Genomic DNA, 1,061,257 nt, shown 5'->3' with positions numbered 1-1,061,257 from the left:
AAGGCATTGTCATGATCCATTGTAGAACACAATCTGTACATGCCTGTTTATTCTTTTAGCTAGTTCTTGTGATGTTTCATGTCTACATGCAATTATCATATCATATACTGGGTGAAGCTTTGCCGGCCCTTTAATCTTGAATGGCTCTAACACACCAGTCTCCTTATAATTCTGGAGAATTGTGTGCAACATTTCTTTTTGGGCTGACTGCTTCTTCTATTTAACAATTGTTGAATGATAATTTTTTGCATGGTATAAAAACATTCCACACTGAAGTCATTCCAACTTTTTTTTAAAACATTTGCAACTGTGTCGAAGGCCGCAATGCGACACCTTTTAGGAAGTAATTTGATACGATTTCAGTGTTGCATCACAAATGTCGCCATGTATCCCCTAGCCTGATTGTTACAGACACTAAACCAAGTGATCTTCAAAAAAAAGGGATCTTGGAGATTAGCTCTAAAGGGAATCTGTCAGCAGTTTTTTGCTGTATAATCTGAGAGCAGAATGATGTATTGGAAGTGATGTATCACTTACTAGGCTGTTTCAATATAAAAAGGGTTTTATCAGAAGGAGATTATCACTACAGGACAATCTGATTTGTAGTCCAATCCCAACCCCATTACTGATTGGCAGCTTTCTGTGTACGTTGTATACTGACAGAAAGCTGCCAATCAGTGGCGTGGGTGGAGTTATACAGAGCTCAGCAGCAGATAAAACTGCTATTTTATCACAACTGTTACGTAAACTACGCAACACACCACTGGATCAGGGTCTCTTTCCCTACATCATTCTGTTCTCATATTACATAGCAAAACCTGCTGATGGATTCCATTTTTAAAAGGAGTCTGACATCACAAAAAGTTCAAACCTAGCACAGGTGCTCTGTGCACCCTCGGGTTGCCTGACAGTTCAGTGCACCTTCCCACTTACTTATTTTTCATGTATCCATTCCCTTCTCTGCCTCCTTTTAAAGCCAGAGCTAACCAACCAGAGAGCAGAGATAGATGGAAACAAGTACGTGGGAAGGTACACCAAGCCCTTGTGCTTGGTTTGAACAGTCAGTTTCTGCTGACAGAATCTACCATTCCAAGTACTATGCAACTTGCTTTAAAAAAAATAAAAAAATTGGATAAATAAAATAAGGCAAGAAGTTGAATTTTGGTTGTGTGCATCATGACCTTTGAAACAGTATGATCGATTTCCAGAAGTAAGGACTCCTCTTATTCTACAGTTAGGGACAATTCACACAAATGTTATCGTTAGTGGTTGACGCCATCCACATGAACATGTTGCACCTGTCACTAAAATGAATTATTGCTGTAGATAGAGAGGGCCATCAATTAAAATAATCAATCTGCTCAATCAAATACAGGGCACAGCCGACTGTTCAAAAACAAGACGAGCGCCAGACAATCCGGTGAAATTCAAGTACTCTAATAACACAGAGAAGGAAACTGTTTTATTAAACATTATGCCTTTCTTTCAACCCAAGCATTCTTGATATTGCCAAGACAAAGTCTGCCATGCCCCTGCTAATATTTCATGGGCTCCGTTGACAGATGCCTACATTTTTCTCATTCTTTTACAATGTGAAGATGATGAAGTTTCCAATGGAACAAAAATTAAACAGTTTAGTGCTGAAAAACAATCAGTGGATTGTGGGGTCTGGAGGAGGACTATCAGCAACACCCGTCACCCTGAATGTGGATTTAGCAAGATGGATTAAAGGAATTTTCCATTTTAATATGAATATACATTAGAAACATTACATTATTGTCTGGTAGTTGGTGCCGAAACATGTATGACTAGTTACATACTAAAGCAGGACTTTTTTTTTCTTTTTCTATTTCCAATGGAACCTCATCAACCTGATTCACTAATAAGCGAGTAGTACCTTGCTGGTGTGGCCCACCTCACAGTTTGACAAGCTTCTTAGATCTTCAATCTTAACAGTGCGGAAAGCCTGGGTCACCTGGGACCCGCCTAGACCGTGTCTACCGGGTGCTCGGGTTTGCATATTGGGAATTAGATAGATGGAAAGAGTAAAGTCAGAGGGAAATGGAATGTCCTTAAAAACATTTGCAGGAAACTAGAAGAGAAGCTGAAGTGCAGGACCTCCAAGGTGGTTTCAAGAAAACTACCGATGCCACATGCGTCACTCAAAAGACCACCGGGAGATAAATAAGTGGATTAGAAGTTTGTGCAAGAAGGGTTTGGGTTCATGGAGAACTGGGCCGACTTCTCTGTCGGCTGCAGGCTCTATGGGAGGGATGGGCTGCACCTCAATGGGAAGGATGCAGCCGTGCTGGGGGAGAAAAACGGTCCGATGGATGGAGGTGCTTTTAAACTAATAACTGGGGTTTGGGAGGGTAGTTGTGCAAAAATGGGAACAGATACTGCAGACAAAGAGGGAGACAGTAGGGGTCAATGAGGATTTAGAGGGGGCTAGGATGGGCAAGGAAAGTTGGAAGGCGAGGAGGAGTAATACATGTGTTCATAGTATTAAATGTCTGCTGGCCAATGCAAGAAGTTTTGAAACAAACAAAATGAATGAATTGGAGACTTTTATGTCAGACACAGATGTGGTGGGTATTAAGGACACCTGGTTGGTTACACTACATTAAAAAAGGAGAGGAAAGACTAAAAAAAGGGGAGGGGTGTGTATTTTCGTTAAATCCAACTTAAGACCTGTGCTCAATGATGATATTGGGGGGGAGCTGTGACAATGTAGAGTTAGTGTGGGTAAATGTACATGGGGATGGCAATAATGTAAAGCTGCTAATTGGAGTTTGGTACAAGCCTCCTAATATAGCTGAACAGGTAGAGGATAAAATGCTGCAACAAATTGAAAAGGCAGCAAATAATAATAGGGTCCTTATTATGGGGGATTTTACTGTAACTATCCAGACATTCAATGGGACATAGAATCTGCTGGTTGTGCAAAAAGCCTTAAATTCTAATCCACAGTTCAGGACAATTACCTCTCTCAGCTGGTAGATGGATGAACCAATCAGGGGAGGTAATCTGCTGGATCTGGTTGTGTCAAATAGACCAGATACAATTTCAGATCTACAGGTCCAGGTGCATTTAGGCTGCAGTGACCATATTATGATCGGTTTCAATGTAATATTCAATAAAATATTTCATAGAGGAAATAGAAAACCTGGAACTTTAGGAAAGCTGATTTTAACAAATTAAGGGAAGAGCTTAATCGTGATGACTGGGATCATGTCATGATAACTGGGGATACCGAATGTAAATGGGGCATGTTTAAGGAAATAATACTAGAATCCTGTAGAAAATGTATACGCAGGTAATAAAATGCCCAGGAATAAAAAGAAACTATTTTTATGCAAACAAATTTATCTAATTTATACAATGTGATTTTCTTGATTTTTTGGGATATTCTATCTCTCAATGTTAAAATTAACCTACCCTTAAATTTATAGACTGTTCCTGTCTTTGTCAGTGGGCAAACTTACAAAAACAGCAAGGGATCAAATACTTATTTCCTTCACTGTACATTAAATGGGAGTATACTCAGGACTACAGAACAGGAGAAGGACTTGGGGATTCTGGTTACAAGTAGTGTTGAGCCACCCCCGTAGTGTTCGAGTTCGGTTCGTCGAACACCCGTGTGTTCGCCGAACTGTTCGTCGAACTGTTCGTCGAACACCTTCGAACACCGTTAAAACCAATTGCAGGCAAACAAAAACACATAGAAACACATAGAAAACACCTTCAAAGGTGTCCAAAAGCTGACAAACTACTCAGAAGACACAACTAACACATGGAAAAGTGACAAGTACATATAGTCATGAGAAAAGAAAAGAGGTGGAGGAGTAAAAGGAGGGGGAGACACAGATATAGGCATGTCATGCCCTTCTAAAAACCAAAAAGTGAGAAGCCGACACGTTCAGTCCGCTCCTGCCCGTGCCACCTCCGTGTCGCCGGGTTTGTGCCAGAGCCGCGGTGAACCCTGACGGCCAGCCCCCCTCTCCCAATACTGGTGCCTGTCCGCTGGTGGGTCGAGCGAGCCCCCCTGTGGTGGAGGCAGCTCTAAGCTTTTTAATTTAAATTGTCTCTCTAATTTGAATGAATACACTTTAAATCCATTTACAAGGATCTATTGGAGGGCAAGTCTCATGCCAGCAGCCGCGTAATTCCAGCTCCAGTAGCGTCCACTAAAGCTGCTGCAGTTAAAAAGCTTTTATAAGGATCGAGCTCGGCTGTCCACCGCAAGGCATCCTACTGCCAGTCCCAGCCCCTATGCCTTGGGGTGCCTCCTGATGCTCTTCACTGAGTATCCCGTGGTCCCGAAGCATTTCCTTTGAAAAAATTAAGTGTCCAAACTACAGGTGGTGTAGCTTGCTTAACAGCCGGGATAATCCGCTGACTAGCAGACACTGCTACTAGGCACAAAGTATTTCCTGGGCTAGATGCAGTTAAAAATTTGTAATTAGATACTCTCGTTGGATGCTGAGAAAGCATTCCATAGAGTCTCCTGGCACGCCATATATGATTCTCTTAAAAAGCTTGGGGTAGGGGTCTAGGGGACCCTTTTATAGCCAAAATCACGGCCCTGTATCGCAATACGTCACCTAGGCTGAAGATAAATGGAACTGTAGCACCCTGAGGGCTCGGTTGCTACAGAGGTATTGCACCTCACCCAGAGGTGTGATATCTCACTCTCAGGTAAGGATGTAGTGTGGATCAGGACCCGACACCTGCATGCATTACACCACATTGCCGTGGGGCAGGGCGACCAATATGCCCCTGAGATGGGCACGACAGTCCCTGTCCCTGGCTGGAGTGGGGGGAGGGAACACTGAGGAAGGGGAACCCTGTAGTGCAGGAGCAGGGAGGAAGCAGTTCCTGGGTGCATTGAGAAGGGAGTATAAAAGGTGGGCACCATCTTAGTTCAGTGCAGAGAAGTCTGAGCAGAAGTGGCAGGGAGCAGGGGCTCTGCATGAGCTCTGCTCCGGAGGCGGGCCTAGTAACAGAGGCCCAGGCCTGGAAGAGGGAGAAGGAAGGAAGAGGAGCGGAGAAGGCTCCAGGAACGAGGAACGAAGGGATCCCAGGGGTGCGGACGGGCGAGTCGCCACCGCACGCCCGAATCCACCTGCGTGGAGGGGTCAGGCCAAAGGGGGAGACCGGTCCCCGAAACTAGTGGAGGCAGGAAACGACCCTCAGCTAGAAACAGGAGGCTGTGACATGTTATGTGGCGCAGCCCCTCGCTACACCCGCTAGGAAGGCACCACATAGGGTCAAGGAAACTGGCGCCAAGTTTACCAAGAGGAGGCCCGAGGCAGCCGGACAGAAGGGTTGGTAAGAAAGGCCAGACAAAGGACACACAAAGGGGGTCCTGTGAAGCGCTCCAAAGTTATCTGGGAGTTGTCTGAGCCCCTCACCTGGTGAGCACAGTACGACGTGGGCAGCCGTTACCTGCAGACGTGGTCTGGATAATAAGAACTGTGAGTAAAGGCCCTGGACTGCATCACTGACTCCGTGTCGTTACTGCTGCTGCCCTGCACCATCACCCCCATCCTCCGCATACACTGCCCTGAGGCTATACTCCTCCCGTGGGGAGTTATGCTACGCTCTGCTGCACCCACAACACCAGCCTCAGCGGTCTGCCCTGGAGCGGCGGTTCACTCTGACCGCAATCCACGGGTGGCGTAGTCGGACATTTAAACATCAAAACCACATAAATAGTTCCGCCACTGGTTTGACCGCCCTGAGCCACGGAACCGGGTCGCCGCCACGGAGACTACAACCACCAGCATCCACCAAAAAGGGTCCGGCTCCGGGTGTCCCAAGGCCCAGGGGGCGCGTCAGAACATTTTCATCACCTTTCACAATCACCAATGGGACAAGGCAGGGATGTTCTCTGTCCCCTCTCTTATACATCCTAGTGATGGAGCACCTGCTCTCATCAATTCGCCATAACCCCAATATTAGGTGGATTGAGGTGGGAGGCACCGAGTACAAGTGCTCTCTATTTGCTGATGATGTCCTAGTATATATCACTCAATCACATATATCCATCCATGCTGTTATGGCTGAAATAGATCACTTTGTTACATGGTCAAATTTTAAAATCAATGCAGCGAAGTCTGAGGCCCTCGATGTCTCCCTCCCCAAATCCATATAGGATTCCATCCAGTCCAACTTTCCCTTTGCCTGGCCCTCACAGGGTATAAAATACTTAGGAATTCCTATTCATAGAGACCTCTCCCATCTATGTTATCTTAATTTTGGGCCCTTTATTGAACAACTCCATACAGACCACGGTTGGCAAGTTAGAACTGTAAGATTCACTACGTGAACCACTGGTGTTTGGTGGAAAAGCACATGTACACTGTGTTCCAAATTATTATGCAAAAAGTGTTTAGGAGTGATAAGGGAAGAATTTGTTTGTTTGTCAGTTAAACTCATTGATGGTGATGTGTGTCAGGGCTCTTTATATCACTGTAAGCAATTGCAGACACCTGTGCTAATTAGTTTGGCAGGTGTGTCCAATGAAAGGCAAGACTACTTAAGAAGGCTGTCTCACATTATTAAGCAGCCTACATTTTCTGCCAAAATGGGAAAGAAAAAGGATGTGTCGGCTGCTGAGAAGCAACAAATTGTGGAGTGTTTAGGTCAAGGCATGACTACAATCAACATTGTGCGATGATCAGGATGAAGTGTCTTGGCAATCAAGAAGTATGTAGCTGATTCACAGTACACACGTGTGCGTGCTGATAAGGGCAAATTGAGGACTCTTTCCTACAGGCAATTACGTCAGGTTGAAAGAGCAGCGGCAAAAAAGCCTTGTCATAGCAGCAGAGTTTTTGAAGCTGCTGGTGCCTCCAACGTCCCCCGAACAACAAGATGCAGGGTCCTTCAGAGGTTTGCAGCTGTGCATACGCCATCCTGTCGACCTCCTCTATCCACTTCACACAAGCAGAAACGGCTCCAGTGGGCCAAACATTACATGAAGACTGATTTCAAAACTGTTTTGTTCACGGATGAGTGCCGTGCAGCGCTCGATGGTCCAGATGGATGGAGTGGAGGATGGCTGGTTGATGGACACCCCACGCAAACACGGCTACAGCGCCAACAAGGAGGAGGTGGAGTAATGTTTTGGGCTGGAATCATGGGGAGAGAGATTGTCGGCCCCTTTAGGATCCCTGAAGGCGCTAAAGATGAACTCCATAATGTATGTGGATTTTCTCAAACAGCATTTCCTGACATGGTTCAAGAAGAAGAACCGTGTATTTCACAGCAAGATCATTTTTTTGCATGATAATGCACCATCTCATGCTGCACATAAAACATCTGCATCTCTGGCTGATATGGGCATAAAAGGGGACAAACTTATGGTGTGACCCCCATGCTCCCCTGACCTCTACCCCATTCAGAACCTTTGGAGCATCATTAAAAGGAGTGTCTATGATGGCGGGAGGCAGTTCACATCTAAGCAACAGCTCTGGGAGGGTATTCTGTCCTCATGCAAAACAATTGAAGCAGAAACCATCCAAAACCTGACAAATTCAATGGACGAGAGAGTTCAGAAGCTCCTTTCGAACAAGGGGTCCTATGTGAAAATGTAACATCACCTAGAATAAAGTTTTGAGTTGAAAACTGTTTGATTTCAGTTTCTAACAACCTGCTAATGCTTATAATTTCAAAAATGACCATTTTTTTGGTCTTTATTAAAATGAAAAGGTTGATCGAAAAGTTTGGGGGATCTAAGAGTGTGGCAACCCAGTAGTCATGATTACTTCGAATTCTGACAATATGAGGGTCATGCTGCAGTAGTGCAGCAAGAAGGCACTTATGTGTCTTGCGCATCTCGGAGCCCCAAAATTATTTTCCGGGCTAGATGCAGCTAAAAATTATTATTAATTTTAAATCTGGTGAAGCTTTAGTATAGATGGCCTAATAGGATCAGTGCTGCACACTGCTACAAAGCCCAAATTATTTTCCAGTCAAGATACAGATAAACATGATTAGTAATTTTAAATCTGGTGGAGCTTATTATAGATGGCCTAATAGAATCAGTGCTGCACACTGCTACAAAGCCCAAATTATTTTCCAGCCAAGATACAGATAAACATGATTAGTAATTTGAAAGCTTAAAACGGTTGGTAGGGTGATTTTAACCAATCATCAAGCTTTTACTCTCCCCAGGATGACACAGGGGTAGAAAAGTCGTTTCGGATCCATGATTTGTTCATCTTTATGAACGTGAGTCTGTCTACATTATCAGTGGAGAGCCGCGTGCGCTTATCTGTCAGCACACCACCAGCAGCGCTGAACACACGTTCAGACAGAACGCTGGCTGCGGGGCATGACAAGATCTCCAAGGCGTAAGTGGCTAGCTCCGGCCATTTATCCAGATTGGAAGCCCAAAAAGAGCAAGGGTCCAGTGACACAGTCATGGCTTCAATGTTTACTTGGAGATACTCCTGTACCATCGTCTCTAGGCGTTGACTATGTGTCAGACTTCTTGTCTCCTGTGGCCTTGCAAAGGATGGGCTAAAAAAGTGGTGAAATGATTCCGCAAAATTGATGTTTCCAGCAGATACTGTGGTTCTGTTACGGTTTGAGTGCTGAACACTTGACGGTCCCACGGTTGGCAAGTTGGAACTGTGAGATTCACCACGTGCACCACTGGTATTTTTGTGGAAAAGCACATGTAAGATTCTGCAACAGTCTCTGCTGATACTCCTGCATGCGTGCATCCCTTTCTATGGCAGGAATAATTTCTGCAAATTTACTTTTGTACCGGGGATCTAACAGTGTGGCAACCCAGTAGTCAGGATTATTTCTAATTCTCACAATTCGAGGGTCATGTTACAGGTAGTGCAGCAAGAAGGCACTCATGTGTGTTGCGCATCCAGGAGCACCAAGTCCCTGTTGTGTTGGTGACGAGGTAACAATCATGCTTCCTTCCTCTGTCCTCTCCCCCCAACCTCGCACAACAGAAATGTGATCAAGGTCTCCCTCATCTGATGAGTCTTCCATCAGTTCGTCCTCCACTTCTTCCTGGGCTCCTGCACCTTCCTCACTAGTTTGGCTGCTACCATGCGCCCTGGTAAAACCATCTCCCCCACCCTCACATGCCTGCCGCCTTGGTGCTGCCGACCGTCTGGACCTTGCAGATGTTAGCCCTTCCGCATACAACTCCTCCTCCTCTACTTCCTCCACCTCCTCTTGTGCCACCACGTGACTCCGAATTCTGTTTAACATGTGCTCCAGCATGTAAATCACCGGAATAGTCATGCTGATAATGGCATCGTCAGCACTAAACATCTTCGTCGCCATTTCAAAACTGTGCAGAAGGGTGCATAGGTCCCTGATCTGAGACCACTCCTCCAGCGTGATTTGCCCCACCTCTGGATCTCGTTGGCCCAGGCTATACGTCAGAACGTATTGCACCAGGGCTTGTCGGTGCTGCCACAGTCGCTGCAACATGTGCAGAGTTGAATTCCACCGGGTAGGCACATCGCATTTTAGCCGGTGAAGTGGCAGGCCCAACGACTTCTGTAGAGATGTAAGTCGCTGAGCTGCGGGATGCGAACGGCGGAAGTGAGCACACAGCGACCGTGCCCTCTGCAGAAGGCCATCTAGTCTGGGATAGTGGGCTAAAAATTGCTGGACAACCAGGTTCAACACGTGAGCCATACAAGGCACGTGTGTGACATTGCCCCGGCGAAGGGCCGCACCCAGGTTTGCAGCATTGTCGCACACGGCCTTCCCTGGTTTCAGGTCCAGTGGAGACAACCATTCATGAAATTGGTTCTCCAGAGCTGACCACAACTCCTCAGCTGTGTGACTCACATTTCCCAGACATTTCAAAGTAAAAACCGCCTGATGACGTTGAGCCCTACTGCCAGCATAGTAAGGAGGTGTGCAGGATCCCTTCTGCGCAGTTAGAAAGCTTGTGGCATGACCAGACAGGCTTTAGGTGCAGGTGGAAGACCGAGAGGAGGTTGAGGAGGCAGAAGCAGTGGAGGAACTTTGACATAAAGAGGATTGACGCACAACTCGTGGGGACGGCAAGACTTGGACAGCAGCCCCTTGTCCTGCTGTCACCATAGTTACCCAGTGCCCAGTCAGCGACATGTAACGCCCCTGTCCATGCCTACTCGTCCAAGTGTCTGTGGTGAAATGCACCCTGTCACACACAGAGTTTCTCAAAGAAGCGGTGATGTTGTGTGCGACATGCTGGTGGAGCGCAGGCACACCTTTCTTTGAGAAGTAGTGCCGACTGGGCATCTGGTACTGGGGCACTGCGACGGACATAAGGTCTCGAAAATCCTCTGTGTCCACCAGGCGGAAAGGCAGCATTTCTGTAGCCAAGAGCTTGCAGATGGTGAAATTCAACCTCTTAGCTTTCTCATGGCTAGGAGGAAATGGTCTTTTACTTGTCCACATCTGAGGGACCGAGGGCTGGCTATTGTGCTTAGACGGGGTTGATAAGGGTGTCACCGGCAAACTGCCGGTCTGTGAGGAAGATGCAGGCGGACATGTTAGGTTGCCTTGATCCAAAGGTGGTGCTATCGATGTCGGACAGCGCTCAACACCAGCTGGTGTTACCACCTCCAAAGAAAATGATGACCTGCCAATCACGCTGGCTGTTGCGGGTAAAGAGGTGGCAGGTCTGCGCCCCAAAACAGGTGTGACTGCTGTCCCCCCAGTCACAGAGGATGAAGAGGCCGCGGATGCACAAGATATGGCAGACGGTGGTTGGCCCGGCCGGCTAGGCCGCATTGTAGCACACTGAGCTTCCCACTGCAACTTATGCTTCATGTCCATGTGCCGGTTCATGCATGAAGTACTCAAACTATGTATTTTTTGGCCTCTACTTAGCTTTTGCTGACAAATGTTACAGATAACACGAGTTGGGTCATCTTTATCGATCTGAAAAAATGCCCAGGCTATGCAAGGCTTAGCACCCATGCGACCTGAAGAGCCACCACGACTTGTGGTGAGAGGCAGAGTTGTGTTTGAGGATGCAGTTGTTGACGTGCTTCCAGTACTACGTCTCTGTCCAGGAAGGCGCAACCTGACCTCGTCGTCACTAGCATCTTCCTCCACCTCCTCTGCTGACCTCATCTCTTGGCTGACTGTGGGTTGACAGTAAGTGGGATCTCCAACCTCATCATCATCACCCTGTGTGTTATCACACCCGTCGTCCTCAGAGCCAACCTGTTCCTGCCCTGACAAAAAACTAAAGTTGTCGCTCCAATCAGGTATTTGAGTCTTATCATCGTCTTCCTCATTGTCTCCACCAACAGGAGTTACAGTTTGGGAATGAGGGTCTACATTATGGTCAGAACCTTCTGCGTCTGGTCCTGGATCTGACTCATAAAGATTCTGGGCATCAGTGCAGATCATTTCCTCGTCTGGATTCACAGAAGCGCTGGAGTCGACCTCTGATTCCCAGGCTATAGTATGAGTAAACAGCTCTGCAGACTCAACCATCTGTTCTACCTCATACTCAGACGGGCAGCTGGAGGTTTGGGAGCTGTGAGGAAGCAAGTGCGATTGGGGTGACACCTTTGAGGACTGGAGTATTTGTGATGTTGAAGTTGATGTGGAGGAGAGCCCACTTAAAGGAGCACTTGATATCCGTTGAAGCACCTGCTGTTTTTGTGCCTCATCTGGAATTTGTAGCGATTGGCGTGGCCGTAAGAAAGGGATCTTATCACATTGTCCGCTAAAAGAAGTAGACATTTTAGTTTGGCTGGAAGATGGTCTTTCTTCTGCAGATGTTACTGTTGCTTTAACACCTACCCCACGGACACAACCTTTTTTCCCCTTCCCAACACGCCTATTCCCCTTTCCACCAGCAGCAGGCCTTTTTCCACTCATTTTGGTGGTTAACTAATTCACAACTCTGGAGTTGTTTGCACAAAAAAACAATGGATGGGAACCGAGCAGAGCTGAGTGGCCAAACTGTGGTATTAGGCCAAAACTATTGGCTGGGTTAGATGCAGAAAAAAGTTATATTCAATTTGCAACCTGATGGAGGTCAGTATAGATGGACTAATAGAACAAGTCCCACACACAGCTAGAAGCCCAAATATTTTTTCAGAGGTAGATGCAGAAAAATTTTTTATTCAGTTTGCAACCTGATGGAGGTCTGTATAGATGGATTAATAGAACAAGTCCCACACACAGCTACAAGCCCAATATTTTTTCAGAGGTAGATGCAGAAAAAAAATATATTCAGTTTGCAACCTGATGGAGGTCAGTATAGATGGACTAATAGAGAAAGTCCCACACACTGCTAGAAGGCCAAATATTTTTTCAGAGCTAGATGCAGACAAAAAATTATTTTGAATTTGCAACCTGATGGAGGTCAGTATAGATGGACTAATAGAACAAGTCCCACACACTGCTAGAAGGCCAAATATTTTTTCAGAGCTAGATGCAGAAAAAAATTATATTCAGTTTGCAACCTGATGGAGGTCTGTATAGATGGATTAATAGAACAAGTCCCACACACAGCTAGAAGCCCAAATATTTTTTCAGAGGTAGATGCAGATAAAAATTATTTTTAATTTGCAACCTGATGGAGGTCAGTATAGATGGACTAATAGAGAAAGTCCCACACACTGCTAGAAGGCCAAATATTTTTTCAGAGCTAGATGCAGATAAAAATTATATTCAATTTGCAACCTGATGGAGGTCAGTATAGATGGACTAATAGAACAAGTCCCACACACAGCTAGAAGCCCAAATATTTTTTCAGAGGTACTGTAGATGCAGATAAAAATTATTTTTAATTTGCAACCTGATGGAGGTCAGTATAGATGGACTAATACAACAAGTCCCACACACAGCTAGAAGCCCAATATTTTTTCAGAGGTAGATGCAGAAAAAAATATATTCAGTTTGCAACCTGATGGAGGTCAGTATAGATGGAGTAATAGAACAAGTCCCACACACAGCTAGAAGCCCAAATATTTTTTCAGAGGTAGATGCAGATAAAAATTATTTTTAATTTGCAACCTGATGGAGGTCAGTATAGATGGACTAATAGAGAAAGTCCCACACACTGCTAGAAGGCCAAATATTTTTTCAGAGCTAGATGCAGATAAAAATTATATTCAATTTGCAACCTGATGGAGGTCAGTATAGATGGACTAATAGAGAAAGTCCCACACACTGCTAGAAGGCCACATATTTTTTCAGAGGTAGATGCAGAAAAAAATATATTCAGTTTGCAACCTGATGGAGGTCTGTATAGATGGATTAATAGAACAAGTCCCACACACAGCTAGAAGCCCAATATTTTTTCAGAGGTAGATGCAGAAAAAAATATATTCAGTTTGCAACCTGATGGAGGTCAGTATAGATGGACTAATAGAACAAGTCCCACACACAGCTAGAAGCCCAAATATTTTTTCAGAGGTAGATGCAGAAAAATTTTTTATTCAGTTTGCAACCTGATGGAGGTCTGTATAGATGGATTAATAGAACAAGTCCCACACACAGCTACAAGCCCAATATTTTTTCAGAGGTAGATGCAGAAAAAAAATATATTCAGTTTGCAACCTGATGGAGGTCAGTATAGATGGACTAATAGAGAAAGTCCCACACACTGCTAGAAGGCCAAATATTTTTTCAGAGCTAGATGCAGACAAAAAATTATTTTGAATTTGCAACCTGATGGAGGTCAGTATAGATGGACTAATAGAACAAGTCCCACACACTGCTAGAAGGCCAAATATTTTTTCAGAGCTAGATGCAGAAAAAAATTATATTCAGTTTGCAACCTGATGGAGGTCTGTATAGATGGATTAATAGAACAAGTCCCACACACAGCTAGAAGCCCAAATATTTTTTCAGAGGTAGATGCAGATAAAAATTATTTTTAATTTGCAACCTGATGGAGGTCAGTATAGATGGACTAATAGAGAAAGTCCCACACACTGCTAGAAGGCCAAATATTTTTTCAGAGCTAGATGCAGATAAAAATTATATTCAATTTGCAACCTGATGGAGGTCAGTATAGATGGACTAATAGAACAAGTCCCACACACAGCTAGAAGCCCAAATATTTTTTCAGAGGTACTGTAGATGCAGATAAAAATTATTTTTAATTTGCAACCTGATGGAGGTCAGTATAGATGGACTAATACAACAAGTCCCACACACAGCTAGAAGCCCAATATTTTTTCAGAGGTAGATGCAGAAAAAAATATATTCAGTTTGCAACCTGATGGAGGTCAGTATAGATGGAGTAATAGAACAAGTCCCACACACAGCTAGAAGCCCAAATATTTTTTCAGAGGTAGATGCAGATAAAAATTATTTTTAATTTGCAACCTGATGGAGGTCAGTATAGATGGACTAATAGAGAAAGTCCCACACACTGCTAGAAGGCCAAATATTTTTTCAGAGCTAGATGCAGATAAAAATTATATTCAATTTGCAACCTGATGGAGGTCAGTATAGATGGACTAATAGAGAAAGTCCCACACACTGCTAGAAGGCCACATATTTTTTCAGAGGTAGATGCAGAAAAAAATATATTCAGTTTGCAACCTGATGGAGGTCTGTATAGATGGATTAATAGAACAAGTCCCACACACAGCTAGAAGCCCAATATTTTTTCAGAGGTAGATGCAGAAAAAAATATATTCAGTTTGCAACCTGATGGAGGTCAGTATAGATGGACTAATAGAACAAGTCCCACACACAGCTAGAAGCCCAATATTTTTTCAGAGGTAGATGCAGAAAAAAATATATTCAGTTTGCAACCTGATGGAGGTCTGTATAGATGGATTAATAGAACAAGTCCCACACACAGCTAGAAGCCCAATATTTTTTCAGAGGTAGATGCAGAAAAAAATATATTCAGTTTGCAACCTGATGGAGGTCAGTATAGATGGACTAATACAACAAGTCCCACACACAGCTAGAAGCCCAATATTTTTTCAGAGCTAGATGCAGAAAAAAATTATATTCAATTTGCAACCTGATGGAGGTCAGTATAGATGGACTAATAGAATGATGCTATGCCCAAAAGATTTTACTTCACTAGGTGCAGTAAAAAAATTGGTATTCTATACACAGGTGGTATATCTTGCAACACAGATAGGCTACTCCACTGACTAACACACTCTGCAATAGGCCAAAAAGGATTAGCTTTGCTAGATTCAGCCAAATGCTGTGAAAAAAACTTGCACAGCACTGGCACAGACCTGCCTGGCAAAAGCTGATAGGAACTGATGTAACTTAGTCCTGAAAAGGACTCCAATTACAATTAGTCTTTACTCCCACAATCTATCTATTTAAGAGCACAGACCTGCCTGATAAAAGTCGTAGGAAATGCTGTAACCTAGTCCTTAAAAGGACTGCAATCACAACTATTCCCTACTCCCAAGCTATCTGTAGATTTGTGCGAAAATTGGCTTGAAATTAACAAGGTATAGCGCACACAGCAACAGCGGTGCCGTCTAACACGCAGCTGCAGCAGTGAGAAAATGGTGGCGACGGGGAAAATGGCTTGGTCTTATAGGGCAAGGACATGTGACATACACTGCCAATGACACATGCCCTTGCTTGTGTGAAAAAAAAGCACTTCGCTCCGTGTGTGCGCTGCTGATAGGCTGACAGATTGCACCTCCCCACTGTAAATGCGGGAAAGAGAAAAAAAAAATGGAGATCTTCATTGTTCCTGCAGAGATCCATCCCCTGCCCCTCCCCCCGCCCCGCTGTACACTCAAACTGCGTATTAACATTAATTTTCATCATTACTGAGAAAAAATCCAGCTATGATTTTGGTGCACGAACAGTTATCGAACATAACCTCGAACAGCCGAATTTTTCTCAAATTGTTCGTGTTCGCCGAACGGCTCGAACACCGCCCAAAACAGCTCGAATTTGAGATTGGCGAACAGTTCGAGTAGAACAACGCTCATCTCTAGTTACAAGTAATATGAGCAGCAGTACTCAATGTCAGGCAGCAGCCGCAAAAGCAAACAAGATTTTAGGGTATAAAAAGATAAATAAAATCCCGCGATCCCAATGTACTGTTACCCCTTTATAAATCACTGGTGAGGCCACATCTGGAATATGGGAACCAGTTTTGGACTCCACATTTTAAAAAGGATATTCAGAAATTACTGTCAGTTCAAAGGTGGGCAACTAGATTATTACATGGGATGGAAGGCCTCTCATGAGAGTTTGGAAAAGTCGGGCTTGTTTAGCTTACAAAAACGACGCCTCATAGGGGATCTCATTTATATGTATAAATATATATGTGGTCAGTAGACAGGACTAGCACATGATTTATTCCTTCCAAAGACCATACTAAGGACCAGGGGGCACTCATTACGGGTGGAATAAAGGCGATTCCGGCACCTAAACAGGAAAGGGTTCTTTACTGGAATGCCGACCACGAGAGGTAGTGATGGCCGACACTATAACAGCTTATATAAGGGCTGGATGCTTTCCTCACAACAAATGGCATTGTGGGTTAGGCCATGTTCACACGTTCAGTATTTGGTCAGTATTTTACAGCAGTATTTGTAAGCCAAAACCAGGAGTGAGTGAAAAATATGGAAGTGGTGACGTGACATATTGTACTTCATGATAGTGGTAAAACAAATTTGATATGACTTGTGTTTATTTGTGAAAAAATCGGAAACTTGGCGAAAATTTAGAAAATTTTGCAATTTTCAAACTTTGAATTTTCATGCCCTTAAATGAGAGAGATATGTCACATAAAATAGTTAATAAATAACATTTCCCACATGTCTACTTTACATCAGCACAACTTTGTAACCCAAATTTTTTTTGGTTAGGAAGTTATAAGGGTTAAAAGTTGACCAGCGATTTCTCATTTTTCCAACAAAATTTACAAAAGCATTTTTTTTAGGGCCCACATCACATTTGAAGTGACTTTGAGGGGTCTTTATGACAGAAAATACCCAAAAGTGACACCATTCTAAAAACTGCACCCCTCAAGGTGCTCAAAACCACATTCAGGAAGTTTATTAACCCTTCAGGTGCTTCACAGGAATTTTTGGAATGTGGAAGAAAAAAATGAACATTTAACTTTTTTCACAGAAATGTTACTTTAGACCCCAATTTTCTTATTTTTGCAAGGGTATCAGGAAAAAAATGGACCCCTAAATTTGTTGTGCAATTCCTTCTAAGCATGGTGATGCCCCATATGTGGGGGAAAACCACTGTTTGGGCACACGGCAGGGTTCGGAAGGGAAGGAGTACCATTTGACTTTTTGAATGTAAAATTTGGTGGAATAGTTAGAGGACCCAATGTTGCGTTTGGAGAGCCCCTGATGTGCCTAAACAGTGGAAAACCCACCCCCAAGAGTGACACCATTTTGGAAACTAGACCCCTCAGGGAACTTATCTAGGTGTATGGTGAGCACCTTGAACCCCCAGGCTTCACAGAAGTTTATAACATTGAGCCATAAAAATAAAATTTTCACATTTTTCCCACAAAAATGTTTTTCAGCCTCCAATTTTGCATTTTCATAAGGGTAACAGGAGAAATTGCACCATGCAATTTGTTGTGCAATTTCTCCTGAGTAAGCCGATACCCCATATGTGGGGGAAAACCACTGATTGGGCGCATGGGAGGGTTCGGAAGAGAAGGAGCGCAATTTGACTTTTTGAATGTAAAATTTGCTTGAATAATTTGCAGACGCCGTGTTGCGTTTGGGGAGCTCCTGATGTGCCTAAACAATGGAAACCCCTCACAAGTGACCCCATTTTGGAAACTAGACCCCTAAAGGATTTTATCAAGGGATATAGTGAACATTTTGAACCCAGAGGTACAACATAGAATTTGATAACATTAAGTCATCATATTGAATAAGTTGTCATTAGACTTGAGCGCAAGTGCTCGCTACTTGAGTTTTCATCAGGTACTCAAGTATGCACCATGTATCGCGGGTGCTCGAGTGACATGCTCTAGTCCCCGCCCGCATGTTTCACAGTTGACACCCAAAAAAAACATGCGGGGATCGCTCGTGCATGGCAGGCAATCCCCACAAGTTTTTTTGGGCCGCGAAGCATATGGGGCAAAGCATATGTGGCGGAGACTCAAGCATGTCACTCGAGCACCCGTGATACTTGGTGCATACCTGAGCACTCAATGAAAACTCAAGTAGCGAGCACTTGCACTCAACATTAGTCGCCATTTTGTCATAATTTTATTTTTCTTTATGTTAAACGCACGCCGCTAGGTTCAGATAGGGGCGAGACGGGTTTCATGAATTCTTTGGAATCCTGGGGGAACCGTTACTCAGGTCGACCATAGGCTGCAGCTTCTCTCAGGCACACGATAGATTCAGTTGCTGACCAGACACATCTGACATGAGTATTTTTCAACAGTTTAACAGTGGAATTTAATCTGAAGCACGGCCAGTGCAATTCAGGGATATTACAGCAACAATCTTCATTACAGTACAGTCTGAGTTTATTGAGCAACTGGCTCCAGTAACAATACAGTAGTTTCTTCACAAGGCACAGTATTACAGTCTCTTCAGTAGCATAATTCAGCATAGATTAGATCTCTTAGCAGCACACTTCTATGCATACACAACCATAGGCTTTTCCTTCACAAGGACACAATAGTACACAGCATTCTTTATCTTGCATGGAGATGAAGGGGGGGAGGGTTTGATGAGGGATATGATCCCTCTGACACAATTCCTTCCAGTCCTTATCTTCCTGCCTGATAATACTCTGCACTGTTAGTTCAGGGAGTTTATCTGACCTGAGTTTAGTTTCTCTCCTGATCTGAATCCTGTAACAGTTGCTGGATGCTTTGGAAGCAACAGTACTACTTCTGCATGTCACATTTACTTTTGAAAAACTCCCAACCCCAACACAGCCCTAGCACAAGCGTAACCCTAGCACAACCCTAACCCTAAACCTAGCACAACCCTAACCCTAGCTCTAGCACAACCCTAACCCTAGAGTTATTTTTTACGCCGTTTCTCGTGAGGTATAAGTGATTAGACGACTTTATTCTTTGGGTCGGTGCGATTACAGCGATACCAGATTCATATCAGGTTTTTATGATAGACAGCAGTCACACACTAAAAGATGCTTTTTTTGGCAAAGACTAGTTTTTGCATCGCCATATTTTGAGAGCTATAATTTTTCCAGATTTCGGCCGACAGTCATGTGATGGCTTGTTTTTTTGCGGGACAAGTTGACGTTTTTATTGGTACCATTTTCAGGCACATGACATTTTTTTATCGCTTTCTATTCCGGTTTTTGGGAGGCAGAATAAACAAAAAACAACATTTCAGGAATTGCTTTTTTAAAAAATTTTTATGCCATTCCGCGTGTGGTAAAATTGATAAGGCAGCTTTATTCTTCGGGTCAGTACGTTTACAGCGGTACCACATTTATATAGTTTTTTTATTTTTTGGTGCTTTTACAAAATAAAAACTATTTTTATAGAAAAAGTATTTTTGTATCGCTTTATTCTGAGAGCTATAACTTTTTTATTTTTCGGCTGATGGAGCTGTATGGCGGCTTGTTTTTTGCGGGACAAGATTACGTTTTCAGCGGTACCATTTTTATTTACATTCGTCTTTTTGATCGCGTTTTATTCCATAATTTGTTTGGTGGTATGATAAAGCATCCGTTTTTGCTTCGTTTCTTTTTTTTTTTTTTTTTTTTTTTTTTACCGTATTCACAAAAGGGATTAACTAGTGGGACAGTTTTATAGGTCAGGTCATTCCGGACACGACAATACCAAATATGTGTAATTTTATTGTTTTTTTGTTTTTTTCATAATAGTATTTATTTTGGGGTACAATATATTTTTATTTTTTGGAGGATTATTTTTTTCATTTTTAAAAAATATTTTTACAATTTTTTTTTTTTCACTTTCTGATACTTTTTCTTACTTTTACACTTTGTCCCACTATGGGACTTTCACTTTTTTGCAGGCTGATCGCTTATATAGCATAGAGATGCAGAAGAATCTGGAAATCGGACTGCACTCAGATGCCATCCGAGTGCAGTCAGAGGTTTTCCACTGACTCATTGACTTGCATGGCCTAGTGCGATCCGAATATCAAATCAAACTCGTGCATGCTGCAACTTTTTCCTCGGACCGGCTCAGTTCGTAGAAAAAATCAAACATGTGCACGGCCCCATAGAATAACGTTGGTGCGATCGGATCACACTCAGACGAAAAATACGGTGGTGTGTGCTAGCCTTTATACTTGCCAATGGGGCGTGTCCCTATATGCTCTGGCAACGTCCAATCAGTGACGACTGTGTAGGCATGCACCCTATTGACAAGCAGAATAGTAATGTCTAGGAGTAAATATATTAAAAAATGTAAAAAAGGAATCGCAGTGGAATATCGCAATGCAGAGTATTCAGAATAGATGCCCCAGAATTGTCATTGCACTGACAATACAAGTCTTACAAAACATGCATATCAGGAGAGATTTTCCATACACCCAGAGGACCAGTCTGCCGAATTATACAGGGACGTATAACACCCACCCCACCCCAAATTTGCTATTCACTAGTCCATGGAAGCAGTAATGGCATTCATACCACCTGCCAAGCCAGCAAGCTTTACCAGGAATATAGATATACAGAAATAGCTAATAAAAGCCGTGTGATTTTAGTAGGAAAATATATGATCATTCAATGCTCAATTTCTTGCATATAATTTTGTAAATCTCCATAACAATTGTGTCAGTGGAACGTTTTATCTTTTTAATGGCATCGCACATAAAAGTCTCCGTAGATGGAGCCAGGAGTAAAAGGCTTTTGCATAATTTCTTTTACTTGGGTGACACTGATATATATTCCTGATCATGTGAATAGCAGCTTTCACATTCCTCACTGGAGTGTAGGTGATATGTACTGAGCAGAAGTTAAAGATATCATGCTCATGTTACAGGAAATATAGGCCAGACGTATTTATAGATATCAGGGAGGGTCTGTTAGGTAATTCTACAAAAACAAAGTAAGAAGACAAATGATCTTGTATAATTGTCAGTATAGTCAATGTAGACAGTATGGAGCAGGGATACAGTAAAACGGCTTCTGAAAAGCCTTACAAGACTAAGATCTACACATTTTCTTAGTCTTTCTGAACTATTAATGTGGTGTAGGGGCAGTGCAAATATGTAATTGACGCGCCCCTGGGCCTGTGTCGCGCTGCGTTGCGCATGCGGGAGCTTACCCGGAGCCGGATCAGATGGGGGTAGTAGTCTCGTGGCGGTGACCCGGTCCGTGCCCAGGGAGTCAAACTGGACGGCAGTGTTCTTAATAGTAGATGTTGGACGACTACGCCACCTGTTGAATGCAGCTATGGAGCTGCCGCTGCAGGGCAGACCGCTGAGGCCGGTGGAAGGATGGTGCAGCGGGGATGGTATAACCCCCAACGGGAGGGGTATGGCCTCAGGGCAGCCGACGTGGATGATGGGGGTAGCAGGAACCACTCGGAGACGGTACGGTGTAGTTCAGGGTCTTTACTGGTGACAAAGATAGACCCTCCCGGAGTACTGGCTAGCGATTGGGGCCTGGTCAGTCCTTGAGCAGATGGGATCTCCCCTGGCCAGGCGGAGTTGTAGGCCTCCCAAACTAACGATACTCTTCTGGCTACCTTGCTAGAAGCGAGTATAAGTAGCCCACGTCCCTGAGTGTACCGTGTGGTGCTCACCCGTATGGCCGGTGACTCGGGGCCTTCTAGTAGCTTCCGCTCCACGACGGCGGTGCTGGTCCCATGCGTGTGACCGTGCCTTCGGGTTTCTTGGCCAGAGGGCCTGAAATCCCCTGCCTGACGGATTCTGCTGCTGGGTAGGAGTTAGTCCCCACAGCCTCGGACTCCGGGTCCGGTAAGAAATCTTCTCAGTCAGGGCGAGCTCTGCAGCTGCCAGCCCCTGACTCCTTGTAACACTGCTCCCACAGAGCTCCTGTTGTTTCTTCCCATAGCTGCTTCTCTTTTCTGTCTCTACTTCTGGCATGGCCCAGGAGCTGGGCCCAGCCGGAGCCACAGCTCCCTGTCAGCCCTCCTGGCTGAACTCTCCCCCTGAACTCTCTAACCCTGTCTCAGCCCCAGGTTTATATAGGGGAAGTTCTTCCCCTCCCAGGACTGGGCAGGAGGTGTGGCATGCATAGGATTCCTGACCAAGAGACCTCCCACCTGCTCTCAGACATAACATTGCCGTTACTGTGGAAACCAGACCCCTGGGGTGCCACATAATCACCTCAATCATTGTACTGTCAGAGGGATAGATTTCCCATAGAAAAAGTTCTAACAACTTTAACTAAGATATCTTTAATTTAAAAAAAATATAGACATATATGTATATACTAGATGGTGGCCCGATTCTAACGCATCAGGTATTCTAGACCGGGCGCGAATAATCAGCGAAGCAGTGTTTAAATGGGTTGTGCACTACTTTAAATTAACCCCCCAATGTATCCCCCCGGGGCCCCTAATGAATTTTGTAATTACGTCATGTTGTCAATACTGCTTGTGACAACATCGCTGACCACGCGGCAAGTGTGAAGGGAGGACCGGGGAGCAAGGCCGCCGGTCGGGGTACTTCTGCTGCGAGCAGCTGGGAGATGACCGGCTAGCATCGGTCATCTCCTGGCTGCGTCATCGCTGATCTCCCGACGGTGGCCTGCGTGTTTCAAATCCGGCGCCAATTCACGGCCGGGCTGCGCCAGTTGCTGATAGGTCGCGGCCAGTTGGCCGCGACCAATCAGAGAAGTGGTGTTTTAAATTTCGCGCCAATATCGATGATTGGTCGCGGCCGGGAGGGTTCAACCAATCAGCGAAGCGTGTTTCAAATCCGGCGCCAATTGGCGGCCGGACTGCGCTCGTTGCTGATTGGTGGCGACCGCCGGCAGCGACCAATCAGGACAGCGGTGTTTTAAATTTCGCGCCAATATCGCCGGCAGCCGCAACCAATCAGCGAACCGTGTTAGTGAGGAACGGGGAGTGGCGCTGCCTGTGCGGGTATCCCGGCTGCATCGCCACTGACATCCATTTGGCTACCGTCCATTTGGCTACCATCGGGAGATCAGTGGCTAGGGCTGCTGATCTCCCGATGGCAAGTGTGAAGGGAGGACCGGGGAGCGGCGCCACCTATGCCCCGGTCGGGGTACTTCTGCTGCGAGCAGCCGGGAGATGACTGGCTAGCGCCGGTCATCTCCCGGCTGCATCGCCGCTGACCTCCATGCGGCAGATGAGCCGCTAACGGCCGCCATCTTGTTCTGAAATCCCGCGGCCGGACCAATCAGAGACGTGGGATTTCCTGGACGGACAGACAGACGGGATAAGCCGATTATATAGTAGATAAACATATACAGTCATGGCCAAAAGTGTTGTCACCCTTGAAATGATTTAAAAAAATGAAGTCTTTTTTCCCAGAAAATTATATACCACTGTTCTTTTGCAAACTGCTCAAGGTCTCTCATATTTGAAAGGTGCCTTCTCCCAGCAGCAATTTTAGGATCTCTTCACAGATGTTCAATGGGATTTAGATCCGGAGTCATTGCTGCCACTTCAGAACTCTCCAGCGCTTTGTTTCCATCCATTTCTGGGTGCTTCTTGTAGTATGTTTGGGGTCATTGTACTGTGGGAAAACCCATGACCTAGGACACAAACCCAGCTTTCTGACACTGGGCACTACATTGCGACCCAAAATCCTTTGGAAATCTTTAGATTTCATGATGTCTTGCACACAGTCAAGACATCTTGTGCCAAAGGCAGCAAAACAACCACAAAACATCTTTGAGCCTCCACCATATTTGACTATAGGTACTGTGTTCTTTTCTTGTAGGCCTCGTTCCGTTTTCGGTAAACAATAGAATGATCTGCTTAACCAAAAAGCTCTATCTTGGCTTACTCGTGTACATTTTGGAAAACTGCAGTCTAGCTGTTTTTATGTCTCTGTTTCAACAGTGGGATCCTCCTGGGTCTCCTGCCATAGCATTTCATTTCATTCAAATGTTGAAGGATAGTTCATACTGATACTGATGCACTCAGAGCCTGCAAGACAGGTTGAATTTTTTTTGGAACTTGATTGGAGCTGCTTATTCACCGCCTGGGCTATCCTGCATTGACATCCACATCCAGGGAGATTAGCTACAGTGCCATGGGTTGTAAACTTCTTGATTATGTTGCGCACCAAGGATAAAGGAACATCAAGATTTCTGGAGATGGACTTGTAACCTTGAGAGTGTTGATATTTTTTCAACACTTTTGGTTCCCAAGTCCTCAGACAGTTCTCGTCAGCTCTTTCTGTTCTCCATGCTTAGTGTGGCACTCCCAGACACATAATGCAAAGATTGAGTCAACTTCTCTTTGTATCTGGTTTCAAGTGTGATTTTCATATTGCCCACACCTGTTACATGTCACAGGTGAGTTTGAATGAGCATCACATGCTTGAAACAAAGTTGTTTACCCACAATTTTGGAAAGGTGCCAACAATTTTGTCCTGCCCACTTTTGGGGTTTAGTGTGAAATTATGTCCAATTTTCCTTTTATTCTCTGTTTTTTTGTCTTGTTCCAATACATACAAAGGAAATAAACATGTGTTTAACAAACAAGTAATTGCAATAGTTTTCTGGGAGAAAAACTTTATTTTCTGGAACAATTTCAAGGGTGCTAATACTTTCAGCCACGACTGTATATGAAATCCAGAGGATGCAAATGCATTCAAAAACTGGTAAATGAATAGGGAGTCCACAGTTGTTGTTTTTTGGCAAATTAGATGACTGCAATATGTAATTTAGGAGGTCTTGTGACTTTTTGTAATGGGGTCCACATAATACAAATATTTTACGTTTATTGAACCCCGCATAGAAGTCCTCTTGTAATCAACAATCTGCACTTCCGGGGATGTTGTTTCCTCCTTACTTCTCAAGTCCAACAAATTTGAAATGTCTTCCAATGTTATATCCCTATTTAACAGCCATCATCTGCCCAATGAGATTAGTCATTATTAGTGTTGAGCATTCCGATACTGAAATATCGGGTATCGGCCGATATTCGCGGTATCGGAATTGCGATACTTAGTTCCGATACTTTTAGAATATTGGATACTGGAATCGGAAGTTCCCATAATGCAATGAGCCAGTTTCATTTTGTTCAGCCAATGAGTAGCCTAAGAAGTGTGGGCACATCCTGTTAGGCATGTAGGCATGTTAACTAATGGCATGGCTGTGATTGGCTGCTGAAATGATGTCATGATGCACTATAAAAGCCGCCGCCATTTTGAGCTCACTCTGCTGTGAATTCAGTTAGGGATAGGACGCTGCTGTTCTGAGGGACAGTTTTAGCTACCTATTTGGTCTATTCTGCTTTACCCAAGCTACTTTATAAACCGCTGTGCCTTGCAGCGCTAGTGCACAGTTCTCTGTGCTGTTCACCGCTGTCTGCAAGGTCTCTGTGTGTGAGTGCAGCTCACGCTGTAGTGTGTGCTTCAGCCAGCGTGCATCACTGCCTCATACATTGTCCTTTTTTGCTAAGTGATCATTTTTCCTGATTTCTCCTATTAGTGTGGTGGGTCCATCCGTATCCAGCTAGATTGGTTCCAAACACACTATATAGGAGTAGATAGAGAAGTTTTATTTTGCCTTGCAGCGCTAGTGCACAGTTCTCTGAGCTGTTCACGCCTGTCTGCAAGGTCTCTGTGTGTGAGTGCAGCTCACGCTGTAATGTGTGCTTCAGCCACGTCTGGTTGTAGTCCGCTCAGCGTGCGTCACTGCCTCATACATTGTCCTTTTTTGCTAATTGATCATTTTTCCTGATTTCTCCTATTAGTGTGGTGGTTCCATCCGTATTCAGCTAAATTGGTTCCAAACACACTATATAGGAGTAGATAGAGGAGCCTTTCTGCAGCCTTGTGCCCTGCAGCCCCAGCCAGATTAGTATTAGCCTATTTTTTGTAGCCTCATCTATTGCATTGTAGGTTACCTTCCTACATTGTAATAGCTACAAAAAGTTTGTGATGCTATCGGTATACATCTTTGGGCACATCCAGTGTCTTTTTGTGACAAAAAAAAACTAAATAAAGTTCACCAAACACTCCACTTTACAGTTGTGTAGGCCACATTAGCTCATATTAAAGTCTAGTCCACACTTTATAAAATTAGTGTTTCTTATACCTGTTAGCAGCTGTTCAGGAATAAGCACACTAAGCCCTTAGTACTTTTCTGCCTATCTTTATCAGTCTACCAAGATGAAGAAGGCAGGGAGTAAGGCATGTGGTCATGGGCGTGGGCGTGGAGTTTCTGAAGGGAGAGGACGTGAGGATTCTGTGCCTGCTGCGGGCACCAGTGACTCAGCATCCCCCAGTTTTACCAGGGAACAGTCCTTTATGCGCAGCTTTGTAGGAGCTAGCCGTACCCCACTGCTGCGGGAGGACCAAATTGAAGCCGTTGTCGGATGGATGGCAGCTAACGCATCGACTTCAATTAGTTCCAGATCCTCTCAGGTCCTGAGCACTGAAGAGCACCCATCTGTCTCTTCACCACCTGCCAAATTGCCCAGGCAGTCAGAGAGCCCTGGACAGGAGCCATCTCTACTTCTGTTCTCTGAATCTCTTGGCTTGGAAAGAGGGGGCCAGCCAAGCAGAATTTGAGAATTTGAAGAAGAGGTAGTATGCAGTGATGCGCAACCGTTTTGTCTCTCTGAATCTGAAGAGGCGGGTGGGCCAGTGCCTATGGTCAGCAGCACTCCTCAGTACGCATCTGATGATGAGACTCAGGTGCCACTTTCTGGTGCGTACTGTGCTGTCGAGACTACCCAGGAGAAGCAGTTGTTTGAAGAGGGTGGTGTAGATGATGAGGTCCTTGACCCATCATGGCGTGAGGGACAGGAAGGTGGTGGGAGCAGCTCTGAGGAAGAGATTCCCCGAACGGACCAAAAAGGAGGGAGAGGGAGGGGGCAGACTTGGTTGCCTGTAGCCTCCACTTCGGCACCCATTAGGAGCATGGCTCTTCCAAAACCCAAAGTGGGCGCTCCCAAGACTTGCAGTGCCTGGTCCTTTTTTGACACAGTTGCAGATAACATTTGCTTTGTCAAATGCAAGCTGTGTAATCAGAAGGTGAAAAGAGGGAAAAGTGTCAGCAACCTCAATACCACAAATATGTGGAAACATGTGCGGACCAAGCACGTGGTGGAGTTACAAAGACACACTGAAAACCTAGGCCAACCTACAGCGCCACCTACCACCTCTTCAGCTCATGTTGTAGCCTCTTCCTCCAGCTCACACAGAGCTGGTTCAGATTCCTCACAGGATCGCCATGGAAGAACCTCTGGCACTGTTGTACAGAGACACAGTGTCATTCCACCAACAGCACCACGTTCCCTGTCATCCTCACACTCCCAGGCCAGTCTACAGCCATCGTTAGCACAGGCATGGGAGAAAAGGCGCCCATACTCGGCAAACCACCCCCGAGCACAGGCTCTGAATGCTGGCATTGCAAAACTACTGGCCCTTGAAATGCTATCATTCAGGCTGGTGGAGACTGACACCTTCCGTAACTTGATGGCATTGGCAGTCGCACAATACAACGTGCCCAGCCGCTTTTATTTCAGCAGGCAAGCCGTCCCTGCCCTGCAACAGCATGTGGAGGGAAAAATTAAACATGCGCTACAAAACGCCGTCAGTAGCAAGGTCCACCTGACCACCGATGCGTGGACCAGTAAGCATGGACAGGGACGATACCTTTCCCTCACTGCCCATTGGGTAAATGTTGTGGAGCCGGGTACAGATCTTGAGAGTGGCGCTGTACGTGTTCTGCCAACTCCAAGGATTGCAGGAATCCAGTCTGTACACATTGACTCCTCCTCATACTCCAGTTCCTCTGAATCAGCGCTGCAGGAGCCGTCACGGTCTACCTCCACATCGACCCGTGAACGGTTACCTGTTATGATGACCGATATGAGCACAGCCATGGCCAAACGTCAACAGGCCGTATTAAAATTAATTTCTTTGGGGAATCGAAGCTACACAGCGCAGGAGCTCTGGAATGCCATCAAGCAGCAGAGAGACGTGTGGTTTGTGCCAGCGAATCTCCAGCCAGGCATGGTAGTGTGTGACAATGGCCGAAATCTGGTGGCAGCTCTGGGCCTAGGCAACCTCACTCACATCCCATGTCTGGCACATGTGCTCAACTTGGTTGTGCAGAGTTTTTTGAGGGACTATCGGGATCTTGATGCACTGCTGCACAAGGTCCGCATAGAGTGCGCTCACTTGCGGCGTTCCAGCAACGCAAGATCGCGCATTGCAGCTCTGCTGCGCCGATTACGTCTTCCGGAACATCGCATTATATGTGACCTACCCACCAGGTGGAATTCAACGTTACATATGTTGGAGAGGTTGTGTGAGCAGCAAGCAGCAGTAATGGAGTACCAGCTGCAGCAGGCGCAAACAAGTCGCAGTGCGTGCCGTTCACACTTCACCACCACTGAGTGTTCCTCTATGAAGGACATTTGCCACGTTTTGCGTGCCTTCGATTATTCCACGCGGATGGCGAGTGCAGATGATGCACTAGTCAGCATGACTATCCCCCTTATCTGCCTGGTTGAAAAAACACTGCAAGCACTAAGGGAGGAGGTTTTGGAAGAGGTGGAGGATGAGGAGTCACAAATGCCATCTGCTCCTGTACAGTCTGCGCAACGTGGTTCCTCACAAAGGCCTAGGCAGGGGACAGTTTGTGAGGAGGATGAGGTGGAGTCAATGGAGGAGGAAGACATCTGTCCAGAGGAGAGGAGTCTGCAGCACATGGTTGATTTCATGCTGCAGTGCCAGAGAAACGACCGCCGCATCGCCCACATTCTCCACCCTCCTAGATCCTCGCTACCGGGACAACTTACAAAGCCTCATAACACCGTTGAACCGGGAGCGTAAAATGCGGGAGTACCAAGACGCACTGGTGCATTCCATCATGTTCTCCATTCCACACGAGAGCAGTGCTGCTAGTGCTTTACAAAGCATCTCAGTGCGTCGAGGCAGTGGAGGAAGCTCTGCACAAAGAGGGAGCAGAAGCATGGCCTCAGCACAAGGCAAGACCAGTATGGCCCAAATGTGGCAAAGTTTTGTGTCCCCGCCACAAATGTCTACACCATCACAGATGGCTCCAGTCAGCAGGAGGCAACATTTCCGTCAGATGGTGACAGACTACATGTCTTGCCCTCTCAGTGTACTCCCAGACGGCTCTTCCCCCTTCAAGTTTTGGGTCTCTAAGCTGGATACATGGCCAGAGCTTAGCCAGTATGCATTGGAGGCGCTGGCTTGCCCTGCTGCTAGTGTATTATCGGAACCCGTCTTTAGTGCCGCAGGTGGTGTACTAACAGACCGTCGCATCCGACTATCCTCCGATAACGTTGACCGGCTTACTTTTCTGAAAATGAACAAGGCCTGGCTCTCGCATGAATTTGCCAGTCCTCTTCCAGATTAAATAATTGGTTGGCAACATTATCCAGGTCTCCTGTTGTGTTCATGTTTCTACCACATGAACTGTAATCCCTGGGCTCCAACATCGCCAGTTGCTGGTCAGAAGTGCCATCTGCACAGTCAACACTTGCTCCAGTGTTATTGGGGTTCAGTAACGTCAGCTGATCCCCTGCTGTGTGCCCGGAAATTTCTCCTGCTCTGTCCACATTCACACTACTACTGATTTTAAACGTGCTCCAATTAGGCCTCTGGCTCCTCTCTGTTTTCACTATTTACCCTGGGCTCCAACACCGCCAGTTGCTGCTCAGAAGTGCCGTCTGCACAGTCAACACTTGCTCCAGTGTTATTGGGGTTCAGTAACGTCAGCTGTTCCCCTGCTGTGTGTCTGGCAATTTCTCCTGCTCTGTCCACATTCACACTATTACTGATTTTAAACTTGCTCCAATTATGCCTCTGGCTCTTCTCTGTTTTCACTATTTACCCTGGGCTCCAACACCGCTAGTTGCTGCTCAGAAGTGCCGTCTGTACAGTCAACACTTGTTCCAGTGTTATTGGGGTTCAGTAACGTCAGCTGATCCCCTGCTGTGTGTCCGGCAAATTCTCCTGCTCTGTCCACATCCACTCTACTAGAGATTTAAAACTTGCTCCAATTACACCTCTAGCTCCTCTCTGTTTTCAGTATTTACCCTGAGCGCCAACACCGCCAGTTGCTGCTCAGAAGTGCTGTCTGCACAGTCAACACTTGGTCCAGTGTTATTGGGGTTCAGTAACGTCAGCTGATCCCCAGCTGTGTGTCCGGCAAATTCTCCTGCTCTGTCCACATTCACACTACTACAGATTTTAAACTCGCTCCAATTACACCTCTGGCTCCACTCTTTTTTCAGTATTTACCCTGGGTTACAGCCCCGCCAGCTGTTTCCCGGCAGTGTCTTTGGCACGGGTACTCCCTCCTGCCCAGCCTGGTTCCAGCACACCAGCTGTTTCCGGGTAGTATTAACGTCACTTTGCCTCCAATACGTTGTCCTGTCATGTTGCGGTCAGGTTAGCCGACTCTATGGTGTCTGCAGTTTAGGTGACTCCTATGTGGGCTGCGGGATCTGACAATGAAGGCTGGTTCCATAGTGCTAATAGGACAAGCACCCCCTGTAGGACTGTGGGTTTCGGTAACTCAGGCCGGCTCGCGGCCTTGCAACTTTTTTTTTCATGTGTACCTTCTGCTACCCATCCGGGTTCCAGTACCATCAGCTGGATCTCGGCAGTGCCTTTGGCTTAGGTGCTTCCTTCTCAGTATCCAAGTTCCACCAACGTCTGCAGGTCCTTGGTAGTGCTTTCTGGCACAGGTACCTCCTGCTTAGTAACTGGGTTCCAGTACCGTCAGCTGGTCCTCGGTAGTTCCATTGGCTCTAGTGCCTTCTGCTACCCATCCGGGTTCCAGTACCGCCAGCTGGTCCTCGGTAGTTCCATTGGTTCTTCTGCCGTCTGCTACCCATCCGGGTTCCAGTACCGTCAGCTGTTTCCCGGCAGTGTCTTTGGCACGGGTACTCCCTCCTGCCCAGCCTGGTTCCAGCACGCCAGCTGTTTCCGGGTAGTGTCAACGTCACTTTGCCTCCAATACGTTGTCCTGTCGTGTTGCGGTCGGGTTAGCCGACTCTATGGTGCCTGCAGTTTAGGTGACTCCTATGTGGGCTGCGGGATCTGGCAATGAAGGCTGGTTCCATAGTGCCAATAGGACAAGCACCCCCTGTAGGACTGTGGGTTTTGGTAACTCAGGTCGGCTCGCGGCCTTGCAACTTTTTTTTTCATGTGTACCTTCTGCTACCCATCCGGGTTCCACTACCATCAGCTGGTTCTCGGCAGTGCCTTTGGCTTAGGTGCCTCCTTCTCAGTATCCAAGTTCCACCAATGTCTGCTGGTCCTTGGTAGTGCTTTCTGGCACAGGTACCTCCTGCTTAGTAACCGAGTTCCAGTACCGTCAGCTGGTCCTCGGTAGTTCCATTGGCTCTTGTACCTTCTGCTACCCATCCGGGTTCCAGTACCGTCAGCTGGTTCTCGGTAGTTCCATTTGCTCGTGTACCTTCTGCTACCCATCCGGGTTCCAGTACCGTCAGCTGGTTCTCGGCAGTGCCTTTGGCTTAGGTGCCTCCTTCTCGGCATCCAAGTTCCACCAGCGTCTGCTGGTCCTTGGTAGTGCTTTCTAGCACAGGTACCTCCTTCTTAGTAACCGGGTTTCAGTACCGTCAGCTGGTCCTCGGTAGTTCCATTGGCTCTTGTACCTTCTGCTACCCATCCGGGTTCCAGTACCGTCAGCTGGTTCTCGGCAGTGCCTTTGGCTTAGGTGCCTCCTTCTCAGTATCCAAGTTCCACCAACGTCTGCTGGTCCTTGGTAGTGCTTTCTGGCACAGGTACCTCCTGCTTAATAACCGGGTTCCAGTACCGTCAGCTGGTCCTCGGTTGTTCCATTGGCTCTAGTGCCTTCTGCTACTCATCCGGGTTCCAGTACCGTCAGCTGGTTCTTGGAAGTTCCTCAGCCTTCTTGTACCTTCTGCTACATTTCCAAGTTCAAGCTTTTTGAAATGGTTCTTGGTAATCACTCTGGATCTCCCTGACGATGACCCTGAAGACAAGGACCCTGAAGACCACCCCGAAGAAGACGAGGATCCCGAAAACGACGACCCTGAAGACGAGGACCCTGAAGACCACCCCGAAGAAGACGAGGACCCCGAAGATGACGACCCTGAAGACGAGGACCCTGAAGACCACCCCAAAGAAGACGAGGATCCCAAAGACAACGACCCTGAAGATGACGACCCTGAAGACCACCCCGAAGAAGACCAAGAAGATGACCCTGAAGAAGATGACCAAGAGGACAAAGAACAAGAAGACAACCACCAAGATACAGAAGAACAAGAGACAGAAAACCAAGAAGCAGAAGAACAAGAAGCTGCAGAACAAAAAGCAGAAGAACATTAAGCATAAGACTAAAAATCAGAGCAAAAAACATTATCTAAATTATAAGCAGAAGATTAAGCAGTGTATGGGGGTGTGTCCGTTCCTCCTCGTGGTGCCCCTGGAAAAGACCTGCGGCTGCAGGCCAAACTAAACGTGGACAAATCCTGTTGTAAATCTTTTGTGACAGGCAGAACGAAAGGTGTAATCTTCAAACTTTTATAGATAACAACTACAGGAATGCCTGTCACAAATAAGAATATGATGAAGAAGAAGAATATGAAGAAGATGAAGAAGTAGAATATGAAGAAGAATAATAGTTGAATAAGAAGAATATGAAGAATGTAAAAAAAAAGAATAATACGAAGAAGGTGAAGATGAAGAAGATGAAGAAGGAGTTGATGAAAAAGATGCTGATGCTGAGGATGATGAAGGAGAAAGTGTGGGAGAAGTAAAAAAGAAGGTGAAGAGCATGGAAGTAGTGAAACATAAATATCTGACAAAATATAACAAAACTTAACATAGTCAATATTTTTGTAAGTCAGAACGTCTTAAAAAAAAAATTAATTCCTGCTATTCCATTTGATTGGGCTAAACCTCTATGCCTTTATTGTCTCCCCCACCTCCCCCAATACATTCTACATTATTCTTAGTTGCTTTCCTTCATGTAGAATTAACCTACAAGGAAAGAAAGGGTTTATTTTCATTCCGATATTTGTGTCCCATTGACTTGCATTGGTTTCCGGTATCGGAATCGGCGATATCCGATATTTTTTGGGTATCGGTCCGATCCAATCCGATCCGATATTTCCCAATATCGGAAGGTATCGCTCAACACTAGTCATTATCTATAGACTATAACTTATAGGATGAGAGTATTATTTCTGTTAATATAGCTTTTTAAGTACTTGGGGTTTTTTTTGTTTGTTTTTTTACAATTATGGATTTTTTTTTTACAGCTACTTGATTTTTTTTCTCAAATAAAGATCTATCTTTTTTATTTTTATTTCTCCAGGACTTGCAGCATGAAATTTTCAAGGGATCTTAAATAATGTAGGCCATAAAATAACAATGTCCACCTCATGTCGGTCACAAAGCTGCTAGCCGACCCCTGTATAACGGAAAATTTGCATAATTGTTTGTTAACCTTCCTTAACAGATGCTTGTAATTCTTGTCACATCCAAGCGAGCTGAACATTCCCAGTTTGATTTAAGGAGCCAAAAAGTTTCCTTTTCTTCTTGTTATTCTTTTAGAGATCTGTAATTGTGCTACTATATACTCCAGTGAATGTGGGACAGTATTCAATTACAGGAAAAAAGAGCTGCGGATTCCAACAGAGATAGACGTTTCACCAAAAAAATGGAATAATATAAGAACTTCACAATTCCTGTTACATCCAATTACATGGGGCAGGTTGGCATAATAACGTCCTATGTGATAAACAACTTCAGCCAAAGAAAAATCACATGTAAAAAAGGTGTAATGAAAATTTTACGTGGAAAATAAGGCTTCAGACTAATGTGATATAATAAGGATGAGGCTACATGGCGACATTGGTTGAGCGGTCAAAGATTGCTAGTTTCTCTGCTACATCGCAGCACGATAAAAGTAAATGGAGTCGCGTTGCAACCCCAAAGTACAACGACAAGCAAGGAGCACAAAATTCAACCGGGTCCGATTTTTTGAGACTTGTGGTACCCGTGGGGTACCCGGAGCCGGGCCTTGTGGATGCTGGGGGTTGTAGTCACCGTGGCGGTGACCTGGTCCGTGACCCAGTGCGGTCAAACCAGGGTAGTCTATGTGTGCTAATATCAATGTCTGACGACGCCTCCTGTGGATTGCGGTTATTGGTAACCGTCGCTGCGGAGCAGTCCACTGAAGCTGGTGATATGTGCAGCAAGGTAGTATAACTTCCCACAGGAAGAGTGTAGCTTCAGGGCAGCTTGAGTGGATGATAGTGGTGATAGTGCAGGGTGTCGCGGTGCAAGAATAATCACAGAGTCCAGATGATGCAGTCCCAGATCTTTTACTGGTGGCAATTATATAGGCCTCAACGGGAGTACTTGCTAGGGATGAGGGCCTGGTCAGTCTGGGAGCAATCCTAGAATACTCCTGGTCAGGTGGAGTTGTAGGCCTGCCATTCTGACTGTTCTCTTTGGCTATCCCGCTTATAGTCGTGTTGTAGCCCACGTCCCTGAGTGTAACGTGCTGCTCACCTGTATGACTGGCGACTCGGATCCCGTGTATTCCTCGCTCCTCTGTGGCGGTACGGGTCCTTCGTGTGGCTGAGCCTCGGGGCTTCTGGGGCCAGGAGACCTGCAATCTCCTGCCTTGCGGTATCTGCTGCTGGGCTGGAAGGGGCCCACAGCCTCGGACTCCGGTGTCCGGTCCTCAGTATGCACACTGGCCAGGACGAGCTCTGTACAGCTCCAGTCCTCAGCTCCTTGCTCCTTAGTGTCCTCAACTCCTGACACTGAACTCAGACTAGACTTAGACTTAGACTGACTAACCCCGCCTCCAGATCCAGTTATATAGGGCAGGATCCTCCCCTTTTCTGGTCTGGAGCAGGAGGTGTTGCATGTAGTGTGTCCCCTGACTCCCGTTTTGCTCCCAGACATGGTATTACTACCACTGTGGCAACCAGACCCTCTGGGGTGCCACATTCCCCCCTAGTAAATTTCAGTACTCCGGGACTGAACATATTTTACAAAAATACAACAGGTAACAATACATTAACATATTTACAATCATTAGAGTCTCTATAGGTCACGGTATCATCTGCAACCAGGTGTCCATTTCACCGAAGATGTAGTTTGAGGGACCCGTCCCAAACCCTCCACGGAGGCCCTGGGGTGGATACAGGGCATTGATGATCCGGTGTTGGACCACGTCTTCAGCCACCTCCACAGGTTTTTGTTCTGTGGTCTGGCACAAAAGGGGCACTTTCCAGGTGCAACTATTTACAGGCAAAGTTTTTTTTTTGGTTATCCATTGTCCATAACCTAAAAGTCTCTGAAACCTGTCGGGTAACTGGAAAAACAGGTTAAATGCACACATAAAACATTTCAACATTACAGTTATACATTACACTTAAATTCTCCAAAGAGCAGGAATTTGACCTCAGGTGCTTCTGGTAGACCTGCGTAACACGCTGTCTGTCTGTGTTCCGCTCTGGTCCCCTTTCCCTACCCCTGGTGTAGTGGGCACTGTGTGACTTGCACTACTGGTATTTTGAGGTGTCACTGGTAGGTTGGGCAGCTTCCTACGGATCCTTTGGCTTACCGTGGGTATGACAGGCTCGCTACTAGCAGAGGGTAGATTCTCCTGGGCTGCTGATGAGGAATCTTCTGTCTCCGAGGCCAATGGTTCTTCCAGCTCTACTGGGACTTCTACAGCTTCCTGAGGGGCTGGTTGGAGAAAAGTAAGGACCGGCACAACTATTGCATTATTTACTTGTGTCCATGACCGGGGAAATTCTCCGAGTACTGTGCTGACCATTTCTTCCACTTCCTCTGCGGGTTGAGGGATATCTTGGCCTTCTTCGGCATGCTGTAGCTGCTCGGGACATTTCTTCAGGTGGTCTCTGGAAACTGTTGCTTTTGTCTCACCTCCGTCCTTACTTATGAGGCACACCTTGGTGTTATCATGGTTTGATGGTAAAATGGTGTACGGCTCTTTTTCCCACTGGTCATCCAACTTGTGGAGTCGCCTCTTCCTCTTTAGGACTTGCTCTCCAGGTGACAGGGGAACAGCAGGTGCATGTTGATTGTAAGTCCTCTCTTGCCTTTCTCTTGCTTGAGACAGACTTCTTTCAACACTCTCCTGTACCTTACGGAATTGCTGTTGCCGCTCAGTGTCTCAATCCGCATCTGGTGAGGCGTCCTCTGGCGTCAGAACTCCCATATCCAGGTCGATGGGCAGCTTACCAGGTCTCGCTCGCATCAGGTACGCTGGTGTGCAGTTGGTGGAATTCACTGGGATATGATTGTAGAGGTCCACCAGGTCTGGCAACTTTTCTGGCCACAGACTGCGTTCCTCCAGGGGCAATGTCTTCAGTAGGTCTATCACCACCTGGTTCATCTTTTCACAAATCCCGTTGGTCTGGGGGTGATAAAGCGTTGTCCAGATCTTCTTGCAGCCGTACAGGTTGCAGAACTCCTGGAATACCTCCGCTTCAAAGGCCGGACCATGGTCAGTTAGCACACGTTCTGGGTAACCATGCGGGCGGCAGAAGTGTTGCTGGAAAGCTCTGGCCGCTGTCTGAGCTGTTTGGTCCTTGACTGGCACTACTACCAAGAACCGGGTATAGTGGTCTACGATGGTGAGAGCGTAGACATAGCCTGACCTGCTTGGGGACAGCTTCACATGGTCCAGGGCTACCAGTTCGAGTGGCTGCTTGGTAATGATGGGCTGCAGGGGAGCCCTCTGGCTGGCACGGTCTTTCCTTCTCAGGTTGCACGGTCCGCAGTCTCGGCACCACCTCTCAATTGCTCCTCTCATGCCAACCCAATAGAACCGTTCCCGCAGCAGGACTTCCAGCTTTTTCCATCCGAAGTGTTCTGCTCCATCGTGGTACGCTTCCAAGACCATAGACATGTCCCGCCTCGGGACTACCACCTGCCAGACCAGCTCATGCGTCCGGGAGTTGACAGATCTTCGACACAGCTTCCCTTCATAGATGAACAGCTTACTCTTCTCTTTCCACAGCTGTTTGGTCTCCTCTGGAGCATCTGGGTCAGGGTATGAGTCGGCTCGTGTTAGCAACTCTTTTGACTAGGTGGACGGCCGGGTCACTGTCTTGTGTTTCTGTCCAGCCGTGGTGGGGCAAGGGATTGAACGTGGCCTCTTTGGTGGCAGAGTACCTGTCTTTCACACAGTGGGAGCACTGAGTTATCCCATGACCGTGGAAAGCGGGGATTTCTATCTCTTCCAGTTCTTCTGGGTCTTCTCCCCCATCTGGCAAGTTAGGCATCCTGGATAGTGCATCTGCGTTGGCATTCGTGCTCCCAGCCCGGTACTTGATGGTGAACTCATAATTGGAGAGTCGGGCCATCCATCTCTGCTCCAGGACACCAGTGTACAGGTGTGTCAGCGGGTTGTTGTCTGTGAATACGGTGAACTTGGAAGAGGCGAGGTAATGCTTAAAGCGCTCTGTCACTGCCCATACCACTGCGAGGAACTCTAGCTTGAAGGAGTTGTAATTTTCAGGGTTCTTTTCTGTGGGCCGGAGTTTCCTGCTGGCATAAGCGATTACCCGCTCTCTGCCCTGCTGAATCTGGGACAGCACCGCTCTCAGTCCCACGTTGCTCGCGTCTGTGTGGAGGATGAAGGGCTGGCCATAATCAGGGTAAGCCAGGATCTCGTCCCCCGTGAGGGCCATGTTCAGCTGGTGGAAGGACTCATCTTCCAGCTTGTCCCATTTGAACGGCGGCTTCTGGTTTTTGGCCTTCCTGGACTGGCCTATCAGGAGGTCCTGCATGGATGCCGCCATCTTGGTGAAGCCTGGAATAAATCTTTGATAGTAGCCTACCAACCCGAGGAACTGCCGCACTTCCTTTACGGTGGAGAGTCTCGGCCAGTCCTTGATTACTGTGATTTTATCGGGGTCTGGAGCTACACCATCAGCGCTCACCACGTGCCCCAGGTACTGTACCTTGGGCTTCAGCAGATGACATTTTGAGGGCTTCACCTTTAGACCAAAGCCAGCCAGGGAGTCAAACACTTCTGCCAGGTGCTTCAGATGGTCCTCATACGTCTGGGAGTATACAATGACGTCATCCAGGTACAGCAGGACCGTCTCGAAATTCTTATGTCCCAGACAGCACTCCATCAACCGCTAGAAGGTTCCTGGGGCGTTGCAGAGCCCGAATGGCATGCAGTTGAACTCGCTGAGGCCCATCGGCGGGGTGAATGCGGTCTTCTCCTTATCCGCCTCTGCTACAGGAACCTGCCAATACCCACAAGTAAGACCCAAAGTAGGGAAATAGTTAGCAGATTTTAACGCAGCTAATGACTCTTCTATCCTGGGTAGCGGGTATGCATCTTTATGTGTTATGCGATTGATTTTCCTGCAGTCTACACACATTCTCATAGTGCCATCCTTTTTCTTTACAAGAACTAATGGAGCTGCCCAGGGGCTACAACTGTCTCTTATTACCCCAGCCTCCTTCATTTCTCGCAACATCCCTTTGGCATTTTGGTAGTGTGCAGGGGGTACAGGCCGATACCTTTCTTTAATGGGTGGATGGTCTCCCATGGGGATATGGTGTTGAACACCTTTTACCTGCCCGAAGTCAAGTGGATGTTTACTGAAGACCCTTTCGTATTCCTGTACCACCCGGTACACTCCTTGTTTTTGGTGTGGAGGGGTGGAGTCAGTGCCCACATGCAGCTTCTGACACCAGTCCTCCATTTGTCCCTTGGAGCCGTTATCCTCCGCCTGTTGGGATGGAGGCAAGGGTTCCACTGTCTTTATAGAATTCTGGTTGACAGTGAACAGTTTGGCTAGGGTGGCATACCGGGGCAAATGGACTTCTCTCTCCCCAATGTTTAGGATGCGGACGGGTACCCTCCCATGGCGGACATCAACCACCCCCCGGGCTGTCAAAATGGTGGGCCTACTGTCAGAGTAGACGCACTCTACCAAGGCCTGATAATCTCTATCCCTTAGACCAATAGATGCCCGGCACCATATCATTTTACTTTTTGGGGGCATGGCGATTGGGAATGGGTCACTCATCCTAACACTACCAATTTCACCACCAGACAGTTCTACCTGCTGTCTTTTCATCAGGGCTCGGATCTCCCTCTGTAGAACCCGCTGCTGGCTGGAACTGGCGATTTCCGCAACCTGCTGCAATAAGACAATTATCTCTGCAAGACTACACTGTGTTCCAAATTATTATGCAAATAATATTTTCTCAGATTTTCCCAAATTACCTATATGAATTGCAGTCATTGTAATTTTCCAGTCAAATAACTATTAGAGTACAATTGAAAGGCTTTTGTACAAACTGCCTATGATAACAGTATATTTTTAAAAAAATAAAAAACTCAAACTGCACTCAAAATGCATGTTCCAAACTATTATGCACAGCAGAGTTTTCAAGCTTTTCATTTTAATAAAGAACAAAAACATGGTCATTTTTGAAATTATAAGCATTAGCAGGTTATTACAAACTGAAATCAAACAGTTTTCAACTCAAAACTTTATTCTAGGTGATGTTACATTTGCACATAGGACCGCTTGTTCGAAAGGAGCTTCTGAACTCTCTCGTCCATTGAATTTGTCAGGTTTTGGATGGTTTCTGCTTTAATTGTTTTGCATGAGGACAGAATACCCTCCCAGAGCTGTTGCTTAGATGTGAACTGCCTCCCGCCATCATAGACACTCCTTTTGATTATGCTCCAGAGGTTCTCAATGGGGTTGAGGTCAGGGGAGCATGGGTGCCACACCATAAGTTTGTCCCCTTTTATGCCCATAGCTGCCAGAGATGCAGATGTGTTATGTGCAGCATGAGACGGGGCATTATCATGCATGAAATTATCTCGATGGTCCAGATGGATGGAGTGGAGGATGGCTGGTTGATGGACACCACATGCAAACACGGCTACGGCGCTAACAAGGAGGAGGTGGAGTAATGTTTTGGGCTGGAATCATGGGGAGAGAGATTGTCGGCCCTTTTAGGATCCCTGAAGGGGTAAAGATGAACTCCATAATGTATGTTGAGTTTCTCCAACAGCACTTCCTTCCATGGTTCAAGAAGAAGAACCGTACATTCCGCAGCACGATCATTTTCATGCATGATAATGCCCCGTCTAATGCTGCACATAACACATCTGCATCTCTGGCTGCTATGGGCATAAAAGGGGACAAACTTATGGTGTGGCACCCATGCTCCCCTGACCTCAACCCCATTGAGAACCTCTGGAGCATCATCAAAAGGAGTGTCTATGATGGCGGGAGGCAGTTCACATCTAAGCAACAGCTTTGGGAGGGTATTCTGTCCTCATGCAAAACAATTGAAGCAGAAACCATCCAAAACCTGACAAATTCAATGGACGAGAGAGTTCAGAAGCTCCTTTCGAACAAGCGGTCCTATGTGCAAATGTAACATCATCTAGAATAAAGTTTTGAGTTGAAAACTGTTTGATTTCAGTTTGTAATAACCTGCTAATGCTTATAATTTCAAAAATGACCATTTTTTTGTTCTTTATTAAAATGAAAAGGTTGAAAACTCTGCTGTGCATAATAATTTTGAACATGCATTTTGAGTGCAGTTTGAGTTTTTTATTTTTTTAAAAAATATACTGTTATCATAGGCAGTTTGTACAAAAACCTTTCAATTGTACTCTAATAGTTATTTGACTGGAAAATTACAATGACTGCAATTCATATAGGTAATTTGGGAAAATCTGAGAAAATATTATTTGCATAATAATTTGGAACACAGTGTATTGTCAATGACATTAGTGCCTAAAGTTATCATAGGATGACTTTCTCGGCGATCAATGTCGACAATAATCAGTCCTTGTGCTGGCAGTTCGACTTTGCCAACCTTTATGGTCACTTCTTTGAACCCCACCTGAGGCACGGGTTGACCATTGCTGGCATAAATGCTCAAATGTTCGTGTGGACGGCGGGTGATCTCAGAGTCAGTCCAGTACCGTTTGAAAAGAATGTAGGGGATGGTGGTCACCTGGGATCCAGTGTCCAGCAACGCGCTCATTGGAAAGCCGTCCAACACGACAGGTAGGACCGGTCGTCCTCCCACATATTTGTTTCGCCAGCTTGATGGGCCTGGTGGTCTTATGCCTGGGGGTTGGCCCTCTGCCCCAGGTTTTGCTCGTTTAAATGACAGTACCTTGCATAATGTCCTGGCTGGTTGCAGCGGCGGCAGATGGGTTGTCCGTCCTGGTCGTAGCAGTCGCTGTTCCTCCCTCTGGATGGTGGAATCCTCTTCTGTCGGCACTACGGGACGTCCTCCGGACTGGAAGCCAGCTGGATCTTTCCTTTGGGAGACACCTGCAAGGACTGTACAGTTTTGGTTAGCGCAGCTACACTTTTGGTTAACTCTTGGACCTGATGGTGCAGGTCTGTAGACGGGGCATTGTCCAGAGTCTGCGCATCAGCTCCTACAGGCTCCGGGGAAAAGGGTGCCACCTCCTGGTGGTAGGTGATAGCTGGGCGCCGGTGAGCTGTAGCGCCACCTGGTGCTGGTTCCCGTAGCACCCGGATGGCCCTGTCCTTAAACTGAGCAAAGTCTAAATCAGGGTTTTGCAGGGCCATTATGCGCAGCTGGGTTCGGTGGGCGCTGGACAGTAAACCCTCAATAAAGTGTTCGGTTAACAGTCTGTTTTCATCTCGCACACTGTCAGGGTCTACCTGTTTGATAGCCCTCAGCGCCTCCTGCAGGTTTAAAGCATAGTCCCGTACACTGTCCTGTGCCCGTTGTTTGCACCCATAGAACTTCATTCTTATCTCTGCGGTGGTGTGGGTGTCAAAAGTGTCCTTTAGGCGAGCCAGTATCTCCTTTACAGTCCCTTTTTCTCTGGCTGACCAGGATTTTACCTCTCTCTGGGCTGCACCAATCAACTGGCCTATAAGGATGCTCACTTTCTGCTCCTTGGACAGGGGATATACCTTAAACAGGCTGTTTAGTCTCTCTTTGAAGTCACTCAGGGTGTGCGACTCTCCTGAGTACTGGGGTAGCCACGCCGCTCCCGGGATATAGGGCACTGTGAATGGCATCACTGCGGCAGCGGCCGCGCTGGCTGTGGAAGTTCCCTCCATATCCGGCGTCTTCCTCCCCCCTAGTGAACCGTGGCCTACCTTCCTTCTCTTTTCCTCCGTAGGCCGCAGTTCCGCAGGCGATGGTCTCCTTGTAGGACCTGGCGTTGCACGCATCTGACGTCAGCGCTCGCTGGGGCTCCTTCCAGGACCTGGCGTTGCGTCAGCGCGCGGGGCGGGGCTTTAGACTTAGCGCGTTTCCAGCGGTTCCGCCCCTCTTCTTCCCGCGCAGCGACCCAAAAATGGCGGACGATGGCGGGAAAACGGCAGCAGATGGCGGGAAAACTTCACCACGATATGCGACACAGTCTGTGAAGGCGCGCAGTACCCGGTGGTAGCGGGCACGTAATCCTGCCGACTACGCCAAAGTTGGCGCGCCCCCTGGGCCGTGGGGTACCTGGAGCCGGGACTTGTGGATGCTGGGGGTTGTAGTCACCGTGGCGGTAACCCGGTCCGTGACCCAGGGCGGTCAAACCAGGGTAGTCTATGTGTGCTAATATCAATGTCCGACTTCGCCACCTGTGGATTGCGGTTATTGGTAACCGTCGCTGCGGAGCAGTCCACTGAAGCTGGTGATATGCGCAGCAAGGTAGTATAACTCCCCACAGGAAGAGTGTAGCTTCAGGGCAGCTTGAGTGGATGATAGTGGTGATTGTGATTCTTCTTGCACCGCGACACCCTGCACTGAGTCCAGATGATGCAGTCCCAGATCTTTTACTGGTGGCAATTATATAGGCCTCAACGGGAGTACTTGCTAGGGATGAGGGCCTGGTCAGTCTGGGAGCAATCCTAGAATTCCCCTGGTCAGGTGGAGTTGTAGGCCTGCCGTTCTGACTGTTCTCTTTGGCTATCCCGCTTATAGTCATGTTGTAGCCCACGTCCCTGAGTGTAACGTGCTGCTCACCTGTATGACTGGCAACTCGGATCCCGTGTATTCCTCGCTCCTCTGTGGCGGTACGGGTCCTTCGTGTGGCTGAGCCTCCGGGCTTCTGGGGCCAGGAGACCTGCAATCTCCTGCCTTGCGGTATCTGCTGCTGGGCTTGAAGGGGCCCACAGCCTCGGACTCCGGTGTCCGGTCCTCAGTATGCACACTGGCCAGGACGAGCTCTGCACAGCTCCAGTCCTCAGCTCCTTACTCCTTAGTGTCCTCAACTCCTGACACTGAACTCAGACTAGACTTAGACTTAGACTGACTAACCCAGCCTCCAGATCCAGTTATATAGGGCAGGATCCTCCCCTTTTCCGGTCTGGAGCAGGAGGTGTTGCATGTAGTGTGTCCCCTGATCAGGAAACTCCCGTTTTGCTCCCAGACATGGTATTACTACTACTGTGGCAACCAGACCCTCTGGGGTGCCACAGTACCTTCAGGGTCGCAATGTGACCCCATTCACTTGTATTGCACTGCGATGTAGCAGCAACACTTTTTCTGTGCAACCGGATATCATCCATTTTTATGTCATATCAGTTAATTCTTACTGTTCTGTGATATCACTATGTGCGTTCTCTCTGTTCTGTGCTATCACTATGTGCGTTCTCTCTGTTCTGTGCTATCACTAGGTGCGTTCTCTCTGTTCTGTGATATCACCATGTGCGTTCTCTCTGTTCTGTGCTATCACTAGGTGCGTTCTCTCCATTCTGTGCTGTCACTATATGCGTTCTCTCCGTTCTGTGCTATCACTATGTGCATTTGTGACGCTCACAGCCCTACCCTTGGAAGATGGGGGTACTCGGAGCCGGGTCAGATGTTTGGTGGGTTGTAGCCGTGGCCTGGACCCGTTCCGTGCCCAGGGCCGTCACATTAAAAAAAGGGTGTAATGGGCTGACAGGGTTAGTGTTCATCGAGTGGTGGAATTGACTACGCCACCTGTGGTTTCTGGTGAAGGCCACCAGCGCTGCAACAGTCCTCTGAGGAGGGATGTAGTGGCAGCAGGAGATGGTGCTACTCCCAACAGGCGGAGCAGGGCCTCAGGGCAGAGAGGCGGATGGAGGGAGTTGTAGTGGAGGAGGCCTGGTGCTATGGGGTGCGGTGCAGAAATAAAGAGACCGGAGGCCATAGGGTTTGACTTCCAGGGTTTTTACTCATGATAGAGCATGCAGCTGCAAAGCTTCTCCCTGCTCCTCACGGGGCTCTATGGCCACCAGGACCGGGGATCTGACAACCTCCGAGTAATTCCAGTGCTTTAGTCGGGACCCCACACCAAAGTGTTCCTAGACTTCAAACTATGTCCTCTCCTATCCGTGTGTGTAGAAAGGCCGGGTCTCCCTCTGGACTATGCACAGAACAAGGGTACGGGTGGCGACTCCGCTCCGTAACCCGGTGGGATCCACTGAGCCTCCGGGCTTCTCCGACTGAGACATAGAGTAACAAAGTCAGATATCGGGGGCCGGTACCCCTCTTGCAGCAGGAATCCCTCTGACTAGGCCAGATAGCGAGGACAGGTGGCGTATACCGCTCCGTCTGCATCCCCCTGGGATCCTTTTGCGGTGGAGCTAGACTTCTCTGCTCCAGGCCTTCTTGGGTATGGACCTTGACCGGGTAGAGACAACCGTTAACTCTTGCCCGCTCCTGGACTCAAGGCCAGAGTACGAGGACCGTGTCCCCATCAACTGCAGGTTCACACAGAAAGCCACGTTCAGTGATGAAGATCACAATCAAAAGACCATGAGCCCAAGATGGCTGTTTATTAAATATGAATTATTAAGTGTAACCTACATGTGCGTCCTCCGCCCTCACCCACTACATGGTTCCCCCTATCTTTTGGTTCCCCCATCTCCACTTATCCCGGATGGGGAAGCAAACTGGTGCCTATTAGCCCCCTCTGCGGGTGGGAGAAGTGTAGTGTTGGGTGCGAAGGTGGGGTCCCGACAGTTGCACCATCTTTACCTCGAAGGAGAGATACCACACCCCATTAAAGAGGTGCAGTATCCCTGTGGCGACCGAACCCCCAGGGGTGCCACACATTCTCTCCGTTCTGTGCTATCACTATGTGCGTTCTCTCCGTTCTGAGCTATCACTATGTGCGTTCTCTGTGTTCTGTGCTATCACTATGTGCGTTCTCTCTGTTCTGTGCTATCACTATGTGCGTTCTCTCTGTTCTGTGCTATCACTATGTGCGTTCTGTCTGTTCTGTGCTATCACTATGTGCGTTCTGTCTGTTCTGTGCTGTCACTATGTGCATTCTCTCTGTTCTGTGCTATCACTATGTGCGTTCTGTCTGTTCTGTGCTATCACTATGTGCATTCTCTCTGTTCTGTTCCCTCACTATGTGCGTTCTCTCTGTTCTGTGCTATCACTATGTGCATTCTGTCTGTTCTGTGCTATCACTATGTGCGTTCTGTCTGTTCTGTACTATCACTATGTGCGTTCTGTCTGTTCTGTGCTATCACTATGTGCGTTCTGTCTGTTCTGTGCTATCACTATGTGCGTTCTGTCTGTTCTGTGCTATCACTATGTGCGTTCTCTCTGTTCTGTGCTATCACTATGTGCGTTCTCTCTGTTCTGTGCTATCACTATGTGCGTTCTCTCTGTTCTGTGCTATCACTATGTGCGTTCTGTCTGTTCTGTGATATCACTATGTGCGTTCTCTCTGTTCTGTGCTATCACTATGTGCGTTCTGTCTGTTCTGTGCTGTCACTATGTGCATTCTCTCTGTTCTGTTCCCTCACTATGTGCGTTCTCTCTGTTCTGTGCTATCACTATGTGCGTTCTGTCTGTTCTGTGATATCACTATGTGCGTTCTCTCTGCTCTGTGCTATCACTAGCTGTGTTCTCTCTGTTCTGTGCTATCACTATGTGCGTTCTCTCTGTTCTGTGCTATCACTATGTGCGTTCTCTCTGCTCTGTGCTATCACTATGTGCATTCTCTCTGTTCTGTGCTATCACTATGTACGTTCTCTCTGTTCTGTGCTATCACTATGTGCGTTCTCTCTGTTCTGTGCTATCACTATGTGCGTTCTCTGTGTTCTGTGCTATCACTATGTGCGTTCTCTCTGTTCTGTGCTATCACTATGTGCGTTCTCTCTGTTCTGTGCTATCACTATGTGCATTCTCTCTGTTCTGTGCTATCACTATGTGCGTTCTCTCTGCTCTGTGCTATCACTATGTGCATTCTCTCTGTTCTGTGCTATCACTATGTACGTTCTCTCTGTTCTGTGCTATCACTATGTGCGTTCTCTCTGTTCTGTGCTATCACTATGTGCGTTCTCTGTGTTCTGTGCTATCACTATGTACGTTCTCTCTGTTCTGTGCTATCACTATGTGCGTTCTCTCTGTTCTGTGCTATCACTATGTGCATTCTCTCTGTTCTGTGCTATCACTATGTGCGTTCTGTCTGTTCTGTGCTATCACTATGTGCGTTCTCTGTGTTCTTTGATATCACTATGTGCGTTCTCTCTGTTCTGTGCTATCACTATGTGCGTTCTCTCTGTTCTGTGCTATCACTATGTGCGTTCTCTCTGTTCTGTGATATCACTATGTGCGTTCTCTGTGTTCTGTGCTATCACTATGTGCATTCTGTCTGTTCTGTGCTATCACTATGTGCGTTCTCTCTGTTCTGTGCTATCACTAGCTGCGTTCTCTCTGTTCTGTGCTATCACTATGTGCGTTCTCTCTGTTCTGTGCTATCACTATGTGCGTTCTCTCTGTTCTGTGATATCACTATGTGCGTTCTCTCTGTTCTGTGCTATCACTATGTGCGTTCTGTCTGTTCTGTGCTATCACTAGGTGCGTTCTCTGTGTTCTGTGCTATCACTATGTGCATTCTCTCTGTTCTGTGCTATCACTATGTGCGTTCTGTCTGTTCTGTGCTATCACTATGTGCGTTCTCTCTGTTCTGTGCTATCACTATGTGCGTTCTCTCTGTTCTGTGATATCACTATGTGCGTTCTCTCTGTTCTGTGCTATCACTATGTGCGTTCTCTCTGTTCTGTGCTATCACTATGTGCGTTCTCTCTGTTCTGTGCTATCACTATGTGCGTTCTCTCTGTTCTGTGCTATCACTATGTGCGTTCTGTCTGTTCTGTGATATCACTATGTGCGTTCTCTCTGCTCTGTGCTATCACTAGCTGCGTTCTCTCTGTTTTGTGCTATCACTATGTGCGTTCTCTCTGTTCTGTGCTATCACTATGTGCGTTCTCTCTGCTCTGTGCTATCACTATGTGCATTCTCTCTGTTCTGTGCTATCACTATGTGCGTTCTCTCTGTTCTGTGCTATCACTATGTGCGTTCTCTGTGTTCTGTGCTATCACTATGTGCGTTCTCTGTGTTCTGTGCTATCACTATGTGCGTTCTCTGTGTTCTGTGCTATCACTATGTGCATTCTGTCTGTTCTGTGCTATCACTATGTGCGTTCTCTCTGTACTGTGCTATCACTAGCTGCGTTCTCTCTGTTCTGTGCTATCACTATGTGCGTTCTCTGTGTTCTGTGCTATCACTATGTGCATTCTCTCTGTTCTGTGCTATCACTATGTGCGTTCTGTCTGTTCTGTGCTATCACTAGCTGCATTCTCTCTGTTCTGTGCTATCACTATGCGCGTTCTCTGTGTTCTGTGCTATCACTATGTGCATTCTCTCTGTTCTGTGCTATCACTATGTGCGTTCTGTCTGTTCTGTGCTATCACTATGTGCGTTCTCTGTGTTCTTTGATATCACTATGTGCGTTCTCTCTGTTCTGTGCTATCACTATGTGCATTCTCTCTGTTCTGTGCTATCACTATGTGCGTTCTGTCTGTTCTGTGCTATCACTAGCTGCGTTCTCTCTGTTCTGTTCCCTCACTATGTGCGTTCTCTCTGTTCTGTGCTATCACTATGTGCATTCTGTCTGTTCTGTGCTATCACTATGTGCGTTCTGTCTGTTCTGTACTATCACTATGTGCGTTCTGTCTGTTCTGTGCTATCACTATGTGCGTTCTGTCTGTTCTGTGCTATCACTATGTGCGTTCTGTCTGTTCTGTGCTATCACTATGTGCGTTCTCTCTGTTCTGTGCTATCACTATGTGCGTTCTCTCTGTTCTGTGCTATCACTATGTGCGTTCTCTCTGTTCTGTGCTATCACTATGTGCGTTCTGTCTGTTCTGTGATATCACTATGTGCGTTCTCTCTGTTCTGTGCTATCACTATGTGCGTTCTGTCTGTTCTGTGCTGTCACTATGTGCATTCTCTCTGTTCTGTTCCCTCACTATGTGCGTTCTCTCTGTTCTGTGCTATCACTATGTGCGTTCTGTCTGTTCTGTGATATCACTATGTGCGTTCTCTCTGCTCTGTGCTATCACTAGCTGCGTTCTCTCTGTTCTGTGCTATCACTATGTGCGTTCTCTCTGTTCTGTGCTATCACTATGTGCGTTCTCTCTGCTCTGTGCTATCACTATGTGCATTCTCTCTGTTCTGTGCTATCACTATGTACGTTCTCTCTGTTCTGTGCTATCACTATGTGCGTTCTCTCTGTTCTGTGCTATCACTATGTGCGTTCTCTCTGTTCTGTGCTATCACTATGTGCGTTCTCTGTGTTCTGTGCTATCACTATGTGCATTCTCTCTGTTCTGTGCTATCACTATGTGCATTCTCTCTGCTCTGTGCTATCACTATGTGCATTCTCTCTGTTCTGTGCTATCACTATGTGCGTTCTCTCTGTTCTGTGCTATCACTATGTGCGTTCTCTGTGTTCTGTGCTATCACTATGTACGTTCTCTCTGTTCTGTGCTATCACTATGTGCGTTCTCTCTGTTCTGTGCTATCACTATGTGCATTCTCTCTGTTCTGTGCTATCACTATGTGCGTTCTGTCTGTTCTGTGCTATCACTATGTGCGTTCTCTGTGTTCTTTGATATCACTATGTGCGTTCTCTCTGTTCTGTGCTATCACTATGTGCGTTCTCTCTGTTCTGTGCTATCACTATGTGCGTTCTCTCTGTTCTGTGATATCACTATGTGCGTTCTCTGTGTTCTGTGCTATCACTATGTGCATTCTGTCTGTTCTGTGCTATCACTATGTGCGTTCTCTCTGTTCTGTGCTATCACTAGCTGCGTTCTCTCTGTTCTGTGTTATCACTATGTGCGTTCTCTCTGTTCTGTGCTATCACTATGTGCGTTCTCTCTGTTCTGTGATATCACTATGTGCGTTCTCTCTGTTCTGTGCTATCACTATGTGCGTTCTGTCTGTTCTGTGCTATCACTAGGTGCGTTCTCTGTGTTCTGTGCTATCACTATGTGCATTCTCTCTGTTCTGTGCTATCACTATGTGCGTTCTGTCTGTTCTGTGCTATCACTATGTGCGTTCTCTCTGTTCTGTGCTATCACTATGTGCGTTCTCTCTGTTCTGTGCTATCACTATGTGCGTTCTCTCTGTTCTGTGCTATCACTATGTGCGTTCTCTCTGTTCTGTGCTATCACTATGTGCGTTCTCTCTGTTCTGTGCTATCACTATGTGCGTTCTCTCTGTTCTGTGCTATCACTATGTGCGTTCTGTCTGTTCTGTGATATCACTATGTGCGTTCTCTCTGCTCTGTGCTATCACTAGCTGCGTTCTCTCTGTTTTGTGCTATCACTATGTGCGTTCTCTCTGTTCTGTGCTATCACTATGTGCGTTCTCTCTGCTCTGTGCTATCACTATGTGCATTCTCTCTGTTCTGTGCTATCACTATGTGCGTTCTCTCTGTTCTGTGCTATCACTATGTGCGTTCTCTGTGTTCTGTGCTATCACTATGTGCGTTCTCTGTGTTCTGTGCTATCACTATGTGCGTTCTCTGTGTTCTGTGCTATCACTATGTGCATTCTGTCTGTTCTGTGCTATCACTATGTGCGTTCTCTCTGTACTGTGCTATCACTAGCTGCGTTCTCTCTGTTCTGTGCTATCACTATGTGCGTTCTCTGTGTTCTGTGCTATCACTATGTGCATTCTCTCTGTTCTGTGCTATCACTATGTGCGTTCTGTCTGTTCTGTGCTATCACTAGCTGCATTCTCTCTGTTCTGTGCTATCACTATGCGCGTTCTCTGTGTTCTGTGCTATCACTATGTGCATTCTCTCTGTTCTGTGCTATCACTATGTGCGTTCTGTCTGTTCTGTGCTATCACTATGTGCGTTCTCTGTGTTCTTTGATATCACTATGTGCGTTCTCTCTGTTCTGTGCTATCACTATGTGCATTCTCTCTGTTCTGTGCTATCACTATGTGCGTTCTGTCTGTTCTGTGCTATCACTAGCTGCGTTCTCTCTGTTCTGTGCTATCACTATGCGCGTTCTCTGTGTTCTGTGCTATCACTATGTGCATTCTCTCTGTTCTGTGCTATCACTATGTGCGTTCTGTCTGTTCTGTGCTATCACTATGTGCGTTCTCTGTGTTCTTTGATATCACTATGTGCGTTCTCTCTGTTCTGTGCTATCACTATGTGCATTCTCTCTGTTCTGTGCTATCACTATGTGCGTTCTGTCTGTTCTGTGCTATCACTAGCTGCGTTCTCTCTGTTCTGTGCTATCACTATGTGCGTTCTCTGTGTTCTGTGCTATCACTATGTGCATTCTCTCTGTTCTGTGCTATCACTATGTGCGTTCTGTCTGTTCTGTGCTATCACTATGTGCGTTCTCTGTGTTCTTTGATATCACTATGTGCGTTCTCTCTGTTCTGTGCTATCACTATGTGCGTTCTCTCTGTTCTGTGCTATCACTATGTGCGTTCTCTCTGTTCTGTGCTATCACTATGTGCATTCTGTCTGTTCTGTGCTATCACTATGTGCGTTCTCTCTGTTCTGTGCTATCACTAGCTGCGTTCTCTGTGTTCTGTGCTATCACTATGTGCGTTCTCTGTGTTCTGTGCTATCACTATGTGCATTCTCTCTGTTCTGTGATATCACTATGTGCGTTCTCTCTGTTCTGTGCTATCACTATGTGCGTTCTCTCTGTTCTGTGCTATCACTATGTGCGTTCTCTCTGTTCTGTGATATCATTATGTGCGTTCTCTCTGTTCTGTGCTATCACTATGTGCGTTCTCTCTGTTCTGTGCTATCACTATGTGCGTTCTCTCTGTTCTGTGCTATCACTAGCTGCGTTCTCTCTGTTCTGTGATATCACTAGGTGCGTTATCTCCATTCTGTGATATCACTAGGTGCGTTACCTCTGCTCTGTGATATTACCATGCGCATTATCAGTGTTCACTGATCCGTGATATTACTATATGCATTATCCCTATTCTGTCATAAGACTATCTATGTTATCTCAGGGCCAGGATAAGGCATTTTGGTGCCCTAGCCCCCTGGCCAGATGAGGCCAATGGAGCCCCCTCCTGCATACTCAGTAAAGGAATGGATCAGAGAATAAGGTAATAGGACCCCTATAGCACTCACTTACTCCTTAAATCAGATAAAACAATTTGATGACCACTTCCACTAGGGTCGCCACATTTTTCAACAAAAAAATACCAGTAAAATTAAAAACGGGTGCAATTAGGAGATGTGACTTAACAGTTAGATATAGAAATTACTCATTGTTTGCAGACCATTCACAGTCACTTTACATGATACCAGTTGATAAAATATAGGATATTAGGAATGAATTTTAAGTGTCAAATTCACAGCTAGTCATGGAAACTAATATATATTTGCAGAGAACCTATCAGAACACTTTTGTAATGTAAAGTATCGACATGGCTGTAATGGCGCTGGAATACTGATTACATTGATACCTTTGGTGAAGAAATCCGCTTTGTGATTCTTCTGTAATCACCATTTGAAGTTTTTTGCTAATTAGATTTCGGTGCACAGGGGCGGGACTGTGCACTGGGGCTTCTCCTCCCTGTTTGTGATTTCCCGGCCCCTCTGCTGCCTCCGGTCTGTGAATGACCGGCCTCCTCTGAAATCTCAGCAGTGACCTTGTCATCCACAGACCAGAGGCAGCAGAGGGGTCGGAGAATCACAGACACTTACATATCTCTGCTACATAAAATTAAAGTCAAAGGTCATGTTAATGGTGGATTACCCTTTGATTGTAACCAGCATTTTAATTATGGGGCTAACTTTAAAGGGGTTGTCCAGTACTTTAACCCCTTTACCCCCGAGGGTGGTTTGCACGTTAATGACCGGGCCAATTTTTACAATTCTGACCACTGTCACTTTATGAGGTAATTACTCTGGAACACTTCAACGGATTCCCCTGATTCTGAGACTGTTTTTTCGTGACATATTGTACTTCATGATAGTGGTAAAATTTCTTCGATATCACTTGTGTTTATTTGTGAAAAAAATGGAAATTTGGCGAAAATGTTGAAAATTTTGCAATTTTCAAAATTTAAATTTTTATGCCCTTAAATCAGAGAGATATGTCACACAAAATAGTTAATAAATAACATTTCCCACATGTCTACTTTATATCAGCCCAATTTTGGAACCAACATTTTTTTTATTAGGGAGCTATAAGGGTTAAAAGGTGACCAGCGATTTCTCATTTTTCCAACAAAATTTACAAAACCTTTTTTTAGGGACCACATCACATTTGAAGTCACTTTGAGGGGTCTTTATGACAGAAAATACCCAAAAGTGACACCATTCTAAAAACTGCACTACTCAAGGTGCTCAAAACCACAGTCAATAACTTTATTAACCCTTCAGGTGCTTCACAGGAATTTTTGGAATGTGGAAGAAAAAAATTAACATTTAACTTTTTTCACAAAAATGTTACTTTAGACCCAATTTTTTTTATTTTCGCAGGGGTAACAGGAAAAAATGGACCCAAAATTTGTTGTGCAATTTCCCCTGAGCACGCAGATACCCCATATGTGGGGAAAAACCACTGTTAGGGCGCACAGAAGAGCTCGGAAGAGAAGGAGCGCCATTTGACTTTTTGAATGTAAAATTTGCTTGAATAATTAGCGGACGCCATGTTGCGTTTGGAGAGCCCCTGATGTGCCTAAACAGTGGAAACCCCCCACAAGTGACACCATTTTGGACACTAGACCCCTCAGGGAACTTATCTAGTTGTGTGGTGAGCACGTTGAACCCCCAGGTGCTTCACAGAAGTTTAGAACATTGAGCTGTAAAAATAAAATGTTCACATTTTTGCAACAAAAATGTTTTTCAGCCTCCAATTTTGCATTTTCATGAGGGTAATAGGAGAAATTGCACCATGCAGTTTGTTGTGCAATTTCTCCTGAGCAAGCAGATACCCCATATGTTGGGGAAAACCACTGTTTGGGTTCGGAAGGGAAGGAGCGCCATTTGACTTTTTGAATGTAAAATTTACTTGAATACTTAGCGGATTTGCCCCTGATGTGCCTAAACAGTGGAAAAACCCCACAAGTGACACTATTTTGGAAACTAGACCACTCATGGAACTTATCTAGATGTGTGGTGAGCACCTTGAACCCCCAGGTGCTTCACAGAAGTTTAGAACATTGAGCCGTAAAAATAATATTTTCACATTTTTCCCACAAAAATGTTTTTCAGCCCCCAATTTTGCATTTTAATAAGGGTAACAGGAGAAATTGCACCATGCAGTTTGTTGTGCAATTTTTCCTGAGTAAGCAGATACCCCATATGTGAGGGAAAACCACTGTTTGGGCACACGGCAGGGTTCGGATGAGACGGATCGCCATTTGACTTTTTGATTGTAAAATTTGCTTGAATAATTAGCGGACACCATGTTGCGTTTGGAGAGCCCCTGATGTGCCTAAACAGTGGAAACCCCCCACAAGTGACACCATTTTGGAAACTAGACCCCTCAGGGAACTTATCTAGATGTGTGGTGAGCACCTGAACCCCCAGGTGCTTCACAGAAGTTTAGAACATTGAGCTGTAAAAATAAAATGTTCACATTTTTGCAACAAAAATGTTTTTCAGCCCCCAATTTTGCATTTTCATGAGGGTAATAGGAGAAATTGCACCATGCAGTTTGTTGTGCAATTTCTCCTGAGCAAGCAGATACCCCATATGTTGGGGAAAACCACTGTTTGGGTTCGGAAGGGAAGGAGCGCCATTTGACTTTTTGAATGTAAAATTTACTTGAATACTTAGCGGATTTGCCCCTGATGTGCCTAAACAGTGGAAAAACCCCACAAGTGACACCGTTTTGGAAACTAGACCCCTCAGGGAACTTATCTAGATGTGTGGTGAGCACCGTGTACCCCCAAGAGCTTTGCAGAAGTTTATAACATGGAGCCGTGAAAATAAAAAAATCAAACTTTTTCCACAAAAATAATGTTTTAGCCCCAATTTTTTTACTTTCAGAAGGGTAGGAGGAGAAAATGGACCCCAAAAACAGTTGTGCAATTTCTCTTGAGTACGCCAATACCCCATATGTTGGGAAAATACAGTGTTTGAGCGCACGGCAGAGTTCAGAAGGGAAGGAGCATTGTGTGACTTTTTGAACGCAAAATTGGCTTGAATTGAGAGCAGAAGCCATGTCGCGTTTGGAGAGCCCCTGATGTGCCTAAATAGTGGAAACCCCCCACAAGTGACCACATTTTGGAAGCTACACCCCTCAAGGATTTTATCATTGGGTATAGTGAACATTTTGAATCCAGGAGGTACGACACAAAATTTGATAACATTAGGTCATCATATTGAATAAGTTGTCATTAGTCTTGAGCGCAAGTGCTCGCTACTTGAGTTTGCATCAGGTACACGGGTATGCACCATGTATCGCGCGTGCTTGAGTGACAGGCTCGAGTCCCGGCCCGCATGTTTCATGGTTATTAGACACCCCAAAAAAATATGCGGGGATCGCTCGTGCATGGCAGGCAATCCCCGCGAGTTTTTTTGGGCCACGAAGCATATGGGGCAGAGACTCAAGCATGTCACTCGAGCACCCACGATACTCAGTGCATTCCTGAGCACCCGATCCAAACTCCAGTAGCGAGCACTTGTGCGCAACACTAGTCGCCATATCGTCATCTTTTTTTTTTTTTTACTTTTGAAAAAAATCCCTAGACCAACCCTAACCCTTCCCTAACAATAACACAACCCTAACCCTAGCGCAACCCTAACCCTAGAGTTTATTTTTTACGCCGTTCCTCGTGCGGTATAAGCGATTAAACGACTTTATTCTTCGGGTCTGTGCGATTACAGCGATACCAGAATCATATGGGGTTTTTATGATTGACAGCTGTCACACACTAAAAGACGCATTTTTTTGCAAAATCTAGTTTTTGCATCGCCATATTTTGAGAGCTATAATTTTTCCATATTTTCGCCGGCAGAGTCATATGACGGCTTGTTTTTTGCGGGATGACTTGAAGTTTTTATTGGTGCCATTTTCAGGCACTTGACATTTTTTGATCGCTTTCTATTACGATTTTTGGGAGGCAGAATAAACAAAAACCAGCAATTCCAGAAATTTTTATGTTTTTTTTTATGCTGTTCCGCGTGTGGTAAAATTGATAAGGCAGCTTTATTCTTCGGGTCAGTACGTTTACAGCGGTACCACATTTATATAGTTTTTCTATGTTTTGGCGCTTTTACACAATAAAAGCTATTTTATAGAAAAAAATATTTTTTTGCATCGCTTTGCTCTGAGAGCTATATCTTTTTTATTTTTCAGCTGATGGAGCTGTGTGGTGGCTTGTTTTTTGCGGGACAAGATGTCGTTTTCAGCGGTACCATTTTTATTTATATTCGTCTTTTTGATCGCGTGTTATTCCATTTTTTGTTTGGCGGTATGATGATAAAGCATTGTTTTTTTGCTTCGTTTTTTATTTTTTTTTTTATCGTGTTCACTAAAGGGGTTAACTAGTGGGACAGTTTTATAGGTCAGGTCGTTCCGGACACGGCGATACCAAATATGTGTACTTATTGTTTTTTTTTCATAATAATATTTATTGATGGGTAACATTATATTTTTATTTTTGGTGGATTATTTTTAAAAAATATATTTTTACAATTTCATTGTTTAACACTTTTTGGACTTTTATTTTGCTGCACAATGAGAAGATAGTTTGGTCATGCACTGCGCATGACCAAAGAATCTTCCTGCTGTCTGGTTAACCAGATGTTGTCATGACGACATCGGGTCGTCATGGCAACATTCGGGAAGCCGCGGCAGACAGCGCTGGAGGCCGGAAGAGGAGGTGAGTATCCCGATCACCTCCTCTTGCCACCGCAATGCTGCGATCGACTTCAATCGCAGCATTGAGGGGGTTAATGTGCCGGGAGCGGTGCGGGACCGCTCCCTGCACATAGTACCGGGTGTCAGCTGTGACAATCAGCTGACACCCGGTGGTGATCGCCCCGCACCGCTTGTGTGCGGGCGCGATTGCCATATGACCTAATAGTACGTCATTGGTCCAATCGGCCCAGGTCACCAAGACGTACTATTAGGTCATACGTCAGAAAGTGGTTAATACTGATGGTATTCTTAGGACAGGTCATCAATACTAGATCGGCTGTTCCCCCATTGATTGGCTGATCCTGGTGCCAGCGGGGGCCGGAAGTGATCAGTTGAGGAGCTGCGTAGTACAGCTCCATCAACTGCATAGTGGCCATGGCCGGGTACTGCACATCCGCCCCTATTCGAATAGTAGTAGATCTGCAGTACCTCGCTACAGACACCATGCAGTTGGCGTACCTCCACCGCCACCGATCTGGTATTGGTGACCTATCTCAACGATAGGTCATCAATATAAAAGTACTGGACAATCCTTTTAAGCTCAATCCGCTCACCAAGTTCTCATGCCTTATGAGAGGTCTAAGATTATCAGTCTGCAGAGTGCCAGAATCTACATAAGTCTACAAGAAATGTGAAGCAGATATCCACAATTTCATTACTGTTTTTCCCTCTTACACTTTCCATATTTTTATGAGAACATTTATTATACAACCTTTTAAACAGAACCTCTTTGTGTGGTGTAAAGAGTACAAATAAGTGCATGCATGCTGTTTCCAAACTGTGTTAATTACTCACTTCCCCCATCGTTAAGTTAATGTAAATATCCCCATGCTTTCCATTAAGACAAAATCCATTACTGGAACCTTGAACTGTGAAAATATTGTCGTGAACATAATGTCCAGATTCTCCATCTTGGGTCTGTGGCGTTCTGCAGATGGATGACTTTATTTTAGGGGAATACAAGGTCACTAATCAGAATCAAACATTAGATGATTTGTTATTTTTTGAACTCATCTGTAAAGCCAGACGTTGTATAGATTACGTCATGTATCGGGGCCATCACTTTCGCTCTGTACATTATGACACTAGATTTATAAATTATGAAAGAAGATTGGAAATAGTAATTCTTTTTTCTTGGCCTTTTCTTGTTAAGAAAAATGCAGTTTTTACTACTTGATGCGCTGGTATTTTGGTTTAAAAAGACAGACAGGACCATGAAAATCCCCCTAGCTCTCTTACTATGCAACTAGTGTCCTCTGTGAACAAAATGCAGGGTAATGAAATAAGTTACAGGGTCCAAACTGTGACCAGTTTGTCAACAGCAATGAATTGAGAGCATTATATACCATAGATACACATCTGTGTCTTGGTATTAAGACTCTTAGTTTGCCGATGCACCATGATCTGTTTTTGGTCTTCCAGTACCTCTGCTACCTGTCTGCGGTCTCAAGTATGTCTCCTCTTAGCCTGTGGCTTGCAGTAACTCTGCTGTCTGCGGTCTCCAGGATGTCTCTTGTCTGCCTGAGGCTTGCAGTAACTCTACTGCCTGTCTGCAGTCTCCAGGATGTCTCCTGTCTGCCTGCAGCTTGCAGTAACTCTGTTACCTGTCTGCAGTCTCCAGGATGTCTCCTGTCTGCCTGCGGCTTGCAATAACTCTGCTATCTGTCTGCGGTTTCCTGAATGTCTCCGCTCTGCCTGCAGCTTCCAGTAGCTCTGCTACCTTTTCCTGGTCTTCCAGGAACTCTGCTACCTGTCTGTGGTCGCCTGGACATCTCAGGTCTGTCTGCAGCTTCCAGTACCTCTGCTACCTGTTGGTGGCTTCCAGTACCTCTGCTGCCTGTCTCCAGTCTCCAGGACGTGTCCTGTCTGCCTGTAGTATCTCTGCTACCTGTTTTCCATGTGTTTCATCTGCCTGCTTTACCAATGCCCATGGCCATGTGTCAACCGGACCTTGGGCTTATAGGATCCAGCTCACCTAGTGTGCAAAACAGCCATGTTCTTCACACCATTCTTGAACAATTTTTGCAACATGGCAGAAGCTTTATCCTGTTGACTGAGGGCCCTGCTCTAAGGGAATATACATTATGGGGAATTAATATAAATTAGGGAATACTATTGCCAATAAGGAGGTACTTAGTCTGCAACAGTTTTTAAAAGGAACCTGTGATCGGATTCATGCTGCCCAAACTGCAGACAGCATGGATCAGTTTCTGGCTGCGCAATTGCAGCCAGGTATATATTTTTCTCAAACACTGGAGAGTTTCAAAGAAAGTATACAGTAGCTGGAAGATCCAGCAGAGGACCATATCCAGAGATCAGACTAGTCCTGTGCCGCTCCCAGCCGGCTTCTCCCAGCGCTAATGCAGAGGATTTACAGGTCGGTCTCTATGTACACACGAGGAAAATACCTGTAAATCCCATGGAGTGGCGCTGGCAGAAGTCGCCCGGGGTCAGCACTACACTAGTCTTGTCTCTGTCGACTGTCCTCAGCTCGATTTTCTAACTATATTTTGTAATATTGTAGCAATTTCTCGGATGGTTTTTTTCTGTTTTTGCAGCTTAAGGATGGCTTGTTTCACCTGCATGGAGAGCTCCTTTGACCGCATGTTTACTTCACAGCGAAACCTTCCAAATGCAAGCACCACACCTCAAATCAACTCCAGGCCTTTTATCTGCTTAATTGAGAATGACATAACGAAGGGATTGCCCACACCTGTCCATGAAATAGCCTTGGAGTCAATTGTCCAATTACTTTTGGTCCCTTTAAAAACAGGGTGGCACATGTTAAGGAGCTGAAACTCCTAAACCCTTCATCCAATTTTAATGTGGATACCCTCAAATGAAAGCTGAAAGTCTGAACTTCAACTGCATCTGAATTGTTTTGTTTAAAATTCATTGTGGTAATGTCTAGAACCAAAATTAGAAAAATGTTGTCTCTGTCCAAATATATATGGACCTAACTGTACCCCCACAAGCCTATTTTACCCATGACCTTGCCATTGGATTAACACGTTACCCTTCCTTGGATCACTTTGGTAGATACTAACCCCCTCAAGCGCTGCTGATGCAATCATAACACCATCACAATTAGGCCCTTGACAAAGTAGCTTGCACATTCTTCAACTTCCAAACCTGATTGCCCCTTGCTAAATAATATCCATTGTCACAGGATACTCAGTTATTTGCTTCTCCTGGTTTTAATGCACCGCCGTGAGACTCTCACTCATAGCACTGCAAAAATGGTAAGCCAGGAGCTACGTCAAATGACATTTTAATGAAAATGAAATAAAAGTTGAAGTTTTAATTTGTGGTGTTGGAATTCCTTCTTCTCGTGAAAAAAAAAACACAAAGTATTTCCTGGTAATGGGAATTGGCATTGTTATGAGGTTTGAAAGGAATGTTGCCTTTAGTGGCAAGGCAAAAGAATTCATGTTCACACATACAGTATACTGTGGGAAAATGCATAGCAAACAATAACGACATTTTCTTCATTAAATTCTACAGTATATCCTCAAAGTCCTTCCACATTACTGACAAATTCTTCTGTGCTGTCATAGCGCTCGAAATATGTAAAGTCCTTGTACTGAAGCTATTCATGTGCATGGGGCGGAGGTAGAAATGAAAGTGGTCACCACTTGAAAGGAATGTGTTATCAGAAAATGAACTATTGTTTAACTCATGTTTTTATTTTTTTAAATGATCTGTATTACAAAAAAAATCTTGAAATCTTGCAATTTTCACACAGGCCACTAGGCCTTACACCAGACTCATATCTCCTGTTCTTTCATAAAAGCCACATGGACAGTGAAGTATATATTGGGCATACTGTAATTAGGGAGAGGGAGGAGGTGAGCTGTCACATTGCCTAGTATGAATGGTGGATCCTTATCTACTGTATATAGAGATGTTACCTTTCATTGTCATCCTGTCTATGATGATAACGAAACTGCTGAAATGTCAGGAAGTGTGAGTCTTGTGGCCAGATAGCTCATTGTTTTTTTAATATAGATATTGACATGAGAAAATAAAAAAAAAAATGTTTAAAAAAATACATTTTGCATAAAATTAAACAACAGGTCATTTTCGGATGATACATTCCCTTAAATTCCTTTCTCTAGCCTAATCTAATATACAGTGCCTACAAGTAGTATTCAACCCCCTGCAGATTTAGCTGGTTGACACATGCGGAATTAACTTGGCATTGTGACATTTGTACTGTAGATCAGCCTGGAAGTGGGAAATGCACTGCAGCAAATTTTTTATTTATTTATTTATTTTTTTAAAAAACTTTAAAAGTTAATTCAGAGTGTCATTTATTATTCAACCCCTCAAACCACAAGAATTCTGTTTGGTCCCCCTAAAGTATTAAGAAGTAGTTCAGGCACCAAGAATAATGAGCTTCACATGTGTGGATTAAAGATCTCTTTTGCCAGCCTTTTCTGACTATTTAAGACCCTCCCCAAACTTGTGAACAGCACTCAGACATGGTCAACATGGGAAAGACAAAGGAGCATTCCAAGGCCATCAGAGACAAGATCGTGGAGGGTCACAAGGCTGGCAAGGGGTACAAAACCCTTTCCAAGGAGTTGGGCCTACCTGTCTCCACTGTTGGGAGCATCATCCGTAAGTGGAAGGCCTATGGAACTACTGTTAGCCTTCCACGGCCTGGACAGCCTTTGAAAGTGTCCTCCCGTGCCAAGGCCAGGCTTGTCCGAAGAGTCAAGGCTAACCCAAGGACAACAAGGAAGGAGCTCCGGGAAGATCTCATGGCAGTGGGGACATTGGTTTCAGTCAATACCATAAGTAACGTACTCCACCGCAATGGTCTCCGTTCCAGACGAGCCTGTATGGTACCTTTACTTTCAAAGCGTCATGTCAAGGCTCGTCTACAGTTTGCTCATGATCACTTGGAGGACTCTGAGACAGACTGGTTCAAGGTTCTATGGTCTGATGAGACCAAGATCGAGATCTTTGGTGCCAACCACACACGTGACGTTTGGAGACTGGATGGCACTGCATACGACCCCAAGAATACCATCCCTACAGTCAAACATGGTGGTGGCAGCATCATGCTGTGGGGCTGTTTCTCAGCCAAGGGGCCTGGCCATCTGGTCCGCATCCATGGGAAGATGGATAGCATGGCCTACCTGGAGATTTTGGCCAAGAACCTCCGCTCCTCCATCAAGGATCTTAAGATGGGTCGTAATTTCATCTTCCAACAAGACAACGACCCAAAGCACACAGCCAAGAAAACCAAGGCCTGGTTCAAGAGGGAAAAAGTCAAGGTGTTGGAGTGGCCTAGTCAGTCTCCTGACCTTAACCCAATTGAAAACTTGTGGAAGGAGCTCAAGAATAAAGTCCACATGAGACACCCAAAGAACCTAGATAACTTGGAGAAGATCTGCATGGAGGAGTGGGCCAAGATAACTCCACAGACCTGTGCCGGCCTGATCAGGTCTTATAAAAGACGATTATTAGCTGTAATTGCAAACAAGGGTAATTCCACAAAATATTAAACATAGGGGTTGTATAATAATTGACCCACACTTTTATGTTTAAAATTTAATAAAATTCAACTGAGCAACATAACTTTTTGGTTTGTAAGATTTATGCTTCTGTTCATAAAACCTACTCTCGTTTGCAGTTTGAAGGCTCTAACTTACTTGCATCTTATCAAACCAGCTAAATCTGCAGGGGGTTGAATACTATTTGTAGGCACTGTATATAATCGTCTTATCCCGTCTGTCTGTCTGTCCTTCTGTCCAGGAAATCCCGCGTCGCTGATTGGTCCGGCCGCGGCCAATCAGCGACGCGGGATTTCAGAAAAAGATGGCGGCCGTTAGCGGCTCATCTGCCGCACGGAGGTCAGCGGCGATGCAGCCGGGAGATGACCGGCGCCAAATTTAAGCAGGCTCTCCAGTCCTCACTAACACGGTTCGCTGATTAGTCGCGGCTGCCGGCTGATCTCCCGAAGGCAAGTGTGAAGGGAGGACTGGGGAGCGGTGCCGCCGGTCGGGATACTTCTGCTGCGAGCAGCCTGTCATCTCCCGGCTGCTCGCAGCGGAAGTATCCGCACAGGCAGCGCCGCTCCCTGGTCCTCACTAATACTATTCGCCAATCAGCGATATTGGCGCCAAATTTAAACACCGCTCTGCTGATTGGTTGCAGTCGCCGGCCGCGACCAATCAGCGAATTGGGCGCCAAAAATTTAAACACCGCTCTGCTGATTGCGCCCGGTTGGCCGCATACATATTCTAGAATACCCGATGCGTTAGAATCGGGCCACCATCTAGTGAAATATAAGACTTATGTGGACCCTGCATACAGCAGCCAGTATCTCAGCTTCCTGGACTCCTGGTCATATAACTAAAAGGGAGAAGGGTTTAGTGATTAACATAAACTAAGATCTGAATTGAAAATGAACGCAGGAACAAATTAATAGGAATAAATGAAAATAATAAAGAATGTCCTGATGCAATGCAATCTATATTACAATCACATTTAGTCAACCATTACTCTCTCCCTGCAATTTTATGTAAAAATACTATAACAATATTTATCATACCTCCCAACTTTTGAAGAACAGAAAGAGGGATAAATTATGCGGCGTGCTTAGCGTGCCGTGGCAAATTTTGGCCACGCCCCTGGTCACACCCCAATCCACGTCCATTTACCATTATCTTTCTCCCCTTGCAGGAAGAGTTGTCAGAGGGGCGGAGGTAGTGAGGGAAATTCAGCAGACGGCTGAGACTGCAAGTTGTAGACCCAAATCCAGGACTGTCCACTGTATCCGGGACAGTTGGGACCAGAATTGAGTGGATGCAGTGGTGTACCGCCAATGGCGGCAGACCACACGACTGCTATGGGGCCCGTGAGCCGGGGGGGCCCCATAGCAGTCCAGGGGTGGACATACCGCCGCCGGTGCAGCTGCGCCGGGTCCCCACCATGCAGCTGCACCAAGGGGCCCGCAAGGTGCAGCTGCTCCCTGCACGCGGCGGTCAGGGAGCGATCCCTGCAGCTCCGCTGCTGTCAGGAGGAGAATAGCAGCGGAGCTGGAGGGTTCGTCCTCTGCTTCCTCCCTGACCCAGGCGCGCGCAGCTTGATGACGTCATCATGCAGCGCGTGCCTGGGTCAGGAAGAAAGCTGCCGGCAACCAGGAGGATGCTGCTGCAGGGGAGCGAGCTGAGGTAAGTTGTTGTTTTTTTGTTGTTTTTTTTACTGAAATGCTGGGGAGCGGAGTTGGGGGGAGAGCAATGGTGGGATGATGGGGCTGGGGAGAGGAATGATGGGGCTGGGAAGAGCAATAATGTGACTGATGGGACTGGGGAGAGAAATATTGGGGCTGGGGAGAAGGCTGATGGGGCTGGGGAGAGGAATAATGGGGTTGATGGGGCTGGGGAGAGCAATAATGGGGTTGAAGGGGCTGGGGAGAGGAATAATGGGGTTGAAGGGGCTGGGGAGAGCAATAATGGGGCTGGTGGGGCTGGGGAGAGGAGTGATTGGGCTTGGGATAGGAATAATGGAACTAATGGGGCTGGGAAGAGCAATAATGGGGCTGGGGAGAGGAATGATGGGGTTGATGGGGCTGGGGAGAGGAATAATGGGATGGTGGGGCTAGGGAGAGCAATGATGGGGCTGGGGAGAGGAATGATGGGGCTGGGGAGAGCAATGATGGGGATGGTGGGGCTGGGGAGAGCAATGATGGGATGATGGGGCTGGGGTGAGCAATAATGGGGCTGATGGGGCTGGGGAGAGGAATAATGGAGTTGATGGGGCTGGGGAGAGGAATGATGGGGCTGGGAAGAGCAATAATGGGGCTGATGGGGCTGGGAAGAGCAATAATGGGGCTGATGGGGCTGGGGAGAGGAATGATGGGGCTGGGAAGAGCAATAATGGGGCTGATAGGGCTGGGGAGAGCAATGATGGGGATGGTGGGGAAGGGGAGAGCAATGACGTGTTGCTGGGAGAGAGCAATGATGGGGGTGCTGGGACAAAGCAATGGTGGGGGGCTGGGAGAGAGCAATTATGTGGGGCTGGGAGAGAGCAATGATGGAGGTGCTGGGACAGAGTAATGATGAGGGTGCTGAGAGGAAATGATGGGGATGCTGGGAGAGCGCAATGATGGGAGTGCTGGGAGAGAGCAATGATGGGGGTGCTGGGACAGAGCAATGATGGGGGCTAGGAGAGAGCAATGATGGGGGTGGTGGGAGAGAGAAATGATGCGGGTGCTGAGAGAGAGCAATGATGCGGGTGCTGGGAGAGAGAAATGATGGGGGTGCTGGAAGATAGTAATGATGAGGGTGCTGGGACAGAGCAATGACGGGGGTGCTGGGACAGAGCAATGACGGGGGTGCTGGGAGAGAGTAATGACGGGGGTGCTTTGAGAGAGCAATGACGAGGGTGCTGGGAGAGAGCAATTATGGGGGTTTCACTTTGCTTGTACTGTGAAGCCTTGTATGTTTTCCGTGTGCACATAGCCTTACAGTTAATTGGGGAGAGTCACAGAGACTGAATAATTTATATTATTGGCCGGTGCAGATTACAGTTAATGGGGGGCACAGTGCTGCTTATCACTTTATATTTTGATTACTAAGTGGCTAATAGTATATTAATGGGGGGGTACATATCTGTATTCGAGGACGCAGAGCGGGGGAGACACATGTATGCATACAATATGTGACCTTGTTATTTTCTAGGCTGGAGATCATCGTGACAAGACGAGTCGTGGCTGGGAGATGTGGACATGAAGGTCTGACCAGATGGAGAAGAAGCAGCAGAAACCGACTCCGATCAGATGAGACGTCAGCGGTAAGTGCCTGGATGTAAATATTATTCTGTATCTGCACTGTGTGACTTGAAGTGATAATGTTATCTGTAAAATCCCTTAGGCTGCATTCTCACATTTGTGTGAAATGTCCGAGTGCTGCCAGATCTTTTTATCGGGTGGTCCACGGACTCGTACAGTTTTATAGATCCATTCACACATCCATGAAAATCACGTATCTGAGAATGAGATCTAAGAGGGTCAGAGAATGTCCTGTTCTGATCTGATTTTGAGGATTAGAATAGGACACGCTCAATGCGTCAGTAAAACAGGGCAGCACACTGACACTGCACACAGATGCAGGAATGTAGCCTTATTATGTATAGCACAGTCCCTTAGTATATAGTGTCCTCACTTATTATGTATAGTGTCATCCTTAGTTATATAGTTTCCTCTTTTATTATTTATAGCGCCGTCCCTTATTATGTACCATCCTCTCTAGCGGCTCACAGTTGGGGGATCATACTGTGTTGGGGTCACCATACTTTGCCCTGGGAGTTGAGGTGAGGTGGAGGAATTCACCATGGGGGTTTCATACTGTGTTTGGGGGGCCCTTTTATTGGCATCACACTTTATGGGGCAATGAAAGAGAGATCTAGGACGTCAGCAGGAGGAAAATTACTATGTAAAGGATGGAAAGTTGTGAGATCTGATCTTTGGTGACCCCGACTATTATTTAATTTTTTTTTGGGGGGGGGGGGGCCCAATTAGCGCTTCTGCTATGGGGCCCCATGATTCCTATGTACGCCCCTGAGCGGATGGATTCAAGGGTCTCCAGTCCAGCGTCCAGGTCAGTGCTAGCTGGCGGCCGAACAGGAGGCCATGAATCTCTCATCTTTCAGGGCAGCGCGACGTCATCTGTGCGTCCTGCTCATCTCTTGTTGGGACCTGTAGATTATTTTTTTGTTCCTTCATTCACAGTCGGGGCCGCCAGAACGTTCTCATCATTATGAAGCTTCACTATACGATATCAGGCTTTTTTGCGTCTGTAAGGCCGTGTTCACACATTGCAGAAATACTGTGTTCTTTGTTTTCTGCAGATGTCCTCACCAAACTACACAATAACAATCTCTTCCACCTTATTTGATGCGTTTCTGGCGCAGATGTGAAGCCGCGTTTTTAAGGTGCTTTTTATAGTACAGAAAAGCTTTGATTTTGCACTTAATAAAATATCTGGGTTTTTTTTAGGCTCCACATAGAAGCATCTGGAGACCCTGCTGAACTCTGCGGTAGTGATGAGCGAGCGTGTGTTGTTAACCTGTTCAGCAAACACGCTCGGCATCTATGTTTGAGCCGCCGCGGCAGAATGTGTCACGGCATCCTGCATGTGTCACAGCTGTCTAACAGCCGCGACATACGCAGCCGCGCCGGCTCAAACATAGATGCCGAGCATGCCGAAAATACTCTGCGAGCACCCGAGCGTGCGCACTGAAAGGGTTAACAATACACGCTCGCTCATCACTACTCTGCGGTTTTGGAGCATTTTCTCCTCGGCTTCTTCTGAAAAAAACGCATGGAGAGAAAAATCGCCGCTGCATTTTTAAGTGCACAATCAAAGCTTTTCTGTACTATTAAAAAGAGTTAAAAACTCTGCCTCATATCTGCCCCAAAATCGCATCAAATAAGCGGGAAAACGCATAAAAGAAACGCAGCAAACAAGCAATAATCAGAGAAGATTGTTACTGCATCGTGTGGTGCGAAGACCTGCAGAAAAAAAGCAGCAAAAAGAACGCAGCATTTACGCTACGTGTGAACATGGCATTACAGTTTCATTACATTTTTATGGGTTTAATAAAGAAAAAATATCAATCACACCGTTTTTTACAGCATTTACCGATCCCCGTAAATAATCTGATCGCTGTGTTGTGCGGGTCGTTCCGATTACAGGGACACCAAATATGTCCATGTTATTTGCTGATTTGTGATGTTCATTATTTTTTACAAAACGCAAATGACAATATTTTTTTAATAATGAAATGTTTTTCTTTATTATTTTTTAGCAATTTTATAGGATGAAAAAAATCTCTTTCTCTCCCTGTAAAATAAAATTACATATATAGTACCCAGCAGTGTATTTAGATCAGTACAATAAGCCTATAGTCAAAGCTGCAGTACAGGTCAAGTAGACAGAATTCTAGCAATGGTTTCACTAGAGCTGGTGGCTTAGCAGGATAAGAGTCTGCTGAGTTAGTAATGTTTCAAGGTTGTGGATTCAAGATTAGGGACTCACAAAAAAAAAAAAATTGTTCACAAATATACTACTTTTATTTATAGGATCAAAAAAATATAATTTTCTTCAGCTCAGTATACAGGCACCATAAAAATACATTGCTATACACAATGCATTTCTATGGAGATGTATGAGCTGCTTCTGTACTGTCTGTGCTTCTTGACTCTACTATGCATTGCCTGCATTATAGAGTCAAGTTAACTAAATCCTCCTATGTTCCCCATTGGGAGCTGTAGCTCAGTGGTTAGAGCTACAGCCTCTGGACACTGAGTTCCAGATTCGAGTCCCGGCTGATGCAATGACAGGAGAAAGAATGCAGCCACCGGGAAGGGGGTCCAGCACTTCCCAGGTAGATCAGGAGCACCTGTCGAGACCCCTCTGGTGTGTGTTCCTCTCCTTGGTAAGTTCTCCCACTAAGTCTCCTCCTGACTCTGTGTGGTACGAACGTGGTGTAAGGCCGGGTCCCACTGGATAAACGCAGTGTAAGAGATACAGGTGGAGTAGGCCGCTCCGTCCGTATCCCCTTGGGATCCACTAAGCCTCCAGGCTTTTCTGACTGAGACTTGAAGTGACAGAGTCAGATATCGGTGGCCGGTTACCCCTCTTGCAGCAGGACTCCCTCCGACTAGGCCAGAGTAAAGAATACAGGTGGCGACTCCGCTCCGTCCGTATCCCCCTGGGATTCGTTTGCCTGTGGAGCCTATCTCCTCCGCTCCCCTCCAAGGCCTTCTTAGGTCAGGACCTTGACCGGGTAGAGACAGTGGTTAACTCTGACCCGCTCCTCGTCTCAAGGCCAGAGTATGAGGACTGTGTATCCTGAGTCAGCTGCAGACCTTTGCTGGATACTGGCAGAAGACCACATTCCAGACGAAGACCACAATCAAAGATGAAGATCACAATCAAAGACCTTGAACTTAAGATGGCCGTAGATTAAATATGAAACAATAAGTGTTTCCTAAAAGTGTGTCCTCCACCCTCACCCACCACATGGTTCCCCCTATCTTTTGGTTCCCCCCATCTCCTCTATCCTGGGACGGGGCAGCACCCTGGTGCATTTAGGCCCCCTTCAGGACAGGAGCGGTGTAGTGTTGAATGGTGAAGTGGTGTCCTGAGAGATGCTCCATCCTTACCTGGAAGAGGAGATGCCACACCTCTATCTGAGATGCAGTGCCCCTGTGGCGACTGAACCCTCAGGGGCGCCACACCTAACACCTGACCTGCGTTACTAATCACTGGCTTGCTTGACTGCGCTCTAAATCATCTGTCTCTCTGTCCTATACTACCCTATGGGTTTCTAGAGACTTGTTCTGTTGTCATTGCCTATAGTAACCATTTTTTCAACTATTCTTCTTGCACTTATGTCTTGGAGTTGGTCAAGTACCTCATCTAGAATCAAAGTTGCAAGAAAGAGGGTGCTACAGGTGAATCGTGCCATCCGCTTTACCCGTTGTACACTGGGAACCATTTCAATACAGTATATATAATACAAGTGTTGGACTTGGGTGCGGCCCACTAGTAACCAACTCCAGACCCCACTTTTCAGCTACGTGCAAATGTGACATAATCCTCAATCACAGATTTATATAACAATGAACTGGGTAGATTGTTAAATGATTAAGATGCTGCCTTTGTCTGTACATAGAGATTCCAGTATATTGTGGAAGTACTGCTCATATGGTGGCCCACCGGAGGATTCTCCTGTTCTCGTATGGGCCAGTCCAAACCTGGATACTAGGAAGACTAGTGTAGTTTACCTTTGATCAGTTGGAAGTTGCTCTAGACCCCCAATAGCTTCTGGACTCCAGTGTTTTGCAGCATTTATGGTGGAATTATCCATTAAAAATAAACTACCTTGATTCTTCTAGAATTTATAATTTGCTTGTATATGTCTTATGGGAAAAGTATAGTTGAATGTTAAACAGTCAATTTATCCCACAATAAGATATGCGTCTGACGAGCCGGCATTACAGCAGATAAAGCAACCTATGTGACTGAACAGAATACGAAATTCACATTAATCTCTAACCTATAAATTAATGGCATTTTACTGAATGTAAGTTAAGCAACCTCTATCTCAGTCTAGAAAGCTGTCTATGTTTTTAGTCGAGACAGAGGTGAAATCTCAGTATGAAATTTGTTTGTATAAAGAAGCAAATAATGGCAATTTTTTACATCTCAGTTTTTATAATACAACTAAAAGATGCGCAAATGATCAAAACACATTTGGCAACAATAGGAAAATAATGATTAAGATATCTATGAAGAACACCACGGGTGACCCCCTTGTGTGGAAAACAAAATATTAAACTTTAAGATTAAACATATTTACAGAGGCCCCAGCTCTACAAAATCTGAGCTTTAAAGAGGATCTATCACCAGATCAAAAGTTTTTTCTTATCTTATTCCCACTTCGCCCCTGAGTATTCCATTTTTTGTTGTTTTTAAATCCTCCATACGGTTCCAGAGATGGGTGCACTTTTATTTAGTACTACTTTTTTGGTCCTTACAAGGAGTTGTGGCTCACAGGATCCTCTGGGTCATGTCTTTAGGCCGCGCTTCATTAATAACCTGTGAGCATGAAGATTGTAGCATGAAATTCCTGTGCCCAAATGCACAATTTCTACCTGCCCAATCCTTCCACATCAAACCAGTGGAAACATTTGTCTGAACCAAATTCTATCATGTCGTGTAGGATTCATATACACAATAAACATGAAGCCATCATTTATGTTCTAATGGACCAATATACCACTATAATATTATTGTAATATTATCACTTATTTTGCCTGTACATAATATGGGGATAGTATGGTTGCCACATGGTACTATTTTGGAATACTATTATATTACTAAGGTCCTGTCATCTCTCTGGGAGCAATAAAGGGAACTGACCCCACACCAGATTCCCAAATGTGAGCAAAGTGTGGACCTTTTAAAGAGAACCTGTTGGCACGATTTTGTAATGTAAAGTATCGACATGGCTGTAATGGGGCTGTAATATAGATTATATTGATACCTTTAGTGAATAAATCCACTTTTTGTAATCACCATTTTAAGTTTTCTGCTAATTAGATTTCGGTGCACAGGGGCCAGACGGTGCACTGGGTGTTCTCCTCCCTGTCTGTGATTCCCTGGCCCCTCCGGTCTCTGAATGACCTGCCTCCTCTGTTTGAAATCTCAGTAGTGACCTGTCATCCACAGACTGGAGGCAGCAGAGGGGCCGGAGAATCACAGACAGGGAGGAGAAGCCCCAGTGCACACTCCCGCCCCTGTGCACCGAAATCTGATTAGCAGAAAACATCAAATGGTGATTACAGAAGAACCACAAAGCAGATTTCTTCACCAAACATATCATTGTAATCAGTATTACAGCGCCAATACTTCCATGGCTTTACTGTACATTACACAATTGTGTTCACAGGTTCTCTTTAAAGTGTGGGCCCCAAGGGTGATTTTCTCTGGGGCATCCAATGTATTCCAGTCCAACAGTTTTTGGGAATTATATCTTCTGGTAAACCATTACAATGAAATGTGAACATTTTGGTTTAAATGAGTATTAATTGATTTTTTTTAAAAAAAAGACTAATTTTCTTTTCATATAATTGTTGAGCTTTTCATTTTTCAGTTTTCCCAATCTTTTCACAACATGTGTACTGCGGCTTAATCTGGGAATAAAAATACTGAGCCAACGAAACCATCTGCTGACACAAACATTGACCTTTGGGGCTCAACTCTGCAAATTAATTATATCTGCCTTATGCTGGCAGCCATGGATAAAGCGTTTAAAGAATAAAATAAATTTACCTTCATGTCAATAATGAGTAAAAATACAGCTGCTTGTTATCGGAGGAGGAAGGCAACGTAGGAAAAACACTGAGAATTCCAAGAGACAGGAAAAAAGCAAAATCCGGTAAAGTTAGAAGTTTTGGTTACATTACACATGATCAAGGGCATCTTTTCTGACCATGCGTGGGGGCACAGCTCGAAGCTCAATGCAAACTCTGTAACAGGTGCTAATTATAAAATTGGTGTTTTCCTATGTAGTCTTTGGTCCTCTCTCTATGTACCATGTCTTGTATTCAACTACAGTCCCTATAGATACGCTCCTGTCCAAAGGGCTGAAAATTCAAGAAATTACATGATACACATTTTATGGCCATTCTCCTTCAAAAGTAGTGTTGTCATGTAGCCCTAAACTTAAAGGGAATCCGTCTGCCGCTATAAAAACATATCTTTAGTATTCTAACTGCTGACTCCCAATACCATTGGCATGGTCAAGAGGCTCAGTGCATGACCCCTCCTTCTCGTAACTGAGCTTTATCTTCATTAAATGGAACGGCATTGCTCATGCTTTACTTCCGCACCATTTTCTATAGAAACTTCCGGGAAAAGTAATGTACAGAGCTCCAGTAGTCCCATAAAGAATGAATGGAGCACAAGTGTAGGATACGCACTGCCACCCCATTCTGTCAAATGGTGAAGGGTCAGAGCAGTCAGACACCACCAATTTAGAAATTATCTTTCTCCTAGGTGATGACTTCCTCCAAACAAAATACTCATTAAACAAACTAAATGCTCACAGTCATGTTATCACATTGGGCATCCACCTTTATACACAATGGAGTAATTAAAGGAATAAGGTGTCTCTGCCCAGTTCCATTTCGGAGGTCAGCAGGGCTGGTAATGTGACATCTACTGACATATGTTAGCTAATGTGAGTGAGTGGCAGGTAGCACGTACCAGTCCTATTCACTGCCGATAGAGCAGGCGAGTCAGAAGTTATCTGTGATGTCACTGGCCCCGATCATATCCTGATATTGAAGCGAGTTGAACCAAATGATCTCTTATACGATGGACAGGGTAAGTTGAACGATGCTTTTCTACCTAAAAAGAGCCCTCTGTAACATTGCAGTTTAATGATATCTCATGTTAAATACTTGATGATTTTGTTTTAAAAGTATTGTATACAGTAGACATTGGTAACTTGATGGAGATCCACTGAAACTTTCCTCATTACCTCTGTCCTGTTAATTTCTACATCATGCTAATAATTTCTACATTATTCCCTTCATATTTGAGTAATCAGTGTTAGGCCAGCGGACAGGAGCATACATAGAAATCATGGGACCCCATAGCAGAAGTTCTAATTGGGACTCCCTAAAAAAAAGACAAACCACAACTTAATATTTGGCGGGGTCACAGAAGAGCATATCTCACAACTTTGAAGCCCTTACAAAATAATTTTCCTCCTATTGAAGCCCCTGGATTGCCCTTTAATTGCCTCCATAAAGTATGAAGCCAACTATAGTGTCCCCCCTGAAACACAGAATGATATCACCAAAGTGAATTCCTCAACTGTACCCACCAGACACATGGTATGACGAACCTACTGTACCCCTCTCTCCCTCAACCCTCCCCTCGCAAAGTATGGTGACCCCTGCACAGTATGATACTCCAACTGTAATCACCACACAGCCCTCCATACAGTATAATGGCCCCACATAGTCCTCCATACAGTATAATGGCCCCACATAGTCCTCCATACAGAATAATGGGCCCCACATAGTCCTCCATACAGTATAATGGCCCCACATAGTCCTCCATACAGTATAATGGGCCCCACATAGTCCTCCGTACAGTATAATGACCCTAACACAACCATCCACAGTGTATAATAGCCCCCACTAGCCCTTCAAACAGTATAATGGCCCCACCCAGTCCACCAAACAGCATATTGGACCATAGACAGTATGATGGACTCCACAAAAACCTTCACACTGTATAATTGCTTGCCCTCCAAACAGTATGATCCCTGACATAGCCCTGCAAACAGTATAATGTCCCCCCACATATACCTACAAACAGTATACTGTTCCCCCAACATAGACCAGCAAACAGTTTAATGGCACCCCACATAGTCCTGCAAACAGTTCAACGGTCACCATATAGTCCTGCAAACAGTATAATGGCCCCCCACATAGACCTGCAAACAGTATAATGCACCTCTACATAAACCAGGGGAGGAGTCCCGAGGAGATAATTTGCATATTCCCACTGCATTTTGGGGTAAGTGAAGAGTCTCCGCGAGCTCAAAGAACACTGGATTTTGGCTGTTGGCGCTGAAAAGAGGACATCGGTAAACCAGGGGAGGAGTCCCGAGGAGATAATTTGCATATTCCCACTGCATTTTGGGGTAAGTGAAGAATCTCCGTGAGCTCAAAGAACACTGGATTTTGGCTGTTGTAGCTGAAAAGAGGACATCGGTAAACCAGGGGAGGAGTCCCGAGGAGATAATTTGCATATTCCCAATGCATTTTGGGGTAAGTGAAGAGTCTCCGCGAGCTCAAAGAACACTGGATTTTGGCTGTTGGAGCTGAAAAGAGGACATCGGTAAACCAGGGGAGGAGTCCCGAGGAGATAATTTGCATATTCCCACTGCATTTTGGGGTAAGTGAAGAGTCTCTGCGAGCTCAAAGAACACTGGATTTTGGCTGTTGGAGCTGAAAAGAGGACATAGGTAAACCAGGGGAGGAGTCCCGAGGAGATAATTTGCATATTCCCACTGCATTTTGGGGTAAGTGAAGAGTCTCCGCGAGCTCAAAGAACACTGGATTTTGGCTGTTGTAGCTGAAAAGAGGACATCGGTAAACCAGGGGAGGAGTTGCATTTTGAAGCATTTTTCACTGTTTTTAGAACATTAACAGTAAGAACATGGAAGAGTCCAGGAGCCATTTGGTGAGCTGCATATCCTGCTACATGTTCACAGACTTGCCAGTGGAAAAGCCAAACTTCACATGCCAGAAATGCAAGCTTGTGTCCCTGTTGGAGGAAAAGTTGCGAAATCTAGAAGAGAGGTTAACTACCTTGAAAATCATTAAGGAAGGTGAAGAGTTCTTAGACAGAGCAGAATTATCTCTTCATGATTCAGAAAGAGAAGAAATTCGAACTGCACCTGACGAAACAGAGGAATGGAAGCATGTGACCCACAGAAGCAGGAGGATCGAGAGGCAGTCAGCACCCATACTGCTCAGGAACCAGTACCAGGCTCTCACGCAGGAGAACCATGAAGAAATACAGCAAGATAAGACATTGCCCACTATGAATAACCTTGTAAGCCCTCAGAATCCTCCTGGATGGAGAAAGAAGAATGTTGTGAAGAAAAAACGAAGAGTAGTGGTCATGGGGGATTCCCTGTTAAGAGGCCGCTATCTGCAGACCAGACATAACCTCAAGAGAAATGTGCTGTCTTCCTGGAGCAAAAATTAAAGATGTGTCTGACAGGATATCAAGACTCTTCAGACCTACAGATCACTACCCATTCCTGCTAATACATGTGGGGACAAATGACACCGCAAGAAAGGACATGGAAACCATCTGCAGTGACTTTGAAGACTTAGGCAAGAAAGTGAAAGAATTGGGAGTGCAGGTGGTCTTCTCATCCATCCTCCCAGTGGATGACCATGGAACAATGAGGTGGAATAAGATTCTACAGGTGAACAACTGGCTACGTCGATGGTGCCGTCAACAAGGATTTGGATTTCTGGATCACGGAATGAATTACCTATACGATGGACTACTTGCTAGAGATGGGGTGCACCTTACGAAGACTGGAAAACATGTATTTGGAAGTCGCCTTGCTACACTCATCAGGAGAGCTTTAAACTAGAACAATGTGGGAAGGGAAGCAAAAGGCCAGAAAAAGCCATACAGCTGACAAATACTATTGAGATCTCTGCTACTGGAAGTGGAAAGAACAAAGACAAAAAAATCTAAATAAAAATATGGGAGGAAGAGAAACCAATCACAAACTAAAATGTTTTTATACAAATGCACAAAGCATGGGCAACAAACAAGGAGAATTGGAACTACTAATGCAGGAAAAGAAATATGATGTCATTGGAATCACTGAAACTTGGTGGGACGATACACATGATTGGAATAAAAGGCTAAAAGGATACAACTTATTTGCAAGAAACAGACTTGATAAACGAGGAGGAGGTGTCGCATTGTATGTTAGAAAAGCGTATATCTGCACAGAGATTGAAGCTTCAGAGACTGGGAGTTCTGTGGAAACTGTTTGGGTAAGAATACAAGGAGAGAACAACGGAAAGGACAGCATTGTAGGCATTTACTATAGGCCACCTGGGCAAGCTGAAGATATGGATGAACTCTTTATGTATCAAATGACCAAGTTCTCCAAAAAATATGACGTAGTGGTCATGGGAGATTTCAACTATCCAGACATTTGTTGGGAATCTCTCTCAAGTAAAACTAACAGGTCAAGCAAATTCTTATCCTCTCTTGCTGACTACTTTATCTTCCAAAAGGTAGGGGAGAAAACAAGGAGATCTGCTACTTTGGATCTAATCCTTATAAACAGGGAGGAAATGGTTGAGGAGGTAAAGGTGGCTGGGACCCTAGGAGGCAGCGATCATGCTATTATAGAATTTTGGATAACTAGAGGAGGAAGACATGTGAAGACTCAAACTTCAAGGTTAGATTTTAGAAAGGCAGATTTTAAGAGACTCAGAAAGAGAATAGGAGGGATCCAATGGCTGGATGTCCTTAAGGACAAAAATGTCCAGGAAGGATGGGAAATTTTTAAAAATGAGATTCTCAAAGCACAATCGTTAACAATCCCGAAAAGTAGGAAGAATGGGAAGCATTTAAGGAAACCAGGATGGATGAACACAGAACTTAAACACATGCTAAAAAGAAAGAAAGAAATGTTTATTAAATGGAAAGAGGGAGGCATATCTAAAGAAGATTATAATGCAGTCTGCAGATCCTGTAGGGCACGTATCAGGTTAGCTAAAGCTGACAATGAATTAAGGCTGGCAAGAGATGTCAAAAGCAATAAAAAAGGATTTTGGGGTTATGTCAAAAGTAAAAGAAAAGTCAAAGATGCTATAGGATTTTTACAGGATGAAAATGGAGAAATGGTAAGAGAGGATGTTGAGAAGGCCGAACTTTTTAATTCCTATTTTGCATCTGTTTTCTCTCAGAAAGAAAATGTAACATTAACTGATCTTTACTGTCCTTTTAAAGGAATAGAAGAATCCAAGTTATCTGTAAACAGAAAGATTGTGAGGGAATATTTAGCTAACATAAATGAGTTCAAGTCTCCAGGTCCAGATGAATTACACCCCAGAGTACTGAAGGAGATCGTAGAAGAAATTTTAGAACCACTCTCCATAATCTTTGAAAATTCTTGGAGAACAGGAGAAGTCCCAGAAGACTGGAGAAGAGCAAATGTTGTTCCTATCTTCAAAAAGGGGAAGAAGGTGGACCCAGGGAACTATAGGCCGGTGAGTCTGACTTCTATACCAGGAAAGATCTTTGAACAAATTATTAAACAACATGTATGTAAGTACATGGATAAGAATGAAGTGATTAACCAGAGTCAGCATGGGTTTGTAACTAACAAGTCATGTCAGACTAACTTAATTTCCTTCTATGACAGAATCACTGACTGGGTGGATCAGGGAAATGCTGTAGATATAGTATATCTTGACTTCAGCAAAGCATTTGACAAAGTATCTCACACCATCCTTATTGAAAAAATGACCAAGTATGCAATGGACCAGGCAACTGTTAGGTGGATTCATAACTGGCTTAGTGATCGGACTCAAAGGGTGGTTGTAAATGGCTTCACATCCAGCTGGATGAATGTCTCAAGTGGGGTACCACAGGGCTCTGTCCTGAGACCTGTATTGTTCAACATCTTCATCAATGATTTAGATGAAGGAATTGAGGGTAGACTGATTAAATTTGCTGATGACACAAAGCTAGGAGGGATAGCTAATACTAGAGAAGAGAGAGAGAGGATTCAAAAAGACCTAAATAAACTGGAGCAGTGGGCTGCAACCAACAGAATGTTTTTTAACAGGGAAAAATGCAAAGTACTACATCTGGGCAATAAAAATGAAAAAAAGCATATACAGAATGGGAGGAATAGAGCTAAGCAACAGTACATGTGAAAAAGACTTAGGTATACTAATAGATCATAGACTGAACATGAGTCAACAGTGTGATGCAGCAGCAAAAAAGGCAAATACAATTCTGGGATGTATTAACAGAAGCATACAGTCTAGATCACGTGAACTCATTATTGGTCTTTACTCCTCTTTGGTCAGACCTCATCTGGAATACTGTGTACAGTTTTGGGCACCACATTTTAAAAAAGACATAGACAAACTGGAACAAGTTCAGAGAAGAGCGACCAGGATGGTGACTGGTCTGCAAACCATGTCCTATGAGGAACGGTTGCAGGATTTGGGAATGTTTAGCTTGCAAAAAAGAAGACTGAGAGGAGACTTAATAGCTGTCTACAAATATGTCAAGGGCTGTCACATTGTAGAAGGATCATCTTTATTCTCATTTGCACAAGGAAAGACTAGAAGCAATGGGATGAAACTAAATGGGAGGAGACACAGATTAGATATTAGAAAAAACTTTTTGACAGTTAGGGTGATTAATGAGTGGAACAGGCTGCCACGAGAGGTGGTGAGTTCCCCTTCAATGGACGTCTTCAAACAGAGGCTGGACAGACATCTGTCTGAGATGATTTAGTGAATCCTGCTTTGAGCCGGGGGTTGGACCAGATGACCTGCAAACAGTATAATGCCCCTCCCCTACATAGACCTGAAAATAGTATACCGGCCACCATAAAGCCCTGCAAACAATATAATGAGCCCAACAAAGCCCTCCATATGGTATAATGATTCCCACATAGCCCTCCAAATAGTATAATGGCCCCCTATAGCCCTCCAAATAGTATAATGGCCCCCATATAGTCCTGCAAATAGTATAATGGCTGCCACATAGCCCTGCAAATAGTATAATTGCACCCCACATAGACCCGAAAATAGTATCACGGCCCACGCATAGCCCTCAAAATAGAATAATGACCCGCGCATAGCCCTCCAAATAGAATAATGGTCCCACTATAGTCCTCCAAATAGTATAATGGCCCCCACATATTCCTCCACACCGTATAATGGGCTCCACATAGTCCTCCATACAATATAATGGGCCCCACATATTCCTCCATGCAGTATAATGGGCCCCACATATTCCTCCATACAGTATAATGGGCCCCACATAGTCCTCCATAATACAGTATAATGGCCCTAACACAACCATCCACAGTGTATAATAGCCCCCACTAGCCCTTCAAACAGTATAATGGCCCCACCCAGTCCACCAAACAGCATATTGGACCATAGACAGTATGATGGACCCCACAAAAACCTTCACACTGTATAATTGCTTGCCCTCCAAACAGTATAATGATCCCTGACATAGCCCTGCAAACAGTATAATGTCCCCCCACATATACCTACAAACAGTATACTGTTCCCCCAACATAGACCAGCAAACAGTATAATGGCACCCCACATAGTCCTGCAAACAGTATAATGGCCCCCCACATATACCTGCAAACAGTATAATGCACCTCTACATAGACCTGCAAACAGTATAATGCACCTCTACATAGACCTGCAAACAGTATAATGCCCCTCCCCTACATAGACCTGAAAATAGTATACCGGCCACCATAAAGTCCTGCAAACAATATAATGCGCTCAACATAGCCCTCCATATATAACCTATAAAGACATGGAGTATAACCCCCAGAAAGAAGTATGGAGTAGTACTAGATGGTATTAAAATTGAAAGCTTTATTGAATACAAATATTAAAATCGAAAAAATATTGAAAGTTAACAGGTCACTAGGGGTGAAAAACACAAAGACAGGGCGGCAATTGTGTACAGAGATGCACAGGGGGTCATCTGGCAACACTTAGTCAGAGATTGTACTCTCATGCATATGTGACTAGCCCCATAAAGTAGGGGGCACACAGATAATAAATCCAAATGACAGTGTATACAGTCAACAGAATACAGGTGGCAAGGAATCCACAAATGTGTAAGTTCAATGACGATTCCAACCCTTCTTACATGCATACAAAGCAAATATGGATAATATCTACATCATAACAGATGGCTCACCCATGTGTCAAATAACCTTGTATGCCGCGCTGAGGCCCCGACGCGCGTTTCGCGTATAGCTTCCTCGGGGGGCTGTGGTTTTACACGTGGACCGCCATCATTATATGCCCCACTTCCCTACCCTACAGGTGTACACGCCGATAGTCACGTCGCATGCGCGATGACCTCCGCCCCCTCCGCCGCGTCATTTCCGGCTAATTCCCAGCGGAAGTGTGGGCGGGAACAATGCGTTCCACTGACGTCAATGGCCCACACTTCCGCCGTATGGAAGCCTTAGGGACGCGGTCGGACGGGGACAATCTCGCGCATGCGTCACACGGCGGCAGCCATATTGGGTAAGGGAGAAAGGATGGACAGCCATACATGGGACAGGCAACAACGCACCAGAAAGACAATCAACCATAAAACATTGCATAAATAAAGGTTTTCACAATTAATTGCAATATACACAAAATCTACCAAGAAAGTATCATTCCTTCAGCAAGCGTTATGATTAACAATATGCAAATATACTGTAGATGCCTGAGGAGTCCTCCAGTATGTGTTGTTCACAGATATATGCGAAGAAAGACTTGTCCATATACAATAACAAAGGGCTGATCCCAAATAGGTCCGAGAGGTATTCCAGAAATGAAATAAATGATGACGTAAGTGCTAAAAAAGAACAAAAGAATTAAAATCCACATAATAAAAACAGAAGGAGAAGGGCATATGGAACTAGAGGTAGGGAGCAAAACTGTTCTGTTCATTTAGACCCCTAGGGGTCATCGTGTCCAGTATAGCTATCCAGCGACACTCCAGCTGCGCCAAAATGCGTTTGTGATTACCACCCCTAATCCCGAGGTGTACTCGGTCAATGCCTCTAAATTGGAGGCATATGGGGTCGCAGTTATGGCACAGTCTGAAGTGTCGCGGGATCGTCTTAAGCAGTAATACATCGGGGGCCTCTCGAGCCGCCAAAACGTCTCTGATGTGTTCCCTGACTCGGATCCGAAACTCTCTCGATGTTCTATCGTTGGGCCTAACCTTTGTACCTACTAACAATTATAATTTGTTCCTAGCGTTGAAAGATCTACAATTATTCCTCAGGAAAGTGATTCTGCGGAAACTGCACACCAAACCTACCTGTCATGATTACTTGGACACAACTATGGAAAGGGAAGGCTAGTCTACTTTGGAGGAACTGGAGAGAGAGAGTGTTCCGGTTCCTACAGGTACTTTTCCCACCTCTGTTCTGGCCAGATGCACCACCTTCCCTCCCTTCTCCCTCTGCCCACAAGTTGAAATCTTTAACAAACTTGTCAGTGATGATCTTAGGAATCTATCTGGGAGGTTTAGGAATGATAATCTTACCCCGGGACAGTGAAAAGCACTTAGGGAACTACAATCTATTAAAGATGTGGTGTTTAAGCCTGCGGACAAGGGAGAGAACGTTGTGGTCTGGCCAGTCACAAAATATGAGAGAGAGGCCTTTAGGCAACTCCGGGACCGGACAACTTATATTCCTCTATCCAGTAATCCTCTGGCAGCCTTTTCGGCTGTACTTCTTGACATTTTGGAGCGGGCATATGAGCAGGGAATTATTCCTAAAAAAATCTTTGATGGTCTTCTTATTAAGTGCCCAATAGTTCCTACTCTTTACCTGCTACCCAAAATTCACAAGAATCCTCTAGAACCCCCGGGACGTCCCATTGTCTCTGGCATTGGAGGGCTGTGCGATCCTATTTGTAAATTCATTGAACATTATCTCCATCCGTTGGTTGAAACGCTGCCCTCCTATGTCAGAGACAAGGGGACGTCCTTAGGAAGATTGATGGCCTATATCTTGACACGGATATGATTTTGGTGGCGGTTGACGTGGAGTCACTGTATACGAGCATAGGACATGAGGATGGACTACGAGCCGTGGAGTTTTTCCTTGCAGCCAGTGATTTAGCTGCCTCACTTTGTGCCTTGATCTTGGAATTATTGAATTTCATACTTACCCACAATTTTTTCACATTCAAAGACAGATTCTTCCTTCAAAAACGCGGCACTGCGATGGGCGCGGCGTGTGCTCCGTCCTACGCTAATCTCTTTCTCGGTTTCTGGGAGAGGGAGATTTTCGGGGATGGAGCCGGCGCCGCCTCCCATGTGCAGTGCTGGTACAGATATATAGATGATGTCTTCATCATCTGGCAGGGTCCCGAGTCTGAGCTTCATGACTTCATTGCCTCTTTAAATCTTAAGGATAGGAACATTAGGCTTACCTATAAGTTTGATCACAATCAGATTGACTTTCTGGACATTAAGATCATTGTCCAACAGAATGGAATGGTAGAGACTGATGTTTATCGTAAGGAGACAGCGGTCAACTCATTGTTACATGCAACATCAGCCCATACACCTTCAACAATTCAGGCCATTCCTGTTGGACAATATTTGATGATAAAAAGCATTTGTTCCTCTGACGTAACATTTGAGGCTCAGGCTCGGGACCTTGATCAGAGATTCCGAGATCATGGGTACAGCACACGTAGTATTAAGAGAGGCTATGAAAGTGCTAGGTAAACTCCACGGGATCTTCTCCTAATTAATCCCATAAAACAACCTGAGAGGGATCCCCCCATTAGATTTATATCTACTTATAATAGTCGTTGGCGGGAAATACGAGAGATTCTGTCCAAACATTGGTCCATCCTCAAAACTGAACCTACACTGAACAAAATTTTACCTGATAAACCCTTGATGACGGCTAGGAGGGGCAAGAGTCTAAAGGACTCGCTAGTTAGAAGCCACTATGTCGCTCCCACCCCCACCTTATTTGGGGGTGGGAAACAAAGATGGGGTTGCTTTCCCTGCGGGTCCTATCTGGCTTGTAGAAACATAGTTCGCACAACATCATTTACTTCTGCAGATGGCCTAAAAAACTTTAAAATTACACAATATATTTCTTGTAGTACCACATATATTGTGTATATGGCCACATGTCCGTGCAATTTGAGCTATGTGGGACTCACATCGAGAGAGTTTCGGATCCGAGTCAGGGAACACATCAGAGACGTTTTGGCGGCTCGAGAGGCCCCCGATGTATCACTGCTTAAGACGATCCCGTGACACTTCAGACTGTGCCATAACTGCGACCCTGTATGCCTCCAATTTAGAGGCATTGACCGAGTACACCTCGGGATTAGGGGTGGTAATCACAAACGCATTTTGGCGCAGCTGGAGTGTCGCTGGATAGCTATACTGGACACGATGACCCCTAGGGGTCTAAATGAACAGAACAGCTTTGCTCCCTACCTCTAGTTCCATATGCCCTTCTCCTTCTGTTTTTATTATGTGGATTTTAATTCTTTTGTTCTTTTTTAGCACTTACGTCATCATTTATTTCATTTCTGGAATACCTCTCGGACCTATTTGGGATCAGCCCTTTGTTATTGTATATGGACAAGTCTTTCTTCGCATATATCTGTGAACAACACATACTGGAGGACTCCTCAGACATCTATATTTGCATATTGTTAATCATAACGCTTGCTGAAGGAATGATACTTTCTTGGTAGATTTTGTGTATATTGCAATTAATTGTGAAAACCTTTATTTATGCAATGTTTTATGGTTGATTGTCTTCCTGGTGCGTTGTTACCTGTCCCATGTATGGCTGCCCCTCCTTTCTCCCTTACCCAATATGGCTGCCGCATGCGCGAGATTGTCCCCGTCCGACCGCGTCCCTAAGGCTTCCGTACGGCGGAAGTGTGGGCCATTGACGTCAGTGGAACGCATTGTTCCCGCCCACACTTCCGCTGGGAATTAGCCGGAAATGACGCGGCGGAGGGGGCGGAGGTCATCGCGCATGCGACGTGACTATCGGCGTGTACACCTGTAGGGTAGGGAAGTGGGGTATATAATGATGGCGGTCCACGTGTAAAACCACAGCCCCCCGAGGAAGCTATACGCGAAACACGCGTCGGGGCCTCAGCGCGGCATACGAGGTTATTTGACACATGGGTGAGCCATCTGTTATGATGTAGATATTATCCATATTTGCTTTGTATGCATGTAAGAAGGGTTGGAATCGTCATTGAACTTACACATTTGTGGATTCCTTGCCACCTGTATTCTGTTGACTGTATACACTGTCATTTGGATTTATTATCTGTGTGCCCCCTACTTTATGGGGCTAGTCACATATGCATGAGAGTACAATCTCTGACTAAGTGTTGCCAGATGACCCCCTGTGCATCTCTGTACACAATTGCCGCCCTGTCTTTGTGTTTTTCACCCCTAGTGACCTGTTAACTTTCAATATTTTTTCGATTTTAATATTTGTATTCAATAAAGCTTTCAATTTTAATACCATCTAGTACTACTCCATACTTCTTTCTGGGGGTTATACTCCATGTCTTTATAGGTTATGTATTTAAGTAGGAGTACCCTGTATATACAGGACAATGTTTAAGATTTACCATAGAGTTCGGCTCAATTGTATTTATAGCCCTCCATATAGTATAATGATCCCCACATAGCCCTCCAAATAGTATAATGGCCCCCTATAGCCCTCCAAATAGTATAATGGCCCCCATATAGTCCTGCAAATAGTATAATGGCTGCCACATAGCCCTGCAAATAGTATAATTGCCCCCCATATAGTCCTGCAAACAGTATAATGTGCCTAACATAGCCTTCCATATAGTATAATGACCCCCACATAGCCCTCCAAATAGTATAATTGCCCCCATATAGTCCTACAAACAGTATAATTGCACCCCACATAGACCCGAAAATAGTATCACGGCCCACGCATAGCCCTCAAAATAGAATAATGACCCGCGCATAGCCCTCCAAATAGCATAATGGTCCCACTATAGTCCTCCAAATAGTATAATGGCCCCCACATATTCCTCCACACCGTATAATGGGCTCCACATAGTCCTCCATACAGTATAATGGGCCCCACATAGTCCTCCATACAGAATAATGGGACCTACATAGTCCTCCATACAGTATATTGGGCTCCACATAGTCCTCCATACAGTATAATGGGCCCCACATATTCCTCCATGCAGTATAATGGGCCCCACATATTCCTCCATACAGTATAATGGGCCTCACATAGTCCTCCATACAGTATAATGGGCCCCATATAGTCCTCCATACAGTATAATGGGCCCCATATAGTCCTCCATACAGTATAATGGGGCCCACATAGTCCTCCATACAGTATTATGGGCCCCATATAGTCCTCCATATGGTATTATGGGTCTCATGTAGTCCTCCATACAGTATTATGGGCCCCATATAGTCCTCCATACAGTATTATGGGTCTCATATAGTCCTCCATAAATTATGGGCCCCACATTGAAATAAACAAATACCTCTCCTTGTTCCCCGCTGCTCCTTTCTCTAGCGTGCGTCTTTTGACCCTCTGCACTGCTCAGCCCAGAGTGCGCACTGTAGTGATGTCATCGCGCTCTCTGCGCTGAGACGTCAAAGAGCTCAGACGCAGAAGGGGAATGATGAGAGAAGGAGCGTCAGCTTGCGGTCACATAATCATGCGCACCCGGCACCGGAGAATCCTCACAGCGCGCAGTGGCCCCAATGTCAGGATTCACAAATCTGCAGACACACAGTGAATGTAGACTTGTAGGTTAAGACGGAACAACCCCTTTAAAGGGGTTGTCCAGTCCAAATCAATAAGTCTGCAGTCACTCTGTGTGACGGCAGACTTATGAATCCCCCCAGCGCACGCACTATGAGCTGCAGGGATTCGCCGGTTTCTGACCCGGGACTGGAGTGTATGTATGGGTTATACATACTCCAGGCCAGAGCCTGTCTAGTGGGCATGGCCTTGCTCCATACATTTCTATTGAGCGAGGCCGCGCCCCGTCTCGCTTTGCGGCCGTTCAATGGGCATGGCCATCTAGGGGGCGTGGCCTCGTTCCATACACGTGTATGGAAGTGAAGCCACGCCCACTGACCGGGAGTATGTAAAACTAATACAGTACAGACCAAAAGTTTGGACACACCTTCTCATTTAAAGATTTTTCTGTATTTTCATGACTTTGAAAATTGTACATTCACACTGAAGGCATCAAAACTATGAATTAACACATGTGGAATGATATACTTAACAAAAAAGTGTGAAACAACTGAAAATATGTCTTATATTCTAGGTTCTTCAAAGTAGCCACCTTTTGCTTTGATGACTGCTTTGCACACTCTTGGCATTCTCTTGATGAGCTGCAAGTGGTAGTCACCGGAAATGGTTTTCACTTCACAGGTGTGCCCTGCCAAGTTTAATAAGTGGGATTTCTTGTCTTATAAATGGGGTTGGGACCATCAGTTGTGTTGTGCAGAAGTCAGGTGGATACACAGCTGATAGTCCTACTGAATAGACTGTCAGAATTTGTATTATGGCAAGAAAAAGCAGCTAAGTAAAGAAAAAAGAGTGGCCATCATTACTTTAAGAAATGAAGGTCAGTCAGTCTGAATAATTGGGAAAAGTTTGAAAGTGTCCCCAAGTGCAGTTGCAAAAACCATCAAGCGCTACAAAGAAACTGGCTCACATGAGGACTGCCCCAGAAAAGGAAGACCAAGAGTCACCTCTGCTTCTGAGGATAAGTTTATCCGAGTCACCAGCCTCAGAAATCGCAGGTTAACAGCAGTTCAGATTAGAGACCAGGTCAATGCCACACAGAGTTCTAGCAGCAGACACATCTCTGCAACAACTGTTAAGAGGAGACTTTGTGCAGCAGGCCTTCATGGTAAAATAGCTGCTAGGAAACCACTGCTAAGGATAGGCAACAATCAGAAGAGAATTGTTTGGGCTAAAGAACACAAAGAATGGACATTAGACCAGTGGAAATCTGTGCTTTGGTCTGATGAGTCCAAATTTGAGATCTTTGGTTCCAACCACCATGTCTTGGTGCGACGCAGAAAAGGTGAACGGATGGACTCAACATGCCTGGTTCCCACCGTGAAGCATGGAGGAGGAGGTGTGATGGTGTGGGGTGCTTTGCTGGTGACACTGTTGGGGATTTATTCAAAATTGAAGGCATACTGAACCAGCATGGCTACCACAGCATCTTGCAGCGGCATGCTATTCCATCCGGTTTGCGTTTAGTTGGACCATCATTTATTTTTCAACAGGACAATGACCCCAAACACACCTCCAGGCTGTGTAAGGACTAGCTGACCAAGAAGGACAGTGATGGGGTGCTATGCCAGATGAGCTGGTCTCCACAGTCATCAGACCTGAACCCAATCGAGATGGTTTGGGGTGAGCTGGATGTCAGAGTGAAGGCAAAAGGGCCAACAAGTGCTAAGCATCTCTGGGAACTCTTCAAGATTGTTGGAAGACCATTTCCGGTGACTACCTCTTGAAGCTCATCAAGAGAAAGCCAAGAGTGTGCAAAGCAGTCATCAAATCAAAAGGTGGCTACTTTGAAGAACCTAGAATATAAGACATATTTTCAGTTGTTTCACACTTTTTTGTTAAGTATATAATTCCACATGTGTTAATTCATAGTTTTGATGCCTTCAGTGTGAATGTACAATTTTCATAGTCATGAAAATACAGAAAAATCTTTAAATGAGAAGGTGTGTCCAAACTTTTGGTCTGTACTGTATATATATATTTTTTAATTTAGACATTTACCTTTGCATGTCTATTTTTGCACACCTGTTTTACTAGTAAAATTTGACAACAGTACATGCTATACTGTGGTCTATTGCCATATTTGCTTTTTGTACATGTACCTACCAATATATTATTTGTTATGTCCTTATTGGCAAGGATTAAATAATTGGGGTTGATAAAATATCAGAAGTTAATAAGAATATTGTACAAAATGTATAATAAAAGAGAAAGTAGCAATGGCAATGGGCGGGATATTGTAAAAGAAATAAAAAACATACCACAGCGAAAAATGTGGGAGCCGCTAGTAGAAGCAGCACCACTGGTACCTGCTGACCGGGCAGTAGTAATACTACACATAGGTCACATTTAGCCTCCTTTGAGTCGTGGAATACAGTGGTGTGAAACAGTATGTACCCCCTTCCTGATTTCTTATTCTTTTGCATATTTGTCACATTTAAATGTTTCAGATCACAAAACAAATTTAAATATTAGACAAAGATAACACAAGTAAACACAACATTCAGTTTTTAAATGAAGATCTTCATTATTAAGGGAAAAAGAAATCCAAACCTACAGGGCCCTGTATGAAAAAGTGATCGCCCCCCCCCCCTTAAAAATAAATTAACTGTTTATTTTATTAGCTGTTTATCACATCTTTGGGAAGCCGAGTTCAATTTCCCTAGCCACACACAGGCCTGATTATTGCCACTCCTATTCTCAATCAAGAAATCACTTAAATAGGACATGCCTGACAAAGTGAAGTAGACCAAAAGACCCTCAGAAGATAGTCATCATGCTGTGATCCAAAGAAATTCAGGAACAAATGAGAAACAAAGTAATTGAGATCTATCAGTCTGGAAAAGGATATAAAGCTATTTTGAAAGCTTTGGGACTCCAGCGAACCACAGTGAGAGCCATTATCCACAAATGGCGAAAATATGGAACAATGGTGAACCTTCCCAGGAGTGGCCGGCCATCATTATTACCCCAAGAGAACAGTGACGACTCATCCAAGAAGTCAAAAAAGACCCTACAAAAACATCCAAAGAACTGCAGGCCTTACTTGCCTCAGTTAAGGTCAGTGTTCATGACTCCATCATAAGAAAGAGACTGGGCAAAAATGGCATACATGGTAGAGTTCCAAGATGAAAACCACTGCTGAGCAAAAAGAATATAAAGGCTCATCTCAGTTTTGCCAGAAAACATTTTGATGATCGCCAAGACTTTTGGGAGAATACTCTGTGGACTGACGAGACAAAATTTGAACTTTTTGGAAGGTGTATGTCCCAATACATCTGGTGTAGAAGTAACACAGCATTTTAGGAAAGGAACATCATACCAATAATAATAATAATAATAATAATAATAATAATAATAATAATAATAATAAAATACTAATAATACCAACAGTAGAATATGGTGGTGGTAGTGTGATGGTCTGAGGCAGTTTTGCTGCTTCAGGTCCTGGAAGACTTGCTGTGATAAATGGAACCATGAATTCTGCTGTCTACCAAAAAATCCTTAAGGAGAATGTCTGGCCATCTGGTCGTGGCCTCAAGCTGAAGCGCACTTGGGTTATGCAGCAGGACAATGATCCAAAACACACCAGCAAGTCCACCTTTGAATGGCTTAAGAAAACCAAAATTGAGACTTTGGAGTGGCCTGGTCAAAGTCCTGACCTTAACCCGATTGAGATGCTGTGGCATATCCTTAAACAGGCGGTTCATACTTGGAAACCCTCCAATGTGGCTGAATTACAACAATTTTGCACAGATGAGTGGGCCAATATTCCTTCAGCGCATTCTAAATAAAAGACTCATTACCAGTTCTCGCAAATGCTTGATTGCAGTTGTTGCTGCTAAGGGTGGCCCAACCAGTTATTAGGTTTAGGGGGCAGTCACTTTTTCACACAGGGCCCTCTAGGTTTGGATTTCTTTCTCCCTTAATAATAAATACCTTAATTTAAAAACGGCATTTTGTGCTTACTTGTGTTATCTTTGTCAAATATTTAAATTTGTTTTGTGATCTGAAACACTTAAGTGTGACAAACATACAAAAGAATAAGAACTCAGGAAGGGGGCAAACAATTTTTCACACCACCGTATATGGCACATCACTCATCTCAGTCACAGCAGAATGTTACCTCTGACAACAACATCTTCAGTTTTGGTCAGTGTTCTGCAAAGAATGGTCTGTCTCATCATACACAACTAAAAAGGATCATTTTTGGACCATTTTTCAATTTAAAAAAACATAAAAGTCTGTCAATATTATTAAATGGGCTGTTGGCTACTACCGGGCTATTATTGGTTTCTATGATGAGGTCAATTTGAAATTATTAAGGCTTTTTTTGTGTTAAAGAGCTTAAAAATAGCTGGATACAATCCCAGGACAACTTCGAGCGCTGCACACAACTTTTCAGGGTAATTGGAGGCTTTGCATTATTGCGATTCATGTCAAATAAAAAATTTTTGAAAAATTTGTTGAGCCTGGAAACTTCAAATTTCAATAGATTCGATCATCTCTAGTTGCTATGTCATCTGGGGACCGAACAATGGCCACCATGGAAACCAGGTAATTATGCTAGAAGCATGGCCTAATAGACTGCCTGTGATTTTTACACTAAAGTACTGCAGTATATAATGCGAGTGATCAAGCTCATAAGTGTTCAAGCCCCAAAGTGGGGCTAAAAAAAAAAGATAAAAAGTTGAAAGATACGACAAAGAAAAAAACTAAATATTTTCCTGAAGTTAAAATTATTTTATTGCATAAAAAAATGTAAGAAAAGCAAAGACATACAGAATTTTTCGCACTATAGGACGAACTTTACTATAAGAAACAAGATAGCGAAAAAACAGGAAAAACATTTCCTTCTATTTAAAACTTTCCTATCGGTGTCAAGAAGTATATGGGTCAAAATCACTAATTTTCATGCTCTATCATAGAACAGGGAGGTATAGTTCTCCTGTTAAGTGTTTCTCTGCAGTGTGTATATTAGGCAAGGTTAACAAAAGAGTATTTCTCGGTCTATATACGACCGCAATGCTACGACTGACTGTGGGTCTCCAGACCCAAACTTACCACCTCATATGTATCTATGAGACTGTAAGTTCGGGAAGGGAAAGCCACGGTAAGTCGGGGCATTGCTATCAGTATACAGACCGTGAAATATTCTCATGTGAACCCAGCTCTACATCACTCTCTGCAGCGTGCACACATATACACTACACTGCTGCATACACAGTACATGCAAACTCACCTCTAATATATGCACACAAAGCTCTGCTACAAATACATACACAGTTCAGCTACATACACAGCTCTGCTACATACACACACAACTTCGCTACATGTGCACACACATACTCAGCTACATCAACACAGACAAATTCAACTTTAATGCGGTCATATATCAGATGAGAGGTCAGAAAACTAATAAAAGAGTTACAAAGTCTCTTCTTAAAATGAGCTTAATGACAGATTCTCGGTCAACTCGTTTTGTAGACATTAATACACAATGCAACATGGAGTCTATAGAAGTCAAATGAGGAAAAAAAAATATGAAATCCAACAGCAAAATTTTTCCTAGCCTCAAATACATGTGATGCGCCCCCTGGGCCAGTGTTGTTTGGGGGATACCCGGAGCCGGATCAGATGGGGGTTGTAGTCTCCGAGTGGCGGTGACCCGGTCCGTGCCCAGGGTGTCAAGCTCAGTGTGTGGCAGTCCTACAGATGTTGCTGGATGTTCTTTAGTGTCGACTACGCCACCCGTTGATTTGCGGTCAATACGGCCGCCGCTGCAGCAGGGTCCGCTGAGGCTGGTGGTGTGTGTGCAGCTTCTGGTAGTATAACCCCCAACGGGAGGGGTATTAGCCTCAGGGGATCAGGTGTAGAGGATGGTGGTTGTGAAGGTGCAGGATGAATCAGCAAGAAGACTCAGAGTCGGGCTGTGCAGTTCAGGGGTTTTTACTTACGGGTGTTCTTATGGTCACTCTGGCCTGAAGCGACCACCCGAGCCGTGCTGCGTCCACCAGGTCCTGGACTCGGCCAACCCCCAAGTAATTCTGGAGCGTGGTCCTGAGCTCCTGTCTGACTTTCCCTCTCTTCTGGCCGTTCTCACCAGGGATCCACCTATGTCCGGCTCCCTCGGGTCTCTTGGTGGGTACACCCCTTCTGGGTTCCCTGACCCTATACTTGGTCTGCCTTCCTGGTGGATTTAGTGAGGGTCGTGGCAGATCCTGCCCACGACCTCCGGTCTCTGGCTAAGGTGTGCTTTTCCCTCTGCCAGCTTGGGATCCGGTACCCTGGGTGCCAACCCTTCACCCTGTTGTTTGTATTCTGGGGTCTTGGGGTTCCTTCCTCTTCTCTCTGGGTCCTTCTGACTCCTCTCTCTCTCTCAGACTTGGCCTTGGAGCTGGGCCCAGCCGGAACCACAACTCCCTGTCAGCCCTTCTGGCTGAGCTTCTCTGCTCTGCTCCTCTGACTAAACTCTGACAGACTGACCCTGTCCTAAGATGGTGCCCACCTTATATACTCCCTCTATGTGTGAGCTCAGGTGACCAGCACCCAATGAGCTCCTAGCATTACCCAGACTGCTCCCCCTATCTGCCCCTACACTACTGGGATGTTCCAACCCCCTCCCACTCCAGCCAGGGACAGACACTATCGTACCTGCACATATATTGGTGGGAGTACCGTTGATCTGTCCCCCGGAAATGGGATGTATGTAGTGCATGCAGCCTACTGAGCTCAGTTCCACACTCCATCCTTACCCGGGAGTGGAATATCACACCTCTGGCTTGAGGTGCAATACCCCTGTAGCAGCCGAATCCTCAGGGTGCTACATTCCCCCCTGGTAAATCACAGCACGTCCTCGGGCTGTAAGAGAACAAAAACATCATAAACATACAATTTTTTTTTTTTTCATAAAACATAAACATATAAAACATCATATATTATCAGCATAAACTTTTCATATAATACTTTTCATAAATAACACTCTTGTTCCTCCGGCCACGGTGCAACTTGTGACCGGGTAAAGTGCGACAGTCTCTTGTAGTAAAAACAACAGTTTCCTATAAAACCGGTAGGGGGCGCCTTAGAAAGCGCAACTATATACAAGGGACGGTATGGCCGCTCTCAGTCCTCGGCCAGGTATCAGGAGAGGAATGACCGCTCTCAGCCTGTGGGGAGATGGGACACACTGGAACAGTTCAATTTGCTGGTCCCAACGGGGACATATTTAAAGCAGCAACAGTTCACTGTACCCCGACGGGTAACTATTTACAGTCTCTTTACGGTACTTTAACGACGGCGTCCTCCTGCTCCTTCTTTATCTTCAGACCCGTCCGGGTCCTCTTGCTCCTCCTCACACCGCAGCTCCTCCTCCGTCAGGCGATGCACATGGAGGGCGTAGGGTCCTTTGGCACACTTGTGCCGGGTGAACGTGACCTCGTCCCCTACATATAGGTCACGACCTCTGTGTCCCTCCGGCAGATGGCTTTCTACGTCTCTGCGGGTTACAAAGACGTCGCCGGGGGTATGATGGTCTCTTATGAAGCCCCACCCATGCTGCAGGTTGAATTTAATCACAGTCCCGGTGGTACGGGGACCATGAGCTGCACGGGGGTTCCTCCTGGTCCGGCTCTTCTGCCCTGCGCTCTGTTCCTGCAGCCGCTGCTCACGGATCCGCCTCTCTTTCCGCTCTTGCTCAAAGGCCGCCAACTGCTGGCGGCAGCACTCCACTCGCTCTGCTGCAGCTGCCCGCGTTTCTTGAGTGAACCCCATGAGGTCTCCTCCGGTGGGGTCCCACTCGAATTGTGCTTCTTCTAGCGGGAGCGGGGTTCTCCTGACGGGCTTCGGAGCCGGAATCAGGGGCTCGCACAGGGGCCTTGCTCTTTGGAGTTCCAGTTGGTAGTACTCCTGGGGCCATACAAAGGGCTGCCCATCCGGGCACGTGTGCTGGGCAAATAGATCTTCGCCCAGGTGCGGCACTCGAGATGTTGAGGGCGCGTTGATGGTAGCGGCGCCCGGGTCGACCAGGCCTTGCGACCAGGCTTGGGGCACCCTAAAGGTAAAGGGCACCGTAAGGACGGCGGCGCCCGGGGGTACTCGGCCCTGCGACCAGGCCGGTGGCTCCGCGGAGGTAGGGGGCGCTGTTGGAATTGCGGCGCCCGGAGGTACTAGACCTTGCGACCAGGCCGATGGTATTTCCTGCTTCGCCGCGCTCAGGGTCGAGGCGTATGACGTCACAGGGGTCGCGGCCGCGGCTTCTACTTGAGGCCTAGTCCGGCACGGTGACGATGCAGCGACGGGCACGGCAGGGGGAATTTCGGGCTCTGTGACGGGGAGCTGGGGCAGGCTCACGGTTTCTCGGCTCGGGGTAGTGACGTCCCCTTTACCTGCCTCCAGTTGTCCAGCTCCCTTCTCGGCGCCGTCTCCGGCCTTCACTCCTCCCGCACCATCCTCAGAGGCGGTCTGTCTCCTCGTCTCGGGTGGCGTGCTCCGCTGACGGGTTCCGGTCTGCTGGGCCATCTCACGGCTCCACTCCGTCAGCGTGTCTTGCTGCACCTGGGCCATCCTCCGTGCGAGGCCCTCCAGCGCGGTCTGTGCACACTCCCGGTCTCGGGGGAGCTGTGCTAGGATCTCCACTAAGCCTAGTGGGGTTGTTGCTTGCAGCAGGCTCCTGACCACTGGGTCGGTGCTGCCTGTCTCTCCCTCCATCTCCGGGTACGCTTTCTCTGGACTCCTCTCCAGACTTCTTGTCTCCGGGTGCACTCTCTCCAGACTCCTCCAGGCTGCACCCATCTTCGCTCTCTTGTCCTGTCTCCGCCCACATTGAAGGTGGTCCCGGGGCAACTTTGTGATTGTCAGTTCCAGGGGCAGTTCTCTCACGCTGATGGACATCTCCAGCATCACAGTCTCTGTTGGTGGGGGCGGTTTCCGCTTTTGGCGCCATTCCTTGACCTGGCCCACGATGGGAGGTGACCTCTTGCCACCCTCTGGCACGCCCATAATGGCGTCCGCTCTTCCAAGGCGGGAAATCTTCTGGAAATGGCGGGAAAAAGCTGCAGATGGCGGGCAACCGGCGGGAAACGATCCGTGATGGCGTCCCATGGCGGGGACCCTCTGGAACCGGCGGGAGACTTCTTTTTGAGCTAACGGTGAACTTTTCTTCAGGCACGCAGTACCCGGTTGTTGCGGGCACGTAATCCTGCCGACTACGCCAAAGTTGACGCGCCCCCTGGGCCAGTGTTGTTTGGGGGATACCCGGAGCCGGATCAGATGGGGGTTGTAGTCTCCGAGTGGCGGTGACCCGGTCCGTGCCCAGGGTGTCAAGCTCAGTGTGTGGCAGTCCTACAGATGTTGCTGGATGTTCTTTAGTGTCGACTACGCCACCCGTTGATTTGCGGTCAATACGGCCGCCGCTGCAGCAGGGTCCGCTGAGGCTGGTGGTGTGTGTGCAGCTTCTGGTAGTATAACCCCCAACGGGAGGGGTATTAGCCTCAGGGGATCAGGTGTAGAGGATGGTGGTTGTGAAGGTGCAGGATGAATCAGCAAGAAGACTCAGAGTCGGGCTGTGCAGTTCAGGGGTTTTTACTTACGGGTGTTCTTATGGTCACTCTGGCCTGAAGCGACCACCCGAGCCGTGCTGCGTCCACCAGGTCCTGGACTCGGCCAACCCCCAAGTAATTCTGGAGCGTGGTCCTGAGCTCCTGTCTGACTTTCCCTCTCTTCTGGCCGTTCTCACCAGGGATCCACCTATGTCCGGCTCCCTCGGGTCTCTTGGTGGGTACACCCCTTCTGGGTTCCCTGACCCTATACTTGGTCTGCCTTCCTGGTGGATTTAGTGAGGGTCGTGGCAGATCCTGCCCACGACCTCCGGTCTCTGGCTAAGGTGTGCTTTTCCCTCTGCCAGCTTGGGATCCGGTACCCTGGGTGCCAACCCTTCACCCTGTTGTTTGTATTCTGGGGTCTTGGGGTTCCTTCCTCTTCTCTCTGGGTCCTTCTGACTCCTCTCTCTCTCTCAGACTTGGCCTTGGAGCTGGGCCCAGCCGGAACCACAACTCCCTGTCAGCCCTTCTGGCTGAGCTTCTCTGCTCTGCTCCTCTGACTAAACTCTGACAGACTGACCCTGTCCTAAGATGGTGCCCACCTTATATACTCCCTCTATGTGTGAGCTCAGGTGACCAGCACCCAATGAGCTCCTAGCATTACCCAGACTGCTCCCCCTATCTGCCCCTACACTACTGGGATGTTCCAACCCCCTCCCACTCCAGCCAGGGACAGACACTATCGTACCTGCACATATATTGGTGGGAGTACCGTTGATCTGTCCCCCGGAAATGGGATGTATGTAGTGCATGCAGCCTACTGAGCTCAGTTCCACACTCCATCCTTACCCGGGAGTGGAATATCACACCTCTGGCTTGAGGTGCAATACCCCTGTAGCAGCCGAATCCTCAGGGTGCTACACATGCATTTAGGTAAAAAGGTGGACAACCCCTTTAAAGGTGCAAAACACGTAGGTTAAACCTAAATACGGTAACTTAAATGGTAACTACATCTGACTTATACGGTGTTTTTAGTAATTGATTTTTGAAAGTACACTTTGTACCTTGTGAGTCTTGTCACTTTGGTCTGTGCTTTTTCATTAATTTTAAAGACTAAATTTTATAACGATTGGTGAGGGAGAATATTTTTTTAATGTATTTATTCTTTTCTAGGGTCTTTTTTGTTCCATTTTTGCAGGTTACTTTTTTTAATCAGATGTAAGAGTACTACACCGCTGATAAATAAGTCGTTCCTTCCAACAGATGATAGAACTATCAGTTCCAAGTCAACGGACAAGAATCTGTCAAAGACAATCAATAAAGATTGGTCAGCATTTCGCAGGTGTACTTCACACTGATTCCTAAAGAAAGTAATGTGTCAGAAGCCCTGGACCGAAGGAAGATTATAGAAGAGCAATCAGTCACTTGTTACAGAAGCCCCCGTCCTTTTAAAGATGACTACAATGGAACATGTGGATGGATTTTCTAAAACCATGTATTTTACTGTAAATTGCAAGTCCTTTAGGGCTCGTGCACAAGGCAGTGTCTTTGAACACTTAAATACATACAGAGCCCGATGGAGGAAGCCATTTTTTCCTGTTTGGTTAATACAGAATCAAATAAAAAAATATCTGCATAAATCTATATGAAATCGCATGCAATTGGCGGTATAAGAGAGTACTTGCAAAATGGAGCTGTAATATCGCCATGTGCATGAGCCCTAAATGTTCACGTAGCTGAATATTTGCTCTCTGAATGTCTTTGAAGGGAAAACAGCTGCCTGGCAAAGAGAACAAGAGAAAAAGATCCAGCATGGTGTTGTAGAACACAATCTTTAATGGTGCAATTCAGAAAAATAATGTTTCGGTCTACTTTAGACCTGCATCAGACGGATTACCATGTAGAAAGTGAAGAGAACATAGATCAAGCGCTTGGTCTATATTCTCATCACTTTCTACATGGTAATCCGTGTGATAGAGGTCTAAAGTAGATCGGAACGTTATACAGTACAGACCAAAAGTTTGGACACATCTTCTCATTTAAAGATTTTTCTGTATTTTCTTGACTATGAAAATTGTACATTCACACTGAAGGCATCAAAACTATGAATTAACACATGTGGAATTATATACTTAACAAAAAAGTGTGAAACAGCTGAAAATATGTCTTATATTCTAGGTTCTTCAAAGTAGCCACCTTTTGCTTTGATGACTGCTTTGCACACTCTTGGCATTCTCTAGATGAGCTTCAAGAGGTAGTCACCGGAAATGGTTTTCACTTCACAGGTGTGCCCTGTCAGGTTTAATAAGTGGGATTTCTTGCCTTATAAATGGGGTTGGGACCATCAGTTGTGTTGTGCAGAAGTCTGGTGGATACACAGCTGATAGTCCTACTGAATAGACTGTTAGAATTTGTATTATGGCAAGAAAAAAGCAGCTAAGTAAAGAAAAACGAGTGACCATCATTACTTTAAGAAATGAAGGTCAGTCAGTGCGAAAAATTGGGAAAACTTTGAAAGTGTCCCCAAGTGCAGTTGCAAAAACCATCAAGCGCTACAAAGAAACTGGCTCACATGAGGACCGCCCCAGGAAAGGAAGCCCAAGAGTCACCTCTGCTTCTGAGGATAAGTTTATCCGAGTCACCAGCCTCAGAAATCGCAGGTTAACAGCAGCTCAGATTAGAGACCAGGTCAATGCCACACAGAGTTCTAGCAGCAGACACATCTCTTCAACAACTGTTAAGAGGAGACTTTGTGCAGCAGGCCTTCATGGTAAAATAGCTGCTAGGAAACCACTGCTAAGGACAGGCAACAAGCAGACGAGACTTGTTTGGGCTAAAGAACACAAGGAATGGACATTAGACCAGTGGAAATCTGTGCTTGGTCTGATGAGTCCAAATTTGAGATCTTTGGTTCCAACCACCGTGTCTTTGTGCTACGCAGAAAAGGTGAACGGATGGACTCTACATGCCTGGTTCCCACAGTGAAGCATGGAGGAGGAGGTGTGATGGTGTGGGGGTGCTTTGCTGGTGACACTGTTGGGGATTTATTCAAAATTGAAGGCATACTGAACCAGCATGGCTACCACAGCATCTTGCAGCGGCATGCTATTCCATCCGGTTTGCGTTTAGTTGGACCATCATTTATTTTTCAACAGGACAATGACCCCAAACACACCTCCAGGCTGTGTAAGGACTAGCTGACCAAGAAGGACAGTGATGGGGTGCTATGCCAGATGAGCTGGTCTCCACAGTCACCAGACCTGAACCCAATCGAGATGGTTTGGGGTGAGCTGGACCGCAGAGTGAAGGCAAAAGGGCCAACAAGTGCTAAGCATCTCTGGGAACTCCTTCAAGATTGTTGGAAGACCATTTCCGGTGACTACCTCTTGAAGCTCATCAAGAGAATGCCAAGAGTGTGCAAAGCAGTCATTAAAGCAAAAGGTGGCTACTTTGAAGAACCTAGAATATAAGACATATTTTCAGCTGTTTCACACTTTTTTGTTAAGTATATAATTCCACATGTGTTAATTCATAGTTTTGATGCCTTCAGTGTGAATGTACAATTTTCATAGTCATGAAAATACAGAAAAATCTTTAAATGAGAAGGTGTGTCCAAACTTTTGATCTGTACTGTATATAAATCTACATTGTTCAGTTCTGCTATTTTGTGATTTCAGTACTGCTACATCAGTCATCACTGCGCCAACTCTGCTACACCTCACCACCAAACTCAGCTCTGCTGAATTAGTTTCACATTGCTATCTCAACTCTGCTACACTGCAGTGCCAACTCTGCTACATTGTACTAGTATGGCAAACTCAGCTCTGCTACATCAGTTGCACATCACTTTGTCAATTCTGCTACATCATAGTGCTGTCACGCACAGTGTGGGAAAGACTAAGTGCAACACTAAGGGATGAGGGGAAGGAAGCCCAGAGGCTAGGGAAAGGGGGAGAGGAGACCCTAGGCAGATCTAATAACACCCTATCTCCCCTACCGTCCCTATATTGGTTCCACACTAATCACCAAGCAGGAAACCTAAGCCCTGTATATCCCTAGAGCTAGGCCCTGGATAGGGAGTGGGGGATGAGCACTGGTCAGTTCCCACTATAAACTAAAGACCACAAGGGAGCCAAACAAAGGACGAGAAACTTAGCCTGAGCAGACTCCAGAGAGATAACACCAAACATCCTCCAAGGGCACCAGAGAGGAAGCTAGCTAACTGCTAAAGCTCCAAGCCTTCACAAGGGAAAATGTGAATATCACCGGCGACTCCCTGAAGCAAACAGAGTTTATAAACACCCAGGCCAAGGTGTGTCAATCAGAGCAGGAAGGAGGTTGCCGCTGGGTCCAAAAGTCAGAAGGATTAAGAAGGCGTCTGCAATACCAAAAGCAGAGACCTTCTGAAGCCAGATGCAGAGCGACTGTCTGTTGCATCTGACACACCCGTGACAGGTGCCTACTCTGCATCATTATGGAGTCCAGCTCAGCTACTCTCTCGTTGCTGATATTCCAACTCTACCACTTCTGCCATGGTTGTTCAAACTTGAGCAAACTGCTGCACCAGCGCCACCTGTCCGTGCTACATTAGCGTTACACATACAAAGTAAGGGTTAGAAGATCCGTATCAGCAGGTGAGAAGTAACATTTTATCATGAGGGGATTGCTAATGGAGGAGAATACTCGTTGGACTTTGTGTTTTGTGCAGCACCAATGATTCCTTCGAGAGACTGTATAACGTACTTCAGTTCCATAATGATATAAAATGTATCATAAAGTAATAGGATCACCAAATAGAATGATACCACTTACAGAAAACCTGTATTATGTAACTTCGGAGATACAGAAAGATAACGCAGATTTCTATTCCTACATTTACTGTGTGGTATCAGCCAGGCTGTGCTATCACTGACATCAGAAGTTACAAATCGTCATTGCACAGAACCGTTTTTGATTTGCTCGGAACCTATTAAAAAACCGCAGGACAAAATCCCATATCCTCTCAATGGGCATATTACCATTTGACCTTCATTTTGTTGTTCATCTGATTGAAGTCCACTCTGCATGATATCAGCAATATAAAACGACTTACTTAAAGTGACTTTCAGATGATATGAATTGAAGTGTGCTGGAGATAAGAGATTTTCTCTTACCAATAGGCAGAGAAGTGCGCTGAACAAAATTCATCCTCTAATATTTCCAGACGCTGGAGCTGGCGAGCAGCTATTATAGACGCTTATCGCTGATTTTTCAGGAAATATCGTAAATGCAGCCAGCATGAAAAGGATTAGGCCATGAAAATCAAGCTGCTTGGACTTGAAAAGTGATTCAGTTTATTATTCAGGAGTTCCACGCTACATAACTTTTTCTATGCAACTGGTAACATATTGTAATATGGTGCCAGTAGCTCACAGGGTGTCTGTTTTTGCATCCATACAGCAAAAGCTAAAAAATCATATAATTAAAGGGACTCTGTCAGCCCAAAATGACTGTTAAAACCAAGCATAGGTACTTGGTGCACCCTTCGCCTTGCCGAACAATTCAGTGGACCTTCCCAACTACTCATTTTTCATCTATCTCCATCCCCTTCATCCTTGATGGACAGCTCTGGAGTCACAGAAGCCAGAGGAGTGCGGATATAGATGTAAAACAAGTAGCGTGCTTGGTTTGAACAGTCATTTTGTGCTGACAGACTCCCTTTAAAGGGAATCTGTCAACAGGTTTTTGCTATGCAATCTGAGAGCATCATAATGTAGGCGCAGCGGCCAAGATTCCAGCGACGTATTACTTACTGTGCAGTGTTTTGCTGTTTCAGCATAATCAGTTTTTTATCAGCAGGAGATTATCACTATAGGACTAGGTGTCTTGTGCCTCCTGGTGGTTCAATCCTGCCCTCACTACTGATTAGCAGTTTTCTATCAATATACAGTGTACACAGAAAGCAGCCAAACAGTGGTGTGAGTGGGGTTATATACAGCTCAGCATTCAGAGCTCTGCTAGATCTGTAGTAGAGAAAACTGTGATTGTATCACAACTTCAGCATTCAGTAAAATAAGTGATACAAAGCTGGAATCAGGTCTCTGTCCCTACATCATGTTGTTGTCAGATCACACAGCAAAAACCTGCAGACACATTCACTGAAAACTGATTTGCATCATGTTTCCTATCTGCACACACAATTCATTCATGTCACAATTCCAAATTTCAGTGTGTCTACACGCAGTGAATTACTGTCTGCTATCCAATATAGAGCAGGGGCGTGATGAGCTGTCAGTATTTGATGGCCAGACGGATGCTGGGGCATGCTGAGCAGTCAGTGTCTTGAATGACAGTTCAGCCGTCCAATCAGAGTTAGGATGTGCCTGAGCTTCATCCATGTGTCTCCTGTTCGGATAAGTACCTGACTATTTAGCCAGCTCTCTGCCTCAGACTAGTGCCAATTGTAGCTTCTTGCTCACTGATATATGTTTGCCTTGTTTCTCTGTGCTCTGATCTTCTGCTGCCTTGACCACGCTCTGACCATCTGTTTGCCTTGATCCATTATCTTACTGGTATTTTGACCCCTGGACCTGACTATTCTTTTGTCTTACCCCTCTGCCTATGACATACCCTCCTGGCTTTTGACCCCTGGACTGTGACCTGATTATTTTTTTGTCTCACCCCTCTGCTTATGACGTACGCTCCTGGTTTTTGACCCCTGGACCGTGACCTGACTATCCTTTTGTCTTACCCCTATGCCTGTGACGTACCTTTTGACCCCTGGACCGTGACCTGACTATCCTTTTGTCTCCCCCCTCTGCCTATGACGTACCCTCCTGGCTTCTGACCTCGGACCTTTTGATTACCCAGCCTCGCGGCTTTTCCATAAGTAGTGCCTAGCGTCACAATTCATTTGTTGTTTTCAAATTTCCAAACTAGGGAACTTACAAAGATCCTGAGAAAGATCTTTCAACGGTGTATGGTCAATTTTCATACCAAAGATCTGTGTAAAATATTTGCAGCATGCACTAGCCTAATCTGTTTTTTTTCTATAAGACTCACCTAATAAACTTGATGGTTCGGTTAAATGATGGATGTCATATTGACACCATCCGTTTGGCATCCATTTTTTACAGATGCCTGTCTGAACTCGACCTTAGTACTGAGCCAATTTTAAGACTTTTATATGCATTGTTTTCCCCTTTTGCATTGGGAAATGGAAAAAATATAGTAAATTGGTATTCTAATAAAGAGGAAAGTTTGTGAAGTTGAGGAGAACAAAGCAAATCTGCTCTATTTTTGTTACAGGGACAAATGGTAACACTACAACCAGGTATTCACACACAAAACCTACTTAGTCTAGCTAGCAGAACGGAGGATGTGATGAATCTGAACAAGGGTTTACTCCATTTGGACAACACCATTTAGTGAAAAGGTTTCCTTAACAATAAGGGCTTATTCACACGTCAGTATCTAGTCAGTATTTTTCATCAGTGTTTATATGCGTAAACCAGAAGTGGAACTTACAAAGAAAAACTTTAATTGAAAGATTGAAACTTGTTCTGCGTTTTAGAGACACTCCATACAAATACTGATGAAATAATGATCAAAAATACTGTCGTGTGAGTAAAGACCTAAAGTGACCACAATAAGTCCTTCTTCAGGGCCAAACACAGGAGAAATTAAATATTGCACAGTCACCAGTGATATCAAAGAGTTTCCAGGTCGTCCAGGTGGAGGAAGCTCTTTGAAGGTGCACTCTCCATTCTGGATATGTAGCCACCTCTTCTTGACACCCCTGTTCTGGAGATAGGTGCAGGTCCCAGAGGTGACATTTATGGCACATACAAAGCAAATGTCATAAATCGTCATGAGATAACTAGTGTTGAGCGAGCACTAAAATGCTCGGGTGCTCGAAGCTCGGGCCGAGCTCACCGTGATACTCGGGTGCTCGACCCGAGCAACGAGCCCAATGTTAGTCTATGGGAGACCCGAGCATTTTTGCGGCGGCACCCCCGGCAGTCTGTAGAAAGTCTGTAGAAAGCCTAAAAAGTGACCAAAACGATAGTGACAGTGCTCAAAAGACATGGGGGCAGCATGGGGATCGCCCCTGGAAGCATTTCTGACCCCCAGGTCACTGCTGTCAACAACATGGTCAGAGGTATTAAGCCACTTTTACGGGCTCACAATAAAACGTTCAAAAACGAAACTGAAAAGGTTTTCCTGTGAAATATGTTAAGGAATATCCTTTCCAGGGTAAAGACTTGTGTATAGGGTAAAATAAATAACCCAAAACAAAAATACTCCTCTACACCTTGGGCTATGTTCACAAGTAGCATTTTTCATGCGTTTTTGCACTTTTGTATTGCTTTCAACCGTGACAAATGCATTCACTGGGAAATGTCATTTTAACATTTTACAACCTTATCTGGCCATGTGCTGTGTGATACATGCATACAGTGCTGAAAAGACATGGGAACATCATGGGGAAGACCCCTGGAAGCATCTCTGACACCCAGGTCACTGCTTAAAAGTGTGCCCATCAGAAGTGATCCTTGCCGCATCAGAAAATGCAGACTTGCAACTATCCTGGTGCAAGTCCTTGTCCCAGGGCAGTGTTCAATTGAACCTCCCCCATTCCTTGCAATGCAAGTGCAAATATGCAGCCAACCACCCACCCACCCGCAGGCTGCAATACCATACTGCTAGCTTGCTTGCACTTGAAATTGGGCCTTTTAGGCATGTGGAGGCAGACGCCGGCCACCATGTCATGGCTGCGTCGGCGGCCCTTTTATCCATACTCAGTCCCCAGCTGCCCGGCGGCCAGGTGTCCACGCTTGGTCCCCAGCCGCCAGGGGGCGGCCGGGTGTCCACACTCGATCCCCAGTCGCCCCGCGGCCGGGTGTCCACACACGGTCCCCAGCCTCATGGGGGCAGCCGGGTGTCCATAAACGGTCCCCAGCCGCCCCTATTTCTCCTGTTACCGACCCACACACTTTTCTTAGACTGGCCTGCTTTAGGGCAGCATTGGACGAGCCCACCAGAGAACCAGACTCCTCTGGTGGGTCCTGGCTTCTCCATCAGTGGAGTTGAGAGTGCCAAGGTGAGGAGCATGATGATGATAGAAGTTAGCATCTGCTTTGTTTTCTTGGAATGCAAGCGTAAGTGTGCAACCTGCCACCCACCCACCCCCAGGCTGCAATACCATACTGCTAGCTTGCTTGTACTTGAAATTGGGCCTTTTAGGCATGTGGAGGCAGACGCCGGCCACCATGTCATGGCTGCGTCGGCGGCCCTTTTATCTATACTCAGTCCCCAGCCGCCCAGCGGCCGGGTGTCCACGCTCGGTCCCCAGCCGCCAGGGGGCGGCCGGGTGTCCACACTCGGTCCCCAGCCGCCCCGCGGCCGGGTGTCCACACACGGTCCCCAGCCGCATGGGGGCGGCCGGGTGTCCATAAACGGACCCCAGCCGCCCCTATTTCTCCTGTTACCGACCCACACACTTTTCTTAGACTGGCCTGATTTAGGGCAGCATTGCACAAGCCCACCAGAGAACCAGACTCCTCCGGTGGGCCCAGGCTTCTCCATCAGGGGAGTTGAGAGGGCCAAGGTGAGGAGCATGATGATGATAGAAGTTAGCATCTGCTTTGTTTTCTTGGAATGCAAGCGGAAGTGTGCAACCTGCCACCCACCCACCCCCAGGCTGCAATACCATACTGCTAGCTTGCTTGCACTTGAAATAGGGCCTTTTAGGCATGTGGAGGCAGACGCCGGCCACCATGTCATGGCTGCGTCGGCGGCCCTTTTATCCATACTCAGTCCCCAGCCGCCCGGCGGCTGGGTATCCACGCTCGGTCCCCAGCCGCCAGGGGGCGGCCGGGTGTCCACACTCGGTCCCCAGCCGCCCAGCGGCCGGGTGTCCACACACAGTCCCCAGCCGCATGGGGGCGGCCGGGAGTTCATAAACGAACCCCAGCCGCCCCTATTTCTCCTGTTACCTTCCCACACACTTTTCTTAGACTGGCCTGCTTTAGGGCAGCATTGGACGAGCCCACCAGAAAACAAGACTCCTCCGGTGGGCCCTGGCTTCTCCATCAGGGGAGTTGAGAGTGCCAAGGTGAGGAGCATGATGATGATAGAAGTTAGCATCTGCTTTGTTTTCTTGGAATGCAAGTGCATGTATGTAGTAGCGGCTAGGCCTTAGGTGGTCAGCGTTTTGGCGCATATCCTACCTCCTCCGAGGATTGCTGGATGTTTTCCTGCTACTATCCCAGTTCTATGACTCCCGTTAAAACAAAGCTTCAGGTGATAAATGATGGATGAGGTGGTGGCAAAGGAGAAAGAGCAGGAGGAACAGAGACCATTCACATCAATATCAGGCCAGTCAACCACACATGTCTTGTAGGATATGTTTCTGTAACAAAAGGAGCGGTTCTGCTACACAGTTATAGGGCATACAGTGAGTGCAATGCCTACCAAACATTTAGAGGCACTCCAATGCCCCTTGGAAGTGACATGGAGGTCAGAGGGCCTTAACTAAACCGCTTTTTCCATTTATAGCAACTGGGTCTCCTGTACACTGTTGGCCTAAGCAGTGAATGGAAGGTTTTCCAAAAATTATGAGGAACTGCAATGCCCCTTGAAACAGACGTGGATTACAGCGTACTAAAACCTTCTACCCATTATTGGGGAGTGGGTCTCCGTTAGTTTTCGCCATTGCATTGAAAAGCAAAAGCAGACTAAAATTAGGAGGAAATGCAATGCCTGTTGGAAGAGTCGTGGAGGTTAGAGGGAATTAAAAACAACATTTCAATGCCCCTCGGAAGAGACGTGGAGATCACAGTAGCTTAACAAGACGGTTTTAATGCCCCTTGGAAGAGACATGGAGGTCACAGTAGCTTTACAAGACGGTTTTAATGCCCCTTGAAAAAGTGGTGGAGGTCGCAGTAGCTTAACAAGACAGTGTTAATGCCCCTTGGAAAAGTGGTAGAGGTCGCAGTAGCTTAACAAGACGGTTTTAATGCCCCTCGGAAGAGAAGTGGAGGTCGCAGTAGCTTAACAAGACGGTTTTAATGCCCCTCGGAAGAGACGAGGAGGTCACAGTAGCTTAACAAGATGGTTTTAATGCCCATTGGAAGAGACGTGGAGGTCGCAGTAGCTTAACAAGACGGTTTTAATGCCCCTTGGAAAAGTGGTGGAGGTCGCAGTAGCTTAACAAGACGGTTTTAATGCCCATTGGAAGAGACGTGGAGGTCGCAGTAGCTTAACAAGACGGTTTTAATGCCCCTCGGAAGAGACGTGGAAGTCACAGTAGCTTAACAAGACGGTTTTAATGCCCCTCGGAAGAGACGTGGAGGTCACAGTAGCTTAGCAAGACGGTTTTAATGCCACTTGGAAAAGTGGTGGAGGTCGCAGTAGTTTAACAAGACGGTTTTAATGCCCCTCGGAAGAGACGTGGAGGTCACAGTAGCTAAACAAGACGGTTTTAATGCCCCTTACAAGAGCCATACAGTACAGCATGTTAAAAATATGATTCCCATTATTGGGGAGTGGGTCTCCCATAGTCTTTGCTTATGTCTTCCAAGCAAAAGCTGCCAAAAATTAGGACGGAGGAACTTGCAATACCCTTACAAGAGCCATGCAGAACAGCATATTGCAAACATTATTCCAATTATTGGGAAGTGGGTCTCCCATAGTCTTTGCTTATGCCTTCCAAGGAAAAGCTGCCAAAAATTAGGACGTAGGAACTTGCAATGCCCCTTACAAGAGCCATGCAGTACAGCATATTACAAACATTATTCCCATTATTGGGGAGTGGGTCTCCCATAGTCTTTGCTTATGCCTTCCAAGCAAAAGCTGCCAAAAATTAGGATGGAGGAACTTGCAATACCCTTACAAGAGCCATGCAGAACAGCATATTACAAACATTATTCCCATTATTGGGAAGTGGGTCTCCCATAGTCTTTGCTTATGCCTTCCAAGCAAAAGCTGCCAAAAATTAGGACATAGGTACTTGCAATGCCCCTTACAAGAGCCATGCAGTACAGCATATTACAAACATTATTCCCATTATTGGGGAGTGGGTCTGCCATAGTCTTTGCTTATGCCTTCCAAGCAAAAGCTGCCAAAAATTTGGACGGAGGAACTTGCAATACCCTTACAAGAGCCATGCAGTACAGCATATTAGAAACATTATTCCCATTATTGGGAAGTGGGTCTCCCATAGTCTTTGCTTATGCCTTCCAAGCAAAAGCTGCCAAAAATTAGGACGGAGGAACTTGCAATACCCTTACAAGAGCCATGCAGTACAGCATATTACAAACATTATTCCCATTATTGGGAAGTGGGTCTCCCTTAGTCTTTGCTTATGCCTTCCAAGCAAAAGCTGCCAAAAATTAGGAGGAAATGCAATGCCCGTTCGAAGAGTCGTGGAGGTTAGAGTTAATTAAAAACAACATTTCAATGCCCCTTGAAAGAGACGTGGAGGTCGCAGTAGCTTAACAAGACGGTTTTAATGCCCCTCGGAAGAGACGTGGAGGTCACAGTAGCTTAACAAGATGGTTTTAATGCCCATTGGAAGAGACGTGGAGGTCGCAGTAGCTTAACAAGACGGTTTTAATGCCCCTTGGAAAAGTGGTGGAGGTCGCAGTAGCTTAACAAGACGGTTTTAATGCCCATTGGAAGAGACGTGGAGGTCGCAGTAGCTTAACAAGATGGTTTTAATGTCCCTCGGTAGAGACGTGGAAGTCACAGTAGCTTAACAAGACTGATTTAATGCCCCTTGGAAAAGTGGTGGAGGTCGCAGTAGTTTAACAAGACGGTTTTAATGCCCCTCGGAAGAGACATGGAGGTTGCAGTAGCTTAACAAGACGGTTTTAATGCCCCTCGGAAGAGACGTGGAGGTCACAGTAGCTTAGCAAGATGGTTTTAATGCCACTTGGAAAAGTGGTGGAGGTCGCAGTAGTTTAACAAGACGGTTTTAATGCCCCTCAGAAGAGACGTGGAGGTCACAGTAGCTTAACAAGACGGTTTTAATGCCCCTTACAAGAGCCATACAGTACAGCATGTTAAAAATATTATTCCCGTTATTGGGGAGTGGGTCTCCCATAGTCTTTGCTTATGTCTTCCAAGCAAAAGCTGCCAAAAATAAGGACGGAGGAACTTTCAATAATGGCAACACGGACCACGGTCAACCTGGTGGTATAGTGGAGGTGGAGGCTGAGGATAAGGAGAAGAGCATAAAAGAGCCGAAATGAGGAAGTGTATACCCATGTGTGGGTGTGAAGCGGTGCATGTGAATACACCTCCCTAAATAACACAGTGGATTTGACTTTATGTTACTCTGCTGTCATTTGGTGGTGATGAGAAGTCTGGCCCAATCCAGCCCTTGTTCATTTTGATAAGGGTCAGCTTGTCAGCATTGTCAGTTGACAGGCGAGTGCGCTTATCAGTTATAATTCCCCCAGCGGCACTAAAAACACGCTCCGATAACACGCTAGCGGCAGGGCAGGCCAGGACCTCCAAGGCGTACAGAGCGAGTTCATTCCAAGTGTCCAGCTTGGATATCCAATAATTAAAAGGCACAGAGGAACCACGGAGGACGCTGGTACGGTCGGCAAGGTACTCCCTCACCATCCTTTGAAACTTTCCACTCCTTGCGAGAGTACCCCGCGCATCAGGGTCTGTCCGAAGGGAGGGTCTGAGAAAACTGTCCCAGAACGTTGACAGTGTTCCCCTGCCTCTGCTGGATTGGAGTTGCGTCTCTCTCGCATGTACGCCTTGGTTGGGCAACGAACTGTGACCTCTGCCGCTAGCGTGTTCAGATGGGAATTTTTTTAACAGTTCTGCAGCAAGGGCCTTCTGGTACTGCCCCATTTTTGTAGACCTCTCCACCTCATGAATAAGAGAGTGAAAGTTCTCCTTGTAGCGGGGGTCTAAAAGTGTCACCAACATGTAATGACTGTCACCCAACATTTTGACAATGCGAGGGTCACGGTTAAGGCAGCGTAACATAAAGTCAGCCATGCGTGCCAGACTGGTAACGGGCAAGACTTCCGTGTCCTCACCAAGATGACGACTCACCATGCTCTCCTCCTCCTCCTCCCCCCTGTCCTTAGGCCACCCATGCTGAACCGACGGTATGACAGTTGTACAGGTACTACCGTCTACAGCGCATGATACCAGCTCCTGTTCTTCCTCCTCCTCCTCTCCCTCATTGTCCCCCAATGCACGATGGGATGAGATGAGGCTGGGCTGTGTGTAATCGCCCGCTATGGGTTCTTGATCCATCTCATCATACTCTGGCTGCTATGCCTCCTCTTTAATTCTCTGCAAAGAGCGTTGCAAAAGACAGACAAGAGAAATGCTGACGCTAATGATGGCGTCATCGCCACTCACCATCTTGGTGGACTCCTCAAAGTTTGTCAAGATGGTACATATGTCAGACATCCAGATCCACTCCTGAGATCTTATGTGTGCAGTCTGACCTGAATAGCGACGGCCTTGTTGCAGCTGGTACTCCACAACTGCTCTCTTCTGCTCACAAATCCTTTGCAACATGTGGAGGGTAGAGTTCCAACGTGTGGGGACATCACACATGAGTCGGTGTGACGGAAGCTGCAAACACTGCTGCAACACAGCAAGGGCGGCGGAAGCTGTAGCCGACTTGCGAAAATGAGCTGATAGGCGGCGTACTTTCACGAGCAGATCTGGCAACTCGAGGTACGATTTAAGAAACCGCTGAACCACGAGGTTAAGCACATGAGCCAGGCATGGTACGTGTGTGATCTCGCCTCGCCTCAGAGCAGCCACCAGGTTACGGCCATTGTCACACACGACCATGCCTGGATGTAGGTTCAGCAGTCTCAGCCACAGATCGGCCTGCTCTTTCACAGCTGTCCGCAACTCATAAGCAGTGTGAGGTTTGTCACCTAAGCTTATGAATTTCAGCACAGCCTGTTGCCGCTAGGCTGAGGAAGTACTGCAGTGCTTCCAGCTTGTAACTGATGTGATATCTGAGATGGAGGCTGAACATGAGGAGGAGGAGGAGGATGATGCGCAGGAGCTGTACACTGTGGGGGCAACTCTGACTGACATAGGGCCCGCAATCCTCGGTGTGGGGAGGACGTGTTCCGTCCCAAGGTCCGACTGGGTCCCGGCTTCCACTATGTTTACCCAGTGTGCCGTCAGGGAATGTACCGTCTCTGGTTCTATTGCATGCACAACAGTGGAAGAAGCAGTGGTGACACCCGCTGACACTGGTCGTGGACCCTGGGTTTCGCCCCACAAAGTCGGGTGCTTTGCTGCCATGTGCCTGATCATGCTGGTGGTGGTCAGGCTGGTAGTTTTGTCACCCCTGCTGATGCTGGCATGGAAGGTGGTACAAATGGCCTTTTTGGGGTTATCAGCAGAGTCTTTAAAAAAATTCCAGACTCTGGAAGACCTACAGGTTGTACTGGCAACGTCCCTCGTGATGGTGTTATGGGGAACTGTTGCCTGCCTTCTGTGTGTCGCTACCACACTGCTTCTTCCTGCCTGTTGGGGTACTCTGCCTCCCTCACCCTGTGTGCTGCTGGCCTCGCTCTGCATGTCCTCCTGCCACGTTGGGTCAGTTACTAGATCATCCACCACCTCCTCCTCTTCCACTTGCGCACCACGATCCTCCTCCTCACTTCCTGGCAATTGTGTCTCGTCATCGTCCACCTCTTGTGACAAATTGCCAGCGTCGGCTTCCTGTGGCCGTGGCTCTTCAAATATTTTGGCATCGCTACATGGGATCTCCTCTTCCACCACTTCAAGCGGAGCAGGTGAGGGGCACAAATATGGAAATGGACCAGTGAACAGCTCTTCACAGTGTCCAACTGTGGGATCAGTTGCTGTCTGACGACACTCGGCATGGTGTGAGAAAGGAGCATTAGGGTGAGGAGGAGTATGCGGTCGAGACTCACGGCAACTAACATTTGACCGTGTGGAAGACAGACCGGAGCTGGTGTTGGCCAGGTAACTGGAAGTATTATCTGCTATCCTATTAATAACCTGTTCACACTGATCAGGTCGCAATACTGGTGTTGTTCTGTGCTACCCTAGTAATTCGGTCAAGAACTGGGAGTGAGAAGATGTGGCTGTTGGTTGTGGCACATTTTCACCTTGGCCACGGCCCCGTCCTCTGCATGCACCATCACCAGAACGTCCAGTTCCACGTCCCTTGCCACGCGCCTTGCCCATTGTAAATGAAGTAAAATAGCTTACACTCGCACTATCAATGGAAAAAGGGTAATAAAAAGTAGATTACAACCGTGGAAGAGGAAAACCACAGTTCTATTTCTCGGGCCTACACCAGACTATTTTCAACAGATATATTTGTGTCTGAACAATCAGGAGACACTATTACTGTTTTTCTTTATGGCAAAAAATGCCAAAAGCAGGATAATACAGAGATTTGACCCGTGGAACTGCAAAACCACAGTTCTATTTCTCGAGTCTACACCAGACTATTTTCAACAGATATATTTGTGTCTGAACAATCAGGAGACACTATTACTGTTTTTCTTTATGGCAAAAAATGCCAAGAGCAGGATAATACAGAGATTTGACCCGTGGAACTGCAAAACCACAGTTCTATTTCTCGGGCCTACACCAGACTATTTTCAACAGATATATTGGGGTCTGAACAATCAGGAGACACTATTACTGTTTTTCTTTACTGAAAAAATACGAAAAGCTGGATAATAGAGATTTTTTACAGTGGGACGGCAAAACCACTGTTAAAATTTACTGGTGTATACCAGAGTCTTTTAAACAGATACATTTGTGTCTGAACAATCAGGAGACACTAGTGCTGTTTTTCTTTACGGCAAAAAATGCCAAAAGCAGGATAATAGAGATTTTTCACCGTGGAACAGCTAAACCACAGTTATAATTTACTGGTGTATACTAGACTTTTTTAAATAGATAGATTTGCGGCTGAACAGTAAGCGACACACTCAAACTGCTTTTTTTTTGTAAAAATGGCCCAAAAGTGGATAATACAGAGGTTTGAACCGTGGAACTGCAAAACCACACTTCTATTTCTCTGGCCTTCACCAGACTATTTTCAACAGATCTATTTGTGTCTGAACAATCAGGAGACACTATTACTGTTTTTCTTTACAGCAAAAAATGCCAAAAGCAGGATAATAGAGATTTTTCACCGTGGAACGGCTAAACCACAGTTATAATTTACTGGTGTATACCAGACTTTTTTAAATAGATATATTTGTGGCTGAACAGTGAGCAAACTGTTTTTTTTTTTTTGGTAAAAATGGCCCAAAAGTGGATAATACAGAGGTTTGAACCGTGGAACTGCAAAACCACACTTCTATTTCTCTGGCCTATACCAGACTCTTTTAAACAGATATATTTGTGTCTGAACTGTCACAGACACACTTTTTTTTTCTTTTAGTGGGGGGGGGGGGACACCAAAAGGTTATTAAGACGGGTATTTGTACAGTGTGAAGGAGGAAAAAAAAAGAAGATTTAGATGAAAAAAAAAGGATTTTTCCTGGCCCCCGAGACCTGGAGCTAAGTCCAAAAATTTCAGCAACAGGAGCACACAGGACTGTAATGCAGCGTTTGCTGGTATAACCACTGCGTCTCCTATACAGCCTGCCTGCCTGATATCTGGGATGGATATTAGTCCTGAGAAGGACTGTTTGTTTGATCTGGCAGCCTTTAGAGACCCTACACTAACTATTTCACAGTATAAATCTCTCCCTAGCTCTGCAGCACTTTCCCTACACTAGCTAATCCCGGGCGTCTGGGTCCAAGATGGGGCACCCGGTTTTAAATACTCAAGGTGAAGCTGTGTGGCCAGCCAATCAATGTAATGCCCACAACCAACATGGCTGCGGCATTACAGTGACTGGCTGGCAATCCCTGCATGTTCATTGGCTCTGTAAAGAGCGCCAAACATGCAGGGCGGAGACCCGAGCTCCAGCCCGAGTAACCCGGAAATGCTCGGTGCTCGCCGAACATCCCGAGAAGCATGATGCTCGGGCGAGTACCGAGCAGTGTCGAGCATGTTCGCTCAACACTAGAGATAACCCCTTGAAGTTGCTTTTTTTTACCTGCACATTTTACAGGACTACATCAACCTCACACTCAGCATTCTGGCACATATGACCCAAGATACAAACGGCCATTGTGTTCTACAAACTTTTGCAATATGAGCTTGATGTCATCAGGCAGAATAATGTTATGGTGGTTTTCAGGTACTTGTTACAACACGTTAGATTGAACAATACACATACGGCGTCCACATTTTTCTTCTTTAAAGACACAATATAGCTACGTATTATGGCTTGACACATCACTTAGACTCCAGCTCCTTATTTCAGACAGGAAATTGTGCCGCATCCTACGACTTTGGAAATAACTTTGTCCAGCTGCTGTAGAAGAAGTTTTAGAAATAGAACCATCGGATCATGTCAAAAATAAGTGCTAATAATTATTAGGCAGAAGAGGCTGCCATGGGTGGGGGAGGGGTGGCTCACTTCTCTTGGCTCATTGTATGTTCATTGGGTTTGATTACTTGTCATTTTACATGTGTATTATCTCTCTAATTGAAAAGCTGCAGGATATGTGGTGAAACAGTTCGTCAACTTAAAGGGAACATGTCAAATTTGGTAATGCTATTACCCTGCAGATATACAGTGGGTACGGAAAGTATTCAGACCCCTTTAAATTTTTCACTCTTTGCTTCATTGTAGCCATTTGGTAAATTTTAAAAAGTTCATTTTTTTTTTCATTAATTACTCTCTGCACCCCATCTTGACTGTAAAAAAACAGAAATGTAGAAATTTTTGCAAATTTATTAAAAAAGAAAAACAAATATCACATGGTCATAAGTATTCAGACCCTTTGCTCAGACACTCATATTTAAGTCACATGCTGTCCATTTCCTTGTGATCCTCCTTGAGATGGTTCTACTCCTTCATTGGAGTCCAGCTGTGTTTAATTAAACTGATAGGACTTGATTTGGAAAGGCACATACCTGACAGACCTCACAGCTCACAGTGCATGTCAGACCTAATTATGAGCTCAAAGGAACTGCCCAAGGAGCTCAGAGACAGAATTGTGGCAAGGTACAGATCTGGCCAAGGCTACAAAAGAATTTCTGCATTACTCAAGGTTCCCAAGAGCACAGTGGCCTCTATAATCCTTAAACGGAAGAAGTTTGGGACCACCAGAAGTCTTCCTAGACCTGGCCGTCCAGCCAAACTGAGCAATCGTGGGAGAAGAGCCTTGGTGAGAGAGGTAAAGAAGAACCTCATGATCACTGTGGCTGAGCTCCAGAGATGCAGTAGGGAGATGGGAGAAAGTTCCACAAAGTCAACTATCACTGCAGCCCTACATCAGTCGGGCCTTTATGGCAGAGTGGCCCGACGGAAGGCTCTCCTCAGTGCAAGACATATGAAAGTCCGCATAGAGTTTGCTCAAAAACACATGAAGGACTCCCAGACTATGAGAAATAAGATTCTCTGGTCTGATGAGACGAAGATAGAACTTTTTGGTGATAATTCTAAGTGGTATGTGTGGAGAAAACCAGCCACTGCTCATCACCTGCCCAATACAATCCCAACAGTGAAACATGGTGGTGGCAGCATCATGCTATGGGGGTGTTTTGCAGCTGCAGGGACAGGACGACTGGTTGCAATTGAAAGAAACATGAATGCAGCCAAGTACAGAGATATCCTGGATGAAAACCTCTCCCAGAGTGCTCAGGACCTCAGACTTGGCCGAAGGTTCACCTTCCAACAAGACAATGACCCTAAGCACACAGCTAAACTAACAAAGGAGAGGCTTCAGAACAACTCTGTGACCATTCTTGACTGGCCCAGCCAGAGCCCTGACCGAAACCCAATTGAGCATCTCTGGAGAGACCTGAAAATGGCTGTCCACCAACGTTCATCATCCAACCTGACGGCACTGGAGAGGATCTGCAAGGAAGAATGGCAGAGGATCCCCAAATCCAGGTGTGAAAAACTTGTTGCATCATTCCCAAGAAGACTAATGGCTGTACTAGCTCAAAAGGGTGCTTCTACTCAATACTGAGCAAAGGGTCTGAATACTTAAGACCATGTGATATTTCAGTTTTTCTTTTTTAATAAATTTGTAAAAATTTCTACATTTCTGCTTTTTTTAGTCAAGGTGGGGCTCAGAGTGTACTTTAATGAAAATTTTTTTTTACTTTTTAGAATGTACCAAATGGCTGCAATGAAACAAAGAGTGAAAAATTTAAAAGGAGTCTGAATACTTTCCATACCCACTGTAGAGTTAAACTGCAGGTTAGTAGCGTTATGAAGGTTCCTGGCCGTTGTACTGAAAGTGCAGCACCCAAGAGAAAATTAATAGTGTTGAGCGAGCACTAAAATGCTCGGGTGCTCGAAGCTCGGGCCGAGCTCGCCGTGATACTCGGGTGCTCGACCCGAGCAACGAGCCCAATGTTAGTCTATGGGAGACTCAAGCATTTTTGCGGTGGCACCCCCAGCAGTCTTTTAAAAGCCTAACAAGTGCCCAAAACGATAGTGACAGTGCTCAAATGACATGGGGACAGCATGGGATCGCCCCTGGAAGCATTTCTGACCCCCAGGTCACTGCTGTCAACAACGTGGTCAGAGGTATTAAGCCACTTTTACGGGCTCACAATAAAACGTTTCAAAAACGAAAGTGAAATTTTTTTCCTGTGAAATATGTTAAGGAACATCCTTTCCAGGGAAAAGACTTGTGTATAAGTTAAAATAAATGACCAAAAATACTCCTCCACAACTTCGGCTATGTTCACAAGTAGCATTTTTTATGCGTTTTTGCACTTTTGTATTGCTTTCAACTATGACAAATGCATTCACCGGGAAATGTCATTTTAACATTTTACAACCTTATCTGGCGATGTGCTGTGTGACACATGCATAAAGTGCTGAAAAGACATGGGAACAGCATGGGGAAGACCCCTGGAAGCATCTCTGACACCCAGGTCACTGCCTAAAAGTGTGCCCATCAGAAGTGATCCTTGCCGCATCAGAAGATGCAGACTTGCAACTATCCCCATGCAAGTTCTAGTCCCAGGGCAGTGTTCAATTGTACCTCCCCCATTCCTTGCAATGCAAGCCAAAGTATGCAGCCTGCCACCCACCCACCCCCAGGCTGCAATAGCATACTGCTTGCTTGTTTGAACTTGAAATTGGGCCTTTTAGGCATGTGGAGGCGGAATCTGTCCACCACGTCATGGCTGTGTTGGCGGCCTGGAATCCATACTCAGTCCCCAGCTGCCCGGCGGCCGGGTGTCCATACTCGGTCCCCAGCCGCCCCTCGGCCGGGTGACCACACACAGTCCCCAGCCGCCTGGGGGCAGCCGGGTGTCCATAAACGGTCCCCAGCCGCCCCTATTTCTCCTTGGAACATCCCCCCACACACTTTTCTTAGCCCGGCCACCCACCCACCCCCAGACTGCAATTCCATACTGCTAGCTTGCACTTGAAATGGGGCCTTTTAGTTTGGAGGAGGCCGAAGCTGGCCACTACCTTATGGCTGCTTCGGCATAGAGGTATCCATACTCAGTCCCCAGCCGCCCCTATTTGTCCTGGTGTGCCTTATACATAAGATTAAGCGCGTATACCAAAACATTACCTGTGCCCTCCCCAGTGCATTTAGTGGGAAGGAGAGCCTATTCCGCTGTAGTGTGTGCATGCCAAACCCCTGTTCATGGTACATGTGAAGATGCCTCCCACCTTGCACCTGTCGTTGCAGACTTGCAACTATCCCCATTCAAGTCCTTGTCCCAGGGCAGTGTTCAATTGTACCTCTCCCATTCCTTGCAATGCAAGCACAAGTATGCAGCCTGCCACCCACCCACCCCCAGGCTGCAATACCATACTGCTTGCTTGCTTGCACTTTAAATTGGGCCTTTTAGGCATGTGGAGGCGGAATCTGGCCACCACGCCATGGCTGTGTCGGCGGCCTGGTATCCATACTCAGTCCCCAACCGCCTGGTGGCCGGGTGTCCCCGCTTGCTCCCCAGCCTCCAGGGGGTGGCCGGGTGTCCATACTCGGTCCCCAGCCACCCCTATTTGTCCCGGTAACCTTTCCCACACTTTTCTTAGCCTGGCCTGCTTTAGGGCAGCATTGGCCGAGCCCACCGGACTATCAGACTCCTCCGGTGGGCCCTGGCTTCTCCATCAGGGGAGTTGAGAGTGCCAAGGTGAGGAGCATGATGAGGATGATAGAAGTTAGCATCTGCTTTGTTTTGTTGTAATGCAAGCGCATGTATGTAGTAGCGGCTAGGCCTGAGGTGGTCAGCGTTTTGGCGCATATCCTACCTCCTCCGAGGATTGCTGGATGTTTTCCTGCTACTATCCAAGTTCTATGACTCCCGTTAAAACAAAGCTTCAGGTGATAAATGATGGATGAGGTAGTGGCAAAGGAGAAAGAGCAGGAGGAACAGGGACCATTCACATCAATATCAGGCCAGTCAACCAGATATGTCTTGTAGGATATGTTTCTGTAACAAAAGGAGCGGTTCGGCTACACAGTTATAGGGCATACAGTGAGTGCAATGCCTACCAAAAATTTCAAGGCACTCCAATGCCCCTTGGAAATGACATGGAGGTCAGAGGGCCTTAACTAAACCTTTTTTTCCATTTATAGCAACTGGGTCTCCTGTGCACTGTTGGCCTAAGCAGTGAATGGAAGGCTTTCCAAAAATTATGAGGAATTGCAATGCCCCTTACAAGAGCCATGTGTGGCACCCCAGGGGTCTGGTCACCACAGTAATAGAGATATTATGTCGGAGAGCAAGTGGGAGGTTTCCTGGTCAGGATCCCTTAAACATGCAACATCCTCCTGCCCCAGTCCTGGGAGGGGAGAATTCTGCCCTTATAAACTGGATCTGGGGCGGGGTTGAGTGAGTCAGAGAACAGAGAACAGTCAGAGTCAGAGTGAAAGCAAGGGAAAGTAACAGCAAGGAGCTCTGTAGGAGCTAAAGACCAGGGGCTGGAAGCTGAGCAGAGCTCGCCCTGGCAGAAGACAATAGGAACCGGACACAGGAGTCCGAGGCTGTGAGGACTTATATATCCAGCAGCACAAACCAGCCGGCAGGGGATTTCAGGTCCTCTGGCCATAGAAGCCCGGAGGCTCAGTCACAAGCAAGGGACCAGCACCGCCGTCGTGGAGCGGAGGCTAACAGAAGGCCCCAAGTCACCAGCCATACGGGTGAGCACTAAACGGTACACTCAGGGACGTGGGCTACTTCTACCCGCTTACAGCAAGGTAGCCAGGAGGAGTGCAGACAGACAGGGAGGCCTACAACTCCACCTGGCCAGGGGAAATCCTGCTTGCTCACAGACTGACCAGGCCTCTTATGCTAGCCAGTACTCCCGGGAGGGTCTACCTTATAATCATCAGTAAAGACCCTGAACTGCACTGCAAAGACTCTGAGTCGTTCCTGCTGTGCTCGTGCACCATCACCCCCATCATCCACACTCACTGCCCTGAGGCTATACTCCTCCCATGGGGAGTTATCCCATTCACTGCTGCGCACACAACACCAGCCTCAGCGGTCTGCCTCGCAGCGGTGGTACTCCCTGACCGCAATCCACGGGTGGCACAGTCGGACAATTAACCTCAAAACCTAAGAAAGACTGCCACTGGTTTGACCAGCCTGAGCCACGGGACCGGGTCACCGCCACGGAGACTACAGACCCCAGAGACCCGGCACCGGGTATCCCACACACGTGTATACATGGCCCAGGGGGCGCGTCACATGCAGTACAGCATATTACAAACATAAGTCCCATTATTGGGGAGTGGGTGTCCCATAGTATTTGCTTATGCCTTGCAAGCAAAAGCTGCCAAAAATTAGGACGGAGCAACTTGCAATGCCCCTTACAAGAGCCATGTAGTACAGCATATTACAAACATAAGTCCCATTATTGGGGAGTGGGTGTCCCATGGTATTTGCTTATGCTTTCCAAGCAAAAGCTGCCAAAAATTAGGACGGAGCAACTTGCAATGCCCCTTACAAGAGCCTTGCAGTACAGCATATTACAAACATAAGTCCCATTATTGGGGAGTGGGTGTCAAATAGTATTTGCTTATGCCTTGCAAGCAAAAGCTGCCAAAAATAAGGACGGAGGAACTTGCAATGCTGGCACCCTGGTGGTATAGTGGTGGTGAAGGCTGAGGATAAGGAGAAGAAGATAAAACAGCCGAAATGAGGAAGCGTATACCCATGTGTGGGTGTGAAGCAGTGCATGTGAATACACCTCCCTAAATAACACAGTGGATTTGACTTTATGTTACTCTGCTGTCATTTGGTGGTGATGAGAAGTCTGGCCCAATCCAGCCCTTGTTCATTTTGATAAGGGTCAGCTTGTCAGCATTGTCAGTTGACAGGCGAGTGCGCTTATCAGTTATAATTCCCCCAGCGGCACTAAAAACACGCTCCGATAACACGCTAGCGGCAGGACAGGCCAGGACCTCCAAGGAATACAGAGCGAGTTCATTCCAAGTGTCCAGCTTGGATACCCAATAATTAAAAGGCACAGAGGAATCACGGAGGACGCTGGTACGGTCGGCAAGGTACTCCCTCACCATCTTTTGAAACTCTCCACTCCTTGTGAGAGTACCCCGCGACTCAGGACCTGTAAGCTGGGCGGGTGTCAGAAAACTGTCCCAGAACGTTGACAGTGTTCCCCTGCCTCTGCTGGATTGGAGTTGCATCTCTCTCACCTGTACGCCTTGGTTGGGCAATGAACTGTGACCTCTGCCGCTAGCGTGTTCAGATGGGAATTTTTTTAAGAGTTCTGCAGCAAGGGCCTTCTGGTACTGTCCAATTTTTGTAGACCTCTCCACCTCAGGAATAAGAGAGTGAAAGTTCTCCTTGTAGCGGGGGTCTACAAGTGTCACCAACATGTAATGACTGTCACCCAACATTTTGACAACGCGAGGGTCACGGTTAAGGCAGTGTAACATAAAGTCAGCCATGCGTGCCAGACTGGTAATGGGCAAGATTTCCCTGTCCTCACCAAGATGACGACTGACCATGCTCTCCTCCTCCTCCTACTTCTCCCCCCTGTCCTCAGGCCACCCACACTGAACCGACGGTATGACAGTTGTACAGGTACTACCGTCTACAACGCATGATAGCAGCTCCTGTTCTTCCTCCTCCTCCTCCTCCTCTCCCTCATTGTCCCCCAATGCACGTTGGGATGAGATGAGGCAACGCTGTGTTTAATTGCCCGCTACGGCTTCTTGATCCATCTCATCATACTCTGGCTGCAATGCCTCCTCTTTAATTCTCTGCAGAAAGCGTTGCAAAAGACAGACAAGTGGGATGCAGACACTAATGATGGCGTCATCGCCACTCACCATCTTGGTGGCCTCCTCAAAGTTTGTCAGGATGGTACGTATGTCAGACATCCAGGTCCACTCCTGAGGTCTTATGTGTGGAGTCTGACCTGAATATCGACGGCCTTGTTGCAGCTGGTACTCCACAACTGCTCTCTTCTGCTCACAAATCCTTTGCAACATGTGGAGGGTAGAGTTCCAACGTGTGGGGACATCACACACCAGTCGGTGTGCCGGAAGCTGCAAACGCTGCTGCAACACGGCAAGGGCGGCGGAAGCTGTAGTCGACTTGCGAAAATGAGCTGACAGGCGGCGTACTTTCATGAGATCTGGCAACTCGGGGTACGATTTAAGAAACCGCTGAACCACGAGGTTAAGCACATGAGCCAGGCATGGTACGTGTGTGATCTCACCTCGCCTCAGAGCCGCCACCAGGTTACGGCCATTGTCACACACGACCATGCCGGGATGTAGGTTCAGCGGTCTCAGCCACAGATCTGCCTGCTCTTTCACAGCTGTCCACAACTCACAAGCAGTGTGAGGTTTATCACCTAAGCTTATGAGTTTCAGCACAGCCTGTTGCCGCTTGGCGGAGGCAGTACTGCAATGCTTCCAGCTTGTAAATGATGTGGTGATATCTGAGATGGAGGCTGAACATGAGGAGGAGGAGGAGGATGCGCAGGAGCTATACACTGTGGGGGCAACTCTGACTGACATAGGGCCCGCAATCCTCGGTGTGGGGAGGATGTGTTCCGTCCCAAGGTCCGACTGGGTCCCGGCTTCCTCTATGTTTACCCAGTGTGCCGTCAGAGAGATGTACTGTCCCTGGCCACAAGCACTTGTCCACGTGTCCGTTGTCAGGTGGACTCTCCCAGTAACAACGTTGTTGAGGGCACGGAAGATGCTTTGGGACACGTGCTTGTGTAGTGCGGGGATGGCACACCGGGCAAAATAGTGTCGGCTGGGGACCGAGTACCGAGGGACGGCCACCGCCATAAGATTGCGGAAGGATTCCGTCTCCACCAGCCTAAAAGGCAGCATTTCCAACGCAAGCAGTCGTGAAATGTGCGAATTTAGGACTGTGGCCTGTGGGGCGTTAGCTGCGAATTTCCGCTTTCGTTCAAAGGTCTGGGATATGGACAATTGAACGCTGTGGTGGGACGTGGACGTGGATGCTGTTTCTTGAGAAACTTCCATAACAAGCGAAGACTGAGAGGAGGGGACATCTTTACATGCAGTATGGACAGGGGATTGCCTTGCACACACAACAGGGGGTTCTATTGCATGCACAACAGTGGAAGAAGCAGTGGTGACACCCGCTGACACTGGTCGTGGACCCTGGGTTTCGCCCCACAAAGTCGGGTGCTTTGCTGCCATGTGCCTGATCATGCTGGTGGTGGTCAGGCTGGTAGTTTTGTCACCCCTGCTGATGCTGGCATGGGAGGTGGAACATATGACCTTTTTGGGGTTATCAGCAGAGTCTTTAAAAAAATTCCAGACTCTGGAAGACCTACCGCTTGTACTGGCAACGTCCCTCGTTTTGGTGTTACGGGGAACGGTTGCCTGCCTTCTGTCTGCGGCCACCACACTGCTTCTTCCTGCCTGTTGGGGTACTCTGCCTCCCTCACCCTGTGTGCTGCTGGCCTCATTCTGCATGTCCTCCTTCCACGTTGGGTCAGTTACTAGATCATCCACCACCTCCTCCTCTTCCACTTGCGCACCACGATCCTCCTCCTCACTTCCTGGCAATTGTGTCTCGTCATCGTCCACCTCTTGTGACAGATTGCCAACGTCGACTTCCTGTGGCCGTGGCTGTTCAAATATTTGGGCATCGCAACATGGGATCTCCTCTTCCACCACTTCAAGCGTATCAGGCGAGGGGCCCAAATATGGAAATGGACCAGTGAACAGCACTTCACAGTGTCCAACTGTGGGATCACTTGCTGTCTGACGACACTCGGCATGGTGGGAGGAAGGAGCATCAGTATGAGGAGGAGTATGCGGTCGAGACTCACGGCTACTAAGAGTTGACCGTGTGGAAGACAGACCGGAGGTGGTGGTGCCCAGGTAACTGGAAGTATTATCTGCTATCCAATTAATAACCTGTTCACACTGATCAGTTCTCAATACTGGTGTTGTTCTGTGCTTCCCTAGTAATTCGGTCAAGAAGTGGGAGCGAGAAGATGTGGCTGTTGGTTGTGGCACATTTTCACCTTGGCCACGGCCCCGTCCTCTGCACGAACCATCACCAGAACGTCCACTTCCACGTCCCTTGCCACGCGCCTTGCCCATTGTAAATGAAGTAAAATAGCTTACACTTGCACTATCAATGGAAAAAGGGTAACAAAGAGTAGATTAGAACCGTGGAAGAGGAAAACCACAGTTATTGTTTACTGGGGTATACCACACTTTTTTAAATAGAGATATTTGCGGCTGAACAGTGAGCGACACACTCAAACTGCTTTTTTTTTAGATACCAAAGGCCCAAAACTGGATAGTACAGCGATTTGACCCGTGGAACTGCAAAACCACACTGGGATGTCGGGCCTACACAAGACTATTTTCAACAGATATATTTTTGTGTCACAACAGTCAGGAGACACTACTGTTTTTCTTTGCGGAAAAAACTACCAAAAGCTGAATAATAGAGATTTTTTACCATGGGATGGCAAAACCACAGTTATTGTTTACTGGGGTATACCACACTTTTTTAAATAGAGATATTTGCGGCTGAACAGTGAGCGACACACTCAAACTGCTTTTTTTTTTAGATACCAAAGGCCCAAAACTGGATAGTACAGCGATTTGACCCGTGGAACTGCGAAACCACACTGGGATGTCGGGCCTACACAAGACTATTTTCAACAGATATATTTTTGTGTCACAACAGTCAGGAGACACTACTGTTTTTCTTTACGGAAAAAACTACCAAAAGCTGAATAATAGAGATTTTTTACCGTGGGATGGCAAAACCACAGCTATTGTTTACTGGGGTATACCACACTTTTTTAAATAGAGATATTTGCAGCTGAACAGTGAGCAACACACTCAAACTGCTTTTTTTTTTTAGATACAAATGGCCCAAAATGGAGAGGTTTAAACCGTGGAAGTGCAAAACATCACTTCTGTTTCTCTAGCCTACACCAGACTATTTTCAACAGTTATATTTGTGTCTGAAAAATCAGAGACACGCTTTTTTTTTTTGGGGGGGGGGTGGGACACACCAAAAGGTTAATAAGACGGGTATTTGTACAGTGTGAAGGAGGAAAAAAAAGGAGGATTTAGATGAAAAAAAAGGATTTTTCCTGGCCCCCGACACCTGGTGCTAAGTCCACCAATTTCAGCAACAGGAGCACACAGGACTGTAATGCAGCGTTTGCTGGTATAACCACTGTGTCTCCTATACAGCCTGCCTGCCTGGTATCTGGGATGGATATTAGTCCTGAAAAGGACTGTTTGTTCTGGCAGCCTTTACAGACCCTACATTAACTATTTTGCAGTTTATATCTCTCCCTAAATCAGCAGCGCTGTCCCTACACTGTCTAATCCGGAGCGACTGTGTCCAAGATGGCGGCGCCCGGTTTTAAATACTCGAGGTGACGCTGTGCGGCCAGCCAATCACTGTAATGCCCACAACCAACATGGCTGCAGCATTACAGTGACTGGCTGGCAATCCCTGCATGTTCATTGGCTCTGTAAAGAGCGCCAAAAATGCAGGGCGGAGACCCGAGCTCCCGCCCGAGTAACCTGGAAATGCTCGGTGCTCGCTGAACATCCCGAGTAGCGTGATGCTCGGGCGAGTACCGAGCAGTGTCGAGCATGTTCGCTCAACACTAAAAATTAACTTTGTTCCTCCCGGGAGCCGCTGGCTTTCAGTCATACAGGAGTGCCAGGGCGACCCGAGTCATCACTCACAGCAGAGTAACAGCTGTAAACATGTCCTGGCATATTGACTGACAGCCAGCTCAGCAGTGCATCGGTGCACTGCCTGCCAAGGTGATGTTTGTTGTATATAAAAATTTAAATCCATAAGACATCTCCATAGAGGGGAGATATCACGCTCATATTGAACATATGGGATTAATACAGCTGGGGAAGTGATAAAAGGACACTTCAACCTACATTGAAGTAGGACTCCACATTAAACATATGGGATTAATTATAGCTGGGGAAGAGAAAAGCTAATTATACCTGGTGAAGTGAGCTGATATTACAACCTCCATTGAAGTAGGTGCCTCCTGCAGTGAACATGTAATGATAACAGGAGATTTGCTTCTGGAAAAAGACACCAAGACTGATATTAGTTTACGCAGGAGCAGGAGAGTACATTTCACAGGCATAAGCTTCCTCTGATCAAAGCACAGCTCCGAGACCTTTTGGATCCAGTGGTCAGCGTTCAATATTATTATTATTTATTATTATAGCGCCATTTATTCCATGGCATTTTACATGTGAAAAAGGGGTATACATAGCAAAAAAAATTAAAATAATCTTGAACAAAACGTGATGGAAACTGGTACAGGAGGAGAGAGGACCCTGCCCGCGAGGGCTCACAGTCTACAAGGGATGGGTGAAGATACAGTAGAGCTGGTCGTGCAGCGGTATGGTGGAGCGGTGCTTACTGCAGGTTGTAGGCTTGTCGGAAGAGGTGGGTCTTCAGTTTCCTTTTAAAAGGTTTACACGGTAGGCGAGAGCCTGATATGTTGGGGTAGAGATTTCCAGAGTAGGGGGGGTGCACGGGAGAAATCTTGTATGCGATTGAGGGAAGAGGAGATAAAAGGGGAGTAGAGAAGGAGATCTGGCGAGGATCGGAGGTTGCATGCAGGTTAGTACCGGGAAACTAGGTCACAAATGTATGTAGGAGACAGGTTGTGGATGGCTTTGTATGCCAAGGTTAGGGTTTTGAACTGGAGTCTCTGGGCAAAGGGGAGCCAGTGAAGGGATTGACAGAGAGGAGAAGTCGGGGAATAGCGGGGGGACAGGTGGATTAGTCAGGCAGCAGAAAGATTGTAGGGGTGCGAGAGTGTTAGAAGGGAGGCCACAGAGCAGGAGGTTGCAGTAGTCGAGGCGGGAGATGATGAGGGCGTGCACTAGTGTTTTTGCAGATTTGTGGCTGAGGAATGTGCGAATTCGGGACATATTTTTGAGTTGGAATCGGCAGGAAGTGGAAAAGGCTTGGATATGTGTTTTGAAGGAGAGATTAGAGTCTAGGGTAACCCCAAGGCAGTGAGCTTGCAGGACTGAGGACAGTGGACAGCCATTGACGTTGATAGATAGGTCAGATGAGGGAGTTGAATGAGATGGTGGAAAGATGATGAATTCTGTTATATCCATATTAAGTTTTAAAAATCTAGCAGAGAAGGATGAAATAGCGGACAGACATTGTGGGATTCTGGTTAGTAGGGAGGAGATATCGGGTCCAGAGTGGTAGATCTGTGTGTCATCAGCATAAAGGTGATACTGAAAGCCGTGAGATTATGAGCTGTCCCAGGTCGAATGTGTAGATGGAGACAAGCAGGGGCCCTAGAACTGAACCTTGGGGGACACCGACAGATAGGGGGCGAGGTGAGGAGGTCGTTTGTGAGTGGGAGACACTGAAGGTCCTGTCTGTTATGTATGAGGCGATCCAAGATATGCCAAGTCTGTGATGCCGAGAGATGAGAGTGTTATGATCTGCTACAGAGACTAAGGAAAGAGAGGAGATCTGTCCCTACAATAGAACTAAACAATATCCCTACGATGTAACGGGGAACCTGATCCTGCGATCAGACCCGCTAAAGTCCTCGGCTAGTCTGAACGCAGACCTATAGATGTGAGGGAGGGATCCCTACAAGATCTAGGGACTGGGAAAAGTTGGACACCTCCTAGCAGAAATAGTAGCAGTCAAAGACAAACACACAACAAAAAGGAATAGGGGTCAGAAGACCTAGCAAAACTAACAGAGAACGGCAACAGAGCAACAAGCTAGCTCAACAGTAGTAAATACAAATGAAGTCCAGCAAAGCCAGGAGGGCGGAGCCGGATTAAATAGGCAAAATGGTCATGTGACCAGCAAACTAAAACAAACCTAACAGGAGAGTTGTAACAGAGAGAGTCTGTAGTAAGAGGGAATGGTCCACTGTGTCAAAGGCAGATGAGAGGTCCAGGAGGAGGAGGACAAGTCCAGGAGGAGGAGGACAGGTCCAGGAGGAGGAGGACAGGTCCAGGAGGAGGAGGACAGAGTAGTGCCGCTTTGATTTGGTGGTTAGTAGGTTTTTGGTGTTGTTGCATCGATCCAATATTTATGGGTGATATATTTTCGACATCATAGTGAAGGGACAAACATACTGCATTCACTCACATCACCGTAAGGCCGGCAGAACCCCTCCAACTTAATATTGGTCCGATGGATGGTGCTATCCATGCCAGGTTTCATCTCTACAGACAGGTAAAATAATGATAAGAAACATGACAACAATATTTCCCACCTGGGACCTCCAGGGGCGAAGGTATCCTGTAAGTTGGGGATCTCATACAATTCAAGGACTTAGCACATCCCACAACCAGCCCCCACATGATCTTGCCAAGGGGAGGTATGTGGGCATATCCTTGATCAAATAAAAAGCAGAATTTGGGTTTGGTCATTTGTCAGTCTTGGAAAGTACAGCTTTCTGTAGGGTTCTGTCTGTTTTCCTAAGGAGTACCTCTCTCTGGTAGGCTGAGATATTTCTGTGACACAGGTTTAGTAATTTTATTTTGTTATCCCTTTTACTCCATGTAATTGTATATACCGTATGGTTTTGTTCTCATTTTGTATCATCTTTTTATATTTTTTTTTTATAAAGAATGCCTATCTTTCCGGATTAAATATATATAATTTAATAGGTCTTTTCCTCGTTCTCTGTAAACCGCATCCATGAAGCTATACGCTACCTGTAACAGGCATCCAATCGACCTGTATAAATGATTGGTGGTGGCAGCTAGTAGTTCTTTTTGTTATTGTGGAGGTGGCAGTGACCGTACCATGGTATACATATTCCATACATTGGAATAGAATGTGTATATAACATACGCTCACTGTGAGTTGCCCAATAACCAGCCAAGTAGTGGAAGCAGCCGCGACCTCGTCCATCACTCATCAGTCAGTTGCGTAATTGTCCTGATGATTGGAGAAGCGGAGTTGCGTCACTTGACAACTGGTGATGGCGGTGGGATTTGTGCAACCTCCCAGGCTTCTATCCTTAAAAATCCTTGATTAAATCAAGACTATTATTATACAGGAAGCTCACACGGCAAGAATTGAGCCATCCTATTCCAGACTTATTATGACGATTCAGCTCATAGGAAAGTACTGCGATGTCTGAAACTGTTGAAGGGAAAGGAGTCAGCATCAAGATGAATGGACACAATCACATAAATCAGGAACATGGCACTGAGTAGTATGAAGACCCAAAGGGAACAAAAGGACATGCTGGAGGAACTCAATACATATGATCGTCTAGGGCAGGGGTCTCAAACTCAGCTAAGTATATGGGCCACACATAGAAAGAATGTGAATTTGAAGGGCCATTCTTTTAAATGGCATTTTATTGACATTTTATGGGCTATGGTTCAGTTTTATAGTTTTTACGAGTTTACAGTTTTTAAAATTTTTATTTCCTTTTTGTGTCTCCGAATTGGCCACAGAGTGATTTTTTTTTCTTACAATAAGCACCTTATAGTAATTCTGACCAACTTATAGTAATGTCCCCATCTTGTAGGTAGTAATGTCCCCATCTTGTAGTAATGTTCCCATCCCGGTCCCCATCTTGTAGTAATGTGCCCATCCCGGTCCCCATCTTGTAGTAATGTGCCCATCCCGGTCCCCATCTTGTAGTAATGTGCCCATCCCGGTCCCCATCTTGTAGTAATGTCCCATCCCGGTCCCCATCTTGTAGTAATGTGCCCATCCCGGTCCCCATCTTGTAGTAATGTGCCCATCCCGGTCCCCATCTTGTAGTAATGTGCCCATCCCAGTCCCCATCTTGTAGTAATGTGCCCATCCCAGTCCCCATCTTGTAGTAATGGGCCCATCCCGGTCCCCACCTTGCAGTAGCGGGCCCATCCTGGTCCCCACCTTGCAGTAGCGGGCCCATCCTGGTCCCCACCTTGCAGTAGCGGGTCCATCCTGGTCCCCACCTTGCAGAACATTCAACTAAAAAGAATCACTGACTTCGGCAGCCCTCAGGACAAGAAGAGCAATCATTACAGGGGCTCAGGTGTCTGCGGGCCGTATTAAGCAGCCTCAGGGGCCGCATGCAGCCCTTGGGCCGCGCGTTTGAGTCCCCTGGTCTAGGGTGTCATTTCTTAGCTGTATATGTTTTAGAAATTATTTCAGGGTACATATAAGTTAATGTTCAATTTACAGAGATTTTTTTCAGAATAGAGGAATACATGTAGTATGTAATTCCTCCATAATTAAAGGGCGATTCCCAAGACAGCAAGATAGCGGTTAACTTACTGATTCCTGAGGGTCTGACTGCTTGGACCACAAGTAATCTAGAGACCGGGGCTTTGGGAAACAGGAACCAGGCTTTTGCAGGACAATGTCTTGAATGTAGCCGAGATACACATTCTCATCCATTCTCTATAGGAGTGATGGAGAAAGTCGAGCACAGCGATCTTTTACTTCCAGCAGTCCCATAGACAACAAATAAAGCAGTGGTTGAGCATGCACTCCTATGCTTCATTCAAGATGGGTGGGGATAAAGCCGTGCTGTCAGTAGTACAGCATGTAGATGAGACCGAGGAGGTTTGAATGCAGTTTTTATTTATCAACCCATTTCGAAGTGTTTTTTATCACTGTGGTTTGTCCTGAGTAAAAAGCATGTGTGCTTCGAAACACGTTGATAAATAAAAACCGCATTCAAACCTCAGCTACATCCTGTACTACCGGCAGCGTGGATTTATCCCCACCTTTTTCTTATCTCCCATGTTACTTCGTTCTGTGGATCCGCTGCAGCCAACTTCTTCAGCTAACCAGGGGTTGTGACTTTCACAACCTCTCAAGGTGAGCATAATCTGCTTTTTACTTCTCGTTTTAACCCACCTATTGCGCTCATTATCTTTCCAGATTTTATTAGAATTGTCATTCAAGACGGGACTTGGTTCCCGGATTTCAGAGCCCCATCCAAGGGATCGTTGGGGAGGTTATCTGCTATCCTATATTCTGAATAAACCTTTAAAATTACAAAGGGTGAAATCTGTAATGAAATTAGAACAAAAGATTGACGTGCTGTGGATTTTAAAATCAGCATAGCACGATAACTTCCATGTGAAATCTTTCTGAATTTTTAGAGATTTAAAAAATCTTCTCCATGTTGCAGAAACTATTCCGCTGTGAGTTTATTGGAAAATATGCAGCAAATAAGCTTCATGTGCCTGCAGCTTAAACTCTTCAGTCCTGATGAACACAATGCTGAGGTGTGAAAAGGGAAGCCCCCTCTTTTTGCAAGTACCGCAACCTGAATTGTTAGATATATAGAAAACATAAAACAGCCATTATTGGCGTTTCTTCAATTGCAACCATTAACACTGGAGGGTGGCTGTCAGTTACAGTCGTCTTCCAGTGGGTGATCGCCAGGAGCACAAAAGCTGACATTTTCACCGTCATATACATGTATGCGGGAATTGGCTCCTTACTATACAGTTGTTATGCCCATGTCCTGGGCATACCTGGCTCTGCTTCCTTCACCATGGTCCGCTGCCCTCTGTTGTGGTCCACGTCGGGTTTTGCAGTTTGCCCTGCTTGGCTCAGTGACGTCATGTCCCTAATCCTATTTAAGACCCATTAGGACACACACCTGTGTTTTAGGATTAAGACTCTCTGTGTCTTAGGATTGAGACTCTAGATTTCTGTTTGGTGTGCTCCACCTTCTGTGTATACTGTGCTTTACTTGCTTCCATCCCTTCTGGGTTTTACTTCATCCTGAAATTTCTGAGTGTGCCAAGTCCTCGCTTCCCATGTGTCTTCCTGCACCAAAGTTCAGGGTCCGGTTTCCCACCTGAACCTGAGGCTTAGGGGATCCACCTCACCAGGTGAACCTAAACAACTGTACATGTATGTGATACTATGGAAAGGGGATAAGACACCTAAAAGACTAGATCCAAACAGATTACCTTATAGACTAGAAAAAGCTCCCCTGTGTGCTGGAGACTGTTCCTAAGGAAGACATTAGGTCCTCTCTATAACTTACTAAAGGTTCATAGAATGAAATAAAAATATATTGGGAAAAAAATGGACCCATAATATAGTTATAAAACCCCTGCCATTTACATTCATCTGTATCATCCTCATATTAGATTATCTGAAAGACTTGTGACATCGTAGAAATACCACATTGATGGACGATAATGTAATGCCCATTGTCCACGCTAAATCAAATCAGCGTTAGACGCAGGGTCAAATGAATTGGATTTATCCAATGAAACAAACCATGCTGCCGGCCTTGCCGGGAAAGTGGCGATTAGGTGAAAGCCTATGCTTCAAGCCATGAACAGGGGCTAATGTAATCAGCGAGAGTACAGCGAACAACATAAACAAAGCGGTCTGTGGCTGAGTGCGCGGGATCAGTGGGGGGCACGGGACATATCTACAATCACAGCCGGCATTTCTGTACACGGTAAAAGTCTTATCTCCAGCTGAGGCAATCAATAAAGAAATTCTCCGGTGATTTTCTTATGTTTATGTAGAGCTCAGTTTTCGGTGTCTGGAGCCACGTGATTTCTGTGCAGAATAACTCAATTTATTTTTGATTCAATTTTCTACTATTTATATTTTTTAGCATTTTATATATAATATTAAATATTAGAATAAGTATATATTGTATAGATTATCATCCTATATTTTTACATCTGATCATTATAAATTGCATGTATTATATACAACGTACATATGGTTAGAATAATATATTGTCTGCTTATAATATCTTATTTGAATAATGCTTGGGGGGGGACCTGTCACATTGAACGGTATGATACAGAGCAGGATGAGCTAAACAGATTAATATATAGTTTTCTAAAGAAAGATTCAGCATAATTTCATCATTGCTACTTCTGTGATTAGGAGTCCAGTGGGCGGTCCTACCCATTGACTGACTCTCATAAGTGTAGGCTGTAAACGCACAGTAAACTCGTAAGCCCAGTATTAGCAAGAAACACAATTCATACTGAATCTTTCTCCATAAAATCATCTGTCAAACTGCTCATCTCCTCCTGTTCTGTACCATTCTGCTGGCAGTTTGCACACCACGCTTAACATGACAGGTTCTCTTTAATTTGCTTAAGGGGTTGTCCGGTACTTTAATATCGATGGCCTATCCTTAGGATCGGAGGAGGGTAAGCAAAGATTGTTTGTTAGTTTTTTTAGAAAGAAATGAGCCTGCATGCAAAAGTTTTCTGAAAGTGGACAATTCCTTTAGGTCCAAAATCGCACAAACCAAAATATGTTACAATATAATAGAATTGTGATGTGATTGCATTTCATTTTACGGTGCTCTAACTCCGGTTCTGATAAACCTCAACCAGGATGGGACGTAGCTTTGGTAATATGGTTGCAAAAAGAGGCAAGTATTATGGTTGTCTAAAAGCAAACGTATAAATAAATCACTGAAAAAAGAGAATGGACCGCACCTCCAAAAACATACATTGATCTAATGCCTCTCGGCAAAAATATATAAAGCTGAATATGAGGTTCTTAGTTTAACATTCTGATCAGACTGTATAATGCCCACTACCACGTCAGTGGGCTTTATACAGTCTGATCAGAATGTTAAGAACCTCATGTTCAGTTATATATATTTTTGCCGAGATGCATTAGATCATTGTATGATTTTTTGGAGGTGCGGTCCATGCTCTCTTTTTTTGTATAAATAAATCATCCAACTTTCATCCAGTAAAAAAGGACAATTTTTCAACTCTATTTTCATCCGTATGGCATCCGTCTTTATACATCAGCAGTTATTAATATTTACAAGAGCAAATACCGTTTCTTATGTAAAAGAATTCCAGTGTCCTCATAAAAATATAGTTGATCCGAATAGATGAGTCTGATCCGAACTATGGGAGAGACTGGCGTATGCTGTGCACATTAGGTCCATGGGTAATTCATGTGCACATTAGGTCCACGGTAAAAAACAGCCCTACTGAATTATTATTTATTATTATAGTGCCATTTATTCCATGGCGCTTTATATGTGAAAAAGGGGTATACAGAGTAAAAACAATTACAATAATCTCGAACAAAAACGCGATGGCGACTGGTACAGAAGGAGAGAGGACCCTGCCCGCGACGGTTCAAAGTCTATAAGGGATACAGTAGGTGAGGGTAGAGCTGGTCATACAGTGGTATGGTGGAGCAATGGTTACTGCAGGTTGTAGGCTTGTCGGAAGAGATGGGTCTTCAGGTTCCTTTTGAAGGTTTCAACAGTAGGCGAGAGTCTGATATGTTGGGGTAGAGAGTTCCAGAGTAGGGGGGATGCACGGGAGAAATCTTGTATGCAATTGTGGGAAGAGGAGATAAGAGGGGAGTAGAGAAGGAGATCTTGTGAGGATCGGAATTTGCGTGCAGGTAAGTACCGGGAGACTAGGTCAGAGATATATGGAGGAGACAGGTTGTGGATGGCTTTGTATGCCATGGTTAGGGTTTTGAACTGGAGTCTCTGGGCAATGGGGAGCCAGTGAAGGGATTGACAGAGAGGAGAGGCCGGGGAATAGCAGGGGGATAAGTGGATTAGTCGAGCAGCAGAGTTTAGGATAGATTGGAGGGGCACGAGAGTGTTAGAAGGGAGGCCACAAAGCAGGAGGTTGCAGTAGTCGAGGCGGGAGATGTTCAGGGCGTGCACTAGTGTTTTTGGAGATTTGTGGTTGCGGAATGTGCAGATCCGGGAAATATTTTTGAGTTGCATTTGGTAGGAAGTGGAAAGCGCTTGGATATATGTTTTGAAGGAGAGATTGATGGTCCTAGTGCTGTCCATGTGAGGTCATTTTTTTCACAGACAGCACCCGGGCTGAAAATACAGTGTGAAAGTATCTTTAGGTTATAATAAAATATGCAGGTTGAGGTTTTGAATTATAATTCAACAGAAAATTAAAAAAAAAACAAAAACTAATGAAATTGGTGTGAACAAAAATAATGGTACGCCTAGAATTTTTTTAAAATAATTTGACCATAGGAACATGTTAAATTAAGGGGTGTCCTGTAATTAGCATCACATGTGTCTACAAATTTGTAATCAGTCAGTCTGCATATATAGAGGGTGAAAAGTAGTCACTGTGCTGTTTGGTATCATGGTGTGTACCACACTGAACATGGACCAAAGAAAGCTAACGAGAGAGTTGTCTAATGAGATTAGAAAGTAAATTATAGAGAAATATGTCAAAGGTAATGGCTATAATACCATCTCCAAACAGCTTGATGTTCCTGTTACTACAGTTGCACATATTATTCAGAATTTTAAGGTTTATGCGACTGTAGCCAACCTCCCTGAATGTGACTGTAAGGGCTCGCTCCCACTTGCGATGAAATCGGACGAATGCAATCTGATAAAAAAATCGGATTGCATTCGGACCAATGTTATTCTATGATTCTGTGTTCATCTGCGATTTTTTATCCAGCTCGGATCGGATCGCAATCGGACTGGAAAAAAAATCGCAGCATGCTGCAATTGTAATCACAAATTGGATTGCATTCAGCAGTAAAAATCAATGGATGCGATTTTAAATCGGACGGCACTCGAGTAATCTGAATGCCATGCGATTTTGTAGTAACATTCTCCACTGTCCCAGGAAATTGCATCAAAATCTCAAGAAAAACGAATGTACAGTGCTGGCCAAAAGTATTGGCAACCCTGCAATTCTGTCAGATAATACTCAGTTTCTTCCTGAAAATGATTGCAATCACAAATTCTTTGGTATTATTCTCTTCATTTAATTTGTCTTCAATGAAAAAAACACAAAAAGAATTGTCCTAAAGCCAAATTGGATATAATTCCACACCAAACCTAAAAAAGGGGGTGGACAAAAGTATTGGCACCCTTTGAAAAATCATGTGATGCTTCTCTAATTCATGTAATTAACAGCACCTGTAACTTACCTGTGGCACCTAACAGGTGTTGGCAATAACTAAATCACACTTGCAGCCAGTTAACATGGATTAAAGTTGATTCAACCTCTGTCCTGTGTCCTTGTGTGTACCACATTGAGCATGGAGAAAAGAACGAAGACCAAAGAACTGTCTGAGGACTTGAGAAACCAAATTGTGAGGAAGCATGAGCAATCTCAAGGCTACAAGTCCATCTCCAAAGACCTGAATGTTCCTGTGTCTTCCGTGCGCAGTGTCATCAAGAAGTGTAAAGCCCATGGCACTGTGGCTATCCTCCCTAGATGTGGACGGAAAAGAAAAATTGACGAGAGATTTCAACGCAAGATTGTGCGGATGGTGGATAAAGAACCTCGACTAACATCCAAACAAGTTCAAGCTGCCCTGCAGTCCGAGGGTACAACAGTGTCAGCCCGTACTATCCGTCAGCGTCTGAATGAAAAGGGACTGTGTGGTAGGATACCCAGGAAGACCCCACTTCTTACCCCGAGACATAAAAAAGCCAGGCTGGAGTTTGCCAAAACTTACCTGAGAAAGCCTAAAACGTTTTGGAAGAATGTTCTTTGGTCAGATGAGACAAAAGTAGAGCTTTTTGGCAAAAAGCATCAACATAGAGTGTACAGGAAAAAAAAAAGAGGCATTCAATGAAAAGAACACGGTCCCTACAGTCAAACATGGCGGAGGTTCCCTGATGTTTTGGGGTTGCTTTGCTGCCTCTGGCACTGGACTGCTTGACCGTGTGCATGGCATTATGAAGTCTGAAGACTACCAACAAATTTTGCAGCATAATGTAGGGCCCAGTGTGAGAAAGCTGAGTCTCCCTCAGAGGTCATGGGTCTTCCAGCAGGACAATGACCCAAAACACACTTCCAAAAGCACTATAAAATTGTTTGAGAGAAAGCACTGGAGACTTCTAAGGTGGCCAGCAATGAGTCCAGACCTGAATCCCATAGAACACCTGTGGAGAGATCTCAAAATGGCAGTTTGGAGAAGGCACCCTTCAAATATCAGGGACCTGGAGCAGTTTGCCAAAGAAGAATGGTCTACAATTCCAGCAGAGCATTGTAAGAAACTCATTGATCGTTACCGGAAGCGGTTGTTCGCAGTTATTTTGGATAAAGGTTGCGCAACCAAGTATTAGGCTGAGGGTGCCAATACTTTTGTCCGGCCCTTTTCTGGAGTTTTGTGTGAAATGATCAATGATTTGATTTTTGCTTCATTCTCTTTTGTGTTTTTTCCTTGCAAGCAAATTAAATGAAGATAATAAGACCAAAGAATTTGTGATTGCAATCATTTTCAGGAAAAAACTGAGTATTAGCTGACAGAATTGCAGGGGTGCCAATACTTTTGGCCAGCACTGTAGCTATTGAACCCGTTCTACACCCGGGGGCGAGCATTTTTATTGGTACATTTTTGTGCTATGTTAAAGGGAACCTGTCACCAGAAATAACACTGTTAATCTGCAGACATGAGGTTAATCTGCAGGTTAACAGCGTTATGCTGCCCGGCGCCTGCACGCAGCCAAATGCAGCAGGGAGAAAATGAACTTTATTCTTCCCGTCAGCGTTCGGTTTCAGTCATGGGGGCACCGCGGGTTCAGTCATCGCTCTGAGTATACAGAGCGGCCGCTGTAACCGCCTCCGATAGACAGCCAGTTGCAGTGCAGAGGGATTGTCAGTCAGGGTTGGGGGCGGTTACAGCTGCCACTCTTTATACTTAGAACGACAATTGAAACCGCGGCGCTCCCGACTGCATGACTGAAACCAAATGCTAGCAGGGAAAATAAAGTTAATTTTCTCCCCGCTGCATTTGGCTGCGTGCAGGCGCCGAGCGGCATAATAACGCTGTTAACCTGCAGATTAACCCCATATCTGCATATTATTAGCACTATTTCTGGAGACAGGTTCCCTTTACTTTTATATTACAATACCTCAATAAAATGGTGCCGGAGTCAGCGTGTGCGCATACCGCTCTATCCGGCGCCATTTTATTGAAGATACTATGTATGCGAATACAATATGATGCCATTTTTGAAGAAGATCAGAATAACACGATGCTGAATATTAATAGTGGGGGAGACAGAGGCCATGTTGTCACAGCACTGGTAACATGGCTCCTGGAGCTCATGTAGTGGTGCGATGTGATGTGAGGAGCTTCTCCAGGGCGCTGCTACTCCTTCCTTTCTTCCTCGCTTACTGACACCGGTCAGCAATGTGTATTTTGAACGGTGTCCCTCAGGACCGTACCACTTTATAATAGGGGTGTTTACAGAAAAGAGATTCAGGATGTAACAAGAAATCCGTTACCTTCTCTTACCCTCACAGTCAGAAACCTAACAGTCTCCTGTGTGTGACGTGTGAGCCGCTGTTACCACGCACGTCCTGCTGTCATTGGGGTAACACTGGCCTGGATAAAGCCTCCCCCCCGTCGGGCACTAAGGACTTCTGTTTCAGGAAGTAATCGAAACGTGTTGTGAAATGAAAGGGAAACAACCAGTAGAAAACTAGAGCAAGGAAATGTCCTCGGTTGTGTGACGTAAAGCTTGGCTGACGGCCATTATGATGGAGTCCAAAACGGATCCAATGACTGTGCACCAGCAGGGCTCGGTGCTGGAGACACGGAAGATACAGTCAGCGCGGCCTCTTGTGGCAAAGGGACACTTGCATGGTTCTTTGATAGTTGGTAAGTTTTTGGGATGGGCACGTACTGACTGTGGGTTACTAGGTATAAATATGTGTTGTGGAAGCTTAGGGCATTCTGGAACTTGTGGTTGTCTGTCAGTATCGTACAGTGTTGGCTTAAAGGCGTAGATTTGATTTACTTTCACTTATATTTGCAGAATCTGGCCTAAAAGGGGGTTTTCCTAATGGAATTTTCTAGTTTTTTTTTTAGTTTGACCAAGAGTAGGGAGAGCTAAAGAAATGAGCATTACTTATCATTTCAATCCCTGATGCTCTGGCACCGCCATTTCTACGGGAGTGATGACATCACGTTCATCAGTCACCTGACCGCTGCCAACAGTCACATGCCGTACATCAGTACCAGTGATTGGCTGCAGGGGTCAGGTGTCCGGCACATGATCATATCCAATATCAATGGGGATCTGGGGGGGGGGATTTCTAGATTTTAGGTCATTATTACCCTTTTCTGTAAATTAGAAGGATAATAACAAAATTATCATGGACTTCCGAAATGAACGGGCACCAACAACGACCGAGAGACCCCATTGACTACAATAATGGTCAATCAGGGTTGTAATCATTTTGTCTTTTGGGAGAAATCTGCAATGGATGCTGCAAGCAAGGACTCCAACATGGGCGTGAATAGAGCCTTATCTGCTGTGCAGTTCGGGGTGCTCTACTGTACTGTTTTCAGCCACAACATGTTCTCATTCTCACACAGGCATGTTTTTGGTCAGTATTTCACATCAGTACCTGTACACTTGTGTTTACATCAGTTTTGGAGCTGACATTGCAGACTCCGTCATATTTGTGGTGCTGTAAGATGACAGATCCCAATGGCACCCATACAGTCATCACGTTGGCGTCCGCCATTTTATGGATTCTACACTGCCGCTGTTTTTCTCTTTTTTTTAAGCCATAACTTAAAAGAGTTTTTTTTGCTACTACCTCTTCTCAATTCCTATGTTTCCCCCCAGTAAAATAATAACCGTTAGGCCACGGCCCCACTATCACTATTTGGTCCGTATTCGGTCAGTATTTTTTCTCAACAGTGGGAGCCAAAACCAGGAGTGGGTGATACAGTGGGTACGGAAAGTATTCAGACCCCTTTAAATTTTTCACTCTTTGTTTCATTGCAGCCATTTGGTAAATTCTAAAAAGTTCATTTTTTTTCTCATTAAACTACACTCTGCACCCCATCTTGACTGAAAAAAAACAGAAATTTAGAACTTTTTGCAAATGTATTAAAAAAGAAAAACTGAAATATCACATGGTCATAAGTATTCAGACCCTTTGCTCAGTATTGAGTAGAAGCCCCTTTTGAGCTAGTACAGCCATGAGTCTTCTTGGGAATGATGCAACAAGTTTTTCACACCTGGATTTGGGGATCCTCTGCCATTCTTCCATGCAGATCCTCTCCAGTTCTGTCAGGTTGGATGGTGAACCTTGGTAGACAGCCATTTTCAGGTCTCTCCAGAGATGCTCAACTGGGTTTAGGTCAGGGTTCTGGCTGGACCAGTCAAGATTGGTCACAGAGTTGTTCTAAAGCCACTCCTTTGTTATTTTAGCTGTGTGCTTAGGGTCATTGTCTTGTTGGAAGGTGAACCTTCGGCCAAGTCTGAGGTCCAGAGCACTCTGGAAGAGGTTTTCATCCAGGATATCTCTGTACTTGGCTGCATTCATGTTTCCTTCAATTGCAACCAGTCGTCCTGTCCCTGCAGCTGAAAAACTCCCCATAGCATGATGCTGCCACCACCATGTTTCACTGTTGGGATTGTATTGGGCAGGTGATGAGCAGTGCCTGGTTTTCTCCACACATACCGCTTAGAATTATCACCAAAAAGTTCTATCTTCGTCTCATCAGACCAGAAAATCTTATTTCTCATAGTCTGGGAGTCCTTCATGTGTTTTTGAGCAAACTCTATACGGGCTTTCATATGTCTTGCACTGAGGAGAGCCTTCCGTCAGGCCACTCTGACATAAAGGCCTGACTGATGGAGGGCTGCAGTGATAGTTGACTTTGTGGAACTTTCTCCCATCTCCCTATTGCATCTCTGGAGCTCAGCCACAATGATCTTGGGGTTCTTCTTTACCTCTCTCACCAAGGCTCTTCTCCCACGATTGCTCAGTTTGGCTGGACGGCCAGGTCTAGGAAGACTTCTGGTGGTCCCAAACCTCTTCCATTCCACTGTGCTCTTAGGAACCTTGAGTAATGCAAAAATTCTTTTGTAACCTTGGCCAGATCTGTGCCTTGCCACAATTCTGTCTCTGAGCTCCTTGGGCAGTTCCTTTGAGCTCATGATTCTCATTTGGTCTGACATGTACTCTGAGCTGTGAGGTCTTATATAGACAGGTGTGTGCCTTTCCAAATCAAGTCCTATCAGTTTAATTAAACACAGCTGGACTCCAATGAAGGAGTAGAACCATCTCAAGGAGGATCACAAGGAAATGGACAGCATGTGACTTAAATATGAGTGTCTGAGCAAAGGGTCTGAATACTTATGACTATGTGATATTTCAGTTTTTCTTTTTTAATAAATTTGCAAACATTTCTACATTTTGTTTTTTTCAGTCAAGATGGGGTGCAGAGTGTACTTTAATGAGAAAAAAAATGAACTTTTTAGAATTTACCAAATGGCTGCAATGAAACAAAGAGTGAAAAATGTAAAGGGGTCTGAATACTCTCCGCACCCACTGTAAATGCAGAATTGGTGACTTGTTTCTATTATACTTTTCCTCTGATTGTTCCTCATCTGGTTTTGGCTCCCACTCCTGAGAAAAAATACTGACCGGATACTGATACTGGGGCCGTGGCTGAAATGGAAAATACTGACTGAGCCCTAAGACATCAATATCATATGAGCGTACAAACCTTTAAGGCCTCATTCAAACTTCCATGAAACATAGTATGATAACAGATCCCGGTCGTACGATAACAGATCCCGGTCGTACGATAACAGATCCCGGTCGTACGATAGCAGATCCTGGTCGTACGATAACAGATTCCGGTCGCACGATAGCAGATCCCGGTCGTACAATAGAAGCCCCCGGTAGTATGATAGCAGACCCCTGTAGTACGATAGCAGATCCCGGTAGTATGATAGCAGATCCTGGTAGTACGATAGCAGACCCCGGTCGTACAGTAGCAGACCCCTGTAGTACGATAGCAGACCCCGGTAGTATGGTAGCTGACCCCGGTTGTACAGTAGCGGACCCCGGTCGTACGATAACAGATCCCGGTCGTACGATAACAGATCTCGTAGTACAATAACAGACTTGCCACAGGTCTCCTGACCCCTACCTGGCCGCCTCCTATGTGCCTATTGGAAGACCTGTGAGCAGTCGTAATATACAGATGAATACATGAGGCCTAGGGGACTGTGCATACAAGTTTTGTTTGTTTTGTTTTGATGTAGCTAATCAGAACAACTATATTACATTTCTAGTCCACTCACCCCGATGTGCGTTTCGCCGCCAGCTTCTTCCGGGGGCATGTAGAAGAAGAAGCTGGTGGCAAAACGCGCTTTGGGGTGACGGGACTCGGACCCTGGCATTGTCCCTTTTATCTTTTGGATTTCCCGGGTCTACAGGTATCTGATTCTCTGGCACATTTGATACATAATGATTTTGACAGACACAGGATAAGAGCCGTGGCTACGTATGATGTACTTTAGCATAGTTGGGTATCATATATAATGGTTAGTTATACTTTTCCTCTTAATATTTCACCTACTATTTGAGAGATTTATTTATATGGAATTCTTGTGATGTTCTTGGTGTATTATATTTATCTATATTAGGATTGCCATATACTTACCTTATACATAGTTAAGATTGCACCCTTTTGTGGGGAGTATAGAAATACAACAGCAATATTAATTTCTTGTTTATATTTGGTGCCAATAGGGGAGATACCTTAATATTCATTTGTGTAAGAAAAATTCATGTCTATATTTGCATGTAGGGTCAGGCGTCCCCTAGCACGGCATTCTGCTTTTTTATTTGTTGGTTTTTAATCTGTTTCAATAAAAATTAATTGTTTTTCTTTGATGGACCTCTTTGTGGCTCAGTTCTTAGCTGTATCTTAGCTGAGTTTTGTGTATATCAGTTGTGTCTGGTCGAGCATGTTAAGCTTAATATGTAGATTATTTTAATTAATTTATTAGGTTTGAAGGGGCTGGGCAGGAATTAGATATTGATGAGCTATGTTTAGGGTAGGTCATCAATGTCAGAACGGTGGTGGTCTGACACCCCTTGCAACTTATACAGCGGCCTGATGTATAAAGGTACTGCTGCTGAGCTCACATTGAAGTGAATGGGAACTGACCTGCATTACCATTAAATGGCCACTATAAAGTTAATGGAGCCTTGGTGCTTGCTCTATACACTATAAAAATCCAGCCGACCTGGGAGCTGAAAACAGCTGATCCGTGGAGGTGATACCTGCTGGACCCCCAGTGATCTGATGTAGACAGCATACACTAAGAGTAGGTTTACACGACAGATGTCTCCACATCCTAGAAAAATGATCCAATTATTCTTGTTCGGAGTTTGATCGGACTTTGAACAGACTTTGAGGCTGTGTGCCCACGATGCGTTTTTTAAGCGTTTCCGCAGCGGCAAAAACGCTGCAGAAACGCTTAAAAAATGCATGGTAGTAGGTCTGCCATGTTCCCCAATGATAATCTGCATGTTCTGTGCACATGCTGCGGAAATTTCCGCTGCGGATTATCATTGCGGAAAAAAACGCAGCACTACCAATTATTTTGCAGAAGTGCTGCGTTTTCGCCGCCATTGACTTGCATTAGATCGCATGGATTACGCATCATTGCATAAGTAGATGCTCATTCCATGCGTTCTAATGTGCGGATGGTACCCAGGTCTAGAGAAGAAGAGACTCTCCTCCGGACCTGGGTACCATAGAAAACTGTAAAAAAAAAGAATAAAATAAAAAATAAATATATACTTACCTTCTGGCGGCCCGCGGTGCGCTCTTCCTTGCTTGGCAGCAGTTCGCGATGGAATGAAGGATGTGCGCTGACGTCATAGTCATGTGACGGGTCGGCAGGTCCTTCACTCTACCGCTGCCGGCAGCCAGGACGGAGGAAATAAAGACTCCGGGGCCATCGGAAGGTAAGTATACATTTATTTTTTTACATTCTCTCGGGTCACAGTATATAAATCCATGCCAGTTGCATGGATTTATATAGTGTGACCAAGTTGTCAAGCACTTTCCAAGTGATGCTAAAATCGCTTGGGAAGCGCTTGTCAACCCGCATGCGGAAATGCATGTGAAGAACGTTCCACATCCGCATGTCCCTGGCAGGAAAACGCATGTACAATCCGCATGTACAATCTGCATGTACAATCCGCATGCGTTTTTTTCTTCCAGGGAGATGCAGAAACTCTCAGGAAAAAATCCTGAGCATTTCTGCATCGTGGGCACATAGCCTGAACGGACTTTGAACGGACTTTGATCAGTGTCATCAGTTTTTCTCGGACGTGGAGAGAAAAATAAAAAGTTTCTCCACCTTCTCAATTCAGTCAGTCCATGAAACTCGGGCCATACTCAGATCTCATCTGAGTGCGGTCTGATTTTTTTCACGGACCTATAGTCTTGCATTGCCAGTTTTGATCCAACACTCTCACTTGGTCCGAGGAAAAGGGTTGGATATGTGCACAGCTCCACAGGACATCATAGGTACGTGTGCTATCCTTGAAAACCACCGGATAGCACTTGTCCGAAAAAATTGGTTGTGTGCACGAACCCTAAGACTAGGTCATCAATGTCTAAGTATTGAACAACATTAATCTTGTATTTTTCAATTATCTTGTTACAAAAGTCCCGGCATCCAGTGACGGTTGCGGCTACATTGACGATGTGACGGGTTCTGTGACTGCATCTACACCAGACTGTAACATTAGGAGCTCATGACTGATGATCACAGGGTCTGTTATGTGCAAACATCACATTGCTCTCATTTCCCTGAGCCCCTTTTTCCAGGATTCTCTCTAATGAGAGTCTGAATGCTGCTATTTTCATGTGAGAGAAGTTGTGCTTTGCAGCTAATGAGGGCTTATTACAATCAGCTGGTGCAATAATCATAATCGTCTATTCATGAAAAAAATACATTCAGACAAAAATTTCAAGAACAATTTGGCAGATGAGATTCCGCGCCGTCCTCACAGCTCCTCTTAGTCTATTGTCAATTTAATCATTTGGTTTAAGATCCCATCTGCATTTTTACTGGAGCTTGAAAATCTACATAGAAAATATATTCAAACCCAAAATGGAATATAGGCTGACATTTTAGGAAACTGATATGTTGAAACAGCACAAAAGTACAAGGCTGGAAAGTTTCCCAAGTTTTTTGCTTAAAGGGGTATTCCTATCACCAAGATCCTATCCCACTATGTAGTAGGTGCAATAATAATATTAGCAAATACCTCCAATTAGAAATGTAGTGTAGTTCTTCTGATTCACTATGTCACTTACCCTATGTACAGGACATTGCAGTAGCTTAGGTATCCATAGTTACAACCACTAACAACTAACTAACTGTCACTATATAAGTGCTCGTAACCATAGATAGCTAAGCTACTGCAATGCCCTGCACATGGGGTAAGCAACATAGCGAATCAGAAGAACCATACTACATTTCTAATTGGAGGTATTTGCTTATATAATTATTAATATTACACCTACTACATATTGAGATGGGATTTTGGAGATAGGAACACCCCTTCAAGGCTTCATTGATACGTCCTTTTTCACATTCAGTACTTCTCTCCATGCATTTAATGAATAAATCATTCACACAGTGTAATCTATGGTCTTGCTCACATGTCCGAGTTTTTTTTTGGTGGACCGTGTGTCTGCAAGAAAATCACGGAGACGTCCGTTTTTAATCCAAGTTATGGTTTAAAAGCACCTATAGGCTAAGTTCACATGATCCATTAGATTTTCATCCAGAAAAAAAACGGATGATTTTTCACTTGTAATGTCATCTGTACGACGTCCGTTTTTAGCAGCTAATAAAATTTACAAGACCATATACCGTTTCCTATGCTAAGAGCTGCAATGTGTCTGTTAAAATCAGATGCTTTACAAATGATTCATATGAGATCTTTTTTTTTTTTTGCACCCATAGCCTTAAAAAGGCGAATTTCAGCCTAAATACAGAAGAGAATTGTGCATGCTGATATTTCTTTCACAGTTTGCAAGTTTGGAGAAGTTTGCAAAAGAAAAGTCATCCAAAATTTCAATTGAGAGGTGTAAGAAACTTGTTGCTGGTTATAGGAAGCGACTGATTGCAGCTGTTTATTCCAAAGAGTGTGCAACCAAATATTAAGTTGAGGGTGCCAACAATTTTGTCCGGCCCATTTTTGGGGTTGTGTGAAATTATGTCCAATTTGCCCTTTTTTTCTCTTTTTTTGTTGTTGTTCCAATACACACAAAGGAAATAAACATGTATATAACAAAACGTGTGTACTTGCAATAATTTTCTCAGAGAAATACTAAATTTTCTGGAACAATTTCAAGGGTGCCAACACTTTCAGCCATGACTGTATTCTTGTTAGGAATTGTGGTTTTGCTCCCACCTGGGAATGGATCAGGTTTGGTGCTCCGCTACTCTGGTCACAAGCACCGCCGTTGTCCTACTGGCCCTGAAAGGGTACACTGTCAGCCTTGCCCGGTTATCAGGAAGGGGTCTGTTCACCCTGGAGGCATAGCTACCACACGCGCAGGGAAACTGTCCCAATCTTATGGAGTGTGGCATTCAGGAGTAGTAGGATGTGTGGGGACGCGGGACGCCGTATCCCACAAATTTCACTGCCCAGGGAACATGGGACGCTGTGTTCACCGGTTGCCAGGCAACGCAGGACACTGCTGTGTCTGGTACTAGGCTGTTGTGGGATTGTGTCCATTCTGCTGTGCCGGTTAGCAGGGAGTGGTTGTCTGCATATATATGCCTGTGTATCTTTTTGTTATGCATTTTCACCATCTTACTTACCTTGTGGGTTATTACAACAGATACTCTCTTCATATGCGACTATGTGTCCAGTTACTATAACTATACAGTTGTCCCTTGTAGCTTGCCTTTGTTCATGTCTTCTTTATGTCTTAATTTGTTAGATATTTTTTATGTGTTTTGTGTGTGCGCCTGTCTCCTACATTACCACTGCACACCTACTTGTACTGATGAAAATATGTACATTTTTTCACATATGTGAAAGAAAACGGACATCTGATTGAGCCTTTAGGTTAAGTTTCCACAATAATTGTCATTTTTTTGTGTATTTTCGGTGCACAAAAGACAGTTCTAACAAAGAAGATGGGATTTACAGAAATCTCATGCCCACTGTGCTTTTTTCCTTATGCTGCGTAATCTGACCTGCAGTGTGTGTATGAAATCCGCAACATGTCAATTTCTGTTGCGGATTTTACCCATAGACTCGAATTAGATGCTTAAAATCCACAAGTAAAAAATGCTCATGCGTTATTAGTGCATTTCCTCGATGGTAACACAGCAAAAAAACCGCTTTATTTTAAACATCACATAGCAAAAAAGAAAAGACAAAGTGGAGCAGTAAAAATAAAATAAAAACACATGTAAAAATAAAAGCGCGCTCACAAATGCAAGAAAAAAAAACAAATAACCTAATTTACCTAATAGTTGCAGAAATGGGGCAGAAAATCTAAATAAAAAACTCGCCAAATACTCATCGTGGGAACATAGCGTTAAAGGATAATGCTTCTGCACTATTCTGGCTATAAAGGTTTTAGTAATAGAAACACTGACCCCAAGAATTTCATGCAGGTTTTCACATGAATGTTTCAGGGTTTTTTTTTTTCTTTATCCTTTAGAGAAGCTTATAGGAACATGGATGGACAAAATGCCGTACCTAATAAAACAAAAAAGTATAAATAGCCAGGAAAACATTTTCCCTAAATAAGTGTGAAATTACTTTTAAGGTCTTTTTCCCATCTTCTTCTGCAGGAGCATCGGCTACCTGCTTATTAGGGTCAGTGTGCTTCTGTTTGATAATTTCGACCAGTGGCATGTGTGACGAAACAGCTTCTAATCTTAATCAGCATGACGTTTAGATTTGTTAATCCAAGAGAAATACACTATTATCTTTGTGTTGACTTGAGAATGTATGTGTTTCTTTAGCTGGTCAAGAAGGACAGTGACTCAGTGTTTGAGAGCAATGTATATTACTATGTTAATTACTTATTGTACCAAAGCCAGCTAGTTGTTTATTTAAAGAGTCCCCCCTGCTATACCAACTAAGTAAATTGATTAAATGCACAAACAATGAGACCTGAGCCCTGTGGAAAAATATCATCCCTAATCCTTGACCTGTGGATGTGTGCTTGAAAGAAAATGTGAACTATTTAAGGAACAAGGCCTCTGTAGCAGGGAGACTTTAAAAAAAAAGGTTTTGTGGTTCAATAAAATATTGCCACACTGTTTTACCCTCACCCCTTGTTGTCTGAGTGATGTTCTCCCCACGGAAGACCCCGGGCCTTCACAGCATGTTTGCCATGCTGGTCCGAATCGTGCACTCTCTGATACTGGTATACAAAACAGTTATGCCTCTGCTGCATTGGAGGAGTTCAGCAGCAGTGCACTGCCCAGGATCAGGATAACACGCTGCACTCTAGCAATCCACTAAACTTCTTCAGAGTATTGAATACAAGCTCAATTAGAAAAAGTTTGTAAGCACTGCATGTGTTTGGCCACTTTTGCTATACCGTAGAGGCTGACGTTAATTTAGACAAAGAGCCATAAACAATAAGATTAAAAATCTTTAGAACGAAGAGTATTTTTAATAAAAAATAAAATATGCAGTTGCTTCCTTTTGAAACACTTTGCAATTTTTCCTAAAGCTAGACATGGGATTAAATCCTTAAAGATTATTTGTGGTTAGACTTTACAATACAAACTGCATATATAAATTGTTAGATCTCTTAGACCTTATGGGGCCGATGTGTTTACTTCTGAAATTGTTGTCAGAATGGCTGTATAACACTCATAAAATTTATCACTTTGTTATCAGGCAGGAGAACTTTCAAAAGGTATTATACAGCCATTTTGACATGGATTTTCAAAGTAAGTACACCACCTCATCAGGTCTAAGAGATCTATGTAATAATGCAGTTTTGGTTTGTGAATTTTGGTGAGAGATCCACTTTAAACCTTTAAACACCCCAGCCCCATTTAACATAAAACATAAAAATTAAAACTAAATATAAGGTCCACATTTCTAGAACTGCATGGGGGATTTGAGCCCCCCCCCCCTAAAAGCAGACTACTCGGGAGAAGGGGGGAATTAGATAAGAGCAAAAACTGTCCACTTTTGATATGACAGGTCCTCTTTAGGGGAAAATGTCACCAGAAAAAACGCTGTTAACCTGCAGATAAGTTAGGGGTTAATCTGTTGATTTATAGCATTACCAACCTGCCCGGCGCCTGCACTTAGCCAAACACAGCAGTAAGAAATTGAAATTTATTCCCCCCGGGTTTTAGTCATGGGGGCGGCGCTGGCGCTGGTTTAGTCACTGCTCTGAGTATACAGAGTATACATAGAGGCTGTAACTACACCCCTCCGCACTGACTGACACTGACTCTGTATTTGGGTCGGCTGTCAGTCAGTGCCGGCGGTGCAGTTACAGCCGCTGTTCTCTACACTCAGAGTGGTGACTGAACTCGCGCCGGCGCCGCCCCCTTGACTGAAACCTGAACGCTGCCGGGGAGAGGGGGAGAAGGGGGGTAAAGTTCAGCATTCGGCTAAGTGCAGGCGCCGGACAGGTTATTAACACTATTAACCTGCAGATTAACCCCATATCTACAGGTTAATAGCATTTTTTGGGGGTGACAGATTCCCTTTAAGCTTCCACACATCTATATTTACTTCCAAAGAGAGAGTTTATAAGAGGCTGTTAAGAGTATAAAGGATCAGTCATATTAAAATCCAGCATGCACTATCCTAGATTTCACCATACAGTAGATGTTGTGGACAGTTAGACTGCCCCCTTAAAGGAATTGTTCGGCTAAAATAAGCCTATCCACAGGATAAATTACTGATCGCTGGGTGTCCCACCGCTAGGACCCACACTAATCTGTAGAACAGGGAACTTTTATCTCTTTTACAAGATGTCTCGGCAGATCAGATGCCCGACCACCCCTCCATTCAATCTCTATGGTGCTGCTATAAAAAGTTGAGCGCAGCACAATAGGGAATGATTGGAGCGGCGGTTGAGCGTGCACACTGATGCTTCATTGTACCGCGGATGAAAATTACCTGTTCTGCCGATCGTGGGACCCCCACCAATCAACAAGTAAATTGTTTTATCAGGACAACCCTTTTGAATATTACTCAGATGAAAACTATTTGTGTGGCCACATTGAAATAAACAGACATTCAGATTGGAGGGAACAAAAAAGTTCAGTGTCTGGGTGCCCATAGGCTTCAAAATGTCCAGTGATGGTTGTAAGAGATCTGGGTGCTTCTTGCAATTTTTGCAAAATTGGCCTCTAGAATTGATGGCAATATTAAGACGTTCTGAACCTGATCGTGTCCCTTTAAACCTGCAGTGATCTGTCCATGTCAGACATGTGTGCTCCCGGAGCACTGACATAATGACAGGCAGTAGCTCGGAGCTTTGTGGTCACAGTGACCTTGAAAATGTTCTAATATGAAGCTTTAGATATCCGTGTGATATTGATCCTAAGTGAAGGGTTGATATTTTCTTTTACCACTGTCCTTATTTCAGAGATAAAGTGCAACCCTTATCCAAAGCTGGAAATTCAAAGTTGAAATTTTTCACTTCGTGGCTGAGAGTAATTGTGAATATTTTTCTGTTTGTTCGAGGCCATACAAATTAGATGGTTGTCAGCCGAATGATGCTTTGGCCGATAGCCATCTTGGCCAACTCTTCCATACACAGGAGCGTTCATTTGTCCGAGCTTCCTTGTACACTGTTTGAGAAGGCCATCCTCTTTGTCGGTGGTTTATCTCCGAGAGAACAATATGATCAGCAGTCTGAAATTGGATATGCCCTACTGAGATCTTCCCCTACAGTCGGCCGGTGCCCCATACACATTAGAGTGTCGGCTGAACTTGTTGATATCAGTGGTTATACCTGACATTAGTCTAATGCTTTATTCCCATAGATTGAAGGTGTCTCCGTAACTGGGCCATAAACCAAGGATATCATGAATAGGGGTCACTGTTTGAAAACAGGATCCAACATATTTAGTGGGGATTTCATCAATCAGTTTACACCATAAAAGTTAAATATGTTTGCATCTTTTCGTGCTTCTACTTTTTGTTACTGAGCAGGAGGGATTGAATTTAATTTACCCCAGAAAGTGTAATACATTTTGGGGTAAATATATTGGAGTAGATTTCAGATTCTGGTGCCCGGCAGCTCTGAAACATGCACAAAATTTATTAAGGGGTTCTACTTTTATTAAAGGGATTGTCCATGCTTGGGCTTCAATTTTGCAGTTATTCTATGTGTCTGCAGACTTGTGAATCCTCAGAGCGTGCACAGTGCACACTATCAGGATTCTCTGGTGCCGGTACCCCAAGAGCGGGCGGTCATGTGACCACAATTATGTGGTTTGCTACTTCCGACCTCATTCCGACTAGACGTGTTCGGCCTCTCTCAATACACTTGTAATGACTGACAGCCTGCTCTCCTGATCTACATGTCTCACTGGTAGCTCCCCCTTTCATTTATAATAAGCTCTGGAGGTAGATTCTCAGGGAGATCTATGTCCGGCCTATAGATCTTAACAACTCATTTACATATTAATAAAACAGATTTTTCTGGGATAAAATATCGGATCTCAGATATCAAGGTATCATTTTATTTAACTTTCTATCACCTACTTCCCCATACAGACAGCGAGGATCATTGATCTTACTGACAGATTCTATTTAATCTCATTCTGCAGCCGGCAATGATCAGTAAAACAAACAGCCTTAAAAATCAAATAATGCAAAATTTGTAATAAAACACAGTTGTAAAAATTATTTTGAACCCTAAAAAATGCCCTTGAAGTTGTGCACTTGCTTTAACCCCTTTACCCCCCAAGGTGGTTTGCACGTTAACGACCAGGCCAATTTGTACAATTCTGACCACTGTCACTTTATGAGGTAAGAACTCTGGAACGCTTCAACGGATTTCCCTGATTCTAAGATTGTTTTTTCGTGACATATTGTACTTCATGATTGTGGTAAAATTTCTTCGATATCACTTGTGTTTATTTGTGACAAAAATGGAAATTTGGCAAAAATTTTGAAAATTTTGCAATTTTCAAAATTTGAATTTTTATTCCCTTAAATCAGAGAGATATGGCACACAAAATAGTTAATAAATAACATTTCCCACATGTCTACTTTACATCAACACAATTTTGGAACCAATTTTTTTGGGGAGCTATAACGGTTAAAAGTTGACCAGCGATTTTTCATTTTTCCAACAAAATTTACAAAACCATTTTTTTAGGGACCACATCACATTTGAAGTCACTTTGAGAGGTCTTTATGACAGAAAATACCCAAAAGTAACACCTTTATAAAAACTGCACCCCCCTCAAGGTGCTCAAAACCACATTCAAGAAGTTTATTAACCCTTCAGGTGCTTCACAGGAATTTTTGGAATGTGGAATTGGGGGGGCACTAATTTACTACATATCTATTTCCAAGTGACTTTTTATTTGCATAATTTCTTAAAGGGGTCTAATGATGAAATGAATTTATTGTAAATTTTTATTTCCATCCACCCAAGTACTGGCTGCAAACTCCTAATTTACTTTGGCTATGTTATTTACCATGCAAATAGACAGCATGTCTGAAACTCTTAACACATCAGGATGACAATCAGAGTGTCAGATATTAAAAGTAAAACACCCCTGTAGTTTGTGTGCTAAATAGGCATAATTAAAAAAAAAAATTCTTATTCCTATCGGGACTTGAACTCTAACACTGTAGTTTCAGAGGCTGATGCCTTTCCATTGCGTTATTCAGTCAAGTGATAGTAGATAGCAGCTTTTCTTGTCTTATGACATCAACCATGAAAATACTCAGTGTGACTAAAAGTCATTGTGATTCTGATTCTGATGTTTGAAGAAGGTCACACATCAGACTCACACATCAAAATCAAACATCATTTGAGTTTGGCTTGCTTGCAGTCTGTGCATAAGTCCCAATGAGTTATAGACAAGTTTGCACTGAAAATCATATAAGCAAATAGAACTCCTAGGTTTTAGCAACTGAGTTTACAGCTTAGTGGTTAGTTCACTGGCTTTGAGACACAGAATTTGGGGTTTAAGTCCTATCAGCGAACAGTTATTATTATTTTTTTTATTATTATTATTATTATTATAGCTGTAAAAGTCACTTGTCGGAATCACTTGTGAAAATCACTCAAAATCATTTGTCAAAATCACTTGTCAGAATCGCTCATCAAAATCACTTGTCAGAATCACTCATCAAAATCACTTGTCAGAATCACTCGTCAAAATCACTTGTCAGAATCATTTGTCAAAATCACTTGTCAGAATCACTTGTCAGGGTATTTAGCCTCAAACTGACATCATCCTGATGTTTGATTTTGATATCTGATCATGTCCTAAAATGGACACTGTACAGTAGAAACCCCTCACATTTTCACATTTTTTCCCACAAAAATGTTTTTCAGCCCCAATTTTGCATTTTCATAAGGGTAACAGGAGAAATTGCACCTTGCAGTTTGTTGTGCAGTTTCTCCTGAGCACGCAGATACCCCATACCGTACAGACCAAAAGTTTGGACACACCTTCTCATTTAAAGATTTTTCTGTATTTTCATGACTATGAAAATTGTACATTCACACTGAAGGCATCAAAAATATGAATTATATACTTAACAAAAAGGTGTGAAACAACTGAAAATATGTCTTATATTCTAGGTTCTTCAAAGTAGCCACCTTTTGCTTTGATGACTACTTTGCACACTCTTGGCATTCTCTTGATGAGCTTCAAGAGGTAGTCACCGGAAATGGTCTTCCAACAATCTTGAAGGAGTTCCCAGAGATGCTTAGCACTTGTTGGCCCTTTTGCCTTCACTCTGTGGTCCAGCTCACCCCAAACCATCTCGATTGGGTTCAGGTCTGGTGACTGTGGAGGCCAGGTCATCTGGCGTAGCACCCCATCACTCTCCTTCTTGGTCAAATAGCCCTTACACAGCCTGGAGGTGTGTTTGGGGTCATTGTCCTGTTAAAAAATAAATGATTGTCCAACTAAACGCAAACCGGATGGAATAGCATGCCGCTGCAAGATGCTGTGGTACTAGGTAGACATGCTGGTTCAGTATGCCTTCAATTTTGAATAAATCCCCAACAGTGTCACCAGCAAAGCACCCCCACACCATCACACCTCCTCCTCCATGCTTCACGGTGGGAAGCAGGCATGTAGAGTCCAACCGTTCACCTTTTCTGCGTCGCACAAAGACACGGTGGTTGAAACCAAAGATCTCAAATTTGGACTCATCAGACCAAAGCACAGATTTCCAATGGTCTAATGTCCATTCCTTGTGTTCTTTAGCCCAAACAAGTCTCTTCTGCTTGTTGCCTGTCCTAAGCAGTGGTTTCCTAGGAGCTATTTTACCATGAAGGCCTGCTGCACAAAGTCTCCTCTTAACAGTTGTTGTAGAGATGTGTCTGCTGCTAGAACTCTGTGTGGCATTGACCTGGTCTCTAATCTGAGCTGCTGTTAACCTGCGATTTCTGAGGCTGGTGACTCGGATAAACTTATCCTCAGAAGCAGAGGTGACTCTTGGTCTTCCTTTCCTGGGGCGGTCCTCATGTGAGCCAGTTTCTTTGTAGCACTTGATGGTTTTTGCAACTGCACTTGGGGACACTTTCAAAGTTTTCCCAATTTTTCGCACTGACTGACCTTCATTTCTTAAAGTAATGATGGCCACTCGTTTTTCTTTACTTAGCTGCTTTTTTCTTGCCATAATACAAATTCTAACAGTCTATTCAGTAGGACTATCAGCTGTGTATCCACCTGACTTCTGCACAACACAACTGATGGTCCCAACCCCATTTATAAGGCAAGAAATCCCACTTATTAAACCTGACAGGGCACACCTGTGAAGTGAAAACCATTTCTGGTGACTACCTCTTGGAACTCATCAAGAGAATGCCAAGAGTGTGCAAAGCAGTGATCAAAGCTAAAGGTGGCTACTTTGAAGAACCTAGAATATAAGACATATTTTCAGTTGTTTCACACTTTTTTGTTAAGTATATAATTCCACATGTGTTAATTCATAGTTTTGATGCCTTCAGTGTGAATGTACAATTTTCATAGTCATGAAAATACAGAAATTTCTTTTAATGAGAAGGTGTGTCCAAACTTTTGGTCTGTACTGTATGTGGGGGAAAACCACTGTTTGGGCGCACGGCAGGGCTCGGAAGGGAAGGAGCGACATATGACTTTTTGATTGTAAAATTTGCTTGAATAATTAGCGGATGCCATGTTGCGTTTTGAGAGTCCATGATGTGCCTAAATAGTGGAAAACCCTCACAAGTGACACCATTTTGGAAACTAGACCCCTCAGGTAACTTATCTAGATGTGTGGTGAGCACCCTGAATTCCCAAGTGCTTTACAAAAGTTTATAGCATGGATCCGTGAAAATAAAAAAATCAAACTTTTTCCACAAAAATGATGACTTCGCCCCAATTTTTTTTATTTTCACAAGGGTAAGAGGAGAAAATGGACCCCAAAAACTGTTGTGCAATTTCTTCTGAGTACAGCAATACCCCATATGTGGGGAAAATACAGTGTTTAGGCGCATGGCAGAGTTCAGAAGGGAAGGAGAACTGTGTGACTTTTTGAACGCAAACTTGGCTGGAATTGAGAGCAGACGCCATGTCGCGTTTGGGGAGCCCCTGATGTGCCTAGATAGTGGAAACCCGCCACAAGTGACCCCATTTTGCAAACTACACCCCTCAAGGATTTTATCAAGGGGTAAAGTGAACATTTTGAACCCAGAGGTACGACACAGAATTTGATAACATTAGGGCATCATATTGAATAAGTTGTCATTAGTCTTGAGCGCAAGTGCTTTCTACTTGAGTTTGCATCGGGTACTCAGGTATGCACCATGTATCGTGCGTGCTCGAATGACATGCTCGAGTCCCCACTCACATGTTTCACGGTTATTAGACACCCCAAAAACAATGTGCGGGGATCGCTCGTGCATGGCATGTAATCCCCGCAAGTTTTTTTTGGCCGCGAAGCATTTGGGGCGGAGACTCGAGCATGTCACTTGAGCACCCGCGATACTCAGTGCATACCCAAGCACCCGATGCAAACTCAAGTAGCGAGCACTTGCGCTCAACACTAGTCGCCATATCGTCATCTTTTTTTTATTTTTTACTTTTGAAAAAAATTTCAACCCCAACCCTAACCCTAGCCCAACCCTAACTCCAACCCTAAACCTAGCCCAACCCTAAACCTAGCCCAACCCTAAACCTAGCCCAACCCTAACCCCAACCCCTAACCCTAGCCCAACCCTAACCCCAACCCCCAACCCTAGCCCAACGCTAACCCTAGCCCAACGCTAACCCTAGCCCAACCCTAGCCCAACCCTAGCCCAACCTTAGCCCAACCCTAACCCCAACCCTAACCCCATCCCCAACCCTAACCCCAACCCTAGCACAACCCTAACCCTAGAGTTTATTTTTTACACCTTTCCTTGTGCGATATAAGTGATTAAACGACTTTATTCTTCGGGTCGGTGCGATTACATCGATACACTAAAAGCCGCATTTTTTTGTAAAATCTAGTTTTTGTATCGCAATATTTTGAGAGGTATAATTTTTCCATATTTTGGCCGACAGAGTCATGTGATGGCTTGTTTTTTGCGGGATGAGTTGACGTTTTTATTGGTGTCATTTTTGGAAACGTTACATTTTTTGATCGCTTTCTATTCCGATTTTTGGGAGGCAGAATAAACAAAAACCAACAATTCAGGAATTTTTTTTTTTTTATTTTTTTTATGCCGTTCCGTGTGTGGTAAAATTGATAAGATAGCTTTATTCTTCAGGTCAGTACGTTTACAGCGGTACCACATTTATATCGTTTTTCTATGTTTTGGCGCTTTTACACAATAAAAATTATTTTATAGGAAAAAATATTTTTTTGCATCGCTTTATTCTGAGAGCTATGACTTTTTTATTTTTCGGCTGATGGACCTGTATGACGGCTTGTTTTTTGCGGGACGAGATGACGTTTTCAGCGGTACCATTTTTATTTATATTCGTCTTTTTGATCGCGTGTTATTCCATTTTTTGTTTGGCGGTATGATGATAAAGCATTGTTTTTTTTTGTGTTTTTTTTGCGGCGATACAAAATATGTGTACTTTTATTGTTGTTGTTTTTTATTTTTTCATAATAATATTGATGGGTACATTATATTTTTATTTTTGGTGGATTTTTTTTTATTTTTTTTTTATATTTTTAAAATTGTTTTTTATTTTTTTTTTCATTTTTTATTACTTTTTTAGGCTATGTGCCCACGATGCAGAAATGAAGCAGAAAATTTCTGCAGCATTTCTGCATCTCCCTGGCAGAAAGAAACGCATGCAGATTGTGCATGCGTTTTTCCTGCAGAATACATGCGGATCCACATGCGGGTTCACATGCGTTTCCGCATGCAGATTGACAAGCGCTTTCCAGGCGATAGCATCACTTGGAAAGTGCTTGACAACTAGGTCACACTGTATAAATCCATGCAAACGGCATGGATTTATACAGTGTGAACCGTAAAAATGAAAACAAATAAAGCTATACTCACCCCCGAGGCCCCGGTGTGTGCAGCAGCGCTCGTTCCTGTCTGGTTCCCGGCTGCCGGCATATCGCGAGACAGAGCGGTGAAGGGCCTGCGGTCACATGACTGTGACGTCACCGCAGGTCCTTCAGCGCTGCTGGCATTCAGAGAGAAGACGCCGGACAGGTGAGTATAAACTTTATTTGTTATTTTATTCTTTTTTTACAGGTACAATGGTACCCAGGTCTGGATGAGAGTCTCCTCTCCTCCAGAACTGGGTACCATCCGCACATAGAGACGCATAGAAGCCGCTTGTAAAAATGTACAGTCGCGGTTTCTATGCGTCTCAATGCAAGTCAATGGCGGGAGTTCCGCTGCGCTTCCGCAAAATTAAATGACATGCTGCGGATTTTTGTACGTAGCATAAACGCTGCGGAAAAATCCGCAGCATGTGCATAGAACATGCGGAATCCCCTTGGGGACCATGGGGTGCGGATTACCTAGCGTTTCACAATCGTTTATGCTGCGGAAATTCCGCAGCATAAACGCTTGAAAAACGCTACGTGGGCACACAGCCTTACTTTTATTCTTTGTCCCACTATGGGACTTTCACTGTTTTTATTCTGATCGCCTGTATAGCACAGGGATGGAGCACCATCCCTGTGCTATACAGGCTGTCAGCGCTGCAGAGACAGAAGATGCTTTGGTCATGCACTGCACATGACCAAAGTATTTTACTGCTGTCTGGTGACACGGATGTTGTCATGACGACATCGGGTCGTCATGGCAACATCCGGGAAGCCGCGGCAGACAGCGTTGGACGCCGGCAAGAGACATGAGTATCGCTATCAGCTCCCCTTGCCATCGCAGCATTGCGGGGGTTAATGTGCCGGGAGCGGTGCGGGACCGCTCCCTGCACATAGCACCGGGTGTCAGCTGTAACAATCAGCTGACACCCGGCGGCGATCTCGCCCACACAGCCTGTGTGCGGGCAAAATTGCAAAGGCGTACCAGGCTCTTAAGTCCCAGGGCGCAGATACGTATTAGTACGCCTTGGACTTTTAGGGGGTTAAAGGGAATTTGTGAGCAGGATTTTGCTATGTAATCTGAGAGCAGCATGATGTAGGGTCAGTTATCCTCATTCCTGGGACGTGTCACTTTCTAGGCTGCTTGGTGCAGTTTTGATAGAATCCCTGTTTTCTCTGCTGTAGATGTAGCAGTGCTCAGAATGCTGAGCTGTGTATAACTCTGCCCACAGCACTGATTGGCAGCTTCCTGCGTGAAATGTCAGCAAGCAGCCAATCAGTCATGGGGACGAGGTTACACAGATTAGCTGAACTGTTTACACATGACACCTAGTCCTGTCATAATAATCTCCTGCTGATAAAACACTGATTGTATTGAATCTACAGTGCACAGACTAATAAGTGATACATCCCTGGAATCAGGCTCTCTGCCCCTACATTATGCTTCTCTCAGCTTAAATAGCAAAAACCTGATGACAGATTCTCTTCAAGTTACTCCTCCATGTCACTAATTTTACCATTCTGCTTTTTCACCTAAGGAGCACTTGTATGAAGCCATGTTATTTTACAAGTGCACTGTAGAACGGGTTTTTCTTTTCTTCAAAGATTCTTTTTGTACTTTTGTGCTTACTCAAGTGGGTACATTAGCAGTCAAGTGTCCAAGAAGAAGTGACTCTTACCCACCTCACCCCCATCCACTCATATATATATATATATGTATATAGTCTGTCGCTGAATATTGAATGTTGAACCAGCAAGTTTAATACATGAAAGCAGAGCTTCTGTGATTTACCTCGTCGTTGGTAAGATTTTATAATCATTGTATACATCTTCATCTGAAATATGCAGAAAAAGCAAAGCTTAATGCTTGGATAGGTTGATTTTCACTTTTGTGATACATCAACACAGGACTGATACACAGGTTTTCCACAGCAAACAAAATCTGTACCAATTAACCCTGTATCTTGTTACAGATTTTGTTGCAGAAATGCTACTGATTTTCCGCAGATTTAACCCTTCTCATTGTAAAGTGATAAATAATCAGAGAAAATCTGCAGGGTAAATTGACATGCTGCAGATTTTAAGTTAAATATTGTGTGGATGAGATTTTGTTAAAGAGCCATGGATTTTTTTTGTTGTTGTTGTTGTTCTGATCAGTGTGGTTTTGGATGTTCTTGATGATTAGGATATCGTCGGGCAATCAGAGAAGATTTTACTAAATTGCATAGTAGAATGGTCAAAACTGTAAGTTCGATCCTTTATTACATATTGGTGTAGTAAAATGTGCTATATGAAATATTTGGTTCTGAGGTCAGGTTTGATAAAAATGTCAGATTTCTTGAATTGTGGGTTAAATATAAATGCCAGTCCTTGCCGATAGAGCCCATCGCTGACCGTCATCTTTAGACTTGAGGGAAACTGAAATGGTAGGAAGCTGAGGATGCACAGGCAGAATTATCATATGCATATTTATCATTAATGTAACAAGTAGCTGCTGATATTTTCTAACATTTAGGGTATGTGCCCCACGATACAGATTTGAAGCAGAAATTTCCTGAGCGTTTTTGTCTCTCCCTGGCAGAAAAAAACACATGCGGATTTACATGTTTCTTTACATGTGTTTTTTTAAGTGTTTTTGAACATCAATGCATGATTATTGGAGCTAAATAAAGTTGGTGGGACATTGCTTAAGCCCTTGGATTACCATAAGAGCTGGGGTGAGTATATTGGTTCATTTAAATGATTAAATAATGTGTCTGTTGTATTTCAAATAAAGTGTTTACACGCTGTCTGTCTGTTTCTTTACTTTGTTTGGTCATGAAAAGGTCTGATTGACACCTTGACATCACCAAACAAAAGAGCTGGGTGTCAGCTAGTCCCATTCACCCAATCTTCATTAGCATTTCTATTCACGTAATTTATGTGACTGCTGTGAGCTGTTTTTTCTTAGTCTAGAAAGTGCTATCAGGCAAACATTTCCCTGGCCATAATTATCATCTCACAGCTGGTTCGTTAGCTGCTACCCCCCCCCCCTGATCAGGAATCAGCAGGGCTTTGGACACAATGTATTTATGTTGCATCCAAAATGCGGTGTTTTAATGCCGCACTTTTGTTGTCGTTACATGTGAATCCACCGCATATAATGACACTTCAGTCTGTCAAAATCTGCAGCAAAGGCTGGTGTGTCCGCTACAGAAATTGACATGCTGCTGGTGAATTTGGGTATGTAGCCACGATCAGGAGCCACTGCAGGTTTGATGCTGCGTGTATATACAGCATCACACCTGCAGCGTCCAGATGTTACTTTATAGTGGATGGGATCTCTAGAAATCCCATGTCCACTATGCCTGCATTAGAGGCTGCGAATCACCCGTGGACACTGACATGCGACGCGTCTTTCAGGACCGCAGCATGTCAATTTCTCTTGTGGAGTCGCTAATCTCCGCAACAGAAATTTGACCACTAGAAAGTATTGAATGTGGTAAATACACATGGTTCAGTGAACACATGTGTATTTACCTGTGTTCAATAGAATACAACGTTTTGGACGCAGCAAAAATTTGCGTCCAAAGCGCTGCTACGTCTGAATTATGGGCACAAAGCCTAAAATTTTTTAAAAAATGGCGTGGGCTCCCGCGTCATTTTTATAACCAGCAGAGGGAAAGCCGACCACTGGGGGTTGATATTAGTAGCCGCGGAAGGGGCCATTAGCCAACAATGTTCCATGGCTATTAATATCAGCCCACAGCTGTTTAGCCTAGTATTCATGACCCCTTCCCTGGCTATTAACATCAGCCCGCAGCTGTCTAGTTTAGCCTTTGCTGGCTAGATTTTATAGGGGGACCCCACATTAATTTTTTTCTGGGATCCCCCTGTAATCTAGCCAGTAAAGGCTAAACAAACAGCTGTGGGCTAATATTAATAGCCATGGAACATTGTTGGCTAATGACCCCTTAGCAGCTCTAGTCCGGGCTGAGGTCGAGCAGCTCTAGAATGGGGGGAGGTCGAACAGCTCTAGTCCTGGCGAGGTCGAGCAGCTCTAGTCCTGGCCGATGTCGAGCAGCTCTAGTCGTGGCCGAGGTCGAGCAGCTCTAGTCGTGGCCGAGGTCGAGCAGCTCTAGTCGTGGCCGAGGTCGAGCAGCTCTAGTCGTGGCCGAGGTCGAGCAGCTCTAGTCCGGCCCGAGGTCGAGCAGCTGTAGTCCGGGCCGATGTCGAGCAGCTGTAGTCCGGGCCGATGTCGAGCAGCTGTAGTCCGGGCCGAGGTCGAGCAGCTGTAGTCCTGGCCGATGGCGAGCAGCTCTAGTCCGGGCCGAGGTCGAGCAGCTCTAGAATGGGGGGAGGTCGAGCAGCTCTAGTCCTGGCCGAGGTTGAGCAGCTCTAGTCCGGGCCAAGGTCGAGCAGCTGTAGTCCGGGCCGATGTTGAGCAGTTCTACAGGTCGAGCAACTCTAGTCTGGGTGGCGGTCAAGCAGCTCGTAGATAAAGTTGCAGTAGGTGTAATACATCAACGACAGAGAATGAATAGGCTATGGCTATGTGAGCCTGCTGTATCCTCCTATGGAATTACTGCTAAGTATACAGATACCTGCATCTAGACAACTCCTTGGGGAGGGTTGGGGTCAGGTAGCTTTTCATTAAATGGGTTTTATGTGTGTAAAATAAAAAACATTTATTTAGCTACATCAGAGTAAACAACATTAACACCATACATTCTTTTTTGGTTCCATTCGTTCAGGGATAATAACCAAATTGACATCATCGTGCAGAGAGAATGCACACAGTAATGTCACCAAGAACTGACAATTAACTCAACAAAGGTTTGGCTTAAAAGGTTTGTTCCCTTTCAGATAATGTTCAGTTCTTTTTTTATAAATAACAAACTGTGCACTACTCCCCGTCTCTGGGTCCACCGCCGCTTCTGGTGTCTGGCATTGACTGTCACCTGAGCCAAAGCAACTGAGCTAACTGATTTGCTGCTGCTCTATCAATGCCACAGCTAATGCCAGACACCAGGAGCAACGTTAGAGACTCTCCGGGGACCTGGGGAAGGTGAGTATAGCCCAGTTTATTTTTGAAAAAACTGCAGCTAGGGCAGAACATTATCTGAAAGGGAACAACCATTTTAAGCCAAACATTCATGGAGTTAATTATCATTTATAGGTGACATTACTGTGTGCATTCTCTCTGCAGAGAGACATTATCATCTGAAAGATAACAACCCCTTTAAGTATAATGCAAACAGTGATGTTACAGCACAGTGGCAATATGCACAGTAAGGCCACGTTCAGTATTGGGTCAGTATTTTACATCAGTATTTGTAAGCCAAAACCAGAAGTGGGTGATAAATACAGAAGTGGTGACATGTTTCTATTATACTTTTCCTCTGATTGTTCCAATCCTGGTTTGGCCTTCTAAATACTGGTGTGAAATGCTGACCAAATACTGAACGTGAAGTTAGAAGGATAAATAGCTAAAGCTTGCCATACACATTAGATATAAGAGCTATCTTTACTGACTCCGCCGAGAGTTCCTGTGCTCAACATGAGGGAGCCACTGATAGAATCATCTGTCAGAGGGTTTATCTCTCAGCCAAATAAAAGGATCGGGTGATTGAATTTCAACCGTCTGATCCTTATATCCTCCTTCTTAATCTGTCAAGGGACAATCTGGAAGCCCGTGTACACATTAGATGATTGGCGGATCACGCTGAATTTGGCGGGTTCGGACAACTTTAATCTGGCCTTAAGTCAAAATTTAGTTTAGGTGGTATACACACTGTGATGTCACAGCACAAAAATAATATACATGATAATGTGACAGGCTGGATCGGAATACCCAACCCAAACACCGGCTCTCCTCACCTGAACTAACTGCTTCATTGGCATTTATGTCAGGCTGGGTATTCCCGATCTGCGCACAGACTGTTTTTGATTGATGTGATATGTGAGATATCAGGTCCAGAGAGGTAGATCTGTGTGTTGTCAGCATAGAGGTGGTACTGAAAGCCATGAGACTATGAGCTGTCCCAGGCCAAAGGTGTAGATGGAGAAGAGCAGGGGTCCTAGAACTGAACCTTGGGGGACACCGACAGATAGGGGGGCTGGGTGAGGAGATGGTGTGTGAGTGGGAGACACTGAATGTCCGGTCTATTAAGTATGAGGAGATCCAAGAAGATTACTAAATGTTCTGGATTTAAAAGGATCCTGTCATGTAAAAAATGCTATTAACCGGCAAAATAACTCAATATCTGAACGTTAATAGCATTCTAAAGCTGTGCGAACACCGCACTTTAAGCCTGGCTACAAGAAAGAAATTAACTTTAGTCCTCGCTGCAACCTTGGGCTTTCAGTCACGGGGGCGGAGCTGGTGCTGCTTCAGTCACCGCTCGGTATACAGTCAGAGGCTGCTATAACTGCACCCCAGCACTAACTGACTGCCGGCTCTGTACTGATGCACTGCTGAGGGGTGCCTGTGTGCAGTTACAGCCGCCGCTCACTGTGTACGGAGTGGTAACTGAAGCCACATCTCTATGACTGAAAGCCATAGGCTGCCTGGGGGAATAAAGTTAATTTCCTCCAGGCAGCGGGGCTCTCAGTACGATGGCTGCACGGCTTTAAAACATTTTTAACCTGCAGATCATGTCGCAAAATACTATTTACCTGCAGATTATCCCCGTATCTCAAGGTTAATAGCATTTTGGGACATGACCGATTCCTGTTAACCTTGTAGGAAGAATTGAAGGTAAAGGTCTCTCTGTAGGGAGATTTTCTGAATCTCACAATTTCTGCTCTCTCTTTTGCCTCTGATCGATATCTCGCTATCTATCTATCTGTTCTTTTTCCTGCATGCTTTAGATAGACAGGAGCAGACCTATGACCGTTGTGGTCCCACAATGTCTGGAGTGCTTACGTTCCATATACTCTCCCCATATCTAGACATGGCTCTCTTCATTACTCATTTACTAGTAATTTCCTGCTGTATGATTACACAGTGCCAGTAATAACTAGAAGTCATTTTGCTCTACAGAAGCCAGTGAATCAGAGAAACAAGTGTGACTGTGACTCAAAGTTGAGCGCTGCTCCTTCAGCCAGAACAGCAGACGTCCTCTTGTAATGACTTTCATGCCAAGTGTGTTGTATTCCCAGAACCCCCCTCTCTGCTGTTCCAGAACCCCTTGTGCTTTTGGGGAATTCTGGGCATGCAGACTTTTATCTCCTTCTCTGCAGCAGCCGCTCACGTTGCCAGTAAAGTTTAGCGGCTTGTATCTGCATTTGTTTCATTGACATTACATTTTGGAATTTTAGTCTTCGCTTCAAGTTCATATCTTACCAGCACAGACTCAAAGGTTGACAGCTGCTGAATTCCCACGTAAGGACACTAACCCAGTTATGTTGGGAAACAATAAAACAAACAGCTCTTACGGAAGCGATGCTTAGTAATGGAGGGATTACACTAAGTGATGCCGGGTACATGCTGAGAATTACGACTAACACCAGTTTACTTCATCGGACATTTGTGCAATGCTTTGTGTCATTGTTTCTAGCTTTTAATATTTTTAAAAATCTTTATCCACTTTTGTGTGTTTTCTGCTGCCTCTCTTGACAATGCAGTGTGATTGCGAAAAGCACTGGCTAATGCTATCTAACAGAACATTAGTGGATACTGCTTCTCCTCCCTCCGTTTAACATGATCAAACATACTTATTAATGAAAAGTTTGGGTTTTATAGTTGTATAATACTGATTAAAAAGTGGTCTGCTCACATCTGTGCTGCCTCCATCACATACTTCATCAGTTATAGCTGAGAATATGCAACTCGCCTCTTCACAGAGGAAGAAAACAGGATCTACAGTGCTACCTAATGGAAGAAGCCAGCCTTTAAAAGGAATCTGTCAGCAGGTTGTTGCTATGTAATTTGACAGCAGCATGATGTAGGGACAGAGACCCTGATTTCAGCGATGTATCACTTAGTTTATTGGGTGCAGAAGTTATGATAGAATCAGTTTTCTCTGCTGCAGATCTAGCAGAGCTCAGAATGCTGAGCTCTGTATAACCCCGCCGTCACCACTAATTGGCTGCTTTCTGTATATAACTCCACTCTCACCACTGATTGGCTGCTTTCTTTATATAGACCAGCCCCCACCACTGATTGGCTGCTTTGTGTGTACATTGTATAGTGACAGAAAGCTGGTAATCAGTGGTGGTGGGGGGGGGGGCATGGCTGGACTAGGAGGAGTGAGACACCTAGTCCTGTAGTGATAATCTCCTGCTGATAAAACACTGATTGTATTGAAACAGCAAAACACAACCTAGTAAGTGACACATCGCTGGTATTAGGGTCTCTTCCTCTACATCATCCTGCTTTCAGATTACATGGCTATAACCTGCTGACAGATTCTCCATAAGGAGCCTTGCCACATGACTTAGGAAAGAGCCAAAGCAGAGTCTCAATTTGCATACAGCTGTTTCAGGGTTCTTGCCTCCTAACAGTGCAAAGTAGCAGATTTTAGCTTGGTAAGAAGCCATCTATGGGGGTCTAAGAAATAAAGGTTCTCCTTGAAGAGACTGCCAAACTGGAGTAGGGAGTCTTATAGGCCATGTAATGTATCCTGGGAAATAAAATATGGAAATAGCAACTTCATAGAGGAAGAGAACAGGGACTCCAGTTCCGCCTATTGGAAGTTGCAATCCGAAAAGTCAATATGAACAGTGGTATGAGCCTTGCCTCTAAGTCCTACTAGGTATTATTGACCCTTTGCGGAGCCTCATGACTTCGGATATAAAGCCCAACCAGAATCTCCATTTGCATACAGCTGTTTTGAGGTTCTCACATGCAACACTATTTTTCCTATTAAATTAAAGGGTTGCTCCACTATTTTCCTGATGGTAGGAAATCAATATCAGATCTGTGGCAGTCTGCCATCTGCTACCCCCACCGATCAGCTGTTGTCAGTGCCTGTGGTGGCTGTTGCGGAGTTGAACAGCACAGTTCTGTCAACTGTGTAGTGGCCACTGCTGGGTACTGCAGATCTGGCTCTATTTGGATGAATAAAAGTAGATCTGCAGTACTCGGCAGCGGCCACTATACAGTTGATGGCGCTATACAGTTCAGCTCAGCAACTGCTAGCATTCGGCCGCCGCGGGTAATTTTGAGATGCCATAGAGCATTTATTTGTAGCCACAGTATAAATCATCAGCATGGAGTCTGTCTGGCTCTTTTTCCATTTGTGATGCTATTCTTTTACTCAGTAATGACAAGTATATTTGGCTTTATTTTGTAATTATTGCTATTTTTCTGTTGGCTTTACCCATAGTGATAAGTATCAGGATGGCAGTGCGCATTATGCGTCTAGAGGAAGGAAGCAATTTGCCGTCCTGTAGCACGCTGCTTATTGTAAATGGAGGTCGTGTTTGCAATAACACAATTTCATAGCTTCAATGTCACATTTATTACATTATATGAGAAATAATGGAGAATAATAACATTCACTCTAAGACAAGCTTCAAGTGTGTGGACATAATACCGTGATCCCCTGATCCTCCAGAAATGCGAGCTTCTCCCTGCGGTGTCACAGCCCTAACTGTGCGCTGATGTCATTTTTCATATCCGGGGAAATCTAAGCGCTAAATGGAGCATTTTGGAGTCCAACATTATTAGTGATGTTCACCTTATTTAAATTAATAATCTGTCGGATGTCTGAGGTAATGTCCTTTCACTTATCAGAAAAGCTTCTAAATTTTCATATTAAAGATCATTAACTCTGATATCGAATTTAACAAAAAAAAAAATCACCATTAAATATAAGCCACTGCATAAAAATGTAGCTTAAAAGGGGTATTTACATTTTAGGCTTATATATTCACAATATATGCCTTACAAATATGTTATATACTGACTCCATTTAGGGTTATTTTCCTATTAGGTTAATGGGGTCTACAGTCCACTGGCAATTTCCAGCCTCTGCTTTTTTCATACACTTCACTACAGAAGTGTCCGTGTTGCTCTCTTGTTATGTCAGTCAAAGGCTGTTACATCAAAATACCTACCTCATTCAGACTTGGCACCAGCACCTCAGTGGCAGATCCCAGCCTTCAACCCTTATACTGGAATCTGGACTTACAAAGGGGTCCCCTGGGTTGCTTCCACAGAGTGGCTTCTGGCTCGAGGAGCAAGTCTGAGACAAGAGAAGTCTAGATAACAAGGTCAGTAACTAGAGTGAAAAGACAAGGACAAAAACAGAAATCGAAAGACAAATTCAGAGGAACACTTGGGGTTAGTTGCCAGCGAGTCAGTCAGAACAAAGTTAAACAGGCCTAGGTCAGGATAGGGGGATTAACAGAATCTGACTTAGGGCTTGTGCACATGACCTAATACTGTAAATCGGACGAGTGCTATCTATGGTTTTGACGGCTATGGGGCTGAGCAGATGTTTTTCTCTGACTGAGTAGTCCAAGTACAAAAATCGCAGCATGCACAATTTGCCTTTGAGAATCTGATGAAACTTGCCCAATGAAGTCTGAGTCCGATTTTCACTGACTGACATAACGGAGAAGGTGGAGGAACTTTTCTTTTTTCTCTTAATCTCCAAGAAAAACGGATCCCACTCTGATTAAACTCTGATCAGAGTCTGATCGGATGGAGAGAAAACGGTTGTGTGACCCTGGCCTAAGTCAGGGTGCAAGCCGAGTCTATAACAGGAATCACTGAAAAACAAAACACCAGCTTCCAGACACCAATGTCTGGCAACTTCAGCAGTAAGTTCAGAGTTTAAATAGGGTGTGGTACTTTCTCATTGGCCTCAGCAGGGAGGTGATTACACCTGCTGGACAGCACACACACGCATTTATCCTGGCAGACTGGAACCACAGGTCTCAACCAGACTTATCCCTGGCTGGACAGTGTCTGTTCTTTCCAGAGATACTGAATATGGCAGCGACTGAAGCAGACTTAGCTATAGCAGTTCCAGGTAGATATGTGACATCTCTCCATTGAAGTCTATAGGAGTTGTAGCCTATCACTGCTGCTGCGTTCTTTCTCAAATTTTCGTAAACTTCAATGGAGAGTACACATACATACAGGCCCCCATAATTCCTATACACAAGTGTCTCAAAATAAAAAATCAACAGAATACTTGGGAGCAGCGGGAATACAATTACAGCAAAAACTGGATACATTTAGCCTGGTGACAGGTCCCCTTTAAGCAGAAGACATCTTTGAGCTTGGTGACATCTTGGTTGTAGCATGTCCCTATTTTGTTTAACGTATCTGTTTGACATCAAGATCAGACCAGATAGAGGGCAGATCCATCATTATCATTTTCACTTTACTGACTATTTTTAAGACAAATTTTCAGTGTGGACTACCTACCTCCTAGGGTCATTGAACAAAAAAGATACCCAAACTATATTGTTTAAACAGTTCCTAAGTTCCCCCATGGTAACAGACGACAAACAAGCCTTGTGTAGTCTGATACTGCAGCCTGACTAATTCATCTATTCTCTACTTCTTACTAATCTACCAGTGATATGTTTAGTAAGGGACGTATAATGGAGTTTGTCTGCATAATCGGGCCTTGTTCACACTACTTTATTTTTTATCTATATTTCATCTGTTTTATACTGATTGAAGTGTGGTGCTGATGGGCAGCATGATGGCTCAGTGGTTAGCACTCTATCTCTGCAGTGCTGGGTCTGAATCCTACCAAGGAAAACATCTGCAAGGAGCTAATATGTTCTCCCCGTGTTTGTGTGGGTTTCCTACGGGTTCTCCGTTTCCTCCCACACGCCAAAGACTGATAGGGAATTTAGATTGTGAGCCCCAATGATGATATCTGTAAAGCTCTGCGGAATGTGATATAGTGATAGCATTATATAAGCAATGCACAATAAATAAATCATAATAAATCTGTTTGTTAGATAGACTATGTCCTGTAAAGTCTACTGGCAGTGCTTAAAGGGGTTGTCCAGTACTTTTAAAAATATGCCAATGTGTTTCAATGATAAATAGAAGCTTCTTTCTAATTACCTCCTGGTGCTGTTTCTGCCTGTGAGCGGCGCTATCACTGACCGCTCACAGGCATCACGTGACCCCCATCTGCAGCCGACTCTTACATCCGATGACGTCACGACAAGTCCAGGCTGCAGCCGAGGGTCCCTCCTTCTGCGTTCCACTGGTGGATGCTGGGTTGTGGGCGGGGTTACCCCACACGTCACGCCCAGCATCCACCGCGAACTCTCCCTGTCCCCATTCATTGGGAAAGCGCGCGGTGGATGCTGGGTGTGACACGCGGGGTAACCCTGCCCACAACCCAGCAGCCATCGCGGGGACCCCAGCGCTGAGTCACGCCTCACTTGACGTCAGCGGGGGGGGGTCACGTGCTGCCTGTGAGCAGCCACCGATAGTGCCGCTCAAGTACTGGACAGCCCTTTTAACGTCCTGGTGTGTAAAGCTGTTACAAGCGGTAGTAATGACCAAGCTGCTGTCTGGTTTTGCGCTGGCACCTTACAGGCAAACTGTGTCCCAGTCTCAATATGCTGTCAGGGGTGGGGTGCATCACACTCACTTTTAGGCCGCATGCCTCCACTGCCTCCAGGCTTCCATCCTCAGGGGCCGCTGTACACAATTCAGGGAACACAAAGTTATTTACAATAAGCAAACATTTACTGGTCAGTTCAAGTTCATCCAGTTATGACATGTGAGATAGGGCACAGCATTTCATGTTTCTTCCTTCATTCATACAACGCAGCTTCATCCCTACCGCTCGTCCGTCCTGGACTATCCCTAAGCTCACTGACTCTGTCAGCCTCAGGGATTTCCTGTCCACTTTAGAGGTGCACCTAGGATCGACCATCTGCCCTTAACTATGTTCCACATCCACCAACTTTTATCTGTCAGAAGGCCAGGCCCTTTCAGAACGTTGCAGGTATCTTCCGCAGAGATTTCAGTATGGCCTCCCACTGCCTTGAGCGATAGGCAATGCAGCCCCTAGCTTCCCACTACACTTGAGCTTGACCTTGTCACTGCACTTCTCTATCCCTCTATCAGGAAGTTCTCACCTTTTATTAACACTAGTCCCTTCCCACTGGGCTAGTTCTATCCATTAACTTTATACTATAGACTAAACCTATTGTTCTTATCCTATGTCCTATGCCTTTCCTAAACCACTTACTATATAAACAGTACTTTTCTTATCCCTAGTCTGATCCTGTGCTTACCCTGCTCTATGCACTACTCACTTTATACATTAAGGCTATGTGCACACGAAGCGATCTTAATGCGTTTTTGTGGCGTATTTTCATTGCGAAAACGCATTAAAATCGCTTGTAATAGGTCTGCCATTTACTGCAATGCAAATCCGCATGTGCTGTGCACATCATGCGGAAATTTCCACTGCAAATTCGCATTGCGGTAAATACTGCAGCAAGACCAATTCTAGTGCGATTTCGCTGCCATTGACTTGCATTGGATCGCATAAAATCCGCATGACTACACGTAGTCATGCGGATCTTATGCGATTAATGCGCGGATGGTACCCGGGTCTGGAGAAGAGGAGACTCTCCTCCAGACCCGGGTATCATAGTACCTGTAGTTAAAAAAGAATTAAAATAAAAAATAAACAAATACTTACCTTCTGATGGCCCCCTGTCTGTTTCCGATGGCGCTGCTAGCTCTTCGGCTGCTCGATTTGGTAAAAGGACCTTCCATGATGTCATTTAGTCATGTGACAGGTCACGCGACCGCTGATGTCGGCGGTCACGTGACCTGTCACATGACTAAATGACATCATGGAAGGTCCTTTTACACCGCCGCGAGCTGCCGAAGACACCGGACGCAACGGAGAAGGAGACCAGGGGCCATTGGAAGGTGAGTATAATGTTTTTTTTTATTTTTCAACATTTTTATTCTTTTTTTTACTATTGATGCTGCATTTGCAGCATCGTAACTTGGTCACACAACATAAATCCATGCAGATTGCATGGATTTATATAGTGTGACCAAGTTGTCAAGCACTTTCCAAGTGATGCTAAAATCGCTTTGGAAAGCGCTTGTCAACCCGCATGCGAAATTGCATGTAAAAACGCTTCACAAACGCTTCTACCTGGCAGAAAAAATGCATGTACAATCCGCATGTAAAATCCGCATGCGTTTTTTCTGCCAGGGAGATGTGGAAACGCTCCGCAGAATTTCTGCATCGTGAGCACTTAGCCTAACACTTTACATTGTAAGGGTGCTTTCACATTGCGTTCTGTGTTCCCGTCAAGGCATACATCCGAAGTCCCCCTCAAAACGGGGTCCAGATGTATGCGCTGTGGGGGCTATAGACTGTAGTGATGCAGACAGAGCTAACGTGCATCATTTTTGGGCGTGTCTGCCTAATGGTAGTAGACACTCCCGAAAATGATGTACGTCAGAGCCGACATTTTCTTTGTCTGCATCATTACAGTCTATAGCCCCGTCTGCGCATGCATCCAGACCCCGTTTTGTGGGGGATTTTGGACATATGCCCCAATGGGGACACAAAACACAATGTGAAAGCACCCTTACGTGATGTACATTACCATTACACAATATAGAAGACACACATCACTATTCACATTACATGTAAAACCGCATAATACTATACACATAGCGTGATTGTTGACTTCAGGGGTAGGAACGCTGCAGAACAGTCCATCATTATTACAGGTGCATCAGTATTTTATAATTTTTGCGTACATATTTGCATTTATTGCTATTTGTTTTTGGGAGCCAGTGGAACGGACTCCTTTATATCCAATAGAAAAAACAATTAGCAATGAATGAAAATGCAGGTCTGATCAAATACAGATGCACCCTGTTTCATTACACATTTTTATGATGGATCTGTATTCTGGACTTATCAATTAGTTTTGTGTGAAAGAAAGTTAAAGGGAATCTGTCAGTAGGATCGATCCTCCTAAGCCGTCTATATGGGCATTTAGGTCATAGGAAACTGAATAAAATGATACCTTGATATCTGTGATCTGATGTCTTTTTCCAGGGAAATCTACGTTTTTCTTCTATGTAAATGACCTCTTCCAGGCTCTGGGGAGGACACTGCCTGGAAGATAACTCTGCCTTCAGAGCTTACTTGAAAAACAAAAGGTGGAGTTACCAGTGTGAGACAAGTAACTAACACAGAATAGGAGAAATGAACTTTGTCTTCTTCCAAACAATTTTTTGCAGCCCGGAAGAGATCATTTACATAAAGTGATAATATTATTTATCAACAACGAGGCATCTGATACGAGGCATACAGGTAGGACTTTTGTCAGCATTCTATAACTTTTATGCCCATAGTTTTAGTTGAGAAGACTCAAATGTGGTGACCAATTCACTTTAAGCCTCATGCAGACGTTCATTTTCATGGACATGTTCTATATGTTTTTTTCACGACTCCGATTCATCAAGGCATTTTGCATTCCACGTCTTAAAGAGAACCAGTCACTACGTTAAAAGAGGCCAGGTTTTTGTCTCATTTTATTCTCACGTTTCACCTCCCTTTTTTTTTAAATCATCTATACGGTTCCAGAGATATAAGCCTTTGTATTTAGTGATAATTTTTCTGCTCTTTAGAAAGGGTACGTGGCTCACAGGATCCTCAAGGGCGTATCTTAAGTCTGCACTGCATGATTAACCTGTGAGCCATGCCCCCTTGTAAAGATCATAAAAATTAGCACTCAATAAAAGTTAGTGTCTGCAAAAAGTGAAAAAAGTAGACATGTCTGATTTGGATCCTAGTCACAAATCAGTTTTGCAGATTCAAGTTTATGGGTCCTTGAAAAACTCGAATACCACTCAGCTGCCATCCTAGTTGCATCCTAGTGCTGTCCATATTCACGGACTGTTTGATAACAGAAACTTGAGGAACATCCATCAGTTTTTGTTGTGCACTACAAAAACTGATGAAACTCTGATTGTAAGGAGACTATATCGGAATTCTGTGGAGACCCTTTTTTAAAAAAAAAACTATTTAATAGTTACATCTTTATATTAGACGCATCCAAAAAATAAAAATGATTGTGTTGATGGATTATCCTCTAAAATTTGTCTAAGCCCTTTAAGGTGGCTAATGGTCACATATTTGATGGGAGGTATGTGTCACAGAGATGGCTGTCCTCTGTGATGTAACCCAAAGTGTTTCTCTAGTGCACGTAAGCACTGAGAGGAAAGTTTGGTGCACCTGGTACCTGGTTATGGGTAGCTTGGAGAGTTTGGCGGGTCCAGCAACCCACATACCTCACCACTGGGTGTGGTTAACAGCCTTTAAAATGGATGCCGTTGTTTAGCACAGGGTCTGTGTGTTTGGAGGGAGAAGGCCTCCTGTGTGTTGTTCGCCGGTCTGAGCCAGTGAGCTGAACGCTATGCAGCCTGTGTGCTCACAGGACTGGCTTAAGCATAGACCTGCTTAATGGACATTTTACTTTGTTTTGCTTGAACTAAAGGCTGTTTGTATCACTTTACTTTTGCCGGGTTTATAAGATAATAAAGGAACATGCCTCCTGTTTGCCTCCCATCGCACCCAAGTGAGTAAAATCCCTACAGCCCTTATGGCCACTGAGTGTCTCTGGTTTTATATCACACAGCCATAGACCGTCCATGGGCCGCTATACAGTGCCTCCATATGGCACCAGGAGGTAGAGTTTTGGAACATTTCCTTATGAATCAGGAGGAATACAAAAGTATGGGCCCATAGATTTTGAAAGGTGCCATTTAGCTGGTGTGTATAACAAGTTCCCTATGCCTGAACCCAAAAGCAATATAGTAAGACTAGTACCCGCCCTCAGTAAGGCCAGGTCCAGACGGCAATATTGAAAGTCGGACCAGTTGCGATTGTAATTTGTTGACATGACTGGCTCCTGATGGACTGCTTTGGTTTGTTTTATGGACCCGAATAACGCATGCAATGAAAGTAGTGCATGCCGCAATGTTTTTCCATGTAAACCATCGATTCTCTTGTGAAATCGGCCATGTGCACTGGCACTCTGGCTACTATGGGATTGTGTGCTCTCTGTGTGTACCCTGTGGCTCTCACAGACCGGTTATATGAAAAAGTTTGGGCACCCCTATTAATCTTAAGCTTAATGTTTTATAAAAATTGGTGTTTTTGCAACAGCTATTTCAGTTTGATATATGTAATAACTGTTGGACACAGTAATGTTTCTGCCTTGAAATGAGGTTTATTGTACTAACACAAAATGTGCAATCTGCATTCAAACAAAATTTGACAGGTGCATAAGTATGGGCACCCTTATCATTTTCTTGTTTTAAATACTCCTACCTACTTTTTACTGACTTACTAAAGTACTTTTTTGGGTTTTGTAACCTCATTGAGCTTTGAACTTCATAGCCAGGTGTATGCAATCATGAGAAAAGCTACTTAAAGTGGCCACTTGCAAGTTGCTCTCCTGTTTGAATCTCCTCTAAAGAGTGGCATCATGGGCTCCTCAAAACAACTGTCAAATGATCTGAAAACAAAGATTATTCAACATAGTTGTTCAGGGGAAGGATACAAAAAGCTGTCTCAGAGATTTAACCTGTCAGTTTCCACTGTGAGGAACATAGTAAGGAAATGGAAGAACACAGGGACAGTTCTTGTTAAGGCCAGAAGTGGCAGGCCACGAAAAACATCAGAAAGGCAGAGAAGAAGAATGTTGAGATCAGTCAAGGACAATCCTCAGACCACCTCCAGAGAGCTGCAGCATCAACTTGCTGCAGATGGTGTCACTGTGCATCGGTCAACTATACAACGCACTTTGCACAAGGAGAAGCTGTATGATGCGAAAGAAGCCGTTTCTGCAAGCACGCCACAAACGGAGTCGGCTGAGGTATGCAAAAGCACATTTGGAGAAGCCAATTTATTTTTGGAAGAAGGTCCTGTGGACTGATGAGACCAAGATTGAGTTGTTTGGTCATACAAAAAGGCGTTATGCATGGCAGCAAAAAAATACAGCATTCCAAGAAAAACACTTGCTACCCACAGTAAAATTTGGTGGAGGTTCCATCATGCTTTGGGGCTGTGTGGCCAATACCGGCACCGGGAATCTTGTTAAAGTTGAGGGACGCATGGATTCCACTCAGTATCAGCAGATTCTTGACAATAATGTTCAAGAATCAGTGACAAAGTTGAAGTTACACAGGGGATGGATCTTTCAGCAAGACAATGATCCAAAACACCGCTCCAAATCTACTCAGGCATTCATGCAGAGGAACAATTACAATGTTCTGGAATGGCCATCCCAGTCCCCAGACCTGAATATCATTGAACATCTGTGGGATCATTTGAAGAGGGCTGTCCATGCTCGGCGACCATCAAACTTAACTGAACTGGAATTGTTTTGTAAAGAGGAATGGTCAAAAATACCTTCATCCAGGATCCAGGAACTCATTAAAAGCTACAGGAAGCGACTAGAGGCTGTTATATTTGGAAAAGGAGGATCTACTAAATATTAATGTCACTTTTCTTGGGAGGTGCCCATACTTATGCACCTGTCAAATTTTGTTTGAATGCAGATTGCACATTTTCTGTTAGTACAATAAACCTCATTTCAAGGCAGAAACATTACTGTGTCCAACAGTTATTACATATATCAAACTGAAATAGCTGTTGCAAAAACACCAATTTTTATAAAACATTAAGCTTAAGATTAATAGGGGTGCCCAAACTTTTTCATATAACTGTATGCTCCCATGAACAAGACCTAAAATTTCTATCTAGTGCAGTATTATTTTTGTATCTAATCCCAATAGGGATTTAAAGCAATGAATACTGCGCTGTCGGCCGTCGCCTGTGACATACATGTGTATTTATCTACATCTCTAAGCCCCTTAAACCTCCGTAGGATCAGATAGAAAATGTAATCACAACGACGACACTCTTGTTGAGGTAAAGTGATATTAACAGAATGTGCACCGTTAAATGGACAATATCCCATTATATAAGACCCTGGCTTGTAATCAGTTTCCAGTTTTATAAACTGTAATCCCGTGGCCTCATGGTTTAGGAATTCACATAACTGTGGTCCATGTATCTGCGCTCCAATTTCACGCTTTACGCGTCCATTTTTCTCATTCCTTCTTAGTGCAATCATGGAAATAAATATCTGACACTTTGTAATGCCTTGTTTCTGCTTACGAACACAACCGTAAGTGATCTGCAAAGGTTTACATGCTGTTCCAGCTGCTGCGCAATTCTTTTTTGAGAAAGCCAATTGACACAGTATGGCCACCACTACTTTTTCTAAGGGTCTGTGCATATGTTGTTTTTTAGAAACCGGCATCCCCGCTGACTGTTGCAAGAGGAGGACGCCTCAGAACACGATTGAAGTGTCTTTTTCTAGGGTATTTTAGATAGTGGGGTTTTTTTGTGCGGGGGGAGGGGTGAACATTTGATAAAAACTATTGAGAGGCTTTTAGGCCTGAAGAAGCACCTGAAGAATGGTATGGTTACTTCTTTTAGTCGCTTCAAGGTTTTTGAAGCCTGAAGCGGGTTTACATACAGTAGGCTCAAAAAGACTGAACGTGTGCACAGCAGGTCGTTTTGACATTGTCGAGCATATGTGCATTGCTTTTATAATTTTTTATGAGGGAGTTTAAGCGAGTAAAAAGGGCGGATACCATCAGGGCGCTGCAAGAGAGGAGACCAGTCAAACCGGATGAAGATAACCGAATGAAGATCAACAGTATGCATTTCAGGGATGGTCCATCCCCTTCATCAGGTGATAAGGGTCAGTGTTGTGCCTGATTTGCACAACTCTCGGAGGTGAGTGCGGTAAACCCTCTTCCCTACGATTTTCATCGCAGGCCTTCACATGGAGCGCTCTTTCTCTTATTTTCACTTTTATCATTTTTTTAAGCTCTTTTTCAGGCGGGTTGCTGTGCGGGAGAAGTCCATTAAAAGAAGTCGTGTCCCTAAGGGGTTTTCTAGGAATGGATCAGCCAGATTGGCCAAAATAGGTTGAAATAATAAAATGAGTTGTTCCCTGGTCCTGCGCTCCCTGTCTGCCGCTGTTCCTCCCCCATACATATACTTGCTTAGCTTGGCTGAACATTCATGTGTTTTCCAGAAAGCTGCTGGTATCGGGCAACAGCCTAACCTCATAGAGCGTTGTAGGATTGGGAATTTAAATTTGTCAAGCCAATCTTTCTTCCCAAAATCATGTGTCAGGGGTGAGTCAGGATGCACCTCGTACACATCGGATGGTTAGCCAATCCCGCCGAAAAAAATGGGTTTGTCTGACTTTTTCCTCTAATGTTTATGGGGCCCATAGGCATTAGGCACATTACTTAAAGATATTTTCCCAAAATCACAAATTATTCCATAAGATATTGAATAATTTACTAATTGCTGGGGGTCCGATTGCTGGGAACGCAGCTCTGGAAACCCCTTCAGCAGGGTTCTAGAATGGAGTAGAGCTGTGCATACTTGGCCTCTGCTCTGTTATCAATTGGACTGCTGGATATAACGGAGCATTGTACTTGGCTTTCTCTGGCAGTCCCATAGGCAACAAACGTATAATTCTCAACAAATTACACAATTGATATCAGCAAACATTTTTAACTTGAATCTTTAATTCATCAAGATCCAATTCAATCTCTCCCCAACATTGGAAATAGTGATACGTCCTATTTTGTAAAAGTGTTCCTGCAAATGGAAGTATCATTATGTCCTAGTGGTTGCGCGGGCTCAGGAACTGTGCCCGCAGTGATCACTAGGGACCACTTTGCATCTAGATGATTGTGAGGCCGCTCCCTCTTTAACCCCTTCACCCCTTCAGAGTTATACTGACAAGTCTTTTACACTGCATTACGTGACTAATCAGTTGAAGTCTGCTCAAAAAGTGGAATAAAACTTGATTAAAAAAGATATGTAAAGAAAGATGGTGTCACATAAAATATCAACTCATCCCACAAAAAAACAAGCCGCCGTTCAGATCTGTCATCTGTCAATGGAAAAATAGAGGGTTTCCATATTACTGGTTGCTCAAAGGCTCTGGAAAAGAGACATGGCTCCAAAAAATGCTTGCAAAGTAAAACTCTCTTCTGAGTTCCTGCACAAACTGCAGTTAGCATCCACATGTATGGCATTACCGTAACAGGGAGAACACATGTAACACTTTACAGCATGTGTCTCCAGGAGCACAAGCTGGACACAGTGTATTGGGCACTACAGTGTATTGGGCACTACAATGTCATATTTGCAATTTTACGTATTGCAATATTTCTTATAGCAATTTTACCACACACTTACTTTTAGAAAACATCTCTGCTACCAAAATAGTCACTACGCTTATAGATGAATTTCCACAGGGGTCTAATTACCAACATGAAGTCAATTTGAGGGTTCTATGTTTTGGTACCTTAAGGTCTGTGCACATGGCACCCACAAACTAATCTGGACTCCAAAAGTTAAATAACACCCCTTCCTTTCCTAATTCTACCGTGTACCCAAAAATTAGTTTTTGACCAGATAATGGGCTACTACTGAATTCAGGAGAAGTAACAAATTGTGAGGTCCATTTTCTCAAATTGCCCCTTAAAAAATGAAAAATCTAAGGCTAAGGCTGCGTGCCCACGTTGCGTATTACAAGCGTATATGCTGCGGAATTTAAAACGCATGTATATCCGCACCCCATGGTCCCCAATGGCATTCCGCAATGTCAATGCCCATGCTGCGGATTTTTCCCCAGCGTATATGCTGCGGTCAAAAATCCGCAGCATGTTCATTAATTTTGCGGAAGCGCAGCGGAATCAATGTGCGGATGGTACCCAAGTCTGGATGAGAGGAGACTCTCATCCAGACCTGGGTACCAAAGAACCTGTAAAAAAAAGAATAAAATAAAGTTTATACTTATCTTCTGATGTTTTCCCGCCGTCGTGCTGTTGTGTGAAGGACCTGCCACGTCATTGAGTCATGTGACCCATCACATGACTCAATGACTTCACCGCAGGTCCTGCACACAACAGCGTGAACCGCTCAAGACTCCGGACGGGGCAGAGAATGCATCTGAAGGTGAGTATAAACTTTATTTTTTTATTTTTTACCATTCTGATTCTTTTTTTTAACTATTACTTGGTCACACTGTATAAATCCATGCCGGTTGCATGGATTTCATGGATTTATATAGTGTGAACAAGTTGTCAAACACTTTTCCAAGTGATGCTTAAATCACTTGGAGAAGTGCTTGATAACCCGCATGCGGAAATGCATGCAATGACGCTGCAAAGACGCCTCCCAAACGCTTCTACCTGGCGGGAAAACCGCATGTAAAATCCTCTTGCGATTTTCCCGCCAGGGAGAAGCGTAAAAAATATGCTTCAGTTCCGCAACGTGGGCACTTAGCCTAAAACAACATTTTAGTGTATAATTTATTCTCAGAATAACTACAGCTGTTCTGTGAAGGCCTCAGAGGTTTGATGGAGAACATTAGAGATCATACAACATCATGAAAACCAAGGAACAAACCAGACAGGTCAGGGATAAAGTTGTAGAGAAGAGTAAAGCAGGGTTAGGTTATAAAAAAATAGCCCAAGCTCTGAACATCTCAAGGAGCCCAGTTCAGTTCAATACGTCATCCAAAAATGGAAGGAGTATGGCACAACTACAAACCTACGAAGATGTGACCGTCCAGCTAAACTGACATCCCATGCAAGAAATTTTCTGGTGACAAAAGCTTGCACATTTTGGCATGCTCCCATCTTGCCTTTTTTTAAAAAAAATCTTTTGCACTTTTGCTACTTTTCCCCAAACAATGTGCTGGGCGTAACAGAAGGCCCAACAAATTTACTATAATTTACACCAGAAAGTGCTGTAAACTATAGTGTAATTTTTTTACTTTTACTACATGGACAGTCAGAAGATGCAATAAACTTGAGCTGCCACATTTTACACTATAATGCTCTGTACTTAGACTGGCATATGGAATAACAGTCTCAATACATTTTCCCCTTTGTGTTATAAGTATAAAACTGTCTGTAGTGTTTGGCCCTCTGTTATGGCTAGCTCTATATTAGCAAAGTATGGCAGTCTCTTGCCACTGTTTGACACTATTTGGGCATGTTATATGTGACAATTGGGAATTAATCTATGGACTATAACACAGGCTAAAACTAGATAAGTAATAACATTTATGTAAGACTACAAACTTATTCTATTGAAAAGTACATTGCTTTAAACTATGCAGGATTTTGTAAGGGTTTTGAAGTGGTAACTTGAAGGACTTATGTACAATTTTTGGCTCCTGTGTATAAGAAGGACATACCTGTGTTCTCAAAAGTTTACATACCCCGACAGAATTTTTCCTTTCTTGGCCTTGTTTCAGAGAACATGAATGATAACAAAAAACTTTTTCTCCACTCATGGTTATTGGTTGGGTGAAGCCATTTATTGTCAAACTACTGTGTTTTCTCTTTTTAAATCTTAATGACAACCAAAAGCATCCAAATAACCCTGATCAAAAGTTCACATACCCTGGTGATTTTGGCCTGATAACATGCACAGAATTTGACACAAATGGGTTTGAATGGCTACTAAAGGTAACATCCTCACCTGTGGCCTGTTTGCTTGTAATCAGTGTGTGTGCATAAAAGCTGAGTGAGTTTCTGGTATCCAGACAGACTCTTGCATATTTCATACAGCCACTGACGTTTCTGGAAACACAGGAAAGGGATACAAAAAAATATCCAAGGAATTGATAATGCCAGTCAGCAGCGTTCAAACTGTGATTAACAACTGGATATTCAGGGGCTCTGTAAAAAGCAAACAACGGTCAGGTAGACCAACAGAAATTTCGGCCACAACTGCCAGGAAATTGTTTGGGATGCAAAGAAAAGCCCACAAATAACATCAGTTGAAATTCAGGACTCTCTAAAACTAGCGGTGTGGCTGTTTCAAGATGCACAATAAGGAGGCACTTGAAGAAAAATGGGCTGCATGGTCGAGTCGCCAGAAGAAAGCCATTACTGCGCAAATGCCACAAAGTATCTCGCCTACAATACGCCAAACAGCACAGAGACAAGCCTCAAAACTTCTGGAACAATGTAATTTGGAGTGATGACACCAAAATTTAACTTTTTGACCACAACCATAAACGTTACATTTGGAGAGAGATCAACAAGGTCTATGATGAAAGGAACACCATTCCTACAGTAAAGCACGTAGGTGGATTGCTGATGTTTTGGGGATGTGTGAGCTACAAAGGCACAGGAAACTTGGTAAAAGTTGAAGGAAAGATGAATGCAGCACGTTATCAGCAAATACTGGAGGCAAATTTGCACTCATCAGCCCGGAAGCTGCGCATGGGACATACTTGGACGTTCATACATGACAACGATCCAAAACACAAGGCCAAGTCGACCCGTCATTGGCTACAGCAGAACAAAATGAAGGTTCTGGAGTGGCCATCTCAGTTTCCTGACCTCAATATCTTTGAGCCACTCTGGGGAGATCTCAAGCGCGCAGTTCATGCTAGACAGCCCAGGAATTTACAGGAACTGGAGGCTTTTTGCCAAGAAGAATGGGCAGCTTTACTATCTGAGAAATTAAAGAACCTCATCCACAACTACCACAAAAGACTTGAAGCTGTCATTGATGTTAGAGGGGGAAATACATGGTATTTAGACCTGGGGTATATGAACTTTTGATCAGGGTCATTTGGATGTTTTTGGTTGTCATTAAGATTTAAAAAGAGAAAACACAGTACTTTGACAATAAACTGTTTCACCCAACCAATAACCATGAGTGGAGAAAAAGTTTTTTTGTTAACATTTATATTCTCTGAAACAAGGCCAAGAAAGAAAAAATTCTGCCGGGGTATCTTTTGAACACAACTGTAGCTGTAGTAAAGCGGGTGCAGAGAAGAGCGACCATGTTATTAAGAGAATATTACGAGAATACAGCAGAACCAAGACAGGTTATTAAACTTGGGTTATCCATTTTGGAAAAACAAAGACTTGGGGGCGATCTTATTACAACGTACAAATATATGAGGGGTGTTATGCGCTACGCAGAGAGACCCAGCAAGACTGGCACCAAACCAGCAAAGGCGCAGCTACAGACGCACTTGGCGCAAGCTGCCCAGCTAGGCGAGCCCTTGAAGGCCAGGAATACTCTTCATTCAGCTCCCAGTAAATGGAAGAGGGACTTTGGCAGAGCCCTTCCCAGGACCACTGGCATCGGACAGCTGGCATTTGATGACATGATCGGTGTCTAGTTAAGGACTAGGTGAGTACCTCTGCAAGAATCCCAGGAAGTGTGACCAGAAGGTAAAATGAGAAAACCCCTGAAAAGATAGCAACACTACTGCTAGCACCACTCGCCACCACAGCACATAGGAACTGTAATAAACATCAAAGGGCTGAACAGGATTAAATAGCCTGCCTAATGATCAGGTGTTGAATACCTTCCAATCATCCCCAGGCAACCACTCCCTGCTAACTTGCTCAGCAGAATGGACAACATCCCACCCCTGCCTAGTGCCAGACACCCCAGCGGCCCTGCGTTGCCTGGCAACCATGGAACACAGGGTCCCATGTTTGCCGGGCTGAGAAATCAATGAAAGACACGGTGTCCCACGTCCTCACACATCCTACAACACCAAAGCGCGATGCTCCATAAGATTGGGACAGTTTCCCTGCACGCCTAGTAGCGCCGCCTCCTGGGTCAGGACAATGGCAGCGCCTGCAACCAGAGTAGCGTAGTACCGGACCTGATCAATTCCCAGGTGGGAGCACAAAACCACAGTTCCTAACAAGGGGACAGTAGAGAGATCAGTATAATGATCTTTTTACACCTAGGTCTGCGATGGAGACAAGGTGGGCATCCTCTTCGTCTAGAAAAAAAAAGGTTTAATCATAATCACAGACATCGATTATTGTAAGAGCAGTGAAACTGTGGATTATTTTCTGTAAGTGCAGTGAGAATATGGAACTCTTTGCCATATGATGTTGTAATGGTTTATTCAGAAAACAAGTTAAAAAAGAAGCCTTATGGGTACTAGATTTCCTGGATTTAGGACATTGATCCAGGGATTTATTCTGATTTCATATTTAGAGTCGGGAAGTCTTTTTTCTCTTAACATGGGGCACTTTTCATCTACCTCGTTGGGTTTTTGGCTTCCTTTTGATCAGCGTAATAGGGCTATAGGTTGAGCTCGATGGACCTCTGTCTTGGGCTGTATTCATACAACCATGTAAAATGTCCGTGTGCTGTCATCGCACATCAGATGGACCAATAGAGTTGAATGATCTGAATGTAAGATCAGTGAAATTCAGAGCATATCCTTTTCTGATCCTTGTCTGCAGATCAGGCTCAGTCATACAAGGCAGAGGGGATCCATGAAACTCCAGACTGCTTCCGAATTCCTTCTATGATGAATTTGAAATAAAAGATATGACTTTCCAAGGAACTGTTTATTGGACTTGGAAAGAAGCATACCTCTTCAGTGTTAAGAAAAGCGAAAATAAGAAGAAAATAAAAACGGAAGTAACTAGGATGACACCTGGGCCGAAAATCAATATATTTCTCTTGGATGGTATCACTCACGCAGATGTGGGTATGCAACCAATTTCTTTGTTCTGTTTTAGGAACAGACAGATGGAATTCAATTTAAAACTGATCTGCTTCATAACTGATGCAAATGGACGCAAGAAGGGCCGTGTTGCTTATCAGGTCCGTCTGGGTTCATTTTTCATCTGTCGGAAAAAAAATCTGATCTGTTTTGGACTTGAATTCTGTTTGTTCCTAAAACGAAAAAAAGACAAATTGAATCCCTGAACGCAGATGTCAACCCGACCTTACAAAGTTTTGAGAATCTTCACAGTAGAACATCATATATACCGGAGTAATACAACCCTGACTATTTGCTATTTCAGTTTTCCAGTCTCTGCTGATGTAGCAGGCGTTTTGTATCCAACTGACTAATTAAATACTTCAGCCATTCGTTACCATCCTGCTACAGTTTGTCTATCTGGTTCAGTTGTTTTCGTTCACTAAGTCTGATTAATATCTAACGGGGAGAATATGTGCAGATCAGCAGATTATCTTTCCACTGAATTTATTTACAAAGAATCAGTTTCCTGGTTATAGATGTAGATGACAGATACTCGGCCGGTGATAGGGGCAGTGTGTGTGATCCCTCAATACTATAGCTAAACATTTTATGTTTCTAGTAATTGTGTACCAGAATGCTTTTATTGCAGGACTGTTGCTAAGTATTCAGATCCATGTCCGGCATCCACAGATAATTTTTTGACTTTTTATGAGCAGGTTCCGCTCTGTAAAACATCTGAAAAAGCGCTCAGAAAAAACTTGTTAAACAACTTGCTGTTCATATATTCAGTGTTTTGAGGTTTTTTTTTTGAGCACTTCAGGTTTCCAAGTGGTTAAAAAAGTGACCTGACCATTCTTCATTGATTTTTTGCTATGAATCCACCCCATAATTTACAAAAGAAGTTAATAAGGTGGCTAAAAAAACAAACACCTGAGGGTCATGTGAGCATTTTCCCTAAAGAGAACGCTAGCATTTTCATTACTTAATGGATTTCAAAAAAGGTTAACAGAAAACACCCCAAAAAAGGTTAACAAAACACTCCAAGACAAGACAGGAACATTTCTTAAAGCAATTTTCACTTGTAAAACTTATTGTTTTTGAGCTTTAAAAAAAAACGTAGTTTGAACATACCCTAAATTTGCAGTAAACTTTAGCTAAAACAGGATTTCAGAAAAGTCTTACAGATGTGGCCCAGGATAAAGAAAAAAGGAACGAATAGCACAAGTTGTAATAGAGTGAAAGAAAAAGCTACTGTACTAAACTGTTTTGCAGCATGACAAAGTCACTGGCAAAGAACTGGAGGGGAGATGTGTAGCTCCAGTAATATAGACATAGAAAAAATGTTCCAGCACACGAAGTGATGAGGGGTTAATCAACCATATTTAGTGCTAGGGTGATTAAACACGTGTAGAGTGAGGAGGTCAGAGGATAAATTCCCAGTCTTTTAAAACATTTGGTGTGGGGTTGGGTCTGAAGGCACAATCTTTGGAGCTGGTTTTGTCATGTGAAGGAAAGCTAAAACTTGGGTTGTTTGTTCCTGAAACGGGCGATAAGCCGTAACAACAAGGACTGTGCCATATGTTATGTTTTGTTTTTCTGTTAGGCCAGGAAGGCCGTGTTTGTTTTGCTAATGTTGCCATAGTTTATTCAGTTCCCTTAATAAACCACAATGGAAGATTTAAAGAGACAGTGTTCCTGTGTCTACCTCTATGTGCAACCAAGTGAGCCGATCTAACACAGTTGGTTTTAGAAGTGCAGGCAAGATCCCCAGGAAACAAGTGTGATGGCTAAGGGCAAACTGCATGCCCTTGGTGAAGGTAGCTGTGAGGATGTAACAGCGGTTAGACAAAATTGAGGAGTTGATCAAGCACCTGGTCCAAAGCCAGCACGTGCAACAGCTGCAGCAGCATCAGGAGCAGCTGCAGCAGCACCGTGAGCAGCAGCAGCAACAGCTGGTACAGCCGGAGACAAGTAGGCTGCTTATGCAACAGCTCCAACAGTACCAGCAACAGAGGCAACAACAGCAGCAGCAAATTAATTTACTCGCAGAGATGGTTCTTGGCACGGTAGCGGCTTTGACTCCAATGTCAGCTGATGATTTCTGTATCCGGAAGGTGGTGAGGAGAGCCTTGCAGTAAATGACATAGGGTGATGACATAGTGGCCTTTTTAACCGTTTTTGAAAGGATCGCCGATAAGGAGAAACTCCCGCCAGAGCAGTGGGCGGAAGTCCTGGCACCATATTTAACGGGGGAGCCACAAAATGCCTACTATGATTTGGCCTTACAAGACGCCAAAGAATATGAAAAATTGAAAACAGAAATTTTGGCACTCTTGGGGGTGATAATGTCTGACAGGGCAAAAGTCCAGAGTCCTCTACACCAGCACAGATGATCGAGCAAGTTGTAATGGACCGGTTTGTGCACTCCCTTCCAAGCCCAATGTAGACTTGGGTTGCCCAGGGAGATCGCCGGAATGCCGATGACTTGGTCAGACTGGTCGAAAGGTATAAGGGGGTTGACAGGATCTTGGGGAGGCAACCCATGCCATACTGAGGGGCGGAGATTAAAAAGGAGTGGGGCGTACAAAGTCCAAGGGGGCAGCAGAGGTCATGCCAAGGCCATCATCGGGGGATATAGTTTGCTAGAGATGTCACGCTGCAGGTCATATAGCAGCCTATTGTCCCCTGACCACTGAGCAAATGGACTGTAGCATGGGACGCCAGTGTTCCTTCTACGCACATCCAGCTTGCAGTGTGGACTGTCCACCCGGCAAGGGGCCCCAAGTTTGTCCTGTAAAGTGAATGGCCTGCAAATGACTGGACTACTAGACTCAAGGAGTTTGGTGACCCTCATGAGGGCCACACTCCTTCTCCAATTGATCCCTGGGAAGGAGGTTGGCGTCCGCTGTATTCATGGTGATGCTAAAGACTTTCCTGTGGCCAGAGTAATCTTTGAGATGGCCCGAGGTACTGAGTCCCATGAGGTCGGCGTGGTCCCGGATTTGTTGTACCCAATTATCATAGCCCGGGACTTTGTATTGTTTTGGGATTTGTGAGGGGAGGGGTGGAGACCTTGATTGCTCGGGTAAGAAGCGGTTGACCTTAAAAAAGTCTGACGAGTTTCCCTTCTGTGTAATGGGAGAAGAGGAGAAAGTAGTATCCCCTGCGGCAGACATTCCTGAGATAGGGGTGACCAAAGAAGAATTTGGGTTCACCCAACATAGGGACCTATCTCTAAAAGAAGTGTTCAATAAGGTAACAGTCATAAATGGCATAGCACAGGGGAGGGGGCTGACACCAGGTTTCTCTATTTCATGTTGAGTGGGAATTTATTGTACCGGGTTACTAAGGTGAGGGAGGAGATAGTGGAGCAATTGTTAGTACCAGGACCCTATAAACAAAGGGTGTTGGACAGGGCCCATTCGCATGTCTTGGGTGGCCATCTGGGGGTGGACAAAACTCAAGAACGGGTCATGCGGAGGTTCTATTGGCCCACATGTCACCATGAAATCCTAAACTATTACAAGTCCTGTCCCCCCTGCCAGTTAACCGCTATCACCTCTCCCTTCCAAAATCCTCTCGTGCCGCTATCCATCAAGGCAGGACCACAGACAAACCAATTTGAAACTCCATGTTGGCTGGACAGACCAGAAGAGGACACTAAGGGTGTCACCATGGCAGGGACAATGTAACCGGCCCAGAAACAACAGTGCCGAGAACTGCTTCTGGAGTTTCCAAGACAAATGCAGGTTGGTGAACATGGAATCCTGATGGATGTGCTGGTGAACCAAAAGCCATATAGAATCCTGGAAGCCCAGCACAAGTGGATTTCGAAGCTGGGGTCAGCCAGATACATCACCTCTCTGGACCTAACGAAAGGTTACTGGCAAATCCTCCTCTCTCAAGGTGCCAAGAAGAAGACGGCCTCTTTTACACCTGATGATTGCTTCCAGTATACCAGAAGCCCATTTGGGCTGCAAAGAGACCCAGCTACCTTCCGGAGGGCCATACAACGGATCTTAACCCCTCACAAAAAGTACGCCGCAGTTTACCTCGACGATATTGTGATATTCAGCCCATATTAGGGAAGTCATCTGCTGAAGGTCCTGGCCGTACTGGATACGCTGAGGAAAGGTGGATTTACCATAAACCCTAAGAAGTGTGCCACCGAGAAAAAGTAGGAAAAATACCTGGGCTACATTGTTGGAAGAATCAAATTAAAGCTGTAAGTGAATAAGGTGGAGGCTCCAAGGATCAGATTCGGGCATTTCTGAGAATGATGGGATGCTATCAGCGGTGTATCCCGAATTTCGCCATGATAGCCACACCCCTGACTGATCTTCTTAATGGCCTCTTGAAGCAGAGATGGTGTTTCAAGAGTTGAAACTCAGGGCTACAGGTCTTCATCTTTCATGTGGAACACAGGACGGGCAAGCTGCACGGTAACACAGATGCCCTGTTTAGACTGCCCTGTTTGGTGAATGAAGGTGCCAAAACCTACGGCTTTGGGCAGAGGGGGGATATGTGACAAAGTGACTGGCAAAGTACTGGAGGGGAGATGTATAGCACTGAGATTGTTAGCTCCAGTAATATAGACTTAGGAAAAATGTTCCAGCACACGAAGTGATGAGGGGTTAATCAGCCATATATTTTTTTTTTATCAAATAAATTTTTATTAAACATATTTTGATCATACAATATTACTCAGAGCATTAAATTGCATTGGAAAACATATCATAACCAAACATCCCTTCAATCCCCCCCCCCTTCCCACCCATTCCGACAGCATTCCCCTCCCCTCTATTATATCTTAAAAACAAAATATTCAAATTTACCCATTATGGTAGAAAACCAGAGGTATATTATGCAAGTATTAGTTTATACTGTGTGTTACAGGTTCAGAATCAATCTTCTCACATTCCCTTATATTGCATCCAAGGCGCCCATATTTTCTCAAATATATTCTGTTTCCCTCTTTTTTCATATATACCTCTTTCCAACTGTATAATGTACTGTACTTGTTTAGAATATTCTTCACCCGAGGGGGGGGGACAGCTCCAGTCCAATTTCTTGCAATTACTTTCCTGGCACAGTAAAGTAGCCTAGCAATTGCTATTTTAATATTTTTATCAGCTAAGATTTCTTCCACGTAGCCCAGCAAGCATGTAATAGGATCACCAGAGATACCGCATCTATACGCCCCTTCAATCATGTCAAGAACCCCAGACCAAAACATTAATAGCCTAGGGCACTCCCACATCATATGGAATATACCCGCTGTAGCGTCGGCGTCCCTGCCCTCTGCTAGGCAGGGACGCTGTTCCCCTCACCTCTCTGCTCCGAGCCCGGCGTCCTCCTCCCGCTCTGCTGGCAGCGCGCGCTCCTTCCCGGCCACTGTGCTTAGGGCGCGCGCGCGCTTCCTCCCTCTTAAAGGGGCCGCGCACGCCGTCCTAAGGAGTCCCCGGCCAATGGCCGGAGGACTTCACCATATATAAGGCACCTCCTCCAAAATGGAGGTGCCTGAGCAATGTTGTTGCACTGTTCACTACTCTGCTTCAGCCCTCAGGTCCCGTTGCCAGTTACCTGCCTGATTCCTGCCAGAGTCCTGCCAGTTTGCTGTCTGTTTCCTGCCCGATATTCCTGCTACCTGCCTGCTAGCCTGAGGTCCGACGGTCTGCCTTACTACTCCTGTCAGTCTGTCTAAGGACCAGCTTGCCCGCTCACCTGGGAGCGCACATCAACTACCTGCCTGCTAGCCTACCTGGAGGCTCTGCCGTCATGTGCTGTGACCACCTGCCTGTCCAGTGACTCCTGCCCGCTCACCTGGGAGCGCTCATCTGCTGCCTGTCTGCTAGCCTACCTGGAGGCTCTGCCGTCACGTGCTGTGACCACCCGCCTGTCCAGAGACTTCTGCCCGCTCACCTGGGAGCGCTCATCTGCTGCCTGTCTGTTGGTCTTCCTGGAGGCTCCGCCGTCACATGCTGTGACCACCCGTTTATCCAGAGACTCTCGCCTGCTCACCTGGGTGCTCACGTCTACCATCAGCCGCCACAGGTCGTACCAACCCTTTATCCAGAGACTGCCCCGGTCACTTGCCGTGACCTCCTGCCCGTTCATCCAGAGACTGCCCCGGTCACTTGCCGTGACCTCCTGCCCGTTCATCCAGAGACTGCCCCGGTCACTTGCCGTGACCTCCTGCCCGTTCATCCAGAGACTGCCCCGGTCACTTGCCGTGACCTCCTGTCCGTTCATTCAGAGACTGTCCCAGTCACCTGCTGTGACTGCCTGCCCGTCTACCCTGGTCGCCACCCGCTCCCTTACAAGGACCGCCCCCTTGTATAGTAGCTCAGAGGTTCCGCCTCCCAGACCCGTTACAGTTTGCTCGGGCCATGGAACCCGGTGGCACCCAAGCTCCCTCGCTCTCGGACCTCTGTCATGAACTGTCCCGTCAAAGGTCCCAACAGGAGTCCATCCTGGGTCACCTGCGGAATGTCAATTCTCGCCTGGACACTCTGACTGCTCCACCAGCAACCACCGCCAGTGCCATGACTCGCAACTCGGCAGCCCCGCTGCCCACCAATACCATGGTATCCTACCCCGGACCCCGGCTTTCTGCACCTCCTCGCTTCGGAGGCGACTCCGCCCAGGCTCGGGGCTTCATAAATCAGTGCACCCTGCACTTTGAACTCCTGTCCCACCAGTTTAACTCCGACCGGGCCAAAATTGCCTTCATCATGTCCCATCTCACCGGGGAGGCCCTGGCCTGGCTAAATCCTCTATGGGAGAGAGGAGACCCCCTGGTGTCCGACTTGCCTGCCTTTCTCACGGCTTTCCGGAAAATCTTCGACGAACCCCGACGGAAGACCTCATCCGCATCATCTCTGCTACGCCTCCGTCAGGGAAGTCTCACCGTGGGCCAATATGCCATACGGTTCCGTACCCTTGCCTCGGAGCTGGCCTGGGATAACGACGCTCTGGTATCCGTCTTCTGGGAGGGTCTGTCCGGCCGTATTAAAGATGAACTTGCCGGTCGGGACATTCCTACCACTCTCGATGACCTAATAACTCTTGCCACCCGGATTGATCTACGGTTCCAGGAGCGTGCCAAAGAGGTCACCCGTGAGAGGAGGTTTCCACGTCTAGCTCCTACTTTTCAGAAATCCGTCTCTCCCCAGGTACACTCTTCTGAGCCTATGCAGGTCGACCAGACCAAGATGGTCAAAACCCGTCAGGACTTACGCCGTGCCGAAGGGAGCTGCTTCTACTGTGGCAGTAAGGAGCACCGGATCCGTACCTGCCCGGAGAGGTCGGGAAACGCCTGTGTCTAGGTTCGCTCAGAGAGGTCAACCTAGACAAGAATAAATCCTCTCCATCTCTGCTACTGTCAGTCTCTATTATCTGCGGGGAGAATCGTTATTTCGAACTAGCCCAACTTGACTCTGGAGCGGCCGGGAATCTTATCTCACAGTCCCTGGTAGAAAAATACCGCATTCCCACCAAACCTCTGGCTGTACCATTATCTGTCGCTGCTGTGGATGGGGGCCTCTTACCACGTCCCATCCAACTCATCACCGAATCCGTAACTCTGCAGGTGGGAATGCTGCATTCTGAGAGCATCTCTTTTCATGTTCTGCCTGGACTCTCTCACGCCCTCTTACTAGGTCTACCTTGGCTCCAGAGACATGCACCCGTGCTTGACTGGCAGACCGGAGAAGTCCTTCGCTGGGGACAGGACTGTCATAAGACTTGTTTGGTTCCTGTTCATCCCGTCCGTTCTTCTCCTACCCCAACTAATCTACCTGGACTTCCGATTCCCTATTGGTCATTTGCTGATGTCTTTAATAAAAAAGAGGCAGAGATATTACCCCCTCATAGACCATACGACTGTCCTATCGACCTGTTACCCGGTACTACTCCTCCCCATGGGCGTATTTACCCATTGTCCGCTGCTGAGACCCGGTCGATGTCCGAATATATTGAGGAGAATTTGGCCAGGGGATTCATCCGGAAATCTACCTCCCCGGCGGGAGCAGGCTTCTTCTTCGTATAAAAGAAGGACGGCTCTCTCCGTCCTTGTATAGACTATAGAGGCCTTAACCAGATCACAGTGAAGAATAAGTACCCCCTTCCGCTCATTCCAGAATTATTTGATCGCCTGAGGGGGGCTAGAATCTTCACCAAACAGGACCTCCGTGGGGCGTACAACCTGGTCCGTATCCGTCAAGGGGATGAATGGAAGACTGCATTCAACACCCGGGACGGCCACTATGAATATCTGGTAATGCCCTTTGGTCTCTGTAACGCTCCTGCCGTCTTTCAAGAGTTGGTCAATGACATCTTCCGGGACCTTCTCTACTCCTGCGTTGTGGTGTACCTGGACGACATCTTGGTCTTCTCTCCGGATCTCCAGACTCACCGGAGGGACGTTCGTCAGGTCCTGCTCAGGCTCAGGCAGAACCACCTCTTCGCTAAATATGAGAAGTGCCTCTTTGAGCAGACCTCGCTTCCGTTTTTGGGCTACATTATTTCTCAGACCGGCCTACGAATGGATCCAGAGAAACTGTCTGCCATCGAGAAATGGCCCCGACCGGAGGGGTTGAAGGCCATTCAGCGGTTCCTGGGCTTCGCCAACTACTACCGCCTCTTCATACCGCACTTCTCTTCCCGGACTGCCCCAATTTCCGCGCTCACCCGTAAGGGTACTAATCCCAAAGAGTGGCCGCCCGAAGCAGAGGAGGCCTTTCTTTCCTTAAAACAGGCCTTCTCTTCCGCCCCGGTGCTGCATCGTCCGGACGGCAACAAGCAGTTCTTTCTGGAGGTTGATGCCTCCTCCTCTGGAGCCGGAGCTGTACTTACTCAAAAATCTTCTTCCGGGAAGATGGTAACTTGCGGCTTCTTCTCCAAACTCTTCTCCTCTTCTGAGCGCAATTATTCCATAGGAGACCGAGAGTTATTGGCCATCAAGCTGGCATTGGAGGAGTGGCGTTACCTACTCGAGGGGGCTCTTCATCCGGTAATAATTTACACTGACCACAAGAACTTGGCTTATCTCCAGCATGCCCAGAGACTTAATCCGCGCCAAGCCCAGTGGTCCTTGTTTTTTGCTCGCTTTGATTTTGTTCTACATTTTCGCCCGGCTGACAAGAACATCAAAGCAGACGCCTTGTCCCGATCCTTTCTGGTATCTGATCTCGAGGAAGAACCTAAACATATCATCGATCCCGCCAGAGTAATGCAGGTGGCTCCCGTGAGTCTAAATCGTCTCCCTCCCGGTAAGACGTTCGTATCGGTACCTGATCGGGAGAAGATCCTACACTGGGGTCATTCGTCTAAACTAGCTGGCCACGCCGGTCAGAAAAAGACCCTACAGCTTATTTCCCGGCACTACTGGTGGCCTATCCTGCGCAAGGATGTAATAGACTTTGTTTCTGCCTGTGTGTCCTGTGCCCGCAACAAAGTTCCGAGACACCTGCCAGCCGGTCGCCTTCTTCCTCTGCCAGTACCTGCTGCCCCCTGGCAGCATATAGCGATGGACTTCATAACTGATCTTCCCGTCTCTGCCGGTTGTACGGTCATTTGGGTGGTCGCTGACCGCTTTTCCAAGATGGCTCACTTCATTCCCCTGCCAGGCCTCCCGTCTGCACCCGAGCTGGCTAAAGACTTTATCCGCCACATCTTCCGTCTTCATGGCCTGCCCCGTCACATCGTGTCGGATCGTGGGGTACAGTTCACTTCTCGTTTCTGGAGAGCCACTTGTAAATTGCTAGACGTCACCCTGGACTTCTCCTCCGCTTACCATCCACAGTCTAATGGTCAAGTGGAGCGGATCAATCAGATCCTGACCTGTTACCTCCGGCACTTCGTTAATGCCCACCATTCTGACTGGGTGGATCTCCTGCCATGGGCCGAATTCTCGTACAACAATCACGAGAGCGAATCTTCCTCCAAATCCCCGTTTTTTGTAGTCTTCGGTCAGCATCCTCGGATCCCGTTTCCCGTCTCCACCTCGGTGGACAATCCGGCTGCGGAATCTCTTGTTAACAAATTTTCCTCCACATGGGAAAGTACCCGGTCCGCACTCCTTCTGTCATCCGAGCGTATGAAAAGACATGCCGACAAAAAACGTCTGGATCCTCCTCAATTCCGTCCAGGGGATAAGGTCTGGCTCTCGTCCAAGTATGTCCGGCTCAAGATTCCTTCCTATAAGTTAGGGCCTCGGTTCATCGGTCCTCTGGAGGTCATCAGTCAGATCAACCCGGTGGCCTATAAATTGAAACTCCTGGCCAACTTACGGATCCCTAACTCCTTCCATGTATCTCTCCTCAAACCTGTGGTACTTAACTCTTTTTCCAAGTCTACAGGTACGCCTCCTGCTCCGGTTTCTGCTGAGGACGAGTTTGAGGTAGAGAACATTCTTGCCACCAAAAGGGTAAGAGGAAAGACCTTTTTTCTAGTAGATTGGAAGGGGTTTGGTCCTGAGGAGAGAACGTGGGAGCCCCGGGAGAACATCCATGCCCCTCTCATTCTAGCTAAATTTCTGTCTGGCCTAAAAAAGGGGGGGCCTAAGGGGGGGGGTACTGTAGCGTCGGCGTCCCTGCCCTCTGCTAGGCAGGGACGCTGTTCCCCTCACCTCTCTGCTCCGAGCCCGGCGTCCTCCTCCCGCTCTGCTGGCAGCACGCGCTCCTTCCCGGCCACTGTGCTTAGGGCGCGCGCGCTTCCTCCCTCTTAAAGGGGCCGCGCGCGCCGTCCTAAGGAGTCCCCGGCCAATGGCCGGAGGACTTCACCATATATAAGGCACCTCCTCCAAAATGGAGGTGCCCGAGCAATGTTGTTGCACTGTTCACTACTCTGCTTCAGCCCTCAGGTCCCGTTGCCAGTTACCTGCCTGATTCCTGCCAGAGTCCTGCCAGTTTGCTGTCTGTTTCCTGCCCGATATTCCTGCTACCTGCCTGCTAGCCTGAGGTCCGACGGTCTGCCTTACTACTCCTGTCAGTCTGTCTAAGGACCAGCTTGCCCGCTCACCTGGGAGCGCACATCAACTACCTGCCTGCTAGCCTACCTGGAGGCTCTGCCGTCACGTGCTGTGACCACCTGCCTGTCCAGTGACTCCTTCCCGCTCACCTGGGAGCGCTCATCTGCTGCCTGTCTGCTAGCCTACCTGGAGGCTCTGCCGTCACGTGCTGTGACCACCCGCCTGTCCAGAGACTTCTGCCCGCTCACCTGGGAGCGCTCATCTGCTGCCTGTCTGTTGGTCTTCCTGGAGGCTCCGCCGTCACATGCTGTGACCACCCGTTTATCCAGAGACTCTCGCCTGCTCACCTGGGTGCTCACGTCTACCATCAGCCGCCACAGGTCGTACCAACCCTTTATCCAGAGACTGCCCCGGTCATTGCCGTGACCTCCTGCCCGTTCATCCAGAGACTGCCCCGGTCACTTGCCGTGACCTCCTGCCCGTTCATCCAGAGACTGCCCCGGTCACTTGCCGTGACCTCCTGCCCGTTCATCCAGAGACTGCCCCGGTCACTTGCCGTGACCTCCTGCCCGTTCATCCAGAGACTGCCCCGGTCACTTGCTGTGACCTCCTGTCCGTTCATTCAGAGACTGTCCCAGTCACCTGCTGTGACTGCCTGCCCGTCTACCCTGGTCGCCACCCGCTCCCTTACAAGGACCGCCCCCTTGTATAGTAGCTCAGAGGTTCCGCCTCCCAGACCCGTTACACCCGCCTCCCTTTTTCCACATCTCGGGCACTCTGAGTTCGCCCTCAGTTCCATTTTATGCATTATTACTGGTGACCTATAAACTCTATGAATTACATAAATGTGTGACAATCTTGCAGGTTCGCTCATGGAAAGCTTAGGTATATACTCCAGGATATTTTCCCAAATGTCATCTCTTATACATCCCACTTCCTATTCACATTTACTTTTAGCTCTCAATGGAAACTCCAGGAGAAATGTATGCAGCAAATCTCTATACATGCCTGAGATCACTCCCCTGGTACCCCCCTCCTGACAAATTTATTCCAATACTAGATCTGCTTCCACTACCAGTCGTTGTTTGGCTCTTTGGGATTTAATTGCATGTTTAACCTGCCCATAGTGATACCATTCTGTTTTTGGCAATAAGAATTCCTTCTGCAACTGCGAGAAAGGTTTAAGTTCTTCCCCCTCCATTATTTGATACATAAAATTAATTCCTCTCCCTATCCACTCTCTTATAGTACCAATTTTTTGTATCTCTGGGAGATTATTATTATTCCATATAGGTGTAAACTTGGTCAGACCCCTTACTCCCCTCACCTTTTTTAATGTATTCCAGGTTTTATGTATAAGATCTATTGTAGGCATTTTTTCTCCCAACCTTTTCATGTCTCCTCCCTCCAGGCCCTCAAGTATCTGTCTTTCCTCCATGGAGTGCTCCAATATTCTTTTAATTGATCCACCAAATCCAGAACATGACCACCCTCTAAAATGTTGACTCTGAGCCGCCAGGAAATATATTTCCGGATTTGGCAGCGCCAATCCGCCCTCATCTTTGGGTCTTTGAAGAATTTCTAATCTTATTCTTGCCTGCTTCTTCCCCCATACCAAAGCTCTGATCATCACATTTAAAGACTTAAATCTCTTTTTGGATATCCACATAGGAGCATTATGTAGGATATACAACAGCTTGGGCATCAAGATCATTTTAAAAAGGTTTATTCTCCCTATTACCATTATATGTAGCTTAGACCATATTTCTATTTTGGCTTTCAATTTTTGAAGTAATGGTGATAAATTGATATTGAGATAATCTGATACCGGTAAAGATACTTGTATTCCCAAATATTTAAATACTTTTTTACACTGCAAATTATTGACTTCCTTTTCACTATCTGTCAATTCCACTTCTCGATCCACCTTAAACAAAACTGATTTGGACCAGTTAATCTTCAGCCCCGATAACGCCCCAAATCTCTCAATTATCTGCATGACATAACCCAATGACTCAGATGGATCACCTAGAAACAATAAGAGATCATCCGCATACAGAGCAATTTTTTCCTCTAATATTCCATACTTGAACCCTTGAACCTCCTTCGTTTCCCTGATGGCTGCAGCCAGAGGCTCGATTGCCATGGCAAAGAGGAGTGGCGACAGTGGAAATCCCTGTCTGGTTCCCCTGCCCAAATGGAACAAGGGGGATATCGCTCCTTTAACTCTAATTTTAGTCGTAGGTTGTGAATACAACAATTGCACCCACTCGATAAACCTTGGTCCAAAACCGAATTTTTGCATGACTCTCCATAAATATTCCCATTGTACGCTATCAAACGCCTTTGGGCATCCAGTGAGGCAATTGCTCTTCGACCTGGGTTATCAGCCTGCAATTGGAGATTGAGATACAATCTTCTTATATTTACCGCAGTAGATCTGTTAGGCATGAATCCCGATTGATCAGGATGTATCAAGGAAGAAATGACCCCAGTCAACCTATTAGCCAAGACTTTGGCCAGGATTTTAACATCAGTTGTCAATAAAGAGATTGGTCTATATGAATCAGGTATTCTAGGGTCCTTCCCCTCCTTGGGAGTCACCACTATCACCGCCTCCCTCATAGAAGCCGGCAACAACCCTCTCTCATTGGCCTCTTCAAAAAGTTTTAATAATTTAGGCACCAAAAGTTCATCAAATTGCTTGTATACTTCTGACAGTAGACCATCCACACCCGGGGCCTTCTCATTAGTCATGCCATGCAGAGCAATCTCCATCTCCTCCACAGTAATGGGGGAGTCCAACTTCTCTCTGCTCTCATTATTGAGTTTAGGGAGCGATACAAAACCCACAAATTTATCAATTTCCTCAATTGCTACTATCCCTTCCGAGGAGTAAAGTTTTTTATAAAAGTCTCTAAAGATTTTCAATATTCCCTCCAGCTCTGTAACAGCCCTCCCCTTATCATTAACCATTTCATGGATAAACGAGTTACTCCTTAATCAGCCATATTTAGTGCTAGGCTGGTTAAACACCCGTAGAGAGGGAGGAGATCAGAGGATAAATTCCCAGCCTTTTAGAGGATTTGGTGTGGGTTGGGTCTGGAGGCACAAGCTCTGGAGCTGGTTTTGTCATGTGAAGGAAAGCTAAAACTTGGGTTGTTTGTTCCTGAAGCGGGCGGTTACCCGTAACAACAAGGGCTGTGCCATATGTTATGTTTTGTTTTCCTGTTAGGCCAGGAAGGCCGTGTTTGTTTTGCTAATGTTGCCATAGTTTATTCAGTTCCCTTAATAAACCACAATGGAAGATTTAAAGAGACAGTGTTCCTGTGTCTACCTCTATGTGCAACCAAGTGAGCCGATCTACCACAGCAATCATGGCCGAAAGTGTTGGCACCCTTGAATTTGTTCCAGAAAATGAAGCATTTCTCCCAGAAAATTATTTCAATTACACATGTTTATTATACACATGTTTATTTCTTTTGTGTATTGGAACAACACAAAAAAGCTGAGGAAAAAGGCAAAGTGGACATCATTTCGCACAATACCCCAAAAATGGGCCAGACAAAATTGTTTGGCATCTTTCCAAAAATGTGAGTAAACAACTTTGTTTCAAGCATGTGATGCTCATTCAAGCTCACCTTTGGCAAGTAACAGGTGTGGGCAATATGAAAATCTTACCTGAAAATATGAAAAGGGGAGAAGTTGACTCAGTCTTTGCATTGTGGATCTGTGTGTGCCACACTAAGCATGGAGAACAGAAAGAGGAGAAGAGAACTGTCTGAGGACTTGAGAACCAAAAATTGTTGAAAAGTATTAACAATCTCCAGGTTACAAGTCCATCTCCAGAGATCTTGATGTTTACAACCCATGGCACTGTAACTAATCGCCCTGGACATGGACAGCAGAGAAAAATTGATGGAAGTTTGCAACGCCGGATACTCTGATGGATATGAAGCCCCAATCAAGTTCCAAAGAAATTCAAGCTTCTGCAGGCTCAGGGTGCATCAGTGTCAGCGCAAACTATCCATCGACATTTGAATGAAATGAAACGCTTTGGCAGGAGACTCCTGTATATCACAGCCGGCACCCATCGCATTTGTTGGCTCAGCTCCCAAATAGGCTCCATACACCTTCATGCAACATGGGTCATACATGTATGGATGTCAGGAAGAAGTTAAAGTTTACTTAAAGTTAAGTAAAAGCAATAGTGCATATAAATAACATTGGGTACTTAGTAAACACCGTTTTTAATCAAAAAAAGCATAGAAGCCATCCCACCAACGTCAAGGTGTACCCAAGGTCATAGTGACGTCCTGGGTGAATAAGGACTGAGAAGGACCCGGTCCCAAACATGGACACACAACTAGTGAGAAGCTTTTTTAAATGTGATATCCAGCTCAAATGAAGGGTGGCCACCCAAACTTGGGTACATCTTGATGTTGGTGGGATGACTTCTATGCTTTTTTTGATCAAAAACAGTGTTTACTAAGTACCCAATGTTATTTATATGCACTATTGCTTTTACTTATTTATTTACAGCAGGGTATTTATTTATTTTGTTTCTGTTTTGGTTTCTGTGTTTTTTAGTCAGTCTGAACATGCTTCTATTTTGCATGCACACCAACTTGACCCCAGTTCATTTCTTTTGGTTTAAATATAAGGATTGCACGTAGATTTGGTGATGGCCTTGCCCCCATAGCTGCCATCTTTGTGCTCGATCTGGGTCTCTGCAATACTATAGTTTTCTAGCATAAAAAAAACTATTAATACGAGTAATTTAAAAAAAAAAATAAACATCTTCCCCCCCCCCCATTTAAATGTAAAGGAATATTAAAACTAAAATATTTGGTTTCACCACATTCACAAAAGTCCAATTTATTAAAAAAATATATATTTAACTTGTATGATAAATGCAATAAAGCAAAAAAAATCACAGTTTTTCTGTCACCGAACACTATCAAAAAATACAAAAAAAAAGGCTATCAAAATATTGTAAGTATCCGAAAAATGGAATCAATAAAAACACCAGCTCACCAGGCAAGAAACAAACTCCATGTTAGGAATCGTGGTTCTGTGCCCCCACCTGGCAATAGAGCAGGTCCCGTGCTGTGTTACTCCGGTCGCAGCGCCGCCATTGTGTGCATGGAGACTTTCCCAATGTTTTCGAGCATCAGGTTCTGGTGTTGTAGAATGTGTGAGGACGCGGGATACCGTGTCTGTCACCGATTTCCCAGTTGCCAGGCAATGCAGGACACTGCTTTTGTCTGGTACGTGCTAAGCAATGGTAGTGCTGTGCAAGCTAGCAGGGAGTGGCTGTCTGGGGATGATTGAGAGGTATTCAACACCTGATCATTAGGAAAGCTATATAATCCTGCTCAGTGCCTTGCTGTTTATTACAGTTCCATGTGCTGTAATAGAGAGTGGTGCTAGCATTAGGTTTGCTATCTTTTCAGTGGTTTTCTAATTTTTTCTTCTAGTTACACTTCCTGGGGTTCTTGCAGAGGTACTCATCTGGTTATTGACTAGGCACCAGCCACTTCACCAGATGCCAGCTGTCTGGCGACAGTGGTCCTGGGAAGGGCTCTGCCAAAGTCCCCCTTCTATTTACTGGGAGCTGGGTGAAGAGTATTCTCGGCCCTCAAGGGCTCCCCTAGCTTGGCTGCTTGTGCCAAGTGCGTCTGTGGCTGCACCTTTGCTGGTTTGGCGCCAGTCTTGCTGGGTCCCTCTGCAAAGCCCATAACACTCCACAACAGAAAAATAAAGTATTTCAGTCTCAAAAATGACAACAAAAAAACAAATATTTTATTTACTTATTTTCTTTTACAAATTTCTAAAAAAAATGTAACCACAAAATATATAAATTTGGTATCCCCATAATCATACTGACCTGAAGAATCAATGGCGGGTAATTTTTGCTGCACACTAAGCACTACAAAATACAAACCAAAAAAACAATAGCGGAACTGTATTTTTTTTTTCACAACTTCACCGCATTTGGAATTTTTTCATTTTTCAGTACATTATATGGTAAAATAAATAGTGTCATCCAAAATTACAACTCATCTTGCAAACAACAAGCCTTTACATGGGTATGTGGCACAAAAAAAGTTATGGCTCTTGGAAGAAGGGGATGAAAGAAAAAGCTAAAAAAAGGAAATTGGCCAAGGTTGGAGGGGGTTAAATGTTTGTATATGAACATGTGCTATTTTGTACTATAATCAGCTACCAGAATGTTTTCCTACAGCTGGAAACCCCCTATAATTCAGTGTAGTATTGTAATGACTTCTTAAACTAACATTATTTTTCCGGAGACTAATTTAGCAAATTCTGCTTTTCTTCTCTCATAGGGCTCCTTCATAGGAAGAAGTAGGATGACGCCTTCTGTATTGACTAGCGGGCTTATGCTTTCTATTCTGTCTATTTGTGTAGAGATCGGCAATCAACATAAGTTCAGTCCAAGAAAGTTAGAACAGATAAAAAAGGAGGTTGCCAACTATAAAGAAATCGCTAAATCCATTATTGACCTTGCCGTCTATGGCAACGCCCAGAACAGATCCTACGAGAGGTTGGCACTCTTTGTTGACACCATTGGGAACAGAGTCAGCGGCTCTGATAATCTCAAAAATGCAATTAAGTACATGTATAATGCCCTGCAAGAGGACAAGTTACAGAATGTGTCACTAGAACCTGTCAAAATCCCTCACTGGGAACGTGGAAAAGAGTTGGCCATGATGATCCAGCCACGGAAGAAAAATCTGGCTATACTTGGACTTGGAGGCAGTGTTGGGACTCCAGTGGAAGGTATGGCGCAAGTTTGAACAAGGAGATTACTTATTTCCTGTCAATTCCTGTTCCATCCCCTGACTCCACATCAAAACTACATCATATTTATTTATCTATATAACATATATCTTAAAGGGGACCTGGCATCATGTCAAAAGTGACCAATTTTTGTGTCCATTTTATTCCCGCTGCTCCCCTGGGTATTACGTTTTTTGTTTTTTCGAAATCCAACATACGGTTCCTGAGATGTGAGCCTTTTTATTTAGTGCTGATTTTTATGATGTGTATCAAGGGGCATAGCTCATAGGATAATAATGCAGAGCAGCCTAAAGACATGCCCCCACTGAATCCAGTGAGGACCGCCTTCTTAGTGAAGACCATATATAATGTCACTACACTTGCTAGCTTAATTGCCGCTGGAATCCTGACCTGTGTAACTGAACTATAAAACGGTAACCAGTTGCCGATCTTATTTTTAAGTTGCATCCCAAACATAAAGAGGACCCGTCACTTGCCATAAATATATCATTTTGTTACCTGGTGATAGATGCCACTGTTCTCCTGAATCTGGCGTAGTTTTTCTTTCAGTTCTGCTCCTCTCCATTCCCGAGATATGGCCTCCTCTTTTTTTATATGCAAATCTAGTCTTGTTAGGCAAGTGGGTGTGGTCCTTTACTCTTCTCTGTTTGAGTTTTCTTGAAGAACATGCCCAATTGACTAAAAGCCTTTTTATATACAAGAAATAGAGGGCCATATCTCAGGAACACAGAGGTGCACGAACAAAAAGAAAACCATACCAGATTCAGGAGAACAGCGGGATTTATACCAGGTAGAAAAATTACATAAGAAAAACAGTTCATCACCGGTGTAGAAGATATATGGAAGGAGGATGCGGTGCACATAAGGATCAGGCTGGCTCCTGAGCGGAAACCGTGGAAGAAATATTGAAAAAATCCAGGAACCGCAGAAAAATATTTCTTATATATAAAACATCACATTTATTTGGATATGGCTAAAACAAAGAAAAAATGAAGATAATATAATATAACATGGTAGACACTGGATCTACGCCTTTCGAACCTTACAGGCCCTTTCTCTTGACCAGGTCTGTAAAACTTGAAACATGTAGACCCGTTGTCCACCATGTTATTTTATATTATCTTCATTTTTTCTTTGTTTTTAGCCATATCCAAATAAATGTGATGTTTTATATATAAAAAATATTTTTTTTTGCAGTTGCTGGATTTTTCCAGAAAAATTACATGTTTTATGAAAAATGACAGGTCCTCTTTAAAGGCTTCATGCACAAGGCAGAGCTGTGATCAGTAAGAAAGAGCATGTTGTACAATGCAGTTACATGTTTTGTGTGTCGCCATATGGCTGTGTGAGATGCTTCTCGGGGATAATGGCTTTGTAATATGTCATGTAAGGGAATATATCATATTTTATTTTTGTTGGATTTCTTATAAATTTGATTATAAAATAAAAAAAAACTTTATATGCTTCGGTACAATGTTTGGGGAAATATGGATGTACAAAAGTATATGGGAGCCCCATTATGGCTCCATACAACTCTTAAGTTTGTACATAGCAGTAATACAACCATGCACATGAGGCTGAGTTATCTATTAATGTGTAATAATATTGGACTATATAATGAATAATTACTGGAAGTCATTGAAGCTAACTAGGTACAAGTATTCAATAACCAAGTTCATATTTGCATTATATGAAAGACTGCACCAAAATTCGTTCACAAACCTCAGATAAGCGGGAGTAGTAAGAACACATTAGCCCAATAGCAGCCGCTGACTGGCTGCAGGGCTCATGTGACATAACAGTGTTACGCAAGCCTCGGGAGCCAACATCTCTGGAGCATCGCCTGTGCAGCAGGGGGTTATACAGGTAGTGGACAACACCTTTAAATGCCCCTGTCATTGGTGGAGACCAAAAGGTCACTTTTGGCCCATATGAGAAGACCAATACTATTATAGACCCTTGATAGTTGAGGACCCTGTTGGAGATTTTGAACTGGGGTCCACAAATTTCAAGTTACACCACTGGCCACTTCAACATCCAAAACTCGGCATTTGGTACCTATGGGTGGATTGTAATGCTGAAAACATTGAACACAATTGGGTAAACGGATGAAATCCAGCAGTTCCGTGCACCGTTAATGGATCATGACTGCGAGTATTGTTTCTCTCAGCAAGAAACAGAGTTCCGTTTTTCTGTGGCCCACCGTGCGTTGGCCCTGTTAGGGGTGCAGCCCGAACCATAAACTGAGGTCTAGCATAGAAGCAAATGTTTGCCTAGTAAATATCTAGTAAAAAATGTAAAGTATAGTAACGAAATAGGGCAAATCAGGTAACAGGGCGGCCATTGTTCCAACTACAAAAGTGAGAAGTGCATTGTAGCGGCCCCAGGCAGGGAACACATGTAAAGAAAGCATATTAGTAATAAAAATAGAAAATAAAGGATGGATGACAATATGAACCCTTTGGGGGTGACGAATGTTTCTAAATCATCTGAGCGTTCACAGAAGACAGGCCGCGCTTACTCCCCTGACAGCTAATTTAGACAGAACTCAAGCTAAGGTGACAAAACCAAAACAAGCATTACCCAGTATTGTTCTCGGCGCACAATGCAGGAGTATACAAGGCGGCATATCGTGACTTATTGTGAAGTTCTATTGTTATATATGTTCATTTTTATTTTGCGTTTGACTTTCTCAAATATCCCGTGCGCCATCATTTTATATATTCTATGACTGTTAGTTGCTTAAAAGTATTTTAAATTAATGGTGAGCATGATGCATACATCTAGATCTATTTAAAGGGGTTCTCCAGGAAAAAAACACCATACATAACTAAAAGAAATGTTATAAATAAATTCCTAAATACACTGACAAGCAAAAGGTTAACTATGTTTGGAAGTTTTGACTTTCAGGCTCCATATCTCACCATCCACTACTGCTTCCAACTTGAGACTACCATCACTTTGTAGAAACTCATCTTGGCTATCTCATACATAAATTTGATTAGTTTTTAAGCATATGATTAGTTATCCAGATTCTTGTCTGGATAACTAATTGTTACTGTTTTGCTCCTGGTGCTGGAAAAATCTCTTTCTTCCTGTATACTACAAAATACAACCTGTTCTCACATTCCCTAACAGCTCAGTGTGTTACTAGGTTGATTCCCAAGCAAAAGGTCACTGGCCAGCCATGAAGAAGATTTCCCAAGAAAAGAGAAACAGCATCATCTAGCTCGTCGATAGCGGTCTCTCGGCCAAGAAAATTGCCAAACTGCATCATGTGAGTGCCATGACAGTTGGAAGAATACGAAATGAAGTCTGTCTATCCATTCAAAAGTCAAGAGGTGGACGTCCAGCCAAAATATCGAAATCAACAAGTCGGCTCATCACAAGGTCTATCCGTTCTGGCGCCACCAAGTAAGTCAACTTGCAGCCTATTAAAGGGAATCTGTTAGCAGCAGGTTTTTGCTATGTAATCCAAGGACAGCATGAAGTAGGGGTTGAAATTCAGATTTCAGGGATGTGTCACTTATTAAGCTGTGTGATGTTGTTTCCGTACAATTAGTGCTTTATCACCAGGAGATTATCACTGCCCAGACCAGCTGACTTGTGGCAAGCGGTCTGGCCACGCCCCCTCCTCTGATAAGCAGATCAGTGTCAATAGACAATGTACCCAGAAAGTTGTAGTGCGGATGGGGTTAGCTTTCTAAGCTCTGCTACATCTAAAAACTCTGTGTCACAACTGCAGCACCCAGTAAACTAAGTGATACATCGTTGGAATCAGAGTCTCTGTCTCTACATTTTACTGCTGTAATATGAGGTGGCAAACACCTGGTGATAGATTCCCTTTAACAAGCCTTGCATTATGACATTATGATATTATCCGTGCCAGACGCCCATTTGCAGATGGCTATTTTAGGGTACTTTCCTGAATTAAACAACCTTAATGCGGTGCTGGGGGGCAGCCTGGTTGTCTGGTTAAACCATTTTCATGACCTTTCCACAGGATAGGTCATCAATGTGATATCCGTGGGGGTGTCGGACCCCCACCGATTTTGTATGGATGACCTATCCCACAGATAGCTAATTAATATGGTGTGAATGGACATCCCCTTCAGAGAAAACATGAATGCTTCATGGGATATAATGATGCAAACTACTTGTTTCCCAGAAGGCAAGAATACTATTTAGCTTGTGACTTGTTTAGCTTATATAGGAAATCAATCTCAAATTGATCTTCTGACATGCCATAACTACAGGGGTTAGGAGCTAGAGGCAGATCTCCTTCCTCCCGTCTACATAGAATATCATCAGTAGCAGCTGTCATCTTCTATCTCAGTAATGGGAGAATCTGTCTTCACTGAATACAGATTTTACCCTTAAAATCAGAATTTTGAAAATGACTGATCAGTCCTGGTGAAGAAAAAAGCAGATTTCTCTGATAAGATACATTACAAAGTTTCTTCTTTTCACATATACTATTCATTCACTAGATTAAAAATTAAACGCCGGTTACTTTTTAAATCCTATTCAGATCACTTAGCAAAATGTTTCTCAGTGTTATTAAGCTCCATCTCATTTGATAGATAATTAGGCAAATTATTTAAAAATGATGTTATCTTACCCCTGGAAGACCACTCCACGTGACCGCGTGTATGATACCTGCATACTTGCAGTCACATCCCAGCTAGACTCCTCTGGTGTCTCTCAATTCACTCATTTTGAGCCATGTTACCGTCTGCTCACACTGGGAATCCCAGGTAACTGCAGATTCTTGTCCATAGCCCAGACAACCCCTTTAAGGCTAGAAATTGCTGCCTCTATGGGATACTGATTTCAATAAGGTGACTGCAGATGCAATCAGTTAATTGGGGTTTTATAGCTGTAATTAATGCAAATTAAATTGTAAATATTTGTTTTCGCTCTGACATTTAAGAGTCATTTTTTCACCGATGATCAATAGCAAAAAGTCTAATTAAAAGTAAACTTGGAGGAAAACACTTACAGAGAACACAGAGCAAAAATTACAACAAACTACGGACCCTTCTGATTCATAACAAGGAAAAGGAACTACATAGATTGTGCCTGAATTCAGGACTCTATACAAACAGTTACAGAACAAAGCCAAAACCTGACAATTTGGACAATTTATCCATTCCAGAAACAAAACTATCTAACTGTGTCATCAATCTCTCAGATTATAAACCCAATAAAGTGGAGCTGGTGGTGCTTTCTAGAGAACTGTCATTTTGTCCTACTAAGGCTCTAAAAAAGACTGAACTCTACAGTCATATGGAAAATTATTTCTGGAGACTGCGCCTGAGGGAATATTTTAATGATACAGAAGATTCAGAACCCACCCGAACAGAAGGAAGAGGGATTTTGACAGCCAAGAAGAGGTCAGACTGGACACCTCCACCTGGACGCAACCCTCATTTGGATAAATATATAGACTCCTTCAGACATTTGATAAAATCCACCATCATAGACACAAACAGGAGACAAGCATCCAACATCAGTGCCCAGGAGAGAAAAGCCATACAATCTTTGAAAGCCAACAAAGAAATCATCATTAAACCTGCTGACAATGGTGGTGCAATAATGAGAAGAATGTATCAGACCACATAATGGAAGCAAACAGACAACTGATGGACACACGCTACTACAAAAAATTAGAGTCTGACTCTACACAGGACTATTACAAGGAACTAAACAAGTTGGTATCTTGTCTGCCTGATGAATCCATAAGAGCCGATGACCTGATACCAGAGAGTCCAAGAATAGGGACATTCTATATGCTCCCCAAAATCCACAAATCTGGAAATCCAGGAAAACAAATTATTTCATATGTGGCCACCCTTACTGAGCAAGTTTCTGGATGAGTAGAAGGAGGTGTTAAACCCTTGGTAAAGAATACACCCAGCTACATTCAGGACACAACTGACCTACTGAATAAACTAGCAGCAATAGGTCCTCTACCAGAAGGAACCATCCTGGCCACCATAGATGTGGAATCTTTGTACTCTAATATCCCACACTAGGATGGATTAAATGCCTGCAAAGTCTTCATGGAAAATACAGGAATTGATGCTGATTCTGTTGTGAAACTTACAAAATTCATCCTCACCCACAATTACTTTGAATTTGATAACAACTTATATCTATAGGAGACTGGTGTAGCGATGGGAAGTAAAATGGCTCCACAGTACGCAAATCTTTTCATGGCCAAGCTTGAAAGTGACTTTTTGTCCTCATGCCCCATCAGGCCCCTGGCCTAATACTGTTACATTGACGATATTTTAATCATCTGGATGGAGTCTGAGCAACAGATTAATCAATTTCATCCCACCATCAACCTAACACTCAACTACTCCTATACTGAAATTAACTTTTTGGACACCATCATCAAGCTACAGAACAATGAAATAGACATCCCTGTACCAGAAGCCAATCGACCGTCCAGCATACCTTAAATGGGACAGTTTCCATCCAAAACATGTAAAAAACTCTATTGTCTACAGCCAAGCCATCAGATACAATCGGATATGTTCCAACCCTATGAATAGAGACAAACACCTTGGAGGCCTCTGAAAGACCTTTTTGAATCAGGGCCACCATCCAAGAACAATTGAGAATCAGATTACAAGAGCCACCAGAATATCATAAAATCATCTCCTACATTACAAAAGTAAACAAAAAAGCAACCGGGTGCCACTAGTAGTCACCTACAATCCAAACCTGGAGGTTCTAAGGGGAGCTGCACGGAAACTACAACCTTTACTACAAAAAGATGCCCTATTACAATCCATATTTCCAGACCCCCCACTTCTGTGTTTCAAGCAGCCCCCAAATCTAACAAGCATCATTGTCAGAAGCTCCCTGTCATCTCCACCAGCTACAGGAACCTTTCCCTGCAACCAGAAAAAGTGTAAAACCTGTCCATTGATAATAACCACAGGCAAGATGAAGATCCCCAGCTCACATAAGAACTACAAGATCCCAGGTACTTTCAGCTGCATCACATCTAATGTGGTGTACTTAATTATATGTACCAAATGTCCAGCTGGGGGTCTATATGTAGGGGAGACGGGGCATAAACTTAGAACAAGGATGAATTCTTATTGCCACACAATAAGAGAAAAAAAGAATAGTTCTACCCGTGGCAAAACATTTTTGTATCCCTGATCACAGCATCACGGACATGAAATTACTGGTATTAAAATTACTGAAGAGGCAATTTGCATATTAAATTTCCCAGAGGAGCATTGCACGGCGAATAAGCCTTCCTTCCTTGGCATGCCAGAGCCGGTGTGTCACTATCCTCAACGAGAAACATTATAATAATAATAATAATAATCATCTTTATTTTTATATAGCGCTAACATATTCTGCAGCGCTTTACATACATGATTATTGCTGTCCCCATCTGGGCTCACAATTTAAATTCCCTATCAGTATGTCTTTGGACTGTGAGAGGAAACCGGAGAACCCGGAGGAAACCCACGCAAACACGGGGAGAACATACAAACTCCTTGCAGATGTTTTCCTTGGTGGGATTTGAACCCAGGACCCCAGCGCTGCAAGGCTGCAGTGCTAACTACTGAGCCACCGTGCTGCCCTTAGACCTCAGTCCAGAGCCTTTCACCTAGCCAAATCAGTTCTCATACTTTGCACTGACGAGGGCCAACAGCCCAAAACACCGTGTCTGCAAATTGAGATTCTGATTTGGCTTGTATCCTAAGTCATATTGCATGAGTCGTTAAAGGGTTGATTGTGGATTGTAGGATTGCTGCTTCAAATAGGTGGCGCTATAGGGTTCAAGTCCTCTTTTTCTCTGAAGAGGCAGTTTGCATGGTATTAAATGGTAATTTCAAATCTCAGAGACAGAAAAGTTTTGGAATATAAACTCATGATGACCTTTGACACCTTCAGAGCAGGAATGAATGTGTCGCATGGATTTATGTCATTATATATCGACTAAGGAATGTGCTCCTTAGACCTATGGGGGCATCACAGCCATGGACCCGACTTTAATCACAGGATAATAAACTTTCACACTCCTTATTTATGAACTATTCCAATATTTACAGCCACAACTAATAGTTCTGCTTTGCGTCAATTGTCTAATCTCTTGCATTATTTCTGTGTCTTGCTGTGTATAAATATATCACTCTTCAGATTTTGTTATACTAGCCTGATGAAGAGACCTGAGTAGCTTGGAAAGCTTGCAATTTGTTACCATCTTTTCAGTTAGCCATTAAAAGATATCAACCACTGAGGACTCTCAAATCTAAATATAATTTAAAGTAATTCATTGTCCTTTTACAATAAAACTGGAAGAAAGGAAAGAAGGAGTCACTTTCCATATCACTTAAAAAAACTTGCCTGTAATATTTGATAGGTAGCTAGAACAGAAAGACTTCTTATCAGTTTTATTTGTCAAGAACCATGACCTGGGTCATGCTCTCCAGATCTTTGACATGACTTTGCCAAGAATTTCTATGTTGCAGCTTGATAAGGAATTTACAATGCTCCCTCAACTTACAATAAACTGTTTCTGGATGTCCATTGTAGCTTGAAATTTGTAACTCCCTTAGAAAACTAGAAATTAATGCGGAAGGCAATAAATATGCAATTAAAAGAGTAATTATAGCTATACCACATCTGTTTGCAAATGGATATGGAGAAATCCAAAATGATTCCATTGACTTGTAACAGAGTGTGGGTGCAAAGTGCACTGTCAAAAGTACCAATAATAATGATGGAAATTAAACTATTCACGAGTGAAAGACGTCTAAAGCAAGATTCTAACATAATAAGCAGAAAAGGATGCAGTAAGCCGTGAACCACCTTATATGTTGAGGACAGGTGCTACCATTTATTATAATTATATAATATACAATTACATTAAAAGTGTCCAGTTGAGCACCTACTTCTTATAAAAGTAAATTACAAAGATACTGCCCTCTCTTGGTTTTCCTCCGACCTCTCTGACCACTTCTTCACTGTTTCTGTTGTTGGCTCCTCTTCCTCTTATTGTCGGGGTTCCCCGGGTTCAGTCTTAAGTCTCCTATTGGACAAACCATCAGTAAATTCGGTTTTTAGTACAATCTCTATGCTGATGACACCCCATTATACACCGTCTCCTGGCATCACACCTGCATTACTACAAAATACCAGTGGTTGTCTTTCTGCTTTCTCTAACATCATGTCCTCCCTCTAAGGGCTCGTTCACACTTACGTATGTTCTCTCATACAAGTGAATTGGGCCGATTATGCTAATGACACTCTGCTCAATCTCTGTCAGAGTTTGACCCGAGTGTCATGTTAGTGTGATCCGATTCTCTCAGTGAAGTTTTCGTCAGAATCCTGTTCTTCATGTTCTGAATCTCCTGAATCAGGTGTATCCTCCTGTTTCTCCGGAGGTGAAGGGACAGGTATTCCTGGGCCGTGAGGAACAAGGCGAATCGCTGACGGGAGGTCTGAGTATATCATTTTCTTCTTATTTTTAAGGTTGAATCCCTCCACATTACACATACAAAAGTAGCAGTCATTATGATTTCGTGGTTCCCTCCAGATCATAGGCACGCCAAAACGAAAGCTCTCTTTCTTCCCTTTAGACCACTGTCGGAGTTCTTATACACAAACAGAAAACACTACATGTGGAGCCAATGACTTGTCCTCATCACTTAGTTTTACACCAAAGTACGCGTAATACACTTTTCTAACGTAATGTTCCTTTGTTGTTTCTTCACTACAAAACAACAGCAAATGTAGCAAAAGTTGTCGGGTGAATTACGACATCCCCTTGTAGCCATTTCGATCATGTTGTTAGAAACAGAAGCTTTAATCCACCATGACCACTAAATACTGAAAGGAATCGTGGTAAGCATACCACCACACTCTTAGGCTATGTGCCCACAATGCAGAAATGCTCAGGATTTTTTCCTGAGCGTTTCTGCATCTCCCTGGCAGAAAAAAACGCATGCGGATTGTACATGCAGATTGTACATGCGGATTGTACATGCGGATTGTACATACGTTTTCCTGCCAGGGACATGCGGAAATGGAGCGTTATTCACTGACATTTCCGCGTGCGGATTGACAAGCGCTTTCCAAGCGATTTTAGCATCACTTGGAAAATGCTTGTCAACTTGGTCACACTATATAAATCCATGCAAACGGCATGGATTTATATAGTGTGACCCGAGAGAGTGGTTAAAAATAAAAAAATAAATGTATACTTACCCTCCGATGGCTCCCCGTGTCCTGCGCACTCCGTTCTCCCTTGCCGGCAGCGTTGGATTGAAAGATCTGCCGACGTCAGCGTCACGTGACCCGTCAGCGCAGGTCCTTTAATCCACTGCGAAGTGCCGGGAAGCAAGGAGGACGAGCGCATCGCGGGCCGCCGGAAGGTAAATATACATTTATTTTTTATTCTTTTTTTTACAGCTTTTTTAATGGTACCTGGGTGTGGAGGAGAGTCTCCTGTCCTCTACACCCGGGTACCATCCGCACATTAGAACGCGCCAATTACACAAGTACAGATGCAGTCTTGCGGAATTGGCGCATTCTAATGCAAGTCAATGGCGGCGAAAACGCAGCGCTTCCGCAAAATAATTGGTAGTGCTGCGTTTTTTTCCACAATGATAATCCGCAGCGGAAATTTCCGCAGCATGTGCACAACACATGCGGATTATCATTGGGGGACATGGCAAACCTTCTACCAAGCGTTTTTAATGCATTTCTGCAGCTGCAAAAACGCTGCGGAAACACATTAAAAACGCATCGTGGGCACACAGCCTTAGGAGCTCTTAAGAGAAAATCTGCCTTTTGCTCCTCATAGCAACTAAACATAGTGCAGCTTTCAGTTCTTATACTGCTGAGGTAAAATGAAAGCTGTGCTCTGATTGGTCGCTATGGACACCACTACACTGTTATGAACTGTGACTAAAAAAAAATCTGTCTTTGCTCCTCTTGGCAACCAATCACAGTGCAGCTTTCATTTCTTATATTGCTGAGGTAAAATGAAAGATATGCTATGATTGGATGCTATGGACACTGAAAGGTGGCTGCCGGACAGGTTGTGGACGGGAGGTATGTGTCCCTGAAGTGCCAAGCTTCGGTGATGTAGGACCCGGAGAAGCAGACTCCAGCACACATAGTGCTGAGAGGAATTTAATGGGCCCGGATTACAGGGCCGGGTTTTACGAGCAGCTGAAAGAGCTGGGGGGGAACAGCTGCTCACTTACCTCCAGTCCAGGTCTTGGAAGGCTAATTTAAGACAGCTGCGCCTGTCTCTGTCTGTCTATGTTTGTTGGGCAAGGTGAGCAGACCTTGCAGGTGCTTCTTAGACTCTGCAGGAGGCAGAGAAAAGCACCTTGTTTAAACGGCTGAGGCCGTGCTGCATGGACTTGTTGTTTTGAGCTTTCTTCTGTTATTCCCTTTTGTGCCAGGAAAAGGCTGTTACTTTTGCTTCTTAACTGGTGTATGGACACAAAATAAACCACCAGTTTGTTTGAACCCGTAGACTGCATCACTGCATCCAACGCGGCTCAGTGAGTACTAATCCCTACAATTGGTGCTAGAAGCACGGGCTCAGATCCCAAGCGGCAGTGTGACTGCTACAAGAACACGTATATGTCCTGGGTGAAGTCGGCCATAAGCCAACAAGTGTAGCCGGAAAAAATGGAGGACCTGCTTAAACATCTGTTGCAGGCACAGCAGGCGCAACAAGCGCAGCACCAGCAACAGCAGGCTCAGCAGGCACAGTTCCAGCAGCAGTACCTGCAGAGCCAGCAGAACCAGCAGAACATACAGGAGCAGCAACGGGAGCAGAAGCAGGAAACAAATAAAGTTCTGATGCAGCAGATCCAACAGCAGCAAAGACAAATGGAGATCTTGGCAGAACAGATCCGTGGCAGGCCAACCACCACATCCTCAGATCCAGGTGATGACTCACACGTCAGGAACACAGTAAGAAGAGCATTACAAAAGATGACCCCGGGTGATGACGTTGAGGCGTTTCTGATGGTCTTTGAGAGGGTGGCAGAGTGGGAGAAATTGCCTCCAGAGCAGTGGGCGGAGGTACTCGCGCCATATTTGACAGGTGAGCCGCAGAAGGCCTTGCAGGACGCGAAAGAGTACGCTAAGTTGAAAACTGAGATTTTGGCGCACTTGGGAGTGACTCTGACTGTCAGGGCGCACACGGGTGCACCACTGGGCCTATTGCAGTGACAAACCTCCCCGATTCCAGATGTTCGACCTCCTACACATGGTCCAAAAGTGGTTACAACCTAAAGCTTCCTCCCCAGCACAGATGGTGGAGAAGGTCGTTATAGACAGGTTTATACACTCTCTCCCGAAGTCGGTGAAATCCTGGGTTGCCCAGGGAGATCCCCATAATGCCGATGACTTGGTGGGGTTGGTGGAAAGATACCAGGCGGTTGAGAGTCCGTTGGGAAAACAAGGGGTCGTAGCCTCTCAATACTGGGGTTCCCAAAAGGCGGCGGACACCCAAAAGAAGGGAGCTAGCGCCACACCTGGGGGGCGACCTAGAGTTCGGGAGGGGTCTGAGTTGCTGCCCAAGGTCCCACCCCATAATATAGTGTGTTGGAGATGTCATACCCCTGGCCATATTGCCGCGCGGTGTCCCATAAACTCTGAGCCAATGGACTGCAACATGGGCCGGCGTTGCTCTTATTTTGCCTTCCCCGCCTGCAGCGCGGTTCCTAAACATGACGAGGGCCCTCACGCATGCTCAGTGTCAGTAAACGGGGTACAAGTCTCTGGACTATTGGACTCAGGAAGTTTGTGGTGACCCTAATAATGACCACACTCCCTCATCGGCTGGTTCCTGGGAAGGTGGTAGGTGTCCGGTGTATCCATGGGGACGCTAAGAACTATCCTGTGGCCTAGGTGGATGTAAACACGGACTGTGGCACCACATCTCATGAAGTGGCGGTCATTAAGGACCTATTGCATCCCATAATAATCGGTCGTGACTTTGCTTTATTCTGGGAAATGTGGGGGAAAGCGGGGACACCTGGTTGCTCGGACGACAGCCAGATCGCCCCTAAGGAAACTTAGGGTCGATGAGTTTCCAATGTGTGTGTTTATGGGCGATGAGGATGAGGCAACATCCCCTGAGGCCAATATCCCTGAGCTGGAGGTGTCCGAGGGAAACTTTGGAACTGCCCAACTCAGGGATTTAACTCTGAAAGGGGCCTTTGAAAATGTTACTGTGTTAAATGGGGTGCCTCAGGAACCGGGGGCTGACACTCGGTTCCCTCATTTTGCTGTGAATGGGGATTTGCTGTACAGAGTAACCAAGCCAAGGGGTGAGGTAATAGAACAGTTGCTGGTGCCAGGGCCCTATAGACGCAGGGTGTTAGACATGGCTCATTCTCATGTACTGGGTGGTCACCTGGGTGCAGACAAGACTCAAGAACGGATCCTCCAGAGATTCTACTGGCCAGGTTGCAATAGAGAAATAAAGAGTTATTGTCCTTCCTGCCCCACATGCCAGATAACCTACCCAGTGGCCTACTTCCGCAGTCCCCTAGTGCCCCTACCAGTCATCGAGGTTCCATTCAAACGTATAGCAATGGATCTAGTGGGGCCTCTGGTCAAGTCCGCCCGAGGGCATCAGTATATCCTGGTGGTATTAGATTATGCTACATGGTATCCGGAGGCCGTACCACTATGAAACTCCTCCGCCAGGTGTATAGCCCAGGAGTTAGTCCACATGTTTTCAAGAACAGGGTTGCCTGGGCGCAGCTTAGTGAATGATTAACTGCTTCTTGATCTTTTGTCTATATCGTTCTTCCTTTCCCTTCCTTCTCTCTGTGTTGTCTTTATTTTTTTCTTTGTGTTTCATGGACTGTTATGTAAAATGTATGTCATATCAGATATTTGAATTTGAAAGCTTTAAAGTGATTTCTAATGGGCTGGCCTGTTGGAGGCCTAAGTGTTTTCTCTGATATGAAAATGTGAATGACTTTTCTGTGTTCTATGTTTGCTAAAATATGTGAAAAATGTTAATAAAAATTACAGTTATAAAAAAAAAGAACAGGGATGCCTAAGGAGATCCTAACAGACCAAGGAACTCCATTTATGTCGAAGGTCATGAGGGAATTGTGCAAGACATTGCAGATTGCACAACTGAGAACCTCCGTGTACCATCCCCAGACGGACGGACTGGTCGAGAGGTTTAACAAAACCTTGAAAGCAATGTTGAGGAAAGCAGTGGAAAAGGATGGCCGAGACTGGGACTGTCTGCTTCCCTATCTGTTGTTCGCCATCAGGGAAGTTCCCCAAGCTTCCACAGGTTTCTCCCCGTTTGAACTACTCTATGGACGACACCCTCGAGGACTCCTGGATGTGGCGAAAGAGTCCTGGGAAGCTGAGACCACTCCCTATAGGAGCGTGGTGGAGCATGTTGCCCAGATGCAAGAGAGGATTGCCCATGTGATGCCCATTGTGAGGGAGCACCTCCTCAAGGCACAAGAGGCACAGTCCAGGGTGTATAATAGGTCGACCAGGGTGAGATCGTTCAACACAGGAGATCGAGTGCTTGTTCTAGTGCCCACAGTGGAGAGCAAGTTCATGGCCAAGTGGCAGGGCCCCTATTAGGTGGTAGAGAAAGTGGGGGAAGTCAACTATAAAATCCACCAACCAGGGAAGAGGAAGCCCTACCAAATTTACCATGTTAACTTGATTAAGCCATGGCAAGATAGAGAGGCCGTGGAAGCTCCCTGTTTAGTGGCTGAGGCCGATGTGAAAGAGGGCAAGGTGGCCGAGTCACTGTCACGTGCCCAAAAGCAACAGTGCAAAGAGTTGCTACAGCGAAATAAAGACCTGTTTTCAGAGTTGCCAGGACTCACTCAGGTCATACAGCATGAGGTTCTCACAGAGCCTCATGTTCGCGTCAATCTAAAATCATACCGGATCCCCGAAGCCCGCAGAGAGGTGATCTCAAAAGAAGTGAGGCAGATGCTTAACCTGGAGTCATTGAAGAGTCCAAAAGTGGATGGTCCAGTCCTATAGTCTTAGTGCTGAAACCAGATGAGGAATGGGGGTTTTGCAACGACTATAGGAAGCTGAACGAGGTCTCGAAGTTCGACGCCTACCCAATGCCTAGGGTAGATGAGCTTATCAAAAGGCTAGGACCTGCTCGGTACATCACCACTCTGGACCTCACCAAAGGATACTGGCAAATTCCCCTGTCCAAAGAGGCCAAGGAGAAGACAGCCTTCTCAACGCCAGATGGATGTTATCAATACGTCAGGATGCCGTTTGGGTTGCAGGGAGCTCCGGCCACCTTCCAGAGAGCCATGGACCGGATCTTAGCACCCCACAAGAAGTATGCAGCGGCCTACGTAGATGACATCATCATATTTAGCTAGGACTGGGAAAGTCATCTGGCCAAAGTTCAAGCCATACTTGATGGATGCCCTAAGGAAGGCTTGCTTTACTATCAACCCAAAGAAATGTGCCATGGGGCTGGAGGAAGCCAAGTACCTAGGGTGCGTGGTTGGTAGAGGGGAAATAAAACCACAAATAAATAAGGTCGAGGCGATCTTGAACTGGCCACAGCCCCTCTCGAAGAAGCAGGTCAGGGCGTTTCTAGGCATTATGGGCTACTATCGAAGATTTGTCCCTAACTTTGCCCTGATAGCAGATGGATCTTCTGAAAGGGACGAAGTCAGCTATGGCAAACTGGTCCCCAGAAGCAGAAGCAGTCTTCCAGGAATTGAAACTGGTCCTCTGTAAACAACCAGTCTTGGTGGCGCCCAACTTCTCCAAGGAGTTTGTGGTCCAGACTGATGCATCAGATGTCGGGCTGGGAGCAGTCTTGTCCCAGGAGATTAACGGAGAAGAAAACCCTGTAATATACCTCAGTCGGAAGCTCTCTGCTTGTGAGAAGAACTACTCCATTGTAGAAAAAGAATGTTTGGCCATTAAGTGGGCGTTAGACACTCTGAGGTATTACCTATTAAGTAGAAGGTTCAGGTTAGTGTCAGACCATGCCCCACTGAGGTGGATGCGAGAAAAGAAGGGGAACAATGCCAGAGTGACTAGGTGGTTCCTGGCTCTACAAGATTTTAGTTTCCAGGTAGAGCATAGGCCTGGGAAACAACATGGGAATGCTGATGCCTTGTCAAGGGTTTATTGTATGGCTGAGGGGGGGGTATGTAAGGTGGCTGCCGGACAGGTCGTGGATGGGAGGTATGTGTCCTCGAAGTGCTAAGCTTCGGTGATGTAGGACCCGGAGAAGCAGGCTCCAGCACACATTGTGCTGAGAGGAATTTAATGGGCCCGGATTACAGGGTCGGGTTTTACGAGCAGCTGAAAGAGCTGGGTGGGGGGGGGACAGCTGCTCACTTACCTCCAGTCCAGGTCTTGGAAGGCTAATTTAAGACAGCTGCGCCTGTCTCTGTCTGTCTGTGTTTGTTGGGCAAGGTGAGCAGACCTTGCAGGTGCTTCTTAGACTCTGCAGGAGGCAGAGAAAAGCACCTTGTTTAAACGGCTGAAACCATGCTGCATGGACTTGTTATTTTGAGCTTTCTTCTGTTATTTCTTTTTGTGCCAGGAAAAGGCTGTTACTTTTTTTCTTAACTGGTGTATGGACACTAAATAAGCCACCAGTTTGTTTGAACCCGTGGACTGCATCACTGTGTGAACCCGTGCCTACCTCCAACACGGCTCAGTGAGTACAAATCCCTACAACACCTCCATAGTCTTTGGAAGCTGGGTTAAGAAAATCTTCTCTGCACACAGCAGCACAACATCCACAAACGCAGCACAGCATCCATTCATTTCTAACCAATGTAATGACACCAAAATCATCCACCAAAGGTCACGCAAAGGAGTCAAAGTATGGTTCAAGAAAAAGCCTATGGAGTCAGTGTTTGTGAAGAAACTATTCGTGATGGAATTTTTTCAATATTTTTACTGAGTTCAGCGATCGAAAGAATATAAAAATCATCTCTTTTTAAACAAGTTTACCCTTGCAGACCTGTGTTATTATTATTATTAGGACTATATATGTAGTATTGGTAGAGAGGAGTACTGTACATGCAACACAGGTAGGAAACAGTACAATACATATTGTACAGACAGGAAACAGTACAGCACTTGTAGTACTGTTAGATAGCAGTGCAGTATATGTAGGCCAGACAGAGCAATACTCTATATGTAGTAAAGATAGATAACAGTATAGTACATGTAGCAAAGATAAAGAGCAGTACAGTTCATGTAGTGCACGTATAGACCAACAGAGGACCAGTAGTGTGAATACAGGGTAGTTCTGTACATGAAGTACTGGAAGAAAGCAGTATTGTACATGTAAGTGCACATAGAAAGCAATATAGTGCATTCAGTACAGATTGAAAGCAGCACAGTGCATGTAGTTACAGATATAGAGCATTACAGTATGTGTAATGCAGGCAGAGTGCAGTAGAGTACATGTACTTCAGAGATATAACTGCACTGCATATGTAGTACAAGTATAGAGTAGTGCATGTAATACTGGTAAAGAGCAGCAGAATATATGTAGTACAAACTTAGGCTGCGTGCCCACGTTGCGTATTACAAGCGTAATTTCCGCAGCGTAAACGCTTGTAAAACGCATGTATATCCGCACCCCATTGTCCCCAATGGCATTCCGCAATGTCAATGCCCATGCTGCGGATTTTTCCGCAGCGTATATGCTGCGGTCAAAAATCCGCAGCATGTTCATTAATTTTGCGGAAGCGCTGCGGAATCAATGTGCGGATGGTACCCAAGTCTGGATGAGAGGAGACTCTCATCCAGACCTGGGTACCAAAGAACCTGTAAAAAAAAGAAAATACAAAGTTTATACTTATCTTCTGATGTCTTCCCGGTGTTTTCCCGCCGTCGCGCTGTTGTCTGAAGGACCTGCCACGTCATTGAGTCATGTGACCCATCACATGACTCAATGACGTCACCGCAGGTCCGGCACACAACAGCGTGAGCCGCTCAAGACTCCGGACAGGGCAGAGAATGCATCGGTAGGTGAGTATAAACTTTATTTTTTTATTTTTTACCATTCTGATTCTTTTTTTTTAACTATTACTTGGTCACACTATGTAAATCCATGCCGGTTGCATGGATTTATATAGTGTGAACAAGTTGTCAAGCACTTTTCCAAGTGATGCTTAAATCACTTGGAGAAGTGCTTGATAACCCGCATGCGGAAATGCATGCAAAGACGCCTCACAAACGCTTCTACCTGGCGGGAAAACTGCATGTAAAATCCGCATGCGATTTTCCCGCCAGGGAGAAGCGTAAAAAATATGCTTCAGTTCCGCAACGTGGGCCCTTAGCCTTAGAATCATAGAATGTTAGCGTTGGAAGGGACCTCCAGGGTCATTGTGTCCAACCCCCTGCTCAATGCAGGATTCACTAAACCATCTCAGACCATCTCTTGCCAGTGACATACACACTGTCACATTGTTGCCTGGAGCCATTGTAACTTGATGAACTTCTGCATCATGTATGACTGTTATAAAAAAAATATTGCTGATGTATATGATAAATGGGTATTAATTATGTAGAAATGAATGGCTTCTCTATATGGGAATCTTGGGTAGTTTTCTCTCTGATACAAGAGTCAGCGCATCCTCATTGTAGACAATGTAGGAACTTTCAGAGAGATACAATTACCGTAGATAGAAAGCACAGAGCACCCAGCCCAGATTGCCCAGCCCAGATCGCCCAGCCCAGATCACCCAGCTCAGAGCGCCCAGCACAGAGCACATAGCACAGAGCACCCAGCACAGAGCACCCAGCACAGAGCACCCAGGCCAGATAACCCAGCGCAGAGCGCCCAGCACAGATCACCCAGCCCAGATCACCCAGCGCAGAGTACACTGCCCAGATCACCCAGCCCAGATCGGCCAGCGCAGAGCACCCAGCACAGAGCTGACTCGTGCACTTTATAAAACTGCAAAATCAGTTTCAGCTCTAAAATGTGGTGGGTAGTTAAAATAATAATGGGATTTATGATCTACATGACATTGATCCTGTGTGGATTGTTGATTGTATTTTCTTAAAATTTTGAAGAATGTTGAAAAGAAAACGTTTTTTAATAGATATTTCAGAGAAAAATTATGGATTGTGATATTGTGAATTACACCAAAATGTACTTTAAATTACTTTAAATTAAAAGTCAGTACAAATGGTTTGAAATAAAAACGTGTTACTTTAAATTATATCTATTACAAACTCCCCTTGGACATTTGTCAAAGTTTATAACATGTGGTTCAACCGGAAATGTGTATCTTGCAGTTTTTGAGTACTGTACTTCTTTTCCTTCATTGGTTTCTTTAATATACACAGTCATTTTCTTTCTTTGAGAATCTGTCAGCAGGATTCTGATATGTAATCCAACAGCAGCATGAGGTAGGGACATCCTGATTCCAGCGATGTGTCACTTACTTTACTGGGTGCAGTAGTTGTGATGGAATCACAGTTTTCTCTGCTGCAGATCTAGCAGAGCTCAGAATGCTGAACCCTGTATAACCCGCCCACACCACTGATTGGGACGTGGTTGGACTAGGGTACATGAGATGCCTAGTCCTATAGTGATAATCTCCTGCTGATAAAACACTGGCTTCATTGAAACAGCAAAACACTGCACAGTAAATAACACATCACTGGAATCAGCATCTTTGACCTTACATCATGCTGCTCTCAGATTAAATAGCAGACACCTGCTGACAGATTATTTTTCACGATTGCAATGCAGGTATGTCCTTTTGATGTGATGTCAGACCTGTGCACTGAGATGTCCCCATACACACGGAATATCACTCAGTGACAAATGCGGTAGCTGCTTTACTCTTTTCCCAATTTTCCATTTTCTGTATTTCTTTTGAAAGAGTTTTTTTGAAGACCAGCAAGGTTTAAAAACATAAAAGGCTTATTCCCATCTCAGCATTAAATTCTTTATACATTTTTAGGAGTTACAGTAACAACGTAGCTCAGCGAGAAAACCCATAAATGGTTATTCTCATGCTCCCCAGCCTCCGGCGGGGCACTCCTGGTGATTGACAGTTTGGACCACGAGCATGGCTGTGCCACTGGCCCAAACTGTGCGCTCGTCAATGCTGCAAGCACAGGCAGCTTGACGTCTGCTACATCAGGGCAGCGCAGGTGCCTTAGAGCCAGCCTCAGAGCAGCACTTGCAAGTTCTATATCAATGAGCCTGGAGACCAGCCACTGCTAATAGCCTGCAGAGGTGGCCAGTGATCTAAGTAACAAGCTGTAAACTGTGGAATTAAAAATCCCTCGGCTCTTGAGATCAGAATAGATTTTATAAAAAAGGTAAATTGCAAAGTTACAAGCACTTGGCAATTTTACTCATGTAAAGAGGACCCATCATCATGTCATCAATGGTCAGTTTTTGCTCTTATTTTCTTCCAACTGTTCTCCTTTGTATTCCATTTTTTTACAAATCTGCCATATGGTTCCAAAGATATGGGCCTTTTTTTTAGTGCTATCTTTTTATGGTCTTTACTATGAGGGCCGTGCTCACAGGATCCTCAAGGGCTTGTCTTTAGGCTGCTCTGCATGATTAATTTGAGCCATATATAGAAACACAAATTGTACAGTCATGGCCAAAAGTGTTGACACCCTTGAAATTGTTCCATAAAATTAAGTATTTCTCCCAAAAAATTATTGCAATTACACGTTTTGTTATACACATGTTTATTTCCTTTGTGTGTATTGGAACAATCCAAAAAGAAACAAAGAAAAAAAGGCAGATTGGACATAATTTCACACAAAACCCCAAAAATGGGCAGGACAAAATTGTTGGGACTTTTCCAAAATTGTCGTTAGCAACTTTGTTTCAAGCATATAATGATCGTTCAAACTCATCTGTTGCAAGTAACAGGTGTGGGCAATATGAAAATCACACCTGAAATCAGAAAAAAAGGTGAGAAGTTTACTCAGTCTTGGCAATCTTGTGTGTCTGTGTGTGCCACCCTAACCATGGAGAACAGAAAGAGGAGAAGAGAACTGTCTGAGGACTTGACAACCAAAATTGTTGAACAGTATCAACAATCTCAAGGTTACTAGTCCATCTCCAGAAATCTAGATGTTCCTTTGTCCACGGTGTGCAACATAATCAAGAAGTTTACAACTGTAAGCAGCCCCAATCAAGTTCAAAAGAATTCAAGCTGTCCTGCAGGCTCAGAGTGCATCAGTGTCAGCACAAACTATCCATCGACATTTGAATGAAATAAAACGCTATGGCAGGAGGCCCAGGAAGACCCCACTGCTCTCACAGAGACATATAAAAGCTAGACTGCAGTTTGCCAAAATGTACGTGAGTAAGCCAAAATCCTTCCGGTAAAGCATCTTGTGAACAGAGACCAAGATAGAGCTTTTTGGTAAAGCACATCATTCTACTGTTTACTGAAAATGTGATGAGGCCTACAAAGAAAATTGCATATTACCTACAGTCAAACACTGTGGATGTTCAAAGATGTTTTGGGTTTGTTTTGCTGCCTCTGGCACTGGATGTCTTGACTGTGTGCAAAGCATCATGAAATCTGAAGATTACCAATGGATTTTGGGTCACAATGTAGTGATCAGTGTCAGAAAGCTTGGATCGTGTCCTGGGGTCATGGGTCTTCCAGCAGGACAATGACCCCAAACATACTTCAAGAAGCACCCAGAAACAATGGTGATGATGATGGAAACAAAGCTCTGGAGAGTTCTGAAGTGGCAGCAATGGGTCCGAATCTAAATCCCATTGAACACCTGTGTAGAGGTCTTAAAATTGCTGTTGGGAGAAGGCGCCTTGAAATATGAGAGACCTGGAGCAGTTTACAAAAGAAGAGTGGTCCAGAATTCCAGTTGAGAGGTGTAAGAAGCTTGTTGATGGTTATAGGAAGCGATTGATTGCAGTTATTTAGTCCAAAGAGTGTGCAACCAGATACTAAGTTGAATATATCTCCAATTTTGTCCCACCCATTTTTTTTTGGGTGAAATTATGTCCAATTTGCCTTTTTTTCTCTTGGTTTTATTTTGTGTTTTTCCAATACACACAAAGGAAATAAACATGTTTAATTGCAATAATTTTCGGGAACAATTTCAAGGGTGCCAACACTTTTAGCTATGACTGTATGTATATACAGTATATACAGTTGTGCTCAAAAGTTTACATACCCCGACAGAATTTTTCCTTTCTTGGCCTTGTTTCAGAGAATATGAATGATAACAAAAAACTTTTTCTCCACTCATGGTTATTGGTTGGGTGAAGCCATTTATTGTCAAACTACTGTGTTTTCTCTTTTTAAATCTTAATGACAACCAAAAACATCCAAATGACCCCGATCAAAAGTTCACACACCCCAGTTCTTAATACCGTGTATTGCCCCCTCTAATATCAATGACAGCTTGAAGTCTTTTGTGGTAGTTGTGGATGAGGTTCTTTAATTTCTCAGATGGTAAAGCTGCCCATTCTTCTTGGCAAAAAGCCTCCAGTTCCTGTAAATTCCTGAGCTGTCTAGCATGAACTGCGTGCTTGAGATCTCCCCAGAGTGGCTCAATGATATTGAGGTCAGGAGACTGAGATGGCCACTCCAGAACCTTCACTTTGTTCTGCTGTAGCCAATGACAGGTTGACTTGGCCTTGTGTTTTGGATCGTTGTCATGTTGGAACGTCCAAGTACATCCCTTGCGCAGCTTCCAGGCTGATGAGTGCAAATTTGCCTCCAGTATTTGCTGATAACGTGCTGCATTCATCTTTCCTTCAACTTTTACCAAGTTTCCTGTGCCTTTGTAGCTCACACATCCCCAAAACAACAGCGATCCACCTCCGTGCTTTACTGTAGGAATGGTGTTCCTTTCATCATAGGCCTTGTTGACCTCTCTCCAAATGTAATGTTTATGGTTGTGGCCAAAAAGTTCAATTTTGGTCTCATCACTCCAAATTACCATGTTCCAGAAGTTTTGAGGCTTGTCTCTGTGCTCTTTAGCGTATTGTAGGCGAGATACTTTGTGGTATTTGCGCAGTAATGGCTTTCTTCTGGCGAATCGACCATGCAGACCATTTTTCTTCAAGTGCCTCCTTATTGTGCATCTTGAAACAGCCACACCGCTAGTTTTCAGAGAGTCCTGAATTTCAGCTGATGTTATTTGCGGGTTTTTCTTTGCATCCCGAACAATTTTCCTGGCAGGTGTGTGGAGGTTTCACCAATTTCAGATACACTAGGTAACTGCTTTCCTCCAAATTAAAGATGTCCGAGTGCATGCAGAGAAGCTAATTAACCAAATCTGCTAATCTGGTTGAAAAACTTCACTCAGAGACTGAACCACGCAAAATGGCATACTTTATTATGTAGACATGGGGTTATATAGTATTCCACTCCTAGGTGGGATTAGTAAAATTTATTGCTCTTTTCTGATAACTTGGCATGCTGCAATTTGCTCATCCATGTATATTTTGGCCTCAGTAACGCCTTAGGAATTCTGATGGGTGGGGTGAGTTTGTTTCTCAGCGCCATCTTTGCCAACTCGACATGAATCTCTCTGTTATCAGCCATGCACATGCATACGTCATTCCCAGGAAATCATTTAGTTGTTTGTGTCTACAATAAGAATAGAAACTATTAGTTATATATTCATTAACTATTAACATAATCCATGTGCATATATACATTTACATACATACACATAGATTATTCCATCATCTCTATATTAATTCACACTGATTAGGTAATCTATTAAAATAAACTAATTGATTTTCTATAATACAGGGTGGGCCATTTATATGGATACACCTAAATTAAATGGAAATGGTTGGTGATATGAACTTCATGTTTGTGGCACATTAGTATATGGGAGGGGGAAAACTTTTTTTTTGGATCCAACTTTATTTTTTTCAATGGGAAGAGGGTCTTGTGACACATCAAACTTATTGAGAATTTCATAAGAAAAACAATGGTGTGCTTGCTTTTAACATAACTTTATTCTTTCATGAATTTTTTACAAGTTTATGACCACTTGTAAAAGGTGTTCAAAGTGCTGCCCATTGTGTTGGATTGTCAATGCAACCCTCTTCTCCCACTCTTGACACACTGATAGCAACAGCAACACCGCAGAAGAAATGCTAGCACAGGCTTCAGGTATCCGTTGTTTCAGATGCTGCACATCTCGTATCTTGATGGTATGGTGTGGTATATGGGGTACAAAGATAGTGGGGCCATTCTTCATCACTGGAAACCTCAATGTCACTGGATATCTGAAATTGCTACATGATGATGTGTTGCCCTCTTTATGCACTGAAGATGGCACGTTCCCTGAGTTTTTCCAACAAGATGGTGCACCACTACATTATGGGTGTCAGGTCCGAGCATTCCTACATGAACAGTTTCCTGGAAAGTGGATTGGTCGCCGTGGGCTAGTTGAATGGTCACCAAGGTCTCCCGATCTGACCCCCTTAGACATTTATCTTTGGGGTCATCTGAAGGCAATTGTCTCTGCTGTGAAGATACGAGATGTGCAGCATCTGAAACAACGGATACTGGAAGCCTGTGCTAGCATTTCTTCTGTGGTGTTGCTATCAGTGTGTCAAGAGTGGGAGAAGAGGGTTGCATTGACAATCCAACACAATGGGAAGCACTTTGAACACATTTTATAAGTGGTCATAAACTTGTAAAAACTCATGAAATAATAAAGCTACGTTAAAACCAAGCACACCATTGTTTTTCTTATGAAATTCTCAATAAGTTTGATGTGTCACATGACCCTCTTACCTTTGAAAAAAATAAAGTTGGATCCAAAATGGCCGACTTCAAAATGGCCGCCATGGTCACCACCTATCTGGAAAAGTTTCCCCCCTCCCATATACTAATGTGCCACAAACAGGAAGTTGATATCACCAACCATTCCCATTTAATTTAGGTGTATCCATATAAATGGCCCACTCTGTATATATACAGTATTTTACCTTGACAGGTGTGGCCGAAATTTTTGTTGGTCTACCTGACCGTGGTTTGGTTTTTACAGAGCCCTAATTTTCCATTTGTTAATCACAGTTTGAACGCTGTTGACTGGCATTATTAATTCCTTGGATATTTTTTTGTATCCCTTTCCTGTGTTATACAGTTCAACTACCTTTTCCCGTAGATCTGTTGACAATTCTTTTGCTTTCCCCATGATTCACAATTCAGGAACGTCAGTGGCTGGATGAAAGATGCAAGAGTCTGTCTGGATCCCAGAAACTCACTCAGCTTTTATGCACACACACTGATTACAATCAAACAGGTCACAGGTGAGGATGTTGCCTTTAGTAGCCATTCAAACCCATTTGTGTCAAATTCTGTGCATGTTATCAGGCCAAAATCACCAGGGTATGTGAACTTTTGATCAGGGTCATTTAGATATTTTTGGTTGTCATTAAAATTTAAAAAGAGAAAACTCAGTAGTTTGACAATAAATGGCTTCACCCAACTAATAACCATGAGTGGAGAAAAAGTTTTTTTTATTATCATTCATATTCTCTGAAACAAGGCCAAGAAATTTTCCCGGGGTGTGTAAATTTTTGAGCACAATTGTATACATAAATAAACATAAATAAACTGAACACAAATATAATTGAATTGTAAGAAGTAATTTTGGCCATAAGAATTTCTAGCAAAATAAAAGTTTTACTCTCATCTGAGGTGATTGTGGTGAAAAAAATGTTCAAAACGTCTTTTAATCCTGATCAGTTGTAGTCGTTTAATTACCATCAAAAAGATTGATGCTTTGATGCAGTTGAAATTCATGTTTCCCGTCAGTTCTGCTTATGAGCTCTTAGACAAAGTGACATCAGAGGAAACGTGCCTGAAATGTGACTGAAAGAAACAAAGGGAAGATAATGTAACTACCTGTAAACAATTAATATAAATGCTACAGCCAAGAAGCGTGCCAGAGATAGATAGGAATGAAAATGTATTGTTTGGTGGTTCAATTCTTATGATTCATTTCCATTATGGACTCAAAGAGAATCTGTCAGCACGTTTTTGGCTTCCTAATCTCAGAGCAACATGATAGAAACAGAGACCCTGATTCCAGGGATGTGTCACTTACTGGGCTGCTTGCTGGACTTTTGATAAAATCACTACTTTATCAACAGGAGATTATCACTCATAGACTAGTAAACCTTCTGCCATATAGTCCTTCACATTCATGAGCTCTGTATAACCACGCCCACACCACTGATTGGCAGATTTCTGCCTAGGCACAGTGTAAAGCTCCCAATCAGTGGTGTGGGTGGAGTTATACAGTGGTCATCATTTAGAGAACTGCTAGATCTGCAGCAGATAAAACAGTGATTTTCTCAAAACTGCAACAAGCAGCCCAGTAAGTGATACATCACTGGAATCAGGATCTCTATACTTACATCATGCTGCTCTCAGATGGAATAGCGAAAACCTGGTGACAGGTTCCCTTTAAGAGTCATAATCATCTGTGAAGCACTAAGTTCCCTCCGCTGTTTATGTATACAGTGGTGCCATACATCCTTGTACACGAGAAGGCCAGCCATAATTTCGGAACAACTTAGAGGTCCACTGCTCGGACAACCGTGTCTCAATAAAAACAGGCTATACGTGACTCCGGTTCCGTTGCCATTCCAGTGATGACGGCACTGGCTCTCATGAAGATGTAATGTCACGCAAGCCCTCCAACCAAACAGCGGCCACCTCACTTTAACTTCCTTTGGACAAAACTGACATCTAGAAGAAGTGAGAGCTGCTGCTGATCTTTGACTTTCTCCAAATGTCAGTTATGTAAAAAGGAAGTGAGAGGGAAGCCGCCGCTGATTGGCTGCAGGGCTTATGTAGCATAACAATGTCACGTGAGCCAGGAGAGCCACTGCTGTAATCACTGGATCGGCGCTGGCACCGGAGGGGAGTATAGGCTGATCATATTTTATAAGGGAGAATATAGCAATTTAGAAGGGGTTGTCTTACTAGTAGACAACCCCTTTAAAGAGAGTCTTTACACGTACTCTGCATTCTTGGCGTGGCCGAGGAGTTCAGTGCACCTTATACCTACTTTTGCATTTATCTTGACCCCCCTCTTCCATGATTGACAGTTCTGACTTTACTGGAACCAGAGAAGGGTGTAGATATATAGAAAACTAGTAGGTGGAAACATGCACTAAACTGCTTGGCTGTTCCAAGTCGGCACAAAGACATCTGTGCTTAGTTTGAACAGTCATTTTGTATTGACAGCCTCCTTTAAAATGTAGATGCAAATCTACACCAAGGTTGCATCCGCTTTATTGTCAGCATCATTGGGGGTCTCTGAGGTCAGACCACCATCGATCATAAAATGATAGCATAATTTACTAAAATACCCTCATGTTACAGGATTGGAATACCGCTTTAATATTCTTTTACAGCAAAAAACAGCACATCAGATTTATAGTTTAGTAACAATTAAAAAAGTTTCCAGTCGACAAATGTTTGTTGTCACAATGACCTGAGTTTTATTTGTTTTCCAGTTACAAACTTTCCTTTATCTGTGGCATTTTGTAACAGTGAAACGTGTCAGATCCGCTCTTATCATTTGCAGCGATTTCTAGGAAGTCTTCTGTCACAATGTTTAGATGTTTGCAGCAATTTTCTTTTTATGTGTTTTTCTAAATTTGCTGGATTTTAGCACCTCACGTTCACAAGAAAGCTAGGGAAGCCGAGTTATTGTTACAAGAAGAATTGATAAACCTTTAGTTTTCTGTAATGTTAAATATCTATATTTTTTTCTTAAAGGGGTTGTCTCATGTTCATAAATGGGAATTAGTAAAATTGTAAAAACACCTTTGCAATTTACATCTTATTAAAAATGCAACCAAATAGAGAATTTCTAATTTTATAGTTTCTGCAGTTGCCAGTTTCCTAGGTTAGGTGAGCACAATGGATCCGGCTTGCTCCAGAGCCCCTGTACTCCTCCGATGCTTCAGAGGTAACGCTGTCTCTGCTTTCAGCATTTAAGAATGTGCAGTTTGGGCCGGCAGCTCATCCTTGCCACTGACCCGAACTGTCAATCTACAGGAGCGTACTATGACAAACAGGAAGCTGGGTGTCATTGCCGTAACTCATGTGCCTCCTCAACGCCGCCCTACTCACCATTGTTACTGCGTAGCATCTCCTCGCTTCAGGTCGGCCAGCTGAGGTTTGCCTTTTGCAGCCCTCCTCTGCAGCTGCAACAGCTTGGTGTTTCCATTTGACCTTAGGAGGCGTGACCGGTCTCTGCAGGAATTTAACCCTTCTGTGTCCTGCAGAGATAAGGTTCTTCAGCCTATCTTGCGCGAGCGATTAGGAAACTCCTCCCATTACCCCTTGCTCGAACGTTTCGTTCCTACCCTGTAGTCCATGTTTATGCTTGCTTCTGTAATCCGCTTCTTGTTACCGACCCGGATAATTTCCCATCCTGCCTGATCTCTTTGTTCCTGACCTTGGCTATAACTTCTGATCCTGTGTCGCCTGCCTCGACCTCAGACCGTCTGACCATGTTTTTGTCTTTGCCCTGCTGCAAATGGAAGCACCAAGAATTTACCCTAAGCCAATCCTTATCCTAAGTCATGTGACAAGGCTCGTTAAAGGGTCAGTATTGACTTTTAGGATTGCTACTTTCAATAGGTGGCACTAGAGTTCCTGTCCTCTTCCTCTCTGAAGAGGGAATTTGCATATCAATCTGTTCGGGGATATACCCCCATCTGATGCTTGCAGAAATTTGTGTGCTTCCTGCCAAGACAACCTCATTCAGATGAATAGAACTAATTTTCAGTTGCAGAAATTTCTGAAACAGAATCTGCAGCATGCCAATCCATCCTTTAAAGAAGCACTCCTCCTCCCATCAAAGTTTTTATCCTAATATATTGCAGTCATCATATTATATAGCACTGGGTACTTACAATTGCTCATTTTGCCTTTCTACCCAATAAATTTTTTTTTTCTCTGCTCTATGTAAAAACAGGAAGTCTGTTGTCCCTGCAAATATCATTCCTCTCTTCAACTCCTTTCCCACCTGCTCCCTTCTCCACCCTGCCAGGGACTTTTGCAGTGACTTATAGCTCATACAGGGAAAATTGACCTCCTGTTTCTACATAGAGCTTATAAGCAGGGCTGTGGAGTCGTGTAGTCGGAGTCGGTGCCCATTTTGGTGGAGTCGGTATAAAATGGACCAACTCCCGACTCATAAAATATATAATAAATTGGGTACAGTACTTCAATGCAGTTTGTGGGGAATATTTTTTCATAAGAATTTGGGAAAGTTATGAAATGTCCTATAAATGTCTGTCCTATTCCTGATCTAAGGGTCTAGACTTTTAGCTGAGAGGAATCTGTGCTACAGTAAATTTATCACTTAAACATGAGCCATGTATGAGGGAATCAGAGATGGAGTTTGGCTTACCGACTCCACAGCCCTGCTTATAAGGAAGAATTAACTGGGTAGAAGGGCAAAATGAGCAATTGTAAGTACACAATGCTATATAATATGATGACTGCAATATATTTAGAGGATAAAAATGTTGATGGAAGTGCTTCTTCAACTGATTCTTCCTCATCATATCCAGCAGATGCCGGCTGTCATCGCTGTTATTTAACCATTTAAAAGCTGTTATTAATCTGTATTTAAATAGAGTGATCTCAGGTGCATCGGCTCCCATTAGCCAACCGGGTACGCTATATCAGGTGTCCCATTGGTTGTCACAGCAGCGTGGTCCTGCTGAAGACCTCCATGGCTGCCATCTTTGTCTTCCTATGAAGTTTCCTATGAAACATATGGGTGGTCTTCATATGATAATGACACGCCCCCTGGGCCGTGGAGCACTCGGTAGTCGGGCCGGTCGATGCTGGGGGATGTCACAGTGGCAGTGACCTGGTCCGTGACCCAGGGTGATCAATAAAAGGGGAAAAGTAAAAGGGGAATGAAGTTTTTATAGAGATAATGTTCGTGACGCCACCTGTGGTATGCGGCTATATGGGGCCGCTGCTGCGGTGCAGATCCTCTGGAGCTGGTGGTGACACAGCAGAGTTGGTTCAGCTCTCCACAGGCAGAGCTTAGCCCCAGGGCAGTGATGCTATGAGGTAGATGTTGCTGGTGCGGTGTAGTGCAGGTGATGGAGCAGATAATGACCAGTCCACAACTTAATGGCGGGTTCCTCTTATCTTTACTTGCGGTTTTTAGCAGACTGGGGCACGGGTACTAGCTGGTAGTAGAGGACTGGGCGGCCTGGGAGCAAGTTGGGGATCCACCTCGCCAGGTGAAGTTTTAGGCTTTCCCTCTGTGCTAATCTCTTTTGGCCCTGCTGCTTGTAGCTATGCTGCGGCCCTCGTCCCTGAGTAAAACGTCTGTTCCTCACACGTATGGCAGGCAGCTCGGGCCTTCTTTATGTGTCGCGCCCACGTGGCAGTGCTGGGCCTTATGGTGCTGCTGTGTCGCCGGGCGTCTGATGGGGCCAGGAGACCTGCAGTCTCCTGCCCTCCGGTTTCTGCTGCTGGGCCTTCAGTGCCCCACAACCTCGGACTCCGATGTCCGGTTCTTCTGAGCTTCTCTCCTCTGGGGCGAGCTTGTACACAGCTCCCTTCCCCAGGTCGTTCCTCGTCGCTGTCCTGTCTCTAACTCCTCTCTTCTCACTCTTACTAACCCCTCCTCCAGATTCCAGTTGCCAAGGGGAGGAGCTCCCCTTTCTGGTCTGGAGCCAGGAAAGTGTTGTATGCTGGTAAACCTGATTAGGGGACTCTTCCTTGCTTCCAGGCACGCCATCACCCCTTGTGAGGAAGGCAATGCCACTGTGGCAACTGGACCCCTGGGGTGCCACATTCCCCCCTAGTTAATTCAGATTGAGGACACCTTTAGAATTGAACAATTAATAACAATTCACATTACAAATAGTTTACAAAGTCTCAAAAAGGTAAAATCACAAAAACCCAACAAAAATTGAAAGCAGTCATTGCGGCGCTTAGTCTTTACACCGCTATCCGGGAATTGTCTTTTTCCCGATACCTGAAGGTTGGTTGCTGGGAACCGCCTCAACCCACTTCGTGTATCATCCCTGGGCGTGGCTTCAGGGCACACTGTTGGTGGGTCTGGTTTTCGGCCACGCCTGCGGTTTATTTTCAAGGCCAACAATTAACTTTATTCAACATTGTCCTGACCACACCTAGTCCTGTGGTCCATTTGTCCATAAATTTAATAACTATATATACTCAGGATTACTTAACGGTTACAACTATATAACTTATACTATTATATTATTTACACTTTATTTCCTATAACGGGCAGGGAGTTGACCTATGGTACTATGGGTTGATCTACGCAGTCTGAGGTAACACTGGTAGGCATGGTAGTCTTCTATGACTTCTTTGACTCACCATGGGTATGACAGATTCACCGCTAGCAGTGGGTAGATTCTCCTGATCCGCTGCTGATGAAGCATCTGTTTCTGGGGCCGACTGGTCTCTCTGCTGTTCTAGAGTCTCTGCGGCTTCCGGTGAGGCTACTTGGGGAAAGGTCAGGACAGGTACCACGATTGCTTGGTTCACCTGCGTCCAAGACCGGGGAAATTCTCCAAGGATGGTCTGAAATGTCTCTTCCACCTTTTCTGTGTGCTGGGGGCTGTTTTGGTCTTCTTCTTTGTGTCTCAACTGATCAGGGCATATCTTCAGGTGGTCTCTTGAGACTGCCGCTGAAGTCTCTCCTCCATCTTTACTGATGAGGCACACCTTGGTGTTGTCGAAATTTGAAGGTAAGACGGTGTATGGCTCAACCTCCCACTAATCATCTAATTTGTGAACTCGTCTTTTCCTTTTGATTACTTGTTCTCCAGGTAACAAGGGAACTGCAGGTGCATGCTGATTATAATCACAAGCAAGAATAGAAGGAAAGGCAGCACTCACCCAGTCTTCTTTAAAGCGTTCCTTTATTTTTGTGTGCGGAGCATTTCAGCGTGCAGCATTGGACTGAGACCCCGAAGGGTATGCGGGGGAGAGGAAAAAAGGGACAACGGCCGTTTCGCTGCCTTCCGGCGCTTCAACGGGTCCAAAGTAAGTGACACACCTGTTCGCTTCCTTTTAAACCAATACAAACACATGTGTGAATAAATTAAAACATAATGATATGCATAAAAACATTTTCCATCATTAAGCTGAAAAAACATTGTAAGATGAAGCAAACAAGTAAATAGCGGTATCATAAGAAAACTGACAGATCTACCTTCTCATTCAACCCTAATGGGCCCTGGGCTTCAGAATTTAATATCCATCTAGCCTCATGTTGCAATAGTATTTTTTTGCAATCTCCTCCTTCCCTTGGCAGTGTAACATGTTCTAACCCTGCAAAACGCACACAGTTTTCTTATGATACCGCTATTTACTTGTTTGCTTCATCTTGCAATGTTTTTTCAGCTTAATGATGGAAAATGTTTTTATGCATATCAGTTAGTGGAGTTTACCGGGATGTGGTTATATAGGTCCATCTATAACTGGTAACTTCTCTGGCCACAGGCTACGTTCTTCAAGGGGCAACGTCTTCAACAGGTCTATTACCACCTGGTTCATCTTCTTGCACAACCCGTTGGTCCGGGGATGATATGGCGTCGCCCTTATTTTCTTGCAGCCATACATGTTACAGAATTCTTGAAACACTTCTGCTTCAAAGGCTGGGCCTTGGTCAGTCAACACTCATTCAGGGTAACCTTGCGGGCGACAAAAGTGTTGTTGAAACGCTTTGGCTGCCGTCTGAGCCGTCTGATCTTTCACTGGCACTACTACCAGGAATCGAGAGTAGTGGTCTACTATGGTGAGAGTGTAGACACAGCCAGACTGGCTTGGGGCTAGGTTCACATGGTCCAAGGCTACCAGTTCAAGTGGTTGTTTGGTGATCATGGGCTGCAGGGGAGTCCTCTGGCTGTCACAGTCCTTCCGTCTCAAGTTGCATGGACCACATTCTCGACACCATCTCTCGATTGCTTTCCTCATGCCAGCCCAGCAGAATCGCTCACGTAGCATCGTACTCCATCGTGGTACGCTTCTAAGACCATTGGCGCATCCCGCCTCGGGACTACCACCTGCCAGACCAGTTCGTGTGTCCGGGAGTTGATGCTTCTTCGACACAGCTTTCCCTCGTAGATGAACAGCTTGCCCTTCTCCTTCCACAACTGTTGGGTCTCTGGTGGAGCATCTGGATCAGGGTGCGAGTCAGCTTGTGTCAGCAACTCCTTGACTAGGTGGACAGCCGGATTGCTATCCTGCGTTTCTGCCCATCCATGGTGGGGCAATGGGTTAAACGTGGCCTCTCTGTTGGCGGAGGGCTTGTTCCTCACACAGTGTGAGCACTGGGTCACCCCGTGACGATGGAAAGTGAGTATCTCTATCTCCTCCAGCTCTTCCGGGTCTTCTCCCCCATCTGGCAAGTTGGGCATCCTGGACAGCTCATCAGCATTAGTGTTTTTATGCCCTGCCCGATACTTGATGGTAAACTCGTAGTTGGACAGTCGAGCCATCCATCGTTGTTCTAGGGCACCAAGCTTCTCAGTCTCCAGGTGTGTCTGTGGGTTGTTATCCGTGAAGATTTTAAATCTGGAGGAGGCGAGGTAGTGTTTGAAGCGCTCTGTTACAGCCCAGACTATGGCTAAAAACTCCAACTTAAAGGAACTATAGTTGTCGGGGTTCCTTTCCATAGGACGGAGCTTCGTGCTGGCGTAGGCAATCACTCTCTCTCTGCCCTGCTGTACCTGGGACAGCACCGCTTCCAATCCCATGTTGCTGGTAACCCTATGGAGTATAAAGGGTTGGCCATAGTCGGAGTAGGCCAGGACTTTGTCTCCCGTAAGAGCCACTTTCAGTCGAGTGAAGGATTCTTCTTCTGTTTTACTCCACTTGAACGGAGGATTTGGGTTCTTGGCATTCTTGGACTGGCCTACTAAGAGGTCCTGCTTGGGTGCCGCTATCTTGGTGAAACCCTTGATGAATCTCCTGTAGTAGCCTGCCAGCCCAAGGAACTGCCGCACTTCCTTGATAGTGGAGGGTCTTGGCAAGTCCTTGATCACGGTGACTTTTTCAGGGTCTGGTGCTACACCTTCGGCGCTTACCACATGACCTAGGTACTGCATCTTGGGCTTCAACAGGTGGCACTTGGACGGCTTTACTTTCAGGCCATAGCCAGATAGGACTTCGAACACCTCGGCCAGGTGCTCCAGATGGTCTTCATATGTCTTTGAGTAGACAATTACATCATCTAGGTACAGCAGGACAGTTTCAAAGTTTTTGTGTCCTAGGCAACACTCCATTAACTGCTGGAAAGTTCCCGGGGCTTTGCAGAGCCCGAATGGCATTTAGTTGAACTCGCTGAGGCCGATTGGTGTCGTAAACGCGGTCTTCTCTCTGTCCGCCTCTGCCACAGGAACCTGCCAATACCCACTGTGGAGAAATAGTTAGCGGATCTCAGTGCTGCTAATGATACCTCAATTCTGGGTAATAGGTAGGTGTCTTTATGTGTAATGCGGTTCATCTGCCTGTAATCAACACACATCCTCATTGTACCATCTTTCTTTCTAACGAGAACTAATGGAGCTGCCCAGGGGCTACAACTATCTCTGATCACCCCAGCCTCCTTCATCTCCCGTAACATTCCTTTGGCACATTGATAGTGGGCTGGGGGTACAGGCCGGTACCTCTCTTTAATGGGCGGATGAACTCCTATTGGGATATGATGTTGGACCCCTTTTACCTGCCCAAAGTCTAGTGGGTGTTTGCTTAAGACTCGCTCATATTCTTGGACCACCAGCTACACCCCATGCTTTTGGTGCAAAGGGGTGGAGTCAGTGCCTACTTGTAGCTTCTGACACCAATCCTCCACCTGCTCCTTGGAGCCATTATCCTCCGCCTGTTTGGACGGAGGCAAGGGTTCCACTGTCTTTATTGCGTTGTTACTGACAGTGAACAGCTTAGCAAGGGAAGCATGCCGGGGTAAATGGACCTCTTTCTCCCTACAATTCAGGATGCGTATCGGTACTCTCCCCTTGCGGACATCGACCACCCCCCTGACCGTCAAGATGGTGTGCCTACTATCAGAGTACACGGGTTCTACCAGGGCCTGATAATCTTGACCCCTGAGACCTATTGCTGCCCGACACCATATTAACATTTCACTCCTAGGGGGCATTGCAATGGGAAATGGATCACTCATTCTGACACTGCCAACTTCTCCACCAGACAGCTCTACCTGTTGTCTTTGCATCAGGGCTCTGATCTCCTTCTGCAGAACTCGCTGTTGACTGGAACTGGCAGTCTCTGTGACCTGTTGCAACAAAACAATAATTTCCCCAATACAATTCTCTGTCACATTGGTGCCTATAGTTATCATAGGATGACTTTCTCGGCGATCAATATCAACAATAATCATTCCTTGTGATGGCAATTCTACTCGGCCAACTTTTATGGTCACCTCTTTATACCCCACCTGAGGCAAGGGCTGACCTGTGGTATGCGGCTATATGGGGCCGCCGCTGCGTTGCAGATCCTCTGGAGCTGGTGGTGACGCAGAAGAGTTGGTTCAGCTCTCCACAGGCAGAGCTTAGCCCCAGGGCAGTGATGCTATGAGGTAGATGTTGCTGGTGCGGTGTAGTGCATGTGGTGGCGCAGATAATGACCAGTCCACAACTTAATGGCGGTTTCCTCTTATCTTTACTTGCGGTGGTTAGGCAGACCGGGGCACGGGTACTTGCTGGTAGTAGAGGTCTGGGCGGCCTGGGAGCAAGTTGGGGATCCACCTCGCCAGGTGAAGTTTTAGGCCTTCCCTCTGTGCTAATCTCTTTTGGCCCTGCTGCTTGTAGCTATGCTGTGGCCCTCGTCTCTGAGTAAAACGTCTGTTCCTCACCCGTATTTCAGGCAGCTCGGGCCTTCTTTATGTGTCGGTGCAGGGCCCTATGGTGCTGCTGTGTCGCCGGGCGTCTGATGGGGCCAGGAGACCTGCAGTCTCCTGCCCTCCGGTTTCTGCTGCTGGGCCTTCAGTGCCCCACAACCTCGGACTCCGGTGTCAGGTTCTTCTGCGCTTCTCTCCTCTGGGGCGAGCTTGTACACAGCTCCCTTCCCCAGGTCCTTCCTCGGCGCTGTCCTGTCTCCAACTCCTCTCTTCTCACTCTTACTAACCCCTCCTCCAGATTCCAGTTGCTAAGGGGAGGATCTCCCCTTTCTGGTCTGGAGCCAGGAAAGTGTTGTATGCTGGTAAACCTGATTAGGGGACCCTTCCTTGCTTCCAGGCATGGCATCACCTCTTGAGAGGGAGGCAATGCCATTGTGGCAACCGGACCCCTGGGGTGCCACATTAACATTATAGTTTGTCTATATACTGCAATGCAATTGTATTGCAACATAAAGAACAAGCGATCAGATGATTACAGGTTCAAGTCTGTGAAGGGAACTAAAAAAAAATAATTAAAAAATGTTTTTAAAAGCATAAAAATTAGTATCACCCCTTTTTCCTCCTTTTAAAAATAATGAAATAAACTTGCTCTATTGTTCATAAAAATCCAATCCATCAAAATATTAAATAAATTAACCCTATTGGTAAGTGCCATAAAGTGAAAAAGAAAAAACAGAATTGCATTTTTTTTGGTTGCCGCATCTCTACCAAAAATGCAATAAAAAGCAATCAAAGCATCACATCTATTTCAAAATTATATCAATAAAAACGTCAACTCGCATCACAAAAAGCAAGCCCTCACATAAGTCCATTCATGAAAAAGTGATACCGTTACAGGTCTCGGAAAATAGGGACATAAGCAATTTTTTTAATACATACAGTACAGGCCAAAAGTTTAAAGATTTAAAGATTTTTCTGTATTTTCGTGACTTTGAAAATTGTACATTCACACTGAAGGCATCAAAACTATGAATTAACACATGTGGAATTATATACTTAACAAAAAAGTGTGAAACAACTGAAAATATGTCTTATATTCTAGGCTCTTCAAAGTAGCCACCTTTTGATTTGATGACTGCTTTGCACACTCTTGGCATTCTCTTGATGAGCTTCAAGAGGTAGTCACCGGAAATGGTCTTCCAACAATCTTGAAGGAGTTTCCAGAGATGCTTAGCACTTGTTGGCCCTTTTGCCTACACTCTGTGGTCCAGCTCACCCCAAACCATCTCGATTGGGTTCAGGTCTGGTGACTTTGGAGGCCAGGTCATCTGGCGTAGCACCCCATCACTCTCCTGCTTGGTCAAATAGCCCTTACACAGCCTGGAGGTGTGTTTGGGGTCATTGTCCTGTTGAAAAATAAATGATGGTCCAACTAAACGCAAACCGGATGGAATAGCATGCAGCTGCAAGATGCTGTGGTAGCCATGCTGGTTCAGTATGCCTTCAATTTTTAATAAATCCCCAACAGTGTCAACAGCAAAGCACCCCCACACCATCACACCTCCTCCTCCATGATTCACGGTGGGAACCAGGCATGTAGAGTCCATCCGTTCACCTTTCCTGCGTCACACAAAGACACGGTGGTTGGAACCAAAGATCTCAAATTTAGACTCATCAGACCAAAGCACAGATTTCCACTAGTCTAATGTCCATTCCTTGTGTTCTTTAGCCCAAACAAGTCTCTTCTGCTTGTTGCCTGTCCTTAGCAGTGGTTTCCTAGCAGCTATTTTACCATGAAGGCCTGCTGCACAAAGTCTCCTCTTAACAGTTGTTGAAGAGATGTGTCTGCTGCTAGAACTCTGTGTGGCATTGACCTGGTCTCTAATTTGAGCTGCTGTTAACCTGCGATTTCTGAGGCTGGTGACTTGGATAAACTTATCCTCAGAAGCAGAGGTGACTCTTGGTCTTCCTTTCCTGGGGCGGTCCTCATGTGAGCCAGTTTCTTTGTAGCGCTTGATGGTTTTTGCAACTGCACTTGTGGTCACTTTTAAAGTTTTCCCAATTTTTCGGACTGACTGACCTTCATTTCTTAAAGTAATGATGGCTACTCGTTTTTCTTTACTTTAGCTGCTTTTTTCTTGCCATAATACAAATTCTAACAGTCTATTCAGTAGGACTATTAGCTGTGTATCCATCTGACTTCTTCACAACACAACTGATGGTCCCAACCCCATTTATAAGGCAAGAAATCCCATTTATTAAACCTGACAGGGCACACCTGTGAAGTGAAAACCATTTCTGGTGACTACCTCTTGAAGCTCATCAAGAGAATGCCAAGAGTGTGCAAAGCAGTCATCAAAGCAAAAGGTGGCTACTTTGAAGAACCTAGAATATAAGACATATTTTCAGTTGTTTCACACTTTTTTGTTAAGTATATAATTCCACATGTGTTAATTCATAGTTTTGATGCCTTCAGTGTGAATGTACAATTTTCATAGTCATGAAAATACAGAAAAATCTTTAAATGAGAAGGTGTGTCCAAACTTTTGGTCTGTAGTGTATTTCTGAATTTTACTTCACCAGTAATATAATAAAAACAGAGGTCAAATTTGGTAACACCGTAATATTACTGCCCTGGAGAATCATACTATCAGATCTTTTTAATTCACAATGAATGCCATAAATGCAAAAGCCAAAAAGCAATTGCAGTATTGCTTTTTTTCACAATTTCGACCCACTAGAATTTTTTCCCCATTTTTCAGTATGTCAAATGGTAAAACGAACGGTGTCATTGAAAGCTGCAATTTATCCCGTTAAAAACAAGCCCTCATTTGGTTATAGCTCCTGAAAGAAGGGGAGGAAAAAACATAAGTACAAAAATTGAAAATTGCCTGGGGTTAAAGCACGGGTGTCCAATCTGCAGGTTACAGGTGGCCTAGGATAGCTGTTAATGCGGCCCAAAACAGATTTCCAGTGGGCCTTAGTGCTTAAATATGTTGGTGCGCTGTTGGCTCAGTTTTTCTGCTGCCGGCCCTTTTAATTTTTGTGGAGAGAACTGTGTGGGCTCATGCAAATTCTGTACTGAACACCGCTGCGCACAGGAGTCTGGCACTGGCCAGTTCCAGCTTCCGGACACTATTTGTGGTTGGCGTTAGCACGCGTTGCCATGCTGTCCTGCCCCCGCCATCACTGCTCTGTAGCTTCACAGCTTTGCATCTCCAAGGTCTGGATAAATACTGCAGTCTCTCTGTGTATGGTATGATCTTATGTAACCTACAGTGACTTGTGAAAGTATTCCCCCATTGGCTTTTTACCTATTTTGTTACATTACAACCTTTGTTCAAATATTTTATAATCTGATTTGTGTGTGATGCATCAGCACTAAATAGTCTAAGTCAGTGATTTTCAACCAGTGTTCCGCAGCACACTAGTGTGCCGCGACACATGGTCGGGTGTGCCGCGGGGAAAGTTCCCCAAACTATGGTGCCCCCTGTGTTTTGTTTCCCGGCAATGCGCTCGATGCGCAGTCACGCCTTCTTACAATGTAGGAGACGTGTACAATGACACATGCGCAAGCTTTGAACCTCGCGCGACTTAATGACGTCACCGAGGCCGGCGCGTCATCCTGAGAGCGGAGAGACTCTCGCATTTGCCCGCCGCCAAGGTAATGCCCGCCAATAATGCTGACTATATGAGCTTTTGCCTGAGTATATGAACTGTTGGCAGAATACTCAGCATATGAGCTGGTACTTTTAGTACTCCAGCAGTATACTGCATATAACAATGAGAAATGTAAAATGAGAAATACTATAGTCATGAGGCTGGAGTACTACAAGTACCAGCTCATATGCTGAGTATATGAGCTGGCACTTGTACTCTGGCCTCATGGCCATAGTACTTCTCATTGTACCCCTTTATATTGCAGTATATGAGCCACATAATAATCAGCACCATATACTGTGGCGCTGTACAGTGCACATCACCACAGTATATGATGCTGATAATCATGTGCTCATATACGTGGGACTGTATTTATGAGGTTACATGGGATTGAATATATGAGGGGGTTATCCTTTTTTATTTCACTTTTTTAAAATAAATAATTTATTGAAAGGACCTCTGCCAGGCATATTTCACTCTTGAGGGCTAAAAAAGTAGCTCTTGTGGTGGTAAGAAGCTGATTTAAAACCCCCAAGAGTGAACTCCGTGAGAGTTGTATGTATGGAATAATAAATGATATTAGTACCGTTCTTCAGCAGTCATGTCCTGCTTGAATTGACTCTAGTGGCGTAGCACTTGGCAGCCGGCTCTATTCTACTTATAGAGAAAGCTGAGTGCTACGTCACTAGTGTCAATTCAAGCAGGAAATGCAGACCGTAGTAATAGAAGTTATTATCACACACATACAGCTCTCGCGAAGTTCACTGTTGGGGGGTTTAAATCAGCTTCTTGTCACCACAAGAGCTGCTTTTTAAGCCCTCAGGAATGAAATATGCCTAGCAGAGGTCCTTTAAGTGTGGCAGATAATGTAATACTCTTCTATTTTAGTGTGTGGCTGCGCACACTATCTCAGCAGTGATGGAGAAGTATTTGAGAATGGAAAAGGCAAATGCCGAACAGGACCCTGGACACAATTCTAACCCAAATGAAGGCCCTAATATGAGAGTTCGACAAAAGAAAACAGACAAGACGGTGAGCTCAAGGCAATACAGTGAAAGCTATCTTTCATTTGGATTTACTTCCACTGGGGATGCGACAGCACCAACACCACTGTGCTTGGTGTGTGGTGAAAAGCTTTCCAATAGCGCTATGGTGCCAAGCAAACTTAAACGCCATCTCCAAACGAAACACCCTTCCGTTCAAAATAAACCGATGGAGTATTTTGTACGCTTACGTACAAACAATGAGAAAGGTGCAACTTTTTTGAGAAAAAGCACAAAGGTAAATGAGAGAGCCCTCAAAGCTAGCTACCTTGTTGCTGAACTCATAGCTAAATCAAAAAAGTCCCACACTGTGGCAGAAACATTAATACTACCAGCTTGTAAAGCTATTGTAAATGAGATGCTTGGCCCTGAAGCAGCTAAAGAGATAGCTAAAGTGCCTCTCTCTGATAACACAATTGCCAGACGGATTGATGACTTGTCTGCGGACATTGAAACAGTTGTTTTGGAAAAGGTGCGCATCAGTAAGAAATTTGCCTTGCAACTTGATGAGTCGACGGATATCAGTGGACATTGTCAGTTGTTGGCCAATGTGCCTTTTGTGGATGGTGAAGCCATTAGAGAAAACTTCCTATTTTGCAAGGCACTGACAGAAAAATTAACAGGAGAGGCAATATTCCAAGTCACATCGGAATATCTTGATAAAAGTGGACTTACATGGGAAAACTGCACAGGTGTCTGCACTGATGGAGCCGCAGCCATGGTCGGGCGCATCAAAGGCTTTGTAAGTAGGGTTAAAGAAAGAAGCCCAGATGTTCTTGCTACCCACTGTTTCTTGCACCATGAGGCCCTCGTTGCAAAGACCTTACCAGCAGATCTAGCTCCTGTGTTGGATGATGTTGTGCGCATAGTGAACTTTGTAAAGACGCGACCTTTGAGATGTCACTTATTTGCGTCTTTGTGTACAGAAATGGGAGCGGAACATAAAATCTTATTGCTCCACACGGAGGTCAGGTGGCTGTCACGCGGCAAAGTGCTGGCCCGTGTGTATGAGTTGCGAGAGGAACTTAAAATATTTCTTACAAACGAGAGGTCCGATTATTCAAAGCTGCTTGCAAGTGATGAGTGGTGTGCAAAGCTGGCATACCTGGCTGATATATTTCAATATCTGAATGAACTAAACACACGGATGCAAGGTCGAAATGAAAACCTGCTTACAAGCACTGATAAAATGAATGGATTCCGTTTAAAGGTGCAGCTCTGGCAACAACATGTGCAGGGTGGCAACCTTCAGATGTTCCCACTCACCGAGAAACTGCATGATGACAATACTGCTGCAATGTGCGAAGCGATTGGCAGACATTTGAAAACTCTTGAGGAGAAGTTATCGTTCTATTTCTCTTCAGCCTTCACAGAATGCCTTGACTGGGTTAGGGACCCATACAGCTCATTATCCGTTGCTGGAAAGGACATGACTTTAAAGGAGCAAGAGGAACTCGTTGAACTGAAGCAAGATCACGGTTTAAAGCTAAAGTTTGCTGATCTTCCTTTGGACAGTTTTTGGTTATCTGTTGCCAAGGAGTTCCCCATTCTGGCCAACAAAGCTATTTTGACATTGCTCCCATTTTCAACCACATATCTATGTGAGCTGGGCTTCTCAAACTTGACTGCGATAAAAACTAAAAACAGGGAGAAACTGAGAACTGTTGAGGAAGAGCTTCGTGTGTGTCTTTCCACCATTCCTGCCAGGATATCCCTTTTGTGTTTATCGAAACAGGCCCAGGTTTCACACTGAGTGAGTAAAATAAATTTAGAATCTATATTATTAACTATATGTATAATATGACTGTTTTAGTGTAATTTTGTGCTATTTTGGTTGGTGGTGTGCCCCAGGATTTTCTAAGTATAAAAAGTGTGCCGCGGCTCAAAAAAGGTTGAAAATCACTGGTCTAAGTTGATGAAGTGAGGTGAAAGTGAGAAAAATATAGACATAAATTAAATTTATGGGATCAAATAACTAATTGGCATGTGCATATGCATTCACCCCTTTTGCTATGAAGCCCCTAAACATTGCTGGTTAGAGTAATTACCTTCATAAATCACATGTTTAGTGAAGGAAGTCCACCTGTGTGCAATCCAAGTGTCATATGGACTGTCAGTGTATACACTTTACCTTTTCTGAAAGACCACAGAGGCTGACTGCTCTTTTTGCCATCTCACACCAGAACACCAGATACCACTGTGGCCCAAGCCTAGGAGTCCCTTTATAAGTCAATACCCATGTAGAGGGGTTAAAGTGTGATGAGGAAGACAATCCCTAGGATCTAATAATAATTGTAGGTTTCATTTCTATAGCACCAACATATTCCGCAGCACTTTACGATTTACCATTAAGCAAGAGTCACCACTAACCAAACAACAGCATGAAGACCTAGGAGATCTCCAAACAAGTCAGGGTCAGAGTTTTGAGAAGTACAAATCAGGGTTGGGTTCTAAAAAAATCCCAATTTCTGATGATCCCCTGGAGCACCATGAAATCTATTATCATCAAAGGAAAAGAACATGGTACCACAACAAACCTGTCTAGAGAAGGCCGCCCACCAAAACTCTCAGCCCAGGCAAGGAGGTCATTAATCAGAGAGGCAGCACAGAGACCAAAGGTAACCCTGAAAGAGCTGCTGAGTTCCCAAGCAGAGACTGGAGTATCTGTCCATACGGCCACTATAAGCCTTACAATCCATAAAGGTGGCCTTTATGAAAGAGTTAGCAGAAAAAAAACTTTACTTACACACACAAATTGTAAGGCTGATTTTGATTTTGCCAAAAGACATGTGGGAGATTCCCCAAATGTATGGAGGAAGGTGCTGTGGTCAGATGAGATCAAAATTGAACTTTTTGGCCACCAAAGTAAACGCTATGTCTGGCGCCAAACCAACAGCGCTCATCGCTCCAAGCACTCCACCCCCATGGTGAAACATGGTGGTGGCAGCATCATGCTGTGGGGATGGTTTTGCCAGTAGGGACAGGTAAAATGGTTCGAGTCGAGGGCAAGATGGATGGTGAAAAATACAGGGATATTCTTGAGCAAAACCTGTTTGTCTGTCAGTGATTTGAGACTGGGACAGAGGTTCACCAGCCAACAAGACAAATATCCAATGCACTTGAGTGATTTAAGGTGAAATGTGTACATGTTTTGGAGTTGCCTAGTCAAAGCTAAGACCTTAATCCAATTGAGAATCTGTGGTCAGACTTGAAGATTGCTGTTCACCAGAGGAAACCATCTAACATGAAGGAGCTGGAGCAATTTTGCCTTGAGGAATGGACAAAAGTCCCAGTGGAAAGATATGGAAAGCTCATATATCCAAAGCGATTTGCAGCTGTAATTGCGCAAAAGGAGGCTCTACAAAGGAGGGCTGTGGAGTTGGTAAGCCAAACCTTCGACTTCTCAATTTCCATGACACCGACTCTGACTCCACGACTCCGACTCTCTCATACATGGCTCATGTTTAAGTGATAAATTTACGGTAGGACACATTTTTCTCAGCTAAAAGTCTAGACCCTTAGATTAGGAACAGGACAGACATTTATAGGACATTTCATAACTTTCCGAAATTCTTATGAAAAAATATTCCCCTCAAACTGCATTGAACTACTGTACCCAATTTATTATATATTTTAGGAGTCGGAGTCGGTCCATTTTATACAGACTCCAACTCCGACTTCACAAAAATGGGCACCGACTCCGACTCCACGACTCCGACTCCACAGCCCTGCCACAAAGTACTGACTTTGTATGAATAGTTATGCACACTAAAGTTTTCAGTTAATTTGTTCTATTTGTTGTTTGCTTCACAATGAAAAGAAAACCGAATGTTCAGAGCTGTAGGCATGTTCTTTACATGAACTGATGCAAACCTTCAAAAAAACCCTGAAATTCCAGGTTGTGAGGTAGCAAAACATGAAAAATGCCAATGGGGCTATTTATATTTAATTTCAGTGTATCCTATTATGTATACAGCAATCTTATGTCTCCTATTTATTATATACAGCAGTCTCATGTCTCATGTGATGTATACATCAGTCTAGTCTTGATGTCTCCTATGTAATGTTTATAGCAGTCTCATGTTTCCTATTTAATGTATATACAGCAGTCTCATGTCCCCTATGTGATGTATACAGCAGTCTTATGTCTCTTATGTGATGTAAGTTAAGCAATTGGATAACTCCTATGTTTTTTATATATATATATATATATATTATTATTATTATTTATTATTATTATAGCGCCATTTATTCCATGGTGCTTTACATGTGAAAAAGGGGTATAATACAAGAACAATTACAATAACAATAATCTTGAACACAATGTGACAGCGACTGGTACAGGAGGAGCGAGGACCCTGCCCGCGAGGGCTCACAGTCTACAGGGGATGGGTGAGGATACAGTAGGTGAGGGTAGAGCTGGTCGTGCAGCGGTATGGTGGAGCGGTGGTTACTGCAGGTTGTAGGCTTGTCGGAACAGGTGGGTCTTCAGGTTCCTTTTGAAGGTTTCCACGGTAGGCGAGAGCCTGATACGTTGGGGTAGAGAGTTCCAGAGTACGGAGGAAGCACGGGAGAAATCTTGTATACGGTTGTGGGAAGAGGAGATAAGAGGGGAGTAGAGCAGGAGATCTTGTGAAGATCGGAGGTTGCGTGCAGGTATGTAACGGGAGACTAGGTCACAGATATATGGAGGAGACAGGTTGTGAATGGCTTTGTATGTCGTGGTTAGGGTTTTGAACTGGAGTCTCTGGGCAATAGGGAGCCAGTGAAGAGATTGACAGAGAGGAGAGGCCTGGGAATAGCGGGGGGATAGGTTGATTAGTCGAGCAGCAGAGTTTAGGATAGATTGGAGGGCTGCGAGAGTGTTAGAGGGGAGGCCACAGAGCAGGAGGTTGCAGTAGTCAAGGCGGGAGATGATGAGGGCGTGCACTAGTGTTTTTGCAGATTCATGGTTTAGGAATGTGCGGATCCGGGAGATATTTTTGAGTTGGAGTCGGCAGGAAGTGGAAAGGGCTTGGATATGTGGTTTGAAGGAGAGTTCCGAGTCCAGGGTTACCCCAAGGCAGCGAGCTTGAGGGACTGGGGAGAGTGGGCAGCCATTGACGTTGATAGATAGGTCAGTTGGGAGGGTTGAATGAGATGGCGGAAAGATGATGAATTCTGTTTTGTCCATGTTAAGTTTTAGCAATCTGGCAGAGAAGAAGGATGAAATAGCGGACAGACATTGTGGGATTTTGGTTAGTAAGGAGGTGATATCGGGTCCAGAGAGGTAGATCTGTGTGTCATCAGCATAGAGGTGATAATGAAAGCCATGAGACTCTATGAGCTGTCCCAGGCCTAAGGTGTAGATGGAGAAGAGCAGGGGTCCTAGAACTGGACCTTGGGGGACACCGACAGATAGGGGGCGAGATGAGGAGGTGGTCTGTGAGTGGGAGACACTGAATGTCCGGTCTGTTAGGTATGAGGAGATCCAGGATAGGGCCAAGTCTGTGATGCCGAGAGATGAGAGAGTCTGGAGTAAGAGGGAATGGTCCACTGTGTCAAAGGCAGATGACAGGTCTAGGAGGAGGAGGACAGAGTAGTGTCGCTTAGATTTGGTGGTTAGTAGGTCGTTGGTGACTTTAGTCAGTGCAGTTTCAGTAGAATGGTGCTGTCGGAAACCAGATTGTAGGCGGTCAAAGAGGGAGCAGAAGGAGAGGTGGGAGGACAGTTCAGAATGGACGTGTTGTTCCAGTAGTTTTGAGGCATAGGGGAGAAGTGATATGGGGCGATAGCTAGACACGGAGGATGGGTCAAGGGAGGGTTTTTTGAGGATGGGTGTGATTGAGGCATGTTTGAAGCATGAGGGGAAGACACCAGTTGTTAGTGACAGGTTGAAGAGGTGGGCTAGGGCTGGGTTGAAGATAGTGGTAAGGTTTGAGATGGGGTGGGACGGGATTGGGTCAAGTTTACAGGTGGTGAGGTGTGATTTGGAGAGTAAGGAGGAAAGTTGATCTTCAGAAATGGTGGAGAATGTGGTTTTGGAGGAGGAGGGTTGAGTAGGTGTGGGGGGGGCTGTGGGGGCTTTAGGCAAAAACTTTGTCTGATGGTGTCAATCTTCTGCTTGAAGAATGAGGCAAAGTCATCGGCTGAAATAAGAGGAGAGGGAGGAGGCACTGGGGGACGGAGGAGAGAATTGAAGGTGTTGAATAGTTGTTTAGGGTTGTGAGACAGGGAGGATATGAGAGATGCAAAGTATGTTTGTTTTGCTGCAGTGAGTGTGGACTTGAAGGTAGTGAGGGACTGTTTGAATGCGATGAAGTGGTCATGGGAGTGGGACCTTTTCCAACTACCTCTTGAAGCTCATCAGGAGAATGCCAAGAGTGTGCAAAGCAGTCATCAAAGCAAAAGGTGGCTACTTTGAAGAACCTAGAATATAAGACATATTTTCAGTTGTTTCACACTTTTTTGATAAGTATATAATTCCACATGTGTTAATTCATAGTTTTGATGCCTTCAGTGTCAATGTACAATTTTCATAGTCATGAAAATACTGAAAAATCTTTAAATGAGAAGGTGTGTCCAAACTTTTGGTCTGTACTGTATATATACAGCAGTCCCATGTCTCCTTTGTGATGTATGGACAGCAGTCTCCCATCTCTGTTGTGATGCAGAGAGCTTTCTCATATCTCTTATGTGATGTAAACAGCAGACTCAGTGTATCATTTGATGTATATTCAACAGTTTCGTGTCTCCTATGTGATGTAGACAGCGGTCTCATATCTCCTATGTGATGTATACAGCAGTCTCAGTATATTCTATGTGATGTGTATTCAGCAACTTCATGTCGCGTACGTGTTGTGTAAACAGCAGTCTCGTTGTATCCTATGCGATGTATACAGCATTCTCAGTATATTCTATGTGATGCATTATCAGCAAGGTCTCAGTGTCTCATATGTGATGTATACAGCAGCCTCAGTGTAACGTTTTAGTTCACATTTTCTATATTAGTGATTACAAGGTTGGGACTTGCTCGTTGATTTTGAAACTTTCTCTGAACGGGCTGCTGCATAATTATTATGTGATGACTTATTTGCTTATCTATGGTGTCAGAAATCACAAAAATTATGCATGGACCTTTTAGTTTGCTCACCGGTTTTCGTTTGTGTTTGTGTATTTAATGTGCTACCCAATACAACTCTTCTTCTTCCGATGTGGCATGTAAACTCCAAAAAGTTGGACACCCCTGGGTAAAGCATCTGTCATCTCTCCTAATTCTATTCCTTTCTCCACCCAACACTGTCTACAGTCAGCGTCTTCTCTCTGGAGGGAAGCATGGATTGGTTCCAGTGAGTGCCTGTAAAACATTCATGTGTGACAAATGCCATCCCCTGACCATTTCACTAAATGGAAGCACCCTTCCAACCCCATCACTGATCAGGAGCTGAAACACCGCACCCATTGTTTATAATCCATAAATTGTTATATTTTGCCTAGCCCCATCTCTTCTGGCTTTGTCTTAAATCAATAGCAGCATGAAGCTAGATGACAGAACTGTAGGATCTCCTGGGAGGATCCATAGGCATTAATTTGGAGTTGGTCGTTCCTCTGCGGTTATAATGGCTTCCACTCTGGGAACTCTTTTTACAAGATTTTGGAGTGTGTCCGTGTTACATTTTTGCCCATTTTATCCAGATGAACATTTTATGAGGTTAGACACTGATGTTGAGCTAAAGAGTCGATCTCATAATCTCAGGTTTAGTTTATCCCAAAGGTGTTGAATGGCGTTGAGGTCGGGGCTCTTTGCGGCCATTCATATTCTTCTTCACCAAATTCCCCACTCATGTGTTTAAGGACTTTGCTTTGTGCACAGGGGCACATTCATGGCGTGCAGAAAAGGGTTGGAAGCGACAATTGTCCAAAATGTTTTGAAAGCTTCTTTTTGAAAAGGGAAACTTTGAGAGACTTTAGCAAATCTTCCCTTTAGCCTTGCCTTCTCATTCTTTGTATCTAAAGCATGATCTCATCCAGTCAAATCACAAGCATTTTCTTTCCTTCTGTACATTAACCCTGTACTCCAGGGATGACACCAACACATATTTTCTGTGTAAGAGCAGCATTTCTCAAGTATACTCACTTATCCTCTTGGATACTTCAAGCATATAAAATGTTTAAGCCAGAAATTACAACGTTCCTGCGATCAATTTTTTTTTAGATGACTTGACATACATGTGGGCTATTTAACAATGACAACCTTGAAACAAGATCTAATAACATGTCTGTACTTAGCCATGAAGTCTACTACTAATGAGATCAATTTAAAGGAAGTCTACAGAGAGAACGAAATTATAAAATTCTGGACTGATTAAATCAATGCCGAATGTTAAATGGAACATTGGGCTCCGTTCCAGGTACAATGTCTTCCACACCCAAATAGTCAAAAGTTTGCCTGTGAAACTCGAGGTCTATTGTTCACATTCCTTGACCTAGGAGTGCATTTGTCAGGATTCCCAGATACTGAGAACTATCAGGATGAAAAGTATGAAATTCACATAAAAATATGAAACTCTAACCAGTGAGAACGAAATCTTAAAATACAAATGATAAATTACTAAAAAATTTGCTTTTCCGTAAATGTTGACTGCTTCAGGCAGAGATATGTTGTGTTTAAGACACCATATAGAAACTTAGAGACCAATTTATCACGACTGGAGTTTTGTACACCAACCTTGATTTAGGGTACGCTGGAATAAAAGAGACTAATGGCTTTCTGCTTCCTCTCCCCTTTTCTCAGTGTTAGAGATAGCAGTGGAGAGGGGGTTGTACACAGATCCGCAGTGGACAAAGATAAGGTGTCTAAAGGAGGGCAAATAAAAATAGAAAATAGAAAAGAAGGAAAGCATACGAAGAGGAAGTTGCAGGCTAATAGCTGTACGAACATATTAGCAAATGAAAACCTTAGCACCCTGGATACTCATAGACTGCACATCCAGCAGACATTACAGGGAGATGCACTTCCACAAGATAAAAATCTGAAACTTGGATCAGGCTTCAACAGTACAGACCAAAAGTTTGGACATACCTTCTCATTTAAAGATTTTTCTGTATTTTCATGACTATGAAAATTGTACATTCACACTGAAGGCATCAAAACTATGAATTAACACATGTGAAATTATATACTTAACAAAAAAGTGTGAAACAACTGAAAATATGTCTTATATTCTAGGTTCTTCAAAGTAGCCACCTTTTGCTTTGATGACTGCTTTGCACACTCTTGGCATTCTCTTGATGAGCTTCAAGAGGTACAGTAGTCACGGGAAATGGTCTTCTAACAATCTTGACGGAGTTCCCAGAGATGCTTAGCACTTGTTGGCCCTTTTGCCTTCACTCTGCGGTCCAGCTCACCCCAAACCATCTCGATTGGGTTCAGGTCTGGTGACTGTGGAGGCCAGGTCATCTGGTGTAGCACCCCATCGCTCTCCTTCTTGGTCAAATAGCCCTCACACAGCCTGGAGGTGTATTTGGGGTCATTGTCCTGTTGAAAAATAAATGATGGTCCAACTAAACGCAAACCGGATGGAATAGCATGCAGCTGCAAGATGCTGTGGTAGCCATGCTGGTTCAGTATGCCTTAAATTTTGAATAAATCCCCAATAGTGTCACCAGCAAAGCACCCCCACATCATCACACCTCCTCCTCCATGCTTCACGGTGGGAACCAGGCATGTAGAGTCCATCCGTTCATCTTTTCTGCGTCGCAGAGAGACACGGTGGTCGGAACCAAAGATCTCAAATTTGGACTCATCAGACCAAACACAGATTTCCACTAGTCTAATGTCCATTCCTTGTGTTCTTTAGCCCAAACAAGTCTCTTCTGCTTGTTGCCTGTCCTTAGCAGTGGTTTCCTAGCAGCTATTTTACCATGAAGGCCTGCTGCACAAAGTCTCCTCTTAACAGTTGTTGTAGAGATGTGTCTGCTGCTAGAACTCTGTGTGGCATTGACCTGGTCTCTAATCTGAGCTGCTGTTAACCTGCGATTTCTGAGGCTGGTGACTCGGATAAACTTATCTTCAGAAGCAGAGGTGACTCTTGGTCTTCCTTTCCTGGGGCGGTCCTCATGTGAGCCAGTTTCTTTGTAGCGCTTGATGGTTTTTGCAACTGCACTTGGGGACACTTTCAAAGTTTGCCCAATTTTTCGGACTGACTGACCTTCATTTCTTAAAGTAATGATGGCCACTCGTTTTTCTTTACTTAGCTGCTTTTTTCTTGCCATAATACAAATTCTAACAGTCTATTCAGTAGGACTATCAGCTGTGTATCCACCTGACTTCTGCACAACACAACTGATGGTTCCAACCCCATTTATAAGGCAAGAAATCCCACTTATTAAACCTGACAGGGCACACCTGTGAAGTAAAAACCATTTCCGGTGACTACCTCTTGAAGCTCATCAAGAGAATGCCAAGAGTGTGCAAAGCAGTCATCAAAGCAAAAGGTGGCTACTTTGAAGAACCTAGAATATAAGACATATTTTCAGTTGTTTCACACTTTTTTGTTAAGTATATAATTCCACATGTGTTAATTCATAGTTTTGATGCCTTCAGTGTGAATGTACAATTTTCAAAGTCATGAAAATACAGAAAAATCTTTAGATGAGAAGGTGTGTCCAAACTTTTGGTCTGTACTGTATGTAGCAATAATTATTTCCGTTTCCAAGATGTCAAGAGCCTTTAAAGCTTGATTTCCAAAAATGTTGCCTTTAACACTTCTGTAACATTTTATGGTCATACATTCAATCAGACATGTCTCTGAAGACAGCTACTTTCTGACTGAGAAACTGAAGGCAAGACTGTTCTGTAACTTTCATTACTGGGATTGACTATTAGCGAAACCAGAGAGAAGGAGATTTCTTGGATCTTTGGGAGACCATCTGACTGAGAAACAGCCCATAAGTGGTTTCATGGCTCATGGTAGATATCTATCAATTCAGTATTGGTGTGTACAGACGACTTTAGTCTAATTTGTAATGGGGACTTAAATTAAGTAATTCTATGGCATAAGATATCTTTACACACCATTAAATTTGTATAAGGGTGTCCCAACTTTCCCTCAGTAGAAATTGTTAAGGGAGAGAAGGATAGTGCTGTTGGATTTCAGCATGCCGAATCCTTTTGTTCTCAGGGCAGATAAGCCGCTCCCAGATCATCAAGCTGCAACTTTCTTCCCTCTCCTAATTGAGAATACATGTAATCTCGGCTAAACGTCCATGTGTATGGGGGTCTGGAGGAAAAACTGTTGGCCAATGAAGCAGCGATATCTATGTAAAGTGTATGATTAGCTTTAGAGACTCTTTCCAGATTGTGTTAGGTTGAAGGGTTATATACAGCTCCCCTTCATATGCTTTATTAGGGCCGACAGACGTCTTAGATATCATAGGAATGGCTGTAATACTACACGTATGTCCAGCCGTGGCTTCCCACAGCAATAACAGCTAATTGCTGAGGATTATAAATGCCAGGCCTGTGGCGATCAGTTGATTGACAGGCATTCGTCTTTCATGGACGGGTTATTTTTATAAGAAAGCTCCTGTAAGTTTAAATGATTTGTTTATTTGCTTTTTTTATATTACATTTTAGATTACTTATTGTAATGCCTTGTGATAATGTGCTGCGTAGATTGAATATTTCCTTAAAAGTTTGGAAAGTGTCAGCATCAAAAAAACATTTTGTGACTTAACCAGTGACTTAAAGGGACTGTGTCAGCTCCAAAACACAAATTGAACCATTTATACATTCATATAGTGTAGTGTAGATTTTACTTATTGCGTTTTATTTAAACAACATTTATTGGATATGTAAATGAGTGATCTCCAGTGCAACCTTGGCGTGGCCACGATCTCAGTTCATCATCCCGCCCCCCTCAATTACAATCCTCTAAAAATCTCCTTATGTTGACTGATAGCGCCCACTTTGGAGCACTGACTGAATTGAATCCTCAGTGTGTGCAGTTGTGTCCTCATGCCCTTGTACTGTCTGTGGCGGCTGTCATGAGGGAACATCACAATAGTCCTAGTACTGAGATTATGGTGTGGATTGGCATAATGTATGGTAGCCAGAACCGTCTAGTCTTCATTGCATAAACACTAACAGTACGGTACAGCCATTGATCCAAATCCATTCTCCAATACAACAATATGGCACGACTATTGTGAGTAGCCTGTATCGCCTAAACATGCTACCTTGGCCTACAGCATCTCCAGACTTGTCTCCCATTGAGCACATCTGGGACATCATTACGTCGGCAATTGTGAAGTCAGCTGCCAGCAGCGGATCTTGATGAATTGTGTGTGCAAGTGCATCAGTGTTGCTGAACATTCCTCAGACAACCATTAATAACCTCATTGATAGCATCGAAGGTGTGTAAGTGAGGATTTCTGCTCATACTCGAAACTGAAATAAATCAAGATATTTGGAAAATTTGGTTTCCATTTTTTTTTTATCATTAGCATGTCATTAACATATCTACCATCTTGCAATTTCCATAATCCCGCGACTTTTCCTTCTTGGTGTTGTAATTCCAATGTGGAGGAGTGTATACACTGTGTGAAAAATTATTAGGCAAGTGAGTAATTTAACCATATCATCATGTTTATGTAGAGTTTCCAACTCTGCGCTGTATAACGCGATTGCTCATTGGATGAAGCATATCAGGTGATGTGTGTTTGTGTAATGAGGGGGGTATGGCCTAAGGATACAACACAAGGTGAGCAGATTTATTAGGCAGCTTCTTTTCCTCAGGCAAAATGGGTCAAAAAAGAGATTTACCTGACTCTGAAAAGTCAAAAATTGTTACAAGTTTTACAGAGGGATCCAGCACTTTTGAAATATATTGAGGCGTGATCACAGAACCATCAAAAGTTTTGTTGTAAACAGTCAACAAAGTAGCAAAAACGGGTTGAGAAAAATAGCCGCACATTATCTACCAAAGATTTGAGAAGAATCAAATGTGAAGCAACCAGGAAGCCATTATCCTCCAGTGCTGTCATATTCCAGAACTGAAGGATCCCTGGAGCCTAAAAATACAAGGTGTATAGAGACACGGCTGAAGTAAGGAAGGCTGAGCCCGACCATCACTGAACAAGACAGAGAAGTAGAAATGTCAAGACTGGGCAAAGAAATGTCTGAAGACAGGTTGTTCAAAGGTTTTATGGACTGATGAGATGAGAGTGACACTTGACGGACAATATTAATGGGCCTGTGGCTGGATCAGTAACGGGCACAGACCTCCACTCCAACTCAGACGCCAGCAAGGTGGAGGTGGGGCACTGCTATGGGCCGATATTACTAAAGATGAGCTAGTTGGACTTTTTTTGGTTGAAGATAGACTCAAAACCAACTCCCAAACCTACTGAGAGTTTTTAGAAAACACTTCCTTCAACAGTTGTGCAGGAAAAAGTCTGCACCTTTCAAGAAAACCACAATTATTATGCAGAACAATGCTCCATCGCAGCATCAAAGTCTCCACTGCTTGGCTGCTAGTAAAGGCCTTAAAGATGAAAGAGTAAGACATGGCCCCTTCCTCACCAGATCTAAACTCTGAGAACTTGTGAGCCCTTCTTAAGCAGGAGATTTACGGTAAAGGAATACAGTCATCTCTTTTATCCCGATCAGATTCTCGGAGGCTGTGGTTGGTGCTGCCCAAAAACTTCCATGGATGGAGCTTATGAGGGTTATTGAAAAGAAGGTCGGCTATTTTGGCCACTGATATTTTTTATTGAAATGTCATAAATATATATTTGCACATTTTGAGTTGTTGGTTATTATTCTCACAGTAACAAATGAAAATAAATAATTGAGATGAGAAAATTTACATTTTTTCAGTTGCATAATAATTCTGCACAATAGTAGTTGCCTAATAATTCTGCACACATAGATATTCTCCTAAGGAAGATCAAGCATCACTTTTAAAAACGTAAATATTCAGGTTTATTAACCTTTTGGATTGACCGACAGCACTGAAGTTGTTCAACAATAAAATTAATCATTAAAAATACAAATTCCCTATTGATTGTACTCACAGTATATATACAGTGGTGCTTGAAAGTTTGTGAACCCAACAGAATATTTCTCCATAAAGTTAAAAGAAAACTACATCAGGTTTTCACACGAGTCCTAAATATAGATAAAAAGAATCAACTCAAACAAATGTGTAAAAAAAATATTAGATTTTTTGAGCACCAATGTGTTTATGCCACAAGTATATACTGTATACTGACATTCCTCTTGTTAGAACCCTCCTGTTTGTTTTTTTTTCCTTCTTGTGTTTTGCGGTCATGTGACCACCTGCCTTTATATTCCAGCTCCGCCCTTTTGGCTGTGCTGGACTTCAGTGTTTGACTGTTTCTCTAGCCAGGTGCTTTTGTGCCTTTCTCTGTCAGTTCGCTTGGTCCTTCTGGCACCTCTAGTACCTTTTTGTCTGTTTGTCTTTTTGTGTTCTGCAACAACTTCTCTGTTTAGGAGGTGTCCCATTTTTGTTCCAGTCCTTAGTTCTTTTAGGGACCCCTCCCATTATGCTATAGGTCTTCGTTCAGACTAGCCGCCGAGGACTAAGGCGGGTCTGTTCGCTAGGAACAGGCAGCCCGCTACATCGTAGGGATTCAGCTTAGTCTTACTGTAGGGACAGTTTTCCCTTATCTTTCCTTAGTACTTGTTGCAGATCATAACAGTAAGTCCAGCCTAAAAAAAAAAACTGAAAGGAAAGAAATTCAGAGATCACTATGGTTTCCGTCCAGGATTTGGCTCAACGCCTGCAGGGATTATCTCCGGAGGTAACCAAGTTCCAGCAACACGTGAGTAGCTGTTCTGAAGCACATTTTGTGGAACCCAAGGTAGGACTGCCTGATATTTTTTATGGTAAACAGCAAGATTTTTTTTCCATTAAAAATGCTTGTTTGTTATACTTTCATTTGAGTCCAAGGTCCTCTGGGAATGAATCACAGCGCATTGGTTTTATTATGTCACTTTTGCGCAAAGAACCACAGGGGTGGGCCTTTTCTCTCCAACCTAATGATCCATGTTTGAGGTCTGTAGATGAATTTTTTTCTGCTATGGGGCTATTATATGACGATCCTGATCGAATCTCATCTGCTGAGGCAGAACTCAGGCATTTGAATCAGGGGTCAGGTGATGTTGAAAATTATTGCACACACTTCAGAAGATGGGCCTCAGAAGTTTTATGGAATGATCCTGCTCTGAAATGTCTATTTCTTGCTGGTCTGAGTGAAAGGGTTAAGGATTTGCTAATTGCATTCCCCGCACCTGAGACTCTGCAGGATGCCATGCAATTAGCTTTCGTGTGGATAGGAGACTGAGATTTAGACAGAATGAGGTAAAGACTCCTGTAATGCCAGGTACTAGTCCCCAGAAAATCTGCTCTGACGGCGGAGAACCGATAGAGGATGGGGCGAAGTCGCTCCCCTCTCAGGAAAGAGACCGGAGGTTCGCCCAGGGATTGTGTCTTTATTGTGGTAAAGCTGACCATTTGATTAAGTATTGTGAGCTTCGTTTAAGTAAAGAAAAAAAAAAAGGTCAGTTACGCCCGTATAGCTTGTTTACGCTCTGCAAGAGTATTTCTTTCTGGGAGTACTACTTTGCTGGAAAATTTTATTGAATTTCTGGTATTTGTGGATTGTGGTTCAACACTTAATGTGATTGATAAAGGGTTTTGGAAAACCTTAAATTGAAATCCAAACCTTTGTCATCACCTATTTCTGTGATTGCAATTGATAACACTCCCTTGAAATGTATTACTCACAAGGTTGCTGCATTTCCCCTCACTATCAATGGAGTTCCCCAAGAAATTTTGGACTTGGTTGTGTTAGATAATTTACCCTCTCCGGTCGTTTTAGGTTTGCCTTGGTTAAAACTGCACAATCCTTTGCTGGACTGGTCTACTAATGTGATTAAGTCTTGGAGTCCGAAGTGCTATGATAAATGTTGTAATGGTTGCATTGCGGCTGTGAAAAAAGGGGAATTACCTGTACCTATTCAAGATTTTTGGAGGATTTTTTCAGAGGAGGAGTCGCAAGTTTTACCTCCTCATAGGGATTATGATTGAGTTTGTTCCTGGAGCTACTCTTCCCAAGAGTCGCTTGCTTAATCTGACTATCCCTGAAAAAAAGGCCTTGGAGGAGTACATACAGACTAGCCTGGCTGCTGGTCACATTAGACCTTCTAAGTCACCTGTGGCAGTTGGATTTTTCTTTGTTAAAAAAAAGGACGGGGGTTTACGTCCATGTCTGGATTTTCGTGAAATTAATAAGATTACTGTACGCAATTCCTACCCATTGCCTTTAATTCCTGACTTGTTTAACCAGTTGGTGGGGGCCAAGTGGTTCTCTAAAATTGATCTCCGGGGGGCATACAATTTGTTATGAGTGAAGGAGGGTGATGAATGGAAAACTGCTTTTAACACTCCGGTAGATCATTTTGAGAATCTGGTGATGCCTTTTGGTCTTACCAATGCACCTGCATTTTTTCAGAACCTTATTAATTACATCCTGAGACCTTTGATTGGTAAGAATGTGGTTGTGTATTTGGATGACATTTTGATTTATTCACCAGATGTAGAGTCCCATTGGCAGAGTGTACCTTAAGTTTTGCAGTTATTGAGTGATAATTCACTCTTTGCTAAGCTGGAGAAATGTGAGTTCGCTGTGCAGAAAATTAGTTTTTTGGGCTACATTGTCTCCAGCGAGGGCTTTGAGATGGACCCGGTGTAGGTTCAAGCTGTGCAGGAATGGGCTAGGCCTGTTGATTTGAAATCTATACAGAGATTTTTGGGTTTTGCGAATTATTACAGAAAATTCATTAAGAATTTTTCTGCAATTGTTAAGCCTCTGACCGATCTCAAAAGGAAAGGTGCTAATACGGTCCAGTGGACTACTGAGGCCATCGAAGCGTTTGAGTATCTCAAAGAGAGGTTCAGTTCTGCCCCTATCCTTATGCAGCCTGATGAGACCAAGCCTTTTTTGGTCGAGGTCGATGCATCATCAGTGGGGGTCGGAGCAGTTTTGTCTCAGGAGAACAAGGATGGAGTACATCCTTGTGCCTTCTTTTCGAAAAAAATTTCGGAAACCGAACTGAATTATGATGTTGGAAATCAGGAGTTGCTGGCTATTAAACTCGCGTTTGAACATTGGCGTTATTTTTTGGAAGGCGCTAGATTTCCTATTCAGGTGTTCACAGATCATAAGAATTTGATCTATCTGGATGCTGCCAAGCGCTTGAATGCCCGTCAAGCTAGGTGGGCACTTTTTTTTTCTCGGTTTCATTTTTCTGTTACCTATATCCCTGGTACTAAGTATGTTAAAGCTGATGCTTTATCTCGCAGCTTCTCTCCTACGGTCGGTGCCGAGGAGGAGGAGAGCATTTTACAGAAAGGAGTTGTGGTGGCGGCATTGCACTCCGTTTTGGAAAATAGGATTCTGAAAGCTCAAGATGATGCTCCATCTAACACTCCCCATGGGAGGTTGTTCGTGCCTAGACCCTTTAGGAGAGATTTGTTTGTGGAGTGTCATGAGTCTCGGTTGGCAGGTCATCCAGGAATTTCGAAGACTAAGAGACTTATCAGTTGCAGTTTTTGGGGGCCTGGATGGCAGAAGGAAGTCATGAAATGGGTGCGTCAATGTACTGTGTGTGCTAGGTCAAAGGCTTCACATACTCCTGCTGCGCGGTTGCTTTGCCCTCTGGAGGTTCCTAGTGCGCCTTGGACGCATCTCACAATGGATTTTATTACTGATCTTCCTGTGTCCGAGGGTTTTACTGTCATCTGGGTGGTCGTGGACCGTTTTAGTAAGATGTGTCATTTGGTTCCATTCATTAAGTTGCCCTGCACCAAGACACTCGCTAAGGTGTTTGTTAATAAGATTGTCAAGCTTCATGGCGTTCCCACGGATATTGTTTCTGATAGAGGAACTCAGTTTGTGGCTCGCTTTTGGCGTTCTTTTTGTGACAGGTTGGGAGTCCATTTGTCATTTTCGTCTGGGTATCATCCTGAGTCTAATGGACAGACTGAAAGAAAGAACCAGGATGTTGAACAGTTTTTGCGTTGTTTTGTGGCGGACAATCCAGAGGTGTGGTCTGAGTTTCTGCCTCTCACAGAATTTGCTCTTAACAATCATACATCCTCCTCTGCTGGGTGTTCTCCTTTTTTTTGTTGTACTGGGAGACATCCCTCTTTTGGTTCGTTCTCCAAATTGAGGAGGAGAATTTTTCCGGTGATTCCGGTGATTTGGAAAGAGTTTGGACTCATGTACGTTGCAACCTTCAAGAGGCTAACAAGAAGTCCAAGAAGTATTTTGACAGGAAACGTAAGGAGGTTTTGTTTACGGTGGGTGACATGGGTTGGTTGTCCTCAAAGAACCTGCGGTTGAGTATTCCCTCTAAAAAACTGGGTCCTAAGTTTGTGGGTCCATTTAAAGTGCTTCAGGTTGTTAACCCGTCTGCGGTTAGGTTGGATGTCCCTGCTTCATGGAAAATTAATCCTGTGTTTCATGTTTCCTTGTTGAAAAAGGCTGATGTATCAGATAGGGATTCCACTGTCACAGTTCCTCCTGTGGTGGAAGACGGCGAATATGAAATTTGTCGTATCTTGAATTCTAGATGGCATAGAGGGAGATTACAGTATCTTGTCTCCTGGAAGGGTTTCGGTGCCGAAGATAACTCCTGGGTAAGGGCGGATGATGTCTCTGCTCCTAGGTTTGTTAGAGCTTTCCATGGGAGGTTTCCGGATAGGCCCGGGCCTGGAGGATTCGGAGGGTCCTCATAAAAGAAGGGATACTGTTAAAACCCTCTTGTTTGTTTTTTTTTCCTTCTTGTGTTTTGCGGTCATGTGACCACCTACCTTTATATTCCATCTCCGCCCTTTTGGCTGTGCTGGACTTCAGTGTTTGACTGTTTCTCTAGCCAGGTGCTTCTGTGCCTTTCTCTGTCAGTTTGCTTGGTCCATCTGGGACCTCTAGTACCTTTTTGTCTGTTTTTCTTTTTGTGTTCTGCAACAACTTCTCTGTTTAGGAGGTGTCCCATTTTTGTTCCAGTCCTTAGTTCTTTTAGGGACCCCTCCCCTTATGCTATAGGGCTTCGTTCAGACTAGCCGAGGACTAAGGTGGGTCTGTTTGCTAGGAACAGGCAGCCCGCTACATCGTAGGGATTCAGCTTAGTCTTACTGTAGGGACAGTTTTCCTTTATCTTTCCTTAGTACTTGTTGCAGATCATAACACCTCTACTTTTACACTTTCATTACTTTTTGAGAAGCACAGTTTTTCTTGTACCTAATAGCACTGAAGTAACAGATTCTGAATCTCCCTTGCAATCTGCTCTGTTTTTGGAATGACCAAACCAGACTTTGGAGGTTACACCCACCATAATTTGGCTTTATATACTAAATATACATTATTGTAACTTGTAACTTATGCACTTTAAGAACATACATTGCCTTTAGTTACATGTGATCATTCCAAAAATAATTTTCTTTTTTATTTACAACAGTATTGAGTAACTTGGACTTTACTAATTATATACTTGTCTGTCCAATGGGTAATTGATATATATTAGTGAGTTCCCTTACCTACAATTACCTAATATACTCTCAATTGCTTTTATTTCTGCTGCACATGAATGATCCAAAGCTGCATGAGGAAAATGCCATAAAGCAAGCTATAGATGTATATATTGCATTTTGTTCCACTAAAGCAGCCATAATGGTTGTCTATGATTTGCTGACAGTCTATGGGAATTTTATTTTCTTATTGTAGATAATTTATTTTGATAATCAAGGGCTTATCGTACTTGTCATAGAGGCAGGTTATGGGACTGTTATAGGGGTGTAAGTTGCCCCAGCGAGGTAGTCGTGGGTGAGTTGTGGCCCCTGCTCGCTTTGGCACCTTACAGATAACTCATGTCCTCCCTCTGATGTGTGGCTGTGCATGTGACATTCTTCACTTACTTCACACCATCCGGTCGCGGCTGTCTCCAGACATTTCTCTTCTGGGACCAGTGCAGTAATAAATTCAGAGGACACAAAGTTATTAACCATGACTGGGGTTTTACTTGGGGGAAAGGAGTAATTACAATATTTACAGTATGGTAGATTGGATAAGGCCCAACAGGTTCTTGTCTCCTATACAGGTGCTAAAATCATCTTCAGCCCTGGTGTCCTCTTTAGGTGAAGCATCTCTCTGTTTCTATTCTTTAGCCTAAGAGACGGTTCCTCACCAGCGACAGTGTGCCCAGATCCTTTATCTCCCTCACGGCTTATCCTGGAGTTCTATTTTCTTCTGCTACCTGCAGACTAGAAGTGCCCCGGGTCCTCAATACCTCCATTGATTTTCTACATCCGGCTAATGGGACTCCTGCGTGAGGAGATATTCACACTACGGATTCACCGTCTGAGGGTAGAGAGCCCCCGTCCACCCTAGCAACCAATTTCTCTGGACATGCGCACGTAAGAGTTACTGTCACGTCCATGACATGGCTTTAACTGACTCAAAAATAACTTCTGCAGCTATTTTTAGCACACCCAGAGGCTCCACCCACTAAGCCATCTGCTTAGCAACTGCCTTGCCTCTCACTGACAACTGTGCCCAGCAGTGGCATCTTGTGGCTGATAAAAAGTACTGCAGCCCCTCAAGGAATTATATCTAACCTCTAGACATGCCCAATGTCTATCCCTGTCACTACATTTCCCCCCTTACTCCACTGACTGCGCCACTGAAATTAACCCCGTAACTTGACCTAATAGCAGTTCAGAGAGTACCTAACTATGGGGATATGTAATTCTAACTACTTCAGTCCCAGGGGAAGGTTACACCCTTCCTCACTATTACAGGGGCTTCAAGAAAGAAGACTCAGCCCCGTTTCGTCAAGTGCCATTTGCAACTCGATGATAATTACCTATGCAGGTCTAGTCAGAATGTGGGCGTAAGTATGTCAATCACATACTGGCCGTTACATGACCTGCCTTCATTGGAGAATCCTCACAGCTCACACGATGTGAGGATACGCAGGTCTGCAGTCACAAAGAGTGACCGCACACTTGAGCACCAAGCATGGACAACCCCTTTAAGACTAATTTCATACATCCACTTATCACAGTCCTAGTATGGATCGTAATGTATGGACTGGCCAGAGATCTCTAGACCTGAACTCAACAGCCACATAGGCATACAGTGGGGAAAATAAGTATTTGATACACTGCCGATTTTGCAAGTTTTCCCAGCTACAAAGAATGGAGAGGTCTGTAATTTTTATCGTAGGTACACTTCACCTTTGAGAGACAAAATCTAAAAAGAAAAACCAGAAAATCACATTGTATGATTTTTAAATAATTAAATTGCATTTTCAAGTATTTGATACAATAGAAAAACAGAATTTAATATTTGGTACAGAAACCTTTGTTTGCAATTACTGAGATCAGACGTTTCCTGTAGTTCTTGACCACGTTTGAACACACTGCAGCAGGGATTTTGGCCCACTCCTCCATACAGATCTTCTCCAGATCTTTCAGGTTTCGGGTCTGTTGCTGGGCAACACTGAGTTTCACCTTCCTCCAAAGATTTCCTATTGGGTTCAGGTCTGGATACTGGCTAGGCCACTCCAGGACCTTGAAATGCTTCTTACGGAGCCACTCCTTAGTTGCTCTGGCTGTTTGTTTTGGGTCATTGCCGTGCTGGAAGACCCAGTGTCACGGGTGTATCAAGTGTGACAGACAGTCGCTCTGGATCCAGCTGTAGAAGGTCACTGCGCTTGACATTTCAGACGCCTTCTTGATCCTCTCATCTCTGTAGTGTAGTGATATCCTTCTTCCTTTAGGACCCAGCAGTGACCTCCACCTTCTGCTGCTAATTGACACACCCTTGATTGGTAGTTAAAAACTCTGTGTCTCCAGAGTCGCCGGTGATAGTTCTATGTTCCTCTGTCCATGCCTGGAGTACTAGTAGTCGGCTAGTTTCTTCTTGGATTTCCTTTGGAGGACAGTTGGCGTGATATCTCTGGTGTCTTCTCAAGTTAAGTGCATCCCCTTTGTTTGTTTACCTTGTTGTCTTTAGTTACAGTGGGACCTGACTAGTGTTCACCCTATCCCCTCCCTACCTAGGGCCTAGCTCTAGGGACATTCAGGGATTAGGTTTCCTGCTTGGCGATAGGTGCGGAACCTATATAGGGATGATAGGGTAGTCAGGGTGATATTAGATCTGCCTAGGGGTCTTCACTCCCCCTTTCCCTAGTTGTTGGGCTCCCTTCCCCCCTCTTCTCGTCGTTGTACACTTATTCCTTCCCTCACCTTGCGTGAAACCCAGCTACAACCCATCTTCAATACTCTTACTGAGGGAAGGAGGTTTTTGGCAAAAATCTAGCAATACATGACCCCATCCATCCATCCTTCAATACGATGCAGTCATCCTGTCCCCTTTGCAGAAAAGCACCCCAAAGTATGTTGTTTCTTCCCCATGCTTCACAGTTGGGACGGTGCTCTTGGGGTTGTATTCATCCTTCTTCTTCCTCCAAACATGGCGAGTGGAGTTGATACCAAAAAGTTCTATTTTGGTCTCATCTGACCACATGACCTTCTCTCATGTCTCCTCCGGATAATCCAGATGGTCATTGGCAGACATCAAATGGGCCTGGACATGTGTTAGCGTGAGCAGGGGGACCTTGCTTGCCCTGCAGGATTTTAATCCATGATGGCGTAGTGTGTTACTAACAGTAATGTTTGAGACTGTCCCAGCTCTCTTCAGGTCATTGACAGGTCCTCTCGTGTAGTTCTGGGCTGATTCCTGACTTTTCTCAGAATCATCCTTAACCCTCGAGGTGAGATCTTGCATAGAGCCCTAGACCAAGGAAGATTGGCAGTCATCTTGTGTTTCTTCCATTTTCTAATAATTGTACCAACAGTTGTTGCCTTCTCACCAAGCTGCTTGCCTATTGTCCTGTAGCCCATCTCAGCCTCGTGCTGGTCTACAATTTTTTCTCTGGTGTCCTTACATAGCTCTTTGGTCTTGGCCATGGTGAAGAGGTTGGACTGTGATTGAGTGTGTGGACTGGTGTATTTTATACAGGTAACGAGTTCAAACAGGTGCAATCAATACAGGTAATGAGTGCAGAGTAGGAGGGCTTCTTAAAGAAAAACTAACAGGTCTGTGAGAACCAGAATTCTTGCTGGTTGATAGGTGACCAAATACTTATTTCATGCAATAAAATTAAATTTAATTATTTAAAAATCATACAATGTGACTTTCTGGATTTTTTTTTAGATTCTGTTTGTCACAGTTGAAGTGTACCTACAATAAAAATTACAGACCTCTCCATTCTTTGTTGGGAAAAAAATTGGAAAACTTGCAAAATCGTCAGTGTATCAAATACTTATTTTCCCCACTGTATATGTGACCGTTGAGTTTGGTCCAGGAGAATTGCGGCCAATCTGTACACTATTGGCTGTACTGGAACCATGATCCACTAATGCATGAAACTGGCTTAAAGACGGAGCCTATTTTGGCATGAAGGCTTGCATGAATTTTTTGCTAATGTGTTGCCATTATCAGGGGCCCAAAACTTTTTTTTGTCTGTTGCACTGATTAAGGGCTTGTTTTTCTTGCAAGATAAGTTGTATATTTCAGTATCGAAATTGTGGGGTAGATGAAACATATTGATGAACTTTGTGTTCCGTTTTATTTACTTTTCCATCTTTACTTTGAATGATCACAAGGGTGAAAAATTGGCCAAGTGGTCATGAAACTAGAGGGAAACCAACATCAGACGCTTCTGTCCTAGGTGAAAAATGTGATCGCCAAAATGAAGGGCCCAATTTAATCCCTTCCTACAATTTTCATTTTAGTACTTAGGTGAAAAAAATGCAATTCCGCCATTGTTTTTTTTCTTTTAGTTCTTTATTGTATTAATTGTGTGGTATAAATGACCTAACAACATGATTTGCAAACCAGTACAATCATAACAATACCAAACCTGTATTTTTTTTATTTGTTAAAAACAAATTTAAATTCAGAAGTTTTGAAAGAAAAAAAAAAGTGGCTTGCGTTGCCATTTTTCAAAACCCATACTTTTTTTATATTTCTGGCGACAGAGCTGTGTGAGATCTTGTTTTTTGCATGGTGAACTGAGAAATTTTTTTATTCCAATTTATATGATTTTAAAACGGAGTCAGGTCACTGAATAATCAGTGACCTGTACAAGAAGCAGAGTAGGCTGGTGGGGGACAGAGAAGGAGAAGAAGACTGTGCCCTCACCTCCTGCCCTGAAGCACACAAGACGTAATTTTATGAAAACTTCATAAGGTGAGTATCCAACAACCAATGAGAGGATCCCTTAACATCAGGTATCATATTAATCTGCATCACAGCGCCATTATAGCCATGCCTTTAGTTTATAGGGATAAATCCTGCTGACAAGGTTCTCTTTAATCTCACTCCATACATGGGGTTCAGAAGTAAGAAGTACTATTACGTCCTAAATCGGGAATGGGTTAGGCTTTGCCAATGGGTCCCTTTTTCCTTATTCTCCACTGATTCCAACAATTATTTAATGAATTGCTTATAGAGCTCCTCAAACTCCAAGATGCCAAAAAGTTTGAGTTGTTCTCCCATCCTTCCCTTTAACATGACATTTGGAATTCTATTGGAAGTGTTTTTCGTCATTTGATTGCCAACAATAAATTACTGAGAAAGACAAATTATTTAGGGACAACATTTTCTCATCATCCCATTGCCGACAATGAGAAAGACAAATTATTTAGGTACAATTTTATTTACCGGTACCTAAACTGATGTTGAATTGATCTCCTCCATACATAAGTCCTCTTAATGTATCTTCTTTTTCATTTTCTCGTAATTTTCTTGTTCACCAGAGCAAATAAAACAAATGTCCAATGTCATTTAGGTTTCTAAAGCACTTAGCAGATGTCTACCTTAATCCTCTGGGAAGAACACGTCTAGTTTTGTTCTCTTACATTATAATTTTGAGCAATTCTTCTAAATGTGCAATGTGTATATCACATCCTCGCAACGTCTCTGCATTCTCTTTCAGCAAGTACAATATATCATTTGAGCGGAATGTAAAAATATAATTTAATATAGGTTTTACATTTTTTTTATAGCTTTGCTGTAATTACACGTTTCTCTCCTGTGTAATTATTTTGCAGAGGCTCTGAAAGTGCTTTTAAAAAAAAAATGTAATGGATTACAAAAGTATTGGCATTCATAACATCATAATGGATAATACAGAAATGTAACAGTGTGAGCCAGGGTTACTGGATGGCAACGTGTCAGAGAACATTTGCAATTATGGCCCCTGTCTCTAGAGAAAATGATATAAATTGCAAAAAACACAATGATCAACTTTGTATATATATGATGCCGGGCAGACAGTCAAATGGTCCACTTTGTTATGTAACTTCAGAACTGTGTTTAAAGTCCTATTTTAGTCTATATGAATTTACAGCACTTCAGCGTTCTAAGAGAGGTCTGTAATCTTCTAGTATGGGCTTTCCATGCGTTAAATATACAGTCTCGTTCCCACAGCTATAAAATGACAAATGAATGCACAATGTAGACGCTAAAGACTCCGATTAGCCATGACATTTAGACCTCATCCAGATGTCCGATTTTCATTGATAAAACACGTACATTGTAATCCATGTGGCTGTTCACATGTCCATGTTTTTTATGAACTGAGTGTCCGCAAAAAAAAAAAAAAATACAAGTTATGGATCAAACTTGCTAATGCAAGCCAATGAGTCAGTGAAAAAAAAATAAAACGGATAGCACATGAATGACCTCTATGTTTCAATTGTGTGCCTCCCGATTTTTACTTTTTAATGGGTATGAGAAGCTTGAATTATTTTTTTTTTGCATATGAGAAAAATGAATGGATGAATAATTTGATCCAACATACTGATGAAAAACAGTCCATTTTTTCTCTTAAGCAAAAAATGCCTGGACATCTGAATGAGGCCTTAAGGTGATACCACATGCCTTGTCAGGCTACATGTCTCCAAAAAGACACCAATTGCTGTAATATTTTGACCCAAAATTATGGGGCCATTGGGCATCAAGGTGGGTGTTTCGGATGCATGCCGCCAGACTTGGCTCATAGTAGTGCTCTAAAACCACAGATTGGCACCATTGTAATGTTTGTAATGTGATAATCAACGTGACCTGGATGTGCTAAAAAATGTGCTAAAAATTGTTCATCTGAGTTTATAAAATATTTGAAAAGAGCCAAGCCAAGTCTCCTCCTACCTGACTCTGAGTTTTGCCTCTCAGGCTTCTTCTGGAACAGACTGGTGTTTTATACATTAAGGAGATAATTTTTTAGCATTAATCTTTGTGAGTATTGTACAGCACTCTGTTTGACAAAAGAAAACTATACAAGGAGTAGTGCTTTGAGACTTTTCTCCTGTTAAAATACAAGAACCAGGTGTGACGCTGAGTCACTTCTCACGGGCAAGCCGTGAGGCAGGGAAGTCAGGGAGTCCAAGGTCAAATTCGAGGAGAGTACATCAGAGACAAAGGGATAACACAAGCGAATAGTCAAAGGCAAAGTCCGTGGTCAGGCAACGAAGGTCAGAGTACTTCAAAGGCAAAATACTGACAGCCCGGCACGTCTCTGCTATCCATAGAGCTTTTGAGCTGTCACAATACTGACAGCCCGGCACGGCCCTGCTATACATAGAGAGGCTGAGCTGTCACTCAGAATACTGACAGCCCCGCACGGCCCCTGCTGTCCATAGAGCGGCTGAGCTGTCATAATACTTACAGCCCGGCACGGCCCCTGCTGTCCATAGAGCGGCTGAGCTGTCACTCACAATACTGACAGCCCGGCACACCCCTGCTATCCATAGAGCGGCTGAGCTGTCACTCACAATACTGACAGCCCCGCACAGCCCCTGCTGTCCATAGAGTGGCTGAGCTGTCACAATACTGACAGCCCGGCACGGCCCCTGCTGTCCATAGAGCGGCTGAGCTGTCACTCACAATACTGACAGCCCCGCACGGCCCCGCTATATACATAGAGAGGCTGAGCTGTCACTCACAATACTGACGGCCCAGCACGTCCCTGCTGTCCATAGAGCAGCTGAGCTGTCACTCACGATACTGACAGCCCGGCACGTTCCTGCTATCCATAGAGCGGCTGAGCTGTCACAATACTGACAGCCCTGCACGCGCCTGCTGTCCATAGAGTGGCTGAGCTGTCACGCACAATACTGACAGCCCCGCACGGCCCCGCTATACATAGAGAGGCTGAGCTGTCACTCACAATACTGACAGCCCCGCATGGCCCCTGCTGTCCATAGAGCGGCTGAGCTGTCACTCACAATAATGACAGCCCGGCACGCCCCTGCTGTCCATAGAGCGGCTGAGCTGTCACTCAAAATACTGACAGCCCCGCACGGCCCCGCTATACATAGAGAGGCTGAGCTGTCACTCACAATACTGACATCCCCGCACGGCCCCTGCTGTCCATAGAGCGGCTGAGCTGTCACTCACAATACTGACAGCCCGGCACGCCTCTGCTGTCCATAGAGCAGCTGAGCTGTCACTCACAATACTGACAGCCCCGCACGGCCCCTGCTGTCCATAGAGCGGCTGAGCTTTCACAATACTGACAGCCCGGCACGGCCCCTGCTGTCCATGGAGCGGCTGAGCTGTCACTCACAATACTGACAGCCCCGCACGGCCCCGCTATACATAGAGAGGCTGAGCTGTCACTCACAATACTGACAGCCCCGCACGGCCCCTGCTGTCCATAGAGCGGCTGAGCTGTCACTCACAATACTGACAACCCGGCACGCCCCTGCTGTCCATAGAGAGGCTGAGCTGTCACTCACAATACTGACAGCCCCGCACGGCCCCTGCTGTCCATAGAGCGGCTGAGCTGTCACAATACTGACAGCCCGGCACGCCCCTGCTGTCCATAGAGCGGCTGAGCTGTAGCTCACAATACTGACAGCCCCGCATGGCCCCGCTATACATAGAGAGGCTGAGCTGTCACTCACAATATTGACAGCCCCGCACGGCCCCTGCTGTCCATAGAGCGGCTGAGCTGTCACTCACAATACTGACAGCCCGGCACGCCCCTGCTGTCCATAGAGCGACTGAGCTGTCACTCACAATGCTGACAGCCCCGCACGGCCCCTGCTGTCCATAGAGCGGCTGAGCTGTCACAATACTGACAGCCCGGCACGGCCCCTGCTGTCCATAGAGAGGCTGAGCTGTCACTCACAATACTGACAGCCCCGCACGTCCCCGCTATACATAGAGAGGCTGAGCTGTCACTCACAATACTGACAGCCCCGCTCAGCCCCTGGTGTCCATAGAGCGGCTGAGCTGTCACTCACAATACTGACAACCCGGCACGCCCCTGCTGTCCATAGAGAGGCTGAGCTGTCACTCACAATACTGACAGCCCCGCACGGCCCCTGCTGTCCATAGAGCGGCTGAGCTGTCACAATACTGACAGCCCAGCACGCCTCTGCTGTCCATAGAGCGGCTGAGCTGTCACTCACAATACTGACAGCCCCGCACGGCCCCTGCTGTCCATAGAGTGGCTGAGCTGTCACAATACTGACAGCCCGGCACGACCCCTGCGCTCCATAGAGCGGCTGAGCTGTCACTTACAATACTGACAGCCCCGCACGGCCCCGCTATACATAGAGAGGCTGAGCTGTCACTCACAATACTGACAGCCCCGCACGGCCCCTGCTGTCCATAGAGCGGCTGAGCTGTCACAATACTGACAGCCCGGCACGGCCCCTGCTGTTCATAGAGCGGCTGATCTGTCACTCACAATACTGACAGCCCCGCACGGCCCCGCTATACATAGAGCGGCTGAGCTGACCCTCACAATACTGACAGCCCGGCACGCCCCTGCTGTCCATAGAGCGGCTGAGCTGTCACTCACAATACTGACAGCCCCGCACGGCCCCTGCTGTCCATAGAGCGGCTGATCTGTCACTCACAATACTGACAGCCCGGCACGCCCCTGCTGTCCATAGAGAGGCTGAGCTGTCACTCACAATACTGACAGCCCCGCACAGCCCCTGCTGTCCATAGAGCGGCTGAGCTGTCACTCACAATACTGACAGCCCCGCACGGCCCCTGCTGTCCATAGAGCGGCTGAGCTGTCACAATACTGACAGCCCGGCACGCCCCTGCTGTCCATAGAGCGGCTGAGCTGTCACTCACAATACTGACAGCCCGGCACGCCCCTGCTGTCCATAGAGCGGCTGAGCTGTCACTCACAATACTGACAGCCCCGCACGGCCCCTGCTGTCCATTGAGCGGCTGAGCTGTCACAATACTGACAGCCTGGCACAGCCCCTGCTGTCCATAGAGCGGCGGAGCTGTCACTCACAATACTGACAGCCCCTCACGGCCCCGCTATACATAGAGAGGCTGAGCTGTCACTCTCAATACTGACAGCCCCGCATGGCCCCTGCTGTCCATAGAGCGGCTGAGCTGTCACTCACAATACTGACAGCCCCGCACGGCCCCTGCTGTCCATAGAGCGGCTGAGCTGTCACTCACAATACTGACAGCCCCGCACGGCCCCGCTATACATAGAGAGGCTGAGCTGTCACTCACAATACTGACAACCCGGCACGCCCCTGATGTCCATAGAGCGGCTGAGCTGTCACTCACAATACTGACAGCCCAGCACGCCCCTGCTATCCATAGAGCGGCTGAGCTGTCACAATACTGACAGCTCGGCACGGCCCCTGCTGTCCATAGAGCGGCTGAGCTGTCACTCACAATACTGACAGCCCAGCACGCCCCTGCTATCCATAGAGCGGCTGAGCTGTCACAATACTGACAGCCCGGCACGGCCCCTGCTGTCCATAGAGCGGCTGAGCTGTCACTCACAATACTGACAGCCCGACACGTTCCTGCTATCCATAGAGCGGCTGAGCTGTCACTCACAATACTGACAGCCCCGCACGGTCCCGCTATACATAGAGAGGCTGAGCTGTCACTCACAATACTGACAGCCCAGCACGCCCCTGCTATCCATAGAGCGGCTGAGCTGTCACAATACTGACAGCCCGGCACGGCCCCTGCTGTCCATTGAGCAGCTGAGCTGTCACTCACAATACTGACAGCCCAGCACGCCCCTGCTATCCATAGAGCGGCTGAGCTGTCACAATACTGACAGCCCGGCACGGCCCCTGCTGTCCATAGAGCGGCTGAGCTGTCACTCACAATACTGACAGCCCGGCACGCCCCTGCTATCCATAGAGCGGCTGAGCTGTCACTCACAATACTGACAACCCCGCACGGCCCCGCTATACATAGAGAGGCTGAGCTGTCACTCACAATACTGACAGCCCCGCACGGCCCCTGCTGTCCATAGAGCAGCTGAGCTGTCACAATATTGACAACCCAGCACGCCCCTGCTGTCCATAGAGTGGCTGAGCTGTTACTCACAATACTGACAGCCCGGCACGGCCCCTGCTGTCCATAGAGCTGCTGAGCTGTCACTCACAATACTGAGAGCCCCGCACGGCCCCGCTATACATAGAGCGGCTGAGCTGTCACTCACAATACTGACAGCCCGGCACGCCCCTGCTGTCCATAGAGCGGCTGAGCTGTCACTCACAATACTGACAGCCCCGCACGGCCCCTGCTGTCCATAGAGCGGCTGATCTGTCACTCACAGTACTGACAGCCCGGCACGCCCCTGCTGTCCATAGAGCAGCTGAGCTGTCACTCACAATGCTGACAGCCCCGCACGGCCCCTGCTGTCCATAGAGCGGCTGAGCTGTCACTCACAATACTGACAGCCCTGCACGGCCCCTGCTGTCCATAGAGCGGCTGAGCTGTCACAATACTGACAGCCCGGCACGCCCCTGCCGTCCATAGAGCGGCTGAGCTGTCACTCACAATACTGACAGCCCAGCACGCCCCTGCTGTCCATAGAGCAGCTGAGCTGTCACTCACAATACTGACAGCCCCGCACGGCCCCTGCTGTCCATAGAGCGGCTGAGCTGTCACAATACTGACAGCCCAGCACGCCCCTACTGTCCATAGAGCGGCTGAGCTGTCACTCACAATACTGACAGCCCCGCACGGCCCCGCTATACATAGAGAGGCTGAGCTGTCACTCACAATACTGACCGCCCCGCACGGCCCCTGCTGTCCATAGAGCTGCTGAGCTGTCACTCACAATACTGACAGCCCCGCACGGCCCCTGCTGTCCATAGAGCGGCTGAGCTGTCACTCACAATACTGACAGCCCCGCACGGCCCCGCTATCCATAGAGAGGCTGAGCTGTCACTCACAATACTGACAACCCGGCACGCCCCTGCTGTCCATACAGCGGCTGAGCTGTCACTCACAATACTGACAACCCCGCACGGCCCCGCTATACATAGAGAGGCTGAGCGGTCACTCACAATACTGACAGCCCCGCACGGCCCCTGCTGTCCGTAGAGCGGCTGAGCTGTCACAATACTGACAGCCCAGCACGCCCCTGCTGTCCATAGAGCGGCTGAGCTGTCACTCACAATACTGACAGCCCCGCACGGCCCCTGCTGTCCATAGAGCGGCTGAGCTGTCACAATACTGACAGCCCGGCACGGCCCCTGCTGTCCATAGAGCGGCTGAGCTGTCACTCACAATACTGACAGCCCCGCACGACCCCGCTATAGATAGAGAGGCTGAGCTGTCACTCACAATACTGACAACCCGGCACGCCCCTGCTGTCCATACAGCGGCTGAGCTGTCACTCACAATACTGACAGCCCCGCACGGCCCCTGCTGTCCATAGAGCGGCTGAGCTGTCACTCACAATACTGACAGCCCCGCACGGCCCCGCTATACATAGAGAGGCTGAGCTGTCACTCACAATACTGACAACCCGGCACGCCCCTGCTATCCATAGAGCGGCTGAGCTGTCACAATACTGACAGCCCAGCACGGCCCCTGCTGTCCATAGAGCGGCTGAGCTGTCAGTCACAATACTGACAGCCCGGCACGCCCCTGCTATCCATAGAGCGGCTGAGCTGTCACAATACTGACAGCCTGGCACGGCCCCTGCTGTCCATAGAGCGGCTGAGCTGTCACTCACAATACTGACAGCCCGCCACGCCCCTGCTATCCATAGAGCGCCTGAGCTGTCACTGTGTCCCTAGGACACAGTGAGTGGCGGCATGATGACTAGCCTGCAGAAATTCCACATACGGATCACGTTCTTTTCTGTGAAGAGGTGGTTTGGATTAAGATCTGTGTATATTTAAGTGGCAAAACAGTTTTTTGTTTTTTAGGATAATGCCTGTTCTGCACTGCAAAAATAGTTCCGGAATGGTTTGGAGATTTCAGTTGTCATTTTTCTAAGGTCTGCTCTTGAAAGTATGTCTGGTTTTCAGTACTGACTAGCAGTAATATGTAACTTCTCATTTGTTATATGCCACATTCAGATTAGATGAGTAGGTCTGGTAAAATTTTGCTAAGTGGACTTTGCATTGGTCTTCACCTGAATGTGATAAACATCACTTTACATCATAGCAGCTGCTCACATTTCACTTTTTAGCAGTCTTGTTTTGTAAAATGAATGGAAGCATGCCGCTTACTTAACTTTACTGAAACTTCTCTAAAATATAGCTGCCAACTGAACCTTATTCCATTATGATCTCTCATGTTCCAGAGCCTGTCTATGGAAAGTTCCTACCTCTGAAAACACTAATTTTTTAGTAATGTGTCTTATTCAGGGAAGTCCAAATTCCCACCAACTTACGTTAAGCATTTAGGATGAATATATAACTTTTTCATTCAGAGATACTTGTGGCATTAAAGTATATATAGAATATATACAGTACAGACCAAAAGTTTGGACACACCTTCTCATTTAAAGATTTTTCTGTATTTTCATGACTATGAAAATTGTACATTCACACTGAAGGCATCAAAACTATGAATTAACACATATGGAATTATATACTTAACAAAAAAGTGTGAAACAACTGAAAATATGCCTTATATTCTAGGTTCTTCAAAGTAGCCACCTTTTGCTTTGATGACTGCTTTGCACACTCTTGGCATTCTCTTGATGAGCTTCAAGAGGTAGGCACCGGAAATGGTTTTCACTTCACAGGTGTGCCCTGTCAGGTTTAATAAGTGGGATTTCTTGCCTTATAAATTGGGTTGGGACCATCAGTTGTGTTGTGCAGAAGTCAGGTGGATACACAGCTGATAGTCCTACTGAATAGACTGTTAGAATTTGTATTATGGCAAGAAAAAAGCAGCTAAGTAAAGAAAAACGAGTGGCCATCATTACTTTAAGAAATGAAGGTCAGTCTGTCCGAAAAATTGGGCAAACTTTGAAAGTGTCCCCAAGTGCAGTTGGAAAAACCATCAAGGCTACAAAGAAACTGGCTCACATGAGGACCGTCCCAGGAAAGGAAGACCAAGAGTCACCTCTGCTTCTGAGGATAAGTTTATCCAAGTCACCAGTCTCAGAAATCGCAGGTTAACCGCAGCTCAGATTAGAGACCAGGTCAATGCCACACATAGTTCTAGCAGCAGACACATCTCTATAACAACTGTTAAGAGGAGAGTTTGTACAGCCGGCCTTCATGGTAAAATAGCTGCTAGGAAACCACTGCTAAGGACAGGCAACAAGCAGAAGAGACTTGTTTGGGCCAAAGAACACAAGTAATGGACATTAGACCAGTGGAAATCTGTGCTTTGGTCTGATGAGTCTAAATTTGAGATCTTTGGTTCCAACCACCGTGTCTTTGTGCGACGCAGGAAAGGTGAACGGATGGACTCTACATGCCTGGTTCCCACCGTGAAGCATAGAGGAGGAGGTTTGATGGTGTGGGGGTGCTTTGCTGGTGACACTGTTGGGGATTTATTCAAAATTGAAGGCATACTGAACCAGCGTGGCTACCACAGCATCTTGCAGCGGAATGCTATTCCATCCAGTTTGCGTTTAGTTGGACCATCATTTATTTTTCAACAGGACATTGACACCAAACACACCTCCAGGCTGTGTAAGGGCTATTTGACCAAGAAGGAGAGTGATGGGGTGCTACGCCAGATGACCTGGCCTCCACAGTCACCAGACCTGAACCCAATCGAGATGGTTTGGGGTGAGCTGGACCGCAGAGTGAAGGCAAAAGGGCTAACAAGTGCTAAGCATCTCTGGGAACTCCTTCAAGATTGTTGGAAGACCATTTCCGGTGACTACCTCTTGAAACTCATCAAGAGAATGCCAAGAGTGTGCAAAGCAGTCATCAAAGCAAAAGGTGGCTACTTTGAAGAACCTCGAATATAAGACATATTTTCAGTTGTTTCACACTTTTTTGTTAAGTATATAATTCCACATGTGTTAATTCATAGTTTTGATGCCTTCAGTGTGAATGTACAATTTTCATAGTCATGAAAATACAGAAAAATCTTTAAGTGAGAAGGTGTGTCCAAACTTTTGGTCTGTACTGTATACACTGCTCAAAAAAATAAAGTGAACACTTAAACAACAGAATATAACTCCAAGTGAATCAAACATCTGTGAAGTCAAACTGTCCACTTAGGAAGCAACACTGATTGACAATCAATTTCACATGCTGTTGTGCAAAAGGAATAGACAATAGATGGAAATTATTGGCAATTATCAAGACACCCTCAATAAAGGAGTGGTTCTGCAGGTGGGGACCACAGACCACATCTCAGTACCAATGCTTTCTGGCTGATGTTTTGGTCACTTTTGAATGTTGGTTGTGCTTTCACACTCGTGGTAGCATGAGACGGACTCTACAACCCACAGAAGTTGCTCAGATAGTGCAGCTCATTCAGGATGGCACATCAATGCCAGCTGTGGCAAGAAGGTTTGCTATGTCTGTCAGCGTAGTGTCCAGAGGCTGGAGGCGCTACCAGGAGACAGGCCAGTACACCAGGAGACGTGGAGGGAGCCATAGGAGGGCAACAACCCAGCAGCAGGACCGCTACCTCTGCCTTTGTGCAAGGAGGAACAGGAGGAGCACTGCCAGAGCCCTGAAAAATGACCTCCAGCAGGCCACAAATGTGTATGTGTCTGCACAAACGGTTAGAAACCAACTCCATGAGGGTGGTATGAGGGCCCAACGTCCACAGATGGGGGTTGTGCTCACAGCCCAACACCGTGCAGAACCCTTTGCATTTGCCACAGAACACCAGGATTGGCAAAGTCGCCACTGGCGCCCCGTGCTCTTCACAGATGAAAGCAGGTTCATACTGAGCACATGTGACAGACGTGACAGAGTCTGGAGATGCCGTGGAGAGCGATCTGCTGCCTGCAACATCCTTCAGCATGACTGGTTTGGCAGTGGGTCAGTAATGGTGTGGGGTGGCATTTCTTTGGAGGGCCGCACAGCCCTCCATGTGCTCGCCAGAGGTAACCTGACTGCCATTAGGTACCGAGATGAGATCCTCAGACGCCTTGTGAGACCATATGCTGGTGCGGTTGGCCCTGGGTTCCTCCTAATGCAGGACAATGCCAGACCTCATGTGGCTGGAGTGTGTCAGCAGTTCCTACAAGATGAAGGCATTGAAGCTATGGACTGGCCCGCCCGTTCCTCAGACCTGAATCTGATTGAGCACATCTGGGAGATCATGTCTAACTCCATCCACCAACATCACGTTGCACCACAGACTGTCCAGGAGTTGGCGGATGCTTTAGTCCAGGTCTGGGAGGAGATCCCACAGGAGACCATCCGCAACCTCATCAGGAGCATGCCCAGGCATTGTAGGGAGGTCATACAGGCATGTGGAGACCACACACAATACTGAGCCTCATTTTGACTTGTTTTAAGGACATTACATCAAAGTTGGATCAGCGTGTAGTGTGTTTTTCCCCTTTCATTTTGGGGGTGACTCCAAATCCAGGCCTCCATTGGTTAATAAATTTGATTTCCATTGATGATTTTTGTGTGATTTTGTTGTCAGCACATTCAACTTTGTACAGAACAACGTATTCAATGAGAATATTTCATTCATTCTGATCTAGGATGTGTTATTTGAGTGTTCCCTTTATTTTTTTGAGCAGTGTATATACACTCCCTGACTGAAGTTATGTCGGTTATCAATGTTATGTAAATAAAAGCTTATAACCTGACGTTAAATTCATCCATTGGTTTTATAAATTACTCTTTTGAAAGCTGAAACCCTACCAAATTTGGTTTAGGTTAAGAAAATAAATTGGCATCAGTGCTGAAATATTGTTCATTTAATGAACACAGAATGGTCAGATTTTGGCAAGACAAAAGTTTTGTCGCCTGGTCATGTAATGCACCCAATCCTAGTTTACATCCTTACAAGTGCTCAGTAAATGATCAGTTAATTAGTGGGTGTGTATAAAAAGAAACCCAGCACCCCAGACCTTCACTTGAACTGCAACTTGAGCTCTGACAACATGCCAAAAATCCACCCTGCGACCAAAGCCTTGATTATCAAGAGGCTGAAGACCAGATCCACTGCAGAGGTGGCTGGCACCTTTAATGTGTCTCAGCATCAAGTACAAAGAATTAAAAAAAGATTTGAAGAGACTGGAGATGTGTTTGACAAGCCCAGGTCCGGCAGACCCCACAAGACAACTGCTCAGGAGGAACGTTTGTTGGTTAGAAAATCCAAAGCAAGCCCCTCTTCCACTGCAGCAGAGCTCCAACAGGCCTGGTCACCTCAAGTCCCTGAGTCAACTAGCCGCTTCCCGACCGCCCACTGTAGATAAACGTCCGCGCTGCTTGGGCTCTGTGCAGCGCGGACGTTTAAAAACGGTGGGTGGTCTCGCCGTGCTCAGGACCCCCAGGGTCCTGCAAGCGCTGTGAGAGCGGTGCAGAGCGTTAGCTCTGACAGGGAACATCATCGGGACCTGATTAGATCAGGTCCCAGTGATGTTAACCCTTTGCTGTCTTGTATATGCCGCAATCTATAGTGATCGCGGCATATAGAAGACAGCAGGAGGAGAGGGGGTCGTCCACTTACCTCTCCGACGACCCCTTGATTGCAGGACCTGGCGTTGCAATGGCAGCTGGAGGTCACATGACCGCCTCCAGCTCTGCCATATATGGTGTCCTTCCTGTCTGGCTTCAGCCTGTAGCTGATGCCAGGCAGGAGACTGTGAAACAGTCAGTGAAGATCTCATATAATGTAATATATGTCTATTACATTACATGAGATCAGGGATCAGAAAAATAAAAATTAATGTCCCATACAGGGATTAAGTAAAAATGTAAAAAAAAAATGTTTTGAAACTATTAAAAAAAATACAAAATAAATAAATAAAATATTAAACCGATAAATCCATATATTTATGCAAAAATAAAAAAAGTACACATATTTGGTATTGCCGCGTCCGAAACAACCCGAGCTATAAAACTGTCACACTAATTAACTCCTTATGTGTACACCGTAATAAAAATAAATAAAAAACGGAGCAAAAAACTATGCTTTTTCCTCATATCGCCAAACAAAAAGTGGAAAAAAATGCGATCAAAAAGCAAAATGTAAATAGAAATGGTACCGCTGAAAACGTCATCTTGTTCCGCAAAAATCAAGCCGCTATACAGCTCCATCAGCCAAAAAATAAAAAAGTTATACCTCTCAGAATAAAGCAATGCAAAAAAAATATTTTTTCTATAAAATTGTTTTATTGTGTAAAAGCGCCAAAACATAAAAAAAAATACAGTAAGTGTAGTATCGCTGTAAACATACTGACCTGAAGAATAATGCTGCCTGATCACTTTTACCACACGCAGAACGGCATAAAAAAAAACCTCAAAAAACAATTCCTGAATTGTTGGTTTTTGTTAATTTTACCTCCCAAAAAACGGAATAGAAAGCGATCAAAAAATGTCACGTACCCACAAATGGTACCAATAAAAATGTCAACTCGTCCCGCAAAAAACAAGCCATCACATGACTCTGTCGGCCGAAATATGTAAAAATTATAGCTCTCAAAATATAGTGATGCAAAAACTAGATTTTGCAAAAAAAAAGCGTCTCTTAGTGTGTGACAGCTGTCAATCATAAAAACCCGATATAAATCTGGTATCTCTGTAATCGCACCGACCCGAAGAATAAAGTAATCTAATCAGTTATATCACACTAGGAACGGCGTAAAAAATAAATAAAACCAATTCTTCACCTGCTACTGATTTGTTTATTATGTCTCCCAAAGATCGCAGTATGGCTCGGCACACATTTATCCTGCGCTCTGCGCTGAGCACTTACGCCAGAGTTTCCATGTAAATCTCTGAAATATGTGATTCAGCCCGAACCCATGACGGAAGATTCCCTGTAATGAGGCAGATATAGGCCACTGTGGATGCCGTCTGGCCTGTGATCCCACGGTGTCATTTGTTTTAGGCGTGCATAAAAGTGCGGTTGGCCACAGTTTTGTGCACTTCTGAAAAAAAGGACACTGCTAAACAGAGGCCAGACGGAGTCCAGAGTAACTCTGCTGCCTCATTACAGTGAATGGATCCCGCAGGGGTTTCATCTGAATTACATCACTTGGAAATTTAGATGGAAACCCCGATGTAAGTGCTCAGCCTAGAGCGCCGGATAAATGTTACGTAAAATGTTCCCAATAAAAGCTTCAACTCAGTCCTCAAAAAAAGCTAGTCCCCACTCAGGTCCATCATCTGTTAAAAATATAAGGGACTTCCAAGTTACTGGTAGCAGAAAGGCTCTGGAAAAGCGAAATGGCCCTTGCCCCCCAAAAGAAATGCCTATTCTACAATAATTTGTTCTCCAATTGCCAAATAGCACTCCGTCCCCCCCAGATCTCGCCATATGGCTGAGCGGTACGATACAGCCACATATGGGGTATTGCCACTTTTAGAAGAAATTGTGTGACACATTTCGGCACCATTTTTACCCATTGCCCTGTGTGAAAATGTAAAATCTGAGGGTAAAACTTTTTTGTGGTAAAAATATAATTATGCTTTTTTCACTGCCCAATGGTATAAATTTAAAAATTAAAAAATACTCACTACTTCCCTAGATGAATTCCTTGAGAGGTGTAGTTTACAAAATGGGGTCACTTGTGGGGGTTTCTGCTGTTTCGGCATGTCAGCGACTCTTCAAATGTGACATGGTGTCTGCTGCCTATCCCAGCCAACATAGCGCTCCTTTCTCTTCCGAACCCTGCCGTACACCAAAGCAGTGGTTTTCCCCCACATATGGGGTATCGGCGTGTTCAGGAGAAATTGAGCAACAAATTTCATGGTGCAATTTATCCTGTTACCCTTATGATAGTACAAAATTAGGGAAAGGAAAACATTTTTTATGGGAAAAATGTGAAAATTTTATTTTTATGGCTCAATATTATAAACTTCTGTGAAGCAGATGGGGGTGCAAGGTGCTCACCACATATCTAGATAAGTTCCCTAAGGGGTCTAGTTTCCAAAATGGTGTCAGTTGTGGGGGGTTTCCACTGTTTAGGCACATCAGGGGCTCCCCAAATGCAACATGGCGTCCGCTAATTATTCAAACAAATTTTACATTCAAAAAGTCAAATGGCGCTCCTTTCTCTTCCGAACCCTGCCGTGCGCCCAAACAGTAATTTGCCTCCACATATGGGGTATCGGCGTGTTCAAGAGAAATTGCACAACAAATTTCATGGTGCAATTTATCCTATTACCCTTATGATAATGCAAAATTAAGGGATGAAAAACGTTTTTGCGGGAAAAATGTGAAAATTTTATTTTTACAGCTGATTATTATAAACTTCTGTGAAGCACGTTGGGGTTCAAGGTGCTCACCACACATCTAGATAGGTTCCCTAAGGGGTCTAGTTTCCAAAATGGTGTCACTTGTGGGGGGTTTCCACTGTTTAGGAACATCAGGGGCTCTCCAAACGCAACATGGCGTCTGCTAATTATTCAGACAAACTTTACATTCAAAAAGTCAAATGGCGCTCCTTCCCTTCCAAACCCTGCCGTGCGCCCAAACAGTGGTTTTCCCTCACATATGGGGTATCAGCACACTCAAGAGAAATTGCACAAAAAATTTTGGGGTCAATTTTTTCCTGTTACCCCTGTGAAAATAAAAAAAATTGGATCTAAAGTAACATTTTTGTGAAAAAAGTTAAATGTTTATTTTTTTCTTCCACATTCCAAAAATTCCTGTGAAGCACCTGAAGGGTTAATAAAGTTCTTCAATGTGGTTTTGAGCACCTTGAGGGGTGCAGTTTTTAGAACGGTATCACTTTTGGGTATTTTCTGTCATAAAGACCCCTCAAAGTGACTTCAAATATAATGTGGTCCCTAAAAAAATGTTTTTGTAAATTTTGTTGGAAAAATGAGAAATCGCTGGTCAATTTTTAACCCGTATAGCTCCCTAACAAAAAAAAATTTTGGTTCCAAAGTTGTGCTGATGTAAAGTAGACATGTGGGAAATGTTATTTATTAAGTATTTTGTGTGACATATCTCTCTGATTTAAGGGCATGAAAATTCAAAGTTTGAAAATTGCAAAATTTTCAAAATTTTTGCCAAATTTCTGATTTTTTCACAAATAAACGCATGTGATATCAAAGAAATTTTACCACAATCATGAAGTACAATATGTCACGAAAAAACAGTCTCAGAATCAGGGGGATCCGTTGAAGCGTTCCAGAGTAATTGCTTCATAAAGTGACAGTGGTCAGAATTGAAAAAATTGGCTCGGTCACGAAGGCAAAAACAGGCTCTGGTGCGAAGTGGCTAGAACAGTTTGTAGGATTCTGTCTCGAAATGGCCTCCATGGTCAAATCAGTGCCCAGAAGCCAGCACTAAACAAAAGGCAAATAAAAAACTGTGTGGCATTTGCAAAGTTCCACAGCCTGCTAAACAGATTTCTCTGATGAATCTTCAGTAGAATTACACCACAGCCGCCGCAAATACTGCAGGAGACCTACTGGAGCCCGTATGAATCCAAAATACACCCAGAAAACAGTTAAATGTGGTGGTAGAAAGATCATGGTCTGGGGTTACATTCAGTATGGGGGTGTGGGAAACATTTGCAAGGTGGAAGGCAATATCAATAGCCTAAAATATCAAGAAGTATTAGCTACCTCTTACATTCCAAATCATAAAAGGGGTCAAATTCTGCAGCAGGATGGTGCTCCATCTCATACATCGATCTCTACAACAAAGTTCCTCCAGGCAAAAAAGATCAAGGTGCTCAAGGACTGGCCAGCCCAGTCACCAGACATGAACATCATTGAACATGTTTGGGGTAGGATGAAAGAGGAAGCTTGGAAGATAAAACCAAAGAATCTAGATGACCTCTGGGAGGCATGTAAGACGGCATTCTCTGCTATTCCTGATGACTTCATTAATAAATTGTATGAATCATTGTTGAACCGCATGGATGCAGTTCTTCAAGTTCATGGAAGTCACACAAAATATTAAATATGACTCTAATAGCACCACAACTTCATTCACCAATGTTATGCAACATATATTTGTATTTTAAGATAATTATTTGTTTGAATATCACATTACTTTCTGTGGGCGACAAAACTTTTGTCTTGCCAATATCTGACCATTCTGTGTTCATTAACATGGATAAGCGACATAACTTCTGTCAGAGAGTGTGTGTATCAAGAGAATGCCAAGAGTGTGCAAAGCCATCATCAAAGCAAAAGGTGGCTACTTTGAAGAACCTAGAATATAAGACATATTTTCAGTTGTTTCACACTTTTTTGTTAAGTATATAATTCCACATGTGTTAATTCATAGTTTTGATGCCTTCAGTGTGAATGTACAATTTTCATAGTCATGAAAATACTGAAAAATCTTTACATGAGAAGGTGTGTCCAAACTTTTGGTCTGTACTATATATTTATATATATATATACAGTGCCTACAAGTAGTATTCAACCCCCTGCAGATTTAACTGGTTGACACATGCGGAATTAACTTGGCATTGTGACATTTGTACTGTAGATCAGCCTGGAAGTGGGAAATGCACTGCAGCAAATTTTGTTTTTGTTTTTTTTTTTTAAACGTAAAAAGTTAATTCAGAGTGTCATTTATTATTAAACCCCTCAAACCACAAGAATTCTGTTTGGTCCCCCTAAAGTATTAAGAAGTAGTTCAGGCACCAAGAATAATGAGCTTCACATGTGTGGATTAAAGATCTCTTTTGCCAGCCTTTTCTGACTATTTAAGACCCTCCCCAAACTTGTGAACAGCACTCAGACATGGTCAACATGGGAAAGACAAAGGAGCATTCCAAGACCATCAGAGACAAGATCGTGGAGGGTCACAAGGCTGGCAAGGGGTACAAAACTCTTTCCAAGGAGTTGGGCCTACCTGTCTCCACTGTTGGGAGCATCATCCGTAAGTGGAAGGCTTATGGAACTACTGTTAGCCTTCCACGGCCAGGACAGCCTTTGAAAGTGTCCTCCCGTGCCGAGGCCAGGCTTGTCCGAAGAGTCAAGCCTAACCCAAGGACAACAAGGAAGGAGCTCCGGGAAGATCTCATGGCAGTGGGGACATTGGTTTCAGTCAATACCATAAGTAACGTACTCCACCGCAATGGTCTCCGTTCCAGACGAGCCCGTAAGGTACCTTTACTTTCAAAGCGTCATGTCAAGGCTCGTCTACAGTTTGCTCATGATCACTTGGAGGACTCTGAGACAGACTGGTTCAAGGTTCTATGGTCTGATGAGACCAAGATCGAGATCTTTGGTGCCAACCACACACGTGACGTTTGGAGACTGGATGGCACTGCATACGACCCCAAGAATACCATCCCTACAGTCAAGCATGGTGGTGGCAGCATCATGCTGTGGGGCTGTTTCTCTGCCAAGGGGCCTGGCCATCTGGTCCGCATCCATGGGAAGATGGATAGCACGGTCTACCTGGAGATTTTGGCCAAGAACCTCCGCTCCTCCATCAAGGATCTTAAGATGGGTCGTAATTTCATCTTCCAACAAGACAATGACCCAAAGCACACAGCCAAGAAAACTAAGGCCTGGTTCAATAGGGAAAAAGTCAAGGTGTTGGAGTGGCCTAGTCAGTCTCCTGACCTTAACCAAATTGAAAACTTGTGGAAGGAGCTCAAGAATAAAGTCCACATGAGACACCCAAAGAACCTAGATAACTTGGAGAAGATCTGCATGGAGGAGTAGGCCAAGATAACTCCACAGATCTGTGCCGGCCTGATCAGGTCTTATAAAAGACGATTATTAGCTGTAATTGCAAACAAGGGTTATTCCACAAAATATTAAACATAGGGGTTGTATAATAATTGACCCACACTTTTATGTTTAAAATTTAATAAAATTCAACTGAGCAACATAACTTTTTGGTTTGTAAGATTTATGCTTCTGTTCATAAAACCTACTCTCATTTGCAGTTTGAAGGCTCTAACTTATTTGCATCTTATCAAACCAGCTAAATCTGCAGGGGGTTGAATACTACTTGTAGGCACTGTATATATAAAATAAATAAATATATATATATATATATATATATATATATATATATATATATATATATACTGTATATAATAAAAAATAAAGGGAACACTCAAATAACACATCCTAGATCTGAATAAATGAAATATTGTCATTGCATACTTTGTTCTGTACAAAGTTGAATGTGCTGACAACAAAATCACACAAAAATCATCAATAGAAATCAAATTTATTAACCAATGGAGGCCTGGATTTGGAGTCACACCCAAAATTAAAGTGGAAAAACACACTACAGGCTGATCCAACTTTGATGTAAGTCCTTAAAACTAGTCAAAATGAGGCTCAGTATTGTGTGTGGCCTCCACGTGCCTGTATGACCTCCCTACAACAACCGGGCATGCTTCTGATGAGGTTGCGGATGGTCTCCTGTGGGATCTCCTCCCAGACCTGGACTAAAGCATCCGCCATCTCCTGGACAGTCTGTGATGCAACGTGACGTTGGTGGATTGAGCCAGACATGATGTCCCAGATGTGCTCAATCGGATTCAGGTCTGGGGAATGGTCGGGCCAGTCCATAGCTTCAATGCCTTCATCTTGCAGGAACTGCTGACACACTCCAGCCACATGAGGTCTCGCACTGTCCCACATTAGGAGGAACCCAGGGCCAACCGCAGAAGCATATGGTCTCACAAGGGGTCTGAGGATCTCATCTCGGTACCTAATGGCAGTCAGGCTACCTCTGGCGAGCACATGGAGGGCTGTGCGGCTCTCCAAAGAAATGCCACCCCACACCATTACTGACCCACTGCCAAACCGGTCATGCTGAAGGATGTTGCAGGCAGCAGATCGCTCTCCACGGTGTCTTCAGACTCTGTCACGTCTGTCACATGTGCTTAGTGTGAACCTGCTTTCATCTGTGAAGAGCACAGGGCGCCAGTGGCGACTTTGCCAATCCTGGTGTTCTGTAGCAAATGCCAAGCGTCCTGCACGGTGTTGGGCTGTGAGCACAACCCCCATCTGTGGACGTCGGGCCCTCATACCACACTCATGGAGTCGGTTTCTAACCGTTTATGCAGACAAATGCACATTTGTGGCCTGCTGGAGGTCATTTTGCATGGCTCTGGCAGTGCTCCTCCTGTTCCTCCTTGCACAAAGGCGGAGATAGCGGTCCTGCTGCTGGGTTGTTGCCCTCCTGCGGCCCCATTCACGTCTCCTGGTGTACTGGCCGGTCTCCTGGTAGTGCCTCCAGCTTCGGACACTACGCTGACAAACACAGCAAACCTTTTTGCCACAGCTCACCTTGATGTGCCATCCTGGATGAGCTGCATTACCTGAGCAACTTCTGTGGGTTGTAGAGTCCGTCTCATGCTACCACAAGTGTGAAAGCACAACCAACATTCAAAAGTGACCAAAACATCAGCCAGAAAGCATTAGTACTGAGATGTGGTCTGTGGTCCCCACCTGCAGAACCACTCCTTTATTGAGGGAGTCTTGATAATTGCCAATAATTTCCATCTATTGTCTATTCCATATGCACAACAGCATGTGAAATTGATTGTCAATCAGTGTTGCTTCCTAAGTGGACAGTTTGATTTCACAGAAGTTTGATTTACTTGGAGTTATATTCTGTTGTTTAAGTGTTCACTTTATTTTTTTGAGCAGTGTATAATCAACCCAACGAGGACCTGACAATGGTCACTTGCCCAAACTGGCTCTGTGAGGTCCTGCAGAGTTTGTGATGCAATTTCATTTTTTATAGTTGGTTAGTGGACCCAAATTCTCATCTCATTATGATAATTTAGAATGAATTGTTATATAGGGTCAATTTATTTCTAAGGAAATGTTATCTTGGTTCATTTATATCTTCAGCAGATGTCTGAGTTAGCCCTGGGCATGGATGCTGGGCTATGTTCACACTTGTGTTGTAACTTTTGTTAGGAAGCTCTGGCTCAAGTTCTGTCAATTTTACCATAGTAAAAGCACAGCATGCTCCAAAGTAAAATGATTGGCAAATGGACACCATTACAGTTATGTGGGATCTGCCTGGCACCATTTAATTCTATTATAGTATGGAGCTATTTCTTGTTGTTTTTGTTTTCCTACAACACATTACTCCAAACAGAGAAGAACATTACTCCAAACGCAGAAGAACATTACTCCAAACACAGAAGAACATTACTCCAAACACAGAAGAACATTACTCCAAACGCAGAAGAACATTACTCCAAACAGAGAAGAACATTACTCCAAACACAGGAGAACATTACTCCAAACACAGAAGAGCATTACTCCAAACACAGAAGAGCATTACTCCAAACACAGAAGAACATTACTCCAAACACAGAAGAACATTACTCCAAACACAGGAGAGCATTACTCCAAACACAGAAGAACATTACTCCAAACACAGAAGAACATTACTCCAAACACAGGAGAACATTACTCCAAACACAGAAGAGCATTACTCCAAACACAGAAGAGCATTACTCCAAACACAGAAGAGCATTACTCCAAACACAGAAGAGCATTACTCCAAACACAGAAGAGCATTACTCCAAACAGAGAAGAACATTACTCCAAACACAGGAGAACATTACTCCAAACACAGAAGAGCATTACTCCAAACACAGAACATTACTTCAAACACAGGAGAACATTACTCCAAACAGAGAAGAACATTACTCCAAACACAGGAGAACATTACTCCAAACACAGAGGAACATTACTCCAAACACAGGAGAACATTACTCCAAACACAGAAGAACATTACTCCAAACACAGAAGAACATTACTCCAAACACAGGAGAACATTACTCCAAACACAGAGGAACATTACTCCAAACCAGAAGAACATTACTCCAAACACAGGATAACATTACTCCAAACACAGAAAAACATTACTCCAAACACAGAAGAACATTACTCCAAACACAGAAGAGCATTACTCCAAACACAGAAGAACATTACTCCAAACACAGAAGAGCATTACTCCAAACACAGAAGAGCATTACTCCAAACACAGAAGAACATTACTCCAAACACAGAAGAGCATTACTCCAAACAGAGAAGAACATTACTCCAAACACAGGAGAACATTACTCCAAACACAGGAGAACATTACTCCAAACACAGGAGAACATTACTCCAAACACAGGAGAGCATTACTCCAAACACAGAAGAGCATTACTCCAAACACAGAACATTACTTCAAACACAGGAGAACATTACTCCAAACAGAGAAGAACATTACTCCAAACACAGGAGAACATTACTCCAAACAGAGAAGAACATTACTCCAAACACAGGAGAACATTACTCCAAACACAGAGGAACATTACTCCAAACCAGAAGAACATTACTCCAAACACAGGATAACATTACTCCAAACACAGAAGAACATTACTCCAAACACAGAAGAACATTACTCCAAACACAGAAGAGCATTACTCCAAACACAGAAGAACATTACTCCAAACACAGAAGAGCATTACTCCAAACACAGAAGAGCATTACTCCAAACAGAGAAGAACATTACTCCAAACACAGGAGAACATTACTCCAAACACAGGAGAACATTACTCCAAACACAGGAGAGCATTACTCCAAACACAGAAGAGCATTACTCCAAACACAGAACATTACTTCAAACACAGGAGAACATTACTCCAAACAGAGAAGAACATTACTCCAAACACAGGAGAACATTACTCCAAACACAGAGGAACATTACTCCAAACACAGGAGAACATTACTCCAAACACAGGAGAACATTACTCCAAACAGAGAAGAACATTACTCCAAACACAGAGGAACATTACTCCAAACACAGAAGAACATTACTCCAAACACAGGAGAACATTACTCCAAACACAGAAGAATATTACTCCAAACACAGAAGAACATTACTCCAAACACAGGAGAACATTACTCCAAACACAGAAGAACATTACTCCTAACACAGGAGAACATTACTCCAAACACAGAAGAGCATTACTCCAAACACAGAAGAGCATTACTCCAAACACAGAAGAGCATTACTCCAAACACAGGAGAACATTACTCCAAACAGAGAAGAACATTACTCCAAACACAGGAGAACATTACTCCAAACAGAGAAGAACATTACTCCAAACACAGGAGAACATTACTCCAAACACAGAAGAACATTACTCCAAACACAGGAGAACATTACTCCAAACACAGGAGAACATTACTCCAAACACAGAAGAGCATTACTCCAAACACAGGAGAACATTACTCCAAACAGAGAAGAACATTACTCCAAACACAGGAGAACATTACTCCAAACAGAGAAGAACATTACTCCAAACACAGGAGAACATTACTCCAAACAGAGAAGAACATTACTCCAAACACAGAGGAACATTACTCCAAACACAGAAGAGCATTACTCCAAACACAGAGGAACATTACTCCAAACACAGGAGAACATTACTCCAAACACAGGAGAACATTACTCCAAACACAGGAGAACATTACTCCAAACACAGGAGAGCATTACTCCAAACACAGAAGAGCATTACTCCAAACACAGAACATTACTTCAAACACAGGAGAACATTACTCCAAACAGAGAAGAACATTACTCCAAACACAGGAGAACATTACTCCAAACAGAGAAGAACATTACTCCAAACACAGGAGAACATTACTCCAAACACAGAGGAACATTACTCCAAACCAGAAGAACATTACTCCAAACACAGGATAACATTACTCCAAACACAGAAGAACATTACTCCAAACACAGAAGAACATTACTCCAAACACAGAAGAGCATTACTCCAAACACAGAAGAACATTACTCCAAACACAGAAGAGCATTACTCCAAACACAGAAGAGCATTACTCCAAACAGAGAAGAACATTACTCCAAACACAGGAGAACATTACTCCAAACACAGGAGAACATTACTCCAAACACAGGAGAGCATTACTCCAAACACAGAAGAGCATTACTCCAAACACAGAACATTACTTCAAACACAGGAGAACATTACTCCAAACAGAGAAGAACATTACTCCAAACACAGGAGAACATTACTCCAAACACAGAGGAACATTACTCCAAACACAGGAGAACATTACTCCAAACACAGGAGAACATTACTCCAAACAGAGAAGAACATTACTCCAAACACAGAGGAACATTACTCCAAACACAGAAGAACATTACTCCAAACACAGGAGAACATTACTCCAAACACAGAAGAATATTACTCCAAACACAGAAGAACATTACTCCAAACACAGGAGAACATTACTCCAAACACAGAAGAACATTACTCCTAACACAGGAGAACATTACTCCAAACACAGAAGAGCATTACTCCAAACACAGAAGAGCATTACTCCAAACACAGAAGAGCATTACTCCAAACACAGGAGAACATTACTCCAAACAGAGAAGAACATTACTCCAAACACAGGAGAACATTACTCCAAACAGAGAAGAACATTACTCCAAACACAGGAGAACATTACTCCAAACACAGAAGAACATTACTCCAAACACAGGAGAACATTACTCCAAACACAGAAGAGCATTACTCCAAACACAGGAGAACATTACTCCAAACAGAGAAGAACATTACTCCAAACACAGGAGAACATTACTCCAAACAGAGAAGAACATTACTCCAAACACAGGAGAACATTACTCCAAACAGAGAAGAACATTACTCCAAACACAGAGGAACATTACTCCAAACACAGAAGAGCATTACTCCAAACACAGAGGAACATTACTCCAAACACAGGAGAACATTACTCCAAACACAAGATTCATCCCTACTTAGACAGTTCAAATATTTTTTGCAGTAACTGCAGCGAAAGATGCTCGTAGAAAGTATTGACTCAGGGGGGCCGAATACAAATGTTAGTCACAATTTTCAGATTTATATTTTCTTTTAAATAGTTAGAAAACCATGTACCATTTCCTTTACACTTCTCAAATTCTGCTTTGTGCTGGTATATCACATACAATCCAAATAAAATACATTTATGTTTGTGGGTGCAACATGAAAAAATATGGGAGTATGAATACTTTTTCAAGGAACTGTGTTACAAAGTTTCTTATTTTCCGGTGTACTATTGATTTAAGTTTTAGAAAGTAAAACGTTCACTCTTTAAAAAGCATCTTAGTCTGCGTTTCCACATACGATAACTTTTGTAAATAGGTTCCAGATGGAGCGAAGGCATAATACTACCAGATATTGCAGGCAAGGACAGAACAAAGGATACGCAGTGTAATTATACGCCGGCATTTCGAAAATGGAGTTTTGAAAGTTTGCCAGCGCATTCCACTATAAAAGTACCAGCATAATCCCGCACAAGTCATTCACTGCATTGTATCCGGACTCAGGTGAAAGTCTACCTTGTGCTCGTTGTGTATGTGACCAAGAGGCTTATCGCTCATTTCACAAATATCCCCTCGTGCTTTATCGAGAATCCATCTGTTTCTGGCAAGAATCTGATTTGGCAAACTTTGTTTACTGGCACTTCAGAGCAGCAGATCTTTTACAAGATGAACAAATGCTTCAATGACTTCAATATACGACTCAAATTATGTTGCTTTGCTAGATCATAGCAGTCTGTTGTGTTAGTGAACAATTCTAATACACAGGCAGCAGATAACCAGATGCTTTTCTCTTTACTCACACAAACACTCGCAATATGTTAACGCTCACAACCGTGCAGATTCAGAATAACATTTGCAGAGATTTTCACAGACCCATAGACTTGTATGGGTGACTTTCATCCGTGACTCGGATCAAAAACTGACGTGTAGCTGTGATTTTTGGTGGACAGATGGTATGCAAAAAACACAAACGTAAACGGCACCAAAGAATACAGTCATGGCCGAAAGTGTTGGCACCCTTGAAATTGTTACAGAAAATAAAGTATTTCTCCCAGAAAATTATTGCAATTGCTCATGTTTTGTTATACACTTGTTTATTTCCTTTGTGTGTATTGAAACAACACAAAAAAAAACAGAGAAAAAAATGAAAATTGGACATAATTTCACACAAAACCCCCAAAATGGGCCGGACAAAATTGTTGGCACCCTCAACTTAATATTACCCTTTGTAATAAACAGCTGCAATCAATTGCTTCCTATAACCATCAACAAGCTTCTTACACCTCTCAACTGGAATTTTGGACCGCTCTTTTTTTGCCATCTGCTCCAGGTCTCTCATATTTGAAGGCGTCTTCTCCCAACAGTAAATTTAAGATCTTTCCACAGGTGTTCAATGGAATTTAGATCTGCACTCATTGCTGACCTCTTCAGTACTCTCCAACACTTTGTTTCCATCAATTTCTGGGTGCTTCTTGAAGTTTCCTTGGGGTCGTTGTCCTGCTGTAAAACCCATGACTTTGGACGTAAACCCATCTTTCTGACACTGGGCACTACATTGCTACCCAAACACCTTTGGTAATCTTCAGATTTCATAATGCCTTGCACAAGAGTCAAAGCACTCAGTGCCAGCGGCAGAAAAACAACCCCAAAACATTTTTGAACCTCCACCATATTTGATTGTAGGTACTGTGTTCTTTTCTTTGTAGGCCTCATTCTGTTTTTGGTAAACAGTAGAATGATGTGCTTTACCAAAAAGTGTATACAAAATCCAGACTATCCTGCATTGCAACCTTTCATCAATTTTTTTTCTGCCATCCATGTCCAAAGAGATGACATACAGTGCCATGGGTTGTAAACTTCTTGATTATGTTGTGCACTGTTGAAAAAGGAACATCAAGATCTCTGCAGATGGACTTGTAACCTTGAGATTGTTGATATTTTTCAACAATTTTGGTTGTCAAGTCCTCAGACAGTTCTCTTTTCTTTCTGTTCTCCATGCTTAGTGTGGCACACACAGACACACAATGCAAAGATTGAGTCAAAGATTGAGTTAATACCTTTTTAATTGGTTTCAGGTATTATTTTCATATTGCCCACACCTGTGAACAAGAATCAAATGCTTGAAATAAAGTTGTTTATCTACAATTTTGGAAAGGTGCCAACAATTTTGACTGGCCCATTTTTGAGGTTTCGTGTGAAATTATGTCCAATTTGCGTTTTTGCTTTGTTTTTTTGTTGTTCCAGTACACACAAAGGAAATAAACATGTGTATAACAAAACATGTGTACTTGCAATAATTTTTTGGGAGAACAATTTCAAGGGTGCCAACACTTTTGACCATGACTGTATAATGGGCACATGATCTAGCTATGAAAAATACAGATAGGACACCCGAAGGGCTCATTCACATTTGCAATTTTTCCACCTATGAGAAATACTGACTGATTATTCTGATCAGAGTTTGATCTGAATGTGGTCCGAGTGTGATCCGTTTTTCTCATACTTGGAGAAATAAAATAAAATTTTTCCACCTTCTCCTTTCTGACAGTCCGTGAAAATCGGACTGTACTCACATGTCATCCAAGTCCGTTCCAACTTTTCGCGGACCCATTGACTTGCATTGACCCATGTCTCTGATATTTTCCATGGACCACTGGGTCTGTGGAAAAAATTGGACATGTACACAGCTTCATAAACTATCAGTGAAAACCATGGATTGCACTCGTACATGAAAATTGGATGTGTGACTAAGCCCTTAGGCTTCATTCAGACGTCCGTTTTTCACAAATAGAGCACATAATAGTTCATGGGACTGCCAACATGTCTGTTTTTTTTTTTTTTTGGACATGGAGACATGTCACAGATGAAAATTACCCATAAAAGTCTATGGGCCTGTGAAGATAACAGACTGCTCACGGGTGGCGTCAGTGTGCAGTCCGCGTCCAACCCGTGATTAGCATTGCAAAAGTTAGGAGAAGCTTTGTCATTTATTTTTGCATTTATGAAAATCACTGATGGTAAAAATTGGCACTAACCAAAGACACACGAAAATTGGATGAAAATCACTGAGTGATACTCGTACCATTTTTTTTCGAAAACTTGAAAAATCACATGTCTGAATGATGTCCAAATAGGACGATTGCAACCGTAGCTGAAAGTTTTGGGCTATGATCTTATGTGCCAGAATTGCTGTGGATTTTTCAGCAGTGGATCCAGAGCTTATCTGCAGTGAAATCTGCATGTCTTACAAGGGGATTTTGCTGTAGATTTGCTGCAGATTTCACCCTTTACTTTGCAAAGTATGAAATTTGCATTGAATTCTGGACAAAGACTTGATTTTCTTCTGTCTGTTCTACATGTTGATTTCCCTGCAAATATGTTCAGCAATGTGTATATGTGATCTGTTCAAATCTGCTGATTTTTCTGCTGTTGCTATATTTTTTTGCAGAAAATCAGCAGCAAGAACACAACATTTGAACATGCCTCTAAAGACTGTTCTTGGGCTAACAAAGATCCCGAGAGCTACCATGGGATAACCCCAATTATTGGTTTGATTTATGTTCTAACAAATAATTGCCTATTATATGGACAGACTGTAGTGCAGTGGAATATATAAGTACTCCATACAGTTTAATACCTTAAAAATAACTTAAAGAGGTTGTCCACTACTTTATCACAGATGACCTATCTTTAGGATAAGTCATCAATGCCTGATCGGTGAGGGTCCAACACCCAGAACCCCCACGATCAGCTAATATCGGTGTTGGCGTCGGTGGACTTTAGTACTCACTTGCTGAGCTGACCGTCTTCTGATAGTGGCCACAGCAGGGTACTACACATCAGCCTCCTTTTGATTTGAATAAGAGGCGGATGTGTAGTACCCTGCCATGGCAGCTATGAAAGGAACTACTTCCGGCCTCTGACACCGATAACAGCTGATCGGCGGGGGTGCCGGGTGTCGGAGCAATGCCCAAGTAGTGGACAACCTCTTTAATGTGACAGAAAGAATGATTGAAGAATAGCCAGATGGGAGGGGTCATTTTAAAAAAATGAAACCTCTCTGAACCCACACAGCTGTTTAGGTGGTTTCTGCCAGGACCAGATGTGATAATGATGTCACCAGACTGCTAAGGCCATTGACTGGCTTCAGGGACAGGTGCCTGGCAGGTGGGCCACCTTTCCAAAGGAAGTGCCATCACATTCATCAGTCACCTGACTGAGACCATCAGAGCAGTGGGGGTCCAGAGAGGTATCCATTACTCCTTTCTCTATTTTACAACAGTCTTTCCCTTCAAACTGTTTTTTGAAAAAGAGGTGGAAAAACCCCATTGTTAAAAATGTGTTAAAGGTTTTGAAAAATAAATAGAAAAATACATCACAATTAAAACATGTGGAAAAAGTTGTTGTTTTTTTTGTAAAAATAAAAAAAATCGGCATTTTAAGGCGAATTTCACATGTTAAATAATGCTATTTACGATATAGGGTTAATCTTCAGGTTAATTAGCAATTAGGGTTCTGACACTTTGCGGCGCCGGCACTGATAGCCCTGCTGCCGGAAGGAAATTAACTGTTTTCAGCTTCCAGTCACGGGCGGCGCCGACACGGTTTCACTTACTACTCTGTGTATAGAGAGTGGCAGTTGTAACCGCACCCCCGACAGTGACTGACAGCAGCTCAGCATTAGACCCGGCTGTCAGTCAGTGCCGGGGGCGCGATTACAACCGCTGATCCCTATACACAAACTGGTGAGTTAATTTCCTCCCAGCAGCGGCGGTCTAAGTGCCAGCGCCGCACGGTGTCAGAACTCTATTCACCTGCAGATTAACTCCTTATCTGCAGGTAAATAGTGTTATTTTACATGACAGATTCCCTTTGATTCTCTTTTGTTCTGTAGATTTAAACCATTCCTGTAAACTTTTTAGGAAACTTGAAAATATTACGAGGAGTTTAATACTAATGCCATGGCCCCACTATCAGTATTTGATCAGTATTTGGTCAGTATTTTTTCTCAGGAGTGGGAGTCAAAACCAGGTGAGGAACAATCAGAGAAAAGGTAGAATAGAAACAAGTCACCAATTCTGCATTTATCACCCACTCCTGGTTTTGGCTCCCACTCCTGAGACAAAATACTGACCAAATACTGATAGTGGGGCCGTGGCCTTAGAGAGATTTCCAGGAATGATATATTAATGACCTAACTGTAGATTTGGTCATCAATATGAGATCGGGGGGGGTCTGGCACCCGGGACCCCCACTGCTGATATCTGCCGGATGTAAGCAATGTATAGAGCGGACCCCCGCAGTTCTGTATGTTGCTTAGTGGTCGCACTGCTGTACTTGGCACCGGTCGCATATTGATGACCCACCCTGTGCACGACACCTTTAATAACATGTACTCGTAGGTGAGGTTTCATGACTTTACTAGCGCAGTGACAAATAATAATGGATTGTTCAGTAATAATGCATGTGAGTGATATTTGCTGCACAAGTTATAATGCCATATAAATATTTCCCTGCAATTTTGTGCAGTCTGCTGTATAACATTGCTGTGTATTATTATGGTAATACCGTGGAGGAAGCGGGTGCATGACACATTATGTGAGGCTCTAAGCCGCTTTCCATGCCTTTGGCAGATAATTCTAATATCGTACCTTTAAGGCACTCGCACATTACATTTGACATTGTAATGGGGGCTGAGCTGTAGTCAGATGAGCTGAACTCCATTCTTAATGTTCCATAATAATAATGATGTATTGGATGCATTATTTAAAACACCTCGAAACGCGGCATTAAATTCTTGACCGGCGCTGATTTGTGACTCCTTACATTATTATCAGTAGTCACAAGCTGCCCAGTATCTATTGGTGTGATGGCCATATGGATTCATGATCTCTTGCCATGGTCTGAGCCCTGTGTGCCTCTTGCCTGGTGAACGCTACATCCAGGGGGCTGTAGCATATCCTCATATTGATCCTAATGACACTTTTTAGGAATTTGCCCAAAGATTTTATCAAAGCTGGAGGACATAAGCCAACTGGAAATATCCCCAGTGAATCCACCATCTACGGTTCTCAACCAGTCTCCTCTCTTCTGTTATTAAGATCTTAATTAGCTTGGCACTAGAAAAGTTCCAATAAGGCTTATTTTTTCTTCACTTTTTTTTAAAGGGAATCTGTCAGTAAGATCAACCCCCTCCCAAATGGGCATGCAGGTGTTTGAAAAATCATTTGACACCTTTATATCTTCTTTCTGTTGCTGCATTCCCAAGAAGTTAGCATTTTAATTAATATGCAAATTAGGCTTTAAGTGCTCTAGGTGTGAAAAAGCACTTCCTGAGCCTCTGCCTCCTTAGTTTGTTTCCCTCTTTAGCTTGATTGATAGCTCACTATCTTATTATCTTGTCTGATATTACACAGATGGTGGGCTATCAATCAAGCTAACATGGCTGGTGCTAGGAAGGGAAACAACCTGGAAGTACTTTCTCATGCCCAGAGCACCTAATGTCTCATTTGAATGTGAATTAAAATGCTGATTTCTCGAGAATGCAGCAACAGATAGAAGATATACAGTGGCATGTTAAAGTCTGGGCACCCCTGGTCAAAATTACTGTTATTGTGAACAGTTAAGCAAGTTGAAGATGAAATGATCTCTAAAAGGCCTAAAGTTAAAGATGACACATTTCATTTGTATTTTAGGCAAAAAATATATATATTTTCATCTTTTATATTTTAAAAATTACAAAAAGGTAAATGAGCCGGTGCAAAAGTTTGGGCACCCTGCATGGTTAGTACCTAGTAGTATCTCTTTTGAAAGTATTACAGCTTGTAAACACTTTTTGTGGCCAGACAAGAGTCTTTCAGTTCTTGTTTGAAGGATTTTCATCCATTCTTCCTTGGAAAATTCTTCCAGTTCTGTGAGATTCCTGGGTCATCTTGCATGCACTGCTATTTTGACATCTAGCCACAGATTTTCAATGACGTTCAGATTAGGGGACTGTGAGGGCCATTGTAAAACCTTCAGCTTGCGACTTTTGAGGTCATTTATTGTGGATTTAGGATCATTATCCATTTGTAGAAGCCATGCACTTTTCAACTTCAGCTTTTTTACAGATGGTGTTATGTTTGCATCAATAATTTGTTGAAATTTCTTTGAATCCATTCTTCCTTGTACCTGCGAAATGTTCCCCTCGCCATTCGCTGCAACACAACCCCAAAGCATGATTGATCCACCCCAATGCTTAATGGTTGGCGAGATGTTCTTTTCATGAAATTCTGTGCCCTTTTTTCTCCACACATACCCTTGATCATTGTGTCCTAAGAGTTCTATTATAACCTCATCGGTCCACAGGACATGTTTCCAAAATGCATCAGACTTGTTTAGATGTTTTTTTGCATACTTCTAATGCTGAATTTTATGGTAAGGACACTTCGGAGGTTTTCTACTGATGAATCTTCCATGAAGGCCATATTTGAGCAGGTGTATCTGAACAGTAGAACAATGTACCACATTTCCAAAGTCTGCTAAATCTTTCTGAAGGTCTTTTGCAGTCAAGCAGGGGTTCTGAGTTGCCTCTCTAGCAATCCCATGAGCAGCTCTCACTGAAATTTTGCTTGGTCTTCCAGACGTTATCTGGACCTCCACTGTTCCTGTTAAATGCCATTTCTTAATTCCATATTGAACTGAGGAAAGGCAACTTGAAAACGTTTTGCTATCTCTTATAGCCTTCTCCTGCTTTGTAGGTCTCCACCATTTTCATTGTCATAGTGCTAGGCAGCTGCTTAGAAGAACCCATGGCTGCTGTTTTTTGACACAAGGTTAGTGGAGGCTGGGTTTTTATGAAGCTGGAAAATTTGCATCACCAGGCCTTTCCTAAATATGATAGTGAACAAGCCATAACCCTACCAGGCTAATTAAGGTCTGAAACCTTGGTCAGTTATCTGAGCACACAAATTTCCAAGGGTGCCTAAACTTTTGCAACACAAGGACCTGTTGAAGCACCAGTTAGTGAGACACAGCTGTCGTCCTGTAAGCATTCCTTTCACCCCTGCAAACCCTATGTTTTAATTTTCTAATAAAGAAGAAATGTTTTAAAGGACGGTGAGTGCGATTTTTCCTCTATTTTTTCATGCAATGCTGTTCATGCTATTTTACACGCACCCGTGTTCCTGCAAGGTCTGGTTCCCTGCTTATCCCCTGCATTAAAGGGAGTATCCGTGGATGGTGCCAGCACCGGCCTTTGCTGCCCAAACTTTTGCATCGGCCCATTTTTCTTTTTCAGAAATGGAGACCAGGATCAGCGCTGTCTTCTGTTGCCACGATTGAATCAAGGACGGTGTCTTTTTGATTGCTGTAATGAGCATTTATTTAAAAATAAAAGATTATTAAAACACTAGTTTACACAGCGCGTTTCGGTTGCTTACAGCCTTCATCAGGACACCTGATATATTTTTTTTGCCTACAATACAAAGGAAATGTGTCATCTTTAACTTTAGGCCTTTTAGAGATCATTTAATCTTCAGCTTGCTTAACTGTTCACAATAACTGTAATTTTGACCTAGGGTGCCCAAACTTTTACATGCCACAGTAAGGGTGTTTATGGATTTCTCTTTGAAAGACCTGCATGCGCTTGCATGTGGTTTGGGGGTAGGATTGATCTTACTGATAGATTCCCATTAAGTTACAAAATACCTTCTTTCTCAACTTTTTTTTTTGCATCAATACAAATCAAACGTGTTCTATACATGTTCTTTCTCAGGCTCCTTTTTAGATGAGGATTTGATTTTTTGGGGAATTGATCTTAAACATTTGCTTCCGCAGTAGAATGACTTACCGTAGTTCTTGCCATCAAGAAGGACAAGATGTGTGGAGTCATATAAACTGGAGCTCTAAAATTCCTTATTTATCTTTTTAAGATTTTTCTCTTGGATTCATTTGCATGACAAGCATATGCTAATCCCGTACAAATCCCCGTCGCTTTTCTGAGATCTCTGTACTCTTCTGCTATTATTTTTTTTTTTCTGCACTTATTGAAGGGTGATGATCAGTTATGCGAGGAAAAAAACTTATTTGCCTCCATTGATGAGCAATCAGTAACATATTGCATGTCATTACATTTCTTCGTATGGTGCCTGAGTTAAGGATTGGGCTAAATGAGACACCGCAGTAATCCCTCTTTCATCTGTTATGAGAAGTGATATGAAATGTAGATTGCAGTGCCAGCCTGCTGGGACATTGGGTTTCTAATGGAATATGAAATTTTTGAGCAATCTGGCTGTATTTCCAATGGCGTGGATCCAGGCTCCCGAATTATCTTGTCATTGGGAAATTCCTTAGGTAGAATATTGAACCTGGTGTTCATTTCAGGCAGCTGCAACCTATCAGCGCTATTTACCTGCATGCCAAGAATATCTACACTGCTCGCTGTTCCTTATTCCACTGACAGCAGGTAATTATGCACAGTAAACATAGGGGCCGATTCACCAAGACTGGCGTAGCGCACATTCACACTATGCCAGTCTTGCTGGAATAGAAGGCATTGAGTTCATTAGGAAGCGCATGCCACTTAATGAATTTGCTGCCTCTTCTGAGTGGTGTGTGCCGTGCCAGAAATGCTGCTCCTGTCGGGGACTGAAGCAAGCATTTCTGGAGTACAAAATGCCAGCCCCTTTGATGAATTTGACAGACAATTGTATACACAAGAGGAAACCTATGCAGATCGCAAGGTGCACTTCAAATGTTTGGCCACACCAAGGGTGCACCGAGAGCCTGTACTTGGTTTGAACAGTAATTCTATGCTGACAGAGTTCCTTTAGTACTGCAGCGCTGTATATAATAATGAAGCAGGACTAGTCCAATGGGCTTTCTCCTCTCCAGGCCAGTCCTGCCTCAGATTTTCTAATCCGCCTCCCTTATTATAACTGGGAATGTATACTGTCAATCAAGCCCAGGGAGGTGTGATTAGAAGAACCGAGACAGGTCCAGTCTAGTGAAGAGACAACCCCACCGGACTAGTCCTTCCTCATTAGCATACGCAATATGCAACGCTGCAGGATAAAAGTTAATTTATCAAACACTGCTGCATTAATATGCCTCATGAAACACCTTATCAGATTAAAGAAATCTGTGTGCACGCTGAGGGTCAGTGAGGGGACATCTCAGCTTTGCTTTAAAGAGTAACTGTTGTATTAATTTTTATTGCAGAAATAATTAGTAGACATGAAAATCAGCAACTCTGTAATATATCTTATCAAGAGATAAGAGAAATCTGCTTCTCTCTCCTCCTGGACTGAGCTTTCATTTTTAATTCAGGGATAAAATCTGTAAAATCTGTCTTCAGTGAAGACAGATTTTCCCATTACTGAGATAAGAGATGACAGTTGGTACTCTTAAAGGGTTTGTCCTCTAATGTGCAGCCTCTTCTCAATCCCCATGTTGACCCCCATTAAAATAATAACATTTATACTCACCTCCAGTGTTGGCGCCATTCCAGTGTTGGCACTGGCTCTCTCAGGGCTCCTGTGACATTTTCATGTCACGCAATCCCTGCAGCCAATCAGCACTGATTTCACTCTCCTTTCCTTTGGATGTAATTGACATCCGGAGGAAGTGAAAGGGTAGCCGCACTTTCAGTACAGCGCCTGAGCACCTTCACAACACTATTAGGCTATGTGCCCACAATGCAGAAATGCTCAGGATTTTTTCCTGAGCGTTTCTGCATCTCCCTGGAAGAAAAAATGCATGCGAATTGTACATGCGGATTGTACATGTGGATTGTACATGCGGATTGTACATGCGTTTTCCTGCCAGGGACAAGCGGATGTGAAGCATTCTTCACTTGCATTTCCGCATGCGGGTTGTCAAGCGCTTTGCAAGCGATTTTACCATCACTTGGAAAGTGCTTGACAACTGGGTCACACTATATAAATCCATGCAACCGGCATGGATTTATATAGTGTGACCCTGAAGAATGATAAAAAATAAATCTATACTTACCTTCCGATGGCCCCCGGAGTCTTGCTTCGCTCCGTCCTGGCTGCCGGCAGATCGCGGTACATTGAAGGACCTGCAGATGTCAGCATCGCGTGACCCGTCACATGACTATGAAGTCAGCGCAGGTCCTTCAGTCCATCGCGAGCTGCCGGCAAGGGAGGACAAGCGCACCGCCGGCCGCCAGAAGGGAAGTATCATATTTATTTTTTATTTTATTCTTTTTTTAACAGGTATTATGGTAACCGAGTCCGGAGGAGAGTCTCCTGTCCTCCATACCCGGGTACCATCCGCACATTGAAACGCTTAATATCCGCATGTACAGATCCAGTGATGCGGGTGACATGCGTTCCAGTGCAAGTCAATGGCGGCGAAAACGCGACGCTTCCGCAAAATAATTGGTAGTGCTGCTTTTTTTTCCGCAATGATAACCCGCAGCGGAAATTTCGGCAGCATGTGCAGAGCACATGCGGATTATCATTGGGGAACATTGCAGACCTTCTACCATGCGTTTTTTAAGCGGAATTGCCGCTGCGGAAACGCTTAAAAAACGCATCGTGGGCACACAGCCTTATCCTGCAGATTAACCCTATATCTTCAGCATTATCAGGTCTGATCGATTCCCTTTAAAAAGGTTGTCCCATAAACAACATTTATCACTTATTCCCAAAATGATTGCAGGGGGTTCAGTTGCTGACACCGCCAATGATTCTGAGCAAAGGGCACCCCAAGTCACCTGTGTGAATAAAACATTACTGAGCATGTGCAACCACTGTTCTACCAACTGTCTAGAGCTCCTACAGACAGTTAATGGACAGTAAGCCTGGAAGGTATTTCACCACCAGCGTTGTAATTAGCTTTGTGACCATGAAAATCCTGACAAGTTACCTTTAAAGGGAACATTTTATTTTTATATTTTTAATATAAAGGACAAACCATTTCCTCCTTTTATGTGTCAGGTTCATATTTTTACCGAAATTCACTTTTTCGAATGGATACATCTGCACTTTACAAACCCATAAATTTACTCCCCAAAGTTTAGGTAGAGCAAGTCAGAGCATATCTTCAGTTTTTCAGTTGTTTTAATTCTGTAATTACATGTAATTGTAGGAAGGTTGTTTACGTCTAACATGTTGGGAGTAGACTAGTGATTTTGCAGCTACAATTTTCCAATTTTCCTCAGTAGGAAATTGCTCATATATTTCATACAACAGCCATTCAATCCTAATTGAGCAGAGATTTTGCAGCTGCTTTAGAGAAATCAGTTAGAGGACGCTGCGAGTTATTCCAGAGCAATTCTAGCTCGAATTATTCAAAGTTCAGACTTTCATATTGTATCTTGAGGATTTAAAGGGCAAGTTTCTTCATTAATTGCAGAGTGAATTGTCCTAAGATTTACAGTAGGTACGGAAAGTATTCAGACCCCTTTAAATGTTTCACTGTTTGTTTCATTGCAGCCATTTTGTAAATTCTAAATAGTTCATTTTTTTCTCATTAAAGTACACTCTGCACCCCATCTTGACTGAAAAAAACAGAAATGTAGACATTTTTGCAAATTTATTAAAAAAGAAAAACTGAAATATCCCATGGTCATAAGTATTCAGACACTTTGCTCAGTATTGAGTAGCAGCACCTTTTGAGCTAGTACAGCCATGAGTCTTCTTGGGAAGGATGCAACAAGTTTTTCACACCTGGATTTGGGGGTCCTCTGCCATTCTTCCTTGCAGATCCTCTCCAGTTCCGTCAGGTTGGATGGTGAATGTTGGTGGACAGCCATTATCAGGTCTCTCCAGAGATGCTCAATTGGGTTTAGGTCAGGGCTCTGGCTGGGCCAGTCAAGAATGGTCACAGAGTTGTTCTGAAGCCACTCCTTTGTTATTTTAGCTGTGTGCTTTGTGCTTAGGGTCATTGTCTTGTTGGAAGGTGAAACTTTGGCCAAGTCTGAGGTCCAGAGCACTCTGGAAGAGGTTTTCATCCAGGATATCTCTGAACTTGGCTGCATTCATGTTTCCTTCAATTGCAAACAGTCGTCCTGTCCCTGCAGTCGAAAAACACCCCAATAGCATGATGCTTACACCACCGTGTTTCACTGTTGGGATTGTATTGGGCAGGTGATGAGCAGTGCCTGATTTACTCCACACATACTGCTTAGAATTATCACCAAAAAGTTCTATCTTCGTCTCATCAGACCAGAGAATCTTATTTCTCATAGCCTGGGAGTCCTTCATGTGTTTTTGAGCAAACTCTATGCAAGCTTTCATATGTCTTGCACTGAGGAGAGGCTTCCGTTTGGCCACTCTGCCATAAAGGCCTGACTGGTGGAGGGCTGCAGTGATAGTTGACTTTGTGGAACTTTCTCCCATCTCTCTACTGCATCTCTGGAGCTCAGCCACAGTGATCTTGGGGTTCTACTTTACCTCTCTCACCAATGCTCTTCTCCCACAATTGCTCAGTTTGGCTGGACGGCCAGGTCTAGGAAGACTTCTGGTGGTCCAAAACTTCTTCCATTTAAGGATTATGGAGGCCACTGTGCTCTTAGGAACCTTGAGTAATGCAGAAATTCTTTTATATCTTTGGCCAGATCTGTGCCTTGCAACAATTCTGTCTCTGAGCTCCTTGTGCAGTTCCTTTGAGCTCATGATTCTCATTTGGTCTGACATGCACTGTGAGCTGGGGGGTCTTATATAGACAGGTGTGTGCCTTTCCAAATCAAGTCCTATCAGTTTAATTAAACACAGCTGGACTCCAATGAAGGAGTAGAACCATCTCAAGGAGGATCACAAGGAAACGGACAGTATATGACTTGAATATGAGTGTCTGAGCAAACGGTCTGAATACTTATGACCATGTGATATATCAGTTTTTCTTTTTTAATAAATTTGTAAAACTTTCTACATTTTTTTTTTCAGTCAAGATGGGGTGCACAGTGTACTTTAATGAGAAAAAAATGAACTTTTTAGAATTTACCAAATGGCTGCAATGAAACAAAGAGTGAAAAATTTAAAGGGGTCTGAATACTTTCCATATCCACTGTATGTCTAAACTGCAGACAAACAATAAAGACTTTCAGAAAGAATTTAAAGAGGACGGAGAAAGAATTAAAGAGTGTGCGGTCATGTGACTGCATGTATGCCATTTGCTTATTTCCAGCCAAATTCCAACTAGACATGTCGTACTTTGGTCAGTTCACTTGCATTGTGTGAGGCCGCGCACGTCTAGTTGGCATGTGACCGCATGTATTCAAATCACATAAATGTGGACACGTGCCCGCTGCTCCTGGCTCCGGAACTGGAAAATCCTTACAGTGTGCGTGCTGTGAGGATTCACAAATCTGCAGTCACATAAAGTGACTGCAGACTTGTACCGTAAGTCCGGACAACCCCTTGAAGCTGCGGATTTTGGGGCACTGAGCACTGAGACTTAAAGGGAATCTGTCACCAGGTTTTTACTACCTCATCTGAGAGCAGCTTAATGTAGAGAAAGAGACCCTGATTCCAGCGATGTGTCACTTAGTTTACTCGGTTCAGCAGTTGTGATACAATCAGAGTTTTTAGATTTAGCATGAAGCAGAGCTGAGAAAGCTAACCCTGTCCACACCAGGCTCTGTATGTACAATGTATATTGACTGAAAACTGCTAATAAGTGGTGAGTTTGACCTTGATGCACTACGAGGTGTAGTGTGGGCAATGATAATCTCCTGTTGATAGAACACTCATTGTATTGAAATAACAGCACACAGCATAATAAGTGACACATCACTTCAATCAGTGCCTCAGCCCCTACCTTATACTGCCTTCAGATTAAATAGCAAAAACCTGCAGACAGATTCGTTCCTGATCATCAACCTGTGTAAATATGCCGCTTATCAGCCAATGAACTCACAAAACGCTGATTGGTTTGTTTATACTGGCATAAAAATCAATGTTGATGGCAGCATATTGCCCACGTAAACAGGGGATGTGCTGACTACACTGTGATATGAGATTTTAGCGTGTTTGTAATGATACAGTGGCTTGCGAAAGTGTTCACCCCTTTGACATTTTTTGTGCTTTGCTACCTCACAACCTGGAATTTCATTGTTTTTTTTGAGGGTTTGCATCAGTTCATGTAAAGAACATGCCTACGACTGTGAAAATTTGGTTTTCTTTTTATTGTGAAGCAAACAACAAATAGGAAAAAATAACTGAAAACTTCAGTGTGGATAACTATTCACCCCCCCTCTAAAGTCAGTACTTTGTATAGCCTCCTTTTGCGGCAATTACAGCTGCAAGTCGCTTTTGGATAAGTCTCTATGAGCTCTCTACATCTTGCCACTTGGATTTTTGCTCATTCCTCAAGGCAATAACTGCTCCAGCTCCTTCAAGTTAGATGGTTTCTTCTGGTGAAGAGCAATCTTCAAGTCTGACCACAGATTCTCAATTTGGATTAAGGTCTGGGCTTTGACTAGGCCACTACAAAACATTTAGGGTATGTGCACACGATGCAGAAATGAAGCAGAAAATTTCTGCATCATTTCTGCATCTCCCTGGCAGAAAAAACGCATGCAGATTGTGCATGCGTTTTTCCTACGGAATACATGCGGATTCACATGCGTTTCCACATGCGTTTCCACATGTGGATTGACAAGCGCTTTCCAGGCGATTTTAGCATCACCTTGAAAGTGCTTGTGACAACTAGGTCACACTATATAAATCCATGGAAACTGCATGGATTTATATAGTGTGACCCGAGAGAGTGGTAAAAATAAAAAATAAATGTATACTTTACCCTCCGATGGCCCGCGCTGTCCTGCTCAATCCGTTCTCCCTTGCCGGCAACTTTGAATTGAAAGACCTGCCGACGTCAGCGTCACGTGACCCGTCACATGACTCTGACGTCAGCGCAGGTCCTTCAACTCACTGCAAAGTGCCGGGAACCAAGCAGGAGCGCTGCGCGGGCCGACAGAAGGTAAGTATACATTTATTTTTTATTTTATTCTTGTTTTACAGCTTTTTTAATGGTACCTGGGTGTGGATGAGAGTCTCCTCTCCTCCACACCCGGGTACCATCCGCACATTAGAACGCGCCAATAGCGCAAGTACAAATGCAGTCTTGCGGAATTGGCGCGTACTAATGCAAGTCAATGGCGGCGAAAACGCCGTGTTTACGCAAAATTAATTGACATGCTGCGGATTTTTGAGCGCAGCGTTTACGCTGCGGAAAAATCCGCATCATGGGCACAGCACATGCGGATTATCATTGGGGAACATTGCTGCCCTTCTACCATGCATTTTTTATGCGTTTCCGCAACTACAAAAACGCCGCGGAAACGCATTAAAAGCGCATCGTGTGAACTCAGCCTTACACGCTTCCCATTAAACCACTGAAGTGTTGCTTCAGCAGTAGGCTTTGGGTCATTGTCTTTTTGAAAGGTGAACCTCCGTCCCAGTCTCAAATTACTGATAGACTGAAACAGGTTTTTCTCTAGAATATCCCTGTATGTCGCACCATCCATCTTCCCCTCGACTTGGGCTATTGTCCCTGCTGCGGAAAAACATCCCTACAGCATGATGCTACCCCCACCATGTTTCACTGTGAAGATGGTGTTCTTGGGGTGATGAGCTGTGTTGGTTTGGCCCCAGACATAGCGTTTACCTTGATGGCCAAAAAGTTCAATTTTGGTCTCATCTCATCTGACCACAGCACCTTCCTCCATACATTTGGGGAGTCTCCCACATGTCTTTTGGCAAACTCAAAATCAGCCTTACAATTTTTGCGCATAAGTAAAGGCTTTTTTCTGCCCTCTCTTCCATAAAAGCCACCTCTATGGAGTGCATGGCTTATTGTGCTCATATTGGGCAGATAATCCAGTCTCTGCTTGGGAACTCTGCAGCTCCTTCAGGGTTACCTTTGGTCTCTGTACTGCCTCTCTGATTAATACCCTTCTTGCCAGGGCTGAGAGTTTTTGTGGGCAGCCCTCTCTTGGCAGGTTTGTTGTGGTACCACGTTCTTTCCATTTAATGATAATGGATTTAATGGTGCTCCGAGGGATCATCAGAGATAGGGGTATTTTTTTTAAACCCAACCCTTACTTCTCAACAACTTTGTCCCTGACTTGTATGGAGATCTCCTTGGTTTTTTATGGTGTTGTTTGGTTAGTGGTGTCTGTTGCTTAATGATGTTGCAGCCTCTGTGACCTTTCAGAAAAGTTGTGCATTTACCGACAGACCATTTGACACTTAGATTGCACACAGGTAGACTTTCACTAAGCATTTGACTTATGAAGGTAATTGCTTGCACTAGAAATTTTTAGGGGCTTCATAGCAAAAGGGGTGAATGCATATTCACTGTTACGGATCCGGGTGGTGGAACCTCTGAGCTTCGGTGCAAGCAGGGACCAGAGGGGCGTGACTAAGTATCTACTCGGCCTGACCAGGGTCGCACGGCGGCTCAGTTTACTCCGTGAACCAGGGAGGGACCAGGTGCCACTCTGGGACCGACCTTGTATGAGAGCAATTCATCGCACACATAGAAGATATCGATGCAAAGTTCATTTATTACAGTCAAAGTGAACAGATTTTATTATACCCGTTTTTCAAGAGCGACAGTAGTAGACGTTTCGGCCAGTTTATTCGGCCTTATTCATTAAGTCACTATTGCTGTGTGGTTATAGTGAAGCCTGGACTGTAATATTTCAGGGTAGAGGGCTCAGTGAGCTTCCCAAGAGGGAAGGTGCCACAGAAGTCTTATATTTAGTGTCTGCGGTCCTGCAACATTTTTGGTGGCCTCCCTGGTAGTAGATGTCCAGACAGTGGTGGCGTGGGGGGTAATAGCGGCGCTCCCGCGCCTTGCTGAAGCTGTCAGACAGCTTATACAATGGTATTTTGAGCCGAACATGTTTGGAGGAGAGCCAGACCCTGTCTCCTGGATGGAATTGAGGCGGATCCAGACGTCTCTTATCGGCATGTTTCTTCATCCGCTCAGAGGAGAGAAGAAGTGTGGATCTAGTGTTTTCCCAAATGGTAGAAAATTCGCTGACCAGAGACTCCGCGGCAGGATTGTCCACAGAAGCGGAGATGGGAAATGGAATCTGGGGGTGTTGGCCGTAGACCACAAAGAACGGGGATTTGGAAGAAAACTCATTCTCATGGTTGTTATAGGAGAACTCAGCCCAGGGCAGGAGCTCATCCCAATCGTTATGGTGAGCATTGACAAAATGCCGGAGAAAGCTGGTGAGGACCTGGTTGATACGTTCCACTTGGACTGGGGATGATAAGCAGAGGAGAAGTCCAGGGTGACATCCAGCAGCTTACACGTAGCTCTCCAGAAGCGCGAAGTGAACTGAACCCCGCGATCAGACACAATGTGGAGGGGAAGGCCGTGGAGACGAAAGATGTGCTGGATGAAGTCCTTAGCCAGCTCAGATGCGGACGGGAGACCAGGCAGAGGGATGAAGTAAGCCATTCTAGAAAAGCGGTCAGCGACCACCCAAATGACAGTACGACCGGCAGAAACAGGGAGATCCATAATAAAGTCCATAGCTATGTGCTGCCACAGGGCGGAAGGTACAGGTAAGGGCAGGAGACAACCAGTGGGAAGATGCCTGGGAACTTTGTTACGGGCACAGGAGGAACAAGCCGTGACGAAATCCGCAACATCCTTGCGCAGAGAGGGCCACCAGTAATGCCGGGCGATGAGCAGGAAGGTCTTCCTCTGGCCAGCATGGCCGGCTAATTTGGACGAATGACCCCAGAGAAGAACCTTCTTACGATCTGGAACAGCTTCAAAAGTCTTACCGGGTGGAAGATGAGACAGGTCAAACAGGGCCACAGTCTTTATTCTGGAAGGGTCGATGATATGCAGAGGCTCCTCCTCTTGGTCGGAGGACAGGAATGAGCGGGACAGAGCGTCGGCTTTAACGTTCTTGTCCGCAGGGCGTAATGTAGAGTGAAGCAGAATTGGGTAAAGAACAGAGATCACCGGGCCTGACGTGGATTGAGTCTCTGGGCGTTTTGTAAATAGGCCAGGTTTTTGTGGTCTGTGTAGATGACTACTGAGTGCAGAGACCCTTCCAGCAGGTAGCGCCACTCCTCCAGCGCCAATTTGATGGCCAGCAACTCACGATCTTCTATGGAGTAGTTGCGCTCGGATGAGGAGAAGAGCTTGGAGAAGAAGCCGCAGGTTACCATTCTTCCGGACGGAGATTTCTGGGTGAGCACCGCTCCGGCTCCGGAGGAGGAAGCATCAACCTCCAGGAAGAACTGCTTGTTGCAATCCGGACTTATGGGTGAGCGTGGAGATGGGAGCGGTCCGGGAAGAGAAATGAGGGATGAAGAGGCGGTAATAATTTGCGAAGCCCAGGAATCGCTGAATTGCCTTCAACCCCTCTGGTCGGGGCCATTGTAAGATGGCAGAAACCTTCTCGGGATCCATCCGAAGACCAGTCTCGGAGATAATATTTCCCAGGAACGGAAGGGAAGTCTGTTCAAAGAGACATTTCTCAAATTTTGCGTAGAGACGATTCTGCCGGAGCCTAAGTAGAACCTGACAAACATTCCTCCAGTGTGTGGGCAGATCCGGAGAGAAGACCAGAATATCGTCCAGGTACACTACTACGCAAGAATACAAGAGATCTCAGAAGATGTCGTTAACCAGCTCCTGGAAGATGGCTGGAGCATTACAGAGACCAAAGGGCATCACGCGGTATTCATAGTGACCGTGTCGGGTGTTAAATGCCGTCTTCCATTCGTCTCCCTGGCGGATCCGGACCAAATTGTACGCCCCACGAAGATCGAGCTTGGGGAAGATCTTTGCGCCTTTAAGGCGGTCGAACAGCTCCGAGATTAGAGGCAGGGGGTACTTATTCTTTATGGTGATCTGGTTTAGTCCCCTGTAGCCAATACACAGCCGTAGTGAGCCGTCTTTCTTTTTAACGAAGAAGAATCCTGCTCCAGCCGGGGAAGTAGATTCCTGAATGAATCCCCTAGCAAGATTCTCCTCAATGTACTCAGACATGGCTCGAGTCTCAGCCAGCGACAAGGGGTAGATTCGCCCGCGGGGAGGAGAAGCACCGGGTACCAGGTCGATTGGGCAAACATACGGCCTATGAGGTGGAAGTGTCTCTGCCTCCTTCTTGTCAAAGACGTCCGCATAGGACCAGTAGGGTGCCGGCAGACCAGGTAGATTAGCCGGAGAAGACGGAGGTCGAGCCGGACGAACTGGAACCAGGCAGGTCTCATGTCAATCCTCCCCCCAACGGAACACCTCACCGGAACGCCAATTCAGGACGGGTTCATGACTCTGTAGCCAGGGTAGACCTAGCAATACTGAGTGAGAGAGTCCGGATAGCACATGAAAGGAGTTCCTCTCCGAGTCCAGCATTCCCACCTGCAGGGTCACTGGCTCTGTGACGAGCAAGATGGTCTCCGGAAGGAGTCTCCCATCCATGGAAGCAACTGCCAGGGGTTCGCCAAGGCGTTTGGTAGGAATCTGATACCGCTCCACAACGGCCTGAGAAATTAGATTCCCAGCGGCTCCAGAATCCAGATGGGCGGTCTCAAAGAAGCGGGTCTCTCCACTGGAAATAGAAACGGAAAGAGTCAAGGACGGAGAGGATTTACTCTTGCCTAGGACGACCTCTCTGAGCGGTCCTAGACACTGGAGTTTCCTGGCTTCACCGGACAGGAACGGATCAGATGCTCCTTACTGCCACAGTAGAAGCAGCTCCGGCTCGGCGAGTCTCTTGGCGAGACTTGACCATCTTGGTCTGGTCAACTTGCATGGGTTCAGGCGAGCGTGACCGGGGAATTGCTGGTTAGGAGGCAGGTTTCTGGAATACAGGAGCGAGACGAGGAAATCTTCTCTCCCGGGTAGTCTCCTTAACTCGTTCCAGGAAACGGATGTCAATCCGGGTAGCTAGTGACACCAGGTCGTCCAGGGTGGAAGGGATATCAAGACTGGCTAGCTCATCCTTGATCCGTCCGGAAAGACCCTCCCAGAAGGTGGACATCAGGGCCTCGTTGTTTCAGGCAAGCTCAGATGCGAGGGTACGGAACTGTATGGCATACTGGCCCACGGTGAGATTCCCTTGGTGGAGACGGAGAAGAGAGGAGGCAGTAGAAGTCTTCCGTCCGGGCTCATCGAAGACCTTCCGGAAAGCAGTGAGAAAAGCCGGAAGATCGGACACCAGGGGATCCCCTCTCTCCCATAGAGGGTTTAGCCATGCCAAGGCTTCCCCAGTGAGGTGAGACATGATGAACGCCACCTTGGCCCGGTTGGAGGGAAACTGATGTGCCAGGAGTTCAAAGTACAGTGTGCACTGGTTTAGAAATCCCAACATAAGACGGGGTCACCACCAAAACGTGGAGGCACAGAGAGCCGGGGTCCAGAGCTGGATGCCATGGCACTAGTAGACTGAGGCGCCGGAGCGTGTGCCTCTCGGCTCGAGACGGACACAGGTGGGATGGACAGCGTGTCCAGGAGGGAGTTGACAGACCGCAGGTAGGTCAGGATAGTTTCCTGTTGGGATCTCTGCCGAGAAACCTCCTGGTGCAGGTCAGAAAGCGAAGGAGCCTGGGAGGCACCGGGTTCCATGGCCCGTGCAAACTGTTATGGATCCGGTTGGTGGAACCTCTGTGTTTCGGTGCAAGGAGGGACCAGAGGGGCGTGACTAAGTATCTACTCGGCCTGACCAGGGTCGCACGGTGGCTCAGTTGACTCCGTGAACCATGGAGGGACCGAGCAGAGGGACCAGGTGCCACTCTGGGACCGACCTTGTATGAGAGCAGGTGACTCCCACGGGTCTGAAGGCAGGAACTGACCGGTACAGCGGAAAAGCACGGCAGGCAGGCTGACGGGTGGTCCAGGTAGTCAGGCAGGCTGATTCGGCTGATAGCCAGACAGGTGCTCCGGGTAGGCAAGCTGGCGGCCACAACAGATAACAGGCAGGTGCTTCCAGGTAAGCAGGCAGATGGGCACGGCAGGTAACAGGCAGGTGCTTCCAGGTAAGCAGGCTGGCAGGCGGGCAGAGCCCATAGACAGACTGGCGGTCTGGACTGAAGGCAGTCTGTCGGGCCCGGAAAGTAGTCAGACTAGCGGACTGGACTGAAGATCAGACTGGCGGACAAGACTGACTTGCAGAGGACCTGAGGGCTGAAGCAAAGTAAGTATCACAAAGCAACAACCTTGCACAGGCACCTCCACATTGGAGGAGGTGCTTTAAATAGGGAGAGTCCTCCGGCCATTGGCCGGGGACTTTTTAGGACGGCGCACGCGGCCCCTTTAAGAGGGAGGGAGCGCGCGCTCCCTAAGCACAGTGCCCGGGAAGCTGCATGCACCAGCAGCAGCAGCAGGGAGGCCGGAAGACGCCGGAGCAGGAGCGCTTCAGTAAGGGGGACGGTGTCTCTGCCTAGCAGAGTGCAGAGACACCGATGCTACATTCACATGCTAATTTTTAGTTATTTGGTCCCATAGATTGAATTTATGCCTAGATTTTTCTCACTTCACCAACTTAGACTATTTAGCCCTATGCATTACGCACAAATCGGATTATAAAACTATGTAAACACAGGTTGTAATGTGAAAAAATAGGTAAAAAGCCAAGGGAGTGAATACTTTTGCAAGCCACAGTAAGTAACTCAGCTTTGCTGTATCTCTACACAGTAGCTGCAGAGATCAGTGAGGAGAGGTGGGCGTGTTCTTTTCTCTCGCTTACATGACACCTCCTGCTTATGATTGGTCAACATCATACAGGGGAAGAAGTACATACCCCCAGAGACAAATCTCTGGTAACACCCAGTTGAACTTCCATGTTGTGGACAGTTTACCATGCTCAAACTGGTGAAAGTCCTCTTTAAAGTCCCTTAACTGAAGTTATCTCCTATCCTGGCTGTTGTATGTGAATCAACTGTAATAAAGAACTGAACTGACACATTCTCATGCCTAACGTGTTCTAACTACATGCTACATGTGATGTTAACGCCAAAGTGCCAACTCCGTAAATGTATCATGTATATTACCAAGAGTTTAGTCGTGTTATTAAATACCATGATTGACTAGAAAGCTTAGTTACACAGAGAAACGGGACATAGGGTTGCATCATTAAATCTGCCTTGGAAGACTGGATGACAAGTGTTTGTATTGGCGACACATGGATGTCACCTGTCTTCAGCAGAAACAGATATAAGACACCAAAAGGCCAAGCTAGTCATCACCTCCTAACAAAGTGAAATACATTAAATGGGCAGGTGCAAATTTGTTGTGACAACTGTGCAAAAGCAAACTAATTCACAAAGGTGCAGCAGCGCACTGGCTGTTAGATATTGACAAAGACGAGGGGGCACACTATGCGTCTGGAGGAAAGGAGGTTCCTGCACCAGCATAGAAGGGGATTCTTTACGGTCAGAGCCGTGAGACTCTGGAACTCTCTGGGAGAGGAAGTGGTGATGTCCAACTCACTTAATGAGTTCAAGAGAGGCCTGGACACCTTTCTTGAGAACAATAAAATTACATCTTATGCTTAGTGATAGTTAATTAATCCAGGGATTTAATCTGACTGCCAGATTAGTGTCGGGAAGTGACTTTTTCCTCAATGATGTAAATTGGCCTATACCGCATGGTTTTTTGTTGCCTTCCCCTGGATCAACGCTGCGGAATAGCTGCAGTGCACAAGAAATAGGCTGAACTGGATGGACGCTTGTCTTTTTTCGGCCTTATAAACTATGTAACTATGTAACTATATTTGCAAACAAATCCTATTTTTTATTGCATTATGGCTATATGTTCTTTACTTGCGTGAGCAACCCTGTCTATGCTAAGAAGAATTTTTAATAAGCTAAACAAGCTAAAAGAATAACTTCTGACATGAAGAAGTATATATTTGCAATTCTCATAACCGCAGGGCCTTATGTGCATTTTGTCATTGTAAGGCCTCTTTTAGACATCTGTTCTTCACATACGAATCCTAGCGGTGTTTTTCATGGAAAGAAAATATATGCAAAAAGAAAAAAAAAAGATACATATCTATTTTTGACTCTGGTCACTAATCAAGCTCACCTATTCAATTCTATGGGTCAATGTGATGCACTAACAGTGTGCTTGATAGAAGAAACTTGCAAAAATCTCCACCAGGTTTTTTTTTTTGTACACGAGAAAACCTGATGAAACACTGCTGGAAAAAACTGTCACACTGACCGGACAATGATGGAAATTGCTTGTTTTTTACATATGATGAAAATCACTGAAGTAGGAATCAGGGTTTAAAGTTTAAACTGACAGGTAGAGTGCAGTACAATACAGAAGTATTGCAGTGTATTATACCAGTAATCTGACCATTGCATGTTCAAGAACAATAGTGGGACTAAGTAAAAAAGTACACCTAGAAAAAATATAAAACATTTTTTTAAAAATTGGGTTTCCCCTTACTAAAGTAGTTTAAGGGTTGGGAAAAATAAAAAATATATACATAATTGTTATTGCCCAAACTATCGAACTATCTATATTTGTCAAGCTTGGTAAACTAATGTAAAAAAGAGAAAAAAAAACTATGCTTAAATAGATTTTTTTTCTTTGGTCACTTCCTCTAAAAAAGTAATAAAAATGATAAAAAAGCTGTACATACCCCAAAATGTTACCATTAGAAACCTCAGCTCAACCCATATAAAATGAGTGCTACTTCTGCACTTGCTGCAGCTACATCAGACCTGAACAGATCATCTGCCCCACCAGGTGACTTTCCAGTGGCCTACTCATGTTGGCCACAGAGTGGGCCATCTGGTAAGTCGGTCGGGTCCTATGATGTTAAAGTCTTTAATTATGTTTATCAGCTCTTGTGAAGAGGTCCCGAATGATACAGCATGTTTATTTCTCTTGCCTGCACTGCGTTTCAGTGTCCTCATCCGCCTACAGGTAGTATCTGGCTAACACTGGCCATTGTGATTGCTCATGAGTCTAGACTCCACTGTAGACAAACAGCCAGGATTTTGTGTTGAGTCCAGCGGTGTTGTGTTAGTCCTCTGTCATGGACACTGTTAGCTTTTTAGCAGTGTCTATAATAAAGCTCATGCCACGTAGTATTACCAAAGTCCATAGCAAAGTGTTCACATGATACAAAATCTCTGGAAAACTGCATTGTTTGCTGACATTTTCCTGAATTCGTGGTGAAATCACAGGAAAAAAACTATGTGGTTTTACCTTGATTTTGTTTAAAAGTAGCCTAAAACCCAGCTGTACAGCAATATCCAGTGCCAAGAGGTAGAAGCATTGGCTTTCAGTCTCCAGCACTAAGAGGCTGCTTAGGCCACAACTGATTGATAATAATTGGATGTAGATTTTCCTACAGCATTTGCTGTTTGGATGGTAATTATTATTATTGAATAGATATGTATGAGTGAGGTGTAGTTTATATTCCTCTATTTAACAAGGCTCTACATATACCGTACAGACCAAAAGTTTGGACACACCTTCTCATTTTAAGATTTTTCTGTATTTTCATGACTATGAAAATTGTACATTCACACTGAAGGCATCAAAACTATGAATTAACACATGTGGAATTATATACTTAACAAAAAAGTGTGAAACTGAAAATATGTCTTATATTTTAGGTTCTTCAAAGTAGCCACCTTTTGCTTTGATGACTGCTTTGCACACTCTTGGCATTCTCTTGATGAGCTTCAAGAGGTAGTCACCGGAAATGGTCTTCCAACAATCTTGAAGAGTTCCCAGAGATGCTTAGCACTTGTTGGCCCTTTTGCCTTCACTCTGCGGTCCAGTTCACCCCAAACCATCTCGATTGGGTTCAGGTCTGGTGACTGTGGAGGCCAGGTCATCTGGCGTAGCACCCCATCACTCTCGTTCTTGGTCAAATAGCCCTTACACAGCCTGGAGGTGTGTTTGGGGTCATTGTCCTGTTGAAAAATAAATGATGGTCCAACTAAACGCAAACCGGATGGAATAGCATGCCGCTGCAAGATGCTGTGGTAGCCATGCTGGTTCAGTATGCCTTCAATTCTGAATAAATCCCCAACAGTATCACCAGCAAAGCACCCCCACACCATCACACCTCCTCCTCCATGCTTCACGGTGGGAACCTGGCATGTAGAGTCCATCCGTTCACCTTTTCTGCGTCGCACAAAGACACGGTGGTTGGAACCAAAGATCTCAAATTTGGACTCATCAGACCAAAGCCCAGATTTCCACTGATCTAATGTCCATTCCTTGTGTTCTTTAGCCCAAACAAGTCTCTTATGCTTGTTGCCTGTCCTTAGCAGTGGTTCCCTAGCAGCTATTTTACCATGAAGGCCTGCTGCACAAAGTCTCCTCTTAACAGTTGTTGAAGAGATGTGTCTGCTGCTAGAACTCTGTGTGGCATTGACCTGGTCTCTAATCTGAGCTGCTGTTAACCTGCGATTTCTGAGGCTGGTGACTCGGATAAGCTTATTCTCAGAAGCAGAGGTGACTCTTGGTCTTCCTTTCCTGGGGCAGTCCTCATGTGAGCCAATTTCTTTGTAGCGCTTGATGGTTTTTGCAACTGCACTTGGGGACACTTTCAAAGTTTTCCCAATTTTTCGGACTGACTGACCTTCATTTCTTAAAGTAATGATGGCCACTCGTTTTTCTTTACTTAGCTGCTTTTTTCTTGCCATAATACAAATTCTAACAGTCTATTCAGTAGGACTATCAGCTGTGTATCCACCTGACTTCTGCACAACACAACTGATGATCCCAACACCATTTACAAGGCAAGAAATCCCCCTTATTAAACCTGATAGGGCACTCCTGTGAAGTGAAAACCATTTCCGGTGACTACCACTTGAAGCTTATCAAGAGAATGCAAAGAGTGTGCAAAGCAGTCATCAAAGCAAAAGGTGGCTACTTTGAAGAACCTAGAATATAAGACATATTTTCAGTTGTTTCACACTTTTTTGTTAAGTATATAATTCCACATGTGTTAATTCATAGTTTTGATGCCTTCAGTGTGAATGTACAATTTTCATAGTCATGAAAATACAGAAAAATCTTTAAATGAGAAGGTGTGTCCAAACTTTTGGTCTGTATTGTACATGCAGTATTTTAGGTGTATTTCAGGTGTGTGATAGGTGTGTTTTAATTGTATGTGGTTAGGTGTATGTAAGGTGTGCGTTAGGTATATGTTAGGTGTGTATTAAGAGTATGTAAGGTGTGTATGTAAGATGTGTGTTAAATATTAATTATGGTTATTCATTTTTTACTCTCAATTCTATACTGGATAGATTGCATTAGCCTCGTGATAGGGTTTAGCTTCATGACATGTTATTTCTGTACTTGGCTCAGGGTAAATGGTTAAGGCAATATATAGAAAACAGATGCTATGTGGGACATATATAACCCATGTGAGACAGCCACCTGTTCGCCTTGCCACTTCACATTGCATCAGGTGGAGGATCTACAGTGTGTGTTAGGTGTATGTTAAGAGTACGTAAGGCGTGTGCTAGGTGTGCGTCAGGTGTGTGTTAAGAGTATGTAAGGTGTGCGTTAGGTGTGTGTTAAGATTATATAAGGTGTGTGTTAGGTGTTTGTTAGTTGTTCTTAGGCACATTTTTATTTTTCCTTCTATCTTGGAGGCTGGAGATACATTCAAGTGTTCTTGCTTCATTAAAGGGGTATTTCCATCTCATACATTTATGGTGTTTTCATAGGATATGACATAATTATATAGTATGTGCTGGTCCCCAATGTTACCTTCTTCCATCTCTGGCCAGTGTGAAAAGTGCAAGATTTCCAATTGTGTATTTTGTAATATGTAAAAATATAAAGGCCAACAGAAAATAATTAAGCACAAAAACCTGATTTAATCAAAAGGTAGTTTTCAGATGTACCATGTAGGATGCAAAAGGTAACTACTACCCAGCACAATGATGATTTTTCCTTTATTATTGACGGACTTAACCAGTACCTACAATCAACGATAATAGCCAATCACTGTGGCGCATGGGCAGGCTTGGACTGGCCCACAGTAAAACAGTAGTATCCTCTGGTGGGCCCCTGTACAAGATTGGGCCACCAACCTCTTATATGAGCAGTACTTGGCCATTATATACTTGAATCACTATGTACAGACAAAGGCAACATCTTATTCATTGAACGATCTACCCAGATCATTGTTATAGAAATTTGTGATTGAGGATAATGTTTTTCTGTGTGAGAAAAACGAAAATTACATCTACAAAATGGGGGGAATAGAACTAAGCAACAGCATGTGTGAAAAAGACTTGGGTATACTAATAGATCACAGACTGCACATGAGTCAACAGTGTGATGCAGAGGCAAAAAAGGCAAACACAGTTCTGGGATGTATTAAGAGAAGCATAGAGTCTAGATCACGTGAAGTAATTATCTCCTTCTACTCCTCCTTGGTCAGACCTCGTTTGGAATAATGTGTCCAGTTCTGGGCACCACGTTTTAAAAAAGAAAAACTCAAGCAAGTTCTGAAAAGAGCGGTTAAAGGATCTGGGACTGTTTAGCTCACAAAAAAGAAGGCTAAGAGGAGACTTAATAGCTGTCTAAAAATACTTGAAGGGATATCACAGTGTAGAGGGATCATTCTTATTCTCATTTGCACATGGAACCACGAGAAGCAATTGAATAAAACTGAAAGGGAGAAGATACAGATTAGATATTAGAAAAAACTTTTTGACAGTGAAGGTGATCAATGAGTGGAACAGGCGGCCACGAGAAGTGTTGAGTTCTCCTTCAATGGAAGTCTTCAAACAGACGCTGGTTAGAAATCTGTTGGATATGGTTTAGTGAATCTTGCATTGAGCAGGAGGTTGGACGCGATGACCCTGGAGGTCCCCTCCAACTTTAACATTCTATGATTCTCTTATTCTAATGTTACCTTTGCATGTAGCTGAAAAGTTGGGCCCTTGCGTTGGTTACGAGACTCCCACACAACACAAAAGTAGAAATGTTTCCGCACTCTCAGGCATTACATTACCACAGTGGAGCCACAGTCCCTCCAGAAAGCATATTTCCATGTAACAAACCAGCCAAATCACGACAGCTCTGGCTGACAGATCTTATAACGTAAATCACTGCGAGCTGTAAATAGAAACTAGCAGGCGTAAATCTCACTGGAGACCCCGCTGCAGAACCAGGCGGCTTGTATAACAGGTGAGAAATTGAAACAGAGATGCATTTCCCAGTCTGCCTTGTGAATGTAATCGACGGAGAGGCTCTTGTGTTATCTCTCTAAGGGCGGCTGCCGCTTTACAGAACAAAAAAAACCCAAGGAAAGGCCGTGAATTATGTAAAAAGACACATGAGCGCGTAATCTAAGCCCATATTCCCTGTACGTCCTCTTGGCGGATGCTTGTGTCTTTATATGACAATTTTACTGGAAATCAAATGAATTCTTATTGTCTTTGAAGCTTATTGGATTACTCGCAATTTTCAGACTTTAACCCTTATTGACCAGAATAGGATTTTTTTTTCTTTTTTGCAGCCCATTAGAATAGTAGTTGCATAAATATCCCCCCTATAATTATGAGAAATCAATCATTAATTACAGAATATGGTGCACAATTACAATTGTCCACAAGTCACGCTAAAGGCATAATGCAAGTAATGATTTGCCAAGAATATGACCATCTTAGGTACCTCTTTACAACTGCTGCAGGACCCTTTGATAATAAGTTTTTGCCTTAATTTTTATTTTTTTAGGTGCAACTTAAAGGGGTTGTCCACAATTTTTTTTTTACTTAAATGCGTGTATTTTGGGCTATAAATCAATCAATCAATTGGGTTTAATTAAAAATTTTGCACAATTTTGTTCTTACAGGATCTTTATTTCCATGCACATTCAACTTTGATGTGGTCTTTGGTCATAAATCAGCTGAGAGGAGCTAAGAAAAAGAAACAGATAAAAGAGTTATAAGCTCCCCATCAGAAGGAGCTCACTGACGGATTTTCAATCAACTCATTCTATGGCCAGAAATAGGCACAGAGGCTTTAGAAGACAAACGGTGCAGGATTTGTAATGCAACCCAATAGCAAAAATGAATTTTAACCCCGAATACATGCATTTAAGTAAGAAGAAAAAATTGTCTCCAAAGGTGGACAGTCCATTTAAGTTTGGTCCAATCTATGCTATTGTGCTGGGCTAAAATTACTTACGCTTCCAGAAAGGAGGCCAAACGGAGTCCGAAGTTGCAGACTTCATTTGCCTCGTTATAGTCAGTGTCTCAGTTCGGATTTCTGTCTGAATATAGTTTTTGGGAGATGGGGTCATGGACGTAAAGCAGAAACCAGATGTGAACCCAGTGTAAGTAAGCACAGTAAGGCCTCATTCAGATGTCAGTATTTTTCATCTGATTGGGGCCTAAGAGTTGAGGCCACACGGTGTAGCTGGTTGAGCTGCAGGTACTCCACCCACCACGGTGAGACAATGGCCGCACAATTGGAAAACAAAATTATGCAGCCATTGGCCCATTGGGTGGGCGGCAGAGAGTCATCTCGCACCCTGTGGCCGCACACATTCAAAATTGGAGGAAGAGGCCACAATACAGTCAGATTGGCAAATAGGGTAACATAGTCTATTGTGGCAGATATTTCTACCTCATCGGCAGTCTTAGGCCAAGGCCCCACTATCAGTATTTGGCCAGTATTTTTTCTCAGGAGTGGGAGACAAAACCAGGAGTGGGTGATAAATGCAGAATTGGTGACTTATTTCTATTATACCTTTTCTCTAATTGTTCCTCACCTGGTTTTGGCTCCCGCTCCTGAGAAAAAATACTGACCGAATACTGACCAAATACTGATAGTGGGGCTGTGGCCTTAGGGAAATCCACAAGCCACTCTATAAAAGCCTAGTCACACATACCAGAAATGCTGCAGGTTTTCTGTTCAGATCTTCAGGAAAAAAATCTGCATCATTTTACAGTAGCAGCAGAGTGAATGAGACTTCAAACTGTCAATTTCTATTGAGGAAAAAAGGTGTTTTTAATGTGAATTAAATTGAGTTAAATAGAAAAGTCAAAATTTGCAAAAAAGCCTATGTTTGGTGGACGTTTCAGAGAAAATATACTTTAAAAGCTGCCAGGAACCAAGCCACACGGGAGGACTAGTCAGACAGGTGGGTCCTTGGCAGCTTCTCCCCACCTGCTGAGATGACTGACAGGTCGCTCCATATACACACAAGCACCTATCACTCCCCTGGAGCGAGTGTGAAGAAGCCGCTGTGGACCCGCCTGTTTGACTGCTCTCCCGTGCATCTCAATCCCCGGCAGATTTTAAAGTATGTTTTTCTCTGAAATGCCACAGTGCTACAGAGTCAGATATACCTGGCTGAGATTGTACAGTCAGGGTCTGATACATGTTGCCCGTTTAATCAGCAATTGTTATCTTGTTAAAAGCTATTCGGCCACATAAATGTTTTGAAGAGTTAGGCTATGTGCACACAATGTGATTTTAATGCGTTTCCATCGTGCGACCATCAGGTGATCGGTGCCAGCAGCAATCAGCTGATGGTCATTTGACCATCAGCTGATTACTGACGCCGGTAATCAGCTGATCGGTCTTGTGACCGATCAGCTGATGCTTACCGTGGGAACATTCATTCCCACGGTGTTTAGGTCACCGGGGCTCATCAGCTGATGAACCCCAGTGACCTCCTGCAGCCTGTATACTGACAGGGGGTGATTTTACACCTCTGTCAGTATACAGTGCTGTATTCTACAGCTGTGACATCAGTGATTTCTGATGTCACAGCTGTAGAATTGACCTGGATCGTCATGGGACACTTGGTGGTATGTGGACTGCGTTGTTGACGGCGGACAGGTGAGGGATGCGGTTGTTTGTTCTTTTATTTTTTTTTCAGGAGATCGAGGGCTTCGTGGAGGCGTGTAATAAAAAAATTGTAGAACCGTATGTTTTTTATTTCATTAAAATGCTTTATTCTTGCCGTGTCTTTATTGAAAAAGCGTCGACCATTTTACTGCGCGGTTAGTAATGGAGGGCCCTCCATTACTAACCTGGGTTTCACATCAGCCGCCAATGCAAGGCTGACGCAAACCCCAACCCTATTACCCCACTGCCACCGCTACAGGGCAGTGGGAAGAGCGAGGCTAAGCGCCAGATTTGGCGCATCTTATGGATGTGCCATTTTTGGGACTGCTGAGGAGGTGATATTAATAGCTGCGGAGGGAGCCAGGATACATGGTCCCTTCTATAGCTATTAATATCAGCTATTAATATCAGCCCGCAGCTGTCTAGTTTTAGCCTTTGCTGAATAGATTTTATAGGGGGACCCAACGTCAATTTTTTTCTGGGGTCTCCCTGTAATCTAGCCACTAAACGCAAAACAAACAGCTGTGGGCTGATATTAATAGCCATGGAACATTGTTGGCTAATGGACCCTTCCGCGGCTACTAATATCAGCCCCCAGCAGTCGGCTTTCCCTCTGCTGGTTATAAAAATGACACGGGAGCCCACACCATTTTTTTTTAAATTTAGGCTCTGTGCCCATAATTCCGATGTAGCAGCGCTTTGGACGCAAATTTTTGCTGCGTCCAAAACGTTGCATTCTATTGAACGCAGGTAAATCCACATGTGTTCACTGAACCATGCGGATTTACCGCATTCAATACTTTCTAGTGGCCAAATTTCTGTTGCGGAGACTAGCGACTCCACAAGAGAATTTGACATGCTGCGGTCCTGAAAGACGCACCGCATGTCCGTGTCCACGGGTGATTTTCAGCCTCTGATGCACGCATAGTGGATGTGGGATTTCTAGAGATCCCATCCACTATAACGTAACATCTGGACGCAGAGTCAAACCTGCAGCGGCTCCTGATCGTGGCCACGTACCCAAACTCACCCGCAGCGTATCCATTTCTGTAGCGGACACGCTAGTCTCCGCTGCAGATTTTGACCGATTGAAGTGTCATTATATGCGGTGGATTCACATGTTCCGACAACAAAACTGCGGCATTAGAACACCGCGTTTTGGATGCAACATAAATACGTTGTGTTCAAAGCACTGCTTGTTGCTGTTCGTGGGGACATAGCAGCTAACGAACCAGCTGTGAGATGTTATTTAATGGCCAGGGACCATGTTCACCTAATGACACCTTACCAGGCTAAAATTAACAGCTCACAGCTGTCGCATAAATTGCATGAATAGAAATGCTAATGAAGATTGGGTGAATGGGACTAGCTGACACCCAGCTCTTTTGTTTGGTGATCAAGGTGTCAATCAGACCTTTTCATGACCAAACTTTAATTAAAGAAACACACAGACACAGGGTAAACACTTTATTTGAAATACAACAGATCCATTCTTTAATCATTTAAATTAACCAATATACTCACCCCACTTCTTATGGTAATCCAAGGGCTTAAGGAAATAACCAAATAACTTTATTTAGCTCCAAAAAGCATTCATTGATGCTCAAAAACGCTTAAAAAAACGCATGTAAAAACGCATAAAAAACGCGTAAAAACACATGTAATTGTGAAGTGAGAGTGAAGCGTTTTTATCCTACGAGGGGGAATATTGTAATTGGGAAGGGTGTTATCTGAGCAGTGGACAAACCCTTTAAGACAATTACTTGGAAGTGCATTTGGGTGTAACAATGCACTTCCATGCCTCGGTTTCCTGGCTTTACTCCACCTAGTACCACCCTCTTCTACTTGGTTGACAGGTAACTTCCTTCACAGCCACATGAACACAATCACAGTGCCAAAGACCTGTCAGTCAAGTAGAGGGGATCCTTGCTAGGTGGGGAATAGGGCCAAAACCTCAAGGTGGAGGAAGAACTCTGCCCACTAGGCATGAAAGATGCTTGGAGTAGAAACAAAGTCCAGACCCCGATGTCCTTTGGTGTGACTCCTGAAGACTCATTTAGATCTTTACCAAAGGGCTCCTGTCTTCTTTATTTGCCACTGATAGTTTATAGTTGTTCAAAAGATCAACATGTAAAACTAAAAATGTAATAACAGTAAATAGTTCTAATTCAAGCATAGAGCGTCTTATAAAAGTAAGCAGATTCCGTCTAGAAGCATCTTTAATTTGAGGGTCCTTATTTATGTGCTTCAAAAGACACTTGTGTTGTGAAGACAATAATTTCCTATTAGAGCAGGAGATGATTAGAATAATTGGATTATTTATTTCTCTCTGTGATTTTTAGTAGTGACTGGTGGTGATGTATAACATCTCATCAAATGTATTATTCTAAACCATAGCAGCAATTATTGTAATCTAATGCATCTCTAATTTCTGGCCTCATAAAAAAAGAAATTGTTCCATTAGATTTAAAAGGGCTTCTCAGTTTAGAAAATCATTTTCTATGTCCCATTTCTAAATTCTTTGTTAGCAGAGGAAGGTCTTCCGTTCAAGATTCTCATCACTTGGTCAGAGAGGAGAGAAGTTCCACCTTGTGTTCCTCTCTGGAGGATCCGTCCTAGCCTGCCTTACATAGACAGCCTATTGATTTAAATGGGCACTAATATTTAAAGGGTTTGTCCACATTTTCCTTCTTCTACAACAGTGCCAAGCATGGTGTCTAAAAATGAAAAAAATATACTCACCTAGCGTTCCCCCGCCAGCCTGAACAGGCATGTGACCACTGCAACCAAGTAATGACCATTGCTGTATCTTCATATTTACCCATTCCATCTAAACGGATATTTTCAAGTTTAGAGTTTTCTCCTATCCATTGGATGGGGGATAACTTCCCGATCATTAGAGGTCCAATAACTGGGACCCCCACCGATCTCGAGAAACAGATCTCTGAAGAGCCCCATGTGAATGGAGTGGTGGTCGATCATGCGCACTACCATTCCATTCATTCTTATGGGAGTGCAGAACATAGCCGAGAGCTGCACTGAGGTATCTCCAGCTGTTCCATTAAAGTGGATATCCGGGACGTTAAAAAAAAAAAAGGCATGTAGTTATAACAGGGGCGACTACCTGCCTTTTGTACCCGGCACCGCTCCTGCCGGAGATTCAGCTGCTCCCTGTCAACAGAGCAGCAATTTCTCTTCCTGTTGACAGGGCGGGACTAATGGCGTCATGCTGATTGACAGCCGACTTCCTCTAATTAGGCAGCGGGTAGCCGGCTGTCGATCAGCATGACTCCAGTTGTCCCTCCCTGTGAAAAGGAAAAGAAACTACCTCTCTGTTGACGTGACGTCAGTGGAAGTCTGTGAGCGCTCTGTGCTGGTGGAGAACAGTACCGGGTTCAACAGGCATGTAGGTAGCAAATACCTGCCTGTTAGTGCATAGGCACATATTTTTTTTAAAGTTCCGGATATCCCCTTTAAGAATGGAGCTGCAATGCACATGACTGGCCACCAATCTGATGAACCCTGGTTCATAGCATCGGCGGGAATCCCAGCGATCAGACCCACATCGATCAAGATCAGATGGATAGGGGATAACGTTAATTAAAACTTGAGAATACCCATTTAAGTGCGATAATGCATATAACATCTATAGCAGTCTCTGCTCCCTGAGAGTATCAGGTGTGAACATTACTCTAGTGCAGGGATGTCAAACTGAAATACACAAAGGGCTAAAATTAACAACTTGGGCAAAGTCACTGGCCAACCTTGAAATTTGTTAAAAAAACAAAACCTTAATATTCCATGGGGACACAGAGGAGCATATCTCACAGCTTAGCAGCCCTTACAGATTAATTTTCCTCCTATTGAAACCCCTAGATTGCCCTTTCATTGTTCCCATAAAGTATGATGCCAAGAAAAGTGTCCTCCAAACACAGTATGATACCCCCACAGTGAATTCCTCCTCAGTACCCTCCACACATATGGTATGATGACCCTACAGTACGCCACCCTCAACTCCCCTAGAAAAGTATGGTGACCCCCAACACAGTATGACACTCCAACCGTGATTTCCATACAGCCCTCTACACAGTATAATGGCCCCACATAGTCCTCCATATAGAATAATGGCCCCAACTTGTCCTCCATATGGGGTCGAGGGCCAAATATAATCACTTTGAGGGCCAGATTTGGCCCACGGACAAGAGTTTGGCATGTGTGCTCTAGGGTAATGTCAGGCACATCGAATGAGTGTAATGATCTCTTGTTTATTTTGCAGGAATAACGGCAGAAGTTCTTGTGGTGTCTTCTTTTGACGAACTGCAAAGGAGATCAGTGGAGGCCAAAGGAAAGATTGTGGTTTACAACCAGCCATTCAATAGTTATGGGGAGACTGTGCAGTATAGGTCAAGGGGAGCCTCCGAAGCTGCTAAAGTCGGGGCCGTTGCCTCTTTGATCAGATCAATAACACCATTCTCCATTAACAGGTAATGTAACATCTGTAGCAACGTCTGAATCTGCGATGGTATCCAGAGCAATATGTAACTTTCAAGGTTTTTCTGGAAAAATTATAGGCATAAGTTAAAGTGGTATTTCTACCATACACATTTATCACATTGCCACAAAATATTTTACACTATATGATAGGTGCAAATCTTAAAGGAAAGCTGTTGGGTCCGGATTCCCTATGTAAGTAAAAGTAAAGCATGTTAGAAGTACTTCATAAGATCTCCTTCTTTCCTCCGCCCTTGTCTGTTCCTCACACAACTATTTTGAAGATTTCTCCCGATCCTCCATCATACTCCCCACCTTGATATATCAGATTGTTTTCAATGAATGACACCTTCAAGTGCAACCCAACCAATCTCTTCAGGAAAGCCTACAACTTGCAATAACCCCACTACCACTTCATTACCATTGGAGCTGTTCCTGCCTCCCGATTTACAGTCTCCTTCTCCAAGCTTTGTAGATTATAAGCCCCCCGAGGACAGGGTCTTCTCCCTCTTTATACCTGTCTGTCACGGTTATTTTATTGTACTTGTATTTTATATATGTATGGAAACCCTCTTCACATATGCAGCACCCTGAAATTTATGATGTTTTAATCTAATTAATAATTTGCATCCAGAGTATTTGTAGTAGCCAACGGTGAAAGGAGAAAATGTCATAATGGCTCTGGTCTCTGCTCCACTCCAGTCATCAAGGGAGGACAGTATGGACCAGTCACAGCTTTCATCAATCATACCCACTGTTGCTTGACGTTCTTCTTAGCTAATGATTGTGCTGTGTGGGGTGTCAATCAACTAAACAGTGGGCATGATCAGAAAATAGCCGTGACTCCTCTATGCTCTGCCATACCCCGATAACTGGAACAGAGCAGAGTACAGTGTGATTATAACTTTGTTTTCTGTTTTCACCTATGACTGTTACTTGGGAGAGACACATGCTCTTGCTTTGGATGCTAATTATCACCTCTAAAATGCTCTGCTTTTAATTACATAGGGAATCCAGACTTGAAAGAGGACCTTTTCACCATGTTGAGCATGTTAAACCGGCCACATCTTAGTATAGTGGCTCCAGAGCTGAGTAAAATGTTTTTCTTTTTTAATTTCTCCTCTGCATTGAGATATTAGCTTGTAAAGTTTAGGTTATCAGTTATATAATATTTCAACTGGGCATTACCAGAGATTTGTGGAATTCTTCCCCTGCATGAGGTTGACAAGTTATAAGTAGGCTGCAACATACAGCATAAAAAAGAAAACGCCCTCCTCTCCTCATGGATATCTTCAGCTGCTGTGTAGAGATACAGCAAAGCTGAGTTATGTATCATTACAAACACTTCCAGATGTCATCTCCCAGCAGTCAGTGTGGGGGAAGGGTGAGAGCTAACAGCACTGTGAGGTTAGATCTGTTTGTAATGATACACAACTCAGTTCTGCTGTATCTCTACACAGCTGCAGCGATCAGTGAGGAGAGGGGGATGTGTTCTTTTCTCCCCTGCATGACCCTATCTGCTTTTGATTGGTCAAACTCATGCAGGGGAAGTAATACACGCCCCGAGACAAATCTCTGGTAAAAAACAGTTAAACTATAACATAAATTATAACCTAAACTTTATAAGCTAATAAATCTGCAACAGAGAAGAGAAATTAAAAAATAAAAATTATGTTTTACTGAGCTCTTTTTCTCTACCACTGAAATGCAAACAATATTTCTATTCATTTATTATGCAGCCGGCAGATGGATGGCTATGGCCTATTCAAGTATATATGTGACCCCCTATAGTTTATACTACCTTTATATTGAAATGTCTCTAAAGTCATTTTCTGCGATAGGCAAATCCTTTACAAAAATACAATTCTCTTGTCGTATGGGAAATGGTAATTTCCTGTTTCTCTGATTATTTAGTCTTACGAAGTTCGTTTAGTTAAATCTAAATTAACCTCCAGAATAGATAAATATTTAATTTGGTTTGATTAGAAAATACCTCAGTGAGCAGATATTGATTCTGTATGTGTGCTCAAGAAATGGGAAGCATTTATATACAAATACCGGTTAACTAACCTTTTATGTGAAGTAATGTTCATAGTGATTATACAGCGCACAGAGGGGCAATGATACATCCATTATATAGCAAAATAGAAGTAAGAAATAATTAGAAAAGAAATTCTACAACTTTTCAGAAAAGCAATAATCAAAGACTTACCAGGATATTCAAGAGCTTTTTTGCCGTGTTTGTTTAATTGGATTTTTCTTTTCTGCACAAGAATCACAGTAAATGCAGCCTAACAAGCAGGGGTACAAATAAAGACAGTCACTTACAAACTGAAATCTGATTATCATATACAGTAAGAATGGTGGACTATGCTGTCTGACGCCTTCCTACCCCTGAAGACACCAGTCGCATTATGTGAATAATATCATGTCTTTTATATACATACTGTAGATATTGTCATGTGAAGTGTGAATTATGTCCTGCGGTTTTTAGTGTGTATTGTGATATTGACTGTGATATGGTAATGTATACAGTATAAAGTAAGACATAGGTTAGCTTTTAGGCTATAAGGTAGTGACTATAAGATACATTTTGCTAAGCATTATAAGTGTAATATGTTTATGTATGCAACTTAAATGCATAATGTTTGTAAAAGTATGAGGAAAAATTATTCAGCTTTGATAAAGAACGCCTGCGTGCATTCAAAACGCGTTGCTCAGCACCGTGGATTCCTGTTTTTAATACTTTGCAATAAATATTGGAATTTTAGGAGCTGGAATTTTTTCCTCACTTTTCTTGCTAACACATGTGCCCCTGCACGCCTAGGACCGAGGATGTGAGCTGGGCCCCCAAACTTTTTCTTTGTTAAAGTATATCTGTAAGTTACAGATGTATGGACATACATAGTTAAAGTTCGGGACTAGCCTATAGTGGGAGGGGAAAACCCCAGTAAAGAGGGAATCCTTCCTGATAGGAGGCAGATAGGGAAGTTTGTTAACCAAGCTCAAGTTGCAGTGGGCTGATAGTGGAAGTATGAATCTATCGTTCGGGACAGTGGGACGCCTTACTGGAATCCCTTGCGGACATTTCTGCAACGTCTAGAGCTTAAGGTTCAATACAGGTACTATGAAGAGTGCCTAATCCTCTGGCGTACAGAGGAAGATGGACGTGGAACCGCGAGAAGGGAAGGTAACGGATCCTGAGTGAACTGCGGAACTGGGCAGGAAATCCTTGGGGCTGACAGAGCCAGTAAACGTAGAGGTAGTCTAGGCGGAACAAATAGTAATGCTGAAAATGTGCTGTATTAAGGAAATAAGATATGGGAAGTGTTGTTCTCGATACTCTGTGTTACAATCTGATGTACTTGAACTGTTCAGTAAACGTCTGTGTGTTGAAACAAACTGGGTGTCTCCTAAGCTATGTGCGGCGGCTCCGTAAGATGGAGGCTTTGAAACAGCGGAGGTTTGCGGCCTACAAGGGAGTGTAATGCACCTCACACCTGACAGCACATTAGGATTGGGACACAATTTTTCTGTAAAGTGTAAGGGCGTTATGAAGCAGTAGCTCATCCACGGCTACCGCCCTCAGTCACCTTATAATCACACAGTATAAGGTGATACAGTCACCAATATAAGTTTACTTTAAAGTAAAATTGTCACGAACACTGCCCACTTGCTTCTCATGTGACTTCAATATGACTGTAAAGAGGGACTCTGCTTACCACACTCACTCGTCCACTCACCTACTTCAATTAGCTGACAATCAGCTAAGCTCAGCCCACAGCCAGTTCACATATCAACACCACGCCAGTGAGACATTTGCCCTGGGTAACACGCTAGTACATCCGCAAACCCAACTTTACCAAGCACCAGGCAGGTACACTTCTTGCACTCTGACACAGGGTAACACAACCAGGCTATACTTTCCCTCTTCAAGGTTGTGGGTACGTTTGGAGCAGCAAGGAACAAAATTTAATTTTTTAGATTTTATATATGAAAACAGTACAGTGCTTACAAAAATTCTGAAAAGATTTTAGAATAAAAAGACATATCCACAAGGCAAAAACCACACAAAAATAGCAAGGATAGCAAAAGGATACGTGTTACGAAGTGTGAGACATTCTGGAGGAGGAGTCACCACTGAAATTTGGACAGATCTACAATACTCGTCATTTCTCCTGCGTCTGACAATGTGTTTTTCTGGATGAGATATTATAATGGGTCTCAGCCACACCCCTCCTTCTGGTCAGGTGAGAGGAAGATGAATAATTGTACAGTCATGGCCAAAAGTATTGAGAATGAGACAAATAGTAATTTTTCCAAGGTTTACTGCTTCATTTTTTGTAATGGCAATTTGCATATACTCCTGAATGTCAAAGAGTGATCAGCTTAACAGCAATTACTGTACTTGCAAAGTCAATATTTGCCCAGAAAATGAACTTTAACCCCCAAGACACATTTCAACATCATTGCAGTCCTGCCTTAAAAGGAGCAGCTAACATCGTTTTAGTGATTGATCCATTAACACAGGTGTGGGTGTTGATGAGGACAGGGCTGGCGATCAATCAGTCATGATTAAGTAAGAATGACATCACTGGACACTTTAAAAGGAGGCTGGTTCTTGGTATCATTGTTTCTCTTCAGTTAACCATGGTTATCTCTAAAGAAACACGTGCAGCCATCATTGCACTGCACAAAAATGGCTAACAGGGAAGAGTATCGCAGCTACAAAGATTGCACCTCAGTCAACAATCTATCGCATCATCAAGAACTTCAAGGAGAGAGCTTCCATTGTTGTCTAAAAGGCTCCAGGGCGCCCAAGAAAGACCAGCAAGCGCCAGGACCGTATCTTAAAACTGTTTCAGCTGCGGGATCGGACTACCAGCAGTGCCGAGCTTGCTCAGGAATGGCAGCAGGCTGGTGTGAGTGCTTCTGCACGCACTGTGAGGCGGAGACTCTTTGAGCAAGGGCTGGTTTCAAGGAGGGCAGCAAAGAAGCCACTTCTCTCCAGAAAAAACATCAGGAACCGACTGATATTCTGCAAAAGGTACAGGGAGTGGACTGCAGAGGACTGGGGCAAAGTCATTTTCTCTGATGAATCCCCTTTTCGATTGTTTGGGACATCTGGAAAACAGCTTATTCGGAGAAGAAGAGGTGAGCGCTACCACCAGTCTTGTCTCATGCCAACTGTAAAGCATCCTGAAACCATTCATGTGTGGGGTTGCTTCTCAGCCAAGGGAATCGGCTCACTCACAGTCTTGCCTAAAAACACAGCCATGAATAAAGAATGGTACCAGAATGTCCTCCAAGAGCAACTTCTCCCAACCGTCCAAGAGCAGTTTGGCGCCCAACAATGCCTTTTCCAGCATGATGGAGCACCTTGCCATAAAGCAAAGGTGATAACTAAATGGCTCATGGAACAAAACATAGAGATTTTGGGTCCATGGCCTGGAAACTCCCCAGATCTTAATCCCATTGAGAACTTGTGGTCAATCATCAAGAGACGGGTGGACAAACAAAAACCAACAAATTCTGGCAAAATGCAAGCATTGATTATGCAAGAATGGACTGCTATCAGTCAGGATTTGGTCCAAAAGTTGATTGAGAGCATGCCAGGGAGAATTACAGAGGTCTTGAAGAAGAAGGGGCAACACTGCAAATATTGACTTGCTGCATTAACTCATTCTGTCAATATAACCTATTGGTACTCATAATATGATTGCAATTATATTTCTGTATGTGATATAAACATCAGACAAACACTAATAAAAACCAGAGGCCAGCAGATCATGTGAAAATATAATTTTGGTGTCATTCTCAAAACTTTTGGCCATGACTGTATACAAGATAACGTGGGTGCAGGACAAAATTCTAATTTATGTCATATTTTCCCATAGGAACATTCTAGTGGAATAATATGAGCGCAAATTTCTGAGCAAACCACCATCCTAGAGACACCAAACAGGACTATGATATATATATATATATATATATAATTTGGGTTGATATTACATTTATGGGGTTTAATTATCACAGAGGAGATGCTACCTGGTCTCCACTGACATCTAATTTTTATCTATCTAATCCATAACAAAAATCATTACTTTTTATTGTCATATTGTTATTTTAGGTCAAACATTCTGTGTTGGTTTCTTAATATATCATATAGAGGTCAGCACAACTTTTTTTCCTGGTACAGAGTTTGAAATCCCTTGCAAAGACATAAATTAGCCATCTAGCTATCACTAGGAGGAGTTAAGAAATTCAGTGCAAACAGTCTATTGATTGTATTGATTGATTACATTGTAAAACCTGTTTGCTCCCTCTAGTGGTGGACATTGGCAGGCAGTATTTTATTATTTAACTTTGTCAGATAAACTGCACTGATTGCTATAAAGCTATGTAAGGAAAGGAATGAGGACAGACCAATTTGCATTAAAAAAAATATTTTGAAATGCTATATCACACGCTTAAACCCCCCCCCCGTCAGCAATGACGGTGCCAGGTCTCCTACTGCTCACGTGACACTGTTATACCATATGAGCGCTGCAGCCTTTCTTTGGCCTCTAATGGCCTACAGCCCTCATACTTCCCTTAGATGAAACTTGGAGGTGTGAGCACTGCAGTCCATTAGCAGCCACTGATTGGCTGCAGCGCTCATCTGAATAACAATGTAATGCAAGATCTATGAGCCCTGGCGCCAACATCACTGGAACAGCACCGATGGGGAAATTGAATACCTGCTTTTTTATTGTAAAAGGGGGAATACAGCATTTAAGATGGAGTTGTCCAAATAGTAGACAACCCCTTTAATAGTATTAGAAACAAGTTAATACTGCAGGAATACTGCTTATATTTGGGGGTAATTTACTATAGCTTCAATATGAGGGTAAAATTATATTTGGCTTAATGCATCAAAACAGAGTGTATCATCTCTGTATACTCTCCCTTGTTGCGCTCTCCCTCTCCCCCTAGTTTTTCCCTCAAGGAGCCCCCTGAATGGCACATCACTAATAATCTTTATACTGGATGATTGGAATTTAGAAGCTGCGTAATTTACAGAACATCATCACTTCCTGAAAAATGACAGCAGCCCCTTCTCCATGTGTCCAATTTCCCCAAATCAATGAAAACGGCAGTATTTTAATATAGATATATTGCAAAATGTGTGCTGTGCATATGTGTAGGAGGGAGGACACTAGAAGAAATAAAGTGGACAACCTCTTTAAGGAGAGTTTTTGTAATTTATTAAATAATAGGGCACAAAGCATCAATCTAGTCAACTCATTGATTTTAAAGGGGATTTCCACTTAAAGAAGTTGTCCACTACTTTATCATTGATGCCCTATCCGTGAAATGCATAGGAGGCGGATGTGTAGTAGCCCGCGGCGGCCACTAGAGCTAGACGGCCAAGCACCGCAAGCAAGTACTTCTGGCCTGCGGCACCGGTAACAGCTGATTGGCGGGAGTGCCGGTGACGGCCCCCGGCCAGAAGTACTTACTTGTGGTGCTTGGCTGTCTAGCTCTAGTGACCGCCGCGGGGTACTACACATCCTCCTCCTATTCAATTCAATGGGAGGCGGATTTGTAGTAGCCCGCAGCGGCCACTACAGCTAGATGGCCAAGCACTGCAAGTAACTACTTCCGGCCGGCGGCCACTGCCGCCAGCACCGATAACAGCTGATCGGTGGGGGTGCTGGGTGCCGGACCCTGGCCTATCAAACATTGATGCCTTATCCTATGGATAGGGCATCAATGGAAAAGTAGTGGACAACGCTTAAATGCTTTTATACATGTAAAACAACAAACACAGATGGTGCTCACCCTCCCCAGCGCTGTCTCTCTACTGTCTATGGTTTCATAGAATCCTATAATGTTAGAGTTGGAGGGGACCTCCGGGGTCATCATGTCCAACCCCCTGCTCAATGTAGGATTCACTAAACCATCTCAGACAGGTGTCTGTCCAGCCTCTGAAGACTTCCATGAAGGAGAACTCCCCACCTCTCGTGGCCGCCTGTTCCACTCATTAATCATCTAGACTTGATGAACAATATACTGTAGATTGATTTAATGAGGGGATAGCTATCTCCAGGTAAGGGGTTATAAGGAAGGAAGTTGAATACCTGTTTTGAAGCACAAGACAAATTAGTCCAACATTGCCTGAGAGAAGATAATCCAATGGAAGTTCTAGGAGCTGATAAAATAATAATAATAATAATAATATTAATAATAATAATTTCCCCTATATTGTGTAAATTGTTATATACATTTAGAGTAAAAAATAATAGTAAACCATTAAAATAAATTAAATTAAATTAAAATAAACAGTATCAAAAAATACAGCATTGAGGAATTAGAAATGTTTTTTTCAAACACACATAAGGAGAGAGCTGTCAATAAAAGGGAGCTGGGCGGAAAGAACCCGGCAGGGACCTGCCTCTGCGACTAGTCATCCTAGTCAGCTTATTCCAGCCGCTGTCTTAAAGTATGGGTTTTTGTAATGGCACAGTTTTTCAAAATAAAACATGCAATAAATGTCTCTCATAATGGAATAAAACTCTGATTCATACTGCCCGTGGTTCTGACTACGTTAATCAGCTGACAGGTTCCCTTTAAAGGGAATCTGTCAGCAGGTTTTGGTATGTAATCTGATACCAGCAAGATGGAGGTACAGAGACCCTGATTCTAATGATGTATCACTTAGTTTACTGGATGCAGTCATTGTGATAGAATCACAGTTTTCTCTGCTGCAGATCTAGCAGAGCTCTGAATCCTGAGCCTTGTATAACCCCGCTCACTCCACTGATTGGCAGCTTTCTGTGTACACTGTATGTTGACAGAAAGCTGTTAATCAGTGGTGGGGGTGTGGTTGGACAAGGAGGCACAGGACACCTAGTCCTGTATTGATAATGCCCTGCTGATAAAACACTGATTTTATTAAAACAGCAAAACAGACCAGTAAGTGACACATCACTGGAATCAGGGTCTTCGGCCCCTACATCATGAAGCTCTCAGATTACTTTGCAAAAAACCTGCTGACAGATTCCCTTTAAAGCCATTTGATTTGTAAGGCCACGGCCCCACTATCAGTATTCGGTCAGTATTTTTTCTCAGGAGTGGGTGATAAATGCAGAATTGGTGTCTTGTTTCTACTATACCTTTTCTCTGATTGTTCCTCACCTGGTTTTGTCTCCCACTTCTGAGAAAAAATACTGACCGAATACTGACCAAATACTGATAGTGGGGCCGTGGCCTTATGCAAAGGAATAGGGAAAAACTGCTTTTTCGTGATTGTCAAAATAGATCTTGTTTACAAAATGATGGATTGGAGAATGACTGTGTTCACACTTTGTGGTCAAGTTGCGTGTTTTATTTTTTGCTGCAATCGCACCAAGATGCATTGTGTGAACACAACCTATGGGTCAAAACTTAAAGAATCCTATTCTCCATTGTATATTATTTATTTTAAAAATTAAAAAGTAATTATAGGAGGCTTTATATTATTCTGTCATTTCATGGGTTCTGCCGGTTTAAGTAGAAAAGAGAGAAAGGTCTTGGGAAACTTCCAAATAATACACACGGAAGATTTTATCCAAAATATCCAAAGCTCTAGTGTTCATCTCTTTGTGCAGCGTATACCTATAAAATGAAAAGAATTGGCTAGAAAAGATTGTGACAAGTGAATAAGGGACAAAATGGGATCGCATACATTTACTGCACAGATGCACAAAACTGTATTGGTTTTAGACAGACGTCTTTGAGAAAATTAGAAATATTTTTTGGTATAATGAATCCGAGCCTATTGTGTTTGCTGGGAGAGGACACTGTAAGATTTAGAGATAAAGAGTGTAAATGCTGGTGCTTTGTATATTGCTAGAAAAATACATTGTTGAAACTATTCATTACACAAAAGAACAGCTTCTATATATGGGGAATCCGCAGAGAAATGGAAAAATAAGTTGTAAAATGTTTTTTTAAGGTTTCTGAAAGTTCAAATACAAGTGAATACTTTGACTCCATCCTATATTAGAAGAATAATAGGTAAAATTCCATTTATTTCCAATGTGTGTGTATTCGTGAAGGGGCGGCGTTGCATTCTCACACAATGTTTCAGTTACTGGGAAAAAAAATGGTGCGGATAGTATTATAAATAATATTATTTTTTATTGTCCATTTGATTTCTTATTGCAAAAAAAAGCAACATTTATTTCCTATCATTTACTTCTGCAGAGTGTGTGGGCATTGCTCTTCTAGCTAGATGTTTTGCAAAATAGAGTTGTATCTGCTCCATCTCTTCCTTCTCTTTGTGTTAGAGATAACAGCAGGGAAAGGCAGGAGGTATGGAGTGTGGGGGGGGCTATATTTTCAGGGAGAGCAGAGAAAATAGGTATTAGATAGTAAGGAAAGGATGTGAGTTGAAAAATAGGGGAATGAAGCTGTTTTAGGGTATGTGCCCACGATGCAGATTTGAAGCAGAATTGTCCTGAGCATTTCTGCATCTCCTTGGCAGAAAAAACGCATGCGGATTGTACATGCGGATTGTACATGCATTTTTTCAGCGTTTTTACATGTGTTTATGCATGCATTTTTTTCAAGCGATTTTGAGCATCACTTGGAAAAGAGCTTGACAAGTTGGTCACACAATATAAATCCATGCAACTGGCATGGATTTATATTGTGTGACCAACTTAGAGGAAATTTCTACTTCAAATGCTGCATCTTAAGTAAAAAAAAAAGAATTAAAAAGTAAAAAGAAATAAAAAACCTTATACTCACCTCTCCGGTAGCCCCCGGTCTCCTCCCGGCAGCGTCCGCTCTCCTCGGCGTCCCCGCGGTGTAGTGGCAGGACCTGCTGTGACGTCATTTAGTCAGCTGATGGTCACGCGACCATCACCTGAGCGCTGACTTCAGCGGTCGCGTGACCATCAGCTGACTAAATGACGTCACCGCAGCTCCTGCCAGTACAGAGCGGGACGCCGAGGAGAGAGGACGCCGCCAGGAGGAGACCGGGGGCCGCCGGAGAGGTGACTATAAATTTTTTTTTAGTTTTTACTTTATAATTCTCTTTTTTAACTTGCAGGTACCATGGTACCCAGGTTGGGGGAGAGTCTCCTCTTCTCCAGACCCAGGTACCATCCGCGCATTGAGCCGCATAACATCCGCATGTATACACCTGAGAACGGAGGGGGGAGAGGTGAGCAGATAACTGCTGTATAGAAATCGATGAGCTGGAGAGATCTCACTTGGATGTTAGGAGTTAACTCCTCTCCTGGAATGTAGGAACTGCCCATACTTGGCAGGTACTAGCGACCAAACATCATGAAAACCAGCTGTGCACTTTGTAAGATAAAAGCTTTCATAGCAGGAGAATGACAGTCGATAGAAAAAGCAATACAATTGTAAACTTATTTTCATGTTGTCTATCTAACAAAGGCAATCTAGTAACAAAAGAATACCATTTTAATGTATGAGAGTCAGTGAAGTCAGAAACATCCTAGAAACAGACCTCACGTCCAGCCTGTATTACTAGGAGGGACAAGCCCACATGAAAAAATATCTAAAACTTGAAGCATGCTGCAAACTGCCTATCAAGGTGTACGACAATGAATAAGGGAATGGAAATCGCAGACTGAAATATAGATCAATATTATTCACATGCAGGTATCATTTTTGTTCCACTTCAAATGTCTTATACATTTTTTTACTTGGATGTAACATCAATTATGATGTCCCGTTTTTTCAAACATAAGGCATAATGGAAGTAAAGGATGGAACTAATCCAAACTTTCCGATCCCAATTCTACACTTCAAAATTTTTGAACTTTCCTAAATACCTATAAAAGTAAATATCCAAGAAATGTTGCATTTACTGTGTTAAATTTAATGAAACCATGTAGTTATAATAATATATAATACTTTTATTTTCCCCTCCCCCACGACAGCACACCTTGAGAGAGAGGATCCGCCCCACCAAGGACAGGAAACCGTCTGAAATAAAAGGGCGGCACCTCTCCCTCGCTTCAGTTGGTTTCCTGTCCTTGATGGGAACCTGTCTCAGGAAGAAAGAAGACTTACCTGGGGCTGTCCCGGTGTGGAAGAGCGGGCACTGGCCTGTGCACCGGGTTCAGTATCCCAGAAGCGCCGTCCGCAGCTTCCCCTTGGGTTTCTGCGCCGAGCGGGGCGCACGCGGTGAAGCAGGCTCTGTCCTCCTGGAGACCGCGGCGCCGTCCTCCCCCTGCCGTGCGGCAGCGCTTCCGGGTGTGACGCGCCTGACGTCACAGCGCAGGGCACGCTGGGAGCGGCGCGCTGAGTGACGTCAGGAGGTGGCGCCCGATCCAAGATGGCGGCGCCCATCGGAGCGTTCCAGGCTGGAGCTCCGGCCTGGGGAAGGGGGAGGGCCCACGAACCGGAGGAGGATGGATGGCCCTATTTTTAAGGGGTGGGGGCTATCCTGGAAGCGTGGTATGCTTCTGAAACATGGCTGACCAGGATATCCAGGAGCAGCAGCTTACCTCCCCCCCTCAGCAACGGAAAAACCTCCTGTGAAACGCTCTGATAAGTCTGGAAGCAGAAAGATCATCCGCCCTCACCCATGAGTTATCCTCGGGTCCGAAACCCTTCCAAGCGACGAGATACTGCAAACTCGCTCTATACCGTCTAGAATTTAGGATGTGGGAAATTTCGTATTCCCCATCCTCCACCACCGGAGGAACAGTGGCAGAGGCGTCTCCATCTGACACATAAGCTCTTTTCAACAGAGAAACATGAAACACCGGATTAATCTTCCAGGAGGTAGGAACCTCCAACCTAACAGCAGATTGGTTAACTACCTGAAGCACCTTAAAGGGCCCTACAAACTTGGGACCCAATTTTTTAGAAGGAATCCTCAACCGCAGATTCTTAGAGGACAACCAAACCATGTCACCAATAGCAAACAAAACCTCTTGCCATTTCCTATCAAAGTACCTCTTAGATTTTTTGTTAGCCTCCTGAAGATTACCACGCACATTCGTCCAAACTCTCTCCAAATCACCGGAAAAACTCTCCTCCTCAGGCACAGCCGATACCAATTTGGAGAATGACCCAAAAGACGGATGTCTCCCAGAACAACAAAAAAAAGGCGAACAACCAGCAGAAGAGGATGTATGGTTGTTAAGAGCAAACTCAGCAAGTGGCAGAAACTCAGACCACCCCTCCTGATTGTCTGCCACAAAACAACGCAAGAACTGCTCAACATCCTGGTTCTTCCTTTCTGTCTGGCCATTAGACTCAGGGTGATATCCGGATGAAAACGACAAATGAACTCCCAACCTGTCACAAAACGCACGCAAAAAACGAGCCACGAACTGAGGTCCCCTATCCGAAACAATGTCAGTAGGAAGACCATGGAGTCTGACAATCTCCTTGACAAAGGCCTTAGCGAGTGTCTTAGCGCAGGGCAGTTTGATGAAAGGAACCAAGTGACACATCTTGGTAAAACGGTCCACGACCACCCAGATGACCGTGAAGCCCTCAGAGGGGGGAAGGTCAGTAATAAAGTCCATAGCCAGATGTGTCCAAGGTGCACTAGGAACCTCCAGAGGGCAAAGCAACCCCGCTGCAGGAGTATGTGAAGACTTAGATCTAGCACACACTGTACATTGACGCACCCACTTAATGACTTCCTTCTGCCATCCAGGCCACCAAAAACTGCGACCCACAAGTCTCTTGGTCTCAGAAATTCCTGGATGACCTGCCAACCGAGACTCATGACACTCAACAAACAAATCTCTCCTAAAGGTCCTAGGCACAAAGAACCTCCCATGGGGAGTGTTAGATGGGGCATTGTCCTGTGCTTTAAGAATCTCATCTTCCAAAACGGAGTCCAAAGCAGCAATCACAACACCTTCTTGTAAAATGCTCTCCTCCTCCTCAGCACCGACCATGGGAGAAAAGCTGCGAGACAAAGCATCAGCTTTAACATTCTTGGTACCCGGGATGTAAGTAACGGAAAAATTGAACCGCGAGAAAACAAGTGCCCACCTAGCCTGACAGGCATTCAAGCGCTTGGCAGCATCAAGATAGATCAGATTTTTATGATCAGTGAAAACCTGAATGGGAAATTCAGCACCTTCCAAGAGATGACGCCAGTGTTCAAATGCGAGTTTAATAGCCAGCAATTCCCGATTACCAATATCGTAATTAAGTTCAGTCTCAGAAATTTTTTTTGAAAAAAAGCACAGGGATGTACTCCATCCTTGTTTTTCTGAGACAACAGCGCACCGACCCCCACCGAAGAAGCATCAACCTCAACCAAAAACGGCTTAGTCACATCAGGCTGCATAAGGATGGGAGCAGAGCTGAACCTCTCCTTTAGAAACACAAAAGCTTCAATGGCCTCAGTAGTCCACTGAACCACATTAGCACCTTTCCTGGTGAGATCGGTCAGTGGTTTGACAATAATAGAAAATTTTTTAGTGAATTTTCTGTAATAATTGGCGAAACCCAAAAACCTCTGTATCGATTTCAAACCAATAGGCGTAGGCCATTCCTGCACAGCTTGAACTTTCACCGGGTCCATCTCAAAGCCCTCGCTGGAGATAATGTAGCCCAAAAAACTAATTCTCTGTACAGCGAACTCACATTTCTGCAGCTTATCAAAAAGCGAATTGTCAATTAATAACTGCAATACCTCACGTACGCTCCGCCAATGAGACTCCAGATCCGGTGAATAAATCAAAATGTCATCCAAATACACAACCACATTTTTGCCGATCAAAGGTCTAAGGATGTCATTAATAAGATTCTGAAAAAATGCTGGAGCATTGGTAAGACCAAAAGGCATAACCAGATTCTCAAAATGACCCACAGGAGTGTTAAAAGCAGTCTTCCATTCATCACCCTCCTTCATGCGCAACAAATTGTATGCCCCCCGGAGATCAATTTTAGAGAACCACTTGGCCCCCACTAACTGGTTAAACAAGTCAGGAATCAATGGCAGTGGGTAAGGATTGCATACGGTAATTTTATTAATCTCACGAAAATCCAGACAAGGACGTAAACTGCCGTCCTTTTTTTTAACAAAAAAAAAATCCAACAGCCACAGGAGACTTGGAAGGCCTAATGTGACCGGTGGCCAAGCTTGTCTGTATGTATTCCTCCAAAGCCTTTCTCTCAGGAATAGTAAGATTAAATAAACGACTTTTAGGAAGAGTCGCTCCAGGGACAAATTCAATGGTACAATCATAGTCTCTATGGGGAGGCAAAATTTGTGACTCCTCCTCAGAAAAAACTCTCCAAAAATCCTGAATAGGTACAGGTAATTCCCCTTTTTCCACCGCAGCAATACGTCCGTTACAACACTTGTCATAACACTTAGGGCTTCAGGACTTAATTTCATTGGTAGACCAATCCAGTACAGGATTGTGCAATTTTAACCAGGGCAACCCCAAAACTACTGGAGAAGGCAAATTATTTAATACTACCAAATCGTAATTCTCTTGGTGAACACCATTAATAGTGAGGGGAAATTCACAGACCTTGTGAGTAACACTCTTCAAGGGAGAGCCATCGACAGAAACCGCAGCACTAGGGGATGACAAAGGTTTGGGTTTTAATTTACGTCTTTCCAAGAATCCCCCATCAATCACATTCAGAGTAGAACCACAATCCACAAATACCCAAAATTCAATTAATTCTTCCTGAGCAGCGGTAGTAGCAGATAGGAATACCCCCTTAGTATTTAAACAGGCTATACGGGCGTAACTGACCTTTTTTTTTTCTTTGTTCATACTAAGCACACAGTTCTTAATGAAATGATCAAATTTTCCGCAATAAAAGCACAAACCTTCATAAAATCTGCGGTCTTTTTCCTGAGAGCGGGGTGCCATCGCCCCAATCTCTATCGGCTCTCCAATGTCAGTACAGACCCTCTCAAGACTCGGAGCTGACATGGCAGAGGATTTACTCTCATTAACACTCGCACGCTGTCTCCTGTCCACCCGTATAGCTAATTGCATTGCCTCCTGCAAGTTTCCAGGTGTGGGATAAGCAATCAGCAAATCCTTAACCCTTTCCCCTAGCCCCGCAAGAAACAAACTTTTCAAAGCTGAATCGTTCCACCCCACCTGGGCAGACCACCGACGGAAGTGAGAACAATATTTTTTCACATTACCTGATCCCTGCCTCAAACGTCTCAATTCAGTCTCAGCTGATGAGACACGATCAGGATCATCATACAACAAACCCAAAGCAGAAAAAAAACTATCCACTGATCTAAAGCATGGATCACTAGGTTGGAGAGAAAAGGCCCATCCCTGAGGTTCTTTGCGCAAAAGTGACATTATGAACCCTATGCGCTGTGATTCATCACCAGAGGATCTGGGTCTCAAGCAAAAATACAACAAACAAGCATTTTTAAAGGAAAAAAATTCTTGTTGATCACCAAAAAATAAATCAGGCAAACGTACCTTTGGCTCCACAAAATGTGCTCCAGAACAGCTACTCACATGTTGTTGGAGCTCGGCCACCTCCAGAGAGAGTCCCTGCAGGCGTTGAGCCAAATCCTGGACCGACACCATGTTGGAAACGGGAAGTCTTTCCTTAGAGATATTTTTGGGCTGGACTTACTGTTATGATCTGCTACAAACACTAAGGAAAGAAAGGAGATCTGTCCCTACAATAGAACTAAGCTAGATCCCTACGGTGTAACGAGGAACCTGATTCTGCGATCAGACCCGCTAAAGTCCTCGGCTAGTCTGTACGAAGACCTATAGATGCAAGGGAGGGATCCCTACAAGAACTAGGGACTGGGATAAAGTTGGACACCTCCTAGCAGAAATTGTAGCAGTAAAAGACAAACACACAACATAGAACATAAAGGTCCGAAGACCTAGCTAAACTGACTGAGAAAGGTACTTGGCACCAAGCTAGCTTAAGAGTAGAAATTACAATGAAGTCCAGCAAGGCCAGGAGGGCGGAGCAGGACTAAATAGGCAAAAAAGGTCATGTGACCAGCAAGATAGGAAAAAGCTAATAGGAGAGTTCTAACACGGGGGGCGGTAGACCCTGCTTCCCCATTAAGAATACAGACAGGCTGGTTAGGGCAGTAAGATCAACCATGGGTCTGGAGGAAGAGAGAACATCTAAATCCCGGGAGGACATCATGTTTGCGGGCTTGGGAGAGAAAAAGAGACGCTCATTTCCGATTAACAGTAAGATTCAGAGCCTCATTGACCGGGAGTAGAGGAGACCAGAGAGATCAGGGGCTTTACCCTCCTTCTCTAAAAGAAGGTACCCCTTCGAAGAGAAGGACGCGGAACCTTGGGATAAGATCCCCAAGGTAGACGGGACTGTAGCAAGGTCATTGAAAAAATCTTACCTGCCTTTGGAGGACTCTGGCGTCCTAAAAGACGCCCTGGATAAAAGAGCCGACTCCTTCCTGCGCCACACGTGGGAGGCGGCGGCAGGAGGCCTAAAATCAGCGGTGGCTGGCACCTGTGTGGCGAGATCCCTGATGGTGTGGCTCCAACAGCTGGAAGACCAGCTTAAAGATAAAAAGGTTTCCAGAGAGGTAATTCTTGCGGATCTACCTCTAATGCAAGCAGCATCGGCCTTCCTGGCCGACTCTTCAGCAGACTCGGTCAGGCTTTCAGCTAGGGCATCGGGGCTATCTAACGCAGCCAGGCGGGCCTTGTGGCTCAAAGGTTGCCCAGGCGACCTACCTTCGAAACAGAAGTTGTGCTCCCTCCCGTGTGACGGTAGACTCCTGTTTGGCCAAGAATTAGAAGACCTGTTAGAGAAAGCAGGCGATAAAAGCAAAGGGTTCCCGGGATATTCGGGGGAATCAAGAAGATTTAGTTTTCGGAGGAGGAAATTTAATCGGGGTTGTCCTTCGGGAGACAAAAGGAGAATGGAAGCCAAGTCCTAAAAGGAGTCGGGCTACATGTTTGGGGGACCATCCTCAAGTTCAAAGAGATCCTCCCAATGACGCCAGGCTGGAATTGGGTGGAAGCTTTCCCACTTTTTTCCAGCTTGGGAGGCGGTTACAACAAACCCCTGGTTTCTGAAAATCATCAGTGGGGGCCTGAAGATCCGGTTCAGCCAGACCCCCTGTCGGACCTTTGTGGTTACCCCCCTACGGAAGATCCAGGAAGAACAGTTAGCCCTGGAAACAGAGGTATTAGAGTTAGTAGGGAAGCGGGTCCTTCTTGAAGTACCAACACCACAGAGAGGGAAAGGGTTCTATTCCCCACTATTCATGATAAAAAAAAAAAACGGGTCCTTAAGGACCATCATCAATCTCAGGAATCTGAACCAGGTAGTAGAAAACCAGACTTTCAAGATGGAGTCAGTAAGCTCGGCAGTGAAGCTCTTACATCACAACTGCTTTATGGGTGTAATAGACTTGAAGGACGCATATTATCACGTCCCAATCCATCCGGAGTATCAGAAATATCTGAGAGTAGCCCTGTCTATTCAGGGGGAGCTGAGGAATTTTCAGGTTACTGCCCTACCCTTTGGCCTCTCCATTGCCCCGAGAATATTTACGAAACTAATAGCAGAAGTGACAGCCTTTCTACAGATCAAGAACGTAGTGATCGTGCCATATTTAGACGACTTCTTGATAATAGTGAAATCAGAAGTCCACTGCTCCAGTCAGCTCCTAAAAGTCACGGAAGTGTTGCATCAGCTGGGGTGGTTAGTGAGTTTCCAAAAATCAAGACTAACCCCCTCCAGGACTCAGACCTTTCTGGGTCTAATCCTAGACTCTCATCGCCAAGCCTGCTTCCTCCCAGAGGACAAAATCTGCAGGTTGATTGCGTTAGTCTCGAAGGCCATTCAAGCTCCAGAGATGTCTCTGAGAGAGGCAATGTCCCTCCTGGGTTCTATGACGGCCTGTCTCCCAGCAGTAATGTGGGCTCAGGGGCATATGAGACGGCTTCAGTGGGAGGTCCTGTCAGCACAGAGGTCCTGCAACGGGCATTTAGAAGGCAGGCTCCCTCTCTCCCCAGAAGTAGTAGATTCCCTTTCGTGGTGGACAGTCAGGGGAAATCTGACCGCAGGCGTTCAGTGGTCCAGTAGATCGGATAATTACGACCGACGCAAGCAGTTCCGGCTGTGGGGGTCATCTGGCAGAACTCTCAATACAGGGTCACTGGGCTTACCACGAGAGGGGGGCATCCTCAAACATAAAGGAGCTTTGGGCAGTAGAAAGATCCCTCAGGGGCTTTCTCCCTCATATCCAAGGTCACCATGTCCAGGTCAGGTTCGACAGCCAGACAGCAGTAGCCTATGTAAATCACCAGGGGGGACAAGGTCACGCCCTCTGATGGTGGTGGCAGACAGGATCCTTCGTATAGCAGAGCGAAACCTCCCATCCCTCAGCGCCCTTCACATAAAGAGGGTAGAAAATGTGAAAGCAGATTTTCTAAGCCGCCATACCCTAAGACAGGGGGAGTGGGGTTAAACCCGGAGGTCTTCCATCAGATTGTCCAGTTATGGGGGCAGCCGGACATAGACCTGTTCGCCACAAGGGCAAACAGGAAGGTGCAGAGATTTTGCTCCCTAAATCCGGCAGAGAATCCCCATGCCGTAGATGCCCTCCAGATTCCTTGGGGGTTCAGGAAGGCCTATGCCTTTCCACCATTAGTGATGATTCCAGTAGTGGTGAGGAAGATCCGGGAGGAAGGCGCCAGGGTGATTCTGATAGCCCCTTTTTGGCCCAAGAGGCCTTGGTTCTCTCTGCTTCGGCTAATGTCGGTGTCAGATCCCTGGATTCTACCAGAAAGGCCGGACCTTCTCATGCAGGGACCAGTATTCCATGCCCAGGCCCAGGTTCCATCTTGCGGCATGGAATTTGAGAGGTCACTATTGAGTAGCAAGGGGTTTTCACCAGGCTAAGTTTCTACTTTATTGGGGAGCAGAAAACCAGTTACAACTAAGATTTATACCGTGTTTCCCCGAAAGTAAGGCCCTGTCTTACATTAATTTTACCCCCAAAAGTCCCACTCTGCCTTACTTTCGGGGGGTGCCCTACATTGGCGGACCCCCCCCCCCCGAAGCCCCCCACCCTGCCTTACTTTCAGGGGGGGTCTTACTTTCGAGGAAACACGGTATCGTACCGGTACCGTACACACACTGACACATACAGCCCCATTCGGCACCCATACACATACCGTACACACACACACACACAGAGAGAGTTTCGGAACTTACCGTTACTTTCCTTCTGTTTCGATCTCCTCTGCGGTGCCGGGCTGACGATTCGGATGCCGGGGAAGCTGGACCAATCGGAGCGAGCCTGTAGGCGGTGACGTCGCAGCTGATTCGGCCAATCAGCTGCGAGCCGGCTGACTGGCCAATCACAGCTCGAGCTGGTGGCCAGCAAGGACTAGGGAGCCTGTGACGAACAGGCTGATCGGCCAATCAGCCTTACATTCCCCGCCCCCCCCCCGCTACCCTGCCTTACAATCGGGGGGTGCCCTACATTGGCGGACCCCCCGAAACCCCCCACCCTGCCTTACTTTCGGGGGGGCCTTACTTTCGGGGAAACACGGTAGTAGGGTTTGGGGTAAATTCCTAGAGTTTATAGATGTCCCGTTATCGAGCAGACTTCCGATCAGAGGGATCCTGGAATTTCTACAAAAGGGGCGGGACCTGGGTCTAGCTACAGGGACTCTTAAGGTTCAGGTTTCAGCTTTGGGGGCACTCTATAATTGTAATCTGGCTGGGAATACGTGGATCTCTAGGTTTATCTAGTCCTGTGCCAGAGCAGGACCGGTTAGGTCCATGGGAGTTCCTCCTTGGGACCTGAATTTAGTCTTGAACGCTCTTACCAGCGAACCGTTCGAACCCCTACACAAGGTCTCTCCAAAGATTCTCACCCTCAAGACCATCCTCCTAGTGGCCTTAACGTCAGCCCGTAGGGTTCGTGATCTGCAGGCCCTCTCGGTTAATCGTCCTTACACACAAATCTTTGAGGATAGGGTCACCTTGCGACCAGATCCAGCATACCTTCCCAAGGTGGTATCTAGATTTCACCGTAGTCAGGAGATTGTGCTACCCTCGTTCTGCAGCAATCCCAAGAACCCAGGGGAAGTCAGGTTCCATAGCCTAGATGTTAGGAGGTTCCTGCTACAGTACATTCACATGACTAGTCTGTGGAGGAAGGACTATTCCTTGTTCCTGGCCTTTCAAGGGAGTAGGAAAGGTCACAGGGTGTCCAAGGGTACCATCTCTAGGTGGCTTAGGGAGGCCATTTGCTTAGCCTATACGTCCACAGGGGTTCCAGCCCCGGACAATGTGAGGGCTCATTCCACCAGAGCCATCGCAACCTCCTGGGCAGAGAGGGCAGACGTCTCGATCGAGTAGATATGTAGGGCTGCTACTTGGTCTACACCATCCACCTTCTTTAAGCACTATCGGTTGGATCTGTCCTCTTCTGATCTCACCTTTGGGAGAAGGGTACTTCAGGCGGTGGTCCCTCCCTAGGGTGCTCATAAATTCTCCAAAATTCTCTCAAGGTGTGCTGTCATGGGGGAGGGGAAAACACCAAGGTTACTTACCGGTAGCCGGTTTTTCCTGAGCCCATGACAGCACCCGTAGTTTCCCCCCCCCTATTTTTTCTATGTTTCTCACACCCTGGTGTGCACTGTTTTGGGTGGTGTGTATATGTATATTGTGGGTGTTGGTTATATGCCTAACCTGTTTAGGGAGGTCCTCTCAATGCTCTGTAAACAACTGAAGCGAGGGAGAGGTGCCGCCCTTTTATTTCAGACGGTTTCCTGTCCTTGGTGGGGCGGATCCTCTCTCTCAAGGTGTGCTGTCATGGGCTCAGGAAAAACCGGCTACCGGTAAGTAACCTTGGTGTTTTAAAACGAGAGTTTGTGTCGGAATATTTCTTCTGACTCCACAGCCCTTATTTAATAGGTGGACTCATGTGACCCGTGATCAGAAATAGAAAGCAGAGAAGTATATTGCAACCTTACATTTACTACATCGCTTAACGTTTATTTTTGAGCTTAGAAAACCCTTTTAAAGGGTTTCTCCAAGCAAATAATATTAAATTATAAAAAGCATGTATTGTCCATGGAAAATAAGTTTCCTCCTACTTCTTTTGAAGTATGCATTCCCAGGTGTTCGTATTAAATATCCCCCTTGTCTCAATAACTCTGCCTCAGTAATGGCAAAAACAGTACTGAAATGCAGCCAATAACGGCTTTTTGATATTTTCTAGGTGAAAACAGATTATTTCTACACTAGCATAGTAAAAAGAAATAGACCGAATAATATATAAATTTGGAACAATGTATCACAAATATGGTATATTTTGCATCACCGGAATTTTTTTAGCCAATGTTAATCAATGGGGAAATTTCATGTGATCTTTGATGGAGGATGGAAAAAGAAGCATACAATATCAGGAAGGGTTATTTATACACTGTACAGTAGAAAACAATTATATAATAACTAATGTAGATTTGCATAAATAGGACTGAGATCGAGAACCACTTTAAAGGAAAATTCCATTTGGAATAGAAAGAATTTAAGAGAAGAAAGAAGAGTTAAAAAGCTTGAAATGCTTTAAAACAATAAAATAAGCCATATTACCTGCTCTAACCCCCATAGATCCAATGGAGGCCACTCCGGAGGTCACGTCCAATGACATGCTGTTCCAAGTCACCTAAACGCTGCTGTCAATCACAATCCTTATTGGTCAGGTGACCAAAGAATGGGCTGTCATTGTTTCCTTTTTTCCGACGAAGACCAAAGGGATGGCCTGCCTTCGATCTAAGGAGGTTAGTATGGCTTGTTTTATTATTTTAAAACCTTGCCTACCACTTTTAAATTTTGTATAGAAGATGGACAAGCCCTTTAAGTGCTTGACACACTTGAGTCACCTCTGCCAATGACTTATCTCCTGCAGAATACCCATCTTTCTCCTAACATCTGAGGTCAGTGGCCTTCATATAATAGTAATTGGTGGGTTCGGATAACTGTGTCTCTTTACAAGGTCCTCAGTCTTTCTTATGTGCCCTGCAGCCCCTCTTACTGGCCCGAGCCCTGTAGGTGGGAATTAACTAGCTACGCTGTAGAAGTCTATTTTCATGGCTGACACTCAAACATGATGAGACTCTGAAAATGCTTTTTATGTTCATACTGTGCACCGTTCAAGTCATTAAAACGTGAGGATTTATTTTAGCCCATAGATGTGTTTGATGGAGCAGTTATTCATCCCCGGCTCGCAATTAGGATTTTATAATTGTGATTTAAGCCAACGTTCCACAGTTGACAGAAGATAAATCTTGTATCAATATTCGTGTAAAAAAATATCATGTCTCTTCATTGACTCCCAACTTTAACTGCCTTAGTGGGAAAATAACCAGTATTGTGTGTTTATTTTCACAATTCGAGTCAGTGAGATATTAGATGAGAGTTGAAATTAAAGGGGTTGTCCCTTTTCAATTAAAGGCAATCTATCGCCAGGTTTTTTGTTACCCCATCTGAGAGCAGCATGATGTAGGGGCAGAGACACTGGTTCCAGCAATGTTTCCCTTTTTTTTTCTCTCCTGCCGATCTAGCAGTGCTCTGAATGCTGAGCCCTGTATAACAGCTTTCTGTATACACTGGGCATAGACAGAAATTTGCCAAACAGTGGTAGGGGACGGGACTACCAAGTTGCAGGTTTACCAGTCCTTTAGTGATAATCTCCTGCTGATAAAACTGTGATTTTATAAAAGCTACAGCAAGCAGCCTAGTAAGTGAAAATCCCTAGAATCAGGGTTTCTTTCCCTACATTACGTTGCTTTCAGATTAGTTAGCAAGAATGTAGTCTCATATTTCTTTTAAGTTTCTACCCTGGATGCATTTTGTTGTAAAACAACAAACTGGGCTGTACTTCCCAGGGATCACCAATGAGTCTCTGCCGCTGCTCCCGATGTCTGGCATTGGCTGTCACCTTGCCAGCATGGCACCCATTGAGCTCAATGGGTCTGCCAGTGTAGACTGCTGAACTCACTGATTGTTTGCCATGCCTTCGATGCAATATCATATCGACAACGCTGCAGCCAATCACTGAGCTCAGCCGCTCCTACCTATTTTGCATAGATGGCTTTTCAGAAGTTTCATTATCATCACTGACAAAGTTACTATGACAGGTAACATCTATATACAGCAGATCACTCAGGATCCACCATTCACAACAGGTGATGGTCACAGCTCTCCTCCTCCCCTTCCCTGCACAATGACCCTTGTTCCTATAAGCTTTCTATACACTACATGCAAAGAAGTTTTGAGTCCGTCTATTGCTGCGACTGTCCATGTGCAGTACAAGAAGTAGGACTCTCACATTAAGCCTAGTGGTTTGTTTGAAAATTGCAAGATTTTTTGTTTTAAATATACGATAGTTAAGTAAAAATGATCAAAATGTGTAAATAATATCTTTAACGTAAGCCTAATGTATACTTTAGTTCACTTTCCGTTCACTTTAAGTCCCTAATGTTATTTATATCCTCTATCGCTTTTACTTACTTACAGCAGGGTATGTGTTCATTTTGTTTCTGTCTTACATTTTGTCTGTTTAATGGCCAATGTGAACATGCTCCTATTTTGCATGCATACCATCTTATACTCTAGTTCATTTTTTTCAGTTTTAGTTTCTAGTTAAAGAAATATACCCTACTTTTAAAGTTAAAGTTAATGAGACCATTATAGTGTAACAAATAATAAAAAAACTATATCTATCTCTTGCTCTGGTACCACTCTTCTCTAAGAGAGCTTTCACATTGCGTTGTGTCCCCGTCGAAGCTGAAGTCCGAAATCCCCCTCAAAACGGGGTGCGGACGCATGCGCCGACGGGGCCTAGACTGTAATGATGCAGACAGAGCGAACGTGTGTTCTGACGTGCATCATTTTCGGGAGCATCCTACTACGTCTGAGTGACCGCCTCCTGTAGGCGTACACTCCCGAAAAAAATACTTAAATTTGGAGATGAAAACATAGTCATTGATCAGAAATGAGCATGCAATTCATTTATTTAATTCGTTAACATGCTCTATGTGAAGCAAATAACAGTTTAAATAGGTCACAGCGAAGTATTCCATAGTTTTATTGAATGCATAAGAACCCTGTTTTCCTTAAAGTGAATCTGTGCCCAGGTTTTTTCTACTTCATCAGACAGCATCATAATGTAGGGAAAGAGACCCTGAATCCAGCGATGTATCACTTACTTTACTGGGTGCAGCAGTTCTGACACATTCAGAATTCTTAGATGTAGAATGAAGCAGAGCTGAGAAAGCTAACCCCGCCCTCACCAGGCTCTCTATGTACATTGTCTATTGACAGTGAGCTGTTTATTACAGGAGAGGGCGTGGTCGGACTAATAGTTGCCTGCACATCAGACCTGGCAATGATCATTTCCTAGTGATAAAGCCTTTAGTGTAAGTAAAAAACAGCACACAGCTTAATAAATGACACATCATTCAAATCAGTGTTTAACCCCTACCTCATGCTGTTCTCAGATTACATAGCAAAAACCTGTTGACAGATTCCCTTTAACAATAAAAATTGTCCTGTAGTGCCATATGTCAATGAAATTACAAAATCTTATTGTCATGATTCCTCCAGCTCAGGCGTCCAATCTGGAGCAGGGCATGCTGACATGTCAGTATTGTGATAGATAGCTCAGCCATCCAATCTGAGGCTGGGACATGGTAAGCTGCCAGTGTTGTGAGTGACAGTCCAGTTGCCCACTCAAGGCCGGGGCGTGCTGGGTTTCCTGCAGGTGTATCCTGTTCTCAGTGATTCCCTGGCTATTTAGCTGTCTGTCTGCCTCTGATTACTGCCAGTTGTAGCCTTAGCTCAGTGTTGTGTGTTTGCCTAGTTGTTCAGTGTTCTGTCTCTGATTTCTTGCTGTCTGACCTTGGACCTTACCTTTGACCATCCATTTGCCTAGCCCCTTTGTCTTGATACACTACTTTCCTGAAATTCTGACCTTGGACTGTGACCTGACTATGCCTTTGCATTACCCCTTTTGTTTATGATAAGCCCCCTTGGTATCTGACCCCAGACCTCTTGACTACCCAGCCTCACTGCTTGTCCGTCAGTAGTGACTAGCATCACACTTATTTATTTATTTTCAACTTGTGCCACTTCTTGCTTTCTGCCATGCAAAAATTAAACTAAAACTTATGGTGACAGCAGTGCTACTGAGCAACGCCACCGAGCAACGCCACCCTTTATAATGCTAATTTTTGCATAGAAGTGAACTCTTCAGTTAAAAAAAACATGCAAAAAATAGATGAATTTACATGCTGAACTTCCTGCTCTTTATGACACCTACAAATCTGGAAAACTGCTGGAAATATTTATGTTGAGACTGCTCAAAATCCCTTCTAAGCACCTTTTAATATAGAAATGGTGATTGCATATGTGCCGCCCCGGCCTGGCCGCTGCGGTCACGGTACTGGTGCACGGCGGTCCGAGTGCTGGTATGGTCCGACCGGGGGCGCGCTCCAGTCTTTATCAGTTGTGGGGGTTAATAATAAAAAGGTTTGTGACGCCAGTTAGGATGTTCGGCCTGGTATGGCTGGACACTGATGAAGGCCCCTGGGAGTTAGGTGGTGATGAGCAGGGCCAGACAATTAACCCTTCCCAACCAGGGCTGGCTCCCAGGGGAGTTGGTGCAGGAATGGCGCAGCGGGGAATAATCAGCTTGAGACAGGGTAATAACCATTTTGTACCTTTTAATGAAGTTCTGCAAACAGTTCCAGAAGCTTCCATATAATCCACATAGAGGGTTTTGGTCAGACCTGCACTGTGAGGGTTCAGATTCTCTGCTGTGAGGTTGTGTAGCCTTCCTGCTTCTAATTATACCTCTGGTAAACGATTCCTTGGATCCGCAGCGGTCCAAGGTGAACAGTTACTTGATCCGTGATCCCTTCTAGCGAGCAGGCAACATGAATCCTGTGTAAAACACCTACTTTCTCTTGCAGCAGATTTCCTGATTCTATGCACTGCTGAGCCCCTAGGAAAAAGCACTTTTCTGCCAGTCAGAAAAACTGAGCAGTCTTTCAGTTTACCACGGACCCTGGAAGTCTCTGTGCTCTCAGGACTGAGACTCGGCCTTGTGCAGCTTGTCCTTGCAGAGAGAGCACGCTTCTCTCCTCTGCCTCAGGACCTCCATGATTCTACCTTCTTCCTCACACTACATCTACAACTACTGAAGCCCCTCCTCCCCTCTCTGAGGGATAGTGCACAACTTCTTGGTTTGGACAAAAGTGCACAATCCTCCAGTAAGGGATCGGGAAACAATATGTGTATGTAATGAAAACAGCAGAGAACTTATCCCTCACCATAGCTTGCAATACATATGAACTATTACACATGCAGGCATTTTGTGGCGCTACTGACATGGGCACCACACATATTTCATAGTTATATGATGAACTGATAGTTGTCTCACTATTAAATACAAGTTTCATTTGTATTCCTAACTTAAAGGCTATGCACACCTTTGCACAATTTTTATTTAATTGTTTCTTAGTATCAAGTCGTCGGATTGTTGATTTTCCTTCTCCTTCTTGTTCATTCTTCTGACAATGGTGTCCTTCTCCAGTGATTGCTCTCTTTGTGTGATGTGTCCAAGGTAGGCAAGTTGTAGCACAACTATTTTAGCTGTCAAATTTAGCTTAAAAAATGCAAAATTTCAGACATGTCACAAGTGAGTTGCAGCTGCATACAACTTTGATGGAGGCCTTATTGGTGTTGCGTTGTGTTGCGGTCACATTATGTTCCATGTCACAGTGCGACTATATTGACATTCATTAGATTGTTAGCGGTCGACCATGCACATCTCTGATCCAATTTCTTATCCATGGGACTGCTGGAGAAAGCCGAGTACTGCACTCTGTTATTTCTGTAGATAGAGGATAACTTTCAATCTTGGAAAAACCCCTTTCAGCTGAAAAAAATAATAATACAAAAAGGCGAAAGCCATGCATGATTCATGCCATTCGTCTCATATAAAGCTCAGTATTTTAATAGTACTTTGAACTGCGTCTTCTATGGTTCACTGAGATTTCTATTTTTGTAGGTGGAATTTTAGAGCTTTGACCTAAATTTCATCTGGTTGTTTGAATCTTCTGATTACATATTTGGTTTTCTTGTTTATTTTGTGTGGTTTACTTTCTGGACATTTATTTTCTGTGCATTTTTTTGTGGAATACAAGCAGTTAAATGAAATCCTGCAGGCAACAGGCTGTTTACATGTTGTCTGCTGGTTGAATAATTTTTCATTATGTATAATATAGGGTCAAAAATGGACAATGGATGCAGAACTTTTACTTCTGTTCTATAAACTGACACAAAATCTGACGAATCCAGATAGAAACCAATAATCAATAGAATCTCTCTGCTTTGCTTCCGTTTGCGCTTGTAATGCAACGGATCCGTTTTGCACATTTATTCCTCTAGTTTAATACTATGAATGGGACACACAAATGGAATGTTCAAATGGAAATGTGAACGAAGCCTAAGACGGGGATTCAGAATTACAAATGAATGACAAGCTGATACAGTTCCAGGAGGAATGGCAAAATGCAGAGTTCTATGTAACGATGCTTCAGAATTGTCCCTTTGGTAATACAAATATTTGCTAAAACATGTCTGGAGATCTGTCATGTCTTCTTTATGGGAAAGATCACATGTAGAAGATGCAGATGGAAATTTCACTCTAGTACCAGCAGGGTTGGACTGGCCCACCAGATAACCGGAGAATCCTCCGGTGGGCCCTAGCTTCTCCTTCCGGAAAGTTCATAGTGCAAACCTTGTAGCTGCTATGGGGCTCTTGAGTGGGGGAGAAAGGTGGGCCCTCAAAATCAAATCCTCTGGTGGGCCCAATGTTCTTCAGTCTGACACTGAGTGCCAGCATTGTGCATGATGTTTTAAAAAATGCACACAGCGGTGCCAAGGGCATTAAGCCCTTGTGTTGGCACATAGGTTTTCTCTCCTAGGAAGCGTCATAGGCTTCCCATGGGTAGTGATCTGGTGCCTCCATACGTCTCGTATATTTGTTGCTTCCATACATATTTTGTTCTAATCTTTCCCTGAAAGAATACAGTCTCCGGTAAGGCATGTCAGCTGATGTATTCACCGGTCCAGTTTATCAGACAGATTTTCTCGATGGTCTTGATGAGGAGGCATGTTGGAGTCAGACTCTCCTTATTCATTATGTGGTGCACACGTCTTGATGAATCGGGAGTGTTTGATAAGTGGTGGGTAACTCCGTGAGCCTCACCAGAAATCTTACTCCAGTCCCAGAATAGACTAAAATTTCTGGCATAGGGAACACCGCAGCTCATCATGAATGAGACGAGCTATAGCATCTCACCCTAATCCTTGAGAAACTGCTGTGAAAACATTTTTGTGCAACTTCGAGTTGTACAAAATTTCTGCGCTTTTCAAAGCAGTTTTATGCCAGAATTCTGGCAAAATTGCTTTGATGAATCGGGGCCAATATAGATAACATATATGTGATTGCGTTACAGGTCTGTGCTCCGTGGCGCACAGAGATCCCGCCGTTCCATATTACAGAGTTGTAGGCCCTCAGGGGGTGATTCATCACAGCTTTTATGCCAGAAAAATGTTGTAAATTGCTTAGAAAAGTCACAAAATTTTTGCACAACATGGAGTTGCAGGACAATTTTGTGACTTTTGGCATGAAGCGGTTCCGCCAAAATGGGTGGAGCTTGGGAGGCGCTGAGGCAGGACTGGGTGTGGCTATGTCCGCCAATCAAATTCATTAAAGTGCTGACGTTTCTTACTCCCGAAATGCTACTCCAGTTTCTGACTCTTAATGAATTTGACGCATCGTTCTCCAGCATGTACAATACCATTTTTAATGAATCGGCTCTTCAGTGTGCAGCCATATGGTACATCTCTAATACAGCAATACTTTTTCTATTTGGTTCATATGGAAAAAGAACCCTCTAAGAAAAATCAGAGGCAATGGAGGTAGAGTATAGATTCATACTGGGTTGTAGACTCCGCATTGTGGATCCAAATGAATATCTGTAATATGACTCTATGCAGGAGCCCTAAAGCTTTAATCCTTTGTTCAATTTAGTAACTTTATTTTTAGAAACAGAGCCGTTTTCTTAGTATTTTACGTGTTTTGCTTTTGGAACCTCCAGGAAAGTTACTATATTTTCTTTGCTAATAAAACACGCCATGGACATTTTCTTCTAGGAATTAAAACATATTTAGAGGCTTGGCTCCTGAGTCCATTGCATCATAAAATGTGCTAACTGGTATCAAATGTGCATGTGAAGCTCATTATCTCTAATGCTGTGCCAGAAAAACACTTGAAGCCAATGAAAAGGCAGGAAACAGTTGTTAGAGACAGAATCTGTCTAACTTTAGGGGAGATTTTAAAGAGACAATAAAAAAAAATCACCATTAAATAGCGAATGGACTGTCCTGACTTTTTTTGGATGTGAAATGCATTCGATTAAAAATAATAAAAATACCATACTTAAAAAAATCTGCACTCGCATGGTAAAAGTGGGAATAGTAATAGGACCCAGTATTTCAACAGAATAAACCAACTAAATGATACATGTCAAACTCTGGCGCATGGGCCAAATCTGGCCCGTAGGGTGATTTATATTTGTCCCGCGACCAGAACCACCACCCCTATTTGGGGCCATTATTCTTTATGAAGGACTATGTGGGGCCCATAATACTGTATGGAGGACTATGTGGGGCCATTATTATGTATGGTGGACTATGTGGGGCCATTATTCTCTATGGAGGACTATGTGGGCCCATTATTCTGTATGGAGGACTATATGGAGCCATTATTATGTATGGAGAACTATGTGGTGCCCATAACAATGTATGGAGGACTGTGTGGGGCCCATTATTCTATATGGAGGACTGTGTAGGGCCCATTATTCTATATGGAGGACTTTGTGGGACCCATTATTCTGTATGGAGGACTACATAGGGCCCATTATTCTGTATGGATGACTATGTGAGGCCCATTATTTGGTATGGAGGACTATGTGAGGCCATTATACTATATGGAGGACTATGTGGGGCCCATTATTCTGTATGGAGGACTTTGTGGGGCCCATTATACTGTACACTGGTTGGCCCTCGACTTTGTCCAAGTTTTTAATTTTGTCCCTCTGTGTGTTTGAGTTTGACATCCCTGAACTAAATAGAACTAAACCAGCTGACTAATAAATCCGCCACAATGTTCATCCGCTTTAGTATTACCAAATGGGCCGCATAGTTAGTTGAATGCTCTCAATACCATAGACCTAGTAGAATTATGGTGAATTGAGCGCTAAATGCACTCATCTGTTGTCTCCATTGGGTTCAGTGTCCGAATGTAGAGAGGGATAATTTTACTCTTTATAATTCAGATAGGTCAGCTCAAAACGTGGCTACTCCTCGTAGTGTCTCTTCACCCTCTGAACGGAGGCGCTCCGGCTGATAAGGTTGCTCCAAAAGTGAAAGCACAGGGCTCACTGTTAGCTTTTGTGATATCATGCTACAGTCATATGAAAAAGTTTGGGCACCCCTATTAATCTTAAGCTTAATGTTCTATAAAAATTGGTGTTTTTGCAACAGCTATTTCAGTTTGATATATGTAATAACTGTTGGATACAGTAATGTTTCTGCCTTGAAATGAGGTTCATTGTACTAACAGAAAATGTGCAATCTGCATTCAAACAAAATTTGACAGGTGCATAAGTATGGGCACCTCACCAGAAAAGTGACATTAATAGTTAGTAGATCCTCCTTTTGCAAAAATAACAGCCTCTAGTCGCTTCCTGTAGCTTTTAATGAGTTCCTGGATCCTGGATGAAGGTATTTTTGACCATTCCTCTTTACAAAACAATTCCAGTTCAGTTAAGTTTGATGGTCGTCGAGCATGGACAGCCCTCTTCAAATGATCCCACAGATGTTCAATGATATTCAGGTCTGGGGACTGGGATGGCCATTCCAGAACATTGTAGTTGTTCCTCTGCATGAATGCCTGAGTAGATTTGGAGCGGTGTTTTGGATCATTGTCTTGCTGAAAGATCCATCCACTTTGTAACTTCATATTTATCACTGATTCTTGAACACTATTGTCAAGAATCTGCTGATACTGAGTGGAATCCATGCGTCCCTCAACTTTAACAAGATTCCCAGTGCCAGCATTGACCACACAGCCCCAAAGCATGATGGAACCTCCACCAAATTTTACTGTGGGTAGCAAGTGTTTTTCTTGGAATGCTGTGTTTTTTTGCCACCATGCATAACGCCTTTTTGTATGACCAAATAACTCAATCTTGATTTCATCAGTCCACAGGACCTTCTTCCAAAAAGAAATTGGCTTCTCCAAATGTGCTTTTGCATACCTCAGCCAACTCTGTTTGTGGCGTGCTTGCAGAAATGGCTTCTTTCGCATCACTCTCCCATACAGCTTCTCCTTGTGCAAAGTGCCTTGTATAGTTGACCGATGCACAGTGACACCATCTGCAGCAAGTTGATGCTGCAGCTCTCTGGAGGTGGTCTGAGGATTGTCCTTGACTGATCTCACCATTCTTCTTCTCTGCCTTTCTGATGTTTTTCTTGGCCTGCCACTTCTGGCCTTAACAAGAACTGTCCCTGTGTTCTTCCATTTCCTTACTATGTTCCTCACAGTGGAAACTGACAGGTTAAATCTCTGAGACAGCTTTTTGTATGCTTCCCCTGAACAACTATGTTGAATAATCTTTGTTTTCAGATCATTTGACAGTTGTTTTGAGGAGCCCATGATGCCGCTCTTCAGAGGAGATTCAAACAGGAGAACAACTTGCAAGTGGCCACTTTAAGTAGCTTTTCTCATGATTGCATACACCTGGCTATAAAGTTCAAAGCTCCATGAGGTTACAAAACCAAAAAAAGTGCTTTAGTAAGTCAGTAAAAAGTAGGTAGGAGTATTTAAAACAAGAAAATGATAAGGGTGCCCATACTTATGCACCTTTCAAATTTTGTTTGAATGCAGATTGCACATTTACTGTTAGTACAATAAACCTCATTTCAAGGCAGAAACATTACTGTGTCCAACAGTTATTACATATATCAAACTGAAATAGCTGTTGCAAAAACACCAATTTTTATAAAACATTAAGCTTAAGATTAATAGGGGTGCCCAAACTTTTTCATATGACTGTATGTACGGAGAGTACATACGGATACACTTTTTCCAACTCGTTTCAGAAGATTTGTCCTCCTTTGTCAGAGTTCAGGAGCGTGCAGACAATTGCTGTTTAAATGGAAGCCTTGTTTTCTTTTTAAACTCCAATTACACAGTTCTGCAAGAGTAAAATTGTTTGAAAAGAGGTGATTTTTATATACTTTAGATCGCTGAACTCAGTAAAAATACATATAGATTTTTAACAAACACTGACTCCATAGGCTTTTTCTTGAACCATACTTTGACCCCTTTGTGTGATCTTTGGTGGATGATTTTGGTGTCATTAGATTGGTTAGAAATTAATGGACGCTGTGCTCCGATTGGCTGCTGTGGGCACAGAAGATTTTCTTAACCCAGCTTCCAAACAGTGTGGTGGTGTCCATAATATCCAATCATAGCATATCTATCATTTTACCGCAGCAATATAAGATAAGAACTGAAAGCTGCACTGTGATTGGTTGTTATGGGCCATAAAAACAGATTTTCTTTTAGGCAGAGTTCATAAGACTGTGGTGGTGTGCTTACCACAATTCCTTTCACAGTTCATAACAGTGTGGTGGTGACCATATCAACCAATCAGGGCACAGCTTTCATTTAACCTCAGCAGTATAAGAACTGAAAGCTGCACTGTGATTGGTTGCTATGGGGAACAAAAGCAGATTTTCTTTGAGGCAGAGTTCCTAAGAGTGTGGTGGTATGCTTACCACAATTCCTTTCGGTATTTAGTGGTCATGGTGGATTAAAGCTTCTGTTTCTAACAGTGTGATCAAGATGGCTACAGGGGGGAGTCGTAATTCACTTTTGCTACATTTGCTGTTGTTTTGTAGTGAAAAAACAACAAAGGAACATTACAGACTTTGTTAGAAAAGTGTATTATGCGTTCTTTGGTGTAAATGTAGGTGACCAAGACAAGTCGTTTTGTGTAGAAGAACTACGACAGTCATTTAAAGGGAAGAAAGAGAACTTTCATTTTGGTGTCCTATGATCTGGAGTGAACCACAAAATTATAGTGATGACTGCTACTTTTGTACGTGCAACATGGAGGGATTCAACCTTAAAAATAAGCAGGAAATTATATACCCGGACCTCCCGTCAGCGATTCACCCTGTGCTTCACAGTCCAGGAATACCTGTCCCTTCATATCTGGAGAAACTTGAAGATACATCTGATTCAGAAGATTCAGAACATGAAGAGCAAGATTCTGATGAAGACTTTCACGCTAGACCCAACGAGTCACAGCTTTTTTCACAGCTCGAGTTAAATGATTTAGTCAGGGACTTAAACCTTCCTAAACATAACAGTCTGTTAGGCCCTAGACTAAAGGAAAATAACCTGCTAGCTCTTTATATCTGTTTTTCCAAGTACAGAATCAGAGAAAGGGAATTCCTTCCATACTTTTCTCAAGCCAGGGCTAGTGTATTGCAGTGATATCCCTGAGCTGATGGAAAAATGTAACATTAAGTACAAGGTGAGCAGGTGGAGACTCTTTATTGATTCATCAAAAAAAAGTCTGAAAGCTGTGCTACTGCACAATGGCAGCAAATATGCTTCAGAGCATGTAGGGCATTATGTGAACTTAGACTTTAATCTCAAAAAATGTAGGAGGAGGAGGAAGAGGATCAAAGATTGCCAATATGTGGTGATCTGAAAGTTCTCTCTTTGCTCCTTGGGTAGCAAGTAGGACACACAAAGTACCCATGCCTTTTGTGTGATTGGGATAGCCGGAATAGGACTCATCACTGGAGCCAAAAAAAGTTGGCCAACAAGAGCATCTTTACAACCTGAACTTAAAAACATAGTTGCGGAAAGTTTAGTTGATGCCACTAAAGTTCTCCTGCCAGTACTCCACATTAAGCTTTGACTCATGCAGCAGTTAGTGAAAACTCTACTGAATAAAGCAGAGACTTTTAAGTACCTGTGTACCTAGTTTTAGGGACTGTCCAAAGCAAAACTCAAGGAAGGCATTTTTGTGGTTCTGGATATTCAGAAATTCATGAAGGATGATGTGTTTGAAACACATATGAAAGCTGTTGAGAAAAGGACTTGGTATTCTATTAAAGTTGTTGTTATGATCTGCAACATGAACTAAGGAAAGATAGGGGAAAGCTGTCCCTACAGTAAGACTAACCTGAATCCCTACGGTGTAGCGGGCTGCCTGTTCCTAGCGAACAGACCCGCCTTAGTCCTCGGCTAGTCTGAACGGAGACCTATAGCATTAAGGGAGGGGTCCCTAAAAGAACTAAGGACTGGGACAAAAATGGGACACCTCCTAAACAGAGAAGTTGTTGCAGAACACAAAAAGACAAACTGACAAAAAGGTACTAGAGGTCCCAGAAGGACCAAGCGAACTGACAGAGAAAGCTACAGAAGCACCTGGCTAGAGAAACAGTCAAACACTGAAGTCCAGCACAGCCAAAAGGGTGGAGCTGGAATATAAAGGCAGATGGTCACGTGACCGCAAAACACAAGATGGAAAAAAAAACAAGAGGGTTCTAACAGTTGTGAAGAAATTTCTAGGTAACAACAAAGGTCAAAAATGTAAGTCCACCGTGTAGAACATGCCTTGGGTTGTTGTTTCAAAGCCTTGAACTGTCTGATGAATTTGAAGGTACATTTTTTACATTCCTATTTGGACTACTTTCCTGAAAACCTTGGTGCTTTGTCACGGGTGTGTCAGAAGTTACTGACAGACGCCTTGCAGTTGGTTGCAGGAGATACGTTTGGCATTACTGACATCTTCTTAGAGGCTGTCTCTAGGACCCAGCGGCTACCTCCCTCTGGCTAATTAACTCCCTGGCCTGGGTGTATACATACCTGGTGTGTTCTAGAGGGAGGTGCCAGTGATATTCATTACTACTTGTGAAGGCTTTAGCTAGAGCAGTACCCTGTCCTCTCTGGAGCTTGAGGACATCTGCACATTTACCTAGAGTCGTCTAAAGCTAAGCTATTTCCCCTGTTTGTCCTTCCTTGTTGTCTATAGTGTTTAGTGGAGATCGAATAATGCTCATCTCCTCACTTCCCTAGCCTGAGCCTAACACCAGGGAAAGACAGCGCGAGGTATGGGTGCGGTGATTAGTTAAGAGCCAATGCAGGGACGTTAGGGGAGACAGGGTGACGCTAGATCAACCTAGGAGGTCTCCACTTTCCCGTTTCCCTAGAGTCTGGGATCCCTTTCCCTCTTTCCTTGGTGTTGCAGTAAGTCTTTCCCACACCTTGCGTGACATGCTGTTAGCGAAGAGCATGAAGAAAAATGTCATCAGGATATCATGGAGATGGTGCCAACAATTTTGTCTGGTCCATTTTTGGCGTTTTGTGTGAATTTATGTTCAATTTTCCTTTTTTTCTCTGTTTTTTTTGTGTTGTTCGAATACACACAAAGGAAATAAACATGTGTATAACAAAACATGTGTAATTTCAATAATTTTCTGGGTGCATTGCTTAATTTTCTGGAAGAATTTCAAGGGTGCCAACATTTTCGTCCATGACTGTATATACAGTGTGTATGTATATCTATATACTGTATATATGTTTTTTTTTTATTCTTGAGTGATAAGTACCCTGTCTACATGATTTATTAGGATGTATGACCACATAGAAGAGGTTCCTCTACCAAGGTCTCACAAAAAAAAGTTTTGCTGTAAGAGAATTGGTACAAAGTATCGCCAGTCTGACAATGCATCAGTGTATCTTGAGGACCGCCATTCATATGAATAGCTTCCATCTGAAAGTCAGAAAAGTCTAGCCACAAAATAATAGGAGATGTGGGGTTAGACAAATGATTCTGTGCAGAGCCATTTATTTGTCAGGATGCCAGAAGCCAAATCAGTGGCCAAAACTATTTGTCTCTGAAAGGTAACGATCATCACCCACCAGGCTGTAGATAGAAAATGTGCATTCAGTTACAGCACAATTCTTTTTTTCTTACCCAGCCTAGATTGTTATGCATTACACATTATGCTTTTCATGTCATGACCACATATACCATATGATTCTCTTTGAAAAGCTCTATATGGTGCCATATGGACCTCTATCCCAGTCTAATCTTCCCTGTAATTATTTGGCAGTACAAATGAAATGTACAAATGGCAAGATTAAAATGGGTCCTCCCCTGTTGCAGGTTGATGGGGTCGCATATGTTTTTTTTTTGTTTTATTTCTGACTTTACTTTTTAGATTTTCCTTATTTCAGGTAGAACATTGAATGGGAATGGCACAACAGTTTTAATACCTTCCTTTAGTTTGCAGAAAATTGCCATTCTCTATGTGCCAGCCGTCTGTCATCGATATCATCTGTAGTATCTGTAGTCTCAACCTGGATGTATGACTCTTCCAGAATAATTTAATGAGCCATCTGGTACTATTTTTCAATCTTTTGTACAGAATCTCCAGAAAGAGGATAAAACCATCATGTTTTCTTTGCATCACAAGCCGAAATGTTTACTTCTGTGCCTCAAGACTGTGCCATTAACACTTCAGACATATTTTCTGCTGAGCGCAATCTTCACACACATTTTCTAAGGGAAGCGATGGCATGACATCAAAAATGACACAAAGTAGACTCTAGTGCTGTCAGATTGCATCATATGTTTTTTGTCTATGATGTCTAATGTTGGCAATACAAACCTGAAGAATTGAAGCAAAGCAGGAGAAAGTTGTTGCATCAGTGAAACTTTATTGTAACAAATCATTTGCAAGTTACAAAGGGTTGGGGGGAGAGTAGAAATAATTTTATATGATATCATATCACTAGTGTTGAGCGAGTATGTTCTATTAATCCTTTCGCCGAGTATGCTCGGGCCGAGCTCCGAGTATTTATAGCTGCTCGGTGATAAGGTTAAATCGCTCCCGTGTGCATGATTTGCAACTGTTTGACAGCTTTATTACATGTGAGGAATGTCTATTTCTTACACATTCCTCACATGTAATAAAACTGTCAAACAGTTGCAAATCATGCATACGGGAGCGATTCAACCATATCACCGAGCAGCTGTAAATACTCGGAGCTCGGCCCGAGCATACTCGGACCAGAACATACTCGCTCAACCCTACATATCACCCATTTGTAAAAAATTCAGAAATTTATGAATATGAACAGATTTGACATAGGATATTAAAGAAGCACTCCCCCTCCTCCCATCAAAGTTTTTATCCTCTTGATTTATTGCAGTCATCATATTACATAGTACTGTGTACTTACAATTGCTCATTTTGCCTTTCTACCCTGCTAATTCTTCTGTTTTCCATTAGTTCTATGATCACATGATTACAAACTGACTAGCTGAATCCCTCTAAGCTCTATGTAGTGTGGCAAGGCGACTCTCTTGGCTCTCCGGAGGCAGACACAGGCCACACGGTTTGGGTAAGCTTCCTGCCGGTTTATTGTGCAGCATAAACTCCAGCAGCGTCCCAATAAAATAAACAGTCCCTCTTGGGGTTAATGGGGAAACAAAAGATGAAAATCTAACAGAGTCCTCTTAGCCAGCAAGGCCTTTGCCGGCTGCAGATAGTCCTGTGAAGTGTCCGCAACACCAGTCCTCCAGTGTTGCTCTCTGGTGTCATCCACACACACAGCCTGGAGACCTCAATCTCCGGACGACACACACTACCCAGGAAACAAACTGACTGAACACTTATACCCTGTTCATCCACACCCTGAGGGGAGGTATGGGGAATGACTTCCCTCCCATCTCTACATCATTCCCATGAAACCACACCCTTTTAAAGAGGTAACCCTCCAGCATATAATATGCTGGCAGAAAATCTATTGGTTTCAATTCACACAGGCCAGCAACCTGCGTGACACATGCCTCCCCTCGCATATAATACCAGTGACTCCGTCACAGTAGAAACTAGAAGTCTTTTTTCCCTGCATGAGTCATCCCCCCTCTTCAACTCATCACCCAACTTCTCTGCTCCTCCTACCTGCCAGGTATTTTGCAGCGATGTAGAATTGTAGTTCTAAAGATGACTCATGCATCTTAGAAGGATTCAGCTAGTCAGTTTTTAATCATGTGATGTCAGACCTTAAAGAAAAAAGAAGAATTAACTGGGTAGAAGGGCAAAATCAATTGTAAGTACAGTGCCATATAATATGATGATTGCAATATTTTAAGAGGTGAAAAAAATTCATGGGAGGAGGAGTGCTTCTTTAAGGTCTTTGCCTAAATCGAACCAAATTTGGGTACACAGTTAGGATCCCAGTTCATTCCATGTCAGACAGCAGTGGCATCAGTGCCACCCATAACGTTGGACTGCAGACCTACTTATGCTGATTTCACAAGCATATCCGACAGTCATAGCCTTAGGTACAGACCATGATGTCCAGACCATCCGCAGATGTACTAACCCAATCTCAACAGCCTCATATATGCCTGCAGTAAGAGGCATTTGAGTTCACATCAAGAGACCCATGACCGGTTACAACATAACAATCCATACTCAGACTATCCATAAGTTTTGGTGCTAACTGTATTATTTTGTGAGGGTCTAACCATTTACATTCTAACCAATCTTTAGATCAGGGTTCCCTAAGTCTCCTGCGTGAATGGAGCAGTGGTGCGAATGCTTGACTTCTGCTGCGTTCACTACTGTGGGAGTGACAGAACAGTCTTATGGATTATTGGAGATTCCAACAGTTATACCCCTCAGTGACCATATATTTATCATTTATCCCATGGATAGGTGACAAATGTATAGAAACCCCTTAAATTGCACTATCCCCTGAGGCAAGATGTTACACTGGACCTATGACCTCCTGGAAAATTTCAAAAAGTGAAGAGACTAAAATATAAAATACTTCTCAAACCTATATCATTAGTAAAAGTAAACATAATCTGTTATTTGGTAATTAAAGCCTTGAGCCTTTACAAAAAGGAGTCTGGAATCAGCTGAAGTTGGGCTCCTTACTGTCACCAGAGTGACAGTTTTGTAAGTTGTCCTGCTTCTCAGCTAGGAGATATTATTATGTTGGTGAAGTCTGCAACATGTAAAAACAGGCAAGATCAATGCTGTTATTTGTTATCCTACATTACACTAAATGTAGTGTGGTAGATCGGCTCGCTTGGTTGCACATAGAGGTACACAGGAACACTGTCTCTTTAAATCTTGTGCTGAGTTTATTAAGTATTAAGAGCACTGCATAAACTACAGCAATGTTAGCAAAAACAAACAAGACCTTCCTGGCCTAACAGGAGAAACATAACAATAACGTATGGCACAGTCCTTGTTGCTATGGGTTCGCTTCAGGAACAAACAATCCCAGGCTTGTCTTTCGTTCATATGACAAAACAGCTTAGAGCTTTCACCTCCAGGCCCATCCCACACCAAATGCTCTGAAAGGCTGTGAATTTTATCCTCTGACCTCCTCCCTTTCTACAGGTTTTTCATCATCCTAGCACTAAAGATGGCTGATTAACCCACTCGTGTGCTGGAACCTTTTTCCTATGTATAATTACTATAGCTATTAATCTCAGTGCTACATATCTCCCTTCTAGTACTTTGTCAATGACTTTGTACAGTAGATATATAAGAAGCAATGTGAGATGGATTCATGTGTATTATGGAGTAGCAGGGGGAGTAGTAGGCTAAAATAAGTAGCCATAGAGATCAGTCATGCTCTTTATTGTGGCTAACTCCTACATAGAAAAAATGCATATATAGCCATAAAGAGAGGTAAAAACATCAGTCTTTATTACATGAAGCCATAATATAAAGTGAATGAAATAGTGAGTCACTCAAATGGAATGGTGACACACGACACAGGAGGTGGAATTGTTAATATTATAAAAGTACTAATATTCACATAATTATTATTTTCTGAATACACAGCCCAAAACGTGCTGTATAAGTGAAATGAAAAGTATATATAAAGAGAGAAGACCAGGTTGGGTTGTGTATATACAGTGAAGAACAAAAGGGTAACAATGTTTTGAACTTTTGACTTTCAGGCTCCATATCTCACCATCCACTACTTCTTCTAACCTGAGACTGCCATCATTTTATACACAATCATCTTGGCTATCTCATACATACATTTGACTTACAACTAGTGTTGAGCATTCCGATACTGAAATATCGGGTATCGACCGATATTCGCTGTATCGGAGTTCCGATACTGAGTTCCGATACTTTTACAATATCGAATACCGGAATCGGAAGTTCACATAATGCCTGCGCTCTGCAGTGTTTCTGAAGGATGACAAGCTGGATGGCAGCGCTCAGCTGCGATCCAGCCTGTCATCAGAATGCCATCCCAGCGTGAGAGAATTCTCCTGCTCAAGCGCTGACATTACATTATCTCCCTTACATTACAATTAAATGGAATAGCAGGAATTAATATTTTTTTAAGACGTTGATGCCACAGCCATGGTGGTTGTGGCATTACAGTGGTTGCCCAAATCGATGGGAACAGTGCTCACAGTGAAACATGAAAAGCCGGCAATTCATCAGCGGCATATACCGGTACCCGACAATTTAGAACAGAAAGAATAGAGCTTCACACATAGATTAGATAGATAGAAACATGTCAGTCACATATATGAAGTACAGTGACAGTGTTGCTTACTGTACTTGTCATTTAGTGTAAAGGATTTATTTAAAAAAATAATAGTGTTTTCATGCACCGTCTCTTTAAAAAAGCCGGCCGGCAATTCAGCAGCGGTACCTGACAATTTAGAACAGAAAGAATAGAGCATCACACATAGATTAGATAGATAGAAACATGTCAGTCACATATATAAGAAGTACGGTGATAGTGTTGGTTACTGTACTTGTCATTTAGTGTTAAAATAAAGGATTTATTAAAAAAAAAATTGGCGTGAGGTTCCCCGTAATTTTAGTCTCTAGCGGAGGTTAAGCAGACAGCTGGGGCAGATGTTTGAAGTCTGGGAAGGGGGTAATACCCACGGAGCTTCCCAGGCTACTAATATCAACCCCCAGCTGAATACCTAGCCTTTACTAGCTATTAAAATGGGGGACCCCCCAAAAAAATGACGCTCGGTCCCCCCTATTTTAATAGCTAGCAAAGGCTAGGCAGACAGCTGGGGGCTGATATTAATAGCCCAGGAAGGGTGCCATGAATATTGGCCCCCTCCCAGGCTAGAAACACTAGCCGTCAGCCGCCCCAGAAGTGGCGCATCCATAGGATGCGCCAATTCTGGCACTTAGCCTCGCTCTTCCCACTGCCCTGTAGCGGTGGCAGTGGGGTAATAGGGCTGGGGTTGATGTCAGCGTATAATGCCAGTTGACATCAAGCCCAGGTTAGTAATGGAGAGGCGTCTATAAGACACCCCCATTACTAACCCCATAGTCAAAGTTACAAAAAAACACAAACACCCAGAATGAAGTCATAGTAACATAGTTTGTAAAGCCGAATAAAGACTTGCGTCCATCAAGTTCGACCTGTTAGTTCTGTAATTGCTAAAGTTGATCCAGAGGAGGACAAAAACCCCAAATGATTTAGCCAATCTTCACCTGAGGAAAAATTCCCTCCCGACTCTGAAACCAGCAGTCAGAATAAATCCCTGTATCAACATACTATTTTATTTTATTTTTAGGTATACGCTGAAATCTGCCTGGTATCTAGAAATGCATCCAGTCCCCGCTTGAACTGGTGTAGTGAATCCGACATTACCGTCTGCTCACTCAGTGAATTCCATATTCTCACTGCTCTTACCGTAAAGAACCCCTTCCTATGCTGGTGCTGAAACCTTTTCTCTTCCAGTCTTAGTGAGTGCCCTCTTGTTACCGTAATATCCCTCCTTTTGAACAAATCCCGGGCAAGATCTCTATACTGTCCCCTAACACATTTGTACACATTTATTATGTCCCCCCTCAACCTTCTCTTTTCCAGGCTCAATAGTCCTAGTTTTGCCAACCTCTCTGGGTATTGCAGTCCCTCCATTCCCTTTATTAATTTTGTTGCCCTCCTTTGTACCTTTTCAAGCTCATTTATATCCTTTCTATATATTGGGGCCCATAACTGAGCACAGTATTCCAAGTGTGGTCTGACCAGTGCTTTGTACAGTGGAAGAACAATGTTCTCATCCTTTGCAGCTATACCTCTTCTGATACATCCCATTACCCTGTTTGCCCTTACAGCAGCGGCCTGACTTTGGGCACTCCAATTTAGTTTGCTATCAATCAAGATGCCCAAGTCCTTCTCCATCTCTGAATTCCCCAATGATTTCCCATTCAGTGAGTACTGGTGACTTCCATTTTTCCTTCCCATATGTATGACCTTACATTTCTCCTCGTTAAACCTCATTTGCCATTTAATGCTCCACCTACCCAGCTTATCCAAATCCCTCTGTAGGTCTGCACTGTCCTCTTTTGTATTAATTGTTTTACATAACTTTGTGTCATCTGCAAACATTGATATTTTACTATTTATCCCGTTGACTATGTCGTTAATAAAGATATTAAATAACATTGGGCCTAGTACAGACCCCTGTGGTACCCCACTAGTGACGCTTACCCAATCTGAGTATATTCCATTTATAACCACCCTCTGCCTTCTATCCTTTAGCCAGTTAGCTACCCACTTGCAGACATTTTCCCCCAGCCCCATCATTCTCATTTTGTATACCAACCTATTATGTGGCACGCTATCGAACGCTTTTGAGAAGTCGAGATACACGACATCCACTGGTTCCCCCTGATCTAATCGAGAGCTAACCTCCTCGTAGAAGTCAATCAGGTTTGTTTGGAAGGAGCGATTCCTCATGAATCCATGTTGGTTCGGGGTTAATAGATTATTAGCATCAAGATGCTCCATAATTGCCTCTTTAATGAAGCTTTCAAAAATTTTGCCCACAACGGACGTCAGACTCACCGGCCGATAGTTTCCGGTGTTACTTTTCGCTCCCTTTTTGAATATTGGCACTACATTCGCCTGTCGCCAATCAAGTGGTACAGACCCAGTCTCAACAGAGTCCTTAAATATAAGATATAACGGTCTGTCTATCACATTCCTTAGTTCCCTTAGTACCCGTGGGTGTATGCCATCAGGTCCTGGTGATTTGTTTATTTTAATGTTACTGAGGCGTTTCGGTGCCTCAACTTGGGTTAGATTAGTCATACTTCGTGGAGGATTAAGCTTGTCACTTCTCATTTCTCCTGTTAGTTCTATTTCCTTTGTGAAAGTTGTCGAAAAAAAATTATTTAATAGATTAGCTTTATCCTCATCTTTCTCTATGATTTTGCCTTCCTCACTTTTTATCGGTCCAATATTATCCGATTTAATCCTTTTACTATTTATATACGTAAAGAACAGTTTGGGATTTGATCTACTTTCCCTAGCAATACGTTTCTCTGTTTCCTCCTTCGCTATTTTTATTTGTTTTTTACAGGTTCTCGTTTTTTCCTTGTAACACATTAGTGCCTCCTTACTGTTTTCCTGTTTTATAGTCCTTTAATTGAAATAAAGACACAATTCTTTATTGTTCTAAATTAAACCATACTTACCATCACGCCCATTCCAGCTGAAGCCAACGATCTCCTGCAATAAAAGAAAAATAATAAAGCAACATCATCCTTACCTTTCCATGATTCCCAGGACAGCTTCAGCTCTGCTACATCGAGATGACAGGCTGGACCGCAGCAGAACGCTGCCATCCAGCCTGTCATCCCGCAGACACTGAGAAGCGCAGGCATGCTTGCGCTCCTCATTGTCTCTCTGTGACGTCATCCAGATGAGCCGAGATCATGTCCAATGAACTCAGCTCACCTCATGCACGTCACTGACAGCGTGGGAAAATTCTCCTGCTCATGCGGTGAGTGTGAGAGAATTCTCCTGCTGAAGCGCTGGCTGGACACAAATATAGTGCGAAGCCCCACGTCGATTTTTTTAAAATTATTTCAGGAAATTATATTTGTGTCCAGTCAGGTACAGCAGGCAGGAACGGGCTGCCCCCAACCACTAGCTGCCTATTTGTACCTGGCCGGACACAACAATATAGGGAAGCCCTTTTTTTCTTAATTATTTCATGAATTTCATGAAATAATTAAAAAAAAAAATATGTGGGACTTCGACCTATTTTTGTGTCCAGCCAGGTACAACTAGGCAGCTGGGGGCTGGAATCCGCAGCGCAGGGAGGCCCAAGCTTTCTGCCCCCCGCTGCAAATTGCAGTCCGCAGCTACCCCGGAAAATGGCGCGTTCATAGAAGCGCCATCTTCTGGCGCTGTACCCAACTCATCCAGGGCCCTGGTGCGGTGGCTCACTGGGTAATAAAGGGGTTAGGGCCAGCTTGGCATTATCAGCTGGCCCTAAGCCCGAAATTCATGAGGTCACGCCAATATTAGACATGACCGCCATGAATTTCTAGTAAAGTATTTTAAAAAAACACAACACCCAGAAAAAAGTCCTTTAATTGAAATAAACACACAATTCTTTATTGTTCTAAATTAAACCATACTTACCATCACACCCATTCCAGCTGAAACCAACGATCTCCTGCAATAAAAGAAAAATAATAAAGCAACATCATCCTTACCTTTTGATGGTTCCCAGGACAGCTCCAGCTCTGCTACATCGAGATGACAGGCTGGACCGCAACAGAACGCTGCCATCCAGCCTGTCATCCCGCAGACACTGAGAAGCGCAGGCTTGCTTGCGCTCTGCAGTGTCTGGCTGTGACGGCATCCAGATGAGCCGAGGTCATGTCCAATGAACTCAGCTCACCTCATGCACGTCACTGACAGCGTGGGAAAATTCTCCTGCGCTCAGCGCTTCAGCAGGAGAATTCTCTCACGCTCACCGCATGCGCAGGAGAATTCTCCCACGCTGTCAGTGACGTGCATGAGGTGAGCTGAGTTCATTGTCGGCTCATCTGGATGCCTTCACAGCCAGACACTGAGGAGCGCAAGCAAGCCTGCGCTTCTCAGTGTCTGCGGGATGACAGGCTGGATGGCAGCTTTCTGCTGCGGTCGAGCCTGTCATCTCGATGTAGCAGAGCTGAAGCTGTCGTGGGAACCATGGAAAGGTAAGGATGATGTTGCTTTATTATTTTTCTTTTATTGCAGGAGATCGTTGGCTTCAGCTGGAATGGGCGTGATGGTAAGTATGGTTTAATTTAGAACAATAAAGAATTGTGTCTTTATTTCAATTAAAGTAATTTATTCTGGATGTTTGTGTTTTTTTTGTAACTTTGACTATGGGGTTAGTAATGGGGGTGTCTTATAGACGCCTCTCCATTACTAACCTGGGCTTGATGTCAACTGGCATTATAAGCTGACATCAACCCCAACCCTATTACCCCAATGCCACCGCTACAGGGCAGTGGGAAGAGCGAGGCTAAGTGCCAGAATTGGCGCATCCTATGGATGCGCCATTTCTGGGACGGCTGAGGGCTGGTGTTTCTAGCCTGGGAGGGGGCCAATATTCATGGCACCCTTCCTGGGCTATTAATATCAGCCCCCAGCTGTCTGCCTAGCCTTTGCTAGCTATTAAAATAGGGGGGACCCCACGTCATTTTTTGGAGGGGTCCCCCATTTTAATAGCTAGTAAAGGCTAGGTATTCAGCTGGGGGCTGATATTAGTAGCCTGGGGAGCTCCGTGGGTATTACCCCCTTCCCAGACTTCAAACATCTGCCCCAGCCATCTGCTTAACCTCCGCTAGAGACTAAAATTACGGGGAACCCCACGCCAGTTTTTTTTTTAAGAAATCCTTTATTTTAAAACTAAATGACAAGTACAGTAACCAACACTGTCACTGTACTTCTTATATATGTGACTGACATGTTTCTATCTATCTAATGTATGTGTGATGCTCTATTCTTCCTGTTGTAAATTGTCGGGTACCGCTGCTGAATTGCCGGCCGGCTTTTTTAAAGAAACGGTGCATGAAAACACTAATATTTTTTTAAATAAATCCTTTACACTAAATGACAAGTACAGTTTCTGTTCTAAATTGTCGGGTACCGGTATATGCCGCTGATGAATTGCCGGCTTTTCATGTTTCACTGTGAGCACTGTTCCCATCGATTTGGGCAACCACCTCCCCCAATACATTCTACATTATTGTTAGTTGTTTTCCTTCATGTAGAATTAATCTACAAGGAAAGAAAGGGTTTATTTTCATTCCGATATTTGTGTCCCATTGACTTGCATTGGTTTCCGGTATCGGAATCGGCGATATCCGATACTTTTTGAGTATCGGCCCGATCCAATCCGATCCGATATTTCCTGATATCGGAAGGTATCGCTCAACACTACTTACAACTATGTAGAATATGATTAGTTATGCAGATTCTTGTCATCGCACTGCATTGTTACTGTTTTGCTCCTGGTGTTGGAAAAATCTTTTTCTTCTGTGTACTACTAAATACAACCTGTTCTCACATTCCCTAATAGCTCAGTGTGTTATTATGTTGACTCCCAAGGGAAAAGTCACTGGTTTGAATCAAGGAGCATCCATGAAAAAGATTTCCCAAGAAAAGAGAAGCATTATCATCCAGCTCATCAATAGCTGTCTCTCGGCCAAGAAAATTGCCAAACTGCATCATGGGAGTGACATGACAGTCAGAAGAATGCAAAATGAAGTCCGTCTATGCATTCAAAAGCCAAGAGGTGGACGTCCAGGCAAAATATTGGCTCATCACAAGGTCTATTAGTTCTGGTGCGACAAACACTGCAGTGGAGGTGACTCGTATGCTTCGTAATAGTGAGATCATAGACATCCTTGCAAGCACTGTTCAACGCATTTTACAGAAGTCTTGAATGGTGGCTCAAAGAAAGGTGAAGAAGCCTTTACTTTAATATCACTATCAATTCAATGAGAAGCGTTGGCTCGAGTTTGTAAAAAAGTACTTAGATTTGAGAGTCCTCAGTGGTTGATACCTTTTAATGGCTAACTGAAAAGATGGTAACAAATTGCAAGCTTTCGAGACTACGCAGGTCTCTTCATCAGGCTAGTATACCACAAAATCAGAAAAGTCACACAAAATCAGAAAAGTCACATATTTATACACAATAAGACACAGAATTAATGCAATATATAAGACAGGTGACGAAAAGCAGAGTTATTATGGGAGAGATAAACAGTTCAGGCTATAAATATTTTAGCAGTTAATAGATAAGGAGTGTGAAGGTTTTATTGTCCTGTGACTAGGTCCAGTGTTATGATGGCCTCACAAGTCTGAGGAACACATTCCTTAGTTGATGTAGAATGACATAAATCCATGCGACACATTCATTACTGCTCTGAAAGTGTCAAAGGTCATCATCAGTTTATATTCTGAGATTCTTCTTTCTCTTTGAGATTTGAAGTTACCTTTTAATATCAGTAATTTCATGTCTTTTATGCTGTGATTAGGGGAACAAAAATGCTTGGCTAGAGGTAGATCTATTCTTTTTTCTTTTATTGTGTGGCGATGATGATTCATGCTTGTCCTAAGTTTTTGCCCTGTCTCCCCTACATACAGACCCCCAGCTAGACATTTGGTACATATAATTAAGTACACTACATTAGATGTAATTCAGCTGAAAGTACCTAGACTGATGGGTGGAAAAGGGTCTGGAAGAAATATGGGGAAAAAGAGACTAACGGATGGAGAAATTGAAGGTACTGTCAAGTTTGGTGGAAGAAGCCTGATGATATGGGATTGTTTCACAGCCAAAGGATACTTGACCAGAATCAATGGTGGTCTTAATGCTGAACTATATGTGAGTATCCTACAAGACAAATTACTTCGTACACTCGAGTACTATCGGTATGAAAAGGACGACATAGTGTCCCAGCAGGACAATGACCCAAAGCATACTTCGAGATTGGCGAAGAAATGGTGCAATAACAATGAAGTAGAGGTGCTGTATTGGCCCCCACAGTTCCCAGACCTCAACTTAATTGAACACTTGCTGGTAGACTTGAAGAAAAAACTGTATACATACCCAAGTGTGTCGACCAGTATGTACCAACTTTGGGAATATGTAAAAGAGACCTGGGATCAGATGTCAGTCAATACATGTTTAAATCTGATTGAGAGCATGGCCAGAAGGGTTCAGGCAGTGATGAAAGCAAAAGGTGGTGTGAAGAATATTCAAGACAAGCCCATGTCAATCACTGTGACCTGTTTGGCAGGTTTTAGAGAGATCTCCATGCACAGTGTAATCCGACTCTTTTGAATACACTGCAGCTTGCAAAGGAGGAGGCCGACAGGCCGTGAGTGACAAAACCCCCACCAGCAGCTGGGAAGCTGCTACTGCCCAGCCATGCGGTCCTTTGTGTGAGAAACTATAATTTAACAGCGAGTTATGGGTAAACGATTCATCTCAGTGATACACAAAATAGATTGTTGGAAACCTGAGGGGATGGGGAATGTAACCCTAGTTTTAAACATAGTCCAGCGTATAAGGAAAAGGAGATACCCAGCACAGCCCTGCAGTGGCCCCTAGGACCTCGATGATTGGCATCCACGTGTAGCAGGAGCCCGGCTGGGTCCGATGACACCAGGACCAGCTTCCTAGGTTTATCCAGTAAGGACATATGGCCCATTTTCGTTTTGGGAGCTCTTAGCTGGGAAAGAACAGGGGTGGGGACTTGGGCTCGACCAGGGGGGCAGTAAGGAAAGTGACCCAGAGAGATTGAAGGTCTCTGTAGCTAGAGCCTATTGTCTTTTCCTATGGAGCTCATGACATCAGGACTTGTGGGAAAAGTCCACACCTTAATATTATTAAAAACCGTATTGGAATCCCAAGGCTCTTCATTCCTGCAGCTCAGCTCGTCTAAATGTGCCAGCTTCCATTTTTGCCATTATACCTCTGGAAGAACCTTTTTCTCCATCCACGGGGCAGCAGCAGCAGCTTTCCACGCTTTTATAGGTGTTGTGCCTGTACACAACACCTTTAGGTGAATGCTACCATTGATTAGACCTAGCCCTTACCAGACGGTATTGCCCTACTTTGTGTGCGCTTCTGTCCCTCTCCAGAGCTTCTGAATTAGTAGCTGGTGACTCACTAGCCATCTTACAGCACATGAAGTATTTGCTGCAAAGACGCCGGCGCATAGAAACAAGGCCTAAGGGGTGCGACCGGAGTCCCGATCATGTGGGAAAATACATATGTTGCATAAACAAAGGTAAAATAAAGATAAACATTGTAGGACAACAATTTTGACAAATCAGTCATCCTAAAGGTGCAGTGTAAAATGTTAAAAGAGCTCCCAGATCCATATGATATAAGAACAGCGTGGTATTCAATTTCCCATCTGCGATAAACCTATCAGTGAAACAAATATTCATCAAATAAGTATGGACATTCTGCCATCTAGCATGTCTGTGAATATAAACTGAAATAAAACAATGAATATAATACAAAAGGAATAAATCAAAAGGGAAAGAGGGATTCTAATCTTAAGATGTGACACCTTAGGGAAGAGATGATCAGAGTTATAGGCAAAACTAAGGGTTCACTGTGGCTGCTGGGGGCTATGAGTGTATCTAGTGGGAGACTCAGATTAACCATGTAGAAGCAGCAATGTCCTCTTCCTTTAGCTGGGTTGCATAATACACAAGGATATCTTATTACATGGCCAATAAATAATATTTTATATTTAGTTATCCTTTGGATAAGTCATCAGTAGCAGAACCAACACTCTACACCCCTACTAATTTCCTGCTATTGCCTCCACTGGCAGCCACAGCCGGGTACTGCGGATTAGCTCCTATTCTTTTGCAAGGTACTGTGGATTAGCTCCTATTCTTTTGCTAGGTACTGCGGATTAGCTACTATTCTTTAGAATAGGAGCTGATCTGCAACACTCAACAGCACAGTGCAGCTCTGTTCACTATTCGCATCCGACTGCTGCTGTAGCCAATAACAGCTGATGGGGTTAGGGTGCCAGGAGTCAGACCCACACCGATCTGATATGAATGACCTGTCTTCAGGATAAGTCATCAATATCATATGACCAGACAACCCCTTTAAGGAATGCTTTAGCTGCCCCTACTCCATTTATTTCAGTTATCATCCCCTTTCTGAGATTGCTGAGATTCACTGATGTTTATCATAAAAATACATATAAGAGAAATTATTTCTCCTTCCATTATTTGATCCGACATTGAACGTCTTGGAAAGGTGCCAGGTGTCTCTTTTCAGAAAATATATGGGCATGGCGGTGCAATATGATTTTTTTTTTAAATGATAGGTTATTTTTAGTTTGTCAAAAATGTGAAAACTGTCTTTCTCGTCAGGGTTATATCACATGCTCGAAGTATAAGTCATAAAGTTTCTGCACAGGAAAGGAGTTTGGCGATCTTCTGTAACTTGACAATTTTTCAATTAATTTTCTTTTAATGGGATATTATTTTGCAGGAACACATTGCCTCTATTAGCACAGTCAGGATTCTTCTACAGTAAACTGTTTTATAATAAAATTTTCCGAAAGTAATGCCTGCCTTCAATTAACTTACTAAATATCAAGTCACAAAGTGCCTGCTCTGTTTTTTTTTTTAATTCAGCTCATTTTGTGAGGATTCACGTCCTTATGGATGAACGCTTTTATGCTGATTTCTTTCTTGTCTGCTTAATAGATTCATTCTGCGGCAAAGCTGAATTGTAGATAGGACTAAAGATGTTTGTCCTGTTATGTTACATTATTTATATACAAATATATATATACAGTATATATATATATATATATATATATATATATATATATATATATATATATATATATACAGTGCCTACAAGTAGTATTCAACCCCCTGCAGATTTAGCTGGTTTGATAAGATGCAAATAAGTTAGAGCCTTCAAACTGCAAACGGGAGTAGGTTTTATGAACAGAAGCATAAATCTTACAAACCAAAAAGTTATGTTGCTCAGTTGAATTTTACTAAATTTTAAACATAAAAGTGTGGGTCAATTATTATACAACCCCTATGTTTAATATTTTGTGGAATAACCCTTGTTTGCAATTACAGCTAATAATCGTCTTTTATAAGACCTGATCAGGCCGGCACAGGTCTGTGGAGTTATCTTGGCCCACTCCTCCATGCAGATCTTCTCCAAGATATCTAGGTTCTTTGGGTGTCTCATGTGGACTTTATTCTTGAGCTCCTTCCACAAGTTTTCAATTGGGTTAAGGTCAGGAGACTGACTAGGCCACTCCAACACCTTGACTTTTTCCCTCTTGAACCAGGCCTTGGTTTTCTTGGCTGTGTGCTTTGGGTCGTTGTCTTGTTGGAAGATGAAATTACGACCCATCTTAAGATCCTTGATGGAGGAGCGGAGGTTCCTGGCCAAAATCTCCAGGTAGGCCGTGCTATCCATCTTCCCATGGATGCGGACCAGATGGCCAGGCCTCTTGGCTGAGAAACAGCCCCACAGCATGATGCTGCCACCACCATGCTTGACTGTAGGGATGGTATCCTTGGTCGTATGCAGTGCCATCCAGTCTCCAAACGTCACGTGTGTGGTTGGCACCAAAGATCTCGATCTTGGTCTCATCAGACCATAGAACCTTGAACCAGTCTGTCTCAGAGTCCTCCAAGTGATCATGAGCAAACTGTAGACGAGCCTTGACATGACTCTTTGAAAGTAAAGGTACCATACAGGCTCGTCTGGAACGGAGACCATTGCGGTGGAGTACGTTACTTATGGTATTGACTGAAACCAATGTCCCCACTGCCATGAGATCTTCCCGGAGCTCCTTCCTTGTTGTCCTTGGGTTAGCCTTGACTCTTCGGACAAGCCTGGCCTCGGCACGGGAGGACACTTTCAAAGGCTGTCCTGGCCGTGGAAGGCTAACAGTAGTTCCATAAGCCTTCCACTTACGGATGATGCTCCCAACAGTGGAGACAGGTAGGCCCAACTCCTTGGAAAGGGTTTTGTACCCCTTGCCAGCCTTGTGACCCTCCACGATCTTGTCTCTGATGGCCTTGGAATGCTCCTTTGTCTTTCCCATGTTGACCATGTCTGAGTGCTGTTCACAAGTTTGGGGAAGGTCTTAAATAGTCAGAAAAGGCTGGCAAAAGAGATCTTTAATCCACACATGTGAAGCTCATTATTCTTGGTGCCTGAACTACTTCTTAATACTTTAGGGGGACCAAACAGAATTCTTGTGGTTTGAGGGGTTGAATAATAAATGACACTCTGAATTAACTTTTAACGTTTTTAAAAAAAAAAAAAAAAAAAAAATTTGCTGCAGTGCATTTCCCACTTCCAGGCTGATCTACAGTACAAATGTCACAATGCCAAGTTAATTCCGCATGTGTCAACCAGCTAAATCTGCAGGGGGTTGAATACTACTTGTAGGCACTGTATATATATATATATATATATATACAGTATGTATATATATTCTTCCTATGTAGGATGATTTCCTACCTTTTTATTATGTGTGTAAGACGCATTATACACAAGTTGCTTTATGATAATTTGTCTTTTTATTACTTTTACTTTAAAAGTCCCTTGGACCAGTAGATCCTGGGAGATTATACAGCATTCTGAGAAGATGAACAATAGTAGAAAATGTATGGAAGAGATCTGTAAGGGGAGAGAACATCCACAATATCTACCTTGATTATTAAAAGGGGTGATAACATGAGGAAAAGTCCCTGTAACTACTCCTGGGGTCACTGTACAGCCTAATCTGTCTTTCTGTTTCCATTTACAGTTTTCCACCTATAATTTCTTAATTTCATATTTCCCAGATTGGTTATTCCCGCTTTATTTTCTTGTGGGGGTGTTTAAGATTCCAAATTATTTTGCCTTCTAGAATAGAAGCAATTGCCAGTCTGTTAACATTTTAGGAATGTTTGCTATCAGATTGTAGATGTTTTATTGTGTTTTGCTATTGTATTATTATTCATAGTTTGATAGTTTTAAGGTTGAAAAAAGACACAAGTCCTTTAATTTCAACCTATAGCCTAACATGTTGATCCAGAGGAAGGCAAAAAAAAACATTAGGCAGATGCTAATTACCCCATATTAAAGGGAATCTATCACTGGGTTTTTGCTACCCCATCTGAGAGCAGCATAATATAGGGGCAAAGGCCCTGATTCCAGTTATGTGTCACTTACTTGGCTACTTGATATCATTTTGATAAAATCAGTGTTTTATCTGCTATAGATCTCTGAATGCTGAGCTCTGTATAACCCCGCCCACACAATTGATTGGCAGCTTTCTGTGTACACTGTGTATAGGCAGAAAGCAGCCAATCAGTGGTGTGGACGAGGTTACAGAGCACATGAATATGGAGGACTACGTGGCAGCAGGTTTACTAGTCCTCTAGTGATAATATCCTGCAGATAAAACACTGATTTTATCAAAATTACACTAAGCAGCCCAGTTAGTGACGCATCGCTGGAATCAGGGTCTCTGTCTCTACATTATGATTAGCTCAGTAATTAGCTGTAATTAGCTGATATTAGCTGTAATATCATATATCACGTTGTTGTTACATTCATTTAGATGAACAGACAACTATTTCTCTTGCAGCCCGCACACAGGATGGCAGGATTATGAGAGCGGTGTTCAAAAGATCCCCACCGCCTGCATTACAATTGAAGATGCTGAACTCTTGGCTCGACTGGCAACCCGCAGTGTTAAAATTGTTGTCAATCTCAATATGGGAGCGATCCAGCATCCGGACGCCGATTCATTCAATACAGTGGCAGAAATTGTTGGGAGCAAATATCCGGAACAGGTATGTGAGTAGACGAGCGAATAATACAAAAGCTAGATCACACAGTCTGTGGTCTGATCTTTGCAGAAAAAGTTTGTTTTTTGTCTGATAACAAAATTTTGGGAAAACATTTAAATCCTCAGTTTGATATAATATCGGATACATATAATATCCGACAGTTATATTTACAGTTCTGTGCAATCCTGAGCTGAACATATTCATAGCGTTGTGTTTTTAGATGTTTGGGGTCTTACAACCTCAGACCTCAGATTCATACAGAATCATTGGGAAAGAATAAGAGCCATGTTTCAAAGCTAGTTCGGCACCTCACCGGCCCCATAAGAGCTGGGTGGTCTTCCTTCATTGTAGGTACACCGCTGATTTGTCTTTTAGATGCATTATTTTTATAGAAGAAAATCTCTCCAACACAAGACCATACACCAGCACCAACATAATATGGAGACATAGGGACTCAAAACAGGCAGTGTGCACACAGATCTATCATGTGTATGAATCATAGTATCATAAAATCCTAGAATGTTAGAGTTGGAGGGGACCTCCTGGGTCATCTGGTCCAACCCCCTGCTCAATGCAGGATTCACTAAACCATCTCAGACAGATGTCTGTCCAGCCTCTGAAGACTTCCATTGAAGGAGAACTCACCACCTCTCGTGGCCGCCTGTTCCACTCATTGATCACCCTCACTGTAGATTTTGTATCTTCTCCCTTTCAGTTTCATCCCATTTCTTCTCGTGTTACCATGTGCAAATGAGAATAAAGCTGATCCCTCTACACTGTGAGAGTCCTTGAGATATTTGTAGACAGCTATTAAGTCTCCTCTCAGTCTTTTTTTTGCAAGCTAAACATTCCCAAATCCTCTAACCGTTCCTCATAGGACATTGTCACCATCCTGATAGCTCTTCTCTGAACGTGCTCCAGTTTCTTCATGTCTTTTTTAAGATGTGGTGCCCAGAACTGGACACAGTATTCCAGATGAAGTCTGACCAAAGAGGAGTAGAGGGGGATAATTACTTCACATGATCTAGACTCTATGCTTCTGTTAATGCAATCCAGAATTGTTTGCCTTTTTTGCTGCTGCATCACACTGTTGACTCATGTTTAGTCTGTGATCTATTAGTATACCTAGGATTTTTCACACGTGCTGTTGCGTAATCCTATTCCTCCCATTCTGTATATGCTTTTTTCATTTTTCTTGTCCCGATGTAGGACTTTGCATTTCTCCCTATTAAAAACCATTCTGTTAGTTGCTGTCCATAGTTCCAGTTTGTTTAGATCTTTTTGAATCCTCTCTCTCTCTTCTCTAGTATTAGTTATCCCTCCTAACTTTGTGTCATCAGCACATTTAAGCAGTTTACCCTAAATTCCTTCATCTGAATCATTGATAAAGATGTTGAACAACACAGGGCCCAGGACAGAGCCTTGTGGTACTCTACTTGAGACATTCTTCCAACTGGATATGCAACCATTTATGACCATTCTTTGGGTCTGATCTCTAAACCAGTTATGAATCCACCTTAGGCTATGTGCCCACGATGCAGAAATGTTCCGGATTTTTCCTGAGCATTTCTGCATCTCCCCTGGCAGAAAAAGCGCATGCAGATTGTACATGCGGATTGTACATGTGGATTGTACATGCGGATTGTACATGCGTTTTTCCTGCCAGGGACATGCGGATGTGAAGCGTTCTTCACATGCATTTCCGCATGCGGGTTGACAAGCGCTTTCCAAGCGATTTTAGCATCACTTGGAAAGTGCTTGACAACTAGGTCACACTATATAAATCCATGCAAACGGCATGGATTTATATACTGTGACCCGAGAGAATGTCAAAAAATAAAAAATAAATCTATACTTACCTTCCGATGGCCCCCGCAGTCTTGCTTCACCGTCCTGGCTGCCGGCAGATCGCGGTACACTGAAGGACCTGCCGACGTCAGCATCGCGTGACCCCTCACATGACTATGACGTCAGCGCAGGTCCTTTAGTCCAACGCGATCTTCAGGCATGGGAGGACGAGCGCACCGGGGTCCATCAGAAGGTAAATATAACATATATTTTTTATTTTATTCTTTTTTTTACAAGTTCTATGGTACCCGGGTCTGGAGGAGAATCTCCTCTCCTCCACACCCGGGTACCAGCCGCACATTGGAACGCATGGAATGCGCATCTACATATGCAATGATGCGTAATCCATGCGTTCCAATGCATGTCAATGTCGGCGAAAACGCCGCACTTCCGCAAAATAATTGATAGTGTTGCTTTTTTTTCCGCAATGATAATCCGTGGCGGAAATTTCCGCAGCATGTGCACAGCACATGCGGATTATCATTGGGGAACATGGCAGGCCTTCTACCATGCATTTTTTAAGCGTTTCTGCAGCGTTTTTGCTGCTGCGGAAACGCTTAAAAAACGCATCGTGGGCACACAGCCTAACAGTTGCTTTGTTCATTCCATAGTTGGTCATTTTTTCAATAAGGATGTTATGAGATACTTTGTCAAATGCTTTGCTGAAGTCAAGATATACTATATCTACTGCATTGCCCTGATCCACCCAGTCAATGATTCTGTCATAGAAGGTAATTAAGTTAGTCTGATATGACTAGTTACAAACCCATGCTGGCTCTGGTTAATCACTTCATTCTCATAAAGGTACTTGTATACATGTTGTTTAATAATTTTTTTCAAATATCTTTCCTGGTATAAAAGTAAGGCTAACAGGCCTATAGTTCCTTGGGTCCACCTTCTTCCCCTTTATGAAGATAGGGACAACATTCGCTCTTTACCTGAAGTCTATGCGTATACTTATTCTTTTTATGCTATATATAAGAATAGATTCCATTAGTTAAATATTTATTTGGAACTTCAACTTGAGATAAGGCGAACATCATGTTTCCTTCTGAACTAGCATGTTGCCATGTTGGGGATTCTAACTCTGAGTGATAAGTAACCTTGCCTTTGTGTGACAATCCGAGCTGACACCATGTGGACATAGTGTTATGATCTGCTACAGGGACTAAGGAAAGACAGGAGATCTGTCCCTACAATAGAACTAAACTAGATCCCTACGATGTAATGGGGAACCTGATCCTGCGATCAGACCCGCTAAAGTCCTCGGCTAGTCTGTACGAAGACCTATAGATGTGAGGGAGGGATCCCTACAAGAACTAGGGACTGGGATAAGTTGGACACCTCCTAGCAGAAATAGTAGCAGTCAAAGACAAACACACGACAAAAAGCATAGAGGTCAGAAGACCTAGCAAAACTAACAGAGAATGGCAACAGAGCACCAAGCTAGCTCAAGAGTAGTAAATACAATGAAGTCCAGCAAGGCCAGGAGGGCGGAGCCGGATTAAATAGGCAAAAATGGTCATGTGACCAGCAAACTAAAAAAAACCTAACAGGAGAGTTCTAACAGTACCCCCTCTTCTAAGAGGATCCTCCGGATCCCCTAGGCCCAGGCTTACCAGGAAACCTCCTGTGAAAAGCTCTGACAAGTCTGGAAGCAGAAACATCATCCGCCCTCACCCATGAGTTATCCTCAGGTCCGAAACCCTTCCAAGCGACGAGATACTGCAAACTCCCTCTATATCGTCTAGAATTTAGGATGCGGGAAATTTCATATTCCCCGTCCTCCACCAACGGAGGAACAGTGGCAGAGGCGTCACCATCCGACACATCAGCTTTTTTCAACAGAGAAACATGAAACACCGGGTTAATCTTCCAGGACGTAGGAACCTCCAACCTAACAGCAGATTGGTTAACTATCTGAAGCACCTTAAAGGGCCCTACGAACTTGGGACCCAATTTTTTAGAAGGAATCCTCAATCGCAGATTCTTAGAGGACAACCAAACCAGGTCACCAACAGCAAACAAAACCTCTTGCCGTTTCCTATCAAAGTACCTCTTAGATTTTTTGTTAGCCTCCTGAAGATTACCACGCACATCCGTCCAAACTCTCTCCAAATCACCGGAAAAACTCTCCTCCTCAGGCACAGCCGAAACCAATTTGGAGAATGACCCAAAAGACGGATGTCTCCCAGAACAACAAAAAAAAGGCGAACACCCAGCAGAAGAGGATGTATGGTTGTTAAGAGCAAATTCAGCAAGTGGCAGAAACTCAGACCACCCCTCTTGATTGTCTGCCACAAAACAACGCAAGAACTGCTCAACATCCTGGTTCTTCCTTTCTGTCTGGCCATTAGACTCAGATGATATCCAGATGAAAACGACAAATGAACTCCCAACCTGTCACAAAAGGCACGCCAAAAACGAGCCACGAATTGAGGTCCCCTATCAGAAACAATGTCAGTAGGAACACCATGTAGTCTGACAATTTCCTTGACAAAGGCCTTAGCGAGTGTCTTAGCGCAAGGCAGTTTGATGAAGGGAACCAAGTGACACATCTTGCTAAAACGGTCCACGACCACCCAGATGACCGTGAAACCTTCAGAGGGGGGAAGGTCAGTAATAAAGTCCATAGCCAGATGTGTCCAAGGTGCACTAGGAACCTCCAGAGGGCAAAGCAACCCCGCAGCAGGAGCATGCGAAGACTTGGATCTAGCACACACAGTACATTGGCGCACCCACTTAATGACTTCCTTCTGCCATCCAGGCCACCAAAAACTGCGACCCACAAGTCTCTTGGTCTCAGAAATTCCTGGATGACCTGCCAACCGAGACTCATGACACTCAACAAACAGATCTCTCCTAAAGGTCCTAGGCACAAACAACCTCCCATGGGGAGTGTTAGATGGGGCATTCTCCTGAGCTTTAAGAATCTCATCCTCCAAAACGGAGTCCAAAGCAGCAATCACAACACCTTCTTGTAAAATGCTCTCCTCTTCCTCCTCAACACCGACCATGGGAGAAAAGCTGCGAGACAAAGCATCCGCTTTAACATTCTTGGTACCCGGGATGTAAGTAACGGAAAAATTAAACCGCGAGAAAAAAAGTGCCCACCTAGCCTGACGGGCATTCAAGCGCTTGGCAGCATCAAGATAGATCAGATTTTTATGATCAGTGAAAACCTGAATTGGAAATTCAGCACCTTCCAAGAGGTGACGCCAGTGTTCAAATGAGAGTTTAATAGCCAGCAATTCCCGATTACCAATATCGTAATTAAGTTCAGTCTCAGAAAATTTTTTTGAAAAAAAGGCACAGGGATGTACTCCATCCTTGTTTTCCTGAGACAACACCGCACCGACCCCCACCGAAGAAGCATCAACCTCAACCAAAAACAGCTTAGTCACATCAGGCTGCATAAGGATGGGAGCAGAGGTGAACCTCTCCTTTAGAAACACAAAAGCTTCAATGGCCTCAGAAGTCCACTGAACCGCATTAGCACCTTTCCTGGTGAGATCGGTCAGCGGTTTGACAATAATAGAAATTTTTTTTATGAATTTTCTGTAATAATTGGCGAAACCCAAAAACCTCTGTATCGATTTCAAACCAATAGGCCTAGGCCATTCCTGCACAGCTTGAACTTTAACAGGGTCCATCTCAAAACCTTCACTGGAGATAATGTAGCCCAAAAAACTAATTCTCTGTACAGCGAACTCACATTTGTCCAGCTTAGCAAAAAGCGAATTGTCCATTAATAACTGTAATACCTCACGTACGCTCCGCCAATGAGACTCCAGATCAGGCGAATAAATCAGAATGTCATCCAAATACACAACCACATTTTTGCCGATTAAAGGTCTAAGGATGTCATTAATAAGATTCTGAAAAAATGTTGGAGCATTGGTAAGACCAAAAGGCATAACCAGATTCTCAAAATGACCCACAGGAGTGTTAAAAGCAGTCTCCATTCATCACCCTCCTTCATGCGCAACAAATTGTATGCCCCCCGGAGATCAATTTTAGAGAACCACTTGGCCCCCACTAACTGGTTAAATAAATCAGGAATCAATGGCAGTGGGTAAGGATTGCGTACAGTAATTTTATTAATCTCACGAAAGTCCAGACAAGGACGTAAACCGCCATCTTTTTTTTTTACAAAAAAAAATCCAACAGCCACAGGAGACTTGGAAGGCCTAATGTGACCAGCGGCCAAGCTTGTCTGTATGTATTCCTCCAAAGCCTTTCTCTCAGGAATAGTAAGATTAAATAAACGACTTTTAGGAAGAGTCGCTCCAGGGACAAATTCAATGGTACAATCATAGTCTCTATGGGGAGGCAAAATTTGTGACTCCTCCTCAGAAAAAACTCTCCAAAAATCCTGAATAGGTACAGGTAATTCCCCTTTTTCCACCGCAGCAATACGTCCGTTACAACACTTGTCATAACACTTAGGGCTCCAGGACTTAATTTCATTGGTAGACCAATCCAGTACAGGATTGTGCAATTTTAACCAGGGTAAGCCCAATATTACTGGAGAAGGCAAATTATCCAATACCACCAAATCCAAATTCTCTTGATGAATACCATTAATAGTGAGGGGAAATTCACAGACCTTATGAGTAACACTCTTCAAGGGAGAGCCATCAACAGAAACCACAGCAATAGGGGATGACAAAGTTTTAGGTTCTAATCTAAGTTTTTCCAAGAATCCCCCATCAATCACATTCAGAGTAGAACCACAATCCACAAATACCCGAAATTCAATTAATTCATCCTGAGCAGCGGTAGTAGCAGATAGGAATACTCCCTTAGAATTTAAACAGGCAATACGTGCATGACTGACCATTTTTTTTTCTTTCTTCATACGAAGCACACAGTTCTTAATAAAATGACCAGAATTTCCGCAATAGAAGCACAAGCCTTCAGAAAGCCTGCGGTCTTTTTCCTGAGAGCGGGGTGCCATCGCCCCAATCTCCATCGGCTCTCCATTGTCAGCACAGACCCTCTCAGGACTCGGAGCTGACATAGCAGAGGATTTGCTCTCATTAACCCTTGCACGCAGTCTCCTGTCCACCCGTATAGCTAATTGCATTGCTTCCTGCAAGTTTCCAGGTGTGGGATAAGCAATCAGTAAATCCTTAACCCTTTCACCTAGCCCTGCAAGAAACAAGCTTTTCAAAGCTGAATCGTTCCACCCCACCTGGGCAGACCACCGACGGAAGTGAGAACAATATTTTTCCACATTACCTGATCCCTGCCCTAAACGTCTCAATTCAGACTCAGCAGATGAGACACGATCAGGATCATCGTACAACAAACCCAAAGCAGAAAAAAAACTATCCACTGATCTAAAGCACGGATCACTAGGTTGGAGAGAGAAGGCCCATCCCTGAGGATCTTTGCGCAAAAGTGACATTATGAACCCTATGCGCTGTGATTCATCACCAGAGGATCCGGGTCTCAAACGTAAATACAATAAACAAGCATTTTTAAAAGAAAAAAAATCTTGTTGTTCGCCAAAAAATAAATGAGGCAGACGTACCTTTGGTTCCACAAAATGTGCTCCAGAACAGCTACTCACGTGTTGTTGGAGCTTGGGCACCTCCAGAGAGAGTCCCTGCAAGCGTTGAGCCAAATCTTGAACCGAGACCATGATGGAAAACTGGAGGTCTTTCCTTAGAGAAATTTTTTTTTTTTTTTTTTTTCTTTTAGGGCTGGACTTACTGTTATGATCTGCTACAGGGACTAAGGAAAGACAGGAGATCTGTCCCTACAATAGAACTAAACTAGATCCCTACGATGTAACGGGGAACCTGATCCTGCGATCAGACCCGCTAAAGTCCTCGGCTAGTCTGTACGAAGACCTATAGATGTGAGGGAGGGATCCCTACAAGAACTAGGGACTGGGATAAGTTGGACACCTCCTAGCAGAAATAGTAGCAGTCAAAGACAAACACACAACAAAAAGCATAGAGGTCAGAAGACCTAGCAAAACTAACAGAGAACGGCAACAGAGCACCAAGCTAGCTCAAGAGTAGTAAATACAATGAAGTCCAACAAGGCCAGGAGGGCGGAGCCGGATTAAATAGGCAAAAATGGTCATGTGACCAGCAAACTAAAAAAAACCTAACAGGAGAGTTCTAACACATAGGGCCCAATGTTTCATAGATTTTAAGGGTGAAGGTAGACTTAAGTATATCGAGTGCAACCTATAGCCTAACATGTTGATCCAGAGGAAGGAAAAACCCCATGAGGCAGACACTAAAAGCTCCATATTAGGGGAAAAATTCCTTCACGACTCCACATACAATAAAAATTACAGATCTGAAAAGAAAAGAGGGAACATAAGGAAATATCTTTCTATGAATGTATGGAGGAGGTGGGTGATCAGAGGACCAAATCTATTTTTCCCTTTAAGGGATGGTCTGAAGGCAAAGCATTTTTCTTCTAAATCCCTATTTTTCCCTTTAAGGGATGGTCTGAAGGCAAAGCGTTTTTCTCCTAAATCCCTATCTATTTAGTCCCATAATTCTAAGCTATTTTCTAATATACCGTATTGTTCGGACTAAAAGACGCACTGGTCCATAAGACACTCCTAGGTTTTAGAGGAGAAAAATAGAAAAAAAAATGTAAGCAAAAAATGTGGTCATGATGCCCTGTTATGGGGGAGGGGGTCTGCTGTTGACACTGGTATTGGCGTGATGTCCCCCAATTCTGTTAATATCCTCCATCCTGGTATGTATGGCCCCTCCTTCCTGGTATACGTGGCCCTCATCCCCATCCTGGTATACGTGGCCCTCATTCCCATCCTGGTACATGTGGCCCTCACCCGCATCCTGGTATACATGGCCCTCATCCCCATCCTGGTATACGTGGCCCTCATTCCCATCCTGGTACATGTGGCCCTCATCCCCATCCTGGTATACATGGCCCTCATCCCCAATCCTGGTATGCCTGGCATCCCAATCCCCCATCCTGATATGCATGGCACCCCCTGAACCCCATCACGCTGCCCACAAAAAAAATTAACAATCATACTCACCTCCTCTCTCCTCCAGAGCTGCGTACCACTCTGCTGCCAACACTCTCACTGTGTGAGCCGCGTATGGCGTCCCTACCATGCGCCCTGACACAGTGAAGTGCTGTGCCAGAATAGTCACTGCTCCCCACGCTGTGACTGTGTGCATGAGGAGCAGTGACCATTCAGTCTTTTCAATAGCGCGCACACTGTAGCCGCACTTCGGCTCCTGCTGCCGCTTTGCGGTCTATGTGCCCGCTATTAAAGTCTATGAATTTTCACTACAACCCATGGGAGTGGATTTTAGTGAATATTCATGGTCTTTAATAGCGGGCACACAGATCGCCGGCCACAGCTGGAGCCGCTCTGCGGCTCCAGTGTGCGCGCTATTAAGGAAAATTAATATTCATTGCTCTCCATGCACATGGGCATGGGGAGCAGGAAATATTCATTTTCTTTAGCAGCGGGCACAGCGTAGGCTGCAGCAGGCAGCTGCTGCCTCCTGTGCCCCGCTCCTTCGCTGCTACCACTCACCCCCAGTCCCCCACCACCTACAGCCACAGAACATATGTTCGGATTATAAGACGCACCCCCAACTTTCCTCCAAAATTTTGGAGGAAAAAAGTGCGTCTTATAGTCCGAAAAATACGGTACTTGCTTTAAAAATTCCCTATCATTCCCTAATTACACTAATGGCTTTTGTGTTTCTTTCCTTATTTCCTGTCTGATGACAATTAGTTTGAGAATTCCAGTGCATGCTGGGATACTCAAACAAAGCATCATTAGGGGGGCGAAGTCTGTGGTCACTGTCACAGACTCTGCCCTTCCCTGAAACAAAGCAGTTAGGTTTCATTAAAAATTTTCCACCATTTGCCTCCTACAGCCGCTGTATTACACTGTCTGTTGCCGGCTGCTGAATGAGGTATCGGGGTCGGCCACATTATCTTTATTTTATCATTTTGTTGGGAAAATGATTTTGTAGCACTTACTATTACTCACAGACTGCGCAGCTCTCCGGTCCATAAAATGGCTGCTGGTGGAGGAGCAGTGACCAGACCTGTCCATCAGTGTTATCCAATAAAAAAGCAGTTTTCTAATGTGATGTTTTCCACTGGATGACACTGATGGACAGGTCTGGTCACTGCTCCTCCACCAGCAGCCATTGTATGGACCGGAGAGCTCTGCAGTCTGTGAGGAACAAGAGCAGGAGGAGAACCTGTCATACCTCCACAATAGCAAGTGCCACAAATTCTTGTCCTCAACACATCTGATAAAATAAAGATAATGTGTCCGACCCTGTTACCTCCTCCTGTAGCCAGCAATACACAGTGTAATACAGCGGCTATAAGAGGGAAACGGTGCAAAATTGTTAATGAAGCCCAATTGCAAAAATGCATCTAAGTAAGAAAAAAATGTCCACAAAGGTGGACAATCCCTTTGAGCACATGTACACTTTCATATTTAGGTGGAGTGAACAATTTTTGTTATGGTAATTAAAAGCACTAACACCCGGCATAATAAAACAAAGTATACTTCACTGATCCACCACTCCTTCTGTAAAGCTGCCCTGTTCCGGTCTCTGTATATCCTGTTCTGGCCAGATGGACCTGTGTTGCTGCAGTCAATCACTGCCCGCAGCGGCACATGTCTGGAAGTAGGAAGCATGTAGACTGGTGAGTGACCTGGGCAGCATTGGATGCGGAGCGGAGGTGGATGGGGCATGGTGAGTAAATATACTTTATGTTGTTGATGTTTTCTTTTAGGACAATATTGTAACTCTGATTCTAAATGATCGTTATACTGATGACATTACTGTGCGGAGTTGCTGTTGTATCAGTAGGAGCTGATTTTTGGTCGGCATGTGACCTGGGATTTGCTTCCAATCAAAATACAAATCTTTTCCTTATTTTTTTTTTCGGTACTTAACTGGTCTTTTACTTTTTGGATCAAGTCTCCCTTCATTCCTAGCACTTGATCTACCAAACCCATAATTATGTCACTCATTGAGTGGAGCAGAATACGCCAATTTCTATGTGGGTAATGCACTTCCAATAATTTGTCTTTGCACTCATTAAAGGCGTTCGCATGCTGCTCACTGTGTCTTGGATGCTGTGGGAGCCTCATGCTATTTTCTCAGATCAGAAGTCTCCTAGTTTGTGTCTCAGACCTGCTACTTTACATCCTCTTCCTGTGGCTACTGAGGTATCGTGCTGATCGCATGCGTCTACCCGAAAGATACCTATTTTGTATCTGTTCTTTCATTAGCACCGGTGCCTGTATCACACTGGGCTCTCCTGTGATGACCCGAGTGGATGGAGGAGTTTGAGGACAGTTGGGTCCCAGCATGATATAATGAGACACATTTATAATAAGCTGCACTGTCTCGCTTGCTTGTACACCATCTTAAACTTTACGGTGACAGAAGATCAATAAAACTTGCTTTAAAAAATGTTGCAGTTTCTTCTATTGGAGTCGGCGGCTAAATAAGACATTTTCTTGTAAAAAGTCGAAATACAATGAAATACAATGCAACAATTGTCAATAAAGGTTTGTCCTGGGAACAAGGTCACCCGATAATATCTGCTGCAGGAGCTCTGGCAAATCTATAGTTTATACAATTGTTACAAATAAATCAAGAAAGTTCTAACTAAAGAGTTCGACCCTGTATTTTCATATCAGTAAAGCTGTCACAGGTGTGTCAGATGTGACAGACAGTCTCCCTGCAGTTGGTTGCAGAAGATCTCTTTGTTTTGGCATTACAGACACCTTCTTGAATCTGTCTCACTCTAGGACCCAGTGACTACCTCTTTCCTGCTAATTGACACCCTGGCCTGGGTGTTTAAATACTTTCAGTTTGCTGCAGGGAGGGAACAGTGATATTCACATGTTCCCTTGTGTTTGGCTTGGAGCTGTTGGAGTCTGCTTACTTCCTCTCTGGTGCTAGGAGGACGTGTGGTGTATCTCTCTGAAGTTGGCTCAAGCTAAGTTACTTTTCCCCGTGTGTGTCTCCCTTGTTGTCTTTAATTGCTAGTGGGGACTGACTAGTGCTCATCCCCTCCCCTCCCTATCTATCCAGGGCCAAGCGCTAGGGATATACAGGGCTTAGGTTCCTGTGCAGCGATTGGTGAGAAACCAATATAAGGATGATAGGGGAGTCAGGGTGATATCAGATCAGCCTAGGAGGTCTCCACTCCCCCTTACCCTACTGTCTGGGCTCCCTTCCCCTCTTCTCTTCGTGTTGCACTTAGTCTTTCATACACCTAGCGTGACAAAAGCTTAGAGTAACTGTCATCTTAATTTTTTTTTTCATAAATCAACAGTACGCATGGAAATAAGCAACTATGTATTATATCTTATCAGAGCAATCTGCTTCTTTTCCTGGATTGATCTTTCACTATTAAAATTTTCAATACACGGGTACAATCTGTATGCCGTGAAGACAGAATGTTGCATTACTGAAGTAAGAGATGACAATTGGTACTCATAAGGTTCTATGTAGAAATAAATGGGTAGAAGGGAGGAGCTCTACCACTATCTCCTCCCGCTCCTCCCCACTCTCTTCTCCATAGGACTTTGTGAGGACCAACTGTCATCTCCTATCTCAGTAATAGAAAACGTAGTCACTGAAGACACATTTTAGCCATGAATTGAGAATTTTGAAAATGATCAATCAGTCCAGAAGAGAGAAGCAGATTTTCTCTGTTAAGATATATTACAAAGTTTCTTATTCTCATGTGTACTATTGATTTATGAAATAAAAATTAAAACGACGGTTACTCATTAAAAATTTACCCATTGTAGCAAAGCCGGGTAAGACTTGGTTAAATCCTAGCACTGCAGCTCTTGATTAGATGCACCTGACTTTCTTTGACTAAGAACCAGGGCCTGTGGTCACTAGGCGTGTCAGTCTGCTAGATGTCGAGCAGAGTCGAGTGTGCTGCTGGTAAGTGACCAGCCAAAATGTGAGCTATAGTTTAGAGAGAAACATGCCAGGGTCTCTCTCTGAATGGAGACTGTAGAGTTCAGCTAGGAAAGCTGAGCAATTTGTGTGTTGGAGCTGCAGAGAACCATGTGGAAGCCGCACCCGATTCAGTGTGAACTATGCCCGGAGTTGAGCACTTCTGTTAGGCGCTGAAAGCTGCTTGGGCTGAAGGGGATACCAAGAATAGTGGGATTGTTCCTTTTCTGTGTAAAAGGTTTACTTTGGGAGACAGGACTATAATCTTTTCTGGTGAGCCTGCACTGACTTACTGTAGGTGGCCTGCTAAATGAACTGTTTATTTGCTGTGATACCTTTGTGCCCAGAATAGGCTGTTTTAGATTTTGAATCCCTTGAAGTTTTATGAAAGCAACAGCACCTGTATGGACCTAACCGCATTGCCTGCGTGAATGCTACCTACTGCCTACCTTAGAGCGTGGTAGGTTTTGGTGCATATACTAGTCTAAGATGTCCTGGAACTGTCCCAATTCTCATGTTCTGTAACTTGCCGTCCACTCTTTTCAAGTCAGCAGGTTCCTGTGTCTCTGCTGATAGAGGTGGATTACACTTTGACAACAGGCAGTGGACAGCAAATTAAACAGAAGGGAGATACCTAGTGGACAGCAATTTGATTGTTTTTTTTTCCTTAAAATGTCATTTTAGGTAAATTATTTTTTTTTTTTGTAAATATTGCAAGAGAAGTAAACTAACACCACGCTGACTATAAGTGCCAAGATGGAGTGGTGGACAAAGTTAGATAAAGAAGATGTTGTTCACTTACAGTACAGACCAAAAGTTTGGACACACCTTCTCACTTAAAGATTTTTCTGTATTTTCATGACTATGAAAATTGTACATTCACACTGAAGGCATCAAAACTATGAATTAACACATGTGGAATTATATACTTAACAAAAAAGTGTGAAACAACTGAAAATATGTCTTATATTCGAGGTTCTTCAAAGTAGCCACCTTTTGCTTTGATGACTGCTTTGCACACTCTTGGCATTCTCTTGATGAGTTTCAAGAGGTAGTCACCGGAAATGGTCTTCCAACAATCTTGAAGGAGTTCCCAGAGATGCTTAGCACTTGTTGGCCCTTTTGCCTTCACTCTGCGGTCCAGCTCACCCCAAACCATCTCGATTGGGTTCAGGTCTGGTGACTGTGGAGGCCAGGTCATCTGGCGTAGCACCCCATCACTCTCCTTCTTGGTCAAATAGCCCTTACACAGCCTGGAGGTGTGTTTGGTGTCATTGTCCTGTTGAAAAATAAATGATGGTCCAACTAAACGCAAACTGGATGGAATAGCATTCCGCTGCAAGATGCTGTGGTAGCCACGCTGGTTCAGTATGCCATCAATTTTGAATAAATCCCCAACAGTGTCACCAGCAAAGCACCCCCACACCATCACACCTCCTCCTCTATGCTTCACGGTGGGAACCAGGCATGTAGAGTCCATCCGTTCACCTTTTCTGCGTCGCACAAAGACACGGTGGTTGGAACCAAAGATCTCAAATTTAGACTCATTAGACCAAAGCACAGATTTCCACTGGTCTAATGTCCATTACTTGTGTTCTTTGGCCCAAACAAGTCTCTTCTGCTTGTTGCCTGTCCTTAGCAGTGGTTTCCTAGCAGCTATTTTACCATGAAGGCCGGCTGCACAAACTCTCCTCTTAACAGTTGTTGTAGAGATGTGTCTGCTGCTAGAACTCTGTGTGGCATTGACCTGGTCTCTAATCTGAGCTGCGGTTAACCTGCGATTTCTGAGACTGGTGACTTGGATAAACTTATCCTCAGAAGCAGAGGTGACTCTTGGTCTTCCTTTCCTGGGACGGTCCTCATGTGAGCCAGTTTCTTTGTAGCCTTGATGGTTTTTCCAACTGCACTTGGGGACACTTTCAAAGTTTGCCCAATTTTTCGGACAGACTGACCTTCATTTCTTAAAGTAATGATGGTCACTCGTTTTTCTTTACTTAGCTGCTTTTTTCTTGCCATAATACAAATTCTAACAGTCTATTCAGTAGGACTATCAGCTGTGTATCCACCTGACTTCTGCACAACACAACTGATGGTCCCAACCCAATTTATAAGGCAAGAAATCCCACTTATTAAACCTGACAGGGCACACCTGTGAAGTGAAAACCATTTCCGGTGCCTACCTCTTGAAGCTCATCAAGAGAATGCCAAGAGTGTGCAAAGCAGTCATCAAAGCAAAAGGTGGCTACTTTGAAGAACCTAGAATATAAGACATATTTTCAGTTGTTTCACACTTTTTTGTTAAGTATATAATTCCATATGTGTTAATTCATAGTTTTGATGCCTTCAGTGTGAATGTACAATTTTCATAGTCATGAAAATACAGAAAAATCTTTAAATGAGAAGGTGTGTCCAAACTTTTGGTCTGTACTGTATATATAAAGGGATAACTGTACCTCCTAGTAATAGATAACTGAATCAATATGGATATATCTAGGAGTAGGTGATCTCACCGGTAGTGCCCATAGTTGGTCCTCCTATGAAGCCGACGGCAATGGACAAAGTCCAGCCTAGTGATTACGGTAGAGGAAAATTGAGAGTAAAAGTGTCCTCGGTCAAGATGCGAATGGGGCAAGCCAACGTCCCATAGGTGATCAGTATGAAGCTCTTATCAAAAGTCCAGTGTGCCGTGGTGGTGGTTAGTAAACAGGGCGCTCCAGCCGATAGTGTCCCAGGAAACCAAGTGCACGATCCTAGAGATGGCATGTGACATCACATTGTACCTTAACTAAGAGGAACAGCGTTCTTTCAATCGCATTGATAACTTTTAGGTTTCTCATGGCCCCCGTATCTTCAGCGAAGTTACACCATTTCTAGGATCTCGCTTCTGGTTTCCAGGGACGCTACCGGCCCATGCGCCCTATTAACTAACCAAAACTGTGGCACGGAGGCCTTTTGAGGAAATCTTCATACTGATCACCTATGAGACTTTGGCTTGTTATATCCACATCTTGAGCCTAGTCACTTCTATTCTCAATATTACCCTACCTCAATCACTAGGTTGGACTTTATCCATTTCCAGGGTTTGGAACTGTCGGCTTTATAGGAGGAGCAACTACAGGCACTACATCTGAGACCACCTAGATATATCTACAGTATATTGATCCATTTATCTATGCCTGGGGGTCCAATTATCACTTTATATACGTGAAGTGAATATCATCTTGTTTTCCTTATCTTTGACCACCCCTCCATCTTGGTACTTATAGTCAGCACAGTGTTACTCTAGTTCTTCAACATTATTTACGAATTATAGCGAGAATTCACATGACTCGTATAAGATCACCAGTACCTGCTAAAAAAGTATATATTTTGGCACTAGTGTATATGGTATAGTTTTTCAAAGTATTATTTTTTGCATTTTTTAGTTGTTGAATTAGCCATCACGTAGAATTGAAACAGTAGTGACCTTTTCTTATATAAGATTTGAAAATCCATTTTAATTGAAGACGAGTGACTACGGTGAAAGCCTGAAGTGGCCTTTTGATTATCTATCCCACACTCCAAAGACATACTGATAGGGAATTTAGATTGTGAGCCCCAATGGGGACAGTGCCCATAATGTCTGTAAAGCTCTGTGGAATTAATGGCGCTATATAAGTGAGTAAAATATCTATCTATCTATCTATCTATGTATCTATCTATCTATGTATCTATCTATCTATCTATCTATCTATCTATCTATCTATCTATCTATCTTTTAGAATTAGGTGAGATCCTGACTTCTACCATATCCATTTGTGGACCCTCTAGGAGGGTTTGTTCCATTTCGGTCTCACATGACTATTTTCTTTTCACCTCACCACAAACAGTCTTATTCCTAGCAAGGATACTGTGTATTACAAGGGCACCTGACATAAGAGATAACACTTTAGTATTACATTCAGTCCTAAGAACAATGATCTCTTCCCTAAAAGTTCTGTACATGGAAGCATGCAATGTTCCCTGTCATTATCTCTGTCGTTTACGGATTGAGCAGATTTAGTGAATTTGAGCTACTACGCTTAAGAGTTCATCTTGTACATCTTGAACAGCTCTGACAGAGGACAAGAAATTGACTTTGCTGAGGAGTCATCAACAGGCTGACATTGCCCGCATGTTCCAGTATGTCATTTATGAGAACTCTGCATGTTGAGATCTGTGTTTCTTTGGTACAATAGTACTGCCTACACCATTTTATTGTCTTATTGGGGCAAGAAATTCTTTTGAAGATTAAACTTAAAGGTGTTGTCCACTATTTTGATATTCTTGATTTATCCTACAGCAGCCAGATGTAAACAGTGTACGGAGCGGAACAGCACATCTTCGTACAGCCTCTTTTTTTTAACAGCCTTCGGCTCAATCTCGAGCCATGGTGACCTGGTGGATGAACGATCTGTATGAAGATCATCTTCTCTAAGACTAGGAAGGTAAGGTCCACCAGGGTCTTCTCCGCCATTATCTTGATTGTGTCAAGCCATCAGGTTGCTGGTCTTCCTCTTCGCCTTGATCCTTCTACTCTTCCGACCATGATGTCCTTCTCCAGTGATTGCTCTCTTCGTATCATGTGTCTAAAGTAGGCAAGTCATAGCTTGGTGATCCTTGCTTCGAGTGACATGTCTGGCTTGATTTGTAAACCCTTTAGTGACTAAAAAATGGTGCTCAGCTCAAGTTCATTTGAAGAGTGTACGAAGTTGTGGTGATGTGCTCCATGTACTGTTTACATCCATCAAGTGCTGATAACAGCAGATCGTGGGGTGACGGGCAATGGAACCTCACTGGTCTGTTATTAATGACCTGTTGAATTAGCCAGAGTGGAACATTTTCCTTTTCCTCTAAGACTTGACATATCTGTGAATAGTGAAAACAATCAAGCAGCTCCATGCTTACCTGCTCTTTTCTATTAAATTTGTTAGCGCTACTCTGAATCTGGCTGACTCTGTCCTTCTTCAGTACAGCTGGTTTTCCAGTGCTGCAAAGACAATGCTGCCTCTGCTAACAACTCAGAGAGTGCACAGTTTGGGCCAGTGGCGCGACACTAATTAAGGGCCAAACTGTCAATCACATTGAGCACACTTGTCCCCGGCAAGTAGAAAGCTGAGAGGCAGGGGAGAGGTGCACTCCTGAATAATGTACACTGTGTAAGGATTCATTTCCCCTACTTTGACGCTGCAGTAGATTTGAACATTTGCTGCCAAGTTATCCTGAAGCTGACAAGTGACTGCTAGGTCCTAAAAGCAGGAGGTATGAACAGCAAGGTTAATGTTACACCACGTACGCCGCTAGGTTCAGATAGGTTCATGAATTCTTTGGAATCCTGGAGGAACCGTTGCTCAGGGCGACCATAGACCATGTGCGGCAGCTTCTCTCAGGCACACAGTGGTATTGACCTTCAGGCACAGACACGTAGGTGGTTTCACTTGCTGACCAGACACACTTGACAAGAGTCCTAATCAACGGTAGAACAGTAGCATTTAATAAGAAGCCGCACAGCCAGTGCAAGTTAAGTCTTATGAGCAACAGGCTCCAGTGACAAACAGTACAGTTTCCTTAGCAGCACAGCAGTTCACAGTCTTCCCAGTAGTACAGGACAGCACAGTTCTAATGCAAAGGCACATTAATGAACACAGCATTCTTTACAGCACAGTGAGATGGAGGAGGGGGGGGGTTGCTGAGGGAGATGATCCCTGTGACACCATTTCTTCCGGTCCTTATCTTTCTGCCTGACAATACTCTGCACTGCTAGTTCAGGAACTCTACCTGACCTGTGCTTAGCTTCACTCCTGACTTGCAGGGAATCTTCTGTGAGATACAGAACACACACATCACCTTTCTTTTTGGCTCCAACCAGACATTAAACAACTTCCCCACAATCCCCCTGGGACTCTGCTAAAAGACTCCCCTTCTCCTGTGACTGTTAACCCCACTAGTTGCTGGATGCTTCTGGAACACTTCCTGTCTCATGTGCTTGTGTTACTTCTAATAGTTGCTGATTGCTGAACGCTTTTAAAGCACCACTTCTGCATGTCACACTCTGCAACAGCACTACTTCTGCATGTCACACTCTGCAACAGCACTACTTCTGCATGTCACACTCTGCAACAGCACTACTTCTGCATGTCACACTCTGCAACAGCACTACTTCTGCATGTCACACTAAGTTCACATATCGTGGATTTGCATTGTGGATTCCACATCACAAATCTGCTGTCAAAATTGGTCCAATACAAATGAATTTGCATTATCATAAAAACCGAACTTCTTGTGGTTATGCTATATTTGTGTACACTATTGGATATTGATGTTCTTCCACCATTTTTTCTTCTTTATTAGACCTTTATGTATACAGTGTTTTTTTATAGTTCTAAATAAATAATGATTTTATACCATTTGATTTGTGGTTTGTGATTCCTCCAACAGTGGTCTCTTTTTGTTTTCATTGAATATATGGGAGTACTCCACCGTATAGCTTTATCTCCTTTTTTTATATTCAGAGGGGTAACTTTTTACCCATGTTTCCATCCTGGATATGTAATATGTGCTATATGAATGTTCTTATAGTGGTTCTGTATATATGTGTATTTCTTCATGTAATAACGATTCCATAGCATCTTTCCTTAACTTGCTGCGTCCTGTTACTCCTCACTATTATCCTTGTCAAAGGGTTGTGTCCCTGGAACGTTTGGCACTGTTTGCACTGATTGGACGGTGTTAGAGTGTAGGGAAGGAGGAAATATAGTAAAAAGCTCACCTTCTAGGAAGGACGATTCCACTTGAATTCACATAGGAATCCTGGTAGACCTTGTTTGGTCAGGGTGTGGTGTAATCACACACCAGGATGATATCCAGGTCATAAATGGGAGAGAAGGACCATGAGGACTGGGCTCCAGCACCAATGAAAAAATGTTAAAACAGAGCGTTTACTGTGTGTAATTAAAAACATGGTGAGAAAAAACAAAAGATTAAGGATCAATAAGCTTACGCGTTTCAGGTTAGCAACCTTTATTCATAGCATATCTTTTTTATCTTTTTGTTTTTTTCTCATCATGTTTTTAATTGCACAGTAAAATTGCACATAATTGACAGTTATGTTTTAACATTTTTTATCATTACTGTTAGAATGTGTTTGAATACCCCCCCCCTCAAACTGGCAACACCCATTTGTCAATATATCCTTTATTTGCTATGACTTCTCGTTACATAATCATTTTCATGCCAATATCGCCTTCGAATCAGTTCTACGATCGCAGTGTAATTTACGATCACCTGAGTTTCAGTCTGTAATTTCCCTAAGGAAATTATTTACCCCTACCAGGAAATCACAGCCTTTAAAGGGAACCTGTTACATCTACAAATGCTATTTACCTGCAGATATAGGGTTTATCTGCTGGTATATAGTGTTGCCGGCTTACTGGAGCAGGAGCAGCAGCAGAGAGAAAATCGGGGCTTCAAGTCATCGAGGCGGAGCAGGGAGCAGCTCATTGTAAAGTGAGTGCTGTAATCACTCCTCGGCACATTGATCAACAGCCTGCTCTTCACACAAATTCTGCCCGCACACACTACAGAACTGGTTGTCAATCAAAGTGCTGGGGAGGTGATCAGACCATTGTGCAGTGAGTGGTGACTATAACCGCTCCCTGCAACGTCCCAATGACTGGAAGTGAGCGGCAACAGGGGACATAAAACTGTATTTTCTCCCTGCAGACACTGTTCCAGTAAGCCGAGTACAATGGTGTTGAAATGCTATTTACCTGCAGATTACCACTTGCAGGGTTTCCACTCTTTGGCAGTGGTTTCAGGTAGCCTCACGCACAAAGACTCTTTGCATAAACAAAATAGATTTACTTCACTCCATAAATCTCTCCAATATAAACAGAAAATAGCCTTGACTTGGCAAAATGTAACAAAATAAACAAAACAGTCCATATATGTGAACACAGGCTTTTCAAACCAAGTCTCTCGCAGAAATGACCAATACATCAGAGGTGTTTCCACCTCAACTCCCAGTACTAAATGAGCGAGGTGAACTGCCTTTTATAGCACGTTCCAAATCCTGGAACTGAAGGTAAGGGAACGGCCAGTCCCACCCAGCTTTCTGACCGTTCCAAAGACCCGGAACCAAAAATACTAGCCCATTAAAAAACACCTCTCAGCACTATACATGATGGGGCCTGCTTCTCCTGGTCCTACATCACCAGGGCTTGCCACCTTGGTGACACATACCTCCTGTCCAGGACCTGTCCAGCTGCCACCTTACACATTATACCTACAGGTATAAATAGCATTTCTGGACATGACAGGTTCCCTTTAAGCTGTGAACTCATTTTTCCCTTTTGTGAGGTACCTGATTTAAGTGAACAAGGTGGCCCCCACACACTTTTATCCTGCCTTGACTTCCCGGCTCAAAGCACTCCATTGCTCAACCTACATTTCAGAATATTTATTGAAGGTTCACATTTTAAAGCGGTTTTTAACAGAACAAAGAAGTCAAGCATCACAGATCATTTGAAAGGATTTCTGCTTCTTCTTTTTTTCCCGACTTCCTCTTTCTACATTTCTTTCTTGGGTTTGATACACAGCTCTGTCATGCATCCCTCTAGGATGTTTTTCATGGATTCTATTTTATAGCTTTTTTTTCTTCCATGTCTGAAGATGGCATTTACATCTTTCTGAAAAGAAAATGCACAGTTGGACTCAGGTCATTGAGGACGCTTCATTACATTGCAGAACTCTTTTATCATAAGTTACTGGAGCTCCGCGCGGTCTAAGCGGCTGACATTTCACTTGTTTTAACTATATAAAGATGTTGCAGAAATGTAGCCATAACTAATTATGCCATGATACTGTACAATGAGGTAGCAATACACAAGGTATGGTTTATATATTACTAAATTGCTTCAATTGATCCAAGCATTTTCTGCAAAATGTCTGTTCCAGTACTGAAATAACAATATTATTATTAGCCTAGCTATACATGTTAGATGTAAAGTTAGTCATACACATAAGACGACTGTCATTGCTTGGTTGGCTGTCTGCAATCTGAAAAAAATATATAAAATAGGGCCCGCACACCTTTAGTATTAGATTAATGTACAGGTACATGCTATGTGGCCAATATTCAAACGTATACATACATTATACGTCTGCACACTGTGATTAAAGGGAATCTGTCAGTAGTTTTTTTGCTATGTAATCTTAGGACATCATGAAGTAGCAGCTGAGACACAGATTTCAGAGATGTGTCACTTATTAGGGTGTGTGCTGTTGTTTCCATATAATGAAGGTTTTATCACGAGGAGATTATCACTGCCTAGACTACAGCTCACGTGAGCCCTGCTCTGACTTCGCCCCCTCCTCTGATAAATAGCTCACTGTCAATATACAATGTACATAGAAAGCTTTGGTGGAGGCAGCTTTCTGAGCTCTGCTGCATGTGTAGCACCCTGAGGATTCGGCTGCTACGGGGGTATTGCACCTCAACCCAGAGGTGTGATATTCCACTCCCGGGTAAGGATGGAGTGTGAAACTGAGCTAGTAGGCTGCATGCACTACACACATCCCATTTCCGGGGGACAGACCGACGGTACTCCCACTTAATAAATGTGCAGGTACGACCGAGTCTGTCCTTGGCTGGAGTGGGAGGGGGGGTGGAACATCCCAGTAGTGTAGGGGCAGATAGGGGGAGCAGCCTGGGTAAAGCTAGGAGCTCATTGGGTGCTGGTCACCTGAGCTCACACATAGAGGGAGTATATAAGGTGGGCACCATCTTAGATCAGGGTCAGTCAGTCAGTCAGTTGTCAGTCAGCCAGTCAGACAGTCTGTCTGAGAGCCTGAGAAGCAGAGCAGAGGAGAAGGAAGAGAGACCCAGAGGCGCAGAGGGGACCCCAAGATCCCAGAATAAGGACAAAAGGGTGAAGGGTCGGCAACAGGGTACCGGATCCCAAGCTGGTGGAGGCTACAGCACTAATCCTCAGCCAGAGACCGGAGGTCGTGGGCAGGATCTGCCACGACCACCCACTAAATCCACCCGGAAGGCAGACCAAGAATAGGGTCAGGGAACCCAGAGACAAGGGTTTACCAACAGGAGGCCCGAGGGAGCCGGACTTAGGTGGATCCCTGGTGGGAACGGCCAGAAGAAGGGAGAGTCAGAAAGGAGCTCAGGACCACACTCCGGAGTTGCCTGGGAGTTGACCGAGTCCAGGACCTGGTGGACGCAGCACGGCTCGGGTGGTCACTGCTGTACACAGTGACCCGAGCAACACCAGTAAGTAAAACCCTGGAACTGCATTTTATGCCTCTGAGTCTCTTTGCTGCACCTTCACAACCACCATCCTCCACGGCTGACCCCCTGAGGCTATACCCCTCCCGTTGGGGGTTATACTACCGCAGCTGCACACACACCACCAGCCTCAGCGGACCATCTTGCAGCGGCGGCCTTTTGACCGCAAATCAACGGGTGGCGTAGTCGACATAAAAGAACATCTAGTAACATCTATAAGGACTGCCACACACTGAGTTTGACACCCTGGGCACGGACCGGGTCACAGCCACTCGGAGACTACAACCCCCATCTGATCCGGCTCCGGGTATCCCTAACAACATGGCCCAGGGGGCGCGTCACATGCTATAAACTCTGATTGATTGAATCACAACTGCTGCACTCAGTAAACTAAGTGATACATCGTTGGAGTCAGGGTCTCTTGCACTCACCAGGATTATCTCCATCCAAAAGATCAATTTTTTTAAAATAAGATGCATACAGGATAAAGTGCAGGAGACAAACGGGCAACAGCAGCAGCCATCGTTTCACATGCTCGGATGCTTTCTTAAAGGGGATATCTGGGACTTTGTAAAAAAAAAAAAAGTACCTAAGCACTATCGGGCTGTAGTTGCTACCTGCCTGCCTGTTGTTTCCGGCGCCGTTCTTTGCTGGCACAGAACAGTAACAGACTGCTACTGCTGGCTATTCAACTGCTTCTGCTGACGTCACATTAACAGAGTGGAGGCTTCTTTTCCGCTCTGCTTTGTTGACACGGCGGGACTGCTGACGTCATTCTGATTGACAGCCGGCTCCCTGCTGCCTAACTGGGGGGAGCCGCCTGTCAGTCAGCATGACGTTGGCAGTCACACCCCATTGACAGAGCAGTCATGAAAAGAAGCTGCCACTCTGTTGAAAAAATTTAATCAGCAGCAATAGACTGACTTAAACCCTACTTAATTTTATTGAAGTATTTAAATTTGGGCAGCGATGATTGTGAAGGGAGATTGATGAGATGAGCTGAAGACATCACGTTTTGTATACTATGTTATCTACCGTGTGTTAAGGTGTTACTGGTAAAAGTAATCCTGTCTCTGATGATAATGAGACTGCTGAAAAGTCTTCTATATAGGTCATGAAGTGTTCTGTACATGCTAGGTGGTTATTGTATACTATACAGTATTTCCACTAGGATTTATACTTTGATGTTTTCGCGGCACTATTCCTATACAGTTTAGTCTTATTGTGTTACATGCTGCATTAATTTAAATGTTGTAGTATAATATTTTGTGCTTGCTTTGTTATTTGTATCTGTGTTTAGGTCAGGGGTATACCTTATTTGGGTGAACCCTTTAGATGTGTTTTGTTTTTTTTATACTCATATTTTTTTGACCTATTATCTTTTTCTTAAGAGATATACATATATAAGCAGAAAGAAGAAAAATCATTGAGAAATATAAACAGCAATCCATAGTGTAAGGCACAATAATAAATACTCCATGATACGGGTAGTTAAACACTTTAAAAATGACCTTTCAGAAAATTTTTCTTGTTGAACTAGACTCACAATGTAATAGTTGCTACAGAGCTGAATAAAACTTTTTTCTTCATTTCACCTCTCCGTTGCTGTTACTGAGATGTTAGCAATCCCAAGTATTTTGCACCTAGTAATTTCACTTTTTTAAAATCCAAATGGGTGTTATCAGACAGTTTGTACTTCTTCTCCATGTATGATGTTGACCAATCATAAGCAGGCAGCAACACTCAGAGGAAAGAAGAACACACCCCCACAATAACTTAGGTTTCTCAGTGTGTGAGATATAATGATACAGCTCTGATCTCCTGGTCTAACCTCCTGCTTGAGTCAGTGTGGGGGTTGAGCAGTGCAGCTGAGCATAGTGTTAGAACCATCCTGTTTGTTTTTTCCATCCTGTGTTTTGCGGTCACGTGAAATCTGCCTTTATATTCCAGCTCCGCCCTTCTGGCTGTGCTAGACTTCAGTGTTGTTTGACTGTTTTTCTAGCCAGTTGCTTATGTGCCTTTCTCTGTCAGTTTGCTTGGTCCTTCAGGAACCTCTAGTACCTTTTTGTCAGTTTGTATTTTTGTGTTCTGCTACAACTTTCTCTGTTCAGGAGGTGTCCCATTTTTATTCCAGTCCTTAGTTCTTTTAGGGATTCCTTCCTTTATTCTATAGGTCTTCGTTCAGACTAGCCGAGGACTAAGACGGGTCCGTTCGCTAGGAACAGGCAGCCCGCTACATCATAGGGATTCAGCTTAGTCTTACTGTAGGGTCAGCTTTCCCCTTTATTTTCTTAGTACATGTTGCAGATCATAACAGTAAGTCCAGCCCAAAAAAAACTAAAAGGAAAGAAATTCGGGGATCACTATGGTTTCCGTCCAGGATTTGGCTCAACGCTTGCAGGGATTGTCTCTGGAGGTGGCCCGAACTCCAGCAACACATGAGTAGCTGGGCTGGAGCGCATTTTGTGGAACCCAAGGTAGGACTGCCTGATTTTTTTTATGGTAAACAGCAAGATTTTTTTTCCTTTAAAAATGCTTGTTTGTTATATTTTCGTTTGAGACCAAGGTCCTCTGGGAATGAATCAGAGCGCATTGGTTTTATTATGTCACTGTTGCGCAATGAACCACAGGGGTGGGCCTTTTCTCTCCAACCTAATGATTCATGCTTAAGGTCGGTAGAAGAATTTTTTCCTGCTATGGGTCTATTATATGACGATCCCGATCAAATCTCATCTACTGAGGCAGAACTCAGGCGTTTGAATCAGGGGTCAGATGATGTTGAAAATTATTGCACACACTTTAGAAGATGGGCTTCTGAAGTTAAATGGAATGATCCTGCTGTGAAATGTCTATTTCTTGCTGGTCTGAGTGAAAGGGTTAAGGGTTTGCTAATTGCATTCCCCGCACCTGAGACTCTGCAGGATGCCATGCAATTAGCTGTTCGTGTGGATAGGAGGCTGAGGTCCAGGCTGAATGAGGTAAAGACTCCTGTAATGCCAGGTCCTAGTCCCCAGAAAATTTGCTCAGATGGCGGAGAACCGATGGAGGTTGGGGTGATGTCGCTCCACTCTCAGGAAAGAGACCGGAGGTTCGCCGAGGAATTGTGTCTTTATTGTGGTAAAGCTGACCATTTGATTAAGTATTGTGAGCTTCGTTTAAGTAAAGAAAAAAAAAGAGGTCATATTGCTTGTTTACGCTCTGCAGGAGTATTTCTTTCTGGGAGTACTACTTTGCAGGAAAATTTGATTGAATTTCAGGTATTTGTGGATTGTGGTTCAACACTTAATGTGATTGATAAAGGGTTTTTGGAAAAACTTAAATTGAAATCCAAACCTTTATCATCACCTATTTCTGTGATTGCAATTGATAACACTCCCTTGAAATGTATTACTCACAAGGTTGGTGCATTTCCCCTCACTATCAATGGACTTCACCAAGAAATTTTGGACTTGGTTGTATTAGATAATTTACCCTCTCCGGTCGTTCTAGGTTTGCCTTGGTTAAAACTGCGCAATCCTTTACTGGACTAGTCTACTAATGTGATTAAGTCTTGTAGTCCGAAGTGCTATGATAAATGTTGTAATGGTCGCATTGCGGCTGTGGAAAAAGAGGAATTACCGGTACCTATTCAAGATTTTTGGAGGTTTTTTTCGGAGGAGGAGTCGCCAGTTTTACCTCCTCATTGGGATTATGATTGCGCCATTGAGTTTGTTCCGGGAGCTACTCTTCCCAAGAGTCGCTTGTTTAATCTGACTATCCCTGAAAGAAAGGCCTTGAAGGAGTACATACAGACTAGCCTGGCTGCTGGTCACATTAGACCTTGTAAGTTGCCTGTGGCAGTTGGATTTTTCTTTGTTAAAAAATGGACTGGTGTTTACTTCCATGTCTGGATTTTCGTGAAATTAATAAGATTACCGTACGCAATTCCTACCCATTGCCGTTAATTTCTGACTTGTTTAACCAGTTAGAAAGGGCCAAGTGGTTCTCTAAAATTGATCTCCGGGGGGCATACAATTTGTTACGAGTGAAGGAGGGTGATGAATGGAAAACTGCTTTTAACACTCCGGTAGGTCATTTTGAGAATCTGGTGATGCCTTTTGGTCTTACCAATGCACCTGCATTTTTTCAGAGCCTTATTAATGACATCCTGAGACCTTTGACTAGTAAGAATGTGGTTGTGTATTTGGATGACATTTTGATTTATTCACCAGATGTAGAGTCCCATTGGCAGAGTGTACGTGAAGTGTTGCAGTTATTGAGTGATAATTCACTCTTTGCTAAGCTGGAGAAATGTGAGTTCGCTGTGCAGAAAATTAGTTTTTTGGGCTACATTGTCTCCAGCGAGGGCTTTGAGATGGACCCGGTGAAGGTTCAGGCTGTGCAGGAATGGCCTAGGCCTATTGGTTTGAAATCTATACAGAGATTTTTGTTGTTTTTGTTAATTATTACAGGAAATTCATTAAGAATTTTTCTGTAATTGTTAAGCCTCTGACCGATCTCACCAGGAAAGGTGCGAATACGGTCCAGTGGACTACTGAGGCCATTGAAGCTTTTGAGTATCTCAAAGAGAGGTTCAGTTCTGCCCCCATCCTTATGCAGCCTGATGAGACCAAGCCTTTTTTGGTCGAGGTCGATGCTTCATCGGTGGGGGTCGGAGCAGTTTTGTCTCAGGAGAACAGGGATGGAGTACATCCTTGTTCCTTCTTTTCGAAAAAAAATTCAGAAACCGAACTGAATTATGATGTTGGAAATCGGGAGTTGCTGGCTATTAATCTCGCGTTTGAACATTGGCGTCATTTTTTGGAAGGCGCTAGATTACCTATTCAGGTTTTCACAGATCATAAGAATTTGATCTATCTGCATGCTGCCAAGCGCTTGAATGCCCGTCAAGCTAGATGGGCACTTTTTTTTTCTCGGTTTCATTTTTCTGTTACCTGTATCCCTGGTACTAAGAATGTTAAAGCCAATGCTTTATCTCTCTGCTTCTCTCCTACGGTCGGTGCCGAGGAGGAGAAGAGCATTTTACAGAAAGGAGTTGTGGTGGCGGCATTCGACTCCGTTTTGGAGAATGGGATTCTGAAAGCTCAAGATGATGCTAACATCTATCACTCCCCATGGGAGGTTGTTCGTGCCTAGAACCTTTAGGAGAGATTTGTTTGTGGAGTGTCATGAGTCTCATTTGGCAGGAATTTCTGAGACTAAGAGACTTATCAGTCGCAGTTTTTGGTGGCCTGGATGGCAGAAAGAAGTCATCAAGTGGGTGCGTCAATTTACGGTGTGTACTAGGTCAAAGGCTTCACATACTACTGCTGCGGGGTTGCTTTGCCCTCTGCATGTTCCTAGTGCGCCTTGGACGCATCTCACAATGGATTTTATTACTGATCTGCTTGTGTCCGAGGGTTTTACTGTCATCTGGGTGGTCGTGGACCGTTTTAGTAAGATGTGTCATTTGGTTCCATTCATTAAGTTTCCCTGCGCCAAGACACTCGCTAAGGCGTTTGTTAAGGAGATTGTCAAGCTTCATGGCGTTCTCACGGATATTGTTTCTGATAGAGGACCTCAGTTTGTGGCTCGCTTTTGGCGTGCTTTTTGTGACAGCTTGGGAATCCATTTTTCATTTTCGTCTGCGTATCATCCTGAGTCTAATGGACAGACTGAAAGAAAGAACCAGGATGTTGAACAGTTTTTGCGTTGTTTTATGGCGGACAATCAAGAGGTGTGGTCTGAGTTTCTGCCTCTCGCAGAATTTGCTCTTAACAATCATACATCCTCCTCTGCTGGGTGTTCTCCTTTTTTTTGTTGTACAGGGAGACATCCGTCTTTTCGTTCGCTCTCCAAATTGGGGTCGACGGTGCCGGAGGAGGAGAATTTTTCCAGTGATTTGGAGAGAGTTTGGACTAAGGTACATTGCAACCTTCAAGAGGCTAACAAGAAGTCCAAGAAGTATTTTGACAGGAAACGAAGGAGGTTTTGTTTACTGTGGGTGACATGGTTTGGTTGTCCTCAAAGAACCTGCGGTTGAGGATTCCCTCTAAAAAACTGGGTCCTAAGTTTGTGGGTCCATTTAAAGTGCTTTAGGTTGTTAACCCGTCTGCGGTTAGGTTGGATGTCCCTACTTCCTGGAAGATTAATCCTGTGTTTCATGTTTCCTTGTTGAAAAAGGCTGATGTATCTGATAGGGATGCCACTGTCACAGTTCCTCCTGTCGTAGAAGACGGCGAATATGAAATTTCTCATATCTTAAATTCTAGTTGGCATAGAGGGAGACTACAGTATGTTGTTGTTATGATCTGCTACAGGGACTAAGGAAAGACAGGAGAACTGTCCCTACAATAGAACTAAACTAGATCCCTACGATGTAACGGGGAACCTGATCCTGCGATCAGACCCGCTAAAGTCCTCGGCTAGTCTGTACGAAGACCTATAGATGTGAGGGAGGGATCCCTACAAGAACTAGGGACTGGGATAAGTTGGACACCTCCTAGCAGAAATAGTAGCAGTCAAAGACAAACACACAACAAAAAGCATAGAGGTCAGAAGACCTAGCAAAACTAACAGAGAACGGCAACAGAGCACCAAGCTAGCTCAAGAGTAGTAAATACAATGAAGTCCAGCAAGACCAGGAGGGCGGAGCCAGATTAAATAGGCAAAAATGGTCATGTGACCAGCAAACTAAAAAAAACCTAACAGGAGAGTTCTAACAGTTGTCTCCTGGAAGGGTTTCGGTCCTGAAGACAACTCCTGGGTAAGGGCGGATGATGTCTCTGCTCCTAGGCTTGTTAGAGCTTTCCACAAGAGGTTTCCGGATAGGCCTGGATCTGGAGGATCCGGAGGATCCTCATAAAAGAGGGGGTACTGTTAGAACCCTCCTGTTTGTTTTTTCCATCTTGTGTTTTGTGACCATCTGCCTTTATATTCCAGCTCCGCCCTTCTGGTTGTGCTGGACTTCAGTGTTGTTTGACTGTTTTGCTAGCCAGGTGCTTATGTGCCTTTCTCTGTCAGTTTGCTTGGTCCTTCTGGGACCTCTAGTACCTTTTTGTCAGTTTGTCTTTTTGTGTTCTGCAACAACTTTCTCTGTTCAGGAGGTGTCCCATTTTTGTTCCAGTCCTTAGTTCTTTTAGGGACTCCTTCCTTTATTCTATAGGTCTTTGTTCAGACTAGCCAAGGACTAAGGCGGGTCCGTTCGCTAGGAACAGGCAGCCCGCTACATCGTAGGGATTCAGCTTAGTCTTACTGTAGGGTCAGCTTTCCCCTTTCTTTCCTTAGTACATGTTGCAGATCATAACACATAGCTGTGTCACATTACAAACCTTTCTATCAGCTCTCCTACTCTCTTGGCATGTTTACCTTTGCTGTGCTGCCTCTCACCCACACTGCCCAGAGATGAGTCAAATATGTCAGTAATCACACTAATGTTTCTTTGCTCAACTTGTGCTAATCTCACACAGGAGTAGCCAACCAAGAAAAGGCTGTTCCTGTGTGAGATGCAATGACAGCAGCTTTCACTGCAAAGTGATTCCAAGTTGTTTGAGCACAACAAACATAAGTGTGACACTCTGAGAAACATGCTGTAAGCTATTGTGCTTTGTGTTCTTTCTCCAGTATTGCTGCCTGCTTATGATTGGTCAGCATCATACAGGGAGAAGAAGTACATGCCCCCAGTGAAAACTGTCTGATACCCACTTGGACTTTAAAAAAAGTTAACTCATTAGGTGGCAAATACATTGGTTGCTAATATCTCCACAACGTAGAGATGAAATAAATAAAAAAAGTTGTATTCCACTCTGCAGCCACTATTACATCATGCATTCAGTTTAACATGAAAAATTTGATAAAGGTCCTCATTAATTGGACGATCTTACAGGTCTCGATTCATAATTTCCAATTTTTTTAAGTCACCTTTCTTTTTTTGTCCTGCATGCATTGCTGTTTTTTGCAACAAATTCTTCAAAATGTCGGTTCATATTTGCGACAGATTTTGCGACTTTTCAAAAAGTCTCAAATGATGAATTGTGCAAAAACATCTGAAAACACGCGCAAATGCAGATTTATTTATTATTTTTTTATTTATTTTACTTGCTTATATAGCGCTATTAATTCCACAGCACTTCACAGACAATATCGGCACTGTCCCCATTGGTGCTCACGATCTAAAGTCCCTATCAGTATGTCTTTGGAGAGTGGGAGGAAACCGGAGAATCTGGAGGAAACCCACACAAACACGGGGGGGACATACAAACTCCTTGCAGATGTTGTCCTTGGTGGGATTTGAACCCAGGAAATCAGCGCTGCAAGGCTGCAGTGCTAACCACTGAGCCACCGTGCTGCCCAAGATGAATAAATGAATATGGAGCAAACAAAAAAGGACACAAAATACTAAACACTTGACAAAACAGTCACAAATGTAATTATGTTTGCTTTTAAATTCTGAGGTTCCAGGGCGCTGCCAGAAATTAATTACAGACAGAACAGAAAAGAAAGATAGTTTGAGAGACGTATTAGGTAATGAAAGTGTCTCCACCCGGACTTTCTCCTTCAATATCTGCTACTGTCGCCAGGTGCTGAAGCATTCATTCTGCAGTGGCGCTGGTGATAGAAGAGACGTGGAGCCAGAAACTCTGGATGGAGCAGGCTCTATCCTGCCTCTAAGATTATGGTGACTGGGACCTGCAGTGCTCTCCAGTCTGGCAGTATGGGTGTGTTCTGTCTATCTGGAGTTATCAGCACCCTGCTGCAGCTAATTGGAGAGCACCACACCCTACTTAAACTTCCACCTGGAAGCTACCAGAAATATCCTTGTGCTCCTCTGGTTAAGGTCTTGGTCTCTGCTCCTGTCTAGTATATATGTTTCCTGTTTTTTGACTTTAGCTTGTTTGTTGACATATCTCCTGCCTTACAATTTTGTACCTTCTCTGCCCTTTTGGTTTTGACCCGGCAATCAGACCACTCTCTTTACCTGGTTTGCTCGTCTAATCATCAGCCCTCCCTTAGAGGCAATCCAGTGGACCCCGTTATAAGACTAGATCCCTGAACAAGGGGTTAAAGGGTGAAGGCCGGGGTTCCTCCGGTATCTGCCAGACGGAGTGGCTTGCACCAAGCCTGTCTGGGGTAGTCTTTTTGGGCCTATAGCCTCTGACAGACGGGAAAGAAAGTTAAAAGGAGGCACCAGAAAACCTAGTGCATTCCTTATCTTTTTTTTGTAGTATAATAATATTTTTTGCATTATAATAAAGATGTATTGCACCAGATAATTTATTTCTTTTCTATAGCCTTCTGAATAATAATTTTTGGGTTACAAGTTTTTGACCTCAAGAGAGACAACTTTTAGAATAAACAAGGTCTCCGTTATAGGACTGTGCTCTCAGTACGATGCCATCTGAGTTCTTTTACTCAGAAATCTATAGTTACATTGGTGTCATGTGAAGTATTCCTGTAATTTTTACTGCAGACTTATAAAACATGGGACAAAGTGCTTTTTAAGCCTGATTTGTTGCAGCTGTTAAGTTCCCAGCTCTTAAATACTAAATACCACACTTTTATGCTTTTGACCTTCCGTACACGGAGATGTTTTAAAATAATTTTCTCCTCTTTTATTGAAATAAAAAGTTCGGATAAACATCTCGTTTTTATTAAGAAATGAAACCTTCTCAATGCCACCATGAACGTTACTTCTAAGAACTTCTACATGATCTCAAATGTTTGACAACCAGGTTACTTACATTTTGCCCATTAGTGCTGCCGTTTAATTTCTGGCATGACGCTCGTTACAATTATTATCTGCAAAGATCTTTTTTTTTTTTTAGGTAACCTAAACATAATTTTTTTTTAGACGCTTTCTTTAAGAAAAAAAGGATGAAGTTCAAAAAGTTATTTCCTAGAAAACTCCTTTCTTCCACTGTCCTATCATTTTGTATCTACAGCTACTTTGCAGGCCTATGTTTCTCCTTGGTAACAGACTACAATCAAATTCTGTAGTCGTATCCTGCAGTCATGTTCCTTACATTCAGCAAGTTTGCATTGAATTAGGTAACAGATGAATACGATGCGACTACAGCAGTTGTTTGTACTGTTACTATGAACACACAGAGGTCTGTATAATGCTTGATTTACACATCTCTGTGACAAGTCTGTGTGTTGTACATTTTTTTCTCGGACAGGACCAGGACCCGTAGGGGCCGATTTATTAAGACTGGCGTAGTGCAAGATTGTGCTGCGTCAATGTTGCTGGAGTACAAGATACTGAATTCATTAAGCTGGGCTCGCCTCTTCTGTGTGGCTTGTACTGGACCGGTGAGTGTGGCCCGCCCCATCCTGCCCCAGGTCCACCTATTTCAGTGGCGCTGATTCAAACTGGTGTGAAACCATCAAAAGTCACAACATTTTTGTACAACTCCACATTGCACAAAAATGTTGTGAATTTTCAAAGCTTTTACACCAGTTTTCTGGCATAAAAGCAGTGGTGTAACTACTATAGGTGCAGAAGTTGCAATTTTTCATGGGCCCTGGAACATAAGGGCCCAAAATGTCCCTCTGGCCTATATGAAAAATACAATTCTATTGTAATAATTGTGGGCCCTATTGGAGCTTTTGCATTGGGGTCACTGCATAAAATCTTGAATGAAACAGCCTCATAGAGTTTCATTGAGACCGTATCTCCGGTCCAGGAGACTCAGAGCACGCCCTATTCTTATCCGTTTTGCTGATCAGACTCGGACATTAAAGTCTATGGGGAGCCATTAAAAATGACTGATACACGCAAGACAGAGTTTTTGAGGTAGGAACATCAGTACCACAAAAGAAAATGATACTGTAGGTTGCAGTGTAAATTTATTTTGATCCGTCAAAAAGTCAAAAACAGACATGGTCCAAGGTGTCGACCGGGAGCGGTTTTTGTCAAGGACATCTGTTGCTGGTACAGGTAGGCAGAAATCTAGCAGAGAAATAACTTAAATCGTAAGATCTCTTTCATGTCAAGAATGACCTGTGTGGAGAAGGAGCCGTGAATTAAGAAATACGGTAAGTGTTTTTCCATCCGTGCGTCATCTGTTTTTAACTGGTCGATTCCTGAGAGTCAATGGATAAGTAGAAGTTGAGACAGTCGACCTGTTTCAGTTTTTAAAAACGGATGAGAAAAAGAGGATGCAAAATGGAAGACACTTGGAAGAAGAACAGTCTGTTTTTCATATATGTAAAATGGAAATGGATGTGTGAATGTAGTCTTAGAGTTGTCTACACAAAATGGTAGGAGATTTGTAATGGATGATTAGCAAAGTTGCTTCATTTTTCATTACAGATGCAACAGAGCAATAAGAATAAAAAATGTTTGTGAAGATAGAACTTCCATGGAAAAGGCTCTTTTCTGTTTGTTTCAAGTTTGTATATTTCTATGTCTTATCTTGTGCTCTGGCATTTGTCTCCTGTTATGTCTTAGTGCCTGGTTTGGCTTCTGTTAGGGCTGTGGAGTCGGTAAGCCAAACCACCGACTCCGACTCCATAATTTCTCCGACTCCTCAGTCCTGCCTCAATACTGAGCATGGACATAAAGTGCAGCACAGATTCATCTCAACTAAAAGCCGAGATCCTAAGATCAGGAACAGAACAGACATTTATAGGACATTTCATATCTTTCCCAAATTCTTATGAAAACATTAACAGCACATCCTGCATTGTACCACTGTACCCAATTTATTATATATTTTAGGAGTTGGTCCATTTTATACCGACTCCACCAAAATGGACACCAACTCTGACTCCACAGTCCTGGTGGTATTTGTTTTTTTTTCACAGATAGAACACATATCCATTATAATCCTTGGTGCTATTCACATGTCTGTGTTTTTTCATGGACTTGCAAAACTCATGGAGACATGTCCATTTTTATCTGATATCACGGATGAAAAGTGCCAATATAAGTCTATAGGTTCATGAAAAACACATACAGCACGCATGTGGCATCAGTATACAGTCCGTATGCTCTCCATATTTAATATTGCAAAGTATAGGAGGAGCTTTGTTATTTACTTTTTTTATCCATCCGTGAAAAATACTGACGACACTGATCGTAAAAACAGACACACTAATGACACACTGATCCAAAACACTAATGATATTGGTACCATTTTTCACATACGTGTTTAAATGTGTGAACGATGCCTTATGTAGTTTTTGTTACCATCCTTCTCATTTTTAGTATCACTGGCCACATTGTGGATCTGTTCTTGGCTCACATGTTACAGATCCTATTATCCCAATCTTGTGAGGGGTAGAATACAGACTGTTCAAAAAAATAAAGGGAACACTTAAACAACATAATATAACTCCAATTAAATCAAACTTCTGTGAAATCAAACTGTCCACTTAGGAAGCAACACTGATTGACTATCAATTTCACATGCTGTTGTGCAAATGGAATAGACATAACATGGAAATTATTGCCAATTCTCAAGACACCCTCAATAAAGGAGTGGTTCTGCAGGAGGGGACCACAGACCACATGTCAGTACCAATGCTTTCTGGCTGATATTTTGGTCACTTTTGAATGTTGGTTGTGCTTTCACACTCATGGTAGCATGAGACGGACTCCACAACCCACAGAAGTTGCTCAGGTAGTGCAGCTCATCCAGGATGGCACATCAATGCGAGCTGTGGCAAGAAGGTTTACTGTGTCTGTCAGCGTAGTGTCCAGAGGCTGGAGGCGCTACCAGGAGACAGACAAGTACACCAGGAGACGTGGAGGGGGCCGTAGGAGGGCAACAACCCAGCAGCAGGACCGTTACCTCCGCCTTTGTGCAAGGAGGAGCACTGCCAGAGCCCTGCAAAATGACCTCCAGCAGGCCACAAATGTGCATGTGTTCGCATAAACGGTTAGAAACCGACTCCATGAGGGTGGTATGAGGGCCCAACGTCCACAGATGGGGGTTGTGCTCACAGCCCAACACCGTGCAGGACGCTTGGCATTTGCCACAGAACACCAGGATTGGCAAAGTCGCCACTGGCGCCCTGTGCTCTTCACAGATGAAAGCAGGTTCACACTGAGCACATGTGACAGACGTTACAGAGTCTGGAGACGCCATGGAGAGCGATCTGCTGCCTGCAACATCCTTCTACATGACTGGTATGGCAGTGGGTCAGTAATGGTGTGGGGTGGCATTTCTTTGGAGGGTTGCACAGCCCTCCATGTGCTCGCCAAAGGTAGCCTGACTGCCATTAGGTTCCGAGATGAGATCCTCAGACCCCTTGTGAGACCATATGCTGGTGCGGTTGGCTTTGAGTTCCTCCTAATGCAGGACAATGCCAGACCTCATGTGGCAGGAGTGTGTCAGCAGTTCCTGCAAGATGAAGGCATTGAAGCTATGGACTGGCCCGCTCGTTCCCCAGACCTGAATCCAATTGAGCACATCTGGGAAATCATGTCTCGCTCCATCCACCAATGTCACGTTGCACCACAGACTGTCCAGGAGTTGGGGATGCTTTAGTCCAGGTCTGGGAGGAGATCCCGCAGGAGACGATCCGCAACCTTATCAGGAGCATGCCCAGGCGTTGTAGGGAGGTCATACAGGGACATGGAGGCCACACACAATACTGAGCCTCATTTTGACTTGTTTTAAGGACATTTGATCAAAGTTGGATCAGCCTTTAGTGTGTTTTTTCACTTTTTAATTTTGGGGTGACTCCAAATATAGGCCTCCAATGGTTAATAGATTCGATTTCCATTGATGATTTTTGTGTGATTTTGTTGTCAGCACATTCAACTTTGTACAGAACAAAGTATTCAATGAGAATATTTCATTCATTCAGATCTAGGATGTGTTATTTGAGTGTTCCCTTTATTTTTTTGAGCAGTGTAGATTCCAAAATATCATGTACCCATCAGACTCAGAGTCTTTGCTTGTCCATCTATCTGTCTGTTCTTGACTTACAGACTCCCCTGAGAACTTTCTTGTCTGCTCCAGTTTTGTACTATACTCTATTTTATCTTTAGTCTGTATTTTATTGGCTTCTGGTTGTAGGAGACACTCTGACTTTAGATATATTTATTTGTGGAAAGTCCTGTGTTAAAAATGATGGGCTCTGCATTTTTTGGGAGCAAACCTTAACAACTAATACTAGAAAAAAACTACACAGTACACAACACGGTATGACTAAGTGCGCACAATTTTCACTCTTAGGCCACATTCACACGCTCAGCATTTGGTCAGTATTTTACCTCAGTATTTGTAAGCCAAAACCAAAAGTGGGTGATAAACGCAGAAGTGGTGACGTGTTTCTATGATACTTTTCCTCTGATTGTTTCACTCCTGATTTTGGGTTACAAATACAGAGGTAAAAAACTCACCAAATACTCAACTTGTGAAAGTGGCCTGAGGTGGGTAAAAAAGACAAGATGAACAAGTGGAAACTGTTTCGGGAAAAACCCCTTCTATGTAACATTTTCTGGACTTATTTGACGTAAAGCGTTTCTGATAGCATTTTGTCAACGTTTCCTGAGGATGGTGTTTTGTTAATGTTTTTCTCAGTTTTATGTAACCATTCTATCACTTGTTTTTTAATAAAACTTTTTTTTTCTGTTCAATTTTCTATCAATTTTTAATCTATTCAATATGCAAATTGTCTCTTCAGAGAAAAAGAGGACTTGTTCTCTATAGCGCCACCTATTGGAAGTAGCAATCCTACAAGTCACAATCAACCCTTTAACGAGTCGTGCAATATGACTTAGGATAAAAGGCAAATCAGAATCTCATTTGGCTTTTATCCTAAGTCATATTGCACAACTCGTTAAAGGGTTGATTGTGACTTGTAGGATTGCTGCTTCCAATAGGTGGCGCTATAGAATACAAGTCCTCTTTTTCTCTGAGGAGTTTATTTGCATATTAAATTTCGCAGATGAGCATTGCATGGCAAATAAGCCTCCTTACCTTGACGTGCCAGAGTTGGTGTGTCACTCTCTCCATAAGAAGAAACGCTACCCCTTAGACCTTAATCTATTCAGCGATGAATGAAATGCTAGCATTTTCTTTAGGTGAAAATGCCTTCAAAATTATTACAAAATGCTCAAAAACCGCCTAGGCTTCTTTGTGGCATTGGCTAATATTGTAGAGTACGCAGCAGCTTCATAATGGAAAACGCCTAAAAAATTGCGTCTTTTAGCCCTTGGCGTTTTTTGGAAACCTGAAACTAAAGAAAAATAATCAAAAGCCTGAACATATAAACAGGAAAGTAATTTAGAAATGAATAAGAAGACATGTTTCAAGGTTTTTTTAATATGCAAATTGTTTCCTCAGAGAGGAAAAGGACTAGAACTCTAGAGGACTAAAGCTAGAGGACTAGAAGTCTAGAGTTCAAGTCCTCTTCATCTCTGAAGAGACGATTTGCATATTTAATATCTCAGACATATTTAATATCTCACTCTGACATGCCAGGCTTGGCTTGTCACTCTCCTCAAGGAGAAACGTTACCCATTAGACCCCAAGTTTTTTTAAGCAATTTTTGGTGCAGATCCCTTCCAAATGTCTCCTGTAAAAAATGTCTTGTGCACCTACCCTATAAAGTAAATTTGTCCCTGTGACAGATTCTACTGTAACTCCAAGTTAAAATGTTTTCCACTTGGAAAAGACCACACTTTTTATATGGGCATAAAAAGTCCATATGGAATGTAAGACTGATGAGAAACGAAAATTCATTTTGTAGATGTGCAGAGAAGTTTATATACTTATAAGTCAATATATTATACTATTTTGTCATCTCTGCTGTCCCGGTAGAGCTTGCAATCTAATCCTGCAGTAAAGACACATGATAGCACCCCAGGGCCACTTTACGAGGAAGTCGGTTAACTTCACACAATGTTTCTGGATTCTGAGAAGAAAGTAAATTTGCTACAAGAATACCATATGAACACAAGGGAAAAACATATAAATCCCATGCAGATGGTTGAACGCGAGCCCATGCCCCAGTCTTACAGAGCGGCAGAGTTAATCATCATGCTACCCAAAGCACTTAGCTCTCTGGCAGGAGAAATCCCGAGCAGATCTATGCTCTCTTCTTTGGCTGATACATCTCTCGTTAGACTCATTTTAATTAGTCTTACAATGTCCTTTATTTTTTACAAGAACCAACAGATTCTCTGTAATTCTTGCAGCTAAGATATTGCCACTGCTGCATTGTAGGATGAGTGACATTTTCCATGCGGAGGATCTGTCGTAGTTACTGAGCCCTGTAAATACAAAACACACGTTTCCCCGAATCCCAGTGGTTGATTACCTCAGATTATACATTTATTCATTACTGCAAATTAGTCAAGAACACTGACACAAATGGGGCACACCCACTGAGTACGGGCGCCATGGGGAATCAAGGAAACATCGAGGAGTAATAAAAGGGTTTCCTAGGCTACGGCTTCCTCACAATATTATCAATTAAATCATAGGAAACACACATTCAATGAAAATGAATGTTCTCCCAATGTGCGACAGCACACATGACCATAGTCCTCACTACAAATAATTACTCTTTTAATTACATATGCAGTAATTATTCTGAAACGGAAGCCATCAATATCCAGACTTCTAACAAACCCTTAGTAAAAAATGGAGACATCACAGTGCTCCTATATAAGAAATACCCCTTTGAAAGTCTTTTTCTTCAAAGGTCTGCACCGAGGAATTCCAGGACAGTCTGTAAAAATACAACACTTTTTTGCACCATCCGTAAAAAAAATATTTAAGACGTTCTTGATTTTTAGTTTAAGAAACTACTACAGATTATTTTGACTGTAATTATCACCATTTTACAGTTTACAGTGCATGCAGCTGATCTGGTCATTTCATGACTTCATTGAAAATTATATACGGTATTAATGAATAACAGACATGACGCTGAGTGACGATGGAGAAAATTGGCCACAGCAGCCTTTTATTAACACAATATAAATATAACAATAACTTGAATCATCCTTTCTTCAGAGCAGATCCTGGATGGCCGACCATAACACCTTGGGCAGTACGAACTAAAACACTCCCCAGTCGCTCCACTACAACTCGAGGTTGACAAATTGTCATAGTACTGCCCACCCAAACGGGTCACTGTTACCCGGAAACCAATCCAGCGGGAACTACCAGACCAAATGATTAGGGGTCACCATCACTCTGATGTGCCCAAACCCCAATTAACCATGGCCATGCCTGACCTCCTCAACACAGGCTGCCATGACAAGGCTACATAAAAGGAGAATCCCACACCACCGTACCTGGTCACTGACAGACCCCAAGATAAAGGGCGGGTGGGAGGGATGTTCACTGGTCCAGAATCCTGTGAAGAAATAACCACTCTGGGAACCTCCTCTTCTAAATTAATGGAACTCTACATTACTCCTCCCTTTAAAATGTTCCCCCCAATGGAAAGCTATTGCCCTATAACCCACGCCCACACTTCCAACTTCTCCTGACCTACGTGCAAAATTCTAGTTAACTCTTTCCCTACCTCCTTATTGCAAATTCCTGTCATGTTCGGGCTTGCACTAGCTCTCCTTATTCCAACCCCATCTGAATTACGAGCTGTAGACATGGATCAGTTATAATTAGTGATGAGAGCAAGTGCTCGTTACTCGAGTTTGCCTTGGGTGCTTGGGTATGCACCGAATATCGTGGGTGCTCGAGTGACATGTTCGAGCCCCGCACCCGCATGTTTCGCAGCTGTTAGACAGCCACAAAACATGTGGGGATTGCCCATGTTTGTCAGGCAATTCTGTGAACCACACCCCCTTGGTTAATACCATACAATCTTGCACTAAATAAAAAAGCCCATATCTCAGGAACCATATGGCAGATTAAAAAAAGGAGCAGAGGGAGTTAAACATGAGTAAAATTGGCCACTTTTGACAGGTCCTCACTAAACACGTTTAGAGGCCCCGTTGGAGCATACGTGAGAACCCCCGCAAAACGGGATTGGGACATATGCGCCAACTGGGCCATAGACTATAACGGTGCCATAGACTATAATGGTGCCGAATGTGCTCTCTGCCGTGCATCATTTTCGGTGAACACCCAGACATACAGTAGTAGACTCCAGTAGACATACACGCCCTAAAATTATGTACGTCAAAGCGCAGGTTCGATCTGCCAGCACCATTATAGTCAATGGCCCCGTTGACGCATACATCCAAATCCTGTTTTGTGTGGGAGGTTCGGAAGTATGCCCCGCAGGGCCACTTAAAGAGTGCCAAAACGCAATGTGAAAGCACCCGTTAAGTAATAGCTGATAATAGCGCTGAAATGACTGGAGAATAGTGATATATGATATAGAGAATAGAATATTTATTTGATAATAGTGTTATCAAATAAATAATACCATCATACCATGACCAGTTATTTCCACATCATGAATAAATATCTCTATACTGGTACTGGTACTGAATAATACTAATTTATCAAGAATAAATAATACTGCTATAGCCTTGCCAATTTTCACCATCCCACGATTGAATAATATCGCCATACAGTAACCTTTAATGAATTTAAATAGATTTGACACCACCACTAATATTATCCATTAGGTCACCCAATCCAGCCCGTCAATCGCCCACCACAGTTTTTTGGGGAAACTAGATGTAATATAATCACTTTTAATATAATTTATTGTCCCTTTTGTGTTACTTTTTTCAGCAATGGCCTGACCGCTTTGTCTACGGTATCAGTGTCTTGTCAATATATGTAAGATATATTGCTGATTAATTATATTATGAATATAATATGAATACTATGTGGGTACAGTATTTCAATAAACATTTTATGGCAGAAACTTTTGGAGTTTTATGCCAGAAACTTTAGGTATTTTTATGGCAGCTCTGCCATTTTTGTTTTTTAAAATTGAGCCGAGCTTAGCAGGAAAGTTGTGGACCAGCACACCCCGACAGATTTACTATAATTTACACCCGACAATGGCATAAATATAGGAGAAATGTATTTCTGTCCATGACTGATGTACATTTTATGACATTGACAATTCTTTAAGAGGCCTTCCACTCTTAAAGCACCACTCCAGCATTTTTTTTATTTTACCCCTGGAGTGGTGTCACTAATTTAAGTTCCCTGCCCCTAGTATAATACTTACCAGTCGCCGTCTTCTTCTGCTATCGGTGCCGCTCTGGTCGGTCTCCAGCTGTTTATGACCTGCAGGATCGCTCCAGTGTTTGCTGGGCGAGCAGGAAGTCACAACTCAGGGTAAGTGTATGAGAGTCAGAACGAGGCCTCATAGACTTACACTAAGGGCTTGTGACCATTACCTTTCACTTCCGGTCAGTCAGAAGTGGCATCAGGAAGCACTGAAGACGACTGCTGGTAAATAGAAGACTAGGGGAAACGGACCTTATGTTAGAGGCTTCACGCCAATGCTGAAATTAAAAAAAAATTACTGGAGTGGTTCTTTAAAAGGAATTGTCATCAGAAAAATTACCTAATGTTTCAATCCAGTTTTAAATGTGGATTTTACATTTTTTGCCCATATTTTATTCCATATCACAATCTTTTATAAAATAAAAAAAAAAAGAAATCCCTTAATTTCAATACTTTTTTAGACTCTAACTTCCTATTGTTTAAGGAAACAATACATGCACATTAGACACAGTGGTCAGATCCCGACCCTACATTTGTATTGAAGCATCTAATGAGCATGTGCAGAGGTCATTGTGTAGGAGGGGGGGCAGGGTCAGCTGTGACATAACACAGGATCCTCCAATCACAATAGTTTGTCAGCTGTTATTCAAATTAATTCTAGCTCTGATGATAATGAGGCTGCTGAAAACTCTTTTTGAAAAGACAAGAATGAGTCAAAAATAATCTCAAGTGGCCAGTATGAACATTTCAAGATTACTATTTTTTTTTTAAATAAATATCATGATATGAAAAAAATATAACACAAAAACCTGATTTAAGCGAGAGGTCATTTTTCATTGACACATGCCCTTCAATGAATTTACGGTAGGTTACTCCAGCAGACTTCTAATGAGAATTGGCGCGTAAAGCCCCAGTTTTGCTGAATTTCCCCCTTTGTTTGTTCCACAATCTTCTAACTTGCCAAGTCGACTGTCTCCATTGAATGAGCCTTCACAGAACAGCAGTAAATGATTATTTACGATTACGTAATAATATCGTATTACAAATTGTCTCCATTTAGAAGAAGCTAATGAATTCCTATAAATTTTTCCGTAATTGCCCAAGATGGCATCGGAGCTGTAAGTCATGGCGCAGCCTTCTAGCTCTGCCACCTCTTCTTGATTGCTCTGCATTTTATTTTAATCCTGAGGTTTTGTTATTCAAATCACTTGTCAGCTGTATATTTTCTCGAATCCTGCCATGTGCAATAAATGTGGGTGGTCTACTTAGTCATGCCCCCATGGGACTTGTAATGATTGCAATCTTGATTCATAAATTGTAAGATCCATCTCCTTAATTGCACAAGAAACTATCTGCCATTAATCTCTACATAAAGACGTTGGAATTCCAGAAGTGCGGTAGAAATAGAAACGATTTCCTATTAATATTTCAGTATTGTACCCACACGGAGGTTTAGTTGTCTTGTTTATAAAGATTTCCACTTCGCCTTGAATATTAAAAATGATCGTTCTTTATAGGAGAAAGTCAACATGTGTTAATACAATGCCGCACGGCTTAAAAGCAAGATTGTCAATTTTCTCTGTGGTAGCGGACTATTTGCCTCTTTAGCAAGACTAAATTATACCGGCATTATATTATAATTTAAAGATTCGTTTTCTATAATTGTCTACAGTTCTGTTGACTTTATAAAGAGTCGTCAAGTCCTGATTATTTTGCCTTGTGAGGACAGAATGGAGATGAATTGTCAAATCAAGCACAAGCCATGGGCAAGGGACACCTTTCTGGAAGAGTCCTATTCTCCAATCACTTGCAACCCCTTTGATAACCGCTTATGGTTCTAACGATCTCTGCTTGGTGTTATTATTTACTTCCCGAGGATAAAAATATGTGTCCTTGTCTTATGATGGACACAAAAGGTGTAGGGGTTGTTACAGTGCAGAGTCCTATCATCACATGTCCGGGATGGCGATGACTTCAGTAAAATGACAGCAAACACTTTAGCCCCGATTCATCAAGTCCCATATTGTCAACACCAGTCTTGATGAGGGGGTGTGCAGGGGCCATAGGCGCCTGATTCATTCGGAGGCACATCTTAAAAGTGACGTGTGCCTCTGTGTTCCTTTCTACAATTCTTACTCCAATAACTGGAGTAAGTATTACAAACCTGTCCCCAGTATCCTGGGCTCTTCTTCCTTCACCTCGGTCTGCTGCCCTCTGTTGTGCTCCAAGTTGGGTTCTGCAGGTTGCCTGCCATGGCTCAGTGATGTCATCTTCCTAATCCTATTAAAGGCCCATTAGGACACACACCAATGTTTTAGGATTAAGATTCTAGTGTCGTGTTCGGTGTGATCCACCATTTGTGCTCAAACGCTATGATTCTGCAATAATCCTTGCTTTGTTCCACTGCCCCAGCACTACTGGTTCTAAGTTTTTTTGCATGTGCCAAGTCCTCGCTCCCCACGTGCCTTCCTGCCAGCTGCACCAACACCCGGGGTCCGTGTCCCATCCCGGACCAGAGGCACAGTGGATCGACCTCACAGTAAGATTTCTGGTGCAAGCCACAGCTTTTCATGAATTGGGCGCAAGCCACAGCTTATCATGACCCTGTTCCTCCCTTGTCCCACCCAGCTCTGCCCACGTTGTGCAAAAATATTGTGACTTTTCAAAGTGATTTACACTAGAATTCTGGTGTAATCGCTCTGATGAATCGGGGCCTTTGTATCAGTTTTTCCTACAGTCCTTTTAAAGGATGCTAACAGAAGTAGTATGTCTTTGCGTGGATTAAACTTACTATCCACGACAAAGACCACATTTTAGCTGGTACTTACAGTATGTTTGTCTTCGTGTGGGTATTGATTTGCATGGTCAGATGACCCACCAGAATGTCAGGGATCATCCAGTGGGTCCAGGTATAGCTTCAATAATAGGTCCTAAAGGTCCATCGTAAGATAACCACCTTAAAGGGGTTGTCCCTTCTCAGAGTAAAAGTCTGCAGTCTCTCTATGTGATCACCCACTGCTGACAGCGTGCAATGCGTCCCAGAACAGTAAACAATTGAGAAATGATATCATTGCGCCACCTGACACCCTCTGCGTAACCCCATCCTATGGTTGGTTGCGTGCCTGATACAGCCTGTGTCCTGCCATAAGGATTGGTGGAGCAGGATGCCGATGTCTCTCGTCATTTTTTTTCGCTGATCCAAGCGATTCCCTGTTGGACCAATCCATCTGGCATTTTCCGGAGCAGCTAGATAGACAGTCTGGTCTCAGCTCTTTGAGTAAAATTAATAAATGTCCGCAGCACACTCAATAGTAAGAGCGACAAAGTAAAGAAAAGTCATGAATCCACTTGTCTCAAGGAGTCAAATAGCAAATTCAGGAGTTTTACAAAAAGTAGAAAACGATTTGTTCCTCCATTAACGTATGATAAAAGAAGAAGCAACTTTTCCACCTTTATGGTCTGTAGCTAGCTTGATAAAGAAAACCTTTAGGGCCTGTGCACATGTTGCAGATTTGTCGCATTTTTGTCTCAAAGCCTGAAGGGTTTCCTGATGCCAGCAAAATGAATGAGAATATGTTTTTTTCTGCAAGATATGCAGAAATGGTGCCAAAATTTCTGCACCAAATGCTTAAACAAAACCTGTCACCAGAAAAAAATGCTATTAGCCTTCAGATATGGGGTTAATCTGCAGGTTAATAGCGTTATTGACCTGCCCGGCGCCTGCACTTAGGCAAACACAGCGTTCTGGTTTCAGTCACGGGGGCGATGCCAGCGCTGGTTCAGTCACTGCTATGTGTAAAGAGAACGGCGGCCATAACTGTGCCTCTAATCCTGACTCAGAGCAATGACTGAGCCAGCGCCGCCACCACCCCATGACTGAAACCGGAACGCTGTTGGGGGGAATAAAGTTAATTTTCTACCCGCAACGTTCGGCTACGTGCAGGCGTCGGGCAGGTTAATAACACTATTAACCTGCAGATTAATCCCGTATCTGCAAGTTAATAGCGTTTTTTTTTGGTGACAGGTTCACTTTAACGTGTGTGCATACTTTCAAGGTCAGAACGTTGCTTCTACTTTGTCACATGTGTTTGGAGGACTACATTGTTTCCTATTTTTTCTGTAACTCCTGATGAACACTGACATGATTTTTGCTATTCGTCAGCTCTGTGAATCAGAGGTGTATTTAGGTTTTCTGGCACCCGGGGCAAGAGTTCAGTTTGGCGCCCCCCTGCCCGGAACATATGAGATTTGCACACTTTGTCACGTGCCGATGAGTTGCTAACTAATTCTCTCAATGTTCAGTGAAAAACTGAGAGAAGCTGAAACAAAAGCTAATTGTCATGTGACTATAAGTATGAATGAAGTGGCCATGTGATGGCTGCTGGAACCAGCAAGCAGAGCTGAGTCCTGACAGTGAGGATATTACACGCTGTTAGGATTGGCTACAGGGCTTCATTTTGTAATTAAAGGGCTTGTCCAGGTTTGAGATGAAAGTCTGCAGTTATTCTATGTGACTGCAGGCTTCTGAATTCTCACAGCGCATGCACTGCACACTTTTAGGATTCTCCCTTGCACAAGTATGCGATTTGTATACTTCTGGCCACATTCCTGCTAAACATGTACGGCCTCATTCAATTCATTTTCATTGAGTGAGGCCATGCAGGTCTAGTCTGCATGTGACCGCATTATGCAAATCACCGGCATGAGAGTATCCTGACAGCGTGCAGTACGCAGACTCTTCACAAACTTGTACAACTCCTTTAATGTTCCTAACATAAATAAAAATATGAGCATATGTCAGTGTCACAAAAAACGTTTACATCCAGGTACCTTAGAGATGACAGTGTCTCTGGAGTCGTGCTCTTTCTTTTCTTCACTTTGTCCAGACTCCATGATGACTTTTCTCATCCACAGCTCGTCTCTGCAGACTTCAATCTTCTCCCTTTTTCTGCAGCAAATCCCCACATGATGCCCTTAAAGATAGCAGTGTCATTATAATGCTCCTGAATAAAAATATCTGCCCAACACTGAGCCCCTGAATAAATAATTGCCCTCCACTATATTCCCTGCACAAAACATGACCCCCACACTGTCCCTCTTATCGTACATGCCTTCAACACTGCCCTCTCCTTTCCATACTCGGCCCCCTCCTCACACTGCCCTCTCACACTACGTTTACCCTATAAGGCCCAGTCTCTATACTGTGCCCCCTCATTACAATCCCCCCTCCTTCGCTTACTATCCCTTCCTGGCTTTGCCCTTACACTCTCCCCCCATGCTACTCCCGCACACACACACTACTCAGTCTTTATTCTGTGCCCACTCACACTTTTCTCCCCCCATACTGTCTCTTCATACTATTCCCCTTAATAGTCTCCTCACACATTTCCCCGTCCCACTTTCCGTGCAGCTTCCTCACACATTCCCCCCGACTCCCCATACATGCCCCCATCTTACCCCTTGCTTCTCATATTGTGTCTTCAAATTTCTCCTACTCCCCATATTGTGTCTGCACCGATCCCTCCCTTGCTCCCTTGTGTCCTCAAATCATCCTCACCCTGTTACACTAAATCTCCCCCACACAGTAAATATCCCCCAGCCCTGTTACACTAAATCTCTGTCACACAGAGTAAATACCCCCCTCCCACACAATAAATAACCCCACACACAGTAAATACTTCCCCCACACACACAGTAAATACTTCCCCCACACACACAGTAAATATTCCCCCCCACACAGTGTATTTACCTCCACCCAGCAAAAATATCGTACACACACAGTAAACCCCCCCAACATTAAATATCCCCCGGCCTTCCGTTACATTTATTCTTCGGTGTCTTCAGCTCCAGTCTGGAGCACTTTCTACCTGTTCTTCATGCTAGGCTCCGGCGAGTGATGTCAGCAGCGTGATCACATGACCTATTCACGCTGCTGGCGTCGGTCTGACCCGGAGGTCAGAGCTTCAGTTGTACTCACTTCTGCGAGTATAATTGAACACTGGGAGCCGGCGTGCTGCAGCTTCTGTGAGCCGGCTGTCAACTTGACAGCCAGCTCATAGAGCTGCCAACTCTCAGTCTGGGGGGCAGCAGAATACAGCCGCCGGGGGAGACACATCAGACCGCGGCTCTAGGCGGCCCGACTGCGCCCCCCTGCCGGCTGCGCCCCAGGCACATGTCACGGCTGCCCCCCTCCTAGAAAATACAGCAGCTCTAGAAAACACAAATAAATGAGAAATCTTAGCGCATAAATGTTTCTGTTGTTATGAATAATCGACGTGGAGTATCTTTTGCTACAAATAATTTAAATCTTACCGCCGTAATTTACTGTTTCATATAAATATGTGTTTTTGAGTTCAAGAAATAATTTTACGTTCCAAACTAATAACGTTTCCCTATGGGGAGTTGCATAAATTGGCAATGCAGGTGCTGGTATACGGATCCTATTGACCACATGTGCTTTTATAAGGGAAGGGACCATAGCTGTGTCCAATTTATTTAGGCTAGTTTTTTACATCTGTTTACTGGCTCGGCCATTTGTCAGGTGCTGGAACGGTCACATTTTGTTTTTCTTTAGTTTAATGGGCTATTAAATTATATCAGGTGAAGCACATTGAATACTACAGGGAATTCAGTCATGTGCAATTCAGCTCCCACAGAAGTTACATTGGTTCTCGTTTAGGTTAGTCATGTCCGTGATTACATTTAACATGAATAGTCAAGGTGGATTTTTACAGTTTAATGTAACTTTTCTGGAAATGTAGGATGAATTAAAAAAAAAAAACATTTCATACTCTATTAACATGTAGCAGAGTCTGACATTTTCAGGCCAAATCGATAATTTCTATCAGTCGTATCCTCCTCCTTATCACACCTCCTAAAGCTAAATGTGGACAAAACTGAACCCATCATGTTTACCTCTTAACTCCCCTACCGGATATATCTATCTTAATAAATGTACCAGAAGTCCGCTGCCTCGGAGTAACCCTTGACTCTGCCCTGTCCTACAAATCACATCCAAGCTCTTACCACCTCCTTCCGCCTCCAATTCAAAAATATTTCCAGAATCCGTCCTTTGCTCAACCCTGATTCCACTAAAATGTTAGTGCATGCCCTCATCATCTCCCGCCTTGACTACTGCAACATCCTCCTTTGTGGCCTCTCTTTTAACCCTCTAGCACCTCTCCAGTCCATCCTTGAAGGGAACCTGTCAGGTCCCCCATGCCCTCCAACCCAGCAGCCTTCACCTATGTATGAGTAAATTCCCTGCCTAACCAGCCCTGTATAATGTTATTGAGTGAAAACAAGATATAAAAAAGCATTTATAATGTCCCCATTTGCTATGCTAATTAGGGCTTTGACTAGTCAATGGGGCTTTGGTTTCCCCAGACTAGTCAGCCCTCTTTCCATGTTATCACTCCCCTGTTGGTGTGATAATATAATTTGCATGAGCTGCGTCAACGCCACTTCATGCAAATCTTGCTCATGCGCAACGCTCATTGCAACAATGTCACTGCATCTCTGAAGTCAGGTGTATGCTTCCCAGCTTCAGAGGCACGCACTGCGCATGTCCAGAAGTTTAGAAGATGGCTTCCGTCCATGCACAGTACGCCTCTGAAACTGGGAAGTGTATATCGAGCTTCAGATATGCAGTAACGCTGTCGGAATGAGCGGTGCACATGCGCAAGATTTGCATGAGCGATGATGACAAATATAAAGATGCAGAATATTTTTTTAGGCCAATTTTCTGATAATATTTAGAGGAAACTTGGCAACTATTCAAATAACTAAAACATGTCTAACCACTATTGTGAATTATAAACAGTTACAGAAATTGCACTACAAAATGTGGTCCTCATTCAGTGACAACTCTTTTTTACTTGTCTCTTATACTCCTGCATCGCCTCATCTCTTACAATTGTCCAAAAGTAATCAGCAAGCATTGATGGATTCCATTTTCCTTGATACCTTTTCTCCACAGTGAGTCACAGTAGTGATGAGCGAGTATGTTCGGATAACCCTTTCGGTGAGTATGCTCGGGCGAGTACCGAGTATCTTCAGCGTACTCAGTGATATGTTTGAATCACTCCCGTGTGCATGATTTGCGACTGTTTGACAGCTTTAATATATGTGAGGAATGCTTGTTTCTTTCGCATTCCTCACATGTATTGAAGCTGTCAAACAGTCGCAAATCATGCACACGGGAGCGATTCAAACATATCACAGAGTACGCTGAAGATACTCGGTACTCGCCCGAGCATACTTGCCGAAAGGGTTATCCGAACATACTCGCTCATCAGTAAGTCACTGCTGTAACCACTCCCCACATAATGACTGACAACCGGCTCTACAGTGCATCAGTACAGAGCCGGCTGTCAGTCAGTGCCGGTATGCGGTTACAACCTCCACTCACTATGCACTGAGCAGTGACTGTAGCCATGCCAGCCGCGTCTCTATGACTAAAAGCCCGAGGCTGCCGGGAGGTTTAAAGTTTGTTTCCTCCTGGTAGCTGGGCTTTCAGTGCAGAGGACACGCAACTGCAAAACACTATTAACCTACAGATTAACCCTATATCTGCATTTTTTTTTTCACATGACAGGTTCCTTTTAAGCATTTTTCTGTGTGGTAAAAAAGTTTGAGAACTCCTGCTCAATAAAAAAGTCACGCACAAACTATAAAAAAGCTCCCAAGATCAAACTTCTGATATACACTGCCATAAAACCTTCGACTGCTGTCCTTAACATGACCACAAATGTGTAATTTTGCTTCCATTTTTACATAAATGTCATTGCTGTTTCGGCTTTGAGCAGTGGCCAGAGAACGTAATGTCTGCATTAATGTACATCAGAGGATAGTCTACTCTTTTGATTTCTTTTTCTCCACTAGCTTTCTGCACAATTGCCTGGGACATATGATATCAGCACATTATTCACTGCTTTCTCACGCGGCATAGCTGCCTATATTTATACATGACCTCTGGACAAGTTGGGATGCTCTCCGTACATACTGTCCAGGTGGCTTTCTGTTTGGTCCACATATGCAGTGAGGTCACCCTCTGAACGGCAGTGTCTAATAGTGGAGAAATTGTGATTTCCTCGTCTCCTCGGCAGCTTCCCCATGTGGATCTGATCAGAGGTGACCCAGCTGGTTTTGGGAGCGTCACTGTAACACATAATTTAGAACATGCACAGTGGAAAAATAAGGAAAGACTTCAGAGTCACAAAACAAAATGTTTATATTCTGCTATTTCTATATCTCCAAAAAGCTATCATATAACTTGTGATATCCGCTTCTCTCCAAGTTGGACATAGATGTAAAGAATCCCCCCTGTCTCATCAGTGTTCACCATTTTTTTTCTTCAATTAGGACAATTGTATCTACAATCGTGACCAAAAGTTTTGACACAGACTGAAACACAATTCTCAGCATTTCACAAGTTCAAAATTTTTATTGACAAATACATCAAGTTTATACAAAGACTCAATCTTTCCAGCATTGACCCTTAATTTTGAAGACTTCTGTCCTTTTTCCTGGCAGCTGGATATCAGCTTCTGGACCAAATCCTGACTGATGACCGCCAGTTCTTGTCTTGGATTTCTTCACATTTTCTGTAGTTTTTGTTTCTCCCTCCACTTTTTGAGGATTGACCACTGGTTCTCAATGGGATTGAGATCTGAAGGTGTTTCTGGTCGTGGACCCAAAATGTCAATGTTTTTTCTTCACTTCGTTATCACTTTTACCTTGTTACATGGTCTCCATCGTGCTGGAAAAAAACATTGTTAATCACCAAATCGCTCTTGGAGGAAGTTTAGATCCCATTCTTTATTCATGGCAGTGTTCTTAGGCAAAATGGTGATTTTCTCTAATGAAGTCCCCTTCAGACTGTTGGGATGTCTGAAAGAATCATTGTCCGGAGGAGAAAAGATGAGTCCCGTGTCATGCCAACAGTAAAGCATCCTGAGACCATTTATGTGTGGGGTTACATTTCATCCACGTGAATGGGCTCACTCAGAGTTTTTGTCAGGATTTGGGACAGAAGCTTATTTCTAGCAGTGCGAAGGGCAGAGGTCTTGAAAAATAATGGTCAACACTTTAAAGGGGTATTCCAATTTCCAATATCATATCCCAATATGTAGTATGTGTAATAATAATAATAATCTTGGCAAATACCTCCAATTAGAAATGTAGTATAGTTCTTATGATTAACTATGTTTCTTACCCCATGTGCAGGGCATTGCAGTAGCATAGATATCCATGGTTACGGCCATTCACATAGTGAGAGTTAGTTAGTTAGTGGTTGTAACTATGGTTAGCTAAGCTACAGCAATGTCCTGCACATGGGGTAAGCAGCATAGCTAATCAGAAGAACCATACTACATTTCTAATTGGAGGTATTTGCTAGTATTATGATTATTACACCTACTACATATCGGGATATTATCTTGGATATGGGAACACTCCTTCAAATATCTTTACATAAACTTAATGTGTTTTTCAATAAAAGTTTAAAAACTTATGCGCCTCCATACTGAGTGGATGTGCCTTAGGGCTAAGTTCCCAGGGGACGTTTCTGAATTTTCACTGCAAATCATGTTTAATGAACCCAGCAGCATTACTAAAGGCCCACAAACACTTTACACTAATGTCAGGTGAACTCACTAATATCCAACAGGCTTGGTCGACGGTCTAATGTGTATGGGGGAGCCATCTGACTGATGGTCAGGAGAGATGTTGATCAGGCATGTCTGATTTCAGATTGACAATTGCATCGTTCTCCCTGAGATAAGCTGCCAGCCGACGTGTCAGTCCGCGGCTTTCTCATAGAGATCACAGGAGCGCTTACCCGAGCGAGTGCTGCTGTGTAGGGGAGAGTCGGCTAGGGGAGAGTAGTTTGCGAGAGTCGTTTGGCCAACAGACATCTGATGTGTATGGTCAGCTTAGGGATATAAGCCAAATCAGAGTCTCCTCCAAAAAGAAAAAGACTCTTATCTGACTACTTATAGGCTTGTCAATTTTTCCTTGATTGACCTATGACCTTATTCATGTTGCAAATTTTTTAAACACACCCAGTTGTGGAAATTATTATTATTCCAAGATGTATTTATTCCAATTACCTTTGTTCTTGGGCTTAAATCCCACCAAGGGCAACATCTGCAAGGAGTTTGTATGTTCTCCCCGTGTTTGTGTGGGTTTCCTCCAGGTTCTCCGGTTTCCTCCCACACTCCAGAGACATACTGATAGGGAATGTAGATTGTGACCCCAATGAGGACAGTGCTGATAATGTACTATGGGAATAATAGTGGTAGGTAAGTAAAATAAGTAAAAAATAAATAAACCACTTCTCCACTGAAAATTAAAATTTTGCATTATGTCTTTTGTTCCAAGCAAGGCTATGTGCACATGGTGCTTTTTTGGTGCATTTTTTTTGGCGCAGAAATGAGCCAAAAACGCATTGCAAACCTTATCCCATGATTTCCTATGACATTTTGCAAGATCTGTGCACATGATCAGTATTTTTCCTGACTGAATTTCTGTACAGAAATACAATGCATTAGAAAAAACGCATGGCAAATCCGCAGGCAAAAACGCACAAAAAACGCATGAAAATGCATCAGAAATGCTGCTGATTTTCCGCAGCGTTTTCGCTGCCAAGAGGTGCAGAACCTTGCAGAAACGCTGCAGAAATTTCTGCAGGCAATTCATGATCGTGCACACATAGCCTAAAGGTATAATATTAACAAAATACTATATTAGGATGTACTATAGTTGGTAATATTGGTGCAAAACTAATAGAGATGTGTCGTTGTAGTCTACATTTTTTGCAGAAAGGTGTATTGGCAAGATCTGTTTAATTAAATGTTGTCGCAGCTGGAAACTTATAATGATTATCCTATGGGCATCAGTGCAGCGTTCTGGCAGTAAGAGCAATCATTATAGCAAAACACTTATCTGCTCTTTCAGACAAGAGTGATTTGCTAATAGGGATCAAGGGTGCAAAAAGTTTCCTTTTATATAATTACTGTACACTTGTTCGTGTCTTTTAATGAACCATTGTGGAACACTCCTTGTTAGATTTTGTAGAATTTTCAGCTTCCAAAATACCATATTCTAAATATATACAGTTGAAACCAGACATTTACATACACTATATAAAAAGGCACATATGCATGTTTTTCTCAATATCTGACATGAAATCAGAATAAACCTTTCCAGTTTTAGGATTACCATAATATTGAATATTTACCAAATGCCAGAATAATGAGAGAAAATGTTTTAAGGCATTTTTATTACTTACTGCAAAGTCAAAAGTTTACATACACTAAGATTACAATGCCTTTAAACTATTCTGGACTGCCCATATGATGATGTCATGTGTTTGGAAGCTTCTGTTTTTTTGGCAACATCTGAGTTAATTACAGACACACCTGTGGATGCATTTTAATGCACACCTGAAAAACACTGCTTCTTTGTGTAGCACCCTTGGAAAGTCTAAAGAAATCAGCCAAGATATCAGGAAGAGAATTGTGGACTTGCACAAGTCTGGCTCATCCTTGGGTACAATTTCAAGATACCTGAAGGTGCCTCGTTCATCTGTACAAAAAATTATACGCAAGTGCAAACAAGATGGGAATGTCCAGCCATCATACCGCTCAGGAAGGAGACGGGTTCTGTGTCCTAGAGGTGAACGTGCTTTGGTCCGACATGTGCATATCAACCCAAGGACTAAAGCAAAAGACCTTGTGAAGATGATGGCGGAAGCTGGTAAGATTGTGTCAATATCCACAGTGAAACGAGTACTGTATCATCATGGGCTGAAAGGCCACTCAGCCAGGAAGAAGCCATTACTCCAAAAGAAACATAAAAAAGCCAGATTAATGTTTACAAATGCACATAGTAACAAAGACCTTAATTTTTGGAGACATGTCCTGTGGTCTGATGAAACTAAAATTGAACTTTTTGGGCATAATGACCATCGTTCCGTTTGGAGGAAAAAGGCAGAAGCTTGGAAGCCTAAAAACACCATCCCAACTGTTAAACACGGGGGTGGCAGCATCATGTTGTGAGGTTGTTTTGCTGCAGGAGGGACTGGTACACTGCACAAAATAGATGGCATCATGAGAAAAGAAGATTATGTGGCAATACTGAAGCAACATCTCAGATCAACATCAGCCAGGTAGTTAAAGCTTGGGCGGAAATGGGTCTTCCAAATGGACAATGACCTGAAGCATACTGCCAAAATGGTAATAAAGTGGCTTAAGGATAACAAAGTCAATGTTTTTGGAGTGGCCATCACAAAGCACTGATCTCAAACATATTGAAAATTTATGGGCAAAGCTGAAAAGGCAGGTGCGAGAAAGGCGGCCTACAAACCTGGAACAGTTACACCAGTTTTGTCAGGAGGAATGGGCACAAATTCCGACCAACTATTGTGAGAAGCTTGTGGAAGGATATCCCAAACGTTTGACCCAAGTCTTTCAGTTTAAGGGCAATGGTACCAAATACTAATGAAATGTATGTAAACTTTTGACTTTGCAGTAAGTAATAAAAATGCCTTAAAGCATTTTCTCTCTCATTATTCTAGCATTTGGCCAGAAAGTTATGGTAATCCTAATTGACCTAAAACGGGAAAGGTTTATTCTGATTTAATGTGAGATATTAAGAAAAACATTTATATGTGTCTTTTTATATAGTGTATGTAAACTTCTGGATTCAACTGGATGTATGTAATACGGACAAAAGATCTCACAGGCGAGCCCACATCAAAGGAAGGGACATGATATATGATATCTATATGATATATATTAATAGGAATCTGTCAGTTTTTGGTATATTTTTCTATATAATCTGAGATCACCATGATGTAGGGGCTGAGACTCTGATTCCATTGATGTTTCACCTGCTAGGGTGTGTATTGCTGTTTTAGTAAAATTAGTGTTTTATCAACCGGAGATTGTCACTACAGGACTAGATGTATTGTGCCTCCTAGTCAACTGCTCTGTGTAACCACACCCCAACACTGATTGGCCTGATTGGCAGCTTTCTGTGTACATTGACAGAAAGGTGCTAATCAGTGGTGGGGGCGGGATTACTCAGAGCAGTTGACTAGGAGGCAGGAGAAACCTAGTCCTGTAGTGATAATCTGCTCTAATTTTATAAGTGACACGTCATTGCTCTCTGATTATATATCAATAACCTGCTGCTGACAGATTACCTCTATATTTTAGAGTTTCCGGTACTTGTCACAGCTCTCTCTTCCTCCATCGCAGTGGTAAGTCACAGCACAAACCTGTCTCTTTGAGGGTGAGGAAGCTCTGGCCAGTGATCACTTCCTACACCACAAAAGAAAGCAATGTTGTAGTAGTAAGCAATCTAAAAGTATATCTGTGAGTAGAAGGAATGTTTGGATTCTCAGACACGGCTTCCGATAATCTATCAAGAACTTATTTACTATCTTCCAAAGTAAATGTTTATATCCCGGTGGATTTCTGTATCCCTATATTAAAATGAAGGAATTTATAGTTTAAGGTTAGGCCATATTTCATAGCTTTAATTCGCAAGTTAATGCCAATGAATCATAAATTTTCATTACTTTCCTGCTATGGCAGCTTTCCCTAATACAAATATGTCTCGCCAAGCTGCATACTCTACAGTAACATAGCTGCCAGCCTTTAATATACTTTCATTGGACACCTCACTGCTAAAACAGTATTTCATGGGGAGCCAGCCACACAACACCACATTCCCCATTGTGATATTACTACAGAGTTTTATTACAGTGCATTCTTCGCATTCCTTTTATTCATGTGATACATTTTTTAATTTAAAACGTCAACAGAAAATGAACTGAGGGTAAGAATCTTACGTGAAGAAAAAGAGCTTTCTCTTTGCAAAGTTGAAACTGACTTGTCTTGTGCATATACTTTTGTCATATCTAACATTATTTACTTTAGCTGGACTTAACCCCTTAATGACCAGAGCATTTTCGTTTTTTGCTCCCCTTCTTTCCAGAGCCAGAACTTTTTTTAATTTTTTTTTTCAATATGGCCATGTGAGGGCTTATTTTTTGCGGGACGAGTTGTACTTTTAAAACGCCACCACTGGTTTTACCATATTGTGTACAGGAAAATGGGAAAAAAAATTCCAAGTGCGGTGAAATTGCAAAAAAAAAATGCTATTCCACAGTTTTGTTTTTTTTACCACGTTCACTGAATGCTAAAACTGATTTGCCATTCTTATTCTCCAGGTTATTACGAGTTTGTAGACACCAAACATGTATAGGTTCTTTTTTATTTAAGTGGTGAAAAAAAATTCAAAAGTTTGCTTAAAAAAATAAAAATAAATAAATGGCGCCATTTTCTGAGACCCGTAGCGTCTCCATTTTTCTGGATCTGGGGCCGGGTGCTTATTTTTTGTGCGCTGGGCTGATGTTTTTATTTATACCATTTTGGGGTAGATACGATGTTTTGATCGCCTGTTATTGCATTTTATTGCAATGTTGCGGTGAACAAAAAAATGTAATTCTGGCATTTGGAATTTTTTTCTCTTTACGCTGTTTACCAATTGGTTTAATTCTTTTTTTATATTGATCGATTGGGCGATTCGGAACGCGGTGATACCAAATATGTGTATGTGGGGTTTATTTTTTATTATTTTATTTTGAATGGGGCAAAAGGTGGGTGATTTAAACTTTTATATTTTTTAAAAACATTTTTTTTACACTTTCTGCATGCTTCTATAGTCTCCATAGGAGACTAGAAGCAGCAGCTGTCCGATCGCCTCTGCTACATAGAGGTGATGAGCAGATCGCCTCTATGTAGTAGAAATGTTCACTTGCTATGAGCGCCGACCACTAGGTGGCGCTCATAGCAAGCGAGACATGACAACCACAGGGGTCTGCTGCAGACCCTGGGTTGTCATTCCAACCCATCGGTGACCCGCGATCACGTGATCGGGTCACCGATGGGCGGGACTATGATGCGCTTCCCGGAAGCGCGAGTTAAATGCCGCTGTCAGAGATTGACAGTGGCATTTAACTGGTTAACAGCCGTGGGTGGATCACGATTCCACCCACAGCTGTTGCGGGCACATGTCAGCTGTATAAATCAGCTGTCAAGTGCCCAGTTCAGTGTAGGCTCAGCGCCGGAGCCCCCGCGGAACCGGCCTTTCCAACGTGGTGCATGCTATTCCTGACCACGTTGGAAAGGGGTTGGGGATGTGTCATCAGAAAATGACCTATTGTTTAAATCAGGTATTTCTTTAACATGTATATTTTAAAGAACTTTGGCACATTTTTTATTCTATCACAATCTGTATTATTAAAAAAATGGAATTAATAAATTTGCAATTTTCCCCATGGCCCCTAGGGCTCTTCCTTCAACAGGCTAATTATCATCAGAGGCAGGGTTGCAATGACAGGTACCACAGATAACACATGATCCATCAATCACAATAGGAAATGTCACAGCTCCCCTGCTCCTTCTCTCTTCACAATGACATTTGCACACGCTCATTAGATGCTTCAATATAAAAGAAGGGGCCGGAATTGTTCTATTGCTGCTAATGTTCATGTGGAATGAAATAACCCTGGTGATCAGTGTGAAAGTTGCAAGATTTCAAATATTTATTTTTAATATAGATTGTGATATGGTAAAAAAAAAAATTGTAAAAATTTTTAAAAAAATACATATAACACGAAAAAACCTGATTTAAACAATAGGATATTTTCTGATTACACATTTCCTTAAAGGGGTTTTCCTACAAACAACAGTTGATTTTAATTAATGGATCTTGGAATAATAATAACTTCCACAATTGGATGTGTTTAAATAAAATGTTCCTGTGCTGAGATAATCTTATAAATGTTCCCCTGCTGTGTACTGTGTAATGGCTGCGTCTGACCATACAGGAACAAAGTCTGATCATACATTTCCTGTACAAGGGAGGAAGCGAAAGAGTATACAGACATTACAGTATGGGATCACAGCGGATTCTTTCTGTGAGGTAAAACATTTCCCTGCCTGTTTTTATACAAAGTTTTACCTCAAAGAAAGAATCAGCTGCGATCCCCTGCTGTCCTGTCTGTATACTCTTTTGCTTCTTCCCCTGCTTATGAGCGTATTCTACAGAGTGGATTCAGTTTATTTAACTACTACTGTCTGCGTGATTACCAATAGCCAGACTGATTTAAGACAAAATGCATAATTATAAATGGAGCCTCAACACTAGGTGAGATAAAGGAATCAAGGAAAGGTGGGATTTTCAGCAAAGCTAGTTGGCTGAGTATTTTTGTGAACTGGTATTTCTAGGGCCTAAAGTTTTATGGAATACCAGCTTAAGTTGTCATTTAGGAAATAAAAAGGAAAAGACTGTCACTGCTACAATGCAAAATACAAAGAAGAAGAATGGGATTAAACAAGCAAAGGAACAAAAGGGCAGTGTACAAGGACTAGAAAGCCACCAAACATATCAGGATGGAGAGCAGTGAACAGATGCAACATAGATGGCCAGTGTGCAAAAGTATAAGGAGCTCAATAATGTTAAATAGATCAGGCAGACCCTATATAAAAAAACTAAAAATTTACTCTAACGTACATGAGATGAATGGATATAGTAAACTGAATCCCTGTGCTATATCAAGTCCCTCTCCCCCCCCAAAAAAAAACCCAAATCATGCACAAGGAGTGACAAAAACATAACATTTGAGCACCCTGCAAATACTCGGCGCACACCCGAGCATGCTCGCCGAAAGGGTTAACAGAACACGCTCGCTCATCACTAATGGTATGTTTTCTGCACTGGTGGGTGTGAGCATGTGTATGTGTGCAGTATAGAGTGAGTGTATGCGTGTAACACACAGTGTCTGTTTGTCTAGCATGGAGTGTGTTTTCTAATATACAGTGTATGTGTGTAACAAACAGTGTGTGGGCATGTGTGCAACATGTAGTGTGTGTGTGTAGCATGCAATGTGTGTAGCACAGTTTGTATGTGTAAAATACAATGTGTATATAACTTATGGTGTGTGCTTATAACATACCGTGTGTGTATGTATGGCATGGTGGGGTAGCATGCAATGTGTGTGTAGCATGGAGTGTAGGTAGCATGGAATGTGTGTTTGTAACATACAGTGTGTGTAGCATGGAAAGTGTGTGTAAGATAAAGTGTGTGTATGTAGCATTGGGTGTAGCATACATTGTATGTGTACACCATGGTGTGTATGTATGTAGCATTGGGTGCATAATACATTGTGTGTGTGTACCATGGTGTGTGTGTATGTTTGTAGCATTGGATGTATAATGCATTGTGTGTACCATGGTGTGTGTGTATGTGTGTAGCTTTGGGTGTATAATATATTGTGTGTACCATGGTGTGTGTGTGTGTATGTGTGTAGCATTGGGTGTATAATACATTGTGTGTACCATGTTGTGTGTGTATATGTGTAGCATTGGGTGTATAATACATTGTGTGTACCATGGTGTGTGTGTATGTGTGTAGCTTTGGGTGTATAATATATTGTGTGTACCATGGTGTGTGTGTATGTGTGTAGCATTGGGTGTATAATACATTGTGTGTACCATGGTGTGTGTGTATATGTGTAGCATTGGGTGTATAATACATTGTGTGTAGTTTTGGGTGTATAATACATTGTGTGTACCATGGTGTGTGTGTATGTGTGTAGCATTGGGTGTATAATACATTGTGTGTACCATGGTGTGTGTGTATTTGTGTAGCATTGGGTGTATAATACATTGTGTGTACCATGGTGTGTGTGTGTATGTGTGTAGCTTTGGGTGTATAATACATTGTGTGTATGTGTGTAGCTTTGGGTGTATAATACATTGTGTGTGTGTATGTGTGTAGCTTTGGGTGTATAATATATTGTGTGTACCATGGTGTGTGTGTATGTGTGTAGCTTTGGGTGTATAATACATTGTGTGTACCATGGTGTGTGTGTGTGTGTATGTGTGTAGCTTTGGGTGTATAATATATTGTGTGTACCATGGTGTTTGTGTATGTGTGTAGCATTGGGTGCATAATACATTGTGTGTGTATACCATGGTGTGTATGTGTGTATCATTGGGTGTATAATACATTGTGTGTGTGTACCATGGTGTGTGTGTGTATGTGTGTAGCTTTGGGTGTATAATACATTGTGTGTACCATGGTGTGTGTGTGTATGTGTGTAGCTTTGGGTGTATAATACATTGTGTGTACCATGGTGTGTGTGTGTATGTGTGTAGCATTGGGTGCATAATACATTGTGTGTGTGTACCATGGTGTGTATGTGTGTAGCATTGGGTGTATAATGCATTGTGTGTACCATGGAGTGTGTGTATGTGTGTAGCATTGGGTGTATAATATATTGTGTGTACCATGGTGTGTGTGTGTATGTGTGTAGCTTTGGGTGTATAATACATTGTGTGTACCATGGTGTGTGTGTATGTGTGTATCATTGGGTGTATAATACATTGTGTGTGTGTATGTGTGTAGCATTGGGTGTATAATACATTGTGTGTACCATGGTGTGTGTGTATGTGTGTATCATTGGGTGTATAATACATTGTGTGTGTGTACCATGGTGTGTGTGTATGTGTGTAGCATTGGGTGTATAATACATTGTGTGGGTGTACCATGGTGTGTATATGTACGTATGTAGCATTGGGTGTATCGCACATTTTGTGTGTGTACCATGCTGTGTGTGTATGTGTGTAGCATTGGGTGTATAATACATTGTGTGTGTGTGTACCATGCTGTGTGTATGTGTGTAGCATCCACATTTAAATATATTATCAGGGTATATGAATGTTCGTAGGTGTAAACATGTTGGCCGTCACCTATCGAATGAGCAAAATGCTAATTCATTGGCTGATTTAATAGTTTATGCCGGACCATGACCCATTGTAAACAGGAAATGTGCCGCTGACAAAATGATATTGTATGAAGTGAGAACAAATGTGTTAGCGATTATTCTGTCTCCACCGTTCTTTGTGAGCCCATGTAAAGAAGCGCACAAACAAGTGGTGAAGAGCTTGGATATAGTCAATCGGTACTGGTTTAGCGGTCTGTGGCCTCTTCCAGGTGTACAGAGCAGAGCTTCCTACCGGGCCGGCACATGCGCAGAAGAGTCATGAAGCCAGTGTCCACAAAAGATACGAGCAGGTGGGAGCTCAGCAGCAATCTAAGCATATGCTAGCTCTTGATGTCACACTGCCAGTGAGCTGTCAGTCAGGCAGCAGTGGGAGGGACTTGAGCTGGGGAGGAATTGGCTCAGGAAGTGCAGTGCCACGCCCAAAGCACTTACATGGCCCTATTTGCAAATTCATTAAAACATGAATGAGGTATAAAACAGAGGATTTTATAAAGAAAAATATAGAGTGACTTGTCTTTTCTAGAGCTACATGACCATATAAGCTCCTTAGGGGCGTACACCCTAATGACAGATTCCCTTTAACTGATCTTCACACAAATGTACCAAGATAACGCTGATTTGAGCATTTGTGTTAAATGTATCATAATTTGACACAACACAGATTGCATATTTATTTTTCTTTATTCACCATGGAAGACTCTTCTGCTATCATGGAACATTGCAAATAGTCCAATTTCTTCATCCTGGTAAATATGCAAATTGTCTCTTCAGAGAGGAAGAGGACTAGAACTCTAGTGCCACCTATAGGAAGTAGCAATCTGGAGTGTCAATATCGACTCTTAACGGGCCTTGTCACATGACTTAGGATAATAGCCAAAACAAAAATCTCAATTTGCAGACACTGTGTTTCGGGGTACTGCCCCTCATCAGTGCAAAGTGTGAGATCTGGTTTGGCTGGGTGAGAGGCGACTGACTGGGATCCAAGGGGTAACGTTTCTCCTTGCGGAGAGTGACATGTCAAGCCTGACATGCCAAGGTGATGTCACCGGTGTGTCAGGTGTAATAGACAGTCGCTCTGGATCTGGCTGTAGAAGGTCACTGCGCTTGGCATTACAGATGCCTTCTTAATCCTTCTTCCTTTTGAACCCAGTGGTGAACTCCCTCCTGCTGCTGATTGACACACCCTTGCCTGGGAGTTAAAAGCACTCCTTTTGCTCAAGGGAATCGCCAGTGATACTTCTTTCTGCCTTTGTGCAGGCTTGGAGCACGAGCAGTCGGCTAGCTTCTTCTCTGGTGCTCTTAGAGGACAGTTGGCGTTTCTCCTCTGGTGCCTGCTCAAGCTAAGTTTATCCCCTTTGTTTGTCTACCTTGTTGTCTTTAGTTTGTAGTGGGGCCTGACCAGTGCTCATCCCTCCCCATCTAGGGCCAAGCTCTAGGGACATACAGGGCTTAGGGTCCTGCTCGGCGATAGGTGTGGAACCTATATAGGGACAGTAGAGTAGGTAGGGTGATATTAGATCTGCCTAGGGGTCTCCACTCCCCCTTTCCCTAGTGTTTGGGCTTCCTCCCCCTCTTCCCTTCCTGTTGCACTTAGTCTTTCCCACACCTTGCATGAGAGCTGAGGAGACTTTTAAGCTGCATTGCTCCTTTGGGAAATATGCAAATTGTCTCTTCAGAGAGGAAGAGGACTAGGACTCTAGTGACACCTATAGGAAGTAGCAATCCTAAAAGTCAATATTGACTCTTTAATGAGCCTTGTCACAAGAACTTAGGATAATAGCCAAAATCTCATCCTGGTAGCAAATTGTCCTTATCTCTTATTAACAAGAGGTTCCTGGGACTTCAATCTTAATCACCTATACTTATCAGTTGGGGGCTGACTTTTGGCATCCTTCCCCAACAGCTGTCTTACTGAGATTACAGCAGGCGCTGCCACTACAATATGGTGCTGTACCTGCTAAACAATGAAGCGGCTACAGAGCTTGATGAAGTTCTCTGTATTTTTTTTTTTAAACAGTTAATCTACTGAATTTCCAGGAATTTGACCCCTCTGACCTCATTATAATTTCCTATTCATAAATATACAGTACAGACCAAAAGTTTGGACACACCTTCTCATTTAAAGATTTTTCTGTATTTTCATGACTATGAAAACTGTACATTCACACTGAAGGCATCAAAACTATGAATTAACACATGTGGAATTATATACTTAACAAAAAAGTGTGAAACAACTGAAAATATGTCTTATATTCTAGGTTCTTCAAAGTAGCCACCTTTTGCTTTGATGACTGCTTTGCACACTCTTGGCATTCTCTTGATGAGCTTCAAGAGGTAGCCACCGGAAATGGTCTTCCAACAATCTTGAAGGAGTTCCCAGAGATGCTTAGCACTTGTTGGCCCTTTTGCCTTCACTCTGCGGTCCAGCTCACCCCAAACCATCTCGATTGGGTTCAGGTCTGGTGACTGTGGAGGCCAGGTCATCTGGCGTAGCACCCCATCACTCTCCTTCTTGGTCAAATAGCCCTTACACAGCCTGGAGGTGTGTTTGGGGTCATTGTCCTATTGAAAAATAAATGATGGTCCAACTAAAATCAAACCGGATGGAATAGCATACAGCTGCAAGATGCTGTGGTAGCCATGCTGGTTCAGTATGCCTTCAATTTTGAATAAATCCCCAACAGTGTCACCAGCAAAGCACCCCCACACCATCACACCTCCTCCTCCATGCTTCACGGTGGGAAGCAGGCATGTAGAGGCCATCCGTTCACCTTTTCTGCGTCGCACAAAGACACGGTGGTTGGAACCAAAGATCTCAAATTTGGACTCCTCAGACCAAAGCACAGATTTCCACTGGTCTAATGTCTAATGTCCATTCCTTGTATTCTTTAACCCAAACAAGTCTCTTCTGCTTGTTGCCTGTCCTTAGCAGTGGTTTCCTAGCAGCTATTTTACCATGAAGGCCTGCTGCACAAAGTCTCCTATTAACTGTTGTTGTAGAGATGTGTCTGCTGCTAGAACTCTGTGTGGCATTGACCTGGTCTCTAATCTGAGCTGCTGTTAACCTGCGATTTCTGAGGCTGGTGACTCGGATAAACTTATCCTCAGAAGCAGAGGTGACTCTTGGTCTTCCTTTCCTGGGGCGGTCCTCATGTGAGCCAGTTTCTTTATAGCGATTGATGGTTTTTGCAACTGCACTTGGGGACACTTTCAAAGTTTGCCCAATTTTTCGGACTGACTGACCTTCATTTTGTAAAGTAATGATGGCCACTCGTTTTTCTTTACTTAGCTGCTATTTTCTTGCCATAATACAAACTCTAACAGTCTATTCAGTAGGACTATCAGCTGTGTATCCACCAGACTTCTGCACAACACAACTGATGGTCCCAACCCCATTTATAAGGCAAGAAATCCCACTTATTAAACCTGACAGGGCACACCTGTGAAGTGAAAACCATTTCCGGTGACTACCTCTTGAAGCTCCTCAAGAGAATGCCAAGAGTATGCAAAGCAGTCATCAAAGCAAAAGGTGGCTACTTTGAAGAACCTAGAATATAAGACATATTTTCAGTTGTTTCACACTTTTTTGTTAAGTATATAATTCCACATGTGTTAATTCATAGTTTTGATGCCTTCAGTGTGAATGTACAATTTTCAAAGTCATGAAAATACAGAAAAATCTTTAAATGAGGTGTGTCCAAACTTTTGGTCTGTACTGTTTGTCATCAATATAAAAGTCCTGGAAATCCCCTTTAAAGAGGCTGTAGAGAATTAGAAAAACATATTGTGGTAAATCGACTCACTTGGCTGCTTAAAGAGGTAGTCACAGGAACACTTTCCGTTTAAGTTTTGAACTGGTTTATTCAAACCGTACTGCATAAACTATTTCAAAATTAGGTAAACAATGAAGGCCCTTCTGGCATAACAGGAAAAACAAAATAGCATACAGCACATTCTGTGTGGGTGTGGGGATCCACCCTCTCAGGGGAACAAAAACAAAGTTCAGTTCTTTTTAACATGAGCACAGCTCTGGAGCTCTCATCTCCAGAGACACCGAACACTGAATGAGTCCAAAGGCTCCACATTTACCTTCTGGCCCACACCCTGGGGTGGGGATATGGTGAACAGCATCCCACCCACTCTTCAGCTGTTCACAAAAACTCAGCACTTAACATGGCCGATTAACCCCTCTCAGCACTTAGTATACTTGAGCATTTTTCCAGGTTCATATCACTGAGGCTAACATCCCGAGTGACACATTTCTCCCCTTCAGTATTTTATCAGTGACCTTCTCACAATTTATATATATATATATATATATATATATACAGTACAGACCAAAAGTTTGGACACACCTTCTCATTTAAAGATTTTTCTGTATTTTCAAGACTTTGAATATTGTACATTCACACTGAAGGCATCAAAACTATGAATTAACACATGTGGAATTATATACTTAACAAAAAAGTGTGAAACAACTGAAAATATGTCTTATATTCTAGGTTCTTCAAAGTAGCCACCTTTTGCTTTGATGACTGCTTTGCACACTCTTGGCATTCTCTTGATGAGCTTCAAGAGGTAGTCACCGGAAATGGTTTTCACTTCACAGGTGTGCCCTGTCAGGTTTAATAAGTGGCATTTCTTGCCTTATAAATGGGGTTGGGACCATCAGTTGTGTTGTTCAGAAGTCAGGTGGATACACAGCTGATAGCCCTACTGAATAGACTGTTAGAATTTGTATTATGGCAAGAAAAAAGCAGCTAAGTAAAGAAAAACGAGTGGCCATCATTACTTTAAGAAATGAAGGTCAGTCAGTCCAAAAAATTGGGCACACTTTGAAAGTGTCCCCAAGTGCAGTTGCAAAAACCATCAAGCGCTACAAAGAAACTGGCTCAGATGAGGACCGCCTCAGGAAAAGAAGACCAAGAGTCACCTCTGCTTCTGAGGATAAGTTTATCCGAGTCACCAGCCTCAGAAATCGCAGGTTAACAGCAGCTCAGATTAGAGACCAGGTCAATGCCACACAGAGTTCTAGCAGCAGACACATCTCTACAACAACTGTTAAGAGGAGACTTTGTGCAGCAGGCCTTCATGGTAAAATAGCTGCTAGGAAACCACTGCTAAGGACAGGCAACAAGCAGAAGAGACTTGTTTGGGCTAAAGAACACAAGGAATGGACACTAAACCAGTGGAAATCTGTGCTTTGGTCTGATGAGTCCAAATTTGAGATCTTTGGTTCCAACCACCGTGTCTTTGTGCGACTCAGAAAAGGTGAACAGATGGACTCTACATGTCTGTTTCCCACCGTGAAACATGGAGGAGGAGGTGTGATGGTGTGGGGGTGCTTTGTTGGTGACACTTTTGGGGATTTATTCAAAATTGAAGGCATACTGAACCAGCATGGCTACCACAGCATCTTGCAGCGGCATGCTATTCCATCCGGTTTGCGTTTAGTTGGACCATTATTTATTTTTCAACAGGACAATTACCCCAAACACACTTCCAGGCTGTGTAAGGGCTATTTGACCAAGAAGGAGATTGATGGGGTGCTACGCCAGATGACCTGGCCTCCACAGTCACCAGACCTGAATCCAATCGAGATGGTTTGGGGTGAGCTGGACTGCAGAGTGAAGGCAAAAGGGCCAACAAGTGCTAAGCATCTCTGGGAACTCCTTCAAGATTGTTGGAAGACCATTTCCGGTGACTACCTCTTGAAGCTCATCAAGAGAATGCCAAGAGTGTGCAAAGCAGTCATCAAAGCAAAAGGTGGCTACTTTGAAGAACCTAGAATATAAGACATATTTTCAGTTGTTTCACACTTTTTTGTTAAGTTTATAATTCCACATGTGTTAATTCATAGTTTTGATGCCTTCAGTGTGAATGTACAATTTTCAAAGTCATGAAAATACAGAAAAATCTTTAAATGAGAAGGTGTGTCCAAACTTTTGGTCTGTACTGTATATATATATATATATATATATATATACACCGCGTGCAGAATTATTAGGCAAATGAGTATTTTGATGACATGATACTTTTTATACATGTTGTCCTACTCCAAGCTGCATAGGCTTGAGAGCCAACTACCAATTAAGTAAATCTGGTGATGTGCATCTCTGTAATGAGGAGGGGTGTTGTCTAATGACTTCAAAACCCTTTATAAGGTGTGCTTAATTATTAGGCAACTTCCTTTCCTTTGGCAAAATGGGTCAGAAGAGAGATTTGACGGGCTCTGAAAAGTCCAAAATTGTGAGATGTCTTGCAGAGGGATGCACCAGTCTTGAAATTTCCAAACTTTTGAAGCCAGATCACCGAACAATCAAGCGTTTCATGGCAAATAGCCAACAGGGTCGCAAGAAGCGTTTTGGCCAAAAAAGGCGCAAAATAACTGCCCCTGAATTGAGGAAAATCAAGCGTGAAGCTGCCAAGATGCCATTCGCCACCAGTTTTGCCATATTTCAGAGCTGCAACGTTACTGGAGTATCAAAAAGCACAAGGTGTGCGATACTCAGGGACATGGCCAAGGTAAGGAAGGCTGAAAAACGACCACCTTTGAACAAGAAACATAAGATAAAACATCAAGAATGGGCCAAGAAATATCTTAATACTGATTTTTCAAAGGTTTTATGGACTGATAAAATGAGAGTGACTCTTGATGGGCCAGATGGATGGGCCAGAGGCTGGATCAGTAAAGGGCAGAGAGCTCTACTCCGACTCAGACGCCAGCAAGGTGGAGGTGGGGTACTGGTATGGGCTGGTATCATCAAAGATGAACTTATGGGACCTTTTCGGGTTGAGGATGGAGTGAAGCTCAACTCCCAGACCTACTGCCAGTTTCTGGAAGACAACTTCTTCAAGCAGTGGTACAGGAAGAAGTCGGCATCGTTCAAGAAAAACATGACTTTCATGCAGGACAGTGCTCCATCACATGCATCCAACTGCTCCACAGCATGGCTGGCCAGTAAAGGTCTAAAAGAAGAAAAAATAATGACATGGCCCCCTTGTTCACCTGATCTGAACCCCATAGAGAACCTATGGTCCATCATAAAATGTGAGATCTACAGGGAGGGAAAACAGTACACCTCTCGGAACAGTGTCTGGAAAGCTGTGGTGGCTGCTGCACGCAATGTTGATCGAAAACAGATCAAGCAACTGACAGAATCTATGGATGGAAGGCTGTTGAGTGTCATCATAAAGAAAGGTGGCTATATTCATAACTAATTGCTTTGTTTTTTGTTTTTGCATGTCAGAAATGTTTATTTCTAAATTTTGTGCACTGATATTGGTTTACCTGGTGAAAATAAACAAGTGAGATGGGATTATATTTGTTTTTTATTAAGTTGCCTAATAATTCTGCACAGTAATAGTTACCTGCACAAACAGATATCCTCCTAAGATAGTCAAATCTAAAAAAAACCCACTCCAACTTCCAAAAATATTATGCTTTGATATTTATGAGTCTTTTGGGTTGATTGAGAACATAGTTGTTGATCAATAATAAAAATAATCCTCTAAAATACAACTTGCCTAATAATTCTGCACACAGTGTATATACAGGTGCATCTAACTAAATTAGAATATCATCAAAAAGTTTATTTATTTCAGTTCTTCAATACAAAAAGTGAAACTCATATATTATATAGAGTCAGTACAATCAGAGTGATCTATTTCAAGTGTTTATTTCTGTTAATGTTGGTGATTATGTCTTACAGCCAATGAAAACACAAAAGTCATTATCTCAGAAAATTAGAATACTTTATAACAGCTTGAAAAATGTTTTAAAATCCAAAATGTTGGCCTACTGAAATGTATGTTCAGTAAATGCACTCAATACTTGGTCAGAGCTCCTTTTGCATCAATTACTGCATCAATGCGGCGTGGCAAAGAGGCGATCAGCCTGTGGCACTGCTGAGGTGTTATGGAAGCCCAGGTTGCTTTGATAGCCGCCTTCAGCTCGTCTGCATTGTTGGGTCTGGTGTTTCTCATCTTCCTCTTGACAATACCCCATAGACTCTCTATGGGGTTAAGGTCAGACGAGTTTGCTGGCCAATCAAGCACAGTGATACTGTTGTTTGTAAACCATGTATTGGTACTTTTGTCAGTGTGGACAGGTGCCAAGTCCTGCTGGAGAATGACATTTCCATCTCCAAAAAGCTTGTCGGCAGAGGGAAGCATGAAGTGCTCTAAGATTTCCTGATAGACGGCTGCACGGACTTTGGTCTTGATAAAACACAGTGGACCTACACCAGCAGATGACATGGCTCCCCAAACCATCGCTGATTGTGGAAACTTCACACTAGACCTCCAGCAGCTTGGATTGTGGCCTCTCCACTCTTCCTCCAGACTCTGGGACCTTGTTTTCCAAATGAAAATTGGAACTCTGGGACCTTGTGGAGTGTGTCAATGACTGCCTTCTGGACATCTGTCAAGTCAGCAGTCTTCCCTATGATTGTGGAGCCTACTGAGATAATGACTTTTGTGTTTTCATTGGCTGTAAGCCATAATCATCAACATTAACAGAAATAAACACTTGAAATAGATCACTCTGTTTGTAATGACTCTATATAATATATGAGTTTCACTTTTTATATTGAAGAACTGAAATAAATTAACTTTTTGATGATATTCTAATTTAGTGAGCTGCACCTGTATGTGTGTGTGTGTATATATATACAGTACAGACCAAAAGTTTGGACACACCTTCTCATTTAAAGATTTTTCTGTATTTTCATGGCTATGAAAATTGTACATTCACACTGAAGGCATCAAACTATGAATTAACACATGTGGAATTATATACTTAACAAAAAAGTGTGAAACAACTGAAAATATGTCTTATATTCTAGGTTCTTCAAAGTAGCCACGTTTTTGCTTTGATGACTGCTTTGCACACTCTTGGCATTCTCTTGATGAGCTTCAAGACGTAGTCACCGGAAATGGTTTTCACTTCACAGGTGTGCCCTGTCAGGTTTAATAAGTGGGATTTCTTGCCTTATAAATGGGGTTGGGACCATCAGTTGTGTTGTGCAGAAGTCTGGTGGATACACAGCTGATAGTCCTACTGAATACACTGTTAGAATTTGTATTATGGCAAGAAAAAAGCAGCTAAGTAAAGAAAAACGAGTGGCCATCATTACTTTAAGAAATGAAGGTCAGTCAGTGCGAAAAATTGGGAAAACTTTGAAAGTGTCCCCAAAAGCAGTTGCAAAAACCATCAAGCGCTACAAAGAAACTGGCTCACATGAGGACCGCCCCAGGAAAGGAAGACCAATAGTCACCTCTGCTTCTGAGGATAAGTTTATCCGAGTCACCAGCCTCAGAAATCGCAGGTTAACAGTAGAGATGAGCGGTGTTCGACTAGAACTGTTCGCCAATCTCAAATTCGAGCTGTTTTGGGCGGTGTTCGAGTTGTTCGACGAACCCAAACGATTTGCAAAAAATTCGGCTGTTCGAGGTTATGTTCGATAACTGTTCGTGCACCAAAAGCTTGTCCTGCATGTCTGGCGCTATTTAGAGCACCAATCATGCAGGGATTGTCTGCCACTCACTGTAATGCCACAGCCATGGTAGTTGTGGCATTACAGTGATTGCCCAAATCGATGGGAACAGTGCCAACAGTGAAACATGAAAAGCCGGCAATTCAGCAGCGGCATACACCGGTACCCGACAATTTAGAACCGAAAGAATAGAGCTTCACACATAGATTAGATAGATAGAAACATGTAAGTCACATATATATGAAGTACAGTGACAGTGTTGATTACTGTACTTGTCATTTAGTGTAAAGGATTTATCAAAAAAAATAATAGTGTTTTCATGCACCGTCTCTTTAAAAAAGCCGGCCGGCAATTCAGCAGCGGTACCCGACAATTTGGAATAGAAAGAATAGAGAATCACACATAGATTAGATAGATAGAAACATGTCAGTCACATATATAAAAAAGACACTGAGGAGCGCAAGCATGCCTGTGCTTCTCAGTGTCTGCGGGATGACAGGCTGGATGGCAGCGTTCTGCTGCTGTCCAGCCTGTCATCTCGATGTAGCAGAGCTGAAGCTGTCTGGGAACCATGGAAAGGTAAGGATGAGGTTGCTTTATTATTTTACTTTTATTGCAGGAGATCGTTGGCTTCAGCTGGAATGCTCGTGACAGTAAGTATGGTTTAATTTAGAACAATAAAGAATTGTGTGTTTATTTCAATTAAAGGACTTTTTTCTGGGTGTTGTGTTTTTTTTAAATACTTTACTAGAAATTCATAGTGGTCATGTCTAATATTGGCGTGACCCCATGAATTTCGGGCTTAGGGCCAGCTGATAATGCCAAGCTGGCCCTAACCCCTTTATTACCCAGTGAGCCACCGCACCAGGGCCCTGGATGAGTTGGGTACAGCGCCAGAAGATGGCGCTTCTATGAACGCGCCATTTTCCGGGGTGGCTGCGGACTGCAATTTGCAGCTGGGGGGACCCAGAAAGCTTGGGCCTCCCTGCGCTGCAGATTCCAGCTGCCTAGTTGTACCTGGCTGGACACAAAAATAGGGCGAAGCCCCACGTATTTTTTTTTTAAATTATTTCATGAAATTCATGAAATTAAGAAAAAAAGGGCTTCCCTATATTGTTGTGTCCGGCCAGGTACAAATAGGCAGCTGGTGGTTGGGGGCAGCCCGTTCCTGCCTGCTGTACCTGGCTGGACACAAATATAGTGCGAAGCCCGACGTCAATTTTTTTTAAAATTATTTCATGAAACTAGATGGTGGCCCGATTCTAACGCATCGGGTATTCTAGAATATGTATGCGGCAGACCCGGCGCAATCAGCAGAGCGGTGTTTAAATTTAGCGCCAAAATCGCTGACTGGTCGCGGCCAGCAACCGCGACCAATCAGCAAAGCGGTGTTGAAATTTGGCGACTATATCACTGATTGGTCACGGCCGGCGGTCGCGATTAATCAGCAGAGCGGGGTTTAAATTTTGCGCCAATAATGCTGATAGGTTGTGGTCGCGACCAATCAGCAAAGCGGTGTTTAAATTTGGCGCCAATAATGGTGATTGGTCACGACCTCGACCATTCAGCAGAGCGGTGTTTAAATTTGGCGGCAACAATGTTGATTGGTCGCGGCCGGCGGTCACGACCAATCAGCAGAGCGGTGTTTAAATTTGGCGTCAAAATCGCTGATTGGTCGCGGAAGGCAACTGTGACCAATCAGCAGAGCGGGGTTTAAATTTGGCGCCAATACTGCTGATTGGTCGCGGCCGGCAACCGTGACCAATCAGCCGAGCAGGGTTTAAATTTGGCGCCAATACTACTGATTGGTCGCGGACGGCGACCGCGATCAATCAGCAGAGCGGTGTTTAAATTTGGCGCCAATAATGCTGATTAGTCGCGGCCGGCATCCCCGACCAATTAGTAGAGCGGGGTTTAAATTTGGCGCCAATCTCGCTGATTGGTCGCGGCTGGAGTCCGCGACCAATCAGCAGAGCGTTGTTTAAATTTGGCGCCAATCTCACTGATTGGACGCGTCTGGCGTCCGCGACCAATCAGCAGAGCGTTGTTTAAATTTGGCGCCAAGCTCGCTGATTGGTCGCGTGCGGAGAGCGCGACCAATCAGCTAATCGTATTGGTGAGGACCGGGGAGCGCCGCTGCCTGGTCGGATACTTCTGTTGCGAGAAGCCGGGAGATGAGCGACTGCTCGCAGCAGAAGTATCCCGACCCGCAGCGCCGCTCCCCGGTCCTCCCTTGACACCCTAGCCGCTGATGTCCCCACAGTATCCGCATGGTGTTACAAAGATCCGGACATTTGTGTTAAAAATCGCTGATTGGTCGCGGGCTCTGCCCGCGACCAATCACCGATTTGGGCGCCAAATTTAAATATCGGCCGCAACCAATCACCAATCTTGGCTCCACATTTAAACACCGCTGTGCTGATTGGTCGCCGACGCTGGGCGCGACCAATCACCGATTTTGGCGCCACATTTAAATAGCGTCCACGACCAATCAGTACAGCGGTGTTTAAATGTGAAGCCAAGATGGGTGATTGGTCACGGAGGATATTTAAATTTGGCGCCCAAATCGGTGATTGGTCGCGGCTGATATTTAAATTTGGCGCCCAAATCGGTGATTGGTCGCGGGCAGCGCCAGCGACCAATCAGCGATTTTTAACACAAATGTCCGGACCTTTGTAACACCATGCGGATACTGTGGGGACATCAGCGGCTAGGGTGTGAAGGGAGGACCGGGGAGTGGCGCTGCGGGTCGGGATACTTCTGCTGCGAGCGCCCGCTCATGTCCCGGGTTCTCGCAGCGGAAGTATCCGCACAGGCAGCGCCGCTGACATCCATGCGGCTAGGGTGTGAAGGGAGGACCGGGGAGCGGCGCTGACATCCAATTGGTCGCGGCCGCTATTTAAATGTGCGGCACAAATCGGTGATTGGTCGCCGTCTTGACCGCGACCAATCACTGATCTTGCTGCCAAAGTTAAACACTACTGTGCTGATTGGTCGCGGACGCTGCCCGCGACCAATCACAGATTTGTGCGCCAAATTTAAATATCGGCCGCGACCAATCACCTATCTTGGATCCACATTTAAACAACGCTGTGCTGATTGGTCGCGGCCGATATTTAAATGTGGCGCCCAAATCGGTGATTGGTCGCGGTCTTGGCGCGCGACCAATCACTGATCTTGCCGCCAAAGTTAAACACTACCATGCTGATTGGTCGCGGACGCTGCCCGCGACCAATCACCGATTTGTGCGCCAAATTTAAATATCAGCCTCATGCACGTCACTGACAGCGTGGGAAAATTCTCCTGCACTCAGCGCTTCAGCGTGAGAATTCTCCCACGCTGTCAGTGACGTACATGAGGTGAGCTGAGTTCATTGGACATGAGCTCACCTCATGCACGTCACTGACAGCGTGGGAAAATTCTCACGCTGAAGCGCTGAGTGCAGGAGAATTTTCCCACGCTGTCAGTGACGTGCATGAGGTGAGCTGAGTTCATTGGACATGAACTCGGCTCATCTGGATGCCGTCACAGAGAGACACTGAGGAGCGGAAGCATTCCTGCGCTTCTCAGTGTCCGCGGGATGACAGGCTGGATGGCAGCGTTCTGCTGCGGTCCAGCCTGTCATCTCGATGTAGCAGAGCTGAAGCTGTCGTGGGAACCATGGAAAGGTAAGGATGAGGTTGCTTTATTATTTTTCTTTTATTGCAGGAGATCGTTGGCTTCAGCTGGAATGGGCGTGATGGTAAGTATAGTTTAATTTAGAACAATAAAGAATTGTGTGTTTATTTCAATTAAAGAACTTTATTCTGGGTGTTGTGTTTTTTTTTTTAACTTTGACTATGGGGTTAGTAATGGGGGTGTCTTATAGACGCCCCTCCATTACTAACCTGGGCTTGATGTCAGCTGGCATTATAAGCTGACATCAACCCCAGCCCTATTACCCCCTGCCACCGCACCAGGGCAGCGTGGAAGAGCGAGGCTAAGTGCCAGAATTGGCGCATCCTATGGATGCGCCATTTCTGGGGCGGCTGACGGCTGGTGTTTCTAGCCTGGGAGGGGGCCAATATTCATGGTACCCTTCCTGGGCTATTAATATCAGCCCCCAGCTGTCTGCCTAGCCTTTGCTAGCTATTAAAATAGGGGGGACCCCACGTCATTTTTTGGGGGGGGTCCCCCATTTTAATAGCTAGTAAAGGCTAGGTATTCAGCTGGGGGCTGATATTAGTAGCCTGGGAAGCTCCGTGGGTATTACCCCCTTCCCAGGCTTCAAACATCTGCCCCAGCCGTCTGCTTAACCTCCGCTAGAGCCTAAAATTATGGGGAACCCCACGCCAATTTTTTTTTTTAATAAATCCTTTATTTTAACACTAAATGACAAGTACAGTAATCAACACTGTCACTGTACTTCATATATATGTGACTGACATGTTTCTATCTATCTAATTTATGTGTGATGCTCTATCTTTCTGTTCTAAATTGTCGGGTACAGATGCTGAATTGCCGGCCGGCTTTTTTAAAGAGACGGTGCATGAAAACACTATTATTTTTTTAAATAAATCCTTTACACTAAATGACAAGTACAGTAAGCAACACTGTCACTGTACTTCATATATATGTGACTGACATGTTTCTATCTATCTAATCTATGTGTGATGCTCTATCTTTCTGTTCTAAATTGTCGGGTACAGATGCTGAATTGCCGGCCGGCTTTTTTAAAGAGACGGTGCATGAAAACACTATTATTTTTTTAAATAAATCCTTTACACTAAATGACAAGTACAGTAACCAACACTATCACTGTACTTTATATATATGTGATTGGCATGTTTATATCTATCTATGTGTGATGCTCTATTCTTTCTGTTATAAATTGTCGGGTACCGCTGCTGAATTGCCGGACGGCTTTTTTAAAGAGACGGTGCATGAAAACACTATTATTTTTTTCAATAAATCCTTTACACTAAATGACAAGTACAGTAAGCAACACTGTCACTGTGCTTCTTATATGTGTGACTGACATGTTTCTATCTATCTAATCTATGTGTGAGGCTCTATTCCTTCTTGTCTAAATTGTCGGGTACCGGTGTATGCCGCTGCTGAATTGCCGGCCGGCTTTTTTAAAGAGAGCGTCTTCTGAGCAGTTTGTCAGCTTTTGGACACCTTTGAAGGTGTTTTCTATGTGTTTCTATGTGTTTTTGTTTGCCTGCCATTGGTTTTAACGGTGTTCGACGGTGTTCTAAGGTGTTCGACGAACAGTTCGACGAACAGTTCCTCGAACATCCCGGTGTTCGACGAACCGAACCGAACCCGAACACTACGGGTGTGGCTCAACACTAGTTAACAGCAGCTCAGATTAGAGACCAGGTCAATGCCACACAGAGTTCTAACTGCAGACCCTTCTCTTCAACAACTGTTAAGAGGAGACTTTGTGCAGCAGGCCTTCATGGTAAAATAGCTGCTTGGAAACCACTGCTAAGGACAGGCAACAAGCAGAAGAGACTTGTTTGGGCTAAAGAACACAAGGAATGGACATTAGACCAGTGGAAATCTTTGCTTTGGTCTGAGGAGTCCAAATTTGAGATCTTTGGTTCCAACCACCGTGTCTTTGTGCGACGCAGAAAAGGTGAACGGATGGACTCTACATGCCTGGTTCCCACCGTGAAGCATGGAGGAGGAGGTTTGATGGTGTGGGGGGTGCTTTGCTGGTGACGCTGTTGGGGATTTATTAAAAATTGAAGGCATACTGAACCAACATGGCTACCACAGCATCTTGCAGCGGAATGCTATTCCATCCGGTTTGCGTTCAGTTGGACCATCATTTATTTTTCAACAGGTCAATGACCCCAAACACACCTCCAGGCTGTGAAAGGGCTATTTTACCAAGAATAAGAGTGATGGGGTGCTACGCCAGATGACCTGGCCTCCACAGTCACCAGACCTGAACCCAATCGAGATGGTTTGGGCTGAGCTGGACTGCAGAGTGAAGGCAAAAGGGCCAACAAGTGCTAAGCATCTCTGGGAACTCATACAAGATTGTCGGAAGACCATTTCCAGTGACTACCTCATCAAGAAGCTCATCAAGAGAATGCCAAGAGTGTGCAAAGCAGTCAAAGCAAAAGGTGGCTACTTTGAAGAGCCTAGAATATAAGACATATTTTCAGTTGTTTCACACTTTTTTGTTAAGTATATAATTCCACATGTGTTAATTCATAGTTTTGATGCCTTCAGTGTAAATGTACAATTTTCATAGTCATGAAAACACAGAAAAATCTTTAAATGAGAAGGTGTGTCCAAACTTTTGGTCTGTACTGTATGTATATATATATATATATATATGTAAATGTGCATATAATATAGTACTACACTAGAAAATATTACAATCTCTGCTCAGTAAGTTGTGCTGAGGAACAGTCATTTCCCTTGATTGGTTACCAGTATGGACGCAAGTAATGTTTTCATTCCCTTAGCCTCGCGCATAAAACGCCTGTTCCTTCCTCTGCATTCCTCCAGTTATTTTATTTTCTTAAGACATATTAGTTCCTCTATGTTTCTCTTTAGTTTTTTCCCCCAAGGGTACATCCTGATAAGTACATTCATCCACAACCTTTTGAAGCTCCATAATTCACCCGAATGTTTCTCACAAAGACGACATCCCAATCATTTTGCTTTCATAAGATCATAATTAGAAATGCTAAAATTAAATGTTTTAGCAGAACCAGCAGAAGTTGACATTTTTTTGGATACTTAAAATTTCTGGGGCACATCGCTATTGTTTACCAGTCAGGGCTTTATTATACTCACAGGAGATATTTTTAGTCTCGCTAATATTGAAGAACATCCGTCAGTATGATCTGCATCATTATTACACAATTAATCAGCGGTCTCCCCCACCACTGTCATTCTCCCCGGCCCCATGTATCCCTATAGGAATCATTGCTTATGCCTCCTGCTGCCCATGTAATGAAGAACCTGTCCATAGTCTTAATAAGTTGTCGCTCTTTTAGTCAATAGCTAAAATTACTAAAACGCGAGTCAGGATGGCAGAAATTCTGCAACAAATTAAGTTGTTCAATGAATTTAAATACTCTCTGAATCCAAGATGTGTTCCACTTGGGATATTTATGGCATATTGATAGGATATGCCAGAAATATAGGATTCGGGTCCTAACTTTGAGATTCGAGTCACGGCTCTCATGGAGTTGGCAGTTCATGCGCCAGTTTCATTCACTCATTTCTGGATGAGATGGGTCAAACCGTTTTAGGGTCTCTCTCTATTACCATATTTTTTTAATCTGGGTGAAACAGGGCATTTGTTAAAGGGATTATCCCACTAAGAAAACCCTTTTTATATGTCATTATTAGGGCATATAGGAATCATAGAAAAGGTCCTTCACTTTAGACTTCACTGTTTTCCAGGATGGGCAACCTCTATAAAGGAGTTTATCCTGCCCTGTGCATGCGTTAAGGCTAGGGCAACATGGAGAGCTGGGTATCGCCTTGCAGCATCACATCTAATGATTTCCTATGGTATTGTATTGTGATCGACAGCCTGCGACAGTCGCAAATCTCTCCTAATGCCTTGGATTTTTTATTGTTGGTTTAAGTTGCACTTGACTTACTTGCAAAAGATTTAAATGCAATTTGCATGTCATTGCGACTTGCATGTGACGTGAGGTTTGCAATGTGACTTGTTGTCACGCAAGGTGTGGGAAAGTGCAACACAAAGGGAAGAGAGGGAGGAAGCCCAAACACTAGGGAAAGGGGAGTGGAGACCCCTTGGCAGATCTACTATCACCCTGCCTACCCTACCGTGGAGCCTATGTGGAACCTAGGTTCCACAGCTATCGCCGAGCAGGACCCTAAACCCTGGATGACCCTAGAGCTTGGCCCTAGATAGGGAGGGGGAGTGGTGAGAACTGGTCAGGCCCCATTACAAAATAAAGACAACAAGGTAGACAAACAAAGGGGATGAACTTAACTTTAGCAGACACCAGAGGAGAAACGCCAACTGTCCTCCAAGGCACCAGAGAAGGCGCTAGCCGACTGCTAGTGCTCCAAGCCTGTACATAAAAGTATCACCGGCGATTCCCTGGAGCAAACTAAGTGTTTTTAACTCCCATGCAAGGGTGTGTAATCAGCAGCAGGAGGGAGGTCGTTGCTGGGTCCTAAAGGCAGAAGGATTAAGAAGGCGTCTGTAATGCCAAGCGCAGTGATTTTCTTCAGCCAGATCCAGAGTGACTGTCTATAACACCCGACACACCCGTGACACTTGCCAACAACAAAAGAAAATCCAGCTTGTCTGCCTTTTGGCTATTTTTTTACAGCAAAATCATAGCACTAAAATTGTCACACTACAGCAAGTCACACACAAGTTGCACAAATGTTTTTAGTTTCGTGACTTGTCTCAGAATTGATACCACATGACACTTTTCACCATGTAGCCCAAACTAAAATGGTCAATTGCATACACACCCAATTGACAAAGCAGTATTATGGTAGTCAGATTTTACCTAGATCATATCTAACATTAGCTTCTATAATTTACTAATAGTGTATACACAGCTCAATGGTATATTGCATAAGCCCAGGGACTCCACATTGTCTGGTACATGCGTTCAAAATATTGAATATCTAATCCTCTGAAGTCCCCTGATGAAGCCCAACCTCCAGTGGGGAGAAACGCATTGGGAAGGGACAATGTCCCCTGATGGGATAAGTACCTATGATTTGTTTTAATATCTATATTGCCTATTGACACCACTCCACTCTCGGGTATATATAGAGGGGTGAATTACTGAATCTATTTATGATTTTTTGCTTTGGGCCTTGGGCTTGTGCAATATACCATTGAGCTGTATACACTATTAGTAAATTATAGAAGCTAAGGTTAGATATGATGTAGCCAAAATCTGACTACCATAATACTGCTTCGTCAGTTGGGTGTGTATACACTCCCTGTGGGCAACTGGACATCTAATTGTGGTCTTGCGACTATTCAGTCATTTCATGTTGTTGTCTTTAATCTTTTTGGACAAGGTCCAAAGGTCGGGGGTAGATGCAATATATATTCTGAGTTTTGTGTTATTTGTTTGGCACGTGTTTGTATTTTACTGATAGGGTATGTAATGGGGCCAATAAGGGGCTTCGCGTATTTAGGGTGTCAACCTCCGCTGCGAGATAGGGTGAGCTATTTAGGGTCACCCTAGGGGCATTCTAGGTTAATATTTTTACCCTTAGAGAATCCCTACCAATATACCTATCAGTCTGTTACATGTTATCACATGTCTTTAACTGGGAGTATATACCTTTGACTTTAGTTTTTTTATAAAAATGAATAATAAAGTATTGTTTTTAGGGGATTTTCTTTATGGTTTGTGGCTTAGGAAAAAAAACCTAGGAAGCTGCCTGGTCTGAAGAGCCAGATGTAAAGAAACTGGGTGCAGAGAATGAAGTGGAATTCAGGAGGAACGAAAAACAAAATTTACAGGGGTATTGTATTTTACAATACAGCACAGATTAGCAGACAACCTCTTTAAATGGAATCTGTCTCCAGGTTTTTGCCTCCTAATCTGAGAACAGCATGATGTAGAGGCAGAGACCCTGATTCCACCCATGTGTCATTGTGTCATTTACTGGGCTGTTTGTGGTTGTTTTGATAAAAATCACAGTTTTATCAACAAGAGATTATCAGTAGAGGACTAGTAAAGCTACTGCCATGTAGTCCTCCATATTCATGAGCTCTGTTTAAACCCGCTCACACCACTGATTGGCCGATTTCTGCCTATGTACATTGTACACAAAAAGCTGCCAATCAATGGTCTTGGCGGGGTTATATTGAGCTCAGCCCAGTAAGTGATACATAGCTGGAATCAGGCTGTCTGCCCCTACACTGTGCTACTCTGGGGTAGTGAAAAACTGGTGACAGATTCTCTTTAGGACAGAAGATATTTACACAGATGTCAAGATCAGAGTTGATTTAGTTTTTTTCAAAAGTAATTGTGTATTTTGAATTGGAGAGATGACCTTACCCTTTTTCTGTAACTATCATAGAATATAGTGGAGAGAGCTGTGTGGTCACTTCTACACTAACCATAATGGTAATGGCCACAGACAAATTGCAGTCACGTAACCCACCCTGATTACTCTCTTTGAAAATGCCATATAGATTTATTTAAAAAAATTCCCTTTAATTACCTGCAACCATCTTGTACCCGTGTCCTGTGCAAAAATAGGAGGTTCCATAAGTTGTGGATGCAAGAAAGTGCCAATGATTCAGCGCTCCTCCGGGTCAAAGAAGGGATGCAATACACAGTGCTTGGTTAAGAGTTCATTTATTTATAAGCTAAAATCAGACGCGTTTCGTAGACGTCCTGTCCACTTCATCAGTGGCACAAGCTAGCACTGATGAAGTGGACAGGACGTCCACGAAACGCGTCTGATTTTAGCTTATACATAAATTAGCTCGGACCCTTGAGGTTTGGTGTCTCTCGCAGCACTCCACTCTACCATCATATGAGTTGTGCATTTCGCAACTCACCAAGGCGAGCATCCTTTTTCCTTTATACCACTACTTATCTGGGTAACAGCGCTATCGGCGCCCCCTCTCCATCTTATTGACAGTAGGAGGTTAAATTTCACCTGTACTATATGCCACACATACAGTGATGCTCACTATTTTTGGCACCCCTTCATTTTTTTCATAGACTGTACAATATCTTCAGAAATAAATGGAAATGTATCAAAATTATATCCTCAGCATTTTTTAATTAGTGGTCCAAAGTAATACAACCATAAAACATTGCTATACAACTTCCATGTTGCAATTTCAAAGAAGAAACAGAATAAACGGCATGTGCAGCAATAAAGGCACCCCTAATTAATACTGGGTTGCTCACCCTTTGGCATTGCTGTCAGCCTCCAAACGTTTCTTGTAGCCATCTATGAGCTTCTTGCACTTCTCAGCTGGAATTTTCTCCCACTCTTTCATTGCAGTTTGTTCAAGCTCTTGAATGTTTGCCGGGTTCTTTTTCCCAATGGCAGATTTCAGCTCACCCCAAAGATTTTCAATAGGATTGAGATCAGGACTCATTGCTGGCCATTTTAAAACAGTACATTTTTTCCTTTTCAACCATTCCTGTGTACTTTTGGATGTGTGCTTTGGGTCATTGTCTTGCTGGAGGACCCATGATTTTTGACTTAAATCAAGTTTTCTTACACTTTGTAGGACATTTTGCTCTAAAATCTCTTGATAATTCTCTGATTTTGTGATTCCTGTGATACGCTCAAGTCCTCCAGTACCAGACACAGCAAAGCAACTCCACAGCATTTTGGATCCTCCACCATGCTTAACTGTTGGTAAGGTGTTCTTTTCCTTATAAGCTTCATTGCGCCACCTGTAAACAAACTGTTGCTTTGCATTGCCAAAAAGCTTTATTTTTGTTTCATCTCTCCACAGAACATTTGCCCATAAGAATTGTGGTTTGTCAAGGTACTCTTTGGCAAAGATCAGTCATTCCTTTTTATGTATTTTGTTCAGCAATGGTTTCTTTCTTGGCCTTCACCCATTACGCTCTGCTTGGTTTAGTGTGCAGCATATGGTACTTGTTGAAACCATGACCCCAGACTGTTCCAGGTTGGCCTTCAGGTCTTTGGATGTTTGACGTGGTGTTTTTTCCACCATTCGCACCAACCATTGAAGACATTTCTTGTCAATTTTCCTCTTTCCCTCATGTCCAGGGAGGTTCTTGATGGTTCCATACTTGGCAAACTTCTTAATAACATTGCACACTGTTGAAACTGGGATACCAAGGTCTTTGGAGATGGCCTTATACCCGTTGGAAGTCTTGTGTTTGCTAATAATAGCAGTTTTGATGTCCTCAGACAGTTCCATTGTCTTTATCATTGTGACAAAGGAACAGGGCCTACCATGTGGCTTTTTAGAACACTGAAATCATTATTCATTGGCTAATTCATGTCACATGGGCACCGGCAGTTATTTACTGGAGAATCTCTTGTGAGTTACCACAGGCGAGTAAAAATATGTATCCATACTAAATTAATGTAAAGGGTGCCAGTACCAGAGTCACAGCAAGCTTTAGGTTTTTCTATTTTTCCCTCCCATTATTTTTTGTTTTAAATTATTGATTATCATTTGCTCTTTTGTATTTAACACGAGTGCTCTATACAAAAAAACTGTTTCACTTGATTCATTTTTTTCAGGAGATATTTCACATTATATACGTACAGTAAACTTCATAGGTGCCAATAAAGATGAGCAGGACTGTATCAACCACATCTGCATAAAAGCTTGGAAATAGTGGCACCTCTGGTAAGAGGATAATTAGGCATCCACCAAATTTATTTAGCAAGCGTAGTACTTGCATAAGTTATTCACCATAGCATATGAAATGGCAGCAACCTCACAAGATTTTCAACAGGGTACAAGAAGGATCAGTAGGAAATAAAGAAACAATTCTCAGGTCTTCTTTTTTTATAACAGAATTGAATAAAGAGAAAATTGCTTCACTATTTCATCTTGGCAGACAATCAACGAGATCTTGTGATTAAACTGTGCTTCGTCCTAGATGAACTTCAGTAGGAGGAGGAGGAGGAGGACTGCGCTGTTCGGACAGGTGCCTGCCTATTGTTACTCCTTACTTTTTAGCACTTAGAATTTTTTTTTGCTTTTTTTGCATAATAAGTGATTTTTTCCCCTGTAAAGAAAATGCCTCAACAAATCGTACATTATTTACTGCACTGTAACACCAAGTTCTAAAGGAAATTGCTGGAAACATGGGTGCTCGTTAATTTTCATAGATTATTTCCAGGCCAAAGGGTAGCATCACATGTAATATGAGAAAGATGCCTGTATTTGTTAAAGTGAATGCAGGACTCTATATAATAAGACTATATAATATCTTGTCTGCATGTATTTATTGCTACACTTTGGTGATGGTCCCATGCTTTTTTATTTAGACTATACGGATAGATGTCTTAATATGGCCATGTACAGGGCGAGCACCACTGTCAAGAACTGCATGTTCTTACACAGAATTTCTTGTATGTTAAAGGGAACCAGTCAGTAGGATTAACACTTCTAAGCCGTCTATAGAAAGTTGATTAAATTGATATCTTGTTATCTGTGATCTGATGTCTTATACCTGAGAAATCCATAGTTTTCCTAATATGTAAATGAGCAGTTAAGATCTATGGGCGGGACATAGATCTCCCTGAGAATCTGCCTCCAGAGCTTATTTTAAATTAAATGGGGCATTACCAGTGTGAGACATGTAGATCAGGAGAGCAGACTGTCACTCATTACATGTCTCACACTGGTAATTTAAAGTGAACCTGTCACCATGAAAATGCACCACAATCTATTGACACCATGTTGTAGAGCAAGGGGAGCTGAGCAGATTGATATATATTTGTACGAGAAAAGATTCAGTATAACCCTCGTTTTAATCATTTAAACCTCTTCACTTTCTAGGATTTTTGGTCCAGTGGCCATGGTTATCATTGACTGACAGCTTTCTTTGTATAAAAGTGCATACAGAGATAACTGTCACCGATAGAACTGCCCACTGGACCAAAAATCCCAGAAAGAGCAGATGTTTAAATGATTAAAATACAAGCTATTTTGAATCTTTTCTTCCAAAACTACAGTGCTGGCCAAAAGTATTGGCACCCCTGCAATTCTGTCAGATAATACTCAGTTTCTTTCTGAAAATGATTACAATCACAAATTCTTTGGTATTATTCTCTTCATTTAATTTGCTTGCAAGGAAAAAACACAAAAGAGAATGAAGCAAAAATCAAATCATTGATCATTTCACACAAAACTCCAAAAATGGGCCGGACAAAAGTATTGGCACCCTCAGCCTAATACTTGGTTGCACAACCTTTAGCCAAAATGACTGCAAACTACCGCTTGCGGTAACCATCAATGAGTTTCTTACAATGCTGTGCTGGAATTGTAGACCATTCTTCTTTGGCAAACTGCTCCAGGTCCCTGATATTTGAAGGGTGCCTTCTCCAAACTGCCATTTTGAGATCTCTCCACAGGTGTTCTATGGGATTCAGGTCTGGACTCATTGCTGGCCACCTTAGAAGGTTCCAGTGCTTTCTCTAAAACCATTTTATAGTGCTTTTGGAAGTGTGTTTTGGGTCATTGTCCTGCTGGAAGACCCATGACCTCTGAGGGAGACTCAGCTTTCTCACACTAGGCCCTACATTATGCTGCAAAATTTGTTGGTAGTCTTCAGACTTCATAATGCCATGCACACGGTCAAGCAGTCCAGTGCCAGAGGCAGCAAAGCAACCCCAAAAGATCAGGGAACCTCCGCCATGTTTGACTGCAGGGACCATGTTATTTTCTTTGAATGCCTCTTTTTTTTCCTGTACACTCTATGTTGATGCTTTTTCCCAAAAAGCTCTACTTTTGTCTCATCTGACCAGAGAACATTCTTCCAAAACGTTTTAGGCTTTCTCAGGTAAGTTTTGGCAAACTCCAGCCTGGCTTTTTTATGTCTCAGGGTAAGAAGTGGGGTCTTCCTGGGTATCCTACCATACAGTCTCTTTTCATTCAGACGTCGACGGATAGTACGGGTTGACACTGTTGTACCCTTGGACTGCAGGGCAGCTTGAACTTGTTTGGATGTTAGTGGAGGTTCTTTATCCACCATCCGCACAATCTTGCGTTGAAATCTCTCGTCAATTTTTCTTTTCCGTCCACATCTAGGGAGGTTAGCCACAGTGCCATGGGCTTTAAACTTCTTGATGACACTGCACACGGAAGACACAGGAACATTCAGGTCTTTGGAGATGGACTTGTAGCCTTGAGATTGCTCATGCTTCCTCACAATTTGGTTTCTCAAGTCCTCAGACAGTTCTTTGGTCTTCTTTCTTTTCTCCATGCTCAATGTGGTACACACAAGGACACAGGACAGAGGTTGAGTCAACTTTAATCCATGTTAACTGGCTGCAAGTGTGATTTAGTTATTGCCAACACTTGTTAGGTGCCACAGGTAAGTTACAGGTGCTGTTAATTACACGAATTAGAGAAGCATCACATGATTTTTCAAAGGGTGCCAATACTTTTGTCCACCCCCTTTTTTAGGTTTGGTGTGGAATTATATCCAATTTGGCTTTAAGACAATTCTTTTTGTGTTTTTTTCATTGAAGACAAATGAAATGAAGAGAATAATACCAAAGAATTTGTGTTTGCAATCATTTTCAGGAAGAAACTGAGTATTATCTGACAGAATTGCAGGGGTGCCAATACTTTTGGCCAGCACTGTATATATCAATGTATTCAGCTCCTCCGGCTTTATAACATGGGGCCTGCAGATTGAATGTCATTTTCATGATGACATGTTGCCTTAATATAAGCTCTGGAGAGAATATAGCTGCTGATATGTTTGTAATGGGACAAAACTCAGCTCTGCTGTACTGTGTTAGTTGTAATTGCACACAGCTCTGCAGTGAGATGATGAGACCACAGTCTCAGGGATTACATGTCTCGCACTGTTAACACTTCCTTTAATTTAAAATAAGCTCCGCAGGCAGATTCTCAGGAAGATTCATGTCCGGCCCATAGATCTTAACAGCTCATTTCCATATTAAGGAAAATGTGGATTTTTCTGGAATAAGACATTGGATCGCAGATATCAAGGTGTCATTTTATTCAGCGTCCGACCTACATGCCCATATAAAAAGTTTAAGAGAGTTGATCCTATTGACAGATTCCCTTTAATCCAATCCCCTTTACAGTTAGGCTATATACTAATTTGAGAATAAACCCTCTATAATTTTCATATATCCTGGACTCTCTGGATATTTCTTATTTCATACTGACCAGCAGCGCAGAATTTCCGCATGCTCCTACAATTAATTTTACATTGGACCCCTCAAATTACACAGCAGCAGTATATCTGTTGGATTTGTGTCTTGAGCCACTAAAGTGTTGTGCTTTCTCAAACATTACCAGGTGAACACTGCCACATCATCATATAATGCTGTTGTCTGGATAACAACTTATTTCACTGTTTGTCCCCCTAGCTTTTTCTCAAAAATAAAAAATCACATATTTAGCCATGCCATAATGATTATCGCATTTTTAACCCATGAAGTGAAAGCTGTAAAAAAAAATGCCGAAATTGCTGTTTCTGCTTCTCCTACCTTTCAAAAAAGGAAATAAAAAAAGATAAACAAATATTATGTACCGGTAACAATTGCTGTTTGTGCTGCAAATAAATTAGAACCTTACGCAGCTCAGTGAGCAGAAAAATAAAAATATGATGAGCATTTGAATGCGATAATGCAAAAACTTTTTTTTTTTTTTGTAACAAAATGTGTTTTTCATCTGCAGCAATGGTACAACCTAAAAACTATAAGACGTGCAGAATACAGATGACAGGGTAAACATAATATATATGCTGCACTATAAATTTATATTTATTTATTTTATATTGCAAAAATTCAATGTCAGAATTGGTATTTTTTGTTCAGCTTTTCCCCAGAAGTATTGAGTTATGAAAAATTAAACAAGTAATACATACCCCACAGAAAATGAATTAAAATACAACTTACTATATAAAAAAAAATTCTCATAGAGCTACATTAATTGAATTTAAAAAAGTTATTTGGTCCTGTGGAGACACGAGGGTCAATGGGTGCTCTCGCCTGCTGGCCTGGCTGTCTTTAGAAAGACTGCATGGACCAGTGCTCATCCCACTGAACACCGCACTCCTTCTCCTTCTGCAACTTCGGGGCTTCCAGGGTCGAATACCCCCAAAAGTGGCACCCCGCTTTTGGCGGGCACCCACAGAGAGGAGGTAACGACAAGCTTAGGAAGCTGACAGTCTATTGAGGTACATGGCCAGGTGACCAGATTGTCTCAACCTGGATTCTCTGAACAGCTTCATGGGGCCAGGTGTCCAGATGGTCAATGGAGCAGATCTGTATCCCTCTAGCTGGGACCATGGTCCCTTAAGCTGGCATCCTGTAGAGTGTCCATAGTGCTTTGGCTGCTTTTCTATAGAGTCTCCCTGCAGAAGGACACAGTTCACTCTTTATACCCCCATCTGTCCTTGAGGCCATCAACCACAAGTCAGGGGGAAGATGGGATGAGGTCAACTCTCATTGTTCGAGTATTCAATCAATCTACATAGTTTGTGCTTCAATGTTTTCTAGTCAACAAACTGCATGGACTGATACAATGGGTAATCAACATTTTAGCAAATGTGACTTGTTCAGTTACCCTGCATTCCTGTCTCCCAAGGCTAGAAGAAAAATAAACTGTATGAGCTGATATAATAGGTAAACAGCAGCCATTCGACAATTCACAAACATCAAATCAATCTACAAGAGTCAACGTTTAGACTCATGAACAATGCCTCAGGTATCCTGACCTACTGAAAAATAAATCTGGCCTAATTAAGAATAAATGCTGTGTTGTTACATGCCCTTACAGTGAAATGATAAAGAACCAACAAAAAAATGTTGGTCTTTAAAGGCCTGATTAGGTCTGTTTCTTAAACGGTTAATGTAAATTTGTTCAGCAGGGTTGCTAAAAGGTTATAGCTATGTTACCGAGTGCCATCCATCAGGGTATAAATGCAAGGGGCTACCGTCAAGTCTAGGGAGTAGCTCAGTGATTAATTTGAGGCATACGTTACTAGACGACACATGGGCTTATTAAATCAACATCTCACTGAAGAGGATGTATGTCCAATTGATGATTTCTTTTGGCAAAGTAAAGTTGGTTTAATAAATGACATTACAATCTAATTAGAAGCTGATTGCATCCATTACTAAACTCCCAGCACAAACCCTTCATTGTCATTCACTGTCTCTTTTCCATATTGTGAAGTAAGATAACTCACAATCTGCAAAAGATTCATCAGTGCCCCAGTCAATGTGAATCATTTCTAAAAACAACACTAACTATATATAAAGGCCTTGCATTAAAGGAAATCTGTCAGTAGGATCAACCCTCCTAAGCTGTCTATATGGGCAGGTAGGTAACAGGAAGCTGAATAAAATGATACCTTGATATTTGTGATCCAATGTTTTATTCCAGAGAAATCCACATTTTTCTTAATATGTAAATGATCTGTTAAGATCTATGCGCTGGAGTCTGCCTCCAGAGATTATTTTTAAATGAAAAGAGGCATGATCAGTGTGAGACATGTAATGACTGACACTTTGCTCTCCTGATCTCACTACAGAGCTATATGTGATTACAACTAACAAAGTACAGTAGAGCTGAGCTTTTGTCCCATTGCAAACACATCTCATCTGCAGCTCTCTTCTCACAATGCTGTCAGCTCTGCTATACTGCCCCTTCTCCCACACTAGCTGCATATGAGATGGAAGCGTAATGACTATGAGAGGACAACCGCAGCTGCAAATTTGTTTGTAATGAGACCAAGTTCGGCACTGCTATACTGAGTTAGTTGTAATCACACTTATGTCCCCTCTTCTCCAGGCACTTTGTAATCATAGACAGCGCTGCAGTGAGATCAGGAGAGCAGATTGTCAGTCATTATATGTCTCACACTGGTAACGCTCCTTTCATTTAAAATCAGCTCTGGAGGCTGATTCTCGGGGAGATCTATGTCTGGCCCATAGATCTTAATAACTCATTTGCATATTAAGAATAATGTGGATTTCTTTGGAATATGACATCAGATCGCAGATATCAAGGTATCATTTTATTAAATTTTCTTTGACCTGCATGACCATATAGAACATAAACAAGGGTTTGACCACTCTTGGTCATGAGTTGTGTATGGTGTTTTTAGATATAAAAAGAGACAATCTATTGAAAATATTATTTGATAGACTATAGCAAAATAGCAGCAACAGTGGGTTACTACCCTCTTTCTTTATCTTGTTCTGTCTCATAATGCACTATGAAGAATTAAAAATCATTAAAAAATTATTTTTCTATACTTTTGTGAGGAAACATCCTTTCGCTTCTTACCAAAACTTTTCAACTGGTAATCCATTGCACGAGAAACAATAATTTCTCTATCGCTTCATTGGGGGACACAGGAAACCAAGGGTGTATGCTGCTGCCACTAGGTGGCTGACAATAGGCAGAAAAAAGGCTAACTCCTCCCCAGCAGCCTACACCCATCAACTGGCAGAGAGCTCACCTGTTTTTGCTTAGTGTCGAAAGAGCCATCTCTACCATCTTGTTGTGTTTTACTAATGATTTCCCTTTTTTCTTTCAGATACAGCTGGAGACTTTGGGTATCAGTGTGTAACTTCTCACCCTGATTTCCCACCTAAGGAACAGAGATAACAGTGTGGTGCCATCCATATCGTCCACTCTCTAGTCTGACAGACAGAACCCTTACCCCCCTAACACTTCAAGTGTGTCTCGGGGCGGCTCATGGCGGACGGTCCTGCGTTTCCCCCCAGCCCTCTCCTCGGTGCGGGCCAGGAGGAAGACTGTCCTCACTCACAAGGGATCCCCCACCTCAATCAGGGTCGACACCATCTTCTGCACCGCCTGGGTCCACAACGGTGCGGGAAGGTAGACGTAACTATTCCAGCAACCCCCCTCACCCGGTGTCTCATGATGCCATCTTCAGAACTGTGAAAAAGGAGTTGGGACCACGTCTGGATACAGGCATCCCTCCCTTCCACAGTCCCTTTTCATGGCGGCGGCGGATCCACAGGATCAAGGGGAATATTTATTAGGAGAGGTGACATAGGTGCCATCTAGTTTGGATAGTGCCCCCGTTTATTTCCATCCCTCTCTCTAGGCCCTGTTACTTGTTCTCTCTCGGCTCTTTCCAAAATTTAGGCCCCCGCTTCAGCCTAGCCCCATTCCCCGATTAGGCCCCGCCGCGCCACACCTTAGCCAATCATTAGCTGCAGATACTTCCTCACGCCTTTTTTTTAGACCAATCCCAGGGGTTTTTACTCTCTCCCCAGTGCTGGCTCACCACGCAGTCTGCGGCCCCTCGACAGCTCCAATTGCGGTGGCCTACGGCCGCTGGCATGGGTCTAGCCGCAACATCCATGCAATCTTCCTCTCAACACCGGCGTCTCCACCCAGGACAAGTTAGGCCCTATCCAGTCTGTCCAGCCTTCAGGTTTTAGTCCCCTTACCAGAGATCCCCAGATTTTACCTAGTGTAGGGATTGTACTCACTCAGGTGCGATGAGAGGCAAACAGGAGGCATGTTCCTTTAAATGTCCATAGCAGTTTATTGGCTTCATAAACCATCAAAAGCAAAATGCAAACAAACAGCCTTTAGTCCAGGCAAAAGCAAAAGAAAACAGTCCTTTAAGCAAAGTCTCTGGTAAACCGGACCTGTGGCCACATAGGCTGGTAAGCATCCAGCACACAACTCAGTCTGGAGTCAACACATAAGAGGCCTTCTCCCTCCAAACACAGCCCATGTGCCAAACAACAGCCTCCATTAAATAGGCTGTTAACCACACCCAGAGATGAGGTATGTGGGTAGCAAGACCCGCCCATCTCAAACTACTCGTAACCCGGTCCCAGGTGCACCAATTAGTCCTCTTAGTGCGTGCGTGCACTAGAGAAAATACTCCGGGTTACATCACAGAGACCAGCCGTCTCTGTGATATATACCTCCCATCGACTACGCTACCATTAGCCACCTTACACTAGGTATTACAGACATGGTTCAAGTCAGTGACCAGGTCTCTGTTTGTCACGGAAACGGATTCCCCTCATCCTGCTCATACTGTATCCTTTTTTTCAGTTGTCCTCGTCCGTTATTATTTGGTATGTTGTCCCACACAATTGTTTTCATACTCAACGCAGACTCGCCTGGTCAGTCTACCAGCAGTTAAAAACCAGCTATCTCTGCACTTTCAGATCACAGGATCAGTCCTCATAACTATTTTTTACCGTTATTGGGCTGCTATGATTGTTCTTGTCCGCCCAGGCTCCTGTGCCTGTTTTTCCTCTGGGCTCCTACAACAGAATCATTGGACCCACCGGACCGATACCACTACATGAGTTTTTATCTTTGTTTTTTTTCTCCCTATAGTTGTTGGCAACACCCAACATCATCAGGATAATCGTTTGTTAACGGAGCTCAGCTAGGGAGATTCAGTTCTGGATTCACGATTCCGCATGCAGGAACTGGCCTTTTTTTCTTCCTTTCAGGGCCGTCACCCGTCTAGGACCGAGACGAACTGACGGTCTCCAGACACCTTAAGATGGAGCACCTGATTCCACAACCTACCAGACAAGGACCTCATTAGGGCTTTGTCTCTTGCCGAATCTTCTCATTCACCAAGAGAACTTCCGCCTATCAGGACATGAGAGCCCTTCCTCAAGCCGGCTCTATCTGGCTTAACACATGACCAGTTGGTCGTTTCCATTTACAGAGACCGGTAAGGATCTTCTCATCGGAGCCTTCCCTTCAGATGGGCTGTCGTTACTGCCACTTGCCAGGTGTTATCATGCTTATTCCTCCTGTGTGTGGAATTTTTTCTATGTTGGTGCCAAGGTTTTTCCTCGCATGGGAAGAGTTCTTAGTTCTTTACCTTGAGAGATGGGCTCTTTTGTGACCATCTCCCTGCCCTCTTCTCTCCCTTCCTTACTCATCTCTTCATGAGCGTGTTGAGTAAATTTGCGTGACATTGGAAGCAACTCTATCCTCCCTTCAGAAGGGACAGGATTGTCCATCCCTAGATCGGACCTTAGTTCTCACCCTCGGGTGAAGCATCCCTGACTGGTAGGGGCTGATACTCCTCCTCTCTCTTGACAGTTGCGGAGTAGGCAGCGTCCATGGATTATTGTCCCCAGGCTTGGGAAGCTTTCATCATGAAGCTCACGGTCCAGTGCTTCTCGGAAGACCATGAATCTTCCCTTCTAACAACCCTCCAAAGTTCAGAATCCATCTTACTTGCACTAGCCGTGACTTACATCCATGGTGGAATGCTAAATAAGACAGTCTAGTGTTTTGGACTGAACTCATTGTTCTGTTTCTCTCCACAGCTTCACTCCTGGAGAGGGACACTCCCAGATTGTCCAGCACCTGCCTATCCCAGGGTTCCTTCTTCATCCTTCAGTTTTCTCAGCCACTTAGTTTGTGTCATGACACAGAAGCCACAACCTAGAGGCCGCTGGTTCTTTCCAACCAGGTTTTTTCCTTACTATAGTCACAGCAAGGCATCCACCTTCTTACTTCATGTCCAGTTTCATCCTTACCTCCTAAGGAGTTACCTTTATCCTTGTCCAGAAGATCTTGACCTTTGTTCCACGAAGATAAAAGGTGTCCTATGCCTGGTTGCAAGGGATCCTATGCCCTGTTGCACCCTTCCTTCATAGGCGGTTACTTCCTCTAGAGTGACCTCCTTTCAGCCGGATCTTCTCAGTGAACCGCGTGATGTAAAGACCTATTCTACTTAGGATCTCTGCCCTCTCCACATGACAGTGGGAGCTTCATGGACTGTTCACCATTGGACCCGCTAGGATTCTTCCTGGTCTTTGGTCCACACCTTCTTCTAGTGGTACACAGTTCTCCCCTAGACTTCATCGAACGCCAATCTGGATAGGAAGGTCTCTCGTGCAGCAGTGGACCGACCTTACCTTTTGAGTACATGTCTCTTCCTACTATAAGGATTGCGTTAGGATGTCCCATGGTTTCCTGTGTCCCCCAATGAAGCGATAGAGAAAAGAAGATTTTTGGGTACTCACCTTAAAATCTTTTTCTCAGAGCCTTCATTGGGGAACACAGCACCCTCCCTTATTTGTGCCATTGTTGGTTCAGGATAATCTCTTTTTTACCTCCTTCCCAATGCTTTGTCACAAACTGGTTAGCTCTCTTCCAGTTGGTGGGTGTAGCGTGCTGGAGAGGAGTTAGCCTTTTTTTATGCCTAGTTTCAGCAGCATACACCCATGGTTTCCAGTGTCCCCCTATGAAGGCTCAGAGAAAAAGATTTTACAGTGAGTAACCAAAAATCTTCATTTTTGAGCAAAGTACTTTTTTTTCATTTCAGCGCTAGTTTGCTAGAATTAACGGTTTTAAAGAAAAAAAAAACTCTGCTAGGTCATCCCTGTAGATTAAGACATCAATGGGTGATCGGTGGGGTTGGTGGAGTTTTCTGGATAAATGAGACTAAACAGTAGTACCTAGCACAGCCATACATGTGGAAGAACATATGTCCCCTGGATAAACTAGTAAGTGCTGAAATACCTTGGTTCTTCTGATAGGTGTGGCTACCATTGGTAGACGCCGCTTTAAAGATAGGTCAAAAGTATTTTTGCCTTCCCATTAAATTAATTTAAAGGGAACCTGTCAAAAGGTATTTACACCTCAAACTAATGTCATGTATGTACAGGCACTTTCATGCAGAATAAATCCATATCTTGATTGTAGAAATCTGTTTTGTAGTTTTCGAGAAATCCATAGTTGTAATTGTATGCAAATGAACCACAAGTGCTTTGGGTGGGACATTGCACTTTGCAACTCTTCTGCCCTCTCTTCCTGTTCTCTGTCTGCCACCTGCCTGCTGTGTCTGACAGGTCACTCTTGTTTCAGTGATCTGTCACTCAATCCCCCTCCCCACAATTATTTATTTAATTTTTATTTATTTTAATCACTTATATAGTGCCATTAATTTCACAGCGCTTTACAGACATTATGGGCACTGTCCCCATTGGGGCTCACAATCTGAATTCCCTATCAGTATGTCTTTGGAGTGTGGGAGGAAACCGGAGAACCCAGAGGAAACCCACGCAAACACGGGGAGAACATACAAACTCCTTGCAGATGTTGTCCTTGGTGGGATTTGAACCCAGGACCCCAGCGCTGCAAGGCTGCAGTGCTAACCACTGAGCCTCCGTGCCCCTGGAACCTGTCAATTATATTTTAGTTACATATACCTGTTCATGGGGTATGGTATACCACAAAGACTGTTTCTTCTACATAGCCACGTAAGGCAAGTATTGACCTCAGTTAGAATGCTTAGAATGGTATAATTAGGCTTAATGTATTGCCTAACATTCATCCTTGTTAGAAAATTACACATTTTAAAACATCTTCACAAAAAATACAAAACGAATACAATATAATGATCTTATTATAAAATTGAAGAAATGATAATGGCAGCACTTTATAAATATCATACAAAGAAAAAGAATAAAAAGAAAGAAATTATGTACACTACTTTTAGCAATATTACATTACACAAATCATTGTGTAATGATCAACTGTGAGTCTTCTGCACAAGCATAACATATCTTAGCATGATGATCCACACAGATTGGTCCCTTGCGTTCCACACACTGTAGAGCTGTTTTGTCGTCATTTTCCCTTGGACAGTAGCCGCATCTTCTTTTTGAACCAGCAGCTAAATTTTTGTGGTGTTGGTAGTTCAGTGTTTCATTATCGGAATTTTCAAGCTCCTTGAAAGGTTTGGAATTACAAGTCTTTCTTTCATTTGAGTTTTCACTAAAAAGCTAAATCCTTCAGGAAGCCTCATCTTGTGTTCTAACTATTTTCCTTCCATGATGGTATAGCACTAGTGATGAGCGAGCGTGCTCGTTTAACCTTCGCCGAGCACGCTCGGATGCTTTCCGAGTATCTTCGGCGTGCTCATATATTAAGTTCAAGTACCTGCATCTGCATAATTTATGGCTGTCAGTCAGCCTCAACACATGCAGAGATTGCCTGTTTGTTAGGGAATCCTCACATGTGTTGAGGCTGACTAACAGTCATAAATCATGCAGATGCAGGGACTCGGACTAAATATACGAGTACACTGAAGCTACTTGGAAAGCACACGAGCGTGCTCGGCAAAAGGGTTAAACGAGCACGCTCGCTCATCACTAATTAGCACTGATCAGAAGAATCAATGCATTTACATCACTCTGATTTAGCATCCCATAAAATACTCTCGTTGGCCAACGTCTGGTCTTTCTTCCTGCAGATTATGTGTGTCAGAGCTGGTCTAATGTGTCCACTCCACCTTTGGTCTTATTGTAAAATTAAATAATTTCTGGCTATTTTGTTATCCTATCAACGACTGCAGATTTGTGCATCGTGAATAGGAGTACAACACTTTTTCTGAATGAACGAGACTAAGGTCTATGGACCATGAAATGTGTGCTGGCAAGACTGTACTTTTTTGCCTTTGGGAGATACGAAGGATTGCGGTATCGCTTTCTTATTTTTCCTTAGGGTATCCACAGTTGTCAGCCTATGATCTGTCAGTAAGCGATCATCAAGTGGAATAGAAGTGAACCAATTGTCACATGTTACATTTCTGTTGGTACCGTGAATTGGTCCAGTAACAGTTCTTACATGGTATGCAGGAACACTTTCATCAGTTGGTTTTTCAACAAGACCAATGTACGGAACACTCGTAGTTCAGCCATTGTTGTCCTGCTGCTGTATGATGTGTTCTGCTTGTAAGTTGCTGTCCATCTGATTATTTCTTGTTTGCATGAAGTAATATGAACTGCAGAAGATTGTTGTATCAATGGATGTCTTGCAGTGTCGAGCTTCTCTTTTATTCCCAGCTTGCCCTATGATAATATTTATTTTTGGAGTTTGCCCCATTGTCTTTGGTTCATCTAATGACCATTCATAGCCATCTTTACCCTAGATGAATTTTGTTTCTGCTCCATTATCTCTGACGTCGCAGTCTTCATCTTCTTCATAGTCACTATCATCGTCGTGTTCAGATTCAATCATTTCTGTATCTTCATCTTCACTACCGTCATCATCAGTATCTTTACATACATCATCCAAATTATTTTGTTCATGAAGAAGAATGGCCGAAATATCAGGATTTTCATCTGACTTTCTGGACATTATAAAGTAGTTAATGGATCTGTCTGAAAAAGAAACACCTGAAATTATTTACAGACAATAGCCCTGTAAAAATCCTCATCTGTAAAATAATTTGCATGACCGCCAAAAAATAATATGTTTCAAATTATCATACCTATAACCAGTTATTGGGGTCTCATATACCCCATTATTAGATTTCTGGAAAACTAGATAGCACACAATTATAATACCACAACACCCTTCTAGGATAAATGTTCAAATAAGTTCTCACAAGGAACCAGTCTCATACTATGCAGCATGCGCAACGGATATGAAGGCAACGCGGGGTTTCCTAGACCCCATTAACAGGTTTTAGGGTTAAAATCCTTCCAATCTTCTCTTATGTTGATTGACAGCGCTCGCTTTGGAGCACTGCCTGATTGAATTGAGTTATTAACTCTGCAGTATGTGCAGGTGCCTTTAAATTCGTTTGTCTGCAGCGGCCGCTCGCTGTAGCTAAGATCGTACAGTATCGACCTGCCGATTCTGACAGGAGAGGTGGATAAGAGATAGCTTTGACACTGAATGTGGGATCTTTCTTCCGCATCTACTGTCGACATTGTCTGCCTTTTACTGTTTGATCCTGCGTGCAGCAAGTAGCCGCTGCAGACAGTACACTGTGTTCCAAATTATTATGCAAATAATATTTTCTCAGATTTTCCCAAATTACCAACATGAATTGCAGTCATTGTAATTTTCCAGTCAAATAACTAATAGAGTACAATTGAAGGATTTTTGTACAAACTGCCTATGATAACAGTATATTTTTAAAAAAATAAAAAACTCAAACTGCACTCAAAATGTATGTTCCAAATTATTATGCACAGCAGAGTTTTCAACCTTTTCATTTTAATAAAGAACAAAAAAATGGTCATTTTTGAAATTATAAGCATTAGCAGGTTATTACAAACTGAAATCAAACCGTTTTCAACTCAAAACTTTATTGTAGGTGATGTTACATTTGCACATAGGACCCCTTGTTCGAAAGGAGCTTCTGAACTCTCTCGTCCATTGAATTTGTCAGGTTTTCGATGGTTTCTGCTTCAATTGTTTTGCATGAGGACAGAATACCCTCCCAGAGCTGTTGCTTAGATGTGAACTGCCTCCCGCCATCATAGACACTCCTTTTGATGATGCTCCAGAGGTTCTCAATGGGGTTGAGGTCAGGGGAGCATGGGGGCCACACCATAAGTTTGTCCCCTTTTATGCCCATAGCAGCCAGAGATGCAGATGTGTTATGTGCAGCATGAGACGAGGCATTATCATTAGTGTTGAGCATTCGGGTATCGGCCGATATTCGCGGTATCGGAATTCCGATACTTAATTCCGATACTTTTAGAATATCGAATACCGGAATCGGAAGTTCCCATAATGCCTGCTCTGCAGTGTCTCTGAAGGATGACAAGCTGGATGGCAGCGCTCAGCTGCGATCCAGCCTGTCATCAGAATGCCATCCCAGCGTGAGAGAATTCTCCTAATTGTTTAAAAGCCGGCGGGCAGTAAAAAGCCGCCGGCTTTTAAACAATCACACAGCCCCATACTGCTTCCCCGCAGCCTCCCACCCCGATCCTCCGTTCCCCCCATCCTGATCGTAAGTTAGGACCGGGCGGGGAGCGCAGCATCAAGGAGCAGGGAGCGAAGGACCCGGGCGGGGAAGCCGGCAGTGAAAAGACTTCACCGCCGGCTTTCCCATTCTGTGCTGCGCTTTCCCGCCGGTTATTTCAAATGAACAGCTGAGGTATCCGCTGATGCCGATCAGCTGTTCATTTGAAGTAGCCGCGGTGCCCTCAGAGGGTTCATGTGAGTTCATGCTTGACTGCATTGCATGAACTCACATGAACTTTCCCACGGCCATACAGGTCAGCCTCACCTCCCAGACCATCAGACCCAGGGCCCTGGATGAGTTGGGTACAGCGCCAGAAGATGGCGCTTCTATGAACGTGCCATTTTCCGGGGTGGCTGCGGACTGCAATTTGCAGTGTGTGTGTGTGTGTGTGGGGGGGGGGGGGGGGCAGAAAGCTTGGGCCTCCCTGCGCTGCGGATTCCAGCCCCCAGCTGCCTAGTTGTACCTGGCTGGACATAAAAATAGGGCGAAGCTCCACGTATTTTTTTTTTTCATTATTTCATGAAATTTATGAAATAATTAAGAAAAAAAGGGCTTCCCTATATTGTTGTGTCCAACCAGGTACAAATAGACAGCTGGTGGTTGGGGGCAGCCCGTTCCTGCCTGCTGTACCTGGCTGGACACAAATATAGTGCGAAGCCCTGCGTTAATTTTTTTTTAATTATTTCAGGAAATTCATAAATTTCATGAAATTGATGTGGGGCTTCGCCCTATATTTGTGTCCAGCCAGGTACAGCAGGCAGGAATGGGCTGCCCCCAACCACCAGCTGCCTATTTGTACCTGGCCGGACAAAACAATATAGGGAAGCCCTTTTTTTTAAATTATTTCATGAAGACATTGACGCGCCCCCTGGGCCATATTCTTTAGTGGGAATATCCGGAGCCGGATCAGATGGGGGTTGTAGTCTTCCGAGTGGCTGTGACCCGGTCCGTGCCCAGGGTGTCAAACTCAGTTGTATGTGGCAGTCCTACAGATGTTATAAGTTCTTTATTGTCGACTACGCCACCCGTTGTATTGCGGTCACTATGGCCGCCGCTGCAGCAGGGTCCGCTGAGGCTGATGGTGTAGGTGCAGCTTTTGGTGGTATAACCCCCAACGGGTGGGGTATAGCCTCAGGGGGTCAGGTGCAGAGGATGGGGGTTGTGGTGGTGCAGCATAGGTGTTAAAGGACGACAGAGTCGGGTTGTGCAGTTTAGGGTATTTACTCACTGCTGATGTTCCGGTCACTCCAGCTTCAAGTGACCTCCCGAGCCGTGCTGCGTCCACCAGGTCCTGGATCCAGCCAACCCCCAAGCGAGTCCGGAGCGTGACCCTGAGCTCTCCTTCTGTCCTTTCTCTGGCCGTCCCCACTATTGATCCACCCAGGTCCAGCTCCCTCGGGCCTTCTGTTGGGTGACCCTTGGCCTTGGGTTCCCTGACCCTCCACGTGGTATGCCTTCGTGGTGGATGTGGTGGGTGGCCGTGGCAGACGCTGCCCACGGCCTCCGGTCTCTGGCTGGGGTGTGTTTTTGCCCCCACCAGCTTGGGTTCCGGTACCCTGATGCCGACTCTTCACCCGCTGCTTGAATTTGGGCTCTCAGAGTCCTCTCTTTGTCCCCTCTCTGGGTCTTTCCTTCTTTCTCCTCTCTCTCTCTCTCTAGGGCTTCTCTGCTCCTCTTCCTCTGACTCCTCTGCAAAGGCTGACTGACTGACCCTGTTCTCTGATGGTGCCCACCTTATATACACCCTCTATGTGTGAGCTCAGGTGACCAGCACCCAATGAGCTCCTATCTTTACCCAGGCTGCTCCCCCTATCTGCCCCTACACTACTGGGATGTACCACCCCCCTCCCACTCCAGCCAGGAACAGACTCGGTCGTACCTGCACATTTCTAAGTGGGAGTACCGTCGGCCTGTTCCTCGGAAATGGGATGTATGTAGTGCATGCAGCCTACCGAGCTCAGATCCACACTCCATCCTTACCCGGGAGTGGAATATCACACCTCTGGGTTGAGGTGCAGTACCCCTGTAGCAGCCGAATCCTCAGGGTGCTACAACATGACCGCCATGAATTTCTAGTAAAGTATTTAAAAAAAACACAACACCCAGAATAAAGTCCTTTAATTGAAATAAACACACAATTCTTTATTGTTCTAAATTAAACCATACTTAACATCACGCCCATTCCAGGTGAAGCCAACGATCTCCTGCAATAAAAGAAAAATAATAAAGCAACCTCATCCTTACCTTTCCATGGTTCCCAGGACAGCTTCAGTTCTGCTACATCGAGATGACAGGCTGGACGCAGCAGAAAGCTGCCATCCAGCTTGCCATGCCACAGACACTGAGAAGCGCAGGCATGCTTGCGCTCCTCAGTGTCTGGCTGTGACGGCATCCAGATGAGCCGACAATGAACTCAGCTCACCTCATGCACGTCACTGACAGCGTGGGAGAATTCTCCTGCGCATGCGGTGAGCGTGAGAGACTCGGCTCATCTGGATGCCGTCACAGCCTGACACTGAGGAGCGCAAGCATGCCTGCGCTTCTCAGTGTCCGCGGGATGACAGGCTGGATGGCAGCTTTCTGCTGCGATCCTTCCTGTCATCTCGATGTAGCAGAGCTGAAGCTGTCCTGGGAACCATGGAAAGGTAAGGATGAGGTTGGTTTATTATTTTTCTTTTATTGCAGGAGATCGTTGGCTTCAGCTGGAATGGGCGTGATGGTAAGTATGGTTTAATTTAGAACAATAAAGAATTGTGTCTTTATTTCAATTAAAGGACTTTATTCTGGGTGTTTGTGTTTTTTTTTTAACTTTGACTATGGGGTTAGTAATGGGGGTGTCTTATAGACGCCTCTCCATTACTAACCTGGGCTTGATGTCAGCTGGCATTATAAGCTGACATCAACCCCAGCCCTATTACCCCACTGCCACCGCTACAGGGCAGTGGGAAGAGCGAGGCTAAGTGCCAGAATTGGCGCATCCTATGGATGCTCCATTTCTGGGGCGGCTGACGGCTGGTGTTTCTAGCCTGGGAGGGGGCCAATATTCATGGTACCCTTCCTGGGCTATTAATATCAGCCCCCAGCTGTCTGCCTAGCCTTTGCTAGCTATTAAAATAGGGGGGACCCCACTTCATTTTTTTGGGGGGGTCCCCCATTTTAATAGCTAGTAAAGGCTAGGTATTCAGCTGGGGGCTCATATTAGTAGCCTGGGGAGCTCCGTGGGTATTACCCCCTTCCCAGGCTTCAAACATCTGCCCCAGCCGTCTGCTTAACCTCCGCTAGAGACTAAAATTACGGGGAACCCCACGCCAATTTTTTTTTTTAATAAATCCTTTATTTTAACACTAAATGACAAGTACAGTAATCAACACTATCACTGTACTTATTATATATGTGACTGACATGTTTATATCTATCTAATCTATGTGTGATGCTCTATTCTTTCTATTCTAAATTGTTGGGTACCGCTGCTGAATTGCCGGCCGGCTTTTTTAAAGAGACGGTGCATGAAAACACTGTTATTTTTTTTAATAAATCCTTTACACTAAATGACAAGTACAGTAAGCAACACTGTCACTGTACTTCATATATATGTGACTGACATGTTTCTATCTATCTAATCTATGTGTGAAGCTCTATTCTTTCTGTTATAAATTGTCGGGTACCGGTGTATGCCGCTGCTGAATTGCCGGCTTTTCATGTTTCACTGTGACCACTGTTCCCATCGATTTGGGAAACCACCTCCCCCAATACATTCTACATTTTTGTTAGTTGTTTTCCTTCATGTAGAATTAACCTACAAGGAAAGAAAGGGTTTATTTTCATTCCGATATTTGTGTCCCATTGACTTGCATTGGTTTCCGGTATCGGAATCGGCGATATCCGATACTTTTTGGGTATCGGCCCGATCCAATCCGATCCGATATTTCCTGATATCGGAAGGTATCGCTCAACACTAATTATCATGCATGAAAATGATCTTGCTGCGGAATGCACGGTTCTTCTTCTTGAACCATGGAAGGAAGTGCTGTTTGAGAAACTCAACATACATTATGGAGTTCATCTTTACCCCTTCAGGGATCCTAAAAGGGCCAACAATCTCTCTCCCCATGATTCCAGCCCAAAACATTACTCCACCTCCTCCTTGTTAGCGCCGTAGCCGTGTTTGCATGGGGTGTCCATCAACCAGCCATCCTCCACTCCATCCATCTGGACCATCGAGATCATTTCATGCATGATAATGCCCCGTCTCATGCTGCACATAACACATCTGCATCTCTGGCTGCTATGGGCATAAAAGGGGACAAACTTATGGTGTGGCACCCATGCTCCCCTGACCCCAACCCCATTGAGAACCTCTGGAGCATCATCAAAAGGAGAGTCTCTGATGGCGGGAGGCAGTTCACATCTAAGCAACAGCTCTGGGAGGGTATTCTGTCCTCATGCAAAACAGTTGAAGCAGAAACCATCCAAAACCTGACAAATTCAATGGACGAGAGAGTTCAGAAGCTCCTTTCGAACAAGGAGTCCTATGTGCAAATGTAACATCACCTAGAATAAATACCTAGAGTTTCAAAATTCTAACTAAAGAAATCTTGCAGAAAATAGAAAACAATTAACAGGGCGGGCCTGAGAGGCCCCAGGTATGCGTTCTAGGGTTAATAAATTTGGTGCATCTTCTCCGTGGCGTGTATCTCCCCAGAAATTCTATTCCAGCCAGAGACTTGCGTAACATATCTGACTATGTTACACCACCAACACAGTGTAACTTTTGATGAAGTTGGCAGGCGGGTGCCGCCATGCCCCCTCCCATGCTTCTCCCACCTTCGCAGAGCTGACAGGGATTGGCGTGAAGACACCAACTTAACTTTGTCCAAAAATGTTATGAATTTGACTTTTATGCCAGAAAACTGATTGATGAAATGGCAAACAAGTGCAATGTCCGTGTGTGCAGGGCTGAAGATTCAACTCAGGCAGCGCTCCAAAGCGAGTGCTGACTATCAGCATAAGGGGAAATGCAGAGGATTGTAATTGAGGGGGCGGAAAATGGCATTAAACCCTTGGCCATGCCAGACATGCACTAAGGAACCCTCATATACATATCTAAAATACCCTCATTTATTTCTCTAAAATTTTAAATCTGTACCACAAGGATGATTTTTATAGGCGCTAAGACCCCTATATGAACATATCATTTGAGTTTTGGGGGTAACAGATTCCTTTTAATGTTTTCGAAGCTAGCAGAAAGTTGTGCCGGCTTACAAACAAGTTGCATTTTCCATTTTTGGTAGATGTTTTTTTCTAAACTCACTGAAATTTCATTAGTTAAAATGAGATAAACTTTACTGCTGTTGCTCTCAGCCAAGATCCATTTCCCAAAAACCCCTTACCTAAATATTTGTCAGAGCTCGGAATAGACAGAACGTCCTTTAGTGCTCAGTGGTTTCGTAAGATTATTTTACATCTCATAGAGAGACACGTCATGTTCCCAATTTCAGTTGCTTCCTGGCTTCTCTAAGTGCTTGCTGTTGTGACCTGTGTACTTCAAGCGTTCTTGAAAAAAAAACAGAAAGCGCTAAGTGTTTTAGGTAAAATCCGTGCTAAAAGTGCAGAGTCTTTCTGCTTTTTTAGGTTGTTGTCTTGTGTGCTGAGATGTTGTTCTTAGTTTAGGAGACCGTACAAACAAGACCCATAATGTGTACTCTGTGCAGGTATAACATGATTTCCTTCGTAGGCCCTCTCTGTAACAAATCTTGTCTTTTACAACATGACATTTTATAGACATATTGTCCCAGGAGGAATGCATAGAAAATGATCAAAACCACCCACAGAAAAGTAAACCTTTGTATGGCTGCACTAATTTGTTTTGTGGCATAATCCTGGGAATGAACGGAGCTGAGAACTGGAAAGTGCTGTCATTCGTGCTGGCGGCTCTGTGACATTTGCATGGTTTAATAATTTTTGTTGAGGCTGCTGTTCATATTCTACTAGTATTGACATTAACAGAACAGTAAATTTCATGATGCTAAGCTATAGTCAATGCGTTATTAAAGGCCATCTCCATTTTTTTTTCTAATTTTGCACTTCTCCCTCTTTACCCTGAGGCTAAGACATACATATCTGTAATGAAACCGTCAGTTCATAATAAGCATCGACAGTCAGGCGTGGCGTGGGACACTCTGTTTATCAGAGTCTAAGGCGCTCCCTATTTTACATCCTACAGCCCTTTATAATAATAATAATCTTTATTTCTATTGCGCCAAAAATATTATGCAGCACTTGATATTTCAAAAGGAACATTCACAAACAATATCAGACATTACATTGCAATGCATAATTCACCAACTACCAAGAGAAGTGAGCAAGCTTACAAGCAGTACAGATACAAAGTGCTACTGAGGGCATGGAGGGTGAGGAAACAGGTAATACAAGAGATCAGATTTAAAAAAAAAAGTTGAAAAATATTAAGATTTGAGAGTCCTCAGTAGTTGATACCTTTTAATGGCTAGCGCAAAGATGATATCGAATAACTACTCAGGCCTTTTCATCAGGCATAGAACAACACAAAATCTAAAGAGTCACATTTTTATGCACAACAGGACACAGGAATAATGCAATAGATGAGACAAGTGACGTGAAGCAGAACTATCAGTATGGCAGAGGGAGAAACAGTTGTGGCTTAAATATTGAAACAGTTCATAGATAAGGAGTGTGAAAGCTTATTGTCCTGTGATTGATAGAGAGTTGCATTAGTTTGGACTTAAATTAATCAAAGCAACAGTAAATGTTTTTTTTGCACTGTCAATGTTAAGGAAAGGTCAGATTTTGAAGATGTTTTTGAGGTGCAAGTGATTAGGTATAGGGAATAAAGGAAAGAACTGAGTAAAATATAACCCCAAGACAGTGAGGGTACTGCTTGGAAGTAATGGTGGAACCACCCACGGAAATGGCAATGACAGAAGAAGAACATGATGTTTGAGAAAATGAACAGGCAATCACTGGTATTTTGTAGTAAGGTGGGGGTGATGTCAGGAAAACAAGTGTACAATTGTGTTTCATCAGCATACAGATGGTACTGGAAACCAAATTTTCTGCTAGTTTGTCCAATTGTATCGAGAGAAGAGAAGGGGACCTAGGACTGGACCCTGAGGAACCCAATAGTAAGGAGAAGAAGAGTGAAAGAAGAGCTGGCAAATGATACAGTGAAGGAGAGGTCAGTGAGAAAGGAGAACCAAGAGAGAGCAGTATCCTTGAGAATGATAGTGTGGAGCATAGTGAGAAGGAGCTGGTGATCCAGTGTCAAATACAGCAGAGATCCAGGAGAATCAGCAGGGAGCAGTGACCATTAGATTTAGTTGTTAATAGATTGTTAGAGACTTTTGTAAGGACAGTTTCTCTGGAGTGTAAAGAGCTGAAACCGTAATGTAGAGTCCAGAAGAGAAATATCTGTAGGATATCAGATTAGACAAGAATGGACCAAGTGTTCGAGGAGTTTATAGATGAAGGGGAGGTTAGAGACAAGTCTGTCGTTAGCAGTTCTAGTTGAATCATGTCTTTTTTTAGCGAAGGGTTTATGATGGCGTGTTTCAAGGAGGAGGGAAAGATACTGGATGAAAAAGAAAGGTTAAATATTTTAGTTAGGTGGGTAGTGACAGCTGGGGAAATGGACTGGAGGAGGTAATAAGAAATGGGCTCAGTGGTACAGGTAGTAGAGCAAAAAGAAGCAAGGATCCTGGTAACTTCTTCTGTAACCGGTTCAAAGACGAAAAGTGAACTTGATGGCTAGTGTGGAAGAGAAGAGGATCTTTACTATTTGGGGATTGGAAGAAAATTTCCTGTTGAATATGGTGAATTTTTTCTTTGAAATAAGTGGCCAGACTGTCAGCCGTTACGTCATGCTTCTATCAGAAGTAAGATGGCGCTCAGCGAGACAGAAGGAAAGGGCTTCTCTCTGCCACTAGGGGAAGATTAAAGGGGGGCACCGTGACACTTGCCCTGCATGACCCTAAGCTTCCTAGTGTCCCTAGATGGGTTCTTTCACCCCGTGCGGTGATCAAGTTCCTATCCCTGACTTACGCTGAGAACGACCCTGGCTAGTGCGTAAGCTAGCAGAAACGCTAGTCCTGCTCTAACTTAAAGACACAAAGGGAAACACACAAGGCTAAAAGAAACAGCCATCACTCAATGTCCTATAGAAAGGGAAAAGGGGAAGGATTAGGTGAGTCAAACCAAATAGGAGATAAGGTAAGGAAAAGACACTCAAACAAACTTCCAAACAGATATCTCCAGAGACGACGCCTAGACGATCTCTCATCACCAAGCTCAAACTTCCAGCTCCAAACCAGGTAATAGTAAGCTAGCACTGGCAACTACTCAAGCTAGGAGGTGAGCATTTATACCAGATGGGAGTGGCAAACTCAGAACAGCTGAGATAACTCAGGATGGAGAGCTCTGGGAGACAAACAGAACTGGTTTACCCTTGCAACAATCTAACAAGGGAAATTTGCACAGCTTAACCCTTGCAACACCAGAACAAGGGAAATCTTCACAGCTATTTGGAAGACACTGTTTAGGTTCATATTATATTTGCTCACATAGTTGTATGCTGAGGTGTCACGTCGTGATTGGTGGGCTCCATTACATGACATGTCATGCCTATAGGCAATGCATCGTTAAGTAGGAGCGAAAAGAAGTATAATCTATAAAATGGTTGGCCAGGAGAAAAAATGCTTTTTCAATGGACTTAGACTAGTTGGAAAAATATGAAAACTGTAATAATCACCTTCTCTGATCCCGTGCAGCTTCCATTGCATTGCTTATCCTATCCCTACTGGTTTCTAATTCCTGGTCGAAACTTTTTACACAGGAAATGCCCACTCAGTTAATCACTGGTTGAGGCACGAATCACTGTTGTAGCCAATGATTTGTTGTGGGTGTATTACTTGACTAACATATCTGACTCTTATAGCTATCAGGCTGCAGAAACTAATTAAGAGGTAATTCATTCAGTATTTAAACAATCTAAAATTTTTGTTCAAACCTCATTTGTGCCAAAACTTTACAACTTTCTGCCTTTTTGCGCCAGCTCTAATGCTTTTCTTAAAAGTGTGAGTGACTTAGCAGGAAAGGAAGGGGTGGGACTATTGAACCAATTGACTGGCTATAAGGCAGAAGCTCCACCCACCCAATAGGCCAATATCTGCGCGATTGTGAATTAAAATGTGTGGCAACTGGCTATCATGGTGGGTTGAGTTCCGTCCGCATGCGGCAAGCTGCCAGGTGTGGTCTCACCCATAAAGCCCCCCATACATATTAAGACCAAAGTCAAACGTACTGTCCAATTTTGCCAGGATCAGCCAAAATCTAATACATATGGGGGGCTCTCTTCCAACAGATGATACCTGTGGAAAGAAGGATTCGGTACGTTGGATCCTTATTCAAAAGGCAAGGATTATCCAGCATGGAAAAAATCTCCATAAAAATAGAAAATTTATTAATGAAAAGTATTAAAACATTTTTTTTTCAGAGACAACCAAGTGCATAGTCAGGATATGACATAAAAACACCGACAAACACATGTTTATGGATAGCAATGAATAAGGAAGTTTCATTCCGAAACGCGTCTGCTTAAGTACTCTCTTCTGATTTGATGTCATCTTCTGTCTCTGAAAAAAAATGTTTTAATACTTTTCATTAATAAATTTTCCATTTTTATGGATATTTTTTCCACGCTGGATAGTCCTTGTCTTTTGAATACTTTTCCTGTGGCACTGCCAGTTTCCGTGCGAGGAAGCCTATCTTCTACATGAATGGGTGAGCTGATCATTCTTCGTTGGCAGGGAGATAAGCCACTGCCAGAGGATTGGTGGCGGCTCTCTCATAGAGAACAGAGAAGGGTTCGGGTCAGTATAGCGTTCCTGTTTATGGAGGAGTTGGGAAGTCAACAACTATCTAATGTGTGTGGGGCCATTATTATATATGCATTTACTCTATTTTTTTTTGCAATTGTACTTTTGTTTATGTAAATATTAATGCATTTGGTTTTCCACTTTTTGAGACCAAATGAGAATTTTCTATAATTTCAAATAGGTTATTTTTGCCTGCAGGGTAATTTCAGACTCGCATGTTTTCTTCTTTTTGTCTTGATTTTAGTTAGCTTCACCTCAGAAAACCCAGTTCAGTTTAGTTTTGTATCACACTGTAGTATTTGTGTTCCAAATTCAATTAAAAAGTCCAATAGAAAAAACACCACAGAAGATAAATGGAGCTTTACAGCGGTACACATCCCGAGGAATAAGGAGTACCCACTCAGACCTATACCTGTAAATCAAATTACAGTATATTTACACTCCTCTCTGCCCAGAGTAAATGATTTACTGCAGGCTCTGAGGTTTGAGCACAAAGGAGTACACATAAAAAATCCAGTGACTTCTGCTCTTTTCATGTCTTTTTTCCCTACAGGTTAGTCGGTGATGCAGTACAGAAATTCTTCTGGGAAGCAACACCAAAGAAAAATTCAGCTGCTGAATAGCATCTTCATAATCATTTTTATTATTTTTACATATTGTAGCTCACTTTTACTTTGGATGTGTTTGTCTTTAGGATACCATCAGCAAGCAGGATAGCTGTTTTTCAATAACTTTAGTTTGCTTAGGACTTCTATAACTTAAAGGGATTTTCTAGTTTCCCATGTGATTGATCACCTAATGATGAATGAATTATTGCAGGCGTGGGAGGGAAGTGACTTTATTGTTAGAACCTCAAGAAATCATTTTTTTCATCACAAGAATCCACCAGTGAGTTCGATTTACCGTCCAGTAATACCTCTAGGAAATTTAACTAAAGTCCCCCAAACGCATTAGACTAATGTTGGCCGAACTTGCCGATAGCGACGGGCTCGGCCTACAGTCTAATGTGTATGGGGACCCCGGATAATTTATTGTTGGGGGAGTTAAGGATTCGGTATAACCAATTTTGGTTGGCCAATCCTTTTTTTCTACCTGACATAAGCCGCCTTCAGAGATGTCTGCCAGCTGCTCTCATAGAGGCCACAGGAGCACCCAACAGAAAGAGCGCTCCTGTGTATGGTAAAGACAGCCGAAATGACAGCTGGCCGAACTATCGTTTGGCTGACAGACAACTAATGTGTATGGCCTTGTTAAAGAAGCACTCCTCCTCCCATCAACGTTTTTATCCTCTTAATATATTGCAATCATCATATTATATAGCACTGTGTACTTACAATTGCTCATTCTGCCTTTCTTCCGAACTAATTATACTCTTTTCTCTGCTCTATGTAGAAACAGGGAGTCTCTTGTTCCTGCGTGACTCATTCCTGTCTTCAACTCCTGACCCTGCAGTTCCGCTCTTCCCCCCTGTCATAGACTTTTACAGTGACTGATGACTTGTGCTGAGAAAATTGACCTCCTGTTTCTTCATAGAGCTTAGAAGGATTCAGCTCGTCAGTTTTTAATCACGTGATGTCATAGACCTAATGGAAAACAGAAGAATTATCTGGGTAGAAAGGCAAAATGAGCAATTGTAAGTACACAATGCTATATAATATGATGACTGCAATATGTTAAGAGGATAAAAACTTTGATGGGAGGAGGAGTGCTTCTTTAATACAAAACTTTCGTTGCTAACGAAAATTGAGTTGCGCTTTCTGCAATTACGGTACATCTCTTTTTGAGATGTCAAAAAATAAAAATATAAGCGTACAGGAGCAGTACATCTGAGATTCAAGCGTAGTGTAAAGTTTCTAAAACATGCTACAAAGGTAGTGGAGGCCAACAAGCATTCATCTGGTTGGTGCTTCCAATGCACTCTGGCCTCACATGGCCTATTGATTTATTATGGATGTAAAAATGTAGAAATAGTTTTTCTGCCCATGAGATATCTCATTTTTAAAATGACACAGTCTAAGGTGGCGGTGTTCACACCGTGCAGTAACTGAGGCAGTGACCCAAGCAAGTCCAACATAAACAGCTTTATTCAGCAACTCACAGGTAAACAGAAAAGTCCTCCGGTTCGCAACCGGGTTAACATGAATCCTTAAACAACGCTTGCCGTGGGCAACGGCCACCTCAGGCCCTCAGAGCCTGACTGGTGCAGAGGCTTCCCAGGCGTGGGTTCAGCTGCACACAGGCCTGCCGAGCTTTCCTGTTTTTTTTTCTTGCAGGTCCCAATACTGAACAACACTACTCCTTAATGCAGGGTTTTTAAAGGACCTGTGGCAAGAGCCACTGGAAAACCCGGGTTGTAGGGAAGAGGCCGCCCCACTGCCTTCCTGTAGCCTCCTCCAAGAAATGAAGGTCCTGCCGGGTTTTACTAATCTGCCTTAGCCAGATAGCCTGACCAGGTCAATGCTCACCTTCAATCCTGCATTGCAGCCGCAGGTGAGTTTGTGACTGCAATGCACTCCAATGGATTTAATAGGTCTCTGTACACATTCTGGGGGATATATAACGTCCCTTGTATACGATCCCGGTCACTGCCTCACATATTCCCCCCGTTCAAATTTGTGGGGTTGAACATTTGACACCATACAGGGTGCCCGGGACAGGGCATCCACGTTTGCCTGCGACTTCCCAGGGCGATGTTCTACTGAGAAACTGAAATTTTGCATTGACAGGAACCACCTGGTGACTCGCGCATTCCTCATCCATACCAAGGGTGAGTGGTCGTCACCAAGCGGAACTGACACCTGAGTAAATAATAACGTAGTGATTCCAAGGCCCACTTAATAGCCAAACACTCTTTCTCTACCACGCTATAGTTTTTCTCTGCCGGGACAAGTTTTCTACTCAAGTAGGTGACCGGGTGCTCTTCACCATTCACTTTTTGTGACAATACCGCTCCTGGGCCTACCTCCGAGGCATCTGTCTGTACAATGAAGGTTTCCTTGAAGTTGGGACTGATGAGGACCGGCAGTCCACACAGGGCCAACTTCATAGACTGAAAAGCTTCTTCTTCCTGAGGGTTCCACTGAACCATTACCGATTTTTTTCCTTTGAAGAGATCGGTCAGGGCCACTGTTCTCCCAGCAAAATTAGGTATAAACCAGCGGTAATGCCCAAGGATGCCAAGGAACGCCTTCACCTGCTTTGTACTTGACGGTTTAGGCCAGTTTTTTATTGCCTCAACTTTATTGATTTGGGGCTTGATAACTCCTTGGCCAATCACATACCCCAAATATCGGGCTTCCTCTAGCCCTATCGCACATTTTTTTGGGTTTGCCGTTAACCCCACGGCTCTGAGAGAATCCAGCACCACTTGTACTTGGGATAGATGCGTATGCCAGTCAGTGCTATAGATCATAATATCATCTAGATACGCGTACTCCTAATGAGGCTTGAGCACTATGTCCATCAACCTCTGGAATGTAGCCGGGGCCCCATGTAACCCAAAAGGTAAGACCACATAGTGATATAGACCCTCCGGAGTTATGAAGGCAGTCTTTTCCTTCGCCGATTTCGTGAGAAGTATCTGTCAGTAACCCTTGGTGAGATCGAGCGTGGTAAAGTACTGGGCCTGCCCCAGTCTCTCAATCAGCTCATCCACCCTGGGCATTGGATAAAGGTCAAACTTCGACACTTCATTTAATTTCCGGAAATCGTTACAGAAGCGTAACGATCCGTCTGGTTTTGGAATCAGTACGATGGGGCTAGCCCACTCACTCTGTGATTCCTCTATGACGCCTAACTGGAGCATTTGTTTTACCTCAGCCGTGATGGCTTGCCTCCGGGCTTCAGGTACCCGGTACGGTCTCATTCGCACCCTTACCCCAGGTTCGGTGACAATGTCATGTTGGAGAACTGTAGTCCTACCCGGTAGCTCTGAGAACACGTCGGTATTCTGCTGCACCAGCGAGCGAGCCTCCCGTCGCTGCTGTTTAGTGAGATCATCACTTATCCTGACCTCTCCCCCGGACGCATCCCTGGCTGAAGGTAGAGAACTCTCTGGCGATATGCCCAGAGTGACGTCTGTAACTAAACACTCTCGATCTTTCCAAGGTTTTAGCAGATTTACATGATAAAGCTGCTCAGGTTTCCTCCTTCCGGGCTGATACACCAGGTAATTTACCTCCCCCACCTTTTCTCGAACCTCATATGGCCCTTGCCACTTGGCCATGAGCTTACTCTCGGCTGTGGGTACCAGTGCTAACACCAGATCACCCCTGTTAAAAGACCTGACCGTGGCTCTTTTATTATATGTGCGCCTCTGTGCTGCCTGGGCATCCAGCAGATGTTCTTTTATGATGGGCATGACCGCCACAATCCGGTCCTGCATACTAGCTACGTGTTCAATTATACTCCTATGTGGAGTCGACTCTTGTTCCCATGTCTCTTTGGCTACGTCCAACAGACCCCTAGGGTGTCTGCCGTACAATAACTCAAAGGGAGAGAACCCTGTGGAAGCTTGGGGTACCTCACGGATGGCGAGCATCAAATAGGGTAGCAACATGCCCCAATCCCTTCCGTCCTTAGAAACCACCTTTTTTAACATGGACTTGAGGGATTTATTGAACCGTTCCACTAGTCTGTCGGTTTGAGGGGGTACACCAAGGTGCGCAATTGTTTAATTTTTAGCAGTTTGCACAATTCCCTTGTCACCTTGGACATAAAAGACGTCCCTTGATTCGTCAGGATCTTCTTAGGTAGTCCAAGGTGACAGAACATGGCAAACAGCTCCCGTGCAATCAGTTTCGCCGAGGTGTGGCGTAGCGGTATAGCCTCTGGGTACCGGGTGGCATAGTCGACGACCACCAGTATATGTTGGTGGCCACGAGCGCATTTTAAAATGGGCCCTACCAAGTCCATTGCAATCCGTTCAAAAGGTACCTCTATCACTGGCAGGGGTACCAATGGGCTAAGGAAACTTGCGGTGGGTGTGGTCAACTGACATTCAGGGCTGGATTCGTAGTATTTTTGGACCTCCACGTAAATCCCTGGCCAAAAGAACCGCAGCAAGATACGCACTTGCGTCTTTTTAACCCCTAAGTGTCCACCCAGCAGGTGTGTGTGTGCCAACTCCAGAACCACCCGACGGTACCACTAACTGTTCCACGACCTCGTCCCTGATTTTGTCTACCCTATAGAGCAACTCACCATTGACTACCATGCGTGGAAATACAGTATCTGCACCGGGCTGTTGAGCTACGCCATTTACCTCTAACACCCTTTCCCACGGCCAAGTCAGAGTGGGATCCTGTAGCTGAGCTGTCCCAAACGTGCCCCGGGACACTTCCAGCTCGTGGATCGATGGGGTCTCCTCGACCTCTCCTGCCAGCATCTCTATGGGAGACCTATCGGGGTCACACTCTGTCCCTAGGTTGGACACCACTACGGCAGGTACCCCTGACTCGGGTTCGTCGGGTACAGCGCCTGTAACAAATTTTACCAGGGGAGAGTGGATTTTGTTTTCTCACAGAGTCCAGAACAGGGGCAAGTCTCTTCCCAACACAGTCCCATAGGGAAGAGTTTTTACCACCCCCACCACATGTTTTATGTCTCCACATGGCGTGGACAAAACTACCTCCTCGGTTGAGTACTCTCGGAGGACCCCATGGATACACACAACCCCGACTGTCCGTCCACTGGGGTTGTTTCCTGCCACCAGCGACCCATGTACCAAAGTCACTAGGCTCCCCGAGTCTAGGAGGGCCTCCGTGGGGTACCCATTAACCAGTACCTGGCACAGTTAGGGTTCGCTGTCCGAGGGGTCGGCACTCGCAGTGCAGACGGTCTGGGCGTACATTGAGACCCGGCGGTTATACCCGCAGTCCATGCTTTCCGTAGTCAGGGGGCAGTTAGCAACCACATGTCCCGGCCCCTGACACCGCCAGCACCTAATGGTGGAGGTACTGTTAGGTCTTATAACTGTTTGGGAAGGAACCTTTCTCCTGCCACTCTCACTCCGGGGTACCCCTTCAGCACGGGTACGGTGCTGACTGTCCTCAGCAGAGGGACGCCACCCCTTTCCCATTTCCTGGGTTGGCAGGGATCGGCGTGACAGCCGCGAGGGGGAAGAGTCTCGGATAAAGTCCTGAGTGGCCAAGTAGTTCTTGATCAGGCTGACCACCTGGTCGAGGGTGCCGGGGTCCCCTTGCCCCACCCAACGTTGGATATCTGCCAGCAGAGGCCTCACCAGCCGGTCGACCACCACCCTCTCCACCATCTGGGCTGGAGTTGAAGACTCAGGCTGGAGCCACCTCTTTACTAGCTGCGAAAGGTCATAAGCCTGAGATCGGGCAGCTCGGGTCTCCACATAGGCCCATGAAAATACACGCTGAGCCCTCACGTATGTATTGACCCACAGTCGGACAAGGATCTCACCTTTGAGCCTCTGGTATTCCTGGGCGTCCTCCCGACTGAGGTCGAAGTAGGCCTTTTGGGCATCGCCGACCAGAAACGGAGCCACCACTTCTGCCCACTGGCCGGCTGGTAGGTTTTCCTGTTCTGCTGTGTGCTTATAAATGGTCAGGAAGGCTTCCACGTTGTCCTCCGGTCCCATCTTCCTCAATGCTGAGCGAACCTTGTCCCGGGCTTCTCGAAATTCCGGGGCTGGTGCCGTCGGCGTCTCCCGCAGGGCTGTGAGCTGCTGCACGATCAGCTCATTGGTGTGCTGCTGCTTCTTGAACTGCTTCTGCTGCTGCCGCTGCGTGAGAGCTGCTTCTGCTGCTGCGTGAGGACCAATTGTCTTAACAGCTCCTCCATTTTGTCCATGGGGTTGGGCTGAAAGGTGGCAGGCCCGATTGTGGTCATGCAGCTGCCGGTGGGGTATGCCTCAGTCACAATGCCCTCATTCTCCACCAAGCTGTAAGGCGGCGATGTTCACACCATGCAGTAACTGAGGCAGTGACCCAAGCAAGTCCAACATATACAGCTTTATTCAGCAACTCATGGGTAAACAGAAAAGTCCTCCGGTTCGCAGCCGGGTTAACATGAGTCCTTAAACAACAGTTGCTGTGGGCAACGGCCATGCCGGGTCACTCAGAGCCTGATGGGTGCAGAGCCTCCCCAGGCGTGGGTTCAGCTACACACAGGCCCACCGAGCTTTCCTGCTATGTTTCTAGCAGGTCCCAATACTGAACAACACTACTCCTTAATGCAGGGTTTTTAAAGGACCTGTGGCAAGAGCCACTGGAAAACCCGGGTTGGAGGGAGGAGGCTGCCCCACTGCCTTCCTGTAGCCTCCTCCAAGAAATGAAGGCCCTGCCAGGTTTTACTAATCTGCCTTAGCCTGATAGCCTGACCAGGTCAATGCTCACCTTCATTCCTGCATTGCAGCCGCAGGTGAGTTTGTGACTGCAATGCACTCCAATGGATTTAATAGGTCTCTGTACACATTCTGGGGGATATATAATGTCCCTCGTATACGATCCCGGTCACTGCCTCACAACAGTAACCAATTTTTGTACATTTAATGCTAGCCCACCAGCAATATTCTTTCATCTCCAATACAGTGGCATCCATATGTGATGAATCCTTTCAATGATAGCTGTGTAGTGTGATCACAGACTGACTGCCAGTCTAGTGCATCCACTTCTGTGTAGACAGGAGGTAAATTTTTTTCTTTATTCCTTTGTTTCTCATCCCATGTTGTTTAAATGATCATATTTGATTCATATAAGAGAGCAAATACATTATTCTCTATACAGTAGCTGCTCAGTTATAAATTGAACAACTCACACAGTTTATACTATCTATGAGTGATGGGTACAGAATATCCAATGTAATCTATGTAATGCAGCTTCAGCCTGTTTTACTTGTCTCCTGCTTGTGATAGGTTTCCACATGTCAGTGTTTGCAAGCAGGAGAGAGGGGACACAGTCTGAAGCTGTATTAAACTAAGACTCTGCAGTTTAAGGGGACCGCTGTTCTATAATTGACCTACTAATACTGCCCTTAGAAAGAATTCAGAACATAGCATGTGCAATGTCATGAAACTTCATCCCTTTGTAAAAGCAGAGATGTCACGGAAAATGCATTTTGCATTAAAGGAACTATATAAGAAGAAAGCAAGATGAAGGCAACCCAGAAATGACACATAAGCTAAAACATGTGTACAGAAGATATAGACAAGAACCTCTACATTATTCTCTAAAAATAGCCAATAGTGCTTTATATAGGGTAATGTATGGATACTGTATGGAATAGTGTTGTTTAATTCGTTAATACATACTTTATTTTTGACGATATATCAACATACACTGGACTGACAGAGGCCAAAACTGAACTCTTTTAGTCTCCATTGGGCTAATGAAGTCTCATCTACACACCTAGCATCTATGTCAGGAGCTTTTAATAACTACGTATGCCAGAATCTCCTGAGCTCCCCCTAGTGATTGCTGTAGGCAACCAAAATATTATCATCTGATTCTATGGCTGTTTGAAGGTAAGCAAAGAATATGGAGCTTTGTATCTGAAAAATGGAACGCCAATTACATGATCATTTTGTCTGTTTTGCAATAAAAGGGAATGTTAATAACAGGGATGTTTCACTGCTAGAGTGAACAAGGCCAAAGTACAGCTGGATTCTGAAACTGTGCATGCAGCAAAACTGGAATTTGCTATTTTCTTCTAATATACATATAGTTTTGTACGCTACAGATTTTCCACAATTAAATCAGCGTGCATATTGCGTTCTACAATGTGAAAACCCTAAAATCACTCACTTTTTTACCACATTGTGTGAACATAATTTTATTTTGGAGTATAAGCTCTGGGTAAACATATTTAGATAGTGGATTTAGTGAATTTCCTTTAAGAAAGGAAGTAATTATATTGGTTCAGTAATAGTAGAGTCAACAGTTTCCATTATTTACTTTCCACGGACCTGGAGGTTGGCGCAGACTCTAGTGATACTGATAGAAAAACCTTGTGTACATCAAGACAAATCTAATGAAAGAAACAGCTTTTATTAATATCTGCTGGTAATTCTTTTCACAGATTTGGACATCACCATTGTGTTTGCAATGTCTTACAATTTCAGACCGTGGCCTGGATTTCAGCCCAAACCAGAATCTTATAAAGAAAAACAAGGCAATAAAATATGATATTTAAGAGTCAAATGTCAAGTAAAGGATAATGTTGTAAATTGAAAATACAGAATATAGTGCAAGTGATCAAACGCAAGTTTAATTCCCATAGGGGGTTGGGCTAAGATGTAAATAAAATAGTAACAAAAAGTTAAAAAAAAAATATAAAAAGATAATTGTAATCATCCCCTTGTTCCAATAAAAAAAAATTGAATATTTGTAACTGCCGCTTTTGTAAAAGTCCAATTTTTCCAAATATAAAATTATTGAACCTATACTATACATACAATAAAGAAAAAATCAAAACACTCCTCAGCTGCTCAAAAAATTGGAATAAAAGGTGCTCAAAAAGTAATTTATGCCCTAAAAGGGTACTGCTAGAAATGTCAGCTCAGCCCCCAAAAAACAAGCTCCGTCGATGGAAAATGAAAAAAACAAAAGTTCTGGGTATTAGAAAATGGCAACACAAACCAAAATATTAAACTGACCTTGAGAAACACATTACCAGGCCGTAAAAACAAAACCCCAAAACACAATGGCAGAATTTTTTTTCACCATTTCACCCTGCTTAGAATTATATTTCCTTTTTCTGGTACATTATATTGTAAATTGTATTCAAAACTACAACTCATTACATATATGGTGGATGATGGTTGGAGGTCTAACTGCTAGGACCCTGTCTGACCTATCACTCGGGTCTGAAATTCCCAGTCGGAATGAAATTGTGACCACGGATTCACGTCACTGCTGCATTCATTGTCCATGGAACTATCTCTGGAGGTCCAAGTGGTCAAACCCACTCCAATTTGCAAATTATCATTGATGTGTATCTCCATGGTTCTGCTTGTCCTCCCTTGTTAAAGAACATTAACTATCTATGGAAGTCAGACATGGTGGCTAATGAAGATGTGCTGGGGTGGAGCAAAAAAGCGCACAAATCTGGTGATGCCCCAATGGGAGATAATAGAGACACGGATAGTTGTGCTCACATGGAGATGTTGTGATCAGGCACCACTCCTGTAAAGATTTAGGTCCAGCTGCTGCTTCGCGACTTGGGGAATTAATTCTCCAAGGTTATTTCAGAAATGGAGGGACTGCGCTACTGGAATGAAAGTTCTTCAGACAAGATAACAGGAATGTTTTTATTGCCAATGCATTTTGGTGCCAGGCAGGCATCTTTTTCAAGACAAAAACATCGGGTTTTCGTCTTGAAAAAGTTGCCGTTCTGGCACCAAAACGCAAAGGAAATAGGAACCTTCCTGTTATCTCATCTGAAGAACTTTTGTTCTAGCAGCTCAGCCCCTACATCCGTGCTTATCCATTGTGGCTAATGAGGCACATACTATCATCCAGAGACACCTGAGATAATGATCTGTACATAAGAAATGACCATTATAAGACTGAATGTTATGCTTACTAATGATCTCCTCCAAAGACTGTGCGCATTTCACAGGTACGAGAATGGGCTATGAGATAAAGGTGAGGACATGTCTCATTCTGCCTGGACTTTTATCCTTATTGTCTGCCGTATGTTTTCTGCATGTGGAATATTCTTTAATGACCAGGACTCGGTGGTACATTGTGTAAAAGAGCCTCTGTCATGATTTATCATAATAAGGTATCATTATAATGGGCGTAATAAAGGTCAAGGTCTCTGTAGGTTAAGGAAAGGCATGCGATTCACAATTGCCAAACTATTGCAATTATGCAAAAATAATTGGATAACTTTTTTTATTATTTCATGGTACAGTTATGTTCCCTACTACCAGTCTTTTGTCTAGAAAAGTCCTGGACCCTAGTTATGTACTTATTTGCTATGTTGTATTAATTGCAAACATTGTGACTTTCTAATTGCTGTTGCTGGAAGTATTAGGAGTTTTCTAACACCAAAGCAGAGAGATATGCAACTGAAATAGCCACTTACCAATATTTATTTATTATGCCTTGCTGATATAGCGCCATTAATTCCCCAGCGCCTTACAGACATTATCATCACTGTCCCCATTCTGGTTAAATTCCCTATCAGTATGTCTTTGGAGGAAACCGGAGAACCAGAAGGAAACCCACGCAAACACGGGGAGAACATACAAACTCCTTGTAGATGTCTTTCGTGGCATTTGAACCCAGGATCCCAGTGCTTCAACGCTGCAGTGATAACCACTGAGCCACTGTGCTGTCCTACCTGTAACAGTGTGCAACATTAAAGGAGCTGTTCGTTGCAGCAAGGCTACTGCCACTGATCATCTGAAGCTGTCGTGTGACATTAGTTATGCCATTAGACTGGTGGGGTACACAGGGCTCAGTGAAGAGGAGCGGTTCCATTTCAGGAGATGAGAATACATTTTCTCTGTTTTAGGTAGCACTCTTTAAATGCCCTTTAAAGGGAACCTGTCACCAGAAAGAACGCCACTAACCTGCAGATATGGGGTTAATCTGCAGGTTAACAGCGTTATTATGCTGCCCGGCGCCTGCACACAGCTCTGAGAATACACAGCAGCCGCTATAACTGTGCCCCCGACCCTGACACTCCCTCTGTATTGGGACCGGCTGTCAGGCAGGACCGGGGGCACAGTTACTGCTGCTGCTCTGTATTCTTAGAGCAGTGATTGAACCCACAGTGCCCCATGACTGAAACCACAGTGCCCCATGACTGAAACCGAATGCTGGCAGGGAGAATAAAGTTAATTTTCTCCCCGCTGCATTCGGCTGCACGCAGGCGCTGGGCAGCATAAGAACGCTGTTAACCTGCAGATTAACCCCATATCTGTAGGTTAATAGCGTTATTTCTGATGACAGGTTCCCTTTAAATACTTTAGAGCATTTATCTAGTTATTTTGCTTTTTCTTATATATCACCAAAATATTCTGCAGCTCATCACAGATTGTCATCATATACATCAGTCCCTATACCCAGTGTGAAGTGCATGGTCTAATTTATCAATGTGAAGCACACAAACAGCCATTTTTATAGGAAAGAGATATGTTTTGGGATTGTGTGAGCAAACCTACACAATGACGTAAAGATCATAAGAATGCCAAATAAATATATTTGCCTGGTCAGGATCGAAGATTGTCACATCACACATAGGAGTCAGTTTCTTAGCTAGGTTTTACTTACATTGGCACATTGGTTCAGTTTGCTGCCCTAATTCTATGTCCTGGTACGTGGGCACAGTAATGGGCGCCTTTCTCCTCCCACAGGTTATTAACAAAGGCCCTACTACATCATGTTTAATAATAATAATGGAAGAGCGGTAACACGACACATCAGCTCCTGCAAAAGGCCCATGAGACATGCAATTTAGCCTCCTTGCTATAATTTGAACTTCTTATTAGATTCTTTATTGTATGGTGCTGTTTTGGACACAGTGTATTGGATTTATTTGGACACAATACCTTAATATTAACTTAGGCACTTTGCAGCATTGTTATTGTTATGACCTGCTACAAGCACTAAGGAAAGACAGGAGATCTGTCCCTACAATAGAACTAAGCTAGATCCCTACGATGTAACGGGGAACCTGATCCTGCGATCAGACCCGCTAAAGTCCTCAGCTAGTCTGAACAAAGACCTATAGATGTGAGGGAGGGATCCCTACAAGAACTAGGGACTGGGAGAAAGATGGACACCTCCTAGCAGAAATTGTAGCAGTAAAAAGACAAACAAACAAGCAACATAGAACATAGAGGTCAAAAGACCTAGCTAAACTGACTGAGAAAGGTAACAAAGCACCTGGCTAACTTAAGAGTAGAAATTACAATGAAGTCCAGCAAGGCCAGAAGGGCGGAGCAGGATTAAATAGGCAAAAACGGTCATGTGACCAGCATAATAGAAAAAAACTAACAGGAGAGTTCTAACAGTACCCCCTCTTCTATGAGGATCCTCCGGATCCCCTAGGCCCAGGCTTATCAGGAAACCTCTTGTGAAACGCTCTGACAAGTCTGGAAGCAGAAACATCATCTGCCCTCACCCATGAGTTATCCTCGGGACCGAAACCCTTCCAAGCGACGAGATACTGCAAACTCCTTCTATACCGTCTAGAATTAAGGTTGCGGGAAATTTCATATTCCCCGTCCTCCACCACCGGAGGAACAGTGGCAGTGGCGTCTCTATCTGATACATAAGCTTTTTTCAATAGAGAAACATGAAACACCGGATTAATCTTCCAGGAGGTAGGAACCTCCAACCTAACAGCAGATTGGTTAACTACCTGAAGCACCTTAAAGGGCCCTACAAACTTGGGACCCAATTTTTTAGAAGGAATCCTCAACCGCAGATTCTTAGAGGACAACCAAACCATGTCACCAACCGTAAACAAAACCTCTCGACGTTTCCTGTCAAAGTACCTCTTAGATTTTTTGTTAGCCTCCTGAAGATTACCACGCACATCCGTCCAAACTCTTTCCAAATCACCGGAAAAACTCTCCTCCTCAGGCACAGCCGATACCAATTTGGAGAATGACCCAAAAGACGGATGTCTCCCAGAACACCAAAAAAAAGGCGAACAACCAGCAGAAGAGGATGTATGGTTGTTAAGAGCAAATTCAGCAAGCGGCAGAAACTCAGACCACCCCTCTTGATTGTCTGCCACAAAACAACGCAAGAACTGCTCAACATCCTGGTTCTTCCTTTCTGTCTGGCCATTAGACTCAGGATGATATCCAGATGAAAATGACAAATGAACTCCCAACCCGTCACAAAAGGCACGCCAAAAATGAGCCACGAACTGAGGTCCCCTATCAGAAACAATGTCAGTAGGAACACCATGGAGTCTGACAATCTCCTTGACAAAGGCCTTAGCGAGTGTCTTAGCGCAGGGCAGTTTGATGAAGGGAACCAAGTGACACATCTTGCTAAAACAGTCCACGACCACCCAGATGACCGTGAAACCCTCAGAGAGGGGAAGGTCAGTAATAAAGTTCATAGCCTGATGTGTCCAAGGTGCACTAGGAACCTCCAGAGGGCAAAGCAACCCCGCAGCAGGAGCATGTGAAGACTTAGATCTAGCACACACAGTACATTGACGCACCCACTTAATGACCTCCTTCTGCCATCCAGGCCACCAAAAACTGCGACCCACAAGTCTCTTGGTCTCAGAAATTCCAGGATGACCTGCCAACCGAGACTCATGACACTCAACAAACAAATCTCTCCTAAAGGTCCTAGGCACAAACAACCTCCCATGGGGAGTGTTAGATGGGGCATCCTCCTGGGCTTTAAGAATCTCATCTTCCAAAACGGAGTCCAATGCAGCAATCACAACATCTTCTTGTAAAATGCTCTCCTCCTCCTCGGCACCGACCATGGGAGAAAAGCTGCGAGACAAAGCATCAGGTTTAACATTCTTGGTACCCGGGATGTAAGTAACAGAAAAATTAAACCGCGAAAAAAAAAGTGCCCACCTAGCCTGACGGGCATTCAAGCGCTTGGCAGCATCAAGATAGATCAGATTTTTATGATCAGTGAAAACCTGAATGGGAAAATCAGCACCTTCCAAGAGATGACGCCAGTGTTCAAATGCGAGTTTAATAGCCAGCAATTCCCGATTACCAATATCGTAATTAAGTTCAGTCTCAGAAAAAAAGTCACAGGGATGTACTCCATCCTTGTTTTCCTGAGACAACACCGCACCGACCCCCACAGAAGAAGCATCAACCTCAACCAAAAACGGCTTAGTCACATCAGGCTGTATAAGGATGGGGGCAGAGCTGAACCTCTCCTTTAGAAACACAAAAGCTTCAATGGCCTCAGTAGTCCACTGAACCGTATTAGAACCTTTCCTGGTGAGATCGGTCAGTGGTTTAACAATAATAGAAAATTTTTTAATGAATTTTCTGTAATAATTGGCGAAACTCAAAAACCTCTGTATCGATTTCAAACCAATAGGCCTAGGCCATTCCTGCACAGCTTGCACTTTCACCGGGTCCATCTCAAAGCCCTCGCTGGAGATAATGTAGCCCAAAAAACTAATTCTCTGTACAGTGAACTCACATTTCTCCAGCTTAGCAAAATGCGAATTGTCAATCAATAACTGCTATACCTCACGTATGCTCCGCCAATGAGACTCCAGGTCAGGCGAATAAATCAAAATGTCATCCAAATACACAACCACATTTTTGCCGATCAAAGGTCTAAGGATGTCATTAATAAGATTCTGAAAAAATGCTGGTGCATTGGTAAGACCAAAAGGCATAACCAAATTCTCAAAATGACACATAGTTTGTAAAGCCGAATAAAGACTTGCGTCCATCAAGTTCGACCTGTAAGTTCTGTAGTTGCTAAAGTTGATCCAGAGGAGGGCAAAAACCCCAAATGATTTAGCCAATCTTCACCTGAGGAAAAATTCCCTCCCGACTCTGAAACCAGCAGTCAGAATAAATCCCTGTATCAACCTACTATTTTATTCTATTTTTAAGTATATGCAGAAATCTGCCTGGTATCTAGAAAAGCATCCAGTCCCCGCTTGAACTGGTGTAGTGAATCCGACATTACCGTCTCCTCACTCAGTGAATTCCATATTCTCACTGCTCTTACCGTAAAGAACCCCTTCCTATGCTGGTGCTGAAACCTTTTCTCTTCCAGTCTTAGTGAGTGCCCTCTTGTTACCGTAATATCCGTCCTTTTGAACAAATCCCGGGCAAGGTCTCTATACTGTCCCCTAACATATTTGTACACATTTATTATGTCCCCCCTCAACCTTCTCTTTTCCAGGCTGAATAGTCCTAGTTTTGCCAACCTCTCTGGGTATTGCAGTCCCTCCATTCCCTTTATTAATTTTGTTGCCCTCCTTTGTACCTTTTCAAGCTCATTTATATCCTTTCTATATATTGGGGCCCATAACTGAGCACAGTATTCCAAGTGTGGTCTGACCAGTGCTTTGTACAGTGGAAGAACAATGTTCTCATCCTTTGCAGCTATACCTCTTCTGATACATCCCATTACCCTGTTTGCCCTTACAGCAGCGGCCTGACTTTGGGCACTCCAATTTAGTTTGCTATCAATCAAGATGCCCAAGTCCTTCTCCATCTCTGAATTCCCCAATGATTTCCCATTCAGTGAGTACTGGTGACTTCCATTTTTCCTTCCCATATGTATGACCTTACATTTCTCCTCGTTAAACCTCATTTGCCATTTAATGCTCCACCTACCCAGCTTATCCAAATCCCTCTGAAGGTCCCACAGGAGTGTTAAAAGCAGTCTTCCATTCATCACCCTCCTTCATGCGCAACAAATTGTATGAGATCAATTTTAGAGAACCACTTGGCCCCCACTAACTGGTTAAACAAATCAGGAATCAATGGCAGTGAGTAAGGATTGCGTACAGTAATTTTATTAATCTCGCGAAAGTCCAAACAAGGACGTAAACCGCCGTCCTTTTTTTTAACAAAAAAAAATCCAACCGCCACAGGTGACTTAGAGGGTCTGATATGACCGGCGGCCAAGCTCGTCTGTATGTATTCCTCCAAAGCCTTTCTCTCAGGAATAGTCAGATTAAATAAACGACTTTTAGGAAGAGTCGCTCCAGGGACAAATTGGTACAATCGTAGTCTCTATGGGGAGGCAAAATTTGCGACTCCTCCTCAGAAAAAACTTTCCAAAAATCCTGAATAGGTACAGGTAATTCCCCTTTATCCACAGCAGCAATGCGCCCGTTACAACACTTGTCATAACACTTAGGGCTCCAGGACTTCATTTCATTGGTATAAATAAAGATTCCGGCACACCAAATAATATGGAAAAAGTCTCATATAGGTAATGAAATAATAGATGCTTTATTTCTCCAACATAAACTGGTTCATATAGTAGTCAGTATACAGTTGCCTGCCCAACGTTTCAACCCCAACGGGGTTTTCCTCAGGGGCATCAAAGGAGCTTCAAAACCAGAAAATAAACAAAATAAAGACATAAGTGTGACACAAAATAAAAGACGATACAATGAGTAATATACAACAAAATAGGCATATGTGAACGGAGCAAGACAAGGGGGAAAGAAAGGGAGTAGGGGGGGGGGGAGAAAAGAGAAGGGGGGGGAATCGGGGAGAACAATGGGAGTAAAAGGAAGGGGGAACAATGTGCATACAGAACAAACGAACGGATTGATGTAGAAATAAAAAGGAAAAGGATACCTAGTTGCTACGCGCTGATTAATATCTGGGAGAAAATCCCAGTGGTAGTGGAGAAACTCAGGGGAAAATAAAGAGAACCAGTCTTGGTAGTGGTAAGGGAAAACAGGGGATCAGCCGGCAAAATAGCTGTAAACAGACGGCAAAGGGAAAATGAGACACCAGTAGTCAGAATAAAACCAGTATCCAAACACAAGAGATGACTTGCCTTAAGTGAGGGAAGGTCAAAAATGCAGAAGTCTGAGGGAATAGCCAAGGAGACCTGCCTGCGGGGTAAGGTAGGTAGACCTGAGGGTAAAGAAAGGGGGTAAAAACTGGAGACTATGGGGACATATGGGATGCCACGCATAGAGGGCTCTTACCTATATGTGGAAATGGAGCAAAAGTCCGGCCGTTGGTGGTGTAGTATCTAGAGCGTTGGCGGTATTATAAGTGCTGTGAAGCTTCCTGCTTCCGGAGCGCGGGGACGCAACTTCCGGTTAGGTGGAACGCAACATCCGGTGGCGTGGAACGCATAAACGCGCATGCGCGCGGTCAAAAGGGAGAGAAATACAGGAAGGAATGAAGGCACAGCGGCGCGTGCGCGGGATATGAATAAAGGAGCAGGGAACCTCAAAGAGGAAATAAGAGACAGGGGGAGCAGAGGCACCAAAAGAATGGGGGTAAAAATTGGATAAGGGGGAGGAGAAAAAAGGGAAGAAAAGACCAAAAATAGGTAAAGAAAAGGGGCAAAACAGAGGAATAAAAGTAAAAATTAAAGTAATAAATGATAAGAGGGGAAGGCAGGGAAGACATACACAATAAGGATATGACGGTATCTGTAGGGAGAGAGAAAGGGGGAGGGGGGAATGGATGTATAGAATAATAGAAATGTATATATATAGCAATGTGAAAGGAAAACAGGGGAAATACATGTTATACAAAGTGCATGTCACATAACATCTGCAATATAATAAATGATCCGGTGCAATATGAAAATTATTATATACAGTGACAAAAAGGATATATCCGGTTCAAATATGTAGGGTCTGTGAAAGAAGTAAAAATATAATATAAGAAATACAGACAAAGCGAAAATCATGGGCAATAAGTAAAATTAAACCTATCTACCTGTATAAACCTCGGGAAGAGCAAAGGAACCACATTGGTAAGATAATAAAAGAGAAGGTATCTCAAACGTGAACCTCATATTCTCGGTTGAGGCCATGAGGTTCCAATGTCTGAAGGGTAAAGATCCAGAATGCCTCCCTTTCTTTGAGCCTCTGGATCCTATTGCCCCCTCTTCTGCCCGGTGGAACGTGGTCTATCACCTGGTAGCGTAATTGAGCAATAGAGTGATGATGGGCAAGGAAATGGTTAGGGATTGGTAATAAATTATATTTGCATCGAATAGTGGATTTATGTTTGCTAATCCTATCTCTGATATGCTGTGTTGTTTCCCCCACATATCCTAGGCCGCATGGACACTTGATCAAATATACTACGAATGAGGAGTCACAAGTGAAATAGCCCTTGATCGGGAACCTCTTGCCTGTCAGAGGGTGTGTAAATGAACTACCTCGGGTAATGTTAGAACATTGACGGCAGCCTAGGCATGGGAAATTGCCTGAGGGTGGTGTCGATAATGTCGTCTGGTGTGTCCTTGGGTTAGAACTCCCAATGTCGGCCCGTACAAGTTTGTTCTTAAGGTTAAGAGGTCTTTTGTTACATACCATGACTGGCTCCTGAAAGTCCGGGATCTTGGGGTATGAATTGCTCAGTATTGGCCAATGAGTCCTAAGTATATCACGGATAAGGGTCTGGTAGGGATGGTAGGTGTTAACAAAAGTCATGCGGTTTGTCTTGGGTGTCCGTTGTCGGGGGATAAGTGGTGGAAAAGCTATGGGAGGTGGGTAGCCTCTGTTGACAAATTTTTTTCCGATTTCCAAGTGTCGTAAGGTGCGTGAAGATGGATCCGAAACAATTCTACTGACCCTGGTGTGTTGTGACACCAGGGTCAGTAGAATTGTTTCGGATCCATCTTCACGCACCTTACGACACTTGGAAATCGGAAAAAAATTTGTCAACAGAGGCTACCCACCTCCCATAGCTTTTCCACCACTTATCCCCCGACAACGGACACCCAAGACAAACCGCATGACTTTTGTTAACACCTACCATCCGTACCAGACCCTTATCCGTGATATACTTAGGACTCATTGGCCAATACTGAGCAATTCATACCCCAAGATCCCGGACTTTCAGGAGCCAGTCATGGTATGTAACAAAAGACCTCTTAACCTTAAGAACAAACTTGTACGGGCCGACATTGGGAGTTCTAACCCAAGGACACACCAGACGACATTATCGACACCACCCTCAGGCAATTTCCCATGCCTAGGCTGCCGTCAATGTTCTAACATTACCCGAGGTAGTTCATTTACACACCCTCTGACAGGCAAGAGGTTCCCGATCAAGGGCTATTTCACTTGTGACTCCTCATTCGTAGTATATTTGATCAAGTGTCCATGCGGCCTAGGATATGTGGGGGAAACAACACAGCATATCAGAGATAGGATTAGCAAACATAAATCCACTATTCGATGCAAATATAATTTATTACCAATCCCTAACCATTTCCTTGCCCATCATCACTCTATTGCTCAATTACGCTACCAGGTGATAGACCACGTTCCACCGGGCAGAAGAGGGGGCAATAGGATCCAGAGGCTCAAAGAAAGGGAGGCATTCTGGATCTTTACCCTTCAGACATTGGAACCTCATGGCCTCAACCGAGAATATGAGGTTCACGTTTGAGATACCTTCTCTTTTATTATCTTACCAATGTGGTTCCTTTGCTCTTCCCGAGGTTTATACAGGTAGATAGGTTTAATTTTACTTATTGCCCATGATTTTCGCTTTGTCTGTATTTCTTATATTATATTTTTACTTCTTTCACAGACCCTACATATTTGAACCGGATATATCCTTTTTGTCACTGTATATAATAATTTTCATATTGCACCGGATCATTTATTATATTGCAGATGTTATGTGACATGCACTTTGTATAACATGTATTTCCCCTGTTTTCCTTTCACATTGCTATATATATACATTTCTATTATTCTATACATCCATTCCCCCCTCCCCCTTTCTCTCTCCCTACAGATACCGTCATATCCTTATTGTGTATGTCTTCCCTGCCTTCCCCTCTTATCATTTATTACTTTAATTTTTACTTTTATTCCTCTGTTTTGCCCCTTTTCTTTACCTATTTTTGGTCTTTTCTTCCCTTTTTTCTCCTCCCCCTTATCCAATTTTTACCCCCATTCTTTTGGTGCCTCTGCTCCCCCTGTCTCTTATTTCCTCTTTGAGGTTCCCTGCTCCTTTATTCATATCCCGCGCACGCGCCGCTGTGCCTTCATTCCTTCCTGTATTTCTCTCCCTTTTGACCGCGCGCATGCGCGTTTATGCGTTCCACGCCACCGGATGTTGCGTTCCACCTAACCGGAAGTTGCGTCCCCGCGCTCCGGAAGCAGGAAGCCTCACAGCACTTATAATACCGCCAACGCTCTAGATACTACACCACCAACGGCCGGACTTTTGCTCCATTTCCACATATAGGTAAGAGCCCTCTATGCGTGGCATCCCATATGTCCCCATAGTCTCCAGTTTTTACCCCCTTTCTTTACCCTCAGGTCTACCTACCTTACCCCGCAGGCAGGTCTCCTTGGCTATTCCCTCAGACTTCTGCATTTTTGACCTTCCCTCACTTAAGGCAAGTCATCTCTTGTGTTTGGATACTGGTTTTATTCTGACTACTGGTGTCTCATTTTCCCTTTGCCGTCTGTTTACAGCTATTTTGCCGGCTGATCCCCTGTTTTCCCTTACCACTACCAAGACTGGTTCTCTTTATTTTCCCCTGAGTTTCTCCACTACCACTGGGATTTTCTCCCAGATATTAATCAGCGCATAGCAACTAGGTATCCTTTTCCTTTTTATTTCTACATCAATCCGTTCGTTTGTTCTGTATGCACATTGTTCCCCCTTCCTTTTACTCCCATTGTTCTCCCCGATTCCCCCCCCTTCTCTTTTCTCCCCCCCCCTACTCCCTTTCTTTCCCCCTTGTCTTGCTCCGTTCACATATGCCTATTTTGTTGTATATTACTCATTGTATCGTCTTTTATTTTGTGTCACACTTATGTCTTTATTTTGTTTATTTTCTGGTTTTGAAGCTCCTTTGATGCCCCTGAGGAAAACCCCGTTGGGGTTGAAACGTTGGGCAGGCAACTGTATACTGACTACTATATGAACCAGTTTATGTTGGAGAAATAAAGCATCTATTATTTCATTACCTATATGAGACTTTTTCCATATTATTTGGTGTGCCGGAATCTTTATTTACACGGATGCATTTGTTGTATTCCTGGCACCCGTCTTGTCCATAGTTGAGCTTGGTCTTTATTGTTTATTTTACTTCATTTCATTGGTAGACCAATCCAGTACAGGATTGTGCAATTTTAACCAGGGCAACCCCAAAACTACTGGAGAAGGCAAATTATTTAATACCACCAAATCCAAATTTTCTTGGTGAATACCATTAATAGTGAGGGGAAATTCATAAACCTTGTGAGTAACACATTTCAAGGGAGAGCCATCGACAGAAACCACGGCAATAGGGGATGATAAAGGTTTGGGTTTTAAATTAAGTTTTTCCAAGAATCCCCCATCAATCACATTCAGAGTTGAACCACAATCCACAAATACCTGAAATTCAATTAATTCTTCCTGAGCTGCGGTAGTAGCAGAAAGAAATACACCCTTAGTGTTTAAACAGGCTATACGGGCGTAACTGACCTTTTTTTTTTCTTTGTTCATACGAAGCACACAGTTCTTAATGAAATGGTCAGATTTGCCGCAATAAAAGCACAAACCTTCAGAAAACCTGCGGTCTTTTTCCTGAGAGCGGGGTGACATCGCCCCAATCTCCATCGGCTCTCCAGTGTCAGTACAGTGTTAGAACCTTGCTCTTAGGTTTTTTCCTTTGCTGGTCACATGACCTTGTTGGCCTATTTAATCCTGCTCCGCCCTTCTGGCTTTGCTGGACTTCATTGTATTACTACTTTCTAGCTAGCCTGTGCTCTGTATCCAACTCTGTTAGTTTGCTTGGTCTACGGACCTCTATGTTCTATATATTTTGTTTGTTCGTCTGTCTGCTACTATTTCTGTTAGGAGGTGTCCATTTTCCTCCCAGTCCTTAGTACTTGTAGGGATTCCATCCCCACATCTATAGGTCTCCGTACAGACTAGCTTAGGACTTTAGCAGGTCTGATCGCAGGATCAGGTCCCCTGTTACATCGTAGGGATTCAGCTGAGTTCTATCGTAGGGACAGATCTCCTCTCTTTCCTTAGCTCTGGTAGCAGAACATAACAGTAAGTCCAGCCTGCAAATTCTCTAAGGAAAGATTTTTCTGTTCCATCATGGTGTCGGTTCAGGATTTGGCTCATCGCCTGCAGGGACTCTCTCTGGAGGTGGCCGAGCTCCGTCAGCACGTGAGTAACTGTCCTGGAGCACATTTCTTGGAGCCTAAGGTATGTTTGCCGGATTTATTTTTTGGTGAACACCGAGAATTTTTTTCATTTAAAAATGCTTGCTTATTATATTTTCGTTTGAGACCCAAGTCCTCTGGGGATGAATCCCAGCGCATAGGGTTCATAATGTCACTTTTGCGCAAAGAGCCTCAGGAGTGGGCCTTTTCTTTGCAAACTAGTGATACATGCTTCAGATCAGTGGATAGTTTTTTTTCTGCTTTGGGGCTATTATATGATGATCCTGACCGTGTCGCATCAGCTGAGACTGAGTTAAGACGTTTGAGACAGGGATCAGGTAATGTGGAAAAATATTGTACTCATTTCCGTCGATGGTCTACTCAAACAGGGTGGAACGATTCTGCTCTGAAAAGTCTATTTCTTGCTGGGCTCAATGAAAGGGTTAAAGACCTGCTAATTGCTTATCCTACACCTGAAGATTTGCAACAGGCTATGCAATTAGCTATACGGGTGGATAGAAGACTGCGTGCAAGGGTTAATGAGAGCAAATCCTCTGCTATGTCAGTTTTTGGTTATGAGAATGAGTGTACTAACAGTGGTGAACCGATGGAGATTGGATCGGTGGCACCTCGCTCTCAAGAAAAAGACCGTAGACTTTTTGAAGGCTTGTGTTTCTATTGCGGAAAATCTGGTCATTTGATTAAAGGCTGTGAGCTTCGTATGAAGAAAGAAAAAAAAATGGTCAGTCATGCCCGTATTGCCTGTTTAAATTCCAAGGGTGTATTTTTAGCTGCTTCCACGATTGCTCAGGAAAAATTAATGGAATTTCGGGTGTTTGTCGATTGTGGGTCTACTCTGAATGTAATTGATGGGGGATTCTTGGAAAGACTCAATTTAAAACCCAAACCTTTATCATCCCCCATTGCTGTGGTTTCTGTGGATGGTTCCCCTTTGAAGAATATTACTCTCAAGGTCTGTGAATTTCCTCTCACTATTAATGGTGTTCACCATGAGAAATTGGATTTGGTAGTGTTGAATAACTTGCCTTCTCCAGTAATATTGGGATTGCCCTGGTTAAAATTTCACAATCCTGTACTGGATTGGTCTACCAGTGAAATTAAATCCTGGAGCCATAAATGTTATGACAAGTGTTGTAACGGGCGTATTGCAGCTTTGGATAGGGGAGAATTGCCTGTTCCTATTCAGGATTTTTGGAGAGTTTTTTCTGAGAAGGAATCGCAGGTTTTGCCTCCCCATAGAGACTATGATTGTTCTATTGAATTTGTCCCTGGAGCGACTCTTCCTAAAAGTCGTTTATTTAACCTTACTATTCCTGAGAGGAAGGCTTTGGAGGAATACATACAGACAAGTTTGGCCGCCGGTCACATTAGGCCTTCTAAGTCTCCTGTGGCGGTTGGATTTTTTTTTGTAAAAAAAAAGGACGGCGGTTTACGTCCTTGTCTGGATTTTCGGGAGATTAACAAAATTACTGTACGCAATCCTTACCCACTGCCATTGATTCCTGATTTATTTAACCAGTTAATGGGGGCCAAGTGGTTCTCTAAAATTGACCTTAAGGGGGCATACAATCTGTTGCGCATGAAGGAGGGTGATGAATGGAAGACTGCTTTTAACACTCCTGTGGGTCATTTTGAGAATCTGGTGATGCCTTTTGGTCTTACCAATGCTCCTGCATTTTTTCAGAATCTTATTAATGACATCCTTAGACCTTTGATCGGCAAAAATGTGGTTGTGTATTTGGATGACATTTTGATTTATTCGCCGGATCTGGAGTCTCATTGGCGGAGCGTACGTGAGGTATTACAGTTGTTAATGGACAATTCGCTTTTTGCTAAGCTGGAGAAATGTGAGTTCGCTGTACAGAGAATTAGTTTTTTGGGTTACATTATCTCCAGCGAAGGTTTTGAGATGGACCCGGTTAAAGTTCAAGCTGTACAGGAATGGCCTAGGCCTATTGGTTTGAAATCGATCCAGAGGTTTTTAGGTTTCGCCAATTATTACAGAAAATTCATAAAAAATTTTTCTAGTATTGTCAAACCTCTGACCGATCTCACCAGGAAAGGTGCTGATGCGGTTCAGTGGTCTTCTGAGGCTATTGAAGCTTTTGTGTATCTCAAGGAGAGGTTCACCTCTGCTCCCATCCTTATGCAGCCTGATGTGACTAAGCCGTTTTTGGTTGAGGTTGATGCTTCCTCTGTGGGGGTTGGCGCAGTATTGTCTCAGGATAACGGGGATGGATTACATCCCTGTGCTTTTTTTTCAAAAAAATTTTCGGAGACTGAACTGAATTACGATATTGGTAATCGGGAATTATTGGCTATTAAACTCGCATTTGAACACTGGCGCCACTTCTTGGAAGGTGCGGAATTTCCCGTTCAGGTTCTTACGGATCATAAAAATCTGATATATCTTGATGCTGCCAAGCGCCTGAATGCCCGTCAGGCTAGGTGGGCACTGTTTTTCTCGCGGTTTAATTTCTCCGTTACTTACATCCCTGGTACTAAGAATGTTAAGGCGGATGCCTTGTCTCGCAGTTTTTCTCCCATAGTCGGTGCTGAGAAAGAGGAGAACATTTTACAAGAAGGTGTTGTGATAGCTGCTTTGGACTCCGTTTTGGAAGATGAGATTCTTAAAGCACAGGAGAATGCCCCATCTAACACTCCTCATGGGAGGTTGTTTGTGCCTGGGACCTTTAGGAGAGATTTGTTTGTTGAGTGTCACGAATCTCGGTTGGCAGGTCATCCCGGAATCTCTGAGACCAAGAGACTGGTGGGTCGCAGTTTTTGGTGGCCTGGATGGCAGAAGGAAGTCATTAAGTGGGTGCGTCAATGTACTATATGTGCTAGATCTAAGTCCTCACATACTCCTGCTGCGGGGTTGCTTTGTCCTTTGGAGGTTCCCAGTGCTCCTTGGACACATTTGGCTATGGACTTTATAACTGACCTTCCCCCCTCTGAGGGTTTTACTGTCATCTGGGTGGTCGTGGACCGTTTTAGCAAGATGTGTCACTTGGTTCCCTTCGTCAAACTGCCCTGCGCTAAAACTCTCGCTAAGGCCTTTGTCAAGGAAATTGTCAGACTTCATGGCGTTCCTACTGACATTGTTTCTGATAGGGGTCCTCAGTTCGTGGCTCGTTTTTGGCGTGCCTTTTGTGACAGGTTGGGAGTTCATTTATCGTTCTCGTCCGGATATCATCCTGAATCTAATGGCCAGACAGAAAGGAAAAACCAGGATGTTGAGCAGTTCTTGCGTTGTTTTGTGGCAGACAATCAAGAGGGGTGGTCTGAGTTTCTGCCACTTGCTGAATTTGCTCTGAACAATCATACATCTTCTTCTGCTGGTTGTTCGCCTTTTTTTTGTTGTTCTGGGAGACATCCGTCGTTTGGGTCGTTCTCCAAGTTGGGATCTGCCGTGCCTGAGGAGGAGAATTTTTCCGGTGATTTGGAGAGAGTTTGGACGGATGTGCGTGGTAATCTTCAGGAGGCCAACAGAAAATCTAAAGACTACTTTGATAGGAAACGACAGGAGGTTTTGTTCGCTGTTGGTGACATGGTTTGGTTGTCCTCTAGGAATCTGCGGTTGAGGATTCCTTCTAAGAAATTGGGTCCCAAGTTTGTAGGGCCCTTTAAGGTGCTTCAGGTTGTCAACCAATCTGCTGTTAGGTTGGAGGTTCCTACCTCCTGGAGAATTAATCCGGTATTTCATGTCTCTCTGTTAAAAAAAGCTGTTGTGTCGGATGGTGACGCCTCTGCCTCTGTTCCTCCGGTGGTGGAGGACGGGGAATATGAAATTTCTCGCATCCTTAACTCTAGACGGTATAGAGGTAGTTTGCAGTATCTTGTGGCCTGGAAAGGTTTCGGACCCGAGGATAACTCTTGGGTGAGGTCAGATGATGTTTCCGCATCCAGACTTATCAGAGCGTTTCACAGGAGATTTCCCGATAAGCCTGGTCCTAGGGGATCCGGAGGATCCTCTTAGAAGGGGGGGTACTGTTAGAACCTTGCTCTTAGGTTTTTTCCTTTGCTGGTCACATGACCTTGTTGGCCTATTTAATCCTGCTCCGCCCTTCTGGCTTTGCTGGACTTCATTGTATTACTACTTTCTAGCTAGCCTGTGCTCTGTATCCAACTCTGTTAGTTTGCTTGGTCTACGGACCTCTATGTTCTATATATTTTGTTTGTTCGTCTGTCTGCTACTATTTCTGTTAGGAGGTGTCCATTTTCCTCCCAGTCCTTAGTACTTGTAGGGATTCCATCCCCACATCTATAGGTCTCCGTACAGACTAGCTTAGGACTTTAGCAGGTCTGATCGCAGGATCAGGTCCCCTGTTACATCGTAGGGATTCAGCTGAGTTCTATCGTAGGGACAGATCTCCTCTCTTTCCTTAGCTCTGGTAGCAGAACATAACATACAGACCCTCTCAAGACTCGGGGCTGACATGGCAGAGGATTTACGCTCATTAACCCTTGCACGCAGTCTCCTGTCCACCCGTATAGCTAATTGCATTGCCTCCTGCAAGTTTCCAGGTGTAGGATAAGCAATCAGCAGATCCTTAACCCTTTCACCTAGCCCAGCAAGAAACAAACTTTTCAGAGCTGAATCGTTCCACCCCACCTGAGTAGACCACTGACGGAAGTGAGTACAATAATTTTCCACATTACCTGATCCCTGCCTCAAATGTCTCAATTCCGTCTCAGCTGATGAGACACGATCAGGATCATCATACAACAACCCCAAAGCAGAAAAAAAACTATCCACTGATCTAAAGCACGGATCACTAGGTTGGAGAGAAAAGGCCCATCCCTGAGGTTCTTTGCGCAAAAGTGACATTATGAACCCTATGCGCTGTGATTCATCACCAGAGGATCTGGGTCTCAAACGAAAATACAATAAACAAGCATTTTTAAAGGAAAAAAAATCTTGTTGTTCACCAAAAAATAAATCAGGCAATCGTACCTTTGGCTCCACAAAATGCGCTCCAGAACAGCTACTCATGTGTTGTTGGAGCTCGGCCACCTCCAGAGAGAGTCCCCGCAGGCATTGAGCCAAATCCTGAACCAACACCATAATGGAAACTGGAGGTCTTTCCTTAGAGAAATTTTTTGGGCTGGACTTACTGTTATGATCTGCTACAAGCACTAAGGAAAGACAGGAGATCTGTCCCTACAATAGAACTAAGCTAGATCCCTATGATGTAACGGGGAACCTGATCCTGCGATCAGACCCGCTAAAGTCCTCAGCTAGTCTGAACCAAGACCTATAGATGTGAGGGAGGGATCCCTACAAGAACTAGGGACTGGGAGAAAGATGGACACCTCCTAGCAGAAATTGTAGCAGTAAAAAGACAAACACACAACATAGAACATAGAGGTCAAAAGACCTAACTAAACTGACTGAGAAAGGTAACAAAGCACCTGGCTAGCTTAAGAGTAGAAATTACAATGAAGTCCAGCAAGGCCAGAAGAGCGGAGCAGGATTAAATAGGCAAAAACGGTCATGTGACCAGCATAATAGAAAAAACCTAACAGGAGAGTTCTAACAGTTATTTTGCAGTGTACAGTGGTGGCATCACTATATAGCATTGTTATTTAGGCAAATTGTACGATATTACATATATAATAAAGTGCCAACAGAAAGTATTTTTTGTGGCAATATCTAGTATAAGACCAAGCCTGGGCAGATTTAGGCTCCATTGTCACTACCACATGTAATGAACCTGTGCTTCAGTGAATGAAGTCCTTATGGCTCCTCCGTACTACACTTGTTTGTACCGCCACATCCTGCTAGTAGCAATACTTTTAGTGCAAAATACTGTACCGCTGACAGAGCATGCTACTTTTTGTCCCTATAAAATTAGAGTCCTATCGCCTGTTTAAGTATGAGGTTGTATGGAACAATAACACATCTGTATGCATGGTTTACACTACAGGGGTTGTTCCAAAATCAAAACATCACCTATCCGTGGAATAGGAGACACATGTTTGATCACTTCTTGCCCTGACCTCTGGGACTTCCACTGATCATAAGTAAGTGGGGTCCCCAAGTCGCCTCTGTTCATGGAGCTCGGTCGCACCTGCTCGCTGCTGCTCCATTCATTTTCTATAAGACTATATATCAGGACTAGTGATGAGCAAGTGTGCTCATTTAACCCTTTAATCGAGCATGCTCGGGTGCTTGCCGAGTATCTTCGGCGTGCTCGTATATTAGGTTCGAGTCCCTGCGTCTGCATGATTTACAGCTGTAAGACAGCCTCAATACGTGAGGATTCCCTAACAAACAGGCAATCCCTGCATGTGTTGAGGCTGTCTAAAAGCGGTAAATCATGCAGACGCAGGGACTCGAACATAATATACGAGCATGCCGAAGTTACTCGGTAAGCACCCGAGTATGCTCGGTGAAAGGGTTAAACAAGCACGCTCGCTCATCACTAATCAGGACTATAAGACTATTCTTTCATGTATTAACAGGATAGGTGAGAAGTTTAAATTTTGAGACAACCCCTTTAAGCAAATCCAAAACTGCAGTAAAAAGTAAACATTGAGGACAGTTTTATTATAACAAGGCTGATTCTACATTTCCCATCTAAGCAGTGACGTTTCTGCTAAAACCCCTGTATGTGCCGGTCACAAAGAGCTGTAAATAATCATTTATTTTAATTTGTCCAATTTCGGAAGTAAGAAAACCTCATTGAGCTCCAGCGTGCTTTCATTAGTTAATAAATTCCCCAGAAATGCTTTCAATCCAGGAAAGAATAAAATATGCATTAGGCTGAATCTTTTTTTATGCTGCCGTAAGTAAGGAATTTACCATGTGTAACCAATATTGCTTTATCTAATACACAGCCGGATATCCTTCAGTGAAGCTGAAATTTCACTTTTTCTTTACAAAGTAAACTAATTTATCCTACCTGAAGCGGTTATTTGCAGGATCGTCATAGGGCCTTTATCTTTGTACCAATAGAATATCTTCTATAGAGAATCGTTATTATCCAGCAGCTTAGCCTATTGCGCTCTATAGAGTTCATAACCTGAGAAAATATTAGTAAATTGCTTACATATTTTTTTTTGCTCCCCACCACACACCCCTCCCACAAAAATAATTATATGGTATATATAGTATAAGTTTCTATACAAACAAGAGATTCAGGATTTTATACCCTAATCTAATGCGATGTATGTAAAGTTTCTTTTATGCTGTGTAAATTCTCACCTTGCTTGTAGAAATCTATTTTTCTGTTTTAGAGAAATCCATAGTTGAAATTGTATAATAATGAGATGCAAGTGCAGTGGGCGGACATTGCACTGATAGGTTTCCTCCCTTTTTCATTATTCTCCACCCGCTGTCTGCCTGCTGTCTCTGAAAAATGAGTGACCTGTCAGTCAGGCTATGTTTGTTGCTGTTAGAGGCAGATGATGGCTGGAACTAATGGGGGTTAGAGGTGAGCGGGTAGATTCAAGGGTCTCCGCTCCAGCGTCCAGGTCAGTCAAGTCAGTGGTATCTGGCGGCTAGACGGGAGGCCCGCGAATATCTTACCTTCTGGCGTCCCTGGTGCAAAGATGATGTCACGCCAGCCCCGATAAATCAAATATATGGCCGCTGAAAGGTAAGAGATTCGTGAGCCTTCAGTCTAGCCGCCAGATACCACTGACTTGACTGACCTGGACGCTGGAGCGGAGGCCCTTGAATCTATCCGCTCACCTGTAACCCCCATAGTTCCAGTACAGGTCTTTAGTTACCTGATTGAGTCTTTCTTTCTAGCCGCCAGATACCACTGACTTGGCTAACCTAGACTCTGGACCAGAGGCCCTTGAATCTATTTGTTCACCTCGAACCCCCATAGTTCCCGTACAGGTCTTTAGTCACTTGCTTGCTATGGCCTGAGATTGGCTGAGGGATCAGGTGACTGAAGAACATCACTTCCTGTCCCACTAGAGACCAACACATATATCTTCTCTAATTATTTTTCCTTCTGAATTTTTTTTTGTAATGTCAGACAACCCCTTTAAGCTTTACTTCTGAATCTATGGAAGAATCAATAGGATCTCACTACCAGTGCTATGACTCAACAAATAAAGTGGAGTAGATTTTTCACATAGTCTCGGAATGTGTTATTTGGTTGCTTTTCGATGAACTGTGTGTGCAATTGCTCAAACATTTATTGACTGGTATATATTCTAATAAAATATTGTGACTGCTCCGATTCTCAGACTGGTAATTTCCTGACAGACATCAACTGTAATCAATGCACTGCTGAGCTGATTTCTAGCCAAGCTAATTGCCCCGGCATATGCAAGCGCATCGCTATGTTTTCTCTTCTACCTATTTGAGGATTCTGTTTATTATTAGAAGACATTCTTTGAATGATTACAATCCCCATGTGAGCCGTGTATATGTCTCATCACAGAAAATGTTTTCTTTGTACCAAAGGTCAGTACAGTTCCCCAGTGTTGATGTAGACAGTGCGCTCGTTTTTTCAGTCTTCGGCGCATATTTTCTTTATTTTCGTTATTTGCTTATTTTCGTTATTTGCTTTTTAGAGAGTGAACAATTTTAGAATTTTTTAAGCTTTTTGGTGTATGCATATATTAATTACAACTAGTAAAATAGCAGCCAAAAAATGTGTAATATACATGATGTTGAATTACTAAACCTAGAATGCTTGTTTTGGTTTATTTTGTATCAATTTCTACCTGAATCTCCTTTCCTTTAATGCTTAGTTTAAAGGGAACCTGTCACCAGGTTTGGCCGATATCAGATACGGTCATCACCTTTCATGCATGATATACTGCATTCTATAATGCTGTATATAAGCCCCCAACCCGAGAAGAAAAAGAGCTTTTATTATACTCACCTGGGTGGTGGTCCGGCCCGATGGGTGTCGCTTGTCCTGGTCCGGCGCCTCCCATCTTCTTACAATCGCCGTCCTCCTTCTTACTCCGTGAAGGTGACGCGTCTCTTCGTCATCCACACAGTCTCCCCGGCATTGCGCTCCTGTGCAGGTGTGCGTCTCTGCCCTGACAAGGCGCCAGGAAAGGTCAAAGAACCCTGGCGCCTGCGCACTGCAGTACTTTGCTCTGCCTTCAACAGGGCAGAAAGGTACGCCTGAGCAGGATCGCGATGCCGGGGAGACTGTGTGGTTGACGGAGGGACGCGTCATCCACACGAAGTAAGAAGGAGGACGGTGATCTTAAGAAGAAGGGGGGAGCAGGACCAGGACGAGCGACAGTTGTCTTCTGCCCAGATTTTTGGGCTAAAAAATCCAAATCTTTTTAAAGTAGCAGGAAAGCAGATGAGAATTTAAAATTTGTAATGTACAGTACAGACCAAAAGTTTGGACACACCTCATTTAAAGATTTTTCTGTATTGTCATGACTATGAAAATTGTACATTCAGACTGAAGGCGTCAAAACTATGAATTAACACATGTGGAATTATATACTTAACAAAAAAGTGTGAAACAACTGAAAATATGTCTTATATTCTAGGTTCTTCAAAGTAGCCACCTTTTGCTTTGATGACTGCTTTGCACACTCTTGGCAATCTCTTGATGAGCTTCAAGAGGTAGTCACCGGAAATGGTTTTCACTTCACAGGTGTGCCCTGTCAGGTTTAATTAGTGGGATTTCTTGCCTTATAAATGGGATTGGGACCATCAGTTGTGTTGTGCAGAAGTCAGGTGGATACACAGCTGATAGTCCTACTGAATAGACTGTTAGAATTTGTATAATGGCAAGAAAAAAGCTAATTAAACAGTATCCAATATTTATTCTACTACCTTATATAGCGCCATTATATTCCACAGTATCACGGCAGTAACCCGCATGCCTTCTCAGCACCGCACCGCTCACCTTGGTCACCATGCAGCTTCTCCTCGCTTCAAGCGGTTCACAGAATTTTGCCTCTTGCAGCACTCCACACTGCTTTATCTGAATGTGTTTCCATTTGGCTTTTGGGGGGCGGGGCAGGTCTCTGCAAGAATTTAAAACTGCTGTGTCCTGCAAGGATCAGGTTCCCCGGCTTATACTGTGCTAGCAGGCTCTTTATTAGGCAACTCCTCCCACCACTCCTTGCCCGAATGTTGGTTCCTAGAAGCCCTGGTTGCAACCTTCTGGCAGGGCCTGTCTGGTAGTATCAAGGATGAGTTGGCAGGCAAAGATCTACCATCCTCTCTGGATGCCCTTATACACCTCACAACTAGGATTGATCTCGGTTTACATGAGCAAGCTCTAGAACAGGCTCAAGAGTCTTCTTTTTTGAGAAACCTCTCAGGTCGATTCTAACCTTCCAGTACCCTTTGATGCTGCAAGCTCCACCTCCTGCTGTAGAGCCAATGCAATTAAAGCAAGCCAAACCCTCTGAAAAAGAGCAACAGCAAAGGTATCATGACAATGTATGAATGTAGCGACTGACATTATATTCGTCCGTGCCCAGTGACGCCCAGAGGCCTCCAGTGCCTTGGGACAGAGATGACCCTTGATGGGAGAGGTAGCTCTCCAAAACTTTTGACCCAAGTCACCCTTGGTTTGTGGCAAGAGGCTTTTCTCTGCGGCAGCCCATTCTGACTCCAGATCCATTGCCAATCTCATCCATCCTGACCTGATTCATCAGCTTAAGCTTCCTGCGCAATAGCTTGTTTGTCCCCTGGTTGTTTCCTCCATTGATGACAACCCCTGGCAGAGCCTATTTGTCATGTCATGCTTCCTGTCAGCCCAAAAGCTACAATGAAGACCCGGTAGACGGGAAGCCTGGCCCAATGCGCAGTGGTCCACACCCACCAGCGTTGCACGCAGCACTTTATTATAACCATTCCCAATGGAGGTCACAATCTAGATTCCCCATCTATGTGTCTTTGGAGTGTGAAAGGTAACTGGAGAATCCAAAGGAAACCCACACAAACATGGGGAGAACTCCGTACTTGTCCTTGGGGGGTTTTGAATCCAGGACCCCACCTCAAGGCTACAGTGTTTACCACTGAGCCACCGTGCTGCCCAAATACATGTTAGTTTGGAATTACATGGTGATTTTTTATCAGAATCATAGACTTTTTCAGTGCTATGATTATCACTATGATCTCATACTTGGAACTTCTAAAAAGGTCACTCCATGTATATGGTCACTGCTTGATGTAGGTCCTTTTAACATGGCACCATATTCTTGATGAAGAAAGGAAAGGGAGCCTGTATTAAATGAAAGATAATCCACCACCTGAAAAATCTCCTACCACATGAGACTGAGCACAGTGGAAACCAGTGTAATTATATTTTTCAACCAGCCATAATGATATTTTTACAGCACTTCAGGAATCTGATGATGTCATTATACATTGAAGCCTATATTTTGCGGTCTTCCTTTCAGCACTGTTTAACAGTTTTACTTATTAAAAATAATAATAATTTTCCTTTGCTTTTCTGGCTTGGAAGTCATTCCTGGAATAATCAGGCAGCGATCTCTTATTCTCTTGGATGAAATGTGGTTAAATGTGTTTTTCCAGACATTTCCACTGTTCTGGGGATTGATGACGTTAGTGCGTGGATGAAAAGCACTGCAAACTTCATACATTACTGAGGATTGGGGTGTCAATCGTGTTCCACCCAGTGAAGTTACCCTTTTTTCCCTACTTTTGTGATTTTGCATGTGATTGTGTAACTGTACATACATTTCTGATGAACATCCTATATGTTGTAGAAATAAAGATCCATAAAGAGTCAGCCAACCGGCCAATTCATGTTCCATATCGCCATTAATGGGGACCATTAATAGATTCTGCCTTTCCCCACACTTTGGAATATTTGCAAAAAAAATTAAGAACCTATGAGTGTACAAAAGCTGCTATACTACCCCTTTCAAGAAACTGGGATAAGCTGTGCAGACTCAGGTTCTTCTTGTAACACTATTGCCAGCGCCCCTGCATGGTTTCCCTTCCCCCTCCATGCAGCGATGCTGGCATACTCACTGCTCAAGCTCCGCGGCGTGATCCCCTTCTGCTGACATGTCTCCTGCTTGTGCATGCCACACTTCCTGTCAGCGCATCTAGTGTGCGTGCGCACTCCCCCATTCTTAAAGGGGCAGTGCGCACATAGTAAAATGCCCCCAGCGAATAGATGGGAGGCATTTAGTATCTGAGTACACCTGCAAGATGGCTCCCAGCCAACTGCTGGGAGGCATCTTGTATATAAGAGTCCCTCTTCAGTAGGGAGTTGCCGAACCAACAACATTCATTAGTGTGTAGTTTCCCTTACTAGTGAGTTGTTAGATCCTCTGGTCCCGGTGCGGCCAGAATCCTGAACCCTAATCCGTGGTCCTGGTGCGGCCAGCCCTGTTCCCAAAGTCTTCTGGTTCCAGTTAAGCAAGTGCCTGAATATTGTCCTCGGTCCTGGTGTGGCCAGTCCTGTTCCCGAAGTCCCCTTGTCCTGGTGCGGCCAGTGCATGAACATTGTCCCCTGGTCCTGGTCCGGCCAGACCTGTCCTTGAAGTCCCCTGGTCCCGATGTGGCCAGGCCTGAACATTGTCCCCTGGTCCTGGTGCGTCAGTCCTGTTCCTGAAGTCCTCTGGTCCCGATGCAACCAGTATCTGAACGTTTCCCTATCCGAGTATCCCATGTATCCGGACTTCTACAACCTATCTCTGAAGTACCTGTCTGAGTCTCCATGTCAGTAATCCTTCTGCAGTGATGCTGAACCTATTAGTCTGAACGGAACCTAAGTCTGTGTCAGTTAACTTGATCCTTGGGGTCAGCTGCTGCAGTACCAGGATCTGCCTTGGAGTAGTACCTGGCAGCTACCTGCAGCCCAGCCTGTCTCCACCCTCAGGAGCTGCAGTGAACACCAGGTAGCCGCTTAACTACGCCCCTACCTAGGCAGGCCCGCCCAGTGGCACAATGGGTCCACAAATCCACTTGCGCCACCATTGGGTGTAACACTTCTGAGGGACAAGGGTGGTTGCTTGGAAGATTTCTTGGAGAAAGGTCACCATTTCAGTGTCTATGATTTCCACTTTCTTTGAACCTATGGTTTTCTTTCTCGTACCCTTATAGCCTTATTTGTCAGCTGTCTCTTCAAGACATCCCTGAGCTCCCCACACTTAATTCCTGTTCCTCGCAAGACCTCTATCTTTGCTCTTCTTTAGTCTGCCCCTCACAGAATCATCTCCCACGATTTCTCTAGTGCAGTGGTCCCCAACCTTTTTTGCACCAGGGACCGGCTTGAAGCAACATCATTTTTCCATGGCCCAGCAAGGAGGGGGTGGGGTGGGCGGGGCTTTGGTCATATGGGGGCGGGGTAATGGAGGGATTTGGAGTTTAGTGCATACTTATATAGTGTAGACCAGGTCCCCGCCAGGAGCTATGCCAGGAGCCCCACATAATGTGCTGTGCCAGGAGCCGCATCACTGAGGCCCCATCACGCCCTGCAGCAGGACAGGGCAGCTGTCCTGACAGCTGCTGTTCAGCTGCATTTACTTCATCCCAGGGGCGGACACAGACTGTAGTGGGGCCCTGTGCAAGAAATTTTTGGGGGCCCCCCCCCGCCCTTCATAAGGCAACAAAGTTATGTAAACATAACCCCCCCATGTGCATCTCTCACCCCCCGTGCATCTCTCATCCCCCTCCGTGCATCTCTCACCCCCCCGTGCATCTCTCATCCACCCCCCGTGCATCTCTCATCCCCTCCGTGCATCTCTCACCCCCCCGTGCATCTCTCATCCACCCCCCGTGCATCTCTCATCCCCTCCGTGCATCTCTCACCCCCCCGTGCATCTCTCATCCCCTCCGTGCATCTCTCATCCCCCCGTGCATCTCTCATCCCCCCCGTGCATCTCTCACCCCCCCGTGCATCTCTCATCTCTCCCCTCCCCCCATGTGCATCTCTCCCCTCCCCCATGTGCATCTCTCATATCTCCCCTCCCCCCATGTGCATCTCTCATCTCTCCCCTCCCCCATGTGCATCTCTCATCTCTCCCCTCCCCCCATGTGCATCTCTCATATCTCCCCTCCCCCCATGTGCATCTCTCATCTCTCCCCTCCCCCCATGTGCATCTCTCATCTCTCCCCTCCCCCCCATGTGCATCTCTCATCTCTCCCCTCCCCCCCATGTGCATCTCTCATCTCTCCCCTCCCCCCCATGTGGATCTCTCATCTCTCCCCTCCCCCATGTGCATCTCTCATCTCTCCCCTCCCCCCATGTGCATCTCTCATCTCTCCCCTCCCCCCCATGTGGATCTCTCATCTCTCCCCTCCCCCCATGTGCATCTCCCATTCCCCCCACTCCTAGTTAATTGTATTTAAAAAAAAATGAAACTTGTTATACTTACCCCCATGCGATCCCTGCAGAATCCTGGCGCTCGTCCAAATCGCTGACACCAGGTTCTCCTGCCTTCCGGTCATGTGACGGCGCCGTCACATGACCGGAAGTCAGAGGAATTATGAGATGTCCTGGACCCGGCGCTTTGCATGGGGCCGGGGGCCCCATGAGGAGAGAGACGCACAAGAGGGGGGCTCCGAGGGGGCTCCTACCGGCCGGGCCCCATACTGGAGTCAGGGCAGTCATGCCCTGATGGCGGCCCTGCTGGAGGCTGGAGGGGCCCCCTCTCCCTCGGGGCCCCCGTTCAATGAACCGGCTGCACGGGCGGTAGTTCCGCCCCTGCTTCATCCTGCTTCAGGACCTGTGGTGACATCACAGTTATGTACCTTGATGTCATCACAGGTCCTCTACAGGTCTACCCTGCGGGAGTCTAGAACAGCGGGCAGCATCCACCCCACACAGTGTGCTCTGAGCCACCGCAGACCAGAGCACACTGTCAATGTTTAGTGATTGTCTGTGGCGGTGCCGCGGACCGGCTGAAAAACCCCAACGGCCCGGTCCTGGTCCGTGGACCGGCGGTTGGGGACCTCTGCTCTAGTGCATCCACATTCTCTGAAAATTTGTAACACAGCTTGTCAAACTAATGAAAACTTCAGCACAACCTAATATAGCCCTGCTGCTATACTAACCTACGAGCCACCTTGAAGCCGGCCATACACATTAGATGGCCGTCGGATGAACAATGCTTCTGCCGACAGCCATCTCGGCCCTCTCTCCCATACACAGGTGTGCTCGATCAACTGAGCGCTCCTGTGTTCTCTATGAGAAATTTATTTACAACGGGAGATAGAATACAGATCGGAAGATGAAAATTAGACATTATCTATTTTACAGTATTTGAACACATTAACTCCTTTAGAAATTGATGGCAGAAACACATCTCTAAAAAGTTGGGACAGGGCCATGTCTACTATTGTGTAGCATCTCCTCTTTTTTTTTTTACAACTGTCTATAAATGGACACCAATTACTGGAGTTTTGGGACTGGAAAGTCGTCCCATTCTTCGCTGATGTAGGATTCTTCTTGCTCAGTAGTCCTGTGTAGTGATGAGCGAGCACTAAAATGCTCGGGTACTCGTTGCTCGAGTCGAGCAAATTGGAATACTCGAGTGCTCGACGAGCACCGAGCCCAATGTAAGTCTATGGGAAACTTGAGCATTTTTCTGGCACCTCCCCCTCCCCGTCGATCTGCAGAGGGCCTAAAAATAGCCCAAATCAATGGGAACAGTGCTCAAATGACATAGGAACATCATGGGGAAGCCCCCTGGAAACATCTGTGACTCCCAGGTCACTGCTGTCAACAATGTTGTCAGAGTATTACGCCACTTTTACGGACTCACAATAAAACGTACGAAAACTAAACCAAAATGGATTTTCCTGGGAAATATGTTAAGTAACTTGTATATAAGACAGAATAAATAGCCAAAACCAAAAATGCTCCTCCACACCTTGGGCTATGTTCACACTTAGCATTTTTGCACTTTTGCATTGCTTTCAATGGTGAAAAATACATTCTCCGGGAAGTGTCATTTTAACATTTTAGTACCTTATCTGGCCATGTGGTGTGTGAGACATGATCAGACACATCCTGTTTCATTTATGAAGGAGGGACTCTGAAAGTCACAAAGACTATTTTTGTAGGGCAATCAGGCGGCCCTTACTATTCTTAAAGGGCCAGCAGTCAGCCCTCACTATTGTTATAGAGCCATCTGCCGGCTATTCTTTGTTGCTCCCATTATTAACGACATATAGGGACAGTATAGGGTCTCTTATACTGTTATTGCATATGCAGTGACTGCAAGGGTTGCCAAAAATTTGGATGCACCCCAATACCCTTTTGAAGAGACATAGAGGAGGGCCTCAGTAAAAAAAATGTGCCCATTATAAATGAGTGGGTCTTCTATAGTGGTAATGCCCATGAAGTGACTGCAAGGGCTGCAAAAATTTGGGAAAAACCCCAATAACAATTTAAAGACACATAGACGTGGGCCTCAGTAACGAGTATGACATGTTCCCATTAGAAAGGAGCGGGTCTGCTATACAGTTATAGGGTATGCAGTGAGTACATCGCCTGCCAAAATTTAGGAAAAACCCCAATAACAATTTAAAGACACATAGAGGTGGGTCTCATACACTCCAATGCCCCTTGCATGAGACAGAGGTCGGAGGGCCTCATGAAAAAAAAATTCAAATTATTAGGAAGTGGGTCTCCCATACTGTTTACCTATGCAGTTAATGCAACGGCTGCCAATAATTTGGAGGCACTCCAATTCCCCTTGCAAGAGACATGGAGGAGGGCCTCTGGAAAAAAATGTTCCTATTATTAGGAAGTGGGTCTCCCATACTGTTTGCCTATGCAGTTACTGCAACGGCTGCCAAAAAATTGGAGGCACTCCAATGCCCCTTGCAAGAGACATAGATATGGTAGATATGGTGGTGATATGGTGGTGGAGGATGATGAGAAGGAGGAGGACAGGAGCAAATAGACAAAATCAGGAAGCGTATACCCATGTCTGGGTGTGAAGACAGGTGCATGGGAATAGAGTTAGACCTCCCAAAAAAAGACACTGTATTTGAGTTTGTTACGCTGCTATCATTCAGTGGTCAGATGGTGGTAGGTCTGGGTTGGAGGCTCTCCTTGGCACCTGACTATGGGTAATGAAATTATCTTTTTTTATTAAATACTAGACATTGGTCTTTTGATTTGTCTGTGGCATTGGTTTCAGTTAATATTACCATACAGCATAGAACCGCTAGTAAATTTCTGTATCTGCTTCATTTCCCTGTGTGCTACCAGGCACTTGCTGACATTTTACATGGGAGGCTGTATGCGCTGGGATCTTTAGTTCCCCGCACACATCGCCCATTAGGTGGCGCATATGGGACTTTATAATACTACTGCGTTACCTTGTATGCTGTCCTTTAACTTGCTGTAAAACATTGCTACTAATATACTCCCTGTTGTCAAGTGGATTCCTCTTGCCCATATACTGGGTATTTATACTGTCTAGCTTCATATATATTTCTATTTTTTTGTACTTGAGTATGTAATGTTTTTAATATATTACTTAATATAATATTATGTTTTAATGAGAATTATGAACTCAATGGCCTCCGTATTTTGTATCATTCGGTGGTGTTGAGAAGTCTGGCCCAATCCAGCCCTTGTTCATTTTTATAAGAGTCAGCCTGTCAGCATTTTCAGTTGACAAGCGGATGCGCCTATAGGTTATAATTCCACCAGCGACACTAAAAACCCACTCTGACAAAACGCTAGCGGCATGGCAGGCCAGGACCTCCAGGGCGTAGAGAGCCAGTTCATGCCACATGTCCAGCTTGGATACCCAATAATATAAGTCACAGAGGAATTACGGAGGACATTGGTACGGTCGCCAAGGTACTCCCTCTGCATCTTCCCAAACTTTTCCTTCCTTGTGCGAGTATCCCTCGCATCAGGGCCTGTTCGATGGGAGGGTCTGAAAAAACTGTCCCAGAACTTTGACAGTGTTCCCCTGCCTCTGCTGGATTGGATTTGTGTCTCTCTCGCCTGTACTCCTTGGTTGTCCAACGAACTGTGACCTCTGCCGCCAGCGTTTTCAGATGGGAATATTTTTAGTAATTCCTCAACAAGGCTCTTCTGGTACTGCCCCATTTTATTAGGCCTATCCGCTGTGGGAATAAGAGATAGAAAGTTCTCCTTGTAGCATGGGTCTAGAAGTGTCACCAACCAGTAATGACTGTCTACCAAAAATTGGATAACGCGAGGGTCACGGAAAAGGCAGCGTAACATAAACTCAGCCATGTGTGCCAGACTGTAGAGGCATGACTTCTGTGTCCTCACCAAGAGGACGACTGACCATTCTCTCCTCCTCCTCTTCCCCCTCCCTGTCCTCAGGCCATCCACGCTGAACAGACGGTATGACAGTTGTGCAGGTAGTACTGTCTAGCATAGGAATCTAGCTCCTGTTTTCCTCTTCCTCATTGTCACCCAGTCCATGTTGGGATGAGACGAGGCTGGGCTGTGTGGAATCACCCTGTATGGTTCCTTTCTCCATCTCATCGTACTCCGCCTGCAATGCATCCTCTTGTGAGCAGAGAGTGTTTCAGAAGACAGAGAAGCGGGATGGTGACGCTAATTCTGGGGTCATCGCCGCTCACCATCTTGGTGGAGTCCTCAAAGTTTTGGAGGATGGTACATATGTCTAAAATCCATGTCCACTCCTGAAGTCTTATGTGTGGAGTCTGACCTGAATACCGACGGCCGTGTTGATGCTGATAGTCAACAACTGCCCTCTTCTGCTCACAGATCCTTCCCAACATCTGCAATGTAGAGTTCCAAGGCGTGGGGACATCGCACACCATTCGGTGAGCTGGAAGCTGCAAACGCTGGTGAAGCAGGTCAAGGGCGGCAGAACCTGTAGCTGACTTTCTAAAATGGGCACACACGTGGCATACTTTGACAAGCAGATCTGGCAGCTCTGGGTAGGTTTTGAGAAAACGTTGAACCGCGAGGTTAAGCACATAAGCCAGGCATGGTTTGTGTTTGAGCTGGCCTCACTTCAGAGCTGCCACCAGGTTCCAGCCATTGTCACACATGACCATGCCTGGCTGTAGGTTCAGTGGTGTCAGCCACAGGATCTGCCTGCTCTTTCAGAGATGTCCACAACTCTTCAGCATTGTGCAATTTGTCACCTAAGCATATTAGCTTCAGCACAGCCTGTTGCCGCTTGGCTGAGACAGTGCTGCAGTGCTTCCAGCTTGTGACTGATGTGGTCATTTCGGAGATGGGGGCTGAAGAGGAGGAGGAGGAGGAGGTGCAGGAGCTGTAGAATGTGGGGGCAACCCTGATTGACCCATGGCCCACAAACCTTGGCATCGGGAGGACGTGTTCCATCCCAAGGTCCAACTGGGTCCCAGCTTCCACTACATTAACTAAGTGTGCCATCAGTGAGATGTACCGTCTCTTTCCACAAGCACTTGTCCACGTTTCCATGGTTAGGTGGACTTTCTCAGTAACTGCGTTGTTGAGGGCATGGCTAATGTTGTGGGGACACGTGCTTGTGTAATGCCTGGATGGCACACCAGGAAAAATAGTGGTGGCTGGGGACCGAGTACCAAGAGACGGCCGCTGCAATCAGGTTGCGGAAAGTTCCGTCTCCACGAGCCTAAAAGGCAACATTTCGAGCTCAAGCATTTGCGAAATGTGTGAATTTAGTAGTGTGGCCTTTGGGGGGTTGGCTGTGTATTTGCGCTGGCATTCCAAGGACTGGGATAGGGACAACTGAATGCTGTGCTGGGACAAGGACGTGGACGTGCTTGCTGATGGTGCTAGTTTAGAGTGTGCAACGACAGGTACAGGGCAGGAGGCATCTTCGAATGCGCCATGGACAGGGGATTGGCATGCATGCACAACAGCGGAAGTAGCAGCGGTGTCACCCGCAGACACTGTTTGTGGACTCTGGGGTTCTGCCCACTTAGTGGGGTGCTTTGCTGTCATGTGCCTGATCATGCTGGTGGTGGTCAGGCTGCTAGTTTTGCTACCCCTGCTGATGCTGGCCTGGCAGGTGGTGCAAATGGCCTTTTTGGGGTTATCGGCAGAGTCTTTAAAAACAACCAGACTCGGGAAAACCTAACAGTTGTACTGGCGACTTCCGTTGTGTTGGTGTTACGGGGAACACTTTCCCACCTTCTGTCTGTGGCCACCACACTGCTTCTTCTTGCCTGTTGTGGTGCTACACCACCCTCCGCCTGTGTGCTGCTGTCTTTGCTCTGCATGTCCCCCTCCAAGGTTGGGTCAGTTACTATATCATCCACCACCTCTTCTTCCACTTCCGCTCCCTGGTCCTCCTCCTGACTTTCTGGCAATTGTGTCTCATCATCATCATCCACCTCTTGCGACAGTAATTGCACTTTCCAACCGTTGCCTTCGTGTGACCGTGGCTGCTCAAATATTTAGGCATTACTACACGTGTTCTCCTCTTGACCCACTTGAAGCTGGCTGGGCGAGAGGCCTGAATCTATAAATGGAAAAGTGAACAGCTCTTCTGAGTGTCCAAGTGTGGGATCAGTTGTCTCCCGGCACTTGGCATGGTGGGAGGAAAGAGGATCAGGGTGAGGAATATTCGGTCCAGACTCACGGCTACTGAGACTTGACCGTGTGGAAGACATGGTGGTGGTGGTGGTGGCAAAGTGACTGGAAGCATTATCTGCTATCCAACCAACAACCTTTTGACACTGCTCTGTGTTCCTTAGTGGTGTTCTGTGGTCCCCTATTAATTGTGATAGGAAGGTCAAGCGACAAGATGTGGGTGGTTTTTGTGGCACAATTTCTGCTTGCCCACGGCCTCGGCCTCTGCATGCACCATCACATTCACTTCCCCGTCCCTTGCCACACTCGCCTTGCCCATTTCAAATGGAAGACAATATTTTTCACATTCACTACAAATGGCTGGATCTGAACCCCAGTTATATGTGATACGTCTGATGGACAACCACGATTTTAAATAGCGGGCATGTATTTTGCTAATACTATTCTTCCCAACGACATCGTGTGAATAGCTTCACGACACACTGCAACAAAAGGTAAATGGAGGCCAGAAATGGCTGAATTTGGACCTCAGTTATATGTGATACGTCTGACTGAAAACTACGGTTTTAAATAGCGGGCCTGTAGGTTACTATTCTTCACAGCGACCTTATGTGAATAGCTTCACTGACACACTGCAACAAAATGTAAATGGAGGCCAGAAATGGCTGAATTTGGACCGCAGTTATATGTGATACGTCTGACTGAAAACTACGGTTTTAAATAGCGGGCCTGTAGGTTACTATTCTTCACAGCCACCACGTGTGAATAGCTTCACTGACACACTGCAACAAACTGTAAATGGAGGCCAATAGTTTTCACGTTCACTACAAATTTCTGGATTTTTATTCCTGTAATATGGAAAAGATTTGGCTGTATTCTGTAGTGCTAACAAGCAAATGGAGCAGAAAAATGGTGTACTTTGGATTGCTTTTTAAGCAAATAATCAGGATTAAGATAAAAAAAAATTAGCCATGGCCCCTGATATCTGGGGCTATGTCTACTAATATCTGTAACAACAGCAGCAGCAGATAGAATGTGCAATGGGGACCCTCTTGTGCTGTATGCACTGCAGTCTGCCACAAACCCTGCCTGCCTAACTTCTGCTATCACCACTGAATATATGCAGCTGGATTAGTCCTCAGAAGGACAGTTAGTTCAGATGGATATATAGATATGCTGTGGAATACTTTTACTAACTATAAACAAGCAAATCTCTCCCTGACTCAGCAGCAGCTCTCCCTACTCTATCTGTTTCCGGGGTAGACTGTGACGAGCCTAGCGTCACCGGGTCTTAAATAGACTTGATGGCGCTATGTGGCCAGCCAATTACAGGAATGCCACAACCAACATGGTTACTCCATTACAGTGCATGGCAAGCAATCCCTGCATGTTCATTGCCTCTATAAACAGCGCCAAACATGCAGGGCGGGGACCCAAGTTCCCGTCCGAGCAACCCAGAAATACTCGCCGAGCTTGTCGAGCACCGTGATGCTCGGGTGAGTACCGAGTAGTGGCGAGCATGTTCGTTCATCACTAGTACTGTGTCTTCTTTGCCGGATTTTTCATTTCATAACACATCAATTGTTTTCTGTTGGTGAAAGGTCTGAACTGCAGACGGACGTTCCATCACCTGAACTTTTCTTCTGTGGTGCCATGCTGTTGTGATGGATGCCGCATGTGATTTAGCATTGTCTGAAATATGCAAGGCCATCCCTAAAATTTATGTTGTCGGGATGGAAGCATATGTTGTTCTAAGACCTTCTATATAAGCCTCACTATTGGTAGTGCCTTTCAAGATATGTAAGCTTCCCATGCCATAAGATGGATGGTCCCTCCCTTCTTGAGTCCACCGGACACCGTGCCCGTAGTTTCCATAAAGAATTTTGCATTCAGATTCATCTGACCACAAAACAGTTTTCCATTTTGCCTTAGTCCCCGAGAAGACAACAGCTTTTCTGGATTGTGTTGATATATAGCTTCTTCTTTGCACGATTGAAGTTTAACTTGCATTTGTGGATTTCACGACGAACTGTATTTACAATGATTTCTGGAAGTATTCCTGAGCCCATGCCGTGATTTGCTCGACTGAATAATGTTTGTTTTTAATTTACGTCTGCCTGAGTTCACGAGCATCCAATATTGACCAAATTCTTTGTCCCTTGTGCACATGGATTTCTCCAGAATCTCTGAATCTTTTGATGCTATGTACTCTAGATGGTGGGATATTCATTCTTTGCTATTTTACATTGAGGAACATTTTTCTCAAATTGTTCCACTATTGTTAGACGCAGTTGTTCTCAAATTGGTGAACCTCTGACCATCTTTGCTTCTGAGAGACTCTGCCTCTCTAACATGCTCTTTTTTATACGAAGCCATGTGATTTAGTTGATTTTCCACCCTTTTAATAACCCTATTCTTACTTTTTTGAAATGTGTTGCTGCCATCATTTTCTTAATGAATGAGTTTATTTTTTTAAATGAAGTGGAAAAATGTTTATCATTCAACTTCTGATCAGTGTCATATGTTCTGCTGGGAACAAAATATGGCTATAAGAGATTTTCAAATCAATGCATTATTGTTGTTTTTACATTTTACAATGCATCCCAACTTTTATGGAATTAGTGTTCTGTCCTATGTTCAGTAAGTGAATTATAGTATGGTGACATGTCCGTTCTTCTAGTAGCCAAAACAGCACAATATTTTTCTTATATTTGGCTATTAGTCCAATGTATGAATAAGGGGAGCTCTCCCCTCTGCTTAGATAGATAAATAGATAGATAGATAGATAGATAGATAGATAGATAGATAGATAGATAGATAGATACCGGTTCATACATACTGTAGATAGTTCTATATTACACTCCGTTCCTGAGACTAGTGCTGAAAGTAGGAATCAGACCATATTGAAGTATAGGTCATTACCCGATAGCACCAGGCAGATCAGCTCTTTATTCCCACTTGGACATAATACACAGTCATTATCTGCACAAGGCTTTCAAGTAATAACACAATGTTCTCTGTGATTTGAGATGCTGCGCTTGTTTATGTTGCACATGTAAAAAAAAGATGTCTCAGTGCTAGAAGTTGACATCTTTCTTTGTATTTTTCTAAATTTTTATGAACTAATATTAAGAATTGCCTGCAGTAAATAATACGGAACATTTTTGCATATTTGCACTGAACATATATCTAAAATATATTTTTACTTGCAAAAATGTATAAAAGGGGTTGCCTAATGAAGACAACCTTTTAAATCTAAGCAAGACAACAGGTCTATCACCTGATTGCTGGAAGTCTGGTTCAGATAATCTTGGCTTTCCACAGGTATTGTCGTTATCTTTTCTTGGACGAGTTGTAAATATAATGTAACGAAAAACTGATTTTTTCAAGATGAGTTGATGTTTTCATTGCTAACAATTTGGTGTAGACATGACATATGCAGCACATTTTTCCCTATTCCTTACTGGAGGTAGTTTTCACTGTCTGCCATGTTACTATGCATGCTCACTAGGGATGAGCGGACCAGTGGAAGTTCGGGTTCGACCGAACTTTAGTCCGAAGTTCGGTTCGGGTACCAGAACTCTACCCGAACTTGAAACTGAACCCGAACCCCATAGAAATCAATGGGGATCCGAATTTTCTCTCTCAATCTCCCTCCGGGATGGCACAAACCCCAAACTTTACAGTTTGGGTTCGCTCATCTCTAATACTCAACAGTCAGCGTTTTTCCATATGTGCTATCTTATATTACACTTGCTTTCTCTCATCCCTCTAACACTATTACATCTTGTCATTTCCTATTTAGGTTGAAACCATATTTAAGTTAAAATCATGCACTTTCTCAGCAGGGAGGTAGTAAAGGGCTGCAGTAGTTCAAGTTTCCTCTTAATCTGCACCATATTTAAATACATGAAGTATGCAGCTAGCACGTGAAAAGCTATTAAACTGCACAGAGAACTCATTTACAAAATAAAAAAATCTGCATTAGAAACCTCGGTGCCAGGTAGTGGAAGTATACTTTAACAGAGTCACTGATATTGTTATTAGGAGTTGTCATGTCAGGTATGTAACTAGCCACATGGAGAAACATTGCTCCTTAAACCCTAGTTAGAATCCTCTCTCTCGTACAGCCAAATCAGATCTCTTGCTTTGCACTGAGGAGGGGCAAACATCCCAAAACACATGTCTGCAAATTGAGATTCTGGTTTGGCTTTTATCCTAAGTCCTGAGGCTAGACTTGTTAAAGGGTTTGCAACGGAGATGTATAACATCAATAAAGTTACTTTAGTTTAAGTCTACCATCCTCAGGACTGTCTCTACATAAGGGGCATAACCTCTAGGTATTTTGTTTACAGGAACCTAGCACCAAGGGATTTTTTTCACTGAGAGTACAGAGGTGTCAATCGTGACACCTCAGTCTTCTGGGCCAAAGAGTGGGCAGATGGTCATTGTAGCCAGGCTGGATATTTCCTGTTTACTATATGGAAGAGGATGAGTGGAGACACAAAGTATTTAAAATGCAAGGTGCTTGCCCCTAAATTAGCCCAGAGTCCAGTCACAGACCAGAAATTTTAATATTATAAGGATGTCCTGGACTTGTGAGCCCAGGACCAAGCATCTAAAAGATGGGTTACAAAATTTCTCCTTTCCTCAAGGAAAGAGAAGAATAACTTTATACGGAAAAGTTTAAATATTTCTGGTGTTTCTCCCTTTTTATTTTCTAACTATTTTGCATATTTGTGTGTCGTTTTATTTTTATCTTTTTATATCTTTTCATTTAAACACTGTGTTTTTATATTAAAGCTTAAAACTTTAGGTCCTTCTATGCTCTAAAGAATCCATGGCCTTTCAGAGAGTGTTTGATTTTATTTGATTGTCAGACAGTAGCAAAATTGGGAACTCATCGGCGCGCATGTTGATTAGAGGTGGCAGCACGTGTTGCCGGGGTGTGTGGACTGTGTTGGGGTGTGATTTATGCTCACTTTCCAGCTTATAACAGGGGTTGAGTGACAGATTGATTGAGAAGATTGAGAGGAAATAAAGCCATGCAGGCGTACCCCATGTCACATACTGAGAAGTGTGTACGTGAGAGGGTCGATATTGACTTTTAGGATTGCTACTTCCAATAGGAGACACTAGAGTTCAATCCTCTTCCTCTCTGAAGAGGCAATTTGCTTGTTTAATTTTCCAGAATAACATTTCATGGCCTATAAGTCTCCTTACACTGGTATGTCAGGCATGTCACGCTCCATAAGTAGAAGCATTAACCCTTAGACCCCACCAGAAGAAATGACATCTCATCCATAAATCACCTTACCCTTCAGCCAAACAGTGGCCTCACACAATTATTTGCCTGTTTGGATTGGACATCATCTCTACCAGTACTGTATATACCGATCCCTTCCTGGTGGAAAACCCTTGAATATTGCAGAGCCTTTAGTTGTCAATATTGTCAAATTTATAGTGAAATCTGATTCTGAAAATGGAACGATTGACATAAAGCAATGAAAAAAAAAAAAGAAACAAACTACTGTATCATGGGTTGGTAGTGTCTGGATGGCACAGCTGGTTCTTCCACCAACAATGATTGGTAGAGATTGTGGCATTTGTTACACCTCAAGTGTCGATGCTGCAAATAACATTACAATTTGGGATGTAATTTTCTTCTTATTACACTGCTGTGGATAGGATTTACTTTTAAGAGCCATATTAATTAATTTGTGCATGCATACATTTAACATCACACAAAAAAAGAGCCTAGCTTAATTAATTTAAATTAAGAATAAAATTACCTTCAAAGTATGTTTAAGTGATTCCCGGTTTCAATACGCGAAAATGAAATGTCATAGTTATAATTAGTCATTTTCATACAACCGAATATAAGTGGATTAGTGACTCTTAGAGCTTTAAAGGGTCAGTGGCTGCAACAAATGAAAGCCCTACACACAGGCAGTTTTTTTGGAATTTTGCAGCTAAATTTGTTACACAAAGAGATTTGCTCATAAAATAGTACTTGTAATGGATCAGGCATGTTTATACCAACATCCCCTCTCTTGGTTTTGCAAAATGGCAAAATAATGTCTCTTATTATAAAAAAGAACCCAAGATCTCTTTAGTCCCCAGACCTGTTAGCAGCCACTGGGACTATTGGATGTACCCTGGTAATTAGTATGTGCCTTAACCCCTTCCTGACATGGCAATTTTCCTTTTTTGCGTTTTCGTTTTTTCCTCTTCTTCTTTCAAGAGACTTAACTTTTTTATTTTTTTTTGTCAAAATAGACATATGGGGGCTTGTATTTTGTGGGATGAGTTGTGCGTTTGAGTGACACCATTCATTTTATCATGTGATGCACTAGAAAGCAGGAAAAAAATTCAAAGCGCTGCGAAATGGCTAAAAAAAAGTGCAATTCCTCGATTGTTTTTTTTATTTTTTATTTACCACGTTCAACATACGGTAAAAATTACTTATCAATATGATTCATCAGGTCAGTACAATCAGATACTTAACTTGTAAAGTTTTTTTTTTGTGGCAAAAAAAAAAATTGTAAATTTGTGAAAAGAAAAATGTTTTTTGCTTTTGTCACCATTTTCCGAGACCCGTAACGGCTTCAATTTCTAAGCAATGGGGCTGCGTGAGGACTTATTTTTTGCGACTTAAGCTGACGTTTTTATTGATATCATTTTGGCTAAATATGTTTTGATCACCTGTTATTACATTTTTTTTTTTGCAGTGTTGCGGTGCCTGAAAAACATTAATTCTAGCATTTAGATTTAGATTACACAATTTACCAATTGGGTCAATTAATTTTATATTTTTATAGATCGGACTTTTACGAATGTATCGATACCAAATACAGTGGGGAAAATAAGTATTTTCAGGGGCAATTAATAGAGGTAATGAGTGCAGAGTAGGAGGGCTTCTTAAAGAAAAACGAACAGGCCTATGAGAGCCAGAATTCCTGCTAGTTGGTAGGTGATCAAATACTTATTTCATGCAATAAAATGCAATTTAATTGTTTAAAAATCATACAATGTGATTTTCTGGTTTTTATTTTTAGATTCTGTCTCTCACAGGTGAAGTGTACCTACGATAAAAATTACAGACTTCTCCATTCTTTGTAGGTGGGAAAACTTGCAAAATCGGCAGTGTATCAAATACTTACTTTCTCCACTTTGTGGTTTTTTTAAAATGTATTTATTTATTTTTTTAATGGGGAAAAAATAGATTGGTTTGAACTTTTTTTTTCATACTTTTGAAAGCAATTCTTTTCACTCTTTACTGTATTTATTAGTCCCCTTAGGGTACTTGAACTTGCAATCATCTGATTACTTGTACTATAGATAGTGCATTAGCACTGCTATGTATTGCAAAAATCACAGTCTCCTATGAATGCCAGCTAAATGCTGGCTTTCTCATGATTTCACAAAAAGTGTCCAAATAATTGGTAAACCAATAATACTTCCAAAACATCAATTATTAACACGAATTTTTTTACCAGGATGTATTGTAATAACCCAGTAAAACAGGAAGTAACAAAATAATTTTAAAATAAATATTTTATTATAGACCTATTAAAATCAAGAATAAAACCGTAAAAAGAAAGGTACCAATCATAGGGAGACAGGAGAAGAAATCTTAAAGTCTTTAGAAAAGTATGCATAAATTGCTGGTTGATTGTTAATACATACACCCAGCTTAAATAGTCTTATATCAAACTTATTGTACCATTAATAAAGTACCCATAATAAATTAGAAGGGTGTATATTTTAAATTTTTTGTTATATATATCAACACGGAGTATCAGAAATGAGTTATTATGCCACACATTAGACAGAATCAACAGAGCAGCAGTGCTGTAACATTCTGGTGCTCTCGTGCACAAAGGCACATAGATCAGCACAATTCATTAATTACATGACCAGCACCTGCTGCCAAAGAGATCACTCCAGTGCACATAGATATATATAGATCTCTCACTGCCGATAATAACTGATACTGAGTGGATACAATCATCACATAAGCATATACCAACAATAAAATGTATAGTGCTATTTCATACCAATATAGGCGCTCCTGCTTCCTGCCCCGACGCGCACGTTTCGCATTAGCTTCTTCAGGAGGCGTGTCAAACTGAGGGGTGTGCGTGTTTTTTATATAGCAAAAAGCCAATGAGGGGATAGTAGGCGGAGATGAAAAGATGATGCTGTCAGCGTGGAGCCAATGGCGCATGCGTAGATTGAGGCGGCATCCAGGAAATGAGTCCTGTGACCAGTGGTCACGTGCTGGATGACGCGTCTGCCTTCAACTGCCCAGTGAAAGCGAGGCGTGATCCGCATTGAAAGACCACGGTACTCAGGGCTTGGAGCCGTGACAACCCGTGCATGTGACGCGCCCCCTGGGCCATGTTTGGGGAATACCCGGAGCCGGATCTGTTGGGGGTGGTAGTCCTCGTGGCGGTGACCCGGTCCGTGCCCAGGGTGTCAAACTAAGTGGCAATGTTTATACTGTTCGACTACGCCACCCGTGGTTTGCGGTCAGTGGGGACCGCCGCTGCACTGCAGACCGCTGAGGCTGATGTTGTTTGTGCAGCGCAGTATGGGATGACTCCCCACGGGAGGAGTATTGCCTCAGGGCAGCTAGTGTGGAAGATGGTGGTAGTGATGGTGCAAGTGTCCCGGTACTGATGGTGCTAGTGCGACAAGGACTCAGTGAGATGTGCAGCTGCAGTTTTCAATGCTTTACTCACAGTTCTTTATCAGGTCCCTTATGCGCAGTCAAGACCGCCCGAGTCATGCTGTGTCCACCAGGTCAGGGATTCGGCCAACTCCCAGGCAATTCCAGAGCGTGGTCCAGAGCTCCCCTCTCTTCCTTCCTACTGGCCGTCCCCACCAGGGACCCACCTTTGTCCGGCTCCCTCGGGCCTTCTGGTGGCGAAACCTTTCCCGGTTTCCCTGACCCTATACGGTATGCCTTCCTGGGGGATATGGTGAGGGGTCGCGCCAAGGCTTGACCACGACCTCCGGTTCCTGGCTAAGGATAATTGGCCTCCACCAGTTTGGGATCCGGTACCCTGCTCTGCCAACCCTTCACCCGTTATTCCGTGGGATCTTAGGGTTCCCTCTTTTCTTGCGTCCCTGGGCCTTTCCTGGTGTTTCTGTTCCTTCTTCCTCTTACTTCTCTCTCTCTCTCTGCTTCAGGCCTGGCTCTGGAGCTGGGCCCGGACTGAGCCACAGCTCCCTGTCAGCCCTCTCTGGCTGAACTCTCTCAGACTGCACTCCTCTGCACCTCTCCTCTCCTCTTCTCCTCTTGTTCTATCATGGTGCCCACCTTATATACTCCCTTCTGACACCCGAGCCCAGGTGACCAGCACCCAATGGGCTCCTACCTATGCCCAGAGTCCCTCCCCTGTCTGCTCCTACACCACTGGGATATTCCTCCCCCCTCCCCACTCCAGGCAGGGACAGACGCTGTCGTACCTGCACATCTATCTGGTGGGAGTACCGTTGATCTGTCTCCCGGAAATGGGGTGAGTGTAGTGTATGCAGCTAACTGAGCCCCGTTCCACACTCCATCCTTACCCGGGAGTGGAATACCACACCTCTGGTTCGAGGTGCAATACCCCTGTAGCAGCCGAGTCCTCGGGGTGCTACATTCCCCCCTGGTAAACCACAGCACATCCTCGGGCTGGAATAGAATAAAAACATTTTAAACATACAATTATTTTTAAAGTGCACTCGCATATAAGACATTAACTATGAACTCATCCCTTTATGGGAGGTACTCTTTTCTTCTTAACGTTACTGGTATAAAACATTTTTATAAAACATTCTACTAGTGCCACCGGAACTCTTTTGTAAAACACTATATAAAAACTTTTGGCGTTATTATTTTAGCAGCATATTAAACTTCCATTATAAGACATTTTCACACAAACATTTTCAAAACATATTCTTGATCTTCTGGCCATGGTGCAACTTGCGACCAGGTAAAGTGCAACAGTCACTACTTCCAAGGTAGAAAGGCAGTTCTTATAAAACCAATAGGGGGCGCTTTAAGAAGCGCAACTATTTACAAGGGTATGGCCGCTCTCAGTCCTCGGCCAGTGGGAATAGAGGAATGGCTGCTCACAGTCCTCAGCCTGGTTAGGGATAAGGGGCACACAGGTAACAGTTCTTTAACAGTTCCACACCAGTCCCAACGGGGACCACACTTCAATCTAGTAATGGTTCTTGTACCCCGACGGGTAACTATGTACAGTCCTTCTTTACCATTCTCTAATAACGGTGTCCTCTTTGTTCTTCCGGGTAGTCTTCAGATCTGTCCGGACCCTCGGTGTACTCTGTTTCTTGGTGGTACTGTAGCTCCTCCTCCGTGAGCCTGTGAACGTGGAGGGCGTATGGTCCTTTGGCACCCTTGTGCCGGGTGAAGGTGACCACATCACCCGGGTAGAGATCACGTCCGCGGTGTCCCTCCGGCAGGTGGCTCTCGACATCCCTGCGGGTGACAAAGACGTCGCCGGGTGTTCGATGGTCTCGGATAAAGCCCCAGCCATGCTCTAGCTGGAACTTTATTATGGTCCCGTCGGTGCGGGGACCGTGGGCTGTTCGGGGGTCTTGTCGGGCCCTGCGCTTCTGTTCCGCGCCCCGGGCCTGCAGCTGTTCCTCACGGATCCGCCTCTCTCGCCGTTCTCTTCCAAAGACCTCCAGCTGTTGACGGCAGCACTCCTCACGCCGGGCTGCATCCGCCCGGGTCTCCTGGGTGAACCCCATGAGGTTCTCACCGGTCGGATCCCATTCAAATTGGGCGTCCTCTAACGGGATCGGAGCTATTTTGGCGGGCTCCGGAGCCGGGATCAGAGGCTCACACAGGGGCCGTTCCTTCCGGAGTCGGAGGTTGACGTATTCCGGTGGCCACACGAAGGGCAGCCCGTCCGGGCTGGTATGTTGTGCACAAAGATCTGCGCCCAGGAGTGGCACTGTGGAGGTTGAGGGCGCCGTAGGGACGGCAGCGCCCGGGGGTACTCTGCCTTGCGACCAGGCCGGGGGAATTCTATTCTGTACTGGGGATGGCACCATTGAGGAGGAGGGCGCTGTAGGGGCAGCGGCGCCCGGGTTCACTAGGCCTTGCGACCAGGCCGGTGGCACTTCCTGTTTCGCCGCGCTCAGGGTCAAGGGGCGTGGCGCGGATGAGGGCGTGACCGCGGCTCCTGCCGCTTGAGGCCTAGTTGGGAGCAGTGGCGGCGCGGCAACGGGCGCGGTGAGTAGGACTTCGGGCTCTGCGACGGGGAGCTGGGGCAGGCTTGCGGCTACTGGGCTCGGGGTAATGACGTCCCCATTACCTGCTTCCATCCATGCAGCTCCCTCCGCGGCGTCGTCTCCGGCCTTCGTCCTTCCTGCACCATCCTCAGAGGTGAACATGTTCCTCGTTGCGGGTGGCGCCTCCTGCTGGCGGATCCCAGCCTGCCGGGCCATCTCCCTTTTCCACTCGGCCAGCGCATCCTGCTGTGCCCGGGCCATCCTCCGGTCCAAGTCCTCCAGCGCAGCCTGTGCACGCTCCGGATCTCTGGGGAGCTGTGCCAGGATCTCCACTAGGCTGCCTGGCGTTGCGGCCTGCAGCAGGCTCCGGACCGAGGTGCCGGCATCGCTGGGCGCTTCCTCCATTCCCGGGTGCGATCTGTCCAGACTCCTCCAGGCCGCACCCATCCTCTCCGTTTTGTTCCCTATCCGCCCCCATTGGGAGTGGTCCCGGGGCAACTTAGTGACATTCAGTTTCAGGGGCAGACCCCCCACTTTGATGGACATCTCCATGATTGTAGTCTCGGCTGGTGGGGGCGGTCCCCTCCTTTGGCGCCACTCTGGGGCCATGCCCACGATGGGAGGTGGCCCCTTGCCACCCTCTGGCACGCCCACAATGGCGTCCGCTCTGCCAGGGCGGGAAACTGTCCAAGATGGCGGGAATCGTCCCCTGATGGCGGGAAACTCCGCAGATGGCGGGCAAAGGCTGCAGATGACGGGCAAACGGCGGGAAACGACCCCAGATGGGGTCCGATGGCGGGAATCCTCTGGAATTGGCGGGAGACTTCTTTTTGAGGTATATATGAGCTTTTCTTCAGGCACGCAGTACCCGATGGTTGCGGGCACGGGATCCTGCCGACTACGCCAAAGTTGACGCGCCCCCTGGGCCATGTTGTATGTAGCGTTGCGCACGCGGGGAATACCCGGAGCCGGATCTGTTGGGGTCAGTAGTCCTCGTGGCGGTGACCCGGTCCGTGCCCAGGGTGTCAAACTAAGTGGCAATGTTTATACTGTTCGACTACGCCACCCGTGGTTTGCGGTCAGTGGGGACCGCCGCTGCACTGCAGACCGCTGAGGCTGATGTTGTTTGTGCAGCGCAGTATGGGATGACTCCCCACGGGAGGAGTATTGCCTCAGGGCAGCTAGTGTGGAAGATGGTGGTAGTGATGGTGCAAGTGTCCCGGTACTGATGGTGCTAGTGCGACAAGGACTCAGTGAGACGTGCAGCTGCAGTTTTCAATGCTTTACTCACAGTTCTTTATCAGGTCCCTTATGCGCAGTCAAGACCGCCCGAGTCATGCTGTGTCCACCAGGTCAGGGATTCGGCCAACTCCCAGGCAATTCCAGAGCGTGGTCCAGAGCTCCCCTCTCTTCCTTCCTACTGGCCGTCCCCACCAGGGACCCACCTTTGTCCGGCTCCCTCGGGCCTTCTGGTGGCGAAACCTTTCCCGGTTTCCCTGACCCTATACGGTATGCCTTCCTGGGGGATATGGTGAGGGGTCGCGCCAAGGCTTGACCACGACCTCTGGTTCCTGGCTAAGGATAATTGGCCTCCACCAGTTTGGGATCCAGTACCCTGCTCTGCCAACCCTTCACCCGTTATTCCGTGGGATCTTAGGGTTCCCTCTTTTCTTGCGTCCCTGGGCCTTTCCTGGTGTTTCTGTTCCTTCTTCCTCTTACTTCTCTCTCTCTCTGCTTCAGGCCTTGCTCTGGAGCTGGGCCCGGACTGAGCCACAGCTCCCTGTCAGCCCTCTCTGGCTGAACTCTCTCAGACTGCACTCCTCTGCACCTCTCCTCTCCTCTTCTCCTCTTGTTCTATCATGGTGCCCACCTTATATACTCCCTTCTGACACCCGAGCCCAGGTGACCAGCACCCAATGGGCTCCTACCTATGCCCAGAGTCCCTCCCCTGTCTGCTCCTACACTACTGGGATATTCCTCCCCCCTCCCCACTCCAGGCAGGGACAGACGCTGTCGTACCTGCACATCTATCTGGTGGGAGTACCGTTGATCTGTCCCCCGGAAATGGGGTGAGTGTAGTGTATGCAGCTAACTGAGCCCCGTTCCACACTCCATCCTTACCCGGGAGTGGAATACCACACCTCTGGTTCGAGGTGCAATACCCCTGTAGTAGCCGAGTCCTCGGGGTGCTACACATGCGCACCCACCACGAAAGGAACAGGTCACAGATTGGGACAATGAATATTGTGAAATAAGTGTGAAATAAAGGTGGTGATGTCGTGAAAAATAAAACAATAATAAATGAATATGTATAAAAAGGCAGGGACATATATATAAATAAAAAAACAATCAAAAATGCAGCATAAATACTTATACCGCAAGGAATGATATGCAATTAGTCAACAGATAACAATCATGCTGATAAATTAGTTGCAAAGGTGATAGCATAAAGTGACAGTGCAGTCTAGAGAAGGTATATATATGCTGGCAACACAATATACATACATATAATTTCATGCTAAAAAATCAAGTGCTATAGCTACATAAGTGACTGTGCAATAATAACATCACATTGACATTATAAAGTGATAATGCAGGACGCCAATAGAGAAGTGTACTGTAGACGATGCAAGAAGATAATATTCTGTCCAAATTTTTCATAATTTCATACGGCAACACTGATTGACATCTATGCATCATGGTCTCATCTCCATCCATATTTGCTAAACCCCAGGTACCATATGCTGGAAACTTAAAAAAATAAAAATTAAAATCAAAACAAACAGCACACATCAAATATCTAGTTTCAAATCTCATATAACTCATATGACTCACAGAAAGACCCCAAACCCAAAACTCTCATTCAAGCCTTGAGGGGCCAAAGAACCCAACCGGTATATCCATCTGCTTTCAGTTTTCGCTAATCTTTTGTGTAAATCGCCCCCTCTAATACCCATAGTGACCACATCAATACCCCTAATTTTTAATAAATGAGGATTACAATTGTGATACCTCTTAAAATGTTTGGGTATCGTTTTAAGAAGAGAGTCGTTAATGTTAATTTTGGCTTTCTCAATGTCTAAACAATGCTCACGAGTCCTTACCTTAAGTTCTCTACTGGTCAGTTCAATGTAGATTTTATTACAGGGACATTCAGCCAAATAGATGACACCCTTGGTTGCACAAGTGATGTGATGGCGAATTTCAAATGTCCGTGACCCATCATGGTTTCTGAAGTTTGTTGTTTTCATTAAATTACCACAGGCCTTACATAGACCACAAGGAAAGAAGCCATTTTTGTATTTAGATGCCTTCTGGGCCTTTGGTTCATAATGACTATGAACCAGAATGTCATTTAAATTACGGGAGCGTTTAGCAATAATCTGTGGTGAGTCAGGTAAGATTCGTTTGAGAATTGGGTCAGTGGAGAGGACATCCCAATGTTTCAAAATTATATTTTTAAACTCCGTCCATTGAGAATGGTAATTGGTGATTAAGTGTACTTGATTATCAGCCCTAGATGATTTTTTGCTGAGTTGATTATTATAGAGCAAAGAATTCCTAGAAGTAGTCTTAGCACGTTGGTAGCCTCTCCTAATTGCACGATGACTGTATCCTCTCGCCTTGAACCGTTCCGATAATTCGTGTGATTGTATTTCAAATTGTTCATCATTGGAACAGATCCTTTTGATGCGTAAAAATTGTCCAATTGGAATGCCGTTGATGGTGGACTGTAGATGTGATGATGATGCATGAAGCAAGGAATTTGTTGCCGTGGATTTCCGGAACAAAGTGGTCGATAACTGGCCATCTGGGTTTGTGGAAATGAGAATATCCAAAAATTCAGCAGTTCTGCCAAATTTATACGTGAGCTTAATATTGTATTCGTTGCAATTCAGGCTATCCATAAACACTTTCAACTCCTCGCTGGAACCCTCCCAAATGAACATGAGGTCGTCAATGTAACGAAGCCAATTGTGGATTTTGTCAATACCAGGCCTTGTTTCATCTTGCAATACTTGATGTTCCCAGAACCCCATAAACAAGTTAGCATAAGCAGGGGCACAGGATGCACTCATGGCGGTCCCCTGTAACTGTAAATAGGTTTTGCTGTTGAAAGTAAACACATTATGAGTTAATATGAATTCCAGCAAGACCAAAATTAGTTTAGTTAAAGAGTGATCAATATTGCTAGATTGAAGAAACCAGGAGACAGCCATGAGGCCATCACTGTGTCTTATAGAGGTATATAAAGCCTCTACATCTGCTGTCACAATCAACATATTGTCATTTAGTTGTATATTGTCAAGCCGACGTAGGACCATGGTAGTGTCCTTAACAAATGATGGTAATTCAGAAACAAGTGGTTTGAGATAAAAATCCACAATTTTGCATATAGTCTCACAGAGACTTTCATTTCCGGAGACAATCGGTCTCCCTGGAGGGTCCAACATATTTTTGTGTACCTTAGGAATCAAGTATAATGTGGCTAATCTAGGGTTCAAATTCTTATACAGATCCAAAAGTTTTTTGGGGATGATGTGGTCTTCAAAGGCCGATGACAAAAGGCCAAGAAGTTCAGAATGAAATGCGGCGGTGGGATTAAAGGTCAACTCTTTATAGCATTTACGATCGCCAAGTAACTTATTGGCTTGTTTCTCATACATTAAATTAGGCCACACCACCACATTACCGCCTTTGTCGGCCACTTTGAAGACCACATCATCCCAACCCTTCATTTCCTCTATAGCCTTTCTTTCTCTATAACTCAAATTTGACTGGCCTCTGGATTCAAAGGCCAGATTTTCGACATCACGTGATACTATTTTAGTAAAAATTTCCACCGCCGGTACGAGAGAAAGAGCAGGAAATTTTTTGGCTTGACCTACCAGGTGTATAGGGGAGGCATTCACATCTGCGGAACTTTCTTCAGCTAAAGATTGCAGAGTAGCTAAAGCCTCCTGTTCTTCCATAGATGGGAACATATCAAAGACATCAGATTTATGATGAAATTTCTTTAAGATTAATTTACGGCCGAATAGATGTATGTCCTTTATGGCCGTAAATGTGTGTAAATGAAATGAGGGAGAAAACGTTAAGCCTTTCTGTAGGACAGACATTTGAATTTCAGATATGACATGAGAAGACAAATTGATTACCTTCAGAGAATCATCACGGAAGTTTTTATTGTACGTTCTTGTATTCGGTCTCCTCTTTTGAAATTGCCTTGTATTGGATCCTGTTTCAGAATCAGTTCCAGAACTAAAGTCCCCCGGATAAGAGGACAGGGATTGACTAGATGTGCTCCTAGGTAAATCTTTTTTGTTCGTATTTTTCCTCAACTGCCATTTAAAGATAGTACCACTCTGAAAATCATTAATGTCCCGTTCATACTTTTTATGCTTGTCCATACTGATATTTTTCTCCCATTTTTCAAAATCCTTGTCTAAATTTTTTAGAATTTCCTGAAATGTGTCAGCTGACAACTCTTGTTGTAATTTTCTTTGAAGACCCTCAATCTCTTCCTCGGTAGATTTAATTGTTTGATCATTTTTATCAATTATAATTTGAATAAATTGCAGAGAGCACGTGTTGGCAGCATTAATCCATCTTTGAATGAGGGCTTCATCGTCAAGGTCAAAAGCAGGAAAAGTCTGAATCCTCAGGCCTCGCGGAATTATTTTCTGATCCAGATAATTATGTAGCGACGTCCTCGTCCACCACAATTTGGTCTTTCTATAGAGTAAATTCTTATATTTTTTGAGATTCTCCTGATTGGAGTATGAAACACAACGTGACTCAGGATTGGTACCTTTCCTGAATATGTCAGTAGCTTTAGCTAACCAGGAAATTTCCTTGGCTTTAAAATCCATATTAAGGACAATCTGTTAGGATAACAGTAATAGCAAATTTCACAAAAAGTGTCCAAATAATTGGTAAACCAATAATACTTCCAAAACATCAATTATTAACACGAATTTTTTTACCAGGATGTATTGTAATAACCCAGTAAAACAGGAAGTAACAAAATAATTTTAAAATAAATATTTTATTATAGACCTATTAAAATCAAGAATAAAACCGTAAAAAGAAAGGTACCAATCATAGGGAGACAGGAGAAGAAATCTTAAAGTCTTTAGAAAAGTATGCATAAATTGCTGGTTGATTGTTAATACATACACCCAGCTTAAATAGTCTTATATCAAACTTATTGTACCATTAATAAAGTACCCATAATAAATTAGAAGGGTGTATATTTTAAATTTTTTGTTATATATATCAACACGGAGTATCAGAAATGAGTTATTATGCCACACATTAGACAGAATCAACAGAGCAGCAGTGCTGTAACATTCTGGTGCTCTCGTGCACAAAGGCACATAGATCAGCACAATTCATTAATTACATGACCAGCACCTGCTGCCAAAGTGATCACTCCAGTGCACATAGATATATATAGATCTCTCACTGCCGATAATAACTGATACTGAGTGGATACAATCATCACATAAGCATATACCAACAATAAAATGTATAGTGCTATTTCATACCAATATAGGCGCTCCTGCTTCCTGCCCCGACGCGCACGTTTCGCATTAGCTTCTTCAGGAGGCGTGCAAACTGAGGGGTGTGCGTGTTTTTTATATAGCAAAAAGCCAATGAGGGGATAGTAGGCGGAGATGAAAAGATGATGCTGTCAGCGTGGAGCCAATGGCGCATGCGTAGATTGAGGCGGCATCCAGGAAATGAGTCCTGTGACCAGTGGTCACGTGCTGGATGACGCGTCCGCCTTCAACTGCCCAGTGAAAGCGAGGCGTGATCCGCATTGAAAGACCACGGTACTCAGGGCTCGGAGCCGCGACAACCCGCGCATGCGCACCCACTACGAAAGGAACAGGTCACAGATTGGGACAATGAATATTGTGAAATAAGTGTGAAATAAAGGTGGTGATGTCGTGAAAAATAAAACAATAATAAATGAATATGTATAAAAAGGCAGGGACATATATATAAATAAAAAAACAATCAAAAATGCAGCATAAATACTTATACCGCAAGGAATGATATGCAATTAGTCAACAGATAACAATCATGCTGATAAATTAGTTGCAAAGGTGATAGCATAAAGTGACACTGCAGTCTAGAGAAGGTATATATATGCTGGCAACACAATATACATACATATAATTTCATGCGGACGCGTCATCCAGCACGTGACCACTGGTCACAGGACTCATTTCCTGGATGCCGCCTCAATCTACGCATGCGCCATTGGCTCCACGCTGACAGCATCATCTTTTCATCTCCGCCTACTATCCCCTCATTGGCTTTTTGCTATATAAAAACACGCACACCCCTCAGTTTGACACGCCTCCCGAAGAAGCTAATGCGAAACGTGCGCGTCGGGGCAGGAAGCAGGAGCGCCTATATTGGTATGAAATAGCACTATACATTTTATTGTTGGTATATGCTTATGTGATGATTGTATCCACTCAGCATCAGTTATTATCGGCAGTGAGAGATCTATATATATCTATGTGCACTGGAGTGATCACTTTGGCAGCAGGTGCTGGTCATGTAATTAATGAATTGTGCTGATCTATGTGCCTTTGTGCACGAGAGCACCAGAATGTTACAGCACTGCTGCTCTGTTGATTCTGTCTAATGTGTGGCATAATAACTCATTTCTGATACTCCGTGTTGATATATATAACAAAAAATTTAAAATATACACCCTTCTAATTTATTATGGGTACTTTATTAAAGGTACAATAAGTTTGATATAAGACTATTTAAGCTGGGTGTATGTATTAACAATCAACCAGCAATTTATGCATACTTTTCTAAAGACTTTAATATTTCTTCTCCTGTCTCCCTATGATTGGTACCTTTCTTTTTACGGTTTTATTCTTGATTTTAATATGTCTATAATAAAATATTTATTTTAAAATTATTTTGTTACTTCCTGTTTTATTGGCTTTCTCATGAGTATCATCATTACAATGATGGGGGTCTTCGACAGATGACCGACTGTCATGACAACCTATTTGTGCCCACGATCATGTCACAGATGCACTGATGGGCGCATAGCATGATGCACCCCCCTACCAGCGCGCATTAAATGCCACTGCAAGAGATTGACAGCCTTATTTAACAGGTTAACAGCCACTCCACTTGCAGCTGTTTGAGACAGATGATGGCTGAATATCACAGCCATCATCCGTCGGGAAAGATTCAGGCTCGGCTTGCGATCTTGTATCAAAGTCAGGGAACCAGGATGTGACGTAACTGTACATCATATGTCAGTAAGGGGTTAAAGAGGTCCTGTGACCAGTCAACAGTGGCCAGGTTTTGCTGTTATTTTATTCCCACTGTTGCCTTGATTAATCATCTTTTTTTATAATTTCTTTTTTAACCCCTTCATTCCTAAGCTTGTTTTCACCTTCCTGACCAGGCCAAATTTTACAATTCTGACCAGTGTCACTTTATGTGGTAATAACTCTGGAATGCTGCAACATATCCCAGTGAATCTGAGATTGTTTTTTTTGTGACACATTGTACTTTGTTAGTGGTAAATTTAGGATGATTTTTTATGTATTTATTTGTGAAACTATCAGAATTTTGGCAAAAAATGTTTACATTTCACTTTTTTCAAACTTATTTTTTATTCCCTTAAACCAGATTGTTATTTCACATGTCTACTTTACATCAGCTTCATTTTTGAAACATATTTTTTTTTGTTGGGAAGTTGGAAGCATTAAAAGTTTATCACAGCAATTTCTCATTTTTCCAACAAAATTTACAAAATCAATTTTTTTTAGTGAGCACATCACATTTGAAGTGATTTTGAGGGGCCTATATGACACAAAATACCCGAAAGTGACGCCATTTTAAAACTGCACCCCTCAAAGTGCTCAAAACCACATTCAAGAAGTTAATTAACCCTTCAGATGCTTCACAGGACTTAAAACAATGTGGAAAAAAATGTAAATTTTACTTTTTCCTACAAAAATGTTGCTTTAATCCCTTTATGCATTTCCATAAAGGTATCAGGAGAAAATGGATCATACAGTTTGTTGTGCAATTTCTCCTGAGTACACCGATACCCCATATTTGATTGAAAATTACTGTTTGGGTGCTCGGAAGGGATGTAACACCATTTGACTTTTGGAACGCAAAATTGGCTGGAATATATAGCTCACACCCTGTCGCGTTTGCAGAGCCCCTGATGTACGCCAATACCCTGCATGTAATCAGGAAATACTTTTCAGGGACAGTGGAAAGCTCAAAAGGGAGGGATCGCCATATTAGAGTGCAGATTTTGCTGTTATGGTTAGCGGGTGCCATGACCCACTGGAAGAACCCCTGGTGCTAAAACAGCAGAATTCCCCATAAGTGACCCCATTTTACAAATGCACCTCTCAATATATTCATCTAAGGGTGCAGTGATCATTAACACCACAGGTGCCTGTGTGAACGCTACCTAAGGCCTAATGCCTACCAGAGAGAGTAAAACCCGACAATCTCAATCAGTTCATCTAGGGGTGCAGTTATTATATTGACACCACAAGTGTGTCACAGAATTTTATACCATTGGCTAGTGAATAAAAAATAATTACATTTTTACCACACAAAAGAATGTTTTAGCCCCCAAATTTTACATTTTCACACGTGGAAATGGTTAAAAATGGCACCAAAATTTGTCACACAATTCTAATTCTGCTGAATGTAGAAATACCCCATATGTGGCTGTACAGTACTGCTTAGCCACACGGCGAGGCTTGGAAGGGATGGAGCGCTATTTGACTCTTGGAGAACAAATTATCATAGAATAGTTTGCAGACTCCATATACAGATCCCCTAAGTGCCAGAAGAGCAGAATCCCCCCTCAAGTGACCACATTTTGGAAATTATACCCCTTTGGGAATTTATATACATGTGTAGTGATGATTTGACTCCATGGGTGTTTTCCAGAAATGAGCAGCCATGGATGGTGCTGAGTGAAAATTAAAAATCTGCCATTGTAGTGCCCGTACATTGTAGTGACCAGTAGATTATGCCCAGCTCATGTTTCTGGAGACATGTACCTGTAAATTAGCCAGGCTTTCATCTCTACAGAATTGCCAAACATGTGGACGCCATTTGTGGTTTAGGCACATTGTGGGGCTCAAAAGGAAGATGGGCATTTGGACTTGGGAGAGCAAAATTAGCTGGATTTCTTTTTGAGGGCGAGGAGTCATAGCGCTTTTCTAGAGTCTTTGTGCTACCGGTAACATGGAAGCCCCCTATATTTCCAATAATACTTGAGTGGTGGCATTTTTTGTGGATTGGGTTGAAGCTTTTATTGGGAACATTGTACATAACGTTTGGGATCACATTTATCCAACGTTCTACATTGAGCACTTACATCGGGGTTTCTATTTACGGTAAATCTCCTAGTGACGTGATTCAGATGAAACCCCGAGGGATCCATTCACTATAATGAAACGGCAGAGTTATTCTGGGCTCCGTCTAGCCGCAGTTCAGTGGTGTTCTTCTTTTCAGAAGTGCACAAAACTGTGGCCGATCTCGCTTTTATGTACAGCTAAAAAGACGGGCACCGCCAGATCACAGGTCAGATGGCATCCACAGTGACTCCATCTGCCTCATAATAGGGAATCTTCCGCCGTTCTGTCTCAATAACGTAGTTCAGAGATTTACACGGAAAGACCGGTGTAAACGCTCAGCGCAGGATAAATGTGAGCCTAGCCTTACTGCGATCTTTGGGAGGCAGAATAAAAAAAATCAACAGCAGGTGAAGAATTCATTCTATTTATATTTTACGCCGTTCCTCGTAAGGTATAAGTGATTAAACAACTTTATTCTTCGGGCTGGTGCGATAACAGTGATACCAGATTTATATTGTTTTTTGACGTTTGGCTGCTGTCACACATTAAAAAACGGTTTAAAAAAAAAAGTTTTTGCATCACCATATTTTGAGAATTATGATTTTTCTATATATCTGCAGACATAGTCTTTTGAGGGTTTTTTTTTTGCGGGTCGAGCTAACATTTTTATTGGTACCATTTTTGGGCACATGACCTTTTTTGATTGCTTTGTATTCCAATTTTTGGGAGGCAGCATAAACGAAAAACAGGAATTCAGGAACTGTTTTGGTGATTTTACACAATAAAGACTACCTTTTTTTTGTATTATAAGACGCACTTTTTTCTGAAAGTGTCTTATAGTCCGAATATATATATATATATATAGTACAGACCAAAAGTTTGGACACACCTTCTCATTTAAAGATTTTTCTGTATATTTATTTTCATGACTATGAAAATTGTACATTCACACTGAAGGCATCAAAACTATGAATTACGCTCATCAAGAGAATGCCAAGAGTGTGCAAAGCAGTCATCAAAGCAAAAGGTGGCTACTTTGAAGAACCTAGAATATAAGACATATTGTCAGTTGTTTCACACTTTTTTGTTAAGTATATAATTCCACATGTGTTAATTCATAGTTTTGATGCCTTCAGTGTGAATGTACAATTTTCATAATCATGAGAATACAGAAAAATCTTTAAATGAGAACGTGTGTCCAAACTTTTGGTCTGTACAGTGTATATATATATATATATATATATATATATATGGTGGCTGTGTGCGGTGTGGGGGGAATGTCAGCGGCGGAGGAGCAGGCACAGGAGGCAGCAGCCGGCTGCTGCATCCTACACTGTAGGGGAGCAGTGAATATTCATTTTCCTTAGTAGCGAGCACACTGTACCCACAGCGCGGCTCCTGCTGCGGCTCTGCAGTCATGTGTGCCCGCTATTAAAGACCATGAATATTCACTACAACCCACTCCCATGGGCGTGGGGAGTAATGAATATTCATGCTATTTAATAGTGGGCACACAAGACCACAGAGAGACAGCAGGAGCCGCGCTGCAGGTACAGTGTGCTCGCTATTAAGGAGAGTGAATGGTCACTACTCCCCACGTCCATTGTCCCGGTGTGAGGAGCAGTGACTATTCCGGCAGAGGATCTCACAGTGTGAGGGCACATGGCAGTGACGCCATGCATGGCTCACACAGTGAGATCAATGTCGGCAGCACAGCAGGACGCAGATGCAATGAGGAAGTGAGTATAATTTTTTTTTGTGTGTGTGTGCAGCGTGATGGGGATCAGGGGGTGCCAGTCATACCAGGATGCAGAGGTGCCAAGAATACCAGGAAGAGTGAAGAGGTGTGTAATGCATACCAGGACGAGGGATGAGGTGGGCCTACATGCCAGGAAGAGGGATGAGGGGGCCATACATACCAGGAAGAGGGATGAAGGGTGCCATACATACCAGGATGAGGGATGAAGGGTCCCTTACATACTAGGAAGAGGGATGATGGGTGCCATGCATACCAGGAAGAGGAATGAGGGGGGCCATACATACCAGGATGAGGGATGAGGGGTGCCATGCATACCAGGAAGAGGGATGAGGGGTGTCATGCATACCGGGATAAGGGGTGCCATGCATACCAGCATGAGGGGTGCCTGGCATACCAGAATGGGGGATGAGGGCTACCATGCATACCAGGATGGGGGATTGGGGTGCCATGCATACCAGGATGGGGATGGGGGCCACGTATAACAGAAAGGAGGGGGCCATATATTCCAGTATGGGGGATATTAACTGAATTGGGGCACATTACCCCTATAACAGTGTCAGCAGCAGACCCCCTCCCCCTTAACTGTGCATTATGACCACATTTTTTGCTGAATTTTTTTTTCTATTTTCATCCTCTAAAACCTAGGGGCGTCTTATGGTCCAGTGCTTCTTATAGTCCGAAAAATATGGTGTTTTATAAAAAAAAGAATTGCTTTTGCATCGCTATATTCTGAGAGCTATAGCTTTTTTATTTCGCTGCTGATGGAGCTGTATAGCGGATTGTATTTTGTGGGACAAATTACTTTTTCAGATATACAATTTTTTTTACATTCGACTGTTTGATCGCGTTTCATTCCACTTTTTTTGGCAGTATGATGTCAAAGCATATTATTTATTGGTATTATATTGTTTTCTTTTTTTTCATTTTGTGATTTTTTTATTACATTTTTTTACAATTTTTTTTGCCTCTATGCGACTTTAACTTTTATTACTTTGATTGCTGGAATAATGCATTGCAATGCATTATACCTGTCAGTGAGGCACTGACAGAAGCCTCTTAGACCGTTCACCACTGACAAAGTATACCTCATGGATGGACCCTAGCCCTCCTGACTCACTTATTTCTATGCCCAGAGGCCTAATATGTAGTGAGGAAGAGGTTCTGGCTTAGCTCCAATTAAAAATTGCCTGAGAAAGATCGGTGGATAAGGGGTTACGGCCCAGGAGGGGGCAACACACCTCAGTGCATAAAATAAAAGTATATGGAAAAGACTCTTGTCTTATTAAATTAATGCACAAGTGCATGTATGGCTTGGCCAATATACAAACATAAATACTAATGCATCAGCTCATCGCAATCAAGGAATACATCATTTCCACTTTAGTTTTCCCTCTTACAAATATGAGGAATTGGAATTTTATGTATTCGTTGATTGCAGTGAGTTAATGCATTTTGTTAGTATTTATGTGTGAATATTGGCCAGGATATACGTGCACCTGTGCATTAATTTAATGCAAGAGCTGTATATTTTTCGTGTATTTTTTGCATTGCGCATTGGGCCATGTACTCCTATCCACCCATCTTCCTCAGACAGGTTTTAAAGGGAACCTGTCAGTCAATTCATGATGCACCGCTCTCATTGATTTACAGGTCTCTCCCATGTTTTTAATTAGAATCTAAAAAAAAATTCAAATCACAATATTTATTAAAAAACAAAATTAGTTATTTTGCAATTTTCACATTAGCCAATCCAATGGGGGATTTTTTAGACTCTAACTTCCTTTTGTTTCAGGAAACAATACATTGTCATTCACAACAATGAACAGGCTCTGACCTTATATTTTGTATTGAAGAATCTAATGAGCGTGCACAAAGTTCATTCTGAACATAACCTATGGTTATTGGTGGATCCTGTGTCATCAGCCGTGTATCGAGTTGTTACCTTTCATTGTAATCCTGCGCGTGCTGATAAGAAGTCTGCTAAAAACTCTTCCTGAAAAGACAGGAAGTTTGAGTCTAATAAAATCGCAGCAGCAACTGTGAAAATTGCAAGATTACTCTTCTTTTTTTAAATAAAGATCGCAGTATACACACCTCCCATCCGCTCTCCCGCCACGCTTCGTCCTCTTCTGAAGCCCGCAGCTGACTTCAGCATGCAAGCAACGAGAGCACATTACATCACTGCCATGTGCCCCCAGTCACATGCACGCCAAAGTCCTCAGACAGGTTTTAAAGGGAACCTGTCAGTTGATTCATGATGCACCGCTCTCATTGATTTACAGGTCTCTCCCATGTTTTTAATTAGAATCTAAAAAAAAAATTCAAATCACAATATTTATTAAGAAACAAAATTAGTTATTTTGAAATTTTCACATTAGCCAATCCAATGGGGGATTTTTTAGACTCTAACTTCCTGTTGTTTCAGGAAATAATACATGTACATTCGCAACAATGAACAGGCTCTGACCTTATATTTTGTATTGAAGAATCTAATGAGCGTGCGCAAAGTTCATTCTGAACATAACCTATGGTTATTGGTGGATCCTGTGTCATCAGCCGTGTATCGAGTTGTTACCTTTCATTGTAGTCCTGCGCGTGCTGATAAGAAGTCTGCTAAAAACTCTTCCTGAAAAGACAGGAAGTTTGAGTCTAATAAAATCGCAGCAGCAACTGTGAAAATTGCAAGATTACTCTTTTTTTTTTAAATAAAGATCGCAGTATACACACCTCCCATCCGCTCTCCCGCCACGCTTCGTCCTCTTCTGAAGCCGACTTCAGCATGCAAGCAAGAGAGCACATTACATCACTGCCATGTCCCCCAGTCACATGCACGCCAAAGTCAGCTGCTGGCCTCTGATTGGCCGGCAGCGTGTATTGTAGTGCAAGGACCCCCGGCACCGCAATACACAAGAGCTGTATCTGCGTCCGAGGACACCCATCCAATTGGAGTTTTCGCTAGCGTCAGCGGAGGCCTCACCTGCACGGCCCGGTCGCGGTGGTGACCTCTGTGACCACAATCGTTACGCCCCTGCATCGTTATCTTGTTTTCTAAACTCTATATTTGACAATTGTAGGTATATTTTTACAGTGTTTGGATTTAAAGCGCAATTCAAAATTCTGAAGAAAGACATTAAATGGATCACATCTGGAAATGTCAGCAATGATCCAGACTGTAATACAATGGGTAAAGATCTAGGCTTTTAATTCGAGCCAAGACTGACCCATCCAGCCGTAGTCCAGCATTGCGTATTATTAATGGAACTGTGTCAGGTCGATGTATTAAAATTTGCAAGACAAGATGAGTGAAGTGATTTAGTCATGTAATTCAGAAGTAATCCCGTCTTTCTAAAAGAAAAGCTTAGGCTGCTTAGGAGGCTACTTCATTGTTTTTATTGGATGTAACAGAGGAGTGCACTCACATTCATTGTTTATGACCATCTAATCAGAATGACTTTTGGTAGCTGTGGTGATGATTGGGTTCAGTCCAGGATCCCAGAGTTATGAAAAACAGTATCTAAGACACACTCTTCTTCAGTGTGTTCTTAGACGTGACTACAGATCACACCCAGACAATAAAATGCCTTGAAAAAACTTCGGCAGGATGAGTTAAGCATGGAAAAGCACTTCGGCAGCTATTCGAGAAGTGGAGATAATGGAAAATAATAATGATGCATAAGCTGCTGTGAGAATGGGTTTTCTGAAATTTGCCCACAATTTGGTGTTATTTCAATGGATTCACTGGTGTAGAAAACATATTTTCAAATTTGAATTAATAGAAGGGGATGTTCATTCAGGACTTTCATCTATTAGCCAGATTAAAGAGTGGCTGCAAAGGTAGTCTCTCCCTTTGCAGGACGTGGCTCGTCCATGCATTATGTGGACAGTCTACTGATGTTATTATGAATTATGCAATGCTACATTTCCCATGTGGTGGTGCTGCATGAGAACTAAACACTTATTGCTGGGTTCCTGTACAGATTACGGAAAAGCGATAGGAACCCAGAAGAGAGGCATTCGATAACCATCTTCTCCTCGGGGGCTCTTTTTAAAGTTTTCTTTAAAGAGAACCTGTCACCTAAAAAAATGCTGTTAACCTGCAGATATGGGGTTAATGTGCAGGTTAATAGGGTTCTGAACCTGTCCAGCGTCGGCACTTAGACCCACAATGCCGGGAGGAAATTAACTTTATTCTCTCTGGCAGTGTTCGGCGTACAGTTACAGGGGCTACGCCAGCGCGGGTTTAGTCATCGCTCTGTGTATAGTGAGCGGCGGCTGTAACCGCGCCCCCTGCACTGACTCATAGCCAGTCCTAATGTTGAACTGCTATCAGTCAGCGTTGGGGCACCGTTACAGCCATATTTTTAGAGTCATGCATTTTTGGTGAATAAAACTAACTTTAATAAACATGTACTGTAGACAAAAAAAATTACATAAAATCTGCACCAAAAAATGCACCAAAAACGCACCTAAAAAGCAGCCAAAGTGCATCAAAACCTGTTTTTTGTAACCAGCTTCTTAAGTGCCAAGATAGAAGGTTTGCCTGCAGAAAAAACAGCAAAAAGCAACATAGCCTTAATCACTTTTCACTCTTCCTTCCACCATCCTATGAATGGCACCTCAACTTTGAGCACGAGTGAGCCCTCTTAGTGGTAGGGCCCCAGAGTAGTAATTATGGGTTACATGATTAATGAAGGTATAAAGTGTCACAGATGTCAAAAATATTCGGGGAATGTATTAAACCTAGATAAATATAATAATATATTATAATAATAATAAACTTGGCACACATCATGTCTCTTCCATCCATCGCATATGAAAGTGAGCTGCAAAGTAAAAATAACCAATATCATACATGTAACTATTCATACATTCTAGTTCATAAAATAGGATATGCTCTAACATTTCCACACTTCATTAGTTACACATTTCAGGGTAGTGACTAGTGTTGAGCCACCCCCGTAGTGTTCGAGTTCGGTTCGGTTCGTCGAACACCCGTATGTTCGCCGAACTGTTCGTTGAACTGTTCGTCGAACACCTTCGAACACCGTTAAAACCAATGGCAGGCAAACAAAAACACATAGAAACACATAGAAAACACCTTCAAAGGTGTCCAAAAGCTGACAAACTGCTCAGAAGACATAAATAACACATGGAAAAGTGACAAGTACATATAGTCATGCGAAAATAAAAGAGGTGGAGGAGTAAAAGGAGGGGGAGACACAGATATAGGCATGTCATGCCCTTCTAAAATCCAAAAAGTGAGAAGCCGACACGGCCAGTCCGCTCCTGCCCGTGCCACCTCCGTGTCGCCGGGTTTGTGCCAGAGCCGCGGTGAACCCTGATGGCCAGCCCCCCTCTCCCAATACTGGTGCCTGTCCGCTGGTGGGTCGAGCGAGCCCCCCTGTGGTGGAGGCAGCTCTAAGCTTTTTAATTTAAATTGTCTCTCTAATTTGAATGAATACACTTTAAATCCATTTACAAGGATCTATTGGAGGGCAAGTCTCATGCCAGCAGCCGCGTAATTCCAGCTCCAGTAGCGTCCACTAAAGCTGCTGCAGTTAAAAAGCTTTTATAAGGATCGAGCTCGGCTGTCCACCGCAAGGCATCCTACTGCCAGTCCCAGCCCCTATGCCTTGGGGTGCCTCCTGATGCTCTTCACTGAGTATCCCATGGTCCCGAAGCATTTCCTTTGAAAAAATTAAGTGTCTAAACTACAGGTGGTGTAGCTTGCTTAACAGCCGGGATAATCCGCTGACTAGCAGACACTGCTACTAGGCACAAAGTATTTCCTGGGCTAGATGCAGTTAAAAATTTGTAATTAGATACTCTCGTTGGATGCTGAGAAAGCATTCCATAGAGTCTCCTGGCACGCCATATATGATTCTCTTAAAAAGCTTGGGGTAGGGGTCTAGGGGACCCTTTTATAGCCAAAATCACGGCCCTGTATCACAATACGTCACCTAGGCTGAAGATAAATGGAACTGTAGCACCCTGAGGGCTCGGTTGCTACAGAGGTATTGCACCTCACCCAGAGGTGTGATATCTCACTCTCAGGTAAGGATGGAGTGTGGATCAGGACCCGACACCTGCATGCATTACACCACATTGCCGTGGGGCAGGGCGACCAATATGCCTCTGAGATGGGCACGACAGTCCCTGTCCCTGGCTGGAGTGGGGGGAGGGAACACTGAGGAAGGGGAACCCTGTAGTGCAGGAGCAGGGAGGAAGCAGTTCCTGGGTGCATTGAGAAGGGAGTATAAAAGGTGGGCACCATCTTAGTTCAGTGCAGAGAAGTCTGAGCAGAAGTGGCAGGGAGCAGGGGCTCTGCATGAGCTCTGCTCCGGAGGCGGGCCTAGTAACAGAGGCCCAGGCCTGGAAGAGGGAGAAGGAAGGAAGAGGAGCGGAGAAGGCTCCAGGAACGAGGAATGAAGGGATCCCAGGGGTGCGGACGGGCGAGTCGCCACCGCACGCCCGAATCCACCTGCGTGGAGGGGTCAGGCCAAAGGGGGAGACCGGTCCCCGAAACTAGTGGAGGCAGGAAACGACCCTCAGCTAGAAACCGGAGGCTGTGACATTTTATGTGGCGCAGCCCCTCGCTACACCCGCTAGGAAAGCACCACATAGGGTCAGGGAAACTGGCGCCAAGTTTACCAAGAGGAGGCCCGAGGCAGCCGGACAGAAGGGTTGGTAAGAAAGGCCAGACAAAGGACACACAAAGGGGGTCCTGTGAAGCGCTCCAAAGTTATCTGGGAGTTGTCTGAGCCCCTCACCTGGTGAGTACAGTACGACGTGGGCAGCCGTTACCTGCAGACGTGGTCTGGATAATAAGAACTGTGAGTAAAGGCCCTGGACTGCATCACTGACTCCGTGTCGTTACTGCTGCTGCCCTGCACCATTACCCCCATCCTCCGCATACACTGCCCTGAGGCTATACTCCTCCCGTGGGGAGTTATGCTACGCTCTGCTGCACCCACAACACCAGCCTCAGCGGTCTGCCCTGCAGCGGCGGTTCACTCTGACCGCAATCCACGGGTGGCGTAGTCGGACATTTAAAGATCAAAACCACATAAATAGTTCCGCCACTGGTTTGACCACCCTGAGCCACGGAACCGGGTCGCCGCCACGAAGACTACAACCACCAGCATCCACCAAAAAGGGTCCGGCTCCGGGTGTCCCAAGGCCCAGGGGGTGCATCAGAACATTTTCATCACCTTTCACAATCACCAATGGGACAAGGCAGGGATGTCCTCTGTCCCCTCTCTTATACATCCTAGTGACGGAGCACCTGCTCTCATCAATTCGCCATAACCCCAATATTAGGTGGATTGAGGTGGGAGGCACCGAGTACAAGTGCTCTCTATTTGCTGATGATGTCCTAGTATATATCACTCAATCACATATATCCATCCATGCTGTTATGTCTGAAATAGATCACTTTGTTACATGGTCAAATTTTAAAATCAATGCAGCGAAGTCTGAGGCCCTCGATGTCTCCCTCCCCAAATCCATATAGGATTCCATCCAGTCCAACTTTCCCTTTGCCTGGCCCTCACAGGGTATCAAATACTTAGGAATTCCTATTCATAGAGACCTCTCCCATCTATGTTATCTTAATTTTGGGCCCTTTATTGAACAACTCCATACAGACCACGGTTGGCAAGTTAGAACTGTAAGATTCACTACGTGAACCACTGGTGTTTTGTGGAAAAGCACATGTACACTGCGTTCCAAATTATTATGCAAAAAGTGTTTAGGAGTGATAAGGGAAGAATTTGTTTGTTTGTCAGTTAAACTCATTGATGGTGATGTGTGTCAGGGCTCTTTATATCACTGTAAGCAATTGCAGACACCTGTGCTAATTAGTTTGGCAGGTGTGTCCAATGAAAGGCAAGACTACTTAAGAAGGCTGTCTCACATTATTAAGCAGCCTACATTTTCTGCCAAAATGGGAAAGAAAAAGGATGTGTCGGCTGCTGAGAAGCAACAAATTGTGGAGTGTTTAGGTCAAGGCATGACTACAATCAACATTGTGCGATGATCAGGATGAAGTGTCTTGGCAATCAAGAAGTATGTAGCTGATTCACAGTACACACGTGTGCGTGCTGATAAGGGCAAATTGAGGACTCTTTCCTACAGGCAATTACGTCAGGTTGAAAGAGCAGCGGCAAAAAAGCCTTGTCATAGCAGCAGACAAGTTTTTGAAGCTGCTTGTGCCTCCAACGTCCCCCGAACAACAAGATGCAGGGTCCTTCAGAGGTTTGCAGCTGTGCATACGCCATCCTGTCGACCTCCTCTATCCACTTCACACAAGCAGAAACGGCTCCAGTGGGCCAAACATTACATGAAGACTGATTTCAAAACTGTTTTGTTCACGGATGAGTGCCGTGCAGCGCTCGATGGTCCAGATGGATGGAGTGGAGGATGGCTGGTTGATGGACACCCCACGCAAACACGGCTACAGCGCCAACAAGGAGGAGGTGGAGTAATGTTTTGGGCTGGAATCATGGGGAGAGAGATTGTCGGCCCTTTAGGATCCCTGAAGGCGCTAAAGATGAACTCCATAATGTATGTGGATTTTCTCAAACAGCACTTCCTGCCATGGTTCAAGAAGAAGAACCGTGTATTTCACAGCAAGATCATTTTTCTGCATGATAATGCACCATCTCATGCTGCACATAAAACATCTGCATCTCTGGCTGATATGGGCATAAAAGGGGACAAACTTATGGTGTGACCCCCATGCTCCCCTGACCTGTACCCCATTCAGAACCTTTGGAGCATCATTAAAAGGAGTGTCTATGATGGCGGGAGGCAGTTCACATCTAAGCAACAGCTCTGGGAGGGTATTCTGTCCTCATGCAAAACAATTGAAGCAGAAACCATCCAAAACCTGACAAATTCAATGGACGAGAGAGTTCAGAAGCTCCTTTCGAACAAGGGGTCCTATGTGAAAATGTAACATCACCTAGAATAAAGTTTTGAGTTGAAAACTGTTTGATTTCAGTTTCTAACAACCTGCTAATGCTTATAATTTCAAAAATGACCATTTTTTTGGTCTTTATTAAAATGAAAAGGTTGATCGAAAAGTTTGGGGGATCTAAGAGTGTGGCAACCCAGTAGTCATGATTACTTCGAATTCTGACAATATGAGGGTCATGCTGCAGGTAGTGCAGCAAGAAGGCACTTATGTGTCTTGCGCATCTCGGAGCCCCAAAATTATTTTCCGGGCTAGATGCAGCTAAAAATTATTATTAATTTTAAATCTGGTGAAGCTTTAGTATAGATGGCCTAATAGGATCAGTGCTGCACACTGCTACAAAGCCCAAATTATTTTCCAGCCAAGATACAGATAAACATGATTAGTAATTTGAAAGCTTAAAACGGTTGGTAGGGTGATTTTAACCAATCATCAAGCTTTTACTCTACCCAGGATGACACAGGGGTAGAAAAGTTGTTTCGGATCCATGATTTGTTCATCTTTATGAACGTGAGTCTGTCTACATTATCAGTGGAGAGCCGCGTGCGCTTATCTGTCAGCACACCACCAGCAGCGCTGAACACACGTTCAGACAGAACGCTGGCTGCGGGGCATGACAAGATCTCCAAGGCGTAAGTGGCTAGCTCCGGCCATTTATCCAGATTGGAAGCCCAAAAAGAGCAAGGGTCCAGTGACACAGTCGTGGCTTCAATGTTTACTTGGAGATACTCCTGTACCATCGTCTCTAGGCGTTGACTATGTGTCAGACTTCTTGTATCCTGTGGCCTTGCAAAGGATGGGCTAAAAAAGTGGTGAAATGATTCCGCAAAATTGATGTTACCAGCAGATACTGTGGTTCTGTTACGGTTTGAGTGCTGAACACTTGACGGTCCCACGGTTGGCAAGTTGGAACTGTGAGATTCACTACGTGCACCACTGGTATTTTGTGGAAAAGCACATGTAAGATTCTGCAACAGTCTCTGCTGATACTCCTGCATGCGTGCATCCCTTTCTATGGCAGGAATAATTTCTGCAAATTTACTTTTGTACCGGGGATCTAACAGTGTGGCAACCCAGTAGTCAGGATTATTTCTAATTCTCACAATTCGAGGGTCATGTTGCAGGTAGTGCAGCAAGAAGGCACTCATGTGTGTTGCGCATCCAGGAGCACCAAGTCCCTGTTGTGTTGGTGGCGAGGTAACAATCATGCTTCCTTCCTCTGTCCTCTCCCCCCAACCTCGCACAACAGAAATGTGATCAAGGTCTCCCTCATCTGATGAGTCTTCCATCAGTTCGTCCTCCACTTCTTCCTGGGCTCCTGCACCTTCCTCACTAGTTTGGCTGCTACCATGCGCCCTGGTAAAACCATCTCCCCCACCCTCACATGCCTGCCGCCTTGGTGCTGCCGACCGTCTGGACCTTGCAGATGTTAGCCCTTCCGCATACAACTCCTCCTCCTCTACTTCCTCCACCTCCTCTTGTGCCACCACCTGACTCCGAATTCTGTTTAACATGTGCTCCAGCATGTAAATCACCGGAATAGTCATGCTGATAATGGCATCGTCAGCACTAAACATCTTCGTCGCCATTTCAAAACTGTGCAGAAGGGTGCATAGGTCCCTGATCTGAGACCACTCCTCCAGCGTGATTTGCCCCACCTCTGAATCTCGTTGGCCCAGGCTATACGTCAGAACGTATTGCACCAGGGCTTGTCGGTGCTGCCACAGTCGCTGCAACATGTGCAGAGTTGAATTCCACCGGGTAGGCACATCGCATTTTAGCCGGTGAAGTGGCAGGCCCAACGACTTCTGTAGAGATGTAAGTCGCTGAGCTGCGGGATGCGAACGGCGGAAGTGAGCACACAGCGACCGTGCCCTCTGCAGAAGGCCATCTAGTCTGGGATAGTGGGCTAAAAATTGCTGGACAACCAGGTTCAACACGTGAGCCATACAAGGCACGTGTGTGACATTGCCCCGGCGAAGGGCCGCACCCAGGTTTGCAGCATTGTCGCACATGGCCTTCCCTGGTTTCAGGTCCAGTGGAGACAACCATTCATGAAATTGGTTCTCCAGAGCTGACCACAACTCCTCAGCTGTGTGACTCACATTTCCCAGACATTTCAATGTAAAAACCGCCTGATGACGTTGAGCCCTACTGCCAGCATAGTAAGGAGGTGTGCAGGATCCCTTCTGCGCAGTTAGAAAGCTTGTGGCATGACCAGACAGGCTTTGGGTGCAGGTGGAAGACCGAGAGGAGGTTGAGGAGGCAGAAGCAGTGGAGGAACTTTGACATAAAGAGGATTGACGCACAACTCGTGGGGACGGCAAGACTTGGACAGCAGCCCCTTGTCCTGCTGTCACCATAGTTACCCAGTGCCCAGTCAGCGACATGTAACGCCCCTGTCCATGCCTACTCGTCCAAGTGTCTGTGGTGAAATGCACCCTGTCACACACAGAGTTTCTCAAAGAAGCGGTGATGTTGTGTGCGACATGCTGGTGGAGCGCAGGCACACCTTTCTTTGAGAAGTAGTGCCGACTGGGCATCTGGTACTGGGGCACTGCGACGGACATAAGGTCTCGAAAATCCTCTGTGTCCACCAGGCGGAAAGGCAGCATTTCTGTAGCCAAGAGCTTGCAGATGGTGAAATTCAACCTCTTAGCTTTCTCATGGCTAGGAGGAAATGGTCTTTTACTTGTCCACATCTGAGGGACCGAGGGCTGGCTATTGTGCTTAGACGGGGTTGATAAGGGTGTCCCCGGCAAACTGCCGGTCTGTGAGGAAGATGCAGGCGGACATGTTAGGTTGCCTTGATCCAAAGGTGGTGCTATCGATGTCGGACAGCGCTCAACACCAGCTGCTGTTACCACCTCCAAAGAAAATGATGACCTGCCAATCACGCTGGCTGTTGCGGGTAAAGAGGTGGCAGGTCTGCGCCCCAAAACAGGTGTGACTGCTGTCCCCCCAGTCACAGAGGATGAAGAGGCCGCGGATGCACAAGATATGGCAGACGGTGGTTGGCCCGGCCGGCTAGGCCGCATTGTAGCACACTGAGCTTCCCACTGCAACTTATGCTTCATGTCCATGTGCCGGTTCATGCATGAAGTACTCAAACTATGTATTTTTTGGCCTCTACTTAGCTTTTGCTGACAAATGTTACAGATAACACGAGTTGGGTCATCTTTATCGATCTGAAACAATGCCCAGGCTATGCAAGGCTTAGCACCCATGCGACCTGAAGAGCCACCACGACTTGTGGTGAGAGGCAGAGTTGTGTTTGAGGATGCAGTTGTTGACGTGCTTCCAGTACTACGTCTCTGTCCAGGAAGGCGCAACCTGACCTCGTCGTCACTAGCATCTTCCTCCACCTCCTCTGCTGACCTCATCTCTTGGCTGACTGTGGGTTGACAGTAAGTGGGATCTCCAACCTCATCATCATCACCCTGTGCGTTATCACACACGTCGTCCTCAGAGCCAACCTGTTCCTGCCCTGACAAAAAACTAAAGTTGTCGCTCCAATCAGGTATTTGAGTCTTATCATCGTCTTCCTCATTGTCTCCACCAACAGGAGTTACAGTTTGGGAATGAGGGTCTACATTATGGTCAGAACCTTCTGCGTCTGGTCCTGGATCCGACTCATAAAGATTCTGGGCATCAGTGCAGATCATTTCCTCGTCTGGATTCACAGAAGCGCTGGAGTCGACCTCTGATTCCCAGGCTATAGTATGAGTAAACAGCTCTGCAGACTCAACCATCTGTTCTACCTCATACTCAGACGGGCAGCTGGAGATTTGGGAGCTGTGAGGAAGCAAGTGCGATTGGGGTGACACCTTTGAGGACTGGAGTATTTGTGATGTTGAAGTTGATGTGGAGGAGAGCCCACTTAAAGGAGCACTTGATATCCGTTGAAGCACCTGCTGTTTTTGTGCCTCATCTGGAATTTGTAGCGATTGGCGTGGCCGTAAGAAAGGGATCTTATCACATTGTCCGCTAAAAGAAGTAGACATTTTAGTTTGGCTGGAAGATGGTCTTTCTTCTGCAGATGTTACTGTTGCTTTAACACCTACCCCACGGACACAACCTTTTTTCCCCTTCCCAACACGCCTATTCCCCTTTCCACCAGCAGCAGGCCTTTTTCCACTCATTTTGGTGGTTAACTAATTCACAACTCTGGAGTTGTTTGCACAAAAAAACAATGGATGGGAACCGAGCAGAGCTGAGTGGCCAAACTGTGGTATTAGGCCAAACTATTGGCTGGGTTAGATGCAGAAAAAAATTATATTCAATTTGCAACCTGATGGAGGTCTGTATAGATGGATTAATAGAACAAGTCCCACACACAGCTAGAAGCCCAATATTTTTTCAGAGGTAGATGCAGAAAAAAATATATTCAGTTTGCAACCTGATGGAGGTCAGTATAGATGGACTAATACAAGTCCCACACACAGCTAGAAGCCCAATATTTTTTCAGAGGTAGATGCAGAAAAAAATATATTCAGTTTGCAACCTGATGGAGGTCTGTATAGATGGATTAATAGAACAAGTCCCACACACAGCTAGAAGCGCAATATTTTTTCAGAGCTAGATGCAGAAAAAAATATATTCAGTTTACAACCTGATGGAGGTCTGTATAGATGGATTAATAGAACAAGTCCCACACACAGCTAGAAGCCCAATATTTTTTCAGAGGTAGATGCAGAAAAAAATATATTCAGGTTGCAACCTGATGGAGGTCAGTATAGATGGACTAATACAACAAGTCCCACACACAGCTAGAAGCCCAATATTTTTTCAGAGGTAGATGCAGAAAAAAATATATTCAGTTTGCAACCTGATGGAGGTCAGTATAGATGGACTAATACAACAAGTCCCACACACAGCTAGAAGCCCAATATTTTTTCAGAGGTAGATGCAGAAAAAAATATATTCAGTTTGCAACCTGATGGAGGTCTGTATAGATGGATTAATAGAACAAGTCCCACACACAGCTAGAAGCCCAATATTTTTTCAGAGGTAGATGCAGAAAAAAATATATTCAGTTTGCAACCTGATGGAGGTCTGTATAGATGGATTAATAGAACAAGTCCCACACACAGCTAGAAGCCCAATATTTTTTCAGAGCTAGATGCAGAAAAAAATTATATTCAATTTGCAACCTGATGGAGGTCTGTATAGATGGACTAATAGAATGATGCTATGCCCAAAAGATTTTACTTCACTAGGTGCAGTAAAAAAATTGGTATTCTATACACAGGTGGTATATCTTGCAACACAGATAGGCTACTCCACTGACTAACACACTCTGCAATAGGCCAAAAAGGATTAGCTTTGCTAGATTCAGCCAAATGCTGTGAAAAAAACTTGCACAGCACTGGCACAGACCTGCCTGGCAAAAACTGATAGGAACTGATGTAACCTAGTCCTGAAAAGGACTCCAATTACAATTAATCTTTACTCCCACAATCTATCTATTTAAGAGCACAGACCTGCCTGATAAAAGTCGTAGGAAATGCTGTAACCTAGTCCTTAAAAGGACTGCAATCACAACTATTCCCTACTCCCAAGCTATCTGTAGATTTGTGCGAAAATTGGCTTGAAATTAACAAGGTATAGCGCACACAGCAACAGCGGTGCCGTCTAACACGCAGCTGCAGCAGTGAGAAAATGGTGGCGACGGGGAAAATGGCTTGGTCTTATAGGGCAAGGACATGTGACATACACTGCCAATGACACATGCCCTTGCTTGTGTGAAAAAAAGCACTTCGCTCCGTGTGTGCGCTGCTGATAGGCTGACAGATTGCACCTCCCCACTGCAAATGCGGGAAAGAGAAAAGAAAATGGAGATCTTCATTATTCCTGCAGAGATCCATCCCCTGCCCCTCCCCCCACCCCGCTGTACACTCAAACTGCGTATTAACATTAATTTTCATCATTACTGAGAAAAAATCCAGTTATGATTTTGGTGCACGAACAGTTATCGAACATAACCTCGAACAGCCGAATTTTTCTCAAATTGTTCGTGTTCGCCGAACGGCTCGAACACCGCCCAAAACAGCTCGAATTTGAGATTGGCGAACAGTTCGAGTAGAACAACGCTCATCTCTAGTAGTGACATCCTTAGCTACGAGCACATTAACCTCTGCTAATGTATATTACAGCCTTGTGATGATCTTTTATCACTGGGTTTATTCATCAAAACAAATTGATGAAATCTTCAAATCGTTGAACTTTACTGTTCACTATCTCTGAAGCAAAAACCAAACAGCCCATTGTGTTGAGACTGCAGCCATTGTGCATGTTCTTTTTAGTGCTGCCAGCGAGTCACACATCGCTGAGTCTATTATTTAGCATAACATGGCTCTTAACTCTTGTCTTACAGACTTTGTCCCAAACCACAATCTATTCTCCATATTTTATCTTGTTCTCTCTTGTACTGTAATCTGTCATATGAGGAGAAAGTGAAGATGAAACTTTATGGGCTGCTTGACGAATAGTAAGAATATATTTAATTGTAGACTAAAAAAAAGGACCTTGATAACTATGGCTTTATAATAAGCATATTTGTGCAAAATTTGATATGGTTTAGCATGTTAGGCATTAAAGAAGTTTATGATTGCCCCAATCGATGGACCCTGTGCCCCTAAGTGTTTTTCTAATTACTTCCTGCTGTCCTTCTTGCCTGTGAGCAGCGCTATCGCTAGCCGCTCGCAGGCATCACGTGACCCCCGGCTGCAGTCGGCTCTGACATCCGCTGATGTCACGTCAAATTCATTGGAAAAGCGCGAGGTGGATGCTGGATGTGACACACGGGGTAACCCTGCCCATAGCCCATCAGTCGCCGCCTCACTTGACATGACATCAGCGGCACGTCACGTGATGCCTGTGAGCGGCCAGTGCTAGTGCCGCTCACAGGCAAGAAGGACAGCAGGAGGTAATTAGAAAAACACTTAGGGGCACAGGGTCCATCGATTTTGACAGTCATAAAAAGTAGTGGCCAACTCCTTTAAATAGAGAAAAAAGTAATTTCTACCAGGATACATTGATGATGTCCCTTAAACTACTTATCTTTAAGGTGACAGTTTTGGGAAGCTTAAAAGTTCTTAGTTATCTAGAATACCTTAGTTATGAATACTTATCTCCAATGATTCTTGTGATCTGTAGTGGTTTGATAGATAATATTTTTTTTATCATTGGTGGTTAAGGCTGGTAAAGAGGTAAGTGATAATTGGTTAAAAGGTAACTGTACTTTTAAGTAACTTTTCAGAATAGGCTGTTCAATGTATGTAAATGAGAAATAATATAATCTTTGGCTATTATATGACTTGCACCCTGAATTTTCACATGTTTGCAGGCTCTATCTCCTAATTTGCAATTGACTCTGAGCTAGTGGGAGGTAACTAGATGCTAAGATGTCTCCCATACATAGCACAGCACACAGGGATGGATCCCTGCTCTTCATTTCTTAATTAGCACATAGAGCAAAGCAGCATGGATGACATTACACAGCAGTACTGAGCTGTGTAGTTGTGAATCCAGCTCTGCTGTGAGGTAAAAGACTTGAAAGAAAGCTCACCAAAATCTTTGAGTCTCCCTCTGTCTGATTTCTTATTCTGATTGTCATTCCTCCTCCTCATTTCCTCTTCATACAGTGCAATTGGCTGTGCAAACTGACACCTTACTGTGCTGGCTGTCCATCTTGTGTTTACTAACACAGAGTTAAGCTGTTTTCTTGAAAGTGAATGGAAAGTTCGGGAGGCGGTGGGGAGAGATGGCTCATAAGTGGATAAAGAAGTGGATAAGATATATTACAGAGATTCTTATATTCAAATGTACTATTGATTTATGCAAAGGTTGTTGAAGATACTGTTCCCTTTAAAGATATTAATGGTAATATTACCAGTGGTCTAAGGTGGTAATATGGTTATTGTTAATAGCCCATACACATAAGATGAAAGTAATGTAACATTGAAATTTCTGACCATTTTGGTTGACGATTGTTTAGAAATGATCTGGTTGGATTTTTTCATTTGTGAGTGAAAACCACAAGTGTATGACATGACTGGCCATTGGCTATGGCCCATCATTTGCCACTTTGGTTAAGCCCACACTGTTGTTTTAAATTTTTTTAAAGCACCACTCTATTGTTTTTTTATGGCAGCACTGGAGAGGTGCTACTAATCTAAGTTCCAGTTCCCTGCCACTAGTATTATACTTAACAGCCACCATCTTCATCTTTTATCGGTGATAGGTCACCAGCAGTTTGTGACTTTTTGGATTACTCAAGTGTTTGCTGGACGATGTTAAAGTCACAATTCAATGTAAGTCTATGAGAGCCAGAACGAGACCTCATAGGCTTGCACTGAGAGCTTGTGATCATTACCTCTGACTTCCGGTCACTCAGAAGTTGCGGTCACAAGGTGACACAACGGGACCACAGAGGCACCTATTGGTGCTTTAAACTCCCCGATCTGCCATTATAGTCTGATACGTTAATGGTCACAATGATTCATAGTACAATTATTGTCTGCATTCTGAAAGTGTATGGCTATCTTAAGGTTGTCAGATGGTTCATGATAGGCGCCCTAGTGATCTAAAGTAGTTAGACGGTTTATAGAAATGATGTTCTTGGGGCTAGGGAAGTGACGGAATAAGTGTTTATATCAGGTTATCAGCAAATTATTTACCTCTCCAAACTCCAGAGCTTTCTTGCTGTGCGCGAGAGATGTTTAACTCCATTGACATGCAGATCGCACAATGCAAGTCTTCTTCACCTCTACTCTGCTTTCTGCACATGGTCTAGCACAGTATGCTAGTCTGAACAACTCCATTACTACAGCTTCACAAAGTGCTATTCAAAGTGTGTCCCCACACCCTCTTTGACCAGCATCAAAACACCCCGCTTATTAACCAAAAAGCCCCCCTTTGCATTAGCCATATTTCTCCTAATGTGATTAAGAATGAGTCATGTTTCAGCAACAGTCTCAATACATACTTAGGCGCCCATATCTATAATATAACCGGGGATGCGTGTCTCTGTCTGAAGCCTTTATCGACTGCGCAAGCGCAACACACCTGCGCAGTCTGGCTCCAGGCAGAAGCATGCATGGAGCCATTAGACAGGTAAGAGGAGTGTGTATGGCGCCGGAGATCACGGTATGTGTAGACACTGAACGCATACCGCGATCCCTGGCGCCATACTTACATACTTACCTGACCGGGAGGAGCGTTGCCGCGGTGCCTCTCTTCGTCGGAGACCGGGGCAGGAGTGAGGCGTCGGAATCGGCGCATGCGCATAGCACTATCTGGCGCCATTTTACTGAAGACACATTTGCAGTGTGTCTTCAGCAAAATGGCGCCGGGCAGCGCGGTATGGGCACACGCGTACTCCAGTGCCACACTCCTCTCCCGGCCTCCGACAGAACAGGTCACAGCAGCACTGGAGCGCAGGGAAGAAAGGTGAGTATAAGTGTTTTATTTTTTTGTATGTGTGTGCAGTGTGAAAGGGATTACGGGTGCCATACATACCAGGATTGGGGGGTGAGGGGGCCACACATACCAGGATTGGGGGGTGAGGGGACCATGCATACCAGGATGGAGGGGTACCACACGTACCAGGGTTGGGGAGTGAGGGGACCATGCATACCAGGATTGGGGGGTGAGGGGACCATGCATACCAGGATTGTGGAGTGAGGGGATCATGCATACCAGGATTGGGGGGTGAGGGGACCATGCATACCAGGATTGGGGGGTGAGGGGACCATGCATACCAGGATTGTGGGGTGAGAGGATCATGCATTCCAGGATGAGGGGTACCATAGATACCAGGATTGGGGGATGAGGGGACCATGCATACCAGGATTGGGGGTGAGGGGACCATGCATACCAGGATTGGGGGGTGAGGGGACCATGCATACCAGGATTGGGGGTTGAGGGGTATCACGCATACCGGGATTGGGGGGTGAGGGGTATCACACATACCAGGATTGGGGGGTGAGGGGACCATGCATACCAGGATTGTGGGGTGAGAGGATCATGCATACCAGGATGAGGGGTACCACAGATACCAGGATTGGGGGATGAGGGGACCATGCATACCAGGATTGGGGGGTGAGGGGTATCACACATACAGTACAGACCAAAAGTTTGGACACACCTTCTCATTTAAAGATTTTTCTGTATTTTCATGACTTTGAAAATTGTACATTCACACTGAAGGCATCAAAACTATGAATTGACATATGTGGAATTATATACTTAACAAAAAAGTGTGACACAACTGAAAATATGTCTTATATTCTAGTTTCTTCAAAGTAGCCACCTTTTGCTTTTATGACTGCTTTGCACACTCTTGGCATTCTCTTGATGAGCTTCAAGAGGTAGCCACCGGAAATGGTCTTCCAACAATCTTGAAGGAGTTCCCAGAGATGCTTAGCACTTTTTGGCCCTTTTGCCTTCACTCTGCGGTCCAGTTCACCCCAAACCATCTCGATTGGGTTCAAGTCTGGTGACTGTGGAGGCCAGGTCATCTGGCATAGCACCCCATCACTCTCCTTCTTGGTCAAATAGCCAAGAGGTGTGTTTGGGGTCATTGTACTGTTGAAAAATAAATGATGGTCCTACTAAACGCAAACCGGATGGAATAGCATGTCGCTGCAAGATGCTGTGGTAGCCATGCTGGTTCAGTATGCCTTCAATTTTGAATAAATCCCCAACAGTGTCACCAGCAAAGCACCCCCACACCATCACACCTCCTCCTCCATGCTTCACGGTGGGAACCAGGCATGTAGAGTCCATCTGTTCACCTTTTCTGCGTCGCACAAAGACACGGTGGTTGGAACCAAAGATCTCAAATTTGGACTCATCAGACCAAAGCACAGATTTCCACTGGTCTAATGTCCATTCCTTGTGTTCTTTAGCCCAAACAAGTCTCTTGTGCTTGTTGCCTGTCCTTAGCTGTGGTTTCCTAGCAGCTATTTTACCATGAAGGCCTGCTGCACAAAGTCTCCTCTTAACAGTTGTTGAAGAGATGTGTCTGCTGCTAGAACTCTGTGTGGAATTGACCTGGTCTCTAATCTGAGCTGCTGTTAACCTGCAATTTCTGAGGCTGGTGACTCAGATAAACTTATCCTCAGAAGCAGAGGTGACTCTTGGTCTTCCTTTCCTGGGGCGGTCCTCATGTGAGCCAGTTTCTTTGTACCGCTTGATGGTTTTTGCAACTGCACTTGGGAACACTTTCAAAGTTTTCCCAATTTTTCGGACTGACTGACCTTCATTTCTTAAAGTAATGATGGCCACTCGTTTTTCTTTACTTAGCTGCTTTTTATTGCCATAATACAAATTCTAACAGTCTATTCAGTAGAACTATCAGCTGTGTATCCACCTGACTTCTGCACAACACAACTGATGGTCCCAACCCCATTTATAAGGCAAGAAATCCCACTTATTAAACCTGACAGGGCACACCTGTGAAGTGAAAACCATTTCCGGTGACTACCTCTTGAAGCTCATCAAGAGAATGCCAAGAGTGTGCAAAGCAGTCATCAAAGCAAAAGGTGGCTACTTTGAAGAACCTAGAATATGACATATTTTCAGTTGTTTCACACTATTTTGTAAAGTATATATTCCACATGTGTTAATTCATAGTTTTTATGCCTTCAGTGTGAATGTACAATTTTCAAAGTCATGAAAACAGAAAAATCTTTAAATGAGAAGGTGTGTCCAAACTTTTGGTCTGTACTGTACCTGGATTGGGGGGTGAGGGGACCATGCATACCAGGATTGTGGGGTGAGAGGATCATGCATACCAGGATGAGGGGTACCACAGATACCAGGATTGGGGGATGAGGGGACCATGCATACCAGGATTGGGGGGTGAGGGGTATCACACATACCAGGATTGGGGGGTGAGGGGACCATGCATACCAGGATTGTGGGGTGAGGGAGCTATGTATACCAGGATTGGGGATAAGGGGTGCCATGCATACCAGGATTGGGGATGAGGGGTGCCATGCATACCAGGATTGGGGAATGAGGGAGCCATGCATACCAGGATTGGGGATGAGGAGCCATGCATACCAGGGTAGGGATGAGGGAGCCATGCATACCAGGGTAGGGGCTGAGGGGTTCCATGCGTACCAGAATTCGGATGAAGGGCCATGCATACCAGGATTGGGGCTGAGGGGTTCCATGCGTACCAGAATTCGGATGAGGGGTGCCATGCATAACAGGATTGGGGATGAGGGGACCACGCATACCAGGATTTGGGGGGGGGGGTGAGGGGACCATGCATACCAGGATCAGGGGTACCACACATACCAGGATTGGGGGGTGAGGGGAACATGCATACCAGGATTGGGGGGTGAGGGGACCATGCATACCAGGATTGGGGTGTGAGGGTTGCCATGTATACCAGAATAGGGATGAGGGGTACCATGCATACCAGGATGGGGTGCCATGCATACCAGGATTGGAGATGAGGGAGCCATGCATACCAGGATTGGGGATGAGGGAGCTATGTATACCAGGATTGGGGATGAGGGGTGCCATGCATACCAGGATTGGGAATGAGGGGTGCCATGCATACCAGGATTGGAGATGAGGGAGCCATGCATACCAGGATTGGGGATGAGGGAGCCATGCATACCAGGATTGGGGATGAGGGAGCTATGTATACCAGGATTGGGGATGAGGGGTGCCATGCATACCAGGATTGGGAATGAGGGGTGCCATGCATACCAGGATTGGGGATGAGGGGTGCCATGCATACCAGGATTGGGGATGAGGGAGCCATGCATACCAGGATTGGGGAATGAGGGAGCCATGCATACCAGGGTAGGGATGAGGGAGCCATGCATACCAGGATTGGGGCTGAGGGGTTCCATGCATACCAGGATTCGGATGAGGGGCCATGCATACCAGGATAGGGATGAGGGGACCACGCATACCAGGATTTGGGGGGGGGTGAGGGGACCATGCATACCAGGATCAGGGGTACCACACATACCAGAATTGGGGGGTGAAGGGACCATGCATACCAGGATTGGGGGGTGAGGGGTCCATGCATACCAGGATTGGGGTGTGAGGGTTGCCATGTATACCAGAATAGGGATGAGGGGTACCATGCATACCAGGATAAGGGATGGTGTGCCATGCATACCAGGATAGGGATGAGGGGTGCCATGCGAACTAGGATGAGGGATTGGGTGCCATACCAGGATTGGGGCATGAGGAGGCCATACATACCAGGATTGGGGGATGAGGGTTGCCATACATACCAGGATAGGGATGAGGGGTACCATACATACCAGGATGAGGGATGGGGTGCCATGCATACCAGGATTGGGGGATGAGTGGTGCCATGCCTACCAGGATGAGTGATTGGGTACGATACATACCAGGATTGGGATGAGGAGTGCCATGCATACCAGGATTGGGATGAGGGGTGCAATGTATACCAGATTTGGAATGAGGGGTGCCATACATACCAGCATTGAGGATGAGGGGTGCCATGAATTCCAGGATTGAGGATGAGGGGTACCATGCATACCAGGATGAAGGATTGGGTGCCATGCATACAAGGATGAGGGGTACCATGCATGCCAGAATAGGGATGAGGGGTACCATGCATACCAGGATAAGGGATGGGGTGTCTTGCATACCAGGATAGGGATGAGGGGTGCCATGCATACCAGGATTGGGGATGAGGGGTGCCATACACACCAGGATTGGGGATGAGGGAGCCATGCATACCAGGATTGAGGATGAGGGAGCCATGCATACCAGGATTGGGGATGAGGGGTGCCATGCATACCAGGATTGGGGATGAGGGGTGCGATGCATACCAGGATTGGGGGTGAGGGATGCCATGCATACCAGGATTGGGAGTGAGGGGTGCCATGCATACCAGGATTGGGGATGAAGGAGCCATGCATACCAGTATAGGGATGAGGCGTGCCATGCATACCAGGATGGGGATGAGGAGTGCCATGCATACCTGGATATGATGGTGAGGACAGGATGGGAGCAGCACAGATACCAGGAGGGGGGCAGCACATACCAGCATGGAAGACCATATACCAATAAAAATGCTCGCCACCCGGGCGTAGAACGCGTTCAATAGCTAGTACAATATATAGCTGTCGGGCAAACGATGGTTCACTTCATCGTGGCAGCAATCCCTTCTGACTCCTCCATGCACAGGAGCGGTCCCAAATTTCCAGGTGCAGGAGTCCCCTCTACCCTTCTCTGGTGTCTCTTATTAGCGACTGCCTACATTTATGTTCCTCTTCCTGTTTGAGAGATTGACCCAGGAGAGAAGAGACCCTCAGCACGATCAGTCTCTGGTAGATTGCACACCTTTGTAGGATCACTCATTACAGTAAAATTGTCACAATAGGATGTCAAAACAAAAAACACACTTATTATAAGAATATTATTAAAGACAATATTCCATTATAAATTCAATTTTGAAATTAATGATAGATGAGGAAACTTAGAAGTTTTAGATCGGAGTCTCACAAGCATCTGATGCTTTATTCAGTCTTATGCTCCCCTAATTTCTTCTTCTTAATGTGTAAGCTGCTGATACTGACTCAATATTCTCGGCATGAATGCTGCAATAGGCAGAGGCTTGCGGATGCTCGCAGCCTTGGTAAACTTTCCTCTGAAGTTTAAAACACTAAATTCAATTTAAGTTCAAGAGACTGTGACTGGTGCATAGCTCTGTGGAACTTCTTGTACATGGAGGACTTTGTATTACTGTCTTTTAAACACATACAAGATACTGAAAAGAGACCAGACCCGTGAATAATAGAGGATCGTGCTGTAACATATCGTAGATTTACTGGAAAATACATCAGGTTGAATCTTGAATACTTAAAATGGTTGTCTATTTTGGACAATCCATTTTTGTTAGTGGGTATCTCAGAAATATGCTGAACAAGCTATATATATTCTGTGAGGTAACATGGGAGCTAATATTCAATTGACCTGCAGTGCTTCCACAGGAGTGTGTCATCCATATCACTTCCTGACTCTGCTTCTGTTCCCAGGTGGCACCGCTCTATCGTTGTGTTCTCTGAGACTTGTAGTCCATCCATACTGGGAGACATAGAGTTAACTGCTATGTGGTTTGGATGGGGCTGCAAGCAATGTAAGATCTTGAAATCCTGCTGTCCACCATTAGTTATATTCTGACCTTCTTCTGTGCAACTTGCCTTGATATTCTCCCATTAGACAGTCCTGACTTTTGACCTTGGCTTGCTTTTTGACTATTCTCATTCTTTATAATGTTGTCCCTACACCGACCTCCTGCAGCCTGCATCTTCTTCTCCTCAGATCTGATGATTAACGCATCATCTGCTGTAAGCATTACGATCTGTTACATAGAGAATGTTCACATTACAATTCAATAGTTTCTGCAAACTCCTGTGATTTCTACAACCTCCAACTACATATTGGTTCAGACATGCCATTTGTCTGCACTCCTGGCTCTTTAGCTGCCTCTTGCCCTGATCCGCTTGTTTGCTTGCAATCCAGCATATCCCACTGTCCAGGTCGTGGCTGTTGACAGATATTACCCAATAAATCCAGCCTCCTGTTCCATGGCCCTTGGTCCGTGTGTTCGCTCAGACCTACGCTTAATCCGTCAACCTCACCAGGTGAACCTTAACAATGAGGGGCTAGCCAGATGCACGACCTGCATCTATCTAAAGAACGGTCCTCTTAATGCATGGCTGTCAGAGGACAGTTGGTCGAAATTCTCTTACAAATCAACAGGAATTCCAATCACCTTTCCATTGACAGCAGCGATTGTCAGGGCCCCGTTCCCCAGATAGATTGGGGTCAAATTGGTGGGTCCAGCATCTTCTATACATAAATGACAAGTTCTGTGTATATGGCATGTATGAGCTGGTATTATTCCTTTAATTAATAGACTGGGTGACTACTACTATGGTAACTGTAGCGATTATACAAGTAATTGTTATTCTGATCCTTCTATTTCTTTTATTTGTTCTTAGAAGTATTAACATTAACAATAAAAAGTATATAAAAAAGCAGAATTTATAACTCAATTTTAAACCTTTCCATCTCACCGTTTCCCTACCTACACTTGCACTCTGTAAGTGTGGAGGAAGGGAAAAACAAAAGAAAATTAAAGGATTCAAATTTGTAAATATCTGTTTATCCAAAGAGACCACATTTTACAGGACTTATATACTCTCCTTCTACCCAACTCTTTCTTCATGTAATTCTTCAGTTGTAACCTCATTGCTCATTTTATTCTTCCATTATTATCTTAGCCCGCCATAAACATCCCCAAAATAGAAGCTGACACCTTTCTTCTGACAAAAAAAACTAAATTACAGGTGGTTGATATTCTATGTTCTTTTTATCTCTACTATTATATACATCCAATATATCGTTAATTTAAGGTAGCAGTATAATAGTTCCATTAAATCTTGCCTCATTCAGGCCAGGTTTAGGGCATATATATACCCTTCTTTTAATTTGAAATTTTAGCTTGGTTGTGTTGTCTGTTGGGATCATTGTAACCATTTTTCTCTAAAGTGTTTACACATTGTGTTATTTGTGTCTCCCAAATATATTGCTTTCAACTATCTTTCATTTTTCGTGTCGTGGAAAATTTTGAGATATAGCTAATGATGAGCGAGCATGCTCGCTACTGCTTGGTGCGCTCCCGAGCATCTCGGTGCTCGAGATGCTCGGCGCTCGCCGAGTATTTCCGGGTTGCTCGGGCGGGAACTCGGGTCCGCTCCCTGCATGTTTGGCGCTCTTTAGAAAGCCAATGAACATGCAAGGATTGCCTGCCATGCACTGTAATGCCGTAGCCATGTTGGTTGTGGGCATTACAGTGATTGGTTGGCCGCACAGCGTCATCAGGTCTATATCAGACCTGGCGCCTCCATGCTCGTCACAGTCACTGTGGATCAGACAGTGTAGGGAGAGCTGCTGCTGCGTTAGGAGAGATTTGATTGTGTATTAGGTAGTGTAGGGAGAAAAACCGTACATTACACATTACACATATCCATCTTAACAAACAGTCCTTCTGAGGACTAACTAATCCATCTGCAGAGATATCAGGCAGGCAGGGTGTACAGGCAGGCAGTGTATATAGCAGACTGCAGTGCACATAGCACAAGAGGCTCCATTCCAATTCTGCCTTCTGCTGCTGTTAGATATTACTATACAAAGGCCCAGGTCTCGGGGGCCAGGAATACTTTTCTTTGGATCTTAATCCTCATTATTTGCTTAAAAAGCAATCCAGAGAACACCGTTTTTTCTGCACCATTTGCTTGTTGGCAATGCAGAATACAGCCAGGTCCTTTCCATATTAGAGTGCTAGAAATCCAGCTATTTAAAACCGTGTTTTGTCTGTCAAACGGATCATATATACGTTGTCAGAAAATAATGCCATTTCTGACCGCTATTAAAAATTTCCTTTAGTGTGTCAGTGAAGCAATTCACAGCAGTTTGCTGTTCAAACTACTTACCTACAGGCCAGGTATTTAAAACTCTGTTTTCTCCATCACACGGACACACATATAAGTTTGCTTCAAACTCAGTCATTGGTAGTGAGCGTGGAAGATACTGTCCTCCATTTAAAATGGGCAAGGCACGTGGCAAGGGATGGGGAACTGGACATGATGGTAATGGTGCATGCAGATGCTGAGGACAAGGCTGTGGGCAAGCCAAAATTGTGCCACAACAAACACCTACATCTTCTTGCCTGACCTTCTTGTCCCAATTTCTAGGGGACCGCAGCACACCACTATTGAACCCAGAGCAGTGTCAAAAGGTTGTTGGTTGGATAGCGGATAATGCTTCCAGTCACTTAGCCACCACCACCACCACCCTGTCTTCCACACGGTCAAGTCTCAGTAGCCGTGAGTCTGGACCGCATATTCCTCACCTTGATCCTCCTTCCTCCCACCATGCTGAGTACCCAGAGACAACTGATCCCACACTTGGACACTCTGAAGAGCTGTTCACTTTTCCATTTATAGATTCGGGCCTCTCGCCTGGTCCACTTGAGGCGGGGCAAGAGTAGATCGCGTGTAGCGATGCCCAAATATTTGAGCAGCCACGGTCACACGAAGGCGATGGTGGTAAAGTGTCACAAGAGGTGGACGATGATGAGACACAATTGCCAGAAAGTCAGGAGGAGGACCAGAGTGCGGAAGTGGAAAACGAGGTGGTGGATGATATAGTAACTGACCCAACCTGGCTGGAGGACATGCAGAGCGAGGACAGCAGCATACAGGGGGAGGGAGGCAGAGCACCTCAACAGACAGGAAGAAGCAGTGTGGTGGGCGCAGACAGAAGGCAGGCAACCATTCCCCGTAACACCAACACGAAGGAAGTTGCCAGTACAACTGTTAGGTCTTCCCGAGTCTGGTTGTTTTTTAAAGACTCTGCCGAAAACCCCAAAAAGGCCATTTGCACCACCTACCAGGCCAGCATCAGCAGGGGTGGCAGAATGACCAGCCTGACCACCACCAGCATGATCAGGCACATGGCAGCAAAGCACCCGACTTTGTGGGCCGAACCCCAGGGTCCAGGAACAGTGTCTGCGGGTGGCACCATTGTTTCTTCCGCTGTTGTGCATGCAAGAAAATGTCCTTTCCATGGTGCATGCGAAGATGCCTCCTTCCCTGCACCTATCGTTGCACACTCTCAAGTAGCAGCATCAGGAAGCATGTCCATGTCCATGTCCTTGTCCCAGCGCAGCGTTCAGTTGTCCATACCCCAGTCCTTGGAACGCAAGCGCAAATATGCAGCCAACGCCCCACAGGCCACACTACTAAATTCTCAGATTTCACGACTGCTTGCTCTCGAAATATTGCCTTTTAGGCTGGTGGAGACGGAAGCATTCCGCAACCGGATGGCGGCGGCCGTCCCTCGGTACTCGGTCCCCAGCCGCCACTATTTCTCCCAGTGTGCCATCCCTGCATTACACAAGCACGTGTCCCAAAACATTAGCCATGATCTCAACAACGCATTTACCGGTAAAGTCCACCTAACCACTGACACGTAGACAAGTGCATATGGGCAGGGACGGTACATTTCACTGACAGCACACTGGGTTAACATAGTGGAAGCCGGGACCCAGTCGGACCTTGGGACGGAACATTTCCTCCCGACGCCAAGGATTGCGGGCCCTAGGTCAATCAGGGTTGCCCCCACGGTCTGCAGCTCCTGCACCTCATCCTCCTCAGCCTCCTCCTCCTCTTCAGCCTCCATCTCCGAAATGACCACATCAGTCACAAGCTGGAATCACTGCAGCACTGCCTCGGCCAAGCAGCAACAGGCTGTGATGAAGCTAATATGCTTAGGTGAAAAACCGCACAATACTGAAGAGTGTGGACAGCTCTGAAACAGCAGGCAGATATGTGGCTCACGCCGCTGAACCTACAGCCAGGCATGGTCGTGTGTGACAATGGCCGGAACCTGGTGGCGGCTCTGAGGCAAGGTGAGCTCACACATTTACCATGCCTTACCCATGTGCTTAACCTCGTGGTTCAGCGGTTTCTCAAATCCTACCCAGAGCTGCCGGATCTGCTTATTAAAGTACGCCGCCTGTGTGCCCATTTTAGAAAGTCAGCTATAGCTTCCGCCGCCCTTGCAGTGTTTCAGCCACGTTTGCAGCTTCCGGCTCACAAACTGGTCTGTGATGTCCCCACGTGTTGGCACTCTACACTGCAGATGTTGGGAAGGATTTGTGAGCAGAAGAGGGCAGTTGTTGAGTACCAGCATCAACAAGGCCGTCATTATTCAGTTCAGACTCCACATATAAGACCTCAGGAGTGGACATGGATGTCAGACATATGTACCATCCTCCAAAACTTTGAGGACTCCACCAAGATGGTGAGCGGCGATGACCCCATGATTAGCTTCACCATCCCGCTTCGCTGTCTGCTGAAACGCTCCCTGCTCACAATCAAAGAGGATGCATTGCAGGCGGAGCATGAGGAGATTTAGCAAGGAACCATACAGAGTGATTACACACAGCCAAGCCTCATCTTATCCCAACGTGGATTGGGTGACAATGAGAAAGAGAAGGAGGACGAGGAAGGACAGGAGCTAGTTTCAAGCACTATAGACGGTACTACCTGCACAGCTGACATACCGTCTGTTCAGCGTGGATGGCCAGAGGACAGAGAGGAGGAGGAGAGCTTGGTCAGTCATCCTCTTGGTGAGGACACTGAAGTCTTGCCTGTTAGTAGTGTGGCACGCATGGCTGAGTTTATGTTACGCTGCCTTTCCCATGACCCTCGCGTTCTCAAAATTTTGGGTGACAGTCATTACTGGTTAGTGACACTTCTAGACCCACGCTACAAGGAGAACTTTATATCTCTTATTCCTGAGGCGTACAGGTGTACAAAAATGGGGCAGTACCAGAAAGCCCTTTTTTCGGAACTATTAAAAAAATTCCCATCTGAAAACGCTGGCGGCAGAGGGCACACTTCATTGGACAACCAAGGAGTACAGGCGAGAGAGACACAACTTCAATCCAGCAGAGGCAGGGGAACACTGTCAAAGTTCTGGGAGAGTTTTCTCAGCCCCTCCCATCGCACGGGCCCTGAGGCGCGGGGTACTCTCAGGGCCCGTGCGATGGGAGTGCAAAGTTTGGGAAGATGCTGAGGGAGTACCTTGCCGACCGTACCAACGTCCTCCGTGATTCCTCTGTGCCTTATAATTATTGGGTATCCAAGCTGGATATGTGGAATGAACTGGCTCTCTATGCCTAGGAGGTCCTGGCCTGCCCTGCCACCAGCGTTTTATCAGAGCGGGTTTTTAGTTCCGCTGGTGGAATTATAACTGATAAGCGCATCCGCCTGTCAACTGAAAATGCTGACAGGCTGACTCTTATAAAAATGAACAAGGGCTGGATTGGGCCAGACTTCTCAACACCACCGAATAATAGCAGCATAACATAAACTCAAATCCAGTGTCTTTTCTTGGGAGGTGTATTCCCATGCACCTTTTCACCCCCACACATGGGTATACGCTTCCTGATTTTGGCTATTTGCTCTTGTCCTCCTCCTTCTCCTCATCCTGCACCACCATATCACCAGGGTGACCGTGGTCCGTGATGCAACACCCACATAATTTTTTTAAAGGGTGTTTATGATGCCCGTAAAAATTTTTTTTTATATATTATGTACATGTATACCCCCCAGGGGTAAATGTTTGTCAGCCTATACACTTAGGTCATGGGATTAACAAGTATAGGAACATTTTTTTATGAGGCCCTCCTCCACGTCTCTTCCAAGGGTCATTGAAGTGCCTCCAAATTTTTGGCAGTCCTTGCATTCACTGCATAGGCCAACACTATGGGAGACTCTCTCCTTTCTAATGAGAATTTGTCGTTACTGTGGCCTTGCTCTATGTGTCTTTAAATTCTTAGTGGGGTTTTTCCTAGAATTGGTCAGCCGTTGGACTCACTGCATACCCTATAACTGTATAGCAGACACTCTCCTTTCTAATGGGAACATGTCGTGCCTTGTTACTGCAGCCCTGCTTTGTGTGTCTTTAAATTCTTAGTGGGGTTTTTCCTAAAATTGGTCAGCTGTTGGACTCACTGCATACCCTATAACTGTATAGCAGACTCTCTCCTTTCTAATGGGAACATGTCGTACCTAGTGTTGAGCGAGCACTAAAATGCTCGGGTGCTCGAGGCTCGGGCCGAGCTCGCCGTGATACTCGGGTGCTCGACCCGAGCAACGAGCCCAATGTTAGTCTATGGGAGACTCGAGCATTTTTGCGGTGGCACCCCCGGCAGTCTTTTAAAAGCCTAACAAGTGCCCAAAACGATAGTGACAGTGCTCAAATGACATGGGGACAGCATGGGGATCGCCCCAGGAAGCATTTCTGACCCCCAGGTCACTGCTGTCAAGAACGTGGTCAGAGGTATTAAGCCACTTTTACAGGCTCACAATAAAACGTTCAAAAACGAAAGTGAAACTTTTTTCCTGTGAAATATGTTAAGGAACATCCTTTCCAGGGTAAAGACTTGTGTATAAGTTAAAATAAATGACCAAAAACAAAAATACTCCTCCACACCTTCGGCTATGTTCACAAGTAGCATTTTTTATGCGTTTTTGCACTTTTGTATTGCTTTCAACTATGACAAATGCATTCACCGTGAAATGTCATTTTAACATTTTACAACCTTATCTGGCCATGTGCTGTGTGACACATGCATAAAGTGCTGAAAAGACAAGGGAACAGCATGGGGAAGACACCTGGAAGCATCTCTGACTCCCAGGTCACTGTCTAAAAGTGTGCCCATCATAAGTGATCCTTACCGCATCAGAAGATGCAGACTTGCAACTATCCCCATGCAAGTTCTAGTCCCAGGGCAGTGTTCAATTGTACCTCCCCCATTCCTTGCAATACAAGCTCAAGTATGCAGCCTGCCACCCACCCACCCCCAGGCTGCAATACCATACTGCTTGCTTGCTTGAACTTGAAATTGGGCCTTTTAGGCATGTGGAGGCGGAATCTGGTCACCACGTCATGGCTGTGTTGGCGGCCTGGAATCCATACTCAGTTCCCAGCCGCCCGGCGGCCGGGTGTCCATACTCGGTACCCAGCCGCCCCGCAGCCGGGTGTCCATAAGCGGTCCCCAGCCGCCCCTATTTCTCCTTGGAACATCCCCCCACACACTTTTCTTAGCCCGGCCTGCTTTAGGCAGCATTGGACGAGCCCACCAGAGGACCAGACTCCTCCGGTGGGCCCTGACTTCTCCATCGGTGGAGTTGAGAGTGCCAAGGTGAGGAGCATGATGATGATGACAGAAGTTAGCATCTGCTATGTTTTCTTTTAATGCAAGTGTAAGTGTGCAGCCTGCCACCCACCCACCCCCAGACTGCAATTCCATACTGCTAGCTTGCACTTGAAATGGGGCCTTTTAGTTTGGAGGAGGCCGAAGCTGGCCACTACCTCATGGCTGCTTCGGCAGCGAGGTATCCATACTCAGTCCCCAGCCGCCCATATTTGTCCTGGTGTGCCTTATACATAAGATTAAGCGCGTATACCAAAACATTACCTGTGCCCTCCCCAGTGCATTTAGTGGGAAGGAGAGCCTATTCCGCTGTAGTGTATGCATGCCAAACCCCTGTTCATGGTACATGCGAAGATGCCTCCCACCTTGCACCTGTCGTTGCAGACTTGCAACTATCCCCATTCAAGTCCTTGTCCCAGGGCAGTGTTCAATTGTACCTCTCCCATTCCTTGCAATGCAAGTGCAAGTATGCAGCCTGCCACCCACCCACCCCCAGGCTGCAATACCGTACTGCTTGCTTGCTTGCACTTTAAATTGGGCCTTTTAGGCATGTGGAGGCGGAATCTGGCCACCACGCCATGGCTGTGTCGGCGGCCTGGTATCCATACTCAGTCCCCAGCCGCCTGGTGGCCGGGTGTCCCCGCTTGCTCCCCAGCCTCCAGGGGGTGTCCGGGTGTCCATACTCGGTCCCCAGCCACCCCTATTTGTCCCGGTAACCTTTCCCACACTTTTCTTAGCCTGGCCTGCTTTAGAGCAGCATTGGCCGAGCCCACCGGACTATCAGACTCCTCCGGTGGGCCCTGGCTTCTCCATCAGGGGAGTTGAGAGTGCCAAGGTGAGGAGCATGATGAGGATGATAGAAGTTAGCATCTGCTTTGTTTTGTTGTAATGCAAGTGCATGTATGTAGTAGCGGCTAGGCCTGAGGTGGTCAGCGTTTTGGCGCATATCCTACCTCCTCCGAGGATTGCTGGCTGTTTTCCTGCTACTATCCAAGTTCTATGACTCCCGTTAAAACAAAGCTTCAGGTGATAAATGATGGATGAGGTAGTGGCAAAGGAGAAAGAGCGGGAGGAACAGGGACCATTCACATCAATATCAGGCCAGTCAACCAGATATGTCTTGTAGGATATGTTTCTGTAACAAAAGGAGCGGTTCGGCTACACAGTTATAGGGTATACAGTGAGTGCAATGTCTACCAAAAATTTCGAGCCACTCCAATGCCCCTTGGAAATGACATGGAGGTCAGAGGGCGTTAAGTAACCTTTTTTTCCATTTATAGCAACTGGGTCTCCCATGCACTGTTGGCCTAAGCAGTGAATGGAAGGCTTTCCAAAAATTATGAGGAACTGCAATGCCCCTTACAAGAGCCATGTGTGGCACCCCAGGGGTCTGGTCACCACAGTAATAGAGATATTACGTCGGAGAGCAAGTGGGAGGTTTCCTGGTCAGGATCCCTTAAACATGCAACATCCTCCTGCCCCAATCCTGGGAGGGGAGAATTCTGCCCTTATAAACTGGATCTGGGGCGGGGTTGAGTGAGTTAGAGAACAGTCAGAGTCAGAGTGAGAGCAAGGGAAAGTAACAGCAAGGAGCTCCGTAGGAGCTAGGAGCTAAAGACCAGGGGCTGGAAGCTGAGCAGAGCTCGCCCTGGCAGAAGACAATAGGAACCGGACACAGGAGTCCGAAGCTGTGAGGACTTATATATCCAGCAGCAGAAACCAGCCGGCAGGGGATTTCAGGTCCTCTGGCCATAGAAGCCCGGAGGCTCAGTCACAAGCAAGGGACCAGCACCGCCGTCGTGGAGCGGAGGCTAACAGAAGGCCCCAAGTCACCAGCCATACGGGTGAGCACTACACGGTACACTCAGGGACGTGGGCTACTTCTACCCGCTTACAGCAAGGTAGCCAGGAAGAGTGCAGACAGACGGGGAGGCCTACAACTCCACCTGGCCAGGGGAACTCCTGCTTGCTCACAGACTGACCAGGCCTCTTATGCTAGCCCGTACTCCCGGGAGGGTCTACCTTTTAATCATCAGTAAAGACCCTGAACTGCACTGCAAAGACTCTGAGTCATTCCTGCTGCGCTCGTGCACCATCACCCCCATCATCCACACTCACTGCCCTGAGGCTATACTCCTCCCGAGGGGAGTTATCCCATTCTATGCTGCGCACACAACACCAGCCTCAGCGGTCTGCCTCGCAGCGGTGGTACTCCCTGACCGCAATCCACGGGTGGCGCAGTCGGACAATTAACCTCAAAACCTAAGAAAGACTGCCACTGGTTTGACCAGCCTGAGCCACGGGACCGGGTCACCGCCACGGAGACTACAGACCCCAGAGACCCGGCACCGGGTATCCCACACACATTTACACACGGCCCAGGGGGCGTGTCACATGCAGTACAGCATATTACAAACATAAGTCCCATTATTGGGGAGTGGGTGTCCCTTAGTATTTGCTTATGCTTTCCCAGCAAAAGCTGCCAAAAATTAGGACGGAGCAACTTGCAATGCCCCTTACAAGAGCCATGCAGTACAGCATATTACAAACATAAGTCCCATTATTGGGGAGTGGGTGTCCCATAGTATTTGCTTATGCTTTCCCAGCAAAAGCTGCCAAAAATTAGGACGGAGCAACTTGCAATGCCCCTTACAAGAGCCATGCAGTACAGCATATTACAAACATAAGTCCCATTATTGGGGAGTGGGTGTCCCATAGTATTTGCTTATGCTTTCCCAGCAAAAGCTGCCAAAAATTAGGATGATGCAACTTGCAATGCCCCTTACAAGAGCCATGCAGTACAGCATATTACAAACATAAGTCCCATTATTGGGGAGTGGGTGTCCCATAGTATTTGCTTATGCTTTCCCAGCAAAAGCTGCCAAAAATTAGGACGGAGCAACTTGCAATGCCCCTTACAAGAGCCATGCAGTACAGCATATTACAAACATAAGTCCCATTATTGGGGAGTGGGTGTCCCATAGTATTTGCTTATGCTTTCCCAGCAAAAGCTGCCAAAAATTAGGACGGAGCAACTTGCAATGCCCGTTACAAGAGCCATGCAGTACAGCATATTACAAACATAAGTCCCATTATTGGGGAGTGGGTGTCCCATGGTATTTGCTTATGCTTTCCCAGCAAAAGCGGCCAAAAATTAGGACGGAGCAACTTGCAATGCCCCTTACAAGAGCCATGTAGTACAGCATATTACAAACATAAGTCCCATTATTGGGGAGTGGGTGTCCCATAGTATTTGCTTATGCTTTCCCAGCAAAAGCTGCCAAAAATTAGGACGGAGCAACTTGCAATGCCCCTTACAAGAGCCATGCAGTACAGCATATTACAAACATAAGTCCCATTATTGGGGAGTGGGTGTCCCATAGTATTTGCTCATGCCTTGCAAGCAAAAACTGCCAAAAATAAGGACGGAGGAACTTGCAATGCTGGCACCCTGGTGGTATAGTGGTGGTGGAGGCTGAGGATAAGGAGAAGAAGATTAAACAGCCGAAACGAGGAAGTGTATACCCATGTGTGGGTGTGAAGCGGTCCATGTGAATACTCCTTCCGAAATAACACAGTGGATTTGACTTTATGTTACTCTGCTGTCATTTGGTGGTGATGAGAAGTCTGGCCCAATCCAACCCTTGTTCATTTTGATAAGGGTCAGCTTGTCAGCATTGTCAGTTGACAGGCGAGTGCGCTTATCAGTTATAATGCCCCCAGCGGCACTAAAAACACGCTACGATAACACGCTAGCGGCAGGGCAGGCCAGGACCTCCAAGGCGTACAGAGCGAGTTCATTCCAAGTGTCCAGCTTGGATACCCAATAATTAAAAGGCACAGAGGAATCACGGAGGACGCTGGTATGATCGGCAAGGTACTCCCTCACCATCTTTTGAAACTTTCCACTCCTTGTGAGAGTACCCTGCACCTCAGGGCCTGTAAGCTGGGCTGGTGTCAGAAAACTGTCCCAGAACGTTGACAGTGTTCCCCTGCCTCTGCTGGATTGGAGTTGCATCTCTCTCGCCTGTACGCCTTGGTTGGGCTACGAACTGTGACCTCTGCCGCTAGCGTGTTCAGATGGGAATTTTTTTAAGAGTTCTGCAGCAAGGGCCTTCTGGTATTGCCCCATTTTTGTAGACCTATCCACCTCAGGAATAAGAGAGTGAAAGGTCTCCTTGTAGCGGGGGTCTACAAGTGTCACCAACCAGTAACCAACATTTTGACAACGCGAGGGTCACGGTTAAGGCAGCGTAACATAAAGTCAGCCATGCGTGCCAGACTGGTAACGGGCAAGATTTCCGTGTCCTCACCAAGATGACGACTGACCATGCTCTCCTCTTCCTCCTCCTCCTCCTCTTCCTCCTCCCCCCTGTCCTCAGGCCACCCACGTTGAACCGACGGTATGACACTTGTATAGGTACTACCGTCTACAACGCATGATAGCAGCTCCTGTTCTTCCTCCTCCTCCTCCTCTCCCTCATTGTCCCCCAATGCACGTTGGGATGAGATGAGGCTGGGCTGTGTGTAATCGCCCGCTACGGCTTCTTGATCCATCTCATCATACTCTGGCTGCAATGCCTCCTCTTTAATTCTCTGCAGAGAGCGTTGCAAAAGACAGACAAGTGGGATGCTGACACTAATGATGGCGTCATCGCCACTCACTATCTTGGTGGCCTCCTCAAAGTTTGTCAGGATGGTACATATGTCAGACATCCAGGTCCACTCCTGAGGTCTTATGTGTGGAGTCTGACCTGAATATCGACGGCCTTGTTGCAGCTGGTACTCCACAACTGCTCTCTTCTGCTCACAAATCCTTTGCAACATGTGGAGGGTAGAGTTCCAACGTGTGGGGACATCACACATCAGTCGGTGTGCCGGAAGCTGCAAACGCTGCTGCAGCACAGCAAGGGCGGCGGAAGCTGTAGCCGACTTGCGAAAATGAGCTGACAGGCGGCGTACTTTCACGAGCAGATCTGGCAACTCGGGGTACGATTTAAGAAACCGCTGAACCACGAGGTTAAGCACATGAGCCAGGCATGGTATGTGTGTGATCTCACCTCGCCTCAGAGCCGCCACCAGGTTACTGCCATTGTCACACACGAACATGCCGGGATGTAGGTTCAGCGGTCTCAGCCACAGATCTGCTTGCTCTTTCACAGCTGTCCACAACTCACAAGCAGTGTGAGGTTTATCACCTAAGCTTATGAGTTTCAGCACAGCCTGTTGCCGCTTGGCGGAGGCAGTACTGCAATGCTTCCAGCTTGTAACTGATGTGGTGATATCTGAGATGGAGGCTGAACATGAGGAGGAGGAGGAGGAGGAGGATGCTCAGGAGCTGTACACTTTGGGGGCAACTCTGACTGACATAGGGCCCGCAATCCTCGGTGTGGGGAGGATGTGTTCCGTCCCAAGGTCCGACTGGGTCCCGGCTTCCACTATGTTTACCCAGTGTGCTGTCAGAGAGATGTACCGTCCCTGGCCACAAGCACTTGTCCACGTGTCCGTTGTCAGGTGGACTCTCCCAGTAACTGCGTTGTTGAGGGCACGGCAGATGCTTTGGGACACGTGCTTGTGTAGTGCGGGGATTGCATGCTGGGCAAAATAGTGTCGGATGGGGACCGAGTACCGAGGGACGGCCACCGCCATAAGATTGCGGAAGGATTCCGTCTCCACCAGCCTAAAAGGCAGCATTTCCAACGCAAGCAGTCATGAAATGTGCGAATTTAGGACTGTGGTCTGTGGGGCGTTAGCTGCGAATTTCCGCTTTCGTTCAAAGGTCTGGGATATGGACAATTGAACGCTGCGGTGGGATGTGGACGTGGACGTTGATGCTGTTTCTTGAGAAACTGCCATAACAAGTGAAGACTGAGAGGAGGGGGCATCTTTACATGCAGTATGGACAGGGGATTGCCTTGCACACACAACAGGGGGTTCTATTGCACGCACAACAGTGGAAGAAGCAGTGGTGACACCCGCTGACACTGGTCGTGGACCCTGGGTTTCGCCCCACAAAGTCGGGTGCTTTGCTGCCATGTGCCTGATCATGCTGGTGGTGGTCAGACTGGTAGTTTTGTCACCCCTGCTGATGCTGGCATGGCAGGTGGAACATATGGCCTTTTTAGGGTTATCAGCAGAGTCTTTAAAAAAATTCCAGACTCTGGAAGACCTACCGCTTATACTGGCAACGTCCCTCGTGTTGGTGTTACGGGGAACGGTTGCCTGCCTTCTGTCTGCGGCCACCACACTGCTTCTTCCTGCCTGTTGGGGTACTCTGCCTCCCTCCCCCTGTGTGCTGCTGGCCTCACTCTGCATGTCCTCCTTCCACGTTGGGTCAGTTACTAGATCATCCACCACCTCCTCCTCTTCCACTTGCGCACCACGATCCTCCTCCTCACTTCCTGGCAATTGTGTCTCGTCATCGTCCACCTCTTGTGACAGATTGCCAACGTCGACTTCCTGTGGCCGTGGCTGTTCAAATATTTGGGCATCGCAACATGGGATCTCCTCTTCCACCACTTCAAGCGTATCAGGCGAGGGGCCCAAATATGGAAATGGACCAGTGAACAGCTCTTCAGAGTGTCCAAGTGTGGGATCACTTGCTGTCTGACGACACTCGGCATGGTGGGAGGAAGGAGCATCAGGGTGAGGAGGAGTATGCGGTCGAGACTCATGGCTACTAAGAGTTGACCGTGTGGAAGACAGACCGGAGGTGGTGGTGCCCAGGTAACTGGAAGTATTATCTGCTATCCAATTAATAACCTGTTCACACTGATCAGTTCTCAATACTGGTGTTGTTCTATGCTTCCCTAGTAATTCGGTCAAGAAGTGGGAGCGAGAAGATGTGGCTGTTGGTTGTGGCACATTTTCACCTTGGCCACGGCTCCGTCCTCTGCACGAACCATCACCAGAACGTCCACTTCCACGTCCCTTGCCACGTGCCTTGCCCATTGTAAATGAAGTAAAATAGCTTACACTTGCACTATCAATGGAAAAAGGGTAATAAAGAGTAGTTTAGAACCGTGGAAGAGGAAAACCACAGTTATTGTTTACTGGGGTATACCACACTTTTTTAAATAGAGATATTTGCGGCTGAACAGTGAGCGACACACTCAAACTGCTTTTTTTTTAGATACCAAAGGCCCAAAACTGGATAGTACAGCGATTTGACCCGTGGAACTGCGAAACCACACTGGGATATCGGGCCTACACAAGACTATTTTCAACAGATATATTTTTGTGTCACAACAGTCAGGAGACACTACTGTTTTTCTTTACGGAAAAAACTACCAAAAGCTGAATAATAGAGATTTTTTACCGTGGGATGGCAAAACCACAGTTTTTGTTTACTGGGGTATACCACACTTTTTTAAATAGAGATATTTGCGGCTGAACAGTGAGCGACACGCTCAAACTGCTTTTTTTTTAGATACCAAAGGCCCAAATCTGGATAGTACAGCGATTTGACCCGTGGAACTGCGAAACCACACTGGGATGTCGGGCCTACACAAGACTATTTTCAACAGATATATTTTTGTGTCACAACAGTCAGGAGACACTACTGTTTTTCTTTACGGAAAAAACTACCAAAAGCTGAATAATAGAGATTTTTTACCGTGGGATGGCAAAACCACAGTTATTGTTTACTGGTGTATACCACACTTTCTTAAATAGAGATATTTGCGGCTGAACAGTGAGCGACACACTCAAACTGTTTTTTTTTTAGATACAAATGGCCCAAAATGGATAATACGGAGGTTTGAACCGTGGAAGTGCAAAACAACACTTCTGTTTCTCTAGCCTACACCAGACTGTTTTCAACAGTTATATTTGTGTCTGAAAAATCAGAGACACGCTTTTTTTTTTGGGGGGGGGGGGGGACACACCAAAAGGTTAATAAGACGGGTATTTGTACAGTGTGAAGGAGGAAAAAAAAGGAGGATTTAGATGAAAAAAAGGGATTTTTCCTGGCCCCTGACACCTGGTGCCAAGTTCAGCAATTTCAGCAACAGGAGCACACAGGACTGTAATGCAGCGTTTGCTGGTATAACCACTGTGTCTCCTATACAGCCTGCCTGCCTGGTATCTGGGATGGATATTAGTCCTGAAAAGGACTGTTTGTTTGTTCTGGCAGCCTTTACAGACCCTACACTAACTATTTCACAGTTTATATCTCTCCCTAAATCAGCAGCGCTGTCCCTACAAAGTCTAATCCGGAGCGACTGTGTCCAAGATGGCGGCGCCCCGTTTTAAATACTCGAGGTGACGCTGTGCGGCCAGCCAATCACTGTAATGCCCACAACCAACATGGCTGCAGCATTACAGTGACTGGCTGGCAATCCCTGCATGTTCATTGGCTCTGTAAAGAGTGCCAAACATGCAGGGCGGAGACCCGAGCTCCCGCCCGAGTAACCCGAAAATGCTCGGTGCTCGCCGAACATCCCGAGTAGCGTGATTCTCGGGCGAGTACCGAGCAGTGTCGAGCATGTTCGCTCAACACTAGTTGTACCTTGTTACTGTGGCCCTGCTCCGTGTGTCTTTAAATTCTTAGTGGGGTTTTTCCTAAAATTGGTCAGCCGTTGGACTCACTGCATACCCTATAACTGTATAGCAGACCCTCTCCTTTCTAATGGGAACATGTCGTACCTTGTTACTGTGGCCCTGCTCTATGTGTCTTCAAATTCTTAGTGTTTTTTTTCCCAAATTTTGGCAGCCCTTGCAGTCACAGCATGGGCATTACCACTATAGGAGTCCCACTCCTTTCTAATGGGAACATTTTTTTTTTACTGAGACACTCCTTTATGTCTCTTCAAAGGGGTATTGGGTTGCGTCCAAATTTTTGGCAGCCCTTGCAGTCACTGGATACGCAATAACAGTATAGGAGACCCACTTGTTATAATGGGAACAACAAAGCATAGCCGGCTGATGGCTCTCTAACAATAGCTAGGGCCGACTGCTGGCCTTTTAAGAATAGTAAGGGCCATCTGATGTCCCTATAAAAATAGGCTTTATGACTTTCAGAGTCCCTCCATCATAAATAAAACAGGATGTGTCTGATGATATGTCACACACCACATTGCCAGATAAGGTTGTAAAGGTTGTTAAATGACATTTCCCGGTGAATGCATTTGTCTTAAAAAATAAAGTAAAAAAACCCCAAAACATTAAGATCTTTCTTTAGTATAAAAAACAGCGTCACCAATTTAACCTCAATGTAATCACATTGTTCAGCTCATGCACCTCCTCCTCCATCTCCGAAATGACCACATCAGTCACAACCTGACAGCACTGCAGCACTGCCTTGGCCAAGCGGCAACAGGCTGTGCTGAAGATAACATGCTTAATGCTTAATTGACAAACCGCCCAGCACTGCAGAGTTGTTGAAAGCTGGGGGTTGAGTCCATGTGGGTAGAGATAGAGGGGGCAAAAAATAATAATAAAATATTACTGGGGGTCTGCTATAAGCGACCAAATATAACAGAGGAGAATGAGAATCTGCTATTAGGACAAATAGACAAAGTAGCAAAACATAATGAAGTGATTGTAATGGGGGATTTCAACTACCCGGATATTGACTGGGAAACAGAAACCTGTAGATCTCAGAAAGGAAAAAGGTTCTTGACAAATATTAAGGATAATTATCTCTCCCAACTAGTGCAGGAACCAACGAGAGGGAAGGCCGTGTTGGACTTAATATTGACTAATAGGCCTGATAGAATAATTGAGGTACAGATAGGGGGGCACCTAGGTAATAGCGATCATATTATTATCGACTTCAAAATGCCCTTCAGTAGGGTTATCAATAAGGGAACAACAAAAACATTAACTTTAGGAGGGCGAAGTTTGATCAGCTGATAGAAAACCTTCAACTTATTGACTGGGACAAAGTACTTAATCAATGGAATACGAATAGTAAATGGGAAACCTTCAAAAGAATTCTGAATACTCAGTGCGAGAGGTATATACCGTATGGGAACAAAAGGGCCAGAAATAAGAGGAAACCAATATGGTTGAACAAGAACGTAAAAGGGACGTTAAATAGCAAAAAAGAGGCATTCAAGAGATTAAAACAGGAAAACAGTAAGGAGGCACTAATGTGTTACAAGGAAAAAACGAGAACCTGTAAAAAACAAATAAAAATAGCGAAGGAGGAAACAGAGAAACGTATTGCTAGGGAAAGTAGATCAAATCCCAAACTGTTCTTTACGTATATAAATAGTAAAAGGATTAAATCGGATAATATTGGACCGATAAAAAGTGAGGAAGGCAAAATCATAGAGAAAGATGAGGATAAAGCTAATCTATTAAATAATTTTTTTTCGACAACTTTCACAAAGGAAATAGAACTAACAGGAGAAATGAGAAGTGACAAGCTTAATCCTCCACTAAGTATGACTAATCTAACCCAAATTGAGGTACAGAAACGCCTCAATAACATTAAAATAAACAAATCACCAGGACCTGATGACATACACCCACGGGTACTAAGGGAACTAAGTAATGTGATACACAGAACGTTATATCTTATATTTAAGGACTCTGTTGAAACTGGGTCTGTACCACTTGATTGGCGACAGGCGAATGTAGTGCCAATATTCAAAAAGGGAGCGAAAAGTGACGCCGGAAACTATCGGCCGGTGAGTCTGATGTCCGTTGTGGGCAAAATTTTTGAAAGCTTCATTAAAGAGGCAATTGCGGAGCATCTTGATGCTAATAATCTTTTAATCCCGAACCAACATGGATTCATGAGGAATCGCTCCTGCCAAACAAACCTGATTGACTTCTACGAGGAGGTTAGCTCTCGAGTAGATCAGGGGGAACCAGTGGATGTCGTGTATCTCGACTTCTCAAAAGCGTTCGATAGCGTGCCACATAATAGGTTGGTATACAAAATGAGAATGATGGGGCTGGGGGAAAATGTCTGCAAGTGGGTAGCTAACTGGCTAAAGGATAGAAGGCAGAGGGTGGTTATAAATGGAATATACTCAGATTGGGTAAGCGTCACTAGTGGGGTACCACAGGGGGTCTGTACTAGGCCCAATGTTATTTAATATCTTTATTAACGACATAGTCAACGGGATAAATAGTAAAATATCAATATTTGCAGATGACACAAAGTTATGTAAAACAATTAATACAAAAGAGGACAGTGCAGACCTACAGAGGGATTTGGATAAGCTGGGTAGGTGGAGCATTAAATGGCAAATGAGGTTTAACGAGGAGAAATGTAAGGTCATACATATGGGAAGGAAAAATGGAAGTCACCAGTACTCACTGAATGGGAAATCATTGGGGAATTCAGAGATGGAGAAGGACTTGGGCATCTTGATTCATAGCAAACTAAATTGGAGTGCCCAAAGTCAGGCCGCTGCTGTAAGGGCAAACAGGGTAATGGGATGTATCAGAAGAGGTATAGCTGCAAAGGATGAGAACATTGTTCTTCCACTGTACAAAGCACTGGTCAGACCACACTTGGAATACTGTGCTCAGTTATGGGCCCCAATATATAGAAAGGATATAAATGAGCTTGAAAAGGTACAAAGGAGGGCAACAAAATTAATAAAGGGAATGGAGGGACTGCAATGCCCAGAGAGGTTGGCAAAACTAGGACTATTCAGCCTGGAAAAGAGAAGGTTGAGGGGGGAATAATAAATGTGTACAAATATGTTAGGGGACAGTATAGAGATCTTGCCCGGGATTTGTTCAAAAGGAGGGATATTACGGTAACAAGAGGGCATTCACTAAGACTGGAAGAGAAAAGGTTTCAGCACCAGCATAGGAAGGGGTTCTTTACGGTAAGAGCAGTGAGAATATGGAATTCACTGAGTGAGGAGACGGTAATGTCGGATTCACTAAACAAGTTCAAGCGGGGACTGGATGCATTTCTAGATACCAGGCAGATTTCAGCGTATACTTAAAAATAAAATAAAATAGTAGGTTGATACGGGGATTTATTCTGACTGCTGGTTTCAGAGTCGGGAGGGAATTTTTCCTCAGGTGAAGTTTGGCTAAATCATTTGGTGTTTTTGCCCTCCTCTGGATCAACTTTAGCAATTACAGAACTAACAGGTCGAACTTGATGGACGCAAGTCTTTATTCGGCTTTGCAAACTATGTTACTATGTAACACAGCAGCCTGATGTGTGGCTCTCACCACTGAACATACAGCCAGGCATGGTCGTGTGTGACAATGGGCGGAACCTGGTGACAGAGAAATGACAGCCAGGATAGATACGGTTTCCCTCTATGCCAGTCCTTTCACCGAGCTAAAGAATATGGCTGGGGTGAAGTACAACTCCCACTGAGAAGCTGTTTCAGATTGAAAAACATTGTGCCCACCAGAGGATTTGATTCTGAGGGCTAACCTTTCTCCCCCGCTCAAGAGCCCCATAGCAGCTGCAAAATTAGCGCTATCATGAACTCTCCTGAGATAGAAGCCAAGACACACCAGAGAATTCTCTGGTGGGACCATCCAACCCTGCCGAGAAGCAGTCCTGGCTAAGAAAAGTGTGTGGGAAGGTTCCCGGACACTCTATGGCTGCTTTTTTACTGAGGAGGAAACACACGCAAACACAGAGAGAACATACAAAGTCCTTGCAGTTGTTGTCCTTGCTGGGATTTGAACCCAGGATCCCAGCGCTGCAAGGCTTCAGTGCTAACTACTGATCCAATGTGCTGCCGTTCACCCTCTAATATCTGACAGGCTGGAGAAACTTGCACATACTGCCACTCTATCTTCAGCTCCTTTGTGAGAAAATGTATTTGGGCAGCCACTCAGTCTACCAAATAAAATTCCTGAGAAGGAAATTTGGGATAGATTCGCTACTGGTACTGGGGGCAGTGCTAATACCATGGCGTCATACCATAGTTTGCTGGAAATATTCCAGGCTGGTAGGAGGCAAGCAAATTCCCACAGAAAAGTGCCAGCAGTAATGTTCAGGCCACATTTCAAGTGCAAGCAGCTTTAGAGGACTTCCTGGGAAAAATGACACGCAGGGTAGATATGGTTTCCCTCTATGCCAGTCCTTTCACCGAGCTAAATACAACTCTCAGCAAAAAAAGTTGTGGACTGGCTCAATACCATCCCTGGCCACATTCACCTGTCCACTTGTTTGTGGTTAGCCGGTCCTTCCCAGTAAGTGCACTGGGGAGGGCACTGGTAATATTGTGGGACCCGTGCTTGTGGAAGGCGGAGGCGATACCGGGAAATATAGTGGCGGCTGGGGACCGAATATGGACAGCCAGCCGCCGCCGGCATGAAGTTGTGAAAAGCTTCCGCCTCCACGAGCTTAAAAGGCCATATTTCAAGTGCAAAGAGCTGCCCAGAAATCTGGCAGTTTAGTGTTGCGGTCTTTGGGTGGCTGGCTGCATACTTGCACTTGCATTCCAAGTAACAGAAAACTAAGCAGATGGTGGCCTCTATCATCATCATGGCCTCACCTCGGCACTATGAACTATCCTGAAGGAGAAGCCAGGGCCCGCCGGAGAAGTCTCCGGTTCTCTGGTGGGCCCGTCCAACCCTGCCGAAAAGCAGCCCTGGCTAAGAAAAGTGTGGGGAAAGTTCCCGGACACTCTATGGCTGCTTTTTTATTGTGGATCGGTCATGCTTATGCATGTTATTTCTCAAAACGCATTACAGATCAGGCCATTGTCCAACTCTGTATTCAAGAAATTAAATGCGCAAAGAAAGATGTGTGTGTGTGTCAAAGCACCACCGACAACTGCGAGTTGATCTCGGACGGGCTGCCATTGCTTCTGCAACAAGCTCAATTACAGGACTTCCTGGGAGAATTGACACGCAGGGTACATTCCGTTTCCCTCTATGCCAGTCCTTTCACCGAGCTAAATACAACTCTTAGCAAAAAAAGTTGTGGACTGGCTCCTTACCGTCCCTGGCCACATTCACCTGTCCACGTGTTTGTGGTTAGTCGGTCCTTCCCAGTAAGTGCACTGGGGAGGGCACGGGTAATGTTGTGGGACACGTGCTTGTGGAAGGCGGAGGCGATACCGGGAAATATAGTGGCGGCTGAGGACCGAGTATGGACACCCTGCCGCCGCCGGCATGAGGTTATGAGAAACTTCCGCCTCCACGAGCCTAAAAGGCCACATTTCAAGTGCAAGCAGCTGTCAAAAATTTGGCAGTATAGTATTGCAGCCTGTGGGTAGGTGGGTGGCTGCCTGCATACTTGCGTTGCATTCCAAGTAATGGGGTAGGGACAACTGAATGCTGCAGTAGGACAAGGACATGGACGGTGATTGTTGCAAGTCTGCAACGATAGGTGCATGGCGGGAGACATCTTCGCATGCGCCAAGGATCACTTATGATGGGCACACTTTTAGGCAGTGACCTGGGAGTCCGAGATGCTTCCAGAGGTCTTCCCCATGCTGTTCCCATGTCTTTTCAGCACTGTATGCATGTATCTGATGATGTGTCACACACCACATGGCCAGATAAGGTTGTAAAATGTTAAAATTACATTTCCTGGTGAATGAATTTGTCTTTGTTGAAAGCAATGCAAAAGTGCAAAAACGCATAAAAAACGCTACGTGTGAACATAGCCCAAGGTGTGGAGGAGTATTTTTGTTTTTGGTTATTTATTTTGCCTTATATACAAGTCATTACCCTGCAAAGGATATTCCTTAACATATTTCCCAGGAAAATCCATTTTGGTTTCGTTTTTGTATGTTTTATTGTGAGTCCTTAAAAGTGGCGTAATACTCTGATCACATTGTTGACAGCAGTGATCTGGGAGTCAGAGATGCTTCCAGGGGTCTTCCCCATGCTGTTCCTATGTCATTTGAGCACTGTTCCCATCGATTTGGGCAATTTTTGACCTTCTGCAGACCGCCGGGGGGAGCCGCCTGAAAAATGCTCGAGTTTCCCATAGACTTACATTGGGCTCGTTGCTCGGGTCGAGCACCCGAGTATTCCAATTTTCTCGACCCGAGCAACGAGTACCCGAGCATTTTAGTGCTTGCTCATCACTAGATATAACCTTTTCTTGCCATTGCTTTGACAACACCGATTCCAGAATGTTGGGACAATGTGTGAAATGTAAAGAAACTCAAGATACAATGGTTTGGAAATCTCTTATAGCCATATTTTGTTCACACTAGAACATAGATCAGGAGTGGAACTTTCAACATTTTTCCATTTTATTTGAAAAAATGACTGTAACTTAGAAACTGATGGCAGCAACACATCTCGAAAAAGTTGGGACGGACTCACCTCTCTATGTACCCAAGCAGGATTCAACTGAAATGGGAAAGAGATAAGAAGAAATAGGAACATGGATTAGCTTGTAATCAAGCCTTTTTGGGAAAGAGGGATAGATAAGTGTGGACAGCCGGGAGGGGACCACCGCCCAAATACAAACTACAAAATAAACAAAATAAGGGCTCGCACACCTTTAAATACTAAATACTATGTGGCCAATATACAAAAATATACATACACTGTGCATCAGAACACTATGCTTAATGAGTACATGAACTCCGCATCTCTTCATTCCTGGCTTCTTCTTCCTTGCATATAAATCAAGTCTAGTTAGGCAAGTGGGCATGGTCCTCATCTCTATTCGTTTTTAGGACCACGCCCAGTTGGCTAATAAGAGTAGATTTACATCTAAGGAAGAAGCCGCCATATCTCAGGAATGGAAAGAACCAGGAACCAAAAAATAAGGGCATCTTCATCAGATAATTATGCTTATTCATCTAAATTTGTAGTTTACTGTAAGTGCATTAGACTTAAATGTATCCCCATTGCAGTTGAAAAAAAGCAAAAAAAATAATACTTTACTGAATAATAATAATAAAATAAATGGTAATGCAAGACGGCTAAGTCACAGAACCAAGTCTTTGCATGCTGGAATTATTAAAAACACTTAATGGGGTATAAAAAACAAAAACGTAATTGTCTAAATATTATAAATATCATCTGCCTGGGCTACAATGGGCTCCTGTTGTTTTCTTCTTCAATTGTTCAGATCCTTTTAGTTCGCCTTCCTCCACTACCTGGCTTAATTTTGTCACCCCTTAATCTTAAATATTTTATCCTCTATTTTCCTCAATTCTGGAAATGCCAAGTTATTATACAGTGGCTTATGAAAGTATTCACCCCTTTGGCTTTTTAGCTATTTTGTTACATTACAACCTGTGTTTAATTATTTTTGTAATCCGATTTGTGTGTGATGCATCAGCACTAAATAGTCTAAGTTGGTGAAGTGAAGTGAGAAAAAATATAGGCATAAATTAAATTTATGGGATCAAATAACTAAAATTTGGCATGTGCATATGTAATCACCCTTGTTGCTATGAAGTCCCTAAAAATTTTTGGTGCAAAGCAATTATCTTCATAAGTCACATGCTTAATGCAAGGACGTCCACCTGTGTGTGATCTAAGTGTCACATGATCTGTTAGCATATACACACCTTTTCTTAAAGGCCACAGACTCTGCAACACCATTAAGCAAGAGGCACCACTTTGTAATGTAACAAACAACCAAACAACACCATGAAGACCAAGGAGATTGCCAAACAAGTCAGGAACAAAGTTGTTGAGAAGTACAAGACAGGGATGGGTCATAAAAAAAAATATCCCAATCTCTGATGATCCCCCAGAGTACCATCAAATCCATTATCATCAAATCAAATGAACATGGAGTATCTGTCCATACAACCACAATAAGCTTTACACTCCATAGAGGTGGCCTTTATGGAAGAGTGGGCAGAAAAAAAGTCTTTACTTACACTCAAAAATTGTAAGGCTCGTTTTGAGTTTGAATAAAGACGTGGGAGACACCCCAAATGTATGGAGGAAGGTGCTGTGGTCAGATGTTATCAAAATTGATATTTTTGTCCTCCAAGGTAAACACTATGTCTGGCGACAAACCAACACAGCTTGTCAACCCAAGATCATCATCCCCACAGTGAAAAATGGTGGTGGCAGCATCATGCTGTGGGGATTTTTTTTGGCAGCAGGGACAGGGAAAATGGTCCTAGTTGAGGGGAGTATGGATGGTGCTAAATACAGGGATATTCTTGAACAAAACCTGTTTCAGTCTGTCACTGATTTGAGACTGGGATGGAGGTTCACCTTCCAACAAGACAATGACCCAAAGCATACTGCTAAAGCGACACTCGAGTGGTTTAAGGGGAAACGTGGAAATGTTTTGGAGTGGCCTAATCAAATCCCAAACCTTAATTCAATTGAGAATCTGTGGTCAGACTTCAAGATTGCTGTTCACCAGAGGAAACCATCTAACTTGAAGGAGCTGGAGAAGTTTTGCCTTGAGGAAAAGAATACACTCTCAGTCGCAAGATGTGGAAAGCTCATAGAGACATATCTAAAGCAACTTGCAGCTGTGATTGCCGCAAAAGGAGGCTCTACAAAGTACTGACTTTAAGGGGGTGAATAGTTATGCACACTGAAGTTTTCAGTTATTTTGACCTATTTGTGGTTTGCTTCACAGAAAAAAAAAGAAAACAGTTGTAGGCATGTTCTTTACATGAACTGAAGTAAACCCTCAAAAAGAACAGTGAAATTCCAGGCTGTGAGGTAGCAAAACTTGAAAAATGCCGGAGTGTGTGCGTGTGGGGGAGAGGGGGTGAATACTTTCACAAGCCACTGTACATCTTTTAGTTAGGGAAGTACAACGCGGGGTAATATTTTGGATTTCAAGGGAAATGCCCTTTAGTGCATACCTCTTAAATTAAGGAATTTGTATTTATTTTCATGTTGTAGTTGATTTGTTGCCATTATTTCAAAAGTGTTCATATTGATGATACCAAAAAAAGTTGTTCTTTTCCTTGCACTTCAGTATATGGCCTCATTGAAATGTCAGTGATTTTTCTAGTATGTAAAAAAAAATGGACCAATATTCATTAGTGTTTGATCAGTTTTAAATTTTTGCCATGAGTATTACATCGGTAATTTTCTCATATAAAAAAATAAATAAATTGCAAAGCTTCTCCTATTAAGGGCAATGTTAGAAATGAATAGTGCATAAATTGCACATATATAAGTGATTTTTCACAGTTGTTTAGTCACTTTATCAGATGATTGTTCTGGGCCTCCCATAGTGTGGCTTAAAATACACTCATATACTTCCAATTAACTGCACCTACTCTTCTGGTCCCACTGCTCCAAGGTGGCGTGGCTGGGGAGATACTTGTGAGTGATGCCACCAAATGTGACAGCACATAGACCATGCTGGTTCTATAACATGGCTCAATACAGTCTTAGAGTAATATATCTCCCATTATTTCCAGCTGCAGTAATTTGAAAAAGATGTATGGATGATATAAGGAAATCTGTGTCAGAAGTTCTTCTCATTAAACAGACTCTACTGTTGTACATAACAACAGATTTAAATGAGTTTTACATCTTGAAACTCAATAATTGACAGCGCTTTCTGAGGTTTCATTTCCTCACTGCAGGCGCTAAATCAGTAACCTCTAAGAATTACTTGTCTTCTTCAGCTTGCAACTTTGCCTATTAGTATAATTATTTTGACATGCTTGTTATTGCTTTATGAACTTTTGTATCTCATACTTATTGCATTTATTTTACTTCTTTCTTTTCACCCTGATTTACTGAGCAGTAAATGATGTTACTCTAGATTATAATTGCTATTTATTTGCTGCAGGACACAACACATGAAGCCCAGGATTGCAACAGGCTGCTGCACCACTGGCTCCATGCATGTGCTATATTAAAGGGGATATCCAGGACTATTTAATTTTTTTCACTACAGGCTTAAGAACTAACATGCAGGTAGTTGCTAACTACCTTCCTGTTGTGCCCAGTGCTGATCTTTGCCTTCACGGAGCAGTCACTGACTGCTCCTGCTGGCAATTCAGCAGCTTTAACAGAACAGCTACTTATCTTCTGCTCCGCGACTGCTGACATCATGCTGATTGACTTCCGGCTCCCTGCTGCCTCACTGCGGGGAGCCAGCTGTCAATCAGCATGACTTCGGCAGTTACGCCCCATCAGTAGAGCAGCCTAGAAGAGCTGCTCGGTTGACATAGAGCAGCTGGCACCGGGTAGGACAGGCAGGTGATCCCTCTGTTAGCAACTACCTGCCTGTTAGTTTTTAGTCCATAGTAATAAAAACAAAATAGTCCTGGCCAACCCCTTTAAAATTTTTGTCAGCTCGTTTTCAGTGTTGTTCATAGCTAGACTTGACAACGTAAAGTAGCCTCCCTGACACCTAGTATTTAGGCTTAGTGCTCCTCCTAGCTGAGTCCCTGAAAAAACACAAACATATATTTAATCCAGTGTCGGCATTTGATCATAACTGTTTGCGAAGAGCGTTGGCTGACTGCTCATTTTAGGATCTAAGTCAGCCCCCTTCTCTATATTAACAGGGGTCTGGCTTAGATACTAAAATGAGTCGGCAGCCAGTCCATATTCTCCGGTGTGTGGAACACAAATCAGAAGTGGACCCACTGGGACACGGCTTAGGATCGGGGCACTTTTTGGACATAAGTCACATAACTTACAGAGTTAGGTACCTTTAACTACAGTTTTTATTTAGCTAGAAAACCTCTTTAGTGTGTTGTCACATTATGTTGTAACCCTATAGCTTTTGTATCTGCAGACAATAGATCCTTTGTCACCCACCTATTATAAGCATGCGTTTAGTAGGGGGCCAGGCCTGCTCTACCGCTGGTACAATACTTGAATTGTTAATCACCCTGTTTGCGGATTTACAGCTGTACATGAATGCGCCAGCGCTATACAAATAACAATAATATTCTCTGAAAAGCTACATGCGGAAAGAATCAACCTGCTGATGCTTGGTATTCTGAATTACATCCATGAACTCCTTATACAAATAATATCACAGAACTACCAAGGCTTCAAACATTTTAGCTCAGCAAAATAAAATGTATGGCTGTTTTCAAGGGTTGATTATAATTACAGACCTAGTGACGAGAGCGACACAAATGTATAAAGACGCACAAAGCCACTCACTAGTGGTACAAAATAACAAGAATTTATACAAGATTGTTGTTTTTTACTTTTCATTTCATGTAGTTTTTTTGGATTTCTAAGTATAAGCAGTTATTAGATCGATCAATAAGGGTCCATCATTTTACCGCCAGTTTGGAGTGAAGCTGTTATATTTTTAGATAGATAATTGGTATGAAACTGATAAGATCGAAGCTGGAAGGAGTGATAGCTGGATGAGATGAGGATATCCAGGAAAGCTAGGTTTGCTCAGTGAAGTAAGTTCATAGAGTCTTTAATATGTTTTGTTTCTGGGCCTGGATTATTATGGAGTGACAGGTAGGATAGTAGTGGCCAATCACTCGCTCTCATTTCAATACCAGAGTTTTTGTTTGTTCACATTAAAGGGAACCTGTCATGAGATTACTGCCTGAACCACGGGCAGCATGTATCAAGCATTTGCTGCATGACTGCTGCCTGGTAACACTACAGAGTTCCAGAGTAAGCATACTTTAAAAAGCCGACCAAGGACTATGTGCCTCAGCTAATTAGTCCAAAGCTGTCCCCGGCTGGCTTCTCCCCACTTCCGTTCACTGACAAGTCTAAACAGAAAGCCTGAAGAAGGAGCTACATGTGCATCTCACTAAATATCATCATAATTTATTTCAGTTCTTCAATACAAAAAGTGAAACTCATATATTATATAGAGTCATTACAAACAGAGCGATCTATTTCAAGTGTTTATTTCTGTTAATGTTGATGATTATGGTTTACTGCTATCAAAGCAACCTGGGCTTCCATAACACCTCAGCAGTGCCACAGGCTGATCGCCTCCATACCACGCCGCATTGATGCAGTAATTGATGCAAAAGGAGCCCGACCAAGTATTGAGTGCATTTACTGAACATACATTTCAGTAGGCCAACATTTCAGATTTTAAAAATATTTTTCAAGCTGTTGTTATAAAGTATTCTAATTTACTGAGATAATGACTTTTGTGTTTTAATTGACTGTAAGCCATAATCATTCACATTAACAGAAATAAACACTTGAAATAGATCACTCTGTTTGTAATGACTCTATATAATATATGCGTTTCACTTTTTGTATTGAAGAACTGAAATAAATGAACTTTTTGATGATATTCTAATTTAGTGAGATGCAGCTGTAGATCAGCTCTGAAACGCATAGCATTAATAAAATGTATCTGCATGGCAATCCTTCAGTGATACCTAATTGTTCCGTACCTTTGGCAGCCCTATCCAGAGCCCCCCACTTCTCTCCTTTTTCCTGTATGTATTTATATTGGGAAAGACCTGTCAATCAAAGGGGATTAGAGCGAGGGACCGCGTCATACTAGTCATCCAAGACATATAGTCTCTGTCCGGCTTTTCAAAGTATTCGTACTCTGAATAGCACAGCCAGTGTTTGATTCATGCTGCCCTTGGTTTAAGCAGTATTACTCTGAAGACTGGTTCCCTTTAAATGGGTTGTCCACTACTTGGACAACCCCTTCTCATTTCTCATGTTTGGCCCTGTTAAAACAAAAACACCTATTCTCACCTCCGGTGCCAGCGCCGTTGCCCGTGTTGGTGCTGATTGAGCGCCGGGCCCGTGTTATGTAACAACCTCACGCGTGCCCCAGGAACCCGAGTGCCGACACCGCTGGAACTGTGCCGGCAGCAGAGGGGAATATAGATGTTTTAATTTTTATGGGACCAAACATGAAGAATGAGAAGGGGTTTCCAAGTAGTGGATAACCCCTTTAATGGACTATTTAGGGTTAGTTACTATGAGAGTATGGAGCAAAACCTGACCCACTGAATGCTTTGCAGTTACCTGTTAGGGCTCATGCAAACAACTGATTTTCTCGCATGAGTGCTGTCCATGGTTTTCAGGGATAGCACTCGTACCTATGATATTCTATCTGTGCACTTCTGATTTTTTCCTCTAACCACGTGAAAATGCAATGCTAGTCTTTGGGTCCCTGATAAAATTCGGACCGCACTCTGAGACATCCAAGAACGGTCCGATTTTCATGATTGACAGAAAGGAGAAGGTGGAAAAACTTTTTTTTTTATTGTCCACGTACGAGAAAAACTGATCAAAATCGTAACTACCCCAAAATGGTATCAATAAAAACGTCACCTTGAAGCACAAAAAATAAGCCATCACCCAGGTCCTGAAAAATGGAGACATTACTGGTCCCGGAAAATGGCGACTGGATTTTTTTTCTCCACTTAAAGGGGTATTCTCATCTCCAAGATCCTATCCCAATATGTAGTAGATGTAATAATAATAATGTTAGCAAATACCTCCAATTAGAAATGTAGTATAGTTATTCTGATTTGCTATGTCTCTTTCCTCATGTGCAGTCATTGCAGGAACTTAGGTATCTATGGTTACGACCACTACCAACTAGCTAACTAACTGTCACTATATTAGTGGTCGTAACCATGGATACCTAAGGTCCTACAATGCCTGCACATGAGGAAAGAGGCATAGTGAATCAGAAAAACTATTCTACTTTTCTAATTGGAGGTATTTGATATTAGTATTATTACACCTACTACATATAGGGATAGGATCTTGGAGATGGGAATACTCCTTTAAATAAAAAAGAACCTATACATGTTTGGTATCTGCATACTCGTACTGACCTAGAGAATGATATCGCCTGGTCAGTTTTAGCTTTTAGTGAACATGAAAAAAAAACTCAAAATACAATTGTGGAATTGCACTTTTTTTGCAATTTCACCGCACTTGGAATTTTTGTTTTCCTGTTTTCCTGTATGCTACATGGTAAAATCAATGGTGTCATTCAAAAGTAAAACTTGTCCCGCAAAAAACAAGCTCTCACATTGCCATATTGACAAAAAATAGAAAAGTTATGGCTGTGGGAAGAAGGGAAGCAAAAAACGAAAAATGGAAAATCGCCTGTGGGTGAACGGGTTAATCTAGCTGAATCCAACATGTTGAGTTGGAAATTCTTCTTATGTCAACCAATTTATACAGAAGTTGAGCAAATTAAATTGTGACCAAATTGTGATCAGTAGATGGTTGGGTTGGATCATCTCTGAAACTACAGCTCTTGTAGGGTGTTTCCGGTATTCAGTGGTTAGCACCTAACAAAATTGGTGAAAGACTGGAGCGTGACTGGGGAGCCGGCAACAGAGTCATAAGTGTTGAAGGCTCATTGATGTGTAAAGGAAGTGAAGGCTAACCCATCTAGTCCCATCCCACAGGAGAAGTAAACTAGAAGAAAGTGCGAGAAGACTGTGAGCAGAATATATGGTTGTTTTCTACTTCTACTTGTAAAAACGTACTATTTTCAGTTTCTTTTAAAAACCATGATGTCACCGCGTTCATTAACGCATTTTGTCAAATATAATGAAGTGACGAGTGATTGAGAAACTCGTATAAATTCGTAGCGGGCAGAGCAGATCTAAAATATGTTGTCGTCTTAGCAGGGGAGACACACAAATGCATCTGCCTTTTACGCGCAGTCATTTTAATGGAACTGCTGAAATTCATTTATGTATTATACTTGATGAAAAGGTAATAGGTGAGCCCTGTCATCTTATCAGGAAAGGAATTCTTTAAGATCACAGAAAGATAGAGGCTTCCTCTGAAATAAGACAAAAATGTCTCATTTGAAATAACCTGTAATATGCGTCTCCATAGTCCGAGGACACAACAAGTGGCACATTGTGATGCGCCAGTAAATTAGTTGTGAATTGTTCGACTGTGTTAAAGGTAAAAAAAAAAAAATGTTCAGGTACGCACAGGATTAGCCAACAGAAATATGCAGACAGTTCGCGATTGAAGTAACATTTAAAACTCCTTTTTTTAAATGCAATTTAAAGTGACTATCCAGTCGTAAACTAAACATTATTTCTAAGTCAGTCCACATAGATAATAATTAATTTCTATTTATTGGCTGCTTGACTCTTTCCTGCTCAGTTCCATTAAAGCAGAGCTGTCATCTGTGACCACAATTTCTCTACAGTGTCTACAGAGGATCTGAGGTAGTCTGAGACACACCCCCTGCCTTGTCATTGGTTCATACTGCTGCTCTCTTCCTTCCCCTGCAGATCTGCTTTATCATTCTATCTGCTATGTATAAAAACAACCCCAATACAGGCTTACCAGCCGGAGCATATGACGCGCCCCCTGGGACATATTCCTTTTTGAGGGGAATACCCGGCACCGGATCAGATGGGGGGTTGTAGTCTCCGAGCGGCTGTGACCCGGCCCCGTGCCCAGGGCGTCAAGCTCAGTGTTATGTGGCAGCTTTACAGATGTTACTAAAGTTCTTTTGTGTCGACTACGCCACCCGTTGTGATGCGGTCACTGTGGCCGCCGCTGCTGCAGGGTCCGCTGAGGCTGATGGTGGGTGCGCAGCTTGGTGGGATAACCCCCAACGGGAGGGGTATAGCCTCAGAGGGGACAGGCGCAGAGGATGGGGGTTGTGGTGGTGCGATGCAGCCGGCAATGAAGACAGACTCGGGTTGTGCAGTTAAGGGTGTTTACTTACTGCAGATGTTGTACTGGTCACTCCAGCTGCTAGTGACCACCCGAGCCGTGCTGCGTCCACCAGGTCCTGGATCCAGCCAACCCCCAAACAAGTCCGGAGCGTGGCCCTGAGCTCTCCCTCTGTCCTTTCTTCAGCCGTCCCCACCAGTGATTCACCTAGGTCCAGCTCCCTCGGGCCTTCTTTTGGGACACCCTTGGCCCTGGGTTCCCTGACCCTTCATGTGGTTTGCCTTCGGGGTGAATGTGGTGGGTGACCGTGGCAAACGCTGCCCACGATCTCCGGTCTCTGGCTGGGGATTGTTTTTGCCCCCACCAGCTTGGGTTCCGGTACCCTGATGCTGACTCCTCACCCGGTGTTCTAATTTGGGTTCTTGGGTCCCTTCAGTCTTCCCCCTCTGGGTCTTTCTCTGCTCCACTCTCTCTCTCTCCAGGGCTGCTGTTTCCTGCTCTCTGCATCTGACTTGTCCTCTGCAGCTGACTGACCCTGATCTAAGTTGGTGCCCTCCTTATATATCCCTCTATGTGTGAGCTCAGGTGACCAGCACCCAATGAGCTCCTATCACTACCCAGACTGCTCCCCCTATCTGCCCCTACACTACATGGGATGTACCACCCCCCTCCCACTCCAGCCAGGAACAGGCTCGGTTGTACCTGCACATTTCTAAGTGGGAGTACCGTCGGCCTGCTCCTCTGAAATGGGATGTATGTAGTGCATGCAGTCTATCTGAGCTCAGTTCCACACTCCATCCTTACCCGGGAGTGGAATATCACACCTCTGGGTTGAGGTGCAATACCCCTGTAGCAGCCGAATCCTCAGGGTGCTACATTCCCCCCTGGTAAATCACAGCACGTCCTCGGGCTGTAAGACATAAAACACCATAACATACAATTTTTTTTTTTTTTCATATAAACATATAAAACATATAAAACATTATATATATAAAACTTTTTCATATAAACATTCTCGTAGACTTCTCTTGTCTCTGGTTCCTCCTCCGGACACTGTGCAACGTGTGTCCGGGAAAAGTGCGACAGTCTCTTTGAAAAACTGGTTTTCTATAAAACCGGTAGGGGGCGCTTTAGGACGCGCAACTATATACAGGGGATGTTGGCCGCTCTCAGTCCTCGGCCAGGTAGAGGGAAGGGAATGGCTGCTCACAGTCCTCAGCCTGTGGGATTAAGGGGTTAACGGGTAACAGTTCACACATGCTGGTCCCAACGGGGACTATATTAGCAACAGCAACAGTTCCAGTTTCAGTTCCTTTATACCCCGATTGGGTAACTATTTACATCACTTCTCGGCCGCACTCAACGGCGTCTTCCTCCTGCTCTTTCTTGATATGGTGTTGCTTCAGACCCGTCCGGGTCCTCTGGCTCCTCCCAGATGCGGCACTCTTGGTCTTATGGGCGCGGTGGTGGTGGCGCCCAGGTCGCCCAGGCCTTGCGGCCAGGCCTGGGGCACCTGGAAGGTGAAGGGCACCGTTAGGACGGCGGCGCCCTGGGCTACCTGGCCTTGTGGCCAGGCCGGAGGCTCCGCGGAGGTAGGGGGCGCTGTTGGTGGTGCGGCGCCCGGGGGTACTAGGCCTTGCGACCAGGCTGGTGGTAATTCCTGCTTTGTCACGCTCCGGGTCGGTGCGTGTGACGTCACAGGGGTCGCGGCGGCGGCTTCCGGTCGGGGCCTAGTCCATGGCGGTGACCTGGCGGCTACGGGCACAGCAGGGGGACTTTCGGGCTCTGCGACGGGGAGCTGGGGCAGGTAAGCGGTGTCACGGCTTGGGGTATAGGCGTCCCCTTTACCTGCCTCCATGCGTTCGGCTCCCTCCTCGGCGCCGTCTCCGGCCTTGGGTCCTCCTGCGCCATCCTCAGAGGCGGTCTGCTTCCTCTTCCAGGGTAGCGTGCTCCGTTGACTGGTCTCTGCTTGCTGGGCCATCTCCCGGCTCCACTCCGCCAGTATCTCACGCTGTACCCGGGCCATCCTCCTTGCGAGGCCCTCCAGGGCAGTTTGTGCACACTCCCGGTCTCGGGGGAGCTGCGCTAGGATCTCCGCTAGACCTAGCGGGGTTGTGGACTCTAGCAGGCTCCTGACCATCGGGTCGGTGCTGCTCTGCTCTGCTTCCGGCAGGCTCCTGGCCAGCGGGCCGGTGCTGCTCTGCCCTCCTTCCTCGGTCTCTAGCAGACTCCTGGCCAGCGGGCCGGTGCTGTTCTGCTTTCTCTCCATCTCCGGGTGAGCTCCTTCGCTACTCCTCGTTAGACCTCTTGCCTCCGGGTGCGCTCGCTCCAGACTGCTCCAAGCGACACCCATCTTTTCTCTTCTCTTTCGTCTCCTCCCACTTCGAGGGCGGTCCCGGGGCAACTCGGTGACTGTCAGCTCCAGGGGTAGTTCTTTCACGCTGACAGACACCTCCAGCATCACAGTCTCTGTTGGTGGGGGCGGTTTCCACTTTTGGCGCCATTTTCTGTCCTGGCCCACGATGGGAGGTGGCCTCTTGCCCTCCTTTGGCACGCCCATAATGGCGTCCGCTGCTCTTCCAAGGCGGGAAATCTGCGGTTTTGGCGGGAAGCGTCGCCCAGTGGCGGGAAACTCTGCAGATGGCGGGAACAAGTTGGAAATGGCGGACAATCGGCGGGAAACGACTGGTGATGGAGTCCGATGGCGTGGACCCTCCGGAACCGGCGGGAGACTTCTTTCTGAGGTAAACTTGCACTTTTCTTCAGGCACGCAGTACCCGGGTGTTGCGGGCACGTAATCCTGCCGACTACGCCAAAGTTGACGCGCCCCCTGGGACATATTCCTTTTTGAGGGGAATACCCGGCACCGGATCAGATGGGGGGTTGTAGTCTCCGAGCGGCTGTGACCCGGCCCCGTGCCCAGGGCGTCAAGCTCAGTGTTATGTGGCAGCTTTACAGATGTTACTAAAGTTCTTTTGTGTCGACTACGCCACCCGTTGTGATGCGGTCACTGTGGCCGCCGCTGCTGCAGGGTCCGCTGAGGCTGATGGTGGGTGCGCAGCTTGGTGGGATAACCCCCAACGGGAGGGGTATAGCCTCAGAGGGGACAGGCGCAGAGGATGGGGGTTGTGGTGGTGCGATGCAGCCGGCAATGAAGACAGACTCGGGTTGTGCAGTTAAGGGTGTTTACTTACTGCAGATGTTGTACTGGTCACTCCAGCTGCTAGTGACCACCCGAGCCGTGCTGCGTCCACCAGGTCCTGGATCCAGCCAACCCCCAAACAAGTCCGGAGCGTGGCCCTGAGCTCTCCCTCTGTCCTTTCTTCAGCCGTCCCCACCAGTGATTCACCTAGGTCCAGCTCCCTCGGGCCTTCTTTTGGGACACCCTTGGCCCTGGGTTCCCTGACCCTTCATGTGGTTTGCCTTCGGGGTGAATGTGGTGGGTGACCGTGGCAAACGCTGCCCACGATCTCCGGTCTCTGGCTGGGGATTGTTTTTGCCCCCACCAGCTTGGGTTCCGGTACCCTGATGCTGACTCCTCACCCGGTGTTCTAATTTGGGTTCTTGGGTCCCTTCAGTCTTCCCCCTCTGGGTCTTTCTCTGCTCCACTCTCTCTCTCTCCAGGGCTGCTGTTTCCTGCTCTCTGCATCTGACTTGTCCTCTGCAGCTGACTGACCCTGATCTAAGTTGGTGCCCTCCTTATATATCCCTCTATGTGTGAGCTCAGGTGACCAGCACCCAATGAGCTCCTATCACTACCCAGACTGCTCCCCCTATCTGCCCCTACACTACATGGGATGTACCACCCCCCTCCCACTCCAGCCAGGAACAGGCTCGGTTGTACCTGCACATTTCTAAGTGGGAGTACCGTCGGCCTGCTCCTCTGAAATGGGATGTATGTAGTGCATGCAGTCTATCTGAGCTCAGTTCCACACTCCATCCTTACCCGGGAGTGGAATATCACACCTCTGGGTTGAGGTGCAATACCCCTGTAGCAGCCGAATCCTCAGGGTGCTACACATACACAATAATCATGGGGCCCCATAGGAAAACTCTCACTGGGCCCCACAGTGATTTACTAGAGAATATGGCAAAATGGCATAGTAAGCCATCTAAAGTGCGACCGGCTGTGAGTCTGCCTCTGTGGTGAGTACACCATTGCTCGCCAAGAAGTTGGTGCAAAGAAAGATGATTTCTATTATGGAAATTAAAGATCTTTTCATTCTTCTTTTTTAAAGGGTGGAAATGCTGAAATTTATATATTTTTTCATCCCTAGTTGAATTGTATTGACTCAGATTCTGTTTTTTATAATTTTTACTGTAAAATAAACCCCACAAACCCATAATCCGAGAAGTGGAATTGTGAGTAATTAGGGAAAATGGACAGATGCCTACATTTCTGTGTTCTATAAATTGTTGGGAAATGTATGAGCATTCTCTGTTCCCCAAAAAAGAACAGCAAGCACTGGCAGTATTGCTGTAGGGATGCAGAGGTTGCAAAATGTCTTCAGACCTTATGGGAGGTTTTGGGCGAAAAACCAAATATGGAACATCAGTTTAACAGAATTGTCTTAAAAGCTTTCTCTCTGATGTCATACATTTGTTTCCAGTGTTTTTTTATGTAAATTATTAAGACTTGTATACTTTAATATTGAAATCTTTATGGTTGGCCCCTTTTCACTTCCCATCACATGGTCCTGGAAGTGGAGATACTGCTGTAAGATGCAAGATTCCAATACAGGCACCGGTGACAGAGAATGTTCTCCACCTTCATGTATCAATGGCCTGATGAAAGGAGGTGAACCAAACCTTTCTTAACATGGTATTCCCATCTACATACACTTTTATATAGAAGTTGATCAACGTTCGATTACTGGTCTGATCTGATCACCAGATGAACAAGCGATTTGTAGGATGATCGTTAGCATGTTTACATGGGCTGATAATTGGAAACAAGCGATCCTAGAAATACTCATTGTCAAGAAATCACAGCCAGGGGTCTCATCACTGAACCCACCCACTGTTAACTTTGGAGCGAACAGCTTTCTGCTGCCCCTTATTGTCCGGACAATTACGCGATTGGCCAACGATTAACAGAGGAGGTCGCAGTTTGTTTCCACTAATAGGCCAGTTATCAGGAAACTAACAGTGAGCGTATGGTATATACACCTCTGATCCCCACGCCTGAGAGATGTGTAGATACCCCAAGTACGGTCATGGCTAGCTCCACCATAACCCAAGTACTACTCGCTGCCGCCACAAACATGTTTTATACAGGCTGACTGGAGGCATAGTTCTGTTTCTGGTAGTGTATGGCTTTGGGGTGCGAGTTGCAGAACAAAAGGAACAGAACTATTACATTTTATATTTAATCCAGAACGATAGGCAGTGTTTATGAAAAATATACAAAAGATTTTACAAAGGCGGAACAAAACAATACAGCATATACAGTTACATAAAATAAAAAGGAATAACGAAAGAAACTTACTAAGGCGCTCACAGAGATTAGTCAACTTAGCCGAAGGAGAGGACTTTGATTGGAGACATTCAGTGAATGGGATTCATGCATACACCTGATGTGTATCTCTCTACAGGAACACAGATCATAATTTATCTTGACCTTTTATCAGCACCTGAGTTACACCCACACCTCCCCGTGATGACCTATTGTGAGCCGGGTTGTGGGATGTCCTCATCCCCTCAGGATTTTATGAAGTCCCCAACTTATGCAATAACTTCACTCCTGATGGTCACAGAAGTTTGAGATCACCGCCATATTTTTCATCGGGATTTTACCTTTACCCAGAGACCAAACATGACATGGCTGTTGTCAGTTATCTGGCTACTATGGAATTGGGGCTTATAGGTAGGTGTCACAGCTATGAAAAAATATGCATATTCTTTCCCGATTCGGGGTTGTAGCAGCTCCGGTGGTGGTGGTGTGGTGGCAGCGGGGTCATTGCAGGCTGTAAGCTTTCTTGAAGAGATGGGTTTTCATGATTACCTTGAAACGTGTTGACAAATAAAAACCGCATCCATACTGTATTTGGTCTCTCATCATATATTGGATCTTCACCAGTCGGGACTTATATCCACTTAATTTCCATATTTGCACTCGAATTTCACTCTGCCCTTTCCTTCAAACCTCACATCCCAGCTCTTGCCACCTCCTGACGCCTCCAACTCAAAAATATTTAAATACAATATGAATGCGGCATGGACCACTTATACTCTGACCAATAGATGAGGATTCTGAACACAGGACTCCTTATATTAATTAGGAATGACCTAAAAATGTTTAACAGAATAGGTTTAAGTAGGATCATCTACTTAAATTAAGTTAAATTTGAATTATTAAGTACCATACTGGTGTTCTAGAATCCCTATGACAACACTTCCTGTCTTGTCACTAGGGTGCCCACTACTGGAAATGTTGAATTTAATTCCTTGTAAATTCTTCCTGCCTGATAACACACTACTGATTGGCAGCTTTCTGTGTACATTGTGCATAGGCAAAAAGTGGCCAATCAGTGGTGGGGGGCGAGGTTATTCAGAGCTCATGAATACAGAGGACTACATGACAGCAGGTTTACTAGTTCTCTAGTGATAATCTCCTGCTGATAAAACTGTGATTTTATTAAAACTACATCAAAGAGCCCAGTAAGTGACACATCACTAGAATCAGGGTCTCTGCACCTACATAATGCTGTTATCAGATTAGGTAGCAAAAATCTGGTGACAGATTCCCTTTAAAGTTTTCAAAATCAAATACATTAGTAAACTTTAATACTGTAGTTTACCTTTGAATCCCACCGAAGAACTTTTTCTGTAATCAGACAACCCCATTATAAAAGTTTACAGAGTTGAAAAGGGACTGTGTGAAATTCACCTCTAGTACATTGCCATCTTCAAGAAATAGAGAAAATGTTGTTTGGTCCTGCTGTTTTGCACTTTTATAATGACCTTCAATGCCCTCTTTTCCTTTTACTAATCTTGTGATTTTCCCTGGGCCTCTGGGAACAGATTTGACTCTGTGCACTGATAAACAGAGCAGGTACAAACCACCACTCATGGTGCTGCGGCATTCCTTATAGTGCCGAGAAGACGCCTTCAACGGCCTCTGAAGCATGTCGGTGTTTAGCTTATGCACAGAGAGGCCTTCGGTTTTTGGGAATGAAATGTTCTAAAAAGACACAACTGTGTTCTTCATCATTGAAGTTGTTGGATTGTTGCCAGAGTTTAAAGAGAGAGAAAAACAGAGGCGCCAGTATTAGTGGCAGCAGAGGATTCATAAACGTTGCTGCCTCTCGAAAACAGTTGTGGAAGGGGCTTGTTTGTGCACAGAGTCTGGATTCACCTTTGGCGTCAGGAGTCGTGAATCCTGCCCGTGAAATGAGTAAGTCAACATGTAGTCATCTGCCGCTGCTTTGTGTCCGAGGAAAGACTCTGATTTTTTTTTTCTATATTATGGTTCGTATAACTAAAGGCGATGCTGTAAAGTGATTGCCGCATTTCGCCATCTCTCTTTCATGACTAGATGAAACAACAGCTGCGGTGATGTAATAATTCTCATGTAACGTCCTCTAGTACGGCTGAAAGGTAGACTTTAATTAGTCACATTGAATTAGCTGTAAAGTGAAACATTTTGGATCTCATTCTCTGTCATCTTAATTACTATTTTCCCAACTTGCTTAGATTTACTACTTTCATATATCTGAGCATTAAACCCTAAATGTTCAAAATATGTAAATTTTCTCACAGTCGTAACTAACGTATCGTTTTTTTGTAGGAAGAAGAAATTTTTGTGTATTAGATCTTAAAGGAATTGTACAAAATAATCCAAAAGCTGCACACATCAGAAATAATAAAATATATGCTCATTTTTTTACTTCCCGCTGTCCCAGCTCTGCGCTTCCGATGCTCCCTGCTGGTCTTTTTTTCACCTAGACGGCAGATATCTTTTCTCAATTTCCCCTCTTCCAGCCATTCACTGGCCCCATTGGTTCTCTGCCGTATAAAACTAAGGGGACACGGCCAGAGCAACGGAGAGTAAAATAGTGAGTATATATTAAATATATTGCTTCTCATGTTCAGCTTTCAAATTAGCTTTGGTAACCCCTTTAAAGGGGTTGTTTCATGAAGTCAACTCTTTTTTTCTGAATGCCTGCCATGTAATTAAACAGTTATGTAGTGACTACATCCTCATGCAAAAGCAAGTGCTTGCCGGGGATACCAGAGGCCAGACCCGTAGAGATCGGCTGATCTGTAGTACAGTTAAAAGTGAAATATGATTAGACAATCCCCTTAATGTGAATAAACTGACAATATTATTAATTATATATAATTCAAATAATTTTATTTGAAGTGTAAAATTATTATTTGGACTTGATCATACTATCGAACACTGAAAAGGTAAATCTTTCTTAAGGCCCCCATACACATTAGACTAATGTCGGCTGAAGCCACCGATATTTCTGTGTTTGGCCAACATTCTTATGTGTATGGGATCCTAGACAGATGATATTGGGGAAGATAAGGATCCAGAATGTCCAATTTTGGACTGCCAGTCCTTTTATTTTCTAAGTGATAAGACATTGACAGAAATGTCTGACAGCGGCTCTTTCATAGAGAACATAGGAGCACTTAGCCGGTCTGTGTATGGGAGTGTCAGTTGAGATACAGTACAGACCAAAAGTTTGGACACACCTTCTCATTTAAAGATTTTTCTGTATTTTCATGACTTTGAAAATTGTACATTCACACTGAAGGCATCAAAACTATGAATTAACACATGTGGAATTATATACTTAACAAAAAAGTGTGAAACAGCTGAAAATATGTCTTATATTCTAGATTTTTCAAAGTAGCCACCTTTTGCTTTGATGACTGCTTTGCACACTCTTGGCATTCTCTTGATGAGCTTCAAGAGGTAGTCACCGGAAATGGTTTTCACTTCACAGGTGTGCCCTGTCAGGTTTAATTAGTGGGATTTCTTGCCTTATAAATGGGGTTGGGACCATCAGTTGTGCTGTGCAGAAGTCGGGTGGATACACAGCTGATAGTCCTACTGAATAGACTGTTAGAATTTGTATTATGGCAAGAAAAAAGCAGCTAAGTAAAGAAAAACGAGTGGCCATCATTACTTTAAGAAATGAAGGTCAGTCAGTCCAAAAAATTGGGCAAACTTTGAAAGTGTCCCCAAGTGCAGTTGCAAAAACCATAAAGCGCTACAAAGAAACTGGCTCACATGAGGACCGCCCCAGGAAAGGAAGACCAAGAGTCACCTCTGCTTCTGAGGATAAGTTTATCCGAGTCACCAGCCTCAGAAATCACAGGTTAACAGCAGCTTAGATTAGAGACCAGGTCAATGCCACACAGAGTTCTAGCAGCAGACACATCTCTACAGCAACTGTTAAGAGGAGACTTTGTGCAGCAGGCCTTCATGGTAAAACAGTTGCTAGGAAACCACTGCTAAGGACAGGCAACAAGCAGAAGAGACTTGATTGGGCTAAAGAACACAAGGAATGGACATTAGACCAGTGGAAATCTGTGCTTTGGTCTGATGAGTCCAAATTTGAGATCTTTGGTTCCAAGCACCGTGTCTTTGTGCGGCGCAGAAAAGGTGAACGGATGGACTCTACATGCCTGGTTCCCACCGTGAAGCATGGAGGAGGAGGTGTAATGGTGTGGGGGTGCTTTACTGGTGACACTGTTGGGGATTTATTCAAAATTGAAGGCATACTGAACCAGCATGGCTACCACAGCATCTTGCAGCGGCATGCTATTCCATCTGGTTTGCGTTTAGTTGGACCATCATTTATTTTTCAACAGGACCTCCAGGCTGTGTAAGGGCTATTTGACCAAGAAGGAGATTGATGGGGTGCTACGCCAGATGACCTGGCTTCCACAGTCACCAGACCTGAACCCAATCGAGATGGTTTGGGGTGAGCTGGACCGCAGAGTGAAGGCAAAAGGGCCAACAAGTGCTAAGCATCTCTGGGAACTCCTTCAAGATTGTTGGAAGACCATTTCCGGTGACTACCTCTTGAAGCTCATCAAGAGAATGCCAAGAGTGTGCAAAGCAGTCATCAAAGCAAAAGGTGGCTACTTTGAAGAACCTAGAATATAAGACATATTTTTAGTTGTTTCACACTTTTTTTTGTTAAGTATATAATTCCACATGTGTTAATTCATAGTTTTGATGCCTTCAGTGTGAATGTACAATTTTCAAAGTCATGAAAATACAGAAAAATCTTTAAATGAGAAGGTGTGTCCAAACTTTTGGTCTGTACTGTAAGTGGCGAACTATCATCAGTGTATGGAAGGCGTTAGTCATCTAAAGGATGTCTTGAGGCAAATCTGAAAACCTAGATATAATTGTAGAGAAAAACACTAATCTTCCAATGCACAGAGATAATAGGAAGCTGAGATCTATGGTGTTACTTGATATGTTAAATACCTGAGTCTACGAAAGTGACCTTGGAATAAACAAATAAAAAACCACCTATTTCTTATGAACCTCAACTGATAATTAGTGATGATCGAGTATGTGACGCACCCCCTGGGCCGTGGGGTACTCGGTAGCCTGGCCGGTCGTTGCTAGGGGAGATGTCACAGTGGCGGTCACCCGGTCCGTGACCCAGGGCGGTCAATAAAAGAGGTTTCAAAGAAAAGGATTATAGTTTTTATGTTTAATGTTCGTGACACCACCTGTGGTATGCGGCTATATGGAGCTGCCGCTGCGGAGCAGATCCTCTGGAGCTGTTGGTAATACAGCAGAGTTGGTTCAGCTCTCCACAGGTAGAGATAAGCTCCAGGGCGTTGCTGCGGTGATTATAGGTAAGGTAGATGTTGTTGTGCAGTGTGGTGCAGGGGATGATGGCGCAGCAATAATTCACAGAGACAGTGGGGTGCAGTCTTCAGGCTTTACTCACGATTATCACGTTGCTCCTGGTTACAACTGCAGTTCATAACCACCCACGTCGTCCGGTGTTTACTCAGGGAGGGGTTCAGCAATCCCTCAGGTAATTCAAGAGCAATTAACGGGACCCCTTTCCGTGTGACTCTCCTGGTCGTCTTCCTGCGCTGGCTCTCACCCTCCTGCCCTGCACCTCGCAAACAGTGTCCAAAGCCGGTAACCTCAGATCTTGGCGGGCAACCTGGAGTTCCCTGGATCCTGTGCAGTTACCTTTTTGGCGATTAATTGCAGCTGTGGCAACTACACCCTGGAAATGTAGAAGCCTCCGGTTTCTAGCTGAATATTGCAATTCTCACTAGTTAGGGGCCGGTCCCCTCTGCGGCCTGATCCTTCCACTCCTGGTAGATTCGGGCGTATGGGTGGCCTCCAGCACTTCCCGTACCCCTAGGATCCCCTCTTTCCTTTTGGAAACTTTCTCCCTGCTCCTCTTCTTCCCTTCAGTTTCTCTTCCTGGGCCTATCTCACTCAGGCCCGCTCCTCCCGAGCAGAGCTCCTGCAGAGCTCCTGCTACTTTCACTGTCCTCCTCTGACTGAACTGCACTGAACTCAACTGAACTGAACTCCCGATATGGCTTCCCTTTTTATATCCTTCTTCTCAAGTGCTCCACTGAGCTTCTTCCTCCACCCACAACCACTACATGGTTCCCCTCTCTTGGTTCCTCCCACTCCAGCCAGGGACAGGGCTCAGCAGCGCAGCAGTACATCTTGCCCCTCCTGCTGGTCTGGAGTGGTGTATTGTTGGATGCAGGTGTTTGGGTCCCGGGCATCCTTACCTGAGAGTGAGATACCACACCTCTGGGTGAGATGCAGTACCTCTGTGGCGACTGAACCCTCAGCGGCGCCACATATGTTTCATTAACTCTTTCGGCCACCACGCTCGGGTGCTCGCCGAGTATTTTGGCGTGCTCGGCATTTCTTTTAAAAGAAATACTCGCCGAAAGAGTTAATGAAACATACTCGATTATCACTACTGATAATCTGTCATTGGAAACCTAAGGTAGTTAGCTGATGGTCAGACAAACTCATAGCTGACCATAGATTACAAACTTCAGTACGAAAACAACATAAAAATTAATCTATATGTATCAGGAAAAAAAGAGATGCAAAAACTGTTTGAATATCTGATATGTACAAAAAACAAACAGAAAACTGAACTGATTAATAAAGGCAATACAATAAATAAAAAAAAGTCAGAAAAGTATGTTTTATTTTAGTAATGCAATAGAGCAATGACATTATACCACAGAAATGAATTGAAGTTCAAAACCTCATGTGAAGCCTGATGTGTACACCCGCCATTACTGAGAAGTCCTCCATGTCTATAACTTTTTGAAGTAGGTCCCTAAAGTTATAAAATGCTATTTTCAGCACCTAACTCGGAATTCACACTGTGGGTTAGAAGAAATATAGGCTTTAACATCATGATCCTGAATATTTGGGGTACAGGATAAGTGTATCATAAATACTATATATATGGAGGAACTAGTCATTAGATCTGGAACTCTGTCAAAATGAATTCTGTATTTATTGTATATTTGTTTCCTGATGATATGACGTATACAACAGCACAATACAGATTATATTTCCTCACATCACTTTATAAAGTCACAGAATCCTGTATCTCTTGCTATAAGATTACTTATCTGTAAAATACGGAAATAAGTAATGAATGTAAATTCATAAATCTGCATTTATGGTTTCCACTTAGTTGACATTTGGACATCAGTGGAAAACCAGTATTAACCTTGCCTCATTTACAGAAACTATTAAGCAGGAAATATACAGTGGCAAAACAAGTTTTTACATTCACTTGTGGCAGAATAGGCCTTTAATTCAACACTCGGAGACATGAATGCTTTAGCTATGGACCCACGCCAGAGTAAACCATTGCTAAATTGATACAAAGAGGCAACACAGACTTCGAGGAGAACTTCAGTTCTGAAGCACGATGGTTGATGGAAATCATAAGTCTGAGACAGTCTGACCATTATGCATGACTTGTGTGATGTCGGGCAGAACACCCGGATGTCTCTTTCTTATATTAGATTTGCATAGCTCTACCAGAGGGCAGGTCCCCTTTATATTGTGGAAGGGGTTGCCTGCTATGAAGGATCACGTGGAGATCAGATAATCACCGGATGTCCTGCTGCTGTAACCTGCCGCAATCAGCTATAATCTAGCAAGCGTTCAATTTCCCTGCAGCGCCAATTACAGAAAGGAGGGGACATATGAATTTTCTAGCAAAAAAAAAAAAAATATTCAAGGCAGGAAATGTGACAAAAAAAGAATAACAAGTACTGACCTGATAGTTCACCCTCCACTCCAGTGCCACTTCTCCGGTGATCGTGTTGATGTTTGTTTGTTGTTCTACAGCACACCTGTCAAACTCCAGCCCGTGAGCCAAATCTGGCCCACTTGGTTTTTCTATTTGGCCCCTGACACCAGAACTCCCACCCTTATATGTGGCCATTATTCTGTATGGAGGACTATGGGGGGCCCATTATTCTGTATCGAGGACTATGTGGGGCCCATTATTCTGTGTGGAGGACTATGTGGGGCTCATTATACTGTATACTGGTTGGCCCGCGACTTTGTCCAAGTTTTTCATTTTGGCCGTCTGTGTGTATAAGTTTCACATCCCTGTTCTACAGTGATGACTTGCCCACCATCTTGTGAGCAACATGTGACCGCTGTTCTTAGCAGTGATGACACCTAGTATGGCACATGACCGCTGAGGACGATGATTGGTTGCAGCAGTGGTGTGCACATATTCGGCATGTTATTAGTGCAGGACATTAGAAAAGCTTAGTGCTCATTGCATTTATTGTTATAGTATGGTTCCTTTATTGAAGCTGGTGGCTCTATTACATCTTTTTTCCATCTCACTAGGAAATGTATTGACCATATTTAAATATCTTCTGGGTGAAAAAAGATCTGATAGGTAAAGGTGAATTTAGAAAGGCCAAGAATTGGTGTTCATATCAGTCTTCAATGGCTCATTTAAACAGTCCAGTAAATGAGTGCTGACCGTCTTGTGAATAGTTGGTAAGTTCCCATCAATGGTTCAAGATCGGCTCAACTAAATGCACCTTAATAGGGTGGTCTAGTACTTTAAATGTCCTTTCTAAATATCTGTCTTTAAACCCTTAGCACTTTTGTAATTGCTCTACACTTCTCCATATCTAGCTAATCTTGCACTTCTTGTGATGTTTTGTTTGAGAGAAGTCTCAAACAGAATGTTACAGGAGGCTGGGGCTGCACTCACTTCTCTGCAATGTCTATCGCATCTCATGGAACAGGACGTTATTAGGGGGCAATGCTGCTGTTAACTCAGTTTCTTGTATCGTCACTTTCTGAAGGCATCCTCGATCTATGGTGATAGAAACTGCAGGAGAGGTGAGTGCAGCACCCGCACTTTGTTTCTATAGCTGCCACCAGTACATTTTCTAACTGTGAAACAAGACATAATCAGAGGGGGTGAAGATAGAGGATAGAGGCAGTGAGTGACACCAGCACCGCCCCAAACAAATCGTCATCAGTGGGTAGTATTAGAAAGAGTGAGTGACACCAGCGCCTTCCCTTGATGACTCTTCTTTGGTGTCACTCAATGCTTCTATCTCCGCCCCTTGATAACATCTTCTTTCACAGTTAGAATATGCAGCGGCAGAGATAGAAATAGAGTGCTGGCGTTGCACTCACCTCTCCCACAGCGTCTATCAGCATGGATCCAGAACATCTTCAGAGGGTGGCAATGCATAAATGGTAGTAACTGCAGTGCTGCCCCCTGGTAATGATCTGTTCCATGAGGGGACATAGACGCTGTAGGGAATTGACTGCATCACCAGCCTCATGTAACACCATGTTTCAGACTCCTTTCAAATGAAACATCACAGGAAGTGCAGTAAAAAAACACTTAATGATTAGCTATATAGGGAGAAGTGTAGGGCATTTTATTAATTACAAAAGTGGTTAGGGTGTAACGATAGTTATTTACAACCCCTGGCAAAAATTATGGAATCACCGGGCTCAGAGGATGTTCATTCAGTTGTTTAATGTTGTTGAAAAAAAGCAGATCACAGACATGGCACAAAACTAAAGTCATTTCAAATGGCAACTTTAGGGCTTCAAGAAACACTAAAAGATCAAGATTAAAAATGTGGTACTCAGTAAGGGTAATTTTTTTCAGACCAAGCAGAGGGAAAAAATTATGGAATCACTCAATTCTGAGGAAAAAATTATGGAATCATGAAAAACAAACACACAAAAAAAACACTCCAATACATCACTAGTATTTTGTTGCACCACCTCTGGCTTTAATAACACCTTGCAGTCTCTGAGGCATGGACTTAATGAGTGACAAACAGTACTTGTAGGGGTTGTAGAAAGGACATTTTAGGTGATGGACCAGCAGTTTAAGAATTAAACCTGCCAGACCCCTAATTTACCAAATGGGACATGATGGGGGACAGTTAAATGAAGCCTTTCACATAGAAAAACGCTATTTACCTGTAGATATATTTGTTGTCTGCAGGTAAATAGCATTTAAATCATGATTGGAAACACAGTTATAGGGAGAAAATGACGTTTTATTCTCCCTGCAGCTGCTCACTTCCAGTCATCAGGGCTGTGCAGGGGGCTGTAACAGTCACTGCTCACTACATGGTGAGCACAATGTAATCACTCCCCTACACCTTGACTGACAGCCTGCTCTGCACACATACTCTGCACTCATTCTGCATAGCAGGCCGTCAGTTAAGGTGCAGGGGGAGGGATTACAGAGCTCTGTGTAGTGAACAGTGACTATAACAGCTCCCTGCATTACCCCAATGACTGGACCTGCGGGTGGGCCAGAGCTAGCATTCATATTACGAGCTTGTAAATGTTTATATATGACACTCATCTGAAGTTGACCTTGGGCTGCCTCATACAGATTACATTGTTATAAAACCTGTCGATGGTGGGAAGTGACATTTTTCTGGTTGTCTTCTTTAGTAACCCCTGTATGAGCCTGAATTGAGAACCATGTGATAACAGCCCCCATTCTGTTGGGCTCGAGCAATTCATTAACTAAATAGATGCCTAACCACCTGGCTGCCATTTAATACTACATTTTAATAGTGTTTTTTTGCAAAAGACTCTGCAGGGTAGATGTCTGTCTGGCTGGGGCTTACCTCTGAAAAACTTTTGTTTGCTAGAGGTGCCAAGGTGGCTCCAAATTAAAAAGGGGTTGGCTCAGATAAGACTGCCCCTTTAAGCATTATTTAAATTGATAATCTAATTACAAACTGATTTGAATATATGTGTAGATTCAGCTAAAACATACAAATTGCATATTTAATTTCCCAGAGCAAAATTGCACATCCTATAAGCCTCCTTACCTTAGCATGTCACTCTCCATGAGAAGAAACGTTACCCTTTACACCCCAGTCAGAGGCCTCTAATACAGTCAAATCAGATCTCGAGCTTTGCACTGAGTAGGGGCAACACCCTGAAACATGTGTTTGCATATTGAGATCCCGGTTTGGCTTTTATTCTAAGTCATGTGGCAAGGCTCATTAAAGGGTCGATATAGTGACTTTTAGGATTTCTACTTCCAATAGGTGGCGCTAGAGTTCAAGTCCTCTTCCTCTCTGAAGAGATAATTTCCATATTAAATTTATAATCAAAATACAAACTGATTGAATATATCCTTAAATTCAGATTAAAAAAAACCCTCAAATGCATTGTGAATTGTTAATCTTGCTTGTCTTGCCTATGCTGGAAGACAAAACGCAAACTCATTTCAGGATACAGCCTGCAGTATATTTCAAACAAAGGAACCCCCCCCCCCAGCAAAAAAAAGAATAAAAATTTGCTACCTAAGGACTTAACATTATATAGCAGCATTTCCAAAAATAGGTCATTTTCTTCTGGTAAAGAAATGGAAGTTATTTCATGATCTCATGAAGCTCCTCGTTGAAAATGTTGTGTCCAAATGTCTTTCACAGCCCTATTAGGAATTACACCCACATTGAGACACTTAGTTTCTGGCTCTTGCGATATCTGTTCCCATTCCAGAATGAACATGTCATCCCGTTATGAAACAGCCACACACTTTTCCTGCCAGGAATCTTGTACAAGCGCATTGTAAGGTATCCAAAGACAATGATACAGAATCTTCTATTACATTCATGTTTGCTCTGATTTTTCTACATGGAACAGACGGGTCTTGCTGAACATAACAATAAAGACATAAGTGAAACTTGTACAATATTTTGATATATTTACTCCTGGTTGTAGGTGGTGATTGTCAGTGGACATCTGGACAGCTGGGATGTTGGGCAAGGAGCCATGGATGATGGTGGTGGAGCCTTTATCTCCTGGGAAGCGCTGTCCCTCATTAAAGATCTTGGTAAATATTTATAAATGGAGTCATCTACCCTGAATTTAGCTTTGTAGTTGCTGATAGTCACGCCTTTGGTGTTTCAATTTTTACTGTTCCTGTTTTGGCATTTCCTTATTGATCTTCCTGAGTTTCTTGTTATAGTGATGATACCATGGTTGACCCTTGTATAAATTTGGATCAGTGACTTATTGTAAACATAAGGAAAATAACTTTATGTTCGGTCGGACCTTCACCGTCTCATGAATTTCGTCATGGACTCCAATTTTATTACGAGATAAATTCAATACAACATGCAAGTAACACCCTCAATATAGTGCAGTTCACATCACGGCCATTGAGTGTCAACATATAGCATAAACATCTCCCAACAGAGTACCAAAATTCAGTTTTTCTTTTCTTTAAAGCAGGTTACTTGTCTCAGGATATCTTGAGACAAGAAGAAAAGGTAATGAAGGATACATATGTATGTTTTTGGAAAGCTCTGTTCTCTGCACAATGGCAGTAAGGATCCCTATCCCTAGTACAAAACTGCATTCCCTCCACATACTACAGTACAGACTATGTTGGATGGTGTATGTATGGAAATATACACTGCTCAAAAAAATAAAGGGAATGCTCAAATAACACATCCTAAATCTGAATGAGTGAAATATTCTCATTGAATACTTTGTTCTGTACAAAGTTGAATGTGCTGACAACAAAATCACGCAAAAATCATCAATGGAAATCAAATTTATTAACCAATGGAGGGCCGCACAGCCCACCATGTGCTCGCCAGGGGTAGCCTGACTGCATTTAGGTACCGAGATGAGATCCTCAGACCCCTTGTGAGACCATATGCTGGTGCGGTTGGCCCTGGGTTCCTCCTAATGCAGGACAATGCCAGACCTCATGTGGCTGGAGTGTGTCAGCAGTTCCTGCAAGATGAAGGCATTGAAGCTATGGACTGGCCCGCCCGTTCCCCAGACCTGAATCCGATAGAGCACATCTGGGACATCATGTCTCGCTCCATCCACCAACATCACGTTGCACCACAGACTGTCCAGGAGTTGGCGGATGCTTTAGTCCAGGTCTGGGAGGAGATCCCACAGGAGACCATCCGCAACCTCATCAGGAGCATGCCCAGGCGTTGTAGGGAGGTCATACAGGCACGTGGAGGCCACACACAATACTCAGCCTCATTTTGACTTGTTTTAAGAACATTACATCAAAGTTGGATCAGCCTGTAGTGTGTTTTTCCACTTTAATTTTGGGGGTGACTCCAAATCCAGGCCTCCATTGGTTAATAAATTTGATTTCCATTGATGATTTTTGTGTGATTTTGTTGTCAGCACATTCAACTTTGTACAGAACAAAGTATTCAATGAGAATATTTCATTCATTCAGATCTAGAATGTGTTATTTGAGTGTTCCCTTTATTTTTTTGAGCAGTGTATTTCCTCGGAAGCAAATCTTGTGGGATAGAATAACTCGACTATATGGAATATAATGGAAAATGCCTTAAAAACGATTTATGTATTTTTATGGATGCCTATGGAAATAGACAATGGTTAATGCCTTATGCAGCTGGTTTTCAGGCTTTGTGCACATTATGGTTCCATAAATCCATGTGCTGCAGTATAAACTACGTAAGATCTTCTGGGGTACAATACCATGTACATATGAAGTCTAATGGAACATGCCTCATGTTTTTTAATGTATTTTTTTCTGGATTCACATGGAAATGGCCAATAACTTACTAAGGCCATAGTTTTGCAAAGCTGTGACATTTTTGTAGCAGTTTTGGAAACATTTAGCACCAAAACATTATACGTGAATACATCTTTACTGAACCAGTATGTTGTTTGGATTGAGAAACAAAAGCGATTATGATGATTAAGATAAATTATAATTATCTTTCAGCAGTGACCTTCAAACTTGGCTTTTATATTGGGGAAATATTTGCGTTTACCAATTTTCTGAACATTTGTCAAATGTGAACCTATATCGTATGGCTTTAATAATGTTTTATAAGTGGTAGAACGATGTGTACAATCATATATTAATTTTTCCTTCACTCCTTGGCACACTGTGCTGCTACTCGTCTTATTAACTCTGTTTTGTGCAAATATGGACTCTTTGCATATTAAAATTCAAAACAAATGATTGCACAAACAACTGGTAGGACTGATGTCTCTGGAGTCGCACTAACCGCCTTAATTGAGTTGAAATATGTTCCATAAATAACACCCTTCTGCAAACACATGGACATCAGCGTGAGGATATGAACGTAGGGGGTTTTTAACACTCTTACTGATTTTATTAAGTGTTAATGCAACTTGATTTGTTTTTCACTTATTTTTATAATTTTAAAGAACACTTCTTAGAAATTCCTTGTGAACATGGAGGAAACACTTAAAAAAAAAAAGTAAAACAGTTTTTTTCGACTATTTATAACAAACATTTCTGCATGGATCCTCCCTTCCAGTCGTCATCGCTCTAGTCTTCTTGGCGGTAATGCACACGGGTAAGGCTTGCACAGGGCGCCAGTCCAGGGGTGGATTAAGAGTAGCAAGGGCCCCAGGCAGTTTAGAAGGCGCGGGACCCCCCCCACACCTGATGTATCATGTGACATGTCACATGATACCCTGTGATAGATCATGTGATAGTTCACATGAAATTAATTTTGCACAATATTAATATATTATAATCATTTATTTACATTAATTGTATGACTTAATATTAAGCACAATTAAGTATGCTGACATCCCCTATATACAGTATGAGACCCTACACACAATATGAGCTGCCACATAATCCTCCTATACACAGCGGGAGGCCGCACGTAGCCATCTATACTCAGCAGGGGGCCGCACGTAGACATCTATACACAGCGGGGGGCCACACGTAGCCATCTAGACACAGCAGGGGGCCTGTACGTAGCTATCTATACACAGCAGGAGGCCGCATGTAGCCATCTATACACAGCGGGAGGCCGCACGTAGCCATCTATACACAGCAGAAGGCCTCATGTAGTCATCTATACACAGCGGGAGGCCGCACGTAGCCATCTATACACAGCGGGAGGCCGCACGTAACCATCTATACACAGCGGGAGCCGCACGTAGCCATCTGTACAAGCGGGAGGCCGCATGTAGCCATTTATACACAGCGGGAGGCCGCACGGCGCCATCTATACACAGCGGGAGGAGGCCACATGGCGCCATCTATACACAGCGGGAGGAGGCCGCACGGCGCCCCCCAGATACAGCGGAAATAGGTCGCACAGCCCCCCCAGATACAGCGGGAGGAGGCCGCACGGCGCCCGCCCAGATACAGCGGGAGGAGGCCACACGGCGCCCCCAAGATACAGTGGGAGGAGGCCGCATGGCGCCCCCAAGATACAGCGGGAGGAGGCCACACGGCGCCCCCAAGATACAGCGGGAGGAGGCCGCACAGCGCCCTCAAGATACAGTGGGAGGAGGCCGCATGGCGCCTCCAAGAACAGCGGGAGGAGGCCGCACGGCACCCCCCAGATACAGCGGGAGGAGGCCGCACGGCACCCCCCAGATACAGTGGGAGGAGGCCGCACGGCGCCCTCCAGATACAGCGGGAGGAGGCCGCACGGCGCCCTCCAGATACAGCGGGAGGAGGCTGCACGGCACCCCCCAGATACAGCGGGAGGAGGCCGCACGGCGCCCTCCAGATACAGCGGGAGGAGGCCGCACGGCACCCCCCAGATACAGCGGGAGGAGGCCGCACAGCGCCCTCCAGATACAGCAGGAGGAGGCCGCACGGCGCCCCCCAGATACAGTGGGAGGAGGCAGCACGCAGTCACGCTCACACACACACAAACATATACATATAAACAGACATCACACAATGATATCGGCCTGGACACACGCACACACACACACACGTCACTCACCATCCCCCTGCTCGGCTCAAGATGTTGTCCAGCTCCTCTCCAGTGCAGCAGTGCAGGGTGCACACTGTGTGATGTCATACTAGCAGACACAGCCACGCACAGGGCCATGTCTCCTAGCTGTGACATGGCCGGGCCAGCACAAGCACACAGGGAAGTTAACAGGTGCAATGCTGGCCCGGCCGAAGAAGAAGCAGCGGCCCCGTGCCGCTGCTGGGGGAGCGGTCCGGGGCCCCCCCCCGCCTCTGCCTGCCGGTGTCTTCTGCATTGGCGCCGCGCATATTATAATGAGGTCAATCTGGCCAAGGGCCCCATGCGGTAGCCTAGATTGCCCTCATTATAATTTGTCTATGCGCCAGTCACACAGATGAGTGTAGTGCACAGTGTTTGGCTTACAGACTATTAGTGACGCCCATACTACTAGATCAGGCGGGCTATCCATCACTATATAAATGCACTCCACAAGGACAGACACCCCAATTCCCCAAGCCAACAATAAAAAGCCTGGCTGCATCCTGCAAAAGATGAAAAATTTGCAACAAAAAAGATGTATAAAATGCATGAGGTATTGGTACATATTTTGGCCAAAATACCCAAGCTTGCAATTCACGTCAAGGGCCATCATTGTCCTTGTGCAAATCCTCTACAAGTGATCATAATTTGCATGAATTTTACTGTACTGTGTTATGGAGTTTCTAGCCCAAATCCATACTAAGTATCCTTGACAAATAATCCATATTCGGACTTGGCCTTAGAAAGCTTCGCTGATGATTCACTGATTAGGGGAAGTCCACTGAAGATTTGTCTCAGATTAGTGATCAATTAGCAAACATGAGCAACCCCTAAACATGTATTTATGTCACTATTTATATTCATTATTTTTCTGTGTCCTCTCTCAATTCTGCTTTTCGAAGTATTGCCCTCTACAGGAGGAAATATAGCATATGCATTGTGATAATACAGAACAGAACAGCAGGAATAAGAACAGCAGGACTCATATAGGAATCGTAATGGCTTCCATATTCGTCACCCCTAGTCTTTGTTACCCATGTTGGTGATCACGACATATCATAAATAGTGATGAGTGAGCACTAAAATGCTCAGGTACTCGTTGTTCGAGTCAAGCAAATTGGAATGCTCGAGTGCTCGGACCGAGTAACGAGCCCAATGTAAGTCTATGGGAAACACAAGCATTTTTCCGGCGGCCCCCCCAGCGGTCTGCAGAGGGCCTAAAAATTGCCCAGATCGATGGGAGCAGTGCTCAAATGACATGGTAACAGCATGGGGAAGACCCCTGGAAGCATTTCTGACTCCCAGGTCACTTCTGTCAACAATGTTGTCAGAGGTATTACGCCACTTTTACGGACTCACAATAAAACATACAAAAACGAAACCAAAATGGATTTTCCTGTGAAATATGTTAAGGAACATCCTTTCCAGGGTAATGACTTTTATATAAGGCAAAATAAATAACCAAAAGCAAAAATGCTCCTCCACACCTTGGGCTATGTTCACACGTAGCGTTTTTGATGCTTTTTTGCACTTTTGCATTGCTTTCAACCAAGACAAATGCATTCCCCCGGGAAATGTCATTTTAACATTTTACTACCTTATCTGGCTATGTGATGTATGTGTGATTGGCACAAATGACAAAGTTAGAGGTAGATGGAAGGTCCTTAAAGATGATTTTAGGGAATTAGGCTGCAATACTGAAATACTGCCTGTGCCACGCCAGAGAGGCAACAGAGATTAGGGAGATAAATAAGTGGCTCAGGAATTGGTGTAGGAAGGAGGGGTTTGGGTTCCTGGAGAACTGGGCCGACTTCTCAGTTGGCTACAGGTTCTACGCTAGGGATTGGCTGCACCTCAATGGGAAGGGTGCAGCTGTGCTGGGGGAGAAAATGGCTAGAAGGTTGGAGGAGTGTTAAACTAAGGATTGGGGGGAGGGTATTCATTTTATAGGTGGGGAAGATAGTGCAGATAGTGACCTGGGCACAAATAAAGAAATTGGGGGTGGGGTTAGAACAGTCAATATAGTAAGAAGGAATAGAGGTACAGAGACATACATAAAATGCATGTACACTAATGCCAGAAGCCTCACCAACAAAATGGAGGAATTAGAATTAATTTTGTTGGAAAATAATTATGACATGGTGGGGATATCTGAGACATGGCTGGACGAGAGCCATGACTGGGCAGTTAATTTGCAGGGCTATAGTCTGTTCAGAAATGACCGTACAGACAAGCGAGGGGGGGGGTATGTGTTTATATGTAAAATCATCCTTAAAACCCATCTTGCATCAGAATATATGTGAAGCTAATGAAAATGTAGAATCCCTGTGGGTGGAGATAAGGGGAAGGGGAAAAAATAATAAATTACTGATAGGGGTTTGTTATAAGTCTCCCACTATAATGGAAGCAGCGGAAAATATCCTCATAAAGCAAATAGATGAAGCAGCGACTCAAGGAGAAGTCATTATTATGAGGGACTTTAACTATCCTGAAATACATTGGGGAACAGAAACCTGTAGTTCCAGCAAAGGTAATTTTTTGACAACTATGAGAGACAGTTACCTTTCACAACTGGTTCAGGACCCAACAAGAAGGTGGGCACTTCTAGACCTAATATTAACCAACAGGCCAGACCGCATATCAAATATACGAGTTGGGGGTCACTCGGGTAATAGTGATCACAAAATAATAAGTTTTCATGTAACCTTTAATAAGATGTGTAGTAGAGGGGTTACAAGGACACTAAACTTCAGGAACGCAAATTTCCAATGGTTGAGAGATGATCTTAGTGCAATAAACTGGGACGATATCCTGAAACATAAAACTACACAAAGCAAATGGGAGACATTTATTAGCATCCTGAATAGGACCTGTGCACAATATATACCCTATGGGAAAAAACATGCTAGAAATAGGAGGAAACCACTATGGCTAAATAGAGCTGTAAGGGCGCAATAAGTGACAAAAAGAAAGCATTTAGAGAACTAAAGCCAGTATGTAGTGATGAGGCATTAAATAAATACAGAAAATTAAATAAAATCTGTAAAAACCAAATCAAGGCTGCAAAGATTGAGACAGAGAGACTCATTGCCATGGAAAGTAAAAAAAATCCCCAAATATTCTCTAACTACATAAATAGTAAAAAACTAAAAAATTATAGTGTTGGCCCCCTTAAAAATAGTCTGGGTGAAATGGTGGATGAGGAAAAAGCCAATTTGCTAAATGAATTGAAAAATTTTCAACAGTATTTACACAAGAAAATCACATGACAGAAAACATGATTAGTGATGACAAAAATTCTCCATTAAATGTCACTTGCTTAACCCAGCAGGAAGTACGGCGGCGTCTAAAAATCACTAACGTTGACAAATCCCCGGGCCCGGATGGGATACACCCGCGAGTACTGCAGGAATTAAGTAATGTCATAGATAGACCATTATTTTTAATCTTTAAAGATTCCATAATAACAGGGTCTGTACCACAGGACTGGCGTATAGCAAATGTGGTGCCAATATTCAAAAAGGGGGCAAAAACTGAACTTGGAAATTATTGGCCAGTAAGCTTAACCTCTACTGTGGGTAAAATCCTGGAGATGCTATACTAGAGTATCTGAAGAAGAATAACCTCATGACCCAATATCAACATGGGTTTACGAGGGACCGTTCCTGTCAAACTAATCTGATCAGCTTTTATGAAGATGTAAGTTCCGTACTGGACCAAGGAAATGCAGTGGATGTTGTGTATATGGACTTTTCAAAAGCTTTTGATACGGTTCCACACAAAAGGTTGATACATAAAATGAGAACAATGGGGAAAGGGGAAAATATATGTATGTGGGTTAAGAACTGGCTCAGTGATAGGAAACAAAGGGTGGTTATTAATGGAAAACACTCAGACTGGGTCTCAGTTAACAATGGGGTACCACAGGGGTCAGTATTGGGCCCTCTTCTTTTTAACATATTTATTAATGACCTTGTAGGGGGCATACAGAGTAGTATTTCAATATTTGCAGATGACACTAAACTCTGCAGGGTAATCAATACAGAGGAGGACAATTTTATATTACAGGAGGATCTATGTAAACTAGAAGCTTGGGCTGATAAATAGCAAATGAGCTTTAATGGGGATAAATGTAAGGTAATGCACTTGGGCAGAGGAAATAAAATGTATAATTATATGCTTAATTGTAAAACACTGGGCAAAACGGTCACTGAAAAAGACCTGGGTGTATTGGTGGACGACAAGCTCACGTTTGGTGGCCAGTGTCAGGCAGCTGCTGCAAAGGCAAATAAAATAATGGGATGCATTAAAAGAGGCATAGATGCTCATAAGGAGAATATAATTTTACCTCTATACAAGTCACTAGTGCGACCACACTTAGAATACTGTGCACAGTTCTGGTCTCCGGTGTATAAGAAAGACATAGCTGAACTAGAGCGGGTGCAGAGAAGAGCGACCAAGGTTATTAGAGGACCGGGGGGTCTGCAATACCAAGACAGGTTATTACACTTGGGGTTATTTAGTTTGGAAAAATGAAGGTTTAGGGGTGATCTTATTACTATGAACAAGTATATGAGGGGACAATACAAAGACCTTTCTACTGATCTTTTTACTCTGAGGCCTGAGACGAGGACAAGGAAAGAAAGTTTAATCATAATCACAGACGCGGATTCTTTACTGTAAGAGCAGTGAAACTATGGAACTCTCTGCTGCATGATGTTGTAATGAGTGATTCACTACTAAAATTTAAGAAGGGCATGGATGCCTTTCTTGAAAAGTATAATATTACTGGTTATATATACTAGATTCCTTGATAGGGCGTTGATCCAGGGAACTAGTCTGATTGTCGTTTGAAGTCAGGAAGGAATTTTTTTCCCCAATGTGGAGCTTGGTGTTTGCCACATGTTTTTTTTTTGCATTTCTCTGGATCAACATGTTAGGCTATGGGTTGAACTAGATGGACTTAGTCTTCCTTCAACCTTAAAAACTAAAACTATGTTACATCATCAGACACATCCTGTTTCATTTATAATGGAGGGACTCTGAAAGTCACAAAGACTATTTTTATAGGGCCATCAGGCGGCCCTCACTATTGTTAGAGAGCCATCAGACGGCTATGCTTTGTTGTTCCCATTATTAACGAGTGGGTCTGCTATACTGTTATTGCGTATGCAGTGACTGCAACACCTGTGAAAAATTTGGAGGAACTCCAATGCCCCTTGCAAGAGACGTAGTGGTCGGAGGGCCTCCTGAAAACAATGTTCCCATTATTAGGAAGTGTCGCTCCCATACTGTTTGCCTACGCAGTGAAGCAACGGCTGCCAAAAATTTGGAGGAATTCTAATGCCCCTTGCAAGAGACGTAGAGGTTGGAGGGCCTCCTGAAAACAATGTTCCCATTATTAGGAAGTGTCGCTCCCATACTGTTTGCCTATGCAGTGAAGAATCGGCTGCAAAAAATTTGGAGGAACTCCAAAGCCCCTTGCAAGAGACGTAGAAGTCGGAGGGCCTCCTGCAAAAAATGCTCTCATTATTAGTAAGTGTGTCTCCCATACTGTTTGCCTATGCAATGAAGCAACGGCTTCCAAAAATTTGGAGGAACTCCAATGTCCCTTGCAAGAGACGTAGATATGTTGATATTGTACATATGGTGGTGATATGATGGTGAAGGAGGAGGACAAGAGCAAATAGACAAAATCAGGAAGTGTATACCCATGTCTGGGTGTGAAGACAGAGATGCATGGGAATAGAGTTAGACCTCCCAAAAAAAAGACACTGTATTTGAGTTTATGTTACACTGCTTTCATTCGATGGTGTTGAGAAGTTTGGCCCAATCCAGCCCTTGTTCATTTTTACAAGAGTCAGCCTATCAGCATTTTCAGTTGACAGGCGGATGCGCCTATCGGTTATAATTCCACCAGCGGCACTAAAAACCTGCTCTGACGAAACGCTAGCGGCTGGGCAGGCCAGGACCTCCAAGGCGTAGAGAGCCAGTTCATGCCACGTGTCCAGCTTGGATACCCAATAATTATAAGGCACAGAGGAATCATGGAGGATGTTGGTACGGTCGGCAAGGTACTCCCTCAGCGTCTTCCACAACTTTTCCCTCCTTGAGAGAGTAGCCCGCGCATCAGGTCTTGTGCGATGGGAGGGTCTGAGAAAACTGTCCCAGAACTTTGACAGTGTTCCTCTGCCTCTGCTCGATTGCATTTGTGTCTCTCTCGCCTGTACTTCTTGGTTGTCCAATGCATTGTGACCTCTGCCGACAGCATCTTAAGATGGAAATTTTTAAAATAATTCTGCAACAAGGGCCCTCTTGTACTGCACCATTTTATTAGGCCTGTCCTGCAAGGGAATAAGAGACAGAAAGTTCTCCTTGTAGTGTGGGTCTAGAAGTGTCACCAACCAATTATGACTGTCACCCAAATTTGGACAACGCACCGGTCATGGGAAAGGCAGCGTAACATAAACTCAGACTGCAAAGAGGCAAGACTTCCGTGTCCTCACCAAGAGGATGACTGACCATGCTCTCGTCCTGCTCTTCCTCCTCCTCCCTGTCCTCAGGCCATCCACGCTGAACAGATGGTATGACACTTGTGCAGGTACTACCGTCTATAGCCAGGAAACTAGCTCCTGTTCTTTCTCCTCATCATCCTCCTCTTTATCATTGTCACTCAATCCACGTTGGGATGAGATTAGGCTGGGCTGTGTGGAATCACCCTGTATGGCTCCATATTCCATCTCATCGTGTTCCGCCTGCAATGCATCCTCTTTAACTGTGAGCAGAGAGCGTTTCAGAATACAAAGAAGCGGGATGGTGACGATAATTATGGCGTCATCGCCGCTCACCATCTTGGTGGAGTCCTCAAAGTTTTGGAGGATGGTACATATGTCTGACATCCATGTCCACTCCTGAGGTCTCATGTGTGGAGTCTGACCTGAATACCGAAGGCCTTGTTGATGCTGGTAGTCAACAACTGCCCTCTTGTGCTCACAAATCCTTCCCAACATCTGCAATGTAGAGTTCCAATTCGTGGGGACATAGATCAGTCGGTGAGCTAGAAGCTGCAAACGCTGCTGAAGCACGGCAAAGGCGTCGGAAGCTGTAGCTGACTTTCTAAAATGGGCACACAAGCAGCGTACTTTGACAAGCAGATCCGATAGATCCGAGTAGGTTTTGAGAAACCTCTGAACCACGAGGTTAAGCACATGGGCCAGGCATAGTACGTGTGTGAGCTCGCCTCGCCTCAGAGCCACCACCAGGTTCCGGCCATTGTCACATACGACCATGCCTAGCTATAGGTTCAGCGTTGTCAGCCACAGATCTGCCTGCGCTTTCAGAGCTGTCTACAACTCTTTAGCGGTGTGCGGTTTGTCACCTAAGCATATTAGCTTCAGCACAGCCTGTTGCTGCTTGACCGAGGCAGTGCTGCAGTTCTTCCAGCTTCTGACTGATGTGCTAATTTCAGAGATGGAGGCTGATGAGGCATCCCTGATTGACCCAGGGCCCGCAATCCTCAGCGTCGGGAGGGCGTGTTCCGTCCCAAAGTCCGACTGGGTCCCGGCTTCCACTATATTAACCCAGTGTGCCGTCAGTGGGATGTACCGTCCCTGCCCACAAGCACTTGTCCACGTGTCCGTGGTTAGGTGGACTTTCCCAGTAACTGCGTTTTTGAGGGCACGTCTAATGTTGTGGGACACGTGCTCGTGTAATGCGGGGACGGCACACCGGGAGAAATAGTGGCGGCTGGGGACCAAGTACCGAGGGACGGCCGTCGCCATCAAGTTCTGGAAAGCTTCCGTCTCCATGAGCCTAAATGGCAACATTTCAAGCACAAGCATTAGAGAAATGTGTGAATTTAGTAGTTTGGCCTGTGGGCCGTTGGCTGCTTATTTGCGCTTGCGTTCCAAGGACTTGGGTAGGGACAACTGAACGCTGCTCTGGGACAAGGACGTGCTTGCTGATGGTGCAAGTTGAGAGTGTGCAACGACAGGTGCAGGGCGGGAGGCATCTTGGCATGTGCCATGGACAGGGGATTGGCGTGCACTCACAACAGCGGAACAAGCAGTGGTGTCACCCGCAGACACTGTTGCTGGACCCTGGAGTTTGGCCCACTCAGTCGGGTGCTTTGCTGCCATGTGCCTGATCATGCTGATGGTGGTCAGGCTGCTAGTTTTGCTACCTCTGCTGATGCTGGCCTGGCAGGTGGTGCAAATGGCCTTTTTGGGGTTATCTGCAAATTCTTTAAAAATTAACCAGACTCAGGAAGACCAACAGTTGTACTGGCAACTTCCGTTGTGTTGGCGTTATGAGGAACGGTTTCCCGCCTTGTGTCTGTGGCCACCACGCTGCTTCTTCCTGCCTTTTGTGGTGGTACGCCTCACTCCCCCTGTGTGCTGCTGTCCTCGCTCTGTATGTTCCCCTGCCAAGTTGGGTTAGTTACTATATCATCCACCACCTCGTCTTCCACTTCCGCATCCTGGTCATCCTCCTGACTTTCTGGCAATTGTGTCTCATCATCATCATCATCCACCTCTTACGACAGTAATTGCACTTTCCCACTGTTGCCTTCGTGTGACTTTGGCTGCTCCAATATTTGGGCATCGCTACACACGTTCTCCTCTTGACTCGCTTGAAGCTGGCTGGGTGAGAGGCCCGAATCCATAAATGGAAAAGTGAACAGCTCTTCTGAGTGTCCAAGTGTGGGATCAGTTGTCTCTGGGCACTCTGTATGGTGGGAGGAAGGAGGATCAGGGTGAGGAATATTCGGTCCAGATTCACGGCTACTAGGTCGTGACCATGTGGAAGACAGGGTGGTGGTGGTTAACTGACTGGAAGCATTATTTACTATCCAACCAATAACTTTTTGACACTGCTCTGCGTTCAATAGTGGTGTTCTTAGGTCCCCTATTAATTGGGACAGGAAGGTCGAGCGACAAGATGTGGGTTTTTGTTGTGGCACAATTTCAGCTTGCCCACGGCCACGTCCTCGGCCTCATCCTCTGCATGCACGATCACCATCACGTCCAGTTCCCCGTCCCTTGCCACTCACCTTGCCCATTTTTAATGGAGGACAATATTTTCCACGTTCACGAGAAATGGCTGATTTTGGAAAGCAGTTATATGTGATACGTCTGACAGAGAACCACAATTTTAAATAGCAGGCCTGTAATTTTGCTAATACTATCCTCCACAGACGCCTAGTGTGAATAGCTTGACCAACATATTGCAACGGAATGAAAATGGAAGAAATGTCTGATTTTGGAACACTCTTATAGGTGTTATGTCTGACAGAGAACCACATTTTTAATAGCAGGCCTGTAATTTGCTAATACTATCCGTCACAAACACCTAGTGTGAATAGCTTGACGGACACACTGCAACTGAATGAAAATGGAAGAAATGTCTGATTTTGGAACACTCTTATAGGTGTTATGTCATACAAAGAACCACAGTTTTAAATAACAGGCCTGTAATTTGCTAATACTATCCTTCACAGACACCTAGTGTGAATAGCTTGACCGTTACACTGCAGCGGGAAAATGGAAGAAATGTCTGATTTTGGAACTCTCTTATAGGTATTATGTTTGACAGAGAACCATTGTTTTAAATAGCAGGCCTGTAATTTGCTAATACTATCCTTCACAGACACCTAGTGTGAATAGCTTGACCGGCACACTGCAACAGAATGAAAATGGAAGAAATGTCTGATTTTGGAACACTCTTATAGGTGTTATGTCTGACAGAGAACCACGGTTTTAAATAGCAGGCCTGTAATTTGTAATACTATCCTTCACAGATACCTAGTGTGAATAACTAGACTGACACACTGTAACAGAATGGAAAAGGAGGCCAATATTTTCCACGTTCAATTTAAATTTCTGGATTTTTATCGCTGAAATATGGAACATATCTGGCTTTATTCTGCAGTGAGAAGAAGGAAATGGAGCAGAAAAATGGTGTACTCTGGATTGCTTTTTAAGCAAATAACCAAGATTAAGATCAAAAATTTTTTTCCCTGGCCCCTGATATCTGGGGCTATGTCTTCATAGCAGCATGAACGTTCAATGGACCCTCTTGCACTATATGCACTGCAATCTGCCACATACACTGCCTGCCTGCCTAATTCCTGCTATCACCACTGAATATATGCAGCTGGATTAGTCCTCAGAAGGACTGTTAGTTCAGATGGATATAGATCTACAAACATGGTCAAAATTGTTGGTACCCCTCGTTTAATGAAAGAAAAACACACAATGGTCACAGAAATAACTTGAATCTGACAAAAGTAATAATAAATTAAAAATCTATGAAAATGAACAAATGAAAGTCAGACATTGCTTTCCAACCCTGCTTCCACAGAATTTAAGAAAAAATTACACTCATGAAATAGGCCTGGACAGAAATGATGGTACGCTTAACTTAATATTTTGTTGAACAATCTTTTGAGGCAATCACTGCAATCAAACGATTCCAGTAACTGTCAATGAGACTTCTGCACCTCTCGACAGGTATTTTGGCCCACTCCTCATGAGCAAAGTGCTCCAGTTGTCTCGTGTTTGAAGGTTGCCTTTTACAGACAGCATGTTTCAGCTCTTTCCAAAGATGCTCAATAGAATTTAGGTCAGGGGTCATAGAAGGCCACTTCAGAATAGTCAAATGTTTTCCTCTTAGCCATTCTTGGGTGTTTTAGCTGTGTGTTTTGGGTTATTATCCTGTTGCAAGACCCATGACCTGCGACTGAGACAAAGCTTTGTGACACTGGGCAGCACATTTCTCTCTAGAATCCCTTAATAGTCTTGAGATTTCATTGTACCCTACACAGATTCAAGACACCCTGTACCAGATGCCGCAAAGTAGCCCCAGAACATAACAGATCCTCCTCCATTTTTCACAGTAGGGACAGTGTTCTTTTCATGATATGCTTAATTTTTCCGTCTGTGAACATAGAGCTGATGTGCCTTGCCAAAAACGTCCATTTTTGTCTCATCTATCCATAGGACATTCTCCCGGAAGCTTTGTGGCTTGTCAACATGTAGTTTGGCAAATTCCAGTCTGGCTTTTTTATGATTTTTTTTCAACAATGGTGTACTCCTTGGTCGTCTCCCATGAAGTTCACTTTGGATCAAACAACGACGGATGGTCCGATCTGCCACTGATGTTCCTTGAACTTGAAGTTTACCTTTAATCTCTTTAGAAGTTATCCTGGGCTCTTTTGTTACCATTCGTATTATCCGTCTCTTTGATTTGTCATCAATTTTCCTCCTGCGGCCACGTCCAGGGAGGTTGGCTACAGTCCCATGGATCTTAAATTTCTGAATAATATGTGCAACTGTAGTCACAGGAACATCAAGCTGCTTGGAGATGGTCTTATAACCTTGACCTTTAACATGCTTGTCTATAATTTTCTTTGTAATCTACTGAGACAACTTTCCTTTGCTTCCTCTGGTCCATGTTGAGTGTGGTACACACCATGTCACCAAACATCACAGTGAGTGTCTGTAGCCCTATATACAGGCCCACTGACTGATTACAAGATTGTAGACACCTGTGATGCTAATTAGTGGACACAACTTGATTTAACATGTCCCTTTTGTCACATCATTTTCAGGGGTACCATCATTTCTGTCCAGGCCTATTTCATGAGTTTAATTTTTTTTTTAAATTCTGTGGAAGCAGGGTTGAAAAGCAATGTCTGACTTTCATTTGTTAATTTTCATAGATTTTTCATTTATTATTACTTTTGTCAGATTCATGTTATTTCTGTGACCATAGTGGGTTTTTCTTTCATTAAACGAGGGGTACCAACAATTTTGACCATGTGTGTATGTTGTGGAATACCTATATTAACTATAAACAAGCAAATCTCTCCCTGACGCAGCAGCACCTCTCCCTACTCTGCCTGGTTCCGGAGTAAACTGTGACGAGCATGGTGGCGCCCGGTCTTATATACACCTGATGATGCTGTGCGGCCATCCAATCACTGTAATGCCCACAACCAACATGGCCACGGCATTACAGTGCATGGCAGGCAATCCCTGCATATTCATTGGTCTCTAAAGAGCGCCAAACATGCAGGGACGGAACCCGAGTTGCCACCCGAGTAGTCCGGAAATACTCGCTGAGCTCGTCGAGCACTGTGATGCTCAGGCGAGTACCAAGCAGTGGCGAGCACGTTCTCTCATCACTAATCATAAATAGATGAACTGAATGTAAAAAACTAAAGAATCATGCAACTATATGGAAATGGTATGAAATTTAGAACATTTAAAATAAATCACAGCTTTTTGACTTTTGTATACTTATTGATAACATAAAGCATCTGTTTGTTTCTATGGTGCATACACATTCTAGATTCTTAACTTCACTATGATGCGTACGTTCCACAACCTCATCACTGACGGGTATTACAAGAAGGGTCTGAGGGACAAACTTGTGGAAATATTAGGAAATTTCCCAATTATGTCCATGTAGGAGCTTGAAAAAAGGAAAAGATGACAGAATAGGAAACATTACATTACTTTCCGCTAAGCTTCACATGTCAGCAAAAATGTTCCATATTTCTTTGAAATAGTCTTAGAAAATAGTCTTGAGGTTGTCTCTGAGCTTTGTGACCTAATATTTTAGTGCTAAATGCTATGTAAAAATAATTTTTTATCATACACTACATTTGAGTTGAACATGCATCTAATTAGTAAAGGGAATCTGTCAGTAACATTTGTCATAGGCAAGCAGAGGTATTGGAAGTTAGGGCAGTGGAAAACCTTTCCAGTTTGGTTGCTATTTTGTGCTCCCTTGTTGTGAAATTTGTTTTTTTATTTTTTATGGGAATTAGCTTCACAAGTGCACTGTTGGGCACATCAGTGCACTTGCAGTCCTTGGTTCCTCTTTGTTTCTTCCTGCCAGTGACTCCCCCACTTGATGACTGAGAATGAAGATTGAGAGTTTGCTACATAATGTCAACTCTGCTCTCCACTGTCAATCACATAGCAGAGAATGCGCTGGCAGGGAGAAACGATGAGGAGCTGAATACTGCAAGTGCACTGATGTGCCTTCCAGTGCACTTGCAAAGCTAATTTGCATATTAATATAAGATGAATTTCACTCCAAGAGAGTACTGCTCTCCACTTCTTGATTAACAGTGGAGAGCAGAGGTGACATTATGCAGCAGAGTCTCTATCACCGTTGTCATTCCTGGAGCAGGGGCAGTGCTGGCATGGATAAGCAAAGAGGAGCCGAGGACTGCAAGTGCATGGACGTGTCTGTAAGGGGAATAAAAAAATTCTACCAGTGCATTTAAATGAATGTTGCAGTCCTTCCTATAAATTATCAGTGTTAAACTCCTGAAGACATTTTGGCCATAGTCATACTAGATCATTTAGGTAATGCAATCAATTCCAATCAGTGTCATGCCACTATATCACTATTTTTTGCTGAAACATGTATATGAATGGATACCTAAAATCGGTAATTGGAAGTATTCAGAAGCAGACAGGTTCTCTGGAGTCCTATATTGTGAAATATGTCTTGATCATTTGCTCTGTCTTAGAAGGACTCAATTCCAGGTAACTGGTTCCCAGCATTTCCATGCAGTCTAAGTGAACATGTCCTATTAAGCAAATAGATGAGGCAGCGATTCAGGGAGAAGAAATTATTATGGGGGACTTCAAATGCTATTATATACAGATGAAATGTGTTTGGGTCTTTCAGCATGACAATAATCCAAAGCACACCTCCAGGGCAACGAAGGAGTGGCTTCTTAAGAAACATTTCAAGGTCCTGGAGTGGCCTAGCCAGTCTCCAGATCTAAACCCTATAGAAAACCTGTGGAGGAAGTTGAAAGTCCGTGATGCCCAGCGACAGCCCCAAAACATCACTGCTCTAGAGGAGATCTGCATGGAGGAATGGGCCAACATACCAGCAACAGTGTGTGCCAATCTTGTGAAGACTTACAGAAAACGTTTGACCTCTGTCATTGCCAACAGAGGATATACAACAAAGTATTGAGATGAACTGTTGTAATTGACCAAATACTTATTTTCCACCAAAATTAGAAAAAAAATTCTTTCCAAGTCAGACAATGTTATATGAAGGATTTGTTCTCTCATTTTGTCTCTCATAGTTGATGTCTACCTATGATGTCAATTACAGGCCTCTCTCATCTTTTTAAGTGGGAGAACTTGCACAATTGGTGACTGACTAAATACTTTTTTTCCCCACTGTAAGTTGGGGAGCAGAAACCTGCAGGTACAGCAAAGGAAACATGTTTTTGACAACAATAAAAGACAATTATCTTTCACGACTGGTGCAGGACCCAACAAGGTGTGGGGCACTTCTCAACCTAATTTTAACCAATAGGCTAGACAGATCAAATGTTCGGGTTGGGGGTCACTTGGGTGATCACTAAATAATACTTTTTCACATTTCCTTTAATAACATGTATAGTAGAGGAGCTACAAAGACACTAAACTTCAGGAAGGCGGATTTCCAACGATTAAGAAAATGATCTTAGTGCCATAAACTAGGGCAATATCCTTGAAAATGAAAAAAAAACATAAAGCAAATGGGAGACTTCTATAAGCATCCTGAATAGGACCTGTGCACAATATATACCCTACAGCAGGGGTCCTCAAACTTTTTAAACACGGGGCTAGTTCACAGTCCCTCAGACCATTGGAGGGCCGGAATATAGTTTTTTTTAAAAAACTATGAACAAATTCCTATGCACACTGCACATATCTTATTTTGACGTAAAAAAACAATACAGGAACAAATACAATATTTAAAATGAAGAACAAGTAAAGTTAGATAAACCGGTATTTCAATAGGCAGGTAAATGTCCCCAATAGGCAGCATAGGTCCTCAATAGGCAGGTAAATATCCCCAATAGACAGCATAGGTCCCCAATAGGCAGGTAAATGTCCCCAATAGGCAGGTAAATATCCCCAATAGGCAGCATAGGTCCTCAATGGGCAGGTAAATGTCCCCAATAGGCAGCATAGGTCCCCAATAGGCAGGTAAATATCCCCAATAGACAGCATAGGTCCCCAATAGGCAGGTAAATGTCCCCAATAGGCAGGTAAATATCCCCAATAGGCAGCATAGGTCCTCAATGGGCAGGTAAATGTCCCCAATAGAAAGCATAGGTCCTCAATAGGCAGGCTGTTTCCCCCTTATAATGCCCCATGCAGGCTGTTCCCCCCTTATAATGCCCCATGCAGGATGTTACCCCCCATATAATGCCCCATGCAGGATGTCCCTTTCTCCCACCATATAATGCTCCATGCAAGATATCACTCCCCTGTCTTTATAATGCCCCATGCAGGATGTCACCCCCCCATATAATGCCCCATGCAGGATGTCACTCCCCTGTCGTAATAATGCCCCATTCAGGATGTCACCCCCCCCATATAATGCTCCACGCAGGATATCACTCCCCTGTCGTTATAATGCCCCTTTCAGGATGTCACCCCCCCATATAATGCCCCATGCAGCATGTCACTCCCCCATATAATGCCCCATGCAGGATGTCACCCCCCCATATAATGCCCCATGCGGGATGTCACCCCTCAATATAATGCCCCATGCAGGATATCACTCCCCTGTCGTTATAATGCCCCTTTCAGGATGTCACCCCCCCCCATATAATGCGCCACGCAGGATATCACTCCCCTGTCGTTATAATGCCCCTTTCAGGATGTCACCCCCCCCATATAATGCCCCATGCAGCATGTCACTCCCCCATATAATGCCCCATGCAGGATATCACTCCCCAGTCGTTATAATGCCCCATTCAGGATGTCACCCCCCCCCATATAATGCCCCATGCAGCATGTCACCCACCCATATAATGCCCCATGCCGCATGTCACCCCTAATATTATGTCCCATGCCTCCATACATTAAAAAAAAAATGCAATACTCACCTCCCTCCTCCTCACCTGCTGCCGCTGCTCAGGTCTGTACTCCAGCGTTGCCCCGCTCTGCGCTGCCTGTGACGGCTCAGGGGAGGGCGCGGTGTAAAGACGTCACCGCACCCTCTGACCTGACACGTCACAGGGAGCGCAGACCAGGAAGACAGCGGATCTGCGGAGACACGAGGAGAGGTAAGTATCCGGCTGCTGGGGCCCTGAGCGAGCGGGAGGGAGCGGGCGCTGACACCGCTCTCCTCTGCCCACAGCCCGGCGGGCTGGATAAAAATCCTCCGCGGGCCGCATGTGGCCCGCGGGCCGTAGTTTGAGGACCCCTGCCCTATAGGAATAAACAAGCAAGAAATAGGAGAAAAACACTAAGGCTAAATAGAGCTGTAAGGGGCACAATAAATATATAAAAAAGTGTTTAGAAAATTAAAGCAAGAGGATCGTGACGAGGCATTAAATAATTATAGAAAAAAAATTGTGTAAAAAAAAATTAGGGCATTAAAGGATTGTGTCAGCATTCCTGTTGTCCTTCTACAGTTTGACCACTAGTGGCTGCTATTGTTCACCTTAATAATTGTGCTGCTATTCCACTCATTACCATTGGAGGATGCTGCTGTGTTCTGCAATTGCCCTTTACTAAGATGGCAGATTTTGAACCTGTGGAATCCATCTTGTTTCCTGTTTCGGCCTACTTAAAGCCACATGGATTTCTCACTCATTGCTTTAGTATTGTGTCTAGCTGTTTAGTCTAGTTCCAGTCTCCAACTCCTGGACTATCTTAGCAAGACTATTCTCACCTATCTACAGATTGTTTCCTATAACTCCTTTGCTAACTCTAAGAACTTCTAACACTTGTTGTTCCTGATTGTGCTCCTTCAACCACTGGATTCCAGTGCAGTATCGTAACAGATTGAGACAGAGAGACTCATTGCCAAAGAAACTAAAAATAATCCAAAAATATTTTTTAACTACATAAAAAGTAAGAAACCCCAAAATGATAGTGTTGGCCCCTCAATAATAGTATGAGGGAAAGGCCAATCTGCTAAACTCCTTTATCTCTACAGTTTTTATACAAGAAAATCCCATGACAGATGACTAGTGATGAGTGCAAGTGCTCGTTACTCGAGTTTGCCTAGGGTGCTCGGGTATGCACAGACTAAACTAGGTACTCGAGTGACATGTTAGAGTCCCCGCGGTCACATGTTTCCCAGCTGTTAGCCACAAAACAAGCGGGGATTGTCCGTGCTTGTTGCGATACATGAGACCGCGGGGACTCTAACATGTCAATTGAGCATCCGCGATACTCGGTGCATAACCGAGCACATTAGGCAAACTCGAGTAATAAGCACTTACGCTCATCCCTACAGATGACATGATCAGGGATACTAGAAAGACTATACTAAATGTCACCTGCTTATGCCAGCAGGAAGAAAGGCTCTGCCTCAAAATTACTAAAGTAGGCAAATCACCAGGCCTGGATGGCATACACCCTCCGAGAACTGCAGAAATTAAGTACAGTGATATGCGGACTGTTACGAATCGTGGTTTTGTGCACGCACCTGGGTCTCGAGAGGTAATATACATGCCAATCATTTCATTGCCTTTTTACCGTGTTCACTAAAGGGGTTAACTAGTGGGACAGTTTTATAGGTCAGGTCGTTTCGGACGCGGCGATACCAAATATGTGTACTTTTATTGTTTTTTTTTTCATAATATTTATTGATGGGTGCATTATATTTTTATTGTTTACATTTTTTTTTTCTTTTTTTCACTCTCTGACACGGTTTTAACTTTTACACATTGTCCCACTATGGGACTTTCATTTTTTTCAGTCTGATCACCTGTATAACATAGGGATGCAGCAGCATCCCTGTGCTTTCCAGGCTGTCAGTGATGCACAGGCAGAAGATACTTTGATTGCGCACTGCGCATGATCAAAGTGTCTTCCTGCTGTCTGCTGACCCGGATGTCGTGGGTCACCATGACAACCACGGGACCCGGCCACAGACAGCGCGGGACGCCGGAGAGGAGGTGAGTACTGGCGCTTACCTCCTGTCACCACCGGAATGCTGCGATCGACTTCGATTGCAGCATTCGATCGCAGCATTTCGGGGGTTAATGTGCTGGGAGCGGTGCGATTCTGCCCGCACAGCCTGTATCTGGTCCATAAGGCCCAGGGCACAGATACGTATAGTACATATAATGTCAGAAAGGGGTTAAAGGGGTTGTCCTGTCTAAATCGATAAGTCTGCAGTCACTCTGTGTGACTGCAGACTTATGAATCCCCCAGTGCACGCACTGTGCGCTGCGGGCATTCGCTGGTTTCTGACCGGGACTGGAGGGTATATATGAGTTATACATACTCTCGGCAAGTGGGCACGGCCTCACTCTCCATACACTTGGATTATTGGAAAAAGCCTGGGATGGGCTGAAATGTTTAATTTTGTGTTGAAACCGCAATAAACAGCAAATTATTCTACACCTGAGTGCCAGGATCTTTCTTGGTCTGATCTGCACTTCCTCCAAGTGCACCATGACGCTATATGGAGTGCTGACCGGTTTTTCTTTCTTCTACTCCAACTAGACAGGCTCTGGCCCGGGAGTATGTATAACTCGTACATACCCTCCAGTCCTGGGTCAGAAAGCGGCGAATCCCTGCAGCGCATAGTGCGCTGATTCATAAGCCTGCAGTCACACAGAGTGACTGCAGACTTATCGATTTGGACAACCCCTTTAAGTTCCAGCGATCCAGCCATCTTTAGAGCAGCACTTGCAAACTGTATGGCAAAGAGCTTGCAAGTGCTGCGCTTCTTGCCTAGGAAGCTGGTGACCACTAATATGCTGCAGAAGTAGACAGTATCTTAAGAAAAGAACAGCAAGGATTTTTAGTAAAAATTTGACATGTTCTCTAAATAATATTGCCATCTATTGTTATTCAAGGTGAGGGATGGACAATGTTTTATCTTTCTTTCAAAAGAGGTTCCACTGGGTGCCTTTGAACATCGAGAGAGCTTCTTACTTAGTAACTTTGTCACTCTCATCTATATATAAACCATGAACGTTTGTGCTAGCAGTAGGCTTTTCAACATCAAAGATGTGCAAATAATTCCAGAAATACCTTCCCTTGGCTAAAAGAGTTAAGATAACATGCACTGGTGTTATTTGTAAAGACTATCGAGATCGTAGATACTTTGTGTTGAGACGTCTATACTGACCTATGAGATGGAGAGAACTTTTCCAGACACACAGCATTTTATGATCCCTTACAGAGATTCGTTGACTATTTCCCCACTTATTGTTTTAGCAACTGACAAAGAGAAATTGTCTGCCGTCCCTTGTGTCTGCCTCGCCCGTATATATTACATAAACCAGACTTCAGTAATAAATAATTCATGGAACATGACACGAGAGACAAGTAACAATTCATATTTTGAGCAACATTTCTTCTTTAGTATAAGATGAAGACATCACCCTCATTATTTAGTTATTGTGACATAATCACAATCCAATAACCATCAACAAGCTTCTTACACCTCTCAACTGGAATTTTGGACCAATCTTCTTTTGCAAACTGCTCCAGGCCTCTCATAATTGAAGGCTCCTTCTCCCAACAGCAATTTTAAGATTTCTCCACAGGTGATTAATGGGATTTAGATCTGGATTCATTGCTGACCACTTCAGAACTCACTAGCACTTTGTTTCCATCCATTTCTGGGTGCTTCTTGAAGCATGTTTATGGTCATTGTCCTGTTGGAAGACCCATGACCTAGGACGCAAACCCAGATTTCTGACATGAGCACTATATGGCAACCCAAAATCATTTGGCAATCTTCACATTTCATGATTCCTTGCACACAGTCGAGGCACCCAGTGCCGGAGGCTACAAAACTACCCCAAAACATCATTGAACTTCCTCCATATTTGACTGTAGGTACTGTGTTCTTTTCTTTGCAGGCTTCATTGCGTTTTTGGTACAGTAGATTGATATGCTTTACCAAAAAGCTCTATCTCGGGCTCATCTGTCCAAAAGACGCTTTCCTAGAAAGATTTTGGCTTACTGACGTACATTTTGGCAAACTGCACTCTGGCTTTTTATGTCTCTGTGTCAGCAGTGGGGGTCCTCTTGGGTCTCCTGCCATAGCGTTTCATTTCATTCAAATGTTGACTTTTTTTTCTCATTGACACTGATGCACTCTGGGCCTGCAGGACAGCTTGAATTTCATTGGAACTTGATTGGAGCTACTTATCCACCAACCGGACTATCCTGCGTTGTAACCTTTCATAATTTTTTATTTGCCATCCACGTCCAAGGAGATTAGCTACAGTGCCATGGGTTGTAAACATCTTGATTATGTTGTGCACCGTGGACAAAGGAACATCAAGATCTCTGGAGATGGGCTTGTAACCTTGATACCTTGGGCTTGATATTATTCAACAATTTTGGTTCTCAAGTCCTCAGACAGTTCTCTTCTCCACTTTCTGTTCTCCATGCTTAGTGTAACACACAGACACACAATGCAAAGATTCAGTCAACTTCTCTCCTTTTTATCTGGTTTCAGGTTGGATTTTAATATTTTCCACACCTGTTACTTGCCACAGGTGAGTTTGAACGACCATCACACGCTGAAACAAAGTTGTTTACCCTCAATTTTGGACAAGTGCCAACAATTTTGTCGTTCCCATTTTTGGGGTTTTGTGTAAAATAATTTCAAATTTGCATTTTTTTCTCTGTTTTTTGTGTTATTCCAATACACACAAAGTAAATAAATATGTGTATAGCAAAAACATGTGTAATTGCAATCATTTTCTGGGATAAATACTTCATTTGCTGGAGCACTTTCAAGGGTGCCAACTCTTTTGGCCATGACTGTATATTGGCCGGACCCATTGATTTCGGAGGGACTAGTCAACCATCTAATATGTTTGGCGGTCACCTGATTCACCAATGGCTGATGTCGGGGAAGATGAGGATCAGGCTCTGAATTTCAACTACTCAATTTTTTAGTTCTCAGCTAGATAATCTGTTACCAAAGGTTTTTGATAGCGCCAACTCCCAAATTTCTACAGAGAACACATGCTATTTTAGCTAAGCCATTGTTACCTTGCGGGAATCCCTTTCTCCATAGGCGATACAGCATAAGGAAAAAAGAACAAATGACCCAGACTAAGGCTGATATCACTCTTACGTGCAAGTGTTTGGAGAAGTGTGGCACAAGACTAGGCACTGTATGCTCTGGATTTTGAGATTTTGTGGTGTGAAGCTTTTTTTAACCCCATGTTTTGATGTTATCTGATTTCTTGAGTATCCAGAATATCCGAATATATAAAACATATCCACAATACACTGGACTGACCATACAAATTGGTAGCACATACCTGCATCTGAAAAAGAAATTGCAGCATTATCTGATCGATCACGTGCAGAAAACTGCAACACAGATCTGTAGCAGAGGTTGGGGAATGCTGTATAGATCCTCACCAATCATATGTCATTGCATACCATCACAAAAGCATTTTAAAAATCATTCCACATGACTATGACAGCGGCAGCTACTAGTATTTTCAATAACAGAAAGTTTTCTAGATATTAAAAAAGCAAAACCATAGAAATGAGCCTAAGCACATGTTGGTATAAATGCAATATCTAGGTACATATTAACACCGCCGTCATTTATCAGACAAAACCTGATGTAAAAACGAATTGATCAAATACCCTGCAATAAATAAATAGTAATAGTATATGTAAATAACATAGGGTACTGAGTTGATGCTCTTCTGATCAAAAGATCAAAAAAGCCACCCAACCTAAAGGTGTACCCAATCAGGATGGACCTTAACTCTTGTAGTTCACCTCGCCATGTGTCAGCTGATCTAAAAAGAGACAGGGGCAGAGCATGACCCAGACCTGACTGTTTTGCACCTGCCCATGGAAAGCTATATAGGCAAAATGCACAGATCAAAAAGGCAGAGCTACACTCCTGTATATACAAAGTACAAAAAACTAAAGCAAAACCAAAGAAATAGTATAAGTGCAATGTGTTGGTGAACATTCACACTGTGGCCATTTAACAGACAAAACCTAGGATAAAAACAAAATGAGAAAAATGCTCTTGCCTCTAAATTCCTTTTGATGCAAAGCAATGAGGACTGCTCATATTTCCTTGGAGGTAACCATGATTAACAGAAGATGGCTGTCACTGGGATACCGTGACAGAGAGGGGCTCGAAGACCACGGTTTCTGATTTCACATACTCCTACACTGGTGAGAAGCACTTCACCATCATATCATTTACTCTGTTCTGTTGAGAGCTCCTGAAGCTTTTCTGCTTTGTTGGTCTCAGCTGTTCAGTGTTGGCCACTCCCCCTCTGCTACATATACTCTCCTTGGGCACTTAGAGAGTTGAGAGTGTTAGTTCATACTACCTGGTTCTGGAGTTGAAGGTGTTGGTTGCTTGAGGAGGCATTTGGAGTGTTTTTCAGAATACTGTTCATTGGTGATTTGTCTGTGTGCATATACTCATCCTCTCCTATTTGTTTTTTCCTTCTTATACTTCCCGGTGTTCCACTCTGTTGTTTTTGAGTGCATATTTGTATGGTTGGTATTTTCATTTATCCATGTACGTCTTCCCTTGTTAGTCTTGTTTGTATATTCTTATACACTACAACTACCAATGTCCCTGGGTGAGGGAGGGGACAGATAAAGGCTGATTTCAGAGCTCAGCAAGGCACATGACCCCAGCATCTTCACCATCAGAAGTAATCTGGGGAGCAGGGATAGACTAGGGCACCCCTATCTTTAGGGATAGGGAAGCAGCCCCAATGGCAGTGATTTCAACCACCAGCATGACAGAGTGAAGTCAGCTGCCTTGTTCCCGTTAACACTTTTTCGTATGCTAAAAAGATCACTGAAATGATTTAACAGGTCAATTTATGGCATTGGTGAAAATCTGTGAAAATGGACTTATTGTGATTAAGTTAATTTTAATGACAAGGAATGACTTTGCAATTTTTTGCAATTTATCTGTTCACTTTTCATAACAATCTAGAGTTAATGCAAATTGTCACTATATAAACTGAAGCAGCAAACTTTGTAAAAACCAAAATTTTTCAGTCTCAAAACTTTTGACTATGATTTTACAGCATTAAGTCTAGTGCAGGAAATGTGCACCTTCCCATAAGGCAATGAACTAGGTTAAATACATTGCATTAATTATTCACTTGAGTCATATCTGGTGGATGCTTCTATAGACCAGGCCCTCTCAAACTTCTTCTATTTACCAGCTGAACCATATTGATGCCCAGGCCTCACCAGTGTGTGAGATTTTTGCCAATGAGCGATATATAGAAGGCCACCAGTGTGGGTTGTGGGTCACATATCAGGTTTAAGGGATTGTCTGGTCTTATGATAAAAGTCTGCAGTCACTCTATGTGACTTCAGACTTCCGAATCCTTACAGTGTGTGCATCGCACGCTGTCAGGATACTTCAGTATTGCTGCCAAGAACAATATGCGACTTACATACTTCCAGCCACATTCTGACTAGACATGCGCTTGGCCTTGCTTAATGAAAGTGAATTGAATGAGGCCCAGCATGTCTAGGCGGAAAGTGGCCGAAAGTATGCAAATCACATACTTGAAGTCATGCGACCGTTGCTCTCGGCAGTAATACCGGGAAATCCAGACACAAAAACATACAGAATAAAATCCTTAAAAATGGGGGGAAATTCCCCCCATTTTTAAGTATTTTACTATGTATGTTTGTGTATTAATAAAGATTTTTGAATTTACTTTGATTTGGGCTTGAACTTCTCTCTCTCTCTTTGTTTCTTTGTACAATTGGAAGTGCCGGTAGTACCTTTTTAGCTCATTCTCTTTGGTTTATTTGAATTATGTATAGTGTGCATCTGCACAAATACTAATCTGCTGTTCCACGTTGTCAAACATTTGGCTCTGCTACTTCACTGTGCCCGATTGCTGTGTCAGCACTGCTGTTCCAATGTGTTGCCAGCACACTCAGTACTACTGCAACAAAGTGCCTGTGTGCTGCCTCAGCTCTGCTGTTCCAAGGTGCCACCTGCACATTAAATTCTGTTCCAACAAGGGGCGTTTTCCCCTCTCAGTTCTGCTGTTCCAAAATGCTGTCACATTCGGCTCTGCTACCACAAGGTGCCTGTCGGTTGTCTCAGCTCGTTGGTTCCAAGGTGCTGTCTGCACACTCGACACTGCCACAACAAGGAGCATGTCTGTCCCTTCCACTCTGCGATTCCAATGTGTTAGTCTCACATTAATCTCTGATACAGCGAGAGGACTGTTTGCCATCTTAGTTCTGCTGTTCCAAGATTCTGTCCACACATTCAGCTTTTCTATTACAAGATATGTCTGTAATTTCAGCTCTGTTATTTCAAGGTGCTGTCCGCCACACTGAATTCACCATATCACAGTGCCTGACTACATACATTGCCCTGCCGATCCAAGGTACTGGCTTCACACTTGGTTTTCCTAATCCAAGGTGGTCTGTCCATATGTTCTGCTCTACTGATCCTGGTGCTGTCTGAACACCTGAGTTTGCTAATCCAAAGTGGTTTGTCCAAATCTCATGCTGTGTCGATCCAGGTGCCATACAGGATATCCAGCTCTACTGATCCATGTGCCAACCGGCATAACCATCTCTGCTGATCCACGTGCCTTCTGGCCTGTCCAACTCCGCTGCATTGACGATTCTTGTCCATGCTGCTCACTCTGACCTACGGCTTACAAATCTACCTTTCCAGTGAGCCCTTAACACATTGGGCATGTTGGTAATTCCTGTATGTACCTGGTAGTTAATATAGTCAGATTAAAACACAGAAACAGCCTCTATGGTGGCTTCACACACCATAAAATTCATAAAAAAAAACTGTATTTTTTTTAGCTTTTTTTCACTTGTTTTATTTTTCAGGCAGTTTTGGTCATTTTTCCCACCACACCGCCATTCATTTTTTTTGTTAAAAATGCATGCGTTAATGTGTATTGCATTTTCGCTGCTTTTCTGTTGCATTTTTGATATTACAAATCATGAAATTCTAACAGAAATCCTGAAATCATATGATTTATGAATCACATATAATGTTAAATTAACAACTAAAATAAATTAAGCAGGTTTTAAAACTCATTTATTAAAAAAAAAGGCAACAAAAAATGCTATTAAAATGCATGTGAAGGAGTCCTTAAGCAGTTTTCCGATCAGATTCTTGATATATTCTCCATTTACACTTTTTGTAAGCTATTCTTGTCTTACAACTTGCACATTGACTTTCATAATTTCTTCCTCCCTTCATCTTATTGATTGTTATGCTTTATAATTTATACTTATATAATGCTTGTCAAAACTTTGCCGTGAATGGTCTCTACTCTGTTCTTATTTTCTTTGCTTTCTCTAACATTCAATTAATGAAAATCATTTTCTAAATAATAGGTTTTTGTCTTTTCACTTAGAGAAGAACATTAAGCAGAAAGATTCTTTAAAGAGGATATTCTGTGCCAGTGACTGTGAGCCTGGTATCAGCTCCGATTTATTATTTAAAGTGCTTTATGACTGTTATTCCTCCTTAAAAAAAAATATCTAGTAAGCTCGCTTAGGCTGTTTTTTTTTTCTGCAGCCAAAACCTGGTCTATTGGCTGGAAAAACGCTGCATTTAAACAGCCTGTTTTTCAGAGATTCTGGTTTGGCTTTTATCCTAAGTCATGTGGCAAGGCTAATTAAAGGGTTGAAAGTGACTTTTAGGATTTCTACTTCCAATAGGTGGCACTAGAATTCAAGTCCTCTTCCTCTCTGAAGAGGTGATTTGCATATTTAATTTCCCAGAGGATCATTGCATGGCTTATAAGCCTCCTCACATTGGCATGCCAGGCTAGGCATGTCACTCTCCACAAGGAGCAACGTTACCCCTTAGCTGCCAGATGCATGAATAAGCACTGTGCAATGCATAGTTTACTCTGGGGTGGAGCTGCAGGAAAATTGAGTATGCACCATCAGGTTTTCCCACATATTAGCGGCTCATCACTGGGGGACCCAGTAGCAGGACAATTTGTAATCAGCTGGTATCCTTCCTACAATCAGAGATTTTCCTAAGCAAAGAACCCCTTAAGGCTACGGCACAGTCCCAAATGAAATACTAGATCCAAACATTTGCACAGCTGCCTGGAATCAGCCCTTTGCCAACATTTATTATTTATATAATGATGCGTGTTGTATCATGAATACATAAAAATGTATTTATATAGTAAAAATAAATATTTTTGCTCTATGATCGTTATTAGAAATAACTAAAGTTTGTATAAGTACACACAGTTCACAAACTTTTTGCTCACAGCTCATGGTTTCATCCAGTTTGATGGCTGGCAGGTTTCAGGATGTCTTGTGTTTTAGTTTTGATCTTGGAAGTCTATACAAATGTAAATGCAGTCTATTGTGTTTGCACTACATTATACTGTTAATGAAAGCAGGAGAACTCCAGGCAAATAACAACAACAAGAAGAACATATCCAGGGGAAGAATACAACTAAAAACATTCTCTATCTGATTCTCATTAACTAGCTAAATAATCCAATATGTGTTTTCTCCTCTGAACAATGGCTCATTGCACTAGACCACCACAAGGCATCAACTTGTTCTCTTCTTTTTTTTTTTTTCAAAATGATTTTGCATTTCCGTTACTGATTTTTCGACCCCACACAGTCACAGATATCAAACCAATCTCACATGTTTCATGTGGAAGCCTACGGGCAATGATAGAAAGATTTATTAATACCCAAGTAAATGCGTAAATATGGCCACCACCCACGATGTGCAGATGCAAAATTTCCAAGAACATACAAAATCTGAATAAAATTGGAGGCAAGCTAGATCTTTATGAACTCTGTTTTAAGGCTCTATGTTGTAGCGCTGTCGTCCCTGCATGTTGTACCTCTTCCCCGGCAGGGACGCCAGCTCACTCACCGCCGCGGCCCTCGTCCCGCACTTCCTCCTTCTTCCGGGTTGGCGGCTGCACTGGGTGTGTGTGTAGCACCCCGAGGGCTCGGCTGCTACAGGGGTATTGCACCTCAAACCAGAGGTGTGATATTCCACTCCCGGGTAAGGATGGAGTGTGGACCAGGACTCAGTAAGCTGCATGCACCACACACACCCCATTTCCGAGGGACAGCTCAACGGTGCTCCCACTAGACAAAAGTGCAGGCACGACAGCATCTGTTCCTGGCTGGAGTGGGGAGGGGGGAGGAAAACCCAGTGGTGTAGGAGCAGATAGGGGTGGGTCTCTGGGCATAGGTAGGAGCCCATTGGTTGCTAGTCACCTGGGCTCGGGTGTTAGAAGGAGGTATAAAAGGTGGGCACCATCTTAGAACAGTGTTCAGTGCAGTGCAGAGAAGAAGTCAAGAGTGAGAGGAGAAGACAGGAAGCAGAGCCCCTGCATGGGCTCTGCTCCGCAGGCAGGCCTTGTCAGGAGGCCGGAGCCTGAGAGAGAGAGAAAGGAGAAGGAACAGAAAGGACAGTAAGAAAGGAAGCAAGGAACAGGAACACAGAGAAAGGCCCAGAGACACGAGTGAAGAAGGAACCCTAAGAACCCACGAGATAACGGGTGAAGGGTTGGCAAAGCAGGGTACCGGAACCCAAATTGGTGGAGGCGACTAATCCTCAGCCAAAACCGGAGGTTGTGACCACATCTTGGTGCGACCCCTCACTACATCCACCAGGAAAGCATACCACATAGGGTCAGGGAAACCGGAGAGAGGTTTCGCCAACAGAAGGCCCGAGGAAGCTGGACAAAGGTGGGTCACTGGTGGGGACGGCCAGAGAAAGGAAAGGAAGGGAGTCCTGTGCCACGCTCTGGAATTGCCTGGGAGTTGGTCGAGCCCCTTGCCTGGTGGACGCAGCACGGCTTGGGCAGTCACCGCCGGTACCGAGGTGACTAGGACCAGTAAAGAACTGTGAGTAAAGCATTGGAAACTGCAACCACACGTCTCTGTGTTTCATCACCGCACCATTAGTACTGGGACGCTCACACCATCACTCCCATCATCCACACTAGCTGCCCTGAGGCAATACTTCTCCCGTGGGGAGTTATCCCATACTGGGCTGCGCATACAACATCAGCCTCAGCGGTCTGCAGCGCAGCGGCGGTCCCCACTGACCGCAATCCACGGGTGGCGTAGTCGGACAATTACAATACCAATAGACTGCCATTGGTTTGACCACCCTGGGCACGGACCGGGTCGCCGCCACACGGAGACTACAACCCCCAGCATCCTACAACAGGCCCGGTTCCGGGTTCCCCAACACAGGCCCAGGGGGCGCGTCATGTGTACAGTGCACAGGTCCCCGGGCACTGTGCTTAGGGCACGCGCGCTCCCCCTCTCTTTAAGGGGCGGCGCACTATCCTAAAGTGTCCCCAGCCAATAGCTGGAGGACACTTACTATTTAAGCCACCTCCTCCAGCATGGAGGTGCCTGAGCAATGTTGTTTGTCTATTCTAACACGCCTCCTAGTTCTCAGGTCCCAGTGCTCGTATTCCGTATACCAGTCCTGTACTACATTCGTGCCAGCCTGCCTACCTGTCTATCAACCATGTCCACCTGCACCAGCCTGTCCATCACCTGTGCCCGCCTGAACTTGCCTACCAGGATATCAGTTGTGTCCACTAGTACCAGCCTGTGTGTCTGTCATGCCAGCCACTGTACCAGCTGTGCCAGCGAGTACTTGCCAAGTCCGCCATCCCTGCCTCCAGTCAGCTTGGGGGTCAGTTGTCATCCACACGAGGTCAGTCCTGGTGTAGCACCTGGTCCCACCTCCTTCGTCTCTTCTCGGATCGCGGTATCGTCAGCTGCCGTGTATCCAAGGTCGGACTTGGTGAGGTACCTAGTCACGCCACTCCAGGCATTCCTCGGGTCACGGCACAGTGGTTCCACCACCCAGTCGGTTGCAGTTTGCTCAGGCCATGGAATTCATTGGCTCTCAGGCTTCCTTCATTTCTGATCTATACCAAAAGGATTCTTTCCAGAAGGACCAACAGGAGAAGATCCTATCCTACCTACAGACAGTTAACACCCATCTAGACATGTTGGCAATTCTGATTGCATCTACATCTACCCAGGCTGTAGCCACTTTGGCTGGGACTCATCAGACCACCAGCTATGTACCCAGCTCCGGACCTTGTCTGTCTGCTCCTCAACGCTATGGTTGAGACCTTGCCCTTTGTTGGGGGTTCATCAACCAGTGCACACTACACTTTGTACACCTGGCACATTAGTTCATCTCGAACCGGGCCAAAGTAGCTTTCATCATGTTCCATCTCTCTGGCAAAGCTCTAGCATGGCTTAATCCCCTGTGGGAAAGACTGGATCCTTTGATGTCAAACCTTCAGTCCTTTCTAGAGGCCTTCCATAAGGTCTTCGATGAGCCCTGCCGCACTTATTCTACAGCATCTTCTCTACTTCGGCAACGCCAGGGTAACATCACAGCGGGCCACTATGCAGTTCGCTTTCGTACTCTGTCGTCCGAATTCGCTTGAAATAATGAGGCTCTGGTGGCTACCTTATGTTAGCCTCACTGGGCGAATTAAGGATGAGCTGGCCTGTTGGGAATCACCCACCGCATTGGATGACCCGGTGTCCCTGGCAACATCATCCTGGATCCTTTGGTGTCAAACCAGGTAAACATCAAGTTCCGGGAGTGAACCAAAGAGGTGACCTGCAAAAGAAGATCTGTTTGCCTAGCTCCCACCTTCCAAATGCCAATCACGCAGCAAGACGCTGCTGCGGCACCTCTCCTAGAGTCTATGCAGATTGACCAGGTGAAGTTGGCTAAGCATCGACAGAAGGTTCATCGTGAAGAAGGACCATGCTTTTATTTTGGCAGTTCCGAACACTTTATCTTACTCTGATCCAACGTCTTCAACGTTGGTGGTTTCATCGGTGGATGGAAAACCTCTTTCCAACACCATCCAGTTCGTTACCGAGCCCATGAAACTTTGGGTAGGGATGCTACACTCAGAGAAGATTCCGCTCTACGTGCAGTCAGGTCTGTCTCACCCTCTGATATTAGGTTTTCTATGGCTGCGGAGACACGAGCCTGTCTTTGACTGGAGATCTGGAGAAGTGCTCCGTTGTCCCCATTCATCTTGTTCGACCCCCTGTTTCTGCATCTAACCTACCTGGCTTGCCTGCACCCTATTGGGCGTACGCCAACGTCTTTGACAAGAAGGAGGCTGAGACACTACCTCCTCATAGGCCGTATGACTGTCCTGTCGATCGCCTTCCAGGCACATCCCCTCCATGAGGTCAAGTCTACCCTCTGTCGCAAGCAGAGATATGAGCCATGTCCGACTATATTAAAGAGAATCTCGATAGGGTATTTATCCAGAAATCTTCCTCCCCAGGTGGATAAGGAGTCTTCTTTGTAAAGAAGAAGGACGGTTCAATTCGATCCTGTATCGACTATAGGGGACTAAATCAAGTAGCAATAAAAAATAAAAATCCTCTGCCTCTCATCTCCAAGCTGTACGATCGCCTTAAAGGTTCCAGAGTCTTCACAAAACTCGACCTGGGGGGTACGTACAACCTGATTCAATTCCGCCAGGGAGATGAATGGAAAATAGCCTTTAATGCTTGGGATGGCCACTACAAGTATCATGTTATGCCTTTTGGATTCTGCAACGCACCTGCCGTCTTTCACAAACTGATGAACGACATCTTCTGGGATCTTCTCTACATGTGTGTACTAGTGTACTTGAATGATATTGTGGTGTTCTCACCCAATCTGCCTTCACACTGAAGAGATGTTTGCCGGGTTCTGCAGAGGCTAGGGAAAAACTGTCTGTACATCAAATATGAAAAGTGCGTTTTTGAATAGACTTCTCTTCCATTTCTCGAATACATAATCTCCAAAACCAGTCTGAAAATATATCCTGAAAAAGTGTCCGCCGTCCTGAAGTGGCCCTCCCAGACGGTCTGAAAGCTATTCAGCGGTTTCTCGGATTCGCAAACTACTACTGCTGGTTCATCCCCCATTTCTCTTCCTGGACCACTCAAATCTCAGCCCTAACCCGCAAAGGGTCCAAGCCTAAGATATGTACCCCAGAGGCTGAAAGTGCCTTTGTATCTTTAAAGCAGGCCTTCTCCTCTGCTCCTGTGCTGCATTGTCCGAACAATAATAAGCAGTTCTTTCTGGAGGTGGATGCTGCTTCCTCAGGGGCTGGAGCCGTTCTTACCCAGAAGTCCTCATCCAGCCACATGGTAACTTGCGGTTTCTTTTCCAAGATCTTCTCTGCTCACAATTACTCAATTGGTTATCGGGAACTGCTTGTGATAAAACTGGCACTGGAGGAGTGGCGATTCTTGCTGGAGGGAGCTATACATCCGGTGGTTATCTACACTGACCACAAGAATCTAGCCTATCTTCAGTCTGCACAATGGCTTAATCCACGAAAGGCCAGGTGGTCTTTGTTCTTTGCATGCTTCAGCTTTGCTCTCCATTTTTGGCCAGCGAAGAAGAACGTCAAGGCAGACACACTCACCAGATCGTTCCTGTCTTCCAATCAGGAGGAAAAGCCTCAACACATTATTGAACCCTCCAAAATAATTATGGTCGCTCCGATGGATTTGTCTCATCTTCCCTCCGGTAAAAATTACGTTGCTGAACCAGATAGGAAGCGGGTTCATCTCTGGGGTCACTCGTCTAAGCTGGCGGGAAATGCCGAATAAGAGAAGACTGCTCTCCTCATCTCCCGACACTATTGGTGGCTGACCCTGCGCAAAGATATTATGGATTTCATCTCTGCCTGTCCTTTGTGTGCCCAAAACAAAACTCCCAAACAGCTTCTAACTGGTCGGTTATATCCCTTGCCTGTACCATCTGCTCCCTGGCAGCATATTGCTATGGATTTCATCACTGGGATTTCATCACTGATCTGCCAGTATTGGCTGGTTGTACCGTCATCTGGGTGGTTGTGGATCGCTTCTCCAAGATGGCTCACTTCACTTCGCTACCCGGTTCTACATCTGCGCCAGTGATTGTAGAAAAAATTATTCCACCGCTCCACATTGTCTCAGATAGAGGCGTCCAGTTTACCTCTCGTTTCTGGAGGACCACCTGCAAGCTAATGAATGATACCGTGGATGTCTCAGCAGCCTACCATCCTCAGTGGAGTCGAGTCAGTGGAGTCTCATCGGCCTACCATCCTAGGTGGAGCTTGTCAATCAGATCCTGACTAATTTCCTCTAGCACTTTGTCAATGTCCACCACAGTGACTGGGCCGAACTCCTGCCTTGGGCCAAATTCTCATACAATAAGCATGTGAGTGAATCTTCTGCCAAATCTCCTTTCTCTGTGGTCTACGGTCAGCATCCCAATATCCCGTTCCCTGTGTCTAAAACCTCTGATATTTCTGCTGCTGATTCCCTTGTCAAGAGCTTTTCTGAAATCTGGGAGCACACCAAGTCTTCCTTATTAAAGTCCTCCGAGCGGATGAAAAGACACACGGACAAGATTTGCCTGTTTCGTCCTGGGGATAAGGTCTGCTGCTGTTCAAGCATGTCAGTCTCAAGGTACCCTTGTAAAAACTGGGCCCTCGCTTCATCTTTCCCTTCGAGGTGTTGAAACAAATTAATCCTGTAGCCTGCAAATTCAAACTCCTGGCCTCTTTACGAATCCCCAATTCCTTTCATGTGTCTCTTCTCAAACAAGTCGTCCTCAGTTCTTTCTTCAGACCCTGGTACCACTCCTGCGCCAGTCAGCACTGAAGATGTTTTCGAGGTAGAGAACATTCTGGCCATGAGGAAAAACCTTTTTTCTTGTAGATTGGAAGGGGTTCGGCCCTGAGGAGAGATCCTGGGATCCCAGAGAGAACATCCATGCCCCTCTCCTGCTGGAGATATTTCTTGCGGGCTTGAAAAAGAAGGGGTGTAAAGGGTGGGGTACTGTAACGCCGGTGTTCCTGCACACTGTTTCTCTTCCCCGGCAGGAACACTAGATCACTCACCTCGCAGCCCTCGTCTCGTACTTCCTCCTTCTTCTGGGTCGACTGCTGCTTGAGGTGCACGCCAATCCCCGAGCACTGTGCTTAGGGTGCTCTCCTAAAGGGGCCAAGCTCGCTGTCCTAGAGTGTCCCCAGCCAATAGCTGGAGTACACTTATTATTTAAGACACCTCCTCCAGCCTGGAGGTGCCTGTGCAGCGTTGTTTGTATGGTCTAACGTGCTTGCTAGTTCTCAGGTCCCAGTGCTCTTATCCCATATACCAGTCCTGTACTACAGTCGTGGTTGTTCACCTGCCTATCAGTCATGCCAGCCTGCTTGTCTTTCAGCCGTGCCAGTCTGCCTTCCTGTCTAACAGCCATGTCCACCTGCACAAGCCTGTCCGTCAGCCGTGCCCACCAGCACAGGCATCCTAAGTAAACAGTGTACATAGCAACAAGATGCATACAAAAAGACGGTATAAGGTATGAGAAGTTTTTAACATTTTCAGAAGATTAATGTTGGACTGGATTTCCTTGGGCACATGTAAGGCAGAATTCTGAAAGCTGTCCTTCATCCATCTACACATGTACACATCCACTTTTAATTGTGTCATAAACTGTTATTTTCTTCACACACAGGACATATTAGCAGTAATATCTAATAGGTTATTGTGAATCAGTTTATAATTGATGCTAGTGGCTAGTGATTGCCTACTGGACCTTTGGGACATTATTTTGTTAGAAACTAGGCCTACCGGAAGATCCTCTGATGCTCTTGTGGACCAGTGTCTGACACTGCATAAATGGCCCATTTGAGTCATTTTTTGAAAACTATTGGCCAGTTGTTATAGGACTTTGGCTTACATCGTGTGGATACACGACTTAAAGGGGTTATCCACTACTTTATATTACCCCGCCAATGTATCCCCCCGGGACCCCTAAGACTTTTTGTAAATACCTTATGTTGCAGATAAAGCCTGTGAGCGGCGCTATCACTGGCCGCTCACAGGCATCACGTGACCGGGGGTCTTTGTCTTCCTGGTTTCACGGTGTATGCCAGGCTGTGGGCGGGGTTACCCCCCTCGTCATAGCCGGCATCCACTTCGCGCTCTGCCTCTCCTTATTCATTGGGAAAGCGCGCAGTGGATGCTGGGTGTGATGCGGGGAGTAACCTCGCCCACAACCCAGCCGCCACCGCGGGGGCGCCAGCGCTGAGTCACGCCTCACTTGTCTTGACGTCAGCGCGTGGTCATCTGATGCCTGTGAGCGGCCACCGATAGCGCCACTCACAGGCATTATCTGCAACATAAGGTATTTACAGAAAGTCTCAGGGCCCCGGGGGGATACATTGGGGGGGTATTATAAAGTAGTGTACAACTTCTTTAAGGTGGTATATGCCATACCAGAGACACACACGTATGTACTGTCAATTTGTGCTTTTACCATGCAACACACGTATATGATATAGATTTCACTTGCGTGTGGGTATTTAGCTTAGAAAAATTGGCATACTCCATTTATGAAGAAAATCTAAGAAACATCAAGCTCCCAAAATTCATAAACTTGAGATGGCTTTATTAAATATTCTGCAAGACACTGATGTAGAAATGCAACGCGTTTCAAATCACTTATGTTCCTTCTTCATAGCATTCAACATACACAGAAAATGTCGTTTAAATATATACCACCCTCCATGTTCATTAGACATCTAAACCAGGTGTGGATTTAATGAACAATTTCAATGGATGGAGGTGTATAGACACAATATGATGATAACAAAGAATGCTATGTGTATGCTATGAAGAAGGATCATAAGTGATCAGAAACGCATTGCATTTCTACACCCGTGCGTTGTTCATATCTTTGTGGAATACTTATTAAAGCCATCTCGATATTATGGATCGTGGGAGCTGGATGTTTCTTAGAATTTCTTCATATTGCAGTCAGACCGTGTGTTTTGTGCACCCGGTGGTGAGTTAGCTGGACTGTTTTTCATTACTCCATTTATGCATTACTTATATTTATACGTGCTGTAAGGCAGCGGTGTTCACACCGTGCAGTAACTGAGGCAGTGACCCAAGCAAGTCCAACATAAACAGCTTTATTCAGCAACTCACGGGTAAACAGGACAGTGCTCCGGTTCGCAGCCGGGTTAACACAAGTCTTTAAGCAACGGTTGCCGTGGGCAACGGCCGCGCCAGGCCGTTCAGAGCCTGACAGGTGCAGAGCCTTCCCAGGCGTGGGTTTAGCCACACTCAATCCTGCTGAGCTTTCCTGCTGTGCTCCTAGCAGGTTCCAACATAGAACAACACTAATCCTCAGTGCAGGGATTTTAAAGGACATGTGGCAAGAGCCACTGGAAAACCTGGGTTGGAGTGAGGAGGCCGCTCCACTGCCTCTTGTGACCTCCTCCAAGAAATGAATGCCCTGCCGGGTTTTACATATTCTGCCTTAGCCAGGTAGTCTGACCAGGTCATTGCTCACCTTCATTCCTGCATTGCAGCCGCAGCTGTGTCTGTGACTGCAATGCACTCCAATTGATTTAATAAGTCTCTGTACACATTCTGGGGGATATATAACGTCCCTCGTATATGATCCCGGTCACTGCCTCACATATCCCCCCCCTCTGTTCAAACTTGTGGGGTTGAACATTTGTCACCATACAGGATGCCCGGGACAGGGCATCCGCGTTTGCTTGCAACTTCCCAGGGCGATGTTCTACAGAGAAACTGAAATTTTGCAGTGACAGGAACCACCTGGTGACTCGCGCATTCCTCTCCTTGGCATTCCTCATCCATACCAAGGGTGAGTGGTCCGTCACCAAGCGGAACTGACGCCCGAGTAAATAATAACGTAGTGATTCCAAGGCCCACTTAATAGCCAAACACTCCTTCTCTGCCACGCTATAGTTTTTCTCTGCCGGGACAAGTTTTCTACTCAAGTAGGTGACCGGGTGCTCTTCACCGTTCACTTTTTGTGACAATACCGCCCCTAGGCCTACCTCCGAGGCATCTGTCTGTACAATGAAGGTTTCCTTGAAGTTGGGGCTGATGAGTACCGGCTGTCCACAAAGAGCCAACTTCATGGACTGAAAAGCTTCTTCTGCCTGAGGGTTCCACCGAACCATTACCGATTTTTTCCCTTTCAAGAGATCGGTCAGGGCTGCCGTTCGTCCAGCAAAATTAGGTATAAACCGGTGGTAATACCCAAGGATGCCAAGGAACGCCCTCACCTGTTTTGTGCTTGACGGTTTAGGCCAGTTTTTTATGGCCTCAACTTTATTGATTTGGGGCTTGATAGCTCCTCGGCCTATCACATACCCCAAATATTGGGCTTCCTCTAGCCCTATTGCATATTTTTTGGGGTTTGCCGTTAATCCAGCGGCTCTGAGAGAATCCAGCACCGCTTGTACCTGTGATTGGTGTGTATGCCAGTCGGTGCTTAAGATGATAATATCATCTAGATACGAGGACGCGTACTCCTGATGAGGCTTGAACACTATGTCCATCAACCTCTGGAATGTAGCCGGGGCCCCATGTAACCCAAAAGGTAAGACCACATAGTGGTATAGACCCTCCGGAGTTACGAAGGCGGTCTTTTCCTTCGCCGAATCTGTGAGAGGTACCTGCCAGTAACCCACGGTGAGATCGAGCGTGGTAAAGTACTGGGCCTTCCCCAGTCTCTCAATCAGCTCGTCCACCCTGGGCATTGGATAAAGGTCAAACTTTGACACTTCATTCAATTTCCGTAAATCGTTACAGAAGCGTAACGATCCGTCTGGTTTTGGAATCAGTACGATGGGGCTAGCCCACTCACTCCGTGATTCCTCTATGACGCCTAACTGAAGCATTTGTTTTACCTCAGCCGTGATGGCTTGCCTCCGGGCTTCGGGTACCCGGTACGGTCTTATTCGCACCCTTACCCCAGGTTCGGTGACAATGTCATGTTGGATAACCGTAGTCCTACCTGGTAGCTCTGAGAACACTTCGGTATTGTGTTGCACCAGCGAGCGAGCCTCCCGTCGTTGCTGTTTAGTGAGGGCATCACTTATCCTGACCTCCCCCTCGGACGTATCCCTGGCTGAAGGTAGAGAACTCTCTGGTGATATGCCCGGGGTGACGTCTGTAACTAAACACTCTCAATCTTTCCAAGGCTTTAGCAGGTTTACATGGTAAAGCTGCTCAGGTTTCCTCCTTCCGGGCTGATACACCCGGTAATTTACCTCCCCCACTTTTTCTCAAATCTCATATGGCCCTTGCCACTTGGCCATGAGCTTACTCTCGGCTGAGTACTAACAGTACTAACACCCGATCGCCCTTGTTAAAAGACCTGACTCTGGCTCTTTTATTATATGTGCGCCTCTGGGCTGCCTGGGCATCTAACAGATGTTCTTTCACGATGGGCATGACCGCCGCTATCCGGTCCTGCATACTAGCCACGTGTTCAATTATACTCCTATGTGGAGTCGGCTCTTGTTCCCATGTCTCTTTGGCTACATCCAACAGACCCCTAGGGTGTCTGCCGTACAATAGCGCAAAGGGAGAGAACCCTGTGGAAGCCTGGGGTACCTCACGGACGGCGAACATCAAATAGGGTAGCAACATGTCCCAATCCCTTCCGTCCTTAGAAACCACCTTTTTTAACATGGACTTGAGGGTTTTATTGAACCGTTCTACTAGCCCGTCTGTTTGAGGGTGGTACACCGAGGTGCGCAATTGTTTAATTTTTAGCAATTTGCACAGTTCCCTTGTCACCTTGGACATAAAAGGGGTCCCCTGATCCGTCAGGATCTCCTTAGGTAGTCCAAGGCAACAGAACATGGCAAACAGCTCCCGTGCAATCAGTTTTGCCGAGGTGTGGCATAGTGGTATAGCCTCCGGGTACGGGGTGGCATAGTCGATGGCCACCAGTATATGTTGGTGGCCACGGGCGGATTTTACAATGGACCCTACCAAATCCATTGCAATCCGTTCAAAAGGTACCTCTATCACTGGCAGGGGTACCAATGGGCTACGGAAACTTGCGGTGGGTGAGGTCAACTGACATTCGGGGCAGGATTCGCAGTACCTTTTGACCTCCGCGTAAACCCCAGGCCAAAAGAACCGCTGCAAGATATGTTCTTGCGGTTTTTTTCCCCTAAGTGTCCACCCAGCAAGTGTGTGTGTGCCAAATCTAGAACCACCCGACGGTACGACTGAGGTACTACCAACTGTTCCACGACCTCGTCCCTGATCTTATCTATCCTATAGAGCAACTCTCCGTTGACTACCATGCGTGGAAATACAGTATCTGCATTGGGCTGTTGGGCTACGCCGTTTACCTCTACCACCCTTTCCCGCACCTGAGTCAGGGTGGGATCCTGTAGCTGAGCCGTCCCGAACGTGTCCCGGGACACTTCCAGCTCGGGGATCGATGGGGTCTCCTCGACCTCTCCTGCCAGCACCTCTAAGGGAAACTTATCGGGGTCACACTCTGTCCCTAGGTTGGACACCCCTACGGCAGGTTCGTCGGGTACAGCGTCCGTAATACATTTTACCGGGGGAGAGTGGATTTTGTTTTTCCACGGAGTCCAGCACAGGGGCAAGTCTCTTCCCAACACAGTCCCGTAGGGAAGAGTTTTTACCACTCCCACCACATGTTTTATGTCTCCACATGGCGTGGACAAAACTACCTCTGCAGTTGGGTACTCTCAGAGGTCCCCATGGATACACACAACCCCGACTGGCCTTCCACTGGGGTTGTCTCCTGCCACCAGCGACCCATGTACCAGAGTCACGAGGCTCCCTGAGTCCAGGAGGGCCTACGTGGGGTACCCATTAACCAGTACCTGACATATTTTGAGTTCACTGTCCCGGGGGTCGGCGCTCGCTGTGCAGACGGTCTGGGCATACATTGAGACCCGGCGGCTATATCTGCAGTCCATGGGTTCCGTAGTCAGGGGACAATTAGCAACCACATATCCCGGCCCCTGACACCGCCAGCACCTAAGGGTGGAGGTACTGTTATGTCTTATGACAGTTTGGGAGGGAATCGGTCTCCTGCCACTCTCACTCTGAGGTTCCCCTTCAGCACGGGTACGGTGCTGACTGTTCCCAGCAGAGGGACGCGACCCCTTTCCCGTCTCCTGGGTTGGCAGGGATCGGCTTGACAGCCGCGAGGGGGCAGAGTCCCGGACAAAGTCCTGAGTGGCCAAGTAGCGTTCGATCAGGCTGACCACCTGGTCGAGTGTGCCGGGGTCCCCTTGCCCCACCCAACGTTGGATAGCGGCTGGCAGAGTCCTCACCAGCCGGTCAACCACCACCCTCTCCACCATCTGGGCTGGAGACAAAGTCTCAGGCTGGAGCCACCTCTTTACCAGCTGCAGCAGGTCATAAGCCTGAGACCGGGCGGGTCGGGTCTCCACATAGGCCCACGAAAACACACGCTGAGCCCTCCCGTATGTATTGACCCCCAGCCGGGCAAGGATCTCACCTTTGAGCCTCTGGTAGTCCTGGTCGTCCTCTCGACTTAGGTCGAAGTAGGCCTTTTGGGCATCACCGACCAGAAACGGAGCCACCACTTCTGCCCACTGGCCGATCGGTAGGTTTTCCCGCTCCGCTGTGTTCTCATAAATGGTAAGGAAGGCTTCCACGTCGTCCTCCGGTCCCATCTTCCTCAATGCTGAGCGAACCTTGTCCCGGGCCTCTCGACGTTCCGGAGCTGATGCCGTCGGTGTCTCCCGCAGGGCAGCAATCTGTTGCAGCAGCAATTCGTTTGTTTTTTGCTGCTGCTGGTACAATAGCTGTTGCTGCTGATTACGCTGCTGCTCCCGCTCCTGCTGTTGCCGTTGGAGACTGTTACTGCTCCTGCTGTTGCCGCTGAGACTGCAGCAGCTGCTGCTGGGCGAGTGTCAGCTGCTTTAATAGTTCGTCCATTTTGTCCATGGGGTGGAACTGAAAGGTGGCAGGCCGGATTGTGGTCATGCAGCTGCCGGTGGGGTATGCCTCAGTCACAATGCCCGCATTCTCCACCAAGCTGTAAGGCGGCGGTGTTCACACCGTGCAGTAACTGAGGCAGTGACCCAAGCAAGTCCAACATAAACAGCTTTATTCAGCAACTCACGGGTAAACAGGACAGTCCTCCGGTTCGCAGCCGGGTTAACACAAGTCTGTAAACAACGGTTGCCGTGGGCAACGGCCGCGCCGGGCCGTTCAGAGCCTGACAGGTGCAGAGCTTTCCCAGGCGTGGGTTCAGCCACACTCAATCCTGCTGAGCTTTCCTGCTGTGCTCCTAGCATGTTCCAACATAGAACAACACTAATCTGTAACATACCTGGTGGCGGGCTTGCATGGTGCACCATCTCTCACTATGCAAGATCGCAAACTTGATCTTCAGTCCAGTCTGCTAGCCTGGCTTCTATTCATGCTGTCTGCTTGTCTCTGTTCTGACTGCTTAGGGCGGCGGCCCGGTTACTTCCTGTTTCTTGTAGCTGCTGTGGGCACACCCCTAATGCGTCCTCAGCCTATTGCTGTCTGTCAGTGGATATTTAAACCAGCTCCACATGGAAGCTGGTGCCTGAGCAACTCTAACATTCAGTGCGCTCCTCTGAATGTGCCAGGTCCTGTCTGAACTATCTCCTAGCCTGTTGTCTGTCCGCCTTCCTGGAGGCTGTATTTCCAGGCCAGTCTGAACACACTCCTAGCCTGTTCGTCCCACCTTCTAGGGGCTGCATAGCTAGATCTGTTATCTGTGTTTTCATGCCTGTCTGTCCGCCTTCCTGGAGGCTGTATTTCCAGGCCAGTCTGAACACGCTACTAGCCTGTTCGTCCCGCCTTCTAGGGGCCGCATACCTAGACCCGCTCCTGTATCTCGCTGCAGTGTCAGCTCTTGTCTGAACACTCTCCTAGCCTGTTACCTGTTTTTCTCTGTGTCCGTACCTTTTCCTGCAGAGTCTGAACCTGCACCTAACTCCTACTCGTTGTCGCTGTACTTCCGTTTGTGAGTTTAGAGTCCACTCGCTACTTCATTGCAAGTATCTTGTGTGTATCTGGTTCTGCCTTTCCCTTGCAGTCTGTTCCGTGTGTACAGAGCCCTGTCCCCTCTGCTCTGCCTTGCTCACTGCTCCGGCAGTTTCTGCCCGCTCTGCCTTATTCACCGCTCCGGCGGTTTCTCTCTGGTCTGCCTTGCTCACCGCTCCGGCGGTTCCTGCCTGCTCTGCCTTGCTCACCGCTCCAGCGGTTCCTGCCTGCTCTGCCTTGTTCACCGCTCCGGCGGTTCCTGCCTGCTCTGCCATGCTCACCGCTCCGGCGGTTCCTGCCTGCTCTGCCTTGCTCACCTCTCTGGCGGTTCCTGCCTGCTCTGCCTTGCTCACCGCTCCAGCGGTTCCTGCCTGCTCTGCCTTGCTCACCGCTCCGGCGGTTCCTGCCTGCTCTGCCTTGCTCACCTCTCCGGCGGTTCCTGCCTGCTCTGCCTTGCTCACCGCTCCGGCGGTTCCTGCCTGCTCTGCCTTGCTTACCGCTCCGGCGGTTCCTGCCTGCTCTGCCTTGCTCACCGCTCCGGCGGTTCCTGCCTGCTCTGCCTTGCTCACCGCTTCGGCGGTTCCTGCCTGCTCTGCCTTGCTCACCGCTCCGGCGGTTCCTGCCTGCTCTGCCTTGCTCACTGCTCTGGCGGTTCCTGCCTGCTCTGCTTTGCTCACCGCTCTGGCGGTTCCTGCCTGCTCTGCCTTTCTCACTGCTCTGGCGGTTCCTGCCTGCTCTGCTTTGCTCACCACTTCGGTGGTTCCTGCCTGCTCTGCCTTGCTCACCGCTCCGGTGATTCCTGCCTGCTCTTCCTTGCTCACTGCTCCGGCGGTTCCTGCCTGCTCTGCCTTGCTCACCACTCCGGCGGTTCCTGCCTGCTCTGCCTTGCTCACCGCTCCGGTGGTTCCTGCCTGCTCTGCCTTGCTCACCGCTCCGGTGGTTTCTCCCTGCTCTGCTTGCTCACCACTCCGGCGGTACCTCTCTGCTCCGCCTTGCCCACCGCTCCGGTGGTTCCTCTCTGCTCTACTTGTCTACCGCATTTGCGGTTCTGTTCCTGAATCCCAGTCTGTACTGGACCCTATCCAGCCTGTGCTCCAACCTGCTAGTACCTCCCCGTCTGCACGCCTGCCGTACTTGTCAGTACCCTCCTGTCTGCATACCAGCCGTGCCTGCCAGTACCCTCCTGTCTGCACTCCAGCCGTGCCTGCCAGTGCCCACCTGTCTGCATGCCAGCCGTGCCTGCCAGTACCCACCTGTCTGTGTGCCAGCCTAACCTGCCTGTTCCTGTATTCCCCGGTATGGGTCAACAGCCGTGTCCGGGGTCTGGCCTGGAGTAGCACCTGGTCCCTCTGCTCGGTTCCTCCCTGGTGCACGGCGTCGTTAGCCGTCGTGCGACCTTGGTCTGATCGGGTAGATACTTAGTTACCCCCCTCCTGGTACTCTCCGGTTCATGGCACAGTGGAATCACTAAATCACGCACACGCCAGTCAGCCCGGTCGTGTGCATAACATAATCCTTAGTGCAGGGATTTTAAAGGACCTGTGGCAAGAGCCACTGGAAAACTCGGGTTGGATGGAGGAGGCCTCCCCACTGCCTCCTGTGACCTCCTCCAAGAAATGAAGGCCCTGCCGGGTTTTACTTAATTTGCCTTAGCCAGGTAGTCTGACCAGGTCATTGCTCACCTTCATTCCTGCATTGCAGCCGCAGCGGTGTCTGTGACTGCAATGCACTTCAATTGATTTAACAGGTCTCTGTACACATTCTGGGGGATATATAACGTCCCTCGTATATGATCCCGGTCACTGCCTCACAGTGCAAACTCTACAAAAGGGGCAGGGGTGGACCTACCGCCGATGCAGCCGGTGCAACTGCACCGGGGTCCGGCTGTGCAGGGGGGCCCTTGCCAGGCGGCTAATGATAAGAGCAATCTTGCCTGGGGGCCCATGGCTAGATTGCCCTCATCATATGCAACGGGCAGGGAGCGATCCCTGCAGCTCCGCTGCCATTAGCAGTGGAGCGGAGCTGCAGGAATCAGTCCTCACCTCTACTTCCTGCCCGGCGCTTCCTCCCTGACACAGGAGGATTCTGCAGAGGAGTTGGCTGAGAGGTAAGTTGTGTTGTTTTTTTTTTATACTGAAACCCAGAGAGAGGAACAGCAGAATAAGGGGAGATGAGGGAGAGCAATGATGGGGCTGGGGAGAGCAATGATGGGGCTGGAGTGAGCAATGATGAAGCTGGTGTGAGCAATGATGGGGATGGGGAGAGAAATGATGGGGCTGGGGTGAGCAATGACGAGGCTGGGGTGAGCAATGACAAGGATGGGGAGAACAATGACTGGGCTGGGGTGAGCAATGACGAGGATGGGGAGAGCAATGACTGGGCTGGGGTGAGCAATGATGGGGCTGGGGTGAGCAATGATGGGGCTGGGTTGAGCAACGATGGGGCTGGGTTGAGCAATGATGGGGCTGGGGAGAGCAATGACCGGGCCGGGGTGAGCAATGACGGGGCTGGGGAGAGCAATGACCGGGCTGGGGAGACATTGACGGGGTTGGGGAGAGCAATGACGGGGCTGGGGAGAGCAATGATGGGGCTCTGGTGAGCAGTGATGGGGATGGGGAGAGCAATAATGAGGATGGTGGGGATGGGGACAGCAATGATGAGGATGGTGGGGATGGGGAGAGCAATGACGGGGGTGCTGGGAGAGAACAATGACGGGGTGCTGGGAGTGAGCAATGATGGGGGTGCTGGGAGAGACCATTGATGGGGGTGCTGGGAGAGACCATTGATAGGGGTGCTGGGAGAGAGCAATGATGCAATGATGGGACAGAGCAATGATGGGGGTGCTGGGACAGAGCAATGATGGGGGTGCTGGTAGACAGCATTGATGGGGGTTTAACTTTGCTTGTACTGTAAAGCATTTTCCGTGTGCACATAGCCTTACAGTTAATTGGGGAGAGTCACAGAGACTGAATAATTTATATTATTGGCCGGTGGAGATTATAGTTAATGGGGGGCACAGTGCTGCTTATTATTATTATTATTATTTATTATTATAGCGCCATTTATTCCATGGCGCTTTACATGTGAAAAAGGGGTATAATACAAGGACAATTACAATAATCTTGAACACAATGTGACAGCGACTGGTACAGGAGGAGCGAGGACCCTGCCCGCGAGGGCTCACAGTCTACAAGGGATGGGTGAGGATACAGTAGGTGAGGGTAGAGCTGGTCGTGCAGCGGTATGGTGGAGCGGTGGTTACTGCAGGTTGTAGGCTTGTCGGAAGAGGTGGGTCTTCAGGTTCCTTTTGAAGGTTTCCACGGTAGGCGAGAGTTTGATACGTTGGGGTAGAGAGTTCCAGAGTAGGGCGGAAGCACGGGAGAAATCTTGTATACGGTTGTGGGAGGAGGAGATAAGAGGGGAGTAGAGCAGGAGATCTTGTGAGGATCGGAGGTTGCGTGCAGGTATGTTACGGGAGACTAGGTCGGAGATATATGGAGGAGACAGGTTGTGGATGGCTTTGTATGTCATGGTTAGGGTTTTCTACTGGAGTCTCTGAGCAATGGGGAACCAGTGAAGAGATTGACAGAGAGGAGAGGCCGGGGAATAGCGGGGGGACAGGTTGATTAGTCGAGCAGCAGAGTTTAGGATAGATTGGAGGGGTGAGAGAGTGTTAGAGGGGAGGCCACAGAGCAGGAGGTTGCAGTAGTCAAGGCGGGAGATGATGAGGGCGTGCACTAGTGTTTTTGCAGATTCATGGTTTAGGAATGTGCGGATCCGGGAGATATTTTTGAGTTGGAGTCGGCAGGAAGTGGAAAGGGCTTGGATATGTGGTTTGAAGGAGAGTTCCGAGTCCAGGGTTACCCCAAGGCAGCGAGCTTGAGGGACTGGGGAGAGTGGGCAGCCATTGACGTTGATAGATAGGTCAGTTGGGAGGGTTGAATCTGTTTTGTCCATGTTAAGTTTTAGAAATCTGGCAGAGAAGAAGGATGAGATAGCAGACAGACATTGTGGGATTTTGGTTAATAAGGAGGTGATATTGGGTCCAGAGAGGTAGATCTGTGTGTCATCAGCATAGAGGTGATAATGAAAGCCATGAGACTCTATGAGCTGTCCCAGGCCTAAGGTGTAGATGGAGAAGAGCAGGGGTCCTAGAACTGAACCTTGGGGGACACCGACAGATAGGGGGCGAGATGAAGAGGTGTTGTGTGAGTGGGAGACACTGAATTTCCGGTCTGTTAGGTATGAGGAGATCCAGGATAGGGCCAAGTCTGTGATGCCGAGAGATGAGAGAGTCTAGATCACGTGAAGTCATTATCGGTCTTTACTCCTCTTTGGTCAGACCTCATCTGGAATACTGTGTACAGTTTTGGGCACCACATTTTAAAAAAGACATAGACAAACTGGAGCAAGTTCAGAGAAGAGCGACCAGAATGGTGACTGGTCTGCAAACCATGTCCTATGAGGAACGGTTGCAGGATTTGGGAATGTTTAGCTTGCAAAAAAGAAGACTGAGAGGAGACTTAATAGCTGTCTACAAATATCTCAAGGGCTGTCACATTGTAGAAGGATCATCTTTATTCTCATTTGCACAAGGAAAGACTAGAAGCAATGGGATGAAACTAAATGGGAGGAGACACAGATTAGATATTAGAAAAAACTTTTTGACAGTTAGGGTGATTAATGAGTGGAACAGGCTGCCACGAAAGGTGGTGATTTCCCCTTCAATGGACGTCTTCAAACAGAGGCTGGACAGACATCTGTCTGAGATGATTTAGTGAATCCTGCTTTGAGCAGGGGGTTGGACCAGATGACCCAGGAGGTCCCCTCCAACTCTACCATTCTATGATTCTATGATTCTATGATTCTATGAGTAAGAGGGAATGGTCCACTGTGTCAAAGGCAGATGATAGGTCTAGGAGGAGGAGGACAGAGTAGTGTCGCTTAGATTTGGCGGTTAGTAGGTCGTTTGTGACTTTAGTCAGTGCAGTTTCAGTAGAATGGTGCGGTCGGAAACCAGATTGTAGGTGGTCAAAGAGGGAGCAGGAGGAGAGGTGGGAGCACAGTTCAGAATGGACATGTTGTTCCAGTAGTTTTGAGGCATAGGGGAAAAGTGATATGGGGCAAGGGAGGGCTTTTTGAGGATGGGTGTGATTGAGGCATGTTTGAAGCATGAGGGGAAGACACCAGTTGTTAGTGACAGGTTGAAGAGGTGGGCTAGGGCTGGGATGAAGATAGTGGTAAGGTTTGGGATGAGGTGGGGCGGGATCACTTTATATTTTGATTGGTGCATGGCTAATAGTATATTAATGTGGGGTACATATCTGTAGACAGGGGCGCAATGCGGGGGAGACACATGTATGTATACAATATATGTGGCCTTGTTATTTACTAGGCTGGAGATCATCGTGACAAGACAAGTCGTGGCTGAGAGATATCGACATGAAGGTCTGACAAGATGGAGAAGAAACAGCAGAAACTGACTCTGAGCAGATGAGACGTCAGCGGTAAGTTCCTGGATGTAAATGTTATTCTATTTCTGCACATCTTGTATCTTCACAGCATAGACAATTGCCTTCAGATGACTCCAAAGATAAAAGTCTAAGGGGGTCAGATCGGGACACCTTGATGGCCATTCAACTGGCCCACGATGACCAATCCACTTTCCAGGAAACTGTTCATGTAGGAATGCTCGGACCTGACACCCATAATGTGGTGGTGCACCATCTTGTTGGAAAAACTCAGGGAACGTGCCATCTTCAGTGCATAAAGAGGGCAACACATCGTCATGTAGCAATTTCAGATATCCAGTGGCATTGAGGTTTCTATTGATGAAGAATGGCCCCACTATCTTTGTACCCCATATACCACACCATACCATCAAGATACGAGATGTGCAGCATCTGAAACAATGGATACTGGAAGCCTGTGCTAGCATTTCTTCTGCGGTGTTGCTATCAGTGTGTCAAGAGTGGGAGAAGAGGGTTGCATTGACAATCCAATACAATGGACAGCACTTTGAACACATTTTATAAGTGGTCATAAACTTGTAAAAAACTCATGAAAGAATAAAGTTACGTTAAAACCAAGCACACCGTTGTTTTTCTTATGAAATTCTCAATAAGTTTGATGTGTCACATGACCCTCTTCCCATTGAAGAAAATAAAGTTGGATCCAAAATGGCCAACTTCAAAATGGCCGCCATGGTCGCCACCCATCTGGAAAAGTTTTCCCCCCTCCCATATAGTAATGTGCCACAAACAGGAAGTTGATATCACCAACCATTCCCATTTAATTTAGGTGTATCCATATAAATAGCCCACCCTGTACATCTGTAACTTTGTTGCCATAAAAGGGGGGGGCCCAGACACATTTCTTGCACAGGGGCCCCAAGCAGTCAGTGTCCGCCCCTGAAAATGGGGAGACCTCCCAAACTCCTGAAGAAGATGGCAAATCTCCTGATGGCCTCTGCAATTCCCAGAAAACAGTACTAATGGAAGGTTTCTCCTATAGAGGCAGCTTGGAAGTGGAGTGAAAGGATGCATGGAAGAGGTGTCGAGGATGGGTGGACTTCAAATAGGAATTGGCTATGGGGAAAATTTCTAACCCAGTGTTTTGCACGCAGCTTGCTGTTTCCTCCTGAAACTGTTAAAGTAAAAGTTGGCAAGTATGTTTATGTTGTCAGTTTATTTCGGTTTATTATTGCCATTGTTTTTAAATGACCCTTGTGTGTTTTCAGCATTAGGAGCTTATTCAGTGGATTTAAAACCAATGTTTTCGTGAAGAGTCATCTGGCAATTGCACTGATGCAGGCCCGTGACGCATTGTAGAATTTACATGAGGGTTTATAAAGCGGTAGAATTTTTAGTTATATTGTAGCTTCAAATATACACTGTATACTGTCTGAGCCATTCTGCTTTTTCCGCATTTCAGAAGTACCAGTATTGTTTTGTTTCAGCTACAGCGGATTTCTAAACAGGGTAATGATTCAGACTCTAAATATTGGCCAACATCTGTCTGACATCCATTGTCTGATTTGGATCTTGGCATGTCCTTGCCACATATATAACAGCATATGCTGTGTTAATTGCCCGCATATTCTCGCTACGTCTGCAGCTGTTCCTATAGTTGCTGTCCTCGTGTTGTTTACCAGCCTGGATGTCTATTATTCCTTATGCCCTTCGCTTCTCGCCGATGTGTCCAGCTGCAATTCATGATCTCAATGTACGACATTATAAAATAGACTCCTCAGGAGGGATCCTAATCTCACCGTGTTAGGTATTATTATTTTCTTTTCGTTTTGCAGAATAAATAGGGATGAAGAAAACCTTTTAGGATAATGTAGCAACCTGCGTTTACTGAATCATTTTATGACGATCACTGCCGTAGAATTCCAAAACATTCTTTATTTTTTATTTTACTTTTTTATATTCTTTTTGCCTATTTAGTTTACATTATATCAGTTACATGTTTAAAGGGGTTGTCCGTTCTTCTGATAAAAATCTGTAGTCACTCTTAACGACTGCAGACTTCTGAATCCTCGCAGCGTACATTGCGGACACTGTCAGGATTCTCCGGTATTGCCGGCAAGAGCAGGTGGTCACTTGACTTCAAATGTGCAATTTGCATACATGCAACCTCGTGCTGAGTAGACCTGCCCATACTCCCTCAATTCACTTGTATTAAGAGAGGACGTGCACATTTATTAGGAATATGGTTGGAAGAGTGTAAATCGCAAACTTGCAGTCACGTAACCATTGGCAGTATTGGAGAACCCTGACCTCACACTGTAAGGATTCAGAAGACTGCAGTCACGAGGAGTGCAGACTTTTATCAGAAGACCGGATAACCCCTTTAATAAATGCATCTATTACATTGAAGCCAAACAGAGACGCATTTCTATACCATGCCACGTAACGTTGCAGCCCTAACGAATATTTATTTTCTGTTGCTTACATGACACCGTATACCGTAGATTACAGTGCTGTACAGAGAATGTCACCATTCACATCAGTCTCAGTCCTCAATGGTCACAGTCTAATTTCTCAAACACACAGACAAGGGCCAGTTTCATGGGTAGGCAATTAATCAGTATGTTTATGTCAGAAACCGGAGATCCTGGAAAAAATCCATGCAAACACAGGGGGAACATACAAACTCCATGCAGATTTTGATACTTATCAATTTTCTTTTGCTTATATAGCACCAACATATTCCGCAAAATGATACAAAGATGGTCACCATTCACATCTGTCCAGACCCCAATTGGGAGATAGTTTCCCCTATTTTAGACAAACACAAGGGTTAGATATGAGTGAATCAGTTTGCAATTAATTACATTAGTTCCAAATTTCCTGAAAGTTTTTGATTTTCACAATTTTTTTTGGATTGTTTCCAGTAGTTGGAAGGGGTTACAAAATAATAAAAGGCCCACGCACCCACCCTACTCACCCGGTTCTCCAAAATTCACCTCCTGGTCCTTCACTAGTTTTAGATCTGTCTTTAGATGGGTCTACAATCTGGATCTCCCAGTGCTGATTACCCCACACATGGTCATGTGAAGCCAAGTCAGAGTTGGAGATCCGTACTGGACACAAATATGGAGACCAAAGACCGTTCTGAAGACCATTCTGAATCGATCGGAGGACAAGGTTGCAGTACAGATGAATATATTATTATTATTTCACCCCTTTGTAGCCCAATGTTTATTATTTATTGGGCTTTGCACACCTCAGGGCACAATTAACATATTTTTTGAGGAAATTTGATTCAGAACTAATAGAATGTGTCGGCTGATTCAAGCAAATCTTCACCAAAACAAATTTCAGGAGATTTTTCTCATCTCTAACAGGAGTTGATTTTTTTAAGAGGGAGAACATGCAAGCTCCCTCAAGTAGAAAGGATTTTGTTCGCTCTCCGCTATAATGTCTCCACCACCGCATATAAGTCCAGAGACCCAAAAAGCCTGTCAGCCAGGGCAGACACACAAAATCCAATTAAAAGAGAAAAAACTGGCGTCTCCAGTTAAACTTTCTTAAATTACCATTAAAAAGATCGCCAGAACAGGATAGTATTCATATGTTGAGGCATTTTGAAAACCCATAAAATAGTTTTGAAAATATTTGTAATATTTATTAAAGCGTAAATTAGAAAGAACTATTAACTACAAAAAGTTGTCATGATGAAGTAGTTTAATTAGTTTAATTAGTTTTATAATAATTATTGGCTATCACACCAATGCTCTTAGATGAGTGGAAATTTTTTTGGTGGTGTTAATTAAGGAGCCAGCACCATTTATTTGGGCTGCTCAATTCCAACCTAATCTCAATAATTTACAAATTAACAATACTCAATTATACCAATTCATTCCCAATTCCTTTTCTCATAAACTGCTTTATATTGCAATCAAAATTGTAAAAAATATTTAACAAGTGTGTCCCAGGAAAAGGCTTGGACTGGCCCACAGTAGAATAGGTAAATCTCCCGGTGGGCCCCTGTGCAGAAATAAGACACTTACCCCCTTAATACGATCAGTAGTTGGCACAATACACTTGATTCACTATGGATAGATAAAGCAGAATCGCATCATTTAGTTAAACTACCCAGTGTATTATTACACTGCTCAAAAAAATAAAGGAAACACTTAAACAACAGAATATAACTCCAAGTAAATCAAACTTCTGTGAAATCAAACTGTCCACTTAGGAAGCAACATTGATTGACAATCAATTTCACATGCTGTTGTGCAAATGGAATAGACAATAGATGGAAATTATTGGCAATTATCAAGACCCATTCAATAAAGGAGTGGTTCTGCAGGTGGGGACCTCAGACCACATCTCAGTACCAATGCTTTCTGGCTGATGTTTTGGTCACTTTTGATTGTTGGTTGTGCTTTCACACTCGTGGTAGCATGAGACGGACTCTACAACCCACAGAAGTTGCTCAGGTAGTGCAGCTCATCCAGGATGGCAAATCAATGCGAGCAGTGGCAAGAAGGTTTGCTGTGTCTGTCAGCGTAGTGTCCAGAGGCTGGAGGCTCTACCAGGAGGAGCACTGCCAGAACCCTGCAAAATGACCTCCAGCAGCCCACAAATGTGCATGTGTCTGCACAAACGGTTAGAAACTGACTCCACAAGGGTGGTATGAGGGCTCGACGTCCACAGATGGAGGTTGTGTTCACAGCCCAACACCGTGCAGGACGCTTGGCATTTGCCACAGAACACCAGGATTGGCAAAGTCGCCACTGGCGCCCTGTGCTCTTCACAGATGAAAGCAGGTTCACACTGAGCACATGTGACAGACGTGACAGAGTCTGGAGATGCCGTGGAGAGCGATCTGCTGCCTGCAACATCCTTCAGCATGACCGGTTTGGCAGTGGGTCAGTAATGGTGTGGGGTGGCATTTTTTTGGAAGGCTGCACAGAGGTAGCCTGACTGCCATTAGGTACCGAGATGAGATCCTCAGACCTCTTGTGAGACCATATGCTGGTGCGGTTGGCCCTGGGTTCCTCCTAATGCAGGACAATGCCAGACCTCATGTGACTGGAGTGTGTCAGCAGTTCCTGCAGGATGAAGGCATTGAAGCTATGGACTGGTCGCCCATTCCCCAGACCTGAATCCGATTGAGCACATCTGGGACATCATGTCTCGCTCCATCCACCAACCACCACACCACAGACTGTCCAGGAGTTGGCGGATGCTTTAGTCCAGGTCTGGGAGGAGATCCCACAGGAGACCATCCGCAACCTCATCAGGAGCATGCCCAGGCATTGTAGGGAGGTCATACAGGCATGTGGAGGCCACACACAATACTGAGCCTCATTTTGACTTGTTTTAAGGACATTACATCAAAGTTGGATCAGCCTGTAGTGTGTTTTTCCACTTTAATTTTGGGGCTGACTTCAAATCCAGGCCTCCATTTGTTAATAAATTTGATTTCCATTGGTGATTTTTGTGTGATTTTGTTGTCAGCACATTCAACATTGTACAGAACAAAGTATTCAATGAGAATATTTCATTCATTCAGATCTAGGATGTGTTATTTGAGTGTTCCCTTTATTTTTTTGAGCAGTGTATATTGACGCATAGGTACATTTGTGAGAGAAGGTAATGTAATTTTTGCATGTAGGTGAACAGTGGGCCCCTTGAGTCAGTGTTACTGGTGAGCTTTTGCCACCCCAACACTTCCCAGGAGATCAGCTGTTTTTCCGTTCTCCCTCAGACCTGTCCGTGACTGTAAGGCAATGGGCTGCCACGGAGCCCTCACCCATTATTCTTACTGCAATAGGAGGCCAGACACGCTAAGCAGTGTGAAGAAGTGAAAATGAGAAGATATCTTAAGCCGGCCATACACATTAGATGGCTGTCGGCCGAATGATCGTTCGGCCGACAGACATCTCAACCAACTCTGCCATGCTCAGGAGCACTTGTTTGGCCAAGCACTCCTGTGTTTTCTATGAGAAAGTCACTGATTGACATGTCGGCCAGCGGCTTATCTCAGGGAGTACAATGCGTTTGGCAGTCCGAAATTGGAAATGCGTGATCGACATCACTACTGACTATCATTTGGCTGGTGCCCCCATACACATTAGACCATTGGCCGAACCCATCAATATCGGCGAACCTAAGTCTAATGTCTATGGCCAGCTTTAAGTCTTTTCACACAAGTTGATGATTGGCTGAACTAGTTTTCACAAGAATGCACGTTCCTGATTACTGGCCCATGTAAACATGTAGGCGATCAGACAGACAGCAAACAATTTTATGCCGCAGTTAATTGGATGAGCTATAAGTCTTCATTGTCAGTAGTGCATCACGTTGCGAAATTGGGGTTTCTCTCAATGCATGAGGTATAGAGAGCCATTTGACATATGTATGGAGCCATTAGCCTCCTAGTCTTTCAGTTTCAAAGGTCTTACCATCACAAATTAACAATAAAAAATGTAGGTAATGCCACCCAATGCAGAAATACAATCAATGTGCCTTAAGACAGTTGTTGAGTATATGGTTACTGGCCAATATTACCCCATTGGTGGTTTTTGAGAACTATGTTACTACAGGTGCGTACAGTATACAATGCCACAGAAATAGTCTATCATAACATTTTGAAGCTTTCTTCTTGCTTAATGAAAAGCATATTTTAACACATGTTTGTAAATTTCAGACTCTGCGTTCCTACTCTCAGCACCATGTAGAACCCCGGGTGACCTTGTTAGCACAATACTCCACACAGCTGCTGAGATTCTTGGCCATTTGTGAATGTGGCTCAAGTCGTCTTACAATTTGTTCTCCAATATACGGCAATGAGACTTTACTTTTATCCATTCTTTGAAAACAATTTTCAGTTGTTCATTAGGATTGTGTATTAGTCTAACAACTGGCTAAAGTGCCAAAAAACCTCATTGCCAACATCTGCCCTTTATTACTGCAATGAATAAAGTTGAATAATCAGTGATGGAGTTTTATCATTCACATATTATAGTCACAATAACTATCCAAAGGTCCTGAGAAAACTGCCCAGATCAATCTCAGAAGTGCTTTGGATGGCCTGGAGCAAACATGGAGAATTTAAAGGGAAGTAGCCACCATGTAAGACTCCAATAGATTTGGTAGACTATCTCTTGCCCAAGATGGCTATTAGAGATCATCTGAAATCCCTTAGGTTTAGCTTGATAGCTGTTGATGAGACAATCATTGAATTCTTTGATCCCCATTGTACCCATTTCCCATTAATGCCTGGTTCCGCTTTCTTAATCCCTTCTTGATTAAGCGATTTTACTTTTTTGCTTTTTTTTGGTTTTTCCCTCACCTTCGACCAAGAGCCATAACTTTTTTTTATTTTTCCATCAACATAACTGTATGACGGCATGCCATGGTACCCCATTGGCACGCAATAGTCACATTATGGATTATGGGGAGGCAATAGAAGCCATTGTGTCTGCACACCAGTAATTATACCAATTAAATGCTGTCAATGATTTTTGAACAGCATATATGTGACTTGCATCCATGTGACATAATTTTACGTTATATGGTCATGAAGGGCTCTGTCCTTCACTTGTCAGTTTCCTTGTGAAAGCCTCTTCATGGAATCATCCATGTGGTTTCTAGATAGAGACTGGAGGCTGAAATGGAACATTGGAGGCTGTAATGGAGGTCTATCATCTTCAGAGTCCTGATTTTGTCTTGGATGCAATGCTAGCCAGAGATTGGTCTGGAGATCACTTGGGAAATGCCATGAAGAGACTTTCACGAGGGAGCGTCACATCGGTCCTACTCCCAAGATTATGGTATAGTAGCCACACCTCTTTAGTCTTCGCTCCAGGTATAATAACAGCTTGTTGTTGCATTGATTTTATTGTGGACCCAGTGATAGTCATTTATACAAAGTGTTCCATGAGCCTCATTTAACACGACAGTGCCATGCCACATGTTGTTCGTGCTACTGTGAGTAGCCTTCAGGGCCTAAACATGCTACCATGGCCTGCAGCAACTCCAGGCTGCAGCTGCCAGCAAGGGATTTTGATGATTTGTGTGCCCAAGTGCATTCAGTGTGGCAGAACAACCATTAATAACCGTATTGATAGCTGCCAAAGTGTGTAAGTGTGGGAATTTATGCATATGGTGCTCATACTCAATACTGAATAAATCGAGATGTTTTGAATTTTTTTTCCATCTTTTTACTTGCATATCATTAACATGTCTATCAATGTTGTGATTTCCATACCTCCATGACTATTCCTTCTTGGTGTTGTAATTTCAATGTTGAGGAGTGTATATACAGTGCCAGTTTTTACACATCTGTCCATGCTGTGGTTTTCCTTGCTCATATTGGAATGTGCACATTGTAGATTCAGACTAAAGGCAGCTAAACCAAGAAGAGACATATATGGAAACAAGAAGTGAAGAAACACATGTGAAACAAACCAGAATATACAGGTGATTCTTACAAAATTAGAATATCATCAAAAAGTTAATTTATTTCAGTTTAATGACTGCCTTCTAGACATCTGTCAAGTCAGCAGTCTTCCCCATGATTGTGGAACCTACTGAAACAGACTAAGGGACATTTTTAAGCACTTAGGAAGCCTTTACGGGTGTTTTTTGATAATTATTCTAATTTACTGAGATAATGATCATGTTTTCAGGATTTCCTTAGTATTGCACAGGTGATGGAATTATTGCCTGTGCAGGTGATGGAATTATCACCTGTGCAATACTAAGAAAATCCTGAAAACATGATTTGTTGGTGGGCCTTGAGGACTGGAGTTGGGGAACCCTGATATAGAGTCATTACAAACAGAGTGATCTATTTCAAGTGTTTATTTCTGTTAATGTTGATGATTATGACTTACAGCCAATGAAAACACAAAAGTCATTATCTCAGTAAATTAGAATGATTAACAAAAAACACCTGCAAAGGCTTCCTAAGTGTTTAAAAAGGTCCCTTAGTCTGTTTCAGTAGGTTCCTCAATCATGGGGAAGACTGCTGACTTGACAGATGTGTAGAAGGCAGTCATTGACACACTTCACAAGGAGGGCAAGTCACAAAAGGTCATTGCTAAAGAAGCTGGAGAGTGCTGTATCCAAGCATATTAATGGAAAGTTGAGTGGAAGGAAAAAGTGTGGTAGAAAAAGGTGCAGTAGCAACCGGGATAAACGCAGCCTTCAAAGGATGGTTAAGAAAAGGCAATTCAAAAAATTGGGGGAGATTCACAAGGAGTGAACTGCTGCTGGAGTCACTGCTTCAAGAGCCACCACACACAGAGGTTTCCAGGACATGGGCTACAAGTGTTGCATTCCTTGTGTCAAGCCACTCACGACCAATAGACAACGCCAGAAGCGTCTTACCTGGGCCAAGGAGAAAAAGACCTGGACTGTTGCTCAGTGGTCCAAGGTGTTTTCAGATGAAAGTAAATTTTGCATTTCATTTGGAAATCAAGGTCCCAGAGTCTGGAGGAAGAGTGGAGAGGCCACAATCCAAGCTGCTGGAAGTCTAGTGTGAAGTTTCCACAATCAGTGATGGTTTGGGGAGCCATGTCATCTGCTGGTGTAGGTCCACTGTGTTTTATCAAGACCATTATTCTAATTTAATGAGATAATGACTTTTGTATTTTCATTGGTTGTAAGCCATAATCATTAACATTAACAGAAATAAACACTTGAAATAAATCACTCTGTTTGTAATGACTCCATATAATATAGGAATTTCACTTTTTGTATTGAAGAACTGAAATAAATTAACTTTTTGATACTATTCTAATTTTGTGAGAATGTATGTTAATACTTAGATTTCTCAAAGTACTTAATCCACTCTGATGATAACTTTATACCCCCTTGGCGCCCTTTCAAACAGCATCATCATGTGGTCACCTGGAATTTCTTCCTATCAGTCTTAAATTCACAGAGGTGTTGAACACCTGTTGGCTGCTTTGACCACACACTGCTGTTCAACTTATCCCAAACCATCTCAAACGGATTGATGTCGGTGATTGTGGAGACCATGTCATCTGTTGCAGGATTCCATCCATCTGTTTGCATCATTGTCTTGTTGCAACACAAATGATGGTTCCACTAAGTGAAAACCAGATGGGATGGCAGATCATCTGGATAACTGGATAAGTGTGCCTTGAATTTGGAATAAATTAGCAGTTTCACCAGCAACGCACCCCCACACCTCCCCCTCTACTCTTCATGGTGGGCCCCACAAGAAAATCACGATTCTCAAATTTTGACTCTTAAGACCACGATACAGATTTCCAATGAGATGATGTCCAATCCTTGTGTAGCTTGGCTGAAACAATTTTCTTCTTCTTGTTTGCAGTCCTTAGTAGTGGTGGCTTCATTGCAGCAATTTGACCACAGAGACGCTAGTCTCTGAATCCTGCTTTGAGCAGGGGGTTGGACCAGATGACCCAGGAGGTCCCTTCCAACTCTACCATTCTATGATTCTATGATTCTATGATTCTATGATTCTCATAGTGTCCTCTGGACAGTTGATGTTGCAGTGTATCTGTGACTTGTCTGGGAATCATTTAATATGGCTGTTTTCTGAGGTTTGCGGTTTCTGAGGCTGGTAGCTCTGATGAACTTATCATCAGTAGAAGTAATTATTGGTCTTTCTTTCCTGGGCAGTCCTCATGAAAGTCAGTTTCATCCCAGCTATTTATGGTTTTCATGACTGCATTTGGGGATACCTTCAAGGTTCTAGCAATATTCCTAATTGACTGACCTTCATGTCTTAAAGTAATAATCAACTGTCATTTCTCCTTACTTATTTGAGTGGTTCTTGCCATCTTCTGGCTTAGAACAGTTGTGGAATAAGGCTCCGTACTGTATATGATGAGAACATTGTTCTTCCTCTGTATAAAGCGCTGGTAAGGCCGCACTTAGAATATTATGCACAGTTCTGGGCTCCAGTGCTCAGGAAAGACATATTGGAGCTAGAGAGGGAACAAAGGAGGGCGACTAAGGTAATAAAGGGAATGGAGGGACTAGAATACCCAGAGAGGTTGTCAAAATTAGGCCTATTTACGTTGGAAAAGAGAAGGCTTAGGGGAGACCTCATAAACATGTATAAATACATCAGGGGGCAGTACAGAGATCTCTCCCATGACCTGTTTATACCAAGGATGGTGACAAAGACGAGGGGGCACACTATGCGTCTGGAGGAAAGGAGGTTCCTGCACCAGCATAGAAGGGGATTCTTTACGGTCAGAGCCGTGAGACTCTGGAACTCTCTGGGAGAGGAAGTGGTGATGTCCAACTCACTTAATGAGTTCAAGAGAGGCCTGGACGCCTTTCTTGAGAACAATAAAATTACATCTTATGCTTAGTGATAGGTAATTAATCCAGGGATTTAATCTGACTGCCAGATTGGAGTTGGGAAGTGAATTTTTCCTCAATGATGTAAATTGGCCTATACCGCATGGTTTTTTTTTTGCCTTCCCCTGGATCAACGCTGCGGAATAGCTGCAGTGCACAAGAAATAGGCTGAACTGGATGGACGCTTGTCTTTTTTCGGCCTTATAAACTATGTAACTATGTATAGAACTGTGTACCAACACTACCTCTGCAAAACATATCTGATGGTCGCAAACACTTTCTTAAAGCCAGTAACTCCACAAATTAACTCTTGACAATGCACACCTGCTCATTGGAAGCCGTTCCAGGTGACTGCCTGATGAAGCTACTTGAGACAATGCCAAGGGGGTGTAATGCTGTCATTAGAGTAAAATGGGATACTTTGAGGAATCTATGGCTTAACATATATTCAGAGTTTTTTTCACACAAGTCTCTTTTTTGCATGTTCCCATAATTGGTCCTGCACAGTTTTGCTACCTTCAGTCTGAATCTACTTTGTTCACATTATAATAAGAAAAAGGAAAACCATTGCATGAACAAGTATGTCCAAACATTCGACCAGTAACTGTGTATCTCTAGATATCTTTTGAAGGTTCAAAAAGCCATATAAGAATAAACATTCTAACCTAGAACTCCCATAATTGCCATTTTGATTGGATGGTAAAATGATTTTAAAATCTAGATCCACTGGGCTTTGGAATAACTGAATTTGAGCTACTAATATAGTAATAGTAAGACAATTGCCTCAAACAGTGTTAGTCCTCTCCTAATAATGGTGCATAGTTTGGCGATATGATCAGTAATGTCTTTTACAACCTGATATTTTTCTAGGATCTGTGATACTTGAAGTTCCCATGTCTGACTCCAAAACCTTAAGCACTGAGACCTTTGATTAGACTGAAGACCCGATTAAATAGTGCTGATATAGCAGAACATGCAGCATCTCAGAGGCTTTAAGTGTCCAACAAGAGACCCTCAAGAAGATGTAGGATTAAAAGATCTTACTCATTTTGCATCCTCTATTCATATTAACATAAAACACAACTTACCATATACAACTATTTGAGAAAATGGCAAAAATATTAAAATTCACGGTACTTCAGAGCTAATATATAAATTACTTATTCTAGCAATATCTGTTTCTTTATCACAATGTTAAAAAAATTCAGATTCTTCAAGTTTTGAAGATCAAGTAGTTAACTTTTATAGCATTCTCTGTGATATTATAAAGTAATATATCAAATCTGACATTGGGTCTTGTCTAGTATTGACCTTAATTTTTCATCTTTTTTATGACTGGAACATTTTATTTCAAACATTAATGAAATATGATGCTGTGAAAAAGTATTTTCCCGATTTTTTTGTGTTTATCACGCTGAATGCTTTTTGACTAATTTAATATTGAGATTGAGTTTGTGAAGTATCACTGCATATATTTTACGACATAGATATTTAGTAGTGATGAGCGAACCTGTGGAAGTTCGGATTTGGCAGGTTCAGCTAAACTTGACCCTGAACCCAAACCCAATAGAAGTCAGTGAGAACCCGAATTTTTGTGGTTTGAAAAATCGCTGTAAAATAGTCATAGTGAGGGCTAGGGGGCTGCAAAAGAAAGCAAAATGTGTCCTGCAAACTAATGTGGATAGAAAAATGACTTAAATCCCTTCAATTAGTCAGTAAAAATTGAGTTAATTACTGTAGTTTACCCAACAGGCTGGATAGAATCAATAGAATGGTGTAAGGCTAGACAACATACAGTCCAAATCAATGTAAGTCAATGTAGACTATTCTTATCAATGTCATATGTAAATATCCATCCATTCATTGAAACCCACCCAGAGTTAAATCACATTAGTAAAAAAAGCAGACAGCTGTGAGCTGGCGTTATTATTCTGGGAAGGGGCCAATATCCATAAAGATTCTCAGCCTATTAATAACAGCTCACAGCTGTCTGTGTTGAGTTTACTGGTTATTAAAAAGGGGGGAGCCAAAAAAAATGATGTGGGATCCCCCCTATTTTTAATAACCAGCTGAGGGAAAGCAGACAGCTGTGAGCTGGTGTTATTATTCTGGGAAGGTGCCAATATCCATAAAAGTGCCCAGCTTATTAATAACAGATCACAGCTGTCTGTTTAGCCTTCACTGGTTAATAAAAAAGGGGGAGCCCAAAAAAATGACGTGAGGTGCTCCCTATTTTTTAATAACCAGCAAAGGCCAAACATACAGTTAATAATAATATAATAATATTTTTTTATTTGTATAGCGCCAACATATTCCGCAGCACTTTACAATTAAGTAGGGACATGTACAGACAATAAAAACAATATAATGTATCACATTTCAACAGTTACAGGAGGAGTGAGGGCCCTGCTCGCAAGCTTACAATCTATATGGTGTGACAAAGTCACTGGCAGAGTGTCGGTGGGGAGGTATGTTTCACTGATGCTGTTAGCTTCAGTGATGTGAAACTGGAAGTCTTCTCCTGCATGGTATGTGCTGTGAGGGTTAATCAAACTTATTTTAATGGGCCAGTTTTTTATGAATGACTATAGTGCGGATGGGAGGCCATTCACCATATCTCCACCCCAAGATGTGGTCTGGGGTTTAAATACTCGGCCTGCTGAGGCATTCAATGTTCAGTGTATATGGAGAGGCTAGCTCCAGACAGGAGATGTGTGTTCTGTGCTAATCTGAACCCTGTGTTTTCTGGACTCTGAGCGGGTGGTTCCCCGCTACCACAAGGACTGTGTTTGGTATCACCACTTTGTTTTGTTTTCCTGTTTTTGCCCAAAGGGCCTTGTTTGTTTTACTTCCCCACGGTTTATGCTGCCTGTCTAATAAATCTGGGAAGAATTTAAAGAGACAGTGTTCCTGTGTACCTCTATGTGCAAGCAGGGACGGTTTTAGGCAAAGTGGGGCCCTAGGCAAAAGTTTAATATGGGGCCCTAAATGCTGACATTCTGCACCATCACACTCAAACATTTTGGTTGTATTTACATGCGTTGAGTTCAGGCCGTTTAATGAGTGTGATCAACAATATTGAAGTCGTTCAACGCTTGTTTTCTGGCCTCTCTACACTGGTTGAGGAAGAATGATGGGCACACTGCCGGGATTTATAAATGTGGATCACGCACGCACGCACACACACTGTGTGTCTATTCCTGACCATCTAGATATACTATTAATATATATACAAGTTAGAATAATGCAATAAAATATATAAACATACATACTTATATAACCACATGTACATGGCACACACTTATACACACGGTACACACATGTACACGGCACACACTTGTACACCGCCCACACTCTGCACAAGAAATGCTCAGTAGATGCACACATTACACACAGCACATGTATGCAGGACAACAAACATTCATATAAACACACAAATCTCTCACAGACAGCACACACCTCACATACACCGCACACACCTCACATACACACACAGCACACACCTCACATACACACACAGCACACACCTCACATACAAACACTGCACACACCTCACATACACACATTGCACACACCTCACATACACACACTGCACACACCTCACATACACACACAGCACACACCTCACATACACACACAGCACACACCTCACATACACACACAGCACACACCTCACATACACACACAGCACACACCTCACATACACACACAGCACACACCTCACATGCACACACAGCACACACCTCACATGCACACACAGCACACACCTCACATACACACACAGCACACACCTCACATACACACACAGCACACACCTCACATGCACACACAGCACACACCTCACATACACACACAGCACACACCTCACATACACACACAGCACACACCTCACATACACACACTGCACACACCTCACATACACACACTGCACACACCTCACATACACACACTGCACACACCTCACATACACACACAGCACACACCTCACATGCACACACAGCACACACCTCACATGCACACACAGCACACACCTCACTTGCACACACAGCACACACCTCACATGCACACACCTCACATGCACACACAGCACACACCTCACATGCACACACTGCACACACCCCACATACACACACTGCACACACCTCACATACACACACAGCACACACCTCACATACACACACAGCACACACCTCACATGCACACACAGCACACACCTCACATGCGCAAACTGCGCACACCCCACATGCGCACACTGCACGCACCTCAGATGCACATAATGTACATGCTGCTTTATGCTGAAGGGAATGAAGATGTTCCTCACTATGAGCTGCAGCTTCTCCTGCTTACAGAAGCCCTGTCCCAGCAGACACCTCCCTGCCCTCTCCTCTGCTGGGACTGCTGACAGGAGCAGGAGGAGGCTGACAGGAGCAGGAGATGGCTGGCAGGAGCAGGAGGAGGTTGACAGGAGCAGGAAGAGGCTGGCAGGACCAGGAGGAGGCTGGCAGTAGGAGCCTGACAGGAGCAGGAGGAGGCTGAGCAGGAGCTGGAGGAGGCTGGCAGGAGCAGGAGCAGGAGGAGGCTGAGCAGGAGCTGGAGGAGGCTGGCAGGAGCAGGAGGAGGCTGAGCAGGAGCAGGCTGACAGGAGCAGGAGGAGGCTGACAGGAGCAGGAAGAGGCTGGCAGGACCAGGAGGAGGCTGGCAGTAGGAGCCTGACAGGAGCAGGAGGAGGCTGAGCAGGAGCTGGAGGAGGCTGGCAGGAGCAGGAGGAGGCTGAGCAGGAGGAGGCTGAGCAGGAGCAGGCTGACAGGAGCAGGAGGAGGCTGACAAGAGCAGGAGGAGGCTGGCAGGAGAAGGCTGACAGGAGCAGAGTGACAGGAGTAGGAGGAGGCTGGCAGGAGCAGGGGGGGGCTGGCAGGAGCAGCACAGCACACAGGTGGACACAGGAGAACTTATCTGGCAGCTCAGCTCAGTAGGTGTCAGTTCTTTGGCTCTCCCTCCTCTCAGGCTCTGTGCAGAAGAACAGGAGCATCAGCCAGTGAGCGCTTCTATCACTCTGATGGGGGAGGTTCAGTGGCCGCTGCTCCTGTCCTTCACTGCACACTCCTGTTAATGCCAGGTCCTCACCCAAGCTCCTGAAGCTCTTCAGACTGCAAGGTCTGTAGTGACATCATGGTCACATGATCGTGATGTCACTACAGGTCCTCAACCAGTCTCTACATCGGAAGCTTCACTGATAATGCAATTATCAGTGAAGCTCCTACTGTTGCCGCTGGGGGCTCTCAAGGGAGTGGGGGCACAAGGCAGATGCCTAGTCTGCCCTGCCCTAATGCCGGCCCTGTGTGCAACAAAGTGAGCTGATCTACCACAATGTAAATAGGCGGACACAATAGGTAGAACATGGTTATCAGCCAGTATCTGTCTAAGTGCAGTTAATGTGTGCTATTGGGTGCATGGAGGATGTGGAGGAGACAGATGAATAAGCAGGAGCAGATTAAGGTTAACATTTAGGAGGGAACAGGGGAGAGTTAGGTTAGTGAGTTGAGGTGATAGGCTTGTCTAAACAGATGTGATTTTAAATTAAAGCATGTTTAAAAAAATGTCTGCTAGCTATTAGTCGGATCGTTTGGGGTAGTGCATTCCGGAAAACTGGTGCAGCACAAGAGAAGTCTTGGAGACGGAGGTGTGAGATTTGGATTAAGGAGGATGTTAGTTTTAGATCAGTTGCAGTAGGGGGGGGGGGAATGGGAGGGGTGATAGACAGAAATGAGTGATGAGATATAGGGCGGTTCAGAACTGTGGAGCGCTTTGTGGGTTAGAGAGATGAGTTTATATTGTATTCTGTAGTGAATGGGCCAGTGCAATGACTGGCACAGGGTAAAGGCATCAGTGAAGCGGCCTGATAGAAACATGACCCTGGCTGCTGCATTCAGGATGGATTGGAGATGAGAGAGTTTGTTTAGAGGGAGACCGATTAGAAGAAAGTTGCAGTAGTCCAGACGAGAGTGAATAAGAGTGACAGTAAGAGTTTTTGCACTATCAAAAGTGAGAAAAGATTGGATTCTGGAGATGTTTTTAAGGTGCAGGTGACATGAGCGAGTGAGTGATTGTATATGGGGAATAAAGGAAAGTTGTGTGTCAAAGATGACTCCAAGACAGTGAGCTTGCTGCTTGAGAGATATGGTGGCACCACCCAAGGAAATTGAAAAGTCAGGTATAGTAGGTTAGTAGGGGGAGGAAATACAAGGAGTTCAGTTTTGGAGAGATTTAGTTTCAGATAGAGGGAGGACAGCAGAAAGACAAGCACTGGTATTTTGTATTAGAGTGGGGGTGATGTCAGGTGAAGAGGTGTATAGTTGGGTGTCATCAGCATAGAGATGATACTGGAAACCAAATCTGCTGATGGTTTGTCCAATAGGGGCTGTATACAAAGTGAAGAGGAGGGGGCCTAGGACTGAGCCTTGAGGAACCCTGATAGTAAGGAGAAAGTTAGAGGAAGAAGAGCCGGCAAAAGATACAGTGAAGGAGCGGTCAGAGAGATAGGAAAAGAACCATGAGAGAACAGTGTCCTTGAGACCTATAGAGCAGAGCCTAGTGAGCAGGAGCTGGTGATCCACAGTGTCAAATACGGCAGAGAGATCCAGGAGAAACAGCAGGAGGTAGTGACCATTAGATTTAGCTGTTAATAGATCATTAGAGACTCTAATAAGGGCAGTTTCAGTAGAGTGTGAAGAGCAGAAACCGGATTGTAAAGGGTCGAAAAGAGTGATTTCTGAGAGATAGCGGATGAGACAGGAGTGGACCAAGCGTTCCAGGAGTTTAGAGATGAAAGGAAGATTAGAGACTAGTCTGTAGTTAGCAGCGCAGTTCTGGTCCAGGGATGGCTTTTTAAGTAAAGGGGTCATGATGGCATGTTTGAATGAGGAGGGAAAGATACCCGAAGAAAGAGAGTGGTTAAATATTTTAGTTAGGTGGGTAGTGACAGCTGGGGAAAAGGACTGAAGGAGATGTGAGGAAATAGGGTCACTGTTGCCGGTTGTAGGGCAAGAAGAAGCAAGGAGTTTGGACACTTCTTCTGTGACAGGCTCAAAGCTGGAAAGTGAACTTGAGGTGCGGGAGGGAAGGGGATCCAGACTCTGAGGGGATTGTGCAAAAATGTCTTGACGGATATGATTGATTTTTTGTAGGAAATAAGTGGCCTAGATTGGTGATGGGGGTCTGTACTTTAGGGCTCATGAGGGAGTGGAAGGTTTCAAAGAGTCGTTTAGGATTGTTGGTTAGACATGTGATGAGGGTAATAAAGTAGACTTGTTTAGCCAGATGGAGAGCAGAGTTATAAGTTTTGAGCATAAACTTATAGTGGATGGAGTGTTCTGCTGAAAGTGATTTTCTCCACAGACGCTCAGCGCACCTTTAGCAGTGCTGGAGAAAACATGTTTGCATCGTGTGCCAGAGTTGCCGTCTATGCCGGGTCATTCTGCGTGTAGCAGATGCTGCTTCATCCAGGGCACTCTGCAATGTGTTATTATAGTGTGACAATGCTGAGTCTGGACTGGAGAGGGAGAGGATGTGGGAGCTAAAGATGACTGTAGATTGTTCATAAACTGCTGGGTATTGATGGCACTTAGATTTCTGTGTGGATGGTTAGTGGGGGTGTCCCAGGAGAGGAGACAGTTCTTGACAGAGAAGGAAAGAAGGTTGTGGTCAGAGAGTGGTAGTGGGGAGTTAGTAAAGTCATACAGCGAGCAGAGTCGTGAGAAGACCAGGTCCAGAGTATTCCCGTCTTTAATGTGGAGGAGAGTTAGTAAGCTGTGAGAGGCCGAATGAGACGCTTAGAGAAAGAAGATTAGAGGCAGATGGGGAAAGCTGCTTATCAATGGGTATGTTAAAATCCCCCTTGATGAGAGTGGGAATATCACAGGATAGGAAGTGTGGCAAGGTGATCCAGAAACTGACGGGAAGAGCATGGAGTGCGATACACAACCTCCACTCACATGGAGAAGGGTTTGAAGAGTCTAATGGTGTGGACTTCGTAGGAACCAGGTGGATGACCTCGAAAGGACATTGTGGTGAAAGGAGCAAACCAACACCTCCACCTTGTCTGGTCTCAAGTCTGGGGGCTATGTGAAAATTGTAGCCCGTCATACGAGAGCACAGCTGCGGCGGTTGTGTCAGACAGCTGGATCTATGTTTCAGTGATAGCCAGAAGGTTAAGAGAATTGTAGGCTGATCTTAATAGGCTGGGAAGGGGCCAGGATATTGTCCCCCTCCTAGACTAATAACACCAACCCTCAGCCGCTCGAGTAATGGCGCATCCATTAGATGACGCTTAGCCATGAACTCAGATGACCTTACAGTAAGGTTACCGCAGTTCACGGGCCGGCTCACACAGAGCTTACCGTGAGCTCCGCTGCCTATGACCTGTGGTAACCTTAATTACGTCACTGCATCCATGTACTCATGTTAAGCTCAGTGTGTTCTGGCTGGCGTGGTGAGCAGTCACATTACTGATGTCACTGCTCACCACACCATCTGAATGTAGCAGAATCTTGTATTGTCGTGGGACCTCATCATTATGAATTAATGGCGGACAGGTGAGGATTACTTTGATTTTCATGCTAATTAATGGGTAAAAGAGAGTAATTGTCGGGGAGTGATTTGTACAATTAAAAGACTTTTCTCTGTGTGTCTTTATTACTTTTGACTACTAGGTTAGCAATGGAGGTGACTTAATAGACACCTCTCCATTACTAACCTATGGGCTTGATGTCAGCTGACATTACAAAGCTGACATCAACCCCATAAACTATTACCCCACTTGCCAACGCACCAGGGCAAGTGAGAAGAGCTGAGGCTAAGCAGCAGAATTAGCGCATCCAATGGATGTGCCATTTCTGGGATGGCTGAGGGCTGGTGTTATTAGGCTGGGAGGGGGCCAATATACATGGCCCCTTACCAGCCTATTAATATCCTGCAGCTGTCTGCTTTGCCTTTGCTGGGTATTAAAAATAGGGGGGACCCCACATAAATTTGTTTTTGGGTCCACCCTATTTTTAATAACCAGCTAAGGCAAATCAGACAGCTGCGGGCTGATATTAATAGGCATATCCATGCATATTTTCCCAGTCTAAAAATACCTGCCTCCAGCTGTCTGTTTTCCCTCGGCTGGTTTTAAAAAGGAAGGGGATCGCATGTTTTTTATTTATTTATTCTAACTGTCCGTTCAATCACAGCTATGCCATTACTTGACATGGCTGAGATGGAGCCAGAAGTGCCCACAGCCTTAAAGTTTGTTGATTGGCTGCGCAGCCTTTCAACAAGTTTTATTAGACTTCCAGACCCAAACAGGAAACTGGACATACAGAAAGAAGTCCGTGTCTGGGGTCTGTTACCAGACACTAGAAGTCCGGTACGAACCCCAAACTTTTCAGTTTGGGTTTGCTCATCCCTTATATTTAGCACCACCATGTAACTAATCCGGTGAATTGTTGCTTCCTATAAACTAGTCCTGCCTCGGATCCTCTTATCATGCCTCCATGACCTGTGGTTGATATCCTCCATACATGGTGTACTAACTGTCCTACCACCGTGGCGATGGTACTATAGAGGATATCTGTCACGAATCAGGGAGGTGTAACTAGTGGATTGGAGGCAGGACTACTCTTGGTTGTATAGTCCTTCCTCATTAGAATAGCCCAAACAGCAGAACAAATGTTCATTTTTAACGGTGTGCGTTTTTTTAGGATCTTTTGCAGCGGATCCACTCCAAAAATGACAGAAAAATGGCTTCAAAAGTTCTTGAGAGATTTTTCATATTGATTTCTATTATAAAACCCCTTGTTGTTCATATGTTCAGTCTTTTGAGTGTTTTTCTTCCTCTTTAGATTTTGAAAAACGCCTGGTGTGAGAAAAGAAAGTTCATGTAACTGCTTTGAGGCATCTTCTAATAAAAAAAAAGCTCAAAACTGTGCATTGTCCAATCAGAAGGCTGCAAAAAATGCTTCAGGATTGAAAAAAAAAACTCTTCAGGAACCACTTCAGGAAATGAAAAAAAAACACCTCAAAAACTCAGTTTGCACGGAGTCTTTTTGCTGAGTTTTTGGAGTAGAAACTCAGTTTTTGAAGGGTTTTGCATTTTCTGAGGAGGATTTGGTGAGTTTTCTTTTACAAACCACTTCAGGAAAAAGTGGGTGGCTTTTTTCCTGAAGTGGCTCTGCCGGCATTTTTTGCGCTCATTTTTGTGGTGGCTGCGCTGCTGGCATCTTTTGCTCATATTTTCTATTACACAGAGAATGAACATGTTACTTATTTTAACCGATCCAGGCTTTCTGAACCCTGTAGCAGTTTAAAAAAGTAAGAAAGTACTGAAAATGCGCACAGCAATGTTGTTTTGACAATGCAGTGCATTATGTCCATTTCTTGTGGCAGTTTTTTGGCACTTTTTCAAGCAGATTCAGCACGGAGTCTGCCTGAAAAATACCTTGAGTGCACATAGCCAGTTTCTGCCGCAAAACCTTCTGAAAAAAGTCTGTGTGCACATAGCTCCAAAAACTCAGCAACAAGACATACCCTGTGAAAAAAAAGTGCACGTCACTTGTTTGAAGCATTTCCTGATGGAAAATGTTTCAATCTAGGTACTGTCTAATCGAAAGGCTGCAAAAAAACACTTCAGGAAGAAAAATGCAAATACCTTTGAAAAACTCTTCTAAACCGTTTTAGCAAACGAAAAACTCCTCCAAAAACTCCCCAAAGAAGGAGCGTTTCCAGAAGCAGGCTCCATTAGAAAACCCATTGTTTTTGTCCGCTTCAAAAAAACTCCCTGTGCACATCTTCTAAAAGATAACGCTTGTGTGCAACACACAAGGACCATATTAGAGACCCGTAATCACCATATATAACACTGCATTGACGGTTTGGTGCAGCTCGGGGAGCTGACAGTGTTCTCTTCTCTGTTTTTTTAAATTTTTATTTCAAGATTGTGAAATCCACACTATCTTCATTTATATTATCAAATATGATAAAATAGGAATGAGGATGACATCATCCAACTTTCTTCATTATTTGAAGAATCTGAGAAAATGAAAAAAAAATTTTTTTTTTTTTTTTTTTTAGAACTCATTAAAAATAAAGAGCTCATTCAGATGGTTCACACCACCAGGCTGGATCTTTTGTCTTCAGAGAATTATCTCTTCTTTATATCTTTAAAATGTGTCCTGCTGAAGTTCTCTTCAAACGGCTGGAAAATGTAAATATCACATTAACGTGACATTTTTGGGACATGCAGGAGAGGTTTATTTGGTGAAAAATTCTCATCTCACATCACATCACTCATCATGAACTTTGGTTTATTTGCTTTGTGGAAATAAGGTGGGAGACATTGTTTATGTCGCCATTCAGTTTTTTTTTTTGTGATGGTTCACATATTTATATTATCCAAGTGAATGACCATTAATATCTTAACTGGGATCAAAGAAGCTATATAAAAAAAATAATCCTGAGATATTGGAGTTTTTACACCAGTCATTGAGCTCTAGTCACTTCTTAGCTTGTGCTGTGTACTATGTGGCCAGGCTCAGCAGTTACATCACAATCTTTACAGGGCATGATTATAATGAAAAGTAGCACCTCTGCATAAAGCTAAAGGCTTTCAATGAACAAGTCCCCCTCTCTGCACAGTGACCTCTACACATATCATAGAGCATCACCACGATTTCTCATGAATGTCAATAGGTTGTGTAGAGTTGCTGTTGTAGCTGCTGAAGCTCAATGACTACCCTCATAAATATGTAAGAGAAGAAGAAAAATAATAAAATATGTAGGGAATGGAGAGGGATGATTTACTTCTTCATCCTTGATGTAATTGATTAATGTGGGTCTCGGGATAATTTTTGGACCTAGTTTCTCAAACGGGCATGGTGAGCTTGGGTAGTTTAGTCCAGGCATACCTTGTATGGCAGAGGGCCAAACACATCGATTGCACTTGTACCGCTGGGCTTTACCGATCCTGGTTGGTAACGTTTGCAGAGAGTGAAGTTCTAGTAAAGACGTTGTTGCAGGTGACTTGCTTCTTTGCCTTATTCCACTCATTCATGAGTTTTAAAAATTTATATTGAGAAACTAAAAACAGACTAAAGGAATTGGGCACTCCTGTACAATTCTTTATTAATGGCCCCCTGAGGGCTGCATAAAAGTAAAAAAAATCTATACTTTCCTTTTAGACCAGCATCTCTTCTCCACTCTCAGCCCAATGGTCTCCTCACATAAAAAAATGCCACATGAGAGCTGCAGCCAATCAGCGCTTGACAAAGAAAAAATAGTGTTTCTTCTGCCCGGATGTAATTTTAAAGGCTGCAGCCACGGCTGATTGGCTGCAGCAGTCATGTGACATTATGTCAGGAGACTGGCGGTGGTTAGAGTCCAGAGATCAGAAGAGTGGTGCCGATTCAGAACTTAATTATGAAGACTGCAGCAGTCATGTGACATTATGTCAGGAGACTGGCAGTGGACAGAGTGTAGAGATCAGAGGAGTGGTGCCTGTTCAGGAGGTAACAGTAGCACACTAGGGCCATTAATGAGGGGTTGTCCTGTAGTGGATAACCCATTTAAAAAATTGAATTAATATATCTTTTTAATTAGTAGAAATAAACTGATAAATCCCTTTTAACCCATTCACCCCGGGCAATTTTCAGTTTTTTTATTTATTTTTTTTCTCCCCTTTTTCAAAGAGCCATAGCTTTTTTTATTTTTCCAGCCATATTCAGGCTTGTTTTTTGCAGGATGAGTTGTACTTTTGAATAACATCATTCATTCTACCACATAGTGTACTGGAAAACGGGAAAAAAATTCCAATTTTGGTGAAATTGCAAAAAAAAATACAACTCCACAATAGTTTTCTTATTTTTTTTATTTTCCATGTTCACTATATGGTAAAATTTGATCTGCCAATATGATTTCCCAGGTCTGTACGAGTATGCAGATACTAAATGTGCAGGGTTTTTTTTTTTTTTCAGTAGTGGGAAAAAAAATTCAGAAATTTGTCAAAAAAAAAAAATTGTCTTTTGTCACCATTTTCCAAGACCATAACGTATTAATTTTTTGTGATATGGGACTAGGTGAGGGCTTATTTTTGTGCCCTGAGCTGACTTTTTATTAATACCATTTTGGGGTAGATGCAATGTTTTGATCGCGATCAAAAAAACATAATTATGGCGTTTTGATTTTTTTTCTCGTTACGCCGTTTACCGATCAGATTAACTTATTTTGTATTTTGATAGATCAGACATTTCTGAATGCGACGATACCAAATATTTGTGTTTTATATTTTTTTTAATTGTTTTATTTTTAATGGGGCAAAAGGGGGGCGATTTCAACTTTTATGTTTATTTATTTTTTAAACTTTTTTTTTTTTACTGTATTTAATAGTCCCCTTAGGAGACTTGAAGCTGCAATCATCTGTTCATCTGTGCTATATATAGCAGGGCTTCAGCACTGCTATATATAGCAAAAATCACGATGTCCTATGAATGCTGGCCAAGAGCCGGCGTTCACAACAGCATCATGATGACAGGCACGGGGGTCTTCAGTAGACCCCCGGCTATCATGACAATGCATCGGCACCCCACGATCACGTGACAGCGGCATTTAACTGGGTTAACAGTCGCGGGAGGATCTCAGATCCACCTGCGGCTGTTAGAGGCTCTTGATGACTGATTAAATCAGCCATCAAGTGCAGGGAAAGATGCGGGCTCAACGCCTGAGCTCACATCAAAGGCAGGGAAATGGCCAATGACGTAAATGTACGTCATCAGTCATGAAGGGCTTAAAGGATGTTTTTACATATGGAAGTAGTGGTATGACTGGTAGGTGCTTGTCCCTTTTTTGTAAAGATTTTCTGTACTAGTCATGAGAAATCTAGTGTAGGAGCAAATCAGGCTGGAAGTACACTGTGGCTGTGCTCTGTGGAAATGCACTGTCAAGTGCATTGACACGCCCCCGGTGCACTTCCAGCCTTATTTGCACATTGTTTCTACACTTAATCTCGGATGACTTTCAAATCGGAACTGTACAAAAAATGCATAATTTTTAGTGGGGGACAAGCTCCTATAGAGCCGTACCACTCCTTCCATATGTAAAGACATGGTTCCCTTTAAGAAACGCTTCTTCTGGATGGAGACTATTATGGAGACATAGAACATAACATAGATGGAGACATAGAACATAGAACATAACATTTCATTTACTCTCCTCGTCCTCATTTCTTTGTCCAATAAACCTAAAATTATATTCTGTGGTCCATTTAGAAATGTGTATTGTGCATATAACTGCAGTATTTCCTTGCCATAATAATAGACAATATCACATTGTGCTCCGAATCCTCAGTTTCTATAACCTGCGGCTCCTCGTGTGCTCAACTCATACGTCCATACATTGTCCACAGGATAAAACAACATTTCATTGTGCTTTTGACTATTATACCTGCACGTGCCGGCTTAGTTCAATTTACTGTTATGTGCAGCTAACATGTAGCTCGGTGCGCTGAAATATATCTTCTTATTGCAGTCTCTAAGATACTTCAAGTATGTCTTCATTTCCAACATGGGTTAAAGCAAAGAAATACCTTTCATCAGTCATTAGTGGAAAAATGTTGAGCGTCTAGGAAAAATGCCGTGTATTATATGTTATGCTCGCGCCCGGACTGACTGGCGTGAGCTTGGTTAGTGGTCCCACTGGACCATAAGCCAAGGAGTGCCTGGAGGGGCGTGACTAAGTATCAACTCGGTCCGACCAAGGTAGCACGGCGGCTCAGTTGACTCTGTGAACCAGAGAGGAACCGAGCAGAGGGGCCAGGTGCTACTCCAGGTCAGACCCCGGTCACAGCTGTTGACCCACACCGGGGGATGCAGGAACGGGCAGGCACAGCTGGTATGCAGACAGGTGGGTACTGGCAGGCACGGCTGTTATGCAGACAGGCGGGTACTGGCAGGCACGACTGGTATGCAGACAGGTGGGTACTGGCAGGCACGGCTGGTATGCAGACAGTCGGGTACTGGCAGGTATGAACGCAAGCTGGATAGGGACCAGTACAAACTGGGATTCAGGAACAGAGCCGCGGGTGCGGTGGACTAGCAGAGCAGAACCGCAGGCGCGGAGGACAAGCGGGGCAGAGCGGAGCAAAACCGCAGGTGCGGTGGACAGCAGAGCAGAGCGAAACTGCAGATGCGGTGAACAAGCAGAGCCGAGCGAAACCGCCGATGCGGTGAACAAGCAGAGCGAAACCGCCGGTGCGGTGAACAAGCAGAGCAGAACCGCCAGTGCGGTGAACAAACAGAGCGGAGCAAAAGCGCCAGTGCGGTGAACAAGCAGAGCGGAGCAAAACCGCAGGTGCGGTGAACAAGCAGAGCGGAGCCAAACCGCAGGTGTGGTGAAAAAGCAGAGCAGAGCAAAACCGCAGGTGCAGTGAACAAGCAGAGCAGAGCAAAACTGCAGGTTCGGTGAACAAGCAGAGCGGAGCAAAACCGCAGGTGCGGTGAACAAGCAGAGCGGAGCAAAACCACAGGTTCAGTGAACAAGCAGAGCGGAGCAAAACCGCAGGTGCCGTGAACAAGCAGAGTGGAGCAAAACCGCAGGTGCCGTGAACAAGCAGAGCGGAGCAAAACCGCAGGTGCGGTAAACAAGCAGAGCAGAGCAGAACTGCAGGTGCAGTGAACAAGCAGAGCAGAGCAAAACCGCAGGTGCGGTGAACAAGCAGAGGAGAACAGAACCGCAGGTGCGGTGAACAAGCAGAGCAGAACGGAACCGCAGGTGCAGTGAACAAGCAGAGCAGAGCGTAACTGCAGGTGCGGTGAACAAGCAGAGCAGAGCGGAACCGCAGGTGCGGTGAACAAGCAGAGCGGAACCGCAGGTGTGGTGAACAAGCAGAGCGGAGCGGAACCGCAGGTGCAGTGAACAAGCAGAGCAGAACAAAACCGCAGGTGCAGTGAACAAGCAGATCAGAGCGGAACCGCAGGTGCAGTGAACAAGCAGAGCAGAGCGGAACCGCGGGTGCGGTGGACAAGCAGAGCGGAACCACAGGTGCGGTGAACAAGCAGAGCAGAGCGGAACCGCAGGTGCAGTGAACAAGCAGAGCAGAGCGGAACCGCAGGTGCGGTGAACAAGCAGAGCAGAGCCAAACCGCAGGTGTGGTGAAAAAGCAGAGCAGAGCAAAACCGCAGGTGCAGTGAACAAGCAGAGCAGAGCAAAACTGCAGGTTCGGTGAACAAGCAGAGCGGAGCAAAACCGCAGGTGCGGTGAACAAGCAGAGCGGAGCAAAACCACAGGTTCGGTGAACAAGCAGAGCGGAGCAAAACCGCAGGTGCCGTGAACAAGCAGAGTGGAGCAAAACCGCAGGTGCCGTGAACAAGCAGAGCGGAGCAAAACCGCAGGTGCGGTAAACAAGCAGAGCGGAGCGAAACTGCAGGTGCGGTGAACAAGCAGAGCAGAGCAGAACTGCAGGTGCAGTGAACAAGCAGAGCAGAGCAAAACCGCAGGTGCGGTGAACAAGCAGAGCAGAACAGAACCGCAGGTGCGGTGAACAAGCAGAGCAGAATGGAACCGCAGGTGCAGTGAACAAGCAGAGCAGAGCGTAACTGCAGGTGAGGTGAACAAGCAGAGCAGAGCGGAACTGCAGGTGCGGTGAACAAGCAGAGCGGAACCGAAGGTGCGGTGAACAAGCAGAGCGGAGCGGAACCGCAGGTGCAGTGAACAAGCAGAGCAGAACAAAACCTCAGGTGCAGTGAACAAGCAGATCAGAGCGGAACCGCAGGTGCAGTGAACAAGCAGAGCAGAGCGGAACCGCGGGTGCGGTGGACAAGCAGAGCGGAACCACAGGTGCGGTGAACAAGCAGAGCAGAGCGGAACCGCAGGTGCGGTGAACAAGCAGATCAGAGCGGAACCGCAGGTGCGGTGAACAAGCACAGCAGAGCAGAACCGCAGGTGCGGTGAACAAGCAGTGCAGAGCGGAACCGCAGGTGGCGGTGAATAAGCAGAGCAGATACACACAAGGTACTTACAATGAAGTAGCGAGTGGACACTAAACTCACAAACAGAAGTACAGAGACAACGAGTTGGAGTTAGATGCAGGTTCAGACACTGCAGGAAAAGGGGAGATACGAACATAGAAACAAACAAGTAACAGGCTAAGACACTGTTCAGACAGGAACTGAACCAGGAACAAGATACAGGAACGAGCCTGGGAACTCAGCCCCCAGGGTGGCGGAAACAGACTAGAAGTCTCAGATACAGGCAACAGGCCTGGGTATACAGCCCCCAGGGTGGCGGAACAGACTAGAAGTCACAGATACAGGTAACAGGCCTGGGTATACAGCCCCCAGGGTGGCGGAAATAGACAAGATTCAGGACTGGACCTGGCAACTCAGTTGCACAGAACACACTGTAAGAAAGTGTTCCTCAGGCACCCCCTACTGGGTGGAGGGGGTTTAAGTATCCAGTGACTCACAGCAATAGGCTGGGGAGGCATTAGGAGTGCGCACACAGTAACTATAAGAATCAGGCAGTAGCCGCGCCGCCGCCGTAAGCAATCAGACAAGAGACACAGCAGCTACTGGAGCAAAGTGTGCAGCCTGGATTGATAGGTAAGATGGCGGTCTTGCATGGTGGGAGGTGGTAAGCCATGCTAGCACGCCGCCAGGGATGTTACATTATATACCATAAGTCCTGAAGATTTATACAGCACCATTTCCATCATATTGCTATTCCATGTGTTATGACCGTAGGGCCTGTTATTATTTGTATCTGAATATTTACCATGCCTCCTTCAAAGGAGCTTTATTCTTGCCCTATGGTGAACCCCAGCGTCTTCCATCTTTGTATTCGTCTCAATACCAGGCGACCACTATCGAAAAAGCGACACACACTATGCTGCTTTGTAGATATAAGATAAAGTATCAGGACATTTCTTTGGAAATGTTTTAATTAAAATTGACCTGTTACCTTGATATAAAACGTCAGTGGTGCCGTGAAAACATCAAATAAGGAATGGCCTTGTTAAAAAATGTAGAATCTTGCTATTATATGTCATTCTTTACATTCCATTGTGAAGGAGCAAAGGGCAGACATTTTTCCTTTACAAGCTTAATTCTTTCCACCATTGAGACACATGAGGATCTCATTATTACATATTGTATTTCAGGAGAATGTTTTTATCTTTGGGGTACTGAGTAGTAAATCGACTCTTGCAGATTATTGACCGGGGCCCTTGCTAGGCTATAAACCTTATCTACTATCAGCCAGGGCTCTGCAAATAAAACCTAGGCCAGCCTGGGAATAAACACCAACACTGGCTGATAAATGTCAGCTGCCCGCCCACTAAGAGTTGTCTCAATTTCGTAAATGGGTAAAATTGCAAAATGCTTGTAAAAACAAACAACTTTGCAATTTATTTCTTATTAAAAATACTTTCCTTTCTCAAGAATGGAGGAATTTTTAATTGTATAGCTTACTACCTAGGTTACCGACCACTGCTGCACTCTATCAGAGGTGGCTAATAAAGAAGTGCAGCGCTTACTGGCTCTTTGCTATAGAGTTTGTGAGCGCTGGTCTGAAGCAGGCAGGATTGCTGATGCTATAGAGGCGAAGCTGCCGCTGCTTTCAGTATCAGAGAGCACACAGTTCAGGGCAGCGTCTCATCTTGATCCGAACTATCAATCATCGGGGGCTCACCATCCCTTGGCAGGCAATAAGCTGGGCAGCAGAGGAGCAGTGCACTCCTGAAAACACATCATTCGGCAACCCATTTAAAATTACTTGTCACATGAAAAAAATGCTATTAACCTGCAGATATGAGTTAATCTACAGGTTAATAGCATTCTGAGAGCCCTGCTGCCAGGAGGAAATTAACTTTAATCCTCCCAGCAGCTTTGGCGTTCAGTCAACAATAGTTTGGTCCACTAGTTGGACGTATCGCAATTTGTTGCATGTGTTATACGCACAGTATCTTTTAAGGTATTATTTCTCCTTGTGGGCAGAACTTTATTTCTCCCGGCAGCCGTCGGCGTTCAGTCATAGGGACGGCACCAGTGCGATTTCAGTCACCACTCTGTTTATAGAGAGTGCCGGCTGTAACCATGCCCCCAGCACTGACTGACAGCCGGCCTTAATGCTGAGCTGCTGTCAGTCAGTGCCGGGGGCGTGGTTTCAGCCACCGTTCACTATACACAGAGTGATGACTGAAACTATGCCAGCACCACCCCTGTGGCAAACTAGTGGTCCAAACTATTGTTAGAAAGCAATACCAGCCTCTAAATGATGCATTACAATATTGAATCCTTCTTATACACAGTATGGTCCCATTCTTCACAGTACTGTACACATCGATTACATCTGTAGCACCCCGAGGGTTCGGTTGCTACAGAGGTATTGCATCTCACCCAGATGTGCGATATCTCACTTCCAGGTAAGGATGGAGTGTGGCTCAGGACCCTAACACCCACATGCACTACACCACATTTCCGGGGGACAGCTCGACGGTGCTCCCATTAGTTATGCAGGCACGAGTGAGCATGTCCCTGGCTGGAGTGGGGGGAGGGAACACCTAGAGAAGGGAACCCGGTAGTGTGTGCGTGGGGGAAGTAGATCCTGGGTGCACTCTGTACAGGAGTATAAAGGGAGGCACCATCTTGGAAAGGGAGTGAGTTGAGACAGGAGAAGACAGGGAGCAGAGCTGCTTTATGGGCTCTGCTCCACAGGCAGGCCCTGTCAGGAGGCCTGAGCCTGGAGGAGGGAAGAAGGAGGAAGAGGAGCAGACTGGGCTCCAGGAAGGACAGAGGGGACCCCAGGGGTGTGGACTGGCTGGTAGCCACCACACGCCCGCCGCTACCTGAGTAGGGGGGTCAGGTCAAGAAGATGGGAACCGGATCCCAAATTAGTGGAGGAGAGAAACTACCCTCAACTAAGAACCGGAGGCTGCGACATTACATGTGGAGCAGCCCCTCACCACACCCGCTAGGAAGGCACCACATAGGACCTGGGAAACGCAGGCCAACGTTTGCCCACCAAGAAGGTCCGAGGCAGCTGGACATAAGCATGGTCACTAGTGGGGTTGAAGACCAGAGACAGGGGACATAAAGGGGGTCCTGCAAAGCACTCCAGAAAGACCTGGGAGTTAACCGAGCCCCTCACCTGGTGAGCACAGCGCGACACAGGCGGCCACCTCTGCAGCGGTGGCCTGGAGCAGTAACCGAGTAACCGTGAGTAAAGACCCTGGACTGCACCACCAAGACTCCCGAGTTGTCTTTGTTGCGCTCGTGTACCACCATCACCCCCATCATCTATCCCTGCTGCCCTGAGGCCATACCCCTCCCGTTGGGGGTTATACCACCACGCTGCACATTCTCATACACCTGGCCTCAGTGGACTGTTCTGCAGCGGCGGCTTCAAAGCCGCACTCAACGGGTGGCGTAGTCGATCAAGTTAACATCTACTGCCATAGACCGCCACTTAGTCTGACTCCCTGGGCACGGACCGGATCACCGCCACGAGACTACAACCCTCAACAGATCCGGCTCCGGGTAAGCTCCCGCGTGCGCAACACTGCGCGACACAGGCCCAGGGGTGCGTCAACTTTTGGCGTAGTCGGCAGGATTTCGTGCCCGCAACCACCGGGTACTGCGTGCCTGAAAAAGAGACTTTTAAAACTTACCATCCGTGAAGTTTTCCCCGCCATCCGGCGCCATCTTCAGCCTTCTTCCCGCCATCTGTGGAGTTTTCCCGCCATTGGGCGCCATCTTGAGGACGCCGCGCGGGAAGAAGAGGGGCGTGGACTCCGAAAGCGCGCGAGAACTGAAGCCACGCCTCACGTCCGGACGTTGCGTAAGGTCCTGGAAGGAGCCCAGCAGACGCCGACGTCACTGGAGCGCGACGGAAGGTCCTCGACCCTGATGATCAACTGCGGAGCCGCGGCCTACGGAAGAGGATCATTGCCAGGTAGGCCACGGTCCACCAGGGGGGAGGAGGACACCAGGAACGGACAGCAAGATGGCGGACCGGCAGCAGACTAAGCTGCCCAGCATCGGCAGCGCCCCAGCCGTCGCGGGCCCCGACCAGCACCAGGAGAAGACGCGTGACGCAGGAGCGGTCGCGGGAGCAGGTAAGAGGAGTCTCCCTGTCCCGGACGCTGCCAGCGTCAGCCTGCTCCCGGGCCACCCGGTGGAGCCGCCGATCCCGGGCGCTGCAGACGCAGACCTGCTCCAGACCCCGCAACAAGCCCTGCAGCCGAGCCCTCCAGACCTGGGCACTGCCACCACTAGCCCGCGCCCAGGCCCAAAGTCGCACCCCCTGACCCCGGGCGTCATTAACAGTACCACTCAGACCCCGAGTACCAAGAGGGCCCGGACGGGTCTGAACCTGAGAAAGAGAAAGGAGCGTGTGGAGCACACCGTTAATCGTAAACGGTAAAAGAGGAGATGTAAATAGTTACCCGACCGGGTATAAGGACTGTTGTGGGACTGTTTCCACTAAGAGTGTGGTCCCCGTTGGGACAGAAAGAGAACTGTTTCCCTTACCCCCTACCTGGCTGGGGACTGAGAACAGCCACCCCTTTTTCCCTCTAACTGGCTGGGGACTGAGAACAGCCACCCCTACCTGGCCGAGGACTGAGAGCGGCCATATCCTGTAAATAATTATGTGTTTCTAGTAATGTATAGGAGTCCTTGGTGGATTTACCGGGAATCCTTTGTACAGTTAGTGGAGCGTAACCCAGGATGGACTAAAAGACTGTTAAGGACTCGGGGCAGGACAGACCCCTACCTGGTTACGTCTCCCTGTTTTAGGAAAATGGACACCTGGTTGCAGAATAAACTGTGACCTGTTATAAAGAGACTTCTTCGTGGATCTGCTGCTAGAAATGTTTTATATGAAAAATTTATATGCTAGAATGTGTTACTATGAAAAAGAGTTCCAGAACAGTACATATGCACTTATACCGTTTAAGAGAGAGCCGTTCCCATAAAGGGAAACTGAATGTTGATACCTGTTATACTTGTTGTTTATGAAAAATTTGCATGTTCTAATGTATACCCTGTCTTTTGCTCAGTTCCAGCCCGCGGACGTGCTGGGTTTTGCCAGGGGGGAATGTAGCACCCCGAGGGTTCGGTTGCTACAGAGGTATTGCATCTCACCCAGATGTGCGATATCTCACTTCCAGGTAAGGATGGAGTGTGGCTCAGGACCCTAACACCCACATGCACTACACCACATTTCCGGGGGACAGCTCGACGGTGCTCCCATTAGTTATGCAGGCACGAGTGAGCATGTCCCTGGCTGGAGTGGGGGGAGGGAACACCTAGAGAAGGGAACCCGGTAGTGTGTGCGTGGGGGAAGTAGATCCTGGGTGCACTCTGTACAGGAGTATAAAGGGAGGCACCATCTTGGAAAGGGAGTGAGTTGAGAGAGGAGAAGACAGGGAGCAGAGCTGCTTTATGGGCTCTGCTCCACAGGCAGGCCCTGTCAGGAGGCCTGAGCCTGGAGGAGGGAAGAAGGAGGAAGAGGAGCAGACTGGGCTCCAGGAAGGACAGAGGGGACCCCAGGGGTGTGGACTGGCTGGTAGCCACCACACGCCCGCCGCTACCTGAGTAGGGGGGTCAGGTCAAGAAGATGGGAACCGGATCCCAAATTAGTGGAGGAGAGAAACTACCCTCAACTAAGAACCGGAGGCTGCGACATTACATGTGGAGCAGCCCCTCACCACACCCGCTAGGAAGGCACCACATAGGACCTGGGAAACGCAGGCCAACGTTTGCCCACCAAGAAGGTCCGAGGCAGCTGGACATAAGCGTGGTCACTAGTGGGGTTGAAGACCAGAGACAGGGGACATAAAGGGGGTCCTGCAAAGCACTCCAGAAAGACCTGGGAGTTAACCGAGCCCCTCACCTGGTGAGCACAGCGCGACACAGGCGGCCACCTCTGCAGCGGTGGCCTGGAGCAGTAACCGAGTAACCGTGAGTAAAGACCCTGAACTGCACCACCAAGACTCCCGAGTTGTCTTTGTTGCGCTCGTGTACCACCATCACCCCCATCATCTATCCCTGCTGCCCTGAGGCCATACCCCTCCCGTTGGGGGTTATACCACCACGCTGCACATTCTCATACACCTGGCCTCAGTGGACTGTTCTGCAGCGGCGGCTTCAAAGCCGCACTCAACGGGTGGCGTAGTCGATCAAGTTAACATCTACTGCCATAGACCGCCACTTAGTCTGACTCCCTGGGCACGGACCGGATCACCGCCACGAGACTACAACCCTCAACAGATCCGGCTTCGGGTAAGCTCCCGCGTGCGCAACGCTGCGCGACACAGGCCCAGGGGTGCGTCACATCCATATACAGATAACCTGTGTTTTCGTCGTGTCATGCATAAATCATATCACATCCTACAGGAGTCCAGCATCAGACACTCCAAATAAAGGTTACAAAGAGTTTATTACTAAATCCATTATTTGTGTCGTTTTTCAGGTCTTCGTCCTAAAAGAACAATTCGTCTTGTTCTATGGACTGGGGAAGAACAAGGAGGAGTTGGGGCCAGTCAGTATTACAATGTGCACAAGGTAAGGAGCCATTTTTGTATATCTTACACCACTTCATTCTATTTAGATATGTCACAAGTTTTTATAGAGTTCCTGAAATATTTGTTTAAAAAATTCCAAAGGGCTTTTTGGAAATCCAATCAAAGGGTAAGCATGTGCTGCTGTTTTTTAAACTCTGTCTTGAGAAATGTTACTTGCTGTCTTTTATTTTACCTGGTATGTGATGCAATCAATAAGAATATTTTTGGGAGGGATAATTCCGGGGCTTTGGATATTTCTACTTGGATTGACTTGCGGTTTGGTGGAAAGTCACCCCAAGTTAAAAGCACGGAACAGCTGGAGTGGTGCATGGGAACTGTGTTATACAGTATATATGAAAGGCAAAACATATGTCACATCATGGAACAGCCATGGATATTCATGATGAATAATATAGAGGTGAGCAGCTGATGTACTAACATGAAGATGTCCTTCATACAAGAAAGATAACATCCTGAATTTCCTATTTCCTAGTTGGCTGCTAATTGGCTTTCAATAATCATATGCAGTAAGTATTAAAGTATATGCACACAACGTCTTTTTCAGGCAGATACCACCTGAAAAAGCGATGCAGAAAGTAAACATAATGCACAGTAATGTAAATACGACATTGCTGTGCACATGTTCAGTGTTGTTATTTCTTTTAACCACTTCAGTGTTTGGAAACAATTAAACGGTGAAAAGTAGTAACATGTTCACTCTTTAATGTATAAAATACATGAGATATTGGTCAATGTTTTGGCCATAATACACAAGCTTACAACCAACATCAGGAGTCCTCATTGTCTTGCGAGTTCCGACACTATAAATCAGTATTGAATTCGAATTTGATGTCCTTTTCGGTGAGCTGCTTTGATTTTGAGTCGGTTGAGCTGTAAGTTGGTGAGAGGTTGACGTGTCAGTTGATGAAGCTCAGTGGAGTTAATGAGAGCACAAATAACCCAGACGTCATTTTATCCTCCATTTTAACTGAAATTATCCCAAAATAATAGCTAATTAAATAAACCTCAAGTTGAGTAATGTAATGAAGAAGGCATGAAGCGGTGTCGGATTTCTTTCCAGTGTAGGAATGATGTTGGCTGCACATTTTGGGTGATGTCAATGCCCTGTTGCCCATCAGCAAAAAGCAGTTACGGGGGAAACTTGCTGTTTCTAAGAAACATGATGTACATAGAAATGAAACTGCAAGTGGTTTTCTTTTATAAATCACAGACTGTTTATAAGAGTTCGCAAGACGCTTTGAGAAGAGTTTAACAACGTGATGTACGGAACGTCAAACATCTTCAAAGACTTGATGTATGTGTGAGCTCCAATGTGGACACGTTAACGTTTCGATCTTAGCGATTTCCTTTTAACAAGAATTAATTATGTTTTTTATCAATCCTCATTTGCTGTTCATGTAGGAATACATGAGCCTGATAAAAATAGTCTTTGATCTAATGGATTCCTAGGCAAGGAACCCACAAAAGTTACCAATGGAATATTATATTTAGTGTAGAGCTATTATAAGGTGATGCCGGTAGCTGCGCCTTTTGCAGCTAAAACCCTCTACTTGACTTTACTCAACTCCACTGTCATGTTTTTCATAGGAAGAAGCAACATGTAAAGAGGTTTTCTCACAAAAGACATTTATCACCTATCCTTTGACTGAGAGTCCCACTAATCACTAGAATGGGCAACCGATCACTCATTCCTTGTCATTGAGGTCTTTAGTGAATGGAGCAGCCTGGTTGCGCATCACTGCTGCTCCATACGATGTCTATTGGACTGATGGCTATCTTAGTGAATCCCATTGACATGAATGGACCAACAAAGATTCTATGTCACCATGCCAATCCATTCCATTCCATCCATAGTGATTAGGACCAGGAGATCGAGACCCCTGTTCAAGAGATTGATGGGGTTACCAGCTGGATAATTGATAATTGTCTTTTGTGGGAAAACCCTTTTAACGGGACAGGCTTGTCAACTGTTGGTGCTTAGTCTATCTCTGAATATCTTTTAATATCTGAACCTTCTCAGAACTGTCACTTTGCTAGAGCAACAAGGTTCCTTGGTTCATTTGTGAAGTTGTTTGTTTGCTATTTTGGATTTGACCCATACCCAGATTCTGCCTTTGGGTCACTGCCATTCTTGACCTCTATCTGTCTATCGTGATGAATGAACTCTAAAAGTAGGCTGTCGGCAACTACTATTGAAGACAACTCCGAGGACATGATCTGAGGATCCTCTGGATTTTCTTAGCAAAGTCTATACCCTCATGAACAACGTATTAACTGTCCCCAGTTTGGCACTAAACTAAATCTAATAATGACACAGTGGGTCTGCGCTCCTACGCAGAAGACTGACCATGACATATATTGTGTATTCATGGTTTATTAAGTTGCAAACTATTCTAGAACTGGTGACTTAGATTCTCTGCATAGTCAGTGTTAAAAGGCTTCCCAGCTTCAGCTAATACCACAGATGATATAGATGCTTTCTGCAGATACCAGATCAATCAGAACAGCAGTCAACGGTTGGGCCATAATTCTAGATCTGGCTATACACAAGAGATGGCTGTTGGATGAACACTGGTATGAGCAGAAGTTGTTACTCACAGCTTTACCATAGTCAGTGGAAGAAGGGAAAAAACACTGCCAGACACTAATGATTTCGACAAGTTGAAAGGGAGGGACTTTATCAAACCTTTCATGAAATAGGTGGTGTATATAGAGGAAATGGTATAATTATTATTATAAGCTTGAGGAGCCTTTATTGTGTAGTGAACATTTTGTTTCGGCCAGGTTCACATGGTTATAGTAAAATAAGGTGAGTTTACGTCTCCAAATTGCATAATGGACGGGTGCAGGACTGGACCAGACTAGTGCATGCTACGATTTTTTTCGCACGAAAAATCACTGGTGCGCACACAAAAATAACACTAGTTATTATTGGATCATTGTGCTGTCAGTTCAGCAGACAGACAATACTCCGACTGAAAATAGGGCTGACTGAAACCAGCCTAATAAAAATGTAAAATGGCTAAAAAGTAGCAAAAGTATTTGTGATTACAAACGAGATAACAATGTCCCACATTTTCTTTTCTCGGTCACTTTATTGGGGGACACAATCAGACATTTATGTTATATCCATAGGATATAAATGTCTACCGTAGAAATACTACTTAAAAGAGAGTCTGTCAGTGTGAAATAACTTTTCAAACCATGCATAGTCGCTCTGTGCACCCTTGGTGTGGCCAAACAGATCAGTGCACCTTCCCACCTACATCTTTTCCATCATTCTCTGCCTTCTTCTCCAGAACTCTTAATCAAGGAAGAAGAGGGCAAAGATAGATACAAAACAAGCATTGAACTGTTTGGCCACCCCAAGGGTACACCGAGGGTCTCTGCTTGGTTTGAACAGTCATTTTGTACTGACAGACTCCCATTAGGGGAAGAATTGATGGGATATTTAGTATTTTTTTGTATATTTTCTATGTTTAGTATTCCTTTAATAACTTCTGCTTTTCTCAGAACAGATAAATTTGGAGGAGCAAAGTTGTTTTTACTTCTAGAATTACTGATATATAACGGTATTTTCACTTGTTATTGTCAGTTGGGTCCTGTCTAGTGTCCAAGATTTTTACAATTTGGTTGACGTTACATGATTTTCAAATAACTTGAACCGCTTGAAGTTTTATGATAGTGACCTATGTTAGAAAAGAATTTTTGGAACGTGTAACTGCTGTGAGAGACGATGGTTAGGTGCATTGTGATTTAGATCCATGAGTTCATTTTGTTTTTCGGGTTCAATCCTGCAGTACTCTTCTGTGGAGAAGTTTCAATATAATCGCAAATTTAAAAAAAAATCATTGGTTTTGAAAAAAACACAAGATTCCAAAGGAATATATCATGTAAAGTTGTTTTTTTTTTACATTTTTAATACATGTAGATATATCAATATTTGATTTTCATTGAAACAGTATATAACAGCAAAGGTGGTAGAATTATGCAAAAATAAACTAAGTTACATTAACTTGTTAAAATTATTTATCAAAAAATTCACAGACATGCATTTTTCTTCTGTGAAAAGATTAACTGTTGTATCTTATAACATATTTTAGTGATATTTAAAAAGTTTAAATCGCTATCAATATTAAAAGAAATTAAATTTGACAAATTTCACAATGATCACTGGTATTAGGCGAACATTTCCTGTCCTGTAGACATCACTTTTTATCAGTTACCTCATTATCATCACAGGCAGTATTAGGTTAGGTTTTCATGTGCGTTTGAGTCTCCATTAAAGATTCTGTAATTTTTATAGCAAAAAATTGTGAAGTAGTGAAGCATGCAGTGCTATTTTTTCCAGTAAAATGACAAACACAAGTCGATGGGATCCATCTGACATCGATGATTATGTACATTGTGTGATGGATCCGTCCTTGGAATTCATACCAAGGACAGATCCATCACACGACGTGCATCCATCTGACATCGATGATGTACATTGTGTGATGGATCCATCCTTGGCATGAATTCTGTTTTTCTATTCCTAATATGGAACACAGTAACAGGATCAGTGTCGGACCGCGTTGGCAAAAGCCCACCAATGACATTCATTTTTGGGGCCCATTGTTCAGCTACATGCAAAAATAGCCTGAACCTAGAACACAAATTTACTATTGCTTCTATGTAATATTAATTTGGCAAGCTTGTTTAAAGAATAATTAGTTGATATTTTTTTCTGCAAATTGTGAATCAAGTGTAATAGCATTGCTTATCAGCACTACATCACGGGGGCCTACCGGAGGATTCTCCTGTTTCCCAGTGGGCCAGTCCGAGTCTGAACGGGATACAAAACGCTGATGTAAACCAAGCCAAACAATGTAAGGTATCACCTATAAATAGATAACACGGGAACCACCATTGACAATAGGTGAAGGTCACAGCTCACCTCCTCTCCCTCCCTGCACAATAACCTCTGCACAGGTCACAGAGCATGCCTAGAAAAGTCTCAAATAAAACATCTGCAGGCTGTTGCGCTCTATGGCCTATGTAACTTCTGTACATCATATCTCTGAATGCTGTTAGTAGCAGCTCAGGAAAAGATGGCCACCTCCATAATTCTGCACAGAAAATAGAATAAAAAAAATTACAATCAAAAAATAAAAAATGATGACAAATATATGAGTATAGGATCATTTGTTTTAATGAACCCTCCATTTCGTAGCGAAATCTCTTTGGATTTAGTGGTATGTTCACAATCACTCTTATGTTGCAGGTTTTACTTAGGACTGAGGTTCAGTCTTCTGACAGATAGTCAGCATTCAGTCTCCATGGCTTCCTTATTCCTGTATAAAAAACTAGTCTATTTTTTTAGCGAAGTGGGCATGCTCCTCAACTCTTCCTTGTAGGCGTTTCTTGTGGAAGCACACCCAGTTGGCTAAAAAAGTTACATTTACACGCAAGTAAAAGAGGGCCATATGTCAAGAGTAGAGAGGAGCAGGAACAAAAGTTAAAGAATGCCAGATTCAAGATAACAGCGGCATTTACAACAGGTTAAAGAAAGAAATAAATATTCACGGCCAGTGACAGGTCTTCTTTAAAGGGAATCTGTCACCACGTTTTCACTATGTACGCTGAAGACAGCATGCTGTAGACGATAAAATACAGATTTCAGAGATGCCCCTTTTATCAAGCTCCGTGGTTTTGTTTGATTGTTGATTGTTTTATCACCAGGAGCTTATCATTGCTGAGGCAAAGCAGCACATGCCTCCTGGTCCGGCAACGCCCCCTCCTGTGACAGGCACCTCACTGTCTATGGAAATTGTATATACAGAGCCTGGTGTGGGCGGGGTTAGCTGTGGTGTGGGCGGGGTTAGCTTCCTCAGCTCTGCTTCATGCTAAATCTAATTGCTCTGATTGTGTCAGAACGGCTGTACACAGTAATTTAAGTGTTACATTGTTGGATTCAACTTCTCTTTGCTTACATCACGCTGCGCTCAGATCAGGTGGCAAAAAAACGCTGACAGTTTAAGCACCCCGTAAATAAGAGCCTGTGAACAGGGGCATATTAGGTGTTCACTATTATACCATACTAATTGAATTACCTGTGTTACACACTCTCATTTACCTAACAGAACCTTTTCAGGAAATGTTTTGTCCTTACGTTGTCATCATAACTTCTGAGCAATGCTGTTGTGCTGACGGCTCTCATGCATGTGCATTGGCTCCTTATACCTTTTAATCTGTTCTGGTTTTAGGTGCAAGTGTTTTGCCAAATATCACACTAAACCCTGGACAAACGTACTGTTATTTTATTGTCTGTGTAATCCACCTAATGACAGTTCCAGTGGCGTAGCCAGTGAGTCACGTAATTAAACCTCTCACCGATGTCATCTGTGTCTTAAGACATTGACTGTCTAATGTCACATGGAGTGATTTGTGCAAATATCCCCTGTTAATTATTCCTGGCAAAGGTCACTCTATAGTGACTGTTTGCGACTTTTGTTAGCAGCATAAATGACTAATTTGGAGAAATCCTGTGATCTTGCATAATAATCTGAGCCCGATACTATATCCAGATCATAATACTGCACCGCATTATCTGACTGTCGGTTTATTTAAGAGTCACCAGATTAATCTTCAGACGAGAACGTGGAATTAAATAGAGTATTGGATTGCATGCATGCCTGGGAACTCTTAAAATGCTACCTTGAGATTTAGGATTACCAAATAGCGGACAGGCTCAGGGTTCACCACAGAAATTCTGTCTAATTATTACTGTGTTCAGTATAGGTTGTACATGCATTGGAAGGCACAAATATTTTTTTTTTTTTTTTTATAGAAGTTCTCATAGAAAGCCAAAATAAACTCTTAACATTATATTACAAAAATAGTAAATTATCTCCCATCTATTGGTTAGAGGAAACTTACAATACTGATTGTTGGGTCTCTGACTTCTGGGACTCTCAGTTATCTTGAGACTGAGACTGTGTATTCAAAGAACCTTGCCTTGAGTGGAGCAGAAGTGCACATGTTCAACCTCCACTCCATTCATTTTCTAGGGCAGTGGTTCTCAAACTGTGGGGCACCCCCTAGTTGTTGGTGAGGCTCAGAAGATGAGGCAGTTTTCATAAAAGTGATTTATATGCTGTGCAGTCCTTTCCAGCTACAGCAATATTTAGAATAGGAACTTTTCAATTATTGTAGAAATTAAGACATAGTATTAATTTTATTATGGCCTTCAACTACAGATTCTGAGGTCCAGATATCATATTGGTCTGTCTGTTGAGGCTCATTAGAAAAAGTTTGAGAGACCCTAGTTTATGGGATTGCCAGAAATGGTGAAACTCTGTGCTTGGCTTTCTCTGTCTATCCCATAGACAACTAATGTAGCGGAGCATGCACATCTCCACACAATTCAAGACCAGGCTCTGCAGCAGGTCCAGGTTCCAGAGCCTCATTCTTGGAATTCCTGGGGTCCAAAAAGGTTGGACACCCAATGATCAGTGAGTTATCTTCTTTCCATAGGATATCCACAGCTTAGGGAATAATGTCCTGTTTTGGGAATAACTCTTTGTTATTTTCCACTATTTAATATTATGTTATTTTTAGATCAAGCATTATTTGCTTGATAGGTCCTTATAAAAATTGAAGCTGATATCTGATACAGAGCACTGGATGGTGACAAGATACTATTCTGCTGCCTCCTTTAGAGGGAGCCAAGGAGCCTATTGCATGCTGTATTGTTATAGAACTTAAAGGGATTGACCGGCCAAAAATCACAAATCTGCAGTCACCCTATGTGACTGCAGACTTGTGAATCCTCACACAGTGCGCACTCTGTGATGTGAGGATTCTCAAGTATCAGCTCCGGGAACGGAGGTCACATGACTGCAAGTATGCGATATGCATACTCCTGGTCACATTCCGACTAGACTGTTTCCTGCCTCGTGCAATATACTGAAACAGTCTAGTCAGGTTCTGGCCAGGATTATACATATCACATACTTGCTTTCACAAGACCGTTCCCGATGCTAACACCCGAGAATCCTCACAGTGCTCAGTACGCGCTGTGTGAGGATTCACCAGTCTGCAGTCACATAGAGTCTAGAGGTTTAGACAAGACAAATACAGCAATAGATTCATATTCAGACTAGGCGGGTTCAGGGTTCAGGATTGGGTTCAGGCAGAACGGATTCAAAAGTAGTATCAGGTACAGACTGGGACAGGTTCAGGAATAGGTTCAGGGACCCAGGAGCAAACTCAAATTAAACACTAAAGAGAGTGTTGTACAGGTACCTCCCTACAGGGGAGGGTGCCTTAAGTTCTAGATGCCTGCCAGCTATTGGCTGGGAGCTAATCGAGAGTGCACACTAACCCTTTAAGAAGTGGGGAGCGCACGCACACTAAGCTGTGCCGCCGGGAGACCTGCGAGCCATGCGGAGGCCCTGGGAGCAGGAATCCATGGCAGGACAGGAAGACACCGCCGAGCGGCCGTGGCGCTGAGTATGTCGCCATCCCTGCTGGGAAGAGGGAGAGGTCATACTTATGTTTTCTTATACACATGTTTATTTCCTTTGTGTGTATTAGAACAACAAAAAAAAAAACAGATAAAAAAAGGCAAATTGGACATAATTTCACACAAAACCCCAAAAATGGGCTGGACAAAATTGTTAACACCTTCAACTTAATATTTGGTTGCACACCCTTTGGAATAAATAACTACAATCAGTCGCTTCCTATAATCATCAACAAGCTTCTTACACCTCTCAACTGGAATTTTGGACCACTTTTCTTTTGCAAACTGATCCAGGTCTCTCATATTTGAAGGGTTCCTTCTCCCAACAGCAATTTTAAGATCTCTCCACGGGTGTTCATTTTAGATCCGGACTCATTACTGGCCACTTCAGAACTCTCCAGCGCTTTGTTTCCATCCATTTTTGGGTGTTTCTAGAAGTATTTTTGGGGTCATTGTCCTGCTGAAAGACCCATGACCTAGGACGCAAACACAGCTTTCTGACACTGGGCACTACATTGCGACCCAAAATCCTTTGGTAATCTTTAGATTTCATGATGCCTTGCACACAATCAATGCACCCAATGAAAGAGGCAGCAAAACAACCCCAAAACATCTTTGAACCCCCACCATATTTGACTGTATGTACTGTGTTCTTTTCTTTGTAGGCCTCATTCCATTTTTGGTAAACAGTAGAATGATGTGCTTTACCAAAAAGCTCTATCTTAGTCTCATCTGCCACAAGACACTTTCCCAGAAGAATTTTAGTTAAGTCACATACATTTTGGCAAACTGCAGTCTAGCTTTTTTATGTCTCTGTGTCAGCAGTGGTGTCCTTCTGGGTCTCCTGCCATAGCGATTAATTTCATGCAAATGTTGACGGATAGTTCGTACTGACACTGATGCACCCTGAGCCTACAGGACAGCTTGAATTTATTTGGAACTTGATTGTGGCTGCTTATCCACCATCCGGACTATCCGGCATTGCAACCTTAGATCAATTTTTCTCTACCATCCGAGTCCAGGGAGATTAGCTACAGTGCCATGGGTTGTAAACCTTTTGATTATGTTGTGCATCGTGGACAAATGAACATCAAGATCTCTGGAGATTGTTGATATTTTTCAACAATTTTGGTTCTCAAGTACTCAGACAGTTCTCTTCTCCTCTTTCTGTTCTCCATGCTTAGTGTGGCACACACAGACACACAATGCAAAGATTGAGTCAACTTCTCCCCTTTGTATCTGGTTTCAGGTGTGATTTTCATTTTGTCCCCACCTGTTATTTGCCACAGGTGAGTTTGAAGGAGAATCACATGCTTGAAACAAAGTTGTTTACCCAAATTTTTGGAAAGGTGCCAACAATTTTGTCAGGCCCATTTTTGGGGTTTAGTGTGAAATTATGTCCAATTTGCCTTTTTCTCTCAGCTTTTTTATGTTGTTCCAATACACAAAATCGAAATTAACGTGGATAACAAAACAAGGGGAATTGCAATAATTTTCTGGGAGAAATACTTCATTTTCTGGAACAAATTCAAGGGTACCAAAACTTTCGGCCATGACTGTATATGATGTAGATATAAGACAAATGTTTGAATAAATTGACAACTGGGCATTGCTATTCATGGGCATACCCAGGATCAAAACTAGGGGGGGCAAGCCATGGTCACAGATACCGAAGAGAAATATATATATATAGTACAATGCAAAGATTTCACTTCTTACATTACATGAGAGATATCTATTGTAAATTCCACGATAGCTCAGAAACCGGCGAATCGCTCCACAGAGTATACTGGCCCCCATAAAATGCTCCATACAGGATACTGGTCCCCATATAACGCTCCATACAGGATACTGGCCCCCATATAATGCTCCATACAGGATACTGGCCCCCATATAATGCTCCATACAGAATACTGGCTCTCATATAACGTGCCATACAGGATACTGGCCCCCATATAACGCTTCATACAGGATACTGGCCCCCATATAATGCTCCATACAGAATACTGGCCCCCATATAATGCTCCATACAGAATACTGGCCCCCATATAATGCTCCATAAAGGATACTGGCCCCCATATAATGCTCCATACAGGATACTGGCCCCCATATAACACTCCATACAGAATACTGGCTCCCATATAACGCTCCATACAGAATACTGGCTCCCATATAACGCTCCATACAGGATACTGGCCCCCATATAATGCTCCATACAGAATACTGGCCCACATATAATGCTCCATACAGAATACTGGCCCCCATATAACGCTCCATACAGAATACTGGCCCCCATATAATGCTCCATACAGGATACTGGCCCCCATATAATGCTCCATACAGAATACTGGCCCCCTTAAAATGCTCCATAGCGAATACTGGCCCCCATATAACGCTCCATACGGAATACTGGCCCCCATATAACACTCCATACAGGATACTGGCCCCCATATAACGCTCCGTACAGGATACTGGCCCCCATATAACGCTCCATACGGAATACGGCCCCCATATAATGCTCCATACAGGATACTGGCCCCCATATAACGCTCCATACAGAATACTGGCCCCCATATAGCGCTCCATGTAGGATGCTGGCCCCCATATAACGCTCCATGCAGGATACTGGCCCCCATATAACGCTCCATGCAGGATACTGGCCCCCATATAACGCTCCATGCAGGCTGTTCCCCACACATAATGCCTCATGCAGGCTGTTCCCCACACATAATGCCCCACGCAGGCTGTTCCCCCCACATAATGCCCCACGCAGGCTGTTCCCCCCCACATAATGCCCCATGCAGGCTGTACCCCCCCATATAATGCCCCATGTAGGATGTCACCCCCCCTTATAATGCCCCATGCAGGATGACACCCCCCCTTCCTTATAATGCCCCATGCAGGATGTCACCCCCCCTCCCTTATAATGCCCCATGCAGGATGTCACACCCCCCCCCCTTATAATGCCCCATGCAGGATGTCGCACGCACACCCTCCCTTATAATGCCCCATGCAGGATGTCACCCCCTCTCTTTATAATGCCCCATGCAGGATGTCACCCCCCTTATAATGCCCCATGCAGGATGTCACCCCCCCTTATAATGCCCCATGCAGGATGTCAAACACACCCCCCTCCCTTATAATGCCCCATGCAGGATGTCAAACACACCCCCCTCCCTTATAATGCCCCATGCAGGATGTCACCCCCTCTCTTTATAATGCCCCATGCAGGATGTCACCCCCCCCCTTATAATGCCCCATGCAGGATGTCACACCCCCCCCTCCCTTATAATGCCCCATGCAGGATGTCACCCCCTCTCTTTATAATGCCCCATGCAGGATGTCACCCCCCCACCCTTATAATGCCCCATGCAGGATGTCACCCCCCCTTATAATGTCCCATGCAGGATGTCACACACCCCCACCTCACCCCCCTCCCTTATACTGCCACAGGCCTCCATACAATAAAAAAAAAAAAAAATCAAATACTCACCTCACGTCTCACCTGCTGCCGATGCTCTGGACTCCTCAGCGTCGCCGGCCTCATCCCGCTCTGCGCTGTGACTGCTCAGGAGAGAGCGCGGTGTAAAGACGTCACCGCGCCCTCTGACCTGAGAAGTCACAGTGCAGCAGCCGCGGAGGATGCAGGAGCTGCTGAGGAGGCACGGGGAGGGGTAAGTATTGTGCCAGGTGCCGGGGCCCTGAGCAAGCGGGGGGGAGCAGGCGCTGACACCGCTCTCCTCCGCTCATGAGTCCCATAGCGCGCGGGGTGCCCGACGGTGAGGGCCCCCCCCCGCCTGCTCAGGGCCCCAGCATTTGCCCGGGTGCGCCGGGTGCTGACGCCGGCCCTGGTGTGCGGCGTGCGTCCCTGCTTCTAGGGGGGGCAACGCCCATGTTGCTATTCCCTAATGTATGTTTCTAGCCAGTCTGATATTGACAGCATTGATTGGCAAACTAGGCACAAACAAAACCTATTAACATTAGGAAACAACTCTTTAATGCAATGGCAGAGACAGTGTTTCTTTGTGGTCCACATCATGCATCCAAATATTAGCTTTTAGTAACATGTGAACAGTTATTCTCTTTTTTTAATATATAATTTGGTTCCAGGGCCGTTGCAAGAGTTCATTTTTTATTCGGAATGTTTCCATTATAAACTATATTCTGTATATTTATTCTTATCTGCCAGCTAAGCTATAGATATTAATGGTTTTAGGTTTTTCTTGGCATGCATCAGATGTTGAATTCCCTGGGTGCCGGGTGGCTTGGAATGTTTAAGCCATTAAATGGACCCTGGGAAAAGAAGCCAAAGCTGGAAGCCACAAAATCATAAAAACAGCCTCTCAGCCAATTGTGTAAAAAGTGCCAGTGGTTGTTTCAATGTTGAAAGACCTGAACTTATAAAAGCATTAGGCAAGATTCATTAGAAACAGCTGGGCCAAGAGTCAGTCTATTTATAAGATGTTTACAATGTAATCTTATTTTACTTGAACTACTTACAAGAGTGAAAAGCCATGCAAGCCTATTTTTGATAAGCCCTACCGGCCTTTTTAATCTGTGCTTGTCAAAATAATGTCCATGATGGTTTTGTATATTTTCCAGCGGGCCGTACACTAGTTGTGCATATTTTTATAGATTAAATTGCCTAAACTTCGCAGCATGATTTTAATATTAATGGCTCCTTGAAGAAGAACTACCTACAGTACAGACCAAAAGTTTGGACACACCTTCTCATTTAAAGATTTTTCTGTATTTTCATGACTTTGAAAATTGTACATTCACACTGAAGGCATCAAAACTATGAATTAACACATGTGGAATTATATAGTTAACAAAAAAGTGTGAAACAACTGAAAATATGTCTTATATTCTAGGTTCTTCAAAGTAGCCACCTTTTGCTTTGATGACTGCTTTGCACACTCTTGACATTCTCTTGATGAGCTTCAAGAGGTAGTCACCGGAAATGGTTTTCACTTCACAGGTGTGCCCTGTCAGGTTTAATAAGTGGGATTTCTTGCCTTATAAATGGGGTTGGGACCATCAGTTGTGTTGTGCAGAAGTCAGGTGGATACACAGCTGATAGTCCTACTGAATAGACTGTTAGAATTTGTGTTATGGCAAGAAAAAAGCAGCTAAGTAAAGAAAAACGAGTGGTCATCATTACTTTAAGAAATGAAGGTCGGTCAGTCCGAAAAATTGGGCAAACTTTGAAAGTGTTCCCAAGTGCAGTTGCAAAAGCCATCAAGCGCTACAAACAAACTGGCTCACATGAGGACCGCCCCAGGAAAGGAAGACCAAGAGTCACCTCTGCTTCGGAGGATAAGTTTATCCGAGTCACCAGCCTCAGAAATCGCAGGTTAACAGCAGCTCAGATTAGAGACCAGGTCAATGCCACACAGAGTTCTAGCAGCAGACACATCTCTTCAACAACTGTTAAGAGGAGACTTTGTGCAGCAGGCCTTCATGGTAAAATAGCTGCTAGGAAACCACTGCTAAGGACAGGCAACAAGCAGAAGAGACTTGTTTGGGCTATAGAACACAAGGAATGGACATTAGACCAGTGGAAATCTGTGGTTTGGTCTGATGAACCCAAATTTGAGATCTTTGGTTCCAACCACCATGTCTTTGTGTGACGCAGAAAAGGTGAAGGTTTGGACTCTACATGCCTGGTTCCCACCGCGAAGCATGGAGAAGGAGGTGTGATGGTGTGGGGGTGCTTTGCTGGTGACACTGTTGGGGATTTATTCAAAATTGAAGGCATACTGAACCAGCATGGCTACCACAGCATCTTGCAGCAGCATGCTATTCCTTCCGGTTTGCGTTTAGTTGGACCATCATTTATTTTTCAACAGGACAATGACCCCAAACACACCTCCAGGCTGTGTAAGGGCTATTTGACCAAGAAGAAGAGTGATGGGGTGCTACGCCAGATGACCTGGCCTCCACAGTCACCAGACCTGAACCCAATCGAGATGGTTTGGGGTGAGCTGGACCGCAGAGTGAAGGCAAAAGGGCCAACAAGTGCTAAGCATCTCTGGGAACTCCTTCAAGATTGTTGGAAGACCATTTCCGGTGACTACCTCTTGAGGCTCATCAAGCGAATGCCAAGAGTGTGCAAAGTAGTCATCAAAGCAAAAGGTGGCTACTTTGAAGAACCTAGAATACAAGACATATTTTCAGTTGTTTCACACTTTTTTGTTAAGTATATAATTCCACATGCATTAATTCATAGTTTTGATGCCTTCAGTGTGAATGTACAATTTTCATAGTCATGAAAATACAGAAAAATCTTTAAATGAGAAGGTGTGTCCAAACTTTTGGTCTGTACTGTATATAAAAGCTAATTTTACTGAACATTAAAGGTGTCTGTTGAGCAGGATTAAAACAAATTTGAGTCCTTTTTCAGAAATCACACCCCACTTGCCTAAGGGTTGTTTGGTAATTTCAGAAGAAAAACCAACAATGTTTTTCTAATCTGGGATAACTTTTTTTATTCCGTTGTGGAGGACAGAGGCAGAAGATTCAACACAGTGAGGGGAAAAAAATATATCAGAGTAGTCCCCTAAAGCTGGCCATACACATTAGGTGGCTGTCAGCCAAAAGATCGTTCGACGGACAGCAGTCTCAGTTGACTCCCCTGAACACAAGAGGACTAGTTCGGCCAAGAGCTTGGTCTTCTGACAAAAAATGTCAAGTGACTGCTGGGGTTATTGGTTCAAAGCCCACCAAGGACAACATCTGCAAGGAGTTTGTATGTTCCCTCTATGTTCAGACAAGCATATAACTCAGACGAGTGCTATCCAATGTTTTATCGGATAGAACTCGGACCAATGTTGTACTATAGGGCTGTGCAGACTTCCGTGTTTTTCTCCAGACCGAACTGGTCTGTAGAAAAATACTAAGCATGCTACGAGTGGGTCCGCAATTCGGATCACGCGCCTCCATTCAAGTCTATTGGTGCGTTTGAACAGAAAAAAACGGCACATCCAAAACAAGAAATAAGTGTGTACAGGTGCTTACTAGGAGCAGCTACCTCCATATACAACTAACAAACAAAGTAGCACTCTGCAACGCTAAGTATGCGAACATGAAATATATGAAATTTAAATAGCATTACTGCTCTAGAAAATAGAAATAAATGAGAAAGGTTAGCGCATAAATTGGCCAATTCATGTGTACCTGGTAGCCACGTTAAGGCGTTTCTCGTCATACCAGGAACCTGCCTATGTGAACCCCTCTCTAAGAGTCAAAAGTCTGCATGTGTATGGGAAGGCAAGAACCTGCTGCAAATAAAACCGCCTGTGGCCTAGAGGCAGAGTGCTCAGTCAAAGACTAGACATATAAACAGAAAAAAACTGACCGGCACATCCAAAACAAGAAATAGGTGTGCACAGGTGCTTACCAGGAACTTGTATGACGAGAAACGCCTTAACGTGACTACCAGGTACACATGAATTGGCCAATTTATGCACTAATATTTCTCATTTATTTCTGTTTTCTGGAGCAGTAATGTTATTCAAATTTCATATATTTCATGTTCGCATACTTAGCGTTGCAGAGTGCTATTCTATTTGTTATTGATGCGTTTGAAACATGGGACTGCACTCGGATGACATCCGCAAACTCAGAGAATGGAGAAAATGGAGAAATTTAGTCTCCATCTTCTCCACACCTGTGATGCGATTCTTGCATGTGAGAGAATCGGATCACACTAAGCTGACACTCTGATCAAACTTTGAGCCGAGTGTCATTACCACAATCGAGCCGATTAGCTCTCATGAGAGAGCATTTGCTCATTTGACCCCGACTTAACAGGAATGAGAATCATCATTAGAATCTGGAAGTAGATTTGGATCTAACAAGTTTTAGCACAGAAGAAGGATTACACATTATTTTTATATTGCTTTTTGCGTTTTTTTTATTTAAACTAAAGGGCACCTTTACATTTTCTCTGTTATGTCTCGCTTTCCATGCAGTAAAGTAAAAGCAGCTTTTATATTGTGCGTCTGGTAGTTCTCTTTGATAGATGTCTCAGGTTGTAGCTCTCTGACTTGTGCCCTTTGCAAATGTTTAATTGTGCTCCATAAACACTTGCCAGGCATGACTTTTTGGCATTATAACTTCATGCTTGAGCTATAGTTTCTTTTTGTGTTAGTTACTGGGTGGTGTCATAAAGATGAAAGACGGGATCAGAAAGCACTTGACTGCATTCAGTGTCTAATTACCGATAAAATATCTGTTCTAATTCTAGATAATGAATAATTACATTTTTGTTTTAAACCAAAATAATATATAGTACTGTGCAAAGTTAGGCAAGTGTGGAAAAAAAATGCTATGAAGTAAGAATGCTTTAAAATAGACATGTTAATAGTTTATTTTTAATCATTAAAATGGAAAGTGAATGAACTAAAGAAAAATCTAAATCATATCTATTTTTGGGGAGACCGTCGGACTCTGCCTCTAGTGTGGTCACGCTGGACATTTTTTTAGGACTGCTCGATACGCCCTCAAGCAAGCAATTCGTCGGGAAATGTCTAAGTTGGCAGAATTGTTGAGGGCGTCATCCAGACTTCCAGGAATATTTTCCATCCTCAGATAAAGTACTACTAAACGTGGAACTACTTTTCAAGAACCAGCTATTATCAGCGTTGGCTTTCAATGACTGCGAGTCTGCAGTCAACTTTATCGAGTCAGGACTGGTTCTGAAATTAGGATTAGGGACAGTTTGGTTGGAGCGACCCATTCAAATTTTGCCATTGACGAGACACCGTGACTTCAGAATCTTGTCCAGCTGCTAACAGTAGAGTTCATACTGTGAGTGGGAACACTTTCCTCTGAGTCCATCTCCTGCTTTGTCTTGGATAATTTACCTGCTGGGATAGTATTTAGGTTTCCATGGCTGCTTGTTCACAATCCTCTTATTGATTGGTGTCGGAAGGATATTGTTAAGTGGAACCTTAATTGTCATATGAGATGTCTTAGTTCTGTACAAATTTGCTCCTCTAGTTTGAAAGGTCTGTGCCGGGGGTACCTGAAAGACTTCGGAAGACCTCAGATATGTGTTTTCAGAAAAAGAGGCAGAGCTATTACCTCCCTATCGTACTTATGATTCTGCTATTAATCTTGTCCCTTATGCCAAATTACCTAAAGCTTGCCTGTACAATCTGTCTGGGTCTGAACATACCACTATGAAAGATTATGTGAATGAAAGTTTCCAAAAAGCTCATATCCATCCTTTCTCTTCGTCTGTAGTTCTTGGGTCTTTCTTTGTTAAAAATCGGGAGTCTCCTTCTTTGCCTTGATTTCCCTGGATTAAACAAAATTTACGATTAAGAATACATACTCACTTCTACTCATCCCTGACCTATGTAATCAACTTCTGTGGGCCAAATGGTTTTCTAAACTTGATCTTAGAGGGGCTTATAATTTGAATTGCATTCAGAAGGATGATGAGTGGAAAACGGAGTTTTAACATCTAAGGGTATATTTGAAAATCTTGTCATGCCTTTTGGGTTAACCAATGTGTGAGCAGTATTTCAAAACTTTATCTTTTCTGATTGCATTGGAAGGTTTATTGTGGTTTACTTAGATGATATTGTAATTTTTTCACCCAATCTGGATTTGCAGTATGACCATGTCCGCTTTTACAAAAGCTTAGAGAGAAATCTTTGTTTGCTAAATTGGAGAAATTTCTCGAATTTTTTCTGTTCCAAAAATATTGTTATTGGATGTTCATTGTATTAGCTGAAGGGTTTAAGATGGATCCTGGGAAGGTACAGGCCATAATTGATTGGGTTCAACCTCGTGACCTTAAAGCGTTGCAGCATTTTCTAGGAGTTGCCAATTACTATAGAAAATGTATTAGGGGTTTGTCTCAGATCATATAACCTCTTACTGATATTACATGTAAGGGGCGGATCTTTAGGTTTGGTCACCAGGGCTTTTAAAAAATTGAAAGAGTGTTTCATGTCCGCTCCAGTTATAATTCAGCCTGAACTCCAGGAACCGTTCATTGTGGAGGTGGATGCTTCAGAGGTCGGGGTAGGTACAGTATTATCTCAAGGTCCCAAAAGTCTGACCAACTTGTGGCCATGTGCATTTTTTTCTAGGAAATTTTCTTGTTGAATTATGATGTTGGGAATTGCGAGGTTCTCGCTGTCAAATTAGCTTTTTAATAATGGAGACATTTTTTTGAAGGGAGCAGTTCATCAAGTCACTGTGGTGACTGATGATAATTTAGCTTACATTGAATCAGCTAAACGCTTAACCCCAAAACAGGCAAGATGGTCCTTATTTTTTTTAGATTCAATATTTCTATCATGTCCAGGCCAGGTTCCAAGAATGTGAGGGCTTTCACCTTATCACGCAACCTTGATTCTGTTTCTCTTCCAGAACTTCCATTCTTCCTCAGGGTACAGTGGTTTCCATGTTATCCTCGGAGTTGGAAGCGGAGATACATGGAGTCCAGTGATTGGCCCCTTCCACTACTCCATGGTCCAAATTATTTGTACCTGTGTACCTAAGATTGCATCTTTTACAAGCGTTTCATGACCCCATTTTGTGTTGTCATCCTGGAGTCACAGCTACACAAAAACCATTGCTAGGCTTTTTTGGTGGCCATCGATATATTTGAGACTTTGTTTCCACCTGTGAAGTTTGCACTCGCTTTAATGTCAGTAATAACTGTCCGGCCGGGAAATTGGGTCCATTGCGAATTCCAGAAAGACTGTGGGCTAATTTGTCCATGGATTTCATTACAGATTTGCCTTTTCTTGTGAGAAAACGGTTACTTGTGTGACATGCAGAAGTAGTGCTGTTGCTTCAAAAGCATCCAGCAACTATTAGAAGTAACACAAGCACAAGAGACAGGAAGTGTTGTGCTCATGGAGCATCCAGCAACTAGAGGGGTTAACACAGTTACAGGAGACAGGGGGTGTTTAGCAGAGCCCCAGGGGGATTGTGGGGAAGTTGTTTACTGTCTGGCTGGAGCAGAAGAGAAAGGTTGTGTGTGATCTGTATATCACAGAAGGCAAGGGAACAGAATTCAGGTCAGTAGTAGAGATGAGCAGTGTTCGACTAGAACTGTTCACCAATCTCAAATTCGAGCTGTTTTGGGCGGTGTTTGAGTTGTTTGACGAACGCGAACGATTTACAAAAAATTCGGCTGTTCGAGGTTATGTTCGATAACTGTTCATGCACCAAAAGCGTGTCCTGCATGTCTGGCGCTATTTATAGCACCAATCATGCAGGGATTGTCTGCCACTCACTGTAATGCCACAGCCATGGTGGTTGTGGCATTACAGTGGTTGCCCAAATCGATGGGAACAGTGCTCACAGTGAAACATGAAAAGCCGGCAATTCAGCAGCGGCATACACCGGTACCCGACAATTTAGAACCGAAAGAATAGAGTATCACACATAGATTAGATAGATAGAAACATGTCAGTCACATATATAAGAAGTACAGTGACAGTGTTGGTTTCTGTACTTGTCATTTAGTGTAAAGGATTTATTTAAAAAAATATTAGTGTTTTCATGCACCGTCTCTTTAAAAAAGCCGGCCTGCAATTCAGCATCTGTACCCGACAATTTATAACAGAAATAATAGAGCAGCACACATAGATTAGATAGATAGAAACATGTCCGTCACATATATAAGAAGTACAGTGATAGTGTTGATTACTGTACTTGTCATTTAGTGTTAAAATAAAGGATTTATTAAAAAAATAATTGGCGTGGGGTTCCTCGTAATTTTAGTTTCTAGCGGAGGTTAAGCAGACGGCTGGGGCAGATGTTTGAAGCCTGGGAAGGGGGTAATACCCACGGAGCTTCCCAGGCTACTAATATCAGACCCCAGCTGAATACCTAGCCTTTACTAGCTATTAAAATGGGGGACCCCCAAAAAAATGACGTGGGGTCCCCCCTATTTTAATAGCTAGCAAAGGCTAGGCAGACAGCTGGGGGCTGATATTAATAGCCCAGGAAGGGTACCATGAATATTGGCCCCCTCCCAGGCTAGAAACACCAGCCGTCAGCCGCCCCAGAAATGGAGCATCCATAGGATGCGCCAATTCTGGCACTTAGGCTCGCTCTTCCCACTGCCCTGTAGCGGTGGCAGTGGGGTAATAGGGCTGGGGTTGATGTCAGCTTATAATGCCAGCTGACATCAAGCCCAGGTTAGTAATGGAGAGGCGTCTATAAGACACCCCCATTACTAACCCCATAGTCAAAGTTACAAAAAAACACAAACACCCAGAATAAAGTCCTTTAATTGAAATAAAGACACAATTCTTTATTGTTCTAAATTAAACCATACTTACCATCACACCCATTCCAGCTGAAGCCAACGATCTCCTGCAATAAAAGTAAAATAATAAAGCAACATCATCCTTACCTTTCCATGGTTCCCACGACAGCTTCAGCTCTGCTACATTCACATGACAGGCTGGACCGCAGCAGAACGCTGCCATCCAGCTTGCCATGCGGCAGACACTGAGAAGCGCAGGCATGCTTGCGCTCCTCAGTGTCTGGCTGTGACGGCATCCAGATGAGCCGAGTTCATGTCCAATGAACTCAGCTCACCTCATGCACGTCACTGACAGCGTGGGAAAATTCTCCTGCGCATGCGATGAGTGCAGGAGAATTTTCCCACGCTGTCAGTGACGTGCATGAGGTGAGCTCATGTCCAATGAACTCGGCTCACCTCATGCACGTCACTGACAGCGTGGGAAAATTCTCAGCGCTCAGTGCTATATGTGACTGACATGTTTCTATCTATCTAATCTATGTGTGATGCTCTATTCCTTCTTGTCTAAATTGTCGGGTACCGGTGTATGCCGCTGCTGAATTGCCGGCCGGCTTTTTTAAACAGAGTGTCTTCTGAGCAGTTTGTCAGCTTTTGGACACCTTTGAAGGTGTTTTCTATGTGTTTCTATGTGTTTTTGTTTGCCTGCCATTGGTTTTAACGGTGTTCGACGGTGTTCTAAGGTGTTCGACGAACAGTTCCTCGAACATCCCGGTGTTCGACGAACCGAACCGAACCCGAACACTACGGGGGTGGCTCAACACTAGTCAGTAGGGAAGCTAAACACAGGTCAGATAGACTCCCTGAGCTAACAGTGTGGAGAATTATCGGGCAGAAAGATAAGGACTGGAAGGAATCATGTCATAGGGATCTTCTCCCTCATCAAATCCGCGCCTCCATCTCCATGCAGGATAAATAATACTGTGTACTATTGAGTCCTTGTGATGGAAAAGTCTGTGGTTGTGTATGCATAGAAGTGCGCTGCTAAGAAATATAATGTGTGCTGAATTATGCTACTGAAGAGACTGACATTACTGTGCCTTCTTTATTAAACTATACTGTAATGAAGATTGTTGCTGTAATATCCCTGAATTGCACTGGCTGTGCTTCAGATTAAATTCCATTGTTAAACTGTTGAAAAAGACTCTTGTCAGATGTGTCTGGTCAGCAACTGAATCTATCGTGTGCCTGAGAAAAGCTGAAGCCTATGGTCGCCCTGAGTAACGGTTTCCCCAGGATTCCAAAGAATTCATGAAACCCGTCTTGCCCTATGTGAACCTAGCGGCGTGCGTGTAACACTTGGGTGGTGGTTGACCAATTCAGCAAACAGGCTCATTTTGTTCCTTTATCGGGGTTATTGAAAGCTGAAACACTTTCCAGGTGGTTTATCAGTCAAGTTGTGAGATTGCATGAAATTCCTCTTAACATTATGTCTAGGGGAGTGATAGGGGAGTGCAATTTGTCTCCAAATTCTGGAGAGCTTTTTATAGGAAATTGGGTATTGACTTGTCATTTTCCTCTGTCTACTACCCTGAAAACAATGGTCAGACAGAAAGGAGAAATCAATTGTTGGAACAAATTTTAAGGTGGTTCATTGCAGCTCTGCAGGAGGGCTGGTCCTCATTTTTATCTCTTGCTGAGTTCGCCTTTAACAGTCTGGTCAATCAGTCTACTGGAAACTCACCTTTTTTTTTGTAATTATGGTTTTCATCCCCATTTTGGTGATTTTTTTAGGATGAGTTCTGAGTGTCATGGAGTGGAAGTTGCCATACCGAAACTTGGGGTGGTCTGAAGGGAGGTTCAAAAGAATGAGGTGGCTCAGCTTTGCCAGAAATGGAAAGCCGATAGGAAATGTTCGATGGGTCCTGTCTTCAAAGTAGGTGATAAGGTGTGGTTGTCATCTAAAAAATATTAAGCTGAAAGTACTTTCGGTGAAGTTGGGTGCTAAATTTTTTGGCCCTTATGAGATTCTGAAGAAAGTGTTATGTGCACGCCACTAGGTTTAGATAGGGGCGAGACAGGTTTCATGAATTCTTTGGAATCCTGGTGGAACCATTACTCAGGGTGACCATATACTGCAGCTCTCTCAGGCACAAGGGGGTCTTGACTCCCAGAGACACACTTGACAGAGTCCTTCTGAATAGTTTAACAGTGGGATTTAATATGAAGCACGGACAGTACAATTAAAGTCTCTGAAAGCAACAGTCTTCATAACAGTACAGTTTCTTCTTCCAAAGGCACAGTAGTACACAGCATTCCTTATAGCACAGTGAGATGGAGAAGGGGAGGGTTTGGTGAGAGAGATGATTCCTGTGACACAATTCCTTCCAGTGCTTATCTTCCTGCCCTTCCTCAACTAGAAGTACAGGGTATCTGCCCTTAGCCCAGCTTCACTCTTTAAGGGAATCCCGTTCACTATGGTTCACTCACCTGAATTTCTGTGAGATACAGATCACACAGGTCTCATTCCTTTGGCTGCTGCCAAAACAGTAAACACCTTCCCCACAATCCCCCTGGGGCTCTGCTAACCACTCCATGTCTCCTGTGACTGTGTTAACCCCTCTAGTTGCTGGATGCTTCTGAAGCAAACCACTTCCTGTCTCCTATGATTGTGTTAACTCTTCTAGTTACTGGATGCTTTTGCAGCAACAGCACTACTTATGCATGTCACAGCAATCAATGCGGTGGCCTTTAGATTAAAACATCCTCTGTTTCTTCGCATTCCTAATGTTTTCCACAGATCCCTGTTAAAAGAGTTTGTTTATGCCTTCGGTGTTGTCTCCTTCGTCCCCGCCTCCTCCAGTTTTTGTTGATAGAGGTTTGAAGTACGAGGTGCAAAGGATCGTGGATTCTCGTAGGGTCCGAAATTCCCTCCCTTATCTTGTGCATTGAAGGGGATACGGACCCGAGGAGAGATCCTGTGTTCTGGCTCGTTCCGTGAAGGCCAATTGTTTGGTCAGGGCCTTCCATCTTAAGTTTCCTGGGAAACCTGGGGGTACAGTGTCCCCCCTAGAAGAGGGGGTACGGTCAGGGTTCCACCACTCACTGTGTCCTGGATGCAGTGAATGACAACTCAGCCACCCTATAGAATCAGGGTTGTGCTGAGCTGTCAGTATTGTGAGTGGTAATTCAGTCATTCAATCTGGGGCAGTGGCGTGCTGAGCTGTCAGTATTTTGAGTGACAGTTGAGCCATCCAATCTGAGGCAGGGACATACTGAGCTGTTAGTATTGTGAGTGACAGCTCAGCCATCCAATGTGAGGCAGGGGCATGCTGAGCCATCAGTATTGTGAGTGACAGTCTAGCCGCCAATCAGGGTAGGGGCGTGCTGGGTTTCTTCCAGGTGTCTCCCACTCTGGGTGATTACCTGGCGATTTAGCTGGCAGTCAGTGTCTGATTATTGCCAATTGTAGCTTTGGCTCAGTGGTGTGTGTGTGTGTGCCTTGTTTTCCAGAGCTCTCTCTTTGATCTTTTACTGTCCGACCTTGGACCTTGCCTTTGACCATCCGTTTCCCTAGCCCCTTTGTCTTGATCCATTACCTTCCTGGAATTCTGACCTCGGGCTGTGACCTGACTACGCCTTTGTCTTACCCCTCTGTTTATGACGAGCTCTGTTGGTATCTGACAACAGACCACTTGACTACCCTGTCTCACGGCTTGTATGGGAGTAGTGAATCAGTGTCACGCTGCCATTTTTTGCTTTTGTGCACAGTTGAGTCGCTTGACCTTGTTCCCATGTCAAAGGTATGGCTTTTTCTTTTTGGCTACATTTCTTAGATGAAGACCACTTCTGGCCATACTTCCCCAAAGAGTGGATGGCTGTAGTTGGATCCCTTTGTTGCTGCCAGTTCTGAACTGATGGCACTGCTGGACATCGTCCGATTTGATGGGAAGTAAGCATGATGTGTCTTTCATTTGTTGCACTGCATCCTTGGTTTATGGTTTGCAACATTGCCCAATTCTTGGAGCTCAAAAGAGTTTGAACATCACATCTTGTAATCCCAGTCTGCTTTGAAATCTTTGCTTGGAAGAAACCTTGCTTATGTATATTACTGTAGTGCAACAAAATCCCTGACTGTGTAAGTGTACCTAGAAGAATCAATGCTGTTTTGAAGGCAAAAGGGTGTTCACAACAAATATTGATCTGATTTAGATTTTTTTTTTTGTTCATTCACTTTCTGTTTTGTTAATTAATAAAAATAAATTATGAACATTTCTGCTTTTTAAACCATTCTTACTTTTCAGGATTTTTACACACCTGCTGTGATGAAAGCCGGCCGGTGGGTGCAGCTCTCTGGCGCCCCCTTACCTCTCAGGTCAGTCAAGGTACTGCACCTAGAGAAAGTAGTGCCAGGAAGCTGCAACCAGCGCAGGGAACACGGTAGAGTGTTCCCCTTCAACGTCACTAAACTGTAACGTCACTACACAGCACAACTCGCTAGCGCCCTCTTAGCCTCAGGTCAGTCAAGGAACTGCACCTAGGATAAGCGGTCGCCAGGGAGACTGTCCTGTAACCTACTGGGTATCGGGGCCCTCTGTAGTGAGGGCGGTATATATATCTTCCTTGGCCGCGCCAGGAATATATATATCTGAACCTCCGACCGTCACTACCAGCCTTCCCCAATCCCCAGTTGGTATGCTGCCACCAGTCCCTATTTTAGATATACGCCCAGTCCGTGAATGGGCCTATATCGGGTCAGGAACCAACCCTGGGTAGCGTTTTTGGCTTGAGCCGAGCTCACACGGACGTGCGTTCGTTATGCAGAATAAAAGGCAGGCCCACAATTACTTGAGGTAATTGATTATAATAATACACTAGATACACGATATACAACTAAATATACACAGGTATAAGGTCAGGCTAAACTATACAACAATGGAATACAACACACAGAATCACCACAGCATATCAGTTACCGGTTTCTTGATTTTCTTGTGACGCAGGGAGAGGATTCTGCGGTCGCAGGCACGGCTCTTTGTTACAGGCTGAGGCCTACCACCGCATGGTCAAACTGCTCCTCCCCTTGGTGGCCTCAGCTGGTGCTCAGATGTTCAGCACACCACTCTTGGGTCAAGACTGACTTGTCTCTTGTCTGTCCTGCTATCTTACCTGCCCCGTCCCGCCCACTGCTGGTGAGGTCAGCTGGCTCAGTCTCCACCCTCAGGTCTAACTTCGATCAGAAGCCCAAATTCTACGGAACCCAATAACTTCTTCTGGAATGGTCTCAGGATACCCCCAGGGGTTCCCATGGATTCGGGCCGCCGTAACCGACCTTTTGATATCAATTATGATACCATACGGTCCTCAGGAATGGCTCAGCGCTATATCTTGGCTTCCAGAGCACGTACCAACGTCTACCGCGGAGGCTTGTGTGCGCAATGGCTCCGGGACGCCGTGATATTTTTTTATTGGCCCATCCCACGCAACATGCGTGTACTATTCATGTTTCTATATCTTATGCCTCCATGCTTGTGACAGACAAAGAAACTAGTCCTATGGGACAAATGGTCAGTTACAGATGGACGACGCACCCCCCCCCCCCCCCCCCGCTGGCTGTGTTTCCTCTCGAAGTCTTTGAAGCTCCTAGCATTCAAGTGTTAAGTAGGCCCTGGGGCTTCTTATCTCACAGGAGCCTGGATGGGGGAAACTATCTAGTTGACGTTTTAACAGAAGGTCCCAAGGGTGGGGGCTGCTGAAGTGTGGCCATCCCTGGATATGATTTATCATTACCAAGATGGCGGCTACGGGTTCATCACACCTCCCCCTATACGAGGGCGCGAGGGGGTAGCACATTCCTGTGTTCCCCCGTGCGTCCTTCTGCACCCTCCCCTTGCCGGGATAACCCGTCAGCGTTACCGTGGTCACGGCCTCTTCTGTGGCGAATGGAGAAGTGGTACTGCTGGAGAGCGAGGCTCCAGCGTAGCAACCTGCCATTCGACCCAGAGACCGTGTGTAACCAGCTGAGGGGGTTGTGGTCCGTCTCCACGGTGAAATGGCTCCCGTACAAGTAGGGCTGCAGACGCTGCAGGGCCCATACAATTGCCAGGCATTCTTTTTCCACCGTGGAGTAAGCCACCTCCCGGGGCAGTAGCTTCCTGCTCAGGTACAAGACAGGATGTTCCTGGCCTGTCGTGTTGACCTGACTTAGCACAGCACCGAGGCCAAAGTCACTGGCGTCGGTCTGTACCACAAACGGCCGGTCGAAGTCGGCAGCTTGCAGTACAGGGGAGCTACTTAGGGCGGCCTTGAGTGCCCCGAAAGCTGTCTCGCAGGCGACTGTCCAGTCGACTGCGACGGGCAGCTTCTTCTTGGTGAGGTCCGTCAGGGGCTTGGCCAGGGTGCTATAGTGTGGGACGAACCTCCTATAGTACCCGGCGGTCCCCAAGAAGGACATCACCTGCTTTTTGGTCCTAGGAGTGGGCCAGGATGCGATGGCATCCACTTTCCCAGGTTCTGGCTTCAGAACCCCCCCGCCTACCCGGTGACCCAGGTAGAGGACCTCACTCATGCCCAGCTGGCACTTTTCCGGCTTGATGGTCAAGCCTGCCCGGTGGATCCGACCGAGCACCTGCCGCAGGTGCTCTAGGTGATCCTCCCAAGTGGGACTGAAGACTGCAATATCGTCCAAGTACGCAGCCGCGTACCCTTCAAGTCCCTCAAGCAGCGTATTGACCATCCGCTGAAAAGTGGCAGGGGCATTCTTCATGCCGAATGGCATCACTGTGGACTCGTACAGTCCAAAAGGGGTGATAAAGGCAGAGCGTTCCCTTGCCGCGGGGGTCAGAGGAATCTGCCAGTACCCCCGGCTCAGATCCATGATGGTCAGGTACCTAGCCCCGGCCATCCGATCGAGCAGGTCATCGATGCGTGGTATGGGGAACGCATCGGTGGCCGTTACAGCGTTGAGCCCCCGGTAGTCCACGCAGAACCGTGTAGTTCGGTCCTTCTTTGGTACGAGGACTACAGGCGAGGCCCACGCGCTGCTGGATGCCTGGATCACCCCCAGCTTCAGCATCTCGTCTATCTCTTGGCGCATGTTTCCCTGCACCTCGAAAGAGACCCGATATGCTGAACGCCGGATCGGCGGGTGATCGCCAGTGTCCACGTCGTGGACAGCCATCTCAGTCCTTCCGGGCAGGCTGCTGAACAGCCCCCGGAAGGGGTGCAGGGTGGTCCCCAGCTGGGACCGTTGGTCCTCCGTGAGCTGGTGGCCAACCCCCACATCCTCGATGGACCCACCCGCCTTGGCTTGGGTGAGCAGATCCAGGAGGGTTTCTACCTCTCCTTCCTCGGGAAGGTTGCACACTGGGTGGGCAGTCGCTTCCCGCTCATGATGAGCCTTCATCATGTTCACGTGGAAGGCCTTCCTCCTTCCACGGGCGTGATCCAGGGTGACCAGATAGGTGACGGCGTTGAGTTTCTGGTGCACGAAGTAGGGACCTTCCCAGGCTGCCTGAAGCTTGTTCTGTGGTACGGGGACCAGTACCCACACCTTTTGACCCACCTGGTAGGTCCTCTCACAAGCATTCTGGTCGTACCACCGCTTCTGGTCGGCCTGGGCCTGGGCCATATTGTCCTGCACCAGCTTTGCCAAGGCCATCATCCTGTCCCGGTGGCGCACGACATACTCGATGACCGACACCTCGGGGGTGGCCAAATCCCCTTCCCATGCTTCCTTCACCAGAGCCAGGGGGCCCCGTACCCGTCGCCCGTACAGGAGCTCAAAGGGGGAGAACCCCGTTGAGGCCTGCGGAACCTCCCGGTAAGCAAATAGGAGGTGTGGGAGGTAACGCTCCCAGTCTCTCCCGTGGGAGTCGACCAACATCTTAAGCATCTGCTTTAAGGTGCCATTGAACCGCTCACACAGGCCATTAGTCTGTGGGTGATACGGGCTGGCCACCAGATGTTGCACCTGCATTTGCTTACAGAGGGACTCCATCAGCCGCGACATGAACTGGGTCCCTCGGTCGGTGAGCATTTCCTGGGGGAAACCCACTCTGGAGAAGATCTCCAGTAAGGCGGTAGCCACCTTGTCGGCCCGAATGGACGACAAAGCTACCGCTTCCGGGTACCGGGTGGCAACCCGTGAGTATGAAGCATTTCCCGGAGTGGCTGGGAGTGGACAGAGGTCCAATAAGATCCACAGCGACCCTCGAGAAAGGCTCTTCGATGATTGGCAGAGTTACCATTGGGGCTTTGGGGCGCGGCCCCGCCTTCCCCACCCTCTGACAGGTGTCACACGAACGGCAGTAGGCACCCACCGCGGCTCCCATCCCAGGCCAGTAGAAATGCTGAGCTATCCTGGCCTTGGTTTTAGCGATCCCTAGGTGTCCGGCCATCGGAATCTCGTGTGCGATCCGCAACAATTCCGCCCTGAACGGATAGGGTACCACTAACTGTCGGTCCCTGGGCCACGCCTCCGGTGAACCCTGCTGGACCGTTACCCGGTACAGCCGTCCCTGGTCCCAGACCACACGCTCGCAGTCTGACTCCATGGGAGGCTGTGCCGCCTGTTCCTTGAGAGCTTTCAGGCTGTCGTCTGCTTCCAACGCAGCCTGAAATTCCTGACTTGATGTGGCCAGAATCGACGAAACTGCCACATCCTCCGTCAGCCCCTCCGGGCATGTCACCTGGCCGCTGTCTGACCCGGCAGACACTTGGTCAGAAGTGGGGAAGCCGTCGGACCTCTGCAAGGCTCCTTGGGCTCCGGCGCTCCCACTCCTGGTGACAGCGGCTATGACCGCTGTGACCGTGGGTAGTGCCCGCTTCCCCTCTGTTTCTGACCAAGCCGCCCGATCAGGCAGGCTTCCTAGGCCTTTGGACATCTCGGATGTGGGGAACTCCTGCCCTGGGGTCTTACCTGGCGGCCCCTCTCTTGGGACACCCCCACCCCCCATGGCCTGTTCCTCCCCCTGCAGTGGGCCTATACTCAGCAGCCTGGATACCCCTGGGAGCCCTACACTGCCGGTAGCTGCCCCCCTCTCCATCCCTGAGCTTCCCTCTACAGAATCCTGCCCGCCCCCTCCCTCACCGGAGGACAAGAGGTCACGGCACGCCGGCTGAGCACCTCTGCGGGCATCCCCACACTCCCCACCTGCTTTCACTAACCCTGTTTGTGTTGTGTCTGTGCAGGTGTTACCCTCAGGTTTCACTCCCTCCTCCTCAGCAGGACGCACACTACATACAACATGGTTGGCATTAGCAGCAGACAAATCAATACACTCTTGGGGGGCCGAACTTGGGGGTTCAGAGGGTACATACTGCGATACTAGACGCCCCAAGTCGGTCCCTAATAAAACATTTGCGGGAATATTTGGCGTTACTCCCACCTCCCGCATCCCCCTCCCGGCACCCCAGTCCAAATACACCATGGCAACGGGAAGTGCCGGCTCCACGCCTCCAACCCCGGAGACGCAAAGAGTCTTTCCTGGTACCAAGTCCTGGGGGAACACCACCTCAGGCCTTACCAGTGTTCGTTCAGCGCCAGTGTCCCGCAGTCCCATGACCGCAGAACGGCCTATGGTGACGGGTTGGATGTTGTCCAGGGACCTACCACCACCCCCTCCCACACACAAAACATTGGGCGCTCTCTGGGACTGGGATGGGGTCTTTTGGCGCTGGGGACACTCAGCCCTAAAGTGTCCTGGTTTGTTGCATAGATGACAACGTCTTACGTCTGGTCCTTGCCTGGAGAGGGCAACAGGGGGATACACCCCTTGTGTTCTAGGGGCCGGGGAAACAGGGGCATGACTGGGCTTACCCCCTCTCCAGGTGCTGCTGGCAGACTTCTTCAGCTCAGGCGCCCTGTTATTGGCATACTCGTCTGCCAGGGCGGCTGTAGCAGAAGCCCCTGTTGGTTTTCGGTCACGGAGGAACTGTCGGAGGTCCTCTGGGCAGTTCCACAAGAACTGCTCCGTGACGAACAGTTCCTGGACCTCCTGGCGGGTAGTAAGCGCTAGACCCGAGGTCCAGTGCTCTGCGGCTCTCAACAGCGCCCGCATATGATCGGTCCAGGTGTCCTTGGGGCCACGCAGCAGGCTCCGGAACTTCTGGCGGTACGACTCGGGAGTGAGGTTGTACTGCCGGATCAGGGCCCGCTTGATGCAGTCGTAGTTCTGTACCTCCCCGGCAGGTAAGTCCCCCAAGGCATCCAGGGACTTACCCCTCAAACGGGGGGTCAGGTATCTGGCCCACTGATCCCGGGCCAGATGGTGCTGAAGACAGGTCCATTCAAATGCCACCAGAAAGGAGTCCAGGTCCCCATCCTTCTCCAGTAGAGGGAAGTCCTCAGCTCGGACTTTGGACGACTTGGTCTCCTGATGGGTTGGTTGCTCTAGCGGAAGCCCCCGCTGGGCCAGGTCCAGTTGGTGCTGGCGCTCCGCAGCTCGCTCTGCACGCTCCGCAGCCTCCCGGCGCTCTGCAGCTTCACGCTCCGCAGCCCGCTCCGCAGCCCGCTCCGCAGCCCGCTCTGCACGCTCCTCCTCCGCTGCCTTCTCTGATGCTGCCAGGAGGGTTTTGTAGACGGCATCGCCATGAGACTGGAGACTTGCCATAGCCGCTTGTAAAAGGGCTTGTGATCTGGACAGGCTGGGCTGGGTAGGTGGTGGGCAGCCCACTGCGGGACCGTATACTGAGGACTGGCTCCCTGAGGTGCCCGGGCTGGACTCCTCCTCGCCATGAGTAACAATGTCCTCCCCTCCTGCCACACGGACCGTAGCATTAGCCTCCTGCAGGGTCTTGCTCCTGGTGCCGTCTGCCATCTTGGTAACTGACACCGCTGCAACCCTGAGTTTGCACACACCTTGTTATACTTTTAGCCTGACCGTCTAACGTTGGGCTGACCTTAAGACTCCAGCAGTGGAAGTTACCACTGGCAGTCTTTAGTGCCTGGGAGTAGGGGTCCCACAACACTATTATTCTGCAATCCTACCGCTCTGCCACCAATGTGATGAAAGCCGGCCGGTGGGTGCAGCTCTCTGGCGCCCCCTTTCCTCTCAGGTCAGTCAAGGTACTGCACCTAGAGAAAGTAGTGCCAGGAAGCTGCAACCAGCGCAGGGAACACGGTAGAGTGTTCCCCTTCAACGTCACTAAACCGTAACGTCACTACACAGCACAACTCGCTAGCGCCCTCTTAGCCTCAGGTCAGTCAAGGAACTGCACCTAGGATAAGCGGTCGCCAGGGAGACTGTCCTGTAACCTACTGGGTATCGGGGCCCTCTGTAGTGAGGGCGGTATATATATCTTCCTTGGCCGCGCCAGGAATATATATATCTGAACCTCCGACCGTCACTACCAGCCTTCCCCAATCCCCAGTTAGTATGCTGCCACCAGTCCCTATTTTAGATATACGCCCAGTCCGTGAATGGGCCTATATCGGGTCAGGAACCAACCCTGGGTAGCGTTTTTGGCTTGAGCCGAGCTCACACGGACGTGCGTTCGTTATGCAGAATAAAAGGCAGGCCCACAATTACTTGAGGTAATTGATTATAATAATACACTAGATACACGATATACAACTAAATATACACAGGTATAAGGTCAGGCTAAACTATACAACAATGGAATACAACACACAGAATCACCACAGCATATCAGTTACCGGTTTCTTGATTTTCTTGTGACGCAGGGAGAGGATTCTGCGGTCGCAGGCACGGCTCTTTGTTACAGGCTGAGGCCTACCACCGCATGGTCAAACTGCTCCTCCCCTTGGTGGCCTCAGCTGGTGCTCAGATGTTCAGCACACCACTCTTGGGTCAAGACTGACTTGTCTCTTGTCTGTCCTGCTATCTTACCTGCCCCGTCCCGCCCACTGCTGGTGAGGTCAGCTGGCTCAGTCTCCACCCTCAGGTCTAACTTCGATCAGAAGCCCAAATTCTACGGAACCCAATAACTTCTTCTGGAATGGTCTCAGGATACCCCCGGGGGTTCCCATGGATTCGGGCCGCCGTAACCGACCTTTTGATATAAATTATGATACCATACGGTCCTCAGGAATGGCTCAGCGCTATATCTTGGCTTCCAGAGCACGTACCAACGTCTACCGCGGAGGCTTGGGTGCGCAATGGCTCCGGGACGCCGTGATATTTTTTTATTGGCCCATCCCACGCAACATGCGTGTACTATTCATGTTTCTATATCTTATGCCTCCATGCTTGTGACAGACAAAGAAACTAGTCCTATGGGACAAATGGTCAGTTACAGATGGACGACGCACCCCCCCCCCCGCTGGCTGTGTTTCCTCTCGAAGTCTTTGAAGCTCCTAGCATTCAAGTGTTAAGTAGGCCCTGGGGCTTCTTATCTCACAGGAGCCTGGATGGGGGAAACTATCTAGTTGACGTTTTAACAGAAGGTCCCAAGGGTGGGGACTGCTGAAGTGTGGCCATCCCTGGATATGATTTATCATTACCAAGATGGCGGCTACGGGTTCATCACACCTGCCTAAAACTTTTGCACAGCACTGTAGATGTGCAGGACTTTTGCAGTTTTCTTCTGTGGTAAATAGAGGGAATAATCCTTATTGAGTGATGGGCATTGCTATTTTAGCAGATTTATTGATGGTTTATATGCTGCAGAGCAGCCTGCTTAGTGTCATGAACTTCAATTACCTTCACTTTTATTACTAAACTTATTCAGAATGATACAGATTAATAGGCAGTACAAGAAAAAAGAAAAAGAGTAAAGTATTATATATGAAAGTTTACCACCATATTTGGTAACGAAAAATGGGCAGTTCCTTTTAACAGAGGGAAAAAAATATAGGCCTATCAAAGAAACATGCCAAAAAAGACCATACCTAAGGCATGCTGCTGTTGTCTTGGAAAAAAAAAAGTCACAATATTGTATATATGTTGTGTTTAGTACTTCCTATTGACTACTTGCCAATATCTGCTTCTATGTTTTGCCCGAAATGTCAAATGGTTGTTAGAAGAGACTTATGAAAAGGTGATTTTTTTAAAAAAAAGTTACGCATGTAGATTGTGAGCCCTCGCGGGCAGGGTCTTCTCTCCTCCTGTACCAGTCGCTGACTTGTATTGTTCAAAATTATTGTAATTGCTTGTGCTTTGTATACCCCTTTCACATGTAAAGCGCCATGGAATAAATGGATCTATAATAAAAAATAATAATAATACTGTATGTCAGCCGATAACATTTATTTGCAGTTCGCTGGATAAAAGACTTTCACCTCCACCAATCACTAGAATTTGGAACACCCCTGAGCAGCACAAGAAGTTACATGGACCACCGAAATCTTATCATATAGTCTTTTAGTATATTTTGCTGTACTTTCTAAGGTCATACACTATGGTATGTGAAATGCCATAGCGAAATGAAGAAGTAGCCCACCTTCTGACCTCTATTTGAAGCAGCCGGTGGGAGCTCAGCAGCAATGCACATGTAGGTTAAACACAGTCCGTGCAGGATCATTTACTTTTAACTAGTAATTCATGTTTCCAAATCAATAACATCTAGAAAAAGTTTATATTGAAACACTGCAGTAGTTTATAGGGTATGGGAGCCGTACATTTTATTAGGAATGTGATTGTAATATGTGGGTGGCTCAATATTAAAAGCACATGCTGGTAAGTTATAAATAGTCTGTACAGACTGCAGCTGCCATACACTTTCTTGGGTAGAAATACAATGTATGTTTGTAAACTTGCACATTATATTCAGGACAGATACTTTATAAAAGGGGTACTTTTTGGGGAGTTTTTCTTGTGTTTCATCCAAGATCAAATGGCCTCTTCAGAGAGGAAGAGATCAGGAACTCTAGTGTCACCTACTGGAAGTTCAATTTTCTACTTCCAGTAGGTGGCACTGCAGTTCCTTTTCTCTTACTTCCAATAGGTGGCATTAAAGTTCCATTCTTTTACGTCCAATAGATGGCACTAGAGTTTCTTTCTTTTTTCTTCCAATAGGGGACGCTAGAGTTCCTTTCTTTTTTCTTCCAATAGGGGGCACTAGAGTTCATTTTATCTTACTTCCAATAGCTGGCACTGGAGTTCCTTTTTTTCTACCAATAGGTTGCACTAGAGGTTTTTTGTCCACCAATAGGAGGCACTAGATTTCCTTTTCTTTTTCTTCCAATAGGTGGTGCTAGAGTTCCTTCTCTCTTTCAATAGGTGGTGTTAAAGTTCATTTTCTCTTACTTCCAATAGGTGTCACAAGAATCCTTTTTTCCCAATAGATGGCACTAGAGTTCCTTTTGCTTTTCTTCCAATTAGTGACACTAGTTTCTTTTCTTTCTTCCAGTAGGTGGCACTAGTTATTTTTCTCTTTCTTTCAGTAGGTGGCACTAGAGATCCTTTTTCTCTTCCTCTCTGAAGAGGCTATTTGCATAATTCAATTCCCATGCGAACATTACATAACATGTAATTTGACCTACACCAGCTTGGTGCTCACCCAAGAGTATGACACCATCTTAACCAGCCTGAATTGGTTCTATGCCTTATACCAGGGCTCTCAACCACACGGCTCGCGGTTCAGGAGCCACGGACATCAGCGCTTTATTACAGCGTATTGCCGCGTAGAGACTGGGTTTCTGCATAGCAATACCAATGCCAGCCACCAGGCAGTCAGGGGCCAGCAGCTGACATCAGCGTCCCGGGCCAGCAGCTGACATTAGCGTCCCGGGCCAGCAGCTGACATCAGCGTCCTGGCGCAGCAGCGTATGACGTCACTGCCAGATGTCAGCTGCTAGCCTCTCATAGGCCGGCGGCTGGCGTTGCTATTGCTGTGCAGAGAGCCGGTCTCTGCTTGGAATACACTGAAATAAAGCGCTGAGGTCCGCGGCTCAATTGTTGAGGGGCTATGGTGCCTGAGGCTCGCATGTGAAGAAAGGACGACAATGGAACGGAGAACAGGTGAGAAGAATCTTTTTTTTTTTCTCTTTTATGTGCATGTGAAGAACGGCACAGGGGACATATCTACAATATGGGGACCTGTTTGGGGACATACCTATAATATGGGGATCTGGATGGGGACATACCTACAATATGGGGATCTGGATGGGGACATACCTACAATATGGGGACCTGGATGGGGACATACCTACAATATGGGGACCTGGATGGAGTCATACCTGCAATATGGGGACCTGGATGGGGACATACCTACAATATGGGGACCTGGATGGGGACATACCTACAATATGGGGACCTGGATCGAGTCATACCTACAATATGGGGATCTGGATGGGGACATACCTACAATATGGGGACCTGGATGGGGATGTACCTACAATATGGGGACCTGGATGGAGTCATACCTACAATATGGGGAACTGGATGGGGACATATCTACAATATGGAGACCTGGATGGGGACATACCTACAATATGGGGACCTGGATGGGGACATACCTACAATATGGGGGCCTGGATGGGGACATACCTACAATATTGGGACCTAGCTGGGGACATACCTACAATATGGGGACCTGGATGGGGACATATCAACAATATGGGGACCTGGATGGGGACATACCAACAATATGGGGACCTGGATGGGGACATACCTACAATATGGGGACCTGGAAGGGGACATACATACAATATGGGGACCTGGATGGGGACATACCTACAATATGGGGACCTGGATGGGGACATACCTACAATATGGGGACCTGGATGGGGACATACCTACAATATGGGGACCTAGCTGGGGACATATCTACAATATGGAGACCTGGATGGCGACATATCTACAACATGGGGACTGGATGGTGACATACCTACAATATGGTGACCTGGATGAGGACAAACCTACAATATAGGGACCTGGATGGGGACATACCTACAATATGGGGACCTGGATGGGCACATACCTACAATATGGGGACTTGGATGGGGACATACCTACAATATGGTGACCTGGATGAGGACATACCTACAATATAGGGACCTGGATGGGGACATACCTACAATATGGGGACCTGGATGGGGACATACCTACAATATGGGGACTTGGATGGGGACATACCTACAATATGGGGACCTGGGTGGGGGACATTACGACAAGATGGGGACCAGTATGGGGCACATTACTACAAGATAGGGACCAGGATGGGGACATTACTCCAATATGAGGACCAGGATGGGGCATTACTACAAGATGGGGCATTACTACAAGATGAGGACCTGGATGGGGACATATCTACAATATGGGGACCTGGATGGGGACATACCTACAATATCGGGACCTGAATGGGGGACATTACGACAAGATGGGGACCAGGATGTGGCACATTACTGCAATATGAGGACAAGGATGGGGGACATTACGACAAGATGGGGACCAGGATGGGGCACATTACTACAAGATGAGGACTAGGATGAGGCATTACTGCAAGGTGAGAACCAGGATGGGGCACATTACTACAAGATGGGAACCAGGATGGGGCATTACTACAAGATGAGGACCAGGATGGGGCATTACTACAAGATGGGCCATTACTAAAAGATGAGGACCAGGATGCGACATTACTACAAGATGAGGACCTGGATGAGGACACATCTACAATATGGGGATCTGGATGGGGACATTACTACAATATGGGAACCTGGATGGGGGACATTATGACAAGATGGGGACCAGGATGGGTCACATTACTGCAATATGAGGACTAGGATGGGGCATTACTACAAGATGGGGCATAACTACAAGATGAGGACCAGGATGGGGCATTACTACAAGATGAGGACCTGGATGAGGACACATCTACAATATGGGCACCTGGATGGGGACATACCTACAATATGGGGACCTATATGGGGGGCATTATGACAAAATGGGGACCAGTATGGGGCACATTACTGCAATATGAGGACTAGGATGGGGCATTACTACAAGATGAGGACCAGGATGAGGCACATTACAACAAGATAGGGACCAGGATTGGTCATTACTACAAGATGAGGACCAGGGTGGGGCACTACTTCAAGATGGGGACCAGGATGGGCACATTACAACAAGATGAGGACCAGGATGGGGCATTACTACAAAATGGGGACCAGGATGGGGCACATTACTACAAGATGCTTGCCAGAATTACTATATGGTGCTAATTGTCAGACAATATTACTGTATGTGGCCAATTGAGGGAAACAAAATTGTAAAAACTAAAAAAAAAAAAAAAAATTCAAATTAAAGCATGAAAATATATTTTTGCCTCTAAAAATGCTATTTTATATATAAACTAAAGTAAACAAAAAAGTGTACATATGTTATCGCCACATCTGTAATAACCCAAGCTATAAAAAATAAAACACGGCAAAAATGTTCAAAAGGTGTATAGAAAAAAAATGGTATCACTAAAAATGTCACTTTGTCCAGCAAAGAATGCGGCCCCCCAAATTCAATTTTTTTCCGTGTGCGGCCCATATACCCAGCCCATAGTTTTTATAGGATTGTTCCTGGCCTCCATTGCATCAGTTGTTGTTTCAGACTGGCTCTAGATCAGTGTTGCCTTCAGCATTTTCTTTTTATCGTTAATATCACAACTGATATAAGGAACACTGTAATTTTAAGGTTTATTAGCTTTATTATTTTAACTGCATACATCCTAATGAGTTCTCCAGTTTGAACAATACCTTTTCAATATCGGGGTCTTTTGTAAAACATACAACATACCGAACATACAGTGTCCTGGTGACCAGTTTAGAGTCACCAACCTGGGATGGTTTTTTTGGACAACTATAGGTAGCCAACTGGCAAAAAAAAACCAAAATGCATGGTAAAAGTAAAAAGGGATATAGGTCGAAATAGTAACACATCAGCCGTTGCATGCGCCATTGCGTGTTATGCTACATTGATTATGTTACAGTAGGTTTACTAATCAGGAGACGTGCTGGGGATGCCGGCAGGTAGGAGGCTTATAACAAGGTTCTGGTCCATTGGAAACAAACTACTGACAGGTCCAGGGTCCTGCCAATCTTTTTTATCAACTGTAATCGGCAACAACAATTTTTTTTGTTTTTAAATATTGAGAATTAAAATGATAATCTGTATACACGTCGCTAGCTCCAAAAAACTCAGAAACTCATAAAGGCTCCCTTTTTATAGATTGTCCATGATTATTGATTGTTTGGTAACACTGCGCCCAACGATCAGACGTAGCTTGCAGAAGAACCTACTGACAAGTGTTTGTTTTTGTCTGCAGCACAACTATAGGGAAAATGAGGTATTGCATGACTCCAATTGGGTTGTCATTGTAACTCATAAAAATATTGGGTCATCCAGACTGCTCCATGGAGATTACGATTGTGTGACTTTATAAAATCATGTAAAGAAGGAATATGGAGGGTACTAGAGAGCACTCAGGGAGTAAAAGTATTTAGAAGCTTATATTACACTTATGTATATACAAATCTGGAATAAAACAGATATTCACTAACACAGTTTGCAAGGTGAAGATCTCACTCAACTCAAACCCTCTGTCTGGGATATTTTTAGTTAAATGGGTTATCCAGGATTAAATTATTAGTTTTTTGGCTCATAGTAAAAAAATAATAGGAGGGTAGCTGCTAACTAGTTATCAACTGCCTGCCTTTTCTATCCGGCGTTGGCTCAGAGCGATCACCGACCTCACCTGCCGGCGATTCGGATGCTTCACGTCAACAGAGCAGCTCTTATTCCCCCAGGCTGCTCTGCTGATGGGGTGTGACTGCCGACGTCATGCTAATGACATCGCTGGGCAGAACAGGCAGTTAGTTAGCAACTACCTCCCTGTTAGTTCTTAGGCCCACAGTAAAACATTATTATAACCCCATTAAATCCATAGTGAAAAGTTAAAGAGTAACCGTTGATTACATTTTTATTTCATAAATCAATAGTACGCATGAAAATAAGATACTTTGTAATATACAATGGGTACGGAAACTATTCAGACCCCTTTAAATTTTTCACTCTTTGTTTCATTGCAACCATTTGGTAAATTCTAAAAAGTTCATTTTTTGTTTCATTAAAGTACACTGTGCATCCCATTCTGACTGAAAAAAACAGAAATGTCGAAATTTTTGCAAATTTATTAAAGAAGAAAAACTGAAATATCACATGGACATAAGTATTCAGACCCTTTGCTCAGACACTCATGTTTAAGTCACATGCTGTCCATTTCCTTGTGATCCTCCTTGAGATGGTTCTACTCCTTCATTGGAGTCCAGCTGTGTTTAATTATACTGATAGGACTTGATTTGGAAAGGCACACACCTGTCTATAGAAGACCTCACAGCTCACAGTGCATGTCAGACCAAATGAGAATTATGAGCTCAAAGAAACTGCAAAAGGAGCTCAGAGACAGAATTGTGGCAAGGCACAGATCTGGCCAAGGTTACAAAATAATTTCTGCATTACTCAAGGTTCCTAAGAGCACAGTGGCCTCCATAATCTTTAAATGGAAGAAGTTTGGGACCACCAGAAGTCTTCCTAGACCTGATCGTCCAGCCAAACTGAGCAATCGTGGGAGAAGAGCCTTGGTGAGAGAGGTAAAGAAGAACCCCAAGATCACTGTGGCTGAACTCCAGAGATACAGTAGGGAGATGGGAGAAAGTTCCATAAAGTCAACTATCACTGCAGCCCTCCACCAGTTGAGCCTTTATGGCAGAGTGGCCCGACGGAAGCCTCTCCTCAGTGCAAGACATATGAAAGCCCGCATAGAGTTTGCTCAAAAACACATGAAGGACTCTCAGACTATGAGAAATAAGATTCTCTGGTCTGATGAGACGAAGATAGAACTTTTTGGTGATAATTCTAAGCGGTATGTGTGGAGAAAACCAGGCACTGCTCATCACCTGCTCAATACAATCCCAACAGTGAAACATGGTGGTGGCAGCATCATGCTATGGGGGTGTTTTTCAGCTGCAGGGACAGGACGACTGTTTGCAATTGAAGGAAACATGAATGCGGCCAAGTACAGAGATATTCTTGATGAAAACGTCTTCCAGAGTGCTCTGGACCTCAGGCTTGGCCAAAGGTTCACCTTCCAACAAGACAATGACCCTAAGCACACACCTAAAATAACAAAGGAATGGCTTCAGAACAACTCTGTGACCATTCTTGACTGGCCCAGCCAGAGCCCTGACCTAAACCCAATTGAGCATCTCTGGAGAGACCTGAAAATGGTTGTCCACCAACGTTCACCATCCAACCTGACGGAACTGGAGAGGATCTGCAAGGAAGAATGGCAGAGGATCCCCAAATCCAGGTGTGAAAAACTTGTTGCATCGTTCCCAAGAAGACTCATGGCTGTACTAGCTCAAAAGGGGCTTCTCAATACTGAGCAAAGGGTCTGAATACTTCTGACCATGTGATATGTCGGTTTTTCTTTTTTAATAAATTTGCAAAAATTTCTACACTTCTGTTTTTTTCAGTCAAGATGGGGTGCAGAGTGTACTTTAATGAGAAAAAATGAACGTTTTAGAATTTACCAAATGGCTGCAATGAAACAAAGAGTGAAAAATTTAAAGGGGTCTGAATACTTTCCTTGCCCACTGTATCATATCAGAGAAATCTGCTTTTTTTCTCCTTCTGGAATGATCTTTCACTCTCAATTAATGAGTGATTCTGTATTCAGCGAAGACACATTTTCACATTATTGAGATAGGAGATGACAGTTTGTGCTTTTAAAGAGGTTGTCCACTACTTTTACACTGATGGCCTATCCTTAGGATAGGTCATCAATGTCTGATCAGCCAGCACCCCCGCCGATCAGCTGTTTTCGGTGTCAGCGGCCACCAACAGGAAGTACTCATCTGCCGAGCTGCTCCATCTACTTGTAGAGGCCGGGGCTTGGTACTACACATCCACTCCGTTTTCAAATAAATGGGAGGCAGATGTGTAGTACCCTGCGGCGGTCACTATCAGAGTACAGTGGATCGGCGGGGGTGTCGGGTGTCGGACCCTGGCTGATCAGACATTGATGACCTATCCTAAGGATAGGCCATCAATGTAAAAGTAGTGGACAACCTCTTTAACATTCTATAGAGGAGGTAGGAGCTTGAGGCCGACACAGACATTCTGCTGCAAATTCTACTGAAGCGGCAGTTACAGTTCTCCATAGAACTTTATGAGCACCAACTGTCATCTCCTAGCTCAGTAATGGGAAATTCTGTATTCACTGAAGACACATTTTTCCCATGAAATGAGAATTTGGAGATTTTTTTAATTTTCTTAGTTTTTTATTTTCACATGTACTAAAACATTGTTTCCTCTTTAAATTCCCACAAACTGTGTGAGTGAATATATGTTTTATTCCTTATTTTTATGCACATACTGTAGGTGTAATATGAGCACCTAAATATTCCCCAAGAGCCCTTTAGTCCTCCTTAGATACATTTTTGTATGTGGTCAACTGCAACCACATTTTTGGTACCGGTTGACGGGGCTGACTGCTCTCCAATAAATAGGATCTGGAGTGACAAGATGATTGATCCAACCCACCGAGACGTTATTGTAGTCTAGGTTTAGCGCAGTGTAAACTGGCACCACACATCTGGTGTGTCGCTAACATTGTTTGTTCTTTTCCTCAATTTTCGTCTTCTCCCACTTTCTTGGCGCCATTTCAAGACTATTTTTTCTTCTTGTGCTTATTTGACTTTATAAAAGGGAATTTTAAAATATTTTCCTAATCAGACAACCCTTATATTAATACAGAAATCCCCTTTAATACATTCTTACAAGGAATCATACTGACTTGCTAAAATCCAGTGCTTTCTTACAAGGTACATGATGCAGTTATAGGGCAGCGTGCAGACCCAGATCGGATATATTGTCATAATCTCTTGTGGAGAACATAATTCATGGCTGAACCGAGACATGATGTAGAGATTTAGCTCCAAATTAGAGACTGACACGACATGCCGAGGGTTTTATTCTTGTAGTAAGGATAGGTTAGAGGAGCAATCACAGAGACGAATAGGTGGATGAGACTGCCAGGGAAGTGGAGAGGGTAATGATAGAGGAGGCTAACGTCCTTGTCATTAGCGGACTCTGGATGGAGACGAGGTTCTGACACCTTCTCTTTTTTTTTTCCATTTTCCAAGTACAAGATGAACTTTGCGACTTTATTAGTCAGCAGTGGCGAGGACAGGAGAGGAAAAAAATGGTTAAATGAAGATTTTTTTTATGGTAATTGATAATATACAAGATCCTGGCTTAAATCTGTAAAAATCCTTATAATAAAAAGAGACCTACATTTTCTCTTAGAAATTATTATAGGGTGCCTATCATTCTACACAATATCTGCAAAGAAAAAACTAAAAAAAGCATGGTCTTTCTCCTCTCACACCCCACAACAAATTAAGCTCCTCCTAGCATTCTGGCAGCACTATAGGCGCTGAAACTAGCTTACATCCAAGCATGCATTGCTCCTCTCAATGGCTTTAAAGCCTTGTTCTCTAATATGCTTGTATGCCGTTTGACAAACCAGAAGCAGAAGCCTAGATTTCCGATTAGAATTGGTGCAAATCGATTTGCAAGACCTGGTCCAGTGGCCAGTGCAGTAATCTGTGACCATCGGACATAAGCCCTGAGAACCGTCACTTGCATTTCGACATCTGTAGCTCATTTTTTGATTAGCTGACCTGCCGTGACTTCATCGTTACGGTCTGACGTTGCTCCCAGCCAGCAAATCAAAATGATAGCCGCAGATCTCAGGCAGTAAGAGGCTGGTCTAAGGACTGTCGTCTGATGGCCACAGATTACTGAACTAGCCACTGGATTGGGTTCTGCAAATCGATTTGCACAAACTCTATTTCCGGCAATAAGTAAATTTATGGGCATTCTGCAAAAAAAAAAAAAAAAAAAATTTCTGCAATTTAAATTGTTTGGCAGCAAAAAAACACCGGGAGTTTTTAAATTTGTATTGCGCTTGTGCTAAAACACCCCCTGCCCAGTGCAAATAAGGCCAAATGGATGCCAGTAGGAGAGAAGGAGAGTGAGGATTTTACTCAGCCACTCCTGCTCTCATTGGTAGACTACAGTCACACGAGGATATAGTTTCTCATCCAAGAAAATTGGGCCGATTATACTAATCAGACTCCGATCAGAGTGTGATCACAATGTGATCCGATTTTTTCGGATGTGGAGAATAAAAAAAAAATCTCCATCTTCTCCATTCTGTCAATCTGTGAAATTTGGACTGCACTCAGATGCCATCCGGGTACTGCCTGATTTTACCCACGGATCCAGGGCCGGCGTCAGCACCCGGGCAAGTGCCGGGGCCCTGAGCAGGCGGAGGGGCCCTCTCACCGTCGGGCACCCCGCCGCGCTATGGGACCTGGCAGCCGGCACAATACTACCTCTCCCCGTGCCTCCGCAGCTGCTCGGTCTCTTCCGCGTCCTTTGACTGTGACATCTCAGGTCAGAGGGCGCGGTGACTTCTTTACACAGCGCTCTCTCCTGAGCCGTCACAGGCAGCGCACAGCGGGAAGACGCCGGCGACGCTGAGGAGTCCGGAGCAGCGGCAGGTGAGAAAAGCGGGGCTTATTTGATTTTTTTTTTTTTTATGTATGGGGGCATGGGGCATTATAAGGGGGGAGAGTGACATCCTGCATGGGGCATTATAAGGGAGGGGGGGTGACATCCTGTATGGGGCATGATAAGGGGGGGAACTGACATCCTGCAAGGGGCATTATAAGGGAGGGGGTGTGACATACTGCATGGGGCATTAAAAGGGGGGGTAAGTGACATCCAGCATGGGGCATTATAAGGGAGGGAGGGTGACATCATGCATGGGGCATTATATGTGGGGGGGTGACATCTTGCATGGAGCATTATAAGGCAGGGGGGGTTGACATCCTTCATGGGGCATTAAGAGGGAGGGAAGTGACATCCTGCATGGGGCATTATATCGGGGGTGGGAGGTGACATACTGCATGGGGCATTAAAAGGGGGGAAGTGACATCCTGCATGGGGCATTAAAAAGGGGGGGGATGACATCCTGCATGGGGCATTATATGGGGGGGAGAGGTGACATCCTGCAAAGGGAATTAAAAGGGGGGGGGTGACATCCTGCATGGGGCATTATAAGGTGGGGTGACATCCTGCATGGGACATTATAAGGGGGGGAACAGCTTGCATGGAGCGTTATATGGGGCCAGTATTCTGTATGAAGTGTTATAAGGGGGTCAGTATTCTGTATGGAGCATTTTCTGGGGGCCAGTATTCTGTATGGAGCATTATATGGGGACCAGTATCCTGTATGGAGCGTTATAAGGGGGTCATTATTCAGTATGGAGCGATTTGCCGGTTTCTGAGCTATTGTAGAATTTACTATTAGAGATGAGCGTTGTTCTACTTGAACTGTTCGCCAATCTCAAATTCGAGCTGTTTTGGGCGGTGTTCGAGCCGTTCGGCGAACACGAACAATTTGAGAAAAATTCGACTGTTCGAGGTTATGTTCGATAACTGTTCGTGCACCAAAATCATAACTGGATTTTTTCTCAGTAATGATGAAAATTAATGTTAATACGCAGTTTGAGTGTACAGCGGGGTGGGTGGAGGGGCAGGGGATGGATCTCTGCAGGAACAATGAAGATCTCCATTTTTTTTTCTCTTTCCCGCATTTGCAGTGGGGAGGTGCAATCTGTCAGCCTATCAGCAGCGCACACACGGAGCGAAGTGCTTTTTTTCACACAAGCAAGGGCATGTGTCATTGGCAGTGTATGTCACATGTCCTTGCCCTATAAGACCAAGCCATTTTCCCCGTCGCCACCATTTTCTCACTGCTGCAGCTGCGTGTTAGACGGCACCGCTGTTGCTGTGTGCGCTATACCTTGTTAATTTCAAGCCAATTTTCGCACAAATCTACAGATAGCTTGGGAGTAGGGAATAGTTGTGATTGCAGTCCTTTTAAGGACTAGGTTACAGCATTTCCTACGACTTTTATCAGGCAGGTCTGTGCTCTTAAATAGATAGATTGTGGGAGTAAAGACTAATTGTAATTGGAGTCCTTTTCAGGACTAGGTTACATCAGTTCCTATCAGTTTTTGCCAGGCAGGTCTGTGCCAGTGCTGTGCAAGTTTTTTTCACAGCATTTGGCTGAAACTAGCAAAGCTAATCCTTTTTGGCCTATTGCAGAGTGTGTTAGTCAGTGGAGTAGCCTATCTGTGTTGCAAGACATACCACCTGTGTATAGAATACCAATTTTTTTACTGCACATAGTGAAGTAAAATCTTTTGGGCATAGCATCATTCTATTAGTCCATCTATACTGACCTCCATCAGGTTGCAAATTGAATATAATTTTTTTCTGCATCTAGCTCTGAAAAAATATTGGGCTTCTAGCTGTGTGTGGGACTTGTTGTATTAGTCCATCTATACTGACCTCCATCAGGTTGCAAACTGAATATATTTTTTTCTGCATCTACCTCTGAAAAAATATTGGGCTTCTAGCTGTGTGTGGGACTTGTTCTATTAATCCATCTATACAGACCTCCATCAGGTTGCAAACTGAATATATTTTTTTCTGCATCTACCTCTGAAAAAATATTGGGCTTCTAGCTGTGTGTGGGACTTGTTGTATTAGTCCATCTATACTGACCTCCATCAGGTTGCAAACTGAATATATTTTTTTCTGCATCTACCTCTGAAAAAATATTGGGCTTCTAGCTGTGTGTGGGACTTGTTCTATTAATCCATCTATACAGACCTCCATCAGGTTGCAAACTGAATATATTTTTTTCTGCATCTACCTCTGAAAAAATATTGGGCTTCTAGCTGTGTGTGGGACTTGTTGTATTAGTCCATCTATACTGACCTCCATCAGGTTGCAAACTGAATATATTTTTTTCTGCATCTACCTCTGAAAAAATATTGGGCTTCTAGCTGTGTGTGGGACTTGTTCTATTAATCCATCTATACAGACCTCCATCAGGTTGCAAACTGAATATATTTTTTTCTGCATCTACCTCTGAAAAAATATTGGGCTTCTAGCTGTGTGTGGGACTTGTTGTATTAGTCCATCTATACTGACCTCCATCAGGTTGCAAACTGAATATATTTTTTTCTGCATCTACCTCTGAAAAAATATTGGGCTTCTAGCTGTGTGTGGGACTTGTTCTATTAATCCATCTATACAGACCTCCATCAGGTTGCAAACTGGATATATTTTTTTCTGCATCTACCTCTGAAAAAATATGTGGCCTTCTAGCAGTGTGTGGGACTTTCTCTATTAGTCCATCTATACTGACCTCCATCAGGTTGCAAACTGAATATAATTTTTTTCTGCATCTAGCTCTGAAAAAATATTTGGCCTTCTAGCAGTGTGTGGGACTTTCTCTATTAGTCCATCTATACTGACCTCCATCAGGTTGCAAATTAAAAATAATTTTTATCTGCATCTACAGTACCTCTGAAAAAATATTTGGGCTTCTAGCTGTGTGTGGGACTTGTTCTATTAGTCCATCTATACTGACCTCCATCAGGTTGCAAATTGAATATAATTTTTATCTGCATCTAGCTCTGAAAAAATATTTGGCCTTCTAGCAGTGTGTGGGACTTTCTCTATTAGTCCATCTATACTGACCTCCATCAGGTTGCAAATTGAATATAATTTTTATCTGCATCTAGCTCTGAAAAAATATTTGGCCTTCTAGCAGTGTGTGGGACTTTCTCTATTAGTCCATCTATACTGACCTCCATCAGGTTGCAAATTAAAAATAATTTTTATCTGCATCTACCTGTGAAAAAATATTTGGGCTTCTAGCTGTGTGTGGGACTTGTTCTATTACTCCATCTATACTGACCTCCATCAGGTTGCAAACTGAATATATTTTTTTCTGCATCTACCTCTGAAAAAATATTGGGCTTCTAGCTGTGTGTGGGACTTGTTGTATTACTCCATCTATACTGACCTCCATCAGGTTGCAAATTAAAAATAATTTTTATCTGCATCTACAGTACCTCTGAAAAAATATTTGGGCTTCTAGCTGTGTGTGGGACTTGTTCTATTAGTCCATCTATACTGACCTCCATCAGGTTGCAAATTGAATATAATTTTTATCTGCATCTAGCTCTGAAAAAATATTTGGCCTTCTAGCAGTGTGTGGGACTTTCTCTATTAGTCCATCTATACTGACCTCCATCAGGTTGCAAATTAAAAATAATTTTTATCTGCATCTAGCTCTGAAAAAATATTTGGCCTTCTAGCAGTGTGTGGGACTTTCTCTATTAGTCCATCTATACTGACCTCCATCAGGTTGCAAATTAAAAATAATTTTTATCTGCATCTACAGTACCTCTGAAAAAATATTTGGGCTTCTAGCTGTGTGTGGGACTTGTTCTATTAATCCATCTATACAGACCTCCATCAGGTTGCAAACTGGATATATTTTTTTCTGCATCTACCTCTGAAAAAATATGTGGCCTTCTAGCAGTGTGTGGGACTTTCTCTATTAGTCCATCTATACTGACCTCCATCAGGTTGCAAACTGAATATAATTTTTTTCTGCATCTAGCTCTGAAAAAATATTTGGCCTTCTAGCAGTGTGTGGGACTTTCTCTATTAGTCCATCTATACTGACCTCCATCAGGTTGCAAATTAAAAATAATTTTTATCTGCATCTACAGTACCTCTGAAAAAATATTTGGGCTTCTAGCTGTGTGTGGGACTTGTTCTATTAGTCCATCTATACTGACCTCCATCAGGTTGCAAATTGAATATAATTTTTATCTGCATCTAGCTCTGAAAAAATATTTGGCCTTCTAGCAGTGTGTGGGACTTTCTCTATTAGTCCATCTATACTGACCTCCATCAGGTTGCAAATTGAATATAATTTTTATCTGCATCTAGCTCTGAAAAAATATTTGGCCTTCTAGCAGTGTGTGGGACTTTCTCTATTAGTCCATCTATACTGACCTCCATCAGGTTGCAAATTAAAAATAATTTTTATCTGCATCTACCTGTGAAAAAATATTTGGGCTTCTAGCTGTGTGTGGGACTTGTTCTATTACTCCATCTATACTGACCTCCATCAGGTTGCAAACTGAATATATTTTTTTCTGCATCTACCTCTGAAAAAATATTGGGCTTCTAGCTGTGTGTGGGACTTGTTGTATTACTCCATCTATACTGACCTCCATCAGGTTGCAAATTAAAAATAATTTTTATCTGCATCTACAGTACCTCTGAAAAAATATTTGGGCTTCTAGCTGTGTGTGGGACTTGTTCTATTAGTCCATCTATACTGACCTCCATCAGGTTGCAAATTGAATATAATTTTTATCTGCATCTAGCTCTGAAAAAATATTTGGCCTTCTAGCAGTGTGTGGGACTTTCTCTATTAGTCCATCTATACTGACCTCCATCAGGTTGCAAATTAAAAATAATTTTTATCTGCATCTAGCTCTGAAAAAATATTTGGCCTTCTAGCAGTGTGTGGGACTTTCTCTATTAGTCCATCTATACTGACCTCCATCAGGTTGCAAATTAAAAATAATTTTTATCTGCATCTACAGTACCTCTGAAAAAATATTTGGGCTTCTAGCTGTGTGTGGGACTTGTTCTATTAATCCATCTATACAGACCTCCATCAGGTTGCAAACTGGATATATTTTTTTCTGCATCTACCTCTGAAAAAATATGTGGCCTTCTAGCAGTGTGTGGGACTTTCTCTATTAGTCCATCTATACTGACCTCCATCAGGTTGCAAACTGAATATAATTTTTTTCTGCATCTAGCTCTGAAAAAATATTTGGCCTTCTAGCAGTGTGTGGGACTTTCTCTATTAGTCCATCTATACTGACCTCCATCAGGTTGCAAATTAAAAATAATTTTTATCTGCATCTACAGTACCTCTGAAAAAATATTTGGGCTTCTAGCTGTGTGTGGGACTTGTTCTATTAGTCCATCTATACTGACCTCCATCAGGTTGCAAATTGAATATAATTTTTATCTGCATCTAGCTCTGAAAAAATATTTGGCCTTCTAGCAGTGTGTGGGACTTTCTCTATTAGTCCATCTATACTGACCTCCATCAGGTTGCAAATTGAATATAATTTTTATCTGCATCTAGCTCTGAAAAAATATTTGGCCTTCTAGCAGTGTGTGGGACTTTCTCTATTAGTCCATCTATACTGACCTCCATCAGGTTGCAAATTAAAAATAATTTTTATCTGCATCTACCTGTGAAAAAATATTTGGGCTTCTAGCTGTGTGTGGGACTTGTTCTATTACTCCATCTATACTGACCTCCATCAGGTTGCAAACTGAATATATTTTTTTCTGCATCTACCTCTGAAAAAATATTGGGCTTCTAGCTGTGTGTGGGACTTGTTGTATTACTCCATCTATACTGACCTCCATCAGGTTGCAAATTAAAAATAATTTTTATCTGCATCTACAGTACCTCTGAAAAAATATTTGGGCTTCTAGCTGTGTGTGGGACTTGTTCTATTAGTCCATCTATACTGACCTCCATCAGGTTGCAAATTGAATATAATTTTTATCTGCATCTAGCTCTGAAAAAATATTTGGCCTTCTAGCAGTGTGTGGGACTTTCTCTATTAGTCCATCTATACTGACCTCCATCAGGTTGCAAATTAAAAATAATTTTTATCTGCATCTACCTCTGAAAAAATATTTGGGCTTCTAGCTGTGTGTGGGACTTGTTCTATTAATCCATCTATACAGACCTCCATCAGGTTGCAAACTGAATATAATTTTTTTCTGCATCTAGCTCTGAAAAAATATTTGGCCTTCTAGCAGTGTGTGGGACTTGTTCTATTAGTCCACCTATACTGACCTCCATCAGGTTGCAAATTCACAATAATTTTTTGTCTGCATCTAGCTCTGAAAAAATATTTGGCCTTCTAGCAGTGTGTGGGACTTTCTCTATTAGTCCATCTATACTGACCTCCATCAGGTTGCAAACTGAATATATTTTTTTTCTGCATCTACCTCTGAAAAAATATTGGGCTTGTAGCTGTGTGTGGGACTTGTTCTATTAATCCATCTATACAGACCTCCATCACGTTGCAAAATGGAATAAAATTTTTTTCTGCATCTACCTCTGAAAAAATATTTGGGCTTCTAGCTGTGTGTGGGACTTGTTCTATTAGTCCATCTATACTGACCTCCATCAGGTTGCAAATTGAATATAATTTTTTTCTGCATCTAACCCAGCCAATAGTTTTGGCCTAATACCACAGTTTGGCCACTCAGCTCTGCTCGGTTCCCATCCATTGTTTTTTTGTGCAAACAACTCCAGAGTTGTGAATTAGTTAACCACCAAAATGAGTGGAAAAAGGCCTGCTGCTGGTGGAAAGGGGAATAGGCGTGTTGGGAAGGGGAAAAAAGGTTGTGTCCGTGGGGTAGGTGTTAAAGCAACAGTAACATCTGCAGAAGAAAGACCATCTTCCAGCCAAACTAAAATGTCTACTTCTTTTAGCGGACAATGTGATAAGATCCCTTTCTTACGGCCACGCCAATCGCTACAAATTCCAGATGAGGCACAAAAACAGCAGGTGCTTCAACGGATATCAAGTGCTCCTTTAAGTGGGCTCTCCTCCACATCAACTTCAACATCACAAATACTCCAGTCCTCAAAGGTGTCACCCCAATCGCACTTGCTTCCTCACAGCTCCCAAATCTCCAGCTGCCCGTCTGAGTATGAGGTAGAACAGATGGTTGAGTCTGCAGAGCTGTTTACTCATACTATAGCCTGGGAATCAGAGGTCGACTCCAGCGCTTCTGTGAATCCAGACGAGGAAATGATCTGCACTGATGCCCAGAATCTTTATGAGTCGGATCCAGGACCAGACGCAGAAGGTTCTGACCATAATGTAGACCCTCATTCCCAAACTGTAACTCCTGTTGGTGGAGACAATGAGGAAGATGATGATAAGACTCAAATACCTGATTGGAGCGACAACTTTAGTTTTTTGTCAGGGCAGGAACAGGTTGGCTCTGAGGACGACGGGTGTGATAACGCACAGGGTGATGATGATGAGGTTGGAGATCCCACTTACTGTCAACCCACAGTCAGCCAAGAGATGAGGTCAGCAGAGGAGGTGGAGGAAGATGCTAGTGACGACGAGGTCAGGTTGCGCCTTCCTGGACAGAGACGTAGTACTGGAAGCACGTCAACAACTGCATCCTCAAACACAACTCTGCCTCTCACCACAAGTCGTGGTGGCTCTTCAGGTCGCATGGGTGCTAAGCCTTGCATAGCCTGGGCATTTTTTCAGATCGATAAAGATGACCCAACTCGTGTTATCTGTAACATTTGTCAGCAAAAGCTAAGTAGAGGCCAAAAAATACATAGTTTGAGTACTTCATGCATGAACCGGCACATGGACATGAAGCATAAGTTGCAGTGGGAAGCTCAGTGTGCTACAATGCGGCCTAGCCGGCCGGGCCAACCCCCATCTGCCATATCTTGTGCATCCGCGGCCTCTTCATCCTCTGTGACTGGGGGGACAGCAGTCACACCTGTTTTGGGGCGCAGACCTGCCACCTCTTTACCCGCAACAGCCAGCGTGATTGGCAGGTCATCATTTTCTTTGGAGGTGGTAACACCAGCTGGTGTTGAGCGCTGTCCGACATCGATAGCACCACCTTTGGATCAAGGCAACCTAACATGTCCGCCTGCATCTTCCTCACAGACCGGCAGTTTGCCGGGGACACCCTTATCAACCCCGTCTAAGCACAATAGCCAGCCCTCGGTCCCTCAGATGTGGACAAGTAAAAGACCATTTCCTCCTAGCCATGAGAAAGCTAAGAGGTTGAATTTCACCATCTGCAAGCTCTTGGCTACAGAAATGCTGCCTTTCCGCCAGGTGGACACAGAGGATTTTCGAGACCTTATGTCCGTCGCAGTGCCCCAGTACCAGATGCCCAGTCGGCACTACTTCTCAAAGAAAGGTGTGCCTGCGCTCCACCAGCATGTCGCACACAACATCACCGCTTCTTTGAGAAACTCTGTGTTTGACAGGGTGCATTTCACCACAGACACTTGGACGAGTAGGCATGGACAGGGGCGTTACATGTCGCTGACTGGGCACTGGGTAACTATGGTGACAGCAGGACAAGGGGCTGCTGTCCAAGTCTTGCCGTCCCCACGAGTTGTGCGTCAATCCTCTTTATGTCAAAGTTCCTCCACTGCTTCTGCCTCCTCAACCTCCTCTCGGTCTTCCACATGTACCCAAAGCCTGTCTGGTCATGCCACAAGCTTTCTAACTGCGCAGAAGGGATCCTGCACACCTCCTTACTATGCTGGCAGTAGGGCTCAACGTCATCAGGCGGTTTTTACATTGAAATGTCTGGGAAATGTGAGTCACACAGCTGAGGAGTTGTGGTCAGCTCTGGAGAACCAATTTCATGAATGGTTGTCTCCACTGGACCTGAAACCAGGGAAGGCCGTGTGCGACAATGCTGCAAACCTGGGTGCGGCCCTTCGCCGGGGCAATGTCACACACGTGCCTTGTATGGCTCACGTGTTGAACCTGGTTGTCCAGCAATTTTTAGCCCACTATCCCAGACTAGATGGCCTTCTGCAGAGGGCACGGTCGCTGTGTGCTCACTTCTGCCGTTCGCATCCCGCAGCTCAGCGACTTACATCTCTACAGAAGTCGTTGGGCCTGCCACTTCACCGGCTAAAATGCGATGTGCCTACCCGGTGGAATTCAACTCTGCACATATTGCAGCGACTGTGGCAGCACCGACAAGCCCTGGTGCAATACGTTCTGACGTATAGCCTGGGCCAACGAGATCCAGAGGTGGGGCAAATCACGCTGGAGGAGTGGTCTCAGATCAGGGACCTATGCACCCTTCTGCACAGTTTTGAAATGGCGACGAAGATGTTTAGTGCTGACGATGCCATTATCAGCATGACTATTCCGGTGATTTACATGCTGGAGCACATGTTAAACAGAATTCGGAGTCAGGTGGTGGCACAAGAGGAGGTGGAGGAAGTAGAGGAGGAGGAGTTGTATGCGGAAGGGCTAACATCTGCAAGGTCCAGACGGTCGGCAGCACCAAGGCGGCAGGCATGTGAGGGTGGGGGAGATGGTTTTACCAGGGCGCATGGTAGCAGCCAAACTAGTGAGGAAGGTGCAGGAGCCCAGGAAGAAGTGGAGGACGAACTGATGGAAGACTCATCAGATGAGGGAGACCTTGATCACATTTCTGTTGTGCGAGGTTGGGGGGAGAGGACAGAGGAAGGAAGCATGATTGTTACCTCGCCACCAACACAACAGGGACTTGGTGCTCCTGGATGCGCAACACACATGAGTGCCTTCTTGCTGCACTACCTGCAACATGACCCTCGAATTGTGAGAATTAGAAATAATCCTGACTACTGGGTTGCCACACTGTTAGATCCCCGGTACAAAAGTAAATTTGCAGAAATTATTCCTGCCATAGAAAGGGATGCACGCATGCAGGAGTATCAGCAGAGACTGTTGCAGAATCTTACATGTGCTTTTCCACAAAATACCAGTGGTGCACGTAGTGAATCTCACAGTTCCAACTTGCCAACCGTGGGACCGTCAAGTGTTCAGCACTCAAACCGTAACAGAACCACAGTATCTGCTGGTAACATCAATTTTGCGGAATCATTTCACCACTTTTTTAGCGCATCCTTTGCAAGGCCACAGGAGACAAGAAGTCTGACACATAGTCAACGCCTAGAGACGATGGTACAGGAGTATCTCCAAGTAAACATCGAAGCCATGACTGTGTCACTGGACCCTTGCTCTTTTTGGGCTTCGAATCTGGATAAATGGCCGGAGCTAGCCACTTACACCTTGGAGATCTTGTCATGCCCCGCAGCCAGCGTTCTGTCTGAACGTGTGTTCAGCGCTGCTGGTGGTGTGCTGACAGATAAGCGCACGCGGCTCTCCACTGATAATGTAGACAGACTCACGTTCATAAAGATGAACAAATCATGGATCCAAAACGACTTTTCTACCCCTGTGTCATCCTGGGGAGAGTAAAAGCTTGATGATTGGTTAAAATCACCCTACCAACCGTTTTAAGCTTTCAAATTACTAATCATGTTTATCTGTATCTTGGCTGGAAAATAATTTGGGCTTTGTAGCAGTGTGTAGCACTGATTCTATTAGGCCATCTATAATAAGCTCCACCAGATTTAAAATTACTAATCATGTTTATCTGTATCTTGACTGGAAAATAATTTGGGCTTTGTAGCAGTGTGCAGCACTGATCCTATTAGGCCATCTATACTAAAGCTTCACCAGATTTAAAATTAATAATAATTTTTAGCTGCATCTAGCCCGGAAAATAATTTTGGGGCTCCGAGATGCGCAAGACACATAAGTGCCTTCTTGCTGCACTACCTGCAGCATGACCCTCATATTGTCAGAATTCGAAGTAATCATGACTACTGGGTTGCCACACTCTTAGATCCCCCAAACTTTTCGATCAACCTTTTGATTTTAATTAAGACCAAAAAAATGGTCATTTTTGAAATTATAAGCATTAGCAGGTTTTTAGAAACTGAAATCAAACAGTTTTCAACTCAAAACTTTATTCTAGGTGATGTTACATTTTCACATAGGACCCCTTGTTCGAAAGGAGCTTCTGAACTCTCTCGTCCATTGAATTTGTCAGGTTTTGGATGGTTTCTGCTTCAATTGTTTTGCATGAGGACAGAATACCCTCCCAGAGCTGTTGCTTAGATGTGAACTGCCTCCCGCCATCATAGACACTCCTTTTAATGATGCTCCAAAGGTTCTGAATGGGGTAGAGGTCAGGGGAGCATGGGGGTCACACCATAAGTTTGTCACCTTTTATGCCCATATCAGCCAGAGATGCAGATGTTTTATGTGCAGCATGAGATGGTGCATTATCATGAAAAAAAATGATCTTGCTGTGAAATACACGGTTCTTCTTCTTGAACCATGGCAGGAAGTGCTGTTTGAGAAAATCCACATACATTATGGAGTTCATCTTTAGCGCCTTCAGGGATCCTAAAGGGGCCGACAATCTCTCTCCCCATGATTCCAGCCCAAAACATTACTCCACCTCCTCCTTGTTGGCGCTGTAGCCGTGTTTGCGTGGGGTGTCCATCAACCAGCCATCCTCCACTCCATCCATCTGGACCATCGAGCGCTGCACGGCACTCATCCGTGAACAAAACAGTTTTGAAATCAGTCTTCATGTAATGTTTGGCCCACTGGAGCCGTTTCTGCTTGTGTGAAGTGGATAGAGGAGGTCGACAGGATGGCGTATGCACAGCTGCAAACCTCTGAAGGACCCTGCATCTTGTTGTTCGGGGGACGTTGGAGGCACCAGCAGCTTCAAAAACTTGTCTGCTGCTATGACAAGGCTTTTTTGCCGCTGCTCTTTCAACCTGACGTAATTGCCTGTAGGAAAGAGTCCTCAATTTGCCCTTATCAGCACGCACACGTGTGTACTGTGAATCAGCTACATACTTCTTGATTGCCAAGACACTTCATCCTGATCATCGCACAATGTTGATTGTAGTCATGCCTTGACCTAAACACTCCACAATTTGTTGCTTCTCAGCAGCCGACACATCCTTTTTCTTTCCCATTTTGGCAGAAAATGTAGGCTGCTTAATAATGTGAGACAGCCTTCTTAAGTAGTCTTGCCTTTCATTGGACACACCTGCCAAACTAATTAGCACAGGTGTCTGCAATTGCAGATATAAAGAGCCCTGACACACATCACCATCAATGAGTTTAACTGACAAACAAACAAATTCTTCCCTTATCACTCCTAAACACTTTTTGCATAATAATTTGGAACACAGTGTACATGTGCTTTTCCACAAAACACCAGTGGTTCACGTAGTGAATCTTACAGTTCTAACTTGCCAACCGTGGTCTGTATGGAGTTGTTAATAAAGGGCCCAAAATTAAGATAACATAAATGGGAGAGGTCTCTATGAATAGGAATTCCTAAGTATTTGATACCCTGTGAGGGCCAGGCAAAGGGAAAGTTGGACTGGATGGAATCCTATATGGATTTGGGGAGGGAGACATCGAGGGCCTCAGACTTCGCTGCATTGATTTTAAAATTTGACCATGTAACAAAGTGATCTATTTCAGCCATAACAGCATGGATGGATATATGTGATTGAGTGATATATACTAGGACATCATCAGCAAATAGAGAGCACTTGTACTCGGTGCCTCCCACCTCAATCCACCTAATATTGGGGTTATGGCGAATTGATGAGAGCAGGTGCTCCGTCACTAGGATGTATAAGAGAGGGGACAGAGAACATCCCTGCCTTGTCCCATTGGTGATTGTGAAAGGTGATGAAAATGTTCTGACGCGCCCCCTGGGCCTTGGGACACCCGGAGCCGGACCCTTTTTGGTGGATGCTGGTGGTTGTAGTCTCCGTGGCGGCGACCCGGTTCCGTGGCTCAGGGCGGTCAAACCAGTGGCGGAACTATTTATGTGGTTTTGATGTTTAAATGTCCGACTACGCCACCCGTGGATTGCGGTCAGAGTGAACCGCCGCTCCAGGGCAGACCGCTGAGGCTGGTGTTGTGGGTGCAGCAGAGCGTAGCATAACTCCCCACGGGAGGAGTATAGCCTCAGGGCAGTGTATGCGGAGGATGGGGGTGATGGTGCAGGGCAGCAGCAGTAACGACACGGAGTCAGTGATGCAGTCCAGGGCCTTTACTCACAGTTCTTATTATCCAGACCACGTCTGCAGGTAACGGCTGCCCACGTCGTACTGTGCTCACCAGGTGAGGGGCTTAGACAACTCCCAGATAACTTTGGAGCGCTTCACAGGACCCCCTTTGTGTGTCCTTTGTCTGGCCTTTCTTACCAACCCTTCTGTCCGGCTGCCTCGGGCCTCCTCTTGGTAAACTTGGCGCCAGTTTCCCTGACCCTATGTGGTGCCTTCCTAGCGGGTGTAGCGAGGGCCTGCACCACATAAAATGTCACAGCCTCCTGTTTCTAGCTGAGGGTCGTTTCCTGCCTCCACTAGTTTCGGGGACCGGTCTCCCCCTTTGGCCTGACCCCTCCACGCAGGTGGATTCGGGCGTGCGGTGGCGACTCGCCTGTCCGCACCCCTGGGATCCCTTCGTTCCTCGTTCCTGGAGCCTTGTCCGCTCCTCTTCCTTCCTTCTCCCTCTTCCAGGCCTGGGCCTCTGTTACTAGGCCCGCCTCCGGAGCAGAGCTCATGCAGAGCCCCTGCTCCCTGCCACTTCTGCTCAGACTTCTCTGCACTGAACTAAGATGGTGCCCACCTTTTATACTCCCTTCTCAATGCACCCAGGAACTGCTTCCTCCCTGCTCCTGCACTACAGGGTTCCCCTTCCTCAGTGTTCCCTCCCCCCACTCCAGCCAGGGACAGGGACTGTCGTGCCCATCTCAGAGGCATATTGGTCGCCCTGCCCCACGGCAATGTGGTGTAATGCATGCAGGTGTCGGGTCCTGATCCACACTACATCCTTACCTGAGAGTGAGATATCACACCTCTGGGTGAGGTGCAATACCTCTGTAGCAACTGAGCCCTCAGGGTGCTACAGTTCCATTTATCTTCAGCCTAGGTGACGTATTGCGATACAGGGCCGTGATTTTGGCTATAAAAGGGTCCCCTAGACCCCTACCCCAAGCTTTTTAAGAGAATCATATATGGCGTGCCAGGAGACTCTATGGAATGCTTTCTCAGCATCCAACGAGAGTATCTAATTACAAATTTTTAACTGCATCTAGCCCAGGAAATACTTTGTGCCTAGTAGCAGTGTCTGCTAGTCAGCGGATTATCCCGGCTGTTAAGCAAGCTACACCACCTGTAGTTTGGACACTTAATTTTTTCAAAGGAAATGCTTCGGGACCACGGGATACTTAGTGAAGAGCATCAGGAGGCACCCCAAGGCATAGGGACTGGGACTGGCAGTAGGATGTCTTGCGGTGGACAGCTGAGCTCGATCCTTATAAAAGCTTTTTAACTGCAGCAGCTTTAGTGGACGCTACTGGAGCTGGAATTACGCGGCTGCTGGCATGAGACTTGCCCTCCAATAGATCCTTGTAAATGGATTTAAAGTGTATTCATTCAAATTAGAGAGACAATTTAAATTAAAAAGCTTAGAGCTGCCTCCACCACAGGGGGGCTCGCTCGACCCACCAGCGGACAGGCACCAGTATTGGGAGAGGGGGGCTGGCCGTCAGGGTTCACCGCGGCTCTGGCACAAACCCGGCGACGCGGAGGTGGCACGGGCAGGAGCGGACTGAACGTGTCGGCTTCTCACTTTTTGGATTTTAGAAGGGCATGACATGCCTATATCTGTGTCTCCCCCTCCTTTTACTCCTCCACCTCTTTTCTTTTCGCATGACTATATGTACTTGTCACTTTTCCATGTGTTAGTTGTGTCTTCTGAGCAGTTTGTCAGCTTTTGGACACCTTTGAAGGTGTTTTCTATGTGTTTCTATGTGTTTTTGTTTGCCTGCCATTGGTTTTAACGGTGTTCGAAGGTGTTCGACGAACAGTTCGACGAACAGTTCGGCGAACACACGGGTGTTCGACGAACCGAACCGAACTCGAACACTACGGGGGTGGCTCAACACTATTTACTATAGATATCGCTCATGTAATGTAAGAAGTGAAATCTTTGGCCTTGTACTATAGATATATTTCTCTGCGGTATCTGTGCATCATGAATCTTGGTATGTGTTAAAGGGACCCACTGAGACTCTTTCGCCCAAGGCCCACAAAAACCTTGAGCCGGCCCTGCACGGACCCATAGACATGAATGGCTGAGAGTGATCCAGTAATCAGAGGCAACTCACGCATGCTGCAATTTTTTTCTTGGATGACTCATTCCAAGGAAAAAATCGAACATGTGCACGGCCTCCTTCAATGGACAAGGGGACGAGTACTATCCCTCAAAAGGATGGATAGCACTCGTCCAATTTTTTTTTAAACAATCTTTATTTGATGATACAAAGTAGACTTACAAATCAGATTTTTTAAATTTATTTTATATTATATTTTACTCACTTATATAGCGCCATTAATTCCACAGCGCTTTACAGACATTATCATCACTGTCCCCATTGGGGCTCACAATCTATATTCCCTATCAGTATGTCTCTGGAGTGTGGGATGAAACCGGAGAACCCGGAGGAAACCCACGCAAACACAGAGAGAACATACAAACTCCTTGCAGTTGCTGCAAAGAAAGAGTCTGAGCCACCTATAGTATCTATATGACATGAAACGAGTACAGTAGCCTGCATCATTGTTAACAGATTTCATATCCCTAACAACATTTTCTTTTTTTTTGTTACATTTATTATAACAGATCTAACTTCAACACATAAACTTAAAAAAAAAGAAAATTTAAGTACATATTTGAATAGATGTAATTATTCAAATCCATTAGACTTTAAGTACGGTAATCTTGTTGTCTCCCTATGTTTCTCCATATTATACCATAAAGTATGTCGGAATATTTTCATCTCAGATTGTGCATAACTTTGTCCAATTTTTATGGTCGTCTGCACAGGCCCCAAGTTTCCTTCTGCTAGCCTCCCCACCATTTGTAACTTTTGGCAGGCGAAATGACCACAGCCTGATGACTGAATGGGACAGGGAGAAGATATTTGTGTGACAAGCGGCACGGCCTCAACTCCATTTTAAAAGATATTTCAGGGCTCTTAGAATCAGTGGGGTACCAGTGGTCAGATTCCCAGCTATCAGCAGGTATACGGGGGGAATTAGTGATAACTTACTAAGATGGGAATACCCTTTACCCATGTACGTTCTGGCTTGGACTGGCCCACAGCAGTGCAGGAGAGTTTTCTGGTGGGCCCCTTGTTTTGCCAAGTTTTTAACACTAAGGTTCAGATACGGCTTTAAAGAAGGCAACCACTAGCCATATAACGCAATTTTATTTATAATAGTTAATTTAAAAGATAAAATACACAATTAAAGGAATAGTATGATATTATGATATTGTGTACACTTTTGTATATGTTAACATACAGAGGTTAAGTTATCACGTTATCACCAAGGAGCTTTTAAACATCATCCGCCTGGAATATCAGAGAAGCAATCAGATAGACAGAGAACCTCCTGGACAAATCACAACACTGCATAGACGTCCCACTTATGCAGGTATTACATACAACACTACACTGATGTGTAGGTACAAGGCTTCTGTGTCAGTAATATTTCTCTGACCTTATATAGTGAATATACACTAGTAAATCTAGTTGACCTTTCCCCTACAGTGGCCAGCCATCGGGAAAAGATAAATCAGAGGTACAAGGCTCTCACACAAACAATGGGGCAATAAACCCTCACAATTCAAAAGCTCTCTGGGGTTACATAAGGAAACTAAACACAAAGGTTAAGTAAATCTCCCTGTTTTACAATAACAAACAATAAACAGAAGACTATTTGAAAGTTGAATCTTTCAGACAATGTGAATAAGCTGTTCTCAAGATTTTGTTACTATTAACATTGTCTTGTGTCTAAACATCAAGTAAAGCTTTAACAGAATGAGCCTTATCTATCTGTGAATATCTAACCAGACCAGTGCATCTGTATATTTCAATATGGATTAAAAATATCCATTTTTATATTCACACTACACCCCTGTGCAAGAGTGGGCCACCATATGAGCAGTACTTGGCACTATATACTTGAATCACTATGTACAGGCAAAGGCAGCATCTTATCTCATTTAACAATTTACCCAGATCATTGTTATATGAATTTGTTATTGAGGATAACGTTACATTTACATGTAGCTGAAAAGTGGGGCCCCGGAGTTGGGTACTGGTGGACCCTTGGCACCCCAGTCCAACACTACTCCTGCCGCATACATAAAGATCAGTAAACTGCAGAGTGAGTGTTTGTATACCTCGGATCAGGACTACAGGTCCACAGACTACAGGGGATTCTGATGCTATTTATTAATTGTCTGATAGGTGGGGAAGTAGCTTGCAGGTGATGAAATATTGCAGGATTTTCAGTATCTTATACTGTATTTTTAATTGTGTACTCAGTAAATAAATTATATTATTGCATGAATCATATTACCGTTGTATTTTCCTATATTTTTTTTAACAGAAAGACATTGCCAACATGGACCTGGTCATGGAGACAGACACTGGTACCTTTATGCCATTGGGTATGGAGTTTTCCGGCAAGCCAGAAGCCAGGGTAATAATGTCGGAAATAATGCAGCTATTAGAACCCATCAACGTAACCAAACTGTATGACAATGCTGATGGAACTGACATTAGTTTTTGGATGGAAGCCGGCGTCCCAGGTGAGTAGATACCACGCCTTGGTTCGGATAGCACAGAAGTTGCCGTAGTTGTAGCAAAGTGTCCATACGTCAAGAGCAATGTTTCCGTTGTATATCCTAAATACTCAGCCAAGGCAAAATGGTCTGTTGACTCCCCTTTTGCAACAAGTTTCCAGGCCACTGACCACACTGGATCCTCTTCCCCCAATTAGCCGCACCAAGATGAGGCCATTAAGATTGGACTATTGATCAATTTTGCTTTTCAGATGGAAATGAAGATTCTGTATCTTCTCTAAATCTGCCAGGAAAATTAAAGGAGAAGCGCCCACACAATCTCAGACATTAGCTAGCCAATTAAATTGCAATTCATGAACGTTAGTGAAAACAAGTGACATATCTCAGCGACCATGCAAGAAATATATATTTGCATTCTTCGCCTCAGATCTATAATTTTATGTTCATATTAAGCCATTTGCATTAGTTTAATGTAGCAGAAAATAATTCCTTTTTATACCACTGTCTACGAAGTCTCTGCGCCCACAGAGACTATTTTCTGCCAAGTTTTATGAGGTATAATTAAAGATTATTTCCAGGAATGATAGGGTCAGCGCATTTTGCTATGTTGTAAGGTAGAATAGCATGTGAGTGACAGATGGGAACACAAAGTGCAGTCTTGCAATAAATATGTTGTCACATTTGCACCTATCTCATGGCGGAGAGTCGATGTTATGTAGCGGTGTGATTGACGGCACAAAAACACTCGGCGTCGGTCTAATAGAACAATATTCTGCAAAGCGAAGATTCGTCATTGTAAAAGACAAAAGCATCATTGAAGATGTGACTAATGTCCATAGAACAACATCTACAGGAGGGAACAGCTCTTACCTAAGGGTGCTTTCACACAGTGTTTTCTCCTATGTTAGCGCTTAAGTCCAAACGCCCTACAAAACGGGATTCGGGAACATGCGCCGACGGGGCCATTGGCTATAATGGTAAAGACGGAGTCACTGTGTGCTTTGTCGTGCATCATTTTCGGCTTTGTACACTGATTGAAGGCGGAAGGCTAGACTTAGTAGACTACATCTTGGTGTCCATCTCCAGTAGGGTTTATGACCGAAAATGATGCACTACAGAGCACACAGTGACTCCATCTGCACCATAGTAGTCAGTGCCCCCGTGGGCTCATTTGCCCCAAATCCCAATTTGTGGGGAGTTCGGACGTAAGCCCTAACAGGGCTACCAAAAGTGGGAAAGAACTCAGTGTGAAAGGGCCATTAGACTCATCTATGTCTTATGTTCTACTGTAAATTGATTTACACGGTGTTGCAGATTTCAGCTTTCAGCAGAATCTTTCAACAAACATTGTGGGAGAATGAGCTGTGTTACTTGGGAACTTGGGACATAGAGCGACCATAATCTGCATCATCTCAACATGGATAAACTAACATTAACAAACCAGAGAGGTCATACAATACAGGATAGAGAGGAACTAGGCACATATCCACATGCTATTGTCAGCAAAACAAAGTGCCATGTGCTGCTTGTTTTAAATAGTCCCTTAGCATAATCCTGCAGTTGTTATATGCTTCAATGCACACTACAAAGCTGTAGGTACTCCATGTTCTACCGTATGGTTACACATATAGATAACAGCCGCACTAAAATTCTTGGTTGCAAAGAGTGCTAATTTTATTATATTGCAACACCACACCATAGAAAAAAGCTGCTTAGTAGCGATACATGACGTTTCGACCTGGATAGGCCTTTTTCAAAAACATCGCTAAAAGAGAGAATTAAGATACATTAATAGGGTGTCATAGAATTTAGAGAAAAGTTTTGTAATTACATATATACAAATATACATAGTTAACACCATGTGCAAATAAATAAATCGATAATCATTTGAGAGTACACAGCCAGACGCAAGTAGTAGTAAAAGGGGTACTTGGGATAGGGAAAAGGGTCGGGGATCCCTTCATGTCCCTAGATGAAATATATGACAATAGTAAAATATGGGCACTCAATAGCCAAACATACTAACCTATATACTGCATCCAAAGGGGATAAAGCTTAGTGGATAAATGGAAATACTGGCTTGGCAAAGGCCTGGAGAGATAAGAAATGAAAATAAGAGATCGTTGTTAAAGCACCAGTGGGATCTGTAGGAGGCTCAATAATGCAGGGCATGAGAGGTATCGTGTTGGAGTACCATTAGGAACTATAGGAGGATCACTAGTATAAGAGATGGGAAAGACAAGCAGACTATACCTTGTTAGTGGTGTGGTAGTGTGAACTTGCGTTCCTGCCGCTTCTCCGGTGTGTGGGAGGCATTGGTGGCAGTGGATCTTAAATATTGGTGCTGCTGAGAGCTTCCGGCGGAAGCATTATTGTAAAGGAGGCTTGGAACGCAGGGAAGACTGAGTGGACCTAAAATGTAGGGGCTACAGGGCAAAGCGGGTCTAAAATGGAGTGGCTGTAGGGTGGACACCTTAATTCAGGCCATAGAGCACAGAGAGAAGAAAGAGGCATTTGCGCAACTTTGCAGCAGTGAATACCTATTATAATAGGGCATAAGGAGAGAAGGACAATACCTTCTAACACCAAAAGGAATTATACTCCAGATACAAAGTGGGGAGAGTAAGCTATAGGATGGATAATGTTTAATATATGAATAAAAAGGAGAAATAAGAATAAAAATAGTAATAATAATATTAAATAAGGAAAAAATAAGGAAAAAATAAGGGAAAAAATAAGGAAAAATAAGGACAAAATAAGGAAAAAGTTAGGAAGAAAAAACAAGGCAAAGCAAAGATAAAGGAAAACTAAAGAAAAAAAAAAGAACAAATAAGGACAAAATAAGGGAGAAATAAGGCAAAAAACTACATAAAGAAAAATAAAAAAGGGAAAAAAATAAGGGAAAAAATTATGGTTAGACAATAGTGGCATTACTTACCCTGTACTCAATGGGTCTAAAGGAATGATCAGGAAGGGGAGAAGAGGGAAAAAGAGGTAACTAAATTTTAATAATAAGACATCAATAAGGATCACATTAATATCTAAAATTCAATTCCCTGCTTAGTCCTCGAGGTGTAAGTGTCTGGAGGGTGTGTATCCAATATGCCTCTCTTTCTCTAAGCAATTTAGAGTGATCGCCACCTCGTCTTGGTCTGCTCACTTGCTCCACTACCTGAAATCTAAGCTGCGAAACAGTATGTTTTGCTTCTGTGAAGTGATGGGGGAGAAGAAGCCAATTTTTGCCACATCTAATTGTCGATTTGTGGCTTACGATCCTGTCCCGTACATGTTGGATGGTCTCTCCAACGTAGAGTAGACCACAGGGGCATTTGATAATATACACAGCGAAGTTAGTGTCGCAAGTGTAAGAACCTTAATAGGAAACCTTTTGCCCGTATGTGGATGGATTACCTCACTTGTTTTGATCACGTTGGAGCAAGCTGCACAACCAAGGCAGGGGAATGTGCAAGTTCTCCTTGGTCCTAGGAAGGTTTACGTTGACTCTTTGATTTGACTGCCTATGTCTGCACGAACTAATGCATCTTTTATGTTATTTGGTCTACGTGTGCACATGAGAGCTGGTTCAGAGAAAGCTGCAATCTGAGGGTAGGATTTAGTAAGTAAAGGCCAATGTTTCCTGATGATATTATATATCTTTGGTACAATAGGATGATAGGTATGCACAAAGGGAATCCTATCCGAGTTCCGTTTAGGGTATGTTTGACCCAATTCAGACACAGTTTTGTTCACTTCTCGTCTGAGGATGTGGTCTGGGTAATTTTGTTTTGAAAATTTGCTGGACATTTCCTCTAGACTCGTTGTTAAAACATTTGCATCCGAGACTATTCTTGACACTCTCTGGAATTGTGACCTTGGGAAGCTATTCTTTATTGATTTGGGATGGCAGCTTTTGAAATGGAACAAATTACTACAATCAGTGGGTTTAGTGTAGAGGTCGGTATATAGAGTGCCGTTGAGACTTTTTGTTACCCAAGTGTCAAGAAATGGAATTTTGTTGTCATTGTAATTAAATGTAAACTGTAATTCTTCACGAATAGAATTGAGGTACATGACAAAAGACTCCAATGTGTCAGGAGGGCCTTTCCAAAGACAGAACACATCGTCTATATATCTGATCCACGAGATGGCGTAATTTTGAAAGAGGTTATAGGTATATACAAATTCATATTCAAACGCATCCATGTAACAACTGGCATAGCACGGGGCTACATTCGAGCCCATCGCTGTACCTCTTATTTGTAGGAAGAATTGGTCTCCACACAAGAAGTAGTTCTCATAGAGAACCACGGAGAGAAGATCCATGCATAGTTGTTTAATATTCTCACTGTAATTCGAGGAAGATAACATTAGATTAACTGCTTTAAGGTCTAGTTCATGGTCAATCGAGGTGTATAAATTTTTGACGACCAGAGTAACGAGTAGAATCTCTGGGGTGATCCCTGTTAGTTTACCTCTATTTTTGATGAAACTGTTTGTGTCAATGACGAATGAGCGCGTTGTTTTGACTAAGAAGGTCATGATTTTCTCCAGAAAAACAGATAAGGGGGAAAGGACGGAATCGGTTGATGCAATGATAGGATGGCCCGGTGGATTTATTAATGATTGATAAATTTTAGGTAATGTATAAAAAACTGGTGTAACTGGATGTGGATTATTAAGGAAATTTACTGTTTTCTGGTCTATTGTATGTAGGGCAAGATATTTCGCTGTAATTTGTGCAATTCTCTTACTGATCCTAAATACAGGATCATGTGGAATTTTTTTGTAAGTATCCTGATCTGAAAGTTGTCTTGTGATTTCCTGGAGATAATCAGTGTAATCCAAAACAACAATGGAACCCCCTTTATCATCTGGTTTGATGATAATAGATTTGTTATTTTTAAGTGACAAAATTCCTTGTTTGTCTAGCTGGCTCATATTTTTCACAGTAGGTATTAGGCCTCTAGCTTGTTGTAATAGGAAACTGTTTGTGTACCTTTGTACTAGTTCAATGTAGGACTCAACAGTGTGGTAAGTATGGGGTGGATTAAATGTACTAGTGGTACGGAGACCCAATTGTGTGATGTTAGATCTGTAACAGAGAAATAAAGGAGAGAAACACGCTGTGTGAAGAACCAGATGGACCAATGTGGATTGAAAACGGCCAAGAGGCCACTCACCTAGAGGAGTTGTGCATCCCTGCACAACCCCGGTGACTGCCAGATGGATTAGAGTCTCACCGCGTGGTGCAGGCCGGTGGGCTCACCACGTGCTGTGTGACTGCTGGCTGTGTTCGCCGCTTCCGGGTTCCTGGTTGCGGCCCACGTGATCAGCCGTGGACCACGTGACTCGGGAGTGGATGCGCATCACCGTAGGTCCTGCAAGTTAGAAACAGGCGGCTACCTTGCCGCAGGTCCTTAAATGATGAGTGAGGAGAGAAATTGCAGGGGTGGTTGGCAATTAATGCACAAAGCTGCTCCTGCCGCTGGCACTCATTTATAGCAACTGGGTCTCCTGTACACTGTTGGCCTAAGCAGTGAATGGAAGGCTTTCCAAAAATTATGAGGAACTGCAATGCCCCTTGAAACAGACGTGGATTACAGCGTACTAAAAACCTTCTACCCATTCTTGGGGAGTGGGTCTCCCTTAGAGATGAGCGGTGTTCAACTCGAACTGTTCGCCAATCTCAAATTCGAGCTGTTTTGAGTGGTGTTCGAGCCGTTCGGCGAACACCAACGATTTGAAAAAAATCCGGCTGTTCGAGGTTATGTTCGATAACTGTTCGTGCACCAAAATCATAACTGGATTTTTTCACAGTAATGCTTATAATCAATGTTAATACGCAGTTTGAGTGTACAGCGGGGCGGGGGGAGGGGCAGGGGATGGAACTCTGCAGAAATAATAAATAGATAGGTTGGGAGTATGGACTAATTGTAATTTCAGTCCTTTTGAGGACTAGTTTACAGCATTTCCTAGGACTTTTTGCCTTGGCAGGTCTGTGCCAGTGCTGTGCAAGTGTTTTTCACAGCATTTGGCTAACTCTAGCTAAGCAAATCCTTTTTGGCCTCTTGCAGTGTGTGTTAGTCAGTGGAGTAGCATATCTGTGTTGCAAGCTACACCACCTGTGTATAGAATACAATTTTTTTTTTTACTGCACCTAGCCAAGTAAAACCTTTTGGGCATAGCATCATTCTATTAGGCCATCTATACTAAGCTCCACCAGCTTGCAAATTACTAATAATTTTTATCTGCATCTAGCTCGGAAAACAATTTTGGGCTTGTAGCAGTGTGTGGGACTTATTCTTAGTCCATCTATACTAAGCTCCACCAGCTTGCAAATTACAAATAATTTTTAGCTGCATCTAGCTCGGAAAATAATTTTGGCTTGTAGCAGTGTGTGGGACTTATTCTTAGTCCATCTATACTAAACTCCACCAGCTTGCAAATTACAAATAATTTTTAGCTGCATCTAGCTCGGAAAATAATTTTGGGTTTGTAGCAATGTATGGGACTTATTCTTAGTCCATCTATACTAAGCTCCACCAGCTTGCAAATTACAAATAATTTTTAGCTGCATCTAGCTCGGAAAATAATTTTGGGCTTGTAGCAGTGTGTGTGACTTATTCTTAGTCCATCTATACTAAGCTCCACCAGCTTGCAAATTACAAATAATTTTTATCTGCATCTAGCTCGGAAAATAATTTTGGGCTTGTAGCAGTGTGTGGGACTTATTCTTAGTCCATCTATACTAACCTCCACCAGCTTGCAAATTAAAAATAATTTTTATCTGCATCTAGCTCGGAAAATAATTTTGGACTTGTAGCAGTGTGTGGGACTTATTCTTAGTCCATCTATACTAAGCTCCACCAGCTTGCAAATTACAAATAAATTTTATCTGCATCTAGCTCGGAAAATAATTTTGGGCTTGTAGCAGTGTGTGGGACTTATTCTTAGTCCATCTATACTAAGCTCCACCAGCTTGCAAATTACAAATAAATTTTATCTGCATCTAGCTCGGAAAATAATTTTGGGCTTGTAGTAGTGTGTGGGACTTATTCTTAGTCCATCTGTACTAAGCTCCATCAGCTTGCAAATTACAAATAATTTTGATCTGCATCTAGCTCGGAAAATAATTTTGGGCTTGTAGCAGTGTATGGGACTTATTCTTAGTCCATCTATACTAAGCTCCACCAGCTTGCAAATTACAAATAATTTTTATCTGCATCTAGCTCGGAAAATAATTTTGGGCTTGTAGCAGTGTGTGGGACTTATTCTTAGTCCATCTATACTAAGCTCCACCAGCTTGCAAATTAAAAATAATTTTTAGCTGCATCAAGCTCGGAAAATAATTTTGGGCTTGTAGCAGTGTGTGGGACTTATTCTTAGTCCATCTATACTAAGCTCCACCAGCTTGCAAATTACAAATAATTTTTATCTGCATCTAGCTCGGAAAATAATTTTGGGCTTGTAGCAGTGTGTGTGACTTATTCTTAGTCCATCTATACTAAGCTCCACCAGCTTGCAAATTACAAATAATTTTTATCTGCATCTAGCTCGGAAAATAATTTTGGGCTTGTAGCAGTGTGTGGGACTTATTCTTAGTCCATCTGTACTAAGCTCCACCAGCTTGCAAATTAAAAATAATTTTTAGCTGCATCAAGCTCGGAAAATAATTTTGGGCTTGTAGCAGTGTGTGGGACTTATTCTTAGTCCATCTATACTAAGCTCCACCAGCTTGCAAATTAAAAATAATTTTTATCTGCATCTAGCTCGGAAAATAATTTTGGGCTTGTAGCAGTGTGTGTGACTTATTCTTAGTCCATCTATACTAAGCTCCACCAGCTTGCAAATTACAAATAATTTTTATCTGCATCTAGCTCGGAAAATAATTTTGGGCTTGTAGCAGTGTGTGGGACTTATTCTTAGTCCATCTATACTAACCTCCACCAGCTTGCAAATTAAAAATAATTTTTATCTGCATCTAGCTCGGAAAATAATTTTGGACTTGTAGCAGTGTGTGGGACTTATTCTTAGTCCATCTATACTAAGCTCCACCAGCTTGCAAATTACAAATAATTTTTATCTGCATCTAGCTCGGAAAATAATTTTGGGCTTGTAGCAGTGTGTGGGACTTATTCTTAGTCCATCTATACTAAGCTCCACCAGCTTGCAAATTAAAAATAATTTTTAGCTGCATCAAGCTCGGAAAATAATTTTGGGCTTGTAGCAGTGTGTGGGACTTATTCTTAGTCCATCTATACTAAGCTCCACCAGCTTGCAAATTAAAAATAATTTTTATCTGCATCTAGCTCGGAAAATAATTTTGGGCTTGTAGCAGTGTGTGTGACTTATTCTTAGTCCATCTATACTAAGCTCCACCAGCTTGCAAATTACAAATAATTTTTATCTGCATCTAGCTCGGAAAATAATTTTGGACTTGTAGCAGTGTGTGGGACTTATTCTTAGTCCATCTATACTAAGCTCCACCAGCTTGCAAATTACAAATAATTTTTAGCTGCATCTAGCTCGGAAAATAATTTTGGGCTTGTAGCAGTGTGTGGGACTTATTCTTAGTCCATCTATACTAAGCTCCACCACCTGTGTATGTAATAAAATTGTTTTACTGCATCTAACCCAACCAATCATTTTGGGCTAATACCACAGTTTGGCCACTCAGCTCTGCTCGGTTGCCATCCATCGTTTTTTGTGCAAACAACTCCAGAGTTGTCAATTAGTTAACCACCAAAATGAGTGGTAAAAGACCAGCTGCTGGTGGAAAGGGGAATAGGCGTGTTGGGAAGGGAAAAAAAGGTTGTGTCCGTGGGGTAGGTGTTAAAGCAACAGTAACATCCGCAGAAGAAAGACCATCTTCCAGCCAAACTAAGATGTCTACTTCTTTTAGCGGACAATGTGATACGATCCATTTCTTGTGGCCACGCCAATCGCTACAAATTCCAGATGAGGCACAAAAACAGCAGGTGCTTCAACGGATATCAAGTGCTCCTTTAAGTGGGCTCTCCTCCACCTCAACTTCAACATCACAAATACTCCAGTCCTCAGAGGTGTCACCCCAATCGCACTTGCTTCCTCACAGCTCCCAAGTCTCCAGCTGCCCATCTGAGTATGGGGTAGAACAGATGGTTGAGTCTGCAGAGCTGTTTACTCATACTATAGCCTGGGAATCAGAGGTCGGCTCCAGAGCTTCTGTGAATCCAGACGAGGAAATGATCTGCACTGATGCGCAGAATCTTTATGAGTCGGATCCAGGACCTGACGCAGAAGGTTCTGACCATAATGTAGACCAGGGGTCCTCAAACTTTTTAAACAGGGGGCCAGTTCACGGTCCCTCAGACCATTGGAGGGCCGGAATATAGTTTTTTAAAAAAAACTATGAACAAATTACTATGCACACTGCACATATCTTATTTTGTAGTAAAAAAAACAATACAGGAACAAATACAATATTTAAAATGAAGAGCAAGTAAAGTTAAATCAACCGGTATTTCAATAGGTAGGTAACTATACCCAATAGGCAGCATAGGTCCTCAATAGGCAGGTAAATGTACCCAATAGGCAGCATAGGTCCCCAATAGGCAGGTAAATGTCCCCAATAGGCAGGTAAATGTCCCCAATAGGCAGTTAAATATCCCCAATAGGCAGGTAAATATCCCCAATAGGCAGCATAGGTCCTCAATGGGCAGGTAAATGTTCCCAATAGGCAGGCTGTTTCCCCCTTATAATGCCATATGCAGGCTGTTCCACGCCTTATAATGCCCCATGCAGGCTGTTCCCCCCTTATAATGCCCCATGCTGGATGCCACCCCCCATATAGTGCCCCATGCAGCATGTCACACCCCCCCATATAATGCCCCATGCAGCATGTCACCCCCCCATATTATGCCCCAACGCTGCATGTCACCCCCCCATATTATGCCCAATGCAGTATGTCACCCCCCCATATTATGCCCCATGCAGGATGTCCCTTTCCCCCATATAATGCCCCATGCAGGATGTCACCCCCCATATAATGCCCCATGCAGGATGTCCCTTTCCCCCCATATAATGCCCCATGCAGGATGTCACCCCCCATATAATGCCCCATGCAGGATGTCACCCCCCATATAATGCCCCATGCAGGATGTCACCCCCCATATAATGCCCCATGCAGGATGTCACCCCCATATAATGCCCCATGCAGGATGTCACCCCCCATATAATGCCACATGCAGGCTATCACTCCCCTGTCTTTATAATGCCCCATGCAGCATGTCACCCCTCCATATAATGCACCATGCAGCATGTCACCCCCCCATATAATGCCCCATGCAGCATGTCACCCCCCCCCATATAATGGCCCATGCAGGATATCACTCCCCTGTCTTTATAATGCCCCATGCAGCATGTCACCCCCCCATATAATGCCCCATGCAGCATGTCACCCCCCATCTAATGCCCCATGCAGCATGTCACCCCCCCATATAATGCCCCATGCAGCATGTCACCCCCCATATAATGCCCCATGCAGCATGTCACCCCTCCATATAATGCCACATGCAGCATGTCACCCCCCCTTATAATGCCATATGCAGCATGTCACCCCCCCATATAATTCCTCATGCAGGATGTCACCCCCCCATATTATACCCCTTGCAGGCTGTCACACCCCCATATAATGACTTATGCCTCCATACATTAAAAAAAAAAAATCCAATACTCACCTCACTTCTCACTTGCTGTCGCTGCTCTACTCTGGTCTGGACTCCAGCGTCGCGGCTGCGTCGTCCCGCTCTGCACTGCCTGTGACGGCACTTGGGAGGGCGCGGTGTAAAGACGTCACCGCACCCTCTGACCTGAGACGTCACAGGAAGCGCAGAGCAGGAAGACAGCGGATCTGCGGAGGCACGGGGAGAGGTAAGTATCCGCCTGCTGGGGCCTTGAGCAAGCGGGGGAGAAGGGCGGGTGCTGACACCGCTCCCCTCTCCTCCCCCCATAGCCCGGCGGGCCGGATAAAAGTCCTCCACTGAGAATGTAGACAGACTCACGTTCATAAAGATGAACAAATCATGGATCCGCAAGGACTTTTCTACCCCTGTGTCATCCTGGGGAGACTAAAAGCTTGAGGATTTCATAAAATCACCTCACCAACCGTTTTAAGCTTTCAAATTACTAATAATTTTTAGCTGCATCTTGTCTGGAAAATAATTTTGGGCCTGTAGCAGTGTGCGGTTGTCATTCTATTATGCCACCTATACTAAGCTCCACCAGCTTGCAAATTACTAATAATTTTTAGCTGCATCTTGTCTGGAAAATAATTTTAGGCCTCTAGCAGTGTGCGGTACTCATTCTATTATGCCATCTATACTAAGCTCTACCAGCTTGCAAATTACTAATAATTTTTAGCTGCATCTTGTCTGGAAAATAATTTTGGGCATAGTAGCAGTGTGTGGTACTCATTGTAACCAACCTTTTTAAGCAACTCTGGGGCAATTGATGCCACTTAAGTGGTGTCTGTGCCACAAATTTTTGGAAAAAATGGAGACTCTTTTTGGAATCCCCTTGCTTTGTTTTACGTGACGTTGTCATCGTCAATTAGAGGTGGGTTGGGTCTCCCCCCCCCCCTTTTAACCGTAAGAAAATACATACACTATGGCTTGGGGTAACACAGATGGTTGAGTCTGAAGAGCTGTTTACTCAGAGGTCTGCTCCAAAGCTTCAGTGTCTGCTTGTCAGCGTAGTAACCCAGCTGCGAAGCAAGCTGCACCGCCTGTGTATCTAATAATGATTTTTAAATGCATCTAGCCTAGGCAGACTGTGGGGACCCCTAACCAAACCCAGACGCTCAGCCCCCTAACACCCCCCTTTCATTGACAATACAATCATGTAACTCTTACAACTGGATGGGTGAGGATCGGTCACAGCTTTATTAACTGTTTATACTCATTCCATTAGAAATGCATTTTATTTTTAAAATAATTCAGCTTGTTGCAGCATGCCCTGTGTCTCCAGTCTCCACAACGGCAAGTTGGCCAACAAGTGTTACTCTTCAACATGTCCTTTCTATTTCCAGGCCACGGAGGATCCTGCTTACTCGTTTGCAGGACTCCGACCCCCATCCATCACTCTTAACGCTTGTTCCACTCCGTCCTGGAGTTCTGACAGGAACATGTCCAGTCCAATATCCATTAAGTGAACACCGTCGGTCCGTATGAGGCCTGCTTTATCTCCTTCCAGTTGTCAGTGTCGTATCACTACACAGCCTCTGTCTCTTATAAATTTTGCCATCCGAATATTTATTACCTGCCTTGTCCGTTCGATGGCCGTGATGTCTCACGCGCCTTGCCATACCGTTCTCGGCACAATCTCTGACCATACTATAGTTAGTTTTGTGAAAAATTCTCTGAAGCGCTCAGTGTCTAGTTTCATTATTGCCATTAGTTATGCGCTCTTGTGATAAGCTATGTCATTTCCCCCGGCCTGTATAACTAAGATGACCTGACCTCTTGCCTCTCTCCCTACCTTGATTACCTCCATTAGTACCTGTGGCCATTGCAGGCCTCTAATACCTCTCCAGTTCAAATATGTGTTATGAAACTCCAATTTCCTCCCGCCTGGGCGGACTTTCACCCTTCTTACTGCACAATATATATACGAGTTCTTAATCATTGCATAGCAAAAAAACAGCAAGGAAGTGGTATTTATATGTCATGTGCTGCTATGCACCTGTTCAAGGCTGAGTTAATCAGAAATTTAAACACACATGCCATGTTAAAATCGTATAGCATAGAAACAATGCATATAAATGTAAATAATCAAAAAGAAAAAGAAAAGAAGAAAAAAGGAACATATATATAATAATAATCTATAAATGATCACTCATAATGATACATCAAATCATGTCTGATGTTTAAACCCGCTGGTACACGTGTATTTAAAGTATAAATCCACCAACTTTCTCTATTAAGGAGCTTTCTCCTATAATCATCCAGCAAATCTCCACCAATCGCCACGGCCCATGGAGGGGCCACCACAGTCAGTGAATCCTTCCTTATTTAGTATAGAGTCTACGAATACTTTGGGCGTATTAGCCCAGCTGCGAAGCAAGCTGCACCGCCTGTGTATCTAATGAGAATTTTTAACTGCATCTAGCCTAGGCAGACTGTGGGGACCCCCAACCAAACCCAGACGCTCTGCATCTAACCCAGCCAATCATTTGATAGTATTGCTAGTAGCAGAGTCGCATGGGCTCTAAACCTTGCATAGCCTGTGCATTTTTTCAGATCGCTATGGGTGACCCAACTCGTGTTATCTGTAACATTTGTCACCAAAAGCTAAGTAGAGGCCAAAAAATCCATAGTTTGAGCACTTCATGCATGAACCGTCACATGGATATGAAGCATAAGTTGCAGTGCGAAGCTCACTGTGCTACAATGCGGCATAGCGGGCCGGGACAACCACCATCTGCCCCACCTGTGTCATCCTGGGGAGACTAAAAGCTACTGCGTAGTCTTTTCCAAATATTTGAGGGAATTACCACGGGAATGGTTTGGAAGAGGTATAAGAGTTTGGGTAGGACGTTCATTTTTAGTATACATATTCTGCCGAACCAGGAAAAATCCTTCGTCCAAGAAGTAAGATCTTTATGGAGTTGTTCAATAAAGGGCCCAAAATTAAGATAAAATAGATGGGAGAGGTCTCTATGAATACGAATTCCTAAGTATTTGATACCCTGTGAGGGCCAGGCAAAGGGAAAGTTGGACTGAATGGAATCCTGCATGGATTTGGGGAGGGAGACATCGAGGGCCTCAGACTTCGCTGCATTGATTTTAAAATTTGACCATGTAACAAAGTGATCTATTTCAGCCATAACAGCATGGATGGATATATGTGATTGAGTGATATATACTAGGGCATCATCAGCAAATGCAGAGCACTTGTACTCGGTGCCTCCCACCTCAATCCACCTAATATTGGGGTTATCGCGAATTGATGAGAGCAGGTGCTCCATCACTAGGATGTATAAGAGAGGGGACAGAGGACATCCCTGCCTTGTCCCATTGGTGATTATGAAAGGTGATGAAAATGTTCCATTTATCTTCAGCCTAGCTGATGGATTGCGATACAGGGCCATGATTTTGGCTATAAAAGGGTCCCCTAGACCCCTACCCCAAGCTTTTTAAGAGAATAATATATGGCGTGCCAGGAGACTCTATGGAATGCTTTCTCAGCATCCAACGAGAGTATCTAATTACAAATTTTTAACTGCATCTAGCCCAGGCAATACTTTGGGCCTAGTAGCAGTGTCTGCTAGTCAGCGGAGTAGCCACCGCCTGTAGATCTAATTACAAATTTTTAACTGCATCTAGCCCAGGAAATACTTTGGACTTAGTAGCAGTGTCTGCTAGTCAGCGGATTATCCCACCTGTTAAGCAAGCTACACCACCTGTAGTTTGGACACTTAATTTTTTCAAAGGAAATGCTTCGGGCCCCCGGGATACTCAGTGAAGAGCATCGGGGAGGCACCCCAAGGCACAGGGGCTGGGACTGGCGGTAGGACGCCTTGCGGTGGACCGCCAAGCTCGATCCTTATAAAAGCTTTTTAACTGCAGCAGCTTTAGTGGACGCTACTGGAGCTGGAATTCCCGCAGCTGCTGGCATCAGACTTGCCCTCTAATAGATCCTTGTAAAAGGATTTAAAGTGTACTCATTCAAATTACAGAGACAATTTAAATTAAAAAGCTTAGACCTGCCTCCACCGTAGGGGGGCTCGCTCGACCCACCAGCGGACAGGCACCAGTATTGGGAGAGGGGGGCTGGCTGTCAGGGTCCACCGCAGCTCTGGCACAAACCCGGCAACACGGAGGTCGCACGAGCAGGAACGGACTGGCCATGTCAGCTTCGCACTTTTTTGGTTTTAGAAGGGCATGACATGCCTATATCTGTGTCTCCCCCTCCTTTTACTCCTCCACCTCTTTTCTTTTCGCATGACTATATGTACTTGTCACTTTTCCATGTGTTAGTTGTGTCTTCTGAGCAGTTTGTCAGCTTTTGGACACCTTTGAAGGTGTTTTCTATGTGTTTCTATGTGTTTTTGTTTGCCTGCCATTGGTTTTAACGGTATTCGAAGGTTGTTCGACGAACTGTTCGACGAACAGTTCGACGAACATACGGGTGTTCGAACATTACGGGGGTGGCTCAACTCTAGTCTCCCTTAGTGTTCGCCTATGCATTGAAAAGCAAAAGCTGACTAAAATTAGGAGGAAATGCAATGCCCGTTGGAAGAGTCGTGGAGGTTAAAGGTAATTAAAAACAACATTTCAATGCCCCTTGGAAGAGCTGTGGAGTTCAGAGTGGTTTAACAAGACTGTTTTAATGCCCCTTGGAAGAGACGTGGAGGTCACAGTAGCTTAACAAGACGGTTTTAATGCCCCTTGGAAGAGACGTGGAGTTCAGAGTGGTTTAACAAGATGGTTTTAATGCCCCAAGGAAGAGTGGTGGAGGTCCCAGTGGAATAAAAAGACAATATCAATGCCCCTTGGAAGAGTGGTGGAGGTCCCAGTGGAATAAAAAGACAATATCAATGACCCTTGGTAGAGACGTGGAGGTCACAGTAGCTTAGCAAGAAGATTTTAATGCCCCGTGGAAGAGACGTGGAGTTCAGAGTGGTTTAACAAGACGTTTTTAATGCCCCTTGGAAGAGACATGGAGGTCACAGTAGCTTAACAAGATGGTTTTAATGCCCCTTGGAAGAGACGTGGAAGTCCCAGTGGAATGAAAAGACAATATCAATGCCCCTTGGAAGAGTCAAAGACGAGAGAAACCAACGATCATAGAGCCTTCAAATTTATATAGAATATGATCAAAGTTTATTAGGGATAATAGAAAAAACAGACATAGGGGTAGGGTGTAAAATGCAGCCAATATGAACCACATATATCCAGCTACACGCAGTACAGCATAAGATTTCTAAAAAATATTATTTTAGATAAGTAATCACAAATAGTGCAATGAATTAATACAGAATATTAGATTACAACATTTTAGTGATCAACAGAACCACATCATCATCAGGTGCCCTTGGTAATCAATAATTATATAATATCATATAAATCCTACTGCCATAAATAATCATATACATACCAGGGAGTCCCACACTATCAGTAAAGGCAGAAGTACCGGGCACCAGAGCAGTTAGGGGAGAGCTGTACACTTGGAGCCGCAGCCCCGACGCGCGTTTCGGTTACCCTTCGTCAGGGGGCGTAGCGATGTGTTCACAAGTTTAATATTTATAGGTGCCTTTAGACGCTAAACACCGGAAATTGGCCGTGGTACTAATGACGCCAGCGCGCATCCGCATCACGTGGTACATGATGACAAATCACACATGACCCGGAAGTGACGTGTGCGTAGCCACAGCAACCGGGACGCCAGCCGGCATCCGCGTCACGCGGTGCCAGGTCACAGGTGACCCGATGTCAAGCGCCGCTGGAAATACAGAGAGCCGGCAGCCGCCACGGAGCAGTAGCGCGCACGCGTACAGGGTACGTGATCATCATATATTAAAGGTGTTCCCACTGGTGCGCGGCATTAATGAAGGTGCACGTACACCACAGTGAAACCGCAACCACCAGATATATTAAAACGGGGAATGTGGGAATTTGCGGAGCAACGCAAAGGTGCAAAAGGGGGAGTGATGTATAAATGTACAGGGTAATATTAGGATAAATATAACCAAAACAATATCCACATCTGGCACATCACAATATCTATAACAAGTATGTAGTTAGAACTTATCAAGATGTAAATATATAATAATATACACAGCACTCATATCTATCACCATAAAGGAATTCCTATACAGAATTATAATATTAAACAGAAAATGTTTTTATGAGGAACAAGGAACCCATCATTTTGGTTTTGTAGGTGCCCACTGGGGTTGAATCGTCCTATAACACCAATTCAACATACAACACAGAGGAGGGATATACACATCAAGGACAAGAGAGGATGAAGATCCTAAACAACATAGACAAAAAATACAGATTAAAATACAATAAAAGAAGTCCTTATATAAAATCAAGGTTCAATCATATGGCATAGTATAGACGAAAAAATTAAATAAAGTTATACAGAGCATATCTCTATGTATTACAAGTGGAATGAGCAATTAGAGGAAGGGGGCATAGCTTATGTTCTCATTCAATCCGTTTGGATGCACCGTATTCAAGGTCCAGATCCAGCGGGATTCAAGCGGGGCCAATTTTTGTCCCGTCTTGCCACCCCGTATACTTGGTAGAATAGAGTCAATCCCCCTAATCAGCAACAGTGAGGCATCACAATTATGACGGTCCCTAAAGTGACGCGGTATCGTCTTCAGTGTGGATAGATCCGTGTGGTCAGCAGCAGCAATAATCCCCAACACATGTTCACGAATGCATACCTTGAATTGGCGGATCGTCATGCCCACATAGACCAGTCCGCACGGACACATGGCAAAATATACCACATTCTTGGTAGTACAGGTGATATATTTGTTGATTGTATATGTTTTAGATCCATCAGATTTAAAAAATGTATCACTACGTTCCCTTGGAAGAGTGGTGGAGGTCCCAGTGGAATAAAAAATACAATATCAATGCCCCTTGGAAGAGTGGTGGAGGTCGCAGTGGAATAAAAAGACAATATCAATGACCCTTGGAAGAGACGTGGAGGTCACAGTAGCTTAACAAGACAGTTTTAATGCCCCTTGGAAGAGACGTGGAGTTCAGAGTGGTTTAACAAGACGGTTTTAATGCCCCTTGGAAGAGACGTGGAGATCACAGTAGCTTAACAAGACGGTTTTAATGCCCCTTGGAAAAGACGTGGAGGTCACAGTGGAATAAAAAGACAATATCAATGACCCTTGGAAGAGACGTGGAGGTCACAGTAGCTTAACAAGACGATTTTAATGCCCCTTACAAGAGCCATGCAGTACAGCATATTAAAAACATTATTCCCATTATTTTGGAGTGTGTCTCCCATAGTCTTTGCCTATGCCTCCCAAGCAAAAGCTGCCAAAAATTAGGATGGAGGAACTTGCAATGCCCCTTACAAGAGCCATGCAGTACAGCATATTAAAAACATTATTCCCATTATTGTGGAGTGGGTCTCCCATAGTCTTTGCCTATGCCTTCCAAGCAAAAGCTGCCAAAAATTAGGACAGAGGAACTTGCAATGCCCCTTACAAGAGCCATGCAGTACAGCATATTAAAAACATTATTCTCATCATTGGGGAGTGGGTCTCCCATAGTCTTTGCCTATGCCTTCCAAGCAAAAGCTGCCAAAAAATAGGACGGAGGAACTTGCAATGCTGGCAACACGGACCATGGTCACCCTGGTGGTATAGTGGTGGTGGAGGCTGAAGATAAGGAGAAGAGCAAAAAACAGCCGAAATGAGGAAGTGTATACCCATGTGTCGGTATGAAGCGGTGCATGGGAATACACCTCCCGAAATAACACAGTGGATTTGACTTTATGTTATTCTGCTGTCATTTGGTGGTGATGAGAAGTCTGGCCCAATCCAGCCCTTGTTCATTTTGATAAGGGTCAGCTTGTCAGCATTGTCAGTTGACCGGCGAGTGTGCTTATCAGTTATAATTCCCCCAGCGGCACTAAAAACACGCTCCGATAACACGCTAGCAGCAGGGCAGGCCAGGACCTCCAAGGCGTACAGAGCGAGTTCATTCCAAGTGTCCAGCTTGGATACTCAATAATTAAAAGGCACAGTGGAATCACAGAGGACGCTGGTATGGTCGGCAAGGTACTCCCTCACCATCTTTTGAAACTTTCCACTCCTTGTGAGAGTACACCACGCCTCAGGGCCTGTAAGCTGGGAGGGTCTCAGAAAACTGTCTCAGAACGTTGACAGTGATCCCCTGCCTCTGCTGGATTCTAGTTGCGTCTTTCTCGCCTGTACGCCTTGGTTGGGCAACGAACTGTGACCTCTGCCGCTAGCGTGTTCAGATGGGAATTTTTTTAACAGTTCTGCAGCAAGGGCCTTCTGGAACTACCCCATTTTTGTAGACCTCTCCACCTCAGGAATAAGAGAGTGAAAGTTCTTCTTGTAGCTGGGGTCTAAAAGTGTCACCAACCAGTAATGATCTCGCCTCGTCTCAGTGCCGCCACCAGGTTACGGCCATTGTCACACACGACCATGCCTGGATGTAGGTTCAGCGGTCTGAGCCACAGATCTGCCTGCTCTTTCACAGCTGTCCATCACCTAAGCTTATGAGTTTCAGCACTGCCTGTTGCCGCTTGGCTGAGTACTGCACTGCAGTGCTTCCAGCTTGCAACTGATGTGGTGATATCTGAGATGGAGGATGATGCGCAGGAGCTGTACACTGTGGAGGCAACTCTGACTGACAAAGGGCCGCTGTCCTCGGTGTGGGGAGGATGTGTTCCGTCCCAAGGTCGGACTGGGTCCCGGCTTCCACTATGTTTACCCAGTGTGCCGTCAGGGAGATGTACCGTCCCTGGCCACAAGCACTTGTCCACGTGTCCATTGTCAGGTGGACTTTCCCAGTAACTGCGTTGTTGAGGGCACGGCAGATGTTTTGGGACACATGCTTGTGTAGTGCGGGTATGGCAAAATAGTGTCGGCTGGGGACCGAGTACCGAGGGACAGCCACCGCCATAAGGTTGCGGAAGGATTCCGTCTCCACCAGCCTAAAAGGCAGCATTTCCAACGCAAGCAGTCGTGAAATGTGTGAATTTAGGACTGTGGCCTGTGGGGCGTTGGCTGCGAATTTGCGCTTTCGTTCAAAGGTCTGGGATATGGACAATTGAATGCTGCGGTAGGACGTGGACGTGGACGTTGATGCTGTTTCTTGAGAAACTGCCATAACAAATGAAGACTGAGAGGAGGGGGCATCTTTGCATGCAGTATGGACAGGGGATTGCCTTGCACGCACAACAGGGGGTTCTCTTACATGCACAACAATGGAAGAAGCAGTGGTGACACCCGCTGACACTGGTCGTGGACCCTGGGGTTCGCCCCACAAAGTCGGGTGCTTTGCTGACATGTGCCTGATCATGCTGGTGGTGGTCAGGCTGGTAGTTTTGTCACTCCTGCTGATGCTGGCCTGGCAAGTGGTACAAATGGCCTTTTTGGGGTTATCAGCAGAGTCTTTAAAAAAATTCCAGACTTTGGAAGACCTATCGGTTGTACTGGTGTAGTGAGCTGGCAGGCTCTGGCTGTTCTGTGATAATTGAGATAGAGCCTGTGACAGAAATGATAACGCAGGATGGTGTTGCCACCTTGTGGCCAGAGGTTGCACCTGCGCAGGATGTGATGACAGAGAAAAAGACTGAGTCTCCTGTGTCCCTCCCTGGAGAGTCACGTGAGCAAAGTGAAAGAAAAAAAAGCGCACGGAGAGTCTGAGGTAGTCTGTGAAAAGAACCAGGACGGTGTGCAGGTCATCGTGTGTGCCGTAGAGGATACTCTCAACGTGGTTTCTGTTATCTGACACCTTATCCTCAGAGTTTTCCCCAGCTTCCGCACTGCTGAAGGATTTAGCTGTTACACTCCCCGCTACTGGAGTGTGAACCACATAAGGGAATCTACAAGAGCTACTACCCGGATCAGAGAGACTGTAAGCGGGACCTCTGGCGAGAGGCCGAAGTATTCCTTCCTTTCAGCGAAGTCTGCTGTTCCTGTTTTCTTCGGCTGGGACGCCTTCCTGCAAAGACAGACAGGCCTGCGACGGGGGACACATCCTTCTAGAGTAAAGGACTGGTAACGTGTGAGTAGGGACAGTGAGGGTCAGCTTATCAGTACACGTTATTGCTGTGAACATTTACAGTTGTCATTTATTGTGTTCTGCTGTGTTAAAAATGTATACAAGTAAAAATACGGTTACAAGGTAGAGTCTGTGTGTGGGGATCTTGCTGGTCCAGATCATGGATATCAACGCGCGGCCTTGCCCGCGGTCACTTCACTGGCAACGTCCCTCGTGTTGGTGTTACGGGGAACGGTTACCCGCCTTCTGTCTGCGGCCACCACACTGCTTCTTCTTGCCTGTTGGGGTACCCTGCCTCCCTGCCCCTGTGTGCTGCTGGCCTCGCTCCGCGTGTCCTCCTGCCACGTTGGGTCAGTTACTAGATCATCCTCCACCTCCTCCTCTTCCACTTCCGCACCACGGTCCTCCTCCTCACTTCCTGGCAATTGTGTCTCGTCATCGCCCACCTCTTGTGACAAATTGCCAGCGTCGCCTTCCTGTGGCCGTGGCTGTTCAAATATTTGGTCATCGCTACATGGGATCTCCTCTTCCACCACTTCAAGCGGAGCAGGCGAGGAGCCCAAATATGGATTTGGACCAGTGAACAGCTCTTCAGAGTGTCCAACTGTGGGATCTGCCTACACCAGAATCTTTTAAACAGATATATTTGTGTCAGAACAGTCAGCGAGACACTGAAATTGTTTTTTTTTATGTAAAAAAGGCAAAAAGGTGGATTACACCCAGATTTGAACTGTGGAAGAGGAAAACCACAGTTCTAGTTCTCTGGCCTACACCAGAATCTTTTAAACAGATATATTTGTGTCTGAACAGTCAGCGAGACATTCAAACTGTTTTTTTTATGTAAAAAAGGCAAAAAGGTGGATAACACCCAGCTTTGAACCGTGGAAGAGGAAAACCACAGTTCTAATTTCCTGGCGTATACCAGACTTTTTTAAATAGATATATTTGTGTCTGAACAGTCAGCGAGACACTCAAACTGTTTTTTTTTATGGAAAAAAGGCAAAAAAGTGGATAATACAGAGATTTGAACCGTGGAACTGCAAAACCACAGTTCTAGTTATCTGGCCGAAATCAGACTCTTTTAAACAGATATATTTGTGTCTGAACACTCATAGACACACTCAATTTTTTTTTTTTGGGGGGGGGGAATACTAAAAGGTTAATAAGATGGGTATTTGTACAGTCTGACTGAGGAAAAAAAAAAAAGAGGATTTAGATGAAAAAAAAGGATTTTTCCTGGCCCCTGAGACCTGGGGCTAAGTCTAGCAATATGAGCAGCGGTAGCACACAGGACTGTAATGCAGTGTTTGTTGGTATAAACACTGCGTCTCCTATACAGCCTGCCTGCCTGATATCTGGGATGGATATTAGTCCTCAGAAGGACTGTTTGTTTGATTTTGCTGGCTTTAGAGACCCTAGACTACCTATTTCGCAGTATAATTCTCTACCTAGCTCAGCAGCACTCTCCCTACACTGTCTGATCCGGAGCGACTGTGTCCAAGATGGCGGCGCCCGGTTTAAAATACTCGAGGTGACGCTGTCCAGCCAGCCAATCACTGTAATGCCCACAACCAACATGGCTGCCGCATTACAGTGACTGGCTGGCAATCCCTGCATGTTCATTAGCTCTGTAAAGAGCGCCAAACATGTAGGGCGGAGACCCGAGCTCCCGCCCGAGTAACCCGAAAATGCTTGGTGCTCGCCGAACATCCCGAGTAGTGAGATGCTCGGGCGAGTACCGAGCAGTGTCGAGCATGCTCGCTCAACACTAATATGCTTTCCTGGATGTGATTGGCAGCTGCACTTAATTCTTGTTATGACGAGTCCCCACAAAATCCCTCATGTGGTATGATGTCCCCATGCAGCCCCCCACCAAGTAGACATCCCCAAAAAGCCCCCCACACACTATGATGTCCCCATGTGGCCCCCCGCACAGTATGACATCTACACACAGCGCTTCATATAGTATGATCTCCCAACAAAGACTGTCACACATTGTGACGTCGCCATACAGCCCTCCACCCAGTATGACATCCCCACAAAACCCCCCCCCACAGTATTATGTCCCCATGCAGCCCCTCACACAGTATGATGTCCCCACAAAGCTCTTCATACAGTATGATGTCCCAACAAAGACCGTCACACAGCGTGGTGTCCCCACACAGTATGAAATCCCCACAAAGCCCCCCTTACACAGTATGATGTCCCCATGTGGCCCCCCACACAGTATGATGTCCCCACAATGTTCTTCATACAGTATGATCTCCCCACAAAGCCCATGACACAGTATGATGTCCCAACAAAGACCGTTACACAGCGTGATGTCCCCACACTGCCCCCCACGCAGTTTGATGTCCTCAGTTTTCCACAAGTTCTGACACCTGACCAGCCAATGGGCTGCTTGTAATTCGCGAGCTGTATTTTGGCCAGGTCTGATATACAGGATGAAAAGCCTTGTAGAACTGACCAGTGATGTAAATTGGCCTATATGGATAGTAACAAGTATTTCTGTTGATAGTGTTTGTTTCTAGGCTTAAATAAGTACACAGCATTGTTGCTTGGCAGATTTTTATACTTAAATTCTGAACACTTAATGTAAATCAGATGGGAATTTCTATACAGGACAATGCGACTCTTGTAAGGTAATTTTGCTGGTTGAATATTTTAATTGTTTCAAAAAGTCTTTGGATCAAGAGAAAATCTTTGCATCTGTGATTAGCATGAAAACTGTAACTTCCTTTGTTGTTTTAGTATTTACTAAGGAGGCTTACCCATATGTGAGCGCTGTTCCAGCAGTAATTAAAATAATCCCATCTGAAATAATAAAACGTGACAGGGTTGTCATTGCAATTTTTTGGTCTGTTTTTGAAAGGCTTGTGAGAAATCCACCTAACATCTGCATTAAATACACAGTTTTTTAAAAAGCTTTTCTGAGAATCGGTATCTTCCAAGAGAAAGTACATTTGATAACTTGCCCAGCCAACGAGAATTTACTCCATAACCACCATCAAAAACGACTTCCATTATTTTTTGAAAAAGCTCCTTATTCAATGTGAAAACCTCACATGTTAATTACACAAGGAAAAAGAAGCAACATATCAATTCTTGAATCTTTTCTGCTTTAAAAAAAAATGCTCTAAATTTGACTTCTGAATCTATTGAAGTAGAAAATAAACTGCATAAAAAAATTGCATCATTACAAAAACAGAAAACACGGTAAAAGAAAAAGTTATTTTGCACCTTTTTTAATGTGGATTTTTTTAGCCTGACCCTCAGGGATGTTTCACATATAGCTTTTTTAGGAAATCTTCTATATTTTTATGTTTTTTACCTATTTTTCTCATATACTAATTTTTTTTTTTTAAAAAAAAATTGCCGCTTCTCCTACCAATTACTATGTTAAAAACGAACCTTGCATGGATTGTGGACCGAAGGCATCTGTTTTCTATACTTGATTTTGACAGACCCATAGACTTGCAGTGGTAAGTCCACAAAAAAAAGGATAAGTCAACAGCTCTGTCAGGTATTCCACAGGGACGTCACCGGAGGTATCACACAGTATCCCACCTCACCCGTCACTCTGTAAGTTATTCACAGGATTGAGCAGGGATTCGCAAACACACGATTCTGACTACTCACTACTTAGCTATCGGCAAGCAAGCAGAAAGCGTATGGCGCAGACATCCAGATTCCAACGCGTGGATTATGTACGTTTACGTTTGTAACCCCGTATGGTTACTGCCAGCTTCACAATAGCCCAATTATTATTATCCTCTGCCACCACCGGCCGAGTTTGAACTATAATACAGGCCTGGCTGGACGCCTGTTTTCTGGTAGCGTATATGGCTTCGGGGGAGGGAACGATTACAGAGCAAAAAAAACAGAGCTATTAAATTTTATATTTAATCCAAAAGGGAGGCAGTGTTTTGGAAAAATATACAAAGTCTTTACAAATGTGCATTTACAGTACATAATAGACATTTACATAAAAAAACAGGATTACAGAAGAAACTTACTATAGAGTTCGCAGAGACAAATCAGTATAGCTGGAGGAGGGACTCCCCGATTTGATTTGAGTGTTATTGAACGCCATCCGTTGCTTATAGTATCTATACCTCCCTGGCAATGAATGCTCATCTATCCTCCGTGGACTCTTATGCCTAAGGGGAGATCTGCCCACACACCCCCTGTGCTGACATCATGGGGCTGGACTCTAGCCTGCACCTTTTATTTAAGATATCTGTTTTTTGGGATAACTTATCGCCGGTTGATCCCAGAAGCCCAAAAGTGATACCATATTTTCTATTATGATTTTACCTTCATTTAGAGACCACACATGGTATAGCTGCGATCTATTGTTTTGGTGCTCTTGCGCTACAGCTCCCTAAAGGGGCTTATGGCTATGAAAAAACAAGCATCTTGTTCCTTGGCTGACCCTGCCACTAAAAATATGGATCCCCTTATTATCAGAATTATGGAACTTGAGCTATTCCATATTTCGTATCTATGTTGGGCGTCCTGGGACCCTCTATTAAATTTCCTTTTTCGTCCTGGGAAGCAAGCTTCAACAGCTACATGTAAATTGATTGAAAGCCAGTGTCTAATCATCCCCTGCCGCTGCCAGGGAGAAAGACCCTCACATTTTAATTAGGTTATACTTTTTCAAGTCACTTCTGCTGTAGGTGATAATTTGCAGAGAGCCAGATGCTGGACTGTCAGCTCTCCTCTTGTGACAAATGGTGGATAAGGGAGGGGTGAAGAGGGGTTTGGGAGAAATGGTTCATATTTTCTTAATATCTCCGTGACAAGCTCCATAAACTATAATGGGGACGTGTTATAGCCGTGAAAAACATGGATAGAAACATGTATGTGAAGAATGGACGTCTCAATGAGGACTTAGATGTTTACTTAGCTTTCAGCTAATACCTGGGTCAGGCACTCTGCTCCTGGCCCCACGGCGACTCTTGTAGTCCTTCCCCCAGCTCCACTTAGTGGTTCCCAGCTTGCTAGATCAAGAACCCGTAGCAGTCCCTCTTCCTCGTATATGTAGCTATCCGGCAAGTCTTGACTAATCCAAGATTTGGTGCAACTTAATATTTGTGTTCTATTCTTCTGTATCCCACTCCGAAAACATCTCAACCTATATTTTATAGTCCCTCCATTCACCCCGCCCAGCATAGGAAATGGGTCGCAACAACGTCCACCTCGTCTTCAATGACTTGGCACCCAAGATGGATTCTCCTCAGTGCCATTTAGATACAAAAATAACATTCAACGTGACAAAAAAATTAAAAAAAAAGGGAGTATATGTGCCAACATAGGTATACAGTTCAGACTGATGCTGTGAGGTTAGGGTTAGGACTCTGAAATGGACCCTGCAATCTGTATAACCACCTTGTGTTGTGGATGTCAGGACATTTGCAGTAGAACTTTTGGTTGAATTTATTTCTAGGAGCCGCATCGCAGAGCGTTGTCCATCATTCCGATCTTGTGCATCTCAGTCACTTGTGTATTTGAGTTTCTCTTTAATAATAATTTGGATTATTTTCCTAGAGAATAAACAAAATCTCCTCTAAGCTTTAGGTTTTATATTAATCCCCCCCCTGGGCCAATGTATAAAAATAGCGGGAGATTCCTGACAAAGGTCAGATCGGTTCATATGCAAAATGATATATCTCTCCAATTTTTCTTTTTTCAGAAACAGCATTAAAGTTTCTTATTATTAAACGTATATACAAATTATCTGTATTAAGCCTTAAAGGGAAGCTGTCACATTGAAAGTACAGTCTGATTTGTGGACAGCATAGAATAGAGGAGGAAGAGCCGAGCAGCATAATGTGTGATTTTGTAGGAAAAAAATTCAGTGTAACTTGTATTTCATTGATTAAAACACCTTCTCTTTCTGGCCAATGAGAAAGCTGTGAATCACCCAGTAGAGCCCCCCACTCTTAAGACCAAAATTAGCAGGGGTTTAACCCCATCACTATCAACTGACCTCAACTTGATTATAGGATTCCAATAGGTTGACAAGGCAGCCTTTTTGTCTTTTTGGACTCCTATGTATTCTACATAGAATATAGAATATTATACTGTGACATACAGTGCCTTGAAAAAGTATTCATAACACGTGACCATTTTCACATTACACCCACAAGCTTAAATGTAATTTAACAGACACATTTATTAAATTAGTAAATTGAATCCACCTGTGTGTAATTTTTTCTCAATATAACTACAGCTGTTCTTTAAAGGCCTCAGAGTTTTGTTTGAGAATATTAGGGATCAAACAGCATCATGAAAACCAAGGAACCCTCCAGACAGATCAAGGATAAAGTTGTGGAGAAGAGTAATGAGTAAAAAAATAGCCCAAGCTCTGAACATCTTACAGAGCACTGTTCAATCCATCATCCATAAATGGAAGGAGTATGTTACAACTGCAAACTTACCAGGACATGGCCGTCTACCTAAACTGACATCCTAAGGAAGGAGAGGACTAATTAGAAAAGCAACCTAGAGGTCCATGGTCACTATGGAGGAGCTGCAGAGGTCCACAGCTCACGTGGGAGAATCTGTCCACAGGACAACTATTAGGCCACGGTCCCACTATCCAGTATTTGGTCAGTATTTTTTCTCAGGAGTGAAAGCCGATACCAGGAGTGGAACAATCAGAGAAAAAGTATAATAGAAACAAGTCACCAATTCTGCATTTATCACCCACTCCTGGTTTTGGCTCCCACTCCTGAGAAAAAATACTGACCGAATACTGACCAAATACTGATAGTGGGGCCGTGGCCTTAGTCGTATACTACACAAATCTGGCCTTTATGGAAGAGTGGCAAGAAGAAAGCCATTTTTTAAATCAAGCCATAAGAAGTCTTGTTTGCAGTTTGCGAAAAGCCATGAAGGGGACAGAGCTAGCATGTGGAGGAAGGTGCTCTGGTCAGATGAGACCAAGATAGAACTATTTGGTCTAAATGCAAAACGCTATGTGTGGCTTAAAACTAACACTGGACATCACCCTGAAATCACCATCCCCAATGTCAAACATGGTGGTGGCAGCATCATTCTGTGGGGATGCTTTTCTTCAACAGAAAGAGGTAAGCTGGTCAGAGTTGATGGCAAGATGGATGGAGCTAAATACAGGACAATCCTGGAGGCTACTAAAGACTTGAGACTGAGGCGTAGGTTCAACTGCCAGCAGGACAACGTTAGAAACAGACCCCAAAAGACTTGTTGCAGTAATTGCAGCGAAGTCCTACAAAGTATTGACTCAGGGGGCTGAATACAAATGCACATCACAATTTTCAGATTTATATTTTGAAAAAAAAAAGAAAAATGGCCTTGACATTGAAGGGGTTAAATTAATTGATTACAAGTAAATATATATTTATATATCAGTCCGCTCTGCTTATTATCTAAAACATGATGCCTGAAGACTAACTTGCATTTTTAATGTGGTGGGTTCCAGATTAATTCTGTTATTGAATGAATGACCGACCGTTCTTGCGCAGCAATTAATGTTAATAGGCCCTATTAACCCTATAGTCAGTGCCAGGATCCATCATCCTCATTACAGTACAGTAATTAGAGTCGAGCCTAGTAACGAGCCGTGCACCTGTGTGATCATCACATCACCAGGAAAGATTTTTGTATCCACTTTGTTCCTATTGAATCACAGCAAGCAGAGATCTTAAAAAACTGTTCATTGATAAAAAAACATAATAATGAATAAAATTTATTTGCGGACAACTCTTATGACATTTACTAAAGCAACTTAGGTCCTTGTATAGCAGATACTGATGTGACCTCCCAGCAATATTACAACACAGGCATAATGGATGAATCTGCCGTTGTTTTAAAAATGCTTTCCAATATTTTTAAATTTAGAAAAATGTTGGAAATTTCTGAAATTAGTTGCACTTGGTGCTATGCTGAAACCCTGACTACTCTTCCAGGAGACCATAATAGTGATGCCACAGAACATGAATAGTGCACACGGTGATGTCGCAGGCTCGGTGGGGCAGATTTATTAATCTATTTTTTGACTTTTAAAGAGACTTTTTTTTTGACATGTTGGGCCCAATTCATTATTTGAGCTTTTTTTAGGTTACGTTCACACACTGCGTATTTTTGCACGCTTTTTCAAAATACGCAATCTGTCTTGTGGCTGCCGGCAAAGTGAATGGGAAATTCACTTTGCCGTTCAGACACTGTTTAATTTTACGCAGCGCGAAAGCGCAGCTGCGTAAAGAATTGACATGTCAATTCTTTACGCACCGCGGCCTGTTTTTTCTCCGATATTGTGCCCATTATAAGCGATGGAATTACGCAGCGGTGTTCACACACTGCGTAATTCCAGCGCTTTTTTACGGAGGTGCAGGAGAAATGAAGGATGTGACGTCACACGGGGGCAGCCCTAGGGAAAACAGGAACCGGAAATCCCACTATTTTGGGATTCTTTGTTCCTGGTTCCCTGCCGCTGCTCACGTGTGACGTCCATCAATGTCGGTGTCCTCATCGAGGCGGTAAGTATATGTATGTGTAATGTATGTGTCTGTGTGTCGTGTGTGTCCTGTCTGTGTCTATGTGTCGTGTGTGTGAGTGTCCCCCTAGCAGTGTATGTACAGACAGCTTCTGGCTGCAGTACATACAATGCTTAACTTAAAAAAAAAAACTATGGATACTCACCTATCCGATGGATGGGAGACGTGTCCGATCCGGTTGAAGGATGACAAGCTGGATGGCAGCGCTCAGCTGCGATCCAGCCTGTCATCTCAATGCCATCCCAGCGTGGGAGAATTCTCCTGCTGAAGCGCTGAGCGCAGGAGAATTTTCCCACGCTGTCAGTGACGTGCATGAGGTGAGCCGAGTTCATTGGACATGATCTCGGCTCATCTGGATGCCGTCACAGCCAGACACTGAGGAGCGCAAGCATGCCTGCGCTTCTCAGTGTCTGCAGCATGGCAAGCTGGATGGCAGCTTTTTGCTGCAATCCAGCCTGTCATGTGAATGTAGCAGAGCCGAAGCTGTCCTGGGAACCATGGAAAGGTAAGGATGAGGTTGCTTTATTATTTTACTTTTATTGCAGAAGACATTGGCTTCAGCTGGAACGGGCGTGATGGTAAGTATGGTTTAATTTAGAACAATAAAGAATTGTGTGTTTATTTCAATTAAAGGACTTTATTCTGGGTGTTGTGTTTTTTTTAAATACTTTACTAGAAATTCATGGCGGTCATGTCTAATATTGGCGTGACCCCATGAATTTCGGGCTTAGGGCTAGCTGATAATACCAAGCTGGCCCTAACCCCTTTATTACCCAGTGAGCCACCGCACCAGGGCACTGGATGAGTTGGGTACAGCGCCATTTTCTGGGGTGGCTGCGGACTGCAATTTGCAGCGGGGGGGGGGGCAGAAAGCTTGGGCCTCCCCTGCGCTGCGGATTACAGCCCCCAGCTGCCTAGTTGTACCTTGTTGGACACAAAAATAGGGCGAAGCCCCACGTATTTTTTTTTTAAATTATTTCATGAAATTCATGAAATAATAAAAAAAAAAAAAAAAAAAAGGGCTTCCCTATATTGTTGTGTCCGGCCAGGTACAAATAGGCAGCTGGTGGTTGGGGGCAGCCCGTTCCTGCCTGCTGTACCTGGCTGGACACAAAAATAGGGCGAAGCCCCACGTAAATTTTTTTTTAATTATTTCATGAAATTCATGAAATAATGAAAAAAAAGGGAAGGAAAGACAGGAAATGACATCAATGACACTTTTTTTCTCTCTTTTTTTTTTTCAACAAACTTTGTCTGTCTTTGTAGTGTACATTGCAGAAAAAAACGCATTGCGTGAAAAAAAGCAGTGTGTGAATGGAGGTGTTTTTTTCACCAGGTAAAAACTGCAGGAAAATACGCGCGTGTAAAAAAAAGCAGCAAATACGCAGTGTGTGAACTTAGCCTTAAGTAAATTTTCTTTTTCTTTTTGCCTGTTGGTATTTTTTTTTTTTACACATTTTTTGCACTAAATTCTTGGCGCATGCAGTTCATGAATTTTGAGCAAAATGAAAAAATCTTTAACCTTTTTTGCAACTTTTTAGTCGCATTTCTGCTAAAATGTCACAAGATTTGCGCAAAAAATCCAGGCGTATGTAAAAATTACTCTATGGTGAGAACTGGAGTACATTTGCACAAAAGTTTTGAGACTTTATAAAAAGTCGCTATTGTTTAATCATCCAAAAACATCTGGAAAACTCAAATCCTGCTCACAATGCCGGACATAAAAATAACAAGGGGACACATATGAAATAGACTTTAAAAAAGGTACAAATTAAAAGAATACGGCGCAAAGGTAAAACAGACAAAAAAAAGGTGCAAATGCAATAATGAATTGGGCACATTTTGTATTCTTATACAGGAAACAGGGGGTTTTGATCGCCAGGTGACATGATAGGGCCTGATTCATGAACATGAGTGGAGTGCACCTCCTGCTCCAACCCATGCTGGAGTAAGATTTCTGGCGTAGCGAATGCCATCACTCGTCATGAATTTCACGAGCTGTGGTTGCCACACCCCAGCTCCTCCAATTTTTGGCAGAGCTGGGAGAAACAGGAGTGAAGATGTCAGAAGTCGCAAAATTTAGGCACAGCTCTGATTTGCGCCTAAGTTTTGCGACTTTTCAAAGCTTTTACGCCAGAATTCTGAGCCCATAGTGTTAGATGTTCTTTAGAAGGGTTGTGCCAAGATTATTTGGTATCCCCTACTCGTTGGTTAGGAAGTAACTTAGTAATCACTGAGGATGTGACTACTGAAATGTCCACTGGTTCAAAGAACAGAGGCCTGAAGAACTCCATCTGAACAGAGCGGAGGTTGAGCGTGCTGGGTTTCCACCGATCTCTACTACCAGGTTCCCATCACTGGAAAGGCAGTAAATGTCAGCTTACCCAATCACTGGCCGAAATGTTGAACTTTCCTGAGACAGTAATTGGCTAAGTGATATTTCTTCCATTTTGATAGGGACCAGGAAATAGAGACTGGCCGGAACTCGGGAAGTGTGAAGAGTGTCACGGAATCAGGGAAGGTACACTCTTTGTCAATTCCATTAAGGGGTTAATAAAATTGTTCTACAATTTGCTTTTTCCTTGAGCCTGTCAATACATTCCCGGAGCCATAACATATTCATTATCACCTTCTATAAGCATTGGAAATATTCTGTTTTTAAATGTACAATGTCTTAATATATCAGTAGAAACAATGGCAGACTTCGTTAAAGTTTGTATTATTTTTGTTGTGTTATTTTTCTCTAATTGAAGCTATTTCTAGCGTGTTCTATTTATTTCTGACAGTTTTATAATTAGAAAAGTATGTGTTGACTCGTAATGATGGAGCTGGAGTCAAAACTCCCGTTTTATTTTTTCATTCCAATAATATTTTGTTTCTCGTGGTTACAGAAGAGAATACATTAAATTAAGCATTACTGGCTAATTATGTCTGAAAATCGGGGGTTCAAAGGTAGTGCAAAAAGTTTTCTCTTAAAGGGATTGTTTATGATTTTTTTTATTAAATGGTATAAGGCCAGGAAATGTCTTAGAATGATAAAATAACCACAAGGTGTATGAACCAGGTATGTAATTGTTCACTGCCTCTACATGGAAACAACAGTGTTCTCATTCACTGACAGTGGAAGGAATACTTTGTAAATGGTGATTGATTAAAACACTAAAGTTGTGTAACCTTTAAAATGAAGGATGATGATGTTTCTGTCCCTTTCATGGCTTGTGTCCTGCATTTTTTAGCGTCAGTTTTCCCTAAGCTCAGCTGTATAGTGAGTGGCCACTAGGGGCTGCGTCTCCCATACAGTGTGCACAGAGAGAAGAGGAGTTCCTGTTTTCTTCTCCTCACATGAGCAGTGCTGACCAATCCGAGAGTAGGGGCGTGTCTTAAACTACCCAAACAGTGTGAATCGGTTAGTAAGAGAAGTGTTGTCACCATCCAGGGGGGAAGACAAAAAGTCAGAGAACCTGTGAATCAGCAGCACAGTGAATGAAAAGGAGCGCTCCAGCAGATTTTACTAATAATTTATTTGCTAAAGTGATATTTTTATGTTAGACTGTAGGATCGCTTTAAGACTTCCAAAGCAGTTAGTGATCATAGCTGCATTCTAATGTAAGGGAATCTGTCACTCGATTTTAGCTACCTAAACTGAGATCAGCATGAAATAGGGGCAGAAATCCTGATTCCAGTGATGCACTTACTGGACTGTTTGCTGTAGTTTTGATAAAATCACAGTTTTATCAGCAGGAGATTATCACTAGTAAACCTGCTGCCATTTAGTCCTCCATATTGATGAGCTCTGTATAACCTGAACCCTGATTGACAGTTTTCTGTCTATGCACAGTTTACACAGGAAGCTGCCAATCAGTGGTGTGGGTGGGGTTATACACAGCTCAGCAAATAAAACAGGGATTTTATGAAAACTGCAGAAAGCAGCCCATTAAGTGATACATTGCTGGAATCAGCCCCTGCACCAACGTCATTATGCTCTCAGATGGGGTAGCAAAAACCTAATGACAGATTACCTTTAGGGCTCATGCACAAGACCGTATTTTTGGTCCGAGTGCTATCCGTGAAAAAAACAGACAGCACTCGTGTTACGCGCACGCCGCCTAAGTTTAGAGGCGAGACAGGTTTCATGAATTCTTTGGAATCCTGGGGGAACCGTTACTCAGGGCGACCATAGACCATGTGCTGCAGCTTCTCTCAGTCATACAGGGTTATTGGCCCTCAGGCACAGACACGTAGATGGTTTCACTTGCTGACCAGACACACTTGACACGAGTTCTCGTGAACAGTTGAACAGCAGATTTTAATTAAACAGCACGTCCAGGACTAAACAGCAGTCTCTTAAAGCAACAGGCTTCCTTAACTGTAGTGGCTTCTCCTTGCAAAGGCACATTGTTAAACAGTCTTCCTCAGTAGCACAGTACAGCACAGATCAAGTCTCTTTAGCAACACACTTCTATGCTCCCACAACAGTAATTCTCCCACCAGCAGTCCCCGGTCCACAGTATCACAGGTTTTACTTTGGAATGCTGTGAGGTACGAGGGGGGATTAGAACGGAAGGATGAGTCCAGTCCTCAGACGTGGTGTTCATATTCAATCCTTGCTTCTGCTAAACAACAGTTAACTCCTACTTTCTCCTGTAGACACTTCTAACAACTCTGCAGGCAGGCGCAGTAGAGAGTTCCAGGACCCTCATCAGCCTGGTGAAGTGGTCTGCATCCTTTAAACTCGCTCTCTAGCTCAGAACTGACTCTCCTCAGTCTGTCTGAGGCAGGCCTGGCCACTCCCCCCTAGTTGCACCCTGTTAACCCCTGAAGTTGCTGGATGCTTAACAACAGCATGTGTGGTATCTACCCGTCACACTTTTCCCTCCTTTTTGAATGTCGTCCTCGACATTTACCTTCTACCTGGAGTTGTGGTGGTTCTACCCTAACTATCCTTGGATAGTGTTCCCCAATACTGCCCCTTTAAATAAAGGTAAGGTGGTGGTTGGACACTGTGGACACTCTTTTAGCACTTTACAAAAACAACACATTTACCCTATCTGACTCTTTTGTTGGTTGTCCTCCTGCAAGGAAAAAGCTTCAGCCAGAGCTTTTCATACCTCTTCAACCGGCTCTCCCTAACTTCTGCTAAACAATTTTATCAAATTCAAGTGCAAACATATTTAAATACTGCAACAGTCTTCTGTGAAATACTTGACAACCAGTAAAACACATATTCAATACATTCAATGTTCTTGAGAAGGTTTGTGCCATTTAAAAACACAGCCCTTTTTCTCTTAAGGCACTGGGTCCTCGGTCCTCCTGGATAAGGACCCTGGAACAGGAAAAGGGGACAGTCCTTTAAAACAGGGGCAGAAACAATGTCCATTTCTTGTAAACTATCAAGGCACAGTCCATAAAGTGCAATTTCAAGTAATAGTACTTGGACAGGAAACGGCACAGTCCTTAAGTTGAAAGTGAGGACTCCCCAACTCGCTTGAGGTGCCCGCATATCCAACAAAAAAGGGCACAACAGGTGCAAATAAAAAAATAAGGCAAACAAAAATAATTTGTCCAGCTATTAAATAGTACTTTTCACACAAGGGCCTTTCCAGCCCAACAGGGAACCAAAAACAAAGCATCAACAATCATCCTGTTATTGTAACAGTCCTTAATGGTTTACCAGCCTTTGGAGAAAGATTACACCAATGGCCTAAGACCTGGTCACTTTCTGGGATGGGGAACTATCCCTTTTAACATGGCGTGCAACCAGCACAACTTTGTTACCTACAGGAAGGGCTCAACAATCTCAGGGTGAAGTCCCACAGTCTCAGTCCGTTTTCTCCTTTTTTTCTGGGGTTGGTGCCACCCCACAATAAATGGACATGGGGCTGCAAGTGGCATGAATAGGGGAGAGCTGCACTGAGGCTGAAGGAGATTCCTCTTTTCCTGTCCCAGCTGAGGCAGTCGCCCCCTGGGGTGTTGCCTGTGGTGCCGACTCATTCTCCCGGGTGGGTCGCGTCCCGAACTGGTGTCCAGTGGGGGTGGGAAATAGCCCCTTACCTGGCCTATGGCCCTTGCTGTCGCCCCTGCTCTCTCCCTGGCCGGGCGGTAGCGGTGGTTGGGTGTATAGGTGCCATTACCGGTGACTTCCGGTCCCAGCTGGGTGCCGCCATCTTGACCCCACGGTGCTCGCTGGTTGCGGCCGGAAGCCCCGCCCCTTTTGCGGTAGTGACGCGCCCCCTGGGCTGTTGGGTACTTGGTGCCGGGCCGGTCGTTGCTAAGAGAGATGTCACAGTGGCGGTGACCCGGTCCATGACCCAGGACAGTCAATAAAAAGGGGAATATTATTTACAGGGGATTTGTAGTTTTTATATACATTTCGTGACGCCACCTGTGGTATGCGGCTATATGGAGCCGCCGCTGCGGTGCAGAACCTCTGGAGCTGGTGTGAATGCAGCAGAGTTGGTTTAGCTCTCCACAGGTAGAGCTTAGCTCCAGGGCAGTGCTGAGATGTTATGAATGTTGCTGTGTAGTGCAGGGAGTGATGGCGCAGCAATAATTTCACAGAGATGGTGGGGTGCAGTCTTCAGGGTTTTAATCACAGTTGTCAAGTTCCTCAGGTTGCACTGTCCAGCTTACAGCCTCCCACGTCACGCTGCGTTCACCAGGCAGGGGTTCAGCCAACCCTCTGGTACCTCCAGAGTACATAGTAGGACACCCTTCTTTGTGTTCCTTCTGGCCATCTCCCTGCACCTCACACCTAGTGTCCCAATCCAGTGACCGCGGACCTTGTCGGGCGACGTCTTCTCTGTCCCCTGGGTCCTCTATGGCTACCTTCTTGGTGAGAAAGATGTGGATTGTGGCTGGAGTACCTGAAATACTACAGCCTCCGGTTTCCTAGTTGAGACTTGAAGAACTCTGCTAGTTTAGGGACCGGTCCCCTCTGTGCTAGCTGACCCCTCCACCGCCTGGCAGATTCGGGCGTACGGGTGGCCTCCAGCACTTCCCGTACCCCTGGGGTCCCTTCCACATTCCTGGAGCCTCTCCTGCTCCTCTCTCCCTCAGTCTGTCCAGGGCCTCTCATCAGGCCCTCCTCCTGAGCAGAGCTCCTGCTCCCAACTCTTCCTCTCACTGAAGACCCTTTCTAGATTGTTCCACCCTCTTTTTAAATAACTCCTTTCAATGCTCCCCTGATCTACGTCCTCCACCCACACCCACTACATGGTTCCCCCTTCTTTGGTTCCCCTCACTCCAGCCAGGGACAGGGCTCAGCAGGAAGCGTGACACATCTTGCCCTGCCAGCTGGTCTTGAGTAGTATCGTGTTGGATGCAGGTGTTAGGGTCCCGGGCTGTACTCCTTCCTTACCTGAGAGTGAGGTACCACACCTCTGGGTGAGATGCAGTACCTCTGTGGCGACCGAGCCCTCAGGGGCGCCACAATAGCAGAGGCCGGGATTTACGTCACCGCCGCGATGATGACTTCCAGGCCTGGACAGGCTCCTACCTCGGTGCATGGTGCCTGCGGGCCTTTGCGGGGCTGTGGGTGGTACTTCGATCCTGGTACCCGCGGACACCGGCAGCTTCTCTGGTGAGTCTGACGATGAGTACAGGATCAGGTACCATACCTGAGGGTCCCGCCTCCGGCACTGGGGAGAACGCTGGATCTCGGTGAGGCTGGGCGGCCGCGTTCGGGCCCGGCTGGGAGGATCCCGGTCTGTCACCGCTGTGGGGGAGAGGACGCAAACCTGCATGCTCCGCTGTTTCTTCTCCCACTGAGGGTTCATGGGGCGCTGCGCGCGTCTCTGACTCCATCTTTCTGGCAGATGCTGTGGCACACACTCCACTCTGTTTGCCACTCCTGACCAGAATGGCGTCCCTCTGGGCAGGAGAGCTCCAGCTCCCCTTTCCTCTTCCGCCTCTGGGACAGTAACTCCCTGGCCATTGGTCCAACGACTGAGTAGGTGGGGTAACTTTCCTCTGAGGGCAGCCTTCTCCAGTTTGTCCCCCTGCAGGGAGTTTGGCTCTGTTTTGCGCGCTCTCTGCCGGCACTCCTACAAGATGGGACGTCCTTCTTGTTCCCCACTGTGCTGTTGGGCGCCATTTTAACAAATACCGTCGCCATTTTAACTCTCCAACATGTGCCAAGTCTTGTATCTTGCAGGTGCCTGGTTCTCTGTACTTGACTTCCTCTGCCCTTTTCACTGGTGTAGCAGAGTTGCTGTGCTGCTGTATTGACACTTTGCCTCTTCTCCCTCTACACGCTAATTCTAGCACAGAATTCCCTGTACGGGCCACCAATGTTACGCGCACGCCGCCTAAGTTTACATAGGGGCAAGACAGGTTTCATGAATTCTTTGGAATCCTGGGGGAACCGTTACTCAGGGCGACCATGTGTGGTATCTACCCATCACACTCGGAACAATTTTTCACTGAACGAATCTGCGCTAGTGTAAACCTACCCTTAAAGTGATCTTCCCATTTTCAAACAGTTATCTTTTAGATAGGTGATTACTTGTGGATCAGTTAGGATCTAGCCGCTTGGCCCTATACTTATCCCACAAATGGGGCTCCGCAGTGCCTCGTCAGAATAAAGCGTAGGCTACACACTCGTCACTGCTCAATTCATTATTAATGGAAATGACAGAAAAAGCTGAGCACTGTACTTGGCAATCACTAGTAGCCTCAAAGGGAATGAATGAGCCGCTTGGCACTCTTGCTCAGCCGTAGCCTTTTTCCAATGGGGTATTTTAGAGCCCCATTTTCGGGATCGGTCAAACTTCCACCGATCAGAAAGTCATTATATATCCTGTTAACAGGTGATAAATTTCACTGGAAATACCCTATAAGAGAAGATAAGACAAGGTAGAGGTAAATACCTAATGCTAATAACTTCTATATGACAGGTCATGGTCGCAGATCCGATCTAAACCAAGTCTGAATTTTACAAACTAGTTGCAGTTTTTAACTAAACTTTGGACCCCATTCATCATCTACAATTTTTTCTTTTTTTGTCTTGTGGCTTTCGCTAATGTTTTTTTTGTGCCAACTTCATCAAAATGGTGGACGAGTTTCATGAATTTTGGGCCAATTAAAATAAAGCTCTTTATTTTCATCATTGACTCCTTTTGTGACTGTTTAGGTCAAAAAGTCACTCGTGCAAAATTTGCGCTGAAAAAAAACTGCCAATCACAACAGTGGAAGACTGCAGTACATTCGTGCCAATTTTGCTTGTTTTTTTTTGTTTTAAAGTTGCAATTGATAAATCAGCCGAAAACAAAATGCCTGCCCAAAATGGCGAACACAAAAAAAAGCAAAAAAAAAATACAAAACAAAACGGGCAAACACATATAACATAGTCTATCAAAAAAATTACGCAAATTAAAATATTAATTAGGTGAAAATGAAAAACAAGCGAAAAACACCCAAAAATGTACAAATACAATAAGAAATTTTGCCCTGTGTCTTTAGCATCTACGGCATCGTGCAGATATTGTGAGAAAACCTGCTAGTGGGTAATTACCGCTGTACTCAGGCTTCTCCTACTGTGATAATGTAACATGTAGAATTTTGTAAATTCATTAAATACATTTATAAGTCCTTCAGTTCTTTGTATTTTAAAGTTAACGTCCTGTATTGTAATTTAAAGATGTTATATGACTATTCTAATATTGTAACGCAGCAGAATAATTATCACATAATATATAAAGGATGGACATTATTTCATGCAATAATCCTATTTACTTGTCATGTAATTGCCTTATTAGTGAGAGGTAAAGATATCTCCTGTCTTATTCTGCCACATTATTATTTAAATCCACTAATGAGAAAAAAATAATTAAGAACACAAACTAAGCAAAAAAAGATCGCTATCTTTAAAGTGAACCTTTAAAAGTCTTCCCCTTCTAATCTGCTATCTCTGTTACTTCTTTTGTGCCTTATGTAAATCAGCAGCAGTCAGCCCAAAAGGCATGCCTGTGTAAGAAGGTGCGACATTAGAGACAAGAATTCCCAGTGCTTTGTGGTATTTGTGTACGAAGACGGCCATCTACAGTTTCAGGGAATAATAGTCTGAATGGAGCATCGGGTCAGGTGACCTTGATGACACAATTCCCCGATATAAAAGGCCAGTGCTCCAAAACGGGAGGAGATTTGGCACCAAATGAAGGAATGGGCAGGACGGGTATCCAGGAAGACGCTGAGGCTTAAGTGACAGGCCACAATAGAAAGACCAAGGCAGAGGACCGCGGCACGCCTGTAAGCAAAACCCGGTTGGCACCAAGTGAGTTCTGGATTCCAGACGACGCCGGTAAAGACCCAATCCACGCCAGACAAGTTTCGAAATCCAAACGACGCTGCTCAAGTTTCGAAAACCCTATGTGTGGTGGTCAAGACCTGGTGTCCAGACTACGCCTGTCAAGAGCATTCACCAAACCCTCATCCCGCCGGGAATCAGAGACATCCGCCATCGTTCAAGCACCGAAGATCCATGAGAAGACTCTGCTCGAGGGAGGATGCCCATGGTGTCGAATGCGAGGTGCGAGTTAGCCGGGCCATTGCTTCCAGCACTGGTGTATGGTACAGGGGTTGGTCTGGGTTAGTGCAGCAGACTGGGCAGCAGCCGGTTGAAGCGAAGGCGGCCCAGCGAGCCTTGTTAGACTTTGTCAGGAAGATTTGTGGCTTAGCGGGAAGAACCAGAGACCCCACTAGGGCCTGTGTTAGAAGAAGAGATAATATAGTGACTTTCCCTAGTACCGGTATCACCCCCGTTTGTTGGTTGTGATAAGAACGTTTAACAAGAGACTGTTATAGCAGTTAAAGTGAACACGATGATTGATTGTATATTTCCTGTTTAACATGGCTTGTCGTTGCTATACTTACAATTCCCGCCATATCAGGGAAATAAATAGTTTTAGCAATTACATGCGCATAGTGATTTGTCTATGATACAACAAAATAACAATGACAGATAGGACCTTGGATGTAATAGGGGGCATACCACTAAACATTAGATAAACCAGAGAGACCATAGGTATTTTCAAAACCCCAAGATAACATAATTAAAACACCATATGTTAGACTAAAAGAGATAAATTCTTTATTTATGTATTTTTTAAGAAATAACACATAGGTATAAATAACATGTGTGAAAAGACATAACATGGGCATGTGAGGCAGCAGGGGGTAGATAGAGACACAGCTGGTAACAAATTCACATTGGATCTGTAATAGGTCACATAGTCCAACCCATACAATCCATTAATCACAGACAATGTGTGCAGAAAAAGTTAAATAACATAGATCAAGTGACCTATAACAAGTCACAGTATAAACAACCAACAGAGGTTTTTTCAGCAACACATAAAAAGTACAAGCATCACATGGAAAGGGTTAAGTAAGGCATACTTAGTGAAAGTAAACAGGTGACCAGCAGTGCCAGGGGAGGCCCCTACACGTTTTTCCATACTTCCTCAGGGGGCGTGGTGGGGTGTGTGTGGATACAGGGCCTCTTATATACATGTGGGTCCCATGTGAAGCAATTAGTTACTGACCAATAGCAGCAGACATTGGTGACAGCGGCGCGGTCTCAGGCGGTGCCCAGGAAGAGGGGAACTCCCCCACTGACGTCACATGTTCCGGGACGCCGCCCACCTGAGACCGATTCGCGGCCACATGACCGCAGCATCCGGCGCATGCGCACAAGGTCGGACCACAGGAGTTGATAATGAGCATATAAGGAATAAATATGGAGCAGGACAGACTACTCAATAACGGAGAAGGAGATACATCATATCGGTGGAGTGACAAGTGTCACCCCATTCGCCCTGCACCAAAAGGTCATGCATATAATACATAGCAGATGATGTTGCAATAAATGTCCATACTAAATAGGTGTTCATGTCCGCTCCTTATCCTTAAAGGTAAAGAGTTCTATTTAGATTCAACCAATTTGTCATCCAAAAACAATCAGGTTCTCTTCCAATGGTCAGATAGGGTTCCAGATATAGAGAGAGGCCGGGGGAGATAAAAGTGAACTGAAAATAAAAATAAAAACACACACTTACTAAAAGACAGACTGAAAAAAGAGAGATATATGGGGCAGAAATGCAGAGATAAATCGATAGAATAAAAAAAAAATAAAAAAAAATTATTATTTAAAAAAATATAAAAACAGTATATATAGGGAGTGGGGGGGATTTATTGTTACCCCCCTCAAAGTACACCAGGGGGAGGCATCCAGGTAGGAGGACTTATAAAAATCATGTCAAAAATAGTCACAAGAGAAGTCAAAAAACATACTAAATCTAATGGGTAATTCCCATAGATAATAAAGTAGCCAAGAAAGCATGGGTCATGCCCGAAGGGCGCCCGCGTACCAAGGGGGAGGAGACACGGAGGGGACAGACGACCACCAATAGCTAGAGAAAGGGGGAAAAACTAAATCGTTCGTTTAGGCCTGCTGGTGACATAGTTCCCAGTCTATAGATCTAACGGCATTCTAATTTGGCCAATGCCTTCTTTGCGTCACCTCCTCTTAGGCCCAAATGGACCTGATCAATGCCGCAGATCTGCAGACTCTTAGGGTCGCAATGATAATATTGCTTAAAATGTCTTGGCAGGGTCCAAAGTGATGATACATCCTCCACCTCCCCAGCCCCCAAAATATCCAAAGCATGCTCCCTCACGCGTCTCCTCAATTCCCTAGACGTGAGCCCCACGTTGATGAGCCCACATCCACAGGTGGCATGTTAAATGACACCAACGCTGCTACAGTAAATATATTGCCTTATGTCAAAAACTCTCGTGCCATCTGCATTGGAAAATGTTTTAGTCCTGACTATGTTTCTGCAGGAGAGGCAAGAGCCACAGGGATAGCAGCCCCATTTAGGATTACCAACATTGAAGGGCAGGGCGCTCTGGCGTACATAATGACTATGCACCAGAGTATCCCTGAGACTCCTGCCCCTCCTTGCCGTCATGAGAGGACGATCCGGCAAAAACTCCTGGAGACTTGGGCCAGTTTTTAAGATCCGCCAGTGTCTATCAAGGATGCCCCTGATAGCGTGCCACTGATTATTAAAAGTAGATATGAACCTCACCAAGGGTTGGCCGGTAGACCCCGGTTAGCCGGGCCATTGCTTCCAGCACTGGTGTACGGTACAGGGGTTGGTCTGGGTTAGTGCAGCAGACTGGGCAGCGGCCGGTTGAAGCGAAGGCGGCCCAGCGAGCATTGTTAGACTTTGTCAGGAAGATTTGTGGCTTAGCGGGAAGAACCAGAGACCCCACTAGGGCCTGTGTTAGAACAAGAGATAATATAGTGACTTTCCCTAGTACTGGTATCACCCCTTTTTGTCGGTTGTGATAAGAACGTTTAACAAGAGACTGTTATAGCAGTTAAAGAGAACACGATGATTGATTGTATATTTCCTGTTTAACATGGTTTGTCGTTGCTATAGTTACCACAATTCCCGCCATATCATGGAAATAAATAGTTTTAGCAATTACATGCGCATAGTGATTTGTCTATGCCTTGTATTTGGTCACTTGCTTGCACCTGGACCATCTTCTGCGCCTGTTGTCAGCCTCACAATTCAGCCACTTTGCCTTAAATCAAGGTGTCCTGCACTGAGCTGAAGCCTGGTGTGAGTGAGTGAGACCGCTCAGTGTGGATGATGTTGGGGATGTCATCAACATCAATCAGTGACAAATTCTAGGGCTGACCCCGGCCAAAGATGATATTGCAGTAGCAGTTGTAATAAACCATAGGATATACTTAACTTCAAAGTACATGGCATACATTTTTTTCCATTCCTCCCCCAAAACAATATTAACCTAGCCAATAAATTCTGTGACCCTAAAATGGTACTGTTAAAAGTACAACCATTCCTGCAAAGGGCCCCTAGTCTAGCTGTCACTATGACCATCACAGATACACCAGTGGCCATATGATTTTCTGTGCATGCACCCTTTGGTATACGTGCCACAACTAGGCAAACTTGACAAATGTGCCGGATCTTATACAGTATATATGGGACAGAGCTAGTGGCACCATGATTACTCAGAATGGTTTGGTCAGTTGTAGACCGGGTCCTGTTAGATGGCTTTACACTTGGCTAGAAGATAATATACACATACAAGATCAGTCCTTCTTATAGCTTCTCCTGACGATAAGCTGTCTGCACTGTTGCATTTGTGAGGAAGAGAGACTTACCAAGGGTTTAAAGGAGTTGTCCACTATTTGGACAACCCCTTCTCATTCCGTATGTTTGGCTCCGTTAAAATAAAAACACCTATGCTCACCTTCAATGCTGGCGCTGTTCCAGGGATGTTGGCAATCGCGTTCCCAGAGCTCACATGGGGTTGTTATGTCACACGTTCCCGGCGCCCAATTGGCTCCAGCTTCCCTGTCCCCACCTTCAGATGTATTGAACATTAATGGGAAGTTTGAAGTGAGAGCTGCGGTTGTTCTCTGACGCCCTATTGATGTTACAGCATTTCCTACGACTTTTATCAGGCAGGTCTGTGCTCTTAAATAGATAGATTGTGGGAGTAAAGACTAATTGTAATTGGAGTCCTTTTCAGGACTAGGTTACATCAGTTCCTATCAGTTTTTGCCAGGCAGGTCTGTGCCAGTGCTGTGCAAGTTTTTTTCACAGAATTTGGCTGAATCTAGCAAAGCTAATCCTTTTTGGCCTATTGCAGAGTGTGTTAGTCAGTGGAGTAGCCTATCTGTGTTGCAAGATATACCACCTGTGTATAGAATACCAATTTTTTTACTGCACCTAGTGAAGTAAAATCTTTTGGGCATAGCATCATTCTATTAGTCCATCTATACTGACCTCCATCAGGTTGCAAATTGAATATAATTTTTTTCTGCATCTAGCCCTGAAAAAATATTTGGGCTTCTAGCAGTGTGTGGGACTTTCTCTATTAGTCCATCTATACTGACCTCCATCAGGTTGCAAATTAAAAATAATTTTTATCTGCATCTAGCTCTGAAAAAATATTTGGCCTTCTAGCAGTGTGTGGGACTTTCTCTATTAGTCCATCTATACTGACCTCCATCAGGTTGCAAATTAAAAATAATTTTTATCTGCATCTACCTCTGAAAAAATATTTGGGCTTCTAGCTGTGTGTGGGACTTGTTCTATTAGTCCATCTATACTGACCTCCATCAGGTTGCAAACTGAATATAATTTTTTTCTGCATCTAGCTCTGAAAAAATATTTGGCCTTCTAGTAGTGTGTGGGACTTTCTCTATTAGTCCATCTATACTGACCTCCATCAGGTTGCAAATTAAAAATAATTTTTATCTGCATCTAGCTCTGAAAAAATATTTGGTCTTCTAGCAGTGTGTGGGACTTTCTCTATTAGTCCATCTATACTGACCTCCATCAGGTTGCAAACTGAATATATTTTTTTTCTGCATCTACCTCTGAAAAAATATTTGGGCTTCTAGCTGTGTGTGGGACTTGTTCTATTAGTCCATCTATACCAGGGGTGTCCAAACTTTTTTCTAAGAGTGCCAAATTTGATGAAGTGAACATGTGCGAGGGCCGATCATTTTGCTTGACATTCTTTGGACCATTAAAATGAATGCAAATAAACTTTTTTTGCAAAGTTTATTGAAAACGGCATACTTTTTATTTTGTGACTTGGATGACAAATCTAAACAGGTGTTTAATCAATCTGCCTTAAAGGGGTTAACCCAGACATACCCCCATTCTCACCCAGGAAGCCCCTCCCCGACTTGAGCATCGAAGCAGTTTATGCTCCAATGTCCTACTTTTGCCCTGCACTAAATTGCGCAGAGGAAAGGCATTTTCTGGAGTTCTAGTGACATACCCGGCTCTCCACGGGGCTGGCAGAAAGCCCAGTGACGTCACCGGCACTGATGGGCGGGCTTTATCACCAGTAAACCAGCTAGAGCAGCGCTAAAGCCTGCACATTAGAGCCGGTGAAGCCTCCTACCGGCAGTGTGTCATTGTAAATAGCACAGGGCAAGGGAGCACATCGGAGCATGAGATGCTTTGATGCCCATGGCAGGGGGGCTGCCTGGGTGAAAAAGGGGGTATGTCTGGGTTCTGAACTTGGACAACCCCTTTAATATAATAAAAACAGGAAACTGAGATATCTCAGGAACATTTTAAAGTACATTACACAAAGTAATGTAAGGTTGTCTGTCAACTTATAAGTTCAAAAAATGTGAACAGGAACATAACAGCAAGTATACATGTGTTCAAATATATAACTGTCTATCCAACTGAGATTAATTGAGATTTTACAACATATTAATCTCAATTAAAAAAAAGAAACTAGCCTGCACTAATGTGAAGGGTGAAACTGGGATCTGGACTGCAGCACATAGACTAGGTCTGGTTCAATGGCCGTGGTTTTGATGCGCAAAATGTCACGCAGGTGAGAGTCACTTAGTCTTGTCCTCACGCGGTTCTTGTTAAAGTTCATAACAGAGAATGTCTTCTCACACAAATATGTTGAGCCAAACAAGCTCAGGGTTTTCTTAGCCAATGTTCGAATCTCTTGAAACCGGCTCTTATCCAGTTGGCGGTAAAAGTTAACAAGAGAGAGCTGTTGATGACGACTGCGTAACTCGCTGTCACAATGTAGCTCAATGAGCTCGAGCTGCAACTGATCAGGAGCATTGTCGGGGTCAACAGAGAATGGAGAGGAGAAAATGCTGATCTCCTTTTCAATAGCTGCAAAATCTTGAAAGCGCCGTTGAAACTCCCCAGCCAGAGATGTGATGTCTGCTGCATACCTGCTTATTTGCGCATGGATATCATCCTGTGGAAAACTGTTAATTATTTCCTGTAGCGCTGAAAAATGGATGGTATTGGGCGGTGTTTGTGACAACTGCCTTAGGAAAAGTTGCAGCTTTGTTCCAAAGGCTTTGAGGTGTGAATAAAGTTGGTTCACCGCTGCATCTTTGCCCTGAAGATTCATGTTCAGTACATTCAGATGCTTTGTTAGGTCGACTAGAAACCCCAAATCAGCCAGCCAAATTGGATCAGATAGTTCTCGCATCGTTTGTCCCTTTGTTTCCAAGAATTCTCCTATTTCCTTTCTGAGAGAGTAGAAACGTTGCAGTGCAGACCCCCGACTGAGCCATCTTACATCGTTATGATATGAAACATCTTCATATTCAGCCTGGATATCCAGTAGAAACTGTTTAAACTGGCGGTGGCACAGGGCTTTAGAGCGGATAAAATTAATGGTCTTTAGTACCGGTTTCATAACATGATCATATTGGAGATGTTTAGCACAGAGAACTTGTTGATGAATGATGCAATGAAGTTTAATAGCTTTGCCTCCTTCTTCGCTCACCTTGTTACAGATTAGGGTTGATAATCCACTTCGTTCACCAGTCATGGCAGGTGCCCCATCAGTAATAATCCCAGTAACTTTGTTCCAAGGCAGTTTCATGTCATCTATGGCAGAACTAACAGAATCAAATAAATCTTTCCCTCTTGTTTGATCCTTGAGGCTCTGGAGGTCAAGTAGCTCTTCAGTCACATTCATTTCATCGTCCACCCCTCTTAAAAAAATCAGCAACTGAGCCGTGTCAGATAGGTCCGTGCTTTCATCACAGGCTATTGAAAAGAAGTCAAAATCAGCTCCTTTTGACATTAACTGTCTCTTAATATCCGATGAAATTTCTTCAATTCTCCGTGCTACAGTGTTACGAGCCAGGCAAATGTTGGAAAACTCTTGCTTCTTCTCGGGACAGACATTCTCTACCATTTTCATAACACATTCTTTGATAAAGTCACCCTCTGCAAAAGATTTGCAATTTTTAGCAATTAACGCTGCCACCTCATAGCTCGCCTTTGTGGCATTTTCATTTGACTCACGGGCTCTTGTAAAAAATCGCTGTTGTGACAATAAAACAGCTTCAAGTTGCTTATACTTTTCACTTCGGTCGTGCCCTGTTAGCTTGTCGTATGTGCTATGTCTCGTCTGATAGTGTCGCTTGACATTAAATTCTTTATAAACAGCAACGGTCTCTTGGCATATCAGACAAACACAGTGATTCTTTATTTCAGTGAAAAAATATTCTACTTTCCACTTGTCCTGGAAGCGGCGGCCCTCACTGTCAACTTTTCGTTTCTTATTTGTAGTTGCCATTATAAAAATTGGCCAGAAGGGGAGAGATTAAAAGGCGCAGAGGGTGGAACAGCAAAAATAAGATACTGCTATATGCTTTATAACACAGGCAGAGAATAGCAAGCTGTGCAACAGTCGCACATCAGATAATGGAATTATAGCACAGTGACAGGCAGTCAGGGGTTAATGAAGGGTATGACAGCTTGCTACCACAAGCTTGTGTGAGAGCCCTGCTGGCCTAACCTTTCTGGAGGTGTAAGGTGGCGCAGGGACTTATATATAACTTAATATATATATTATTTATATAATTTTACACAACTAAGCTGAGGTCTTCAGCCTATCTGACCTCTGAACGTCTTACAACCCCTGGGGGCTGGAGATCTCGCACGTCGCGAGATCTTGGCTGGCCGGTTGCCGCCGCTCAGTACTCCGGCGCAGGGAGAAGGAAAGCCGAAATCTCGCGATGTCCGAGATTTCGGCTCTTCTCCCTGCGCCGGAGTACTGAGCGGCGGTGGCGACGAGAGCGGCGGTGGCGACGAGAGCGGCAGCGGCCGCAAGGTACATGCTGCTGGATACCTGGGGGCCTTATTAGTCCGGACCGCGGGCCGCAAATGGCCCGCGGGCCGGACTTTGGACATGCCTGTATTAGGCCAAAACTATTGGCTGGGTTAGATGGAGAAAAAAATTAGATTCGATTTGCAACCTGATGGAGGTCAGTATAGATGGACTAATAGAACAAGTCCCACACACAGCTAGAAGCCCAAATATTTTTTCAGAGGTAGATGCAGAAAAAAAATATATTCAGTTTGCAACCTGATGGAGGTCAATATAGATGGACTAATAGAGAAAGTCCCACACACTGCTAGAAGGCCAAATATTTTTTCAGAGCTAGATGCAGACAAAAAATTATTTTGAATTTGCAACCTGATGGAGGTCAGTATAGGTGGACTAATAGAACAAGTCCCACACACTGCTAGAAGGCCAAATATTTTTTCAGAGCTAGATGCAGAAAAAAATTATATTCAGTTTGCAACCTGATGGAGGTCAGTATAGATGGACTAATAGAGAAAGTCCCACACACTATTAGAAGGCCAAATATTTTTTCAGAGCTAGATGCAGAAAAAAATTATATTCAGTTTGCAACCTGATGGAGGTCAGTATAGATCAGGCATGTCCAAAGTCCGGCCCGCGGGCCATTTGCGGCCCGCGGTCCGGACTAATAAGGCCCCCAGGTATCCAGCAGCATGTACCTTGCGGCCGCTGCCGCTCTCGTCGCCACCGCCGCTCTCGTCGCCACCGCCGCTCAGTACTCCGGCGCAGGGAGAAGAGCCGAAATCTCGGACATCGCGAGATTTCGGCTTTCCTTCTCCCTGCGCCGGAGTACTGAGCGGCGGCAACCGGCCAGCCAAGATCTCGCGACGTGCGAGATCTCCAGCCCCCAGGGGTTGTAAGACGTTCAGAGGTCAGATAGGCTGAAGACCTCAGCTTAGTTGTGTAAAATTATATAAATAATATATATATTAAGTTATATATAAGTCCCTGCGCCACCTTACACCTCCAGAAAGGTTAGGCCAGCAGGGCTCTCACACAAGCTTGTGGTAGCAAGCTGTCATACCCTTCATTAACCCCTGACTGCCTGTCACTGTGCTATAATTCCATTATCTGATGTGCGACTGTTGCACAGCTTGCTATTCTCTGCCTGTGTTATAAAGCATATAGCAGTATCTTATTTTTGCTGTTCCACCCTCTGCGCCTTTTAATCTCTCCCCTTCTGGCCAATTTTTATAATGGCAACTACAAATAAGAAACGAAAAGTTGACAGTGAGGGCCGCCGCTTCCAGGACAAGTGGAAAGTAGAATATTTTTTCACTGAAATAAAGAATCACTGTGTTTGTCTGATATGCCAAGAGACCGTTGCTGTTTATAAAGAATTTAATGTCAAGCGACACTATCAGACGAGACATAGCACATACGACAAGCTAACAGGGCACGACCGAAGTGAAAAGTATAAGCAACTTGAAGCTGTTTTATTGTCACAACAGCGATTTTTTACAAGAGCCCGTGAGTCAAATGAAAATGCCACAAAGGCGAGCTATGAGGTGGCAGCGTTAATTGCTAAAAATTGCAAATCTTTTGCAGAGGGTGACTTTATCAAAGAATGTGTTATGAAAATGGTAGAGAATGTCTGTCCCGAGAAGAAGCAAGAGTTTTCCAACATTTGCCTGGCTCGTAACACTGTAGCACGGAGAATTGAAGAAATTTCATCGGATATTAAGAGACAGTTAATGTCAAAAGGAGCTGATTTTGACTTCTTTTCAATAGCCTGTGATGAAAGCACGGACCTATCTGACACGGCTCAGTTGCTGATTTTTTTAAGAGGGGTGGACGATGAAATGAATGTGACTGAAGAGCTACTTGACCTCCAGAGCCTCAAGGATCAAACAAGAGGGAAAGATTTATTTGATTCTGTTAGTTCTGCCATAGATGACATGAAACTGCCTTGGAACAAAGTTACTGGGATTATTACTGATGGGGCACCTGCCATGACTGGTGAACGAAGTGGATTATCAACCCTAATCTGTAACAAGGTGAGCGAAGAAGGAGGCAAAGCTATTAAACTTCATTGCATCATTCATCAACAAGTTCTCTGTGCTAAACATCTCCAATATGATCATGTTATGAAACCGGTACTAAAGACCATTAATTTTATCCGCTCTAAAGCCCTGTGCCACCGCCAGTTTAAACAGTTTCTACTGGATATCCAGGCTGAATATGAAGATGTTTCATATCATAACGATGTAAGATGGCTCAGTCGGGGGTCTGCACTGCAACGTTTCTACTCTCTCAGAAAGGAAATAGGAGAATTCTTGGAAACAAAGGGACAAACGATGCGAGAACTATCTGATCCAATTTGGCTGGCTGATTTGGGGTTTCTAGTCGACCTAACAAAGCATCTGAATGTACTGAACATGAATCTTCAGGGCAAAGATGCAGCGGTGAACCAACTTTATTCACACCTCAAAGCCTTTGGAACAAAGCTGCAACTTTTCCTAAGGCAGTTGTCACAAACACCGCCCAATACCATCCATTTTTCAGCGCTACAGGAAATAATTAACAGTTTTCCACAGGATGATATCCATGCGCAAATAAGCAGGTATGCAGCAGACATCACATCTCTGGCTGGGGAGTTTCAACGGCGCTTTCAAGATTTTGCAGCTATTGAAAAGGAGATCAGCATTTTCTCCTCTCCATTCTCTGTTGACCCCGACAATGCTCCTGATCAGTTGCAGCTCGAGCTCATTGAGCTACATTGTGACAGCGAGTTACGCAGTCGTCATCAACAGCTCTCTCTTGTTAACTTTTACCGCCAACTGGATAAGAGCCGGTTTCAAGAGATTCGAACATTGGCTAAGAAAACCCTGAGCTTGTTTGGCTCAACATATTTGTGTGAGAAGACATTCTCTGTTATGAACTTTAACAAGAACCGCGTGAGGACAAGACTAAGTGACTCTCACCTGCGTGACATTTTGCGCATCAAAACCACGGCCATTGAACCAGACCTAGTCTATGTGCTGCAGTCCAGATCCCAGTTTCACCCTTCACATTAGTGCAGGCTAGTTTCTTTTTTTTAATTGAGATTAATATGTTGTAAAATCTCAATTAATGTCAGTTGGATAGACAGTTATATATTTGAACACATGTATACTTGCTGTTATGTTCCTGTTCACATTTTTTGAACTTATAAGTTGACAGACAACCTTACATTACTTTGTGTAATGTACTTTAAAATGTTCCTGAGATATCTCAGTTTCCTGTTTTTATTATATTAAAGGGGTTGTCCAAGTTCAGAACCCAGACATACCCCCTTTTTCACCCAGGCAGCCCCCCTGCCATGGGCATCAAAGCATCTCATGCTCCGATGTGCTCCCTTGCCCTGTGCTATTTACAATGACACACTGCCGGTAGGAGGCTTCACCGGCTCTAATGTGCAGGCTTTAGCGCTGCTCTAGCTGGTTTACTGGTGATAAAGCCCGCCCATCAGTGCCGGTGACGTCACTGGGCTTTCTGCCAGCCCCGTGGAGAGCCGGGTATGTCACTAGAACTCCAGAAAATGCCTTTCCTCTGCGCAATTTAGTGCAGGGCAAAAGTAGGACATTGGAGCATAAACTGCTTCGATGCTCAAGTCGGGGAGGGGCTTCCTGGGTGAGAATGGGGGTATGTCTGGGTTAACCCCTTTAAGGCAGATTGATTAAACACCTGTTTAGATTTGTCATCCAAGTCACAAAATAAAAAGTATGCCGTTTTCAATAAACTTTGCAAAAAAAGTTTATTTGCATTCATTTTAATGGTCCAAAGAATGTCAAGCAAAATGATCGGCCCTCGCACATGTTCACTTCATCAAATTTGGCACTCTTAGAAAAAAGTTTGGACACCCCTGGCCTAATACCACAGTTTGGCCACTCAGCTCTGCTCAGTTCCCATCCATTGTTTTTTTGTGCAAACAACTCCAGAGTTGTGAATTAGTTAACCACCAAAATGAGTGGAAAAAGGCCTGCTGCTGGTGGAAAGGGGAATAGGCGTGTTGGGAAGGGGAAAAAAGGTTGTGTCCGTGGGGTAGGTGTTAAAGCAACAGTAACATCTGCAGAAGAAAGACCATCTTCCAGCCAAACTAAAATGTCTACTTCTTTTAGCGGACAATGTGATAAGATCCCTTTCTTACGGCCACGCCAATCGCTACAAATTCCAGATGAGGCACAAAAACAGCAGGTGCTTCAACGGATATCAAGTGCTCCTTTAAGTGGGCTCTCCTCCACATCAACTTCAACATCACAAATACTCCAGTCCTCAAAGGTGTCACCCCAATCGCACTTGCTTCCTCACAGCTCCCAAATCTCCAGCTGCCCGTCTGAGTGTGAGGTAGAACAGATGGTTGAGTCTGCAGAGCTGTTTACTCATACTATAGCCTGGGAATCAGAGGTCAACTCCAGCACTTCTGTGAATCCAGACGAGGAAATGATCTTCACTGATGCCCAGAATCTTTATGAGTCGGATCCAGGACCAGACGCAGAAGGTTCTGACCATAATGTAGACCCTCATTCCCAAACTGTAACTCCTGTTGGTGGAGACAATGAGGAAGACGATGATGAGACTCAAATACCTGATTGGAGCGACAACTTTAGTTTTTTGTCAGGGCAGGAACAGGTTGGCTCTGAGGACGACGGGTGTGATAACGCACAGGGTGATGATGATGAGGTTGGAGATCCCACTTACTGTCAACCCACAGTCAGCCAAGAGATGAGGTCAGCAGAGGAGGTGGAGGAAGATGCTAGTGACGACGAGGTCAGGTTGCGCCTTCCTGGACAGAGACGTAGTACTGGAAGCACGTCAACAACTGCATCCTCAAACACAACTCTGCCTCTCACCACAAGTCGTGGTGGCTCTTCAGGTCGCATGGGTGCTAAGCCTTGCATAGCCTGGGCATTTTTTCAGATCGATAAAGATGACCCAACTCGTGTTATCTGTAACATTTGTCAGCAAAAGCTAAGTAGAGGCCAAAAAATACATAGTTTGAGTACTTCATGCATGAACCGGCACATGGACATGAAGCATAAGTTGCAGTGGGAAGCTCAGTGTGCTACAATGCGGCCTAGCCGGCCGGGCCAACCACCGTCTGCCATATCTTGTGCATCCGCGGCCTCTTCATCCTCTGTGACTGGGGGGACAGCAGTCACACCTGTTTTGGGGCGCAGACCTGCCACCTCTTTACCCGCAACAGCCAGCGTGATTGGCAGGTCATCATTTTCTTTGGAGGTGGTAACACCAGCTGGTGTTGAGCGCTGTCCGACATCGATAGCACCACCTTTGGATCAAGGCAACCTAACATGTCCGCCTGCATCTTCCTCACAGACCGGCAGTTTGCCGGGGACACCCTTATCAACCCCGTCTAAGCACAATAGCCAGCCCTCGGTCCCTCAGATGTGGACAAGTAAAAGACCATTTCCTCCTAGCCATGAGAAAGCTAAGAGGTTGAATTTCACCATCTGCAAGCTCTTGGCTACAGAAATGCTGCCTTTCCGCCTGGTGGACACAGAGGATTTTCGAGACCTTATGTCCGTCGCAGTGCCCCAGTACCAGATGGCCAGTCGGCACTACTTCTCAAAGAAAGGTGTGCCTGCGCTCCACCAGCATGTCGCACACAACATCACCGCTTCTTTGAGAAACTCTGTGTGTGACAGGGTGCATTTCACCACAGACACTTGGACGAGTAGGCATGGACAGGGGCATTACATGTCGCTGACTGGGCACTGGGTAACTATGGTGACAGCAGGACAAGGGGCTGCTGTCCAAGTCTTGCCGTCCCCACGAGTTGTGCGTCAATCCTCTTTATGTCAAAGTTCCTCCACTGCTTCTGCCTCCTCAACCTCCTCTCGGTCTTCCACCTGCACCCAAAGCCTGTCTGGTCATGCCACAAGCTTTCTAACTGCGCAGAAGGGATCCTGCACACCTCCTTACTATGCTGGCAGTAGGGCTCAACGTCATCAGGCGGTTTTTACTTTGAAATGTCTGGGAAATGTGAGTCACACAGCTGAGGAGTTGTGGTCAGCTCTGGAGAACCAATTTCATGAATGGTTGTCTCCACTGGACCTGAAACCAGGGAAGGCCGTGTGCGACAATGCTGCAAACCTGGGTGCGGCCCTTCGCCGGGGCAATGTCACACACGTGCCTTGTATGGCTCACGTGTTGAACCTGGTTGTCCAGCAATTTTTAGCCCACTATCCCAGACTAGATGGCCTTCTGCAGAGGGCACGGTTGCTGTGTGCTCACTTCCGCCGTTCGCATCCCGCAGCTCAGCGACTTACATCTCTACAGAAGTCGTTGGGCCTGCCACTTCACCGGCTAAAATGCGATGTGCCTACCCGGTGGAATTCAACTCTGCACATGTTGCAGCGACTGTGGCAGCACCGACAAGCCCTGGTGCAATACGTTCTGACGTATAGCCTGGGCCAACGAGATCCAGAGGTGGGGCAAATCACGCTGGAGGAGTGGTCTCAGATCAGGGACCTATGCACCCTTCTGCACAGTTTTGAAATGGCGACGAAGATGTTTAGTGCTGACGATGCCATTATCAGCATGACTATTCCGGTGATTTACATGCTGGAGCACATGTTAAACAGAATTCGGAGTCAGGTGGTGGCACAAGAGGAGGTGGAGGAAGTAGAGGAGGAGGAGTTGTATGCGGAAGGGCTAACATCTGCAAGGTCCAGACGGTCGGCAGCACCAAGGCGGCAGGCATGTGAGGGTGGGGGAGATGGTTTTACCAGGGCGCATGGTAGCAGCCAAACTAGTGAGGAAGGTGCAGGAGCCCAGGAAGAAGTGGAGGACGAACTGATGGAAGACTCATCAGATGAGGGAGACCTTGATCACATTTCTGTTGTGCGAGGTTGGGGGGAGAGGACAGAGGAAGGAAGCATGATTGTTACCTCGCCACCAACACAACAGGGACTTGGTGCTCCTGGATGCGCAACACACATGAGTGCCTTCTTGCTGCACTACCTGCAACATGACCCTCGAATTGTGAGAATTAGAAATAATCCTGACTACTGGGTTGCCACACTGTTAGATCCCCGGTACAAAAGTAAATTTGCAGAAATTATTCCTGCCATAGAAAGGGATGCACGCATGCAGGAGTATCAGCAGAGACTGTTGCAGAATCTTACATGTGCTTTTCCACAAAACACCAGTGGTGCACGTAGTGAATCTCACAGTTCCAACTTGCCAACCGTGGGACCGTCAAGTGTTCAGCACTCAAACCGTAACAGAACCACAGTATCTGCTGGTAACATCAATTTTGCGGAATCATTTCACCACTTTTTTAGCCCATCCTTTGCAAGGCCACAGGAGACAAGAAGTCTGACACATAGTCAACGCCTAGAGACGATGGTACAGGAGTATCTCCAAGTAAACATTGAAGCCATGACTGTGTCACTGAACCCTTGCTCTTTTTGGGCTTCCAATCTGGATAAATGGCCGGAGCTAGCCACTTACGCCTTGGAGATCTTGTCATGCCCCGCAGCCAGCGTTCTGTCTAAACGTGTGTTCAGCGCTGCTGGTGGTGTGCTGACAGATAAGCGCACGCGGCTCTCCACTGATAATGTAGACAGACTCACGTTCATAAAGATGAACAAATCATGGATCCGAAACGACTTTTCTACCCCTGTGTCATCCTGGGGAGAGTAAAAGCTTGATGATTGGTTAAAATCACCCTACCAACCGTTTTAAGCTTTCAAATTACTAATCATGTTTATCTGTATCTTGGCTGGAAAATAATTTGGGCTTTGTAGCAGTGTGCAGCACTGATTCTATTAGGCCATCTATAATAAGCTCCACCAGATTTAAAATTACTAATCATGTTTATCTGTATCTTGGCTGGAAAATAATTTGGGCTTTGTAGCAGTGTGCAGCACTGATCCTATTAGGCCATCTATACTAAGCTCCGCCAGATTTAAAATTAATAATAATTTTTAGCTGCATCTAGCCCGGAAAATAATTTTGGGGCTCCGAGATGCGCAAGACACATAAGTGCCTTCTTGCTGCACTACCTGCAGCATGACCCTCATATTGTCAGAATTCGAAGTAATCATGACTACTGGGTTGCCACACTCTTAGATCCCCCAATCTTTTCGATCAACCTTTTCATTTTAATAAAGACCAAAAAAATGGTCATTTTTGAAATTATAAGCATTAGCAGGTTATTAGAAACTGAAATCAAACAGTTTTCAACTCAAAACTTTATTCTAGGTGATGTTACATTTTCACATAGGACCCCTTGTTCGAAAGGAGCTTCTGAACTCTCTCGTCCATTGAATTTGTCAGGTTTTGGATGGTTTCTGCTTCAATTGTTTTGCATGAGGACAGAATACCCTCCCAGAGCTGTTGCTTAGATGTGAACTGCCTCCCGCCATCATAGACACTCCTTTTGATGATGCTCCAGAGGTTCTGAATGGGATAGAGGTCAGGGGAGCATGGGGGTCACACCATAAGTTTGTCCCCTTTTATGCCCATATCAGCCAGAGATGCAGATGTTTTATGTGCAGCATGAGATGGTGCATTATCATGCAAAAAAATGATCTTGCTGTGAAATACATGGTTCTTCTTCTTGAACCATGGCAGGAAGTGCTGTTTGAGAAAATCCACATACATTATGGAGTTCATCTTTAGCACCTTCAGGGATCCTAAAGGGGCCGACAATCTCTCTCCCCATGATTCCAGCCCAAAACATTACTCCACCTCCTCCTTGTTGGCGCTGTAGCCGTGTTTGCGTGGGGTGTCCATCAACCAGCCATCCTCCACTCCATCCATCTGGTCCATCGGCACTCATCCGTGAACAAAACAGTTTTGAAATCAGTCTTCATGTAATGTTTAGCCCACTGGAGCCGTTTCTGCTTGTGTGAAGTGGATAGAGGAGGTCGACAGGATGGCGTATGCACAGCTGCAAACCTCTGAAGGACCCTGCATCTTGTTGTTCGGGGGACGTTGGAGGCACCAGCAGCTTCAAAAACTTGTCTGCTGCTATGACAAGGCTTTTTTGCCGCTGCTCTTTTAACCTGACGTAATTGCCTGTAGGAAAGAGTCCTCAATTTGCCCTTATCAGCACGCACACGTGTGTACTGTGAATCAGCTACATACTTCTTGATTGCCAAGACACTTCATCCTGATCATCGCACAATGTTGATTGTAGTCATGCCTTGACCTAAACACTCCACAATTTGTTGCTTCTCAGCAGCCGACACATCCTTTTTCTTTCCCATTTTGGCAGAAAATGTAGGCTGCTTAATAATGTGAGACAGCCTTCTTAAGTAGTCTTGCCTTTCATTGGACACACCTGCCAAACTAATTAGCACAGGTGTCTGCAATTGCTTACAGTGATATAAAGAGCCCTGACACACATCACCATCAATGAGTTTAACTGACAAACAAACAAATTCTTCCCTTATCACTCCTAAACACTTTTTGCATAATAATTTGGAACACAGTGTACATGTGCTTTTCCACAAAACACCAGTGGTTCACGTAGTGAATCTTACAGTTCTAACTTGCCAACCGTGGTCTGTATGGAGTTGTTCAATAAAGGGCCCAAAATTAAGATAACATAGATGGGAGAGGTCTCTATGAATAGGAATTCCTAAGTATTTGATACCCTGTGAGGGCCAGGCAAAGGGAAAGTTGGACTGGATGGAATCCTATATGGATTTGGGGAGGGAGACATCGAGGGCCTCAGACTTCGCTGCATTGATTTTAAAATTTGACCATGTAACAAAGTGATCTATTTCAGCCATAACAGCATGGATGGATATATGTGATTGAGTGATATATACTAGGACATCATCAGCAAATAGAGAGCACTTGTACTCGGTGCCTCCCACCTCAATCCACCTAATATTGGGGTTATGGCGAATTGATGAGAGCAGGTGCTCCGTCACTAGGATGTATAAGAGAGGGGACAGAGGACATCCCTGCCTTGTCCCATTGGTGATTGTGAAAGGTGATGAAAATGTTCTGATGTACCCCCTGGGCCTTGGGACACCCGGAGCCGGACCCTTTTTGGTGGATGCTGGTGGTTGTAGTCTTCGTGGCGGCGACCCGGTTCTGTGGCTCAGGGTGGTCAAACCAGTGGCGGAACTATTTATGTGGTTTTGATGTTTAAATGTCCGACTACGCCACCCGTGGATTGCGGTCAGAGTGAACCGCCGCTGCAGGGCAGACCGCTGAGGCTGGTGTTGTGGGTGCAGCAGAGCGTAGCATAACTCCCCACGGGAGGAGTATAGCCTCAGGGCAGTGTATGCGGAGGATGGGGGTGATGGTGCAGGGCAGCAGCAGTAACGACACGGAGTCAGTGATGCAGTCCAGGGCCTTTACTCACAGTTCTTATTATCCAGACCACGTCTGCAGGTAACGGCTGCCCATGTCGTACTGTGCTCACCAGGTGAGGGGCTCAGACAACTCCCAGATAACTTTGGAGCGCTTCACAGGACCCCCTTTGTGTGTCATTTCTCTGGCCTTTCTTACCAACCCTTCTGTCCGGCTGCCTCGGGCCTCCTCTTGGTAAACTTGGCGCCAGTTTCCCTGACCCTATGTGGTGCCTTCCTAGCGGGTGTAGCGAGGGGCTGCGCCACATAAAATGTCACAGCCTCCGGTTTCTAGCTGAGGGTCGTTTCCTGCCTCCACTAGTTTCGGGGATCGGTCTCCCCCTTTGGCCTGACCCCTCCACGCAGGTGGATTCGGGCGTGCGGTGGCAACTCGCCCGTCCGCACCCCTGGGATCCCTTCATTCCTCGTTCCTGGAGCCTTCTCCGCTCCTCTTCCTTCCTTCTCCCTCTTCCAGGCCTGGGCCTCTGTTACTAGGCCCGCCTCCGGAGCAGAGCTCATGCAGAGCCCCTGCTCCCTGCCACTTCTGCTCAGACTTCTCTGCACTGAACTAAGATGGTGCCCACCTTTTATACTCCCTTCTCAATGCACCCAGGAACTGCTTCCTCCCTGCTCCTGCACTACAGGGTTCCCCTTCCTCAGTGTTCCCTCCCCCCACTCCAGCCAGGGACAGGGACTGTCGTGCCCATCTCAGAGGCATATTGGTCGCCCTGCCCCACGGCAATGTGGTGTAATGCATGCAGGTGTCGGGTCCTGATCCACACTCCATCCTTACCTGAGAGTGAGATATCACACCTCTGGGTGAGGTGCAATACCTCTGTAGCAACCAAGCCCTCAGGGTGCTACAGTTCCATTTATCTTCAGCCTAGGTGACGTATTGTGATACAGGGCCGTGATTTTGGCTATAAAAGGGTCCCCTAGACCCCTACCCCAACTTTTTAAGAGAATCATATATGGCGTGCCAGGAGACGCTATGGAATGCTTTCTCAGCATCCAACGAGAGTATCTAATTACAAATTTTTAACTGCATCTAGCCCAGGAAATACTTTGTGCCTAGTAGCAGTGTCTGCTAGTCAGCGGATTATCTCGGCTGTTAAGCAAGCTACACCACCTGTAGTTTGGACACTTAATTTTTTCAAAGGAAATGCTTCGGGACCACGGGATACTCAGTGAAGAGCATCAGGAGGCACCCCAAGGCATAGGGGCTGGGACTGGCAGTAGGATGCCTTGCAGTGGACAGCCGAGCTCGATCCTTATAAAAGCTTTTTAACTGCAGCAGCTTTAGTGGACGCTACTGGAGCTGGAATTACGCGGCTGCTGGCATGAGACTTGCCCTCCAATAGATCCTTGTAAATGGATTTAAAGTGTATTCATTCAAATTAGAGAGACAATTTAAATTAAAAAGCTTAGAGCTGCCTCCACCACAGGGGGGCTCGCTCGACCCACCAGCGGACAGGCACCAGTATTGGGAGAGGGGGGCTGGCCGTCAGGGTTCACCGCGGCTCTGGCACAAACCCGGCGACACGGAGGTGGCACGGGCAGGAGCGGACTGAACGTGTCGGCTTCTCACTTTTTGGATTTTAGAAGGGCATGACATGCCTATATTTGTGTCTCCCCCTCCTTTTACTCCTCCACCTCTTTTCTTTTCGCATGACTATATGTACTTGTCACTTTTCCATGTGTTAGTTGTGTCTTCTGAGCAGTTTGTCAGCTTTTGGACACCTTTGAAGGTGTTTTCTATGTGTTTCTATGTGTTTTTGTTTGCCTGCCATTGGTTTTAACGGTGTTCGAAGGTGTTCGACGAACAGTTCGACGAACAGTTCGGCGAACACACGGGTGTTCGACGAACCGAACCGAACTCGAACACTACGGGGGTGGCTCAACACTATTTATAACCCACAATGTCATTTTGTGTGAGAAAAGCATACTGCCTTTTTTTAAGTACCGATAGTATCTTCCATTACTACCTCTTGTGGCCGGCATTCCAAAGTTTGACTGCTCTAACTGTAAAGAACCCTTTCCTATTTAGCTGCTGGAATCGCCTTTCCTCCACACGTAATGAGTGCACCCTGGTCCTTTGTAAAGTATTTGGGAGTAATAAGTCATGTGCCAGTGCTTTGTACTGACCACACATACAATTCCTGGCAAAAATTATGAAATCACCGGGCTCGGAGGATGTTCATTCAGTTGTTTAATGTTGTTGAAAAAAAGCAGATCACAGACATGGCACAAAACTAAAGTCATTTCAAATGGCAACTTTATGGCTTTAAGAAACACTAAAAGAAATCAAGATAAAAAATGTGGTACTCAGTAAGGGTAATTTTTTTCAGACCAAGCAGAGGGAAAAAAATATGGAATCACTCAATTCTGAGGAAAAAATTATGGAATCACCCTGTAAATTTTCATTTCCAAAACTAACACCTGCATCAAATTATATCTGCTCATTAGTCTGCATCTAAAAAGGAGTGATCACACCTTGGAGAGCTGTTGCACCAAGTGGACTGACATGAATTATGGCTCCAACACGAGAGAAGTCAATTGAAACAAAGGAGAGGATTATCGAACTCTTAAAAGAAGGTAAATCATCATCCAATGTGGCAAAAGATGTTGGTTGTTCACAGTCAGTTGTGTCTAAAATCTGGACCAAATACAAACAACATGGGAAGGTTGTTAAAGGCAAACATACTGGTAGACCAAGGAAGACATCAAAGCGTCAAGACCGGAAACTTAAAGCAATATGTCTCCAAAACAGGAAATGCACAACAAAACAAATGAGAAACGACTGGGAGGAAACTGGAGTCCAATGTCTATGACCGAACTGTAAGAAACCGCCTAAGGGAAATGGGATTTACATACAGAAAAGCTAAACATAAGCCATCATTAACACCTAAACAGAAAAAAACAAGGTTACAATGGGCTAAGGAAATGCAATTGTGGACTGTGGATGACTGGATGAAAGTCATATTCAGTGATGAATCGCGAATCTGCATTGGCAAGGTGACTGCATGAGGAGAACATGCAAATGTCCACAGTCATTGATGATATGGGGCTGCATGTCAGGTAAAGGCGCTGGAGAGATGGCTGACATTAGATCTTCAATAAATGCCCAAGTTTACATTGATATTTTGTACAGTTTTCTTATCCCATCAATTGAAAGGATGTTTGGGGATGATGACATCATTTTTCAAGATGATAATGCATCCCGCCATAGAGCAAAAACTGTGAAAACATTCCTTGAAAGAAGACACATAAGGTCAATGTCATGGCCTGCAAGTAGTCCGAATCTCAATCCAATTGAAAATCTTTGGTGGAAGTTGAAGAAAATGGTCCATGACAAGGCTCCAACCTGCAAAGCTGATCTGGCAACAGCAATCAGAGAAATTTGGAGCCAGATTGATGAAGAGTACTGTTTGTCACTCATTAAGTCCATGCTTCAGAGACTGCAATCTGTTATTAAAGCCAGAGGTGGTGCAACAAAATACTAGTGATGTATTGGAGGGTTCTTTTGTGTGTTTGTTTTTCATGATTCCATATTTTTTTCCTCAGAATTGAGTAATTTTTTCCCTCTGCTTGGTCTGAAAAAAATTACCCTTACTGAGTACCACATTTTTTATCTTGATTTCTTTTAGTGTTTCTTAAAGTCCTAAAGTTGCCATTTGAAATGACTTTAGTTTTGTGCCATGTCTGTGATCTGCTTTTTTTCAACAATATTAAACAACTGAATGAACATCCTCCGAGCCCGGTGATTCCATAATTTTTGCCAGGGGCTGTATATTTATACATATAAATGAGATCTCCACTGAGGTGTCTTTTTTAAGCTAAACAAGCCCAACTTTCCTAGCCTCTGAATAAGAGCGGCCCACCCAATCCATGTAATAATCCAATTATCGAACTTTGACTTTCCAATATCATTTTTTGAACAAGGAGCCCAAAACTGTACCCCATTTTAAAGATATGACTTTACAAGGGATTTATAGAAGGGTAATAATACATTGGGATCACAGGATTTTACCTCTGTTTTATACACCCTAAAATCTTGTTTGCTTTTGCACCTGCTGCCTGACATTGAGAGCTGCGGCTCATCTAAGTTGTAACCAGAATGTTGAAGACCTTCTCCTGTTTTCTTATCCCGACGTCCAAGAGTAATTTTTGCAAAATACTTCCGGTTCTGTGCAAGAGAGTAGATGAGGGTCCTGATGTGCGACTATACTCAGAAATCCTTAATACAGTATTTGAAACCAGACACCCCCCCCCCCCTCCTCATTACCTTTAATTTCAATTTTCTTATGTCATGAGCTTTACTGATGCATCCGATGCTCATTAATATTAATATCTTCCCAACATTTCACCACACTTCTATTTATGGGTTCTTTTGAAAAACAGCATTTAATTTGGGATTAAAAATAGTATTTAAATGCTGGCTGATATTTTATTAGCTTTTTAACACTGTACCAAGTTTCAAGTCGAGCTATGATATTTACACAGTCTGAAAGTTATTACGTCCCCAGCTGTTCACAAGCAAATATACAGACACAGATTAAATAGAAATCAGATATTTCTTTCTCGCCTTGTATTTTCCTGATAAAAGTAGTCACACAGAACTTTAACCATGTACTGTATAATGTGCGATCGAAATCTCAGGCACACTTTACACTATCTGAATCTGCCCTAATCAAGCATATAGACCAACCCTGGGCAGACATAAATAGCAGACAGCCATTGTGCTAGAACATTATAATGGCCACTGGCCGCTTGTTTTCTTACTATTGAATCAGAGGGGCTTGTCATAGAGAAGCATATAATCCATGGCTGCCCATAATGTCCTCAATGGTGTGCCAATCTACCAGTGGGAACCATTAGATTCTATGAAAGTGTATCGTCGACAATGCCCACCCTGAGAACCTAGGACCCGGTGCCCATGCTCCCCCTACCTAAGCTTAGGTTAGGAATCAAGAAAGCAAAGATCCAGGTTGTAAGTTCATTAGCACTGAATTACAGGTGTCCCTGCATCTACCTGTGATAAGGAGGTAAAAATGTCACTGAATTCCTTTCATTGTCAAGATATTCAAGAAAATGTCTAGTTTGAAGGTTAAATCAGCTATTTGTCTGGGGTCTTGGAAGTGACATCCAAAATAAAGAACTGTCTGTGGGGAAACAACCCCTTTAAAGGAAACCTGTGGCATCCAGAAACACTATTTACCTGTAGATATAGGGGTAAACTGCAGGTAAATGGTGTTTAAATTCTGTTTAGACAGTTTACTGGAGCAGCAGCTACTGGGAGAAAATGAAGTTTTATTCCCCCTGCAGCCATTCCCTTCCAGTCATCGGGCGGTACAGGGAGTGGTTACTGTCACTGCTTTCTAACCAGTGAATTCTCTGTAATCACTCCCCAACACACTGATTGACAGCCTGCACTGCAGTGTGTGTGTGCAGCGTACAGGCTGTCAATAAATGCCAAGGCGTGATTACAGCGCACTCACTATGTAGTGACCAGTGACTGTATCCGCTCCCTGCACCGCCCTGATGACTAGAAGTGAGTGGCTGCAGGGAGAATAAATCTTCATTTTCTCCCTGTGGCTGCTGCTCCAATGAGATGGGTATGCAGGATTTAATGCTATATTCCTGCAGATTACTGCTATATCTGCAGGTAAATAGCGTTTCTGAACCTGACAGGTTCCCTTTAAAGAGGTTGTTTCACAATCAATATTTCCTGATTTCTGGATGGGGGGCATAATCACTAGAAAATCCCCCCTTGCTACAAGATCACAGAGAGAAGTTTGCATAGAGCCGTGCATATCAGGTTATCAGTTGCTGCTTACTCCCTACTGTTGATCAGGCGAATCAGTGAACAATGGAGGAAATAGGACAAAATGGGAGTAATAGTTCTAATGCTGCTGATCTAAAGAAGCACAAAAATAGAAATATTTTAAACGAAATAAGTAAAAAATATTACATAAAAAGAGCAATGCGTTTCGACATCTAAATTACGTCTTCCTCAGGTCAATCATGCATAATGCAGACACAATAGAGCAGGAATAAATAGGTACAAATGGCTGGAAATTAGGTGCAGTGGCATCATGCGGTGAAAGGTCAATCCTGCTATTTTGGGCCTATACATATATTTGGATTGACCTCATATACCTGCTCTATGTGTCTGTATTACACATGATTGTCCACTTTATGATATTTCGATGATGAAACACATTATGTTTTTTTCCTTATTCAGCTTAACAAATTTTCTCTTCTTGGATTTTACTCTTGTGCTTCTTTTAACCAGCAGCGTTAGAACTATAACTCCTATTTTTTCCACATTTTCTCCATTTTTCACTGATAGATGTTAAACCACTGTATTTGACGTGTATGACTATTACATGTGTATCAATATTACGCTCAGTATAACTCTAAAATAGGTTCTGCTCTCAGTACTATGGCCTCATCGTACATTGGGGGCAATTCATTAAAGGTTTTTCACCAGATTTCTGGCAGCAAAATTTTGCACAATGTCGAGTTGCTCAAAATTGTTGCTACTTTCGGCATTTTCACGGCAGTTTAAATCTACTCTGCCGAAATTGGAAAAGCTTGGGAGGGGACGGGACTTGGCTACACTTGCCCGTCCGTCCATATCATCAAAACTGACGGTGTTTTTCACAGCAGAAATACTACTCAAGGCTTTGACTGGAGTAGGATTTCTGATGTGGCGCTCTCCGCAGAGATGCGGCAAATTCATTAAGTGGCGTGCTCCTCTTAATGAATTCAGTACCTCTTGTATTCCATCAAGACTGACGTAACATGAGTGTGCTCTACACCAGTCTTGAAGAATCGGCCCCATTAAGTATATGTATTTGTAACATTAATGTGAATGGGAAAAGTAGCAAATTAATATCTGGGATAAATTGATTTAACCCTCAACCTGAAAGGGTATATGTAGTGAAAAATTGTTAGCAACTGGATGTTGGGACCCCCGCCGAATGGAAGAACAGAGAACTTTTATCCATGTGAAAATGGAGTGACAGTGCTCCATTCCCTATGAGGACTGTCATTTTTTAAAGCAGAACGTACAGGAATCCCAACACCAGATTCATGCTGCCTGAACTTCCAGGCTACATGAATTAAAGACCGGCTCAGTTATAGCAGCCGTATATAATTTGCACATACTTTTAAAAGCTAGACAGGGACGATGCCACTCGAATGACTGGTCCGAGGCAGGTAATGGCGCCTTCTCCGGACCCCGCTCCCCTTGGTCTTTCCCTATACACACACACTTAGAGAGATACCTGACGCGCCCCCTGGGCCGTGGGGTACCCGGTGCCGAGCCGGTAGATGCCGGGGGATGTCACAGTGGCGGTGACCCGGTTCATAACCCAGGGCGATCAATAAAAAGGGGTTATTGATAGGGGATTTATAGTGATTGTATAAAGTTCGTGACGCCACCTGTGGTATGCGGCTAGGGGAGCCGCCGCTGCGGAGCAGGTCCTTTGGAGCTGATGTGAGTGCAGCAGGGATGGTGTGGCTCTCCACAGGTAGAGCTTAGCTCCAGGGCAGTGTAGATGTTATGGGTTATGCTGGGCATTGTAGTGCAGGGGTTGATGGTGCAGCAATAATCAGTCCACAACTCAATGGTGGTTTCCTCTTATCTTTACTGGTGGTGATTAGACAAGCCGGGACTAGGGTACTGGCTAGAAGTGGAAGTCCGGGCAGCCTGGAAACAAGTAAAGAATCCTCCTTGCCAGGTGAAGTTGGAAGCCTTCCCTTTCCACTAAACTCTTTGGCCCTGCTGCTTGTAGCTGTGCGGTGGCCCTCGTGCAACGTTTTTGTGCTCACCCGTATGGCAGGCAGCTCGGACCTTGCTGATTTGTCGCTCCCACGTGGCGGTGCTGAGCCCTGCGGTGCTGCTGAGCCACCGGGCGTCTGATGGGGCCAGAAGACCTGCAGTCTCCTGCCCTCCGGTTTCTACTGCTGAGCCTTCGGTGCCCCACAGCCTCAGACTCCCGTATCCGGTTCTTCTGTGCTGGTTCTTCTGGGGTGAGCTGCCGCACAGCTCCAGTCCCCAGCTCCTCTCTCCTCGACGTCCTGATTTCAACTCCTCACACACTAAGTCTCACTAACCCCGCCCCCAGATCCCAGTTGCTAAGGGGAGGAACTCCCCTTGCTGGTCTGGAGCCAGGACAGTGTTGCGTGCTTAGTAAAACCTGATTAGGGGACCCCTGCTTGCTTCCAGGCATGGCATCACCTCTTGTGAGGGAGGCAATGCCACTGTGGCAACCGGACCCCTGGGGTGCCACATTCCCCCCTAGTTAACTTCAGTACTCCCGGACTGAGGATACCTTTTAAAATTAACAATTGACAAGAACAATTCACATTACAAAATAGTTCACAAAGTCAAAAATTACAAAAACCCAACAAAAATTGAAAGCAGTCACTGCGGCGCTTAGTCTTTACACCACAATCCAGGTAACCGAAATTTGGCTGGTGGGAACCGCATCAACCCACTTTGTGAATCGTCCCTGGGCGTGACTTCAGGGCACTCTTTCGGTGGGCCTGGTCTTCAGCCACGCCTGGGGTTTATTTTCTAGGCCTATTAGTAACTATTTTCAATATTGTCCTGACCACACCTAGTCCTGTGGTCCAATTGTCCATAAATTCAACAAATATACATATCCAAGACTATTTAACAGGTACAACTATAAACAACATACACTGTAGTTCTCTTATACTTTATACTTTAGTTTCTCCAGCGAGCAGGGAGCTGACATTTTGTACGCCTGGTCGATCTACGTAGTACGTTAGTTGTCACTGTCCTACCCTGGTCCCTAGTGTCTACCCCTGGTGTGGTGGATTCAGTGTGAACTACACTACAGGTAGTCTGAGGTAACACCGGTAGGCTGGGTAATCTCCTACGAATTCTTTGGCTCACCATGGGTACGACAGGTTCACTGCTAGCAGAGGGTCGATTCTCCTGGTCTGCTGATGATGAAACCTCTGTCTCTGGGGCCGACTGGTCTTCCAGCTGTTCTTGGACTTTTGCAGCTTCCGGTGAGGCCGCTTGGAGAAAGGTCAAGACCGGTACCACAATCGCTTTGTTCACCTGCGTCCAAGACCGGGAAAATTCTCCGAGGACTGTCTGAACCGTTTCCTCCACTTTTTCTGTGGGCTGAGGGCTGTCTGGATCTTCTTCTGTGTGTTTCAACTGTTCACGGCATATCTTCAAGTGGTCTCTTGAGACTGCCGCTGAAGTTTCCCCTCCATCTTTGCTGATGAGGCACACTTTGGTGTTGTCGTAATTCGAGGGTAGGACGGTGTATGGCTCAACCTCCCACTGGTCATCTAATTTATGGACTCGTCTCTTCCTCTTAAGTACCTGTTCTCCAGGTGATAAGGGAACGGCAGGTACGTGCCGATTGTAAGCTTTCTCTTGCTTCTGTCTCGCCTGGGACGAACTTCTCTCAACACACTCTTGCACCTTGCGGTATTGTTGCTGCCGCTTGGTATCCCAATCCGCATCTGGTGATGTTGTCTCTGGTGTCAAGACTCCCATGTCCAAGTCAATGGGTAGCTTACCAGGTCTTCCTCTCATCAGGTAAGCGGGTGTACAGTTGGTGGAGTTCACCGGAATGTGGTTATACAGGTCCACCAAATCTGGTAACTTCTCTGGCCACAGGCTGCGCTCTTCAAGGGGCAACGTCTTCAACAAGACTATCACCACCTGGTTCATCTTTTCACACAACCCGTTGGTCTGGGGATGATACGGCACCGTCCTTATTTTCTTGCAACCGTACAAGTTACAGAATTCCTGGAACACCTCTGCTTCAAAGGCTGGACCTTGGTCGGTAAGCACCCGTTCAGGGTAACCGTGCAGGTGACAAAAGTGCTGTTGGAACGCTTTGGCTGCCGTCTGAGCCATCTGGTCTTTTACTGGCACTACTACCAGGAACCGGGAGTAGTGGTCTACTATGGTTAGCGCGTAGACATAGCCTGACCTGCTTGGGGCTTGCTTCACGTGGTCCAAGGCTACCAGTTCTAGTGGCTGTTTGGTGATGATGGGCTGCAGGGGAGCCCTCTGGCTGCCACGGTCTTTTCGTCTCAGGTTGCATGGACCACATTCTCGACAACATCGCTCGATTGATTTCCTCATGCCAGCCCAGTAGAATCGCTCACGTAGCAGGACTTCCAACTTCTTCCACCAGAAGTGTCCTGCTCCATTGTGGTATTCTTCTAAGACCATTGACACATCCCGCCTCGGAACTACCACCTGCCAGACCAGTTCATGTGTCCGGGAGTTGATGCTTCTTCGACACAGCTTTCCTTCGTAGATGAACAGTTTGCCCTTCTCCTTCCACAACTGTTGGGTCTCCTGTGGAGCATCTGGATCAGGGTACGAGTCAGCTTGTGTCAGCAACTCCTTGACTAGGCGGACAGCCGGGTCGCTATCCTGCGTTTCTGCCCATCCATGGTGGGGCAATGGGTTGAACGTGGCCTCTCTGTTGGTGGAGCGCTTGTCCCTTACACACTGGGAGCACTGGGTCACCCCATGACGATGGAAAGCGGGTATCTCTCTCTCCTCCAGCTCTTCCGGGTCTTCTCCCCCATCTGGCAAGTTGGGCATCCTGGACAGCGCATCAGCATTTGCATTTTTATGCTCCGCCCGATACTTGATGGTAAACTCGTAGTTTGACAGTCGGGCTATCCATCGTTGCTCTAGGGCACCAAGCTTCGCAGTCTCCAGGTGCGTCAGCGGGTTGTTATCTGTGAAGACTGTAAATTTGGAGGAGGTGAGATAGTGCTTGAAGCGCTCTGTTACAGCCCAGACTATGGCGAGAAACTCCAACTTGAAGGAACTGTAGTTGTCGGGGTTCCTTTCCGTGGGCCGGAGCTTCCTGCTGGCGTAGCAATCACTCTCTCTCTGCCTTGCTGTACCTGAGACAGCACCGCTCCCAATCCCACGTTGCTGGCATCTGTATGAAGTATAAAAGGTTGGCCATAGTCGGGGTAGGCCAGGACTTCGTCTCCGGTCAGAGCCATCTTCAGTTGGGTGAAAGATTCGCCTTCTGGTTTACCCCATTTGAACGGAGGTTTCGGGTTCTTGGCCTTCTTGGACTGGCCTACCAAGAGGTCCTCCATGGGTGCTGCTATCCTGGTGAAACCCTTGATAAATCTCCTGTAGTAGCCTACCAGCCCAAGGAACTTCCTTGATAGTGGAGGGTCTTGGCCAGTCCTTGATTACGGTGACTTTTTCAGGGTCTGGCGCTACACCTTCGGCGCTTACCACATGACCTAGGTACTGCACCTTGGGCTTCAACAGGTGCCATTTGGACGGCTTTACCTTCAGGCCAAAACCAGATAGGGCTTCAAACACCTCGGTCAGGTGCTCCAGGTTGTCTTCATATGTCTTTGAGTAGACAATTACGTCGTCCAGGTACAGCAGGACAGTTTTGAAGTTCTTGTGTCCTAGGCAGCACTCCATTAACCTCTGGAAGGTTCCTGGGGCATTGCAGAGCCCTAATGGTATGCAGTTGAACTCGCTGAGGCCTATTGGTGTTGTAAACGCGGTCTTTTCTTTGTCCGCCTCTGCCACAGGAACCTGCCAGTACCCACTGGTGAGATCCAAAGTGGAGAAATAATTAGCAGATCTTAGTACAGCTAATGACTCCTCAATCCTGGGTAATGGGTAGGCGTCCTTATGTGTAATGCGGTTAATCTGCCTGTAATCAACACACATCCTCATTGTACCATCTTTCTTTCTAACGAGAACTAATGGAGCTGCCCAGGGGCTACAACTATCTCTGGTCACCCCAGCCTCCTTCATCTCCCATAGCATTCCTTTGGCACATTGATAGTGAGCTGGGGGTACAGGCCTGTACCTCTTTGTAATGGGCGGATGATCTCCCGTGGGGATATGATGTTGGATCCCTTTTACCTGCCCAAAATCTAGTGGGTGTTTGCTGAAGACCCGCTCATACTCTCGGACCACCCGGTATTCTCCATGCTTTTGGTGCAAAGGGGTGGAGTCAGTGCCTACTTGTAGCTTCTGACACCAATCCTCCATCTGCCCCTTGGAGCCGTTATCCTCCACCGGTTTGGATGGAGGCAAGGGTTCCACTGTCTTTATTGCATTGTTACTGACAGTGAACAGCTTATCAAGGGTAGCTGTTATGTTCTGCTACAAGCACTAAGGAAAGACAGGACATCTGTCCCTACAATAGAACTAAACTGGATCCCTACGATGTAACGGGAACCTGATCCTGCGATCAGACCCGCTAAAGTCCTTGGCTAGTCTGTACGAAGACCTATAGATGCAAGGGAGGGATCCCTACAAGAACTAGGGACTGGGATAAAGTTGGACACCTCCTAGCAAAAATTGTAGCAGTAAAAGACAAACACACAACATAGAACATAGAGGTCAGAAGACCTAGCAAAACTAACAGAGAAAGGTAACAGAGTACCAAGCTAGCTCAAGAGTAGAAAATACAATGAAGTCCAGCAAGGCCAGGAGGGCGAAGGCGGATTAAATAGGCAAAAATGGTCATGTGACCAGCAAACTAGAAAAAACCTAACAGGAGATTTCTAACAGTACCCCCTCTTCTAAGAGGATCCTCCGGATCCCCTATGACCGGGCTTATCAGGAAACCTCCTGTGAAACGCTCTGACAAGTCTGGAAGCTGAAACATTATCCGCCCTCACCCGAAACCCTTCCAAGCGACGAGATAATGCAAACTCCCTCTATATCGTCTAGAATTTAGGATGCGGGAAATTTCATATTCCCCGTTCTCCACCACCGGAGGAACAGTGGCAGAGGTGTCACCAACCGACACATCAGCTTTTTTCAACAGAGAAACATGAAACACCGGATTAATCTTCCAGGAGGTAGGAACCTCCAACGTAACAGCAGATTGGTTAACTATCTGAAGCACCTTAAAGGGCCCTACAAACTTGGGACCCAATTTTTTCGAAGGAATCCTCAATCGCAGATTCTTAGAGGACAACCAAACCATGTCACCAATAGCAAACGAAACCTCTTGCCGTTTCCTATCAAAGTACCTCTTAGATTTTTTGTTAGCTTCCTGAAGATTACCACGCACATCCGTCCAAACTCTCTCCAAGTCACCAGAAAAACTCTCCTCCTCAGGCACAGCCGATACCAATTTGGAGAATGACCCAAAAGACGGATGTCTCCCAGAACAACAAAAAAAAGGCGAACACCCAGCAGAAGAGGATGTATGGTTGTTAAGAGCAAATTCAGCAAGTGGCAAAAACTCAGACCACCCCTCTTGATTGTCTGCCACAAAGCAACGCAAGAACTGCTCAACATACTGGTTCTTTCTTTCTGTCTGGCCATTAGACTCAGGATGATATCCGGATGAAAACGACAAATGAACTCCCAACCTGTCACAAAAGGCATGCCAAAAACGAGCCACGAACTGAGGTCCCCTATCAGAAGCAATGTCAGTAGGAACGCCATGTAGTCTGACAATTTCCTTGACAAAGGCCTTAGCGAGTGTCTTAGCGCAAGGCAGTTTGATGAAGGGAACCAAGTGACACATCTTGCTAAAACGGTCCACGACCACCCAGATGACCGTGAAACCTTCAGAGGGGGGAAGGTCAGTAATAAAGTCCATAGCCAGATGTGTCCAAGGTGCACTAGGAACCTCCAGAGGGCAAAGCAACCCCGCAGCAGGAGCATGCGAAGACTTAGATCTAGCACACACAGTACATTGACGCACCCACTTAATGACTTCCTTCTGCCATCCAGGCCACCAAAAACTGCGACCCACAAGTCTCTTGGTCTCAGAAATTCCTGGATGACCTGCCAACCGAGACTCATGACACTCAACAAACAAATCTCTCCTAAAGGTCCTAGGCACAAACAACCTCCCATGGGGAGTGTTAGATGGGGCATTCTCCTGAGCTTTAAGAATCTCATCCTCCAAAACAGAGTCCAAAGCAGCAATCACAACACCTTCTTGTAAAATGCTCTCCTCCTCCTCCTCAGCACTGACCATGGGAGAAAAGCTGCGAGACAAAGCATCCGCTTTAGCATTCTTGGTACCCGGGATGTAAGTAACGGAAAAATTAAACCGCGAGAAAAAAAGTGCCCACCTAGCCTGATGGGCATTCAAGCGCTTGGCAGCATCAAGATAGATCAGATTTTTATGATCAGTGAAAACCTGAATGGGAAATTCAGCACCTTCCAAGAGATGACGCCAGTGTTCAAATGCGAGTTTAATAGCCAGCAATTCCCGATTACCAATATCGTAATTAAGTTCAGTCTCAGAAAATTTTTTTGAAAAAAAGGCACAGGGATGCACTCCATCCTTGCTTTCCTGAGACAACACCGCACCAACCCCCACAGAAGAAGCATCAACCTCAACCAAAAACGGCTTAGTCACATCAGGCTGCATAAGGATGGCAGCAGAGGTGAACATCTCCTTTAGAAACACAAAAGCTTCAATGGCCTCAGAAGTCCACTGAACCGCATTAGCACCTTTCCTAGTGAGATCGGTCAGCGGTTTGACAATAATAGAAATTTTTTTTTTGAATTTTCTGTAATTGGCGAAACCCAAAAACCTCTGTATCGATTTCAAACCAATAGGCCTAGGCCATTCCTGCACAGCTTGAACTTTAACCGGGTCCATCTCAAAACCTTCACTGGAGATAATGTAGCCCAAAAAACTAATTCTCTGTACAGCGAACTCACATTTCTCTAGCTTAGCAAAAAGCGAATTGTCCATTAATAACTGTAATACCTCACGTACGCTCCGCCAATGAGACTCCAGATCAGGCGAATAAATCAGAATGTCATCCAAATACACAACCACATTTTTGCCGATCAAAGGTCTCAGGATGTCATTAATAAGATTCTGAAAAAATGCTGGAGCATTGGTGAGACCAAAAGGCATAACTAGATTCTCAAAATGACCCACAGGAGTGTTAAAAGCAGTCTTCCATTCATCACCCTCCTTCATGCGCAACAAATTGTATGCCCCCCGGAGATCAATTTTAGAGAACCACTTGGCCCCTACTAACTGGTTAAACAAATCAGGAATCAATGGCAGTGGGTAAGGATTGCGTACAGTAATTTTATTAATCTCACGAAAGTCCAGACAAGGACGTAAACCGCCATCTTTTTTTTTAACAAAAAAAAATCCAACAGCCACAGGAGACTTGGAAGACCTAATGTGACCGGCGGCCAAGCTTGTCTGTATGTATTCCTCCAAAGCCTTTCTCTCAGGAATAGTAAGATTAAATAAAAGACTTTTAGGAAGAGTCGCTCCAGGGACAAATTCAATGGTACAATCATAGTCTCTATGGGGAGGCAAAATTTGTGACTCCTCCTCAGAAAAAACTCTCCAAAAATCCTGAATAGGTACAGGTAATTCCCCTTTTTGCACCGCAGCAATACGTCCGTTACAACACTTGTCATAACACTTAGGGCTCCAGGACTTAATTTCATTGGTAGACCAATCCAGTACAGGATTATGCAATTTTAACCAGGGCAACCCCAATATTACTGGAGAAGGCAAATTATTCAATACTACCAAATACAAATTCTCTTGATGAACACCATTAATAGTGAGGCGAAACTCACAGACCTTGTGAGTAACACTCTTCAAGGGAGAGCCATCAACAGAAACCACAGCAATAGGGGATGACAAAGGTTTAGGTTTTAATGTAAGTTTTTCCAAAAATCCCCCATCAATCACATTCAGAGTAGAACCACAATCCACAAATACCCGAAATTCAATTAATTCTTCCTGAGCTGCGGTAGTAGCAGATAGGAATACTCCCTTAGTATTTAAACAGGCAATACGTGCATAACTGACCATTTTTTTTTCTTTGTTCATACGAAGCACACAGTTCTTAATAAAATGACCAGAATTTCCGCAATAGAAGCACAAACCTTCAGAAAGCCTGCGGTCTTTTTCCTGAGAGCGGGGTGTCATCGCCCCAATCTCCATCGGCTCTCCTTTGTCAGCACAGACCCTCTCAAGACTTGGAGCTGACATAGCAGAGGATTTGCTCTCATTAACCCTTGCACGCGGTCTCCTGTCCACCCATATAGCTAATTGCATAGCCTCCTGCAAGTTTCCAGGTGTGGGATAAGCAATCAGCAAATCTTTAACCCTTTCACCTAGCCCCGCAAGAAACAAACTTTTCAAAGCTGAATCGTTCCACCCCACCTGGGCAGACCACCGACAGAAGTGAGAACAATATTTTTCCACATTACCTGATCCCTGCCTCAAACGTCTCAATTCAGACTCAGCAGATGAGACACGATCAGGATCATCGTACAACAAACCCAAAGCAGAAAAAAAACTATCCACTGATCTAAAGCACGGATCACTAGGTTGGAGAGAAAAAGCCCATCCCTGAGGATCCTTGCGCAAAAGTGACATTATGACAGGGCAGCTACTCACGTGTTGTTGGAGCTTGACCACCTCCAGAAAGAGTCCCTGCAAGCGTTGAGCCAAATCCTGAACCAAGACTGTTATGTTCTGCTACAAGCACTAAGGAAAGACAGGAGATCTGTCCCTACAATAGAACTAAACTGGATCCCTACGATGTAACGGGGAAACTGATCCTGCGATCAGACCCGCTAAAGTCCTCGGCTAGTCTGTTCGAAGACCTATAGATGCAAGGGAGGGATCCCTACAAGAACTAGGGACTGGGATAAAGTTGGACACCTCCTAGCAGAAATTGTAGCAGTAAAAGACAAACACACAACATAGAACATAGAGGTCAGAAGACCTAGCAAAACTAACAGAGAAAGGTAACAGAGTACCAAGCTAGCTCAAGAGTAGAAAATACAATGAAGTCCAGCAAGGCCAGGAGGGCGGAGCCGGATTAAATAGGCAAAAATGGTCATGTGACCAGCAAACTAGAAAAAACCTAACAGGAGAGTTCTAACAGTAGCATACCGGGGTAAATGGACCTCTTTCTCCCCACAATTCAGGATGCGTATCGGTACTCTCCCCTTGCGGACATCGACTACCCCCCTGGCTGTCAAGATGGTGGGCCTACTGTCAGAGTACACGGGTTCTACCAGGGCCTGATAATCTTGACCCCTCAGACCAATTGCTGCTCGACACCATATCAACATTTCACTCCTAGGGGGCATTGCAATGGGGAACGGATCACTCATCCTGACACTGCCATTTTCCCCCCTAGTCAGCTCTACCTGTTGTCTTTTCATCAGGGCTCTGATCTCCTTCTGCAGTACTCGCTGCTGACTGGAACTGGCAGTCTCTGCGACCTGCTGCAACAAAACAATAATTTCTCCAAGACAATTTTCTATCACATTAGTGCCTAAGGTTATCATGGGATGACTTTCTCGGTGATCAATATCAACAATAATCATTCCTTGTGATGGCAATTCTACTTTGCCAACTTTTATGTTCACCTCTTTATACCCCACCTGAGGCAAGGGCTGACCATTGCTGGCATAGATACTAAGATGTTCATCTGGACGGCGGGTAATGTCTGAATCAGTCCAGTATTGTTTATAAAGGATATATGGCATCGTGGTCACCTGGGACCCAGTGTCCAGCAACGCATTCATTGGGATGCCATCAAGCACGACAGGTAGGACCGGCCGTCCTCCCACGTACTTGTCTCGCCAACTTTGTGGGCCTGGTCGTCTTACTCCTGGGGGTTGGCCCTCTGCCCCGGGGGTTGCTCGTTTAAAACCGCAGAATCTTGCAAAGTGCCCCACCTTTTGACAGCGGCGGCAGATGGGTTGTCCGCCCTGGTCGTAGCGATCGCTGTTCCTCCCTCTGATCGGTGGAATCCTTCTCTGTCGTCGCCATGAGACGTCATCTGGACTGGAAGCCAGCTGGATCTTTTCCTTGGGGGACACTTGAATGGCCTGCACGGTTTTGGTTAACGCAGCCATACTTTTGGTCAGCTCCTGGACCTGAAGGCGCAGGTCTGCGAACGGGTCATTTTCCAGAGTCTGCACGTCAGCCTCCACAGGTTCTGGGGAAAAGGATGCCACCTCCTGGTGGTAGGTGATAGCTGGGCGCCGGGGGGTGCAGCGCTTCCTGGTGTTGATTCCCGCAGCACCCGGATGGCTCTGTCTTTAAATTGCGCAAAGTCCAGATCAGGGTTTTGCAGAGCCATAATGCGCAGCTGTGTCCTGTGAGCGCTGGACAGGAGCCCCTCAATAAACTGCTCAGTTAGCAATCTGTCCTCATCATGCACACTGTCAGGGTCTACCTGTTTAATGGCCCGCAGTGCCTCCTGCAGGTTTAGAGCATAGTCCTGTACACTGTCCTGCACCCTTTGTTTGCACCCGTAAAACTTCATTTTAATTTCTGCTGCGCTGCGGGTGTCAAAGGTATCCTTCAATCGGTCCAGTATTTCTTTTACAGTGCCTTTGTCTCTGCCCGGCCAGGACTTCACCTCTCTCTGGGCTGCACCGATTAGCTGGCCTATGAGGATGCTCACTTTTTGCTCCTCAGACAGGGGGTATACTTTAAACAAACTGCGCAGTATCTCCTCAAAGTCGTTCAGGGTGTGCGACTCCTCTGAGTACTGGGGCAACCACGCCGCCCTCGGTATATATGGCATTGATAATGGCATCACAGTGGCAGCGGCCGCGCCTGCGGCTGAACCCTTCTCCATGTTGGGCATCTTCCTCCCCCCCCTAGTGAACCTCAGCCAGGTCCTGGGCGTCTGCTGACGTACCAGTATGCTGCTCTGCAGGCTGAGGGATCTCTTACCCGGCGTTTCCGGATCGGGGCTTCTTTCTTCCCCCTCGGTGGCAAACCACGTGATAACACAGTTCAGTAAAGTCTATGGCACACGGGACCCGGTTATACCGGGCTTCGTGAATCATGTTCATGACGCCAAGTTGACGCGCCCCCTGGGCAGTGGGGTACCCGGTGCCGGGCTGGTAGATGCCGGGGGATGTCACAGTGGCGGTGACCCGGTCCGTGACCCAGGGCGGTCAATAAAAAGGGGTTATTGATAGGGGATTTATAGTGATTGCATAAAGTTTGTGACGCCACCTGTGGTATGCGGCTAAGTGAGCCGCCGCTGTGGAGCTGGTCCTCTGGAGCTGATGTTACTGCAGCAGGAATGGTGTGGCTCTACACAGGTAGAGCTTAGCTCCAGGGCAGTGTAGATGTAATGGGTTATGCTGGGCATTGTAGTGCAGGGGTTGATGGTGCAGCAATAATCAGTCCACAACTCAATGGCGGTTTCCTCTTATCTTTACTGGTGGTGATTAGACAAGCCGGGACTAGGATACTGGCTAGAAGTGGAAGTCCGGGCAGCCTGGAAGCAAGTAAAGAATCCTCCTTGCCAGCTAAAGTTGGAGGCCTTCCCTTTCCACTAAACTCTTTGGCACTGCTGCTTGTAGCTGTGCTTTGGCCCTCGTCCCTGAGCGCAACGTTTCTGTGCTCACCCGTATGGCAGGCAGCTCGGGCCTTGCTGATTTGTCGCTCCCACGTGGCGGTGCTGAGCCCTGCGGTGCTGCTAAGCCTCTGGGCGTCTGATGGGGCCAGAAGACCTGCAGTCTCCTGCCCTCTGGTTTCTACTGCTGGGCCTTCGGTGCCCCACAGCCTCGGACTCCCGTGTCCGGTTCTTCTGTGTTGGTTCTTCTGGGGTGAGCTGCCGCGCAGCTCCAGTCCCCAGCTCCTCTCTCCTCGACCTCCTGACTTCAACTCCTCACACACTAAGTCTCACTAACCCCGCCTCCAGATCCCAGTTGCTAAGGGGAGGAACTCTCCTTGCAGGTCTGGAGCCAGGACAGTGTTGCGTGCTTAGTAAAACCTGATTAGGGGACCCCTGCTTGCTTCCAGGCATGGCATCACCTCTTCTGAGGGAGCCAATGCCACTGTGTCAACCGGACCCCTGGGGTGCCACATACCTATCAGTCAAGTGAAGGTGCAGCATTTAAGAGTAAATCATACATTGCCAAAATAACGCAGTTGGACTTTCAGTTAAAAAGCAACATTAATCATCTGTCAGAGTTCCTTAAAATATGGCTAAGAAAAAGTTTTAAATTATTATTGATACTTATCTTTTAGCAAATGCCTTATGATCACAGCGGATGCATCTCATAAGCAGTGAGTGCACATTTTCCCCTTAAATTTGATGTATTATGTGTTACTTACCTTATTATCTTGCTGCATCTGCCTCCCACATCTGAGCGATCTCCATAATAAAGTTTATCCTAAATGTGTACTTTTTGGTTCACTCTGATGGAGGCCAGCGCCTTCTGTCACAGAAATGATATATTGTCTTACTGGTCTATGTGAGCGTAATAATTTATCTCATTAAATAGCAGGAAAAAAAACTTGCTCAATTTCTAATAGCAAGCTTAAAAATACTGCGGAAAGTTGATTCATTGCAGTTTGGTCATTCCAATTATCCAGGCCTCTGCCTATAATTTATTTAAAAACTAAATTATGCATGAATGGTGTCTCGCTAATTATGGCAAAGAAGGAAAATCTAATTTACATTCTTGATAAGAAAATTGTGCTTTAAAAAATATGTAAAACACGAAGAAGTAGCGAGTTACTTCAGTTATTAGCATCGTAATTTAGCACAGGTCAGAGCTGAGAGATGATGACTGAGTTGTTTCGGTACTACATTTAGTTGTTACATTCTGGATAGGAAATTTGAAAAAAAACTGTGGTACACAAAAATGGAAAAATGACATATATAAGAGTATTCTAATCTATCTTGAATGCAGCAACTAGGCTTATATTTTTGTCCACCTGTTGCCCTGATGCCTCCACCCTGTGCCAGCCATTTCCCTGGTTACCCATCCGGTACAGAATACAACATAAACTCATCACACTCACCTACAAAACTCTCCATGATGCTGCATCATCTTACATCTTCTCCCTTATCTGTCTACCATCCTGCCCATGATCTCTATTCTGATACTGACTAACATAATCCGAACCTCCACCTCCCATCTCCAAGACTTCTCTCGTGCTAATCTAGCATTTCTCGTTTTTTTTCCTTTCAAAGTTTATATTCACAATCTGGTCCCTAATATCATCTGTTCCTAAACACTCCATACCCTCAACAGCACTTTTCTCACAACTCTATTGGTTGTTACTATTCCTTTTGGGTGGGTTTCTACAAGACTAGAATTGCCAACTTTGATTGGACCACCTCCAACCTGTAAAAAACAGTTCTCAAATTTTTCCTACATTTCTAAGAGGAATAAGTCACAAACAGCTCAATGCATTTATAAGAGAAAAATGTTCCTATTACACCGGTACTCTCCCCCACAAGCTTATTAGCATTTTTTGAGCTCTTTCAGAGATAATGAATGGGGGATAGGTGATGTAATATTACCGTATTTTTTTGTTGATGACCGCCCCATATCTGGAGGTTAGAAAAGCCGGACCAGCATCAGTCAGCTAATGTCAGGACAGCTTTATCCGCAGATGAGGAAACACCTTCAAACAAGAAAAAATGACTAAGAATTGGACATTAAGATATATTTAGTTACCAATTTCCCAATACTTTAAAACACCAACCAGTGCAAATTTTGTATTTCACAGACTTGTGACCTTTCCAATTGACTTCTTTATAACGACATATTGGACCACAAAAATCCATCTAACTGATAAAAAATAGGAAAACATGATTGGAAATTATCTGCTGATGCTCAATATCCCTTTACAGTGCTTGACCTTTATGTCACCAGCCTGACATCAATCCATAGCAATTCACCGTATGTTTCCACATTCGTATATCTTTTAATATGTATCGGAAACTATGTGAATGGAATGGCTTTTGTCGATACATCTCATCTTTATCCAGCCCGGATACAGGTTCCTCTCATTAGAATACAATTTCTTTGTAATATAACAGTGATTCAAAATTTGCAGGCATCATTCAGAAGTGATAACCTTTAGTGCAAGTAATCTTATCTAGTACTAAAACCCAATCCGAGCAAGCGCAAGACAGAATATGCAAAGCTTTATCCACTGCTGTCGCTGTTTAAATGACATGTGCTAAATATAACTTATATGAATATTCCCCATTCTATTAATTATCATTGTCTTCAAGGGGTTGTCAAAAAAGTTTGCAATGGGCACTGAGTGGTTTGAAAAAAATGGGGTGATCCTTGTGACTCCCACTCTGATATTTAACAGGTTCCCATTTTACTCTGCTTCATGGTCCTGTCTCAACACCCAGAAAATGCCAGTGTGGCCAGTTGCTGTGGATCATCTGATCCTCCATCAATTTCGACTGACTAGAGTACAGAGTTTATAGGGGTTATCTGGGACTTTTAATATTTTTGCATATGAGACTAAAAATTAACAGACAGGTAGTTGCTAACTATCTTCCTGTTCAGCCTGGCACTGATCTCTGTCAGCTCAGATTGGTCACGTACCGCTCCTGCCGGTGATTCTGCGATTCCACTGATGTTATGTCGATAGAGCAACATCTTCTCTTCTGCTCTGCTCTGTTGATGGGGCGTCTCTGGCGATGTCAGATTGATTGACAGCTGGCTCCCCACTGCCCAACTGCAGGGAGCTGGCTGTCAATCAGCAAGATGTTTGCAGTGACGCCCCGTCGACAGGGCAGACCTGAAGAGAAGGCGCTGCTCTGTTGCCAAGGTGTGAAATGAAGCAGGAGAATCACTGGTTGAGCCGGCATAGATCGTTCTGCCTGTTAGGACTTAACCTCATAAACAAAATTAATAAAAGCCCTTTAAGGAATGTCTCCGTTCTTCACTCTTACCCTCTGCAAGTAGGTATGAAGTTTCCTGGTTTGTAGTACCCAGAATAGTCACAGATTGCTGGAGTGCTGAAGCAGAGAAATTGTGGATAAGTCAGGAATATAGTCAGGAGTCACCAGCTAGGTAGCAGTCAGGAGTAGAGATGAGCAAATCTCCTGAAATTTGGTTTTGGGCAGATTTGTTCCATTCGGTCAGCAGATTTGATTTGGCTTTAAATCGGTCAGAGTTAAAAGTGTCCCAATTGCCATTAAAATACATTTTTTTATGCTCTGAGGTTTTTCCAAACCTCAAGACACAATACATGGAGATGAGGGAAAGAGATAAAAAATAACATACTATAATCACCTGCCCTCGGCTTTTATCTGTTCTTTTGCCACCGCCACTGCTCTTTGGTCCTCCACATCAGTCTTTGGTTCTACCGCTTTTTGCTTTCAGGCGCTAAGGTCAGAGATTAGACTCACGCTGTCATGTGGGCGGTGTGATGCACATCATTACGTCACCCTCCACATGACTGTTGGAGCAATGGAAGACAGGTGTGAAGGATTGGAAATCAGCGTAAGGGCCTTGCTGGATTTGTGAGAATTAAATGCCAAAATTTCTGGATAAACCAGAATCCGTAACAAATTATATTTTGGATCAATTTGTTTCTCTAGTTAAGAGGCAAAAGGCTGCTAGGGTCAAATCATATTCAAGATGCAAGCCAGGAGTCGACAATATCAGAGGTGGAACTACAGAAATCTAGGGACAATCCAAAGGACAAGGTGGGAGTTTAATCCAGTTACAAGGTTAGGATCAGGAGTTACAATCACAAAACAAATAGCCAGGCATGGAAACCATCTTTAGAAGGTTAATCCATGGCAACTTTTCCTTTAAATAGTCATGGCTTCATCAGAGGACATGACAAATTAATGCAGCCATGGACAGTAGCCTGGAGCCACAGCATCACTGGATCAGGCATAGTAGATAAAGAGGTGTCCTGTTGTCTTGCAACCTGGTGCACAGGAAGCCACTCACCGGGATTCTTCGGTGGAGTTGGACGATTCAAAAGTTGTATCTGAGCCCAAGTTCCCAAAGTCCTTTTTGCAACCAAATAAGACAACAATATTATAAATGGCACATGGTAGCATGATGCATTTTCCCTGCTACAGACTTTCCACTGTGGCCCAGACCTTAAGAAATTACTGCGGTGAAATTAGGGGAAGGGGTGACTTTTCTAATTCAAAACCTGTACCTCACATCCCATAGATCATATAACTGTCTAACCCACTCTTATTAGCCCTCTCATTTATCCTGCTGGAGTCTAAATCTATCCACAATTCCTTCTTTTCTCTAAAAGTCACCATTTTAATAACCTCTATTTCCCTCGTCCCCATTTCAGCACTCTCTTTATTTGCACGCCTACAGTTCCAATCTAATTCCCTTTTGCATCGCATTGTACAAAGTTTCCTCATCTTCCTATTCGTACAGAAATGTATTTCCAACTGTCATATTTAATAAATTTCTTTTTTTTTTTTTTCAATCAGGGTCAATATAAATGAGTTTTCTTTAAGCCACTGTGATTACAGTCAGTATTATATTACATAAGACCTTTACTAGATAATTCATTAAACTTTGAAGTGGGTGTTCAAGTTTAATTAACTGCCACTTTACTAAAGGTAGCGAACGGGTTTCCATTGGTGGCAAAGTAATTATTATCACAAGATAAGAGTGGAGATGCCGAGTTCTTAGAAAAGAAATCAAAATGTAAATTCAGCTCACGGAGCAAGGAAGGGAAATGTAAGTAATTGAGGTTTTCTAAAGGGGAAGAAATACTCTGTGAAATTGCATCTCTTTTTCTTTGTCTTGCCTCGGTGTAATGTGCGGACGTGGAGACTAGTTTAGACTTACACTAAATGGACACATCATTCACTCGTGAAAACTCAAAAGACGCTCTTCGGTATTGAAAAGGGGTTTGTCTAATTGATATTTGATCTTTTTTTTAAGTTGGGGGGGGGGGATAGAGGTTTATGGTTCATAAGATATTGAAGATGTAGATGTTCTTTAAAGGGTATGTATATTTTTACAACTCAATATGTTATTCCCCGAATGCAACTACTATAAAATAAAAATTAAAGCTTAAACTTTGCAAATCTTTTTGATTAGGACAGACTGCGTACTACGGATAGATAATAAGTTAGTGCACCGATGACAATAATGAGGTTTTCAAGCCCCCCATTTGAACAGAGCGGCTGTATCTATGGGACTGATAGAGAGGTTCTTGTATCAACTTCTAAGGACTGGCGATTTTCACCTGTATGTAGTCTGTTATCATGCAGAGCATAGGTGTGCAGGGAAGCTTTATACACAAACTTGCTGAGAGAATGAAAAATATACTTCCCCCCCATAGTTTTTCTTATTTCTTCATACCAATTACATTAATTGTCGTTACAGATTTGAGGATACTTTATATTTGTACGGATTTTACTACTAACTAATTTACGTTCATGGTTATTGTGCTTCTTTTTCTTTTGCGCCACTATTTTTTTTAAAATTGTAAACTTTATTTTTGAATTTTTAACATTTTCTCTAGTCCCATTATTTTAATTCCAAATATTTTTTATATTTTTTAATATGTCATATCTTTATTTGAAATTGCATTATAGCCTATGTATGTAAATGCTCTGGCATCTGTAAGGCTACGCTCTACCTCCTTCTTTCCTTCCTTTCCTTCTATACTTCCTTCTTCATTTTTTTCTTCTCATTTTTATTTTCCTTCTCCTACTCATTCTGTCCCTTCCTTCTCTTTCTCTTTTCTTCGTGTCTTGCTTTTCCTTCTCCTGGTCCATCTTTTTCTCCTTTTTGCCTTCTCTGCCGTCTCCTATTTTTCTTCTTATCCTCCTCCTTATTTTTCTTTTTGTTCTTCTCCTCCTCCTCCTTTTTATTCTTTTGTTTCACCTCCTTATTCTGTTACTCCTCCTCGTTCTTTTTTTTTTCTTCTCCTCCTCATTTTTCTTCTTTTCCTCCTCCTCCTTTTTCATCTTTTTCTGCTCCTTCTCATTTTTCTTCTCCTTTTTCCTTTTTCTTCTTCTAATCCCTTTTCTTCTTCTCAAGCTTCCTCATTCCCTCCTCCTTTTTCTTCTTCTTCTCCTCCTTTCCTCTTCCCCTCCTTTCTTTTCTTCTTCTTCCCCTCTTGCTCTTTTTTCTTCTTCTCTTCCTTCTTTCCCTTTTCCTCTTTTTCCTCCTCTTCAGTGACTAGCACTGATTTGGAAGTACTATGGTTTTTGAAAAGATTCTCTAAAGTGTATATATATACGTACATGGAACAAGAAATTTATTTAGGGTGTCTTGATATATACACACTGCTCAAAAAAATAAAGGGAACACTCAAATAACACATCCTAGATCTGAGTGAATGAAATATTCTCATTGAATACTTTATTCTGTGCAAAGTTGAATGTGCTGACAACAAAATCACACAAAAATCATCAATGGAAATCAAATGTATTAACCAATGGAGGCCTGGATTTGGAGTCACCCCCAAAATTAAAGGGGAAAAACACACTACACGCTGATCCAACTTTAATGTAATGTCCTTAAAACAAGTGAAAATGAGGCTCAGTATTGTGTGTGGCCTCCACGTGCCTGTATGACCTCCCTTCAATGCCTGGGCATGCTCCTGATGAGGTTGCGGATGGTCTCCTGTGGGATCTCCTCCCAGACCTGGACTAAAGCATCCGCCAACTCCTGGACAGTCTGTTGGTGGATGGAGCGAGACATGATGTCCCAGATGTGCTCAATCGGATTCAGGTCTGGGGAACGGGCGGGCCAGTCCATAGCTTCAATGCCTTCATCTTGCTGGAACTGCTGACACACTCCAGCCACATGAGGTCTGGCATTGTCCTGCATTAGGAGGAACCAAGGGCCAACCGCACCAGCATATAGTCTCACAAGGGGTCTGAAGGTCTCATCTCGGTACCTAATGGCAGTCAGTCTACCTCTGGCGAGCACATGGAGGGTTGTGCAGCCCTCCAAAGAAATGCCACCCCACACCATTACTGACCCACTGCCAAACCGGTCATGCTGAAGGATGTTGCAGGCAGCAGATCACTCTCCACGGCGTCTTCAGACTCTGTCACGTCTGTCACATGTGCTCAGTGTGAACCTGCTTTCATCTGTGAAGAGCAAAGGGCGTCAGTGGCGACTTTGCCAATCCTGGTGTTATGTGGCAAATGCCAAGCGTCCTGCATGGTGTTGGGCAGTGAGCACAACCCCCATTTGTGGACGTCGGGCCCTCATACCACCCTCATGGAGTCGGTTTCTAACCGTTTGTGCAGACATATGCACATTTGTGGCCTGCTGGAGGTCATTTTGCAGGGCTCTGGCAGTGCTCCTCCTGTTCCTCCTTGCACAAAGGCAGAGGTAGCGGTCCTGCTGCTGGGTTGTTGCCCTCCTACGGCCCCCTCCATGTCTCCTGATGTACTGGCCTGTCTCATTGTAGGTAGCGCCTCCAGCCTCTGGACACTACGCTGACAGACACTGCAAACCTTCTTGCCACAGCTCACATTGATGTGCCATCCTGGATGAGGTGCACTACCCGAGCAACTCCTGTGGGCTGTAGAGTCCGTCTCATGCTACCACGAGTGTGAAAGCACAACCAACATTCAAAAGTGACCAAAACATCAGCCAGAAAGCATTGCTACTGAGATGTGGTCTGTGGTCCCCACCTGCAGAACCACTCCTTTATTGAGTGTGTCTTGATAATTGCCAATAATTTCCATCTATTGTCTATTCCATTTGCACAACAGCATGTGAAATTGATTGTCAATCAGTGTTGCTTCCTAAGTGGACAGTTTGATTTCACAGCAGTTTGATTTACTTGGAGTTATATTCTATTCTATTGTTTAAGTGTTCCCTTTATTTTTTTAAGCAGTATATATATAATCTCCTACTGTCATTAATAACATTTTATAATTTTCATTTTAGGTGCAAGTCTCCGTGATGACATAAGTAAATATTTCTGGTTCCATCATTCAGAAGGAGACTCAATGACAGTCCAGAACCCCATCTGGATGAACCTCTGTGCTGCTATCTGGACTGTTGTCGCTTACGTGGTTGCTGATTTGGAGGAAATGTTGCCACGATAACAATTAGGAGGACGCCTGAAGGATGATCTTACAATGAGAATGGTTACTCATCTGCTGCCTCATTATAGAATCTGAGCATGCTGATATAATGTATATTTTATATCAGGAGATAAAATGTGATTATTTCTCTTGATTTCTCTCCCCTCTGTGGATATTTTTTTTCTGCTTATGATTTTAATTGTTGCACAATTCCTAAAAGATTTGTGTTAGCAGCTATATTCTATATTTCCATATTGTAATGGTATCTAATCCCAGGTCATTTGCAATGTTTTGACGTTTTTACAGCTTCTTATGTCTTCTGAAGTTGTGTGCCTCAAGGCATGGTTCTTGATAAATAATCTTTCTTGAAAAAAATGGATTTTTCAGTAACCAGGCTTTGTGTGTCTTTATTTAATGAGCAAAGCACCAATAAAACCCATCATCTTTTGTCATTAAAGGAGTATTCCCATCTCCAAGATCCTATCCCAACATGTAGTAGGTGTAAAAATAATAATAATATTAGCAATTACCTACAATTAGAAAGGTAGTATAGTTCTTCTGATTCACTATGTCTCTTTCCTCATGTACAGGACCTTAGAAATCCATGATTACGACCACTAGCCACTAGCTAACTGTCACTATATCAGTGGTCGTAACTAGTGTTGAGCGAGCACTAAAATGCTCGGGTGCTCGAAGCTCGGGCCGAGCTCGCCGTGATACTCTGGTGCTCGACCCGAGCAACGAGCCCAATGTTAGTCTATGGGAGTCTCGAGCATTTTTGCGGTGGCACCCCCGGCAGTCTTTTAAAAGCCTAACAAGTGCCCAAAACGATAGTGACAGTGCTCAAATGACATGGGGACAGCATGGGGATCGCCCCAGGAAGCATTTCTGACCCCCAGGTCACTGCTGTCAACAACGTGGTCAGAGGTATTAAGCCACTTTTACGGGCTCACAATAAAACGTTCAAAAACGAAACTGATAGTGCTTTCCTGTGAAATATGTTAAGGATAGTGTTGAGCGATACCTTCCGATATCAGGAAATATCGTATCGGATTGGATCGGACCGATACCCAAAAAGTATCGGATATCGCCGATTCCGATACCGGAAACCAATGCAAGTCAATGGGACACAAATATCGGAATGAAAATAAACCCTTTCTTTCCTTGTAGGTTAATTCTACATGAAGTAAAACAACTAAGAATAATGTAGAATGTATTACGCGAAAAGCCGGCAATTCATCAGCGGCATACACCGGTACCCGACAATTTACAACAGAAAGAATAGAGCTTCACACATAGATTAGATAGATAGAAACATGTCAGTCACATATATAAGAAGTACAGTGACAGTGTTGCTTACTGTACTTGTCATTTAGTGTAAAGGATTTATTTAAAAAAATAATTGTGTTTTCATGCACCGTCTCATTAAAAAAGCCGGCCGGCAATTCAGCAGCGGTACCCGACAATTTATAACAGACAGAATAGAGCTTCACACATAGATTAGATAGATAGAAACATGTCAGTCACATATATATGAAGTACAGTGACAGTGTTGCTTACTGTACTTGTCATTTAGTGTAAAGGATTTATTTAAAAATATAATAGTGTTTTCATGCACCGTCTCTTTAAAAAAGCCGGCCGGCAATTCAGCATCTGTACCCGACAATTTAGAATAGAAGGAATAGAGAATCATACATAGATTAGATAGATAGAAACATGTCAGTCACATATATATGAAGTACTGTGACAGTGTTGATTACTGTACTTGTCATTTAGTGTTAAAATAAAGGATTTATTTAAAAAAAAATTGGCGTGGGGTTCCCCTTAATTTTAGTCTCTAGCGGAGGTTAAGCAGACGGCTGGGGCAGATGTTTGAAGCCTGGGAAGGGGGTAATACCCACGGAGCTTCCCAGGCTACTAATATCAGCCCCCAGCTGAATACCTAGCCTTTACTAGCTATTAAAATGGGGGACCCCCTCAAAAAAATGACGTGGGGTCCCCCCTAATTTAATAGCTAGCAAAGGCTAGGCAGACAGCTGGGGGCTGATATTAATAGCCCAGGAAGGGTGCCATGAATATTGGCCCCCTCCCAGGCTAGAAACACCAGCCGTCAGCCGCCCCAGAAATGGCGCATCCATAGGATGCGCCAATTCTGGCACTTAGCCTCGCTCTTCCCACTGCCCTGTAGCGGTGGCAGTGGGGTAATAGGGTTGGGGTTGATGTCAGCTTATAATGCCAGCTGACATCAAGCCCAGGTTAGTAATGGAGAGGCGTCTATAAGACACCCCCATTACTAACCCCATAGTCAAAGTTACAAAAAACACAAACACCCAGAATAAAGTCCTTTAATTGAAATAAACACACAATTCTATATCGTTCTAAATTAAACTCTACTTACCATCACGCCCATTCCAGCTGAAGCCAACGATCTCCTGCAATAAAAGAAAAATAATAAAGCAACCTCATCCTTACCTTTCCATGGTTCCCAGGACAGCTTCAGCTCTGCTACATCGAGATGACAGGCTGGACCGCAGCAGAACGCTGCCATCCAGCCTGTCATCCCGCAGACACTGAGAAGCGCAGGCATGCTTGCGCTCCTCAGTGTCTCTCTGTGACGGCATCCAGATGAGCCGAGTTCATGTCCAATGAACTCAGCTCACCTCATGCACGTCACTGACAGCGTGGGAGAATTCTCCTGCACTCAGCGCTTCAGCGTGAGAATTTTCCCACGCTGTCAGTGACGTGCATGAGGTGAGCTGAGTTCATTGGACATGACCTCACCTCATTCACGTCACTGACAGCGTGGGAAAATTCTCACGCTGAAGCGCTGAGTGCAGGAGAATTTTCCGACGCTGTCAGTGACGTGCATGTGGTGAGCCGAGTTCATTGGACATGACCTCGGCTCATCTTTATGCCGTCACAGAGAGACACTGAGGAGCGCAAGCAAGCCTGCGCTTCTCAGTGTCTGCGGGATGACAGGCTGGATGGCAGCGTTCTGCTGCGGTCCAGCCTGTCATCTCGATGTAGCAGAGCTGAAGCTGTCGTGGGAACCATGGAAAGGTAAGGATGAGGTTGCTTTATTATTTTTCTTTTATTGCAGGAGATCGTTGGCTTCAGCTGGAATGGGCGTGATGGTAAGTATAGTTTAATTTAGAACAATAAAGAATTGTGTGTTTATTTCAATTAAAGGACTTTTTTCTGGGTGTTGTGTTTTTTTTAAATACTTTACTAGAAATTCATGGTGGTCATGTCTAATATTGGCGTGACCCCATGAATTTCGGGCTTAGGGCCAGCTGATAATGCCAAGCTGGCCTTAACCCCTTTATTACCCAGTGAGCCACCGCACCAGGGCCCTGGATGAGTTGGGTACAGCGCCAGAAGATGGCGCTTCTATGAACGCGCCATTTTCCGGGGTGGCTGCGGACTGCAATTTGCAGCGGGTGGGGCCCAGAAAGCTTGGGCCTCCCTGCGCTGCGGATTCCAGCCCCCAGCTGCCTAGTTGTACCTGGCTGGACACAAAAATAGGGCGAAGCCCCACGTATTTTTTTTTTTAATTATTTCATGAAATTCATGAACTAATTAAGAAAAAAAGGGCTTCCCTATATTGTTGTGTCCAACCAGGTACAAATAGGCAGCCGGTGGTTGGGGGCAGCCCGTTCCTGCCTGCTGTACCTGGCTGGACACAAATATAGTGCGAAGCCCCACGTCAATTTTTTTTAAATTATTTCATGAATTTCCTGAAATAATTAAAAAAAAATTGACGTGGGGCTTCGCACTATATTTGTGTCCAGCCAGGTACAGCAGGCAGGAACGGGCTGCGCCCAACCACCAGCTGCCTATTTGTACCTGGCCGGACACAACAATATAGGGAAGCCCTTTTTTTCTTTATTATTTCATGAATTTCATGAAATAATTAAAAAAAAAAATACGTGGGGCTTCTCCCTATTTGTGTGTCCAGCCAGGTACAACTAGGCAGCTGGGGGATGGAATCTGCAGCGCAGGGAGGCCCAAGCTTTCTGCTCCCCCCCCCCCGGTGAAAATTGCAGTCTGCAGCCACCCCGGAAAATGGCGCGTTCATAGAAGCTGGATGCTGTACCTGGCTGGCATACAAAAATATGGCAAAGCCCACGTCAAAATTTTTGGGAAAAATTAATTAAAAAATAAATAATAATTTAGGGACTGCATCTTTATTAACTCCTCAAATGTCATTTAGTGTTAAAATAAAGGATTTATTTAAAAAAAAATTGGCGTGGGATCCCCCATAATTTTAGGCTCTAGCGGAGGTTAAGCAGACGGCTGGGGCAGATGTTTGAAGCCTGGGAAGTGGGTAATACCCACGGAGCTTCCCAGACTACTAATATCAGCCCCCAGCTGAATACCTAGCCTTTACTAGCTATTAAAATGGGGGACCCCCCCCCAAAAAATGACGTGGGGTACCCCCTATTTAATAGCTAGCAAAGGCTAGGCAGACAGCTGGGGGCTGATATTAATAGCCCAGGAAGGGTGCCATGAATATTGGCCCCCTCCCAGGCTAGAAACACCAGCCGTCAGCCGCCCCAGAAATGGCGCATTCATAGGATGCGCCAACTCTGGCACTTAGCCTCGCTCTTCCACGCTGCCCTGGTGCGGTGGCAGGGGGTAATAGGGTTGGGGTTCATGTCAGCGCCAGCTGCCATGAAGCCCAGGTTAGTAATGATGGGCGTCTATAAGACACCCCCATTACTAACCTACAAAGTGTTAAAAAGAAAAAACACACTACACACAGAAAAAAATAATTTATTTGAAATAAAACACACAATTTTATTTAATTCTTAGTTTACTAAAAAAAAATAGTTACCTGTCCACGTTCCTGCGCTGATCTCCCATGCACAGCTGTCACATCTGGAGATGGTGACAGCTGTGCATGGCTGCTGTAAGCTCACACTGCCGGGAACACATCCGCTCCCGGCAGCGGGAGCCACTGACTGAGGTCACCGGAGTGCATTCAGGCAGCGCAGCTCCGGAGACCTCCTTTATGGCACTGCTGTACCGTGAGAATTTCTCACGATACAGCAGGGCCGTAAAGGAGCTAACCGGAGCAGCGCTGCCTGAACTCCGGCGAACCCGCTTATGCAATGACGGGGCTGCTTTACGGCCCCATCATTCTAGCGGCGGCAGCGGTTCAGAGCGGTCACATTCTATGTGGCTGCTCTAAACTGGAGATCATCGTGGGACACTCGTGGACTACTACGGAGGGGTAAGGATAAGGTTGTGGTTTATTATTTTATATTTTATTACAGGAGATCGATGGCTTCGGGGAATTAGGTGTCTAGGTGAGTATAGGTGTAGTTTTTAATTTTTTACTTTATTTTAGGTGGCGATCGGCGGGGACAGGTAATGTATGAACTAATTTATTGTAGGCAACCACTGGCCACCAATGACATGTATTTAAAATTTATTGGGGACACAGTAGGACAATTTAAATAGCAGGATCAGGCTGATGGGAACTACTGCTCCCATCGAGCTGATCCTGCTGGCACGAGTGGACGGGGGACAGACATAGGCCGATGGGAGTAGTAGTGTTACATCGGCCTATGTCTGCCTGCACGCACACACCCGCAGACATCGCACAGACACCGCACACACTCGCAGACATCGCACAGACACCGCACACACCCGCAGACATCGCACAGACACCGCACACACTCGCAGACATCGCACAGACACCGCACACACTCGCAGACATCGCACAGACAGCGCAGACATCGCACAGACACCGCGCACACCTGCACACACCCGCACACATCGCACAGACACCGCACACACCCGCAGACATCGCACAGACACCCCGCACACACTCGCAGACACACGCACAGACACCCTGCACACACTTGCAGATACACGCACAGACACCCACACACACCAATCATGACGGGCTGATCGTCTGGGAGGTGAGGCTGACCTGTGCGGCCGTGGGAAAGTTCATGTGAGTTCATGCAATGCAGTCAAGCATGAACTCACGTGAACCCTCTGAGGGCACCGCGGCTACTTCAAATGAACAGCTGATCAGCATCACCTGATACCTCAGCTGTTCATTTGAAATAACCGGCGGGAAAGCGCAGCACAGAACGGGAAAGCCGGCCGTGAAGTCTTTTCACTGCCGGCTTCCCCGCCCGGGTCCTTCGCTCCCTGCTCCTTGGTGCTGCGCTCCCCGCCGGTCCTAACTTACGATCGGGATGGGAGGTGGCGAGGGGAGCGGAGGATCGGGGTGGGAGGCTGCGGGGAAGCAGTATGGGGCTGTGTGATTGTTTAAAATCCGGCGGCTTTTTACCGCCCGCCGGCTTTTAAACGATCAGGAGAATTCTCCCACGCTGGGATGGCATTCTGATGACAGGCTGGATCTCAGCTGAGCGCTGCCATCCAGCTTGTCATACTTCAGAGACACTGCAGAGCGCAGGCATTATGGGAACTTTCGATTCCGGTATTCGATATTGTAAAAGTATCGGAATTAAGTATCGGAATTCCGATACTGCGAATATCGGCCGATACCCGATATTTCAGTATCGGAATGCTCAAAACTAGTTAAGGAACATCCTTTCCAGGGAAAAGACTTGTGTATAAGTTAAAATAAATTACCAAAAACAAAAATACTCCTCCACACCTTGTTCACAAGTAGCATTTTTTATGCGTTTTTGCACTTTTGTATTGCTTTCAACTATGACAAATGCATTCACCGTGAAATGTCATTTTAACATTTTACAACCTTATCTGGCCATGTGCTGTGTGACACATGCATAAAGTGCTGAAAAGACAGGGGAACAGCATGGGGAAGACCCCTGGAAGCATCTCTGACTCCCAGGTCACTGTCTAAAAGTGTGCCCATCATAAGTGATCCTTACCGCATCAGAAGATGCAGACTTGCAACTATCCCCATGCAAGTTCTAGTCCCAGGGCAGTGTTCAATTGTACCTCCCCCATTCCTTGCAATACAAGCTCAAGTATGCTGCCTGCCACCCACCCACCCCCAGGCTGCAATACCATACTGCTTGCTTGCTTGCACTTTAAATTGGGCCTTTTAGGCATGTGGAGGCGGAATCTGGCCACCACGCCATGGCTGTGTCGGCGGCCTGGTATCCATACTCAGTCCCCAGCCTCCTGGTGGCCGGGTGTCCCCGCTTGCTCCCCAGCCTCCAGGGGGTGGCCGGGTGTCCATACTCGGTCCCCAGCCACCCCTATTTGTCCCGGTAACCTTTCCCACACTTTTCTTAGCCTGGCCTGCTTTAGGGCAGCATTGGCCGAGCCCACCGGACTATCAGACTCCTCCGGTGGGCCCTGGCTTCTCCATCAGGGGAGTTGAGAGTGCCAAGGTGAGGAGCATGATGAGGATGATAGAAGTTAGCATCTGCTTTGTTTTGTTGTAATGCAAGCGCATGTATGTAGTAGCGGCTAGGCCTGAGGTGGTCAGCGTTTTGGCGCATATCCTACCTCCTCCGAGGATTGCTGGATGTTTTCCTGCTACTATCCAAGTTCTATGACTCCCGTTAAAACAAAGCTTCAGGTGATAAATGACGGCTGAGGTAGTGGCAAAGGAGAAAGAGCAGGAGGAACAGGGACCATTCACATCAATATCAGGCCAGTCAACCAGATATGTCTTGTAGGATATGTTTCTGTAACAAAAGGAGTGGTTCGGCTACACAGTTATAGGGCATACAGTGAGTGCAATGCCTACCAAAAATTTCGAGCCACTCCAATGCCCCTTGGAAATGACATGGAGGTCAGAGGGCGTTAAACTAAACCTTTTTTTCCATTTATAGCAACTGGGTCTCCCGTGCACTGTTGGCCTAAGCAGTGAATGGAAGGCTTTCCAAAAATTATGAGGAACTGCAATGCCACTTACAAGAGCCATGTGTGGCAACCCAGGGGTCTGGTCACCACAGTAATAGAGATATTACATCGGAGAGCAAGTGGGAGGTTTCCTGGTCAGGATCCCTTAAACATGCAACATCCTCCTGCCCCAATCCTGGGAGGGGAGAATTCTGCCCTTATAAACTGGATCTGGGGCGGGGTTGAGTGAGTCAGAGAACAGAGAACAGTCAGAGTCAGAGTGAGAGCAAGGGAAAGTAACAGCAAGGAGCTCTGTAGGAGCTAGGAGCTAAAGACCAGGGTCTGGAAGCTGAGCAGAGCTCGCCCTGGCAGAAGACAATAGGAACCGGACACAGGAGTCCGAAGCTGTGAGGACTTATATATCCAGCAGCAGAAACCAGCCGGCAGGGGATTTCAGGTCCTCTGGCCATAGAAGCCCGGAGGCTCAGTCACAAGCAAGGGACCAGCACCGCCGTCGTGGAGCGGAGGCTAACAGAAGGCCCCAAGTCACCAGCCATACGGGTGAGCACTACATGGTACACTCAGGAACGTGGGCTACTTCTACCCGCTTACAGCAAGGTAGCCAGGAAGAGTGCAGACAGACGGGGAGGCCTACAACTCCACCTGGCTAGGGGAACTCCTGCTTAGAGATGAGCGGTGTTCGACTAGAACTGTTCGCCAATCTCAAATTCGAGCTGTTTTGGGCGGTGTTCGAGTTGTTCGACGAACCCGAACGATTTGCAAAAAATTCGGCTGTTCGAGGTTATGTTCGATAACTGTTCGTACACCAAAAGCGTGTCCTGCATGGATTGTCTGCCACTCACTGTAATGCCACAGCCATGGTGGTTGTGGCATTACAGTGATTGCCCAAATCGATGGGAACAGTGCCAACAGTGAAACATGAAAAGCCGGCAATTCAGCAGCGGCATACACCGGTACCCGACAATTTAGAACCGAAAGAATAGAGCTTCACACATAGATTAGATAGATATAAACATGTCAGCCACATATATACGAAGTACAGTGAAAGTGCTGCTTACTGTACTTGTCATTTAGCGTAAAGGATTTATCAAAAAAAATAATAGTGTTTTCATGCACCGTCTCTTTAAGAAAGCCGGCCGGCAATTCAGCATCTGTACCCGACAATTTATAACAGACAGAATAGAGCTTCACACATAGATTAGATAGATAGAAACATGTCAGTCACATATATATGAAGTACAGTGATAGTGTTGGTTACTGTACTTGTCATTTAGTATTAAAATAAAGGATTTATTATTAAAAAAATTGGCGTGGGGTTCCCCTTAATTTTAGGCTCTAGCGGAGGTTAAGCAGACGGCTGGGGCAGATGTTTGAAGCCTGGGAAGGGGGTAATACCCACGGAGCTTCCCAGGCTACTAATATCAGCCCCCAGCTGAATACATAGCCTTTACTAGCTATTAAAATGGGGGACCCCCCAAAAAAAATGACGTGGGGTCCCCCCTAATTTAATAGCTAGCAAAGGCTAGGCAGACAGCTGGGGGCTGATATTAATAGCCCAGGAAGGGAGCCATGAATATTGGCCCCCTCCCAGGCTAGAAACACCAGCCGTCAGCCGCCCCAGAAATGGCGCATTCATAGGATGCGCCAATTCTGGCACTTAGCCTCGCTCTTCCACGCTGCCCTGGTGCGGTGGCAGGGGGTAATAGGGTTGGGGTTGATGTCAGCTTATAATGCCAGCTGACATCAAGCCCAGGTTAGTAATGGAGAGGCGTCTATAAGACACCCCCATTACTAACCCCATAGTCAAAGTTAAAAAAAACACAAACACCCAGAATAAAGTCCTTTAATTGAAATAAAGACACAGTCCTTTATTGTTCTAAATTAAACCATACTTACCGTCACGCCCATTCCAGCTGAAGCCAACGATCTCCTGCAATAAAAGAAAAATAATAAAGCAACCTCATCCTTACCTTTCCATGGTTCCCACGACAGCTTCAGCTCTGCTACATCGAGATGACAGGCTGGACCGCAGCAGAACGCTGCCATCCAGCCTCTCATCCCGCAGACACTGAGAAGCGCAGGCTTGCTTGCGCTGCTCAGCGTCTCTCTGTGACGACATCCAGATGAGCCGAGTTCATGTCCAATGAACTCGGCTCACCTCATGCACGTCACTGACAGCGTGGGAAAATTCTCAAGCTGAAGCGCTGAGTGCAGGAGAATTTTCCCACGCTGTCAGTGACGTGCATAAGGTGAGCTCATGTCCAATGAACTCAGCTCACCTCCTGCACGTCACTGACAGCGTGGGAGAATTCTCCTGCACTCAGCGCTTCAGTGTGAGAATTCTCCCACGCTGAAGCGCTGAGTGCAGGAGAATTTTCCCACGCTGTCAGTGACGTGCATGAGGTGAGCCGAGTTCATTGGACATTAACTCGGCTCATCTGGATGCCCTCACAGAGAGACACTGTGGAGCGCAAGCAAGCCTGCGCTTCTCAGTGTCTGCGGGATGACAGACTGGATGGCAGCGTTCTGCTGCGGTCCAGCCTGTCATCTCGATGTAGCAGAGCTGAAGCTGTCATGGGAACCATGGAAAGGTAAGGATGATGTTGCTTTATTATTTTTCTTTTATTTCAGGAGATCGTTGGCTTCAGCTGGAATGGGCGTGATGGTAAGTATGGTTTAATTTAGAACAATAAAGAATTGTGTGTTTATTTCAATTAAAGGACTTTTTTCTGGGTGTTGTGTTTTTTTTAAATTCTTTACTAGAAATTCATGGTGGTCATGTCTAATATTGGCGTGACCCCATGAATTTCGGGCTTAGGGCCAGCTGATAATGCCAAGCTGGCCCTAACCCCTTTATTACCCAGTGAGCCACCGCATCAGGGCCCTGGATGAGTTGGGTACAGCGCCAGAAGATGGCGCTTCTATGAACGCGCCATTTTCCGGGGTGGCTGCGGACTGCAATTTGCAGCGGGGGTGGCCCAGAAAGCTTGGGCCTCCCTGCGCTGCGGATTCCAGCCCCCAGCTGCCTAGTTGTACCTGGCTGGACACAAAAACAGGGCGAAGCCCCACGTCAATTTTCTTTAAATTATTTCATGAAATAATTAAGAAAAAAGGGCTTCCCTATATTGTTGTGTCCGGCCAGGTACAAATAGGCAGCTGGTGGTTGGGGGCAGCCCGTTCCTGCCTGCTGTACCTGGCTGGACACAAATATAGTGCGAAGCCCCACATCAATTTTTTTTAAATTATTTCATGAATTTCCTGAAATAATTTAAAAAAATTTAAGTGGGGCTTCGCACTATATTTGTGTCCAGCCAGGTACAGCAGGCAGGAACGGGCTGCCCCCATCCACCAGCTGCCTATTTGTACCTGGCCGGACACAACAATATAGGGAAGCCCTTTTTTTCTTAATTATTTCATGAATTTCATGAAATAATTAAAAAAAATTGAAGTGGGGCTTCGCACAATATTTGTGTCCAGCCAGGTACAGCAGGCAGGAACGGGCTGCCCCCAACCACCAGCTGCCTATTTGTACCTGGCCGGACACAACAATATAGGGAAGGCCTTTTTTTCTTAATTATTTCATGAATTTCATGAAATAATTAAAAAAAAAGTACGTGGGGCTTCGCCCTATTTTTGTGTCCAGCCAGGTACAACTAGGCAGCTGGGGGCTGGAATCTGCAGCGCAGGGAGGCCCAAGCTTTCTGGGCCCCCCCCCGCTACAAATTGCAGTCCGCAGCCACCCCGGAAAATGGCGCGTTCATAGAAGCGCCATCTTCTGGCGCTGTACCCAACTCATCCAGGGCCCTGGTGCGGTGGCTCACTGGGTAATAAAGGGGTTAGGGCCAGCTTGGTATTATCAGCTGGCCCCAAGCCCAAAATTCATGGGGTCACGCCAGTATTAGACATGACCGCCATGAATTTCTAGTAAAGTATTTAAAAAAAACACAACACCCAGAATAAAGTCCTTTAATTGAAATAAAGACACAATTCTTTATTGTTCTAAATTAAACCATACTTACCATCACACCCATTCCAGCTGAAGCCAACGATCTCCTGCACTAAAAGAAAAATAATAAACCAACCTCATCCTTACCTTTCCATGGTTCCCACGACAGCTTCAGCTCTGCTACATCGAGATGACTGGCTGGACCGCAGCAGAACGCTGCCATCCAGTCTGTCATCCCGCAGACACTGAGAAGCGCAGGCATGCTTGCGCTCCTCACTGTCTCGCTGTGACGGCATCCAGATGAGCCGAGGTCATGTCCAATGAACTCGGCTCACCTCATGCACGTCACTGACAGCGTGGGAAAATTCTCACGCTGAAGTGCTGAGTGCAGGAGAATTCTCCCACGCTGTCAGTGATGTGCATGAGGTGAGCTCATGTCCAATGAACTCAGCTCACCTCCTGCACGTCACTGACAGCGTGGGAAAATTCTCCTGCAATCAGCGCTTCAGCGTGAGAATTTTCCCACGCTGTCAGTGACGTGAATGAGGTGAGCCGAGTTCATTGGACATGAACTCGGCTCATCTGGATGTCGTCACAGAGAGACGCTGAGCAGCGCAAGCAAGCCTGCGCTTCTCAGTGTCTGCGGGATGACAGGCTGGATGGCAGCGTTCTGCTGCGGTCCAGCCTGTCATCTCGATGTAGCAGAGCTGAAGCTGTCGTGGGAACCATGGAAAGGTAAGGATGAGGTTGCTTTATTATTTTTCTTTTATTGCAGGAGATCGTTGGCTTCAGCTGGAATGGGCGTGACGGTAAGTATGGTTTAATTTAGAACAATAAAGGACTGTGTCTTTATTTCAATTAAAAGACTTTATTCTGGGTGTTTGTGTTTTTTTTAACTTTGACTATGGGGTTAGTAATGGGGGTGTCTTATAGACGCCTCTCCATTACTAACCTGGGCTTGATGTCAGCTGGCATTATAAGCTGACATCAACCCCAACCCTATTACCCCCTGCCACCGCACCAGGGCAGCGTGGAAGAGCGAGGCTAAGTGCCAGAATTGGCGCATCCTATGAATGCGCCATTTCTGGGGCGGCTGACGGCTGGTGTTTCTAGCCTGGGAGGGGGCCAATATTCATGGCTCCCTTCCTGGGCTATTAATATCAGCCCCCAGCTGTCTGCCTAGCCTTTGCTAGCTATTAAATTAGGGGGGACCCCACGTCATTTTTTTGGGGGGGTCCCCCATTTTAATAGCTAGTAAAGGCTATGTATTCAGCTGGGGGCTGATATTAGTAGCCTGGGAAGCTCCGTGGGTATTACCCCCTTCCCAGGCTTCAAACATCTGCCCCAGCCGTCTGCTTAACCTCCGCTAGAGCTTAAAATTAAGGGGAACCCCACGCCAATTTTTTTAATAATAAATCCTTTATTTTAATACTAAATGACAAGTACAGTAACCAACACTATCACTGTACTTCATATATATGTGACTGACATGTTTCTATCTATCTAATCTATGTGTGATGCTCTATCTTTCTGTTCTAAATTGTCGGGTACCGCTGCTGAATTGCCGGCCGGCTTTTTTAAAGAGACAGTGCATGAAAACACTATTATTTTTTTAAATAAATCCTTTACACTAAATGACAAGTACAGTAAGCAACACTGTCACTGTACTTATTATATATGTGACTGACATGTTTCTATCTATCTAATCTATGTGTGAAGCTCTATTCTTTCTGTTCTAAATTGTCGGGTACAGATGCTGAATTGCCGGCCGGCTTTTTTAAAGAGACGGTGCATGAAAACACTAATATTTTTTTTAATAAATCCTTTACACTAAATGACAAGTGCAGTAACCAACACTGTCACTGTGCTTCTTATATGTGTGACTGACATGTTTCTATCTATCTAATCTATGTGTGATGCTCTATTCCTTCTTGTCTAAATTGTCGGGTACCGGTGTATGCCGCTGCTGAATTTGCCGGCCGGCTTTTTTAAAGAGAGTGTCTTCTGAGCAGTTTGTCAGCTTTTGGACACCTTTGCAGGTGTTTTCTATGTGTTTCTATGTGTTTTTGTTTGCCTGCCATTGGTTTTAACGGTGTTCGACGGTGTTCTAAGGTGTTCGACGAACAGTTCGACGAACAGTTCCTCGAACATCCCGGTGTTCGACGAACCGAACCGAACCCGAACACTACGGGGGTGGCTCAACACTACTCCTGCTTGCTCACAGACTGACCAGGCCTCTTATGCTAGCCAGTACTCCCGGGAGGGTCTACCTTATAATCATTAGTAAAGACCCTGAACTGCACTGCAAAGACTCTGAGTCATTCCTGCTGCGCTCGTGCACCATCACCCCCATCATCCACACTCACTTCCCTGAGGCTATACTCCTCCCAAGGGGAGTTATCCCATTTTATGCTGCACACACATCACCAGCCTCAGCGGTCTGCCTCGCAGCGGTGGTACTCCCTGACCGCAATCCACGGGTGGCGCAGTCGGACAATTAACCTCAAAACCTAAGAAAGATTGCCACTGGTTTGACCAGCCTGAGCCACGGGACCGGGTCACCGCCACGGAGACTACAGACCCCAGAGACCCAGCACCGGGTATCCCACACACGTGTACACACGGCCCAGGGGGCGCGTCATATGCAGTACAGCATATTACAAACATAAGTCCCATTATTGGGGAGTGGGTGTCCCATGGTATTTGCTTATGCTTTCCCAGCAAAAGCTGCCAAAAATTAGGACGGAGGAACTTGCAATGCTGGCACCCTGGTGGTATAGTGGTGGTGGAGGCTGAGCATAAGGAGAAGAAGATTAAACAGCCGAAACGAGGAAGCGTATACCCATGTGTGGGTGTGAAGCGGTGCATGTGAATACACCTCCCGAAATAACACAGTGGATTTGACTTTATGTTACTCTGCTGTCATTTGGTGGTGATGAGAAGTCTGGACCAATCCAGCCCTTGTTCATTTTGATAAGGGTCAGCTTGTCAGCATTGTCAGTTGACAGGCGAGTGCGCTTATCTGTTATAATTCCCCCAGCGGCACTGAAAACACGCTCCGATAACACGCTAGCGGCAGGGCAGGCCAGGACCTCCAAGGCGTACAGAGTGAGTTCATTCCAAGTGTCCAGCTTGGATACCCAATAATTAAAAGGCACAGAGGAATCACGGAGGACGCTGGTACGATCGGCAAGGTACTCCCTCACCATCTTTTGAAACTTTCCACTCCTTGTGAGAGTACCCCGCGCCTCAGGGCCTGTAAGCTGGGCGGGTCTCAGAAAACTGTCCCAGAACGTTGACAGTGTTCCCCTGCCTCTGCTGGATTGGAGTTGCATCTCTCTCGTCTGTACGCCTTGGTTGGGCAACGAACTGTGACCTCTGCCGCTAGCGTGTTCAGATGGTAATTTTTTTAAGAGTTCTGCAGCAAGGGCCTTCTGGTATTGCCCCATTTTTGTAGACCTCTCCACCTCAGGAATAAGAGAGTGAAAGTTCTCCTTGTAGCGGGGGTCTACAAGTGTCACCAACCAGTAATGACTGTCACCCAACATTTTGACAACGCGAGGGTCACGGTTAAGGCAGCGTAACATAAAGTCATCCATGCGTGCCAGACTGGTAACGGGCAAGATTTCTGTGTCCTCACCAAGATGACGACTGACCATGCTCTCCTCCTCCTCTTCCTCCTCCCCCCTGTCCTCAGGCCACCCACGCTGAACCGACGGTATGACACTTGTACAGGTACTACCGTCTACAACGCATGATAGCAGCTCCTGTTCTTCCTCCTACTCCTCCTCCTCCTCTCCCTCATTGTCCCCCAATGCACGTTGGGATGAGATGAGGCTGGGCTGTGTGTAATCGTCCGCTACGGCTTCTTGATCCATCTCATCATACTCTGGCTGCAATGCCTCCTCTTTAATTCTCTGCAGAGAGCGTTGCAAAAGACAGACAAGTGGGATGCTGACACTAATGATGGCGTCATCGCCACTCACCATCTTGGTGGCCTCCTCAAAGTTTGTCAAGATGGTACATATGTCAGACATCCAGGTCCACTCCTGAGGTCTTATGTGTGGAGTCTGACCTGAATATCGACGGCCTTGTTGCAGCTGGAACTCCACAACTGCTCTCTTCTGCTCACAAATCCTTTGCAACATGTGGAGGGTAAAGTTCCAACGTGTGGGGACATCACACACCAGTCGGTGTGCCGGAAGCTGCAAACGCTGCTGCAACACAGCAAGGGCGGCGGAAGCTGTAGCCGACTTGCGAAAATGAGCTGACAGGCGGCGTACTTTCACGAGCAGATCTGGCAACTCGGGGTACGATTTAAGAAACCGCTGAACCACGAGGTTAAGCACATGACCCAGGCATGGTACGTGTGTGATCTCACCTCGCCTCAGAGCCGCCACCAGGTTACAGCCATTATCACACACGACCATGCCGGGATGTAGGTTCAGCGGTCTCAGCCACAGATCTGCCTGCTCTTTCACAGCTGTCTACAACTCACAAGCAGTGTGAGGTTTATCACCTAAGCTTATGAGTTTCAGCACAGCCTGTTGCCGCTTGGCGGAGGCAGTACTGCAGTGCTTCCAGCTTGTAACTGATGTGGTGATATCTGAGATGGAGGCTGAACATGAGGAGGTGGAGGAGGAGGAGGATGCGCAGGAGCTGTACACTGTGGGGGCAACTCTGACTGACATAGGGCCCGCAATCCTCGGTGTGGGGAGGATGTGTTCCGTCCCAAGGTCTGACTGGGTCCCGGCTTCCACTATGTTTACCCAGTGTGCCGTCAGAGAGATGTACCGTCCCTGGCCACAAGCACTTGTCCACGTGTCCGTTGTCAGGTGGACTCTCCCAGTAACTGTGTTGTTGAGGGCACGGCAGATGCTTTGGGACACGTGCTTGTGTAGTGCGGGGATGGCACACCGGGCAAAATAGTGTCGGCTGGGGACCGAGTACCGAGGGACGGCCACCGCCATAAGATTGCGGAAGGATTCCATCTCCACCAGCCTAAAAGGCAGCATTTCCAATGCAAGCAGTCGTGAAATGTGCGAATTTAGGACTGTGGCCTGTGGGGCGTTAGCTGCGAATTTCCGCTTTCGTTCAAAGGTCTGGGATATGGACAATTGAACGCTGCGGTGGGACGTGGACATGGACGTTGATGCTGTTTCTTGAGAAACTGCCATAACAAGTGAAGACTGAGAGGAGGGGGCATCTCTACATGCAGTATGGACAGGGGATTGCCTTGCACACGCAACAGGGGCTTCTACTGCACGCACAACAGTGGAAGAAGCAGTGGTGACACCCGCTGACACTGGTCGTGGACCCTGGGTTTCGCCCCACAAAGTCGGGTGCTTTGCTGCCATGTGCCTGATCATGCTGGTGGTGGTCAGGCTGGTAGTTTTGTCACCCCTGCTGATGCTGGCATGGCAGATGGAACATATGGCCTTTTTGGGGTTATCAGCAGAGTCTTTAAAAAAATTCCAGACTCTGGAAGAGCTACCGCTTGTACTGGCAACGTCCCTCGTGTTGGTGTTACGGGGAACGGTTGCCTGCCTTCTGTCTGCGGCCACCACACTGCTTCTTCCTGCCTGTTGGGGTACTCTGCCTCCCTCCCCCTGTGTGCTGCTGGCCTCACTCTGCATGTCCTCCTTCCACGTTGGGTCAGTTACTAGATCATCCACCACCTCCTCCTCTTCCACTTGCGCACCATGATCCTCCTCCTCACTTCCTGGCAATTGTGTCTCGTCATCGTCCACCTCTTGTGACAGATTGCCAACGTCGACTTCCTGTGGCCGTGGCTGTTCAAATATTTGGGCATCGCAACATGGGATCTCCTCTTCCACCACTTCAAGCGTATCAGGCGAGGGGCCCAAATATGGAAATGGACCAGTGAACAGCTCTTCAGAGTGTCCAAGTGTGGGATCACTTGCTGTCTGACGACACTCGGCATGGTGGGAGGAAGGAGCATCAGGGTGAGGAGGAGTATGCGGTCGAGACTCACGGCTACTAAGAGTTGACCGTGTGGAAGACAGACCGGAGGTGGTGGTGCCCAGGTAACTGGAAGTATTGTCTGCTATCCAATTAATAACCTGTTCACACTGATCAGTTCTCAATACTGGTGTTGTTCTGTGCTTCCCTAGTAATTCGGTCAAGAAGTGGGAGCGAGAAGATGTGGCTGTTGGTTGTGGCACATTTTCACCTTGGCCACGGCCCCGTCCTCTGCACGAACCATCACCAGAACGTCCCTTGCCACGGCCCTTGCCCATTGTAAATGAAGTAAAATAGCTTACACTTGCACTATCAATGGAAAAAGGGTAACAAAGAGTAGATTAGAACCGTGGAAGAGGAAAACCACAGTTATTGTTTACTGGGGTATACCACACTTTTTTAAATAGAGATATTTGCGGCTGAACAGTGAGCGACACACTCAAACTGCTTTTTTTTTTAGATACCAAAGGCCCAAAACTGGATAGTACAGCGATTTGACCCGTGGAACTGCGAAACCACACTGGGATGTCGGGCCTACACAAGACTATTTTCAACAGATATATTTGTGTCTGAAAAATCAGGGAGACACAATATTTTTTTTTTTTACAGCAGAAAATGCAAAAAGCAGGATAATAGAGTTTTTTTACCGTGGAACAGCAAAAGCACACTTCTGTCTCTCTGGCCTACACCAGACTATTTTCAACAGATATATTTGTGTCTGAAAAATCAGGGAGACACTATTATTATTTTTATACAGCAAAAAATGCCAAAAACAGGATAATAGAGATGTTTTACCGTGGAACATCAAAACCACAGTAATAATTTACTGGTGTATACCAGGCTTTTTAAAATATATATATATTTGCGGCTGAACAGTGAGCGACACACTCAAACTGTTTTTTTTAGATACAAATGGCCCAAAAGTGGATAATACAGAGGTTTGTACCGTGGAACTGCAAAACCACACTTGTATTTCTCGGGCCTACACCAGACTATTTTCAACAGATATATTTGTGTCTGAAAAATCAGGGAGACACTATTTTTTTTTTTTTTTACAGCAAAAAATGCAAAAAGCAGGATAATAGAGATTTTTTACCGTGGAACAGCAAAAGCACACTTCTGTCTTTCTGGCCTACACCAGACTATTTTCAACAGATATATTTGTGTCTGAAAAATCAGGGAGACACTATTATTATTTTTATACAGCAAAAAATGCCAAAAACAGGATAATAGAGATGTTTTAGCATGGAACATCAAAACCACAGTAATAATTTACTGGTGTATACCAGGCTTTTTAATATATATATATATTTGCGGCTGAACAGTGAGCGACACACTCAAACTGGTTTTTTTAGATACAAATGGCCCAAAAGTGGATAATACAGAGGTTTGTACTGTGGAACTGCAAAACCACACTTGTATTTCTCGGGCCTACACCAGACTATTTTCAACAGATATATTTGTGTCTGAAAAATCAGGGAGACACTATTTTTTTTTTTTTTTACAGCAAAAAATGCAAAAAGCAGGATAATAGAGATTTTTTACCGTGGAACTGCAAAACCACACTTGTATTTCTCGGGCCTACACCAGACTATTTTCAACAGATATATTTGTGTCTGAAAAATCAGGGAGACACTATTATTATTTTTATACAGCAAAAAATGCCAAAAACTGGATAATAGAGATGTTTTACCGTGGAACATCAAAACCACAGTAATAATTTACTGGTGTATACCAGGCTTTTTAAAATATATATATATTTGCGGCTGAACAGTGAGCGACACACTCAAACTGTTTTTTTTAGATACAAATGGCCCAAAAGTGGATAATACAGAGGTTTGTACCGTGGAACTGCAAAACCACACTTGTATTTCTTGGGCCTGTACCAGACAATTTTCAACAGATATATTTGTGTCTGAAAAATCAGGGAGACACTATTTTTTTTTTTTTATAGCAAAAAATGCAAAAAGCAGGATAATAGAGATTTTTTGCCGTGGAACAGCAAAAGCACACTCAAACTGTTTTTTTTAGATACAAATGGCCCATAGAACTGCAAAACCACACTTCTATTTCTCTGGCCTACACCAGACTATTTTCAACAGATATATTTGTGTCTGAAAAATCAGAGGCACACTTTTCTTTTTTTTGGGGGGGGGGGCACCAAAAGGTTAATAAGATGGGTATTTGTACAGTGTGAAGGAGGAAAAAAAAAGAGGATTTAGATAAAAAAAAAGGATTTTTCCTGGCCCCCGGGACCTGGAGCTAAGTCCAGCAATTTCAGCAACAGGAGCAGCACACAGGACTGTAATGCCGCGTTTGCTGGTATAACCACTGCGTCTCCTATACAGCCTGCCTGCCTGCCTGATATACCTGGGATGGATATTAGTCCTGAGAAGGACTGTTTGTTTGATCTGGCAGCCTTTACAGACCCTACACTAACTATTTTGCAGGATATATCTCTCCCTAAATCAGCAGCGCTGTCCCTACTCTGTCTGATCCGGAGCGACTGTGTCCAAGATGGCGGCGCCCAGTTTTAAATACTCGAGGTGACGCTGTGAGGCCAGCCAATCACTGCAATGCCCACAAACAACATGGCTGCGGCATTACAGTGGCTGGCTGGCAATCCCTGCATGTTCATTGGCTCTGTAAAGAGCGCCAAACATGCAGGGCGGAGACCCGAGCTCCCGCCCGAGTAACCCGGAAATGCTCGGTGCTCGCCGAACATCCCGAGTAGCATGATGCTCGGGCGAGTACCGAGCAGTGTCGAGCATGTTCGCTCAACACTAGTCGTAACCACTGATATGAGGAAAGAGACATAGCGAATCAGAAGAACTATACTACATTTCTAATTGGAGGTATTTGCTAATATTATTATTATTCCACCTACTACATATTGGGAAAGGATCTTGGAGATGGGAATACCCCTTTAAAAAAGCCATTAATACTCAGGTATACACAGATATTTACTCACTGTGCTTAATAATAAATACACAGGAATTCATAATCTATGAAGAAATATATGTAGTTCCAAAGGATTCATTTAATTATTCTTACAAGTATATTACTATGACATAGTAGTGTACACTTCTATTATATTACTTCAATGTGTCCAGTCTGCTGCTTTTATCTTAGTATAGTGTATTAATATCAGATGTATTCCTTTTACATTACTATAGTGCATTATTATCAGATCTGTGTTTTTTATATTGCTGTAGTGTATTACTATCCAGTCCACTATTGTCTGATGTTTTGTCAAAAACACACACTTTTGCAGCGTAGAGTTATTCACTTTATGGCTTTTTTATGCCAAACCTTCCTCTGAACCTTGTGCACATCATTATTTTTGCAATCTTTCTTTATTTCTCCTTCTTTTCTGTCTTTGTGCTGCAGCCATGTAATCATTAGGATTGCAGGTTAGGGCATAGAACCCGCAATGTTATACAAATGACCTGATTTCTTTGAATGCTGCGCAGACATATACAATGGAGCGGAGTCGAGGATGTTGAAGAACAATGTAAATCTTATTTTCTGTGTTTTTGCACCTTTTTGCTATGAATAATGTATTCAGCAAAGATTTAGTATAACATGAATACCATTAAATAAGTGTCAATAATTTACACACAAAAAAATAGATTAGCATATTCTAAGGTTTATTTCGGAAAGACGAAAGAGAACTCTTCATCTAGGAGCCCTGTTAGCTTATTTGGACATCAGAGAGGAGAGATCTCTGTTTGAGAGTCTTGAGTAGTGTTGAGCGAATTTGTTCGGCAGTTCAAATTCGTGTTCGTGGTTCCGACGTGTTTGCGCCAAAAAAACGGCTCCACCCACGAACATCCCTGATTTTCCACCCTGTGATGCATATGTCATCTGCGTGACGGCGTGGTAAATCAGGGATGTTCATGGGCGGAGCCGATTTTTTGGCGCAAACACGTCGGAACCACGAACATGAATTTGAACTGCCGAACAAATTCGCTCAACACTAGTCTTGAGACTGGAAAGATCCACGAACAATCACACAGGTGTGTGGCGGACCTGAGGCGCACATGGTCAATGTGTAAGTCTAAAATTTCCATGCAGCTAGAAATTGTTTCATCTGTGTCTAAACATGCTCCTGCTACCTCGGCCTCTGTCAGTAAGCGGCGCAACACTAAGGCTATGTTCACACGCTGCGTTTTTTTTTTATTCTGCAGCCAAACCCTGCACTTTTGACAGTAAAAACTCTGTCTTCAAAATGCCCATTTTAGCGTTTTATAGCATTTTTTGCTTAGCTTTTGCTACTATTTTCCGGCGAGGATTACATGTTTGCTTTGTCTACAGTACATATTTAATAAAGTTATTTTTTTTTCACCAAAACACATTTAGAAAAGCCATGCCTTTTGGGGTGCACCTTGTCACGGTGGGATAGCTTTAAGGCTTTTTTGATCAAAATACTGTTAACTAAATACCCTGTTATTTAGATGTATTATTACTATTTACTTATTGTTACGGATCCGGGTGGTGGAACCTCTATGCTGCGGTGCAAGAAGGGGCCAGAGGGGCGTGACTAAGTATCTACTCTGCCCGACCAAGGTCGCACGGCGGTTCAATCGACTCCGTGAACCAGGGAGGAACCGAGCAGAGGGACCTGGTGCCACTCTGGGACCGACCTTGTATGAGAGCAGGTGGCTCCCACGGGTCAGAAGGCAGGAACTGACCGGTACAGCGGATAAGCTCGGCAGGCAGGCTGACGGGTGGTCCAGGTAGACAAGCAGGCGGGCACAATAGGTAACAGGTGGGTGCTTCCAGGTAAGCAGACAGACGGGCACAACAAATAGCAGGTAGGTGCTTTCAGGTAAGCAGGCAGGTGCTTCCAGGTAAGCAGGCAGGCGGGCACGGCAGGTAACAGGCAGGTGCTTCCAGGTAATGCTGGCTGACGGGCACGGCAGGTAACAGGCAGGTGCTTCCAGGTAAGCGGGTGGGCAGAGCCCATAGACAGACTGGCGGACTGGACTGTAGACAGACTGTCGGGCTGGATAGTAGTCAGACTGGCGGACTGGACTGTAGAACAGGCTGGCGGACAGGAATGACTTGCAGAGGACATGAGGGCTGAAGCAAAGTATGAAACACAAAGCAACAACCTTGCACAGGCACCTCCATATTGGAGGAGGTGCCTTTTATAGGGAAAGTCCTCCGGCCATTGGCCGGGGACTTTTTCGGACGGCGCGCACAGCCCCTTTAAGAGGGAGGGAGCGCGCGCACGCCCTAAGCACAGTGCCAAGGAAGCTGCGTGCACCAGCAGCAGCTGCAGGGAGACAGGAAGACGCTGGAGCAGGACCGCGGCGGTAAGGGGGACGGCATCTCTGCCTGGCAGGGGGCAGAGACATCGATGCTACACTTATGGTATTTGCTTACTGAATGGTATTTGTTCCTTTTTTTTATCCTAGGTCATGTTTGTTACTGGCCACAGTATGAATGTGCACCTACACATTGCACTTACACCAACATGTGTTCCAGCTCATTTCTTTGGTTTTGCTGTCGTTTTTTGTACTTTGTACATACAGGGCCATTTTTGGGCTGGTCATTTTGTCTATATAGCGCTCAACCGGCAGGTGTTTAAACAGTCAGGCCTTGGTCCTGCTCTGCCCCCGTCTACTGAGGCCTGCTGGCACATGGAGAGATTTAATACTAGAGATAGGACCATCCCAATTGGGTACACCTTATCGCGATGGGATGGCTTTTACACTTTTTTGATCAAAATAGGATCAACTAAGTACTATATATGATTTACATGTGTGGCGCACCCTGCGGGTTCAGTCGCCACAGAGGTACTGCATCTCACCCAGAGGTGTGGTATCTCACTCTCAGGTAAGGATGGAGTACTACCCGAGACCCACACATTTGCATCTATTACACTTCAGGAGGGAAGGGCGAGATTGTTCCTAAGGGAGAGCACTGTCCCTGGTCCCTAGCTGGAGGGTGGAACCATGTAGTGGGTGTGGGTGGAGGAAGAAGTACAGGGGAGCACTTCAGCAGGAGTATAAAAAGGGGAGCCATCTTGGGAGTGGTCAGAACAGTCTGAGGGAACAGTCAGAGAGGAGAAGGAGTGGGAGCAGGAGCTCTGCTCAGGGAAGCAGGCCTAGTGTGAGAGGCCCAGGAGGAAAGGCTGAAGAGAAAGGGAGCAGAGGAAGGCTCCAGAAGTGAGGGGATCCCAGGGGCACGGCAAACGCGGAAGCAACCCGTGCGCCCGAATCTGCAGGAACGTGGAGGGATCAGACCACAGAGGGGACCGGCCCCTAAACTAGTGGAGAACTACAAGGCTCAGCTAGGAACCGGAGGCTTCTGCACTTTCAGGGTGCAGCTGCTCATAACCGCAACTAAATCGCCGAAAAGGTAGCCACACAAGATTCAGGGGACTGCAGGTTGCCCGCCAAAATCTGAGGTTACCGGCTTGGGACACTGGTTGCGAGGCTCAGGGCAGTAGGGTGAGAGCCAGCACAGAAAGACGACCAAGGAAGGCACACAGAATGGGGTCCCGTTATGTACTCCTGAAACACCTGGGAGTTTGCAGAACCCCTGCCTTGGTAAACACAGGACGGCGTGGGAGGTTACCCTGGCGCTGTTAACCTGGAATGCAACAACTGTGAGTAAACCTTGGAGACCGCACCCCACTGTGTCCTAGAATTATTATCTGTGCCATCACCTGCACTACACTGCACAGCATCATCTATCTCATTAACCATCACTGCACCGCCCTGGAGCTTAGCTCTACCTGTGGAGAGCTGAACCAACTCTGCTGCATCACCAACAGCTCCAGAGGATCTGCACAGCAGCGGTGGCTCCATATAGCCGCATACCACAGGTGGCTTCACGAAGACTATATAAAAACTATATTCCCTTTTCTTTAATTCCCCTTTTATTGACTGCCCTGGGTCACGGACCGGGTCACTGCCACTGTGACATCCCCCAGCATCGACCGGCCCGGCTACCGAGTACCCCACGGCCCAGGGGGCGCATCACATGCACTACTACTACATATTTACTTACTGCAGCGTACTTGCTGATTTTATTGTTATCATAGGTTAAAATAAAAAAAAAACATTTCAGTTTTCCAATTCAGTCAGGTAAAAAAAAAGTGTGTGCATGAGATTTCTGAAATCCCATTGCTTTTTCTGGTACTGTGAAAAGCATCTTTTAATTTGTATAAAAAATTCGGCAAAAAAAGGCAGCAAAACCACAACGTGCGAACATAGTCTAGCACCACGGATGCCACTGAGTGACACCAGCGTGTTTCAATTAAACGTTAGTATTGCTTGGACGTATTATTCCTCCTGCAGTTTGCTTGACTTTTATTGCAGGGAGCTGATTATCAGATATAATTACCATATTTTTCAGACTATAAGACACACTCCACCCCCCAAATTTGGGAGGAAAATAGGGGTATGTCTTATAATCCGATGTAGCTCACCGGGGAGGGATGTGGTGGAGCGGGGTCACAGGAGGCAGGGTCGCCACTGCAGGAAGCCGGCGGCGGCATGAGTGGGGCGATGCTGCAGGCCCTAGGCTGGGAGGAGGGGGTGTCCCGGCGGTGCGAGGTAGGAGCCAATGATCTCCTGGCAGTGGGCTTCAGGAAAATGTCGGTGGTGTAATTCAGGAGTGGAGTACCCATTCTGCACATTGATCTCCCTGCGGTGGACTTCAGGAAAATGGCCGTCGGTTTTGGAGTATGTGCAGATTTTTATCTCGGCTCCCTGCAGCGGCGACCCTGCCTCCATTGACCCGCTTCACCGACGACGCCTCCCTGGTAAGCTAAATTCGGATTATAAGGCAGACCGCCATTTTCACATTACATTTTTTTTCCTATTTTGCTCCTCTAAATTTTGGGGTGTGTCTTCTTACGGTAACTGTATCTATGTAATCTAAGAACTCACATCTCCTTTTTTTTTGTAGACCTATTGTCCCAAAATAATAAAAATGCACAAATGTCTGTTTTTGATCTAATTTGCAGATCAATCTCTCCCGTTCGATTGTAAAGAACAGAGAACGCTCGGGTGCCGTCCATGTGACATCTAAGTGCTGTCCAATTTTTACTTTTCAATCTGTAGATGTTTGTTGCATATGAGAAAAATTACTGATGGTAAAAACAGACATATGGAACAAAAATAGATGAAAATTGGTTCCAGCACACTAATGAAAAGCGACCTTTTTTTATCCATATGGAAAAAAATCCCCCCCCGACATTTGAATGAAGCATATAAAAAATATTTCCTACAGTGATCTAATTTCCATTGCCATGATTATAGACATGTTTCTTTAATATACCTGTTTCACGCTTTACTACAGAATCTGCATACATTTTTCAAAGCGTTAAGAAAGTGTGCGTCTCCTAATAAGCGCTGTCACAAAGCTAATGGCAGTTATATCAATATGACACCCAGAACTGAGCAGCATAATAAATGAGCTCAGTATTATTGCCACGGGCTTTAATACCAGCAAGCTGACGTTAATTGATGGCGGGTGGGATAAGCACATTCGATTATAACGACTCATTGAAGCCCTATGGTGAGAATTTGATATTTGGAGTCTTCAAATCAATAATGCATGCCCCAGATTAATGCTCATTGATGCAAAATTAAGATATAATCATCAAAGTCACAGAAATTTACTGAACAGTTTATTCCATAGTATAATGTATTTAGGTCATGTACTTCCATATTCCTGCCCAATACTATCAAATATAAAGACATTATAGTGACTGTTAGAGATGAGAAAATTAATTTGTGAGGAATGGAATTCTATTCAAATTTTACAAAAATCCACATTTGTCAAAATGTGATTTTTTTCAGTAATTCGCTTCCACACGTAATCAGTACTATGGTGACCACTGGCCATCGTTTTTTTCCTGAACCGTAAAGGGTCAGAAAAAGGTTAAAAAACATATATAAAAAAATCTTTATACTCGCCTTACCGCCCACCTCTCTGGCCACTCCTTTCCCTACCATCACCCATTCGGTCCTTGTCACATCTTCTGATCCCCGCCTCTTGCACTGAAATCCCCAAGCCTCACACAGTAAGCCTCAACTTCTGTCTCTGATGAGACCCTAGACGGTTCTGCGCATGCTCAGCAGGTTCATGACACAAGTCGCGATGTTGCAACCTTTCGCATTCTTGCGTAGAACCCTCCCGGGCCTTGTCAGAGCTGGAAGTACCGGCTCAGTGTGAGGGACCAAAGGATTTCACAGCAGGGGCGTGTTGAGTTGTCGGTGTTTTGATTGACAGCTCGGCCATCAAGTCTGAGACTGGGAGGTGCATGCTGTCTCCAGGTGTTCATTGTCCCAGATGATTGCTCTGCTACTTAGTTGGGCTGTTAGTCCCAGACCTCTGCCACATGTAGCTTCAGCTAAGTGTGGTTGGTTTTCTCTGTGCCTAGTGTTTTGCTTGATGATCTTTCTTTGCCTGACCTTGGACCTCATTTTCACCATTTGTCTGTTTAACATCCTTTGTTTTGATCCGCTATCTTGCTGGTATTTTGACCATTACCTGACTACTCCTTTGTCTTTTCCCCGTTGATGACGTACCCTCCTGGCTTTTGACCTCGGACTCCTTGTCTATCCCGACTCACCACTTGTCTGTGAGAAGTGACTCAGTGTCACACATGAAGAATACAACAAATTACTAAGACAAGTCAGGAATAGTGACCAAGACTTTTTTCTTTTTAGGCCAAATTGATCTTATGTTTGTTAACATTAGTCAGAAAAAAAAAATGCACAGATATGACTGAAGAAAATAACATTGCAGAATGTTTCTTATTAAGGGAAGTTCCCATGAATACTTTTGTCTTTCCAGTATTATCAGTTTTTTCTTGGTGCTAATGATTGATGAATGATTTGGATAGTACTGTGTGTTGAATGTACTGGGAATATAGTACTAGAGACCGGGGTATGGATTCTTCCTCTGCTCTTCTGCGCCTCCGCCTCTTGCCAGTCCTGCAGCTGCTTATATGATAAGAGTTCATTCGACTCCTAAAAGTTCTTGAACAGAATGCGCCAAGCAAAATGTTCTGGGATTTTCTTGGAACCGCGGCATGGAATTCAGCACAGAAAAAAAACAGAATCTTTGGCCAACGGAGGCTTGTCTTATCCCGCAGTTGTGGAGCACATACTGGAAGATGTTTCTGGTGAAAGGTTTTCAGATATTTCGAGGAAGTGGCTTCCTGGAGGAAGATATCCTTAGAGCAAGAGATTAGATATGAAATAACAATAAGTACAGTAATTAGACTGAAGTACTACGTTAATGCCAGGTCCCAGAATTCAGATCAGGAGGGGACAACTCTTTAAAAATATCACTTTATTTAACCCCTCGAGGGGGATACAAGTTTTAGCCATAGAGCAAATTTGTCACTAGATTTCTTTACATTATTGAATACATCTGACCCAATGAGGCTGGTTTCCTTACTGTGAAAATAAATCACAATGGCTGTATAAATTTATTTGAAAGTTTAATCTCAATCTTCAAGCTTGATTGATATCTTCTCAGTGTCCCTCCTCCCTGCTGAAGATGAGATCTCACACTGCTCAGCAGAAGCTGCAGCTGTCAGTGATGTTGGATGGGCGGAGATTGAATTCACTTGGACTTATAACCTCCGCCACTTGTAGGGATTCCAACTCTCTGGCAGCTATTAGGGTAAACACAGGCACTGGATTCTTGTGTCAAACAGTGTAAGATTTATTATGCTTCATAAACATCCAAAGCGCTCAAATGAAAAGAAACAACAGCTTTTTTCCAGCACAAACGAATGACAAAACAGTCTTTTCAGTGGGACGGCAAAATATTTAAAAATGGTCTCACCCAATTAGTTTTAAATCCACCTCTCGGGCTCTGGCAGAGACTTTCACTATTAACTGCCTTTTCCCTTTCCAAACACCACAGATGCTGCTGAGCTAGCCTAAGTGTCTGTTATTAGATGAGCAAACCCCTGGTTGGAGTGTATGGGAGCCACCTTTCCCACTCATGCTCTTTTGGTCGCTCCTAAATCTCGGACTCAAAATCCGGTCCACTAAAAAAAATTCTCTCAGTAGCCTGTCGTTTCTAGTGTACTTTCTTCCGGGACTGACATCACCGAAGCCAGCCACCTTGGTGACACATACCTGCCATCCTGTACTTTACCACCTGCTTCCTTACACACTGTTTTGCTGGTCTTATCAAATGCTTGTTTTAATATCAGAATAATACCATCAGGCTATGTGCCCACGTTGCATTTATGAAGCAGAAAATTTCTGCAACATTTCTGCATGTCCCTTGCCAGAAAATCGCGTGCGTTTTTTGGTCGCGTTTTTGACGCGTTTTTGACGCGTTTTTGTATGCGGATTTTACATGCGTTTTTGTAAGCTTATTTCATGCGTTTTTGAGCACAAATAAAGTTATTGAAAAAAAAAAAAAAAAAGATGGAAATCCTGATGTCATTTCCTAGTTCAACCCCTCTTCACCATTTTGTTTTTTGCAAAAGACAGTATGCCACAGGAATTGCAGCCCTGCGGGTCAGCAGACCATGCCTAAACCTTCTGCTAATGACTTGCTTAAATCTCCTGCACTACAACGTTGAGCAGGTAATATAAACTAAGTTTTTTTGGGGTACATTATTTTTATGTAGTGTGTGTACTAACCTATTATTGTTCTATAGGAGCGTTTAAGGAGGAGAAGACGACCAAAAAAAATTTGGGTGCACCCTATCTTGCAGGAGCGGACGGACAAGGGCCACTTTAATGTTCTCTACCAGGATTTAAGGAGGTAAGATATATGTGAAGAAAGTATAATGTCATCCGTCTATGCTGTTTTTTTAAGGTTTTGTTTGTATACTATGTTACAAAATTATCTTTTAATATTTTTTTTTTCTCTGTTTACTATAGTTTTCCTGAAAAATTTAAACAGTTCTGCCGTCTGAACATTATTGCATTTGATCGGCTGCTGAGCCTTATGTCTCCTGACCTGGACTTCCAAGACACTGTAATGCGAAGGGCCATCTCTGCTGAGGAAAGGCTGCTCATCACCTTGCGGTAAGTTGAATGTTGATTTATATGTACCTGGTTTTGTTCGCCACCCTGCGGTGATGGCTGGTGTACCTGGTTTTGTTACCCTGTGGTGATGGCTCCACTGTGTCTGTCTTTGTGTACATATTTTTGGCTTGAAAATGTGGAGCCCCCCCCCCCAAAAAAAAAAACGCGCCCATTGTTGGAATAGTTTTTTGTAATAAAGACCTTAATTTTTTAAAAGATGAATTAATAATGGATAATTACTGTTGGCTTGTATTTCTTTTTATGGCTTTTCTAATTATCTATTTTTCCTTTTCAGATTTTTGGCCACAGGAGAGAGCTATACATCACTGCACCTCCAATTTAGGGTTGGTAAATCCACCATTTCCAGAATTGTGAGGTGCACATGTACCGTCATCTGGCAGAAGTTGCAGCCCATCGTGATGCCTTCTCCAACCGAGGAGACTTGGCTGCAGGTCGCAGCAGGCTTTCAAACTGTGGCCAATTTCCCAAACTGCATTGGTGCTGTCGATGGCAAACATGTGAGAGTTCAGCAGCCACCACGATCAGGATCACGCTTCTTTAATTATAAGAAATTTTTTTCTGTGGTCCTGATGGCGGTTGCTGATGCACATTTCAAATTTGTTGCCATTGACATTGGTGCTTATGGCAGTACTGGGGACTCTCGGGTGTTTAGATCATCACAGATTGGGCTGCAAATTCTTCAAGATGGCGTAACGCTCCCAGCCCCAAGACCTTTGCCGGGTTCCACACATCCAGTTCCTTTTGTGATGGTATCGGATGAGGCATTTCCCTTACAGACCAACCTGCTGCGCCCATACCCACGAAGGGCACTGAATGCCCGGCGGAGGATTTTCAATTATCGGCTGAGTCGTGCACGCAGATATGTGGAATACACCTTCGGAATCATGTGTAGTCAGTGGAGGATCTTTCACACTGCCATCCAGTTGGATACGGAGACCGTTGACACTGTAATTAAGGCATGCTGTGTACTCCACAACTATGCTCGTGAGTACAGCACCGAGCAAGATGAGGAGTCACAGCTATCTGAATTAATTCCAGTTGTCAACTCCGATCAGGGAAGGCCATCCAACTCTGGTGCCAGGGTGCGAGAAACCTTCGCTGACTACTTCATGAGTCCTGAAGGTGCCGTGCACTGGCAATACTCCTGTGCTGGTGTTGAGCAGCCTGACCAGCAGAGAAGATCTGATGAACAATAAAAGAAGAACTTCCTCCTTTTTTTTTAAATAAAAATGTAAAAAAAAATGTTTTTAAAAAAAATAAATTTTGGTTAAACTTAAATTTGTCTAAAATATTTCTTGAATTGCAACCTTCTACATTTTGTTTTTCGACAATACGTCAACGCAAAAGTGAACAACCCACAAAGACCAGAGCCTGTAAATTGGCATTACTACCTAGAGCGCTATTCACAAGTACTGTCTGCTAAAGTCAACCCTCACCATTGTTATTTGCTTGCGCTAAGAACAGAACTAGCAAATAACAGTGTTGAGAGTAGTATTCATCCAAAAAATAGTTGTGGTCCAAAATATCAAAGTATATTTCTAATTTAAAAACCACTGTATACAGCCGACCACATACGTAGATTAGTTTGAACAAATTTCAAAAATGTAGAGTTCCTCTGACCTGCGCTATGGTGAGCGCAGATCAGGGGAACACTTTTTCATTACAACCCAATCCAACCACATATACACTTGAAAAGAAAAATTAACAGATAGTTTAAATAATTTTTTTAATACGTAATATAGAATAACTGTAAAAAACTTTTTAAAAACACAAAACAACAAACTTCTAGAAAATTTAATCGGACAAACATTGCCCATAACTTGGGAAGAAATTACACACTGTGTACAGCACACCTGTCCTGTAATCAGTTTTGGGCCCTAAAATACGGGCAGCACCTGTAGGTTGTTTAATTATATAAAAAGAAAGACCTTTTCTTACAGTCCCCTACGCCTGATGCCTGGTATAGGTGACCATAAGAAAAGGTCTTTGTTAATTGTCTGATTCTCTAAAACATTGTGTATCTATCGACCTACAGGTGCTGTCTGTATTTGCTAGGGTCCAAAAATGCTGACAGGGAGGGGTAAAATTTTTTAACTACAAGTTTTGAAGGTCTTCTTCAAAGCTGTACCCAGGAAACATTTCTTGAGAAAAAGTAGAGTTGGGTGATGGTCCTCTGACAAATGATGATGCACCATGAGCCATTTGCCGACCATAACTTGGTTGCATATCTTCTGGACGGTATGCTGCAGCAACCTGCCCAAAACGCTGGGTTGCAGCTGCTGGTCGTGGTGGAGGCACACTGGGTTTGAAACAATTAAATATTCCGCATACTACGGCTGGGGGCGAGGGCATAACTGCTGCCTCTTCAATTGCCATGACCATAGCGCCTGCTGCAGTCATGTACATGTTCTGCCTATCTCGTGGCAGAGATCTGATGCGGGCAGCTTGGGCTGAGCAAAATTTATCGATGGCATCTTCCTGGGATGCCCTTTACACAAGGCTGAGGGTTCGATTTGTGAGTGCTTCAAGCACAATAGTCCCACCCCCGTGGCTTTTGGCCTTTTTTTTGCCCGCCCTTCTCAATGCCACGAGATGAGCAGAACCAGACCCCCTCCCAGTGGGCCTCAACACATCACCAGCAGAGCTTCCAGCGTCACTTGGAGCAGGAGCAGGAGAATCAGTCACCAAACCCGTCCCGATGTCCGCTGGATTGGACAAAGAATGTGAGGGACAACCAGATGCTGAAGATGCCGAAGCAGATGGATCCGGTGAGGAAAGCTGGAAAAAGTCCTCGGATTCCTCCTCTGCTTGCTCTGTGTTTGTGTCCTCTTCTGCTGTTGGGGCCATGATGTTTCCTTCAGTTCTGTATATAATAAAAGGTAAATCCCAATGTAAATACAACATTTTTGGAAACATTTCAATTAATATGTTTTGGGAATTTACCTCCGCAAACTCCTACTGGTTAGTATGAAGGCCAGCTCGTCCGCAAAAGGAAATTTTCTTTTTTTGGGTGATGAGCCACTTTGCACCGACTGGTGATACTTCACCAGCCGGTCGGTGACCGATCTCCACCGATTTTTAATATCATACACTGCAATGACACAACCAAAACAATTTATGAACTGCTTTCACACCAAAAAGTGCAATTATAAATAGATATAAAAATAAGTGTAAAAATCAAAACTTACTAATTTCCTCTTGGGCATCACGTTCCGCATTCACCCACTGGGGATACATTTGGCTCAACACAGAGGCCCAGGCGTCTTTTTTCTTCTGCTTGTCTTTGTAGTCAGGACTAGCTCGGTCCCATATTTCGGGATATTTTTCAATCTACAGTGAATAATAACGTGTGTGAATATTATTTTAAAAACAAAATGGAGGAATAAAAGATTAACCCCAAAAAAATAATTAAATAAACATATGGAGATATGTACGCACACACACCAACACTAACCCCTCACCTATATTGTACGGTTCTTTCACACGTCAATCTCCGGGACGAGTGTTGATGCCATTTTCCACACACAGCGGAGACCCACACACAGACCCATTGCAAAGCATGCTCGGTCACACTTATCTGTACTAACGTGGATATGTGGACGTGAGAAATCAACCTTACAGCGTATGCAGGAGCTTTCAGTGAATGAACCTACATACACTGTACAATAATCTTTCACTTTAATAAAATCTTTTAACCAAAAAAAATAAGTGGGCTCACGCATAGCTTTAATAAATAGCAAAGGGAAAGCAGACGGTTGTTGGCTGATGTTATAGTCTGTGAAGTAGCCAATAACCATGGACCCTTCCTTTGCTATTAATACCAGGCCGCAGCAGTTAGCTTAGCCTTTACTGGCTACTATATAGGAAGCCCCCCCCCAAAAAAGTGACATGGGGTCCCCCTATAAATTGTAGCCAGCAAAGGCTAGCCGCTTTGCCTTTTCTGGCCACTATATAAGAAGACCCCCCCAAAAAAAATGACATGGGGTCCCCCTATAAATTGTAGCCAGCAAAGGCTAGCCGCTTTGCCTTTTCTGGCCACTATATAAGAAGACCCCCCCCAAAAAAATGACATGGGGTCCCCCTATAAATTGTAGCCAGCAAAGGCTAGCCACTTTGCCTTTTCTGGCTACTATTTATGAAGACCCCCCCCCCAAAAAAAAGTGACATGGGGTCCCCCTATAAATTGTAGCCAGCAAAGGCTAGCCGCTTTGCCTTTTCTGGCCACTATATAAGAAGACCCCCCCCAAAAAAATGACATGGGGTCCCCCTATAAATTGTAGCCAGCAAAGGCTAGCCACTTTGCCTTTTCTGGCTACTATTTATGAAGACCCCCCCAAAAAAAATGACATGGGGTCCCCCTATAAATTGTAGCCAGCAAAGGCTAGCCGCTTTGCCTTTTCTGGCCACTATATACAGTGCCTACAAGTAGTATTCAACCCCCTGCAGATTTAGGTGGTTGACACATGCGGAATTAACTTGGCATTGTGCCATTTGTACTGTAGATCAGCCTGGAAGTGGGAAATGCACTGCAGCAACTTTTTTTTTGTTTTTTTGTTTTTTTAAAACGTTAAAAGTTAATTCAGAGTGTCATTTATTATTCAACCCCTCAAACCACAAGAATTCTGTTTGGTCCCCCTAAAGTATTAAGAAGTAGTTCAGGCACCAAGAATAATGAGCTTCACATGTGTGGATTAAAGATCTCTTTTGCCAGCCTTTTCTGACTATTTAAGACCCTCCCCAAACTTGTGAACAGCACTCAGACATGGTCAACATGGGAAAGACAAAAGAGCATTCCAAGGCCATCAGAGACAAGATCGTGGAGGGTCACAAGGCTGGCAAGGGGTACAAAATCCTTTCCAAGGAGTTGGGCCTACCTGTCTCCACTGTTGGGAGCATCATCCGTAAGTGGAAGGCTTATGGAACTACTGTTAGCCTTCCACGGCCTGGACAGCCTTTGAAAGTGTCCTCCCGTGCCGAGGCCAGGCTTGTCCGAAGAGTCAAGGCTAACCCAAGGACAACAAGGAAGGAGCTCCGGGAAGATCTCATGGCAGTGGGGACATTGGTTTCAGTCAATACCATAAGTAACGTACTCCACCGCAATGGTCTCCGTTCCAGACGAGCCCGTAAGGTACCTTTACTTTCAAAGCGTCATGTCAAGGCTCGTCTACAGTTTGCTCATGATCACTTGGAGGACTCTGAGACAGACTGGTTCAAGGTTCTATGGTCTGATGAGACCAAGATCGAGATCTTTGGTGCCAACCACACACGTGACGTTTGGAGACTGGATGGCACTGCATACGACCCCAAGAATACCATCCCTACAGTCAAGCATGGTGGTGGCAGCATCATGCTGTGGGGCTGTTTCTCTGCCACGGGGCCTGGCCATCAGGTCCGCATCCATGGAAAGATGGATAGCACGGCCTACCTGGAGATTTTGGCCAAGAACCTCCGCTCCTCCATCAAGGATCTTAAGATGGGTCATAATTTCATCTTCCAACAAGACAACGACCCAAAGCACACAGCCAAGAAAACCAAGGCCTGGTTCAAGAGGGAAAAAGTCAAGGTGTTGGAGTGGCCTAGTCAGTCTCCTGACCTTAACCCAATTGAAAACTTGTGGAAGGAGCTCAAGAATAAAGTCCACATGAGACACCCAAAGAACCTAGATAACTTGGAGAAGATCTGCATGGAGGAGTGGGCCAAGATAACTCCACAGACCTGTGCCGGCCTGATCAGGTCTTATAAAAGACGATTATTAGCTGTAATTGCAAACAAGGGTTATTCCACAAAATATTAAACATAGGGGTTGAATAATAATTGACCCACACTTTTATGTTTAAAATTTAATAAAATTCAACTGAGCAACATAACTTTTTGGTTTGTAAGATTTATGCTTCTGTTCATAAAACCTACTCTCGTTTGCAGTTTGAAGGCTCTAACTTATTTGCATCATATCAAACCAGCTAAATCTGCAGGGGGTTGAATACTACTTGTAGGCACTGTAAGAAGACCCCCCCAAAAAAAATGACATGGGGTCCCCCTATAAATTGTAGCCAGCAAAGGCTAGCCACTTTGCCTTTTCTGGCTACTATTTATGAAGACCCCCCCCAAAAAAAAGTGACATGGGGTCCCCCTATAAATTGTAGCCAGCAAAGGCTAGCCGCTTTGCCTTTTCTGGCCACTATATAAGAAGACCCCCCCCAAAAAAATGACATGGGGTCCCCCTATAAATTGTAGCCAGCAAAGGCTAGCCACTTTGCCTTTTCTGGCTACTATTTATGAAGACCCCCCCAAAAAAAAGTGACATGGGGTCCCCCTATAAATTGTAGCCAGCAAAGGCTAGGCGGACAGCTGCGACCTGATATTAATAGCCTAGAAAGGGGCCATGGTTATAGGCCCCCTCCCAGGCTATAATATCAGCCCTCAGCTGCCCCAGATTTGGCGCATCATATTTGTGCGCCAAATCTGGCACTTAGCCTCGCTCTTCCACGCTGCCCTGGTGCGGTGGCAGGGGGTAATAGTGGTGGGGTTCATGTCAGCGCCAGCTGACATGAAGCCCAGGTTAGTAATGATGGGCGTCAATAAGACACCCCCATTACTAACCTACAAAGTGTTAAAAAGAAAAAAGACAAACACCCAGAAAAAAATAATTTATTTGAAATAAAACACAATTTTATTTAATTCTAATTTTACTAAAAAAAAAAAAATAGTTACCTGTCCACGTTCCTGCGCTGATCTGCCATGCACAGCTGTCACATCTGGAGATGTGACAGCTGTCATGGCTGCTGTAAGCTCACACTGCCGGGAACACGTCGGCTCCCAGCAGCATGAGCCCCTGACTGAGGTCACCGGAGTGCATTCAGTCAGCGCTGCTCCGGTGACCTCCTTTACAGCCCTGTTGTACCGTGGGAATTTCTCACGATACAGCGGGGCCGTAAAGCAGATCACCGGAGCAGCGCTGCCTGAACTCCGGCGAACCTGTTCATTCTAGCGGCGGCAGCGGTTCAGAGCGGTCACATTCTATGTGGCTGCTCTGAACTGGAGATCTTCGTGGGACACTCGTGGACTACTACGGAGGGGTAAGGATAAGGTTGTGGTTTATTATTTTATATTTTATTACAGGAGATCGATGGCTTCGGGGAATTAGGTGTCTAGGTGAGTATAGGTGTATTTTTTTATTTTTTACTTTATTTTAGGTGGCGATCGGCGGGGACAGGTAATGTATGAACTAATTTATTTTAGGTAACCACTGGCCACCAATGAAAAAAAAGGGGGCAGTAGATTACATATTATTGGGGCCAATAACCAAAAAACTTTAATAATGATAGTGTAGCACCCTGAGGATTCGGCTGCTACAGGGGTATTGCACCTCAACCCAGAGGTGTGATATTCCACTCCCGGGTAAGGATGGAGTGTGGAACTGAGCTCAGTTAGCTGCATGCACTACACACATCCCATTTCCGAGGAACAGACCGATGGTACTCCCACTAGAGAAATGTGCAGGTACGACAGTGTCTGTTCCTGGCTGGAGTGGGAGGGGGGTGGAACATCCCAGTAGTGTAGGGGCAGATAGGGGGAGCAGTCTGGGTAAAGCTAGGAGCTCATTGGGTGCTGGTCACCTGAGCTCACACATAGAGGGAGTATATAAGGTGGGAACCATCTTAGATCAGAGTCAGTCTGTCAGTCTTTTGCAGAGTGAGGTCAGTCTGTCAGAGCAGAGGAGAAGAGCAGCTCCAAGGCCAAGAGAGAGAGAGAGGAGAAAGAAAGACCCAGAGGGGGAGAAAGAAGGAACTCCAAGAGCCCAAATTAGACCAGAGGGTGAAGAGTTGGCAACAGGGTACCGGATCCCAAGCTGGCAGAGGCTACAGCACACCTTAGCCAGGAACCGGAGGTCGTGGGCAGGATCGATCTGCCACGATCACCCACTAAATCCACCCGGAAGGCAGACCAGGAATAGGGTCAGGGAACCCAGAGACAAGGGTTTACCACCAAGAGGCCCGAGGGAGCCGGACATAGGTGGATCCCTGGTGGGGAAGGCCAGAGAAGAGGACAAGACAGAAAGGGAGCTCAGGACCACGCTCCAGAATCACCTGGGGGTTGGCCGAGTCCAGGACCTGGTGGACGCAGCACGGCTCGGGTGGTCACTCAAGGCCGGAGTGACCAGAACAACTGCAGTAAGTAAACAAACCCTGAACTGCACAGCCCGACTCTGAGTCTCATTTCCATCCCCGCTGCACCACCACAACCCCCATCCTCTGCAACTGACCCCCTGAGGCTATACCCCTCCCGTTGGGGGTTATACTACCTGAGCTGCACATACATCACCAGCCTCAGCGGACCCTGCTGCAGCGGCGGCCGTATTGACCGCAAATCAACGGGTGGCGTAGTCGACACAAAAGAACATCTAGTAACATCATAAGGACTGCCACACACTGAGTTTGACACCCTGGGCACGGACCGGGTCACAGCCACTCGGAGACTACAACCCCCATCTGATCCGGCTCCGGGTATCCCCAACAGCACTGGCCCAGGGGGCGCGTCAATAGCACCCCCTCCCAAAAAAAAAAAAATAGGGGGGGGGATAGGGTCAATAATATATGGAGGCACATATGGGGGCTATTAAATTTAATTTTGGGGCACATTTTACAGCAGGATCAGTCTGATGGGAACTACTGCTCCCATCGAGCTGATCCTGCTGGCAGGAGTGGACGGGGGACAGACATAGGCCGATGGGAGTAGTAGTGTCACATCGGCCTATGTCTGCCTGCTGACACCCGCGCACACAGACCCCACACAGACCCCACACAGACACATACAGACCCCACACAGACCCCACACAGACACATACAGACCACATACACACCACACAGACACATACAGACACTTACCACACTAATCATGAATCCCACGTTGACATTCATCCGCTTGTACCATCCCACGTTAGCAGCCATGATCCTGAGAGACGGGAATATTATGGGATTCTCGTCTTCCTGGATTATGGGATGCTTATGGGATGGATGGATGGAACGCCCAATTGTGACGTCACTTCCTATTTGCAGCGGTTTTGAGGTACAAGACCGCAGCAAATGCGCTTCACTTCCGCAATTATTTTTACATATTTGCGGATTTGAAGCGGCCCAATGCAAGTCAATGGCGGCGATTACGCCGCGCTTCCGCAAAATTAAATGACATGCTGCGGATTTTTCCGCGGAGCATAAACGCAGCGGAAAAAACCGCAGCGTGGGCATTGACAGTGCGGCTTCTCATTGAGGACCATGGGGGGCGGATTACCAAGCGTTTTTGGAGCGTTTATACTGCGGAAATTCCGCAGCATATACGCTTGAAAAATGCTACGTGGGCACACAGCCTCACTCTGAAATGGATTTTCAAAGTAAGTACACCAGCCTCATCGTGCCTCAGAGATCTATCCAATAATTTATGCAGTTTATGTTGTGAAATCTGGTGACCGCTTCTGTTTAAGAACAAGAAAAACTTAGTAAAATGGGGCAGTAGAAAGGAGTTAAAGCGCACCCGTCAGCAGGATTGTGCTTAGTAAACCACATACACTGTCAGGTGGGTGACATTACACTGAGTAAAATGATACCTTTGTTGATGAAATCTGTCCAGTGGCTCTTTTATAATCTTTACTTTCATTTCTGCCATAATGATATGCATGTGCTCTGGTGCTCTCATTATGTATTCATGTATTCCTATCTGTGCATTGTGACAGGTCACTGTGCTTTCAGTGACCTGTCTACTATTTTACATACTGACTGTGTAATTTGTGTCACAAAGTGAAATTTATATTCCCCCCAAAATGGCCGCGGTCAGCGCATGCCCAGCAGTATCTCTCATTTGCTGAGAGATGCTACTGTGCACACATGGGCGCCATATTGCTGCACCCAAATTCTTTTTCCAAAATGGTGCCTGCGCGTGCACAGTAACTAAGCGTCCGTGTGTGCAGCGCTTGGCTACTGCGCACGCGCAGACGCTTAGCTACTGCGCATGCGTGGACGCTATTTTGCTACAGGAAAAAGAAATTTGCCTGCAGCAATATGGACCCTACGTTTGCGCAGTAGCATATCTCAGTTGCCGAGAGATGGTAGTGCGCCTGCATGGCGCCATATTGCTGCACCCAAATTCCTTTTCTAAAAGCAAAATGACGCCCGCGCGTACGCAGTAGCATCTCTAGAGATACTACTGCGCATGCGCTGGCCGCGGCCATTTTGGGGGAACGTAAATTTCACTTTGACACAAATTACACAGTCAGTATGTAAAATAGTAGGCAGGTCGCTGAAAGCACAGTGACCTGTCACAAGGCACATATAGGAATACATGAATACATTATGAGAGCACCAGAGCACATGCATATTATTATGGCAGAAATGAAAGTAAAGATTATAAAAGAACCACTGGACGGATTTCATCAGCAAAAGTATCATTTTACTCAGTGTAATGTCGCCCACCTGACAGTGTATGTGGTTTACTAAGAACTATCCTGCTCACAGGTGCACTTTAAGTTGAACTAAGGAAAAAAAGTGCTGTTTGACAATTGATTCACAGTACTGACCTACCAACAAACAGGTGGCTACAAAATTATATTAGTCTGAATCCCTTAGAAATCACAGAAGGATTACCAATAAAGTTTAATCTTTTATACTTCTTTTTAAATATCAAATTATTTCACATCAACAGTAGCAAATGGAATTAAAAGACAGAAAAATGAATCAACAGCATAATCAGCTATAATCAAAGGTATGGATAAAAGCAGCAAACATCAGAAAACTCACACGGTGATTATAAATAAAAGAAAGTCATTAAAGAGTTTTTAAACTTCTGTTTTTCATTTATCCTCCAGGCATTGCAAAGTTATGAATTTTTGTAACATACTTCATTATGTTATTTTCCTTCCTTGTTTCCCAAACACTATGCTGCAGTGATGTTTCAATACCCATTTTATGCTCCTTTAAAAGCTCCTTTTAATTGCCGCTCTGTGTTACCCATACACTATGGATGTCTGAGTCTGAATCTATCTTCTCCCCTCCCAAGAATTCAGACAAAAATGCCTAACTTTTTAATGCATGGAGGCAGTATCGGACTGGGGTGTCTGGGGCCCACAGGGGGAATTGATCCTCGGGTCCCACCCTACAGCTATATGCAAATACCTGTTAGCCGTTATCCCTGTTATAGTGGAGCATCGACTGTAAATCACAGACGGCTCCTGCACATCTACTGTGCACCACTATCACTGGGATGTACAATTACGTTAGTTTGCATTAAAGGGGTTGTTTGGTTAAAACAAGTTATCACCGATCCATGAACTCCACAAAATAGGGGATAACTTATTGATCGTTTGGGTTCGAACATTGGAAAACGCATTGATCGGAAGAATGGGGACATTTTGTCCCTGACAGGACACTTAGTTATCCCCATTTTAAAATGCAACGGCTGGTGGGACATCTGACCGCAGCTCCATTCTTTCTCTTTGTGGCTTCCAGAAAAAAACAAGAACTGCCACTGAGGGAATGAATGGATCAGTGGTCAAGTCACACACGAGCTCCAGTCTAATGGGATAAAAACTCCACATTCTACCAATCAGTGTGGGTCCCAGCAGTCAGACCCCCACTAATCAATAAATTATCACTTATCCTGTGGAGAGGTGATTACTTGTTTTCCCCAGAGAACCCCTGTAAGTGCATCTTGTTCCAAGTATTTAATCACTAATGGAAATAACGAATCTTCTAATTAATATCAGAGAGAACAAATGACCGCCATACACAACACAATCCACTATACCAACACCAATAGTACCACATACAAGGGAGAAATACTGCCACACCATGACCAGACCACATATTGCCACCACATAGTGACTGAATAATACTACATGCAAAGGAGAAATACAGTGACACCCCTGACCAGACCACATATTACTACCACATAGTGACCGCATAATACCACATACAAGGGACCACCACACCATGACCAGACCACATATTAACAGCATATAGCGTCCAAATAATTCCCCATCACTGCTCTCCCCCACCTCCTCCATCATTGCTCTCCCCCATCATTGCTCTCCCCACCTCCTCCATCATTGCTCATCCCACCTCCTCCATCATTGCTCTCTCTCACCTCCTCCATCATTGTTCTCGCCCACCTCCTCCATCATTGTTCTCCCCCACCTCCTCCATCATTTTCATATATCCTCCACCTCCTCCATCATCATTGCCATATCTTCCCCACCTCCTCCATCATCATTGCCATATCTCCCCGCCACCTCCTCCATCATTGCCATATACCCCCACCTCCTCCATCATCATTTCCATATCTCCCCCACCTCCTCCATCAGCATTGCCATATCTTCCCCACCTCCTCCATCATCATTGCCATATCTCCCCCACCTCCGCCATCATCATTGCCATATCTGACCCACCTCCTTCATCATTGTCATATCCCCTACCTTCTCCATCATTGCCATATCCCCCCACCTCCTCAATCATCATTGCCATATCTCCACCGACCTCCTCCATCATCATTGCCATATTTCCCCCACCTCCTCCATCATCATTGCCATGCCATATTTCCCCCCACCTCCTCCATCATCGTTGCCATATCTCCCCCCACCTCCTCCATCATCATTGCCATATCTCCCCCACCTCCTCCATCATCATTGCCATATCTCCCCATCTCCTCCATCATCATTGCCATATCTCCCCCACCTCCTCCATCATCATTGCCATATCTCCCCCCACCTCCTCCATCAGCATTGCCATATCTTCCCCACCTCCTACATCATTGTCATATCCCCCACCTTCTCCATCATTGCCTTATCCCCCCACCTCCTCAATCATCATTGCCATATCTCCACCCACCTCCTCCATCATCATTGCCATATTTCCCCCACCTCCATCATCATTGCCATGCCATATTTCCCCCCACCTCCTCCATCATCGTTGCCATATCTCCCCCCACCTCCTCCATCATCATTGCCATATCTCCCCCCACCTGCTCCGTCATCATTGCCATATCTCCCCCCACCTCCTCCATCATCAGTGCCATATCTCCCCCATCTCCTCCATCGTCATTGCCATATCTCCCCCACCTCCTCCATCATCATTGCCATATCTCCCCCCACCTCCTCCAATCAGCATTGCCATATCTTCCCCACCTCCTCCATCATCATTGCCATATCTCCCCCACCTCCTCCATCAGCATTGCCATATCTTCCCCACCTCCTCCATCATCATTGCCATATCTCCCCCACCTCCTCCATCATCATTGCCATATCTGTCCCACCTCCTTCATCATTGTCATATCCCCCACCTTCTCCATCATTGCCATATCCCCCCACCTCCTCCATCATCATTGCCCTATCTCCCACCTCCTCCATCATTGCCATATCTCCACCCACCTCCTCCATCATCATTGCCATATTTCCCCCACCTCCGCCATCAGCATTGCCATATCTTCCCCACCTCCTCCATCATTATTGCCATATCTGTCCCACCTCCTTCATCATTGTCATATCCCCCACCTTCTCCATCATTGCCATATCCCCCCACCTCCTCAATCAACATTGCCATATCTCCACCCACCTCCTCCATCATCATTGCCATATTTCCCCCACCTCCTCCATCATCATTGCCATGCCATATTTCCCCCTACCTTCTCCATCATCGCCATATCTCCCCCACCTCCTCCATCATCATTGCCATATCTCCCACTTCCTCCATCATTGCCATATCCCCCACCTCCTCCATCATTGCCATATCTCCCCCACCTCCTCCATCATTGCCATATCTCCACCCACCTCCTCCATCATTATTGCCATATTTCCCCTCATCTCCTCCATCATCATTACCATGCCATATCTCCCTCCCCCCACCTCCTCCATTATCATTGCCATATCTCCCCCCAACTCCTAGATAGGTAATAATTGTCTGACCACTGGGACCCCACTGATCACTAGAAAAGGGTACCAAAGTCACTGTGTAAAAAAATATGTAGTGAGCATGTGCAACCACCTCTCCTCTTTCTGTCCATATGTTTTATTGGTAGTCCTTCTGTGATTCCTGCACTGTGATTATTTCCTATGGGCAACAAAGTCAAACTTTCTTTTTGAGAATTGTTTTAGTATACATTTTTTGACAAGAAAACAATCAATGTATTTGCTACCTCATCTTAGAGCAGCATAATGTATGGGCAGAGATCCTGATTCCAGTGATGTATCACTTACTGGGCTGCTTGCTTAAGTTTTGATAAAATCCCTGTTTTATCTGCTGCAGATCTAGCAGTTTTCTGAATGCCGGTTTTGTATAACCCCGCCCACACCACTGTGCATAGGCAGAAAGCTTCCAATCAGTGGTGGGGGTGGGGTTATGCAGAGGAATTTACATATGAATATGGAGGACTACTTGGCAGCAGACTTTATAATCTCCTGCTGGTAAAACTGTGATTTCATCAAAACTACATCAAGAAGCCCAGTAAGTGACACATCACTGGAATCCGGGTCTCTATCCCTGCTTGTAGATTGGGTATCAAAAACCTGATGACAGATTCTTTTAAAATTCAATATTTATAGGTATATTAAAGACAAAAACTGTTCCAAAGTCTGATCTGTTAACTTTTCCATATTATAACAGGGATCACCATCCATAACTATAATCACAGTTCTCTCTGGACACAATGACCAACCGACCCGTCATCATACATATCATATTTTTCAATCAGAGCCCATAGGTTAAGAGTTTGATATTCTATGTGTAAATACTATTTCCCGGATAAAGTGTAATGCAGGTGTAGTAAATCAAACACATGTGCATTATACGTTAGAGCGAGTTCGGGATGACCGATGGGTCAGACACTGTCAGTTTGTCATTCTGAAGGCATGACTAACAACTGGAAAACATTTACATCATCGCAGTGCAAGCAAAATAAGCCATAAATTACAAGCCACGCTTACACTCTGCCGCGGAGTACCGGAGATCACATTTACTGTGTAAAACTAGCGGAAAATAAAAATCTTTCAAGCTGATGACTGCATGCATAAATAATTGAATGCGAGGTGCCAAACGCGATACTTTCTCAAAGTTTCATGAGCAACCTATAGTGTAATACTCACATGAAGGATTGCAGAGCGCTAATGGGTTTGTATCCTCCTGACAGATGATATCGGGTTTAATCTAACGTGAAATATTTATTGTGGACACACTCTTACATTGGTCCAATATTTTACATAATTTGTGCACGTCAATGCCAGGATAGCTGTGGAAATTTTTAACATTTCTGTTTGAAGTAATATAGATGGCTGCAGTAAGGCGAAACGTACTTTTTTTTCCAAAATATTTTTTCTTTTTTCGCAGTACCACTTTTCACTATAGTGGTAGCAAAAACTTTCCAACAGCACCTTTCTAGCTAATTTAGCTGAGACGTCATTCAGAAAAGAATCCGTGATAAGCGATAACTTGCAAACTCTGCAAATGAGCTTTTTTCATAAATGGAGCTACTGGACCATTAAATTATATATGGAGAAATTCAGACGTCCGAGTACGGACAATGACTTCAGGACTGACCGCGAGTCTCCTAACCCAAACTCAACAGCCTCTTATATATGTCAGACTATTGAGTACGGGTCAGGAAACTCGTGGTCTGTACTCGGACTGTGATATATAGTTGTCCGAATTCGACCTAGTTGTAAGCACCTATCTCCACTGTGGCACTAATTAACTAGTACTATATAATTCTGTAATTTTACTATATTTCTAAAAACAATTCTCAAACTAACAGTGACAGACTGGTACTGATGGGGAGAGGTCTCTGCTCTCATGGGCTTACCATCTACAGGGTGATGAGAAAAGAGACAGGAGGTCGGGGGTTGCAGCAGCTTAGGTGTTTGTGAGGTGACAGTGGGACCATTGCAGGCTTTTCGGGAGACATGAGTTTTCAGGTTACGTCTGAAGGTTCTGAATGTGGGAGACAATCGGGCATGTTGAGGCACAGAATTCCAGAGGATGGGGGATATTGCGGGGAAGTCTTGGAGGAGTTTGAGTGAGGGACATATAAGGGCGGATGAGGAAGGGGATTTTGTGAGGATGGGAGAATAAGTGTGGGAAGGTATTGGAAGATTAGTTTGGAGATGTATGGAGAAGACAGATGATGGACGACTTTGTACGTCAGTCAGTGTTAGTAGTTTGAACTGGATTTTCTGGGATATTGGAAAACAGAGAAAGGATTGAAAAAGGCAGAGGAGTAGTGAGAGGAGAGGTGAATTAATTGGGCAGCCGAGTTCAAGATGTCCCATAAACAAAGTACATTTTAATCAACAGATCTTGGAATAAAAATAAGTTCCACAATTGGATGTGTTAAAAAAATGTTCCCATGCTGAGATAATTGTCACGGGTGTGTTGCCACGAAGATCGTCACGAGTACACAGCCTGACTTCTCGCAGCTGACTTGTTGGTGCTTTGTGTTTTTTCGGCAGTGAAGGAGTTAATTCTCTCTCTCTCTGGGCTAGCTGAGGTCCAGCCTCGCCCAGCTGCAATCAATGCTTCTTTAGTGAGACTCCTTCATATTCCTGCAGGTCTGTTTGGGAGGTGTCGGTGAAAGCTTTTCATTCAGACTTACAGAGCGGATCGTGGTGTTTGGAGTTGCTGAGATAAGTGTATTTGGAAGTGTTTTTTCCCTTTCCTCGCTTTATCATTTATCTCCTTTCCCGTTGGTGTTCCCTCTGTTGTAGTTGTGTAGAAGTTGTATGCAAGGTGGTTTTGGTTTTTCCCTTGTACTGTCTCGTTCGTCTAAATACTGTGTGTGGGCATATTATTTCTGGTTCCCAATTGTTGTGATCGGGGTCCTTCTCAGGACTAGATTACTGAGGTGCAGGGATCCTCAGGAGGTAGGGGTTACGCTGGCGGCCTGGACCTCTGTACCTTTAACAGTACCTCCAGGTTGAGGGATTAGTCAGGGCCCCAGCTTAGGGTCAGCTTAGGCCCCCTACCTCCAGTATTCTGTGACAGTGTGACATTTTCACCGACCAACTTAGTTTTTCTCCAGCTACCATGGATCCAGTAGCCGGTCTAGCTCGGCAGTTGCAGAGTTTGTCCATGGGGCTGGCGGACGTTAGGTCCAAGGTTTTGCATCCTCTGGAGCAAGCCGGACCAGAACCTAAAGTAGCTCTCCCTGACAGGTTCACTGGGGGGCGGGACAAGTTTTTTGTTTTCCGGGAGGCATGCAAATTGTACTTTCGGCTGCGGCCTCGGTTATCGGGCAGCGAAGAACAAAGGGTGGGAATTGTCATCTCGCTCCTACAAGGGGACCAACAATCTTGGGCGTTCTCTCTTCCCCCAAGCTCCCCGGTTCTCCAGTCAGTGGATAGGTTTTTCGCTGCTCTGGGACTCGTATATGATGACCCAGATCGGATCTCCCTTGCTGAGTCTAAGTTACGTAGGATTCAGCAGGGAGATCGTCCGGCGGAGGAATTCTGTTCGGAGTTCCGTAGGTGGGCCACGGACACCCAGTGGAATGACCCGGCTCTTAGGAGCCAGTTTTGTCATGGTTTATCCGACAAATTACAGGATGTGTTGGCACAGTATGACTCTCCCGCGTCACTGGAAGCCGCTATGGCCCTTGCCATTCGCGTTGACAGACGGCTTCGGGAGAGGTGCGGGATAACTCTACCCCCTGTAATGTCTCCACCTCCTACAAGGTCCCCTCATATGGTGGTTCCCCTGGTCAGTCCGGAGGAGCCTATGCAATTAGGAGGGACATCATTTCGGGGAAGGGGACCGGTGGAGCGCCATAAGACAGGAAGGTGTTTCCTCTGCGGGAAAAAGGGACATTTTATTGGGGGGTGTCCATCCCGTCCCTTGCAGAGTAAAGAGTCGTCGAAAAAACTGTTGATCCCAGGTTGTGTGGTGGACGGCAATCTGGGAGTAGGTATTTCGTCCCTAGGTTCGTCTCAGTTTCTCGTACCGGCGGAGGTGGTGGTGGGTGCGAGAACTGAGAGGATATCTGTTCTTCTGGATAGTGGGGCCGGGGCTAATCTGGTTGATGCTCGGTTTGCCCGGGTTCAAGGTATGCGATTGAGTGAGTTGGCTAAACCCATCCCCATATTCTCGATCGATGCCAGGCCTCTCGGTCAGGGAAGTTTTTTGCAAGCTGTGCATGGCGTAAAACTTCAAGTGGGGGCAATACATAAAGAACTGTTGTCTTGCTACGTGTTGGAGGGTCTTCCCACTCCTATAGTGTTGGGCCTTCCTTGGTTAGCTAAGCATAACCCGGTTATTAATTGGCAAACCAGAGAGATAAGCCAATGGAGTAAATTCTGTAATAAAAACTGCATGAACACGGTCATCGGTTGTCACGGGTGTGTTGCCACGAAGATCGTCACGAGTACACAGCCTGACTTCTCGCAGCTGACTTGTTGGTGCTTTGTGTTTTCTCGGCAGTGAAGGAGTTAATTCTCTCTCTCTCTGGGCTAGCTGAGGTCCAGCCTCGCCCAGCTGCAATCAATGCTTCGTTAGTGAGACTCCTTTATATTCCTGCAGGTCTGTTTGTGAGGTGTCGGTGAAAGCTTTTCATTCAGACTTACAGAGCGGATCGTGGTGTTTGGAGTTGCTGAGATAAGTGTATTTGAAAGTGTTATTTCCCTTTCCTCGCTTTATCATTTATCTCCTTTCCCGTTGGTGTTCCCTCTGTTGTAGTTTTGTTGAAGTTGTATGCAAGGTGGTTTTGGTTTTTCCCTTGTACTGTCTCGTTCGTCTAAATACTGTGTGTGGGCATATTATCGCTGGTTCCCAATTGTTGTGATCGGGGTCCTTCTCAGGACTAGATTACTGTGGTGCAGGGATCCTCAGGAGGTAGGGGTTACGCTGGCGGCCTGGACCTCTGTACCTTTAACAGTACCTCCAGGATGAGGGATTAGTCAGGGCCCCAGCTTAGGGTCAGCTTAGGCCCCCTACCTCCAGTATTCTGTGACAGTGTGACATTTTCACCGACCAACTTAGTTTTTCTCCAGCTACCATGGATCCAGTAGCCGGTCTAGCTCAGCAGTTGCAGAGTTTGTCCATGGGGCTGGCGGACGTTAGGTCCAAGGTTTTGCATCCTCTGGAGCAAGCCGGACCAGAACCTAAAGTAGCTCTCCCTGACAGGTTCACTGGGGGGCGGGACAAGTTTTTTGTTTTCCGGGAGGCATGCAAATTGTACTTTCGGCTGCGGCCTCGGTCATCGGGCAGTGAAGAACAAAGGGTGGGAATTGTCATCTCGCTCCTACAAGGGGACCCACAATCTTGGGCGTTCTCTCTTCCCCCTAGCTCCCCAGTTCTCCAGTCAGTGGATAGGTTTTTCGCTGCTTTGGGACTCGTATATGATGACCCAGATCGGATCTCCCTTGCTGAGTCTAAGTTACGTAGGATTCAGCAGGGAGATCGTCCGGCGGAGGAATTCTGTTCGGAGTTCCGTAGGTGGGCCACGGACACCCAGTGGAATGACCCGGCTCTTAGGAGCCAGTTTTGTCATGGTTTATCCGACAAATTACAGGATGTGTTGGCACAGTATGACTCTCCCGCGTCACTGGAAGCCGCTATGGCCCTTGCTATTCGCGTTGACAGACGGCTTCGGGAGAGGTGCGGGATAACTCTACCCCCTGTAATGTCTCCACCTCTTACAAGGTCCCCTCATATGGTGGTTCCCCTGGTCAGTCCGGAGGAGCCTATGCAATTAGGAGGGACATCATTTCGGGGAAGGGGACCGGTGGTGCGCCATAAGACAGGAAGGTGTTTCCTCTGCGGGAAAAAGGGACATTTTATTGGGGGGTGTCCATCCCGCCCCTTGCTGAGTAAAGAGTCGTCGAAAAAACTGTTGATCCCAGGTTGTGTGGTGGACGGCAATCTGGGAGTAGGTATTTCGTCCCTAGGTTCATCTCAGTTTCTCGTACCGGCGGAGGTGGTGGTGGGTACGAGAACTGAGAGGATATCTGTTCTTCTGGATAGTGGGGCCGGGGCTAATCTGGTTGATGCTCGGTTTGCCCGGGTTCAAGGTATGCGATTGAGTGAGTTGGCTAAACCCATCCCCATATTCTCGATCGATGCCAGGCCTCTCGGTCAGGGAAGTTTTTTGCAAGCTGTGCATGGCGTAAAACTTCAAGTGGGGGCAATACATAAAGAACTGTTGTCTTGCTACGTGTTGGAGGGTCTTCCCACTCCTATAGTGTTGGGCCTTCCTTGGTTAGCTAAGCATAACCCTGTTATTAATTGGCAAACCAGAGAGATAAGCCAATGGAGTAAATTCTGTAATAAAAACTGCATGAACACGGTCATCGGTGCGGTTACTCCTTGGGTCTTACCTCCATTTCTGGCAGACTTTGAGGATGTATTCTCGGAGAATGGGTGTCAGGAACTACCTCCTCATCGCGAGTATGACTGTTCTGTAAAACTGCTCCCTGAGGCCAAGTTACCTAAAGCTAGGTTGTATAACCTTTCTGGTCCTGAGAGGCAGGCCATGAAGGATTATATTTCTGAAAGTCTGGCTAAGGGGCATATTAGACCTTCATCTTCACCGGTGGCCGCGGGGTTCTTCTTTGTTAAGAAGAAAGATGGAGGCCTACGCCCTTGCCTGGATTTCCGTGAACTTAATCGGATTACGGTCCGAGATCCGTATCCGCTCCCACTTATTCCCGATCTCTTTAATCAGATCGTGGGCGCCAAATGGTTCTCTAAGTTGGATCTCAGGGGGGCGTACAATTTGATTAGGATGAAGGAGGGGGATGAGTGGAAGACGGCTTTTAACACTCCGGAGGGGCATTATGAGAACCTTGTCATGCCATTCGGTCTGACTAATGCCCCGGCGGTGTTTCAACACTTTGTTAATGATATTTTTCGCCACCTGGTGGGACAGTTTGTTGTCATATATCTGGATGATATCTTAATTTACTCGCCGGATCTGGTGTCTCATCAGGAGCATGTTAGACAGGTGTTACAGATCTTGCGGGATAATAAACTGTATGCCAAGTGGGAAAAGTGTGTGTTCGCCGTACAGGAACTCCAGTTTTTAGGCTTCCTGGTTTCTGCGTCCGGTTTTCGTATGGACCCTGGGAAAGTGCGGGCAGTTCTTGAGTGGGATCGGCCGGAGAATCTTAAGGCACTACAACGTTTCCTGGGGTTTGCTAACTATTACCGGAAGTTCATTCGTAATTTCTCGTCCGTGGTTAAGCCTCTCACAGACATGACTAAAAAGGGGACGGATTTTTCTAGGTGGTCTGACAAGGCTTGTCAAGCATTCTCCTCCTTGAAAAAATGTTTTGCCTCGGCACCCATACTCATTCAACCTGATGCGTCTCAGCCATTCTTTGTAGAGGTAGACGCTTCCGAGGTAGGGGTGGGAGCAGTATTGTCACAGGGTTCGTCCCCTGGTAAGTGGCATCCGTGCGCCTTTTTCTCTAAAAAATTGTCGTCCGCTGAGAGGAATTACGATGTCGGCAATAGGGAACTCCTGGCCATTAAGTTAGCTTTTGAGGAGTGGCGCCATTTTTTGGAGGGGGCAGTTCATCCGGTCACCGTCATCACCGATCACAAGAACCTGCTATATCTGGAGTCCGCTAAACGTCTGAATCCCAGACAAGCTAGGTGGTCATTGTTTTTTACCAGGTTTAATTTCGTCGTTACATATCGTCCTGGGTCTAAAAATGTAAAGGCGGATGCCTTATCTCGTAGTTTCCCTGGGGCCGGGAATACGGACGACCCGATTCCTGTTCTTCAGGAGGGGGTGGTGGTTTCGGCAGTATGCTCTGAGCTGGAGGAGGAGATATTGGAGGCTCAGGGGGACGCCCCTGTTGGACCTCCGGGGAGACTGTTCGTTCCAGATCAGTTGCGACAAAAGGTGATCGAGGCACACCATAACTCAGTTTTTGCAGGACACCCGGGGAGTAAAGCAACTGTGGATCTCCTCTCGCGTCGGTTTTGGTGGCCTAACTTACATAAAGAGGTGGTAACTTTTGTCGCGTCCTGTGGGGTTTGTGCGCGCTCTAAGACCTCACATACCCGTCCGTCTGGGGCCCTCTTACCTTTGAAGATCCCGGAGCGTCCTTGGACTCATCTGTCTATGGACTTTATTACGGACCTCCCTCCGTCTTCGGGTAAAACGGTCATACTCGTTGTAGTGGACAGGTTCAGCAAGATGGCACATTTTATCGCTCTTCCGGCTCTCCCTAATGCTAAAACTCTTGCGCAGGTGTTCATTGGGGAGATTGTGAGGCTTCACGGGGTACCCTCCGAGGTGGTGTCTGATCGGGGGTCTCAGTTTGTGTCCAAGTTCTGGAAGGCGTTTTGTGCACGGCGGGGGATGCATTTGTCATTCTCGTCGGCTTTTCATCCTCAGACCAATGGTCAGACGGAACGTATGAACCAGAGCTTGGAGACATATCTTCGGTGTTTTGTGTCAGAGAACCAGGAGGACTGGTCTTCTTTCCTACCTCTGGCAGAGTTTGCTCTCAATAATAGGCGAAGCGAGTCCACTGGTAAGTCCCCGTTTTTTGGGGCATATGGTTTTCACCCCCAGTTTTGTACTTTCAGTAGGGGGGGCTCTTCGGGGGTTCCGGAGGAGGAACGATTTTCCTCATCTCTCGCTTCAGTATGGAGAGGGGTGCTGAAGAATCTGAATACTATGGGGAACCGATACAAACGTATGGCTGATAGGAGGAGAGTGTCTGGTCCGGACCTAAGTGTGAACGATCAGGTATGGTTGTCTACCAGGAATATTAAACTTAAGGTTCCCTCCTGGAAACTGGGTCCCAGGTTCATCGGGCCGTACAGAATCAGTTCTGTTATTAATCCGGTGGCATTCCGTCTTGACCTCCCCCCTACGTTTAAAATTCACAACGTGTTTCACAGATCATTGCTTAAGAGGTATGTGGCGCCGGTGGTACCGTCACCTTTACCTCCCCCTCCTGTGGTTGTCAATGGTAACTTGGAGTTCCAGGTATCGAGGGTCATTGATTCACGCTTTAATCGCCGGTCCCTTCAGTACTTGGTTCATTGGAAGGGGTATGGTCCTGAGGAGAGGATGTGGGTTCCTGCGTCGGATATTAACGCAGACCGATTAGTTCGGGCCTTCCACACGACTCACCCGGATAAACCTGGCCCTGAGGGTCCGGAGGCCCCTCGTAGAAGGGGGGGTACTGTCACGGGTGTGTTACCACGAAGATCGTCACGAGTACACAGCCTGACTTCTCGCAGCTGACTTGTTGGTGCTTTGTGTTTTCTCGGCAGTGAAGGAGTTAATTCTCTCTCTCTCTGGGCTAGCTGAGGTCCAGCCTCGCCCAGCTGCAATCAATGCTTCGTTAGTGAGACTCCTTTATATTCCTGCAGGTCTGTTTGTGAGGTGTCGGTGAAAGCTTTTCATTCAGACTTACAGAGCGGATCGTGGTGTTTGGAGTTGCTGAGATAAGTGTATTTGAAAGTGTTATTTCCCTTTCCTCGCTTTATCATTTATCTCCTTTCCCGTTGGTGTTCCCTCTGTTGTAGTTTTGTTGAAGTTGTATGCAAGGTGGTTTTGGTTTTTCCCTTGTACTGTCTCGTTCGTCTAAATACTGTGTGTGGGCATATTATCGCTGGTTCCCAATTGTTGTGATCGGGGTCCTTCTCAGGACTAGATTACTGTGGTGCAGGGATCCTCAGGAGGTAGGGGTTACGCTGGCGGCCTGGACCTCTGTACCTTTAACAGTACCTCCAGGATGAGGGATTAGTCAGGGCCCCAGCTTAGGGTCAGCTTAGGCCCCCTACCTCCAGTATTCTGTGACAGTGTGACATCGGTGCGGTTACTCCTTGGGTCTTACCTCCATTTCTGGCAGACTTTGAGGATGTATTCTCGGAGAATGGGTGTCAGGAACTACCTCCTCATCGCGAGTATGACTGTTCTGTAAAACTGCTCCCTGAGGCCAAGTTACCTAAAGCTAGGTTGTATAACCTTTCTGGTCCTGAGAGGCAGGCCATGAAGGATTATATTTCTGAAAGTCTGGCTAAGGGGCATATTAGACCTTCATCTTCACCGGTGGCCGCGGGGTTCTTCTTTGTTAAGAAGAAAGATGGAGGCCTACGCCCTTGCCTGGATTTCCGTGAACTTAATCGGATTACGGTCCGAGATCCGTATCCGCTCCCACTTATTCCCGATCTCTTTAATCAGATCGTGGGCGCCAAATGGTTCTCTAAGTTGGATCTCAGGGGGGCGTACAATCTGATTAGGATGAAGGAGGGGGATGAGTGGAAGACGGCTTTTAACACTCCGGAGGGGCATTATGAGAACCTTGTCATGCCATTCGGTCTGACTAATGCCCCGGCGGTGTTTCAACACTTTGTTAATGATATTTTTCGCCACCTGGTGGGACAGTTTGTTGTCATATATCTGGATGATATCCTAATTTACTCGCCGGATCTGGTGTCTCATCAGGAGCACGTTAGACAGGTGTTACAGATCTTGCGGGATAATAAACTGTATGCCAAGTGGGAAAAGTGTGTGTTCGCCGTACAGGAACTCCAGTTTTTAGGCTTCCTGGTTTCAGCGTCCGGTTTTCGTATGGACCCTGGGAAAGTGCGGGCAGTTCTTGAGTGGGATCGGCCGGAGAATCTTAAGGCACTACAACGTTTCCTGGGGTTTGCTAACTATTACCGGAAGTTCATTCGTAATTTCTCCTCCATAGTTAAGCCTCTCACAGACATGACTAAAAAGGGGACGGATTTTTCTAGGTGGTCTGACAAGGCTTGTCAAGCATTCTCCTCCTTGAAAAAATGTTTTGCCTCGGCACCCATACTCATTCAACCTGATGCGTCTCAGCCATTCTTTGTAGAGGTAGACGCTTCCGAGGTAGGGGTGGGAGCAGTATTGTCACAGGGTTCGTCCCCTGGTAAGTGGCATCCGTGCGCCTTTTTCTCTAAAAAATTGTCGTCCGCTGAGAGGAATTACGATGTCGGCAATAGGGAACTCTTGGCCATTAAGTTAGCTTTTGAGGAGTGGCGCCATTTTTTGGAGGGGGCAGTTCATCCGGTCACCGTCATCACCGATCACAAGAACCTGCTATATCTGGAGTCCGCTAAACGTCTGAATCCCAGACAAGCTAGGTGGTCATTGTTTTTTACCAGGTTTAATTTCGTCGTTACATATCGTCCTGGGTCTAAAAATGTAAAGGCGGATGCCTTATCTCGTAGTTTCCCTGGGGCCGGGAATACGGACGACCCGATTCCTATTCTTCAGGAGGGGGTGGTGGTTTCGGCAGTATGCTCTGAGCTGGAGGAGGAGATATTGGAGGCTCAGGGGGACGCCCCTGTTGGACCTCCGGGGAGACTGTTCGTTCCAGATCAGTTGCGACAAAAGGTGATCGAGGCACACCATAACTCAGTTTTTGCAGGACACCCGGGGAGTAAAGCAACTGTGGATCTCCTCTCGCGTCGGTTTTGGTGGCCTAACTTACATAAAGAGGTGGTAACTTTTGTCGCGTCCTGTGGGGTTTGTGCGCGCTCTAAGACCTCACATACCCGTCCGTCTGGGGCCCTTTTACCTTTGAAGATCCCGGAGCGTCCTTGGACTCATCTGTCTATGGACTTTATTACGGACCTCCCTCCGTCTTCGGGTAAAACGGTCATACTCGTTGTAGTGGACAGGTTCAGCAAGATGGCACATTTTATCGCTCTTCCGGCTCTCCCTAATGCTAAAACTCTTGCGCAGGTGTTCATTGGGGAGATTGTGAGGCTTCACGGGGTACCCTCCGAGGTGGTGTCTGATCGGGGGTCTCAGTTTGTGTCCAAGTTCTGGAAGGCGTTTTGTGCACGGCAGGGGATGCATTTGTCATTCTCGTCGGCTTTTCATCCTCAGACCAATGGTCAGACGGAACGTATGAACCAGAGCTTGGAGACATATCTTCGGTGTTTTGTGTCAGAGAACCAGGAGGACTGGGCTTCTTTCCTACCTCTGGCAGAGTTTGCTCTCAATAATAGGCGGAGCGAGTCCACTGGTAAGTCCCCGTTTTTTGGGGCGTATGGTTTTCACCCCCAGTTTTGTACTTTCAGTAGGGGGGCTCTTCGGGGTTTCCGGAGGAGGAACGATTTTCCTCATCTCTCGCTTCAGTATGGAGAGGGGTGCTGAAGAATCTGAATACTATGGGGAACCGATACAAACGTATGGCTGATAGGAGGAGAGTGTCTGGTCCGGACCTAAGTGTGAACGATCAGGTATGGTTGTCTACCAGGAATATTAAACTTAAGGTTCCCTCCTGGAAACTGGGTCCCAGGTTCATCGGGCCGTACAGAATCAGTTCTGTTATTAATCCGGTGGCATTCCGTCTTGACCTCCCCCCTACGTTTAAAATTCACAACGTGTTTCACAGATCATTGCTTAAGAGGTATGTGGCGCCGGTGGTACCGTCACCTTTACCTCCCCCTCCTGTGGTTGTCAATGGTAACTTGGAGTTCCAGGTATCGAGGGTCATTGATTCACGCTTTAATCGCCGGTCCCTTCAGTACTTGGTTCATTGGAAGGGGTATGGTCCTGAGGAGAGGATGTGGGTTCCTGCGTCGGATATTAATGCAGACCGATTAGTTCGGGCCTTCCACACGACTCACCCGAATAAACCTGGCCCTGAGGGTCCGGAGGCCCCTCGTAGAAGGGGGGGTACTGTCACGGGTGTGTTGCCACGAAGATCGTCACGAGTACACAGCCTGACTTCTCGCAGCTGACTTGTTGGTGCTTTGTGTTTTTTCGGCAGTGAAGGAGTTAATTCTCTCTCTCTCTGGGCTAGCTGAGGTCCAGCCTCGCCCAGCTGCAATCAATGCTTCTTTAGTGAGACTCCTTCATATTCCTGCAGGTCTGTTTGGGAGGTGTCGGTGAAAGCTTTTCATTCAGACTTACAGAGCGGATCGTGGTGTTTGGAGTTGCTGAGATAAGTGTATTTGGAAGTGTTTTTTCCCTTTCCTCGCTTTATCATTTATCTCCTTTCCCGTTGGTGTTCCCTCTGTTGTAGTTGTGTAGAAGTTGTATGCAAGGTGGTTTTGGTTTTTCCCTTGTACTGTCTCGTTCGTCTAAATACTGTGTGTGGGCATATTATTTCTGGTTCCCAATTGTTGTGATCGGGGTCCTTCTCAGGACTAGATTACTGAGGTGCAGGGATCCTCAGGAGGTAGGGGTTACGCTGGCGGCCTGGACCTCTGTACCTTTAACAGTACCTCCAGGTTGAGGGATTAGTCAGGGCCCCAGCTTAGGGTCAGCTTAGGCCCCCTACCTCCAGTATTCTGTGACAGTGTGACAATAATCTTATAAATGTGCCCCTGCTGTGTACTGTGTAATGTCTGTGTCTGATTGGCAGGAGCATGGTCTGATCATACCGCATCTCCTGGGCAGGGGAGGACGCAAAATAGAGTATACAGACAGGACAGCATTGGTTTACAGCTACTGTTTTTTGTGAGGTAAAACACTTCTCTGCCTGTTTAAAAACAAAGCATTAGCTTACAGAAAAAATGTGTTACCTCACAGAAAAAATCAATTGTGATCCCATGCTGTCCTATCTGTATACTCTTTTTATTCCTCCCTTGCCGAGGAGCTGTGGTATGATCAGAATTTATGGAACTTATTATTATTCCAACATCTATTGATTAATATGTACTTTGAAGAGGTTATCCACTACTTTACCATTGATGACCTGTCCTTAGAATAGGTAATCAATGTCTGATTGGTGTGGTTGCGACACTTGGCACTCCCACTGAACAGCTGTTCTCAGTACCGTCAGCAGCCGGAAGTACTCAGTTACGGAGCTGCTCTGTCTACTGATGGAGGCTGTGACCAGGTACTGCACATTTGCCCCCTATTCAAATCAATAGATCAGACATTAATCATCTATCCTAAGGATAGGTCATCAATGTTAAAGTAGTGGACAACCTTTTAAGGACGGACTGGAGAGGTGTGAGGATGTTAGTGGGGAGGCCACAGAGTAGGATAAGAGAATATTGCAGTAGTCGATACGGGAGATGATGAGGGCATGCAATAACATTTTAGTAGATTCAGGGCTAAGGAAGACACGAATTCTGGAAATATTTTTGGGTGGATTTTACATTCCAGCAGGTACTCAGCAGGACATATGTGGCGCCCCTGAGGGTTCGGCCGCCACAGGAATGCTGCACTTCTTTAATGGAGTGTGGTGTTCCTCTTCTGAGGTAAGCCTGGTGTGGGGTAGTGTTCCAGCCTTTTGCGTCCAACACCACATTCCACCAGAGGGGGCTAGTATGCACTAGGTGCGGCTCCCCTGGTTACAGGGAGACTGGGGAACACAAAGTGGTAGGAACCAGTTAGTGGGTGTGGGTGGAGGAACACTAGTAAGTTACACTTCAAATTTCATATTTAATAGAATGCCATCTTTGATCTTGGTCTTTTCTGCTGGTTCTTCTGGTTCTTGGGCTGTCAAGCGGTCTAAATTACTGTGTGTAATGTGACTTCCCTCCGGGAGCGCAGATCCTGTGTGGGCCTGCACCGGCATGGGACACAGCCCTCGTACCCCGATCTATGGGACGAGAGGTAGGTTGCAGACGAGGAATGTCTCAACCCGGCCAAGGACCAGGATCAAGAAGGCCTGGGAGCTTTAGAGTGTGGCTCCCTAGCAAATGGGTCCCGGGGAGGATGCAGACGGAGCGGAGTTCGCCACCTGTCCTCGCCTACCTGATCTATTCAGAGGGATTCCGGCTGCAAGAGGGGTACTGGCCCCCGACACCCGACCTCATACTCTATGTCCAGGACGGGAAAGCCCGGTTAGGCCCTGAGGATCCCGGCGGGCTTCGGATGGAGAGGAATTGCCACCCGAGCCCTACACCTGAGAGGAGCTCAGAGGGAGACCCGGCCTATCTACACACGCACAGACGGGAAGGGGTAAAGTCTGTAGTGCAGGAACACTCTGGTGTAGGGATGCTACCTCACACTGGACTTCCTCGGAGGTAGTCGGACCCCCGTCCCTGGTGGCCGCAGGACTCCGCGAGGAGCAGGGAGAAGCGTTGCGCTGCTTATGAGAACTGTGATTAAAGCCTTGGAAATTCATCCCTATGGCCTCTGGACTGTTCATTACGCGCCATACCACGCGACACGGTGCCCGCACTCCCCGCGCTACTACTACTACCCCCTTCATCCTGCCTTGCCTGCCCTGAGGCCGCGCTCCGCCTGTGGGGAGCAGCGAGAACTTTAGCCACCATGACATCGGGCCTCAGCGGACTGTAGCGGCGCTGGTGGCGCATCACCAGACACCACAGGTGGCGTAGTCGACAATTACCACTCAACCCGGAAAGCCCTAACATCATTTTTAATGTGACGGCCCTGGGCACGGAACGGGTCCAGGCCACGACTGCATCCCCGTTCTCAACGTCGGACCCGGCTCTGAGTACCCCATCTTCCCAGGGCAGGGCTTGCGAGCGTCACACATATATCATAGAAAGAGAGTGGGACTCACACTTTTCTATCCACACCCCTAGTCATTATTTTTCTGGGTTTTTTTTTGGCAATACTCCTGTGGTGTTAACTGTGAGTCAGGAGGTGTTTTTTAAGCCCTTAGTGGCTAAGCCATTTTATTTTTAAATCTGACTTTTACCATTTTTTGTGACAACAAACTCTGAAATGTTTCACATATCTCAGTGATTTTGATATCCGCTTCTTTCTCCTCCTGAGCTGCTTGATCATTTTCAAAATTCTCAATTCTAAGGTAAAATGTGTCTACAGTGAATACTGATTTCCCTATTACTGAGATAGGAGATGACAGTTGGTGCTCATAAAGTTGTATGGAGAACTGGAACTATCATTACAGGAGAACTTTCAGCAGAATGAATTGTGAGTGAAAGACCAATTCAGAAGGAGAAAGAAGCAGATCTCTCTGATAAGATACATTACAAAGTGATTTATCTCCAAGTATTCTATTGATTTGTAGAATAAAAATTAAAAAGACGGTTTGCACTGTGAAATCTGCAGACAGATCCACATTAAGTAGTCCTAATAATTAAAGATAATTAAAGTATCTCTAAAAGGTGCTATGTACACAATTCATGAGAAAACCCCCGTCTATGGCTCTCCACATCCTTCTGATATCAATGCACCATTATGTTGGCATCATTTGTATGATTTCCCATTAGACGCGTGTCGATTGCTTCCTGTCCACTGAAGCATTTACCTCATTAATGTCAAGTTCGTTTTGTTCGGGCGATATCATAGCTGTAGCTTATGGCTAATTGAATGCACTGATCACTTATTGTTATCTCACACGTGTCCAATAAGTGCTACTCTAGAGATGAATATTTCCGCACTAGGGTTATTATCCGCGCCCACAAGTAGCCAATTTATATGTATGACATCCTTGATCTTTAATATTCAGTCAAGTAATCCCATTTCCTTTCTATGACAGACTTAACATCTTTATGTTGCGGCACATGAGGAATTCACCCGAGAGCCTAAAATAGGTTTTATCCAGATATAAATAACGAGTGGAAATGGAAAACAGATTTGCTGCATTGGGAGTCCCAAAGAATTACATATTTACCTCATAAAAATTCAATGTTTCCTGGAGCCATGAAATCTATTGTTTCAGCCATTTTGCTGTCAGGCAGCTTGTGTCCCAGTACAGATGACGACTATGTTTCTCTTATTAGTAACTACATTTCCGAGGGATTATTTGATTCAGACATAATGATTACAGTCAGAGCAAAGCTTCCCCAATTGTGGCACTGCAGATTTTACAATGCTGTAACTCCTAGTAATCTTCGGCTCCCAGAACATTAGTAGTTGTGCAACATCCATGCCAGCAACCCTGCACGGCTCCCCTTCCTCCTCCTTGCAGGGAGGCCAACATACACACCGCCGCGGCCGAGCGATCACCTCCCAGTCTCTCGGCATGTCCTCATTTCCTGTTTCCTGCTCTGTCTATGCTTCCTGGGCTGCATGCACTCCTCTGTTCTTAAAGGGGCAGCGCGCTCACCTGCAAAGATGCCCCCGGCTAGTAGCTGGGAGTCATCTAAGTATAAAAGGCACCCTCCCCATTAGGGAGGTGCCTGTGCAATGTGGGCCCATTAGTGAGTGTTTGTGCAACTAGTGTGTTGCCAGGTCCCAGTTCTAGTACTCGAGTCCCCTGGCTGTTGTGTGGCCAGAGCCTGAACCTGAATCCCTGGTCCTTGTGCGGCCAGACCCTCAACCTGAACCCCTGGTCCTTGTGCAGCTAGGTCCTGAACCTGAACCTCTGGTCCTTGTGTGGACAGGGCCCAAACCCTGAACTTGAATTCCTGGTCCTTGTGGGGACAGGGCCCGCACCCTGAAAACTGCATCCGGCAGTACCTGAACTCTGAGAAGCTGCTCCAGCGGTACCTGAACCCTGAAACCGTAGCTGCGATATCCAAACCTAAAATCACTCTGGCAGTGCGTGAACCTTAAATCGTTCCATCAGTGTGAGAACCTGTTGGAGCCTGTTCCAGGACCAAATCCAGCCCTGTCTGTGACTCCCGTGTCAGTATCCATTCTATTCGAGCGATCCAGAACCTGTGCAGTCTGAACAGAGTCCATAGCCTGTCTCGCCAAGTTACTCCAAGTCCAGTCCATGACAGCGTACCTGACCCTTGGGGTCGGCAGCTGCAGTACCAGGGGCTGCCTAGGAGTGGTACCTGGCAGCTACCTGCAGCTCAAGCCTGATTCCACCATTAAGAGCTTCAGTGAACACCAGGTAGCCACTTAGCTACACCCCTTCCTAGGTAAGCCCAGCCCTGTGGCACAGTGGGTTCACCTGCGGGCGTGACATGTTCTAGGTTGCCAACAACTGCAGTGCCACAGGGTGGAGACCAACTTCAGTTGTTCATGAACCAATGGCAGCATGCTACACGGCTCTCACTAATTGTCGGGATGGCACAACAAATCCTGATGGCACATACTAGGCGGGACATCAATGGAGGTGGAGTGAGCCTGCTAATACCTCATGTCATATGCCAAGTGCGGCATCAATAGAGGCAGAGTGAGCATGCTAATGCCTGATGGCACAAGCCAGGTGGGGCATCAATGGAGGCAGAGTGAGTATGCTAATGCCTAATGGCAAATACCAGGCGGGACATCAGTGGAGGCAGATTGAGTATGCTAATGACTGATGGCACATGCCAGGTGGAACATCAATGGAGGCAGTGAGAGCATTCTAATTCCTGATGGCACATGTCACGTGGGACATCAATTGAGGCAGAGTGAATGTGCTAATGCCTGATGGCACATGCTAGGCGAGACATCAGTGGAGGAAGCAGAGTGAGCGTGCTAATGCCTGAGGGCACATACCAGGTGGGCCATCAATGGAGGCAGAGATAGCGTGGTAATACCTGATGGCACATGCTTGGCGGGGCATCATTGGAGGCAGAGTTAGCTAGCTAATGCCTGATGACACATGCCAGGTGAAACATCAATGGAGGCAGAGTAAGTGTGCTAATACCTGATGGCACATGCTAGGCGAGACATCAGTGGAGGAAGCAGAGTGAGCGTGCTAATGCCTGAGGGCACATACCAGGTGGGGCATCAATGGAGGCAGAGTGAGTATGCTAATGCCTAATGGCAAATACCAGGCGGGACATCAGTGGAGGCAGATTGAGTATGCTAATGACTGATGGCACATGCCAGGTGGAACATCAATGGAGGCAGTGAGAGCATTCTAATTCCTGATGGCACATGTCACGTGGGACATCAATTGAGGCAGAGTAAATGTGCTAATGCCTGATGGCACATGCTAGGCGAGACATCAGTGGAGGAAGCAGAGTGAGCGTGCTAATGCCTGAGGGCACATACCAGGTGGGCCATCAATGGAGGCAGAGATAGCGTGGTAATACCTGATGGCACATGCTTGGCGGGGCATCATTGGAGGCAGAGTTAGCTAGCTAATGCCTGATGACACATGCCAGGTGAAACATCAATGGAGGCAGAGTAAGTGTGCTAATACCTGATGGCACATGCTAGGCGAGACATCAGTGGAGGAAGCAGAGTGAGCGTGCTAATGCCTGAGGGCACATACCAGGTGGGCCATCAATGGAGGCAGAGATAGCGTGGTAATACCTGATGGCACATGCTTGGCGGGGCATCATTGGAGGCAGAGTTAGCTAGCTAATGCCTGATGACACATGCCAGGTGAAACATCAATGGAGGCAGAGTAAGTGTGCTAATACCTGATGGCACATGCCAGGTGAAACATCAATGGAGGCAAAGTAAGAGGTTCTAATGCCTGATGGCACATGCCAGGTGGGACATCAATGGAGGCAGAGTGAGCATGCTAATACCTGATGACACATGCCAGGTGGAGGCAGAGTCAGTGTGCCAATACCTGACGGCACATGCCTGGTAGGACATCAATGAAGGCAGAGTGAGTGTACTAATGGAGAAGAGACCATGACTAGTCCCCTCTGCAGCACCACCCAGATGACTAGTGAGAGTGGTAGGTGGCAGTTTTAGGTACGGCTTCTACACTGTGAGGGTTTTACACCGTCATCTTGCCATGGCCGATGGTGGCACAAATTGGAAGGTAATACCCACAAGATCATGCACCCATTGGGCACAGCATGTTAGCATCAGTCCAGCCTTATCAAATCAATTTATCCCTCTTTATAAAAGTAGCAATTTGAGCATGGGGAAGTCCAGAAAGTATTTGGGTGCATTTACATGACACTCTTAACAATGTGGCCAAAACAGTATTAGAAAAATGCTGTCAGCTTTACTACAACTTACCCGCAGTTTTACGATGCTGTTTTTCGCGTTGCTGTTGACTCGCCCCCTGGGCCTGTGCTGGGAACCCGGAACCGGGCCTGTTGTAGGATGCTGGGGGTTGTAGTCTCTGCGTGGCGGTGACCCGGTCCGTGGCTCAGGGTGGTCAAACCAGTGGCAGTCTATTTGTATTGTAATTGTCCGACTACGCCACCCGTGGATTGCGGTCAGTGGGGGCCGCCGCTGCGCTGCAGACCGCTGAGGCTGTTGTTATATGCGCAGCCAAGAATTGGATGACTGCCCACAGGAGAAGTATTGCCTCAGGGCAGCTAGAGTGAATGATGGTAGTGATGGTGTGGGCGTCCCAGTACTAATGGTGCTGGTGCAGCGATGAAACACAGAGACGTGTGGTTGCAGTTCAGGGTCTTTACTGATGTTATAAGGCAGACCCTCCCGGGAGAACTGGCTAGTATAAGGGGCCTGGTCAGTCTGTGAGCAAGCAGGATCTCCCCTGGCCAGGCGGAATTGTAGGCCTCACCGTCTATCTGCACTCTTGCTGGCTACCTTGCTGTAAGCGGTTACAAGTAGCTCACGTCCCTGAGTATACCGTGTGGTGCTCACCTGTATGGCTGGTGACTTGGGGCCTTCTGTTAGCCTCCGCTCCTGGATGGCGGCGCTGGTCCCTTCTTTGTGACTGAGCTTCCGGGCTTCTATGGCCAGAGGACCTGGAATCCCCTGCCGGCTGGTTTCTGCTGCCGGGTGTATATCAGTCCCCACAGCCTCGGACTCCGGTGTCCGGTTACTAAGTTACTCTGCCAGGGCGAGCTATATCTCTGCTTCCAGCCCCTGGTCTTCTGCTCCTGCTCCTACAGAGCTCCTGTTGTAACTCTCCCTTTCCAGCTCTGACTGCTCTGCTTGTTCTGCAGGCTCTGTCTCTGTCTGGAACTTCACTCCCTAATCCCGCCCCAGACCCAGTTTATAAGGGCAGATTCCTCCCCTCCCAGGTCTGGGTGGGCCGTGTTGCATGCTTAGGGCTCCTGACCTGAGAAACCTCCCACTTGCTCTCAGACATAATATTTCTATTACTGTGGCAACCAGACCCCTGGGGTGCCACATTCCCCCCTAGTAAATTTTAGTACTCCGGGACTAAACACATTTTTAAAGAAACATAAATACAAGGTATAACAATTACAAGAAACTTTAGTCTGTAGAGGTCACGACGTGTCCGTAACCGGGTGTCCATATCACCCAAGGTGAAGTTTGTGTAACTGGAGGGTGTCCATGTCACCCTAGGTGAAGCTTTAAGCGAAGTAGGGGACCTGTCCAAAGCAAACCCCTTGCGTCGGCCTTGGGCGTGGCTTCAAGGCTGGAGCTAGCTACTTTGGGCCGCAAGGAGGCCACGCCAGACAGGTTTTCTCTTCCGCGGCTGTCTTCGCAAGAGGCACCAAGGTGCAACTATCTACAAAACTGTTCCGGTTATCCAGCGTCCATAACCTGTTAGTCCAAATAAAGCTGCAGGGTAACTGAGAAACATAATTAGTAACAGGTAACAACAAAAACCATAAACAGTTAACAGATAAATTCACAGTGCATTAGTTATATTCTCCAGCGAGCGGGCATCTGACCTCTAGTGACCCTAGTGGACCTACGGAGCTCACTAACTGGTTCTGCACTACAGGGTGTAGGAGATGTTGTGGGTAAGCTGGACAGCTGTCTGCGCACTCTTTGGCTCACTAGGGGCACGGCAGGCTCACTACTAGCAGAGGGTTGATCCTCCTGGACTGCTGGCGTGGACTCTTCTGCCTCTTGGGCCGGCTGCTCTTCCAGCTCTACCGGTTCCTCTGTAGGCACTTGCGGGGCTGGCTGGAGAAAGGTGAGGACGGGTACCACGACAGCGCCGTTTACTTGTGTCCAAGACCGGGGGAAGTCTCCGAGTACGGTACTAATCATTTCTTCCCTTTCCTCTGCGGGTTGAGGGTTTTCTTGATCTTCTTCAGGGCTTTGCAGCTGCTCGGGACACTTCTTCAGGTGGTCTCTGGAGACAATGGCTGTGGTTTCTCCTCCATCCTTACTGATTACGCAGATTTTTGGGTTCTCATGGCTTGAGGGCAGTACGGTGTACGGGTCCTTCTCCCACTGGTCGTCCAACTTGTGGAGCCGCCTCTTCCTCTTCAAGACCTGCTCTCCAGGTACCAGGGGAACAGCGGGAGCATACTGGTTATAAGCCTTCTCTTGCCTTTCTCTAGCTTGAGACAGACTTCGCTCGACGCTCTCCTGTACTTTCCGATACTGCTGCTGCCGTTCTGTATCCCAGTCTGCCTCTGGCGAGGTGTCCTCAGGTGTCAGGACTCCCATATCCAGGTCAATAGGCAGCTTACCAGGTCTTGCTCTCATTAGGTAAGCCGGGGTACAGTTGGTGGAACCTACAGGGATGTGGTTATACAGGTCCACCAGATCGGGCAGTTTCTCAGGCCACAGACTGCGTTCTTCCAGGGGCAATGTTTTTAGCAGATCTATCACCACCTGGTTCATCTTCTCGCAGAGTCCATTGGTTTGAGGGTGATAGGGCGTTGTTCTAATCTTCTTGCAGCCATACAGGTTGCAGAATTCCTGGAAGACCTCCGCTTCGAAGGCTGGTCCTTAGTCTGTCAACACTTGGTCCGGGTACCCGTGTGGACGGCAGAACTGCAGCTGGAAGGCTCTAGCTGCTGTTTGAGCCGTTAAGTCCTTGACCGGGACCACCACCAGAAACCGGGAGTAATGATCTACAATTGTGAGGGCGTAGACATACCCAGATCTGCTTGGAGCCAGTTTCACATGGTCCAGGGCTACCAGTTCCAGTGGCTGTCTGGTGATGATGGGCTGCAGGGGAGTCTTCTGGCTGGCACGATCCTTTCTTCTTAGGTTGCACGGGCCACAGTCTCTGCACCACCTCTCGATGACTCCTCTCATGCCTACCCAGTAGAACCACTCACGCAACAAGAACTCCAGCTTCTTCCATCCGAAGTGTCCTGCTCCGTTGTGGTATGCCTCCAGAACCATAGCCGCGTCTCGTCTTGGAACCACTACCTGCCAGTTCAACTCATGTTTTCGAGAGTTAACCATTCTCCGGCACAGCTTCTCCCTGTAGAGGAACAGCTTACTTTTCTCCTTCCACAGTTGCTTGGTCTCCTCCGGAGCGTCTGGGTCAAGACTGGCATCGGCCTGGGTCAGCATTTCCTTCACCAAATGGACTGCGGGATCACTGTCTTGCGTCTCCGCCCAGTTGTAGTGGGGCAAGGGATTGAACGTCACGGAGCGCCTGTCCTTCACACGGTGGGAATACAGGGTAATCCCATGACGGTGGAACGCAGGGAGCTCGACTTCTTCCAGATCTTCTGGATCTTCCCCTACGTTCGGTAAGTTCGGCATTCTAGACAGGGCATCCACGTCGGCATTTGAGCGTCCCGCCCGGTATTTGATGGTGAATTCAAAGTTGGACAGCGGGCCATCCATCTCTGTTCCAGGGCACCGAGGCTTGCAGTGTCCAGGTGTGTCAACGGGTTGTTATCCGTGTACATGGTGAATTTGGAGGAGGCAAGGTAATGCTTGAAACGTTCGGTCACTGCCCACACTACTGCCAGGAACTCCAGCTTGAATGAGCTATATTTCTCAGGGTTCCTCTCCGTGGGCCGTAGCTTTCGGCTGGCGTAAGCGATTACCCGTTCTTTCCCCTGCTGGATCTGGGACAGTACGGCTCCTAGCCCGATGTTGCTTGCGTCCGTGTGGAGGATAAAGGGCTGGCTGTAGTCTGGATATGCCAGGATTTCATCCCCCGTGAGGGCCATCTTCAGCTGGCAGAAGGACTCCTCTTCTAGCCTTTCCCACCTGAAGGGCGGCTTCTGGTTTTTGGCTTTCCGAGATTGACCTATCAGGAAGTCCTGCATAGGGGCTGCTATTTTGATGAAACCGGGAATGAATCTTCGGTAGTAGCCTACCAACCCGAGGAACTGCCGCACTTCCTTTATGCTGGAGGGTCTTGGCCAGTCCTTAATCACGGTGATCTTATCAGGGTCGGGAGCCACTCCGTCAGCACTCACCACGTGTCCCAGGTACTGCACCTTTGGTTTCAGTAGATGACACTTTGATGGTTTCACCTTTAAGCCGTAGTTTGCCAGAGCTTCAAACACTTCTGCCAGGTGTTTCAGGTGGTCCTCGTAGGTCTTGGAATAGACGATGACATCGTCCAGGTATAACAGGACTGTCTCGAAGTTCCGGTGTCCCAGACAGCATTCCATCAACCGTTGGAAGGTTCCTGGTGCGTTGCAGAGCCCGAACGGCATACAGTTAAATTCGCTGAGTCCCATCGGGGTGGTGAATGCGGTCTTCTCCCGGTCCGCCTCTGCTACAGGAACCTGCCAGTACCCGCTAGTGAGATCCAACGTAGAGAAGAAGTTAGCAGATTTTAATGCAGCTAAGGACTCTTCTATCCTTGGTAACGGGTACGCATCTTTGTGTGTGATACGGTTAACCTTCCTGTAGTCTACACACATTCTCATGGTATTGTCTTTCTTTTTCACTAAGACTAGTGGAGCTGCCCAGGGGCTACAGCTGTCCCTGATTACCCCAGCCTCCTTCATGTCTTTTAGCATCCCCTTGGCGTATTGGTAGTGTGCAGGGGGTACGGGTCGGTATCTCTCCTTTATGGGAGGATGGTCTCCCGTGGGGATGTGATGTTCTACCCCCTTTACTCGCCCGAAGTCTAGCGGATGTTTACTAAACACTCTCTCGTACTCTTGAACCACCCGATAGACTCCCTGTTTTTGGTGTGAGGGAGTGGAGTCAGTACCCAAATGCAGTTGCTGACACCAGTCCTCCATTGGTTTCTTAGAGCCGTTACCTTCCTCTGGTTGAGATGGAGGCAAGGGTTCCACGGCCTGTACTGAGTTCTGGTTTATGGTGAACAATTTGGCTAGCGTGGCATCCCGGGGCAGGTATACTTCTCTCTCCCCGATATTTATGATGCGAACGGGCACCCTCCCATGGCATACATCGACCACCCCCCGTGCTGTCAAAATGGTGGGCCTACTGTCTGAGTAGACGGGTTCTACCATTGCTTGGTAGTCTCTAACTCTTAGACCAATAGCTGCCCGGCACCAAATCATCATTTCACTTTTCGGGGGCATGGCAATAGGGAACGGGTCACACATTCTCACGCTACCTATCTCACCACCGGATAGATCCACCTGTTGCCGCTTCATCAGTGCCCGGATCTCTTTTTGGAGCACACGCTGCTGGCCGGAACTGGCGTTCTTGGCAACCTGCTGTAAAATGAGAATCACCTCTGCAAGACAATTTTCAATCACATTAGTTCCCAAGGTTATTCTAGGGTGACTCTCATGACGGTCTATGTCCACTATAATCAGTCCTTGTGCCGCCAGTTCGACTTTACCGATCTTAATGGTCACCTCCTTGAATCCCACCTGCGGCACGGGCTGACCATTGCTGGCGATGATGCTCAGGTCGTCATCTGGGTAGTGGGTTATGTCCGAGTCATTCCAGTACTGCTTAAAGAGCATAGGAATGCCATCCAGTACCATAGGCAAGATTGGACGTCCCCCTACGTATTTATCACGCTAGTTTGATGGGCCTGATGATCTTATGCCTGGGGGTTGGCCCTCTACCCCAGGTTGTGCCCGTTTAAATGACAGTACCTTGCCATATGTCCGGGTTGATTGCAGCGGCGGCAGATGGGTCTTCCGTCCTCGTTGTATCTGACGCGCCCCTGGGCCTGAGTCGCGCAGCGTTGCGCACGCGGGAGCCTACCCGGAGCCGGATCTGATAGGGGTAGTAGTCTCGTGGCGGTGACCCGGTCCGTGCCCAGGGAGTCAAGCTGAGTGGCAGAGTTTAGCAGAAGATGGTACGGTGTTCGACTACGCCACCCGTTGAATGCGGCTATGAGGCCGCCGCTGCAGGGCAGACCGCTGAGGCCGGTGGTACGATTGTGCAGCGTAGATGGTATAACCCCCAACGGGAGGGGTATGGCCTCAGGGCAGCCGACGTGTTTGAAGGGGGTAGCAGAATAGCATGCAGGTAGCAGGAACCACTCAGAGACGGTGAGGTGTAGTTCAGGGTCTTTACTGATGACAAAGGTAGACCCTCCCGGAGTACTGGCTAGCGATCGGGGCCTGGTCAGTCCGTGAGCAGATGGGATCTCCCCTGGCCAGGCGGAGTTGTAGGCCTCCCCAACTAATTGTACTCTTCTGGCTACCTTGCTAGAGGCGGGTAAAAGTAGCCCACGTCCCTGAGTGTACCGTGTGGTGGTCACCCGTATGGCCGGTGACTCGGGGCCTTCTGGTAGCTTCCGCTCCACGACGGCAGTGCTGGTCCCTTGCGTGTGACCGTGCCTTCGGGTTTCTTGGCCAGAGGACCTGAAATCCCCTGCCGGTCGGTTTCTGCTGCTGGGTAAGGATTAGTCCCCACAGCCTCGGACTCCAGGTCCGGTGAGAACTCTTCAATCAGGGCGAGCTCTACAGCTTCCAGCCCCTGACTCCTTTTAGCACTGCTCCCACTGAGCTCCTGATCTTTCTTTCCTATAGCTGCTCCTCTCCAGACCAGACTATGTCTCTGTCTGGGACTCTTCTTCTCCTCTTTCTCTCTAACCCTGCCTCAGCCCCAGTCTTATTTAGGGGAAGCTCTTCCCCTCCCAGGACTGGGCAGGAGGTGTGGCATGCATAGGATTCCTGGCCAGGAGACCTCCCACCTGCTCTCAGACGTAATATTGCTATCACTGTGGAAACCAGACCCCTGAGTGCCACATATCTGTCGCTGGGTCTTCCTCTGGCCGGTGGGGTCCTCCTCAGTCGGCGCCACGGGACGTCCTCCGGTCCGGATGCCAGCTGGATCTTTCCTGGAGAAGAGACCTGTAAAGACTGCACAGTTCTGGTTAGCGCGCAATGCTTTTAGTAAGCTCTTGGACCTGATGGTGCAGGTCTGTAGCCGGGTTATTGTTCAAAGCCTGCGCATCAGCTCCCACAGGCCCTGCAGACAAGGGCGCCGCGTCCTGGTGATAAGTGATAGCAGGGTGCCTGTGGGTCACAGCGCCACCTGGTGCCGGTTCTCGGAGCACCCGGATGGCTCTGTCCTTGAACTGTGCAAAGTCCAGGTCAGGGTCCTGTAAGGCCATTGCCCGCAACTGGGTTCGGTGGGCATTGCACAGTAGACCCTCAATAAATTGTTCGGTCAACAGCTTGTCTTCATTTCCCACGCTGTCAGGGTCTGCCTGCTTAATGGCTCTCAGGGCCTCTTGTAGGTTTAGAGCATAGTCTCTTATACTCTCATGTGCCCGCTGTTTGCACCCGTAAAATCGGAGCTTTATTTCGGCTGAGGTGCGGGTGTCAAATGTGTCTTTCAGCCGGGCTAGTATCTCTCTGACAGTTCTCTTCCTCCTAGGTGGCCAGGACTTTACCTCCCTTTGGGCTGCCCCGATTAACTGGGCCACCAGGATGCTTACTTTTTGCTCCTCCGTGAGGAGGTATACCTGGAAGACCCTATCCAGTCTTTCCCTAAAGTCACTTAGGGTATGTGACTCCCCTGAGTACTAGGGTAGCCAGGTTGCCCCCGGTATATAGGGCATGGTGAAAGGCATGACCGCAGCAGCGGTTGCGCTGGCGGCCGGTGTGGCGGTGGAGCTCCCCTCGGTGTCCGACATCCTCCTTCCCCCCTAGTGGACCATGGCCTACCTTGCGATGCCCTTCTTCCATAGGCCGCGGCTCCGCAGTCGATCGTCGGGGTCGAGGACCTGGCGTCGCGCTCCGATGACGTCAGCGTCGCTCTTCCTCCCTTCCAGGACCTTGCGCAGCGTCAGTGCGTGGGGCGGAGCTTCGGGTCTCGCGCGCTTTCGGCGTCCACGCCCCTCTTCTTCCTGCTCGGCGTCCTGAAGATGGCGTCCTATGGCGGGAAGCAGCTGCGGATGGCGGGAAGACGGCAGAAGACGGCGGGAAACGGTCCAAGATGGCGTCTGATGGCGGGAATCGGCTCCGGATGGCGGGAAACGACTCCGGACGGCGGGAAACTTTGCCACAGGTAAGTTACAAAAGTCTTTTTCAGGCACGCAGTACCCGGTGGTTGCGGGCACGAAATCCTGCCGACTACGCCAAAATTGACGCGGCCCCTGGGCCTGTGCTGGGAACCCAGAACCGGGCCTGTTGTAGGATGCTGGGGGTTGTAGTCTCCGCGTGGCGGTGACCCGGTCCGTAGCTCAGGGTGGTCAAACCAGTGGCAGTCTATTTGTATTGTAATTGTCCGACTACGCCACCCGTGGATTGCGGTCAGTGGGGACCGCCGCTGCGCTGCAGACCGCTGAGGCTGATGTTATATGCGCAGCCAAGAATGGGATGACTCTCCACGGGAGAAGTATTGCCTCAGGGCAGCTAGAGTGAATGATGGTAGTGATGGTGTGGGCGTCCCAGTACTAATGGTGCTGGTGCGGCGATGAAACACAGAGACGTGTGGTTGCAGTTCAGGGTCTTTACTGATGTTATAAGGCAGACCCTCCCGGGAGTACTGGCTAGTATAAGGGGCCTCGTCAGTCTGTGAGCAAGCAAGATCTCCCCTGGCCAGGCGGAGTTGTAGGCCTCCCCGTCTATCTGCACTCTTCCTGGCTACCTTGCTGTAAGCGGTTACAAGTAGCCCACGTCCCTGAGTATACCGTGTGGTGCTTACCCGTATGGCTGGTGACTTGGGGCCTTCTGTTAGCCTCCGCGCCTGGATGGCGGCGCTGGTCCCTTCTTTGTGACTGAGCCTCCGGGCTTCTATGGCCAGAGGACCTGGAATCCCCTGCCGGCTGGTTTCTGCTGCTGGGTGTATATCAGTCCCCACAGCCTCGGACTCCGGTGTCCGGTTACTAAGTTACTCTGCCAGGGCGAGCAATATCTCTGCTTCCAGCCCCTGGTCTTCTGCTCCTGCTCCTACAGAGCTCCTGTTGCAACTCTCCCTTTCCAGCTCTGACTGCTCTGCTTGTTCTGCAGGCTCTATCTCTGTCTGGAACTTTACTCCCTAATCCCGCCCCAGACCCAGTTTATAAGGGCAGATTCCTCCCCTCCCAGGTCTGGGTGGGCCGTGTTGCATGCTTAGGGCTCCTGACCAGAGAAACCTCCCACTTGCTCTCAGACATAATATTTCTATTACTGTGGCAACCAAACCCCTGGGGTGCCACACTGTCACCCGATCTCAGGGCATCCATGCACACTCTATCATCAGGAGTGCTGAGCTGGCGATATTTGCTTTGTTATGATGCTGTTTTCAGCCACATGGATTTTACAGGCAAAACTATTTTTTTGACCAATGAAACCCATGTGGCACAAATCCACGGTAAACTGCTTGGGTATTTTCATGAGGTTTTGAGCTCAGAGTCTCATGTACGAAGAACGCTCAGATACCTGTCGCACAATGTCAGGAATCGTAGTATCACAGGTTTCAGAGAATTGAGACACTATGGTGTTTTGTCAGTATCAAATAAGATCAGATTATTTAGGAATTCAAAAAAGAGCACCGAATATGCTGTAAGGGTATATGCACACAACATCTTTTCAAGGTGGGTCCGTTCTTTAATTCACCTGGAAGACCGCTGAATAAACGTTAAAAAGTCTGAACATATGCACTGCAATGTAAAGATGAATGGCTGATCTCATGTTCTGTCTTTTGAGCTTCTCTCTAGTTTCCAAAGATGCAAATGGTTAATAGAAGTGATCTGACCATTCTTCAGGTGTTTTCAGCTTGGAAGACACTCGCTATTTTATTTTTGGGCTGTTCATTTTGTTTATATAGCATTCCACGGTGTCTTAATAGATGGAACCCGGTCCTGCTCTTCCCTTATCTATTTTTACGTCTGCTGACACATAGTGAAGTGAACTACAGGACTACAGGAGCTAGGTACCATCCCGATGGGTGCACCTTGTCACGGCGGGACGGCCTTTACACTTTTTTGATCAAAACAGTATTAAATAAGTACCCTATGCTATTTGCATGTACTATTACTCTCTATTTACTCACTACAGGGTATTTGCTCATTTTCTTTTTATCTTAGATTCTATTAAATATAGAAGTTAAAAAAAATGTCAGCAGTAAAGGTTCACAAAATAAACTACCATGGAGACACCAAAAAAAGATGCTTCAGGAAAAACTACAACGCCGTTTTCCTAAAGCGTCTTCTGCTTGCAAAAGTTGGTGGAAATGCCATTGCCTAAAAGACGTCTTGTGCAGGTACTTTCACAAAGAGATTTTGCCTCAAAATCCACATAAAAACACTAATTGAATAAGCTTCCTATTTATTTTAGTGGGAAAATGCATCTATTGTGCACGTGGTGCTGTGTTTTTCATGTGGAACCACAAGCGACCTGTCAATTATTGAGGCAGTTGTTCTAAATTTGATTTATGGGATTTATGAGTCATTTGAAGCAGAAAAACGAGTAAGGCAACGGCTCCACTATCAGTATTTGGTCAGTATTTGGTCAGTATTTTTTCTCAGCAGTGGGAGACAAAACCAGGTGAGGAACAATCAGAGAAAAGGTATAATAGAAACAAGTCACCAATTCCGCATTTATCACCCACTCCTGGTTTTGGCTCCCACTCCTGAGAAAAAATACTGACCGAATACTGACCAAATACTGATAGTGGAGCTGTGGCCTAAAGGTTCTTATTCATCAAGACTGACATTTTGTCTGCCATTCTTGATGAAGTGTGCGCTGGAGAAAGATTCACCAAATTAATTAATTCTGGTCCCTGAGAACCTCCACTAATGGCAAGAAAAGGGGTCCTGAGTTTTCCATTTCAATAGAGTGTTGGCCACTTCGGATCCATTCAAAGTCCGATTTACGGGGCCAACTCTCTCCTGAGTCCTTTAATTTCCTCTTTACCTTTATTATTTTATATATACTGTTTTTTAGGCTGCAAGTATTCTTAATGTATGTTCACATGTGGGCTAATTGCAGTGTTTTTTCTGCAGAACATTTGGTGCATAAAATGTGCAGTGTTTTACAGTGCCAGCAAAATATATGAGATTTCTGAAATGCTGCTTTCTGTTCCTTGCAAATTTTAATCATCACTGTGTTTTTTTTCAAATCTGCAGCAGGTTAATTTTTTCATTGTTTTTGCAGAATTTTTCCCCCTAATTCAAATCAATGTGAAAAAAACACAAGTAAAAATGCTTCAAAAATGCACGTAATGTATACAGCATTTTTCCTGCCAGTATTCTTGTTTTTGGTACAGAAAAATCTACTGCCACTGCACTCCACATGTGAACATACCCTTACGCTACTGACACTATAACTGACTCTCTTGTACATCATCACATAGGAGCGGGTTTACTTACTGCCCTGAGATACCGCATAGTGCTATTATGGAACATTGTGCCAAATGACAAACCCGGCTCTGATCTATTCACATACTCGGCTCAGCTACATCCATACATCTGTTCTAGGAATGTAGATATGGGCTCATTACAGCTTATGCACCTGCCAGTAAGATATATGATGTTGAGATACTATGGGATATTTTGATACAGTCGCCGGCCAAAATCTCAAGGTGAAATGAAATGTGATGAATTTCAGATCAGTAATTGTGCGGGACCTTTGGCTGACTGCGGCTGGATGGAGTCCGGTCATCACTATATGCATAACTCACAGCCACGAGACTGATGTAATGCAACAGGTTTGTAATTCTCATATATTAGGGCCCTTATGGGTCATAGGAGAACAATAAACTACAGCTCTGAGCTGGGGAGAAGGGTCACAATCATGCAGCCTACAGATTAGTTGCCAGTAAAATCCATTACATGTGATTTAATCAGTCCTACAAAAACCTAGAGCGGTCATTTTTACAGTAGCTCCAGCAGCTGTCACTTTTTCAGTAGCTCCAGCAGCTGTCACTTTTACAGTAGATCCAGCAGCTGTCACTTTTTCAGTAGCTCCAGCAGCTGTCACTTTTTCAGTAGATCCAGCAGCTGTCACTTTTACAGTAGATCCAGTAGCTGTCACTTTTACAGTAGGTCCAGTACCTGTCACTTTTACAGTAGGTCCAGCAGCTGTCACTTTTACAGTAGCTCCAGTAGCTGTCTCTGTTATTGGAGGTCCAGCAGCTGTTACTTTTTCAGTAGCTCCAGCAGATGTCACTTTTACAGTAGATCCAGCAGCTGTCACTTTTACAGTAGATCCGGTAGCTGTCACTTCTACAGTATGTCCAGCAGCTGTCACTTTTAGAGAACCTCCATTGCTAACTTTCAGTAGAAAAGTGACAGCACCAAGAACTGTCACTTTTTACAATAAGGATGCAATTTTTACACCAGTCGCAGGCTTTTTTTTAGACTCAAACATCCTGTTGTTTCAGGAAACAACACATACACATAGCAAAAAAATAAAACACAGAAATTGTGATAAACTCCTAGTTCCGATTAGACAAGAATGAGCTGTCATCAGTCAGGATTTGGCCCAGATGCTGATTTCTAGCTGTCCGGAGGAAGGGCAGAAGTCTGGAAAAATAAGGGTCAACGCTGTAAATATTGAGTCTTTCTATAAACTTCATGTATTTGTCAATAAAAGTGAAAAAAAATCTGAAAAGCTGAGAATTGTACCCCAGTAACCAGAAACATCTGATTAAAAGATCTAAAAACACTGAAGCAGCAAACTGTGAAAACCAAAATTTGGGTCAATCTCAAAATTTGTGGCCACAACTGTAGGCATATAACGACTATCCCAAAAAATTAAGAGTCCATATACAAGGCAAAAATGTGTGCATAGACCCTGAATACCTATGTTATAAGTGTCACTGTAACAGCGGTGGGTATGGACCCACTGTGCTACTTGTCGGGCTTACCCTAGAGCGGCTTGACTAAGTGGCTAACTGGTCTTCACTAGAGCCTCTGATGATGAGGATTGCCTGGACCTGCAGCAGCTGACCAGAGGATCAAGGCAGGGATATGTTGTATGGAGGGAACAGGCAAAGATGTAGTCAGACAGTCCATTGTCAGGGCAGGCAGCACAGGTTCAGAATTCAAAGTCAAGATCTGGAGCGGAGAGGTCATACAGAATGGGTATGCAAGCCGGGTTGGTAACGGGAGAGATAAACAGGAAAACACCTAGACAGGAAACTAGAAGTTGACTTCAAACTAGAACCTAAGCTCAGGCAAAGACTGGAGGGAAGAGCTGCCTAATATATCCCCTGCTGGCAGGGGATAGGTCAGGGAATCAGAACTCTGCAGGACACAGCAGGGTTAAATTCCTGCAAAGTCTGGTGACGCCTACTTATAACCAGGTGGAAACAGCAGGAAGTTGCAGCAGTGCCGGGAGTGCTGCAAGAGTCAACTCAGAGAGACAGCCTGATATGAGGAGAAGTAGAGCAGAGACCACAGTGAGTAGGACGGTGCTGAGACGGTGCGTGAGTAACTGGCGTGACAGTCACCATGTAGTGCCTCTGAGCGGTACTGTATTCTCCCCTCTAGAAGAGCTGTTTCTGTGGGAAAAACTCTCTATTATGTCATCAAATGGAAGATAACACTTTTTTCTCTTTAGGATTTCATATGGACCTGGAGAGGCACACAGAGGTGCATTGCAGACTCAATATTTTGTGCACAACTAGAATCTGTAATAAGCACAACTGCACAAACCCTTCTATTTTAGGCACTTGTTACCTTTGAAACTCAGGGGTAATGGACTCTTCACCCTTAATACTTCCCATAACAGATGAAATCTCAGACATCTGTTTTCTTTTTTCTTGTAGCAGCTGCTTTCCTGTATGTTCTGTATACAGTATGTGCATCCCTGTGAATCACAGGACACGTCTGCTTTGCTAACTCTCCAGATTAGGGACACATTCAGGCTGAAATCCAAATTAGATTTCCAAATACATAGAAAGTCACAGTAAACCTAGATGAGTTAAAAGGGAAAAAAAAATCAGGGAAAATATTTACATTTGCCAGCCCAGAACATTTCACTTTTAAGTTAACAAGGTCATTGTTGCCAGCCAAATCATTAGCTGGATCTGAGCCCTGATTGCTAATGTAATAAGAGGAAATTTTAAAAGAAAATGACATCCCCGTGTATTGAGAATGGATTAAGGGCAGGCTCATCCCCGTTCCACCATGAATAATTTAGTTTTTGGAACAGATAATTAGGAGTCATTTCTCACCGAACTCTTTGAAGTCAATGATATGTCAAAAAAATTCATAGGTTGCTTCCTCTTTTGGCTCGATGAATCATTTACCTTTTTCTCCTATATTTCCCCAAGTACAATTAGCAACTATTGCACCTTTTCAAGATGTATAATTAATATTAACTACTTGAAAATAGCGCCCTAGCACATTTTGGACTCTATACTTTTGATCATTTACTTTATGTCAATGAGCACACAGTACTATTTCTTGCCTGCCCTATTATTACAATATTATAATGTGTTGATGATCTTTCATCCTTTTTTCTCTTGATTGCTTTAGAATTAATAAGTAGGGAACTTAAAACCTAACTTGACCTATTATGCAAATGCACAAACAAATCCTAACTGAAAGGGTTGTCTGTATTAAAATTAAAAGTAAAAAAAAACATTTTCATTTAGCCTTTTACAACATTCTGCCCAATGTCCCTTTTTTTGAACCTCCAATAATCAGGATGGAGAACATCAACAAAGGTCATCTCTCTTTTTGGAGGACCCGGAGTATTCACGCATCATATCGACAGCCTATTGATTTCAGTAGTACCCCTGTAATGTTATGTTTATCCTCTGGGTATGCTGCAGTTGAAGTGAACACTTAGTCCTCAGTTGCCCGCAGTGAACACTCTGACACCAGCTTATTTGTAGATACCCTTTATTAAAAGGGATTTGTCTACAGCAGACGGGCCTTTTAATAATTATTAAAAAATGTATTGTCTGTTTCATTTATACCGTTCTATTTACAGATTTAGAAGCCACCAATACGATGCAAAGAAGGCCATAAGATGGAAACAGATGTAACAGATGTTACAGATCCGGGTGGTGGAACCTCTGTGCTGCGGTGCAAGGAGGGACCAGAGGGGCGTAACCAGGCATCAGCTCGGACTGACCAAGGTCGTACGGTGGCTCAATCGACTCTGTGACCAGGGAAGGACCGAGCAGAGGGACCAGGTGCTACTCTGGGCCAGACCTTGTATGAGAGCAGGTGACTCCCATGGGTCAGAAGGCAGGGACTGACCGGTACAGCAGATGAGTACGGCAGGCAGGATGACGGATGATCCGGGTAGACGGACTGGCAGACACGGCAGGTAACAAGCAGGAGCCTCCAGGTAGGCTGGCTGGTAGGCATGGCAAGTAACAGGCAGGTGCTTCTGACGCGCCCAGGGGATGGGGATGACTCGGCGCCCGGGTCTTGTTGTTGGTTTTGGGGATGCCGCAGTGGTCGGCTCCCGGGCCCGTACCCTGGGGTCACTCTTAAAAGAGCAAGGAATGGGGAAAGTTATATTGGATAGGAAATGTTCGTGACGCCACCCGTGGTGTCTGGTGAGGATCACTAGCGCTGCTACAGTCCTCTGAGGCCGGTGATCAGGCAGCTTAGTTGGTGCGGCTCCCCACAGGTGGAGCGGGGCCTCAGGGCAGTGTAGGAGAAGGGATGCAGGACAGAGGGGACCCAGCCGGGTCAGAGGAAGAATAGGCACACTCACAACAGTTCACTTCAGTACCTTTACTGGTGGTGTTTCAGGCACGATCCAGGGCACTGTAGGGTGAAGGGTGCATATCGGGACTCTCCCCAGTGAGCGGGTGTGGGGCCTCCTGTTTCTTGCCTTTTCCTGATAAGTTTGTGACCTGCCTGGAGCTAGGCCTAACTTGGTCTCTGTCTTGCACCTGCTGACCTGGTGGTAGGGCCTTCTGTTGGAGATCACACTCCCCGGTCTCTTGGGCCTCAGTGACTCCTGACCCTGGTATGACAGTCAGCTTTTGGTGTTCCTGGGACATGTAGTTCACCAGGGATTCCGGTTGTTTCTGCTGGGCCTTAGGGATCCCTGCAGACGCGGACCCCGTGTCCAGTAAATGGTTGTGGGGTGAGCTGGTTAAGCTCCTCAGCCCCTTATGTAGCTCGCTTACTCCACTTGCCTTCGGCCACGCTCGGGGTCCTCGCTAGGCTTCACACTGGCAGTAGGCCTCGCTACTCTTCACCGCTCTTATGGCGTCGGCACGCCTTAGGCTCACTAACCTGAGCTCCCTGAGTCTGGGCTGGACTGACTTCCTCACAGACTGTAGGTTCCAGACTTCTTACAGACTTGACTCGACTGAGACTCAGACTGAACTGCCTAGCTCCACCTTCTCTATTTATATCCCTAATGAGCTCCCTCTGGTGGTCTGAGGTGGAAGGTGGAGGTGTGTGAAAGCTACGAGGGCCTCTTGTGGAGGAATCCGTCCATGCACCCCTCTGGGATTTGTGGCACCAATGCGCAGCAGGGCGCCACATTCCCTCCTAGCAAAGCTCAGTACTCCCGGACTGAAGTACTTTTTATAAAAACAATGACAATAACTCTTCCCTTTATGGGAGGCACTTTGCTTAAACGTTACATATAAAACATTATAAATAATAAATAGATATGTACATTTCAATAAGCAACCCCAGAATTCAAGTCTCTTCCGGTGAGGTTCCCCGACAGGATGTCCATCTCACAAGTTAGAGTTCTTGGTAGCTTGAGGGACCTGTCCAAAACAAACCCCCCACATAGGCCCTGGGGTGGCTGCAGGGCATGGTGATCCTGAGTTGGACCTCCGCTTATGCCACACCAGACAGGTTTTTCTTCAGAGGTCACCTAAAAGGGGACTCCAGGGAGTGCAATTATTTACAAGAAGAAGTTTTTGGGCTGCACATTGTCCTCAGCCACAAAGTTCTTGATGTACCCTTACGGGTAACTAGAGGCAACAAGAGAAAGTGTCCATTTCACTTAGATTGTCCATTATAAGGCAAAACACAAGTTAATAAATACATATACAGGAAAATACACAATATAATACCCCAGGGGCAACTATTTACACTGTCAGAGTTTCCTTCTTTACTCTCTGTATCTGACAGGGGTCTGACCTCGTGTGCTACGTGTCGACCTACGTGGTACTGGGATGCGTGAGGCACTAGTATTTGCACTACCTCCAATTCTGTCAGTTCTAAGTGTTGGGGAACTGCAGGGTTGCCTTAACCTCTCTACAGGACTGGCAAGTATACCATTGGCTGGGCCTTCTTGCTCTGCTCCAACCAGGGATCCTTCTTCTGGGGATTCTTCTTGAGCAGGTTCTTCTGAAGCACTTACAGGCTCTACTTGCTGTGGAGGGTCTTCTGGCTGTTGAAAGAAGTGAATCACAGGTATTATTACTGCTCCTCCTAGTTGAGGCCAATCTGCCGGGAAATCTCCTAAGTCAGTATGGAGTACTGCATCTTTAGGCTCCTCCGGTACGGTGAGAAGCACTTCTTCTTGGGGCTTTAGCAGGTCTGGACACAACTTCAGATGGTCTCTAGATACTGTTGCAGTCGTTATTCCTCCGTCTTTGCTAATCAAACAGGTCTTCTTGTTATCACATCTTGAATTTAACACAGGGTAGGGTTCTCTCTCCCACTGGTCATCAAGTTTGTGGTTTCTCCTTTTCCTCTTTAACACCAGTTCTCCTGGTGTGAAGGGTTCTGCGGGCGCACTTTTATTGTAGTGGGCTTCCTGCTTGTCCCTTTCCCGAGTGAGACTGTCTTCGACACAGGCCTGTACTCTTCTGTACTGCTCCTGTCTGGTCATGTTCCAGTCCTCAGTGGACATATCTGCTTCTGGTTCTACTGCACCAAGCTCCAGGTCCATGGGCAACTTCCCGGGTCTTGCTCGCATGAGATATGCTGGATTACAATTGGTGGAACTCACAGGTATGTGGTTGTACAGATCTACCAGGTCAGGTAGTAGGTCTGGCCACTGATTTCTCTCCTCTAGTGGTAAGGTCTTCAGCAGGTCGATGACGATGTTATTCATCTTTTCACAGAGACCGTTGGTTTGGGGGTGATACGGTGTAGTCCGGATCTTTTTACACCCGTACAGATGGCAGAACTCCTTGAACAATTCGGCTTCAAAGGCTGGGCCTTGATCCGTCAGCACCTGCTCCTGGTATCCATGGGGCCTGCAGAAGTACACCTGAAACATCCTCGCTGCTGTCTCTGCAGTCAGATCCTTGACGGGGGCGACCACCAGGAACCGGGAGTAGTGATCCACCATGGTCAGGGCATAGGAATATCCTGACCTGCTGGGTGACAGCTTGACATGATCCAGGGCCACGATCTCCAAAGGTCGAGTTGTCTTGATGGGTTGCAGGGGTGCCTTCTGGCTGCTGTAGTCTTTTCTTCTGAGGCTACAGGGTCCACAATTCCGGCACCACCTTTCAATGGAACTGCGCATTCCTACCCAATAAAACCGACACTTCAGCAGGGTTTCTAGCTTCTTCCAGCCAAAGTGCCCCACCTGATCGTGGTAGGCTTCCAACACCATTTGGATGTCTGTCTTGGGCACCACTATCTGCCATACCATCTCATGGGTTTTAGGGTTGACGTACCTCCGGCACAGTTTCTCTCTATAGATGAACAACCGGCTCTTCTCATTCCACAGCTGCTTGGCTTGTAGAGACGCGTCCTTCTCCAGGGAGGAACCTTCCTGGGTTATCAGCTCCTTGATATGGCTGACAACCGGGTCACTGTCCTGGGTCTCCTTCCAGCTGTGGTGAGGCAGGGGGTTTAACGTCTTACCGCGATGCCTCCTGGAGGCTCGTTGCTCGTGGACCATCCCATTCCGATGAAAGACAGGTAGTTCAATCTCCTCCAGGTCATCCACTTCTTCTTCAGTGTCCGACTGGTGAGGCATCCTGGACAGGGCATCGGCGTTGGCGTTCTTGCGGCCCGCCCTGTACTTAATAGTGAATTGGTAGTTTGACAGCCGAGCCATCCATCGTTGTTCCATGGCTCCTAGCTTGGCTGTTTCTAGATGAGTCAAGGGGTTGTTATCAGTGAAGGCAGTGAACTTACTGGAGGCTAGGTAGTGCTTGAACCGCTCGGTGATGGCCCAGACCAGGGCCAGGAACTCCAACTTGAAGCTGCTATAGTTCTCTGGGTTCCTCTCGGTCGGGCGGAGCTTCCTGCTTGCATAGGCGATCACCTTTTCTCGGCCATTCTGCTTCTGACTTAGTACAGCTCCTAATCCTTCGTTGCTGGCATCAGTGTACAGCAGGAACGGTTGGCTGTAGTCAGGGTAGGCTAGGATCTCTTCGCCGGTCAGGATCTCCTTCATCACCTCAAAGGATTCAGCTTGCTCCTTACCCCACTGGAACGGGGGGTTGCTGCCTCTCCCAGACTGTCCTACCAGGAGTTCTTGCAAAGGCGCCGCTTTCTTGGTATAGTCCTTCACAAACCTCCGGTAATACCCGACTAGTCCCAGGAACTGACGTACCTCCTTGAGGCTCTTCGGCTCCGGCCATTTCTGGATGGCAGTGACCTTCTCCGGGTCTGGTGCTACTCCCTCTGGACTAACGATGTGCCCCAGGTACTGTACCTTTCGCTTGAGCAGGTGGCACTTTGAGGGCTTCAGCTTCATCCCATACCGGGACAGCGACTCAAATACCTCTACCAGGTGCTTCAAGTGGTCCTCATACGTTTTGGAGTACACTATCACGTCGTCCAGGTATAGTAGTACAGTCTCGAAGTTGCGGTGTCCCAGGCAGCACTCCATCAATCTATGGAACATCCCAGGGGCATTGCAGAGTCCAAACGGCATACTATTGAACTCGCAGAGTCCCATCGGGGTGGTGAAGGCCGTCTTCTCCCGATCCTCCTCAGCAACAGCTACTTGCCAGTACCCACTAGTGAGGTCAAGGGTGGAGAAGTAATTTGCAGACTTTAAGGCAGCCAGGGATTCCTCTATACGTGGTAAAGGGTATGCATCTTTATGTGTAATGCGATTTGCTTGTCTGTAATCTACACACATTCTCATGCTTCCGTCCTTTTTCCTGATTAAAACTAGGGGAGCTGCCCAGGGACTACAACTATCCCTTACTACCCCTGCCTTCTTCATATCGTGCAACATCTCTTTCGCCTTCTGGTAGTGTGCTGGTGGTATAGGCCTGTAGCGTTCTTTGATGGGTGGATGGTCACCTGTGGGGATATGGTGTTGAACCCCCTTAATCCCCCGAAAGTCAAGTGGGTGCTTACTGAATACCTGCTCATATTCCTGAACCACCCGGTGTACACCCTGCTTCTGATGGGCAGGAGTGGTGTCTGTCCCAACATGGAGCTGTTGACACCAATCCTCCACCTGGGTTGCCGGGTCATTATCCTCTTCTTCGTCTGGTGAGGTTAAGGACTCCGCCGTGTGTATGGAGTTGTTATTTACTGTGTACAGTTTGGCAACAGTGGCGTAGTGTGGTAATATAACCTCGTCCTCCCAATAGTTTAGGAGGCGTACGGGCACCCTCCCATTGCGTACATCCACTACCCCTCTGGCAGTCAAGAGTGTAGGTCTATGCTCCGAGCTAAGGGGCTCTACTACCGCCTGGTAGCTCCGTCCTTTGAGACCTATTGCTGCTCTACACCAAATCAGCATTTCACTCATCGGGGGAATCACAATGGGTACCGGGTCCGTCACCCGTACATTACCAATTTCACCGCCTGTTAGCTTTACCTGCTGCTGGTGCATAAGGGCTCGGATCTCTTTCTGGAGCGCCCTTCTCTGCCCTGGTCTGGCAGTGTCAGCTATCTGTTGGAGCAAGAACAACACTTCTCCCAAACAGTTACTAACAATATTTGTGCCAAGTACCATATACAAGTCTGTATCATCAGGATTAGTCTCTACTACAATTAGTCCCTGGTCCTTCAGTTCCACTCTTCCCACCTTTACTGCCATATCCTTAACCCCGACTAGGTTAAGGGGGAGGCCGTTTGAGGCATACACGGAAAGATTTGGATCTGGTGGGTGAAGTTCGTCTATGGACCAGAACCTTTTGTAGAGGACATCAGGCATAATGGTTACCTGAGATCCTGTGTCCAGCAGAGCAGGTGTCGCGATGCCGTCAAGCACGATGGACAAGAAAGGTCTTCCTCCCACGAACCTGCGGTACCAGTTTGATGGGCCTGGGGGGTCTACTCCTGGGTGTCGGCCCTCGGCCCCAGGGTTTGCTTGTTTAAAGGACAGCCCTGGACGGCATGACCTGTCTTGTGGCAGCGGTGGCGTTGGTCGCTGGTCCTCCCAGGGGGTGGCGTTGTCCTCCTCCTCCTTCTCATCCAGGGGACATCCTCAGGGCTGTCGGCTAGCAGGATCCTTCCTTCTGCCTCGGGCTCCGTCCGCAGCTGCAGGGCACTCAATACAGTGGTCAGGGTTTTGCTCAACTGACGCACTTCAGAGCACAGGCTGTCCAGCTCACTAGGGGACGTTGCTGGAACCTTGGCTTCAGCAGCCACCGGGGAAAAGGTGGACGCAGCAGGCACTGGGGTGGCCCCACCCTGGTAACATTGGATAGCAGTTGTCTCCAGGGGCTGCAGTCCTTTTATAGCCATGTCCTTAAGGGTGTCAAAGGTAGCATCTGGATGATCCAGGGACCACCAACGCACAGTCCTGCTCTCCTCTTGAAACCTCAGTCCCCGGATAAACTGTTCCTTCAGCATTTTATTTTCATTATCGATGCTGGTTGGACTATCCTGTTTCAGAGCTCGCAGGGCCCCTTGTAAACGCTAGGCATAGTCCCGAACATTGTCCTCCGGTTTCTGGGAGCAGTTGTAGAACCTCATCCGGAGGTCTGTCTCAGTACCATTCTCAAAGACAGTCTGTAACTTTTTAAAGATTGCGGACACTGACTCCTGGTGTGCGGCCGACCAGGTTTCTACTTCTCGCTCCGCAGCACCAGTCAATTGTCCCAATACAACAGCGGCTCTTTGCTTGCCTGTCATAGAGTACATGTCCAGTATACCGCATATTTTCCTTTTGAATGCAGACAGGGTATCCGGTTTGCCGCTGTACTGGGGGACCCACTTCGCTCCAGAGATGTACGATAGGGCTATGGGTATGACAGGGGTTACAAGCCCTGCTGGTGGAGCGGCTGCTTCAGCCTGCTCGGCGCCGAGCGCGGGTTGAACATCAGGGCGGTTAACCGGTATTCCGGCGTTGTGCTGCTCTTCGGACATTCTGGCGCCCCCCTAGTGAACCGTGGCCTACCTTCTTTTCTTTTCTTCCGGTAGGCCGCAGCTCTGCAGGTGACGGTCTTCCTTCAGGACCTTGCGTCGCTTGCGTCCTACGTCAGAGCGCTCATCGGGGCTCCTTCCAGGACCTGGCGCTTCCTGGTTTGACGTCGAGGCGTGGGGCGTGTCCGGGGCTCCGCGCGCTTCAGCAGGTATGCCTCTCAGTTTCCAGCGGTTACGCCCTTCTTCCCGCTCGGCGGCACAACAATGGCGGCGATCTTCGCCACAGGTAAATACACAGTTCTGATTAAAGGCGCACAGTATCCGCAGTGACCAGCTCCCGGGCCTGTACCTTGGGGTCACTCTTAAAAGAGCAAGGAATGGAGAAAGTTATATGGGATAGGAAATGTTCGTGACGCCACCCGTGGTGTCTGGTGAGGATCACCAGCGCTGCTACAGTCCTCTGAGGCCGGTGATCAGGCAGCTTAGTTGGTGCGGCACCCCACAGGTAGAGCGGGGCCTCAGGGCAGCGTAGGAGAAGGGATGCAGGACAGAGGGGACCCAGCCGGGTCAGAGGAAGAATAGGCACACTCACAACAGTTCACTTCAGTACCTTTACTGGTGGTGTTTCAGGCACGATCCAGGGCACTGTAGGGTGAATGGTGCATATCGGGTCTCTCCCCAGTGAGCGGGTGTGGGGCCTCCTGTTTCTTGCCTTTTTCTGATAAGTTTGTGACCTGCCTGGAGCTAGGCCTAACTTGGTCTCTGTCTTGCACCTGCTGACCTGGTGGTAGTGCCTTCTGTTGGAGATCACACTCCCCGGTCTCTTGGGCCTCAGTGACTCCTGACCCTTGTATGACAGTCAGCTTTTGGTGTTCCTGGGACATGTAGTTCGCCAGGGATTCCAGTTGTTTCTGCTGGGCCTTAGGGATCCCTGCAGACGCGGACCCGATGTCCGGTAAATGGTTGTGGGGTGAGCTGGTTAAGCTCCTCTGCCCCCTATGTAGCTCGCTTACTCCACTTGCCTTCGGCCACGCTCGGGGCCCTCGCTAGGCTTCACACTGGCAGTAGGCCTCGCTACTCTTCACCGCTCTTATGGTGTCGGCACGCCTTAGGCTCACTAACCTGAGCTCCCTGAGTCTGGGCTGGACTGACTTCCTCACAGACTGTAGGTTCCAGACTTCTTATAGACTTGACTCGCCTCAGACTCAGACTGAACTGCCTAGCTCCACCTTCCCTATTTATATCCCTAACGGGCTCCCTCTGGTGGTCTGAGGTGGAAGGTGGAGGTATGTGAATGCTACGAGGGCCTCTTGTGGAGGAATCCATCCATGCATGCACCCCTCTGGGATTTGTGGCACCAATGCGCAGCAGGGCGCCACACTTCCAGGTAAGCAGGTGGGCAGGGCCCATAGACAGACTGGCAGACTGGATTGTAGACAGACTGTCAGGCTGGAGAGTAGACAAGCTGGCGGACAGGACTGGTAGTCAGGCTGGCGGACTGGACTGGTAGTCAGGCTGGCGGACTGAACTGGTAGTCAGGCTGGCGGACTGGACTGGTAGTCAGGCTAGCAGCGGGACCTGAGGGCTGAAGCAGAGTTTTACACACAAAGCCACAACCTTGCACGGGCACCTTCATTTTGGAGGAGGTGCCTTTTATATGAGAGGTCCTCCGGCCATTGGCCTGGGACTCCTTAGGATGGCGCGCGCGGCCCCTTTAAGAGGGAGGGAACGCGCGCGCCCTAAGCACAGTGCCCGGGAAGCTGCGTGCACCGGCAGCAGCAGAAGCAGGAGCGCCGGAGGACGCCGGGCGGTGGTAAGAGGGACGGCGTCTCTGCCTGTCAGGGGGCAGAGATGCCGATACTACAACAGATACCAATTTATAGACATTTAATTAGCACAATGTGATACTTGAAAGCCTACTGTATCTCCATTTGCAATAAAATTGTGACACTGAATCCCTTCTCACAGACAAGCCGTGAGGCGGGGAAGTCAAGGAATCCAAGGTCAAAAGCCAGGAGGGTACATCAAAGACAAAGGGGTAATCCAAACAAGTAGTCAAAATGCAAATCTAAGGTCCAGCAACAAAGATCAGAAAATCAGAACACAGAGCAAACACAAAAAGCTCTACTTTTGTCTCATCTGACCAGAGAACATTCTTCCAAAATGTTTTAGGCTTTCTCAGGTAAGTTTTGGCAAACTCCAGCCTGGCTTTTTTATGTCTCGGGGTAAGAAGTGGGGTCTTCCTGGGTATCCTACCATACAGTCCCTTTTCATTCAGACGCCGACGGATAGTACGGGTTGACACTGTTATACCCTCGGACTGCAGGGCAGCTTGAACTTGTTTGGATGTTAGTGGAGGTTCTTTATCCACCATCCGCACAATCTTGCATTGAAATCTCTCGTCAATTTTTCTTTTCCGTCTACATCTAGGGAGGTTAGCCACAGTGCCATGGGCTTTAAACTTCTTGATGACACTGCGCGCGGAAGACACAGGAACATTCAGGTCTTTGGAGATGGACTTGTAGCCTTGAGATTGCTCATGCTTCCTCACAATTTGGTTTCTCAAGTCCTCAGACAGTTCTTTGGTCTTCTTTCTTTTCTCCATGCTCAATGTGGTACACACAAGGACACAGGACAGAGGTTGAGTCAACTTTAATCCATGTTAACTGGCTGCAAGTGTGATTTAGTTATTGCCAACACCTGTTAGGTGCCACAGGGAAGTAACAGGTGCTGTTAATTACACGAATTAGAGAAGCATCACATGATTTTTCAAACAGTGCCAATACTTTTGTCCACCCCCTTTTTTAGGTTTGGTGTGGAATTGTATCCAATTTGGCTTTAGGACAATTCTTTTTGTGTCTTTTCATTGAAGACAAATTAAATGAAGATAATAATACCAAAGAATTTGTGATTGCAATCATTTTCAGGAAGAAACTGAGTATTATCTGACAGAATTGCAGGGGTGCCAATACTTTTGGCCACCACTATAGGTCCGAGTTGCCATCATCTAGTCATCGTTAGGGCTATCTCAGCTCACACAGGAACCAATAGGAACTGTGTGGTCAGGATCTCTAGTCTGTATAGGAACCAGCAGGGTCAGTTGCAGTTTTTAATGTGTTACCTCTTTTCCAGAGTGAGTTGCTACACTATCATAATAGCAGGCAAGTAAGATACCAGGACCTGCACATCACTAAAGTTTCACAGATTCTGCAGGTCTTGATTAACTGAAGGACCATTCAAGGCATATATTCAATTGCATGCATAAAAGGACATTTAAAATGTAGGAGTGTATACGTTGCAGAATAGGTATGTATTAATGTAGCAGAGCAGTGTGTGTGTGTATGTGTGTGTTAATGTAACAGCTGTGTGTATATAACAGCAGTGTGTTTATGTAGCAGAGCTTTGTATGTGTATGCAACAGAATTGTGTGTGTGCATAGAGCAGAGCTGTGTGAATTTGCTCCTGTAGCAGAGCTGTGTATGTAGCAGAGTTGTATGTGTGTGTGTAACAGAGCTGTGTGTTTGTGTGTATTATAGCAGAGCTGTGTGTTTGTGTGTATTATAGCAGAGCTGTGTGTCTGTGTGTTTATACTGCAGAGGTGAGTGTGCATGTACTGTACATGCAGTAATATTATGGTTGTTATGGACCGTAAATGTATGCACTGCAGAGAGTGTACATAATGTCCGTGCTGTAAAGCTACATGCCTATGATACAAATACTGCAGAGAAACACTAACAATAGATCTATTACCTGCCTATTCTACCCTACTGCATTAAAATGAGTGATATTGATCCCTCCATATCTTTACGCCACCAGGAAAGTTTTAATTGGTAGGAAATATGTTTCTTCTATCTGAAACTGGGGTGCATCCTATAGTAAGGTGTTTCCTATGGTCTGAAAAATACAGTAAATAAAAAAAAAAGTTTTGTTACTCTTTAAATAATCCTGCTTGCTTATGGTAATTTCAATGAAAATCTTGTAAGGATGAAATTTCTTCTAAATGTGAGAATAGAAAGGTATTTAACAACACTGTCTAGACGATAGTTTATAGGTTCAGAGTCTGGATGGTGACAGGAAGTATCTGGTAAAGTTTTCAGAGTGGAAGCATTGTTTTGATGTTCCGGGATGCGCTCTTGAATCCCACCTAGGGAAATCAGGACATTTCTCCCCAATGCGATCATTTTGCCAGGTCACATCTGCATGATCGATCATTATCTGCTGCTTTGTGGTTTCACTGGACAGTACAGAATTCTCTGTAGAGTTATTATCGAGAGTCTTTCAGCTGCTGCAGAATCAGGCTGTAAATGGACGTTAAATGAATGTGTCTTCCGCTCATAAGCAGCATATGACAACAGTGGTGTTAACACACCATCCATGAGGTGTGATAATGACAATACACAGCGCTGAGTCCAGGCTGGACGGATTCTATATATCTACTAGGATCCAAGACGGCGGTGAAGAAGTGGCAGCTGACATTGCACATCTTACACTAGAGGCTTCTTACAGGTGTGTTATATAGATATATACAGTTGAAACCAGAAGTTTACATACACTATATAAAAAGACACATACGCATGTTTTTCTCAATGTCTGACATGAAATCAGAATAAACCTTTCCCGTTTTAGGTCAATTAGGATTACCATAATGTTTAATATTTGCCAAATGCCAGAATAATGAGAGAGATAGAATGTTTTTAAGGCATTTTTTATTACTTACTGCAAAGTCAAAAGTTTACATACACTAAGATTACTATAGTAACATAGTTTGTAAAGCCGAATAAAGACTTGCGTCCATCAAGTTCGACCTGTTAGTTCTGTAATTGCTAAAGTTGATCCAGAGGAGGGCAAAAACCCCAAATGATTTAGCCAATCTTCACCTGAGGAAAAATTCCCTCCCGACTCTGAAACCAGCAGTCAGAATAAATCCCTGTATCAGTCAGAATAAATCCCTGTACTATGCCTTTAAACATTTCTGGACTGCCAATTGTCATGGAGATATTAAGAAAGTATTAACAATTTCTCCCAAACCCCTCATTCCCCCTCCCCTATAGTAATTGTCAAAGGACCAAGAGCTAACACTTGGACCATCTGCTCTTGTGCAAATTGACACACACAGCAGTAGTGACTTGCCAGCCAAGAGGTGCTACAACCTAATTAAAATGTGAGGGTATTTTCCCCTGGTAGACTCAGGGGATAATTAAACACAGGCTTGTGATAATCGACATCTAGCTGACAAACTTCATTCCCAAGATGTCAAAGGGAATTTAATAGAGATTCCTAGGACGTCTGGCACCGATACGAAATATGGAATAGCTCAAGTTCCATAATTCTGATAATAATGGGACCCATATTTTTAGGGACAGGGTCAGCTATGGAACAACGTGGATATTTTCCGGTCACTGTAAACCCCTCCTGGGGGCTGTGTCGCAAAAGTAACAAAATAGCAGAGTGTGCAAAGCAGTCATCAAAACAAAAGGTGGCTACTTTGAAGAATCTAGAATATAAGACATATTTTCAGTTGTTTCACACTTTTTTGTTAAGTATATAATTCTACATGTGTTAATTCATAGTTTTGATGCCTTCAGTGTGAATGTACAATTTTCATAGTCATGAAAATACAGAAAAATCTTTAAATGAGAAGGTGTATCCAAACTTTTGGTCTGTACTGTATGTATGTATATATATATGTATATATATATATATATATATACAGTATAGACCAAAAGTTTGGACACACCTTCTCATTTAAAGATTTTTCTGTATTTCATGACTATGAAAATTGTACATTCACACTGAAGACATCAAAACTATGAATTATCACATGTGGAATTATATACTTAACAAAAAAGTGTGAAATAACTGAAAATATGTCTTATATTCTAGGTTCTTCAAAGTAGCCACCTTTTGCTTTGATGACTGCTTTGCACACTCTTGGCATTCTCTTGATGAGCTTCAAGAGGTAGTCACCGGAAATGGTTTTCACTTCACAGGTGTGCCCTGTCAGGTTTATTAAGTGGGATTTCTTGCCTTATAAATGGGGTTGGGACCATCAGTTGTGTTGTGCAGAAGTCTGGTGGATACACAGCTGATAGTCCTACTGAATAGGCTGTTAAAATTTGTATTATGGTAAGAAAAAAGCAGCTAAGTAAAGAAAAACGAGTGGCCATCATTACTTTAAGAAATTAAGGTCAGTCAGTCCGAAAAATTGGGAAAACTTTGAAAGTGTCCCCAAGTGCAGTAGCAAAAACCATCAATCGCTACAAAGAAACTGGCTCACATGAGGACTGCCCCAGGAAAGCAAGACCAAGAGTCACCTCTGCTTCTGAGGATAAGTTTATCCGAGTCACCAGCCTCAGAAATCGCAGGTTAACAGCAGCGCAGATTAGAGGCCAGGTCAATGCCACACAGAGTTCTAGCAGCAGACACATCTCTTCAAAAACTATTAAAAGGAGACTTTGTGCAGCAGGCCTTCATGGTAAAATAGCTGCTAGGAAACCACTGCTAAGGACAGGCAACAAGCAGAAGAGACTTGTTTGGGCTAAAGAACACAAGGAATGAACATTAGACCAGTGGAAATCTGTGCTTTGGTCTGATGAGTTCAAATTTGAGATCTTTGGTTCCAATCACCGTGTCTTTGTGCGACGCAGAAAAGGTGAACGGATGGACTCTACATGCCTGGTTCCCACCATGAAGCATGGAGGAGGAGGTGTGATGGTGTGGGGGTGCTTCGCTGGTGACACTGTTGGGGATTTATTCAAAATTGAAGGCATACTGAACCAGCATGGCTACCACAGCATCTTGCAGCGGCATGCTATTCCATCCGGTTTGCGTTTAGTTGGACCATCATTTATTTTTCAACAGGACAATGACCCCAAACAAACCTCCAGGCTGTGTAAGGGCTATTTGACCAAGAGGGAGAGTGATGGGGTGCTACGCCAGATGACCTGGCCTCCACAGTAACCAGACCTGAACCCAATCGAGATGGTTTGGGGTGAGCTGGACCGCAGGGTGAAGGCAAAAGGGCCAACAAGTGCTAAGCATCTCTGGGAACTCCTTCAAGATTGTTGGAAGACCATTTCCGGTGATTACCTCTTGAAGCTCATCAAGAGAATGCCAAGAGTGTGTTGTTTCACACTTTTTTGTTAAGTATATAATTCCACATGTGTTAATTCATAGTTTTGATGCATTCAGTGTGAATGTACAATTTTCAAAGTCATGAAAATACAGAAAATCTTTAAATGAGAAGGTGTGTCCAAACTTTTGGTCTGTACTGTATACACTGCTCAAAAAAATTAAGGGAACAGTCAAATAACACTTCCTAGATCTGAATGAATGAAATATTCTCATTGAATACTTTGTTCGGTACAAAGTTGAATGTGCTGACAACAAAATCACACAAAAATCATCAATGGAAATCAAATTTATTAATCAATGGAGACCTGGATTTGGAGTCACCCCCAAAATTAAAGTGGAAAAACACACTACAGGCTGATCCATCTTTGATGTAATGTCCTTAAAACAAATCAAAAAATGAGGCTCAGTATTGTGTGTGGCCTCCACGTGCCTCTATGACCTCCCTACAACGCCTGGGCATGCTCCTGATGAGGTTGTGGATGGGCTCCTGTGGGATCTCCTCCCTGACCTGGAATAAAGCATCCGCCAACTCCTGGACAGTCTGTGGTGCAACGTGACGTTGGTAGATGGAGCGAGACATGATGTCCCAAATATTCTCAATCGGATTCAGGTCTGGAGAATGGGCGGGCCAGTCCATAGCTTCAATGCCTTCATCTTGCAGGAACTGCTGACACACTCCAGCCACATGAGGTCTGGCATTGTCCTGCATTAGAAGGAACCCAGAGCCAACCGCACCAGCATATGGTCTCACAAGGGGTCTGAGGATCTCATCTCGGTACCTAATGGCAGTCAGGCTACCTCTGGCGAGCACATGGTGGGCTGTGCGGCCCTCCAAAGAAATGCCACCCCACACCATTACTGACTCACTGCCAAACCAGTCATGCTGAAGGATGTTGCAGGCAGCAGATCACTCTCCACGGCGTCTCCAGACTCTGTAACGTCTGTCACATGTGCTCAGTGTGAACCTGCTTTCATCTGTGAAGACCACAGGGCGCCAGTGGTGACTTTGCCAATCCTGGTGTTCTGTGGCAAATGCCAAGCGTCCTGCACGTTGTTGGGCTGTGAGCAAAACCCCCATCTGTGGATGTTGGGCCCTCATACCACCCTCATGGAGTCGGTTTCTAACTGTTTGTGCAGACACATGCACATTTGTGGCCTGCTGGAGGTCATTTTGCAGGGCTCTGGCAGTGCTCCTCCTGTTCCTCCTTGCACAAAGGCGGAGGTAGCGGTCCTGTTGCTGGGTTGTTGCCCTCCTACGGCCTTTTCCACGTCTCCTGGTGTAATGGCCTGTCTCCTGGTAGCGCCTCCAGCCTCTGGACACTATGCTGACAGACACATCAAACCTTCTTGCCACAGCTCGCATTGATGTGCCATCCTGAATGAGCTGCACTACCTGAGCAACTTCTGTGGGTTGTAGAGTCCGTCTCATGCTACCACGAGTGTGAAAGCACAACCAACATTCAAAAGTGACCAAAACATCAGCCAGAAAGCATTGGTACTGAGATGTGGTCTGTGGTCCCCACCTGCAGAACCACTTTTTTATTGAGGGTGTCTTGATAATTGCCAATAATTTCAATCTATTGTCTATTCCATTTGCACAACACCATGTGAAATTGATTGTCAATCAGTGTTGCTTCATAAGTGGACAGTTTGATTTCACAGAAGTTTGATTTACTTGGAGTTATATTCTGTTGTTTAAGTGTTCTCTTTATTTTTTTGAGCAGTGTATATATATAAAATCACTTTATCCTATGTTACATGTAATTTTATAGTACCTTCATTACTAGTATCCATCCATCCAAAATGTCAGGAAAGCGCAGCAACGTTGAGCAGCACCTGAGAAGTCATTTTAGCCTCCGCACTGTGATCATGAACATGGTATCATGCTCTCCTTCATTGATCCTGTCATTATTTGTCATCACTGAGCACATTTTGTCTTGGATCAGTGGGTTGAAAATTACATTATTTCCTCAGATATCTACACTTTTTACATTAATGTGGTTGAAAATGTGCTATTTAATGTCGCGCAGCGCATATCTTCAGTAATACGACATTTCAGTGCATACATTTACCATTTTGCTTATGAAGAAAGATGATCCTCTGCTTAAAGAAAAAGAGGAGAATGATAAGAAACCGATGGCTCATTGGTTAACACTCATGTGTTGACCACTGGGCTCAGAAATCTGAATTTTCACGGAGGAGCATGTGCATATTAACCCTGGTGTTAACACGGGTAGGTCATCACCTTATCAAATGCAATGGTTTCCCATATAGAAGTGTTTCCCTATCATGTCTTTACATTGTGGGAGGAAACCAGAGAACCCGGAGGAATAGGTGATCAGTATGAAGTTGGTGGTACGTCCGTTCAATGTGTAGCAGAATAGGAGGTGATCTCCCCACTCAGCAGTCACATTAAATGGTACTGCACAGTGCAGTTTTATTCAATGTTTACGTTCGGATGCCATTGAAGCCAATAGAAGCTGATCAGTGGAGGTGCCCGGTGTTGGACCTCCACCGATCTGATATTGATGATTTACCTATGGATAGCTCATCAATATCATATGCCCAGAGAATCCCTCCTTTAAGGCAGTAATAAGACAGTAGTAGTCTATTTAGTGTCAAGAATAGGATTGGTTCTGATCAAGACAAACCAGGGGAAACTTTCACAAAGAATATGTTTGGTAAGGATTCCCCTGCTTTGTCATGTAGGGTCCAATCTCATTCTTGGTGCTAAAGTCTTCCATTGGTAAGCAAGCAAGCAGAGAAGATCCATAGTGGAGTGTACTGTTCCAGGTGATCATGCATAAAACTTAAAGTTAATTTGCTCATTTTAACCCCTTCACGCCGTGGCCTTCTTCCGTTTTTGCGCTTACATTTTTTGCTCCTCTTCTTCCCAGAGCCATAACTTTTTTATTTTTCAGTCAATATGGCAGTGTAAGGGCTAGTTTTTTTTGTGGGATGAGTTGTATTTTTGAATGACACCATTAGTTCTGTAAATGCTAAAACTGATGTGCCATTATGATTCCCCAGGTCATTACGAGTTCGTAGATACCAAACTTGTATAGGTTCTTTTTTATTCAAGTGGTGAAAAAAATCCAAAGTTTATTTAAAAAAAACCATTTTCCGAGACCAGTAGCGTCTCTGTTTTTAGGGATCTGGGGCTGGGTGAGGGCTTATTTTTTGCGCGCTGAGCTGACATTTTTATTGATTCCATTTTGGGGTAGATAAGATGTTTTGATCACCCGTTATTGCATTTTATTGCAATGTTTTGGTGACCAAAAAACCCGTAATTCTGGTGTTTTGATTTTTTTTCTTGTTACGCCGTTTACCGATTGGATTAATTCTTTTTACATATTGATAGATCGGGCGATTCTGAACATGGCGATACCAAATATGTGTATGTTATATTTTTTTTATTGTTTTATTTTGAATGGGGCGAAAGGAGGGTGATTTGAACTTTTATATATATTTTTTTTTAATATTTTTAAAAACTTTTTTTTACTTTTCACTGGCTTCAATGGTCTAGAAGGTAAGGACGTGGATGTATGGCCCCAGCACGTGATCGGCAAACACCCCCCCCCCACCCCGAGGAAGTCAAATGCAAAACACGCATTGGGGCCATCCATCCACGTCCTTATCTGGTTGTATATCAGGCTTTGTATCCATACTGTGTGCTTGGGGTCAGGAATGGCTGGGACATTATCGACCTAGATAGTTTTTGTCATGATGTTGTGATAGTATATTTTTTTTCTTATGGCTACTATTGAATACGCTTTTTAAGTCTATTTACTTACTCGCTATTATGTACACTTTGTGCATTTACTTATAATTGAATTACATATATATGTGCTTTAGCACTGAAGGTTTATTTACCTCTCACAGTTTAATTTGATAATTATTTTTTGTTTCATCATTTAAGGCTATGTTCACACATTGCATTTTTGCTGCTCTTTTCTTATGCAAATTTTCTGTTGCGCTTTACAGTACCAGCAAAGTCTAGATCAAAGTGGGAAAATAAATAGTGTCCTACAAACTCAATGTACTGCCAGTGTCTTAGGTAAACTATTCTTGAACAATTCACCTCCCCAAGCTGTTACATTTGAAATTCTGGTTAATATGGTTTAACATGCAAGTGCTTCTCACTAAATTAGAATATCATCAAAAATCAGCAGTCTTTTTAAACGCTTAGGAAGCTTTTGCAGGTGTTTTTTTGTTAATTTTTCTAATTTACTGAGATAATGACTTTTGTGTTTTCATTGGCTGTAAGCCATAATCATCAACATTAACAGAAATAAACACTTGAAACAGATCACTCTGTTTGTAATGACTCTATATAATATATGAGTTTCACTTTTTGCATTGAAGAACTGAAATAAATTTAATTTTTGATGATATTCTAATTTAATGAGAAGCACTTGTATGTCTTGCGTTGGTGACCTGTATTCATGCTTCTGTGGTGGAAGCAAAGCTGAACTTTGGATCCTGAAAAACGCAGCAAAACGCACCAAAAATGCAGCGAAAAACAAGGAAAAAAACAAACAAAATCCTGAACAAATCTTCCTGGCAAGAGATCAGGTTTTGCTGCAGAAAAAAAGCAGAAAAAATGCAATATGTGAACATAGCCTCATTTCTGCAGAAGCACTTTATGTAACCTACTAGCGATTAATGCTTCATGCTTCTGTATATGACGCGCCCCCTGGGCCGTGTGTGTGGGGGGAATACCCGGAGCCGGGTCTCTGTGCAATGTTAGGGGTTGTAGTCTCCGTGGCGGCGACACGGTCCCGTGGCTCAGGGTGGTCAAACCAGTGGCGGATCGGTTTATTTGGTTTTTAATGTTTAAATGTCCGACTACGCCCCCCGTGGATTGCGGTCACTGAGCAGACCGCTGAGGCTGATGTTGTGTGCACAGCAGAGGATAGTATAACTCCCCACGGGAGGAGTATAGCCTCAGGACAGTGAGTGCAGATGGTGGGGGTGATGGTGCGCGGGAGCAACAGTAATGACTCAGAGTCCAGTGATGCAGTCCAGGGTCTTTACTCACTGTTTTACACTCCAAGCCACTTCTGCAGGTAATGGCTGCCCACGTCGTGCTGTGCTCTCCAGGTGAGGGGCTCGGCCAACTCCCAGGTACCTTTGGAATGTCTTTCAGGACCCCCTTCGTGCATCCTTTCTCTGGCCCGTCGTACCCCATAATTGACCACGTTTCTGTCCAGCTGCCTCGGGCCTTGGCGGGCAAACGTATGTTCCGTTTCCCTGGGCCCTATATGGTGCCTAACGGGTGTAGTGAGGGGCCGTAACACGTGCAATGCCATGGCCTCCGGTTACTAGCTGAGGGTAGTTTCTCTCCTCCACTAGATGAGGGATCCGGTTCCCTTTCTTGGCCTGACCTCCCTACTCTGGTAGCGGCGGGCGTACGGAGGCGACTGGCTGGTCCGCACCCCTTGGGTCCCTTCACTCCACTCCTGGAGCCTCCTCGCCTCCTCTCCTCTCCTTTCTTCTCCTCCAGGCCCAGGCCTTGTGACTTGGCCTGCCCGCGGAGCAGAGCTCGTACAGAGCCCCTGCTCTCAGTCTTCTTCTCTCTCTTCTCTTTCTCTTCTCTTTCTCCCTGACTCCAAGATGGTGCCCACCTTATAAACTCCTCCTTCCAGTGCACCCTGGATCTACTCTCCCCACCGACACACTACCGGGTTCCCCCTTTCTAGGTGTTCCCTCCCCCCACTCCAGCCAGGGACAGGGGCAGTTGTGCTCACTCTTGGGAGCATTGTCGCCCTGCCCCCCGGAAATGTGGTGTAGTGCATGTGGGTGTTAGGGTCCTGAGCCACACTCCATCCTTACCTGGAAGTGAGATATCACACCTCTGGGTGAGATGCAATACCTCAGTAGCGACCGAACCCTCGGGGCGCTACATATACATTTGACCACATGTTGCCTTGTATCTATATTGAATTATACATAATTACCTGTTTGACCATGTTCAGATTGATAGCCTTTTCCTTTCCTTGAAGCCAGGATTTACTTTTGCCTATACTGTTATATACATACTCCTTGCACAGATGTGGCACTTTGGTGTCGCTCCCCTTCCTTTTTTATCTCGTATTTAAACCTGTTGCTCATTTTTATTGATTGTTCAAATAAAGATTTTTAGATTTTTATGTGCTATGCTCCAGTATCCTATACTTCGTTTGGTTATGGATTGTTATAGGAAACAGAATTTGTGATTTGCATAAATTTAATGTTATGGGCTCATGCAGACGACCATATTTTCGGTATGAATGCTATGTGACAAAACATTGTATCGCTCTCGGACCAGGGTTATTCTATGGGGCTGTGCACATGTCCGATTTTTTCCTCAGTTCAAGCTGGTCTGAGGAAAAAAAATCACAGCATGCCCAAGTTGGATTGGATCCCACTTTGCCATGTAAGTTAATATGTCAATGGTAAAAATGGGATGACATCTGAGTGCAGTCTGATTTTCACAGACTGACAGAATGAAGACTGTTTTTTCCTATCTTCTTGTGATCAAACTATGATCAGAGTGTGATTAGCATAATTCTACATATTTTCAAAAGTTGTCAGTTTGGTGGAAAAAAGTCTAGATGCAAATATAAGAAATTAATCTTTAAGGATGTGATACAGACAAAATCCTTATATGTTCTGAGGAGATTTTCCACCAACTCTTCATAGTTATCTGCTCTTGAGTTTCCCCAAAAATGAGTTCCCACTAATGCGAATGCTACCCATGCAGCCTTTTCCCTGCAACAAATGGAGAAACTCCTCATCTTGAAGAAGCTTATGAAACTGAGGTTCAATAAAGACTCCTTTCTTTATCTTTGCTTCACTCAACCTTGGAAATTTAGCAATGAGATACTTGAACGCTTTTGCATTTTAATCCATTGTCTTTACAAAGTTCTTCATTAGGCCCAACTTGATATGCAATGGTGGTAACAAAATCTTATGTGGGTTAACAAGTGCTGGATGAAGGACATTTTTACTCCCTGGCTGAAGTGTATGTTGGAGAGGCCGGTCTGTTTTATTGATATTCTCTTGCACGACTATCTCACTCACATAGAAAGCAGTAGCACTTTGTGTATCCACCCTGGAGTGCAAGTAAGAGGGCAACCACCTTTAAGTCACCACAGAGGGGCCACAAATGTTGGTCATAGTTCAGGCACCTTAACAGCTGTTTCATTTTGTCTTAAGGTTTCTTTCATATGGACTGCATGACCAACTAGAATTGAAGGTAGCGCATTGCCATTATGCAGCAAGACAGCTTTCAGGCTTGTTTTGGATGGATTGATGAAGAGCCTCCATTTCAATGGATTATGACTTATCTTCAGAGCTTCCATTAAACTGTTGATGTTGTTACAAGATCGCCTTCCTTGAAGAAGTATTGGACAAGATCTTTATCACGGTTGTGGAACAAAGAAATCTGAACATTGCCGGCTAGGAGATTCAACTGCTGTAGCCTAAGAGCTCAGTCTTACTCATGGGCAGATCCAAATCTCTAACAAAATCGTTCAGTTCACTTTGTGTTATAAGGTGTGGTTCAGTTGAGGTTGCTGTCAGAAAGTCTGGGTCGTGAGAGGGAGATGCTTCATGAAACTTAGCGCCCTCTTCTTCCACACTTGATTTGACTAATGTTTCGGGTGCTTTTGGAACTTGCAAATCTTCTATATGTGGTACTGGGCATATTTCAGGTGGAATGTTTGGATACTGTCAAGTTCACTTCTTCATCCTCGAAACTCATTTCCTAATGGGGGGCACCATGTAGAAATAGCAATTGGTAGTGTGATTGGTTGTCTCTCTCCAGATCGTTGGGACTACAAAAGGCATAGATTGCCTCTTCCCATGAAACAACTGTGTAAGATGTGATGCACATCTATTGCAGCATAGGTATGAAGGCCAACTCTTGTCCTGATATCCTATTCTGCAGCCAAAATACAGGTTGTAGGTTTTCCTTATCATGGTAGTCAAGTTTCGCCTTTGTGATGCAAAAGTGACTTCTCCGAGTATGTAGCAAAAACTATTCGCTTTGTTAATGGAAGAACGAGGTGTATCTGAAAAAACATATAGAAACATGTCACTATGCTAAGAAACTAAGCTAAGAAATCCTAAAACTGTATACCTTACATAGAGAGCACTTATAAAAGTAGGTGATGTAACTGTAATTAGGATTACATCATCGGAGCTGATTTGGAGTTTTTTGATTGGTCATCCTAAGATGATAGAATACTGAAGACTCAATAAGCTAAATAGATGATGCAATAGACTAGCTACTAACAATGTAATAATGATGGTGAAATAATAAAGATGGATTTTTTTTGTATAAGCCTGCATGAAAGGTGTCATAAGTATTTAAGCATCATATACGTTTTCAGCACCACAAAATTAGTTGTCTGTTTTTGTCTGTGAACCAATTTGGCTGTAGACCAGAATCAGCCCAATTCTTTCAGATGACAGAAAATACTGTTGTGTGACACTAACCTTAGGATAGGTCATCAATATCAGACCAGTCGAGTAATATTAGTGAAGTCTGCATCCACAGGACTGTCTCTACACAAAGGGCATAACTACTAGGTATTTTGATTACAGGAACCCAGTCAATCGTGACACCTAAGCCTGGTAAACCAAGCTTTAAATTGAGGGCATTGTAGCCAGGCTGGATGTATCCTATTTACAAGGTGCTTGCCCCTAAATTAGCCCACGGTCAAGTCACAGATCAGCAATTTTAATATTATAATCTAGGCCATCCTGGAAATGTGAGCCCAGGACCAAGTGTATAAAAAGATTGGTTACACAATAAGAAGGTGTTCACATATGGGGGTCAATTGTTGCTGGTTATGATCCATAATTCATTTCTCCTTCCCTCAAGCAAACAGAATAATAACTTTAGATGAAAGCATTACGGTGTTTCTGTTATTTTCCCTTTTTATTTTATGACTGTTTTGCATATTCGTGTGTCGTTTTATTTTTATCCCTTTTCTTGTAAACACTGTAATTTTTATATTAAAGCTTAAAACTTTAATAAGTTTGGTCCTTGTATGCTCCAGAGAATCCATAGCCTTTCAGAGAGTGTATGACCTTTTTTTTTATTATCTGACAGTAACATATTTTGCGGACTCATCACCCCCTGTGTTTGATGAGTGGTGGCAGCGTGCTGTGTATACGGGGTGTGTGGACTGTGTCAGGGTGTGATTTATGCTCATTTAGCCTATAACAGAGATTGAGTGCTGGATTTAGTGAGAGGAGATAAATTAACCCTTGCAGACGCACTGCATGTTACTTGCTGAGAAGTGTGTACACCCGATCAGTTGGTTGAAGATGCCATGGCGCAACAGAAGTGGCAGGGAGAAATTAAAGTCTCAAAAAATCCTTGTAATTTATACTAAAAATGTAAAGTGTATGAAAAAAGTTTTTGCATATTTTTATACTACTTGGATTACTGGGTCTAATTTTCTCTTCTTCTTCTTCCAGTATATATTTAGACTGTGCAGATGTACATAATATGTTTGAATATCATTGTTTGGCACCGCTGGAGGTATTCAACATTTTGGCAGGACATTTTATTAATTTGGGTCCAGTTAGTTGGAGAGACAGCTGTCTTCAGACCCTCCAGCTCCGTTCTGGATCTGATTGCCAAACATGATACAATGCTTTAAGTTTCTCTCCTAACTTCAGTCAACATAGACTATTCAAAAAGCCGGTTGTGACCATGTAGGATGTGCAAGGTGCTGACTTAAAAAAGTAAAAGGTAAAAAATAAATTATTAATAAAAAAGTGTTTTATTTAATTATAGACAGAAGGTTTTGAAATACTTTAAATGAGCTGATATCTTTAACTTCTTACCACTATGAGTCAGAATTTCCTGGCAGACTGTGAACAACAATATTTCTTCCAAAACATAAGACTTGACATGATTTAAATAATCTATTTTACATCACTAGATTAATACATGTTACAAGTATAAAACATGCTTTCTCCTGTTTTTCACTTTGAGGACAGAAAATTTGCGTGAATTGTGAACACGTTTCTGCAATTATCAGTTATAGAATCACAACTGGAATATAATGGACACGTGGAGGAAACAAAAAATAGAGGTAATGTATCATATATTTAAAGTCTGTGTATACCCTCACACAGATTTTTTTATTGTTTTCCTTCTAACTCTAAAGTTTAGGAACTTTTTAACCTCTTCCCACTAATGCCACTTTATTTTCGCCTTCCCGACAGGACCAAATATTTTAAATCTGCCCAGTGTCACTTTATGTGGTAATAACTCTGCAACACTTCTACATTTCCCAGTGATTCTGGGCATGTTTTTCGTGACACGTTCTACTTTATATTCGCTGTAAATTTTGGTTGATGTGACTTTTGTTTAAGAAAATATAAAAAAATTAAAAATATAAAAAAAAGTGAACTTCTGCCATTAAAACAGCACACAAAATAATTAATAAATAACATTTATCATCTGTCTACTTTAAGCATATTTTTAAGCAACAATTTTTCATTTATTTTCATCAAAATTTACAATGTTATTTTTTTAGGGACCGCTTTACTTTTGAAGTTACTTTAAGGGATCTATATGTCAGAAAACACACAATTGATACCACATTTATAAAATTGAACCCCACAAGTATTCAAAAATTACATCTAAGAAGTTTGTTAACTTTTCAGGTGTTTCACAGGAATTAACACAAAGTGAATAAAAAAATGAAAAATTACTTTTTTCCATGAATGTTTTGTTTCCACAAGATTAACAGGAGAAAGTAAACAGCAAAATTTGTTGTACAATTTCTCCTGAGTTCGCCGATACCCCAAATGTTGTTGAAAACTTCTCTTTGGGCACATGTCAGAACATGGACAGGTTGGAACGCTATTTGAATTTAGGAGGCTGGAATAGATTGCGGATGCCATGTTGCATTTGAAGAGCACTTGTGGTATGAAAACAGCAGAAATCCTCCACAAGTGACCCCATTTCGGAAAATACACTCCTTAAGGAATTCATCTAGTGGTGTACTGACTTTTGTGGACCCGCAGATGCTTCACAAAAGTTTATAACATTGAGTCGAGAAATGAAAAATATTATTTTCTCAACTAAGTTGTCGCTATAGCCTCACATTTTTCAAGAAGCAACCACAATATGTTGTGCATTTTCTCCTAAGTATGCCAATACCTCATATATGCTAGAAAGCTACTGTTTAGGCACATGACATGCCATGGAAAGAAAAATGTGTTATTTAATTTTTGGCACGCAATTTTGGTTGAAATACATTGTGGACACCATGTCGTATTTGAAGAACCCCTGATGTGCCTAAACAGTAGAACCTCCCCCCACAACTGACCTGATTTTAGAGAAAACACCCATAAAGGAATTCATCTTGGGGTGTGGTGATCGCCCCTAGCAGAAGCCACAGCAAAACGCGCGTCGGGCATTTAAAAAGGTAATATACATCATGTACATTCCATGCACTGGTTAATTATATAACTTTAGCCAAGCATAATATCACCATAATGTGTAACCTATACAGTGATTACTATGTTCACTTTATCTATCTTGATTTAGTTTAATCTTATCTCTCTATTGTATATGCTATGGGCAGTTAATAGGTTATATAAAGTATGCACATTCCGTACATAGGTTAATTATGTTACTTTAACCAAATATGACTCTACCTTAATATGTTATATATACAATTATTACCATATGCGCTATGTTCATCTTATCAATCTTGACCTAGTTCAATTTTAGCTCTGTACGGTATTTATTATGTAGCATTAGGTATGAGATCACTATGATATACGGTATGCGACGTATTCTATGATATGTATATGCACTACATTTACCTTACTTACCTTTGTTGGTGTCACATATATTCCTGTATGGTCGATATCATATCATATAATCGCTACTGCATCACCCCTTTTTTATCTTTTACAACATTATATACAGTATATAACCTTTGCCTTCTTTAAAATAAATTGCAAATTGTTAATAGTGTATGATGTATCTTTTGTAAACCTCTTTCTGGAAATTGTCTTTTCATGTTATCACTAGTGTTGAGCGAGCATGCTCGACACTGCTCGGTACTCACCCGAGCATCTCACTACTCGGGATGTTCAGCGAGCACCGAGCATTTCCGGGTTACTCGGGCAGGAGCTTGGGTCTCCGCCCTGCACGTTTGGCGCTCTTTACAGAGCCAATGAACATGAAGGGATTGCCAGACAGTCACTGGAATGCCGCAGCCATGTTGTTTGTGGGCATTACAGTCATTGGCTGGCCGCACAGCGTCACCTCGAGTATTTAAAACCGGGCGCCGCCATCTTGGACACAGTCGCTCCGGATCAGACAGTGTAGGGAGAGTGCTGCTGAGTTAGGGAGAGATATATAGTGCGAAATAGGTAATGTAGGGTCTCTAAAGCCTGCCAAATCAAACAAACAGTCCTTTTCTGGACTAATATCCATACCAGATATCAGGCAGGCAGGCTGTATAGGAGACGCAGTGGTTATACCAGAAAATGCTGCATTAGAGTGCTGTGTGCTCCTGTTGGTCAAATTGCTAGACTTATCCCCTGGTCTCAGGGGCCAAGAAAAATCCTTTTTATTCATTTAAATCCTGTATTTTTTTTTCCTCAGTCAGACCGTACAAATACACGTCTTATTAACCTTTTGGTATCCCCCCCCCCACCCACCAAAAAAAAATTGAGTGTGTCTGTGACTGCTCAGACACCAATATATCTGTTTAAAAGAGTCTGGTGTAGGCCAGAGAAATAGAACTGTGGTTTTGCATTTCCACGGGTCAACTGTCTGTATTATCCTGCTTTTGGCATTTTTTGCCGTAAAAAAAACTGTAATAGTGTCTCCCTGACTGTTCAGACACCAATATATCTGTTTAAAAGAGTCTGGTGTAGGCCAGAGAAATAGAACTGTGGTTTTGCAGTTCCACGGGTCAAATCTCTGTATTATCCTGCTTTTGGCATTTTTTGCCGTAAAAAAAAATGTAATAGTGTCTCTCTGACTGTTCAGGCACAAATATATCGGTTTAAAAGAGTCTGGTGTAGGCCAGAGAAATAGAACTGTGGTTTTGCAGTTCCACGGGTCAAATCTCTGTATTATCCTGCTTTTGGCATTTTTTGCCGTAAAAAAAAACTGTAATAGTGTCTCCCTGACTGTTCAGACACCAATATATCTGTTTAAAAGATTCTGGTGTAGGCCAGAGAAATAGAACTATGGTTTTCCTCTTCCACGGTTCTAATCTCCTTTTTGTTACCCTTTTTCCATTGATAGTGCAAGTGTAAGCTATTTTACTTCATTTACAATGGGCAAGGCGCGTGGCAAGGGACGTGGAACTGGACATTCTGGTGATGGTGCATGTAGAGGACGGGGCCGTGGCCAAGGTGAAAATGTGCCACAACCAACAGCCACATCTTCTCGCTCCCACTTCTTGACCGAATTACTAGGTAAGCACACTACAACACCAATATTGCGAACTGATCAGTGTGAACAGGTTATCAATTGGATAGCAGATAATACTTCCAGTTACCTGGGCACCACCACCTCCGTTCTGTCTTCCACGCGGTCAAGTTTTAGTAGCCGCATACTCCTCCTCACCCTGATGCTTCTTCCTCCCACCATGCCGAGTGTCGTCAGACAGCAACTGATCCCACACTTTGACACTCTGAAGAGCTATTCACTGGTCCATTTCCATATTTGTGCCCCTCGCCTGCTCCTCTTGAGGTGGTGGAAGAGGAGATCCCATGTAGCGATGCGCAAATATTTGAACAGCCACGGACACAGGAAGTGGACCCTGGCAAATTGTCACAAGAGGTGGACGATGACGAGACACAATTGCCATGAAGTGAGGAGGAGGATCGGGGTGCGCAAGTGGAAGAGGAGGAGGTGGTGGATGATCTAGTAACTGACCCAACGTGGCACGCAGAGCGAGGCCAGCAGCACACAGGGGGAGGGAGGCAGAGTATCCCAACAGGCAGGAAGAAGCAGTGTGGTGGCCGCACACAGAAGGCGGGCAACAGTTCCCCGTAACACCAACATGAGGGACGTTGCCAGTACAACCGGTAGGTCTTCCAGAGTCTGGAATTTTTTTTAAAGACTCTGCTGATAACCCCAAAAAGGTCATTTGTACCACCTGCCATGCCAGCATCAGCAGGGGTGACAAAACTACCAGCCTGACCACCACCAGCATGATTAGGCACATGTTAACAAAGCACCCGACTTTGTGGGGCAAACCCCAGTGTCCACGACCAGTGTCAGCGGGTGTCACCACTGCTTCTTCCGCTGTTGTGCGTGTAATGGAACCCCCTGTTGTGCGTGCAAGGCAATCCCCTGTCCATACTGTATGCAAAGATGCCCCCTCCTCTCAGTCTTCACTTGTTATGGCAGTTTCTCAAGAAACAGCATCAACGTCCACGTCCACGTCCCACCGCAGCGTTCAATTGTCCATATCCCAGACCTTTGAACGAAAGCGCAAATTCGCAGCCCACGCCCCACAGGCCACAGTCCTAAATTCGCACATTTCACGACTGCTTGCGTTGGAAATGCTGCCTTTTAGGCTGGTGGAGACAGAATCCTTCCGCAACCTTATGGCGGTGGCCGTCCCTCGGTACTCGGTCCCCAGCCGACACTATTTTGCCCGATGTGCCATCCCTGCACTACACAAGCACGTGTCCCAAAACATCTGCCGTGCCCTCAACATCGCAGTTACTGGGAGAGTCTATCTGACAACGGACACGTGGACAAGTGCTTGTGGCCAGGGACGGTACATCTCCCTGACGGCACACTGGGTAAACATAGTGGAAGCCAGGACCCAGTCGGACCTTGGGACGGAACACATCCACCCCACACCGAGGATTGCGGGCCCTATGTCAGTCAGAGTTGCCCTCACAGTGTACAGCCCCTGCGCATCATCCTCCTCCTCCTCCTCGTGTTCAGCCTCCATCTCAGATATCACCACATCAGTTACAAGCTGGAAGCACTGCAGTACTGCCTCAGCCTAGCGGCAACAGGCTGTGCTGAAACTCATAAGCTTAGGTGATAAACCTCACACTGCTTGTGAGTTGTGGACAGCTGTGAAAGAGCAGGCAGATCTGTGGCTAAGGCCGCTGAACCTACATCCAGGCATGGTCGTGTGTGACAATGGCCGTAACTTGGTGGCGGCTCTGAGGCGAGGTGAGATCACACACGTACCTCGTGGTTCAGCGGTTTCTTAAATCGTACCCGGAGTTGCCAGATCTGTTCGTCAAAGTACGCCGCCTGTCAGCTAATTTTCGGAAGTCTGCTACAGTTTCCGCCGCCCTTTCAGTGTTGCAGCAGAGTTTGCAGCTTCCGGCACACCGACTGGTGTGTGATGTCCCCACACGTTGGAACTCTACCCTTCACATGTTGCAAAGGATTTGAGAGCAGAAGAGAGCAGTTGTGGAGTACCAGCTGCAGCAAGGCCGTTAATATTCAGGTCAGACTCCACACATAAGACCTCAGGAGTGGATCTGGATGTCTGACATATGTACCATCCTGACAAACTTTGAGGAGTCCACCAAGATGGTGAGTGGCGATGACGCCATCATTAGCGTCAGCATCCCACTTGTCTGGCTTTTGCAATGCTCTCTGCAGAGAATAAAGAGGAGGCATTGCAGCCAGAGTATGATGAGATGGATCATGAAGCCGTAATGGGCAATTACACACAGCCCAGCCTCATCTCATCCCAACGTGCATTGGGGGACAATGAGGGAGAGGGGAAGGAGGAGGAGGAAGAAGAACAGGAGCTGGTATCATGTGCTGTAGACAGTAGTACCTGTACAACTGTCATACAGTCGGTTCAGTGTGGGTGGCCTGAGGACAGGGGGGAGGAGGAGGAGGAGAGCATGGTCAGTCGTCATCCTGGTGAGGACACGGAAGTCTTGCCCGTTACCAGTCTGGCACGCATGGCTGACTTTATGTTACACTGCCTTAACCGTGACCCTCGCGTTGTCAAAATGTTGGGTGACAGTCATTACTGGTTGGTGACATTTTTAGACCCCCGCTACAAGGAGAACTTTCACTCTCTTATTCCTGAGGTGGAGAGGTCTACCAAAATGTGGCAGTACCAGAAGACCCTTGCTGCAGAACTGTTAAAAAAATTCCCATCTGAACACACTAGCGGCAGAGGTCACAGTTCGTTGACCAACCAAGGCGTACAGGCGAGAGAGACGCAACTACATTCCAGCAGAGACAGGGGAACACTGTCAACATTCTGGGACAGTTTTCCGAGACCCGCCTAGCTTACATGCCCTGAGGCGCCGGGTACTCTCACAAGGAGTGGAAAGTTTCAAAAGATGGTGAGGGAGTACCTTGCCGACCGTACCAGCATCCTCCGTGATTCCTCTGTGCCTTTTAATTATTGGGTATCCAAGCTGGACACTTGGAATGATCTCGCTCTGTATGCCTTGGAGGTCCTGGCCTGCCCTGCCGCTAGCGTGTTATCGGAGCGTGTTTTTAGTGCCGCTGGGGGAATTATAACTGATAAGCGCACTCGCCTGTCAACTGACAATGCTGACAAGCTGACCCTTATCAAAATGAACAAGGGCTGGATTGGGCCAGACTTCTCATCACCACCAAATGACAGCAGTGTAACATTAAGTCAAATCCACTGTGTTATTTCGGGAGGTGTATTCCCATGCACCACTTCACACCCACACATGGGTATATGCTTCCTCATTTCGGCTGTATTTTGCTCTTCTCCTTATCCTCAGCCTCTACCACCACTATACCACCAGGGTGACCGTGATCCGTGTTGCCAGCATTGCAAGTTCCTCCATCCTAATTTTTGGCAGCTTTTGCTTGGAAGGCATAGGCAAAGACTATGGGAGACCCACTCCCCAATAATGGGAATAATGTTTTTAATATGTTGTACTGCATGGCTCTTGTTTGCCAGCATTGCAAGTTCCTCCGTCCTAACTTTTGGCAGCTTTTGCTTGGAAGGCATAGGCAAAGACTATGGGAGACCCACTCCCCAATAATGGGAATAATGTTTTTAATATGCTGTACTGCATGGCTTTTGTAAGGGGCATGAAAACTGTCTTGTTAAGCTACTCTGAACTCCACGTCTCTTCCAAGGGGCATTAAAACCGTCCTGTTAAGCTACTGTGACCTCCACCACTTTTCGAAGGGGCATTGATATTGTCTTTTTATTCCACTGCGACCTCCACCATTCTTCCAAGGGCTATTAAAACCGTCTTGTTAAGCTACTGCGACCTCCACCACTTTTCCAAGGGGCATTGATAGTCTTTTTATTCCACTGCGACCTCCACCATTCTTCCAAGGGGCATTAAAACCATCTTGTTAAGCTACTGCGACCTCCACGTCTCTTCCAAGGGGCATTAAAACCGTCTTGTTAAGCTACTGCGACCTCCACCACTTTCCCAAGGGGCATTAAAACCGTCTTCTTAAGCTACTGCGACCTCCACCACTTTTCCAAGGGGCATTAAAACTGTCTTGTTAAGCTACTGCGACCTCCACGTCTCTTTCAAGGGGCATTAAAACCATCTTGTTAAGCTACTGTGACCTCCACCACTTTTCCAAGAGGCATGAAAACCGTCTTGTTAAGCTACTCTGAACTCCACGTCTCTTCCAAGGGGCATTAAAACCGTCCTGTTAAGCTACTGCGACCTCCACCACTTTTCGAAGGGGCATTGATATTGTCTTTTTATTCCACTGCGATCTCCACCATTCTTTCAAGGGGCATTAAAACCATCTTGTTAAGCTACTGCGACCTCCACGTCTCTTCCAAGGGGCATTAAAACCGTCTTGTTAAGCTACTGTGACTTCCACCACTTTTCGAAGAGGCATTGATATTGTCTTTTTATTCCACTGCGACCTCCACCATTCTTTCAAGGGACATTAAAACTGTCTTGTTAAGCTACTGCGACCACCACGTATCTTCCAAGGGGCATTAAAACCGTCTTGTTAAGCTACTGCGACCTCCACGTCTCTTCCAAGGGGCATTAAAACCATCTTGTTAAGCTACTGCGACCTCCACCACTTTTCTAAGGGGCATTAAAACCGTCTTGTTAACCCTAAAACGAATACCTGGGGCCTCGCAGGCCCGCCCTGTTAATTGTTTTCTATTTTCTGCAAGATTACTTTAGTTAGAATTTTGAAACTCTAGTTATTCCTCAGGTATATAGTTGTTTGTCATTTTTGTTTGAGTTATTCCATGTTATTTGCACACGGGCCTAAAAGGCCACAGGTATGTGAAAAAGTAGATTTTTATGGTCATGCGTTCTAGGGTTAAGCTACTGCGACCTCCACGTCTCTTCCAAGGGGCATTAAAACCATCTTGTTAAGCTACTGCGACCTCCACCACTTTTCCAAGGGGCATTAAAACCGTCTTGTTAAGCTACTGCGACCTCCACGACTCTTCCAAGGGGCATTAAAACCGTCTTGTTAAGCTACTGCGACCTCCACCACTTTTCCAAGGGGCATTAAAACCGTCTTGCTAAGCTACTGCGACCTCCACCACTTTTCCAAGGGGCATTGATATTGTCTTTTTATTCCACTGCGACCTCCACCATTCTTCCAAGGGGCATTAAAAGCGTCTTGTTAAGCTACTGCGACATCCACCACTTTTCCAACGGGCATTGATATTGTCTTTTTATTCCACTGCGACCTCCACCATTCTTCCAAGGGGCATTAAAACCATCTTGTTAAGCTACTGCGACCTCCACGTCTCTTCCAAGGGTCATTAAAACCGTCTTGTTAAACCACTCTGAACTCCACAGCTCTTCCAAGGGGCATTGAAATGTTGTTTTTAATTAACTCTAACCTCCACGACTGTTTCAACGGGCATTGCATTTCCTCCTAATTTTAGTCAGCTTTTGCTTTTCAATGCATAGGCGAACACTAAGGGAAACCCACTCCCCAATAATGGGTAGAAGGTTTTTAGTATGCTGTAATCCACGTCTGTTTCAAGGGGCATTGCCGTTCCTCATAATTTTTGGAAAGCCTTCCATTCACTGCTTAGGCCAACAGTGCACAGGAGACCCAGTTATTATAAATGGAAAAAAACGGTTTAGTTAAGGCCCTCTGACCTCCATGTCACTTCCAAGGGGCATTTGAGTGTCTCTAAATTTTTGGTAGGCATTGCACTCACTGTATGCCCTATAACTGTGTAGCCGAACCGCTCCTTTTGGTACAGAAACATGTCCTGCAAGACATGTGTGCTTGACTGGCCTGATATTGATGTGAATGGTCCCTGTTCCTCCTGCTCTTTCTCCTTTGCCACCACCTCATCCATCATTCATCACCTGAAGCTTTGTTTTAACGGGAGTCATAGAACTGGGATAGTATCAGGAAAACTTCCAGCAATCCTCGGAGGAGGTAGGATATGCGCCAAAACGCTGACCACCTCAGGCCTAGCCGCTACTACATACATGCGCTTGCATTCCAAGAAAACAAAGCAGATGCTAACTTCTATCATCATCATCATGCTCCTCAGCTTGGCACTCTCAACTCCCCTGATGGAGAAGCCAGGGCCCACCGGAGGAGTCTGGTTCTCTTGTGGGCTCGTCAAATGCTGCCCTAAAGCAGGCCAGGCTAAGAAAAGTGTGGGGGAAGTTGACAGGAGAAATAGGGGCGGCTGGGGACCGTGTGTGGACACCCAGCCGCGGGGCGGCTGAGGACCAAGTGTGGACACCCGGCCGCCGGGCGGCTGGGGACTGAGTATGGATACCAGGCCGCCGATGCAGCCATGACATGGTGGCCGGCGTCTGCCTCTAAATGCCTAAAAGGCCCAATTTCAAGTGCAAGCAAGCAGTATGGTATTGCAGCCTGGTGGTAGGTGGGTGGCAGGTTGCACACTTACACTTGCATTCCAAGAAAACAAAGCAGATGCTAACTTCTATCATCATCATCATGCTCCTCACCTTGGCACTTTCAACTCCCCTGATGGAGAAGCCAGGGCCCACCGGAGGAGTCTGGTTCTCTGGTGGGCTCGTCCAATGCTGCCCTAAAGCAGGCCAGGCTAAAAAAAGTGTGGGGGAAGTTCACAGGAGAAATAGGGGCGGCTGGGGACAGAGCATCGATACTTCGCTGCCGAAGCAGCCATGAGGTTGTGGCCAGCTTCGGCCTGCTCCAAACTAAAAGGCCCCATTTCAAGTGCAAGCTAGCAGTATGGTATTGCAGCCTGGGGGCGGGTGGGTGGCAAGCTGCATACTTGCGCTTGCATTGCAAGGAATGGGGGAGGTACAATTGAACACTGCCCTGGGACAAGGACTTGCACGGGGATAGTTGCAAGTCTGCATCTTCTGATGCGGAAAGGATCACTTCTGATAGGCACACTTTTAGGCAGTGACCTGGGTGTCAGAGATGCTTCCAGGGGTCTTCCCCATGCTGTTCCCATGTCTTTTCAGCACTGTATGCATGTGTCACACAGCACATGGCCAGATAAGATTGTAAAATGTTAAAATGACATTTCCCGGTGAATGCAGTTGTCACGGTTGAAAGCAATACAAAAGTGCAAAAACGCATAAAAAATGCTACTTGTGAACATAGCCCAAGGTGTGGAGGAGTATTTTTGTTTTTGGTTATTTATTTTACCTTATACACAAGTCTTTACCCTGGAAAGGATGTTCCTTAACATATTTCACAGGAAAACCGTTTCAGTTTCGTTTTTGAACGTTTTACTGGGAGCCCGTAAAAGTGATTTAATATCTCTGACCACGTTGTTGACAGCAGTGATCTGGGGGTCAGAAATGCTTCCTGGGGCGATCCCCATGCTGTCCCCATGTCATTTGAACACTGTCACTATCGTTTTGCGCACTTTTTAGGCTCTCTACAGACTGCCGGGGGTGCCGCCGCAAAAATGCTCGGGTCTCCCATAGACTAACATTGGGCTCGTTGCTCGGGTCGCGCACCCGAGTATCACGGTGAGCTCGGCCCGAGCTTCGAGCACCCGAGCATTTTAGTGCTCGCTCAACACTATTATCACCACTTTTATTTTAAATGTATATTTTTTAATATATTATGTTTTCATACAATAAAAGTAATCTTTTATACACATAGGTGGTCATGTTTATAGGATTAGTGTCTTTATGCAGGTTATGACTACTATTTCTAACTATATTTGGTATATTGGCCCCTTGACTTGCTGTCAAATTGTATGGGTGTGGTGCGTATCTTGTAACCACAGGTGATTCACAAAATTTGAAAACAATTGGTTGTAAAAAATGAAAAATGTAAGTTTTTGCACTAAAATGCTTCTTTAGCCCAACATTTTCATTTTCACAGAGGGTAATATGTTGTGCAATTTCTCCTGAGTACAATAATTCTCCATATGTGGTCATAAGCCGCTGTTTGGGCACATGTGATGCCTCAGAAGTGAAGGAATGCCATTTTGGAGAGCATATTTTGCTGCAATACCTTGAGGATGCCATGTCACATTAGCAGAGTCCCTGAATTGCTAAAAAAGCAGAAATCTCCAAAATTGACCCAATTTATCAAACTAGTATAGTTAGCATGTTAACACCACAGGTGTTTTACAGAATATTATACTAGTTTCTATGAATATAAAAATATGACATTTCTACCACTAAAATGTTGTGTTAACCCCAGATTTCGGTAGGTAAAAGGTGAAAATTTACACCTCAGTTTGTTAAATAATTTTTCCCGAACAAGGGATGTGGTTAAACAGTACTTTTTGGCGGTATGGAAGGGAGGGAAGGAGCGCTATTAGAATTTTGGAATTCTTCCTGCTACAGCAATGCAAAAGATGGACACTAACTGCAGTTTAGGCACACTATGGGAGTCAGTAGGGAGGAGGAAATTTGGATTTGAGAGCAGATATCACAGAATTTTTTGGGGAGAAGCCATTTTGATTTTTTGCTACTTTTGCACACTAGGAACAATTTTTTAGAAAAAATATTTTTTTTTTTGCATCGCCACATTATAAGAGCTATAACTTTTTTATTTTTTTACCAATTGAGTCATGTAAAAACTTTTTTTGAGGCACAAAATACTGTATTCAATTATACCATTTTTCTTTACGCACAACTTTTCGATCATGCTTTATTCCACTATGCCGCAGTATGATGAAAACACAGTTTTTTTCTACATTTTTAAAAAATATGACGCTTTTATAGATCCAGTTGGAAGCGGCAATACAATATTTGTGTGCTTTTTTTTTTCTTTTTACATAAAACATTGTATTGGCGAAACATTTCTTTGTGTTTTTTTTTCTTTATTTTGTTTTTTAGAGTTTTACAATTATTTCAACTTTTTTTTTTTTACTTAATCTCAATATGGGACTTCAACTTTCACTTCTTTGATTAGGGCTCAAATACCTTGCAATAGTGCATTGCAGGGTAGTAAACCTGTCAAAATCAAGCTGACAGGAGGTCTGTTAGAACCTGCTTATGGCAGGACTTAACGGTCCACCATACCTGGAGGAATCATCATTTTCCAGAACTGTAACATTCCTGTAGGGCCAAGTAGAACATGGTGTTCAGTGTTTAGAGACACAGACAAGGTAAGGAAGACAGAAGCCCGACCACCACTAAACAAGCACAGAAGGTGAAACATCATCACTGGGCCAAGAAATAACTGAAGCCAGGCTTTTCAAAGATTTTATGGACTGATGAGATGAGAGTGACTCTTGACGGACCAACTGCATGGCCCTTGACTGGATTAGTAACGGGCACAGACCTCCACTTCAACTCAGACACCAGCAAAGTGTAGGTAGAGTACTGCAATGGGCTGGTATTATTAAAGATGTGCTAGTTTGACCTTTTCTGGGTTGAAGATGGACACAAAATAAACTCCTGAACCTACTGCCAGAATTTAGAAGACACTTTTTTTAAGCAGTGCTATACTAAAAAGTCTGCATCTTTCAAGAAAATGATGGATTTTTATGAAGGGCAATGCTCCATCGCATGAATCGCAGTCTCCACTGTTTGTCGCCAAGTAATGGCTTTGAGGATGAAAGAATAATGACACAGTCCCTTCTTCACCTGACATAAACTATACTGAGAACTTGAGGGCCCTTCTGAAATGGGAGATTTAAGGTAAAGGAAAACAATCACCTCTCGGAACAGTGTCGGTGGTCGGTGCGGCCCAAAAAGTTGATCCTCAGCAGATTAAGAAACCGACAGACTCCATGGATGGAGTTTATGACTGTTCTGATTTTTTTTAAATGTCAAAAATGTGTTTTTGTACATTTTGAACTGTTTGGTTATTATTCTCACTTTAATAGATAAAAATAAACAATTGAAATGGGAAAATGTATGTGTGAGGAGCTGCCCACTTACTAAAGACTATGATACTTTTCTAGCAACGGACCACCATTTTTGTCAATATTATTATTGTGTTTTATTAGTGATTTACTTGTTATATTTTATATAGTTCTGCTTACTTGTCAGTATGTAAGATTCACTTGTAAAATGTCCAGCATTCCACTAATCTCATCTTTATCTCAGGAGTCCATTGTTCCAACAGTCAATGGTCTCATTGTGTGTGTATGTGTGGATTGTGGACACAGTGGAGCCGTCACCACAGGGGGTCTTACATGCAGTCTCAGGTGAAGGCTTCCAGAATATTCTTCATTGTTTTAGCGAACAGTGAATGTTTAAGGGGGAGGGTGTCATCACTTCTGACCTGGGAGGAGACTGATCCCAGTGGAAGAAAGTGGAGACATGTTTTAGAGAGTTGTGTGGAAGGATTGAAGGAAGAGGATGGAGACCGTGGACTTGGAAGGATGAATGGATGAACATGTTACCATTATGGATTATGTCGTTTGGATTTACACTTTCTTAAAAGGACTGCTGCTACTGGATACCTGTGCTGTCATCGTTTTATCTGCCGTCTAGAGCAGGGGTCTCAAACTCGGCTGGGTATATGGGCCGCACACGGAAATTTTTTTTTATTTGGGGGGGCCGCATTCTTTGCAGGACAAAGTGACATTTTTAGTGATACCATTTTTTTTTTCTATACACCTTTTTATTATTATTATTATTATTATTATTATTATTATTTATTATTATAGCGCCATTTATTCCATGGCGCTTTACATGTGAAAAAGGGGTATAATACAAGAACAATTACTATAATCTTGAATACAATGCGACAGCGACTGGTACAGGAGGAGCGAGGACCCTGCCCGCGAGGGCTCACAATCTACAAGGGATGGGTGAGGATACAGTAGGTGAGGGTAGAGCTGGTCGTGCAGCGGTATGGTGGAGCGGTGGTTACTGCAGGTTGTAGGCTTGTCGGAAGAGGTGGGTCTTCAGGTTCCTTTAGAAGGTTTCCACGGTAGGCGAGAGTCTGATACATTGGGGTAGAGAGTTCCAGAGTAGGGGGGAAGCATGGGAGAAATCTTGTATATGGTTGTGGGAGGAGGAGATAAGAGGGGAGTAGAGCAGGAGATCTTGTGAGGATCGGAGGTTGCGTGCAGGTATGTAACGGGAGACTAGGTCGGAGATATATGGAGGAGACAGGTTGTGAATGGCTTTGTATGTCATGGTTAGGGTTTTGAACTGGAGTCTCTGAGCAATGGGGAGCCAGTGAAGAGATTGACAGAGAGGAGAGGCCAGGTAATAGCGAGGGGGACAGGTTGATTAGTCGAGCAGCAGAGTTTAGGATAGATTGGAGGGGTGCGAGAGTGTTAGAGGGAAGGCCACAGAACAGGAGGTTGCAGTAGTCAAGGCGGGAGATGATGAGGGCGTGCACTAGTGTTTTTGCAGATTCATGGTTTAGGAATGTGCGGATCCGGGAGATATTTTTGAGCTGGAGTCGGCAGGAAGTGGAAAGGGCTTGGATATGTGGTTTGAAGGAGAGTTCCGAGTCCAGGGTTACCCCAAGGCAGCGAGCTTGAGGGACTGGGGAGAGTGGGCAGCCATTGACGTTGATAGATAGGTCAGTTGGGGGGGTTGAATGAGAAGGCGGAAAGATGATGAATTCTGTTTTGTCCATGTTAAGTTTTAGAAATCTGGCAGAGAAGAAGGATGAAATAGCAGACAGACATTGTGCGATTTTGGTTAGTAAGGAGGTGATATCGGGTCCAGAGAGGTAGATCTGTGTGTCATCAGCATAGAGGTGATAATGAAAGCCGTGAGACTCTATGAGCTGTCCCAGGCCGAAGGTGTAGATGGCGAAGAGCAGGGGTCCTAGAACTGAACCTTGGGGGACACCGACAGATAGGGAGTGAGATGAGGAGGTGGTGTGTGAGTGGGAGACACTGAATGTCCGGTCTGTTAGGTATGAGGAGATCCAGGATAGGGCCAAGTCTGTGATGCCGATAGACGAGAGAGTCTGTAGTAAGAGGGAATGGTCCACTGTGTCAAAGGCAGATGACAGGTCTAGGAGGAGGAGGACAGAGTAGTGTCGCTTAGATTTGGCGGTTAGTAGGTCGTTGGTGACTTTAGTCAGTGCAGTTCTAGTAGAATGGTGCGGTCAGAAACCAGATTGTAGGCGGTCAAAGAGGGAGCAGGAGGAGAGGTGGGAGGACAATTCAGAATGGACGTGTTGTTCCAGTAGTTTTGAGGCATAGGGGAGAAGTGATATGGGGCGATAGCTAGACACAGAGGATGGGTCAAGGGAGGGCTTTTTGAGGATGGGTGTGATTGAGGCATGTTTGAAGCATGAGGGGAAGACACCAGTTGTTAGTGACAGGTTGAAGAGGTGGGCTAGGGCTGGGATGAAGATGGTGGTAAGGTTTGGGATGAGGTGGGACGGGATTGGGTCAAGTTTATAGGTGGTGAGGTGTGATTTGGAGAGTAAGGAGGAAAGTTGATCTTCAGAAATGGTGGAGAATGTGGTTTTGGAGGAGGAGGGTTGAGTAGGTGTGGGGAGGGGCTGTGGGGGCTTTAGGCAAAAGCTTTGTCTGATGGTGTCAATCTTCTGCTTGAAGAATGAGGCAAAGTCTTCAGCTGAAATAAGAGGAGAGGGAGGAGGCACTGGGGGACGGAGGAGAGAATTGAAGGTGTTCAATAGTTGTTTGGGGTTGTGAGACAGGGAGGATATGAGGGATGCGAAGTATGTTTGTTTTGCTGCAGTGAGTGTGGACTTGAAGGTAGTGAGGGAATGTTTAAATGCGATGAAGTGGTCATGGGAGTGGGACCTTTTCCATCTACGCTCAGCAACCCTGGAGGCCCGTCGCAGTTCTTTAGTTATGCTGGTGTGCCAGGGTTGTCTGTTGATTGTGCGAGCCTTGGTATGTGTGAGGGGGGTGACCGAATTGAGAGCTGCAGCGGTTGTGGTGTTGTATAAAGTGGCAGCAACATCTGCATCATGTAAGGAACTAATGTCTGTAAGAGGGAGGAGGGATTCAGAGAGTGAGTGTAGGTCAAGGTGTTTGAGATTTCTGCGAGGGTATGCAAGTTTGTGGAGTGGGGATTGTTGCCCCGGGGAGGAGAGAGAAGAGAATGTGAGTAGGTTGTGGTCAGAAAGAGGGAGAGGTGAGTTAGAGAGGTTAGATAGGGAACAGAGGCGGGTGAAGATGAGGTCCAGCGTGTGGCCGTCTTTGTGGGTGGGTGTGGAAGACCACTGAGTAAGACCAAAGGAGGAAGTGAGGGATAGAAGCTTAGAGGCATACGAAAGTGCAGCAGGAGAGGCTGTGTCGGAGGAGGTGAGCCAGGTTTCAGTGATGCCGAGGAAGGAAAGTTTGTTTGTGATGAAGAGGTCGTGAATGTAGGAAAGTTTGTTGCAGACAGAGCGAGCGTTCCATAGAGCTCCTGTTAGTGGGACTGGGGGAGCAGGGGCTGGGTGTAAAGGTATAAAGTTAGAAGGGTTGTGAGAGTTCGGGGTAGATCGTGGGTAGGAGGTGGAAGTGATTGTAGGGATGTGGTGAGGAGGGCCAGGATTTGGAGAGATGTCGCCGGCAGTAAGGAGGAGCAGAGAAAGAGTTATTAGGTGGGAGCAGGAGAGGGCATGAGGTGGCTGTCTGTGTTTGGAGACAAAAGATTGTATGCTGAGGAATAGCTCTGAGGAGGAGGTGAGATGGGTGGGGAGAATGGAGGGAGAGATGAAGAGTTCCTTACTAGGTGTAGGGATTAGGGGTGGTTGTAAGAAGTGAAGGATTAAGGGGGTGAGAGTGAAAACAAAGACAAACATTGTTTACTGTGACAAAGTATCCAGTTACCTTCAGTTCCCTTCAGGTTCTATTCAGGATTAATTCAAATTTCAGACACTTCAGCTAATGGACACTTAAGGTGATGGACACAGACTAAAGTCTGACACAGACTCCTGGCCCACAATATATTTGTAACAGAATGCATTCAGCTGTGAACCAGCAGGGAGTGGTCTGTGCTCATCTTGATCAGCTGATTAGATTGAACCAGATGCTGGATACTCAAAGAGTGAGTAAACAAGGTCATAAACGAAAGTGGGGGGTAGCTGGTGTAAGTTGGGTGACATACCATTAGAAAATAGGAACAGAACGGTATAGAGAAGACCGCATGGAAGTCAGCATGGGAAAGTTGGGTGACGTACCTGTACGAGGAATGGATAAACAGATGCTGATTAGAGTGCGGTGACCTTTTCAACATTTTTGATGTTTTATTTTTTATAGCTTGGGTCGTTATGGATGTGGCGATAATAAATCATGCACTTTTTTTGTTTACTTTACTTTAGATATAATGCAGCATTTTTAGTGGCAAAATATTTTTTCATGCTTTATTTTGAAGTTTTTTTGCCAAAATCTTGTAGTAATGTGCCCCACCCTGGTCTGCATCTTGTAATGTCCCCCATCTTTGTCCCCATCTTGTCATAATATTCCATACTGGTCCCCATCTTGTTGTAATGTCTCCCATCCTGGGCCCCATAGTGTCGGGATTGTTTGAGACCCCTGGTCTAGAGGATCATGGACTGTGGCTACAGACTATACTGGCTGGAGATACGAAATCTGTGGGCCAACCAAAAGTTGGGAGACAGTGAGTATGGCCTTATACAAAGCCAGCGGAACTACTGAACCCAGATTGGGAATTTGAGGACTGAGAGAACTGTATTTTGGCCATTTACCTGGAATTGCTTTACTACCATGGCTATGATCAATAAAATATTGTTGCATCGTTAGCCTGCCTAGGTGATTACTTACAACCCACAACCTCAGATCTCTACAAGTGGTAGCAAGCGGTGGGATCACCTATCTCTGGACAGCATACCAGGGAAAGTTACTGAGAGGTGACTTGGCAGAAGAAATGGCAGACTCCATCTACAAGAGGCTCAAGAAGGAGGAGCTGCGAGCCCTTTGCTCTGAGAGAGAACTAGAGTGGTTGTCGGAGGACAATCGGGCGACCCTAATGCAATGCTTGGACGATTGGGACCAGGAACAACCACATGAGGAGGTCAGTTCAGACGTGAATGAGGGAAAGAAGCCCAGGGCTGTCATCCAGATGGTGGAGGATCGACCAACTGAGTTGAGGCGGATGCTGGACGCGCTAGGAGATCGGGCTACGGAGATAGAGCGGGCGCCAGTGTTAAGCAAATATCTGGGTGTGCATGTAGCAGTACCCCAACCCGCCCTATTGCAGAGGACAGTGGATAACAGGAGAGAGGGGCCCGCATCTTTAAGGTACCGGGATATCCCACAGTTCAATTAGGACACCTCAGATATTGATGAACATATCCGGTTATTTGAGAACCTCTGTCTGCTGCAGAGGTATCAGTCTGTGACTGGCCCAGATTTTTGAGTGTTGGCCTGACCGGAAAAGCAAGAGAAGCTTTTAATAACTTGTCTTCTGGGGATCAGAGATGTTACTCTACCATTTGCAGCACATTACTAGAGAGGTATGCGGTCACGTCGGAAACCTACCGGAGGAAGTTTCGGGAGACTGACAAGCCCACTGTACACACACATTGGGAGTTTGCCAACACACTACATAAGGCATGTACAGTCATGGCCAAAAGTATTGAGAATGAGACAAATAGTAATTTTTCCAAAGTTTACTGCTTCATTTTTTGTAATGGCAATTTGCATATACTCCTGAATGTCAAAGAGTGATCAGCTTAACAGCAATTACTGTACTTGCAAAGTCAATATTTGCCCAGAAAATGAACTTTAACCCCCAAAACACATTTCAACATCATTGCAGTCCTGCCTTAAAAGGAGCAGCTAACATCGTTTTAGTGATTGATCCATTAACACAGGTGTGGGTGTTGATGAGGACAGGGCTGGCGATCAATCAGTCATGATTAAGTAAGAATGACATCACTGGACACTTTAAAAGGAGGCTGGTTCTTGGTATCATTGTTTCTCTTCAGTTAACCATGGTTATCTCTAAAGAAACACGTGCAGCCATCATTGCACTGCCCAAAAATGGCCTAACAGGGAAGAGTATCGCAGCTACAAAGATTGAACCTCAGTCAACAATCTATCGCATCATCAAGAACTTCAAGGAGAGAGCTTCCATTGTTGTCAAAAAGGCTCCAGGGCTCCCAAGAAAGACCAGCAAGCGCCAGGACCGTATCTTAAAACTGTTTCAGCTGCAGGATCGGACTACCAGCAGTGCCGAGCTTGCTCAGGAATGGCAACAGGCTGGTGTGAGTGCTTCTGCACGCACTGTGAGGCGGAGACTCTTTGAGCAAGGGCTGGTTTCAAGGAGGGCAGCAAAGAAGCCACTTCTCTCCAGAAAAAACATCAGGGACCGACTGATATTCTGCAAAAGGTACAGGGAGTGGACTGCTAAGGACTGGGGCAAAGTCATTTTCTCTGATGAATCCCCTTTTCGATTGTTTGGGACATCTGGAAAACAGCTTATTCGGAGAAGAAGAGGTGAGCACTACCACCAGTCTTGTCTCATGCCAACTGTAAAGCATCCTGAAACCATTCATGTGTGGGGTTGCTTCTCAGCCAAGGGAATCGGCTCACTCACAGTCTTGCCTAAAAACACAGCCATGAATAAAGAATGGTACCAGAATGTCCTCCAAGAGCAACTTCTCCCAACCGTCCAAGAGCAGTTTGGCGCCCAACAATGCCTTTTCCAGCATGATGGAGCACCTTGCCATAAAGCAAAGGTGATAACTAAATGGCTCATGGAACAAAACATAGAGATTTTGGGTCCATGGCCTGGAAACTCCCCAGATCTTAATCCCATTGAGAACTTGTGGTCAATCATCAAGAGACGGGTGGACAAACAAAAACCAACAAATTCTGGCAAAATGCAAGCATTGATTATGCAAGAATGGACTGCTATCAGTCAGGATTTGGTCCAAAAGTTGATTGAGAGCATGCCAGAGAGAATTACAGAGGTCTTGAAGAAGAAGGGGCAACACTGCAAATATTGACTTGCTGCATTAACTCATTCTAACTGTCAATATAACCTATTGGTACTCATAATATGATTGCAATTATATTTCTGTATGTGATATAAACATCAGACAAACACTAATAAAAACCAGAGGCCAGCAGATCATGTGAAAATATAATTTTGGTGTCAATCTCAAAACTTTTGGCCATGACTGTACTCGGTGGATAGAAGGACTGAGGGCTCGGGAAGCAGAACATGTAATGGATATAATCATGCTGGAACAATTTATGTCAAAGCTCCCAAGTAATTTAACATAATGGGTGGCAGATACAAAACCACTCAGCCTGGATGAGGCTGCAAGATTGGCTGATGATTGGTCTGCTAATCGACCAGGGCAACGTGGAAGTACAGCCCCAGTGAGTCGGGAGCAGGAGCTTACAGAGAGGCCATTGAAACCCATGGACTGGCCAGAGGAGAAACTGCAGGGAGTTCAAACTTCATAAAGAGGGGGAGGTTGCCCAAGCCCCCAAGTACGGCCCGTGTTGGGGCAAGGAAGGCTTAACTGCCATAACTGTGGACGCATGGGGCATTTTGCCAGGGAATGCTGGAAACGTTCTAGCCCACATCACAACCTAGGACGAGGATTGGTGTGCCACTGGGCAAATGTCTTAACCCAAAGCCAAAGACCGGTTCTCAATACTTCAGTTGAGAGGGAGCGGCACTATCTGCAGACTAACCCCCCAGCTGTGCTGAGTAATACACAAAATACAATAACTGCTACCATGAAAGAATGTGACCTGGGGGAGTAAAATGACATCAGGGAGGAGGGCCAGGGACTTCGGGACACTGGTTCTACCAACACTCTGTTCAGCTCAGGTATTGTCCCCCCAGAACACTATTTATCAGGCCGCCAAGTGACCATCCCCCTAACTGGGTGTCAGCACTCTGGGGTTGGTCGCAATGGATACAAGTTTGGTTCTCATCGGGCACGTGTGGAGTTTCCCAAAACAAACTGGGGATCAGGGGGAGAATATGGAGGACCCCGTGGAAGGGACAGACCCCTGATCCAGCGAACTAAATACAGAGTCCTCGTCTCAGGGCTTCCCCCATCGGGAAGTTGGCAGGATCTGAAAGACCATATAAGAGAAGCTGGAGATGTCTATTACACTGACGTATACCAGGGTGGAATGAGAACTGTGGGCGACATGGAATATGCTTTGAGAAAACTGGATGATACAAAGTTTCGTTCTCATAAAGGTGAGACCTCTTACATTCGTGTCCGTGCTGAAAAAGTGGGGGAGGTATGTGAGGAGCTGCCCACTTACTAAAGACTATGATACTTTTCCATCAACGGACCACCATTTTTGTCAATATTATTATTGTGTTTTATTAGTGATTTACTTGTTATGTTTTATATAGTTGTGCTTACTTGTCAGTATGTAAGATTCACTTGTAAAATGTCCAGCATTCCACTAATCTCATCTTTATCTCAGGAGTCCATTGTTCCAACAGCCAATGGTCTCATTATGTGTGTGTGGATTGTGGACACAGTGGAGCCGTCACCACAGGGGGTCTTACATGCAGTCTCAGATGAAGGCTTCTAGAATGTTCTTCATTGTTTTAGCGAACAGTGAATGTTTAAGGGGGAGGGTGTGATCACTTCTGACCTGGGAGGAGACTGATCCCAGTGGAAGAAAGTGGAGACATAGAGAGAGTTGTGTGGAAGGATTGAAGGAAGAGGATGGAGACCGTGGACTTGGAAGGATGAATGGATGAACATGTTACCATTATGGATTATGTCGTTTGGATTTACACTTTCTTAAAAGGACTGCTGCTACTGGATACCTGTACTGTCATCGTTTTATCTTCCATCTAGAGGATCATGGACTGTGGCTACAGACTATACTGGCTGGAGATACGAAATCAGTGGGCCAACCAAAAGTTGGGAGACAGTGAGTATGGCCTTATACAAAGCCAGTGGAACTACTGAACCCAGATTGGGAATTTGAGGACTGAGAGAACTGTATTTTGGCCATTTACCTGGAATTGCTTTATTGCCATGGCTGTGATCAATAAAATATTGTTGCATCGTTAGCCTGCCTAGGTGATTACTTACAACCCACAACCTCAGATCTCTACAGTATGTTTTTCATTTAGTTGCATAATAATTCTGTATACACAGATATTCTCATAAGAAAGAAAAAATCTCACATCTCTTACTTTCTTAAATATTCAGCTTTCATGTTTATTAACCTCTTGAATTGACTGACAGCACTGGAGTTACTCTGTAATAAAAATTAATCATCAAAAATACAAATTGCGCACACAGTGTACATTGACACAAGCATCAGATTAATGGCACATTCACACATTCATGCGTCATGGTCCAAGTACGAGGACTAGCTGAGGGTCTCCCGATCCGAATTTGACAGCCTAATGCATAAAAATGAGGCTGTCAACGTTGGGTCAGGAGGCTCATGTCCAGTACGTACATCTTGATCTGCACTCGGACCATGACACAAGAATGTGTAAATGCCTTATAAATGTAAAAGTGGCACTTAGAATGAACTGCAACTGCTAAACTTTTGTGCCCTGTATGAAAAATTGCAACCATCAAGCATTTTTTTTGCCTTTATTATACCACAGTGTTAGGATTATTATAATTGTAAGAACAATAGTTTCCAGTCTCTCCTGTGAGGAATCTCAATCTCGATGAGTATAAATAAACTAAAGTGAATCAAAATACCAGATAATAAAAATATTTCAAGTTAAAGATGAAAGACATTAATTCACAGCATTTTATACTGCTTTGTGACATTTTACAAGTTCTACTTATCTGGGGCACTTTGGTTGCTTTATTCTTGTGAAGTGGTAGCACTGTGTTGACTGTTTTTTGAGGACTCTTTTATGATACTGTTTTAGAACTCATTTAGACATCTGTTTTTTTGTGGATAGAACACATACCTGTTATAGTCAATGGACATTTTTTTGTGGATTGAGAGTCCACAAAAAAAAGAAGATATCTAATGATTTTTATCCAAGTTATAGGAAGAACACAACCCATTCAAATCAATTTAACCATGAAATAAATGGACGGTACATTGATCCTAGCCGTGTGTCTTCTGAATGTTGTCTGTTTTTTTCTTTAATAGGTAGGACAAGCGTGGAAACAATTTTTTCTTTTTACATATAAGAAAAATAGCTGTCAATAAAAACAGATAAACTGATTTTTTTATCGTATGTAGAAATGCCCCCAAAAAAGAACGTGTGTCTGAGTCCTTAAGGCCCTTAAAACATATTGCTATATGACTTAACGATATTTCAACCAATTATTTGGCTGACAGTCATCTTGGCCATTTCTCCCATACTGTCACAGGTGTGTCAGAGATGACAGACAGTCGCCCTGCAGTTGGTTGCAGTAGATCTTCATTTTTATATGATTTCGATTGCTTGTCCTTTCTTTGACATTTGTTCGGTATGCAGTATTGTTAATCTACTCACCGCTATCTCCTTGTTCCATTTGCACATTTCTGTACTGTTTTTGGAGGGTGCTGTGCCAGTGATTGAGTCATTTTGATGGCACTACTAATGCAAGCATTTTGGTTGCTTTGGGGAGGCAATGTGCATGTCATGACTCTGTTGTTGGGTATCCTGGGGCCAGGGGCACCTTCCCTGTCCTTTGCACTAGGGGCACCCTAGCTATCCCTGCTCCCTGGATTACTTCTAATGGTGAAGATGTCAGGGCCACATACCTTGCTGAGCTCCTGAATCTGCCCTTAGTCTTTTCCTCACCCCACCCGGGGAAGAAGGGAGTCAATACACTAACCAGACTTACAAGGTAATACGTACAGAAATAAAGAAAAATACTAATCATACAAATATGCTCTCACAAACAACAGTGGGAAACTCCGGAGAGTGAAGGAAGGGAAAAATCTAAGTGGCAGAAGGGGAGTATTTGCACACAACCAAAACAAAGCAACAGTCTTTAGATAAATCCACTAAACGCCTCCTCAAACAACAAAACTCCACCAACCCCTGAACCATGCAGCCAAAAGCTAACTCTGGGAATGCCTGTTTGCCAGAGGCCAGTATATATAAAGGAGGGGAGTGGTTAAAACTGAACAGCTGAGAGTATGAAGGCAGGTAAGCTTCCAGGAGCTCTCTGTTAGAACCCTCCTGTTTGTTTTTTTTTCCTTCTTGTGTTTTGCGGTCATGTGACCACCTGACTTTATATTCCAGCTCCGCTCTTTTGGCTGTGCTGGACTTCAGTGTTTGTCTGTTTCTTTAGCCAGGTGCCTTGGTGCCTTTCTCGGTCAGTTCGCTTGGTCATTCTGGGACCTCTAGTACCTTTTTGTCAGTTTGTCTTTTTGTGTTCTGCAACAACTTGTCTGTTTAGGAGGTGTCCCATATTTGTCCCAGTCCTCAATTCTTTTAGGGACCCCTCCCATTATGCTATAGGTCTTCATTAAGACTAGCCGAGGACAAAGGCGGGTCTGTTCGCTAGGAACAGGCAGCCCACTTCATCGTAAGGATTCAGCTTAGTCTTACTGTAGGGACAGCTTTCCCCTATCTTTCCTTAGTACTTGTTGCAGATCTTAACAGTAAGTACAGCCAATAAAAAAACAAAAAACTAAAAGGAAAGAAATTTGGGGATCAGTATGGCTTCCATCCAGGATTTGGCTCAACGCCTGCAGGGATTGTCTCTGGAGGTAGCCAAGTTCCAGCAACACGTGAGTAGCTGTTCTGAAGCGCATTTTGTGGAACCCAAGGTAGGACTGCCTGATGTTTTTTATGGTAAACAGCAAGATTTTTTTTCCTTTAAAAATGCTTGTTTGTTATATTTTCGTTTGAGACTAAAGTCCTCTGGGAATGAATCACAGCGCATTTGTTTTATTATGTCACTTTTGTGCAAAGAACCACAGGGGTGGGCCTTTTCTCTCCAACATAATGATCCATGTTTAAGGTCTGTAGATTAATTTTTTTCTGCTATGGGGCTATTATATGACGATCCTGATCAAATCTCATCTGCTGAGGCAGAACTCAGGCGTTTGAATCAGGGGTCAGGTGATGTTGAAAATTATTGCACACACTTCAGAAGATGGGCCTCAGAAGTTTTATGGAATGATCTGCTCTGAAATGTCTATTTCTTGCTGGTCTGAGTGAAAGGGTTAAGGATTTGCTAATTGCATTCCCCGCACCTGAGACTCTGCAGGATGCCATGCAATTAGCTGTTTGTGTGGATAGGAGACTGAGATTTAGACAGATGAGGTAAAGACTCCTGTAATGCCAGGTCCTAGTCCCCAGAAAATCTGCTCTGATGTCGGAGAACCGATGGAGGTGGGGGCGAAGTCGCTCCCCTCCCAGGAAAGAGACCGGAGGTTCGCCGAGGGATTGTGTCTTTATTGTGGTAAAGCTGACCATTTGATTAAGTATTGTGAGCTTCGTTTAAGTAAAGAAAAAAAAAAGGTCAGTTACGCCCGTATAGCTTGTTTATGCTCTGCAGGAGTATTTATTTCTGGGAGTACTACTTTGCAGGAAAATTTGATTGAATTTCAGGTATTTGTGGATTGTGGTTCAACACTTAATGTGATTGATAAAGGGTTTTTGGAAAACGTTAAATTGAAATCAAAACCTTTGTCATCACCTATTTCTGTGATTGCAATTGATAACACTCCCTTGAAATGTATTACTCACAAGGTTGCTGCATTTCCCCTCACTATCAATGGAGTTCACCAAGAAATTTTGGACTTGGCTGTATTAGATAATTTACCCTCTCCGGTCGGTTTAGGTTTGCCTTGGTTAAAACTGCACAATCCTTTGCTGGACTGGTCTACTAATGTGATTAAGTCTTGGAGTCCGAAGTGCTATGATAAATGTTGTAATGGTCGCATTGCGGCTGTGGAAAAAGGGGAATTACCTGTACCTATTCAAGATTTTTGGAGGGTTTTTTCAGAGTAGGAGTCGCAAGTTTTACCTCCTCATAGGGATTATGATTGCGCCATTGAGTTTCCTCCTGGAGCTACTCTTCCCAAGAGTCTCTTGTTTAATCTGACTATCCCTGAAAGAAAGGCCTTGGAGGAGTACATACAGATTAGCCTGGCTGCTGGTCACATTAGACCTTCTAAGTCGCCTGTGGCAGTTGGATTTTTCTTTGTTAAAAAAAAGGATGGGCGTTTACGTCCATGTCTGGATTTTCGTGAAATTAATAAGATTACCGTACGCAATTCCTACCCATTGCCGTTATTTCCTGACTTGTTGGTGGGGGCCAAGTGGTTCTCTAAAATTGATCTCTGGGGGCACACAATTTGTTACGAGTGAAGGAGGGTGATGAATGGAAAACTGCTTTCAACACTCCGGTAGGTCATTTTGAGAATCTGGTGATGCCTTTTGGTCTTACCAATGCACCAGCATTTTTTCAGAACCTTATTAATGACATCCTGAGACCTTTGATTGGTAAGAATGTGGTTGTGTATTTGGATGACATTTTGATTTATTCACCAGATCTAGAGTCCCATTGGCAGAGTGTACGTGAAGTTTTGCAGTTATTGAGTGATAATTCACTTTTTGCTAAGCTGGAGAAATGTGAGTTCGCTTTGCAGAAGATTAGTTTTTTGGGCTACATTGTCTCCAGTGAGGGCTTTGAGATGGACCCGGTGAAGGTTCAGGCTGTGCAGGAATGGCCTAGGCCTATTGGTTTGAAATCTATACAGAGATTTTTGGGTTTTGCCAATTATTACAGAAAATTCATTAAGAATTTTTCTGTAATTGTTAAGCCTCTGACCGGTCTCACCAGGAAAGGTGCTAATATGTTCCAGTGGACTACTGAGGCCATCGAAGCGTTTGAGTATCTCAAAGAGAGGTTCAGTTCTGCCCTATCCTTATGCAGCCAGATGAGACCAAGCCTTTTTGGGTCGAGGTCGATGCTTCATCGGTGGGGGTCGGAGCAGTTTTGTCTCAGGAGAACAAGGGTGGAGTACAACCTTGTGCCTTCTTTTTGAAAACAATTTTCGTAAACCGAACTGAATTATGATGTTGGAAATCGGGAGTTGCTGGCTATTAAACTCGCGTTTGAACATTGGCGTCATTTTTTGGAAGGGGCTAGATTTCCTATTCAGGTTTTCACAGATCATAAGAATTTGATCTATCTGGATGCTGCCAAGCGCTTGAATGCCCGTCAAGCTAGGTGGGCACTTTTTTTTCTCGGTTTCATTTTTCTGTTACCTATATCCCTGGTACTAAGAATGTTAAAGCCGATGCTTTATCTCGCAGCTTCTCTCCTATGGTCGGTGCCGAGGAAGAGGAGAGCATTTTACAGAAAGGAGTTGTGGTGGTGGCATTGGACTCCGCTTGGAGAATGGGATTCTGAAAGCTCAAGATGATGCTCCATCTAACACTCCCCATGGGAGGTTGTTCGTGCCTAGAGCCTTTAGGAGAGATTTGTTTGTGGTGTGTCATGAGTCTCGGTTGGTAGGTCATGCAGAAATTTTGGAGACTAAGAGACTTATCAGTCGGAGTTTTTGGTGGCCTGGATGGCAGAAGGAAGTCATCAAGTGGCTGTGTCAATGTACTGTGTGTGCTAGGTCAAAGGCTTCACATACTCCTGCTGCGGGGTTGCTTTGCCCTCTGGAGGTTCCTAGTGCACCTTGGACGCATCTCACAATGGATTTTATTACTGATCTTCCTGTGTCCGAGGATTTTACTGTCATCTGGGTGGTCGTGGACCATTTTAGTAAGATGTGTCATTTGGTTCCATTCATTAAGTTGCCCTGCGCCAAGACACTCTCTAAGGTATTTGTTAAGGAGATTGTCAAGCTTCATGGCGTTCCCACGGATATTGTTTCTGATAGAGAACCTCAGTTTGTGGCTCGCTTTTGGCATGCTTTTTGTGACAGGTTGGGAATCCATTTGTCATTTTCGTCTGGTTATCATCCTGAGTCTAATGGACAGACTGAAAGAAAGAACCAGGATGTTGAACAGTTTTTGCATTGTTTTGTGGCGGACAATCAATAGGTGTGGTCTGAGTTTCTGCCTCTCACAGAATTTGCTCTTAACAATCATACATCCTCCTCTGCTGGGTGTTCTCCCTTTTTTTGTTGTACTGGGAGACATCCGTCTTTTGATTCGTTCTCCAAATTGGGGTCGGTGGTGCCGGAGGAGGATAATTTTTCCGGTGATTTGGAGAAAGATTGGACTAATGTACGTTGCAACCTTCAAGAGGCTAACAAGAAGTCCAAGAAGTATTTTGACAGGAAATGTAAGGAGGTTTTGTTTACGGTGGGTGACATGGTTTGGTTGTCCTCAAAGAACCTGCGGTTGAGGATTCCCTCTAAAAAACTGGGTCCTAAGTTTGTGGGTCCATTTAAAGTGCTTCAAGTTGTTAACCCGTCTGCGGTTAGGTTGGATGTCCCTACTTCCTGGAAAATTAATCCTGTGTTTCATGTTTCCTTGTTGAAAAAGGCTGATGTATCTGATAGGGATTCCACTGTCACAGTTCCTCCTGTGGTGGAAGACGGTGAATATGAAATTTCTCGTATCTTGAATTCTAGATGGCATAGAGGGAGATTACAGTATCTTGTCTCCTGGAAGGGTTTCGGTCCCGAAGATAACTCCTCGGTAAGGGCGGATGATGTCTCTGCTCCTAGGTTTGTTAAAGCTTTCCACAGGATTTTTCCGGATAGGCCTGGGCCTGGAGGATCCGGATGATCCTCATAAAAGAGGGGGTACTGTTAGAACCCTCCTGTTTGTTTTCTTTTCCTTCTTGTGTTTTGCGGTAATGTGACCACCTGCCTTTATATTCCAGCTCCGCTCTTTTGGCTGTGCTGGACTTCAATGTTTGTCTGTTTCTCTAGCCTGGTGCTTCGGTGCCTTTCTCTGTCAGTTCGCTTGGTCCTTCTGGGGCCTCTAGTACCTTTTTGGCAGTTTGTCTTTTTGTGTTCTGCAACAACTTCTCTGTTTAGGAGGTGTCCCATTTTTGTCTCAGTCCTTAGTTCTTTTAGGGACCCCTCCCCTTATGCTATAGGTCTTCGTTCAGACTAGCCGAGGACAAAGGCAGGTCTGTTCGTTAGGAACAGGCAGCCCGCTACATCGTAGGGATTCAGCTTAGTCTTACTGTAGGGACAGCTTTCCCCTATCTTTCCTTAGTACTTGTTGCAGATTATAACACTCTCAACTGAACAGATTAACCCCTGCACTGCTAGCAGAAACCTGCACTGTTTAATATTAAGTTGAAGTGCCAGAGTGAGAGAAATCAGACCCGGCGTTCTTGTAACTCCTCTCTGTCTTAGTAAACCCATGACAGTGTATTGTCTTTCCAACACTACTAAATTTAATTACAAAATACTATAAAATGGAGATATGAACAAAAATATCTAAAAAATAAAAAAAATGAATAATGTAAAGACACTGAAAAAAATGCAAAAGAAAAATTCAAGCCACTCTCTTTACATTCCCTGAATTTAGATTCTGATAATTACAGCGGAATTGTAAGGGGGATGGACGCCACCACCCCTTTAAAAAGGACTTTTCCCTGTTATTATTCCCACATGCAGCAGTAGTTGTCCCCATGTGAGTGTAATGTCTAATGTAATGTTGATGCTTTTATGTGTTCTCCCTGTATTGTACAGTGCAGTAGTTGCCTAGTTACAGCAGCATGGCAGAGCTGGCCAGGGGGGAGGAGCGTAGGAGGGAGGAGCAGAGGCAGTGAGCTTAGAGACTGGAGACAGGAAGTCAAGGAGCAGTGTGCGGGCGGCCATGCCCAGGACAAGGTGTCAGAGAAGAGCTCCAGAGAAAGGGAGCTTGTGTGAAGACGGGGTGTCCCCTCAAAGAAGGAGACAAGGCAGTGGGGGCCGTAAGCCCACGAGTGTAGACCTGCTCGTGACAGGTCGAGACCGAGGACAGGTCGAGGCAGTGGGGCCGTAAGCCCATGAGTAAGGAGCAGTGATGGTGTAAATGCACTCAGAGAAAAGGCCAGTACACGAGACATTAAGGGTCCATGTGAGTACCAGAGAGTCCGGCAGCCAGAGACCTGAGCCAGGGTTAGAAAGTGCGTGGATCCGAGGACAGAGACTATGCGCAGCCATAGACCCAGGCCAGGGTTAGAAGGTGCGCGGGAGAGAGAGTGCCGACAACCCTCAGCAGGAGCTGAGGACCGAACAGAGGCTGTGGAAAAGGGATGTACAGTACAGACTAAAAGTTTGGACACACCTTCTCATTTAAAGATTTTTCTGTATTTTGATGACTTTGAAAATTGTACATTCACACTGAAGGCATCAAAACTATGAATTAACACATGTGGAATTATATACTTAACAAAAAAGTGTGAAACAACTGAAAATATGTCTTATATTCTAGGTTCTTCAAAGTAGCCACCTTTTGCTTTGATGACTGCTTTACACATGTAGCGCCCCGAGGGTTCGGCCGCTACAGGGATATTGCACCTCAAACCAGATGTGTGATATCCCACTCCCGGGTAAGGATAGAGTGTGGACCAAGACTCAGTAAGCTGCATGCATCACACACACCCCATTTCCGAGGGACAACTCAACGGTGCTCCCATTAGACAGTAATGCAGGCACGACAGAATCTGTCCCTGGCTGGAGTGGGGAGGGGGGAGGAAAACCCAGTGATGTAGGAGCAGATAGGGGTTGGGTCTCTGGGCATAGGTAGGAGCCCATTGGTTGCAAGTCACCTGGGCTCATACACAGAGAGGGAGGTATATAAGGTGGGCACCATCTTAGTTCTGGGTCAGTTCAGTCAGAAGGAGAAGAGGAGAGGAGCTCAGCCAGAGAGGGCTGACAGGGAGCTGTGGCTCAGTCTGGGCCCAGCTCCACGAGGCAGGCCTGGAGTGAAGGCCAGAAACAGCAGAGAGGACAGGACCAGCAGAGAGGAACAGAAAGGAAAGGAAGAAAGGAACGGAACACTAAGAGAGGCCCAGAGACACGAAGGCAGAAGGAACCCCAAAGGCCCAGGAGATTGCGGGTGACGGGTTGGCAGAACAGGGTACCGGATCCCAAGTTGGTGGAGGCGACTAATCCTCAGCCAAGGACCGGCGGTCGTAATCACATCTTGGTGCGACCCCTCACTACACCAACTAGAAAGGCACACCACATAGGGTCAGGGAAGTGGACATCCAACATCCCAAGAGAAGGCCCGAGGCAGCTGGACAAAAGTAGTGTCACTGGTTGGGCACGGCCAGAGAAAGGAATCGAAGGGAGTCCTGTGCCACACTCTGGAATTGTCTGGGGGTTGACCGAGCCCCTTGCCTGGTGGACGCAGCATGGCTTGGGCAGTCACTACCGGTACCGAAGTGATTTGGAATATAAAGAACTGTGAGTAAAGCCTTTGAACTGCAATCCCACGTCTCTGTGCTTCATCGCCGCGCCAGCCCTACTAGTGCTTGGACGCTCGCAACATCACTCCCATCATCTACTACACTGCCCTGGGGCTCCACTCTTCCCGTGGGGAGTCACACTACCTCAGCTGCACACACCATAGACCCCAGCGGTCTGCCTTGCAGCGGCGGTCCGCGCTAACCGCAATCCACGGGTGGCGTAGTCGGACATTAACTCATAAAAGCCCCCACAAAAGGCCGCCATTGGCCTGACCACCCTGAGCCACGGGACCGGGTCACCGCCACGGAGACTACAACCCCCAGAAGCCCGGTTCCGGGTGCCCCTTGGCCCAGGGGGTGAGTCACACACAATTGGCATTCTCTTGATGAGCTTCAAGAGGTAGTCACCGGAAATGGTTTTCACTTCACAGGTGTGCCCTGTCAGGTTTAATAAGTGGGATTTCTTGCCTTATAAATGGATTCAGAATGAAATACCCAATAGGACAAGCGCTCCCAAACTTGCAAGGATTGGAAAATTAACTCTTTATCTTCAAAAGATTTATTTCACTCTGTTTTGTGTTTCGGCTATAAAATAAAACATAGCCTTCTTCAGGTATGAACATATCTTAGAGTATATGAGAGTTATATAGTCTTCACAATTGCACCTGGTTATGTTAATTGAATTAGATTAACCATATAGATACCAAGTATTGTTTCAGTTTAGTCATGTCAGCTGTTTTTCTGTACATATATATGTGCAGGTTCAAAAAAAATGTTTTTATTATTTTTTTATTTTCTTTCTTTATTTATTTATTTTATATATATATATATATATATATATATATATATATATATATATATATACAGTACAGACCAAAAGTTTGGACACACCTTCTCATTTAAAGATTTTTCTGTATTTTCATGACTTTAAAAATTGTACATTCACACTGAAGGCATCAAAACTATGAATTAACACATGTGGAATTATATACTTAACAAAAAAAGTGTGAAACAACTGAAAATATGTCTTATATTCTAGGTTCTTCAAAGTAGCCACCTTTTGCTTTGATGACTGCTTTGCACACTTTTGGCATTCTCTTGATGAGCTTCAAGAAGTAGTCACCGGAAACGGTCTTCCAGCAATCTTGAAGGAGTTCCCAGAGATGCTTAGCACTTGTTGGCCCTTTTGCTTTCACTCTGCGGTCCAGCTCACCCCAAACCAACTCGATTGGGTTCATGTCTGGTGACTGTGGAGGCCAGGTCATCTGGCGTAGCACCCCATCACTCTCCTGCTTGGTCAAATAGTCCTTACACAGCCTGGAGGTGTGTTTGGGGTCATTGTCCTGTTGAAAAATATATGATGGTCCAACTAAACGCAAACCGGATGGAATAGCATGCCGTTGCAAGATGCTGTGGTAGCCATGCTGGTTCAGTATGCCTTCAATTTTGAATAAATCCCCAACAGTGTCACCAACAAAGCACCCCCACACCATCATACCTCCTCCTTCATGCTTCACGGTGGGAACCAGGCATGTAGAGTCCATCCGTTCACCTTTTCTTCGTCGCACAAAGACACGGTAGTTGGAACCAAAGATCTCAAATTTGGACTCATCAGACCAAAGCTCAGATTTCCACTGGTCTAATGTCCATTCCTTGTGTTCTTTAGCCCAAACAAGTCTCTTCTGCTTGTTGCCTGTCCTTAGCAGTGGTTTCCTAGCAGCTTTTTTACCATGAAGGTCTGCTGCACAAAGTCTCCTCTTAACAGTTGTTGTAGACATGTGTCTGCTGCTAGAACTCTGTGTGGCATTGACCTGGTCTCTAATCTGAGCTGCTGTTAACCTGCGAATTCTGAGGCTGGTGGCTCGGATAAACTTATCCTCAGAAGCAGAGGTGACTTTTGGTCTTCCTTTCCTGGGGCAGCCCTCATGTGAGCCAGTTTCTTTGTAGCGCTTGATGGTTTTTGCAACTGCACTTGGGGACACATTCAAAGTTTGCCCAATTTTTTGGACTGACTGACCTTCATTTTTTAAAGTAATGATGGCCACTAGTGTTGAGCGAACATGCTCGACACTGCTCGGTACTCGCCTGAGCATCACGCTACATGGGATGTTCGGCGAGCACCGAGCATTTCCGGGTTACTCGGGCGGGAGCTCGGGTCTCCGCCCTGCATGTTTGGCGCTCTTTACAGAGCCAATGAGCATGCAGGGATTGCCAGCCAGTCACTGTAATGCTGCAGCCATGTTGGTTGTGGGCATTACAGTGATTGGCTGGCCGCACAGTGTCACCTCGAGTATTTAAAACGGGGCGCCGCCATCTTGGACACAGTCGCTCCGGATTAGACAGTGTAGGGACAGCGCTGCTGATTTAGGGAGAGATATAAACTGCGAAATAGTTAGTGTAGGGTCTGTAAAGGCTGCCAGAACAAACAAACAGTCCTTTTCAGGACTAATATCCATCCCAGATACCAGGCAGGCAGGCTGTATAGGAGACACAGTGGTTATACCAGCAAATGCTGCATTAAAGTCCTGTGTGCTCCTGTTGCTGAAATTGCTGGACTTAGCACCAGGTGTCGGGGGCCAGGAAAAATCCTTTTTTTTTCATCTAAATCCTCCTTTTTATTTCCTCCTTCACACTGTACAAATACCCGTCTTATTAACCTTTTGGTGTGTCCCCCCCCCCCCAAAAAAAAAAGTGTGTCTCTGATTTTTCAGACACAAATATAACTGTTGAAAATAGTCTGGTGTAGGCTAGAGAAACAGAAGTGTTGTTTTGCACTTCCAGGGTTCAAACCTCTGTATTATCCAGTTTTGGGCCATTTGTATCTAAAAAAAAAAGCAGTTTGAGTGTGTCGCTCACTGTTCAGCCGCAAATATCTCTATTTAAAAAAGTGTGGTATACCCCAGTAAACAATAACTGTGGTTTTGCCATCCCACGGTAAAAAATCTCTATTATTCAGCTTTTGGTAGATTTTTCCGTAAAGAAAAACAGTAGTGTCTCCTGACTGTTGTGACACAAAAATATATCTGTTGAAAATAGTCTTGTGCAGGCCCGACATCCCAGTGTGGTTTCGCAGTTCCACGGGTCAAATCGCTGTACTATCCAGTTTTGGGCCTTTGGTATCTAAAGAAAAAAGCAGTTTGAGTGTGTCGCTCACTGTTCAGCCGCAAATATCTCTATTTAAAAAAGTGTGGTATACCCCATTAAACAATAACTATGGCTTTGCCATCCCACGGTAACAAATCTCTATTATTCAGCTTTTGGTAATGTTTTCCGTAAAGAAAAACAGTAGTGTCTCCTGACTGTTGTGACACAAAAATATATCTGTTGAAAATAGTCTTGTGTAGGCCCGACATCCCAGTGTGGTTTCGCAGTTCCACGGGTCAAATCGCTGTACTATCCAGTTTTGGGCCTTTGGTATCTAAAAAAAAAGCAGTTTGAGTGTGTCGCTCACTGTTCAGCCGCAAATATCTCTATTTAAAAAAGTGTAGTATACCCCAGTAAACAATAACTGTGGTTTTGCCATCCCACGGCAAAAAATCTCCATTATTCAGCTTTTGGTAGTTTTTTCCGTAAAGAAAAACAGTAGTGTCTCCTGACTGTTGTGACACAAAAATATATCTGTTGAAAATAGTCTTGTGTAGGCCCGACATCCCAGTGTGGTTTCGCAGTTCCACGGGTCAAATCGCTGTACTATCCAGTTTTGGGCCTTTAGTATCTAAAAAAAAAAGCAGTTTGAGTGTGTCGCTCACTGTTCAGCCGCAAATATCTCTATTTAAAAAAGTGTGGTATACCCCAGTAAACAATAACTGTGGTTTTGCCATCCCACGGTAAAAAATCTCTATTATTCAGCTTTTGGTAGATTTTTCCGTAAAGAAAAACAGTAGTGTCTCCTGACTGTTGTGACACAAAAATATATCTGTTGAAAATAGTCTTGTGTAGGCCCGACATCCCAGTGTGGTTTCGCAGTTCCACGGGTCAAATCGCTGTACTATCCAGTTTTGGGCCTTTAGTATCTAAAAAAAAAACCAGTTTGAGTGTGTCGCTCACTGTTCAGCCGCAAATATCTCTATTTAAAAAAGTGTGGTATACCCCAGCAAACAATAACTGTGGTTTTGCCATCCCACGGTAAAAAATCTCTATTATTCAGCTTTTGGTGTTTTTTTCTGTAAAGAAAAACAGTAGTGTCTCCTGACTGTTGTGACACAAAAATATATCTGTTGAAAATAGTCTTGTGTAGGCCCGACATCCCAGTGTGGTTTCGCAGTTCCACGGGTCAAATCGCTGTACTATCCAGTTTTGGGCCTTTGGTATCTAAAAAAAAAAGCAGTTTGAGTGTGTCGCTCACTGTTCAGCCGCAAATATCTCTATTTAAAAAAGTGTGGTATACCCCAGTAAACAATAACTGTGGATTTGCCATCCCACAGTAAAAATCTCTATTATTCAGGTTTTGGTAGTTTTTTCCGTAAAGAAAAACAGTAGTGTCTCCTGACTGTTGTGACACAAAAATATATCTGTTGAAAATAGTCTTGTGTAGGCCCGACATCCCAGTGTGGTTTCGCAGTTCCACGGGTCAAATCGCTGTACTATCCAGTTTTGGGCCTTGGGTATCTAAAAAAAAGCAGTTTGAGTGTGTCGCTCACTGTTCAGCTGCAAATATCTCTATTTAAAAAAGTGTGGTATACCCCAGTAAACAATAACTGTGGTTTTGCCATGCCACGGTAAAAAATCTCTATTATTCAGCTTTTGGTAGTTTTTTTCCGTAAAGAAAAACAGTAGTGTCTCCTGACTGTTGTGACACAAAAATATATCTGTTGAAAATAGTCTTGTGCAGGCCCGACATCCCAGTGTGGTTTCGCAGTTCCACGGGTCAAATCGCTGTACTATCCAGTTTTGGGCCTTTGGTATCTAAAGAAAAAAGCAGTTTGAGTGTGTCGCTCACTGTTCAGCCGCAAATATCTCTATTTAAAAAAGTGTGGTATACCCCATTAAACAATAACTATGGCTTTGCCATCCCACGGTAACAAATCTCTATTATTCAGCTTTTGGTAATGTTTTCCGTAAAGAAAAACAGTAGTGTCTCCTGACTGTTGTGACACAAAAATATATCTGTTGAAAATAGTCTTGTGTAGGCCCGACATCCCAGTGTGGTTTCGCAGTTCCACGGGTCAAATCGCTGTACTATCCAGTTTTGGGCCTTTGGTATCTAAAAAAAAAGCAGTTTGAGTGTGTCGCTCACTGTTCAGCCGCAAATATCTCTATTTAAAAAAGTGTAGTATACCCCAGTAAACAATAACTGTGGTTTTGCCATCCCACGGCAAAAAATCTCCATTATTCAGCTTTTGGTAGTTTTTTCCGTAAAGAAAAACAGTAGTGTCTCCTGACTGTTGTGACACAAAAATATATCTGTTGAAAATAGTCTTGTGTAGGCCCGACATCCCAGTGTGGTTTCGCAGTTCCACGGGTCAAATCGCTGTATTATCCAGTTTTGGGCCTTTGGTATCTAAAAAAAAAGCAGTTTGAGTGTGTCGCTCACTGTTCTGCCACAAATATCTCTATTTAAAAAAGTGTGGTATACCCCAGCAAACAATAACTGTGGTTTTGCCATCCCACGGCAAAAAATCTCTATTATTCAGCTTTTGGTAGTTTTTTCCGTAAAGAAAAACAGTAGTGTCTCCTGACTGTTGTGACACAAAAATATATCTGTTGAAAATAGTCTTGTGTAGGCCCGACATCCCAGTGTGGTTTCGCAGTTCCACGGGTCAAATCGCTGTACTATCCAGTTTTGGGCCTTTAGTATCTAAAAAAAAAAGCAGTTTGAGTGTGTCGCTCACTGTTCAGCCGCAAATATCTCTATTTAAAAAAGTGTGGTATACCCCAGTAAACAATAACTGTGGTTTTGCCATCCCACGGTAAAAAATCTCTATTATTCAGCTTTTGGTAGATTTTTCCGTAAAGAAAAACAGTAGTGTCTCCTGACTGTTGTGACACAAAAATATATCTGTTGAAAATAGTCTTGTGTAGGCCCGACATCCCAGTGTGGTTTCGCAGTTCCACAGGTCAAATCGCTGTACTATCCAGTTTTGGGCCTTTGGTATCTAAAAAAAAAAGCAGTTTGAGTGTGTCGCTCACTGTTCAGCCGCAAATATCTCTATTTAAAAAAGTGTGGTATACCCCAGTAAACAATAACTGTGGTTTTGCCATCCCACGGTAAAAAATCTCTATTATTCAGCTTTTGGTAGTTTTTCCGTAAAGAAAAACAGTAGTGTCTCCTGACTGTTGTGACACAAAAATATATCTGTTGAAAATAGTCTTGTGTAGGCCCGACATCCCAGTGTGGTTTCGCAGTTCCACGGGTCAAATCGCTGTACTATCCAGTTTTGGGCCTTTAGTATCTAAAAAAAAAAACAGTTTGAGTGTGTCGCTCACTGTTCAGCCGCAAATATCTCTATTTAAAAAAGTGTGGTATACCCCAGCAAACAATAACTGTGGTTTTGCCATCCCACGGTAAAAAATCTCTATTATTCAGCTTTTGGTGTTTTTTTCTGTAAAGAAAAACAGTAGTGTCTCCTGACTGTTGTGACACAAAAATATATCTGTTGAAAATAGTCTTGTGTAGGCCCGACATCCCAGTGTGGTTTCGCAGTTCCACGGGTCAAATCGCTGTACTATCCAGTTTTGGGCCTTTGGTATCTAAAAAAAAAGCAGTTTGAGTGTGTCGCTCACTGTTCAGCCGCAAATATCTCTATTTAAAAAAGGTGGTATACCCCAGTAAACAATAACTGTGGTTTTGCCATCCCACAGTAAAAATCTCTATTATTCAGGTTTTGGTAGTTTTTTCCGTAAAGAAAAACAGTAGTGTCTCCTGACTGTTGTGACACAAAAATATATCTGTTGAAAATAGTCTTGTGTAGGCCCGACATCCCAGTGTGGTTTCGCAGTTCCACGGGTCAAATCGCTGTACTATCCAGTTTTGGGCCTTGGGTATCTAAAAAAAAGCAGTTTGAGTGTGTCGCTCACTGTTCAGCTGCAAATATCTCTATTTAAAAAAGTGTGGTATACCCCAGTAAACAATAACTGTGGTTTTGCCATGCCACGGTAAAAAATCTCTATTATTCAGCTTTTGGTAGTTTTTTTCCGTAAAGAAAAACAGTAGTGTCTCCTGACTGTTGTGACACAAAAATATATCTGTTGAAAATAGTCTTGTGTAGGCCCGACATCCCAGTGTGGTTTCGCAGTTCCACGGGTCACATCGCTGTACTATCCAGTTTTGGGCCTTTGGTATCTAAAAAAATAGCAGTTTGAGTGTGTCGCTCACTGTTCAGCCGCAAATATCTCTATTTAAAAAAGCGTGGTATACCCCAGTAAACAATAACTGTGGTTTTGCCATCCCACGGTAAAAATCTCTATTAGTCAGGTTTTGGTAGTTTTTTCCGTAAAGAAAAACAGTAGTGTCTCCTGACTGTTGTGACACAAAAATATATCTGTTGAAAATAGTCTTGTGTAGGCCCGACATCCCAGTGTGGTTTCGCAGTTCCACGGGTCAAATCGCTGTACTATCCAGTTTTGGGCCTTTAGTATCTAAAAAAAAAAGCAGTTTGAGTGTGTCGCTCACTGTTCAGCCGCAAATATCTCTATTTAAAAAAGTGTGGTATACCCCAGTAAACAATAACTGGTTTTGCCATCCCACGGTAAAAAATCTCTATTATTCAGCTGTTGGTAGTTTTTTCCATAAAGAAAAACAGTAGTGTCTCCTGACTGTTGTGACACAAAAATATATCTGTTGAAAATAGTCTTGTGTAGGCCCGACATCCCAGTGTGGTTTCGCAGTTCCACGGGTCAAATCGCTGTACTATCCAGTTTTGGGCCTTTAGTATCTAAAAAAAAAAGCAGTTTGAGTGTGTCGCTCACTGTTCAGCCGCAAATATCTCTATTTAAAAAAGTGTGGTATACCCCAGTAAACAATAACTGTGGTTTTGCCATCCCACGGTAAAAAATCTCTATTATTCAGCTTTTGGTAGTTTTTCCGTAAAGAAAAACAGTAGTGTCTCCTGACTGTTGTGACACAAAAATATATCTGTTGAAAATAGTCTTGTGTAGGCCCGACATCCCAGTGTGGTTTCGCAGTTCCACGGGTCAAATCGCTGTACTATCCAGTTTTGGGCCTTTAGTATCTAAAAAAAAAACCAGTTTGAGTGTGTCGCTCACTGTTCAGCCGCAAATATCTCTATTTAAAAAAGTGTGGTATACCCCAGCAAACAATAACTGTGTTTTTGCCATCCCACGGTAAAAAATCTCTATTATTCAGCTTTTGGTGTTTTTTTCTGTAAAGAAAAACAGTAGTGTCTCCTGACTGTTGTGACACAAAAATATATCTGTTGAAAATAGTCTTGTGTAGGCCCGACATCCCAGTGTGGTTTCGCAGTTCCACGGGTCAAATCGCTGTACTATCCAGTTTTGGGCCTTGGGTATCTAAAAAAAAGCAGTTTGAGTGTGTCGCTCACTGTTCAGCTGCAAATATCTCTATTTAAAAAAGTGTGGTATACCCCAGTAAACAATAACTGTGGTTTTGCCATGCCACGGTAAAAAATCTCTATTATTCAGCTTTTGGTAGTTTTTTTCCGTAAAGAAAAACAGTAGTGTCTCCTGACTGTTGTGACACAAAAATATATCTGTTGAAAATAGTCTTGTGTAGGCCCGACATCCCAGTGTGGTTTCGCAGTTCCACGGGTCACATCGCTGTACTATCCAGTTTTGGGCCTTTGGTATCTAAAAAAATAGCAGTTTGAGTGTGTCGCTCACTGTTCAGCCGCAAATATCTCTACTTAAAAAAGTGTGGTATACCCCAGTAAACAATAACTGTGGTTTTGCCATCCCACGGTAAAAATCTCTATTAGTCAGGTTTTGGTAGTTTTTTCCGTAAAGAAAAACAGTAGTGTCTCCTGACTGTTGTGACACAAAAATATATCTGTTGAAAATAGTCTTGTGTAGGCCCGACATCCCAGTGTGGTTTCGCAGTTCCACGGGTCAAATCGCTGTACTATCCAGTTTTGGGCCTTTAGTATCTAAAAAAAAAAGCAGTTTGAGTGTGTCGCTCACTGTTCAGCCGCAAATATCTCTATTTAAAAAAGTGTGGTATACCCCAGTAAACAATAACTGGTTTTGCCATCCCACGGTAAAAAATCTCTATTATTCAGCTGTTGGTAGTTTTTTCCATAAAGAAAAACAGTAGTGTCTCCTGACTGTTGTGACACAAAAATATATCTGTTGAAAATAGTCTTGTGTAGGCCCGACATCCCAGTGTGGTTTCGCAGTTCCACGGGTCAAATCGCTGTACTATCCAGTTTTGGGCCTTTAGTATCTAAAAAAAAAAGCAGTTTGAGTGTGTCGCTCACTGTTCAGCCGCAAATATCTCTATTTAAAAAAGTGTGGTATACCCCAGTAAACAATAACTGTGGTTTTGCCATCCCATGGTAAAAAATCTCTATTATTCAGCTTTTGGTAGATTTTTCCGTAAAGAAAAACAGTAGTGTCTCCTGACTGTTGTGACACAAAAATATATCTGTTGAAAATAGTCTTGTGTAGGCCCGACATCCCAGTGTGGTTTCGCAGTTCCACGGGTCAAATCGCTGTACTATCCAGTTTTGGGCCTTTAGTATCTAAAAAAAAAAGCAGTTTGAGTGTGTCGCTCACTGTTCAGCCGCAAATATCTCTATTTAAAAAAGTGTGGTATACCCCAGTAAACAATAACTGTGGTTTTGCCATCCCACGGTAAAAAATCTCTATTATTCAGCTTTTGGTAGATTTTTCCGTAAAGAAAAACAGTAGTGTCTCCTGACTGTTGTGACACAAAAATATATCTGTTGAAAATAGTCTTGTGTAGGCCCGACATCCCAGTGTGGTTTCGCAGTTCCACAGGTCAAATCGCTGTACTATCCAGTTCTGGGCCTTTGGTATCTAAAAAAAAAAGCAGTTTGAGTGTGTCGCTCACTGTTCAGCCGCAAATATCTCTATTTAAAAAAGTGTGGTATACCCCAGTAAACAATAACTGTGGTTTTGCCATCCCACGGTAAAAAATCTCTATTATTCAGCTTTTGGTAGTTTTTCCGTAAAGAAAAACAGTAGTGTCTCCTGACTGTTGTGACACAAAAATATATCTGTTGAAAATAGTCTTGTGTAGGCCCGACATCCCAGTGTGGTTTCGCAGTTCCACGGGTCAAATCGCTGTACTATCCAGTTTTGGGCCTTTAGTATCTAAAAAAAAAACAGTTTGAGTGTGTCGCTCACTGTTCAGCCGCAAATATCTCTATTTAAAAAAGTGTGGTATACCCCAGCAAACAATAACTGTGGTTTTGCCATCCCACGGTAAAAAATCTCTATTATTCAGCTTTTGGTGTTTTTTTCTGTAAAGAAAAACAGTAGTGTCTCCTGACTGTTGTGACACAAAAATATATCTGTTGAAAATAGTCTTGTGTAGGCCCGACATCCCAGTGTGGTTTCGCAGTTCCACGGGTCACATCGCTGTACTATCCAGTTTTGGGCCTTTGGTATCTAAAAAAATAGCAGTTTGAGTGTGTCGCTCACTGTTCAGCCGCAAATATCTCTATTTAAAAAAGTGTGGTATACCCCAGTAAACAATAACTGTGGTTTTGCCATCCCACGGTAAAAATCTCTATTAGTCAGGTTTTGGTAGTTTTTTCCGTAAAGAAAAACAGTAGTGTCTCCTGACTGTTGTGACACAAAAATATATCTGTTGAAAATAGTCTTGTGTAGGCCCGACATCCCAGTGTGGTTTCGCAGTTCCACGGGTCAAATCGCTGTACTATCCAGTTTTGGGCCTTTAGTATCTTTAAAAAAAAAAGCAGTTTGAGTGTGTCGCTCACTGTTCAGCCGCAAATATCTCTATTTAAAAAAGTGTGGTATACCCCAGTAAACAATAACTGGTTTTGCCATCCCACGGTAAAAAATCTCTATTATTCAGCTGTTGGTAGTTTTTTCCATAAAGAAAAACAGTAGTGTCTCCTGACTGTTGTGACACAAAAATATATCTGTTGAAAATAGTCTTGTGTAGGCCCGACATCCCAGTGTGGTTTCGCAGTTCCACGGGTCAAATCGCTGTACTATCCAGTTTTGGGCCTTTAGTATCTAAAAAAAAAAGCAGTTTGAGTGTGTCGCTCACTGTTCAGCCGCAAATATCTCTATTTAAAAAAGTGTGGTATACCCCAGTAAACAATAACTGTGGTTTTGCCATCCCACGGTAAAAAATCTCTATTATTCAGCTTTTGGTAGATTTTTCCGTAAAGAAAAACAGTAGTGTCTCCTGACTGTTGTGACACAAAAATATATCTGTTGAAAATAGTCTTGTGTAGGCCCGACATCCCAGTGTGGTTTCGCAGTTCCACGGGTCAAATCGCTGTACTATCCAGTTTTGGGCCTTTAGTATCTAAAAAAAAAAGCAGTTTGAGTGTGTCGCTCACTGTTCAGCCGCAAATATCTCTATTTAAAAAAGTGTGGTATACCCCAGCAAACAATAACTGTGGTTTTGCCATCCCACGGTAAAAAATCTCTATTATTCAGCTTTTGGTAGATTTTTCTGTAAAGAAAAACAGTAGTGTCTCCTGACTGTTGTGACACAAAAATATATCTGTTGAAAATAGTCTTGTGTAGGCCCGACATCCCAGTGTGGTTTCGCAGTTCCACGGGTCAAATCGCTGTACTATCCAGTTTTGGGCCTTTGGTATCTAAAAAAAAAGCAGTTTGAGTGTGTCGCTCACTGTTCAGCCGCAAATATCTCTATTTAAAAAAGTGTGGTATACCCCAGTAAACAATAACTGTGGTTTTGCCATCCCACAGTAAAAATCTCTATTATTCAGGTTTTGATAGTTTTTTCCGTAAAGAAAAACAGTAGCGTCTCCTGACTGTTGTGACACAAAAATATATCTGTTGAAAATAGTCTTGTGTAGGCCCGACATCCCAGTGTGGTTTCGCAGTTCCACGGGTCAAATCGCTGTACTATCCAGTTTTGGGCCTTTGGTATCTAAAAAAAAAGCAGTTTGAGTGTGTCGCTCACTGTTCAGCTGCAAATATCTCTATTTAAAAAAGTGTGGTATACCCCAGTAAACAATAACTGTGGTTTTGCCATGCCACGGTAAAAAATCTCTATTATTCAGCTTTTGGTAGTTTTTTCCGTAAAGAAAAACAGTAGTGTCTCCTGACTGTTGTGACACAAAAATATATCTGTTGAAAATAGTCTTGTGTAGGCCCGACATCCCAGTGTGGTTTCGCAGTTCCACGGGTCAAATCGCTGTACTATCCAGTTTTGGGCCTTTGGTATCTAAAAAAAACAGCAGTTTGAGTGTGTCGCTCACAGTTCAGCCGCAAATATCTCTATTTAAAAAAGTGTGGTATACCCCAGTAAACAATAACTGTGGTTTTGCCATCCCACGGTAAAAAATCTCTATTATTCAGGTTTGGGTAGTTTTTTCCGTAAAGAAAAACAGTAGTGTCTCCTGACTGTTGTGACACAAAAATATATCTGTTGAAAATAGTCTTGTGTAGGCCCGACATCCCAGTGTGGTTTCGCAGTTCCACAGGTCAAATCGCTGTACTATCCAGTTTTGGGCCTTTGGTATCTAAAAAAAAAGCAGTTTGAGTGTGTCGCTCACTGTTCTGCCGCAAATATCTCTATTTAAAAAAGTGTGGTATACCCCAGTAAACAATAACTGTGGTTTTGCCATGCCACGGTAAAAAATCTCTATTATTCAGCTTTTGGTAGTTTTTTCCGTAAAGAAAAACAGTAGTGTCTCCTGACTGTTGTGACACAAAAATATATCTGTTGAAAATAGTCTTGTATAGGCCCGACATCCCAGTGTGGTTTCGCAGTTCCACGGGTCAAATCGCTGTACTATCCAGTTTTGGGCCTTTGGTATCTAAAAAAAAAAGCAGTTTGAGTGTGTCGCTCACTGTTCAGCCGCAAATATCTCTATTTAAAAAAGTGTGGTATACCCCAGTAAACAATAACTGTGGTTTTGCCATCCCACGGTAAAAATCTCTATTATTCAGGTTTGGGTAGTTTTTTTCCGTAAAGAAAAACAGTAGTGTCTCCTGACTGTTGTGACACCAAAATATATCTGTTGAAAATAGTCTTGTGTAGGCCCGACATCCCAGTGTGGTTTCGCAGTTCCACGGGTCAAATCGCTGTACTATCCAGTTTTGGGCCTTTAGTATCTAAAAAAAAAAGCAGTTTGAGTGTGTCGCTCACTGTTCAGCCGCAAATATCTCTATTTAAAAAAGTGTGGTATACCCCAGTAAACAATAACTGGTTTTGCCATCCCACGGTAAAAAATCTCTATTATTCAGCTGTTGGTAGTTTTTTCCATAAAGAAAAACAGTAGTGTCTCCTGACTGTTGTGACACAAAAATATATCTGTTGAAAATAGTCTTGTGTAGGCCCGACATCCCAGTGTGGTTTCGCAGTTCCACGGGTCAAATCGCTGTACTATCCAGTTTTGGGCCTTTAGTATCTAAAAAAAAAAGCAGTTTGAGTGTGTCGCTCACTGTTCAGCCGCAAATATCTCTATTTAAAAAAGTGTGGTATACCCCAGTAAACAATAACTGTGGTTTTGCCATCCCACGGTAAAAAATCTCTATTATTCAGCTTTTGGTAGTTTTTTCCGTAAAGAAAAACAGTAGTGTCTCCTGACTGTTGTGACACAAAAATATATCTGTTGAAAATAGTCTTGTGTAGGCCCGACATCCCAGTGTGGTTTCGCAGTTCCACAGGTCAAATCGCTGTACTATCCAGTTTTGGGCCTTTAGTATCTAAAAAAAAAGCAGTTTGAGTGTGTCGCTCACTGTTCAGCCGCAAATATCTCTATTTAAAAAAGTGTGGTATACCCCAGTAAACAATAACTGTGGTTTTGCCATCCCACGGTAAAAAATCTCTATTATTCAGCTTTTGGTAGATTTTTCCGTAAAGAAAAACAGTAGTGTCTCCTGACTGTTGTGACACAAAAATATATCTGTTGAAAATAGTCTTGTGTAGGCCCGACATCCCAGTGTGGTTTCGCAGTTCCACAGGTCAAAACGCTGTACTATCCAGTTTTGGGCCTTTGGTATCTAAAAAAAAAAGCAGTTTGAGTGTGTCGCTCACTGTTCAGCCGCAAATATCTCTATTTAAAAAAGTGTGGTATACCCCAGTAAACAATAACTGTGGTTTTGCCATCCCACGGTAAAAAATCTCTATTATTCAGCTTTTGGTAGATTTTTCCGTAAAGAAAAACAGTAGTGTCTCCTGACTGTTGTGACACAAAAATATATCTGTTGAAAATAGTCTTGTGTAGGCCCGACATCCCAGTGTGGTTTCGCAGTTCCACGGGTCAAATCGCTGTACTATCCAGTTTTGGGCCTTTGGTATCTAAAAAAAAAGCAGTTTGAGTGTGTCGCTCACTGTTCAGCTGCAAATATCTCTATTTAAAAAAGTGTGGTATACCCCAGTAAACAATAACTGTGGTTTTGCCATGCCACGGTAAAAAATCTCTATTATTCAGCTTTTGGTAGTTTTTTCCGTACAGAAAAACAGTAGTGTCTCCTGACTGTTGTGACACAAAAATATATCTGTTGAAAATAGTCTTGTGTAGGCCCGACATCCCAGTGTGGTTTCGCAGTTCCACGGGTCAAATCGCTGTACTATCCAGTTTTGGGCCTTTGGTATCTAAAAAAAACAGCAGTTTGAGTGTGTCGCTCACAGTTCAGCCGCAAATATCTCTATTTAAAAAAGTGTGGTATACCCCAGTAAAAAATAACTGTGGTTTTGCCATCCCACGGTAAAAAATCTCTATTATTCAGGTTTGGGTAGTTTTTTCCGTAAAGAAAAACAGTAGTGTCTCCTGACTGTTGTGACACAAAAATATATCTGTTGAAAATAGTCTTGTGTAGGCCCGACATCCCAGTGTGGTTTCGCAGTTCCACGGGTCAAATCGCTGTACTATCCAGTTTTGGGCCTTTAGTATCTAAAAAAAAAAGCAGTTTCAGTTTGTCGCTCACTGTTCAGCCGCAAATATCTCTATTTAAAAAAGTGTGGTATACCCCAGTAAACAATAACTGGTTTTGCCATCCCACGGTAAAAAATCTCTATTATTCAGGTTTTGGTAGTTTTTTCCGTAAAGAAAAACAGTAGTGTCTCCTGACTGTTGTGACACAAAAATATATCTGTTGAAAATAGTCTTGTGTAGGCCCGACATCCCAGTGTGGTTTCGCAGTTCCACGGGTCAAATCGCTGTACTATCCAGTTTTGGGCCTTTAGTATCTAAAAAAAAAAGCAGTTTGAGTGTGTCGCTCACTGTTCAGCCGCAAATATCTCTATTTAAAAAAGTGTGGTATACCCCAGTAAACAATAACTGTGGTTTTGCCATCCCACGGTAAAAAATCTCTATTATTCAGCTTTTGGTAGATTTTTCCGTAAAGAAAAACAGTAGTGTCTCCTGACTGTTGTGACACAAAAATATATCTGTTGAAAATAGTCTTGTGTAGGCCCGACATCCCAGTGTGGTTTCGCAGTTCCACGGGTCAAATCGCTGTACTATCCAGTTTTGGGCCTTTGGTATCTAGAAAAAAAAGCAGTTTGAGTGTGTCGCTCACTGTTCAGCCGCAAATATCTCTATTTAAAAAAGTGTGGTATACCCCAGTAAACAATAACTGTGGTTTTGCCATCCCACGGTAAAAAATCTCTATTATTCAGCTTTTGGTAGATTTTTCCGTAAAGAAAAACAGTAGTGTCTCCTGACTGTTGTGACACAAAAATATATCTGTTGAAAATAGTCTTGTGTAGGCCCGACATCCCAGTGTGGTTTCGCAGTTCCACAGGTCAAATCGCTGTACTATCCAGTTTTGGGCCTTTGGTATCTAAAAAAAAAAGCAGTTTGAGTGTGTCGCTCACTGTTCAGCCGCAAATATCTCTATTTAAAAAAGTGTGGTATACCCCAGTAAACAATAACTGTGGTTTTGCCATCCCACGGTAAAAAATCTCTATTATTCAGCTTTTGGTAGTTTTTTCCGTAAAGAAAAACATTAGTGTCTCCTGACTGTTGTGACACAAAAATATATCTGTTGAAAATAGTCTTGTGTAGGCCCGACATCCCAGTGTGGTTTCGCAGTTCCACAGGTCAAATCGCTGTACTATCCAGTTTTGGGCCTTTAGTATCTAAAAAAAAAAGCAGTTTGAGTGTGTCGCTCACTGTTCAGCCGCAAATATCTCTATTTAAAAAAGTGTGGTATACCCCAGTAAACAATAACTGTGGTTTTGCCATCCCACGGTAAAAAATCTCTATTATTCAGCTTTTGGTAGATTTTTCCGTAAAGAAAAACAGTAGTGTCTCCTGACTGTTGTGACACAAAAATATATCTGTTGAAAATAGTCTTGTGTAGGCCCGACATCCCAGTGTGGTTTCGCAGTTCCACAGGTCAAAACGCTGTACTATCCAGTTTTGGGCCTTTGGTATCTAAAAAAAAAAGCAGTTTGAGTGTGTCGCTCACTGTTCAGCCGCAAATATCTCTATTTAAAAAAGTGTGGTATACCCCAGTAAACAATAACTGTGGTTTTGCCATCCCACGGTAAAAAATCTCTATTATTCAGCTTTTGGTAGATTTTTCCGTAAAGAAAAACAGTAGTGTCTCCTGACTGTTGTGACACAAAAATATATCTGTTGAAAATAGTCTTGTGTAGGCCCGACATCCCAGTGTGGTTTCGCAGTTCCACGGGTCAAATCGCTGTACTATCCAGTTTTGGGCCTTTGGTATCTAAAAAAAAAGCAGTTTGAGTGTGTCGCTCACTGTTCAGCTGCAAATATCTCTATTTAAAAAAGTGTGGTATACCCCAGTAAACAATAACTGTGGTTTTGCCATGCCACGGTAAAAAATCTCTATTATTCAGCTTTTGGTAGTTTTTTCCGTACAGAAAAACAGTAGTGTCTCCTGACTGTTGTGACACAAAAATATATCTGTTGAAAATAGTCTTGTGTAGGCCCGACATCCCAGTGTGGTTTCGCAGTTCCACGGGTCAAATCGCTGTACTATCCAGTTTTGGGCCTTTGGTATCTAAAAAAAACAGCAGTTTGAGTGTGTCGCTCACAGTTCAGCCGCAAATATCTCTATTTAAAAAAGTGTGGTATACCCCAGTAAACAATAACTGTGGTTTTGCCATCCCACGGTAAAAAATCTCTATTATTCAGGTTTGGGTAGTTTTTTCCGTAAAGAAAAACAGTAGTGTCTCCTGACTGTTGTGACACAAAAATATATCTGTTGAAAATAGTCTTGTGTAGGCCCGACATCCCAGTGTGGTTTCGCAGTTCCACGGGTCAAATCGCTGTACTATCCAGTTTTGGGCCTTTAGTATCTAAAAAAAAAAGCAGTTTCAGTTTGTCGCTCACTGTTCAGCCGCAAATATCTCTATTTAAAAAAGTGTGGTATACCCCAGTAAACAATAACTGGTTTTGCCATCCCACGGTAAAAAATCTCTATTATTCAGGTTTTGGTAGTTTTTTCCGTAAAGAAAAACAGTAGTGTCTCCTGACTGTTGTGACACAAAAATATATCTGTTGAAAATAGTCTTGTGTAGGCCCGACATCCCAGTGTGGTTTCGCAGTTCCACGGGTCAAATCGCTGTACTATCCAGTTTTGGGCCTTTAGTATCTAAAAAAAAAAGCAGTTTGAGTGTGTCGCTCACTGTTCAGCCGCAAATATCTCTATTTAAAAAAGTGTGGTATACCCCAGTAAACAATAACTGTGGTTTTGCCATCCCACGGTAAAAAATCTCTATTATTCAGCTTTTGGTAGATTTTTCCGTAAAGAAAAACAGTAGTGTCTCCTGACTGTTGTGACACAAAAATATATCTGTTGAAAATAGTCTTGTGTAGGCCCGACATCCCAGTGTGGTTTCGCAGTTCCACGGGTCAAATCGCTGTACTATCCAGTTTTGGGCCTTTAGTATCTAGAAAAAAAAGCAGTTTGAGTGTGTCGCTCACTGTTCAGCCGCAAATATCTCTATTTAAAAAAGTGTGGTATACCCCAGTAAACAATAACTGTGGTTTTGCCATCCCACGGTAAAAAATCTCTATTATTCAGCTTTTGGTAGATTTTTCCGTAAAGAAAAACAGTAGTGTCTCCTGACTGTTGTGACACAAAAATATATCTGTTGAAAATAGTCTTGTGTAGGCCCGACATCCCAGTGTGGTTTCGCAGTTCCACAGGTCAAATCGCTGTACTATCCAGTTTTGGGCCTTTGGTATCTAAAAAAAAAAGCAGTTTGAGTGTGTCGCTCACTGTTCAGCCGCAAATATCTCTATTTAAAAAAGTGTGGTATACCCCAGTAAACAATAACTGTGGTTTTGCCATCCCACGGTAAAAAATCTCTATTATTCAGCTTTTGGTAGTTTTTTCCGTAAAGAAAAACAGTAGTGTCTCCTGACTGTTGTGACACAAAAATATATCTGTTGAAAATAGTCTTGTGCAGGCCCGACATCCCAGTGTGGCTTCGCAGTTCCACGGGTCAAATCGCTGTACTCTCCAGTTTTGGGCCTTTGGTATCTAAAAAAAAAGCAGTTTGAGTGTGTCGCTCACTGTTCAGCCACAAATATCTCTATTTAAAAAAGTGTGGTATACCCCAGTAAACAATAACTGTGGTTTTGCCATCCCACTGTAAAAAATCTCTATTATTCAGGTTTTGGTAGTTTTTTCCGTAAAGAAAAACAGTAGTGTCTCCTGACTGTTGTGACACAAAAATATATCTGTTGAAAATAGTCTTGTGTAGGCCCGACATCCCAGTGTGGTTTCGCAGTTCCACGGGTCAAATCGCTGTACTATCCAGTTTTGGGCCTTTGGTATCTAAAAAAAAAGCAGTTTGAGTGTGTCGCTCACTGTTCAGCCGCAAATATCTCTATTTAAAAAAGTGTGGTATACCCCAGTAAACAATAACTGTGGTTTTGCCATCCCACGGTAAAAATCTCTATTAGTCAGGTTTTGGTAGTTTTTTCCGTAAAGAAAAACAGTAGTGTCTCCTGACTGTTGTGACACAAAAATATATCTGTTGAAAATAGTCTTGTGTAGGCCCGACATCCCAGTGTGGTTTCGCAGTTCCACGGGTCAAATCGCTGTACTATCCAGTTTTGGGCCTTTAGTATCTAAAAAAAAAAGCAGTTTGAGTTTGTCGCTCACTGTTCAGCCGCAAATATCTCTATTTAAAAAAGTGTGGTATACCCCAGTAAACAATAACTGGTTTTGCCATCCCACGGTAAAAAATCTCTATTATTCAGGTTTTGGTAGTTTTTTCCGTAAAGAAAAACAGTAGTGTCTCCTGACTGTTGTGACACAAAAATATATCTGTTGAAAATAGTCTTGTGTAGGCCCGACATCCCAGTGTGGTTTCGCAGTTCCACGGGTCAAATCGCTGTACTATCCAGTTTTGGGCCTTTAGTATCTAAAAAAAAAAGCAGTTTGAGTGTGTCGCTCACTGTTCAGCCGCAAATATCTCTATTTAAAAAAGTGTGGTATACCCCAGTAAACAATAACTTTGGTTTTGCCATCCCACGGTAAAAAATCTCTATTATTCAGCTTTTGGTAGATTTTTCCGTAAAGAAAAACAGTAGTGTCTCCTGACTGTTGTGACACAAAAATATATCTGTTGAAAATAGTCTTGTGTAGGCCCGACATCCCAGTGTGGTTTCGCAGTTCCACGGGTCAAATCGCTGTACTATCCAGTTTTGGGCCTTTAGTATCTAGAAAAAAAAAGCAGTTTGAGTGTGTCGCTCACTGTTCAGCCGCAAATATCTCTATTTAAAAAAGTGTGGTATACCCCAGTAAACAATAACTGTGGTTTTGCCATCCCACGGTAAAAAATCTCTATTATTCAGCTTTTGGTAGATTTTTCCGTAAAGAAAAACAGTAGTGTCTCCTGACTGTTGTGACACAAAAATATATCTGTTGAAAATAGTCTTGTGTAGGCCCGACATCCCAGTGTGGTTTCGCAGTTCCACAGGTCAAATCGCTGTACTATCCAGTTTTGGGCCTTTGGTATCTAAAAAAAAAAGCAGTTTGAGTGTGTCGCTCACTGTTCAGCCGCAAATATCTCTATTTAAAAAAGTGTGGTATACCCCAGTAAACAATAACTGTGGTTTTGCCATCCCACGGTAAAAAATCTCTATTATTCAGCTTTTGGTAGTTTTTTCCGTAAAGAAAAACAGTAGTGTCTCCTGACTGTTGTGACACAAAAATATATCTGTTGAAAATAGTCTTGTGCAGGCCCGACATCCCAGTGTGGCTTCGCAGTTCCACGGGTCAAATCGCTGTACTCTCCAGTTTTGGGCCTTTGGTATCTAAAAAAAAAGCAGTTTGAGTGTGTCGCTCACTGTTCAGCCACAAATATCTCTATTTAAAAAAGTGTGGTATACCCCAGTAAACAATAACTGTGGTTTTGCCATCCCACTGTAAAAAATCTCTATTATTCAGGTTTTGGTAGTTTTTTCCGTAAAGAAAAACAGTAGTGTCTCCTGACTGTTGTGACACAAAAATATATCTGTTGAAAATAGTCTTGTGTAGGCCCGACATCCCAGTGTGGTTTCGCAGTTCCACGGGTCAAATCGCTGTACTATCCAGTTTTGGGCCTTTGGTACCTAAAAAAAAAGCAGTTTGAGTGTGTCGCTCACTGTTCAGCCGCAAATATCTCTATTTAAAAAAGTGTGGTATACCCCAGTAAACAATAACTGTGGTTTTCCTCTTCCACGGTTCTAATCTACTCTTTATTACCCTTTTTCCATTGATAGTGCAAGTGTAAGCTATTTTATTTCATTTACAATGGGCAAGTCACGTGGCAAGGGACGTGGAAGTGGACGTTCTGGTGATGGTTCGTTCAGAGGACGGGGCCGTGGCCAAGGTGAAAATGTGCCACAACCAACAGCCACATCTTCTCGCTCCCACTTCTTGACTGAATTACTAGGGAAGCACAGAACAACACCAGTATTGAGAACTGATCAGTGTGAACAGGTTATTAATTGGATAGCAGATAATACTTCCAGTTACCTGGGCACCACCACCTCCGGTCTGTCTTCCACACGGTCAACACTTAGTAGCCGCGAGTCTCGACCGCATACTCCTCCTCACCCTGATGCTCCTTCCTCCCACCATGCCGAGTGTCGTCAGACAGCAAGTGATCCCACACTTGGACACTCTGAAGAGCAGTTCACTGGTCCATTTCCATATTTGGGCCCCTCGCCTGATACGCTTGAAGTGGTGGAAGAGGAGATCCCATGTTGCGATGCCCAAATATTTGAACAGCCACAGCCACAGGAAGTCGACGTTGGCAATCTGTCACAAGAGGTGGACGATGACGAGACACAATTGCCAGGAAGTGAGGAGGAGGATCGTGGTGCGCAAGTGGAAGAGGAGGAGGTGGTGGATGATCTAGTAACTGACCCAACGTGGAAGGAGGACATGCAGAGTGAGGCCAGCAGCACACAGGGGGAGGGAGGCAGAGTACCCCAACAGGCAGGAAGAAGCAGTGTGGTGGCCGCAGACAGAAGGCAGGCAACCGTTCCCCGTAACACCAACACGAGGGACGTTGCCAGTACAAGCGGTAGGTCTTCCAGAGTCTGGAATTTTTTTAAAGACTCTGCTGATAACCCCAAAAAGGCCATATGTTCCACCTGCCATGCCAGCATCAGCAGGGGTGACAAAACTACCAGCCTGACCACCACCAGCATGATCAGGCACATGGCAGCAAAGCACCCGACTTTGTGGGGCGAAACCCAGGGTCCACGACCAGTGTCAGCGGGTGTCACCACTGCTTCTTCCACTGTTGTGCGTGCAATAGAACCCCCTGTTGTGTGTGCAAGGCAATCCCCTGTCCATACCGCATGTAAAGATGCCCCCTCCTCTCAGTCTTCACTTGTTATGGCAGTTTCTCAAGAAACAGCATCAACGTCCACGTCCACGTCCCACCGCAGCGTTCAATTGTCCATATCCCAGACCTTTGAACGAAAGCGGAAATTCGCAGCTAACGCCCCACAGGCCACAGTCCTAAATTCGCACATTTCACGACTGCTTGCATTGGAAATGCTGCCTTTTAGGCTGGTGGAGACGGAATCCTTCCGCAATCTTATGGCGGTGGCCGTCCCTTGGTACTCGGTCCCCAGCCGACACTATTTTGCCCGGTGTGCCATCCCCGCACTACACAAGCACGTGTCCCAAAGCATCTGCCGTGCCCTCAACAACGCAGTTACTGGGAGAGTCCACCTGACAACGGACACGTGGACAAGTGCTTGTGGCCAGGGACGGTACATCTCTCTGACAGCACACTGGGTAAACATAGTGGAAGCTGGGACCCAGTCGGACACTGGGAAGGAACACATCCTCCCCACACCGAGGATTGCGGGCCCTATGTCAGTCAGAGTTGCCCCCACAGTGCACAGCTCCTGCGCATCCTCCTCCTCCTTCTCCTCATGTTCAGCCTCCATCTCAGATATCACCACATCAGTTACAAGCTGGAAGCATTGCAGTACTGCCTCCGCCAAGCGGCAACAGGCTGTGCTGAAACTCATAAGCTTAGGTGATAAACCTCATACTGCTTGTGAGTTGTGGACAGCTGTGAAAGAGCAGGCAGATCTGTGGCTGAGACCGCTGAACCTACATCCCGGCATGGTCGTGTGTGACAATGGCCGTAACCTGGTGGCGGCTCTGAGGCGAGGTGAGATCACACACGTACCATGCCTGGCTCATGTGCTTAACCTCGTGGTTCAGCGGTTTCTTAAATCGTACCCCGAGTTGCCAGATCTGCTCGTGAAAGTACGCCGCCTGTCAGCTCATTTTCGCAAGTCGGCTACAGCTTCCGCAGCCCTTGCTGTGTTGCAGCAGCGTTTGCAGCTTCCGGCACACCGACTGGTGTGTGATGTCCCCACACGTTGGAACTCTACCCTCCACATGTTGCAAAGGATTTGTGAGCAGAAGAGAGCAGTTGTGGAGTACCAGCTGCAACAAGGCCGTCGATATTCAGGTCAGACTCCACACATAAGACCTCAGGAGTGGACCTGGATGTCTGACATATGTACCATCCTGACAAACTTTGAGGCGGCCACCAAGATGGTGAGTGGCGATGACGCCATCATTAGTGTCAGCATCCCACTTGTCTGTCTTTTGCAACGCTCTCTGCAGAGAATTAAAGAGGAGGCATTGCAGCCAGAGTATGATGAGATGGATCAAGAAGCCGTAGCGGGCGATTACACACAGCCCAGCCTCATCTCATCCCAACGTGCATTTGGGGACAATGAGGGAGAGGAGGAGGAGGAGGAGGAGGAGGAAGAACATGAGCTGCTATCATGCGTTGTAGACGGTAGTACCTGTACAAGTGTCATACCGTCGGTTCAGCGTGGGTGGCCTGAGAACAGGGGGGAGGAGGAAGAGGAGGAGGAGGAGGAGAGCATGGTCAGTCGTCATCTTGGTGAGGAAACGGAAATCTTGTCCGTAACCAGTCTGGCACGCATGGCTGACTTTATGTTACGCTGCCTTAACCGTGACCCTCGCGTTGTCAAAATGTTGGGTGACAGTCATTACTGGTTGGTGACACTTGTAGACCCCCGCTACAAGGAGAACTTTCACTCTCTTATTCCTGAGGTGGAGAGGTCTACAAAAATGGGGCAATACCAGAAGGCCCTTGCTGCAGAACTCTTAAAAAAAATTCCCATCTGAACACGCTAGCGGCAGAGGTCACAGTTCATTGCCCAACCAAGGCGTACAGGCGAGAGAGATGCAACTCCAATCCAGCAGAGGCAGGGGAACATTGTCAATGTTCTGGGACAGTTTTCTGGCACCCGCCCAGCTTACAGGCCCTGAGGCGCGGGGTACTCTCACAAGGAGTGGAAAGTTTCAAAAGATGGTGAGGGAGTACCTTGCCGATTGTACCAGCGTCCTCCGTGATTCCTCTGTGCCTTTTAATTATTGGGCATCCAAGCTGGACACTTGGAATGAACTCGCTCTGTACGCCTTGGAGGTCCTGGCCTGCCCTGACGCTAGCGTGTTATCGGAGCGTGTTTTTAGTGCCGCTGGGGGAATTATAACTGATAAGCGCACTCGCCTGTCAACTGACAATGCTGACAAGCTGACCCTTATCAAAATGAACAAGGGCTGGATTGGGCCAGACTTCTCATCACCACCAAATGACAGCAGAGTAACATAAAGTCAAATCCACTGTGTTATTTCGGGAGGTGTATTCACATGCACCGCTTCACACCCACACATGGGTATACGCTTCCTCATTTCGGCTGTTTAATCTTCTTCTCCTTATCCTCCACCACCACTATACCACCAGGGTGACAGCATTGCAAGTTCCTCCGTCCTTATTTTTGGCAGCTTTTGCTTGCAAGGCATAAGCAAATACTATGGGACACCCACTCCCCAATAATGGGACTTATGTTTGTAATATGCTGTACTGCATGGCTCTTGTAAGGGGCATTGCAAGTTGCTCCGTCCTAATTTTTGGCAGCTTTTGCTGGGAAAGCATAAGCAAATACTATGGGACACCCACTCCCCAATAATGGGACTTATGTTTGTAATATGCTGTACTGCTTGGCTCTTGTAAGGGGCATTGCAAGTTGCTCCGTCCTAATTTTTGGCAGCTTTTGCTTGGAAAGCATAAGCAAATACTATGGGACACCCACTCCCCAATAATGGGACTTATGTTTGTAATATGCTGTACTGCATGGCTCTTGTAAGGGGCATTGCAAGTTGCTCCATCCTAATATTTGGCAGCTTTTGCTGGGAAAGCATAAGCAAATACTATGGGACACCCATTCCCCAATAATGGGACTTATGTTTGTAATATGCTGTACTGCATGGCTCTTGTAAGGGGCATTGCAAGTTGCTCCGTCCTAATTTTTGGCAGCTTTTGCTGGGAAAGCATAAGCAAATACTATGGGACACCCACTCCCCAATAATGGGACTTATGTTTGTAATATGCTGTACTGCATGTGACGCGCCCCCTGGGCCGTGTGTACACGTGTGTGGGATACCCGGTGCCGGGTCTCTGGGGTCTGTAGTCTCCGTGGCGGTGATCCGGTCCCGTGGCTCAGGCTGGTCCAACCAGTGGCAGTCTTTCTTAGGTTTTGAGGTTAATTGTCCAACTGCGCCACCCGTGGATTGCGGTCAGGGAGTACCACTGCTGCGAGGCAGACCGCTGAGGCTGGTGTTGTATGCGCAGCATAGAATGGGATAATTCCCCTCGGGAGGAGTATAGCCTCAGGGCAGTGAGTGTGGATGATGGGGGTGATGGTGCACGAGCGCAGCAGGAATGACTCAGAGTCTTTGCAGTGCAGTTCAGGGTCTTTACTGATGATTATAAGGTAGACCCTCCCGGGAGTACTGGCTAGCATAAGAGGCCTGGTCAGTCTGTGAGCAAGCAGGAGTTCCCCTGGCCAGGTGGAGTTGTAGGCCTCCCCGTCTGTCTGCACTCTTCCTGGCTACCTTGCTGTAAGCGGGTAGAAGTAGCCCACGTCCCTGAGTGTACCGTGTAGTGCTCACCCGTATGGCTGGTGACTTGGGGTCTTCTGTTAGCCTCCGCTCCACGACGGCGGTGCTGGTCCCTTGCTTGTGACTGAGCCTCCGGGCTTCTATGGCCAGAGGACCTGAAATCCCCTGCCGGCTGGTTTCTGCTGCTGGATATATAAGTCCTCACAGCCTCGGACTCCTGTGTCCGGTTCCTATTGTCTTCTGCCAGGGCGAGCTCTGCTCAGCTTCCAGCCCCTGGTCTTTAGCTCCTAGCTCCTACAGAGCTCCTTGCTGTTACTTTCCCTTGCTCTCACTCTGACTCTGACTGTTCTCTGACTCACTCAACCCCGCCCCAGATCCAGTTTATAAGGGCAGAATTCTCCCCTCCCAGGATTGGGGCAGGAGGATGTTGCATGTTTAAGGGATCCTGACCAGGAAACCTCCCACTTGCTCTCCGACGTAATATCTCTATTACTGTGGTGACCAGACCCCTGGGGTGCCACACATGGCTCTTGTAAGGGGCATTGCAGTTCCTCATAATTTTTGGAAAGCCTTCCATTCACTGCTTAGGCCAACAGTGCACGGGAGACCCAGTTGCCATAAATGGAAAAAAAGGTTTAGTTAACGCCCTCTGACCTCCATGTCATTTCCAAGGGGCATTGGAGTGGCTCGAAATTTTTGGTAGGCATTGCACTCACTGTATGCCCTATAACTGTGTAGCCGAACCGCTCCTTTTGTTACAGAAACATATCCTACAAGACATATCTGGTTGACTGGCCTGATATTGATGTGAATGGTCCCTGTTCCTCCTGCTCTTTCTCCTTTGCCACTACCTCATCCATCATTTATCACCTGAAGCTTTGTTTTAACGGGAGTCATAGAACTTGGATAGTAGCAGGAAAACATCCAGCAATCCTCGGAGGAGGTAGGATATGCGCCAAAACGCTGACCACCTCAGGCCTAGCCGCTACTACATACATGTGCTTGCATTACAACAAAACAAAGCAGATGCTAACTTCTATCATCCTCATCATGCTCCTCACCTTGGCACTCTCAACTCCCCTGATGGAGAAGCCAGGGCCCACCGGAGGAGTCTGATAGTCCGGTGGGCTCGGCCAATGCTGCCCTAAAGCAGGCCAGGCTAAGAAAAGTGTGGGAAAGGTTACCGGGACAAATAGGGGTGGCTGGGGACCGAGTATGGACACCCGGCCACCCCCTGGAGGCTGGGGAGCAAGCGGGGGACACCCGGCCACCAGGCGGCTGGGGACTGAGTATGGATACCAGGTCGCCAACACAGCCATGGCGTGGTGGCCAGATTCCGCCTCCACATGCCTAAAAGGCCCAATTTAAAGTGCAAGCAAGCAAGCAGTATGGTATTGCAGCCTGGGGGTGGGTGGGTGGCAGGCTGCATACTTGCGCTTGCATTGCAAGGAATGGGAGAGGTACAATTGAACACTGCCCTGGGACAAGGACTTGAATGGGGATAGTTGCAAGTCTGCAACGACAGGTGCAAGGTGGGAGGCATCTTCGCATGTACCATGAACAGGGGTTTGGCATGCACACACTACAGCGGAATAGGTTCTCCTTCCCACTAAATGCACTGGGGAGGGCACAGGTAATGTTTTGGTATACGCGCTTAATCTTATGTATAAGGCACACCAGGACAAATATGAACACTGCCCTGGGACTAGAACTTGCATGGGGATAGTTGCAAGTCTGCATCTTCTGATGCGGTAAGGATCACTTATGATGGGCACACTTTTAGACAGTGACCTGGGAGTCAGAGATGCTTCCAGGGGTCTCCCCCATGCTGTTCCCTTGTCTTTTCAGCACTTTATGCATGTGTCACACAGCACATGGCCAGATAAGGTTGTAAAATGTTAAAATGACATTTCACGGTGAATGCATTTGTCATAGTTGAAAGCAATACAAAAGTGCAAAAACGCATAAAAAATGCTACTTGTGAACATAGCCGAAGGTGTGGAGGAGTATTTTTGTTTTTGGTCATTTATTTTAACTTATACACAAGTCTTTACCCTGGAAAGGATGTTCCTTAACATATTTCACAGGAAAAAAGTTTCACTTTCGTTTTTGAACGTTTTATTGTGAGCCTGTAAAAGTGGCTTAATACCTCTGACCACGTTGTTGACAGCAGTGACCTGGGGGTCAGAAATGCTTCCTGGGGCGATCCCCATGCTGTCCCCATGTCATTTGAGCACTGTCACTATCGTTTTGGGCACTTGTTAGGCTTTTAAAAGACTGCCGGGGGTGCCACCGCAAAAATGCTCGAGTCTCCCATAGACTAACATTGGTCTCATTGCTCGGGTCGAGCACCCGAGTATCACGGCGAGCTCGGCCCGAGCTTCGAGCACCCGGGCATTTTAGTGCTCGCTCAACACTAATGGCCACTCATTTTTCTTTACTTAGCTGCTTTTTTCTTGCCATAATACAAATTCTAACAGTTTATTCAGTAGGACTATCAGCTGTGTATCCACCAGACTTCTGCACAACACAACTGATGGTCCCAACCCCATTTATAAGGCAAGAAATCCCACTTATTAAACCTGACAGGGCACACCTGTGAAGTGAAAACCATTTCCGGTGACTACCTCTTGAAGCTCATCAAGAGAATGCCAAGAGTGTGCAAAGCAGTCATCAAAGCAAAAGGTGGCTACTTTGAAGAACCTAGAATATAAGACATATATTTTCAGTTGTTTCACACTTTTTTGTTAAGTATATAATTCCACATGTGTTAATTCATAGTTTTGATGCCTTCAGTGTGAATGTACAATTTTCAAAGTCATGAAAATACAGAAAAATCTTTAAATGAGAAGGTGTGTCCAAACTTTTGGTCTGTACTGTGTATATATATATATATATATATATATATATATATATAAAATATATATATAAAAGAATAAATAAATAAAAAAAAATTTAAAAAATTGTAAAAAATTATATGACAAAATATAAAAATTGTACACGTTTTCGATTTTATCATTGAGGCCGTCTGGATATATCCAGAAGGCCTCTTTCCTATTCAATTGATAGATTCTATCAGGTTTATCTGAAGGAATGAGTTATTAAAAGATGTCTTGATGACTATGCGTTAGGAGTTCGAACTTGGCATTATGTCTATGTGCGTTCAAGCGTGATCTGACCATCTGTGTTTTTCGACCAACATATTGAAGCCCACATTCACACGTGATCACATAAATAACATAGCTGCTGGTACATGTAAGATGGCTTTGAATAGGAAAGATCTCACCTGTACTATTTGATTTTATAGATTGGTGCCCATGTGTAATGGATAAACAACACTGGCATTTTTTTTGTAAACACTTAAAGGTGCCATTTTGTTTGATCGGAACATATCCTATAATATTGTTTTCTAAAATTATTTGTCAGTGCTTTTGTGTTTTGTCTTTTCAAGCGACTTGGTGCGATGATATTTCTCAGCGTTTTTCCTCTTCTAAATGTGATACCTGGTCTATTCGGCAGATTATCGCGTACGAAGGGGTCCTGTAATAAAATATGTCAATGTCTTTGTAAAACCGCTCTAATCCATACTGTAAGGCAGCGCTAGTCATCATGCTGGGGGACACTTGCTGCAACGGGTCAATTAAAGCACACCAGCCACGTTTTCCATTATTTCACAATCCAGCAGTTTATTATACTTCACTACTGCTTATCACCGAGTCCAACTCAGTGGCTCGCCGACATACACATATAATGTCCAGGAGCCTTTCAAGTGGCAGATAGGCCCACTTCGCTCCAGTTACAGCCTCCAGCAAAGTCACTTAAAGCAACGTCCATATAATGCAGTGTTTTACCTTTGCCGGGTTTTAGCTGCTTCAGTCAGTTTTGTTCTGCCACCACTGTGGCTTTACGGCTTCCCAGATGGGGGTCTCCAGCCCTCGTTCCTTCAAAGGCTACTGGTTTGTTGCCTCACCTAACATCCAGCCTCTGCCTTCCAGGACTCTTGCCTTCCAAGCCTCTTGCCCTCCAAGGCTACTGGTATCGCTTACACCTAAGGATCCAGCCTCTGCCTTTCAGGCTTCGCCAGGCCTCACTAGGCCTCACTAAGCCTCTCCAAGCTAACGGTGTCCCACACACGGGAACAGGCCTCACGCCTTACACTCTGTCTCAAATCTACCAGGGTTTATATATCCTCCAGTGCACACACAGGACCTGTGCTGATGTCACAGTCATGTGATCAGATCTTCTATGTGCACAGGACCTGTGCGATGTCACAGTCATGTGACCAGTCACCTGGGGGAGGTACATGGTCAGCCAAAACACACCCTGAACCATTACAGTAATGTCGCAAGCCGCTGCATTACAATACATTATTTTTATTAAATGAAGTAATAAAATGTTGATGCCATTTTTTGTTACCCTCCATCATATTTTTACCTGAATGTGCATTAATTACTGATTTGTCGTTTTTTTTAATTTATTTATTTATATATATATATATATATATATATTTTTTTTGATCATACTATGCATTCGATGGCGATTCTAATGCTACATACTGAGGACCAATTGGATAATGAAATATTAGAGATACCTATATAAGCTTCCTAAAGAAAAGAAAGGTAAGGAGGGGGAATAATGGAATAATAAAATGAAAAGAAATTTTATAGATAATGTATAATTTGAAAAAAAAAGAAGAGGAAAAAAGTAAAGAAAAAAAAAAAAGCTAAATAAATAAAAAAAAAAAAAAAGAAAAGAAAATAATAATATTTTTTTTTGAACCTGCACATATATATGTACAGAAAAACAGTTGACATGACTAAACTGAAACAATACTTGGTATCTATATGGTTAATCTAGTCCAATTAACATAACAAAGTGCAATTGTGAAGACTATATAACTCTCATACACTCTAAGATATGTTCATACCTGAAGAAGGCTATGTTTTATTTTATAGCCGAAACGCGTTGTTTTATTGTTTTAATATATACTGTATCGAGAAAACAGAGTGAAATAAATCTTTTGAAGATAAAGAGTTAATTTTCCAATCCTTGCAAGTTTGGGAGCGCTTGTCCTATCGGGTATTTCATTCTAAATCCTATCCTACGGATCCCTGGCTGAGTGATCCTGTCACACCCGTGATTAAGCTGCATACCTGAGGAGTTGGACACTGAAACAAGACCGTGAGGTCGACATGCAGTATTACAAGATAATTTAAAGGTGAGCTTAAAACCTTTTTTTTTCCCTAATCTATATAGAAAATCTACACTTAGATCTGCGCTTGTTTCTCGAACTCCCCCTATCTTTTGGACCCCACAGCCTTGAGGTCGAAACTGTTGTTTTGCCTTATAAATGGGGTTGGGACCATCAGTTGTGTTGTGCAGAAGTCTGGTGGATACACAGCTGATAGTCCTACTGAATAGACTGTTAGAATTTGTATTATGGCAAGAAAAAAGCAGCTAAGTAAAGAAAAACGAGTGGCCATCATTACTTTACGAAATGAAGGTCAGTCAGTCCGAAAAATTGAGCAAACTTTGAATGTGTCCCCAAGTGCAGTTGCAAAAACCATCAATTGCTACAAAGAAACTGGCTCACATGAGGACCGCCCCAGGAAAGGAAGACCAAGAGTCACCTCTGCTTCTGAGGATAAGTTTATCCGAGTCACCAGTCTCAGAAATCGCAGGTTAACAGCAGCTCAGATTAGAGACCAGGTCAATGCCACACAGAGTCCTAGCAGCAGACACATCTCTTCAACAACTGTTAAGAGGAGACTTTGTGCAGCAGGCCTTCATGGTAAAATAGCTGATAGGAAACCACTGCTAAGGACATGCAACAAGCAGAAGAGAGTTGTTTGGGCAAAGAACACAAGGAATGGACATTAGACCAGTGGAAATCTGTGCTTTGGTCTGATGAGTTCAAATTTGAGATCTTTGGTTCCAACCACTGTGTCTTTGTGCGATACAGAAAAGGTGAACGGATGGACTCTACATGCCTGGCTCCCACCGTGAAGCATGGAGGAGGAGGTGTGATGGTGTGGGGGTGCTTTGCTGGTGACACTGTTGGGGATTTATTCAAAATTGAAGGCATACTGAACCAGCATGGCTACCACAGCATCTTGCAGCTGCATGCTATTCCATCCGGTTTGCGTTTAGTTGGACCATCATTTATTTTTCAACAGGACAATGACCCCAAACACACCTCCAGGCTGTGTAAGGGCTATTTGACCAAGAAGGAGAGTGATGGGGTGCTACGCCAGATGACCTGGCCTCCACAGTCACCAGACCTGAACCCAATCGAGATGGTTTGGGGTGAGCTGGACCGCAGAGTGAAGGCAAAAGGGCCAACAAGTGCTAAGCATCTCTGGGAACTCCTTCAAGATTGTTGGAAGACCATTTCCGGTGACTACCCATGGAAGCTCATCAAGAGAATGCCAAGAGTGTGCAAAGCAGTCATCAAAGCAAAAGGTGACTACTTTGAAGAATCTAGAATATAAGACATATTTTCAGTTGTTTCACACTTTTTTGTTAAGTATATAATTCCACATGTGTTAATTCATAGTTTTGATGCCTTCAGTGTGAATGTACAATTTTCATAGTCATGAAAATACAGAAAAATCTTTAAATGAGAAGGTGTGTCCAAACTTTTGGTCTGTACTGCATATATACAGTGCCTACAAGTAGTATTCAACCCCCTGCAGATTTAGCTGGTTGACACATGCGGAATTAACTTGGCATCGTGACATTTGTACTGTAGATCAGCCTGGAAGTGGGAAATGCACTGCAGCAAATTTTGTTTGTTTTTTTTTTTTGTTTTTTTTTTTAAAACGTTAAAAGTTAATTCAGAGTGTCATTTATTATTCAACCCCTCAAACCACAAGAATTCTGTTTGGTCCCCCTAAAGTATTAAGAAGTAGTTCAGGCACCAAGAATAATGAGCTTCACATGTGTGGATTAAAGATCTCTTTTGCCAGCCTTTTCTGACTATTTAAGACCCTCCCCAAACTTGTGAACAGCACTCAGACATGGTCAACATGGGAAAGACAAAGGAGCATTCCAAGGCCATCAGAGACAAGATCGTGGAGGGTCACAAGGCTGGCAAGGGGTACAAAACCCTTTACAAGGAGTTGGGCCTACCTGTCTCCACTGTTGGGAGCATCATCCGTAAGTGGAAGGCTTATGGAACTACTGTTAGCCTTCCACGGCCAGGACAGCCTTTGAAAGTGTCCTCCCGTGCCGAGGCCAGGCTTGTCCGAAGAGTCAAGGCTAACCCAAGGACAACAAGGAAGGAGCTCCGGGAAGATCTCATGGCAGTGGGGACATTGGTTTCAGTCAATACCATAAGTAACGTACTCCACTGCAATGGTCTCCGTTCCAGACGAGCCCGTAAGGTACCTTTACTTTCAAAGCGTCATGTCAAGGCTCGTCTACAGTTTGCTCATGATCACTTGGAGGACTCTGAGACAGACTGGTTCAAGGTTCTATGGTCTGATGAGACCAAGATCGAGATGTTTGGTGCCAACCACACACGTGACGTTTGGAGACTGGATGGCACTGCATACGAGCCCAAGAATACCATCCCTACAGTCAAGCATGGTGGTGGCAGCATCATGCTGTGGGGCTGTTTCTCAGCCAAGGGGCCTGGCCATCTGGTCCGCATCCATGGGAAGATGGATAGCACAGCCTACCTGGAGATTTTGGCCAAGAACCTCCGCTCCTCCATCAAGGATCTTAAGATGGGTCGTAATTTCATCTTCCAACAAGATAACGACCCAAAGCACACAGCCAAGAAAACCAAGGCCTGGTTCAATAGGGAAAAAGTCAAGGTGTTGGAGTGGCCTAGTCAGTCTCCTGACCTTAACCTAATTGAAAACTTGTGGAAGGAGCTCAAGAATAAAGTGCACATGAGACACCCAAAGAACCTAGATAACTTGGAGAAGATCTGCATGGAGGAGTGGGCCAAGATAACTCCACAGACCTGTGCCGGCCTGATCAGGTCTTATAAAAGACGATTATTAGCTGTAATTGCAAACAAGGGTTATTCCACAAAATATTAAACATAGGGGTTGAATAATAATTGACCCACACTTTTATGTTTAAAATTTAATAAAATTCAACTGAGCAACATAACTTTTTGGTTTGTAAGATTTATGCTTCTGTTCATAAAACCTACTCTCGTTTGCAGTTTGAAGGCTCTAACTTATTTGCATCTTATCAAACCAGCTAAATCTGCAGGGGGTTGAATACTACTTGTAGGCACTGTATATCTATATCCGAGTAGCACAGCGAGAGAGAACAGGGACTGTGGAAAAGGGATAGGATCCTTATCCGAGTGGCACAGCTTCCCTAGGACAAGCGGCAACCAGGACAGAGGGTGTGCTGAAGGTGAAAATCTGCCTGCTGTGATAAACTGAGTCGGAAGGTAGAGAAACGCCTTATTGTCCCTGCATAAGACCTGGGCCTGAGAATATCTGCTGCACCTACCTGTACACTGCAATCTGTCAGTAAAGTTGGTTTTATTTAAAAGCACTGACTCTCTCTGTTTATTCATGTGCGAGGTGCCGGGGTGCTTGCTGAAGGTTGCTCAGTAGACTCGCCCACGACTACCACCCCGTGCCACCTTGTTACAGAATAATAATGTAATTTACATGAGAAGTGATGTTCCAAGTGTGATGCATATAAAAAAGGTAGAGGCCATGTTTCCAATGAAAGATTAAAAATTCAAGACTTTATTAGATGTGTTGCTTTGGGCAACTGCTCAAGTTTACGTTTGCACCATTTTCCTATAGTCAGTATTAAAGGACTTTTCTGTCCCTGAGAGCATTGAATCCTCTCCTAATTATCACATTTGTCATTGTTCTCCCTTTGTATTCAGGTATCTGGATAAGACAGACTCATTTATTGAGAATAATTATAATAGTACATTGCAATCTGATAGCAGAGAAATCTTATATAAAATGGTAATTCTTATTATTAGAAAATGGAAGCCCAGGTCCGTCACAAGGCAGACTAACCATACCGGATAGGAATACATGTAAAAAAAAAAAGATAATAACCAATATTTAAGATAAGCATTCCATTTATTTCTTCAGTTAGACAATGGTTATCTGCTGCAGAATAGTCCAATGTTATTTCCCTGCGCTCTAATCTTTTCACCGTCTCTATCTCATTCGGTTCCAGCTTTATAGACTTGTTCAGTGATTATAAATTTTAATAGATTCCGTGCACAGGACTGTGCTCTTTCAGGATGAACTGCCCTTTATCTGTGTGCATATTTAATGCTGATGTAAGATAGCAAATGTGAGGTTTTATCACCTTTCCTGCAAAAGGCAATTGGTAAAATCTACATTGTATGTAAAGCAGCTGCCGATGTGCAAAATAACAGTAAATGTCATCTATGCTGTCATTTACATCTACTGCTCACCCCAAACGCAGGACCACCAGATGGGAGAGAATGGCTGCAGGGCAGTATACAATGCATGTAGCAAATCAAAGGCTTCCTGGAATGGAAAATAGTACAATGAAAGGTCTACGTTTGCATACCAAGGGTATGTGCACGTCGTCAGTGGCGGACAGATAGGAAAGGGCCCCTGTGCAAGAACAGTATATAGGCCCTTTGCAATACAATTGTTCTATCTATGAGAGAAGCTGCTTTGGAGGTGACAATGGGTCTCCTTACCTCTTGGGCCCCTGTGCAACTGCACAAGTTTCACCAATGATATGTCTGCCCCTTATAGCAAACAAACCAGTTGGGTTTCCAAGACGAAGATGCTTCAGGGCACGTCGACATTTTTTGTTTTATTTAGCAATTTTTGGGGTCATTTCTAGAGATGAGCTGATCAACAAGGGCGTTGATCCAGGGAACTAGTCTGATTGTCGTATGGAGTCAGGAAGGAATTTTTTTCCCCAATGTGGAGCTTAGTGTTTGCCACATGGTTTTTTTTTGCCTTCCTCTGGATCAACATGTTAGACTATGGGTTGAACTAGATGGAGATAGGCTGTGTGCCCACGATACGTTTTTAATGCGTTTCCGCAGCGTTTTTGCAGCTGCAGAAATGCATTAAAAACGCATGGTAGAAGGCCTGCCATGTTCCCCAATGATAATCTGCATGTTCTGTGCACATGCTGCGGAAATTTCCGCTGTGGATTATCATTGCGGAAAAAAACGCAGCACTACCAATTATTTTGCGGAAGTGCTGCGTCTTCGCCGCCATTGACTTGCATTAGACCGCATGGATTACGCATCACAGTATATGTAAATGCGTAATCCAAGCGTTCTAATGTGCGGATGGTACCCGGGTGTAGATAAGAGGAGAGTCTCATCCACACCCAGGTACCATTAAAAAATCTGTAAAAAAAGAATAAAATAAAAAATAAATGTATACTTACCTTCTGGCAGCCCGCGGCGCGCTCCTCCTTGCTTCCCGGCTCTTCGCGATGGAATGAAGGACCTGCGCTGACGTCAGAGTCATGTGACGGGTCACGCGACGCTGACGTCGACAGGTCTTTCAATTCACTGCTGCCGACAGCCGGGACCGAGCGAAACAAGACAGCGCGGGCCATCGGAGGGTAAGTATATATTTATTTTTTTATTTTTACCACTCTCTCTGTCACAGTATATAAATCCATGCTGTTTGCATGGATTTATATAGTGTGACCTAGTTGTCACAAGCACTTTCCAAGTGATGCTAAAATCACAACCCGCATGCGGAAATGTCAGTGAAGAACGCTTCACATCCGCATGTCCCTGGCAGGAAAACGCATGTACAATCCGCATGTACAATCCACATGTACAATCCGCATGCGTTTTTTTTCTGCCAGGGAGATGCAGAAACGCTCAGGAAAAAATCCTGAGCATTTCTGCATCGTGGGCACAAAGCCTTAGTCTTCCTTCAACCTTAAAAACTGTGTTACTATGTTACTATGTAACTCAATGGAATCTGGTCCATCATCCTGGTCAGTAGTGCCTGGCAGCTAAGTAGGAGGCCCAGGAATCTCTTACCTTCTGACGACCCCGGCGCTGCATGTAGTTTATCTGAGCAGGCAAAACCTCATCTGTGCAACATGATGCAGAGATGACGTTGCACCAGCCCTGGCTAGTCAAATGCCACACTGGGGACACTGGATTCACAGGCCTCCTGTCTAGCCGCAAAGTACTACTGACCGGGACACGGGATCAGATTCCACTCATCTTTTTAAATTTCCAGATCACTTGTTATTTTTGACCACAGGCAGTTTCTATTAACATATTTCCATCAGTTTTAGGTTGTTTTTCATACTGGCATTTTCTGGTCCTTTTATCTCCCTATATTTAAAAAAAGAAGAAACTACTTAGTGGTTTCTGAAACAAAAATGCTGGGAAAACACTCAAAAAGATGTCTTTTGAGTCTTACCCTTGAGTTGTATTGTAAAGTATGGAACGTTTTCAGAGAGGACGATGCTTGAGGAATGGTCAGATCACTTCTTTTAGCCGCTTAGCCTCTTTTGGTATCTGAAATTGTTAAAAGATACTCAAAGTCGGAACATGTCTTTTATTGTTTACAGTGCGTTGCTAAGGCGTCTGGCCACTGCTTCTGTCTAGGAGTGGTGGCCAAACAGTCGGGATCGCTGTAGCGCGTTGTTGTCCCCCAATAACAGTTACCTCTCTTATGCCCTGCTGTGTTTTTAATGCTGCGGTGGCAAAGTTGCCTCCTTAAGTATCATTGGGAGCACGCACAGTTAAGGCCAGGGGGTTCAAATGAAGCTGTGTTTCTGCTTGAAAGCACGAGAACAACCAATTAAAGACCCCCAAACACATTAAAGTCAGACGAACCTGATGATTTTGATGGGACCACCTGCCAGTTTCTAATGTGTAAACTCCCAACTCTCCTAAATGACGGTCTTTTTCTATTTGTTCGATGTGTTTGTTAGCAACTTTTTACACTCTCACAAATGAAAGATGAGAAACATCAATTTATTCCAAAAAGCATCAATGGATCTCATATGATTTCACTGTTTTGAAAATCATTCTAAGATACTACTGGTACACTTAGCATTTATCATGGCCACTTCTATGATATGTGACCCATTAGTAAGGTAGCACAAATCAGATGGCGTCAGCCTTCTCCTCCTGGAGAAGGTGCTTGTTCTGCGCAGCAATATCCATATTGAGAAATAAGGGAAGGACACTACTTTTTGTACTGGAGGACATAAGTAGGAGGATCAAAAAAAATCACTAGATTGTCCAGTAACCAGAATGGGATCTGAAACGGCACCAGAAGGTGGCCCCATTTGACATTTGATAATGGACTCACTCTTCTCTACATGCCACCAATCTACGAAGCAGCCAGTATGCTGTACAGAGAAACAAATCTAAATTCACATGTCCCAGGTACCAGCCAATGGATCTCAACTATAAAGCTTGTGCTGCAGGAAAACTACAGGAAATTTGCTTACCTTTTGGCCGGCATTTTAATACACTTTATGGTCAATGGAATAAGGATCGAACAACCAATGCAAAAATGTGAGATGTTGTCTTATCTCAAGGCTACATTACATCGGGCATGTTAACTGAGCCGGTACAGCCGTTACCCTGGAAATAGCTGTTCACTCATCCTCAGATTTAAAGATTTTACAATTATTAATAGAAAATGAATGAAATAAAATCTAAAACTGCATAAGCTTTATTTTCTGCATAACTGAATGCAATCTGAAGCTTTATTAAAAATTGTCCCAGCATGCAAAGTTTTTATTAGCGTCTGACAACCTTCAGCTACTGTGGCAATTAATGCTGTCCAATGTGCTGGAAGCAGAAGAATAATTTTCCATAAAGGCCTCTTATTACTTGTTAATAACAACAAGCACATTAACTTAGTCAACTGATTCCTCAAATGATTTCTAGGACCAGGACATATGAATCGCAGATTTGTTTTTTAGATCTAGATTTTCAATTTTACTTGGCCCTGACCATTTAAAGTTGTCATAAAGATAAGGCTCTATTCACATTTGCATTTTAAGGTTTTCATTAGTGGCAGTCTGTAGGTCTGATCTGGAAGTTAATTTTTCTGTATCTCATGCTTTGCACTGAGAAGGGGCAACACCCCCCGAAACATGTGTTTGCAAATTGAAATTCTGGTTTAGCTTTTATCCTAAGTCATGGAACAGGCGGCCACGAGAGGTGGTGAGTTCTCCTTCAATGGAAGTCTTCAAACAGATGCTCATTAAAGGGTCGATATTGGCTTTTAGGATTGTTACTACCAATAGGTGGCCTTAAAGTTCATGCCATCTTCCTCTCTCAAGAGACAATTTGCATATTTAATTTCCCAGAGGAGCATTGCACAACCTATAAGCCTCCTTACCCTGGCATGTCAGGTATGTCAATCTCCATAAGGAGAAATGTTAACATGGAAATATAGCGGCAGTGAGCATATGAAACACTCCTCCATTAGGGCATAGATAAGTGAAATAATTGCATCGGGTATGACTCAGCCACTTAATTTTTATGCTTCCCAAATGTTTGGCAGTTAATTTGCATCTTTTTTTCTTAACACGTTTCTTGCGAACCTGTTGATTATTCACAACAACATTTTTGATGGTTTTGTGATCGCCTCAATATCTGAGCAACTTTAAGAGTGCTGCATCCCTCTGTAAGACTTGTAACAAAGTTATGACTTTTCAGAGTTAGATAAATCTCATTTTTGGCCCATTTTGCCTGAAGAAATACACATCACCTGATTTGCTTCATCCAATAAGTATTCAAGTTTATACAACGCGGAGTTGGAAAAATTTGCATAAAAGTGACGATATGGTCAAAATACTCACTGCCTAATAATTGTGCACACAGTGTGGACAAAAAACAAAACCTGAATCCAGCAGCGACACACTTCTTTGGCTAGTCACCTTGGCCCCAGCTGCACTCTGAACTATGTCGTGGTTTTTCAGAGTAAAATATACATGTTTTCAGTGGATGAACCAGTATCTGATTCATGCTATCCGTGGTCCATGCAGCATGAGTCATGGGGTGGCAGGTTCCCTTTAGGACTAGCATATGAAAAGCCAGACTTTGTACATTCTGTATAATTGAGCAGGCACATAGGAGGAATTTAATGCAGATGATGTGAAGCGCACACTCTGAAATGCAGGTGATAATGAGGGCTTAGCTCGTTTGGCTGGTTATAATGTGAAACCTAATGAGGAGTGAAAACATGCTTTTCTTCTGCGGATGGTTTCCATGCCATGCACATCCCTTTGAAAGTCAACAGTGTTGCAAACTTGAGTTAGAATTTCATAGGAAAGTATTTGCCAATCTCTTACTGACATGTTTATCTTGTGAGCTGTCAAGATGTGTAAGTATGTGAGATGATTGCTATCATTCTGCTAGAATACAGAATGTCCTGACTACCATTCATGAAATTTGACAAAGCTCATTTTTTCAAGTACTGTATCTGGATCCTGATAATCATTGGTTTAGACTTGAATATTATTTACCTTAAAGGAGTTGTCAAGTACTTTTATATTGATGGTCTAGGATAGGATTGGTAATCAATATTTGATCAGTGGTGGTGTGACACCCGGCACCCTCCAGCACACCCTCTGATCTGTTGGAGGCAGTGGCAGCCAGTTGCTAAACTGTACATCAAAGCTCCGTCAACTGTATAGTGGCCATAGTAGGGGTACTGCAAATATACTCATTCCTATTCCATTAGGGCCGGATGTGCAGTATCCGGCTGCTGCCACTATACAGTTGATGGAGCTGTGGTGTGCAGTTCTGCAACTGAGTACGTCTGGCTAATGCCCACATCAGGAGCAGCTGATCGGCGGGCGCGCTGGGTGTCGCACCCATCCTTCTGATACTGATTACCTATACCTTCCAATATGAAAGTACTCTTTCACACTAAATCTACAAAATTTTGAAATAAACCCTTACCATCTATGCATACTTAATACAATTAATTTTTAAGAAATTCTGGCACTTTTTGGCATGGTTTAATAGGAGTACCAAAATGGGAGACCTAGGGTACATTATTAGGCCCCTCACTGAAATGGAAACTCATGGGCACTCCATGATTGCATAGTACGGGCACAATTGGATGGGTGACAGAAGAAGCCATCTCCCTTTAACTGTTTAGTTACCATGATGGCTTTTGACCACAACATCTGAAGAGTAAAACAACCAACTTCTGAGTTATCTTGGATTCGTGCCATTATAGCCAGATGATGGCTGTTAGCTACACCCAGAAAACTGTAACTTACGTGCCTGCCCCATCAGCATGACATACATTTACATTGTTTGTTTAAAGTGTATAATTACAGCTCTGTAAATGTGCATCCAATGTCGCAAAGGAGTCAATGAAAAGCAACCACATTTTCATCCGGAGTCCTCTCTGTCATCAGACCTCACCTCCTAATTTAGTAGCTGTGTAAGTTGAATTGGACAATGTTGAGGAGATATCGATTTCACCACGGTCAACTCTATGAAAGGACCTAAATAACTGGAGATCAAGACTCTACATAGCAAACAAGGTTAATCTTTGTGGCATAGGGTTGGGTAAAGGTGATAGGAAGTGACAAAGGCTAAAGCCCCCGTCTCACATAGCGAGATCGCTGCTGTGTCACGGTTTTGGTGACGCAACAGCGACCTCACCAGCGATGTCGCTATGTGTGACACTTTGCAACGATCAGGCCCCTGCTGTGAGGTCGCTGATCGCTGCAAAGTGTCCTGGACCATTTTTTGGTCGTTGCTCTACCGCTGGTTAGCACACATCGCTATGTGTGACCAGCGGGAGCAGCGATCAGGCTGGTAACCATGATAAACATCGGGTTACTAGGGGCGCACGCGCACTTAGTAACCCGTTGTTTATCATGGTTACGAGCCTGCTAAAGTGAGCGGTAACCTCCCGCTCACTGTAGCAGAGTGGTAACCACGATAAACAACGGGTTACTAGGAGCGCGTGTGCCCCTAGTAACCCGATGTTTACCATAGTTACCAGCCTGCTCCTGCTTCAGCAGGCTGGTAACCAAGAGCAGGACATCGTGGAAAGATTCTTTCCACGATGTCGCTGCTCCCCTGATCGTTGGTGAGCCTGCCTGTTTGACAGCTCACCAGCGACCACATAGCGAGGCAGCAACGATCCCTGACAGGTCGAATCGTTGTCGGGATCGTTGCAGCGTCGCTAAGGGTGACGGGGCCTTAAGGGAGGAGGTGGCAGATATAGGTACAAAGTGGGGGAACACTAGTTAGTGGGGCCTCTGAAACAGCAAGGAAGCAGCAACAGGAGAAAGGCACAGGGAAGCAGAGTCTTTTTACTGGACAGGGGAAGACACAACGTCCCCGATTTGCGTTTATTTTTAATCCACTTTTTGTTTTTGGACTCATGGTATCCGTTTCTGTATTTTGCACAAAATTCTCCAAAACGGCGTTCATGAATTTTGTAAAAAAATCATCCATATTTTTGCCTTTAATCTTTTTGGTGACTTTTTAGCTTAAAGAGTTTCTTGTTTTGCAAAGTGATGCAAAAGTTGTGCAGGAGTTTTCTGGTGTACATAAATTTACTCCGTAGGAGACTGGAGTAAATTTGCGACAAACTTTTCAAAAAGTCGAAATTGATAAATCAGATGTAAACATCTGGAAACCCTAAACTCCACCCACAATGGAGAACATAAAAGAAAAAACACGGGCGAACACAGGTAAAATATTCTTTATAAAAATTGCAAATTAAAAGAAGAATTAGGCGTCAATAAAAAAGAGGCGAAAAACAACAAAAACTAGACCAAGAAAAGACACAAATGCAATAATGAATCAGGCTGAAGATATAGAACAGTAGGCAATAGCACAGCTTGTGAAGCTGCATACTTACAGTAATTTAGCATTTTCACATTCATATTGGATTTCAATACAGTATTAACCCAAAAAAATGAAAATGAAATCTAATAGAGCCTACACGGCACCCTAGAGCCCAAGAGGCAGTGTGGGTTTTGAAGAGATGCTAGGAGACACGTACGGAGGTTATTATACTGTGATGCAGTCTGTTTGATCTTCACCTGTACAGAATGGAGCAGCTCTTTGTGCTGTGGCTTTTATCCTGGTTGTAAGAAATATATGATATTATTGACCCGTTATGTAAAAGAACAAATGGCGTAAAGTAGAAAGTGTTAATTAACTGCTTCTCTGTGCAGGTAACACTGGGCTAGATCAAGGGTTTTGCCTCTAGCCAAATTTTGCGCTTTTTTTTTTTTTGAAGGATGATTTTTGAGAATAGCTTAGAAAAATCAGACGGTGGATATAAAATGACTGTTTTCCTATGGTAAGTTGAGCTATTGGTTTTCACTACTGGATTCTCATTTAATTAAGGGGCTTCCATTTATTTTGCTGATTGCCGAGCTCTACAAACACTAAATGTGGCTCTCAGCCCCTAGATATTAGAGGGGACGCTGAGCGTAGTCCCAAGAGACAACCTCAATATTTTTCAAATAATTCTGTAGACTTACTATTGTATTTTTTCTTGCATAAGTAAAAATTATGGCTTTTAGGACAGATGTATGAAGCCCATATTTTATGACTTGCCTGATTGTGACAGGCATTCACACTACGTGACTTATTAATCAGCTTTTAGGCCATGACTTTTAAGCCATGACCAGTTTTTTTTTTTTTTTACCCATTGCCTTTATTTTGGCAATATTGTTCCCTGGTTGATGAATATTGTGCATGAAGCAGTGGGAGAAAAGACTGTCGGACCACCCATAGATTACCACAGTTTTCCAGCATGAAGGGGTATAGTGGATGCAGGGGCTGCAGTTGCACCTGGATCCTATGGGGGTCCTAAAGGTGGCCATATGAGAAGATCAATATTATTTTACATCTGAGATAGTTGGGGGGCCTGTGGGAGATTTTGCGCTGGGGCCATGAGCTTCATGTTACGCCACTGACATATTAATATTTAACAGTGCTGGTAAACATTTCATGGAAGAAATGTTCATGCCAGATTGATAGATTCTTGAATAGTGAAAACTTTGAAACAATTGCCACCTTTTCCCCCTTATACTTACTGAAAGCCATTAAGCTGTATTTTTACAATGGGAAAATAATAGGGTTATGCAAATAACCTCCTTACAGAGGAAGAGAACAGGGTCTCTAGTGCCACCCATTGGAAGTAGCAAAACTAAAATCAATATTAACTCTTTAATCCCTTACAGGGAACCTGTCATGTACAAAAAAACGCTATTAACTTGCAGATATGGGGTTAATCTGTGGGTTAATAGCATTTTGATATAGTGGGGCGCCTGCATGGAGAGCCCCCTTGTTGGGAAGAAATTAATTTTATTCCCCCCGGCAGTGTTCAGCTTCCAGTCATAGGGGTAGCGCTGGCAGGGTTTCAGCCACATTTCTGTGTGTAGAGAGCGGAGGCCCCCGATACTGACTGACAGCAGGAGCAGAATTAGATCCAAACGACTTCCTGACAACTGCTATCTGTAGAGTCTTTTCCCTTTAACATTTTCAGCACATTCCCATCTATTCCCAGCAAACACAAACTCCCAATCCTGCTGCTACTCCCAATTCTGTCACTAAAGTAATAATGCCCTCTATGCTGCCCCCTTCAGTAATAATGCCCTCCATGCTGCCCCCTTCAGTAATAATGCCCTCCATAGTGCACCCCTCAGTAATAATGCCATCCATAGTGATCACTTCAGTAATAATTCCCTCCATAGTGATCACTTCTGTAATAATGCGCTACATAGTGTCGAGTTCAGTAATAATGCCCTCCATAGTACACCCTTCAATAATAATGCCCTCCATAGTGCCCAGTTCAGTAATAATGCCCTCCATAGTGCAATATTCAGTAATAATGGCCTCTATAGTGCTCACTTCAGTAATAATGCACTCCATAGTGATCACTTCAGTAATAATGCCCTCCATAGTGCCCACTTCAGTAATAATTCCCTCCATAGTGACCACTTCAATAATAATGCCCTCCATAGTGCCGAGTTCAGTAATAATGCCCTCCATAGTGCACCCTTCAATAATAATGCCCTCCATAGTGCCCAGTTCAGTAATAATGCCCTCCATAGTGCAATCTTCAGTAATAATGGCCTCTATAGTGCTCACTTCAGTAATAATGCACTCCATAGTGATCACTTCAGTAATAATGCCCTCCATAGTGCCCACTTCAGTAATAATGCACTCCATAGTGTTCACTTCTGTAATAATGTCCTCCATAGTGCCCACTCAAGTAATAATGCCCTCCACAGTGCACTTTTCAGTAATAATGCCCTCTATAGTGCCCACTTCCGTAATAATGCCCTCCACAGTGATATCTTCTGTAATAATGCCCTCCATAGTGCCCATTTCAGTAATAATGCCCTCCATAGTGCCCACTTCAATAATAATGCCCTCCATGGTGCTCCCTTCAGTAATAATGCCCTCCATAGTGCACCCCTCAGTAATAATGCCTTCCATAGTGATCACTTCAGTAATAATGCCCTACATAGTGATCACTTCTGTTATAATGCGCTCCATAGTGACCACTTCAATAATAATGCCCTCCATAGTGCCCAGTTCAGTAATAATGCCCTCCATAGTACACCCTTCAGTAATAATGGCCTCTATAGTGCTCACTTCAGTAATAATGCACTCCATAGTGATCACTTCAGTAATAATGCCCTCCATAGTGCCCACTTCAGTAATAATGCACTCCATAGTGTTCACTTCTGTAATAATATCCTCCATAGTGCCCACTCAAGTAATAATGCCCTCCACAGTGCACCCTTCAGTAATAATGCCCTCTATAGTGCCCACTTCAGTAATAATGCCCTCCATAGAGCCCACTTCAGTAATTATGCCCTCCATAGTGCCCACTTCAGTAATAATGCCCTCCATAGTGCACCCTTCAGTAATAATGTGCTTCATAGTGCCCACTTCAGTAATAATGCTACCCCTGACTGCCGACTTCAGTAATGAGCCCTCCATAGTGCCCACTTCTGTAATAATGCCCTCCATAGTGCCCACTTCAGTAATAATGCCCTCAATAGTGTTCACGTCTGTAATATTGCACTCCATAGTGCCCACTTCAGTAATAATGCCCTCCATAGTGCCCACTTCAGTAATAATGCCCTCCATAGTGCACCCTTCAGTAATAATGCCATCCCCAGAGTGCCCACTTCAGTAATAATGCCCTCCATGGTGATATCTTCTGTAATAATGCCCTCCATAGTGCCCATTTCAGTAATAATTCCATACCTGGAGTGCCCACTTCAATAATAATGCCCTCCATGGTGCCCCCTTCAGTAATAATGCCCTCCATAGTGCCCACTTCCGTAATAATGCCCTCCATAGTGTTCACTTCTGTAAAAATGCGCTCCATAGTGCCCACTTCAGTAATAATGCCCTCCATAGTGCACTCTTCAGTAATAATGCCCTCCATAGTGCCCACTTCAGTAATAATGCCATCCCCAGACTGCCCACTTCATTAACAATGTCCTACATAGTAATCACTTCAGTAATAATGCCCTCCATAGTGCCCACTTCAGTAATAATGCCTTCCATAGAGATCACTTCAGTAATAATGCCTTCCCCAGAGTGCCCACTTCAGTAATAATGCCCTCCATAGTGCCCACTTCAGTAATGCCATCCCCAGAGTGTCCACATCATCAATAATGTGCTCCATAGTGTTCACTTCTGTTATAATGCCCTCCATAGTGCCCACTTCAGTAATAATGCCCTCCATAGTGCACCCTTCAGTAATAATGCCCTCCATAGTGCCCTCTTCAGTAATAATGTCCTCCATAGTGATCACTTCAGTAATAATGCCCTCCATAGTGCACCCTTCAGTAATAATGCCATCCCCAGAGTGCCCACTTCAGTAATAATGCCCTCCATGGTGATATTTACTGTAATAATGCCCTCCATAGTGCCGATTTTAGTAATAATTCCATACCCGGAGTGCCCACTTCAATAATAATGCCCTGCATGGTGCCTCATTCAGTAATAATGCTCTCCATAGTGCACCCTTCAGTAATAATGCCCTCCATAGTGCCCACTTCAGTAATAATGCCCTCCACAGTGATCACTTCAGTAATTATGCCATCCCAAGAGTGCCCACTTCAGTAATAATGCCGTCCATAGTGCCCAATTCAGTAATAATGCCATCCCCAGAGTGCTTACTTCAGTAACAATGTCCTCCATAGTGATCTCTTCAGTAATAATGCCCTCTATGCTGCCCCCTTCAGTTATAATGCCCTCCATAGTGCCCACTTTAGTAATAATGCCCTCCATAGTGATCAATTCAGTAATAATGCCCTCTTTGCTGCCCCCTTCAGTAATAATGCCCTCCATGCTGCCGCCTTCAGTAATAATGCCCTCCATAGAGCCTACTTCAGTAATAATGCCTTCCATAATGCACCCTTCAGTTATAATGCCCTCCATAGTGCCCACTTCAGTAATAATGCCATCCCCAGAGTGCCCACTTCAGTAATAATGTCCTCCAAAGTGATCACTTCAGTAATAATGCCATCCCCAGACTGCCCCCTTCATTAATAATGCCCTCCATAGTGCCAACTTCAGTAATAATGCCCTCCATAGTGTATACTTCTGTAATAATGCCCTCCATAGTGATCACTTCAGTAATAATGCCCTCCATAGTGCCCACTTCCGTAATAATGCCCTACATAGTGCCCCCTTCAGTAATAATGCCCTCTATAGTGATCACTTCAGTACTAATGCCCTCCATAGTGCCCCCTTCAGTACTAATGCCCTCCATAGTGCCCCCTTCAGTAATAAGGCCCTCCATAGTGATCACTTCAGTAATAATGCCCTCCATAGTGCACCCTTCAGTAATAATGCCATCCCCAGAGTGCCCACTTCAGTAATAATGCCCTCCATGGTGATATTTACTGTAATAATGCCCTCCATAGTGCCCATTTCAGTAATAATTCCATACCCAGAGTGCCCACTTCAGTAATAATGCCCTGCATGGTGCCTCCTTCAGTAATAATGCTCTCCATAGTGCACCCTTCAGTAATAATGCCCTCCATATTGCCACTTCAGTAATAATGCCATCCCCAGAGTGCCCACTTCAGTAATAATGCCCTCCAAAGTGATCACTTCAGAAATAATGCCATCCCCAGACTGCCCCCTTCATTAATAATGCCCTCCATAGTGCCAACTTCAGTAATAATGCCCTCCATAGTGTATAATTCTGTAATAATGCCCTCCATAGTGATCACTTCAGTAATAATGCCCTCCATAGTGCCCACTTCAGTAATAATGCCATCCCCAGAGTGCCCACTTCAATAATATACCCTCCATAGCGCACCCTTCAGTAATAATGCCCTCTATAGTGCCCACTTCAGTAATAATGCCATCCCCGGAGTGCCCACTTCAGTAATAATGCCCTCCATGCTGCCTCTTCAGTAATAATGCCCTCCATAGTGATCACTTCAGTAATAAAGCCATCCCCAGAGTGCCCACTTCAGTAATAATGCCCTTCATAGTAATATCTTCTGTAATAATGCCCTCCATAGTGCCCATTTCAGTAATAATGCCCTCCATAGTGCCCAGTTCAATAATAATGCCCTCCATGGTGCTCCCTTCAGTTATAATGCCCTCCGTAGTGCACCCCTCAGTAATAATGCCGTCCATAGTGATCACTTAAGTAATAATGCCCTCCATAGTGCCCACTTCAGTAATAATGCCCTCCATAGTGATCACTTCAGTAGTAATGCCATCCCCAGAGTGCCCAATTCAGTAATAATGCCCTCCATAGTGCCCACTTCAGTAATAATGCCACCCCAGACTGCCGACTTCAGTAATGAGCCCTCCATAGTGCCCACTTCAGTAATAATGCCCTCCATAGTGCCCACTTCAGTAATAATGCCCTCCATAGTCCACCCTTTAGTGATAGTGCCATCCCCAGAGTGCCCACTTCAGTAATAATCCCCTCCATGGTGATATCTTCTGTAATAATGCCCTCCATAGTGCCCATTTCAGTAATAATTCCATACCCGGAGTGCCCACTTCAATAATAATGCCCTCCATGGTGCCCCTTTCAGTAAAAATGCCCTCCATAGTGATTATTTTAGTAATTATGCCATCCCAAGAGTGCCCACTTCAGTAATAATGCCCTCCATATTGCCCACTTCAATAATAATGCCATCCCCAGAGTGCTTACTTCAGTAACAATGTCCTCATAGTGATCACTTCAGTAATAATGCCCTCTATGCTGCCCCCTTCAGTAATAATGCCCTCCATAGTGCCCACTTCAGTAATAATGCCACCCCAGACTGCCGACTTCAGTAATGAGCCCTCCATAGTGCCCACTTCAGTAATAATGCCATCCCCAGAGTGTCCACTTCAGTACTAATGCCCTCCATAGTGCCCACTTCAATAATAATGCCCTCCATAGTGCCCACTTCAATAATAATGCCCTCCATAGTGCCCAGTTCAGTAATAATGCCCTCCATAGTGCACCCTTCAGTAATAATGGCCTCTATAGTGCCCAGTTCAGTAATAATGCACTCCATAGTGATCACTTCAGTAATAATGCCCTCCATAGTGCCCACTTCAGTAATAATGCACTCCATACTGTTCACTTCTGTAATAATGCCCTCCATAGTGCCCAGTTCAGTAATAATGCCCTCCATAGTGCACCCTTTAGTAATAATGCCCTCTATAGTGCCCACTTCAGTAATAATGCCCTCCATAGTGCATCCTTCAGTAATAATGCCCTCCATAGTGCATCCTTCAGTAATAATGCCATCCATAGTGCCCACTTCAGTAATAATGCCCTATATAGTGATCACTTCAGTAATAATGCCATCCCCAGAGTGCCCACTTCAGTAATAATGCCCTCCATAGTGCCCACTTCTGTAATAATGCTCTCCATAGTGTTCACGTCTGTAATAATGCGCTCCATAGTGCCCACTTCAGTAATAATGCCCTCCATAGTGCACCCTTCAGTAATAATGCCCTTCCACAGTGCCCACTTCAGTAATAATGCCACCCCAGACTGCCGACTTCAGTAATGAGCCCTCCATAGTGCCCACTTCTGTAATAATGCCCTCCATAGTGCCCACTTCAGTAATAATGCCCTCCATAGTGCACCCTTCAGTAATAATGCCATCCCCAGAGTGCCCACTTCAGTAATAATGCCCTCCATGGTGATATATTCTTTAATAATGTCCTCCATAGTGCCCATTTCAGTAATAATTCCATTCCCGGAGTGCCCACTTCAATAATAATGCCCTCCATGGTGCCCCCTTCAGTAATAATACCCTCCATAGTGATTATTTCAGTAAATATGCCATCCCAAGAGTGCCCACTTCAGTAATAATGCCCTCCATAGTGCCCACTTCAGTAATAATGCCATCCCCAGAGTGCTTACTTCAGTAACAATGTCTCATAGTGATCACTTCAGTAATAATGCCCTCTATGCTGCCCCCTTCAGTAATAATGCCCTCCATAGTGCCCACTTCAGTAATAATGCCCTCCATAGTGTTCACTTCTGTAATAATGCGCTCCATAGTGCCCACTTCAGTAATAATGCCCTCTATGCTGCCCCCTTCAGTAATAATGCCCTCCATAGTGCCCACTTCAGTAATAATGCCCTCCATAGTGTTCACTTCTGTAATAATGCTCTCCATAGTGCCCACTTCAGTAATAATGCCCTCCATAGTGCCCACTTCAGTAATAATGCCCTCCATAGTGCCCACTTCAGTAATAATGCCCTCCATAGTGCACCTTTCAGTAATAATGCCCTCCATAGTGCACACTTCAGTGATAATGCCATCCTTAGACTGCCCACTTCAGTAACAATGTCCTACATAGTGTTCACTTTCGCAATAATGTGCTCCATAGTGCCCACTTCAGTAATAATGCCATCCCTAGACTGCCCACTTCAGTAACAATGTCCTACATAGTGTTCACTTTCGCAATAATGCGCTCCATAGTGCCCACTTCAGTAATAATGCCCTCCATAGTGCCCACTTCAGTAATAATGCCCTCCATGGTGCTCCCTTCAGTAATAATGCCCTCCATAGTGATCACTTCAGTAATTATGCCATCCCAAAAGTGCCCACTTCAGTAATAATGCCCTCCATAGTGCCCACTTCAGTAATAATGCCATCCCCAGGGTACTTACTTCAGTAACAATGTCCTTATAGTGATCACTTCAGTAATAATGCCCTCTATGCTGCCCCCTTCAGTAATAATGCCCTCCATAGTGCCCACTTCAGTAATAATGCCCTCCATAGTGTTCACTTCTGTAATAATGCGCTCCATAGTGCCCAGTTCAGTAATAATGCCCTCCATAGTGCCCACTTTAGTAATAATGCCCTCCATAGTGTTCACTTCTGTAATAATGTGCTCCATAGTGCCCACTTCAGTAATAATGCCCTCCATAGTGTACCCTTCAGTAATAATGCCCTCCATAGTGCCCACTTCAGTAATAATACCATCCCCAGACTGCCCACTTCAGTAATACAGCCATCCCTAGACTGCCCACTTCAGTAATAATGCCCTCCAGAGTGTTCACTTTCGTAATAATGCGCTTCATAGTGCCCACTTCAGTAATAATGCCCTCCATAGTGCTCACTTCAGTAATAATGCCCTCCATAGTGATCACTTCAGTAATAATGCTATCCCCATAGTGCCCACTTCAGCAATAATGCCCTCCATAGTGTTCACTTCTGTTATAATGCCCTCCATAGTGCCCACTTCAGTAATAATGCCCTCCATAGTGTATCCTTCAGTAATAATGCCCTCCATAGTGCCCCCTTCAGTAATAATGCCCTCCATAGTGATCACTTCAGTAATAATGCACTCCATAGTGTTCTCGTCTGTAATAATGCGCTCCATAGTGCACCCTTCAGTAATAATGCCCTCCATAGGGCCCACTTCAGTAATAATGCCCTCCATTGTGCCCACTTCAGTAATAATGCCCTCTATAGTGCCCACTTCAGTAATAATGCACTCCATAGTGTTCACACCTGTAATTTTGTCCTCCATAGTCTTCACTTCTGTAATAATGCCCTCCATAGTGATCACTTCAGTAATAATGCCCTCCATAGTTCCCACTTCAGTAATAATGCCCTCCATAGTGCCCACTTCAGTAACAATGAACTCCATAGTGCCCACTTCAGTAATAATGCCCTCCATAGTGATCACTTTAGTAATAATGCCCTCCATAGTGCCCACTACAGTAATAATGCCCTCCATAGTGTTCACGTCTGTAATAATGTCCTCCATAGTGTTCACTTCTGTAATAATGCCCTCCATAGTGCCTACTTCAGTAATAATGCCCTCCATAATGCACCCTTCAGTAATAATGCCCTCCATAGTGCCCACTTCAGTAATAATGCACTCCATAGTGTTCACTTCTGTAATAATGCGCTCCATAGTGCCCACTTCAGTAATAATGCCCTCCATAGTGCACCTTTCAGTAATAATGCCCTCCATAATGCACACTTCAGTAATAATGCCATCCCTAGACTGCCCACTTCAGTAACAATGTCCTACATAGTGTTCACTTTCGCAATAATGCGCTCCATAGTGCCCACTTCAGTAATAATGCCCTCCATAGTGCCCACTTCAGTAATAATGCCCTCCATGGTGCCCCCTTCAGTAATAATGCCCTCCATAGTGATCACTTCAGTAATTATGCCATCCCAAGAGTGCCCACTTCAGTAATAATGCCCTCCATAGTGCCCACTTCAGTAATAATGCCATCCCCAGAGTACTTACTTCAGTAACAATGTCCTCATAGTGATCACTTCAGTAATAATGCCCTCTATGCTGCCCCCTTCAGTAATAATGCCCTCCATAGTGCCCACTTCAGTAATACAGCCATCCCTAGACTGCCCACTTCATTAATAATGCACTCCATAGTGTTCACGCCTGTAATAATGTCCTCCATAGTCTTCACTTCTGTAATAATGCCCTCCATAGTGATCACTTCAGTAATAATGCCCTCCATAGTGCCCACTTCAGTAATAATGCCCTCCATAGTGCCCACTTCAGTAACAATGAACTCCATAGTGCCCACTTCAGTAATAATGCCCTCCATAGTGATCACTTTAGTAATAATGCCCTCCATAGTGCCCACTACAGTAATAATGCCCTCCATAGTGATCACGTCTGTAATAATGTCCTCCATAGTGCCTACTTCAGTAATAATGCCCTCCATAATGCACCCTTCAGTAATAATGCCCTCCATAGTGCCCACTTCAGTAATAATGTCCTCCATAGTGATCACTTCTGTAATAATGCGCTCCATAGTGCCCACTTCAGTAATAATACCACCCCGTTTGCCCCTTTCAGTAATTATGCCACGCTACCAGTGACAATGCCCCCAGTGTTTCACAACCCCTTCAAAATATAAAGCTTACACTCACCTGATCAGTTCCCTAATCAATGTATCAAGTCTTCTGCCCTGCATTCACATTTGCTTTCTGCACAGGGGGTGCAATGCAGTGACATCAGTTGTGCAGCCTGCGCTGGGATGCCAACATCTTGTAGGCCGCAAACCTACGAAAGCCTTCAGCTTACAAAACAGGGAGTGATAGTATTGAACTGTAATTGTGTCATGCTGGTGCCAATATAGATCAAAGTAATGCTTGCCAGTGATTCAGGGCACTGGGTAAGAAGTCACTGGTGCTGGAGCAAGCACTAACATCCATTTCTCAACATGATTGTGCTAATGGCATTTGGTCAAAAATACTTATGGTAAATATAAAAATAGATGCCAGCATAGAATAGTAAATAGTGGGATAGAGAGCTGGTGGCTGCCTGTACTTGTAAGAAGGTCAAAATGAATCCATCAGCCTCTTACAAAAGTTATGTCTGTAATCTGCATGAGTCTATGTGTTACTGCTTACACTATTGCAGTGGAGATACCAACATCGCTATGTAGGCCACAAGTGTGCACAACGTATCAGAAAAGCTGCAGCGGAACATTGTGCTGAGAGCTCCACAAACTGACAAGGGAGACTGTTCCTTAGGGAAGGAGGTGCTGCTGCAGACATTGCCAGCAGACTGCCACCAGTGTAAAAGTTTCAAGTTTCAGCCCAATATTTCAATTGTTTATCTTGGTATAAGACAAGTTATTGCACTTTGTGAGACTTTTGAAACCACTAAGCTAGTTGCCTCATGTAAAACTTTGTACCCATTAAGCTTGTTAAAGCTTTTAGCCATCTTGTATACAAAATTGTTGAAATGTCATCACCTGTGTACATCTGCTTTTATTCTGCCATCCCTGACTGGGGAAGCACCCTATCATTATTATTATAGCCTATCTTATATTTAAAGGGACATACCCACTTGATTCTGAAACAGGATGTCTAGAAGAGAAGCTGCAGAGAAATAGAAATAAATTGCTAACATTTATTCTATTCTATAGGGGGCCTAAAATGGCTATCATTCATTAGGTTCGACATTGACTTGAAAAATAGGATGAAAATTCCAACCAGCCACATCTTTTTTCATTTTGAAATTCTCCCTTGAGCGCTCCTCGGTATGCCAGCGCTCATAAAAGACAAGCGAATGAATTCTTTGCTATGTAATTAAATGCACTATGGAGCAATGAAAACTAAAATTGTAAAATTATTTTACTGCAAATAATACATAGTTAGGGTGAAAAATTTATCAACAACTGAGTACATGATACTGTAAACGAATGAAGTCCTTGTGGCAAATCGACTATAATTTCCTTCTTGAATTTATTCGTCAACTTTCTGGAAGTTCTCTTGCAGTTTATTTTTGTGCTTTTTCCTGCTGGCATTATTAAGATTTTATGTACTTTCTAGTTACCTGCGGCATTAATAATCTACAAATGCAAAATGTTACTCTGTCCACCTGCTAAGCTCATTGTTTACAACTGAAAACAGGTTTGGCATTTTGCGAAGTAAATGGAGAGAAAGAAATGTCTTGGGGACATTAAATAAGCTGACAGAAGTAAGTGGGTTGACTGTAATTCTGAAGGCTATCACGCGTCTCAGGCCTCCAGGGAAAGTGCAATTTGTATTTGTACAGGAATACAAACTTGACAGCGGGGTCACTGCCAAAAGCCCAAATGGGTTGATGTATGTTTTGGTTTTCAGAAGAGTTCAGTAATACATGCTGGGAAACAGATTACCAGTTGCACAGAAAGAAAAATGAAATACAACTGAACTGTATGAATCATTTCTTGCTTTATTGAGCAAATTAGGTCCAAGATTTAATCAGGATTGGGCAACCCTTGCTAGGTGATGAATTCCAGTGTTTTACTGCCCTTAATGTAGTTGTGAATTGTCATAACAATGTGGAGACATAAATGTAAACCTTTACTTTGGAATTAGGATAAAAGAAAGATGACCAAAAAATGTAGGAATGAATTGTTTGCTTGGCATCACTGTAAATAAGTAGGTCCTTAAGGGATAGACAAAAGTAAATATAGAAAATAAATGTCATTATATAAATAAATTCATTAGACCCATAATAAGCAAATCACACCTGTTTTGTCTAGAGAAGTAAACGATATAATACAGTACATAAAAAAGTCCGTCATCTTGTTTCACTGACAGAAACCTGTCCGAGCATGTACAGTAGAAAGTGCTGCCTCCCTTTATGTGTAGGTAAATGTCCTCACAGTTGATATTCTTATTTAATTATGGAGATACTAAGCATTCTGAGGTAAGAAGGGGCTGCTCACACTGCTGTACATCCTGTCTATCTGATCTTATACTGGAGATACCAGGAGTGCTGAGGTAAGAAGAGGCTGCTGAAACTGCTGTCCACACTGTCTATCTTATCTAATGCTGGAGATACAAGGGGTACTGAGGTAAGAATAGGCTGCTCACTGCTGTCCACCCTGTGTTTCTAATCTAATACTGGAGATACCAGGGGTACTGTGGTAAGAAGAGGCTGCTCACACTGCTGTTTACCCTGTGTTTCTGATCTAATACTGGAGATACCAGGAGTGCTGAAGTAAGAAGAGGCCACTCACACTGCTGTTCATCATGTCTATATGATCTAATACTGGAGATACCAAGGTTGCTGAGATAAAAAGAGGCCGCTTACACTGCTGTCCATCCTGTGTTTCTGATCTAATACTGGAGATACCAGTGGTGCTGAGGTAAGAAGAGGCTGCTCATGCTGCTGTCCACCTCGTGTTTCTGACCTTATACTGGAGATACCAGGAGTGCTGAGTTAAGAAGATCACATTTCTGTCCATCCTGTCTATCTGATTTAATACTGGAGATACAGGGGTGCTGAGGTATGAGGAGGCTGCTCACACTGCTGTCCACCGTATCTGATCTTATACTGGAGATACCAGGAGTGCCAAGATAAGAAGAAAGACAAAAAAGGGGGTGGGGTGGAAAAGCGCAGTGCTTGTGTGAACCTGTATGGAAATAGAATATACGTGCAGATACAGTGGTCTGCTCACCTGAGTGGGTTGTGCAGACCGCACAACCCAGGTTAAACAGCTACTGGCGCTGATAGCGCTGCCACGATGCCTTCAGTGTCTCCTCCGGATTAGCAGATGGAGCTTCCAATCATGTGATTCCGGGTGGGGTCACATGGGTGATGACATCATCGCAGGTCCTACAGGTCCTGCAGCTGAAATTGTATCCAGTTCTCTGCAGCCTCCAGCCACAACTCCCAAGGGAAAAGTGAACAGTGTGCAAATTGAAGTAGTCAGTGGTGCGCTAGAAACTGGATAAGGTGCTGGAAAAGGATAAAACAAACCTCTTTATTGAAGTATTAATGCCCACAACGCGTTTCTGCAGCGGTCTGCTGCCTTCATCAGGTGGAGTTAACTATAAGATAAGAAGAGGCTGCTCACACTGCTGTCCACCCTGTCTATCTGATCTAATACTTGAGATACCAAGATTGCTGAAGTTGAAAAGGCTGCCCACATTGCTGGCCACTCTGTCTATCTGATCTAATACTGGAAATATTCGGGGTGCTGAGATAAGAAGATGCTGCTCACACTGCTGTCCAAACCAAAGCACTGCTTTCCAAACCAAAGAGTGCAGCAACACACTGTATGTGCTCAGATATATGAAACCAATGAAAATATGAAAAATAACCTGTATTACTGTTATATAGAATATACATTATAGAATGAAGGTACTTAGCACACATATTGGCCAATTTATATGAGCCTACCAGCCACAACAAGATCTGACCTTTCTCTGGATGGACCCTTACCATTTCTATCAGATATGTCCCTCCTTGGCCAATATCCTACAAATTTAAAGGGTATGTAGGATCTAATGCTAATTAAAAAGAGCATTGGACTGATGTTGAAGTGTTCAGCTCAGCTAGATCGGATCCCATTTGCTGTCCTATGATCATGTGATTGAATTCCAGGACACTTAAAGCTCTGTGGGATAGGCTTGCACTTCAGACCCCCTGAGGAAGTGAGACCTAAACATGTGTGGAGCCATGGGGACCATGTTTTTGTGGTAGCTTTACAGATTGCCGTATACTATGGATGAGAGCATTTTGCCATATACAGAGGATACGGAAAGTATTTAGACCCCACTTTTTGTTTCATTGCAGCCATTTGGTAAATTCTAAAAAGTTAATTTTTTTTCTCATTAAAGTACACTCTGCACCCCATCTTGACTGAAAAAAAACAGAAATGTAGAAATTTTTGCAAATTTATTAAAAAAGAAAAACTGAAATATCAGATGGTCATAAGTATTCAGACCCTTTGCTCAGACACTCATATTTAAGTCACATGCTGTCCATTTCCTTGTAATCCTCCTTGAGATGGTTCTACTCCTTCATTGGAGTCCAGCTGTGTTTAATTAAACTGATAGGACTTGATTTGGAAAGGCACACACCTGTCTATATAAGACCTCACAACTAACAGTGCATGTCAGACCAAATGAGAATCATGAGCTCAAAGGAACTTCCCAAGGAGCTCAGAGACAGAATTGTGGCAAGGCACAGATCTGGCCAAGGTTACAAAAGAATTTCTGCATTACTCAAGGTTCATAAGAGCACAGTGGCCTCCATAATCCTTAAATGGAAGAAGTTTGTGACCACCAGAAGTCTTCCTAGACCTGGCTGTCCAGCCAAACAGAGCAATCATGGGAGAAGAGCCTTAGTGAGAGAGGTAAAGAATAACCCCAAGATCACTGTGGCTGAGCTCCACAGATGCAGTAGGGAGATGGGAGAAAGTTCCACAAAGTCAACTATCACTGCAGCCCTCCACCAGTCGGGCCCTTATGGCAGAGTGGCCCGATGTAAGCCTCTCCTCAGTGCAAGACATATGAAAGCCCACATAGAGTTTGCTCAAAAACACATGAAGGACTCCCAGACTATGAGAAATAAGATTCTCTGGTGTGATGAGACCAAGATAGTACTTTTTGGTGATAATTCTAAGCAGTATGTGTGGAGAAAACCAGGCACTGCTCATCACCTGCCCAATACAATCCCAACAGTGAAACATGGTGGTGGCAGCATCATGCTATGGGGGTGTTTTTCAGCTACAGGGACAGGACGGCTGGTTGCAATTGAAGGAAACATGAATGTGGCCAAGTACAGAGATATCTTGGATGAAAACCTCTTCCAGAGTGCTCTGGACCTCAGACTTGGACAAAAGTTTCACCTTCCAACAAGACAATGATCCTATGCACACAGCTAAAATAACAAAGGAGTGGCTTCAGAACAACTCTGTGACCATTCTTGACTGGCCCAGCCCGATCCATGACCTAAACCCAATTGAGCATCTCTGGAGAGACCTGAAAATGGCTGTCCACCAACGTTCACCATCCAACCTGATGGAACTGGAGAGGATCTGCAAGGAAAAATGGCAGAGGACCCCTAAATCCAGGTGTGAAAAAAAATACTGAGCAAAGGGTCTGAATACTTATGACCATGTGATATTTCAGTTTTTCTTTTTTTAATAAATTTGCAAAAATTTCTACATTTCTGTTTTTTTTCAGTCAAGATGGGGTGCAGAGTGTACTTTAATGAGAAAAAAATGAACTTTTTAGAATTTACCAAATGGCTGCAATGAAACAAACAGTGAAAAATTTAAAGGGGTCTGAATACTTTCCGTACCCACTGTACCTGTTAATTGGTACATGTATGTTTGTGCATATACTTTGACCACTGTGTTTATTATTTGAGACTTTGTTCATCCATTTATTTCTTGTACCCATTATCTATAATGCTATATGCACTGCGCTGTTGCTAACAATCTGGATTGTGTCATCTTTTGTGTTCTTTTGTTTACTAAATACATTTCATATACATACCTAATAAACAAAATCTTTTTTTTTATCTAAAAAAATCTCCTTTTTCTGTTGCTGTTAACAATACTTTGTGGAGTAGCTAATGGTTATTATCCAAACAGTTTTGAGACTTTTTCAAATCTAATGGCTATATTGGTACTTTAATAATGTACCCGGTGCTTTTTTTTTGTCTAATTGGTTGTAGTACTTGGTACATAATGCTGACATTTACTGCTGTGAAAGGATAAAGAGTTATTTTCAAAATTGTGAGTTATCATATTCATAGGAGATAACTTACTGATCACTGGATATATGACCACTGAAAACCACTAGTGATCCCATGAATGGGGCTTTGGATCCCAGGAACCGTGAAACAAAGCAGAGTACATCGCTATGCTATTTCTTGCAGTCCCATAGACAATAAATGGAGCAGAAGTTGACCATGGGCAGCTCCGCTCCATTCAAGATGGGGTTCTACAAAGTCTGGTGCATGTGATCCAGAGCCCTGTTCTTTGCATCCTATGGATACAGGATAACTTATGATATTTGTAATATCCTTTTATTTAAAGTTCTGCTTGCAAAGCTGCTTTAGACAGTTAGTTTGAAATGGGTGATGGTTTTGTGCGTCACATTTAAAGAGAACCTGTAACAAGGATTATATAACTCAAACTAAAGTCATGTATGTATAGGCGCTTTCATGTTAATTAAATCCATATGTTGATTGTAGAAATCTGTTTTGCCATTTCTGAAATCCAATGTTTAATTCATATGCAAATGAGCTGTAAATGCTTCGGGGTGGGACAATGCACTTGCATCTCTCCTGCCCTCCATCCATTTTCCCACCCACTGCCTGCCTCCTGTGTCTGTCTGACAGACCACTTTTCTTTCAGTGACTTGCCTCCACTGACCTGATGCCGCCACGTCACTGCTGCTTGTTCCCGCACCGCTCTTGTCCTCAGATGGGGAGGAACATGTACAGATTGATACATTGGGTTTTGTGACGTCATGAGGACCTTACTGCGTATGCTACCCCTCAGGCACTGACGGCACTTGTGCAAAATCTCAGTCAGGGGAGGCAGGTCACTGAAACAAGAATAACCTGTCAGTCAGTCAGATACAGGAGGCAGGCGGTGAGGGAATAGAAAGGCGGATAGGAGAGATGCAAGTTCAATGTCCAAACCCTAAGGACTTACAGCTCATTTTACATATGATTTCAATTCTGGGTTTCTCAGAAAAAGCAAAACAGATTTCAAAGTATGGATTTAATTAACATTAGAGTGCCTGTACATACAGTACAGACCAAAAGTTTGGACACACCTCATTTAAAGATTTTTCTGTATTTTCATGACTATAAAAATTGTACATTCACATTGAATGCATCAAAACTATGAATTAACACATGTGGAATTATATAGTTAACAAAAAAGTGTGAAACAACTGAAAATATGTCTTATATTCTAGGTTCTTCAAAGTAGCCACCTTTTGCTTTGACGACTGCTTTGCACACTCTTGGCATTCTCTTGATGAGCTTCAAGAGGTAGTCACCATAAATGGTCTTCCAACAATCTTGAAGGAGTTCCCAGAGATGCTTAGCACTTGTTGGCCCTTTTGTCTTCACTCTGCAATCCAGCTCACCCCAAACCATCTCGATTGGGTTCAGGTCTGGTGACTGTGGAGGTCAGGTCATCTGGCGTAGCACCCCATCACTCTCCATCTTGGTCAAATAGCCCTTACCAGCCTGGAGGTGTGTTTGGGGTCATTGTCCTGTTGAAAAGTAAATGATGGTCCAACTAAACGCAAACCGGATGGAATCGCATGCCGCTGCAAGATACTGTGGTTGCCATGCTGGTTCAGTATGCCTTCAATTTTGAATAAATCCCCAACAGTGTCACCAGCAAAGCACCCCCACACCATCACACCTCCTCCTCCATGCTTCACGGTGGGAACCAGACATGTAGAGTCCATCCGTTCACCTTTTCTGCGTCGCACAAAGACACGGTGGTTGGAACCAAAGATCTCAAATTTGGACTCATCAGACCAAAGCACAGATTTCCACTGGTCTAATGTCCATTCCTTGTGTTCTTTAGCCCAAACAAGTCTCTTCTGCTTGTTGCCTGTCCTTAGCAGTGGTTTCCTAGCAGCTATTTTACCATGAAGGCCTGCTGCACAAAGTCTCCTCTTAACAGTTGTTGTAGAGATGTGTCTGCTGCTAGAAATCTGTGTGGCATTTACCTGGTCTCTAATCTGAGCTGCTGTTAACCTGCGATTTCTGAGGCTGGTGACTCGGATAAACTTATCCTCAGAAGCAGAGGTGACTCTTGGTCTTCCTTTCCTGGGGCGGTCCTCATGTGAGCCAGTTTCTTTGTAGCGCTTGATGGTTTGTGCAACTGCACTTGGGGACACATTCAAAGTTTTCCCAATTTTTCGGACTGACTGACCTTCATTTTGTAAAGTAATGATGGCCACTCGTTTTTCTTTACTTAGAATTTGTATTATGGCAAGAAAAAAGCAGCTAACAGTCTATTCAGTAGGACTATCACCTGTGTATCCACCTGACTTCTGCACAACACAACTGATGGTCCCAACTCCATTTATAAGGCAAGAAATCCCACTTATTAAACCTGACAGGGCACACCTGTGAAGTGAAAACCATTTCCGGTGACTACCTCTTGAAGCTCATCAAGAGAATGCCAAGAGTGTGCAAAGCTTAAATGAGAAGGTGTGTCCAAACTTTTGGTCTGTACTGTACATGTCATTAGTTTGAAGAATATCCTCATGACAAGTTGCTTTTAAGAAAAGCATATCCACCATTGTGTGACCATCTTGAAAGCAACTATGAAATATAATGTTGTAAATCACCAACAGATGGAATATCCATTTATAAATAGCTGAAGAAAAGTTTTGTGGGGGGTGTATAAATGATTACTATTTTTTTTTAAATGAGACTAACAGACTGGACGAGCAGTTGGTTTTCCTTTGCTCTGTACGTCTTAGTTTATCTACTCAATGAACCATACGAAGTTCTTGTAAAACCTTTGTGCTGAATGTAATACTGCTGAAAAGAGCTGATCTAGTCATTTAAATATTAATATTATATTATCATTATATCTTTTCTCACAAAATCTTTTTATTGTTTCCGAAAAAAGATTCTTTATATAAGTAAAATTAAGAATTTAAGAGGACATAGAATTCTGCTGACAGTCATGATAATAGGGCATTTGCCAAAAAGTAGATGAGAAAAGAATAAGGGGAAACTATAAAAAAAAATATATCCATTGATGTGGGGGTGAAACCAGATCATCCGCAAGAGAGATTTCCAACATTGGTAAGAGAAGGCAAGAATAATCATCAGAGAGGGTAGCAGAGAATCATAACCCTGTGAGTGAACTCAGCCCTGGTGGGAATTAAAGCAGTATGGCTGCATCAATGATATCAATATTAGCCAGAGCAAAGGGGAGCAAAATGGCATATTTCTGACTGTGGGTTACCACACCTCTAATGGACTGGGTGGTGGAACCACTGTGCCAAGACCCGAAGAGAGCCTGGAGGGGCATGACTAAGTGCCACATCAAGGCTGACTCCGGATGCACGGCAACTAACTGTTCAGCGGTACGAGGAGAGTCCGGGGAGGAGCGACCAGGTGCTACACCAAGACTGACCTCAGGTACACGGCAGCTGACCTCCAAGTGATAGGCAGCTGGAACGGCCCGGTAGAAGAGTACAGCTGATAAAGGCAGGCAAGGCAGAAACACAGGAACCACAGATGCAGATGGGTCAGGCTGATACACAGACTGGCAAGACTGGTGCAGTCGGATCCAGTTGATATATAGACTGGTATGGCAAGTGCCGACGGGTCTGGCTGATATGCAGATTGGCATGGCAGGAACAGGTGGGTCTGGCAGATATATTGATGGGCACTGCAGGTACGCATGGGACCGGGAGATATACAGGAAGGCGGGCATGACTGATACAAAAGTAAGCAGATGTTGGCAGACACGGCTAATATACAGGCATGCAAGTGAGCTGGAAGATATAACTGTAACACAGGCAGCCACGGCAGGCGTGGATATACAGGAGAGGTATACTCAGATACGAGCACTGGGGACCTGATAACTAGCAAGCGTGTTTGGGAACAGACTAACAACGTTGCACAGGCACCTCCATGCAGGTGGAGGTGTCTTAAATAGTAAGTGCCTCCCAGTCATTGGCTGGGGACACTTTAGGACGGTGTGCGTGGCCCCTTTAAGGAGGAAGGAGCGTGCGCCCTAAGCAAAGTTCCTGCGCATCTGCGCATGGGTTACTTAGTCGGTGTCCCTGCCGTGGAAGGGAGGCAGCGTGCAGGGACGCCGGCGCTACAGCATCCCATCTTTTAAGCACCCTCTTTTTCAATAAATTTCTCCAGGAGGAGAGAGGTATGGATGTTTTCCCTGGACCGCTCCTCTGGACCAAACCCCTTCCAATCCACAAGAAAAAAGGTTTTTAGTCTTACCCTCTTGGTGGCCAGAATTTTCTCTAAATCGAAAACATCTTCAGTGCTGACTGGAGCAGGGGTGGTACCAGGATCTTTGTAAAAAGGACTAAGGATGATAGGTTTGAGGAGAGACACCTGAAAAGAATTGGAAATC

General features: G+C 44.6%; 1 protein-coding gene across 1 annotated transcript; it reads left to right on the top strand.

The window, feature by feature from the left end:
* The first annotated feature begins 136,516 nt into the window (after window positions 1-136,516).
* Window positions 136,517-863,970, top strand: CPQ (carboxypeptidase Q). Its single transcript, XM_073679639.1, has 8 exons — window positions 136,517-136,666; window positions 199,414-199,867; window positions 325,862-326,069; window positions 380,725-380,932; window positions 630,022-630,133; window positions 715,272-715,363; window positions 777,216-777,417; window positions 863,441-863,970. Exons 2-8 carry the CDS (start codon window positions 199,438-199,440, stop codon window positions 863,599-863,601), a joined length of 1,413 nt encoding a protein of 470 aa, XP_073535740.1. The 5' UTR covers window positions 136,517-136,666; window positions 199,414-199,437; the 3' UTR covers window positions 863,602-863,970.
* Window positions 863,971-1,061,257: the final 197,287 nt, after the last annotated feature.

Source organism: Phyllobates terribilis, unplaced genomic scaffold, assembly GCF_046119375.1.
Source record: "Phyllobates terribilis strain yellow unplaced genomic scaffold, ASM4611937v1 Scaffold_4__5_contigs__length_816908805, whole genome shotgun sequence".
Lineage (NCBI taxonomy): Eukaryota > Metazoa > Chordata > Amphibia > Anura > Dendrobatidae > Phyllobates > Phyllobates terribilis.
The sequence above is the reverse complement of the archived record's forward strand: the minus strand, read 5'-3'. Positions and strand labels throughout refer to the sequence as shown.

Excerpts from the sequence above, each read along its gene's own strand:
- CPQ (XM_073679639.1), top strand. The coding sequence starts at position 199,438 with ATGACGCCTTCTGTATTGACTAGCGGGCTTATGCTTTCTATTCTGTCT. Across the intron at positions 326,070-380,724 it reads ACACCATTCTCCATTAACAG|CCCGCACACAGGATGGCAGG; the intron begins GTAATGTAACAT and ends TTTCTCTTGCAG. Across the intron at positions 715,364-777,215 it reads AGTATTACAATGTGCACAAG|AAAGACATTGCCAACATGGA; the intron begins GTAAGGAGCCAT and ends TTTTTTTAACAG.